General features: G+C 37.9%; 2 protein-coding genes and 1 long non-coding RNA gene across 10 annotated transcripts; 1 reads left to right on the top strand and 2 right to left on the bottom strand.

Annotated features, from left to right (window-relative positions):
* Positions 1-57581: 57581 nt before the first annotated feature.
* LOC134516685 (uncharacterized) lies at positions 57582-66109 on the bottom strand. Of its 2 annotated transcripts, none has more exons than XR_010071403.1 (4): positions 65979-66109; positions 63048-63125; positions 60905-61062; positions 57582-57989 (listed from the first exon to the last, which is right to left on the bottom strand). It is a non-coding gene; the product is annotated as an uncharacterized LOC134516685 (long non-coding RNA). The 2 variants fall into 2 exon arrangements; XR_010071402.1 differs by lacking the exon at positions 65979-66109 and adding an exon at positions 63434-63629.
* Positions 66110-269206: 203097 nt separating this feature from the next.
* Positions 269207-400356, bottom strand: TUSC3 (tumor suppressor candidate 3). 2 transcript variants are annotated; one of them, XM_063335874.1, is made up of 10 exons: positions 400171-400356; positions 352418-352587; positions 342127-342244; positions 339936-340076; positions 339259-339399; positions 328916-329005; positions 293749-293812; positions 280368-280442; positions 277936-278026; positions 269207-269492 (listed from the first exon to the last, which is right to left on the bottom strand). In XM_063335874.1, the coding sequence occupies exons 1-10, from the start codon at positions 400294-400296 to the stop codon at positions 269477-269479; spliced, it is 1032 nt and encodes a 343-aa protein (XP_063191944.1). In that variant the 5' UTR covers positions 400297-400356; the 3' UTR covers positions 269207-269476. The 2 variants fall into 2 exon arrangements, with proteins under 2 accessions (XP_063191944.1, XP_063191945.1); XM_063335875.1 differs by lacking the exon at positions 400171-400356 and adding an exon at positions 366827-366891.
* Positions 400357-551069: 150713 nt separating this feature from the next.
* SGCZ (sarcoglycan zeta) lies at positions 551070-1045414 on the top strand. 6 transcript variants are annotated; one of them, XR_010071324.1, is made up of 10 exons: positions 551070-551292; positions 576464-576514; positions 818444-818638; positions 916226-916327; positions 970972-971059; positions 993112-993234; positions 1018869-1018941; positions 1032825-1032948; positions 1043837-1044178; positions 1045399-1045414. XR_010071324.1 is itself a non-coding variant. In XM_063336639.1 (9 exons), exons 1-9 carry the CDS (start codon positions 551254-551256, stop codon positions 1044050-1044052), a joined length of 1011 nt encoding a protein of 336 aa, XP_063192709.1. In that variant the 5' UTR covers positions 551070-551253; the 3' UTR covers positions 1044053-1045131. The 6 variants fall into 6 exon arrangements, 5 of the variants coding, with proteins under 5 accessions (XP_063192709.1, XP_063192713.1, XP_063192711.1 ...); XM_063336639.1 differs by lacking the exon at positions 1045399-1045414 and having other exon boundaries at positions 1043837-1045131; XM_063336640.1 differs by lacking the exons at positions 551070-551292; positions 1045399-1045414 and adding an exon at positions 552387-552431 and having other exon boundaries at positions 1043837-1045131.
* The last annotated feature ends 108019 nt before the right edge of the window (positions 1045415-1153433 follow it).

Below are 1153433 nucleotides of genomic sequence, written 5' to 3'. Positions count from 1 at the left end.
GAATGGATTCCTGCTGTGGCAAATACCAGCTTGCTTTGTTTTTCACTCACTGAAGATCATGTTTTATTTCTTGTATTTCCCTTTTAAGTTTCCTTGTGAATATGGTGTACAAGAATTAATTTAATTTAATTTGTCTTCTAAGCATTGTTCTTATATATAAATCATAATTTCCTTATGGTTCAGCTGCTTTCCTCGTTGATCTCTTCCACTCTGTGAATTTAAATAATCTTGTATTGTTTCCATTCATTTCCAGAACAATACTATACTCACTGGCAGTTTTACTTTCCTAATGAGATTTGAGAGCATTTCTGCTTGGCTTCATCCTTGTCTCTCTGAAATTACGTATACTCAGTTCTGTCATTCACTAACTTCTGCGTAACAGAAAATACACTGAGTCCCAGTAGGACTTCAGTGGTTATAACATCTGATTGATCTTAAATACTTTATTGCTTTTAAATAGCTAGATGCATCCTGAAACAGAACATGTATTCTCTGTTAAATCCCCTATTTTTGTCAAAATCCCTATTAGTCACTTCATTATCTCAACAAATTCTTTCCATTAATGTCAATATCTTTCTGATATTTTCACTCTCAAATTCTGGCTTTCTCAATTTTTTTCCTGAAGTAATAGATGTATTTATTCAGCTGTACAACTTGGTAGTGTTTCTGAGTCCCAGTTGCTAGAAAATGAAAGATAGTTAATGGACAATGTAAAAACATCAAGCCCAAGCACTGCTACAATAAAGGTCATATTGTGGAACAGCCAGTGAGCTATTTAAATCATATTTAATGGTAAGTAATCGGATCACATGGGGAATAGTCAGGGTATCAAATACAGCTTCTGAAAGCTGTGCAGTTTTAACCTTGAACTCGCAGGCAGGAAAACAAATAGCTATTCTGCTTGATCTCTGTTGTTCAAAAGCAGAAATGTTGAAAGAGAACTTCATTACAATTTCTTCATCATATAGGTGATTAACGATGATAAAACCTGAACTTTTAATAGGCTTATTATGTCTAAATAAGGAAAGTTTGGATATTCACTCCTCAGGCTTCTAATTCCCTATCAGGATTTTTCCTGAAACATGCTGTTGGTGGGCAGGATACCGTCACAGTCAGTTCTTGCAGTAGATTTAATGTTCCTCAATCTGGTCAGACAGTGGACATCGCCACAGAACTTGCCACCATGGTTCAAAACACGGTCTCTAGAGATGAACTCTGCTTCCAATAGAAGCCATAAGCAGCTAGAGTACAAACAGGACAGAACATACATACTTCTCCTTAATATTCCCCCAAAGTCCATCAGTTTTCAGAGTTTCAGAGTGGGAATTTCTGGGACTGTAAGTGACAGGTTACTTGGTGCCATTAGTAATTCAGTTCGTTTATTATTGAATTAGGTGCAGTTCTGGGGGTTTGTTAATGTTCATTCTGTCTATTCGTACCATAGCATCTTCCACAGCTATTTCAGCTTTCAGCAAATCTCTGCTAATTTTTCTGTCTTTCTGCTCTTCTCCAGCTTCCACCCTTCCCTTGAAAGCAAAAGGAACCAGTATCAGAACCTCCCTAAAAACTGTCACAGCTAATATCACTATAAATATTTAACTTAGCATTCCTACAACGATTTTCTGCTTTCTGAGTGTGTTTTTGTATCCTGTTCACCAGCTGGCCCTACAGATTCCCTGACTAGTTTGTTGTTTGTCATGTATTGAAATGATTAGTTTTGATTCTTTTAGAATAGTTGCTTTCTAAATTCTCTTCTAGCCAGTCTCGCCATGTTTGTACGTTTCCTGTGCTGCATTTTGTGATTTTCTGTTATCTTCATTTGCATACAACTGCAACACTTTGATCCTGCAGCTTTCATAATTCTGATATTCTCCTTCTTTTAGCCTTTACTGGAGCCTTTTTCTAATAAGCGGAGTGCCCACACACTGTGCTTCCATATGGCGTCCTTCAGTAGTCTACACTGCTACTAAGGATTTAATTCTCCAGACTCCCCCTTAACCTAATTTTTATGAACTTCCTTATTTACCATGGTTTTCCCTTTTGAAGATTAGCGTACTTGGTCTTTGCTCCTAGAATCTGCTGCACATGAGATTTTGTGATCACTGTTACAAAGCTGGTACTTTTGAATCGGAGATTTGAAAGTGCTATGAGATTTTTAACTAGATCCCACCCATCACACAGATCCAAGTCAAGACTTGCTGACCAGCTCTTCTTTGATACAGTCCTCAATAACATTTACAAGATTATCTCTGTATGGTGGTGTCCTGACACTACATTTGCCCGGATTACAGAACAGTAAATCTGTAAACAGTGGAAATCTAAAAACAGTGGAAATTACCTGGCAGAATTTATTTGCCTCCCTTGGTGCCTCACTGATTTCTCTCAGCATTTTGCATATAGTGTGTGTGTGTGTGTGTGTGACATGGATGCTTTGTTAATGATATAAACACCAAATAATATTTTTTCAAATTTAGGCTTGGAATTTTACACCATGAAGATTTTGTGTTAATTAACCAGTTGGTTAATTTGTCAATTTGGTTTGATACTAAACTTTCTTTAAGACAGAGGATTACTGTTCTTATGGTTCAGGTTACTCTGTCTTTCCTGTATATTTTGTATTCTGCTCTCATCCTGTTACATTGATTGTCTGACTTCCATGAGCTTCCAACATGTCTGGTATATTAATATCTTAATTTGGATCACACATTCCAATTTCTCCATCTTATTTCTTAGGCTTCCAGCATTTACAAAGTGGCAGACATACTATTGATTAGTTACATTTCTTGACACTCTCTTAAAATGGCAATCCGTTTGTTTCCTATTTCCATATTTGATTATTTCTATCCCTTGACCTTCTCGTGAGAATACAGAATTTTTGTGTCTTCATCTTACAAATGTTATCTTGAACTCTGTGTGCTTCTATGCCTGTCAGCTTTCCCTCACTGCTCGGTGTAAAGTTCACTGTTAATTCTAATCATCAGCACCTTGGTTCCTTACAGCTGAGATCGGGTCCTTTCCTTATGCCCAGAAGTGCCTTCAGTTCCTGAAAAATTGAATAACCCTCCTTACAGCAAGTTCTGAAACTGCATTTGCCTTGCTATTCCTGGATACGTGTGAGTACTAACAGCACTTCAGAGATGCTAGCAGAGACCCTGGTGGTCTTTTCCAGAGCTCTGTATTTTCTCTCCGAAATTTGTCTCTTGCCTATTTCATTAATTTACATGGAGAAAACAGTTACAGGACTCTCCACAGTGTTTCCAAGCTGGTTCCTTTTGAGATCTGTACCTTCTTGCATGTTAAGTATATTTTCCTCCCTGGGCTCAGAAACCCAGAGGACTATTTGCTGGAGAAAGCTGTCTTCCACCAATGCAAACTCTTTTCTGCTTCCAGAAGGATATTCTCAGTGCTGGATGTTATCCAGCAGAGATGCCTGTACCTTGTGTTTATTCCCCTTTTGCTAGTCTCTGATGTTTCTGAACTCTGAACCTCTTCACTTCTTCATTCCCTTCCTGAGCAGGACTTCATCTGCCAGTTGGGTCTGATCAGCTCGGTTGCCTGAACACTGCTCAGGGTGAGGACGAAAGGGTTTCCTTGACCGTCTGTGTCTGCCCGAATTCTTCCAAATCAAACAGGGCTGAACTTCTCCCTCAGGGGGTCATGTGAAGCCTGTACCATTCATTTATGCACATACACCCTTTTCCTGGATGAGGTAGGCGTTGATTATGATACTTGTTTCATCCTATTGATGTTTTCTCTTTCTTTGAATGGACACAAAAGCGTTTCTCAAAGTTGTCTTCCATCTCCAGTGGTTCTGTTCACCTCTCCTCCTGATGTTCTCCTTTGGACTGAACATTGCAGAGCCATCTGTCTCCTATTACCTGTTACATTACTCTGTCACAGTCAATCTGCTACTTTCCTGACCATCCTCATACCTTACTGTCTTGGGTCTCTGCCCATTCACTGAAGCTCCCTTTACTTCAGAGAAGTACAGAAAGTTTTTGTTCTGGGCAAATGAGATTTTGACTATTAATTGCAGGCATTGGGTATGATTGTATGATGCAGTAACTTTTTTAAGGGCAGAAATTTGTTATACGGGTGCCATTTGCACAACTTGTCTTCATGCTCTACCTCATACGCTAAAGCCTTTCTCAGCAAGTGATCCATGGATGGCAGTCGTACATGAGAAACTGCTGCAGAATTGGAGCCAGAGGAGAAAAATAGTGAAAATAGTGCATTCAAATTTATAATAGAAAGCAAAGTAACATAACAAATAAGTTGCAGAGGACTTTTGAGTCCCAACAGGTTTTACTCCACTTTTTTTCTTTTCATTTGAAGATAGTTGCTGTTTTTAAGTTTTCTTTTCACTTGCAAGAACTATTGGAAACTCACAACCTATAATGATGTTTCCTTCTTGTCAAATGGGTATTTTTTAGCGGTAACAGGTATTTTTAGAGTTTTAAATATACACATTTATTTGCATACACTTCCTAAATCATAAATGCAGATTGCTTATATGTCTAAGCAAATTAGGGATTACTACACACAATAAGAACATCATCTATGCATACTAATACCTGTTTTGAGTATCATCATGTCCATTTATGCACAAATAACTGGTGGATATCTGCCTCATTGTGGAGTGTCCATATGGTATCAGTTTGCACCTACATAAGAGCAAAAAGCAAGAATTTTCCTATTTGCAATTGGGAAGGTATGATACTTGATGCAAAAAATAAAAGATTATTTTTCAACTGCATTTTTCTATTGCTTTACACTTATAAAAAGTGAATGCGAAGTCAAATAAATTAATATGTGATATTACTATCTCTTTTAAAACTATGCAAACACATAAATGACTATATAAGGTAGAACAATTGATATTGAATACAATGTTTTTGCTTTTGCTTTGTGAAGGTGATTATTATAAGTGCTTTATATGATTACATTAATGTGTCTAATTAGATGAAAGTATGTGTTTTAATTAATGATGCAAACCCCTGGTAACTAAAATACCTGGTCACATTTGTGAATATTTCAACACATACTTTCTTTCCATAGTGTTATTGTGTAAAAAAAATCCCTATTTGAAATACGATGTAGGCCTGGTAACATACTACATATTGTCAGGGTTTGTATTTGAAGGACAACAGAAACAAGCCTAGGATCTAAACTTGTATACAAAAATGTTTATCATCTTATTAATTATTGCAGTAATCCATACAGGGGTTTTTTTGATTGGTTTTGGGTAGTTTTTTTTTTTTATTAAGATGACCCTGTCCTTCCTGCTCAACATTGTCTATCCCAGTTGGTAGAATTGCTCATCCTGGCAATAATCATCAATGGGCAGCCGGGGTAGTTTCATTTGCCATTTTTAAAAAATAATTGGAAAAGCCTTTTTCTTCTGTCAAAAGCCTGATGAGGAGGCATGCCTTCCCTCCTCACTGCTGCTGTTGCAAATGTTATGCACAAGCAATCAAATAAATAAGATTTGTTTGCAATATTATTTTAATTAATTCATAAACCCAAAGAAAAAGTACTTCCAAATGTCACTTATGCCAAGAAGTTTTATTCACTTAGATCTAGTATGTAATTTTGAGATCTTTGACATTTAAAAAGACATTAGAAATCCCTAAATCCTATTCAACTTATACCAAGTGATTAACATCTATGCTAATTAAATGGGCGTAATGGTAATACACTCCTTGGTAGCACAGTCATTAAAATAATGCAGTTTCTGTTGGCCTATTCTCCCAGTATTACTCAGTTGTAGACGATTTAATTTTCAAAAGGAAATTCTATTCTACTAAATCATGTCCTAATGAGGACGTGCAGAGGAACAGTATTCACTGTTATGTGCGTGCATATTCACATCAACGTGGACTTTCTGCAAAGATATGTCTATGTAATATAGGAGCAACTATGCTTAAATGCGTGGGGGTTTTTTTAGGAAAAAACCCCCGCCCCTGCCATGTTTGTATCTTTTCTTTTTTTTTAAATTTATTTTCCTAACAAGAATAAATAAATGACTAGGTTTCATAAGCACTATTCTGTAAAAAAATACTATGTTTTCATAGTTGAGGGATTTTATGCAAATATTGATGAACACTCATCCTGTACGTAGGATTGAGGGACGCAGCTTGATGCCCTAAGTCCTTTCCAGCATCTGACTGACTGAACTGAGCACCACGAGGAAACGCACTTATCCTTCTTGATGAGGATGGGCCAATTAAGTGCAGACAGTTACAACGTATCCTCGTTCTTTATAGTCCACCTCACTAGAGCTGGAAGACGTGTGCTTCCAGTTTCTAAAACAACACTTTACTTCCAGTGCCATTCCTTGCGTCTGTCTTTCGAATTTACTCTGCACTTCATCTGTTGTCTGGCGATGCCCTTTTCAATGTCTGTTGCAGTATAAAACACAGTCAGGGTTACTGATTATCCAAAGTTGAATTCAGAATGGCCTTTCTGATGACATTTCATATTTCAGCAAACTTCAACAAACTTTAGCTTTTAACAACTGCAATTGGAAACTCATCAAGCTAATGTAGAAGACAAGCTACATATTGAGTTGAACCAGTGATTGATAAACTCATTGATTTCATGGCAGAACTGACTCAGATTTTTGTACCTGCCAATTTTCTAAGGGCAAACTGCTGAAATATTTTAAATATATCCTTTCTGCCAGTACGCCCTACGCTAGGGTTTATAATGGCTTCCAATACATACATAAAGTTATGTCTGCAAAAGAACTCATCAGCTATAAGTGGTTATCTCCATTTTCTGCTTCTTTTCTTGTCAGTGTTGCCACACGCATGTCAGCAGTTCAAGTTGCGTGGAACTCTTTTGAAGGAGAAAATAAACCAAATCCTTGATGTATCTGGTCAGCAGCACTTAGCATTAGCCGCACCGCTTTTATAACCCTTCAGTTGCTTCATTCACTTGAAAAATCTAAAAGTTATAAAGCAGCACTGAAAGATTAAAACCTTCCAACTGAGATTTTTTGTGTGATTTTTTAGAAGGAAAACTTTCCACAAACCTCATTATTTAATGAATAAATCTATGAAAGAGGCTTCAGACCACGGACATTTCTAATGAAATAAGTAATCTTAGTTATCCCAATGATTATTTCTAACAGCAAAGAGGTGGCCAGGCTTCCTACAGGGATAAAAATGGAACTGACAGTCGGGGTGGAGGAGAAAGAAGGAGAAAGAATTAGGGTTTGAAATGCCCTGACCCACCCAATTCCCAATTGCCTTTTAGACATGGTTTGTGATCCTTTCAAGTGCTCTAAATTAATTACCATTTGCAGAAGTTAGAACAGGGCTCACACGATGCTCCAAACAAAATCTTGAAAAAATGAAAGGATTTGCATGTTAAACCTGGCTGCCGGGTAACGTGCTCTTACTGCGTAGTTCTGGGGTCGCAGAGCCCTTTATACAATTCACTCTACAAGGCACTTGGAAAAACAGGAGAGAAAAAATTATCAGCTAACAAACCCATTGAAGATATTTAACCTTTTTATGCTCATTTTTAATTTTCTTTAATAGGAACTCTTATTTAAGTCTAAGACTATTGCCTAAGTTGTCATAGAAGTGACTTCTATTCCAAAGCAAAGGAAAAGCCCCAGTGAGCGGTGTTTTGTTATAAATGAAATTGTCTATTTTGCAGCTGTAGTCTAGTAGACTGTGAATTTAATTTGATGACAGAGGACAAAAGAAGAGTGACTCTGAGTTTAGTTTTATTCTAATTTTATTCTAGCTTGGTCACTACTGACTCCCATTGACTCTCACCAGTCCAGGAGAAAACTTGATGTAGTGTCTTTCCTTTTAGGAAAGGGTCTTGTGTAGGAACACAACAGCTCACTGATTTATTTCTCTCTTTTCTCACAAGACTAGCAAAGGCCTTGCTTTTTAAATCTAGTTAATTTTAAAAAATGTAGATTTACAATGAAAAATACTTTGTTTTACTTCAATCTGCCATCCTGCTGCTAGCAGTACTGTTATCAAAATAGAAGGTACTGATGATGTTTATCAGCACGTTCACATGTGGATAAGAACAGAGGTAAAAAAAGATATTTTTTCCAAGCAAAAAATATGAATGTAATTTAGAATTTCAGACTTCTGTGTAGAATATATATGTTTCCTTTTTATTTTTTCTGAAATTGCATGTGTATTTTCCTCTGTTTGACGTAATTCTGAAATTCAGAACTCGTCCTGAGTTCCTGCAAATATAAACTTTGCTGTTTTCATCTATCCTCTTCCTCCTCTTCCTGCTGGAGCTTCTAAATGTCCCTCTCCTTCTTTAGATCCATTCAGTTATTTAGCTTGTCATTTATTCAGTGGGAGCCTGGGCACTCTCAGTGACTTCTTAGGTGCATTCCCCTCACTGGTATTTTAGTCCATTGAGTTACTGTTTTGAGCAGAGCTTTTTTGCTAAATGTAAGTTTGAAATTGTCCCTATGAATTGCCCTGTCTGCAGGGAAGAGATGGTACCGATTCTAATTACTGAACATTCTTGCTACAGAAGTCTGATGTATTTAAAAGAAAACCACAGCTACAAAACCACCACAAGGAAACAAGCAGAAATTTTCCTCACCAAATGCAAGTTTCTAATGGGAAAAAAAAAAAAAAAAGCTGCTGGCATGATTGCGGGCATCCTTTCTGCTCCGCTCTAGACCAGGTGGAAGAAGGTGTGGGATAGCAGTGGATGGTGGAAGGAGGTCTGGCCACTACCTGCTTGCTGGAGCAGACGCTTTGGTAGACTCCTTGTGAAGAACTCAAATTACACGTGATGTTTCCGAGCTCTCACTGTGTGCCAGCTCTGGAAATCAAAAATCCGTCTCTCACCAGCCTCCTCTGCACCAAGCACAGCCTTTTCTCCTGCCCCTGCAGCCCCCTTCCATGTATCGCTATTTCAAATGTTATCGTTTCCCACAGTATTTATTTGTTTGTGTATTGGAAAATACTCTCTGAAGGTGTGTGTAATGCTTTCAAGACAAGCCCAGAATTTTTATTGTTTTAGATTCATTTAAGCCTTCCGTGTGCTGACAAGGGAGGAGTGAGGGGAAGCTGTAACTTAAAACAGTGGATACAAGTTACTTGAAAATACATTTGAACCAGATTCTCATACATTGTTATGAACTTGGAATGGATTTTCCCAGAGGGAAGATGCAGGAACACTTCCATGGAAGGCTTCTAAATCCTAAATCAGAAGGCGGAAATCCTTTATTTTTATTTGAAAAAATCTGAATTGGGCTATGCAATTAGAAGGGAAAGCTAAGATGTCTGCAGTGGTAAACATGTAACACGGTACAACATAAACTTTGTTTTCTATTATATTCTCTCAAAACAGTTTTAAAATTTAAGGTGACCAAAGGAAGACTTCATTTTACAGATAAAGGTGGAGAATGACTGCATTTTATGTCGTGTTCAGAGAGAAAAATTATTTTAATAGGTTTACAGTTTTCCTTGCAGCCTTAACCTTTATACTTGTAACTTTGGAGAAAGGTATTGCATAACTGCTTTTTCCTTCACATAGAACTGTGCATTTTCAAAAAGGGAGGGAAAAATATTATAATAATAAAAAATAAAAAATAAAAAAAAAAATCCGTACCTGAAACTATTTGGCCAGGCTGTGTCAAAAACCTGTTTCTTGATCCCAAGTGTACTGACTTCAGGAAGTGTCTTTACCTTTCCCAAACCTTTGTATCAAGCCTTCCAGGAGGTTGCTCCTCTGTAGACTTCTAAGAACTCCACAAGAAAGGGATACAGATAGTAACTGTGGTAAGTTACTTTCTGAAAGTGTAAAATAAAGTAGTTCATTCACTAAGGCAAAAGAACTGGCATCTGCCCTTTACATGCTTGAGTTTCATGTACTGACCTCCAAAGTTGTGTCTTAGCTGTCAGAGTGGCAAAGTACAGGAATTTATTTCTATGGGAATTGATGACTTAACATTTTCTCAAGAAATCAGGTCACTTAAAAATACATTTTAATATACGCTTAGCAACAGATGTTTAACAGATCTTCTATTTACACCCTGGCAAAAATGTCAAGGGCTACAGCAAAAGTGGGACTTTGGAGTGTCTGACTTGTACAGTAAACATGAAGAATCATATGCCCCGTTTTTAAGAAGACCGTAGTGAATTTTTCTTTATGAGTTTTTCATTGATTAACATATTTTGGATTATTTATTTCTTTATTTCTTTACTCTCATCTCAATTGACTTCAATGGTGATAAAAAAATAACTCTTGATTTTTGAAAACAATCGTATTCCTCATGTTCAAATTTCCAAGACTCATCAACTGAAGAACAAAATTGGAATAAACCAAAAATAATTACACTTTTGTATGGAGCATTTCAGCTTGGAAGAAAGCTATTCATAAGATTAAAAACGGCTCACAGTTTTTGACTTAAGTGTAATTTGTTACACTTTCTTATTCCTAAAGTTAATATTTACCATTTACTTTATGTATATACATATTTCTATGTATATTTTGTGGATTTTTTTTTTAACTATTTGAGTTTAGCTCCAACACACTTTTACATGAAGTATGTGGTGTTGAGTAATTTATAAAATGTTTTCTAAAGGTTGGAAGCAGACTGCTGAAGCAAATAATTGCTGTTAATGAAATTATTTATATTATTTTAATAATCAATATAAAATATTTGTATTTCAGCCTAGAGCTTAGCATGACACCACTATAAAGCAAGACCGCTATCAAGAACAAAATTTATCAACAGGAACATTAAAATCTCATTTAAAATGTAAGCTCTTTCCTTTGCATTATCTGTTCTTTTTCCCAAAGCGTTATTCCTCTGATTTATTATTCACCTTTTCACTGTTCAAATACTAGGTAGTTTCAGATCCTATTTTTCATGTTTCCTCTTGATATTTTTCAGACAGCCAGTGCTGTAGTGTCTTGGAACGTTAAATGCATTAAATCCTCTTTGCTCAAAAAAAGGCAGCCCACTGTAGGAAACAACTTACATTCTCTTTTATTACCTAATCAAATTTGCAGAAACCATTTTGAAGAACACATTTTTATCTTAATGGTTACTCCTTCTTTTGATATACTTTCCTGTTCTTTATCTTTAGGTCATTAAGAATGATTTCTACCGGTGGTTTTTTACCCCAATTCACTACTTTGAAGTATAGCACCATATTTCGCTTTTCAAAAATTGTTTCCAAATCTCAAATTTTTTTAAAAACAAAAGCCAAACTTCATAGCACCTGAAATGGAGCTTTTACCTTGCCTTCTAAAGCATCGTGAATGCAAATTACAATTTCTCAGCATTCATGAATGAACATCCAGCGACCTTCTCTAACTTCTTTTCTATATATTCCATCTTCTTTTCTGTCTTTGTTCTCCTTGCTGTTCACATTTTTTGACCTTAAAGCATTTTTGACCTAAATAATGCTGCCTAAATAGTTTAGCTTGGCTCTACCTTTGAATGGGGAAAACCAATTCCTTAATATTAACCTAAATTTATCCATTCATTAGAGAAAAATTGTCAGGGTGAGGGTTATCGCTGTATCTAACCAGAATGAAAGATGTGTAGCGGTTATGCTCTAACATGCAAAGATGGCTTTGCAGCATGCCAGCAGTTCCTCCCAAAGCATTTACTCGATGACACTAGTTATGGTGCCCAGACTGTAAGGGCAAAATCATGTTAATACACAGATATTTCAAGGGCAGGAAATAAGCTAACTAGCGACCAAGATCTGAAGGCACAACAAGGAATGCAGTCTTCCTAAGGATTTTAAATCAATAGGAGAATAGTAAATTGTGCCTGTCGATAGCTGGGAAAACAGCTGGATAATTGAAAAAAAACAACAACTCTGAACAGCATCTGCAGATGCTGACGGATGCCGACTCTCAGCCCAGGCTTGTGAGAGTTCCTCCTTCCAGTGTGAACTGTCATTTTGCCAAGTAAATGACAAGTAATAAACATTGATAAATGGAGTATAGAAATACTAAAATATATTTTCTCTTGCTCTTGGCTTCATCTGATAATAAATTGAGTTTTTGTTGAATTCCAGGCTCACTCAATACTTTCAGAATTCCTATTTGCAGCATGAAATAGTATTTCATATGTGAAGATGATAGCTGCTTGTTTACCATGATTATATACACTGAAGAACAGCTGGTTTGGTTTACGATTAAGTACTGAGGTATATTAAATCTTACCATCTGTTTTTAAACATCAACTACCTTGTACTGGAAAGAGAAAGTTTACCGGCAGGTACCATATAGTTAAAGCGATAGTGATAGTACATCATATAAATAAGAGGATACAGGCATAGAAGGCTGTGGTGCGATTGAACTGTGAAAGAGGATGTGGTACAGTGAAATATTATCGAACATAAATGGCTCTTGAATAAATGTTTTTTGTAATCGTTAAGTTATATGGCCTTCCCATATAACAGTGAGCCTATGACATGGTTTTCTTATCGGCGCCCACTCACCAGTGGTAAGTCTAATGCACAAGCTGGTATGAAGTAAGGCGGATCTGGTTTTGAGCACTGTGGAACTCTGTAACACAGCACAGGAATTTTGGTATTCCGTGAGGCCTTGCCTTTTTCTCTTGTCCATGCCGTTGCTTCAGCTGCTATGGGCTGTTCTTCACGCTGTTGCCAAGAAGGGTATTAGAGGATCTGTTTCCTCTTTTGTCCCATTAATTCTTCTCTTTGAACCACTTATAAATGCTCCTTTTGATACAAGACCAGGAGCCGTGCCTGCAGGAGTAGAGCTTAGCCTATGACTTCATTCACTGATCATTCAAAGGTGGTGATGCTCCACAAGCAGTGTGATCTTGGCGGTATTCCTGGGAAGGGTGGGAGCATACCAAGATGAGGAAAGAATGAAAGTCACGTTCAGAGTTTTTGCAGCATGTATGGATTAAAAGAGCAGAGGAAAATACTGAGCCTACTGAGTGAAAACGCTCAGTTTACAGATCTGAGTCATTGTAAATGTAGTTATGCTTTCTTCTTTATTTGAATAAACATATTAATGATGATGTAGTTTTGGCTAGCACAAAAATAATTATTGTAACTGTGAGATAAATGGAATGCTAGAACCAGGCAGTTCAGGAGGTGAGATACCTTCCTCACTCGTCATTTTCAAGGTGATCGTGTTCATTGCAGGTGAATCAATGTGAGGTTTTAGCTTACCCTGACGCTCCTAAAATTTGGCCAAAGCCAAAAGACTTGGTGCGGTTGGGTTGCGCAACTTTCTCTGGTAGATCATCCCTAGTAGGATGGATCCTTTCTTCTCACCTATATTCCTGTTTTCCTCTTCGACATGTGCTCTCTGAGCTTCTCCAAACATCCCTCCGTTTTGCTTGTACCCTAGAGCAGGAGGTAGGAAATGATCCAAAGGCTGCTTTCCTCTTTGCTGCCTAGCGCTACCCTGCTTGACAAAACCAGAGTGGCCAGTACTGTTACAAATACTGTTAACAGTCCCTCACGCACACAGGCTTAATCTTCAGTTTTCTTCTCACCTCTGTGAAACAGGAGGGGGGAAAAAGCCACTGTGAACCCTTTATGCATTTCGCTTAAAGCGGTAGAGGTACTGCCTGTAAGTTTTTTCAAAGCAAAGGACATATTGCGTGATTCAAATGAAAGGGAATAAGGTGAAAAAGCAACTGATAATTTCAGAATTACAGGAAAAATAACTGCAAAAAAAGAATGTTCAGACACTAGGAACGGTCAAGTTCGGTATGTAACCCTGAGCTGTGCGCAATAAGATAAGATCAGGCAGTGACATATTTTTCTCATGCTTGATATTTTCCCATAAGGAATTTCAGTGATACAGACTGTTTTCCCAGTTCGTTTGTTTCCCCTGCATTTACCGCACTTTGCCAGAGATTTAAATAATGACTCCCCTTCCCAAATTCTGGAATTTTAAAGATATTACAGTATGTATTGAAGTAGTCATGTGGAGATTTATATATACATGTATGAATTCCATTTTAATAAGAGAATAAATGCAGTGAGCCCCAAATAGAAATCAAGAAAGGTGGAAAAATTCGTCAGGCAAAGTATTACTTTTCATAATACTTCATTGCGAGGTAGCGCTACCATCTAGGTGTAGATTAATATAAACTTTATGTCTGCTAATCAATATTTTCTTCTATTTTAAGAAATCGTTTCTTGATATCAGCCTAAAGCAGATGCTAGTGTCTGAAGCATAGCTATAGTAGTTAGATTTATTCCTAATCTCTCAGTTTTAGGATGTAGGTTATACATTGGCTATATAAACCTTTAAAACTAGTAAGAAAATCATTCAGTATAAAATCCATTAGAAAGAAATGTCTTTATTCAGAACATGAAACTATCCCTGATTCGTGATTGCTACAAGGCTAGCAGGCAGAATACTTAACTCACGTCTCCTCAGGTCAATTTCTTTCTTTAATACTAACCCGCAGCTATGAACATGTATTATTAGAAAAATGAAGTAATGGAAAATCACCCTGATGTGAAAGCGTATTAGAAATCATAAGTGAATAGGCTTGCTTGGGGCATTTGAATAACAAAGCACTGCACGACTGAAAGTTGCCAACACTCCAGCTCCTTTAAGGCTCATATATTACCTGGATTTTGCTTCAATTCATAGTATCTGACTAAACGGGCTTCACTTTCTATTGCTGCTGAGATTTGTCACCAGATAATGAGTTGCAAACATGGTTGTGAATTTATAGTGTGCCTTATCCAGAATCAGATACACAGTAGAGCTAGGAAGATCTTATTAATTTGTTGGTAATTTTAGTTGCTCTGCTAAACTCAATTCTAAATCTGTATGAACTGATTTGAATAACTAATCAAAGCAAATGTGCCATGCTTTAGCATATGAATGATTTTCAAAAGCGAATTTATTTTAAAAATACTTCTTAAAGTACTCTGAGAACTGTTTAGAAGTTTAAATGTGTTTTGAGAACTTCCGTAACTCTTGTCGTGTACTGGATCCAAATAGCATGAAAACATAACCCATTTTTATAGTGTAAATGTACAACATATCCTAGTTTTCTACATCATCTGGAAAAGAGATCTGCTTTCCTTGAAAGGTAATGGCAAAAAAGACGAGAGCAACTTATTATTTGACACAGTAATGCCTGCAAAAATTTAGCTCAGTCATAGAAAATAAGATAAAGTTGGTGAACTATAGATGAAAAAAACCTAATTTCCAATCACATTACAATTATCAAAATGTCATATTAAAGTGACAATGCTTCAGAAAAAATGTAACTAAAGACATAAATAAATTGTATCAACTTTGTTGGCCACTGCATTTATGTTATTTAAGAAATAAATTGCATAACATTATATATAGTCTTGCCCAAAAACTAAATGAAAAACATAGTGAGTCACCTGACATTATGACTCAGTGGTTTTGAGACACTTGGAAAAGGCAGTGTAAAGTGAGTTACATACAGAAAACCGTGTAGTAAAATTGAATTTATAATCTCAGGAAAATGACGTATTTTACTTGCCTGGGAAATGAGTTTTCTGAGACTTGTTTAACAGATTGTGCCAAATAGGGTAAAATGAAGGCACTAATGACAGAGTCAGTAAGAGTGTAAAACTACAGCTTCACATAACACCCTTCGAAAGCAAGTCGATGCAAAGCTTTTCATGATTTACAGTGATATTGTTAAAATTACTAGCTAAAATAAATCATGCTGTCTTCTAATAGATTTTACCAAGCTGGGACAAATGAGGTGGATTTTCTGCTCCAGCGACACCTATGCTCAAGGTCCAAGAACAAAGCCACAAAACTTTGCAATGGTACAGAACTGCATCTGTTCAATTCAAAGTGGACATTTTGAAGGAATGCAGAAATAAAATACTAGGCCTTGCTATTGTACTCCGATAGGGAAAGAGAGACACGAGAAGTGGATATGGGATATTCTTCAAGGTGCCACGCAAAATCGTCCTTCCGTTTCTTTACTTGGCACTCTCGCATGCAACGCTCCCCGTGTTTCACAGTGAGTCTTACAGGTAAAGGATCTAATACTGAACTACTAAAATCAATGGGTGTTTTGACTTCTGCTTCAGTGAGGGCAAGATCAAGTTAAAAATGATTGCAGAAATCATGCAGCGAGCCTCTGAAAAGCAGTCAGTGGCTGCTCTTGAAAACAAATCAATTGCTGGGGAGAAAAGATGAGTTAATGTGCACAGCAGAGTCCAGTTGAAGACATACCAGCTGGAAAGAAAAAAGTGTCATGGGCAGAAATGCAGCATATTGGTATTCCTTTAATATTTTGGGGAATGGAATGGTCTTAACACAATTATGGAAACAAAGTCCTTTTTATGAGCTATGGAAAGTGTGGCTGACAGAAGAGATCACAGATTTTAAAATTCTGATTGTAGTGTGAGAATCAAGAACTGGCAGCTGTGACTACAGCTATGTGAATAGTTCATTTTCAGGCAAATTCTAGGCAATTTCCAGATTCCTATTTCTCATGCATCATCTGGCAATAGCAAAAAAACCCCAACCCTCTTTTGCTTGACTTATGAAGTGAAACAGTTACTGAAATCGCTGTTGTTTTTGTGAAGTAGCTGCTAAAATTGCTGTTGTTTTTAAACAACATAAACTTGGACCTGGAAAAACGACAGAGGGGAACTTAGATCACTATCCAGGTCTATATGGCTGTTGATGGGAATAAGCCCCTTCATTACTGTGAAGGGGCAGAGTAAGAAATGCTCTTTTTTGTTTACATTTTATGTTTCTGGAACATGTCTGAAAAACAAACCATTTTTGAAATCCAGCCAGGGAACCAAGACCACTTGCTTCAATATTTTTGAGAATATCGTAAGCCAGAGGGTAGGATGGCTTTGCCTATGTCTTGAATTGGATTGCATATATTTAATAAAAATACAATGAAATTAATCAGTCCAAGAGTTACTTTATGTAATGTCTACATATTTGTGCTTTGTACAATTTGGAAGGATAGGTATACACACTAAATCTTAGGTAAATTGTTTAGGCAGTTCGAAATACTGAAAATTGGGTTCTGATCTTCGGAATGTTTAGCTTTATTCTACTTTTTTCTTTCTCCTACTCTTACCAGAAAGTTTTTGTGAAGCCAGGATAGTATAACTTCTTCTGCATTCATTATAATATGTGATTTGTTAAAGAACTACTAAAGTGCCTATAAAGCAGGCATTGTAATATGTTGCACTGTTCTGTTGATTATCATGTCACTGTTGCATCAGATTGCATTGTACCAGGCTTATTTTGGAACTGGGTTGTGTGTTCCATAATTATTATTATTGTACGTGTTTCTAGAGCTTTTGTTCAACATGTTAGAACTGAATATATTAATCCCTTACTTGGTGATTGTGCAGCTAATTTCTGCTCTTGGCTATGTGATCTAAATCCAGAGTAGCTTCATTTGCTACTTTCTGACCAGAAAATAGCATAACAATAGTTTTCCTATAATGTTCAGAGTTCTGTAAGACTCATTTGATCTGCCATAATATCTCTTCTGTATTAATATCGTTGTAAGTGTTCCCAGCCAAATGATGCCCTCATTTAAATGCAGGAGATCATAGAAAGGGTCTTAATGTCCTGATGGTCCTGTGCAGCTTCTAGAACATTAAGAATGTCCTTGAAATACTGGGGAAGCTCATGCAAATCCTGGCTCTGTGCCTCTCCCTTGCAATACATTGGATTTGTGAATGTGGCACTGAAAGTGTCTTGGCTCATAAAGTCGGGACTTTGTTCCCACAGAGATAGCTTTAAAGGAATAAGCAATTGTGTTTGATCCTCAAATGTATATTTACAGTAGTTAATTTGGTTGGTTTTTTATTTATGCTTATGACCTGATCAGACCAGAAGCATAATATTGTTGTAAACATTGTAGAGTGATGTTCAGATACTAATATTCATTTAGATACTAATATTCATTTAGATCTCTAAAACCAACTGTGCCTGAGAAAGAGCACAAAATGCTTATCATGAGAATAAAGATCTAGCACAGCTTTACCAGAAACCTGACTGTGGAAGGGGAAAGAGAAAGGTGCCCTTTAATTGATTTTTCTTCTCCCCCCCCCCCCCCCCCCCGCCTTTTTTTTTTTAATTTTCCAGGATTGAAAGCAGCTGAAGACCATTTCAGTATCTAAGCTGATTTAGACAAGTCTCAAAGAACAGAAGACAGGCCTGTGGCATTGGTCAAAATCTGCTGCTAAAGCTAGTGTCCTATCAGCTTGAGATTTGCCAATGTAATGTCTGTCAATGTGTTTGCAGCATCTATTTCCTGTTGCTATAAGCAGGGAAATTGGTAGAAGCTGGAGGTCTACTAAATCCACTGAGAGACCGTGTTGCACTGTTGCCCTCCATTCACCTGTGCTGCCTGTGTTTTCACATTACAGGAAATGATAATGGCAGGGCATGGGAGCATGCTCAATACGAACCCAAAAAGGTGAAGGGGAAGGAATATAATGAAAAAACTCCCCCAAACATAGAAAACACCCGTCACAGGGAACACCATCCCATCTCCTTGGATACTTTTACGTTCTAGTCTCCCTTCAGGAACTGCTGGCTTGGTTCGGCGTGAGCACAACGGATCCCGGACACCTAGTATGCCTGCAGGACAGTACGAGATTTTTATATCCGATCCTTTTTTCTATCTAGATATTGGTTTCAGTTATAGCCAAACAAAGGAACAACCCTGCTCCTTAGTTTCAGATTAGTCATCGGTTTCAGTCTCTCCTGAAAAATCAGCCTTTCTCCACTTTTACTGCTTTGCTATAGCAAATGTCTCACAAATACTTTCTGAAGTGTCATTAAAATGTGGGAAGAATTGCAAGGTTACTTTGCATCCTAGGTAAGACAGAACCTGTTAGAATGCATTAACGGATACCTCTTTTGCCATCTGCGCAGCCTGACACTTCTGTGCAGTCTCATGCTTCATGCGGCTAATTTTCTTGCAGTGAAGTGTGTAAACAGTTGAGTTAAACTCTGTTCAATGCCTGGGCTTCTATTCCATGTGACTTCTCCATCAGATTATCTCTGTCCTTTTTAGATTGTATAAATCACAGTTTATCAAAAGGGACAATGGAAAGGCATTCTGTATAGAGGGTATTTGGTATGCAACAATAATCTTACGCAGACTAAATGCTGCATAATTCAAATTATATGTTTAGTCACGGGATGTTTCTGATTCAGATGAACAGAATGCAATGTACTCATGATGCTAAACAACTGACAGACATTATAGACATTATTTGAATTGCAGAATGAGAAGGAAAGTATGTGAGATGGGGAGGTGGAATAACAGTTGATATACACCAATCCTTAGCAAAGGGACTGACACAATGATTGTCTCCTCCTAAGACTAGCTAAAAAGAGTGTAATGCGAGGTAAGAAAAATTTCAGCAAATCTATAAGTTGGCTTGTGCTCTTTCAATGAAGACAGGATAAGTTTGTACCATGTAAGGATATGCTTTTTACTTAACACTGGCAGATCCCACATGTCTCTGTGCAAACGCATCTGTGGCAACAGTTTGGGGGTTTTAAAAAACCCTATATACTACTTGTCATAGCTGCAGGCTCTGAATGTAAATTTTGTTCTACCCCTAGCAATATTTTCAAATAAATACTTACAATCTGAAGAAACCAACAAAAACAAAGAGAAAAATGAAAAGTTAAAGGGCAAATAATTATGTGAATAATTTATTTCAGCTAACACGATGAAGTTTTGGGCAAAGTCCAAACAAACAGTTGGAATGTGAAAAGAAACAGTACAAAATGGAAGATAGTCATCTTGTCCATACGCTTACTTTGGTTTTCCCAACTTCTTTTTTTCCCTTCAGATGAAGAGATTTGGGAAGAATAAAATTATTACTAAAGTTTTGTTCAGCAACTTATACTTCTTTAGACCCAGGTGGCTGACTAAGATTTGGGCCCACTGGATTCTTTGGGGCTGGGAATAGAAATGGTGTTTATATCATTGACAGTTTTCTGATTTTAATTTAAAAAAAATATAGTTGTTTTTCCCCTGAAGGATTGGACAAAAGAAGGTTTTTTCCGCTGACTTCACTTCCACATATTCTCTAGCCTGTACATATTCGGCAGGTACTTGGATACATGTTTTTTTCTCTTTGACTTCCATTTTCTTCTAGGACGTGTTGTGGCTATTGATTTCTATGCAGGTTTTTTTGGCTTTCTCATCTCCATCCAGCAATACCAAGGAACATCTTTCTGTCTACCCATCTGCCATTTGAAGTGAAGACTGCTAGAGTTTGCATTGCCTACTTCTATAAAGTGTTGAGCTATTATAGCTACACTGAAAATAGTTGCTGGCCACTGAATTGCTGTGTCAGTTCAAAAACTGCCTTCACATAATGCTTTTGCACTCTCTAGGTGTACTTCTCTTGTGCTAATCTATGTCAGGCCTGGGTATATGATTATTAAAAAAAACCATTATCTTTGGAAATTCCTTATGTCTGCCACTTCTTTATAATTCACTGACCATGAGGCATAGCTAATGACGTGCTTGTTATTCGTGTTAGAAAATGAGAGTCTTTTCCCGAGTGTCCTTATTCCATTTATTTCAAGCTTTCTCCAGAAAGCTTCTGATGTGCAAGACCAATTGCTTCTGCTCTAAGGCCATTTACGATGGTTTGAGTGGCCTCCGGGGCATCACGCACGGACTGCTGTAAATCCTCACTTTTGCAGGAATCAGAAAGTTTGTAACACTTGCCCTATAAAAGAAATTTAAGAACTATGTTGGGTCTTTGAGATTAGACATCTGATTTTCATCTTGTTGAGACAGAAGTTACGAGTGGAGAAAGAAGTCGGAAGAAATAGGTTTGTTGCGTCTGTTAACACAGCACATAGGTTTTTTGCTTATGATGTGGATTTCAGTCTTGGGCACCTATTGAGTCCATAATTTTTTCTGAACATGGGTTATCAGCAAATGTGTCTGTGTGGATCTAAAATTGGTAACGTAGGTCATTGCTTATTTAAGTTTTAGTCTTGGAAGTGTCTATTTCTAAGATAGAGATGAGGCAATATAGAGTGATGGCAGTACCTAGACCGCTCTGAACAAGGCCCACGGTGCAGCAAGCGGAGTGCACACTGCTTACTTGGAATAGCAAGAAAAGACAGCATTTCTCCAAGGTATCCCTCGCATGGGTGTCTCGTGGACTAGAAGTTTGTGATTGCTTTACCATAGCACTTGAATGAAAGCCAAAATGAGGTGGTTCAAGTAGGTTTCGTTAATCTCTTTTATCCAAGAGGAGATGAAGTATTTGTCAGAAGCTCTCCACTGATTCGTCACTGTAATATTTCAGGTTAATCAGAAGATAATGGAAAAGAATGTCAACCCCTAGATTTGACTGATAAATAGCATGCTATTTTGCTACTAAAAGATCATCACAGTTTGCCCTCATGCTGAAAATAAACTCTTGGGGCACATTTGAATCAGGACTTTAAAACATTTGGCAAAGACTATCGAGGTAACATCTTCAGTTGCAACAGGTGTCTTTCTAAATGATGAGTGTTCGGGGGGTCACCTTGTTTAACCTCAAGTTTTATAATTTTTTTTTTACTAAATAAGAAAAGCTATTTCTTTGAAACTGAATCCAAAACCTACTGGGGGAAAACAATTGTTTTTTGATGAATCGTAATCTCTTGATTCAGTGTTTTACAGGAATTATATATGGAAAAGAATAGTAGGCAACTCCATGAAATTATTGTGACAGCTGAAATCAAAATAGCAATAGCTTTGAAAAGTATATTTTTGAAATATATTTTTTCTTTTCAGAGCTGTGTGAACATACTGAATGAAACATAAAGTTTCATGATTTTCAGCGTGTAATCAGTGAACTATTTTAATTCGTCACATTTGACACCTTCATTCTTGTTTACAGACAGATTACCTCTAATTAGAGACAGTCTAATTAAACAGCTTAATTAGCATTAGGGTTTCCGCAAAGATCGTACAGTTTTTATTGTATGCTAATTTTTGCCAAGTCACAGATGACTTTTTCTTTTATGTTCCTAAGGTTATGAGCAAAAAACTGTGGAAAGCTATAAGAAAATAAGAGGGGCAAAATGCACCATTTTTGGCATTTCTGGAACCCAGAGTTTTGCATTACAGTGCAACCTGAGACAAGAACTGCAGATTTCTGAAGATCAGGTTTTCCCTCTGAACTCAAAGGTGTTTCCTCTGTAGACGGGAGCTGGTTCAGGATCCTAAGACGAGGTGGCTCACCTGTGAGATAACAGATTTCTACCTGAACTTCCAGGAGTTTTGGACCGGTCGTACACCTCTGTACTGTGCACGCCCCCACGCTCCGGTAAGTTTTAGTTACGAGTTCTTTGACTATACTGACGCCAGGGTTTCACTGCGCTACGGCAGTTAGCAGGCACTTTTGTGACAAGAAACCTTATTTCACTCTGCTTTGGTGTTTCTAAATTGCCCTGTACCAATCCCGAACTCTTGAATGCTAAGCCTGAAGTTTTGTTTCCAAATCTTCGCAACCGTCTCTGTCATCGCTACTGAAAAAAGAATAAGGTAATGATCTGCTTAAACAGTGCTGTTCTTGACAGTAGGTGGTTATTTTATATCCTGATTTGTAAAATGACTGAATATTGTCTTATTTTTCATAACAAAAAGTGGCCTGAAGCACGTTCATCTGGTTGGCTTAACGTTATCCACTACTCAGAGTTCGAATTGAATGGTGAGTTTGTGAATGTTCAGACCTTCGTACGCAATTACTTTGGTACAGGAGAAAAGAAAAATATTATGCAGGGTACTGATCCTGCTTTGTATTTGAATACAGAATAAATTCCTTTTGTTTAAGCATAAAGTACAAATGTTTACCTTGGAGCCTTGTATAATTTTAATTAAAACACAAAGTCATGCCTTTGAACCTCTGCTGAGTTCTACCTCTGAGTCATATAAAATGAAATCTCAAAATTAAAATTTCTGCGAACAGTAGTTTGTTTTGCTCTATTGCTAATCTTAATAAACACACTGCAGGTTAGTCCCATTTATACTTTTCTGTCTGATCTTCTTAAAACTTATTCTGGATCAGTTTTGGTCATGTTTCAGCACCTAGCTAATTCTAATTAGCATTACAATCCAGTACAATAAAAGTAGTTTAATCAGAAATTGCAAATGAACCTCAACCAAATCTAGTATAATCAGCTATTTTGCTGACATTGCTTCAGCAGCAGGATTGTCAAGCACAGAATGAATTAGCTATATGTATGAATGGCTTTAGGACATGTTTGATACTGATTTAGAGGAGAATTTGCATAAACAGCAGTTAAAACTTAATTAAAAGTAAAAACCCTGTAGTATGCTTCTAAGGGTGAGCAATTTTTTGCTAAATTTAATGAGGAAGTCTGTCCTCAACTAATCCTTTCCAGTTTCTCAATCTCTTATAAGCACAACCTCTTGCATTGATTATGCAGACAGTTGCTATAGGTCCTACCCATCACAATACATTTACAGTGAGTCTAATGACTAAATGGCCATGGTTCAGCACTTCGTTACTTTTTTTTTTTATTTTTATTTTAGAGTTGACAAGTTTACTTTGGCATGGAGCATCTTCTCCTAATTAAAAATTACTTAGCACTGATGTCCTATTACAACAATCATATATTTTATTATACTCTGGAGCCTGGCTGAGGTACAGTAGGCAGAAGTTTTATTTTATTTAGCATAGCAGACTTAAAAACAATGAAATGCAATGCTAAGCATTAAAGAAATCTAACAAACTGGAACGATTGGGTAGTTTGAAAAATACTAGATAATGAGTCTGGATAAAAAATTGTTTTCAAATAATAAGAACAAAAATTTGTCTCAGAGACTAGCCTATTGAAATAATTTCCTTTTCCTTTCTCCCCATTGAGCTAAAGAAACAAATATTAATTCCTTGATAATATTAAGGTTTTAGTTAGGTTTATTAATGCATCCATCTGGAGTCCTGAATTTGGGCTGCCAGACCGAAATATCTGCAAGTAAAATACTGTCTGCAGATAAAATCTTGTGACATTTATTGCAAAATTCCCAAGGTCTTGAGTATATCCAAGCGCGGGTTAACCTTAATGAATCAAGCTTAGCTAAATATACGGACAAGGATTCAGGATCTTATATTCTCCATGGAGTGTTGTGGTTTAGGCTGGGCTGTCTCGAACCAGGGCGTGGAGTTAGCTGAGAGGGGGAAGCGGAATGCCTACTGAGCAATAGGCTACATAAGTTTACATAAAACATCATCAAAAGTAATACAACTTGGACCAAATTCCATCATTCAACTGTTCAAAGCCTCTCATTGCACTGTCATTATCATTCCACAAATTTCATGAGAAAAAGCCTGAAAATAGAATTTTAATGTTGACAACACTTTAATGAGTTGAAGAATATATTTTAAATTGAACGGGATATTTTTCCCACAGATAAGAAAGTCAATAAATAGACATTTTAATAGGAATTCTAAAATACCAGTGATATTCAGCAATAAGCAGCCTGTTCCAAAGATAATATGGTTTAAATACTTTTTAACACAATCTATGCTGAGGGTATTCTATACACATTTAAGCAGAGAAGGTTCCAGCAGTCCAGATGGATTTCAAAATTTACACAAAGCGTAATACAGAATTGAACTAAAGAGCTGCGTTTGGATGGTACAACCAAATTATTAGGCAATTGCATAATTAAATAGAGCTAAGAAAAAACCAGCTTCCTTCTCCAGATGTAAAAGCTTATAACATCAATCATCAAGCCTAACTTGGCTGAATAAGAACAAAACAAATAAAAGGAATGGCAATAAGCCAATATGTATTGGAATGATTGTAAATTCTTTAATGTTTCTTTCTGGTTTCTTTCTCTTGATGCTGAAACAAATCCGAGGTTTGGGATTTGTTCTCAGTTGTCCTGACTTTGCCTTTTTTCAGTTTTATGAAACAGAAGCACCGTGTAGTTTGGTGCCAACTAAGAAAAATGTCTACGGAGACTTGGATAAATTAATTTTATTCCTCTGTTGTTCTAAAAGTGACCTGTATCACTAGTTCGTAAGCATCAAGACCTATGTAATATAAATTGCAATCGAGTAGATTCTTTTGTCAGGAGGTTTAATATGGCTGTATATTCTTTAGTCTATGCCATTACACTTGATCTCTGAGGCAAATAATACTATAAAACCACAAGTGCTAATTTTTTTCCTATCTCCTTTACTCTCCAACTTTCCTGGGGAGATTATTCCAGTGGCTGATTGTTCTCACCGTGAAAAATTAACCTCCTGTATCTGATTGGAATCTCCCCTGGAGTAACTTGTACCCATTACCCCTCTTCTTTTCCATGTGACTTATAAAAAGGGAGTCTCCATCTTCTTTATAGCCACCCTTGACCTATTGGAACATGGTGATATGTAGTAGATGTAAGTAAAGCAGAGGCTGTTTTGACCATTTCCAGTATATTTAATACCAATTTGAAAACTGCACTTACTTACACAAAGACTTCCATTTGACTTGCAAAGCTTACCGTGTGATTCCTTCAGCAGCTCTTGCCTTTCATCTTTTCACTCTCAGTAGGTTTGAATTTTTATGTACATTGTGTCTGTGTTCCAACACAATACCTTTAGACTCAGCTCAATTCAGTATCCTGTAAGTCTTGAGAATACAGCTGATGTAGGAGCTTGGTACCCATAATATTTTTCATTTTAAATCAAGAAAATAAATAGCCTGGCTTGTACATCCAGTCTTTTTTGATACTTCCTGCTAACTTTTACATATGCATGTTTCTTTGCTATAAATGCTCGTCAGAAAAGTAAGAATAATTATATCTTACTATCCAGAGAGAAACATATATAGAAACTTTCAACCACTGTATGATTTTCATGGTTAGTTCTCCACTCAGAAGAGTTGTGAAAACAGTAATGCTAATTAAAGTTAGAAAATTTCTCTGCTTTTGACCTAATACATTAACCAGAATTTAGAGTCGAGCATATTATTTTTATTAGGACAAAAGGGTGATGTTGAAGCCTTAGTTCTGTTACTTATTCTGGGGTAAGACACCTGTTCCGGGAGTTTGATTCTTCAGTGCTTCACCTCACTTTCCTGAAGCTTTTTCTCATGGTCCGTACCACCAGAATTTTTGTGATTCTGCCTAGAATTTTCTTGCTGTTTTCTCTCAGCTTTTCTCACTGACTTTTTTTTACAAGTCTTCTTGTGAAACACCTGTACCCACACGTGCTCTACAAATAGTCTTGCTTGTAAAGCAGGCTATGGGCTTTTTTTGGTGGGGTGGGAGAATAGAAAGAAAAGGGATAAACCTGTTGAACCAGCTAACAATTATGCCCCAAATAAGCTAATTCCTTCTCTTTTATACTGAGCGAAGAGCAGCTGGTTAGCCTCCTGCGTTCCACACACACATTTGCAATGAAGTTTGACAGAACTGCAAGCGCTATCGGCCGGTATGCTATTAACATAAAGCAGAGTACAAATCGTAATGTTGCAATGTAGTACAGAGAGAAAAGAAAGCAATTGGGTACTGATTGACTCATCCACTTAAGCTATTAAAATTTATGTGAAGCTTTTTTTCATCTTTTAATTTCTTTCTGCTGGATAATGGAGCTTTGGACTTCATTCCTTCTTTGTTATATAATGTAGTCCAATCTCTTTGAGGTTGGAAACATTTCCTGCTAATAACAATGAACAGATAATTTTCCTTTTCGTATGTGTAGTATTTATAACTGGATGTTTTTATCTCAGTCTGAATCTCCCTGTCAGGCTTATTCTAAAGCAGAAGAACTGATGCTTTGTCAGATAATTCACACTGTTTCCTTTAATACATTTTTGAATGATTCTAAAGAGAAAGTTTGCTGTAATTGTTTAAGTCAGTAACTTTGCCCAATTTAGAAATGACTTCTCAAACATTGCTACTTACTCATAGTTGGAGACTCAACGTTTTCTGTCTGGTGACAATAATCTATTTGGTTTGTTACTATTTTTATTTAATGATAGTTCACTAATATATTGAATTCAAATTAAAAAAATGTTTCAAATATGTATATATATGTACATCATTATTTATAAGCTATTCATACAAACGTCCTTAACGCCAGATTTTCCTGAATGTTTTTTCAATTGCATTTTTTTCAGCTAGTTTACTTAAAACCTTTTTGAAATTCTTACAACCATAAGAAATCTGATTTCTTTTAATCAGGGGTGTCAGAGTAGCTATATAAATATTCTTTTATGATCATTATGCTACTTGTTTGTGTGATATCGATCATCGCTACATGTTCCTATAGTAACTTCTCTTTAAATAATCAAAGAGACAGAACCCAGAGAAAAAGTTATATTCTTACTATAGGCATAAGTCTCTGAAAGATTAATGGATACTTATTACCTATTAAAAAAAGCAGTTTGGGTTTTTTTGTTGTTATATTGTTGTAACAAGTATTATGATACTTGTTTTATAAGTTTGCGTTAGGAAAAGTGTTTTAATATTGTTACAGGATTATTTACAGAATTCTATGAATACTTGACAGCTTCAGTTATTTGTAAAAACATATGAAAACGGAATGGATGCTGTTGCAGGCAGGTCTTTAGGAAGGAGAGAGGTCTACCTGTGGAATGTTTAATGTAAGAACAGAGCCTAGGAACTCATAAGGTTTGCTCTCTTCTGGACGAGGCTTACGATGCTTTTAGTTTTATTTTGGAACACTTTGATTTGAATGCTTATAACATTTGCCTACAAACTGCCAAATCTTTCCTCTGAGAGAAAGGAAAGTTTGTCCCACTGTGACTGCGAGACAAAGAGAATGTGATTCTCCCACCCATTGCTATTAGAGTTGGGTTTTGTTTGCACATCCAGCCTCTGTTGGTGGCCAGCACTGCAAAGGGAAGAGCAGAAGCTGAGAGGCAACCTGTTAGACCCACCTCAGAGCACCTCATCATGACACCGTCAGTCCAACTGTGGTCGCTAACGCCCACTTTCATCTGAATTAGTTGCCTAATTAAATGCTATTCACATATTGAAGTTGGCTGAGGGCCCTCAATGTTAACTAGATCTGGACAAATGATGAAAAAATAGATTTGTTGAGGAATTTATTCAGCGAAATACTGCAAGAGTTTGTAAGAAACACTACTGAGTGAAAGTTGTTTGAGTAGTTCTCTTGTCAAGCATATGCTGGTTTTGATAGTGGTAGGTGTAAGTTAAGCATCGCCTGCAAGATGATGGTGACGTGTGACAGATTTACATAAAATATGTTGCAAGATAATTCTGTTGTTTTAATAACTCTGAAACTTATTAGACAGGAATGAGTAAGCTTTCCCTATCTTCACCAGTCCTCTTCTGCACTGGTACTGGCATTAACCTGAAAGGATTTAGGGTGTCTTTAGTGATAGTTTCATTATTAATTTATATATGAAACTAGGTTTCATTTTAAAAATTTCCCCTCCTACAAAATTTAAACATTAACAATATGTCCACTAATTAAATAATGAATTTTATAAATTCTGAGGCAGAAGAAGCTGTTGAAATCCATTTGTGAAATCTGTAAGTGAAACTTTACCATCACTAATGTAATTCTTTCATGGAAATAGTCATTAGATTTTTGTGGAAAGAAAAATAGGTGTATTTTTTCTACTCACTCTTGTGATGAGAGTAAGTTTAACGGCCAAGTAGAAGAGCTAGTGAATTAGAAGACAGCTTTGCAACTTCTATAAAATTACTTCTATGCCAGTTTCAAATGATTGCAAAAAACAGTAACTGTGTCTGCAGCAACACTTTTTATCTTCATTGGCAATATATCAACAAATCTAATTAAGAAAGTGTGACGCAACACAAATTTGACAAGAAAATATAGTCAGCTTTCGGTTTTATAGAATCAGCATCTTTAAACACATATACATAAAGGAAGATAATGTAATATAATAAAGTAAATTATTCAAGAAGTAGTCTGTAAAATGCCTTTGTAATTAGTGGAAAAGACTTTTTTCAGGAGCTGAATTATTATTCGAACTGTGCAGCTTTCATCAAAAGGACGCTCCTAGGCACCTGAACTCCATTGTAAGATAAATAACTAAACCTTTCTGGGTTTGGCAAAATTTGTCCGGAATTTTGTTGGGTTTATAATGTACTGCAAGAACGCTTACCTTATATTTTAGGGAGGGAAGAACTTTGTGAATAATGTTTCTTTAAATTGCAATCCTTACAACCGAAGAAGCACTGAATGCTGTTTCTCCTAGGTTTAGGACACCAGACTAAACGCGCTGTATGATACAGCTTGCAGAACTGTAGTCATAGGACTACACATGACTAGAGATACTTGGAGAGTAGTTTGGTCAAGTGTAGCTTGTTCCATTTAAAAAAAAACACAAACATGCCAAAAGCCTCTAAAGATGGTATAGCTAGGTATTGTTCTTCATAGATTACTTTTTTTGAAAATCTGAATAAAACCCATGAAAGTACTGTCATGCGCAATGAATAATTTTTTCTACTTCTGACCACTAAAGTTAGAAAGTATAGTTACTGTTTTTTAAAGTATTTGACAATACTGTGGATTACTTGTTTATAACATGAGAAGTATATTTAAAAAACATCTTTGCTTTCTCTCCTACAGATTTATGATGTCATAATAAATGTACGCAGTCACAAATAGCAAAAGAGATGCTTGAGGGACATCAGTATATAATTACAAGCTTGCCATTCCTGAGGAAAACTGCAAATAGTTACGTTGGTTTTTGAATTAAATTTATTGTTGATTATCCATTTTAATGTAGAGATTCTGAAATAGTTCGGATTTGTTAAATAAGGTCCACTGAGGAAAAAGCATTTAAAGAACTGTGCATTGTGTAAAACAGATAAATAATTCATAGCACTGTAATTCTTTTGTACTGACCACTTAAATCCAGGGGAAAACAGAAAGAGCAAATAACTTTTGGCTGTCTGATTGAATAAAAGCCCTTGGTATTTGCTTCGTTATAAGCTGACTGCACATTTATACAGACATCTGAGTGTAAAAAGAATTGTTTATTGAGGCTAATGTTGTAAACTGACCTCTTTCTCGGAGAGCTTTTTTATTAAAACAGTCTCCTGACAAGTGAAGTTGTATGTGATTAGGTAATTTATGCATATTTTAATTTAATTAATCACCTAAAATAGTAATTTGAAGCTCAGAACAGGGATTTGCTATTAATCTAATCAGGTGGCAAGTGAATGCACTAAGTCCATAAATTTCCTGGAAAGGTGGTTATTACTGCAGCAGACTGAATTATTTATGGGAAACGGAGCAGCTGATGAATGCACCTGTTTTTTGGTTGGGTTTTTTTCCATTTGCAAGCTGATACCGACTGTTAGAATTTTGTTCCTTATTTCCACGTATCTATTGAACAGATTAAGGCACCAGTTAAGCATGCATCTATAGGATCATCTATGTACCCTGCTTTACGTTCTGAAATAATCCAACGGGACACCTGTTTTATTACCCTGCTGAATGCGGACTTTGCCGGTTGAAAAAGACATCACTGATTTTCTTAATCACACACTTAATTACTTGGCCAAACAGAAGCAGAAGGTTGTCATTTTCAAAGCGTATGAAGGCGTTGGAGGCTGACACGGGTTTTCACGCTGCACTGTGAAATGCCGCGTGGTGCACAGAAACGAGCTAGAGCCCCCCAAGGTGCCACGTCTGTGGTGCTCCATGTTCCCTTACGCAGAGTCACGACAGCGCTAGTCCCTTTCCTAGGCGTAAGCAACAAAACCACTTTGCTGTTTCCTTGTTGTAGTTGTTCTGTTACCAGTTCCCACCATCTCCCCTCGTACGCGGTACTCGAGCAGAACGACGCTGCCTAGTGACTAACAGAATGTACAGCGAAAGGTTTCTTAGGGAAGATTCAGCTCTCTGTTACTTTTGACTAAAAATCTTTTGTGTGAATGAACTCATCTCCATTTTACGGTCTCAGGCCTCTCAGAATGTGTTTTTCCCCTTGCCCCAGTAAAGATGCATGTCTTTGCCTCTCCATTTTTCCTGTTAGCTACTTGCTGTACTAGTAGAAATTGCTTTATCTGACTAGGACATAATACCTTCAGTTTGAGATATTTTACATGAACATACTTGTTTTGTTTGCATACTAATCTTAGTCACCGTGCAAGAGAACATGAACCCTCGTGCTTTCATCTGCACCATGTACCTACCTGAATTTTCAGCTGTTCTTCCAGAACACATGAATATATTAACTCTGTCAACCCTGGGTGCACAAAGGACATGCATTTATTAGCAGCACCAAAATAAGCAGCAGAGGATTAAACAATAGAAGTTTACGCAAATAACTGTAGAAGTTTTTGCCATTTTCAAAGCAAAGCAGTGCTTGTCTTTATACCATGACGTTTCTCAGAAATCGTAGAGCATATTACGAAAAAGGAGAGAAGTTTTGTGAAACTGGTCTCAGTAAGATGGTCCCTCAATTGTGCCCTTAAGGAAGGAGGGTTGCCCAACATCCCTCCAAGCAAGGTACAGAGGAGCTGCCACGCCACCTTTCCTTTTCTGACTGAGCATATCTTGTGTCCTGACAGTATGCCTTCAGCAGAACTAAAATCTCAGTACAATTAGTGAAGGTAACACACTCAGCTCTATTTCAGATGATGGGGGCTATAATAATTTCAGTAGCCTCCTAATTAGGAATTTATTAAGAAACAATGAAATTGATCATCTCTGAATTTACTGTATCGTATATTGCTTTGGCACTGCTAATAAATGATTTTTTTATTGTAAGTAATTTTGCTGCCAGAACAAGAAATATGTCATTTTAAAAACAGCTCTCACAACACAGAAGAGCGAAGCTTTTAGATTTAGAGGTTAACAGATGCCTTAATAGGGTTAATGCCTTAATAGAATTTTAAAAAATCCTAGTTTGAGAAACTGTCATAAATCTTGATGCTAAGCATTTTATGTACCTTTGAATGCAGCTGGCATATGAAAAATTTCATTTTTAAATGCAACTGAATTCTTGGTCTTCAAGGAAACCAAAAAATGCAGAATGAGTCAAAGTCTTACAGAAAAGAAAAACTGATGGTATCAGAACAGACAAATCATCTTTGTAAAGAATTCCTGCCTTTGGACTTTTTGAACTTTTATGAATTTTCATCACTAAATTTATCTTTCTGAATTATTGAAAGTGATTCACTGAATTTCATTTAAACCTAGACTCTGACTGAAATTATTCACTGTCTTTTTTAACGCAAGAGTAAAAGTACTATTTTGATGATGCTACTGATGTAACTAGTATATGTATTTGATATGACAGTTATTTTAATACAGGAATAGAGGCTTAAAACATTTGAGGGGAAAAGGCTATATATATCTATGTTTTTGCGTTTATTTAAATACCATTTACTTTACATCGTGGCCATTAATTGTGCATAAAGTGACCATAACAACAGTTTTATACAATTAACTCTAGCTCATTATTAACTTCAAGTGCTTCACCTAGGATGAGGAAATTTAACTCAACCAAGTTTAGGAAACTGTGCTGGAATACATTATGCTTTTCAAGGACCATAAATGCGACTCTTTTAGGACCCTGATACCTATTATTACCTTAACTAGTACCATGGTGTCAAAAGTATGGCGTGTATAATCTGAGTATTACAGAAAATGGAACTTTCTTCAGAGCTTCTATACCTGAAATTGGGAATTTAGGATTAGAAGAAAACTTTTTTTGCATCTTATTCTGTCATATAAATTCTTTCCTAACCTTAATGTTGAAGCCACATTTTTCTAGATGTGTATGTTTTTTAATATCATCTTGCTGACCTTTTTTTTCACTTCAAAAGATTAGTTTCTTCCTGTATCAGGTATTTCCTATATAGCCTAATAGCAACTGTGCAGTAACAGCATTATGTTTTCTTTTATTATAGTCTATCCATCTACACATTCACAATAATGTTTTGTTTGCCTTTTTTACTACTACTGTGCTTCGTGCTGCTGGTTAAAATAATTTTCTGTAATAACCTTCAAATTGTTTTCCTGATCAGTGTGCTAAATTATTGGGCCATTTGCCACATATTGTATAGCTTGTTTTCTTGCTCCAAGCCTAATTATTTTACATCTTTCTGTGCAACAAAATGCCTTTACCATCTGCTAGGCTCTTCATGTAAACAATCAAAATCTGACTTAGTTTGTACCATTCAACCTTATTTGTTCTATCTTCTAATCCTTGTATCATTGCAATCTTGAACATAATGACCTTATTTCCATGTATCTCTTGAACAGATGAAGGCAATAGAGAGCAACAGAGTCCTAAAACCAGACTGCTGCTTTTATGCTTCATTTTTTACAATTAGGAAGGACGTGTCAACATTGATTACTTTTTTTTTTAGCTTTTTGCTTCTTCTTTGTTGATGGATTTAGGCTTCTAGTTCACCTTGCTTGAGAAAGGAAAGCCCTAGTTCATGTGGGTTTGGTATTTCATGTTAGGCAACCCTTGCTTGCGTCCTGTGCTCTGGCTCTGCCTGGTCTGTAACCCAGAGCAATAGTTTCCCATTCCGTACCTGAAATGACTTAAGATTTGAGGAGTTGTTACCTACTGATGAAGTTGTACATTAAGTTGTTATATAGGCATTTAGAAATGCTCACAGTTAATCACTAAATTACTTTATCCGTTGCTTAGCTTTGTTTTTAACTCCATTGAAAACAGGTAATTGTATATTGCTCATCAGCATACCTAATGCATTGTGACTGACATAGTTAGTTCCACCTCTGGTTCACCTTTCCCTACGTTCTTCTGAATTATATGTTGTCTTTATATGATGACAAGTGTAGTTGTTTACGTTTTTTACATTCATAGTTAAAGAAATGAAAAAGCAATAATACTTAAATCTGCCATTGGCAGATCCAAAAGTCGATACACTGTGAAGGATATCAAGTTGAAGAGAGAAGCCAAGTAGTTACGATGTCAAATTTAATGAATTTAGTACAAAAAAGAAGTTGCTGTCTACCTGAGCAGTGCCACTGGAAAAAGCAAATTACTCTTAACGAATATAATGAAGAACTCAGTGTACTCAAACAGAGATAAGACAACAGAGATGAAAATTCATAGATAAGAGGAATTATGCTTTATTGGATGATAAACCGTCTACTTAAAGTGATAGATGTGTGGCAGAAAAGAGAATGACGTGGGCACACAATACAAGAGAATTAACAGCTATAGAAGAAGAATGGTTCGATCTGGATACCAGTCCTGCAATCTTTTGTCGCTAACAAATGACAAAGGAATATTGCATCATTTTCACTTAATTCAAGGTATATGAGAATGAATCACCTAAAGCATTAATCATGGGCCCTTAAAAGGAGCAGCAAGTTAACTCCGCACATCCTTGTTTTAAGCGCTGGAATAGTCTAATGAAAGATGGAATATTATTGTGCCTAACTGTAAGAATATTCCTGAGAGCTTTGCAGGTTTGTGGGGTTAGTCAGCATCTTACTGGAAAAAAGTGTAAGTATTTAAAGAGAAGACACCCTACCCCCACCCTTTTTTTTTTATTTTTCCTATTTTGCAGTGCTCTACAGAGCCATGGCAAGAAGCAAGAATCTAAAAGAAAGTTGCACTATTTTTAAGAATACAGGCTTATGTTCCTTGGGAAGAGAACAGGTTTTTTTTATACATTGCCTTTGGCTCTGTGGATCACAGGACTGTTGGATCTGGGTGCTTGTTTAAGTCTACTAATCCCTATTACTATAGTCTTGTTCATGGCTGTGTCCTGTACATCCTAAATATTTAGTTATGATGATAATGACATAAAATAGAAACTGATTCTTTTCAGTTTTAACGAAATGTTACTGGAACCTAACGGTAATGGTCAAATTATCAGTTGTAGCATTATTAGTATACCCTCATGGTAATATTACTAATGTAATAGCAATTGTTAATTTGCTGATAGACATATTTAAATGATATTTAATATTGATTCTTTGGTAATAGCCAAGTTTTCCGCTTTTCTACTGGTGTGGAGCCATGGTTTTGCTCACATTTGCCTGTGGGGTCAAGGTATCACTGATGGCTCTACGTGTGATCATTGACAGCTCTTTATGAGCTGCCAGCAACTTCTCCACATCCTCAACAGGCCAACAAAAAGCCATTTATAAAGTAGCATGACTTTTGCAGAGGGGATTCCTGGGAGTTTCTTTCCATGGGGCAGTATTTTGAAAAAAGGCCTGCTTTTTAATAAATGCCTGAGGCAGAAACATATTCTTCAGAAAATCATGAAGTGTTATTATTCTGCTTCTCCTTACATGCTATGTTTTTCCCTTGAAGTTTGCATTGATTAACCCTCTTGCATGGCAGGAAATGTTACTGGTGAAAAAACCCAACAATCCTCTAAAAGCCTGAACACTTCTTAAAAAAACCTCCAAAAACCCCTCAGCGTTCCCTAGCCTTCAAGAACTCCACAGAGCAAAGTTCAAAGGACCAATAGCAATTAGATATCTAATGCTAAATTGATGGGATTGAGTTGTCTGTGTTCTGCACTTGAACATTTAACTCTCATGTAGGACTTTCCTGGATGTGGTCTCTACCCCTTTGCATTTTTGTTCCTTCAGTGTGCCTCTGTTTTGTAGTTCTTCATGGGAACTGCTCATGAAAAGTGTTTCTAATATTCTCCAGGGCTATCTTTGTTAGAACTCAGGGCTCCTTGAAAGATGATGTAGTGAGGCTGAGATCTTTTTCAGATCCTACCCCAGCTTTTTAAAGTACCTTGTGATGGGAGGGTGCTAGTGATTCAGGCAAGCGAAGAAATACACGTGCTACCAAATAGCTAAAATGAACGGGCCCTTGTTTTTGCTGAAAAGGACTAAATTTATACTATCAAATTGAAGAATGAAAGGCAAACATTAATTTGATGGTCTAATTGTGGAGCTCCAGTGCATTAGTGTGACTCACCAAAGACAGTAGTATTGGACTTGAGTTGCAGTCTTCATGTCAACCTTATAAACAAAAATAAAAATGGTGGTGCTCCTAAAATCAGAATTATCTAAAGTTTAAAGAAATCTAATTAAATACTGGCTAGTGTTTTAAGGTTTTCATTTATTTTTTCAGGGAAAACGCCAAAGCTGTCTAAATCATGTATGATAAATTTAAGAAAGCTGGTACATACAAAAAACAAAACATCAAGCAATGTATAACACTGTCCAACAAACGAGGTCACAGCATTGTGAAAAAACAGAAAACAAAATTCATGCACAGAGGTATTTCAGAGAAAGATCAGGAAGCATTTGTCTCTTGAAACCAGCCAAGGACAATAAAAGAGATTACTTCATAACAGTTCAAAGCATATCCCATAACTCTGAAGCAGGAAAAGCAAAGGCCATTTTACGAAAATTGTTAGGTATCCTGTATAATAACCTGTTTAGGTCAGGGCCACTTCTGATTTCCTGGAAGCGAAAGCTTTTGTGAATAGTGAGCTTTCTACAGAAATTTTGAGAAAATTCATAAAGTATTAAAAGGATGAAATAGCAACCTTCCATGTCTGCTGGTCCAGAAGAGTCACTTTAACAAATCACAGAGTGTTGATGGAATTGCATTTTGATACTACGGTAGTATCAAGATAAAATACAACACCAGCGATGAGGCAAAGTGTAAGTGCCACCAACGTACAGCAGCAAACAACCTGGAGTTTCTAGAATATATGATCTGTCAGTTTCCAGGGCAACTTTAGCCTGAAGGTTCAGCTTTACAAAATGACTTGAGGAACTGCAAAACATTTTGTCCTTTCTCTTTCTTGACTGTATTTGAGTGGGTAAATCCCTATCATCTTGGATGTTCTTTGCTTCTTTTGTTCCTTTACTTCAGATTGCTCCTAAAGGAAAATCATTACTTGTCAAATGTGCCCAGGACTCTGCAATTTTCAGGTCACTTTGTTTATTCCACTGTGCTTATCTGTTCCCCACTTACTGTGAATCTCTTCACTAAGTCCCCCAACAGATGCAGACCTTAGAACTTGACCAAAAAAATCTGTATTCTGCTGGCTCTATAGCACAGCTTTCTCCCAACTCTTTCATCTTTCTTACTACCTTGAGAACTGCTTATGGCAGATCATTGGCTTCAGTTTTGGAACCCATTTGGTCCTAAACGTACGCTCAGAGCAGTGACCACATTTCATCAGATTTCCATCAGTCTTCCAGATTTGCAGGAGGGGTCACCGGTTCCCTCCAGGAGCCTATGCTTACTATAGTGCTTAAGACCATTTGAGATGGTGCAGCCTGAAAAAGCGAGAAAGGAGAAAGCCTTGAGCAAACCGTCCAACGTGTCCCAGAGAAGGGAGATAGCTAAGTCAGGCACTGCCAGGGAGTTTCAAATGTCCGGACTAGGACTGCGACGGTATCCTAAAAACCTCCCCAGGACTTGCTATACTGTGATAATCCTCTCTTTTTCACTTTTAGTTTGATTAAATAGGATTTTTTAAATCAATATTGTAATATTGGAATTGCTAAGTTTCCTCTATATTAAGAAAGATTAATTAGTAGAATAAAAATATAGCTACTATTCACACTCTGAAATGCAGATGGTAATAATTTTAATTATATATATTATAAAATCCTCAAAATTTTTACTTACATTTCAAATTATTTAATCCAGTTCTAGTTTTTGTCCCCTTCTGAATACTTCAATAAATATATTTCCAGAATCCTGCACGAATTTCCCAAATATATTTACCCCGGTAACACAACACTCAGAAGTTTCTGTTTTCATAAAACCGAATCATACAACGTTTTCAAACTGTACAGCGCTACAGTGCTATGCCATGTTAATCCATTTAATTTTTTAAGCATATTTGTTTCATTTACATGCCTATAAGAGGTCCATTGGGTTAGATGCCGGGATGGCAATCCCTCTCTCAAAACCGCATGTGGATTTTTCAGAAGGAAGCTTCTCGCCTTTGGAAACTAACGACAGCAAGTGCTACTAAACCTCGTGTTCCTTTCTACAGACCGTGAGAAGCCTGTGCTCCATAGACGGTAGGAGGCTGTAAGTGACTCCGTTATCTCCATGGTGACTAGAAGTTTGTCACATATTGTCCTGAGCGAGGGAACTACTGAGTCCTTCCATTATTCATGGCCACCCTTGTACACGCAGAGGGGAAAAGGGACACCGTGTTTTTTCTTGAGGACATGTTATGTTACTTTGCTGCAAAATGGTTTTGTAAACTTCTTTCTGCTACTCTCGGTATATCTGAAAGATTTATGTCAGAGTTCTCCAGTGAAGAACAAGGAAGAAACTCCAAAAGATATGTGTGATCAATATGCAAAATTATCATTGTTTAACTATTCTGCCTTCTGATGCAGTGAAATAAAATTCCCTTATAGGCTATAAAACCAGTGCTGCACTGTATTTTAGATGACCACAATATACAGAAAAAAATCAATTAGGAAAATTATCATTTCATGGATTCATAAATACTACAGATGCAAGAGAATTGTAGTTTACTTAGGGGAAATTTTATAAAGACTTACATGTGAAGTGGAAATGACTAAATACCCTTCATGATTTTAGAATCTCCCCTTTCATCTGCCCCACATTCTGCAGATTTTTCTTCACTTATGGCTCAAAAAATACTGAGTAATCTCTTTTTAATTCATAGATACCCTGCTGCCTCCGACCAAAAAATTCTTCTGCAGCAATTGTTTTAGAGTAGTATGCTCTATGTATTATTATAAGGAAGAAATAGACATGTTACTTTCAAATGTGCCTGTAGGGGAGTGAGAAATAAGAGTGATCTCTATAGAGATTTTTTAAAAGAATATTTACAGTTACACTGACTTTTTAGAGAAAAAAATATATTAATGGTCATTCTTAGAAAATGTTATTCATTTTTACTTTTCAGTTTATTATAGTCATATTTTGCATTAATATGCTTTTGCTTTTTTTTTTCAGTACAGAGAAGAAAATACATTGCTTTGCAATTTATGGAAAAGGCAAGTTTAATAGGTGAGTGGGTAGAATTTGGATTGGCTTATGTACTTTTGCGGTAGCAAGTGTTTCCTGACAACATTCTAGTACTTTAGGAACTTCTTTTCTCTGAGCCAAGAAACAAAACGGCAATTTTGCTTCTGAAGATAAAAATTGAATTATGTCTTATATGTTTAATAATTAGTATATCCTGTATGCTACCTGTTTAGAATAATTCAGATGCTAGATGAGATCCAAATGTGATTTTTGTTACAATTGAATGAGTCAGCGATATGTACTTTGTCAGTAATATGCAGAATACTGATATTTAGAATTGCTTTTTGCTAAGTCATATTTTATGTTTACATAGCCCCAGTGGTAAAATAAACATGAAAAAACATCTGTGCAAATAAATTCAGGATCACTAAATGGCTTACTCTCAAATGACACCAGAAAGAAGGCTCATGGGAAAATGTTAACAAACATTAACGTCACATCACAGCTTTCATAACTTTGTCTCAGCATGGCATGCCACTGAGCAAGCTGTCTGCTAGTTTCATTAAATTATTTTGAAATTGCTTTGTGTTATGCGCTAGAGTACATTTTCAGAAAATATGATGTTGTTGTTAAAGTTGAAAACTATTTTTATTGATTCAGTCCGTCTACAACGTGTTACTTTTAGGGAATGGTGAGCTATAAGAAACACTGGAGTTCCTGTACCTTGCTAACCTGACTCTATCAGTGCTTCCACACAAATGATGAGTAACTGAACCAGCTGTCACTCTAAAAGCTTCTTTTGGAATGAAAAAAGAAATGCTGAGAAAAAGAAAGTGATGTTGTAAATTTAAAGACAGAGTACAGGCTGTTAATTATTTTGATGTTAATTCTAAACCCATCCTTACATTTTTATTTAAGACTTTCTATTACCACAAGACCTTTCATTTCTCATGCTCTCACTGTGAATCTTTGAATAATTAATTCCTTTTCACAATCTATCGCCTGTGATTCTTGATCTCAGATCTGCAATTGCAGATCTCTGATGTCTTCTAAGGTCCGCTGAATTTACACTGAAGTTCATCATGCATTTCGGTGGACTTTTTTATCCTGCATCATTTTACTGAGATAGCTTAGTCTTTCTGAGTGTGTCTTGCACTTCACTTCTGAGATATCCAAAAACTCTGAAATCCGTCTGAATAGGAATGGCAAGTGTCTTTTGACTTTGTCAAAGGTTTAGACTTGTCTAAAAATAAAACTATGATGTAGAAAAGAAATCACAATGAGAACTGATCTTCTAGCTCTTACATTATAACTTCCTAAATAATCAGATTTCCACAGACCCAATTTTTAACCAAAACTCTTGTGTCGAGGAAAGTTCAGATCGTGTTCTGTGTCTTCTAATGAAAAGCGTGTTGCCTTAAAGATAAGTGGGATAATATAACTTTGCTGAGTCTTCTTGATCAACGTGTTGAAAACTATTGAAACTATTCTCTTGAAAACAGAACTGTTAAATCAGGGTCATCTATGTTAGACAAATCACATATGCCAGTGCAAGCAGCTTCTCAGCCACGTTACTCTGTAAGAGGTGTGTACTATATAAGACATGTACTGCATTGTCTCCAGGAGCACTTCTGTTGGGTATCTAAAGTACATGTCCAATATATGATGGCGGAGGCCACTGCTTCTCGAGCTATCAAGCTTGCCAGGTAGCCTTAGACTGGTGTTTCTATTATGTGTTGAGGAATTTGACTACTAGACTTTTGATGTCCACAAAATCTGCAGGATTTCATCTCAAACATAAAAATTCAGTGTGTTGTAAGCACAGGCTGTGTGTGCTCTTAGACAGTTACAGAACCAGTTGCTTTGCAGAAGTGGCAGCAATGTTTGATTTGTTCTAGGAAGGAACTGAAAGTTTGCCAGGGTGTGAGAGACTCGTGTTCCGTTATTTATTTGAATACTCAATAATATGGAGGCAATTTTGCAAGCTCCAGTGTTGGATAAGAAAAATCTTGAAGCATTATTAACTTTTCTGTTGTAGCTGTAAAACCAGTGTAATTGCAAAGCCATGGAGGCATAATCCGAGGGCTGAGTAGACCCATGCATGTTATTAGCAACTATAGTAATGTATGATGAGGAAAAAGTAAACAAATCTTACGTTTCAGATCATGAAACGATTGTTTCAAGGCACCACTAGGTAGATGCACAAGAGGTGGGATACCTCCATCCCTCTACACTTCAGATCATTCACTAGAGGTAAATACAATGTGGTAACTGGAAAAAAAATTTTTTGGAGTATTTTAGCGTGGCTTGTACTATCTACTGTGTAAGTCTATGTCAGCACAAGAAAGACCAGAGTGTGCTTAAGACGGCTGCTGCGTATTGCTTGACTTGATATCTCAAGACTCTGCTCATCTCTGTAGCAAGGGTAGTGCCTTGCTGAAGAAGTATTATCCCATATGGACTCCGAGTGCTCTTGAATTGTAAAGGTACGGAAAAAATTTCTTTTACTGTTTCATTAATTGTTGACATCAGATTGGCTTTCAATACAGCTTTGAAAATGAAATTAAATTAAATGAAAAGACTCAAAAATCCTTCAAGATATTTCTATCACAGAAGATTAATTATGAAATCAGTTAATTTGTGGTTATCGTCTTTAGTGATTATCATCTTTAGTAGCATGAACATGTCTTTCATGTAAACAGACTTGCCGTTTCCTGCAGGTATGAACAACACAAATAACAAATCCAACCCTGATCTTGGATAGATACAAAATTCTCACTGAAATCATTGCGCAAAATGGACTTTCCACCTTCAGCCTCACCCATTCCTGAAGTCTGGGAGAGGCTGTACAACAGTTTAGGTTTTCTTTGTGGGTTGGACCATCCTTGTCACATATTGGGGAGTTGGATTCTGTTAAAATTTATGGTACGTTCTTTCAAACTCCATTGTCTTGAATCTTCATTTTAGACATTTGGTACAGTATTTTTTGACTTGGATTAGTTCAAGTGCTTTGGTTACTATTATTGAATTAGCCTTACGATGAAGCATAACCTGTTCAGCTATGGAAATCTAGGTACAATCTCACTTCCTCTGTTCATAAAAGGCAAAAATGTGTTTATATTTTCATTATAGATATGAACTCATGTGTCTTTATCGTTTTCAACCGTGATAGCCCTTCAAACAATTTCTTTGAGCTATGTTAATTTGTGCTGCCATATCTTTTTGGCCCCCTTGCCATGACAATTTCTTGACAATTTCTTGACAGCGACAAGGCACTTTGCTAAAGTCTAATAGGTTGCTTTATACATAAGCAAGGTTGTGTAGTGACTTGTTTTCATTTGAAAGCAAGTAAAAGAGGCTTGACAACGAATGTGAGAAAATACACTTTGGAAGAGTGAAAGAAAGGAAGTGAGCATAAGCTGGTGGAAGGCCAGCTTAACATGAGCCAGCAGTGTGCCCAGGTGGCCAAGGCAGGCAACAGCATTCTGGCTTGTATCAGGAATAGCATGGCCAGCAGGAGCAGGGAAGTGATGGTGCCTCTGTACTTGGCACTGGTGAGGCCTCACCTCGAGTACTGTGTTCAGTTCTGGGCCCCGCTGTACAAGGGGGACATTGAAGTGCTGGAGTGTGTCCAGAGGAGAGCTACCAGGCTGGTGAGGGGTCTGGAGACCAGGTCACATGAGGAGAGGCTGAGGGAGCTGGGCTTGTTTAGCTTGGAGAAGAGGATGCTGAGGGGAGACCTCATTGCCCTGTACAACTACCTGAAAGGAGGTTGGAGAGAGGTGGGTGTTGGCCTCTTCTCCCAGGGGAATAATGACAGGACCAGAGGAAATGGTCTGAAGTTGCAGCAGGGGAGGTTTAGATTAGATATTAGGAAGAATTACTTTACTGCAAGAGTGGTCAGGCACTGGAACAGCCTGCCCAGGGAGGTGGTTGAGTCACCATCCCTAGAGGTGTTTAAGAAACGTCTAGATGTGGCACTTCAGGGCATGCTCTAGTGGCAGAGATTGTAGGTTGTCTGGTTGGACTTGATGATCTCAAAGGTCCTTTACAACCGTGAAGATTCTATGATTCTATGATGGCATCTTCATAGGTCTTAGACTCCTCAAATTTGAATGCAATCACCTGCCCCAGTAAAGAAAACATAATATAGAATCACAGAATAGTTTGGGTTGGAAGGGAACTCATCTAGTCCAATTAGTGGTGGTTTACATCTTGTAAAATGGTACGGCTGGGTTTTTTATACATTCTCTATACAAATAAAAATAATAAAATAAAGATGTATAACAGTCTTCAGTAGTCACAACTAATTTTACTGTAAGTAAACCAATAATCACTTATTGTAAATAACTCTTATTTTGAAGTCTTGTTTTCCTCTAAGAAATGTTTGTTGGGGGTTTTTCCTTGAATAGTAAAACGTCTTTGACTTTAATCTTCTCTGAAATGCCTTATTTGATTTGATAAGCAATTATATAATGCTTTTCTTCTTTGTATGGCTAGGTAAGAAAGAAGTTATAGCACATTTTCTTGCAATAGGGATTTACTTAATGACTAGTCTAATTCCACTTTGAATCTGCTTAGTATCCTTTAAAAATATGAGACTTAGTATGGTTATCTGCAGAGTCGTAGGGAGGCTAGTTGAGGCACACATGGTCTCTTGTCCAAAGAGGTATAGTTCACTGGCTTCAGAGTTCTGATTAGGGCTCTGCTGTTTGGACCATTCTACACTACTTGTAAGGCTAGCAGTTCCGTACTACAAGTGTGACGAGGTTTCTCTCTGCTGCCTTGTTAAAAGGAGATGAACAATAATTTCCAGAGAAAAAAACTTCCTTCTTTGCCACATATCAGTCACTTATATTTCCTTTCATAACCTAAATGATCAGCAAACTTTGCATGCGGGTTTGAAATGTTTGATCACTTTCCCCAAGTAGCCGAGAAAAAGCAGCACCATTAGATTAGAGGAAAGCAGAGGAGATCATATCTGTATGCTTGAAAATTTGTGGTTTTGACTGTATTTAGGGTAAGTCTGGAATCATCTAGCATGGAAATGGTGTTTAAAGAAGGAGATGTATTAAATGAGAAAAAATGAAAAAACAAAATAGTCCAAGATCTGTAGAAAATTTCACTTGACAAGTAAAGATGTGAGCTTTTGAGTTCTTGAAATAGCAAAGACTAGTTATAAGACACAATAAATGTATCTACGTATATTCACTTAATTATTTCTTTGTTGCTGATAGTGAAGGATGGTTGCAATTATGGAGTAGTGCCTCTTTTACCAATTGTTTTTTGTAGACCAACTTCAACGACATGTAAAAGAGATTTTACGCAACTCTAAAATATTATTGGAAATGCATTCAAATATCTTATGTTATTTTGAATTGTAAGTCATACAGACCTTTTAAATGTAAGAGTAACATTTTTATTACAGAGGTTCTTCCTAAGTAGGCCACATAAGACTTCTGCTTCATATCTGTAACATATTAATAATACAGCAGTTTTAATTAGGTATTATGCAGAAGGAGGTTAGGTCACACATTTTAATATTAAGTTGGAAGAAACCCGTTTAAAGCTAGAGGTCATTTTCGTATGTTAATAAAATTGTTTTTTCAGGGTAGATGTCAAGCTTTTAGCAGAATATTATTATTTTTTGGTCATTACTGGAGAGCTTCATGAATATTTATTTTCCACTGCTTATATTAATATTGTGAAAATTGATGTATTCTCTCATAATGTAGAATGAGATAACTACTGTGGATGCTAGGGTATATGAAACCAGATTTATGGTTTCAAATAGATGCCTCGATGTGTAATTGCATATGTAGACAAAATCTGTTGCATAAAATGTCTAATTTTACTGAGGCACTGCTTTGGTAACACTTTATAAATATAACTGACTAGAGGGTACCTGATTTGTAAATAAAATAGGACATGTAAGTGGTTAAGAGTAATCCTTTTGTGAATTGAAAAACAACCGATGTTCAAATCTTATAAAGTATACAGCAAAAACATTCACAGTGGTCCGTAGGAGGAAAAAGCTGTCATGAAATTTCAGTTTGTAATGATGGAAATGTCATTAATGTGTTTCTCTTTCTAATATTCAGGGACAAAAGGGCATTAACAGCCCTCAAAGAAAAAGACCACATCTTTATTTGCAGAAGGAAAGGGCCACAAGACCCAGTAACTAGTCCTGCCTCCTTCACGACCGTCTTCAGAGCTGAGGAAATACTGCAAGGTTCCACTCACCAGGCAGATCTCATCTCCATGTATCAGGACTGATTTTCTGTGGAATTAGTATTATGATGAGGTGGAATTTTTTTTCTTTTCTTTTTGGCCCTAAATATTAGGTATTGATATCTGAAATTCACCAGTAGGCATTATTTTTCTCCTTATGTCTTGTAAAAATCAAGAGATGTCCATTCTGTTACTGGAAATATGCACAATTTTATCTTAACCCAGAAATTCAGGGGGTTTTTTTGCTTGAGTTTTTACAAAATTTTTTTAAAAGGACTTCTTTGGTCATTGTATTATCTGATATTAAAGAAAATCATTAAAGAAATCACCCTTGTTTGAGAAAATATTCCTCTTCAGGTCTGCATGTGAGCATTCACTTGACTTTAACTGTACTACTCAGAACAGGGGAACCTCTAAATTGCTGTATTCCTGCACTGTGCCCTACAGTAAGATATGATTAGATGTCATCAGTGCTGCCTGATATGAGAAGTATATCTGTAAATTAGGGTGGGTCTGTGATACTTGTTATGAAAAGTAAGCACTCCAAATTTTTTTTTGATTGACTAAATGAAAAACTATTAATAATATTACTTTAACCATCTGATGTGTTTTCTCTGAGAAGTTACTGATCTCTAAATATTACGTACCTGAATCACGCACCAAACCTTTGAAAAGTATTAAGGTCAATGAGGTAATTGAGTAACTATCTGTGTTTTTATGAAAAATGAAATAATTTCAATGGATATAAAATCATTGCTGTGGAGTACAAAAGCTTTTAGGTACTGAGTAAGGGTAAAGGAAATGAAAATGGAAATGTAAGCTTTGTTCAGCCTGAGCCAAAGGATCTTAGAACTGATATGAAGGATACATCAACATCTCACAGGATCGATGATTCAGTCTTGAGGTCCACTCAATCTGTAGTCATTTTACTGGGGTTACACTTTGGTAGTTCCAGTCGAATAGTACAAGATAAATCCTAATATAATTGTATTTTATGATTGGATTTACCAGCTTGTCAACTTTCATCTTTTCTGTGGAGTAAAAGTAATTTACCTTTGGTAGCAAATTTGTTCTCTTGTAATGGTTGATTTCAGTCATTAATTAAAGCACTTTTTTCTCTCTTTTATCAACTGCTAAAAACTTCAGATATTCCTATCTATCTGTGCTATTTCTTATTTATGTACTGCTCTTGAATCATGATTTTGCATCTTAATTAAGGAGGAGAAAGGTACAATTATTTAATGTATTAAACATTAATATCCTTAATTTTATGTTATAGGATGTTACCTTCCTTATACTTCAGAGGTATTTTAGGGAATCTGTGGCTTAACTCCAAAGCAATAATACTTCAGGGACAAAAGGAAGGGGGTTCATTTACTTTGGCATCTATATTTTTGAAAATTATTTCATTCATTGTTCCTATAATTTCTAACCTGAGCTGTTTTCAAATGTGTGTAGTAAAGGTGCCACAACCCCTCTTTGTACTATAGACGACACCATTATTCAGTTGCTTACACTGTTAATAACTTTTTCCTAATATCCATCTAAACTTTTCTTACCCTCAAGATACTGTTCTTTGTCTGTTATTTCTCGAGACTGTGACTGAGACTTTTATCCTGTAAACTGTCACTGTGAGGGCATTTGTAGACCGTTGAAAACACGTAATATCCCCTTAGTATTCATCATTCTAAATTATATAAATGCAGCTCCCTCAGTCTCTCCTCACAGGATTTATCCTCCAGCCTTTGTGTCAGCCTCATTTCCTTTGTAATTTCTCTAGGTTTTGTTTTTTCTATTTTCCTAGTCCTTTTGGGGATAGCAATGTGTAACCAAAGAGATGAGTAACCTATAGCCTGGCCCGGCAGAAAATGATAGGACTAAAGTAAAGCAGTAAATAAATACTCATATATTCCCGTGTTGCTTCCCATCAGTCTAATAATGTCTCATTCATGGGAACTTATTTACACACATTTCAATCTTTTAATGAAGTTTTGTGGTGGAGTGTTGTGGCAGTTTTATAAATACTACACAGAAGTTTGAAAGTACGTTTGATGGTGCTAAAGCAGCTCTTCATCATAATAAATAGCTCTTCAACCATAGTAGTAATTGGAATTGCTTTCAGATTATTCCACTGCTGGGAAGTTGAATTGATCTGATGTATTGCATCTTTCATGTTTCATTAACGCTTTTTAAAATGTATCAGAAGAGCGTGTAGGTTTCTGCATTTTATATAAGAAAATACAAAACTAAGAAAAACGTGTTTAGACTTTTTAAATCCCTCAGCTTTAAACAAAATGTAGATGTTATGCATTATTGAGGTTTTGTAAATTTTATGCAAATTTTATGCTGCTTCTCCAAATAAGGTAGGAGCTGTTGGATTTTTACTTCCTTTCTGAGTTTCTAATGTTAACTGTGTTTTGCCTCTGTCTACTTTAGTCTCATCCACAATCTATTCAAAACCTCCAAAATGCAACAATTAAAGTTCTGATAAATACGCACGCAAAAGCACAGAAACAAGCATAAAATGGAGAATGGAAAACTAGCAAAGTAAGGTTTGTTGTAGGAGTGTAAACATAGAAACACATTTGCAGACTTGTATTGTTTCATAGAGTCAACAGTAACTTTCCCTGAGTACCCATTAAATACACCTGTGCAGGGAAAACCACACGCGGTGTGCACTATTACCGTTGCTGCTGCTGGATATCGTGCTTCCAGTGCTGGGTTAAGGGCAAGTTTCTAAAAACATTACTTCGGGAAAGAAACACGAAATAAACCCAACATCTTTGGGCATGATCTCATCTCAGAGTTTAGAACCAGTTCAGAGCCAGTTTTGGAAGAGTTACCAAGGAGACCCCAGGGTTTTATGGACAAGCACACCTTGGCTGGGCTCCGCTACAGCAGGACGGTTGGCAGCCAGTGTCTAGGAAAAGGAAACAGGAACTCGTGGAAGAGCCTCTGGCTGCTGACGTCAATAGATATTAAGAATGAAAGTGTTATTGAGATTAAATAATCTGACCTACACCGCGCAGGCTCTTCTGCTTTTCTGAATTAAATTCTTGATGGCAATCCAACAGTGCTGTTGAAACAGAGCGAACCCGTAAACAAAGCATCCATCCTCTGCCACTCTGATAGAAATACTTCTTACACAAAAATTATTCTGATCTGGATTTAACAGTTTGAGGGAAAAATTGATTTATCTTTGATAAACTAACTGTTTTACTGGTAAATTATGCTCTCAGATTTCTTTTGTCTAATTGCTAACCTGAATGTTTTGAGTTTCTGGTTCCAGATGATGGATTTTGTGGCACCCTTTTTTCCCCCCGTGAACTTTCGTACTAAACAAACTGCAGTATTTCCTTGTGTGAGTATTATTTTCTTTACCTCTGATCATTCTTACTGCTCCTTTCTGAAAAAAACTTACATACTACATGACGGTATTATTTGCAACATAGTTTAGTTCCTTTTTTAGTGGTGACAAATCCTGCAATTGTTAAGGGCAACACCACTGGCCTCACCATGTAAAGTTGGGTTGAATTGTTTTGTTTTCTGATAAATCAGTCAAAAGGCAGATGTTTGAACAGCTTGCAAGATTTCAGAAATTTTCACCCTGACTTTTCTGAACATCTTTTGTGCTCATAAGCAAATGGCTTGAGCATCACCAGGTTTTCATGGGGCATCAAGAGTTCCACACAGTGTGGACAGCTGTACAGTAAGTGGATGGATGGAGTGTAGTTTAGGATGTATGGTTATTTCAAAATAAAATTCTGTTCCTGACTCTTTAGGCCATAGAACCATAGAATAATAGAATTGCTTACGTTGGATGGGACCTTTCAGATCATCTAGTCCAACCATCAACCTAACTCTGACAAAAACCATCATTAAACCATATCTCGAAGCACTATGTCTACCCGTCTTTTAAATACCTCTAGGCATGGTGACTCAACCACTTCCCTGGGCAGCTTGTTCCAATGCTTAATAACCCTTTCAGTGTTAAGTTTTTTCCTAATATCCAATCTAAACCTCCCTTGATGCAACTTGAGGGCATTTCCTCTTGTCCTATCGCCTGTTACTTGGGAGAAGAGACTGACCCCCACCTCTCTACATCCTCCTTTCAGGGAGTTGCAGAGAGCGAGAAGGTCTCCCCTCAGCCTCCTTTTCTCCAGGCTGAACACCCCCAGCTCCCTCAGCCGCTCCTCATAAGACTTGTGCTCCAGACCCCTCACCAGCTCCGTTGGCCTTCTCTGGACACGCTCCAGCACCTCAATGTCTTTTTTGTGGTGAGGGGTCCTTGGAAATGGTTAAGTTGTAGACACATTATTTATTTTTTTTCTATGTACTGTGCTGTAGAAGAGAAAGTTAACTATCCTGATTTTAAGATTGTGCCATTATGTTAGCATCTGAGTGCCTAAACCAGACTAGGATTTAACAGTTCCTCTGGGCCTTCATAGAGGCACCATGTTCTCTTCTCTCCTGATAGCAGAGAACTCCGAGTTAGTTCAGGATAGCTGTCTGTTTTGAAGTTACCACATATGCTCATGGATTTTATTTTTTCAGAACTACAAAACAAAATTCATGCACAAATGAAAAGCTAGCAACTACAACATTGTAAATGATAAACTATTTCAATTACTTCCCATTAAAATTCCGGAGGCAGTGTAATGAATTTTCTATGAGTAAGACCTTACACCTACTGACATTAGACTAGATCTGGATTTGTATGCAGATGCTCCAGCCACGTTAATGGCGATGATTTCTCAGTCTGCCAGGATCTTTAACTTTGTACAGAAATTAGTTTGGTGCTCATGACATTTCCTCCTATATTATTCCACTGTAGTTAAGAACACGTAACTGCTTCTATCCTAACTTGTTTTCAGCTCTACTTAAAACTCTACTTAACGTACAATAAAACCACTAAAAATATCCAGAACATCAAAGACTAAAAATTTGATTTTCCATCTGAAATAAATTTTGAGATCGCTTATCTTTAAGACTCTAAAATCCAACAAACAGTGTTAAAACCCTATGTACAACCCTGTATTGCAGAAAACTCATTAAATCAATTATATGGGTTCTCATGATCAAAATAAACTAATGTAGAGTTTAACATAGGTTAATAATTCTACATATATGTTATAGCAACACTCAGAAGTGGTAATTCTATTTTTCTTTGGTTTTATGTCACCCTCATTAAGTCTCTTCCTGCAGGTTTCATGTATTTTCAGATATATTGTTGCCACACAGAGGCATGGACTCACATTTACACCAGAATTGTCACATTTATATTAGAATTATCCCTCTTTCTTCTATTTTTATCATTCTTCTAATGATAAAAATATTATTAAACCATTAGAATCCGAATGCCAGAGATTTGATAAGTAGAGGCATTCAAGAGGAAAAAGAGCCTGAAGATTTTAGTGATAGGAATCTGGGGAATTAAATTCTTCAGTCTGTGAATGTCAAAATGGTGTGAACAGACAAAGTTTTCGTCAGGATGAGCTGAATCATGACTCTTCCCATGGGTTTATGGTAGAGACAAAGCAGAGAAGGATGAAAGCCAAATGCATATTGTTTGCTCTGTTAATATTTCATTTTGCATCTTCTATGTATTAGAGCCTACACGCATCAAGCAGCTGGCATCTGTGTCCTCCCAGCTGGGTCTTTAGCACACCCAAAATATGACATACAGGTTGTTAAAGAATGCTCTTTCTTTAATAATTTCCACTGTATCCAGTTTCTGTCATCATTTTTGTACTGTGAGCAAAGGTAGCAGATATATCTATTGTGGATGTTCCCTAACAAGTATATCTATGTATATACAAGTGCAGGAGCAAGGTATTAGATGGAAGTGTATAAACTTAGAATGCCTTCTTCCTGATCCCAGGTAATATTATTGGTAAAACTAAAAATGTTTCACAGGTTTCCAGGAATTACTAGCTAAAGAAGTGATTTGAAATACATTTTGAAAAACTTAGAACCAGTTCCTTTTAAAATACCTATGTATTATAACTTGTTATTGCATAATATCGGCAGAGGATCTTGAAAATTACATTTTCTCTGAGTGTTGCCTGAGCAACTCAGCAATTACAGTAAGGTTTTAAATAAATAAACAGTTCATCTTTGCTTTGATATTTATTTATGTAGATGCTGATGTTCTGGCCATTTTCAAGACAAAATTAATCTGGGTGAATGATAGTACAGGAACAGGAGATTCAGTGAATATGTGTCTTTGTATACGTCAATTTGCCTGTTAATGAATTTATTACCACAACAGTCCCAAGAAACTATTTAGTTGATATACAAGTTAACTACTGGACTGGGTGGTTAGGGTAGTTAGGACTAAACATCATATCCTTATTAAGAACTTGTTCTAAATCTAATTTTCTTTTTGAAATGACTGGAGGTAGAAATGATAATAATTTGAGATATTGCTTTAAAATAGTGTATATAGTGTCGGTGGAATATCTAATTTGTTTTCTTGGTCATTAAAACATCAAACTGAACCAGCTGAAGGAGAGCGAGAACTCTTCTTAATGGCCCCACCTGTGAAAAAGGGGGGAATAGTATATGTACAAAGACCCAGTACAAAGTTATTGACATCTTAGACTTAAAGCGCTATTTGAAAACACACCTGTTCAGAGAAATGCTCTATTTGCTGTTCTACCTGCTGATCAAAGCACTGACATCAAACATAGCCCTGGGCCACAGCTTTCATTTAACAATATCTGAACGATCCTCAAGCAATCAGTGTAACACTTGTTGAGTGTAATGGGTAAAGACCAACAACTGTCATTAACAGTACTTTTCTAACTTAAGTCTCCTGTCAGCACTTGAAAATATTCAAAGACACATTGAATTAATTGAAAGGTCAAAACATGACCTGCCAAGATCTCTTTCAGTCATTTGACAGGATACCGGCTCAGATCATATAATGATATAGAAATTATATTTTATTATTGAATTTATTGCCTTCTGTGACCTGAATGATAGGCTGGAAAGCACATTAACATTACATTTGAAGGGGATTCTTTCTGCTTCCTAGCTGTAAACCAATGTAAGCGTGCAAGGTCCTTAATAGTTTGACTTCAGAAAAAGTCATTAATTATTAAACCAATTTGTATATAAAACATAGGGTACAAATAGATAGATGAAGTTTCTTTACTCCCTAAAACAAGATGAGAACTGCCAATGATGCTTGTCTGATGAGTAAGGATAATATCATGAACTTTTCAATGCAGGCAATATTGATTTAACAGTCTCTGTATCTTTCCTCCTAATTGCTTCTGGATCACCAACTTGTTTATATTTACTGTACACAGTCAGTGGACCTCATGGTTTACAGCCAGTAGAAAGTGGGTAGATGTAGAATTGTCCTTCAGACCAACGCCAACGCATATTTTACTTGACACAAATGGGATATAGCTCTTAAAAATGTCAGTTTACAACCTAAAGTCTGTTCAAATATTTGCTTCCATAATCTGTTACCTACAAAACCTAGAACACTTAGATTGATGGTAACATTTACTGATTAAACATGAGAAAAGACCAGAAAAAAAGCTGATGAACTTAGCAAGACTATATTTGAATTACTGGCCATTTTTATTTTTACAAAAATAAGAACACACAGCCTGTGGAATTGCTGTTGTACCAGAGTAAGTGCCATCCAAATCAAACTTGCTCTGCGCTGGTCGCTAAATCTTACTTATAGGTCTCACGGGAAGTTACGTTTATTGGTTCTCTGGATGACTTTGCAATACCAAATGGTTCTTCAGGCCTTTTACAGTTCCTACAACATCTTGAGAAATATTTTCATTTTACAGTTTCACTTTGAGAATCAACTGCCACAGGACATAACACCTAATATTAGGTTGTTGCCACTTCAGCAATTTCTTATGTAGCCTGTGCAAAAGACTCAGGTTTCACCCAAACAAAGGAAGTCCTCTAACCTTCATGGTTAAGAGTCTTGATGTACCTGAATACTTGTTATTTAACTTGATTTTCTCCTATTTCAAGTCATGCCTAACTACAATATAATACCTGTTTGAAAAAGCAGGACAACAACCAAAGCTAGTCATTTAAAAAGGTATCTCTCCCACCTTCCATCAGCAAAATACACACAGCTGATGCAATCCACTCACTCGTGGTTTATCAGCACTGATGTGTCTTAATTAATTTTTTAATTGCTTACTGATATTAAAGATGCAGCTGTGCCTGCATTACGGTTTTGACGGCTGAGTCTGGTTGTAGATGCTGTATTACTGATGTTTCTCAGCAAACTTAGATGGTTTTCTTTTGTCTTTTCTACCCAAATTTTTAACTTTTCTTCAGGGAAAAGGCAGTCCAAGCGAGGGGCCGGCTTACTTCAGGCTCCATCTGGCTTTGAAAAACAGATGTTGTGGAGATCTGTTATGACAACTACTATATAGCTAAAAAACTTGGCAGGAGGTAGCAGGGTTTCCTGCTGATGTTGTAGGATTGAGGAATTTAGTTAGTGTTTGGGAAAAATCAGAGGAAAAAATGGGTCTCGAGGAGGAGTCATAGGTAACAATGAGGCTCAAGCTGAAAATGCGAAGAGAGAAAATGAAAGAAACGGCTATAATAAATATTTTATTGAAAAATAAACCAGTAAGAACTAGTTAGAGAACGGCAATTTTTCTTCAGTGAACCATGAGAAGTGGATTTTGACTGGAGTGTTACCGGAAATATGTCTATTTATTTAACCTACTTCCCGTTATTTGTCTTTGCAAAAATCATATTTATGTTCTTACATGTAATACAGCTTTACAAAGTTACTGGGATGTCTATGGTAATGTGACAGCTGACTCACAGTGGCTGGATTGTATTTTTATGTAGTTTTGGGTCACACTCTTGTCATCGAGACACTTGTGATTTTCCTTAGTGTGTACCTGAATGTGTACATATGGGCCACATAAATGACTGAGTGGTGTAAAAAGAAATAATTTATTTTACATTTTTGGTACCTTATATAAAATATTTTTGCTAGGATGTATAGAGACCATTTAAAGGAATGCTTTGTAAAGAATTTCACAGATAAGTTGATTCTTTTCATCATCTCTAATAGCTGCTTCTTAGCTTAACTTAGCTTTCCTTTCCCAGAGGGCTATTTCTATTTTTATTTTTTCGATACAACAGTTAAAATGATCTGAGTGAGGGGATAGGGATATTACGCTGCATGGTAACTAGAGTGGGATGGGATTTTTTGGACCAAAATTTTGCATTTTTCCATTTGTTTCTTTACACAAAAATTATCAAAAATAGACACATCTCTCACGCTAATTTCCATGAAGATTTTATTGAGACATAAATATCATAATTAGCAATCTAAAAGTTAATTCTAGAATGTCTAAGGAGACATTATCCTTTCCCAGGAGAAGGATAAAATAGACAAAAAAATGAGATTGGAAAAGTTGAAGTTCTACCCCTCCACCTCCCGCTGTTCTCAAGGGTATGTGTTACTACTGAAAAGTAGGTGACTGAACTGGTCAGGGAACACAAGACACAGGACATTCACCCACAGTTTTCTCTACCAAGCTGTTCCTTAATTCAGACATGGTTCTTCAGCCAGACCTTTTGTCACTCTCAGTCAAAAAGTAAGCAAAGTAAGTAAGAGGATGACCTCTAACAGAAATTTTAAGTGATTGAGGCACTTGCTGGGTCGTAAAGAAATCTTTTGGACCCCTTTTCAGTCTATCGGGCATTGAGAGATGTTGAGTGCTCCTTTCAGCACACTTAAAGCCTTTGGTTTTAACTTTTGGTGGAAAGGGAGATGTTCACAGGGTGACAAAACGGTTACTGCTGCTCAGTTGTCAATAGTTTTTGCTCCAGCCAGTCTCCAGTGGTCCATATATTAGCGCTATCAAAAGCGCTGTTTGTATGTGTTCAATGATTACTGATGGTCAAGGCATTGGGAGCAGAATGAAGAAAGAAATCTGACAGATTTTCAGGAGTTCTTAATAGTCCAGAAATTTGATAATGGTCTTTACACATCACTTTACCTTCAAGCACTTTGTGTGTGCATGTGCCCAAATTTATAGAAATTGATATAAATAGTATTTTTCTGCAACAGCTTTTGTTTATCCGTGTCCTATTCCTAACAAAAAAATTATGATGATTGGTGAAAATTATGATGATCGATGAAATCGGTGATTTTAAAATCAAGGGATGCCTGTTCCCCCCCAGCCAGAGGAAGTAAATGCTCACAGTAATTCAACTGCTGGCATTTCATATGTTTTATACTGGAGCTGGGAGAGGTTATGAGTATCTGAGCACCTTCGGTAATAGATTCTGACATTTCTGACTTCTAGCCAAGAAGATTTAGAAAGAAGTCACTGCTGTCTCTGTGACAGAGCAGACTGCGCTGCACAAAGTGCATATACCAAGGCTTCTTTTCCAATGTGAGACTTAATATGAGACATGTCTGGGGGGTAGGAACATATGGTTGCTCCATGAAGTCATTTATAGGAGGCACTTCTTTTTCCTATCACATCTGTGGCGCTATCAGATGGTCTTTTTTTGTCTAACTTAGCCAGAAGAATTCATTACCTGTATAATATGATCTCAACCAAGTCTTTCTGGTTCCCAGAAGATGCAGCTCCAACATTCCGGATGACAAGCACAAAAAGAGCAGAATATTTTTTCCCCCGATAATTGTATGGTATTCCTAGCAGTGTTGTCCATTAAGGATAACCATTTCAGTAAAAAAAAATTACATAGCGAAGAGAGTCTTTTTCAACAGGAATTTTTGTTGGGAAGTGAGCCCCAATCAACACACCCTTTTCTTTAATTCTTGTCACCTTTGAAAAGAGATTGTAATTTTAAAATATGCAAATTGCAAAATTAGAATACAAAATATTGCATTATAATTACAATATATATCTTTAAATTCACATACTATTTTGCAGTTACAGCAGGCTATCTGTTTGGTTTTTTTGTTTTTTTTTTTTTTTTTTGTGGGGTTGATCAGTGAAATAAGACCTTTACTCTTACAAGTGAATTCTTTTCTTTTGGTTCCAGTGAAGGCACTTGAACTTTCTATGAAGAAGTGAAACATCTTCTCCCACCAGGAACTTGAATTCTGGTGGATTGTTCCAAAACAAACATCTGTTTATGGCAAGAACTGAATGTAAGTGAAAATATGACCTCTTAGAGCCGACATGTGACTACGCAAACTTTTGTCTAGAGAGGGTTTATCGAGAACTGAATTAGTATCAAAATCATGGCCAAAATGTGAGGTATCCTGAGCAATGTTTTCTCAAGTTATACCGAATGAAGAATGAAATCTAAAGTTCAGACCTTTCCAAGGAAAGAAGAGGTTTCTTCTTCTTTCTCCTTTCCTTTGTTTTGTTTTCTAAATACAAACACATTCTTAAAGTTATTCTAATCATTATTGGTGCTCATACACCAGTGTAAACTTCCCGCTCATAGCTCATCAGCAAAGATTTATCAGAGACAGTGTCCTTTGTGTTTTGGTAAGATATTAACCTTCTTTAGCCTGTGAGTGTTAAAATAGTGAACTGTATTCTGTGCCAGTAAGAGTTTAGAACCTGATAGCTATATTTCTGATCTGCCTTGTTCTTGTGATTTTACCTGCCTTTAATTTGCTTGAGTTGAAAGTTATCGTGCTATTTATTTTCCCGTCTGCATTTCTTCTGAGACTCCCTGATATGAGGCAGAATACGCGAGTTCCTCGGTGTGCTGCCCACCATAAGAAAATTCTTTCCAATAATTAAACTCTGTTAAGTCTCTCTCTGCTGAGCAAGGAAATCTCCACTTCCAGCTACATGCTTTCCTTTGAAAAAGAAAAGCAGCTATTATAGAATTCTTTTTTTTTTTTCTTTCCCCCCCCGCCTCCGACAGTTCGTGTAATGCAAACCAAAGTGCCTGGGAGGACCGAACACTCTTCCTATATATCTAATAATTACATTTGTAAACAGGCTCTGGTGGGCATAGCTATGAATTGCTGGGTCATAACTGTGAGCATGCTTGCAATCCCTGTCTGCCATTTGGGAAATTAAGACCATTATTATAGGGATGAGGGATATCTGTGTCACATCCACACTGGGAAATTTACCGCTGGATCTTTCAGGCCAGCATTTGGACTGAACAGTCTAAAAAAGCAGAGGGAGGGAAAGCATTTTGCTCCTCTACAGTCTGAGCGCTACTGTACAAATGTAGGGGTTTTAATAAGAATTTGTCTGATTTTATTATTTACCCCCCCCCCCCCCCCCCCCATGCTCCTTCAGGAAAGACAAAACTTGTCTGTGTAATGTAGAAAATCATCCTGCTAGTCTTTTAAAGAGCGTTTTTATTTTTCTTGTAATTTGAAATGCTCTAAGTGCAATAACCCTTAATGAGGAATGCTATGCTTGGTGTTGTAAAGAGTTATCGGCGCATTAATATTTCCATAATCAAAACACAATTTGGTGCATTTTGCAGAAATAGTTGGAATGTAGTTAGAAATTAATAGCAATCTCTTCAAGAGGGCAAAGTATTAAATCTTGCCTGATAAAGGAGAAAACCAAACCTGGTTAAAGAAGTGCTTTAACCTTGGGAGGGACTTGTTTTTATATTTCTGAAAGTAAATAGGAATTCGGCAACATTATGTCACATGTAATATAACTGGTCTTAGAAAGCTCTCATGTGCAGTTATATTGTGTGCCAGATAAATTGACAAGTATGAAAACGACACGTGGCCTGAAGAGGTATGGTTCCTTTCTGTGGTTTTAAGTTTCCTCTCCCCCAAATGAACACGGTCTTCGGTAAGTTTGTGTGTGTTTGCTTTAAATCACCTCTGGTCCGATTTCGGCAAATCAGCGCTCTGATGTCTTGTTCATTTCCTAACAACAGACAGACGGAAACAATGTAAGTTCCTGGAGTGTAAACTGACCTCATCTATCCATAAGGAGCCTGAAACTTCACAGCTTAACTTGGGCTTTGGGCATTGTATGACTGAAAGCAGATCCTCCGTGGCGTAAATTGATTCTCCTCCTCTGACTTCAGCGACTTGCACAAATTTACAGCAGCTGAGCATATGACGTTACCCTCGGAGCCAATTTGTCCGTAAGAGATACAGACAGCACTGTGAAATCAAATGCATTTAGGTTTTTCAGTTCTCCTCCTGACATTTTTACTCATTCATTTCCTTTTTGCCTCCTGGTGCCTTTGGGAATGAGGCAAGAGGAACGGCATTTGAGCTTGGTTCAGTGAAACTGTAGACTACAATGGTATATTAGATTCATATATTACAAATCTGTAACTTTTATGTATGTATTATGCTTTTACTACAGGGCTAAATTATGCCCACACATCCCTGTACTTTTATTCTCAATTTGCATTGCAGACGCATACCTCTATTTGAAAACAAAATACGATTTTAGCATATTTTGCCAGTACCTCTTAATTTTTTATATGTACCAGTGATCACAATTCATCTGCAAATTTAGTGGCATTTTCTTTATTTTAATATATGGTGGCATCCTGACTCACGAGCTGAAGATATGGCTTATTTCTACATTTTTCTGTGATTTTTTCTAATAGGTTCAGTACTCTTCCAAATGTGCTAGTAGGGAAATTATCTTCCATTACATTATACACGTTTTACAGATGTTTGTATAGCAACTTTAGACAGCAACGAGATGTCAGTACACACGACACGCCAGAGTATTTTTCACCATCTGTATTCAAAGGACTTCAGCAAATCAATGCTTGTATCCTTCTCTCTAAGGAACGCTTATTGTCAGTTGAAATAAATGTGTTTAATCCAGATACTTTCTTCTGATTCTCAGTGAACAGATGCTCTGCCTTTGTTTAGAGTCTGTGTAAGAGCAGGGCTGATGAAAATGTGTGTCGTGAAGCAGCAGCATTAAACAAGCTTTTCCAAAGTATATTGTTAGAGCACTTCCTACTTCACATGGCTATCTTCTTTTAAAAGCAGACAGCTTCCAAAAGGCTGATCATGGTACTGGAGAAATCTCCCTTGGCTAGATTTTTATGCAGAAGTTCTAATTGAACTATTTTGGCAATAACATTAATTTGCTTATCTAACTTACTTACTGAGAAGAGAAATCAGTTTTCAGTAAAATGTGGCGATACTCGTGCTTTTATTCAAAGGATGCTTTTTTACAATAGCTCAGTTAGAAAATCAATTTGATTAAAACCGGAGTTCCTTAAATTAACTATACCTTCTTCTTCCTGCTGAGTACCTCCTAGCAATAACTACAATCTAGCAGTCATAGCATTTCATAAACAAGACCAAAATGCTATAGCATTTCTTTACAGAAAGCAGTGAACAAAAGGCAGGTTACAGTATATAATCAGTTAGAGTTGAGCAGTCCTCGCCCAGCCCCTTTGCTGGAACTGATTACGGTTCTGCGTGGTAATAACTGGTTAAAACTGTTTCATGCCAGAGTCTCTTAAAGGTATAATTCTTCATAATTTCTTTCTTCCAACCGCAGGAAAACAATGTTAACAACGTGTTAGCTGCCGATATATTATTGTAGTGCTGGGTTTCACACACGTGCGAACAAGCTGTTGGGAAAAGGGGAGTCTTCATTCCGCCTCTGCGTAACTCCGCCCTACCGAGTCCCCTGCAGGTACGAAATATCAGCACCAGAGTTGCCAGGAGACAGTAAAGCTATTAGTTCTGGCTGCAACACAACCTGGGTCTCTCTCTCTCAGGGCAGACCTGTACTGTGGGCAAATCCCTCGTGGAAACTCCGAAAAGCAGTAAAAAAAAGTACAGCAAGGCATCGGGCCTCAACTAAGTAAGTCCTGAATGGACAGTATCAGAAGGTAAGTTAGCATTGGGAAGCAGAGATTTAAAAGAAAAATTTCCCTCATCTTCTCTCAAAATTACCCAACAACCTTAAGTTTTTCAATTTGATAATAGTTTGCAAACATGGAACTTTCCAATATGCAAAGGTATTTTATTAAACTCCCTGCTAAAAGAGTAGTGTTCTTATTCTTATTTGTATGTCCTTAATCCTTTTTCTTGGAGAGTTTACTATTTTTCAAATTGACGGGTTTCTTATGGCAGCTCCAGCATCTATTATGAAAGAAAATCAGATTTTAATTCAACCTAATTGTGTATGAAACACAGCATATGTTTCTAGTGAAATATTAATTATTGCTACTGAAAGTTTCAAATTCCACATGGTTTTGGTTTCTCTAGGAAAAATAAATTTATTGTTAAGATAACAGAATCCGACTCAGCAGGATCACGGATTTTAAGGAAAAGATTACCCTGGAGATCTCTCACAATCTCTTACATAGAACTGTCCGTTGGATTTCTTCAAATGATTCTGAAATATGCCTGTAACTTTTGATATATCTGGAACATGGGTGTAAGTTTATTCTTGATTCTGCCATATACCTTTTGCAATTTATTGCATGTATATGTGCTTCCGTTGCCTTATCCGTGTATAATGGAATAATATTTCCTCTTGCACAGAATAGAGATTTACAACTGGCTGAGAACTCTTTAGATGGAGATTGAAAACGTCTAAGAAGAAAAAAATAATGAGAGATTCCTTATTAAGTAGTAACAGTTATTGGAAGGAAGACAGGAGAACAGAAAAGCCGTTCAAGGCTCTTTCTGGTACTTGGAGGCCACAAGAAAAACGGATGATACCATTACTCTCTGATCCTTGAATTTTTGCAGCCTTCTAGGAAATATAATCAGTACAGCATAAATATTTCCTTAAAGCTTGAAAATACAGTTTAGAGCTTAGGATATAAAAATATTAAAATCTACCTTCATGCAGAATCAGGCTGAAGGTACTCTGAATGCACAAGCAGTGATTTACTGTTTAATCAAGATGTATGGCTTAGATTTATGGTGACTCTTTCAGAGGCCTGGTTCTTCTGGCATAAAGCTAGGTGAAGACCTTGTTAAAGTTGGATGAATTGTTCCTGTGAAGAAGATAGGAAGTGAAATTAGGTTTTTCAACAAACAGGCAGACAAAAATGCTTTATGATGTGTTAATGCCTCATTTCTATGATTCAGCATTAACCAGATGGTGACACCACATCTCAAAACTCAGCTGAACTCAGAAATCCATCCAACTCTGCAAGACCAGAGCAGGCTCCTCTAAAAAGGAGTACAACCATCCAACTTGGCCTGTTATGGCAACATTGTGCTTTGGGGACCTCTGAAAATCGCTGCCAATCACGGCGCCCCACACTCTGCTGTTTGTAAATCTCAAAACACTTTGCAGTCTTGGCCAAACATTAATGCCTTTATTTTTCGTAGTTATAAACAGCATTTTGGATTAGGCATTCTGATACTGAGTGCATAAGAAAAGAGTCCATCAATCATTCTGTTTTTTTAAAAAAGTATGAGGATTCTGGATTTACATAAAAATCATGTCCAACATAAAATACCTAACTAATTTATGAGCGCGCTTTGGAAACATAATTTCTGATGTATGATCGAAGTTATTTGCATTCTGGAAACCACACTAGATAAATATTGCAGGCTGTGTTTCATGAGTTGCCCTGCAAGCTCTTTCGGTTTTGGGCTATTTGGCTCCCCTGCTGCAAGTTCCATAAAATATTAGCAATGGTGAAAATTTTTAAAGCCCTCTGGGAAATTAGGCAAAAAATCCTCTTCAAATTCCTTTTGAAAGGAAGTGGGAATCTAAGTCTTCCTAATGCCAAATTAATTTTCTAAAGTACAATAAAAATAGAAATCAAGTTAACTTTCTTACTGCTATAAGAAGAAAAAAATTTCTCTACACTACTGTAACTTTAAAGCCAGAAGACAGAGAAATTAGTGAGACAGTAAAACAGTTTAATTTGCTTCATCTGCATGAAGCATCCTCTTTATGTACTGTACAAAACTATAAGTTTCAAGGTATGCAATCAGCCACATAATGCAACAGATGATTGGTCAAATTTAAGTATATTAAAATCATAGAGCTTCCTTTAAGGGGATTATGAAGAACAAAATTTAAATAGAAGATGTAAATGTAATTGTAGTTCATGGAGTTTGTCAGACCTACACAGAAATACATTGAATACTTTGGTTTTGACACTACTTAAATGAGTGAAACTGTTAATATTGTGGTTGCCCCACTTCAGAGCAGAAAATATGCAGATATTAATTATTAGTACTTCAGAGAGTATTATGGCTAAGTTACTACCGGTCTTCCCCAGATTTAAAAGGCAGTAGGTAGGTCTTTGCTACTGTGTTACTGTCAAGCTGAGGTCTTAATTTTGTGACTTTTTCTGAAAAGATTTTTGTCAAATAAGAGATTCATTTTTCCAGTATTCCATATCTGCCTTAAATAACTAAGAACAACTAATGTATGCAGATTTTTTTTTCCACTCATAATAAAAAGGAGCTCATCTCACTGTGTGTAGAAACTATTTTTGGTCTATATATTGTCCTATCACTAGGATACATTCTAAAATATTAAAGTGCACTTAGAAAGTATCAAAATGGTTTATGTTAATAAAATATTAATGACTATTTACACATGATGATCAGAATCTATTATTCTATGTCTGAAAAGCAATATGGTTAGGTAGGATTTTCTCCATTACAGTAGGACAGATATAATTAAAATCCGCCAGAAGCTATCTGTCTCGGGCTGGCCTGAATTGCCCCAGGGAAGAAGTTCCAAAACAGGATCTATTTGTTGAATTATGCTATTTTGTAACAGAATAATCTCCAAACCAGCAACCATTGCATGGGGAGATTCATGGTGCAGGCCTATTACTGCTTTATTCTTTATAGATGCTATATTCTGTTCCTCATGTAAAAATCATCTTTGTATTTGCATTTGCCTTTTCACCTTTATTGCCAAGTTGGAGTGAGAAAGGACACACCATTTACATGAACAGATATTTTAACTTCCTAGGGCTTGGTTACGAATAGGTGTTTCAACACTTACCTATTCTGAAAATGCTTCAGATTTGATGGAGGTGGGTTTTTTTTCAACTTTAGAGACAAAAGCCTCCAGGCTTTCTCACTGGAGAAAGAAAGATATTGAGCAGTGTTACACAACCCTTGTTGTAATGCAATCATGGGATTATCTTTGTCAAAAGACACTTATTTTCTTTTTTAAGCTTCAACATTTTTTTGCATGTGTCCTTCAAATGCTATAAAACAAGGAAGTTAAACAATCAAACAAACTGCAAAATATGACATTACCAGTGGGAAATCCTTTTCAGGTCCTATCATTAAATGTTGATGCTGTACCTCATAAATGTAATGACGGTTAGGCCAAACTAGACTTCATTAATCTCAATGCCTTTACTATTAGGATATAAAATATACCTTTGAATTGGCTGGCTTTTGTATTCTTTTGTCTCGTTATGGTACACGTGCACATTGTAGTGTAGCTGTTTTCTTCTTGTCTGTTGTTGTTTAAAGTATTGGCATGGAGAAAGGTGATAGGAAAAAATTCCTTGGCTTCCGGACTCCTGTTGACTCAACTACAGCCAGGACAGAGCCTTGTGGAACAATTGCAAATATTTTTCTCCTAAGCACAGAAAATAGTTGGTTTTGTTTGCTGAAGAACCTAATATAGAATAGCACTGGCCATTTTAGTTCCTGAAGATGAGGTAAGATTAGCAATAGCTAAATTAACTCTGACTTTAACAAGCGCTAATTTGTATTCTGTGCCTGGTAAACCATACGTAAAGATTATGGACTCCAATGGATACCACCTGGTGGTGAGAATCATCCCCTTCTTCCCACAGAAACTGTTGTATGTACTACCTGTGACAGGTAGTATTTGTGGTAGTGTTAATAATAATAATGAAGGACACAGAGATGAAAGGGTGTTGCTTTAAAAACTTTAAAAACTTGTTTTCAAAAAGAAGATGAAAGTTTGTTTTATTAGCCCCATTAGGTAGCATCAAATATAATCATAAAAGGGAAAAAATGTACATTATAGCTTAAGGAATGTAAGAATTATGCTAATTTACGATCTCATGTCAAATTAGAAATAATCTTTTCATCTTTTAAATACAGACAAATGTGAACAACCCTGTACACCAAATGGGCTGAAACATTAGCAACATTGCAGCCTGCTTGACAGTTTCAGCAATCAATATTTGCATTAATTTCCTAGCTTTAAAACGCGCAAAGTAGTCTGATGAGATGAAAGAGGTTCTCGGAGAAAACAGCCTTATTAAACCTCAGCATATGTGAGACAAATGCCTATAGGCCATTGATTTGTGAGGAACCTTGAGGGAAAAATCTCTTTGACAATACATATGGTCTGCTTTGTCGTAGAAATTCGCAGCTGAGTTGGTTGTCATATTCTCTTTCTGCCCTCTACCTCATTTCAACCATCTGACACCTGCAAATCCATTTTGAAGATACATATATATATATATCACATCTTATTTTCCTTATTGTCCCTTATTATCCTTTATAAAACATTCATTCACCTTGTTGTAATATATAATTCCTCATCCATAGATAATGGACCATTTTCATATAGTAACTGGTGATAAGACTGGGAAGTTTCCCTGGGTTTTGTTTGCCATTTGTGGATAAAAAATATTTCAGAATAAATGGCCACGTCCTAACTGTGTAGCAGAGTTTAAGTTGTGTAGCTGTTTCTGGATCCTAGAGGTGGAGTCAGATACAGCAGAATTTTGATGAAAAGAACGAAACAGCGATCTAAATGTTATTGTCATCTGATCACAAAAATGTACGTGTGGGTGGATGGTAGGAATAATCACTTCATGAGGCTTTATGGAAATTTAGCTGTTAGAGCTGCAATTCAGAATACAGAATTTATGATTGTTTACCACTGAAATTTAAGCTGGGTGTTATCAGTCATATGTGAAAACTTTTTTACATATAGCACGTCATCTTTTGCTACTACAATATTGGGAAAGTACCTTGGGAAAGCACCCAGGTAACTTAAACAATAAAGAACAGATGCTAGACTCATAAATAAGCATCGTCAAACACAAGAGTTTCCTGTTGTGCTTTTATGAAAAGTGTTCTTCCTCCATGAAAGTGCTTCTGTAGTAAATCTCACCCTTTAGGCATTTAATCATTTTATGTGGATGTCTCGTAAATGTCTGTGCCTCACACTGGGAGCCAAGTGATCTTACAGTAAATATCATGGCAATAAGATGATGAATCTTTGTGTCTTGATAAAATGATGACCTGGATCACTTGATTATCACTTAGGAAAGGCATCGTACAGAAAGCCAAGTTGCCCGTAATGTTAATATTGGCAAAAGAAAGAAGAGTAGGTAAAATACATATCAACTTGTCCTCATTTGAAAACAGAAATTTTAAAGAGTATGTTTGAGACATTTATCTAGACCCTGTACAAATCTGAATGTAAACACATGCATCGTAGAAAAGTGCAGACAAACCTACTAATGATCTTTCATCCCAGCGGATTCCTGCATTGCTCTAAAATAACATTGGAATAAATAATTGGAATAAATTGCAATAAATATATACAGTGAAAAACAATCACTTAATAAAATACAAGTATAGACTAAAACAGTGTAAGAGGAACAAAAAAATCTATATTGTTGTCAGGCAGACTATAACTGCAGGAAACAGAGTATCAGTAGTTTAAAAAGTGTTTGAATATCTGACTTGTCAAATCTTAGCATAGGTATTAGTCATTTACTATATTAACGAACTATTTAAACAGCTGTAGAGTTTGAGAGAAAAAATAAGCATTTTCAAAATTCTAGAACTATTTTTAAACATTAACTCAGACTCTCTTTGCTAGTCAAATATCTTTTTGTGCACACTACTTTTGTGACAGTCATGAGGTTTCCAGGATTGATGTCTTAACTGAAGAACAGACTCCCTAGAGGGTAACGCGGTCCCCTACCAGTCATGATGAGCAAGTTGTGATCCTTTATTCACTCTATAAAGGATTAGTCCTGAGTTACAAATGAAGTTCTTCAGGCTGCAGCCTTCCAAAATGTGCGAGCTTCAGAGGTTTGCTTCAGGCTCCTTGCTACGCTGAGGAAATTGTTAGAAAACATCAGAATGAGATTTGCTTTGGGGAGGGGAAAAAACTAAAACAGCAAGATAGTACGCCTGTGGAAAAATGTATTCAAAAGAAGGAAGGAAAAAAAAAAAAAGATGATGGAAACCTGGCAGTGCTACCAGAAAACAAATGTGATGAGTTTGTGCTGTTGAACAGCAGCCAAAAGACCGATATACGGGCTGTTTACAGAGGATAGGCGTCAAACTCGACATCAGGAGACCTGATCTGTGTGGTCTGTCTCTGAGCTGCTGACCTTGGGCAAGTCATTTGTCATAAGTGTATTTCCTTTCCCTTCTTTAAAGCTGAAACAAAATGTTCTTTAATGCTCTAAAAAAACTTGGGATTGGATCAAGTTTGTATGTAGTTCCTCAGGTCAACAAACAGCACCAGCTACAATGGGCTACTCGGCTTTATTTTTTGTTCTTTAGAAAAAGTTAAATAAGGAGAAAGAAAGCTTTGACAGCAAGCCCAAACATGTTTATCACCCATACTCAGATGGTTATCTAAATTTAACATAATTTTCAGCTTTCTGCTATAATCCTTGCCAGTGGACAATTTCTCCCTATAAATCACTCATCTTCTTGAGTGCAAGCTTATCACTTCCAATTATTCTAACTTCTGGTTGCTTGCTATTCCTCCCGGGTCACAAGGACACCTTTCAGAATGGTAAAGCAGCTCTACCAAAGGTGGTGTTTCTCACCCACACCTGTGAAAGTAGGAGAAAGCACCCTTAAATTCACTTACTTAATTTACATCCCATTGGTGTCCTCTGGCTGACCAACCAACCTATTCGACACCAGTAACATTGCAAATTTTTCAGGACGTAGCGTGTCTTAACTGTGATGCAAGATATGCAAAAACACTTACTATCTCTTGTTTATGAGCCTAGTTGTTATGATACTCCTGTAGCAGAGCTTTGCAATTCATCTGCTTTGCATATCACACTTCAATGCAATTATAATGCATCCTAAAGTCCTAAAATGAAATACAGTAAAACCAAGGCACTACTTGATGTGTACCTATAAGGTAAAAAAACTTCTTCTACTAGGATTTCAACAATTAAGCCATTCCACCAAATGACAAATTCATCTTGCCGGATGATTCTAAAATGGGTGGTTGTGAATCTCAAGGCGCAGTCCAAGATAACCACAATGATGTCAGGAAAACCCATATTGTTAATATATCAGAGCTAGGCAATCATCACCAGGACAAATATTTCAAGAAGATGACTACAGCAAGATGATGGGAAGACAGTGAATCAAAAGTTATCATATCCATGATATCGTCTTTACGAATGCCATTTCGCAGCTCAGTGTCAGTTACTTGACTGATGTGTGGTGCAATTTGCTCCTCTGATCAACAGTTAATACGAGACTGGATGTCACCATCAGCCACCAAATGCTTGCGAGGCGTCGGGTGAAAGCGTTACCCTGCAAACTGCGCTTGATCTGGGTATTGAAAGCGGCTGCTAGCAGCCTGCCAGGGACTGTTTTATACCATCAGCCGCGTTTAGCCAGTAGCTGAGAGGCAGGCAAATGACACAGTGCAGAGATGTCCTCAAGAGAATTGTGCAGCAGCATCTTCTCAACACAGAAGACGAAGATCGTCCTTTGGTGCCAGCAGATACTCTCTGTGACGTCACAGCTCACCAGCTAAACTGGAAGGGTGAACAGCACAGACCGTGTCAAAGACAAAGCGTCCTGTCTTTGTGAAGGACTGTGATATGCTGTGACACCTGTGGAGACTGGGCTAATTTCACATCAATAGTTAACACTCTGATCTGCTGTGTTATTGGGACACGCTAAAGCCATATTTCAACTTTTCTGAAGAAGACATTACATGTATGTAAAGTATCGTTGCACTGAACTTATTGCAAGTTGGAAAGTTCTTCAGAAATGGGGTGATTTACTTGAGAATATCCTTGCAGTATTTCAATTTACACAGAAGGTTCTCCCCAAAATACTTAAATTACTAGATCTTGGTGAGATAAGTGCTAGCTTACTATTTAAGAAATTGAGACACAATGAGAATAAAACGTTTTCCACAGGCTTGAAATTTATCACACATAAAGAAAGTTACTGTTCCTTTAGTTAAATAAAAAAAAAAAAGCTTATGTGGATTTTAATATTCTGTATTTGGGTGTAGCATATAGTCTTCTTCCTATTTCACCGCTCTTCGGTATACAATCAACAATATTGTTTCTAAATGCAGTGACTGAACTTTAATTATCCCAGTATTTATGCAACATCCTTTGGAACCAAGAAATGAAGTTACCATCTTGACCAGATACCTTGCTTATTTTTTAAATGATTGCTTAGAATCTAAACACTGTTTATCTTCAAAACACTGCATAACTGCAAAATAATCGAACCTGTCAAAAAACGTCATTCTGCCAATATTTGATTTCATTCCAGGATCAGGAAGTGTGCACAAGCACATTAGAAATAACACCTCAGTAGGAAAAGAGTTGTCAGCTCTCTTCTTTTTCCTATTTTTTTTCTCAGTTCTTCAAAGGGTAGAGATTGTGTTTTACGCAATAGAGGGAAACAGTAAGTTTCTCAGATAGCTGGATATATACACAATTATGCTTATGTTGCTAAGTTTATGCTCTAATATTGGTGGTATGTGCCAAGAGCTGAACACAGACTCCAAAGTTAAATTGTTTAAACGGAGATAAATAGATGGCCAGAGGACAGGGACTGAGTGCTTTATTGTCTAGAGAACTGGGAATCCCTGACTTCCAGTAAGTTATTGCTAAGGTGTATGACAAGATGATAGAACAAAACTTTATCATCTATTATCACTTATTTGATTTTAGAACTTATTTGGACATTTGAGTTATGATTTGAATTTGTGTTTAAAGCTCAGTTGGTATTATGTTCCTTGGTACTGTGGAAGCCAAAGGGTCTGTGAGCCAAAGGAGATGAGAAGGATCAAGGAGAATACGCACTGAAGGGTTTAAAAGAACACCATGTTTTTTGCATTTTTTAAAATATCTTATCTCTAAAATGCCTCTCTGAGCCAGAATTCATGGCATCAAATGCAATACGGGTACAATACCGTAAAAAATTTAGTTAGAAAAGAGCTTTACTCATGAGTACACTTCATTTATTTATTACAATAAGCACAAACCAAACAAGATTTGCTCTGCTTTCCTAAACACCAGGTGAACACCTAGAAGAAGATAGTTAATGGTCTGAAAATCGTTTTACATAACACAAAATGCAAATGATGGATACATAAAATGATGTTATAAGTAGTGTGTATTAAGTGTTATGAAAGGCAGGAAGATCATGATGATGTTACGGGTTTTGTTGTTGTTGTTGTCGTGTTTTTTTTTTCCTGTGGTAAGAATTGATTAGGAGGACACCTGGAAATAGGTGAAGAGAGAGTATATAGAAGAGAAGGAGAGGGGATGACATACAGGGGGAAAAGTGAAGGGATGAAAGAATGAACATGAAGGAGAGTGTGGAGCTGAAGTGAAAAGATCCAAAACGGTATGGGGCACAACTGAAGTACACTGCCCACCAGTAGCTGGTGGAGAAAAGCCAGTCGAAGCTGATGACATTTCCACTCACTTCTTAGGAGCCTTTGCAGCTGCGATAAGCATCTTAATATCTTCTCCCCAGAGATTTTTTCTAGATGGTTTGCTGGGTGAGAGTGCATCACATTTAATCTAACATCTCCTGAGGGAATCTTTCCAGTGCTTTCCTGTGACCACAAATTTTGAAGTGAGGGATTGCCATTAGTTGACGTTTTACCGTTGACCACTAATAATAGTTTCATATCTCCTGTCTCACCCTACGTTGTTCTGTTTCTTATTCTATGTGGAAGATGGGCTATTTGCAGTGCATAACGTTTGCAAATTTTACCATGTCTCTCTTCATACATTATTCACCAAAAATATTCCGATTGTATAAATATGTTTGTTTTGGAACTTATTCACTGAACACTTATATACAAACATATTAGGCTATGGGTTATTCATGAACTTTTCATTTTGATTTTGTTTTGAAGTCCTGTGTCTTTGTAGCAGTGAATGCTACTGCATTATTATTGCTTCCCCTTCTGTTCATAACAGGTTAAATGAGATGGGGAATAGCCACATGGGGAATTGTGAACTAGGCACACTGCAATTGCAAGGCCATTTTTTTCTGACAGGAGAAATAAAAGGAACTATTTAGATATTTTTAAAAATGGAAAAGCTTCTCAAGAGTGTGAAATTGAATTCATAGTTTTTATTCAAATGAATAGATATAAGCATATTTTTGCAGTATTTGCTCATGTCGGATAGTATTGATAGATACTCTCTATGGAGAAAATGGTATTATAACTCGCCCATGGATGTGAGGGCCATACCTTGAGTAAAAGCGGTGACTGTGGTTTCACTGTCCTGAAATGGTTGCCTGCATTTGGAAAACACTGGGATCTGTTCTCCTCTCCCCGAAGACCGTCCATCCTACAATAAAACATGGATTTTACGGACTGAGGGAAGGCAGTAGCAGCCCAGTGAAGTTGCTGCTTTACTAATCCGTAAGCCAAGCAAGTGTTTGTGTTACTCTAGTTCTGCAATCTGGCTGAGGAACAGATCTGCAGCTGAGACAAACCCTGAGAATTGAGTCCTCCACTGACATGCTTGGCATTTATCAGGGGCAAGTCTTAGATTTATGTTAAAATAGAAAAAGTATTAGTTATACATATTTTTGTCTTAAATTATGGAGTAGTTTTAAAATCCATTGCATCTATTTCAAAATTACTCGCTTGATATATTTTGCACAGAACAAGCTGAAAAGAGACTGAACAAAGACAGTCTTGTAAAGGAAAATAGGGTAACAGGCATTTTAACTGACTACAACAGCGGCTGTTTCGAGTGAAACGTGCCAAAAAAGTAAAGCGACTTGGAAAATTGATCAAATAAGAGCACAGGTTTGCTTTTTGAAACTTTATACGTTGCTGAAAAATACCACTAGAAAATGATTCAGCAAAGGAAGACATAGGCACAAATATCCCATGGGAAAGGCGATAAAGCATTTTAACAAACTATCAAGAGAAACGATTAATTCTATATCTTTTCTAAATAAGATCTGGAAATTACCTTTTAGCTACCTCCAAGTTGTTGGCTTCAGTACAGATGGATGTACATCTTTGTCTGCATTGCCAGAAGAGGTCATGTCGTGTGATTTAATGGTACTTTCTAGCTTCAAAATCAATTCCACTGTTGTATAGGTTTTCCAATAGGATGAATAGAGGGGAAAGGGAACAACCGTGATGTACCTGTGCACCCATGACAGCTCCAATATCTTTTATTACTTCTTTGGCAGGCAGAAGATTGCTCTGCAACCGCTTCTCTCTTCTCCCTGCTCTGGGAAGTCTCTGCCTTCTGAGCCACGGGAAAATTTGCCATTTGAGCTGCTTGTAGAAGCGGCATCAGGCTCATCCAGCCTCAGGAGTACTGCCAGCCCTGAGAGGGACTTGCATAGAACCACATTGCCTGTATCTGAGGCTGACTTTATTTCCAGAATAGGTGATAGAAAGCAGGCTACACCAACAAGCCTTCCTTATGATAGGCAACCTCTGGATCTCCGAGAATACTTTTAGTATTGCTGTCTGCATGATGTTTCATAATCTCTTCACTTAATGCTGCCCTTTCACACGTGAAGCAGTGGCAGGGGCTACATAAATACAATTAGTATGTGTGTAATAGATTTGCCACATTTAGAATATATGAAAGCTAGCTGGCATGTAATTTTATTTAACTTGACTAAACCTATTCATTTTCTGCAATGCAATTCCAATTTGCAGCAAATATATCAAATGACAGGCAGACTTTTACGAAGAGGATAAGACAAACAATTTTTTCAACAGACAGATGAATGCTAGTAACACGAGAAATTGTGATTTATTTAAGAAACATGAGCCGTCAAAAATCTCTTTGTGACATCTTGCTTCCATTTTGCTGTGCTGTGAATGTGGCAGTAAATATTAGCACAAGGTAACATCAAAATGCAACTCACCAAATCACTGTATGACAACTATTAATAGTTAGAACATGTTAGAATCAAATTGCTACTGTCCATTGCAACTTCACCACTGAAAAGGGATGTTTTAATCGTGCAGATTGGCTAGACTCCTTCCAAGCAGCTGTTGAGGTCACTGGTCAATGCTCTCGGTGAAATCCACCCTGTGCTAAGCTTCACTGCAGACCTCCGCGTGGTTCACCTTTAAATGGAGGAACAAATGGGATTTTAACCAGCGAACTTGTGCCAAGTCTCTGCTTCTGGGTGAATTTCATTTGAAATAATTATAAAGTTATATTTTAGTATTACAAATCAAATACTTCACCACTTCTATTCTGCACATTTTCTGATTCTTTCAAATTGTTGTGTTCAAGAAATTTATTCTGGCTGTGGATTTGTACAGTTACACAGTATACTGCTGTAAAGTTGAATAAACGTGTAGCTTGTTGATGGATCACACAAATAACTAATTGCAATTACATAAACAAAAAAAGAAAACCAAAGAGGATAGTCTGTCCGTTTACTGAATATTTGTGTCTAGAGAAAATTTGCAAAGTATTAACCATGCATATTTAAATCATTTTGCATATCCACTGCTTTTACTTGCAGGTGGTGGTTACGGCTGTGTGTTAGGGTAGACAAGAAGTGCGAAGAGGTGACTAAGGTGAAAGAAAGAGCTGAGGTCTGACAGTATAAAATCAGGAAATCTAATCTGGATAGCTTTGAATATCGGACATGTAATACTGCATGTGTTGTTAAAAATTAATTGCAGTGATTCTAATTCTAATTAGCATTAGATTCTGATTCTGAAACGTGGTTCTTAGGCTCGGTTTTTGGATTTGTTTTTGATTGAGTGAAACGTACATTTAAATTACACTGGGTGAAGTACAGAAACAGTCCTGGAAACAGAGATCAGAATGCAGGAGCTCCCTTTCTCGTGTAAATTCCTGTATCCAGTACTCTTTTTTTCCTAGTTGTATGACTTTGCATTTGGCATTGAAGCATGTTCTTGAAAACATAACAAAATAAGTTTGGGGAGTTTAGTTTTTTGTTGGGGTTTTTTTGTTTGGTTTTTTTTTTTTTTTTTTTTTTTGTGGGGGGTTTTTTCATTTGTTTTTGGGTTTTTTTACTGATACCATTTAGAAACTCTTTGGGTTTTGCCTGCTATTCAGCTCAATGTTCAAAATTTCCTAAAAGGAAATTTTTGCAATTGAAAAACATTTAACCCAAAGGAACTTTAAGACACTGATGATCAAGTGGTAAGACTCAAATGAACTAAATAAAAAACTGTGTATGGTGGCCATCCCAAGTACAGTAGGGCATATAGTTGATAAGGAATATCAAAAGCAGAAAAAATTACACCTTTGCTTCCAACTTTTCTGCCCCTAACCTCTACATCTTCTCCTCAAAATAAGGAAAGAAAGAGAAAGCATCAAGATTGATGTTACTTTGTGATGTCATACAGTTTTGTAGCAAATCCATACCCAACCTATCTTGTAAAACAGTGGGAGTTTATGAACGGCTTTTGGAGCATAATAGGATGACATAAATCACTGACTCAATTCTTTCATGAAATGTCTTTTAAAGTCTGCTTTAGAACAGTATAAATCAATTTTGGAACATCAATAAGGCAGTCAAAGGCATGCACTCTGACTGCAGTCATGCTTCTGGAGCAGTTGAAGGCACTCTCTCTCAACATTCAGGCAGCACATCCCCTCATTGCGTTTCATTGTCATGCTTCGGTCTTGAGCTTCAGAAGCTAAAACGACAACGAATTAACCTAACCTGCTCTGCTATGGACTACTCCTAAAAAAGCAGCCCAAAGAATGGCTTTTGCCAAGATTTACTTTTTCCTCACAGGCTCTGCAGGGAATGTGTGGGCTATGTTCACGGAGTATTAGGAAAACAAAAATTAATTGAGTAAGGTAGGAAAAAATGCTGTTGATATTATGGTAGACACATTGTTATATTTGGGGAAATGAAGGTTGTTCTTGTAGTAAAAAGAATGATATCTAATAAGCTGTGTAATGACAATATAACAAGGTCATCCTCCGTTACACAGAGAGACAATAGGCTGTGATAGATGATTTCAATATATGAAGCATGCCGTGTTCGTCTTGGAATATTAAAAACTGAAAAGCTGTGACTTATTTTGAGACATATTTATTTACAGATAAAAACATACGTTAAAATATTCTGTCACAGCATCAAGAAAGAGAGAAGTTAACTTTTAAAAGAAAACTCACTTGTAAACCCAAGCCCGCATTGCGTTTTTTGAAGGCCTGCTTCAGGTGTACCTTGATGGATTTCTGGTAATTGTCTCACTCTCTTGCTGCTTAAGCTAGTGAACGTGTTTTTCAATTCTTTCTACTCTCTCGCTAGTACCATTTTCCCTGATGCTTTACAAATATCTGCAATCTGATATGCAGCAACAACAATGGGAAACTCTCTTCCGTGTCTGCATACTTTCTGTCTACTAAACACACTGTTGGGAGTCAACCAGTCTGTATCCCTCAGCATCATTACTCTTTTCCATCCTGGAAGATGAAAAGCACAGGAAAAACTTGCTCCTCTTTTTAAAATGAGCATTTGCTGATTTGTTACTCCTTGCAGAGCTGTAAATATGTACTGCTTTCTTTTGCTTATCTTCCCAGCAGAAAAGACAGATGATAGGATTTGAGTAGGGGTGTGTACGCATCTGTTATCTGCTACGCTTTGATTAGCTCGATGCTTCTATATTTTCCTGTATATTACCTAGAATAATAACTTTGTGAGGCTAGATATGCACACACACTGAAATTTTAGCCTATTAGGTAATTCAAGTTTTGGCCCTGAAGCCTTCTAGACTATGATCATAATTCTAGAGCGTGAAAACCAGCATCCCACTGTCAACATTTACCTTGTTTTAATGTTTATTCTCTAGAAATTTAGGTAAGCACGGCCCATGACTCCAGCAGTGTGCCTTTCTGAATTCAGAAAATCAGTAGAGAAGCCACTGCGGTGTAGTGCTGATGTGACCAGGAACACTTTGGATGGCTCATCATCACAAACCCTGATGTGATATTTCATCCTGCCTCAGTGAATGCTTCAAAGGATTTGGTGATTTTCATGGAGTGTCTGCAGCACTTGCTTCGCCTTGATTGTCTAATTCTCACTGCTCCATGGCAGCCTGGAGGCTTTTCTGGAGTTATAGAGATGAAATCAGTCATGGGACTTTTTTCTTAAAATAGGCAGAGGAACTTCACCATTCAGTTCAGGCTCCATGTTTCTCCTAACGAAATGGCAGAGTAAAATAGGGAAAAGTAACACGGAGTTCAAGGCAGGTTATGTTGTTATTTTTCACACAGCAGAAATTCCTGAGAATGAAATATAGACAAGGCAACATAGGCAGTTGGCAAGTTGTGTCCAAGCTAGTTCAGAAATAATGAGCTTGATACAGGAATTACTTTATTAAATAACATGGCATTTCTTATGCTGCAAGTCAGAATTGATCGTTGTGATGATTCCTCCAGACCTTAAAATCTATTAATTCAATTTAAATTAATTAGAGGTACCTATCCAGGTTTGTAAGAAGTCAACTTACTACCTCCTTAATGAAGAAATCCTATAGTATTTAATAAGGATGAATCTGTACAGTGTTATGCATATTTAATAAGATTATGCACATTTAATAATTACTCTATAAGAACCTCAGATGATGGAAAATCACATGAATATTTCTGAATTCAGTGCTATGCATTGCTATGCAGTTTTCTGTTAAGCTTTACTGGATTGCTTTAAAAAGCTATGAAAAAGCTACAACTTTCTTACAAATACCACAGGTTTTGATCTTGCATGATGTTTGCTTCAGTAAAGGAAGTATTTAATTTTTTCTTAAACTGGTACGATATACTTTGTGGGTATGTAATTTTACTGCATGGTGTATATGTTACCCATGTTAGAGCAGTGATATGCAGGCCTGAAGTATACATGCAGGCGCAGAACTGAAGAAATAGGTTTTACAGCAGCTCTAGATAGGAGAATGAGGAACAAATACATGCGTGCAGTCCAGAAAAGGATTAATGAAAAGCTGCATAAATCAGTTTGGAAATGTGTGCAGCCTCTAATTTTCCCAGATAACATCGCACATAGGCTATGTGACATGACGATAAAGGTCAGTACTTGTAGGTGTGTAGTACCTAGGACAAGTATGCCTCCTGATTAAAATGCTCAATAGATACACAATAGAAATATAGTAATTGGTAAAAATGCAGAAAGCAGTGTCTGAAGAACTAATTAAAAGTACACAGAAGACGTCTGTGCTTTGGTTCCTTAAGAGTTGGGTATGACAGTTGGATTTTTTGGATCATTTAGGAGTTTGACAACTGGACGTCATATACCACTGTGATCCCCACTACATGGTATTTTGCTAGCTGCCTGCCGTACTTCCCGAGTACCAAAGAAACCTGAATGCCACATCAGGTCCCGAGACAACTCCATGGTTAATTTTGTGAACCTGGGCCCCTGCTGGTGGGAGAAGCAGACTTTGGAGTAGTCAATACTAATGTGTCTATAAAAAAAGTGAAGAACCCCCCTAAAACTGAAAGCAGCCGGTCCAGTTTCTGGAATGCCAGTAATTTCCTGTGAAGTCATAATAAATTGACCTGGGTCATACATAATAAAAATAATATTTTCTAGAATTATTTAGTCCTTCAATACTTGCTCCCATTAAATATGTATGAGTAGTTTACTGAGTAGGTCAGTGCCAAAAGTAACAGCTATGCTTCAGGATTTTGGAGGTCATTAATGTTGATCAGTGGTCTTATTATTGGGCCCTTACCAAGAATAATGATGTGTTCTACTTGAATACAATACAAAATTAGTCTTGAATTTGATTTTTTTTTGCATTGAACTTTCAGAAGAATCCATAACAATAGGCAGGAACTGCATTTGTAGTTATAGTTTAATATATGCAGCATATGCTGATTTTGAAATCTGTACCCTAAAGAGCACCTCTATATTTATTAAATTGGTCATATTGTTTTCATCTTAATTGGAATGAAACTTGAGTCTGCAACAAAACTGATATGCTGAAAGAAATGAATGGTTTTGTTTTGTGTGTTATCTTTCCTAGGAAACTGTATATTCACTTGCTTGCCGATAATTCAAATTAATTATGAACAGACTTTTTAAGTAGATAGGGTTGGTTTTTTTCTCTTCATTATATTTTAATCAAAAGTTTTGGAGAGTTTCCTTTTAATATAACAGGGATGGATCCTCTGGTTGCTACAGAATTAGATTTTTATGTCTGAAATTATGCAGAAACTGATTTAAGATGTGATGAAGCCTCTTCAACTTACAGTTGTCTAGTGTACACTGTGGTAAATTTTGACCTTGTCAGGTGAAGACAGCTGAATTATGATGCAGCCTCTGTGAGAAATGATATGTCTACCATATTAGATTAATTTCCTGTAAACTTCACCATTTTGCATTACCAAACCTTGTAAATGTCATCTTTATCCATCATCATGCAATATTTTGATGTTGCTTATGGAGCAGTTCTCATTTCATTTTCAGCTTTTCTAAAAAGTTCTATCTCACTGTGAAATTATGCTTTTTAAGTTCTGTATTTTTATTAGTTTTTGTCAAAGTCTGCACAGCAGCCCTTAAAAAGTTAATGAATGTGGCTTAGTTTCACTGTAAATTACTTCACAGCACTTTGCTTTGGGAAAGACTGGATTGCTTTTTTCTCTTTTTCATATTGTCTGTGAAGGAAAAAAGGAACGTCTGCATTATTGTTGTAATTAAAGTAAGGAATGAAATAAGGAAATTCAAAGATTTCATCTCATATTCAATCTTCTTTCTAACTAGCTGCCTTTCTGTCCTTAACGTAATGTGTAGCATTACATTCTAATAAGAACTCAGATCTATGAAAGAAAAATAAAGTAACTTATGGAAATCTGAAAATCCAAAGATCTAAATTAAAAAAGAAACCTGAAGCCCTAAAGATATGCCTTTAAATCTGTACTCAAAGCGCTTTCTTTTCTTCTGTGAAAACTATATGTAGACAGTAACGATGAGCAGGGTTTCCTTGCCTGATAAATTACATTGGCTTAGCCAATCAAAAGCACAAAAGAAATATCCTATTTCTCAGGGCTTATATGAGGTGGAAATTCTGGTCCATCTGCTTAAATCCTTCAGCTATTAACACTCTTAAGAAATTATGTTCCTAATGAGAATGCAGTGTTGCAGTTGAAGCTAATTTATATTTCTAATTTATCTTCCCAAGCTAGATTCAGAAGATGGATTTTTTCCCCTCTGCTCTTATTCCACTGGTTAAAGATTTTTATTTATCTGTCATGGAATATCCATTTAATATCTCCTTCCATTTAAGCCATTTAAATGTGATGGTTTAGTTCCTTTTAGTGCTGTTTACCTCTTCAGCTCCCCATATTCAAAGTTAAGAATGTAAATTTGTTGCCTTTAAATGAGATTGTCCTAAATCTTATCCTGTTGATTGTATCCATCCTCAGATATACTGAGTACAAACAGTTGGTTTTCTACTTCAATTTTTTGATAAAAATGTCTTTTGGAATATATCGATCAAATCGTTTAACCTTTAAACTAAAACTTTATCCCAATGAAGCTTTTCTCTGTCTTAATTAAAAAAATAAAACCGCTTTTTTTTTCTTTTTTTTTTATTTCTTCTTGTAAAAGCTTTTCGTTCCATTTTTACTAAAATGTTAAAAATATGGTAGTTGATTCAAGAGAAATGTTTCTAAGTTTGTTTTTGTTTTGAATTCGTGCTTTTAACCTATTTTTGTGGACTTAACCATTGTTTAACTGCCCAGGCCCTAGGAATATGGGCCACGTTCCTCTTGTGTATTCTGTTATTAACAACGGCAAGCACCTCTCTACTCATCTGAGCTACTTCATGTCAATATTTGGTTTCTTTAATCAACTCATACATTTTCTATGTAGCTCCAATCTGTTCTTTCCTCTTCTTCCTCCAGTTTCTTACAGATTATTTGACACCACTGCTGTACATTGTAATAAAAGATATTTCCAAAAAAAATTTACATGATAACTTTGTTCACAACATTTTTGTGACTGAAGTCATACTTTTAAGGTAAAAATAGTCACGAAATGTAAAAAAAAAAAAAAAAAAAAGATTGAAAGGGAAAATTAATCTGTTTTGATAAAGAATACATTACTTTAAAACTTTTTTCTATTTTTCTCCTTATATGCCCTTTATTATTATTATTATTATTATTGTTGTTAATTATTATTATTATTATTTTTCTTCACTTCTAAATGTGTAGTTCTTATTTTCTGTGTGGATTATCCAGAAGAGGGAGCCATGAGCATATACACTTAAACAGTATGCTGCAAAATCATAGTCATTAACAATAAACTTAATGTTTATGTGAGATTTATAATGCAGTTCCTCTCCAAAGTAATGGTTGCTAGGTCACCTGTGGCCAACATATTGTAACCTAGCAGGAAGCACTGGGACACTGTTCAAACAACCTTGTCAGGACACTGCAAACATCTCGTGTTCATGGCAGTCCTAGAAATCATTTGCGTACTGTTGCAGTGGTGAATTTAGCATGTATAAGTAGTATATTTGATACCATTTCCATATCTCAGATGTTGAACTAACTACATTATTTATTAGTGTCGTCAAGACTACTTTAAATCACACACTTTTTTTTTTTTCTTCATTATGAATGTGTGTGCTTTTGAAATGAAAACCTTTCAGCTACATTGTATAGGCAGAGAGGTTATACTGTAATAAAACTACATGCTGTTTATTTTATAGATCATCAATATATGCAGGAATATGTTCATTTGTAAAGACTTCACTGCATATTCCAATTTTAAGATCAACACTTTAAATTCGGAGGAAAGGAAGGGTAGTATCTAGGGCTCTGCATGGAGGCTGAGCACCATGAAGGAACTTCCTATTTAACCCCCTTGAAATGCAGAAACTTGGAGTTTTGGTGTTCTTTTAATCTATGAAGACCACAGTGGAGATGTGGTCGCTGTTCAGACACGCATAGTCCTGGGCTCCTTTTCCCTGCCCACCTGAAGGAAATCCAACAAGCAGCTAGATTCCCTGGCACCTAAAGCTTCTTATAAGACACGTTGTCATACCAGTGGTTTGACAGTCCATGATAGGTATAGAAAAGTACAGTAAAAGTCTGTGAGCTCCTTTGTGTATAATTATAGGTGTGGTTATATAGCTCCCCCGATCAATTCTTGCTCAGATGTGCATTGATCTTTAGATTTACATCTGCATCAAGCTCGACAGTGCTGTTTTAATAGCTTTTCAATATATTTCAAAGACTACAATTCACAAACAACAGGCAATGGGACGTGTGTGTGGATTCCTAGCTTCCTGAAGGATGCCCGGCTATGACCATTACGGGTGTTCGCCACCTGGACCAAAACCGGCAGCTGCTTCTGTAGCGATATGCCAACACTGTTGGGCAAGGAGATCTGCCTGTACAAAGCCTTTACATACCGATCATATCATGTATCAGAGCAATTTCCCTTTTGAAAAATCCCCTTTTAGAGCCTGACGGAGAAGCTGACCAACATGGTCGAAGACCAAGGGGTGCCAGTACCTCCGTCACCTCGAGATTTACTCAGCAGGGCTTGCTTTCTAGTACTTTGATTTGTACTTCACATTTCCATCTAGTGAGCTGCTCTTGAATTATCTCGTACTGGCATCAGGTTGTGGCATCAGGCTTGGCTGTGTCATCTGCTAAAAAGGCTGCTGAAATTACAGTGCAGAAGAGAAGAAAGGCGTCCTGCTTTGGGGTGAACTTCTGCTCAGTGGGAGAGGCCCCTGTGCCCGCTTGTTGCCGTGGCAACCAGGGTCAGCTGACCCGGGTGTTCACCCTGTGGGAGGGTCACACCTGTGGGCAGGTCAGGTGACCCAAACCGACCAATCGGGTGTTCCAGCCCGTCGGCCATGCTCGGTATGAAAGCTGAGGGAGCCAAGGGGGCAGGTTGGCTCCTGTTGAAGGACTCTTCTCCAGGGGCTCTTCTTTGGATTGTCTCCAGTGGGCTCTTCAATGATTGACGTCTGAGGAGGACCCTGTCAGCTCATCTGCCTTTTGATCCCGGTCAGTGTGTTCCAGTTCCCATTTGTCACTGAGTCCAGTCTGAAACATTCCCAGTGCCTGACAGTGGCATCTGCCTGGGAGCTTGATATGGTTTTGTGTATATTTGTATATTTTCTATCTGTTTCATTATTTCCTTTTTATTTTATTATTAATATTTCATTAAAGTAGTTTATTTTTTTTCTTAACTCACAAATCTCTTTATCTCTCTTCTTCCTCTCCTTAGAGCGAGAGGTGGGGGAGAGCATCTGTCGTCTTGTCTTTGGGCAACCTGGCCCAAACCACGACAAAAGGAAACCTGCCCATACGTTCTACTATTCCAAGCCTGAAAACTAGTGATAGTCTGCAATGAGCAGATCTGCATGTGAATGTTAAAAATGTCAAATAGTTTTTGGAAATGTTAGGGACAACCTCAGGGTTTCTCTGTTCCTGACTCCATCCCCCTTCATTCCTTATGTGAAAATGTTGAAAGTAAAATTTTTAAAGTACAATGCCTGCTTTAATGCTTTATTTTGCTAAGTGCCAGTGTTGAGAGTGTTCAGTTGATGTGTCTTGTGAAGTACTCGCCCCCTGCATTTTGCAATGTTGTCATGGGGACTATATAGATAGGCAGACAGTTATGAGACCAGATGTCCTAGTAAATGGTTTCTATTTAACAGTTTGTAAAATGCTTTCAGAAACCATGTATCTTAATTAGGAAAACCACTTTTTAAATCTGTCCTTAGCCAAATAAAAAGGTAAATATGCTCTAAATTCCCCCTATTTCCAGATTATGAATGGCAACCTAACCCATTTCATCAAATGTTTTCTGAAACAGAATGCTATTAAAGGTCCTATTTTACTCTGTGGCCAGCTTATAACTGAAAGCCCAGATGACAGCAGCAGCATAGAACAAAAGCTTCAAAGACTACTTCTGATTCTCTATTAATTTATGCATAATGTGGAAATAATTGTTCATCAGGAGTTGTGTGGAATGTGGAATCTGGTAACATCCAAAATAGCAACAAATTTGAAAGTCTATCAAGTCTCTAGATGTCATAAGTTGACTTCTGAATGGCTAGTTATGTTCTTTACTTAGCGGTAAATGAATAAAAAAAATCTATTATTATGACATATGAAGTAGCAAAGGGAAAATCCATTTCCAGTTTCTTCTAGTTATGTTCAATCCTTTAGAAAATCTATATAACAGTCTCTGTCTGAAATGATTAAAAAATCAATAGCACACTTCTTTTTTGAGAATTGTGTTTTGATAACCTTTCTACAAGTACTGTTCTGGACATCCTTCACCACATTGCCTGGATGCATTATCTGTAATTGTCTTTTAATAGACTGAGACTAAATTATTAGAAAAGAATTGCATCACCAGGGAGTAAGGGTTGTCAGATACCAGTGAGATGTAATACATCAAATGCTGTTGTATACAGCCTTATCTCATAGGCTGTTTGTTTTTAGGAGACTCTTTTTTTTTCTTTTTAAAAAAAAAGAGGAGTTTTTGAATCTTGTAACTTATTCTAGTTCAGAACAGGTAAAATAATGAATGCAAACCTGCATGCAGCTCCACAGAATTAATGAATCAATGGCAACAACAACATATCGGATAAAAAGTTCATGACCTGAAAAGCAGATACGGCAAAGTTTCTTTTTAGCGGAGCGTACGTGTTTTTTTTCTCCACAACTGAAGATGGAGTTCAGTAGGAAAGTGTAGAGGGGTTTGCTTTGGCACCACAAGTTGTTTACTGTGTTCCTTCAACGTACTCATCTACTTCACTGAGAAAGCATTTGAGCAATAGTTAGACAAGGCCTTGACAAGTTCTTGAATGCTTGGGTTTTATATCTAAGCAATTTACTTACTTTGTCATTAGAACAAGTATTTAACAGTCTTATGTATCCAGTGTCTTATCACCTACATAATCATATTAACAATTAACAGCTACATATAGGTCGACAACATTTAATTAGAGAGGGTATTTGGATGGTGTTTTGGAATCCATCAGCATGTCTTGTTTTATGTAATTTATTTAAATTATTTTAGTGATGAGTTTTAATAATTGCCTCAACACATGAGCAAAAATAAGAGCTGGATGAGAATGACACCCCAAATTTATGGTCAGGAAAAGGCAGTTGTGCTTTATAGTTATGATACTTTGAAGAGAGGAGCAGACGTGTGGCTGGGCAGTAGAAAAGAGGTCCTTCCTCCATACGGCAGTGTTAAGTCAAGGGTCACCTACACAGTGGAGGACTTTATCAGGAACCTGAGGATGAGGGAGAGGAAACCCAGCCTTCAGATGTGAGATATGCTTTGCAGGTTGAGGAGCAGAGGGCAGTGAGGAGCGTCTCACTGGAGACCAGGAGTGTCCAGGAGTCTCTTTTTCCCTATGGGCAGAAGGGATCAGAGTAAGAAAATATACGTGACGGAGGAGCAAGGGTGCCTAAGACCAAAGTAATTTCTTCTTTATCAAAAAAGGGACCTACTATTTGTTTCATAGGGTAGGGAACATGCTAGGAGTGGGATAGTTATGTTTCCTAGGCAGTAGCAAAATCATTTCCTTTACTGACACAAAAAGCTAAGCTTTCCTTTTACTGCTCTCTCGTGTGCCTGTGTGCTTCGGGGCAGAGAGGAGATTTGGCCTTAACGCTACTTTATATGGGTGCACTAGAGGGAAAAGCCTCTGCATAACATCACCATTCCCCCGTGCACCTATGCCCAGGGTAGGATTTCACCACATGAATTTATTTTAGGCCTCCAGCTAATTTTATTTTTTTTTTTATTGTGGCACTCACTACACTGTGCTTTGCTGATGATAGACTCCATAAATGTTTCCCCTTAGTACTTCGACCATTCTTGATTTTTAGGAAAGAAATAATATGAGAAAAGATTTCTTGCATGGACAAGCTGTCTGTGATAAACACAATAAAGAATACAGTGGCTGATTCTCTGGGATGTGATCTGTGAGGAAGGAGTCTAAATTTCAGAAGCTGAGGTCTCAGGTGCTTAAGGTATGAATCTGGGGGACAATACATACATTCTGATTTTTCAGAAAAAAAGGTTTAGCTTAACATGCTCACTACTCTTTGCCGAGAACGCAAACAAATGTAACGCTGTTTTGACTTTTCAGGGGCCAAGCTGTTTGCACAAAGTTCATTATTTATAGAATGGAAAAAGAAAAGACATGTTCTTTAGTAGCTTCTTGAATATTTTCTTTTCTTTTAAAATGAACTATTTGTACAATCCTGAATGAAACAAAAGTTTTAGCCCTATTATTACATAAAATATTGCCATTTCTCCCCAAAGGCATGGGAGGTGATGTGGATTCTGCCATTGATCTGAGCAGTTCTAGGACCTGTCTTTCTGAGCCTTTGAGAAGTGAAAGTCAGTAGTTGTGCTTCTCTGAAGATTTTGGAAAAGCATAATTAATTAAATGTACCTTTTTATATTTTATTTAATAGGATAGTAGTTTTTGAAAGGCATTAATGAGATTCTGGGCCCTACTGAAATCAGTGGGAGTTCTGTGATTCACCGTTTTAGGGCCAAGATTTCATCAGCTGTGAAATTCCCTAGATGTTGCTTTTGCAAGCGCTTTAAAGAAAAAGAAAGCAAAACTGAAAACTGAATGACATAATTACATGCTGGAACATCAGGGCTGGTGAAAGCCACCTTGCAAAGCTGACAGGAAATATAATTGTTATTGTTGTTCTTGAAAGACATTAAAAGATGTGTACAATGTTTATATTTTCTCTGATTTGGTAGTTTATGGCACTGGAAAAACCTGCTGCAAAATAAATTTTATAGAAGTCTGTTATTTGTTTCAATAAATTGGAAATATGACACAGGAGGGAGGGAAACATAATTTTTGTATCAGAAGAAAGAGACAGTTATCAGTTAACCACATTATTCACATTGTACCTGCACAATAGAATTTAGCTTGGAAAATAAAAAAAAAAAAAACAACCACAAACAAGTTTTGAATAACCATCATAAATCTATAGTTTGCCTTTACTCTAGATATTAGGTTCAAGAATAACAAGAAAGATATTTAGTACAAGTTTGATTTATGTTTCGATTTATTTTACCAATGGAAAGGAGAGACTGAAGTTTCAAATAGAATAAAATGTAAGGAATTAAGTCTGAGGTTGGTCCTGAAGCCAACTACTTTGAAAAGTCTCTCCCCTAGATATGATCAGCTGATTTTGTTGCTGAAACTTCTGTGAATATTCCACTGTCAGGAGCAGTTAAAGGCTTTACCCTGCAAGAAGTATTTATAAAGAAAACCCCATTGAATTAATGTATTTTAAATAGCTATGGTATTAATAGGCATTTGATGTTCTTATCCAAAGACAGAAATAAATTAGTCTTTTTATCAAGTTCAAAGAACTTCTACGTATCTTACGCATGGTGAGCTGCATTGGAATCACCAATCAACTTCTAATCAACTGCTAGTTCGTTGTTTCCTTGAACTGTCCATGGCTGTAGCTGCTCTGTGTGGACTGACACACTGCTTACATTTTGAGAGGAAATACACACCAGCAGTTTTTTAAGTAAAGGACGCAGTCAGTTATTAGGTAGTGTAATTCCTTGTCTACCCTGCAACATGTGAACTGCAGATTGAAGTGTTTACTTGTAGAAGAGTACCAAAATTTGTACTTCTGGACATGGAGAATGTATGGAAAATGTTCTTTTCCTAGGTATCTGTTCCATATACTAATCACTTTCTGAAAGTGTGTACATTATTTCTAATCTGAATATGATTTGCTGTATTTTGCAAACAGCTTTCTGTTTTCAAAGAAGTCCACAAAGCAGCTATTTAGATGTGATTCTTTCTTCAAAAGAACTGCAAAGCCGAATTTAGATTTGATAAAAGAAAAACAATTAAAATGAGGATTGGGTGCATCAAAGGAATTAAGATTGTATGGTAAAATGATATAGTCATTGGATTAATTTTTGTGTACATTTGTGCAGATTAAAAATTGTGCCTATATGTATAATGTTGTTATTGCTTCCTTTTTATAAGATTTTCTGTATAAGTTAGTAAGTACTGAGAATTTTTTAAGAAAGCAAGAGTGACGGCATGGTCAACTGCCAAAGAGAGGAGGTTTTGGATAGTGTGAGACTATAGAAAGAAAGGAAAAATAGGTGAAGAAAAGACAGGCGTGGAGATGTAGACAAGTCTTAAAATATTCAAGATGCAAAAAATGAGGCAACTGTATCAACTTTATAAGGCTGTTACCAGTGGGAGAATTAAAGTAGAGGGTAGTTTGACCAAACCAGGAAGATTTAAAGCAGTATTTTGAGTGACCTCAATGAGAACAGGATGTGTGTCACTGAAATGAAGTGTTACTATGATGGGGAGCTATTTGTCAGGGTTTGGGTATTTACTGCCCTGTAAGCTAGGAGAAAGAAGCAGTGAAAAGGCAAAAATCAGATGGTTGTTATAGGTTGCTTGTTGGGGGAATCTATAATTCACGGGTTGCAGGCCTGGGTGCTGGGAGGTCATGGGAGGTGATAGGGCTAGATTGATGAAGGAGTTAAGTTGAAAACGAAGGAAGTTTTAAATCATGGCACTGTAATTACATTGAGATACTAGTTTATTTTTCATGACGATGCAAAGGTATTGACAATGCATTGAAGCCTCTTTTAATACCAATTCCTTAACCCAAGCATTTTCAAATGCTTTATTATACTATTTTAACTAGGGATCCAATAAGATTTTAGATGATCCAGCGCTTTCCATACTGGTCATAGAAGTTTGGAACAACACAGTTGGAGACCTCTGACACATCAGGTGAAATCTCCCCGGCTGACTTTTTGGATGAGTTTGGGGCACTGTAATAGTGTAGCATCAGAGAAGATGTTTTCCTGAAAAGATAACATTTCATGCAGTCACAAGGCAGATCTAAGGTAGAAAGCATATTTCATATCTATAATTTATGTTGTTTAAGTGAGGACAAGTATAGGTAATAGCCTTGATTAAAAGAGATAAACACAGAAATAAAGAAGCAATTATTTAAGAAAGAAAGGCCAGATTGAGACCATTCTAAATAAAATCTGAAACTTTTTGAATTGCTTTCAGTCTTTCTGGCAGTAAATGAAGAAGGTGCTGATGCAGAGTGAAATTTTGTTTAGCTGCCTTTGATTCCATGGCAGTAGACAGTCGTTGTCCTCTCAGCTGAGCTGCCAGAACACCCCGTGAAAAAACTCAGATCTCCTGGAGTACTGCTGTTTCTGTCTCTCTGGTTTTAGGTTTAACGGGGTTGGGTATTTGATGAGATTTGGGATGTGGTACATAACATGTTTTGATCAAGACTTGAGCAAGCTACGAAGAGATTACTGCATATTTTATAGCTTTATATTTTTTGCAGGAGTTGCATTTATATTAGTTATTATACTGCAGAAACTCACTATAGAAAACAGACGACTGGAGATCAGTTTATATAACCAAATCTACATGAGTCATAAGGACAGCCAGAGACTTTTTGTTCTGAAGAACTGAGATCTGAAAGAATGCGATATAATCCTATATGTAAATCCTACCTTGACGACTGTCTGCATATGGAGGTTCGACGTACCTGTGAATAAGTGAGATTTATTTTTCCACTTTTGTTTTTCAGAGTTTTGATGCACTTTTTATAATCACAATTTTCTGAGATTTGCTTTTCTGTGGAACCTCCTCTTTCTGCCTGTTGGGTTGACCCTGGCTGGACACCAGGTGCCCACCAAAGTTGCTGTGTCACTCCCCTCCTCAGCTGGATGGGGGGAGAGAAAATACAACAAAAGTCTCATGGGCCGAGATAAGGAAAGGGAGATCACTCAGCAATTACTGTCATGGGCAAAATAGACTCAACTTGGGGAAATTAGTTTAATTTATTACCAGTTAAATCACAGTAGGATTAATGAGAAATAAAACCAAATCTTAAACCTCCTTCCTCCCACCCCTCCGTTCTTCCTGGGATCAACTTCACTCCCAATTTCTCTACCTCCTCTCCAAGCAGTGCAGGGGGATGGGGAATGGGGCTTGTGGTCAGTTCATCACATGTTGCTTCTGCTGCTCCTTCTTCCTCAGGGGGAGGACTCCTTACACTCTTCCCCTGCTCCAGTGTGGGGTCCCTTCCCACAGGAGTCAGTTCTCCATGAACTTCTCTAACATGAGTCCTTCTCACAGGCTGCAGTTCTTCGCAAACTGCTCCAGTGTGGGTCCCTTCCGTGGGGTGCAGTTCTTCAGGAACAGACTGCTCCAATGTGGGTCCCCTGCAGGGTCACAAGTTGTGCCAGCAAACCTGGTCCAGCATGGGCTACTCTCCATGGGTCCACAGGTCCTGCCAGGAGCCTGCTCCGGTGCAGCCTCTCCATGGGGTCACAGCCTCCTTCGGGCATCTACCTGATCTGGCATGAGGTCCTCCATGGGCTGCAGAGGGACTGCCTGCCTCACCATGGTCTTCATCATGGGCTGCAGGGGAACGTCTTCTCCAGCGCCTGGAGCACCTCCTCCCCTCCTTCTTCACTGACCTTGGTGTCTGCAGGGTTGTTGCTCTCACGTATTCTCACTCCTCTCTCCAGCTGCAATTGCGTAGTTTTTTTTTTCCCCACTTCTTAACTGTTATCCCAGAGGCTCTACCACTGTCGCTCATGGGCTCAGCCATGGCCAGCAGTGGGCCCATCTTGGAGCCGGCTGGCATTGGCTCTGTTGGACATGGGGGAAGCTTCTGGCAGCTTCTGGCAACTTCTCACAGAAGCCACCTCTGTAGCCCCCCTGCTACCAAAACCTTGCCACGCAAACCCAATGCACTGCCAATATGCTCTAACCTGATTCATATGTTTAAAGAGAACATTCCCCTGGAATCTGGTCACTCATAGTAACTACGCAACACTATTACTTTCCCGTCTCTGCTTGGATCACGTTATTACACTTTATCTCACTCCCTCTCGTCATGTTAAGGTTTGTCACGTTTATCAAAGAAAAGAAAAGCTGGAGACCATTGTACTGTTTGTAAACACAGGTCAATATTTTGAATCCTGATGCATTTGTTTAGACATCTAAATATATTTATTCAAATCTAAAATGAAGCATCAAAGATTAGAAATGCCAGTTAAATTAGCAAATTTCATTAAGAAGATATGATCTTTAGAAGAGAAAGCAAAGACCAAGACTCTGCCTAATGATGGTGAGTTTCCAACAGTTAGGGATGGCACTACCGTAGTGAGGGTGAAAGGTGGTGTACAGTTCACAGCACAGAACTACAGGCAGTAGAAGTATTTATCCCAAAGCTTTGTGTCAGCTAAGCTGCTGCCGCCATTCCTGTTTCTGACCTATCGTTTCCTTCTGAGTATTTCCTGTATCAGGGCAAGATGTTGCTGCATTGAGAGCAGAGTAGCAAGAAACTGCTGGTGGAAAATATTTTCTGTAAGTAATTACTAGTTTTTTTCAGCTGAGATTTCAAATTTTGAAGAGCTAAATGTCTAATTTCCTGAATTCCTTAAAAATTTCCAGCCAGAAAGACAGCTGACATTAGTAGCTGGTATTTGTCCCTACAAGAGAAGGTAAAAGCATGTCTGCACAAATCAAACCCAGTAAATATTAAGTGATAGTTTGATGATTACTAGACAACATTTATACCTGGAGTGATTATATAGTGAAGTCAAAAGACTTAGGGCTTGTGATATTGTCTATTATTCATTGAATGTCTGCATTGCATACAGAGGAAGGTGCAATCCATGCTCCAAGGAGCTTTGCTGTCATGTTCATGATTAATGATTGTGGCATTCATGTGGACTTGGGCAGCTCTCCGTTTCAGAGAGCTGTACCAGTAAGCCTGATACTCAGGGGAAAAAAAGAAAAATAAAAGCACTGACAATAAGGCTTGTAGGTTCTATGATTTAGCTGAAGTTTTTAAAATCCATGTCATTTTTAACAGGAGTTTTTTTGGGGGAGTGGGTGAAGTGCTGCTGAATTTTCCACTAGACGTGGTAGATCATATGCTTCTGTTTCATCTTTCAGTCCTTACAGCAGCTCTCTGCCAGTTGTGTCTGCTTCCTTGATCATCGGGGTGCCAAGAGACAGCTGGTCCTGGGAATAGCACTTTAGTGGTCTTACTTTGGCAGAAAATCCTTCACCCGTGTGCAGGATCACATTCCTTTCTCAAGCCCAGATTCAAGCTAAACCTCCTCCTCCTCTCTTTGCTCAGACAAGTTAATTGTGCAGATGGCTGCAACTGGTCTGGGAGATTAAAATTAAGCACTACATGATTGTGAATTTTAATGGTTTCTTTGTCCAATTCTCTTATTTTCTTGACACAGTCCAGACATTTATCAGTGAATATATTTAATACAGTTATAAAAGATGCAGTCAGACAATGTATAAACCCTAATGTGTTGAAATGCCAGAAAGGTTCAGTAGTGACACAGAAGTTCTCCTTCCTAGATCACAGAAATGAGGTGTCTTCTATTGTACAGGCTCCATCATCTTCATTGAGCCCATTAGCTACTTCCAACAATGATTATTAACAGTGACCAATATTCTTGCATGAATTATAACCGTAGCATTTCTCATGGTTATAGCTACAATAATTAGGTATAAATAGCGATTTTGAAAAAAAAATCGGTGAAAATTAATCAGAAGAAAAAGAGAAAGTACAAATAGCTTCAATAGAATTCCAGTCTTGGAGACAAGCACTTGCTATTCATTTTTCTGGAACAGGGATTTTGTCATGAATGGGTTATCCCAGGTAAAAAGCTCCTGTGTCCCACTAATGAAGGAAAACAGGATTCAATGGGATTCCCATCTTCTTTGACAGGAGTGTTTTGACTTTCAAACAGTTCTCAAGGGGCATTCTCAAGGTTTTTGTTCAGCTAGAAGCAGTTTCTGTTGTGGCAAGGCCAGTGAAGGATTACTTCTGCAAAGTTTCTTATTTCAGTATGGAAACTGAGAGTGTTATGGCTTAATTGCACCTGCATACATAATACCAAGTAGAGAGAAATCAATGTAATTTAATTCAGAGCAGCAGCTAAGGAGGCATCACAGAAATGATATTCAGACTGAACAAAATTTAAATGAAGAAAGATATCAAGGCTCTCCCTTCATGAAGCACTGTTCTGAAGGCAACTCAAAGCTTGTTGCACTGAAAGGCTGGAAAGTGATCTGAATGTATTTAATGAGAGACAGATTTCATTAAAAGAGAACAACCTTGAAAAATAGCTGTCAAGCATGCTTTCCTCCAAAACCATTTGTCAGATGTTTATGCGGTTTAGTGAAAAATCTTTAATCGCCAAGGAAAAGGGGTTGCCATTCTTCTTACCTTTGTATTCTTGGGTAGGCAGTAGGACAGTAGGCGATGCTGGGCATGGCGCACCTCTGCCCTTTGCCTCGGGTTGCTTTGGGTAGCCCAGAGTCCAGTCTGAATGGGGTTGTTTGCCTTGGTTGCTTTGGAGAGGAAAGAACAAGGCCAGAGGGTGGAGAATATAAAAGCTGGAATAGGAAACAAATTAGTTTGGTTGCTGGAAGGGGACGATCACTTCCTGAGTAGAACTGATGGGCTGCCAAGGACTGTCATAATGAAACATGCCAATGCCTCCTGGGGGACCACGCTGCAGACTGCCCTCTCCACGCGCCTCCGAAGGAATTTTGAAGAGACTGATGCCAGACAAATTGTTACTGCGCCGTTGTTCCCCTTCCGTTGTAAATGCTGGAGTTATTTATTAGAAATGGCCTGGGACTGTGACATCTTTCTAATGTAAAATGTGGTGTTTTGTTCTGTTCGAATCAACATTTTATGTACGCCTTGAATTGGCAAGACAGGGTGTGAGGCACTCTAATTTTGCGCCTGACTATCAATTAGTGAGACAGTAAGAGCAGCTTAAGCAGAAAAGGTTGGCTAGGTACCACGAGCACCGGAAGGAAAGTTTTTTCGTTGCTTAAATAAATATCTATTCTATTTAAAGACACCTCATGAATTTATTTGCCCCAGAATGTCACTTTAGCGAGCTATTTCAGTCTGTTCGCATCTTTTTTAGTTGATCTGTAAGAAAAAAATAAATATATAGTGTCATATCATTTGTCCTAGTGCTGATTCAACTTATCTGTCAGATTCATTGACGTATACTATTGGTGCAAAGACTCATGTATTCTGGAGGTTTTTTCCGGTTATTTTCCCCTGCTGTTTTTAAAATTCATGCAGATTCTCTGATTTATCCTCTGGTGGCAGTGCACATCTAGACATTTTTTTTCCTCCTCAGATTTTTGTAGGAAATTCTTTCCAGTTCAAAGTTTTGGTAGTTTAATGTAGACACCATTTTACATTCTTGACAATAAGTCCACAATGATGATGATTTAGATGGAATGTTAGCTTTTTTTTGTTTTCACTGGTGTTTAGACTAATATTTCAGACAATAATAGTAATCTAAAGTAATACATTTGGTTAACAAAAAAGTGGAAAATTATAATTTCACTGTATTTTGTACTTTTAAGCATTGTTAAAGACTAAAAGATGGGAGAAACTGCTAAAATTTTATTGAAAAACACGCAAAGTAAAGTAGACACTGAAGAGGCCTTATGTACAATGATAAAAAACCCCTGGCTTTCTATTTGTCTTTTCTTTAGCATAGTCAATATCAGAGACAGTATCTTCAGATAATGAGATATTTAAACATGGCAACAAATGTTTTAAAAATACTCTTCAATTACAGATTCATTACTAATTCTACTATTATTAATCCATTACTAATTCTACTAATCCTGTAACAATGGAATGTATCATCCTATTATAATCACAAGGAACAAATGGTTTAGGGTCTTTGCCATCAATGTGTCTAAGCTTAGGCCTTTAAACTGGGCCTGGACAAGCTCATAAAAAAAGACTTTTTTTTTAAAAAAAGAGACAGTTTAGAGATGAAGCTAAATATTCCATATTTTAGTATTGATTTTCTTTTTATGTAAAATGTTGCATTTCTCACCATAGAATTAAATATGGGAAGTGTAGGATTTCTGTTCTACTTTCTACCCAAGAAAAGTAGTTTATTTATTTAAGACTAACCTTATTTATCTGAGAGTTATATTATTCTCAGGGTTTTTTTCTATCTTTTCTGACTTCTTTACAAACCAAAACTGATTCTATAGGTTGCTATAGATGATATCAGAAACATTTCAACTTTTCATCAAAAATTCTTCCTTTTGGGCCAGTTTTTAGAGGTTTTCATTTAGTTTCAGAAAAAAACTGCCCATCTATAAGCTCTCCTACCTCCTTGGACATCATTAAAGCCTTGGCATGACTTTCAGGTTTGATCCCAAGTTGAATGCCTTGCTGTAGTTTCCTGTCAGAAGGAAAAGTCTGTAGCATTTGCTGGCCTTGAAGACTCCTGAGACTTTGTTCAATCACCTGAGCATAGCTGTCTAGTGCCCTTGGAGGTGCCCTGAGGTCAGCTGCTGGGTCTCCAGCTACTCCTCCAGAAGGCAGTGAGTTTCCCACAGGTCCTGCACCGCATCTGCCGGCCTCGTGCTGATGTTTCAGCATGTCCCAGGTGGCACTAGGTCCTTAGAGGGGAGCAAGTAAATCCAGCTTTGGTTTTGATTTGCGTGCCAGGAAGCTCAAGTCTAGAATCCATGATGTGGATCTGTGAGTAATTATTGTGAATCTGAGGGGTTGTTTGAGTTAATTTTAATTAAAAGGCTTCTATAACCCCTTAGTGATGAGTTCAGACATTTCCTCTCTTTATTTTCTGTTGTCTACCAGCATAAATGTAATTTCTGCACACTAACTGTAAAAAGTCATCTCTTTCACTTAGACAGCCAGAAAATTTGTTAGTCAAGCAAAATGAGCAACCAGGTGTCATAAAACAAAGCATTAGAGCTGTGTGATAAGAATACAGATTAGATAGGAATTTTGTTGATGCAAACTACCAAACATACTTCTTTTTTTCTTCCTTTTTCTAGCACACTGCCATGAATTTAGTGTTGTTTTTTCTTAAATGATACTGAATTTTGGTATAGACAGCATTTTCCCTACAGTTTATCACCTGCTGAACTGAGAAAATACATGCTCATTTGCATCAGTTATTTATGTTGGATTTTTGAGTAAATAGAAATCGTGTTGAGTTTGACTTCACTAGTGAGGAAGCTAGAGGTATTGATCAGTTATTAGCAAGTTATTCTAAATAAGCAATGTCGATAAACCTGTAGAGCTTGTACTCTATCATTCAAAACCTTGAGCGATGGAAATGCCTTTTGTAAACGAACTCTGTGGAACAGAGTTCTGCAGTCATGCCAGCTCGCGTGACAGACACTTCACTGTTGCATTTATACTCTATAAAATAATAATAACAAAGCCTGTCGTTCATGCTTTTTCCTGAAGATAACAAGGGTGAACAGTCCCTGTTTTCCTTAAAGCACAGGAAATGCAGAGACACCGCTTCTGGTGGAGGTGCTTATCTGTTTGTCTACATAAAGACTAGACAAAAGCATCTCTATTTTTAAATAGGGATAACTTTCAGAAGCCAAGAGGAAAGAACAAATGTAAAACCTCAGTGAGAGAGAAAAGGAATATAGCCTTTTTTCTTACAGGCTGCGACAATTAAACAGACACAACAGACGTGGTGAGTCCTGAGAAAGCAGTGTTGCAACACAACACAAATTCAAAAAAATTGAAACTTTTTTTTTTTTTACCCCAAAGCAACTTGCTTTCCATTTTTCTTCTGAATGCTTTCAGTAGCAAACGCAATTTCATTTCAGCAAATTTAAGGAATATGCAGGAATTTGCATGCCATTTTCAAAAGGTATCTGGAAGATACACTACCAGTTTCCAGAAGAAATGGAATTTAAACAAAGTTAGCTGAATTCTTGGCAGATAGCAACTTATTTGAATTTTTGGCAGAACAATTTCTTCTCTTACTAGAAGAAATAGCATTTTTGCTGTGGAAAAGCAGAGTGAGATAAACATGTTCTCAAGAATATAACATAAAAGAGCAGGACATGTAAAGGAAATCATTGTCTCTCTTAAAGGATTGGCCAGATGCTTACCTCCTAAACTGCAATAGCCTAAATTTACTGGAAGAGACTGAATGGAATCAGAAAACATACTTTTTCTGTTTTCTTCCTTAGGGTAAGTGAGACTGGAAAATATAAGCTACAATATACCGTGCTTTGAGGACTATACCTAAATCACACTAAGACTAAAGACTTTTTTGGGGAATGAAAATTATCTAACTTCTCCTTCCTTGAGCCATTTGCTTCTGACACACAACGAGAAGGCAGATTATTTATGAAATGACCTGTTCTTTTGAATTGCTTATTCTGTTCTGTCTGCTCCCTCCTACCTCTGTTCCTCTGACTGAATATCTGTCAGCTATTTACATGCTTTTGAGGGTTTCCTTATGCACTTGATGATGATCAAAGGATGGATTTTTTTTATAGTACTTAGGCTCATGAAGATGCAGATAAGCACCGATGAGAATTAGATACTTAGGTACCTTTGAAAATCCGATTTGATGGCTGTTGTTAAGAGCTGTGAGTTCCCTTAAAAGTCTAGTCATGTATACCTACGCCTATCCATATTACTGAAAGGGACTGTGAATCTGGATTTATGTAATGATTTTTTTTCAGCTGATTTTTTGGCCTTTGAGAATAGATCAAAATCCACTTTGATTGATTTTCCAAATGGACATTGAATCATTATTTTATTATTCTCTCAGTAGCAGCTGAATAGTTGGATAAGAGGAGAGGTATCCCATTCTCTTATTATCCTGGACAGAAGCGGGAAAGCAGTAAAGTGCTGAGAAAAATGGCCCAGAGAAGGAATAAAATTGTAATAAAGATGTTTCTAATCCTGTTACTCATTCTCTATTGTAGGCAGACTGCTAAAAACAGGCTAGGGGGTTATTATACTACGGGAAGTATATTATTCAAACACACACAGCAGCAGAATTGCAGTGTAACCAAAAATCAAAGTATTTCTTCTTTTCTCCCCTTTATTTCTGTCTCCTGGTGTCCTAAGAGCCAGGCAGAAGGCTGAGTGAATCTTTTCCTGTCCATGTACGACAACTTCAGGCTATGGCACAGGGTCCAGAGCTACGTTTGGTCCTTACAAGTTGAAATGTTCAGATCCTGTGGCAGATCCCACTTAAAGGGTGGGTGTCAGGAGGATGAGGTCAGGCTCTTTTCAGTGGTGCCCAATGACAAGACACGGGATAACGGGCACAAACTTGAACATAGGAAGTTCCACCTAAACATGAGGAGGAACTTCTTTACTCTGAGGGTGGCAGAGCCCTGGCACAGGCTGCCCAGAGAGGTGGTGGAGTCTCCATCTCTGAAGACATTCCAAACCCGCCTGGACGCGTTCCTGTGCAACCTGCTCTGGGTGACCCTGCTCTGGCAGGGGGTTGGATTAGATGATCTCCAGAGGTCCCTTCCAACCCTGACCATTCTGTGATTCTGTGATCCCTGTGCTAACCATGGAACAGCTCTTACGGCAGTTCCAGCTATGAGAGTTTCCACGTGCTCCGGAACTATCCCAGTCTCCAAATGAACGCATGATACCCCCAAATAGCAGACTGACAGCTGGCAGGCTGGGTTTTGTTGAACTTGCTGGGAGGTTTTAGGCACTTCATAAACGGAGCTTTTTCCTAACAGCACGATTCTCTAGGAGTCATGTTTGTTCCTCAAAGCTACGTGTTGGGATGTCATGTCCTTCCTGTCCCCAGCTGGCACAGGGATCTGTGAGATTTCTGAAACCAGTTTAATTTTAAAGCGCCTTCTAGGCGCGTCTGAATTATGCTTTGGTTTCTAATGGCTTCTGTCATAGCAAGCATTAGGAAACTGGAAAATTAGATTAAAGCTGGTCTTCCGCTCCCTTTCCTAAAATGCACAGAACTGGTATCTGCAGTTGAGGCTGTGGTCTCTACCTATTTTTGATTACATAAATTTAAGCACATTTCATTTTATTTTAGCAGCAACTGCAGAAAATGGAGGCTAAATATCTGCTCACTAAAAAAAAAAATTGTGAGTCATTCCCTGGTCTGCTGCAGTGAGTTCTACTGAGAGTTTCTCAGGTGTTCTTTTTAATTTTCTTTTATTATTATTTCAAACGCTTGTATCACTGTTAAATGTTTTTTCAGTGTAATGTATTTAAAAGCTTCTAGACTCTCTGTCTTTTCTGCAAAATGTTGGAGATAGATACATAATATAATGAATGAAAAAAAGGCTGTGCTTCACCTTACCCAAAAACATTTCCCTTGCATGAAGTATTAAGGAACCTACGAGCATGTCTAGATCCCTACAGACAGGAAAAAAAAAGGAACGACACTGTTGAAGATTCACTCACCTTTCAGAAAACGTTGAGTTTCAAACCATTCAAGATTTTTCCTGACTTCTTCCCGCTCCATCTGATGCAACCAGTCATGTCTGTGACCACCTCGTCTCTCCAATGTCATGTAGTACACCCAACCTATTCATCTGGGTTTCTGTAACTCCTATTACGGAGAATACCATAAAATGGAGACATGAAAAATCACAGAATCACAGAATGGTCGGGGTTGGAAGGGACCTCAGGAGATCATCTCGTCCAACCCCCCTGCCAGAGCCGGGTCACCCAGAACAGGCCAGACAGGAACGCATCCAGGCGGGTTTTGGATATCTTCAGAGAAGGAGACTCCACCACCTCTCTGGGCAGCCTGTTCCAGTGCTCTGCCACCCTCAAACTAAAGAATTTTTTCCTCATGCTGAGATGGAATTTCCTGTGTTCCAGCTTGTGCCCATTGCCCCTTGTCCTGTTGACAGGCACCACTGAGAAGAGCCTGACCCCATCCTCTTGACACCCGCCCATTAGATATTGATAAGCATTGATGAGGTCCCTCTCAGTCTTCTCTTCTCCAGTCTAAACAGACCGGGGTCTCTCAGCCATTTGATAATACTCAAACTAGACATGGAAGCAATTGACTCTTACTCCAGATGGAGCAGTCAACAGTAGGAGTTGCATGGAGCTACCATTGCTGGTGCTAGGTAATGAAGTGGAAGAGCACAGTGTTGTTATGATGCAATAAAAAAGCTGTGTCAGATTATACATATATGTGTAGTTACTCCTGTTGCTGATTTTCAGGCCATAGCTAACAAGTGTTTTATTTCAATTCTAACTATCTGGTTCAATCCTTTGGATTACTGAAAGTCATAAAATGATAAAGACATGTGCATCAATAATTTACACAACGTAAAAATTGAAAAGAAAAGCAGGTGATGGAAGACAGAAAGAAACAGTCTGAAAGACTAAAATAATAAACATTGATTTTCCTCTCAGATCCTCTTTGGTCTTTGGCAACCTTTTGTGAATACTAATTTTTTTTTTATTTTTTTTTTGCTGCTGAGGGCAGTAAATGCAGAAGCCATTGTATTCAAAATTCTTCTTAATATTCCAGTTTCATTTTATTGGTGGTGTAACATTTGGATTCCTTAAGCTCAAATGTGATTTATTCTTGAGCGATGATGCTTTTAGCCTAAAACATATAAGACATAGAAATTTATACTTCCTGTTTACTGAAGAGTTAGTGAAGGAAAGTCACTAATGAACTTGTATATATGCTTTACTTTATGCATTTCAGCATCCCCATTTATATGCAAAAACCCCTTTCTATTTACCCCTCAAAAATTTGCCTGCATTCAGGAAATTTAAGGAGACTATGAACCGTGAGAACTTTTTACATGATCTCTCTTACTGCTCCTACAAGATCTTACAGAGAGCACTTGGCAATATTTCATCCTGTAATAGCACAGGAATGCAACATTCCCGCCTGCTGTTCTGTTGCTCACTGAAACTCATGTGTACTTTTTCTGGTTTTGCTTTTCCTGAACCCTCTAATAAAACAACAAAATTACTATATATGTATGTATGTTAAAGAAGAGAGTTTTCTTAGAGCACTTTTGGTGCATGCCTGAAAATAACATTCCAGCGTTATTCCTCACATTGACTCCAGCAATGCAATTTTTAATTCACCATAGAACGTTAAAACCCAACAAAAGAAAGGCTTCAGATGGAGGTAAGTTGATATTTAGTATCCTTTGATTATTTGATCAAGAAAACTTACATTTCAAGCAGATCTTTCACAAATGTGGGAAGCTGGGAAAATGGGATAACTGAGAAACATATTTTGTCAATAAACTCTAAGACATACATTCAAGTGGAGCAACTGGAAAATTAATTTCTGATACAGATTGTGACTTTGCTCTGTTTATATTTGGTTGGCTAAGATTTCTTTTTAGCATTCAAGTGCAATATGTATCATTTAATCAGGAATACACTATAGAAAGAATCTTGTTAAAAAGAACAACGAAACCCTCAGGAGAAATCTTGGAGAGGCTGTTCTGTTGGTAAGAAGTTAAGCTGCCTTTCCTATTTGTTTTTGTTTCAGTCCATTGCCTTTTATCTGCTCATACCATTATCTTAAATTTTTAATATAATTTCCTCTCTATTTGTATTATGAAAATTCATTTATCAGAGTTATATTGTATTACAGCCTGTATGAAAGAAACATTGGCTATACAAAAATATCAGATTATTTTAGGCTAAATGATTAGTTAAAGGACTAAAGAAAGACTTCTATGGGGATCAAAGACATTTACGTATCATTGAACAAAGGATCATTTATTTGTCTATTTCAATTTCCAAATCAGCCTTTTTGGCAAGAGCACAGCAGCTGGACTGAACAGCCTGCTGGCTAATGCTGTGGGAAAGCCACATCTCAAAAACCATCACAGTGTGACCAGTAAATCTGTGTTGCAGGTAGACAGTGGGCCCAATCCATCCCTGACATAACTTCATATCGGTGAATGGGAAACATTTTGCCTTTCTGTGTTTGTGCTTTATCTGATTTATGAAAAAGCAAGTTGGGGATTAAGGCTGGTATTTCGTTCTCTATGAGTTCCAAGAAGAGTAGCCAGTAGCCCCTCTTCGGTCTTGACAATTTGGTGCAATGTATCTGAAAATATCCTTTTAGGAATGACATATGAACGTTACAAGCCATATATGAAACTACAGGACAGTGAAAAGCTATACAATGTTTTTACAGTAATGTATTCAATGAACTCATATAAAATACCTTCCTTTTTTTCATCTGCAATATTCTCTGGTTCATAATGATCAGTATCTGCTTTCTGAAGAGCTACAATATGGACAATTTTTAAATGTATGTTACTGTCAAATAATTAAATAAAACATACCACATACCCGTTCCTGATAAATAAATCAAGCCCCCTTACATTTTTTTCAAGCAAGCAATATAAAAAAGCGTAAATATTTAAATCTTAAAAAACAATCAATCCCTCATATTTTCATTTTTTACTAGAAATCATATCTGAGATATATATATTCTTTGTGTTGAAGATGGACTGCTCTACTGAAATAATATTGTAATTTTTTTGTAAATTTAAGGATTTTTTTCCTTAAGTGAGGAAAAACAGCGAGTTGCAGACATTTGCTGTGAATAAGGATGGAGAGAGGAAATTAGGGCCAAAGAGTAGGAAGAAAAGATTAGCGATGCAGTGTATTTACAGAAATGCAGGAACTGAGGAAGTGGCCAATTTTGAATTATATGTGGAGGTGGACAACATAGTGAGTGGTGGAAAGAAAAGATGATGTTCTCTGTAAACTACAAAAAGCACACCCAGTATTACTGTCCTTTTGGGCTCTGTGTGTAACAGTGTTTAAGAAATATATTAGACAAAATATTAAAAGATGCAACACTTTTTTTTTTTTTTTTTTTCTCATGTACCCATAGTTTACAGTCTGTAGACTGGGGGCTTAACTTCAGGATGCCACATGGTACTCATGTGGTATCTATACTGAGAATGGAAGTGTGTGGTAGGAAGGCAGGGATCCTTTGATCTTTTCCTCCCTCTTCCCAGCCCACCTTCTGACACAGGACTTATCTGAAATGACAAATGCATCGTAAGCCAATGTTTGAACTAGTTTCTGCAAAGGCTGAAATATATTTTGAAAGTAAGTTACTGGTTAAGTTTTAGAACTTTTAGGCAAATGATTTTGTAAACATGAGCATACGATTCTTTGCAAATAAATGAGTTAATTCAGGTAGTCTAAATGTCCTGGAAGTTAATGATAATCTTCAAATTGCTTCAATAAATACCAAGTGAGGAGAAACTTCTCTAAAACAAAAATTATTCTGTAGTTAAGCTAAGTTTCTTAAAACAAAATATGTTAGGCAGAAACTATCCATAAAAGAAAAAAGGTCATCTTCTCATGCTAAATCAATTTTTTTTTACATTCCTATGACATCTGAGGATCGATATGCATGCAGTTATCACAGATGTCTTTCACAGGTACACCACGTCAGCCTTCCAGTTTTGTTGACATTTGTACATTCTAGAATAAAAATTAAAACGGTCTTCAAACACCACACTGGAATTGCACTTTACGTATGGCATAAAGGATTTTTCAGAACTTTGGCTTTGGCTTTGAAAGTGTTACCAGCCACAACATTAGAGGGACTATGTTGTAGAAATGCAGTGTGTGGGACAGTGGAGTATTGGCATGGAGGTTTATGTGTCCTTATACTACTTTCTTGAAAATGGTGATCATTTTTATCCTTGTGTAACAGTGAAGGATTTGTAGCATAAGATGTAATTGTAAGAGTGCAATCTCCATAAAGATGTTTTGCTGCATCAGGTTGATAATATTGTTTTTATGAACCAAAAATAGAGAGATGTGTGATTTTCAAGTGGGAAGACACTTGCTGTATGATGTAATGTTCCAGAAAAGATAATTCGACATTTTGCTATGTCTGGAGTGTGTTTTTGGAACATTACCTTTAATGTAGGTGCCATGGCTGATTTGAATACACACTTTCTGCCAGTTGGTAAATGTTTCTTGTGCGTATTCTTGGCCTCTTTTTTTCACATCTGATTCCTCCTTGTCTGCCCTTCCACTGGTGTCCCAAGATGAGAGGTAGGTTGTGAGTAGACCTTAAAGAAAATATTTCTTTGGAGGTTGCTAACGGCCTACAGTCATGACAAGGGTGACATGTGAACTTAATTTTTCATAAAATGGTATGGGTTATATTCATAGAAATACAATATGATAGACATAAATTATTGTAAAATGAAGAGAAATTCATCCATTCATTTTAATTTTTACAAACGAGTTGCTCTCCTCTGATATTGGCTCATCCTGGTTTTGTTTTATGTTATAAGAAGGAGTTGGGGGCACAAATACGTTCCTCACACCAGATTTGGGGCCGCAATGATGATAGTGTTTTAGTTCTTACTGATTTTATGTTCCACTGCTGTGTCAAAACCATGAAAAGTGTTTTATTTGTATATGTATACAATTTTATATAGAGATATATATTATATATACATATGTATATAGTAAATATAACCTTGACTGAATAGCAACTAACCTATCCTTCTGAATTTTCAAAATTAGGAAACAGCTAGGACAAGGAGAGAGAGAAGGAAACAACAAGATAATACAGGCTGGATTCAAGGAAGAAAGCATTGGCACTCCTGGTACATAAGAGTTTGAAACACAGGGTGGAACGCCTGAATTTCTTAGTTCGCAGCTTACTTCTGTTATGTTCTGAATTGCTTTAAAATTTTTTTCCTCAGAAGAAAATATTGTGCCCTGTGACTGGTTTGAACTCATCTATATTTTCTGCAAGCACTAGATTAGTATGCCAGAAATAACGCAATTTTCCCTGCTTTGCAGTCCTAAGAGGAAGTCCCTCATTTTCATTCTCCCTGCTGCCAAATGCTCTGCTCTCATTTATTTATTTGCTGCTATATACTTTCACAAAATTGTCCCTATGGTAAGACTTCTTATTTATTCCTCTATACGCTTTATATTGCCCATTATCACATTAATCTTTGTAACACTTGCATCTAAATTCAGTTTCTATCTCATAGTGCACATCTCAGTGCTGGGTTCCATCCTCCATCCTTTCACTTTTCCATGGGAATTTCCATGGGAGGTGAAATCCCTTATTTTCCTACGGTAAAAAAAAAGGTAAAATGCACAGCAAAAAATATGAACCTCCTTTCTGGAGGGGACTCTGCTGGTCTTCCTAAACTGGAAAGACTCCATCCAGGTTCTAGGTCAGTTGTCTGCTCTCTTTTATTTTCCCATGTTGCTGCTCCAGTGACTTGCAACCCCCATGGCTTCATCTGTAGAGTTTTAGATGTGGAAGCGAGGGGCTAGTTGTGGGCTTTTGAGGTCCCTGCAAGCTGGCTGATGGCTGGGGAGTGGTGGCAGGTTGCATCAGTCCCTCCTGGCCCCAGGCAGCGGTGGAGTACCACTGCAGGAGATGTCAGTGCAACTTGCTCTTCAGGAGCCGGTGTGAGCATCAGCATGCCATTCTTGGCAGCACTGTTAATTATTTTCCATGAAACAATAGTTCCTCTTTCAAAATATAATTCCTGAATTCAATGGGAAAGTAATTTACAGTGTTTATACAGGAGGTGTTTTTAATGACCCATCTGCCATTTATATACAACCAAATCTTCAAATTATTTTGTCTTGTCAGCTATTCCAGTTAATGAGATGTATGTTGTGAGGGTTAGTACATGCCTAATATTTTATATAATAAACCTCAAGTAGTGTTCTGTTGATATTTAATTAGGGATGTTGCGTAGCACTTACAGCTATATACTTCAAACACTTCCACTAGTGCATTAAATAACGAGACTGACATCTGTTGACTGTGTCTCCACACTGTGGAAATCACTGAACTATTGAACTCATAGTTTTAATTTAATTTTTGGAATCTTAAGTCTCTGACCAGCCTTACGATGTAGTTGTCCTACTTTTTTCCTTTTTCTCTATTTAATGGTAAGTTTGAAGAATTCTCTTGTTTGTTTCAGCGTTCATGGTAATTTCCTAAGTTTTGGGTTCTCACATGCAGGTTTTTTTCCTTAATTTTCATTGCTTTGCTTATTTGTGGTAATCTTTGTAGAGGGGTTTTTATGCCCTTGTATATAACAAAGGATCTTCCTCTCCTCTTCAATGCAATATTTGTGAATCATTCCTAAATTCTCTCATGAAGTGTAACATCTTCACATATTCGTATTCACAGATTTTTTGAAGATCATTGAAGTTCTCTTGTAAATTAATAAAATATATTATCTTCTTCCTTTTTTGAACATATGGAATTTGAGTTGACATTTTTCTTAGGACTCAGACTTCAAACACTGTGATCAAAACATAGATTTTGTTCATTTGCTCATTTTCAAATTTGAAATTCCATAGGCCTTTTCCTTCCAGCAAAACACAGCAGTACCAGCATTGCACATTGCAGGCAGTTATTTTTGTTTTTCTTTTTTTTTTTTTTTTTAGCCTTGATTTGAAGCTTTTCTCTGTAGTGCTCATATATTTTTTTGAACTGCTGTATCCACCCTTTCCAATTTTCTGATATATTCCCTTCAAAGCTTAACTGCTTAGTGTGTGAAATTTATCTGTCTTCTGGCAAAATCCAGACTTTCAATTTTGACAGTTTATTCTGTATGTTTATTTTCTTCTGTAGGAAATAATTCTGTTCCTATTAACCTTTTGTATTGTATTTACTTTCCTTTTTTTTTTTTTACATTATCACGTGATTCTATAGTCCACTGTTATAGCCTATATTGAAATATGCTTCCAAAATCACAGATGTGTTTTCTCTTCTCTCATGCAGGTGCAGTATGCGTGCAATACCCAGGGTTTCTAGCAGAATGCATTATTCTCCAACATGTATACGGATAAGCTCTGTGAAAGATCCTTACATACATTCTGACTTATTTCAAAAGCATAGTCAGAAAACTTATTTACAGCAGCTACAATAAGCCGCGTTCCTTGAAATTAGATGTTAAAAAACACTTCAGCAAATGAAAATGCTGGGACTTTAGTCTTGGTCAGTTATCACGTTGTTTAGTTCTACTCTCTAGACTGCAGTGAGTTGCAAGTAAGCTTTGGAAAAAGCTCTCCATGATATCTCTCTCTTAAATCCTCACCTTGTTGGAAAAAAAAAAAAAATTTCTAAATTTTCATGCTCATGAACTTTTACTTATTTTTTAATCAGGGGAGAAGGGTGGGAAGGGAAAATGGGGCTAAACTAATTCCCCTCCAACTCGTTTGCGACGTTTCTTTCCCCATTTCTCAGGAAACGATCTAAATCTTAGAGCACTGTAGCAGAAGGCACTCAGGAGTCCTCAGCCAGGTATGAGCAAATAACAGAATGAGCAAATGAACAAAATAGAATCATAGAATCATGGAATCATAGAATCTGTTGGGTTGGAAGGGACCTTTAAAGGTCATCTAGTCCAACCCCCCTGCAGTAAGCAGGGACATCTTCAACTAGATGAGGTTGCTCAGAGCCTCATCAAGCCTGGCCTTCAATGTCTCCAGGGATGGGGCCTCCATCATCTCAAAATCTATGTTTTGATCATAGTGTTTGAAGTCTGAATCCTAAGAAAAACGTCAAATTGAATTCCATATATTCAAAAAGTGAAGAAGATGATCTATTTTATTAATTTACAGGAGAACTTCAGTGATACTATGCCTGTATCATCCTTGTGCTCAGCATGCAGGGCTGGGAGAGCGGCCCCCATCGGTGTGGAACTGAGCATTGCCACCGCCGGCTGGCTGCAGGAGACCCCACCAGCATGCCTTTTTGCACAGGAAAATGGATGTTTTTTGCATACTTTGCTTAATCGAATCCCACTTAAACATTCTTTTGGCCCAACATAGTGTCTTTTTCAGTAGTTCACCTCTAAAACATATTAAAGTAAATATTTAAACATAAACAATACTGATTTCCATATTCAGTTCATGCCATGTTTTTACGCCAGTGCTTACCAACCTGACTTTGAGTCCTCTGAAGGATGATCTTGGAAGCCTGCTTACCTCAAGCCTATAATTCTGCTAAAAAACCCTCTAATCCTGATTACTATTGGTGTGGAAGCATGTAAAGGAAAAGCATTCCACCAAATCGTTTTACAAATATCCCTATATTGATGGCATATTTTTCCTTGAATTAATGAAAATATTTTTCAGGAAGAATGAATTTTGTATTACAGAGAAGCAAGAACAAGCTTTATACTAACTGTTGGTTATATGTGCAAGGATTAATTAGCTGATTTTGGATCTGGATTTGTTGTTTTCGTCATATTTTTTTTTTTGTAAGGGATTGACTTTCCTTGAATACAGACATGTAGGAAATTCAGATAGGTCAGCTAGTGAGTCTATGCACCTATACCAGCATTTTCATGAAAAGGTATTAAATAGCTAAAACAATACCAAAAAAATTCATTTGGTGAGAATAAGGGTTTTCTTACAAGAGAGTGACAGCAGACTGTGACCAATCTCAGGGAAACTGATTCTGTGGTATAATGAAACTGAATATTAGACACAGTTTCAAGCTTAATATTATACAAATATTATATCATAGCAATGTTGTATATATTTGTAATTCTCTCTTGCTCTCTCAACACATTTAGTTCTTAGATGTTTATTCTTCAAATATTCTTTCTAAGACAAGAGTTAAAGACCAGTTCTCATTAGATTGCAATGAGGTTATGGTACTTACCTTCTTAAAATCTTTTGAACTCTTTTTACTTTCATTTTCTTCCATTGTCTTTTTGAATATAACAACACTAACAATTTACTGCCTTGTGTTGTCCTGTGCAGACACTAAGGTTAGCACTTGGACTACAAATGAAAAATGGCTCTTTCTTTTCCTTTCTTTCCTTTTCATTATCATGTCCTTTTTTTTCTCTTGGTGGGGTGCATTTTGGATGACATTTTTGCCCTCCTGAGAGCTGCAGGATTCTGTAAAATCTGTATGGAGACCCATTTCTTCATCATTATCTCAGCTCTAACTATACTTATAATCACAAATGTAGCAGGGTTTCTGTTGCAGCTTTCTAAAGATGAATAAATTAATCTCAAGTGGGCCATTACCAAAGGTGAAAAAAAAACCCTAATTTTTTTACAAGTGTAAAATAATAACCCATATTCTGATTACCAGAATAAATTAATTAATTGCTTGTAAATGCACGCTACCTGAAAAATCATGACTATTCAAACTGCAGTTATTCCTTAAGTTTGTTTAAGAGGAATCACCACCATGGCTGCATGTGTCTCTCCTCCGTATAACTCCTCACTATACCAAACCAAATTAAAATTAAATAAATCTGACAGTTCCTTTGAGTTGAATACTTTTTTGCAAGCTAGTGAAGAGTATTCCTAATAAAAAAACCATGTCCATTCCCCCAACAGTCAGCAGTTTTGTTGGCCCAGGGGAGCATAATTGTTGTACTTACAGAGACAGTTGCTTTAGCATCTTGAGATAATTCATTGGAAGGCTTTCACTATAGGACAGGGAGTTTGAATTACAGATGTAGCCAGTGCAGGGGCGGTAATAGAGGTGATGATTCCTGGCAATAGTGTCCCACGTCTGTCATTATGGAAACCAGCGAGTGCGTTTCTTTGGGTGGCGAGGAGTGAGACAGAGTTTGAGTCCCAGACTGGGTAAACTGATCTATCAGGAATCTGCATTTATGGAGACAGCTGATTATTTCCAGTGAGCAAAATGCAGAACATGCTCCAGGAATGATTCACAGTTTCTGTTTATCACCCTTCTTGCCTTCGCTTTACATACAGCAGTCTGTGTTCAGAAACGGTTGTCTGACCAAGCTGAAGTAAATTACTTAGTAAAAAATTTCTTCCCCTGATCCTCTGGCATTTAAAACCATAGTAGCTGACAGGAATATAATTTGCATTATGCACTAATAGCACTGTGTAAAGGCTGCCTACCTTTCATATACTCTTTTTCTCAGTTTAAAATCTGCCACTGCTATAATCGTAAAAATATCTTACAGAATACTATTCACTCCATTGTAGAAACATATTCTTATCCTGTTTGGTGAAAACATATGCTGTAGGGTACATTTATGCACAGATGGTTGGCAAGTAAGGCTCCATAAGCAATATATATCCACCATATATTTCTTCACCATTTCTGTTTCAATTTCCAACATTCACTTTTATCTTTATGAAAATACTTGTACAGAAAATAAAGAGACTGGTTCCTTTCTTGTCCATAACTGTACATTGAGCAAGGTTCTGGCAGTAAGGAATGACACAGGCTTTAATGTATAGGATAGACAGCTTGCCTTAAAAGAGTGACCAATATGTAGCATCATTGACAAAAGCAATAAATGCTTTTTGCTGCCTTCTCTGTCTTCTGTGTTTTTATCAGAGTGTGAATTTCCTTAGATATTAAAAAAAAAAATCTATGCATCCCTCCCTCCTCCTCCATCCCTACTGGGGTCTGGACCATGTCTCCCAGCAAGTCACATCACCCGAATATCATGGGGGAAAGGAGGATATCCTCTGGTAGGTCCATCATTGTCTTGAAATACAGATGGCTCCAGCAGCACTTACTCCTCTGGCAAAGGAGAAGAATTAGTACGGAACTAGAAAATCAACCAGAAGTGAGGGTAAGATATTTTTTTAACCTTGGTTCTGAAGGTTGGTTGTTTTTTTTTTTTTTCCTTTTATGACCAGGAAATAGATGCATTAGTTGTAGTAAGTGACAGCTTTACCTCTAAGAGAGGTAGAGCAAAACATAGACTATAAGAAAGGACAACCTGTCCACATAATTGCCCTCAAAAACTTGAGAGCTGACATTTATTGATGCCTGGATACCCTCTGAAGTTTTTGATTTGTTTCCCTCTCTTTTTACAAAACAGAATAAGTTTTGTATTCTGTATACCTGCATAAGGGTGTAGTTAAATAGGAGATAATGATTAATTTTGTTGGGTTTATGTCAGCAACACTCGTATACCCTCTGTAAATATTTTTCACTTACACACTTCTTCTTCACTTACAAAGAGATGTCAGTTACTGGTCCCATGGATTTATTGATTACTCCCAGAGATGAACACAGAATTACCTCTATGCTAGTAATGATTATTTCACAGTTTACTGTGTTTGTAATTTCAAAATAAATAATGCAATTGCATTTTGGTTCTCTGACAGGAGTAATTAACTACCTCTGCACAGTGTTTCCATAGCACGTATCTGCCCGTGATTTAGATTGTTTGTCTAGTCATGCTACAACATACAAGGGGGGAGGGAGACGCCATCTGTCATTTAATTTATTTCTCACTGCATTATGTATATAAAGCAAATGCTGGTTATGCATTAACATTAGCCAGATAGAACATTTCTTTGCATATTTTTTTCTGCTTCTAAACTGTCATTTTTATAGCCTTATGCTTGGAAGATAAATAAATGCCTTCTGTTGCCTGCAGAATGAATTTCAGAGCTATGTTAGAGGGAAAGAGCTAATAGAGCCATATTCAACGTATCTACCCTCTGATGGATAGAATTGTCTTATGTGTAGTAAGTATAGCATGCAAAAGGCTTTATTTATTCACTTGTCATGGGGAAGTAGCTAATATGTGATTCTGTCTTCCACTCTGTAAAGATTAATCCCAGCATTTCTGTCTGGCAGACGGCAGCTTCCTCAGGCATTAACTGGTTAAGCACTGATCTTTGACACCTGAGATGCTGTTTTAATTTGACTTATTTCCCTCAATAAAATTAACACACTTCATGACTAAAATTTCATGTTCTGTGAAGTTCCACAATACCACACGACGATCTCCTTCAGACCAGTTCTAATGCCTTCCTCGTGATTTCCGTTCAGGTCTGGCATCTGGTTTTGTCCTTGGCTTCATGAAAGAGAACACGCACCTTGAAGTCTTCACTCCTGTTTCTTTGCGCCTTGAAAGGTATCTGCCTTTAACTGCTCTGTAACAAAATGAGCAGTGAACTTTTACTGCCACAGGATAATAAAAACATTCAGTGGTATTCAGAGGACCTTTTGTTTCTTTTTATCTTAGTAAATTTCTAATTATGGTTTTTATTTATATTACAGAAGAGCTGATGAATTCCAATTAGGAATGGGCCTCTTCTGTATTCAACTTCGTATTGAAAAATAATTTCGCCGTGCCCTGAGGAGTTTACAGTTTGATTTAAGGCACAAAAGTGAATTAATTTAATAATTGGGAAGAATAGCTATTATGAAGGAAGTCTATTGTATCAACTTGTGTGATTTTAACAGTGGTATCTTATGCTTTACTTTGAGAGCTACCTTTTAAAATCAGATGGCCGAGCTGTGAGCTTCACTTTGTTCATTTTTTCTTAATTTCCGCCCCCTTTCCCCCGGAAGATTTAGCTCTTCAAGTTACAAAATCTTGAAGAAGTGAACTTTCATGGCTGCAGTAAAGTGTAGAAAGAAGAACACTTCTGGACATTTTGAAAATTATTTCATGAGATTAGAGCCTTTTAATTTCTGAATGTTAATGGCTGCCAGTAATATTCTCAGTGAAAAATCCGTATCTTAACTTGGTTAAGCAAGTATATATACCAAATACCTGGTAGCATGAATAGGTAGGTTTTTGTGTTTATATTGCCAGGACAGTTTGGAAAGGGAGTCCATTTAAATACTTAGAAAGGTGGTATATGCACAGAGAGAACATCTAGACTGTCACTAGTTTTGAGTATCACTCATATGTCATCCCTATGACATCTCTTTCAAAGTCTATCCCCGACTCTATCTCTTCACCAAAGTCTATCCCCAACTAGAGTGTGTATCAGCAAAACCTCCTGAGCAACAGAAAACCTATGTCAGAAAAGGAACAGTCCATGCAAATCTTCATTTTGTTGCAAAATGATTTGCTATTTTCCCAAGAACTACTGGAGTCTTGTGTCAGTTTGTCTCACGAGGCTTTGGGATATCTGGCTGGCAGGGGAGCCAGAGCCGTGTCTCCAACATGTCCAGATGTCAAAACATCTTGTCAAAACATCTGATGGTGACACATTTTGGATCTAAATATTCATAGATAATGAATATTGTGCTACACATAGAAAATGAACATAAAATTCACAGTCACTGAGATGTTAAGATTTCTTTTTTTGTTTCTCCTGGGTAGATGAAGAATCATACCATGACCTTAATAGAAACCATGCTATTTTCATTAAGCATACTGATTTTTTCAGATTTTTGTACTAATGATTTTATATCACCATTTTATTATAATAGAACAGGTGATTTTGCCAGGATAATTGAAAGCAGCCAAAGAATTTGTTTGAATATTTCTATCGTTTACATATTTATTTACAAAAATGTGTTTATGATTAAAAGCAGCACCACTGACGTAATCATGCAAGATACAGTTATTGTTATTATTATAACTCATATCTGTATTACCAAAAGCCCAGTTACAGACCAGACCCCTACTGTTCTAATTTTTCTAGGAGTGCCAAGCCTTTAGAAACTAAGTATATAATCAAGACAATGTCTGTATAAAGATGGGCAGGAAAATCCAAAGATTCAATGAACAAATGTAAGTCAGCTTAGAGTGCAGTGCATCCAGGGCTTTTTTTCCTTTCCATGTGCTTTTTTTTTTTATGCAACAGCAGCCTTTAAATAAACCTCATCAGCATTTTATAGCGAAAGTGACCCTTTCTTCTTTCATAATAAAGAAAGGTCAATGAGAGTTTCTGATGTTAAATATTTCCTTAATCTGAAGACTATAACTAAATGTTGAACTGTCAAGAAACTACGGTATGAGATGGAGATATCTCTCGTCAAGAAAATATCCCTAGTTCAAAGGGCAGAGTAGATTTTTTTCTGTAACTGTCTGCCTCTCTTCTCTGGTTAAAGGACTTGTCACTTCTGCTAATACAGTATAGACCATCTGTGGACATTTTTTTGGAACAGCAATATAGGCTACTATAATTTACAGTTGGGTAGTAGCCAGAGGCAAAACAATATAGTATTTCAGAAAATGCAAAAGTGAACTTTTTGCATATACCTTGTACCTTAATTTATGTTTTGGACTACTCAGCATCCTGGGTCTGTATCTTTTGCTAGGAAACAAGTACAGGCATTTTTTACCTGTATGTCTTAAATGGGCTATTGAACACTTCCTGTTGGGTTATAACCATAGAACTGCTGTACAGTCAACATAATTAATCAGTTATCACCTATGATGTTATTTACCCCTGGGTTTTTTCCCTTTGAAAGAGAAAAAAAATAGTGGAGTGCCAGTGAAAATGAAGAAGAGAGAGATCAAGAAAGATTCATTAGATAAAGAAGCGTAAAGTAACCTAAAGACTTATCTTTTTCAGTGTTGCTCCTAAATGATTAATTTTTATGCTCTTCTTTTTTGTTTGTCTTAGCCCTTTAGAAATACTCATATAACCTGTTACTCTGTGTTGGGAAAAAGTATAAAATTTTACTGTGTATTTTTCCTCTTCTATTTAGAGATACTTAACATTTTTTTTCATTGAAAGTCGATAGCATTCTTTTTCTGAAATTTCAGCTTTCTATCTGAAATACTAATTTTTGTCCTTTAGGACACACTCTAGCTCTGTATCTCTCCTTCCTCCTTTCTTCGTCTCAGGTTTACATCTTCTAATTTGTGGATCAAATGTTGCTCGCCAGCCTACCACTGTAAATCTTTCATGAGTTAGTCTGGATTTACACTGAGGGAATGGAGGGAAAATTGGCTTCATGCCTCTTATCTGTTGTCGTCTCTTTTCCCTCTAAAATACAGCATCTCTAAACATGGAGGAGATACAAAACCCACTGAAACAGATACAAAGGCTCCTATCCATAGCAACTGCTTTTGACCAGAACCTCTTGCTAAATTATTTCTCTCTTCCTTGATCAGTGCCCGTTGCCAGATCCATCTCTATTGTTTGTGTTGCCGTCTTTCCCAGAAAAATGCGTATGCCTATTTCTTCTATCGCATTTCTTTCTGCTCTTGTCCGCAGAGTGTATGTTTTCTGTCGGTACATTGAATCAAAAGACGAGGTGATTAAACAGTTACTGTGGGACGCATTCTTCTAATCCTGATGATGCAACACTAAGTGAACACCAAATGCAAAAAGGTGTTACTGAATTTTTAATACAATTAATTTGTTAGTTCGTATCAAATTGACATCAAATTCACATAAAGAAAAATTCACATTATTTCAAAATTCCTGAACCTGCCTTTCTCCCAGCGCTGTTAAAAATGCATCTCTATTCAGCCAACCCGCTGCTTTAGCGAACAGAAAAGCGTTATACATGATATAGGACTCACAGGAAGTTTAATATCCAGTGAGATCAGCACAGAAAGGAACAGTTTTCTGCCTTCTAATAAATCTTGTGAGTCTCCATTAGTTATGTGAAAGCATATTCACTCTGAACAGAATGTGTTACTTTGTACTCGAGGCCATATTTCACAGGGAATGAATTGTGGCACGCTGGGTAGATTGCCAGGCATTTCTCCCGGAGTGAATCAGGGGGCTGGTCTGTGACTCCCACCCCCAGGGAGCGGGCGAGAGAGTGGCACGGTTGGGGTGCCGGCAGCCAACACTGCCCAAAGACGCTGCCGCTGACCCTTGGTGTTGGTTGGGATGTACGGAGCACCAGCACTTCCCAGTTTTGGAGGGCTGGCAGAGAGCGGTATCTCACCGACCGTGGTCAGCTTCCCCTTCTCCTTAATTCTGTCCATGCAGTGCTCTCAACAAATAGCTCGGGCTTTTACGGGTGGGCCTGGCACAGCAAACCTTCGAGAGAAACTTCTTATTTCTCTAAAAGGGCAACAAACTGCAAGAAAATAAAACTGCCTGCTATTCAAAGTGCAAATGATTAAATAGTATTTTAGTGAAGTCTTACGCTTGCAACACTCGCCAGACCTTTCAGTCCTGCTACTTTTTTTGTTGCCTTGCAAATGCCCTTTGTACGAATTTTCTTGTCTTACCCCGTTCTCACAAAAGAAAAAGGAAAGAGGGGAATTCTGTTTGGTGCAAATCTCTCCTGCTGACTAACCTAAAAATTGCCTATTAACCTACGAATCTGAAATACTTCAACTGACATTTGACACTGAAGTCAGATCTCAGTGAATATTTTCCTCAAAGGAGACTGCAGGTCTTTCAAAACAATCTGTTTATTCCCAATAAGCTAAAGTTTATATTTTGCAATTTTTATTTTTTTTTTAATCCTGTTAATCTCATTTGCTATTGAATTTCTACTCATAAATGGATTAAATTTTTTATATGCTTCATTTCTGCTAGGAGGGAGCTTGTTTTGTTGTGGGGTTTTTTACAAACAGATTAGACACACTCAGGAGTCCCTGAAACGCTTTACCTGTAATCAGAAATTCCCCGCTAAGTCAGTTGTCGCAGTGGAGATGATAGTAATCTCAATTGAAACCTTTCGTATTTGATCTATCTTGTAACTGGTTGTACTATTCAATTAGCATTTGAGGATTAAATTTGGAAATGGAATATTTAAATGCAATTGAATTACTGCAGGATCTAAGAAAGTAAACTCATGTGTCATTTTACTTTAAGATTGCTATACGGCTTATCATTTGTGCATCGACCTAATGTAGCATATTTTTTAGATAGGAGTAGTTCCTCTAGAAGGAACACATTCAATTTGTATTAGATACCAAATGCCAGGATCTCTCACATCCTCTAAAACCAGGATTAGAGCTCACCCGGTATACAGTAAAAATAAAAATGACCGAAGACTACACAAATATTAATTTTTTATTAAATAGCTTAATACAATTACTTTTCTATTTTTAAAAGGAAATATTTTAAATTATTAAACATTTCTTTTAAAGTGTGTGATGCACTGCTTTTCTCATAAAGTGTTGTAACAGCCTATGCAAGAGATAATTCTGAAACGGAATCACTTTTCAAGTTCAAAATGTGCGATGTATGTTGTTGAAGCTTGGGGTATGCTTCCTCGCATCAAGTACGGGCAGGGAGTGCGTTGGGAGCCTGGGGTGGGAGGCAGAGGAGGGAAGCGCTGGATGTCGACTGCAGTCTGGGTTCAGGGCTACGTGGAACAGGAGTTTCAGGATGTCTGATAAATCCCCGTCCTTTTTCTATCTAGACTTCATATGTTTGAGGGAAGGGAGTATTTTGCCTTTAACACAATGTTTAATGCATAATCCCGCTCTCATATCAACTGATGTGTAAATGATTTAAGCTGCTCCTGAAGCAGAGGCGATGGGGCGAGGGGGAGATGTTCAGATGCTGCCCTGGCAATGAGGGTGCAGGTGTTCTTGGCTGTGGTGCAAGACCTTTGATCAGCTGTGCAATTTTTTGGTGCAACAGTTTTCTATTTGTAAAACAAGGGTGATGTGGCGTTCATCTACTCTTTAAATGGTTGGTCGTTAAAAAAGCGTTTGCAAAAATGAAAATGACTCAGAAGTTAAAAAAATAATCAAGGTATCTCCTTAAGAGAGAAGGAGACTTTATGGCAGGAAGGAACTGCTCTGTGAAGTGTGTCTTATTGAAAAAGTGAGTATCAGCAAGAAATGCAGATTCTGACTTAACAGAAAAAGCAAGCATTTTTTTCTACAATTGTCTGTCTAAGCTGGTATCGTAGATGCGGAGCTGTCAATAACTAAGACTCGGTCAAAATTCTCTCTCCAAGTGAGCAGGAGAGAAAACTATATTAATGTAATGATTTTTTTATTTTCTTAAAGGAAAAAGAAGGGAAAAGGAAAAGGTGAAAGGAAAAAATACACCCGTGTTTTATAAAAGTGTTGGAGAAGGCTTGCTTACTGGATGAAAAAAATTGTTTTTACCAGAGGAAAGAGGAGAAGGAGCAGGTAGTTAATCTCTCTCTCTCTAACATTATAGGAAGACAGTCTTCAGATTACTGCAGTTCTGTAGAGATGAATACTCTGAATATTACAAATCGTTACACAGAAGCCTGGAATACACCAAACTACTAAGCTTTTTAAAGACACGTAGTGAATTTTTAGGACTTCTAGAAAGTACAAGGCATTTGCTCTCTGAAAATATAACTAATTTAATATGTTCTAGGGACTTTGACACAACAGGTTTTGCTATATTAGCTACAGTACGGCTATTGTTCATCTATGTGCTCTTCTCCATGTTGCCTTTCTGCCAGCGTGAGGTGGCTTCTCTCTCTGCCATTGCAGACTCTTCATCACTAATTAATCCTAGATTACATTAGTATTTATGAGATGTGTTGAGATTGAAAGCCTTAGGGCACATGTTCTTTCTTGTAGAACTTTGGGAATTCAAAAGACAGCAAATGGTGAGGACAAGCTTTAACACGCAATTACATGTCTGGATAAACATTATGACTCTCTCAAGTTTTTTGCCCTGTCTGGGAAAGCATTGCTTCCACCATGCAATTTATTTCCCGTGAATAGAACAATATTTTCCTAATTTCACAAAACTGAAGAGTTTTGTGCCTGAAATGTACCGTGCAGCAGTTTCCAGGGGAAGATAACGGACTTTTTCCCGAACCACTTTCTCCTTTAGAAAATATGTGTTTCTTATTTTTCATTGACAGTGTTTGTCATTGACAGTGAAATCCATCTGCCCTACCTGACCCCGCGTGACCATCTGTCCGTTTTGGCTGGGCAGTGATGCCTGTAAGCACAGAGCTGACCTCAGCCCCTGGCACGCTCCCACCAAGGTCGTTAATCCAGCTGGAAGGCTTGCAGGAGTCGCGCCGGCCCGTGGAAAAGTTTTGATAGGTCCTTTCCCAGTAGACCTTCTGCCAGACCAAAGGTCCAGCGGGACTGCACCACCAGCAAACTCTGGGAGTTCCTTTGGATGCTACTTGCCTCTGAGAAGTTAATAGAAAAAATGCAAGTCTGTTTTGTATTTTTTTCATAGTAGACAGTTTTTGGCTCTTCATTGAGGTACATTTTAAAGCCATTTTTCACAGTCAAACTATCCACAATCTGGGATCTAGAGAAATAGCTCCTTTTAATCAGTAAAATACATGTGGTTAACATGAATTGAATTGCCAAAGAAGTCCTGATCGATGTTCTTAAAATTGCACAAACTTGTTTTTTAAATTATTGGTAGTTGTTCTAAAATGACTTTTAGGTGTACAGATGTGTTTATATTTATATAGAAAAGCAATGCTTAACTACAAAACAAGACAAATGTTAACTCATATTTTTTCTGTTCTGGTTAACTGAAAATATAATGCTACTAAAATTATATATAATCATGCTGCTTTATGTAGCATATCTATTAAAAAGCCTTTTTTTTACCAAAGGCAGCTTATAAATAAGGAATAGAAAGAGGCAATTATTTTAGCTTACTTATTTGTGAATGTGGTTTTAGAACAAAGTTTCTTGGGACTACTATAGTATCTCTGGATTTTTGTGTGATTTTTATAATAATTTCTTTATCTTGATTCGTTCGTATCCTCAGATGGATAATATATTCCCAATTCTCTGGACCAGGACCACTTAATTAAGAAATTGCCCTAATGATCTCCTTCCTGACTTCTGAATTGTATAATTAAGGATTCTGGTTTTATTCCTTTAAAAAGATCCTCTCTTCAAATCCGGACCATGTTACTGTGGATGCCTGCAGTATTTTCAAGCTTACTGACACACAGAGTAAATACTTGTAATACACCAGGAAATATTCTTGACCGGCCTGAGTCCTAAGTGATTTCCCCCCGTCTTCTGCTGTAGAATTAGCTTGTTTGTTATTTTGGTTCTCCTGAGCTCATTTTTTACCAAAGGAGAAAGTTGATTCCTCACCGGAGTAATAGCTGTGCTCTCAAACAACATACAAGTGAGGAAGGGCTTAAATATAGGGAGAAAAAATTTATAATGTAAAAGGTGAAGCAAATAATCTATAGAATATCCCTAGTAGAAGGAAATTGAAAATCTGTTTTTCCTAGTGAGCTTAGTTACTGCCGGTCCTTCTATGAGAACTGGCACTATTTTTTAAGTGTTTGAATCTCTGCTAGTTTAATTATTTTGGCTGTTGGCAGAAAGTATTTTCAATATTCAATTAGCTCTTCAATGTGCCCATATCAATAAATGTAATAAGTAGTCAGTTATATTCTGGACTTCTCTAGTCATTACTTAGGCAAAATACTCTTTGTTTCCAAAACCAGAAGGAATGGTTGAATTTCCCTTCATCTCTGCTTGTTTTCTGCTTCAAAAAGAGTCACTCATGAAGGACTGTGGATATTTGTAATTACTTTTGCTGCCTCCTCTTTGCTTGTTTTTCCTGCCATTATTGCAGTCATTGGGCAAGTAAGCGAAACTTGCTGTTCATTTTTTTAAAAAAAGAAGCCATCTGTGATGGATAATCCTAAGCAGGTCATGTTTAGTAGGTCATGTTTATACCACAGATCATCTTTACAGAGCTGAAGAAGAGTTAAAGGGTGAGTTGTGAATATAAAACCTGCAGTATGACGCAGTGTAGGATGATGCTGGAGTTCATTGTCGTTGTCCTGCCTGAGCCCCAGCTGTGGCTGTCACCCACCTCGCCATGTCACTGCTCTCAGGGAGCCCTACCAGCCGCCCTGCGCTCTGCCCTTCGTGTCCTGTTGCTACACGAGGTAATGTCCCATGGGCGGCTCCTACTGATGGCACCAAGGTGGTGAGGACAGTGGAGTGCCCTGTGCCTCAGTGAGCCACCCACATTGTGCTTCTTCTCAACCTCAAGGACTGCTGCTGTGAGAAAGAAAACCGCGCTTTTACCAGATGAGGTTAAACAAAGTCTTTTCAGTGCGTCAAAGAAACTCAGTGTCTGGTTTGAACAAAGCCTTGCAAAGTGTCGATATAGAATCATAGAATCATAGAATAGTTCGGGCTGGAAGGGACCTTAAAGATCATCCAGTTCCAACCTCCCTGCCCTGGGCAGGGACACCTCCCACTAGACCAGGTTGCTCCAAGCCCCATCCAGCCTGGCCTTGGACACCTCCAGGGATGGGGCAGCCACAGCTTCTCTGGGCAACCTGTTCCAGTGTCTCACCACCCTCACAGTAAAGAATTTCTTCCTAATATCTAATCCACATCTCCCCTCATTCAGTTTGAAACCATTGTCCCTTGTCCTATCATTACACTCCCTGATAAAGAGTCCCTCCCCATCCTTCGTGTAGTCCCCCAAAAGTGTGGACATATGGGATGAGATGTAGGGAAAGGGAAGGGACTTTTATTGACTTCTGTGACATTCGTACTGGGCACTTTCTTTAATTTGAAGCAATTAAAATATCATAGTGTAGATTTTGGTTAAATTTTAAGTTCAAAGAAACATTCAGACTTATTTTGCTATAGAAAAAAGCCTGCTCTATGATAACTGTTTTGTTTTGTTTTTTTTTTTTAAATTGAACTTTTTTATGACTATGACTAACATTACTTCTTTGTACATCTTTAAGGAGAATGGGAGTGTCTGGACAAAACAAAATTCTAAACTGCATTCTGTATAGATCTTTTTTCTCCTAACATCATGTGACCTGAGACAACAGCAAAGGTGAGTTTTGTTCTCCTCCTTCTGGAGAGAGAATTCAGAGAAGTGTGAAGGCATCATTCACAGGGGTGACTTCTATACGGAGGGGACAACTTGTCAGAAAGTGTGTCCCATGGGAGCAGTGAAGCAATGACAAGAGGCCGATGGGAATTCCTGAATGTACTAAAGCAGCATCAGTGGGTTAGAAAATATCCCGGCCTCTAGGAAAACATATTATCTCACCATTCTTTTTGGAATATGATCCTCAGAGTAAACTATTTTTGTGAAAAATGATGATTCATATCACACCATCAGTCTCCCCCACAGTGGAAAATATTTAGCTCTGTGTTTCTGAAACAGGTTTAATAGCAATGGTGCAATTTTATGCTTAATAAAGCATACTTTACTCCAGTACACTTCTGCCTATCTTGCACTTAATTTTATGGAATATTTCCTTCTTTTTCTCTCTGGCCCTTCTTCTCCCAGGACCTCCAGAAGGGATGCCAAGGTACCTCCTTTATTTCAGCCCATTCATTCACCAGTCCTTTGGGGTGCAGGTTTCTTAGCAATGCAGGAGCAGTCAATTAAGTATTCAAGAGAAGTCATGAGCCTCTTTCAGCTTCTCTGGAGTGAAGGGGAATGAATGAAGAGGATCAGACACCAATGGAGGAAGCTAAGAGAGATGAAGTCATATCCTTTCTTTTGCCAAGGATAAAGATAGGAAAGGGTAGCTATGTCTCTGCCTGTAAACTTCTGGATAAAAATTGTTATTCTTGGATATTCTAAAGTGTTTTCTCTTAAGTCAGCAGATCCACATATTTCACACCCCCTTTCATCAGCACCTGCCACCTTGACTTTCCAAAGCTTTGGTGAAATGGGGCAGATGGGGCTCTGGCTGCTCCCTGCCCACAGCTGTCAGGCATGTGCAGTGCCCAACTCCAGAGGCAATATTTCCTCACAGCTGGAAGAGCACCAGCAGAAGAAGCAAGCTAGTTCTGGTGAACAGCAGGAAACTCATTGGTCCTCCTTCTCTCATGGTTTGTGAATGCAGAGTACAGTGCAATAAATCTGGGAGAATGCCCTTTAACAAGCTGGCAAAATAGTTACTTTCCATTCATGGGCTTATAGGGATGTTTCCTTCTCAGTGCTGCCAAGGAGCAGAATAACAAGGGAATAGATAGCCTATTCCACCTAAGATGGAATATTTAACCTAAGATGGTGGAATAGCCTTTTTTTTTTTTTCCAGCTAAGATATTGTTTTCTAGTTCACACGGGCTGTGCACATTCTTCAGGCAGGATCAGCTCTTGGTGTAAGTGAACATACACCAGCAAAAGTTTGGCTAACTTGCTTTTCTGCTCTTAGACAGAACGAGTTCAACAAGCCCCTGAGAATTAGGGCTTTCTCATTTATGTGGTGTATGAAATCAAAATAATGCCTTCAATAAAATGAAAGCTTTTAAAAGAAACACAAGAAAATACTCCATGCAGTAGCAAATAAGAGCAAAAAAGCTACTTTTAATGTCGACATTGATTGATCAGAAAACGTTTCATTTCATATGAACTGTAATAGCTGACTATTAACTTTGACAAACCTCTAAAAATGTCTGTTTTTCTTCCTGCTCATATTAGCACCCACTTCACTAGCAATACAGAACCCACTGCTTCCGCCTGGCTTGAATAATAAGCATCTGTCAGGATATCTGCATCTACAATTAAGTCCTGAAACTGCTGTATAGTTTCTGAACAAATAGAAGCTGAAAATCTGCCTGTTCCTATCCTGAGAATTATTTTGGGAATTCGATTGCCCGCAGTCCACAGGGGATTTAACCTTGCCCCATTGTGCATCACAGAAGGCACTGAAGCTGCATGACCGTTAATTTAATCACCCTGAAGTTTACCCCTGGGAAACGGAGGGCGGGAAGGGAAGGAGACCTGAGAGACACACAGTAGTGTTCCGTTCATCGTCCACTCCACAGAAACCATCATCACAACAGGCATTAATTGACTCCCTTGTTGGCAGCCACTACGGAAGATTGAATTCACTCCAAGCCTAAACTGGTCTAATAAAAGTATTACCTCTCTCCACAGACCTTGCCTCCTACACTGAAGCAGGTTTTCTCTGATGGGGGTTGTCCCTCTCAAGTAGCCCTGAGGCCAGCTAATTTACGGAGAACTTTAATGTGACTACACACGCAAAGGAGGAACAAATGCCAAACTCGGTCTCCGCAGTTGTCACCCCAAAGCCTTTCAGGGCATTCAGTTCATGTACCAAAACTTCATCATGATTTTTTTTTCCCTTCAAAATAAATTTCAAATGAAAAAAGAAGTCATTAACAAGACAAGCTCTATTTAAGTACCTAGACACATATTCTATACTTCAATTATCACTAAAATTCAGTTATTTTTTAGTATCCTGAATGTTATTCCCCTTTTTTCTTCTGAAACGTGTCCTAGATTTATATCTTCTCACCCACTATTCTGCCTAAAGAGCAAATTTTCAGAAGTGGGGATATAACACCTGTGATTTTCCACTGAGAGCTTTTCATGGATTTGTACGCTCCAAAAGGTAGAAATGTCCATCTGATCTGATGACAGAACCATACACCACACAGTTTCTTCTAATTACACTTCTGTTAAACTGCCACGTTTCTGTTTGTCCAAAATATATTTTAAAGAAAGGCAATCAGTCTTGAAATAAAGTTGTCAAGAAATGGAGAAGTGTTCTTAACCTCAGTAATTTATTTCGAGGGTTGACTCACTAATCACTCTCCTAAGGACATTTGTGTACCTTTATTTTTCATATAAATTTGCATGGATTTAGTATCCAGACTTTTAAAGCACTTTTTTTTTTTATTAAAGTACTATTTTTCTATTATTAAAAAAGGTTGTTATTGTATTTTCTTGGAGGTATTCCAATACTTTAATTAAATAATGTCTGGTGCTTCTCTTTTGATGAAGTAAATGGACTTGCCTCCTTAATTATCTCTTCTCCTTGCATTTGTACCTCAATTAGGATTTGGGGTTGCTCTGTGATCTCTCTTCAGTCTGTCAATCTCCCCTCTAAAGCACAGACATCAGGAGGAGATGCAGTTCTCCGATTCTATTTTCACCAGTGACCGTGCAGATACATAATGCCCACTTTTTTCAAAATCATTTGCCGTTTACATCAGCTTCTTTGCGTGTGTTTGGTTGTCAGTCCTTCTGGAAATTGTGCCACTTCTATATAAATGACTTGCTTTAGGCATATGAAGTTGAAAATACTGGTATTTGCTCCAAGAAACTAATCCAAAAAGGAGCTTGATGTAGACAGAATCTAGTATGCCCAGGGACATCTATTGACTTTAATGAGGCTTTATACAAGCCCAAATGCCTTCCCATGTGGAAATCCATGAATCAAATTTGAAAATATTTAGGATCAGTAATGGGAAAAAATGAGGGTAAGAGAAGAAAAATATGCCGGAAAAAAAAATCTTCAGATAGGTAGCATTGTGATTCTTCCAGTTTCAAGACTTATTTTATTTCAATTTATTTTATTTTATTTTTATTTTTATTTTTATTTTTATTTTTATTTTTATTTTTATTTTATTTTTATTTTTATTTATTTTACTTGAGTCTGACTAGTAAACAGGTGACTGATAACCTGTAGTAAGAAACAATACAACGGAACTGGAGGACAAATTCTATAACTAGATTACAAGGTCTTGATACTTGTCCTGTCGATTTCATTTCTTTAGAAGCATATATGTCAGCTACAGCCAAGGATTTAACAGTAACACTGTGTTTTCATTTGGAACTTATTCATTGGAAACATTTTTTGAAAGTGGAAATCAGTTTGAAGAGTACTTCATCTATTACTTTCATCTTCAATTCCTATGGGAAAAGAGCTCAGAAAAATAATCAGAGATCGCACGGAAACTTAAACCAATTTGTTAATAATTTCAGAACATTTCTAAACTCTAAATATGAAAACTGAACAAAAGCTTCCTAATACTGATTTTAAACTGCAGTTTCAGCAATCCACGGCCAGAGGCAACTGAAAGATGGGAAGCAAAACCAAGTTTCTTAATGTGATGCTGTCTTAACTATCTTTTGTTCTGCTTCAGGAGTCAGGAATGCTGTACGTACAGGAGACAATGTGAAACAGCAAGGTAGGAAATTGCATTTACTTCACCACAAGATTTAAGTAGTTGCTAAGATTCATTAACGGCAAAAGAAGCAAGACTGGCTTTGACTTCTGAAGTAACTTTTAAACAGAGGAACAGCTTCTCTTTCTGTAAGTGCGGTTTATACCTCTCACAGACTCACAGTTTTTGCATGGCAAAATAATTAAACTATCTAGCTAGTCTGTATTTTTATTGCACCAATGTAGAGAGCCAATGCTACGAATATCTCTCTGAAAGGATACTGCAGCCCAGTTAGGTTGGTAGGGACAGTCAGAGTTAAGATTCACTTGTTTAGCAAAATACATTCAGTGAACCTATGGGCTAAGTGGAGAGCACATTTGCTTTCCCTTGATTTAGGAGATCCCAGGAGATTTATCTAACTCCCAGCAAAATTTAAAATCAGCTTCCACCAGTCAAGAATAGTCAGTATATGTGGAAAGTATGGGTAGAGGGTAAATACTTCTGCTGTAAGTGAATGACTAACCTATGAGTAAAAGACATTGTTGAAGTTCAAGGAAGTCCTAATCTTCCAAGGTGTTTTGGGAAAACTCATCCATGTGAGCTGAGTAAACCCAAGAGGGACTACTTTTGAAAATTTCACCTGTTCTGCACTGGTTATTTTCTTCCTTCTTTATGTTATTGTAAAGGTTCTGAGGAGGGCTACACAAACTTTAATAAAATTGAAAGGTGGAAAATGCCTAAAAATTCCCCTGACAACTGAACAGCTCTACAGTTCTATGTGAAATCTAAACTGATGCAAAGAATTACTTGACTTAAAATTAATTATAATAGCTTAAAATGAGGTAATATTATAAAACTTTGCTTGGGGGAACAAATTTTCGTTTTTTTTGAATAACCATTTTACTGTGAAAATGTTCTCTCACTTCTGCAACTCACAGCTGATAGCCCAAACAATAAAAATCCACTAATAGAGCCTATCTAATTAATAAAGTCTATTCTTGTTGTCAGGCACTGACCATTAGTGATGATGTATCTTATGATACTGTTTTAATCATAAGTCTTTAATAGTAAGGCCAGTTGTTATCTGGGTATCCAGCCCCCTGAGGTGGAAGACAGGGTCAGGGAGCAGAATGAAGCCCCCATAATCCAAGGGGAAATAGTTAGCGATCTGCTACACCACTTAGACATCCACAAGTTTATGGGACCGGACAGGATCCACCCAAGGGTACTGAGGGAGCTGGCAGAAGTGTTCACCAAGCCACTTTCCATCATTTGTCAGCAGTCCTGACTAACTGAGGAAGACCCAGTAGACTGGAGGGTAGCCCATCCACAAGAAGGTCTGGAAGGAGGACACGGGGAATTACAGGCATGTCATTCTGACCTCTGTGCCTGGGAAGGTTGTGGAACAGATCATCCTGAGTGCCATCATGCAGTACATGAAGGATAACCAGGTGATCAGGCCCAGTCAGCATGGGTTTGTGAAAGGCAGGTCCTGATTGACTAACCTGATCTCCTTCTATGACAAGGTGTCCTGTTTAGTGGAAGAGGGAAAGGCTGTGGATGTTTACCTGGACTTCAGTAAAGCCTTTGACACTGTTTCCCACCAAATTCACCTGGAGAAACTGGCTACTCATAGCTTGGATGTGCATATGCTTCACTGGTTAAAAAACTGGCTGGATGGCCAGGCAGAGAGATCACCACCAGAGAGTGGTGGTGAATGGAGTTAAATCCAATTGGCGGTCGGTCACAAGTGGTGTTTTCTGGGGCTCAGTGTTGGGGCCAGTTCTCTTTAATACCTTCATCAATGATATGGCGTAGGGAATCCAGTGCACCCTCAGTAAGTTTGCAGATGACGCCACATTGTGTGGGAGTGTTGATCTGCTTGAGGGTAGGAAGGCTCTACAGAGGGACCTGGACAGGCTGGATTGATGGGCCAAGGACAATGGTATGAGGTTGAACAAGGCCAAGGGCTGGGTCCTGCACTTGGGTCACAACAACCCCATGCAGCGCTACAGGCTTGGGGCAGAGTGGCTGGAAAGCTGCCCAGCAGAAAAGGACCTGGGCGTGTTGGTCGACAGCCGGCTGAAAATGAGCCAGCAGTGTGCCCAGGTGGCCAAGAAGGCCAACAGCATTCTGGCTTGTATCAGGAATAGTGTGGCCAGGAGGACTAGGGAAGTGATTGTCCTGCTTTACTCAGCACTAGTGAGGCCCCACCTCGAATGCTGTGTCCAGTTTTGGGCCCCTCACTACAGGAAAGACATTGAGGTGCTGGAGCGTGTCCAGAGAAGGGCAACGGAGCTGGTGAGGGGTCTGGAGCACAAGTCTGGTGAGGGAGCTGGGGGTGTTCAGCCTGGAGAAAAGGAGGCTGAGGGGAGACCTTATTGCTCTATACAGCTACCTGAAAGGAGGATGTAGTGAGGTGGGGGGGTTGGTCTCTTCTCCCAAGTAACAAGCGATAGGACAAGAGGAAATGGCCTCAAGTTGCGCCAGGGGAGGTTTAGATTGGGTATTAGGAAAAATTTCTTCACCAAAAGGGTTGTCAAGCATTGGAACAGACTGCCCAGGGAAGTGGTTGAGTCACCATCCCTGGAGGGATTTGAAAGGTGGTGCTTAAGGACATGGTTTAGCAGTGGACTTGGCAGTGCTAGGTTTATGGTTGGACTTGATGATCTTAAAGATCTCTTCCAACCTAAATGATTCTATTATTCTATGATTTTTGGCAGGACATCACAAGAGTGTGAGATTGTTTCTACAACACATCAGAAGCTGTTGTGACCACAGAAGAATATTGAATGAATATAGAGCTGGAATTAAAATGGGAAATTAAGCTTTTCAATAATATCACAAGTAATTTTACATTAAGAGTCTGAGATCACTCTGTAGCATTGCACAATAACACATTATTCTGCAGTGTGTTACAACACATTATAGCAACATAGTTTTCACTTCTTTTGGTTTATGCAAGTAGGCAAAAACGATTTTAAAGTCCTCAGGAACACAGGCTTTATAATAGCAGCTTGTACTGAAGCTTCAGTTTATGTTTATAAATATGTTTTTATGTTGGTAAAGAGTGGAAATTTGTCACCAAAACTCAGTTTTTTTCTGTGCCACTTCTGCAAACATTTACGCATGAGTTTACTGTTAGGTATGCATGTGTTTGCTGAAGGTCAGGTGCTCAAGAGCTTGGGCACGTAAGAAATGTTTTTCCAGAACAGAATAATGGTTCAGTGATTTCCATATCCTGTTCTAGCAATGGCCAGTGATGGATGCTTCACATCTACTTAATGCTGCAATAATATATCATGCAGATATGATTGTCCTTATCCTACACAACCCTGGCTGAGGAATACCGAATCGTCAGAATTGCTAATGCTAAAGGTTTTTCAGGCACTGCTGTTTAGTAGTAAATCCTTTTTTTTGAATCAGTGTGACTCTACAGTGTTAGTCCAGTTTTACGAAGGAAAAGCTCTGCCGATTTCAGTGCAGTTTCACCAAAGGGTTGGATGTCTAGGAAGCCAGTCTTCACTCTGGGAACGGGTGATCCTTCTGGTCATGGTCTCCAGTGTCATTTTCAACCACAGATTTCCAGTGGTGTCAGCAGAAATATATGCTCGTCCTTCTAAAAGCAGGAATAAAAGTATAAAACTGGCTAGATGATTTTCCATTCTATCCCCGTAAAGTCCTATGTTTGTCAAAGTTGAAAAATTAGAAATTATATAGTGTTGCACATATATTAAACATAAACTCGACTGTAGTCACCCGATACTCTCACTGCTAGAGTTGTTGTTAGTGTTGTTAGCATTGATAGGCAACTTAGAAAATGTGGAAAACTGGAGAAGACAAACAGCAGGAACTAGAAGAAAACTTAAACAGACTTCAAGAAGAAAAGGTGAATGTTTTTCAGCTATTTGGTTGTGTTCCTAATAAACACTGAAAGTGGATAGTTTTTACATTTTAGTAGAATGAAATGCGAATTCTTATTCTAATTTTTGCAAACAGGAACAAACCACTTGTTGTTAAGCAATGTTGCTAGAGAAAGATGTGCTCTGTCAACAGCTGTACTCTGCACCTAGTGGTAGAACCTCAGCTATTTTTAAAACCGTTTCATTACCTGATAAGGTGTAGGAGGCCAAGCTTGAGATTCGGTAAAACAAAGTCAAAGTCAAATGGAATGGAAGGGGCCTGTTAGTCCACTTCTCAAGGTGTACTTATTTTCTTTCTGGCAGATATTCATCTGGCCTATTGGAAACCTGTAAAGATGAAGAGTTCCAGACAACTTATTCTATGAATTGCTGTCCTCTTCTTTCTTTATGCAGTCTGCCCTGAAATCTAACCTGATCTTGCTGCGTTATGCTTCTTTTTGTATCTTGGAAGGGAGAAAATACGATTTCATTTTCTCTTTGATTTCTACTTTTCCTCTCAAAGCTGGACAGGCTTTATCCATTTGAGTTCTTTTTTGAGTTATGGTGTCTGATTACTCCTGTTGCTCTCTTCTGAACTTCATTGAAGAGATTCATATTTTTTTCTTAGGTGACAGCTCAAAACTTGACAGAATGCTACAGCCAAGGCTCTTCCAGTTCTGAACAGAGACAGGGATTATTTCACATATCCTTTGGGTAATCGTCACAGGGTGATGTGGGCATTTCTTGAAATTGTTAACACATTCAATAGCTTCTTTTTAGGAGCTACTGCCCAACTAGTTGTCCTTCAGTCTGGATTTCTGCAATTAAGTTTCTGAGAGTATTCATGGCACAGGGTCTTAATAATTTTTTCCTTTGTGTTAAACCCTTTTTTCAATATGTCAGAAGCATTTTGATTGCCAGTGCCTGTTCCCTGTGATACGGGAGGTAATTAAGCTGATTTGACACGATCTGTTCTTGACGTATTCATGTTGGCTTCACCTGATATCCTTGTTGTCTCCCAATTTCCTAAAATGTGGTGGTTTTTCCTATAATCTCTGATACTACCTTCTTATTTTGTTGTGTTAGCCACTTGTTCATAAATGTATTCTTAGTGAAAACTCATCCAAAAAGCAAAATACATTTCAACTTTCTGAGCCTTATTTCGTAGTAACTTTACCTTTTTAAATATGATAACACTTCTATTTTTTGTACTAGGTACTTAGAGAGCGCTTTGCTGTTGTCATTAATGTGTTCTGGTAGCTTTCATCTTGCTTAATGTCATTTCTTACCTTGACCTTTCTGACTTGGCCTTTGCATGTCTGTGTGGTTTTGTGCTGTTTTATACCTGTTTGAATAACAACAATTTATTTTCATTTGTTATGTTCTTCCTTCTTGTGTATGAGGTCAATGAAGAGTTCACCATTTTATTCTTACTACGCTTATCCTTCCTCTTCTTTGGGGTAACTTTAATTTATGGCCTTAGCATAATTTCATAGAGAGTAGACACTTCTGAATTATCCTTCCCATGCCTCCCATTAGGTTTACACAACAATTTTTGTTTCATTTTGATCTGTCATCTTGAAGCTTTATGTTTGCTATTTTCCAATTTACCTTCCCTCTTTTCCTAGGAATCATGAACTCTATCGTTTCATGGTAACCTTTACAGAATTTGTAATCCATCTTCAGATGCTAGCATACTTAGGATAAAAACTTCACCTTTTAGATATCAGATGTAGCGATAAAATAGAACCTTCTCTGTAACTCTTGTCTTTACCTTCTGTTTCAGAACTCTGTCACCAAACTCTTCCAGAAACTTTATCTGGAACTAAACTTCATTTAGTCTTTGATCTCCATCTGCTGTATTGGAGATATCTAAATAGTTAAAATATCCTATTGAGCCATGAGCAATATGTCAGTCACTCATGAAAATTCTTCTGGTTTCTCTGTTTTAGGTTCCCACTAGCGTACCTTTTCTATTTCCTGTTCCTTATGACACAAATATTTTACGATTTGGGTCCAATTCCCTCTTCATTTCAGCTATTATTTTTTTTAATCCTTGATATGAAAGGGCAATATTTTTGCTTTTTTTTTTTTCTTCCCCCCCCCTCTCTCCTGTCTGTCCTTCTTAAAGAAACTTTATTTCAGTCTTACATACTATTGGACCAACATTTTGGAATGACAGTTAAATCATGATCATTTTGGAGAACAAACTCTTCCTTTATATTCCTAATGATTCTTGCATCTGAGAAATTCAGCAGTTGAACATTTTTCCTCTTTCTTGTCTGTCCTATGCTCTAACTCATAAATAAATTATTGAAAAAATAAAGAATTAAAATGGCAATGTTATTGTAGTGTGAGTTTGACTCAGCTGTCATATTTAACAAAGGATTCCAAGAAAAGAATATATAAGTGTGTATGAGATAGTATATGCCAAGAGAATCTGACATACCCAGGACATGTCAGCTCTATTGTACGTGTTTTGTATCCATTTCTTCAGGATTTAAAGATGCCAGTGACCTGTTCTGAATACCCAAATAAATATGTACGCTTTCTTTTTGCCAGGGAAAAAGGCTGAAGCGTGTGGAAACCTTGGTGTATGGTAGGCCTGGAACTCTGCAAGTCTAGTGTAATAACTGAGTGAGACTTCAGAGAACAAGACTATAAACTCCAGAAGAAAGGCAGTAGATATTTTCTAATAAATGTAGGCACTGCATTTATACTTTTTTTATTCCAGAAAAAGATAGCATAACGTTGTTTTGTCTCTTCCTGCTATTTGACATCTGCACACTTGATACTTCTGGAAAGAAATGCATATATTTACTTAAATAGAATTCCTTTTCTGTTTATAATACTTTGTGCTGAACTCCTTAGGCATCTTTCTGTGCAGGATGCATTCTACAGGTTTTGCTTTGAGCATTGTTTTATGCCAGTGCTGTTCCTCACTCTGTTCCACACGGTATTGCTGCAATTTCATAACCACTCATCTTCAATTTCTTTCTTCTTCCTTCCATTGAAACAAAGCTCTGATGTAGGTTTAGGATATTCAGTAAGGTTTGGAAGTCCTCTGCTTTTGATTAAGATTTACAAACGAAACTGGATTTTATTTTCTGTCAATTCTCTGTAATTTTGTCTCTATCTGTGTTGAAAGTTTTAGTGACCAACTTGAAAGATTAACCCTCTTCTGAACAATGCAAATGAAAATAAGAAAATAAGCTTTTACTTTAATTACGTCAATGAAAACATTATCGTGTCTTTCTTTTAAAATATATGCAGGGCCTGTTGCAGAGTTCTCCTAAGGTCCTGTCCTCTTAGTCAGTGGAGAGAGAAGAGATAAATGTGCAGAAGGAGACCAACAGATAACAGGAGTTCAAGGACCCAGAGGTAAGTTGTTTGTCAGATAATGAATTGTGCAGGTGACGGAGTGTATTTATTAGTTGTTCAAGTCAACTGTAGAATTTTTTGCAAGGCCAGGCAAAATTTCCTTGATGAAGTAAAAACTCTGCTGTGCAAAAATTGATTTACTTTGGTATCAGCATTCGATCTAGATCCTTTTCAGAACACTCTGCCCAGCTGTTTTATAATAAATGATACGACTAATGTGCTGTGTATTGACTCCTGGTTTCTAGGCTGTATCCAACACTGCACTGCATTCAAAAATTCCCCAAACAAACAAACAAATAACCGATATTCTAGAGCCAATATTTTGTATGTATATTAATTTTACAGATCTGTGAAATGAATTTCAGAGTTTTTGTTAGTGTTTATTTCTCTTTCTCTTGCAGTTTAGCATATTGGAATACATCTGTTTTAATTCAATGAATGCTCCTATGTACTTTGCTCAGTGTCTTAGGAGGGTACAGCTGAAATAAAAAAGTGAAATAAAAAAGTTCCCAAAGCTTGGGAACTCAAATTACTGGTTTGCACAGCTATGTTATACTGTTAAATTATTGTGATAGTAATAATTGTGATAGTAATAACAGAGATCAACTGATTTACGTGTGAGGCTCCCAGGGAAGTTGATGGGAAGATCAAGAGCAGTCTGTGGTTCTAGATACATTTACATGACACACAGTGTGAAAACTTCAGTACTGCAAAGATTTATACTTGTATTTAGCCCACTGTTTAGCTTTCCATAGGTGCTGATGGATTACCCCCTAACGGTGAAAAGAAGTTGTATCAGCTGTTTGTGAAAAACAGACTCCTCTAAGGAAGAGAAAGAGGTAATGGAACAGAATCAGGGTTGCATTCATTAACGGTGTAAAACCAGCTTATATCCATGTATAATTAATTAGGATGTCCTTCACTCAAACCAGTTCTTATAAAAATGTTGGCGTAGCTCAGTATTAAGTTAAAGTGTATTAACTTCATGTGTTGATTTTAATGGAGCTACGGTGATGTAGACCAGTCAGGAAATTGGCTTGCCCTGTGGCATTAGGAGTCACAGCCTAGAGCCAAATCAGCATTTAATCCGCTAGACTATAACTCCAGTGCAACTTAGGCAGCTCAGCTCTTCAGACTGATCCACAAAATCTCTGTCTGACTGCTTAGATCCCTGATGTGCCAACAGACCTACTTTTGGTCAGCAACATTAATTAGCTCCCTGAAATGCAGATGTATGTAGACATTGTTTAAGGCAGACACAGCAATTTACTCATCTTACACCAATCATGTTGCAAATGTAACTAGACACATTTTAATTTGAAGAAGAGGTGGGTTTTTTCTGTGAATCAACAATATATTTCATGGAGTACAGAATTATGAAAACTAAAGATTCCCTTCCATAAAGGTCCTTTAATCCAACCTGCAAATGGAACAGATGCCCATTTACACCAGCAGGGAATTTGGCTCATACTGAAGAGACTTACCGTGACCCATTTCTTTGGTTTTAATAGGTTTCATTTATACCTTCAAGGTATGCTGGACATCATTGTTCTCCTTGAAATCACAGCCAACAGATATTAAAGGAAGTTCAAGAAATAATGCCCACAGCAAGCAATTAAAGAAAACACAGACAATGCTCAACCAAGATACCTGTCCTTCCTACTTCTAAGGAAGGACAAGTTGTTAACTGTCTGAGAAAATTCCCTGATAAAGTCAGTCCTGAATAACAACTTGAGAAGCTCGCCTCTACCCCACCCAAAATTTATACAACCGTGTTGTTGGGGGGACGGGGAAATGTTTTCCTTTGCTTTAGTTGATTATAAAACAATACAAACAGATTTTTTTATTCCACAGCAGCAGAGATGGGAAGTTTCTAGTATCCATGTTTTATCCTCTATAGGGGTACTGCTTCTGATTTTTCTTTATGTTTCATCTCTTTGTAGAGTGTCATTGTGACAGCTGACTCACAATGTTTTTGGCATTGTTCCTACCAATTCTTCAGGTGTTTTTCTGAGAGTTTTGAAGTCTCATTTCCTCCCCTTTCTACATCTGGCATTGCCTATCAGTATTCTAAGTCAAAAAAGTCTGTATTGGCCTTGTTTCCTCTATTGTCAATGTTCTCTTGATCTGCGATTTGATGACTTTTCACTCCTCCTTCTTTAATCAACAACTTCTTAGGTATAAAGTGTATACATCCCATATTTTATTTAACTTTTGCCTCTTTATGGTATTTTTGCATGTAGATTATAACACCACAGTCAGACACATACTGCAGGAAGGCAGGGTTAAGGGAGTCCATACAATAACATTATACTACAGTGCAATACAAACAACTCAGAGTACCAAGTGTGCTACAGCACAAGATTTGCATCTCTGAATTTGACACTGCATATTCTTTAATTCTGCTGAGGAGGTCTACTTACTGGAGCTCAAAGTCTGCTAAAAAGCCAAATTATAAAATGCTCAATTTTCATTAACGTCTGCACGAGTGAAATGAACTTTCAAAAAGAAGGGCTTTCAAATAACCGAGAAGCCATGCTTTAAAAAACAACTGCAGGTCATTTTGGGGCAAAGGTACATACATGGGATGAAGAAAGCAGAGAGACATTTTTGCTACTAATGCTGAATGAAAGAACAAAGTCAATTCAGCAGGACTGCCAATATAGCCTGTTATGTATGTGCTCTATAATAAAATTTGAGAGAGACATTTCACATTCTACTCCATGGCTTCAAATGACTTAATTGTACCATTAACTCTATAACCTTGCACTAAAAGTAACTGATGGTTCAGGAAAATCCCTTAAAAGAAATAATCCTAGAAACTTTTCATATAAGATGGTTTCCGAGGCTGTCCTCCAGCTATTAATTGCTATTTAGTTCAACAATATATATGACATGTCACTACATTTAATTATATTAATTATATATAATGATTCTGACAAAAGACATACCACTTCCATTACCCAGCAAAGAAATCACTTCGCCTAAGAAATGAAAAACTGCAAGGTGAAAGAAAAGGACATCAAAGAAAATTAGGGAAAAGACAAGGAAAGTTAGAAAGAAAGTGATAAGGAAGAGGAAGAAAAAAAGAAAGGAAACAGGCAAGGACAGAAAATCAGATCTTGTTTTTCTTTACTTTTATAGCTGTCCTCTGTTTAATCATATTTTATTTGCAGATAACCACAATTCATAGAATCACAGACTGTCATAGTCATTTAGGTTCAAAAAGACCTTTAAGATCGTTGAGTCCGTCTGTAAACCTAACACTGCCAAGCCCACCCCTAAACCATGTCCCTAAGTGCCAATTGTTTGAATATTATGTACCATTGCTAGAAGACATTCTGCTTCCTATGGACAACATTGATAATGCGTCTTCATAGATGCACCCCAGGGTTGAGTCAACTGGGAAGTCAACTGGGTGTTCAGCTTTTCTGAATATAAGACATCCAGTCAGCATCTAAGTTAGGCAAAAGAATAAATAATGTTATCATGACACACACCAAAAATTCTAGATTCCCAGCCATTTTTACTGCAGTTCCAGAGGAAATATGGTCAATGTCACTACGCATTATAGACACCAGAGAGAGAAATTTTGCCACGTAACTATTTGAATGCACTTTTAGCACCAATATTCACCAACAGGTGCCTCATTACCTAACGCAGTGTATATAATGGCTAATTTGTTTGTGACTTAAGAAAGTCGGTTATATGGGAGACTAGTTATTTTTCTTCACTAATGATGCAATACAAGATTTGAAATTGTTCTGACATGTATGCTTTGGCTCTTTGGACTATCAAGTATGCAGCTGAATGTGATTGCTGCCTTTTCCTACGGCTCTTTTGTTTTCCCTGACACCACTATCAAAATTAGAAGTTTCTTTTTTAGATGGAAGTAAATGTGAAGTAAATACCTCTCCTTCATTTTAGTTAAAGCTTTTTCATTGCCAACAATATGATGCAGTTTAATGATACAGCTGTAGGTAACGGCTTTGTACCATTACATTTACAGTAATATAGACTGTGTTTGTCTGAAATACATGTTTGATGGTGCAGATGAGATGCATGACAAATTGGTCCGTGTTTCTTGGAAATGTGATCTCTTAAGAAGGAAATGGTGCTTTTACATTTGAAATTCAGGGAAAAGGTAAGGGTTATGTTCTTGTGACATAGCTATCTACACTGGGGTCTCCAAGAGGTACCACTTCAACGTATGCTCCATGAAGTAGTGAGTTCAGACAATGTGGTCATCTGCAAGGAATGACCCAGCTTCTTTGAAACTTGGCAGCCTGTCCTCTCTGCCATGTTGATCTGGGCCTAGGACAGTATGGAGTGTTATTTTTCATAATCTCCTTCCTTCCTTTTGGGATTTGATAAAGGGAGCCTGAAGACCCATCACAGCAGCAGAGGTAAGCTCAGACCTTGTTCGGAGTAGCAGAGTTGGGTGCGTACCATGCAGGTCCACTAGACTCCTCACACAGTTGGAGGTGAGAGGTAAGCTCCTTACTAAAGCTCTTTGCGTTGTTCTTCAGAAGTGACTGCTGCTCATGACTGCTTGTACCTGGAGCCATGTTTTGTCAGTCTTACGCGGTAAGTAGCACGCATCACTCATTGCTGCCTTAAGTCTGGACAATAGACATTTTGAAATACAGATCAGAAAGAAAAGGATAATCCAAGAAGAGAACTTCTAGTTCTGTGTCAACAGCTTGTTTTGCTGCTACACAGTCTAGCCACAGTAGATGAAAGAAAATTGTGTAATCACATTTAACGGGAGTATTTGCTGGTAACCAACGGGAAATGCTGAGAAGTGTAAGGAAGTGCATTTGACATGATACTGTTGCATGATGTCCGTGGTAATGCCTGACTGGGGTCTTGGAGTATTTTCTAGTAATGGGTAGGTAACAGCCACTGAACCCATGCAGCCTGGGAGACTGCATCCCCCGAACTCCTGGGATGCTCAGACTGCCTTCGGCTGCAAGCACCCGGAGGGAGATAATCCACGACCCTCAAAAGCCACATTGTCACAGTGGGTTTCTCTAAGACTGTGTGATGCAGAAATTAGTTTCACAGGATAAACTCTCCTTAGTATCACTGCTGCGGTAAAGGTTTTCATGGGGAAAAGACATGAGTTACTTTTCTTCCTTGACGCTACTGGCATTCTTCTGCAGCTAAGTACCATGATTTATACTACTTTTTTGTTGTTCTTTTTCTCAGCGCTCACAATTGATCCATTTTCTTAGAGCTGAAACGGAAGGGAGGTCATCATAGTCTTACAGCAGTTTGCACGTAACAATAGCAACAATATTTAAATTTCAGATGTGTTTTTTCCTGTTACCTGCATTTTAAATTGGCAGAGGTTCTTGGGTAAAACACTGCTACTGGCTTAATATGGACAATCTACGTGGTTCTTCTTCCATAACCCCTGGCAGCATCTTCCAGCCTTCACTTTCAGTGACTCCATTAATGCAATCTGCATCCTCTCTGGAGCAAAAAATGTCAAGAACTGTAACAAACTGCGATGTGGTATTAGAGATATAGTTGTCTACCAGGACATCTCCTTGGAATACTGAAGCTCAGTGTTGAAGCCAATGGCAGTAGATCTAAAAGATTTTTAACAGCACAATGCTTTCACTCAGGGCTTTGTGAACAAGAGTGTGAAAGCCAACTTTGAGCATTGACAGAAAGGTCTAATAGACATAATAATAAGAGCAAACATTAAAATTGATGAAGTTAGAAAAAGAAAATCACAGCGTTTCTCTTCTCATTGGATGCTGCGGTAGCTGCTGCAGAAAAGTAGATAAGAAGGAAGCCTGAAGATATTGTTTCATATTGAAATAATCAATCTATTTCTGTGGGATTTTCATATTACCAAAACTGAAAACATGCAGTGTATTTTCCACCTGTGTTTGAGAATTTGAAATGTGCCCCTGGCTGTTCTTCTGTGGGAATTAATACTGGAGTTTCTTATTTTTTGTTTTCTGATAGATTTTTAAAATCAGCTTAACTTTATTTTGGACAGGAGCTCTAATCCATTTTCTGTTCTTTCATTGCAAATAGAGGTGGTGAAATATTAATAACAGTTGGTGAGATTAGTCCTAGAATAATAATAGATTTGTCATTAAACAGCATTTCACTTAATGCTGTTCTGCCCCTTCATGTTATTAGTCATTTGTGAAACTTAGTTGTATTTATTGATGTGATGTTAATAGTTAAAAAATTCTGAAGGAAATTTACTCGAATAGAATTGAATTTGTTTGGAAATGCTTTAAGTTCAGACACTGATATTTGTCTCCTATTTCTATTTCAACAACTGTGAGTCAGGAGCCGGAATACTTTTAGTATCTGTGCTCTCAGTATAATGTTAGCACTAAATACAAGCTTATGAAGTTATAAGACGACTGTGTCACCCCTCCATCTACCTGTTTCTAAAAGAATTGCCTCTCGAGCAGAAAGACACTTTCAAACATTATTGTGTCTATCCAGACTGATACCTTTGGAAAGAAAATACCGAATACCTAAGACTAATAATAAAGCTCTGCAACTAGCCCCTGACACTGATAACTGTACAGAGGAAAATTTCTTTACACAATCTACAGCAACTTTTAGCCCACTGTCTCCTAAATAAATTTCTCTTGGTTGCGAGGGCCAATATTTCCTTGGTGCAGATTTGCTAGCTGTGTTTTCTTTTCTTCTTTAGGCCATGTGGCAGGGAGCCTTCTGCACTGAACCTTTGCCCATAGATCTGGCCAGTCCTGCTAGATGGTTGGCAGGGCCAGGGCTGGAAAAAAGGTAATTCTGCATTCCTCTGGTCATGCATCTGTAGGCAGCTTTTTTGTCCACTGCCGTAAATCAGAACCATATTAAGGATACCTTCTCTCACAGCTGCCTGGAAAATATGATGAACTGTGGTGGCAGTCAGAGAAAACCAGAGTTCAGCACAATTTTCCTTCCATATTCTCTTCTCTCAAATACCACTTTTTTGGCAGGACCTATGTCAGATAGTTTTAGAGGTGGCTATATCAGCTCTACTGTGATCACACCCCCCATGGATAGAAACCTGTTTGCGCTGCAAAGTGCTATGGTTATGGCCTTTCAGTTTCCTAAAATCACATCTCATTCCCCTTATCCCAAATGGCAGATATTAAGCCTTTTGTGTTTCATCATCCCGTCGTGGAATTTCTCACTCCAGCAAACGTATTTGCACTAGTTTCCCCCTCGCTATGCAGACAGCATTGGCCCATATGTTTGGCCCATACTGACACCCAGTCTCTCTGGCAGGCTTTTATAACATATGCTTGAGTCATATCACCAAGTTTTGCTGTTGTGGTTACTCTGAGCTTGCTAAATCACAGTTAGTTCAGCTTTGTCTATCATGCTGCAAAATGTTTCAGTAAATACGCCAGCAGTCAGGCCTTGGGCTACTGTATCTTGTATATCACTCACCCTAAGCCAACATGGCCAATTGTAATTTTATGCAGCAGTTTGTGGTGAATCGTGGAAAATCAGTGACCAAAAGCATTGCATAATGAGTCCAATCTTATGGTTTTGCACTTTTTCTCTGAGTTGACATTGGTTTTTTTACAACTCTCGAGTGTCTGTGAAGAGATCGATTTTCCTTAGCCATCCTGCTCATTTCTTGGTTGATCTCCTTGTAAATGAAATTAATATATTCATGCAACAGATCATCTTTCAGTGGTCACATGACATAGACCAGCAACAGAGTCTACATAAGCACTCAAAAAGAGATTTTTTAAATGTGTAACATCTTCGATTTTTGAGTCTACGAAGTAGTACTGGTGAAATTATCCACCCTTCTGATCGGAGTCAAGAGGGGAAATCTTAAATTCAATAGGAGAAAGACATTCCCACACCTCAGTTAAGTTGCTCAGCAGAGAAACACATTTATTTTCCTTCCCAGACAGTAGGTACATAAATACAGAAGCCTTCCACCTACCCAGACAGTACTTCAACCACCAAGCTTCTCTGTCTGGTTGAGTGGCAGATGGTAATCCATGTGTTTAATCTTCCAGATGAACACTTGATCCAGTAGGACAAAGAAACTAGTTTTCCATTTTAATGACCATGTAAATATTTTTCATAAAATAGAACAACGATTTCAACAGGATGGAAAAGGGGGGGAGCAGGAAACTGAAAGAAATCCCAGCTTTGGGGGAAATGAAAAATATGCATTCACGTCTTCTGAAACAAATTACTCCTACTGTAGATGTGTACACTAGGCAATGGGTTATTGCATAAACGAGAAATAACTTCATCTCCTTCTTTTTCAATGTTTTTTTTTTTTTAATCAAGGTAATTAATTTTCTTGCTTTTTCTCCCAATATACAGAGAAATGTAAGGAGGTTGTAGAGAGGTGGGGGTCGGTCTCTTCTCCCAAGTTACAGGTGATAGGACAAGAGGAAACAGCCTCAAGTTGCGCCAGGGGAGGTTTAGATTGGATATTAGGAAAATTTTTTACATTGAAAGGGTTATTAAGCATTGGAAAAGGCTGCCCAGGGAAGTGGCTGAGTCACCATCCCTGGAGGTATTTAAAAGATGGGTAGACATAGTGCTTAGAAATATGGTTTAGTGATGGTTTTTGTCAGAGTTAGGTTGATGGTTGGACTTGATGATCTGAAAGGTCCTTTCCAACCTAGGCGATTCTATGATTCTGTGTGTCAAATGGGATATTTTACTGGTACAAATCAGGTTGGTTTTCTTTTTATCAAGAAATATTTTTTTAAGTTCTCCTTGCCTTGCCACTAAAACCAAGGTAATAGAATGGGGACCTTGTATTAGCTAAAGCCATTTAGATCTGAAAAAAAAAAGTAAGTCTTATTTTTTTGTAAACCTTCAGATGTTTACAGACACACAAACTAAATATGATAAATTAAGAAGTAATAACTTTCTTAAGCACTTATTTTTTTAGCCTCTCATTATACTGTTGATGTAAGTCCAAAATTACTACAGAATTTTCTGGAAGTTCAGTACTGAATCTGATTAAATAACTGGATATGTTTATTTCCTCTTGATTTATTTATATATTTAAGTAACAAAATCTTAATAAACAAACAAATGAATATGGTGAATTCAAATACTGTATACCAATATATAAATATATCGTTTAATTTTCAGAATGAAATTCATAATGAAAAATGCAAATAACAACACTGCTTACGAGTCTGTATTAACTTTTTTATTATTACCTTAAAATATGGTAATTGGGTGACTGTCTGTCAGAATTTGTTTTTGGGAAAATGGGCTAATTAATATGCTGGAGTTTAATGTTTGACTTTTGTCACTTCCCTAGAACTTGCAATTAGAAAGTTTCAAAATGTCTAATTATAGTGCTTGCCTTGATCTGTAGTCTGTCGTGCATGTACAGATTTTTAACTTGTAATATGAAGCAACCTCCCCTTTTTGGAAACTTTATGAAAGTTTTTACTGAGATCTTTCCTGTTCTCCTATGCTATGACATTAATCTATGGAATTATGTCACTATAATAGTACAGGTAATGTGCCTTAATGCTATACTTAATGAAGGAATGAACCAGTAGAGATTAAAGCATTAGAAAATGTAGCTGATTAAAGCTCATCTTTTTTTTTTCTTTTTTTCTCAGATTTAATGGAATGGTCTATGACACGAGAAAAAATAAAAGCTAATCGTCCCCTAATTTTTTACTTTTTATTTCAATTTTCATATGGTACAAGGAGAGTCTCCCAGTGGAAAGGGAACAGTGGAAAAGGAATTTCATGTGGAGAATAAATATCTTTTTCTTTAACACTGAGACATGATTTAAATCTGTCTTTAGTCCACCTGGTCCCAAACTCAGGCAATGCTGAAAAGATTCCAGATTTATCTAGAAGGAAGTCTGAACAGGAAGGCAAAGTGCTGTTGCTTCTTCCACTGCAGCAGTGAAAATAATCTGTGATAGGGTCAGTGAATGCTTAGTACACCTTATGGTTTATAGGACAATTAGCGCTTGCTTAATATTGGAAAAGTTTAGCAATATTCAGATTGATATAGTGCTAGATTGCTCAATCTACCACTTTTATTGGTGATCTAACTTTCATATAAACAATGCTAAACATATATTTTTTTCCATCTTTGCTATTTGACTATAAACAATAAATTTCCTCTGGAATATTTTTGATCCATGTGCAGAGCTGGACATATTTATGTCTGGCAGCATTTTGGAGGGTTTGCTGTCCTGAAAAAAGACAATTTTCAGAGAGTTTTGTCTCTTATATTTTTAAATGCATTTATTACACAGGAGATCAGTAGCCAAGATGCAGAACTGGTACATTTACATTAGCTATTTAGGGTGTTAGAGGGGTTCTTCTAGTTGTAGATTTGCCTTGCACTTATACATGCACTATTGGGAATATTGTACAATACTCACTTGAGCACATCAGTGGTGACATCGAAGTGATGTCCCTCCTGAGAGAAACAAGGCTGGAGCCACCTAACAAGTGGCTCCCGCTAGAGATGCCCACTTGACATGAGGATGTAAGATCCTCCAGAACCTCTCTACACATGTACGGTGCCTCTGGTTGGCAAGTGGCAATATATATGTGTCACAGACATGAGGTGGGCTTGTGGTCCTTGAACCATACTATGAGCAAATTAAACCATGATGTCTCACTCTTTGGTCTGCACCAGCTGGTAAGGCAAAGGTGTCCATCAATTGTTGTATTACAGCTAGCACTGATTTTGATGTTCAAGCTCAAAAAAACCTATGAAATTTTTAGAAAAACTCTTCCCAAAAACGTAAGGCATACAAAAACACTGACCTACTCTTTTAAAATATAGACTGCCTGGACAGACTACTCCATATCTTAAACACAACAAAGGAAAACCAAAGCAAGTACAGAGAGTGCGATGTTTTTGCCAGTGAAGCCTATTCATAAAATGAAGATGTACAATAGCTTCCACAATATAAATTAACTCAGCATAGTCATCAAAACTTTTTAGATACCATGCCATTTGAAGCCAGACATGGGAACTGTGCAGAGGAAGCAGTTAGGAAGATTTGCTTTTTTTCTACTTAATGTACTCTACAAAAATCCATGAGTCCTCGGATGTTAGTGGTGTTGTATTGACAGAAAATATATCGAAAAAGGGAAAGAACCCAGTCCTGTGACTGAACTTCAGAAGCTGAAAGGCTGCATATATTTAGGCTTAAATAAAACATATCCACTGAGTTGCCATTAATGTGTTTCACTGAACAACTGTGACGACAAGGGATATGACAAAAAGCTTATGCGGTGATGTTTGCTGTATGCCTGCCTATTATCAGCCTCTCGTTTTTATGAGCTGTACTGATTTACAGAGTTCAAGCTTCTATCACTTATGAATAGAATGGGTATGAGATGAACCATGCTGACAGCACTTCTCCTTAATAGATGATAAAAAGGGTGAATAGAGTACTATGTTGCCTAGTAAAATAATAACTCTTTCAAATGGGGTTAATTAGCTATCTTCATGATACAGACAAATGGTCTTCAAGAAGATTTTCACGGGTTTCAAGGAAATATATGGAAATATATATCTTTTTTTCATTTTTGTATATAGAAAGCAATCAGAGGGGTTAGAGACTTGAAAATAGATCTTCAATATTGCTCACACTTCTTTGGAAATATTCAGCCTAACTTTAATGAATAACAAGTGCATACCTTGTAATTAAACCCTAGTCTGAGGTCATGTCATACCATAAGAGATGCAGTTTCAAGACCAAGCAAGCCTCGTTACAAGGTGACAGGAAGTTTCCAAGCATCAGTATTGCTCTACAAATGTGAAAAGCACTTCTAACTATCTTTCCTAATCTCCTACTTGCAGTTGGAATTGACGAGGAAACTGAAAGAGAATGAAGTGGAAAAAAAGTATCTTCAGGAAAAAATATTGGTCAGCATCAACAAAACCTGGGAAAGGTAGAAATGAAAAGGGGAGATTATGTTAGTTGTTATCTGATCATTAATAGCACTTGTGGATGTAATCAGACCTCTAATTTATGCATGCAGAGGAGCAGAAGTAACCCTACCCCATCTCCTTGTTTCCTCTTGTGGAATAATTACTAAACTGGCCAAGAATACAAAAATACAGCATTGTTCACACATTAAGGAAAGTCATAAAATCAAGAGGCTTCTGAGGCAGAATACAGCCGCAGGTGGCACACGAAGAATGCAACATCTGTGATTCCCTGTACAAGGTTGTTTGCGAAACTACACGAGGGATGGAACGGAACGCGCTTGTTCCGTGGCCTTCCCTTGTGACGAACAGCAGATATGGGAACGAGATGGTACTACGGAACTGATAAGCAGCCTACACGCTACCCGAGCCAACATTTCGTCAAATGTTGATGAAATGCTGTCCTTTGTGCGAACTTTGCTCACCACAATATACCAAAACACACCTCCATCCCGGAGGCTATCCGCCCCCGAGGTGTGAACACTCCTCCTTGAGTACATTAATCATAATAAAAGTACGTATGCCTAAAGTCACTCAAACTCCACTTTGAAGATAAAAAAATAGTATAAAAATAGCCCAAGAGAGAGGGGATGCCAGGGAAGATACCATCGCGAAGAATTCCACCGCTGATTTCCGGGATCAGTCGACGGGCTGAGCCTTTCTTCCCCCCAATAGGGACGCCTTTGGGTAAGACTTCGATTACACTGAGGGCTTTCTTGGGACTTAGAAATTTCTCTAGAGAATCTCTACCCTACATTTATAGCCAGGCTGTATCGTTTATAATTTTGTCACGCGTTTGTATACTTACCAATATCTTCATTTGCACGTGCTTTGCAGACAGTGTATTTATCACCGGCAATCCTAAAGAACCTGTATATATGTTGTTTAAATAAGCTGCACTGTCTACGTAGCTAGTCGTTTCGCTTTCTCACTGAACGCGACCAAAGACTCGAGAGTGGCCGTGCTAGTTCAGGAGCACGACTAGACTGAAGGTGCAGTCCACTATTAGCGTATCCAAATCGTGATAGTTTAATACGTATTAAACACAATTGGACTGATAGTGCTGAATTGGGCATCACTCAGAATTTAAACCTAGCCGCACCTAGCCTCCCACCTCGGTGAGGAGTGTTAGAACGCAAGGGGGTTTATCTTCTGCCAAAACTGCTTGACCCCTTTTCATGCAACACCTCTGACCCACATGTTTCATTATTGTTTTATCTGAACTGAGTGTTATGTGCGTATCTCTGCTATCTGTGTTAAGCTCTTTGAATAGGAATGCTTGTCACAACAAAGGGAATGAGTTGGCTGTCAGCAGGACATCAGAAATGTATGGCCTCTAGGTTTCTTGAAAAGCTTTTTACTAGTTCTGGGTTGTACAAGTGGATGGAGCAAGAAATACTTTGATGGGGCACACAGAGGGCAGAAACAGAGTTACGTCTTAATCTTGACATCTGAGAAAAGCTGGAAAAGAAGGAACAAAGCCAACTAACATCCATGAGGAACAAACAAAATCTTATATGGCACTATCATCAGAAGTCACCGATACATACATGTGAATGAACACCTGAACATTATCCATTGCAGAAATTCATAAACAGTGAAGCTATTTTATACAAATTACTGTAATCAAATTAACTAGCAAATTCAAATCTCTGGTAGAAAGATTACCTGCAAGTCTATGGCTCCATAGCAGATTATGCTATACACTTGTGTAAGAAGCTTTTCCTCTGAAAATTGCTAAACAGTTCCTATGCATCATTGACTTTGCCACCTGGCAAATGAATGAGGCAGGCAAGTACTAATCTCTTTTGCAGGTTTGGAAATGGAGAAGCTACGTGCCTCTCTCAATGTCATACAGTAAGTCTCATTAGCAGTGTAAAGAAGAGAAGCTACAACTTCTGCCTTAGTTTCTCTGTTCTTTATGTTTCAAACTGCTACCTTTCATTCACCTCTCACCTGTTTGCCAGCAACAAAAGGAACGGTGTCACCATTAAAGTTTCCCATTTCAGTAGCAATTTATTATTAGATACATTCTCATTTTTAACATCTCCAAATTCCAGAATTTTTCACGTAGGAGAACAGGCTCCTCATGACAGATGAGCAGAATTTTTTCGGAAAGCATACAGGGCAGTATCTGCAATAACTGAAGTAGTCTGAGATAAGGTGTAGAGGTAAGGTGCAGAATCCAGTGGTCACACAGGTGCATCTTTTGGATGAGGGAGGTACACATTAATTCACAATGAATTAATTTGTACATGTTTTCTGTATTATTAGTAGTTACTAAAGAATGCCTATTAAACAATAGCAAAAGCAGGATGTTGTTTCTGCATCAAGATAAAGTAAAGCAAGCCTTCTAAGTGTAAAAACAGGGACATATATGTAGATGTTTAGATTTTGGAACGGTCAGCTCAGTTTGGTTCCAGAGGACGGGAAATGTCTTTACAAAGTTTAATAAACTATATTAAAAAACTGTGCAATCAATCATTTCTTTAAAGAAGAAAATTGTTACCATGCATTATTACCATGCATTGTATTCTGTCATTGTATTGTCATTGTCATTGGTATTTCAAATAAGAAATCCTAAATGTTCAATTTCTCATTAGGTTATCTTTTTGAAACATAACTACACACGTGCAAAATTTGCCCTCCCATTACAGCTATGTGTCCCATAATGGTACTTCCCAATCTATTTTGGTTTTTAAAGCTTAGTTGAAAAATATAGTTGTAAGGACTGGAGTGCCATTGATGTCTCATTGAAGATGTTGATTTTCATATACAGGTTGATGCTGTCTAAGATTAAACAGAAAAAAAAAATTAAAATTTTATTTTTCTTTCCAAGAAGAAATTTTCCTATAGGCACAGGACAGCTGAGGGTTTCTTTTTTAATAATGATATTCACACAAGGACTTGGCAATACATCAAGTACAGGATATAAGCATTTTAGTAGCTGGAGCATTTTAGTTCTCATGTCTTTGGAGTAGAATTCAAAATGCAAGCTTTCAAGTCCAAAGAAAGAGGTATTAATGATCTTCTGCTTTCAGGAAACTGCCCTAACAAGCAAATGATGGTCTGTTCAAGGTAGGGGCAGCGTCTGTAATTTGTTTCTGATGGCAATCTCTTGGTAAGTCTCTAGTCCTATTCTCAGGTGGGTTTGCAACTGTGATTTTTGGATTGTGGAAGCCTAAACTACACCAATGTCTGGTTCTATGCGCCTAAACCTCTATTCATCTGGACCCTTGGGCATTGCAGCACTCTTTTTGCCTCTCAGACACCTTTTTTTCGTTCTTAGACTCCTATATATCAGAGAACCTGTGATCAGAAATCAGGAGCTTAGGATCTTGGAATGATACAGGAAGAACACTCAACAAATCAGAAAAAAACCCAGTATGCTGAGTATGCAACAGCCTTAGATAGCCATGGGAAATACACAAGAGAGGATGTTTGCCTCATAAAACTAACTCAAAGTCTTTCTACAGCACTACATGATGGATTTACTTATTTCTGCTAATAAATTAGCATTCATAGAAAAAATTAATAGGGAAGTTGAAAAGGGATAATCAAGCATCTGCAAGAAATATTGGAAAATTAAAGAGGAAGAATTAAAGAGAATTACATGACTGGAATGATTTTACCAGCCCAGACTAAAAGGTGCTGGATCAGTCTGGGTGTATTCGTGTTTAGTGAGCAGACTGTAATTCAGAAGCTGAGAAACTGAGGCTTAAGTGGGTGAAGTACAACTATGACAGATGTAGAAACACAGAATCACAGAATAGTTTGGGTTGGAAGGGAACTTTAAAGGTCATCTAGTCCAAACCCCCCCTGCAATGAGCAGAGACATCTTCAACTAGATCAGGGTGCTCAGAGCCCCGTCCAACCTGACCTTGAATGTTTCCAGGAATGGGGCATCTACCACCTCTCTGGGCAACCTGTGCCAGTGTTTCACCACCCTCATTGTAAAAAATTTCCTCCTTATATCTAGTTTGAATCTACCCTCTTTTAGTTTAAAACTATTACCCCTTGTCCTATCACTACAGGCCCTGCTAAAAACTTTGTCCTCATCTTTCCTGTAGGCCCCTTCTATGTACTGGAAGGCCGCTATAAGGTCTCCCCGGAGCCTCCTCTTCTCCAAGCTGAACAATCCCAACTCTCTCAGCCTGTCCTCATAGAAGAGGTGCTCCATCCCTCCTCTGACCTTTTTTGTGTCCCTCCTCTGGACCCGCTCCAAAAGGTCCATGTCATTCTGGTGCTGAGGACTCCAGAGCTGGGGTACCTTTCCATCTTCAGTGTGGACCTGATACTCTTGCACTGAACAGTCATCTCTGCTCTTCTCCTCCCTGATTTACACCAGGTGCTGGTCTATCATCTTCTCTTCCAGGATCCTGGCAGGCTTTCATTCTATGAGAGTGAATTTCAATTCTGCAGAGCATCATTTAACTTTGGAGTAAATAATTCTATTGAAGAGTAACATGTCTGGGTTATGCCTGTGTGAAAAAGAAATGATCTGGTTCCTAAAACTTCATACAAAGAATCCCTGTGAAGCATCTGCTCTTAAAGTCAAAACTTCTCTGAAGAAAATCTGTTCCAAGGAGGTATTGTTACCATATTAACACTGGACAAAACCTTACATCTCTGATGCGAAGTTAGAAGGGAGTGAACAGCCCAGCACCGTGCTGGGTCATTTTAGTTTGAAGCTGTGTAGAGGACAAATCTTCTCATTAACATAAAATTGTCCTTAATAATCTTGATGGGAGGTTTTCTGGCTTCTCAAGAAACAAAGATGGGAAAATAATGAAGCTGAGTAAATGGAGTTCGAGTGTAAGGTTATAATAAAACATAAAGCTAATTCATCCAGTTTCAGGGTTAATTGTAAGGCTTCGGTACAGCTCTGAAGCTAATGGGCCAAATTCTTTTTTAATGGGAGTAGAAATAAGTTTGAAAGAATATGAAAGATAGTTGCCTCAACATCTACAGGAGACTGAAGGGTAAGTCCAAATACATTACATAGAAAAATACTGTGTATAATTGAGATACAAGGAGGAAAAAGAAGCACTTCTCCTGGGAAAACAGGATTTCTTCCACCCTCAGGCTGTGAATTCAACAATTTCCCAAACAGCAAATTGTTTTTTTACATCCTCTCCTCCCCTGAAGTTCAAGCTTAGAGCTGTGGTGATAAAATAGATAATATTTTATTATGTACTGTATTATTGACTGAGTGGTGAATGTGTTCTTAGCATTGTACAAACAAGTAAGAGGACACAGAGCTTACCCTAAGGACCTTGCAATGTAGGTCAGGCACAAGCAAAACAGCTCAGGCACATTAAAAACTGACTGAGAGTAGATACCCAAGGTGGCGAGGAAGTTTTAGAACCTTTACAGAGGTTAAATTTGAAAGGCTTTGAAGGGGGAGGGGAAATACTTTCAGGAGTGATTTGAGGGAGGCTGAGGAACTTGATAATATAAAAGAGATAGTTGGTACACAGGTCTGTAGGGACCCGATCCAGCCCTGCAGTAACTGAGCCTATGAAGTGCCATGAGTTTCAGGCATGGGGGGGTCAACAGAGAAGAGGGCAATAATGTAGAAGACTGTGAAGGGGCAATGCCAGAGAGGCAGAAATGAAATTTTTGCTGTAAAGTATCAAAAGAATTATGATGAGGCAATTTTGAAGGAGTAGGATACTTGGTAAGGGCATTCTAGAGGTCTTATACGGCAATCGAATATGGCTGCAATACCAGGTGTAACCGCTTGGCTCTTGGTTTTATCTCTGTGAACATGAAATATAACAAATGGAGGTGCAAATGATAAAATGGGTTGCATTTTGATGGGGAAAAGATTCCTTTTATCAACCTTTCATCTGTCTTGTCTCTTTATGCACTCAGCAATGAAGCTAAATGGAATATTAAGCTTCATCCTACTGTGCTTTTTTTTATATCTTTTTTCTAGGCTATGTTAGTTTAAAACTGTCCTAAACCCATTTACTAATCATCTATTAATAACCTTGTGACATCAGTTAACCATACCTTTTCAAAAATGCTTTTTTTTCCTTGCCAAAAAGATCTTTGCTGTCTTTTGCTTAAATAACATTCTTTATTCAACCGTTTTTAATTTAATCAGATAAATTTCTCATTCCCATTTAATTTTGAGGCTTCAGAAATTCACCATTAGTACAAGATTTGATAGCAAAGGCTAACACGTAACTACTGGTAGGTATTATTCAGAATAATAGTTCGTTTAAAGAAACGAGACCACCCTCCTTCAGAAAATGAACATTTATCCACAGTCAAACCAAGTGCCCAAGCAAAATTCAGACCTGACTAAAACAAGAATGAAGCAGAGAAGCTAAAGCTAGCTTGCAGCCACGTTTTAGGAGATAGCATCATTTCCTGACATGGGAGAATGGGAGATAGATTTACACCATTAACTAACTCAATAGGAATTTACACATTCTTCCCATCACCTGAAAACCCCAGAGGAATAAACTGCCAAAATCAACTGGCATGGCGTATACGGCTCCTGAGGAAACGTCGCTGTGAGTCACACCTGCTGGAAGCAGTGCTGACCCCCTTGGTGGTGGGTCACCCCCAGTCCTGAAATACCACACTGCATTATTGTCCTCATGTTGAACTCTCTATTGTCTTTTTCCTTCTTTTTTCAAAATACCTATACTTTTAATATGGGATAAAAAAATAAACAAATAGGTATGCCTGCTTTGTTTTTCAGTGTAGAAAAGACAGTATTGATGAGGCTGACAACAGTCTGAGTCAGACTATAATAAACACGTCACTCCTCAGTATGCTAGAGTATAGACAGCTGTGGGTAGTCAGATGTCTCAGATTATGCACATTAGTTACTGGAGATATTTTGACACTGCTGGGAAGTACTACATCAAACTCACAGTCTTTATTGTCTTCATTGCTGCCAAAAGGGCAAAGAAAATTTGCCTTTCTGCAGTTGCTTGGTGGGTTATTCCTTTTTCCCTCTTGAGACGCAAAGCTGGTGAAGAAGTTCTCACCCTGGCCTGTGTCAGCACTCTGCAAGGCAATGAGCAAAGATGTTTCATATGGCAGTTGCTTCTTTGCCAACGCTGCAGGTTTCAGATTTACTTCCCCCCAGCTGTTGCTTCTTTTTCCACAACCAAAATCAGTGGAAGCAACGAAGAGGCCTGAACATTACTTCAGTAACTGATGGTGGCTGCCACTGCATTGTCATAGAATCATAGAATCATAGAATTGCTGAGGTTGGAAGGGACCTTTAAGATCATCGAGTCCAACCTTTAACCTACCCTGACAAAAGCCACTTCTAAACCATGTCCCTAAGTGCCCCATCTACCCTTTTTTTAAACACCTCCAGGGATGGTGAATCCACCACCTCCCTGGGCAGCCTATTCCAATGTTTAATAACCCTTTCAGTGAAAAAATGTTTCCTAATATCCAATCTAAACCTCCCCTGACGTAACCTGAACCCGTTCCCTCTCGTCCTATCACTTGTCACCAGGGAGAAGAGGTCAGCCCCCATCTCTCTACAACCTCCTTTCAGGTAGTTGTAGAGGGTGATAAGGTCTCCCCTCAGCCTCCTCTTCTCCAGGCTAAACAACCCCAGCTCCCTCAGTCGTTCTTCATAAGGTTTGTAAGGTTTGTCATTACAGGTTGGAGTGAAAAAAGTTCTTGCTCTAAAAGTGACACAGATTTCAGATTAAGTAGAGCCCCAGAGGCAGCGCTGAATCTTCCCCTCTAACTGCGATAGAGATTGTACAGTTAAGTGAGACACTGGAATTAGATCTTCTGTAGGGCTTGACACTCCCCTCAGCTCTTTGCCATGTCTGAAGGTCTCAGAATATCCTGTCCCTTGCCTTAATTATAAACTGAATAGGAATGAAACCTGCTTTAAAGTTGTTTGTTTAGAATAACAATCTGGATGTTTTGCATTCTTCCTGCATTAGTAACTGTGAGCTGTGACATCCACCTCCTTTCAATGTGATTTCCCCTTCTCTCTCCACTCAGTATAATTTGTGGTCTAGGAATGGTTCATTTAATCCTTTTTAATACCACGAAGGGGTCTATCAGCCACTTAAAGAAAGCCATTGGGGATTTTCCATACAATGGGGGCTGTTAACTAAAAAAAACATTTATGCCATGCTCTGGGTGAGCTCTGACTGGGGTATTCATGATTCCCAAGGTATTGAATGGACTCCAAATGGGCAAAAATTGCCTGGAATCTCTTCCAACATGAGTAGAGATGGACCACAGGACAGCCCTGGCTAACTATATAAGACAGGCAGTTCAAATATGCTGGAGACTGACTCATATATCATCCAAAGCCTGTCCTAAGAACACAACACAAGAAAAAAACTACTACACACCAAGTGGCAAATATCAACACTCTTCTTTCACTTAGGTAAGTGAACGTGGGCTCTCTTTTCTCAAGTACTGTGGGAAGAGATACAGCTGAAATACTGTTTTTCTCAATTCCTTTGATTTTTCTGTTAAATCTTTTACTGATACATTCAATCTCCAAAAGAGAAAAAGCATATGAGACAAGAATATGATTAGGTAAATTTTTAGGATTTTTTTCACCTCCCTTTTCTATCTAACTTCTTCTTGTAATTACATACTGACCTGTGTGTTGTTTTGGTTTTTTTTCTCTCATTATTGTAATGAAAAAGACAGTGATGTCAAAAGACAGTAACTCATCAGCCAAATAAAAAATAATGACGTTGATTAATGTCATTACAAGCTGTTCTCAAATGTGAATACCTTTTGTAACAGCAACAGACAATAATAATAAAAGGTGGTGTTGGTAACAAACAGAAACGAAGGAAGGATGGAGACAGATGGGAGCAGGCAGACATGTCAGAAAAACAATTTCAGGGATGAGAAAAGTGTGGCATAGCTGAGAGGATATGAAGGGGTGTAAGGTGGATGAAAGTAAAGACTAAAAATGTATATTAGAAGGGCTGAGGAGCAAGCAGACTATTAAGAGATTAAAAAGCTTGATGAGAATGGGAGAAGCATGAAGAAAGATACAAGGATTTGCAGGAACACCATAGAGATATTTTTAGTTTGGGTTACCTAGCAGGAGGTAAAAATCAGGGCTAGGGATTGACTAACCAATAAACAAACGAAAATGTTTTAAAACCAGAGCTAAGATGTTTACACAAAGCAGTCATTTTAGGAAAGAGCTAACCATTTATATGGAAGTCAAATCATAACATGTTAATTGCCAGAGATTCTAACAAACTTTGGTTTTTATACACATATGTACGTGTGCAGGAAAATTCTGAAAGGCACTTCTTTTACACTTTGTTTAATGAGAAGGTTTAAGAAACTGTACCCCGTTAAAAACCATGTACTTCGAATCACTGAATTTATTCTTTCTCACAGGTTCTATCAATTCTACCTTCTACTTTTCTTTATCAACGTATTCACGTTTAAGTAGAAAGCAAAATCTAATTAAAAACACCTTCAAAAATGTCCCTCACTCATGCTGCACTTCCCATGATCAAAGCATATATGATTGCTCCTGCAGGAAAATATTAGCAGAGTCCTTAAGGAAGGTTAGAAGTCATCCTAAACTGTGCAGAGGGCATTTCCCCGCTTTTCTGCAGTAATACAGAATGACTTTACAGTTTGACAATCTTATTTCGGAGAACATCAGACTGTATATAAATGGGTGTTGTCGGTGAAAATATAGTTTAAGCTGTGAATTGGGTGTATGTGAATGTCCGAAATTGAGCTTTTGAACTCTCAATCTGAAGCCTGCCTCTTGCTAGAGGCAACTGGTAGGGGCTGGTTGTAAATTTTGAAAGTGCCTGGGCTAAACAGAAGTGGCACATCCTTCAGTTAATACAGAGTCATGAGGCAGAACCAATTAGGAGCCTAATTATACATTGTGCTTCTGCACGTAGGCTGCTTAGATTGTGAAAAACGGGGACATTTTCTTCTGGAAAGAGGAACTGGCACCAAAAGAAGAGTACCCCAAAAGAAGAAGTAGTCTTGGAAAGGAAGGTTGGAGGAAAGATCTCAGAAGGGGATGCAGATCCTGGAGATCAGGGAGGTACATGAAGATGAATGCCAGGGGATGCCCCAGGCCCCTGGCTGGTGATGCCCAGGATGGGTAACTGGGAGCAGTGTCAGAGCAGGGACTGATCTGACTTTTGAGGGCTGGGTAATGTAGAGCTAGAGAGAGGGAGGGAGTGAATGACTGTGTGAGAAAATCAAGTAAATTGAAAGTGCTAATCTTTTTGTCTCTTAAAGAAACCCCAGTACCAGATCCTCTATGGGCTGTCCTTTACTCTGTCTTGTCCATTACAGTGGGGATACAGTAAATTTGCCTTAAATTTCCAGTAACAGTGAACCTTTGGAGAATACATGCAGAAAGCAAACCGGTAACTCTTTACGTGCCTGGTCAAAATATTTCATGACAGTATGTTTTTAAGATGCAAAGTATTGTCTTTGTTACTTTTCTTTTGGACAGCACATCACACTGAAAAACTGTTTCGCAACTTTTCTTCTCCTGAGAAGTTTGATTCTCTGGTAATTGAAAATACTAGCTCAGCTCAGACAATATTGGGGAATAGGCAATAAGCACAGCTTGAAGATTTGTACAATACCCAAACGTGACAGTTTCCTACACAGCACAGAGATGAAAATGAACAATAACACATCACTTTCTCAGTTATATAGGCAAACTGAATTCAATTTAATTCTTCTTATAAAAGCTCTTATAAGTCTCTATTTTTTTTCCTTCACAATCATTTTAAGATTATTTATTCACTTTCCAAATTCGATGTATCACCAAGGTTAGTGCCCACTAGCTATAATACTCTGCCCAAATTTGTTTCAGGCTGAGAACCAGAATATGACCTTTAGTGACTTCGAATTTTGTGTATGCAATAAACTTAAAGCAGAGATTGATTGTACAGATGTGCCTGTAGTATTTTTACTGAAGGAACACAAACTATCCTCTTCATGTTGACAAAGGAAAATAATTCAAGCGATCTGAAAGCTGTTATGAAAACCTCTGGGAAACAGAAATGTCAGAATATGTTAATGGATATATCTTTAAAAGTGCATCTGATGCCTGTGAGCCTGTATACCAATTTCATCCACCATTCTTAGCAATTCCAGACACAGCAGAATAGATTCAAGATAACCATTTAAGAAAAAAATTCCTTTGAATCTAACATGGCTTTCATCATCCAAAACTAGCTGAAAACATCATACATGACAATGGATGAAAAGGGAACTCTTTGGATTAAATGTGAAACATTTTCAAGAACATCCTTGCAGTTTGGCAATGAGCTTTGAGATAATCCCACTTGGGACAGACTCAATGGGAAAGTGGAATGGGATGGACAGAACTGATCTTTCTGAGCTGTTGTCTCAGCAAGCTGTGTTTTCCTGATGATGAATGAGCCAGTTCGATAACAAACTTTGCAGACGCTGTAATATCGGAAAGAAGCCCGGACTCTCTGTAAAGGGACTTCCATGCCTCTGCTTTGGCTTTTGTCTCGAGTAGGTGAAGCAGTCTCACACTGCCTTTCATAAATAAATACAGAAGATTGCATGAAAGAAAAAATACCTTTTTTTTCTTGGACAGGGGACCAGATGATTAAAAGCAAAATCCATGGGAATTAAGAGACTCAGTGTTTTTTGAAATCTCAAATGAACTGTTAAGCACCTTAACAAAACAGACCCTAAGTTTTTAGTCCATAGTCATTTGCACAGGGAAAATTTTCAGCAGGGGTAATCTGTATGATGATGATGATAACAATTTCTGTTATCATTGTTTGTGCTGTTCTACAGCATCTGGATCCATTGTGCCAAGATCTGTAAAATCACATAGAGCAAAAGCAATACAACTTTTTCTCTGCAGATTTATATGTCTGTGCCTAGGATTATACTGTTTATCCTGCTTGGTGGTAGGGTTCACAACCAATGCAGTCAGATTAGATGACCTATGAAGATCCCTTCCAACCCCTACAATTCTGTAATCAATACCGGCTAAATATCCGGCAGGTTAGGTTTTCTCTTTGTCTCAGTTATGCACAAAATTTTTTAAATGCTGACCCGAGCAGTTCACTTCAGGCCATACCTAGCCATAAGAGAACGTTTTATCTCCTTTAAAAATGCCAAAACTCAGGAATTGAGTTTAAGGCCATTTCATAAGTCAAATAAAATACAGACACTTAGCCTCTGTGATACCGTCTGGCTACTATAAAATTTAAGAGAGAATCAGAACTGACTGATGAATAATACTGTAGAGAAGAAACAATTAAATAGTGTGAATTTTCTCTTCTGCTTTTCCAGAGACCTATGATTTCTGTGCAGGAGCTGAAAAAGTTTCCAAAGAAAACCCTTGAAAGGAAATCAGTTCCGTTCCTTGTCAGAAAGCCTCAGTGCAAATCTTTGTGCCATCACGTGTTCTTCCAGTTTAGTGGCTAAGATAACAGTGAGACGGGAAGGAAGGGAGGGGAGGGAGCCTAAATGCATAGGATCCTTTTTCATCTATAGGCTTCTAGCTAATAGGAAGGCAATAAGAAATCTGGTTTGGAGGAAAAATTTTGTGACTGGAAGAAAAGTACCTTTGAATAGATAAACAAGCTTTATCTTCCACTAAACGTACATGCACAGAGCCTCAGGCTGAAGGAACTTTCAGTCTGTATGTGTAGATGCAAAGCGAGACAGCTAGTAGACAACTCATGTTCGTTTTTGCCAACAGTTAAAGACAAGTAAATCTGAAAAATGCTCCATTCTAAGTTGTTGCTGCTCATGCATATACTGAGATTTATTTCAACTTTAGAACTTGACCAATTTACGTGCATTATTTTAAGATTTTCATAACTCTGACAAGCAGAACATCGCAAAGTTAATGAATTTTCCTTGGTCCATAGTGGTAGGATACTAGAACACCCCAATTGCTTGTTTTAATATTTTTGTTTTCCATTAGTCCCTTCTTGGAAATGACTGATCTATTTTGCTGAATTATTCCACAAAATGCTTCATGATGAAGTTATAGCTAAGTAATTTAATATAACTGGGAAAGGGCCTTTTACTGAGAACTGTCAGATTAGCTTATTATATTGCTGAATTTATGTAACACTAATAACATTATTTAAGCCAGGTTACACCCAGTAAAAAGATATAGCTCCATTTGCTTCACTCAAATTACCTACTTGCAGAAGATTTACTACTGGTTCTTCCTGTGTTTCATTAATCTTTTGTTAGCTATTTAAAAAGTTAAAGTTCAAGATAAGACTTCTTTTTATACATTTCTGCAACTTTCAGCATATTTAAGGAATGATACAACATCAGTGTCATTTTGGAATGTGGATTTATAGGGACACAATCTAATTCAATTTTGTATGGAGAGTAGAGTCTTATTTTTAGAGTGTAAGTCAAGTAAAGGTAAAATGTGAGAAGACTATCAATACCAGTCCCCTGTATTTTCATATAGACTGAAGAAAATATATAAGCCTAGACATCATTACCTTCTTCCCCAGCACTGGCTCAGGATTAGGAAGCTCATCTTTCAGTGTTTAATGCAACAAAGTAAATATTACGGAAAAGTCAAATGTGGCTTTCTGTAAGAAATAATAAAACCGTAAGAAGAAGAGGTAATCTGTAAGAAACCTCAAAGTTTTTCCTGTACATTTTTTTGCAGTTTTCCCCACAATTTTATGCTTTTTTTGGTAAGAGTTATACACAAACTGCCATTGAAATTGAAGTGTCAAAAGTCTTCCTGTACTCTTGATTAAGGGTTTATGACAGATATATGAGCTATTTTCCTAGCAAATTATTTTCCATCATAACAAATAACAACACACTGTTATAGAAAACGAGTCCTGCTGGTTGATGACTCTTTAAAGGAAAAGAAAAATGCACGGGAGCTCTTGCACATTTGTAATATTAAATTTCCCAGACATATTTTTTCAATGTCAAATAACCCTGTCAATTGCAACTATATTGCAAAATATAGTCTAATCAAAATGCTACTAGATTTTACACTAAAGAAAATAATAGAGAATTCCCTTCCCAGGGAAAAGACAGAATTAGACAACAGAGAGTACTGCCGTTAAGATAGAGTTAGTTCTCCTATACTCTTATTCTAAAAATACTTTTCATGTTTTCCTTTGCAAGAAGGCCCTTCACATGTCTAATTTTGTGAAATTATTTACTTAGTGCTTTATTTAAAATAAATTCACAGCAATTAAAATTACTATTGAATGTTTCCAAATTAATGAAGGAATGGAATATTTTTAAGGTATTCTAAAAATTGCTAAAATTCTTTTAGTATACCTACTGAAGTTTGATTTTTCAATTATAGAATCAACCAGCTAAGTAATCTTTTTACTTTAGGCTGTTTTCCCAACTCTATATGAGAGGTAAGAGCCTGGGCAGATTGAAATGGAGAATGAAAGCACCACCTTATCCAGTCTGCAGGCACTGGGTACAGTCAAAAGACTGAATATACAACTTCAGGCCAAGATTTACAAAATGCACTAACAATGAAATTTCTAATTCTTTAGGTAGGTAGTAAATATGCATGTAAATTGTGAAACAGTTAATCCCCTAAACCCAATCAATATGCAGTTTTCATGTAGCACAGAAGAAATTAAATGTGCAATTCTAGGCATCTGTAATTTGAAAAGTTAAATTCAGTTGCCTTTGCTGAAAAGAAGGTATATCCCACTTACCCTTTTTATACTGTGCTACACCACCCAATACCACTATATACCTTAGTGCTACTAAGCACCATTAATAATTTGGGTTAGGAGGAATAGCTATACAATTGGGCAAGCCAGAAACATTTAGAGAAAAAGTGTGTTATCTTTCTGTAAGCTATCCTCAGATAATCTATAAATATTGAAACATTGGTGTTTTTCTGTAGCCTTGTCAGAAAATATGTCGAATAAAATGCTTTAAAATAGACAGAAATACCGTAAGTGTTTTCCACTTCTCAAAATAAATGTCCATGTCCACAGTGATCTCCTACCTGTCTATACTGAACACTTATGAAACAACTATTGCAAAGTAAAAGAGGGTTGTAATATCTGTAATATATATATAAAATCAGAAATAAATATTTTATTCCTGAAAACATTACACTTATTACACTTTAGAACTCCTGCAAATACTGTGAGGAAAAAGCATTTCAGGAGTTGTTTTGACTCAAGTTAAAATACTGGGATCATTCAATGCAAGTTAGCTGTATTAGTTATGATTACAGCTGATGATAGAAAAGAAACAAACAAGAACGTCAACCTTTTAGGACACTTGGGTAGGATGTTTGTCAATGAAACTATCTCAAGGAATAATGGCAGATACCTATGAAAACCAGGTAATTTGACGATAAAGTGTCCAAATTGAACCAGGAGATGAACTAGCCCCATGCAGGAGGAGTACTTGATATTACTACGAAAAAATTTCATCCCATGCCCAAATCTAGCCACCAGTTCAACCCTGGCATGCAAGCAAGAAATGTAGTTACACATCAATGACTATATTTCTGATCCTTTAGACTGCAAGCTGGTTTTGGCAGGGACTGTTATTTATCTGGTATATTTTACTCTTGCAGAGCACCGTAAACGTCCATTGTCGCTGAAAGCAATGATACTTTTTGAACCACGCTGCAGAGAAAATGGAAATGGGATGCTGAACGGGAGGATGCAAAATGGGAGAAAGAACAGTATAAAAGAAAGAAACAGAAGAAACAGAACTAATAAATGGAAAAGTCAGAAAAAGATGGGAAAAAAAAGGAATGGAGCAAAATGGGAATGGCTACTGTCCCTTTCTTAATACATAGAAGTCAACCATCCATACTATAACATCCCACAAAGTTATCCTGGCTCATATTGGGGTCTTTATTTATCAAAACACAGAGTGTTGGAATGACCACTGACACGAGAATGAATTGACCAGGGATTCTGTGTGCATTCATCTCTGTAACGCAGAAAGAACAGCTTAGTAACGTGTAAGAAAAAAAAAATAGATTTGAAAGGGATATTTATCAAACCAAATGGATTGAGTCAATTTGAAGTCCTCATTTTTTTTAGTAAATTCCCTCCGATTTCAAATGTTATGTACCATATGTTGCTTACTCTATGGCAGACAACTCAAATAATCAATTTCTTTACAGCAATATAAATGAGTATTACTGAGTTAAGCATGGCTAATACAGCTCTGCTTAATTTTACTACTATTATTCTCTCAACCCCTTCTAAGACATTTGCTTAATATATCAAGGTGATGTACACTTGAAGCCTTGCTTTCCCAATATGCTTACATCTTTATTTAACCTTGTGTCTGTGATTAATGGAATGTGCTATTTCTGCTTTACTGTAATGGATGGTTACGTTGGAGCAATACACAACTTAGTAATGACATCTCATTCCATAGAAGACATTATAGCAGAAATACATAGATGAACCGAAGCTGACAAATGCATTTTTACTCTATATTTTTTATCTCTTTCTCTTTGACAAATCTTTATAGCCTAAATGGCTTTCTCTGTAAAATCTCACTGGTAACACTTGAAAGTTCACTTCTGACCACCCCAGGGATTACATTGCCCCAAGAAGTGAGGAGAATGTGTTGTTACATTCACACAGAGTGTACACCAAAGTGCAGATTCAAATGTGCAACTCCTTCATTTAGAAGGCAATTGTGCACTTCAAAGGACTAAGAAAAGTATGTCATATCCCATGGTTACTAAAATGTTAAAGATTTTTTTTTTCCTGAAATGAAAGAATTATTGAAATCTTTTTGCCTACATGTATCAAGCATTATAGAAAGATAATGTGACTTGCAACTTTTGCAATGGTGGACTCATTCATACAGTTGCATGAATATACAGAGGGACCACGCTGACAATACAGAAGGCTGAGATGCATCTTGAATTCATTTATGAATTTATTTGTTGTTGTGTTTATACTTAAAACAACAAATATGCATTTTAGAAATTTTTATTTATGAATATATAATGGGGTTTTCATTGGCTTAAAAAAAAATTCTAAATCAAACACAAAATGCTTAACTGATCCAAATTACACATTAGTGAAATTCTCGTCAACCTACCTCAAAAGAATATGGTAAAGTTGAAATAAGTTCAGGAAAGGATGGTTAGAAAGACAAGGATAACTTAAATATAACTTGTATGTATAACGTAAATAGCTTTTATGCAAAAAGACTTTAAATAATATTTAGAAAAGAGATAATAAATTGAAAAGTAATCTATGCTTCCTAAAAGGGATGACAAAGATGACTAGGGAGTGATGACTTTACTTTTCTAATAGGACAATGGGCTTCAAATGAAATAAAAAGCAGTAGGCTGAAAACAAAAAAAAAGGAAATACCTTCTCAGACAGCCACAACATATAATTAAACTGGGAATCTTGTTGTCAGAGGAATTGCTAAAAAACCCTCTACAAATGAGTTCAGAAATGGATTTGCTAAATTAATGAAAAATAGATCTTTTGGCAACTGTAAACCCAAACAGTCTTAGATTCACCTCTGGAACAGGAAGTTCCTAAAGTGGGGATAGGAAGGGAAGTGGAAATATCAGGGAGGATATTATTCCCTATGGGAGTAACTGGTTGACACTTATGGTTGACAACCATTATTGAGTGACATTAGAAAAAAAAAGTCCACCTAGAGAACCCCTCTGCTGACCCTTTATAGTCGTTCTTCAGCCATCCCTTCCACTGTCTGTTGTACATCTCTTTTATTTCATCTATCACTTTAAAGTTCATCAGCAAAGGCTTTTTACTCAGTTTCAAAGTTGACCTTGGAATTCATCCTGCAATGACCACAGCATCTATAGTACCAAACAACTGGAGACTATGATTTAGAAAAACATATCCTACACCATAAAATGGTAACTTTCATGAAGCAAACGGAAGAGCAAGCTCCTTAGCATGTTTTTCACCTCTAAAGGTAGAGCAATACATAAAATAATGAACACTTCACTTCTTTTCAGTAGCAACGGGTTCAGGCTTTACATCAAAACACCTGTTAGATTGTCAAAATCAGTTTTGACTGTGTTAATGTAGACCTATTTTTTTTCCCTCAGAATTTCCTTGAAATCTAATGCTTTACAAGAATTGTATTTGTCATTCTGATTACACTCAACATCGTTCACAAATACTCACGTTATTCTAAAACACTCTGAATGACAAATATTCGGTATTGATTATTGTTGACATTAATGATACAGTTAACATCGAAATATTATAGAATTGTTCCAAGATATCTGAGGAATTTTAAACAGTCCTAACTGCTTTATTAAGGTCACAGTGGCTTTTCCTATGTAACAGATTTTTGTGAGGTGAAGTTATCCCAGCAGTGTTGCTTTTGTTTAAGAGATGGCAGGAAGACAACAAAGTAAAGATCACTAAAGCCTCAGTTCAGCCCTGGTTTGGTTAGTAATTACCGTCAATTTGCTTGTCATGGTCACGAGATATATTGAGATGTTCCCTAAGGGATTCTAGAATCTGTCAAAGATTGCAAATATTTATATGGAATTTAAAGTTGTCTTATGAAAAAGATACAGCATAAAGTTTTCTTCCTTTAAAATTAAATTAATTTGATAGGTGCGCTCCCATTCCTTTCCTCTCTGTTCTAACATGCATTATATTTGATAATCCAATGGTTTCTGTCTGAAAGAAACAGAAATTGTTGTAAGGAAGTTTCAGGTAAATGTACACAGTACTCACTTTTGTTCTTGAGACAGCATGTGCTAATGCTCTCTGGAGTGGGTTTTCTAATAGAGCCTGCCAGAATACAAACTTGCCTGGATATTGTCAGAAGTCTAGTTTCAAGTAGAGGGGGTTTTTTTGATATTGATGTTGATTTTCAGAATTTCCTTCTGTTTATTACGAATAGAAGTATTTCAGAAAAACTCTAATATATTCTGAGCTTCTGTTTTGTGAAATTGTGATAAACCTCAGAAATACATATTTCTTCTAGGGTTATAGCACAAAAATATGTCAGCAATCAATTAGAAATTAATGTGGTGCCTACACAATTATAGTATCAACCTTTGAGTCTTCAAGTGTCTTCGGGTTTAGAAAAACTTATATTTTGAATAAAATATAATAACATTCTTCATAAGGAATATTAAACTACACCATTCTCCAATGTTTTGTGAATCAGCCATTGGTGCAAAACAAAGATATAAATAAAAGTTACTAGTAATGGCAAATAGCCTTTATGTGGGCAGAATCTGCCCAGACATTTTTGTGATGACACACAAATCCCTCCTTGGAAGGGAAGCATTAAGGGTTTTTTTAGTGTTGCTTTAGATCAACTGAAAACTACCTTTGGTCAACAGTGATGTCTGCAGGACATCTGGCAGGATTTTTATTTTTTTTTAACTAGTTCTGAATCAAAGACTGAATGGATGTTAAGAAACTATTCATCTCAATTCTAGAGGCTGGTCCCTCTAAGCTGGGTCTGTGGAAGACACACATACTGTCAAGTCTTTTTCTGCCTGCTCCTGTTTTACCTCTTCTGGAAATTAGGAATACTTATCTACTGGGCTTTAGAAAAAAATTAAATTTGGGTAGTCATTTGTTTCCCTTTTCTCACTATTACAGTGAATCCAACATCTTTTATGTTTTATCTGCTTAACGAATGTCTTCACACTGGATTTAAGCGTAGCACAATGATTCTTGGCAACCTTTTAAGAATAAATACCTGAAATTAACCTATTTGTTCTTCCTAGAGAAATATTCTGCTTTCTTCTGTTCTTTTAAATAATTAACTTACTATTCAGGCAAAGTCTAACTAATGCCTATCTTCCCTGATGTTCTAATTAAAGAGGGGCCCAACACTACACAGAAGCCTTTCAGTTTTACTTCATGAATAAATGAACATTCCCTACTCTTTCAGATAATCCCAAGCCTTACAACACTTTGGTATAATGATTTCCACGAATATACTGTCACTACTGATGGCATAGATGATTACAAAGCTTTCTCTTCAAGACACATAAAAGGCAGTTTTGGTTCATGATCTGTCAGCAGCTTGTATTTAAGGTCCCTTCCTGTATGTTTCCTTCATGCATGGCTGACTTTGAAGTATTTTTTCTGTATGTTATTAAAAAGCAAATGTTGCTGCCATTTTTTTTTTTTCAGAGTACATAAATCAGATCCTATGTGAGTGAGAGAGGCTGTGTTTGCAAGTTAAAAGCTTTCATGCGGCATAAAAGGATGACAATGTCACTCCTCTTAGCTGGAAAGACTAGTAAAGGACAATAGTTTTCAAAAACACTGCAGCTGTTTTCAAATAAAGAAACACATCAAGACATTTATAAGGCGGGGGAAGAACATTCGTATCATTCAAGTGAGAAATATAACTTCAAATGGTATCTTTGCATCGTGTACAGTACACCTAACCAGAGCACAAAACTTGCAATGATCGTTTTAGTTAAAAGGATACAGCTAAATATGGATATGTCTAAGTGCAAGAACATTTTAGATAAGTGAGGGAAGTCGTAAACTGTGTGGCAGGAGTAACGTTAAGCTGCTGTTAGCAATATCTATTCGCTCTGACTCCCAGGTATACCCCTGCGACAAAAGGTAGGCTGATTACTTCACCTGCTGCCAAATTCCCCATCCCATGTAACACCGGGGTCTGTAAGTGAAGCTAAATGCTCACAAAACGAAGAACGGCCTGCTGCTTAGCCTGAAGCTAAATGCGTCATGCTGTGCACATCACCATGCTGCCTCGCCTAAGGGAGAAGAAATCAGACCACATGTAAACTAGAGTCCTAATTTAGGACCACAAAAAGCAAAATAAGCAGGAAATACCAACTCCTGCCTATAGCAGTACAGCTGTGGTGCAGTGGTATTAATACTGGCAGGGTTATCTAAGAATACGAGTGGCAAGGGGGAATATTTATTAGATCAAATGATGTAGCTGGAAAATCCAAAATGTTCCAGGACACGTAAGTTTTCCCATCTTGGTTACCGAGGAATTCAAGCAATACGCAGAATCTGACAAGGAGATCTCGACTTCATTCCCAACTTGCTGCCTTTTTTATTGAGATATATTTTAATGCAGACATCGCACAGCAAGCTTTACTACAACACCACACTGCATACCTACCCCTTGGAGAAACATGCGGGGTCACTGCTCTCTGTGGTTCACACGGACTCTGCGTGAACCAAGCATTTACCCAGGTTAACGATCTATGACTAGCTAGGTTCTTTTATTAATCTTAAAGCGAACTGCCTACCACGCAGCGTGTCCACACTTTTCCCTATCAACATTTGAGCTGTTTGGGGACAGGGGTATTTTATAAACTGCCAATTAGACAGGAATTTTTATTTTTTAAGATGGTTTATTCCAGTTACCCTAGAGGAGGACGAGAAGAAAGGCAGCAAGCACTGACACCCAAAAGAGAGAGGCTTTCTTTGGTTGTTTCTTCCAGAGATGCAGGAATTCCCAAGACTCATGACTTGGCTATTTTTGCTTGCCTTCCTAGTTCGAGATAAGCCTGTTCCCTCACTGACAACCAGACCATCCTACTCAAACAGCAGTTTGTGAGGCTGTTGGGCCAGCCAATACGGGGTTAGTTTTTCCTTGGTGAGCTATTTTCTTGTATCCATTTTACCTTAGTTTGAAGAGAAGACTTGGGTAGTAACGGTGCTTGCTGCCCTGAAGAAGAAACTGTTCATCCTGACTGCTAATTGGGAAGAAGAAAAAGGCGATGAAAAAGGCTCTCAGCCCATGGAGACATTTTCCTAGAGATCTGTATGTACCAATCAGGAGCTTAACGCTGGAGGAACAGCTTTCCAGGAAGTCCATTGTCAATACAGAAATAATGAAGCAGAGAGGAATAGGAACAGAAGTGGGAAAAGGCTGAACTTGTGTGGAATTATGAAGGAGGGAGAATCTGTACTCAGTCATCTAACTATAAATGTGAATGTGGGAAATGCACATTTTGCTTTGAGCTTCAAAGTCTCTGAGGGAAGTTATGAGAGGAAAGATGGCTTTGCTGTTGAAAACAGCTGCTGTGGGAAGGCGGACAAAGCTGATTTCCCTTGCATCTGCTCCCAGGGTTGTGTGGTTGCCTCATAGAAATATATATATATATGCTTTCCCCTTCAGCTTTTGTCTTTGTCCTCACACCATCACACTGCATGGGTGACACAAGTTTCTGTTTTCTCCTTCAGCGTCTGTTGGCTGTCTTGTTTTCTCAGTAGCAAATGCTGCAGTTACAGTGGGTGACTTGTTCTTGTAGGGTCAGACAAAACTCCATCTCATTTTGACCTTTGAGGAAATGAATCATGTCGTATGTTTCACGTGTGCCCTTTCCAGATATGTTATGGCAATCTAGCTGACAGAGACATGGAGGAAAGGACAAGACAAACTAATAACTGATGTTATCAGTAACAGCAGGAACAGAAGATCACAGCTTTTTTCTTTTTCCCAGCTACATGTGATTTTTCTGAGATAGTAAACATGTACTGCTTGTATAATACACACAGCCTTTTTCTGTCTGAAGTCAAGCCACCAAAGAAAAAAAAAATATATAAGCCACAATACACGCTATCTCCTTTTTCTATCTCCTTCCCATGTCTGCTGCAGTGATTCTGTTTCTGGAAAATTCATCTGACTTGAATAAAGCAGCATAAAGGCTTCTCAGCAATTATTGAAGAGCATATTGCTGAGTTCAGACTTTATGGAAACAACAGTTCTGAATTTTGTTTTGTAGAAGCAGTAAAAAAAGCATAGGCATAACCTAAGCATAACATTTTCACTTTGTAATAAAAATGATCATAGATCAGAAAACAATATGAATTCTTCTGAGCTGCTCTTGAGGAAAGTTTGCCAATAATTTATCCAACGGTGAAACAAATGTCTTTACCAATGACTTGAACAAAAGGGCACCAAACTCAGTATAAATCTTTTTATTAATGTAAGTTGAGCTTGGTTGAATCTTGGAAAAAAATTATTTTTTCAGAAATAAACACAAAGATGTGAATACGTGAATTAACCTTAACAAATAAGCTGCCAAATGTGTACTCAAAGAGGTGTTTGTATCAGCATGATTCCAAAGATACTCTGCATGTTGCACACAAAGTGCACATATTTTTCCATATTTTTGCATATCTGGGCATTTAAAAATATTATTCATGTGTTAGCTCTATATAAAGTGGTTACAATGCTTCATGGTAGTTCTTGGGTCTGAGTATGTACATAGCCACATCCCTGGGCTGTCCCTAGCTGTGCAACAGGCCTTTCCTTCTTGCTCCCTCTTCTCGTTTTTCCAGTAATACAGCTGGGCATGGTGGACATAAAGACACCTATCCATCCTGTCTGGACTTCACCTTTGTATTTCAGGTGGGTTTTTACTTTTAAGAAACTTTCCTTCGTTTTACAGAAGACAAAACTCTTTGGTCCAGTAATCCAAGTGGAGAGACCAAATTTTCCTTTACAGAAGAAGCTGAGGGAGATGAAAGGACATGGTTTAAGTGCTGCAATCATTATGTGCATCACTAGAATTTTGCTTATTGCCTTCATCAGTACCTGGTAAAAACCTTTTAAAACTTGTGGTCCTGTTTAATATTTAATAGAACAGAAGACCATATGCCCACAGGATCTCCAGGTGATGACCACCTAGTTCAGAAATGGAACACAATGTAAACAGAATAAGTCTCCATTTTCAAACTTCAGGTTTAGGCTATTTCTTTTTCTCTCCAGTGTCTTAAAAACAATGCCTGTGTCTTAAGCGACTAAATAATTTAAGTTTTGGAACAGAACTAATATCCAAAGTATAAATGAAACATATGGACTAAAAAATAATAATCTATTTATTGTAAGTACTGCAGGCTGACAAAACAGATTTTTAAAATTCTTTTCTGCCAAGTTGTTGTAATAATAATATCTGGTAAGAGCATTTTTCATATTCCATCAAGGGTCTTAGTGTTCCTACTCCTCATCTCACATTGAACGCAGTATTTCATCTGAAAAGGGTATTATACAACATCTTTTCTCCAGAAACAGGTAATTTATTAGTCTAATGTCAGAAAGGAAGACAAAGAAAAACTCAGTTCTGACTCTATTATTCAGCTTTACCAATTAAGGCATACCTCTACACAAACATTAAAAAATTTCCTTGAGTGCGTACTCAGAGGTGCAAAGGCAATTGTTCTACTGATTCAAGATTTTGTCTCACACAGGTAATTGAGGCTGTATTTTGACCCAATGAAACTACTCTATTATTTGTAACTGCTTAAAATACTCACGTGACGTTATTTTACAAGTAACAAATGGTACTGTGTGTACACACAAAAATGACCCGTGTTTCACTAAGGTATGTAGCCTAATCTGTGTAGAAACTAAAATATGAATAATGCAGAAAGGCAGGATTGGATTACTATGTTTACTGCATATTCATAACAAGACAAAAGAAATATAAAAAAAGTCTCATCACAATCACTTTTATTTTTATCAGAAAAAAAATGAAACATTTACAATATTGAAATAGGTACAGTGCTTGATTTTTTTCTTTTACAAATCTTATAGATTTATTGCTGGCAGAAATGGATATTTAACCAATTCCAAGCAGCAGTAGACAGAAAAAAGCTGTTCAGTTGTGGAATGAACACTGAGAAAGAGACTGAGCCACACGCCTGCCTCAGCCTGGGGTACAATAGATTTTTATCAGGCCAGAGGATGCTAAAGGCGTTGCTAAAACCAGAAGTATAAGCCCTGTCAATATGAAAGAAACAGAACTGTGGTCAGTCATTTCACAAAGTAGGAAATACCACGTGGAGTGTGGGAAGGGAATAAGCCTATCTGAAAACTGGGAAATGTGAAAGATGGAAAGAACACATACACAAGAGAAATAAATCAGATGAACCATTTCTGAGCTTTGAAATTTCAAATGCATGCACATATATACTCCTAATAATTTGGAGAATTTTCTACGTAAATAAAGAAGTACCATTATTTTCAGTTGGCTTCTTCTAAAAAGACATATGATTTATTGCAAAAAAAAAAATGTTTCTCAGACTATTTGAGAGCTATAACTTTTTGTGAAACTATGTGTAAGGGCAATAAAATGTTTAAATTCCAATATACTCAACTCCAAGATCAAAAAAATTTGAGTTTCAAGTGATTTTGTGATACAGATTTGAAATAGATCACTGCAAGTATTTGATATTCTGTGTGAAAAAAGCACAGCATCACATCATTAGTATTTTTACAATTTGAGAGCTATTAACAATTCCAATGATATTCTTACTTAAATGTCTTCACGATGGATGCAAGGGATTCTTCTTCATGGGAAGCCATTGTGTTGCCTATGCACATAGCAAGAATGCTTCTTTCCTACTAATAACTAGAATCTACCTAACAGAACTCAACAGATTTTTAGGAGTTATGAATTTGTGACATAGTATTTAAACAGTTAGGTTTTTTTTTTTTAGTGTGCTTATGTTCACATTGGAGATGTTGAGTAGCACATTAATTAATGCTAAGTGTCATAAGACCTACCACAACTGATGATTCTTTTCTTGGCCATGGAAAGCAGAGTTTTAAAAATCAAGGTTTAAAGGGGATTATAAAATTCAAGGAAAGATTGAGCTGATACAGAGGCTTTGATTTATGCTCTGATATGAAAAAAAACAACAGTTGAGCAAGTATACACAATTTTCAGAGGCTCTAAGGAGAAAAAAGGCCTTTGTCAGCTCTGCTTGAGCCACTGCTTACAGAACATAATCCTGCATATATTTATTTATTTCGCAGAACACCACCTAGAGTATATTAACATTTTCTCACTTTTTAATCTATTTCTCACTTAATTTCTGCATGACACTATTTTTTAAACCACAATTTTAGCACAAGCAGAGGCAGCTGTGACAAGATAACCTTAGTCTGGTATCTATAGAGGCTTTATTAATGAAGGCATTCCTTTCATTTGTGTACCTTGTACTGAAGCGGAAAGCTAGTATAACATCTTTTTACAAGAGAGTTCCGAACCCCTTTGCAGAAATGTCAATGTAAACATCTCCCAAATGCCAAAAGAGTTTTAAATCATTAGCAATCAATACAAAGGATAATGTGGAATATACAACTTTTAGTACAGAGGAAGTTATATAACTTCTCTGTCCTCCACAGTATCATGTTAATTTGCAAAATTTTCCATGCTTTATCCACAACATAACTATCATGAGTAGTAACAACAGTAATGATGATCTTTGATAATTTAAACTAAGAAATGAGGAAGTACAGCTGGTAAAAATAGAACTTAAACTTTTAAACAGGCGATTTTATTCTGCACACAGCAATTACTCCTGTTGTCAGCAGGATGAAAATTTACTACCACAGGAAGTCATAAAGACTCTGATGCGTTCTTACACAACCCGGCATGAGCTGCATCTGAATGAGACTGTCCTTTCCAACAGCCTCCCCCTGTGCTACGCTGTAGCCCTTACATACTACCTGAGGCTTTTGCACGATGCAGAGCCAGACTAAGTTGCACGCCGGCATCATTTATGATTGTTTCAAGGTTGGGAGTATTTTCTACCAATTTTAATCAAGGGGCTTTTTCGTTGTTTTAGAGAATACATTAAGAAGTGCTTTTGGCTGGACTGTTTTTCTCCAATGCCCAAAGAGCCAATGGAGCAGGCCAATGTTGTACTATGTCTCTTGACACAGCTATGAAAAGGAAGCTCACTTGCCACCCAGAACCATGACAATTCTTTCTGTGAAGGTACAGAATAGGGGAAAATACACCATCAGTCAGAATGGGACAGCCTTATGCAGCACCAAACCCAGGAATAATACAAATCATGCTGCTGAAAATCTTAATGCAATGGCTGAAAAGCTTCAGAACAAGGGATACTCCAGAAGAAAATTTTCCATATGCAGCTAAAAGTCTGCTAAGTGCTTGCGATCTTGCCATAGAATCCAATCCTGATGGTGGGGCGGGAATAAAAATTAACTAACCACCTGATGTAACAACATAATGACAGCTGCGGGATGTTGATAGAACATCTTAATGACAACTCCAGTAGGCTGAGGATTTGGTATAATCTATGGCTGCAATTCTTCAACAGCGCTACTGGCTGAGCTGTCTCTCAGGCTAGCCAAGCAACTCTTTTTACTCCTGAAAAAAAACCTGGGGACATGTAAGCCTACCGGTAGACAATTTGGACCTTTATTAGCTATGGATGTCATGTCAGCTGACATGGGTATTTACTGCCAGACATTATGGGTTTTAGTACTTTTGACTCAGTCTGCTAATTTTGTACACATGTGGACCAGCACTTGAAGACCAAAAAAAATATTGTTCCCATTCTAGTCCAGTATCCATTCTGTATCACCTTTCTCTAAGTTCATGGATATGGAGAAGATAAGCTGACAGAAATAAAAACTTAAATTTAATTTAAAAATATTTACACAGATGTACAGTAAGTGATTCTGTAAACATAAAGTACAAACATCTATTTCTTTTCTTTCAGTGTCAGCTGAATGCTACATATTGAATATTTTGAGGATTTTTTTTCTGTTCTGACAGACTTAACAGAAATTAGTGATTGATCGCTCTGAATCACCTATATAGACAAATTTCCTTACCGGTTCCAAGAGATCAAGTCAGAATATTCCAGTACATCATCAAAATGAATTATAGATTAAACAAAGAGTAACTCAGTCTTCTTTTTTTTCTGGTCTTTTACTATAGAAATGTACGTTTATTCAATGAAAGCTTGTCTTCTGCCCATTGATTGCTCACCGTTTCTTGTAAACACTGTTTATTTTGTTTGGTTTTTGATCAATAAAAGCACAAGTCAACCACAAGTTCACTAAAAATAGCAAGAAAATAGAAGTAAAGAAACTTCTTTTACAGATAACCCTTTTAAAATCAGTAGCACCATACAAGATAATTCAGAATATAGTAGTATTTGGAGTTAAAATCTCCTTTTTTAATCAAAGTTCCATGACTGTATCTATCTTGAAGATACCCTACATTCTGCCAACCACAGAGCTTCCTAAATGTCTCGGGCTGGTCGTCTTTTGAATTAATTTCAGGACATGTACCTTCTACTAGAATCTGAACAATCAGATTGGCCAAGTTTGCCTTGTACAAAGATGACTGTGGGAGTTAGAGCTGCAGCTCTGCCTCAGAGACATTTACACTTGATGCACATGAAGAAAAAACAGTAAGAAAACCCATTTTCCTAGAGACCTGAGGACTCTTCCACTTCCTCTTATACAGACAGTGTTCATTCACACAGGAATACATTTGTTGTCTTTCTCTGTCCTGTATGCTCCAGTTTCCAGAACATTTTGAATGTTTTTTTTGTTTATACCTTCTATTTTTTTTTTTAGTCAGTGCTGTATAGTATACTCACAGTGTACCACACAATCAATGTCCTTTTTCTGAGTGAATATAATTTTTATATTATTCATTCTAAATGCTTATAATGGTGACCTGATCACATCTTCAGTCAGTCTACTTGAGTGACTAATTTCCATCTCTTTTGTTATAGTCATCTACCTCCATGAGTAAAAATATTATACGACCTTGGTGTACAGCTTTTCCCTTTTTCAATCCTATCTCAGTTCTGCCTGAACAAAAAACCCCAAAACTTTGCAGATGTTCTTCCTCCAGCCTAGTAATCATTTGTAGTCAGTATTTTTTGGTGTGATTCACATATTGCGTAGCATATACTGTGCTCTAGAAAGTAACAGCAGTAGTAAAAAAACAAACAAAAACCCTACATGTACCTTTCAAATACAACACGTAATAAATCTGATACACAGCAATTTCCTCTATACCATCTTCTTCCATTAGAAGGTTGTCACAATTTATATTATCTATCTCATTTTTAAATACTTTTCTTCTCAGTTTATCATAAAACAAGGCAAGTTCCAACATTGCCGATTCAAGATTTAATGAGATGACTTTTACTTCATTGATGTCATTTTCCCTTTGAAGCATATGAAAAAAACTACTAAGAGGTAGCCAGGAAATCACCAAATAACTTCAGACTGGTGTCCTAGTGTATTGGGGATCATCATACTTTAAATTATTTTGTTGCACTACCTCAGCACTGAAAAATAAAAAGGATCATAAGCAACATCAAAGCAAACTTGCAGCTTTTATTTAAACTAATAATTCTGTGATTATTTTTGTACTGTTCTTTTAGATCACCTCACAGAAAGTTTTTCCAGTGCTGCCAAGCCAGTAGCTGTAATCTGAAATTGTTTCCCTTGTTATCAGATTGATTCTGGAATGTCTTTAATTTACTGCACTAAGATAATATCATGACCATCACTTGTTATCACCTTGTATTCGGGTTTTATCTCAGCTTCCCAAAATGTTAAATCAAGGTTTTGAAATTTAGTACCCACTGAAGGCAGGAAAACCTGAATCATATATGATTTAAAAATAGCTGCTAAATTTTTAGTTAAATATGACTACAGATGATGCATCAAACTTGTAGCCTCTAAACAACAAGAGTAAATCTCTTTGCTGAACAAAGAAAGTTACAAAACAGAACAAATCTTAAAAAAAGTTAAAGCTCGTATTTGGGGACCAGATGATCTCAGGTTTTCTCAGGTTTGCATATCCAAAAATTATAGCAAAAACCCTGCATATTATTCATAGAATCAAGAATGTGTTGGATTGGAAGGCACCTCTAAAGGTCATCTAGTCCAACCCCCCTGCAGCAAGCAGGGACATCTTCAACTAGATCAGGTTGCTCAGAGCCTCATCAAGCTTGGCCTTGCCAGGAAGTAAATAAACTGGGTATTGTCATTGTATGATGACTTAAAAAAAGAGACCTCATTAGCTATAACAATTTACATGCGCTACATCTAGCCCATGCTGATTTCAAATGAAAGTACTTGTCAATATTTATATTCACAGATCAAGGTGAGCATCAAGAAAATATTTTCTAAGTCAGAGAAGGGACATGAATATGTGTTGTGGTTTGGGCCAGGCTGGCCAACAAGAAGACAAAAGATGCTCTCCCCCACCTCTCACTCCAAGGAGAAGAGGAGAGATAAACAGATTTGTGAGTTTAGAAAAAACAAAACTAGATTAATGAAGTATTAACAATAAAATTAAAAAAAAAAGGAAATAATGAAATAGAAGCAATATGTACAAATATACACAGAACTGTATCAAGCTCCCAGGGAGATGCCACTGTCAGGCACTGGGAATGTTTCAGACTGGACTCAGTGACAAATGGGAACTGGAACACACTGACCGGGATCAAAAGGCAGATGAGACGACGGGGTCCTCCTCAAACATCAGTCATTGAAGACAGAGAGCCACTGGAGAAGATCCAAAGAAGAAGAGCCCCTGGGGAAGAGTCCTTCAACAGGAGCCAACCTGCCCCCTTGGCTCCCTCAGCTTTCATACCGAGCATGGCCGACGGGCTGGAACACCCGATTGGTCGGTTTGGGTCACCTGACCTGTCCACAGGTGTGACCCTCCCACGGGGTGAACACCCAGGTCAGCTGACCCTGGTTGCCACGGCAACAAGCGGGAGCAGGGGCCTCTCCCACTGAGCAGGGGGTTGGCCCTGCTTCACCCCAAACCAGGACAACATGAGAAATATTACACAGTGAGATCAGTCTGTGATTGCTTAGAGTCTTGTGCAGCTGAGGGTGAAAAAAGTAATGAGAGCTGTGTGTAAAAGCAGTAAAGACATTGTGATAACTGTCTTTCCATTTCTTTGTCAGCAGCAATTCTTTAGACAGTTCATTGGAAAAACATTTTGTACATACTTAACCTAGTCCAAGCTGTTATCTTCTATTTCTGCAGCATTCATCCTTGTGTAGCACCACAGGTTATCTCTAAAATAGTTGTCTTTTTATTAGACTTTGTGATCTCAAGTAGATTTACTTTGTTTTGTTCCATGTTTGTGATGCCAATGATTTCTTAACAAAAGTCATAAATAAAAATCTACCTGGATTTGTGCAAAGCATTTGACACTGTCCCGTATGACATCCTTGTCTCTAAATTGGAGACACACGGGTTTGATGGATGGACCACTCGGTGGATAAGAAATTGGCTGATGGTCGGACTCAGAGTTGCAGTCAACGGCTGAATGTCCAAGTGGCAACCAGGGACAAGTGGCATTCCTCAGGGACTGGTACTATTTTACATCTTTGTTAGCAACAACTGGTACTGGGACTGGTGTTATTTTACCTCTTTGTTGGCAACCAGGACAATGGGACTGAGTGCACCTTCAGCAAGTTTGCTGACGACACCAAGCTATGTGGTGTGTTTGACATGCTGAAGGGAAAGGATGCCATCCAGAGAGACCTGGGCAGGCTTGATAGGTGGCCCCATGCCAACCTCATGAAGTTCAACAAGGCCAAGTGCAAGGTCCTGCAGCTGGGTTGAGGTGATCCCAAGCATAAATACAGGCTGGGTGGAGAATGGATGGAGAGCAGCCCTGAGGAGAAGGATTTGGGGGTGTTGGTGGATGAGAAACTCATCATGAGCCGGCAATGTGTGCTTGCAGCCCAGAAAGCCAACCGCATCCTGGACTGAATGTCCAAGAAGTGTGGCCAGCAGGTTGAGGGAGGGGATTCTGCCCTTCTACTCTGTTCTGGTGAGACCCCACCTGGAGTACTGCCTCCAGCTCTGGAGCCCCCAACATAAGAAGGACATGGACCTGTTGGAGCAAGTCCAGAAGAGGGCCACAAAGATGATCAGAGGGCTGGAGCACCTCTGCTATGAGGACAGGCTGAGAGAGCTGGGGTTGTTCAGCCTGGAGAAGAGAAGACTCCAGGGACACCTTATAGCCCCTTCCAGTACCTAAAGGGGGCCTACAGGAGAGATGGGGAGGGACTCTTTATCAGGGAGTGTAGCGATAGAACGAGAAATAACGGTTTTAAACTGGAAGAGGGTAGATTTAGGTGAGATATTAGGAAGAAATTCTTTACTGTGAGGATGGTGAGACACTGGAACAAGTTGCCCAGTGAAGCTGTGGCTGCCCCATCCCTGGAGGTGTTCAAGGCCAGGCTGGATGGGGCTTTGAGCAACCTGGTCTAGAGGAAGGTGTCCCTGCCCAGGGCACGGAGGTTGGAACTAGGTGATCTATAAGGTCCCTTCCAACTCTAACCATTCTATGATTCTATGATCATCCACTCTAGAAACTTCTTTGCCTCTACCTCAGAAGATTCTCAGGAGCACATGGTTGCAAATGACAATAGTATTTCCTACTGTACTGTTTTTTTCTGAAAGTGTGATGCAGAGAAAAGAAAGTTTATATTTGCATGGCTCACAGAAAATTATGTTACAATTCACCAGAGAAATTAAACTTTCATGTTTTTATATCATCAGAAGTAATACCAAAACATGTACATTCATGTAAGTTACATAAATGTACACACGTGTACCTATATATACATATAAGTAATACTCTTGTACAATGATATTTTTTACTGTGAGAAATTTTTCAAATGCAAATGAGGAAAATATGGCTGGAATAACTTGATGTTATAACTTCACACTCACATGATGTCATACCATTTACCAAACATATAAAGTAATAAAAGTTATATTATTTTTTTATCCTTTCATTATATTTGTTCTCACTTTCATAAAGATACAAGGAATGCCCATTTTATAAGTTCTTTTACAAAGTATAACAAATTATTTTAATTACAGGAAGTCATATTTTTTCCTATCATTTTTCTAGTTTCATGACTGTTATCTAAAAGAATGAAGACTTCTAAAAATCTGGTTGCAGTCAACTAGTAAAATAATAAACAAATTTCTGTATTATCCAAAAAAACCCCAATAGCTCGAGGAAATCTTACATGCGTGAAAGCCAGCATTCCTAAATAACACATAGATAACAACCCTGAAAAGCTGCAAAAAGATGTATTAACAGATTATTCTACTTGCACAGCTTTACAGCTCTGCAAATCATATCACTATGGAGTACTGAATAATTTCACAACAGTACTGAATTCCATTACAGAGCCTTCATTACTGGATTATTGGCCCATTAAAGCCATCAACACATCGTTCTTGAATAATCACCGTAATGATGAGCCACTGCCCTGAAACATAATGATGTGTATATGCCCTGCAGCAATAATAAAATCACAAATTAATGTATACTAATATAACAAAGTACTAAGTGGAGTTGACAACAATCAGTAAAAAGACTGGCATGCCTGTTTAGTGTTCCCTAAAGCAGTGAGAATAGTAGGTGAAGAACTTGTTTTAAATACACTGTATCTACGTGAAGATATGAAGAAGGAAAAACTGCGCTACCATTTCTAATGTCCAGCCACGGAGGTACAAAAAACTTGTGCCTGTATGTTTGTGTAATGGATTGTTTTACTCCATACTATCTAGATTTTTCCCATCTGTTAATAGAAATAACTGGGAGACTCACAGAGTCGTTTCACTAAAAATTCTGGAAACAGAAGTACTGTATTTGCCCAGAGAACGGATACTGCAGGGCCACTGGTACTGCACAGTTTTATATGTGCCTTCCAAAACACCTTCAACTTTAAGCCGAAAGACTCCCTTACAGGAATGAAAGAGTAGCTCATTTTCAGTGCTCATTCACTTCTTGTAATTTCTTCTGAAAGTGCCGACAGGGATGCCAATTAGTTGGAGTTAAGATAGATTTTGTGATGTGTCTTGAGATCATTACTGTATTTCGTACAGGCCACTGACCCACTGTTGGCTAGTAATACATTACTGACGGAGAAACTTCAAATTGTTACAATTCATCTACCAAGTTCTCATTCTTTTTTTGAAGGGAATTATTAAATTTTCCTTCATTTCAGATAAAAATTGGTTTCTACCCTGGAAGATACGCTTTAGCTGAAATGCAAGTTACTGCACTCAGTTCAGGGGCAAGTGGGTGAAATATAATGACCTATGGGAAGTGATCCGAGTATATAATCAGGTTGCCCCCTGAGGCCCTCAGCTCTGTCAGTCTATGAAGTTTAGCTGAAGTATTCATGCTTTTTGATTCTGCACTGTTTCACACTGTGATAAGCTTCTTAAAGAACTCTTCTTGCAGCTCTGAAGCAGAGAGGATACCCCAAAACAACTATTTATTGCTCCTGTTGTATTGATAGAAGTGTAATCGCTGACTATGCCGCTTGCCACTATAACAAAGTGGAATCCATTCACCCATTATCCTTGAACATAGCGCATTTTCACAGTTAGTTTTTTTCATTTCAATCCCTTTAAAAGGAGGGAGAGGGGGCAGATGAAGGGGGGTATCACTTCTAGAAGATTTTTCTAAAAGAAATAGCGTAAGCCTGGTAGGGCAGGTAAGTTCATCTGATGGTATTTCAGACTTCCATTTCTCCTTAATGAGCTCTCTGCAAAAGAATGAAGGCACTACATAATGTGAATTTTCTTTTGGAGGAAATTTCACCCGGCTAGAGTCTACTTGCCCTCTTTTGTTTTTGAGGGAGAGATAAAACAGAAAAAGGGTTTGCGTAAGTCAGGTAAAGGCAAGATGCTGTAGCTGTGACCACGCTCACAAACTGTAGGTCTGTCAGTACAGTGAGTACAATGAATAAGACTTCAAAACTCTTAATGAAGGAAAATGCTTATAGTTTCCATGGTTGGAGATGGAAGCTTGCAGTCAAGGAAATCTAGTTCCTTCTTGCTGCAAAACTTTTGCCAATGAACTTTTTGACAATATATTTTATTTCATCTGGTCAGAGGATGTGGCTGCTGACTGCAGCATACGAGTTAGAGATGTAACAGATGGAGAGGGTACACTAAAACTTTAAATTTTTGCATATATAAAGCAGTAATAGTCCATCTGGGACTTTGCCTTTGTGCTTCATCAAACACCTCGTCAGGCTACAGCAGGCATCCCAGCTTTTCTGCTTCACAGAGAGACTGTCCCAAACTTCTAAATACCTAGACAAAACTTTTCAAAATACCTTCTCCTTGAACGCATTTAATCCCATGGGGATAGTTTAGTATTCTTAACTTCACATTTGCAAGCCATACTAAGGAAAATGTTGGTGTTTCAACTCAAACAGATTAAAAATGCATTCATATTAAGGAACTCGTATATTTAATGAAAAAAAAACCAAAAAATAAAACTTATTGATCAGAAAACTAGCTTTTTTTTTTTTTTTTTTTTTTTAAACTTCAGTACATATAATTCTGGGAAATTTAGTTATTAAAATAGTTAATCCTTGCAGGATTAACTGTGTGTAAATCCCTTTTGGCTGAAGAATGTAAGTGGTAGGTAGTGAAAAATACAAACGCTCCTCAAATGTTTTTAAACTTTACTGTTGTTGTTGTCAGCTTTGTATTGTTTTCATTATTTCTTTTTTATTTTTGAATTAGTGAGAATAATTCGTTAGTTGTAGTTCTCAGACTACTTAATAGGCACAACTGATACCTTTTTGCAAATTAAACTTAAACTGTTTACAGTTACAGCTGTGGTATGTATGTCCAGTTCCAGCAGATGGCTGTTATCCAGTGAAAAATACTGTATTAATTAAACCAGCTCTTAAATACAGCAGCCTCATGGAGGAAAAACCTCTACAGAAAGAATATGAAACAATAAGCATTTCCTCCCCATTAATTTGATTCATTACATTGTTTACTTGTTGTCAAAATTTACTATAAAATGTAAATGAAAAGTAGTCCTTGTCCAAGTATAGTAACTATAGCACAAGATACACTGGACATATTTGTGCAAAGAGCATGAAACTAAATCCAAGACACATTTAATTAAAAAAAGATTATTCGGACTCTGCAACATAGAAAATTAAATTATACCTAGTTGAATTCTCGGACAACATTAGGTCACTTAAATCCTAAACTGCATTCCAAATACACACGGTTTTCTGCCTCGTCAGTCACGGTGAGGGAGGAGCGTGGCAGACTAGACAGCAGCACTCGCAATGCTCTTCTCAGCAAACGGCCGAGTCTAAGGAAGGCTATTGCTTTCAGCAAGGGTGGGACGGGAAAGGAAGAAATGTAGATACCCTTTTTATGGAGGGTACTTTTGGGAGAGCCCTGTCCCCAATCCTCTCCAGCAAGCTTTGGCTTAAGCTCTTCCCTTGCGCATCGTCTGACTTCCATCCTGCAGAGTCTGCAATACCTACAGGGAAAAAAAAGAGGGAATCACGCACACATTGACAGCACTGCAAGTTGTCCAGAAAGGATTTTAGCTTTGTATGTGTTAGAATTTGGCTAGCCCACAACTAACTCTCTCCCTGTGCACAAACGGAGGCATCCAATGGAATAATTGCATCTAAGGGATATGTCAGGGAAAATGGAGCAGAGAGAACTCTCTTGCATTATATGGGTATAGTGCCTCCAGCTATTGACATCTTGGAAACTTTATCTGGCATCCTCCCAGGATGGTTCTGCTCCAAGTGAGGAATACAGTTCAAAGTGAGATACACAGATAAGACATTTAGCACATGAATGTATTTAATGAAGAATGATAACTTCTTTTTTTAGTGTTAACTAGTAAGTGAATAACCACTGGAGGTAGGTACTCCCACAACAGCCCAAACCAGCCACAGCTTTAGGGCAGTTCTGCCTATGTCTTTTCTTTTATGTGAGCTTCCCAACAAGACCAAACAGCTTCTATAGACCCATTTTTATTAGAACTTTAACTGGAAAGAGAAACTCTTGTTTAAAAAAAGAGAGAAAAAATAGAATGTGAATAGGGAAAGGAGGGGACTTGGAAACAGATCTCACTCCTTTTGCCAGCCATGTCCTGAGGAGGAGCAGAACATTTCATTTAGGGTTGTTTTCATCCAGCAACCTTTACTGACTTCTTGGGCTGTAACAAAATAACCCTATAAAGTCTCTCTGTCACCCTGGAGGGATAACTTTGGGTTTACTCTCTGCTCTGCAGTCTCCCAGAATATGATATTCTGCAGAGGTACCTCTGCTTATCTCAACTTGCACTCTGAAACATTGCCTCCCTGAATCTTTCCATCTGCTCCCACAAAGGAGTCAATCTCTTCCCCCTTCTTCTAGAAAGTTGCGTTTGACAAAGTGTGCAGCAACCAGGACAAGACAAACTGAAACCTTCTTGCTTCCAAGATTCATCCTGACAAAGAAACATAATGTATAAGGTGTGAACAAACAAATAAAAGAGCTGCTACTCACCAAAAAAAATGTAGGCCATGATAAAAGGAACCAGAAAATGGAATGAGAGATATCAGTTTTAAAGGAAAATTTGTAACTTTGCTGCTGAGTACTGTAATTACTCATTACAGTAATAGATAAAGGACTTCTGCACTTTCAAATACACTTTATTCAGTGTTTCCCAAAGCAGGAAGGAGGAGCTCCTCTATAATCTGATCCACAGGCCCTAACCGACCCTTGGAGCGTGGGCCTGCCACGTGCTTTGGGAGGCGCTGATTGCTGACTGTTTTCTTGATGTTCATTGTCAATGCCTAGAGACATGTTTGAGGGGACATCCAACACGTTCTTTCAAATGCTTCGAAATGACACTCCTCTTATAAGGGAAAGTTTTCACTCGCAGAGGAAGTTTTCATTTAGCTATTGCAACCGTTCAGTTAGCTGCTGCCTGCGGGTGGGATGGAGGAAGCCCTGTCCAGGGGTTGGACCTTTCAACAGACAGAAACTGCAGATGCATGGACGCTGCATCACAGCGTTCATCTTAAAACTTCAGAACATCCTTCATAAATTATTTTAAAATTATTTTTTCCACAGAAAACACTTGGAGAGTTAAGTGCAGTATTCTGCATAGGACAAGTGGTAATGGTTTTAAACTAAAAGAGGGGATATTTAGACTAGATAGAAGGAAGAAATTTTTTACAATGAGGGTGGTGAAACACTGGCACATGTTGCCCAGAGAGGTGGTAGATGCCCCATCCCTGGAGACATTCAAGGCCAGGTTGGACGGGGCTCTGAGCACCCTGATCTAGTTGAAGATGTCCCTGCTCAGTGCAGGAGGGTCAGACTAGATGACTTTTAATGGTCCCTTCCAACCCAAACTATTCTGTGATTTTATCCTATGAGTCTATGATTCTCTGATTTAGATTACATTATGGGATGATCTTGGAAATATTTGCTTCAATTCTTCTCCTAACATGGGGAGACTACAACAGTCCCCCAGCCAACTTTTTCATGTTTTGTGCCCTTATTTACAGAATATCAACTATTGTCTTCCCATCTAATCAAAAAGTAATGTGATAATGCTGTAAATGCTGATACTGTAGGCATCAGGCTTGATCATACTGAAAGTCTGCTAAGCTTTTTACTTTGTGCAAGAGCAGGTTTTAAGAATTCTACCAGAATCACTAGGGAATGATCTCTGACATTTTATATCTATTTTTTTCTTGCATTTATGCAAATGTACTAATATACTAAGTCTTACTACTTGTATTTCACATCAGCTCATCCTCATGCATTAGAACATTGTACCGCATGCATTAATGAGGAAGTTTGCCCCCCCGCGCCCCACCTCCCTTGCCCCCTAACTAGCTTTAAGTGACTTTGATGCCTGTTTATTGGACTTCAACACTACATAGGAGTGTTTGTTCTTATCTGGTTTGGAGGTCATCTAATTCAAAGTCTCTCCAATCCTTCACTATTGCAAACACTCCCAAGCCCTCTCTTCTGTACACCATGGCACATATGACGTGTAATCTTTAGTAATGCTTCTCTATTTTTCACATTTCTGTTTAGCATTTGAAAGGTCTAAGAGATTTCACCAGTCTCCTCAAGGAAAGCTAATTTCACTCTTACCTGCTCCTCTGAGGACTGGCTGGATTTCATATACTGCCAAGGAAATCCGGAACCTGTATCTGTTCCAGCAATCAAAAGGCACCATGAAAACGAGTCTCTTTATTTACAGTACAGATTATATGGCTTTATTCTCTCAAAAACGGAGCTCTGTTTTGCTGTGCCACTTAACTTTTTCAGCTTTTCAGTTTGTTACTCTTTTGACTACTACTGCTAATCACCTGCAGCCTACCACTTGCTTCTTTGTCAAAGGCAAAATATCCGCTGCTTGTTATTAAGATCAGTGCTTCTCTAGTGGTTTTCTCCTCCCTGTAATCCTGTAACATTCCTCAAAGTTTTCATATTCTTCACGTTACATTTCCATTTATCTGCCATTTGACTTTGAGAGGTTCACTGGCTAGTTTATTTTGTGGAATTTGTCATATTTTTTTTTTAACTTCTTGTCATGACTCTAATTATCATTTATTAGGTGCATTTATATTTAGAAAGGAAACATTTAAACAGACTAATAGGGTCAGTAACCATACTATTAGGGTGATGACACCCCTTTGCACTTGAATTCTTCCAAAGTTTGTTTGAAGAAAGACACTTTAATCACTCCTCATCTCTTGCATTAATTCCCTCATTCTTTATTTAGTACAATTCCCATATGTTTTCCTTTGAACTTTTCAAATACTTTGGTCTCATAAATCTTCATGCCTGGTCTAACTCCTTTCCGTTGTCCATTTCATGCACAATTCTTCAGCCAGAATTTTTGAGCAATGCTGGAAATTTGCAGAACCCTAAATTTACCTATCTAAATGCAGAACTCATTGCTGCTCCCTTAATATTATTTAGTTTTCTCTCTGGAACACTGCTTCTTTCTCTCTTCGCTACTAATTTTTTTGCTGTACATCGGGCTGACAAGTTTGACAAACTCAGGAAAGCCGCAGATAGCAGGGGAAAGCGTAGAGCAGTGATAGGTAAATTAAGAAGGACAAGCTGCTATGAGCGGATATGTGATTATTAGTATTATAGTTAATGAGCAGAGAAAAATGTAGGGAACATAATGAAATTAGAAGAGTTATGAAAACCAGCTTGTTAGTGTTTAATGAGGGAAATGGCTACAACCCTCACCTGTCCAATATGACTCTTTCCACTAATGTAATTTATAGGTTACATCAAGTTAGAACATCCTGCGTGCTATAAATGTCAAGAAAATATCTACTAATGTTATTATATCCAATACAGCCAATGTTTGCCAAACTGTTTAAAAAAACCAAAGTAAATTAGCAAAATTCTGTGGAAACCAGTATCAATAGCTACTCAGTTCTTTATGCTCTTGGTAGTGGTTACATAAAGTGTGTAAAACTAAGTGAAGCTGTTATTTTTGTTGTTATATAAAGGTTGTTTTGGCTAATTTCAGCGGTAACAACTTTGGAAACCAGAATAAGAAAGCTTCTTTTTTTATATATATTTAATTTTTTTTCTTATATTTAAATTTCATCCATATCTATAAATAAGTTAGTTTGGCATAGTCAGTGGAGGATCACATTTGAATGTGTGGGTGTTTCTAACCTTCAGTAGTTTTAGAATCCTGTAAATCTCCCCATCCCATATACTACTGCACCCTTACATTTACTACTTGAATTACTTAGAAATTCAAAGATATGAGAAAAGGACCCCACAGTACCATTTGTGATGAAATCTTTAGCAAATTCAGTTGATCGCAGATCCCCCCTTGGACACAATTCCTTCTTAAATATTCTTAAGACTCATATATACAAGTTCTCCAAGAAGGCTAAGATTTCTTAAATACAAGGGTAAGTATTTATGCTTGCAGACTTATAAGGGTAGATAATATTTGTAATCAGTTTATTTAGAAAATTTAGGAGAAACTATGAAGAGTTTATCAGGTTAAAATTGTTCAGTCCTCAACATTTCAACTAGAATAAGTAAAACATCTAATATATCTCCTTGGAAAAAAAAAAAAAAAAAAGCCTTCAACACTTTTTTAGACCTGAGTTACTAGTAAACAGGTATTCAAGAATTCTAGCTAGAAATTGCCTATATTCTTTCAATTCCAGACAAACCAAGTACTACAGTAACTTTACGCTGTATCTTGTGAAAGCTAAACAGAAAAGTAGCTAACATCTTATTCAAAGACCTGGCTCCCTTTTAAAAAGAAGCAAAAATGCTTGTCCTCCTCCCCTGCTCCTGCACAACAGCCTGCCATGTAATTATGCTCAAACTTCTTCTTAGTCTTCTGATGACAATAGTCCTATTCTGATGACAGTCTTCTGCTTGTAAGTAAAAATGACTAGCTCAGAACCCTTCGGGTTGTGTTGTACAACACTGTTAAAGTGATTGAAAAAAAAATAATTGTATTTTCTGTAAGAAAAGAGTTCTGCTACCTGCTTCTAACTCAGCAGGCTACAAGGCATGAAACAATCACACCCTAAGGGGAAAAAAAAAAAAAGAAAAACCTAATAACAATGTCTTAGCTTCATTTCTAATATATTCAGCATTAATATTGCACAACTGTGGAATACAAGTGTTAAACTGTAGCATATAAAAAAAAGGTTCTTTCAAACTCTCCGAGCCATCAAAATATTGTTGCTTAATTAGCAGGATTTCACTTAGATCATATTCAATTCAATATTTAGAAGTTCATATATCTCTGGCATAGTATGTTTGCTACTATAAAAGCTCAATAGATGGATCCCCGCTGGGTAGCTATGCACTAAGCCTCTGAGGCGTCTCCTCTTTCACTCTTACTCTTTATTTAACCACATTTCTCCAATTGCCCAATTCATTACTAGTAAAGGGGAGCTGTTTGAATCTCCAGATCTTTATTGTAATTCCACTATGTTTTCTCAGGCCTCAGTAAAGCGCCAAATCCATCATCTTTTCTGACTTCAGAAAAAGTCCATTTTTGAAATAATTTAAATCAGAATTTATTCCTTATTTGGAGAGTTTGCTGTAACCAGATCCTCTCTGTCCTTCATGTTTAAGATTCCTGTACAATTCCCTGTGTCTGGATGTTCTTCTCTTTTTTCTGACCATCATCTCCTGTTATTCATTGGAGAGTTTCTTTCACATAACTGGTACTAGCACTGGGGAGTCAGTTGCATCCTGAATTTCTATCTTACTTTCTCCATTTCTCAAGATCTTCTCAAGATCTTTTCTCTCCCCTGCAGGTGGAAATGCTTTCCACTCAATCCGTGCTTCCCCACAGCTCCTCAGGGCTCTTCAGCCTCAGTCAGGGATGGGAAATAGAGCCCTTTATTTCCTTCATTTGCTGCTATGCTGAACACTACTCTATGAAAAAATCCAGTTTCTCTTATATTCTTTACTGAGATTGCCTCAGTTTTAAGTTTTATGAACACAAGATGTGTACCACATGTATTTCACTGTATTCAATTCAGAATCAGAAGCAAAAAACTCAGTAAAACCATAGGACAAACTTCAGAACTGCTTGGGATGCTTAAATAAACCCCGTTTGCAATGTAAGTAAAATATACTAGGGAAATTGTTAAGGCTGCAAAAAAAATATAAACAGTATCTTGAAATCCACCATTCCTTTCCTGAAAGCTGTTGTAAACTAACTGGTGGCTACATGCTAGAAAGGAAGAACATCTGTTTCATTTGTGAAAAAAAATAGTCACAGGCTTAACAGAAGGCTGTTAAAAAAGAAATAGTTACTATATCATCCCACTTTCTGGAACCTTTTCTAACTCTTCTGCTGTAATTCACTGCAGTCAATTCTTTTCTGTCCTCTGCACTCTCTTTCGGGTCTGCTATCAAAATTACTCAGAGGTAAGGAATACATAAATTAGAGAAAAAACCTTTCAGAATAAAACAGAATTTAAGTAGTAATAGTCCGGGGAAAAATTATTATTGACCAAAGTAGTACATTTTACAAATCTATGGAGTGCCACATCAAAAAAACCTTGCATACGTAGTGGTATAACTAAGTAAAATATCTGAATATTGACTCAGATATCATTCTACAAACAAACATTGAAAAAGAAATAGTGAGCAAGGCCTGGAAGATAACTACCTGATAGCTGGAAACGATCGGATAAGAGCTATTCTTAGGATGACCAGGGCCTATCAAGCCTGATTTCCAGAATTTTTTTCCCTGAATGTATGATTTTTCTTCTTAGCTAATTACACCAGCTGAAATCTGTGCTATACCAGACGTTAAATAATCCACACAGGAGTGATGTTTTCACTGAGAGGTAGATTTTCAAATATCCAATAAGGTGTAAGTGGTCAGGAGTTTCTCCTGTGATCCTAATATTGACAGCAGATCTCCCCTGTGTGGTTTCTCTGATTTATAATAAGGGTTGAGTTCATCACACTGCATTATCTCCTGCACTTGATATACTAATAAAGCCTCTAGCCTCTGCTTGATTTCTTACATTTATAAAATCTGTAGTAATTTAAGATTTCTGGAGTTTATCAGATTTGTTGGCAATTTACCTCTGGGTTCATAAACTCTTAGGAGGGATTAACAGGCCTATAGTCACACACAGGTGAATCTTTTAGAATTCTTTGAATGAGTGAGATCCTGTGAGTATAATTTAGGTAGACTTTCACAGTCTTGTCAAAGACATTTCACTTGACCATACTGCAATCAGGGCTATGAGAAACTAAGAAACATGAATGGAAAGGCTAAGTACTGTTATGGATCAAAATCTACCTAGAGGACCAAAAAGAAAGTTTCATTGGGAGAAATGATTAATAGTTGTATTTCATACAAGCACTGTCCCTGGAAAGCAAGTGAGCAACGAGACAATAACTCTGCAAATCATGCAATATTATTTAGACTAATCAGGAGCAGAAGGAGCTGTGACGAGCTGTAACCAGTCAGGACAATGGGCCACTTGATAAGCCGATGAAATGTGATATTACCAAAAGCAAGGTAGAGTGCATAAGAAAGAAAATGCAAATCTTTCTTCTCAAAAATGCCAGCGATAAACAAAGAACAGGGTTGGAGTATCAAATCAGAAACAGTGTACAAGTCGATATTGCAGAAGAGTGAAAATACTGATGCTGTAGGGAAAAATGCCATATGAATGGAGGCTGAAAATATTTGGATTATTTTCTTTAGTAAAGAGATGAATAAGAGAGAATATGAGGAACACCTGAAAAATAATCAATGACAGACAAGGTGGATTCAGCATACTTATCCCCTTGTTTCATAACACAAGAACCTGGGGACATTCGATTTAGTTCAGAGGCAGAAACCTGAAAGAATATCTGTGCTTAGTCATATAAAATGTAGTTAAACTGTGGCACTTCTACTTTCAAGAATTTATTTAGGCTAAATTTAGTGAGATTCAAAGAGGAATTGAGTATTTATATGATGATCAGGTCAGAGTCCTCAAAATTAATAACAAATAAAAGTTCAGAAGTTAAATTCTGCTTTTTATGGCTTTTATGCTTAAATCAGTCTCTAAAAATTAGAAAGTAGCGGGTGACCTGTGTAGGGGAGCAGATTATACCATACATATGCCAACTGCAGATTGCTTAACTCAGTCCCTCAAGCTCCTTGGTCCTGCTATTTCTAAACATAAATTATCGTATGAAATGACCACTGGGCTAATCCAGCATGACATTTAGTTTGCGTCTATGTTTCTGTGTAGTCTAATTGAATATGCAGGTTCTGATGTACGTTAACTTTAGGTTTTTGCAACATTGCATTATAGCTCAAATAAGAATGCAGCTCAAAGTGAATTCAAAAACGAATAAGAAATGAAGGTAGTTATAAATGCAATCTGAAGTACATGAACAACCACTTTATTTAGCTAGCAAAAATCTAACGGATGCCTGAGCAAGCTTCCCAAAGGAACAAACAAGCAATTAAAAAGTCAAAATCACAAAAATGTCAGTGGTTATTTTGGCTCTCTTCCCCATCAGGAGCACTCATTAAATAAACATGAGTCTTTTTTTTACATTTCTGTGGTTTTGCCTTTTCCTTGAGTGCTTATTGTTCCTTTGGGTTTTTGGTTTTGTTTGATATTGCTTTCTCCTACATTTTATATTATAGCCTGGATATAAGGAATATAAATTTTAAAGTAATCTTACCAGATGTCAGAACTACAGTTGCATGAAAAAGGTCCCAGGCCAGAGAAGCTTATAAAAATGAGCTTATGGTGAATCACCATTTTTTTGACTAACATAATATAATGATAATAATAGGATAAGAATATCAGATTCGATTCTGAAAAGAACTTAGGTGCCTGTCCTTTTAATTAGACTAAGTATCAAGTTCTCAGTGTTGGTCTTTGTCCGTCTCCCCATTAATTCTAAGTAGTCCACTAAGTTCTTGGCTCTAGAATTGATCCATTAAATAACAGGAACCACAACATCAGAGAAAGGTCACTGTTTTTCTGGAAATGTCTGTATCTCATACCACAGAAGCATATGACATAGTAGAAAGAAATATTGTGTAGGTCCATTTCTACTGTAAAAAAGCTAATTCCTAAGAACAAAATAGCATAAAGAAGTCTAACTCCTCGCATTCACCAACAGAGAGAATAATACTGAGTAGCAGCTCTACAAAAGCTAACTATTGTATAAGAAAGTTCTGTTATAAAAGTGGTTTAAAATAAAGTAAATAAAAATATATACTTTCTTCTCAAGTCCAGAAGTGGGAAGGTCATTTATTACTACAGAGTTTAGATAACTGTTTATCACATACATTGAAAGACATGTATTATCAATTGCACATATGATAGTATTAAATCAGTCTTCTTTGATTCTGTATAGAAAGAGTGTTAATGAGGTTATTCTTAGTTGCATTAAAGAAAATGGTTTTGGTTTGGTTTGGGTTTTAGGAGAAAATCTGAAATTAGTGAAGTTCCATCTGCATCATTGTATAAGCTGATGATGGATTTCAGAGAAATTCTTACTGCAATTATTCATTACAGTGTTTCTTCCATCTTTCTCTCCAACACTTTGTGTCAACTGTTTTCAAAAAGAGAATATTGAAACGTGTGAATTGCTAGATTTTGTTAGCTGTAGCAATGCTTATGTCCCCTGTCATGGAATATTTGAAAATACCTGTTTTACTGGAAAATCGCTGAGTTTTTCAATGCGTAGTCAAACTGATTTTATTTTTTTTTTTTTTCGGAACTCAGAAAACTTTTTAGTCATTAATTAGAACATCTAACATGCTTTTAAATATCCCATAAAATTCTGTTAAACTTAAAGCAGGACACCGGGTCCCATTCAAGGTTCAGCTGAATATTTGGCAGGCAACTTGTATCAGTGCTCTTTTAAAGAGCAAGCCTGTCACTCTCTCAGCACTGTTATATCAGTCTGACAGCTTTGCCTCCTCTCTTTCTCTCTTTAGTTTCATTAACTCCTGGCAGTAGCCAAACTTGTTCATAAATGAAAATGAGAAGAGAAGACCTTGATGAGGTTCATTATCTCTGAAAGTGATAATTATGTTATGATCAGAGGACAAGATGTTGATACAGCATTTTCTGATAGGTGGAGCCTCAAGCATAAAATTATATACCCAGTAACAAATGTCTGTGGTGATAGCTCGGAACAAAGCGGAGAGTGAATAGTAGCATTTCTGTAAAGAAAAATTGTGGTGGAAGAGGCCCAGTGGAAGCATAATGGCCAAAAAAAGAATACATAAAGCGGGTTGGAAAGATTGTTGGTTTCTGTTGGTAGCATCACTGGAAATTAAAAGAAAGCTCAAGTGCTGTCAGGACAAGATGTCCATTAAAACAAATAGTAAAAACTCAAAATGAGATTAGCTGCCATGAGCTCAGAGTGCTTCATGATCCCTGAAAACAGTACCAATTTCAGTCTCAGGAACAAGAGAGTACAGAAAAAATTTTACTTTAGATACTTTGGCCTGGGACATTGTACTGATATTATACCAAAAATCGTTAAATAAAATTAATTTATGTTAAAACCAGCAATACAGCAATACTCCTGAGTCAGGAAGTTGTCATTAACCTGCCTCATCTTCTGTGCAAACCTGTAGAGAAGTTGCCATCACTGTTAAGGAGAACCAGCTAGAATTATTATGTAAATCCCACTGAAGACATTTGGGCCTACTTTCTTCTTGAAAGGCATTTTAATTGGCTTGCCCTAGCTCGTTGTCTAGGCTCCCTCAATAATTAAATGAGAAAAGTAAGCTTCTCTGGAGGACAATTAACACCACCTGTATTAGGGTCCATCTTTGGAGGGAATTAATCAGTCTGTGGAGGCATATTATAGTCTAACTACTATAAAGACAGCCTAGATGTCTGCTTGAGACAGCGCATAATTTTTGAATGCTTAAAATTAATTTATGTCATTTTCACCCTTGAACTTAAGCGCATAGTTTGTATAAAGTGATTTTAAGCATAGAATCAACAACAAATATATTTTAGGGATTTTGCTGAATCAAAGCTTGGGGAAGTGAAACGAGGCCCGTTCGTTTGCAGCATCGCACCCCGAGCTTCAGTGAGGACTCCACATAGATTATACAGCCAAATATTGTATGGCATAGGAAGAAGCACTACACAAAAATCTAAAATGAACAATTCAGGGGAAAGCTATCTGTATCTTTTATCTCAGCATGGCCTCTCCTTTCATTCCCAGAACTATTTTGTAGACTCTGGACTTACTCCTTGCCAACCAACTTATTCCCAGTGGACTCTCAAAGGGCTTGATCGCTTAGACTCATTTCAGGTGTAAATCTGTTGAAGTCAAACAACTCAAGGGTTGAGTCTGGGTCTAGATTGGACACAGAATGACCTTCTGAGGACAATTCTGACCTGCAGTTTTTAAAGGAATTTGGACAGAAAGGGCCATTAAAGGAATATATTAAGGAGTAACCCTGAATTAGTTAATTCACAGGCTATATAAACAAGATAGAAAGTATTTTGTGAGAAATATAGTTTGATTTCAATTTCTTTTCTCTTCTTTTGGAGTTTACTTCTGTCCTTATTACAGGTATTCAAATGTTGAATAGGCATCTGTAAGCTAAGTAAATCAGAATTTCCTTTGAAAGAATTGACACAGAAAATATGAATATGAAAGCACTACTTGCCTTTTGCTTTCTTTAGTTTATTCCATTGTTTACTATAGAAAGAAATAGTAAAAGTATAAAAATACATTGTACGTCACTTCTCATTGAGTCTGTGCTTTACAGGAGAGCTTTTTTAGTGACTCCTAAAACCTGAAATCTAATAACTGGAGCCTGAAAAACATGTTGTAATTATCCTTTCTGCAAAACTTTGAACCATTACAATTTTTTGCATCCTACTGTACCCACTCTCCCTCACTGCACTTTTTAAAGAGCTTTTTTTAAGACTCATTTTTCAAATGTGTCCTTGTTTTTTAGGAGCTGAATGTATATTTTTAAAATGCCATAGAATTTAGAAAGGTGACATCCACATTTCATGTGTATTTAGGAACACACAGTGGCAAATGGAAGTTGATGCGTTGGAAATCAGTATGCTTTATGGATAGGCTTTTTTAAAAAAAACTAAGCACAAGACTGAATGTTTGATGGTATAACTGTCTTTTAAAAATCTTACTTCAAGTTTCACTGTGAAAACTGCAAACAGCTGCCATGAAGAGAAGAAATGAAAGAGGAAAAGAGAGGATTCATATGGTTAAACTTTTCACATGTTTATTTTGGTCCCGTTCTCTCTCTTTTTTTCCTGGCATTTGCTGTTAGATGTACATTCCTGCTTTGTGGGTTATCTTTTTAACTCCAGAGTCTGCTTCTGCAAGTGCACTGTTAAGGTGCCGTCCCTTAAATTGGTAAGCAGCACTGTTTTATAAGAGTGGCTGACTGTCTCTACTGTGTAGAATGTTCCCCTGCGCTACAATTTTAAAACCAGCTTACGGTTACTATAATGAAACCAGGGAGACTATAACTTCATGAGCTTATTTTTCACCAGCTCAGAAAAGAGACTATTTTCATCTGTGGATTGAAGTGTATGTAAATAAAAGGTAGTAAGGATAGAAAAGCTATATAACTGGTATTGTTAACTACACTGTGTTTCTATCTTTTTGTGAGATGCAAAAAGCATCTGCATATTAAACTGTGACATCTTGAATGAAGGCACAACACTTGCTGTGTTCTTTCTCATGGCCTGCCACATTGGAGCATGAATTCTGTCCAGGGGTGCTATCTTTAAATAACAAAAAAATTTGAAAAAGTGATATGAGAGAACAATAAACAGTTATAACAGTAATAAGTACTGATCTTATTCATGAGGTGGCTGCAAATACCTAGTGGGTGTTTGAGTTTACTCACGTAACAGTTGCAACTATCTAGTGGATGCTTCTTCATGATCGTAATCAAACAATGATTAATGGTTTGAGCCTTAACAGTTTTACAACATAGCTGAAAACAGGTTCACCTCCCAACTGGGAGGAAATGCGTGTGACATTATACAAGCAGACTATACTAGAGGAAAAACTTCAGCTGAGAGGCTCAGTCTGTTCTTTCCCCACATTACGCGTGAAAGGAGGAAAATACTCCATGTCATAGCAAAGCAAAAGCAGGAACCTTTGATGAGTTATTCCACATTGCCACTGACTTTTCTTACATAGTAAGTATATTTCTTATGTCCATCTTTTGTAAGAGGCTGGTGCCCCCCACAAAATATTGGCTTGGTTTCTTTTTGTTATCCCATTAATTTACATGATAATGCTTGGTTGGACTCCTCCTAATCCATATAAATAATTTTGAATGAACATGGGGTATGAATAGTTTTTGTTCTTTAAGCAAAATACAATAATCTGTTATTTGATAAAAATATTTTTTTCTTCTGTCAAGAAGTCCCTGTAAATAGAACTTAGTTGCAGAGGAAGGATAGTGCTAAGTGACAGTTTCCACTGATACTATTAAATTATAAATCAGGTAAAGAAACATACCAAAAATTTCTTCAAAATTATATGCTCAAATAATGATTAAAGCTAGTGTTGTTTCAATATCTGAAAAGGTAAACAGACTGCCCAATGTAATTATAAACTGTACAGCCTGGGTGTCAATCCTGGGCAAGTGATAGAAGAGCTGATATGGTACTTGACTAATAGAAAATTAGAGGCAGGTAATGTAGTTAATGATAATGAAATGGATTTTTGGAAAATACATACTATCAGGCTAATCTGATATTCCTTTTTTCGCCCCATAAGATTATAAGCCAATTGATAAAAAGTAATTATCAGTAAGGCATTTGTCTTGTTTCTGCATGACATTTTGATTAAGAAAGTGGAACGATACAAAGTTAACATGACGTGCATTGACTAGATTGAAGCTGACTAACCAGCAGTCAAAACATAACGGTAATTGTCACCGAGGGGGTCGATTCCAGTTGGGTCTCACAAAGGTTGATTCTCGGTCTCATTCTGTTTCGCATTTTAAGTAATGGAAAAAAACATAAAATCAGTACTGACAAAGTTGGCAGATGACATAAAGATTGAGAGAATGATAAAAAAATCGGTATGATAGGTCACGGAGTATGAGCAAACAATATGTGCTTTAGTATAGCCAAATGAAGCATTATAGATATGGAAAAAAGGATGTAGCTCAAAATTAAAGGAGACTGTCTATGGAAGCCTACTGACTGTGGTGTCCAATAAGTTAAATTAGATTATTATAGAACCTTTTTATAATTTTTGAATGTATAAAAACAGAGGGGGGTAGGCTGAAAAATCCAGATAATAGAATTGCTAGAATAGCTCATTACTGTCCCACTGTGAAAGAAGGCAAATTGGGCTCACCTCTGCTCTCAAACCAGAATTATAATGGGGAGACTCACAGTGAGGATTCCAATTCCACTACATTGTAGAAGAAAATATGCTTCAGGTAGCAGAAGCAGCTGCAGAAACTTTGGGGCTTTGAGGACTCTGATTTAATTTCTTTTCTTCTCAGCTTCATTACAGCTCCATGTCTTCTTTTCTCTCCCTTTTTCTGTCTCTCTGTCTCATCTCCTTTCATTTTTCCTTCCATTTATCTAACCTTAAAAACTGTGGGGGTTGCGTGCTGTTTGCTACCACTACTATTTCCATTCTTACTTTCATTCATTCTTACGTTTTGCTCCTTAATCCCAGGCAAATGTCTCTGTTGGCCTGTTTTGTGTCTTTGGACAGGGACGACCATCTATTCCATGACTGAACGACATCTAACTCAATTCTTAGTTACTCTTTTGTCACTACAGGACTATAAACCAGTTTCTAATCATCAAAGCATTGAAAGAAATTATACTACCTCCCACTCCATTTTTTTTTTCTGAATGTGCTCAATTGCTTTTGGATTTTCACAGAAAATCAAGTTTTTTGAATTGCTTAACTCCTCCAAATGCTATGTTTATCTGTAGCCCTGTAACGAAGCTCCAAGTCTCTGAAATGAAAAAGGCTACAATATGGGAAATATTACGAACTTCTTGTATGAGATGGCTTTCCCCTGCCCTTAGATGATGTACATTCCTTGAGATCCCACTATATGCTTGTATATTCAAGAGGATGGTTGATTCAGTCCAAACGCAACTAGTTGTAACTATGCGTTTGACTCTTCCAGCACCAGTTTTCAATTTCAACCCACATTTTAACATCTTGAAGGCTTGTCAGTCACCACCCAGTGTGACTGAGTACTGTTTTTGCTGGTACTCTGCAGAGTGTTTTCTCAGTGTAAACTCACCCATAGGTGATTACTGCTGCTATGATAATTTTTATCCCCTAATCTCATAAGCAAAAACTGTTGTGTCGGAACCATCATATCCAGTGACCCCATGTGTTTTGGAATTAACATTCAAGTTCATGCATGGCATCCAGCCTTTCCTGCAAGGGAGCTGTGTCATTGATTAAGGGAGTGGCTAACAGTCAAAACCCCCTCCACTTCTAAATTTATCCTTTACAATAAATTGCCTCTGGCCGTGCCCCAGGACACAGACCTGGACAGATGTAGGAAGACTGTCAAGTACTTAATGCCCATCCTGAGGACTTATCCACACAGAGAAATTGCAGGTGCTAAATGTAGTCCATGCAGAGTAATCTTCTCAGATGACTTAATTTTCATGCCAATTCCTGTAGTTAAGTCAGATTATAAAGCAGAGAAACTTTCCTCTCTCATCTCTTCTGTCCTCCAGACAAGCCATACTAGATGCTAGGTTCTTCTGTATTTCTTTTACTGGCAGTACTTCTAAAGAATTAAGCAATTTGCAGGAACACAGGTTCTTGATGTAAACTACAGACTCTTATGCAAAGGAATGTATATGTTCTACTACCAAGCTAGCAGTAAATGTATAGTGTTTATGCAGCATTTTTCTTGTGTGCTTACTTCATCTCCTTGACTCAAATGACGGTGTCCTCTGTCTCCCTCCCTACTAACATTTTTCTCCATTAATCCAGACAAAGTCTCTTTACCTCTGGGACTGAAGGGTTAATCTTCTTTCCTGCCTGGCCTGTATGTTTGCTTTAGGAGTTATCAAAAGGATTTGGAATTAAGTGTGAAAATGAAGTCAAAGCACAAGGGCGTGTTGCCTGATAAGGCAATGTTAAGAAGCAGTATAGAATTTATAAAATGGCTGAATTTATAGTTTGCGTATATTGAGATTGAGGGGTCAGAACAAGACAGTTAATTTGTGATAATATTCTAACAACAAATACATATTTAGGTGTCAGTGGCTAGAAAATAGCAAATTTTCTGACTCTCAAAAAAGAAGCAGTATATGAAAAAATTGAATCTTACAGAAAAGGTATAATAGGGTAAAGAAAAGGAAATAGAGAGAGGGAAGGGAAAGTAAGACCTTTTATGGACAATTTTTTTCCAAACTATTTAATGTGCAAAGATTTGTCAAAGCTAGCCACTCCTGTACAGGATAACTGGGGAAAATAGATGCAGAATAAATCATAAGTAATCAAGGACAAGAATTACTTCTTTTATGTCAAATATCAGAGGTCTGATCCTGTGTTACCTTCCATGTTGCCTAGTCTTTTTCTAATGAGCAGAAAGCATATACAAGGTAGATATAAAATGCTGTTCTAATATGTGAGGTAATTCATGTGCCGTGTAGGACCTTTGCACTCTTTCGAGACCTAACAAGGTACAGGGCAAGAAAGAACAAGCATCCACTGGTAGAGAGGCACAGGAGGATAGACACGGGTACTTGCTGAGAAAGCCCACCTCATTCAGTGAGCAGTCCACAAATATTCACCAGAATCACTGCTCTATGTAGCTCCGGTTTTGTTGTTTCTCTGGTCATGAAAAATAAAATCTATAGAAGACATCCTTTGAAAATTCTGTCTGAAATAGATGATGTGGTGTTGAGGTCAAGAGTTGCCTCACCTCCTCAAATCTCTGTCAGCTGCTCAGCCCAAGAGGAATGAGAACTATTACTAGTCCCAAGGAGGACCTTGGTTGATGGACAGCGTATGAAATAATGCAGATAGCAAACAGGTTACAACAATGACAAAAAAAGTAAAGTCACTTTGCTGGACAATTAATAGTATCTTTTTCTACTACTTCCAGGTTACTGTGTATTTACTTACTAAAATTTCCTCACTAAAATTAAAAGATATATTAATGAAACTGAAAAAAACCCCAAAACCCAGTAACTTGAATTTAGGCAAAACAGTAAAAATTGCACAATGATATAAACTACTTAAATGCATATGCCTTTACAATTCTTCCAACACATAGCATTTTCCATCATATGCTGTTTACGTTCACAGACAAGATGATAATTCTAAAAACACTGTGATGTTACTTGCCACCAGTCATATCACTATCTTCGTTGGTCTAAACTTTTCTACAAGTTTTGTAATAATTTTTCAGATAAAAGATACGTCCTGTTACATTATCCGTTATGGTCCTCTGAAACAGTGTTTTTTTATCTGATTGTTCCCTCTAAATTTCAACATTAGTCACTCTATCTTATGATGTTGCTTCTATCAGTCACCACTGATCATGTTTTAATAACTTTAAATCTCTTACCTGTGTTTCCTTCTGGTTTGGAGTATATTGAACAACTTGCCAGTTATGGAAACCTTGAGTGCAGCTAGTTTTTAATAATTTTGATTTGTTGCAGGAAGCACAAAAGGCTGGAATCTCAGCAGGATTAAATACATTTAGCTTTCCATAGTTCTATGAAATTGAATGGCAGTGTGCCAGTCTATATTCTGTGAGCTTCTACACATAAATAAGGAAAAAACCTACTTTTTTGCAGGAAATATTTGAGACTTTTCTACATATTACCACTTTTTTTTTTTTTTTTTTTTTTTGGGGGGGGGGGGGGGCGCGTGGGGCAGGCAGGTGGGGAAAAAGCTTCCACATAATCCTCTAAGGGTTTGCAGTTGTGACAATGGGGAAAAAATGCAGTGCATTCCTCTTGGTAGGCAACAGAAAGAAAACAAAGTCCATCTATAATTCAGAACTACAGTGTATGATACAAAAATAAAATCATAATAAAATAATAATGATGTGATTCATGAACCAGAAACTCTGATTGTTCAAGAAATGTAATGATAATATTAAGAACATAATCCATTAGTGATACAAAATGCAAGAGTTTCCAAGCAGGAGCTGAAGAAAGTCTCAAAGTAATTTCTTCATTAGAGTTTATTAGAAAATTGAACATGAATTCATGCATAATTAAGGTTGAATTAGCAGCAAATATGAGATGTAGCATCCTCACAAGTGGTGAGGGTACTTTGCTTAAGAATAGCAAAGTCTGGCCAGGTGAATCCCACCTTCAGGATACTCATTTGCACTTTACAGCAGCGTATAATGAGGTTAATGTGGTATTCAGGGTGCTTAATTAAAGGTAAGTTCCCGATGATCAACTTCTTAATTAAGGAAGTGGCCTAAATAGGCCAGTATTCCACTTTTTATCATTATGACTGTAATCAGTAGTGCAGTAGCAATTGTATGACACCTCGTATAGCTGAAGACTACTACTTCAGTTTAAGAGTTTATCAGAACAGTTCTTTTTATATCTAGCAAAATGGCAATATTTGCTTTTTCAAGGACGTAGGGTTATGGCTGAATTCATGGCATAGATGGCAGATCAGAAGTCTAGGAGTGAGGGACAGCATGTGTTTCTCTTGCTTGGCTGATGAGATCTGCTGCTGCCCAGCTGCTCAGGCAGCGGCGCCCAGCGCAGGTGCTCATTTGGGGGTTTTGCTTTTTCATACAGCTTTCTGCAAGTTTACTTTTGGTTTCTGTCTTCACCTTGATTAGCAGATTCAACTACTGTAATCCCTCTTCCTATTTATCACACCATGTAACTTCCAGGAGGACACTACATGTAGAATCATAGAATCATTTAGGTTGGAAGAGACCTTTAAGATCATTGAGTCTTATGATTAACCTAACACTGCCAAATCCATCACTAAACCACGTCCCTCAGCACCACGTCTACCCGTCTTTTAAATACCTCCAGGGATGGTGATTCCACCACTTCCCTGGGCAGCCTTTTTCAATTCTTGACAACCCTTTCTATGAAGAAATTTTTCCTAGTATCCATCCTAAACCTCCCCTGGCACAACTTGAGGCCATTTCCTCTTGTCCTATAGCCTGTTACCTGGGAGAAGAGACCAACCCCCATCTTGGTACCACCTTGTACATTGTCATTCATATGACGATGTAATGTCAGAAATTTGTCTCAGAAGTGGTTACAGGGTAAGAACTTGCTCCTCCTCTCTTCCTCGGTAAACTGCGTGGCCTTCCCAAAGTGATGTCAACAAAACTTTAAGGCCACGATGTAGCACCCAACACCATCCCACATCCCATCTCTTTTATCTAGACTCTACTCATTCCTTGCATTAAAACTGCGTGTTAAACTAAAAAGAAATAACTGAGTCATGAAACAAACATTCCAGGCATAAGCATTTTAATAGATGAAGAATTAATTAATTCAGTTGCTAACTAACTTCAAAAGAGCAATGAGTTTAACATGTAAGGTCTTGAAACTACCGGGCACACAAATAACTTGCTCAAGTATTTGTTGAGTTTAAAACCTGAAACGCTGTCAAGCATGCAACAAGAAATGTGAGAACTGAACAGTTTACATACTTTACAGATGCAAAGAAAAAAAGAAGCCAGATGTGCCCATTTCCTTACAGAAAGCAGGGAGGTGGGAGAGTGATAGACAAAGACACTTTTTTTGGTGCTGATTTAAATGAGTCCTCGATGCAGATGCTGCTGTGGTAATTCTGGTATAAAGGCAAGTTAACATTCATAAGCCTGAATAGAAATCCTACAAACGAACTTTTGTGTATCTAAAGATGGTCCCTGGAATGGAGAATGCAGTCCAACTGAGATAAAACCAGTGACATTTCTTTGGTGTTAGCTTTTGATACCAGATTTCAAGTTATTAGACTAATATACCTCAGAGGTACCTCAGAAATGCCTCCCTTTTGTAGCTTGGAACAACCTGTGCACTCTTTTGACATGAAATAAATGAAAATTTTCTAGGCTATGTATTAATCAATTTAAGTTAATGTAGGCATATAAATAGTTAGAAACTAGAAATACATTATTATTATTATTATATTGATAATATTATATTATATTATTATAGTAATATATTGATTTGTGATTGCTTCCCATGGAAAACAAAAAGTAAGTAGATTATTTTAAACCATGGCTTATTACCACTGCTAGCTCTTTCTATTAATGTTCTTAAAGGTATCTGTATACCATCTAAAAAATTCTGTCTCAGTCTTAAAATGTCTCGAATTCGCCCACCGATTTTAGCATTACATATACATCCCAAATGCAAAGCATGGTCTAGTAATTATAGTAAATAAAAGTAAAAAAAAAAAAAACATAATTGAACTTTCAGGCTTTAAAATTACCTCGTCGTTGCCGATGTGCTGAATTTAAGTTTTCTGTTGAATATTCATATGATCACAACACTGGCAACTCTCCAATTTGCTCCTCTTCAGAGCATTAGCTGCTTCTTATGGATGTTTTCTTCATATTTGGTATTTTCATCTCTATTAAAACAGTACTATACAAAATCTTTATTTTATAAATAAAGGCAAAATATCTGCTTTCAGAAAAATGGTTATAACAAGCTTTAGTACTTCTCTGCATCAACAGTTAAAAAATAGTTTTCTTCCCATGCTGCGCTATAGTAATTGTGCTTCTGAGACTTTTTCATTACTATTATGCCAAGGTACCATTAAAACAGAACTTTAAAAATAATTTGATCTCATCATCTGTACCCATTTTTCCAGCACAATAAATGAAAAAAGACCAAGCACAAAATATTTGAAATAGACATTTAAGCTTCGTTAATATAAATGTTTAAGCAAAGACAAATATGTTAATGTGGTTTTGCGTGTTTTTTTAGCCTTACTACTGCCAACCTTACCACTGCCAACCTTACCACAAGCCTACTACAGTCTCCTTTTTAAAAACGAGACTATTTTAATGCATTGATTTATCTTCGCTACAGAATGTAACGCTCACAGAAGTAAACCCTGTAGCTTCGGTTAGTGGTTGTTCTGTTGTATCTATTCTTGGAAATGCTAGAAAAAGCTTACTCTTTTATTTTTCTTTTTTAATAATGATCTAAAAAAATAATCTTTGATGTTAATATCTTTTTCCTGCAAAAAGCCAGTAGTATATATGAACATATTGTAAATGGTACCAGCACAGCAGCTGTTTGCCTGTTGTAATGCTGGCCATCTTTTGTCCTTTTTGTTTTTTTCTTTATTCCTTACCTCCACTACTAATGATTTAGCATTTAATGGGATAAAAAGGTGAAAGAAGGGGCAGGACCAAAATGAACACGATGATGGAATCTGTGCGTCTGCTGTGTGAACCATCTATCCTGACACTGTCCCATTCTCCTTTGATTACATCCATTCTTCTGCCTTTTTAGAGACACGCATCTTAATCAAAACACAAGATTTGAGAACCCGAAGCAGTTTAGAAAACTGAGGAAGTGCATTGACCAGAACATGAAAATCAGATTGCATAAAGGTGTAATCAGCCCTTGACATCACACCCGACCACAGAAGAAAATTAGTACTAATAGAAAAGAACCACCAGCAAGAGAGCATTAGAGAGAACTTATACCAGTGTTACTTTGGACTACAAGCATAAAAAATTTGGCCATTATCTGCCAGAGAACGCTTTGTCAGTCTCGTGTGGTTTATGATGGTGTCTTTTATGGGTTTATGGAAATAGTTAAAGTGAGATTTTTGTCATGCCTAAGACACTATGAAGCTTATGGAGATTGTATTTAAATATTAACTGCTTAATTTAAATGTTGGATCTGTCACTTCAGGGAAGGAACAGAGGCAGAGTTCAGCGAGATAAAGGTGCGTGAAGCCCTTAAGTTCTTATTTTAAACACATCAGATTTAACTTATAGTCTGTGCAGCGTGAAAAGACCTGGATGACAAATGAGCTTTGAGCTGTGTTTCACCAAAGAACTGGGGCTTAGGGTGCGATCCCAGCCAGCTTTGACGTCCAGCCAGGACATTGCCCGCTGTTCCTCTCTGGTACCATTCGGGCTACTCAGCCGCAAGCGACCAAAGTTGGTTGGCCAGTCTGGAGGAAGCTGCGTTACTGCCCGTGCCGTACCTCGCTTGGCATTAAAAAATGGCTCCAGCCTTTCTCTCTTCTAGCCTGGTGTTTTTCATGAGCACTAGACTAATTTACAAGATTGCTAGATATATGAGCAAGCTTGTCTGAAAATATATTTTTTTTTGCTGGAATAAATCTATATTCCGTTGACACTGCAACCCAAGGTAATATTGTATATATCAGCATTTTTAATGTATGCTAGTCTGCTCATAAAACCATTGCTTCCTGAGCTTACATACAGTCACTTTTTAATGCCCTAGCGACTGAAACAAAAGAAAATGTGATATAAGCCTTTTCCAAAATTATATTTGGGAAACAACCAATGCCATTTACAATCTAATAGAAATGTAACTATTTAATATATCAGTACATTCTGCTCTGCTCCAGTCCCTCTGCCTGAATATAATATCCCAAGCATATATCACTTCTTTACTTATGCTAAGCACATACAACTAAATCAGATTCCTGACTTTTCTTCTCCACTTCTATGGCTCGAAACAAGATCCAGATGTTATTAAACCCTTCCATTTTGTTGTTTGTCCTATAAAGATATAACCTTTTCATATGATGCCATGGATTCAAAACCCATTCAAAATTCTGGTCATTCCTATCAGTCCAATACCATGACAGGTTTGTTTCAGAATTATCAGCCTTCTGGGGGTCACCTTTAACACTGATTTGAACAGAGATATAATTTCTGAAATATAGATGAGTGAAAAAGAAGAATGTGACCTTGTTTTCCTCTGCTCCTGGTTCTTCTTGATGTTAGCGGTTTAGTTCTTTGTAGACACTTTCCATGTGTTCCCTTATTTGCTTATAGTGCTAAGGTGTTCAAAATACTTCACACTGATGTCTTAAACCCTGTTCATATCAAAAAGCACTTTTTGTTAAGGGTGTTGGAATACTTACGCAATCTCTCTCTTTGAGAAATATTTAGGGAAATAACTTCTCCCCAAATCTTGAATCAGTTCACTAAATGGAAGAGCAGCTGTGCAAAATGTAGATTTTGGTCTGAATATAACCAGGCAGACACTAGAGACCAGACTGTAAAAGCCATTTTCAGATTGCCTAAAAAGTAGATGCAGAATTTCAGCCAGACCCTAGGAATGGGATTCAAGATAACCACAGAACTGTCAGAAGGGTGCGGAAATCAACTTCTAGGAAATGACAGAGAGATGGAAATCTTGCTCCTTCCTTGGACTGTGGTGTCTAACCAAAGGCAGCACTGAGGGATATTTGTGAGACTGGGATTCAGAATCAGAAATCTCTCCTGCTCTGAGTGATGGGGCAGGACGTTACAGGAACCATGGCTGCGGTCTTTCAGGAGGGTCAGGGCTTCCATCTGTGCCTGAGCCTTTCCCTGCCTCTGCAGCCAGGAACAGGTGCCTACAGAAACCCTGATGGTGAGGATGAGAGCTCTCTGTTGCGACGGGACAGTCCTGGATTCTGCTCCCTGCTTTCAGGATTCTTAAGGTTGCTGTCCTGTAGCAGTTTAATGGAAACTGTATGAAAATGCGGGTAGTTGTGATCAGCCAAGTCTCTGTATGCCTTGTGCCTTCTTCAAAAATCGGCTATATGCTTGTCATTACAGCAAATGGTCGGCATTTGGTAGAGCAGCAGAGAATAGATCACGAAACAGTGATTATTTTACTGTGAGACACAAACAGTAGTGTAGATAACGGTTGGATACACTGAAGACTTTTTTCACGAGAGCAATTTATTTTGTCCCAAGAGGGGAATTATGATTGATTAAACACATTTAGTTCCATCTTAGTAACGTGCTTAGGTACTTGCTTAAATTTTAAGCACAAGCTATATATCTTTTAGGAACGGTTGAGATACTTACAATTTTAAAAAAAAATCCTTACAAAATGAACATAACACAAAAACTACTGAGATCGGTAGAAATGTAGGAAAACGGGGCTGGGGGTGAGGGCATGGAAATCATTCAAACAACCTGCTGGGCATTCAGAATAGCCCCCTTGCTGTTCCCATGCTACTCCTTCATGAAGTGACCCATTTTAAAAGCAATTAGGTTATGCTCCTGTTACTCTGAGTAGGAATTCTCCAATTTATAATCTCAATGTGTTCAGCACCACTTTATACCCAGTTCTTGGGTCAACACTTGTCCTTTAGCTTGAGGGTTCCCCCCACTCCTTGTTTTCTCTTTGATTTATTTATAGACAGTTATCCTCCATAGCCTGCATTTTCTTGACTAAAACAAGCCATTCTATTTTATCCTTCCCTGTTAAAAGATGTGCTCCATTTATTAACCCAGAAGCAAATATTTCTCGATATTGACTCTCTGTGACCCCCACCAGAACAATTCACACACCATAGAGCAGCATTCCTTACATTCAGAGTCTCTGGCAGTTAGCAGAGCACTGTAACTTTCAGAATAGGTGGTATCTCAGAAGTAAAGTGGTACTGCGATAACAATGCACAACTGTTGCCTTTATTTAATAGCCAAGGACAGCTTTCATGGATCTTTACTGCTGCAATCAGAAATTACATTCTTGTTTCCAAAATTAATTGTCATCCTCCCCCTCTCCCCCTTTAATACATATTTCATTCTAGCTTTGAATTGCTTCTGGTTTCTAGCCAACAGAATGGATTTTACGATTCATGACTGAAAAAAGAATGACATTGAATTTAACCTTCTAAATGTAATCCTTTTAAGTCTTGGTGGCTTATAATACAGCCATCTTGGTTTTAATGGCAGCTGTTTCCTCAGATTTATGGCTCAATTTTCACAAATACATGAAATACTTATTGTAGGTCTCAAATGACACGTGTTCAGGAACATTACAATAATGAATAAAGGCATTTTTGTAGTGTCACTAAACATATAATCAAGCTCTCAAGAGTCTAGAGTTTTGTGCCGAAGTGCTACATTACGGTTTTTTCCTTCTGGCATTAACTCTATTAGATGGTCTGTACAACCTGATTATTTGTCCTTTGTGGAACATTCGCTTTTACCAACTGTCAAATAAAAGCTGCTAAAAGACATATCTTGCAAAGAGTGTTTGTAGAGACAGCCTCATCTGCAGTATTAACTATACATTGAGAACGGCTATCTATCTGTTATAGATTTAGGGGAAGGGTAAGTTTCAGAAGACCTTAGCAGGTTTAAGGCTAAGAATTAATTAGAGTTTTCATGACTGATTTCCACAGTGTAAGCTATTTTCTAGAGATCACAGTGACCTTAAATGTTGTGAATCTTGTGAGAGATTCTTAAATATTCTTAAACAATATCCACCATTCCATGCGAAATCTTGAAGCAAGTCTGCATGAGAGGGATAGGAAGAAGCAGCAAATAGAGATAAGTCTCATCAGCGGCTGTGGTCCTGGATGAGGAATTGCATGTCCACAGCAAAGAGGAGAGAAAGGTATAAAGAAAAAACTGGACAAGGCATAAGGAAAAGAGTGTGGCATGTGCCAGAGTCCAAAATGCCTTCCTTCAGCTTACTTTTATCAATTACTGCACTAACTCTCTACCTAGCTTTGACTATTCTCTCTGGAGCTGTGACTCAGATCTGGTTTTACATGATGCAGATTGGCCCCCATGCAATGATCAGCATATGAAGAATGTTTCTTTTCTGCCAAAGAACAGAATTTCCAAGTTTTTGATTCTTTCTTTTTATCCAGTTGCACTCCTTTCTTTTAGTTTGAATTGCATGTACTGAATATCGTATGGCTAGTTTATCGTCATTTCATTAATTCTGTCTAACTCTTGCTCTTGTTTGTGTTTCTATGATTTTGTAAGTTTTAGCTGTGTTAGTTCTCTAGCCATGACACTTTGGTTTTATTAGCCATATTAAACTGCTTGTTCGGTCACAAGAATTTATAATCAATTTTTTAAATTATGCGGTACAGCTAAGTGAAAAAAGTGTGTAACATAAATGTACATGCAAACAACTATGTATGCATATTTATGAGGTAATATGTCCTCGGCAAAATTGTTTCTCCTTAGTGTACAATATTTTTTGCTATACTGAGAAGCATTGTTCTTCTCACAAGTACTAAGCAAAAAGGCTTATACTTGTGTATCAAACTTAAGTTTGCTTTTAAAGCTCTGGAAATGGCCAGTAAATTGCAGTTGTTTCTGAAATAAGTTATTTTAAGTTTCCTCAAAAATCTACATAGTATATGTTGTAGCATCTAAAAAAAATAGCATTCTGTATGTAGAGACCTCAGTGAATAATAATCAGTTAAGACTGAAAATGGTGCAGTGAACAACACCTTTAGACGAAAATGTTCTGGTCACGTCACTGCATTTCATTCCACTGGATGGATTCACTCAGTGTAACAATGAGAACTATGATACTGTGTATGAAACACAGAACCTATTTTTTCTGAAAATAGATTATTTATATCAATGACAGATAATGTCTTAAATCTCTATACTGAAGTTGTAATACATTTTATTTATGCCAATGACAATTAGATGACAACAGTCCAATGTGTTATATGAAAATCACAATTGCAAAAACCCCTTCTTTATTCCTTTCTCTCCTCTTTGCTGTGGACATGCAATTCCTCATCCAGGACCAACATATGGAGAAGACAGCAACAAAAATTGGTAACAATTTTAATGCAGTTGAGAGTAAACAGAATCTAAAAACAAATTAAAGGAAATAGAGAACATTTCTGGAATAATATGCTCTCTCCTTCCTAAACTTAGATCCTCTGACAGTAGAGTTCTGTTACAGTGGCCAACAGTGGACATAAGTTGTTAGTGTGATATACCACAGTATTTCTTTGCAAGAATATTGAAAATCTAACTGCAGCATTTTTATTTCACTGAGGTGTAGCTTTATTAATGCAGCCATTGTGGTGGTAGGTATTACCATTAGTGACCTACTCAAACATACCTCCTCAAAACACATAGGTTTTTCAATGCTGACCACTGGTTTGATGTTCAAATAGAAGCTCTTGGGAAGTTTAAAGTTGTTATTCCTTCATGAATAAGAAACATAAGAAAAATAAGAAAAAGATCATTGAAACAGTCCACAGTTTTTCCTCCATGTCAGCTTTAATGCAGTCACACCGGCCATACTAGCGTCACATTGCCTTACCTTTGAGACAAGCCAAAACCTCTACTTCTAGTAGGAAAGTCTTTAAGAAATGTTGTAGTTTCAGTCTAGGTTCCTGTCCAGATTTTAGTACCAAACCAGAAGCAACAATTTTCACACTTCTGAACTAGGCACAGAAGTTTCACCAAGTGCCTTTCTGTGTTCCTTGTCTTGAAAGACTTTATTTAGAGCTGAAATACCTCTGGGACCCCCTATAATTCACTGTGAATACCATGAGCAACCCTTTATCTAGGGAAGCCAAGACAACTATAATGACTTTCTAGAAGAATAGTTCCATCAAATTAATAGCTGGCTGAGACTCAAACTTCTATGGCTTGAGTACAAGCTTTTTGTGAAACTTAAAAATAAACGTCTCTTCTTTAAAAAAGGTTGCTGATACATGTCTATATCCAATCCAAAACAGTGTAAAAGGCTGATCCAATAAAAAATAAAACGCTAGTTGTCCTTCATTTGTAATCAGGTTATAATAATATTTTTAATAGCTACTATATTTAGTCACAGACATCTAGATTATAGCTGTATTTGAAATCCATAGATGTACTGAATTATACAAAATTAATTCAACTGAGTTCTTGAGTTTTGTAATATTGCTTAGAGTAATGAGACCTTTTTACCCCTCCCATGCTAGAAAGAACCTGTACAAAAGAGAGTGTGAAAACAGAACCAGATGTCTGTTGTTTTAGCCACTGAACTTTCTCGGAAGTCCTTATACATTTTCTTCTATTAGAGAACATTCTGCTACAAACAATGTCTTAGTGTTTTCTTGTTCCAGAATCATCATTCACTTTTAAAGCCTCATATATAGCTGATACCCAACAGCACAGTTTTTTCCTATTTTTACAGTTTGCAACCTTAATTGCTACTATTGTATAAACAACAGTGTGATCCATGACCACCTAAGTGAGTGCGGCATTGGAACAGAACATACGCCGATCTCTGTGGAAACAGGGAAAACTACAGTATCTGCTCTGTATCAATTAACCTAAATTAAAATAATCTGCATAAAATTTCTGAGCTCTTTATTGCACGAAAAGAAAAAAGCTGGAGTTATTTGGCACCTCTTCTTAATTTTCAGGCTGAGAAGACTATCAAAAATAACTAGGAATTCTAAAAGTTCTGCGTTTAGGTGTCAGAAACATTTCCACAGAACTGTAACTTCAGCAACTGGTGAAACTAAGTATAATTAGTCATAGCTAGGCCTTTTCTAAATTTTTAAAATCAGGAGCAGTTGAAAGCTTTTTATTGGAGAGACAAGTTGGACCTTAATGAAATTATACACTACTAATAGTTTTAAAAGAAAGGCTAAATGCAATGGAAGAAGAGATATAATCCGTGGTCAGTTTTTAATGTAATAAAAGCAATTGGTTTCTCTGACTTGAAAGAAATGGCATGTTCTGTGCTCAGTAATGCTAATCCTGGCAGTTGCTCCTGGCCATGTATCTCATATAATTTTGAAAGGTACAAAGACATGAAAAACTTCTTACATGAAACAGAACTCATGGATATTAAGATGACAGAGGGTGAAGTGAAGAGTGTGGGCTTTGAAGAAAGCAAGGCAATTTTCAAAGCAACTAACTTTTTATTCTTTTTCTAGAGTTACTCTGTCAAAGATACTTAGCTCAGCTGTCATTTCTTCCTTACTAAAGCCATATGTTTCACAACTTAAATCGGCAGATCCATCTGTGTTATTGGTGGTGAATAGCAGTGGTTAACTGCATACTCTGCATACAGATCATTCTGTTATATGCAGACTCAATTTTGATTAAAAAAAAACCAAACCAAAAAACACAAGCAAACCTGCCAGCTATAAGTCATAGACTTTTTCAGGTTTCTGATCCAGGAACCAAGAGGAACAGAATCTCTTTTTTCTTACCTACAAAATTTGTTCAAAGGCATTATGAAAAAAGTATTTTTTACCATGTAATTTCTTTAATATTTTCAAATTCAGAATAATTCTGTTCCAATATTTACAGTGGCTTTAGAAAAGCACACAGCTAGGATACAAGATATTACTCCATTCCATCATGCGCAATAAGCTTTTATCTATTGGACTCATTTAGTTTTAAATACCACTAGGTAATAAAGTTTCAGTAAAATCCACTGCCTCATATCACCATCTGAGTCACATCCAATAAGATATTTCAGCTGAGAAAATACTTTATTTGATAAGGTGTGTTATGTGGGTTAAGCTTTGCAGAAGCTGAGCCTTTCTGCCTTAGGAAGTAGAGGGACGGACGCTGAAACCATGCTGATACTAGTGTGGTTTCAGTGAGGTATTATTTTCCAGGGAAAAAAAAAAATGCTTGCTCTCACTTTCAAACAGCTCTGGCAGTGCCATTAAAGCGTCTGAGCTGCCTCCTCCTTTTAAAGAAGTCACCCTTGCATAACTAGCAGCCCCACCAGCATCAGCATGTTTCTGTTTCTGGCACCCATTACATTGCACTAGGCAGGGATTCTCATTCCAGCATACCAATTAGCACTTCACTGATTTATTTTGAACAAAATAAAAACCACCTGTTTCTCATAACATCTTTCTGAAACGGCAGCATTTGAAGAGCTGGAAGAGATGATATTTGAAAGCCGTCTGCTCAGCATTCCTTTACAGGATGACCGATTTCACCTTCGGAGACCTTGCCCAGCTAACAAGCAGGAGGAGGCAAGTTCAGAGAGGTAAAAATCTCTCTCCATGTCTATGATAAGGGTCACTCAGCTCCCCATGGCTGCTCTTCAAACTTCTGAGCTAAAAGACCATCTGTCAGTGACCTGTGGGATGAGTGGCAGCAGTTAAAAGCTTTGAATCGATGCCTTTCTGGATTACGTGGCTACCTCTTCACTGGAACACCTCTCTTATGAAGAAAGGCTGAAGGATTTGGGTCTTTTTAGTCTGGAAAAGAGACAACTGAGGAGGGATCTTATCAACGCTTATAAATACTTAAAGGGTGGGTGTCAGGAGGATGAGGTCAGGCTCTTCTCAGTGGAGCCCGGGGACAGGACAAGAGGTAACGGGCACAAACTTGAACATAGGAAGTTCCACCTAAACACGAGGAGGAACTTCTTTACTCTGAGGGTGGCAGAGCCCTGGCACAGGCTGCCCAGAGAGGTGGTGGAGTCTCCAACTCTGGAGACATTCCAAACCCGCCTGGACGCGTTCCTGTGCCACCTGCTCTGGGTGACCCTGCTCTGGCAGGGGGTTGGACTAGATGGTCTCCAGAGGTCCCTTCCAACCCTGACCATTCTGTGATTCTGTGATTCTTTTCTTGCCCACATCCTCCCAAGACCAACTTAGGGCCAGCACATAAAACAGTCTGTTTTAAGGCAGATACAGACCTGCTCTATTGAGAGAAAAGAACTTTTTAGAGTTCTGACCCAGCCCAAGAGCATGAGCCAGACTCAGAGCTACCTTTCTGTAGCCATACTGTAGACTAACCCTTACTTTAGGTCACTATATCTCATCTTCACCCTGAACAAAGTAATACATGTATCTTTTCCGTAGTGATAAAATTCTATGGAAGATTTGCTTTTAGTCTCACAAAACTAGTCCCAGAAGAAAATTTCTGGATTATCCCAACAGATACAGGATGAAGGTGGTCTGTAACACTTATACCTCAAAAAGTATTTGTCAGTGAATAGACACAAACATTTCAGCTTTCTAGCAGCTTGTTGGCCGTACTCAAAGCTATTTTGAATGGAGACATTTCCACAGCAGCTGACATAGGGATGAATCTTAGTATTGGAAGAATTGAGTGCTGTATGATAAAGTTGAATAGTAATGCTGATGCACACCAAACTAAAAAAATAAATAACAAGCTTCTGCATAGAGTGCAGTTTTTCATCCACTTCTGTATCAGCTGACTTTTTCGCAGTAGTACTGCAGATGCGTTTCTATCACCTTTCTTTATGCAGAACCTAGGTACAACTTTCGGCAATGAAACAGGATTTCTGTTTGAAAAGGAAGCTGCTCTAAGAAGGATAATTTTTTAAAAACATTTTTTTTACATTATTAGTTTTTTTCTGATTAATAAAAGCATGGATGCTTTCATATAGGATATATACTCGCTGTGTCCACCACCACCAGATTTACTATAACCAGCTAAGCCACATGAAAGAGCTCGTGAAGAAGAGGTGCAAGAAGCCCCCTCTGGGGTCTCCATCTCTGGGCTCGGCAGCTGTGTGTAGGCTCAGGCCCTGTCCTGGTGCCTGGTCCCAGCCCTGCAGGACCTCATCCAGACCCTCCCAGCACAGCGATGGCCATGGCTGACCCAAGTCCTTGTCAGCAGCCCTGTCCACCCTGGCTGGACACTGGGGAACAGGTCGTTCTTGGGAGCATTGCCTCAGCCTCACCTGCTGCCCCTGGCTCACCGCCTTGATGGGGACTCCTGTTCGTCCTTGGCAGTCATCTCCCACCTCTTATTAATGGTTTTAGCAAGGGTTGGTGGTAGAGCTCAGAGACCATGAGTGTTCCCAATATGTGTAACATTCACAAAATTCCTGAAAGATTTGTCTGCCACCTTGTTGGCCAGCATAAGTTTCAAACCTACAACTATCAAAGACAGTAGCGAGCTGATAGGTACACAAAGATGATCCGAGGGCTGGAGCACCCCTCCTATGAAGACAGGCTGAGAGAGTTGGGGTTGTTCAGCCTGGAGAAGAGAAGGTTCCGGGGAGACTTTCTAGCGGCCTCCCAGTACCTTAAGGGGGCCTATAAGAAAGCTGTGGAGGGGCTCTTTGCAAGGGCATGTAGCGATAGAAAGAGGGGCAACGGCTTTAAACTAGAGCAGGGCAGGTTCAGATTAGACATTGGGAAGAAGTTCTTTACACTGAGGGTGGTGAAACACTGGCACAGGTTGCCCAGAGAGGTGGTGGAGGCCCCATCCCTGGAGACATTCAAGGCCAGGCTTGATGAGGCTCTGAGCAACCTGATCGAGTTGAAGATGTCCCTGCTTACTGCAGGGGGGTTGGACTAGATGGCCTTTAGAGGTCCCTTCCAGCCCAACACATTCAATGATTCTATGACCTCTGCAGAATTCTAAAATGGGTTAGGAAGGAATAAAAAGATAAATACGAAATACATTGTAGAAATCCTGGAAAAACGAGAGCACATCACTGCAAACACAAGTAGCAGTTGCATAATGGACATAAGTAAGACAGTCTAGAAAATACAATCAGCAATAGCTCTGAAATGTCCAATTTGAGATGACCAGATCTGTTGCATTAGAAGAAACTGATGGAAAGCTAAAACCAAGTGCTGGAAGAGGTAACACAAAAACAAATAAGCCAGTACCGTAAAGACACAAATTTTCCACCTGTGATTTCTTTTCAACTTTGTATCATATGAAATTCTGATTATATAAATTGATTCTCATCTTACTGGTATGGAGAATGACATCTGCCTGTGCACCAAAACAAAAACTACAAATAGCATAATGTACAGAAAAGGAAAATATTGGTTCATTTTAGTCTTGTATAGATAGGCTGTGTTCCACACTTGTATATATACATAATATGTGTAAACTGTTCAAATATTCACTTCCTCTACTCCTCAAGTGCATTGCAAACAGTCCACCACTCCATTAGATTAGAATACCTTGTCTCTTGAAATCCTGATCAGAGGGATCCTGAAATTAGGCATAGAATTAGATGATCATCTCTGTCTTTTTGCACATATACAGGTCTACTTACATCTTCTCGTCTATTTTCCCCCAAAGAATTGGAGTGGGATTTCTAGACTAAGAGTAGAGGGCATTGATAGAAGAGGACAGAGGTTTTTCAATAGCAGTGTAAGAGTCATGTCAGATGAAGCTGATTTGTTCTTCTAGCTGCATGTGCATTCATTGTGTCCTAGAGATAATTTTAATTATGATTGAGCTGCTATAAAGAAGCTGATCACTTTCTAAGTTTGTAGCTGAAGAATTGAAACAAAGCTAATTTTTTCTTCCCCGACACAGGGCTTGATAAAGAGCTTGATCTTCAATTTTATTTTTTTTCTTCGATGTGCTTAATTTTTCTCCTTTGTCAAGGATTTTGAGCTATCTCTTTCCCATGATAAATGGGAATCCTTTCAAAAAACAGTTAGGGTCAGACTGCATACTGACTGCACGTGTAGGAAAGTTTTAAAAGGATTCCCCTTTCAAGTGTCCATTCCCACTACTATAGCTCCTTAGCTTGCATGGCCAAGGTTGCTAACTATAGGGACTATTCCTCTAGTATGGGCTCAGAAAACTCGGAAACTCAGAGGCAGCCACCTTCTGAGACATCAAAAGCAATTGTGTTTGTGATGGATTTTCTTCTGAAGTATCTGATTCGCTGAGTTGCTTACACAGTATTCCCATTCATATGAAATTATAGTGTAAAAAAACCCCATAGATCAGTTTTCTTGACATTAATATAGGCTATTTTAAAATAGTTTTTCTGTTGTTTCCATTAATTTGTTTATTAGAAAGCTTTCCTAAAACGTAAATAGGTAAATCTACTGAATTCCAAGTACGGCCAACAACTTCTACTGGCAAATGCAGAGACTCTCTGACCCTTATATAGATTAAATGAAAAGTTACTTCTATTGTGTCAATTTTACTACACTTCTATTTCCTCTGCATTGCTATTTATGTCAGGGTTCAATTTTTCTTTTCCAACAAAGACCCAATTTTAATCGCATCAAGAAAAATTAATGGACACAATTTTCAGGAGTGTTAATTAATCGGGCTTGATAGATTCCTGGCAGTTGATGTGTCACAGTCTTGATTTTCCAAGGAGCTGGGCACCCATTTAAACTCTGAGTGATAACTGAAGCAGAAAAGTCACAGAATATCTATAAACCGAGATCTCGGCTTGTGCATTCACACGTATGAAGGCATTTAGTATCGATAAGTAATCTGTTACGGTGCAGAACCTGGAACTCTAAATTTCCTGTTTCAACTCAGTGTCCCTGCTCTGAGGCCGGACTGAACCCCAGGGAATGCATTCTGTATTCAGGAGTGAAAGGAAGCTGAGTCAAGATTTCAGCCTTTCAGTTCAAGATGTAGAGTATATTTCTATTCATTAAGCCAGGCAGCAGGATGACTTTCTAACGATTATGAAAGATAGTACGCCTACTGCAGTAATACACCTGCTCCAGATCTGTCGCGAGTGATCTATCTCCACCGTCTGACATATCACTCCAGAGGATCTTATGCCTTTAAAGTCATGTTCCTAAACCAAACTCTTCAGAATTTCATTGACTCCTTTTCTCATTTTATTTCCTTTCCTTTCACCTTCTTATTTCCTTTCAGCTTGAATTAAGAAACCTATCCGTAGCTCATCAAGGAACAAAAATAGGCATGCTGGAGAGAACACTTTTTACAGTAACTTTTGAATTTGCTAGAAATTAGTTCTAGGAAGGCCAGATAGTTTCTGTTTATGAGGAAAGGTTTTAAAATGCAGCTGACTGTGGACAACTTTAAGATGTCTGGCCAACATGGAATGGGAAAAACTGATGTGAAAAGGCTAGAAGCACTAGAAAATCTCTCCAAAATTAATTCAGTCCATTTTATTGACTGATACCTATGGTACAATAGGAAAAAACCCACAAGCTGTCACTTCAGACGTTTCTCACCGACCTATCTGTAAAGTGTTTCCAGGTGTGTTCAACACATTGGTCATCTGAGGGCACTTCTTCCTACACATTGCAAGGTGTGCAGCCAACCCCAGGCAATGGTATTTGCTTCCAGCATGTGACAAGTTTGCTCGGCAGGATGGATAAGCTATCTGAACGCTAATATAGGGTAACGTCTTTGGATTCTCATTGATGACTGCATGAACCAGTTTCCAAAGGAGGGTCTTCTGAAGCAAGTAACGTGTTTAATGCATTTGTTAGTCCTGTGCACTTAACACACACTACCTCATATTTGAATCCTAAGGGTTTTAAATCTATGGGGGTTTTGTTTTTTTTGTTTGGGTTTTTTTAATAGCACAGCAGAGAAGTTATAGGGAATGGTATTCCAAATATTCATGGTTTTTACTGTTTGCTGTGTCAAACCAAATTTCAATGTCATATAACTGGAAACTCTCATGAGAGAATCTCTCAGTGGTCCTCACTCTAAGAGTCAGCTTTTTTGAAAACTTGTAACTTCTGACTTACTGTGTTAGTCTAGTTTAGCTATTGTCAAGTAAGCATTTCAATATTTAGGCAATGTAGCTTTATAAATTATCATGCTAAGTTTCTCATCTGTGCCTCATTCAATAATTTGAAAATCCCTTCTCCTGCCAAGTTTTTCTTAAGCACTAGAACTGTACTGTAATAATAAACATCAGAAATAATTATACTGATACAGCTCATCCTTTTGTGGGAATTATTTCCTTTACACCAGGTAAGCGCTAAGTATATAGTTATATTTGCTGGAAGAACTGATGTGGAAATTGTGCCTAAATGGATAAATCAATGGATTGTTTGGGCAATAAAGCAAAAGATACTGCACTAGGGGCTGGTAACTAACAGTGAAGGTGCAAGACAATTGAATAGTGTTTAGATGTGCTAGTATATGTCTAGTGACAGAGTATTCGCACTTTTAGAATTATTTAATAGAGTATATTATCTTTTCTGATATCGTCAACCTCCATATAGAACTAATGGAATTTTCAATTTGTAGTACTATAATTTTTACATCTTAAAATATTAAAGTGGTAAAGCCTCAGCCTCGCTTCATATGTTATTGCTATTGTATAACATGGGGGAGTTTGGGAGAAGGAAGATCGTCTTCGAAGCAGGAGCAGCTATTTGCACCATTGCCTCATGTCACCACTGCCTCTGCAGGGAGAATTTGCCTCTGGATTGCAATTACTGGAAGTGGTATGGAAAACTCACTAGCTTTGCATTGACCATCTTGCTCAGTTTAAATCCTTGAGCCTTCCTTGGTGTGACTAGTACCTAGCGTTACGGATTTTTTCGTCTCTTTAACAAACTCCCATGGCATGGATATTTATTAATTGGACTGTCCCATCTTGTTGTCCTACCCTCAAAGTCAGTTCTTATTCCCCAGTTTAAAATGTCACAATCATCTGGGGTTTTTAAAGCGTATTAGGTAATCTCTCATGCTCATGAGGAATTTCTAGTGCTCTAAAATTTTGAATGTAAATACCAGTACCTTACAAAGGAACTCAAGGAAGACAATTTGCCACAGCATCCTTCAGCTGTCCCAGCCTCTCAAGATGCTTTTGTTGGAAAGGATAGTGACCGTCTATTGACACATTTAAAGGCATTTATAGACGTGTTCCACATCATCCCAACTTTATGTCTTCTGTAGTAATTTGGGGGTTGGAACTAGATGATCTTTAAGGTCCCTTCTGACCTGAACCATTCTGTGATTCTGTGATTCTGTGTAATAATTTAGAAAAAAAAAAAGAATGAATAAAAAAGTCATCATGCTCTGGTATGTAGCATCCAACTAGAAGTTCAGATACCCATTCTCAGCCAGCCACCAGCCTCCAGACACACTTTACCTAAGGACATAATGGAGTACGAAGTGTGAATCTCCTGGATGAGAACTCATATACAGAAGGGTGCTGGAGAAAAATGTGAACTCAGGGTAGCTAAACTACTAATAATAATCTAGATTAATTTTTGGATTAAAGACAGAGTTAAAGTGAAGAGTAAACAGATCTGTAGTATTAAACTGCTACTATTACACTGCTGAAACATTTCTTCCACAGATAAACACGCTTTGTCCAGTTACTCTCACCTCTAATGGGTGTCACAGAAACCTATTTTTTAAAATCACATACTTACAGATTGTTGCTCTGAATATTCTACAAAGCTGTTTATCCAATATTTATGAAAATGAAATTCTGCCAGCGTTGAGTTGCGTTTAATAACAGTAGTTTAATGTTATTTGCAGAAACTGCATGTTGGGTTTTCCCCCAAACCAGAACAGTTTAAATGTTTTAAAACATTGCCACAGTGTAATATATGCAGCAAAGTGTTTTCTTGAAAATAAACAGAAAGCCATATACAGGATTGCTATTTACCAGTGACTTGGAAGACATCGTATCAGTACAAATGACAGATCATACTTTCCTTAACAAAACCACAGGAATTCATTTGGATTTGCATTACACTGCTGTAGATCAAAATAAAACTGCACTTCTTTCCATGACAATTTTAATTCTACTCCACTTTCTTAAGGAAACAGTCTATGACTTAATCAAATAAATTCAAAATTAGGGGAACATAAAAGATATTAATCTAGCCATCTAAATCCTTAGGCAAAAGGAACACCACAAGGTTGTATTTTGAGGAACTCCTATTCCTTCATACACAGGCATGCCTGCCTGGTGAAATAATCTACAAAGTCTTTCTCTCCCTTAGTATGAAAAAACAAGAAAGAAGCAAAACGAAACAAAACAACAACAACAACAAAAAAAAAACCAACACAAAAACCACCACCCCACCCCACGCCCAACATGGCAGAGATGGATAAAATGCCGAGTAAATAATAGAAGAACTTCAGAAGCTGTTGGAAGTCTTCAAATGTCACAAAAATATTTAAAACCAATGATACTCTGAAAACTTCCATAGTGGGAGTGCCAACAGCTCACCCTCTCCCAGAAAAAGGACACTGTGGTGGCATTTAAGCTCTGACCTTCCCATTTCGAATTTAAAATCCAAAGTAGGCAATGGAAGAGAGGTTCCTTATGTGGCAATTCAGATGCCAGTAGAAGCTCTTTGGTACTGAATATGTTTGAGTGCTGCTGATAATTCACGTCCCAGGTACTGCATTACTGGGCTGCAGGAAATGGAAGTATCTCAAACTGGAGTTCCAGTAATATTGCCATCTTTTTTCCCATCACTGAGTTAGGCGTCTGTTTTTATAGATCTAAAACCTAATTGGGCTGTTTTAAGAATGTTCCAGAATAGAGGGGATCTAGTTCTAGCTCGGTAGCCCTATAGCTCGTAACTGACACCCAAGGCTTTCTGAAACAGCTTGTGTTATTAGAGATTTGATTCAGGTCACAGTTTTTTATGTAAGCAAACTCAGAAGATTTTTCTTTATGTAGCTAATACTTATTTTAGAACTCCTGATCAATCACTATCTCAGGATTATTACTGTTTGTTTTACTTGTTTAAGCAAGGGGGTTTTGGAGCGTATGAATTACTATGGTTACAGTCTGAATGGTACAGAACAATAAATCACCCTTGACAGCCTTGCTTTGCAATGATGTTTGAAATAATGCAATAAATTTGAAAAAAAAAAAAAAAAAAAAAAAGTTGTTCTTTGGCACTTCTTTTGCTTCATTATTCCTCAAAAAGTGCTGCACTGATTTCTATCTTAATCAAAGGTTAATTTCTGATGTTCTGGCACTTTTACAGATCAGGTAAATAAAATGAAATTCTGAAAAACTCAGCAAAATTATAAGGTATTGGAAGGGTTAAAATATTCTTGCAAGTATGAATCTTTTTAGCAGACATGAAAACAATATCTAGACCTTTTTTCCTAACTCCATTTTAAGAAGGACTTCAAGTTTGAAAACTAATTGCTTCCAGTATAGATTTAATTTTTCAAGAGATTTAGAAAACAAATGTAAACTTGTGTGACCTTTTCCATGAGTTTTGAAAATAGCAGTGTATCAATGAAATTATTCAATATTACAAAATGTGATTTTTGCCAACTAAGACAACTTATTAGCAAAATCCTGCTCGCGTGGAATACTACAAAAATAAATGAAACCCTTATTGATCTGTTTTGAATTAATTTGACAGAAGTTATATTGAACCAGGGTAATTTTGTTGATGCATCTGTCTCACTAATAACTTTTCCATGTTTTAAAAACTCATGCTGCAAAATTCTACAAGAGATATTACTATTTGAAGTGTCATTTAAGCCCCAATCTTGGACTACAAAGAAAGGAGGAGGAGCATTTTAATTACAAATTTTGAAAATGCACACGGTATACTTGGTTGGTCTTATTTTTCATTTTGCTTCTCTATTCTAAGTAGACTTGCTCTGATTAACGATGGTATTTCTTTGCTTTACATTCATATTAGATATGTTTATTTAAAAAGTGCAAATTCCGTGGGATTCTATCTATTCTGTGATCTTCCTTGAGACTGTTCTTTCAAAGACTGGTTTCAGTTCCCAAGACTTTCACACACCCCAAGAGAGAACGTGCTTTAGCATAAATGCAAATGGTTAGGCCAAGTCTTATTATCACTAACTTTGGCAATAAAACCAGCAAAGCCAATTTGATTGATTACCTATATATATTATATTAGTCTTATCATGGCATATAATTAACTTCTGAACAAAAGAACTGTGGGAAACTACATCTGAGCTGAAAACAATCATGTAACCATCCAGTGTGAACAGAATGTGGCAACACCATAGCGAGGATGTGCTTGTAGGCAGGCTGCTGAAAGGTACGAGCTGCCTTTTTTGGCTGAGTACATTGATATCTCCGAGTTCACAATTTAGAAAACGACCTCTGCTACCCAGCCTAATGCCGAGAACTGGAGAAAGCTGGGTCTCAGTAAGGATCTATTCTGTTCATAATAGGCTCAGAAAAGATGGGGTCAGGCTGCAAAGTATGAGCATGAAGCTTTCAGATGACCTTTTTTCTCCTCTTTTCCTGTTAACTAAGTCTATTTCTTAATATTATACCAACCTGTCACATGCCGTGTTACTAATGATACACTGACTTTGGAGGAATTGTACGGGAGCACATCCAGGATGTGTCCAGGCTACACAGAGTGGAAAGGCTATGGACTCCTCCATCAGCTCAGCAGCTCAGCATGAGCCACCACAACCATCTTCGCAAAGAGTGGGCAGAGTCTGAGGTGGGAGCAGGATGATTATACAGTAGTGGATCGCTTTAAAACCTTTAGTAAATTCAGAAGTGACTGTTCTAGCCCGGCAATTGATTTTTATTTGCTATTATAATGGAAGTTCACCAGTGATGATAAAATCTCAACTGTTTGTATAATACTGTCTGGGGGTTTACAAGAAGAATCCAACGTGTCAGACAGGTGACATGAAACTAAATATATATCGAGCAAATCCACGGTCCAAGCTACAGTCCAAATCAATGTTCTGGGAACTAAAATGGGGTGAATGTATATATGATTGTCATTGTTGTTCCATGAACACAAATGTTGGAAGAGATTTTTCTGAGATGACCTAAGTTAATTCCTTTATAAATGTTATTAAACTGAATAGCTCACTGCAAATCCCCTCCGATAATTTAATATTGAGAAAATAATAGAATTATAGAATCATAGGGTTGGAAGAGACCTCTGGAGATCATCTAGTCCAACCCCCTGCCAGAGCAGGGTCACCCAGAGCAGGTTGCACAGGAACGCATCCAGGCGGGTTTGGAATGTCTCCAGAGTTGGAGACTCCACCACCTCTCTGGGCAGCCTGTGACAGGGCTCTGCCACCCTCAAAGTAAAGAAGTTCCTCCTCATGTTTAGGTGGAACTTCCTATGTTCAAGTTTGTGCCCGTTACCTCTTGTCCTGTCCCCAGGCACCACTGAAAAGAGCCTGACCCCGTCCTCCTGACACCCACCCTTTAAGTATTTATAAGCATTGATAAGATCCCCCCTCAGCCGTCTTTTTTCCAGACTGAAGAGACCCCAAAATACTTTATTTGACCAAATATGAAACTTTCCATTCTGTTTTCTGTCCCTGTCTTTTAATTAAATCCAGAGAAATTGTGGAGTGAAATTCATCTTGAAAGAAGAAATTAAAATATTTTTATTTGAAAGTGGTAGAATCAAGCATTTTGAGGTTTTCATTATCCTCTGAACATTTTTTTCAGCCAAAAGCTGCCCTCAAATTTTATAAATGGTTTAAGCTATTCTTCTAAAAGGGCTTTTTTTTTTGGCAAGCTTTGTCCAGTTATGTCAGTAAGCTATATATGGCACACACATTAAAAGAAGATGAACCTCTGTAGTCCTCCTGCTGAATGAGAGAAAAATGAAGCATGGACTTTACCCTATGTGTAGCCACTTCCAGACCTGAAAGTCAAGTGGCTATGTGTTCTTCAGCTCCACCTGTCAGTCTCACTGCGGGCACCTATGGTCACAAAAACAATGGCACCAATTCACAATATTTTCTTAGAGCACCAATCCCTGCAGTCACAGGGATCTCAAGTCAACCTTCAGCAAGAAGAAAAATTTCCAGACATAGTAATTGCCCTCATTGCCCTCTACAACTACCTGAAAGGAGGTTGGAGAGAGGTGGGTGTTGGCCCCTTCTCCCAGGTGAATAACGACAGGACCAGAGGAAATGGTCTGAAGTTGCAGCAGGGGAGGTTTAGATTAGATATTAGGAGGAATTACTTTACTGCAAGAGTGGTCGGGCACTGGAACAGCCTGCCCAGGGAGGTGGTTGAGTCACCATCCCTGGAGGTGTTTAAGAAACGTCTAGATGTGGCACTTCAGGGCATGCTCTAGTGGCAGAGATTGTAGGTTGTTTGGTTGGACTCGATGATCTCAAAGGTCCTTTCCAACCATGAAGATTCTATGATTCTATGATTCTATAATTGTAAGTAAGAGCTTGAAAATGTGACTCAAATGCAGCATAAAATTTCAGAAACTATGATTCCACAGTCCCAGGAGTACTATCTGGAAACAGTGTGCTTTTGAGGGGCAACAACCCAGAATTTTCAATGTGTGTCTGGCAATACCGCTGAAGGCAGTGCAGGCAAGGATGGCTGAATGTTGCAGGAAATGTGGGGAGGCGAAGGCAAAAAATGTGGAACGTTGTAGTGCCCTATAGAAACAGGGGGGACGGAGACCCCGCAGGCAGAAATTTGATGTGCTCTGGGGTATTTGGATATTTTGAGAAGCTCCAGAGAAAGGTCTGAAGAAAAGTTTCTTTGTCATTGTGTTAGTCGCCATTGTAGATATAAACTCAGTGAGAAGCATTAGACACCAAAAGTAAGATTTTGAGCCGCAGTGTTAGGACATCATTGTTTGGGAATATACGTATGAGAGTCACATGTTGTTATAGACGGGAGGAAGCCAATGTATCTCAAGACAAGCAACGCATGCCTGTGTCGGCAAATGAATGCTTTGGGATTTTTTGTTTTGTGATTTGTAGATTTTAATCTTTTTAACTTTTAATCTTTTTAGCAATAGCTAAATGCAAAGTGTTCTTCTGCATCCGATGGAAAGAGATGAAACATGAAAGGAATGCTGTAGGCAGTGGCTTTGAGCACCAGTTTTCTCTTACTTCTGTAATTCATCCAAAATTATGCTAGCAGAAAATGCAAGTGCTCTGTAGTGTTCTGACACAACTGAGCTCAGAAGCCACCAGTCATCAAATACTAATACGTGATTCAACATATACAAAGATAAATTTGTCTTTTTCAGTGAAAAGATTTGTTCTAAAATGCTTTAAGGACTTCTAAAATCCAGCCTACAACACATCATATTTCAAAGTTGGGGAAGTCTAGCTGTTTTCTCTTTTGTTATTCTTACACCTTATCTACACAAAACTCACAGGCTTCAGTCAGAAACTAGTCCTAGCAGAGAAGTTTACGTGAGCAGAGAAGTTTACGTGAATTGCACCTGCTTCTGATTATTCTTAGCTTTTGTATCATACGCTGATTCTCATTTGAGATTTTTCATTAAAGTTCATAGATGCAATCAATACAAATCAAATGACATCAAACAAGTTGTTTGTTTCTTTAAAATGTGTGCTTGGTGTTCAACTTAAATAAAAATGAAGTCTGGCAATTGAAAGCATTACCATTTTAATTAAAATTACTCTTAACAGATTGAAAGGTTGGACCTCAAAAGGTTAGATGCTGTTTGCAAACTACTAATCTCCAAGTCAGTGAAGTAAGAATGTTAAGAATAAGAAATGAGAAGAAAGAAAGTATAGAAATCTACTCATACTATTATATAGCAATATCATGACATTTTTCAAACAGAGAGCTATTCCTAGCTCCCCTAAATTACATTAACTTCAGGGAATTTCAAACCACTTTAGAGGAGTTTAAATTTTTAGGTCTTTTGGTTTTCTTCTTTTTTTCTTCTTCTTTTTTTTTTTTTTTTGACAACTTTTGTATAAAAACAGCTTTTACGCTTACTGGAAAACTAACAGTGTGTTGAAGTCGTACACATTCCTCATCCTTCTTATTCTGGCTTCAGAATATCCCGAGCTGAAGCAGTCAAGGTCATGATCACGCATTTGATGACACTGTGTTTCTTTCATCAAATGATGGGTTTGGGGCTTTGTTTTATTTCATAGAGTAGCTGTCGTGAAGAAGGACCTGAGGTTTACAGTTCACCTTACCAGTAGTCCATAAGCTGTGCGCCTTCTGTTTACTAAAAGTTTGCCCTATGTGTTGGGAAATCATAATTTCTGGATGTTGGTTTGTTCTTTTTGATTGGGTCCAAGCACACAGTTTGCATATAAAAGAATTCTCTTTCACCCTTCAGCAGAATTAGGCAAAGCAGTTAGCAGCAGAATTCGAACACCTGGGAGTTTTTCCATAACCTCTATTGCTCCTACTGTGCAGTGTTTTGATTCTACTGCAGTGGTGTCAAAACGCATAGTTTTTCATTTCAGGATTGCTGCATGAATGTGCTGTACCTCATATGGATCCAGTCCGTAGGATGTTTAACTGTTCGATACTGCCCAATTTTCGAAAGCTTCACAATTATTTAGGAAAATGATTTCTATTGACTTTCGGTACAAAAACCCCAGAGCTCAAAATTGGCAAAGCGCAGAAAAAATTTACTTTATAATATTACTTTATAACAATAAAATAACTGGCAGTGATGGGAAGAATGAAATGCAGCTAGACCCACTTATCTTTCCTTACGGCTTCAACTCAGAACGACTTTCCTATCTTCAAGTTACCGAAAAGAGAGCCGGACAGAAGCAATATACCTAGGTCAGGTCAGCCTGCTCTGTCTGGGGGGACTTTTGTGAAAGAACATACAGCTTTTATAACTGACTTATTACAGTTATTGCAATTTATTACTATTGCAGTTTTCTCTGACTAGAATCAGATCTCAGTTGTTTTCTTGTATGGGTTAACTTGTTTCTAAACATAAAACTTTTTGCTTGAAAAAGAAAGAGAATCTTTATCCTTTAGGATATAAAGAGTGCAGTGATGAAAGGACAACTTTGTGGGAAAGAGTCACTTCTGATCTAATGAATACAAAGAAGACATTTCTACCTCAGGAGGTGAATGTCTGGTCATTATCAGTCACATAAAATATTTTAACTTCCCTCTGGAGTTGTGACTTCTGGGCTATCATAAATCAGATGAGATACTGGTGGTCAAGCAGGCTTATTTATGTTCCCTGAGTCAAAAGAACTGGTTTTCCACAATCATTTTCACCCTCCGCTCGTCATCTAGTCCCATTTTAAAATAACTCTAAAAAGTTATTTTTCGCCACTGGCTGATTTCCAACAAAGGAGAACTGGTACCTGACTTCTATGCAGTGAAAAACGAGAGCTTCCTAGTTTGTCACTAACCTGATCTCCCATGAAATTCTGCCATTTGCCAATCAGCAGGACTTAGAAACCTAAATGCCTCTGAGCGTGGGTAGAGCGTACACCTCTTGTATATGTGCACAAGTGCTAACACCGAGAGCACTCCAGGAGATACAGAAATTTAAGGCTGCCCTGCTAGGAATAACCTCTCCTCCCACTCTTTAAAGAGCTCTTACATCTGAAAGATAGCTGAGCCCCTACCAGTGTTTTCTTTCTGTAATAATTTCTTGCTGAGCCGTAGCTTTTTCTTGTTGCTTTCTTCACATTTCAATGAGACGCCAGGCTCTTGGGGAACTTGGACATCAAATGAGTTTTATGCGCATAGTACTAGGGCAAACAAAGAGTCAAACTACGGATGGCAGAGGAATGAAAAGAGAAAATCAATTCCAGTGCCACAAAAAGCCCAGTCCAGACAAGTCAAAAAAATAGGAAATATCAGTCCACAAATAAAGAGTTTACCATAAACCGGACGTGGTAAAAGCATCTGATACTGACTTGAACAGGACTGTCTTCGGCTCTGATTTCTTTCCAGTTCCTAAAAACAAAGGTTGAAATAGTTCTTTCTCAGATATCAAGAAAGACCTCAAATAGTTATTTTTTTTTACCTTTAAGGAGTAGCAATATTGGCCAGAATTACATCTTCTTCACTTCTTGGGGACAATTTGTGGTGGTATTATAGTGAAAACTACAAAATCCCAAAAGAAATATCTGCTAGATGAGGAAAGCAGGATTCTATTTTGTTTAAATACTGTTAAAAAGCTGGCTAGTTTGTTTCATTACAAGTAGTCATCAGATTGTACAGTTGGTTAGGAAACCTAACAAACATGGTACCAGAAATTAAATTCTAGCACTCAGTTGAACAGAGGGCTTCATCATTTACAGTGAAAGAAGACGGCTATTTAAAAGGCTCTGTGAATAAAGCCAGCTTCTAGGAGGTGTAACAGCAGTTCTGTACGCAAAAGAGAATAAAGCGTATTAAAAAATCAAGCTGTTTTTGTACAGGAGTCAGCCACCCAGAATCTGCCTTACCATCCAATGGCCCAGCCAATACTGCTGCTCAAAGAGGTGTGGTGGTTGACCTCTCCTCTGTAAGTGCAATTTGGCTTCTGGTTCACCAAGCAGGATTATAAGGACATTGTAAGGACTGACGACAAGTAGTCCCCTGCATGAAACTGATATCAGGTTATCAGGTGTGCAGGGTTTCTGAAGGACAAAGAAAGGAAGCGTTGGTGTGTTACCTCTTGGTGGCATAGACATAGAATTGCTGCACCTCAGACGTCTATTGAGTCTCAGACCCTGGGGATGCTACAGGCTGCTTGGTTGCTTGGTCACTCAATTACCATGTGGTCTGGAACTTCTATAAGAGCATTAGACGTGTCTTGATTACAGTTAACAATAGCAATAAGATAAAGAAAACCTAAGGCTATTTACCTGTGCGGATATGTCCTGCACTAGACAAAAGTAAAATTTTAGGAAGGGAAGAACTGAAGGTGTTCCTTGAATGGTAACTGGAACTGGAATTTTTAATCTGTCCAGAAACTTTAACCACTAGCTACCAATTTTTTTTTTGAGGTGTAAAATTTGTCACTTTTAAGCATCCCAAGAAAAATACTTCACAAAATCTAAAGAGGAGGCTAGACAGACAAACTGCATTTTGAAGTACTGCTGGTTTTGCAATACCAACTCACTTTTAACAATCAAGTAGATGCACTAGTTATTGACAAATTCATGTTTAGGTAGTGGATGGAATTCAGTGTTCGACCAATGGAGGTTAATCAACACGATCTCAGTTGAATTGTTCTCATACTAAAATAAGCAGGAGTTTTACAATTGGCTTCTGTGGTTGTAGAAACCAACCCTTTCCCAGCATAAATAATTATCTGAACTATAGGAGAAATGATTTGTGGTTACTGTGACATGTGATATTTTACTCTCAAGTTGAATGGGTTTTTTGAAGAAATTGTGACTTACAATCCTTTCTACTTGCAGAGTAATAGTTATCCCTTTTAACAAACACATTGAATTTTTCAGCTTTACAATTTAAAGAGATACTATTACATAGTATATAACTATTTGCATCGATATATATGCACATATTTTTATATATGAATTGTCTACATATATGCAATACAGCTGAAAAAATCCTCTACATCTTTTGAACCTTCCTTGTATGTTTTGAATCTCCATTCCTCAGTTGACAAGTGAAAAAGCTATTATTATATGCAATCTTATGAAAAATATTCTTCTAAAACTTAAATGGAGACTCTCTGAGGAGCCCGTCTACATTTTATGAAGATTTTAGCTACAGGGCAAATGTTTCCTATTTTCAATTTTTACAAGTCATCCCTCTCCCAGGATGCTCCCTAATACACTCATTTATAATCCAAATGATCTTTCCTACTGGATGGTTTTACCTAAGCTATGTTTCTTATACCTGTGAGGTCGGAGAAGCCAATCCCATCAGTATTAAATCTTGCCTAGAATTCTGAGTGACTCTTCTTAAGTTCACTGCAGCATGGCAAAAGCTCAGAAGACTCTTTCCAGCTTCCCTGGGAGCTGGTGGCTATCCATGTGACTCCCCTCCCTTCCTCTACCTCTCCAGAAACTGTAAATTTGTAGTGCTCTTTGGGCTCAAATTTGGCCTTAGAATAACAACTCCGGAATTATTTCAAAACATACATTTATTACATACTCTATGTATCCTAAATAATTTCATAAATAGCCAGCATATCACGGGGTAAAAGAAAAGGGATATATTGAATTGCATGGAGGGAGTGGTCAGTTGTGTGAGGGCCTTCAAATCCATATCCAGGGAGTACTGTGTACCTGCTAAAATTAAGTCAGAAGAACCCAAGTCGTCTCTCTCTGCTGTGCACTACTCCACCATTCCAAACACTGCATTCATTAAAGAAAAGTCTTTATGTTGACAAAACTTTCATTAAAGGGTGGCTTCTCTGCAAAACAGGTACTTGGTTTGTGCTAGAAAGACGACGACATCAGGAAACTGCTGTGTTTTCTATTAATGTATTAATAGAAATATAGTTTTCTGAGGAATGTTAGAATTGCTGAGACAGGTTGCGGAGGTGGTAAGAATACCAGATGAGACCTCAGGAAATTGAAGCAACACTCCTAATTTCACTAAATAATCCCTCTGTGACCTTTAGCAAGTTATTTAGGATACATTTTGCAAAAGCTCATAAGGAATTCAGATGCCAAAATCCCACTCATTTTCAGTGAGAATTAGTGTGCTAAATGTACCTGAGCTGCTCGCAGATGTGGGACGTGGTCTCTGAAGTTGCTTAGGGAAATGAGTCACCGGGGAATTAGGATGGCAAATTTTTTAAAGAACCTGTTTGTAGAACAGCGTTGGATGATACTAACCTGCTTCACAGAAGTACAGGAAGAGCTTAAATATTACAGTGGTTAACGGCTTAGAAAGATCTACGGATTTACATGCACCAAATGCATGTTTTCTATGTGACCCAGACGCGTACTCTGCCTGGTTTCTCTTGATCAGGGTTAGAAAGCTCACCCTGCACAGCTGGAAATGCAGGATCCCGTCACTTCTGAAAATTATGGCCAGGTCATTTACGTAACTTGAGAGAGTGCTGACTTCTTGGAAAATTAGGACTATTAATGCTTTGTTTCAGGTGACCCGGAGGTAGCACGCAGGAAAGTGAACAGCCCTTGCTTTGTTTTGTTTTCTTCAGAGAGCTTATTGTCTGGAAAAAAGCTGATTCTATAATTCGGTTGATTATCCCGCTGATAATGAGGACAGGGAAGAGCTGAAGATTTCTCATGTAGGACTGTTCCTTGTGATTAGCTTTTAATACTCCTAACCCAAAAGCAGCTCTCTCAGAGTCTAAGAGAAATCACAGTGTTTAATCATCTGGGACTGGGAAGGAGAACGCAGCCCTCGCCGGGTGACAGGAAAGGGTAGCACAGAAACACTCAGAGAGGCTGGTGATAAAGTAGGAGTTATTTCATCTTGTTTTTTCCTCCTCTGAAGGAGCACAGATAAGTTCACTGCTACAAGAAATGGGAAATGCCCTCAGGCACCGAAGATCTCAAGAGTGCGTGTGTGTCTCTCTCTCTCTGCCTCTCTCTCTCAGCGCCGCCAAACAGAGTCGTTCTTTAAAAATCCTATTCCAGACAAATAACTGAACTCATCCCGTAGAGCCAGGAGAGAAATGAAACTGCACTAATTTCCAGGATTAACTGTTGAGGAGAAAATTCCCACACGCTGGGCCAGCAGCTAGGTATCAGAAGACAACATCGTGTCTTTCTAAAGGTAACAGCTGTGAGTCTGACTGTGAGTCAGAAATACCAGACAGAATACCTCATTTTCCTTTCCCTCTTTTTCCCTCCTCTCCGAAACCCCCACAAGTACATGCTCAAATCTTTCTAAAAGAAGGAAGCATTTTTTGGTCTAAGCCAATAATCCAGAAAAGTAGGTTGCCCTTTGGAAATAAGTTAGACAAAACGTCTTTGTTATTTTGCTGGTGGGTCAGGAAATAGGAGTAAAAGGAGGCTAATGAGGAAATGGGAGGTATGCTGAGGCCATGCTCTTGGTGTTTACACCTTCCTTTTGGCAATCTGTTCCCCTGTACATTTGCCCTCCTTTTGGCTTTCTGTCACCTTCCCCAGCCCAGCCGGTGCTCCTGGCCATGGACCCGTGTGCCAGAGCAAAGGACATTCTCTCCACATGGACCCGAGCGGGCTCACCAGGGCACGACCTTGAGGGAAGAGAAATAACTTTAGTGAGGGCGTCTGGGTCACACGCCCAGCTGTTCAGTACTATTCGGCTGGCAGGGCTTTAGGGCTTATCCTGAAGCGGATTTTTAAAGACCTATGGAAAATTAGCCTCGGCACCTGATGTGCCTGCAATTTTCAAGCATCTCCAGGGTTAAACAGAGGCTGGTTTTGAGGAATTTGACTGTGTTCTTGCAGACAATCCTTTTGGATCTAATTTTGTATATGTAATTTATGTTGTGGTGGGAATACAGGTGCTATTTGAGGCTTCGAATTCACAAATTAAAGTGCACCTCAAGAGACATATATCCATGTAAATTGAAACTAATGAAGAGGTTCCTACAAAGCCTGGAAAAACCAAGCTATGCAGCTTCATAGGTCTCTGCAATAAAGGCATTCTATAAAATTGAGTTAAATGTATTAATGCAGTAGTATGCTACTGTATTAAGTTAACGTACTGCAACATGAAATGAGCTTTATCCCTTTAGAAAAACAATTATTATTTAATGTAATACAATTTCCTGTGTGTTAGTACTGCAGAAATGAGGAACCATCGTCAAAACACAATTATCATCTCAGCAAGATAGCTTTACAGATTCCTCTTATTTACTGGCCCTGGCTTTTTTTTTGAGCCTTGGACTTGCTAAATGTAAGCAAACCAGTATGAATTTCAGACGGTCATTTTCCTAACATCATCTGAAAGACTAATACATTGCCCAGAGAATATGTAGTTATGGTTGTATTGAATGACATTTCTAATGGTTACTCAGTCTAATAAAACTGAAAATCAGCTGCTTTATAGTGTTTCTAATTTGCATTAGAATCCATTTTAAGCCAATTTCCATTATGTCAAATGTAACTGAACATGAGGGGTACTCCACCATTTATTTGGGGGATAATTAATGAACTTCCGTGTCTCTAAAATGAATATTCACTTTACCTCATCTGCAAGCTGATTTTCTTTAATACAGAAACATGACTGAGATCTACAGTTTCATCTGTGTACTGATGTATAAGTATGTTTATTTCTTGTACTCAGCGGAATGTGATACATAAAAGGAACATGACTAGAAAGCAACAAATCATCATCTGTTCCTAGTGCTCTATCAGAAAAAAAAGTTTTCCATTTGTACATTGTGCTTTAGTTTGTATCCAAGATAATAAGCTATGTGATCTGTTATGATGATTGGCCCGACAAAGTAGAAGATTTGTTTTCTCTGAGCCGACACCAGCAGTTCAGCTGCAGATGTCACAGAGAGATGGAATATTGAATAGTTTTCCCTCTTTGAACATTACCTTTCCTATTTGGCATATATCATCCATTAGCAGGCTGTAGTGCCTCACCAGGTTATCCCTGTGACTGTTTAAAATACTGATGTTACGGATTTTGCAGTTTGCTACACCATGCCACAAAATTTATTTTTCAGATGCAGGAACGTATATGATTAAACGTCATGTTTTAAAAGATTAAAAAGGATCAGAACAATTAAAACTTTGCCTTCAAGTGATGAAGTAAATGTGGTTAGAGGCCAAGATGAGCTAAGTGTTTTGTTCAAGGGACGATAGTACGTTGTTATCTTCACTGAATTAACTATCTATCTTAACAATCTTTTCTATTACTACCTGTCAGCTGACTTCTTTTCTAATATATTTATTTTGGGGTATTTTTCATGCTCTTCCATGATACAGATGTTCAAGGAAAAAACAGTGACACAAGAGTAAGGGCTATTAGTCTGCTGCTGAGGGGGCAAACGCTAAGCCTGATGGGTGGATATGTGAGATGTGGCTGTCAGCCTGAGCTGCACGGAATTAAATAATAGGGATCATTTAGAGAATTTGTGTGAATTTTAGTGGGGTGGTCCATGAGAGGGCTGGGGGGGGGGGACTCTTTCGGTACAGCAAGGCTCGTCTATTGAAGGGACGGGGGGGGTTCCTTTAACGGGGAAGCCTGGCCATTTAGGGCCCACTTAGCCTGCAGTCAGCTGCACACATTCAATTATAAGACCTACTGGGAAAGAAACCGGTGATTATAAAAATCAGCAAGTGGCTCAGTTCTGACTGAGAGCTGCAGGGGGGAAGATAGGATCCTGCAAGAGGCCTGAAGCAGAGGGATTAAAGAGAAGACAGTGGGGAGTATATGTTTCTTCAATTTCCTCACCTGTGGTAGGCAGGGGAACTGTTTTGTTTTGATGTTTGCCTAAGTTTCATGCTGGAGAATAAATTGTATCCTGAAAAAACACAGCGTCCCTCCTGCTCTGGGGAAGGCTGAGCAGGTCATTTTTAATGAAAACCTCCACTGACACTATGATTTAGCTGATAATATTACTTCAATGCCTCCAGTACATCCAAGAACGTTAAGAGGTGCTTTTTCTGTGGTTGTTTTCATCTTCTCTTTTTTTAACATCTATATGTTAGTCCTTGTAATATCCCACTGGGCCACATCCTGTCCTGAAAACTATCCTTTCATGACACCTATAGCATAATGGACCTGTCAGACTCTCCATATTACAAGCGCTGTGGGTTCTGGAGTAGCATCAAGTTGTGTATCTTTGCATTGACTTCTCCATCATCCCCACAGGAGAGTGAGTTCTTAATCGTCTCAAAAAGAGCCCTGGGAATCTCGAGCGTTTGTATGATATAAAAAGATGCTTACCTTTTTGCCCCTTCCCCACTCACTTTCGGCTGTGCAAAACGCAGCTGCTTCCTACAGGCTTTCAAATAGATTTTCAAATAGATTTGCTGCTCAATTACTTTAACACGTGCTTTTTGCAACAGGAAGAGACTATCAAGGGCATTTCCCAAACTATTTTACTTCCAAGATATCACTCATCTTTACTTTATTTTTTTAATAACTTTATAAATTAGTTTAATTCTAGTGAGCAGCAAAACCTGCTGCTCAGGAAGCAATTAGCGCTTATTAGCATGCAGAACTGGGTATTATTTTGCTGAGTGTACTGTGTTTTAGGATAAACAATAACAATGTGACATTCAAATTCCTTGAGTGTGTTGACAAAAACATATTTAGTCAATGGGGCTGACAGTAAACAGCACTTTTTGCCGAGCAGGCTATCCTACTTACCACTTTTCGTATTCACAAACATGACAAATTAACAGACATTTAGAAATATAGAACCAGACAGCAGAATAGAAAATGTGCCTTGCTTAGGAGCTTCTGGCCCTAATCTCATCTTTGGTCTTCAGAACACAACACATCTTCTTCTCTAGGAGCTCACACATACTATTCCTCTCACATAACTACGTAAATGCAGCAGTCACTGTGTGTAGACTAGGCGCATCTGGGCAATATAAATTGCTTTCTGTATTAGGCACTAGTAGGACAGTAGCTGAGGTACTACACTAATTTTGGAAAGACAGACACTTCTATCATCTTAGTTAAGTCTTGAACAACTATATTTTTAGGTAGGTCAAAAAAGTAAGGCAGTACTACTTTCTGGACAGAAAGGAAACAAAGGCAACAGAAAAATACAGAATGACGTGAAGACAGAGCTGTCGCTCTTGTTATTCAAAATTTATTAAACATGAAAATTGTAATATCAAAAACTGCTGGTTAATCCTTTATTTTGTTAAGTGAAGAGGAGGAATCACTATGTCATCTTCTAGCCAAACCTTTATAAAGTTGGGGTTCACACTTTACTGTTCTCATTCTGTCTAAATTTTGGGCTTGATTCCTGCAATGTCTATTCCCTTAAATACATTGTCCTCACGTAAGAAGGCCATGAGTAGATCAAAAGGCCGTAGGAGGCCAGGATGATCAAGACATACAATCTCCTGTAAAAGAATGACCATACAACTTCCCTAAGTTAAGTCATGTTTGTATTTTTAAGGAAATATAGTGTTTTATTTTAAATTTGCCAGCGATGAGTGATTTCTGCTTTTGGGCCTATGTTTTGTTCTATGCCATTTAGTGGAGAGTAACAGTAATTAGCAACTATTGAGAAAATCCGGAGCTTTGAGGTAATTCCAAGAAATGGCTCAACATTTGAAGGATTACCTGTAGGGACTATTTACTTATTAATCCTCATATTAAAATTTAGGAACTATTATGATGGGGAAAGGCAGGATGAAACCTTTAAAAATAAAACCAGTAGATTTTAAATACTTAAAAATATGCTTTAATTTTGATCAGAAAGTTCCCTGTATGAAGTTTGCCGACTATTTATCAGTTGAATTTCCCCACTGGGAAGCTGCACTGTGTTACTTTCGGGATGCCTTTAGTCTGTTATCTGTGTAATGAAAAAGCAACATTGGTTTCACCCTCACATAACCTAAAAGTGAATGAACAGAGTTTTCTTCACTTTTAAAAAATTCTCCTTCCTCTAAAATCAAGATGAGACCAAGCATGCAAAAAATCCAAACTTCTTATAGAAGACCCAATGAAATACTAACTACAGAGAGGGACTGTTAAATAAATACTATAATTATTTTGTGTGCATATGGGTACTTACCATTTGTCTTATCTCATCAGCTGAAATTTTCTTAGCCATCTGTCCAGAGGAAGACCATCTTTAAGATTTTTCAAGGTCATGGGTAAGCATGAAGTGCTATTACAGTTTATGTTTCATGAGCTCTCTATTTGAGACCACTGAACGCATGAAGCTCAAAAGCAAATTTTCTTATTTCTGCACAAACACTGATTTTGCTCCCATCTCCACTCTCAAATATACAAAGGCAGTGACAACCTGAAGTCACTGGATATCGGATTCATCGTCAAGCCACAGCCATATGAAAGCTTAGCACCTAGCCCAGTGCTGGACCAAAACTAAGCAACATCAGCAACGTCATATCTGAGTTGGAAACGTTGCAAGGAGGAGAGGAAAGCCCCATGTTGCTGACAGAGCTGTCAGTAGAGCAAGAAAATGAAGAGCATGGTCATGAAGAGAGAAGGCTTCTGGCAACAGTATGTGTTGAAGAGCCCTGAGGAGATCAGAAGCAGACGTGGAGACCTGCTGGCAGTGCTGACACACAGTGCCGGAGGCTTTCTCGCTGGGAGACGAAGCGTGAAAGAAGTCGAATAGTGTCTTGTAGCCATCATAGCCTTGTAGTGGGCATTTTGAATCGGCTCCACAAAATAGGAATTTTGCGCCGTTATTACAGTGTTTTTGAACACTGAAGGCTTGGAGGAAACAATGAAATACTCTTTTTCTGGAAAACCCTGTGCAAAATCTCAACCTTTGGAAGAGCTCGAGCAGCTCCAGTATCTGTAGGTTCGCCCAGATAAATATTTGCAGTATGTTTGCAGTCCTCTAAGAATTCTGTTTGTTTCAAAAGGTGAAACAGAAGATTTGCTAAGTGAAAAACCAACAGGGAAATATAAGGAAGTGTTTGGGAGAATCTGGATGACTTTGAGTAATGCAGATTTTGACCCATTTTGCTCGTTTAACCAAGAGTAACTCAATGTAATTTTATTTTTATAGAAAAGAAGAAAAAGGGGAATTAAAAATACTAAAACTAAACCACTGTAAATTACATCAAACCAGTTAAGGGTAAACAACATGATTAGAAAACCAAAATAATAACGCATTGTAAATCAGTTGGCTGCAACATTGGTGTTTTATTATTCTAGGCAAACTATAGTCATTCCTGACTTCATAATCCTAAACGTAAACTTGAAGGAAGTGGGTTTCAATGTAATTTCAAATTATTTATTTTTTTTTAAAGTCTTCAGATTATATAAATTAATCCATTTTATCTTACATTTGCAAAGGACTAATTGCATGTATTTGCTACATCTCAGCAGTAAATTTGAGTAAAATATTCACAAGGGGTATTTCACAAGTGATGGTACCTCAGTCATTTGCGTCCTGTAAATACGCTCTTAGGCATCTCAGTATTAACTGGCTTTCATATGTGTTCTACCAATCCCCAGATGCATTCATTTCAGAAAGGAGTTTAAATAACAATAGTTCCTTCCGTAGGGCTTGAAGGAAAGAAAGCAGACTATTTTAGTTGTCATTGTGCTCAGGTTCAATTCATGATGAATGAAAATAGAGTGAAGTGGGGTGATGAGGATCAACAAACATAGAATCATAGAATGGTTTGGGTTGGAATGGTCCTTAAAGATCATCTAGTTCCAACCACTCTGCCATGGGCAGGGACACCTCCCACTAGACCAGGTTGCTCAATGGCTTCTCAAGTTTATAATTTTGCACTAACAGATGTTTTGGGGTAAAAGAAATTAAGGTTATGTAGCATCTCCTCCTTTCCCTCTAGTGTCAACCAATTCTTAGCCTTAAAAGCCAATTTTGTGATGACTTTTAAACTAAAGAAAAACAGTTACTTCCCCTCTAAGGGTTAATATTCTATTTTATTAACCTTTCTACACATCTTCTTGTAGTTTTAATATACAGGGAGAAGAAAATCAAATAGATAAGGCACAGCAACGGATAAAAGATTATCAGTGGTCAGAAGGACAGATAGAAAGCAGAAGGTACTCATACAGCGGAGAGCTGTAGCCCATTAGCTGAAACTGATAGTGAAAGATTAATCCAGCTAAGGAAATTAGTTTCTGGTCAGTAAAAAGTAATTGAAATGCTATATATTAATGCCAGCATTCTCAGTGGCAAAATTGAGGAATAAGAATTGTTGGTGCAGGAGCTAAGAAATAATATTCTGCAGGTAACAGAGGCATATTGAACAGCAGCTGTGGCAGGAACAAAGGTATGAAAAGATATGCGTTGTTTAGGACAGACAGAAATAAAGACATAAGGTGATTGTATCTTGAGGATATGAAAAACTTCGGGAAAGAAGAAGATATGAGATGCACAAAGCACAATCTTTTGGAGTCAAAATCATGTGGGGAAATATGATAAAAGATGAATTACAGGTAGGATACTGGGTGGTTTTGGGTCAGATATAGATAAGGGATGTATAGATAAGGGTAGAGATCTTCATGGAGTTTCTAGAGAGAAATATTACCAACAGTGATACATCTATGATAATCTTCAGAGCCACTGGAGGTAGACTGACAAATAAATGAAGCAAATATTCACAGAATCAGTTAGTCCTGGAAATGGTAGTTGAGAGATTTCTTCATCAAAAAGTTAGAGTACAAAAGAGGAAATGCTATTTTAAACTTAGGTTAGGTAAGTAGTTAAGATAAAGCTGGTGTTAAAAACAACCAAAGTTGGAAGATAGTAAATTAAATGGTAAATAAATATAATAACTAAGGTACTTGATTTTGAAATGGTAGACTTAGGGGAAAAAAAAAAAAAAGAAACAAGTTGGGGAAGATCAAGCAAACTGCTGAGGGACAGAAGGGTGACAGAAGCAAAGAATTTATTTCAGTTGAAGGTACTATAAATACACAGGATCTACATCTCAGAAAAGGGCAGAGAAATCCTTGGAGAAAAAAGACTACGCTTACCAGCATGAACACCTTGAGACAGATATTCGAACTATATATAGTATCTGAAAGGAGTGGGAAAAAGGAGGGATGATCAGCAAAGTATGTCAAACTGGAAGTCAAGAAGTATAGGGAAGTGTTAAAACAAAGAAATCTTGCTCTTGGGGGCAGAAGATGGAAGTGACTAAATAAAGATGATACGTGAGAGAAGAGCTAGTGTGTGATTCTCGAATTAATGTTTATCTTCAGCATTCAAGTTACAAAAACATAATTGGCCATGAAAGCAAAACCGAAATAGGCATATGAATGACGATGGAGATGGAGTTTATCCCACAAAGTGCATGCCAGTTGGGAAGATTGGATAATCCTAGCCCAGAAAAGTTAGTACAAGATACTGGGGGTCCCTTAGCATTTTTATTATTTTTTTAATCCATCTTCTGGTTTATGATTAGACTAGGTTATTCATTTTAGGGTAGTCACAGCCATAGACAACAGCAAAGGTAGAGAGAACCCGTATTAACAAAGAGGTTAAAATGTCCTGGGGATCTGCCATTGAGCATCCCTTCACAAGGATTACAAAAGGCTTTAAAAAGACTTGAAGAACAGTAAAATGGAACCTGGACACAAATGAAAAACTGAATACAATGCAGCATAGTTTTAACAAATTAAGATCATGCCACACTAATTGAATTACTTTCTCTGTTTTTTCCATAAGTAAACTCATTTGACTTACAGGAAATAATTGATGATGGTGAAGAGACAATGGAGAAATTGAAAGACGGGTGAAGAACTCACCAAACCTATTAAACACAACAATGAGAGTTTATGGTCTAAAAGATTATTAGAGGAGTTTCTATGAGATAAATTTGGGGCTCAATGTTTTAAAATATTTTCATTAAGGATCTTAGTGGAAAAAATGACAGGGTATGGATGAAATCAGCTGATGTTACAGATTCAGTAAATGCGCTCAACATGAAGAAGGAAAGATCTATATCAGGAAAAAAATGTCACTCTTGGATAGAGGAAAGAAAAGAAATAGGATATATTCACCTTTACAAGAGGCAAGTTCTGCATTTGGAGACAAAACATACTTCAACTTAATAGGAATTCACTCTCTGAAAGCAACTGAAGACAAATATGAACCTGTATTGATAGAGAGATGTCCAGTAGACTTAGACAAAAATTGTTTGGGTATATAGATCCTGAAAAAATGTCATGTCAAATATTGTGCTCACTTCCAGTTGCTCAAACTGTCAGAGATGCAAAGACTGTCTACTAGGGAAATAGAAAGCATGCTAAAAAGAAGCCTTAAAAAGGTTGGGTCTCAGCACAAAAGTTGGAAGTAGACATCATTCTCTGTAAAATGCATAAAATGCATTAGCTGGTAAACATTGTCTTAAAAGGATTCCAAAAATTCCTAGAAATTCTCAGATTGTATCTTGAGGTTGAATCATGGTGCCTCGCAATGTCAAGCAAGACACTTGAGTCCCTTCCAAGCTATTAATGGCTACTTAGCTGGCTTTTTGCTGACTTCATTGCGTTCCAATTCCCTGCCTGCTTAGTCTGGAGGAGATGGTCCACCTCTGCATTTGGCATTGCTCTCTGGAGATCAGCAGCCCCTTACACACCTATGAGAAAATGGCCCTAACTATATAGGTGAAGATTCATTCACAAGGTCTGCATTTGACCGTGTTCAAAACTTTGCTGTTATTTTCTAGAAGTACAACATTAGATTAAAACCTATGCATAAGCCAAGTTTAAAATACGAATAATTAATGTTCATTCTCATAAAGACAACTGCTCTTGCTGATGCACAGGAGATGAGGAAATGCATTCGTATTTGAAGCTACACATGTCAGTCCTCATGTAACCCTGAGGAACCTTTTCTTCTGGGAGCCCAAAGTTTATGTGGCTGTTGCGTTCTTGCTGCCAAACCCCCTCCTGCTCCCACTTAAGTAGAGAAGTTTTAGCAGTTACTCTGCCCTATGAAATTTACATTGGTTTTGCTACATAACCTTTCCTAGCTGGCAACTGTCTGATTGCTGCATTTGAGGAGATAGTAGCACAGTCCGACCTAATGAAATCATGCGTAGAGCCAGAGTTACAGATAGTCTGGGGTTTATTCATCAGGAGAAAGTAGTTCTGCTCCCATCGGTCAGATCTGCTCCTTTCCCAAATCAAAATGAAGTTTCTGGAAGGGGCTGCAAACATGGGAGAATCATACTGGCAAAGTAGACACCCTTCATGGGAAGGTTTCATTCATTAAGTACAACAGACAGGATTTTATTTGTTTTTTCTCTCCATAACATTTGATGTTTGGTTTTGTGTAAAAATCAGTCAATTAATATGGAGGGTTTTTCTTCATGAATAGGTCAATAGAATGGGAGGACTTAGAAAAACAGCCACAAACTTGTTGAGTTTGAGTTGAGTAAGAAATTAGTTGAGTAAGAAATATGTTGAGTAAGAAATTAGTTTATCCCAACGTAATCGGAACGGCACAAGAAAGTGAGGTGGTACAAGAGCCATTCTGGATTTAGTCCCTGGCTTCCTGAACCTGTGAGCACAACTTTCATCAAATCAAACAAGCTTTCCTCAATCAATAGAAAAAACATGGAATTAGAACTTCATGCAAACTATTGTCTCCTTTAATTCTCCTGAAACACCAGGCATTATTCCCAAAGGTCAGGCAGGTTAATGAAGGTGGAGACCTGCTGGTCTTCAGGACACCTCTGAAACTGCATGCTCTAAAAACGTGTGTTGCTGTAATGCTATCGAATTGAAAAAATAATAATAAGAAACAGAAGATTAGAAGAAAACTCAAGGGAATCCGGGAGGCTGCATCATGCTGGATTTTTCAACTTGAGCCTGTAAGATCCAACGCAGTGGTTCTCTATCACAGTCTCTCACCTTCATTTCTATCCTGGGCCCTACTTATATCAGAGTTCAGGGGAGATCTATTCATGAAAGAGTTAATAATGGGCATTTTCTTCTTCATCACCACCTTCCAATGGTAATCTCAGAGCTGCAGAGAATCGATTTGAGAAAACAAAAATCCAAGATGCTGTTCCCAAGCTGTTGAGCTGGTACAGTGAAACAACCCAGTAGCTGAATATTCTCACTGTTTGCACAAGATAACTATAAACAACAATTCGGTGTTTTAAAATACAGCAGCAAATAAAGCAAGCTGCAAAACCTGACTGTATCTTCCATTTCTCATCATATGTAACAGTGTGAAACTAATATTAATTGCGAAAAGTATTCCATGGAAATTAAGGAATCTCCCACTTGTAGAGAGTTTAACATGGAACTTGTCACTGAACTATTAAAGCAAGGTGGTGGCAGCCAGGATTCCTACCTTATCACCCTGCCAGAAGGGCAGAAGTAGTTGGGATGAAGCTGGAAATTTTCTGGCTGTTTCAAGTGGCTTGAGTTTTTTGTTTGAAATATTTTGTTTTATAAATCAATAACAGAAAGTCCTGAGGACAGGGACTAAAACTCTGGCAGAGGTGAGAACATTATTCATCTTCCTCGGCTGGTTGTTCAGCCCCCTGGCATACAATCTTACATGGAAAGCGATAGCCATGCCTAACAGGAATGGATGATAACTTATCTAAAGGCTATGTCCATTACGTCTGTATTATTATATTGCAGGTAAAGGGAGTTTTGCGATTGACTCAAATAAAATGAAGATTTGGCTCTGAGTGAGACTACTTACGAGTGGGATAAAGTAACTTTAGGTTTTAAAGCTACATCAGAGAGATAATAATTACATCTTTTATTATTAGAGGCTGAAACTCATCCATGGGTTTCAAGCCAGGACAAAGCTTTTATAGTACTGTATATAATTTAGAGATCACACCGTTGGAAAATATTATCTTATACTAATTTTAAAAGGTAGATAGGCTGTTATAACCTTAGTATATTTGCTTCAAGGAGGGAATCAGGAACATGTCCTCTTATAAACACAACCGGCACATATGTATATCTAGTTCAGCCACTGTTCATTTAGTTGTGTTCCTTTTCATCACCCTTACTTAATCTACTGCATGTAGAAAGAAGGGTTAGGAGAGAAAAAAGACTTTCAGAAGCACAGATACTCCCCACAACATATAGTAGAAGAAAGTGTTGGTGACTTGTTCTTGCCCACGCTTCTGAAAATGTCCACTTTAGATTTCAAGCTCTTCAGAACAGAAACTTTTCTTTCCTAGTGTGTTGGGAAAACGCTTGACACCATTATATATACCGTTATAAAAACATCCATCATATACAGTTATTCCATGAATGTTGATTATTTCCTTCTGACCGACCTGAAAAATTCTTCTAACTCCTTACACTTGTACTTTGAGTATCTGTCATCTTACATCTATTCATTTATATCTGACAAAGCTAAATGTGCCCTGCTCTTTTCATCTTTCCTTTAGCATCTTCTTGTAGTCTTTTATGTTCCTCTCTGTGCTCTCTTAGATGTGTCAACATTAGTGATCACAGAAAAAGGCAAGACTTCAAGATGATCTAATAGATAGCTCTAAATCAGGAATTGGTTTGACAAAGTAACACAAGCTAACCTGCTCAGCCTGGCACCCTGTGCCCAGGGAGGCAAATGGCAGAAATCATCGTAAGAGACAGCTAGACATTTTTATGGTGAGAGAAAATTGAAGGAGACAGTGACGTATCAGAGGGTAAGGGGTAAGATAAGCTTAAGAGGGACAGACTCTTTGGGATAACTCGGCTTTCCTTGTATAAGTAATTCCTATGCTTCTACGACACCTCTTACTTCAGCAGCTGATAATGCTTTCTATTTCACACTAAGGTAAAAAGTTTGCTAATAAAATCAAATTTGATTTTTTTTTAAAAGCGGCACAGAGTTGCTTCAGGAGTTCAGGGCAGGTTAAATGTGACACATCTGAGATTTAATATTTGAAAAACTAGCTTTTCTAGCCAGAGATACTGCAGATTTAATGGGCTTGATAAATCACTGTCATTGCTACAATGGGACTGACATAGCAGGTATAGTAATAGAAGCCCAAAGGAAACACAACGTGTTGAAGATGAATGATATCAAACAATACCTTTAATGGAAAACAACTTGGACAGAAATGCCCTGAGCTGCTATGGTTCTTTATCACAACATCTTTTAAAATGTTGCATTGCTTCAACAGTAATTTTGAAATTGATGTGTAGGTGTATGAATATACTGCAAGTATTCAGAAATGTAAGTGTATCTGATATAACATACATGGCATACATTATTGCATGTAACTTTGTTTTATTTGCCCAAACCTACCCCAAAGTAAAAGATGTGAAAATAAAGCAGTAAAGGCTGTTCGAGTTTTAAGCCCTGTACACACTGGGATATTTCCACCATACACTTCAAGTTTTAAGCACAATAATGTAGAGTACAAGCAAAAAAAACCAGCAAGAATATTGTGATACGGACTATGCAATGCATTTTCTGAAGTAGTTTCTTAGTTCAGCAATGCGACTACATTTGTACATGGACAAAGTTTAGCTACCAAAAAAAAGAGATGCAGAATTTAGGGGAAGTATTTGCACCGCTTTGAAAATCAGATTCTAAAAATGAAATCTTATAGCCTATGTCCAGACATTGTCATTAATGTTTATAGCATAATATGAGAAGCCATCTGAATTTGCAAGTTCTAAGTAATAATTTTCTGTGTTCAGCTGGCATTGTACAGCACCTTAGCATGCCATACACAGAAAAGCAATGATGTAGTCACTGACAAAGAAATAAAAGTATGCAATTAAAAGTCCATCTTGGGAAGCGTGGTCTGCATTTCATTATTTTTCCCAATATACCCATGACATTTGTTTTAGGAAAAAAAACCCACCGCTTTTATACTCAGCAAGTTTGCCTCCAGGTGTGGCTGGATGTGTTATGTATGCCTGTCCATCATTATTTGGTTATCTTTAGGAGCTAGAAATGCTTTTCAGAGAGTGTCTCACTGCTATTTCTGCCCCTGGGCTACATTGACATTATGCCAAATATAAATATCAGTAATAAATCGGATGGCAATAGACTAGGATTGCAGTAGCATTCATCGTATTGGTCTACCTTTAAAATATTTTCAAGTTAAATACAGTGCAACTTGGGGAGTCTGTGAAAAACAGGGCTCTAAGGGACTCCACCCAGCCACTGAGCACCCACCCAGCCACTGGCCCACTTGCTGCCCCCAGCAGGATGGCGGGAAGAACTGGAAGTGCAAAAGCGAGAAAAACTCATGGGTTGAGATAAAGACAATTTAATAAATGAAAGAAAGACCCGAAAAAAACCAAACAAACAGTGATGCAAAGGCAGTCACTCACTCCTCTCACAAGCAGACCAATGGCCAGCCAGTCTCCTGACAACGGCCACCTTGGAAAGTCTACCTTACCAGTGTTTATTATGAGCAAGATGTTACATGGGATGGAACATCCCTTTGGTCAGTTCAGGTCAGCTGCCCTGGCTGTGTCCCCTCCCAGTCTCTTGCTCACCCCCAGGCTACTCATTGCGGGGGGCAGAGTGAAAAACAGAGAAAGCCTTGGCACTGCGCAAGTACTGTTCGGCAATTGCTAAAACATCAGTGTGTTAACCCCACCACCACTTTAGTCACAAATCAAAACCACAGCACCGTCCAGGCTGCTATAAAGACAGATAACTCTATCCCAGCCAGACCATCCCCAGTGAGGAAAAGAATTATGGACTAAAACTTAATTTTAGTCTTCATCCCTGCCTGCCAGGGAATTATCTGTTACGGGGTATAGTCTTGCTGTCATTTGGGTAAGCGCAAGTAGACCTTAGACCACAGCAAAAGCAGAACTAGATATTCTGTTGTCTCTTGGAAGATCTAGCTACAATATTCAAGTTGCACCTGATGAAACGCCTTTGAAGCCAAACAAAATATGAAAGTTAATTAAACTGGAAGGGTGGAATTTACAGAAAGTGGATGCTGCAGTCTTCATGCCTCTCTGAAATCCAGATTCAAGTCCAGGGATTTGGGACTTTTTGTCAAGATAATGCTTCATTTTGGCCATTCTATTCAAAGCTGGATATGATTCTTTATCCTCCAGCACACCTAAACCTCTGCAATACTAATGAATATTGAAACAATAAGGTACGAGACTGACATATAGCCATATACTTCAATAAAGGAGAATATAAACTGTACTACTCCTACAGAGTGGCAGTTAACACCAGTACTTAATATACTTACTTGGACTGAAAACCATTCAGGTGAAAACAAAGAAACAAATGAAACCCCTACCACTATTTCATTTCACATTCATTTTCCTTTCAGCAAAGTCGAGACTATCATGGACAACAAGAGTCTGTAAGGTGGACGCTGTTTATCCACACTTGAAATATGCTCATTGTTTTCCTGTGCATGATTTTGCGTAGGCTTCATTCGTGTTCAGTATTTATTGCCAATTCCAGATGTGCAGGTGGATGTACCCGAGTCCTTCCCATCCCGTTTTGTTATCTGCCTCTGTATCTTTCCTTACAGCAGCTCCCTCTTCTGAAGACTGAAGATCCTTGTCAGGAGTGAAGAGTCAGACGTTGTTTTAACAGTATTAGCTGCAAAACCTGTGGTTTCTGCCTTCTAAGGCGCAGCCTGTGTCAGCGGAGCCATATGAATTAAATGTATTCCCCCAAATGGATAAAAGAAAAAAACCTCACCGTACAGCTTTACAGTTTTGTGAAGTTTCTGTAACAGCAAGAAAATGAAAGTTGTAGTGTTTTCTTTTCTTTAAATGATTCATTGTGGAGTGAAAATTGCGGGTCGACTTCAATGTTGGTGTGACTTCACTGGAGGTAACTTCTTTGGCAAGATTATGTCCTTCTGTGACATTCTACCCGCCCCCCATTTTCCCTAGATGTATTAAAAAGTAATGTATCCTTTCACAGCCCATACACCATTTCTAAACTTAAGACAACACAAACCAAAGTAAGTTAATAAAGTTAATTTATATTCCATTCAAAGTGCCAAACATTATAAACTCCGGTGACAGAAACAGTGTGGGTTTGTATCTAATAGTCAGTAATATGTAGCAGCTTAAAAAATTTATCATTTCATTTTGGATTGCTAAGAAAAAGCTCTCCAAATATGTTAGATTTATGACTGCTGAAAAAACATATGAGCAATAAATCCTGCATCGGCTGCATAACTGAGGTAAGTAATGCCAAACTGGGAAACAACTTTACCTAACGGCAATGTAAACAAAAAATTTAATTGGTCCAAGGGGATTCCTTCTGTCATTAAATATGCAGTAGAGTTTGTATGCAACAGACTTCCTCCCCAAACTGATAATAAGATCAGATCCACAGCAGAATTGCCTGCCCCAGTGCTAGGTACACACGCCGTCAACCTGTTTGTATTGTCACAACTGGTGCATTGGATTACTCACTCTCAATATTCATCACCAAAAATAAATCAGACTTAACTGAAGTTCACAGTTCGTTGTATTGACACTCATGTATTGACATAATCACTGTCTCTCAGAATTCACAAAGCTGAAGCGCACAGGCAACGAAAAGTAACTATTTTTGCATAGTCATCTACCATATTTTTCTATGATTAAAATTTATAACAGAATTTGAACATCACGTTCTTCGCAAGACGTCATTATATTTCATGTATGCAGCTAGAATCGTTGGCACTGTCAGTTGGCACTTGTCAGAAAGGCCACGCTCTTAGTAATAGCATTCTTCTCTTTGGGGAAACTTCCTGATTTTTTTTCCTTACTTCAAGAGATACTTGTAGAATAGAAGATTAAAAGCAGCATAAAGATCCTGAAACATCAGTATAGTATAGCTTATAAAATTCATTGTACTATTGTATTTTCCTTTTCTAGGATAACTGCCAATTAGCAGGAACAGTGATCCCCTGTGAAACTTACTGATCGTCTTCGTTATGTTCCTCTTCAAAAAGGTATTGATCTTCTTTTTTCTAAGATTAGGACCTGTATTTACTCATATAGGCTGTAACCATGGGTAGAAACAGCCATACAATAGAAATGCTGATGGCATTCTTTATAGCATGATAGGAAAGAAAGTCAGACATTACTTGAAATACATCAGAGCATACCAGCTCTTTTAGTTTAAATGGGAATTGCATATTGGCAGTCACTATATATGTTGCTGTGATCTGGATAAAAATAAAATGAATCATACAGTGCTACACATGGCTGCATATTTGCTCCAGATTTTATCACAAAAAGTATTCCCACCAGTGCCCGTATGCTGTACTCATGATCAAGATTAACTCTTGAAAAGGAACTGCAAATAAAGGGCTAGAAATACGGGGCTTACTAGAAAATGAAGGGAGAAAGATTGGTGTTATATAGTGGAAAATGGTATTTCTGATGATGCATTCTTCTTTTTCCTGCCCCTAGGTTCGTCCTGGAGAAAGGGCCTCTCTCTGTTGTGCTCGCAGGAACCCTACTGACCCTGATCCCTGGTGCGACTCCAGGTGGAGCAGGCTGGCTCTGGAGCATCACCTCTCCTGCTTGCAAAGTCCTGATGATCTGTGTTGTGTTGGACCCACCCTGCATCTCAGGCTGGGCTCACCCCAAGCCTGCATCCCTGTCCCCACAGAAGTCCGAATTCAGGGGAAGCAGGGAGACAGGAGCACTTATTTCTGTCTAGATGTAGGACATTGCTTCTGTGGGAGGCAGCAATCCCTATGATTACTTCATGACAGAGTGGAAGTCACAGACTTGTGGAAAGGCAGGATACAGCTTTTATGAAAAGTGGTTTCTCCTTGGCTCTTGTGAAGCCTCCAGCTCAGTGAGAACCAGGGTGCCTTCACTCTCCAGGTGGCAAGTTCTCACCGGTATAAAAGAATGTGCTTTATGCCCAGGTCCTCCTGAACTTGGACTTAAAACACTTTGAGAGCTGGAACTACATCCCGGAAAACATAATATTTCTCAACTGAAGTAGATCACAAAAGGAAGCAGGAAACAAGCACTAGGCAGAAATTTTTTGGACACCGGAACAGATCAAAGAGGTACATCTCAAGCAGCTTATAGGATATGATGGCAAGAATAGGCCATGAACTGCAGAGTGTTGTACCAATATTGGAAGCCACTTTTCCCTGCTTGGGACCCATGCTGGTTCAATAATTAGTGGACGTTATCTTGACAAGTGATGAAATATCTAACAGAACAGCTTTCTCTGCCCTTCTCTTTTCCTCGCCTTTTTCAGAAGGTATATTACCCTCTGCTTTTGTTCAGTCTGGCTCATTGTCTGATTTCTCGCTCCTCTCAGAGCTAACATAGAGAGTATTCATGAACATTCCTATCTTGCCCACAGGCAAGAGAGTCTCTGTGTGAGAGTCTCTGCTCACCTTCTGTTGACACTGAAACTACATTGCTTCTTCCTAATGCCACTTACCTCTACAGAAACTGGTGTGTTATTAATATTAAAGGCATTTTTTCCCTTCTCTCTTCTTTTCCTACGTCAGAAAGCTCAACTTTCCAAATCGCCTTGGTGATTTCACTGTCCCTGAAGGTGGAAAGTCCTTCCTACTGCACATCTCCACCTTGTTTACTTCTCTCCAGCCATCTCCCTCCACCTTGCCCCCTGTATTGAGTCAAAATGACTTCATGTGTAAAGAAAATCATCAGAGCATTAGTATTTTTTATATTTGCCGTACAAAACCAACATTTAGTCATGACAGTGGTCTTGGGCTAGAACGACGATGGAAAGAAGGTTCAGAAGCTTGGACCTATAGACTATACAACTGCCCAAACAACAGCACTGGTTTCATTTGCTCTTCATTGCAAGTCCTTTTGGTACCTTAGTTGCTTTTCATGTAAAAATATTTCATCTTCAGTTTAACATTGGGATGGCTTATATAGCTGAGTTTATAGCAAAGCATAAAATACTTCTGTTATATTTGACGTCTTCTGTGTCTGTCTATACCCAGACTCCAGCTATTCCTGTTTACTCTAAGTAGTGGAAGCTACCTCTGGCATTGAGAACCAGAACTCTAGATTGCTGAAATTCAGATGGAAGTCTTTATCAGAATTGTTGCCACCATTTTTTACTAGACACAATTTCAAACTGAAAAGCATTGAGCAGACTTTAAATGGTTGGATTACAGTTACTTTTAAAAGCACAGTTTTTATTAAAGGAGAAAAATAAGCAAGCTGTGGTACTCTTTGCTGTCTCTTAATGCCGTCTTCTGTGTCATGACAAGGACATTATAATGGTGAGAAAGGTAGATTCTTAAGTGACACAAATAAGCCAACCACCAGTAAGCAGGAAAATATTCACTGCTGAATATTTCTTAAGCCAACCCTCCTTCTTTCATTGTACATACATTTTCTTTATGTTCTTGTACAAATATGAAAGTTTATATAAACATGTTTCTGAGGAGGTAAAAATATATAAAAAATTCTTACCTCTCCTTCCCTTAATAAATGAAATGTGAACTGCGTTTCAGTGTGTGAGAGAGAACAAAGATCGACTGTCCCCTGAAGGCATTTGGTAAGATAAGAAATAACCTTAAGGCAATATTGTGACTTTTGCAACTATTGCTGTTTTGGAGATGTAGGGTAACGAAGTCCATTCCTTCAGTTTTAGCTGCCAGAGGCATTCTGCCCACAGAGGACAGAGCTTATGTTTCACATTTCTTGCCTTTCGTGGATAATGCTAGAACTAAGAAATATTTGACATATTAAAAGAAATTTTGTACAAATCCCTGTAGCCTCACAATTTTAAACTTTTTTTAAATAGGAAAGCTTAATCACTTAAAAGGGGAGACATAAGGCTATTTCCAAACTTGTTATAGGAAGGAGGATGCACTGTCCTGAAATTCCACCATACAGACTGGGTAATGGGGAAAATGAGGTGGACCCAGTAGTACCACGAGCTCTGCAGATATAAAAGTGCCATTTAAAAAAAGATAAAGCCTGGTAGTAGTTAAGTAGTTAATTTTTGAAAATTTTTTTGAAAAAAAATATAAAAAAGGTCTGTCTTACTAGGGAAGTATCTCAAGGTTAGATCCCACAGCACTGTCAAAGGCAGCCCCTGCTGTAAGGCGGTTATGATCCTGGAACATGACCAAATCTAGCATTGAATACAGTGCACATGGAAATTAAAATAGCTTAGAGAAAAATTTGCGTTATTGCTACTGCATTTATCTCAAAGATGAAGAGTCCAATCATTTGCAATATAGAAGATAATTGGGACTGAAATAAAAATCTGTAAATTTATAAAGTATAAAACTGGTTTTTTTCGTGTTCTGCTAGCAAAAGCTTTCCAATACTTTAGCATTTTCAGCTGAGCCCAAGATCACGGGGGAATTCATAGACAAGAATTATTCCCAGGGTTAAAAACATAGAATAAAATCGTGCCTGGAACACAACATTAACCATTACAAGCTCCCGAGGCAACCTGCCTATGGATTTCTGAGACCGTGACACGAGTTGTTGAAAGTGAGGAGGCATTGCATGCCTTCTCTGCATCACCGTGAGCACGCTGCAGTGGGAAGCAGGCCCAGTGTTTTCAGAGAATGTGTAATAAAAGAGCATAACTCTATCTACAGTGCTTATTAGTCACTTGCCACTGGTTTCCTGCTTGAGAATCACAACACTGTGTAGTCCAGGTGTAGCCTGCTAACCACATTTCTCTTTCACTCGTTCTTCCAAGACTCAAAATAATCCCAAATGAGATGAAGTGGGTCAATACATTCCCAAATATTCACTGAAGCAGGAAATGTAATCTCATGGAATCCTGATTGTCTGCTCAAGAGACTCCTAAAAAAAGTGGATGCTGTGCATACTTGTTTAGGCTCAAAGACACAGAGACAAATGAAATTTGCTCGCATCTCACTCATCAGGATTTGATCTTTGTTTTTTATTTCTGGTGTATAGATGTGACAATAACAGGAATTATTTCTGCAGGCATGGATAACCACTAATATTCCAATGGCAGTAGATTCATATGGCATTACACCCAAGGCACGAAGTTCTGATATCAGTTAGTTAACTCCCAGCCTAATGAATTTCACATACAGCAAACATCCTTTCAGGAAAACCAAACAAATTTAAAGTCTTTAAAGAATGCTGGTTACCTGGTCTGTCTAGATAAGAACACCGATTATGCTGCACTCTAAATTACTAGGAGTATTTGATCAGGCAATGATGATTTCAAATACTGAGTTTAAGTATTTGCCAGACAAGAGCAATAGTCCAAATTTGACTCAAACTGTTGTCTTCTGGCTAAGTTGAACAGCGAAAAGCCTAGGAAACTTAATAAGCTTAGTTTACACTGAAACATAATTTCAGCCTAACGAGTGAGAAGGGATATTGTTCAGTGAGTGTCCCTTGAGAGGCATAATCAAGAAATATGAATTCTCTGTGCTCTTTCCAAAGGCACCTAAATTTGCATCGTAGTTGTGTGCATATTTCTCCATATCTATACATGATGCAAGTGCTTGTGTGATGAGCTGTCAAACTGGAACAAGTTGACTCACATAATCCCAGTACAGTTATTTCTCAACCCAGGAACACCACTGGGGATTAAAGAAGAGAAGTCCGTGCATATGAAACTCCTGAATACCTTCAGTGACGAGAGACTGTTCGGCTACAACGGCCTCCATTTCTGCAAGGACTCTCTCTGTCTCCCTGTCTAATGGGTCCCCTGGATTTAAACAGAGATTCCTGGTTGAGCATCCCTCAAACAAGTTACAAGAACAAGCAAAATGGCTTCTAATTATAGTCTAGTATTGTTACCTCATCTATCTTTTAGTTATGTTTTCCATCTGGAATTATTTTTACGAGTATCTCAAGCGTCTCTTCCTTTCCGCTTCGCCTCACCCTTCCCTTCCCCCTTGCCCTTCCCGCTTCCCTTCCTCTTTCTTCTCCCCTTCCCCTTCCCTCCCCTCCCCATTGATTTCCTGAATTTTGCACAGCATTAAAATGCCTATAAATCTCTAAAGGACACAAAAAAAATCATGCAATGCCTTTTGTTGAATCCAGGACACATCATAATCACATCTTAGTTCCTGCTATCAAAAAGAAAATCAACGCCATAATTGGATAAAGATTCTGACAGTGTCAAAATTTTGACAGTTGGGGCACTATATTTTCTCTGTTTGGTAATGTGAAGTGCTGCTTTCTCTGCCCAGTGGTAAATTTAAAATTATCTCATTTGCTACAGTCTGTTTGAACTTTCATTTCTCACCTTTCCTGTCAATCAGGGAATGCAGAAAGGGAAATAACTTCTTGGTGATTGGACACATGGAGCTTTAATCATCTGTCAGCTGCTGTAAATCAGCAGAAAGAACAGCCAAAGACTTAGTTCAAAAACTATAACCAAAGCGTCAGAAACCAGTCAGATTTCTCTGATCGCTGGATTAAATTTAATAAATAAAAAAAAAGATTAAAATTTAAATTAAAGTACAGTGGGCATCCAAAGATGTTAAATACCTAAGGGAGAAGTTATAATGAGCCTACACTTAAAAGAATATGTATAACCTAATGGTTAATTAGACTTCAGAGAACATAATGTGCTGAGGAATTTGGTTAAATGGAGAATATCACAAATTAATCTCTCTGACTAGGGTTTCTGAATGTAGATACAATCAATCCCATAAGCTAGATCCTCACACTGAATGTCCTCTCTGAGGCCACCATAGCCACCATCTCCTCCTTTCTAACACCAGAAGTAAGAAAAACAAGTTGACAGAGATTAAACTGAAATAGAGTTTGAGTCAAGTGAGACTTACTGTGTACTTGCTGCTGTTAACTCCGTAAATCTCTCTCTCTCTAATTTAAAATGCGGTCAGGTTTCTAGACGAAGGAGTGGTCGCTCACTGTGCCTCACTGCTGCCATTTCCTGGCTCTTTCTGGGTTTTGTCATCTTGCTCGTTCCATCCCGGCTGTGCTAACGAGAGCAGGGTGAGTCAGGGAGCAGGTTTTCTCTATGGCCAAGCTATCAACAGCAGTAGGTTATTTCATTTTGGCAGTTCTCCACTTCTCAAGGCCCTTTTTCTTTGCTCACTTATCCAGCGTTTACTTATCTTTCAGATTCTATAAATGTTTGCTTGTATGATCGTTTACATCAATTTTTGTGCTAAGTGTTTACAAAGTCAGATTTTTTGCCTCTTTTCAGCCTGTAAAACGTCAGTTATCATGGTTAAAGGAATTCATGTAGTTTTCCTAAAGGAACTATAATGTTTTTAAGTTTTCCATTCATGACAGAAAATGAATTTCAAGTCAAAACACAGTTTAATGAATACTGACAATGCAATTAAAACTTTTCCTGTGATGGGTAAATCCCAAGGAATTTGATGAGAAACAAACAACGGTAGTTATGAATCGCAGCTCCTTTTTCTTTGCAGAATATAAAGAATGCAAATTAAGAGGCAGAGAGAGTCATGAGCAAAACATCCCACTACATCATCATCAGAGAAACTTATCTTCATTCTTCGAGTACATTCATATCTTTTTCCCCGTTGCTTTACTGTTCCTCCATGGATCAGTGGAAATATTAGAAACGATTTCTCCTCTTGAGGCAAGTAGTCAAAAGAAGTAATTTTGATAATATCAGTGATCGACAAACCTCCAAAAAATATGGAAGAATGGTTATGATAAGGCTCAGCGCTCTCCCGCGTGGAAGATCCCAAGGCCCGTTTCAAGTCATGCATGCAGGCATTACTCCGGCTGTCAAACAATCGCAAAGACCATCGGGATGCAGCAGTTGTTTAACGAGACGATATAATGATGCTATGGGATGCAGGTGAAGTAAGGCAGATGCAGCTAGATCGGTGGGAACATTTACGTGCTTAGAAGATAAACATCCGCAAAGTTAATGCTTCCTTTTAGAAGTTCAAAAATAATTCATTACGTTATCATTCCCCTTCTCAAAGAGTGGTGTGTAGTCTAACTGATTTGTTACTTTTAAGTGTCTAGAAAAGTGGAAGGGTGAGACGTGTGGTAGAACTTCGTTGAGGCTCATCATACTTGTATTGTTTCCGAACAATCAGGGTAGCAAATTCCAGGTCCCTGGAACTTAATGGCAAACATACAGTCAGAAATATTTTCAAATATTTCAAAATGCGCTGACGCACCTCATGCGCTGGTTTCTGTGGTGCTCTGAGGGGGCGGGAGGAGCGTTACAGCTGTTTCCCCAGTAGCTGCCCGCGCTGATGCACTACACGTCACCAATCCTGACCGGGTGAGACCACAATAGAAACAGGTAAAAATAAATGTGAAACAAAACACAAAGGACATGTTGTCGGGGAAAAAAACCCACCCAAATTCAGTGGTCAGTGATGTTTCGTTACGTTACTTGGGAAGCAACACTTATTAGGGCAAAACAGAGAAGTTGTTGTTCTGCAAACAGTGATCAGAGGGGGAGAAGATCAGAAAGCAAAGACTCCTGACAACGGATCTCTGCCGCATCAGTCTACCAAGCCGTTATGAAGGTTATTACTTTAGCAACATACTGGTCAGTGCAGACACTATTCAAAATGCTATCAGCATAAACAGGGATTTTTAGAATCATATTTTATGAACCTTTAAAATAGTCAAGTTTCCCTACGAACTGATCAGCATTTTTGTTCAAAAGTAGCATACAGCATGGAAGAAGGAAGATCATTCCCTGCAGTAATATGCATTTTATAAATGTATAGCTTAACTAACCAAAAAAAGTTACCAACAAGCATTTAAGGAAACATTTAAAAACACATAAATAATCAAAACCCATTTACAATTCGCAGCTAATTTCCTCAAAATATTTACACAATTTATAATTTTATTTTACAGTCAAATTTTGCAACTATGATTTTTTTTTCACAAAAAAATTATGTCTAATTGCGAATGGTGGATAAGTTTATCAATTGCAGTACTCTTTTACAGCTTATTAGACACAGCTTAGAAACAGTACCACTGAATTCAATAGAAGATTTCATAACATATATTGATTAGTCTCCAGCAGTTGGTTATATTTAATATGAATGTTTTTCAGTTAATTTATATTATTGTTATTATTATTATTATTTTATTTTGTTTAAATATTTAAATTTAATTTTAAAAATATTTTATTTCATTTCTTTTCATTTCACTTTATCATTCTATTCTATTCTATTCTATTCTATTCTATTCTATTCTATTCTATTCTATTCTATTCTATTCTATTCTATTCTGGTTTGCTTTATTTTATTTTATTCATTCAACTGATCAATAGTTCCTGGTAGGCTTAGATTTTGGCATTAAAAGCTCTCGTTTTCCTTGGTCATATCACATCTTACAAATTGTATGGGCAAGCCACAACCGTGACCTGCACATTTCTCTAGGATAGACACTTTACTAATTTTCATTTGTTTTCTTGATGTTCATAGAAAGAACTCAATTTTTTTTTTATTCCTGTAGACAACTTCAGGGCCCAGCCTTCTCCAGCCTACAGAATGAACGCAGTTTGTAGGACGCAATATGAGAAATGTTGCCAGTTTTTTATTATTATTCAATTAAGGTGAAATGCTTGGAGTTCAGGAAATAAGCGCTTAAAGTAATCACTCCATAGAGAATTTTCTGTGCTTTCTGATTCATGGGAAAGCGAGCTCCCGGTTCTGGGCAGAGATACTTGGAGCTGCCCCCAGAGTCAGGAAACCCTGTAGCTAAGGAAGGGAAGAGTTTGGGGAACGTGTGGTGGTGGCTCCTCCAGCAGACCTCCAGCTGGAGGTGGTGTGGGAGCTGTGCGCAGGGTGGGTGTGCTCCAGTGGTTGTACCCTGAGTGATGCGGTGCTCCCTCTTTCCCTTCACCCCTCCACGTTTCAGCTGGGCCAGACTGGTGGCAGCTCTTTGACCACTGAGATGGGTCCAGATAATGGTGTCTACACCTGGGGGAGGACAGGAAGCATTGGTGGGAAAGGGGAGAGAGTACCAAATGGAGTGGCTACCCAGATTCGTGCTGGATCCCTGCAGGCACTCAGCGAGGGCTTTTGCAGGAGATAGGTGGTGTCCACCTGGGAGGCCCTGCAGAGGGCCATGTAACCGCAGGATGTCACCTAGTGGTTCAGCCCACTCAGCAACCAAACTTGCATTATTTTTATTTATTTTTATTTTTCTTCCCACAAACTTTCCGGACCTTCTTTGCAATTAGAAAAGGATGCAACATTTGGAGTTGTCGGGACAGGAGGCTTCCTAGCCTGTTAGAATTTTTTCTTGATCCTTTTCTCTGTTACTGCAAAGGGAGAAGAAAGCGATGGATTCAGCCACAGTGCTGTTCGACAGCGTAACTACATCTCTCACCCTGGCAGCTAGCACCAGTACAACATCCTTCATGAACAGTTACTTTGATGGACTGTACCCCTGTGACATTGGACAGGAGCCATAATGGCAGGCAGTAAGTCCATCAAATGGATTCACATTGAAAAAGCTGCAGACCTTGTCAGGGGGTGACCTGTGTGTGACGGTATGACCATTAATTTTTGTCTTTTGTGATTTTTTTTACTTCCTTTTCATTAGCAAAGATTAGTCTTAATTAAACACTAGCTGTTAGATCAAAGGAAATTAGATCAAAGAAAAAACCCCAATACATTAATGATAAAGTATTTGGCATAATATTTTCCCAATAAGCTCATGAAAACTGTTTATCGAGCCGTACATTGATAACCAGAGCCTGACAAATAGGAGCCTCCTGTTTATTTATAGCTAGATTCCTGCAGATTGCCCCCCTTTTTTTTTTTTTTTTTTTTTTTTCCCCAAATGTTATAAACTTCACTTTCAGGACTGCCTCAGATAAAGGTATCCAGTTATTGACAATCAACCTGGAAGTGGTGCTCAGCTTCCATAATAAATACAAAATAGTCTTGCCTTTGCGACAAAAATAAGCACCTCCAGCTTAGGAGGGAAGTGAATTTGAAGATGATTAAGTGGAAACCTGCTCAAAGTTTTAAGAAGGATTTGACAAGAGAGGCAATTTTCCTTTGAGCTTGTATTCAGCTTTGAATCTCACTAGAACAGAGCTTTCATTTCGCAGGCAGTCACTCACTGCACACCCGAGCTTTAAAATTTAATGAATGCACCCTTTGCAGGAGACTCCAGCAATAGCTCAGATATATTAGTAAGTGCAAGGATGTCAATCGAAAAAAAAAAAAAGAAAAAGGAAGCACAAGTGATGTCTTTCATTATTATAATCATATTGTAGTTTCAAAGCTTCAGTGTTTGGAATTCCAGAACCATTCGCTATTTTGAAGAAAAACAGAACCATAAAAAAATAATATGAGCCAATAAGATATATCTGTTCTTTTCCTAATTATACTGATTATATTACATTGATTAATATATGCATGTCAGAGAAAGAGTTTCCAGTTGTGTTGTGTTGACCCTGGCTGGATGCTGGGTGCCCACCAAAGCCGCTCTGTCGCTCCCCTCCTCAGCTGGGCGGGGGAGAGAAAACCTAACGACAGGCTCGTGGGTTGGGATCAGGACAGGGAGGTCACTCAGCAATTACCATCACGGACGAAATAGACTTGGCTTGGGGAAATTAGTTTAATTTACTAATAAGATTAATAAGAGAGTAGGATAATGAGAAAAAAGAAAAAGTCTAAAAACACCTTCCCCCCACACCTCCCTTCTTCCCACGCTCAACTTCACTCCCTGTTTCTCTACCTCCTCCCCCTGAGAAACACAGGGGGACGGGGAATGGGGCTTGTGGTCGGTTCATCACACGCTATCTCTGCTGCTCCTTCCTCCTCACACTCTTCCCCCCACAGGGTCACAGCCTCCTTCAGGCATCTGCCAGCTCTGGCGTAGGGTCCTCCATGGGCCACAGGTGAATATCTGTTCCACCATTAACCTCCATGGGCTGCAGGTGGCTATCTGCTCCACTGTTAACCTCCATGGGCTGCAGGTGGACAGCCTGCCTCACCATGGTCTTCATCACAGGCTGCAGGGAAACCTCTTCTCTGGCACCTGGAGCACCTCCTCCCCTCCTTCTTCACTGACCTTGGTGTCTGCAGGGTTGTTGCTCCCACTTATTCCCACTCCTCTCCTCTCCTCTGGTTGCTGTTGTTCCCCATCTTAACTATGTTATCCCAGAGGTGCTACCAGCGTCGCTGATGGGCTCAGCCTTGGCCAGTGGTGGGTCCATTTTGGAGCCGGCTGGCATTGGCTCTATTGGACATGGGGGAAGCTTCTGGCACCTTCTCACAGAAGCCACCCCTGTAGCCGCCCTGCTACCAGAACCTTACCACACAGACCCAATGCACCAGTTTAAAATAGCCAATGCTAATTTTCATTTAGCTACTCTAAAAGGAAGGCACAACTCAGATATGTAACAATTGCAGCCAGTGTTAGGGTTCCAATTAACATTTATATGTTGCACCAATAGGCTTTACAAATGTGCCGTGGCAAGAGCGGGGTTAACCTCATGAATAAGCAGGGCTGAAGGAAATGGGCTCAGCTGCTGGGAATAAAAGAGCAGGAGGAGGCAGCTAAAGCTTTGCAGGGAGCAGGGCAGCCTCAGGGCTGTGGAGGGTATTGATTTCACGAGCAGTCGTGGTGTGTGGGCGGTGTTGGGGAGAACCCTGGTGGGAAGCTGCCCTCTGCGTTGGAGAGGATCTTCTGGAGGACAGAGGCTGTCCCAGGTACAGCTGTGGGATTTCAGCTTTGTGAAAATTATTGGTAGATAAACATGCAGGTAAACCTCACCTGTAACTTAGCTTTCTCTGTCAAAGCACTCAGTGTGTGTCCTGTGGACTCAGGGCTTTTTATGTTCTGCTAGGAGCTGATTAGGAAGAAATACCAGTTTCCTTTGTGAGAATTGCTGTGTGCGACATGTGAAGCCATTTTAAGTGTTGTGTCTATCTGAGATTCCTGGTTTTCTTGAGTTGATCAGAGACAGCTGAAATTGAGCTGCTTCTATCTTATCCTTGAAGTTAGGATGTCAAAAGCCTTGCAGCTTTTAAAGGCTGAGTTTTATTAAGGTACTCCAAATAAGAATGCAGAGCTGCTATGTAAAATAGAACAAAATATGAGTTATTTAGCCTTGAGTTCCCTTGCCCGCTACCTCCTTACGCAGTGGGTGATTGTCTTAGATCCCCATAAACTGCATGGTCTCTTTTGTGCTCCTTGGATGGGATGTCTCTACCCTGTCTGAGATTTCAGTGTGGATCTGCTCTCTTCTGCTTCTGAAGAGTTCCTTAAACCCCCGTCTGTGCTGTAGCCACCCCACTTGCTTAGTCTCTCCCCATCCTGCCGCCCGACCCCATGCTGTAAGGCGCCTGTGCCAGCAGGAGAAGCGCAGCACCCTCGGGGAGCGTGTTGTGTCCTTCCTTCCCGGGGACGGGTCTGACGGGGAGCAAAGCTGCCTCTTTGTCTGGGCTCGCCTTGGACAAAACCATGTGAGTATTTAGCAAATTGGGCAAACCACCTCTCCCTTCCACCACAATATCCACGACAACTGCGTGCGGCTGGACTGAAGAACAGTGTATAGGTGCATTGGCTCTTATTTATTTTCATTTTGATCAACTGATTTTATTTATCCACATTCCAGTTACCTTTACCATCTTCCTGTGCTCACATCTGCTTGGAAATAATGGAAACCCATAACTTGCATTTATAACTGGAAATGCTCCACGTTTTTCTGTTTTATGTTGCCTGTTCCCTTTTTCTTTTATAGTCCTGGCTTCCTGTGCTGAAAGTAATAACTGAGATAATAGGTAGAGGAGCCAAAACTTGTAAGTATAAAGTTGCTTTTCAGTATGAGACTTCTAAGCTTGATTTAATCTCTATCAGAAATACTATGCGCTCTTGTTCTTGCTGTGCCATTTTTGATTAGGAATTTGAAGATGATACTGATAATTACTGGAAACGTGTGCCCGCTGGAAGCACGAGTGAAGAACTCCTCAGCCCAGCGGTCTCCTAAACTGAGCAAATTGGTAACCAATCAATTATTCCTAAGTAGGAAGACAACTACTTTGCATAAGAAAAGATTCATGTAAAATGTAATTGTTGCTTTTATAAGCCAGGATTATTCATTATTATGTATCTCATAAAGCTGTAATCCTAATTACATAGAAGGCTACATGTCAGATCCATGAGCCAAATTACTCCTATATCCTCTGGTCCTAAAATATTTACTCCGAGGACATGACTAATTGTGGTGTATCGTCTCTTTTGTGAACAATAATCAGATTTGCTCTTAAATTAATGTTTCCTTGAGGCTAAATAGGATAAATATAATACATGTTTTAGGCAATTTAGAGCAATGAACTGCTAAAAGGATGAGACGTTATAGGACCTAAGCAATATTTTATGGATAATTCTTGCTGAATCCTGTTACGTTGGATGGGAACAAGAAAAGCTGACTGTGTACTAAGAAAAGTAGAGTAATTCAAGAAAAACCATTAGTAACACTGAGAGATAGTCACTCTTCTTTAATGATTAACTGTACTTGAAGCAACACAATCAAACCTCAATAAATTTCCAGTGCTTTGGATTTTATTAGATTTAACAAGGGAATACTATGGTTTATGCTTATGTACAAATTATGGATATGGGGTGAAGAGGTTTATCCTGAAGACTTACTATTGCTTTTTAAGTAAAACTAATCAGAAAACAGTAATACTCTATTTGTGAATATTACCTTTCATTTCAAGGTGCTTAGGAAGTATTATCTCTATGTAGGAGCTAAGAAATTGCTCTCCAGTTCCCAGAGTTACTCAGCAACTGATAAGCGATTAGTGTTTTCTGATTTGTGCCTTGTGTACGCACATCTAAATACCTTCCTCAATGGCTCTGAGTATGCAGCTACTCCTCTTAAGCTCATAAAATAGTTGTACATAAATGTGCTTGTATATGCACCTTTACAGGATCATGGCTTAGAACACCTGTATTTTTTGCGTAGTTCTTGGCATCTAGCGCTAGAGTAGATGAGGTGACAAGCAATTACCTCATGAAAAATACTGTCTTTAAAAAAAAAAACCAAAACAAACAAAAAACAGAAAAGAAAAAAACAACAAAACCCCCATGCTTATTATTGGGTTTTAATATAATTGCAATCAAATACCCATCAGAGCTGAAAATAAGACTTTGTACTGCTGTTCCTTAGGTGTTTCCTAGTATTTCATTGTTGAGAGCAACAACTTATGTTGTCGTTCTTCTTCCCCTCAAGTTACTTCATGAAACTGATTTGGTTTTGGAGATTGATTCTATATTTAATAATAAACCACTGCTGATTGCAGAAGACTATCTGTTTTATTTACCTTAGCTAGTTTGTGTATGAGGTGTAACCCGGCATCCTGTATCAGCTGTTGTAGCCCATGTGACAAAATACCTAATTTGCAATATTTGCCTTTAATCCAGCTGAGAGGTGATGGTGGCACGTAGAGCAAACAATATGCTGATAGCAACTTAGAAAGGCGACTAAATTCTCTGCTTTGGTGAACTAGATTAAGTATTTCAGAAACTTGGTTGTCTTCTCCACCGGAGACCATCAGATACTCTTTGTTTTATGGCTATCTGGAAATGGAGAAACCTGCCCTCAGTGGAGGTAAGAACACTGAAGATCGTTGGTTTGTGAAGCTCAAATCACCTGCAGCACCCTCTCTGTACAGAGTATGGGCTGAATGAACTCTTCCCAGCCATTTCCTGCAATCAGTATTATGCAAAAGCTTTATATTGTGTTCTATCTTCTAAAAATACTACAGTTGGGTTCTTTAGGCAGGCCATAGAACTAGGCACCGATTGCCAGCAGTTCCTTACAATAAACATGGATTTCTGCTTTGATTATGTTATTTAGGAGTAGACTTTTCAGTTACTTACCTGAATACCATACACTGTTGATTGCAACTAGCACTTAAGCTTAAATAAAGGATTACCAGCACATAACGTATCTGAATGCAAATAAGGTTTGAGGTGAGAATGAGGCCTAATTCCATTTTTTTCCTTCACATTACAAACATTGTTTTGGGAAACATGGCGACTGTGGACACCAGGAAAGCTTGCATAAATACACTCGTTAGAAAACTGCAGCTAGCATGGGATGACCGAGAGACTGGTATGTATCAAAAGTACGTTTTGTCGCTGCAATTTACCTATAAATCCACTGACATAATAATATTCTAAATCTACGCATTGAGCAGAAGTCTTGCTTCTAGACTTCTGACACTCCTGAGGGTACTGCTGCTTGCTTTACCCCACCTGCAAACCGTGCTGAAAGCTAGTCTGTATCAAGGCATTCTATTATACATCTTCATTTACCTCTATTATCTTGCCCAGCTTTTTGTCTTTATTAATGCATGACACACTAGAGCACCCTTCGGTGCTGATTTATATTAGTATCGCGAAAATGGCGACCTGCAAAAAGGAAATTCCCTCCCTCAAAAGGATTATAAATACCTGCTTAAGCCTGTAATGACATTAAACGTTAATGTTTTCCTGAAATGAACCAGACAGAAGAGGTGTTTGAAGGAAGAGTAACCCAGAAAGCACAGCCAATTGAAACCAAAGTCCCCTAATGCACTTCTCCAGGTATCCCTCAGTGTGAATGACACTTGAAAGTACTAAGCCACTTCAGAAAGAAAAGTGATGACACTTGTGCGCTAACAGCAGTAGAGAGCCTCTTAAAGGAACAGTAAATTTGCAGGGGTTTTAAATATGCCTAAGGTTTGGCAAGAAAGGAAGCTGAAAGCAAGCCCATGAAATGAGGGTTTTAAGTGGAAGACAGGTTTAACATGGGATATGGACACCTTGGTTTATTGTGCATTGGTTACATACTGTGGCCTTCTTATGTTATGCGCCACTGTTGAAGAGCTCTCTGTGATCAAAATGTGTTTTTCAAGATTTTCGTGCTACTTGATTTCACAATAAAAAGAGAGCCCAGAGGCATTCAACTGTCCCTGAATACACAGGGAAAGAGGTGTAGGTTATTTGGGGCTGCTTCATGGAGGCGATTTCTGGTGAGGGTGTTACAAGAAAAAGAAATCTGAATGTGACTTAATATCTCGATAGTTCCTGGGTTGTATGAGCTGCTTAGTCTGTTGATAATGATTAATATATCTCTGAAGAGCATGAGTTGTAGCATCTGTGCATTTTTTTAATAGATACGAACACTAGGATCTGGGTAACCATGACTTGTCTGTCAGAGGACACCGATGTCTTCAGCATCCCTGAGAAACCATGGAGACTTCAGGTTCCTCCTAGCAGGAGATGATGTGGGGACAGAGGTCGTGTGACCTTATGACATTTGGATAATTAAGGATGTAGCCACTTAAAATTAATTTTCTTGACCCCTTAAGAATTGCCTCACCTGGCAACAGTTTAAAATGTGAAAAATCCTGTATTTAAAGCTGTGGTGGCTCGATCTTTCAGTGTTGTCTTTCTGCATAACTATAAATGATAGCAACTTTGCTTACTACCATGATGCACTGGCATGAATGCTTTCACTGGTTTTATTCTGTGAACTAAAATGTAGTGTTAGGATTTGCTGTGATGTGTGTGCCTCTGGCTTAGGCACTTTTTTTTGTGGAACTGGTCTGGGGAAGGATCCACACGTCCGGAATGAAATCTTGTTTTCCTTCAAGGAAACACCCCTGGGACAGCTCTTATGGGTGAACTGGGCACTGCTGGGCTGAGGCTTTTGACAGATGTAGTTATCAAAAGGGAGGTAGGATGAAGTTGTATCGTTACTGTCATCAATTTCTTAACTTGCTGCATTTTAAATGCTCATTAAAATTCTCAGAACTTCTAAAAATTCCCAAATAGCTAAGCTGTGAGGGTAAGCTTGACATCAACCTAGCATGGCTTCAGGTTAGAGGCAGCATTATAAAGCCAATGAGGTGTGACTGTATCCCGCTCTCGCTGAACGAGAAAGGCTTACTCTGCTCTTTCTGTATGTTCTCTGTATTCAAGTATTTGTCGCATGATACATTAATTGAAGATTTAGCCTGGAGAAAAGGAGGCTGAGGGAAGACCTCATCGCTCTCTACAACTACCTCAAAAGAGTTTGCAGCCAGGTGGAGGTCTGTCTCTTCTCCCAAGGAACAGGCGATAGGACAAGAGGAAATGGCCTCAAGTTGAGCCAGGGGAGGTTTAGATTGGATATTAGGAAAAATTTCTTTACTGGAAGGGTTGTCAAGCATTGGAACAGGCTGCCCAGGGAAGTGGTTGAGTCACCATCCCTGGAGGTATTTAAAAGATGGGTAGACGTGGTGCTGAGGGACATGCGTTAGTGGTGGTGGACATGGCAGTGCTAGGTTAACAGCTGGACTTGATGATCTTAAAGGCCTTTTCCAGTCTGAATGATTCTATGATTCTAAGATATTAGGTGCAAGTAATTGCAGTATTTGCATGCAAATACTGTTTGCAAACTTTATTGGCTGAGGGAGCTGGGCATGTTTAGCTTGGAGAAGAGGAGGCTGAGGGGAGACCTCATTGCCCTCTACAACTCCCTGAAAGGAGGTTGGAGAGAGGTGGGTGTTGGCCTCTTCTCCCAGGTGAATAATGACAGGACCAGAGGAAATGGTCTGAAGTTGCAGCAGGGGAGGTTTAGATTAGATATTAGGAGGAATTACTTTACTGCAAGAGTGGTCAGGCACTGGAACAGCCTGCCCAGGGAGGTGGTTGAGTCACCATCCCTAGAGGCGTTTAAGAAACGTCTAGATGTGGCACTTCAGGGCATGCTCTAGTGGCAGAGAGTGTAGGTTGTTTATGGGTTTTGGGTTTTTGGTTTTTGTGTGCGTGTATGGTTGGACTTGATGATCTCAAAGGTCCTTTCCAACCATGAAGATTCTATGATTCTATGATTTGTGCAAAGCTGTATCTGTTCTGTTGTGCCTTCAGCCTGTCCTGCAGAAACAAACGGGCACTAACTGTGAGAAGGCCTCTCTGGACTGATGTGACACTGTAGAGCAGAGCTGATTTTTAGCTTTGTTTCCTCTTTTTTTTATATAAATGTTAGAGGTTATGTATATATCTATATATAGATACACACACATATATTTTGTAATACATAAGCTGTGAAAAGGGAAAGATGGTTCTGCTTCAAAGGGCAGGGCCATCGGGGCAGCCAAGCCCTCTTCTGAGAGAGGACCACCTTAGGAGGAGACCAGCAGGGAAGCTGGTAAATGTGAGAGGCCGCTTGGTCAGGCAGCCATGGGAAATGCAGTGTGTGAGGGGAGGGAGCATTGGCCCGGGGCTGGACACCTCTGGAGGTCATGAAATTCTCTGAGAAACATCACAGCACAATCCAGTCGAGCTCCGGGGCTCTGACTTAACAGTAGCATGTCAGAGATGCAAGAGGAGAGCCTGGAGAAAACAGGGCATCTGAGCAGCAATTAGCTGATGAGGATTTTAAGTAGCCATGGTAGTAGGGCTATCAACCTGCCATGACCCTATCCAAGGGGGAGGTGGGGGAAAGAGTTGGTTGAACGCAGCTGAGGAGAGTGAGTAATTACCTGAAAAGGCTCTTCTGCACCAGCTCTAATCATTCCCAGCTCCAAATAACTTAACTAGGGAGGACTTTCTATTGACACAGACAGCCAAATCCAACTTCAGTATTGACTGCCATCATTATTACTTGCCATCAGATGTGCTGGTGGTAGATAGCCCTCTCGAGGGCAAAAACGGGCTACGAGCCTCCTCTGATACTAACAATAACTTCCACTGGCCTTGACCAACAAAATTATTTTGAGACAAGTAAGCAGTTCTGTTTAACCTCATTCTGCAAAATGAGTGCATTGCTAGTGAAAATACACGCTGTTACAAAACAAACTAAACCTGAAGCGGACCCCAACAGCTCTGCTTTAAACGTAACGTAAAGCTTCCTGTTCTCCATCCTTAAACCCAGAGAATGAAACTCCTGCACCAAGTGCTACCGGAGGGGAAACAAATCATTCTGGAAGTGTGTGCGCTACAGCCTAGATAAACTCATATTTTCCACTGTTTTTGCCTGAAGCGCTCCTCAGTAATGACTTACCTTGAGGCTTTTTTTTTCCCTCTCTAGAGTAAGACTCCTAAAGCTAAAATGTAACTATTAGAAGATAAAACAAAGCTTTCCAACTTGGGAACTTCTGAGGCTTCTTCATTACTGTTTATACTTGCGAAGCATTTTTAAAATGCAAGGCAGAAAGTCTAAATACAAACCAGAGAAATATTCCCTATTTAATTCAATTAGTTTTAGAGGGACCAACACGCAGCCTAGTGTTACGGAAGTTACTAATCTCAAATAAAATGTACTGACCTGTGCTAATGCACAACACAAACCTCCCTTGAAAACATGGAAAGATGCTTCTTTCGGCATCATACACCGATTATGATGTACAAAGAAAGAAAAAGCTTATTCATGTTAGCTGCATCTTGCATAATAGTACAGCTAACTGGGGAGAATGGAGGACACAGAATTAACATTTTTAGCATGGGTAACATCAAATTAGAAAACACTCTGTGAAGGTTTGTTCCCCTGCAAATACTGGTTTTATATGACAACGTAAGAGAAAGCAAAAGCCTGGAGCTGTCTCACCTAATCTTTCCCTATGGATGGCGTTGGGTTCAGTTTGCCACACAGCAGACTACGAGCTCTGAACTTGCGTAGCTCTTAGCGTAGCTTGTATCCGTGCTTCAGAGGAGAACACAGAGTGCTCCTGTTCATTGGCGTACTGTGTCCAGTTCTGGGCTCCCCGGTTCAAGAAGGACAGGGAACTCCTGGAGAGGGTACAGCAAAGGGCTACCAAGATGATTAGGGGACTCGAACACCTCTCTTATGAGGAAAGGCTGAGGGATTTGGGTCTTTTTAGTCTGGAAAAAAGATGACTGAGGGGGAATCTTGTCAACGCTTATAAATACTTGAAGGGTGGGTATCAGGAGGATGGGGCCAGGCTCTCTTCAGTGGTGCCCGGCAACAGAACAAGAGGTAACAGGCACAAATTTGAACATAGGAAGTTCCATCTCAACACAAGGAAGGACTTTACTCTGAGGCTGCCCAGAGAGGTGGTGGAGTCTCTGTCTCTGGAGACATTCCAAACCCGCCTGGACGCGTTCCTGTGCAACCTGCTCTGGGTGACCCTGCTCTGGCAGGGGGTTGGACTAGATGATCTCCAGAGGTCCCTTCCAACCCCTGCCAGTCTGTGGTTCATGGACTGTGCGTGGGTGAATGTCAACTCTTGGATTTGAGAGGTTCTAACAAGAAATTGTCAGAGCTTCAAAATTTTATCATTAAGACCTCCTAATGAGCCATTCTCATGTATGTGTGCCTGGGAGACACATGGGGGTGAAATTCCTCTAGGACAGAAAATATAGGGGGATAAAAAAACCCCAAAGCCTCAACCAGTGTAGAAATTATTCAACTCATACTAGAGCACACAAGAGTACATCTATATTACATTTCCCTCACAGGCAAAAACTATATTCTCTTGAATGTAGTTATTCAGTGCTACCAAACAAAATCATACTCAGTTGTTCATGTATTACAAAGAATTGAAAGAATAAATCCCAAAGTTTCTATCTTGGTCTAAAGATGCCTTAAATCTTTTAAGGATGAGGTCCTCTGTGTATGACTGCCTGAGCAGACACCTGCATCCATGTAGACTGTTCCTGATCCTTAACAGGACACTGCGCCTTGTTAACGTCACACAACTGTGGAGAGAGTTTTATTTGGCTGTTCTGAAGAGTACCTGCAGTTGAATTTGATTGAAAAAAGAATGTCGATTTAAAAAAAAAATAAATTTATTTTATACTTTCTTTGCAACTTCAGTTGCAGGGCTCTGCTGCTATAGATCTTTATGTATATAGATCCTCAAGTATGGATTTCTTTGTTTGCAAGTTTGTCCACTGCTGTAAACACAAACTAGTGGAAAAAATGCCAATAAGCTTTTTAGTACCACACTCCTGCTCATTTAGAATCTGGGTACTTTTAAGAGATATTGGTGGCTTTTCCCTACCTTCAGATTTATGCAACATTCACTTTTCATCTAAATGGTCCTATTGGACGTTATCTTACAACAAATAGCAATCACTCTAGCACGTCATAAAATGTGCATTAGCGTCAAAAGAGGATCCCAAGATTTTTGATGCATCGCGCAGGATGAAAATGTCTTGAAGTTGTTAATGACACATTTTTGTATATATTTTAAAATGTGGTTGTATGTGTTCTTGTCGCTCGGCGCTTGAGATTGAACTACATTACTTTGCGTATTTGTGTTCTGCTCAATTTTGTACTCTGTTTTGTTTTTTTTTTCCTACAGGGTTTGCCCGACCACATGCCTTGGGATTGGGGTCTTTTGAAATGCTTCTAATCCTCCTGCTCTGCCGATACCGGTGTCTGCCTCCTCCTTGACTGCTGGTGCCTTCCAGGCCTGCTTGTTTGTGCTGTCAAGAGAACAAAAGTTGCAGGAGATCACACGGATCTTCTTAATATCACCTCCCTCCTCCTTCACAGCTCTTTAATGAGCTTACAAAATGCCTTAGGAGGTCAGACCAAAAGTCCATCTAGGTCAATGTTCTGGCTGACTGAAAATACTATTTAGAGAGAATGTGGTCCATTTCCCTCATACTCTCTCCAGCATCCAGAATTCCTGTACTGAGGATGGTAAGCAGTGCATACTTCCCTCACCTTTGGAGTTTCTTGTGGAACTGTGACCGTGCATTTTCTGACGGTACTCTGAACCTGCTGATGTTCTCTAGCTCCACAACCTCCCGTGGCAGAGTTTGAAAAAGCAGTAAGGACGTACTTCCTTTTAAACAAGCTGCACGTTGGTTCTAGCATTGTAGGATTTGGTGAATGTTTAGTATTCAGCTTATCTGATGCGTTTATAAACTTGTAAGCCACAATCACACTCACTCCTCAGTTTTTTCTTTTCCAGGTGAAGAGTTCCAGTCTTCTCGGTGTCACTTCGTAAGGAGGGACTCTGTCTCCCTGATCAATTCCCAGTGCCGCCTTCTCTACCTTGAACTGCCCTGTGTCTTTGAGATGTGTAGATCAGAACTACACACAGCACTCACTCAACAGGAGCACAGAGATTTTGTGTAGTTGCAAAGTTTTTTCCTCTGTCTTGTTACCCATACCCCTGCTGATGACACCAAACATCCTCTCGTTGGCTGCCAGTGCACACTGGTAATTCTGTTAAAATCCGTTCAATTATGACTCTCCTGTGTCTTTCCTGAGTTTTAGCTGAATAAGGCATGATTCATTTTTCTCTAGATGCGTTGATGCTCATCTGCCAACTTTTTAGCCGTTCATCAAGTTTTGTGAAGTTGTTCTGGGCTTTTCTCCCCATCGGCACAGCACCATATGAGCTTATCTATAACGCAGGCTGCACTGTGCGTGCCCTTCCACAGGTGACTGATCAAGACGTATTCATCAGTCTTCAGGAAGGTCTGTTTGCTGACTTTTCTGTCATGAGAAGTGACCACTATGCCATATCTTTTAATTGGTTTTCAAGTCATGAAAAGGACATCTCTCCCAGTTCCTGATTAGGTTCTTTAATAAAGCCTTGCCAAAGGATTTTTATCCATGTGCTTTTCTGACACTATTTTAGCCCTCTAGAAGCTTTGTCAACTTAAATTCTCTTTTATACAAGTCCTACACCTTTCTCAGCTGACTATGCTAACCCTTGCTCTCAGTAAACTTACTCTCCATTGCAGACTGGACCCACCCTATCAGGATCAGGAATTATTCATTGGTCTATAGCTCAGTCTTCCCTCTAGATTCTGCTGTGTTGGCAATCCATCAGTCCTCTGACACAGAGGCCGTCTGTAATGATAGGTGAAGGCACCCTGCTCAGCAGTTCTGCAACCTCACATCCGATTTCCTTCAGAGCTCTTTGATAAATGCCATTTGGGCTGGAGATCTTACCAGCATCTACCGTATCTATTTAAAGCAATTGCACAGAAGGTGCTACAGCACATTGATCTAGATCTTCTGGCCTAGCTGCTATGGAGAATTTGGCTTCTCTGTCACAGTCTCTATCGGTGGGTGCCCCTTCCTTTGATGACCTTTTATCATCAGCTCTCTTACTAGTTCTCTGCCTGGTCCCCTGCTTTTGATGTCTTTAAAGAATTCTGTGCTACCATGCTACTACCATGGGCACCATCTTCGTATTATTTTTTTAGACCTGTTATGTGTACAGCTGACTCGTGAGGTGCTGTGAGCTTTCCTGTTCCCTTACCAGCATTCAAAACACAGAACTCCCTCTGAGTAACTTTCCTATTGAGCCATGCAAGTATTTTTTTTACTTTTTTTTTTTTTTTTGAGTTGTTTTATCTGAGCTTCTAATACAGTATTTAACAGCCCCCAGGCTGGTTGTAGGCATCTTTCTTTTTGGACTGTTCCTTTTTTTGTTTGCTTTATTAACTGCCTTTAGTTCTACATTGTTCCAACTTATTAGTTCAGATTTCACTTTCACTGTCCTCTCTTGAAACAGTATTAACCCTACTGCACTGTGGTTGCTGTTATAGAGTGGCTCTCCCATGAACACCTTTTATGCTAGTACCCATGCACAACTCAAGCTGCTGCTTTTGATTTCGTTATTATTCAAGATCTCCTAGTTGTTCCAGGAGGCAGTCATGTATCACTGGAATACTTTGCCTCATCACAAGCTGAAATAAATACTTAATCTCATTACGATGCAGTCTTGAGATCTTTCACTAGGAGAATACACTATGTAGGCATATGCAAAGGTTTACGAGCAATTCATATAGTATGAGATGAGAGCAGCGACAAAGATGGCATTTTTAAATGGCATTACGAATTCCTGCATAAGCTTTTCACAAAGCTGGCTGAACACAGAAAACTGGCAACTGCTGTAACTCCTGTTCCAAGAGACTCATCTGTATTGCTTTATAAATATCATTCAGGATAATACATTCCTTCTGCTGCCACTTATGAAAAAAAAAGCGTGTTGTGGATTACAAAATATTGTTGCCCCTCATCCTCCCATTTTGCCACCAGAGTCAGTTAAAAGGATCTGAGTTCAGACAGATCTAAGCCTTCTTGCCTTCAAGATTCCACAAGCCATTTTGAATTGCATCCTTTGGCATGAGAGATATGAACGCGCAATGTGGGTACTCCAAATACTGCTGAGCTGGGAAAAGAAGAAATCCAGGATGAAAATACGTAGAATATAATTTTATATTAACAGCTCAACATGTCTGAGGTGATCAGCGACTATATATGCATACACTGTTTCAAAGCAAAGAGATGGCAAGCAGTCATTAACTTATAGTTTCCACCACGGTATTTCTTTTCATCGTAGTTGAAGAACCAATGACATTTTGTTTGGTTCTAAAACACATCTCAAAACCTTATAATGAGCTTCAGGTGAAAAATCTTGGCAATATCTTCTGGATTCATATACTAAAGTTAATGAGGAAGACTTAAACAGAAGTCCATTATAATGCAATTTATTTGAACTGTTGAACACACTATATTCATAACTTTTTAACACTTCCCAATGAGGTGTTTACTGTATGTTTCTATAAATTACGCATTCATTGCATAAAACTGCATTCATTTCTCTAGCAGCATACTATATAAATTATCACAAAAACAAATGAACCAACAAAAGATTCTTGAATACATGTAACGTTGGTGGGCAGATAATATCAGTTATAGCTTATCTTCATGGTAAGCAGCTCTAAATGAATCCCTCTTGAATTCATTTAATTAAGAAGCTGAAAAGAAAGAAAACATGATTAAATGCTGAAAAATGCATATAAAACATAGCATCACAATTATTTGAAAAAAATAAACAAGGACTTCAAAACATTCATTTGAAAAGTCATTTGACATTTGTGTAATAATCTCTTAAGTTTTTATATTTCACTTAGTAATTACTAAGCAAGCATGAAAGTTATCAAATAAAACTTGAGTGACTGAAACTCAATTTGCCTATTTAAAAAAATTAAAAGGCAAAATGCACTGCAAACATCTGTTCTCTCTAATCAAGTTCTGCATCTGCTCTTACTACTTAAAGTGAGAACCACCTCTCCCAGGAGACTTTTCAGATTTATTTAAAACATTCTTCCTTTACTGTTGAAGTGGCCCCAGAGTGGGGAGGGTATGGAGGACCTGGCAAGGCTCCGAAGGGTTGCAGAGTTTGAATTCTTAATATTTTAATAAGTTAAGAAGTTTCAGATGACACTGCTGTTTCTTTACCCCTGGAAAAAAAGTTTCTATTTTTTAAAACATTAGATATATATATTGTGTGTCACACCTTTCTAAATACTTTACCAAAGAAGAGGCATCTCATAAACTAGGAAATGGGAACACAGAGAGAAAGACTTGTGCATGACTATAGACTGAGTTAACTCTACAAACCCAATAAAGTACTGAATGGAAGGGCTTCTTCACGACCTCTAGGTTTGCGTGAAAGATCTTTCCTTATAGACATGCAGCGTGCGCTAGCATACGCATGCTGTAGCAATTCCATCAGTTTTCCATTGATGGTGTAATTAATTAATCATTACAAAACATAAATACGAGTGCCATAAGCTTAAAAGACTGCACCAGTATAAAGATGTTCCCTGCTGTAACAAGTTGACAAGCTCATTAGGCAAGACATACAAAGCAAGGAAAAACAGATGGCAACTGGCTGGGTGCTAGAGGGTGAAGCGATTGTTGAAAGGGAAAAGCTCACAAGAGCAACTGCACGAAGAGGAGAGTCGTAGGGTGCCAAGGGGAGAAGAGAATGTTGAGCACGTGAGCCTAAAAAAGCTAACCCAAGACTAGGAGAGCTGTGTAAGGTGATGTATAGGACAGAAAGAACAGAGAGGAGAGGAGAGGAATACTGGAAATTAAAAAGTGTGGGGGAAAGAGTGTGAAGGGCTGAAGATTACAACAACCAGGCTGGTAGCATTGACAGGCTCAGGAGCGGGAGAAGACTGAATGATAGAACAGTAGGAAATATAAATACGGCAGTGTTTTGGTTAAATATGCTACTACCATATCCGTTGTTCCTTTCTTTCTGTCTGCAGCAAACTCAATCTTTAGCAGCTAAGAGACGTGATGTGGAATATAATGTAAACACTGAAAGTTATCTGGAAGTTATAAAACAAGTTTAAGAGGCTACATACACAAAGAAGGAGAAAGCCTAGGGCGGAAAACCACAAAAAGCCAAAACACCATAAAAAAATCATAAACCAGAGAGCAGCCAAAAAGAAGGGGGTGGGGGGGAAGGGTTTCTGAAAAATCTAGAATAACAAATTGGACAACATCAGCTGGGGTAGGTCTGCAAAAAGAAAGAAGAAACCCATGTCCCTTTACGCAAAGTAGGGGAAAGCAGAACAGGAAAGGATGGCCAAACTGTGCCCTTCCAGCCAGTAAGTAACTGGAAACAGATAGAATAGGCAGGAGTAAATGGTAAACTAAGACTTACAGGAAAGCCATAAAAGCAAAAAGAGGCATGATTAATGGTGGCAATCACAGCAGGAAGGTCCTGCTCATAGAAGAGCATGTAAACTGTTTGCCACAGGAAAAAGCACACCCTTTGTAAGAGATCTGCTACGGGGCCAGACACCTGGAATTCAGATCTCCTGTTCTTTTAAGGATGAAGGACTAGAAACCAGCCCTGAACGTGGAGGCTTCGCATAGAGAGGAATTTGGAGGCCTGTGGAAATTCATGAATTCAGTGTGCTGTTGGAGCAGACAGACGGAGCTGTTTTGCTTTCCGTTTCAACGGGCAGCTTCCTTCTGAAGAACGCGGCGTCCAACCCATTAAGAGTAGTAGAATAGAAAATGCTACACGTAAGACGCTTTGTTTTGACAGCTGTGTATTATTGCTTTCCTGTCTTTTAAAATAATCCTGATTTCTGCCATTTTGAAAAAGGAGCCTATTTTGCTGACCTCTACAGACCTGAAGGTGAATCTTGGTGTTTAACAGAAGTAGATTTACCAGTTCATAAACTTTAGGTGGATCAGTTAAATTATGCATGAAGTCAACATAAAACAGCTGAACACTTGTTAGTAGTGCTCACATTTATTAATAAATTTAATTTAATACGTCTGTAAACACTATTTGTTCTACATACTAATATTTTACCACTATATTTCCAAGAAATAACTATTCCATTTTATTCACTCACATTTAATTTCAATTGATGAATATTATACGGGATTTCTTTACTGAAACTAATTTAATTACAATGAGGGTAGACGTTTCTTATATGGTGTATATAGTGAATGCAAGGAATTTTCAAGCTCTGGGGCATCTTGCAATTTGTCTGTTCTTGTTGCATTGACTGTTTTTCTCTAAGCAATGAATGAATACTTCATGTCTGACTTAACATTTATGGGGTTTTTTGATGAAAATAAAGCATCTTTTATTTATCCTGCTTTCCTGCAGCTTAGTTCATTTTCTCTGCTAGTCAATACAGAATACGTATTTTTCCATTCTGCCAATACATAGTTCTGAAGGCTGATTATTTTTTATGCTTTAACTAAAAACTCTTCACATTACTCTTTTCAATAATACCCAAATACAATGGCCATAAAGGATAATGAAACACTCAACTGCAGGTACAAAAAAAATCTTTTAAAAGCTACTTAATGCACGCCAGTTAATGAAACCTTATATGAAAACTTTGAATTTGCAGGTGTTCGTATCATTTAAATTCAGATTAAAACAACAGCAAATGCACACTTGAAAGGACAACTGGAAGTGTCAATGATAATGAAACGGTGCTAAAAGTTTCATCCAGAAAACAAAGGAGAAAAGAGAACACAGAGCAATTAATAAGTTTCAGCCAAAGTTAAAAAAAAAATAAAATTGAGAAATGTTTTTAAATGTCAGTAAAGAGTGGATAGGACTTTTGCTGTCTGTCCTCTTAAAAAAAACAGTGTTACAAATATTGATGTTCCTAAAATTCCCAGTAAAACACTACTGTGCTAGTGTACTGATGTCTTCTGCTTTGTTCTTACCATCCTTCCTCATTCTTTTTAATTCTCTGTGCTTTTTGTATGGAAAGTGCCTAAAGTGAGGTTTCCAGAGAACCCTACAAGCTCTTTCCTGACCAGCAAAACTAACTCAAGAGTTCGTGATTTTGGCTTATAGTTAAGAATAGTTTCTCTGTCATTCCCATGTGTATTAGTTGAGAGTGTTGATATAATGAAATTTTATTGCTCAATCACTGACTGTCTGATATTTAATATATCACTCATTCACTTTAAATACTGAGGTGAGAAGGCTTCCAAAAAATATTCTCTTGGATATATCAACACTCTTGTCTTACCCAGAAAGCATTATAAAGGGGAAAATGTTCAACAGTGGAAAATAAAATTATTGCATTATCTTTCAACAGTTAATGAGAGCAATTAAAACGAAAGCTTTAGCAAAATGAAAAATTTCATCTAGCTCCCATAAAAAAGGTGGATTAGTACAGGCATGAATAAGCCCTGCCATGGTAAAAATGGCTCTAGCAGAGAGATTTGTTACATGCTAACTCATCCATCACAATTGTGTTCTCTCAGTAAGTAACCTTCATGATGACCTCCATTTTGCATCACCTCTCCCATTCCAACACTTTATTTTATACGGGTATTTCATCAGGATATTAATTAAACCATTTTTTCCCCCAACCCTAGCCTTCAAGAAGAAAATTCTGTGGACAGAAGAATCAAAAACTTAATTGGAAAATATCTGAAGTGGATGAAAAAAATGTAAACAAAATGTTACTCCCCCTTCCTACATACATGCCCTCTAAAGAGCACACTCTTACCTAGCGCTCCTCTGGACACTCTTCTGTTTGTCACAGAAATTAACAATGACAATGGCACTACCAGGGTCAAAGAAATAAGAGCCTTCCCAGCACTTTTGTTTATGCACATTAGAAAAGGAAATAACAGTTTTTCGCCAGTTTTTGGCTTCTGCTTCATGTCTATCCACCTCTGTTTTGATTTATTTTCACTACATGGAGGTCACTGGAGAGAAAGAGGATGCACAGCAGGTTGTGTTACTGTTTCAGTTTTCATCGGTGCATGCTGCTTCGTAGAGGACTTATTTGGTTGTTCAGTGCCAGAGAACAGAAATAATTTAGTATATTTGAATTTATTTTTTTTTTAAGTAGGACAGTGAAGTTGATGCTTGAGCTCGTGCATATAACATTAAAACAATTTCAGTTTTATTTAACTGTTGCTGTAGGCATGCCAACATAAATATTCTTTCTTTTTTTCTGATAGATTATTAGTATGCATTGCTGTTAGTATTGTTAAAGGCAAAGCTTTACTAGCCTGAGGACAATTTATCACATAAAGACTGATAGTTTCAAGGTGAAATCTACAACCAGAGAAAGTAAAAACACAGACATATTTCACATCTTAAGATATATCTACTCTGGGGGCTATTGATGGGACACAGAACTCCTAGGAAGATCCTAACGAATTCAGACAAAAAGATTAACGTATATCGGCATATATGACTGAACTTAAGATGCAGGATATTAAATTAAAGGCAGAAAGAGAAAATAACAGAGTCCTCCTTAGTTCTCCTTAGTGTTCTGCACGTTCACTTCATTAAATTCATATGAACTATACACCTAAACCAAAAAAGGCTTCTCTTAAGAAACACTATGGCACAGTCATGAAGATTAGATGGTTGAGATCACTGAAGTGCCAAAGAATCAATAGTACATTTATTTACAATAATGCAACAGAAAATGGGGTCAGAGCTACCCGAGAGACCAAGAGAAACCGGAAAGATTCAACACTGGAAAGGACAAGATAAGTAAATTACACATTTGGGAAACCAGCAAATGCAACTTGATAATGGCAAAACAAAAGGATCAGTTCTAGTGACCGTTTCCAGTAATTCTGCATTGAGTGAGGATTTAAGATAGAATGATTAACTTATTCCCATGAAAACACAAAGAATCTAAGACAGTCCAGGTAAGCCTGTAAGATCTTGCTTAATGCTGCAGGAGCAGTAACATCACAAAAACCCCAAAGAAAACTGCCTAACACTTAGCCAGCTATTAAATGTTTCTCATGGACTTATGCATCCATAGGGTTCATTCTTTTATGAATTCACTTGATGGGTGTTATTAATTAGTAAGTTGTGATATTGAGTCTACTTAGCTCCTTAAGACAGAATTTGGTTTACGGATCTAATAACTCCCTGTTGTGGTTGTCCTCAAACCAGGACACTCCTTCACAGTAACAACATGATGCAGCACTATCTCATTTTAACAGGATTGTGATGAATCATTCTTTTCAGCACTATCCTGGATGTCTTTTATGTCTTTCTTCACTAGCTTTAGCTTTAGCTACTAACAGGTGCACTTTTTTCCCATATGCATTGCACATCAAACTAAATTTCTTGAACTTAAACTTTTAATAGAATTTAAGATATTTCTTTTCCCCCTCCCTCCCCACCCCTTGGTTCTTGATGTCCTTATTCTTAGCTTGGGTACTAACCAAGGAGTACAAATCTACTTAGGGCTCCAACTTCTGCTAGATATTCCAAAGAAAAGATGTCTGATATTTCACTAAATACCTGTTCAATTGTGGGGGGAAAATCCCATAAAATCCATGCCACCCAAAATTTACAGCAAACATATTAGCAAGAAAAGAGGGAAACCCCCTACATTACTTAAATTAAGATTCTTAAAGCTTACAATACAGCCAGATATGTAGTAGACCTCAGCAATTAGGTCTGCAATAACATCAATGGTATTGTGTAGACATGACAACTCACAGAGCAGAGTCATACTCACAAGGCACTGTTTAACCTCAGACATCCAAAGCATCATACAGCTGTCAGAGAACCCTAGTACAAACATCCACAAAAGCCATGCAAGGTCTGGAAATTGGCACAGTCATGTAAGCCTGTTGTTAACAGGTGATAAGAACATTCCTAAGATGAAAGAACTAAAAATGAAACTGGTACAACCGTCGGGTTTTCTTGAGTAGCTGTTAAATTGCACGGCAAGAAACACAAGAACAACAACAGCTTTTTTGATATTAGTAAACTCGTTACGAGAAGATGCAAGTGAGCTCAGACCATGGGTTGACGGTCTTTGGCAGTGCTACTCAAGTGAGCTTATGAGCTGCAGATCACGTTCATAATTCCTTCTTCTTTTAAGTTTAAGACTTAAGCACTTAATGGGAAGTAAGAATACTTCACACTTAGGAAAATGGGGTCCTGCCTTTCACCCCCAGTCAGTTGAGCTAGAAGGTAGACAGACTCCAGAGAGGATGCTGAGAGGCTGTACAGAGTATCCCAGGTGGCAAACTACTAACTCCATACTGATGAAATCTTGCAGTACGATACTATTGGGCCCTTTACAGACCTCTTTCCTTAGCAGAAATGAGTAAAAAGCAGGAGCACGCCTTCTGTGCATATTGCAAGGAGAAGAGTTTCCTTGGCTTGAGCACGATGTTATTAAATGCTAAAACTGATCTGAGGTGATCTAAGCTAAATGCCAATTAATCTGCAGACCAAGCTCAGTAAAAAAGAAAACAGTTCTAAAGTCCTGCAGCAAAAACTAATAGAAAAATTTTATGTATTAGTTCAAATGTTAGCTCTAAGTTGGCTTCGCAAGGCTGAGTCCTCACTAGTGGAACATAACTCAGAATATAAAGCTGGCTGCTGCGCTAATCACAAGACCTAGTCATAGAAATCAGCACTAAGAAATATCTGAGAAAAACTGTAGAAGTATTCCTCACGTGACCCATGAAGAGTGGCTGTAAAAACAATAGAACTGTTAACATTAATAGATACAGTTCTTTTGTTCTCTACTTACTTCAAAATGTAACTTTCTGAATCTGTTGTAATAATAGTTTCCCTTCGGTATGTATTAGTTGACATTTCATCATGCCAGATCTTTCAGAAAATGTTACTGTATCTACATTGCAACACACCCGTCATCCACTTACTCTCCCATACTATTCTGTGAAGGATTAGTCTACTGGTTTATAGAAACCCATTTCACTGGAAATAAGGAAAATCTCAACTTTCACATGCACTGTGGCCAACTAGAGGGGGGAAAACAGCACTCGTGCATATTATCTCTATTGTAAAGCCTAGCATAGCATGTTAAGACTGTGTCAACTGTATACATATATATTTATGTGTATATATATCTCTCCACAGGAAAAAAAAAGTTAAAAAGGAGCACAGGCTGAAGCAATAGGAAGAACAGCATAGTTTCAAATAGGATCAAAAGTCAATGGAACAAAACTGCTAATACCGGAGAACAGAACAATAGGAAAAGGACTCTTCCTCATTAAAAGTATTTAGCCTTCCTACAAAACAAAGCTTTGGGAGAGAAAAATCAACAGGTCTCTGTTTTGTTCCACAAACTTGATGACTCGGGAAATGTCACTGTATTGCTTTTACCTCAGTAGCCCAGTCCATCATTAGCACTGAAGATCTACTGAATTGCACCTTTCCCATTCCTCTAGTTAGACTTTTTCATTTCTATCTGAAAATGGTACCAGGATCACAAGAAAATGCTATGGGCCATCTGTTCCTGACAGGCTACTAATATATATATATATAAAAGATCAGCAAGAAGATGGGAATCAGAAGTCTAGACTGACTCTTGTAGGTGACCTCCCAGCTGAAAGCATCTACCTACAAAAGGCAAGAACTCTATTTTCTTTAATATTTTCCTAACTTTTCTGCTTGTCAGACAAATTTTAATGGTTTAATTGACAGCTGTACATATAATTAATAAAGACTATAACCTTTTCTTTCCTCTCTGGTGTGGCTGACAAGAGAAGAGGGTACTGTTAGTGATAAATCATAGCTCAGCACTGTACACTAGTTTGGTGGTTTTGTGCCTTGTCTTATGTACCTCTTAGTTATAAAGACACACAAATAAATACCTAATAAAGGTTTATAAATTCAAGCACATATTTTCTTTTGCATTTTTCATGGGGCACTGCGTATGCCACACGTCTGTGCTCAAACCCGTTTAACTCGTCTGCATTAACAGTCACGTTAACAGCATTAGATTTCCAGCCCTTTTTGGTTTGCTTCAATTAATGACCATTCTTCCTGCTTCCTCCCGCTCTCATAGACTTCAGTGGTAAAAATTAAAGATTGTTTACCTGAAAGCTATTCTTAAACTTATACAAAGCTGTTAAAATCTAGAAGATGAGAACTTAGTGAGAGCTTACCTGTACGGGTAGCCATGGTATTTGGAGCGGAATATCGACAACAGGAAGCTGAAGAAAAAGACCACCAGACCCAGGCCTACCAGACATATGACTAGAAAGAAAATAACTTCGTTTATTAGCACATAAAAGATTTAAAACTGGAATCTCTACAAACAATATTCTTTATGTCAATCATTTATGGAAAATTTTGACACAGTTAAATACAAAAATGTTACTGCCTTGACTACTGATGCCCACTATCTTCTGACAGGATTTCAAACACATATGGAAATAATATTTATGGTAATTAAGAAAAAAATAACTTGTCAGTGGGAATGTGTTTTCAGGAAAAAAGAGCAGCAATTTGCAACTCAAATGTATGTGGATGCAAACACCTTACTGCTGATAATGGATTTCATAACCTTGTAAATTATACATATCAAGCAATGTAATTTCAGGTATTTACTTATTCTTTTTGGAAAACAAATTACATTTAGAAAAATATCCCTTGACTAACGGAATCGTGTTGTCTCCAGCCAACCATCTAAGGCTGAAGTAACAGCAAAGGCAGTTTAGCAATTACTTTATCTAGTTTTTCATGGCTAAAACATTTCGCTGTTTTAAGTTCCAAGGCCAGTAGCCAAATCACTTTTTACACTGAACTTGACAGCAATATCTTTAGGTTTTGAACACAAATAATAATGATGCAGACCTTCTGAGAGCATCCAGATGCAAGCGCTTTGAGCCTTTTCAGGCAAAGAATGAATTAGCAAAGTAAATGCTTAAATTAGCAAATAAAATTTGGAACACCAGTTGTCGCCCTGTGTAATAATAGCATAAAATCTTTTTGATCATGATAGCTCACTCAATTGCATGTAAATAAATAAAAATAAAAGGTAACACACTACAAGCTGATGCATATAATTGAGATGCAGCTCATCTACATGAGAGAATGTTTTGGTCCTAGTGAACTACTTTGATTTTAAAAGCTTGTCTTCTTATACTATTCATACTTTAGCCAAACCTTTGCTATTTAATTGCAATATTCATGCTTCAAAAGTGTGCTGGCTTTGAGCAAAGGATGAGCAACCATGAAGCCAGGCAAACTGACAATGTCGCATTTTTTCATTAAAACCGACCATGTGGAAACCGACATATGTCAACTGAAATACAAAATTTCTGCAGTTATTTTGAGAAAACTTGCCACGTGCAAATCTTATAAACACACTTCATTATAAAGAAATCACCACGCACAAATATGCTTTCAAAGCATGGATGAATAAATTGCGAAGCAAGTGCGAGGCAGGTACATGGAAAGCATTCACATAATGGCCACAAGCAGAAGAGAGTCTGAAGCTGTACTGCAGCCCACTGGTATTTCGCTGTCTCCATCTCCATGGACATGATCTCAATCACAATCTAAGATCATATTCCAATTAAATTCATGTCACTGTCTCTTTCAAATCAGTATTAAAGCTACATACTGTAAAAAATATTCAGAATTAAATTATACATCTACAGCTCATCGAAGGAGACCCTCAGTAGAGATCTCTAGCCAACATTCAACTTGCTGTTATGAAGAATTATAGAATGATTTTATAGAAAACAGTTGGCCAGCCCTAACTGCAACACTGTTATTATATAGGAGAAGCTGAAGAACTGATGTAGAAAGAAAGGGGAAGCCACGTAAGAAGTCTGTTATCTTTCAAAGGTCTTCAATGCCTTATAAGAAAAAGTGGCAGGGGATAGGAAAAAAACATACAAAAGATACAAAGGCAGATGGGCATATTTGTTTCAACCTATGTCATACTCCGTAAAAGTTTGTTCGGCATAACAGGAAGTTTAAACCTGGACAAAATACTTTCATATTGTGTGTTTATGCAACTCATTGCATAAAATCTTGCAAATATTCTGAACGACAACAACCTTCAGAAATGCATACATCTTGCACTTTAGGCTAAGAATCTTTAAACATTACAGATTAGGATATGTTCTGTGCTGCATCTACTGGGCTTTCACCTTCCTCTGGAGACATGATGCTGGCAAAGTCTACCAAGTAAAAGAATTTTCACACTCCTTCGGATGTTGTCATCTTAAATGCCTCAATGAATTTTGAAAACAATGTTTTGAAACTCTTATTCTTTATGTCACTGACTTTCAACATAATTCAAGAGCCAAAAAGCATTTATGCAGTACTACGCAGTGACGCAGTGGAGATACTGTGTCAAGCTGTACCTCGGCTGAGTATGCTTAAAATATTTTTTTACTCTTACAACTTCATGTGAATGCAGTTTTATCAACAGAATTTTTATACTCTCCTCTTCTGCACCTTAAAAAAGGTAAAGATTGGTTTAAGGTAGAGACCTTCTGAACACTTCATCAGATACGCATTTGTCATTTCTCAATGTCTTCTAATTGTCTCAATATTGTCTTAGTTGTACTAAATAACTTACTTCTCCTTTTTCCAACGTCCCCTTTGGAGGTAGCAGCTTCATTCAGGAGTACCATTCCCATGGTGATAGCAGCATCTGTATCGCCATTGTCAAGGAAAACAGCAGATGCGTGGATACCTCAGAAAGCCACAAAGGTACATCTACAGACTAAAGCTTTCAAGTTGATAAAATGAAAGAAAGTCTTTATACATAAAACTGTGCATCGCAATCTGTACTGTACCAACACACATCTGGCAAAAATGTGCAGTAAGATTTTTCTTTGTGCATTCTAGATAAAAAAGGAAAGAAGGCTCAAAAAGCTTTAAGGGACAAGTCGTCAAGTTGGACACACAAATTTTGGACAGTTATGGAAATAGCTATTCCCCAATATCTTACAATATTCTGTATATTGGTAGTAAAGGATTACAAAAATGAAAACTATAAGAACTAGAAATCACGTAGTGGTATTGCACACAATTCATTGGTTATTTGATGCGAACTGAAGCAATTGCACTGCTTTATCTTCCTCTGCTTTTAGATAAGACATTAGCTCCCTCTTTAGTGTCATACTGCTTAACAGTTTAGCAGAGAAACATCTCAGAGGCAAAGTCCTCCATCACTTTCAGTGTTTTGTTGTCTCATTATAACTGTTACAAATGTGAACAAGTACATAATGATAAAACAATTTAACTAATTTAGCAAGATCTTAAACCATTCACTTAATTGTTTATTTGAAACTGTATAAACAAAAAGGAACGGTTACCACTGTGCACAACATCTGTTCTGGAGAGGAGGCTGAACGCCTTACTGAAGCAGGAGCGCATCACGGGAGCTATATCTCACAACTTCAGGAAACACCAACTTCACCAGAGCTAGCTGATTCTTGAATAAGGTTGGATTTTTAAGCATTACTTAGCCCATGGCCAGGTAGCAGGATGACTACAAACTTTAAGAATGAGAAGATGTTTCTCTTTACGCACACAGATAATGCACAGGAGATACTTCAAAACATGCTACACCCATAAACAACATCTGCATCCTGTAACATTATACTTGCACTAATCCTATCAACATTCATGTTAACATTTTTCATGTTAGAAATGTTGAAAATTAGACCAAAATCCTCAAAGACATCCAAAATTTCAGTTATACACTTTGAATTAAGCTGAGCCTGAGCAAAAGGATTTAGACGTGTCAACACTAACATCATCACACTTCATCAGAGATTAGCAGCCTGATTCAGACTTGGGACTTCCAAATTTCATACACACAGAATGAGAAAAGTCAAATGAAGAATAACAGGATTAACAAAAGCAAACGATGGTGAATGGAGGCAGATGCCCACCTCACCCAGTAGGCGACATCAAGGAAATATAAATTTTAACACCACCTCTTCGATACACACATCTACCTACAGTCCTAATTAGACACTCATTAGAAAGACACTAGTAACCCAAAGGACTTTCTCACATGTGCCCACAAGGTATAAAGCATAGGGTCATTCTTATGAATAAATGGTTGCACTCAAGTTTTCCAGAACCTTATTACTGGACTTGACAAAATCTTAAAAAAAAATTTTCACAAAATATTGGAAAAAAAACCCCAACCCTGGAATCCATGAGACTATGCAAATTGGAAGAGAAGGCAAAAATCACTGTCTAAAAGTTCTGCCTGTTGACATTCAGATTAATGAGCATAAGAGACTGGAAATCTCTTGTGCTACTAAACTACTTTAACTGAATCATGGCAAAAAAACCCAGCCCCAAGTTGTGAGGGTAACTCACCACAATCTCTCAGGGAAATGCTACTTTTTGCAGAGGTTTTGGACTGCTTTGTAAATGGAATGTATTTGCTTGATTATCTCATGCAATATTGCACATAATGTGGTCCTTTGCTATTTCCCTTACCGGGTTCCTTCTGAGAGAGAAACAAACCAACCAACCACACACTAAAAAGCCATTTGGCAGACAACCATTCTGTAACTTAGTTCCGATTTTCTTACCAGACCATGAGTTCAATTCACTTTTCTTACCATCAGGAAGATCAGTCTCACAAAAGTAACCGTTTGCTCCGCAACTGAGAGTTTTAGATTTGTAACCAGCTGAACTGTGCTGATTTTTTTTTCCTCTCTTTCGGAGTCTCACATCATTACCCCTAAAGCTTCCCTCACATTGTCACTACTTTTGCTCCGGTGGTTGCTTTCTAACTTGAGTCCTCATTGTCGCGCTTTCAGCCTCACTGGCTGCATTTTAGCTCCAGTGACGTCAGCTTCATAACTTCACACTCTAACACTGAGCACGTCACTTGCTCTGTGATGTTGAAGTAAAAATTCAGTCTTAACCGAGTTGCGAATTCAAGGCAATCATTAGCTTTTTACCATAGAATATACAGTTCAAGCTATTATTTGTCGCTCCTGTTTCTAACATTGTACGTTACGACTTTACACTGTTCTGATATTCTGCAAAAGAAAGCAACAGTCCTAGCCCTGAAAATAATCTTTTACAGCAACATATTTCTCTAGCAGTGCAGAATTTAAAGTTTTGGCAAGTGGTTACTTCAACAACTTTCCATCTGCAAAAAATGAGATGGCATCAGAAGATGTACTTATTTTCTAATTCCTGCTTATCTCCCTCACTATGAATTATGAAACTTCTCTGAAAAGATGAGGGGAATGAGGCACTCAGATAAACTCAGATAAATGGCTAGCAAATGTTTTAAATTCAGATGCTCATGTTTTCTGATAAATGTATCCCTCTGTAGCAATTTTTTTCTGTGTAAATCCAGTTATATGTCTTAAATTTGGAATGATTTCACTTTTACATAGTAAACTTCTGCTCCTTTTCCCAGCTGATACATGCTTTTCATAGAAATTGATAACATATTTTATTTAGTCCATGCTTTTGAAAAGGGCCTGAATGTTTTGATACCTGAAGAAAAACAGTTTTAAAGTCAGATGAAAACCACGGTGATCATAAAAAGTTGTAAGGTTATTCAGAAAACGATGAGCAGTAACAGAGCATAATATTTAGCCCTGCAAAAATCAAGATGCTGATCAGAAGTATTAATAAAAAACGCACTGCTAAGCCCAAAATAGAGAACAAACCAAAAAAGATTGGATCAATAAGGTCCAGAATGATAGATATTTCACAAACTGAAAGTGATTACCAGTAAATTCTGGATACTTTTTTTATTATAAAATAGATATTATTAAATAGAAAATATTATTAAATAGAAAATTTAATGACCGTTAATTCCAGCCAGAAAGTCCAAAAGGAAGAAAACCTGATAGTTCATAAGTTTATTACTGTGATTTATATATAATTTATATCTTTACTTCACAAATTTAGTCCTACATAGCAGTGAGTGGGGAATAAAAAGAGAGAAAATAGGTTGGCAAACACTTCTGTGAACTTTTGGTTTTTTTACTTTTGTGAAAAAAGGTTAGTGGTCTCCTTCATACTCTGCTGCATTTCTGCCAAGAGTGCAAAATCTGGCATTAGCGTTATACACATAAAAAACCAACTACTTTTTAGTTGCAGAGCATGCAGTTCCTTAATAACACACGAGCAAGAAAAAAACGAGGGAACAAAATATTCATCCGCTCAAGTCTGTGCTCCGTTTACTGTTAACTCCAATGGGGACAGATTCTCACACAAACTTTTGAAACGTCTGGTTCACTTTATCAGCTGTTGAACATAGAAAAGCACGTGTATTTTTTTGTGAAGGAGTAATATGATCAACAGGAAGATCTACGGTGTTTTGTCTTTCCTTTTTAGGTTTTTTTTTGGCTGAGGGATGATGATTAGAACATAAGAAATTCTTCACTGGACCCTTATGAGTGGACATTTTGCTACCTGAGAGAGATACTTGTCTTAACTTTTTCCTACTAATACTTAAGCCTCTAAAATATCTGCTATAATTTCAGAAACACTGACCACATTGCAGGTTCTTTATCTGAACCATTTCAGGTTGGATTTAACTTTCAATTTGTATTTGAAAAATCTGAGCATAACATGCATTCCAGTCATCCTATTTGGGAAGCATTCTTCAGCTATGTGCGGTTCTTGAAAACAAGGAATTAGCCACTTTTCCCAGCTTGAGGATCTGATTTTTTTATCATAAGTTGAGGAAACTAATCAAGACAAAAAGTATGGTTCTGCAATGAAGTACGCCTCACGGGGTTTTTTTTTTCAAGACATTGTTGCTTTGGTTTAGGAAACAATGAGCAATGATTCTAATATTCCATTTACGTTAGTCAATGTGCAATCACTTCTCATTTAGACCATAACCATCCCAGTGGATGATTCCACAGGCCCTGAGGGCTGAGGATGGAGGCACATCTGAGATACCAATCACTGTGTGTCTCGTCTCAGTGAAGAAAGATGACTCCTAACTCCAAAGTCACAAAAGTGGAGCACAGTCTGAAAATGATTTATTTGAATATGAATTGAATTGAAGCATGAATTGCACACAATCAAGATGTACTTCAGTATTTTTTAATGGCCTAAATTCCAGTTGTACTGACAATCACAATAACCCTGAACATTCTTTCAGCTTAAAACCTTCTGGTTTCAGCTACACAAAATGGCTTCTCAAGAATTTTAGGAATTGTTACATGAGTCTTGGCATTGGAGTCCCCCTCAACTCCTTGAAATACTCAGTTCACAATGGTGAGGTAGCTGGAAGTTTGCATTTCAACCATATAAACGCCAACCAAACTACACCGCTCTCCTTTTTGATGCTTTTTCATCATTTTAACAGAGCAGAGAACCAATTTGATACTAATACAGAATCTCCTATAGTGAAAAAGTTTCTTTATTACTAACTTGATTAGTTTCAGCTTCAAGTTATGAGACTGTCTTTCAAATCCAGAGATAATCTGATGGAACCATCCCTCTTATGATGCTCTCAGAGATTGGTGCTCAAAGTTGGTGCTAAATCACTAATCAAACATTCAAGGCTTTTCAGCCCAATTTACATCCTAAATATTCATATTGGTGTCACCTTTTAGGATGACCTAAAAAAAAACAACAAAAAACTGGGGAGATGATTTTTACATTTCTTATTTATGACCTTTTGGCGTTTCAGAGTTAGTCTCGTGCATCTCACAAATTCGCATATGTGGTTTGCCACTGTACCAAATAAATATTTTTTTCTAACCTTATTTCTGTTTTATAATTTGATTCTAACATTTTCTTGCTCAGAGACATACAAATTGCAGAAGTACACACCTCTCCAGAACAGGCGGATGTATAACAGTACTGTGGTTTCCTTAATATTAAGCATAACAGAGATTAAAATGATTGAACAAATTTTCCTTAATAGCTTCATTTCTTAACTTTTAAACACAGATACAATGCCTAAAACAAACTCTATTTGAGCTATTTATAAGTATTTATGACGCTGTGTCATTTTCTCTCGCTATTCTAACACTTTATTCCAAACACCTACCTTATTTTCAAGCACTTTATTTCAAACACTAGACTGGCTTGAGTATGTTGTCTCATCTGTTTGTTCGCACACACGTGATGCTTCAGCATGCACACACACCATCTCTCGCTTTCTCTAAGCCCCTATAAATCTTTTTAACAACATCACACTTTTTTTTTCTATACCGTAAATCATTGTCAACATGACTCTAGGCTGGCATTATACTTTCCTTCATTATTAAAGATCTGTGCAGTATCTTAATAAACACAATTTATTCTTAGCTGAATGCACTTGAGGACTATTCAATGCAGTAAAAGCTGTCTGTGGATCCAAAAGGTAAAACGTTTAACTTTGGACTACGTTTCTGCATCTTTTAGCCACTGAAACACGTATGTTTCTTAACAATTGAAACAGCCATTATAATTATTAATTGATGCCTAAAGAAACCCTTAAAAATGCTGTTGTCTTCAGCCCACCGTCAGTGAATGCCTCTTGGTCTGTGGACTAGTAGTCAATATTTTAAAAAAATAAAAATGCGACCGTTGCTTGAGCAGCTGACAGCTAAATTTGCTTTGCAGGGGTCTGCACTTCCATTGGAAAATTTTGGAGCCAGAAATGGAAAATTGTTGAAAATCACTGAGCTAGAGAGCTGGTAATTTCATACAGAGGACACATGCCATATTTGAAGGTAATTCACCAAATCCAGCATCATTCAAGTAGCCGATGAAAGAGAATTGTGTTGTGTGTTGCACTGACAAATGCCCTGCTGTAAGTGTCCCTGTTTATCTCACATGCGTCTAAAAGACTTTAGTATCTTTCTTAAAAGGTCATATTATGAATTATTTTAAGGTCAAGCAGTAAGAGAATGAGGTCATGGAAGGAAATCCCTTGATTTTTGATTTTTTTTAGCTATCATCTCCTTATGCTTTGCTACAATTAGGAGTCAGGCAGCCTCCAGAAGAGCCAGCAGAGCCTACGAGATTAACAGAGAACATTGGCGGTAATGCAAGTAAAGAACAGAAAAGGTACAGTATATTTTTTGCTGATTTGGGCACTGATTTCCATAGTTAATTAAGAAGCATGCTTAAATATGCTATAATTTTGTGCTTTTAGTTCTATCTTTTTCCACTGTGGTGTTCTTCCCTTTTTTCTTATCCGTAAGATCAAGCGTACTAAAACCTTATCTCACCGCTGTAGTTATCGTCATGTCTTCCTTTTACGTAATCTCTGGGGAACACAATTTGATTCCATTATGCATGACTGATAGAGTCTTACTCCCGAGAGCTAAATGAGTATTGTTCTACTGATTTTGCCTCGAAATTTCAGGTTCTTATGCTCAGTGACTTTGCATGAGCCCTACTGACAGACGGAAAGACATCTCCCATTTAACTTCATTCCGTGGTTGAGTTTCCTTACACCAAAGAAGCACTTAATACACTTCATCTAAATTCACTCTGTAGGCCAGGAAATGTCTTTCGTAATAGGTGTCATTTTAATGCCACAGAAAAGTTTGGTCTTTTTCTTTGTAACCAATCGGGTTTCTTTTTCCCTCTCAATCAACATCTTATACCCACCTACACAGCTGTCACATTAAACTCTGCCTTGGGAATTCATATTAACAAACTGGAAAGCCGTTTCCACCTTCACTCAGGTGCGTGTATTTTATCAGCATCAAAGGTCACCAAGTTTAATAGTAATAATGAGAAAGATTATCATGTTAATAGTAACTGCTAATTCCTATAATAATGGTTTAGATTCATGTCCTGTACCACAAGTAATTTGCTTAATAACTGAAACTCTTTTGATAATGATAATGAAAATATTTACTGTAGCTTTTAAACTTTGTAGAATAAAGATTTACTGTTACTGCAAAAGGAAAGAAATATGACATACTACCTTCAAATCAGTTTTATTTCTCAGAGGAATGACATAAAAACTTGATGCAAACGGACGCTCATTAGAAACATTGGTTAGTGTTTACCAAAGGGAGAAATGGAAGAATTGAAGAAATCTTTCAACTTGAACACAGCCTCTCCACCCTTAGTGTTCCTTATCTTTCTTGCTGTATCTTCACACCACCCAGAGCCGTATTTCCAGCTCATCACCACATACTCCAAGGACTGTTCAGTTTACAACAGTCAACACGCTCTACCTATCTACTCAACTATATTTACTTACAACAGTAATACTGATTGTGCAGTTTACTTCACATTGTTCCTCTTAGAAAATGGCAGCTCTTAATTCCACAGTTATATCTCTCCTGCCTCTCTGTCTTCTTAATACCTCTGTCCTTCCTAACTCTAGTACGTGTCCCTTCACGAATGTCGCACTACCCTGCACTTTTCTTTTTTTTTAATAAGTACCTGATCATTTCTGCTGACTCTGTTTCGGAGGGTGGGGTGGGGGGGAAGTTCTGGAAACCTTATTTCTGGAAAGGGTTGCAAGAGTAGACACCAGCAGCCTGGAACATCTTCTGCATGAGGAAAGAGTAGGATTTTTCAACTTGGACAGGAGAAAAGAAAGAGAAAGCTATATGGCGAATTCTGTAAGAATCCAATATAGAAGGAGAAAGGAAAGGGAAAAAAAAAAAGAAATTACTGTTTCCAATGACTTATTAAATAAAGTCACATAATACAGTAATCGTGCAAATTATAGGCTAAAAAACATCATAAAGGAGCATGAAAATTCATTGCCATAGAATGTTGTACCATAATAAATTGAAAAAAGGATTAAAAAGAAATAAGAATGTATTAATTGGTGGCTAGGAGCTGTAGTATTCTGTATGCTAGGTCTGGCTCAAAAATCCCTAAAATATTGAATATGGTTGGATGTTTTGTTTTGCACAATCCTTCTCTATTTTTTTAACAGTCACTTATACGCATGGATACAAACTGTGATGATAACTTGAGAAGATGCTAAATTTTATTGTTAAATCATAACGTGCTTAGATATATGCTCTTTTTAGGTGGCAGAATTAGGTATCTAGCCAAAGAGATTGTCTCACCAGGATTACTCATGTGAACAAAGTTATTTGACTGTGTAAATTATGCAGTCCTACAGTCCTCAGAGATATCCAAACTCTTAAGAAGGGAAAACCTTGCATTTCAGGCTACACAATGTCTAGCATGTTGATAGCTCCGCATAAGTTATTGCTTTCATATCCATTTAACAGAAAAAGATTGCGGTTTAAATAAAATCTGTTCCATGCTCTTAGTTTAAAAAAATTTTTTTGTGTAGTCTGCCATATTTATTCTATAGCAGTTATACATCCATTTTTGTGACGACTTTCTGATAACTTTTCTTCTTCACAGGGAAGCCCCAATATTGATGTAATTCTACATAACCTCCCAATTATTATGTGGGTAAATTACACCCGGTTGCTTGAAGCAGTGATCATCAGGCTGACGTGGGGATTGATACCATTATATATTACATAAAACTTCCTTCTCGATTGCAAATGATAATAAGGTTCTGTCGCTCCTGGGAAGGAAACCAAAGTTGGTCAACTTCAAAGAAAACTAAAAGCAGATATTTAAAAGACCAGCATGGTTTTATGGATGATTAAACGCAACCTCAAATTAAACTTACACCTAACTGCTATTCAGTATTACTTTTTCTCTGCAAATAAATATTAAAATATTCTCTCCCTGCCAAAAAAAAATTTGTACCTGCCAATCTACGGCTAGGAACGAGCTGTAAAGTAGCATGAATAAAAGCAAACCTCGCCTTTTGTTTTCCTCCTAAGCGATAAAAAAGCTAAAAAATAACGCATCTCATTATTCTACCCCATAGAATGTTCTGTTCCTTTCTGAATTAAAACATCACTGAAGACTCCACTAATTCTACAAGGCTGGCAAAAAAATCCAAAAAGCCAAAACCTTATGACAGACAAGATTGTTATACACAACAGCAGGAGTCACGAACTGCAGCCTGAGAGGTTCAGACTGGACGTTAGGAACAACGTCACTTCTGTAACGGCCCAGAGAGACTACGCAATCCCCATCCATGGACTTTATAAACACTTGTGCTAGACAACCACATGAAGACCAGATTCGATGTTGGCGATAATCCTGCTTTAAGAGGAAGACTGGAGTATCTGATCTTCAGAGGTCCCTTTCAACCAACATTTATATGATTTCCACGATTATTTCTTGAAGTTAACTGTCCATGACAAGAAAAAGGGGAACCAAATAACAACAAAACTGATTAACAGTCATATTGTCAGCATAATATAAACCCCTCAAAGTTTCTGAGTAGTAGTAGACTGAAAGTCACAGAAGCGTATAATATAACAGGCACCACCATACCCATGTATGTTCTTTCACTGTTCTCTGCTAGGTGCTCACCCACAAGGACTTTCACTAGCTCAGACACAGTTTTGGATGTCAGCTCTACGTATTTGCTCCATACATGAGATAACAGCCTGTTCCTGAGTGCCATCTGAGTGACTGAGCAGGCATCAGCGTGTCATCACCTCTGGATCAGATTGAGCACGGGCCACCAGGTACTCTGTGCTGCATTCCTGCTAAGGGGGAAACTGCGTTGGGATGTCAAGCCAGCTCTGAGGATTTGGATATATTCCAGTTTAGATAGACCAGATTTCTGTCTTGGCGGGGTGCAGCTAAACTGCTGTGGACTGAAATGCTCCTGGAACAAGAGCAAAGGCAGTGATGCCATGCTACCCTGGAGCTTGACTGGAGTCGGCTCTGTACTCAGCCAGCCCAGTGTCTCCACGTGCCCTGGACCACCAGCCATTTCACCTCAAACGTTGCAGTCTGGAACTAGTTTGGGCAAGTGAGTCTGACAGATCTAGAAATCATCATTTCATAAGGTAAAAAGAATATCAGAGTTACAGTGACTACTTCTTACACGAAGGACTGTTTCTCAGTTTTTAAAAGCCTACTCAAATGTTTATTCCCTATTCTGCAGCCTGGAATTCAGCTTTTTTTTTTTTTTTTTTTACAATAGTTTTACTGATGTAACACTGTATGTGCTGTATTATTACAGTGACTTCCATTTTGCTATTAAGATCTAGTAACCATCTGTTAGGACTAGAACTACTTATTTAAAATATTATAAAAATTTTGGGCATACTATGTATGTAATAGTAACATTTGCTAGTATGTAATCCGTAACATTGTATAGATTTTACTGAATTTAATTTTGCGTCCTGTTATAATTGAAACACAATATCTGACACCTTCACAAGTCCTTCTTACCCATGTCCTAATTGTGTAGCTACAGCTCTGGAAAAAACAGCAGATCTCTATCTGGAAATCATCCAGCATACAAGGTAGAATCACTATCTAAAGCAAGTATAAAAATGCAACGGAAATTCGTATTTTCTCATCGGAGGTATTAAAAATCCACTTTGTAGAGAAACACAACATTGCATTTCAACATCTAGCAAGAAGTGACAATCTTGCCCTTGTTCTTAGTACTACAAAGGGAAAAGAAGCAACCAAATGAAGCACGTACATTACCAGCATAGTAATGGCTTGTTTTAAAACTCAATGCATTTTTTAAACTTCAAAGGATAAAGTAAATGTACTACTGTTTATCAATCTGGCATACTTTTTTCTAATTCCCACATTTTCTATCAACATTTCCTGAATAAACAAATAATGAGGCAGCAAAGAAGCAGATAATAATTACTACCAACATGGAAAGCATACAGAAATATTAATTCTTTCAAGCATAACTGTTAAAATCTGTCAAGATTTCATGTCACACTTGAAATTTGCGTGTGAGCAAAAACTCAGCTCAACAGTATTGAGCCATGAAATGAAACCTTCGAGAATTCTTTTTGCAAGTGGCAATGAACAACCTCACTGAAAGGATCCTTTCAGCCAGCTGCTTTAATGTAGTTAGCCAACTTCCCAGTTTAAAGGAGTCTCTGCCAACAAAAAGATATCACTTTCGTGCCTGAGTCACACAAACAAAATATGTCGTGAAAAAAAGTTTTGTTTATTTTTAATCTTAGCTGGGTTTTGGGTTTACTTTTCCTGTTCTGAAGCAGCCAAGAGAATTTGTTCTAGATAACAGATTTGTTTAAATTGTGGCAGTTTGGGAAAAGCAAAAAGCATTAAAAAACAAACTATGGCTATACAAAAGAAAGCATAAAGATGATACTAATAAGATGCATACTTCTCTGTTATACAAGAAACTTTTAATCTGAAATATAATAGCTGTATTCGTGTACTTTAAAAAAAATGTAGCAATTTTCACTAAACACTAATCACCGAGTTTTGACTTGGCAGTTTCCAGGGAAAGCTATTTATCTTTAACTCTTCCCATGAAAAGGAGCCCAAATTCAGAAATAATGAACAAATAAATGTGATTCCAAAACTTTAACGAATAGAAAGTGATTTTGACACATTAATTAGGCTATGATATAAAACCTGGAGAACTGACAGAATCACAGAATGGCGGAGACTGGAAGGGACTTCTTGAGATCATCTAATCCAACCTCTTTGCTCGAGCAAGCTGCTACAGCAGGTTGCCCAGACCGTGTCCAGTTGGGTTTCGAATATCTTCACAGATGGAGACTCTACAGCCCCTCTGGGCACCCTGTTCCAGAGTTTGACCACCCTCACAGTAAGAAGTGTCTTCTTGTCTTCACATCGAATTTCCTGTCTATTAATTTGAGCCCATTGCCTCTTGTCCTGTCAGAGGGCACTACTAAGAAAGTCTGTCTCCTGCTTCTTCGTCTCCTTCCATCAGGTATCTACGCGCATTGATAAGATCCCCCTGAGCCTTCTCTTCTCCAGGTTAAGCAGTCCCAGCTCTCTCAGCCTTTCCTCACGTAAGAGATGCTCCAGTCCCTCTACCATCTTTGTGGCCCTTTGCTGGACTTACTCAAGTAAGTCTGCATCTTTCCTGTACTGGGGGGCCCAGAACTGGACATTGTATTCCAGTTCAATATGGAAGATTGCATTTAATCTGCAAAATATGATCAGAACTTTGAAATTAAATTTGCAATAGCTATCTGTGGAGAAAATAAGGTTTCACAGGTAGCAAAAATGTTGCCAGGTAAATGAATGTAATGAAGCAAGAAGATATAATGATGAACGATGGTGTTTTCTTTGGATAGTAAATGCTTAAGATGAAGGTAGGTGGGGAAGCCAGAGGAAATGCTGGATGTAAGCCAATGGAACCTCAAGGAGAGAACAAGGGAGTAACGATGATCATCAGACTCAGAGGTGTCAGGCCATTACTTCAAACTGGGCAATGTTACTTTCTTCCTCTTGTTCTGCTTAGAGGAAGGTATCTGTGATGGAATGACTAATAATGGTTAATGGTGACTACAGTTTTCATTCAATAAGCAAAGCTGATTAGAAGCACTGTCGAAAGAAACCAGTTAACATATGGGTTTTTCTTACAGATTATTAAGACATATTCACAAAAAAATTCAACTTGCTCTGACTCAGTAAGATTGAGAGAGTAAAAGTAGGTCTCAGAGTCTTTCTGTGAGAAGACGATGTCACAACAAACGGGACTGGTTATTTGTTTAAAGAAGAAGTAGTAAACTGTTTAGATTAGATGGGGAAAAAAACCAAAACCAAAGACAAATCAGCAAATCAGTAAATTTCAGTATGCTTTCCTTGGCAGTTAGAAGAAATAAAATAATTTTTACGTCAATTTTTAAATATTTATAATAAAGAGTGAAAAGAGAAGAAAATTAGTTTCTGCTACTTAAAAGATAACACTAAAAGGAAAAATATTAAGGTTAGTAACCAGGCATAAAAGTAACAAAGGAGATAACAGGTACCTATTAGTAAAAAGCAATGCCAGCTTTGCTTGGCAGTAAATAGCAACAACATTGAATATTTATTCAAACATATAGTAAATAGGCCAAAAATACAATACCTGCTCAAAAGTTCAATGATATTCATTGTCAGAGCAATTTTATTTAACAGCACACCGTGTCTCAGCTTGCTTTTTTTCTATTCATCACCAGTTTGAAGGATACTCAGCAGAAGAATAATATGCGATTCTGCAACAAACTGAGCCTGACTGCTTCCGTGTATGTAACTCTGTAAAATAAAAGTGAAAAACAATCCTCTTTAAAACAAAGGAATCCATTGAAAATGGCACAACTGGTTATTTGAGAATCAAAATAAAACTTGTTTTGCAGAACAAATACAGACAGCTATAAGTACACAGTTTATGTGTGTATGTTTAGTAAAAAGGAGTGTTAAAAAAAGCATATTTAGGCAAAGCACACATATACAGTGAATGTAATGTTTCATACACAAGAGTATTATGCTGGACTTTTTCACACTGCTGCTAGTGTGGAATAAAGAACATGCATTTATTTGCTCAGGAGATACAATTTTTGAGAAGGGAGGTGATGAAATCAAGGACGTGCCTCAGCACAGTTTTCACAAAAGTTAAAACTGAACCTTGCCTTTAAAAAAATCATTCTACTTTAGTCTTACTCAGATTGAGTGAAGTTTCTTCATACAAAGTCTATTCCTTCTGTCTCCAAGAACGTACAGTTGTGTCCATAAAAAAACCTAACTTATAAAATGTCTTGTTTATATGGAATTGTAGTAAATGCAATCACAGATGTGAATACTAAATGCAAACCTAACATAGTCTACTTCCCCCCCCCCCCAAATTATTGTTAATGGGCTCATTTTGTACATTATTAGGAACATATAGTATATTACTCAGAAGTTGTCAGTGTTCACAGTTAACTAGCTATGATAGCTAAAAAAAAAAGGACGCAAAAAATTGAAGGATTGCAACTATGCACAAAACCAGGGAGATTCTCTCTCTTTCTCTATTACATCAATTGCAAATGTTGAGTATAGCTTGTCATACTATGTTATGTGACATTAAATATATCCGTGTTCTCAAAGTATTATTTATATGTATTCTTCTTAGGCATGGATACAATTTTCACCCCAATTAAATACAGAGAAAAATGCTCACTCCTATTAAGGTAAAGACAAAGGAAACTTTTTGCTGTCCTTATGGATTCAGGGTTTTGTTAGTTTGTTTATTTTTTAACTCATACATTTTGCTTCAATTCATTTTACTCTGAATAGTTCTGCCTGAATACCACCCTTGTCAAGATTCAGAGCAATTCAGATTTGAAATACTCTGATGCTTCAGCATACAAAAGAATGCCTTCATCCGCACCGGTTAAATTCTGGTCAATGCACTATAAAAACATGCAGTTCATAAGATATGATAAAAGCTTTTTCTCACTGGGTGGTTATCTACTGTTTTCAAAATTCAACTATATTATGCTCACTCAAATAACCAAGTCAAAGCTAAACCAGGCAAGAACTTCACGTATCTAAAAATTCCATCTCTCAAAGACAATATCTTTTTTCTTTAATAAGATAAAAATCACTGATTTCATAAGAATATCTCATTGCAGTATGACACGACAACGAGACAATCGGTACTTCTTGATTTTTTGTGGGGGTCCTTATAAATCTCACTAAGGGTATATATATACACACATAGACACACGTATATAAAACAAAGGAAGGAAATAGGAATATTTCACATTAACGAGACTTAATGATGAAGTTAAAATGCTTAATAGATTGTGTACTCTGACTCAGTTGTGACCACAGTCCTGCAAATAGTGACCCTCTGTCATTATTTCTCATGCAGCTAAAGCAATATATATATACACACAGATAGATATATATATACACACACATGTAGGCATACATATACACTTGCAGGATCTGAATTCAAGCATCCCTAACAAACAGTAAACATCTATTTCTTCTTACAATCGTAGCACCAAGTAACCATCTAAAGCTTACAAGGATTGCAATATATACTGTATTTGTTGATACAATGTGAACTGAAATAAAAAGGGCCTTTCATCAGAAAAGTGTAACAGGGTCTAATAGTAACAGTAAAAACTATTTAGTTATTAAATACCTATATGCATTTATGCATAATCACTACTACTCCTTCTCCACACACATGCTCAATTGTATAAAAATGCACATTGGGAACTAAAGAAATACACTCTACGTGGAAAAGGCAACATTATTATCACCGATTAATAAAATTGGTTGCCACATTACTCCTAAGGCTACAAATGCCTTCTGTAATTGTAAAATATTTAGATGAGGGATGTCATTTTTATTGATATGCTTTATACTTTGTTAAAGTAAATTATTTTGCTCTTTCCCTTTATGGTAGCAATTTAATTCACCACACCACCATGGGTGGAACAGAATCCAAAGTATATACATAAACACACAAACACAGGGACTATATAGAGAAATCACTGCTTTCCTCAAAATAGTTTACTGACATTAAATTGTTTAGCTTTCACCCAAATGGTGAGGAACAGTCTCACCTCCAAAAAAACCCAAACAACTACTGCTTCTGATGATGTAAATCTGTCCCACACTGGGGAGGAATCCTATTTCAGGTTCTAGGCTTCATCATCCAGCAGAATAACTTTGATTAAAAATATCACCCAAGTTGGTGTGACTTCTGATTTCCCTTGGGAATATCAAATAACTACAAACAATTTTTTTAATGAAACAGGTCAGCTTCATAACTATCTAGCTGTCAAGCCTGTACATGAATGATGTTTTTAAAAATGCCAGAAAATATGCTCTCAACTCCGAAAATTTCAAGCATGATTTTTTCACGAGTTATTCATACTTGAAAAATTGACCGAAAAATTCTCTCTCAATCTGAGGATAATTAGAGTTCGCCACAGGTAAACCCAGTTTGCACTGCTGGACACGCAGACTGCTTACAATGCAAAGTTGAAACACCACAAAAACAAGACTAAAAGCTACAAAAACTAATTAGATCGTTAATATTTTTTTAATCGTATTCTGATTAAAAACATGTCAGTCTTATCGACCTGAGAAGGCAAGTTTTTATATGTTACAGGAGCAGTACAGTGGTCTAATCTACTAGCAGGGTTGGTATCACAATGATATGAGAAGGATACGGCTATTGGAAAGACATTCTCAATCAGAAATCTTTGCCTGCCTGTTTGTTAAATTCCCAAAGTAATTAGTTTTATTGCAAGATGTAAAATATGTTTCCTTTGAGGCTTTTCCAGGAGCTGTTTGAGAAGCTTTCAAGGTACGAGCTGTATCGCCAGACCAGCCTCTCAAAAGATAAAGTCCTTAAGAAGACAAAATCACAAAGACAAAGATATTATCACTATTAATTAGGTGACAAATAGAGTCCCAGATACCACCTGATACTCAGTATAAAGTAAAAACCATGGACTAGATACAGTTTATTTGCAAATGATGAAACTTGAACCAACTAAACCCAAACAAACCGAAATCTGAAACAAACAAAACCTGCCTAGAAGACCTGAATCAGAGACTGTAATTTGAAAACTGGCTGATGAATATGAATGTCTGCCTAAACGTCTCATAGGGATTAACGTTGTAACTATATTTCTTTAAATGTGAGTTGCTAAAGGCATAGCCTGGCTTGCAAGGAAGTGGATGTTCTTTGATTTAGTTCTGGAAATGTTGTGTGTATATTAAAAAGCTAGTAAGAGACAATTGTTACCTACTGCTCTGTCCCCAGAGGAGGGACAGGAATGGATAAAAGCAAAGTGAGTAGCCACCTTAAACACAAAAAACAAGCTTCATCTTTATTTGAGAGGGCAAGAGATCTCAGGTTAACTTAGAGAGAGAATGTGCTAGTTCCAACCAATTAGTTAAAATATTAAATAAGGCATTTGTTTACATAAGCTACAAACTATAAGGCATTGGTATTGCCTTTTAAAAATAAAAAATAAATCCACTGTAATGGTTAACTTCTTTGTTCTATTACAAATGTCCTTAGATAGATTACTCTTTGAAGGTACCTAGTAATAAATCTGTGTGTGATCAAGAGGCTCCTCGAATTGCCTTCCCAAGCCATTGTTCTCCAAATACTCAGCAGAGCAGCACGGTGTATCTCCACTATAGCCGTGGGTCAGTCAGAGCGATGGTAGCGAAGAAGTCAAGAAAGTGAAAGCCTGTTCCAGTGATGAAGGATAACCAAAATAATTTGCATTTGACAATATAATGTGAATCACCTGAATTTATGATAGTACCTCACCCCATTTCTAATGAGGAATGGATCTTAACCACTTCAGGAAGGAATTACAGGGTGTGTTTTTCTGCAATGAACTTTCACACCTACGTTCTAAATAACAGACAAAAATCAGAGCAGGGTTTTTCAGAAAACAGACCAGTACTTAATGAAAAAATGATGCCAAACAGCTTTTCTTGAAGAGAGAACAGTGAGAACTGTGTGGCATTTGTCCTTGTGTCTTTCCCTACAGGCATATGACGACACTTTGAGGCCACTCAAAGCATAGATTGTATTTGTACGGATACATATTTATGCAAATGTACCCCCACACACACTTTTGTGCACTGCAATGGCCATTGACTCATCAAATTCTGAAATTCATGGCCATCTGTGGCTCACACTTACCTAAACCAGAATACATTTAAAGACTATTTTTTTAAGAATTTTGACAAATTAGCTTTTCAACAGTTCACAACCAGTTTTCTTCATACTTTTTTGTGGTTCCACAACAGCTTTTAATTAGGTAAAGTTCTTGAAATTATATCCATATAACCAAAAGAAAGGATCTGGTCTCATGTGAGGTTTCCTTATTTTCATACTTCTTCTTTCTTTCTGTAAGATTGCTGAATGACCTACATGCAAGGCACATACTCTCATGAAATTTTATTTGCAGCTACAAACTATTAAGACACTGAGAAATAAGATTTCTGGTTTTGCTATCTTTACTGCTTTTTGACACTGAATCCATTTAATATTTGGAAGCTCTGTGAAGTCTATCTGGCTGCAAATGCTCTAGGCAAACGCTTTAAATAAATTCATGAATAAACTCAGTATTTCTCTTTCATTTTAGAGGCATCAAGAGGGAGGACCATGTAAGAAGCAAAGCTAAAGTTCCTCAGAAGAGATGCAACGATGGTTTGAGCAGAAGAGCTGTACAGCCACACAATTACCGCAGCCACACAACAGATACAGTAACAAATGCCGCGCCGGTAGGACTAATAGGGGAAGCAAAGCATGAGTGACTGACACTTTGAACCAGGTCCTTTTCCAACTTCAGCATCCTCTTAGCTCAGGTCTGATTCCACAGAAGCAATCTGAATTGCTAACTGAAATAACCATGTCCCCAGATCAGGCTATTTTCTTTGGCAGTGACAAACAACTGTTCAATGCATGCACATTTGTACAAAGCTGTGTTAAATATTTATCTACTATTCGAAAACTCATTAAATATTTAGTGTTATAGAACTGCAGATGGCACATACATATAATCCCTCACTAGGATAGTCAAGGATAACAACAATGTAAAATATTTTTAAATTTCCCTAAATACAGCATATGCTTGTGATTTCCCTTCAAGAGTGGTAGTTGTGATGGTTCAGTAAAATACTTAAGCATAATCTGTGCTCTTTCCTTCCTTTCTGTTAATACAATAAAAATAAAACAGAAACAAAGTGGAAATAAGGCCTCTGTGAGTTGTATGTTAATTCTCAAGGCAATACAATTAGCTTGTGAAGTACCCTAGATTAAAACTGAAACATGATTTCAGGTGCTGCAGTACTCTTTCCTAAAAAAACCATCATGATGTTTATTTTTTAGGAGTATGTGCATGACGGATGCTGGGGTGGAGGGGGCAGATTAAACTGAGTTGCGTTTAGTAACAGCATACCATACAAAGCCACTTCATGAAGTATTATCATTTTGGATAACTTAGAAATAACTTGTCCTGAGTTTACAAGACATGACACAAATCTAATAAAGTGTATTGGAAACTAATCAAAAGCAGGCAATTTTGATAATAATTATCCTTAATGATCAGCTGAATTTGTACTGCGTGTTGAAGAAACCTCTGGATGGAAACAACACCCTGGAGGAGACAACAGGCCAAATTCAAGCTAATATGTGTGGGAAGAGGTGAAGCAACACAGTAGTTAACTGCCCCCAAAGACAGAGAGTTACGAATGCCACACCAAAAGGGTAAACGCTATTAATTTCTTTACTACATTAACATTCAGGGTGAAATTCATCAGAGAGAGGAACATTACAGAACGCATGGATTACTTAATTATGATTAAGCTGACAGAATGGCCTCTTTCAATTCAAGTCCATCAATTTTGCCAAGAACAGACATGAGCTATAAGAATTTGTTCTCTTCTCTTAATTTAGAGGGGGGAAAAAAGAACCCCACAACAGCCTTTATCACATCAGAGTTCTATAGGTTTTCCAATTAATGTCCAGGAGTAGCATGGCTTTCAGCAGTATTTAAATGTTTAAACAGCAAAAGTTCTAAAACGTTACCTCACAAAACCATTTATATACCTTATCACAACTAGTGTGAATGCAGAAAAAGGTTAAACCTGTTATGGAGAACAAACAGTTTATTCAGTAAAACAAACACTTCAAGACCAAACATCAAGATATATTAATTTAATGTTTTATTGTGTGTTTTCATGATCATAACCATATTTCCCTGGACATTTTTTCTTCCCTGTTAACCACGTAACACTTCAAGGCAGCACCCTGCCCAGGAAGATTAAGAATAAAATCTTATGCAGCTCAAAAAAATCTAGCTTTCAGACTCTTTGATTGCAGCAACCTGTTTAAATATTATGTTTTCTAAAAACAGCACAGTTTCACATAGTTTCACTTGAAGCACGCTCTCCAAATAGCCTTATTTTATTACTGCATTGTAGTATCTATTCAGTTCGTACAGGCAGATCAGAGTTTTAACTTGCTTAAGAACCCAATGGGGGACTTCATATGAAGTTATTAGCCTAGGCAGGTCTGTGAAAATCTGAAAATAGAAACCTAATGTAATTCCCTGTTTTCTTTCCATCACAGATGTTACTATTATCTGCTGGGGACAGTACGTGTACAGTGACCTATTTTCCCTGTAGCAGCCAACCCTCCAAAGCCCTTACCGTGACTACTGATGTGAAAAACCATGAGATGATGCTGTTTTGGGCCGAAGTTGTTCACACGTGTGAGAATGGCTACCGACTTAGAACATCTGTTAACTTATGGATATGATTTGCCAAAATAATTTTAAACCTCTTTTTGGACAGAGGGATGTAATGTGCGTATGAGTTTATTCTAAAGAACTTAAACAATACTGAAACTGAGTAAATATCTGAAGGAACATCTCAAAAGCTAAAGAAATACAAAAAGTCTTGACTCCAATTCATTTACTAAACAGCTCAGAAACCTCTGACTATTCTAATCACATATTAATGTCCAACAGTTAGGGTAATGTCCAAGTGTTTAATAGGGCAATTTCTGTTATCGTAGATCCCCAGTTATAAAAGGGCATATCTGCAAATGATGCTTAACTGCTTCAAAATTTAACATAGTATTAAACACAAAATAAATCTAAACTCACTTACTGCTAACAGAAATCCTGAATTAATGAATTTGTGTTTCTGGCAAAATGCAGACTCTATATGACTATAGTAAGAAACATGCAGCCAGCTCTTTGAGCCAGTAGTTTTTTTCAGGGATCTTAATTTTATTTGACGATGAAACAGGAATATTTTAGTTTAGCACTAACCCACTTGAAATAAATACTTCCTTTTAGACAGTTATTAGCTCTACGAACATCTCCAACTCAAGTATAAGCCAAGAGAATCCTACTGATGAAAATCTCATTTATTATATTCCTAGCAAGCAACCTCTCTAAGCAATGTCTCTCCGTGAAATCCAGGCCATCCCAGTTACAGGCCAACAAGACCAGGACTCAGGAAATAGCTAAGGTGCACACACCAGCACATGCAAAATGGTGAGGAATAGACAGAATTACTAGAGGTAGTGATCATGCACTTTTAGTGGTTTTGTTCAGCTTACATTCAAACATTTCACTGAAAAAGTGGTAGGGTAATCTGGAAAAATCACTGGACCCCACAAATAAAACTCTCTGTATTTCCACCTGTCTCAGCATCCTTGGTGTAACGGTTAGTGAGTGTTCAGACTCCCACTTACTAAACATAAAACGTATCAGTCACTTTTGATGGGAGAGTTTAATAGCTATGGCTGAATTTTAGCCTGTTCAAGAAATATTTAATGTTGAATTTTTAAAAAAAAATATATAATACTGATACACACAACACTCTTATACAGACTCCTCGATTCCCTCATATAATTCAGTGAAGACGAGTTACATTTTCCACGCCTGAGTTCACTGCTGCGTTCACCGATGCCCCAAATCGAAAGCGAGCCCGGCGAGAGCAGGCAGTTTCCAGGGACCTGGCTGGCTGGCAGAGGCCGTGCCGGCTGCGTCCACGCAGCCCATCTGGCACCCAGCACACAACAGGGTCCGGGTCCCCAGCCCTGGGGCGACAGGGGAGAAATGCTGCCTACTTCTGCAGACTAGCTGGCTGGAAAGGGTCGTTAGTATAATTTAAAATAGCATACAAAAATCCTAGTTTATGCTGCTGTTTTGGTTGTCCCTAGGCAGCTGTTATGGCTACACTGCGTTATTTTGGGTGTCTAGAAGTGCCATCAGAGGAATCAGTTAGTAGAGGTGATCTCACAAATCCAGAAACCATGAACACTCTGCTCAGCTGTACAGAAGCTTTGATACAACCAGCTGAATAAGAATTTATTCCGAGGGACTTCTCCCATATTTATTAATGACTAAATAAGATGACAGAAGATACAGCAAACCTTTGATGAATCATTACTTTGTGCGTTTCAGAAAAAAACCCAGAACTTAACCTCTCATTAGGAGCAGAACTTTGCTACCTTTATAGCATGTAATTCCCAAGTTACCGAAGGGACTGGCACGCAACAACCATTTTCCCTCTGAATGGGCATTGCGACACCCAGTATGCACATGACAGACTTTAGCACAAGTTAAACAAGAGACAAAGGTAAGATTTCCAGGATCTCTGAAACAACATTCTGGTGGTTTTGGGAAGTTTACGTGACACGGCTTAGCCTAGCTGCCCAAGGAAAGGAAATTTTTGCAGCTGTGATTCTTTGCTTAACAACGGGACTACTTTTTAATCAACTTAGGAAAGAGGGCAAAAAAAAATCTCCAGAGAAAACTGACATTCCTACGCATTTCATTACAGCCGGACAACCAAACCAGTGATTCTACTGAAAGAACAGCTGCAATTAAAGTTCAACGGTTAATAGTTGTTTTGGAGTATGGACTGCTTGCTTGACATGTGGAAGGCAAACTACGATACTTCTAATGAGGAAACAAAAGAGATTTTGAGATGGTTTTCATAAACAGCATTCCCCCTAAAAACACAAACACGTTTAATAAAAATTATTTTCTGAACTCTAAAATATCCCTGTACTTTTTGCCCTCATTCTGATGCTAAGCACAACATGGAATAAATCTCATCGGTCATTTAGCTGCCTTTTTTTGTTTGTTTGTTTTGTTCCTTAAAAAAAATAGTCAAAGGTAAAATTTGCACCCAAATGCTGCCATACATACCTCTAGTTACTTTCCATATAGGGATTAGGCAGCACCGATTCCATAGATAATCAGGTAAAACCGATAAGACCGTGGTTTAATAACTTTACTTTTCTCATTAGCAAGTTCTAGGGTGGGAACTCTTCTTCCCCACCGCATCGCCTGAATCCTTTTGTCCAAGACAGCGTGCAAGTGTGACGATCTCCACACCATTGCTGTGCTGACACAGACTGGTCATGGCGTGACACAGGAAAGACAGCTACTCTATAGTACCTCATATAGTTTTCCTTATAAATTCCCCTATTGTAAATTTCCTTATTGTATAGTTTTCCTTATAAATGATAGAGGTGGAAGAGCTGAAATAGCCATTCAGCTGAGCTCATTTTGCTGTTGTTATTTAAATTATGGTTTAGAATCTAAGACTAGTGAAGTTTTATGTGATTCTAGATATCCAGAAAATATCTATACCTTTAAGTTTCCCTTTTCCTGGGTAGCAATATCTTCTTTTGACAAAGAAATTACAGCCATTTTGGATATAGCCTTCACCATAACCACCTATACCTTTGGGTAATACGTACGAACTCAAAAATGTTTTTAATTTCTTGGTCAGGACTTGTGATGTTGTCTCTTTGGAAATTTCAAAGTATTCTTTCATTTGGTTTCCAAGCTGTGAGGCAAAAAACGTAGTTTGACCTGAATGTTGAAGTGCTGGATGCAGAAGTGAAGAAAGAGGCTTTACTATGACTCTAACTCCAAAACAGACGGTGCTGAATTCAAACAGCTGTGAAAAACACAACCCAAAAAAGCTTACTTTGTAGCAGAAGCAAGGGGAGGTGTAAATCCCAAATTACCCCAAAACCACAATCCAATAGGGGAATGCCAGAATAATCCTCTGTTTCAGTAGTTACCTACCCCAACCTACCCCGCCCTTAATCCTGCCACACAGAGTTCAGAGATTATGTATTAAATTATTTCACCTACAGGTTTCACCGACTGCAAGTTCTACAGTAAATTATTTTTTGGTTTTACCATAGCAGAGAAACTTGTCGAGTACAGGGGAAGTATGTGTATATTTGGAATCCTGCTTTTTAAATGCTCATTAACTAGGAAGGTGAGACATACTAGGCAGGCGTGACCAGGCATGCAAAACTGAGCATGAAAAATTAGTCCATATGATTGAATAGTTACATCCATGCCAGAGAGGAAAACCACGCTGGTCTTTCTCGCCAAAGTAATTTTTAGTACCATCTGAAACACAGCTTGTACATAAATTTATAAACCGTAACACTTACTTTAGAAAGAAGTATCTGAGTGATCACAGTATAAATTAACAAATTCCTTAATTAAAAAGTTTATTTCTTGCGTATAACTATGGGTCTTTGACCGCCTTTCAAATTACACTTTTTAGTAAACACTGGATTATTCTTAAAAGGAAGATTGACAGCTAATTGACAAAAAACGAACACAAGGGAATGGAGCTACAACTGCCATTAGGAGACAACCGTCGTATTGCCAGTAATGCATTTGCTTTCAGCTGCTTGTATTTCAGGATGGGGTTCTTTTATAGTAAAAAAAGAAAAGGATACTTGCGTGAAAAAACAGGCTGCATCAAAAGCAGCATGGCCAGCAGGTCGAGGGAGGTGATTCTGCCCCTCTACACCTCTCTGGTGAGACCCCACCTGGAGTACTGCGTCCAGCTCTGGAGCCCTCAGCACAAGAAGGACATGGACCTGGTGGTGTGGGTCCAGAGGAGGCCACAAAGATGATCAGAGGGCTGGAGCACCTTTGCTGTGAGGACAGGTTGAGAGAGTTGGGGTTGTTCAGCCTGGAGAAGAGAAGGCTTCGGGGAGACCTTATAGCCCCTTCCAGTACCTAAAGGGGGCCTAGAGGAGAGCTGGGGAGGGACTCTTTGTCAGGGAGTGGAGCGATAGGACGAGGGGTAACGGCTTCAAACTGAAAGAGGGGGGATTCAGATCAGATATTAGAAAGAAATTCTTTACTGTGAGGGCGGTGAGGCACTGGAACAGGTTGCCCGGGGAAGTTGTGGCTGCCCCATCCCTGGAGGTGTTCAAGGCCAGGCTGGATGGGGCTTGGAGCAACCTGGTCTAGAGGAAGGTGTCCCTGCCCAGGGCAGGGGATTGGAACTAGGTGATCTTTAAGGTCCCTCCCAACCCAAACCATTCTATGATTCTATGAAATGCGATTGTTTCAAATACTGTGAAGTTTTATCAATACAGTTTTATAACTGATTTTTTACTACATGTCATATAGCACATACAGGCACATACACACATGCATGTCCTGGGATTTTATAATCTCCGTGGTTTTGTCCTTATGTGACAGTGAACCGGAACAAAACCTTAAAAATGAATATTCTTCATTAAAAACAATTTTACGTACCAAACTATGCAAGTACATAAAGAATCGGCATTTAAGTGAGTAAAAAGGGGGAAGTATATTTTCACTACAGCACGAGTTTTATTATTCTGTTCAGATTTAGGTGTAACTTATCATCTGATGTTGTTATAATAAGATATCATTTAAATGATCTAAAGCTTTAAGTACTGACATTTTAAGTTCATTACATACTATTGCTCCACAGCATTCTATATTAACATTACTCTCGGGATAAAAAGAACATCTCATCAAACTTTTAAGAAAACAGAATTCAGGCTGGCATGCATTATTTGAGGGAAACTTATTTACACTCCTTTAATTCTTCTTTTTCCAAAACCTCTCTTCTCATTCCTCTACAAGCTAACTTAGTAACTTCCATTATGATGGAAAACTCAAATCTACACCAGAATTTTCTCAATGGAAAAGAGGTTTATGCTTGTTATCATCTTCCCAGTGCAATCTCTCTCATTTGGTCTTTGTTTCTGCTAATTAACACTTAAGATTACAAAGAAGCAGTCCTTTGGGGAAGGGGACTAAGGAAAAGGATAAGCCTAACACGACTGAACAAAAAACTCAAGTTGAAATAATGCGTAGAAAAAAGGGTCAAAACCAATTCAAACCCAAGTTTTGCTGTACTGTTTTTCATCTTCATATCAATATTCTAGAATAATCTTATATTTTTCAGAATTGTACAGCTGAGTTATTAAAAAAAATTGTTCTGCGTTGCCCAGAATAATTTTTTGCATGGTATATTAGGTCTAGGTAGCACACTGGAAGAAGTACTGCTGACATGACATAGAAACTGAGCAAGATGAAGCCTTTAGCAGGAAAATTGAGAACAAAAGAATCACTTCATGTTTAGAATATAAAATTTGAAAGTAGACAAAACTTGACAAATAGAAATTTATTTCACAATAAAAAAAAAGCTTTGAATCCATGATTTATGAAGGCTGCTATGGGAGTCACTTATTTAAATTCATTGTTTAACACGCTGGCAGATGCTTTCTAATTATTAGAATGTAAGAGTGAGAACATTTTTTTCAATGGATGTGCTATGCCATTAAACATCTTGTTCTTCAGCAGCTATCAAATTTGTGATGATGTATTTTATAAAGTTCTGTTTAGGATGGCAAGCATTGACTTAATATACCATAAAAGCCAGTAGCTAAAAATTTTATGTTACGACACAAACCCTCAGACCTATTTGCTGTGCTGTCCTTAGCAAGTATTCCAGCCCGCAATGAATACAAATCAAAGATTGCTGTCAGCAAGACAAGCTGCATTTCAAGTTTCTGCCGTCAGCTGTCTCCAAAAAAAACCCACTGAAATAGTCAAGAACCGAAAAGTTCCAGGAGGGCAAAAACCAGCACAAGTCTTATAGACATTCAGAATGATCATTACATTCAAGCTTATACAGAAATATTTAAAATGTTAGCTTTACTAAAGAAGTATAAAAATTAATACCTAGAAGAGGAAAAAGCAATAGAACATTGAATGCCCGTGTATTTGGCACAAGGAAACCTGGGAATTATGTGAGGCCAAAGGAAAAATTCCCTTACGATGTGTTACGAGCTTGTTTACGTGACACTTTCACACTTGTACAAAAGCAGGCAAGGAAGTTACAAGGACTGAATTGTGAAATTGGAGTACGTTTTCAGCTCGGAAAGAAAAGGATAGTCATATTCTTAGTCATATTCTTTTTAGTCATATTAGTAACATTCTACAAATATCAATATCAACTGTACAAATATCAGAAGTCAAAGTTGTTCAAGGCTCAATTATTTTACCTAATTTAACAAAATAACAAATTTTTACTTTCATGACACATTTAGTGTTTTGAAATAAATAAATAAATAAACAATAAACAGGCCACTGTGGACAAATAAGCTTTTAGGTCAAAGGCAAAGGCCGTATAACGAATTTCATTAAGCAAGTGGACTGAAATACCAAGTAGATCTCTGAAAGAAGAGACAACACCTCATTATAAATTATTTTCCTTTCTCTGTGTAAGGAACAGAGAATACCTTTCCTTTAGTAGATCACGCTTTGCAGAAATGAGGGCAGCTTGCAAATAAATACTACTCATTTGGGCAAAGTTGCTGAAAAGCCAAAACCTTAGATGGTTAACTTTTTAGAATAGTGTATTTATTTATCCAGAAAAAGGCACAATACTGTTGTCAACACCAAATTTTATGTAATAACATTCATATACTGAATATGAAAGCACTGGGAAGCCTGAAATAGGTAGATGAGAACACACTAAGAAGAAAAGGGAAAGAGAAAGATCAGCATCTTGTCTGAGAAGGGCACCATGAATAGGCAAAAAAGACCAGAAGTTACATTGCTCACATGAATTTCTGAAAAGCAGATATACCATGAAGGAGACGGACACCAAGTGAGTGAATCCAGTGAGACATTTAAGATTTTGAGGGCTCATATAGTTTAAACTGCAAATTACTACTTGGTGGAGAAAAAAAAAAAAAAGAAAAAAATACAGAGAGAGAGAGAGAGATGGACTAGAATGGACATAACTATGTCAGAAACCATACAAAGAATCACACTGCGTGATACTGATCAAGCAGGTAAAAGAATATCACAGTGAAATATAAACATAAAATGAAATATAAGATAGAGCAATTGGGAGAACAAATCTGTTCTCCCAATTAAGGCAAGAATCGAAAAGTTCCACATCTGAAAAATGTTTCTGTGGATGTCCTCAGGCTGAAGAGCAGTGAAAAGATGCTTTCAGCCTGTGCAGCCTAGATATCTGGAGAAAACTGACATGCCTCCCAATACCAGGAGCAAGTAAAAAGAATTTACAAATTACGGAATATTCTTCTGGTAGATTGTATTTAGCGCTTTATTTTGAAGGTAGTTCTCGTGTTTATGAAACAATAAAATCAAAAATATTAATTGAACAGTAAGAATTAAAAAAAAAACAACTGAGGAGGCCAAAGATGCTGTAGAAAGTCTAAGGATCGTATCCTCCCCTCCACCCAAAAAAAATATTATAAAAGAATTAAAACTTTTCTTGTACCTCACTAGGGGGATTTCATTTGGTGACACTTAGCGATGGTCAACATCGGCTTCCTATATACTATATTGAACCATGGCATTACAGTGAACAGTCCGCTGCAAAGTCGCCAGTAAAAGTCGCAGACATAAAACCATCAGAGCGATCTGCTGCCTAGGAAGGTGCAAAACAAAGCTAGTACTATTATCTTACCCATGAAATGAAGTAACACAGATGGAAAAGAAAAGCCTGGGAGGCTTTAAAAGACAACAATTTTCTCAGCAATTGCAAGTATCCTTATAGAGTATGGGTTACTTCATCGTATGAGGAACTGCAAGAATGGGTCAATAGTTTTCAAGTACAAGGAATACAAATTTTATCTTAAGACAAATATAACACCAAGGCAAAAAAAAGAGAATTGAAGATTCTAGACGGAGCAGAAAAACTGAGCAAGTTAAGGACAGTATGTTGTCTAGTAAATTAACATAAAAGAACTGTTCAAAGAAAAATGAACACACAAGAACAGCCTGAAAAACTGCTCAGGGAGCTGGAAGCACTGTCAGACAGGTCTGTGTTTAAGTAGATTGAAAAATAATACTCTAGTTATGAACCATCGTGTCCTTTTTCAGTTGGCTTTAAGTAGTTACATATTTAGCATTCAGATACTACTTAAATGCATGACAATAGTAGATGACTGCTTTTGAATGCTTTGAGAACATTCATAAACTTCATCAACTTTTGAGGTCATTAAAGATGATTTTCCTTTTTCTTGGCATTTAGAAAGACCCAAACTTCTAGACCTCTAATCTACATTACAGTTGAACTACTATAGTTTAATTTTTCTGTTAAAACTGTGTTTTTTCCCAAATGTTTTTTTCCAAGCCAAAAACTTTTGTAGTTTATAGTGCTCATAGCAGCTAACTGAAAATTAATAACAAATAAAACTAGGTAGCACAGGAACACCTATTGCACATACGGTGAACCTAAGACATGGTCCTCTGGCGATCCGGCAGAAAAAAAGCATGGATGTCTGGGCTTACAAAGTTAGCATAAACTTAGGATGCAAAACAGAGTCTTCACATAGGTGATGGCAAAGAATTGATTGCTTGTTCATTGAGTTCCTTAAGTTTCGTCCCATTGTACATAAACGTGTACGTTGTGTGCAAATACCTAGCATTTTAAAAATATTTTTCATTGCAACTTTTGTCACAACAGAATTTCAGGACAGCACATCAAATCCAATTAAAATTTAAGACCTTTGCAACACATATAGTACTTCCTTAATACTTTCTGAGTTCTTGCAGCTCACAAACTGGGCAAAAACTCCAAGTTTGCATTTTAGATGTGTGCTGGAGCGAACCCTATTCACTAGCTGAGCCTGAATCGGGGTCTGACAGGCAGAACACTGCCTCAACCTGCTCTATTTCTCTGAATTTAATTAGTTCACTAATTTCCTGCTGACCGAGACAGGCAGGTTCTAGTGCGGCCTTTCTTGTTTTCTCTAAATGAATTACAATGAAACTCCAGTCAACAGTTCCAAGAAACCTCAGTGGTCGTGTCAATTTTCAAGACTCATCTATACAGGCAGGTTTATCTTTAATTTAACATCATGAACACATAATCTGAAGACTGTTTATCCACATATCCCACCACTTTAGTACAAAGGGTCATTCCTGGTGTCGGACGAGTAGTTGTTGGCTTCATAATGAATTTTGCCCCTTTCACCTCTGTGGACTTTCAAGATTTCTTTCAGTTCCCATAGACTAATTTGGCAATTCTTTAACACAGTAGGTGATTTCTCTGATCTTTATAAATCTTTTATAAAATAACTAAAAAAAAGAAGAAAAACATTTTTGCCAGACACCTATCTCTTTAGTATGTACATGGTATGAAGCTCTAGTTACAAAACCTCACGGTGACTTTGACCTAAGCAGATTTCCAGTCCGATGATATTCTCAGAAGAGTGCAGAGGTTTCTTCTCTGTACCTAAAATAATTTGGGTGAAATGCTGATTCAAAAGAAGTCAATAAGCATTTTGCTATTGATTTCAACAGAGCCAGTATTTCATTCTGATGGTTTATTGGTGATAGAATTTCAGAACATCAATATTTAGAAAGATATATAGTATACAATAAGCCACATAATTGCATAGAACAAACTATAAAGTAAAACCATTTATTCTGTATTAAAGAATTCCAATCTAACGTATTTATTTCTACATAACATTTAGCTGCAAAAGACTAAACTGGCTGTCACAAGAAAAAAAGCAAACTTTCAATATAAAAGAAAGTGTTCTGCAAATAACCTCAGGCAAGAGATTCGGCAGGAAAACTCTCATCCACATGTTTTTGTAGGTTAGAAATGCCACTCTCCCAAGTTCCTTCTAAACTGACCTGGAGAGTGAATTATTTAGTGAACCAAAATATGGCTAACACTAAGCGCTTGAACAAATCAAAACATCTACGGGACAATTCATGATATCGTCTCAGTAATGCTCCATATGCAGTCCAGTATCACACACTTAGCATTTGAAGTTTCTCTGAGGTGAGGTTTTTTCTCTGCCCCTCGTCAGAATACATATTGGGTTTTTTTCATCATGAGGTGATGAAAGCACTCCTTGCTTACCCCAAAAGGCAACTAACAGATGAAGTACTGACTCTTACTGCAATGTCTATCTCGACACAGAATTGTGACGGCTAGAAGCTACTCTAAGTAATGCATGTATGTGCTCCCTCTTCTCAAAGACTACGAAGGGAAGAGAATTTGATCACACATCGAGAAAAGAACGGACAGTCACAGTCCTCTAAATGCTACCTCTACTATCTCCCAGCTTCTGCTAGTAGGAGGTAAGTTTCTCTCAATTTAACGTAAGCATCTTTTACATGTCCCAAAATTCTTTCAAGTAATAGGGAACACAGCATCTGCCTTGATAAAGTACTCAAAAATGTAAGTTATTTTCAACACTAGGAAGTACATTTTTATCTCTTTGCCTAAGCAGTTTAAGAGCCCCCTACTCGTGAAAATCTTTTCTGTTTTTAAGTATCTGTCTCCAGTGATCCATATTCTCTCAAAAGCTGATCTGAACAGCTGGCACACATTGCGACTGCATGTATTAGCAAGACTATGTATTGCTCCCTACCAGTCCATGTCTCATCTTCCCTTCCTCTTTTAAATTTGGCTAATTCTAAAGGGTGTGAATTAATATACACACCACGCAAATGATGAGGGTATTCCAGCGTGTCACAAAGACTATCTTATTTAACAAGACAATCTACAACCAAGAATGAAGGAGGCTATTTTGTCCCCACGTCGAATGACATATAACTTATTTTGCAATGTTTTCTATAAAATACTTGTTAGTGCTATTCTTTAATCCATGGCATCAAACTCCACGTCCCACTCTCAGAAAACACTGATTAGAATCACTGAAAAAAACTGATGTTATACTTCTGGAGGGAGGTCATTCCAGATATTTCAGGATATTTCAGTCTCGTCCTAATAGTAATTCAAGATTCATAACACAGGTTCCTTGATTTTATTTACAATGTCCTTCAAAACAGGTAAGATAAGCTCATTAACAAAAAGCTAAGAACAACTTCAAATATGGATGGCCAATTGTTTAGCTATCCTAAAGACAAAATAATTTTATTTTTAAGAGTCAGTCTGTGATATCATAAGTAAAATTACTACCAGAAAACCTGTTCTTTTGTTGGAGCCTTTTGAATAAAGTTCCTTTACTTGTATGTGTATCTGGAACTTTCAAGACAGTCTTTAGGATACGCTTAGAAAAAAAAAAATACCTTCTACAGCAGAAAAGCAGAATTGAACCACTACTATTTAAATTACTCTCTGGTAGACAACAGTCTTTGGACAATTTCTCAAAGAAGATTGTGCATTATCATTATACAAGCTAAATAACAGGAAGAAAAGTTGGATAAGTAAAATATTTTTCATAAGTCTTGCATTTTAATTTGTTACAATTGTTTCTTTACTTCCTTTTTATGTTTTGGATCCCTTTTAGAACTACAAAAACTACTAAGATTCTTTATTTTTATAGCTCAATGAATTACTCCACTGGCAAGAGGAAAATTGAGAAAGAATGCACTTAACCACTGCTTCAACCATTTTTGCTTTCCTGAAGACAGGTAGATTGGCAGGAGAAGAGATTAGGCAACTGAGAAGAACAAAGTGGAAATGAGACAAATTTTAGTCCTCGTTCTGTAAGATGAATACTGTAGCCTGACCTTTCAGGTATTACAAAAGATGTATTATCAGCTATGTAGCTTGCTAAAATCAGTAATACTCTAACAGAGAAGCTTTTCACTGGCAGAGTTCTTAGCACAATATCCAAAGTTGATCTAAAGGCTATTGTAGGAATTCATTTGGAGTCTTATTGTTAAAAATAACACGTTTGTTGTCAGTATCTTGGAAACTTTATTTTTTGGAACCAACTTTATAAGATATGGGATACTCTTAACACCAAATGAAGATCTATATTCGCTAATAATTAGTTCTAACAATCACAAAATATGGACTATTTTTTGTGAATCTAACAAAAAAAGGCCTAGCTTTCAGCAGAGCCACCGTTTTGCCTACACAGAATTCTCCAGGCACTTAGCAAATAAAGACTGACAAGTGTGTCAGGGCTTTAGGGTTTCACCAACAATCTCAATTATGTCAGATGTATGAAAATAGTCCCTAGGATCTAATACGTCATCATGACAATTAAAATCCAATAATCATCAAATATGCTAACCTGTACATTAGGAGATCAGGGATGAGAATTTCCCTCAAGTAAAACACAAATATTACTTCAGAATATCTAAATGCAGTAATGATTCGTAAGACTACCTAAATCTGGTAGTGGAGATAACACATAATTCTTGTAGAAATGATCTGGAATAATTGAGTTCATTGACATATTGCTAACAATGACCTACAAGTCAATGCAAATGAAAAGAAATCCTTTATAGCTCTCTACAGTCCACTAGCATTGGTTAAGCCTTTGATTAATTTAGGTGTAAATATTAAAAATATTTAAGTGGGTCACATGTAAAAGTTTAGTGGAATTGTATTATGATGCAAAATTTGCACAAGACTTTTGAACGCATTGAGATTTTGCACATTAGCTAGCCCATAGAAAAAAACTAAAATATATATGAAATAAAAGTAACAAGCTCATGAACAGCAGTTCAAGCAAATTCACAGAGTCAGCAGTTAAAACACAGGGCTTGAATGCCTTATAAAAAAAACCCATAAAAATTCATACTATGGTGATCATAAATAGCTTGTAATGGTATTTGTATATTATACAGTGTGGTACCTTTTATTCTGTACGTTTACATTCCAGCACTAAACTTTGAGGTTCCAACTGGCTGACAATTCAACACACATCCCAGAAAGAAACGCATATTTAATATTAATTTCGTAAAACGGAGGTTAGAAATGTGTTTGAAAATTACTTTTGTTCCAGAAAATGCTCATAAAAATCTCTGAAAGAGACCAGAGTGGAATTTCATACTGTATCAAGACTGACAGAAACATTCAGAATTTAGTTTAAGTCTGACATATTTATCGTTATACTAATATCTAAACTGTATTAAAAATTGCATTTCAGTACATGCAATGAGAAATTGGCTACACTATAAAAACACTGATAATAGTGTTATCTCTTCTGTTCCAGTGAATATAACCTCAAAGAGGAAGCTTCTGCTATTGACAATTCAAAGCCTTCTTGAGTATTCACATTATGACTCTGACACTTGCATGACTGATAAGAGACAAAGTCAGAAAAAGTTTGAAGGTTACTCTTTTGTCTCCCTTGAAACTGGCATTTTTAATACCATCTAGCAACCATTTTCTGGCAAACAGTCTGTTGAGAAATCCACTATTTTTGGGTAGATATTAAAACGCAACTTCTGTAGGTTTGAAAGTGTTCTATTCCCTTTTTTTTAGCTTGCCAAATTAGACTAGCATTGTCAGGAATAATAGAACTGACCATTAAAGTGAAAAGAGGAAGCATTACAATTAGGAAAAATTAGGAAATATATATATACACACCAAGGTATTTGTTAGTTCTGTTAAAAGATTGAGCTTTTTTAATTGTTTATGTCTAGAATCTAAATATAAACTTGAATACGTATTTTTACTGTAATTTCAAAAGATTTGTAGAGAATTATAAAAATATTAAATGACTGAATATTGTGTTTGAAAGTCATAAATAAGGATATAAAATATTTCTATAGTATGACCTGTTAAATGCAGGAAATTATCTTCATAGCATATTAAGACAGGAAGTTATCTTCATAGCATATTAAAAACAAATATGTGACAAACAGGGACAGGATTCACCTACTGTAATACTTAAAAATATGATCTAAAATCCACATTGAAATGTTTGTTATGTACAAAGGACACAATATATTTAAAAATTCTTATTGTGACACATTAATAGCATTTAGGAATTAAGTTACTTTTACAGTTTCTCAGTTGAGAAAATCTTGATTGATAATTAAACAAAAATTATATCAATCTTATCTCTACAAGACCAAAAGTAAGTCAAGACATAAAATTTAAGAATTCATTAAAATTTTTGTGAATTTGAGTGAGCTGTTAATTACATATAGACTCCCCCCTATAACACGTTATTTAGAATCTCTTCTCAACACTGAATTTTTTTACAAATTTGGAATGAAAAAAAGCAGTTTACCCTTTGGTAGCCATATTTTCTAAACATTCATTCAAAGACGCATTTTCACTATCAATAGAAAATTACAAGACTGAAGAGGAAAGATCTTCAACTTAAGTAGACTCTTCAGAAAAATATATTTTCTTATCTGACATACAGTCTAGCAAAGCTTTAAAAGTATAAAGCAAAGCATTTAAGTCAAGATTCTGAGGAGCCTACTGAGGTTTGGTCTTTTCAGGAAATAGAGAAAAGATGAGCACAGAGCTACTGAGATAAATGCAGACATGACCCAAAGCTCTACCTAGCTGTCCTTCATATATACGTATATTAGCAGGAAACAGATCATTTGACGACCCGTTATCAGGATATTTCTGGTAAAATGTAAGACACACCTTTTCTGAGGAACAGTGCTACCAGATACAAATCTGCAATTGAAAAGTCTTCATGGAAGCAGAGTCTCCTGCTCAACGTCACCCTTCGTGTCAGAACAAATTTCAAAATTTCCCTAGAAGAGTACCACCATTACTGATGCAAAGATGCTTACCTTGAGCTGCTGAGGACTCAAAGGCTATGTTTATATTAGTGAGTAGCATATACTAATTGTACAAACCAAATATCCACACTTTACTATATATAACTGTATGTAGTTTCTCTTTGGTCCAATGGACTGACCAAACAAGTAGCACCTGCGAGTGCACTGGCTGAACTCCTGAAGTCTACCTTCTGGCTTCGCTTCATCCAAAAGGACCATAGTCCTTCTGCCCTGTACAATGCGAACCAAAGTTTAGAAGGGAATGAAGTGCACGCCTGCTTGAACTAAGCACTGGTGTGGGTGAACCCACAGAAAACGAAATGAAAAGATAAGCTGAGCTTCAGAAGAACATTTCAGGCTTTGGAGGAGGAGAACAAGGTCAAGAGATAACTAAGAACCCGCTTATGGAGAAGGATATTAAAAAGTTGAAGAAATGAAAAACATTCAGAAAAAGAACTCCTCATGGTAGACTGGAGACTAATTTTCTACATAGAATTTAAAGAGATACTACTAACAGCAGACTCAGTGATCGGTATGTGACACCTGGCAGATTCTATCCTCAGTCACCCACTGGTTCAACATGAAGCAATAGTATTTTTAAGCACGTTTTTCATCCAAAAAAGGACAGTAAAGACAAAGGAAAGAGAAAATAATTTCAGTTAAAATGACATGAGTTGATTCAGTAAATTAAACTGAAAGATTAATAGTAACACATTTAAAACTTTCAATTCAAGATTTTTACATTTCAAAAGAGTTCAACTGAAATGAAAAATTAATGAGAGAAGTCAACTACACTAGAAAAATTTGGTGAAATTTGAATGAGTCAGAGATGAACAGTTTAAGTTTCTTAAGCTATGCTGAATCTGTATCCCACACATCTTAAACATAAATAAATTAGTGACCTTTCAGGGAAGGATTCCAGACCTAACTGATTAATAATCCCAAACGGAATACAATGAACAACCAGAGTTCAGAAAGAATGGAAAGAAAACTGACTAGCAAAATCATTTCCCTCTTAAAAGGTCAAGAAGCTTAGCAATAAAATGAAAGTTGTCAGGAGAAAAGCTGAGGTGGCTCTGCAAATGAAATTAAAACAGATAATTTATATTTCAACTATGAAAGCAGAGAACAAAGAAGTTAATATGCAGTAAACGGTGGTAATGACCCAATTTCTGAATTTTTTTTTCAGCAATGCTTATGATGAATAAAAGGGATATACGGGTCCACAGCTGACAGAATGCATCTATACCACACAGAAAGTTGAAGGAAAACTCAAAAAGCAGAATCCAAAACTAGTACATAAATCTTAAAGCCCCAATAGCAAATTATTTTTTTTTTTTATGTATGTATTCTAGCCAAGCCTGAGCATACTAACGTAAATGTATAGAAGAGCATACACAGAAACAAAACACATTCTGGAAGGAAGTTCGATTTCAATAACATGAAATGCTTCTGAATAACTTTTGAAATAAAGACCAATTAAACATATGAAGGAACATGAGAAATGAGACTGAAATACAGCACACTTATTCCAAAGAGATAGATACCAGATTCATCAGGCACAATCTCTTTCTTAAGGTAATTAATCGTCTTGACAAAGAAAATGTGCTACTATTTATCTGCACTTTGACAATTCATTCTGTTACATGTAAAGCTGGAGAAAAATGGGGTTGGAACAAACATTATAAGCAGGCTGAATAACTGGCTCAATGGGAGACAGAATAGGCTCTTTAAAAACACATAAAGGAACTCTAGATCTTGGGACTAATTTATTAAGTTTCAAATGGATGACTTGAGTGCAAAAATAGGTACTAATGAATTCAGCTGATGCCAGAAAGGAACCGAGGGAAAAAACCACCGCTACATTACATGGGAAGAAATGAAGGTTATACATCAAAAGTCAGAAGGATTTCCACAAATTATGGTCTCAGCATCTGAAAAAAACTCAGCTAGAAAAAGAAGTATCCACTATAGAAGTACAGGCTGAATATGATTCATTAATGTGATCTGCCTATTAAAAAAATCAGTCAAAATCAAGGTAGCAAGTATTGCATCTGCAATCTACCCAACAATTAAAAGAAGTTTCACTTGAATACAAGAGGTGGTACAACAGCAATGTAAGCCAAGTCTGAGACAAAATCTTAATTAAAAGTCAAAGATTTTGATAAGACACACTTGCCCGTGACTGGACAATGTACAAGTGCCCTCCCACTGCTATGTACTCATACACTATGAATCAGCATTACAGTTATTTGCTGGATCAGAGCTGTATGAAACAGTATAGATGGTCAAATGCAAAAAAAAAAAAAAAAAAAAAAAACAGGGCAAAGAAGAAGGAAAAAAACTCAAACCAGTATTATGCATTTGGACTGAACTTGTTAACTTGGTAGTATACTTATGTTAATAGCCCAACCTTACAGCACTCTTTAACTCTCAAAGGGAATAAGTTCCACTGAAAAGAAGCTCATTTTAAAGACATTAAATATATCAACAGACATGTGGACTGGTGACCTATACCAGTAAATTCCAGGATTCTGCTGGAAGTTGTTTCTGGTTGGGTTTTGGTTTTTTTCCCCAGTTGTCCTTTTCTTTTTGAAATTGCTGTTGTGTGTTCTACTATTTCAGTTGTGCTGTCTATTTTCAGGATTCATTCTACCCTGTGCTACATCTGCTATCTTTTTGTGAAGGTATGTTCTTCAATTTACACAGAAAATAATCCTCTGAGTAACAGGGGTTTGGATGTCTCTCTATTTCTTCTAGAATTTATTCCTCAGCTTTAAAGAGGCCTGTTTGGAGAGGTTTCAATTGATTGTTCTTCAGTAAACGAAGCTTTCCAATATTTTAGTAGGGTTAGGGAAACAGGAAAGTAGACAAACAGGAGAAAAAAAAAAGACAGAAGAAACACAAATTACAGTCTGTGTACTGTTTTTATTTTTCCAGTTACTCAAGGTGTGCAATATATTTGTAGGCCTGAATTTAATATAATGTTTTTAAGGGATGAAAGGGATACAGTGGAAAGACAACAGTAGCAAACACACTACGGTCCCTCTGTGAGCACTACCTAAAGCATATACGTTCACATCATGTCCTTGTGGTCCTGTATTTTCCAGAGATAATTAATAATAATGCAAGTGACCAATTATTGGGATATTAAATGACTAACAGCATGAATTTAATTCAATTTTGTTCTTAAATCAATTCTTGAAATCCATTCTTAAACTGTGCAGCTGATCCAGTGCTTGCATTATTTCTGCTTACTGTTGGTCGCATACTTCCAGTTAAATGCACATTCAGAAGGTGAAGTAACTAACATCGACAAAACTCTCTCCAATTCTCTATCGTGCCACACAAAAGGGCTGAGTACTACTATGCCCAAATATTTCTGCACACTTTCAGATTTAAAGTTTTATTTTTACACACAAAGCATTTTAATGGCAGTATACCTATTTGCATTCTAAAGACAAAGCAACTTATTTTTCCCCACATTTCCAGAATGAATAATATCTTAAATGACACCACCAAACAAGATTAGATGGTGTTTATTCATTCACTATACCATTCATTCAAGTGTTCTCTGTCTATAGGTAAATAAAATGACAATAATTGAAAAAATGATTTTCATTTTAGTTCTATGACTCTGGTATTCAGCAACAGAGAAGATTATGGGCACTGTTGGGCCCCAGGCCTTGGGAGCAAAAATCAAGGTTGATGCAAACACAGACCGACCATCAGTGAAGGAAGAGTTGGTATGTAAACTATTCCAGGAGCTTGATCCCTAGCAAATCGATGGGCTGTGATGTTATCCACTCAAGGAGAGGTGGCTGACATTGTTGTGAGGCCACTCTCCATAAACTTGGAGAAGTTGCAGAGATCAGGGTATGTCCCAGAAGACCGGAAAAAGGCTAATGTCGCCTCCATCTACAATAAGAAGGGCTTAAAGGAGGATCCAGGAAATAATAGGCCCATCAGTCTTACTTCAGTCCCTGGGAAAGTTATGGAACAAATCCTCCTGGAGGCTATCGCGAGTCAAATGAAGCATGTGATTGGGAAAAGCCAGCACAAATTCACAAAGGGCAAATCGTGTTTGACAAACTTGATCATCTGCTACGACAAAGTAACCTGCTCAGTTGAGGTGGGGCAAGTGGTGAACCTTGTCTACCTGGATTTCTCCAAGGCTTTCAATACTGTTTCCCACAGCCTTCTCCAAGAGAAACTGATATGTTTCTAGATAAGTGGTCTGTGTGGTGGGTGGGGAACCCAGACGGTGGTCAATAGCTCCTTTTCAAACTGGGAACCTGTCACAAGTGGGCCCAATGCTGTTTAATATGTTCATAAGCGATCTGGATGATGGGATCAACTGTACCCTGATGACACCAAACTGAGTGGGGAAGTGGACACCTTGGAAGGGAGAGCCACCCTGCAGGAAGACCTGGATAGGCTGGAAGAATGGACTAACAAGAATGAAGTTCCACAAGGACAAGTGTATGGTCTTGCACCTGAGAAAACATAATCCAGGAGTGCAGCACGGGCTGGGATCTACCTGGCTGGGGAACAGCTCTGTGGAGAGGGATCTGGGGTTAATGGTGGACAACAAGCTCGATATGAGTTAAGAGTGTGCTGCTGTGGCAAAGAAAGCCAACAGGATGTTGCACCAACAAGGGCATCACCAGCAGAGACAAAGAAATCATTATCACACTCTATGCAGCATTCGTTAGGCCACACCTGGAATTCTGTGTGCAGTTTTGGTGACTGCTATACAAAAACGATGTGGACAGGCTGGAGAGGTTCCAGACAAAGGCCACCAAGATGATCAGCTTCCCAGTTCTGCTGTATGAGGAAAGGCTGAGAGAACTGGGTTTGCTCTGCCTTGAGAAAAGAAGGCTTAGGGGAGTCCTTATCACCGTGTTCCAGTATTTAAAGGATGGCTACAAAGAAGATGGAGACTCCCTTTTTACAAGGATTCATATGAAAAAGATGAGGGGTAATGGGTACAAGTTACTGCTGGGGAGATTCTGATTGGACACAAGAGGACGATTTTTCACAATGAGCCATTGTAATACTCTCCCCAGGGAAGTGGTGAATTCCCCAACCATGGACACTTTTAAGATTTGTCTGAAGAGGGTGCTGGGCCATCTTGTCTAGGCCATACTTTTGCCAAGAAAGGTTGGACCACATGATCCTTAAGGTCCCTTCCAACCTGGTATTCTATGATTTTATTAATTCCTTCTTTTATCTGACAGGGATTACTCAGTCTGGTTAATATAAATTACAGAATTATGGGGATGCGCAAAAGGCACATGAACATTTTTTTTGTTTGGAATTTTTTTTAAGAACAGCAATTACAAAAAAATAAATAAATCATAGACCAAATTCTTCTTTTATTCCACTGACCCGTATTAGAAGCGTGAAGGGCTGGTAAATGCAGACAACTTCCCTCTTTTAAATGATAATGCTATTTTCTCTTCATGTAGAGCATTCTGCTAGCTAAGTGACCTCAAAACCTGTGAACATGAAGGAAGTCATTTCATGTATTTGTTTATTGCTCAAAACCCAGATTTGTAAGACTTTCAGCAAAGAACTCTTTTTATTCACTGTACCTAAAGTTAAAGCTCTCCCACTTTTAAGAGCTTTCATATAAATATTAATGATAGACTTTTAAGTGGAACGGTGAAAAATGCCTTCTCTTTTCAGTACAAACGTACAAAAGAACTACAATCTGTTTCTAATAAATGCGAAAGCTTAATTCTGTAAGTATTGAATACTAAGAAAATGTGATGTACATTAAATCTGCTGCTCAACCCACTTCTGTGCATCACGTTAGCTTGATGCAAGACACCTTTAAAATGTTTAAAGGGTAGATCAATCTCAGTTGCGATATGCAGAAGTAAACTCTCCTCCGAAGGGCTGTAGATTAACTTTTCTAACCAACACATGTGGCAGTTCTGCAATGGCTTTTAACTGGCAGACAGGAGTAGTGCTTGCCTACGGGTAGTGAAAAATTAAAATAATTCCTTGTTCTAAAGTTTGTGTAAAGCCCACTCCTTTTGCGAACTTGTTTCTCAACAATGCGGACATAAAGAGAGTTTGAATCCTGACCAGCAATCAGGATAGAAGTTAAATTCTCTCTTCTTCATCCTCCAAGGAACACGGACAGAGCAGTTGGAAAAGAATCATTCCCTTTCAAACATTCTTGGTGACTTTTTTGATAAATATAGCTTACCACTTACATAGCCACAGCAAGACAATTGACTTAGCAGTGTCTGCTTCTACATAGAATGTTGGCACCAGAGCTAGACCAAAAAAAGTCAGAATAATTTTTTTTCCCATAAAAGCATACAAAAAACATTTTATATTTATCAAAATATCAAGTAGCAAATAACTGTTGCCTTGCAGATTAAAAAAAAAAAAGAGTATGAAAAGTTCCTTAAGCTCAATAAAAAAATAACCACCATAGAAAGAATAACCACGATAAAAAGGTATATCTCTGAACCAGAGATAATGGGTAAATTAGTCCATGAAGAACTGTCTAAAGTATGCTGCTTCATTTACGTTAACGTACTCAAATGCACGTTCCTTCTCTTGACATTGTTCACAGGCAGAAGAGATATCTAATCCATTACACTGAAATGACAGCATTAGAGCTTACTACCAAAACTATACGGAGCAGGAAGAGCTCTCCAACAGAAAAACACACCACGTCTATAACTCTGGAAGGCTCTGTAGGATAGAAAAGTATTCTGATACTTGCTTAGTAATTCGCAAGACAATTCCCAACTGCTGAGATTTTACTTCAGCAAAAGGAACATCTGCACTCTTGTACTATAGATTATCTTTCTGCAGGCAAGAGGAAAGACTCACAAAATCATCCATCTAAAGTAGTGAAAGACTGTGCTGTGGAATAGGGAAAATATGGTAGAGTTCTTTCCTCCCTTCTCCCCCACTCCCTCAAAATTGTTGAAAACTCGTAAGATTTTAGAAGAAAACAGACATGCTGAAGCTGTTTAACAGCTACTGGAAGGACGTCTGCACAGCTCTAGTCAGCGAACAGAATCCATACGGAGAAAAGTCTCTATGACTACTCCAGCCTTAATGTTTTCTCGTTACCAGTGTGGATACTGTAGCAATATCATGATAGCGCTAGTGTCACGTAAGCTAAGGTATACTGTCAGGAGCTCTGGAAAGGTGTACTGCTGGGCTAAGTCTAATTTTATTAAAGTCAGTGTCAAATTCTAATTAAGAACTCAGCTAAACCAGCTTTTACTCAGGAGAACGATAAAATTTACCTTGACACTTCCTGAGGGAAATAAAAATTTTAAAAAAATAAGTTAACAGGTAAAATTAAAAGAATGATGTGGATGGTCAAACACTGGAACAGGCTGGGGAATCTCTAACCATGGAGACATCCAAAATTCACTCAAAGTGCTGAGCAACCTGACCCGCTTTGAGCAAGGAGCTGGACTAGATGATCTTCCAATCAAAATTATTTTATGTGAGAAGGCTCTCACCTTCTCACATCTACAAAACCAGTGAAGTCCAGGAAGACAGAAAAAATAGATTCCTAACTGGCACTCAACCCGGGTTTAAGAAAATTGCTCTTGTTCTAGTAGTAACAGAACAACATGAACATGTTTTTCCCTTGCGTCATTCTGGTTTCCCATCTTAAAAAAAAAAAGCGTATCTTTCTGTATTTCATTATGATTCTATCTTCAGATACTTCGTAACTTCACGTATTGGAGGACTCCCCTGACTTCTGACATAAAAAGAGCTGTTCTGTACAAAACAGTTCTTTCAAATGAGGCTAAATTGCTTCTAGGAGCCCATCTACACTTAGTAAAAGGTGGGCAGAGAGGGAGGGAGGAGGACTGTTTGTTTGTTGAAAGTGGTATCCGTCAATTAAAATTGGATTTCTGCTGTTACAAGCAGCAATTAAAATCTAGCCCTCTTTTCATTTTATTGGATTTTAGCATGACAGACTACTTGCTGCCTGATTACTTGTCTGAATTTTTTTTCTTTTACTTGATGGGAACATGTTCCATCCTTACTCAGCCAGAACTACAGTATTTGCAAAGCAATGGTACTATCTGAACTTTTACAACATGGATGCTTCAAGAATTGACCATTTTAAGAATTTAAATTTAGAGCAACGCTTCTGTCATGACTATTTTCCTACCTCCTTTTCTCCCCACAATAATAATAAAAAAAAAAACAGGGTACAAAATATTGCGTAAGGTTTTCCTTTTCTAATATCAAGGTAGGAAACACCTTGGTGTGCAGAAATGCCAGCTATGGTCAGCTACAATCATCCTTGCAAACTTAAAAATTAGGAGAGGTGTCTTATACAGGTTAGTACTTTTCCCAACACTAGTTCAGATATGATGTTGCCCATTTGTTAATGTGCTGCTCTGTTACTGGAATTAAGATTGCTTTATACTGGTTCTAGATCTTACGCTGCCGATTGCCAAGTTTTTTAACTAAATCAACATAGGTGTTTAAATCAAAGGCTTGAGAAACCCTTTCCGAGTTGCAGCTTCTGAGCAGACTCACTGCTTTGATGACCACAGGGAAGTTGTCTCATTAAATACACTCAGAAAGTAAATAACCTACTGCTGTATCAAGCATACTGACATAAATAATGGGCTATTCCAATAAAATATTAAGAAGTATTTTCAATAGCGCTATGGTTGTGAATTTTGTCAATAGATGCACCAAAATATTGCTGTAGTACTAATGCCAATCTTATGTTAGACACTTATATAATAATGTGTATGAGCTTTTTTTTATGCAAAAGCAAGACAAAAATATAATAATAATTTATCACACAGCAAAGTGAATTTTTTTATATATTGAAGCAGCTACCAAGAACTCTGGCCACTTTCAGAAAAGTTGGACATTACAAATACAATCTTGGCGAACTGGACTTCAAACATGCTTCCGGATAGATTGAAGGCAAAAGGACAACGTATTTACTGTGACTTCCTGAGCTTGAAACGGAGTTAATCTTTAAAACTGTTCCAAGAAAGTTCCATTTATTTTAACTAGACTCATATGAAAAAGTCAAGCCAGAAAACACAGAAGAATATACTTGAATACATGACATTTTTTTCCTGCTTAGCAATAGAGGACTAAAGTGAATTAAGAATCTTGATATTCTAAGCATAAGTTTTTCATACAGAATACCGTAGTTTTCCGTTGACAAATGCAAAAATGAGTAATAGCAGTCAAACATATTTTTAATTTAATTTCTGAAACATACAGATCACCAGATACCCATATCAGCTAGACCATTTGAAAAGTGATGTTTTGAAGACTGCTCCTGAATAAAGATCAGTGGTTATAAAACTGTGAAACGTAAGTAGAAAAAAATAAAGAATGCTGAATAAATGCCACAATTGAACAAATATAAATATTTGATCTGGTATCGCAAGCTGTTCTACCTGAAAGATCTGCTAAACAGATATAAATTGCTTCCTAAGGACATAATATTTGTTATGCTTAAGCCATTTTAAGAAGCTTTTAAACTAAAAGACACGTTAAAAAAAAATCCAATTAGTATAGTGGCAAATAATACCATTATCCATTTCACAAAGCTTATGTAGGAAAACCATCTAATATTTGACAATAAATACACCACATTTCCCTCTTCACCAAAAAACTTTTCAAACTTCTAATAATTTCTTCTCAGAGAAGGTAAGAAAATTATGAGCTTTGAAAACCATCTCAATTCAGTTTTTTAGATCAAGCTTGCCCTTTGTCCTGTTCTTATCTATAGTAAACTTCCAACCATTTTAAAGATGAGGTCTTGAGCATACTGTGTAATAAAAATTGTAGAATTCGTACCCAAATAAAAAAAAAAAAATGGCTGCTAATCTCTGCATAGGCATACACAAATGCTTTCGTAGCCATTGCTGTTATTTGATTAAAAGCTGATGAAAATCTAATGAGAATTCTTTGCTATGAGGTCAATTGAACAGCAACAGAACTACCTCTGCAGGAGGCTCAAAAATATGTAATTGCTTTCTCCAGCTTGCTACTTGTCTCACCACCAGCTCTATATAGATCAAGCTCTGAATAAAAATCAGAACTCTCCCAAAACTGTTTATATATACAGACACCAATGGGGCGTTTAGTTTTCACTCTCAAACCCAGTAAAATAGGTAAAGATTTTAGTGCCGCACAGTAAGAGCCTAATCCTAACAAAATTATTATGCAAAAGACAGAGAACTCCAAAAATATAACAGAGAGAAAGAATGTGTCAAGATAGAAGATGAGCACCAATTTTGTCAACCTAAACCAGAACTGAAATATCAAACAGTACTGTGTGATTCAGCTTTCTACATAAAAATTGATGCTGCTTTCATGTGGACCCAAAAACTGAAATTAGCTGACGGCAATGGAGAATAAAGGAAGTAACTGCAACAACCTCAATAAGAACACACCAGCCTCACAGGATAGACCCACACAAAATTACAAAATATGGTTCAAAAGCTTCACTCAAAGAATACTATCAGAGAATTAACATAATTTATGTAATCAAGCAAAGAATCATAAATGCAGTGCACAAGCCAAAGATTTTAATAACTGGTAATGTTATTTTACAAGATATTGGCACTAGTAAGTAGTGTTGTTTAAGTAAAGCAAACAAATGTCTTTTCATCTTTTGAAAAAATAGGAATTTAAGGAAGAGAAATGAAGTGTCATCCAAAACTATGACAAGAACAAAGCAAATAATAGGAGATATCTGAAGCAAGGAACAGTTTATGAAGACAGAATATCATCACTTTCAAAGTCTGGTGGCATATCAAGCTCTACAGCTAGTACAGAACTGAACCACTAACTCCGATTAAATAACAAAAACTAAGCATTAGTAAATTTGAACCTAACAAGAAAACAATTAAGCTTGGTGAACTATTCTATGCCTCCTCTTAAAAACAGAATTTTACATGGTAAGACTGTGAACAACGTTTCAGAGTATTACATGCAAGTAATCCTTGTACAAAATTAGCATGGAAATTTGGAATTGCTGCTAAACACTAGACATTGGAAAGAAAGCGAGGAGTTAAATTTCATCCAGATGTAAAGAAGACAGCAGTTGCTAACTTAATGCAGGGCTGTGTTACAGTGAATTATCATGGTTGAATAAATCTAACAGAAGTGTTAGATAAGCACTTTTATGATTTCAAATTCACAGGAACGTAGATAAGGGCTAGAAAAATGAAACAGGAAAATATTCAATAATGGCATTTGAAAAAAAAAAAAAGCAACGTAAAATAGGTAAAGGTTTATAGAATCCTTAGTAAGCTCCTAACACTGGTAAAAAATAGAGCTTTACAACTACAGTGGTCAGTGATACCTTAAATAAATCAGTAACTTGGTGACCCTGAATTCTTAGGATCTGACTGGTTTTGCTCACCTCACCGACAGAGACATAGCTCTAAGGAGGTGAAAGTACTGCCACATATGAACAAGGAAAGACAGGTAAATCTGTCACAAAATAACTTACCTGAAGTCATACAATGCAGAAAAACCAGAAAAGAAGGTACGTGTATTAACTAATACAGTAGCTCAGTAAACTAGAATTTAAAATACTCTCTACCCTTATTTTCCTTATTTAGTTGTGTACGTTAACACTCCCAAACTAGTAGCTTTTCAGACATTCAGATAGGACATGAAGAGTTCACACCTTGAAAACTGAGAGACAATGGCACAAATTCAGGAACAATTAAAAGGATATTTTTAAATGATTTAATGCAGTCTATACTTCAGAAACAGGTCTGTAAGAAGGGCAAAGTGTATAAAACTGGATGTGGTAAAAACTAATTTGCTTTTTCTGTGCCGTATTTCTCCTTTCTGTCACTCTGTAGGAAAGCATCATAAATTTAATACCGCAAGGCAGTAATCGAAACCTCTAAATTTTTATAAACACAGTGTTTTACAGAGATTATTTATTATATTATCAGTCCTACTTCTGCATAACAAAATTGACAGATGGAATCATGTCATTTTATGACATCAATTTGCTGCTACATTCCTGATAAAAAGCAAATTGGTAATCAAATTCAAACCATCATTTTTTTGCTACTCCAATTAAGATACGACACAAAGGGAGCTTCGAATAATTTTTTTCTTTAAGACATAAGGTAGTCTCCTTTAACCAGTGATGGTCGAATTTGAAAATAGCTCGACAGGGCACTAGTCATGAAAAAGCTTCCTGACCACTAAGTTCACTGCAAGGTTTGTAGATTCCATCCCAACAACTTGCTTGAAAAGCGATAAATAAATAAAAAAAAAAAGTGGCAGAAACCAGCAAAGGTCCTCTTTACCTTCCCAGTAAGCAAAGAAAGTTTCTTCTTCTGAACTCTCATGGACATTTGCTAATTTGTGAGCAGGAAGGAACAATCAAGAGAATTCCTTCAAAGACAGCAGTAGCAGGATATAACAGTAATTTTGGCAGTAATCAGCTAGTGGTAACTTCTTAGTAAAGCTGATAAAGAATTTAAAATGAGGGAGTAAGGAGATACAGGAAGAAGTTCAGTGGAAGAGTTACAGGCATAATGGAAAAAAGCACCTGAAAATATTTGTCATCTCCTTGTGGAACTAAAATGCTCAAGAAAAAGAGAGATAAGAGATTACAAACCTCAAAGGTTTGTGTAAATGGAGCCTAGAAAGAAGAAAAAAGCCAAACTTGCTTTTCACCTTGTGAGGGAGGGAGCACATTTCTACAAAAAACCACAATATCCGTTTATCTTTGGACAGCGGAAATTGTGTGATATGGAACATTTTATAACATGTTCGCTACAGCTGGGAGCCTGGTGGAAAGCATTTTGAAAAACATGGCCACCCATTTCATTGCTCAAATCAAAGACGGTGGAACTTTCCAAACATCTGAAATTACCAAAATAGACTCTGCTTGCAAGTGGAGACTTATGACGCTGGCACATTGTCATACAGTGCTATGGGACTGCAATTATTTGCTACTGTAGACTCACTGTAGGGAGTGACTATCTATATATTTCCCCTCAAAATAAAATTAAAAGAATCAACTCACCACTTGTCCATTCTGAGGATTTTTATGTGCATACGGGGGTCCGCGAATGTGATTCCACATCTGACCAGATGTCATAGCAAATACAACACACTAGAAAAAAACAGAAAAACAATATACTCATTTATTTACGTGGAGGAACTGAATAGAAAACCATTCTGCTGGTGATGTTTGTTTCAGATACATAATTGTTTACCTAACCAGACACAGTACCTCTATTTGATTTTTAGGATAGGGTTTTCAGATGCGTTGCTCTCATAAAATTCTTAACGACTTCTGTTAGAAAATGAGTTAGCTCAAGACAGAAATTTTCAAAATCTCACTTGAAATAATCCTGTCTTTATGTGCACTTGGAATTGCCACATTTACACATCTATATGGCAAAAAGCACTGATAGCAGAAGGCATTCATTGCAAATATTCTGCAAACTAGTGTTCGAGATTTACATAACCTTTCATGAAGTTATTTCTGCCTCTAATCTAATATAAATATTTAGCTTAACTGTTCGCTTTCAGATGTATGAAATGATATATATAAAACAATAAGAAAAAAACTTCCAATTATCAAAAAAACGTCTGTCCCATTTTATGAAATTCTCATTGTGTCCCCTATATGACTGTCGTTCTTTTCAGCTGTGACAAACAACAATGGTTGAGTTAGTAGAAAAAGTGAAACTCCCTATGGAATGAAGTGCGAAGTTAGGATAGGGGTGTATGAAAACTGTAAAAACGGACATTAATTCTTGCAAAAGGTCATACTGCAGAATCTACGTGACAAACATCATAGTCATAGCAAGAGTCTTTTTGACTACCTTAAAGATGAAAATACAGTATCTTTTGATTACCAAATGAGAAAAACTGAAATGGGAAACTTGTCACAAAAGAATGTGTCTTCTGACTTATCAGTATAGATATGTCCATTTTTACTGTACGTCAATATTCTCGCCAGCAGAGCACAGTCACAGTGATGGGCCTACAGGAAAGACGGGGAGGGACTCTTTATCGGGGAGTGAAGCGATAAGATGGCGGTAACACTTTTAAACTGAAAGAGGGGAGATCCAGATTAGATATCAGGAAGAGAGTCTTTACTGTGAGGGTGGTGAGACACTGGCCCAGGTTGCCCAGGGAAGCTGTGGCTGCCCCATCCCTGGAAGTGTTCAAGGCCAGGCTGGATGGGGCTTGGAGCAGCCTGGTCTGGTGGGAGGTGTCCCTGCCCAGGGCAGGGGGTTGGAACTAGATGGTCTTTAAGGTCCCTTCCAACTCTAACCACTCTATGATGATCACAGAATGATCAATTAAATCAATGATAATTTAAAGCAGATGGATTGCAAATGTAAAAATTCATACTATGATGGTTAACTAAACTAGAGTTTACTAAAACCCTTTAAAGGGTTTTCTTCAAAGAATGTTTAGTAACACATTTGGGAAATAATTGTAAGCTAGTGTAGCTCTGTGTCCCCATAAATGCAGCACTGCCACTGCTAGCAATATGATTTGAACAAACTTTGCAAGGCCTTAGGACTGAATCATGTCAGGCTGTAATCCAAATCTGCCTGGGCTTTCCTGGATTCTTTTTTTTAACTTGTTTAGCTGAAACAGCAATTTTTCCAAAGACCAGGTGGCTATGCCTAGTTTACTTTACTTTTGCTTACCTTTGCATACCATAATATTTTGTTTTCTATTTAGGATGAAATAATTATGACCAACAAAATGCTGTAATGTAGGCATGGGCCGATAGCAGACAACAAAAGCAGAAACACGGGATGTCATGCACCAGTATTGAATGATAAAAAAGGATTACACTGGAGACCCTAAGCCAATAAATATTAACCAATGGTGAATTAAAGACGCACAGACATGGGACATGGTCAAAACCAGTTTTAGGGATAATGAAGAGAGGAAAGGACAAGCATCTAACATACGTAAGACAATCCCCATTTACTGAGTAAGTTTTCATGTAAAATGTTGCAGATCAGTCAAAGAAGGACAAAGTGTAAAAGTAGCCCCACGTGGACCCTAGAGCAAGGAGGAAGAAAGCAGCAGCTTCATACACCTCCCAGCAAAGAACCTGGAACCCTGACAACTCACCATAGCATCCCCTCACCCCAAAATGAAGTCAATGTATGATCTCAAGATCCAGAGAGGAACGGTGGAAGAGTAACCATGACATCAGAGAAAGGGAAAGATACTAGGAAGTGTGCAACGTAACAGTGTTAATTGTGCTGTTAGTATTGAAACTTTCTGTGCTTGTAATAGAAAGAAAAAGAAAATAATGAAAAAAAAATGTTTTCATATCTGGTTTAATAATAATTCTGTTTCTTAGTGTTAAGATTTCAATTACACTAAGAACAGATTCTTGGCTTTAAATATAAGGTGTATATTTCATTTTGCCGTTAACAGGATTTGGAGTGTAACAGTATAGTAATTAATGTGGCAGATGAAAGAATACTGGTAGTGATTATTAGCAAATGGATTATGTTTTAATTAATAATATGCAAAGAAGTGAATAGAATATATGCTTCCATTACTGGGAAACGGTAACAGGTAGTTATTTCTATCCCTTGCAGATTGTTTTAGCAGAGAAATTTTTACTGCAATTTTTGGTGATGAATCAGACAGGAGATAACTTATGTGAAAGTACAAGAGTGTAGAAAATGAAGATGGGGGTAACGAAAGTGAGGTGAAAGAGCTATTTTGAAAGGTCAAAAGTTAGCTGAAAACTAAAACATCGAAAGAGAACATGCATAGAGTGCATAAACTGTGGCCCTCAAAGTGAGTTTTCTATGAAAAGTCATTTTACCCATTCTTAAATTACTGTATTTAATTTACATTCTCTAGGGCCAAATCTGCTTCCATATGGAACGAGTAAAAAAAACCCACCTCCTGTTTTCATACCGTCATATACTTTATAACAGATAAATCTCTCGAATTACTGAAGATCTTTAATGCTTGCCAATAGAAATACACTATCTCACAACATGGTAATCTCTAACAAAAAAAATGTCCAGGAGACACAATAGTGGGGAGAAAAGGAAAGAGTTAACAATATGGTTGTTTATCCTGAAGGTGTCTTTCATATTCTTCCAGTTCAGACTCTCAGTGACCAAGAAAACTAATTTAGTACATTACATCCTGGATCCACCATGATTTCCTTCCATCATGCACCTCTTTACTGTCTATTTCAGGACAGGCTCCTTTTCGGGAGCCAAAAAAAAAACTCAAAAAACCCAACATTCTCCAACTTGTCCTTTGTCCTCTTCAACTCTTCATTTATTTTAAATATCCTAGGAAGAGTGCATTTCCATCATATTCCTTAAGCAAGCATTTGGTATGCTACAGATAGCACTTGACATTCAAGCTCAGTTTGCTGTGTTCTACGTTCTCCTATTACAATCAACCAGGTGAAAAAACAAACCACACTGGAAACTACAGACTTCTACTGTTTGTAATACACTTGAAATGCACACTACTATCTGTAGAACAGACACATGCATCTATGATACATCACGCTGATACACAATGCTTACCACTTCAAACCCCATGGTTTCCATAGGATCTATGGCTTTGGGATCCAAAATTTCTAGAACACCTTGCTCAGTCACCATTACTGTGAGTTGGTGTTTCCCAGGACAAAACTTCACCTATGAGCGAGCAACTTGTTCATGCTCACAACTGAATATACTGTGGTTGCTGGCTGCCTAGCTTCAACTTCATGCTGTTCGGACAGCAAGGTGGTTGAATGTTTGACAGAAGATACACGTGCTAACCAAGCATGATTTCTTTTTATGTGACCTCCCTGGAGGTGTTCAAGGCCAGGCTGGATGGGGCTTGGAGCAACCTGGTCTAGTGGGAGGTGTCCCTGCCCAGGGCAGGGGGGTTGGAACAAGATTATCTTTAAGGTCCCTTCCAACTGTAACCATTCTATGATTTACCTTACGGGTTCATATTGTATTTATTTCAATGGAACAATTCATATGCAGAGAAATGGCCCCTTTCTGCAGTTTTCTTGGATCTTGTCAAAGTACAAAGGACAAAAACTGGGGAACAGGAGAAGATTCAAACTGAGGCACTTTTCTCTGAGCACTTTGAAAGATATTCAACTCCATTTACAGACTCCAGAGTGGAGTCTGTACTTCAGCAGTTCTAGAGAGAAGAGTACCGCGAACACCTCTTTCATCCACCTGCTCCCTTCTTTCTCCTTGTCAGACTCCAAGAACAACGCTTTAACTGCTGCATGCCACTTGAATTATCAGGGGAGTTCAAGGTTTAGCTATTTTAAGAGCTTCCCGATTTAGGTAGCTCATTCTGCACACAAGTGATAAAAGCAAACAGAGTAGATCTACATTAGCTGGTGTAGTACAGAGAGGGAAGGAACAATGATTTGCTACAACACATTATGGTTCCAGGACTAAATGTCCATAGGATGTCTTCAGTGGCAATGATGTTCATCCCTATGAGCACTTCTAGGTGAGTACACTGTATGTGTAGACAGGATGCTCAAGGACCTTGTTAATAAATTGAAAGTGGTGCATTCTTGGTGGCTTCACAGTGTGTGACTTCAGCCTTAGTTTTGTTAAGAGGGAAACTGCTTCGAGCTCACCCGTGGTGCACCTGTGGGTGTACTACAAGGCTCCTAAAAACAGACACATGGTAAATAAGCACCAAGAGTCCCACCAGAACACGGCATTGCTAGCAAGACAAAACTTTACAGGTAGGTGGGCAAACTTTCTTCACTGTTCTTGGTCTTGCAAGCTTTTTCAAATGATTTGGGTTTGATACATTACTTCCTCAAAGACGTAAGTTTTGTTTAACGCTATCTGCGTTATCTATTAAACAAAATTACTAGAGACTTAAAAATCCATTTGGTATGCATTTTGAAGTGAAGCTTCTGACTAGCAGATACTATACAAAGCAGATCATTAGATTTCTCTCTGTAAGTTTATACCCCAGAATGCAGCAAATACTTTGCAACATAAGTAAAAATAATGAAATTCTAGATTCATTTCTGAATATAGTTAAATTCAAACACAGTTTCAAAAAACGGGAGGCACATGCACGCAGTTCCGTACATAATTTCTATATTGTTCTGTACATGTAAGTTTCAGCCATTTCACAATTATTATTTTCAAGAAATGTAATCCTTTCTCTTCAGTTTAACTTTGCTTTTGTACTTAATGAAGGCGACAGAGCTGCAAGATCTGTACTCAATTTCTAAATAACAGTCCTTCACTTACTAGAATCTCCATACGAGAGATACAATTCAAGGACAGGGAGTACAACACAGGAGCAGAGAGAATGGGGGTTTGTATCTTTAAAAGGTTCTCTGCATCTCTAAAACCTCTAACTATGGGAAGAAAAGGAAACTAATAACCTGCATTTATTGCTGTTCTTTTGAGATGCCTATCTACTCACATAGAGGAGCCTGACTTTTTCTAGCTGTATCTTCGAGTAAAACACATTACTTTTTTATCCTCATTCCCAGAAGGAGGTAAAGAAGCCACTAGTAGCCATGATACCCTTCAAGCTCTTTTGGAGCAATAACCGATGATGAATGTGCTGTACGGTCTAGGTACTGTGGAGTATATCAGCACAGAACACATTTCTCAGAACCATTAACTGTTACAACAGGAGTAAACACGTGCTTTGTCTCCTCATTCAAGGGACTTGACATATCTTGCCCAATAGACTCAAATTCGAGGCAGCTGCCCCTGATTCTGAGCACAGACTTTGCCTTCCCAGATTCCACAGGTATGCAGGCAAATCTGAAATATACACATGAAATAAAACTGAAAAAACTGTGCAGAAACCCACAGTGGCAGCCTAGTAAAGAAAATGCTTTAAAAAAAAAAAAACCTAGTAGTCCACATTCTAGCCAACTGAAGAAATAAATTCTCAGCACCAGTACTGTTGTCTAAAATGTAGCAATTCCTTATCTAAAATGTTATAAATTTGTCCAAGTTTATACCATCTGACATTTTATTCTCTGTGCTTAAGAAATTAAGAGTCTTGACAAAAATCTGAATTGCTTCTTATCAGTATAAAAGAAAAGGACCCTGAAAATATCTAAGGACGGAAGTCCTTCCTCACCTTTGTGCTAGCATGCCAGTCGGAAAAATATCCATAGATGAACAGTAGGATTTGAATTAAAGTCTAAAATAATCTAAGGGATACATTTTGTATGTGATCTCACGTGACATCTTTTGGGATTTTATGTACCGTGACTCAGTCTTCCTGCCTTGGCATTCCAAAAGTCTTCTGGGTAATGTTGCAAGTAAAAATGCCTACGGCCTGCAAGATACTGCCAGACTCTGGGGTGCTTCAATGAGGGGATGAAACCGCTAATAGCACTGCTGTTGCGCAAGCTAACGTTGAGGATAAAACCAACTCCACAGTCTTGTGTGAACTGGCACTGGAATCAATGTGTGAGATGAAAGCTCTGGTCTTGCTTCTGAGAGTATCAAAACCATTAGACGGATCACTAAAAAAAAAAAAAAAAATCGCATTCCTAAATATTCTCCTGGTGCTGGAAATATTAAATATGAGGCAACTTTTTGGTATCAATGGAGATATCAAATAAAAATTCAGTCGACATTTCTGGGATCCCGCCAGTAAAACCATCAGAAGCACTTTATGCTGAGAATTTTTTTCTGATTTTTAGGAACAGAACATTCAATCCGGCAAAGAGGCACTGTCCATTTCTCCTTTACATAAAAACTATCCAACATTTGGGAGCATAAAAGCTCTTCAAGACAAAAAAGCTCTGAACAACAAGGAAAAGAAAACACGAGACTTGTCTGTTTGCAATGACACAGTTTTCAGCTACTGAATTCCAGGATATCTATGAAAGAGCTTCAGTTGAAATTAAAAACGTTATTTTCCATATGGTTCATGAATGCTGGCTACCTAGCAGTACAATACCTCCCCAAAACCAGTCAAACCCCAAAACTAAAGGTTTTAGAAGAAAGCTCCTGTGCTTTCTCGGTTTGGCAACATCTGTAAAAAATGTCAATAAGGAACAAAACAATTGCCAATACTCTGTCAAAGACATGGGCTTCCAGTAGATTTCATGTATCTTGTCAGGCTTTCCCTTTTTAACTTGTTTTTTAAAGTTCAAAAAGGAAAAAATATTCATGAAGAATAGAATTCTTTAAAATTAAGTATTTATTAGTTATTTACACCCTTCAGAAAAGGATTTTATTAGGCACGACTCGCTCCCCTTACCTAGACACCATCTCCATTTTTCCTTCTAATGAGCTTTTACGAAAAAAGAAGCTCTAAGTTTTACTGGTAGGAAAAAGCACCATGTAAGAGAATCATAACTACACAGTACCTTAGAATGAATATACTAATGACTGGCCCTTTTCTTCTATAGATCTTGACACATTCTAGTCATTTTACAGAACTGAGGTCATCTGTGCAAAAGCCTGCAATCTGGAGTCCCTGCTGATTCCACCAGAAAGAACTTGTAACATCAGCTTGCGTGTCCATGTAGGTCCGAATGAAACCAAAAGGACTTGTAACCGCATGATCTTTGCTAAAACATCATTTTGCAGTATGGGGCTTTGACCACATTGTGAAGGCAAAAGAAGAGTGATTAAAAAAAGGGAAGCATCGGCTCAAGGCCATGATTAATTGCTATATACTTTCAGATATAAGACCTTTTTCTAAAACATCCTCTAGTGCTATTCGTTTTTAAAGGAAACAGAATTTTACAGGAAATAGTATTAGCAACAACATTAAATGGCATTAATGCCATTTTAATTCATTTTAACTCTACTATTCCTTGTCAATGCAATCAGCAGGATGACAATTACCGAGTGGCATTAATACAATTTCGTTAAATGTTTGATCACATTTGGACATTGACCCCGTCCACAGGGGTTCAGTTGAATCCGATTGTAAGTTTTCCACGTTGCAATTTACAGTTATGTTCAGACATAAAATGTCCAGGAGAACAGCAAATATTTTAAGAAAGTTGAAGTTAAATATTTTAAGAAAGATGTGTTAATTTTCTTAATTTAATTAGGAAGTTAATTGTCTTCTACTGTTTGCTGAAGGCAGATTGCAATAGAATGATTCTTGATTTGAAGAACTGATTTTTAACCTCTGGAATACAAAAACCACAATCGCCCAAAACATTCAAACATTAAACTTCTGATCTGAAAACCTGAGGTATGAAACTGGAAAAAAATTGCTGTCTCCATAGATACAGTGCATGGTAAAACGAAGGAAATAACACTGACTACATATCTTTACTTGATTTTTGACACAAACATCTATTTCAGTGTGCTAATTATTGTTTTACTCAGGTGATCTCTAGAGTTTAGGGGTCCAGAAAAAGAAAAGTTAGACTGATTCATATTAAATTTGAGCTTTCTGATGGTAGTGTATCTCTAAAAAGTATTATCATTTAAAAATACCGGTAATCTAGAAAAATATATGGAACTAAATATGACAGTCTTACTTTGGAAGAGAACTGTCAAAACTCTGTGCTAGAGCTCAGGATGCTCCAAATGACATCCTGGAACAAAGCAGAGATTCTGCCCCAGGCTCTCCAGATCAAAAGGAAACATCGTTCTACTTGAAATCTAGTCCTTTAGGTGGTTGATTTGAAATCTTGTTCTTCATTCCTTCCTCAATGTACGGGGTAGATTAACAAACTGCTTAAACAAAGAATACTGCCATGTACATGAGTAGAAAATGCTATGATAGCACAGGAGAGAAAAGAGCACTATCGGTAGCCATTATTCAAGAGTAATGCCAAATATTAAGGAACTCTGAACAAAGAGCTTGCTTTAAGATCTTGTTAATCATTTAGATATAAAAATGAATTAGAGCCCAACAGGTACTAAGTAACTTCATCTTTGAACTGACGTAACAAAGGCTGCCAATGAGCCCATCAGCTGAAAGCTTCAGAAAAGAAGCTATCTTCTCGTAGTGTTGAATCGGAGCAGAACAGCAAACCATCAATACAACATGGCTTTGAAAAGGAAAAAAACAGTGATAGAACATAACAGTAACCTCCTTCTAGCAGAGCTAAAATACACAGAATTATAGCAGTACAGCCCAGGTTGGAAGGGACCTCAAAAGACCATCTGGTCCAAGCTTTTGTGGGAAAGGGAGCCTAGATGAGAAATAAAATATGAATGTTGCTGCACAAGAAAACTCATATTCCATCCGCAGTCCTAGCCATCTGCCTTCAAAGAAAGGTTAATTCATATTGATGCAAGTTGAGAAAAAGTCTTTAAAATGAAGTGAATAGATAACCTTTTACATGGAAAAAAGAAGAAAAGCCTGGCTTACGTTGTACAAAATGCGTGGACAAATTTTTAAAACATACTGTTCTCAATTAATACATTGTTAACACAGAAGGAAGAAGCGCCATTAAGCTGTAAAATGTTGGACTGGACTTGATAACCCTAGACGCTATCGCAGTGTTGAGAACCATGGCCCTGACTCTGTGTCCCTGAAAATTCAGCCTTAAATGCTGCTTCTCAGATTTTTCCTCTTCTGTCAGTCACAACGATGGCAGAGGAACGAGTACTTATTGATACGCCTTAACTGCCCCCTACCACCCTCACCTGCTATTTCCTATCTAAAACCGAGACAGCTGCCTGTGCGGCACAGTCCACATTTTTCGTCAGTCTACTCAGTTATTTGAAAACTATGATATAAATAAACACACTGCAATACACTATTAAGCACGTTAAACCTTAATTTGTTATTTATGGACTTAAGAGTTTAGTTGCCTACTATTTCAAACAGACTATTGGCTAGTTTAAGAATTTCCTCAGAGTTAATACTATAAGATCATCCTATTCTCCTTTAGGTTAACAGTGGAATGTTAAGGTCAGTACTACCGAAAACAGTTTTGGAAAGACTTCCGCCTTTTTCTTTGTTTCTTAGTTCTTTTATCATTTTCTTGCAAACATATAAAAGCCTTTGTTACCTTTCTTAACCTTTCATCACTCTAAAGCAATACAGTCGGATGTTAATACCCACACCAAACCAATGATAACATTACTGCTTTTACAAAAAAGGGCAAGTTGAACCACAGCAGTGAACATTAGTAACACTTTTTACTGGAAATATTTTCTTGGTAAAGTTCAAACAAAAATTTGCAGCTAACTATCAGAGAATTTGCTAATTTTCAGTGAATCACTCATAGTAACTGATAACCACTGCTTATGAGAATTAGCCCCAAAGTCTAGATTATGAATCTTTGACAGTACTGTTCTGAACAATGTATTAATGCCATGGTTTTTAATTTACTATGCAAGTAATGAGGACAGATATGTTAAGATAAGAAACTAATAAAAAGCATATTAGTAAGGAAAATCTGCATACCAGAGCTGCCATGGCCCAGCCAGTTTTGTTGTAGATGAACTCTAAGTTATTCCTTCGCAGATATAACAAGCCACCAACAAGGGATACCAGAAGAGCCAGTGCAATTGTACCAGAATAATTAGGAGGCCTGAACACTCTAATCTGGAAAAGATAAATGCAAATACAGATCGCAAATAAATGCATACATACAGATCACCTTCCATATAAACAAACAGGGAGCATCCATAAAGGTATACTTAAATAAGAAAAAAATTGTGCTTCCTTTAATAAGCACATAATATGAAAAAAGGTTTAAGCATCATTTTTAACTGTTCAACTCCAAAACATTATTTCTTCAACAGATTTGCAGGTTGTGTGTGAATCAGGAGCAGCTACTTTGCATCTATCTGTTCTGTATACAGTTTTGCAAAGCACATTTTACTCATTAACAACTAATTATCACAATACCAATGCTTGTTTTCAAACAGAATAAGACTACATAAAATTTAACATATAATCTGCAAACTGCAGAAATTACCACAAGTACCATGACTACGTTTTTTTTTCTTTTCTAATTTGTTCTAGAACCTACACTTGCAGAAAAAAAAGCATTAAGAAAAGACCGAATTTGTCATCAGCCTGTCTCAGACTACAAAGATACATTTGGCTTCAACTTTTAAAATTGTCGAAAGACTTACATGGACATCTGTTCTGTCAGCTATCCATTTAGCTAGCTGCTCAGCTGCAAATCCGATTCTCTGCAGGTCAAACGTGTCAGCTCTCTTGGGTTTACCTTTTGGAGGAAAATGCATGAAAGTCGGGGCAGAGTTCATATTCAGCTACAAAGCCAGGAAAAATAGAAGAAAAAAAATTAGTTACTATATCCTCAAAAATGCTTACCCTTCATGTATAAGGCAACACAAGTCTAATTAGCATGACAAATATTATTTGCCTCCATATGTAACTTTTTTATACATCTTCATTTATAGTCCTGCAAAAAGAGTGCTCAGAATATTCCTTCCTGTAGATTCTCTGGGATGTTTAATTACTCAGAGTATTTTACCCACAAGCTTTTCTGAGTAAGAGTATCTTATGCTTTAAAGTTCTCACACACTGTAAGAACTCTCCTGTAATTAGTAAAACAGAGACCCCCACACCCATACAATCTGTTAAAGTATATTAGGTTATAGCTCCAGGGGAGGAAAGAAAGCATTGAAATAGTTCAACGTTGTTTCTCTTGCCTAGCTCTCACCAATCTAAAGTTAACTAGACTAAACTATTCATCTAGCCTTCCACTGGCTTCAAGACAGACCATCCAATAGCAACTTGTCTTTTTTGAATCCTGAAAGGCCTGAATAACTAATAATAGACTACTTAACCTTGCCCTGAAAATTACATGACTCTTAATCCATGTTTTGATGCCACTGGAACTATTCATAATACATGAAAAAACTCAAAAGTGATAAACAAATAGGCCTACATCTACATTTGCTGCTTTAAAACTCGACTTCAACGTTGCAAGGTGGTAGAGGAGAATATAATTTTACTATATAAAATTCCCTCATATTCAGTCCATCTCAGAAACAGAGCAATAAAATACGTGAAAAAATGAAAATTAACATAAACAAAATGAGGGGAAATACTTAAAGATGATGTAATATGCAGATCTTTAAATAACAAATGCAGAGTAAGCTTGTTTCATTCCTGCAAATCGAGTTTTATTACATTATCGAAACATAATAGTGAATCAAGTACAGAAATTAATTCATCAATAGAGATTACAACCTATGAAAATATTTTCCATCTAAGCAAAAAATAGCCCCTCTTCTTTATTGAACTGATTTGGAAATAATAAATATTCTAGAGAAAAGCTAAGACAAATGTTGTGAAACATTTTAATATGACATTTTATAGGACCCAGAAACCTTCTGACATTGTACAGTTTGGGGGCAGTTGGTCTGCAACTGCTTTGTCATTTCTCTATAAAGAGAGTAAAACTATTTGAACTAAAATTATTTTAACTAAAACTTTTAAAGCAAAATCTTAAGCCATTAATCACCATTCTTTATACAATGCATTCTAAGATGTCAATTGGAAGCAAAAATATTTACTAAACACTGTAATTAACCTCTTTAAACTATTATGTATTTTTAAAAATAAATATAAAACTCCTCTCCTGAAAATTTTAAATCACACACTTCACCAAAAGGTAGTTAAAAATAGAGAACTTGAAAACTTGTCTACTCCTCTTAATCTGCATTTTTAACTTCAATCAACAGATAAATATTAGAGAAAAGCACGTCAGTATTTAGTATTATTTTGCAAGGGATGCGTTTTGCCTTGAGTACTCAATTTAGGAAGGGTCCTTCGACTGTTCTCCAACAATTGATTTTTCACTCTTCATAGCCAATATCTAAAATCTAAACTAGTCTCTTCTCTTTTCCCTGAAGAACTTCCAGACTAATACAAATATTACTGGCGTTGAAGAATATTGTATTACATAAAAGCAATTAAAAGGCTCTTTTAGTCACGAGCTTTTTTTCCCTTAAAGATAAAATAAAGGAAATCTTTAAATGCATTTTTAGTTGCATTGCATTTAATTCTAAAATATGACATTTACAATGCATTGAAAAAAATTCACATACATATAATGTAATCTATAAGCAAACATTATGAACTACACTTGGAAAATACTAGAAGTGGCTACTTGTATAATCTGTCTTCACTAATGTCGCAAAAACTGCAGTGCCTAGTGTTTTTAACCAGGAAAAAATTGTATACAAATCAGAGGTACAAACCTATGCACAGAAAATAATTTGTCTCGTATCATTTGGCAAATCAGCATTTAGTTCTAAAAATTAAGAATGTTTTACAGTATCCAACATTTACCTGTTGAAAAACATCCGCCCCTTCATCATAATCCACTATTGTGAAAAACAGTTTGTTTGAAAAAGCCGATGAATAGCGCCATGAATTAGCCAGAACTTGATATTCTTCATTAGCTTGCCTGTTAAGGAAAAGAAACAAACGTACACCCATGTGGCATTCACTGGCAAAAAAGATTCTGTAACCAGTTGCAGCAGTTAAATAAATTACGCTTGCAGGATGATTCTCAACATCCACACTATCAATTAAAGAAAAGTTTCAGCTGGTTTTGCAACTCTTTGTTTCACATGTGTCTTCTTCAAAATTGGAAATGTTAACTCAAACTATACCAGAGACATCCCAAGATGATGTTAACAAAAAGCAGCGTTTTGCATATTTAAAAGTCTCAGAAAACAGGAGTGGCTGGCGTCACGCGGATCTGCTAACAGATCCGTGCAAGGACATGCTCCAATGGCCCTTGAGTACGGTACCAGGATTTACTTGCTGAAGACAAGACAATTCCTTATGCTGCACATAAGAAATTCTGAAACTAGGGAAAAATAACACAGAAATGTGACAGTAGTAATCTTCCTAAAAGAGCAGAGCCATGGAAAGAGCCATAGAAGCTGCTAAGCCCTGGGGAAATGATGCCAACTAAATGAAGACCAGGCTTGTAAGTAGCATAATACATTCAAGATTATTTCTATTAAACTTGTTTTAAAATTGATAAAGGATAATTTTGCACAAACTTTTCTAAATCACTACAAAGTCAGATTGCTATGACTCAAATTTGTCAGAAAGTCTCCCCTTGGCTTTACTCACGGCTCTAAGTTCAGGTGAGGTTTTTTTGGTTGGGTTTTGTTTGGTTTTTAGAAGGAAAACAAACAACTTTTCCCCGTCTGCACTGATGGGAAAGGAAAAAAAGTAATTCCAGGAAAAGAATTCTGGGACCCTTACCAGCAGAGATGTTTCTCTAAAGACACCATCACAGAACCATAAAACCCACAGGTTCTTCCATGGGACAAATCCATACCAACGAATAATTTTAAAAAAAAAAAAAAAAAGGACAAAAGACGCCCCGAAAGGATCCTTGCAGTACCTTTTGGCTTTACACAGGCTCATTTGCTAATTATTTCCATATAACCAATTAATCATATCTGCTGTAGAGTCCAAACCAAGGTTCTACCATTTTTCAATTTATCTTTGCACGTGGTAAGATGCAGAAGTGGTATAAAGGTTGGGCTTGATGATCTTAAAGGTCCCTTCCAACCTCAGCAATTCTATGATTCTATGAAATAAATGTATTCTGCAAATTCTGTATTTCTCAAAGCAGTGTTTCTATAAAAGCAGTTCCATGTGATGGTGCAGACCACTATTTAAAATCTGTAGATGCAGAAATCTTTTTGTTGCAAGAGAACCTCTGCATTAAACAAACATAATACACGTCGGGTTTTGAGAGAGCAAAGAGGGGGAAGAGGACGACAAGGCCACAGATGTTGTAACACCCTTCCCATTTCCTCAGCACTGAGATCAGCTTTAGGCATGAAGTGCATTACACACAGCTCCAACAGAGTTGTGTCGTACCAAGGAACATATTGTACACAAAAAAGATCTATCACATAAAAGAAGTTAAAGTGAGATTTTATCAACTCTTAACCCCCCAAAAACATAAGTCTTATGAAGGACAACAAAACTCAACTTTCACCCTTATTACCTCATTAAGTAAAATTTGCTACTTGACAAACTTATTCAATGGGCAAAGTCTGCAATTATTTAAAAAAAAAAAAAAACAACAACAACAAAAAAAACCCCAACAAACCCCAACGTGATTTAGGCATTCTATCAGTTATTTCCAGAACAGATAGTAACATAAGCAGACTAACATGTTCACTGTCCTCCTGAAGAGGGCAGTCAAACAACATCAAAGGGATGCTGTAGAATCTTAAGTAATATCTGTAGGGCACTGTTCTGTTAAACCTGCTATATTAAAGCTGGACCGCTTTTATTATAAGAACATGATAAAAATCACTTCATCTTGATGCCATCATTCTTCTCAGTCTACCTTTCACTTGTGATGAAACAGTATTTCTGGGAAATTCAGTTACTGCAGTTATGCCCCCGCTCTTTGAAAGAACGCTCTTGTTCCCGTTGATCTCCATGCATTTTGCATCTTTGAACTATTTTGAATGAATGTAATAGGTGGAAAGTGGCATTTTGCAAAAAGTTGTCTTAGATTTTTCTATAACAGAGTCAAAGCACAGGTTTATCCTCCCGCTGAAGATAGGAAAGCGTTCTGTCATACATCCTCATAGCAGCTCCTGAGAGGTGTGGGGAAGTGAAACACGGAGGGGCAGGAATACAAAGTCACAGGATTACTGCAAACAGAAGTGAAGAACATCCTACAGTCCACTATACAATTTCCAAAGGATAAAACGCTGATGCAATCACATTAATAACTTTTTGTAGCATTGGTTACTTCTTTACAGATACAATAATGGTAAAAAGCGTTAAGCCCTTGGCGGAAAAAAAATTCAACTCCCAATTAAAATCAGGCAACATCAACTCTGTCACTTCTTATCTATCTCCATCATTAGTTAATTCTATCCATTTGTTTCTATGAAGCAATGTTAATTATATAAAATTATTATAATAACTATACAAAATGCTGTAAAGGCATAGGGCAGAACCACAATTGGTATGAACTCATCAGAATAAAAATGCTAGCACTGCTTTTATTAGTTTGACAGGATTTTTTATAGATGGAAGATTTAAATGTTATTGCTGCTACAGTCACCTCTTAAGAATTTTGTCGTAACAGCAACACAGGAAGTAGCAACAACAGTTGCTAGCAACAAACAGCTACTAAAAACCAGTGGCCAGATCAAAAGGGAATGCGACTATCAGATTTGCCTAGAAAATTCAGTATACTGAAAAGTAAGCTGCTAAGTAAATGCCCTACAAAAATTTCTTCCATTACGCAAGAGGTGCTCATGAAATATTAAAAGTTTTATTTAAAAACATTAATTATGTGGGTGTCTGTGGCAGATAATCAGATTTGTATAGCTTGAGCTATATTAAATTAGATTAATGTCACTCTGTTAGTCCAACATTATAGTAAGGAAAACACAAACGGAATATCAGGAAAAGAATAAAAGATCTTGGAATTATTTGCCAATGAAAACAGTAAAGCATTATTTTTTGGCATATTACAGACTGTACAAAACACTTACAAATGTACAACTGGCAAAGAATGTGCTACCAGGTCACCTGCCTGTGCTTATCCATCTGCTTAAAGTAAACTGTGATCAATGCTGCAATTTACCTCCAATACAACTTCTGGTTTTTATTTGGAATGGTTTTCCCAAAATGAAGAGAAGGGGATAAGTGCATATTTGAACTTCTCAGCATCAAGAAGAAAATAAATTCAGAATGCTGCTTTGCTTTTATTTTTGTTTAGGCTGACTCACAACGTCATGATGAAAAGCACTGAAGAATCTACAAATGTGCCCAGAAAATTCACCACACATGACAAAATGAAAAGAGTACGGACACTACTTGAAAACTACGCGGTTTATGCAATCTAGATATCTATAATAGGAGAAAGCAAGCTAAAATCCATGCTATTCTATTTACAGCATCCCATGATATTTCCAATATTCTGCAGATGAAAAGAAGCTATGAGATCACATTTTGTGGGAGTTGCAAAGTAAAAAAATAAAAACTAAAATTGTGACCACAGGAAGAATAGAGAGTCTCTTATGATCCAGGTATAAAATTACCGCCCTGTTAAATAGGACTCATCAATACTTCTATCAAGACCCTGATGCGCATGGGAAAAGCAATTGCAGAACTTTCAACAGCTCCTTCCATATTTCCTGTTCCTTCTTTGAACAAAAGTTCAAAAGATAATTCACTCTCAGTACAGTTAAGAGACCTGTCAATGATTTTCTCACTACCCACTCTTGATCAACCTGCAAAACACTGAAAGGCAGAGGATCCTTTTTCTTCTTTCTGATGACACCTCCTTGACTGTCAGAATTCTTTCTGCTGTTGACCTACTCTTTGATCGGCTACTTGAAAACAGTTTTCTGAGATATCTTCTTGAACAGGGAAACCAACAGAATTCCTCTCTTTGCTAGATTAAAAACCTCCTCTCAGAGGTCTCACTGATAGGGTAGATGTTAATAAAATTATGTGGAATCTCTTCTCTCATATATTTTGTCGTTTCCTTTCTCACATTGTGAGTCAACAGCAGAAGGCAGCTACATTCAGAGCTCATTACAAAACACGTACTACATTAAGCACGAAACTTACACAAACTATATGTTGAATTATAACTTACTTTTTATATAATCCTGTAATACAGAAGGAATAGCTCAAGCAGTTGACTGAGCTCATTCTGCAGCAGGCTCTCCGCAGTAGCTACAAGGTTGTTCCAATAGATGCCATTAATAATTTCTGACAGAATTCAGCCTTGCCACTCAAATGCAACAAAAGAAGTCTTCAGGAAACGCGTGCCATACCTGCAAAGTTGACCCATCTTCCTCACGTTGTATAGGTAGGTTTTATGTATATACTTTATATGTGTCCTAACATACACATATGTATTCATTGACACATGCACAACTTCAGCAAATGGGAGTAATCAGCGCTCCTTTCAATATAATGAAACTTCTGACACTTGTAAAAATACCATAGTCTGGTCAACACGAGGGTGAATAATGGCTACAGAAATTCCTCTCCATTACCAGCCATTTCCAGCTGCTGCTCGATAGATACTGTTTTTGCAAAACTGTGTTTTCCAAGAATCTGGAAGCAGGTTTCTGACTTCCACAGTAAAAACCCATTAAACATCATCCAGGACTGACAGAACACAATTTTCAGTTTGCGCAGTTTACAAGTTCATCTCCACAAGCTGTCACCTGCCATTACTATAGTCTTCCTTGGTTGCACTTCCCCATTTTCCTCCTGATCATTTACGATGCTAATTCTAGGCTTTAATCTTGATTTGTAATGATTCAAACAGGCTCAATTACATCTTCAAAAGAAGTATTTGGGAATTCATAGACATAAACAAGCACAGTAGAAAGTATGCAAAAGAAAATCCATTTGTTTCAGGTAGCTTGAAATTCACAGAGAGATGTACGTGTCTAATTTACATGTTTTAACCATTACCACCTAACAAACTACTGTCACAGGTCGAGACCCTATGCACTGAAACTCAGTATCTTTAGCCTCTGACACTACTCTGATCTTTTCAAGGAACACTACTCTAAGGCTCTAAGGAAGAAAAAAAAAAAAAAACAACAAAAGAAGATATCCAATTTTTTGTTGATGGGCTTCAGCTGTTGGGGGGAAAAAAAAAAAAAACCCTCAAGTGATCAGTTTTGTTCCTCTGACCCAGATTTCCTTTTCTAAATGAAAATATCCCAACAGTGAATTTGAAAAATGAACCAGGCAAAAATGTGAACTGTTTGGCAAAAAAACATCTCTGATATGCACCTGTATGCAAAGCAGAGATGGTCGCTTCTGCCAGGGAGATGAGAGAAGCAGAGCTTAGAAAGTAAAACAAAAGACCTCATATAATTTGCTTATGGTGTGATTAGATGGTACAGCAGCAAACAAAAAAGAACAAGTTAATTATAAGAATGAAAGATGCAGAGGAACAGTCAGCACAGTGATGGTTTCAGCAGGCCAGAGCAAAAGCCCATGTGCAGCTGAAAATCAAAGCACCAGTACTCGATCAAGTGGAGAAGGGGGTCATTGAAGTCCGGTTGGTAAAACGGTACTGATCCCTTTGGGAAAATGTAGTGATAATAAAATGGGGGAGCAGATTGCAAAAAGCAAGATGATGTACGGCAGAGAAGCTGGAAGATAATTTTCACCCAAAAATACATTCAAGTCAGGCTAGTAGTTACCGTTTGCCTGGGTGCAAAACAAAGTACAGATGCTGTTGTCAGAGTGACCGTTCTTTTGTTCTCCTTCTTACATATATAAATATTTTTTTCAGTAGTATGACTGGATGATGTGGGTAACAGAAGAGTTAATACCTAAGAGTGAATACCTAAGCACAAAGGAAAAAGGGAAGCTGGTCTTATATCCTGAGGAGTCACTGTTCAGAGTTGAATTATTTCTGACTGTTCATCCAAACCACAAAAATCCAAACTGATTCATCATCACAGTGCATCAAAGGGCCCTTCAGTATCTGCTTCCAATGTGCAGACTATATTCACCAAGAATAGTAATAACATGTAAAGTCAATTAAGACTAACTAAGCTTAATTTCCTGGGACCAAAATTGTTTACTGAAACACGTTTCCAAACGTGCATGGAAAAAAACTTATCTTCAACAGCAAGAAACACATCCCACCCCTACCAATGACTTCACATTCGAGAGCACATAGGATATCTAATCTGTTATGGTCAATTCATCTCTCAATACCCACTATGTCGTATTGAACTTAAAACAACTGTGTCAACAGGAAAACTGACATTTATGCTGCCATTTACACGGTTGTGAAGGCATCAGATGGCTTTCAATAGTTTTTTGGACCAGAAAATTGAAACTTGCTTGGCCACAAAGCTAGATGGAAGTGTTGTGCTCCAAATTCTGCTTTAGGACAGACAGAATTTCCTTGAAAAACACTCCAGAGGCATGACTAGAGGCACTACTAACACGTACACAGAGCTGCGGTTTACAGAAGCCTTCACGTGTTAGGACTGGATTGATTCAGATAGTCTACAGATATATTTTCCAGTGCACAGTTTATGAAAGTATTTCATTACGATGAATACAGAACAAATCTCTGTCTCAAAGATGACAAACTAGTAACTATCTTTTAGAAACACCTATAAATCAAACTAATTTGTTCTGGGCATAGAGTAAATTCCAAGCAGTAATGCAGACATATGATTTCTAACTTTAAAAAATATATATTGAAAAGGATAATGCCAAAAATTAGAAGCAAATTAAGTAAAGGGAAAGTGTTAAATACAACAATATGACGTCTATCAGGAACAAGCAGGCCTGGCATTAAATGAACAGGTAAGTTTCAAAAAACTGGGAAAGCATTCATAGTGTTTTTCTAATTAATCTTTCTTAAGATGATACATAAGATTATGTATCCATCTCCTGCAACGACAAAGAAACCCTTCTCATTCCATTGGAAAAAAAGTTCTTAAGTAACTTTTTCTAGAGAATACCTATCAAACACATAATATGCTTTGGTTTTACTGAAAACACATCAGCTCCTTTGTCTGAAAGAATATTTTTTTTACGTACAAAAGTTTCATCAAAATATCCGCAGTCCCAGGGACTTCTTTGTCTGTGGCATTTCAAGAATAAGTTGATATTATTTCCATATACTTTCACAAATCATTACCTGGTAAGTGGTTTACGTGACTGATGTTCCAATGTTGTCCTTGCTGCGCACAGAAAAGCCTTGGGTTCTCCAAGACAAATTTGGCCAGCTTTCCATACGTAGGTCCTTGCTATATGGGTAGGTAAGACCTTATTTAAGTGTTCAAATATCATGGCTCCAAGCATTTTAAGACTTGGCTACAGTCACCTCAGCCACGTTTTATGCAAAATCTGGAACTTCTCCAGTGTCAAAAAGGATGGGGGCGGGGGGGGGAATTCTTCCTTTATACCTTCTAGCCAACATCCAAACTACAACAGATTTCAGAAATGCACAGGCAAAATAGTCCCTAGTCCAGAAGAGAACCTGGATTGCCAAACTGACTTTGCCTTCACTTTGAAGGGTGACAAAAGCAACACTTTCTGAATGCAAGAAACTACCTATCTTTGGTAGCACAATCATTCAAAACCCATGTCAGAAAAGTCACGCTGATTTTACTGTAAGCAGGGGCTCATTTTAACAACACACATTCTAAACAGAACCACATGCAATATCAGAAACACAAAGAACATAGTTTACTTTAACAACACAGGACACACACGATCTCTTCTGGCCTCAGACAGGCAAACGGCAATGGCCTGCTCTAATGACGATCAGCTTTCACTGCTCTTCTCCAGAAGAGGATCTTATTTCTTACCATTGCTCCTCCCCATCCTGTTATTTATCGTTGTATAATGTTGTGTTTTTCATGCTCAGCATTTGAGGTAGCAACAGCAGCACACAAACATCTTCTTTGCCCCTTTGAAAATACTGCAGCCCTGTTCTTTATAAACTGGACATTTAGAATAGATAAAATACTGAAATGTCAAATCTAGCCACCAAAGGGAAAAGACAAAACTTTTTTTTTTTTTTTTTAGGCAATCCTGAGGCTCGATTTTTATTTTTTTTGGGGGGGGGGGGGGGGGGGGGGGGGGGGGAGTGGAGAGAAGTACTAATTTGTGTGACAGAGTTATTCGAAGTCAAAGATTTCAGTCTAGGTGCTTTTTTGTATTTGAAATATGACATTGATTTTTCTCTATAAAATTGTTCTGAAAATATTTTCATGAGTAACAGTTAACTTAAATCTTGGACAAAAGCATCCTCACAGAACATTACGGATTAAGTTAAAAATCTATTTTTCCTTTGGGCAAAGTGGCTAGTGAATAGCTAGCAATAAAGTAATGGATACATTTCAGTTCTGTATATCCTTTCAGTGCTCCTGTCCATTAATTAGCCATTGATTTGAAAATGTCGATTTTCCCAATAATGGTGTTATGTGCAGTATGATCAACCTCATTAAATCCCTTTTATTTCACGTGGAAAAGCGTATCACAACTTCACATTTATTTAAACAAACCCCACTGAACGCTGTATGTTGATTTTTTACTTCATTTTATGCTTAAAGATTTTCAGTTGCTTCGGCACATAAATGGCTATCCTGGCATATTACAGGATGATGTTTATAAGCTTTTTTTCAGTAAGCTATACAGAGTTGTAAGCAAAATTAACTTCCTTAATAACGGCAATATTTACGTTGTTTTCACATGCTCTACAAGAGAGCTGGACATAACACAGGGAAAGAATTTTCTATGGTCATTACAGTGACAAATACACTGACCCTTACAAAGCTGAACTTAGTGCATCTCCCGTAGCTTTATCTACTGGGTAGGAAAATATGGAATGATTTAAAACAATACGGTAAACTTTCAACTCCTATTTCATCTCCTAAAGTTGAACTCTGGCAACACAAAGAAGAAATAAGAGCAACCCAGTTCTGGCAGTTTTCAAGAAAAAATTTCTTTGAATTAAGAATGTTGGGATGCTTCTGTACCTACTCCTTCACCTACTCAGTTCAGATGTGGAGGGTGAACTCATGGGAATGTAATTCATAAACTCTCCCTCAAAATTGACCAACTGACTTCAATGACAAAAAATTAATCTATAAAGAAAATCTAATAAAAACCATATATGACTACAGTTACACCAGCTAATGTTTCTACTGTAAATGCCGCATTCCAACACATAAGAAATCTAATTAGCCGCTCCATTTACCGACTTTGTGTATTGTTTAAAGTGCACCTATTTAAAACCAAGAAATAATATTTCTTCATGTACAGCTTAGGTTTTTCATAGTTCTACAGAGTATTTTGCTGCCTATTTAATAACTGTTTAGAACTCCCTGCACAATAATCCCATCTATTACTAAACACAGTAATTTCTAATGCATATTCTGGCTGAAGAAGGTTTTATTATCTCAATTTCTGGTTTAGTAAGGTAATTAAGTGCATGACTACCTTTCAGTCCCTTGGCCCTATTTCCACGTCTGTCATTAGTCATTTTTGGATTAACTTACTGAACTAGGAACTTGCAGAGAAAGATCTTAAACTTTAGAAGAATACCACAGCTACTCTAATACGGGTTCTAGAAGGAGGCACCAGAACATACCAGAGCGCAGTGCCAGACAGAACTCCACCGTAAGCGCGCCCTGCTGGAAAAAGGTGCTTGCGTGTAAGAACCGTCCAAAGCTGTGAAATCACAGGGTAACTCACGTCTGCCTCAGAGCCTTGGACACCTCTTAACTGAAGAAATCAGTGATGTGTCATATTATTAAATGGTAATGAATCACTTCTGTCACAAAACATCTTTGCAAAGATCATGGTCGACTGATAATAAAATAACGTGGATTTCTTAAAGAGGCAGTCTTCCCCAGTTGTGTGCATTTTATTCAACTGCAATTTAATAAAACCCCAAACTAGGAAGGCTTCTAAAAGATGCTGTAACAAACACATGAGCCTGTTAAATAGAAAGCATCTATCCCATGCAAAGAACAATGCTACTCGGTGTATTGTGCATTGATTAAAACGTTCACTTGAAAACTGTGGTAAGGAAGATGAACAAGAGCACAAAGGTATAAATTACCTGCAAACGGAGCACTGCCGCTGCGGCTGGAGAGCAGTGAACATCACTATCACAGAGTAGTTACGAGGTGGAGCCTTCACAAATCTTCGGAATTTGTCTCCGTTCATGCGGATGACTGAGCGCCTTGAGCTCCACTCCATCAGCTGTTCCACCTTCTCAGCCAAAAGATTCTGCAATTGAGGACAAGGAGGAGGAATGTTTAAGCTTAAACTTCAGGCACTTCATACCTACATTCTGCCTTTGCACCCTCGGAGCTCCTATGGACTTAAGCAGAAGGTTGGGGGACGCCTCTATATGGCTTATAGCACAATTTAGTCTTCTACGTAGACAAGTAGATTTTAAGTATTTAAAAAATAACTCAATGCTGTCTTAAACAGAGAGGACACATAAAATTAAATCAAACAGGTTGCTACTGAAAGAAAAGGAGTAGAGTACGGCTGACTGTCTAAATACAAGATACCAGTACAGCAATCGTTTAACTTTCATTAAAAATTGGAAGCTTTGGAAAATGCAGCATTATGTTCTATTTATTATATTTAGTAACAATCACAGCAGGATATTGTCAGTCACTCAAATATTAAGACGAAAGAAAAATGTAGCTATGAAGAGAGAGAAATAGTTATTACATTCAGAATTTCCTTATGAATATATATCATATTGAATTTAAATTAATATAAGTCTTATATTTTGCTACAGACAGGATTGTACTGTCTTATAAACCCATCTAGGCACATTCCATATGGGATTAATGTTTTTAGTTGCTTTCAAGACAGAGATCCTCAAAATATTTTGGCTGAACTATAAGCATATAAGAAAAAAAAAATCTGCATGTCTGTGGCTTTTCTTTTGCCTGAGAGCATTCCATCACATGAATGATTTAAAAGCAGGCTATGAGACAGCCCTCAAGTTAAATACATTCATCTAACTATTCCTATGAAAAGCTATTTACATTATTTTTTTTTTTAATCAAGTAAGCCTAATGCCATATGTGCTCAGCAGAGACTTTTTAGTCTCTCAAGTTACCTAGTTTCAGTGAGGTTGCACTGACTGTGCTTTAGGTCAACACAACAATCCATCTTGGCTTAAATCTTCCATTCCCTGCTCAAGGACACTCTGGAAGCTGCCTATATCAAATAAGAGCTAAAAAAAAAAGAGTGAAAAAAACTGGAATATTATGATTTGCACAGAACCTGAGTGCTGACAGAAGGTGAAAAGAATATAGAAGGGGAGAGGCAGAAACAGAGACAGAAAGTGAAGAAGGGGCACCAATCATAGAATCATGGAATGGTTTAAAGGTCATCTAGTCCAACCCACCCTGCAATGAGCAGGGACATCTTCAACTAGATCAGGGTGCTCAGAGCCCCGTCCAACCTGACCTTGAATGCTTCCAGGGATGGGGCATCTACCACCTCTCTGGGCAACCTGGGCCAGTGTCTCACCACCCTCATTCGAAAAAATTTCTTCCTTCTGTCTAGTCTGAATCTACCCTCTTTTAGTTTAAAACCATTACCCCTTGTCCTATCACAGCAGGCCCTGCTAAAAAGTCTGTCCCCATCTTTCTTATAAACCCCTTTAAGTAGTGAAGGGCAGCCGTAAAGTCTACCTGGAGCCTTCTCTTCAGCAAACAACAGAAAAACTAAGTTCAGAAAACTGGAAGGTGTGAGACCTCTGATAAAATACACATGAGTTGGTGAAAGGATACACAAACTCATGAGGGTCCACTGTGGAAAGGAAGAACAAACTAGCTTAACAAAACACATTGAAATGGGGACACACTAAGAAAAGAGAACACAATGACAAGCAAGGCAAGGATAAAACTCAAATATTGTGCAGGAACACCTGAGCAAGGAGACAAGGTGGCTTTTCTAGGACTTTTTAAAAATACAGAATGAAATAGAAAAATTAGCTCATCGAATAACATTCTGACAAATCAGTAAGGCTATAAATAAGAGTAAAGAGATATATGAGGGAAAGGAGGAGTGAATTACAAGGATAAAGGAAAGTTACATTTGCCTGTCAGATCTTCCATCTTAAAAATTAGCAGAAGATGCCCCTTGGAGCTCCTTATAAGCCACCGCTGGTCACCAGAAGTTTTGGGTCCAAAAGAAGGTTTGATCAGCATAAATCATGAACAGCTCTGAGACAGCCACATTATTTGACCCTATAAAGCCTTTATAGAAAAAAAATCGTTTAGGTTTTCATTCCTATTCTCAGAATTTAGCTGGGATTTGTAATTAAAAATGTGATGGAGAGATTACATCTCTGTTTATCAAGACAATACCAACGAATCAATTTTTCTTCTGCTAAAAGACATGGGTTTGGTAGTTTTGCTGCAAAAAGATATTACTTAAGTTCTTTTCTTTAAAAAGAATAATAAAGCAGATGACATAAAAATGAAGCCTACTCATTTGTAAGATTTCCTTGGATTAGCAGTGTCTGGATTAAATCTTTCTGTTAATTTCAAAAGATTCACTAGTTTTGCATGAGGCACTCCAGTTGGTAATGCGCAATGAAACACAAGGAGCTAAAAAGGATGTGTACTTCTACTTCCAAAAGCTTTAATAACAGAAGTAAAAAGATAAGCCAAAGAGAACTAATAAAAAGACACAACTTTTAGATTAACACAGGAAGGATGCATAATATCCTACTTGGTACAGAAATCCAAAGACTTTTCTGAATAGGCTTTATTCGGAGGAGAAAAAACCCAGAAACCCATGAAGTTATCATTAAGGATATCAAAGCAAAATTCCCTCAATTCCTTCGGATTGAGCCATGTACAACGTCGCCTTCATAAAGCTCTTGTGCAATACTGTGAAGTTCACCATAATGTTCTCAATCACTTTTGTCTTTTGTTTTGCTGTTTCTAAACGCACTAGGTGAAAAGCTAGTAACTAAACTAACCTAATATGTTTGCTACACAAGGTAACCCAGCTAACGCTTCAGGAGTATAAATTCACTAGGTACAATTTTATTACTCACTTCACTGGATTCTGAAAAAATCTACTTTTTTCAAATACAAAATTATCATTGAATAGATTGCAGATAATCACGTACATCATGAAATGTTCTGCTAAAGGCCAGATTTCTCTTAGGTAACTGACTGCACTTAGATATCCTGCCACTTTTTAGTCCACTTTATTCCAGAAAGTCTCCTCTTGCAGAGTAATTGATAGATGAGACCCTGGGACTGACAGCTCTAGAATTCACAATGAAGTCGGTGGAATATCCTGTATTTTATGGCTTTCTGATTTCTAACACTTTACAGATAGATGAAGGTCTGATATTGTTTTGTCATAATGCTGCCGAGTAAGTTATCAACCTTTTTCTCACCTCATTTAATAGTGAAATCCAAGAAATAAATCTAGTGTTAAATGAGTTTCCATTTTAGCTGTGCTTTCAAGTTGAGTACCTGTGTTCAGGAAATATGGCACATTTCAACATTCCAACTGTCTACTCAAAAAGACACCCACTTTTCAGACACTACACTCAGAAAACTGACCAGTCTGTTAAAAGACCGTCGGGGGCAGGGAAGGGGAGGAAGGAAGGAAGGATATTTTAAAAAAATGTTCAAGGTAGCAGACTGGTCTTATGGATTTCCTAATTCAGAATGCAACTTTGATATTTTTATAAGAAAATTAAAATTTTGTAAGATAAAACTGTGTAAGAAAGAAAAACAGACTGTTGAATAAAGGTGTGAGTATGAACTCTACCTCCAGTCAAAAATTTTCTCCTGTGTACAAGAACAGTGTTGAAAAACGAAGAAAAATTGACAGAAAACATTTAGAAATAAAAGGCACAAGTTCCCTATTACCCTAATGGAACAATAATAAAAATAATAATCTATTAATACCCAGGAAAGTGTTGTTAGAAAAGACAATGATGTATCCCAAATTATTCTTGCCATGAAGGTACTGAAAATGAACACGTCCTCCAATATTTTTCTTTTACCATTTACCGTCCAACTATGAAAACCATACATAAAACTGTCACCAAAGTGAATCCCCATTAGGATTCTGGACATTCACAAAAAATTTATTAACTCGCCTCTTTCCACCCCCTGGGGAAACTTTTCTGCCAGAGAAAATGTGGAAGTAGGAGAGGATGGCTAAACCAGACTCACTAGACAAAAGACATCGTGTGATGACTGAGAGACATGAACAATTGTTACTCATATCCAGAAAATGAGACACACTATCTCATTTTTGCTGTAGACTGCTAATTTTCTGCTCCTTTTCAAGTCTATACAGGTAAAGACCCTACATTTGTTTAAACCTGTTTATTTACAGAATTCCTCTGTGCATTTACTAGCTTTATGCTGGTAACTCAAGGGGACTGGTTTAGTTGAAACACTGAAAAAAAAAAAAACCCCAAACCCAACCCATGAGCATAAATCTGAGAATGGAAACTCTTCCTTTGTGAAGAAAATTGCAGTTTTGTTGGTGCAAATAACTACAAAAGGGTCAACAGATAACAGTCTACTGATAAAAGCATAGAGAACATTTAAATCAATGGGCAAAGAGGCAGCCATGTATCGTTTACTTATTTTTATTAGCTGATGCCCCAAGCAGAATAAATAACCATGTATGATCTACATATGGAAACATGACTGCTAGTATCTGTAAGCCAAACACAACTATAATACTACTTGCTTTTCCTACACTATTTTGTAACAAGTGAACATACATGGCACAATAGCATTTTTTTTCAAAACTAAATAACATCTGGAAGCATAACTGAGAAAATCCAGAATTCAGGAATTTTCTGATGCAACAAGGAAAGCAGTTCTTTATTTAAGACTGGGAATTCTCCATAAAGAGATCCCCTATGAAAATTACTTTTGCTGCTGGAATAGGGGCAGAATCATTGGTATTTTGGCCTCGATACCCTTAAGCCGATGCGCAGTCCCCACTGATATAAGCAGCTTGGGACAGCAATTCTAAATAATTCTGCCTGTGTGCCTACGCCTAGCAAAAGATTTTTCCATTTGCAGTTGTCCATGTCATTGAATCAAGAACAAAGCAAAAGAATAAAGTTAAAGTTCATCTATTATAGATCTCAGTTTCCAGCGATGTGATGAAACAACTATGCCACCTGTCAAAAACGCAGGCAAACCGTGACAAGTTCTGAAGCAGAAGATGCTGGCAGGTCCGGCTTCTGGCATCTGCACCTGAAGCAATTCCCCAGCAGGGATTGCTTCCCAGTGATCCCCCGTATCTCCTCTCCGCTTCTTAACCCAATAGAGCTTGGCATCTACAAGCCTTCCCTTTCGTACTCTGCGACTAGCAGATTAGCTACTCAAAACATAGCTTTATTTATTCGCTCTCCCAAGACACAGTGCCTACAAGACAAAGTATAAACAACAACCACCCTGTGTACACACATTTTGCCTCACTTGACTGTTAATCTTCCTTGGCCAGATTTTCTAAATTTCTTTTGGCCCAAATAAAACCATATCTCTCTGGGAGAGAAAAAAAAAAAAAAACAACAAAACAAAACAAAAACTCAAATAACCCCAAAACAAAAACCCATCCCAATTTTCCTAAACGCTGCTTGTTCTGTCTGTCCAATGGATGACACTGACATTTTTAAGACAAACCTCTTATTATTAAAATAAAAAAAAATAAATTAAGATTTAAGTACTTGTTGATTCAGATTTGTTGATCTGGGAAACATACACCACAGTAAAATAGCCAGAGCGGAGAACGGCAAAGGGAAGTTTTATCAGATTGTCTTTATCACATAAACCTATTTCTGAAGGGTTTACATTACTGAATATGTATTTTGAATTAAGTTTCTTCTTTAGATCTCCTTTCATTTACTTTGCCTTTAGCCATTCCCTTTTCCTGATAAAAAATTCAAATTCGGTACAGTAGCTCAAATTTCAGTTTCTGCAGTGAAAGAAATAAAGCAAGGAATTTCTAATTAATTATTTGATACTGTATTCGCTGCTGGAGAGAAAGTAACTGTAGATTTTGTTGACTGTTTTTCAAATGATCATGTTGCAAATTAAAAAAAAAAAAAAAAAGAGGTGGCTTGACTTTCGTGTCTCCTTCACGTGTATCTTACCAAAAGCCAGCTGCTGTAGACTGAATGACCTCCCTTGATGAAGACTCTGCTTTGTTCCCTTAGGTGTATCGAATCCCCACGAAAAGTTAGCTTTGTAGGTAACTATTTCAGGACAACACTCATTGTAAAAAAAACAAAACAAAAAACCAAATCACCAAGGTTGCACTGATAAGGCATGTAAGGTACCTCATAAATCTCTTAATCTGATGTATGTAACTTAAATTAAATTTGTTTTGTCGGTCTTTTTTAGTTAGATGAAGAACAATAGTATAGAGAAACTAATTGTACTAATAAATGCATTTCAGCAGTATGTTGTAAGAATAGTTAACCCCTCTGAAAATGTGCCTGATAAACATTCACAGATATGTAATTACTGACTCCATTACGCTAATGGCAGAAAGACAGTGGAATTAACATTCAAAGTGTCGTTACAGCCTATTTAAATTTACAGTCATTCATTCCTCTGTTGTCCCTTGTTCACCTGATGCCGGCATATAAATGTAGCTTACATTAACAAGATATCAGTATCCTTGAACATATCAAAAATACTTTTATCATTCATAAACCTTGCCAAATAGCGTTTGCATATACTCATGTAATTTTATGTACTTATGTCACTCTGTACACACTAAAAAGGGAGAAGACAGATGACTCCTTTCCTGCCCATGCCTTCTAAAGAAGACCTCACATGGCTTATGGACTTGAAGGTGCTAAAGAAGACTAATTTCTTTGATCTGTCCAGATCTTCATTCTTCTCTCCAATACTTTCTAGGCTATTCTGTAACCTGGCAAAAAATTCAAATATATTTCACTTTTATCAAATTTTATTCCTCTTCTAAGTAAGGCATGCAGCACCATCAGCTTTATCCAAAATATTTATTCCCTATTTAGAGCTTGTCTATAATCAGGAATAGAAACCATGGGTCACGTCAAACTTACAAACTTTGTTAAATGCAATTTCTTGATTCACAACACAGGAAACCCTAGGTCCAATGGAGAACTCCAGGATTAAGTATCTGGATATTCCAGTGAGCAATACACTATTCTGCAGCAGAAATTAGCAACATTTACATGAAATTCTGGAGGCATGAGAAGCACAGTACAATCTGTTCTGTAAGTCGTAAAGTCATAAACTAATTCTTCTATTGAGAATGGCTGCATCAGTACTGCAAATGTTTCCCTCCCTGTCCTCCTCTCCTTTGCAGCTTTCCATGACATTTCAAAGGCTGGTTTTTAACTTAAAAATAAAAAATAAAAAAATAGAGAGAGAAGATCATGAGTTAATGCAAATATTACTAAACTACTAATATATACAGAAATTTGTTAGGATACTTTTTTCCCTTTCAGATAATTTTATTTATTTACAAAGAGCCATTGCCTGAGCATAATTGAGAAGCCATGTAAGCTGGCACAGTACGACTGACTTGATAATATGCTCCATTGACTTGAAGTCATTTAGCTGTGACTGAGGATTTGCTTCTTGGAATCAGACACCGATTTTCATCTTCATGCAAAATAGCCTACATTTTGTGGTATTAAACCTAAAAATGTCCTTTTAAGGCTGAGTAGATAAATGAACAGAGAACTAAAAGTACTGAGTTTTTTTATTTTAGCCCGTAAGTTGCTCTATTAGCAATTTAAGAAAAATCTGGTTGATTTCCTATTACACAGAACTGTCATTTTCGGATTATTATACAAGAAATAAATACCATTAATATTTTTTCCACTGTAGAAAATGCAAGATAGAAGGTAACTGGTGTAATGGTTTACATGGACGTATTTTGTCCAGATGATGTAAAAAACATCCTTAATTTCCATGGAGTACAATCCAAAACTGAAAATTTCTTTCAAAATACAAGAAGTTAATACTTTTTTGTAGTGATACTTTTCAAAATTTTCACAATTTGTCAAAAATTTTATTTTTTTAATGAATGTAAGCATTCATAAAGTTCACCTAATTCAAATGAAGTCTGTAAAGGGGAGAGAATAGGACTCTAGTACTGTGAACAAGCACACAGTTTACTTCAGGGAAGAGAATCCCTACCGTACTGCATTAAATAAACACAAGTTAAACCATTTAAGAGTTTAGAGAAATAAGCCTAGGTAAGATGCCTTATACAACTATAGGCTTTTCCCCTACTGTTTTTTTTTTTTTTTAATTTTTTTTTACAAGCATGGAAGTAATTAAAAACATAATGAGAGATATCAAAAGGATGAATTATGAGTTAAGCGAAAAGACACTATAACAAAAGCATCAGTTAAAAACCTCAAAGTACATTTTGCTCAGGTCACCTTTAAACTGAAAGGATATTAGTCCCAGGAGGGCATAATATAGGACAACCAGGATGATTCCAAGAGTACTTGTTATACAGAAAGGCTAAAAAAGTTCCATTTATTCTCAGCAGAAAACACTTCAGAGTGACCTAGCAAAAATATTGCAAAAGTTCTTGGTTAAAAGATGGGGAAAATCCTTTGTAAAATATTAAAATGTTGCCAAAAAAGTTAAAGACTAACATAATTCTGCACAGATATATCAATTCAATAAGATGATCAACCCCCTAATTATAAATGCCTGTGTATTTTTTCAGTATTCAGAACCTTCAGATTCCTGGGAACTGGATACGACCATACCTTTTAGAGTGCTACGTTTATGATTTTTAAGTAGATACTTCAAGTTCATTCTATGCACAATTATTATTTCACAAATAAAAACTCCTAAATCCAGGAACATATCTCACAGCTACAGATTAGCAAGGCATGTAAGACATTAATATAATCATTCAGCCTCCCATTTTCAAATATTTTTCAGTTTTAGGTAATCCTAAACTTAGCTATGACAGCCTTTTAAACTAATTGCTACTTATATTGCCATTCTGAGCTTCAGAAATTCTTCCACATATCCCCCAAGATTTTTTTATTAACTTCAGCTTGCTGCAATACTCATCTGACAGCACTCAGCAGCCAGGCTGAATTTACAGTGGAGAACTATGAATTAACTACTGAAAGCCATTCAAGAACTATTATATACTTTGTGTACCTCTCCCTTGCTACAAATAATATTGACTTCTTGGATACGTTAACAACATTGTGCTTATTTTAAAAAATAAAGTAACTTTTGATCCCATTCTTCTCCTTTCATTTCTTTTAGTCTCTGCTAAAATCAGCAGGCAGCCTTATTTAAACTATCTAGATATTTGAAACAAGGGCATTTCTCTATAAAAGCAAAGGTTCAATAGTACAGAAAGATACAAGTAATTTATCCTTTTTCCCCCCAAATGTCATTTTTCTGTTGTTTTCTAAGGCTAGAGTCCAAAGCATCTTTGAAAACATGAAAGCAAGGTCTCTCTCTCTTTAATTATATTCACATTTGGGTACTCCCAAGCACTATTTGTGAAGTTGAACATTGATCCAAACAGTGCTACATAATCAACTGTTCCCTGTCAACTTTATTGCAAATTATTTTGTCCATCTGAATCTCTTTAAAGTAAGAGATCTATTAAAGAAAATAGCATTACAGGGTAAGCCATAAGAACCCATTAGTCCAGGATCAGGCTGCTCATATACTAAATAGTGTTGTACATACCAGAGCATGTAGTTCATGTACGTTGTATAGAATGAGAAGATGCTGCCCAGGGAGAAAGGCAAATAACTTACATAGTATGATCCTTTAAAAAAACCAACCAACCAAACAAAAACTCATCAGAATAATTTGTTGCGTGATACTTTCTGTAATCGTAAGAGAAAGGCAGGAAGAAAAGTTGTCAACATTAACTTGAATTTAGCATTTCATGGTACAATACAGGCAATCAGAATACTGACTTCAAGTCTGAACAAGAAGAAAACAGTCTGCATTTCTTATCTAGTCTGGTCGTAGGTTCAGTTTACAACTCTGGAGCTATTTCACAGGATCACAGAATGGCTGAGGCTGGAAGGGAGCTCTAGAGGTCACCTAGTCCAACCCCCTGCTCAAGCAGGGCCACCTAGAGCCAGTGGCCCAGGGCCACATCCAGACAGATTTTGAGTATTTCAAAAGAGGGAGACTCCGCAACCTCTCCAGGCAACCCTTGCCAGTGCTTGGACATCTTTACAGTGAAAAAGTGTTTCCTGATGTTCAGACAGAACCTCCTGAGTCTCAGTTTGTGCCCATTGCCTCTAGTCCTGTCCCTGGGCACCAAAGAAAAAAGCCTGGCTCTGTCTTCTTTACACTTTACCCTTCGGGTATTTATATACATTGGTAAGATCCCTCCCCAGCCTTCTTTTCTCTAGGATAAACAGTCCCAACTCTCTCAGCCCTTCCCCAGAACATTAGATGGAAAGCACGATATTTAAAGGATGCACATGACAAGATATAACTTTACTAAACAGTAGTTCCACTCTTTTTTTTTGTTCTTCATGAGCGTAAAGCAAGTTCTACTCTATAGAGCAGGTAGCATCTAGAGAAGCGGGGACTTGAAGAAGCACAGACACCAACAAAATTGCCCTTTTGTTCAAAGTGAATGCTAAGACTATTTGTTCCCTGTTTCGTGCTCAGGTAATTCAGAAATCTACATTACTGGAAAGACCCCTCCTTTCCTAGGGCTACGTACGCAGTGCTGTAGAATTAGCGTACCACCGCTCCTCTTCTCCCCGCCTTACCTGCACATTCAACTGCATATTTCTCAAATGATGAGATTTTATGTTGAAAGTTGATATAGCAATGACGATGGTAGCAACACACACAGGTAAATCACTTTAGAAATCCGAGGTTGCTTTGCCTCTGGTGGAATGCTGGCAACAAATTACAATTTGAAAGGGGACAAAAAGCCAAAAGGGCAACAAAGGTTTAGGGTATTACTGGATTTTCTCCCTGAAAATTTAAAGCACTTAAATGGCATCCAGATCTTTTTGCTCTCTGTAAACAGGGATTCTAGAAAGACATTTTACAAAGCCATCGATAGCTGAGCTCTCTTCACTGTGGAATCACCACATAGAGACTAATCCCTCAAAGCCCTGAAGTGCTGTGCTACCGCTGAAGAATTACCCAGCAATCCAGGCAGACAACCAAACTATGGGTACTGCTAAAATAGAACTTTCTTCTTCAATTTTCTAAGTTATTTCAAACACCAGGTTAAAATCCAGGCACTGTATTTTCAATCACTGAAAGTACAGAAAAGACGACTGAAGTCCTACACTGAAAACAAGTTTTATTTTTAAAAGAAGCTTATGAACTGCTCACTATGGGAACAGCATCAAGACTTCACAGCAAATTAGATGCTAAAGGAAGACTGGGAAGGGGCAGGAGCATGTCCTATTAAAAGAAAGAATGCTAAAAAGAAATTAATTCAACAAGCATTTAAAAGTTAAAATACATAGTAAATACAATAAAAATCAGAGATTCTTTGGTTCCATAAATGAGAGAAAACACACTGGAATGAAGAGGAATAAAAGGGCAGAAATTAAATTCTTATAAGTGCACTCAAGCACTCTTTGGTAATCAGAAATTTAACTGCTTGAACAGGAAAACAATGAGATCTCAATCAAAGATACTGAAATAATTTTGAAGAATCCCCTTAAGAATAATGAAAGGAATTTTTTTTTTTTTTAATTGCTCCATCAAGGAATACAACCATACTTTACCTTACTTTTTTATTATGGAACAGACAGTTAAAATGAGGGTATATAACATCAAAGAATTTTAGAGGAAGCTAAGTGACCTTTAACTAAATCAACAAATCTGCAGAGTTCTCATGAATAAGTTGCTCCAGACAAGCACAGAAAGACCAGTTAAGTTGATCTAGAGGCCACATAGAGCATCTAGTTGAAAAACATTCTGGGCATGAGCACACTCTGGCTACTTCATCTCCCAAAACTTAAAAAAACCCAAACAACAACAACAAAAAAAATCACCCAAAAAACCCCCACATAGGCAGTTGTCATGGATATGCCCTTTTGCTATTCTAAAGGACCTATTCCTTATTGGCACCTTGAGTATTAATAAGAAAGGTTACCTTCCTGATCAGCAGGCTGGGAAACTAAAAAATAGAATTCAGTTTCTCATCCGCCTCTTCACAGCAACTGAAGAGTAAGCAAATTAAAAGACTAATGGCAGAGGAAAGATGCGGTGGTGATAAGCAACAAGCACTTTCTAGCTAGTGACAAGCCCATTAGGTACTTTGCGAAATAAGTTATCTAACTATGCGCAAACTAGTCTATGTACAAATTAAGAATTTCAAATATTATAACCAAAAAGTTGCAGGCAAAATAGTTATAAGTCTTTAGAGTGGAAAAAGTTGTTATTATTATTATTATTACTAAAGACAACGAAACATCCTCTAACTACCTACCACAGATACAAGTTGCATTTCTTCCTTAAAATTCCCCATGTTCTTCATATTTAACCCATAAAGCCAAGTACCCTTAGGATTAAGTCTCCAATGTGCTAACACGGTAGAAAAGCAATAAACGCTATGTAAATTATCATTACTACTCTCAGTACAGAAAAATGATAGCTCTTACATCTGCTGAATCTGGAGTTATCAGGATTAAAAATAACTGCGGGTTTTCCACAAAAAATACTAGATTGAATACTAGATGAAAATGCCAATTTCAAGACCTAAACAAGTCAAGAAATACTAAGCTTCAATTCTGTAATATATCCAGTACAGACCGCTGATTATTCTGCTTTTAAAGTTAAGGAAAACAGAAATAATACTTGTGCTTTTGAAGCGTAGGGTGTTTAAAGATAGAGAAGAAAGGGAAAGAAAAAAAAAAAATTGTCAATTTGGTTTTTGTGGTTGATTTTAAGGAGTTTGTTGACACCGAATAACGAAAAATATAAAAAGAGAAAGGAAGCATAACTATAAAAGTTGACGTTCCGCAGACTTAGCCTAGAGATTTGCTTTCAAAGCAATTAGAAGGATAATTCTGTGAAGCACTTTCCCTAATTTTTTTTTTTTTTTTTCAGCTGAGGAAGAGACATGACTGTTCCTGTTTACCTAAACGCACTAAGATATATTCTGAAGTCCTCTGTAGATCCCAAGACCATCACTGTAAGGACATAACAGAGGCTGCACCAGCTCAGGCCAAAAGTCAGCCTAGTCCACATCCCATCGCAGACTCCTACAAAACACTGCGGGAACTGAGCAAACGTATTGTATATCCTAACATGCATTCTCCCAGCCCTCACCGTTTGCATCTCGGGGACATCCTCAGATAGAAAACGCTATCTTTGTATTTAAAATAACTCCACAAAGGATAAACACTGAAAAATTACTGAAGTCAAAGGCTGCATTATCTTTAAAGAACACATCCATTCGTATGTGAATAAAATCCATGCAGCTTCCTCTCTTGGTTAGCAGCTACCTGAAAGGATTCACTACAGATAATTCAACTTATTATCTCACATTTAAACGTTCTAGTTTCGAAATCTGCATTCGTTAATGTCAATATTAGCCCACCAGTCAACCATGCCACTTTCCAGCATCCCATTTCAACTCCCATTAAACCTAGGTTTTAAAACCAGTGCGGGGGAGGGGGCGGGGGGAGTAAATGCACCTCAGAAGCCTTATTTTATAGCCAGAGGAATGTGCAGAAACAGTTTCCCTACCAAAAGGTTGCCTTTATGAGTGAGATGGTCTTTAGTACTGCACCTTCTCCCACGCCACTTCCCTGGGTTCCCCACAGACGTTACTTCATTCACCATGATAATGAACTAGCAAAGCCAGCTACCCAATAGATCCAGACAGAAAGTGAACACAAACCGTTTTAGTTAAAATACAGGCTACATTGCCATTATTATTTTTTAAAATAGCACAACGGTCTAAGCTAGAACAGTCATACCTTCCTATTGGAAGGAAAATGGAAGCAGCAGCTGACCAAAAAAAGCACAGAACAGTTCTGATCTATTCATTTGTCAATTTAACTCATTTACAATTACATAAACCCATTTACAAAAAGGACCTAAGAGGCAAAGTAAGTAACTACTCAGAGACCAAGTGAGAAAAAAAAAATAAAAAATCTTTGATAAGCTTACTCTACTTTAGGAAGCAGGAGGGGAGCAGGAGGGTGATAGTTTTGATAGATTAACAATAATTGCTATTGAGAGGAAGATTAGAGAGACCTAAACACAATTATAAGATCTGATAAATAAATGCAAAGCTCATCAATATGTTTAGCAACAAAATTGGTGAATATTCATTGAACACGCAAGAACAAACAATAAATCACCTCATTACAAGGAAAAATGCCAATCAGGAACATTCACATTGCTTGCACCACTTTAGATACAGTCAATTAGGGAGATTTTCATCATTGAAACTTATTAAACGGTCTTAAGAAGTCCGAGAGAAAGTAGATACTGCTTACCAGCTCATTACAATTTTAGTCTGGCACAATTTATACTCCATGTGGTTCAATGGAATCAAGGTTTCATATTGCATGAACTGGACACTAAAAAATAAAAAATAAATATCTTTTCTACAGAACTGTACTATTCATTGTGACAAAATTTCCTTCCCCCTTTTCGGGACGAGTGCGGGAAGATCAATATTAGCATTATGTATGTGCATATCCCTAAATAAAATTATCAACTTACAAAATTTTTTTTCCCCTCTATATTTAGAGGAAAACAATTACGGAAAAAACTCTCATTCCGACAATTCTAGAGATGAAATGTAAAGTAATAGGAACTACATTGAGATTTAATAAATCCACTGCAGACACTTCAACTCCTCCCCACACATTTTCAGCGAAATAATACATCAGTGACCACAGGGAGGAGAAAGCATCACCAGAAATTAGATGCAATTATTGTCCTAATCCCTGCAGACACGAAGACCGAGAATACACTTTATCTCCATTTGACAGAAACCTATCCTTTTACAAGAACACCACACGATTTGCTATAAAATTTTAGGTCTGAATCACATTTGAAAATAAGTACATGAGGCATTACTTTCTAATTTACTTTCCTGGTACATAAGTACTTATCTCCCACTCCAAGAATGTAGTTCAGCTGAATTGAATTTACTCTGCAAAATAATATAATTCTAATAAGGAAAACATTTATAAATGTATAAAATTATGAAATGTATGTACGACAATAAATATAAAAATTAAAAATAACGTAGTTAAATATTCTGCACTATATATACACACGGACTTGCATATGCAGGACTGAAACTGGATGAATATTAATCAACCATACAAATGGGTTTCTTTATACACACAATCCAAACAGCATTCGGACTTGACTGAAATCATCTGATTGCCTGACACATTGTTAGTTTGGCTCATTGGTTTCGGACAAATATCCAATAATTTAATGTTTTGTGGTAGAAGGTGAGAAGAGACGCTTAATGTTTTTCTGAAAAAAATACTGCCTTGCCAAAAATCTATGCACGCATATGGTTCAAAGGCAAGTAAAAGTATAGAAATGCAAGTATTTAAAGTCCCATAAAACAGAACAGTCAGGGCTTGTGGGCCAGATGGCTTTTTACCAGCTCTCTGTAAGAGGGGCTGGGGAGAAGTGATCTGTAGTGTGACAAAGTCCCTTTGCACATACACAGGTCTGTCTTCAGGATAAGTTATCAGAATCTGTAACACTAAAATAAAACTTCATATTTATACAAAAACAAATATCCTGTTTGAGGCATGTAACAGTTCCCACTTAAAAAAAACACAGTTAACACAAGAGGAAAATTTACTCTCCTGCTACTTCTAAATGGCATTTAAACAGATTGGCAGGAAGTAACAAGATGCAAATAAAGCAGTGTTCAGACAATTAAAACTGCAAACTTAAACGAACACAAGAAATTTCAAGAAAGGGTATATTTTAAAAACATTAAAGCAAAAAGCTATGTACCAGAGGCAAGCCAATGCTTTCATGGAGGCTGGGGGTTTTAAAGGATAGTTGTGCCACAGAAAAGTCAGTTCCTGAATCAACTGTAGAAAACTCTCAGAGCCAAACTCCATTACCTGCTGCTCTTTCCTCATAGTCCATACTACCATTAACAACTCCTTTTTCTCTTCTCCCCTTTTCCATCACTCATTGACATGAAAATACACAGTTTTCCGATAGAAATGAATGAGAAGAGAGAGAGGAAAGGACCACCGACACTGCCGCCAGCAGCTCGGGCCACCAGAATTGCAAGTGGAGCTCAGAGAATGGAAAAGAAAGATTCAGAAAGCCATGGAAATTCGTCTTCTAGGAAGAGGAGATATGGAAGATCTCCAGAAGATATTCTGAAAGTAACACAGGACCAACAACAACAGAGGGAGGAAAGACAACGTGGAAAATGATCGAGAGCATATTAGCATAAAGGATGCAAGCTTCTGCCATACCCACAGCATATGGTTGAATAGTATACTCTAATATGTGCTATAAAGCTTAAAGAAGTCAAAAGTTACATTCAAGGCCTTAAACAAAAGCCTGTAAGAATCCGTGGCAGCTGTATTGAACTCACAATCAAACATACCTTTTAAACTGCAGAACAATGTATTTCTTCTCTAATATTACAATGATAAAGATGTTGAAGACCAGATTATGTTATCCAGGATACAAGCATAACAGTGTTGATTTCATTATGCTCTTAATTATTTTTGTGCAAGGAATTATTATTTAAGTATTGTTATTATTTATATAATCAGAGCACTAAGAAATCCTAGTCAAGGAGCAGAATTTAATTGTGAAAAGTACTAAAGCAGCACGTAACAAGGACAGTTCTTGTTCCCAAGAGTTTGGAATCTACAAATCAAAGACGACAAAGCAGATCTCCTTTGCTTACTTACGTATGTCTGCACACAGAACACAAGACACCAACGAAGACCATGGGTTAACATAGTCCACAGTTACTTCACCACATTTATTGTCTAACCACTGTCAAGGTTCTAAAACCTCGTCAGCAAAACAGACTTAAAGAGGGATTTAAAAGAACAGGAGTCTTTTGCAATGCTTTGTGAGGCGCTGTTTCAATAGGAAAATATTAATAAGTTTCATTCAGAGATACTTGTTTTTAAGATTTAAATGACTGGACAACAAAAAAAGGTGCTGCAGAATAATGAAGAGTAGGAAGTTGATAAAAAAAATTTGCTTAAGCACAAAGTGAGTGAAGTAAAATATCTTCTGTAACTTTTGTTTACTATTCGTATTTGCAGAAGTAAATGGTATGTCATTTGTCACAAAAACTGAAGGACCAGAGCTACAATACAAACAGAAGACAGATGCAGTAAGTAAAATGCTGTCATTTTTTGTAAGTTTTCAAAGCAGCCCTTGCTTTAATATTCATTAACTGTAGAGACCCTTTATTTTATCCCTGAAGCCCTAATTATCGTGTACCCACACTGTCATCTACATTTTTTTTGCAAGACTGCATCCTCTCCCTTTTTAGAAAAATTAATTAAATCTTTAATAAGCCAGTATAAATGTAAAGGATGTGGAACACAAAATATCACCTTATGCATATTTATTAAATTTCTGCAAACCCTAAAGCATTTCTCCCCAGATTAATGGTATGGAAAAAATCGATTTCAGTTTACCTGCCAATTTCTTTTCTTGTAATAATTCCATCTGTTAGCTCTCATGACAGGGACCTTACTGCTAAATACTGTCTGGATATAGTCTCCAGAACTTGGTATCATCCCTACAGCCTAAACCACAGCTGATCACTTCCTCGGGTAATTGATTAAAATAATGCCGTTCTAATCATTGTGTGAAATTAAGCGTGAAATCTACCCAACCTGCAGCAAGTGGACAGCCTTGTTTACAGATTCTTGCTCAAACACTGGCATATAAAGTAGTCTAAGATCATCGAGGAAGTTATCAATGACATTCAAGTGGTGGTACCACAATACAGATAGGAGATTTTGTACATGGTGATAGTATAAACACAATTTCTAAAACTACTTATTCCAGATTATTCATTAGACCTCTTTTGACAAGCAGAGATGGTAAGATAGATACGACAGATCACTGAACTGGATATTAATGGCTGCATGTATGTCCTAACAGCAAGTGTTCCTTTCATATAATACTAGCATATTCAAGTCTTACAGGGGATGGAGGAGTAGGGAAGAGGAGAGAGGACAAAACAATATTGAAATATTCTAAAGAAGTGAAAAACTGCACTAGTTTTGGAGAAATTACATTAACTGAAAAAAAAAAAAAAGAAGAAAAATTATCTTAATTCCAACTCTGAGGCTTGTGATGAAAATCCTCTAAATGAATTGATTGATTAGACATCAGCGCAGTGTTGATTTCCTCAAGTTGTGGAAAATTCAACAGCTATGAAAGCATGACTTGCATTATTCATACGGTCTGACACTGAGATCTACAAACGGCATTTAGAATGTCAGCACGTAATTTCAGTGCCGAGTACTCTGATAAAAACATTCAGTTACTATTCTAACAAACAGCATCCAACCAACTTTCCAATGCCCCAAACCCAATGATGAACAAGAGGGCAGTATATGTGGTTTGTCACTGCAATGCAGTTATGCTTTGTTGATGCAAGTACGTGGCATACAGAAGGACGACACAGCATACAAAGTGAACCGCAAAACAAAAATCGGTTACAGAAATCGTGTTGGTTATAGGTACTCTTCATAGCTTAAGCCAAAAATAAGTGTTGCAATCACTAAATCTAACAGACAAAAAATACAAAATAAATTAAATCCCCAAGTAAATTAACCAGAAGTTAATGAAGTATCTTACAATACAAAGTCTGCACATAATCTCTTACTCCACTTTGCCTAGGCTTCAGCTTTCACCTGTCAAACCAAATAGAGTTTTCTGATAGATGAGAGACATCTTTCTGAACAGATCTTTCTTCATATAAGTAGTTTTAGATTGTGGTCAAGGCCATCCTTAACGTTTCAGTTCAGCCAAGGACTGAATTAAAGCCTTTTGCTTCCAGGTAGATTACAAACATTTGTTGTAATTCTTTCCTAAATACTTCATTATTTGTCAAGCATGTTCTTCAGCACTGATATCAAAACTGGCTATAACACGTTATCAATGGGCTCACCCACACCAGTACTATGTGCATCTGCAGTAATGTCATCAGCTAATTATTTCCCCAATTGTCAATTCAGAAATCACACTCGCCCTCTCCACCACAGCTTAGAATTGGCATTCGCTTTCCAATGGCTCTTATTATTCCCCCCACTCCATGGCAACAGTATTCCAGGGTCATCTGGTGAAAGTGACCTTCATACCTCCCAGTCACACCGAGCAATCAGACGGGTGAGTTCAACATACTGAACTAGTACCCCATTAGTTTTTAATCACAGGAAATAACCCATGTCACGTACAAACCTACTCATCTCTCTCCATATGACTGATGGAAGATGACCAATACATTAGACTGAAAAAAGACTTCTAGAATTGTCTCATTCAAAACAGTCACATGAAATTAGCATTTCTCATTCTTAGCTACTTCAAGATCTAATGCCTCGGGGAGCCTACCACTCACCACAGCACCATCCCTTCTATCAAGAGGTACTGTAGATTCAATTACAGTGCTTTTTGAAAAGCGTATGTTCTTGATACTTATTTTTCTACAGTTTTAACCACGAGTGTCATGAACTTTGAGTTGGACCTTCTCATTTGCACTATTCTTCAGGTTTCATTTGATCTGTTGTCATGGTGAAGATTTTACACATGGAATGCTATTTTCTGTTCTATATCTCAGATAGTCTGCAACTTTCCTCTGTAGGTGTAAGACCTATTCCATATGGGTTTTCTTCTACTCCAAGTTTTCATCTTTAATAAAAATAAAATATAAAGAGCTACTTCTTCAAAATAATGAAAGTTCATTTCTGTTACTAAGGCAGGTTCAGGAGTTAAATTATGATTTGGGAACCAGGACAAGATTCTCCCATTCGAAACATAAAACCATATTTTGTGTTGTTAATGTAATCTACTGTTATATGATCACGGTTTTAGTTCAAGTTTTCAAGAAAAACTGCTACTATACTTCAAAAGCAGTGAAGTTTTGTACTGGGTTGATCTCCATCACAAGTTTATTCCACATTCAAAGGGCTACCACTTAAAGTACTATGTCATGCACTCACACAGGCCATCCCAAACACTAAAATGAACTGTCACTTTTTTAAAGTACAGAAATTTTGGCATGCAATAAATAAAGGCAAAACAAAGATCATCTTGCTGCTTGTTCAAGGAAGTGTTTTGTGTTTTTTTTAAATAAACCTTCAGAACAAATGGCAGGTGATTACCTTGCAAGTGACATCTCTTTACCAACTGATCATATTAAGCTTAAATGTTTTTCCTCCATATATTTAAATCGCTCTTATCAGGGACTTTCTGCTACAGTTCATTCATGGTAACCTATTACAGTATGCAGTCATGCACTTAACAGCTTTTGGACAAAACTCAGAAAACAGTAACATTTCTCCAAAAATGTTTTTTCCTGGAAATTAGGTCCAGGTAGATTGTGGAATTCACACTTGTTTACATTTTGGACCTTTAAGAACTACTACATACATGTTGTCACGGTGGAGCTACACCGATCCAACGCACATATCCATCGCATATCTGTTCAGTACGGAATTCCTAATGAATAACTTTACTGTGGTACTGCATCTAAAAAGTACACTTTTACAGAGTTATAAAAATGTGAAATTAAAATGTCCTCTTCTCAGTTTACAAGCAAATGAAAAGTCCATGTAAAATTAAGAACTGTATTGCAGATAATCTGTTCAGGGAATGCAGTCATTAGGATTTTCATCATTAGAGCACATGTGCTAATTAGGTTTAAATCAACTGTTGGAGTGCTAATGTTCTGATGGATACAAACTGCAGTGTTCTACATAGACATACAGTTCACAGGACTACAAATTATCAAATATTATATCCTGTCTCCTTGTATTCTTATTATCTCTGATTATTTTTCTCCCATAGCCACAGTAATTCAGGACCATCTCACAAATGTCTTTAAAAAGATGCATAAGAGCCATGCAAGCAGAAATGGTCGATTTTGAAACAATAAAAATAAGCATAAGTTTAGAATTATGGTCTTTAAGGTGTTATGCTTCATACATAGTCCCAAAATCTGTATTATCTAACTAGTCAAAATAATTTTTTTAAAAATCTCATACTTGCTACAGGAAATCTTGAACTTAGAGAAGCAGAACTCAGAGGAGTAGTTGATAGGCCAGATGATTGTGCTGCCCATCAGAAGAACTTGGACAGGCTGGAGAAATGGGCTGACAGAAATCTCACATTCAACAATGGGAAATGCACACTTCTAAATAAATCTGGTGAGGAAAAACCCATGCATGAGCACACCCTAGGGGTCTGCACACCACCGGCTGGAAAGAAAAGGATTTGGAGATCCTAGTGAACAACAAATTGAACACTAAGCCAGCAACGAGCTCTTGTGGCAAAGCGGCACCCTGGCCTGCAGTAGGAACAGCATCATGAGCAGGCTGAGGGATGCCATTACTCCTTCTTCAAAAGTCAATATATCAGTATTTAATATAGCAGCATATATTATTCTTTTCAACTGCATAAAATTTTTATTCAGTTATTCTCATTAAAACTTTTTGTAGTAAGTAATGACTTTCATTTAAGTTGTGAGAAGAATTAATTTTAGTCATCTAGTTGCAATGTTGAAAAATAAGACCTATCTTATCTTTAATACTTCTAAAAAAAAAATATCTTCCTCTTTGCATAAAGTACCCGTTATTGAAAATGAGTATAAGTAGCTCAATCTTTCCTTAAGAACCAAGATTATCCTATTTATTATATAATCATGGTTAAAAATGTGGTAGGAAGGGATCTCCACAGGTCATCCTTTTTAACCTCCTCCTCAAATCACGGCTAAATCATAGCCATCTCCAGGTGCTACACTGGGTTGCTGAGGGCCTTGTCCTCCAAGGCCAGAGGCTCCAAGGACGGAGATTCTGCACCCTCTCTGGGCACCCTCTTCATTTTGAATATTGGGGGGTTTTCCCCCCCTCAATATCCAGTGAAAATTGCCTTCTTGCTGCATCTTGTGGGCCTCACCGCTTGTCCTTTCACTATGCAAAATACTAGATTACAGATAACATGTCCATACCTCATGTTTCATGGGAAAAAGTTAAGAAAAAAAAAAACCAGCTCTAACCTTTAACCAATTCAGAAACTGCATAACTTGCAGAAGGACCGTTGTCCACAAGAGGGATGAGTCTCTACTCAGAGCATGTAGGGTATAAAACTTACACCATCTGAAAAACTGGCGAAGTGTGACATGCCATATCAGCTATCTGTACATCAGTGCATTGCATAGAAAGAACCAACCATATCTTTATTGCAACAGTAAAATGCAGTCCAGTTTTGCAACCTTCAATCTTTTTCAAGACAAAAGGGTAGTGCCCACCTCAAAGGCCAATCCCAGCTCAATCTTACTTATTTGCTCTCAGTCACAGAAAGCTGAAAGACTTTGTTCACAGTTTAAGAACGTCATCAATAAAAGGTCCAAATATCAACTGAATTATCCCAAAAGAAGTATGCCCTTCAGCAAGAGAATGGGCTATTTCACATCTTAAGTAGAAGCCAATATTTTGGTAGAGTCTTGGTGCAGTGTAGAGTGGGAAAATGAGAACCTCACTATTAACAATGCTAACCCTCTCTGAATAATATATTTTTTGTGAAGAATATATTTCCATGCAACACTGATTAAGACACAAAAGCAAGTATTCTGAAGATGTGAACAAACGTCGACAGAGGTGCTAAAGTCATCATTGCAATCAAATTTGTGCATGCTAAAATGTAAGTTTGAGTCTAGACTGATTTGGCAGTTTCACTTCATTCAGTACTCAAGGCTAAAAGAGAGAAAGAAAAAAAAAATCTACTGCCTGCCACAACAGGTTCTTGTAAAAGAAAAAAATTAGCTATGGAGCAAGCTGGCTGTAAGGTGTTTTGAACAGTAACTCTATTAAGTAAATTCAGAGCGATGTCTAATGGACAATCCTACCCTAGAGGGTAGGAGAAAAGCAAAGCACTCACTTTCTTTGACACCAAAATACTTGGCAAAGAGTAGTAAAATGACAAGGCGTAAGCCATAAGACTTGCCTGAGCTCCTCAGCCAAATTTGTCAGATTAGAAATTCAGTTTCTTTGTGTTTGCATATGAATGAACATAAAAACTAAACAAACTATTTCATGCATGGCTTTACCAATCTCTGGATTAAGAACACCACATTCCTGCAACCAAAGGCACACAACAGCAAAATTTACGTCTGGTAAGACACTCTCAGTTTGGGGCCAGGTCAATCTTCTCCAGATACAGTTATAACTACAGAGCTAGGTTCCTTAAGAGCCTCATTCTGTAAAGCACAGAAAGAGAGGTGCAAGACCTAGGATTGCTGAATTAATCGTGACCAAGCATTCCTTAGAGACAGATCCATTAGCAGAAAACTTTAGACTCAAGAAAAGTACAGTTGAAAACAGCTGAAAGGTGTGAGATTATGGGCTGCTGAGGGGGTAATGCTTCCCCTCCCTAGGCATCCATTTGCAGATGCTTTTGAGGAAATAAATAAATAAATATCAGGAATAGGTGATCTCAGCCTGAATGAGTTAAGCCATTCTTACCCATCTTATATCGAGATCCTAGCTGATTTGATGTTATAAAATATTCAAAGCACAAGGTAGTTTTTCACCGCTGCTCAGGAAGGAAGTAAAAAAAAAAAAGATTTCTTATGATTATCACAATATGGAGCACGGTTTGCTGTTCTGGAAAGAGATATCATCTGAACCATTTTCACTCAAAAGACCACAGCAACAGGACAAAAATCACTTCCATGAGGGCTCCTGTCAATAAATGGATAACACGAGAGGCAACTATTAGAGCTTAATGAATGAGAATCATCCCTTTTATAGATTAGCGCTGAGAGTGATCATGATGAGATCAGAATCCATTACTAGCCTTGTGCATACCAGGGAATTGCAATGAGGGCTGGAGAGGAAAAAGTATCTAACAGAGATCACGTTTGCTTTGATAGCACTTCACTCCATGTCATCCCAGTTATTTTTCTTCTCCAAGTGTAGCAAACAACAAAAAAAAAGTTTATAGAGATAATTCATGCAGCCTACTTGGAATTTTCAGGGAAGAAATACAAACTCAAGACCTGTGACTCACAATGAAGACCTTCGAGCCAAACCCAAGGAACCTAATAAATCTCAAAGACAAAAGGGGGTCACAGAGAAAGAGAATTGTGAATCTCTGAGAACTTTTTCACTTTATGTCATGATTAGAAAAGCCAGGTCCAACGGAATTAATAAAAAATTTTATTTTTCAGATTAACAATCTGTGTCAAGTATCTGTAAAGCTAAAAGTCCTTTAGTATCTTACAGTTAGAAATAGTAATAGTGGTACTTGAAGAATTTATCCTTGTTCTCACTTTGCAATGATTGGAAACACCAGGAGAGCACATGACACTTAAGTATATGCTCACAATCAGACCAATATTACTAGGAGTTTTCACAGAGAAAACCTGAATCACACTAGATAGAAATACTGAAATTTTGCTTTCTAGTTGCTTTCCGCAGTGCAAGCCGCCAGCTAGCTTCCTAAGACAATGTTTTGATCAACCTAGAAGCAAATGGATGTTTTGATTTTAGGGAAAGTTGACTTCTTAAAGAAAGAAAGAAAACTTAAGTTTCTGTCTTCACTTGTAAGGGTATAGACTTTGAAGAAAAGCTGATGTGAGGCAGAAACAAATAACTGAAGTAAGAACCAATGCAACATTCAGTGTGAACTCAGCAATGGGGAGGAACTCAAATAGCGGCTGACACCCGCTGACAGAAACCAGGAGGAAGGATGACCTAACCTTTCTTGAATGCTGTAAACTGAGCCTATTTGGGTCCTGACTGACAGGATATATTTGCATAAATACCAGCACTAATGCGCACATGGTCTCTGGTTTTAGAATAGACCATACAAATGAGAGAAAAGAGGAGATGAGTACCAAATAATGAACTCAAACCCTTGATTCCTTTCCACATTTGCCTCCAGCTACCATAATGATTACGGACATGCCCTCCTCCCCCACCCCAAACAAATCCAGAGGGATGACACTGAGATTCTGGGGGAAAGAAAAAAAAAAATTCCAAACAATACGGATCTCTTCAGATACATCAAAGTTTGACTCATCCCACCTTGTTATTTCATTTAGTTCTCTCCTTAAAGGAGAGCAAAATGTGACAATCTTAGAACAACAGATATAAAACAGATCGTGGGAACAACTTTTAAAATCCATCTGTACATACCAAGAAAAGGAGAATATCAAAAAGAAAATGAAAAAAGAAAAGAGAACAAAATTCTTGAGAAAACATTCAAAATGTTTCAGAAAAACATGGGAAAGATGAAACCAAAGGCTAAAAAGAAAATATCTAGTTAATCACAAAAATGTGATGAAAAACATATGAAGGAAAAACATCAATGGAGAAAAAAGTAGAACTGTTGTGAGTTACAAGAAGAAGAAATAAAATGGAAAAAAAAATAATGCACTCTAACACTGAAGGGAAAAGAAATACAACATAACACAGGAAGTGAATGGAGCCAGTCTGAAATTTGACTTTGAACAGACCTAGAGAACAATTTTTGGCAGAAAATACACAAGTAACTTTCCCTAGGGCAGCCACAAACGTTCCAGGATGGAATTTGTTGAACAGGCATCAAATGTCCGTCAAATATGAGAATTTTCCATTTCTAGAGAAAACAAAAAAACTAACAACAAAAACCTAAAAGTAAGAGGAACTAAATGGTAAGAAGCAATTCAGACACACAAAAAACCCCAAAACAGTTGGGATACAGGAAGGCAATAAGTAGACTTTCTGGTTAAGCAGAATATGAACGTAGTCACAGGAAGGAAAAAAAAAAGTAACTTTGTGATGACTTGAGACTGCAGCTGGTGACTCTGCATTTCATAAAAACTCAGGGGGTTTGGAGGACAAGTCATACCGTGAAAAACAAAAGAAAAAACAGGTGAAAAAAGACAATGGAAAACTGTACTGGAAGAGTTGAAAGTTAGTTCTAGAAATGTGAAAAATCTGCAAAATCCCTATCAGAGGAAACATGAGGTTATTACAGACTGACCTACTATTATGCTTTTTCTTTATTTACAGGTTTTATATACAAATATCAAAGGACAACATGGATACTACACTGCTCCAAGAGAATTACACAGAAAGCGTAACAAGAACAAAAGGAAGATACTCAATAAAAACAGTCCAAATAATGAAAAGATGAATCATTTTCTGATCTGAAGTCATTTAAAGCCAACACAACAAGCAACAGCTGTTACAGAATAATTGCCTTCCCTACCATAAATTTAGGAAAGAATTTATTCTGAGTACACAGGGGAATTTCAAGGAGAAATGATAGGTCAGGATGACTACCAGATACATGAAGAAGAGTATCTGCTGAGATGGCAAATGTATTAAAAGATCTAAATATTATCTAGAGGATGAAGTAACCTGAACTTGGAAATGCCATGCTGTATCACAGAAACGTATCTAAGATGCACTCATTACATACCTCCAGTTCCACTTAAACCAAGTTATTTTAGTTACCACAGGAGTAACCTACTGATTGGACTATTCCTTAATTAGTTTATTAAGAATAAGTATCCAATAATTGAGACTATGCAAGGACACGCAGCAAGTAAGAAAATCAGACAAAAAAAAAAACCAAAACCCCACACCCATTTTATGCCAGCTTCCTTGCGAATCCTCACTAGAAAGTGTGACCTTTTGCTGTCTGTTTGTATGGTGCCATTAAAAATAAGGCAGACCTCTCCCCATCAAACCCGTAGTGTTATGTGGGTAACTGTTAGGCCCTATCTGGAAGATACACGGACATATTACTGACCAATATTCTCAATGGTCTAAATTTCCCCTTTCTACAAAATAATTAAAAAATAAAAAAGGGAGAACTCTTAGTAAACTAATCACCCTTTTGAAAAAAATAACCCAAGAGAAAATGGTGAAGAAACTAAAATATTCATACAGTTTTAACAGGAGAAAAGTACGACTAGAGAGACTAAAACAAGGGAAGGACAGGAATATACCCTGAATGCAAAAGAAGCCAACCTGAAATATGAGGGAGAGATGGTGATTAGTTTATTTTCATTTCATATTTACCTTATAAAAGATTATTTTATTTTATTTTTTGTGAAAAATGCTAAGTATATGTGGCTGACTATACCTAAGATGGGAAACATTCTGGGAGATAGCAAGCTGGGGAGGCTTATAAGAATATAAGAAATATAAAAGAATATTTCTTTTAATTTAGACAGCTGTTCTCAGAAGTCCAAAACTGAAGCACAGGATTGATTTTCCTTAAAAGGAGGATTCTTCACATAAAACAGGAATAGCACACTAGTTTTGTCATCCAATATCACAGGAACATTATAATACATTGCTCCAGGTGTGTATATATCTACTGTGCGTAACTAAAACATACGTTATTGTCATATACTCAAAAATTAATAGCACTTTATGCTACACAATTTGGTAAGTTTTTGTAAATGGCAAGTTTAGGTTAAATTATTTCAAGTATATTTTTTTTTTTTATGTGCTCCAGTATACCTTCCATGTGGCAACACGTGCATTTCAGCAGCACAGTGACATCTGAGCACCGTATGGTACAGCCACAGGAACTGCAAGAAAGACAAAGAGCAATAGCACCAGTGGAACCATACGGATTGTTCTAACAGGTCAGGTTCAGCCTGCCAAACACAGAACATCTAACTCCCTCCATATCACCAAGAGACCATTTCCGCAGCTGCCAACCTGAATGTAAAAGCGCTGCTGCTTTTCCCTGAGAAACTCTTAAGAGCAAAAGAGTAGCCTGCATAACTGTATGATACCTTAGGTCTGTTCACACTGCACTATTTTGACAACTTTACTGGATACACCAAAATGAACAGAGTATTGGAGGCAATAATCTGGACCAACCCGTTTACATTTTGATGTATGACTAGAGCATTAAATATGTAGCTCTTTGGCAGATATAATACATAGTGTCCTGTCAATAATAAATACCTAAAGCTATATGTATTTTCATTAGTTTTACCATACTCACTACTTTCCAGCAAAAATGTTTTGATTACAACTTTCTGAAGAACTGGACTTCAAAAGTTTCCTAAGAGAGTTCAGAAGTGATCTGCTAATGTAATTTCTGGGCCCACAAGTTTTACAGAATCAGAAGCCTTCATCTAAATTATCAAATTATACAATTTTTACAAATTGTTTCTTTTTGTATTGTAATTTTATAGTCCTCTTACTGCTGCAGCAACAATTTGCACGTCTTCCCAGCAGTCTGTAAGTGTGCAAGACTGATGATTTTAATCCGTTTTTCAGGGCTAAACATACATAGCTCATGCACTCAAACAGCTGAACCCGAAAGAAATAACTCTCTAATCTTGGTGCACATGCTAGCTTAAAGGGTCTTTTAAAATGACGGCCATATTGTTATGGACAAAGGAATTGAGAGGACGAATTACTTCCACTGCAGTCGAGTGTAAGCTGCCTGCCTGCCCCTTAGCAAGGGCAGCTGCAAGACAGACAGACCCCGTTGCTCAGCACGTGGAGTTCCCAGGGAAAGAGCCAAATCTACAACCAGGACTACACAGTGGTTAAACAATACATATTTGAAATGCACCCAAAGATCCAACCAGGAAGATACTGGAAATGCAGAGGAAAAGGAACCAACAGCAGCCCTTGACTCCAGACAAGAGTACAATACGTCATCGCGCAAACTGAGCATTGAGAGGTTTGGAGAATTTTTCATCTTATTTCAGAATCAGTTTGCTGAAATCCTCAGCCAACTCAATACAGCTATGAATAATAAAACACTCACAAAGGGAAATCTGAAGCATATACCTTCTAACAACATAAACTCAAAGGTGCACTTTTGTTTAAGAGGGGATGCACCGAGCATCCATTTGAGAACTGCTTTTCACGGAATCACGGAATCTTCAGAGTTGGAAGGGACCTCTAGAGATCATCTAGTCCAACTCCCCTGCTAGAGCAGGACTGCCTAAAGCACATCCCTCAGGGCTGCATCCAGGTGGGTCTTGAAAATCTCCAGGGAAGGGGACTCCACAACCTCCCTGGGCAGCCTGTTCCAGTGCTCTGTCACCCTCACCGTAAAGAAGTTTTTCCGTGTATTCCACCCTCCCATCACAGTTTTTGGGACAGGACTGTAGTAGGTGCATTCCCAAAAATATGTATCAGTGAAGCGTAGAAACTTTCCCTGCGCTGTCCGTATCACAGCTTACAGGTCAGAAGGACTTTTTGCTATTGCTTATGGCTGTTTATATGACTGCCTTATGACTTCTGGAGCCACACTATATACAGCAGTTATTTGTACTGATACAAGGCTTGACATCTATCCCAAACTTGAAAATAACAGAAACAAGGAAAAATATAGGCAATATGAAATTGGAAAAGAGCCCACACACCTTTCTGCTCATCTTATTTATACTCATAAGAATCTGTGTAAACATAACATTCTCTTGTGAACATAAAGACACAGAAAACTACTGTTATTCATTTAAATAAAAATTCAGTACTGCAGTGCAGCAATATTTCTAACTGCAGAAGAAATTCATAAAAATCTACACCTGCAGGGGAATTAGAGAGAAAAGTTATTCCTGGCATTACATCAAACTTTTGAAGAATGCTGAGACATGCTTGTTATAATATTTCTATTCTATAATATGATTTATAATTATACCTGTATTAACCTTTAAGTGAAAAATCCGTTACAGTAATCACTCATGTAATTAGAAAATATGATGCCACTGACCAAGTGGAGCTGAGTTTGACTGTTACTGTATCTTCACTTTCTAAAACACCGCTCATGGATATCTGGAAATCAGTGGCTGCTGATGTAAAAGTCTGCCTTATATTAGGACAAGCATGGTATACTTTCCATCGATACTGGTATGTAAAGAAGGGGAAAATGTATCTTATGTTGAAAATGGAAGTTTATGCAAATGGGACAAGCTGCCATTTTGGCCATCACTCAAATTCACAATTAAAAGATAAACCCTTACAGTTTTTTGCTAATCAGACAGTTCTCATCTTGAAATTTGCTGTATACTCTATATCCATAAATTGTGTTAAGCACATCAATCAAAAAATCACGTGATGAAAACAAACCCCCCATGTTCTTTTATCTTGCATTGAGCGAATTCTACACCATCAAATCATAATTCCAACTTCATAACGGCAAAGTCTTGAATGTCTTGACCTCAGAATGAATGCCCTGGATTAAAAAAAACCTCTAAGTTAGATGCTATTGAGCAACACAAGTTGTAATTAGCCACTTCTACATAGACCAGCCTCCCAAGGAAACGAAACATTTCTCTGATGTTACTCCCCCCTGCCCAACCCCGCTTTCTTTGCTATCAACAGGAGAATATTGATAGGAAGCCTAGATTCTATTTCTAGCTCCAAGAAATAATAACAGTTAGAAAGGAGCTGGCAAATCAGTTTGGCCACTTTGAAAGGGCAGAATGAGATAGTGGGTAAGATTTGGACAGACAACCAGTTTTCAGTTCTATATCAGCATTTTTTATTATTTCTTTTTTAATTTGGAAAATATACCACTTCCTACTTTCCAAGCATCATTTTAATTTTCTTATTCACATTTCTGGCAGTGATCCCCTAGACGAGATGGATAGTTGGTATTGGTATGGAAGTACTTCCCTTCTCTTTCATCCATTTGGTTATCAGAAAGATAACCATATTTGACCTATGGCAGCTACGTAGTCAAAATCCACTGGGCTTGTCTTGGTACATGAATTCTCCATTATGGAAAAAAAAAAAAAAACACACACTCAAAAAGCCCTGTAATCTACTTCATATAACTGAATTGGCTAATCTAGACATGATTTACTAGGTAGCCCAAAGAGATTCCAATAAGGGGCTTAGACTACATGGAAACCATTTTATAAAAGAAAGTGAGCACTATGGCTAGAGTTGGGTAGAAACAGAAAAAGAAGCATCCTTGCATTAATACATTTTCAAGACTGTGTGAAAGATTCTGATATTGTCCAAATTTACATTCTGCACATTATTTCGCCCTCCCCCCTTCAAACAGACGAGCAGGAAAAAAAAAATTAACATTTGTCAAAACTGAACTCCAACAAAACCATAACCAAGATGTAAGAATGATCTAACTCAAAAAATTTGATTTATTTAAGCTTATCCATACAAAAGATGATCTCGGAAGGCAGGTGGGGAAAAGTGTGTAATTATAACATTGCGTCGGCTTGATGAATTTATGCAGTGAAGAGTTTAAAGTAGGACGGAGGAAAAAAGCTCAGGATCAGGTGTCTCCTCCAGTATTTGCTACAGTGACTCCATATCCAACCAAGAGCAGCAAGGATAAATGAAAGTCACTTTCAGAAACTGACGCCAAAAAGAAGCCTTTGCAAAAAGGGCTGTAACACTTTTACTGAGCGTTACTCTCTTACCTTTTTTCATGAATGTTATCTACGTTAATTTAACCCAGGTCCTTGTTTCAGTAACGCGAAGCCTACAATCTTCATAAAGAGGGAAGGAAAGAGGACAGAATACTCGTCATCCATCCTCCTTTATTAAAAGGATTGCAAAATATTACTACAGGAATCTACACTACCAACAGGTCCTCGGCATCTTGGAAACTGGTTTTAGAGAAGTTCAGAATTTCCTTCAATTTATTAGTTCACATACACTTTTCTTCACAACACAAATGGTATACAGAAGTGATGACAACAATCACTTATTCTTTGGACTGCTGTTTTAAGTATTTCAAAGCAACTCTTATTACAGTATGTATGTAATATTGCACATTCATTCATAAAGCAGCCAACCATCTGGATGTATTCTTGTTCCCACATTTCCTTAAAAGGTATTTTTTAACACGGCACAACAAAAAAAGTCATTGATAAAAGTGTCAAAAAATACAAGGGAAAAAAAACCTCCAAAACTCCAGACCTTCAGGCTTTTCTTTTCAAATACGTTACTATTAAAAAAATCACAGAGAGCGATTCAAAAGACATAAGGGGAAGTTGGTTTTGTTTGACCATGTGCACCCCTGTATATCTGATGGACTTTTATTGTACATTCAATTTCCTCTGCTTTCATGAAGTTACATAACATACAGAATAAAGTTTCATAAATCCTTTCGATTATAGATTTAACAGTGCTTTTGCAGATTGACAAAACCTATCCAGAGCACTTACAGCACTTTTTATTTCCAAAATTAAATTAACTAAATTTGACACTTACTGGATGCTACTAATAAAGGCATTAAAATATCAAAATCAGTAATATTAGAGAGCTGAACTGGCTGAAAGGTGGACTTTTCAGGTAGCCTGTTCTTTGTTTGGGTTTTAAAAAAATAAATAAATCTGAAAGCTTTTAAAGCTTCTGAATTTACAAAATTACTTAGCACAGAGCACGTACCAAAAAAAAGACTGCTACTTTTTCCAAAAAGAATTTGTCCTGTCATACCTCAAGAACACTTAAAGAAATTTATTTACTTAACAGATCCTTTTCTTAGCTATGAAGAGGAGCAAAGAGAAGTACCAAACTTCACATTTTATAAAATGGATAAGCGACAGAAGAAGATTGGGCAGAGCTACACAGGAAACCAGTTACTCATCTAAAAATTGATTCATACATCTCAAGTTTCCAGATGATGCTTAACATTAGGGTCAGTCTTAGCAATGACTGCCTCTCAAGTGGGGAGCGTGAAATAGTAGATTACCTTTTCCTACAAGGATATTAGAAAATAGTACCTTGTTGCATTATTTCACTTGAAATTAGTGAAAGCTCACTTTGGTTTCAAGATCAAATTGCTCTCAGGATGAAGAAATTAATTGTAAGCTTTTTCCCCCCACCCCCCCCGCCAAAATATCAGTCAACCTGCCTCTCTGAACAGATGTGCATTTTAAAGGCATTAACAATATCTACCAAAGACAATCACAAGTATCTACAGCACTTTACATGGACAACAGCAGCAACATAACCTAGTCAATTTAATGGACAATGTACTATAACACAAGAAAGGAAAGGTCCCAAAGCAGAACACTGCTCGACATGACTTGCCACCCAAAAAAAAATTTCAAATTAATAAAAATTCTACTTTATAGAAAGGAAAATTCACAGTTTTCTCCTTTGTGGATGGCAGATCCTGACTATCCACCACATATCCACCAAGCTACTCTATCACTCCCCTCCTCAGCTGGACAGGGGATAGAAAATATAACGAAAGGCTCATGGCTCAAGATAAGGACAGGGAGATCACTCAGCAATTACTGTCACAGGCAAAACAGACTCAACTTGGGGGAAATTAATTTAATTTCTCACCAATCCAGAGTAGGGTAATGAGAAATAAAAACTAAACTTAAAACACCTTCCCCCCACCTCGGCATTCTTCCCAGGCTCAACTTCACTCCCAATTTCTCTACCTCCTCCCCAAGCGGAATGGGGGTTGTGGTCAGTTCATGAAATGTCTCTGCTGCCCCTTCTGCCTCAGGGGAAGAGCTCCTCACACTCTTCCCCTGCTCCAACACGGATTCCCTTCCCACGGGAGACAGCCCTCCACAAACTTCTCCAACATAGGTCCTTCCCAAGGGCTGCAGTTCTTCATTAACTGCTCCAGTGTGGGTCCTTTCCACAGGATACAGTCCTCCAGGAACAGACCGCTCCAATATGGGCTCACAGGTCCTGCCAGCAAACCTGCTCCTGTGTGGGCTCCTCTCTCCATGGAGCCACAGGTCCCACCAGGACCCTGCTCCACTGCAGGCTTTCCACAGGGTCACAGTATCCTTTGGGCATCCACTTGCTCTGATGTGGGGTCCTCCACAGGATGTAGGTTGATATCTGCTCCACTGTGGGCCTCCATGGGCTGCAGAGGAACAGCTTGCTTCACCACGGGCTGCAAGGGAATCTCTGCTGTGGTGCCTGGAGCACCTCCTTCTTCACTGACCTTGGTATCTGCAGGGTTGTTGCTCTCACTTATTCTCACTCCTCTCTCTTCTAACTGCTGATGGTGTTGCACAGCTTTTCCCCACCTTAACTATGTTATCCCAGAGGTGCTACCAGCGCTGCTGATGGGCTCAGCCTTTGCCAGCAGTGGGTCCATCTTGGAGCCGACTGGCATTGGCTCTATCGGACATGGGGGAAGCTTCTGGCACCTTCTCACAGAAGCCACCCCTGTAGCCCTCCTGCTACCAAAATCTTGCCACATAAACCCAATACAGCTAGAAATGACAAATTGTAATACAGAAGGGTTCAGGTGACACAACTACCTAACCACAAAAGTTTGGATGCAAGTTCAGACCACTGATTTTTCTTTCTCTCCTTTCATCATACACAAAGCAATGCTCTTTTTCTTTCAGTAACACATTTCAGTAAAAAGATTCCACAAGCAATTAAAACAAAGTTAGAAATACTAGGCAATAAAGTAACTTTTGCAAGCATCAAAATTAATTGAGTGTAAGCTCCACTTTTAAAAATTAGGCAATTTGTATATTGTACCCATTATCCCTGTGTTAATGTATGTTTCAGAGTATTATGCATCCTAATACTTTTTTCAAACTTCTTTTGATCATGACTAATATTCTCATTGTGAAAAAAATCTTCATCTATCCTCACATTATTTCACTGCCATTTTATTACTAATAGTTACTGATACATTCTTTGCCATCTCTGACATTTTCTCTCCATAGTTTTATTCTATTATGCCATCCTTTTATTGGTCACTTCACTGTCAGAGTTTCCTAGCAATTTCTATTTCTCAGGAGGAAAAAAACCACACAAAAATGTGATAGAACCATTAAATTTAGCATTCTTCTTCTCTTTGTCTAGTACATCAACATTTTCAAACAACAAAACCTTTTCTAAAGTTTTCTTTTTTCCTCTGTCAGCCATCCAGACGAAGTTCTTGCCTACTTGCAATTACCCATGCATTAAGGGGCAGAAGTATTATGCAATTCCTTAAGCAGGAGTTCCTTTCAGCAGAACACTACCTTCCCTGGTAAGTCATTCAATTAGAAGACAAAGGACATAACACGGTGCCAAATTAATTAATGGATTCTGTGGTTCAACAGGAGGCAGACAATCTCTGGTGATAGATAAAGCCCTTAATCCTTTTAGCATAAAATAATTACTTTGTAGTTTCAGATCTATTTCTGAGTAGTTTAAGACTATTTATACAGACCAGTACATAATTTTAATCTAAATAAAAAAGTGCAATTAAGTAAGACTAAAGCAGTTACTTGTTGAATGCTAAATCAAGATGGTACAAGTGGTCAGGAGGCTTTAATACAAAACCTAATGGTTTAAACGTGTTAAGAAACAGCCATTTTAACACCCACCCCCACCATTAAGTTCTGTGTTGAATATTAAAAATTCAGGTACTTTATAATGGATAACTCAAGAACTCACATTGAGGAAACTGGAAGTGGAATTAGTATCTACATTAGAAAAGTAAAAATTTGATGCAAATGTTTACCAAAATAATGTTGCTTTCTCATAAAAACATGGACATATCATGAAGTCTAAATTTTGACCTTCTGAAATTAACCTCCAAAATTAACCTGAAATCAAATTTCTAAAGGTCTATGTACTTTTCGTTCTTAGAAAAAGTGACAAAATGACAAAAACCAGCTGAAAGTGCCTCCCTAAGCTCATTTTCAAAGCACGCTCTTTAACCCTTTGTAGACTCAATATTCACTGTAAAGACTCCAGTAAAAATATGTTTCCTCCAGAACATTTTTACTATCAAAACAGCTCATTAAATTAAGGAAAAGTTCCATTTCTCACTTCTTGGGAGAAGTACGGACTTCAAAGTACTTTGGAAAACAAAGCTGCTGTATCAGCTAATGAACTTGTAATTTTCTCTCTCACAGCCAAGCAAGCATGAGTTCTGCATGAGAGCACAATACAGTCATTGCTCAAAAAACTGATGTTGCTATAACTGAACAGCTTCATCTAGATTTCTGAATCAGTTAAGATACATGCCAATAGTCTAATGCATTAACATAATAGTCATTATACCACTTGAACATGGTGGGACAAAGAGAACACAATTAAAGGTGAAATTTCTCCTTTCTATGAAACTACATGTTATCTGAATATGCGATATATACTTGGACTTAAAATCTGAGCAATATAGCTCACTTAAGGCTCTTGGAAAATGATCATCTTTAAGAAGGCATCAGCATATTTGTCCTAAATTTATGAAGGGGCTGAGGATAGAAATACCATTCAGTTCTTACAGAGGTGGAACCATCTCCACCAGTACTGCTGCTGATGGTACTAAAGGTTGGTACTAAAACCTCCAATAACAATATTTCAACTAAAAGCCTAGAGTGGGATAAATTCCGGCCTCATTGTTTTCTGGTGTAGATCACTTCCTAGTATTTTTTCTACAGTGTAAAATATTTTGCACTAAAATAAACATCAGTTTTAGTGCCTCTCCCCCACCTAGCAATCCATCAAAACCAAGCCGAATATGGTGATATTTGACCACCTCTAAACTAAATCAAACACCACTCTAATCTTGTGCTATACTCTCTTTTTCTTGATATCTGTACAGGTAACATGATACGTAGTTTAACTAAGACACAGAGAATCAGTTAACTGAGGAATTTTGATCTACGGCTATCAGGAGCTGAGAACGGAGTTAGCAATTCTAGACTTGAAGAGGCTTCTCCTGCCTGCCACCAGGTGCTTACAACCCAGATTTTGTGTAATGTCCCCCTCCTCAATATTCTTGTAATATACACACAACCTAGAACAACAAAAGAAAAATACTGATTTGAGCACCTTTATGTTCCCAGCAAGGTCCCCATTACTTCTAATCATTCAGGGGCTGGCACTTTGAGCACTGGGCGCAGTGCGCTCTACACTTATCTTCCTTCAGCCACCTCCACTGACAGAGGCAGCCACAACTGAGAAGGTGACAGCGGTTTAAGTGGAGAAAGTGAGCATGCAGAGGTTATCCTGACTCTCAATACTTAAAAGTCACCTTGATTTCTTTCACTGCCCTCCGTGTGGCCCCCAACTTACACGCTTGGCAGGCAGCACTCATGTCCAGATGGTAGACGAGTAAATCTACTTGAACAGATTGTATTACAATGTTTTACACTAAACAGTTATTGGATTAAACATATAAATAGTTGTGGGAACCTGGGACTTCCCTCTTCCGAATGATCATCATTCGGCTAGAAAATTATCTTCCCTCTTGTCGCTCCTCTGTGGCCCAGTGAATCCTGAAACCTTCTCTGAAGCTCTGTGCCTGTGCAAGAGGACAGTTTGACTACATCGATATCAGCAAGTAGTGCAATGAGAACAAATACACCTGTAGAAGAAAATAGCAGCGCTGAAACCTTAATACCCACACCCTGCTGGATTTTGCTTCAAACTAATTCTAAATTGGTTCCAAGGACTGAATGTGGATTAGTAATTGGAGTGCGTTACCTGCACTTCTGGAGTGCAGTTTAATTTCAGTAATAGAATCCAGTTCACACACTCAAGAGACCATTTCAGAGTGCAAACAATGCCTTGCAGGGGGAAAACAACCGATTCACTTCAGAGCAGCAGCCTGCTTTTTGAATTAAAACAATAATGCAGACCACCTTAAGAGGATCCAAGCATCCAGAACAACAGACAGCCAAGTCTTTAGAGTACTTTATGTGAAGCAGGATATCATTTCCCAGAAACCAAATAAGTATCAACTGCTCCCACTATTTCAGTTTCCCGGACACGCTCTAACCACAATGCTACTGCATAAAAGATTGTAGTGTCACATTTCATTGACAAATTAAATCCTACTGTGAATGTTACAAGTTCAGAGCAAACAATGACTTAAGAATGCCTAGTTTCTGTGCACAGAAACAAAGAAAAGAGAAAAGGAGCCTCAGGAGAGACCTTATCGCTCTCTACAACTACCTGAAAGGAGGATGGAGCAAGGTGGGGGTCGGTCTGTTCTCCCAGGTTACAGGTGATAGGGCAAGAGGAAACGGCCTCAAGTTGCACCAGGGACAATTTAGATTGGATATTAGGCAAAGTTTCTTCACTGAAAGGGTTGCCAAACATTGGAACAAGCTGCTCAGGGAAGCGGTGGAGTCAACATCCCTGGAGGTATTTAAAAGACAGGTAGACGTGGTGCTGAGGGACATGGTTTAGTGGTGGACATGACAGTGTTAGGTTAACAGTTGGACTCAATGATCCTAAAGGTCTTTTCCAACCTAAATGATTCTGTGATGCTGTGATTCTATGAATGGGCTAAAATACAAGATACCAAATCAGATGAGAATTGTCCTCCATATGTGCAAAAGCTGAACTTCAGGTGCCTGTTACTTTTAAAGAAATGGGATAATGGTGGCAGCCTCCAGAACAAATACGCATTTACACAAAAGCATCTTAGATTAAAATTTTACTCTGAAAGCTACATTATCCATGAGGTCTGGGTAAAGCACTTTGACCTTTTACAGGACCTAGGTTTAGAGTTGTAGGAAGACAAGAACTCACAGCTGTCAACACAAAGGTAAAAGCTATTTCATATAGACGAGGGCAAACCAGTGTGCATGTACACATGTGTGCGTGCACGTGCATACACACATATATAAAAATCTATCTGTATTTACTGATTTATCCACCTTTAGAGGAAACAAATAGGAAAATGAGAAAGCGTACTGTGCATTTTAAGTGGAAAATGATTAGCAATGCCCCAAACCAAAAAAAAACATAAAGGAAATGAAAACCAATGATAATATCTGGAGCCTGACCAGTGGATATTAATAATGTTTTATTTTAGTTTCTAAACAAATTGCCCACTAAAGAAGTTAGTGCACTGCTATCAATGAACAGAAATTTGAAGAAAACTTATAGACAAAAGCTTCTATCCACACCTAGCTTAGATGAGAAAGTGTCTCACAACAGAAGGAAAATATTTACACAGTAACTTCAGTTCAGCATTAACATGCACCATTCCTGTCAATTTCTGAACAATTTCTGCCTCACCCACTGGAAGCACTGTCACATTGTCAATAACTGAATCTACCTGTTGTGGACAAATAAGAGGCATAACAGTCCTACCTCTTGAATTTAGATTAAGCTCCCTAAGACTGACGTCCTCCTTGAAACTTCAATGAAATTCCTGCCATTCACTTTCCACTTCATTTGGAAGGTTTTGGTAGAAAATTATACCAAATTCTGGACAGCATGGGGCACACAGCCTTACAGTTCTGACTTTAGCATCCAACTCTAGAGAAGGACAAGATTTCAGGAACATCCTTTTGTATTTCTTATTCCCTGGTTCGAGATCACCAACTATGCAGACTGCTGGTACCGCAACCCGTGATGAGATGCCCTGCTCCTTCCATTACTAAGTTGCTCTACAATTGCCTCACCTAATTGTAGCCTGAATTCCTCTCTTTGGACAAACACCAAGACATATGCTGGTATAGCTAATTTATTCCTTCCCTATATATAGCCCGAGCCCTGCAACTTTTAAGGTATCTAGAAAACTATACATTACCTCTGTCAGTCAAAACAGATTTCTACTTGTATTCAAATACCTTCTTCATACTGTTAGATAACCTTGAAAAAGCAGGGTAGAGAAAGGAGCTGTATTTCAAAGCATCCTGTCTGCTTAGTTTTATCATCCCTTACATTAATCTCCCTTGCAGAATCTGAGTCTCTAGTTATGTCTCTTATAGAAAGCTGAAGATTCACATTAAAATACTTTAATAGTATTAAAATTAAAAATTATTTTAAGTTTCATATTTTTAGTATATAAGTACCCCAGTGAATTTAGTAGTTACGGATTAAATGCAATTTAGATTTCATCCTAATTTACTACTAAAAGTAGAGGAGGGTCATAGGGAGTTGATGATAACTAAGAGAAGGGAAAAGAACAAAATATTTTAAGCAATAATTCGAATCACTGAAGTAAACAAAGACAAAGCAGCTACAATTACCAAGAAAAGTTTTAAGAGGACCAACTAAAAAAAATACATCTCATAATTTATTGTTAAAATAACCACGTTCTTCAGCATAGTGAAGAAAAAATACTGCAATACAAATATAACAAATCATTATTCCAAACAAACAGACTCCTGGAGGACAGTGCAGTTTTCAGTTAAAGGCTTAACTTTAGATTCAGACCTCTGCCACTGACAAGATTTAAGAAACAAAATACATGTAAAAGCCTGAAAGTGTAGTCAGCAGGACCTGATAATATCTCGTATTAAGGAAATTAGCTAATTAATTAGCTGAACAACTGTCAATTGTTTTCTTAAGTCATGAAAAACAGCCTAAGTATCAAAGCACTTCATGAAATAATCAAGCTTACAAAAACGTTTAGCAGAAGTTACAAAATAAAACCCAGAAATTAACCTTATACTTTAAATAGGCTTTGTTTTTACTGTATTACCTACACTTTTGCTCTACAGATTTAAAAAAATCTCCATTGAAGAGATATTTACATGGCTCAGACATGAACACATACACATCGAAATCTAGAAGAGTTAAACAGAAACTTAAGTATGAAAGATTCAGATTAGACCTCGTCTTAGTTGGCCTATGTAAGGCAACAGGAGAAGGAAAGTAACCGAACATGCTAATTTTGTAATAGTAGAGCAGACAGCAATAGTGATATGAAATTATTAAAAAGCTAAACTAAAAGCAGAGCAGAAAATAGCTTTTATCCTTCAAGCAGCTGATGCTATAGCCTATAACCTTGAGCAACTCTGTGAGCCCAAAATGTCATTCCACAAAAGGACTGCACAACTGTAATTATCACTTAGGTTATAAACTTGATATACAAATTTTTTATGCAACACAGCAAAACTCAGCTAAGCTTAACAACCAGTACATCTGAAATTCAAAAATAAGTTGCTTTAAACTCAGAAGAAAAGAACAAGAAAAAGTAACGGAATGGCATAATTAGGCTGGGGACTGCAACTGCTTAAGAGGAATTTTGGGTATTCCGAAATGGTATTATCAGATACAAACATCAGAATAAAATAAAATCCTAACAGTAAATCCTATTAGGTGGGACAACAGTCACCCCACAGAAATGACAGAAGTCCTGCCACCACTTTGGTAATCATGAAGAAGAGTGTTGTCACAAAGAAGTTCGCACTGGCAAGGGGGCAAATCTTTTCCATCTCAAATTTCTAGGATTATTTTCTGTTACCAAAATATTGCCATGGGTTTTTTTTAATTCTGTCATAAGAGAAGCAATGCATTCAATGCAAATTCCAGTTTGCTTATCTTCTTTAGAATGCAAAGGACTTGTAATAATAGCATATAAAAGTATGAGTTTCTCTATCTTAAATATGACTTTAAGGATCACTATAAAATATCTTTGAATTTATTTCATGGCAATCCCTCATTATTGAAAGTTCTAACAAAAAAAAAAGAATGGTTATTACATTTGATATGCACACAAAACATTAATATCTCATCGCATTCGATGAAAAGATAACAATACTTTTTTCTTTTGCCTACTTTCAGATTTATTAGAGCAAGAGGCCTAAAAGCAATAACAGGTAAAGTTCCTTTTTCAGTTCTGATCGCTAACTTAGCCAACAAAATGTGACCTTCAAAACACTTTTAAAAAGGAAGAGAATAAATCTGAGGATCCAAAACAGTAACAAAAACACCCCAATGCAAACACTCTAATTGTACTGGCTGGTTTTTCCGGAGCACTTAGAAGTCAAGCAGATACAATCTGTATTTTCCATGTGGTTGCACAGGATGTGCTGTATAAACGGTTATAGAACAGAACAGGGGAAAGATCAATTCCACCACTGATCTGTCTTATGACAGCAAGGATGCTGAATGGAGACATCTGGGACAGAAAAGTTTCAGTAATCCAATTACAAAATGCCATCAGGCTGCTGTAAGCATCCTTTATTTCACTTATTGTATGCAATCACTGAAGACATCAAGGTTCTCTATACAGCTTTGTTAAAATAAGAACTGCTGGTTAATTTTGTCAAGTTTCTCCAAAACTTTAGTTAATTAGGAATAGAAGAGGAAGGTTTATAGAGGTTTTCGTGGCTTGTAAAAATCAGCAGAAAATGTAGAATTCTTGCAAACACTTTTTCTTGCAAACGTTCTTTTTAGGACAGAGTAGAGAAAAACATTTATAATTGCATTTAAAGAATTTTACATTTTCAGGCATGACTTATTGCTGTTATTTCACTTCCAACTCAGGACAGTTATTTTAAAGCTTTAAGCATTGATTAAAAAAAAAAAAAAACACCTCTTCTCTCTCTACTGCAACAATAGATAAAATGGCAAATTACACAAATGGATATAAACCCTCCACTTAAAAATACATCTTTAAAATTGCTTGAAGCTGAATCTATAATCAGGACTGGGTTTCCCTTCAAAGGGCCAACCTTTGCCACATCTCAGTTTTTAATAAAGTTTTTAAAGAGGAGTCTATACTTAGTATAACTGCCAAACATTTTCCTGCATGCTGCTGCAAAAGTAAAAATGTGCAGCGCTCCACAGTCTGGATACCAACCCCAAAATTGTAATGATTAGAAGACCAAAAAGACTTGATATTTGAGTTTAATATTAAACAAAATTTCAAGAGAAAGAGAAAAAACTTAAGTTTTAATTATCACTACTTTGTTGAAATAGGATCAGAGATCCCAAGAGACCAGGATCCCCTCTCTTATACTATGCTGAACCTATGCTTTTTCTCTCGCTCTACCACATTTCTCATCATTTCTTTCCTTAAATTAAATATGCAGGAAGAACTTGGATCAGAAGGAAGGAACGCTACAGATCACTGAAAACAGCATCAGGAGACACAGGAAGAAACTAAGTAGTGCCCTTTCCATTTTGGAACAAGAAAGACCAGGGCAGCCAGCTTTGCTGCATATCTTTTGTGCCGTAGCTCCACAAGGATGAGAATTGCTACATTTACGGTAAAACACCACCACGAATTAGACTAGGAAAGGAATTTTAAAGCAGAAAGTATCATCCTGGCTGCAAGGGAAGGAACAGGGTAATAATCATCAATAGCCTTGAATAAACAAGGTGGGCTTAACACCAAAGGAAAACAAGAATGCACAGTGCAGAAACAAGACCACCACCAACAGCTTCTAAGGGCAAATCAGATAGACATTTGGCAGGAAAAGTAAAAGCATAGCTGAGCTTTGGGATAAAGGATCAATTAGATAGGGTTGTAAGGACAATCTTCTACAATTTCTCACAGTTGCAGTAACTTCTACACCCAGTTGGGGAAAGGGTGAGAGACACAGGGAAGAAAAGGTAAAGAATAGTGATAGGGTACCAGTTTTGAAATACTTCAAGAACACTCAGGCAAACTAAGACATTACGGAAGCTTACATTACAGAACAGTAAAATTACTACCATGTTGTTATACCTCATCAGCATCTTTCTGAGTAGATTTAAGCTCAACAAGATACTTCCACTGGAACGAAGCTGATATGTAGGTCTACACAGACAGCATCCCTGCATCAGATTCAGCAGTAATGACAAACTTACCTACAGGAAAATAGCTACTCCAACTGCGTGTACGTGGTTTCATTAAGCTTCTGAATCATCTACCTGAAAGCTCAAAAATAAACTTTACCCTCTATGACAAATGCTTTTAATACTGCAAAACCAATGCTCTTCTTCTATGTGTTCCAGTAAAAAAAAATAATCTTACTTATCTGTATAAAAATAATATAAAATGTCCATGCAAAGCAATTTATAATAAAAAGCCAAGAGGTGTATTTCAAAGTGCAATATTCTCATTCTGATTCCTTCCAATTTTTAATAGTTCTACCTACTTAGAATTTGCATAAGATACATAAGAAGCATGAAAAGATACAAAAGAAGCATGGGAACGTGCCTTACAGAAAACACGTGTATGTTAAAACAAGCATATTATCTCAGATGCTGTGGAAACAGTCAATTAGTATTTTCTCTCATTATGAATACAGTTTCCAAGAGTCCTTCTTCAGTTACCTGCTGCTATTTCCATAACTAGGAACTTTTATTTACTTCACTTTATTTAAAGGTACTGCTCAGCAACAGAATTAAAATCATAAAAGCAGTCTTTTCAAATCTAGTTAGCTCTTAAGTGTGAGCCATGGGAGAAAGTTATGGTGCTGCTCTTCACCTAATTTCCAAATTATTATATTTTGTCTGTGGTCATTTCAAGACAGTCCAGTGTTTTCTGTTGATCTCCTCAGTAGCAAAGGCTGTCAAGGGTGTCCGCTATACACAAAAGCGAACAGCAAGATTAAAGAGAAGCACTAGTAATGTTTGTTTGTTTACATATTCATGTTGCCATTCTACAAATACCTTCCACAACACTAGATAACTAATTATCAACTAATCCAAATCCATTCTTTAATTTTTACAAATTTAATCAAATTTAAGATGGACCTCATCACTTTGCAGTAATTTGCCACAAGATGAAGTTTCTTCAGATATCATCAAGAACATTGTACTGTATAAGACAATGTATTTTAGTAATTTAAGAACTTGTGTATTTTCCACTCAAAATACAGCTGTAACATAGTATTTTACAGTCAACACCGAAAATTACACCCCTGATCTCTTGTTTCTCTGCTAGTAATAAGTCCTTCAAAAACAGCTAAAATCTTAACTTGGTCCTCTCCTTTCTGCAAATTCATTATTTTCATCTTCCAGGTTCATACAACTAATCCAGACACCTCTAATCATTCAGACTTTAGGCATACTTTTCTATGTAGTCAATGCTTTAGAAGAAAAAAACAAAACAAAATATTGTTTTCACCATGGATACTTTCCTTGCTTAAGCTCCAATTCCAACATCTCATGTTTTTCTCATTTTCAGTTATTTCACTTTCAAGTACTTTTCCAGTACTCAAGGTTTTAAAAGAAGTTTACTGGGAAAGAAGTTCCCTTTCTCTAATCCTTAACCTCTCTTTCCACACAACCACCCCAACAAAGACACATACAAAGCAAGCAGTAAAGAGGAAACTGAGATGCGACTTCTTTTTATTTCATGAGATATATATTTTACCCCTACTACCGTAACTTCCCTCTTGCAGTGTTCATTTTGAAACAATTCACTGTATGTTCAACTTCCATAACAGCTATGGCAATCTTATCAGTCTTTGTATGGAAAAAAACTTAGGTTCACTTTACACATTTAACGCTCATCATCTTTGCCTTTTACCACTGTGCTTCTGGACAGTATTCTGAACAGGAACCTCCCATGGCACAAGATCCTGTGCTCTTCCCATTCATATAATTTCCCTCAGAACAGTTTTAAAATGTTATTTACAAACTGCTTACTGTAAGAAAGTTCAATTTTCATCTTTCACCTACAGATGTTTTTTCCTCCCACGTATATTGGGCAAACTACTACAGTTTTCAACATAAGGTTAGTAGGACAAGAAAAGGAGCCAGACCTCAGCTGTAACATATAAAACACAGACAGATACAAAGCAATACTCATAATATTCATACTATGTATAAAACCCTGAAAATGACTAAGTTACACTTTCCTTTAAACTCACATTTAAAGTGAAGCAAGCACTCACAATGTTGCACTAGTTTCTGTAAAGATGCAGTTGTAGATACAGTATGTCTACATAAAACCAGTGTTTTGTCTCTATGAGCAGCATTTAGTCCATTGCATTAACAGAAAAATATTAAACAGGAACTAAAAATGGAGGTAAAAAGATGCCGAAGACTAAGAACGGTTAATTAATCAATTAAATCAGTTAAAAAGGGAAAAAAAAAAAAACCTGAATAACAAGATTTACAGAGGAGAAATACCAGCTTGAACTACAGTACGAAATGGCTAGGCAAAAAACATCCATTTCAATCCTCTTATGTACCACCTCTGCAGTAGGACTGGGAAACTTTATAGAAAGTAATTGTAGATGTCCATTTTAATTTGTCATTATTTACTTGTTAGGAAAGGATTCCATTTAAAAAGAAATAAAGATTATTTCAGCTATCTTGGTAGCACAGTTGGCATACCACATAAAAGCGTCAAAACTTGATATGCTAGCACATCACAACAAGAGAGAATCAAGTGTGTCAAACATTAAACATATTAAAAAAAAAAAACCCTACTAAGTTTTAAAAATACGTTAAATTATAGCAGCAGAAGAGCAACACATTACTGCCTACACTTTCCAGAAAGAGGGGAAAAAGAGAATGCCTAGAGTGAAGGTGCTCATTTTTTTTCATTAATACCCAAGGGATTTATCTCAATGATCAAATTATTATTTAACTTGGTAAAACCACAAAGTCAGACCACTCTTTAGATACTTAAATGAGGATTTTACATACTAATTTTGGCCTTTTAGAATCATAGACCATCCCGACTTGGAAGGGACCCATTAGGATCATCAAGTCCAACTCCTGCCTCCACACAGGGCAATCTAGAAGTTAAACCATGTATCTAAGCTCATTGTCCAAACACTTCTTGGACACCAACAGGCTTGGGGTCACGACCACTTTCCTGGGGAGCTCATTCCAGTGCTTGACCACCCCCTCAGTGACGAGCTTTTTCCTAATATTCAATCCGAAGTTTCCCTGAGGCAGCTTTAAGCCATTCCCTCGAGTCCTGTCACTGCACACCAGAGGGAAGACCTCCTGCACCTCCCTCCCTGCTCCCCTCATTTTACTTCTTTGGCCTATAAACCTTAGTAACCTATATATATAAGAAAATTGAAACAAACAAACAAAAAAATTTCGACCACGCTTCTGTTTGAGCAAATAGCTCAAAATAGTTCTTTGCCTCCCCTCCATCACCACAAAGCACAAGTCTTCTGGCAACACTAACAGAAAACAGATGTGGAAAAAAAAATATGCAGATTGGTAAAAAGTTATCTCCTCCCCTAAATGAAGTTATAGGGAAACTGCAAAGAGACTCCTACTGGTTGTCCTAGCACGGGGTATGAGAGACGCTGGCCTGGGATCAAGGGCATGCCAGAAAGAGGGAAGTGTAGTAAGCTCTAGTAGCACTGAAACCCGAAAAAGGCCAATACTTACACTACCTATAAAAAAAAAAAAAAACCTTTTGGCACATTTCCGTATTTAAATACTAAAGTTGCTGAAGGCAGACCGCTGCTACTGAAGCAGAATTAAAACCGCTCCTTCCTCCACGTCTCTCTTTTCCCAGGAGACCCCCTGGAGGGAAAGAGCATCCCCGCCTCCCCCAGCGGACACCTGCTGCCGCGGCTTCGGCGGCATTTACCCACCCCGGGCACCGCTTCGACTCGGCACCACAAACAGGGGCTTCAACTCCCTCCTCCCGCCGCCTCCTCGCCCCCGGCCGCCTGCTGAAGCGCCCGAGCGGCGGCCGGCCGAGGGCAGGACGCCAGCCCTCGCTTTTATTTCCTCAAAACCAGGGAGCTCAAGGCCCACGACAGCGGACCGGGATGGGACATAGCGCCGGGGGCGGCCACTCAGCCGCCGCGCTGCCTCCCGGCTGCCCTGGAGACGCCGCCGGCCATCTTCGGCGGGGCGAGGGGAGCCCAGCAGCACCCTCCTCAGGGCCGGGGAGGGAGAGGGGCCGGCGGGGGAGGCCGGGCGATGGGCGCCGGGCGGAGCGGGCCGCCGCGGGCGCTGAGGAAGAGGTGGGGGGGAAGGCAGCTCGGCAGGGCAGCCCCATCCCCTCAGCCGGGCGCGATGGCGAAAGAAGCGAACGTGTCTACCTCCTTCTTTTTCTGTCCTCCCCCGAGCTGGCCGCAGAGGAGGAGGAGGAGCAGCAGCAGTAGGAGGAGGCAGCTCCTGGCCGGCAGGTGCAGCAGCCGCCGCGGTGCCCGCGTACCCAGCGCCATGTTCCCCCCCGCCCGCCGCCGGCCAGCACCTGCGGCGCCGCTGCCCACCTCCGCACCGCTGATTGGGCCCAGGCTCTGGCCAATCGCACCGCCCCCCGGGGCCGCGGTTGCTGTTGGGAAATGTAGTTGTTCGTCCGCTCGCTGAGGGGGCTTCGGCGCCATTTTGGCGGCGGCGGCGGCGGCGGGAGCGGGGCTCGTCTTGGGGTCCTCGCTAAGGTAGGCCCTTGGGTGCTGGGCCTCTGGCGGGCACCCGCACGCTACGGGCAGGAGATGTATGATGGAGACTCGCTGTCAGCTTTATTGAGGCAGTATGTGGTACCACGACAGCAGCCCCAGGAGTAGCGGTGGCCCCCCGGCGGCGTGGCGGGTATTTCTGGGGCTGAGGAGCTTCACCTGCTGCTCCGAATTCCCTGCCACAGCTACCTGCGGCCCAAAGTGCAATCGTGAGTCGAGACTGTGTAAAAAAACAAATGCACACCAAAGACCCTTCTTTTCTACACGTTTGCATGCATACACCTTTCAGATTCCACTAATCACACAGAAAGCCCTCTTGGCAGAAAGTTATATTGATGTAATACACTAATACAATTAATTTGAATTTAATTCCTAGAGCATTAACCACGCAGTTTTAATTTGATACTTCTGTGCAATCCTGTACAGTCTTCAGCGACTGCATATTTTTTGCCATGAAAGTACACACTGCTGTGCATAGGCTAGGTAGTGTTAAATTAATGAGCGTATACTTAATTTCTTCATCTCTTTTTTCCTAGAATTCCAATTACACACCTTGTGCTACATTAGTTATTTACATACATCTGTGCTGAAGACTCCAAAGACAACTATTCATTTCTTCAGATATTTTGCTATATCACTCAAAATTTTTATGAATTTTGTAATCAAAACACCATAATAAAATAGAAGGCTGTGGCACTGAGAGAGTATTCAAAAGTATCTGTTTATTTTGGGCACAGAATGTTTAGATGGTATTTTGTGACAGTATAAGTAAAAGGAAAACATCCATTCCTTCTTTCGTTAAGGAATGACGAAGGAGTATAAGCCTGGAAAAGAAATGCAGTACTGGAGAAGGGGAGAGTAATGAAAAGGATTACATGAGATCTGATTGTTTTGCATTTGTTGTGTTCCTGTTCTTGAGAGTTAGCTCTATTGGGTTAGTTCTGTCATAAAATTATAAAGAGAGTTTGTATTTGTAATAGTGTGCATGTATCTGCTCCAAATAACTGTGTACCTGTGTCTGGGATGAGTCTCCTGACCTTAGAAAATAGGACATTTTTTGCTACTGGGATGCAAATCCAAGACTCTGGGACAACAATTTTGGGTAAATGTCTTCTTAAAGTTTAAGAGAGAAAAAAAAAAGTGCTGTATGCTTTTATTGTGAACTTAAACTTTCCTGCAAGGTGTGTTAAACAAAAATGTTTAAAAGCCTACCGTGAGCTGGAAGACTATGCTCTTTCTCAATATTACATGAGCCCTCCTAAGAGGTGATAGAATAGACAGTGAGCAGGGCTGTGGGAGTTGGCTGGAGTGCGTTATCTGAGCAAAAAAAAAAGCAGTGTGAGGCTCAGGTAGCAGAGACAGGACAAGCGCAGGAGCAGGCAATGGAGCGAGGATGCCTCAGACAATAGCAAATGGCAACAGGTAGGGGAGCAAGCGGCTGCCCAGTGCGTGGCTCTGGAGATGAGGGGTGCAGTGAAGCTTGGCTGGGGAGGGCGAAATGAGGAGCAAGTAACATGAAAATGGCAAGTCAATAGATCAGATTAGCTCAAATCAGACCTTGCAATACAGACAGACTTAAAAACTTTTAAAGAGTGAGTGAAGATTATTGCATGAGGGGAAAACAGTTCCATAGAAGAAAAAAGTGAACTGTTTAAAAGCATTTTAGTAACACTTTAAGAATTAGTTATTCTTGTCTTGCATACCTACTTTGTTAGCTTTTTTTTTTCTTGTAATAAGATATTCTTTGTATGCTATTTAATTTGTATTCATGAGTAAGGAAAATCAGCTCTCACAGAACCAGAAAGTTTAACATAATTATCCAAAGGCTTATAGGTGGAACTCAAGCCAGTGTTTTTTTCTTTTTAAGTAATCCCCTTAAATTTAAACCTGATCTTTGTTACAGGTAGTCAAGTCCTGACAGAAGACTTATACAACTTAGACAGCTATATCCAGCCATATAAAAAAGAAGTTACTGCTCTGATTATCAGGTATTGTCTGCTACGTCTTCGAGTCACCATCAGTTTTGTTTAGGGTATTTTTGATGGACTTTTTTTTTTTTTTAATGGGAAAAAATTTCCACAAACCCCCAACATTTTCTGCAGGAGTACAGCATTACATCCTATAAAACTACACACCCATTCAGCAGTGTGGTTTTGGTTTTTATCAAGCCCATCACTGGAATGTTTAGTTACGATAGCAGCCTGGCCCACTGAGAGAAACGTCACATGAGGTTTACATGCTACAGCTTATAAATAACGTGTCAGAACTTTCTGCAAGAAAGTCAAAGTTCTGTTGTAATTCCTATATGTGAAATTTGTAGAGGTAATAGGCTTGGAGAGTGATCCATGGTAGTATAACCCTGTTCTTTAGGAGATGGGTGTGCTGTGTAGGTTGTGATACAGCCAAAGTGTCAAAGGCAGTAGCAAGGGCTGCTTCCAAGAGAAAAGATTACAAACTTCTGGACAAACACAGTTTCTTAAGGACAATCTTTTACTACTTTTATATGGTCATATAATGGTCACAGGTCAGAAGCTTCAAACTTTAATGTTGAAAGATGGATTTACTCCTACTATCAAATACAAAATATCTTCTGTTCTGGCTTTCAGCCGTCAGCCTTCAGAGAGCTCTTTTTCATTCATGCCCCATTGATCTCTCTCTAACCAATGAGCCACATCACATCCAAGTCAGGTCTGAAGGGTAGTGTACTGAGTTATATTTTCTTCTTTCTCCTATTAAAGATTAAGAGTGCAAAACAAAACTTAAGAGTTGCTGGGAGATGTTGCCTCCCAGAGAGGAGAGAAGTTCACATTAATCAATTGCTGTCATTAATAGGACTGTTGCCTCTTACAGATGTGCTTTTCAAGATACTGAGGCTCTTGGGTTTTGGCATCGCACAAGTCCTAATGCATGCCATTAGAAAAAATCTGCTTGTGGTGTATGGTTGGCAGTACTGTAGCAGTTGCTGACTCCTCTACTGGACTTTGTTTAGTCTGAGTACCTAGCTACCTGTCAGCCATCCAAGATTACCGGTTGAGAAGTGGACTATTACATTCCTCCTTTTCTGTTTGGTTGGTTGGTTGGTTGGGTTGGGTTTTGTTTGTTTGTTGGGGTTTGGGGTTTTTTGTTTGTTTGGTTTTTTTTTTTCCTAAAATAAAAGAAAGGCAACAGCGTGTCAGGCTGGTAATACTGAAAATGCCTTCTTAAATTGAAACCATGCCAACAACTTTTTCTTCCTGAACAAGGCACTGATCCTTTCCTCAGGAATACAGCTATAGCGCTTGCAAAGAAGCATGCTGTGTTCCCTGTTGCACATAAATTTTATTAGCATGCTTTATACCCTTTATATAAAAGATAAGTGCTAAGAAACCAGATTGACTACAAAACCTCATACTGTCTTCACTTTGGTATTTTTCATTACATTTAATTTTAGTAAAGCTCTTATTTATGTATACAATTGGAGTGATGTAAATTTTTCTATCATTGTCTTATTTCACTGACTTCAACTAAGATTCCAAGAAATATTATACAAAAAATTACCAGATGGAATTGAACAAAATAATTTACATCGACACCAACATTTAAATTTCTTTTGGTTTGCAAACTTTCCTTTTGCTTTGCTCATAAATTAATTTCATATTATTATGATGAATGCATTGCATGTTATCTTGGATAAACAGACTCACATCCAGAATAGAATAATCCATATATTCAGGAAAACTAAAACAGCATAACCGAGAATTTTCTTAGTACATATTCTATTTAAAGATAAAAATATATACGTAGATGCATAGAAGCCTATATCAGCAATGCGGATTCTTATATTTGAAAGGAAGACCACAGCACAGATTGCTGCTTTGTCTAATTTTTGCACCCGTATTGATAAAACACAAGTAATTATGGTTAGGGATACTGACCCTTGTTAACTCTCAGGCTGTTAACAGTACAGCAGTAGGGTAGGGAGATGAGGGTATAAGCAGCAGGGACGGGATGATGTTTAGTCTTCCTGGCGTTGTTCAAACTGTCAGGCACTAAGAAACACTGTGCAAGTATCTCTTGGGACTCCAAAAGAAACATTTTATAAAGACATGGAAGGGGCTGAAAAAAAATGTGACAGGCAGGTAAATAACACATAGTGCTGGTAAGTTAGTACATGCAATAAAAATCTTTAAGCAGAAAGAGCTTTTATCTATCGAGAAGGTATCCATGTAGTGTCCATCTCTTTTTATGTGCATATGTGTGCTTAAATACTAAATTAGGAAAATAATTTATTATTAGGAATAAAAGTATATCACATCTGTGTCGACTTAGTTGTATTTTGAGTGGATTTGGATTTAGATTGGTGTCTCAGCCTTGTTACAAACCTGGTTTTGGTTTGGTTGTTTAACAGGGTTTTGGCTATCTTATTCTAAATGTTACTTTATCTGTAAGCAGTGGTGTATCATCTAGAATATCATAGAAATATTTTTAACTTTGAAGAAAAGTTACAGATGAACAATATTGGATTGTGAAAAACTTGAGTTATGAAAGTGAAAACCAAAATATTTAGAAAAAATGTTTCAATTCCCCAATTAACAGCAAAATCATTTGCAAATAATGAATATGGTTTTTAACTACTCTTTAATAACTGCAAATTCATACAATTTTCCAATTCACATAAAATTTACATAAAATTCTTTTGTCTTTAAGAAGTTTACATATTCAATAGCTTAAATAGGTTAGAAGGATATATATAGAAGCTATATAATTTATCTGTGGATTAGCTGTCCAGTTCTTGCTCATGAACATCTGAGCTGAAAAGATTTTCGAAAATTTCCATTGTTGGCAAATAATAGCAAAATAAAACTTTAAAACTATGCCAATCGTCACCTGTAATTCTGAAAAGAGTCACCATAACCCATTCCCCTCTCAACAGCTATGCTATTGTGTATGAAAACTCGAAGTTTGTCACTTCATTTTAAAAAAAGGATGTGAAATTCAATAGAATATCCTGAGTTGGAAGAGACCCGTGAGGATCATAGAATCATAGAATCATGAGGATCCCGTGAGGATCATCAAGTCCAACTCCTGACTCCACACAGGGCAATCTAAACACGAAACCATCTATCTAAGAGCATTGTCCAAATTCTTCTTGAACACCAACAGGCATGACATGAATTTCAAAGTGATCCCTGCCAGAGATATAGAGTGGACTCATGTCACCTAATTCTGTTTGAGTTAAATTTTTCTAAACTGATCAAAGATACCAGTTATTTTAGGTAACTTTTTTGAGGGATCAAATTAATTGCTCTTCGAAAGCACTTATTTTCATTGACAGTATAGGCAGCTTATTTCAGAGTAAACAGTAGAAGTTGGGACAAATGAACACCATTCATGGAAATATAATTGATAAATTTAATATTTTGGGTGAATGAATGGCAAGTGGTCTGCATTTTGAAGTACAGTGACTAGTTACTTCGCTGAGAACCGTGAACCTTGCATTTCCTGATGGTTGCCTAGAATAGGAACTTTCTCTTGCCACACAAAGCCTGGCTTTTGATTTCTGGAGATACAAAAGGTAAATATATAGTTGGTATAGGACCTATGAGGAAGACAGGAATATATGGAGGGACAAAGTGCACAAAACTTATAAAAATTTGTAGTATTGAAAAATTATAGTCCCAGTTTCATTTGTTGTCCTGATAACTGTCATGGTGGATGCTAATTTAGGGATGTGGTTCAGCACACCAAGCTCACAGGTCGTTTTTCACTATGTCTTGAAGATCATAAAAATTAAGGACTTGTACAATACTTATTAGTCTTAGGTATGAATATTTCATTAACAAATGAAAAGAAAGGAGTATGAAAAAATCCCGAGTCAAGCAGCACAGGTGGTTATTTCAGTAGCAATCTCTTTTACATGCCTCCCTGTGGAAAGGTTTAAATAAAAATGACACCTTTGAGAATGCTAGTTATTTCTTCTCTGGGAAAGTTAAGACAAACGTACATCATTTCCTCATCAATAATGAGTCTTTTTATTGCACAGTATAAGGTTTAATCTGTTCCAATAATAATTGTAATAGAGTATTGAAATGCTGTTTTACTTGAAGATACTAAATATTTGTTAAACACCAGTTCAGATTGTGTATTTTTCACGTAAGAACAAATTAATGTTTAATTAGTCAAAAGAATATAATTTAAGGACCACTGAATATTGTTTACATTATTGTGGATAGTCAAAACAATTTTTAATTGGTAAAGGTGAGAAGAATATCAGATGAAACTAAAAAAGTGTTTAGTGTCTTTAAATAAGCCATTACAGCATTAGTAAGCTGCAACAGCAACATTTCAGTTATAAATGATCTCTTAAGGAATGATGTTAAGACAGAATTAACATACATTCACCTAAGCATACTCGTAGGTGAACGCTGGTAGCACGCAAAATTTTAATTGCCCCTTTTTAGTACTCATCACTTTCAGACTTTTTTGTGTGAGTATAGAAGGTGAAATTTTCTCTAGAGAGTATGCAATGAATGAAAGTATGATAAAGGGCCCTGGACTCCATTTGTGAGAGATGGCTAGACCATGGGTGGATAGGCAACATGTAAGCCTCTTTAAGATCCTAGGAAAAAAAAATCTTCAAAGAGGGAGCAGGATTCTGCTCTGTAAGAAACCCCTCTGTGCTGTTTATTGTTTTAACCAAAACAATTTTAGTTAAAACAATAAGTACCAGCTTTCAATAGCTCTCCCTATGATCTAGAAAAATCAAATTATTCTAACAAGACAAAAAGAAAACATGGTAACTTACAGTAAGGTGCATCCCTCTGGCATAACAAAAATAGACATGTGTATTGAAGCTTTTTACATACGACGTTTTCAGAGGAAAAGGATTTTGTAAGTTTAACTATCTTAAATATTTTACTTAATAAAGTAAGCAACAACATAAATATGTAAATTATGATATTCATCAAGCATATGAGGATAATTTTAAACATCTGATATTAAGGGAAGGTAATGGAAACATTTTAACGACCTATAATAATCAGAGTAAAATATTATAATTTTCTTAATGACTTCGTTTGCATCCCTATGGATATTTATTCCTCGCAGAAAGCAATTCTAACTTACTGTGGATAGAAAATGACACTGAATTTCCTAGGCTTCTAGCTATTATTACTTTTAATGCTAATGTTCCCGAAAGGTCACATATTTCAAACTACTGGTATGTCTCGTACTTTGTATTTAATATGGGAGAGATTTTTGCTGATACCTATTTATTTCCTAAAAAACTCATCAATTCCACGGGGGGCAGGCCTTAGTCACCCTCTTGGAAGTCTTTAGGAGAGATTCTCCATGTGGGAAGACTAGTAGATGATGCTGTTGGGATGGCAGCTTGGTTTACAGGCTATGAATGTTTCCCAGTAGCGCTTCATTTTCATCATTCTGAAATCATTTCAGCGTTCTTTGAATGCTGCAAGCTGTTTAATACTCATACTAAGAAAAAGAATTTTTCTCCACTGAACAACTCTTTCAAGCTATCACAAGGCAGTCTTCTCCCCTACATATAGTTAAATTTTTAACATTTCGTTTACATATATTTTAAAGCTTACCTGTATTAGAGGGAAGGGAGGGAATACAGTATCAGAAGCCCTGCAAGCAATGAGGAGAATCTCCCTTTACTCTGCTTCCCCAGGTAGCCTGTGAAGACATGGGGCTGATGGACAACTTGTTCACTACACCCTTCTGTTTCCCTAATTTGGCTTGGGATGATATCTTAAAGAATAAAAATGATAGTACCCATAAGAACAGCCAACTTGCATCTTGTGAATTTCATAAGATTAATTAGTACGGCCCTCCCTAACATGAGGACTAATGTACATCCATAAACTGCGTATGTTGAGAGCTTCAGGAACCACTATTGCCAGTCATACATCATCTCTCTCGCAGTTAGCTGGTAAAGACAACCTTTCACTTTACCCTTTCCCCATCCATCTTTAATATACTCTCTGACCTCTTACAGAAAAATTGTAAACATCCATCTTGAACAGCTTATTACAAACATCACACACACGTCCTACATAATGATTCAGCTGTTATTTGTGGTGCTGTCACCCAATACCTGGTTCTTTTATGGTAAGACCATTGCCAAAGGAGAGTTCAAATGCTTACATGATTAAGAAAAGTCTGCCAGATGTGGTATTTAATAGGCTCTTAGTTTTGTGAGCTTTGTTACAGCCGCTGCTGCTAATAGAATTGCCTTCACAACCTGGGAGAAAATCCTTCTTCTTTTGAAGCTTCATTCTGCATCCTCTTGCATTTTTAAAAAAATACCATTTACATTAACTTGTTAGACTTGGGTAACAGATTCTAATAACAGTAACTAAAAGCCAAAATGTGAGAACAAACTTAGAGAACAGTTACAAGACAGAAAGACAGCAATTACATGTGACCTAGGTATTATGTTAGTAATTTATATAATATGACCTCTCATTGCCATGCAGTAGCCATGTGGTGGTTCTCTAACACAATTCTTCCATACATAAGGACAGAGATATAAAACTGAATTAGGAGAACATTACTGCTTTTCTATAGCAAATAGTGAGACCAAAATTGGAACATTATATCTACATACAGTACCTACACTTCATGAAAGGCAGTTAAAAACAGAATAATGTATAAAGGCTAATTATTGATGAGATTAATTTGAGCTCTAGCTTATTTTACAGTAAAGACTGAGGAAGTTCAAACTGTTTAATTCCAAACTACAGCATAACATGATTACAGTCCAAAGGTATATGTGTAGAGAAAAGACATCTGACAATAGGTCTTCAACATACGTGAAAATGACATTAACAAGAATCAGTGATTAGAAAGTGAAGTGAGATTCATACAAACAAAGTAAGCTGCAAGATGTCAACAATATTAGCAGTGCACTGTTTGAAAGGCTTCTCTGGAAATTCTCTATCACTTGAAATCAAGATTGAATGCCATTCTTCTAGATATATTGTAGTCCAAAGTTACAGCTTGTTTCAAGAGTGACCAAATAAAATTCAGTGGCCTCTTTCAGAGAATTGAAAGCATATTTATGAGTACTTTTTGCATTTCTAATCTGTGTGATATTTTAATACAATACAGTTTTGGTTTGTTTCGTTAATGGTTATTTTATTTTCAAAGTTCTTAACCTTCAAACGCTAAAAAAATCTACAGCTTTTTAACAAAAAGTCAACAGTAAAGAAGATGAAAGGATGTTTTTCAGCTCAATTACAGTTATGGAAAGTAAAATTACTTTACATGCTTTATTTTATTTGTAAAAACTGAAATATTATGTCAAAACAAATTATTCTTGTTACAAATGTAGTGCTTAGAGATATGGTTTAGTGGTGTTTTTTGTCAGAGTTAGGTTGATGGTTGGACTAGGTGATCTGAAAGGTCCCTTCCAACCTAGGTGATTCTATAAATCTATGATTCTATTCTATGATTAAGCAAGAGGTGTCGGACTTTTTTTTTTTTCACTCAGACTGTAGTCATAATTTCCTAAAAATTTGCCTCATTCTACAGAACTCCTTGGATATGTTTGTTCACTAATAAAGTTTCTTGCCAAGCAATTGAAGTTTATTGTGGTATAGGTGGAATCCAGAGGACAGAAACTATGACGAAACAAATTTTATTCAGATGATCTAGCACAAAGAGAACTGCAGGAAGGAACAACTTCTGGTCCTTCGTTTTCCAAAACTCAGTCGATAGAAAGACTTGCTGGGATTTGGGTGTGATCACCAGTCCTACAGAATTAATATGCTTAAGTTCTTGAGATCTCTGTTCATGATAAAAATTAGCGCAGACAAAAGTAATGTGTTCCAGACTTACCACTTACACCATGATGATTGTTTAATTGATATCCATAGATAAAACTACTTGAATGAAACAATTATGCCTGGGAACATATGCCTGGTACCAAAATAAGTATAGTCTTTATTTCTGTCTATGTATAAATTAGTATATGATTTGCATATTTAACATCTAAACAGAGTATAAAAAGAAAATGCTAACTGTGCAGAAAAGCTGTGTTGGGATTAAAACCCAAAAAAGACGTTATACTTTAAATGTTTGTAGGCTTCAAATCAGCTTTTACATCTAAAGTTTTAGAAGTGGATTGAAATTAGTAAAATATAATCAGTATTCTCACAATCTAGTGTCCTCCATCATTCTTTAAAAATTTAATTAAAAAATGGGCAATGAATCTTATGTCAGCAGATGAGTGTATCATCATACACTGTGAAACAAATTAATCAGCGAAAATACAGCACTGCAGAATAGTGTTGCAATAACCTTTTGCTGTATAAGCAAGGACTTAAACTCAATTTTTAAACAAACAACTAACTGTTCATTTCTTGACTGAACTTAAGGTAACTGTCATGTCATGCGTGTGTTATCACAGCAAATTAAAAAATATTACACTCTTTACTAAGTGCTTTAATGAGAATCTCAGATTGAATCGTCTCTCCCAATTAGGGGGTATTCAAAAAATCTGAAATGCGAGTGCTCTTCAGCTCTGTATTAATATGATGGCTTAGTCACAATTTAGGGTTATATAAGCATGAAGAGGATAGAACCTCTTGAAAAATGAATCCCAGCAGTCTAATTAATCTAATCACCACAAATTATATTCTCCCTCAGTAATATATTTTCTAGTACACATGGAAATATAAAAAGCATAATTTATAGATAATCCAATAAAATAATCTGCTCTTTGTGTTACCATACAGTTACTACCTCCAGTATCATGAGGTGTGTTAATATTTATTGCCCTTTTTGGTCATTTTTCTTTTTAAAAAACACTTGTCAGAGCCAAGTCAGCATTGTGTGGAAAGAACATGTCTTTGTTGTAGTTGTATGGAAGGAGACATTTCTTCCCTCTAGATAAGTGTAACGGAAGAAAGGTTTGTTCAGACTGTTATGTTCCTTAGAGAACAACAGTGTTTCTGCTGGTACCACTTACAGTTTAATTTATGAAGAGTCACAATTTGTGAGTGTTACAAGGCACGACCTCTGCCTCCACCGCTCTGTTACTGCCCTGGCCTAACTAATTGAAGCTGCCACTTTATATTTGACAGGCCAGCCCATATGGCTGTGAATGCAACCCCAGCTAAAAATGAACATTCAGGAATGATGATTTGCCATAAAAAATATATATAAATGAGATAAATATCCAGGTAAACTGAAGCATCCTGGGGGAAACAAGAGAAGGAAACATAATACAAAAACCTCATGGCAATCTGATAACACTACCCATTCTGTTATCATTTCATTAAGTAATGGGCATCAAAGGGAATGCTGGCCAGCTTTTCTGTGTAGTAGTCCACCTAGCACTTGAACATAATAAACTTCATGTTAGGTCATGACCTAAGTTGTTATTTTCTTCAAATAGCCTGCCAAATATTCCACCAACAGCCTCACTGTTCTGCTGCAGTGCAAGGAGACTTGAGCTAATAGTTTCTCTTGAAAGGTACTTCTCCCTAAATAGTTCTCTGTGATACCAGCTTCCAGTTGGCCTTTGGAGCCTTGAGAAGCTGTTACAGAATATCTGACCTTGTGCTGGGTACGTGAGGATAGACCAGTCTCACCATTTAGACCTGCCACTTCTTAGGCAATGAAATTGCTGTGACTTGGCAGCTCCCCTGAAATCACTGACAATATCTGGAATGATCTGATGTAAAAGCTAAATAAGTTTATTATAGTAAAAAGCCAAGCTCATGAAATCAAATACAATATTTAGAAAGAGATACAGGAAAGTAAACCAGGACATGACTGGTTTTCCTCTCTTTAGTTATCAGACTCCGATGCTAGGCTAACTCACAAGAAAATTCCTCCAGCCCATCAGAGCTGGGGTACAATCCCACAGACAGTTTGCCTTTGGAAAGAATTAGAATCATAGAATCATCTAGGTTGCAAGGGACCCTTAAGATCATTGAGTCCAACCATTAACCTAACACTGACAAAACACCACTAAACCATGTCCCTAAGCATCACATCTACCCATCTTTTAAATACCTCCAGGGATGGTGATTCCAACGGGGGGTGGTGAACGTTCCAACGTTTGATAACCCTTATCGATGATTGGGCTATTACTGTACTTAGTAAGATTTCTATTGCATGTGAAGTCATTTAAAGGCTTCTAGTCCTGGTGACCAACCCACCCTTTTCAACCTTATGTTCTGTGCCATGGCGTTCTGCCTGACATGGGCTCATACTTATCCCATGAAGATACCTTTGAGTGTAAGTTCCAGCTAAGTGGAGTTCACTTAGTCTTAATACATTTGTTTACAGTCAGATGTGTCAAATGAATGTAAATATGCCCTTTTTTGGCAGCCAGCTGGGGAAAGTAATATCTTCTCAGACTGCATTTGTTTAAATTTATGTTTTTATAATATGTAGCTCAGGATCATTCATTACATGAATTTACAAATGAGAATAATGACTGTTTAATAGCTCTTGTTAGAAATTAGATGTGACTAAGCAACAATACTATGTTCAAAATCGGTAAATCTGAGAACTATGGAGTAAGGGACATTTCTTCAATTTGGTTACAACAGTTTGGTTCTCTGACCATTTTGGAGTCTGTGCTAAACCAGAAATGAAAACTAAAGTACTGAAGGGTGCTCTAAAAGGACAGAATGGAGCTTAAAAAGTTTCAACTGAAAGTTAAGAAGTTTTAACTCAAATTAAGAGTATGGTGATATCAAGGAAATCAGAAATACCATTTACAGTTCACTTTTATACTCTTTCCCCGTCATCTACTACTGCTCACTGTTCAAGATCAGATATCAAGCTACATGCTCTTGGTACAGCCATTCTTATGTTCTATGGACCCATGCTAAATATATCAAGATAAAATGTGTGTAATGTATGTTGTGAAGTAGATGACTGGGAGTTATGCTGTCAGAATTCTCAGAAAGAAAATAGACATTTGGAAAAATGGATTTTATCTGGCTTTTAAGATTGATACGGTCTTTGCAGTGTTCCTAGTGCAACAGATCTCCTATTGTCAGCGTCGCTGGCGAGGGAAGATTAGGAGATGGAAATCCTGGGCATCTTTGGGCACTCCTGGTTCAGCTACACAGGGTAGAGCTGCTTTAGTTTGTACGTGTCTGTTTGCAGACCAAATACTGTGAGTGGGCTCTCATGGTGGTCACATCCCTTTTTCCAGGTGCATGAATGGCTACAGTACAATGGAGGTAGCAGATCTGTGCCTCTCGAGGATCCCAGGGAAAGGAAGATTGTCACAAGTCCAGCCCTACTTACCTTACGGTTTTGTGTCTAGAATTGCAAAAGTCAGATGGAGGATGGCCCATAATTTTGCTGCAATCCTTTCGCAAGCACTAAGGCAAGCTTCTCAAAAATATTATGCTAGAATTAGATCTGAGCGCTAATTTTAAAAATCATAAACATATGGTTTGTCAATTCCCAGATGAAAAGATAAATCAGAAAAAACCCCTCATATTTTACTTGAAAGCCATTTAAACATCAGTTTATATAAAATGTCTTCAATCTGTGTTAAGTTCTATGGGGAGGATCCTTCAGCTAATTATTTAAAAAATACATATCCATACAAAAGTAAGTACTCAGAGCAAAGAGATTCAGCTCTGGATTAGGGAATGCAAATCAGCTCCAGGAGTACAAGCAGCAAAGCTAACAAGAGATTAGCAGAGAAGCTACAAAGCTAACAGGGGATTAACTTTCAGAAGAGCTTACCAGTTTATCATTATGAACAAAAAATATAACATAAAAATGGAGATGAGAACAAAAATAACCATGAAGGAAAATATACAGGGTAAAACTACCAAACTATACCTGCAGTGAATACATTGCACTGTATTTCTAAGCACAGGCCTGAACATACTCTTCACACCAAACCTGCCTTACATCCAAACTGGATGCAAGCCCAAGGTAAAGCAAGGAGCTTTAAATTAATTTCAGAGCCTCACACACTTTATTCAGCAGTTGAGCTTCAAGCATGCTTCTGCCCAGGGTTAGATGGAGTCCCACCATAAATAGGTAAAATGGGTCTGCCTTAGAATTCATGCCACAGGTAGGTACAGGCGTTGGCTACTTGACTGACACTACTGTTATTCATAACACAACACACCACACACACACACATGAAAGTACAAACCTGGATAACCCATCAGTCAAAAGAAGGGTATCATCTTTTTACCATACGGTTAGGAAGCACTAAGGATAAGATGTTAGAAGGTGGTACAAAAAACAGATCATGTAAATAAAATGTTGAAAGAGTGATGTCCTAGGGAACACTGCAAATGATACCGGGGCAATTAAAATCTGTCCTGAAATTTGCTAAACTACCATCAAAGATTATTGTGTCTGTAGAGCAGAACTGCATTGATTCTTAATTTCACATATACCTTTTAAGTTTTATTTTTATATTTTTATGGTATAATTATATCTCACTTAAAAAAACCCAAGCTCAATGTGCTGAACTGCACCATATACCTACATGGGAAGTTTGAAAAGACTGAGAAAGCTGAATTCAGTTCAGAGAGGGCCTCACCCATTTAGGTTAGGCCATTAACGATGTTTTTCATGTAAGCTAAATGTTTCAGCTCCAAGTTCTGCTTGAATGGGAAGGAGCATTTGCTTTTCTTTACCTGTGCTCTGTAGAGTGGGTAGCAGATACCTTCTTGACAAGAAGCTTGGAACAGATTGTTCTGGTAGTTATCAGACATACCCAACCTAACTCTCATACTTACCTGCACTGGTTTTCTTTCAAAATATTTGTTTGACATACTCTTTCAAAGTTTTAATTGTCAATAATGACATACTGGTTTCCGTTCCAGATGAAATAAGAAAGTTACAACACTTACGGGACCTGAAAGTTAATTGCAGTGAACTTCAGGTCTTTTCCCAACAGGCAACAAAACTGCAGTCCCTTAGAAAGTTAAACATTGGAAGAAATAACTTCCATACACTGGCAGATAAATTAGGAAACCTTCCCTCGGTAGAACTGGGAGTATAGGTAAAATATAATAAAATTACGAAAGTCACAATTTGTTACAGCCTGCCTCTACCATAGTACATACATGTGAAACATTATATGTATTAATTTCTGTCCATCTAAAACAACTATTTTGTCCTTAACTGTGTAAGGAGTTAACATATCTACTTGGTGCTCATTTTACTCCTAATGAAAGGTACTTACATTTTTAAACATTTTAAATTTTTTCATTGCAAGGTCTCATCCCAGTCTTGTCTTTAGATTGCAGACAATGCAAGTTGATTACCATGCTGTATTGTGTTCACTAAACTTCAGGTACACATTTCTGTTGATGTGGACTATGCCCACTCAGAAACATTTGCTCTTCACAAATATTTTGATGAATCAAACCTTTCACAGATGAATTACCAGCATCCCGAAAGGATACTTAAGTAAATCTGTGTACTTAATTCTCCACTGACAGCGCCTTGCAAAGACCTTTAAACCGATGCAGAGGGCAAATCCTTTACCATCCCTATTTAGTAGGCTGTTACATTGCCTTTGGACAGGTGTAAATTAAAATTATCCACACAAATATACTTGGGATGCTAGATTAATTACATCTTCCAGTTTAATTTCAGTGACATAATATCTGTGACAGACATATTGCACATTATTCTACTTTGGGTCAGTCAGTCTCAAGCCATTCATTCTTGAAGCCCCATCATTATTATGCTGGCATTAAACTGAAGAGTGTATTGGTGATGGTGTCGCACCGGAACAGTGCAGGTTAAGGAGGACAAGGTACTGTTTGCCAGTCTATCTTCCCTCCATTGCAATAGATAACTAATCTTCAAGACAAGTGTGCCTGCATATTTTACTCAGATATCTGTGCTTCTTATTACTGAAACACAGAATAACATACGCAACTTTTGAACTGCAGCACCACCTTTAAAATTTAAAAATCTAATCTTTAAGTCAACAGAAATGATGTGGAGCTTCCTGTGGAACCTGTAGAAGTAGATGTCCTGTCCTTATGGGAGTTCTGTAGGATGTAAGCATCTTAATCTTGTAGGCTTTAATGACAGTCTCCTAAGAGTCTGGGAAAACAATTTCAGGCTGTCAGCAGTTAAGCCTCCAATACTGAGATCACCTGTTTCTATTTAACTGCGATGTAACTGCTACAGTTATAGCACTCAAACACAACAGTCATAGAATAAGGTATCAGACAATAACAGAAAACAGCAGAGTTACTTAAGAGAAATATGTAGATTTGGCTTTTTAATTCCCTTAACATATGGTAAGTGAAGAATTCAGGGTCTATTTTCAGAATTTGAAGTCTCTTACATGCTGCTGGATAGTCTTAGCTTAAATAAAGCTGTGGGTACTTTGCATGCTATGCTCTGTTAAGTGTTCAAATTCATCTTCCTCCCACCTTTCTCTTCCCACCGTGCCCCTCCTGAAAGGCAGAGTCAATAATGCCAGCTGTTGTATATTCTGGAAAATCCTTCCACGTACCAAATATTTGTACTGTACTCACTTTTTTCTGTTTGTTTGTTTCATTGTTAAAAAGGCAAAAGGACTTTTCTTGTGGTGGGTTGCCTTAGAAAGACTTTATATAGTTTCTGTTTGAACCTTGAGGTTCAGCTGGGTACTTCAGGCTGATTTTCAGACAAGAAGGATGGCACCTAAGGTTTTACCACTTTTGACAATTTACTTTGATGTGTTGCTTACTAAGTCTCAGTGACTTACTGCAATACACAGAGTTGGATGGCCAGATTTGGAAACAGCCTTTAAGAATGTTGATCTCATGCCTCCTGGTTTGTGGAACAAGGCAAAATACTGACCATAAAGTCTTTACCAGATTTGAATGGTGTCGGTTTTTTCTTTACACAGAGAGTAATATTCTTTTAGTCTTAAATTACTTTCAAGTTAATTTAAAGTTAAAATTCTGACCATTAGCAAGTCAAACTTATATAAAAGAACAGAAGAATATATGTGTGTGTTTTCCGCTCTAGCAGCAACTCAGACAGTGCTTGTGTCTGCACAAAGTCTGCAATTTTAGGTGTTAAAAATGCTGGATTAAAAAAAAAACCCACATGATCTCAGTTGAATAGCTACACATAATGTACTTAGTAATTACTTTTACTATGCTTATTATTTTTCTTTCTTACAGGTGATTAAAGTTGCGCAATTATATGTTGTTTGGTTTGGGTTTTGTTTGGTTTCGTTTTATTGTGGTGGTTTTGGTGGTTTTGGGGTTTTTTTTATTTATTTTACCATAAACAACAATGTATTTTAAGTCATTTGCGTTAGATTGTAATCTGTACATGATACTAGCTAAATTACTTGCCACAAATGTAGCACAATTTCCTAATCCATAGACCTCTGAGATCAGGCCTGAATTACTATAAACTGCTCTGGAAGGTTTTTTTCTTACTTACTTTTGTTTAGTTTTCAAATCCTGTTGGATATGTTTAGATTTGCTCTCTGGTTGTTGATTACTTCTTTTCAGAAAGCAAGGTCTGCACGGCTGGCTTAGGAAATTATAAGGGATCAGGAAAAGTGCAAACTTTTATGTTCCCTGCAAATGTGCTCCTGACCTTTTAGTTAGGTTGATAATAATGGGTAATGTGGTGGCCACAACTGCTTGAACAGACTTTTTCATTCCAGTGGAACAGTGATCATCTATTTTCATTTTTCCCAGTTACTTTTTCTTTTTTTCTGTGATAGGTGTTGTGTATTGCCTATCTATCGTCACTCCCCAGTAAGGTTAGCCAACCACGGGGACACTTCACCCACTCCTTTCTTAAAGGAGGTTGGTTATTAAAACTTACAGTGAGGATGAATTGCTATTGTGGCTTTCTGGGACACTTCAAAGTGCAAATAGAGTGACACACTATGCCACGTAGTGTAACTTTACTATCAACAACTACACAGCACTCAGATTAACTCCGTGCCCACTACCAACATGCAAAGCTGTAGTGGACACAGTTTGATCAAATGTGTAGGGAAGCCTGCATTCTGGTGGTGTTGTACCTCGAGTCCTGGTGCTGCTCCTTGGTAAGGTTAGGCAAGGACAATTTCCACTGCTACCGATACCGATTTCCACTGCAATTAGGTACTTTCCACCAACCTACCGTGTCACTCTTATGTGCTATGCAGAACTCGTTTCTTCTGCCAAATCAAGGTCTTTGGCACATCTGCTGTTAATGGTTCTTCCACTCCTACTTGCTATAGGACTCGTGGTGGAAGTATCTCAATGTTTTTCATGTTAGCACTACTTTCAAGAGAAGTAACACATTGCTACAAGATCAGCTATTTATCAATTCCTCCCCGGCCACCTTATTTGGCCAGGTGATTCTGTTGGTTTGTTTGTGGGGTTTTTTTCCCCCAATACTATGGGAGTAACGGTGCCTTCCACTGATTCTTCGTGTGGAGTAAATACTTCTAGGATTGTCCAGCAGCAGTGGCACAGCCTGAGCTCACCAGAGCAGGTACACAGTACCATTACAGGTACGTGGAGCAGTGCAGGCACTTTAGCTCACTGGTGCCACAGCCAGTTTTTCCTGAGACCACTGTCACCATCACCTCTTTTGAGGCATTATGAGGTACCTCATTACTCAAAACCAACACATTGGCAAGGCACCGTATTTGAGCTGTGAACCTATTACCATCCACGTGAACACATTTCTTAATTTACCCTTGCGTCATACAGTGTAGTTTTGCTGCTTCATTCCTTATGTCATACTTGAGCAGAATTTGGTCCAAACTGAGATGGTGATGGTGCAAGATGGCTATACTACAGACTTCCTATATAATTTCTTGCTACACAATCTAAACCTAAATATAGCAGACTTCTGGAAACAATGGTATGCATGAGGGGTTTTTTGTTGGTATTTCCCTACTTTTGTGCTTGTTTCAATTTTCAAATGCAGTATTCTCTTGGTATAGTTTTATTTGAATAGCTAACATTAAAAATGCAACAAATATGGAAGTACAGCCAGCTACTTTCTAAATCTGTCTAGCTACTTCTTAAACAGATGCTTGACTAAAAAGTGTGGTAGTACAGGCATACACGTGTTACACTTGCACATTGCTTTTTCCCTTTTATTTTCTTCTGACTCTGTTGGAATTCTCTGTGTTAAATATTGCAATACATAGCATAATACGAGAGAAACAAAGCAACATTGTATGTTTTTACTGTACTCAGAAAGTGTAGATGAGAGAGTATAAAGAAAGAAAAAATAGGCAATTTTCATCCCAAACTCCACATTAAAAAAATTTGGGATGACAACCATAAAATCGTAAATGTTCTAGTGAAATTGAGGCAGGTGGCAACGACAGCTGTTTCAAAATTCTTCAAAATCTTTGGGGTTTTTGAATTATTTGGGATATAATATATCCACATAGACTATATTCAGCTTTTGATGAGATTACAGTTTTGGTGAATAAAGGTAACTGGAAATCTGATAAACTTGGTCATTTGACAGTGTTTTTACATACAACAACATGGGTTTTTTTAACAAATTAACATTAAATAGCTTCAATAAAGTAGATCTAGAACAGCTACATATCATATCAGAATATCTGTTAACAAAGAATCATCAAATCAGGTTGCTTCTAGTGGGGCTTTTCAGAGAGCAGCTGAATGCTGCTATTAAACATTTTTATTACTAGAGAATTATTTCTATTTCTAGAAAAAAGCAGTCCTTAGACACACTGCTGACAAAAGCTGGAGTCTGGTGATAATAAAAAAATAGTCTTGTTGAATCACTTAGAACATATAGGAGGCTGAAGATATTCAAGAAAATAATGTTTTACACATCTATAAAGAAGAATTGAGGTCCTTGATTACAGACAGGGGAATCCTGAAAAGGATTTACAGGAGAAAAGCAGTTCACAGTAACCTCAGTGTAATCTCATCCTTGGCTGTAAACAAAGAAATGGGGACTTAGTCTCTCAGGGTGATGTTGCTGACTGAAGTGTTGGAATACTACATATTCTACTGCTGTTCACACTTAACAAATTAGAAAAGGCAGAGAAAAGAACCAAAAATCACCAAGTGCTGAGAAAATGCCTTAGAGGAAGAGACTTAAAAACTTAATCTGTTTAGCGTGTCAAAAAGAAGATTGAAAGGTGACTTGACACAATGCATAAGTATTTCCTTGAGGAGTAAATACCTGGCATTAAACATCGTTCTACCTCAGCAAAGAAAGACTTTAATAAACCATAATAACTAGAAGCCAGACACAGTCAAAGTAGAAAGAGGACATGCATTTTTAAAAAGAAGGCTGTTTGTGCACTGATTCAAACTGAGGGAAAGAGACAGAGTCTAACTGTTGATCTTTGGTACAAGACCAAATGTCTTTTTGTAAAATAAGCTGTTGGCGTCAACTGGATGAAATTCAATGGCAGATATCATTGGCAGATATCATACATAAGGTCAGGGTAGACCCTTCTCACCATAAGCACAAGCAAAAAATACCTTCCCCAAACCCCCTACGAATATTAAGTATCAGAACTACAAAGCTAAATGATATTTGTGTTCACTAGTGTGTTTCAGGGTAGATGCTAATAATTAGTTTCATTAGTAGCTGCTAATAATACGCATCTACTTCTCTGAGTGTTGAACTCTACAATCAGAAGTCTGAGTAGAATATTATGGCAAACAAAGCTACTTAATTTGTGTAATATAATCAACTCAAATGATGGTATATAAATTGAGTTAGAGTGTTGATGTGGTGAAGACAAAATTCTGAGCGGCAATAGCCCAGTGCCATAAAATATAGTTCTGCTTCTGTATTAATAAGAGCAAATCACTTTTATCCTTTATCAAGTTAGCAAGCAGATAATCAGTAGATGAGTTTTCACCACACATATTATGTTGTCTAGCAATATGATTGCTCCTACGTTTTATGTAGATGAATGTAGAGCATGAAATACTTTTTTCAGCAGAAGAATCTAGTGCGTGTAAAGGGCCAAGTCCTTTCAAAGGAACTTCATGCAGCTATTTGAGAATACTCAGATTGTGAGTGACTACGCTGCAATGCACGCATCTTCTGCATCAGGAGGTTGACGTCAGAAATGCCTGGCTCCCACATAACCCACCATGTTTGGTACTCTCCAAACACATAACAGCATGCCAAACTAATCAATGGCAATCAGTCAAAGCTATTCAAAACTTCGTATCAAAGGCTATAAATTAATTTCAGTCATTCTTCTTCCTTAGGTAAATTAACTCTGCTGTTGTTTTTTTTCTGGTTGTCATTTATGTATTAAAACATAAGAATTGATCCAATTACTTGGGTGATTTAGCCATATAAAACAGAAGAAAATCAACATTCTTAACAAAAACCTTTTTTCAGTAGAGAATAAAACCTTAACCTGGTATCTTGCCTTATACTATCCTATAATACTAGTACAGGTAGTACTTGGAGAAATATCTGGTAGTGTTTGCCAACCATAAGAAAACTGAGGAGGGTTTAATTTCAATTGTGATTCATGAAAAACAGTCTTCACCTCATTTACGTATTTCCTTAAAGATTGAAAGTTAATTCTATAAATGAACAATTGCATTTTGCAGAGAAAAGAATGAATGCGACAAATTATGAAAAGTCAAAATTGATGTGGTGATGTTTGTCTCTGTGGCCAAATCTAAAACCATACATAATAGTAAGTCCTAATACCTAGAAAATGTTGTTTCATTTCTGATTTAAACACAAAGCTTCCAGACACAACCCCTTGCTAGTGGTTACAGTACAGTTTAATCCCTGTGAAATCAACAGGATTTTTGGTTTTGGCAGCTGTTTATTGCTACATCAGAGTAATCCTGAACAAAGTACAGAACTGGTAACAGAATAGTTAAGAACAAGTCCTGTACAGAAGAAGAAAATAAATAAAAATTGCAGCATTAGTATTTGCAAAACACAACACGAATGCAAGACCTTAGTATTCCTCATTAGGATTGTATTTTACATAATGTCTGCATAGGAATTAAGTTTCTTCTAATGACTTTTGAAACATTTCATTGAAATATTTGTTGTGTCTGAGTTTTAAGTACAAGCAGACAGTTTTTATAGAAATTAATTAAAAGTGCAATAAAAGATTATTCCTATGTGTGTACAGGGAGGTCCAGAACACCTCAATTTCAGAATCAAGTGAGGTACTTCATTGGTAGATTTTGATGAGCAGCTATATGACCAGAATTAAAGGTTCATAATCAATATCTAAATTGCGTGTTAATGACTAAGCTTAAAGACTTCACAGTTCAGAAACTGATGTGGGGAATTTGCCCTTGGGAATAAGTTGAGACATTGCTTAGTTTGTTTTTAGAGGTAATTACTATTAACTTAGGGTTTTTCTCAGTAATGCCTCAAGGGCAAATGAGTAAATCAATTGTGTTTTGATAATTTGCATATAAGGTACCTTCTTAATTGTATTTAGCCATAAAGCCAAGTCACTTGAATGGTGCTCGGGTAATTGATCTCCAAACTGCGTCACCTATGTTCTCTCCTCTACATATTTCAAGCTGACATAGATGGCTTAGAAGAAGCATTTTTTTTCTCCCACTTCCCTTTTGGGGCAGTCTCACACTCCTAGAAACGTAGTGAAGGAGAAATTCCTGTGCTCCACCAAGTCCAAAAGCTACAATTCTGCAATGTCCTTATGTAAGCCTCACAGGCTCTGGATGAAGAGAGAAAGTTGATTCCCCTCTCTCTCTGCATACATTTGCATAATTTCTGGGCACAGTATGGCCCCTTGTGAGGTAATATACATCTGTTTTGCAAGAAAACCATCCTTCCTGGCTTAGCAGCGTCTTTGAAAGTACTTGCCAGTGGCAAAAGGAGTTGTAGCTCTTAAAGAATGATCACAATGATCATTTCAATTACCAGTGAGCGTGCTGGGGCCCTGGAAAGATTGATCTGATCTTTTCTGAATCGCCAAGCCTTCACTGGAAAGCTGTATAACCCCTGTTTCTACATTAACACACATACTGCTGACTCAGGACCATACAACATCTTTGCCAGTGAAGTAAAGCACACAGGCTGCCATGGTTCAATCATTGGCCTGTCATAAGAGTCAAAATGAGAATCGCTTGTGCCTTATTTCCTTCTCTAAAACCAATGGACTGACCTCTTTGAATGCACCTTCCGAAAATCACATGTGAAATGCAGCTGAATCATGAAAAAAAAAAACTCGCTTCCATGAACTATCTCCAAAGACATGTAAAAGATGCAGCTTTTGCTTTAGAGCCATTTAATGCTGTCCTCTTACTGCCCAGCCTTTAGTACTATATTGAATTTTCCATGTATGGAGATGTAATAGAAATAATAGTTTACATTTTGAGGTAATTCTAGCCTAATAAAAATATAATAGTCTGTATGTAATTAAGTAAGTCTTTGTATAGCTTCTTTCTTTTATGCTTACTATGGAAGATACTGTAATTGGGTCATGATAAAAAGAAAAATATCCATCTTTCTCATAAAAATCAGTGACAGAGAAAGTAGTGTTTTTAATGGCTTGCTGTTCATACAACTACTTTACTAATTTTCTAAAACAACCCCTACTAAAGAGAAAAGAAAAAGGCTTTTTAGTTTACATCTCCAAATATGAAACTGACAACCCTTTCAAGGTTTATCCGTAGCTAATTTCAACTAGTTTAGGTTGTGAGTTTATAGTTCCTGTAGCTAAACCATTATTAGTGTGTAGCCTGAATACTCTGAATGTATACTGAAGGCAGATACCTGTCATAACATGACTTAAAGAACTCATCTGAGCAATGGACACCTAGAGTACTAAGGCCACAAGACATTAGCTCATGTCTAGATGAAGTGTAGTTTCCTAATCTGTAGCATTAAAAAAAACAACAAACAAACCCAACCATTGCATCCAGAAGACGAGCCTTTCAACTTGAGTGTCTCTATTGAATTGCACTTCTATTTTGGAGATATCGTAGACAGAGATGTCTGCCTTCACCTGCTGACTCATACACCCAGGGCAGGGAAACTCTAAATGCTACAGTAGGCCTGTGAGCAACTAACACTCATTATGAGTGCCAACACCTGGAAGTAGTACCAAGTAGCAAGTGCTGTAAATTACAGCCTTGAATGCCGTGTGCTAATACCTGCTTGCAGACAAGCTCCCATAAATCTAAAACTGCTAGGGTGAAAATGCATTGAACCTCCACATTGTCTAAAATGTCTTTCCACAAGACTTCGCACAGACTACAGTTGTTAACAGCAAGACACAAAAGAACATAAATATCTCCACATTTGCCCATTGAGTAACATCTTTGAAAACTCAAAGGAAGCCCCGAGTGTGGAAAGCTCTTTCTTTATAAGTGCACAGCATAGTTTGCCAATCTGCTAGGCGCTGTCTTCTGTTACATACCATTGCCCAATAAACCCTTTATATTCCTGAAACAACATAAGAGCTTCCCTGTAGATGAGGAAATTTCAGTCCCAAGTAGGTATTTATCTGCTTTGCCTAACTTTTATGACAAGTTTCAAGTCTTTTCCAGTGACAGGTGATTCTTCCTAGAATTGAGACCTGTCTTTTAGTTTTTGTATTTCTAGATAAGCATTAAGACAATCAGAGGTTTCTCTGCACTCTAAGTTTTAGTTTTCTCACTCGGTCCTACAGTAGAGAAGGACCACAAAAAGGTTTCTTTATATGAGATCTTGCTTCTGTCGTACACAGAAATATAAACTGTGACTGTTCCGTATCAACAACCCTAGTAACACAATTCCCAGGATATCTAATCATATCAATTATATAATTTTGAACTGGGAGTATAATACAACTTCTTTTCTGCTTTAAATGTATAACTAAATTCTTAAAAATCAGATACTCTCTTGTTTTTTTAAACCATCCACAGTGCTGTTCCTATTCAGTGCTGCTGTTGTCATGGTTTCACTAACTGTGGTGTTAGGTGTTAACCCTGGTAGGCAGCTCAGCCCCACACAGCTGCTTGCTCACCCCCCGCAGTGGAATAGGGGAGGGAATTGGAAGGGTAGAAGTGAGAAAACTCGTGGGCTGAGATAGAGACAGTTTAATAAGTAAAGCAAAAGCTGTGTGCATGAGAAAAGCAAAATAAGGAATTCATTCACCACTTTCCATCAGCAGGCAGATGTTTATACAGTTAAAGCAAAGCAGTGTTTCATGGCGCATAACAGTGACTTGGGAAGACAAACACTGTAACTTCAAATGTCTCCCCTTCCTCCTTCTTCCCCCAGCTTTTATTGCTGAGTACAGTGTCGTATAGCATGGGATATCTCTTTGGTCAGCTGCGTTCTGCTTCTTGTGCACCCATAGCCTGCTCACTGTCAGGGCAACATGAGAAGCAGAAAAGGCCATGACACCGTGCAAGCACTGTTCAGCAATAGGTAAAACTTCCCTATGTTATCAAAACTGGTTTTGGTCACAAATAAAAACACAGCACCATACCAGCAACTATGAAGAAAATTAACTCTATCCCACCCAAAACCAGTACAATCTCCACCCCTAATTCCACATCATTTAAGTCATGCTCAGGTCCTTTACTATCCTATATGTTTTCATTAACCACCAATCCCCTTCCCCTCCTTTGATTTAGATAGATATCATTCCCTTAGTCTGGCAGCCACCTCTGTAAAATATCCACTCAGATTATTTAGTCCATGACATGGGGTCTATCTGTTATGGTGGTCACTCAGGACAGGAGAGGTGGCGTGTTGCGTGGAGGTATTGGGCACCAAAGCCAGCTCTGGGCAGGTCACTGCTGCACTTCCATTGCTTCTTGTTGGGCGTTTCCTACTATAGTACCTAGCATCCATTAGTCTGCTGCAAGCTGTAGCACAGACACATCTTGAACTTTCCTATGAAATCTGTGTCAATGATCTGGCTTAAATTTCTAAGCCAGTTTTCAAGAACCGAGGAAATGTCTGGGCCCCATGGGTAATGAGGAAATGCCAAACTGAGTTTCTTCCATTTCCACAAAACTGGAAACAGTAGCCCTGTGGTGAGCATTACAAGGAGATAATTTTTCACATGAAAAACTTTGAACTGCTCTCAAATGTTCCCCACAACCCAGATAAGAAGTCAGCATGTGCTGTGATTGCAAGTTAAATGAATGAAAGAAATATACTTTGGTTTTTTTTTGTGAAGAAGCATAAGTGGAAAACTATAGAATGTCCTCATCACTAGTAGTGAGCATTTCTAACAATGCCTAAGCAGTCCACATGGTTCCTCTGTACCAAGCATTATAGGAATTAAGAAAGAAGAAAAAAAAGGCACCAAATGTTGCATTACTATGTTTTCTTGAAAACAGGGATTTTTAAAAATCTTTATTTGGTAACACTATTTGAAGTGCCAGTGAGGTTACTAAATTGTATCCCCACCGCTCAAGGTCTGATGAAAGAGAATGGATTTGTGACTGCTAGTTGTAATTTTTAAGTATTTCATTACAGAAAAGCTCTGATCAGGCATCCCTCTCCCTCTTCCCTTCTCCTCCATTCTTCTCCAAAAAAAATAAAAAAATAATTTTCTATGTAGAAGGTGAATGCTGGTCACTGTCACTGTGACCACATCTACATTTTTAAAGTAAAATGCTTATAAATCTTTTGCAACACCTTTTTAAAGGACAATTAAGCTCTATTTTATGATATGCATCAATATTTTTTCAGCTCTTAAATATGCACCTTAATATGACCAGCAGCAAAACTTCTGATTAACCAAATAATCCATGGTATTAAACCAGAAATTTTGTTCACAGTATAATGATTTCTTAACTGGCCGTGTATTCTATAATGGAATAATTAATCAATTAAATAATGACTGATTTCTTCTTAGAAATATCCTTACCTTTACCAGTTATGAACAAGATGACTCATAGTGCTAAACTTTAAGCCCAAAAAACATAAGTCTTAAATATGTTTCATTTTGTTAAAAAATTGCATTTCTTTTTTTTCTTATCCCCCACAAAAATACTTGGCAGAATAATAGTCATTTTATGTACAGCATTATAATTTACAGGGCAAAATTACACTATTTATGAATTGGTTTTATTGTCCACATTCATCTTTTTTTTGGAATACATGCCAGCTGATTTTCAAGGAAAGACTGCCTTATTTCTGGCTGTGACTCTTCTGAGCAGGGGTATGTGCACAGGTGGTGGTTGGTATGCCTGCAGTAAGCCTCCTACCTTCTGGAAGAGTCAGACCAGCTAGGCATGAACAGCAAATGTGTGGAGAATATATGTCCCATGAACCCTGAGCAAGTTTTATCATTTGTTCATGCGCAGCTGGTGTGACATTGGCCCTAATGTAGATGAACTGTATGGTTGAACTGGTTATACTCCACGGACATGGCCAGGTGTCTGCAAATCTCAGGGATCCAGGAGTAGGAAAACCCCATGTGTCAGTGTTTCACGTTCCCTTCTTGTCTCAAACTGAAATTGAAAGGTCAGGTGTCAAGTTTGAATGATAAAATCTGATGAAATCTGATTTCCACATTCCAGATCTAGTTTATTTCTCTAATGACAGATTCTCGCCTCTAGAAATGCAGCTTCGCGTCTAAAAAAAAGTCATCAAACAAATTAAATTAGATTTCTAGAAAAATGTAAAGTGCCTTAAGCACAAAAAAGCCACCATTAGTGTTATCTACTTTGTGTGGGCAGGGCTGCTATAAACATCTCATGCTACACAGCTCGAGAAAGTACTTTTTCTCTGTGTAGTTATAAAGCCAAGATGGTTTCTGGGCATGATCTACAGCTTCTGTAGATTATATTTAAGTGCTTACAACTTTCAAGAAAAAACAGAATTCAGCAACGGATCAGGATAAGCAACACTGGAAGTGAGGCAGAAATAGCATATCCTGGATGTACATAATGGGCTGAAAACTGCCTGAGATCCCAGAAAAAAAGCTGAACAAGAAGCAGGTCTACAGGAACTAAGCTGCTGGTAAAATAATTTTATTTGTCCTCCTTACAACTGTCACAGAAGGCTTCAACTGTTGTTCAGCCTTCATAACACGGAAAGTTTTTCTAGGTAGCAAGTCTCTGCTGCTTCGTCTGCAAAGCCTTAAGCAACAGCTGTAAGAAAGTGGAGTAAAATACAAAGCTTGTGGACATTTGAGCATATCAATGTATGCAAATTAGACCTTGTTATCAGACAAATATCTACTGCATCCTTTACTACAATCTGGGTTCTTGGCTGCTCTATATAAAACTGGCAAATGACTACACACAACCACCTTCCCCGCCTAATTTAGGATGCGAATTGCACACTATATTTGAAAGGCCGTAAAAGAAATAATAATCTGATCTGCACTTGATGTGGACTGGGAAGCAGTGGAGTTATACAAGGGAAAGCTATGAGTTTAAATCAGTTCAAACAAGTTAAAGCAACGTTTACAGCTAACTAAAGCCCAACCTGCAGGAACCGCAGCTGTTATCAGCAGAAGTTTAGAAATAAGAGCTGCTGAGGCTTTCTCTGAAAGGGGTTAATGCAGACACATCACTGTAGCTGTCAGATGATTATATGTAAGCAATGAAACTTTCTTCCTGACTCTCTGGAAAAATTCAGTCTTCTAAATAGCCGCTCTAACAGACAGAAGCCTCAACTTGAAGTTGCAGGGTTTGTGGAAACAGTATGGCTTAAGGAGTTCCTGCCTTGGCAAGCTGTCACAGCCTACTGTCCCCTTCGTTCAGCTGTTTGCTGGATTCCCCTGTGGGCTGAGGGCAGCTTAAAACACGTACATAGAGGAAAAGGGAGGGAGGGAGAGAGACCAGTATTTAAAGAGAGTATTTTGATCCAGCTTGAACATGGCTACGCAATCATTTGGCTTGACACAGCTGACAACCTGGCAAGTTGCAGGAGCAATAACAAGAGCAGGCATGGTGAGGGATCGAAGGGTGACAGGAACTCCTGAAATCAGCATTGCCACTTAAGCCCTTCGTTCAAAAATGGAAGCATTACTTTCACGTTACAAGGCTATTCTAAGGAGTGAATGGCAAAAAGAAAATCAAATTGTATGGCTCAACAGAAAATCTTCCTACCACTTAAAGTTAAGAGAAAGGAAATAAGGGAAGGCTAAATAAAATTGCATTAACAGCATTTGATTTTAAAGTTAAGTGAAATAAATATAACTTCATCTTGTCATTCAAAATCAGCCATGCTCCAGTTACAAGACAATTAAAAGTTAACGAAGGAAATGCTTTATTTACCTGAATGTGTAATTAATCCATTGTAGAATCTACATATCTTTTTATAAATGTATGCATTCTACAGGCAAGTTCAGAATTCACCATAAAATATTCCACAGTTGTGTTAGGGAAAATGAAAAGAAGAAGCCACTGACATTTTCATGCTTCAGGACACGTGCAGCCTCCAGCTGGAGGGAATTGAAAAGAAACTTCTAAAAGTAGGTTACTGCATTGTTCTTGCATTTTTCTCTGACTTACACTGATCATTGCCAGGCAGGATATATTGGATTAGAGTGATCAATGTTCTCATCTGCAGCATATCTGTGATTTCTACTGAACAGAAACAGACTTGCCTGATATTGCGTTATGGGTACAACATTGCTAATAACTAACCGTGCTTCTTCTAGTCTAAGCGATAAAAGACTAAGCATTATAGCAGTAGGCATGGAAATGTATCTCCAGTGTTACACGACACTTGACATGCTGTGGTATGCAATTTAAGAATATTTTGGTTGTCTCCAGGGGCTGAGTTCAGCTCCAGATGAAGTTGGTGCAAGTCTTTTCAATGAATTAAGCATAAGCTTAAGCCTGCTCTAAACCAACCCATAGAATTTTTGGTTTGGGGTTTTCTCTACAATGATTTTGTATATGCCTTCCTTTTACTTTGGTTGTAACACATACAGATCTACTTCTCTATAGTTTAAAGTACACCTAAAGGGACTATTTAAAAGTGCATGAAAAGTCTGTCAGACTGTTGCCCATTTAGGATCATGATTAAGTAGAGGAAAACAGATGCTGTAATGGTTGGAGCAAAAGTCTGCATAATGGCATTTTACTATAGATTTTCCCAAGAACAGGGAAGCTGGGGCTGCCCCATCCCTGGAGGTGTTCAAGGCCAGGCTGGACGGGGCTTTGAGCAGCCTGGTCTAGTGGGAGGTGTCCCTGCCCATGGCAGGGGGTTGGAACGAGATGATCTTTAAGGTCCCTTCCAACCCAAACCATTCTATGATTTTATGATTTCTACCACCGGTGTTATGGGCTACTTGTCTTCAAGGAAACCTAGCAACCCTGAGTGCCTACTCTACAGAAGTGTGCTTAAAACCTGACAGAAGCCAAAAAGGACCAGGCAATAAATAGCTGTCATTGGTAAAAAAAAAGTTTTTTGGAAAGTACTAAATCAAGTGTGTGAACGAAATCAAATTTGGGAGGAAAATATGCTGAAAAATAAAGGGGACCTACAAACTAAAACATTCTAAACAGTCAATAAGTAATGAAGGCTGAATTTCAGTGCAAGATATATTGAATGTGCAGTCACTTGGTCAAAGGCTCAAGCAAATTGTGTGTGATCTTTAATGAATTGCAGTGTAGGTACTGAGCTCATGTGCCAGATGAAGGGCCTGATGCAACTCAAAATAGATCTTACTGGCTCAGGGAATGTCTAACAAACGTTTCAGCTGGTAGTTTGCAGTGATGTTTGCAGTGATGCACATGCCAGCACATGGACGTAGAAACTCGCGTGTGCAAAGATATGCAGGTACGTTATGTCAGCAAATTAATTGCATTTTTTCATCTCTGCTACTGAAATTTCCTACAAGTCTAACAAAGACAGGTGAAACACCCACATTTTCTATGCAGACAGCTTACAGGCAGAAAAGCTTTTTTATATCTGAGATTTGAAACTTAAATAACTAAAATACTTTCTGAGAGAGATTTTGTTGGATTTCTTTCACTTTTTTTTTCCCCTATGTGCACTGAACTAGAATTTCAGGACTGCTGTGTGATGTCATTTTCCTTAATAAAGTTAGCTGGAGGGTCTTTGAAATTTCATGGCTTCTACTTCTGCAGCATAAGAAATCAAAACCATGTGGTATTCCCAGTCCTTAGCAGGAGTTCCCAGAGGAAGGAGTTAGTTTTCACTGAACCACAAGAGTGCTTAGGTCGTGGGGAGAGAGACACAGGGAGCATCAAACTAGGGTTTGTTTCTGAAAATGCTAAGACTCATTTGATGTTTCATACTTTGAAGAGAAGCTTAGCTTTGCTGAAGACGGAAGCCGCAATGAAGGATGACAACTTGTTCAGAGGTGCTTTGAACAGAACTTTAGCACTAATTACAGCAAAGGCCAGACAGGGACCCAGGCACTAACATTTCTGCTAAAGAGGCACAGCAGAAGCTAAAGATGAGCCAGTTTTGAAATAAAACTGATTGCTAGAGCAAAGAATTTAGTCTACTCTTTATCTAGTTTTTGTTGTTGTTTTTTGTTAGGTTTTTGGCTTTGTTCTTACTTTAGTATGGCTTGAATACCTTTCAATGTTTCTGCAATAATTTCAAGTAGGGTATCCTGAAAATTATTGTAAAAGATGAATGAACAAAGTCTATTATTCGAGTTTTAATACATACAAACCATACATTCAATTCAGATTAATTTTTCTTTTTTTCAATTTCTGTTGATTTTTGCTTTGAGTGTTTGAATAGTCAGTATAATTTTGCTAGAAAAATTATGCCTAAAATATGAGTGAAGTCTGTCAGATTGAAGGTGACATAATTCATTTGGACATTTAAAACTCCTTGAAAAGCCATAGGAGAGGGAAGAATTGTTTAGGAAAAAGGGTTGGAAAAAACCAGAATTAGTTACTCCAGTAATTAGAAGGGACCTGCCCAGTCATCAGGTCTAGTCCTGAGATATCACAGCTCAGTATAGCATTCAATTCTTTCCTTAGACTGACCACACTACCTGTAACAGAAGTTTTCTTGGCTCTTGCTACGCCAGTTGGAAGCCTCATTCATTCAGACCATCACTCCTACAGTACTTAAACATAATTTCTAGATTAATTTTGTTGCAACCTGTTTAAACCACCTGTTCTCCACCAGCAACATCATTTAGTTCAAACAGTTCTCCCTCCTAATATATATCGCTAACCCTGATTTATTTATGGAGAGAAATCTTATCCCCTCAGATCTCGTTTCCTTGAACTGAGCCGACTTCTAGTTCTCCTCCCCATCACTACTGGAAATGCTTGTTCCAATGCATCAGGTAGCCATGGCTGCTTCTCTCCCTCCCTCTTTCAGCACAGTCTCGTGCCAGCAGTAGTTTGGGCATCCTCTGCCCCTCTAGTACACCAAGCTTGTGGATGCACCACTCAACCATTTCTATGCCTCAGTTATTTCTCTCTAATGAGACAGAGGTCAAAGCAGGAATTATTAATGCATAAGAGGTACCTTGCATGTTGCCCCACTGACTTCCATCCGTTCTTTGAGCACATTCAGTACAGTATCTCCCCTGTTTTCTGCATTGACACCATTTTCCTTCTTAGTGACACCTTCAAGTTTCATTGAAAAAGAAAGGAAAAAAAAGAAAAAAAGAAAAAAAAGTCAAATTGTTTGTTAAGACATCTTTTTAGCTTTGAGCATACATACTGAGTCATATGCTACGTGCCGACGTACTAAAAATCCTTGCTACTGAATCAGACACTTCGTTTGTTCATTACTGTGGTGATTTTTTTCAATGAATTTCCTAGTAAGAGTTTATTGGTTCCTCAAAATATCAGTGCATTAAGCTCTTAGAGAACAATTTCAACTTGAATTGGCAATGAAAATTTCTCTATTCTCATTTCTACTAGTCTGGTTTTCCAAATTATTTACCATTTTCCCTTGTTTGGAAAAACTGAGATGAAGGTTTCATTTTGTCTTTTGAGCTGTATCTAAATAACGCGCTATATCAGTATCATCCAAACTGCTAATGACCACTCTTTCCTTATTCTACTTTTATATGTGCAGCTTGGTTTTTGTACGTAGGGTGTTTAATGTTTGCTATTGGTTTTAATATTTTAAGATCAAACTCAGCCCCACTTTAGGCTATATTCATTTTATCCCTACAGTTCTTGATATCTAACATTCAGCTTTTTTAAATCAAGGTTTTGTTCTACTTTTTCTAAATTCACCCTTTAATCCTAATATGCCCTGTGAAGGGATTTTTAATCTATTTAAATTTTTACCTTGCTTAGAAATCAGATTTATTTGATTTCAAGAAATTCTGAGCCTCTTTTGTATTCAAGCCCCTAAGATCTTAGTTCAGATACTTTTAATAAGCAGTCTTCTTCACTGATCAAATTTGAGGTTCTGAAATCCAAAATTTATCACACAACCCTATCAATCTTCTATTTAACAGAAATAGAATAGATTTATGTTTGTTGATAACACTTCCCCACCACTCTCTAACCTTATTTTGATCACGTTTTCATGTCTTACCAAAATCTCTCCTGGCATCACTATTTGTTAGTGATTAACCAATGAAAAACTTTGTCAGCTACAAGATTAAAGAATGTGCAGACATGTAACTATGTTGTCAGGTCCATCATTAAAAAATTAAGGTCGTCAATGCTGACATAGTCTTGTGTACTAATTCTCCTGCTTTATTTCTGCATCCCTTTTTTCTATCCAAATCTGATCTAGAGACTCTATTACAGTACTATCCCAATACAATCTGGTTTATTAACCTTTCCCAAAATGAATTTTGTCTCGAAGCAGATTTTAGTTTATTCCCGGCTATCTCTTCTGCTATCTCTTCTTTTTTCTTTGCATCTGATAGAGCACCACATGCAGTAGTATTCATCATCTTCACTTTTATATCTATCTTTCCTGAACGATTTGTGCCTGTCAGTAGCTGTGCTCTGCCATGATTGCCATGTTAATAACTGCTTTCAGGTTCTACACTAGTAATTCGGGTTGCACTATTTGATGTCTGGGGCCCTGAACTGAGCACAAGCCTTTCAGCTACTGCTTGCTGTTTTGTTGTCTCATATAAGCCTTTCACTAATTACAATGCTTACCTGAATTCTCTCCTGTAACTATACATCTTTCTGATATGTGATACTGTTTTACTTACTGCTATACCCTCATTTATCAGTGCTTCTTTGTATGTTTTACAGTCATTTGTAAAGCTACGTACATACCTCTCAAAATTATTCATTTTTTAAAGCTTTTCTTGCCAGTTCAGACCAACCTCAGCACAGTGTTATTTCCCTAGGCTGCGAAGTAAGTAATCCCTTCTCTATTCACATTTCCAAGTGCTCCAACTTCCCTTGAAGATTTATTAACCTTTGAGCCATTTGCTCAACTTCCTTGTTGTGCTTCCCTTTCTTCCCATAGGTCAAAAAAATTTAACTGAAGAGAAAAACTTTCCACTGCTTTAACTATCTTCCCTGCCTGCCCCAATGGACTTTTTCCATCTGTTCAGGTAAGTTCTAATAAGCATTATTTTCCCAAATTTGCCAGATCATCCACATATTGAAATGGATACCTTTTAGCCTCAGGTGCATATCTTGTAACACATATTCTGGTGCTATATTTTACATTTGTTTCTGGCATTCAAGCTGGTGACAAACAGACCTGTCTTTTGGTAGGAGTCAAGAAATCTCTCTTCCTTCTCTGCTGTGATCAAAGAGAGGGAGTTTCTCTCCAGCTCTGAGCTGATGCCTTACAATGCAAAGCCTTCCACTGGCAGAAATACAGCAAAACTAAGCCCTGGCGGAATGAGATGTGCTCTTCTCCCACTAGGCACAAGTCCCTTTCATATTCCCTCTTTCAGCTTTCAAATTCATCTCACGACGAGAGACTAAATCTCATTAAAGCCAATGAGAAACTTTGTCATATTTTCAATAAGGGATCAAGTCTATACCATCTGTAGTACCTCTAATTTAGTGTTTTCCTGCAAATATACTTAGCTTTACAGTGTGTATTGTCTTCCAGTTTCTTTTAACGTTCTTTCATTGTAAGAGAGGGTCTGACTATATAATTTATGTCTCCATTTTCTTCTTTCTTGAGTATACTTCTTACATGCCCTCTTATTCACCTCTTGTCTAAAGTAACTCATCCTATGAAATAAATTTTAAAAGAAAATTTAAAAGCCCGTACATTTCTTTTCAGCTATCATGTTAGTCAGAGGATGAAAGCAAAGCTGATGAAAGCGTCTAACAGACATTTCTAACAACTGTTATGACTGGCAGAGACATATGAATTGTTCACTACATCCTTAATCTTTCTTTTTTTTCCTCCGTATTTATCTAGCTTGATTACTAATTTGCGGTAACTAATGTCATCCTAAAATAGGCAGTTCCTGAACTGATCAAATACTGAAATCATACATAGGAATGACCCACATTTCTCCTCTGGCCATTACTAGTTTATAGACTGCAACTACCTAATTTTCTATTTTGACTTGCTGCTGCAAAAACAAACAAAAACCAAAATCAACCAAAAAAACCAACAAAAAAAGAGTTTTCTCTTTCATACTCTAAGATTTGCAAGATATCAAGAAAATACATATGTAAAACACAGAGGCTAATGGTTAAGCAGTAATTCATCAACACACAGTATATGAAGCAAAGAGCCTCAGTCTTTATATTACATTAGATGTTTCAGAGGGAGCTCTGTAACCGGAGTCAACAGAGGGTACAGAGCTAAGTAACAAACAACAGACATAAATTTCTCTCCTGACTTTTTCCCAAATGGCGTTATCTTGAACGGACTATAATGAGGAACTACCCTAGCACCAAAGATGCAAAGAAAATGTTCTTTCTAAGAAGTCACAGAACTATTATTGAAGATGATGATACAATCTTTGATGTGGTATAAAAGTCCTGTTTAGTGAAACTACCCAGATTCATATAATCTAAGAATTTGTCCCTGAAATTGCAAACTTATCCCACCTAAACTCTGCTTCTATTCTGATTGCCACCCTTTGCATCGTGTCTTTTGACCCAGTATTTTTCATCTAAAGGGACAGAGTCAGCATATTTTCTTGCCATCCTTACTCCAAATTTGAAGGTATAGAAACTTGATTTAAGCCAAGGTGTTCAGCTGTTCCCATAATTAAGCAACTGGCATGTCACTTCACCAATTAAAGCAAAGCCAACGACAGATTTATTTTTTTTAAAAAACACCAAACTACTTCAGGCAGTGTTTCTAAATTTTAACAGTGGAACAAGATTTTGAAGGTTCTTGGAAAAATAAAGGGTGTTTTCTCAATGAAACAGTTGCGAGTGATGCCTATTAAACTCAGCACCTGTTTTAGGGGGCTTAAATTCTAACATAGAGCCTGAGGCAAGTCAGTATCCTGGGATGGGATATAGATACCCAGCAAGCTGAGCAGGAAGCCAGCGAGTTAATAGAAAATATTGGGTGCAAGAACCGTTCTTCAAATTCCCTCAGGCATCTTATTTCAGAGCACTAAGGCAACCCTGTATCCATCACCCAAAATAATGCCCTAAAAAAGATTTCCATACCCTTCCTCCCCCTTCCCACCACAGATTTGACCAGAGTGATGTTTTTCCTTTTCACCTCCATTTCCCCAATGCCTGCGTCACTAGAGAGGCTTCTGCTCCCCCTCCTAACAGTCCCTGGGAAGCAAAAGACTAAGTCTCAGCTTTCATCTACTGCAGGGACCAAAGCCACTTTCTCAGGAATACTCTAGATGCCAGATGAAAGGCTCTTTCAGGGTGCAGAAGGGAAAAAAAAAAGTTGGCTTTCAAGTCCTCAGCACCTTTTCTGAGGTCTTTTTCAACTGGGGCAATGTGCTGGTTTTTACATCCATTAGGAGCCCTCAGTGGCTGTGATCTGTCTCTCCAGCCTCAAGTCAGTGAGTCACTAGGCTTCTCTGCTGATGGTATGCTGATGAGCATAATGCTCATACTCACTCGCTTCTTGCTCCTGATCTCTGTGTCTAATGGCTCCAACTTGTTCTTTTGTTTTCTTGCCATCATCTCTTACTGGCTTCAACCTATTCAATCTGTCCCTCACTTTCTTCTGGGTGTCTCTTTTGCTGTTTGTTTTAGGCTGTCTTGTTTTCCGGATCTAGGTGTCTTGGAAGCTGCATGTAGATGTATAGTAATATTCATCAGGAACCTTCTGACAAAGGTGTTATTTAGCCATGCCAATTTTATTCTTCTACCCCTCCTTCACTGCTTCCACACCCAGACTTTCCCAGTCAGATCTCAGCCTTTTGACCTTTCTCTGTCCTCTTTTCTTTTGTAGAGGGAACAGGCATTTGAGATTTTTTATTATGCTATTCAAAAAGTTAATTATTTAAAAGCAGCACAACGTGGTTGTATTAAAAAAAATCAGCTTATTTAATAAAATTTTGAAAAGTACTAACACATCAAACATTTGTACTAAACATTTGGTTTAGAAAACTTGATTCTCAGCATATTCCTGTGAATAGAACTCCTTTTCATCCCCCAAGGGCTGAAGGATGGATCTGATATCCTTCAGGTTTTTAGTGAAACTGATATTATTCTGGCTTTTTGCTAGCTTTCTTTCTGTGTCTGTTGATTCAGCAGAGTCCAATTTACAGTGTGGAACTTTAACAAGATCAGCTGTAAGTATAAAACAGAAAACTAGCATTAGATGGTTTGGGCAAACTTTCCTCTGCTTATTTTTTGTGTGTGTATCCTCCACCTTTTTTCCGCCTCATTCTTTTTGGTTCAAAATCTGTAGTAAATTCCCCGTAACTCCTGACTTACATTATCACAGTGTTATTCATTTAGAAATAAGAGTGAAGTTCCAAGACTGCAAAACTCATTGCAGCATGAGCGTCAGACAGGATACTTTTTTGTTTTCTCTGAACCTACTCCAGATCTAATCAGTACGCCCAACTGCTATCACAAAAGAACAGCAGTAATAGCAACAAACAAGGGAAAAAGATAGTGAGCGATATCTTCACATACCCTTTTTTTGTTCTTAAAGTTAAGAAGATCCAGCTTCTTTACCAAATTCCACTCTTTGAATAGACAGGTTCCTATGTTAACTATATATAGCATTTTTACCTAACGGGCTTTAAAGATTATTATTCTATATGTATTAATAGTTTTCTTTGCATATGTTGTGTAAACCTCAAAATTTCTTACAATATTGGTGTCAATAAGAATAATGCAACTCTGCAGAAATAATATAAACTGGAGGCATGCTTATCTGGATGGCCGTGCCCAGAGAGTTCTGATTAATGGGGTAAAATCCTCTTGGTGGCAGGTCACCAGTGGTGTCCCTCGGGGCTCAGTTTTGGGGCCAGTTTTGTTTAATATTTTTATCAGTGATCTGGATGAGGGGATTGAGTGCGCCCTCAGTAAGTTTGCAGATGACACCAAACTGGGTGGGAGTGTTGATCTGCTTGAGGGTAGGAAGGCTCTACAGAGGGACCTGGACAGGCTGGATCGATGGGCCAAGGCCAACTGTATGAGGTTTAATAAGGCCAAGTGCTGGGTCCTGCATTTCGGTCACAACAACCCCAAGCAACGCTACAGGCTTGGGGAAGAGTGGCTGGAAAGCTGCCCGGCAGAACAGGACCTGGGGGTGCTGGTGGACGGCCAGCTTAACATGAGCCAGCAGTGTGCCCAGGTGGCCAAGAAGGCCAACAGCATTCTGGCTTGTATCAGGAATAGCATGGCCAGCAGGAGCAGGGAAGTGATGGTGCCTCTGTACTCGGCACTGGTGGGGCCTCACCTCGAGTACTGTGTTCAGTTTTGGGCCCCTCTGTACAAGAGGGACATGGAAGTGCTGGAGCGTGACCAGAGGAGAGCTACCAGGCTGGTGAGGGGTCTGGAGACCAGGTCATATGAGGAGAGGCTGAGGGAGCTGGGCATGTTTAGCTTGGAGAAGAGGAGGCTGAGGGGAGACCTCATTGCCCTCTACAACTCCGTGAAAGGAGGTTGGAGAGAGGTGGGTGTTGGCCCCTTCTCCCAGGTGAATAATGACAGGACCAGAGGAAATGGTCTGAAGTTGCAGCAGGGGAGGTTTAGATTAGATATTAGGAAGAATTACTTTACTGCAAGAGTGGTCAGGCACTGGAACAGCCTGCCCAGGGAGGTGGTTGAGTCACCATCCCTGGAGGTGTTTAAGAAACGTCTAGATGTGGCACTTCAGGGCATGCTCTAGTGGCAGAGATTGTAGGTTGTTTGGTTGGACTTGATGATCTCAAAGGTCCTTTCCAACCATAAGGATTCTATGATTCTATGATTATCACCTGAAGAAAGTTTCAGAAGTGATCTCGGGTGATTTAAGATTTGATTCACTGGCTCTCAAATGTCCCTAATGTCGTGGTCTTTGCCCACATAGCTTTCCATGATAAATGGTTTATCTAAGAGCAATTTTTATTTTGAACCTCACCTATTTTGAAGTTGTGGAATTTCTATTTGCTTAAAGGTTCTGATTCCACGTCCAACCATTCAGTTCAGCTGTTTACAAATGACTGCCTATCATGTTAACACTGCAGTTACAGACATCTTGGCAAATACCATCCACAAGTTCTGTAATTCAGCTTTAGATGTGTTTTTTTTCTTCCATGAGGGAAAGTTTAAAGAAGCTGGTTTGATACATTACTTAAACAAGAACAACTGTCTTGGTACAATACCAAGAATTCTTGTTATGGACCTGATCCTGAAAACACTCAGACAAATACTGCTTTGCATGTCCGACTAAGGTGAATCTTTTCCCTTAAGAGCTCATGGGATAGAATTCTACGTAGTTTTCAAGGAAAGGCATGACTACATCAAGCCTAGACATCCAAGGCCAGGCTTGATGAGGTTCTGAGCAACCTGTTCTAGTTAAAGATGTCCCTGCTTACTGCAGGGAGGTTGGCCTAGATGGCCTTTAGAGGTCCCTTCCAACCCAACAGAAGTATCTTCTGTTCAGTTGGTATCTTCTGTATGGTATCTTCAACATACGCTGTTCTTCGGAGAATCAGGTGTTACTCACATTCAACAGGAGATGCTAAGTAAATAAAGAAAACTTTTTTTGTATTAGTGTCTCTGCCAGACTCTTTCCCAGTGACTCTGGACAGTCATTTGTATAAATGGGTAGAACTGTTATATTTCTGTTTCAGTAAGTAAAATGCTTCCAGGAAGCATCAGGCATATTGAGATTGCTTTGCACAGATGGTCTGTTCATGCATAGTAATTGGAAACTTTTGGGACATGTCAGACTTATTGTGCATACAATCATAGGAAAATAAACCTAGAAGGAACCTGGGGAGATCATCTAGCCTAGTGTCCTCTCTGTGGCAGGATCTATCTCCTGACAGGTGCTTCTTTAACTTGTCATTAAGTATTTCCAGTCTCCCTAAGTCACCCATTTCAGTGCTTTGTAATTCTTACACATAAGAAAACATAGCCAGTATCTGACTGGAAACCTTCTGCTGGCATTTAAGGCCATTCCTTTTCATCCTGTGTACCACAGACAGGGAGAACAGTTCATTCTCTCCCCTCTATGGCAGCCTTTAAATGCCAGAAAATGGTTTAACCCCTACTCAGTTTTGCATGTATGTATCGCCACAGCTTATCAGTAGTGCACTCAGCTGAAGGGTTTTAGGCTGTCCATCTCACTGCACATGTGCAGCGCGTCAGTGTTTCATTCCACTCTTCTGAACATCGCTGGGTCTGCTATAACCCAGACCAGCTACTCTCCTGCAATGCCAGTCAGCGTGACAGCTCTCAGGAGCATCCCCTGTAGGGTGTACGTACCCTTGGACTGAGCCGCTTGTGGTGACCACGTGCAGGATTTCCTGGATGCACAGAAGCTACCTGAGGACACAGAGCTGAAATACATCTGGAAATCCCAAATACAGTCTTTGAGGTCATCCAAGACAATCCTGCATAGAAAAAACTGCTTAGGAGAGACCAGATGTGTGGCAGTTCTGTCAGTGGCTAACACCGGCTTTTTTTAAGTACTAGTTGTTTAAGCATGCAGACATAAATCTACGAAACACAACAGTTAAGTTTCTGGTGTCAATAAGCTGCCCCATTCGCAGTGCTCCACTATCAGCATAGTGTGGCATAGAGCCAAAATGTCTCCATGTACATTATGCTGTAGAGAAATGACAGCTTGAAAATATAGTCTTAGAAATAGTCATTTGCAGCCTTGCCAATAACAGTTAATTAATGCACTCGCTAAGGATCTATATTCAGCCTCTGGAAATTCTAGGATTAGCATCTATATGAGTTTTATCTCTTTGATCTCAAGAGTAAGATCCTTTCCCCTGTGCTTCTTGCCCAGTAAGCTGAAATTTAAATGAAACTTTTTTGCACTACTAAGATAGAGGAAAAAAGCTCATTAAATTATGTCCATGTGCTAACAAACACTGTGGTAGTTATCACTAATGTGGATTCTTGCAACTCCACTGTCATTTCCCAGTATTTCATGGGGAAAGAGAGTAAGTAGTTTTTACTTTAGGAAAGAGGCATAGGCAATTAGCTGATGCCATTTCAGTTTGGGATCAAGGTACTTCAGAGGGCATTCACAGCTAAATGGAAGACAATGGTTAAAATGGTTCCTTCTGCTGGGATTTTTTTTTTTTTTCCCCAGAATAATCATGTTTCTGGGGGAAACTTTTGAGAGGAAATGATTTTACATTTCAGTAGAGAAAGTATATTTAAAATTATAGAATCTGGAGCATATGGAAATGAAGCTTCCCAAAGAGGCAGCTGAAAACGGCACATTCAGAGAACCACAGAGGTCTATAGGGGATGGATAGCTGCCAGGCTCCCCAGAATGTTTCAAGACTACCACTGGAGCCCCCAAAAAGCCTGTCATCACTTCCTGAAAGTATGACATATGAAAGAAACAAAATATTATGAAACAGAAAGCACCCTAAACAATTTCTTTCATTAAAGTAAAATTTCTCCACTTAAGATTCACTATTCTCCTGTATTAAGGGTATTCTTTCGCAAAAAGATACTGAAGTTCTGGTTTTATGAGACAGAAATAAAATTACAGAAATGTGGCGTGTTCTCTGCAATCAATGAGCTATATCACCACTAAACTTGTGTCTAGCACTAAAATTATGCAATGAGATATAAAACAGTTACCTAAGGTTCCCAGCTAAGTACCACACAAATCAGCGAAGGGAGATCTATATATAGAAATCCATTTGATACCTAGCAAAGGTATGCTGGCAGAAAAAAATCCCTTTGAAAGAGCAAGTGAGACATTGCAGTTTCTTGGTTAATGCCTGTCCTCTTCCTTATTTATCCACTCTTTTACTATTCTTCTCCAAACATTCCGTCCTCCAGCCTTTCCCTATACCACTATTAATGCCTTCGGTGTTACAAGGATGTTAACAGACATTTTATACAAATCTCCATCTTGGGACTCATTTTGGCATAACATTTAGTATTTGCTTAATTCTTTCTCAGTCCCCCCATATTAAAAACAATAAAACTTACCAAATATAAATCCTCTAATATTCAGTGCAATATGAGGTGAGACGATCTGTGTGTCTACATCTCTATCCAGGTGAGTTCAGATCAGACTTTTTTCCTCACTGAACAAAGTGTTAATTTATTTATATCTATCCAGTAGAAATAAAGACAGTGGGTGTCATCTCCAGGTTTAATTTGGTACTAGAGTAAAGTCGAGTATACTAGGGTATTTGGTAAAGTTGGAGGATATGATTGTGAACAGCTGCTTTGGGTCACAGCTTGGCCAAGCTCTGTGATCAGAGGGAGTTTGACTCAGGTAGGAGAGTCCTGCAGCTATGAGGTCAGTGGCAGTATGGTACAGACATCCTCACCTTTTGCAGGGGAGGCAACCATCACTTCATCACACACAAAGGCAACATTAATCTTCTACCTCAGCCGGAGAAGGTCCTAGCCATATAGGTCCACACGGAGTGACAGAAAGAGGTTGTATCATGGCACAGTTCTTTCTCAACAACAAGGAGAGGTGGTCTGAAAATAAGAGGATAGAAAGCCAAAGGCTGAGATACCCCACTTCACATCACTTTAACACCAACTGTGGTGTGGGAGTCCTTCAGAATAGTAGTGGGCTCTAATTCTATCTATTTGCTGCCATTTCCCAAAACAGGCAGCAACCATAGCTCGGTTGAGTGGTTCCAGCTGAGAGGAGGAAGAGCGAAAAGGAAGCCAGACTTTGGGAACAGCAAGGAACTGAGCCTCTCCAAAGGAGTCTGGTGAGGGAATTGGGGCTTGGCACAGGAAGACAGTATGATCATTGTTCCTGCACAGCAATGGGACTTTCAGGAAGTGAATTGCTCTTCATGGATTTTATAGCACAGTAGTCCTATGCAGTTCTTCCTACAAAGAGATGGAAGTCCTTGAAGGAGAAAATTGTAGAACAAATTTTGTCCCTCCTCTGCTGATTTACATTACAAAAAAAGCGCTCTCAAAATTTTAACTCCTTTTCACTATCTAAAAACTACTGCCTCTCACCCAGTTCTTAGCACAGCACAAGTAATAGAGTTCCATATTCCTCCTTGGTATTCAGGAAGAGCAAGAGTGCAGACTTCCCCTTCAAGGACTGTGATTTTAAACATAAACATCTTTTTTAAAGCCAAATACAACTATTTCTAGCAAGAACAGTGTTCTGAATATGGACCTAACTGATAACGCGTGTTAAGTCATTCACCTCAGTGGGATTTGCATACGTGTTGCAAAAGATAATTATGCTCATGGTTTTCTATTATGTCTGTCCAGGACATCTATGTCATCACCCTGAGTTAGAGACTAGCAGGGCCCAATGGAGATCTAATATGAGACTTTCAGAACACTTCATGGGCAATTGGATACTCAAATAATGTTCTTGGAGTAGACTTTCAGCACATAATTTCTCCATGTCTTTGGAGTTCTTGTTCTTCCATATATTTTTTTTAAACATAACTGTGGACTGAGTATTGCCACCAGGGCTGTTAAAACTGAATTCTGTACTACACCTGGTTCTGTAGACCCATACACAAATTCTTTTGTATTTTCCATCAGTAACACCTGATCCTATTTAGTTGCTGCTAGTAAGTATTAGAGGTCCTAAATATTTATTGGAAAGGAACTGTACTGTTATTTAACAGAAACCCAAATCTTAAATTTGTTTGAAGTTCATATGACTCCAGATTTGGAGCTGGAACTCTAATGAGTGCAAATACACCTACAAAGACAAAGCCAATTCAGGGCTGGCTCAGCTAACACAAGTGTAACAATTCTCCTGGTAGTCTCCAAAACTGAGAAATTAGTAATCAGAAGTTCATCCAGTTTGTCAGATTAAGTTATAGAAGAAACAATCAAAATACTTTTAAAAGTCCATTATTTGACAGCTTCCATAAAGCCTGTCTCTCAGGCCATGAGAATTTTCTTTTGAATTAGGGAAAGTATTTAGCATCCTTATTTATAGAAAAACTGCTTATTATTTTTCTGTACCCAGCAACTCACTTCAGACTTTCACAGTGCCTTAATTGCCTCTCTTATTAAAAACACGCTGCAAAGACAAAGTTATCCAAGCCTTAGAGTTGGAGGAGGAAAGAGTTTTAAACCTTATGTCTTACATTTTAGCTTGATTCATAAGGGTTATTAGGAGGAAAAATATAGGAGGTGGATCAGGGATGATCTTTGTAACTAATGCAAGCAAATGTATATTAAGATGCATCTCTTGATCCACATCTTATTTCAGTCAAATTGAACAACGTTGTGCTGCATAACAGTGACAGCCAGATACGAGCACGTTGCAGTGCTTTACACCTTGTCTGCTCTTCCTGCTCTTACATCGTGACCCCAGTTTGATAAGTGCTGCTTTACTAGACTATTGAAACTGTTAGAAACTCCTGCAAAAGGCGCAGGACAGTCTCAGCACAATATATTCCATTACAAGTCAAATGCTGCCAAAATCCTATGCTGAAAACAATGGATAATAGCGTAAAGATCACTAATAGCTTTATGTATTCATTCCAGTCAATAATCAAAGAAAATTGATTCAATAAGCTACAGCCTTCAATAACAGATATTTGACTTCAGGCCTTCCTGCTGACAGCTATGCTCCCTTCAACATTTCACTTAAATATATTTGACATGAAAATAATCTTTGATCCTTTCAGAGTCAAGAGAGAAAGCTTGTATTTGTACAAGTTATCTATACTTCATTTTACCAGACAAAGCAGATCAAGCATATCGTTGCTGATCATATTGATCAGCTGAATGAGTTATTTCTTTAGAGTATCACTAAAGAGCAGGATTGTCGAAAGCCAGGGTAGAATCATGCCTTTGTTTCAGGTTTCCTTTTGTGTCTGTCGCTCATCAGGTTGCAGCACCTTCAGCTAGAGATGCATCTCAGCAGTTCCTTAAACCCAATTTAAAGTCTGGAAGGACTGCAGGCTCACAGAGCTAGGTGTAAACAAGTCTTTCATCCTGGAATTTTCTGAAAGCCTCTAGTCTTCTGAAGGCTGGCCTTCTTTCATCCTTTCTTCATCTGCTCTTGGGCTCTACTCTCTCCTTTTGCTCTTGAAGTACTAGGGAACACCCCGAAACTCTTGTTAGTTTTTTACATTTCCAAAATCCCAATCCTATAACATTATTCTTGAACTTAAACTCTTCTGTTTCTTTATTTTGTTTGTCCATCTCCTTCCAGTTCTAAAGATTTTCCTATATAACTTTGCCATTAGAAGATTATTATTTTCCTTTCCAAGACTCAGTTCCTAACAAAACCTTCACCTATTCCCCTTTCACTTTTGTACTTTTCTTTTGGGTTGGCTATTATTTCTCAGAGTTATTTCCTAGAGTTATCAGTAAGTCTTTCTGTCTAGAACAGTAAGTGAAAAATCAACAAAAGAACACGGAGTCAAGTTCTTACAGTGCCACCCTATAATAAGATAACAAAAAAATGCCTGTTTGAGAGATTAGAAAGTGTCAATAAAGGGAGGTAAAAAGAGAAAGTTCTAATGAAAATACAAAGCTCCAAGGGTGTTAAGAGATGTGTATTGGTACAATGCAAAAGAATCATTTGCAAGCTTGAACTTTTGGTGATTTAGTTAATACGTTCCTCTTAATGCCCAGAAATGATTAGTTCTTGTGTCTAAGTAATATTACAAGGTTAGCTATCCTATTAATTAGGCACTTAGAATTCAAAGCATAGATAAATATTCAGTGATTTTTGAAAATGAAAGAAAGAGCATTGGCCATTACTAGTTCCACCTGTCAAATTTTATTCACTTTGATATTAGGAGGAGGGGATTTGCTAGAATAATAGAAAACATCCTAAAAGTTTTATGAAGCATCCCACAGAAATCAGTAATGAATTTCTTTCCTGCTGTATGCTGTTTGAACTATATAGAATGGGCCAAACAGATTGGGGGAAAAAATATCTCTAATCTTTACATTTTCAGACTGTTTTCAATATTTTGTTACTGTTTATATGCTAATCATGTTTTAATCATGAGAAAAATCTCCAGAAGAGCTAGAGCTGCTTCATGAGATGACTCTGTAGAATTTGGAGATAGGCCTGGAAAGTTGCTTTTTTAAATTGATGTTAAGGATTAGTGTAAAGTGTAATATAAAGCAATGACAAAAAGGCTTTTACAACACTAGTCAGAGCTTTCCCTCCCCCCATCATCTAGAATTTCCAATCTGACGCTTTTACGGTTATGTGTGTTATTCAGCGTTGATCACGGAAGTAGGTTATGTGTTATATTGTGGTTAATATTTTTTCCTCCCACTTCTGCTAGTTCAGGGGACGACGTGCTAGCTAGTGCTTTTCATACTAAATATTGCAGAGCTAAAGATAAATGTCTGCCACAAACATTTCAACTTTGAAAAAACAAACATACAGAGTTGTCTTTGAAGCAATCTTGCACATTATAAAGCTCTTTGGCTGTTAATTTTCTGAAATACGCTGTTTTAACGTTGCTTTATCATGAAATACACTGCTTTTGGGGACAACCATCATACTAAATTCTTGAGGGGATGCATGGCTCAGAAGGATGGAAGTGGATATTGGTACCTTCATAGGCTGGTGCTACACATACAGTGAACGATGTGGAAAAGCACATACAGCAGCTTTAAGAGACATCCACCCAGCCTGTTGATAAGAAAATTACCCCAGTCCCTGCATTTGTAAATCTAGTATTGACCTCTATGAAATATATACATATTTAGAAAAAAATCAATTACTAATTCATTTCCTGGGCAGAGACACAAAGAACAAACAGCATCTGTGCCTTCTTGTTAGTAGTATAAAGTTAGAAGCTAAATTTATTAGTATTTACATTAGCGGAGGCATAGAGAATCTGAAAGGCTGCACATCAACTGCCTCTCAAGGTAAGTGTGCACAAGTTTGGGCTCAAGTTTGCCAATCCAGCTGGGTGCCAAGGTGACTGTTAGTTTAGACCCACAGTATCTTTGCTGGAACAAACTTCAACGTGCCTTTGTAAATTTATACTCCACCACTATTAGTGGAGTATCCACATCCAGTTACTTGGCTGTATCACACATACAGATCTTATTTGTATGCCTATTTTGGCTCCTTGATAGCCATGCCGTACTTCCAGTGCAAGCTCCTTGCCTGCTTTGATTGCTGGTGTGAGAAACATGACCAGAAAGCCAAGCTCAGCGTTGTTCTGACACTCCAGGCTGCAACAGTGTTCAAAAGAGAAACAAGCAAGACTTTGGCCCCTAATCTACAAAGGGGAAAAATATGCTAGCCAAAAGGCAGAAAAGTCAGAACATCTAGCAGGGGATGGTACTACTGGCTTTTATAGTCCAAATCCTAGTCAGCTGGACCAAAAATGATTATTTGCAGCTGAACCCTTCCTCAGCCGAAACCCTAATATACAAGGTTCTCCTAGTATGGGAAGGATGGATTCAGTGCACTGAAGCATGGGGGGGTTCTGCAAGATATACATTAGTACAAGCCCCATAAACACATCTGAAGGGGACTATGAGAAAATCCAATAAAAAAAAACCCAGAATCCTCCTTCCCTGTTGCACATACAGGCTGGTGGTGGCCATTTCACTGTCCAGATTTGACTAAAGCATTCATTGCCCTTGTCAGAAAGGCAAAAGTACTCCAATGGAATTTTCTAAGTCAGGCAGCTGAATATGTGTATTCTTTCAGCCTGCATTCATTTTCCAGTTAACCCTTTTGACATAATTGTTTTTATCTTTTTCTTATAATTAGTAGCAGTAATAGCACAATACCAGTCACCCTAACTACTTGTCTCATGAAAACTTGAAGATTTTCTCAGACTAGGCGATGCAGTGTAGCTCATTTTCTGTATTTGCTCCTGGTTTATAGCTTAACTTAATTTTTAGGAATACTGTCTGAGCCACTCAATAATTTTTAGTTTCACCACATTCCTAATATTCTGATAATCTGAATCTTTCTGATAAGCAAATGGTACTTGCACTGACACCAGTACTACTTAATAAAACCAACAGGTGGTGAACTTGTCATTTTAGCCAACATGCATATGTTAAACTGAGAAACACCTATCAAAGAGCTGAATTTATAAGCATCATTAATCCAAGTTTTATATTGGTTGAAAGCCACGCAGCTAGAAAGCCTCAGGGCTTTTTTTATTTAAAGGACAATTTAGAGAAATAGAGCATGATAGTGCATAATCTCCAGTGTGCATGTACAGCAATATGCAAGCAATGGGTGGCCTACCGAAGGGTAACAGAGGCACGGATGAATGAAAAGAAATGTCAGCAGCTGTAGCACAGTGGTTTCAGCTGGGTGAGTATAGGCTAATACCGCAATGGCTTGCTCAGCTTGCTTTCTGCAGTTTTAATGATGACTGATCCCTATGGTTTCTTAACCAGAAGTAAAATTCAGCTGAAGTACAACACAAGAATGTTTGCAGAGACTATATGCAGCTTGTTCAAGTTTTCATGCCTGTTTACTGGTATCATAAGCAGCTGGTTACATGATCTCATTTAGACTTTAATAAACTTACCATTAGATGACAACTCTTAACAGACACAAGGTGCTTCCTGGATCCAAGCATCTTTTCCACTTAGAACAAGAAAACTTGCAGGAATAGAAACATTTAAGTTGATAAGTAGCTAAACAGAGTCTCCACCCAGCATAACAGGGAAGGAAATAGCTTCTAAACTTCACTGAGTACTTATTGCTGCAGTCATTATTATCAACCACAACTCAAATGTTACAATTAAAAGCCTGCTGATGGTTGACCATGCTCTTTGCCTCCAAAGCTTGAAGTATTTCTAGGCATCAGAGGAAAAATCTACAAAAGATAATTATGTCAAACATTCAGAATCTTCTACTACTGACAGGAAGCCTGTCCTCTTTTGGGGTATACAGTGTAGTGCCAATATCAGTCTTTAAAGGTTTGTTTCTATTCAGATATCAACATTACATCTACAAAAGGCATATTCTTAAGTGCTCTTAAACATTTAGGTATGAAATAATGACAAATGCTGACAGATGAATCCTTTATTTCTTATGTTTATATATAGCCCTTAGAGGCCTATGTAGTTATTTAGACCCATATATGCAAGCAGTGTGCCCTTGTCGCCAAGAAAGCCAACGGAATTCTGGGCTGCATAGGGAAGAGTGTGGCCAGCAGGTCAAGGGAGGTCATTCTCCCCCTCTACTCTGCACTGATGAGGCCACAACTGGAATACTGCGTCCAGTTCTGGGCTCCCCAGTTCAAGCGGGACAGGGAACTACTGGAGAGAGTCCAGCGTAGGGCAACAAAGATGATTATGGGACTGGAGCATCTCCCTTATGAGGAAAGGCTGAGAGAGTTGGGACATTTTAGCCTGGAGAAGAGAAGGCTGAGGGGAGACCTTATTAATGTTTACAAGTATCTAAAGGGTGCATTGAAGGAGGATGGAGCCAGACCCTTTTCAGTGGTTCCCAGTAGTGGGACAGGGGGTAATGGGCACAAGCTGGAACATAGGAAGTTCTGATCAAATATGAGAAAAAACTTCTTTATGGTGAGGGTGGCAGAGCACTGGAACAGGCTGCCCAGGGAGGTTGTGGAGTCCCCTTCTCTGGAGACTTTCAAGACCCGCCTGGATGCAGTCCTGAGTAATGTGCTCTAGGCAATGCTGCTTTAGCAGGGGTGTTGGACTAGATGATCTCTAGAGGTCCCTTCCAACTCTGAAATTCCATGAGATATATGCACCTACAAAATTTAAGTGTTGTGAATGGAGCTTTGTGGTATCTCCTTTGACTAATTGCAGCAAGAATATATTGCTATGCTATTGTGTTGTATAATTATTAAGTGAAGAGAACAAAGTAGTAACTGAAATCCCACTTAGATGCTAGTGTCTATAATTTTCCATCTTGCAGCATATCTTATGTACACTAACTAGCTCACTTGTTGACGCATTACTTACACCTTTGCACTCAAATGACCCTAGTCATTTTGCACCTTGGTGTGCTCCCCACTGATTGAGTAGGCTCCGTAAAGACTACTGTTTATACAGAGCTGCAACACTTACTTATTGTGAAGGTGGTAGGGAGCATCCAGAGTTGAGTTGCTCCTCCGCAACAGAGGACAAGGCAGGAGTTGAGGATGGTGGCCAGGTAGGCTCACTAGCAAGAAATACAGTCCTTAAGCACTTAAGAAAAGCAGAGTAGGTCCCACAGCAGTAACTGGGGTTAGCCACAGCTCAGTGGCTGCTGGAAAGGCGTGTACCAGCAAGGCAGGTCTGAGGTGAAGCCAAATCAGCAAGCTGAGGTAAAACAAGGATTAGCAATGTGGAGGGCTAGGCACATACACGCCTAGAAGGGCAGGAGTTTAAATGCAGCTCCCAAGGCGACGAGAAGAGGGTATGGGGGTGGAGGCTCCCACAGCTCTTTTGCATACCTTAGATGTTGTCACAGGTGCCTGGACCAGGGCTGTGACATGTCAGAGATGACCATGACCACAGGTGCCTCAGTTCTCCAAGGAGGAGAGTAGAGGTGGAAGAGGCTGTCAGTGCACTTGGGCTTCTGGCAGGTCTTCTCAGGGGGGGCTGCAAGCTGAACACATTCCTCTTTCCATGCACTTCTCTGCAGTTGTAGTGAGTGTGATTGACTCTATAGTATCGTTCATTCGTGAAAACTTGTCTGAACTTATTTCTCTCTAAGTTACTCCCATGTAGTGTCTTTGAGCTTGCAGTTCAACTTCCAGTTTCAATATTTTTCCTTTTTTTTTTTTTTTTGTTCCACAAGTTTATCTTCTCTTCTTTAATTTTGTTGTCTGTAGTTGATTGTTTCTGCATGGCATTTGTATCAATAAGTACAAATGTTTCTGTAAAATAAAATTGATTTCCAGGAAACGGAAGAGTTCTGTTTACTCAACACTCCCAAACTTACACCTTCAAAAATCATGTTCTCCTAAAAATAATAACATATGGAAATCCTTTTTTATTGCATTTTAAACACTTGGGGTTTAGATTAACAAGTTCTCTGCAATGAGATCTTTGCAACTGTCAATAGAAGTTGATAAAATGTGTTTTCTGGTTTTTTACGATCATGCTAAAAGTGTTATAAAATCGTTGGCATCCACAGTGCAGGGCTCTACGAAAAGATACAGTAACTGCATCAAAAATTCCCTGCAGTGCTGTCATGGGATTTTCATACCAAAAAATGTTAATAACTTCACAAATAATATTTTCTCTATGTAACTCTGAAGTGAAATATTCAAGCAATGTGTGATAGCAAAGGATTAGCCATATACTGCAGGAGCCATTTTTTCTTTTTTAGGCCTGATTCAGCAGATAAGTGTCCCTTCATTTCCAATCTTCCAGCATCTTCAAGAAATCTCACCTGGATCGTGAAAACAGTATCTTAGATTTACAATATAGTTTCTTATTTAAGAGCAACACAGCAGTCTTTTCATTCTTTTCTATGTGAGTTTCTGAAATACGCTCTTCAGACATACTTCAGAGTGGCTACAAACATATTCAGGCTATTATTTACCATTTCTTAGAAACAGCAAGTTTTATTCCTCTCTCATCAAACAAGCCAATTTTTAAGTGATGATGAAATAGTTCAGAAAATGTAGATTTTGAGATGTGAGCTGGGTTCATGACACGTATATTATTTAACTTAAGCTGGAATACAGTGTCCATGAGATAATAGAGCTATCATCTTTATTTCCTGAGTTGTAGAACAGTCTTCTGACAGTGTAACAGCAGCACGACAGGACTTTTTTATTATCCTTGACTCTATATCATATCTGCTCAGGTCCTAGGTAAAAACCAAAAACCCTCCTAGCTGCAGCCCTGCATGCTCAGCCTGAGACCTCAGACTTGATCTATCCTTTCAGGTTGTCATATAGTTCCCAGCAAAAAAAGACTCTACAAGGCCAAAGTCTCTCTTTGCACGTGCTATTATCTTTTAGGTTTCACAGGTGTAACTGAAGGCAGAATTTGACACCATTAATGGAATTTAGTTAACACTTCTGTTGAAGACGTATGAGATGGAAAACCCTCCCTAGCACATTATTCAGCTATTTATCTCAGCCCTGTGGTTGTTTTGGCTCTCTAGTGTTACCAGGTGTAGAGAGTAATAATGGTTCCCTTGAAGCAATCCCATGGTAATCTGAAAACCCTTGAAGAGTAGGTCTTGGAAGAAGATGTCATTGTTACACAAGTGCTTTAGCAGTTAAATGGATAGAAACCCATGTAACTGAAACTATTCAGAGTGTCCAAATTCCATGAACTATAATGTCCAGCTTTACACAGCACTAGCAGCAGACAATTATACAATTATTTTGGAGTGTATAACAGTACGTAGTACATGGCAAGCAAACTAGCATTTTGCTGTTTATAGCTTGTCCCCATGGATATACATGGTATTCAGATTATGACTGATTATGAATTTATAGCTAAGCATCTATTTCCCCTCTTCACCCTTGTGAAGATATTCCAGCTATAGAAAAAAAGTGACTAATTTTGAATTTGCTTAATCTCTTCTGATATATTACCTGCTCAGATTACAGTAACAGAGGTAATTATTATGGTGTTTTATCAGACAAGAAACAGGAAACATGTACAAGAAGCATTTACATCAGGAAAATCAGGTGCCTACAGGCTGGGTCATGGATTTAAATTTACAAAAGTCAGTTCTGACACATCCTATTTCCAGTACCTGCATCCCTAAATGGATTCAGTAGAAAGGTTTAGGCTCTTGGTTATACTCACCTGGAGCCTGCTGGAGTTGCTACCAGTCCATTGGTGGTGCCCCAGGCTGAAACGGCACGGTCCCTTGGTGTGAGCAGACAGTCCCAGGGATGCGTGCACTACATGAGCTGAGGGACAGCCCTGCGGTACCCAAGGCCACAATTACTTGCAACACTGTTACAATGGCTGTTCTGACATCCCTTTGGTTTTTACCATCCTGCATCTACATCAGGTTCCTCTAGTGTCTATGAGCACTTCAGTTTTGGATATTCATCCCCCCCATACATATACACTGAATTATCTGCTTAGTGTTCACAATTTAAGCTTTTTTGTTTTGGTTTGGTTTGGTTTGGTTTTGCCTGGGACACTGTTTCTGCATGGTGCAAATGTACACTAAACAAGACATTTAAAAAAACGATGATCATTGAATGCCAGAATCCGTAGGATCTTCAAAATTTGGAAGATTTTACAGGGTTTTCACCCTTTATTTTACTCTTTGGAAAACAACCTGCAGGGAATGCTGACCCACCTTCAGGAATCCTGAGAGAAACAAGGGACCACAAATCAGAATGTTTTACAGCACGTACTAGGACAGAAAAAAATAGAAAACATTTTCAGTGCTTTCACTGGAAAAAAAGGCCTACAGTCAGCAGCAGTACTCAGAGGAATTCTTTAATCAGATTACCCTGTTATTGATACAGAAATAAGCAATTGTGTATCGTTGTTTTCCATTGGAGAAAATGACTTATTGGTCTACAGACTTTTGAAGTTATGAGCATGTAGGGAAAATTAGCAAAAGAATTTGCTAGTGAGAAAATAGTGAAAGGCTCAGATTTATCATGTTACTATCCTGAAACAGTGGTAGACACAGAAGACACATGGTAAGCGGCTTGTTTCAGAAGCAGCTGGAACCTCACAAGCCTGATGAAAGGACCAGAAATACCATTTGGGATTACTCAGCTCTTGGGCAGCATGGAGAAGTTAGATAGCTAATTAAAAGCTTTTGGATGTGATTACTTCTACTGCAGAAACACCTGAACCTGGAAGAGTTTTATAGATGACTCAGATCTTGAACAGTTATGGAATATAGTAAAAGGCAAATTATGGAAGAGGCTACAGTTAGTCATTACAGCATTACACAGAGAATGCTGCAGCCTAATTACATTAGTTCCGGAACCTTACCAGCATATCTGATTTCTGTATTGATTTCTGGAAGCTAAATGTAATATCTGGTTCAGATGTACATCCAATACCTCAGATTAATGAAATGCTACTGGGCTTGGGTGATGGCCAATATGTAACTAAACTTGACTTACCAAGTGATATTTCCAGATGCTTTTGGCTTCCCAGATTCCAGAAGCCAACTGTCTTTTCTGTACTCTATGAGTTTGCTAGTTTTAGCAGTCCATTTAATTTATATTAAGCTCCAGCAATATTTCCAAGACTGATGGAGAAAATAATTTATCTTGACCAGAGATGCACACCTTTATGCAGTGATCTATATCACTGACTTATCTAGATGTAGATGGGACACCTACAGAAGGTGAAGATGGTCCTGGAACGTTTTAGGATGCTCATGTTTCCCTGCTAACCTGGCTAAATGACAAAATGGGTATGCTGAGATGAAATACAAGGATTACTTTTAAAAAGGGGGAGAGTAAGACTTTGTACTGGGTTTGGCTGGGAAGGAGTAAATTTTCCTTATAGCAGCCCCTGTGGTGCTGTGTTTTGGATTTGTGGATTTGTGGCTAAACCAGTGTTGATAACACACCAGTGTTTGGGCTGCTGCTAAATGGTGTTTGCACAAGCCTCACAGCTTTCTCTGTTTCCCACTCTGCCCCCCGCAGCAAGTAGGCTGGGGGTGGGCAAGGAATTTGAAAGGGACACAGCCAGGACACACCTAGATCGACCAAAGGAATATATAACACTATGTTCAACAATAAAAACTGGGAAGAGGGAATTTTGGGGGAGGTAGCCATTGTTGGGCATCCGTCTACCTGTGGGGGACAGTGGGTGAATGCCTTTGTATCACTTATTTTGTGTATTTTTTTTCTTCCTCTTTCCTTCACTTATTAAACTGTCTTTAGCTTGACCAATGAGTTTTCTCATTTTTGCTTTTGCTATTCTCTCCCCTGTCCTGTTGCTGGGGGGAGAGTGAGCGAGGGGTTGTGTGGGGCATAGCCTTTGGCCAGGGTCAACCCATCACAGACTGGTGAAGAAAAGGCTTCTGCGGAGTGCCCCATTCTTGCCAGTAAGCAAAAGATAATCCTTCTGTTGACTTGATCTGAATATTCACAAGTTACAGATGGCTTTTTACCTTAGTAGGTTTGTTATAGAACAATGCATTCTGTAAGGCGTAATCACAAGCAACTTGTGTGAGTGCAGCAAATGAGACAACATGCGTCTTTTGCAATACCTCATTTGTAGGTGAAGCCTCAGAGCTAAAGGTGTGCAGATCCATTCCTTGATCTCATTTCTCTCTCTTCCATGACAGAACAATCAGATGGTGATAGAAAATGTCTGTCTGTCTACGTAGAGGACAATTAAGCTCTTAAATACCACCTGCTTGAAGACTGATGTTTACCCATTAAAATATTTGCAGTTTATACATGAGAGAAATCCCATACTGACTGTGTCATACCTATAGGTAAGACCCTAGCATAGAGACATTGATTCAATGTCACATTTTGACATTCATTGGGACCACATATATAGTTTAGACTTTTTCTCAACATAAAATATTCAATAGAAGAACCTGTAGAGGACGTCCTGTTTAACAGACTATATGAGGGAGAAGAAATGCAACCTTTCCTTCTGCTTCATGGTCCTCAATCATCTTACCGTGTCTCCTCCAGTCCCAAGCCAGCAGCCCATGTCTGCCCCAGACTATGACTGCCTGGTTGAGTATTTTTAAGATGAAGCTTTTGGAATAACTGAATGTTTCAGTCGAGAAAAAAAAAAAAACAAAAAAAACCACTGAAAACATCCTGTAGCTGCAGAAAAGTTCCTAGATGTGAATATTACTTTTATGCACTAGTCATGTCAGAAAAGGTAGGAACAATCCAATGCAAATCAGAGCCAGTAACAATATGTGACTTAGCAGAGCAGCATGTGGATTTTACCAGCTCAGGAACAGATGTAATTTAGATGTGAGAGTCCACAGTAACATGGAAAATCAGTTCATGCCTTTTTTTAAACAAAACAACAATTGTATAATTGCATTAGTGCATGGCCAAGCTATAGCTAGCATTGCTTTCATAATCCCAAAATAGGGTTGCATTTGATTCTAGCATCTCTGAGATCACGCAGATTCTTGCACATATCTCTGCCAGACTTTGGAATGGATGTTGAGTCTCCATCAAACTTTTGAACATAGTCAATTTGTTCAGGGTTGACTCAGCTCTACTCTGCACTTAAGAAATCCCTTTCTTTTTCTATCTATCTGCAGATTCATTAACAGTGACTGCTGCTGTTTCCACATGCATAAATGCATGGATTTTTATTTTTTTTTAGAATAGCTCAGAACTAAACAGGCGACAAAAATATGCATATTAAGTTCTGCTATGGGCAATCTCTTGGGACCACGCATAAATTGCACTGATTTGGAGTATACAAAGGAAAGAATCTGTACACAGCAGACTAGAGAATAGGATGGAGGGAGGCAGTTTGTAAAGTTGGCCTCAGCTCCTCCATTGCATTCTCTGCCTTCACTGAAAGCCGTCCTATTTCATATAAATAAGCAACATACACGAGTGGTAACCACAGAATATGCACTGCACTTCAAATCTACTTCCTTGTCTTCTCCTTTGCAGGAACTTGTTTATGGGACTGCAGCCCCACGTATATATGTGACCTAACAAATACCTTTTTATCTTAATTTATGTGTATAAGCTCTGGGGCAGATCGTGTTCCCTATCACTGCTTTTGCTATAAGACCAGTGTTTGGGCATTATAGTAGGTAAGACTGATTGTCTTACAGGTGTCCCTGAGGTTTTAAATGAGCTCCAAGCAGTCTGATGCCATTTAGTTCCTGAATGAGGAAAAGGCGGAGAACAGAGCTCTTCCTACTGGAGCGACAACAGAGAGACAATGATTGACCCAACTCTGGGTCCACTTCTAGAAAGAAAACACTGTCATTCACTTCTATTATTCTATCCACAAGTTACTTAGAGAAATAACATATGCATTTATTCCTACCTCCTTGAATAATAACTGCAACTTTGGAATTGACTCCAGTACGAACAAGACCAAATCATTATTGCAGTATAACCTTTTCATAGGATTTTTCTGTAAGGATAAATAATATTCTGTTGAGTTGGCAGTTCCAATGAGATTCCCCTTTTGTTTTTTCCCTGTCCCAACTTCTTCCACTCCTCCTTCTTTTTCATGAATTCTTTTCACTCAATCGTGATTATGACTTACCCACATTTGGCCATGATCTATGTGTCCTTGAGCACACTATCTTAGTCTTTTTTTTGGTAAAAAATATGCATTTATTTTAAATGCAAAGATAATAGAAATGAAGACATTTTGAAAGGTCTTTGGTCAGATGCTTAATGGCTGCACATATGGTAGGCATAATAGATTACGCTCAATGTGACTGTGAGAAGTAAATAAACTCTAAGCAATTTCACATCATTTCATTCCTGAAAGGAATTTTCACCTTGATATTCCTTGTTATGTATATAAATAAAAATAAATGAAGATGCTTTGTGCTGAGCTAACTAACAGGTTCTAGAATAACAATGAAGCTCTACATTGAATCAAGGTGTTCCATAAACCTTTAATTCCCTTGAAAAAACAGTAATTTATTTCATAGTAATCTCCTTTTTACTGAACAAGTGTTGCATTTCCTCAGTGGCAAAGTAAACCAGCTGGAGACTTAATGTGAGGAGTAACTCAGCACTGCAAAATACTGTGTACGCAAAGAGATTTGCAGTTTAATTCAGAGGTCAAAAGGCATGTTGCTTCTAAATGATATTGGAGAAACAGCTTGGAATGATGCCCCTTCCTTAATTCTGAGCAGTAAAGAACAGACAAATTAAAATGTCAGTATACTGAATTGAAAACTGTTTTATGATAAGACACTTGAGCCAGCAAACAACTTTCCAAATACCACACGTGATAGTAGATTTACAGTTCTTGATGGGAAGACTAGTGCTAATTTTCAGCATTCAACATATCAGTGAGGCAGTGCTGAAATTCAGTGCTCGCTTTTATATCACACTGGTATTTAAAAAAATTCTAAACTGGGGTAGATAGTGCACCCTAATTCAGGCAGCAAAAGCTATTTCTGTTGGAAAGAGTTGGGTTTACTTGTTAGAGGCACTGATATTTGTAGTTTTACTTAGTAAAATGTTCTGAATAGCTTCGTATCAACTTACACAACTGACAAAAAAAAAACATTCTATTTGAAACTGACAGAAATAGGTAACTATGAATTAAAAAAAGAATAGCTTTCTCCATGGCACAAGATGATGACAAAACAAATAATGGTATTTCACTAATCCTGCTTCAAGCCTATAAATTCTGGAGATATGTATGCTGGGAAGATTCCTTTGTTTAGCTATGAGTTCAATAAGCTCTTTACTTAATAACAGTTCATTTGGAATGCAAGTATATTTGGAGCATAAAATCCAAGAGTGATGGCTCAGTCAATATTTTCATTGGGTAAAAAAACCTACCAGCTGATTCATAGCCTTATGTTCTACTTCTCAGGATAAACTTCTTGTTCACAGAAGAGTGCCTGAATATTCAGATAGTGGGATAAAAATACTGTTGTCAGATGACGAATTTCTGTATTGCTAAGCTTTCTTAAGTGCTATATTGTACTAAACTCAAGCAGTTGAAGCTCCCACACTCTTTCACCCGTATGAACACTCGAGATTGGCTTTATCAATTCAAATCCAAATAATGAAAGATAAAATTTGGTGCATTTTTTCTCTGCAAATATGGGTGTTCCTTTAGGACTTCTTTGTCTCAGTTCTCTCAGCAGCTTATAGACATCTAAAAGCTCTTTTAAAGTTGCTTTAAAAATTTCTAGTCCTGCTACTATCTGTCTTCAAACTCTATGTACTTTGAAGAGCTGAGGATTTCTTCTCACACTGGATTCATTTGAGCTCATGGACTTCTGCATTAATACTTCAGCACTTCTGCACAGAAATGGCTACACTTCGAAGCCCAGCTTTTAGGAATTCCCACTTCATCACATTTCATTCAATATATTTTAAAATATTTTCCCCAGATAACCTACTGTTTTAAAGCAAAAAGTCTCCATTTCTTACAGCTTGCAGTACCAAGGAGCGTACATCCAACCACATCATTACACAGAAGAAACCTCATGCACTTTTCTGTATCTGGATTCAGAGGGCAACTATGTGGATGGCAAGAGGAGCAGCTACACAAACATAATTTTCACCTTACATCATAAGGTGAAAACCAGAAAGTAAGAAATAGAAAAAACATTTAATCTCTGATGTCCCAGTAATGCCCTGCCCATTCTTTCTGTAAGGAAAAAATTCTTCACAGAAAGAGTGGTCAGACACTGGAAACGTCTGCCCAGGGAGGTGGTGGAGTCACCATCCCTGGATGTGTTTAAGACTGCTTTAGATGTGGTGTTAAGGGATATGGTGTATGGGAGAACTTTGTAGAGTGGAGTTGATGGTTGGACTCGATGATCCCAAGGGTCTTTTCCAACTTAAACGATTCTATGATTCTTCTTTCCTTAGGAGAATATCAACTTCCTAATAGATAGATTCACGATCCTCTGAGCAAAACGCTATTCATTACATCTCAGTCGCACAATTTTCTTGAATTGTCTAGGAAAAAAATGTGTCTGTAAGTACATGCATCATGTGCTTACACTATTTGGGATTAACTCAAATCAGGAGGAATGTACGGCATTTATTTAAAGAAAAACACCTCTTCTGCAATCTGGGATTCTCGTAGGAATATTCTAATCTCTGGACCTCCATGTGTCACTTCTCTTATTTTTCTCTCATTTTTGCTTATGGGATTAGGCATGTTTTTGCACTGGGTAGAATTTGCAAATCAGAGTTATTTATTAGTCCTAAGTCTATTTAATAGAGCTGTGCTATTCAAATATCCTTTGGGACAAAGGGATATTTGGGTCTGCAGAGCTTGGAAGAAGATCTGGCTGTTTGTTCCATTACAGGTGGCTGTATCAAGAATCAACCTAAAGTTATACAAATCATGACTATTTTAACAGTAAGAATAATTAATCTCTGAAATATTTTATTTATTGCAGATGTGTATCCTCAACTTCATGAACAATTTAAGTCAAGACAATTAGCTATTTTCCTAAACTGTGTTAGCTCATACAGATGATGTTTTTGAGATAACATGACTCCCTGAAATTCTGTGATCTTCACTAACTCAGAATGCATGTTCTTAATGGCCCCCTCCAGCTATAAAATCTATGGGTGATGTAGAAAATCATCTAGATTTTATCTAGAAAATACATTGATTTCTTCTATTTGATGTGGAGATGGTCCTCACATGAGACTTTTAGTTCAGTATGTTTTTATGTGCTTTGGACGACTGTGTCCATGATAGAAATAGCTGCAGGGCCACCTATCTTCTGTTGTGACTGTATCCTTGCAGGCTTTTTGCTCTCACATGACACCAGCTGACAGGCAGCTCCTACTCTTTCTTTCCTCCCACATGCGAATATTTCTGTTGGCAGATTAGCCAATTTGCTGGCAGAGTAAAAGAGAATAGCGTGCATATAAGACCAGTAAAATGAACATAAATAATTTCTGCTGATGGCAATGTTTGAATTGACTCTACCACAATTTGGAATTAACCAAATTCCTTAGATACTACTCTCTGCAAACTGCTGGCAATTGCTGACTTTAACAGCAATCCCAGCACATGCAATTAGGTCAGCTATTTGCAGAGTGCCCCTGGGGAACTGTGGCCAGCCAGGTGTTCCAGTGCCTATCTATCACTGCTACACACTCCAAAAAAAAAAACCCTATCTGTGCTATATGTTGCTGTATCATTTTTCCTCTACTTTTGTCATCTATTCTACATTTTATCGGGATATTTTTTGCCTAGCAAGATGCTAATGTAGCCTTTGGTTCTATCCCTCAGGTGATTTATATGTGGGGGAAAGGCAGAAACAAGCCTGCTGTCAAAGGCAAAAAATATCTTAACCATGTTCATACACAGACATGCTCCAGCATTAGGGTTGTAAGTGTCACCCCAAATCTGCGGGGTACCCATTAGATTTCTTCAGTATATAGGTGAATATAAAATACATTTGTAAAATGATGGTGCTCTTGTGTGGGAATAGCCATTGGTAGTAAACACAATTACTAAAGTGTATTTTCTATTAATTAATGTTATTTTTCATTGGATATCTGTGTCTACTTAAGTGTACTTTAATGTAGTTTTTTCTTGGGGACAACATTTGCTGAGCTTAGCAGGTGACTACCATTCTCTGACATTTAAATACACTGACACAGTCTTCTAGGACCCTGTTTCAATTCTATGCTTAGCAAAACAGGCATCATTTTAGGACCTCCTTATTCTCCATTTTCAAATGCATGTTTTTGATCTTTGTCAAACTCAAAAGTTTATGAATGCATTAGATAGATACATGCCTTTGTTTTTAAATGTATGTAGCCAGATGATTTTATGGCTAAAAATATAAAATTTAAATGATAAAATAAAGCATTTATCCAGTATTCTTACTTTATGGCTTACTTCATATTTGTAAAATTTTTCACATTTTTCTCCTTTTTTTTCTCTCTGTAATGTAAAATAGTCTGATCTATCATTTTTGTTTATTCAAATTTTTTTTGGTGAGATGAGTTTCCAACTATGTCATGGTGGAACTGAGATGAAAAGTTAGAAGTCAGAAGTTAATGCTAATACAATTCAGGATCTGCAGAGCTGGGTTTTTAGTCCAGGCCCTCCTCTACATCAGAACAATTATTATTGCTTCTTTCAAGATGGCCTTATTGAGACATTTCTGAAAAGCAAGAATAATATTGGTGAGGCTCCGACTATCAGAAGAACATTGAAAGGAACAAGTGCAAATAATCGAACAACGAGTCTACGATAATCTTTCAGGGATTCAAAAAAATTCCATTCACATTCTCTTTCATTTTCTCATGTTGTATCTTCTTTCAGGGAAAGCAGCTTAGAAAGATTCAGGTGGAAGCATTAGCAAGTAAATGAAATTGTGGATGGGCAACAATAAAATTAGTTACCTCCTCTACTCATCACCTTCTAACTACAATAAGAACTGCCTTTGGGCAGGAGAGGTGCACCATTAAGCAAGCTAAAAGATGTGAAAAGAAATATCTATTAAATTTCTAGGTAGATTTTCTACTGACTGAGACTGAGGGCCATTTTACTTGCTCACAGACTAACATGCAATCAATATTAATTATCAAAGAAAGGAGTGAATAACATTCTTGTGATAAGATCAGCACAGGGTAATGAACTGAAGCAACATAAAAGCATTATTTCAATATAGTGAACTCATACATGACATCAGAATTTTTTGAAAAACTAAAACCGTTATTACCAGAAAGCTAGAGACATTTGGCTAGACTTCACTTTCATCTTTTTATCTCTCTGCAAAGTTAGGTACAGCATACTGCATAGTCATCTCAGCAAATAAGTAATAATGGGACTCTGGCTGAAGTTTTTTCAGTAAGACTATATTCAGATACAAGAAGTCCAATTCAGTTTTGAGTGCTAATTCCTTAGAAAGTACCAAGAACCTCCGTGTTTTACAATGTGGCATTATCAGGTGTTTAATCAATATGCTCTGCCAGAGTATGCTGTCATAAAAGGCATTCTAAAATAAAATGAAACATCCTTCACTATGCATTGTTAAGCTCTATAGTCTGATCATTTTCATCAGTTGTTATGCACTGCATAGCAATAATGATAATCCATTTTACTAGGTAACAAAATAGATTTGGTGGGAGGTGGAAAAAAGGAAATGGAAGAACTTCATTGTTCAAATTATTTTCCTTTATTTAATATTAAACAAGAACTGATTATACAGTTAACAAATGTAGGACAATTGACAATTTATCAGTTTTGAGCTTGATCCCTCCTATTGATAGGACTCTCCTTTTTGTAGGACGGTAGACTTCTGAAGACAATGTTTCTGTCACACAGAAGTGATGAGAATGTGGTGGAGATATATCCATGTTTATATTGCTCTGGACTACAAAGTTGTGGGATAAATTGAGTTGCCTTTGAGCACGGAATGTGCCCACTCAGAATGGTGGTTGGGTAGCGTGCAGGAGTGAGTCAAGAGGTCTTGGCGGTTCACACATCCTGCAAAAAGCACCCAATGCAGCTGCCAGAAATATCTTCCTAGACTTAGACGACTTTATCTTAGACTCTAGATTGTTCAGAACATTCAGCCACACCACTTTAAATCAGATTTTTATATCAGTACTTTTATAGATTACTTCAATATTGCACTTGCAGCAAAACTGACACAGTACCACGATTCTGAAACCTTCAGGTGGGATGAAACACATGAGTTACGGAATATGAATGCTAATAAGTGGTTCATAATCTGGCTAAACAGGAATACAGATTCTCCTAAATCACAGTGTAATGATCCAAATCCAGCTTTTACAGAAGCCACTATTTAAAAGCCAGCACGTGCCATATGATTTTGAAGATGATACCACAATTATTCACCGCTCCAAAAACCAACTACTTGCTCGATTTATAGAATGTCTTGAAAGCATCTGATGAATCAAAGAAAAGAATTATATTGAAGTATTTTCAAGCAATGCACCATCTCCTCACAACTAGTGATTTTTATTCATTTCCTTTTTCAAAGTATTGTCCCAATTGAATTTTTCAGATGCTTATAACTGTACCCTATGTTTTTCTTTGATGAAAAAAAAGTGACTAGTAGTTCTTAGTAGAAAATATTCTGTGTGCAATTTTCATCTCTCTTCCAGGGTAGCTCTTTTATTCTTGAATAACTTTTAAGGGAAGCTTCCAGTCAGACTATATTTTTAGTTCTAGTTTGTATCTTACACAATCTGTCTTGACTGGCAAAATGGTGGATTCTTGTACCTATATAGTTTATCAGACTAAGGGATGTTGACCCCCCAGGCCAAAATGTAATAGTGCGGGACCGACTATTCTTCTGGATCATGGATTCATGAGACAGTATCTAGCTTGTATTCTTACTCTGACAGAGCCTCTTCTCTCATTTCTCTCAGTCTTCAGAGACTTATTGAGCACTGGAATTTTATTCTGTAGATACTACAGAGAGATATATAGTTCCTTTAGGATTAAACCCTGCAAGTTATTCCACTCGCATTAAAATCTGTGGAGACCAATGCTGCTTAGTACGCAGAAAGACCAGACCCTTCAGCTCCCCAAGTAAGTATTTATAATAGAGTTGGTCAGAAATTGGAATACTTCCATGGAAGCGTCTTGGTTTTGGCAAAACTACAACTTTTGACAGCAAACTGGTCAATATTTTTCTCTGGTTCTAATGTGTAGCTTCCATCAAAAAACAGTATCATTATTCTTTTCATGAAGGATGTGCATTTAATGGGGAATTCAGTTAAGGGTTTAGTATTCCTTTCTTTCCAAAAAATGTTCTCATTGTTATGCTTGCAATTACTCTTACCTATTTATTGTGGTGACGTTGAAAATATTGATTAAAAGAATGTTCTTAGACTCTCTTTCTCTCTCCACAAATTTTGCCTCATGACAGGGTGTTGTCAGTAGAGGGGAATAAAAAGGTCTGTTTTCTGTATTCTTTTAATATTCTGTTTCTAGAGAAATATATACTACCAGGACATTTCTTGCTATTGCAAAATTGTTGTCCAAATAGACACTAGAAAACGAAGACCATTAATACAGGCTGGGTGTTCTGAGGTGTGGTGCCTTCTGCAATTCTTATGCCACTTCAGACTTTATCTTTGTCTAATAAAAAGAAAGATTAGTCTGCAACTTAATATTGGCTTCAGATGGGAAATTTTGAGAAATTAAAGGAATTACGAATGATGTTACCTAGGCTGAAGAGTTTAGAGACCTCAACATGAAAGCTTTAAAGGCACAGAGATTTTCTGGAAACTATGTTTCAAATAAACTTACTAAAAAATACTCCAGGCCTGAAGTGCATTAGGACTAGCAGCAATGATACAAAATAAAAAAGGTGGATTGTCAAAGAAAGGAAAGAGAGGCTAAGAAGTAAGAAGAAGCTTCAAAAAGCAATTTTGATCTTGAAAATAAATAAAAACATAATAAAAATGCAACTGTTTAGACAAAAAGAGAATAAGAAAAGAAGAAATGTGTTCACTAAGAATTTAGGAAGGTAAAATTTTAAGGGCAAACTAAGTTTTGCTGAAAAGCTAAATAAATATTTTATCCCAGTTTTTTATAAGGAATTAGGAAGGACAGAGAAACCCTTGTGGCTAAAAGTAATTTAATTGTTTACAGTCAGGTGGAAGGAAACCTCAGAATTTAGTGCGCTCCATGCTGAGTGTCAGAGGGCAAAAAAAAATATCTGTCTTCAAATTCTGACAGAACCAATGAACATTTTCATACTTGCATTGTCCTTTTAAAGAAATAACTGATTGCATATTTAATCTATGGGAAGAAGTCATATACATATTTGCATGGGAAATTGCTGGCTAACTTCAGAAGTGCAGAACAGTAAACTGCAACTATGGACGGGATACGGAAGCATAACTTTAGACATGAACATGGGGTGTATGAAAAGGAAATATCAGGCTACAGGAGGTGTTTTGTGGAGTTATACAAGGATTGGTTCTGGGACAGATCTTACTGAATACCGTTAGTTACTTTGGCATAAAACAAAGGACTGTAGTTGTGAAATTTGCTGATAACTGAGTTGGCAGACATCATCAATACACTGGAGAATTGGAGTATTCTATTGGAAAAACTAGAGTTTAGTGGTAGAAATAGAATGACATTTATTATTATGAAGTCAAAGTTACTGCAACGTAGCAGATAATAGTTTTGTTATTGGCCTCTACCAGTGAGTGCCCGTCACCTGCAAACAACAGGGCAGAAAAACATTGTCCTGCCAGTGTGAAATCAGTTCAAAAATCTTCCAAGCTTTACAGGTCTTGCGTATGGGACAACTAATATGTATCAAAGCAATACACCACGAAGAAGGTGTAGAGACTATAAACAGTAAGGTAATTCTATTAGATATTACAAAATATTACTGTTATTGTACAAGGTCCCGCTGAAGCTCCATCTGGAATACCATATATAAATCTGGTCACCTATATTCAAGAAAGATTAATTTGTACCAAAACAACCACTGAGAAAGACTATTGCAATGCTGAATGGAGAACTAAGCTTGTTTAGCCTAGCAAAAAATAGAGGTTGTAAGGGCATTGCATTCCTCTCAGTAAATACATAGGAAATATAAATACTGGGCAGGAATAAAATCATTTTTTGAAACAAATATCTTTTAACAAGAGTAACTTTGAAAAAGAATTCTAACCATGAGATTGACAAAATACCAGAAGCAAAAATGCAGATGGCCACTTCCTATTCATAAAAAAATTCAGAATGATAATAGAATCATAGAATCATAGAATCATTTAGGTTGGAAAAGACCCTTGGGATCATCGAGTCCAACCATCAACTCCACTCTACAAAGTTCTCCCTTACACCATATCCCTTAACACCACATCTAAACCAGTCTTAAACACATTCAGAGATGGTGACTCCACCACCTCCCTGGGCAGCCTGTTCCAGTGTCTGACCACTCTTTCTGTGAAGAATTTTTTCCTAATGTCCAGCCTAAACCTACCCTGCTGCAGCTTGAACCCATTCCCTCTTGTTCTATCCCTAATTACCTGTGAGAAGAGACCAGCACCAACCTCTCTACAGTGTCCTTTCAAGTAGTTGTAGAGAGTGATGAGGTCTCCCCTCAGCCTCCTCTTCCTCAGACTAAACAGTCCCAGCTCCTTCAATCGCTCCTCATAAGATTTATTCTCCAGGCCCTTCACCAGCTTCGTTGCCCTCCTCTGCACTCGCTCCTGCGCCTCAATATCTCTCTCGTATTGAGGTGCCCAGAACTGGACACAATACTCAAGGGGTGGCCTCACCAGTGCTGAGTACAGGGGGACAATCACCTCCCTCCTTCTGCTGGTCACACTATTTCTAATACAAGCCGGGATGCCATTGGCTTTCTTGGCCACCTGGTTACTGTAAAATATTATATCAAAGTCCTGTACTTCAGGTGTAGCCTCTTTTGTTTTCTCATGTGTGTCGGAAGGGGAACCATTAAGCAGAATGAGGATGCTGTTAAAGTTTCTCAGTGAGGACTTGGTCAACTGGGGAGTTAGGAACATTTTTCTATATGATATTTTGGAACTTCGTGACCAACATAAATCCTCTTACAGGGTGTTCTATCATATGCGCAACAAAAAAAAGACAGTCTACTGTTTTCCTCTTCCTAGGACTCATGGCAGAGAGAATGTGGATGGGACTGGAACTAGAACTGGCCACCCAGTCTCTAGAGGGACATATGCAATTTGGTACAAGTTACTTCTGTCCCCGGGCTGCTGCAGTTTGGGCCATGGCAAAGAGTGAGTGCGCCATGGCAGAATCTCTGATAGCTGCATTCACTGGCTGTGATTGTGCCCTTACTCACTTATTTGACCAAGTGCCGAGTCAAAACTGAGACATATTTCACTAGTTCACTCTTTCCTTAAGTAGCAAAGCTGTAATAATTATGAATATCGTTGATGGAAAATTTTATTCACTCACCCTTAAGCTGTATAGTTCATACAGCATTCGTTCCAATAATCTTGTAACTCTGCCCTTATAAATAGTATTCATTATACCTCCCTGGGTTTCATACAAGGAGTGCCTGAAAAACACATGAACAATATAATTTAATTACAGGGAGATAAAAGATGTTAAGGGTGATAAATGTATTTTATGACCTTTAAAATGAAGCCAGACAGCATTCATACCATTTCTGGTTTTGCAAGCCTTGGTGAATGTCTTGAGTTTCAGAAATAAACCCCATTTTGATGGAAACTGATTCTTATTCCACATTCATAAGGGATTGCATTGCTGGTGCTGTGAATAATATATCAGTTTTACAGTCACCACACAAAGTACTCAGATAAACTTTCTTCAGATCTTGTCATACAAAATTGTATTAGAAAAGACAGAAATTACTCATTTAATGACAGACTAAAATTCAATAGCGTAACTCCAGAATGTAATGTAAGTACTAGGGGTGTTCGAAACCAAAGGGAATTTAAAATATAAAATGCTAGCTGCAGGTAATGCTACTACTAAATATGCACAATATTGTATATGGTGATATTGAATTGGACACATTCTTTCTCACATACAGTTATTTACAATTTCACCATCAATAGAAATCATTACAAAAATAATCTCTGCCAAACATTAGAATTCCAAAGGTCATCAGGCTGGATGACTGGAACTGTAAAATAAAGGTCATATAGATGTTTCCTTACATTCCAGGAGATTATATATCTATTTCACTTCCAAAAATTAGATCCCCAGTAGAGAGGCCCAAATAGTCTATGGATTAACTTGTTTGAATGCAAATCTTGGACTGGCTCTTTTGTAGCTGGCTTAGGGTTACTCTGGATTTATATCAGAAAAGACAATTTAGTGCAGAAATCTTTCCTTTTTTAGATGGCAGTGCTAATGTTAGTATAGCAATTATTAAGTAATGTATAAACATTATTTCTCATATATTTTTGACTGTTTACTCCTTCTATTTTACTAGCATTATTTCAGTTTCAGAGATACCTGTGGCCAGAGTTTTAAAATATATTTCATACTAAACAATTGTTTTTATTTTCCATAGTGGTAGCACTTGTTTTAATTTATCTGATTGCTTTAGTCCAGAGATCATATGTCACATCGTCTGAAAAGGTAAAGAAAAATCCCTCATGATAGTTTGCAAGCTTAATTTAGCACTTGAAAAGTTTTGAGTTTCCCATCTGCTGAGATTTAGAAAATATATCTTTGTAATGGTGTCTTTCTGCAGGTATTAAAATTGTAACTATGTGATAATTTTTAGCGGTGAATGTCAGAGTGGAGATAGCAAGTATGTTCCACAAGTAACAAACAATACCCATTTGTCTTTTTTTTTCCAATTCCTTTTTTATGCCCAAGGCAAAGGAGTTGGTCCAGTACCGAAAGGAGATTAACTACTGCTAGAACTATTGCTTAGCTGATATTGCCTAGTTGGATGAGAAAGACCAGAAGAAAAAAGTCATGGTGAGGATTCCTAGTGGGGCCAGGGATTATACAATCTGTAATTAATTTCCTTTTTCCTTTGTTTACTGGAAGCCACATCAAGGCCTTTAGCCATCAAATTAGAGTAACCATTTATACTGCTTAGAAGAGGAAGTATCTGGATGTTTTACATAACGTGCTGAATAACTGCCAGCGTCCAAGTTTATTTTGACCACTGCGCATATGGAATTTTGGTTGTCGTGGGAGTTATTTCATTTGCTAAATAAAGGTTGTTCTTCTCTTTTGCATGTATTATGCCTGAGTCAGTCCAGATTTTCTTTGGCTTTGCTGTGCAAGTCTGTATTTACATCCTTCTTGCTGCAGACAGAAAACCATGTGTTGATCACTCACTTTTATTGTCTCATTTTTGTTATGACATAAGTATATTACCTTTCCTCTCTGTGGATAAGCGCTTCACTCCTGAGCTTTCTGCAGGTGCTGCAACAGCTTAATTCTGCTTATAACCTACTTCCAGGCTTTAAAATCTACTTGTAAATTGATTTTCACACTGTCAACTGAAGATCTTTCCCTGATACCACCTTCTTTTAAGTCATGGCAATCATACTTTTGTCTCATACTAGCCACTGCCCTTGACAATACTTACTATCACTATAGGAAGTAAATTTCACTTACCTTATCCATGGAATCTGGACATATGTCAATGACACTAAGGTTTGAAGTATAAAGAGCAAGGCATTTTACCATCTCTGCAAAATGAAGAGATATTCAGCTTGGATAAATATCCAAATATTCTAAGGTCTGGAATATCACTTCACACAAATAAACATTTGAATGTTTGATTACATGCTAAATATAGTAATCATTGAGGACTGTGAAAAGTATGATTTTTACTCTATAATCAATCCTGTGTAAGCTTTAATGGAACTAATTATCAATGGACAAATTATTCTTATTTCTGAGAGATTTACAGAGAAGGGTATGTTTTGTCTATATGCAATCCAACTTTATAATACTTAATATATGCCGCAACTACCCAAACACTGTACATGTAGTATTAGAGAAAGGAGATTTCTACATTAACTCTGACTAAATAAGCTTTGATTCATTATGATCCACTGAGGCTTATTCACCCTTTCAAACAAGATTAAAGTTTCGTCTCCCATGCGAGGACTAGGCAGTTGGGTATCTCCCTCTCCCCCCACCCCACCCTGGAACTTGGCTGTCCTTCCTTTTGCTGTAAAACAAGTTGAAATGATAAACAATTTCACCTATGCCAAATGCATTCTTTAGCGTCTGCATCTTCCTTTCTCACTACACAACCTTCTTACCTGATGCCTATGAAAATTGTTTCTTGTCAAAGAGTAAAAGGAACACTTTTTTCAGCTATTGCTGCTGTACTGTGACTTCAGCTGTGAACGTGTCTGCACCCAGTAGGTAGAAAGACTTGGTCAAACACGGCTCTTGTGTACACTGCAAATACTCTGGAGTCACAGCAGTGAAAAAAAGGTCTAATATGTTGATCTGTCCTTTTCTACTGTGTTCAGGGTGGTGATGAAGTTAGTCCCCTTCCCAGATTCCCTGCAAATTCTTGAAAGCCTGTTCATGCTCAGCTTGAACAAATATTTTCCTGGAGCTTGATATACAGGGTTAATACTTGTTGGAAGAAATATGACCAAAATAACCAAGCATCTATCTGAGGGTAATGAATAGGAAGAAGAGGATTACCACTCTGGGTCAAAGCTAAAATGCTTGAGGCAAATCTTTATAACCAAAGTTTGAAAAAATATCTTTTGATCCCAAACAGGGCAGGAGAGTGAAAAAAACCACAAGGAAAGGCAAGAAGTAAATTCATGCCAAACAGCAGCAGCTCAAAATGGAAGCTAAGAAGGTAATAGACTATTTTTCCAACTCAAGGGATATTAAAACTGAAATAAATACAAGACATGACCACAATAGATTTGGACACCTATTTAGATGTGTAGTAGTTGTAGTCTCCCCAGTTCCATTATTTTGAAGATGTCTGGGCAGCTTCCCCTCAAGGTCAGTTGGAGTACTGTGAATTAGCAGCTGTTAGTTGGCTGTTGTTTTTTTTCCCCTGCCATTAGCTGTTTTTGAGTTTCATGCATATCTTTGCTGTTGGTGCATTATTTTCTTCTCATATTCTCCACAACATTTTGCTGTTGGTGATAGAAAAATGTACATGCTTTGCATATATATGAATGTATGCTACCTAGCACAATGGCCATCTATCTGGGACACTTGGGTACTAGTAGTATAAAAATAGAGGAGGAAATAGAATTATCCACAGCCGAAGTAATCCCTGAAGTGTAGATCCATCAAACTGCAAAATTTTAACTGCAAGGCCTCTCTTAGCTGGAAGTGAAATGTTAGCTTTCAAAACGGAGAAGTCATTTATAGGCAGGAGTTTTACTTTTATGAACTTTTTAAAGTATGGAACTAAACACAGAGCTCAGGTTTGGATCAGATTTTTTCCTGGGGTACAGTAGCTATATGCAGATAGGCATATATCATAAAATTCTGGGTTTAGTCTGGGTTTACTGGATTTACTTATTGCAGTTACTCCAAAGCATATAACAAGCCCTACTCTTATTTTTAATAACTAGTTTCAGTCAGTCCCTAATGTCGTTAGTACAGCTCATTAATATTAGCTCTCTCCTGCACCATCTTCCGCTTTCAAAATTAATTAAGCTAGTGGCACATTAACTGGAAGGCAGAGGCCATAGCTTTATTTATGCAGAAAACAATAAGAGAATAAATCAAGAGGGGTAATCCTAATGTTTTAGGATTGACCTTATGAAGGCATATTTTGCCAAATGACAACAGCGTCTGTTCAAATGGAAAAAAAAACATACCAAGTGAAAGGAATGTTATCCAATCCTCTCTCAAATATCGTGGAAATGTTGCTCATTTCTTACAGCCCCTCACCCCCATCAAGAACCCTCTTTGGTACCCATCATTCAGTCCGTTGTGACATCAGCAGTCAGATTTTCCTTTCACTGTGTATTTTTTCATCCACCAAAAATCTTAGAAAGTTTTTTGGAATATAAAGATACGTAATTATGATAACTGATGTGGTATTTCCCTTCTGTGTCATAATATTTTTAAAGGAAGATCAGCCTTCTGAATTACATACTCTTATATTTATACATGAAAACTGCCACAGAATATTCTTAAAATGGCTAAAGAAGGTGGATACACCAGATATTTGCAGATAGGCATGGAAAAGGACTGTTTTTTTCTGCAGCTGTTAAAACAGGTGGCGGCATGTATCAGGGAGAAATGTTTGTAAGGACTGACATTTTACTGGATTTTAATTCAAATATTGGTGATTAAAAGGTGACACCCCTTCCCCTCCAGGTCAGCTACAGCTGCAGGCAGCGTTTTGGCACTGCACACTGGGGAGCAGGAAACCCCAGTGTGATGCCTGGATGTTGTGCTGAGGATGCCTCCCTTGGCACGTGACTGGAGAAGGCTTTCCAGTGCACGCCATAAGGTGCTGCATGGCTCTGGCTCCTTGCTCATCCTGTGCAGCTACAGGGATATGAGCCTCAGCCCTGCTAGCCCCTAGGAGGGAAGGAAGGGGTTTGTCAGGGGTCCCTGAGGTCTAAGCACAACCTGTAGGGTGTTGGGAGGCTTTCATCAGCCTTTCCTCCTGACTCCAAGGACCAGGATGAAATTACCCATCTCCTAGTTTCACTGTTGACTTTTCACACAGAATCACAGAATGGTCACAGTTGGAACAGACCTCTGGAGATCACCTAGTCCACCCCCCTGCCAAAGCACGTTCACCTAGAGCAAGTTAGACAGGAACACATCCAGGCAGGTTTTGAATGTCTCCAGAGAAGGAGACTCCACCACCTCTCTGGGCAGCCTGTGCCAGTGCTCTGGCACCCTCAAAGTAAAGAAGTTTTTCCTCATGTTGAGATGGAATTTCCTGTGTTCGGGTTTGTGCCCGATGCCCTTTGTCCTGTCCCCGGGCACCACTGAAAAAGAGTCTGGCCCCATCCTCTTGAGACCCACCCTTTAGGTATTTATAAGCATTGATGAGATCCCCCCTCAGTCTTCTCTTCTCCAGGCTAAACAGACCCAGGTATCCCAACCTTTCCTCATCAGAGAGGTGCTCCAGTCCCTTGATCATCTTTGTAGCTCTCCACTGGACTCTTTCCAGTAGTTCCCTGTCTTTCTTGAACTGGGGAGCCCAGAACTGGACACAGTACTCCAGATGTGGCCTCACCAGGGTAGAGTAGAGGGGGAGGATGACCTCCCTCAACCTGCTGGCCACGCTTTTTTTAATGCACTCCAGGATACCATTGGCCTTCTTGGCCACAAGGGCACATTGCTCACTGAGATTTATTTCCACATGCAACTGTCATCTACTTTCCCCCATTATCCCTCAGGAGGAACAAGCTTCCTGGTTTGTAATTAAAACACTTCAGATGCTGTGTTAGACAGTCGCTAACCAACCCTTGGGGACTGTCTTTGCTCACAGGTTCTGAATACACCGCTGATTGCTATTTAAAGTAATAATTCAAAAGAACCTTCTTCCCACAAGCTTACATGTTCTTGTAGGTCCGTGAGATCTGTTCATGTTCAGTCTGTCTGCTTGTGATCTCTCCTTTGTGATTTTGTTTAGGTGAGGAGTTAAGACTAACCCTCCCCTCTTTCCCACCATGCAGCTCTGCCTTTGTATCCCCCTTGGCCCCATGCCACCTTCTAGTGTACAAACACCTTGACTTCTGACCAAGACCAGGCTCCTCCTCAGTTTCTCCATTTCTGAAAGTACTGGTGATATCCATAGAATACACTGGAAAAAATACCAGTCAATCAGATGTGACATTTTGGACTCTTCATTAGCAGAAAGTATATGGAAAAGATATTGTCATGGTTACCAGGCTAACAGAAACCTTTCAGGACCCCTTCTTTGCAGAGTCTCATTGAGTGCACCCACTCAGGTGTGCGACCTGCAGCAGAGTACACTACAGTAATATCACTGTGACCAAGGCCTGAGTCACCTTTGGGTACCAATTTGAATTAATGTAGGAGGTTTAAGGTTTCCCTTCAAGGGCTTCCTTCTGGGAGCCTGTGGCAAAAATTGATTGAAGCAACTAATAGACCTTTTTCCAAATACAGCACGTTCTGTTCATTCCTCAAAGGTACGAAACATTTAGAATAAAGAGGGCTGATTGCTGACACACCCATATTATTTAAACCTTTTTATTCTGCTGTCAGCCTAGCCAGCTCCCGCTCTGACAGACCCATCCCAAAGTGCTTATAGACTTCGCCCTTCTTGGGGCCTTTCAGCCCAACAGCTTCTTCCTCTTCAGAAAAAGTAGAGAGGTTTGAATTGTGCCTGCTTCCTTGTGTGTCCTGTAATATAACCTTGAGGCTAAGAAAACTGGGATGCAGCAGCTGATAAGTGCTTTCTTGTTTTGCCGTTACGATGACACACTAACTTGCCATTGCTTTGACTAGATCTGCTCAGGCAGCCTGCCACCTCCAAAAAGGGATAAGGATTTTTAAGCTCAGAATGCTGGTTTTGCTCGAACAAAAACTGAACCAGCGTTAAAAAACATCTTTTAAAACAGAAAACCTTGTGAGGAGTTAAGTGAGACAGAATGAAAGGCATCGCAAACATGCTTCCTGACGGGCAGCCCCCTTCTTCCAGGCTTTTCCTCACCCTGTCAGTCCTTTAGGGGCTCCCTATGCTGTGGCCACACAATCCACGTTTGACTCCACACTGTATTGTCTGCTTCCTGGAACATCATTTTTTTCCCCCATCGTTGCCTGGGGTTGTCTTTGTGTCGCCCTTTGCACCTCTCATGGCTTTCCCAGTGTTTGGGATGCCCAGTCTCCCCTGTGAGACCTGTCCTGCCCTGGGGAAGCTGCATGGCAGGACGGGGAATGGGAACAGTGAATAATAACATGAAAAATCCCTTTCATTTCAGAGACTGACACCTAATTCAAGCGTTCCTTACTTAAAGGAATCTGGCAGAGCAAAACACAGCAAACAGGAAAAGCAAATGCCATCTATTATGGTCCTAAAAAAGAGAAGAAATTGATTTGAGCTTATACATATAGATATTTATGTGCATATATATGCATATATACATATATCTCGCACACACACAAAACTATATATATTTATATAAATACAAATTCAGAAATGAGAAGGAAAAGATAATAACTGTGGATGGGATGAAATATGTTTGTGATATGAAGCACAATAATTTTATATCTATTTTGAAAAAATCTACTGAAAGAAATCAATTAGAAAAAGAGCCGGATTAAATAGCATTCGCAAAACCGAAGGATATATAAGGTGGTGCTGATGACAGCCCTTCTGTCACATACTCCAGACCCTGTGATTTGTATATACCCCTATGCCTACCCCCCATGGTGCCTGACCCAAATTCAGAGTTGTTGTCTGACTCATCGGATCTCATCTACCTCCAGAGTGTGCTAAGTACCATATAATAAAATACTCTGGGGTAAGCTAGTTCCAGTTTCACGTGGTGATGCTTTTCTACTTAAATATTCAATGGTTGAAAAAGACAGCAGCACACTTGTGGGGCATATTGAAATTCTTGTTCTGAATAAGATTTTCACATCTTGGATCAAATCACCAGGCTGGAAGATATTCAAAAGGCAGCATTTGCTCAGTATCTGTGGTTAACGAAGGCCAAGAGGCTCAGAAGGAAAAGTCCGTCAAACCTGGGGGAATAATTGAAACCCGTTAAAGCCATCAGCTTCTAGAGCCAGTCTTCTTGATACATATCCAGTACTCACAGGGTCACAGTCAAGGGGAGATACTGAGCGTAACCCACCCCAGAATACATCACAGTATTGTGGGAAGGAGTCCTTGTACAATATGGGATTAATCCCTTTCAAGCAGGGGAGAAAATTGATTTTGTGCCTCCATCAACCGAGATGAATGCCCTGGCCACTAGGTGGGAAGAGAAACAAAGAGAATCTCTATCACTTTCTTCCAAGTTATATTAATCTACTCTTTTCTACCTTTTTTGCAGAAGAAACTATTGAGTAATTTTAGGTCAACTGGACTATTTTTAAAGAATTATTTTATCAAGAAGGAAAACATTTCCTATATTACACCAAGGCTCCCACGCTGAATACAGGCAGTTAAACAATTTCTCCCCGAAAAGTTGTTCCTTCTGTCCTTAAGTTGTATGAAAGAGGGCACCTAAGGCTGACTTGTGGCAGCAGCCTACAGCAATATACAGTTGGAACACGGTAAATCATGTAAGATTCACAAAGTTCACACAGACAGTCTCCCAGATAATCTGAGCCATAACAAATAATACTACTTCATTAAGAAGTAATCCATAAACCTAAAGGTTATGTATTAATGCACTAAATGGTTTTGTATTGAATTTATATTACAGCGAAAGCTTTGAATTTCTTGCTGCCTAATGTTAAGTAATGATGAAATGAGAACAAAACACCATTTTAAAACTTCTAATTTGAAGTTATGCTTCAACTGTCACTAGACATTTAGCAAACTTTTTAAAAGTTTAATATTCTCTATGACTTAGGTTTCTAAGTAACTTCTAGCGCTCACAATCACACATACACACCGACTCCCACTCACCACTTAAGATCAGCCCAATATGAGTGATAATTCCTCATTGAGACACATCGGGTAGGAGGCAGACATTTGAAGACTAACAATTATGAATAGGCAAAGCTTCATTTAAATGAATGAAACTACAATATTTACAGCAGCTAAACATCTGACCTTCGTATTTCAGCTTCGTTATTTGTGTTCTAAGAAAAATGAGCTTTTTAAAATACATCCTGTTTTTTTAAATAGATGCTGTTTTGTTTGTATACAGATTCTTGCTGTGAAACATGTTTTGCTAACTGAAAAAAAAAGCTGAACCTACTTCAGCCAACCAGTCAAGCAAAATTTTTCAGCTTAACCTAAGCATAAGATGTTTGAGACCAAAAGGAGAAGTTTGGAACATTGTAATAGTGGATAGGGAGCTGTAAGGCTGCAACTCAGTTGTCACTAACAATAGCTTTTACTGTGGAGAAAACTGCAATAATAGTAAATTTCATTTATAAAGTGCCGTTCTCGGAGTCCCAGGGAGTTTTGCATCCCAAGCAAGTAAAAGCAACACAGAAAACAGATCTTTCAAGTTCTCCTTTAAAAAGCCAGATCCACAGCCAGCTTTCCAAATATAAATAGGAATTTCATTTCATTGTGAAAACACACACTAAAAGCTCAGACACCCACGGTCTTTAAATTATATTTAGGACAAAATCATGAATCAGGGTATTCTGACCTAGAAATTATACCAATTGGAAAAGAAAGAAAAGAAAAATTGAAGACCTAAGGCCCAATATTGCCAGAGGCCTTATAAATAAGGAAAAATACTTTAAAATCAATAATATATTCAAAAGAATAGGGAAAACACTAATGTAGTTTTATGTTTTCATAGATTTTTCTTATATCTGTAATTCTGAAGGAAAATCTTTAACTGAGCAAAACAATATACCAGACTATATAGAGAGAGATTTAGCATTGTGATAGCTAATAACAGGACAATGAACTAGAAAAAAAAAGTTTGACTTCTGATCCCAAAGATATGATGCTGTGATCCTTGAGGACAACCATATTAAGAAAAAAGTGTATTCTTTTCTATAATGGGAACAGAACATAGACTTCTTGTGCTGCACCTGTATTCAGATTTCTACCCTGAAAGGATTAAATTTGTTCCTCGCTATGGGGAAGAGACAAGATCAGTACACTGTAGAGAAGGACAAATCAGCTCTGACTCTTGAGTATGCTACTCTGGCACTCTGACACTAGGAAAAACATCACCAAAATACTAAAATCCTCTTCAGGGCTCTCGAAAGGGAAAGGAAGAGGAGGAGGAGTATGGAATGTCTCTCTGCTGGCAGTCAACCCTTTTCCGTGCCCTTTTCCCCAATGGCAAGGACAAGGTTCTGGCTGGGAACGGCTCTCCCATATCCTTTATTCCTTATGGACTACGGTATGTCAGCGGCATCAAGTGTGGCTATGGATGAGACACAGCATCACAAACAGGACACAAAAAGTTGTGCTATGGCCAAATCCTAATCATTAACCTGGTTGTATGCCATAATCTGGAATTTTTTAGTGGTATTTGTAGTAAGCAGCTATAATCACAAGTATGTTACGTTGTGTCATCCCTTTGTCTGAGTCACATTATCTGGACAAATCCCTATTTGGTTTCTAAGTGACAAGTTCTATCACAAAATTACTAATTATTCATAATTCACCAAAAATTTGTTAACACTGATACACGGTAGATAAAGAGCTCCAATACTCTGTTTATTTGGTCTGTATGAAAGTTAAGAAATAAACAAACATCTTTTCAAGCACATAACTGAGCATTGAAAATCATGGGACATTATTTTCAAGCCAAAAATTATTTTGCAAGGATGATGACACTTTCAACCATGCTCTATTATTGTCTGCACTTTCCAAATCCAGGTTGGCCCAACGTGATATATGTATCATTACAATTTTTGAATGGACACGTTTGTCTTTGGATGCATCAGAAAGAATAGACAAAGGTCCTTTCCCAGAAATAAGCTAACAGTGTTTACTGATATCTATTTTTATCCTTTTTCTTTAAGAGAATCTATATTACATGGGTAAACAAGGCAGCAGAGTATATACCATGCCACCAAAGAGAAAACACACCAGTGGAAGAGGGTATTACTTACTATGACACTAGATTAATTGTCTGCTCGTGAAGATAAATCATTATACTAGAAGGATCTTAAGATTGAATTGGAAATTGACATTTTCAAATATGACAATTAAGTAGATCGTCTGTTATGTTAGTGAGGCATATATATATATATATTATAATTACATGAATCAAACAGGTAAAAAATAAAGCCTTCAGCCCCACTCACTGTCCAAAAAAGAAAGTATTCTTCTTCTGGTTGTACAATTACCAATGATAATTACAAAGCAAGAGAAGCTTCATCATTAATGAAACAAGGGAAGGAAACAGAATGCTAAAGCCAAATGCCAAGGGTAAGGTCAACATCAATTCACAGAAGTGCATTATACATTAAGCTATGTCATCTCTACACGGCTTTAGAGCAGGCTGCAGCAGTTTGTCTGTAATAAACAAGGCAAAGTTTCAGCCACGTTTTAGTCCAGGCTCCCAAGCCTTCAGTGTAATGCCAACATTCAGTTACCAGTTTATCCTGCTAAAATCATTTCTTTACCTCTCCTCATTTCTTTATCATTCAGAAATATATCCAGTGCTCAACTGTCATTGCTCGAAAAACTGTATATACATCTTTCCTTTTGCTTTGTTTAAAGCTTCTGTAGACAGTCCCAGCATTTTTTTGCCCATGTGCTAACCTAAATCATATTTTTCTACAGTCATCCTCTACTTCTAGAAGAGAAATAGTTCTCCTTGCTCACTGCTGAAAGCCATTGTTCATGACATTTGAAATGTTAAGGTTTGCAGGATTCTTATAGCTGAGCTTAGGCAGAAAAGTCCTTAGAGTGTGGGTGGTTAACAGAAAAGCTGCAGAGTGGCACCAACTGGGTGATGAATATAAAAGTACCTGTTGCCCTTTGAGCCTGCACTTTAGTGAGAAAAAAAGTCTATCAATTTTCTTTGACTAAGATCCTGCCAGACAGATAGAAAGCCACATGGCTCTAAGAAGTTGAGCCTTACCAGGTGTTGCCTCCCAGCATCTGTGATGAAGCACGAGGGGTTCATCCTCATGTTACAGCCCCTTGTTTGGGACTCTTTGTCCAGAGACACAACTTCACACAACTTTATATGTATAACTATTATACATAATATTATTATACAGAATATTATACATAACTTTAATGTGTAAAGGAGTTCTAGGGAGCGATTTGGCCGAGCATTGTCATGCTCACCTCCCCTGATGCTGCACACCAAGACACCACAGCACAACATACAGGTGCCAGAAAGGTGGCCTCTAGGGCAGAAGGGTTAGACTCTGTAGCTATGTGGGGCTGTCTCTCATCAACTAACAGTACTGACAGCTTGACTCAATGACCTCCAGGAAAGCTAGTTAGCTTCCCTGTTTTCCTTCTGGGCTTTATACCATTCCTTGCTGTTGTTTTTCCTCTTGATTTGTTAATGATCAAACCTACTTCTGTAACTTTTACCTTTTTCTCCCTCTATAGGCTGTCTCATGGCTCTTTCTCTGCAGTCTGAGTCAAGGTAACACTGATAAGCCACATCAGGGCTGGACCCTGGGGTCCTTCATACCCACACAGCTAAAACCCTGGGAGTGGGGGAGCTCATGGCAGGGATTTCAGGCACAGGGTTTCACGGGAGATCCTTGAGAAGATCTGCAGGCACAGAGCTGGCGCGGAAGCTGCAGGTTTTTTAAACCTCAGCGACAATGACCTACATTCTTCACCGCTATATACTCTCACTTTGATCTAGTACCTACTTGTTTATGTATATACAGAGAATTTTTTTATTAACAAGCCCCGTAATAACTCTGTTCCTCACACACGTATAGAAAAAGACCAGTTGCAGCAATTGAGGTCATGAATGCAGCTAGAACAGACTGCACAGCATCTGCACTCTTTACTGCTAAAGTTATTTCTTCTTGTTAAATAATTGTTATCCTACAATCTGCCACAGTCGTCTTTGAAATGTTACAAAACTGTGTACCTTCATGACTCAAAAACATTTTTCTTACTGTTCCAGGAGAGCAGTGTAAGGTTAAACCTGAACTGATTATTCAATTAATAATGAAAAAGCAATCATTAACTGTTTCAAAACCTTGCTTATGAAAATAAATTAAAAAATAAATAGTGCATATTTCAAATAAAATTGAATAGAACCTTCTTTGTTTATGAAAAAAGTCAATTAAGTTGCTTTTCAAAGCAATCTGTTTCACAAATTGTGCCTAAAGACAGTAAGAAATACTTGTTTCCAAAGATGAAGTCAGGAATGGTAGCAAAAGTAGCAAAACCTCCCCTGTATTATACTGTGTTAATGGTCATTTTCATTTTCCAAAGTTACACGGCAGTTGTTCATTTCTACATCTGCGTCTTCATCTGAATAATGGGGAAAACGTCCACTGACCTTTTTCCATAGTTCGCCTGCGGTCATGGAGAGAAGATCACGTTGTATTGCACTGTGTTTCACAGGGTGGTCAAGGTTGGCTGCCAATGTGCAAATTCTAAACCATATTACAGGCTTCTATTTTAAGACATGAGAAATACCTTTTTATATAAGATTAAGCTTTCTGAAACGCTACAACAGAGCTCATGAGGTGAATAACGGGTGGTTTTATGTCAGTAATGGCACCACTCCATGAACTGCTGAACTCATGTACAAAATGTTCTCCACATGCCTCATTGATATAGACCATTTGATTGCAAATGTGCTCTCTGGTATTAATCAGGAGGCTGTTAATCTTAATATCATCACGTGTTGTCACTAGGCATTTCCAGTAGGTAGACAATATGACAGGGAATTTTTTATGTAGATACTCCAAGAAACGCACATTAGTTGTCCCCACATGCAGTGAACAACTGCAATAAATACAGCATGGGAAAACTCATCTGGCAACATCACAGAAATCATAGTAGTTTTGTACAGAGCCTCCAACATTTTGCTACAGAGTCTTAAGGTATAATTTGCACTAGGCTGCTTGCTTTCTGTTACCCGCAGGTGTTATGGTAGAGCACAGAAGAGTGTATTAGTAGCTCCAGGTTTTCCGTGTAGTATTCTATCCAAAGCTAAAGGTTTTCTAGAGCTTACTCCATGTCTCTCTTCTGCCTCTTTTCTCCTACCAGTGACTTCATTGAATGGTGGATTTTGATTTGTACAAGCTGGAGAGAGACAACAGGTATATCAGGGAAATAAAGGCACAAGGACTAGGATTTGGTTTATATTTTGAACAAGAGGTAAATATTTTTGTCGTGGTATGAATGAAGTAAATTATTTACTTGTAAAGAATAAGGTTATAAGAAAAAGAATATAAAATGGTCCTGGCACAGAAACACAGAGCACAACAGTAAAAGGAACTTTTTGCCTTATCTTGATATCACTATGCTAAACACATATTCTTATTCTTGTGTTCACTAAGGTCTACCACAAAGCTTGTTTAAGGGGCTTGTCTCCACACCACTCTTAAACCTGTTTTGGAAGGTCACTGCACTGAAAGTAGGAAACCTTTTTTTCCCCTTAATTTCCAACCAAAGTTATTTTTTGCAACACCTACATCTACTTTTTTTTTTCTGTTTTGAATTTGCTCCTTTGAATTTAAAAGAGTCCTCCACATAACTGGTGTGTAGTCCTCGGGTCACTCAGTCTTCACCTTCAAACTTTAATTTTGCTAGATTAAATAAACCAGCCTCTCCATTTACTCTCACAGAAGATGGCCGGTTCTCTGGTTCTCCTATTACCCATCTCTACACCAAAGTCATCTGGAATTACCCCTTGCCCATGAACGTCTTAGAACCCTATAGAGAAGTTTAGATGACAAATGTTATGAAACAATTATATTAATACTTCCCCATTGCTAGTAAAAGCAGATATTTTTGCTGGTGGCTTCTTTCAGGATCTGTCTTCCACTGGCAACTGGCCATTTTGGCTCACCAGCCATTACTGGCACTGCAGAGACTCCTTCTTTAGTGACCACAATTGACTGCACAGAAGCTATTTCTAACATCAGTCCAGAGACAACACTCATTTAACCTTGTCCAGCCACAAAGCTTGGTCAAATACCAAAGCTGTCACTCAGTGTCCTTTATCCCACAGTCTGGCAAATAACGAGCACAACATTGTGTAGCAGTGATTAAACAGCACACAGGAGGTTTCAGCAGCTGGCAAACAGGGATTGCAAGTGATGACTATCCTTTATATCCATATGTTTTTCTATTCCATACAGTCTTCTGTCATGCATCTATCATGCATTTTAATAGGTATTTAGATCAGCCAAACACTAAGCATGTTTTTGAGGTCAGATGCCGAAAGTTTAAATTTTTGCATGCTATATTGGTCCATTTCCTCATCTGCTCATCCTCCCTGCATGATAGTACATCTATCTTGCATATATCCTCATTTGTCCTTCAATGGACCACAGACATGCTGCTCTTTCTCATATGATCGGTTATATATCTGCAACTGTTCTTAATGTTTTTCAGGCCATTCACAGCTGCGTAAAAATGGTATTCTGTATATTTTTGTGTGCATGTATACATCTGTGTAATACACACATACATACACTGAAATGAATAATACACTATGCACTCTCCAGGTGATGAACTGAAGTTTATGGACTAAATTCAGATGAGTTCCTAAGTGTTTAGTTTATTAAAATTATGTCTGATTTATATTTTGCCAAATCTCAGGATCAGCTGTAATTTTCTGTCCAACATCTTGGAATTCATCTACACAATGGCCATGTGGCTTCATGTAATCAACAGATGTACCCTCAGTCTTTCTTTCTGTGCCAGGATTCTCAGTGAAAGGTAGACCTTTATAGCTCGGTAATTGTCTTTTCGATACAGACCATTGTCTCATCTTTACTTACTTGTTTTTCTCCCCTACAGTTACTGAATTAATCCTGTTTCCCCCCTTTGAACTAGTGGTCTTCTGTGTATAAAAAACTTTACTAAGTGGTTATTAAAAGAGATAGAGAAATGTCCTGAAAAATTAATTGTTCTCTCAAAGCGAAAGATTACTATCTCTAATATGAACTATCTTTGATAAATCCACATTATAGGGTTTTTCACTTTGTTTTTACTTCCATGTTGAGATCTTCAATATTTTTTCAGTACCACTGAATGCAGGATCTGACCGTTAAAACTACAATCTTCCATGTTATCTTCTTTACCACACCCTCCACCACATGTAAGAACTGTTTTTGCTAGTTTTCAGTTGGGCAGTCTCATGAATAATTAAAAATATTTCCTTTCAAACTTTCGTTATTAATGCTAAATACTTCAGTTTCCTGTAATCAGCAGTCTATTCTTGTTAATTTGAGTGATAAAGCTGTGAGATTTTTGTTCAGACCTGACGCTGTTGCCTTCCATTCATATTGACAATTGCCACCAGTGGCTATTTGATAAAGACATTTTCATCTACGTGTAAACACAAAGGTCACAAACCCCCCTGCAGTTCCTACCAATATCATCATAGAACCTTTCATCATTCATCTCCAAAGTGACTTTAGCCCAAACAGATCTTAAACTGTCCACGCTAAGAGAAGGTTCGTGAGGACATCATCACAATATTCCAGTAATTAAAGGGCAGCTAAAAAGAGGACAGAGGCTCTCTCTTTGCAAGAAGCCACATGGAGAGAACAAGGGGCAACAGATACAGGTTACTGGCAGAGGTTTAATCTTGATAGAAGAAAGACATTTTTTACAGTGACAACAATTGAAACTGAAACTGAAACAACCTCCCCAGGGATGAGGTGGAGTCCCCATCACTGGAGGTTTTAAAGCTGTGATTGGAGAGGATGCTGGATAATCTCATCTAGCCTCACTTTACCATGAAAGATTGGACCAGATGATCTTTTGAGGTGTCTTCCAACCTAAGCTGTTGTATCTATGTTACCCTTCTAGAATCTTTTATATCATTACCATGCAATCGGATACCACGAATTTTGCTTTTTAATAAATTAAATATATAAATATATATACATATATAAAATTCATATTTTTTTAATCTCATTTGCAATGTCTTTTCATCACATCTTTGGTATCCACATTACTATAACAGGTCTTGCACATCACTTCCGTTTTCTGCCTTGAGATCCTCAGTGTACCCTCATTTTCCTTATTTCCCTGATCTTGGTCATTACAGCCAAAAGCGGAAATCATTAATTTGTCTGATCCCATTCTCTATATTCTTTAGTAAAAAGGTGTTCTTTCATGCCTGCTTCAATCCTGAATGACTAATACTGCAGGTAGAATCAATCCATCAAAAGAGCTTCCTTTGTTCCATCAGTGGTCCCAGTAGTCATATATTCCTTACGATACTAATCCTCGAGCTTGTCACTCTCTAATCAACTTTGACAAGACTTGGAAAAATATGACTGAATATCACTTAAGTTGTCACTTTTCGAATATCTGCAATCACTGGGCATATGCATTTTGTTCCTGTAATTTCATTTACCCCGACATAAAGGATGATCATTGAATTCTCCCATGCTCCAATCAAGGTTCCTTCTCAGCTTCAGTGCTACACCTAAATACGTACTCCTACATCTTTCTGTCCTCTACATCCTCTTTGGATTATCAGTTGTTATTAATAAAGGCTCTTGATATATATTTCATTGGCTATGTTCAGTAGATGCCTTCAGATCTTGTAATGCAGCATCTAAATTGCATCCCTTCCTTGTTCTTCTCCTTTGTCATGTCTGAAACCTACTGATATCTTTAGTGAATCTCTAGGCATTGGATCTTCTCTTCCATAAGACTGATCACATGATATTTTCCATATAATTGGCTTTTACTCCTTTTCACCAGATAACCATTTTTCTTTCTTTCTATCTCTCCTTAATTTGTGTGGGTTGGGGTTTTTTTTGGCCTCTCTGTTGCACTCTTTCTACGTGATCTACTTCTCCAGTCCTTCTGTCCTTCTTGAGAAATAACTCATTTTGTGACTACTAAGTTCAAGAAGACAACCAATCTCCACTCTCTATCCTTTCCCCATTTTTTCCTATTAAAAGGAAATAAAGCTTTTAGCCAGCATCTCAAAGCCCAGCAGAATGCAGGTGAAAGCCAGACCACCATGAAGACTGCTATGAGACTCACACTGTGACTCACTATACCACTCATTTCTAGGTCAACTAAGATGTCTTTTCCATCTTGGCAATGCAATTATAGTAGTGAAACTTGCAATATATCAAATTGCCACTTTTGAATTCGTCTTCAAACAGGATGCAGTTCCTGACATTATTATAATCCCGAATACAGAATTATATACCTAATGCCCCAATTTAACAGTTTACCGCTCTGTGTCCTGAATACTTCTCTTTATATTAAACTAAGCAGTGAGAAGCAAAGGAAAAAATTAAAAGTACATTGTATATCTCAGTCATGTAAGAGTATTAAGCCAAGTACTCAAAATGAATAGATTTGAATAGTGGATTTATGAGAAGGACTAATTTGTTTTGTCTTTTTTAGAGCAAATAGGATCACATCTTTTAGCTCACCTCTTTACTTGCTGTAGAAACTTGTTATGTAATGTAAAATTCTAATTTAATTTTATATGATTCCAGACACTAAAACTCTCAGAGAAGCTTTAAAATGTTTGGAATTTGTGATACTAAGGTATTAGTATCAGCTACCCCTTAGCATTTTTTCCTGGAAGAGTGAAGCATCTCACAACAATCTACTAGGTCTCCTTACAAGACTCCTCAGGTAGGAAAGAAAAGAAAAAAGAAAAAAAAAAAGAGGAAAAAAAGCAGCTAATAGAGGTTTGGCTGATTCAGTTTTCATTTCTGTGAATTCTCTATGCCTTCATGGAACTAAAGAGAGTTGAAATAAGATTTTGAATACAAAAACATAAATAGGGGCTTCGTAGCTCTTAAATGTCATCCCTGAAGGATAAGGCTATTAGTGGGAGAGCAGGAAAATCTTGTTAATTTTATGGAAAGGTAATGATTTGCTTTCAGCCTATGCTTTCAACTTAGGCTAGCCTGCATTTTCAAAGTTGTATTTTGCACGTGAAAGAACTGCAAGCTGACACTTTTAAAATGTGAACAGTAATTTATCAGGTTCCAAAGGATCAACCTCTAAATTCCATGAGCATTTCTTTGCATAGACCAGTGAGGACTTGAGCAACTACTATGCATTACTTCACAAATCATCCTTAAAAAGGCATTTTTGTTTGAGCTGTTAACATTATTTCCACTAAGCAAAAAGGCAGGAAGATAATGTTATTCTGCTTTCCAAATAAAGGTATGTTTTTCAAGCTTCCTGAAAATATGTTTACTAGATTCATATTGCTAAATATCAAAGGTCAAGAGTTCTCATTTGATGTTGTTTTAATGGATGTTCTTATCTGAGTTCTATAAAAGTCTTGAATACTATAGCTGATGATGTGTTTACTTTTTGCAGCACACAGACTCATCCATTTTCACTATCTTCTAGTCAAGGTTTCTATTTTTCTTCAGCAGACATCACCAAACAGCATAAAAAAGATATTCCTGATTTTGAGTCAGCTCTTTTGCTTTGTCTTAACTGATTCTCTGTAGAGTAAAAACGCCACAGCAATTACCTTGTACTTTACATCACCTGGGTGTGTTGTCGTATTTGCCTGTATTGTTTAAAATTTTCCATTTCCACTACTGAAGAATCAACGCATAAAGTATGACCATATGCCATACGCAAGATGGGTGTATAAAGCCAAAATAGTGTGTGCACCTTCAAAATTCCTTTGTTATAACCAAATATCATTTTAATATGTCTCCTAAAAACATCTGAATTCCTTTACACATTCTCTAGATTCTGCTGTAAATGTATTAACACTGCGTATTTATAATAGAGTAATCTGCACTCTGCAGGACCTCTATACTCTCTTCTTTTAAAAAAAGATGCAAGTAAATTTATTACATATCAGAAGAGAAGAATTTCCTGGCTGTAGCCAGTGCTCAGGGAGAGCGTGCAGTATGTAAAATTTTGCTCATAAACAGACTTGTGAAAGAGTTTTGTTCCTGATATATTTAGAATTTGATTCTTATTAAGTTTTAATAGAGTTATGCTTAATATCAAGAGTGATCTCCAAGCAACTACTCTAATGACATTAAAATCGTGAGTATCTAGAAATGCTTTATATAATAAAGCAAGTGCATGGCATAAGTATCAAGACTAAGGGAATGAAAGCAATGCATGTAATTATTTTAAATTGATTATTTTAAACGAGAAGTAATTAAAAAAAGAACCAAAATGCATTTATGTACAGTTTAACCAAATGGTAATTTATGCCCTCTAGACCCAGTTTGTTATAAATATTCATAATTTCTATTCTTGTAACAAAAATATAAACAAATGTTCATATTTGTCACTACAAAGTTAAAAGGTAAGGCAATAGCACATTCCATGGACAGATATCATGGTAAAAAACCATGAAGAGGGGTCTTTCTTAAGATGACACTTCTTTGCATGAAATTATTGTCGGAAGACCCAATGGAGGGCTCGGTTGCTGTTTGTTTTGGAGCTCTGATGGCGGGTGAGGCAACACTTAGCCCAGCAGGGAGTACGGAGATCTGTTTTATTAGCACAATCCTTCTTAATACTTTCAGCCTGAAATCCAGCAGTGTTTTACAAGTCATTTTACATCTTACCAAAACCTTACACCTTGAGTATTTGTCTGTTCCGTTATGCACAAAAAAACCACTGAGGCAGGTAGACTTCTGCAGCTACTTAATCTGTTAGCTTTGCTTCAGGTTTAAAGCAGAGGAAAATACAAGTGTAATCAGGTGTTTTTCCTTTGCAGGGTTCTTTTGCAAAACTTATTTTCAGAAGGGGAAAGTTTACCGCATTTTAATCAGATAGATCTTCTTTAGATTTAAGCAGCCAAAAATAGCAAAGGCCATAGGTTAGCCTTATACTTTGTGTTCCGGCTGTGGTGCGGTTCATTAACAAGTCTGCTGCAGGGAACGACAGGCATTTACTAGGAAAATTCTTTTCTAAGGTGATTTTCCCAGCTTTCTCCCAGCACTGTTAATAGGAGTTACCGTCTTGCTTACCTGAACATTTAAGTCATTGACCTACTGTTACTCTCTGTCAGAACTTCTTAATGAATTTAACTCAAATGGAAAATGAAAAGCAGGAGGAAAGGAAATATCAATATAAGGCTTTTTCCTTAAAATGAAAAATGATATCATAATCTCAAGCTGAATTAATAGACACAGTACCTAAATCATTGCAGTATCCAAATAAAAATACCAACGTATGACACAGTCTTTTAAAAATGCTGAGGTAACCCAAGTCTACTAAAACTTGACTGCTAAGAATGAACCACAGGGGCACATATCTTCCTTTTGCATATAGATTGGCTCACGAAATGCAAGCATACAGAGATGGATTTTGTTACTGGCCTAATGTTATTGGAGAAAAATGTAAAGACTAGTAAGATGTGTCCCCTGAAGAGAAAAGTGCATGTGACATGCATTTTTGTAACTAAATGAAAGATGTCAGAACATCCAAGTTTAATGATAAAGTAAAAAATTGACACCTCTATAAAATTATCTGAGCCAGGACAATTTTTGAAATAAAATCCCCGAAGTCAAAGAACTATTGCTGAGTTTTATTTACTGGGAGTAGTAAATATTTCTACAGCAGTGGAAACAGTCCACGAGTTCTGCTTATAATTAAATATTAACAAAAATTACATGCAAAGTTTTAAGTGGCTTTTGGTCTACCGTAAAAGCAACAATATAAACCAGCAGCCAGTTTGCGTCTCTGAAAGGGAATGGAAAAGGAAGTGGTGTTTTGAAAGAGTGGGGAAACAGGTAAAGGAGATGAACATCCACCAAATTTTTAAAAAATATTTTCAAGGAGATATGAATATCACAAAAAAAAACCCCAACATAGTCTCAATGAGAAGCTTCAATAGAGAACGTATTTATGGGATAGCAAACACCAATGCTAGCTCAGCAGCAACAACAATTTTAGCTACAACAGCTCAGCCAGGTACAGACCAAATGTTTATAGAGATTAGAAGAGGGAAAAATATCAGTGGGCTAAGTTTAAATTAGAGACTGATGTGTAATTCAGTGTAATATCCATGAGGGCATACAAACAATTAGTGCTCTGAAAACTCTTCGCATCTGCCACAAGAAGATTGCTTGGTCATGGGAGAGGCTACACTGAGGGCAAGGGGTAGGAATAATGATCACAGATCACACAAAAGCTCTATTTTGCACTGAAAACTCAGAAGTGCCCTAAGGCTTGATGCAAAAATGTGCTTGGCTCTTTCATTAATTAAATTAATAACAACATAGTAAGCATTCCGAGTCTACCAATACACAGCAGGTGATTTACTCAAGGGCAATGCAGGTGTACCTTATGGTACGGGCACTGTTCTGTTGAATATAAATCTCAGGCATGTGCAAGTATAAATCTTTTAGTAAGTCATCCCTCTCTCCTCCCTCATGCATTGTTTTTACATGGGTGTTTCATACAGGAAAAAAAGTGGGAATAACTGTGAAACAAACTATACAATAGGAAACTCTCCTACGGAAAAGCTGATGCTGCATGAAATCAGCAGCGTCAAGGAAAGTACAACGAAAGCAGACCACTAGCAGGTGATGTAATGAGCTAAACTGAATGACATTTAATTTTTCAGTGTATAGGCCCTGCAAGATAAACTCAACACCAGCTATGAAAATCAGAGATCCAGTGTAAAGAACTGTCAAAAAACATGCATACAGAAAGAACTGGGGGATATGGATCTGCAGTACTGTAAATACAGGTTTCTGCATCTATGTGAAAGAATACGATACTCTGGACCATACCGCACTGGAAAGATAACAGGGCAGAGAAGATGCATTAAATCCAGTCAGGTACAGCACCACAGCTACAGAGATTTAGTATCCTACTTATGTTTCTTCGTCAGAAAATATCAAACTACTTTTGTGGAGATAGGAAAGGGGTAATCAGGAAGGAGGTTATATTACCTCAGGTACAAGACCTGTACCCGGGTCCCGTAGGTACGTGCCCAGGAGCAGTGTGTTTGTGTTCTTTCATTGTATAATTGTACTTACATGTATGAAGTCTCATATCTGAAGGAGAGATCCTTTGTTTGGGTTTCTGAAATGATTAAATTATATCTCCTGTATTATCTTTTTAGCATTCCAGTAGCATAAACTCTTAGCATCCTTGTTGTTTGGGTGTCATGCAAACATTGTCTTTCTAGTTACACAGGGTGTAGACTTTTTTTCTTTTTAATTCTCATTTGATTAATTTTGTCATAAGCAACCTTTGGTGAGGGCAGGCAGAGAATTGCTGGAACCTCTGGGAGTTAATTTCCTCTATCTCAATAGTTTGCTATCTTACAATCTTCTTACTCCATGTGCTGTAACCTGTGCATATATATAGTTGTTTTCAGAAAGAAATTATTTTTTTTTATTCAAGGTCTGTCGCTTAGCAAAATCCATTTAAAGCAAGCATCTTTTAATTTGGTCCTTGGTCCTAAACCTACAGATATCAGAGAATGATTGTGTGAACAGTTCTTGCTGAAAACTCTTGAAAGATCCTGAGAAACAAAAATTAATTCCTTCATTTACAAACTTACATTCAGAACAATGCTACAATTGCCTCTATTTCAAACGCAGGTTCATACTTTTGCAAACAATTTATCCTGATTTTCACCAAGATATATGATGAACAATATCAGGGAAAAACAGCTTCGTAACAAACATTCATAAATTCTATTTTTCATATTTTTTTATAAACTCGGTCTCTTCTTTGATAAAGTTATATTTTAATGTTAATTACATTTTTTGCAGAGAGAAGATAGGTAGCAATTAGCTGTATCATTCCCATTCTGCTATTAACTAAAAAGGGATGTAAGTAAACTTTTAGTCTTCTCTTCAGTCTGTCTATATGTGAATATACATCATCAAACAAAAAAACCCTTCCAATTCCCTTTGCAAAAAAACATATAAACTGTGTTTTATGAAAAGGGATTTACCTTCATTACATTCATATAGACTTCTGCTTTAAATGATGGAACTTTCATAGAATTTCATGAAAATAATATTAGAGTAAATGCTCCCTACATAGCAAAAAAACCCCAAAACGCCCACAAACAAACTCTTAAAATATTTCTAGACTTAGCAGCTTGCCAATATTCACCATAACAAAAAAACCACATGCATATATATGTATAGTTAATTCTTCCAGTTATTATTCTGCTCAGGTACTTTTGAAAATGCTCTCTGTGAAGACATGATGCCAGTTCAATCAGGGCATTGCCAAATGGCTGAAATGTTAACTTGAAATTTCCAGAGAGCTAATCTCAAGTCTTTACTTTTTTTAGGGATCACTTCTAGGAGCACTTTAGGTGCTTTATTCTCTGAGTCCGTTGCAGCAGTAAGGTAGAACATTGGAGGGATAAGATTGTCGCATGCTTCTTTCCCTTCGCTTATAAACATCGTGCTGTTTGGTTTCTGACATCTTAAATGAAAGGTGGAAACTTTCCCATAAAGCCTTAGGGATTCCATTTCTCAGAATTTGTTAAGGAGGAGACAGAAGAGGTAACTATTATAGCACAGCTAGAAATTTTAAAAGAGCCTGAATAGAAAAGTCTACTGCCCTGTCGTATTAATATATGAAATATAATATATTAGAAGCCTCCCACCTTTTGACATCTTTGGCCTATGTTATTGGTGGATCTTGTTGTGATTCGAGAACTCCTTTTCATCATGATGGCAAGTTATGAGCTGTATACGCACTGCTGTGTACGCAATTCTGCAGCTTCTTTGCTAACAGCATTGGTCGATGACCTCACTGGCCCATAAAACCACTTTTGGAAATTCAACATAGTTCAGAGTCACTCTCCACAGTCACACAGAAACAATCTGAGGAGGAATGAAGACGCGTGAGAGGCAGGAGTAGTGAGGCTCACGCACCATCTCCCTGGGCAGGGAGTGGGCTGCATTGTGCTGACAGGTATGTGAAGCAAGAACACTACATGGTGGCACTGCACTGACTGCTTTGAGAAAAACTGAAGTGAGGTATTTGCAATTGAGTATAAAATAGAGTAACTGTGAGCCATTGAAGCCATTTTTATCACTTAAATTGTTCTTCACAAGCTCTGGAATAGTATGACTATAAACCTTCCTTCTAGATGCAGCAGAATGAACATTTTGTTCGGGTGAAGGTCTGGCTTTTGTTTTAAATGAAACCTGCAACACAGATTGATAACAATTTCTATCTGCTCTTCTCATCTACTTTCATATATTTTACCTCCACACAATTACAAAATTATTGAATCATATTCTACCCATCATGATACATATCTCCTCTCAAAGCATTTTCCACAGAAATTATTCCACACGTTGTGGGGACAGAGTTCATTCTCTCAGAAGCAGGTCTTGAGATCACTAAAGAGAACGGTTTCACAAGCTTTGCCGTATTCTTCACATCTGACAGTAATTTCAGAAGAACGCCTCCAGCTCTTTAACTGTTTCATTTATAGCTACAGCAAATGTCAATAAAATTAATATGAATGGCAGAACATTTTTTTAAAAGCATTTAAAACTGTAGCAAAGAACAATGCTCACAGGAGTGCCTCATTGGAATTTTTATTCACATAAAATGATGTTGTGGCTTCTGTGTTATACGAGGCCACTGTATTGCCTGAAATTAGGTCCCACCTGTGCTGCTCATTCAGCCAAGAAGACAGCCAGACCCTTGCACACACTTTTTAAAACGTTGCCTTTGTTCTTTGGTGCCAAGCTTGAGAGATGCACAGAGCTAATCGAGAAAGGAACAAGGAGATCACCAAATAAATTAGTCTTTTGGAATTAATAATCTCTGACATAATGACTTTTTTTAGGGTATGTAGTGTATCCCACTTATCTACGTGCTGTTCCATAAGGACTTAATGGAGCATCAGCTTAAAGCTGTTCCCCTTAACATAGGATTTTAATTTTTTAAGGCCTTGAGGTTATGCTTGCTTTCTTTCTTTATACTGTTATGTAACTGTCTGGGTTGGAAACTTTTTGTAGAAAAAAGGAGAAGTTCCAATAAATGTCCAACGCGATGGAACCTATCGGCAGAGCCAAATGGAGCACAGACGGCAGCAATGGCTTAGGGTCGTTATCTCCGTTCCAAATGTGGTTTCATCTTTTGGAGATGGTATTTCATATGGGATGTTTTTTCATGAATTTCATAAAAAGGAGTGCCATCCTGAAACAGACAAGCTCCAGCTAATAGGAGACTGGTGCGCATGGTCCCAATCAACCATTTTTGGAATAGTGATTTAAATCTGGGTCATTTAATCAGGCTACTTAGGGGTAAAGGTACAATTTCATCCTTATCACAAAGAATCATTTAAGGTATAGAATGAAATAAAATTTTAACTCTATGAGAAATTGGTTTTTATTGTCTGAGTGTATTCCAGTGAGAAGGGCACAGGTCGAAGATTTATTTCTTTCCTTAAGGTATTCAGGGAACTACATGTATTCCAGACACAACCAACTTAGGTTAAAGGACTTAATTGTAATTGCTCTTTGCTATGTGGTGACTTCTTCTCTCTCTGTCTCAGGCACCCATCTCTTTCAGAAGAATATTTATATCTTTATCAGTGAAGCCTATGAGAGGTATGGTCTAGATGCCAGATTTCAAAATATAGCTCTTGCCATCTAATAGGAAAGGTAATGCTTTTTCTCACTTACTTTGCAATGCAAGCCAAATTGTTTTAAAGAGAGCTCTAAAGCTAAGCACATAAAAGCAGCCCTTGCAGACAATAAAGCCTACATGATGAATGTTTATTCCCAGTGCTACTAATGATGAAGGTTCTTGGCTTGAATGATAAGTGGGCTTGGTATCTATCACTAAAATGTCAGCAGCTTAGAGGGCAGAATTTTAGCTGTAAGGACAGGAGTTTCTGAAGACCTTCACTCGTTAGTCACTGCTTGTGCACAAGGTTAAACCCTGTTATGCACAGTCATTCTCTGTTCTGAGTTAATCAAAGTAATAGTCAACATCATACACACTTGAAATAAAGCTTACATGCAACTGTGGCAAGCAGTTAACAGAAGGGTATGACGTGCTGATGGTGTTGGAGCCATCACCAGGGGAACGTGAAGTTTGTAGTAAGAGTGGTTGACTCTTCATAAATAATATGATTTATGCAACAGTTTTAGTTTTTCTGTGCGATATACAGTACGTTTGATTTAAATTTAGGGGAATCCAAGAATATTGGAGTATTCCAAGAAAGCTTGTCTGATTGGGATTTTATAGCTGATCCCAGAAATGGTGTAAATCTGCACTGCTGCTCCTTTAAGATATGGAGCATTTCCAGTAGCCAAGAGTTCGATTCACCAAATCAGAGGTAGGAAACTGAAGGACACAACAGAGGTTGAGGAAAAACAGCAACAAGAGAAAAGTGTACTGTATAATCTCACCATGCCGCACTACAAATGAAAGCACTGACTAACATTTTGTTAATTACTGATGTAGTATCATGCTAAATGAATAGATTTTGGTAATCTTTTGGAGAAGAAACAATCAGAAATTCACAGCAATTTATAGAAGTAATGGTGAGAGTTTTTGTATGAAAAAATGTATTATCAGCAGAGAAGATCTACTATTGGAACTTTATTGGTAAGAAAAATGGCAGAAAATATAAATGTCATATTTCTTTACATTTAGGCATTTGATTTCAGTGATATTTAGTGATGTGCTATAAAGCAGACCTATTTTGAATAATGCTGGAGACACCATAATCTGGGTATCAATTTTTCAGCTGATATGAATCAGTATAACACTAAGCTTTAGTAGAGTGCCATGAGTTCTTACTGGTGATGGCTCTTGCCAGAATTTAAAAATCTGTGAATAAAGGCAAGAATGTGATTCCAATCCCAAGGATGGATATATTCTAGATTTTTTTCCTTTCCATAGAGGAGAAGTGGCCTCACTGTGATTTGTGGAAATAGTTTCAGGGTTTAGTTTTATCTTTCATGGATAGCAGTAATACTTGAATTATGATTTTCTTACATTTTGACACTAGAGAACTATTCTCTCTGTCGGTTCATATATATGGAAAGAAATTAGCTTCACTTCTGTTCTGTGACAGGAAGGAGGAGACTACTAAACCAAAGAATCTTGTACATGGCTTTTACATCTGTAAAGACAATTTTCAAGATGGCTTTTACACCTTCGTTGTGGTGTAGCCTCTACCAAAGTAAAATCTGCAGTTTCCTTGGAAACAAAATTTCACGCCATTCAAGACTTTAAAGTTAAAAAGCATTCTTACTCTTTTCTTAGTCGTGCTGCATTTTGGTTCTGGAGTCAAACATGACTTTCTTTGATATAACATGAAAAATCCGAATGGAACAGAAAATCAGATAATGAAAATGATAGGTGATGTCTGTGAGGAATCTCAATTAAGGCAAGCTCTATGAAATTGCAATCTTTTTTTTAAGTCATATGCCACATTTTCTGTACCTGGAATTCAATAATCAGTGCAAAAGTGATATAGACTAGAGCACAGAAACACATGCTTCATATTCTGTCCCTGCCAGAAACTTCACATGTGACTTGAGCAAATCACCTTATTTCTTACCCAAACCTTTGAATGCTTTTAACTAAAAGTTGCCATCTGGAGGAGGTTGAATGGTTTAAAATTTTCTGAAACATCAAAATAGCTTATGCTGGCAATTCTGAAACCTTGTGATGACAATAAGACAAAGTAAAGTTTACTTTCTCTAATCCATTTGAATGTAAACATCATTTATATAACACATAATTTCCTGGAAATTATTGGAACCTCTCTCAATTCTCTCCTCATCCTAGAGGACCTTGAACACTTTTTTTTATCCTTTAAGGTACTATAACATCTTGGTGTGGATTGCTTTCAACTTCTTTTCAACAAAGCCATTCCATCTTACATGGAATACTTACACGTGCATTGAAAAAGAGAGATAACAGCTCTAATAACGACAAGAAACAGCAGAGTTCTGTGTTTTAGATATATATATAAAGTAGAACTGAAGTCAACAGAAAAAATGAAAATTCTCTCATTTCATTCTCCCTCAACATACGCAAGAGTACTGTGATTGGGAACTTGACAGGTAAGATGGAGCTAAGATAAAGAGAAAATTCATTCTAGGAGAGCTCTATAACTAAGATGAAAGGCAGAAGGGAGCAAAACCTCTTCCTTAGAAATGGAGTGACATCCTGTACCTTTAATGCTTTATTTACGTGGTTTTCCTCAATAAAGAATATTATTTTTCGTGTTGAATGAAACACACTTCTCAATATAAAAGCAATAATTTTAATTTTTTGATCAAAAAGAAGTTTGTTTTCAGTCATTGCAAAGGTGGTGGTTTTTTCCCTTCAGACTTTCCTCAGAAAATATTATTCACGCATCTCCTGAGTCTGTGCGTCAGCTTCTCATCTCTAATATGCGGTTAACAATGCTTCCTTTCTTCTGCTGTTTGCCCATCTATTCTGTTTAGATAGTAACCTTCCAAGAGCAGAAGCTATTTCTCATTTAATTAAAGGAATTTATAGCACTCTAGTCTCAGAGAGGGCAACTAGACACTATTGTAACATAAATAATGAAAGTATATCTACGAATAGCGGATGCACACAGAAATTTCACTGGGACGGTTGATAACACGCAGCAACACATTGAAATGCAGTGAATGCATTGAAATGGTGAGACTGTTGGTACACAGTGTAATTCACGCGGGGCTCTGGTTTTCGTTGCTCTCTCAAATTATTAAAACTTCGGTGGGGTGGAGAGGTGGGTGTTGGAAGATAATGGTATAACAGCTATCCCAGAGCATTGTCTTGGCAGGTGACTGTTACAGCCAGGAAACTAGTTTTGTGATTATGAGTAATAAGGCAAGAATCTAAAACTAATTGTTTACTAATGACTTGTTTTCCTTTATATTTAATTCACTAGAGTGCTCAGTCATAGGGACTCCTTTTTTTTTCCCACACTTTTCAGTATTACTGGTAGTTGTTGTTTCTGTTAATTTTTTAACTGTTACCTTTATTAAAGATTTACTTTATCATCATTATCATTGTTCATGGTATTCCAGGAGAGACACAATCAGCAAAACTGTAAACTACAGCTCATCTCACACCTGCTCAGGACTTGCACAGAGACAACAGACAGCAATTAATTCCGTTTTTTGAGCTTTTTTTGAAGTTGCTCTATACCCATTTTCCAGCAATTTCTGAGAGTTCATAGGCCTCTTGAAAAGAAGCATAATTCAGGAGCATTAATGAAATGTATGTAACTTTTTGCTTGAAAAATTGGTGCATTAAGTACATCAGAGAGGAAATGGAAATGTAACGATTCATATTTTAAGCTATTCTAAATTAAACTTAGAAGATGAACTCTTGACTCAAATTTATGAATTCTCTTTTAGTAGTGAATCTGGATACACATTATCAGTATTGAACAACTCGGCGCATGAGGTTCTGAAGCTGAAGTTCCTGTGACACTAGTGGGTACCTGTTTAATCAAGGCAATAAGCATGTGCATGCATTCACGCATGGATGCACGCATCCAGATTCATTCTCTGTGGGATGATACATACCACCAAAACGCAGTCTTTTATTCTTAAATGCAAATGTGTAGCAGCTGGACCCATTGATGTCATAAACGAGCAAAGAGAGAGCTTCTAACAGGATTTAGGAAGCAAGTAAATGCAAAACTTAATGGAACTACATTAACAATGATACAAGATAAAGTTATGAATACGTTTCTTAAAAGGTTAAACAGAAATATATAGCCATGAGAAAATAATTACAATGTAGATTGGTATCTGCCTTGCTTGGATATTATATCCAGCTTTTAACGTTAGAAAGATGGAAATATTCCAGCAATACCAGAATTATATAAATGGATGAAAATGAACATTCAAAATAAGAAACTGCAATCCCTGCTATGGTCTGTGCATGAAAGAGGAAAATCATGCAAAGCGTTTACTGACCAAACACCTAGCACATATCTTGGAAGACACTGAACATTAAGATTGCATTCAAGTCGGCAGTCATTCACTATCTTTATAAAAACCTTCAACCTCAGAAGTTCAGCTAAAAAGCATCTGGAGCAAAGAGGGAACTCACACTTTCTGACAGTCCCAAACTTCATTTCCTTTATAACGAGAAAAACTGTCACAAACTTACTCAGCACATTTGAAATTCAGTGTTTCTCTCTGGTTAATGCCATGATGCAAGATATCTAGAGCAAACATGTTTTTAGAAGGCTGTAGAACAGACACACTTCTTAAACCAGCTGGACAACCACCCGTGTTTTTATGAAGAGCTCACTTTTCTTTTACTCCTAAGTAAAAGAAGTGTAAAAGAAAGTAAAAGAAACTGGTCCTCGCGCTTTTACTCCTACACCTTAAGAGGGTGCCCTAAGATGCACCCTCTGAATTTAAGGTTGGACCTTCAGGACCTAGTCTGATTCTTCTCCCTCCCACTTCCACCAACCCATCTCATTTTGCAAACAATGCCCACCAAAAGCCTTGTGTAGCTTCTGTCTAAACCTTCTTAGTTCTTTGTTTGGAAGAAAGGTAGAGATATAAATAAGGATTTCATTGAACAAATTACTTATTGGTCACAAAAACCCTACCAGGCAGAAAAAAAAAGCTTAGAGGGAGGAGCCTATTTTTAAAACTTATTTAATTACCACCAGTTAGATGAAGAGCATGCTAACATAGGCTTAATTTGAAAGTTCAGTTTGCCAAGAAAAGAGGAAACAAAATGGAGTGTAATTGAAAGAGCACAAATGGAAACCTGAAATGCTGATCAGACTTTCTCAGTGGATGAGTAAAATAATCTGTTTCATTGCAGAACAAGTTGATCAAACATTGAACAGAATAAGAACCAACCATTGAACAGAACGAGCTGATCAACTGTTTTGGATGGGAACAGTTTTAGATTTAGACTTCCAACATTTATACGCTTTAATGCAAACTAGAAAGGGTCAAGAAGCAAAAACTAGAGTGTTTTTATTTTTGCAAGCAGCAGGCCGTGATATAAGCAGAAAAGTTTGTGTGACTTCTGTTGGATGAGAGTGACCTGTAGAGTTGACAGTTTAGGCATGTCTTAGGCATGTTTAGTGTAACCTCATCTACAAAAACAAGTGTGCATATGGATTATTTGCCACATTTGCCTTTAGGCAAGTACGGAATTGCCAGGCGATAGACAGACCAATTTCTGTATTAGCTTAAAAACAGCAGCAACAATATGTGGATTGTTTTAGACTGTGAAATCACAATGGGTGACAGGGTTAATTAAATGAACTCTAGAGAACAAGCATTAGTAGATCAGAATTTCTATGAGGCATTTGACAAGGCATGGAGTGCCCAAATCCCACATCTGAGCAAGGAGAGCATTGTACGATCTTTGTGCACACTTTGAGCACTTGAACCTGACTCCCAGACAGCCAATTCTCAACTTGTGTACTGGGCACTTGAAATGCTATATGCAGTATGCCAGACGTGGTGAGAGGTGATACTTTCTACATCAGTGCAACAGTCGCCATTAATGTTAATAGCCTATCCCAAATCTAGGAAGTATCTACCAAACCCAGGAAGAAAGCAGATGTTCTGCCTGCTGAATGGGGCAGATGTATGTCCAAGACAGGAGAATTCAAAGGGCTGACAGCGAGCATCACCACAGACTTGCAGCGTCAGGTAGTCCAGGCCTGGTGGGTCAAGCAGGTTATGTCAGTGCTGGGAACACACCGGTCAGTGCCAATCCACACTTACCTATGCAAGAGGGACAGGAATCAAGAAATGACTGAGTGTCTTTCCTGCCATGATTACATATCACTGTTATTAAAAAGCATTATTTCAGAGCATGCCCTTGTTTCAAGACAGTTAGATTTAATACTGCTAAATAAAGCAAGGTCAGAGAGCAAGCCAAAGCATGGGACCACTGGCTCTTCACTCTGTTTGGTTGTTAACATGCTTCCCGACTCCTACACAATAATTTCCAAAAGAAATTATACGTGAAGTGGAACCAGTTTTTTTTTTCCTTTGAGACTACGGAGTCTTCTGTAGTATCCCGTCAGACTCTGCAGCCTCAAGTCTCCCGTGTAGCCTCCCACTACACCCCAGAAAATGCTATGGCGTAGCATTGCTCTGTGGTCCTGCAACGCAGCCGTCACACACACACTGGGCACGCTGGACTGGCACCCACCCCAGACTCAACAGACAGCAAGTCTGCCTTAGGGACACGTAGACACCAGATGGATCCTATGGAAGGACAGGGAACAGTTTGATATACCATTAATTTAGCCACTCAAGACCACTTGCACACAAGAACTGGCAATGGTGTCTGACCCAAAAGAGCAAAATTAGTTTATAAATTTCAAGATTAACTCCAGCAGTGTTCCAGGGTGCAACAAACTGGGAAACAGTGGTATGGAGGTACAAAACCAAACCAAAACAGAAACCAAACTACCAGTGAAAAACCAGCAAAAAATACTCCCATGTAGAATAGGAACGTTCTGCACAGAATATGGGAAGTTTTAATGAATATATAAACAGGTAAAAATCAACAGATGTTAAAAATAAAAATGGGAGACAGGTAAAATTCTAAATAATATGAATTTAGATTAATTTAACTGTCCTTTAAATTAAAAAAAAAATAATCGGTAAGTATTTGCTCTAAATGCTAATGACAATGAAGTAGAAGAAGCTATTAGCTTAATGTTTGGAATTATTTTATCGGAGTACTAATGCATCTTTTGACAGATGTTTCTTCTTCTGCAGGTACAGGAAGAATATATTCTTTGGTTCAGTTTCTGACTAATTCAGTTCAATAACAACTTCATTCAAAGCTGGAAAATCAAATAAGAGCAGAAAAAGGAGGGAAAGCTTTTTTCTCTGTTTCTATCTGAGAATATAAGGTATGTGGTTGTGAGATCTCAGAGACTTCTGAAACCTTGGAACCAGCAGTGACATTTGCTTTAAATTATTTGAATCAATTTTATATTTTTTTGGTGTATGCCTGTGGTCAAATATAATTTGACATGGTGTTCGGAACCTGTTCCTGTCTGATGTTATCTTCCTTGTGATTTTTCACTGGATGGATCGATGGTGTTTTGAGGTGATTCGGGGCCTCTTGAACTCATGCTCACCTGAGGGTTTGTGGGTCTGATTTTACACTTGGATGGCAACTCTTTGGCTGCATCTCTGATGAAAAAAACGTATAGGAAGCAGCAGCAGCAGGGCTTTCCTGGCCAAAAAAAGGCTGCCAGACTATCTCTTTCTTGGCCTCCAACCAGCACTGGCAGGCTGTTGAGTGCTATTTTATCAGGTAACAATTATTCACTGATATCACCTCAAGACCATGATGCCTTTTTCCATCTGATCTCTTTTACAAGATGGAAAAGTGGAGATGAAGCAGTAGTTGCCTCAGATTTGGAAAAGAAATCTGTCCAGCAACACCACAGCTTCAGCACCACCAGCACCAAGAGCTTCTGAGAGCTCTTAGTTCATCTGAGAGACTACAGCAGCAGGAGGATGGGTAGTACTATTCTTGTGAAGTACTTAAAAGTAGCAAAAAAATAAAAGAACTAAGAAATCCCATCCTTCCTGAAGTCTGCAGAGTGGGAAAGATTACCAGGAAGTTTTGCAGCTGGAGTCCTGGTAGCAAAAGGAAAGGAAGGATCAGGATTGATTTGTGGGAGGCAGTCAGTTTCTTTGATGACAAATTATAAATACTTTTTACCATTTTGCATGGAAAAACTGGTGATAATGATGATGATACAGGAATGAGAGCTTCTCCATATAGTGCGATACCACGTATTACCCTTCTGGAGCCACAACAGCACTGCGTATACATAATTGTGGATCCTCAGGCTGTACTGGGATTTCTCCAAACTGGAATGGGTCTTACTGTGCTACTCATGTGAGCAGGATGCAACAAAAGATTCTCCTAAACCAGAAGTGGCACAGGTGAGAAAATGAGTCTGTGTCTTATCCTCACTGACCAACTTCATGACTCCGTTCTGTAGGATGATTAGATTCTCCATATACTTCCCTGAGATCTGCTCAGGCTGTTACCTATATGTGCCTGTGTGGACCCACTGATGTAAAATGCCTGTTACCTCTGTTCACCCAGAAGTGGCATCACGTAAAAAATGGAATTATGCCTGATCATTTCTTTCTACTTCATTTAATTGTAGGGCTGCTTTTCCTGCAGCGCGTGAGAGCTGGAATGACCAGCCCTTTGTCAGCACTTCTTGTATCTCTGCAGCACAACTCCTCCCAATGAATATTTCTTTTTATAGCATTATTTTTGAGCACTTTCTATTATCTTTAATAGTAATGGAGTGCCTAGATACCAGCTGTCTAAAAATACCTATGAAGATCTGATAGACTGATTAGGCACAAAGAGTGAAGTCATGAAGAAAGAACTGAAACACAAAGTAAAAAATTTGGAAAATGCTAAAGCAAATCAAGTCTTCCAGAAACTGCGACTTGATATAAAAAAGCTTGAGGAAAAATCCAGAAAGTACATGGAAAAATGAAGAAAACTTATTAAAAGAACAAAATTATGTTAAATGATAAAGAGCTTGGGATGTAAATAGAGAGATGAGGGGAAAGTGGTCAAAACAGGAGCAGATGGATGTACATTTTAAATGCACTATGGAGAGACTAAAAACACAACAACTATAATTTTGTAGTTCTGTCTTCTTCAGCAGTGTTTAACTCTTTACTGAAATACAGGCCAGAATTGGTTGTTTCCTGGAATTTTTTTATCCCTGCATTTGACATGCCGATGCTTACGGTTCCTATATTCTCCAAAGACTGATCGTCATGTATTCTTTTTGCTCACTAATAATGTAATACCAGAAAACAGGAAAAAAATTATGCATACTATTTAAATTATTTTCAGTCTTCTTTAAACAGGAGCCATTAGTAGATAACTGGCATTTTCCATAAGATCTATGTTACCTTGTTGCTCTTTATATTAAACGTAAGTTTCCACCAGAACATAAAGTATACAGTTTACATACACAGAGTCTTCTGACTGATTTGCAAGTCTCCATAACATGATCACAATATGTGCTGTATGTTATCCGCACCCTTCAGAGCTTGAAATGAATGACTTCATCATATTCATTTCCAAAATGCTCAGGAACTTGCCAGTAAATAGACTGTGGTCTCTCCAGCTGGCGGGACATCCCTTCGGTGAATAGCTGACTGCTGCTTATTTGCTTGTGGTATAGGTTGGCAGACCCATCTCTATTAGCAGCCGAATCTCTAAATGTCACTTTGCTCGTTTATTAGTTCTACGTAGTGGTCTTTTAAGACCATATTTATAACCTTCCTTCTGAACTCTGTCTGACTGAATGTCTGGTTTCATTGTAATGACCCTGCAAACTCCAGAAAATCCCCGTCCCTTCCTACTCTTTCTTTCCTCTGGGTTGTACAAAGTCAAAAACTGCCGTCTAAAGGACATGGGCCATGATTTGACAGTTTAGCTGAGGGGAAAGAGAATGAGGAAGATAAATATATCATTGTGTCTTCTACTCAGGGTTGTTCAAGGATACCAAGAAAAGAAAACAAGCAGTTCCTTGATGGCAGAAAATGTTGTGCAGAATCACTGAAAATCCAGGTCATCCGATGATGATAAAAAGCCTTCAGACAACTTTGCAGCAGTTAGCTAGAATTCCAAATTTACTGCATTTAACCAGAAATCTTTTCCTTTCTTAAAAAAAAAAAAATAAAAAGAGAGGACAAGGAGACTTCAGAAGGCGATCAAATATAAAAAATATGCTTGTAGAAGATACATAAAATAGGTAAGTGCAATTGTACCTATTAACATGAGTAAGCCTATAGGATGACTTTAAAACCCTGTATATAATGAACTTACTAAGGGCTCCTGGAAGTTTCTAAAGCATTTGGGGACAAATTGCAAGGATGTTTCTTTTAAATCAGGACGCATTTGTAAGCATGGGAAGTTCAACTCTGCTGGCAGCTGTTTAAAGTGAGCCTTCTTTCACTGTACAGCTAGACATCTTCTAAGAAGAGCGAAAACCTGCACCTCTGATTTACCTTCTACAAGGCAGTACATCTTTCAGGATCCTCCACAGAAATTCAAGTTGGGAATGTGCTGTTAAGGTCTCTCCTAGTGGGACACCTGTAACCCACTAAACTTTAATGATCACACATGGGTTAAAACTAGAGGGATATGTGAACTCTTGGAAAAATTTCAATTAACTTATCAAGACTCCTGCAGATAAATGACCTCCTGCTTTTCTCTGATAGACCCAACTGTGCCTTGTTGTTTCATAGCTTTAAAATTTTCCCTCTTTAATGATGAACTAATTATCATTCCACCAACTCTGACAAAACCACCATTTTTCAAATTTCTATACAAGATGTGGAGGAAAAAAGGAAACATTTAGAGAAGACTATTAATAAGATGAACTTGCACGTGAATTTTGATGGCATGATTCTTACTCACTTTGCATTCTAGTTTAATTTAGCACCCCTACACTCCAACAGGAGTTTAAGTGCATCTTAATCAGACCTGTGGAAAAAAAAAAAGAGGTTAGCATACGTAGTATCCAAATAGTTTTGAAAATGCATTTGTAAGTTATTGTTAAAGCACAAAACCCAGAGGCTAACTAAATCAAACTGAAGTCAAAGTCAGAGGACATAAAAAAAAAATCAAACTCAGAGAACGTAACTAAAGTGTAATCAGAATTCTATAACTAACATGCACAATTTTTTTGAAGTATTATGTAAAGGATATTATGACCGGTGGACAAACTATAATGTGTGTAACTATATAAATATACTAATTTATATACACATCTACACAAAAATATATGCACACGCAAGATACAGAGGCGACACCACCCTGGGGACACCAGCTGGTATGTGCGTGTGCAGGGCTGCCATCCACAGGGACCCAGACAGGCTGGGGAAATGGGCCAACAGGACCCTTATGAGATTCAGCGAGGGCGAAGGCCAAGTCCCGCACCTGTAAAGAAACATCCCCCTGCAACGATACAGGCTGGGGACGGCGGGGCTGGGGCAGCTCTGTGGAAGGGGTGGTGGGGGTGCTGGTGGGCAGTGAGCTGAACATCAGCCAGCAGCACCAGGGCAGCAGAGAGGGCCACCAGCCTCCTGGGCTGCATTAGCGGGGGCATGGCAGGTCCATCAAGGGGAGGGACTATCCCTTTCTATGCAGGATTCAGATGACATCCAGAACATTGCCCCTGGTTTGGGACTCCCAATACAAGAAAGACACAAGTCCAAGGGAGAGTGACCAAGGTGGTAAGGACCAGATCTGAGCAGAGGCTGCACAGCCAGAAGTTTTTACTGTGTGGCACCTAACAGCACACCCCCAGGACTTTCAGGCAGGGCGTCGAGAAGGTGGAGCCAGGGCCTTCCTGGTGGTGTATGGATGAGAGATAATGGGTATAAACTGAAATGAGAGGTTCAGATTGGGTGTAAAGAGGAATGTTTTCCCCATGAGGAAAGTCCATCAGGTCACTCAGAGAGGTTGGGCAGACTCCATTCTTGGAGGTTTTCAAGACCCACCTGAGCAACCTGGACTGATCTCACAGAGAGCCGTGCTTCCTTTGTAGGACTAGAGACCTTCACAAGGCCCTTCCCACCTGAGTTATTCTACGATACTATAATATAAATATATTTAAGCTGTATATCTGTATGTATATTGATGCTAGATATGTTAGATATAGTAATAGACTGGACTAGATGGGCTGTACTAGTCAAATATAATAAATTATGTATAGAATTTAATTGCAGGGACAATGTCGGAAATGTTCTTAAGTTATGCTGCTTTCCCTAGATCACAGTTTCTACAGGTACTTGAGTTTGAGAGTAATTTTATATATTCAAATCATTTACTGAAACCAATAGGGCTTCTCAAAAAATGAAGCTAGGCACTTGAGGGCATATTGCTAGGCTGGGATCATTTTGTGTGCTTGATTCCACAGAACCTATTTCTGAGAATAAGAACAGCAGGATGGAGTTCAATGTTTGCATACTGAAAAGTTTGAGAAAAAATACTAATAAGCACTATGAAGAGTGTTTACTTCTTCAAATGGTAAGATTTTAAGTATATGGAAACGGGATTTTTGGACTCTGATTGGAATGTTTATCAAGATGCTCAAGGCAAAGAGGGTCTTCTGGGTCACTGAACCTCTGTGGTGGATAACCATCTTATAATCCTTTTTCATAAACTAATAAAAAATATCTTAAGAGTATTGTATTTGAAAATTTACATGTGGAATTTTAAAATATCTCTGATTGATAGAAAATCAAAACAGATTTGCTTTGGCTGCATTAGCAAAAGAGAATTTCCATTTTCTTCCAAGAATAATATCAATAAATAGGCAGCCAAGTAATACTTAGTAGGAAATGGCTTTTTTTTTTTTAAATATCCCGCCAGTTACAAATAGAATAAATGAAGCATTCTCAGTTCCCATATTTCAGCAGTTCACTTAAACATTATTAACAGGTCCAATCACTTAAAAATTGATTTCAGTAGGGAAAAAAGAAAGAAGAGGTAAAATCTGAGGCAGAATGCTTTCTGTTGACCTCTGCATTTTACTTTTCATTGTTTTTCTATGATCTAGTTATTTTCTGTACAATGTCCAATGGCTGAGATATTGGATCTAGCCAGAAGGTGGCTGCAAGCAGCATTTAAATTAATATACATAGCTATGTGTATAAAATCCATTACAAAATTATTGATGGAAGGTATTTTTAAACAACAAAATGCAGAATATATAGTATAATCCTTTTAGGGGAAAAATCCCTCTTGTCCAATATATTTATATAACTACAGATTCAGTGGTATGACAACAGGACAAAACCTAACTCATGGGAATAGTGCTGCATTATTTAATTAGGATTACTGAGAACTGACATGAGTGAGAACCTGATGGATTATGCTTTCACTTTGTGAAAAGAAAAAGGTTTCTTATAGATCATATAGATTTTTGTAATGAAAATACAGAAAACATTTCTTCAGAAATGTAATAAAGGTATTACAATCTAGCTTGTACCCATCTTATTGATTTAAAAATAATTTAATTTACGCATTGTTAAAGGCAAACATAACTTCCTAGAAGGAATAATCTATATTGGATGGTGCCTCATGAAGGCACTGCCTTCTTTGCTACAGAAAACTAAAATGACACTAAAGTAAATACTAAAACCATAGTTGGTCAGAAATCGATCTTAGAAGTTTCGTCCTACTCTGTGGTCTCTGTGGTTCAGAGAACACATTTAACCTCAGAAATCTGAGCATATGGATCAATTTCAGAAATTCTCTTCTTTTTTAAAGACTTCTTCCCGCAAGCTTTTAGCTGTAGGTTGTCACACTTCTCTCTTCCAATGTGGCACACGAAACTATGCAATCCACTTACTAGCAACAAGAATTGCATCAAATTAAAGTTAAATTTGGAATGTCACCTAGGCTTTTGTGTTATCCCCTTTTAAAGTACATTAAAGAGCACAAACTTTAAGGATTCTTGTGCTTGTTTTTTCAATGTGACCTGTCTCCTGGCATGTTATACTTGGGTTCAGTTCCATGAACACTTACACTTAATGTTTGTTCATTTAACATTGTCCAAATATCACTCTAATTGAATAACTCACTAAATAACGAGGGGATTTATTACACTATCCAAGTGTGCTTTCACACCAGTAATAATTCAGCAATTTTAACAGAAAGAAAAAGGAGGAGAAAAGAGAAAAAAATATAGATAATCATTTCCTCCCAGGTAACCTGCTTTCTTTTTCTTTCAGGGTCACAGAGTGAGGTGTGTCTGTTTCTGAATTAATGTACAAGGATCTACTCATATGACAAGATCATTACTGGTAGACAAGGTTAGATGCTCCCTGTGTGTCAGATAGCTAGTTCACTGCAATTTCTCTGTGTTTAATACTAGGTGTCAATTCTTGAGAAATTATTTTTCTTTGTCTTTCACGGGAACAATGCCCACATAATTACTCTCAGTGTAATAACAATGGTTGGAAACTCAGAGCAGGTGGCATCCACTGACCACACAATACGGATTCAGTCAGGAGAGCGTCATTCCGGCTACAAGGGCTGGCATACAAAATATATTTCTAGGAAATGTTTTTTCAAAAATCTTGGTGTAACTGTTCATTGCAGAACAGCAGGACATGAAGACCATGGTTATTAACATGCATAAACCTCCAGTACGTACAATTCTCACAACTGGATTGTCACAGCCTGTCTCAACACACTGTATTGTTTACTTGGCTCTCCAAGATGAATGTGAAGTATTTAGAGCAGTTTTATCTTCCACAGAATGCAACAATGCTCTTGCATTTTTCCAAGGTACAGATAATTCTCTATAGTTATTTGAAATTTTTTATCCTCATCATTTTTTTCTGACTAAAATATGTGCTTTCCCTTAATTTTTTTTTTAATGTTAAGAATGTACTTTTCAGCTAAACATTTTGATATTCTATGTGAAAATTCAAAACAAAATGGTATTATGAAGTATAAACACAGTGACATTTTGAAAATGTTTTATTGGAATCAATTTTTATAAACAAAACATTTTGCTATCTTCAGTAAACTCCTTCTAGCATAATTCTTTTGGCATGTCAGCATTGTCATATTTCAAGACAAATAAAGTCTTTCTGAAGACTAAAAACACTTTATGGGGGATGAATCCTATTTTTCACACCCAGCTCTACCTTTTCTCTTTAGAGATCTTTGTGAAAAGCAATTCCTCCTGAAGGTTTTCCGTCTTTTTCTTCCCTATCTCTGTGTTTCTTCATCGACCAGCGGTTTGTCACAGTTATGGCCAGAACTGTTGCTTTAGATTCTGATCATAAAACCTCTAACCTCTGTGAAAGTCTGAAAAATCAGTCTCTTACAAGGGTAAGAAGACTAAACATCCCCAAATGTACCATTTTATATGTGCAAGTAATTTTGCGCTTTTAGTGAGTCCCATCACAGTAGATTAGTTTACTTACCTCAGTAAAGTTGCATGCATATATATTTCCAGGGCTTTATTTGTTGCACAGATAAAAAGTCCAAGCTTGTAACTGAGAAATGAGAAGAACAGGAGATGTTTTGATTATGTTTATAAGTTTTGCCATTTACCATTGCATTGCATTGTCTTAGATTATGTATTTTCTGTCCGTGTATTTTTATATTTTTTGTAATTGCATTTGCATAGGAGCGTAGAGACAAAATGCTTAATGAAGACGCATGAAAAATAAAAGCACCACCGCCTCCCCCGAAAATCTCACCACCAAGAGAAAATAACCTGTCCCTCTCAGGATTTACTTCCCCGGGAGTTTAACAAGTCTTCACCACTGAGCAGAGTGCATGAAAGGCTCTACTTAGTCACTCCAGAGGAAGTGAAGCTGCTATTTGAACATATATAGAATATATTTCTAACCTAGAAACAGTGAATTCTTAAGCTGTAAGTTTGTCCTAGTCAGGATTTAACATTATTTGAAATAGAACGAGGATGCTATTTAAAAAACTATTAGGACTCAATAACCACTGGGACATATTATTTTTAAATTGATATGTAAGCACAACCTGTTATTGAAAGCAACAGAAGTTAGAAGTTTTATGATTTATATTATATGAAATTTATTTTAAAACGCAGGTTATCCTTTGGGTCAATCTGAAATAAGATAATGTTGTTAAGCACCAAAAGAAATACTTTGCTCATATCAAAATAAGGGTTATAAGACATAGAAGATTTTTATTAGGAGAGCCTATAGGCATGTTATTAGCATAGGACGTATTATCAAAGTAAAGGAGTATTTGGAAGAAAAATTGTGACAAAAATGGTATTTGCCACATGCTTAGATCTCTTCTGTGTTGACTGTGCTGCTCTGGATGAATTACTGCAGAACTAATCTATTAATCTGGCTGGTTTGAACTTGGTTTAAAGCCATGTTTTTTGTCATATTTCTTTTATTATTTCTGGTTTTCTAATGGACTTTATATTATCATGTCATTCTGTTTAAGTTGTTTAAAAAAGCAAGAGCTTAGGAGCAAATCCAAGTTTTAAACTTAATGGATTCTAGGCTGTTCATTTAAAAAACAAACAAACACACAAAAAAATGTTCCTCATCTGAAAAATACTGGGGTATTTCCTTTTCTATATAAACTGAAGAAAGTTACATTTTTTTTATAAATATGGACTATTTACATAGTGATCCACGTCTTTGAAGTCTGGTGGTCACAAATGGCAAATAGAAACCTCAACATCTTGAATTCTCACCTCCATAAAACCATGTCACCTGTTGCTCTAATTAGGGAAGGTAAGGCAGAAAGAAGCATTTTGCTGATTACAATAATTTGTCTGCAAAAGTTCACTTCGCTGAAGCAAGCAGTAAGACAAGAGTCTTATAGAGTAACATACACTATTACCATGCTAAGGTAAAGACGTCAGAGACCTTCCCTAGCATTTAACTTTGTAATACGTCTTTCCCAAAAAAAAAAATTTTTGAATGACAGTCAACTCTTAGCATATGCTATATATTGAATATCACAGAATTTACTTAAGTTCTCTGAAATACAGTGCTTTCCTTATGGAGGAGTCTCATGTGACTGTACTGACGGAGCACTACTTTAGTATGTGCTGTCACCTGCTTCCTTTAAATCTGGTGCTCTGGTCGAATGATGAGTGAAAAAAGCAAATGACCATTAAAAAAACAAACAAACAAAAAAACCCCACCAAAACAAAACCAAAAATATCCCATCTGCTATTCACATGGAAGAGAATACAATCCCTGCCTCTAAACTTCTGCAAGATTTCCCACCTGGGCTGAATTAGAACTATGAGCAGATGCATCTTCCCAGGGTATCCTAGGTGATGCTGATATGAATAGCTCTGAGAGAAAATGAAATAGATTTAAAAAGCGTGCTTGTTTATTCTGTGTGTTCTCATTGTTTGAATTAATTCAACATTCTTGCAAAGGAAGGAGCGCTATCCTTGGATATGAAGCAGATTCTATTTGCATTCCTCGCACTGCAATCTCATTGACACATACTGGCTATCTGTGTCCGGAATGGGCAAAGTCAGTGACCCATACTCCTTAATAAATGAAGTTCAAGCTTTCTATTGCATTCTTAAAAATGAATGTATTTCAGTCCTGACCTTCATCACTTGTTCTGATCCCAGCCCTGAGCCTCTTCTAACTGGAGACTGCCAGTCGTAAATAATGTGCTACATTTTGTAATGGTTCTTCACTGTGGAAAGAATATCACACAGAAATTGAATGAGATCACCGGCTGTATTTCTACGTGTGGCTGACAGAAACATAGCTCTCAAATCTGAAAGGTGCTTTATGTGCTTTACACCCAAGACACTCAGGTCAAGCACTAACAGAGATATTACAAATACAGATTCTTCAAATAGATACAATGTTATTTCAGCTCATGTTAAGAAAATGAGTAATGGAAAACTTAAATAATACAACCTGTGTTAGTATGATTCACAGAGAAAAGGTTAAAAGAAAGTACCTAGGTAAGCCCTATGTATGATGATGCTTCTCTAGAGTAGTAAGTCTCAAGGAGACCTTCTGTGAGAAACGGGAATAATATCCTCTGTTTCCAATGACAACATGAGATGGTTCTGTAAGTTTGTGATCTTTCTCATATTCAATGAAAGGTTTGAAAAGCTTTACTGTTGGGCCATCCCATGAATCATTTGACCTTGATCCAATAACTAGTGCAAACCCAAGAACATCTGTATTCTTATATGCATATGTATTAGCATGTGCAGGAATGTGTGCGTGTCCATGTAGGTATGCGCATTTTACAAAGGTGAAATACTGAATTAATAAGAGACACAGAGCTGTTCGGCAAATGAGCTTGTATATGTTTTGCCACTATCTATTTCTGCTTCAGATTTAGATATACACAGATATCTTTTATAGGTTTAATAACTGGACATTTTGTTCTATTGAAGACATGGTGAGCATTTAAAATAATGAGATGAGATTGAAGACATTTGCAAATTTATTTTTATTTGATAAGGCCTCCCCTGGAAAAGACAATGCTGTAACGTCAGGCTAGTTAAAAGCTTAGGAAATACAAACGCTCTTCGGATAACATTCTGACTTTTGCATCCATATTAAAAAAAAAAAGCTTCAAACTTTCTATAGCATGGCTATACATGGGACATGATGGAATTTATGATAAAGAAATGGTCGTAAGTGTTGGATCCACTGACTGGTGCAGAGATGTTGTGTCGAAACTGATTGGTTTCTTCAAGCTGACTGAATAGTTGAAATAATTGGAAAACCAGATAATTTATTTGTACAGATGTTCCAAGTCAGAGTTTACTTACATTAGGACCAGAGAAGCTTTCATTACTGCTGACTTTAGTGAGACCTCAGGTAGGCCTTAGGTGAAACACCAGTGATACAATGGCTTGGAAATAGCTCTGTTCATGGAGCCGAGCTCTGCTCGAGAGCGAGCTGCTGTTAATCAGCAGCTTTGAAACTGCCTAACTCACTATAAAAAGCCAATAATAATTCTAAAACTTGACTATATTCATAATATATAAAAAATACTGAAGTTCATCAACGTATTGATACTACCTGGCTCTATTTTAAGTTAGATTTATCGTGCTGGGAAATCTTACTTTCTGCCACAATATTTCTCTGAGCACAAGCAGAGAATCTTCTTTGATGTCATAAGCTCTAGTTTATGAAAACTTCAATACGTGAGAACTACAGGCATCTCTGCAGTTAAATTTTTGCTACTTTCTTTAAAATGAAAGTGATTATTTTTCAAGAAACCCAAATTAACCAGAATTTGAGAGTGCAGTAAGAAACCTGCTGAGTAAAGAGAGTTTATTATTTATAACACTGAATTAAATATAAAAGAGAGCCCAGCTGTGTTGTATCAAGCTTAATCTGAGAAGGCAGCTGATAGGGATTCCCCAATTTACAGCTGGTAACTAGGCCTTCAGCCTTTCCACTGCGTTCTAGGTGGAATATATTAGAATGTGGAACTGTAATTTAATTATCTAAGATTCTCAAATATAGCCAAAATTGAGGCATACATGATACGCAGTGAGAATTTTGATTAACCTGTGTTCAAACCTGATTAAAATTTCACGATACTTCAGCAAACAGTCTTCCTTCCAAACATTAGGGGCTTAAGGATTACAGGAATCAACTTGTCTGAGTAAAATAATACCACCATAGAGTAAAAGTACAAAAATAACCTCCTGCCTCTCCTTGATATCAACAACCATATTTAGAGTCTTACATGCTCTCAAATCACTTTTAAAATGTTTTGTATTTTAAGAATTCTCATGACAACAACAGATGTAAATTTAGATGATGCTTTAAAAGATATCAATTTTAAGCCTACATCAGGAAATGCATATAATAGAAAAAGGAGTTAAAACTTCCTGTAAGGTACTTTGTTTAAAAGAAAATGAAACAATCCTTAACGTAAGGACAAAAAAAATGTCCTTTCCACTGGTAGGTTATTAATCTTATACAATATATAAATTGAGTCAATAAAAAGTTGAAGCAATATATGAAACTTATCTCCAGGATGTGGTGCCTAATATCAACTATTAATGCAGGTTGAACGCAAACAGGTTGGCAAACTTGCGTTTCTAATTCTTCTGTTTATAAATCACTGTCTGTCCTACAGGCACTGTTGTATCAGGAGACGTGCTTTCTATCACACGTATAAAACGCAATCCCGTTTTGCCTTCTCAAGACTTTGTGGAGCGTGTTTCCTCCTCCTAGGTTTTAAAACATCTTCCTCTGCTGCCATATTACCTTTGAGGGCAAAACTTTGAGGGAAAGCAGAGATAGGTTAACTTTATGCTTATATGATATAAATACAAACCACACATGTAGAGTGTATTATAGCCTTAGGCACAAGCAAGTGTTTATAAAGGCATGCTTATGATCAGTTACACTAGACCAGGCCATTTGTTCTGCCTTCTCTTCCTTTTTCCAATTCTCATTCTTCCCTCAAACACCTTGACCCCCTCCCTTTCCCTGTTCTTATCTCCATTCAAGTTAGAAGTCCAACCATATTTACTTTTTTCCCCAGTGGCTTTGCTACATTTGTACCAAAATTTGGTATTTCTGGTACTGTTCCCTAGGTAATATCAGCCCTATATAGGACGACTTGCTGGTATTACTCCTATGGTTACCTTGATCATACTGATTGGTATTACTGATTCACTGCCGGCAACACAAGGTTGTACTCCCCCAAAGGTCCTCAACGCCCCCCTCTAACTATCTGCAAAGGCTGGCCATTTCTCACATAACTCCCCCTTAACAGTCTGTGAAAGCTGGTCATTCCTCACAGCGCTATCTGTAACTTTTGTCAGCTTCTCACTTTGTTATTTGTTATGTCCAGCAATTTCTGCTCAGTAGTTTCTCATTTTCTGTTCGGTAAACCTCAGGCCAGGGTCCCCTGCCTGCATACTTTAACAATGTCTTCCCACGAAGATGAAAAATTAGTAAGCCGAAGAACTGCCTGTGGTTATCTGAGCTTCCTTAGAAATTTTCCAAAAAGCAACTAAGTCTAGTATTCTGCAAAATTTAGCTTTCAGTAACAACATTCCACATAGGTAATAACATTTAGTATACAAATATTTTTTTTTCCCCTGCAAAAGAAGAGAAAAGCCTCACCTCTTCTCCCCTCCATTCCTACCATTATCGCACCTCCTGGTAGAAAGTCTGACCTCGAGGAATTCCCCAGCCCCTTCATCTTTTCAGTTGCCTGGTGCACAGTCTCTCTATTAGCAAGTGAGTGGAGGGAAGTGATTGGAGGCTCCTTCACTGGAGCATATATTTTAACTTTCACACCATACATTTAACTTTGTGTGAAGGCACTTTGTGCTATGGCTTTCTTCAGTCGTGACTCAAGATGGGGATATCTCCATAGAACGTGCAATAGTCCATTGTTCCCAGGGGCAGGAGGGGAGCAAGGTCAGCCCCCCAAGTTCCAGGTGAGCAGGGACAGTCCCTCATTCCACTGTCTACTCGCCACCATTAGGTAGAGGTGATTCCACTAACCTTAAATACCTTCTCCCCTCATGACACGCCAGCTAAGGACAAATCTTAAGTGTTCATAGTTCCCCAAGATAAAGCCAAAAAGATAACAAGTAAGGACAGCTTCAAAGAATGAGGGGGAAGATGAATATAGGGAAACAGTAAATAGAAAAATTGCAGGAAAAGAAAAGGAGTGGAGGCGTAAATTCAAGCAGATACTAAAAATGTATGAAACAAACAAACAAACAAGAAACCCAAAAGCCTAGAGCAGAGGAGAAAAAGCCCAGAAACCTTTCCAGAAAGAAAAGAAGAAGAGGAAGCCCATAATACGGGAAATTAAAAGAAAAATCTTGCCAAAATATGACAAAAATACACAGAGTGATAGCTGATCAATAAAGAAGGAAAGATGTTGAGAGAAATTATTTTCGGTGAACAAACAAGGACAAAAACCTGTTTCTGTGGAGGAGAGATTATAATTGTCCTGTTAATCATAAAGATTTCAATTATGTCTGTTAAAATTTTAATGGAAAATATAGCAGGAGATGAAACCCTAATTAAGGGATGAAGGGCTGCTTTAATTTGCCAGGGTATATTTTTAATAAGTTTTCCTCTGAACTGAGAGGGTGCTCAGCAACTTTTAAATCTAGATTGTAATTTTAGTTGCTTGCAGAGAATTTTGAAACTGAAAGTTCATTACCCAAGTTTTAGACATCCTTTAAAACATTTTAGTCAGCTGAATCTCAAAAATATTTTTTTAGGTGAGCCTACCAACCCTTTTCAAACTTTCCAGTCAAGTCTGAAGTTAGATGACATGAAGAGCACAATAATAATAGTCAAGCTTAAGCAATTCTGCTTCTCATAGGCAAAAGGAAAATTTGTCGGACCATATAGCTCTAAAACTAAATAATAAAATATTAATCTAGATTAGGCCTGAGGGATTTAAAATAAAATATTAATATTTGGTTTGAAGGTCATGCTGATTGATTCTATACAAAATGTAACAGCAACAGTTATTTATCTGACTTTTATGTAAACTTTGGTTTGCAAGAGAGGGATTTTTTTTAATTGGAAAATCAGGAATGTTTTGAATTTCTGCCTTAGGTCAAATAACCTCTCTTTAGCCTTGAAATATCTCTTCTTCACTGCTACAGTTGCTGACTGTTTATGGACAAAATGCCTAAAAGCGACATCCAGTTTGAGCCGTTAGTTCTTGTAACAGCTATATCTAACGCAGCCAGAAGGAAAAAAGGCTGGTAGATGGGACTATTTGCTCTTATATGAGTCAGAGCTCAATTTTGCAGACTTAGGGACTGCTGCAGTTTAATCCCACAAGTAGTGTAGCTCCACAATAGTTTTCCTTACAAAAGATCTTGTGTACCTCGGGATGTGCGCCGGAGGCACGGACGTGTGGATGGAGGAGGCTGGAGATGCTTGCGGCAGAACCTCTGGAGGCGCGTTCAACATGCGGGTGCACGCCCCAGGCTGAGACCGCAGACCAAACCTGCTGCAGCCTGGTCGGAATGACAAAATAGCAGGCTATAGGCGTGCATCAAAATTAATTTCCATCCCCCTTCCCATCAGCACCTTTCGCGTGAAAAGGGAGGTCAGTCAAAGAGAGACTTTTTACGCTGTGCCATTTAAAAGGTTTATTTAAAGAGGTGTGCAGGCCTGAGGTGGATTTTGGCCAAATCACTGCACAGCTCATCTGAGCTGTCTCCCAGGGTGCTCTGCAGGAGGGATTTGCACTTTCACATGTAACGTATTTGTTGACTAGAGAACTAAATCATTAACAGTATATGTTTAAAATCTTACTTGAAAACTAAGAATCGATGTGCAACCAGCCCATGATTTGAATTATAAACTGCTCCTGGAACTCAGTAATATTTACTAAGTAAATATATTCTTTAAAAACCACTTTGGGAGTGTATATGCAGCCTTGTACAATCGGAAGGGAAACAGTATGTAATTGGAAAAATACCAGAGAAAATAGGAGGAGATTTCTTTATTAGATGTGACCCACCAATCTCAATATCTCTGGAATCCTGAGCAAAAGGTTTTTTATTGGAATATCTTATCATCATCCTAGAAAATACTATGGACTTTTTCACAATTATTAGGTAGTCAGAGGTTTGATATTGAAATCTGAATATTGAAGAACCTAAAGACAAAACAGAGCTTTAGCGCTTGCTAAAATTACTTGAATTTGCAAATGACTGAGTAAATGGAAATACAGCACAGTTGATAAAATGTTAAAGCTTTTACTTATCTCATGAATATTATTTGTAATAATAAAACGAATAGGCCCATTTTAAAATGAGGAAAGTGAAGGAATAAAGAAAGAATTCCAGCTGTGTTTGCACTACATGATTAAGGGTAATAAGGCAACGTGGACATGTTTTACTGAGAGGAGAATTCATATTTTATTTATATCAATCCTCTTTTGCTTTAATAAACCATGATTTAAACACACACGCACGCACACGTACACCTTTATTTATATTTAAACCTAGCTGCCAGCCTAATTTCTCCGTCAGGGGTGCCAAATGAAATCTGAGAGCCATCCTGGAGCGTTAAAACGCCACCGGAGGTAGAGAGGCTCTTCCAGCATAACCCGAACTCCTCCAGGTGGCAGCGAATCGCAGGCGCCGCGGCTCCTCCGGGCATCATTGAAAACCTAGTCACAAATATATGGGTCATGTGTGAGAGTGCACAAAAACAACAGGTTTTTTGGCTTGGCAGACAGCCTGCTCCCCTGCCTGCCTACCGAGCAGAGAAAGTTAAAGTTTAACATTCAAGGAAGGCGAGTCTTTAAGGCTGGGACTCCGTAACAAAGTTATGATGGCCTGGCAGTGACCCCATTTTTATTGCGGCAATTAAAAAAAAAAAAAAAAGAATCTTCTAAGGGTGTTTTGAAGCCTCTTGAACGGAAAGGGAAGCGTCCTGTGTCTTCTGCTGAAGAGTTAGAGGGGTCCCCGAGCCCATCAGCATTGCAGCCGCGTCGCAGCCCCGGCGGTGCTGGCAACCCTGGCCCCGCAGCTGGTTGCCCAGCCTGCCAAGCAGCCAGCTGCTGATGCCGGAGAAAACGTTTTCTACAGCTGAGCAGCTGGGGCCCGCCACTGCCATGCAAAGGCTTGAAATAATACTTTGAAATGGGGAGGGACGTGGCACTGGGAATGGAGCATTAAAAATTTCTGTTACAAAACATAACAAAAATGCTTAATCAAAGGCAAACGGCCTTGAAAACACTAAGTGGTGATTTGTTTGAAATAATAGAAGTTAGGGAAAATGAAGCACATCAAGGGTTTTCTTTAGCTCTCTGCAGCAGTAAAGGTTGGGAGGGGGGGTTTGCTCAGTTCAGTCCCTAATTTGTCGGGCTGTAATGTGCCAGTAAACAACAGGCATCTAAAAAATACTAAATCTTACTTAGTCTTCCAACGGTAAATTGAAGCAACTTCTATGGTGTAGTTAAAAGACCCCAAAAACCACCTAAATAAATTCACAGCTAAATAAAGGTTTTGAGGAAGTATGCTCAGTGTTTGGTTTTAGGCCCAAATCTGGGTGCCTGAAGGAATATTCTGAGTCAGAAAAGTATAACATTTCCACCAACTCATAGTTTAAAACAATCTCCTCCCCCCCCAATGGCTCTTTATTAGGCTCTTAAACATGGATTTAGGAACTGAACTCTAGACTTATTTTCACAGGCTTCCCGCTTTTGGCTTGGAGGTGCAGCTGCACTCAGGAAATGAGGATGTAAAAATAGCATCTTCTTAGTCAAGGATTTGGCCCATATAAGTCGGTATCTCTTCCAGCTCATAACTGCGTATTTCATTGATTAAAAAAAAAAAAAAAAGTCAGACAAAAAGCTTCCCATTTATTTCTATCACACATATTTCAGGACAAATGTGCTGAAAGAACACACACTGGTTTGTATTCTGCGGAATACGTTAACTTAGAGCTATCCGAGCCATTACCTTCAGACATGCTGGAGAGTACATTTTTATTTGTCTGGTTGGTTTGGGGGTTGCTGGTATTTTTTGCAACAAAGCTATGCCCTGGCAGCCGCCTTCCTTAGGAGCGATGAAGCTGTCAATCACGAGAGCGAAGCCCATAAGAGCAGAAGACGGCTTGCTCACCAGCAGCACCCGGGCTTGGGAACTCATTACCGGCGGAGATTAGGATGACCACAAATCTCCCCGGCTTCAGAGCAAAGTGAAAAACTTGCTTCCTTGGCTTAGCTCTCCCTCTCTCACATCTCCAAATGAAGGTGAGAAAAAGGCAGAGGAGAGAAAAGAGACAAAGGGAAAACTGAGAGAAGAAAGCAAAGGAAAGGAAGAGAGGAAGGTAGAGGATACCTCACTGCTCCTTAAAAATATCTTCACTGAGAAGTAAAGAACATGAAATATCACACAGAACCTGTTATCAGCTATGTGGTTTAAATCACGTTTCAAAACATTAGAAGGTGTTCAGAAATAATAATTTCAGGCAAACTAGGAAATCTAAACAGACAGATTACCGCACTTTTCTTTTTAAGCGTGACTTGACAAAAGATTCATGAGTTTCAGGACCAGAAGTGACCGTTATAACCATTTACTTTATCTGCAGTTCGAAACAGACCCATGTCATCTGACAGGTCCTTCGCTGGGTCCATGATTTCGGTTCGATTGGTAGTGTGACCTTTAGGAAGACCGTGAGGAATGCACCTCGCGCGGCAACTAGGTATGTGCAGTCAGGTGTGCTCTCGTCTTCTCAGCGCTTGTGGCCTGGGCCACTGTTTGTGATCTAGAGGGTGTGCCTTTATTTCCGTGGTATGAATTTGGCTCCCCATCACTTTTCATCCATTATGTGTAGCCCAACGTCTCTTACATTCTAAGTAGCTCCACAGACTTAAGTCAAACAGCTTCTTAAGGGGGAAGTATTTGCATTTTTTTGTTTAAAACATTTGATGTATTTCAAATTCTCCCTTATCTCAAGTGCGTGGAGTAATTATCAAATCGGTGCACATGCAGAAAAACAGTATGACTACAATTTACGAGTCAACCTTAGTTCTTCTAACTATTGGATATTACACTTTACTCCATTGATGCTGTTAATGAAGGATTTTTCTGGATCTAAGAAACGATACAATAACTTACTAGGTCTCGAAAGTCTCCATCACTTGGAGTTCCTTGGTGTTACACAGATAAAATGATAGTGTCTTCTGACTTCTCTCCTTTACATGCTCCAATTAACATAATACTAGAACAGCCAATGAAAATGTTACTGCCTCGTTACATCATTTTTTAAACTGGCATTTAACTTAGTGGGTGTTGGGGAGGGGGCGTCAGGGAGGGTTCATCTACAAGGAAAATTGGTATCTATAATCTACAGTACATCTGCATCTTCACTGAACTGTACAATTTCATGTGGAACCGTTTGATCAATCACTGTTTTTTTTGCCATGGTCTAAAAAGCTGGCTTTTCTTTGAAAATCCTAAATTCAATTGAAAGTCTTACATTTTCAATTGTTTACTTCACTGGAGAAAGTGCCAGTATGCCTCTCACTGACTTTTATGAAGAAGATTAAATGTTTAATAATTTAATACACATAACCATGAAATTAAACTGAGTTAATTTAATATTTTTTTAATAATGCATTTAATTTGAATATTTGCACATTCTGGAGATGAGAGGCCTTGTTTTAGTGATAAGCAGACGTAGATACATATGTACAGATATCTATTTTTAAGGCTGGGACTGAAGTCTCTGACGGGATAAAAGCTTTTTCCTAAGGGATTGCAGTATTGAGAATGATTCTGCACATGTCAGACAGCAATCCCAGAAGCGACTCTTTTATTCTGTGAAGTAGACTGTAGCACAGAAGTTTACAGTACGTTGGAGTGGTCAACCATGAAGCCTACGTACAAGCTGCATTTAGATCACATCAGTCGATGTCGGTTTACTTCCAGAAAGCAAGGCATCGAATAGGAAGAGTGTTTCCAGAGTTCCCGCCATTCCAGCTTCAGCTGGGTTACTCTTCTCAAGTCAGGCTCAGCTGATGCTCCGCCTCTTGCAGGAATGTCAGTAGAACGGTCTAACATGGTATTTTAGTTATTAGTAGCCACTACTCTCTCCCACTTACCGTATTTGTATGACTATGCAAGTAATATTTGACCCAATACCATGAAATGCACAGCGATTAAAGGTTCCAATTGCTGTTTCAGAACTTCATCATTCCTATCGCTGTAAAGATGCAAGAACAGTCTGGATGAAACATTGACTCATCAATTAATCATCAGTTAATCCTAGGCAATAACTCTACTGCAGAGAGTAAACATAGCAAAAGAACTTCTATACCTATGCCTGTGATTTTTCAGTCTGTTTTTCACTAATCTGACTGTAATTAAATCAAAAAGCCATACTGAGTAGTAGTATTTTCTTAATGTAGGAAGATGTTATAAGTCAAGTTTTTACTTTTTCCAGCACTGAATAGGCATATTTCTTGGACACTGGAACAGCAAATCAGTTTCGCAGATTGACAATGCATGTTTCTGTCCTATTTCTTATCTCTCACATTTTTTTCCCAATTTGCTCTTTATGATTATCTATAACCTTTATTAAATTACTTTTTACTGCATATTTTATTTGAGTATCATTCAGTGAAATAGGTCAGGGCAGATAAGTCCCATGATGTAGATAGTGGTCTGAGAAGTTATTACCTCCTTAAAAGCCCAATATGAAGAATGGTCTTATTCATATTTTATATTTTGGCTCTCCTAATTATTTTTTACATTCAGAAAGGGAAACTCTGGATTTCAAAGAAAAGGAAATTTCAAGGAAACCCAAACTACCCTGCTGCGTTGGAAGCGAAGTAGTATCTCTGCATGTTCCTGAAACTTGTTTGTAAATGCTTCTTACGATCACCCCTCAGACCATTGCAATACCCTTATCACTGGTTTGTGCTTTATCGCGTGTAATAATTATATCTGACTTAAAGAGGCACGATTGGAGATACTAGTTCTGCTGATGCTGTTTATCTGATACAAAGGGAGCTTAGACAGTGCAGAACAACAGCCTACGTGAAAGTCCATGAGCACGGCAGTTCCTACTGGAAGAGAAAGTATTCAGAAGCTAACCCAGCGCTCTTTGCAATTAAATTGACACTATAAAAATAGAGAGACAATTCTCATAGAAAGGAGTGGGTCAGATCACAGCTCTATTTGACGTCTACTAACCACTACCTTATAGCCTGACATGCGTGCGCTTCTGCGTCTCCGGTAAAATGAATTCTGAATTCTTCGCTGTCGCATTAAACAATTTCAGGTCACGTGCAAGGAGGCGCCTGCCGACCACTCAGGCCATGGCTGCCCTAAGAAATACAGCCAAGTAGGGGGTGAACAGAGCAGACAGTGCTGAGGACCAAGGCGTACAGTACGTGCTCTTTCTTCAGGGCTGTATTCCAGGGCAGCCCTAGCCTGACCCTGAGGACCGAGTGCCCATCGGTAGTTGGAGGGCAAAAGGGACACGTTTTCTGGTTTATCACCACCCAAAAGTGCGCAAGAAAACACACTTCAGGGTTTTCAGCAGAGACGACTGGAAAGGCGATGCTAACCACAGGGCGCTAAATGGAGACATGAGGAAGAGCTCTTCAGAAGCGCACCACCAATGCAAAATAAAACACTAATGAAGAAGCACCTGCAGAGGAGGCATTAGGTGTGAATTTTAATCCCTCCTGACAGGTGAAGGGAATGAAATGTGGCCTTCCCAGCTTGGGTGAGTGATATAATTAGATAAAGCAGTGGTAGTATCAGCATTTTCTGAAAGAAAACCTACTGTGTACCTCAATGAAGCCAACTGTACCACCACTTTGTGTGCTTTTTGGTGCCTGTTACGCTTCCACTTGAGAATACCTGCCAAATCTGGCTGTTCACAGGATTTAGGCATATGTTTTGTCATCAGATGCTGAGAATCATGCCCTGCAAATTTCCTGTGAAATTGGCTTTGGGGGTTTTCCAGTTGGTGGGCAGGTTCTTCCTGTGGCCTTTAGCAAATCACCGGGCCGAGCAGATGGCACGTGCTGCACCATCTCCTGACCTGTGGACACACAGCCGTTTATACGGTGTATCCACACCCCAAAACGAATGGGAAAGGGAATCCGGGGTTTTTATCTGAAAATATGATTTTCTTAACCTGTTTCAATGTGGGCTGGAATTAGGTCACTTATCAGGAGTGTGCGTTGAATCTGTCATATAGCTTCATCAAAACCTCCACCTTGATAGGTAGGTGTGTAGGGGGAACTTCTAGAGCGTTTCAGGCTAAGCTTTACTGGCTGTAAATAGAAAGAGACAAGCTAGGGAAAAAAAAAAAAAAAGCACTGAAAGGGAAGTAAATCTTGTGTTGGCTTTAAGCCTGGAACTAATGAAGGCAAGCCAGGGTACGCTTGTGTGACCAATATTTCAAAACTGGAACATATACTTTGCTGATTTTTCTTTTTCATACTAATCTGGAACCCGTTGCATCATCCCTGAGCAAAATCACAGTGTATCCAGGCAACCCAGAAATCTAATCTTTCCTACTTAACATTGGAGAAATATACAACATACACAATGCAAATATTTTCTTACTATAGCTATATTGAAACATTATAGCTTCAGCCAGCTTCTTACTTTTTGACTGCTTGCTGACATCATAATTATAATTAAAAGGTTTTTTATGGTTCTTATTTTACCAACCAATTTAATTGTAAAGGGAGAGATAATCCAAACATTGCCATTATTATTATTAATACATTTATTTTTATATATTTATTCTGATCCTGAGTGGATTTAATCCGTTGTGGAGATCCACAAAAAACCCTAAACTCATTAGCTTCACTTTTTCATTTAATCAGGGAAAGCCTCAAAACCAGCCCTGGAAACTTCATGACACGAAGGGTCTGTCTTTAACTACTTTCCTGTGCTTATAGCTTTAAAGTGCAAATATACATCAGTAAACAGTGAAGGTCTCAGAACGAGATCTTAGTTTGTTCTTAGAACTTAAAAACATTTTAAGGAAATGTATTCAACATCAGGAGTGAAATATGATGAATTTATAGCCGTAGAAAAACCTGTAGTCTACTGATATGTTATTTATTCAGGAATTTCATTTTAATTAATAAAAGCCACGAAAATGAGCACAGGGGAATAAATGAGAACAGAATAGTTATTGGGTAGATACAGATCAGCATATAGACCTCGGCTGCTGGTAAATCACCTTTTCCAAAGACCTAAAGAACAATAACATGAGTAAGACTCAGTCTCCTATCTGGCTCCAGAGAAAGGTCTGGTAAAAAGAAAGACGACTCTACTGATGCGGACTCAGCATTGCTGCCTTAGTGGGAGCAGCAAGCAAAAATGAACATGATTTTATTTTGGTAAATACCGCGGTAATACAAATTGGAGCTGAAGTGCTTTTACCATTTCTTCGTCTCTTCATTTTGATCAACCCAAGAATGTATTTCATATAATAGCAGTTGAGCTTGTGACGGTGAACATATACGTAAGGACAGTAATGAACAGATATTTTCCTGCACTACAGACGATTATCCTATGAATCTTTCTATTGTGTATAATATCTAGCTCTGCAGAATCAGCTCTCTTCAGAGCTTCAGCAAATAAAGTCTCAAACACACAGATCAGGTGCACTCTAAGTAGCTGTGATTTATGATATTCAGTTGCTAAATTCAGACACTGTACATTATATTGTCATTTTGTAGACTCAAGAGTCTACAGTGATACCAATAACTTAAAGAGTTCATTTTTTCTCGCTTACAATTGGACATTTTACATCTGGAATCTTTCATTATCCAAAGGCAATGAGGAGATGAGGCTGGTTCAGAAGACTGCAGTCAAATTGGTTGAATTGCTAGTTTTGTTCCAGATAAAATTGAAATCTTTTCAGGTGCGGTAAGAAAGCTGGTTTGAAGAGCAGCTGAGCCCAAGCGAAAAAGCAAAATAAAGGAAAGGCGGCTGTGTGATACTGCTGGGGTAGTCACGGCATGCACTTCTGAACCAACGGCTGTCGCTGACGGGACTCCACCAGGGGAAAGTTTGCAGCAGTGTATTCACTTCGTCAATACCAGTATGTTCTAGTGATGACTGATGTTGAGAAGAAAAAATGTGTAGACACACGAGGCAGTGTAATAGCAGAACACTGAAAATTAGGAAAAATTGTTTTCATATGTTATTCGAGTCATAAAGAATTCCTGACACAGCCTTTTAATAGTATAAATTTACTTTTTAAATATTCACATCCCCAGAAACATATATTTTTCTATTTTAATATTTTACCATTCCATAACATGATAGAAACAATCTATAAAGGAAATACATATTATAAAAACAAATGTATTTTTTAAATTCTGAATAAATACCCATGTCAACCTAGCCTGTTTAGGTTCTATGCGATGATCTCCATAAAAGGACAGTTTATATATAGATACACATAAAGTATGACTTTAACAAAAGAGACAATTATTCCTGCCCGTGTATTTCTGGCTGAGCCAGCACAATCCTGCACCATCCAGTCTCAGTAATTCTCTCCATGAAGATTAAAAAATGTGGACCTTTGTTTAACATTAAAGATGTTACTAAAATATACCCCGGAACGGTTCAAATAATTGCTATACTAGTATAAAAATTTCTCTAGTTTTGAAACCCTCCCATTTCTACATTCAAAGATTACATTGACCCTTTCAGGGAGCAGGAGCATGAATGGTTAGTTCATGTGTAAGTAACCTTATTCCCCCTTCCTTCTTGTTATATCCCAAAATCTTTTCTTTCACTGCTTCCTAGGATACAGTCACTGCTCTGCAAAGAATTATTTTGCTCCTCTGTCCTTGATATGCAAACACACGCGTGGTGGGATTAAAATACATTTTGTTTGCTTGTACCCATCTTAACAAATAATCAAGTCACTTTTAGCAATTTCTAGTCATCATCGATGAAATTTATTTTTCCTCAATTTTTGTGGGAGACTTTTCAGTTGCATTAGCCATATTTTTATGTTTCTTTTAAATTATTGATAATTTAAACATGGAGATACGAGAACAGATTTGATAAGAACCTCCCTTTCTTCCAATGTGCAGTCATACATCTGTGCTTTGGAAGGCGTGATCCAACTCAAAAATTCCCTGCTCATCACTAAAATAAAGCTATCTCTAAGGCAGAATATGACGGCCATTTAGTAACTCAATCTAATACAATACAAAAGGTCTGGGGGGAAAAAATCATGTACAAAAAAATCCTTCCTCTCATGAAGATACAACGTTGCTTTATAACCACTAATAAAAATTTTTGTTAATGGATAGAATCTTTCCAGGTTAGTTAAATTCATATTATTTCAACGTATTCTTATTTATTGAATAAGTTCAATAGGACAAATGAAGGTTGTGCTTTTTCAGTGGCTCATTTCCCACCATATCTGAAACAAAACTCAGTGAGGAATAGGATAGGCTTTAGATAATGTGATCAGTAAATTATCTGTCAAAACAAATTCTCTTTCAGATGCTTCACAAAAGCCCTATTTAAACGAATTACAAAGCTTTCTGTCTTAAATGTTTATTTAAAAAAAAAAAAAAAAAAAGAAGCGGTCCAAACTGGATGCTTTGTACAGTAGGAAAACTTGCATCTCAGAATATTGTGACTGGTTATAGAAAAGACGCTGATGATTCTGAAATCTTACGGCAGAGAGAACCTTTGTGGTTAATTACTATGGCCCTTTTGAAAATTCCTGTCTATCGACACATCTTTAATATGATGAGTAGCATTTATTTACAGGAGGGGACCCACCAAAAAAGTATTGTTTTGGACACAGGCCAGAAAAAGAGAATAACGGTGTCCATACGAATCACTCTTGTATCAAACCCAGCAAAACTCTCAGCAGGTCTCGGGAGTGATGCGTAGTGGATGATTCAAGAGAAAGGCTAAAAGCAGTGCAAGTGTAAACACGTTGCACCTCTCCTGGTACAGTCACTCAGTTGTTGGCAACCAGCAGTTTAAGGACTTTCGACCTCGAGATTGCCTCTGGACCTTCGCTTTTATTAATTCTTGGTAGACCTATCCTACATGAATCTCTTAATTCTTCTTTTAGACATCCTCCTGACCTCTATCGTTCCCTGGCAATTGTGACTATTATATTTATTTAATATGAATAAGACCTTCTCTTTAATTTGTTTTAAGCCTGTCCCTAACAATTTGCCTGAGATATAAAGGGTAAACTTTCCTTGGTTGTGTTATCTGTGCTGCTTGAGATTTTACATAATCCTATCATACGCTCCTCCTATCAGTCATCTCTTTTCCAAAGTAAAGAGTATTTTTAATCTACATATTTTCTGATCTGACTTATCTTCCACCTCTGAAACTGCCCTAGTTCTGCTGCATTATTTTAACTGGGATGATCAGAATTACACCCACAAGTCAAGACGGAGACTCACCAGACATTATATAGTGTCATAATGACAATTTCTGTTCTTTATTACTTTCCTAATATTTCCTAAGTTCTATTTACCACTTTAACTGCCTCTGAACATTCAGCTGATGCTTTCAGAAATCTACTCATAATGACTACAAGATCGTTCAGAGCTCATTATTGTGCATCTATAGCAGGGTTATTGTGGTTTTCCCACCAAACGCATTATTTTGCATTCATTGACATTGAATTTCATCTGCCATATCATTCCCATTTACAGAGTTAATATCACAAGATAGTCCTGCAGGTCTTCACAGTCAGCTGTAGATTTTAGCATACTATTCTAAACATATCTTTTACCCACACCGCTGGCTCCGTCAAAGGACTCCAGCAGATCTGTGAAGCAAAAATTATGTTGCAAATCACATTCCTTTCGCATAAAGCACACTGACCTTTTCCAATGTAGTATAGTTATTTCACTACCTAATAAGTCGAACTTTCTCGTAGCATTTATTGATAGTCTCAGTTTTGAAGTCACGCACCTATTTTGCCTAGGAGGATCTGGCTACCTCTTGCTGACCTTCAGTGAGGCTGATTTGACCTACAGATTGCTTACCGTCGACACTATTTCAGCAATTTAATATTTGGATTTCCTTAGTTCTCCTAGTTAACAAATGCATTGCACTGATGGTTCGCTACAACGTACTCTATTGAATTATTCTGACATCTGACACTTCAAGACGAGACAGTTGCTCCCTCCTCCTCATTCTTTGTGTATCGGTGAATAGAATTTATTTGATTTTTATACTATGGCCTCGTCTTTCTCAAGATCCATTAGCGTATTTCAGTTGTCTATTAAACTTTATTTCTGGTTGGATTCCTGCTTTGATGCATTTGAAAAAGTTTTTGCCATAGTAACTTTTATGCAATTAACAACTTGTTCCTTGAAATCTCTTTTGCCCCTTATTATTAGGGTTTTATAAATATGTATTAACGGATTAAAGTTTTTATGTTATTTCATATTTTTCTTCTTCTAGAACACGGCTTTAGTTTTTGTGAAAATTCTTCTTACTTCTAAGCGCTTCTTTTACTTGGCTGTTTTAGTACAATAGGTTCCTTGCTTGATTGCTTACTTCAATTTTAAGAGGAATTTTGATAAGCAATGTTCAGGATAATATATAGTCTTAAGCAGTCGTCATTCTTTCATTACCATTTTACCCTTCTAGTTGTTTCTTCACATACCTTTAGTTTCCAGATTGCCGCATCGCCCAATACTACGTGCATGGAGAAAAAAACAAAAGAATGGGGACAACGTGCAGTTTGAGAAAATCTGGGATTTTCTGAACAAAGCTCTTTGTATTTATCCTGTCAATGGATTTTTTTTTCCCATGTATTTGTCAAGTAGATTTTTAACTCATGTGCTGCCTCCTCCTCTGTGCCTCAGTTCTGCAGATACCAGCTTCTACTTCCACGCCCTTTCATTAACAAATACTACAGATGCAGACGCTGAGCAGACATACGGTACTGTTTTTTATGAACAGCAATTTTTGCAAAAACCATTAGCGAGAGGAACCTTCTGAAGCTTCCACTAAGGCAATAAAGCTGGATGATTTGGTAGGATTTTATTTCTATTTATTTGCATAATCCTGGGTAAATGATCAGTATTACACAGAAGATGTTTGATCGAGTGATTGTAGCATATTCAGTTGAGACTGCAATTTACTCAGTAGTGAACAGAAAGTGTATGACCATGTAAAACGGGGATAGTTTAATAGGATTGCCACTGAAAGACCTATTAAAATACCTTTTATTAACATCAAAAATATGTGATTATTTTGACTATTGCAATCATGGGGTCATTAGGAACACGACAGAAAGATTACGCTAATGAGGACTGCTTTTTAAGCTCTTCAGTTCTGCCTAGGTCAGCTCATCAGATTTTGAGGCTAGAGACATTCAATCTTTTGGTCATACTAGCTATTCTATTTTGAGGAACTGAAGAGGGAAAAATGTAGGCCTGTGAATTCTGACTAATATAAGGGAGTAACTCAAAGGCAGTTAATACATAGAAAAGTAACTACAGGCAAGTAACTTGGTTTGACAGTTATAAAATAAAAGGCACAATACCTCTATCAATTATGCTGAGCCATTTGCTAGAATTTCAAATTTGCATGTAGCAAAAATTTAACTACATTAAATTAATTAGGCAACGTATGTGCTCAATTTTCACAAAAACAAAGCATGTATGCAGTATGGTTAAACACTTGTCATTAAATGTTTACAAGAGGCTTATAAATGAACGTATAAAGTAGGTGAAAAATTAATAAAATACTAGATTAAGAGATCTTTCTCCAAGGTTATGTTTCCTGGGGACCATGCCACAGCACCACTTCTTGGACAAACTGAGTAACACAAACAACTGCTTTCATCTACCAACCATAAAATCCAAATTCTACCTTTTAGTTTCCATGTCAGCATGCCTTTGACTTTTAAAATAATTCTGGTGTGACTGGAAGTCAGAAACAAAAAAAATTAAAGATTTATGAAGTTAGGAACTATTTAAACTTAGGCTTTCAGTGCAATTGATTAAGACTCAAGAGTTACTCTCTGATACCTTAATATGGTGTAAAAGCACTTCTTCAAATCCAAAAGTTCATGAGTGTTGCTTTCCTTGCTGCAGTGATGGAAGGGTTAAAAGCTCCAAAATTTTCAGCTTTGAAAATGAGCTTTCTTAAATCTCTACCCTGCCACCCACCAGGCAGCCCGGGAAACAGCCACGGCTGCATCCAAAGCAGCGTGGCCAGCAGGTCAAGGGAGGCTTCTCCCCCTCTGCTCTGCTCTGGTGAGACCCCGTGTGCAGTACTGCATCCAGCTCTGGAGCCCTCAGCACAGGAAAGACATGGACCTGGTGGAGCGGGGCCAGAGGAGGCCACAAAAACGATCAGAGGGCTGGAGCCCCTCTGCTGTGAGGACAGGCTGAGAGAGTTGGGGTTGTTCAGCCTGGAGAAGAGAAGGCTCCGGGGAGAACTTATAGCGGCCTTCCTGTATCTAAAGGGGCTACAGGAAAGCTGGGGAGGGACTCTTTATCAGAGAGTGGAGCAATAGGATGAGGGGTAATGGTTTTAAACTGAAAGAGGGGAGATTTAGATTAGATATCAGGAAGAAATTCTTTACTGTGAGGGTGGTGAGACACTGGCCCAGGTTGCCCAGGGAAGCTGTGGATGCCTCATCCCTGGAAGTGTTCAAGACCAGGCTGGATGGGGTTTTAAGTAACCTGATCATTGCAGGGAGGGGTTTGGACTAGGTGAATTTTAAAGGTGCCTTCCAACCCAAACTATCCTACGATTCAAGGGTGATTCAAGGGTGGCAGCTGTGGGCAGCGTCTCGCTCTCCTGGGGGCTGGACTCATCTGACCCGAGTGATGTTGTGCATCCCCTCTCTGGGAAGAAGAGGCCAGAAGAGAAAACCAGAAGCAATTTTGGAGATGTGTTGTTCCTGCTGTGTGTTTATGTCATTGGGCTCTTTTGATCTGGTTTATCTCTTGACTTGCGGTATTTGGGTTGCAAGTTGCCAGAGCAGAGCTGTTAGCAGAGCATTAGTAACGCAGACTTTCTTCTTCACCTTTGAGTTTGAAACCATGCATTCTGCCGCCAGAATTGCATCACAAAAGGATGGTGTAGAGTTTCACCACAAAAAGACAGTAAAAACTAGTTCTGTGGAGATTTAACAGAATATCCGAAATGCCTGAAGAGCTTTTGTGGGAATCCACAGGAAGAATTAGAGGCCTCTGAGAGCCAGGTTTAAATATTTTATCACCAGAACTATGGTTTTCTGTAGGATGATGCACTTGAAAACCACACAGAGGTTGTTTTAACCGTAGCTTAAGCAAAAGGTTACCTCCATTCTGTCCATCACGAGACTCATCCCACAGTCATGATTAATTCAGCCCTTTTTCCAAGCAAAAACCACCATAGCTGTTTCCCAATTCCAGCTAAGGCAGTGTGAGAGCACAGGCACTGCTGCTCCCAGGCATCAGGAAGGACCTGCCGGGAGAAGCGTGGAGAGGGAGAGCGAGAGCCCTGATCCCCACCTGTGAACTACAAGTAGCTGACTCCTTGCCTGAGCTTGATTATAATTAATCTGGGGGGGGGATGCTGGGGGTGGGAGGAGAGATATTTAGATTTTTTACAAAGCCACTGGCTTTATTCTCTTTTGTTTTGACTTTGCATCTTTAAGAGACTGTTGGGGGCTTGCCGGTGTTGTTTTAGGTTGGTTTGGTGTATTTTTTTTTGCTAATGAAAATGCTTCCTTCAAGCTATTTGACCATTGCCAGGGGCCTGTGGTTTATTTGCTCTCCAGGCAGTGGCTTCTCTGTAGCTCGCCGGGGGACAGCCTGTCTCCTGGCAGCTGCCTGAAATCTGCCCGACCAGGAAGGCTGAGAGGATGCGAAATGGTGAACAGCCCCATGTGCCCTTCCAGAGGTAAAACCTGGTCAAGTTTTAAAACGTTTTAGGCATGTTATGCATTGGGGATGTGACTAATTAATCTTGTAATATATTTCTGCAACAAACCAAGAAGTGCTTTTTTTCTGCAAGCTACCAAAGCGGTTACTACTTGTGGTCTAGTTTGCATATTAAAGAAAAGAGAGGTTTTACAAGTCTGCTTGAACAGCTTTTACATTTTTCTTCTCATAGTTTAAAATAAAAAAGTGTTTAAATAGTTTTCATATAGCGTTTCACAGTTTAAATGGAAGAAAGGAGTTTTTGGTTTAAACTACAGAGCCTGTACTTTGTGTTTAGATATCAATACTGGGGAACGTTCATAAGTTAGTATGTCATTACAAGACTTAAGAAAATTAAAGGAAAGGACGTTTTCTTTGGACTCTGAATTCTATGGGAGGTAGAAGCAGCATAGTCATTTTACATTAAGAAACAAAATGTTTTAAAATATAATAAGGTGCTGTTAAGAATTTGTTCAAAATTGCCCTGCTCAGACTAAATATCTCTCAGGGTGGCTTGGTTATTTTACGCCACGGGTGGGATTCACAGAGCAACCACAGAGAGAAGGGAATGGGTAGCAGGGATAGGAGTGTGGTGTCTTTTGCACAAGGAGCAACTAGGGCTTTCTCTTGATTTGGGTTACGATCAGAATAATAGTGAATATATTTTCTGTCTGGGCTTTGTCTTTAAAGAACTTTTCGCAAGATAATGTCCCTGAAGAAAATCTTCCGATAGACTGTCTTAAAATAAATGAGGTGAATGATTGCTGTGATTTTAGGGGAAAGGCCTTTATCTTTTCAGTCTGCTCACAGAATCTTGTGACATTTAGTGATAAAGTCACTTGCTCTTTGCACCAGGTCCTGTCATACAAGGACCAAGTCCAGGATGCTGCACCATCCGAGAGCTCTGCTTTGGAAAGAAGAACCATTCCAGAGGAAGCACAGAAGAAATCCTCTGTGCTCTTCACCAGAACAATGAATTTGAGACCATGATATGGGACATCAGGATGTCTGTTAGTCCTGGCCATCATGACAATTCCTCTGTTTAGCTTGTGTAAAGCCGTTGCTCTTTTGAACCGGAAAGCATAATAGGTGCCTAAATATCTATTAAGTACCTATTATGTACCCATTAGGTACAATAATAACCTGTCTGAGTATGGCCTTAATTGCTTCTATGTAAATGCTCCAGAAATTTGTGTTGGTTAACAACAATAAAGACTTTCACTGCTGGAAGAAAACCCAGGAACAAAGTCACAGCTTCTTGATAATGGGCCATTATCCATTAACTGTATGCACATAAAAAGACATCTCTTTCAGAAAGTGCCCTTACAATGGGGCTACAGCTGAGAGATGGTATTTCCTATAACAAGTGTTGTCTCATCAAATAGACGCAGCAATTTGCGAAGGCCACAAGGGCAGCAAAGAAAGGATTTTGAAGCACAAAAGGTGAGTCGGGTGCTGGGGAGACGCCTGTAAAATCCGGTAGGAAGATCCAGAGGGTTTCCCTGGGCAGGGAAACCTGCAGGAGTTGGCAAAGGCAGAGCAAAGGACTCATAAGAAAGTACGGTCAAAAAGCCTGAAGAGGAAACTGAGAAAAGAGCAGCTGTAACAGGGGAGCGTCCAGCTTCAGCCTTTTGCCTGCAATAGGGACCGCGTATTGTCATTCCTCTGCGCCATTCTCAGCACTTTCCTGCTGAGGAAAAGGACAACCGAGAGCAAAGGAAAGCCTTTTCCCTGGATATGAAGGAAATCCGTTCTCTTTTTACGTTTTCAGAATTCTTCAAGTCCATCAAACTCGCTCTTTACAATATCCAAAATTGCTTAGTAAAAATGCAAACCTTTTGCACGCAGAAGTTGAACTTTCTCTTCATTTCTGTGACAGAGGAATGAGCAGCCAGAAGATCCCAAGCAGGAGGTTGAAGGTAAAGGCCAAGGAAGAAGAACCCAAGTTTCACGTGTACTTTCCCTACACGAAGATGCTGCGGCATTTCTGTATGAGTTCGACACGTGCCGGAAGTAAAAGAGGTCTGGGGAGGTCTGGGGAGGTTTCCCTCCTCCTCCTTTTTCTTCGCTCAGTGATGTGGGGAATGAATGAAAAAGTGCTGTTGTACATGAGGAACGCAGGAGTTCTCACAAGCCCTGTGGTACAGTATTCCAGCGAGTCTTCAGGCATTTGTGTTGTTCGGAGTGAATATAAAGCCGTAAGGGCATTTGAATGAGATAAAGGGTATTTTGAAACGTCCTGTCTTCCGTTAATAGCCAGCTCTCTGTATCATCATACATGTATTCTCGAGCAGTTGACTTATCCTGGCAAATCCCAGAGCTGTATCGTGGCTTTGAACTACGAAATTGATTGTTTTGATCTTTCAACTAGGGACTCCAAATGACAAGAACTAATTAAACACACCTTTGATGTGAGATTGACAAGCATAACAATTTCTTTTTTGCTTTTGACCATTATCTAATGGGATTCTTTTTCTCTTACTGAATTAAAATGATCTTTAATTTAAAAAAAAAAATAGCCACAATTTGAATGACTTTTGATGACAATGAACTTAACATTATTATTTCAGGCAGCTTTTAATCACAAAGTCATGAGAACAACACGCACAAATACTACAGTCAAAATAACAGGCTATATGCTAGTAATAATGATTTAATGTTTGCCCATTTTTTGCTTAATTTTGTTTGTGTTTATGTGGAAAGAACTACTACATCTTTTGCTAAGTGCGTAAATAAATCCATCAACTCCCAGCTGCTGCTCACGCGGCGTCTCTACAGTCTAATGGAGCCCTTAATGTATTACGGCGCTGCGGTCCGACTCCTGGCCCCTGCGTTGAGACTGTCCCCAAAAATGACTCACCATGTTAAAAAAGTTTGTTTGTGCTCTGGTCCATGAGCAACTCGCTATAATAAAAGCTGGCCGTAGCTGTCAAAAAAGTTGAACCATCATTGGAAGGGTTAAGAAAAAATCCCCAAGGTAATCAGATGGTTTTCTGAGATCTTTTATTCAAACATTATTACATACAAAGCTAAAATGGAAATAAATAAAAAAATACTTTCCACATGGATAGAAATACCTCCTTTTTTTTTTTTTTTTTTTTTAATTTAGGGCATCTGACTTGCACAGGGGTGGATGAAGAACACGCACAGGAGCTTTTCTCTTGGCAGCATTCCCCGAAGAGGTGAGGAATGACCAGCCAGGGTAGGTAAAGGGTCTGTTACATTAAACCGGCACCCCGGTTCTTCCTAGGGCAATAAAGTTTAGAAAAATAGTAAGATTTTAATGCCTATCTTTTCATCACCGGGATCTCTTCTAAATTAATTTATTCCAAATGAGGAAAGTTTGCATTACATTTTTTTTTAAGCTTATATTTTTATTTTAAAAATGTGATAATTGTATACGTGCTTCTAATCTAGCACATCTTACTTCTGACTTAAAAAAAAAAAGGGTACAAAACTGAATTCTTTTCTTTATTCAATAGCTCATGTAATGAAGTGTTGTGCTGAAAATAAATTACATGGAATTGAGTGCGCACAGTTCTAAAATATTTTATGTATTTATACAGCTTGTTACTTTTGAGAAATTTTTATCCAAGTTATGAGAAGCCATGGTTTACATCTCATTGTTATCTTGTTATCTTTCTATAAATATTCCACTGTAGTTTTAAGGGAACAACTAGTATAGATCCTTTCTCAACAGATTTTGTAGCTTTTTTTATGTGGAACTGTTAGGGCTCAGACTGAATGAATGAAGGGTGAAGTTGGTGAGTGTACTAATCATGGTGAGTTCAAGATTAATTAAGAAAATTGTTCAAGCCTAATTTCTGTTGGGTAACTCAAACCCAGTTCCTGGCTTGGAGGGGCTGTTTGCAAGGGCATGTAGCGATAGGACGAGGGGCAATGGCTTTAAACTAGAGCAGGGCAGGTTCAGATTAGACATTAGGAAGAAGTTCTTTACACTGAGGGTGGTGAGATGCTGGCCCAGGTTGCCCAGAGAGGTGGTGGAGGCCCCATCCCTGGAGACATTCAAGGCCAGGCTGGATGAGGCTCTGAGCAACCTGATCTAGTTGAAGATGTCCCTGCTCACTGCAGGGGGGTTGGACTAGATGGCCTTTAGAGGTTCCTTCCAACCCAACACATTCTGTGATTCTATAACGCTGTGCAAGGCTGGTCAGAGGCAGAGTAATGGGAGTGGAGGCTGAGGGAGGATCTCAAACGCAGCAGCAGTGCGTAGGGTTTGCATCGATAGGCAAAAAAAAAAGTAATCTCAGAATATCACAAGCTGAGAGGGCAGAGAGGCTTAGGGAAGGAGCCCTCTGGAAAGGAGACTTTGAAACTCTAAGCAGGCAAAAGCAGGCAAATTGCCTTAAGCTCCCTGTGTTTGGGGAAACAAAGAAATCATATCTATCAACTGATGCTAATGACAATAATGGGTGACAATATCTTAAAACCAAAGCAATTCAATCATCCAGCGCACACTGTGGCCGCTCCTGGGGCTTCCCAGGCCAGACCAGGAATTTCCTTCGCTGCCAACTGTTTTGGGACCGGGAAGAGTAGGAAGAGGGGGGGGCACTGTGACCTCCCTGGCCTATGGGGGTGATGGAAGAAGCCACATGAACGGCATGGTGGAGGCGGCTGCCGGCGTGGCAGGTGACGGGGCAGTGCAGCAGCTCTTGGCGCGGACCCAGGAGCCCCTGGTTGCGCGAGGCACAAGGCAGTGCCTGGGAGACGCGGAGATGGTTTTTTGGTGGGTTTTTTTTTTTTTTTTTCCCCTTGAATAAAAGGGAAGGTTTCCATAGAAACTTCTCTTTTATTTTAAACAGATTTAAAAGAGAAATTTAGCAAACTATAAAATCAAGCTTCCAGAGCCCAATTTAAGCTATTCCTTATTGATTGCATTACAAATGAACATAAAAGCCTGCAGCCTGGAACTGACAGCGAGAGACAGGCTTCTGCCAGCTCCCTTGTTCCCTCTATCAGTGCGTAACCTGTTAGGTGATAGTGGCAGTGACACACACTTTCTAGCACCCTCCATTTTACAAAAGGCTCTTTCTTAGAGCATCTCATCTAAAGGCTCTCTGTTCGTTAATGAAAACACATCTCTTGGGCTTAACACGCAATGCAGGCATTGCCCTTATTCTGAACACCCCTCACTTTAAATTCAGTTATTTACAAACAAGCAGAGCAGATGCAAAATGGCCACTTCCCTGCTACACTACATTTCCCAGAATACCAAAATGCAGGAGCGAGGGTCAACACCCCTCTCCCAGCTGGAGGCCTGGGAGATGGTCTCCCTCCCTCGCGAGGGTCTCCTGCAGGGGAGAGGGCGTCCGGAGGAGGCAATTAAATCAGTTAGCGCCTTGGACACAAGCAGACGCCCGGATTAATTCAACAAAAGCATAACAAGGTGTCCCTTTGACAGTCGTACAGTTTTTGCAGTTGGTAATTTTAAAGCCACATCCAATTGCGCTGCCCATCGTCGTTCCTTTAGAAACCTCTTTAATATTCAACACGCAGTAGACGTGGAGGTCTTAAAAAAAAAAAAAAAAAAAATCCTTATTTTCTTAATGTGTGGTCAGGCTTTTAATCATTGTTTACTCTGATCAAAATGAAGCAAGTTCGTTGATCGGGAGTAACTACAAAACCTTCCACGCTGCTTCAGAGAAGCATTGCACGCTGGCATTGCTCTGTGTGTCCCCATAAGGGCATCGCTGCCATTCCACTCCACCCCCTTCAAGGCGCAGCTCTCTTTACCCATTTCATATAAAGATGCCTAAATTCTCATTAAAGAACAAGTATCTGTGATGGGAGATGATGGAGTAATCCATTAGGGATGACAGCCGTGGTCACGTAATCCTTCAGTGACCCAGCAGAAAGGTTGTTTTGCATTTTGGTTTGGTTTTTCCCCCCCCCCCCCGAGTGGAAAATTAAAAAAAAAAACAACATACGCTCCATAAAAGAGAGGCAGCTTTGGATCCTGGATCCTGGAATGCCCTGAATATCGGAGGTTGGGACTGGTTTGCGTCTGCCCTGCCAAAAGAGGACTCGGAATGTGAGTCCCCGGGAGCGGGGCGGTGCTGGGTAGGCTGGAAGGGCAAATGGCACAACCTCTCAGTGAAGGATGGGATCGCCCGTACAGCCAGTTCTTTGTCCTTAGGCACCGCTCTGCTTCTGCCGCTCGCTTTCCTTCATCTCATGAAAGGACCCTGGAAATTGGAAACATTCCTGCTTTTAGCAAGAATAAACCAAGATACTAGTCTGAACGCTTCTTTTTCTTCCACTTTGTTCCAAAGCTGGGCTTCTACCCTAAAAGTCCGCTGCCAGGTTTCTGATGTGAGAATAGCTAGAAATAACTGAAAGATGGGGTAGCAGCGGCGTAAAGGAGGTTCTGGTGGCACATGCGACCTGTGTGTCCCTCCAGGAGGAATTATCTTACCTGTCCATCGTGAAAACAGCCAAATGGATTTGCCATCTCAGAAAAGAACTGTGCAATTCGAACTGCAGTTCTTCTGCCTTTTTGTCCTGTGTGAGCTTAAATCTAGACTCCAGGTTATAAAATATAGAACAGGTTGGAAATCACATATGCTGACTCACTGTGAATTGTTATGAGTAACTTAATAGCTTAGTCATCTAACACGGAGATACATTTGCAAAAATATTGAAATCTGGGAAGAGGAATGAAGTGTAACAGAACATAAATAAAATGCTCTTGTGTTTTTCTGAGATGAGTGTTTTGATTTTCTTCTGGTATCTGACAATTGTTAGAAAAGTACTGCCACAAACATTGAAAAATAGCAACAATCTAAAACAACCTTTTTTTTTTTTTAACTTCCACCTTAAAATGGAAAAAGACACCCTGAAAAAGAACCATTTTCTCACATTTCAGTTACATCTCACATAATTACAATTTAAACCTTTTGACAGAGATAATATCTTTTGCAAAGAGCAAAAATGAATTTTCATAGTAATCAGAATCTTAATACTTTTAGCCTTTTGTTTCAATGTTAAGAGTCAGTAGGAAGTGGACATAAAAAAGTTAGGAGCAATGATCTCTTCGTGGTCTTGGTGCCAATCAACATATATCTAAAGTAGTTGTTGGCTTCTGGTTTTGTTTCTTAAACTGTGACAATTAGCAGAATATTACTTTTTCTTGTTCCTAGTGGGCATCTCTGTACTTTATTCATTCCTCACCAGCTGAAATAAATACAAGCATGTTTTCATCACCGGTTTGTGCCTGGGAGTCCTACCTATGCGTGAGATCGCGTATGCATAGGCATTGCTCCAAAAGACATATGCATATTATACATAAAAATAACTTCCTTCTACATTTTCGCTCCATCTGCAGTTACATGAAAAAAAAAAAAAGCGAATTATCTTCATATGGGTTATCTTTAGATGATTAACATCTATCTTCAACTGGACTTGTTGAACGTGGGCACGTTCTACTGGTGCAAACAGGACAAATAGGATATTGGGCCACTCGGGCGCTGCTGGTTGGCCACCTGGTGGGGCGCAGGTGAAGGACAGGCTGGATGCTGCTCTTCCAGCCACCAGGGCGAAGAAGCATCTCAGAGCAAAATAGCTGGAACCACTGACATCGGTAGAACTATTTAAAGTAGTTCCAGTGAGCACCTTTAGTGTTACAGGTGGAGGAATTCCCGAAGGTGCCGTCTGTGTGTGTTGTGTAAGTATCATAGAGGATCATTTCACATTTGCGTGTAACACGTTTCAGTATGCAGACTTGCATAAAGTCAGAGAATATTTCAGAACACTGATGTATTACTACTATTATTGTTAGTTTTATTATTTATTATTATTATTATTTTATTTATTTGTTCAAAAAAACGGAAAAGTGTATTCCTTGTATTTACAGCACTGAATTTAAATATGACGGACTGAAAAGAAGTAGCGGGAAAAAAAACCACCAGAGTGTAAAGAAGGATTTAAAAAAATCTGTAAACAGGTCATTTGGATCCATAGTTTAGACAAGTGCACATCTTGCGTTGCAAAAGGGTTTTGTTTGGTTGTTTGTTGTTTTTGTGAAGTTTTGTCCCTTAGGACAAAACCTTCCTTTGGAAATGCCTCACAATTTTGTTTCCTGCAAATCCTAGCCCCTGCCAACATTCCTCATACAAAGAGGCAGGATTAATCCCTTGGAAAAGAAGTGAGAAAAAGTAGGCTAGGATTATGGAAAAATATTAGCAGCAGTAGAGAAGTTAGTAGCACAGTTAATACTCCGTCATTCCTGGATTTAACTTTCCCTATCAAGCTTTGTACTGTTTTCTTTAAAAAATGAACGACTACTACTATCAATCTTTGCTGTCAGAGATAACCCCGTGCACACACTCTATATATTAGCACCTGAATGAATGGCTCATAAAAAGCAGATAAAAGAACAGATGCTAATAATTTATTTAAACACGGCCTTCTTGAAAAGGTTAACTCGTCACGTCTCACCTTCAGTCATAAAACCCCTATTTTTATAATCAGCAGTATTGACTATCTGCTTTTCCTTTTATCGGATGGGAAAGAACACACAAAAAGCATTAAAGATGGCCTAAAAAATAAGCCTATCTCCGTTCATGGAAAGTGCTGCCTTAATAATTATGGAGAAAACTCTTAACATGTGCAAAGACATTGTAGTTTTGCTCTTTCTGCCACCTGAAATTCCTTTATTTCTGCCTCGGTTCAACCCATTCAAACCCTGGCCCTCCGAAACTGATACATGCTGTGAACAATTTTCAGACTGCTATTAGAGTTGCTATATATTAAGTGCTCCTGAACCGTCCCTGCATCTTATTTGCTTTTAGTCTATCTTTAAGACAGACCTTTTGATCATTAAGACTGTATATCATTTGAGCACAAAAGGGGGAAAGCCCAAAATGAACCGTGCTACTCAGTCATGACGTGTGTGCGTCGCTTTTCTGGCAGAGCATCCTCTTCCGTGCAGTTAGATGCATGGTAGTAGTAGGTGGTAATGCTGAGTTTTGTAGTTGTTGTGTGCCACGTACCTCTCTAAACAGTCATTAACCGTCACTTATTAGGACTAGGTTGGATTTGAGCTGGTGGCCTGCGGAAACAGAGCCTGCAGTGAACTAAAACCCTCAGAACAACCCAGTGGTTGTTTGTTGCAGGTTTAGTGACCATTAGTCGGAAATGGAGATGAGTGTGGGAACCTTCGTCTCTCTTGAGGTCTTCACGAAATTCTCGGTGTGTGCACGAACCTGAGCGGAACAGTGAAACTGCAGAGCGTTTCCTTACGAGACTTAAGAGTAATGCCTCGCAGAGATTAAGCAAAATGGCTTCTTTCCAGACTTCATTTCTCAGAACAAAAAGTATCTCCCTCCAGCACTATAGACTTGATTATGCCCTCAGATATGCACAGCACTGAAAAGAGGAATAATTTATGCAGTGGAAGGGCTAGCAGCAGCCTCCATGACGAACTGTTGTTCCTTAGGGATACCATCTTCCAAAAAGTGGTGCATTGTGCCAGTGAACGCACAGTGCTTCTGCACTTAAATATTTCCCCAAATGCAGGGTAAGTTTGACCAGAAGTAGTGCTGTGTTCCTACATTTAATTATTTTTGTTAAGTGCTGTCTGAGATGTATAGAACAGTTGTCGTTCTGTACCTTATTGTGTACATAAAGGAACAGAGAATGCCCAAGATTTCTGGATGTGGTTCTGTGACGACACCATTCCAGCAAACCCAAAGTTCAAGAACCAAATTCCAGCGGTATGCTGGAATATACAGCCACAGCAACTTAGACCTGTAACCTAATATACACAAAAACACATGAGCTGTGTGCTTTTCGTATTGCCCCAAAAGACATGTAAGGGAACTCCAGGCTGTGTTTGGCATTTGACAGGACCACCGGATGTGGCCAGCTGCGTTCAGTCCACAACAGAGATGCTGCTTTTTTTTTTTTTCTTCTTTTTTTCTTCCTTTTTTTTTTTTAATAAGAAACAGAACCGGTTTCATGTATGTTCTAATACGGATGACCTGCTATTGTTTACAAGTAGGCCTGTTGAGAGTATTAAAATAGATATAATAGCATATATGTGTATATAAAGGTTATATAATGGGAATTTAATATATAAATGTAGTAAGTATAGCAATATCACATAAAAACTGTGTAGCAAGAAGTTGTCTGAGCACTGCACCTAACAAAGCCTGGTTTCCATTGGATTTGTCTTACGGTTGATTGACATTTTAACTGAATTATACTAAGGTTGCAACATGAGCTCACCCCTAATTAGACGGCAGAGAATCCACTGGGGAGATAAACATAACTGCAAAAAAAAGCTTTTTATCAAAGACTGTTCATTGCTAGACACGAGAGGCTCAGGAGAGGCACTAAGCTTGAATGAGTAGGGACTGCTCTCGTGTCTGATAAATACATATTTATAATTAAAGCTTTTTAAACTTACCGTTTTCCTTTAGATTTTTGGATACCTGCACTGCCTTTACCCTGCAGTTGTCCCTTTCGTGATGGTGTTAGCATGGTCTTTGTTCTCTCCTGCTTAAAGTTGTTCACTTTCACAAATAGTTGGATCCATTTAAGACCTCTACTAGTGCAGGCTGAAGGTGGTGGTGAGGTTCAGAGGTTCCTGCTGGGGCTCAGCGAGATGTCCATCCCCACCTATAAACACGCACAATCTCAAACCGCACAAATCCCATCCTCTCAGAAATCTGACTTACAAATATGTACAGACGGCAAACACACAGGACCTGGGTATTACTTTGGAATAGCTCTAGTTGCAATCGTAAGACTGTTATATTTACATTCCAAGCTGTAATCTAAGATGATTTTGTGAGAAAGTATGCTCCTCACTCAGAGGTATTATTAATATTTGTGTATTAAATATTAATGTATACATGTATCTTTGCATGGCACTTTCTAGATATTAAAAAGAAAAGGTCTCTGTCCTCAAGAGCTTACAGTCTAAATACCATTGTTGTAAAAAGCATTTACCTCCTGATGAAACCGAATGTACTCTGAAACGATTTCTTTCCTATGGAAATGACCAGCTTCCACTAGAAAAAGAATGTTTTTCCCACCTGAAGTGGGACTTTTTTCCCTGATTCATAACATTTATTTTCATTACAGCTAAAAGTTTACGGATTTTTTCAGCCTAATTATCTGTTTGCATATTTACTCATTAAAACGCTCGCATTACTTGCTGGAGATCAGTAAATAATTTTGCTAGGAAGCTCAGTTATTCAGGGATCCATATGCATTAAAAGGAATTATGCATATGGATTATGCCTTATTAGAATACCTTAAATTCTTTGAGCTATAGCAGTGCTGTATTTTGTTGAGCTGCAAGTGTGAACAGTGTTTCTTTTTTGAATATCCAAACTGGTAGGCCGCAATTTGGATTACTACACGGTAATACTTTGCGGACGGCGCTTTCATTCATAAACTTACACGGGTATCTTAAGTCTGACTTCCTTCATCTGACAGTTGTGGAAACTGAAGCAATAAGGGAAGTGCATTATTGAATTGCATAAGGTCAGAGAGCAGGCCACGGGCAGAGCAAAAGCAGCACGCCTAACTATGTCAGCTCTCAGTTGGACTGGGCTACGCATAAATTTGATCTCTCGGAGCAATTTGGTAGAAAATGCATCTTTTCATGACGACTACTACCTTATTTTTGCCCTTCGTAAAAAAAAATGAATTCCTTATTGTCAGCAGCTTGCATTTTCTCTCAATATCATATTGCTTACTGTGTATTAATTAAATTGGCAAAGTAAGCATTATAATGATTTTTTCCAACCTGTTCTATTTTTACTGTACAATTTCTAACACATGGGGGAACTGTAAGTTTGATAGGCAGTATTTGAATGTCAGCTCCTAAGAGTGAACGCCATCTAAAATAGTTGTATTAGAAAGTTAAGACCTTCCCCTATATTAGCTTTCAAATAGGCCTTATATCGGAGTCTTCACATGTAACTGTGCACGTAGTTAGTGGTAGAATCTTCAGAAAATATGAAAGAAACAGCACAGACATGGAGAAAAGGGGGAAGAGGTTTTTTGGGTTGGGTGGAAGGATGAGAAAGGCAAGCCCAAAAGTTTTGGGAAGGCAGCACCTGAACTTTCCAAGCCTAATCGAAGTCAAACTACTTCATATCTTAAGACTTCCTTATTATTAATTCAATCTAAGTATTGCCTTTATTTCTCCAGCTTTCCTATTTGTCTTCAGATTTCATTCATGCATTTCAAAGATCTGTAGACTTTTCTAGGATGACATAGAAGGGTGGCCTGGAAAAAATTACATGACCCACAAGTTAGAGACCAACACACAGTACCGTGCTGCAACTATATTCATTTGTATTCGCGACCATAATAACTCCAAGTGCAAACTGAGAGCATCATCCACCACACATCTTTAAATATCCCAATTTTTTATTCAATATAAAAGTACTTCTGCAGTGAATAGAAGAATGATTGGGATACATCTTAGACATTTTTGCGGCCAACACATTTATTTGCTCACATGATAAAGCTAAACATAACAGCTCATGGGAAACATTTATTTGCTCTCTGCTCTGTTTTTTCTTATTGTAGTGTTACGGTTCTTCCTTATTCTTAGCTCTCATAAGCCCCAGGGTACAACGGTTTGTGGGCCCCTCTGCACCTTAGAAGCCTTTGCTAGGCCAAGGAAAATTATTCTTCCTGGCTTGTGATGGGTTCTGAAGCACGGAAGACGGATTGGTATTTTATTGACTTCAGCCCAAAGGTCTCCAATTTTATGTTACTCAGAATACTCTCACCAAGAGATAATTATAATGCAACATACATATACCTATATTAGCCTGACATTCCCTATTAAAAAAAATGAATTACACATTGTGGTGCAGTATAAAAAACATTTTCAGGTATACAGGTTTCCCTTACAACTTGTGAAAAATGCAGTCGTTCTGTTTAAGAAGTATATTAGTACTAATATGTCCTCATGTTTGATGCTGAAGTCTGCATCCCTAGCCTTAAATGTTGGGTCTGTGGGTTTGGGTTTTTTTTTTTAGAACGGAAAATAGGAATGAAATGTACCATAGGTATTGTACCAGTATTGGCTATTGAATTATTCTTCCCTTCTTACTAACAGTACGTTCGGAAAGTTGTCCTCTGTGTTTTAAAAGGATGAGAAACGAGAGAGCGTAACACCTGTGGCTTCACTTGAGGGAAAGATTCCCTCATTTTCCATGGTTTCATTATGATTGACATCTTTTTTCAGATGCATATGTGTAACTCTGGCTTGAGTTCAATCGGATCTGTGTTAAGTTACTGAGCATGTGGTCTCGGATTCAGCCATCTAACTTCAGGAACTCCCTGTACAGTCAGAAGGAAACAGACACTTCCAGAGATGATTCAGAGCTTTATGGAAGAGCTTTGGAAGTGTTTGTCTTCCTGCACGGGCTATACCGAGAGCCTAAAGCAACCCAGTAAATTATCTGTGTCTAGAGAAGAGAAACCCACCCAAGAAGGTCTCCTCGGCAACCCTATCTTGGAAACTCCTCAATCCGAGAAAAAGTCTCTTTCAAAGATGAGATCAATGTGCTGACGAGAGGACAAAGCACCCTGTGCCATGTTGTTTGGGACCCAGACTCTTCATGTCTGGAAAGATAAAGAAATCGTGATCGCTGTCTAGCACTAGAACTACTGTGCCTGTTTAAAAAGCACGAATTGTTGCTGCAAAGCCGTACCTTCTCACTGCTCCCGCCACAGGTTTGAACTCCACTTGCTCGCTCTTGGGATGTACCACAGGGGGCGTTGGCCACAATCCCCATGTTATAAACATACCTTATGCTTATTAAAATGCTTTCGCAGACTTTATTTAGGAAAATATGCTCCCCTGTTGTTTGCCTGCGGTCTTACGCAACTGCAGAGTTTGATTTTTTTAAGCCCAGGAGGCAACTTCTCCAGACTGGGTAAAATTCTGCTCTGACACGGGCGGCCATCACAAAGTCCTGCACGTGTTCCCTACCCTGCTCTTGTACTTCAGAGTCCCCTCCGCTTCGAAAACGTGCAGCAAGGATCTGCAGAAAGCAAGTCTTTTTAGCCTTAATAAAAGGAAAAAAAAAAAAAAATCCTAGAAGACTGAATACCAAAAAATAACCTTAACCTAAGTCAAGTACTTCAAAGTTAAACACTCAATTTTTAAGGATGCCTGTTCTTCCAGGATTCTCCTCTCATACAGCCTTTAATTATATCCTGACAATACAATCTTTAATTATATCCTATATATAATCCTTAATTATGCATACCAAGAGTGCCTGACATAGGAAGACCGGGGCACGGGAAAGACATAGGACGAGGCAGTGAATGACTTTTGCTTAGTGGTTTGTTAGTGGGGGGGGGGGGAAAAGCTGGAAGGCCGAGCAGGCGAATGAAGCGGATGAATACATGAATAAAGGTGGGATAGTAGCTAAGGCAGTTGGATTTACGCAGAATAATAGCATTGTTTTGTTGGTCCACCACATGTTGACCTGCTGAACAAAGGACCTAAGGTCAAAGTCACTGCTTGGTGACTCTGCAGACTGCTGCGTGCTTCGTGTTCTTCATTTCCAGACACTCATTTGCAAGCACCAGGCTCAGGGCTCATTTTCAGAGCTCAGACTCTGATTTCCTTAAAGATTTGCTGGTTCCTCTTTGGATCTAGCCTCTTGGCTTGGTTTCACTTTTCCCCTGTATGAATGGTAATGGTAAGATTTACGCTCATAGCAAAATTTTGTGTTGATGCTTCTGCAGAATACTGTTGTTAACAGCGCTGGATGAAATGGAAAGCCCTCTTTAAGGAAAATAATGATTCCACACTGTATGCAACAAATAAGACACGGGGCCGTACATGAATGATGAAAAAGTCAGCCCCGTCTTCTGAACGAGGGCCCTGCGATGGGAAAGGAGATGTCTTACAGATTATACACAAGATAAAAAACTGAAGTAGTTGAAGCAACTAGAAGTTTGGTACTAATTAACTTTGAAGTGCCTGCCTTAGCAACAAAAACCACTTTTAAAGTCACTTGTTAGGGTATATTACCTATGAAGAGTGAAATATATTTTAAAGTATTATTCAAGCGACTGACAAAATCAATTCGTTTTGCCTTGTTTTCTAAGGAAATTAGGCTTATATGATTGCCCTGTCAATTTTCCTTGTCTCTTCCCTGAACTCTTGACCAATATCAACCAAATTCAGCAGAGGATTCTCAACTGTGTCGTGTCCCCCTAAATTTTGTGCCAGTATGAAAACAAACTGAGGAGTGCCCCATCCAAGAAAGTCTGCGGTGTGGCAGCAACAAGACAGCAGAAGGTCACGGGTTTTGTAAAGCTGCATTTTGTGCAGCTACTTATTGGTCTGCTAAGTGCCGTGCAAACAGGTGTGGATGTACAGAGAGGCTCGCGGGTCTTCTGGTTGTCCAGTGGCACCTGCCAGGGCACCAAGGTCCCCTGGTGCTCTGTCCCCTGGTTGGTGTCACACACTGGGGCAGTCCTCTCCTCTTCCCAGGACTGAATATTGACACATTCGGGGAGGCTTAAAAGTGCCTTCTGAGTGAGGTTTTCCTTCAGCGTGGACTCTTACAGAATTCTCACCTTTTTTTTTTTTTATTTAGGGGGTGGGTGGTATTTTGCTGTCAGGGAAAAACACCCTTTTAAATTTCTGTAGGTCCTACAGCAGCTTGATTTAGTGTCCACTTTGGCAGTCTTTTATTTGGACATGAGTCTGTTGGCCAGACCAAGTCTTTAATCTTTACAAATTGCAGTTCTAGATTAATGGTAATAATGATATTTACAGTGCATTCACAATGAACCTGGAAGTCATGTACAATTTGTGCTAAGAGGAGAAATGTCATTTGCCTGTGTCTGCCTTGCATCTGTAGAGTTTTCCAGAAGATGAGGGCTATATTCAGTCTTCAGAAATGGCTATCACTGGCCATCACCCAGGGCTTAAGCTTGCGTTAACCTTGAAGAGTTGGAAGCTGCAAAGAAATCTATACTGAACTGGAAACAGAGTATGCACTTTGAGCTATTAGATCTGTCTGCTCTTGTCGAATTATCAGGAATACCAATTCTATTTAAAGTAGTGTAGAAAGGAGGTGATAGTACTAGAAAGTGATAGTTTTGAATTGGCCATTCATGGAGTTGATAAATAAGGCCCACAGAAGACTGATAGCAGGAAACCAAAAATCACAGCCGCCTTCTCCAAAACCGCAAGTGACAGATTTACGACAAAGGACTGTGATAAAATCGGGATCTCGGTGGGGAGGAATCTGAATTTTTAAATCTAATTTAGCTTCTCTTTGGTGTGATGTGAGAGACGCAAGGCAGTGAATCCTTTGGAAAAGGAGCTTTAGTGAAGTAACACCCTGAGAGACACTCGGACTTAATCCGTGCGCCGTCAGAAATGCTGCTCCACCAAGGCTGCAGCCCGTTAATGGTCGGCTCCATAAAACCTGTGCACCTCGAGCCAAAGAGGGAGAAGTTTCACATCACCTTGTTAATTTAGACACACCTGCAGATATAAATATATGTATAAATATGTTTACCTAATCTTTATCTATATATTTACCTTATCTACCTAAAATATATATATATATTTATATTTTATAGGGAGGGATACATGAGGTGGTAAGGGTTTCTTAAATGGGTGAGCGTGGCTATTACTCCGTGCAGGTGGGGCTAGCGAGAGGAGCCGTTTGGCGAGGGTGGGGGGGGCCGGGATGCGCGGGGGGGGGGGAGGGGGGCGGACCGCGGCGGGGGCGGCGTTAAGACCCGGGGGCTGCGCTGCTCGGAAAGGAAATGTTGGGGTTTTTTTAAGAGCTGGAGAAATCCCCCCCCCCGTTCGGGCCGTGAGGAGGGAAGTCAGTCACCTGGCGGTGAAGGACAGTAAAACAGGAACGAAGGGGGAAATCTCGGTCTCTCTCCCTTCTCTCTTCTGCAAGAGATCCACCTCCTGTTTTCCTCCCAACTCTTTTAGCATAACCTTCAAAGAAGACCATCCCCTACAGACTTTCTCACCCTTTATTTTTTTTTTTTAAACTATTATTATTATTGAGAGCATACCTTTAGCTGCCAAAAAATTTTTTGAGTCTATGCAGGACTTGGGGGATTTTGTTATCTTGCCAGCGAAATTGTTCATCGCTAATGTCTTGCGCTCGCAGGGTGCTAAATTAGCTGCCAGAGTAGGCATGACGGAGAAAGGCTTTTATCATAGACTGTTCTCTTCAGTTTGAACACATTTGCTTGAAATTTGCTGCATGACGCTGTCCAGGGAAGCAGGATTTTTTCTCGGGATGCAGCGATTCGCCGGTTTCTGAGCTTATTGCAGAAGGAAAAAATAATCTTTAAACAGAGTGGATTTTTTTTTTTTTTTTTTTTGCTGTCTCCTCTTTTCATTGCCAGAGGACGCGAATCTCTTTCACCAGAGAAGGATCACCTGTCGCTTTAATCCTTAAGGGAGTTCTTTTTAAAAAAAAAAAAAAAAAGTGAAATATTTTATTTATTTATTTATTTATTTATTTTAACCGGTGGAGGCGTGATCGCGGAGAATGAGACTGAGGGGAGCTGCCAGGGTTTGGAGGACACGGCTGAGTTTAGGCTGGAAGCTGCGAGACTAGATTCCCCCCCTTTCCTCCTTTTTCCCTTTATTTTTTATTTATTTAATTTGGTTTTTTTTGGCACAACTTCCCTAGTTTCCCCCCCTCCCGCCTCCGCTCCGCTCAGTTTCGCTCTATGGACAGATCAGCAAACCTGGACACGGAGGAGCTCAAGGTAGGCGACCCGCCGGGTGCCGCCGTTAGGATGCGGGTTGGATGTTGTCCTGCGCGGAGCGGCGCGGTGCGGTGCGGTGCGCGGGGCTCCCGCAGCCGCGGCCGGGGTTGGGGGGGCAGAGGGCGCGGAGCCGGGCGCAGCCGCCCCGCGGTGGGGGGAAGCGCTGGGGGGCGGGGGGGGAGGGGAGGGGGGCAGCTGCCAGAACCGAGCGCGGCCGCGAGCATCATCATAACGGTATTAATAATAATAATGATGATGATGATGGAGGTGGTGCTGCCCGTGTGCGCCCGGCGCAGCGCTGGCAGGAGACGGCAGCGGACCTGCGGGTTTCCCGGCAGAAGTTGCCTCTGAAGCCTTCCTCGCCTGGGCATCTCCTCTTCTTCCTCCTCCTCCTCCTCCTCCTCCTCTGGCCGCCAGGAACGCGGGGGAACCCGCCCCCGGGTCCCCTCCCCGAGCCGAGGAAGCGGCGGCGGGGTGCGGGGGCAGGAAGGGGGGAGGGGGCGGGTCGGCCCCCGGCTGCGGGGCCGTTGGAACAATAAAACTTTGCATTAGGACGGGGCGAGTGTGAGGATCCCCCCTCCGCCGCCCCTGTTCCGTCTCCCTCCCCGCCGAAGGAGCATGTCTGAGAGCGCTGAGCATGCTCCTTTGCGGAGATGGAGAGCCCGCCCTGGGTGGCGAAGAGCCCCGAGTGAAATTGTGCTTAAATAATAGTAATAATATATATACGTATCCATCTGTGGAGCCGGAGGGGCGCGGGGGGGGAGGGGGGGAACCACACACCTCGCCGCGGGGGTGGCGGAGGTAGCGCCGCACGGCTGAGGAGACGGTGGGAGAGGAAGGGGAGGAAGAGCCTTCCTCCCCCCCGCCGCAGGCACAGCCTTTCCCCGGGACACCCGCTCGGGGCGCCGGCTTCCCTGCCGGGGAGGAGGGAAACTCCGGTGGGCGCTGAAGTGCTGCCGCGGGCTCCTTCCCTCCCCTGCCAAGCCCCATCTGAAAGTACTCCAGCACACTTGTCTGTAATAAATAGAATAAATAGATTCACCACCCCCACCCCCCCTCCAGTCTTGCTGGCAATTGCTGTAGGGGAAGGCACTGCAGAACGCGGGGATTTGGTGCGATGGGAGCGCAGGACAGAGAAGGTAATAAAACAAGCGCTTGCTGGAGAACCACTGGTCTTCCCAGCGCTTCAGGCACCGCCACTGCCTCAGCTGGGGAGTCCTCTCCCTCCTGCCTCAGCCTTTCCAAGGTTTACGGGAGGCAGCTGGGGTGGGAAAAGCAGGAGTCGAGGCTTCGGATTAAGGCAGGAAAAAAAAAAAAGTTTTATTTCATAGAATCATAGGGTGCTTTGGGTTGGAAGGGACCTTCAAGATCATCTCGTTCCAACCCCCCTGCCACGGGCAGGGACATCTCCCACTAGACCAGGTTGGTCCCAGCCCCATCCAGCCCGGCCTGGAACACCTCCAGGGATGTGTTTTTCTGGCAACGGACTCTTTTTAAAGGGTCTTTAAACAAAAAAAAATAAATTAATTAATAATGTTTATGCTAAAAGGGGACAGCACTTTGCAGGGATTGTCCTTAAAGCCCGAGAGGCACGTCCCGCCCTGAGCGGGGCACCCAGCGCAGGGCTGGTGTGGAGGGGAAGAGGGTCCCATTCATCTCGTTAATTAAGGCTAATGTTGCGGCGTGGACAGGCGGAGCGACCTTGAGCACAGCAGCAGCACTGGAGTGGCACTGCTCCCAACCACCAGCACTTTAACCTTTTTTTATATATATATATATATATATATATCTCCCCTTTTCTTCTCATAAGAACGAGCAGAGCTTCGAGAAGGGGGATTCCTGTGGCTGCTCTCAGGCGCGCTGGGACGAGCCGCTGGGGCGCATCGCTATTCCCGGCTCTCCCGGGTGTCGGATGGCGGGACGGGGAGCGGGGCCCGCAGCGGGGCTGCTCCCCCCCGCCGCCGGCAGGGGGCGCTGCGGACCCGCCCGCCTCCGCCTGTCCCCGCGTCCCCGCCGGCCGCGGGCCCCCGCCCCGCCCCGCGCCCCCACGGCCCCGCCGGGCGGCTCAACAGCTCCCACCAGCCGTTGCGGGGCTTCCCCGCAGTGCCAAGCCTCCATCCCCTTCCCACCGTCAGGAATATCAAGGCGGAGGGGGGGGGGAGGGCAAAGCTCTGCGGGGGGTAAAGCCGTTCCCGGTGGCATCGCTGTGGTTGGACGCGATGAAGAGCAGCTCCAAGAGTCGTGAAAAGCTTTCAGGAGTTTCTGAAAGGCCAGGAGTCATTTCAGTGCTCTGCACCTTCTCCCTTGGGCCAACGCAGTCCCTTGCCGGGGTAAAGGGATGGAGTCGGGGTGTGCAGGCAGCTGCGGGTCCGTAGGGGTTGAGTGAGCTCAGTCCCACATCGCACCGCGCGAAGGGCTCGCGTGAAGAATGTGAAATACAGTAGCAGGGTGTCATAGCAGAACTTGCCGGGAATTTAAGAAACGGGCTGGACGCCGTCTTTCATGATACTGGGTTTCCTCTGTTATGACAGCTGTGTGCCAGTGAGCGTCAAAAAAAATGACGACAACTTCCCTACTTAATACTACAAGTCAAATGTGCCCTCTCTAGTGATAATATGCAATAATGATATTGAAAATATATACTATGTGATATATAAAGCTTTTATACATCTCAGATCAGGCACTAAATATAAATTTGAAATCTGTGTGTTATTTATTGCACCGATTGTAATGAATTCTGATTTATATCTATAATGATGTATACTGAATATACATATTGAAAGGTCATTTTGTGAAAAACCGAACTGGTATGATGTGTGCCACACCTGCTAATGAGGGTAGGTGTGCTTCCCCTTACTAGTCCATGCACGAATTCCTGATGGAACAGATCAGTAGTGAAAAGAGAGACTACTCTTCCAGAGATTTTGAGCTCTTCTGGTTTTCCTTTGATCTGTCTCATCTTCTGTCTGGGACGCATACATGAACTTCCCTCTGACTTTTTAATTCACAAGCCTGTGGGGCTTTTGTTTTAAAAGAGTAGTACTGAAAACACAGACTTAGTAATTCTGTCATAGTTGCACTGTAGTCCTGGGTTTAGTGTTGTGAAGCACTTGCTGTTACCTAAAGTAGGTGCGATTGTTTATATCTACATTTTGAACATAGGTGAAACTGTATGGCTGTGCGAGTACCATGGGTTTTACAGGGCTTCGTGATTTGTGGCTGTGTCTAAAATACGACACACTGACTTACAAACATTGCATTTAACGTATTCAAAACTTCTGCTGATACGTTTGTTTTAATCGTTTGAAATTGTCCGAGTTTGGTTTGCAAAGACGGGCGGAGTCTTTGTGTTTGCTGGACTGCTGTTGACTTGTGATTTTCATTGGTGCTGGATAGGTGGTTACAGATTTTGTCCTTCGCATTTGTCCAGTCAACTGGCATACCGTTCCTTGAACATAGATCGCGACCACTTTTCTTATATTTGTTTGGCTACTACAATTTGTATATGGTCTTAGACAGTGGGAGATAGTATTCCTTGTAGTCTGTAAAACACTGGTACTTTTCTGGAGGAGAGTTGGTTTGTAATTGAACGTAGGAAAACAGTGATATTATTAGCATGATGGAATTAAAAGCATCCTGGAAACCATTTGCCATTTACTTGAAGATGCTGTTTCTCAGTGAGAATTTTTCATTAGAATCCCACAATGTTATTTTTAATAGTGTGTTTGAGTGTCTTGAAATCATAACTATTAATATGCAAAAAATGTTAAACACTACAGTATTTCTTAATCATCTTGTAAACGCTAGCTGAATTTCTTTATTCAGTTAATGAGAAAATACTTGTAGTCTCTTTACGGTTTTACATTTCCTGGTGGTATAAAACTACTTACTTAACATCCGTATGAAACTGGTCACACATGAGGTTTTGTGATTATAGTCCTCCAATGCGATATATGTAGTTTATAAAATATTTGATAAAGAAATTCAAACAAGGAAACCACAAGAGTTTAAACAAGAGGTTGATTCAGTAGTTTTGTGGTCTTAAACATGTAAATCGCGCCAGTGTTTAAATTAACAGGAGAAGTAATACCCAGAGGAATCCTGTAAATTTTTTTAAAAAATTTATTTATTTTTTTTAAAGAAGGAGCCAGCGAAACTCATGTGGTTGGTGTGGTGTGGGAGGACTTTTGATGAGGCTAGGTAGGTGGTTATATTTCTGTTTTAAGTTAGTCATTCCATAATGAAAAGTATAATACTCAATAACACTCAACATATTCTCATGAAAGTCTACTTCATTTATTCATGTCTCTGCTGGGGACGTGGACATCTTAGCGTGGATACTAAGGGATTTGTCTTTTTAATCCAAAATCTGCTCTCTCCTACCCTTCTATATCTACTTCCCTCCAAGAAACTGTGATGGTTTACTGGGACCCTATCAGCAATACTCAATAAAGACAATTAACCTTTGCATTCACAGTCAGAGAATTCAGCCTTTAAACCTTTCTTCATGAAAGGTCAGGCTGAAACGGTTTTAAAGTAATGTACAAGCAAATTCCTTTTCTCTGTGTTCCTATTGTGGGATTTCCTCTCCGTCTCTTGATCTGTATAAGGACTAGACATAGTCCGTGAGGCTGGAGAGAATTCTATGCGTAAGATAGAGTTGTTCCGCAGACATAGAAAAAAGGTCAAGACACTGGCAGTGCTCTCCGTATACACTTTAGAAATCATTCCTGTACTATCACTACCAAGAAACAGCACTAACCTGTGGCCGAGCTTTTTTGACATTGTACATTACAGCTTTGCTAAGCTCTACACTCTTTTAATGGAAAATACATCAAAATCTGAAGGCTTGGCTAAAGGGAAAAAAGCACTTTATCTTCCTGTTCTCCATGGCTTCAGGGATAAATATGGTTGGGTTTTCCTCTGCCACCATATTCTGTACTTTAAAAAAATAGGTGTAAGAGATTTGCATAAAGGTGGGCAACACGTTTCTTTTTTCCCGAAATGGAAGAGGTCGTTGCGTGGTGCTGCTGTGAGTTGTTTCCATAGGTCTGAGTGTAAGACTTGGAGACAATGTGTAACTCGTGCTAGAGCCTTTCAAAGATAAATCGTCTCGTGTGAAGACATACTTGGGAATAACAGTCACGCTTTCTCAGTATGTCCCTTAACCTCTTGGAGACTGATATTGCCTTCCCAGGTTCCTGACTAGGCCACGAGCAGGACTGTTTGTAAGGTGTTATGGCAGAAATGTCCCAGGAGACTTTTCCTGGGAAATAATTTCGCTTTGTGCTACTATTTTATGTAAATTCTGTAAATTCATGTCCATCATAGCTGTTTCTACATCCTCCAAGGATCCAGCATTCCAAAGGACAAAGATAAGGATTCAAACACCAAAAAAAAAAGAAAGAAAAAAAAAAAGCACACTCAGTTACAAATAGACTCTTTTCTCACTTTGACGTGGAAGTTCCAGGGGCCTCTCCATTGGGAAAACACTCTTGTTTTCTTCTCTCTTCATTCAAAAGAAACCTGGAGAACATGGCTTAGAAGTTATGCCATTGTGTATTTTGAATGAAATACTCCATATATTTAAAGAGCTTACAGAAACGTACTTAACGTCCTGTTGCACTTTTGGCTGCAGCCATATATAATGCCATTGTAAAGCCAGAATTACTTAACAGTCCAAGAATGAAGATCGACATTTATCTACTAAGCCACCGGATCCTTTGCTAATTCTCAGATATCACACGTTAACTCTTTGTTCCACAACAAGACCCTTCTTTGTGAAGGAAGACGTCGCGAGGTCGCTATCCACGAGCGCTGGGTTTTGTTCCTTGTCGCAGGAAGGAACGGCTGGTGGCTAAGCCACAGCAGTGAGAGACACGGAATGGGAGGCTTTGTTCTTGGTTAGCAGCATTTCTGCGGCTCATCGCACAAGGCCAGATTTACCGAGGTACCGAGAAAGTCAAAGCAAGCTTGTGGTGTTCGGCAACTTTAAGGAAAGAACAGCGTTCTGTCTGTACCACCCTTCTCATACCTCTAGATAACACTTTAAGGAGGATTGTGTGATTTAACTCCTGTGTATTTGCACTGCTTGAAAAGTACTGTATGAGGACAGAGTATCTTTCTGCAATTTTAAATTAGCAGTACTTTGTTAAATCGGTGCAGTTACATCAGCAGAAGTACCCCAGTGATATGTCTAAAATCGGTGCCACAAGCAGTAGCATGCCTCAGGCATAAAAAGCTGGTCTTCAGCCATATTTCTCTGTTTTATCAGTCCTCTTCAGTTCACCTGGGCAGTGCGGGCTGGGATTTATAGGTTCCACCTTCCTGCTCCTACAACTCTTGAACAGACAAATTATGTTAGTAAACGGCGGCCGCCACTACTGAAAAATCACTTCCTTTCCAGTGCGTAAGAAGGTAACTGGGTACATTTAATGAAAGCACATAAACTGAAAACACAGTTAATTTGAATTTGTGCCATCTAAATGCATTGTTCTTTGTACCGTGATCCTGAGGGAAACCGTTGTTACAGCATTATGGAGTCTGCGTAGTGTTTTAGGCTTGATCATCAGTGCCGGGGTGGAAAGAGCAGATTGTTGAACTAGATCCACTCAGGTGTTATTGCTGTTTTTGCTCTTCAAGATCAGTGTTGATGATACTTTTACTTCTCAGTTATGTGGGTCGTCTTCTACTCAAAATCATTCATAAGGTATTTTGAGTTGGATTCAAGAAAGGGGAAGAACTCGCTAACTTCATATTGAATACAAGGAATGCAATACCCCCAGTTCAGCAGGTACATGGCACAACAGCTCTTTAAATCAGTATAGATTTTAATGCAGGAAAACCTTTATAGAAAAATCAATTTATTTTAAAATAGCAAAATTACGTGATTGATTGGTACACTGATAGTTGATCTATCATGGCGCGTAGGGACGTGTGGCTGAGAAAAAATGCTATAAGCCACTGAAATTACAGGTAGTATTCTTTCCAAGTGAAGTTACTCAGTCATACTAAATTACATTCTTTCTAGTTAAAGCTAGTCCATATACACTCCGTAATGGCACAAACCACTCCATAAATGGCTCTGCTGCTTAACTAGTTGAAGGCAAGTACATTAACTGTGTTAGAAGAAGGTTTCATGTTTGCTAAACTTAAAGTCGCGTTTAATGAATCACCAACATACATAAAATAATCAAAACTAAAAGTAAAAAATCAATAGAGCCTTTGCTGCTTTATAAGCCGGTACGTTTCCGCACATAGATCAACAGAGATGACAAAAGTTGAAAGGCAATCTAAAATTTCAGGAGTTACCTATAATAAAGAGGTGGAGAGCCAATTGAATTGAGCCTTGGCATCTGGATTTTACCTTGTGTTCAATTTAATGGCTTTTATTGGAAAGGGTGTTAAATCTGAACTCGGAAAGGCGCCTGGCCGTGGCACACCCCGCCTGCCTGCTGTGTGGGGTCAGGGCTGGGTAGCCCCCTCTCCACCCTCCGTCTTTCCTGATTGCTTGTGGCTGGGGCATAAATGTGGTTTGGCTGTAAGTAGCTTTGGAAGTAGTCAGGCCATTAACAGGCTCATTATGAGAGCTCCAAGTTCTGTGTTTTCCAGGAACATTCATTATTGCCTTTAGGAGCTGCTACAAGGAAGGTGCCTACAGTGCGAGAGGCCGAGCCCTGGAGAGCAATCTGCAAGGACCCCGCTTCTCCCACCAGGCACCGAGCCTCTGCAGGTGCCTCGCTTTTCCTTATTAATGCTGCTTAGGCACATCGCGCTAACGACTGACGCATTTGCTTGCCTATTTCCCATCTGGACTGAGTGGAGTATCTTAGGATTTATCCTGCTTAGGGGCGTTGACATTCGTCTACCAGATAGGTCAAATTCTCCTGAGGACGGCGATCCAAGGTGGGTGCTCAAACGATGAATTCCTTGCAAGCATGAGTTCAGCACACAATAGTAGCCCCACTTGATAAGTGGCCAAACAAGGTAAAAATTCTTGTGTCTTCCCCTTAGTGGGAAAGGGGTTTTTTACTATTTGCTTAAACCACGTATATTTTTAACAATAAAAGGTGATTGTAGCACAACTTGGAGGGGTTGTTTCTATTTTGAAGAAAAGATTGAGCCAATTTTCTGTACTCGTAAGTGATTGCTTGGTCATCGTAGTCCAGTAGAGCATTTAAGAAATGTGAATCTCAGCCCAGTAGAGAGACTCCCATCAAGGTTGTAAGGCTTCAGGAGATACGTGAGATTCCAGTCTGCATCTTTTTTTTTTTTTTTTTTTTTTTTTTTTTTTGGTGGTAATTTGTCTTGGCTAATTCGGGAGTCTCCCTGCTGAGCAGGCTGGCTGCTGTAAATCCCGTTCACCGGGTAATATATGTGTGAGGAATGAAGCTGAATGATCTATGCCTCAATAAACGGCAGAGAGCATTTCAGAATCCATTACAAAGAGCCCGGAAGTTTTTTTCCAAGAACACTACTTAGCCTTAAAGCTGAAACTCGTGGCATCATTTATTACTTTCAGTAGTTTGAAAATGAGCTGTGAACAAGCACAAACCGGGAGCCACTCACTATAAAAATACACTCCTCCAAAACAACACAAAATCCTAATCCTCTGTGAAGTTTAGAAGAGTTCAGGCAAAAAAAAAAAAAAAAAAAAAAAAAAAAAAAAAAAAAAAAAGACAAAAATTGGGACTAAGATCCATCTGTGCTTTGTTTCACTTGAGTCATCACCAACAGATGGCAAATACTCTGTAGAAATCACTCAGCTGAGTTACTCCGGTTTGTGGGGCACCTAAGGCACCTCCCCTTAGTTCCAGCCTTATACTCTTTGTCAGAAACTCGGTTTCCTCTCAGACAGATCCCAGCACACAGGCTTGTACGTAATTATGCCTTCAGATACAGTACCAGTTATGTAAATATTGGTAATAATTATCTTCCCTTTTGTTTCTTATGAAGCAATAGGTTTCAGTCCTAACACAAGACTTGCCTAGCTGTGTCAGACTTTATAGGCGGTTGCAAAAATAGCTAGCAACGAGCTGGTATTGACTGTCACTTCCTGTAGGACTCACGCTGACATCTACTATTTCAGATATACTTCAGTTTAGAAATATTCTACATGCCATTTCCCAAGGACTTCTGCAGTTGAGCAGACATGAGATGAATGCAAAACCTGCCTATCGCGTAGACTCTTGTTCCCACTTCATCTTCATGCAGGGAAAATTATAATTCCATTTCATCAATGTTTTATTAGATTTTCCTGAAAAAGTTGGCAGAAGAATATCATTCTTCAGAGACTAACAAGTTAGTTAGCGTGTGCTGTTTCCCCAATACTGGCATTGACATTCTCATTTCTGTAAGTATATCTTGTTTGCAGGGGAGCGAGATACTATTTTTAGAATTGATCTCCTGCCTTCCTTCGGTTCTCCCCCAACTCATTATGAGGTGCAAGTGAGTATGTGATTGGAAAATGATCTATTTGCCCAGAAGAGACCTCTACCTAGTTAAGCTCCCTATTTTGTTCAGTATTAATTTAGATGAGGTAGATAATATTCACTATTCGTGTAAATATGCCATCTACCCAGTCTACCGAGACCACTTGCGCTATTGCTTAATAAAATTACGGGTATGTGAGTAGCGTCTCTGTGTCTCGGGATAAAATTTCCATCATACTGCTGACAGGCACAAAACAGAAGGCACCCTTTGCCAAGGTGCTGTCTGTCCTATTGAACTTGGACTTTTGTAAGCCGTGATCAATGAATGAATATATCTACTAGGCAGCAAACTGCAGGATGATGAGCAGAGCAAGGAGGGAGCGCCTAGGAAGGCTGCGCTGAAGCCCAGCACCTGGTATGTCAAGAATTATGGATTATATCGAGTAAAATTCATTTGGGCATATGCTGCTGCATCAGATTACAGTGCTGTTATTTTGCAATAGACATCCGGAGCTTGCCAACACAGTTTTAGAATGGCCAAAGTGGAGCGTAAAGATTTCAAGTCGGAAGGGAAGGCTGAGCGGGGCAACACCAAACGACAGCGCAGCGGTCGTGTGCTGAGCTGGTGGCAAACCGCGTCGAACGGCCGCGTGGCTGATGCACTGTTGCTCGTGCTGATGCCTCACTGACGTATCTTAATCGTTCACAGATTCAGCACTAAGTTTTCTAATTTTTAAAAAGTATAGGATAACTGGCTGTTTTGTGCTAATATTACAGTTCAACAAACAATGTTCCAGTACCTAGAGGGGGCCTACAGGAAAGCTGGGGAGGGACTCTTGATCGGGGAGTGGAGTGATAGGATGAGGAGTGACAGTTTTAAACTGGAAGAGGGGAGATTCAGATTAGAGATTAGGAAGAAATTCTTTCCTGTGAGGGTGGTGAGCCCCTGGCCCAGGTTGCCCAGAGGAGCTGTGGCTGCCCCATCCCTGGAGGTGTTCAAGGCCAGGCTGGACGGGGCTTTGAGCAGCCTGGTCTAGTGGGAGGTGTCCCTGCCCAGGGCAGGGGGCTGGAACTAGGTGATCTTTAAGGTCCCTTCCAACCCAAACCATTCTATGATCCTATGAATGTGTGTGTGGCATGTGTAACATTTAAATGCACGTGGAAAGAAAAAAGGTGAAATTTCTTTCTCTAAGTGCTAGAAAACTCAAATGGCTACTCAGAAAATTTGTAGGAAGCCTGTGTCTGTGGACATGGCTTGCATAGGAGGGGATGGAAGCAGAAGGATCTGAGAACCTATGAAAGCAGCTAATGTTGCTGTTGTCAGTATGAGTTGGATGATGTTAAGGCAGATACTGTCTTACTGTCCCAATGGGATGTTAGCACCGAATTGGTACGCGATGTGTTTTATAGTTTTCTGATCTAAGTGTAGGATCAAAACTTGCGCTTCTGGGGACTGCAAATTTCCCCTAAATCTATGGTTGGGACCCATGTCACTTAGCTTTACTGGATATTATTTTAGGGAAAACCTGTCCTCTTCTGTTGAACAGGTGTACTTTTCTGTTTCTCATAATGCCAAATAATTTTTTTGCTACCTCACCCTTTAATAAAGAGCTAACGATAATAGCAGAGACTAGCAATTACAGGTATCAATATTGTTTACCTCTGTGGAGAAGATAGTGTAAGTCTGCTCTTAAAACTAATAAAATAAGTAGACTTATATTTGTCTTACGATGCTGCTGTGATTTTTCTTTAAAACTACTTAAGTAGGTCTACTTAAATTGCAATTTCTATGCCTCTATGATCACATCTTTGTCTACGTGCCTAAGATGACTCATTTACATTTTAAAGTATGGATTTTTAAATAATTTATCACAATGCCAAAATAGTCTATAACATTGATATGTAGATGCTTCCTGCATCTTCATGTGACTGCCCCCAGATAAAACCAGTAACACGAAGAGGAAGGGAGCAGGAGAGGATGACAGGATGCAAGTCTACTGGAAGAAGCCGGTAGCACAACGTGAGCCAATGTAGGTGCCGTCCACTCTCTTACCCAAGTCAGTTCAATACAGTTCTGTGCTTTTCTCTCCCTCTTACCTCACCTGCCAGCAAGGTGCACCGATTGAGCGTGCTTAAATGATAAAGTGCGACAAATTTTAATTTTAGGGGGCACAAACACTTTTAAACCAAGATCCAAAGTAAAGCGGAGCTGAATCAACCGCAGCGCAGAGGCAGGGAGCTCTGGTGGAGGGCTGGCGGTGGGCAGCTGGTAGCTGGAGCATCTTAAATGGGATCACCACTCACAAAACAGAAGCGTGGAACCACAGTGTTAAGTGCTCCTTTTGCATAAAATATTTTTCAGAGTGCGTGTATGCCCTGAGTTGCTGCTGTTCACATTATTCCAGGATTTGGCCCAAGGATCGTGGCGTAAGGGCAGAGGGCTGGTACACGTTTTACACAAATTGTCTGCTTGCTGCAGAAGGTTATGATGGCAGTTTTGTTTCTTGCTTCTTTTATTATTATCATTAGATGTCTGGTTTACATAAAGAGGTCTAAAATTGCCTAAATGTTTTTTTTTTCTTCTGGTCGTGTAAACTAAAAAAAAAATAATAAATTGTGCAAGTTTAGCTATGAAAAGAATATTTACTGCGTGAGGAAGTTAAATACCTATTTCCACTTCAGATAAAAGCCCAATTTCCCTTACGTTGCAATGGTTTGGTGTTCACTCTTATGTATTTTTACCCCAGTAACGTAGAAATAATTGTTCTTTGTGAAAGAATTTACCTGAAACAGATTTAAATGTAACCTTAGAGCTCAAAACATGAAACAAGAAAACAGAGTTAAACTTTTAAAACAATCAGTTTTATTCTGCACACAGCAATTACTTCTGCTGTCAGCAGGAATGAAGTTTACTGCTGTTGGAAACTTGTAAAAAGTCAAATTGTTCATGTAAAACACCGTGTCAACTGCAAGTAAACAGGACCATACCTTCCAAGAACCAGGCCTCTCCTCATTTTAATATTAATAAGGTTTGTGTCCTAAACGCCTGCTCAGAAGTAGTTACAAAAATGTGATTTGAACGAAGAGAAGTAAATGCTATATTCCCATATGGCAAAGAAATCCTGCTTATTGACTTTCTGAACTGCCTCAGTCAGAATACATGGGATTCAGCTGTTCATCTCACAGGGAGCCGAGAGATGCCTGTATCCGAAGGTTGAACTGGGATAAATACGGATGTCTTTGTGATTGTTGTTACACTTCAATAAAAATAATCCTTATAGCAGTACAAGTTGTATCACAATTAAGTCTAATGATAGACACATTCCCTGTTTTTTATTTAAAAAATAATTTCTGTGAACCTTTCAGGGGAAGAGGAGACTGGAGGAGGAAGAATTGCCTGTCTGCTCAATTTATTCTATTTTAATCTAGGGCCAATTAAAATAGCTTTTTTTAAAAAAAAAAAGAAAAAAAACTTTAAAAAAACGTACCTTTTAAAAGAGAGGCAAAATTATAATGCATCCCTCATATACAGTCTGTATCAGGATCAGTTTGATGGGTAGTTTGCTTTTATTGGTACCTTCTTCTGAAAAAACAAACAAATGAAAATCCCAAAGCTGTAAATTTTTCACAGGCCAAGGCTAAGAATGAGATGGCAGTGCTGTTTACGGGGATAAATCAGGTGCTACTAACAGAATTTCAATACCAAAGGTTAATAATATCATCATCAGTAGCTCTGGAAAGAGACCTGACTGCCTAAAGGCAACTTAATTTTAAACACTGAGACAAGTCAATCAGTATACACCTAAAAATATGCATTGAGGGATGTGGTTTGCATACATTACAGCCTTGTTGTTTCTTTCTAACCTGTGAGATCTTGAATTCTTTTGTTCACTTATTCAGGAACTTAGGCACATGCGTATTTTTTTGTAGGGTATAGGTCTGCTTGTTACTGGTCACTGGGTAGAGAAAGAGAGTTTCTAGGGGAAGGACAGGACACAGCGAAAGAGTCTTCCACTCAAAATTCTACGCTTGCCTTCCTAGTGTTAAAACATCTCTCTCACCGGGCTATTTGTCCGGTGATGCTGATGAGTTGAAAATGTAAATGTCAGCTCAGCCAACGTACATTGTCTATGGCCTGAGAGGTTAGAAGGTGGGCCCGTTTTCCCATTTTTACACTTTGCCGTATCGGAACTGATGGCCTGTAACATTTAAAGTGGCTAAGGGCACAGCGGAAAGCAAAATACGGAGATGACAGTGAAGCCGTCTCAGTGCTCTTGGGATCATGGCTAAATGGATGTTTCTGACCAAGTGCCAACAATTTTGGCAAGGCTGTGTGAAGGAATAAATCTATGGAACTTAATTTTTTTTGAATATTATTATTATTAAAACGCCTGGTATGAGCTCCAAGTGTATTTTTATTTGTGTTTCATGGAATCTGGTGTCGATGATAAAGGGAGGAACCCGCTTTCACTTGATGGTTTTTGTTACGGTTTTTGTGCTGAATATGCTATGATTAGATTTATTATGTGAGCAAATACCCACATAGGCTGGTAGAGAAGATATTTCTGTTCATGGTCATAGGGTAAATTAAGAAAAGTATTATTTTCTAGACATCTGCTTTGACTATCAGCCTTACAAAGAAAATAGCTCTGGACCTTTCAAGTCACATGGAAGAATAAGATTTATGGAAGATAATATAATTACCCATTGACTCCTGGAAAGCAGTACAGAAAACCTGATTTCAGGTGTGATTTAAAATATAATGAATTCAGGAAAACTGTAGTTTTATCAACAGCATTGGTCTTGAAACTTTTCTGAACTGTCATTTTGAAAGACTATCACTAGCTAGGTCCAATAATTAATACTCCAGCAAAGTATCAGTGAAAAAAAATAGTTGGGGGCAAAATACCATATCATATAATCATAGAATAGTGTAGGCTGCAAGGGACCATTGAAGGTCATCTAGTCCAAACCACCCTGCAATGAGCAGGGACATCTTCAACTAGATCAGGTTGCTCAGAGCCCCGTCCAACCTGACCTTGAATGATTCCAGGGACAGGTCATCTACCACCTCTCTGGGCAACATGGGCCAGTGTCTTACCACCCTCATTGTAAAAAAATTCTTCCTTAAATCTAGTCTGAATCTATGTTCTTTTAGTTTAAAGCCATTACCCCTTGTCCTATCGCAGCAGGCCCTGCTAAAATGTTTGTCCCCATCTTTCTTATGAGCCCCCTTTTAAGTACTGAAAGGCTGCAATAAATTCTCCCTGGAGCCTTCTCTTCTCCAGGCTGAACAACCCCAACTCTCTCAGCCTGTCCTCACAGCAGAGGGGCTCCAGCCCTCTGATCATTTTTGTGGCCCTCCTCTGGACCCGCTCCAGCAGGTCCGTGTCTTTCCTGTGCTGAGGGCTCCAGAGCTGGATGCAGCACTGCACACGGGGTCTCACGAGACCAGAGTAGAGGGCGAGAATCACCTCCCTCGCCCTGCTGGCCACGCTGCTTTTGATGCAGCCCAGGATCCACAGCTTCTGGGCTGTGAGTGCACATTGCCAGTTCATATCCACAAGGTATCAGTGCCGAGTCTTCCTCCAGTTCTTCCGTCTGTGGGATATATGCATGCCTGCTTATAGAAGCAATATGGAAGAAGCAGACCCATCTGAAGTGACCATCAGGTTGGTCATGCCTCCGCTGTGACTGAGGTTATGGTAAAGAGATGCGTCTCTAAGTCATTGGCTGCCTTGCCTGCTTTCTGCCTCCACTGCTGAGGCTTCTTTGGCACAGAAATTGATGTTAAAGCTAATAAATTGCATCACGTTTTTAGGAAATCTAAAATTTGCTTCTGGGAAAGACTTTTGTTTCCTGTCTTCTCTAAAACCGGCAAGATCTGCATAAGACATCTGCTTTATCTGCACAATTAGAAGGGAAGATCGTGTGCTGTTTTACAAATACACAAGCAGAAAAAAAGACTTTCCTTCAATAGCTTACAGCTGATATGGATAAAGAGAACTGAACATAATAAGGATAGTACAAGATCTTTGATTCTCTTTATTTGTATTTTCCATTGCTTTTTTACCTTGCCTCTTCTGAGTTAGCTTTGTGGTCTTTCAGTAGTTTTCTGAAAAACATCCCAAAGAAAAAGTGTTTTGCTGGCCAGTTTGCTGATATAGTGTACTGTATTAGCTGAACCAAAGCCATCTTTCTCTTTGAATTCGGCTGTTCCTCTAAGTATAATTCCTCAACCATTTTCTAAGTAGTTTGTGCATTAAAAAGTGTATCTGTGTACGTATAGAGCCATATGTGTGTACAGCTTTTATAGCCCTCTATAATGTTTCTTTTTTTTTCTTATTTTTTGTTTTTAAAGTTCTTTATGACAACAGTGCTTTAAAAGGTATGCTATTGTAGAATTAGTCTGTGTTGGTTTGCATCAGATTCTATAAGCGCTCATCAGAAAAATCTCATTAATTTCAGTCAAATGAGGAAAATTTGGCTGAAATTTTTAGATGAATCATTTTCAAGACTTGAAAATATGAGGCTTGTATTGTGACATGGTTGCAACAGAAGAAATATTCACAGAAGCAGGTGGGAAAATCTTTCCTATGTCATGATTGGAGAGATAGGTACCAGATTTGTGCTCATTGACCTTGTTGCTGTCTAGTGGCTTTCTTTACCACAAACCCTCATTAATGGCAGCAGAAGTTCAATCAACACATAGAAGCAGGGCAGCATGTGGGTCTAATTACTGCAGCAGTGTGTGTGTGTGTGTGTGATAATGGGCATTTTGTAGCCAAGAGCGTAACAACAAAGACAATAGGCGTCAGAATTCAAAGGTCTCAACAATAATGGGCAAGGACACCTTAGTTTCTAGTAACTGACATAGCAATTAATCATGGTAAGGATCTTCTAATTGAATCTTTCTTTGGCCAATGTTTTCCCGAAGAGGCAGAGGGGTTGGTTTCGCACCCGCTCAGCAGGAGTGACAGGGACTAAGCGACCCATGCCCCAGGGAAGGCGTTGGGGGGCACCTCTGGCTCTGCCGCAGCAATCTCCCCCGGTGGTGTGGTGCCCATGTCTCTTCAGCCAGCTCTGATGTGGAGACCCTTCCCTTCTACATTGTAAAAGCTCTGCTGAAAAACACAACGACGTCTCAGGTCATATTATTTTCCCTTTATGGTACCTGTAAAGAAAGGCAGTCCCTGTTGCTGCTTTCTCTGGCTTGGGTCCTTGGAACTATCTTCCCTCTCTGCTTGAAGGTGGCTCAGTCTTCCTTAACAAGGTGATGGGGAATTGGCGTATATGGAGGACGTATTCTCCCTTGCTGCTAGCTTACCTCAGAAGATTAAGCTTCAACTCAGAAAATCAAGCACAGGCATATATTTTACAGCTTATCAGTACTTAGAGTGGATGGAAGAAAATCACAGAATCAGAGAATGGCTTGGGTTGGAAGGGACCTTAAAGATCATCTAGTTCCAACCTCCCTGCCATGGGCAGGGACACCTCCCACTAGACCAGGCTGCTCAAAGCTCCATCCATCCTGGCCTTGAACACCTCCAGGGATGGGGCAGCCACAACTTCCCTGGGCAACCTGTTCCAGTGCCTCACCACCCTCACAGTAAAGAATTTCTTCCTAATATCTCACCTAAATCTCTCCTCTTCCAGTTTAAAACTATTACCTCTCATCCTATTACCACATTCCCTTGTAAAAAGTCCCTCCCCATCTTTCCTGTAGGCCCCATTTAGGGACTGGAAGGGGCTATAAGGTCTCTCTGGAGCCTTCTCTTCTCCAGGCTGAACAACGCCAACTCTCTCAGCCTGTCCTCATAGCAGAGGTGCTCCAGCCTTCTGATCATTTTTTGTGGCCTCCTCTGGACCCGCTCCAACAGGTCCATGTCCTTCTTATGTTGGGGGCTCCAGAGCTGGAGGCAGTACTCCAGGTGGGGTCTCACCAGAGAGGCGTAGAGGGGCAGGATCCCCTCCCTCGCCCTGCTGGCCACACTGCTTTTGATGCAGCCCAGGATGCAGTTGGCTTGCTGGGCTGCAAGTGCACATTGTCAGTCATGTCCAGCTTCTCATCCACCACCACCCCCAAGTCTTTCTCCTGAGGGCTTCTCTTAGTCCATTCTCTGTCCAGCCTGTATTTGTGCTTGGCATTGCCCTAACCCGTGTGCAGGACTGTCAAACTAGGGCAAGGACCTTGCACTTAGCTTTGTTGAACTTCATAAGGTTCACATTGGTGCACCTCTCAAGCCTGTCCGGGTCCCTCTGGATGGTGTCCCTTGCCTCCAGCGTGTCAACTGTTCCACACAGCTTGGCATCATCAGCAAACTTGCTGAAGGTGCACTTGATGCCACTGTCCATGTCTCCGACATGTCTCCGATATAATATAATTATATTAAACAGCACTGGGCACAATACTGACCCCTGAGGAACGCCACCCATAGGCTAGTCATAAAAATAAGGGGCAGTGTTAGAGCTTTTGCAGCCATGTCATCAAAAATATTCTTTTCTGGCGTTGCACTGAGCCACTTGCATTCTGTAGCACACTCAACAGAGATTTTATGTCTCCTTTTTCCTCCAGTTTCCAGCAAGGAAAGGAAATGCTCTGCCTCAGCAAGTGAATCCACTCATGCTTGTGATACGTATACAGGCTATGTGTGAGAATTATACCAACAATTACTGTTTAGGAGTGCTCTGCACGCAGATGCCACATTGAGCGTTGAAAATGTATCACATAGTTATGGGGAACACAATAGGAATCTTTCTGCGAGTGAAATAATTATATTTTAGCCACATTGGAACCAAACAATCTAGCCAGCTCTAACTCTTTATTCACATGTAAAAAGATCATTTATGCATTGTAATGCACCCTTGTCCAAATAATTGTGCTGGAATATTGTATGAAAGTTTTTGAACAGCTCTGTAATAGCCATACTGTTGGATGACAGCAGTATCATTAGTAGCCTGCAGAAGTATTTCTAACCATGTGCAAATTCATCTTTTATTCCATTGTAATTTATCACACAGTTTTCACCTTCTATATATTTCAAGAGAAATTAACTGTACTTGAAATGCTTCCCAAGCCCAATCAGCTCCAAGCATAGGTTAGACGATTTCACGTCGGTGTAGGGTGGACATGACACCACATGCTGTTCCAAGGCCCAGAATCTGCGGAAAGGTGCTGGAAGGCGGGGGGTGGAAGACAGAGGAGAGCCAGAACATGGGGGAAGTTTCTGTGCAAGGTCTGTAATTCTGGTGAGGCGCAGTGCTAGGTAAGGCAACCAGAGGCAGCTCTCAAAAGTCTCTAATGGGCCCATTTGAAACACTTTTGATGAGGTCCTTCAGCAAAGGTTCTTAAAACCTTTAAGCATAAAAATCCTCTCATGAACAGTAACTGAATAAAAGAGAGGACATATATAATCAGTGTCACTTCTCCAGGAAGGCGAATTGAAGAAATTATCCTTAAATACTTGTCCTGTCTTTATATGGTGTCCTCAAGCATCCTCTTACGATGACCCATTCTTTCTCTGATCTGCTGCGGCTGTTTTTGTGATCTTAAATAACAGAACAACACTGCTTCTAACACCTGCACTAGCTCAAGTATCTTGAAAGAGGAGCATCTTGAAAAATACCCCCCAGTGAAAGTCTGAATGAGCTTGGCCTGTTGAATTTAACAAACAAACGAAAAAATGAGACTTGACTTGATAGAATGCAGAGTAACTTCCTACACGGATAAAGGACTATGCCTATTAAAGGAGTTCAGTATAGTGGAGAAGGGCACGATGTGTGCTCAGGGCATGAACGCAGACATATCCCCACCAGGCACACGGATTTATAAAAGGGAGCGTGATTAGCCGCTGGTGTAAAGTTACCAGGGAAGAGATGAATTGTGACTCCCCTGATGTTTACAGGTTGAGACTGAATGCCTTTCAAGACGATATGCCTAAGGCAGTCATAAATTATGCTTTAGTCTCATTTATGTTACCAGCTTAATATGAGTAAATAAGGTAAATGGGTGAAATAAACCTGTGACATTGAGAATAATCCAATTGTTCCCTAAGACATTAAATATCTGGAAAAATGGAGTGATCTCAAAGTCTCTGACTGAAACATTAACGAAATGAAGCAATGTTTGCAAGTGCCATAAGCGCATTTTCAAATGGGTTGCAGATTTTTTAGTAGGTACGAGCAGAGTAATTAATTTTCTCCCTTATTATTTTGGCCAAGGTTTTGTGGAAGAGATATATTGCATTTCTGAAAGTAGTGTAGCCGTCCCAAAATCAGCTGAATGTTCTATAGCACCTTTCACGGGTGCATGCGTATAGTATACAAATAGCAACTGTGGCTTGAATTTGATTGCATCTGTTGTGAAGCCCAACTTCCTGCTGACTTTTTCAAAAGAATTCAGTTGCACAAAGATTTAAAAATTAGATGTGTAGGACATTCCTTTGTCAAAAAGACATTGCATGTTTCATTTGGAAAATCAACCCCCCTGTCCTTCTAAAATCTAATAGAAAGTATTTTCAAATGGTAATAGTATTCTAGGCAGAAATCCAGAGCACTATATTTGCTGCCTGAAAATATAATTTAGGAGTTGTAATATATTCCCTAATTAAAAATATCATGCATGGTGGTGATTTTATTATTCATTTATTATCTGAACCATTGAACTAATCTGAAGAAAAGCAGCATTCTCAGGGGCACAAGTGAAGAAGTTCCCTTTTAATTTTTATAAACAAATAATTTGGTTTCCAGTAAAAGGGACAATAATTTCATTTCCTTTGAAAAATAACGACTTACTATACATTGCTATACAACTATTGTTAGAATTTGGCTAAATACAGTTTATAGTCCTTGTCTGAAGGAGCTCACAGGATCACTTTCATGACCCTTTTTTTGGCGGTATATGGGTAATACTTCATAAAGGTAAATAAATAGGAGATTGAGAACCAAAATAAATACAATGTATAAAATCTTATTATTTTTAACTGTAAGAGTAAAGATAATTTGAAATCATTTGAAAGAAAATGGAGAACATAAAGCTTAAAAACCAGAAAGCAGTTGTTCTACAGTTATTTTGTGTTGCACCAAGCCTACAAGTCTAAACTTTTGGTTCAGGTGTAGTACAAGTTTTTTGTCCGTGTCAATGACAAGCGGAGTCAAGCTGTTACAGATTCAAGCTGCAGAGACTTGGCTCTGAAGCTCAGACTGTAGCAGTAGACTCGGGTTGGGGTCTGCAGGTCCCCAGTTCAGTCCCTGTGGATGGCCCAAAGGCATAAATTAACAGATTCTTCTACGTGGCAGAATGTTCTGGTGAATACTATATAATTCAGAATATGTAATATATAAAATCCACTGTGTGCTTTCCAAAAATTTCTTCACTTTTTCCATTGTATTAGGTGGTCCGATGAAAGATCTTGGGCTGTTTATCTGTGCGTAAAAATACTACTGCTTTTGCTCTTCTGAGCATTCAGTCGCTACCTGTATTTCATTAACACTAAATTACAAAGGACAAGGGTTTATTTCTTCTAAATTTTATTAGACCTGCCTTATATTTTCCGGAAAAAATAAGCCAAATTTCCAGATCATGTTTTTGAATTTTCATGGCTTTTTCACTACACATCTTTTTACTAAAACTTCTTTATCTCTGCTCTCCAAAACCCTGAAATCAAGAACACAAAAATCTCTTTGTGTAGTCCATACATGCAGTCCATTTTTAGTTTCTTAGTAAGCTGGTATATGGTAAAAAATCTGAGATTCAGTACAAGTCATTTGGAAAACTAAAGTCTGAACCCTAGAACTGAGCAATGGTGCAGTGACACCTGAGTGATCACTTTTCCTGTGTAGATTTCCAGATACTGAAGTTCTTTATGCTTTACTAGAATTAAAATAAAACATCAAGTATGTATGTGTTCTCAGATCTCTTTCTTTTGGACAATAGCATTATTTGTATTGTTAAAATTTCTGCTCAATTCATTTTATTTTATGTTTTTGTTGTGCTACAAGTGTTGTTTTTACAGTATGCTACTCCTACACTACACTAAAAAAATAAAATTAATTATTTCTATAGTACAACCAAATTTATAATGATGTTTATGCAGCATTCTTATTTTGATTCTGTCTAACTGAAACCGATACAAGTTCCAAACTAATTCTTCCAGACTAATTGTTTGGGTCGTGGCAAGGCATTGTATTCAACAAATGCAGCATAAAATGTAAGGATTATGTAGACAAAGCTCAAAGGTAAACTCAGTGTTCCAGTCTGTTGACAAAACTTGCTTATTTGTCTTCAAATTCTGAGCTGTTACACTTCAATAATTCCCTTTTACACCACAGAATATATCTGGAGTATTACATAGCACTTCCAAATTTTCTATCAAACCCAACACAGAAATTATATTGCCCTTTTTATTTGCTGAGTGCTGTCTCACAAAGAAGCAGTAAGATACAGAGAGAAGATAGCCTGAAGCCCAGGATGGGGTTATGGCCTATAAGTGTTTTGGGTTTTCTCAGCATGAGTTTGCTCATTCGCATCTTAATTGGTGTTCACATATCATCACTTTGCCATTAGGAATCCAGTTACTGCATTCAAGCACAATATTAGGAAGATTATCTCACTACATTTTCTGTTGGCACAGGGTACTTTTCCTCTCTCTTAAAAAAAAAAAAGAAAAAGTAATACCATGCAGTACTGGAGTGGAAATGCCATTTATAAAAGGTTATGCACATACATGTGTACCAAATTTTTTTAGAGTTCGTGTGCTAATAAAATTAAATAAGAAACTTCTGTACATATCTCTTAAATCCATTACTAAATACAGCTTTACCTTCAGAGAAAACCAGATTAATCCATGTAGTGTTGTCTAACATTGGGTCATAAACAGCAATTTTTTTCCTTCATGCTAAAGTAGCTTAATCCATTAATCCTGCAAAATGTAAATGTTTATATTAGACAATTAAAACAAGGCTTTGCTGTGCTCTTGTTCTCTTTCCCTTTCAATATACACCTGATTTATTATTCAGTATATTTTGTTTTTCATATTTTTCCTTTCTGCACTGTAACTCTGCTTCTTGAAAATCCAGATGTATGTTCTAGATGGTATTAGGAAAAACCAAGTTTTCTTCTGTCTGGAAACTTTGAGCAAGTTTTTATTACATTCAAATCTGAATCTCTACCTATTTTGCATTTTTCCAGTGGAAGAGCTAAAAGTTATTGGTTGAAGGTTTAATGTTATTCCTTACACTAGCAGCCAAAATATGTTAATTGCAACTGTATCTACATTAAGCCCCCCAAAATGCAGAATTGTGGTGGAAACTAATACCTCAGTGTGGTGAAGTGAAAAATTCTTGCACGGTACTTATTAAACCAAAGGAAGTCAGGGATAATAATCTCAGAATAGTGTAAGATGATGCATTCTTTTATATAAAGTGAAAATGGATGGGGGCATATCTGCAAGCACTTTGGAGGAGAGGTTTAAGATCTAAAACAATCTCGTTAATTGGCGATTTGGTCTGAAAAGCAGGATGCAGTTCAAGCAGGACAAATGCAAATTACTGCACTTCAGTAAGAATAATCAGCTGAGCAATGAAAGATAGAAACTGGCTAGCTAGGCAAAAGTTGCCGGAAAAAAAGTGGGATGTTTTATTGAAGGGAACACGAGTTGCCAAATTCATATTGTTGGGGGGGGGGGGGGAAGGGGGAAAATAAAAAAATCCAAACATCTGGTATCCTGGTTTGAGTTATTGCATTTCAAACAAAATACTGACCAGCTGAAGAGGCTGTAGAGAAAAGTACAGAGAGTGATCAGAGGTCTAGAAGACATGGCCTGAGGAGGAAGGAAATAATCCTCTACCTTCATCCAATGACAAGAAATAATGAGATAATGTTGCAACAAGGGATTTGTAGACATTAGGAAATATTTTCTGACTAAGAGCTGGGGTAGACTGAAGAGAGCTGTTGTGGAATATTCATCACTGGAGTTTTTTTATGAATGGGCTACACAAAGGCCTGTGAGGATGATTCTGGTGCAGTTGATAACGACTTAGGGGGAAGAAATATCTGTTCCTGATAGTTCTATTTTATATGGTTAGTAAATACGGGTATTCCAGCATTGGATGACATAAAGGAAAGAGAATAAGCTTAAAAAGAAGCAAACAAAACCTAGTAGTTCAAAATACTTAACATGCTTTTTGGTTTAAGTATTTTTATTTTTTTTTTAAATTATGACCTTCCTTGAATAACTTCACCCTTCGTACTATGTAATTCAGCTTCCGCTTTGCCGGTTAAACTGACATAAATGCCACCGCAAGATTTTCCTACACAGCCCCTGCTGCATGATAGGAACTGCCCAGAGAGATCTATAAAGGCATTACTTTATCTTCCCTTATATATTTCTCCTTTAAACTTATCATGGCTCTCAGGCATACCCAGTCTTCAGCAAGTTACACCCTTGGAATATTGTAAGAAAAATTGTTATTTTGTGGTTTCCATGGGGAGAACCTTTTCTTTCTTTTTTTTTTCTTTCCTCTTTCCGCATTTATTACTTGCAGCACAACAATATGTCTTTAGATGTATGAAGAATATGAGAAATCTCTCAGAATACTGTCTCCCAGGCCAAATGCCAATGTTCCACAGAAATGCCCACTGCTTTTATCAATATTGCTATAAAATCCAAGTCTCAGCTTACTTCAGTTTGTTTCTGTCACCTGATTTATGTTTCTAGTCAAAATGTATTGAAAGCGGAAAATGGAGCTGAATGCCTTCAAAAGAAGTGGAGTACAAATTGAAACTCTGAACATAGGAAAACCTTTCTAATCTTACAGTTTCCTTCAGACTGTATTACTTCAGCATTTTATTCTTCCTTGAACATGTTTTCAACCTTCTTTGATTTTTTGCCACTTTAGAAGGAAGTCTGTTTCTTTGGCAAGATTACCTCGGGAAATTACATTTTCATATACTTTACTGCAGTGTACTCAAATGATGCTTACATCTAACGTTGCCTATAATTTACAACTGCGAAAATTCTACAGAAATGAAACAAACGAAGGGAATTTCTATTCTTCAGTCTCTCAGATCCAGCACTGACATCTAAAACAACTCTCTCTGGTTCTTTGTTGTACCCTGTTCTCCCAGGCTCACTGTAGCTCTTCTATCTTTACGCTGTACCCCTACATATCTGAAACCAGAACTGCAGCCCAGTACCATGTCTGCCACCCACCGCACACCCACCTCACATTTTCCCTATTTTCTAAATCCTCTCTGTCCCCGTGTGCTGAGGCCGGAGGGGAGTCCCTAGAACTAAGTCCTTGTAACTGGCTCCCACGCACCTCAGCATCTCCCATGATCGCTCTTCTCTTCACATATTTTGTCCCAGGTACATCTTCTTCCACACAGCTGCGATAAATCCCTAGGCAGAGAAAATACGCTTGTCCAGTAAGCCTATATAGAGAACATGAGTTTTAGAAGCACATTTCTGGGGGAGGGGGGGGGAAGTGGAGAGGAGTAAGGAAAAAAAATGGGTCACGCGATTTGCTGATGCAGTGTAGGACTTCTGTGTTATATCACACTCTCTTGCTGTCATCAGCAGGAAGCCAAATACGTTTTGCTTCCTGAGGCAGTGGGAGTACAGTATCAAGGAAAGAAAGGGAGAGGAACCTTTTATAACACAGTTCCTCTTTTATGGAAGTCATGAATTAAAACACTCCACAAGACTCAATTTCTCATTCATGGCCTCTGTTCCCCACAGATGGATGGAAAGTGGATAATTATAAGTGAGGAAGTCAGAAGACCTGGTGCTGTAAGTACCATCGCTGTGAGTCATGAGCCTCGAGCAAATTTCTTTGTGGAAACTTGGTATATCTTACTCTATCCATGAGGTTATTCATCCCACAGCAGTAATCAGCAGCAGATTGGGTCAGGCTTGTTCCATATATATTCTTCCCTAGTACAGCAGAAGATGATGTCAGCATGGAGATACCTTTCTTTGACTTTGGAGCCTGCTTTAACTGGTGATAACTATTAGACTTCCTTTTCAGGCATACCGAAATTGTGAGAGATTGGAGAATGTCTCTGATAGAGCATCAGGCTTGGCTTACCAAGAAGTTATTTCTTTGATGGGGAGCTGATCAGCAGGCCCATTATCACAAGCAATCTGCCCCCTTTGGCTACTTAAGTGTAATTTGCCAGGTGGCTGAAAACTTGGTCATCTGCTAGAAACTGATTTGTTTAAAATTTTTTTCTTTTATTTTTTGGAACAGACTGGCATATTTCTTTCCACAGTCACAGATATTAAACTAGACTTTTGTGGCATGTATCCAGGTTCAAAAAATACCCAATTCCTAGGCTGTGAGAAATATTTTTCTCCTCCACTGGAGAAGGACCGACTGCTCTTCAGTTTGTAGTCTCCTTAGATGTTTTGGGCTGTCTGTAATTTTATCTCCAAGCTTGTCTGACTCAAAAGCATCACCCTGGCTTCTGGACCCAAAACCATGAATTTTTTGAGTTTGATGGAGGTATCAGTACTGACTCCATAGTACTAATCAATAGAACTACTCGCTTAAAGAGATACTAAGATCTTTTATTTCACCCTATTCAGTCTTCCTAATTTAGTTGTAGATTAGAAAAGAACTGAATTTTTCAAGATATAATTTTGGTACAATTTTTATTGAAACAATTTACAAATCAGAGTATTTGATTATCTTGCACTTTCTGGAACTCTAAAGTGCTAAGGTGCATTGCATTCTTCCACTGCTGGTTTTTAAACCCAATTGCAGTTCCCCCCCCACAACACACATGTTTTTCATGATGCCTATATGTCAAAGTTTTTGAAATTATTCTCACAGTTCACAACATTTTTGTGTTTCTCCTTGACTGTTTTAATGTAATTTGCTGACACTAGACAAATGACAGTGACAAAGATTATTTCACAAATGGTACACCTTGCTTCTCTAGCTATTTTCTGTTTTGTGTAGTTCCCCCCCATTTTTAGACTTTAAGTAGGTCATTGAGGAAGACAGAGCAAAAAAGCCACAATTTTGCAGTTCTTTTTCTCTGTATAAGAATAAATGCATTTTTTTGCTAAGGCGGATATTGACTGACATTCACTGTTGGCTTATTGGTATATCTGGAGCGTCAGAAGCTCCACACAACTAGGCAGCTGCAGGGCAGGAACACTTGAGCAACAGTGAACAGTTTGACTTTTGTGTCAAACAGTTCATTGACTGCATAACTCAAGAAAGCCAGTGGAATATATGGCTGAATAACCACAGAGCCAAAACTTTGTGAAAATGTTCTCAATAAATTCACATTTATTGAGATAAATGTGAAAAGACAGCAAATTGCAGAATTAAAATAACTTCCAGAGTTAAAATATCTTCTAGAGATTACTTTACAAATTACAGTTGAAGAAATTTTCTTTTGCCTGATTCAGAAACAACAGATTTTAGCTTTTATTTTGTTGTATAGTCAAATATTAATTCACCTATGGATAATTTGTAGAAAAAAGAAGGAAGAAAAGAGATGAAACTAAATAGGTTAGAATATGTATATAATGTGTGTCTTGCGGCGGGAGATGAAAAAGGCTGTTTTTCCCACCGTTGGTGCTAGAATAAGATTATCTTAACCAGGAAGACAAATTTAGTCAATGATACTCACACCAAAATTAGTGAAGAAAAAATTGATTTTGCAATAAATAAAACGATTCAGCCAACTCGCTCTAGTTTAGATTCCTCAATGATAAAATAAAATTAGGAAGCTGCAGAATAGCATGAATTCCTTAGTAACCATCTTTCTGTGCTTAGAATAAAGTAAATGGCCAGTTAATAAAACATTGTCTACTGTCCTATTCTTTAAAGAAGGTGCTTTTAGTTCATCCGCTTATTTTAAGGCTCTAAGAGTACTTGCAAAATGACTAGAAACCTTTTAGCTGGAATGTTTGCATGTATTACATTACTTTGGATTTGGCAATTGACTTCAATTATTATTCTTGTTACAATTTTCAATGTAGAATATAATCTGTTGTCTGCCTAATGTTACTGAAAGCTTGACTGTATTTTTTTTCAGTTTGTTCAGTCACTGGTGAGACATTTCATTATGGTTTCTTTTGTTGGATTTAGAACAGAAAATGACTTACATTAAATGGCAAAAGTGTTTTATAAAAGGCGCTAAGAGTTTGCACTCGTGTTTTTGCAAATAACCGAGTCAAAAAGTAGTCAAAACACCTGTTGGATGCTCACTTAGAGCTAAAAATTCTAAGACTGCAACACCCCGAATCCTAAGCAGCTCAAAACTTCAGTCTCTCTAACTTGTTCTCAGTGAAGTTCTTTCTATGGGAACACTGCTGATAAATTGGTCGCCTCCTTTGAACTATGGTATGTCCAGTGAAACTTTTGTAATTTGGCATTTTACCAAGTTGCTGGTTCTTCTGTCACAGGGAGGAAAAAATGACATTCCTCCTCCCTGTCCCTTCTGTAGTAGATGGCCGTTCATTTTATGTAATCAGTTCTTACATTTTAATCTGTAAGAGAAGCAGCAGGAAGTGTGATTAGAAGTTCACATAAAATTGTGTCTTTTCAGATTAAAAAAGAACTCTTCAAAAGGCGTCAATAGGAAAAGAACTTACAAATGTACTTGCTAATTGGTTGTGGTAGAAATGTGTGCCTAATTTCTAATTTTAATATGTGTCACTTTAGCTTCTAACCTTTGCTTCTTGTTTCATTTTCTCAGCTAGATTAAAGAGCTCTTTGCTACCTAGTTTTTTCTCTCTGTGGAGATACTTTCACAGAGTAATCAAATTGTTCCTCATACTTTTTGTTACAAGAAACAGCTTGAGCTCTTCGAATCTGTAATTGTAAAACAGGTTCTCAGTTATTCAAGTTTCATTTGTGGCTTTCTCTCAATATAGTTCACAATCCTTCAGCATCCGTTTTGAGAAGGGAGCACCAGAACCTTTGAGATCTTTCTGATGATCAGAAGAGTCAGATACACCGCAGGGTCTACCTCAGAGTATATATTAATATGCAAATATATTTATATACGTGTGTGTTTGTGTGTGTATGCAAAGGTTATTTTAGTCCTTTTCGTGATGGTATTTTATGGATGACTTGGGTTCATGAGTATCTTTTCATTGTCGGCCAGTGCTTTCCAGAGCGCTAGTCCATTCTTTTCTCTGTTTAGTCTGTATTTAATTTGTAACCTTTGTTGCTAGGTATGTATGTGAATTTTGTATTACTCAAATTCACACAGTGTAGTACGCAGTATCACAGCTCTTGCGGTGACATACTGCAGCTCTGTGGTACAGCGTGCACCGTTCCCCCTGTGCGGCATTTGTCTCCTTCGTCATGCAGACCTGAAGAATGACATGGCATCCTCTAGTGTGATCCCAAATCTTGACAGCAAGCAAGATGGAAAGAAACAATGACTTAACTCCTCCAATACTTATTATAAACCTATGGTTTTTTCAGTTTATTTTTCTGCAGTGAGCTGCTTAATTTATAATTTCAGTAAACTCCCTCTTTGTGGAATGTTACTGGGTAGCAGTAATATTCACTGGTACCCAGTGGCAGATGCCACAAAAGATCTTAGAGAACCCAAACTTTCACGAGTGCTTCAATAAAATTACAAAAGCGTGAACCTCAGCAGTAGGAAAATTGAGTGCTGCTATCTTGGAATCTGGCCCTCAGTAAAATAATACATGAAAGCACATGAAAACACACAATAAATGTGTGTTTTGTCTACTCAGCGATGCACTTATCATCGACCTGATTTTTAAAGTGCTGTTGTGGTTTAACAACAGCCAACAACCAGGACCATGTACCCGCTCTCTCACTCGCCCCAGTTGGGATGGGGGAGAGAATTGGAAGAGTAAAAGTGAGAAAAACTCATGGGTTGAGATAAATGCAGTAAAGCAAAAGCTGCGCATGCAAGCAAAGCAGAACAAGGAATTCATTCACTGTTTCCCACGGGCAGGCAGGTGTTCAGCCATCTCCAGGAAAGCAGGGCTCCATCACGCGTAACGGCTACTTGGGAAGACAAACGCCGTAACTCCGAACGTCCCCCCCTTCCTTCTTCTTCCCCCCACTTTATTGCTGAGCATGACGTCACATGGCATGGAATATCCCTTTGGTTAGTTGGGGTCAGCTGTCCCAGCTGTGTCTCCTCCCAACTTTTTGTGCCCCACAGGCCTACTCTGTGGTGTTGCGGTGCGAGGAACAGAAAGGGCCTTGCCTGCTCAGCAACAACCAAAAACATCAGTGCGCTACCAACAATGTTCCCATCCCAAACCCAAAACATGGCCCCACACCAGCTACTAGTGAGAAAGTTAACTCCATCTCAGCTGAAGCCATGAAAAGTGCCTCTATATTTTTCATAGTATTCCTAAAACGATGAATAAATTATGAAACTTGCCACTGTACATAATGTATTCACATCGTGACTGTAAATCCTTGAACCGTAACACCACATTTATCATCTATCTTGTCACATTTACTGTAATATTTTCAGCTTGGGCTGTGATTATATGTAGGTTCTAGCTACGAAGACCTTTTGGATTTATGAAGTGAAAATTTAGCTAGTGAAATACTGTATAATTTTAAAGTTCAAATATTGTGGGTTTGTCGTTTTCTTGCTTTGTGCAGATTTCAGCAATAATATGACATATCTCATAATAGCATTTAATAACTGTAGAGCGTGCTCCCTGCAGTACTGTGTAGCTCTTTATGAGCCAAGAAAATATGTAAGGCACTTACTGAGTGACTCTTTCCTAGCTGAGCACCAGTGCTGTAGAGCTAACATACTAAAATGCATTAAACACATTGAGATTAATGAAGTACTGTCTTTCCACGTCCAGTGGGTGATGTATTAAGCTTTTGTTTAGGCGGGTATAGAGGTAGATTTACAGAAACTATGAAAGACCGATCAACTTAGATTGCTTAGAATTCAGTACCAGATTGATAGCCACAGGCATAATTCCTGTGCTTTTTTACCAGTCTTACCACTATCAGAAGGACTCTGTGTTCCTGCTAGTTTACTTTCAATATTACAGTCTGCCTCCTGATTTTTGGCATAAAGCAGATAAACAGATTTTCTCCAAAGAAATTGCTTTAACTTTGTGAGTAAAATACGGGAACTACAGAACATCTTGCATACCCTGCTGCTAGTATCTCTAGCTGAGCTGTAAGCAGTGTTTCCATTCACTCTTAAGTGCGCTGAAAAAATAAGTATACAAACTTTGTATTGAAATTTTGGTGGAAATGCAACGGTTATAAAAGATCCTCAACAGGAAAGCAGTATTTTCCTCCTTTTGTGTGTGTGTGTGTGTGTGTTTGTTGCTGAATCAGAGAGAGTAGGCTAACTCAGGCTGGAAGGGACCTCAGGAAGCCAGCAGCACAAATTTATGAAAGGAGATCAGACAAGGTTGCTCGAGGCTTTACGCAGTCGGGTTTTGTGCGGTCTCTTGAGAAACCTGCTCCACTGCTGGACTGTCCTCACCATGAATAAGGGGTTTATTATACCCATTGGATGGGGTTTGGGTTTTTGGTTTGGTTTTTTGTCGGTTGTTTCTCAGTGTGTGTTACTCAGTTCATATACCTAATAATGTATTATTTTTTTCAGGTAAGAAAAATGTTGCTTTCCAGGGAAAAGTAAGTAAATATACAGTTAATGTCAGAATTCAGAGTCCTGGGACCCCAGTATATAGGACACTCTTCTACAAATCTTTGTGTTTAAATTACAAAAGTCAGCTGAGGAATCATATTTCCCATTGCCGAAATGGCAGAAGTGAAGCCCTTAGTCTGTCGTATAGAACTTTTTTTTTATTTAAGCTTTGCCAGGATTTGGAAGTGGCTTTTGACACATGTTGATACATTCAAGGAATCCTTCTTGGGTGTTGCATGTAGAGAAGCTTCAGACAGAAAAACAGATCTGCCCATCTGCTCTAAAAGAGATTCCCCAATTACATTGGCGGCAGCGTTGTGTGTGTTTGTTCAGAAAGGGCGATTGCGGAGGTGAACTGTGTTGGTCAATGAACTTACAAATTATTACTGAAGCAGCAAAACACAAAAGGAACTGGAACTTGGAAATAAAATTAGTAGTTACTAAGGATATACAAAGACAGTTCATTACAATAAACAGCTCAGCACATTAAAAACATTAATATGTAGTAGACAATTTGCACTAATTGGTTGTATTTTTGTAAACTTGGACTATGTATTTTATTCAAAAGGCTACTGGCCTGTTGTTGTGGTTTAACCCCAGCCAGCAACTAGGACCATGCAGCCTCTCGCTCACACACCTTGCCCCCACGAAGCCCTCCCCGACGGAGAAAAGGAGGGGAAAAGGGAAAAAATACCCTTGTGGACTGAGATAAAGACAGTTTAATAGAACAATAACAGAAAAGGAAAACAACAACAATAGTAACAATAGTAACAATAATAATAATAATAATAATAATAATAATGGTAAAAAAATGTACAAGACACAAGTCAGTCTTTCCACCTGGTGAATGGGTTGCCTGGCCCAACCTGAGCAGATATCGCAGATTCCCCCCTGCCAGCCAACCCCCATTGACATCCATGGTATGGAATATTCCATTGGCCATTCCACTGTTCTGTCTATGCTCCTTCTCGCCTTCTATGGGAAGCTGAAAAAAGTCCTTGACTAGTATAAACATCGCCTAGCAACAATTAAAGCAATATGCATTATTGACATTCCTTTCATGCCAAAACTGAAAACATAGCAACCACCAGAGGGAAAATTAATGCTATCCCAGCTGAAACCAGGGCACCCATTCACTGTGCGATGCTATCTTTTTGCAGTGCATTGCCATAGTACTTTAAACACAGTAAGTGGTATTCTTAAGTCAGCGTAGGAGCGAATTAAGCATGGTTTCTTGCAAAATGCCTGCACAGGGTGTATGAGCATCAATTTGTCTGTGTGACTTCAACACCATGTGGAAACAACTTAGTGAGTAGGTGCAGTGTCCATCTGATTTAAACACTGACTGATTTAATGATTTTTCCTGTTTCAGCTTTCATAGGCCTAATTTTGGGCATTACACATAGTTGCGTTCTTCATCCTAATTATATGCTGGCTCAATGATTTCTTGTGATTTAATGGCTAATTGCTAACCAGTGGCATAGGACTGTAATACACCGCTTTGTTCATAAAAGCAAGTATTCTCAAATGGCCTGTGTTTTTAATTTTTTATTTGAAAATTTAGAAATGCCAGAATCAAATCGTATAATACCTGTTTTTCTTTGTATCTCATGCTGTATGGATTTTATTTAAATCAAAATGAAGACGTCTAAGAACATTTTCCTTAGCATGGAGTAAGTACTAGTGTGAGAGACTGCAATTTTCAGTGTTCAGCTCAGTGATAGATCCTGTTTTTCTAGAAACTTTCTGACCCGACCTGATTTCAATTAGTACGTAACATCTGTTTTTATGTCTCTGACATAGTGCAACTACTGCATGTTAGAATTCATGATCCACAGAAGTTCTCAGTATATCTGAGCAATTGAAGTAAAATCTCCTGTGTAAAGACAACCAGAATTAGTCAATTCAAGGTCCGAACTTCACCTATGAATTAATGAATATTTAATGGATCTTTCTTATCTTTAATTTCAAATCCAACCTCAACGTTTGGGCTTTTAGGCTTCATAGGCTTCTTCTTGAAAGATGAAAGACAGGTGGCTTTTTTGACTTTGAAGCTCCCTCTTTGTGTATTCTGACTTGCCAAGAGCCTGACTGCAAGAGGACTAGTTTCACCAGTTTTGGAGAAGCACTGGAACATGAATGATTCTACCGGAGATCTGGACCTGAAACTTCTACCAGATTTAGCACTTAGAACTAAAAATTAGTTTAATGAGTTTAAGGATGCATAGAACCCAGTAAAAGAGAATAAAACTGTTTGTAACGTAGAGCACTCTAATGTCCTGGTTTGGGGTGAAGCAGGGCCAACCCCCTGCTCAGTGGGAGAGGCCCCTGCGCCCGCTTGTTGCCGTGGCAACCAGGGTCAGCTGACCCGGGTGTTCACCCTGTGGGAGGGTCACACCTGTGGGCAGGTCAGGTGACCCAAACCGACCAATCGGGTGTTCCAGCCCGTCGGCCATGCTCGGTATGAAAGCTGAGGGAGCCAAGGGGGCAGGTTGGCTCCTGTTGAAGGACTCTTCTCCAGGGGCTCTTCTTCTTTGGATTGTCTCCAGCGGGCTCTTCAATGACTGATGTTTGAGGAGGACCCCGTCGTCTCATCTGCCTTTTGATCCCGGTCAGTGTGTTCCAGTTCCCGTTTGCCACTGAGTCCAGTCTGGATCTTTCCCAGTGCCTGACAGTGGCATCTGCCTGGGATCTTGATACAGTTTTGTGTGTATTTATATATGTTGTATCTATTTCATTATATCCTTCTCTATTTTATTATTAATTTTCCATTTAAGTAGTTTAGTTTTTTCTAAACTCACAAATCTCTTTCTCTCTTGTCTTCCTCTCCTTAGAGCGAGAGGTGTGGGAGAGCATCTGTTGTCTTGTCATTGGCCAACCTGGCCAAAACTGTGACATCTTTCAACTAGCAATCTGTAGGATGAGTTCCTGACACAGAGGTTACTATTTCCCACTTTTAACAATTTTGGGTGCAGACAGTCGGGAGAAAAGGGTTTGAACAGTGGTCCTGTACTCTCTAGTTCAAGATCTGATAAGCCACTGGTACTGAAGTGGATTTGAGCTGGTGTTTATAAGCAGAAAAACTTAAAAAAATCATGCATCATATCTAAGAAGACAAAAGTTCACCATCAAATATCTGACTCTTTAGTATTTTTTTTTTTAATCAGGGAAGAACTGGAAAGACAATTGTTTGGCAAGAGGTTGGTGTTGGGAGAATTTCCATAGTCCTGAGCAACAGTTGGCCTTTCTGTGGTTGGAACTGCAGGGGTTGCTGTTTTGTTTTAGCTAACCCTGTTCTCTGTTTACACCATTTGTGTGTGGTACCTTATACTATCACTGTAGACGTAGAGCAAATGCATGTTGAAGACTTTTCTGCAATATGCAGTGCAGAAAACAAGAAGGGACATATTTAAGACCTGAAAAACTGGAAAATATTGTTAATCTGGACCAAATTTGATTGTTTCTGATTTTTTTAACCCAGATAAGAGACCAGAGTTTTTATCTGAATATAATTTTTGTGTTGTGCTCTTCACTAGGCAGGCAGTTGTTATCCCTTTGAAAATATTTATCTCTGAGAAAGTGCTGCAGGGCAGTATCAGAAGTATAGAGATTTAATTTCATTCTTTCAAGAGAAACACCATGCTAACTTTAGTTACTTCATAATCCTTAATATGATGTCCGTAAAAGCAAGAAATAGCTGTGACAGAATTTTTTATGGAAGTATGGTCACGTCACCAACATGTTGTACTTGTTCCTACATTTCTTTCAGTTTATTCTGTGAAAAACACTTTGGGAGATGGTGTGTTTTCTGTTATATTTGCTCTTTCTCATGGGTATAAAACTCAATAACCCCATAAAGTGATACTAAAGTATATAATGTTAATTAACTGCTGATAAAAATGAGTGCCTTCATGAAAACTGGGTATTTCTGAAGAAATGCAGACAATGATTTCTATTCAAACCTAGTATGGTTACCTGATTTAAATGCAATTTTTCCTTATTTCAAGTAAATTCTGCCTTTTTTTTTTTTTAAGAATTGTATATTACCTTAGCTGAATCAACAAGGTGCCTGATAAACATGTGTTTGCTTTTATTAATTATTGCACATTCATGCTTGCAACAGAAGAAGTAAATTTCTCAGGTTAAAAGGTGAGGCAAATTAAGAACATTAGGGCATAAGAAGGCCCAGCTGAGTCAGAGCAATGGGCCATCCACCTTGGTGCTCTGCAGCTGAGAGCCTGGCAATGAGAAGTGGTATTTAGGGAAAGTATGTGAGCTTCGCTCTTTCCTATAGTCTGCTCTTCCCCTTCTTCCTCTGTATCCCAGAACTGTTGTTTTAGGGATGTTAGCAGGTATGGTTTTTAATTTCGCTGTGTGCACCCGTTGACTGTGAGGTGGGTTTTTTCCTTTACTGGTACAGTTTACATCCACAACCTTGAGATGTAGCAACAAATTAGAGTACTGTTGTCTCTGTATGGTATTGTATTTTACCTATTTTAAAATAGTCTCTTGCTAGCTTTATCAAGTGGTTTTAGTTCTAGTACTATGTGTTTTAGTGAGTAATAGTTCTGCGCTTACTTATTCACTGCATTCAGAAGTTTCTAAAGCTTAATCCTATTTCCTTTGTGGTGTTCTCTCCAGATTTTAGCCTTCCTAATCTTTCACTATAGTGAGGCTACTGCAAGCATTTGATCACTTTAGTTGCCCTTGTCTGTACTCCTTGGAGTCCCCTCCCTCCCTTTGTTTGGAGTCTCAACTGCGTCCTTCCTGAGATTGGAGTTGCATGTGCTACTCAGGATGTGGGCTTGCTAAACTTTTCTGGAGAGGGCTTTTATAAATGTGTCCTCTGCCTTATTCTTAATACCCTTCCTGAGGGATACCCAATACTTAGTTGTTTCATGTTGAGTTCTGCTTTATGTTGAGTTGATGACATCAGAGAAGCATCAGTGATGACTTTAGGAACTGTTTCCTGTGTTGTCGCTTTCAGTTCTGGATTTGTGATAGTTTAGATTATTGTTTCTATGTATTTATGAACTTGGAAGCTTATCTGCTATCTTTTGCATGCTCAGTTAGAGGAGATTTCATTAATATCAATGTGAAGAGATTAGTATTATCTGCCTACTGTGCACTCACCCTGTAAACTACCTCCTACAAGTCATTGATATTGAATAAAACCAGTCCAGCAGTGATTCATGGTGGGCTGTCCTTCTGACTCATCTCCTTGGCTGTGGAAAAGTGGCTATTAAGTCCTGCTGGTTCCTTCCTGTTTTTTGACCAATTTTATATCTTCAGCTCTGTATTCAGTCCAGTGGTAACTTAATTTTTCTGCTGATCTCCGATGTGAAAACTTGTCGGAGGCTTCTTAAAAAAATCCACATAATTCTTTTTCCCCCCCTTGAGCACCTTAAATATTTATTTACTGATACCTGATGAGATCCCCAGGAGGTCTGTAAGCAGGATTTCTCTTTACAGTAGCTGTGCTGACTTTTTCTCAACATGCCTGGTCCCTCCATGTGTTAAGTTGAAGAGATAGAGATGTCTTACTCTGTTTTTCAGAAGACTTTTTGTTTTGCCAAGGATTGGTACCTGAAGGTGGCTTTGGTAAAAGTTGATATTTGCATAACAGATTAGCATGATTGTGAAACAACACCTAACATAGCAGAGGGCTCAATCGCATCCTGGGAATTTTACTAAAGTTTTGGGACTATGGATTCTACCCTGACTTATGTTTTCACTGTCATGCCTCAAAGATGCTGGCTACTGGCAACTACACTGTTGTGCAGCCAGGCTGAATTTGTAACTGGAATTTCTGTTTAAAAGATATTTTTCCTGGAGGGAGGGAGAAGTCCCCATGGTAGGAATAGGCATGGATTCCTGATTCGGTGTGAGCATACCCATGGGCTTCTCCTGTACCCTGTCGCGGTCTCTTTAGTTTTGGGAACAAATACAAGAAATGAATGTTATATTGCTTGCGTAGCAACGTGGGCTTCTTATGCATGTATATTTCTATTGAACACATTAAAAATGTTCTTCTACTGTAGGGAGTTTAAGGCTTTAGTGTCAAACACACAAAAAGACAGAACACTGCAGTTGTGGTTCTCTGCCACTTCAGTTTGTAAGCAAAACAAGTTTCTAATTTCATGATTATGTATTCTTCACTGTACTGGGCCTTCGCTGTATGCAGATGCAACTGGTAGTAGTAAATGGTAAGGCTAAAAAACCTGAAAAGCTGTTGTAGTGCACTTTTCCAAGAAAAATAAATTTCCTTGGGCACTGAGTCTCTAGTGTGGGTCTAAGTTTTTTCCATTTCTTTATTCAAGTGCTTTATACAGTCAAGAATTATATTGTTTCACACTGTTCTCTTGTGCTCTATGGCCGGTAATTCAAAAAAGTATCATTTAGGTTTTTTTTTTTGGTCATAGAGAGATTTCTGCCTCTTCCTAATGTTGCTTGTTATTGACTGTGTTGAAAATTTCAGGCCTTTTGATGCTGTCTCTTATTTGAAGTCTCATACCTCTGAATATAGGTGACTGCTTTTATGCAGTACTGATTTTCCCAGTCAAAACTTTATTGAGTGTGAGAAATGCTTTTAGGCTGATGATAATGCACATAATGAGGCTTCATGTCTGTGTATATATAAAATGCACATAGGCAGCGTACAGTTTGCTTTCCAGATTTTTAATACTTAAGTGTGCGCAGCCAAGACATGTTTGTCAATTTTTAAGTTAAATATTTTGGCAACTCACTGGTGGATGTTAGTAAAAAGTGCTAATGTTAGATGGGTGAACTGATTCTGAAGAGCAGATAAGAGAAGATAGCTCAGATTAAGTTATTACTCTTGCCGCTATTAGTGCGTGCTTTGGTAGCTCCCACAATACTCCTGATGCTGCCTATAAAGATAGGAATACTTGTTCCTTGCTCCAAGGAGATCACAAGAAGTGCAAGTAACAGATGACAGTTGGGGGTGAGATTATAAACAGCTTAAAATGAAAATCAGCTATTGCCAGCTGCATGTCAAATTGTGATCATAATGAAAGCAAAATGTGGAGAAAAAGAATTTAATTAAAATGTGAGAAAAAGGAGTTCAGAAATGTAAATAGATAAAATTTACATTCTATTAATGTAATGGTAGAGTCTCTACTCAAGTGTAAGTTTTCCTCAAGAGAAAAGGTCCTTTAATTAAAAACTCCTGTTCAAATGCATAATTTCCTTCTAATAGTTTAAAATGATCACCAAATTCAAGCTAAGTTTCAAAGCTAAGCCAGGCTCAAAAGAATGAAGGCAACTTCCAGAATTAGACTAGAGTTTTAGCCAGGAGAGTCTGCACTATTTCAGTACTTATGAAGCATGTTGCCAAAGGGTAGTTTTCAATCTACTTCTAGGCACCCTAAACCAAGACTTCCATGCAACAATCCCCTATCCTTCCTGCAGGTTTCCACACACCTTCGTGTTGAAAATCCCATTCCGCCTGTTTCTGCATCGGTCTTCAAAGTTGTGTTAGATTCCTCTTCTGTTTTGTTTATGTGAAGTGACACGCATGGAATAAAATGCGTTCACCTGTCTGTAGCCATCTAAACCAAAGTCACCTAGTTTGAGCTTGCCCTCTAGTATCTGCTTTTGATACATAAAGGTCTATGGCCATATTGCCATTAATGTCCTGGGACTGCGTGTATGGCTCCATCTATCACTCCAGAAGAGTGCAGGTGTTCCCATGGTCCCCTGTCACATCTGACAGCCCTGTACAGGGAGCTGAAATGGCACGAGAGGCTTGCATTTGGGCACCTGCCATCATTCTCTACCCCAGCTGGCTAAGAAGGACTGTCTCTCGAGCATGAAGTTAGCCAAGTTATCATCTTGGACTAGAGAGAGAGATTTTTAGATAGTTAAAATCAAAATTATTGTTATTTTATTCACAGGGTAAAAAAAAAAATAAGGCTTTTGAAAAGAATTTTTCTAGATTCAGGCTTTTCCTCTCCTTGGTTTTGGGGTTTTTGCTGTATATAGGAAACAAAATATGTTTGTGGTTTTTGTCTTGTATAGTTGTAACATACAGCATCAGCGTGTTTTCTTGTACAGATCTGTTCTAAATTCTACAGTTAGTAGCATTTTATGAATTACTAAATGGTAATTATAATCCATAGAAAGAACCACTGACTTAAGTTCTTTTTGGTATGGCATACGCTGGATACATTGATATATACAAGATAATATCTCTTTCCTGAGTTCTACTTTTCAAAGGCATATTTGCTACAGAATTTCTTGCGTATTATCTAATGAATTGGTTGTACAGTGTCGGGAACTTAATACTAGTCCTGGAAAGGTCACAAATAAAATTAGATCTAGCTGCAGTTAATTTTTATTTAAGGATATATATGGTCTTTGCACAAGAATGACTTCTTCTGCACACTGAAAAATTAATCACTGTGGCCAATTCCAAAATAACAAATAAAGTCAGCTTGGTATCAAAATTCAAAGTATTGGTTGCATATAGTTGATGTTTAGTATATAGTTAAATAAAAGGAATATGTATGTCCTCAGATTTTTGATTAATGTTTCTTAAGGATTTATAAAGTAACTCTAGTAATTCAGAAGCTTATCTGAAAATGTAGTTACTCTTTGTTTAAAAATGTGCCAGACAAAAGCTTTCTCCTCAGCGTTGTATTGCATTATTTGTGCTATCAGTGGATTTTTAAGTGATGTTTAAGCAACCATATATAAACCCGGTAATTTTTTGTTTGTTTCTCTAGAAAGGAAGGAAATGTATTACTCTTGCTATCAACTGCAGCATAGAACCAATGAAAGACAAGAAAGAGAAATGAAAAGGCTTATTACATTTCAGGATAAATAAAGGCTATTTCCAAAACCGGTTTTTCCCTAAGGAAGGGTGTAGAAAGGAAGTAAATTCAGAACTGGTAAGAAAATATTCCGGGGGATGGGGGAACAGATTGGCTATTCTAAACACATTGCATCCCAGGATCTGAAAGATGGTGACCAGCCCACCTGTAGTGATTTATGAAAAGTCATGGGGAACTGAGAAGCTGCCACTGAGATAAGATAAATGTGCTGCTGATGGAAAGCCTGATCCTGAAAATTACAGCACTGTGCAAGAGTCCTAACTTTAAGAGTTAGTAATATACTGAAACAAATACTTGTTTTGCAAATGCTCAAAGTTGTCTGAGCAATAGAGTAAGGAGAGAACAAAGATTATCAGGCACACGTAATTTCTAAATAATCCAATAAATAACTGACAAAGGGAATGTAAGAATACAGGAAGCTTAATGTATGTAGAATTTAATGAAGTATTTGTGATAGCAGGAATTAATAAAATAATGATTTGCGAAGTCTCATTGAAAAATTGATGGAAACTGGCTTGAATAACACAGAGATTGAAAACTGTCCAAAAGACTATAAACAAAAAATAACCATAAGCAACAGCATACTGAGCTGGGATGTGAAGGGCGAGAAGTGTGTAGTGGGGTGTCAGAGATCAATTTTATGTCTGATCTAATTTAACACTTTCATTAGTGATTAGCAAATGATGTAACCGGCATGTTAATCAGTTTTCTCAGATAAAGATGTACTAAGCAGCAATATATACCAATAAAATCAGTTCAGAGATCTAGGGAGGTTAAAAATAAGAGCAAGCTATTTGATCCGAGAGACCACAAACTTGCATATGTGGTGAAAAAAAATCATTAAAGCATAGATAATTGTGGACTTCTTGTCATCCCAACATTAGGTGTGCTTTTAATACAAGAAAATCATTGTGTGCAAGTGCTGATCAATAGGTGCCATGCATCTGCAATCAGTCTGTGTGCCAGGCAAGAGGAAGATGGTGAGTGCCTTGGTGTTCTCTCTCGCGTTTGCACATGAATGTGGGTTGGCATTTCCCCACTTGCCATCCTGTCTACCATGGCTACTGCTTCTTTGCTTTCTGGCACTATCTATATACTTCATATTTTTGACCCACCCACAGACAGGAAGATAAAGTGGTGTAACCAGTGCAAGCAGAGGAAAAGAAAATGATCTGTTATTTGAGTCCACTTGCATGGACTTTCAGGCTCAAACAGGAAATACTTGCTAAGGAGTGAATCAGAAATTCATTTATCAGCAAATTTTCATAGAAAAAAAATATTTGAAATGCACACCTGGGCAGCGTCTGAATCAAATTCACAGTCTGAATGCTGCTTTGAATGTTTTGCTCTAATATTTGATCAATTCTGTTTCTTTCCAAAACCAGCCTGCAACAAATTACCGTATGGTTTTTTTCATGCCACCTCTGTTGCTACTTTTTTTTACTTTTTGCATGGTGTGACTGCTTAATGCAATGTTTTTTGCTGGGTCCGAGATTTTTCTAGAACAAGTAACAGTTGGAGCTGAGTTACCTTTCAGGTGACTGGATCTTTCCTTTTCTCCTGACTTAGTTTCCTATCTATGAACCAATAGTGACTTGGACTAGCAGTAGATCTGAGAGCTACAGAAGCTGCTCTGTTTTGCAGAAAGTGAGAAAATAAAATCTAGGTGGAGATACCTAAAAATATTTAAGTGTACTTTACATAAGATTTAAAGTGTTTATCCTGCTGTGCAACGGAATCCCGATGCTTGGAGTCTCAGGGCACTGAACTATGAGATAGAGCACGGCAGAGCTGGGTGGCTTCACTTTCTGTTTGTGTGTTACTCTCAGACTATCACCTTGAAAAAAAGACATGCCGATATCAGCTGAAGAAAAACTGCGACACACTTGATGAGAGTAATCACGCTTGCCTGGGACACTGTCAAATTCTAAGTTTGATTTCTATCCTCTGCTTTTTGATTTCGGATGTTTCATTCTCGAGCAGAGTAGGTTGCAGTCTGCCTTACTCTCTAAGGTGGAAATGGATGATAGGTTTTCCTAATATGAGTGGATCTCAGAAGGGTTGCTGCACTTCATGTGTACTGTGCTGGATCTGAATAATATGTATTTATGTTGAAAAAAATAAAATACAGAATTCCCAGGTCTCCTGACTTGCTCCACCATATCATTTCACCTACTAAAAGACACGAGCCACATGGATTGTGAGAGGTAGCTTGGCCAGAGCTCACGTGAGCATCCTGGTTGCTCTGAGTTTATTTGTGAGAATGGAAAGCTGACTGTTTCTTAGGCAGCTGAAGTAGAACACAGTCAATGCTTCAGCTTAGAACTTGCTCAATTTTGCTTCCATTTTTGTGCATAACTTTCCATATGTTTCTGACTATAGCATAAAGCCATGTCTACAGTGTTCCTTTGGATAGCTGTGTAATCATTAACATGCAAATTGTGCTGCTATGCACAGCATTCATTTTAATCTCTAATGTATGTGAATGTATATCCCCAGAATGTCAAATGCAGTTACCTAAACATCTTAAATCCATATTTGGGCACATAGTCGTTTATAGATGTGCTTTGATACATTTCAGGACTGTGAATGCTTCTAGTACAGCCGGGAATCAGAAACCTTTATCTACCTCATGGTGGATTGGTAGCTAGGTATAAGATATACTAATGTTTGTTTCTTGACATTCTAATGGTTCCCTTCATGTGTAGATTATCCCTGTGGATACCATAGGACAAACAACTGGAAAACTAATTTTTAGACTTGGAGGAAAAAGGAGGAGGTGTATTCTTAGTCTAAATCCTGCTTGAAAATGATAGGATTAAAGATCAATTTTCTGTGCTCAGTTAGTTAAGAAACATATTCACAAAGAAATTATCTATAAATGACATTAAAGCTCTGCTAAATTACACAGCTAGGTATTTTCTTATTAAATTATTTGGCTGATGCTCTTTAGTCTGTGTAGCTTGCACTGGCAAGCTTGCAATTCAATAAATATTTTCATTTTCACACAGGGGATGCATAATGCAAAACACTTCAGCACAGGGTGTTTTAGACACCTGGTCACGAGTCAGTCATCGGTGCTGTGCCTTGGATAAACTGGAGTAGCAACAGATATCCAGAGGAGGGCACTTGTGGCCCTCCAGTCAGTCAGTTCAAACCAAAGCACTCTGTACTGCAAAGTTCTTCTGACTTGGGGGAAAAGACTTTAGAAAGTCTTATCTGAATTGAGCCAAAGTAGTATTAAGCAATTATGGGTTATGCATGGCATCAGTTTGAAGGTTTGCTTGCAGGTTCCTGCAATTAATTGGCATATTTATCACACTATCAAAAAAGAGCAACAGCTTTCAAGTGCTTTCAGACCTGCAGCTGGTGGCTGCAGAAAGCCACCCTTGCGCCAGGAGGGCCAAAAGCATTTTCTGCTCAAAATTCAGCCTAACCTATTAGGTTTGCTAAATACTTAAGACAGTGACAGTGGGTTTCTTTGGGCAAGAAACTTTGTTTTTCTTTGTATCTTGGTGGAAAAAAAAAAGATCACGGAATGTTGTACTTAATGCACTGTTAGTTTTTAGTCTCCAGCTTTTTATGCCTGTGAAACCAAAGCAGGTTTTTGAGTATGGTAGACGGACATGATGCTGTTTGTTGATCATGTAGCATCAAACCCGTGTTCTAGTATATAAACACAGCAGTCAAATTTTCTCTGAAGAGTCTGTAGTCAAGTTAGGGAGACTAGCCTAAGACACTTTTAACTTCTATGCCTAGCAGATGAAATGTAAAATGCAACAATTTTTTTTGAGAGGGATGTGTTAATGTGTGTGAGGTTAGAGAAATAAAACTTCATCTCAGCTCTTTCCTCAAACAAGCTGGTTTGGTAGTAGAACAAATATTTTCAAAATGCCCATGTTGCAAAATAATCTTAGTATTCAGTAGACAAAAATAAATTACTCTTACAAGTAACTTCCAGTCAAATACATCTTTTTTTTTTTTTATTAAGAAAGTCCTTATGTCAGTTAGAGCTGAACTGAGACACTGTATTACTCTGCAAAAAATCCTTATGCCTCTAGTAAATCACTTTTCCAAGGGTCACTGAAGCTTTCCAACCATGTTTCCCTTCACTGTTCTGTTGGAACTGACAGGACTGACTTCTGAGATCTGTGGACTCGTATCATGTGTCACATACAGCACTGTGAAGACTAATGCTCTACTGGGCTGGAGTAAAACTTTTTTTTAACTAATTGCAATGCCAAAAATGTACTTTTGTTTTAAATACTTTGTTAAATTTTAGTGGAGACACTTTTAAAACTGAAAAATGTGTGTCTTGTAGCTACTGTATGCAGGAGGCTAGAAACAAATCTTGATAAGGTAGGAAACAACCATTTCAACACTTGTTGATGTCATTTATTTTCCAACAAATGGCTGTCTTTTACAATTGCATCAGTTAAAACTTCTCCGTTCTGCTGATGGTATAAGGGCCAGGTGTGTATGTGCACTGTCTCTCTCTATGGGGGAGGTGTGTGTGGCAGTGACATCTCTTTTTTTTTTTTTTTACTAACTATTTTTGTGAATTAGTCTTACTGAATGAATCAATCATATACATTTTTGGCAACTGTCCCTTTCAGTTGCTGCAGTGATGCTGTGGCTATTGTGATATATGAGGAAAAAGGATCAGTTTTTGGGAAGAGACTGCTAGACCAGCTGGTGCGGTTTGGAGGACAGGGAGAAGCTATCTGATGTAGTCCATCTGACCTGAAAGCTCGCTTGTGTGTATTAAACAATATTAGTTGAGAGATAAGCTCTTCTCCCTATAAATCTTGCCGTGCTTAGTTTTTCCTCTGAGATTTCAGCATACCAAACTAATTGACTAACACTAGATACAATTTGTAAAGTAGTATCATCAAATTCATTCCAGTTATCCTTCTATACCATATTTCTCACCAGTGCCCTCTTGAGTTCTCATTAAGTGAAATTTGATGAGCTGTCATGATAGCAGGGTCACCTTCCCTGATTCACAAAGAAGCTGCTGAGCATCAATATTCCACAAAGGATTACAGAACTAATCCCCTAATTTTTCTCCCTCCAAAGACTGTGTTGCTTATCTGTTCAGGCTGGCATGACAAAAAGAAAAATGGCAATTTCTATTAACATATCTGTAGAGTACCTGTGGCTGAGATGATTCTAAATTTAGACAGGTAATAAAAGAAAATCGCTGTATGTATCCTCAGGAAATAGGACCTAGAAGATATTTGATGTAAATGTCTGCCCCATTTGAGAGGGCAGAGCTGCACTGTATTACATCAGCTGAGGTTTGTCTTTCCCAAATTCAAATTCTATGTGTTGAAGAGCACTCACCAAAGTTGTAAAAAAGGCTGTATGGAAAATCTTGAGTACATCTCTTCTATGAGATGCTCGGGATGATGAATTGGGGGAGTCAGGGTGGGGAGGATGTCTGTGCATATTAGTAATGTGTCACAGTGGTGAAAACCCATGAAGGCCCAGTCTTGTATCTACTTTTTTTTTAAAAAAAATAATAATCCCGTGCATTCAAAAGTGTCAGGCAGATGCCCGTTACCATGAATTTAGTTAATTTTCTTGTGTTACATCCAACAGGATTGCTCATGATTAGTGTCTGTCGGACCAGGAGCACTTTATGAAGAGCAGTCAGAGGACTGTTACAATATTGATTATGCATTCTTTCTTAGTGTAGTTGGGAAGGTGTTAAATAGCTCCACTACATGGCAAATACAAAGTGTACTGTTGTAACTGGTATCAATTTTTCCATTCCTTCTGTCATTAGAAGGAAGACAACATGAAAAATAGAGAGTGCTTGCCAGCCTTTCAGAAAGCATTGTCCTAACCCAAGTACCATTTCTTTTTCCTGATGTTTTCAGAGACATTCATTAGTGGCAGACTCCTGACTGAATCTGGAATAACTATGAATGTGCCCTTAGTCTATAATGCATATGATGAACAGAGCTGTTACTAATTAATACATCCCACAGCTCAATTTTCTTCAACTTGTTAGAAGCATTTTTCTGCTGGAAAGTTCTCTGAATTTTCTTCAGCACAGATATTTGTGTTTTTTACTAAAGATAGCAAAATTAGTATTTGAGTTCTTTTTCTGAGGCTCTGGATAAGCATTTTTAAAATTAAGATAAAGACAGCAGAAAAAACCTTAGGGAAAGTCAAACCTGTAATATGTGACATTCAAAGTCGCATGTATTGGTAAGGAACTCAGAAAACTAGTTCAGGCTATAGAGGCCTGATGAGAGAGCCATGAGAGATGTTCCTAATATCTGATCTAAATCTCCCCTGTTTCAGTTTAATACTGTTACCCCTAGTCCTATTACTACACTCCCTGATAAAGAGTCCCTCCCCGTCTTTCCTGTAGGCTGCCTTTAGGTACCGGAAAGGGCTATCAGGTCTACATGGAGCCTTCTCCAGGCTGAACAACCCCAACTCTCTCAGCCTGCCTTTGCAGCAGAGGTGCTCCAGCCCTCTGATCATGTTTGTGGCCTCCTCTGGACTTGCTCCAACAGTTTCATGCCCTTATGTTGGGGGCTCCAGAGCTGGATGCAGTATTCCCACCTGGAGCGGAGCAGAATCACCTCCCTCGACCTGCTGGCCATGCTTCTTTTGATGCAGCCCAGGATATGGTTGGCTTTCTGGGCTGCAAGTGCACGCTGATGGCTTATGTTGAGTTTGTCATTAACTAAGACACCCCCCACCCCCCAAGTCCTTCTCAGGGCTGCTCTCAATCCATTCTCTGCCCAGCCTGTATTTCTGCTTGGGATTGCCCTGACCCAAGTGCAGGACCCTACACTTGGTATTATTGAACTTCATGAGGTTCACATGGGCCTACTTCTCAAGCCTGTCACGGTCCCTCTGGATGGCATCCCTTCCCTCCAGTGTGTTGACACAGCTTGGTGGTGTTGGCAAACTTGCTGAGGGTGCACTCAGTCCCACTGTCTGTGTCACTGACAAAGATATGTTAAACAGCACTGGTCCCAGTACTGATCCCTGAGGAGGAGCACCGCTTGTCACTGGTCTCCACTTGGACATTGAGTGGTTGACCACAACTCTTTAAGTGTGACCATCTGTCAAATCCATATCTCTCCAATTTAGAGACAAGGATGTCATGTGGGACAGTTGCAAATATTTTGCACAAGTCCAGGTAGATGATGTCAGTTGCTCTTCCTGTATCCAGCAACACTGTAACCCCCTCATAGAAGGCTACCAAATCTGTCAGACATGAGTTGTCCTTGGTGAAGCCATGTTGGTTGTCACCAGTCATCTTATTTTCCTTGTGCCTTAGCATAGTTTCCAGGACGATCTGCTCCACGATCTTGCCAGGCATAGAGATGAAACAGACTGACATATTGCATAGATCATTGTCAGTTACTCAAAAATATAATTTATTATTTTTGTCTAATGACCTGCCTCATTCTCTAAAACTTTTTCCAATTCTCATGTCAATGAGTAGTTATTTAATTCTACTAGAGGGTGCTGGAAGGTATGGGATGTCTAGAAGAGTTTTTGTAGCCATTTGGGTCGCTATCTTTAAAGTATGCAAAACCCCTTTCATATGCAAAACAAGATATCAAGGTGCTGCAATATGGAATGTAACAATTTATTATACAGTTGTAATAATGTACTATAACCTATTGTGTTAAGTAAACATTTTCTTAACTGATGCAAATTGTAGCCTCTCAACGCTACTGGATTTCATTTATTCTTTAGTATCACTTTGACATATTGATTCAATGAATATGATCTACTTCAGCAGCAAAGCTGATATGCATAAGGAGGTCTTTGTTGGTTTAATCTCTTTTGCAGTCTGCCACTAGTCACTGCCATCTCCAATAAACGTATTCTTCCATCACATATGTGCCCCAGGCACCGGCTGTATGTTTCCTTCTTCCACCGGTTCACTCTTGTGCCGTACTTGTTTCTGTCTTACTAATTTGACTTCTGTCTCCTTCCACTAGCTTTGTTCCCACTGCTTGTCTCTAATACAAAACACATCACGATTTCATACAATCTGAGAAGAATTTAGAATCTTAATTACTCTGTATGTCTCTCCCTCCCTCCTTCAGTGCTTCTTGCTTTGCTTCTGTGAATTTCATTCTTTGCCTTTCAATCTGGCTTTAGACTTAATTCTACCAAGAGCATAGTAGTAAATTCTCACTAGAAATGCTACTGAATAAACAGCCTAATTTACTGTCTTTACTGTCAACACTTCTTATCTGGTGGTTTTGGTTCTGATAATAATTAAGCAATTACCTCTGAGCAACCAGTTCACTTCTCCTGTGCTTCTCTGCTCAGTTCTCCAATTATTTTGTCTTTCTTCTCTTAATAGAGTAATTTGGAGAAAATTACTTGCATGGAGTTAGTGAAAATAGAATCATACAAGTGCAGAATATTTTATGTTGCAAGGGGCCTCTGAAGCCCTTTTATTCCCACACCCTGCTCAGAGCTGGTCCAGTCATCTCAGTTTGTTCAGCTGAGTTTTGAATACATCCAAGGACACAAATTGTACAACTGCCTTGAGCAACCTGTCCCAGTGTCTGGCCATTCTGTGTTGGTTTTTTTCCTCTAAGGATTTGGTATTGTTGCTGGGAGTTTGCTCTCTGCTATTGTACAGAGGTCTTCTACTTGGAGTCTGATGTGCTTCACTTTATACTTGAACTGAAGTTTGTCACTCTAGAAAATTCAGAATGTAACTTTTCTTAGCACTACATTTGTCTGAGAAACTGGATAAAAATTATTCTTCATTTTAGAAAAAATTTTACATATGAAAAACTTCAACTAAGCCCATAATTACAAAGTTAAAGGAAAAATAACATAAAACTTTTCTGATTGTATTGTCTAATGGATAACAATGGATAACTCAATCTAGTTTTTGGCACATACAGTAGTGATATAATAGGAATAATTTCAATGTTGTTCATCTTTCTCTGTATGTGTATTGTGTTGGGCATTCAGCAATTGTTTTCATTGACACCAAAGGGAAAACATGACAGCTGCATTTTCAAATCTTGAAGCACAACTTCTCCAATTTCTAGATGCGTATTACAGGCAACTCTTGAAGTCAATATTGATTTAGTACCAAAGTACCTCTCAGAGTAAGAGTAAAATCGAGAACCCAGAGGAATATGGGAGACCACTGTGTGATTGAATATGACAGCATTTTATCATAGCTGATAAAATTGTCTACAAATTAACCAATCATAACTAAAATAACATGCAGTCTACAGCTGCAGCCATTCATAGTGGGATTTGATAGCTCCAAGTGCTGTTATAACTACTAGTGTGCAGCTCGCGATTGTATAACCCTGGGTGAATAGATGGATATTGTCTTTGCATTATTATTGCTGTATGACTAAGATGCTGTTTCCTATAGATGCTTCTTTAAATCAAGCCTTCAGAAATGAAAAGTAAGCTCTGATCTGGGGTTTCCACAGGGCAGATCTGTATACCTTTGCAGTTTAGAAATGTTAAAGGGCAAAGATAGCCTGCTTGGACAGACAAAGTATATGGGCCAGGGTATCCCCGTATCTCCTTCCTTCAGTCTGAAATGGTGTTAGTTTATGACTTTTAAACTCAAAAGACAACAAAGCTAGAAATTTCATTCGGATTAATTGCTGTCTTTTCAATATCTCTCAATCCTACTTAGTCTTTCTCTCTGATTGGATTGTTTTCAAAGACTGAGTGATTAATCCCACCTGTCCTGAGGATAGAGCTAAGAAGTGAGAGTTCATTTTTGATAGTTGCCAAGCACTTGCTAGAACAGGCAAACCTGTGAGAGAAGCAAGATAATTTTGGAAGCAATTTGTGAAGAGAGAGTGGTTCTTCCCACTTCGGTTTTGCTTGATTTATATCTTGTAGCAGATTTGAGCATTAATAGAGTAACTTCTGTGCTTTCATTTGGCTATTCTGTGCTTCCCTTTTTGATTAGAATGATGATCTTGGGGAATGTTCAGAGCATTCAGCTGTATTTCTGCCATCTGCTCCTTGCCAGAGAGTTGATGGTCTGCGCCTGCCAGATAGGAAGGGTTTTTCCTCAAAATCTGTCGCTTGATGCTGACATCTGTGGTTCAAAAAAAGGTTTACCCCAATACCTTGTTCTTTCAAATTTGTCTTAAGTTTGTGTACGCGCGGTTTATTGGGATTTACAACAACTTAAAACCAAAAACAAACTAACAACAAAACCCTCTATCCTTTATAGCTTCATCTGGACTGGCTTTTAAAACTAGATAAGAGTAAAGTTACAATACAAGTATCTAACAAAATAAAAGAAAGTCTTTGATTAGACGTGTGAAACATGGTCACTGAAAAGTATCACGAAGCAGTGTAACAATTCCAAGTTCTATTTAATAACAATTCATTTTCATCTTGGTGCTTTTCTTCCAAGAATTTCAAAGATAGTTTTGGCCTTGAAAGCTAAGCAAAATGATATGCCCGATGCTCCTAGACTGTGACACTATTAGCTCAAAGTAGCCCGAAGGTCCAGTGTTTCCTGCTGCCTCCCAGTTCTGAGAGTCTTTTTTTCCCTTTTTGCTCCCGATAAAATGTGCTCTGCCTCTTCTGAAGCTTAAGAAATGTGATTTCCTCTTTCTTATGAATGCTTGTGTTTTATATACCTTTTTTAAAGTTGATGTAGTAGCTTGTGTTTTCACCAGTTTTCTTTTTGAGTTGATTCCCTTGCATGTAAGCACCCTTCACCTCTAGGAAGTATCCATGGAATTGCTAAAGACCGCTGAGTTCTTTATAAAGAATAAGTTTGGAGATACCACCTCTGTCAGTACTTAAATTTAGTTTTGTGTTGCCCCAGATGAAATAACAAATCTTAATAAATCACCTTCAGGCCAAATAAATACACTTAATAAATCTCCTTCAGGTCAAACCCTGGGCTTTGGAGATCTTCCAATTTACTTTGAGTGTCCCCATTTAACGTGCCAGATCTGCTGAGATACCATGTCGGCACTGCTGCAGGCAGTAACTGCCGCAGTTGCATAAAACTTGTCAGTAGATAAATGCTTTTGATGTGTTTACCGTGATGTTCATATCAATAAATGTATGTTAGTATGTCATGCTATGGCCTGAGCCTTGCTGTATGCTTCCCGTTACGTGCTTCTGTATTCTCCTTTGGAAAACAAGGGAAATCATGTTGCTGATTAAGTCAGTATCAAAGCTGAAAAATACTGGACTTCTGTAAAGCATTTTGGTTTCAGTAGACCATGCCTCTTTTTCCCTATACAAAATATAGGCTTCAATAGTCAGCATTTCTAACCTGATGGTGTCAAAGATACTTCAACATATGTCATGAGATGCAAAAAGATGAGATGCAGATGAGTCAGGAGAAAACTTAACCCATAAAAAAGTCGTTAAAATGACGTACCTTCTAAAAATGGTCTTTTAAAATATTAACAGAAAGCTATCTACATGCACTTCTACAGCGGATGAGATGGAAGTAAAGGGCAGCTTTAGCAGGGTTAGGACCCAAAAAATCTTGCAGATTCCACATTCTGAAAAAGTGGTGCAATAAGCAATTGTTGGTCTGGCTTATCACTGCAGAACAAAGAAGCAAACAATAATTAATTGTTCTTATGCTCATCCTTGTCCAAGAAACAGAATTGGAAAAAAGGATCCCAAAAGAATATTCCTATAGATGTGAGCTGTGTCTAACATAAATTTGAAGTAGCATTTTTATGTCTTACCTAATTACTTGAGTTATGCTTCAGTAACTTTAGAACTGCTATTTAACTCTTTTTGGTTTAATTGCTGAAGGTAGCATTAAAATCTCACTCATTTCATAACCAACATTCATCATAGTCAATTTATATAGGATTAGCATCTGTGAAAGAGCAGGAATCTTTATTTTTTCTGTTTTTCCCACCCACTTCCTTTAGGTTACTTGGATATCACTGGTGACCTGGAGTTCCTTGGCAAACGGTCAATCTCTCCATTTTCTTAATCTATTAATTAAATGTAAAAGAAAAAATCTTAATTTTCACGTAAAACAATTTAAAACAGATTTAGAAGTGGGTTATTATTTATATGCCTCTAGTGGACTGGAAGAGAAGTGATGACAGAGCCAAGAACTATAAACCTACGCCACAGTCAAAGTCTTTTGGAATTCTGACCGGTAAGTCTCTCATCGCTGTTGAAATTTAATTAGAGAAAGGTGTGAGTTTCAAGCTCTGGAAAGCTCTCATCAAAAGTTCTTTTCACCTTTCCTCAGCAGTCTGTAGTAGGAGAATGGGCTGAGCAATGTTTAGATGACTCCATTTAATTTTTTTCCAATTTGAACTCATTTTACTTGGTTATCAAAAATATTGTTGAAGTGGTATTGACAGGTTGCCCAAGTGTCACAATAGGACATGGATATTTTGTATCCTCTGGAAAATCCAAAAATAAACGTGCTAGCCTTTACAAAATGTGCAAATAAACTATGTTTATAATGATTTTCCTTGAAAATCAGCAGAACTATTAACTGAAAATTATATTTATGCAACACATAATGGAAGGGCCTCATCTGCCATATAGGTGTTGCAAGTTGGCATCTCTTCCAAACTTCCAGCTTCCTGGCAATAAATATTGCAGTGTAGCGCATGATTTATTTAATTACACAGGCATAAAAAAGTAGGAAAAAAGCCACGTGTGTTGGAGAAAATGAGTAGTATTTTCAGATTTTCTACTTGAAAACACAATGATTTTGCAGTAATGTAACACAAGTATATAACCACTGTGTGCCTTAAGGTGTGATGGACAGTCCATACAGATATGTTTGTGCATCCATATAGATCTGCAGATGTGTTGGTTTTTCAAGAGAAAAATGTATATTTAGTAAAATAAAAAAAATAATTCAGCATCAATCTTATTTCACTTTTATTAGGCTTAGAAATCAAAACCTCTTGAACGATCAATATTGCTATTTAGAATATAAAAAAGTAAAGCCTTACAGCTATTTGAGTATATCAAGCTTAAAATTATACACACATAATGTGATATATGAAAATTCTAACCTAGACTTTCTCAAGACTTCACATGTGAATCTCCCTCATGATGCAGGGAGGTGAGATTTCAACTTTCTTTAGTATAAATTCTCTTAAATGCAGCAGTCACAGATAGCAGTGGTGACCTCCTTAATCTGTAATGCATCTATTTTCCTTTGTAATCTTTTGTTGGGGAACTTGCATGGGAAATGAAAGAGCAGGGTTGCTGTGGAAATATGAAGGCTACTAGAGAGTGAGCAAGAAGATGGGAGTAGACAGTGAGGCAAAAATGATTAAACTGAAGTGGGGAAAAGAGGGATTTTTTTTTCTGATAAGGCTGTAATGGAAAAGATCTGACAGGGACACAAAGGAGACACATTACCAATGACAGACATATTTAAAAATGAAATTGAGCTGGAATCATAAGCTAATACTGACCTACTTTTCCATGCATGTAAATATTCTATTAGAAAATAAAATGACATTTTCCCTGTATGACACTTTAAAAAAAACAAAACACTTTTTTTAAAAAAACCATTTGTCACCTTAGACCTGTTACCCACATAAAAACATAAAATAAAATCAAAGCTGGTGTTTTTCCCAGGCAGTTGTCAACTTTGGGAGTAGCAAATATCTTGCTGTGCTTTTAATAAAGCAAACAAACTAAAGGATAAATAGTAAAATGCGTTTCTAAAAGATGCATTGCGACATAATTTATTTCAGTGTAACTTGCCTGGTGGTGTGCTTTCTAGTAAAAAGCACATCATGGTAAATGACTGCTTCATATTATAGAAAACCCAAGTGAGGAGAAGATACAGATTTCACATCAGGAAGTACATGACTTTATTTTATGACCGACCTGGGATTGATCTCTTCTCCCAGGTAACAGGTGATAAGACAAGAAGAAACGGCCTCAAGTTGCACCAGGGAAGGTTTAGACTGGATATTAGGAAGAATTTTTACACTGAAAAGGGAAGTTGTTGAGGCACCATCCCTGGAGGTATTTAAAAGATGGGTAGACAGGGTGCTTAGAGATATGGTTTAGTGATGGTTTTTGTCAGAGTTAGGTTGATGGTTGGACTCGATGATCTGAAAGGTCCCTTCCAACCTAGGCAATCCTATGATTTGGGGTCATATACTTGCTTCAGTAGTGAAGCATATATCTATAAAATGTGCATAGTGTGGACTTCAGATATTCTACTTCCTCAGGGAGTCAAGGCAGGCAAGGGAAAAGAAAAGTCTTGTGGGACAAACTTGGATGACAGCCAGAAAGAAGATTTTGATAGAACTGGAGACAGAGGTGAGGTGAGATAGAGAAATGGTGGCAGCCTTGCTTTAAAGGAGGTGGAGTACAGTGAGAGAGCTGTGGGGAGGTCTGGAGCACAGCCTGGGGAAAACAAGAATGAAATGGGGAGACTGATTCTGACCACCAATATGTGGTATGGGAGCCAATGCTTTCTTGCTGTTTGCAGGCCTGTGTATGTCTTTGAAGCCTATGTATAACTGTTGCTTGTTCCACCTCCTGTGCTAGCCCATGGTGGTATCTTGCCATTGCTAGAGAATCCTCCCTATGCTCATGCGACAGCTCTGAAACAGATTTTAATGCTTCAGTTCTGGTGCCAAGCTCTGCAGATATCTTAAAAATGCTCTAGGTGGAACATGACTTTAGTTTCTAAATTGCAAATGGGGCAAGCTTTGCCCTGACGGTGTTGATTTACAGCATCTTTCACATCTTGAGCAGCTGGCTTTGCAGCCTTACCCTTTTCTGAAGGGTGGCCTATGTCAGTATACAATGAACATGCAAAACAATTTTTCTTGGTTGGGTTGTCTGAATACCTCCAGATTCCACTGCTTAATTAAAGTTTGCTGGAATTTCATTTGGGTTCTCATGCAGCTTCAAAAGTTTGGTGCCTTTCAAATAACAGTAATAGATAAAAAAAAAATAATCCAAAGTTCTTTAGGCACAGTAACTTCAGCGTTTGACTTTGTTCCTTGCCACAGGCTCTCACCAGTATGACAATATTTTAATCTGGTAGCTCAGTAAATAATACTGCCATGGCATTAGGAGGAGTTAGTCATTAGTGATGCTAAATGGTTGAGACACCACTTCTACCACCAACGGGCAACAGCAGCTGCCGAGTGCTAAGGCAGCTGGTTTTTGATGGTGAAGGCTGAACGCCCACTGTCAGGACCACGCTTCAGCCGGTGGCTGGGGAGTAGTACTGATGGAGGAGGAGGCGGGGAAAGCAATCGCATTATATTTGGTTTGGGCTACAGTGCTAGAGATAAAAGGGTTTTTCTGCTGCTGCTGAAATCAATAGGGATTTGTCACTATCTTCCACATGAGGCCTCTGGCTCTGTAGGAACGCTTCTGTGCGTGGATCTGGCCAGCATGTCTCCACATTAGACATTAAACCCTCTAACTATTTGAGAAACAACTACTTAATAGAGTTCTAGATGATCCCCACCTGTAATAATTCTGCAACCATTGAAACTTTTTAGCCATCAAAAGAGGAAAACATAGAATTTTCTGTTTCCTAGGGACCTCTCTATGACAGCAATTAAAGACTTTCTATTAACCACATGCTAAGTGTATCTGCGTTTCTCTCTAACTGATATCAGTGATGGATATTAGCCAGCACGTTACACTAACAGCTCTGCAAAAATTTTCAGTTTTAGGTCTCAAGTTTTCAGGTTTTTGCAGTTCTGCTTTTGAACTCTTTTTGCCTTATTTTTTTGTTTGTTGGAGACAAAACAAGCAAACCTTGATTCCCACACTGCAGGCTGCAGATATAACCTAATCTTAAAATGTTTAAAGAAGATACAGAATCATGAGAGCTTATTTTGTTTAAGACTTTTTTCAGCAGTTTAGCATGGCTTTAACTGCAGACAAAATGATCTGTATGTTTTAGTTTCCATCTTAAATGTCAACTTTTTAGTTTACATTCAGATCTATTCTCTCTGTATATATGCATGTATAGATGAAGTTATAATAGACTCCATCATTACAGCATCTTCTTTTATATTAAATTATAAGGGTGTTTTCTTTAGCTTTTAATTGCATAGAAGCTAGTTTTTGAGATCAATTAGGAGAGATCCACATAGTAGCAGAAGAAATTGTATTCTTGGGTTCCTCCTGGGACAGTATGAGACTGTTGGTTCCTGTTTTCAGGTCCAAGTTTCCAACCCCATAGACTGGAATTCAGTTTACTCTGGTGGCTGGAAAGAAGCCCTGCTCTGTCCTGTGAGTAGAAAAGAAAGTGTCATTCATCTTTCTGTTAGACACATTCATTATGGGAGAGAGGTTGTATCTTTTTGAAGAGCTTTAGCAGTTATGAGGTCACCTGGTTTGTGAAGGTCGTGATCTCTCCTTTGTGTTGCAGCTAGTAGAAGTGGAAAAGAAACAAAAAAAAAAAAAAAAGGAAATTTTAGACTTGAGCTCTTATCAACTTCAGTAGCTATTTATGTGGGTGTTCCCCCCCACTCTTTTTCTTTTTAGTCCTCTTGGTGTATGTATTTGCGTCATTTTTGCTGAGGGAAGGGAGAGATGAAACTATAAAGATAACACTGACTTTATTTCCCACAGTTACTGCTTAAGATGAATGACCTCCTTGTCACTTAAAGGTAACATCAATCAGGTAAAGAGGAAAACTTCATTACAGTCCTTTTTGAGTAGAGATGTTAATCTAGTCTACTTGAATACATTCATTTTTCATGCTTTCTAAGCTATATTGGTGATCTACGCATAATCTGGACACACTAAAGACCTGAAAATATTTCTGCCAATGCCTGTTCATAATATCTGCACGTTTTGACATAATTGCATGCAGGTTTCTACATGCAGGGTGAATAAACATGACAGTTTCTCTTCTTAAGAAAAAAAATCTATCAGCTTTGTATAATTGCATTTTTCACAGCACTGTCAACAGGGAAGAGTCTTTGACAAATAAGTAGTACTCAGATTAAGCTCAAGATGCAGTACACCACTAAAACTGGCAACTCTTATTTGAATAAGGAAAATAAACAGATAAAGCAAGAAGGTACTGTGGTGCTTTAATTCAATAATTAGTTACAAGTAAGCAAAGAAACACATTCTCTGCTTTTGCAGTGACCAGCCTGACAGTATGGCAACAACTCTAGATTTTCAGCTTCTGCTTAATCCATTGTTGTTATTTCTACACAACTTGCGTTTTGTTGGAGTAATATTCCTTTCTCTGTAAGCCTCAAATAATGAAAATACAATTTCCATCTATAAATAGACTGTGTAAACTGGAAAAGCTCCCCTCCAATGTGTGTATGTGAGAGTGAAAGATTATTTTTTTGAGAAGCCAGCATTATATATGTCAAAAGAGAAATATTTGATTAACACTTCTGTATGGCTTCAGCAACCCATTGGGTCTTTCTTTTCTGTAATTAAACTTGCACAATAGATGCTTTATGGAGGTTAAAGATGAAATTCTGTTTTTATGGGACAAATATTGATGGGATTGAAGTCAGAGGCAAGTTCCCAGTAGTGTAAGGTCTGAATTTTGCTTTCCTGTTTTGTGTTGAGTTTTTTTTTTTTTATCCTTAGGGGCATAATCCTAATTTCTTAAGGAGAAATGCCCTATAGTTTTAGATCACATACCAGTCTGCTTATTACTCTCTGAGTGAGTGTTGCTATGAGTTCTGGTCAAAGAGAGGTAAAACAATTGTTAGTGATGTGGCTGCTGGTCATAGCCTACCTGCACGGAGGTCTGAGAAGGGGCCGCACTGAAACACCCAGATGATGTCAAAATAGTAGAATCGAAAGAAAATACCATGATTGCTGAAGGAAAGGCTGGCAGAATAGGCAGTTATTTCTAATTGCATTCTCTATACTCATTTTATTGAAGCTGATCAGCCTCACATGTTGGGGAAAACATGCATGCCAAATCACAACTGCATAGTCCTTCCATGTTTGAAGAAATGCTGGTGCTACCACTGTTATCCTTGTCAGAGGTATACATATAAAAGTGTGTGCTGTCTCCTGTGTTAGCGACCAGCTTTAGCAGGACTACAGCTTATGCGATAGAGAAAGAGTTGAGCTTGCTTAAAGTTTTCTATCCTGATTGCAACTGCAGCTCGTTCATGGCAAAACCAATGCTCAACGTAAATGGCAAAGGCCATTCTTCTGTAGTTGAGAGCATTCAAGATAATCCATGTGATACTTACAGAATTAGCTACATAAAAAATAAACTCGGGTCTTAGCTAGAATTTACTTGGAGAAAATAAAGCTGGAAAAGTGGTGATTGTGAGGAAAAAAGTAAAATAGGAAGCTCAAATTTTTGTAATCTACATTAAGAAGGACAGTTATGGTAATATGCAAATATATTTGTTTAACTTTAGCAAATGCTCTGAACTGCCTGTTGGACATATGTTTATGTGAGCTCATTTTAGGACTTCAAAGTTATTTTATGAAATCTGATCTTCTGGGCTTAGACTATCATGTACTGTAATGACTACTCCACAGATAATAAAAGCAAAAAATGCCTGGAGACTGTCTTGCACATTAGGACTTTAAGCAGACCTATGCTTTTCATCATATTAAGACAATCAAAACAGACATTTTCAGAAATTTTTAGCTTCCTAGCATTTTGGCTATTTATTTTTAATATCTTGAAAATATCTTGGGATTCAATATCTTGGGATTCAGATCGCCCATCTAACTTAACTGGTAGTGTGGTCCTTCATCCTCAAGTAGTGAAGCAATCCAGCAAGAGAGAGAGATGCTTGGACTTGTTTATTGAGAGAAGTAGAACATGTACGTATGAGTTACCTAATACTCAGAAATATACCATGTATTTCACAATTAAAATTATTTCATTAACTTTCTACTGAAACGCACTGGGTTATGATTCTGAGAAACCTAGAAATGGTGGTACGTTTTTGTGGGAAAGGTGGGGGAAGGAAGTTTAGTAACACAAAAGGTAATGTTGATCTGTTACTAGGAGAAGTAATATCACATTGGATTTTGTGCTTTTACTGTAATAATGATCATGTCTTTCTGAGAGAAGTTTTATCAAAGGCATGGGAAATGTAACACCAAAGGTATGTATTTGTCATACATGACAGCTAGCAATTTGCAAGCTATCTGTAAAAGACATTGTACATGCCAAAGCTCTTTGCTTTTGTAGCAGGTACTATAACAAAAAAAGCTCCAAGCAGGTCAATTTGAAGTATTTTAGTTGTCTTGTCCTTTTGTAAAATTCATTTAAACGTATACCTTTGTAAACAATGTGGTCATTTAGGCAATCTGTTTGAGTTGGCTTATTAAAATCATAGAAGAGTTTGGGTTGGAAGGGACAGTGAAAGGTCATCTAGTCCAGCCCCCCTGCAATGAGCAGGGACATCGTCAACTAGATCATGTTGCTCAGGTAGCCCTGTCCACCCTGGCCTTGAACACCTCCAGGGATGGGGCATCTACCACATCTCTGCGCAAACCTATTCCAATGTTTCACCACCCTCATTGTGAAAAAAATTCTTCCTTCTATCTAGTCTAAATCTTCCCCCTTTTAGTTTAAAACCTTTACCCCTTGTACTGTCACTACAGACCCTGCTAAAAATTTTGTCCCCGTCTTTCCTGTAGGCCGCCTTTAGGTACTGAAAGGCTGTAATAAGTTCTCCCTGGAGCCTTCTCTTCTCCAGGCTGAACAAACCCAACCCTCTCAGCCTGTCCTCACAGCAGAGGGGCTCCAGCCCTTTGATCATCTTTGTGGCCTCCTCTGGACCCACTCCAACAGGTCTGTGTCTTTCTTGTGCTGAGGGCTCTAGAAGTGGAGGCAGTACTGCAGGTGGGGTCTCACCAGAGCAGGGTAGAGAGGCAGAATCCCCTCCCTCGCCCTGCTGGCCACGCTGCTTCTGATGCAGCCCAGGATACAGTTTGCCTTCTGGGCTGTGAGTGCACATAGCTGGGTCATATTCAGTTTTTCAACCCCCAGGTGCTGCTCTCAGTCCCTTCGTCCCCCAGCCTGTATTGATGCCGGGGGTTGCTGTGACCCAGCTGCAGGACCCTGCACTTGGCCTTGTTGAACCTCATGAGGTTCACAGGGCCCCACTTCTCATGCTTGTCCAGGTCCCTCTGGACGGCATCATCTCCCTCAGGCGTGCCAACCATACCACTTAGCTCAGAAATATCTACAGATAAAAATGGAAATGGATTATTTTATATATATCTTAAGGTTCAGATAGCTTCTTCTGTGGAATAGAACAGAAAGTTTAAATGTAAAATGGTTATTCCACAACTTTCCCATACACCTTATTGTAAATGCTGAGATACCAGCATCAAGAACATCTTAAAATTACGATCATCTTGCCATGTTAAACTGTGTAAATATTCATATCCTTCTTGTAAATATGATTCTCTCCAATATTTCCAGGGCAAGGAAGAACAATCCTGTGTAAAATAATACATGATTTTACATTTCTCAGAAGTATGAGCTTATACTAAATATAGCGCATAATCTGAAAATAATTAGAAAAATTATTAATAAGACTACATGTGTTTTGAACACTTGGGAACTGAAATGTGATTGTTGCTTGGAGATGGTTACAAATTGCTAAATTAGGATATGCTAAAGATATTGTACTTCTCCTCACTTTATTTCCCATCTAGTGTTTTTATTTTTTTTTCATGTATCTGCTCTATCCTCCATTGAGGTCAGAAACTCTTTTCTGTCTGCTAATGCAGTACATGTGCAAAAGGGGTTCCAGCACTTTTCAAAACTGCTGGGTATTAGGACCAATGCAATTATTAAAATTAAATTTAGTAACCCAAAATTTTGAGTATTTTCAAAATAATTGGTAACTGACTTTCTCATAATTACTTTTCCTTACCGAGCTGAAAGCTTCTGTTCAACGTACAGTTTTGGTCTGGATAAAGGGACTGCTCACTTGTTTTCTTTAACATCATGCAAACTGGAATGACGCTTCTGTACCTGTAACATCCTGAACCTACCCTTTGAGGTGAAATTGGCCTAGGAAAGCTTTTTCTGGAAGAAAATGTTTCAGTTTTAAACTGTGTACTACATAAAAATCAGGGCATATAATAAATTAATGCTAACATCAAGTAGCTCTTGAAACTTTGTCCTACTCTTTTGTAGCTAATATTTCTACCACATTTTGTCACTGGTTTAGTCCAAGATGCAACTGTAATAGATGTAAGTGGTGACCAAGAAGAATTTACTAGCTTTTTGCATCTATGTTTATGTTCTTTGGAACTTGTATGTTTAACCAGCAGTAAGAATATGCACCCAAGAAAGAATAAACCCAAGCCACAGATACTCTCTATGTACTAGATATAAACACAGATAGCAGTTTGCCATAAGTTACAGTTTGAATAACACTCTTGCCAGTGTGGCCACCAGAATTGCACTGACTGAACTATTTCTGAAGCACATTACTGCTGAAGTAGCAGATAGGCGCAAGTTAAGCTAGTGAATTTAAGCAAATAATTCACTTGGGGACACTAAGGAAAAAAAAAAAAATTGTTCTTTTCCCTTCAGCTCTTTCCCAGTGTGAGTTGGTTTTGTGCTCTTGCTGAGCACAAATGTTCGTTGAAAAAGGCACAGGAACAGAGTAACTAAAAATAGTAGGAAAGAATAGAGGCAGCAAGAAATAAGAGAAAAGACTGAGGGAGGAAAGAGAGATCTCAAGAAAGAGAAAAGAAAGAAGGATTATACTGAAAATGTAGATGTCAAGATGAAAGGAGAAAGCAAACAACTAATAGAGGAAGGAGTAAAATCAGAGTCAAAGTGATACTTGATATTAGATCTCTTCCACCTATGTTCCGTTTTTCTATTTGGGATCTCCTATAACATTAGTTCTCTATAGCTCCTAGTTTTGTGTAATACACAGTAAAAACAGATGTAAAGTATTAAACAATCAGAAAGTATTATTCAGTATTCATGTAGCATTCATAAAACATACTGCGCTTTCCAGGTGAAATTTATTTCAACTTCATGTTATTGTATCTCTGGGAATGATGTAGAAATGCACATCAGTTATATATCCATGGCAAACCCAAAGTTATAACAATTTTATTTTATCTATTAAATTATATTTCAAATGAAATGAAAAAAAAAAGGCCTTTTATTTTAAAAGCAAGGAGATACATCTAATGTGGATACATGGGAGGAAAAATTTGCATTATGCGTCAGGTGATGGTGAGTGTCTTATTTCCCAGACCCTGAGAAATTTAAGTCTGCAAAATTATACTGATGAGCTACTCTAGTTCTCACAAAACAGTATGAGCTCAGGACCTTGTTCTTCTTGTTGGCCTGAAAGTCACTTTCTGCCTTCCGTTTCTGCTCTGTTCATCTTGTCTGTGTGCTGGGAAATACCATTTCCCATATCTACCTTTTTTTTGGCAGACTTGCTCCCCATTACTTTCAGCTTCTGCTGCCTTATTCTTTTCCTTTTCTTGGTTCCTGCTTATGGTTGCTCTCTTATTCACTCTGCAAATCTCTTCCGTAGTTATGAATTTTGTTGTGATGTAGAACTTAAAATCAGGCTAGAACGACAACATCAATTTAACAGCTTTCCTCGTCCTTCCCTGCAGTGGGACAAACGTGTACTGAAGAGAAACAATGTGGAAGGTCATCAGCTGATATGAAAATATATACAAATGTATTTTTGAAACCTTAATTTATGAGGATGAAATCTGTGCCGTGAATTCTGAAGTATCTAGTAACAGTGACAAGCTTATCAGTTCAGCAAGGAAATCAGTCTGGTTGTCAGCTGCTTCAGCATGCTTTCTTGTAAGCTGAGAGAGTTAACGAGCGTTTTTCCAAGGACATGAAAGGCGAGCTTACAAGTGGAAAGTTAGAGTGCTCTAGTTAAACATTATCTAGAGTTATAGATAAGAATTTAAAGGGTGAAAAGAAAGGCATCAGTCTCATATTTCTACAACTCAACTATGCATTTTTACTCTGCAGAAAAAGAGAAAGAAATTGTAGATTAAGAGCAGTAGTTTCTAAAAAGCTGATTCCGGCAGTTGCTTAAGGCTGTGTAATCCGACAGATGTTTTATCGGATTTTTCTCACAAAACTGTCCCATTTGCTAAATAAATACAGTGGGAGAGGAGAATATTCTGCGTACTGATCTGTTATGTTGATTGTACTCAGGTCATAACCATATTTTAACATGCAATCTGTCTGCATCTGCCCTTTTGGAGCACGGTGCACGTAGTTATAAAGTTATAATCCAAATTCAGGAGCTGTGCTGTGAAGACACCAGGCTTTCCACCCGTATGTGCTGCACCAAACGGGTAAAAGGTGAAATCTTACTCTGCGTGTGAAGTTGTGAGGTGGTTCCTGGGGCGCAGCTGAAGCTGCTGCCTCTTCTTTTACCAGTCACTTCTAAGCAGCTCCAGAAACTAACTCTGAAGGAATTTCTTTGGTCACAGGTCAACCTGACCCAGACCCAGCTTGTGTCCCTCTTTGATCAGACTGAGGAGGAACCTCATCCCAAAAAGTGTTAAACGATTCATCCTGTAGGTCTTACTGAATCGCAAAAGCTGTCTTTAAGAACAGGAGAAATAGAGGCTACAGAAGGAAGCGGGGGGGGGGGGGGTGTTCAAAAAGAGTAGAATTCCTTTTACGTGGAGGTCCCATCTTTTTTTGGGCATTGAGGCTCAGGAGAATTGTGGGAAGTCTACTTGAAGGAAGAAGAGGGAGACAAATGTAGCCTTTTTAGGTCAACAGCTGTAAGAGCCGTACTGAACACAGAGCAGAACTGTGGGCTTGCTATAAACATCTATAACTCTTATTTAAAAACTAAAATGCTTCCCCTTCCATTTTTTTGGTAGTGTTTTTCTCCTCTATTTTGTACCTCCCTGTTTACTGTTACGGGGCTTCTTGCTGCTCTTCTAACAGTGTTAACAGGGTGTATGACAAGTAAGAATCTGATGGAGAAGACCTAGCACAACATTGTGGCCTTTGCATGCATTAGAACTACTTAACACTTTGATGTGTAATCAGAAAATGCTCATACGACCACTTCAGCAGAGATACTTAAGAGAAGCAAAGATTGCTAGAACTGCACAATTTGCAGAAAATAACTTTATGGCCTTGTTATTGCCTGGAAACATGGATTTTCAAAGCAAAAGCTACTAGGATGAAAGAGAATAAAAAATGAAAGGAGCATGCATTCCTCTAGCAAAAATAATCTCTTAAATTTCTGTGGTGATCATTTACACATGTTGGCACTTGAAAACTTGCATATTGTTTCCTTGTGTAGACCAAAAATGGATCTGTGCATTTAAACTAGGATAGATGGCAATGGTCATGTTATATGATGAAAGCAATAAAACAAAGAAAACCATAAAAAGTCAGCTACGCTTGGCATAATATAATTGTCCCTAGTGTCAAGAGAAGTAACATGTACAGCTAGTAGAAACCATAGAGACTATAGAGTATTATTGAAAAGACAGCAGGAATTACACAAATCAGGTCATACCTTCTAAAAAGCAAAAATTATTATGCTAATACTTAAGTGCCAAGTGCATTATTTAGTGATAGCTGTACAATTCCATGTAACACATATAATAAATAATACGCCTCCATGATTACATACTTTTTGGTAGCAAAAAAGTAGGTGATTCCTAAAGCAGAAGGCTCAGTTTTAAAAGGAAGGTAACCTGAAGTTATATCTTGAAAGCTATGTTTATTTTTCAGAAAATATGATACATAGTTATGACTACCATTCAAGATTTTAAAGTACAATAGCCTTGTCATAGTGTACTTTGAAATACATTGTAGGAAAGAGTCGTTGTTGGTGTATTTGAATATGAAATAAGAATTCTGGTAAATGGTTGCTTGATCTCAAATTACAGAACCACAAGTGAACTGGTAGATAAAAAACTTTAATTTTGCGAATAAGTATTGATCAAGATTTTAGAAGCACTTTCTCTTCCTATTCTCCTTCTACTTTCGGTCTTGAAATAAAGCTTAATAAACAATGAAAGAACTAAACAATTATGAGCTGAAATAATTTAACTGGAATTTTATCCATTTAATTTTGTTATATTGCCAAAAGAGAGAGCTTGTGGCTTTTTAAAGAAGAGTTGAGAAAACTTATTTTAAAAGGGTGCTTTATAATAAAAAGTCACACAGACAGGATCCAGTTCTTCTTAATGTCCCATTTTTCTTTTTTCATCAGTCTGACTCTGCTTAAAATAATCTGGATTTCAACAATGTAAATGAGAACAAAACCTGAACCATAATGTTTTATTTTAATTGCATACAAATATAACGGAAAATGTGACTATATGTAGATTTTGGAACTCACTTTATATTGCATTATGTTGCAGTTAAGAAAGTGAATATGACAGTTTATTTTTATCATGTATTTAACTTCCGTTTAATGTGCATTACAATAACTTCTTTGTAGAATGCAACTTTGTTAATGTCCTGAGTGAATTTACAGTTATGACCCTCCCGCATTTCATTCAGTAGCACGAGGAGTGCTTAGGGCTTTATCACTTATTTGAAAAATATCGCACAGACAGCAGCTGGTGCATAATTAATATTGGCCTCTGCAATTAAAGCTGATACTTTAAAGTAGGCAAGTTTCTGGTCAGACCAGGCTGTAAGCAGTTGATTTAATTTTGCTGAACTTTATTTGAAACTGCAAGCCCTAGGAAAAGCATGCGCTCTTAAACTGGGTCCTAAAGCCTTTTTGGCTTTTGTATCTAAGGGTTGTTTCAGTGAAGAAGCGAGGAAAGAAGCAGTACTTGCTGCATTTCGCCACCTAACAAGTTACATCGAGCAAGTTTTCTGTGTGGGGTGGAGGACTGCTGATGACCAGAGGATATTTTTCTTTCCACTTTGGGGACACGTGGGGCTTTTGATAAATTCTGTATGGTTATGTCTCTGTGCATGCATGATGCACGTACCCTCTGCTCTGACCCACTGCCTGCCACTGGCACCCATTCAGAGCCTAGAAGGTTTTGTCTGAGTAGTTACAATGAACTTTCTGCTCACCCTGGCTTATGTGCCGAAACGAACACATACTGAATGAAGGAGTAGTGATAGGACGAGGGGCAATGGCTTTAAACTAGAGCAGGGCAGGTTTAGATTAGACATTGGGAAGAAGTTCTTCACAATGAGGGTGGTGAGACACTGGCACAGGTTGCCCAGAGAGGTGGTGGAGGCCCCATCCCTGGAGACATTCAAGGCCAGGATTTGATGAGGCTCTGAGCAACTTGATCCAGTTAAAGATGTCCCTGCTGACTGCAGGGGGGTTGGACTAGATGGCCTTTAGAGGTCCCTTCCAACCCAACACATTCTATGATTTGATTCTATGAACATCCTTCCATCCCTCAAGTTGCTTTCTCTACAGTGAGCCTTTAGGTGTTTGCAGAGCAGTGCCACAGCCTCTCCAGGCTCTCCCCACCTTCTCCAGAGAAACAAAAGACTTCATCAATGCAGAGCTTATATTTATTCTCATTGCAGTTTCATACTCCTAAAGAGTCCCAATTCTGTTTCTAAAACCTGGGCTGACTGTTACCATCTGTTTCTCTACTGTGCCATAATTTCAAGACAATCCTAGGAACGGTGTTGAAAGCTTTGGAAGGATCCAGGTAATAGTCTAAGCATTTTTATAAAGAAATTGATTCCATCAAAGCATAAATAGGGTTTCAAAGTATGGTATAAAACTTCTAAAAATGATGTGGTGAATTTCATTGGGTTTGTACATTAATGCACTCAAAGGATTTGAGTTATTTCAGTTGTAACAGAAAGGGATCTAAAGTAATAGGTAAAGGTATTGCCAATATGTAATAAAGTCTTGGAGGTTATGGAGCAAATATGTTCTTCAATTACAGTGGCAGGACAAGGACAGAGTAAAAATCTCATGTTTATATAGGGAATGTTCAGCAAGGGAGACCAGGTTTTGGCTCCATTGCTCTTGCTGGACTCTCTGCAGCTCTCCCTACAGCTTGCATGTCTCTCTAATGCAGAAGAGTAGGAATTCCTGTCTTGGAGGACCCTGCAAACCTCTCTACCTTGCATCCTCCTTATTTCTTCCCCCTTTAACAATAATGTGGTTGTTAACAGAAAACAGGTCTTAGCTATAGCCCGTTATTTAGATAAAAACCAACACAGAAATATAATCTGGGCTGCAGAAATGTCATAGAATCTTCACCTAGGTTCAAAGGAACCTTTCAGATCGAGTCCAGCCATCAACCCAACTCTGACAAAAACCATCTCTAAACCGTATCTCTAAGCACTATGTCTACCCATCTTTTAAATACCTCCAGGGATGGTGACTCAACCACTTCCCTGGGCAGCCTGTTCCAATGCTTGATAACCCTTTCGGCGTAGAATTTTTTCCTCCTATCCAGTCTAAACCTCCCCTGGCACAACTTGAGGCCGTTTCCTCTTGTCCTATCACCTGTTACTTGGGAGAAGAGACAGACCCCCACCTGGCTACACCCTCCTTTCAGGGAGTTGTAGAGAGCGATAAGGTCTCCCCTTACAGTATTTATTCAAAATTGCCCTGTATGTATTTTAGGATAGTCTATAAAAAAGCAATGATGTTGATATTGTTGATACTATGAGTGGTATATCTACTTCTGTTAAAATTATTTTTGCTGTTTTCACGATAACAACAATAATAGCAATATCATGTGACCACTCGTCATCTGTCATACTAAGTAACTGATTTCTCTTACAGAAATCAATGGAGAAATGGCATATATTATGATGTCATATCTGCATACGCATACAAGTGGCTTTTTGGAAATAATGTGCAATTTTATTAATTATTTTTGAGCATATAATTTTTATTCAGTTTTATTAAATTAATTTCAAAGGCTGCCCTCAAAGTAAAGAACTATGCTGAGTGAGGAAGAATAATGAAATAGTCTTCAGTAATGGTTCAGTTTCCTGATAATTAGAAAACATTGGGCTACATGTAATGCTATTTTTGGTTTGCCAATTTCTGAAACTGGCCTTTATGATAACTTTTGCTCACAGACAAAGAGTAATCAAACATAATTCAGCCGGAGTAGCCAAATGAGTAAAGGTGTTATGTCTACATTTACTTAAATTGTTGGAAGGAAAGCGCTATGTTTTTCCTTACTGCTTCAAATGAAATTGCCGAGCAGATAACTTCCTACAAATCATTATGCTGAATGGAACTAACAAGCAGAACTATATTTGTACAACACTGACAATTTTTTTGGCAAAAAGAATATTTATTAACTCAAAATATTTAGCAAATTCATGTCTGTTTCAATAAGTTGCTTACTTCCAAAGAGACTCTTCCAGAACTTCAGGAACAAAATATTTTGGCTTTTAGATGTCTCAAAACTTTCCTTTGTTTGGAAAGTCTGTTTGTTTTTTCATACGAGCATTTTTAAGGGGCAAAATGAAACCAAGTATTTCAGCTTTTTTGGAGTATTTGTGGCCCAACTTAATGATTGATTTTTTTGCAGATTTTCAGGATGGACTGAAAAATCTGTCTCTGAACAGAACAAACTAAGAATTTTGAATGAGTAATGTTGAATGCTTTATCCGAATAGAAAGCTTTCAGCACTTTCATTGGATTCTTTGGTTGTTCTTAGAGTTTTGGAAAGTTTTCTTGAGACGCTGGAAGCTTTTAGACTATGGCTACTGTACTTACAGTACTCCGATGACAGAGCAGCATATGTCCCCGGGCAGCAGTATACTTTGGAAAGGGGGCTTCTGTACCTGAGACATTGTCTGGATTAAGTGTTTTAGGTGGGCAGCTAAGGTGAATGGTAGAGTTGAATCCTTTGTATTTGAGAAGTGCAGTCAACTAATTCAAATAGACATCTACCTGTGCATAGCTCTTAGCCCCCCTCTTTAGGTAAACAATTTATCTAAAAATATGCAGGGACTGATTGTTTAGTCTCCTTTCTCCTGGTGCAGATCATGATATGCCTGTCTAAGAGCACAGAAATTTAGCTCAGGTTGTCTCAAGATGACTTGTATGTGCTCAAAGGTCTGATTTTAGAGTTGCAGGAGCACGAGCCCCCAGTGACAACTGCTTGATGTGGAGAGAGGAGTTCCACACCTGAGATTACCGACTGGTGGAAACATGTTCTGGTGCCTTCAAGTGCACACTGAAGCAGACAGGCAGAAAAAAAAAAAAATCAAACTAAGAAAAACTGACCAAAAAATGTTGCTGGTGTGAGATGATTCTAGCTATTATTTATTTTGTTTTTAAATTGAAGCATCACTTCTAAATAACCTGATAACCCCCACCTCCAGTTCCAGTATTCCAATATGGCGTTGCTGAATGTTGTTAATTATTGTTCTTTATCAAGCTAATCAGGCCGTAGACAAATATAACAGAAATGATTATCACTCTCAATAGTAACAGACATTGAATGAACCTAGAGGTTCATTCAATAACCTCTAGGTTAATGTCTCCTAATATAACTAAGAGATTAATTATTAGAGAAACAGAGCACTTGAGTGATGTGCAAAGGGCTGCTGAGTGATTAAAAAGACTGTTAATCTTGGACTGAGTATTTTTGCTAATTGAATACTCTCAGTGCAGTAAAGCACATACACGTGGATTTGGAATCACTTCATTCCATATGGGTTGCAAAGAGTAACAAGACAGTTATAACTTTTGTACGCTAATGGACTCAGATTGAAGGAGGTCAGCTATATTAGGAAAAGGCGTGAATAACTTCATTAATCCTGTTAGCCACCAACCTTCTGGCCTGAATTTTTCATCAGTCAGTACTTAGTGTTTTTTGCCTTTTCAAAGAACATTCGTTTACTTTCAGTTAATTTTTCACTTTTTCAAGTTCATATCAGTTAACAGTTTGAGGATAGAATGTTTTTCTATAAAGTATCAGGATTTGTACCCTGTGAGTTAAATAACGAGAAGATCGGAGAGGGGGGAAAAGGTAATGAAAAACTGAATTTACAAATGTATACAAAATGTCTCCTAGAATTCTACAGATAACTTTAGGGTTTTTTTCATTTGTTTTTAACCTCTGAATTATGTTTTTTAAAATCTGCTTTTAATGCAGGCTTGTATGTGTAGTTAGTTGTAAAACAGCAGCATTATGGTCATCTGTGTTTGAGATACAATATTGTCCCTCTTTGCAAAGAATTTACCTTCTAATAGCAATTCCATCTAATTTAATAAACTTCATGAAATATTCAATGAAATATCCATGAAATAACCCCCCAATATGGTTGCTGTTTATTCTTTATTCATTGTACTTCTGCTTTGTGTTTCTTATGTGGGGTTTACTTGATATAAATACATTCCCAAATGATCATAAGAGGAATCTTATTAGATTAGAAAAAGGTCTTAACAAAACCCCTTATTTTGTTGAAATGCACAAAACCCGCACGTGTGTCACCTGTGGCCAATGCAGCTATAGTGGAAATCGGGTATAGTTCGCTACAATTATTCTTTCTGTGCGTCTAGAGATGGCTTAAGTTATCATACTCAGAGTGTGAGATGAACTCAGAACATGTTTCAGTCTCTCCAACCTGAATTAATATGTGGTTAAAATTAATTTTCTGAAGTTAAACTTTCAAATCAATGCATTCATGCATTGGATTTAAAAAAAAAAATAACGTTCAAGTGCTCTGATTTAAGACTTCTAGAGCATGTTAGTCTTAAAAGCCTTGTGCCTGTCAAAGCAAGCACAAATAATTCAAATTCTTTGTAGCTATTGACTAAAATTTGCTTAATGGCCCCACCCACACAGCAGAATTTCTTTCTAACCATCTAGCATGTAACTCTTCAGTATCTTTGAATGGAGAATCCCACCTTTCCAGCAATTTGGTATACCTGAATGCTGGTTGTTCTTAGACAGAAAAAAAAGTTGCTAAAAAGACTCAAAACACTTATCTGCCCTTCAAATAGTAGTATTTAAACAAACAAACATACAAAAAAAACCAACCCAACCCACCCACAATCAGGTGCTTTATACTGTAGGAGGAAAAACTGTCACATATTGCAGCTGCAATTCGTGTCTTTTCCGACTGGCACAGATTTTCATCAGCCTCAACAGATGTATCACAGTAGGGCAGCACAGGACAAGCCAGGTCAGCACAGATCAGACTAATGCATGGCTTCCTTTTACGGCAGTAGTAAATTAACATTTTTATAGCATTCCTAGACACTAAAGCAGAGCAGTAATTTGGTGCATGATGTTGTGTCTAAGCATATTTTAAACTGTTCAATGGGTAGTTTTCTGAAGGTTAGTTTCCATGTTTGCTTATACCTTATTCATTGCTCAGTTACTACATCCGTGTCCCTTGGATGTTTTTCCTCCTTGTTAGCCACAGATAAGTTCATTAAGCTTTGCCCAACATGGGAAAGGAAGAATCTAGGTGGTGAATGTTCAGTATATGCTATTACACAGTGATTCTTAAACAGATTAAAACTACTGAGGCATTCAGTAAATGACAGTCTCATGCTAGAAGGTTAATATTTGCTAGTTTATCACAGCTTAAAATTATGCAAAATTAAATTGGAAGCATCTTAGCATATTCCCTACCTTCAGGTGTGTAACAGACTTTTATTATCTTTCTATAAACAAATACTGTATTTCCAAAATACGGTGACTGTATTCTTGTATCTTTCAGTCAACAATGGTTTAAAATATGTTTCTAAAGGCCCCCGTAAGCCATTAAGGTAGCATAATGTAGTCCTGTGTATCTCTCTGAAATTAATTACATTTCTAATACTTCAGCAGATAGTGATTAAAGGCGTATTTGGCATTTTAATTTAACATATATTCTTTTACACTTCAGTATGCTGATAAATTGTTTGGAATGAAGCTAAATTTCATAAATTACAAGGAATCTAACAGCAACAACAAAAAGTTCTGAAAGCTCGAATTGAATATTTTTGCCTTTTAATCTTCTGAGAGTCGCCTGCATGAGCTTCAGTCTGTCATAAGCATCTGCCGAAGATAAAATAGAAGTTGCTAAAAGGAGGAATGAAACAAAGACGGGGGAAAGAAAAAGAAAGAAATTAAAACTCAGAAAATGGTATCTTGCCACAGATTCACAGCATGATTTAAAAAAAAAAATAATTAAAAAAACCCCAAACAACAAAACACCAGCTTTGGAGCTGTCATTCAAAGTCTTAAAACAAATATATGAACTTCTTTGTGTATGGTGAGAACCTCTGTCACTGCTGTACTGGATGGACTGCTTGGTAGGACTAAGTCAGTTAGATTGGATATCATGAAGAAACTCTTTACTGTGAGGGTGGTGAGGCACTGGAACAGGTTGCCCAGAGAAGCTGTGGCTGCCCCATCCCTGGAGGTGTTCAAGGCCAGGCTGGATGGGGCTGTGAGCAGCCTGGTCTAGTGGGAGGTGTCCCTGCCCATGGCAGGGGGTTGGAACTAGATGATCTTCAAGGTCCCTTCCAACCCTAAGAATTCTATGTCTAATAACAAGGTAATATCTGAAAATCAAGTATTCTGAATTTGATTGAAACCAAATTCTTCTATAAACTGTAGGAATTCTACAGTCCTCAGAGGGTGTTACTGGACTTTTGATATCCTTTCTGGATGAAGGAGCCATTAGATTTTGTATACTTATCCCTAAATGCAGATTTCTCTCTTCCTCGTGAGCAGGGTTTAAAAAAGGGGAGAGCTTATGCCTGCCCATTGTCAGACAACTTCTGTCCTTCCCTATCTTCTTTGTAGCTGCAAGAGCTGTATGACTAGGAAGGAAACTTAAGCGGTGCCACAGTCTTTCTCTAGACATCCTAATTTTCCCTGAAGCCATTTAGTGATAAAGAAGGGAAGTAGGTTATCTAGCAGAAAAGGCATTCTTGTTTTCCCAGCAAACGTCTATATGTAACAGTAGTGCTATACTTTTGATGGGTCTTCCTTAACCTGTCCAGTGTGTTTATCCACTGTGGTTAGGGAAATCCAAGTATCGTGCCCAAACTGCTTTGTTGTGGATCTGCACATTGGATCGCTATGGACTAAAGCTAAGAAGTTTTCAGATAATACTTAACAAGTACCAAGACTATTTAGCTTCTAAGGTACACCTGCATTTCTTACATGCCCATTGCCATATGATTATTTAGTCTTTACGGTATTTCGGCCGTCTGAATATTCAGAGACAGAGAATTTGTCAGAAACGTGCTTCAGTTTAGAAAAACATTTCATTTAGAATCTACGTTCTAAATATTTATCATTAATTTCTTCAGCATTAACCTGGTCCTACTTATCTAAAATCTACAGTTCCTCCACGTCATAATTTCGGTCAAACAACACTAATGATAATGATTCACAGTGTATGAAACCAAACGCAGACTGTAAATACCTGTAACTCATCTGCTTAGAACTGCTCGGTTCACCTCTTCGGTGTTTTGAATTGCTGAAGACATGCTGGGTCTCTAAGGATCAGGAACTCCTGCTGCCAGAGAGCAAGAAATGTGATATTTCTGGTTGTGCCTTAAAGGACCAATTGTGGACAAATCGTATCACAGCATCTGATATGTATGTGCGTTATTTCATTCCTGCACTATTATATCCCTTGCTTTGAAAACGTGACTCCAAGTCTCCTGATACAGTGTTGTAAATGCCATTTTATTATGCAAGCCAGTAGTTGAGCAAGAAGAAAAATATTTAGCCCACTTCAGCATAAGGAAAAAGCTTTTTGAAAAATTGACCTCTTATTATTTAGTGCTGGAAGCTTGCCTTAAAATTTAGCTTGGATTTTTTAACTTCAGGACTGAAAAAAATCCAAAAATAAGGTAGCTGGGGAGGGAAAAAAAGCCCAAACAAAAAACCCCAAACTTCTTCGCATTCAGTTTTTGCATGAACAGATATAGTTACTATATCTATTTAATGTCAAATAATATTAATTGTATAAATATACCTGTAAAATTTCTGGCCTAGCACTGTCATCCACCAAGTATAAACCATGCTTGCAAACAGGCCAAATATAAACTCTAGTAAACACAAATAGAGTATTTCCTGTTAAAATAACTGTCTTTTACTCAAGCTCAGGATATCTACCCAAAGAATATAATGAATTATTTGTTAAGTAAGTTTTACAGAACCTTAAGATATTTTAACAACAGGTCTCAAATTATTATATTCTGATTAATTTTTATATGGAACAGGAAAATTTGGAAGTAACTGACCTTTAAGTGGTAAAACCATTTCTGCTGCAGATGATATTGTAAATGAAATTCCATTATAATGAGGGTAATGTAGCAACTATAGCAATCACATTACAGTAAGGAAATTTTAGCCTTGAAAGATTTAAAAGCTAATTACTGAATGCCGTAGTGAAACAAATGGAACTCTTTATTTCTCTTGCGGTAATATCCGAATTGCTACTAAGCGTTTCCTCAGTGAAGATACTTTCTAAATGATGGTAGGTCTAAATATTCCTCTCCAAGCTCCAAAATAGTTTTTGCACAGCAGCCGCCTTCAGTCTTACTGGCGCAGTTGCTCTCTGCATGCCAGTAGAGAAGCAGCCCTGAGGAAAAGGTGAAGTGTTTCTTCATCGGGGTGGGTGATGAAGATGATGTCCTCTTTTACGGCGCTGATGGGAATCAGCTGGAGTCCTGCCCTGGCAGAGAGTGCTCTGACTCTTGCCTGCCTTGCTTGGGTACAGCCCCCTGCTTGTCCTGAGGGCATCAGCATGGATCTCCTGGCATTTGCTCTTCCTTGTGGTCATCCCTTTTTTTCGCCTCACTGAATACCCTTTAAAAAGCTTTCAAAAATAAAACCTTCACAGAATAACATTTTTGAAAGGCAACGGGAGAGCTCATGAGTAAATTGGGTTTCTCGTGCGATGTATAACACACAAAAGAACCTGCTATTTGTGTGTAATTTTAAAATTTTTAGATTGGCTCTCCATATTTAAACTCTACATAAAAGAAAAAAAAAAGGAAATAAATAGCACAGTCTGAATTTTGTTTATCCTCTACTAATTTAAATCTTAAAATAACCGTAAATTATCTTCAGGGAGAGTAACTACTTGAAATTATACGTTATTCTCTCAAATCAAACAGGCGAAGAGAAATGTTTCCAGTTAATGCATTTTGAGTTTATATCCTCCTTTAAACGGTGAGCGTAAGTATTTACCAGGGTACTTTCAGGAGGCAGTATGTGCAGCCTGAACAGACATTGGCAGCGCAACATAAACGACTGCTGTGGAAAGCAGAGAAAAACTCCAGCGGATGCGTGTCTGCTTCTCTTATAAATGACTTCCAGAGGTCTATGATGCTGGCGTTGTATCAGGCTCCTGGAGTCTCTGAAACTGTTGGACTAGAGGCATTAAAAGGAAGCATGGATAGAAGCGAATGTTAGTGGGACATAGACAAAGGTTCACATCTTTCCAAAGGAACAAGGTGCACTGCCTTGTACAGGATTACAACCAGGATTGCAAGGAGCTGAGGCTCAGACGCCCATTAAAATATCTGAATCTTGGATTATTTTCCTGTGAGGTACCGTTCTGGCAGTCAGGCTTTGAGGAGGACTGACTCCTACAGAAAAGCAACGGTGCACAGCACAGGGGTTTCGCAGAGAAATGAGCACCAAAGTGTCTCACTGTGTGCTCTTGACCCTTTGGTCTTTTTCCACGATGAGCCACATTCCTTTATTGTAATGGATAACTCTCATCCTCAGAGAGGGATGTCACATCCCCCTCCCCCCTAAAGATAACGGGAAATTTGCCAGTAACTTCAATAGGGACAGGAATAAGTCATTTATTCTCTACTATCCAAACACATAAAAGCTTTCAGTTTATGAATAGGTAGTTTCATCCTTTTCTTCTAATTTTAGAATCTACTTTCAAATGGTCAGGGGCTGGACCTTCAATGAGAAAACTTAACTAGGCTGGGCTACTTACTTAGGGACCTGGATACTATGAATAACTCTCTCATAAAGTAAACTAATTTTTTCACCTGCTGTTATTCTATAGTGTTAGTAGTACAGACGGAATTATTTACAGATTTCCTAAAAGATAGAACTTCCCAAGATGCCTCTTTTTTTAATGGACATCATCAAGCGAAAACCAGAATAACTTCAGTCACATCCTGTAATCTTACAACCTTGCTGTAATGTTGGATGCGTTCATTTCTTAGTCTTTCCTGCTTCTTTGGTTAAGCATGCAACCGGCTGCTATTTTACATTCTCTGCAATTAGTAGAATTGGGTTATGATACAGGAGAGATAATGGAACCCAATCACAGAAATGTCTTAAGAGAGAACCCTTCAGGGGAATATTTGGGAATATTTGAATTGCAAGTTCAAATGCATTTTCACACTGAATAATCCTTGCAGAGTTGAATTTCATGAAAGAGTGAACTTGGTTTGCAAGACTCGGGAGAGATGATTATTAGCTGAACAGCTTTGTTTCATTATATGACTGCTAATTTAATATTCTCTTACAAGCTTAAAAATAGACATTTTCATGTCATTTCCCTTAAAATCATGCTTGTTTGACTTCTCTATCTTAAAAGGTACAAAAATACTTGAAAGAGTAGTTCTCTTTATGCAGAAACATTTTTTTTCTGGCAGCTACGGGGATTTGTTATATTTGGAATATTTCACATTTGTTATATTTTTGCAGAAGGAGTTTTTTCAAAGTTACTGTACCACATTACAGTTATCACAGAACAAATGAGGTTGGCCAGGACCTCTGGAGATCATCTAATCCAGTCCCCTGCTCCAAGCATGCTCAGCTACAGTAGGTCAGGACCGTGTCTAGTTAGGTTTTAAACATCTGCCAGGATAGAGACTCCACAACCTCTCTGGGCAACCTGTGCTGGTATTTGATCACCCTCACAAGAGAAATGCTTTATTACATTTAAACAGAATTTCCTGTATTTCAGTTTGTGCCTCTTGTTCTGTGGCAGTGGCCACAGAACTCTCTCTTGTTCTTGTTCAGTGGCACAGGGTGCCACTGAAAAGGGTCTGGCTCCACCTACCTCTCCCCATCAGATTTTTATATAGAATCATAAAATTGTCTAGGTTGGAAGGGACCCTTAAGATCATCGAGTCCAACCATCAACCTAACCCTGCCAAAACCAACACTAAACCATGTCCCTCAGCACCCATCTTTTAAGTATCTCCAGGGATGGTGTTTCCACTGCTTCCCTGAGCAGCCTTTTCCAATATACATTGATGAGATCCCCCTGAGCCTTCTCTTCTCCAGGCTAAACAGTCCAAATTCTCTCACCTTGGGCCTTGTAGGAGAGGTGCTCCAGTACCTTAATCATCTTTGTGGCCCTTTGTTGGATTTATTCCAGTATCTCCAATTAATTCTTGTGTCAGGGAGCCCAGCACTGGACCCAGCACTCCAGGTGTGTCTTACCAGGGCTGAGTAGAGGGTAAGGAGCCCCACTTTTACCTGCTGGCAATGCTCCACAGCCCAGGAGGCTGTCGGCCACCTTTGCCAGAGAGGCACGTTGTTCATGGCCAACTTGTTATCCACCATGGCCTTTTCTTTCAAGCTGCTTCCACAGTTTAGTTGGATATGGCGAGAGGAAAACATTAGAGGAGTTATTGAAGGGATTGAAGGGACCAAATTTTCTTTCAAATATATGACTTCACTCTTACTTACATTCCTGTGATGACTGAAGCCAGCCCAAAGTGGAAATTTAAGCACCTGATTCTAATTAACCTCCTTAATACTAATTAATCTCACCAACTCTAAATGCAGGGGAAAGGGTGAGTTGGTGTGTTATTTAAAAGCTGCTTAGGGGACAGAGGTTCCTGAAGAGTACTGGAGAGCAAGGCAAGGAGCTAATTTAGTAGGTGAGCTGAAGTTACGGTGTTGAAAGTAACCTGAGGGGTATGTCTAAATACCTTGTAATTTAAGCCCCAAATTAGGGTGGAGGAGAGGGGAAGTACAAGGAAGGAAGATCAAGGACTAACTTTGTCTGTCAACAGTTCCTCAAACTATGAAATACAAGCTTCTGGAGAGCAAGTTAAAGTACTTTTAATCTGTAGCGGAGGTCTCGTTATGTTAAGTAACAAGAAGGACGACTGAGTAACCTATCCTTCTTAATCTAAATTTGCGCTGTAGACATGTCCCCCGACTGAAAGGGTTCATTTGCTGACATACCTCTGGGGTTTGTATCTGACATTCTCTTTTTTCCCAGTAACATGTGTCCGTGTGCCCCCTTCCCCAGCCACCTCTGTGGTCCTTGGTCCCTCTGACGTGAAAGCAGCGCTCCCGGAGCTGCTGTCTGCACCGTGCTCCTGTAATTGAGCCACGCAGATGCTGTAGCTCAGTCTTTCTCAGAATCACTGCCCACGTGTGATTGAGCTGAAATAGTGACGTTGTGGTGATTATGCAGATGAATGATGCCTGTTTACGCAGGACTCTCCGGCACAAGTTAAGGGTGCAAGTGTCCGAAAATTAATTTACATTACCGTTGCCAGAAGCACGTCTGCTTTAGACTCCTGGCCAAAGCGGCTGCAGTGGTAGATAGAGCTTTCCCTCTAGTCATCCTCAGAGTCTCCGACTGTGCCTTACAGCTGCCTTCGGACTTCTAAGGATTAAACAGCTGGGTAAGATACAGGCATTAGGCTTTGATAGACAGCTGTGAAAGACTAATGGAGCATTTGAGGCTTCTGGTATTTTAACAGCGTTTGAACCTGCCTAAAGGTAGAGCTTTAGCCTGTGCAGGGGAACATAAGGTGGTTGTTTGCTGTCAATACTAAAATGCACAAGCTTCTATAACAGCATCTGCTGTGTACAGGCTGTATTTGGTAAGCAGTCAGCTACTGGTCTTCAAGCAAACCAAAACTCCCTCTTAACCTTCACTTGCTCAAGTTTTGGCTTTTCCGCAGTTGTGTCAGCACTTGATAGTAAAGAAAATGCCAATTTTTACTTCTAGTGGAGGAGGTTTGTGTTTTCTCAGTCGTTTTAGTTGTTTCATTTCTCTGAGACTGACTTTTCTGTGTCACTCTGAAACATTTTGTGCTATTTTACGTTAGCAGCATTTAGTTACTTTTGCATTTAGGTCTTAATTTTTAGGGGAAAAAATCAGTATATCAAAGTGCCTTGAATAACCCAAGGAAATTGCACAGTTCTAGCTGTTGGTCTTTTTATTTAAACGTGCATATTTAAAGAAAAGCACGACCTGGCTTATCAGCAAGATCTCACTGCAACTCTCACAAGAGGTGAGTACCATTTCTAACTTGCAGTTCTTGCCTGCTGGAATGATCTCTCTGAAATCCTGGGCGGTCTAGAGTGGTTGCTCACTGCTGTTGATGGAGGTATTTGTCCCCTGTTGTAAGATTGTTCAGGTAGTTGTTATACAAAAAGCACAACCATTTTGCCTCCTTCCTGAGTCATCGAGATCAGGATGTTGGAAAAAAAACCTGTTTAACCTGATAAACTGCCTTCTTATTTAAGTTGAGGTATTGAAAAAACAAAGTTGGTTTTCTCTGATGCTTCCTGCCCACTTCTGGGTTTATTCAATGACTATAAAAAAAAAAAAAAAAGCACTACCTAGGTGAAGTTATATGGGAATTACAGCAGTCAATGGGGTCTAAACGTTGAATGGGTTTTCTTCCTGTTGTTGTTGGATATGGAGTGTGTGTGGGAGGTGTGGTTGGTTTGTTTAACATTTTACTTAAGTGGCCCTAAGTGCAAGCGGTCATGCCATTAGAAGTCTGTCTTTATCTTCAGGGTGTTGTAGCATGTCTCTGAAAAGCTGACATAACTGTCAAATCAGATTTTGTTTTTATTTTGCTGCTCAAGAGAAAGTGCCTTCACTCATTGAGCATCCCCTCCATTTCACTGTGACCATGGGTGTTTCACTCTTACTTTGACTTGCTGTAAAACAGTGCAAATAGTCCTTAACGCAGTCTTGTTACTCCAGTTGTTGAAAATATGCTGTTTATTTTTAAGCCTTGGATCAGAAAGAAGAGGATAAATCAGCAGAAGACAGCTGATGCTAGAGCATATTTAAGGCAAGGGACAGCTTTGTTCTCACTCAGATCATGAGCCTTTACTCTCATTTTCTTTGCCCACAGGACTGCCATGGCTCTGACTGAAAGGGCTCTCCTGGAAAAGATATCAACAGAAAGGGGAAGGGGGGTTGGTGTGGAGGAAAAGAGGAGAAGGAAGCACAAATGGCACCTTAGCGGTCACGATAAAATAGCCCTAAACCTAAAGAGCTGAAGGCACTTGCCATTCATTCAGCAATGTTGTGACAAAAACAAGTGGATTCTTATTTAATGTTCTTTTAAGGTTAAATTCCCTTTAGAATTTGGCAAATTGTAACTAAATGTGTGATCTTGAAAGGAAAAATGTTGGATTTTGTGTGAAGTAATAACAGGGGCTATAAAAAAAATAAATGGAAGTGATTATTTGTCTAACTTTCTTCCATAGTATAGTAATTTGCAACATAAAGGGCTGTTGACATGACAGGAGGCACTAAATGAAATCGAAGTGCTATATTTAGAGCGTGTTTTCTGAATCTAGCCACCAGCAGTACTTGACTCCTGGCCTTCTGACTTCATGCTTTTTAGACACCCTTATCTGAAATACTAATAATGAAACATTAGGAACTCATTTTGAAATACTAATCCAAATAGTGTCTTTCTAAGGAAAGCTCTTTTTCATACACGGTGCAAGACTGCAACTTTCTGAAGAGTGGAGTACTTGTTTTCGAAATAATAAAATACTTAATTGCTTATTGCCAAGTGGTAGGAATGAGGAAGGCATCAAGAGAGGCATTAGAATGCAGAACGGCTGGTCTGATAATTAACTCAAAAATTTGTAATGTTTTGCTATAACCTTTGTGAGCCGTCTCATGTTCCGTCTACTAATAGGAAAAATTAGTAGATTGGCTAGTCACTTTTCAAAGAGCTGTTCAGGAACCGTTATAGTTAAAAAAAATCCAACCCCACAGTGGGTTTTATGAGAATGAGATTTCACAACATGCTGGTAATTGTAACGTGAAGTATTAGAACTATTTAACTGTTCTTTCCACAGTGATAACTTGATGAAAAGCTGCTAAATTCTGTGGTATTCATCATTAAACCCAGAAGAACTAGACAGAAGTGACAAAGTCTGGTACACCAGGGCAATCCTACCTGTAACGGCGAGGTAACAAGGGAGTCTTAAGGATTGGCTCTTTGGCTACTTATCTGATATATTCCCCCCGTTAGGCACAGGAAGACAATTTCAAGCAAGCATTCAATTGATTCATAAAAATAGGTAATTACTCGTTTACTTTGTCACAGTGATGACATGGGACCTTGACAGTAAGGTCTTTAGCAGGTCTTTATTGAAATCCTAAGGAGAGCAAAGGTTCGCAGGAAGGATTAACTTGTGGAAATCCTCTGTGCCATAGGACACTGGGATGGCAGCAGATGCCGAATGGTCCTTGCAGCAGGGCATGCTGCTAGCTTTGGTGCCCAGGATCATCAGCTGTTTGGAAGAAAATAAAAATGACACCCGATAACATGTTTGAATAGTAACAAACTATAATGGCAGTGCTTTATGCCAAACACAAGGAGAAGTTAGAGCACTCTACCAAGTTTTGCATGATCAGTGTGCTGTGACATGACAGTTAAAGATCATTTGGATCAAGTAGTAACTGTCATATCTAGCCAGTAGGGAGTGTTTGACTACCAATTTGGCATGTGAGCATGTGGCTGGAGTCCATAATGGCTGTTACAGTGGTAGACCCCTCTGAATTTGCAGCTGTACCTCATCTGATGATGAAGCAATTTGAGCACCATGAGATAAAGACGTCAAAATATTTCAGGTTGTCATGACAAAGTGTGTAAGCATGTGGAAGTGATGTCCCTAAGTGTCTTCAGTGTGTAAACTTTCAAATTGGTCTACATTTACCAACACAAAGTATGTGCTGTATTTCTTTCAATTTTATAAAAATTGTCAATCCATTCAGCCAAATCAGATGGACTATGGTTTTTATTTTGGTAAGATTTGCACTCCTCTGAAAAAAATCCTGGCTCATTTGAAGGCTGCTTTCTGATTATCTACAAGAGAGTACTTCTACACATGTATTACACTTATTGGCATTGGTATAAAAATATCTATCTAGGCACCAATTCGTTAATTTCTTTAATCACTTCTGGAATTTATTATTTTTTCTTCTTTTTTTTTAACATAATTGCAGATAAGATTAATTTTTTGTAGGAATAGTGTCTTGAAGAGAGCGGATTAGTATAGCAAAAATATTCTGAAGAATTTAACATGAAAACCATACTCCAGAATAACCTTTTGCTGGTGGTAGGTCCAGAGAAGAACCTCTGTGTGCCCAAACTTAGGGAACATATTTGGGGGATAAAGAGGTTGTGCTGTCCATGGAAACAAGGCAATACTGATCCAGAATTCAGACACTGATTAAATCAGATAGGTCCTACTATTTTAACTTATTCGCTGTTTCCAGAGGTGAAGGGAAGGGGCAAATGAATGCTTTAATCCAGGTACAAAACGTTTACGTAAAGCATGTATAAAGTTGCAAAATCAGGTATGCTTTTTGTGGTCTGGATACCTAAGGACCACAAACACAGCATGGTCCTTCTATAAGATGGTAGTTAGGAAAAAAATTAATTCAAAAAAAATTTTAAACTAAATCCCTGCTGGGTAGGTCTGTTTACCAGAATGTGTAAATGGTACTTCAGTAAAGGAAAAAAAACCCTGTGAGACATACACATACTGTCACTGAAGTAATTTCTTCTCTGCTTAGTTGAATCAACAATTACCACCAACGCTATATAAAGTTGAGTGAAGATAGCATGTGCAGCTCATTCTGCTGAGAATTTTACTTAAACCCTTCATATCTGAGATACTTAGTTCACTAACTCAGTATCTGAGACAACAGGCACGACTCTAAATGTTCTTTTAACTTTCACTTCCTCTGAAAGGCTTCATAACAAGGAACGTTGTTTTATTACTTTAATGTTATGCCACCTGATCTTTAAAAAAAGTTAGGTCCAATGCTGAATTTGCAAAGATGCCACTTTCCTGAATTGCCTGCATTAGTTTAAAATCACCTTGTCTTGTTCTGAGGCTAAGCCACCAAGGGCCTGCCTGGTTTAGCCGGTATTTAGGATCACGTGTTGCCATTAACTCTCTTTCATTAAGCTTTGCCACCCCTTTTAGGAGTTCAGGTATCTCGGTTTCAGTTCTGACAGATCTGCCTACAGCCTATTTATAATGCCAAAGGTTTGTTTAATGGAACATATGGGAGCGCTGGGCAACCAATACTATAATTATCCAAATGATTACCCTACTTATTGCCAGCATCCAAGATCAGATGGCTAGTGTGTGCTTGGATAATCAAGGCTCCCTTCTCATGGGCTCCTCCCTGCTGTAGTTAATTTTGTCTTTGTTGGAGGGTGGGGAGTGGTTTTTGTAGTTGATTTGTAGCTATTCATTTGCTGTTCTATTAATACTATTGTAAAATTTATTCTTAATCATACAATCTTATTTAAATCCCAGCTATCTCATTGCAAGCCTCAAACATAATTTTTATGCAGTGTTAGTTTACACGTTAATGGAGAAAAGGCATACCTATTCTACTTCCCTATTTTATGGATGAGGCCATTTTATAGCAGTAGCCTTTTTTTTAAAGTCATTAAAACAGCATCTTTTTGCCAACAGGGCTGAACTCTTTTGTCCTACAGCTACTAGTTTCATTGCCCACTTAAGCAAATAAACCGTTTGCTTCCAGGAAGAAACTTCTCAGCGGAATTTTCAGAAGGTACTTGAAAAATACTACCAAACTGCTCCAAATTTTGTTTCGCTAGTAAATAGGCAAATTAAAGTTGTGAACAAAGGTTCCAGATGATCTAATCATGAAATACCTTCATATCAGACTCATCAAGGAAAGACTGAGCCCAAAATGCTCTCATAAATATTTTGCATCACAGTATAAGCTTTAATATGCTTTTATATACATACGCATACATTACACAACACATACACAGTATAAACCAAGGATTTTAAAGTTATATTGCTGTCAGACTCAAGTGAACCTACAGTGAGGGAAATCTTAGTTGTGCATAGTGCTACGCATTGCATATAGAAAGGAATACTGCTGTTACACTGCTATCTACTCTAGACCCGCTTTGTGCAGTGGTATAAATATGAAGGTTATAATGAAACCAGATCTGTTTTGCTCCAGTGGCTTCATTCACTTAGCTATATTCCTGGTTTTAACCCACCGTGATTCACTTTGGCCCATGGTTTCACTTGACTTTCTTCTCAGAGAAAGCATCTTATGCCACCAGTGAAATATGACTTAATATATAGAAAACAGTTGTTGAAGATGCTTGCTACGTGACTCTGGTAAAGTGGTATTGAACCAATGGAGGTCTTGCCTTTGCAATGGACAAATGGGCAGCATGCACACGAGGCATAAAATGCGTGTTGCAGCATAGTTTTTGCTTTAACAAAACATAAGGCCTCCATGTATGGCAGTGCGTGCGGGTCAAAACATCCACCTGGCATCCAGCTCTAGATCTCTAATGCAAACTGCTTTCAGAACCAGAAAAGAACAGTCTCATCCCAGCAACCACCTGGAAATTGCTTGTACCTATCCTTGTTACATACTATAATAACATTAGGAAATCTTTGAAGTTATTAATGATTGCTTTGGTGCCTTAGAGCCTCATCAGAAAGAATCCCCTAATTACATGTGGTAGAGCATCATGCGGTGTCATGGAAATGGAAAGTTCGTTGTCCCAGGCTCCTGAAACTCAACCTTAGCTAAAAAAACCGAGCATACGCAGCTCACAGACAACACATTTGGAAATATGTTATTTCGTGATGTATCGAAGCTGTGCACTGACATTTCATACAAGCAATTGAGGGTGACTTTATTACCAAGGAGAAATCTATATTAGCAGCCTCTGAAAAGTAGATGAAAAGGCTTTCAAAACTGTAGTTTTGTTAAAAATAATGTGATAATGGATCTATTAATATAATCTTTGAAGTATCGCTATATTCTTCTTCTAGGAACAGATAGAGAATAGAGAAGAAATACTTTTAGGCACTCTGGTTTAGAATACAGTTTTTTTATCAAGAATCTAATTTTTTATTGGAAAGTAAACATCTTATTGACTGCACTAAAACCAACATTTTAGACAGGAGCTGTCAATATTGCAAAATAATGTGTAGGAGAGTGTTACGTTCCACCTATCAAAAAAGATTTGCCCGATTTCATTGTCTGTTGTGAAAATAAGGAGCCAGATTCTCAGCTGGCATATGGTTGTGAGCTTGCGCTGACTCTCTGCGAAGCGTCTACAAAGCGTTGCTGCTGCTGATCCACAGGATGGGTCATTCTTGAATGTCATCATGCAGGTATTGCAGTCGAAATAAAACTAGTAAGTTAGAGGCCTCCACGTTTTTGCATCCTCTACAAGTGAAAGGACACTTTATCCTTGGTCATGATACATAAATATGCATGTGTGTATATATGTAAATGTGTATATACATACATATTTATCTATGTATATATTTATGTCTATACATATGCACATCTATATGGAAATATTCCACTAGTGATTGAAAAAAGGAGGGGGCTGTTTATGATGAAGATGCTAACCTGCTGTTTTTCCTAAGGATGTAATTTACAGCAGGTTATTGGAACAGATGCTAGTTTCTGTCAGAGACTGGAGGCTACAGTGACTTCACGGTCAAATGTATCCTCATGTTAATTGCCATAATTAACTTACGTCATAACTAACATAATTAATACTAAGGCTTCTGCTTTTTTAGGAGTAGAGAAAGGAGCATCTCGTAAAGCTGACAGTCGTCTTAGCAATGAAAGCTGGGGCTGATAGTACCTGTGCTTCTTTCAGATGGGTGATTTATTTATTTTTCAGTGCTTTGACATTCAAAATTCTGGTTCGGAAAACACAAAATGCCATCCCTAAACAAAGTAGTATGTACATGGATTCAATATCCGTATATTGTATCTAGCACTAATGCTCAGTCTATGCTTGTTATTGATCTCCAATAACCTGCGTGTTTTCAAGCGCATACTAGTAAACACAGCTAGTTGTTGTGCTATTTGTCTGCTCCTCTTTCATTATGCTCCTTCTACCGTTTCCTTCATTGAGAAAGAAAACATAACTTATTTTGCACTGAATTTTGAAATGTACATTTTACAATTTGAAAGCCATTTAATGTTCATACATTCAAAGTCGGTTTATATTTTTAACTTAAAACCTTGTTTTTCTTTAATCTTTACTTTTCTGTTCTTATTTTGATTTCTTTTCCTTGTAATATTTATTGTCACTATGTAGTAGCCTTATAAGGAAGATGTGAAGAAGTACTTCCCTAAATGAGGCACACAATAATAATGTCTTCTCTTTAATTAGTTACTAAAAAATTAGCTGTTGTTTGATATCAAACAATAATTCATAGAATCATAGAATCTTCATGGTTGGAAAGGACCTTTGAGATCATCGAGTTCAACCAAACCCCTACAATCTCTGCCCCTAGAGCATGCCCTGAAGTGCCACATCTAGATGTTTCTTAAACACCTCCAGGGATGGTGACTCAACCACCTCCCTGGGCAGGCTCTTCCAGTGCCTGACCACTCTTGCAGTAAAGTAATTCCTCCTAATATCTAATCTAAACCTCCCCTGCTGCAACTTCAGACCATTTCCTCTGGTCCTGTCGTTATTTACTTGGGAGAAGAGGCCAACACCCACCTCTCTCCAGCCTCCTTTCAGGGAGTTGTAGAGGGCAATGAGGTCTCCCCTCAGCCTCCTCTTCTCCAAGCTAACCATGCCCAGCTCCCTCAGCCTCTCCTCATATGACCTGGTCTCCAGACCCCTCACCAGCCTGGTAGCTCTCCTCTGGACACGCTCCAGCACCTCAATGTCCCTCTTGTACAGCGGGGCCCAGAACTGAACACAGTACTCGAGGTGAGGCCTCACCAGTGCCGAGTACAGAGGCACCATCACTTCCCTGCTCCTGCTGGCCATGCTATTCCTGATACAAGCCAGAATGCTGTTGGCCGCCTTGGCCACCTGGGCACACTGCTGGCTCATGTGAAGCTGGCCGGCCACCAGCACCCCCAGGTCCTTTTCTTCCGGGCAGCTTTCCAGCCACTCTGCCCCAAGCCTGTAGCGTTGCTTGGGGTTGTTGTGACCGAAATGCAGGACCCGGCACTTGGCCTTATTAAACCTCATACAGTTGGCCTTGGCCCATCAATCCAGCCTGTCCAGGTCCCTCTGTAGAGCCTTCCTACCCTCAAGCAGATCAACACTCCCACCTAGTTTGGTGTCATCTGCAAACTCACTGAGGGTGCACTTGATCCCCTCATCCAGATCATTGATAAAGGTATTAAACAAAACTGGCCCCAAAACTGAGCCCCGAGGGACACCACTGGTGACCAGCCACCAAGAGGATTTCACCCTATTAATCACGACTCTCTGGGCATGGCCATCCAGCCAGTTTTTAACCCAGCAAAGAGTACACTTGTCTATGCCATAATTCGCCAGCTTCTCCAGGAGAATGCTGTGGGGGACGGTGTCAAAGGCCTTACCAAAGTCCAGATAGACAACGTCCACAGCCTTCCCCTCATCCAGAAGGCGGGTCACATGGTCATAGAAAGATTGGCTTCACCTCTAGTTGCAGTTCTGGATCACTTCTAAGGAAGTCCTCTGTCCCCCAGTCCTCCTTTCCCCCCACCCCCTGGGATATCCCCCCTATATCCTGAGAGGTTAGCTGAGGAGGTTTGAATTCTTTTAGAAAGGAAGGAAATATCTGCAATGTAGATGTTTGCCATAACGTGTGCACTCATTGAATAGCTTGTCATTTAAGTAAGTGATTAAACTAAAGACTTTTATTCAAAATTGTTTGAAGAAAATTTTTTCAAACTTGTTTCCTCTGTGTTTTGCCCACTAAGGGAAACCTTGTTTTGTGTAACTAAGAATACCTTCCCCTATTTTTTTACTATCTTTCAGATGAAGCATCTTTTACAGCAGATGTTGATTGAAAGCGAATGCAAACCCTTCTTTGTATTTCCAGTAGTATTACGACAGGTACTCTGTCTACTTCGGGATTTTGAGTCTTATTAATAAGTACCTTTTATGCCACGCCACTGACTTAAAGGACCATGTGCATTCAGAAGTCATGGATGTCATTAAATGTTCCTGTACTATTGGCTTTGCTCTGATTGATATAGTCTGTGGCATCACAAAATAATTAGCAAGGGAAACAAGGAAACGTTTTTTCTTTCCTAAGTTGTAAAACAGAAATGAAACCTTGTAACTCTTAAAAAGCAACCTGTAAGGCGTTGTGTAAAGAAGGCAGCTTTAAAATTCCTTGTTTAAGACCTTATAATACAAGTAGTGTTTCCTGAACATCTGGTTCACGAATCCTTTTTTTCATGGAGGTAACTCATTATTGTCAGGCGCTGTAGGTACTGTTCCATCTCAAATCAGTAATGGCCCATTAAGTCATCTTGATCCAACTCATCTATAGGCAGTTCATCAATATGGAGTTAAGTGACATAAACAAAAGAACTTTTCTAAGTAGGATCGATTTTCTCAGAGGTCCCTTCCAACCGCTAAGATTCTGTGATTTATCAATAAAGAACAAGCAATTTTTCTTTAGTGTTTTTCCTTTTTATTTTTTTGTGGGGGATAGCTTTTGCACATCCAAGTGATGTGAAGGTGAAAGAGAGGATGAGGACCAGCTTGTCTTGATATTTGCACATATAATTACATACTGTCATTTGCGTGAATCTTTCAGTGGCTGAAAAACCCTTCTGCAGCAGTGGTTGAATGAAGGGGTCTGCTAGGATACACATTTACTTCAACAAACCTTTTTTTGTGGGTGTCAGTAGTTCTGGAACAAGCCTGAGGGTACCAAATAATGACATATAAACGTATATTGTTTATCTGGCATTCTTGTCCTCCTCTGAGCTTCTAGAGAGCCTTTCTGTTACGAATGTACTGTTTCAGGATGCCAGCCCCACTGCCGTTCATGCTGAAAACCTGCTACTGACCTTTCACAAGCTGTCCCTACTGTCCAGAACAGGGTTGCTGTGACTGTAACTCCGCGTGAATGCCAAAACCAGCTTAAAAGCCATCTAATGGAACATAAACAGTTTGAGTGTCTCAGCATGTGCAAACTGGTGGGAGCCTCAGTGGATGCCTCTGCCAAATTGCGTTCAGTTAATAGCTGTGCTTTTAAATCGCAAGGAAGTGTGCAGCAGCTGTTCACCTGGTAGAAGAGGGGTGTTTTCTGCTGTGTGAGACTCTGGGGTTTTGGGAGGCTTTTTTTTTTTCCTTGCAGTTACGCGTTTTCATGCCTTGCAGTTATCTCTTTCAGCTTATTTCTCGGCGTGGTCCCAGGAGCATGACTCAACTGTTTGTATGGGTAACACTTGATAGGGCAGCCTAGCCATATAACTGGGGTTCCAGTGTACCGCTCCTCTTCATGCACTTTCTTAAACGCCTTTCACACAGTCTGATGGGTGCTAGCTGGTAGGGTAGCCCAAATTCAGTATTTAAGCATTTCTACCCATTTTGAGTATGTCCCCTTACTACTTTTCTATTGTATCTTCTGCTGCCGAATAATCTCTTGCACGCTAAAAATGTCCATTCTATATAATTCTGTGATTCTATAGCATCATAGAATGTGTTGGGTTGGAAGGGACCTTTAAAGGCCATCTAGTCCAACCCCCCTGCAGTAAGCAGGGACATCTTCAGCTAGATCAGGTTGCTCAGAGCCTCATCAAGCCTGGCCTTGAATGTCTCCAGGGATGGGGCCTCCACCACCTCTCTGGGCAGCCTGTGCCAGTGTCTCACCACCCTCATTGTAAAGAGCTTCTTCCCAATGTCTAATCTAAATCTTCCCTGCTCTAGTTTAAAGCCATTGCTCCTCATCCTATCACTACATGCCCTTGCAAACAGCCCCTCCCCAGCTTTCTTGTGGGCCCCCTTCAGGTACTGGAAGGCCGCTATAAGGTCTCCCTGGAGCCTTCTCTTCTCCAGGCTGAACAACCCCAACTCTCTCAGCTTGTCTTCATAAGAGAGCCTGTGCCATACCCTGGACTGTCTTGCAACTGAGAAACAACCATGGTCCAGCCCAGGATCTTAAGATGTTGCTGTACTTCAGCACAGAGGTGATTTCTTCTTCTGAGTGTAAGATTTGACTTGGGTAGGAAAACATATCCAAATCACGACTGGGGTTTTAATATAGCTTCAGATCAAAGAGGAAGTGAATTTAAACTAACCCACAATTATCATTAAAACTTGTTCCGATACATTAGTCATAAGGTATTAGCCAGAAAAACAAAAGCTGAAAATGACAAAGGAGATTAGACTCAGTCATTGAGACATCCCTATGCCTTTCTCTTATTTTATTGTGCCAAGCTTGTTCAGTCCCCACTTTTCTTTTCGTTTTCCCCAAGCAGGAATAGACATTCAAGGACAATTTCCTTAAAATTAGCTATGGAAAGTGAATGCTATCTAGTTGCTAGGAGATAACTATTTGTTTCTGCAATGAGGGATCACTTTGGCTGCTTCATGTAAAAGACCCCAGTTACAGATCTCTGCTGTCACATTTTTACCTAGAGATAATAGGCCAGCAAATGCTTTTATACAGCAGCACATATCAGTAGGCTTAAGCTAAAAGCAATTCTACCAAAACAAGAACTCCGGGGAATGTTGGCTGTCCTTCAGACTTGTGCATTGTTTCAGGAAAACAATGACTTGTAAATCTTGGAAGAAACAAAGGAGAAAGAAAGCTTCCAGTTGTTACAAAGGTTAAATTTATGAACAAACAGTTCCACGTATCTGAAATTTGCGTATACCACATTCTGTGGTTCAATTTTAGCAGTAAAGTGTGTGTGGCAAGTTCAAGAAAGGGGAAAACAGTTTTGGGGTGGATAGAGATGTTTATTCACCAATGTTGTAGAGAGTAGTAAGTTCTTGAACAGGTAAAGTATGTGTTCAGTATCTCTTCTCTTCAAAACCAGCAGTTTTCTCCTGTGAGATTTCTCAGCATTCATCCTAAGAAACTGCGCGGGGGGAAGAACCTAAATTGCTTCTTTCAGTGTTCTGTCTGTGTACTGAACTCTGCGTGTTCAAGGACAACACTGAATCAGCATTGATATGCTACGTTAGAGCCCCGGAAAACCTACAAAATGAGTCAAAAGGAAGAAAATAAAAACTATATAAGGGCATGTCCGCAACTAAAACTATTTTTGGGTCCCCCTTACCCTCCACTATGAACTCTGGTTCTTTTTCACTCTTCTTGCTTGAAAGCACAGTAAATCTAAAAGACGACCATTTTCTAGTGAATATTACTCAATACGGACCTGGGTCTAGATATTATGATCTTTGGTGGAAATGTAAGGTCTCTTCTTGGATTTGATAAAGTAAAAGCTGCCTTAATTTCTCTTAAGTTTATAGCTATCCCATGTTATAGATGATATAAAATTTGAAATTATTCTTGTTGGTTTTGTGTAACTTAATCCATTTTGTATGTGAGAATAGTCTCACTGACCCATCGTTATTTTGCTCGAGAGCTACAATACTGTTTTCAAGAAGCATAAATCAGTTTTATGGCACACTAATGTGCATGTTTGACATTCTCCTGATGTGTATATTGTATGATTGCTGCAGTTCACTCATTTGACAAAGGACTGTAGTTTTAAGTTGATCTAACAAAAAAACTAGAGCACAAAAGTAAGTTTAGAACCCTCTTTCAAAAGACATTAGTGAGATCATTGTTGTACCTAGTATAGTATCTCTGTAGCTGAGAAAATAACATGGGGCTGATGTTGCTGACTAGAGGTTCTCTATTAACGGCGGGAGTAATTTTAACTGGGAATCTTTCAACTGGCTTCTGTAACCTCTGTATAAATGTCTGCGCTGTAGAACAGGGCCTGCATCTTAATGTGGCCTTCACTTTGTTAGCAGTAGCACGTTGGCTGAGATGCAGTGCTCATTTTCTATAATATACTGCTAACGTGATGCAAGCCATGTTAATGGATGTTTTAGCAGTAAAATAGTTGGAGGTCTGGAGTGCTGGAATACTTTGAGGCTAAATGTTGGTGCGGTCCACAGCAATGTTCAAAATATCTAAAGTAGGAAGGGTTTTGTTCTTCCTTTAATCTTGCATTGAATCTAAATGTGCTGAAAACAAGACTGAATAATCTGGAATTTCTGAATTTCTATAGCAGCCTCATCTTAATGACCCATCATATTCTGTCTCTTATTTAGCAGTCTCTTGTTGTAAAACACTAATTTTAGCAGCACAACTCAGCTGTTCTAGGAGTTAAGCTGCAGATTTAGAAAACAATAATGATGGAGTATGATTTCTGTTTCCCACTCCTTGGTACATGAGAGCCATAAACAATCTTGTATGTGATGTTTTTGTGGTTTTTGTAATATGTTGTGAAGATGTTTCTGCTAGATGCTGTGTCTTATGAACTAACTGGGACACTGTACGGGTGAATGTGCTCTCTGAGTATTGGTGAATTGCAGTCGTAATAGAAACTGCTACAGACAAGCGGTAGCACAGTGTGTAGTGAGCCAATCTGTCAAACTCCACCCAAAAGCTTCTTGGTATGTTAAAAATGGAGGCTTTGGAACTGGCATTCATTTGTCTTGGTGCAGCTAATCCCATTTTCTTCTATAAATATAATTTCACGAGTGCTTAACAAGTTATAGAGTTTAGCAGAACCTTCTTCTAGGGAAAAATGGAAAACCTTACACTGGCAAGAGCAGGACTGTGCTGTTGATGGAATATTTTAGGACATTTTTTTTGTTATTGTGATTTTTTTTAAATTCCGCCCCCCTAGGTTATAAAGCTGGTCAGATTAGTCATTGTAGCACAGTGCTGTTTTGATATAATAACATGGTAATAAAGTTCTTGTAAGCAACGTTTTAAAGATGAAGAGAAGCATAGATTAGAAGACAAAAATGGCAAAAGAATAAGGGTTAGATAGAAAGGGCATGGGGAGAAAAAAGGTCATCCTACAGAAATATTCTGAGAAAATAAAAACAGCTAGAAATTATACAACACATCTCAGACACTTTAATAATAAAACTATAAACTGCAATACCGATTTAATTTATTTGTCCCAAACTTTATTTCTGCTCCAGTGTTTCTCATCTGGTCTAAGTCATATTTTTAGAAAGTATTGGTGAAACATCATTATTAAAGTTAACTGCAGGTTTCACTAAACCTGAGTAGCTAAACTTGTTGCTGTTGATACGTTTTTTTAATTAGAAGTAGTGTACCAGTATATATGTAAATTGTCTTTTTGAATATAAAATGCCTATACAGTAAACAGCATGTGAAAATATTTGCAGATGAAAGTTAAATATTTTGTAGCCTTGGAATAAATTTGTGACTCAGCAATTTATGGTATAGTCAGATGTCATTAGAAATCTGAAATTACGATGATATGCGAAGCATGAGCAATCTGTAATTGAGTACATGCTCTGAAAATTGTTAGAGGGGTAGATTACTAAAATAATCTTCAATGCCTACGGACTGGGCTTTAAAAGTGACTTTACAGATTCTTTATTCTTAAATTCATGTACAAGGTATTTATTAACTGAAAGTTTAATTAATATTTGAACACAAAAATATGTTGTAGGTTTTATACTTGTGGCTATGCCAGAGAACCTGCCATCCCCCCTTGCCAGAGGCATTGTCTTTTCAGCTCCAAATTCTGCTCTAAACTACAGTAAATACCCAGATTTTCCTTTATCTATGCAGTAGATGAAAAAGAAAGGGGAGGGAATACATTGGCTGTCTGCCACAATAGTTGTTTAACATTCAGTAGCTACTCAGCCAGCCATTGCTGCTCTTTTGTAGCATAAATATTCAAATACTGTTTCATGCATTTTTTTGCCTTTGCTGTGTAGCAGGTTTGCTTGAGGGTTAGGTGGGAACCGGCACTACTGTTTTCTTAATATACATTAGGATTAGTTTTGCTGTTTGGAGCTGTATCAAGGAGCCAGCGCCTTGAGGGGGAACCCTCCCCCTAAATTTGTTGTTTAACTGGAGGCGAGTTCACTCACAATAGTCCGCTGGGTGACAAATATGGTGTTAGCCAGGCTCAGCTGTGAGTATTGTCTTCACTACTGGAAACTTGGGGAAGCCGATGTGGTCTAAACATGGAGCTGTAGGTTTATACGAACCATGCCGAGAACCTACCTATGAATGGTAGCGGGGCGGTTACGACCTACAGGTGGAGGCAAGACAAGGTTGGTTGGTAGAAGCGGTATGTTATTAGACCCTCAGTAGTAGCTGGGAGAAGTAAATATTCCTTTAGAGGCTTGTCTTTCAAGAGATGCAGATGTCCTCTTAGTTGAGGTGGTGCTTGGTTCAATTCTCGATCAGAACGGTGACTATTAGTATTTCTAACAACACATTAGATTACAAAGCTCTAATTAAATGGTAAGATAGCTTCCTACAGCTCTGTACTTATCAGTGTCATGGACTTCAGAGTATTCCTAGAAGAGACCATTGGTCATACGCTTCAACAATGTTGACTTCTGAGGGCTTCTTCATATTTTGCTGTCATGGCAAGGGTTGATATTTTCATCCTCATTTTGCACAGTAATTGTTTTTCAATACTAGGTTTGCTGATTCCTCTTTTGTCGTTGCTGCCCCTGTGTTTCTCCAGTCCCATCACAGTTTGGACCTCAGAATCTGGAAGTAAGCTGCTGCTTTAGGTAGAAACATGACAGTAACTTCAGGCTAAAACATCTGTTTTCAGAATACTTTCTTACAGGATCAGTCCTCGTTAGCACTTTCGTCATACAACAGATTCCAGCCATTGCTGCAGCATCCTGATGCCATCTTGTATGTCTGCCTTGATCCACAAAACTGCGGACAAAATACATTTCATAAAATTGATTATTGAAATCCCACAACACCACATTTGCATTCCTGAAGTCCTGACTACTGTGAGATAACTATGTAGGGGTAAGGGATATAACTGTAGTAACTGTAGTAATTTTTCAGTTGCACTGACTTTATCAAGTGTAAATTCTCCTTGAGATGTAGCTGATTCTTAACAAGCCACTTCTAAAGACAAATGGGAAAGTACTATAGCACTATCCACATTTTATAAAGGTGTTAATCCGCACTCTATACTTAATTTATTTTACCTGATATCTCAGTGCTTTAATAATCCATTTAATTTAATTAAATTAAGATTCTCTGCAAGCGAAGTAAATCTAATTCTCAATACAAAAATGTAATGAGGAATCAAAATTAATATTTTCTTTCATCATTATCTATGAACATAGGCTATTTGACAAAATAATCCATGGGTATTCTGGGTTCATTGATATCTTAATTTACTGCAACATCCTCCCCTTCACTGTGTTTCACTTGGAAATTTCAAAGGACAAGTATAAGAAGCTGAGGCACCAGGAGATACATTTAGGCGTGCTCAAAAAGAGCACTTTGATAACGTTCATCCTAAAACTATTGATAATGTAGAGGCAGTTACACAGACATACATACAACTGGGTAACCGCTAGTGGGTAGCACCAGGAGTTTTGTGTGCAAAGGGCAGAGGAAAGCTCTCAAGATCATAGTCAATATGGATACTATAAAATAATGTAGGGGGAGTATTTATTTATATACATCTGCACACTTAGTTTTACTAATTCTGTCTGAATTTCACATCCACATACATTTCTCTAACTTCTTTTAGTTTCTGTGCACCACATGGAACATTAACATAGAATAACTGGACATACTTAGATACAGAAAAATATTTACCATATAGTAGTGTTCAGTAATACATTTGATATCAAAGAAATTTCTATGAACTACTTCTCAAGTGTATTTTTTTAAAAAACAGATTATTTAAAATATGTCATGCTTTCAAGATTTTTTTTTCACATAAGGTCTCTGATTACGCGTTATTGTGAAGTGATCGCTGCAGCAAATATTGAGACACTTTTTGCCAGGCTTGTTAACAACCTTAAGGTTAAATGATCAGCTGAGGTTAATGAAATTGCTGATTTTGTCAGTGAAGTGGCTTCTCAACTGGTATATTTTTATGGAGACATGACTGAGTTTGATTTACTAAACAAAATAAAAGGATCCATTATGCTCTTCTCCCCATATAATGAGTTTCTGTAAAATAAAGTAGTTATGCTGATTGGTACTCTTGCTGGAAAATTATTTATTTCCTGTGGCTTTGCATGAAAGTGTGGCATAGGGGGAACTTGAGTTCTGCTAATGCCGTAAAATGTAACAGAAATCTTCCTTTTGCTCTCCAGTCATCTTAAATTGAAAAAAGAAAAAAAGAAAAAAATGACTAATTCTTACTCATTAGAAGTACTTATAAAATCGGGTATGTTAGGATTGGAATTGTGGGTTTATGCATAAACTGGTGTTATTAGTATCAGTAGTCTTGCTATAGCTTTATTTGTCTCTCATCACGTAATTTATTTCCTAAAATTGTCATACAGTAATCTCAAACCCAGGATGTTCTACAGGCTTGAAAAATACCAAGTTAGCTGAAATACTTACAGCATATAATGGAAGCACCAATCAGTTTCATTAGTAGCTGCCACGATATTTCATCTGTGATTCCTTTAGACGGCGAGTTGTACACATCAAGTAGAGTACTCTAATTTAATCAATGGACACATTGAACTCTATCTCCATGTTCATAAATCTTGTGGAAATTGAGGAGTAAAAATGTTTTCAGTGCTTATAATTGAAAGAGAACTAATGAGCAGAAAGGAAAGATAGCAGGTGCCACTTTTTAAAGTGGAAGTGCTAGAGAATCAATTTACTACAGGCAATTGTACGTACACTCTGAACTCGTTGCTTTAATTTCACAAATACTATAAATAACAAAACCAGTTTCGACATCTCCCTGCGGAATGTAAATAGCAACTGTTGTTTACACACTTACTGCCTGGAGCCTCAACATGGAGCTATGGAAAGGAAAGATCTTACTGAATAATATCCATCCCGTGGCGAGAGTTCTCCTTTCTAATGTAAGCTTTATGCAAAGACTGTTTATGTCTCCCAGGTTCAGAGTGAATGAGAAATATTACCATTACAGAAAGGTCGAACCACTTGCTTTGAATACTTTCTGGAATAAGTGTTAGGCAAAATAAATTGGGAAGTGTAGATCTGCTTATCAGTGGAAACAGCAGCATCTTTACTATTTTTTGTACCTCACGCATGTTTGACTCTGGTTGCACAAGCCTAAATGACTGATTTCCACCACCGCCTCCTCACACACTGCTCTCTGATTTTCTGTAGTGTTCTGTTATGAATACTATGCATACAACAAAGCTAATTCTGATTTATTTAAAAAACACATTATCCCCTAGGGTGCTATATTATAGGGTGCTGTGTTGTCCGAGTTTGCACAACTATATAGGGGCTGGTAGAGGGCTGTAGAAGAAGAGAGCCTGGGCGATTCATATCCTAAATATTGCTATCCTCTTTTACTCTTATTTGAGAAATAATAAAAAAGGGTTGAGGTGAGGAGCAGCAGATTTGAATTCTGTTCTGGGACAAGCATTGAATATGACCCTCCTGATTTTTGTCAAAACGTCTTTACAGGATTTAACTGGATGAATTCCACCTGTAACGTAGAAAAACCCAAACCCACCCCAAAATAACAACAACAAAAACCCAACTGAACAAAAAACAACCCAAGCTTTTAAAACAAATAAACAAAAACCTATTAGTCTATTCATTATGTTAAGTGTAAGTCTTGTACTCAGTGTTTTAAACTTAAAATATTCTACTGTTTATAAATTCTGTTGGTGTCTTTTCTGTTGAATTGACACATGTATATATTTGTGGTTTTTTGGGTTTTGTTTGTTTGTTTTTTAAAAAAGAAACCCTAAGTAATTTTTCCAATTAATTTTCAAGGATTGTTTGTAAATATCAAGATGATGGATTTATGTGAATGAACTCATGAATATTCCAAATATGAAGTATTCTATCCTCTACAGCATTTGAACTTGTTTGACTTGTAGGTGTCAATGTAGTCTATTGGGAAGCCACTCTTCTGTGACATGTTTTTATAACTAGTTTTCATTGGAACCTCTCTGCAAACTTTTCCTCCTGTGGCCGTTTAAATACGGTTATACACAGGCAGCCAATAAAGCATTCAAACAATAGCGCATAAATCTTTGTCAGCATTCATTACCGTTTTAGAGAATGCAAAATACTTAAACTGGAATGAAGTCGGATCTTTATCTAAATCCTGGTTGCAATCAAGTAATAAAGACCTGCTGAGCTTTCAGCAGGCACATTAACGATGGGTGATGGACTCCTTCAACCTTTGTTTCTCCAAAGTGCGTTGTGTGTAACACGTTAGCACAGGCTGGATTTTCCCGAGGCTTTCACATCTAAACAAGCCTCTCTGTGCATACTTCTGTGATGCTCCAAAAACATCTTCTCAATAAGTATACCCTTTTTGATGGGCGCACCCAAAAAATTTTATTTGCTACGAACATTATTCCCTTCTTGTAATTAAAAAGGGACATCTCAGTTCTGGATGCGACAGATATAATTGAACCAGACCCGCTGTTTGTATGCTCTTAACTCCGTAGAGGGGAAAAAATAGTCATAGGCAATTGTAGGAAAATACCTGTTATACCATATCATGGCTGTATGTTTGGTATTCTTGCCATCTGCAAGTAAAAAATCTTTAAAAATGGCTGTTTTCAGAATCAGGTGGATTGGAAACAACTCGTGCTGTGTGAGGAGCTGAGTAGAAAAGAGATCCGTGGTAGCTGGAAAGCCAGCCAGCTGAATCTTAGTGCAAGGAAATTGTCAAGGCAAGGAGCTGATCTCTGCAACGTTGTCTGAATGAGAGGCCCACATTGACTCTAGAAACTGAAAACTGGTGAAAAAGACAACTTCTAAATGAGGCTTATGAAGAAACTTAGAAATATGAAGACCATGTTGACTTAAGATATGATCTTTAGGAGCTAGTGGGTTGAGGGAACAACTATTATTTGAAAGCTAGAGTTTGATGTACAGAGTGTTTCTTCCATGTTGTCATTTAGTGGTTATCGGAACAGAAAGAGACCAGTGCTGTAATCAAGCTATTGAAATAGTAGACATTTTTAGTTTAATTTTGACTTTGACTCCTACCAGGATTGGGAGGACTATTTGATTTGATTCTATTTCTAGACTGCATAGTTACTGTTGTGTTAAAGTGAAAAATAACGCTGGGAGGGTTGAGAAGGGAAACTGAAGAAATGGTGAACTTGCGCATTATCATTTGTGTGTTACTTATAGATATTTTAAAAAAAAAACCCAAACACCAAACAACAAAACAAAGCAGAGCAGCAGGAAGAGTGAAGGGTAGGAGGAATGTAAATGCAAAGCAAAATAGGAACAACTGATATCTATACAATTATATTGCAGGTGTCAGTGAGAACAGTGGTTAGATAAAAGATCTTTCTCAGTTTTGTTGTGCTAAACATGAAATAGAATTTTTCAGTGCTGATACTGTGTACTCATCAATTCTACATTCCATCTGCAGTGTACTTCCACTAAAAAGGAGCTCGTTTACTGCTTGTGTGTTTACTTTTATCTCTATTTGGTGGTAAGTGGAAATCAAAGCTTTGACATGTTCCATATATAACACTGAATAGAAAGCTTCGAAATGCAAATCCAATCACAGCACATTAAAAAAATAATCAACCACAAAAAAAACCTAAAGAAATTGAAGGATGTTTGAGAGGATGAGGTGAATGGGACTGGTGAAAGCTTGTCAAAAGATGAAAGAAAGTGCATTCTGGGCACTTGAACTGCAAAAATAGAAAACAGGAGATAGATGCAAATGTTTTTTCTAAACACCAATGACCTTATGTGCACTGGTGTCACTTGGTATGAATAGTAACTAACTTCTGCTCAGAGTGGGAGAGGTACAGAGGGAGCTGTACCTTCCTATAGTAGGTCTAGACAAGTAGCAGCTTCCCCATCCCTTAATTTTTTTGAGCTTTGTAAAACTTTAGGTGCATTCTGATGTGAAGCCCTTTGAATCTATTGCACATAAAACACCTTAGACTGCATTTTGGTCCATATCTCTGTGACAGTTGACACACACCAAGAGCAAGGAGAAAAAGAAAAAGCTAAAAAAAGCTTGCCTTTTTTTTTTTTTTTTTTTTTGAGGTCAATGACTTTGACTCAGTCTCACATATGCTGTGAAAGTTTTATAATAATAGGCGATCTTTGCTGAATGTCCGCTTATGACTGTGGAATTTGGTCACTATAGAAGTGCAAAGACGAGTGTGCTCCATATTACTGGAACATTAAGAAGGGATGAAGGTGATGTGGGATGATTTAGGCACAAATATGACTCATCTATGATTCCCACAGTGTAGACCATATGGCTGCAGAGGGATATGAATTTAAGCAGAAATCTACGATGAAAAGAAGCAACCTTCTTCAGTAGGATCTTCACTGGACACTGTGCATTCTCCTGGAAAACCATTAGAATGATGAATGCCTATTCACTAAGATTTTTCTACAGATTTGCTATCAAACTTACGACAGAGAATGTGACACTCATATCCATGACCATCTTTTAGTCCACTGGAGGACTGGCATAATGAACCAGTCTAAGACATTATCTTTCCTTGTCTCTGGTCATTATTTTTTAATTATGTTTAACGTCTGTTACTGAAGAGTTCAAGTAGATAGTAAAGATACGTGAATAAAGTCTAAAGGTAGCCAATTAATACTTAATCAAAGGAATATTCAGCAAAAGGGGTAAAATATGTCAAATAATCAAACTACTGACAGATGAATAGGTCTGTTAGGACCCCAAAAAATTGCACGTCTGAAATTTTCTGTGTTCTGAAAGAAGCTGGTACTATTATTCTTTTCCAGTTGTGGGCTTCAGAAAATTGAAGATATTTTTAATGTTATAGAAAGAGTTACTTCAGGTGAAGCAATCAAGGTGACTCAATAGGCATGTACAACAAAACCTTTTGTTAGTTAAAGATGTATTCGAGCCTTGAGATCACATATGTTAATAATTGTGAGCCAGGTTTTCCTCTTAGGTTCAAAAGGCAGTATGAAAAATTTGTTTAAAATGGAATGAATTTATATTCTGTCATGTTTCGGCTGCCATATATCATTCTGAAAGATAACTGCTTTCCCTATCAATTGTTTTGTAAATTAAGTAATGTACAATTTGTAAAATTATACTTTAAAATATTATTTCTGTGCTTTCTGAACTTATTATGATCTTGTCCAAAAAAATCTGGGAAGTGACTTAGCAACTGGAGGTCACTGTGCTGGATTACTACCTTCGTATTACCCTGCCTGACCATAGGAAGCTCATGAGAACACTGTCCACATACTGCAAGCAACTCTGCATTGAAGCACACGCAGGTACATGTGTGTGTGTGTGAAATAATGTTAACTGAAAACTACGCAATTACCATTTCGCAAGCTTTTTGTCAAAGCATAAATTTTAGTTTAATTAATGGATTTTCATTTGCAGGTGAGTGTTCTCCTGAGAGTCCTTGTTTAATACTCTTCCTGCCACATTGATGAAGTCTTCAGAAGCAAAAATTAGTGACCAGATTTCTGGAAATCAAGACCTTTTGTCATATGACCCAGCTGGGAGATGCTGAAATCATCGAATCTCTGTCAAATGAATATGAAAACCTGTTACCTTCTAAGTAAAATACCAACAGGATAACTTTGCCTGCAAAAAAACCCATACCCTACTCTACATTTATGTAGCGTGGTATGACAAAAGGTATGCCAAATGGATCACACTGGGAAGACTCAAATTCTCACTGTCGCTTTAGTCGCCAAGCAACATTTCTATCTAAGTACATGTAGTGGCTGTAACTGCCTTGTGCATCATCGTTAAGTGACTGTTAGCCTTTAAATTAACTTTTGCCTTTGATAGCAGCAGACAGAAGTCTGTTCATTTGTATGGCTGGCCAACAGCTGGTAAACGTGGATTAAGAAAGGAATGATGGAAATATCACTGGTGTTGCCATGTGCTTTACCTCACGAAGAATCTGAACTTGAGCATATTGACTTCCTGTATTATCTGCAATTATCTGTGGGCTGTGCCAGTCGTCTGGGGTGTGTGTGAGACTGTCCCTGATAGGGCTCCTTGTCCTCTGCTGAGGTAGCCGTGCTAGGACTTGGGCTATGTCCATTTGTAGTGCTGGGAGGATGAGGGATGACTTGGCTAAGTGCACAAGAAAATTGCTTGCTGACGTTAAGGGACCAAATTCCGCTTCTGTTGAAGCCGAGTGGATTTTTGAACCTGTTTTCCTGTTGTGTCCTGGTCTCAGAGCAGTTACAACAATGTTCCTCTTTCTGTGACCTTGTTTTTAACAATCCAAAGACATTGGTACAGTTTGCACCTGAGAAACTTGGCACCTAAGGACATTTTTAATGTAAGTCAAAGCACACCACTGAGTTGTTTGATACTCTTTGGTCATTGTGGTGGTACAACATGAAATTGTTTAATTAGAATGTAGAAGTTCATGAGGGACAATTACTTCTTGCTTTCATGTCTCTTGCCTGTAAGTTCCCAAAAGATTTAATATACTGAAGATAAATAAGATCAAGAATAAGAAACTGCAGTGTACAAAGCTGATTAGAAAATGATGCCACTCATAAAACAGCTTTTCTTCCACTAAGTTCAATATCTTCAGTGTTTAAATAGTTGCTAATTGAGATAAATATCAAGAAATATGCTTAGTTTCTGCAAAGAGATAAGCAGCTGGTGGGACTCCTGAAGCATTTTTTTTTTTTTTCTTGAAGTAGAATATTTTCAGCTGAAGTTAGAAGATAAGAAAAATCACTCCATTTTACTTGTAATTCCACACTGAATCCCTGCATGACCTTTGAGTTGATCACTCAGAGCCTCATTTTTCCTAGCCTATAAAACAAAATAGCATTCCTGTGAAGTCCTCCAGGAAAATGTTTTAGTAACACTCTTCAGCTTGTTTCCATACATATGAGACAGTGGTTTGGCGGCTCAGAATGTGACTTTGGAGTGTTTCTGCATATTAAGTCAAGCTTCCATGAAATGTTGGTGCTATAAGAAACTCAAATGAGCCAATAGCTTTTGCCCCACCATGCCTAGAATGCTACAGACATTTTTCTGCCTAGCAAACAGAACTGCTAGCATACTGCAGTATTCATTTCAGGATGGTTTGTTGGCTCAGTAGTACATTCTGTTTGAGTATTTCTGTATCACTTGAAGTCTTCTTTCTGTGCTGCTGGGGAACATGTCATACAAGGCAACCTAAACTGGGAGAAGCTGCCATACAAACACCCAGTACCACAGATGACTGAATTCATAGCTGCATGTAGCTTATCCAAAACAGAGCTCCATAACCCAAGCTATTCAGAGGCAGATGTTGCTGGGCAGATACAAAGAGAAATGAGTACTGCAAGTGGCTGTGAATCAGCACGTTACTCAAAATCCACTCAAATTTATTATTCAAATAGTTCTAATGTAGGTATAGCGGCATACAGAAATTTTGCAGGTGGAGATGCTTGGATCTGAATCAGCGTATCTAAGCAAAATGATTTTAACCTGGACTGTTGTTCAGCTTATCTGACTTGGTTTTTTACTTCTTTGATGGAAAGTATAGCATATATTTTTCTCAGAAAGCCTCGGTGCCTGCTAAAATTATCAGATGGTGAGCATAATTACGTTAGCATATTTATAGGAGCAAAAGAAAAGCCATTCTGATAGTATGAACACCAACAACAAACCAATTGAGGAATTATTGATGGAACTCGTTGTAAGGGAAGTGGCATGTAAGTGTAATTGAATCCTTTAGTGTGAGCACAGACACTATCTTTATAGTTAAGAAGTATACAGAACATCATATTTCTGTGTCACCTTCCTGAAAATAAATGATAAATCATCCTCTTGAGATTCATGGCTTCTTAGATGGAATAGTACGCTTTCACGCATGAGGTGCACTTAATATTGGCCAGCACCTTGGAAGACGGAGAACTCTGACCCACCAGCATTTTTCACTGTTCTTGTCTGATCTAGTTATGGATCTACACATCAGCCATGTTAGCCAAATATTCACTGGGCTTTCTCTTAAGACAAAAAGCCTGTGCACTCTGTTACCACATCAACGCTCTGGTCTAACAAAGGAAATCTTAAAAGACTCCTCTTTGTGCTCCCCCCTTCCCTGGTCTCTAGAGTTGTTTTGCAGGCAGGGTAACCTGATGTAGCTGTGTTGGCAGAGCTGCAAAGGAAAGCAGGGTCTAATAAAATGTCTGGTGCTGTGAAAGCCCGTAAGATTTCTATTGAAGCAGGACACATGATGTGCTGTCCTTAGACTGGAAAAATGAAAAGGACTCCTGGCTGCATTCATAGTCATCTTGTCTGGGTACAGCTCCTTTTAAGTAATTCTGAGAGGAGGCAATTCTACTGTTTTACAATGCTTTAGCAAGAGTTTTCTCCTATGGCTGACATCAAGGATCGTCGTACAAGAGAACTACACTAAAAGGGATGGGCTAAATATGAAGGTAGTGAACCTGCTAAAGGATAAATCACAGTACTGATTTGAGAGTTAATGGTTCTTTAATATTTGTACCTGAAGTACTGCATATAAACAGGCAGTATAGGTATGGGAAACAGGGAAATCAGTGAACCGCTAAAGGGGAACCATCATTTCTCAAGACAGAATGTGCACAGGAGTTCTAAAAAGAAAATAAATTCCATAATAAAAAGAATTTGTTAAATATCTTGCCTGCATATAAGAAAATTATTTTTAAAACATGCTGAAATAATCATGTGCTAATCAGAGCATTTATTAATGTAATATATAAAACTATAATGTATCTGTAGTGGAGAATACTGCAGGGTCCAGACATGAGCAATGTCATTATATTAAGAAGCTTCAGACAAGATCAGAAACATTTTGCAGCCTGGTAAAAAAAGGTAGTAGTTTGCTGTATGATTTGTTGAGTTTATGGGACCCACATTTGAATGGGGGCTCAACTTTTAATAAAAAAGGCACTCAAACTGTCATGTGTCTGTGAAATAGAATCACTTTTTGTAAGCAAGAAGGGGATACACAAATATTTTCAACAACCACTTGAGCCAAAAAACTGCATTGGATTTCTCCCTTTCTATGTCCAAACTTGAAAGAATTGGACCTCCTGTAACCTGCCTTTTGAGAAAGGCTGATTTTGAAACTCTTTGCCAGGGTGGTTCTCTGGTGCACCTCTCTCTCTTGGGCTTGGAGACAAGTTCTGTCTTCAACAACCAGCGCAGAACGCAAGACAGCACCTGGGATCAGTCAGGTATCCCTGATGGTTGTCTAAAGATGTTCACCTGGAGAGGAGAGATCTGGTGAACTAAATCTCAAAGAAACTTGTGAACGTTTGCTTGGAGCAGGTTGTTTGATGTTCGTCAATGTACGTAGCTACTGGTGGAAGCTGACCTCTGCTGGGCTCCTTCGCATCACTGCAGTAGGAATGAACAGGATTTGCTACTGCTGCTGGCTAATCCTGGGTGGGGGGGACAGGGAAAAATGGGCTGACTACTCAAGAGTTATTTGTCAGAGACTTTGAATAGCATTAGCTTTTTCACTTTCTTCATGCTGTAGGGTACCAGTAACTTGTAATCTCCTGATAAGACTGTTTCACAACTCAAGCTATGTATTAATTTGCTAAATAAGCAAGTAGCCATCAAACACATTTGTATTTGAAAAATCGACTCTATTGTAGAAGAAGAAAATTTTTCGGAAGCCCGGAAAATCTGCTTATGGTTCCTACGTAGTGGGATTCTTAGAACTTCCAAACCTGTAACTTTTAATCTTTGTAACAAATAAAAATTAAAAGAATTTGCATTTGGCAACAAATAAAATGAAAAGGAATCAAATTAGTGGAATGAGCTCTGCAATTGCCTCATGGCTACAACTTTGTTAATCAGCCGGTTGGTTATAAGCAATGTTTCCTAGAAGGAATATGGGGCAATTAATTGCTGCCTTACCATGAAGTCCTTTTTTTCCTGCCTAAAACCATTAGACAATGCAGGGTTGTGACAGAAGAAAACTTCAAAGTCCTGCTGCTAATGGAAGAGGGGAGAAGGGAGCAAGGGATAATTGCGTTTTAAAGTGTTTTATGGCTGCGAAATGAAAGCCTGTGTCTGGGGTGAGAGTGACAAAGAGCAACGGATGTGTACAGAGTCCTTCTGGTATGAGTCAGAGTGCCCTCATGGGCATGGGGATGTGAACGCTGCGTTATTTCCGAAATTTCTGCATGTCTGTACTTTGACAAGCGGTATCTTACACTAGCTCCAGAGATTCTTCAAAGAAGAAACAAGGTGTCGTATTAAACTGTACTGCATGTGCCTAATTTTGATGCTACTGCATTCGAAGACCTACTTTATCATTATCCAGACCTTGTGCACAAGTATTCGAAGTAATCAAAGGTGGGTCTTGGACACAACCATTCTCATTTGATCATACTTTGTTTATATAAGTAACCTCAGAAAAATGGGGGAAATGACAAACTAGGCTTTAAATTCTTGTGTTTGCTGAAAGGAAATGCTGGAATTATGGTTATCCTCTATAACTGAAAATACTCTTTTCTCCCATGGGACAATAGGCAAACGTATTCATTCTTACTTATTAGTAAGCGTTGGATAAGATGCTAATAGTCATTCCTACAGCTGTAATGCAAAAAACCATATACCTCCACCTCACTCTTAAAAGAATCAGATACCATCACCATTAAAACAAGGAAATAAAAACAGTGCACTGTCCTAAGAAAGAGATATATAATTTCACCTTTTCCTTTTTGAAAGCTAGCTTCTTATTTCATGCAGGAATGAGTGAAGAACAAATAAAGACCCTCATAGCTTGTTAACTTCTAAACTTAAAACCAGCATAACATGAATGAATAACAAGCGTCTTTTGTTGTTGATCCAGAAGGGGGAGGAAAAAAACTTCACAAGAAACTACAAGCCTTGTAGCTGTTTTCAGTTTAAATGTTGATAGTGCCTTTAATGAGTATTCTAATCATTAGAGGTTTTCCTTGTTTTCATTAATATGCTATTTCTTCTAGGAGAAAATGCTTGCATCGCTGTATTTGAGTTTCTACTGTCTTTACTTTTAGTGCAGACAAGATGAAATTATTTATCACAGGGGAAGTATTGGCAATTTTTTCTCTTTCTTATCACATCCTTCTCACGCAGCATATACGCATTCATTATTTTTTTTATTATATTTGTTTCTGTGAATGCTCTGGTGCAATGATGTTTTTATTTGGCAGCATGACTCTCTTCTGGAGAAGGTCACCAAGAGTTGGGACAAATCAGTCTTCTGGCAATTCTGGGTTGCAGCTCTGAGTCACTTACAATTTAAGACTTGCGCTTTAGATCACGCAGATCTTTTAGCTGCGATAACCCTGGAGTAGCTAACTTCTCTGGGCAGGCCTCACAGGGGGAGGAAATCCATTTAGCATGATCTTTTCCTTCTGTTTATGGTCATCCAGCAGCAAAAGGAGGGGAAGGCAAGACAATGATGCAAAGTGTATTGTTCATCATGTTACTCAAATTCTTCTCTGTTCTCTGTGAAGTGTGTTCTTCTCACTCTAGACCTCATTGAATTCCTATATGAAAACAAGTACCATGTATTTTGTGTAAAAGAACTTCTGTCTCAAAGCCTTAATCTTAACACTCTGGACAAAATTGATGTACCTTAGGTGTCTGATGCTATTTTAGGTCCCTGCAATGTGTGAGATGTCCTTGTGGAATTCAAGATATGACATACCAGATACCTGTACCCTTCCAATGTGGGAGGTAGGCACCTGGCGATACTTAAAATGTCAGGTACCTGTTTCCCAGCATCTAGGATCTTGGAACAGGGTATTCGAGCCCTCCCAAGGAAGGTATTGTCCAGCTCAAGCTACTGCCTTCCACCCCTGAAGGAGCATGCCCTGTGCCTCCCTGCTTGGGAAGTCTGGTTCACAACCAAAAAGGTTACCGTCCATCTTTACTGTCCTGCATTTTCTTGCCATTTATGAGGAGGGACTGATAAAAGTTAGCATATATATTCTTTAACTCAAGTACCTCTCTCAGTTCAGTCTGTATATGAAAATGAATTTACCACCATTGCTAAATTTAAGGTTTTTTCCAGGCTTTTGAAAAATCACCTTCTGAACTACTTGATGCAGGCAAAAGTGGCCGCTTTTAGTATTCCATAATGTTCTATGGAATCCCTACCGTATTAGGTACTGCAAAAACGAAAGTAAAATTGCCTCCTATCAAACTATGCAGAGTATAAAAATGATGCCTGAGAGAAGGAAGAGATGTTTCTAAGGAAGCTGCTGTTCTAAGCAGAAAAAAGGGACACACACAAATTGTTAATCCATTTTACAGCTTGGCAGATTTACAAGACATTTTCCTTTTCAACTGAAAATATAGCAATAAAGCACTAAGGTTTAAATTATTCAAAATCAAGTACCAAACTGGACATTAATCTCTTAAACATAGAATTTTCAAATACATTTCCCATTCTAAGGAGCCATGATATGTTTTTATACCTAGTAAAATGTATTTCTGTCAAAATATGCAATGATTTTGACAGAAGTTGAAGAAACAGTATGTAAATTTTTTCATATAAAGTTTGCACAGACCCTTGAACTAGATAGAGTCTTATTAGAAGATGGATGCTTAAAGTTTTAAGATTATTGCAATCTTCATTTGCTAACAGGATTTATATGAAATGGCATTCATGCGTTTTACCTGAAATTGCTTGAAGATCAAAGAGGTACGTAAAAGATTTTCCCATTAAGGACAAGCAACTCATTAAAGAGCTATAAGTAGATCTGGAATGGAATATAGTAATGGAATGTAGTATCGTCTTGTGAGAAACCTAATAAATACTTCTCAAGGCCATTCTACAGAATAGTCTTTTTTCTTGACATTTATCAGCTTAGTACAGGCTTCTAGATAGGAAGTTTTCTAGATATAGAAGAAGAGTGTTGACCTGATTTTTCTAAGGTTTTGACGCTCCTCACGTTGGGATCTGACAGTAAATGTATGTGGGAAAGTTAATGCAGAGGAAAATCATATATACCTTGTTCTGCATCTTACTATTGCTAGCAACAGCAGCAATGCTTCAGCAGGTGCGAAGAGATAATGAGTTGCTCACGTAGCGTTTACTTACCAAAGTTTACAATCACTCTCCCTTTCTTTTATGTGAAAGATGATTTTTTTTATAATGTTCTCCTAGTATTATCAGTAAGAACTCCGTCACTCTAAGCAGTAAATGTTTACCAGAGTACCCCCAGAAAACCTTACAGCCCTAAAAACCTACCTTTGCTTGACCATGCCAAATGTATCCTAAGTCTGAATTTGGGAATTGCATTGTGGGTCCTAATGTGAGCCTGGGATATGTCCCCAGCATGCAAACTCTTACCACAATTTTGGCGGATGATTAGCTGCTGTAGCAAGCTCTGATCAGTGTGTTTCGGTGCTGGGGGGACCAGAAACCTGGCAAACAGACCAGCATACATCTCCAGACCACATTGCCACTATTGACTTGGGGTCAAGTTGGGTTGGTTTTTTGCAGAGGCACTAGCAAACCAGCCAGTGCTATCGCAGGTGAAGGTCTTTCTGTCTTTGAACTTGAAGAAGCTCTCGTTGGCCCATTCTCTGTCTTGATGTCCTGTCCTGGATCACATCAGTCATGCACTCAGTAAGTTAGGTAAAGCAAAGAGGGCGAGGAGGCATCACTGACAGCCCTGATGTTTCCCCTTCTCCCTGTCAATAGTAGGAATACCAGTAATGAAAGCTGACAAAACTTAAACCCTGTCTCTGTACCCTGGCTTTTCATTTATTTGTGGGGTTTTTTGTTCCTTAAAATATACCCTACTTTCCAAGCACCTTTCTCTTGTCCCTCCAATGACCAATCCTGATCTCCTTGTGTTGCCTTCTGATCTCCACCACAAAGCACCCTGGGTCTCTTCTGAGGCCGGCAGGTATTATACAACTCATTTGAGAATGTCAGTGTGGTTTAATTTCACAGATAAATGGCTGTATTTGCAAAACAAAGTCAGTCTAGAACGTAGATTTTTCAATAATGGCTGATATTTGATGGAAATTAACACAGATTCTGACAAAAAAAAATTAAAATTCCTGAATTTGCACACCAGCTTTAATATCTGGTCTCAGTCTAAGCGTTTGAAATGCTGCCTGATTTATTTTCAGAGATGTGTTATCTGTCATACTAATCTGTTTCTGTTGGTCAATATTTTTTTTTCCTTTCGATTGCCATTACACAACTATATTTTCTCTTTGCCACGATTCAGTATCTTTCACTCTTACACTGCCGAACGAGCTTCTCTCCTGGTTTAGGGTCCTGTTTTAGGGTCCTTCTGTCCTGGTTTAGGGTTCTAAGAGTTCATTCTGCTCCATTTCTTGGAGACCTGTGTACTTTGGTAGCAAAGAAAGCAACTTGGATAGCATATGCCACAGGAATCACAAATTCAGATTCTCAGCAAACTTCTTAGCTTCCATCTCTGTCACATCGACATTCTTTATGTTCCCAGCCTGAGAATTTTCCTTAATGAAGAACAGCATGTTGATTTCTCTGGTTGGAAACATAATCAAGAGGAGGCCGTAATCGCTATACACCTTAGGTTTCATATTCGGTAAAAACCACTGAGTTTCTGCCACCAGCCAGTATCTCTACCTTTACTATGTAAACATTATTTCAGCCTACAACTGTGCAAGTGGAATTCATCAATTCTTATTTTTCTGCCAAAGATCAAACCAAATGTCCGAAGCTCCTGTTTGCTTTCGTCTTTGTCATAATCTTTGGGTGATGCCTTACTGCTTCAGTTTATTGTCCTGTGTTAATTCCAAAGGCCTTTTCTTGCTTCTAGTCCTAGTGCCGTTAGTTTTATTTCTCCCGTATACTTAAACCTTTCTCCTCCTCATGTGTTCCTTCCCTGTAAGATGATGCAAACATTCAATAATTTTTCAGATCGCTATACAAATACGATAGGTGTCAGACAGCTACAGCAGGCGCTTCAGAGCTGTTTGCTTCTTTATGAACGCGGGTTATTTTACATCTTGTCTCTTTTCCGTAACAATCTGAGATTGTTTCACATTTAGTGATATCAGAAAACTATTTTCTTTGGGAACGTGATCTTCTGATAGCGGTTATTAGTCTCTTGGTAATATAAATAAATGGCAAATGTAAACTCTTGGTTTGACTTATTTTGGATTGCATGTTAGAGAGTTTTGAAGAAAAGGTAACAGTTTTTATTACCTGTCATCTTTTTATTTTCCAGTTCAGTCTCTTCCTTATGTCACTTTGAAGTATAAACTTAGATGTCATTTCTGTGATGAAGAGATGAAATTTCATATTCACTGACTCTTCTCAATTACTGTTTTCTTCCTTGTTCATGTCTGTTTGTTCAACATTGTCCTCTTTAGATTTGCAAAGCAGCAGTTCTTTTACTAATGACAATTTTCCAACGCATTTGTTTTGTCAGACTTCTCAGGTCTTAGACAATATAGAAATCTAGGTGTTTGATGCCTTTCGTTTGTTTTCAAATGATTGCTATTATTGTAATCAGCTGAATGACTAATCTTCATTCCACTTCAAGAGAAATGCAAACAATCCACCTAATTGCTCCAATTCTAACTTTGATTTCTAAGCAAGGTATTAGGGATACATGCTTTGTGGACAAGCACTTAGCGAGTAAAGTAATCCAGATCATAATACCTAAACAACTTACTAAGTTTGTGAAGATATCAGAGTTGTTATTATTAACTTCTTGTATTTCCTTGTCTTTTTGCTAACTAGAATGATTAGAAACAAGGATTAAAAAACCTTCGTGGATCTTCTTCACTCTTCATTAGTTGTGGATTGACAGAAATAAGTTAATCATGCCTACTTAGACAACGCAAGTAGTTCTCACATTATTCTTCAAAGTAATGTAAAGGAATTCGTAGTGGAAAGATTTTCCTGTGGATGAACCAGTATCCAAGTCATCATCTTGTATTAGTTGCAAGCGCGTTGCTGCCTCTTTCATTCTGCAAAACTGAGATTACTGAGCAAAATATCCGCAGCTCCACATATATCCTGTAAATGTATTGATTTTGGTGCAGAAGGAATTCATAAACCGTGTAAGTGTTGGGTCAGCTTGAGAATTATCTTGCATCTATTTTGAGATGTGTTGAATGAGTTTGAAAATTATATAAAAAAAATGGAGTGAGCACTGATACCTTTACCAACAGGGATAAATTGAATTCCTAAGGAAACTGTCATTCCATCATCACTTCTCCCTTAATTTTTGAGAGATTCTTGTATGGAATCAGCAACTGTACAGACATGATGACAGTAACTGATAGTTATTATAGCAGTATTATCTAAATATGAGGTGTGTTGCTTTGTGATTTAATAAAATCCTTATTTCTGAGGGATGTTTGCAAAGAGTAAGATGTAAAATGATCCCTTTGCACACCTATACTTCATGCTAGATGTTTTCAAGTACTTCAAGAATACTTTTGGGGGTGACATTTCATATACTTTGTTCTATTGCAGAAGAAACAAATAAAATACAAACTTCCTGATTCTGCCAGACACCGTGTCATTTCAAAGATGTCACCTTGAGTTAAAGCTGGCAGGAGATTTGTTGGTAGTGAAGATTACTCATTTTATTTCCCTTTTTGCTAACTGATGAGAAAACACTTTTTTTTTTCTTTTTTTTTTTAAATCAAGCAGTCTTTCGATAATAATTTTCATCAAATGTTTCAAAAGGATTTTGAAGTGTTGATATGGTACACAGTGGCAGGTCTTTCTTCTGACAAATGGTATATATTGGCAGGCACTATATATTACTGTCATAGGTAAGGCTGTGTAAATAATGCCATTTTTGATACTAATGGAAGGTGGGGGAAGGAGACTTATTATTTTTCTTGTTGGACATAAAATGTCCAGGAAAACAAACAAAAAGTCTATTCAACTTCTCTACTCCAAACAAAATGGGACAGCCTTAATTAGATGGAAAATAGGTCCTCAAATATAAAGCCTGAATTTAGTTGTTGATATTTCACTCTTGAAAAATCGTCTGCAGAACAAATACCTATCACTTACAAGTTATTATTATTAGTTTCATGTATTATTACAGTTAATACTGCTACTCAGAAATACCTAATTTACCTGATTTTAATGTTATCTTTCCTTAGTTTTGATTGAAAAGTTTTGCCAAGTTTAAGTTATTCTGAAATTGCTAACCTTTTTTACTAATTTCTCTGTCCAAAATAAATAGTTATTACTACCAGGTAGTCCAAGGAAGGTGTTCCACGTATTCATCATCTTTTTCCTCTCAGTCAGTCATTTATGTTTTTCCTTGCTTTGTTTTTGGAGGGCTAATGGAAAGATTTTGTCGTAAGTGGAGACCAGGTCCCGGTTCTTGAAAATCCCGCGGGAGATGGAGTTGGGTGGCACATGGGAGAAGCAAGCAGTGAGCTTGGTGTGGCTGTTGCATCAGCTGGGGAGCAAGCGGGAAATGTCTTTCATACAGAGGGATTTGTGCTAGGAAAAATGTGGGTGAACGTGGCCACCTCTTTCTTCAGATACTAACTGGGATCGTTGCCTGGTTTCCATGACTGGTCCTCAGCCACCTTCTCTCCACTACTCACCCGTATGTAACGCAGTTCTTCCTCCTCTTCTCTGTTTTGCTATCAGAAAAAAATTTACTGTAGATCTGAGACGAGCTCAGCTTTATCATGACTCTCTTGTGGTAAAGAAATTATGGATGGTAGTAAGCCTCATGGTATCTTATTTTTCTTGGAGTGCTTTGTTTTATAAATGTATGGTACTTCTCTTAATCAATGCATGTCATTCTGGTGAACTAGTTACCACTCAGGATAACACAAACCTGAAGTTATCTCTTGATTTAATGCTGTGTGCCTGCTGCTTCTTTCTTCTGGGAGGTGACTTCCCTGGCTGGGGGATGGCTGGAAAGGGAGAAGCTGGAAGTGGAGGTACTGGGCACTCCTGGGGACCTGCAGCCATCAAAAATGGGGGCTGCAGGTGACAGGTGCGCCCTGAACCCCACTTTGTTGGGCTTTTTTCTAAATAGGAAATATTTTACTTAGGGCAGGGGTTCAGAAAGGGAATTTTTTTTTCTACGTTACTTTAAAGAGCAAAGGCCTTAAAGCTTGTTCCTCTACACTCAGGTTTACTTTTTAAAAGCTCCAGCTCCTTCTCCAAGTGAGGTATTACAAAATACCTCAATGTAAAAACTGGTCTTAAAATACAGCTCAGTCATAACATATGTGTCTGCATTTAGGAATTAATTTGAATTTATTAATTGATAGCTTAGACTAATAGTTATTGATCTTAGACATGTAACTGAATTTAAATATCTTTCAGGTTAATATCAAAAAATGGACTGTACCTAGATTAGTCATTAGTAGTCAATTTTTCTTTCATCTGGAAAAACTAAATAAAAGCAAAAAACTCATCTATTTTTAGAAATAATCACTGTAAATTAATTAGACAGAGGATGGAGGAATATAAACACTAGTTTAAAACCTCAAAGGGATGTCCTGATTTTCACTGTCATTAAAAAGTTCATTTTTTTATTGAACATGTTTGTGAGGATCTATGATGTATCTTCACACCGAGCAGTGTTATAGCTAAAATATTCTAACTGATTTTCTAATTCTGTCCTTACATTCCTTTCTACTTGAAGAGTAGGTCAACGAAGTGAGAAGATTTTTATTCTCTCTTAGCTTTCAGTGATTATGGCTGATTTATTTTTTTTTCATTATCTATATTTCGTGCTGATCAGATAAGGGCTGACCAGAGAAGCAAGCCCAGTCATATGTGGAGTCCAATATGCAATTCCCGACGGTAGAAAAATGTACAAAAAGAAGTACAAGGACCTCGCAGATATTATTATAGAATGACTTGATCACAGGGAAAATTTCTTAATTCACAATATTTTAAGATTTACTCATTCTCTCTAGGTTTTTAGAGCCTCTAAACTAATATGCTCAGTTATTTAGATTTTGTGCGCTTGCTTTTTTAATCTCCCAAAGTATTGCTGTCTGATAGATTTCTTCCTTGCAAGATATTGAATTTGGCAGCTTAAATATTACTATTAAGCCAGCTACTGTATGCTACGTATTCTGGACTCGATCCTAAACTTTCCTATTGAAACCTATGCATGTAGCTGCTTCCTCACTTTTAAAGTCCTGGTCTATGACATTTCATTATTCAGTTTGTGGTAGCTGATATTTTTGACTATTATGGTTTTATTATATATTGTATATATAATATATATTTTATTACATATATATGTTATGTATAATACATATACAATATTCTATTTCAATGGAATTTCTAGTTTAATATTTTTGTTAGAGTCTGAGTTTAGTGGGTTCATGGAGGGAGCAAAGACTAGGTTTACATTATTACACAGACATGGCATTTTTGTGCTCTTCCTTTCCTCCCTCCTACTTCCCCTCCGTCCTGGACGCCCTTCCCTCACCTTTTCTGTGCCCAGAGGTGGATTTCGGTGTGCTTACTTGGCGATTTGTAGAGCGATACTGAGATAAGTGAGTGCTGTAAGCGTACAGATGATGGAATCTTTGATTGGACCTAAGAAGTGGCTAAAAGGCTCCAGCTGTGAGTGTCTACCTCCATCCTTGCCATTATCCAGCTGCGTTGGATCCATTCACAGCCTCCCAGAGAGGTGCTGGTTTCATGCAGTCATACAGCTGTTGGCTGGAAGTGACCTCTGGGCATCCTTAGTCTCCAAGTCTAACTACTGCAGAGAATTGGGAGAGTTTTATCCATTTGAATTTTTTTTAAATGCCAAATGGAAATTAAATGTGGTATGTCCTGTACTTTATTCACATGTATCCATCTGCATTAATAAACTGGAACTGGCAAATATTCCAAACCCCAGGATCGTAGTAATACTAGAGGTGGGCTGAAGGGTAGGAGGCAAGGCTTCCCTTTGGGGGAGAATATAACAGGATTACGTGAGTCCGTTTTCATTCGGAGCTCTTACTGCACACAGTTTAGCTGCATACTAGAATACAAAAATTATCGTTAGTCTAGCTGGGCACTGATATATTCCTAGAAACTTGCTTAAGATGTATCCCAAGTTGCATCTGTTATTTCTGACAATATCATGAGAGATCTACAGATCGATGTTAGATGCTGGTTTTGTTTTATTCTGTTTTTCTTTGTTCAGGAGAGCATTGTTTAGTATAATTATTAAGTAATTTCTTTCTGTTTTCTGGAAGGCTCTTTTCTCCATTACCTGCATTTCAGGTTTAATAACTGCAACCTCAGGGTGAGGGGAAAAAGAGGAAGAACTTGAGGAGAGCAAACAACAATAGCTGATCAAGTATAGCAATGATGCAAAGCTTATTTTCTTGTTTATCTAATCTGTCTGTGCCAAACCAGGGCCTGATTCAACACCTCTGTAAGTTAGTGACTGGCGGTTTGATGTCAGTTTGCAGCATCCAGCACAAAATTTTCTTATAAAACAAAATGGATGAATTACTTAAATTTTGCTAAAACTTTGTAGACAGAATTATTAAGTTATTCACAGCTTTTTGTTCTGCTCCATTCTCATGCCTGTGGTTGATTGTTTTGATGCTTTTAATCAAACGGCCTCCCCTCAAATAGCTAGTCCTTAGCCGATCTGTCAGATAGGTATCTGCATAAATATGATGGGTAATCATGAGGAAATTATATCCTTTTCTCTTAAGTAGCATTGTATGCTTGCAATAAGTTCAGGTAAAACATCATTGCATTGTTAATATTTAAAAATGCACGGAATGGTTTATTTCTATAGCTGTAAGACATAAAAGTAAAAGGAATCATTAGGAAAGTAATAGAATTAATGTCAACAGATATAAATATTAAGTTTTATCTAAGAGCTTGATAGTTTCATCTTGGAGAATATTCCTAAAAAAGAAGTTTAGAGAGAGGAGAATGCTTTTTCCCCATCCCGCTCTTCTTTTTGGGAAATAAATCCCTGCAGGGACACTCAGATTTGCAGTTTTGATGGATTTCTAGGTGCTGTGTTGTGCCCCCTTCCTTCCCCACTAGCCCGTTCTGTCCCCCATCTTGTTGCTTTCATTGCTCTTGCCTCATGCTAGTCTGTACCGTTCCTAACAAACCCTCTGCAAATACCTGGGGCCTTTGGAAGTTATTCATCCGTTTTTGCATTCTGTGTCTGTTTCCTATATCCATAATCAGAATTATCTACTCTGACTGTAAACTTGTGGAGATAAGCGCTGTTTGTCCTCAGGGCCCTATCGCAGTCTTGGTTGGGTCCACAGCGCTACTGCAGGGCTGTGCGATAATGATGATTAATGACTCCACAAAAATCCTATTACTACAGCTGGCTTGAAATGTCCCGGCAAACGTTTCATCTGTAGACGCCGATTCGCAGAGCTCAAAACGTGTCACCTGAAACATCTTCAAGCGGAGCCCCAGAGCTGCTGTCTGCACTCTGCCAGCCGGCTTCCACTCTGTCCTTGACAGCTGCCCAAGGCCACTTCCTCCTTCCCCCCTGGCGTGATGCCACCGTGCACTTGGCTCTTCGGCTCTTATGGTGGCACATGTCACCTCAGGTACCTCACTGACCAACCACTGAACACTCTCCGTTTTGCTCAAGAGAGGTGGTGCTCTTTTTTCTCTCCTTGCAGTGTCTGAGAGCGCATCTTTCACCATAAATTACCTTCTCTGCTAAGCTTCCTGCTTTGTGCCGACCTGTACACAACAAACCTATCTGATCTAGACTTCTGCCTGGAGTAAATACGCCACACTCGTTACTGAAGTGACAGTGAGTTTGTGCTGATTCTCTACATCATCTAGGATGCTATAAAATCTGGTGCTGGATCTTTCATCCCCATTCATGTACCCGGGTCAAGAATCAGCTTAGGTCAAACTCCAGAGCATTCCCAGGAGCCTGGGCTGGAGGTTGAATTAATCCAGACCCAAACTCCCAGCAATTCATTTGGGCCAGATGGAGTGGGGAAGATAGAGATGCAGAATTTCGGAGTGTGACGCAGTGTAGTCCACCAGAAGAGCATATACTGAACTCTCTGGGCAGGGTGAGCACTTTGATCCTAAGCAAAAACCCGTGGTACAGATGGACTTACATGGAAATCACAGGGCTCTTGTGTTTAAATATGCTTTTGGACATTCTCTTCACCATAAAACATAATGCAAGTAGCCCAAGGATCTCTGGCAAACCTTAACTGATATGCTATGGGATCCCTGGTAGCAGCCCCAGACTGATAGGTAATAAATATATAAAAAAACATGGGAAGAATTTCTGTGACTTCCCAACTTTATTCTAGAACGAAAGTTTTGAATTCTTCCAGAAGGACTGACCTTCCTTTTTCTTGGAAAGGTAATAGTCCACAAGGATTCTTTTCTGATGATACTTTATGGCGCACCTGCCACCTAAATGCTGAAAAATGCTTCCCAGTCATTTGCCCTCAAAAGTAAATTTGCACATAGAATCATAGAATCATAGGGTTGGAAGGGACCTCTGGAGATCATCTAGTCCAACCCCCCTGCCAGAGCAGGGTCACCTAGAGCAGGTTACACAGGAACACGTCCAGGTGGGTTTTGAATGTCTCCAGAGTTGGAGACTCCACCACCTCTCTGGGCAGCCTGTTCCAGTGCTCTGCCACCCTCAGGGTAAAGAAGTTCCTCCTCATGTTTAGGTGGAACTTCCTATGCTCAAGTTTGTGCCCATTGCCTCTTGTCCTGTCCCCGGGCACCACTGAAAAGAGCCTGGCCCCATCCTCCTGACACCCACCCTTTAAGTATTTATAAGTGTTGATAAGGTCACCCCTCAGCTGTCCTTTTTCCAGACTGAAGAGACCCAAATCCCTCAGCCTTTCCTCATAAGAGAGGTGTTCGAGTCCCCTAATCATCTTTGTAGCCCTCTGCTGCACCCTTTCCAGCAGTTCCCTGTCCCTCTTGAACCGGGGAGCCCAGAACTGGACACAGCACTCCAGGTGCGGCCTCACCAAGGCAGAGTAGAGGGGGAGGATGACCTCCCTCGACCTGCTGGCCACACTCTTCTTGATGCACCCCAGGATGCTGTTGGCCTTCTTGGCCACAAGGGCCCATTGCTGGCTCATGTCATCCTGTTGTCCACCAGGACTCCCAGGTCTCTTTCCACAGAGCTGCTCTCCAGCAGGTCACCCCCAACCTGTACTGGTGCATGGGGTTGTTCCTCCCCAGGTGCAGCACCCTACACTTGCCCTTGTTGAACTTCATAAGGTTTCTCTCTGCCCAGATCTCCAACCTGTCCAGGTCTCTCTGTATGGTGGCACAGCCTTCCGGTGTGTCAGCCACCCCACCCAGCTTGGTGTCATCAGCAAACTTGCTGAGGGTGCACTCTATCCCCTCATCCAGGTCATTGATGAATATATTGAACAGGACTGGACCCAGTACTGACCCCTGGGGAACATGAAATGTTTGCAGTGAGTTGAGCAATAAGGAGTTTCCATTGGCACAGGTGTTTTGAGACATGAAACACACTTTTTGGTCCTAGTACTTAAAATTGTCTCTGAGTTAGGGTTAGGAATGAGATTTCAAAGTTAACTTCTGCGGTGAATACTTGTGCAAGCGAATTTTAAATGTGTGTTTGCTCATGTGGATTTATTCATTCATTCAATTACAAAGGAGAAACATTATCAAAGCTTTCAGATGAATAAAATATTCCTCTAAAATATCCAGTAGGGAATAACTAGAAGAGAAAGACTGCCTGCTGTATCACAGATCAATCATGAAATATAAAAATGAGTAAGAACGTATTGAATCATTTCAGTTTTATATGTTAAACAAAATATCTTTGATATTTAATGAATAGGAGAAACACTGAATATGCTGGTTTTCTTATTATTTTTCCTTTGTAATTATGCTTTAACATAAAATTCATTCCGAAATCAGTGCCTCTTTGTTCCAAAGGAAAAAAAATCTATATAGACAGAATTATGCCAGAACTAAAAAAGAAAATAAAGATTCACAAGCTACACTAAGAACTGCAGTAAATGCGCCCATGAGTTTAGGTCCTTGTTGACTTCTGCTCAGGAAGGCACTGATATAGCAAGATTTTTATTTTATATACAATTTGTAACAGGATGTTAACTGATTAATTAAAGGTAGCTACTCTTTAGATGCTGAAGGAAACCTGTAGGAGAGTGAGGAGAAGTTTTAGAGAGTGATGCACCTGACGGATTGTTGGCTTCTGCTTGTTAGGAGAGTGTCCTCTCTGATGAGTAAACCTTCGGAGTAATGGAATAAAAGATTTTCAAGGAAAGTTTAGATCTACAGGAAACTTTTATCAATACTAATATCAATGAGTCTGTGAAATACTTCTTAGGAAAACCTTCTTCAAGCTGTTCCATAAGGAACAGTCAATCCAATAAAAGACATGAAAATGTACATGAGAGGAGAAAATATATTGTTTCAGGTAAGGCATCTAAGAAGGTTGGTTTGTTCTCAGGACTTATGAATTTAATATTTGAAGAATGAAAAGTCAAAGAAATATTTTCAGTTCAGCAATAATTCAAACTTTTTTTCTAATCTGCGATGTCAGTCAATATACCATCTCTTACTAGTATTGTTCATCTCAAACTTGTATTATATATTCAGAAGCAGTACCAAAGCATATCAAGACTTCCTGGATAAAAGACAAGAAGCTTTTTATTATTATGGCTTACGTATTTTGTTTCTAAACTAATGCACAGTTTTGGTCTTATTCCTCTCATATTTCCTACAACAACATTTTATTTAATTTTTATTCTTTATAGCAATGCTGATTTAGGACAAGTTTTGTTGCCTTTGACATAAAAGCATCCTGCTGGAAGGGGCTCTTGCTGTTGAAGTGCAAGAATTACATCATGGCAGTTGTTCCATTTAAAAAAAATCTCCTTCTAAAATGATTTAAAAAATCTGGTCATACTAGGGGAAAAAATAAAAAGAATGACATTTTAGGCTAAGAATCTGTTGCTTCAACCAAGGACCTTGCCATTTTTCTAGACCATACAGCATTAATTAATGTTAAGTGGGTCCAATTTACTGAGAACTGTCACATTTCTTTAAAAAATGCTCCACAAACACCACGTACATACACACGTGTGGATGAGAAATGTCAGTCTTTATGCAGTAGGCACATCTTATTTTATTTTTCCACATGAAGTTTTTTGTTCGGCATTTATGAATTAATGTGATATCCACTGGCACATGTAGTTTTAGTGTACTGACAAAAACTAGATATATTTGGCAGATAATTGCATTTTCATGTTTGTATGCATCCTTAAGACTCAGTTCCCGCTTTTGGTTTGAATGCAGATGTCTTTGAGAAGGTACAACTTATTATTCAGGAAGCATCCTTAACTGTATCAAAGGGGAAACAGATGACTACAGTATATTGCAACAAGGTGGCCTTTTTTTGCAGCAATTAGTGAGAAGCTCTTTATGAAGTGAGAATTGTGCAGCAGTACTGAATAGGGAATTCAGAACTGAGAATCACTGGAGTCCTAAGGACTCTGTCCTCAGCGATTGCTTAATGTAGCTTAAATTGCATAATGGGAAAAAAATCTATTTCGTGTTATAAAAATGAAACAAATATTTATTTTCTCGTTAATGTTTACTGTAGTGCTAGTATGATTTTGGTGTAAAACATTTATTTAAAGATTAATGCAAGCATCTGCTCAGCTGCGTATAAGAAATGTTGTATCAGGCAATGAGAAGCTGAACAGTTTTCTTCTGTTCCATCAAATCTGTTTTCTCTGTGATACGTGCATACGCAGACAGGCCCAACTGAAAAAGTTGAGAAGACGGATAAAGGAGAAGGGGCTTCTGGGCACTGGAAGTGAGTCTTACGGATTTGCTGCAATGTGAACTAGATTAAGTGATTGTACAATATGACATTTGGAAAAGCAAATAAACTGGGACTAATTAAGATGGAAATTTCATTAAGATGGCAATTTCATTAAAAAAGATCTCCTCTTCCTGCATGTTTCACTGTGGCATAGTGTTAAGGAACTTGCCTTTGTCCAAAATCTTACCATGTTTAATTTAGTATTGTTGGGCACGCTCTACTTCTGGCTTCAAGACAAAGAATATATTTTATGCAGAATTCTTAGGAATATAGAAGACAGGTCTGAAGTGAAGGCTTTATTAAGCTGCTAATTAATGGACTTGACAGCTGAAAACTACAAAGTTTATGAGATATTTGCTGATAATCCCTAGGTGCAGTACTGGTGGAAAGTAGAGGGAGAAGAGAGGGAGAGAAGTCTTTTCACTATCGACAGTAGCAGTATGAAAATAGTTGCTCCCGTAAATGTAGCTGTGAATATTTTAGTATTAGCTATAATCAGCGTAAAGAATACTCCTGGGAAAAGGTTTGGATCAATTTACCAGTTACAATTCTTAAATGCTTCGAATTATGACCAAGACGTACATTAGCTTTCAATTGTACAAATTGTCATTGCATTTTCCTCTGCCTTAAGGGACAGAATATCGTAGTCCCTCTTGATTGTAGTAACCACCCTGCTGCTATTTGGTCCTCTCTCTATGGCGCTCTTCCTGATGTTTTTATATTGTTTCTTTGGTGGCTATGTAATTCTGCTCTTTATGACAGTTGGCCTGAAATAGGAAATTTCTTCTCTATGACTAAGCCTGTATGGTACCAACTTTACTGTACTGTATTTGCTACACACCAAACTTTTCTTCTTTTTCTGCAAGCCATGCAGAAAAAGGGCTGTAGTTAATGATGGCCTTGTCATTTTGCTGCCCAGCTGTGACAGCCAGAGTTAGCTATAGGCTAAATCAGAGCCCAGCGAAACACAAGCTCTGTGGCTTCAGAAAGTCTCCAATCTTGCAGAGCCTGTTACCCATATCATAGTTGTTTCAGCAATTTCTGGGTTCCGTCGAAATCCCCATAAAGTTATTGAACTTTTGAAAGTGTCATATCCTTGATAAAAGGCAAAAGGTCTGCTGCGGTACGTGTTTCCTGCTGGCATGTTGAACTAACTGCCAGTCCAAGCCGGTGAGGCTTTGCTTGTTGAATCATAGTAGCAAGAAAAAAATAAAAAGAAAGAAAAAGCAAAACCCCACTGCTGCTAGAGACTTTTCCTTTGTTCTATTCTTAGAAATTTGGAGGAATTACAAGAATTTTTAAATAGCTCAGCTTACTTCTCATGGTGATCCTGTCACATAGTTTTCACAATTACTTAATTTGCGTCCACATTACAACAGCAACGTCTGCTGGAAAAAAGGCAGCTGAATCACAACGTCGAATTCAAATTTTTTCAGAGTCGAATATATGGCTAGACTAGTTAATGGAGTGTATGACAATCTAGCTATAGCTGTGATTCCTAATAAAAATTAAAAGATGTTAGAAAAATTGCATGCGTGTCGAAGTGTTTAACGTCCATATGACTAGAGAGTTAAAGAAAACAGAAATGAAAAAGCCTCAGGAAGCAGCCCGATTCGTCTTTCTATTCATGATTAAGCCATACTAAAGGAAATATAAAACCAGTTCTAGTGTTGGTCATATCCGTAGCGCAAAGAAAATGATGCCATACATCTGAAGCATTGATCAGACTCCAGTTCCTCCAGGAGTTGTCCTTAGTTTGAATGGTGTATGTTGGTTTCAAAAAAGGAGTCACACAACTACTGCAAACCAGTCCATGGACCTCTTGGGAGTGATGGTAACCAAGTAAGTGGTAACATTTATCGTCTCTCAGGTCGAGGTCTAGAGCCTGAACGGTATTTAGTTAATAAGTACAGTAAGTATATATACACCTTTTGAGGACTGAGCCATAAACCCCATATAATCTTTTTCGTAATGAATATGAATCCCAGGAATAAAAAGTCCAAATTTTACCATTCTGGGCCTATATGACTATGAAACTGTGTTCTACTGTGTGAATGAAGACTTAAAAAAAAAAGAAGGACAGGAAGGAGGCTCCTCAAGAGACAACAGCAATGACAGAGTGTGAAGAAAATGTGTATACGCACATAATGGCAAATGCTTATATGCATGTAAATAATTCCATTGGCAGTTCGTGTCTCTGGGCTGGGAAAGGGAAGGTATTAAACAATGCCAAACACGCTACATAATTATTTGGTTGTGAACAGATACTACTCTTTTTTTTTTTTTTTTTTTTTTTAGATAAGTGAAACTGTAACCAGTCGTTATCAGTCTTACATTATTGTACTGGACAGCAAAAAATGTCTTTTGAGAACTCCATAATAATTAACTGTATGACTAAAAGTAGCCTTCTGAGAAATGCCAGAGTATTCTATGTATCTTTATGATACATAGGCAGGGTGTTCATTCCAACAGCTGCACCTAGCCGAAGACTTGCGTTATAAAGGTATACAGTTAAGATTTACAAGCGCTCCACAGATATTGTGCAGCATATCTTCTGATTTCGTAAACATAAAATATTTGCATTTGAATAAAATAATTTAGCAAATTCACGGTAGGAAGAGAACGAGTATCTAGTGTTCCGTGTAAGTTACTGGATGGCATAGACCTGTTAGGCTAGTTTCCATTGCTGCATTGAGACCGGATTGCTCAGGCTGTCCTGTCTGCTAATGTATGTGACAGATCAATTCACTCACCTAAACTTTATATAGGGATCACTCCTGAAATGCCCTGTAAATTAAATCTTCACATTTGCTAGTTCTCAGCAAGCCATCAATTTTGGATGACTTTTTTTCAGCTGAGAAGGTCAATTAGGTTCTAAGGCACAATATTGCTTTTAAAGTTTACGAAAACATCTGTTTTAATGGTAACAGTAGGTGGGATCAGTGGATGTCCTATGAACTACGTATACAAAATTAACAGTCTTAGTTTATTCTGCTAAGGGGGAATGTGTCGAAGGAGCAGCAGCCTTTTAATTCCAATGGTGTTCCCTGGCGGGGATCTGCTTATCTGTAGCTCAGCCAGTCCCCAAAAGGTTGAAGCCAAGCAAAGGTCCATTTGGATGAAAGCTGGAAAAAGAGAGATTAAGAGGACTGAAGTCTGTTGGGTTTTTTTTTTTAGCTTGTTTTCATGTTGCAATGACAAGCTGGCTGGTAAAAGGAATCAGAAAATACAAGCCTATAGATAAGTACAAACAACAGTTCTGTAAATCTGAGTGTAAACATCAGAAAGTCACACTGACTGGCAGCATTAAGCAAAATGTGTGTTTCTGGGGTGTTACTGGGTGGATTTATACCCTGTAGGTATAAATCTCTGTAGGTCTGGGTATACATCTTTGTAAAGAGTGATGCAAACGTCCTGGTTCGGGAGGGAATGGTCTAATAAGACCTTGCAGGACATAAAGAAGGCAAATGGACAAACACCATTTTGGAAAGGCAGATGGACTCGGTGATGGGAGAGTCCACTTTACCCCAGGGAGTTTGGATTCTTCCACTTTTACCTCTGATTCATCTTCCGCATCTTCTAAGACCTCTATATCCAGGATATACACAACTCTGTTACGAACTGTCCACCTTTCCACTGCCAAAGCCTTCATGTATCTCTGCAGATCAAGTTTTTGTACTTTGGGAGAGCACAGAAAACATTACTTGACAAGAAAATGAATAATCTGGAGAAAAGCTAACTTTCTGAGATACCAATCTTGAACTCTACAACAGTTTCTGTAGAGGAAAAAAGATAAAACAAGAGTGTACTGTAAAAGCAGACTATATCTTTCAAGCTATCTCCCTGTTGTTTAATCCTGAACACGAACCCAAAGAACCAGAAGTGTGGAATATTGCTTATCAGATTTTGGAAATTAGATGGCTCTATCTTACATGTTCAAACACAGATATTTCCCAATTTGCTACCAGCACCTTCTTGAAAAACTTCTTGAAATCACCGTAGTTCTAATCATGTTAGCTACGAAGACAGGGATGTGATGGTTTATAATGTAACAGATTATTTTCAAAGATTATTTTCAAGAAATTGGTTTTGATCTGAAATGTTATTGTATCTAGGGTTAATTTTAGGCTTAATTCCAAACACAAGCTACCAGAAGCTGTTCTTACCTACTCTTGCTTTTCTGTGCTTTCTCAAGGTGCTCGCCTGTACGTTAACCTTGCTTCTAAACTACCAAGACCTCCTGTCTCTGCCTTTCACCTACTGACCGTGAGGAAAACTGATAACCTGACAGTGTCCACCTGTAAAGGGACTGACAGAGAGAAAGACGTTAACTACTAATACAAAAAAGGTGTTTGTTATTTCCCGTTTATCTCAGTGAAGTGACACCTGTCAGCAAGAATTGCTCCAGAGGATAAAAACCCTCTGCCACGGCCTGGCCTCTTATTTCTTGGCTGTTGTGTTTGCTGCAATTCTAAGCTAATAGCTGGAAAATGAAGCACATTATACTTTCTTCTCTAACCTGAGAGAAAATTTATCTCCAAGGTGATGCTGTGGAAAGCAGAAGAATAAGGTACGTGAAGCTGTTACTTCGTTGCTAATCTGCATTTAATGTCTTCGGTCTTTGACTGTAGTGTATGCTGTTGGTTTTCTTACCAGAGGATCATGGTGTGCATCATACTGAGGAAGCCCAAATGCTGCTCTTCAGCCATTCCTTTCCCTTTTGATGCACTTTGATTTCAGGAAACAAACTAAGTAGCTGTCAAGATATCCTTTGATTTTATGTTGTCTTCCAGGCTGGTTTGCTGTTTCTCAGAGTGTATTTCAAGAGAGATGGGTCTGGGGAAAGCACTGGTGTGGAAAGCAGGTTGTCAGAGACTGCTGTATTTTAATGTATAGTGATTTATTTTTATTTTTTTTAAATCCAGATTTATAAGCCTAAAAGAGCTTTTTCCTTCACATAACTAGATTATGGAAGCTGAAGACTCTAGTTGATTTTTGTGTTTGTTGTGTAAGCTTCGCAGAACTGCGTAGAAAGGATTGTGTGTAGTGAGGGAGGTTCCTACAAGTCAACCGCTCACCCAGGCTCTCTCGCCCGTGTCTCTAGTGACAAAGAATAGTGCCTGGCCAACGCACCCTGAACGCTCAGGCAGAACTGTAGCTTACTGGCTGCTATTCCTGTTGCTTAATCCTGAGAACCCATATGCTTACTGGTTTTGAGTATATCTGTCATGGAAATCGGATGGATACTTCTGAGTTTTTTATTTGTTTGCTTTGGTTTTCAAGTTAAAATAGTAGGAGGCAAAGCTTCCTTTAAAATGAACCCAGTAAAAAGAGGTATGTTTAGAAAGCAAAGCATATCATAACATTCAGTTTTCTGGATAAGCCTCTTGACAGTCCAACCAAGGCCAAACTTGGTATTTTAAGTTCTTAATAATAATCTACTCATGCACTGAGGAATCCTAGATAAAAGACTACTTGTGCTCTTAATAATATATTTAGTTAGCACTGTTCAGAATGAGAATGTAACATATTCTCATGAATGAGAATATAACAACATTCTCTCCCATATGAGAAAATAACATAAAATGTTCCTAGAGATATGTGTCAATCTCATTTTAAACGCTGATATCATCACTGAAGAAATGGAACCAGTGTCAGTTACTTGCTTTCACACTTGAAAGGTAAAAAAACAACAGTGATTCTGTGGAGAGGGTGTTGGTACAGAAGAACTACGTTCTTATTTATTTATTTCCTGCTTCAAAGATAATTTCTTCATGTTGTTCTTTCTATATATACTCCTTTCTTTTTTCATCTCTTGCCCTGATATAATGGTTTTTATTTACAAGTAATCACATTGAAACAGTTACAACTGATTTTACTAGATCAGTTATGTCCATGACACCAACCGTCGCTATTGACGGTAAATCTGTCAGCTATTAAAGGTAAAAGAATGGTTCCAGTACTCTTAGCGATAAAGTTAATGAATTTCAGAGGAAGAAATTATAAAAAAATTATTTAATGATTAGGCCTCAAATTTTCTTCTTGAGATAGGAAAGTTTAATTGACCCTTATCAGTTACACATTGTGTCAGTGATTACGTTTTGTTTTGCAGTGATGTGCAAATTCAGTGTCCAAAAAACGTCATCCTAAGTAGTCCTAGAGTTGTCTCATAAATCAAAATAGAGGATATGTTTGTTGGGATGAAATTCCCACGACCAAAGTTCAGTGTTGGCACATAGCAACGTAGCTATTTCCACCACATGTGTTGTGTACGCAACCAAAAAACCACCAGACTGCACTACTGTCATACGCAAAAGTTTGGTTTCAAAGCTGTATTGATTTAATGAAGGGAATGCTGAACTGCCCGCTTGATAGCGATATAAAGGCAGGCCATTAAAAAGGGGAAAAAAAAAAGGCGGGGGGGAAGAGAGCAGCAGCTTACTGTAATTAAGACTCTCGTGGCAAATACAAGTAACAGCACAGAAGATCAAATTGGAGAAGTCAATAGCTTGCATAAGTTGGTGATAACCAGTACTTGCAAACACTAACATTACAGACAATTTATAGCTAATTTTGTGTTCTAGTTTGCCTATACATCTTTTTACTCTTCCCAAGAAGCTGAGGAATGATGATTCGGGAGAAGTGAGATTGGCTTGGTAGGATTCTTGATTGGCCAAATTTTTCTGCTGTCTCCCTGGAATAAGCCAGCACATCTCTTAAATAATGGATCTGATAGAGATTCTGACAGTCCAATCAAGAAAGATCAACTGCTGAGAAGAATCCATGATTTAACTACATAAATACTGGTTCAAATATTAAACTTGACAGAAAATGCTTTTTATTTGATTGAAAGTAAAACTAGCTAATCATTGCGAGCTTGTGTGAAATAATATAGAAACTCAGTAAGTTTAAAATATTTCTGCTTATTGAAGTTCAAGATACTCACCCACCAGCTTGTACTGCAGTATCTGTGGATGCTCCTGCATCAATGTAATCTTGGCCAGGCCATAAATCTTCATTTTAATATAAATAATAAAAAAGTCTCTTTCCCAAATATACATTAATGAGCTGTTACAGGTTTGTAGCACTCCTTCTAGAGGATGGTGGCTCGGACGTGAAGGCTTGTAGCAGTCAGGCTGGATACCTTCAGTGGTATTGTGCATTTTATCACTCACCCCTTTGTCTTTCTCGTGCTTCTTTCAACAGCTATAGCTGCCTTTCTCTTCTCACTTTCCTTTTCAACTGGTTGACTTTTGCTGTCTAACTTACATTAATCTTCAGTCTGATCTTAGCGGTTCCTTCTCCAACCCAGCTCGATACGTTAGCATTACTGCTTTTGAGGCTAGAGACAGGTATTCTCATAAGGGTTTTAACACCTACAGGTCTGACCTTTCGAAGTCCGTATTATGTTCTGTTTTTTGCCTCTTCACGCTTGTGCTGCAAAATCCAAGAGGTGCTTTCTTTCTGCGTTCTCTCCGCTGGAAGCACAACAGCATGCAAAAATAGAATGATGGCCATGTGTAGCTTTGTGAGGGGCTTCTCTGTATTTGTGCATACAAACAGAAACTGCAATACGCACATATTCTTTGAACAATCTATTATTTGCCTGTTTATAAACCTTTTTTACGTTATAGTATAAGTGTGACAGGTTCATTCGATAAATATATCTTTGTATGGGATTTGCACTGGTAGAATAAAGGAGTTTAATTATGGTACAGTGTGAACTGCTTGCACAGAAATGGAGGAAATGTTAGACTGACACTGTGACAAAGGTGACTAACAGAAGAATAAGGAGTTGTGTACACAGGCAAACGCAGATTTTGTATGAGTTTACTCCACAGCTAGACAGTAATGATAAGGATAAGAATCTGAATAAGAAACAATAGCAATAGGCATTAAATTAATTTCACTTACTGCAGCTGCTACCCAACACAGTAACAGGATTTTTTTTTTTAATATTAATTGGATTACAAAAAGAAAATGCATGCTGACTCTAGCTTTTTTATTTCTTCTGGCACTCTGCGTGGTCCTGATTTCTGTTTGGGAAGTTGCAGTCTGAAACTCCATATGAAACAGAGCTGCCTATCTGAGACATCTTACATCCATTAAAAATATTCAAGCAGAGAACCCTTTTTGCTCAGCAGGATTTGAAGGGCATTGCTAAGAAAATAGAAATTTCTAAAATTATCTAATTTTATGTTGAACTGAAGCCATATGTCACACAGATGAAAACATGCCACAGTTACTGACATCGGAGCTCTTCCTTTTGCCCCAATTGAGTTAGTTTAAGTACAGAGAAATGTACTTAATGAATCTATGGAGACAGTGATTCATTTGTTTCCCTTTATTTAGATTCAGAGCGGGATGGTTTCCAAAGGTACAAGATATCCAGTAATCCTAATAAAGTCAGCACAAGCTGAAGGTGTTTCCTACTGCTGGAAATAGGGCCATAACGATTTAGTGAAAAATATATAGCCTGTTTAAACAAATACAGCATAGAACAGTGTTTATCAGATTTGGATAGACAGCTAGTCAGAAGTCTTATGCAGACTAGCACCAGATTGTAATGAGTTACATTCATCTATCATCATTCTGTGAGCTCCAGAGAATTTACTACACAAATTACTTGGGTTTGCATGCACTGTGAAAAGCATTAAAAAAAAAAAGTATCCGGGAGAAAAATATATTCCACGGCTAAGAATTCAGGAACAAATAGCTTAAGAAATTCTGCTGGCTTCTTGGCAAGAAAATCTTTGAGCCTTCCTATTCCACGTTTGTATTTAGCAGATGAGGTTCAGTCCTTCACAGCTCCTGTTTGAATTGTGTCTGCTCTGGAAGTGCTCTGCACTTCAAAAAACCAGTGCATCCTAGCCCGTCAGAGCTTCTGTCCACGGCGTGTGTTGAGTTGCATCTGTAGATGTTTTGCATCTGTAGATGTTTTGCATCTGTAGATGTTTTGCATCTGTAGATGTTTTGCATCTGTAGCCATACAAGGCAAAAATAAGCTTTTGCTTTTCAGACTGCTTTGCTGCACTGATTTGTCAAGCCTAAGAGGAAGCACATTCTGTACACTAACAGTACAGTTTTCTAATTTTCACTGGAACAGAGCGAAGGGAGTTGAGTTGCATAATGGTCTCTGCAGATGAAACAAAGACCCTCAGGTCTCAGCTGTGAAACCTTCCTTGCCTGAATTCTGATGATGCACTTTCCTCTCGGATAGTACAGTGACTGTGAAAAGCTGACGGTCCCTTTTGAAGTGAGAGCACCTTTGTTTACACGCAAAGGAGGTGCTATTGCTGGAGACTGGCAAAAGCAAAGTTATATTACATTTATCTTCTATGTCTGTATTCAATGGAAGGCAGGAGTTCTGTTCTCTGTGAGATTTTGCAGAACAAAGCAAACATAGCTTCATCTTAGGGCCTCTTTCAAAGAGAGAAGACGATTAAATAGAGTTGCATGATACCATATGCGTCCAGAAAAATAGTCAATACCATTACACACTGAAAATTATTTTTACAGTACTTCCTACACTTGGGACTCTTTAGTTGAAAAGAATTTAATGAAATGTTGCTAAGCTTTTACTATAAGCTTGCTCTCTTGCTGTTACTACATATTTTGAATAAGCTGTATTGACACAGTAACTGCATATCTGGATTTAGTGGTGTATGTTCAACACTTGAAAATAAGACTATAAGGAATTTAATATTTTCTAGTTGAATACCTGTCCGAGTAAGGGCTGGCTTCGTGTTTTCTGAGAGATATCTACCCTTTATTTAAAAAAAAAGAAAAAAGAAAGTAATCCCAACACAAACCCCTCAATGACAGTGATTCCACAATCAGTCTGTGGAATCTGTTCCCTTACTTCATTGTCCTCTCCTTTAGAAATATTCTCCTAATGTCTAACCTGAACCTAAGCTCAAGTATGATCCCTTTCTTTTGCTGTCGAATGTGAATGTTGACAAGAGTTTAATTTCGTTCCTCCTTGTAGCTTTCTCTGTATTTGAAGACCGTTGTGTGGTTCCTCGTCAGACTTCTCTTCAATTCCAAGCCCTTCAGAGGGGGACTCTCCTCTTAGTGCCTGTCCACGTGGCACAGCCCCGTGAGCCATAACAATCTACAGAAGGAACTGCCAATATACTCTTGTTCCAGCATCCGATTATGGTATTCCTAATGCCCTATTAGGTAGCATCTGAGTTAAATATATTAGTTCTGCTGTCAGTTTAAAGAGCAATGGAGTGAAAAATGAAGATAAGGCTCTTGCTTTCTCTCCTAAATATCAACTACTTCTTTTATTCCATATATTTATTGAACCAAAAAGTTTATACAGAAGTTCTGAGTTAGTTACAACCTGACGGCGAGCTGTTACGGTGCATTTCTTCTACAGCCTGATTCTCAGATTGTTACCTAGAGACATTTCCAAAATCCTCTGTGGTCCTGCTTTAAGACGGTACAAAAATATCTTCAGGTTCCTGGCATAAATCAATCTGATGGGAATGTTATCGCAAATAACCGTATCATAACAGAACATGTGTTGATGTTTCTACAGTACTCGTAGCTTTCCATCAAGCACAAATCCCGTAGTCTTTTGCAAGATAAAAATGATATTAACACCCTTATGTACGCTGGTCTGAGTCTGGAAATAGTAATATTTGTGAATTTGCCCCAGGAGGGAATTTACCAATTTCATGGAAATATGTTCTTCGTATCATGGTGGAAAGGCTTGCCTTTAGTGGAGGAGGGGTTGAAGGGAAAAATTATAGAGTATTCTGTGCTGTCCTAGTAATAGGCTTTTCTCTAATCTGTAGTTAGTATTTTACAGAGCTTGAATACAAATTTAAGGCTCCTTTTTCGTCTTAAATGGGTAGAAACTTTACATTCTTGGCACTTTTCTGGAAACCTAATTCTGTGTGCATTTGTAATTTGACTTAGTAACATTCACTTATTTGAAGAGGCCACAGCTTCAGAACACCGGTTGGATTTCAGTGGGTAGCTAACATAAAAATAACACCTGTGACAAAGATGGGCTCGTATTTGAGCAGGTTCTTCTGTTCCTTGCTAGCTATCTAAAAGCATACTGATAATTGCTACGCAAATGGCTTGCAAATGCAGCCACCATTTGGTTAATCAGTTGAAAGTAAATAAAGAAGGAAAAAATGGTACTTGTCATTCTTCAGAATGGACAATATGGCTCTTCCTAAATCTGTCTGACTTCTTAGCAACAGTTCTCAACATGCGTGTTTGTAGGAACAACAAGGTGTCTCTGTCACAAGCCTCCTGAGGATGCAATTCCCCCCAGTGGTTTCAGCCTTTTCCTGGGAGGCTCTTGTTGTCCTCTTCGGTGTCCCCCTAGTCTTCAGCATTCTGGTCGCTTCTGTCTTCTGATTTACTTAAATAAAAATTGCGCTGCTACCTCCGTAGTTGAAAGTAAAAATGATACTTCAGGCAAGTGGTGGTCACAGCGGCATTTGTAATTTACTGCTTCCGTTGACCTGTGTGCTATGAAAAGGGAATACTGCTTCCTCTGTCTCTGTTTCCTACACTGCATTCTTTTTCTATGTTGTATCCTCTCTGCTCTGCCATGATAATCTGTTGGGCTGTTGAAAAGAGTGATATATTAGGGAAACAATGATATGAAGGAAAAAAAAAAAGAGGAAAGTGCTGCTCTGATGTCCTTTTCCACCAAGTTTGCTGAGACAGCAGCTTCTGCAGAGCACTGCTCTCAGGAGTCCTCTTTGCTCGTGGCGGTGAAAGCAGACTCGTGCCCTGGTTATCCTGCGCCTGGGCTCTCTGCGGCTCCTGCAGCCGTGAGACTGGAGGAGGGCGAGCTTGGCTGCCTGGGGGGGCAGCTGTGCTAATGCCGAAACAGAGCCAAATGCTATTACTGCCTTCTGTGTTGTTACCAGGGGCGTTGGTACAGCCCCCAAGCTTCTCGAAATGCAACTGAGTAGAGGCTTCTTGTTCAGGAGCTGTGATATCTCTTCTATTCCCATGCAACAAATTTCCCTTTTGACTGGAACAAATTATGTAGCTCTTGCTGCAAAGAGAAATGAAAGAAATACCAGGGCTATCATCCAAGGTGGGATTCAGTTCTTACCTTTTCTATTATGTAAATGTGAAGCAGAACTATTATCTCTTTGATGGAGACTGTACTTACTGAACATAAAGTAATACAGTTCAAGTGAAATTACTAATGACTTTATACAGGATTACCGGTAGGGAAAATAACCTTTTTTGGAAAATATGACTTACTAAAAGTTGATTCTCACCTTTATACAGAAGTATAGTTACTATTATTACATACTGAAATTAATAGCTTTATGTTATTTTTTGCTCAGAGTATTCTGTTTTAAACCCAGTTGTTCTCGTTATCTAGCAGATAGGCATCTTTCCTGCAGATTATTTCTCGAAAATCTAACGCTACGTGTATATATATGGGTTGCTCTAACGCTAAGGCTTTCTAGAGGGAAGTCTTAGGTTGCTAAATGTATTTTTTATTGTTTTTCCAACATCTTTGCCTTTCCACTTGATGTTGTGATTAGATGGATTTGCTATGCTCCAAACTACAGCAATGTAACTGTTATATACTTTGAAACATTCACTATAAGCATCTAAATACTATCAAGCAGAAAGAAAACAAACTAAATCTTTACCAGGGAGTATCTACCCGTTCATATTTGTCAGGCATTATATGCAAGTTTCCAAAAAAATTTAATAAAAAATAAATAGAAGTCAATTGGATAAACTTTGCATGTTCTTACCATTTTTGTTCTTGGGGGGGTGACTGTGGGGCGTGGAGGTATTCTCTAATAATAAACTGTTTTCCAAGATATTTTTCCAAAAATCTGTATTTTTGGCATAATCCTTGCATTGAGCCAGCAAGATGATTCTGTTCTGAACTCGACTGTCAGTTTATTCTGTTTAATCAACTGTCACAAGTTAGGTATTTCATTTTCTATAAACCTGAGTCCTTTTCAGATCTGTCGATAAGCTCTTGCCACCATCTTCATATATATATTTATATCTTGCTCTGAGAAGGTTAAAAACCACGGGAGTACAAAATAAGGTGATGGGCCTCAACTAATCCTGGAAGGGGAAGGAATTAGTTGAGTTTGGGGCAGATCCTTGTGATGGCAAGCACTTCAGAGAAGAAATTTATGCACTCCTCCCGACACTTCATCTTCTGCTGAGTACATTAGGTTGAAAATACTGGATTATCATTAATCTTCTCGTACACATAAATAATCAAGAAACTATGCACTTCATCCACAGCCTAAACCACATTAACAGTAAATATATCAGTGCACAACCAGCGCTCAAGATTAGATAACCCTGAAGTACCTCAGATCTTCTGCTTTATCTTTCTCCAAATCTACTCATCTCTTCACCCCCTTCCACTGGTGGTTCTCCATCGCCGAGGCTCTGGGTGAGTGCAAATCACTGCCCGCTTCTGTCTGAAGCTAACTAGAGGGACAAAGATTTGGTCTTTTTCTGTGTAATGAAAAATGAGAATCTGGCTCTTCCTTTGAGGCTATAGCATTGACAGTCAATTATCTTTTCAAGAACAGGAATTAATTTTCAGAAAATGAATGCATATACTTAAATGTGTGCTTCAAAAGATGTCTAAGGGAAGTGATGAGAGGAATTAATTTCATTGTAGGTGGCCAGTACATTTTTAATAAATAAACTCCTGCAGTTACTTCCCTTTGAAAGTGAAGTATATCTGAACTTTTTGAGGAACAGAGGAAGAAGGCTGAAACAAAATCATGTGTATATGATGAACAGTGTGAATTTCTCACATCTTCTTTTTGTTAGCATGAATGACTCCTTTCGTCTAATTACTTTGATTCTATTCATTTAGGGTATGTACACTACCTCAAAGCGAACTTCATTCCTTTTCAAAATACTTTTTTTTAAAAAAAAAAAAAAGCTGGTCTCTCCCTAACTTTATTAGTTTCCCTTCTTGACCCTGATTGCAAAGATTTATTTTTCTAAAATATTATATACACAATAAAAAAAAAAAACCAAATTCTTTTCATTTCTACCTCATGCACAGAGGTCCACACTTGTCCCAAGCCTGCTGTTGCTCCTTGTTTTTGATGGAGCCACTCATGATGTTACAGTTGTCACAGGTACAGCACCTTAGAGATATAACGGTGTTATTGACTGAAAGGGGGTGTGTGGGGGGGGCGCAAAATCAAATATCAATGCTGCCCACTAACATAACGCAGCCTGCCGTCATGGACAGATACATAAGCTGGGCATTGTTTGTGATTACTCAGGAGATAACCAGTATTGTAAGTCTGGATGGTTTATCACATGTTTAGTGTATGAAATACTTTTGCTAAACATGCTAGGGATGAAACCAGACCTCTAGTTGTATATACTGTGACAAAATACATTCCTAACAGTAATAAGTACTTTTTTTTTTCTTTAGGAATAATTATTTTCCACCATAACTTGTTATACGCCAGCACTTATTTTTTTTCCAAATCATAGGGAAAGGTAGTATCGGTGAGCCAAATCCCCAACAAGAGACATTACATATGCAGTCAAAAAGACCCTATAACAATATCCTTATGCTGTAGCATTGCGCAGGACCAATTTAAATCTGTATGCACTTATGTGTGTGATTGTTTATTAGGTATTGTTGGAGAGAGTAGAGAAGATATTGGGAACTGGAGGAAAAAATAGCAGAGACTAAGAAAATTTATTTAGATGAAAACTAAGTATATTCAAATGTTTTTACTATTGCTCCCAAGAGTGTAATGGCTCTTTTCTCTAACCTGCTTCTAATGCATATAACCTACTAGAAGGATTAGTGATGAAAAGAATGTATGTCAGATGGTAAGTTCCCCTACAAATACCCTTTTACCGATGATTTGGGAGGCTGCTAGTGGAGAGAAAAAGATTGCAGAAACATGAGACCAAATGTAGACAGAATCACTGAAAAGGTCCTTTTCAGCATTTCTGCTCAAACTTATCTTCCTTTCTTCCCCAATTACTTATGGAGGTGACACCACAAAATTTCACATATCCAATTCTTTGTGTCTCTCATGATTTATTCTTTCCAGGACCAGAAGCTCAACAGCGTTAGGTACCATACACCTCAAATGCAGGGATTATTTTGACTTTAAGTACTGACAGTCCAAATGGACAAGGCAGAACACAATGTTTAGAAAGTTAAGGAAAACTTCTTCCATTGTATATGGAAGGAATAAGCCTTTATCTATATTGTGATAGTGTATGAAACTAAACCATGCCAACGCTTCTGAATTTTTCCAGCAAGTTTATGATATTATGAGCTCTGTGTAGTTTTGCTGTCTGTTGAAGGAGCTTCACCAGATCAAGTAGTTGTGTTATCTCACCGAAAACTTTGAAATTTACATGTTACATTAAGAGGATAATACTTTGTATGCCTGTTTAATCTAGTTTATGTGTTTACATATAGAACACTGCTTGCAATTTACATAAACATACAAACTACGCTTATCTATAGAACAGTCAAGAACATGGCTGTTATGTTCACTTAGAATAAAATAGTATCTGACAGACTAGATACGTGACAGAGAAATCAGGTACAATTATTATTATTTCTAGGAAGTTCCTGAAAATATTTTGTAACTACTTTCTGCTCTGTGTCAATAAGAACCTCAATTTTTTCTTAGCAGCACTGAAGGACAGGCCATGTAACCCTGCCGGTTCCCACCCCAGTTACTCTTCCTGCAATAACAGCAAGAGTGGGAGCTCTCCCTCTATTGTACATTGCTGTCAAAAGAAGTGCGAAAGGGGGCTGCCTTCTATCAGTTGACCTGCGTTTAGGAATACGAATAGTAGAATGGTATGTAATAGTTCAATGCACTGAACAAAAACAAAAAAAAGGTTGAATATAGACACTTGTTTCCCAAAGCAGAAGGAAAAGAAGATGAATTGCTACCAACCTAGCTTATCCTCCCCTTTAATCTTGAGGGGCAAAACTATGCGCTTCCATTTGCTCGCTGTAAAATTGTAGTGTTGTTCCGTATCTCTGTGGTGCACCTGAGACAGAAAAACTTGACTGAACTGCGTCTGGGTTTAAGTTGTGACACAGACTACAGCTAACAAAAGAGGCCTGGTATTTCAGCTCAGTTAATGTCTCTAAGCACAGGTTTCTTCCCAATTTTGGTAGATACAAGGTAATGTGCCTTTGAGAGCCATCTAGCATGACGGAAAAATGCATAATCCTGTGCATATCCTATTTCGTATCCCATGCATGATAATTAGTGTCATTGCATGTTAAGTAGGTAGGCCATTTATGAGGTATGTGCATCAGATAATTGCAGTTTGAGTAATTAAATCAGGTCTGGAATTTCTGCGCTCTGTTTGCAGTGTAAGGATTCATTCAAGTACTTGACAAATACCGTACCGTCAAGTACTGTCATAGGAATTAACACCTTATGTGATTCTGGAAAAACGGTGGAGAGACTTGTAAATCTAAATCTTGCAGCATACCTGCTGCAAGAATATTATCTGATTAGCCCTCTAATGTCTTTCTGACTCCGTGTTCATACAGGAGATTGGACGTGCTGTAAAGAATTTTCCATTTATGCTCACGTGATCAGAAAATCTGGTACTGTTGGTACAATGGTAAAGCTCCGGAATTATCTTTGTTCTGTATTTTTGAAAATGTAATAGTTGAACGATGGCTTTCTCAGTGTCTTTTTAATTAAAAAGCATGATCTGAATATTTTTGGTGATTTCGTTTAGTACCTAACCCCTCATGTTGTGCTGATTTCCTATATAGGATTCTGCTTTGGTAGAAGTATTTTAGAGAAAAAGCATATTTTGGCAAGCTGATTTGACTATTTTTTTAATGAAAAGGCCAGGTTTTGTAAATGAGCTATTGCTGTGTTTGTGAATTATCATACAGTTTTCTCTCTTGCGTAGACAGAATGGGGCTTGCAGTCTGCCAACCACGCTCTAGAGGAACTCCTTACTACCTGAGTCTCCTCTCTTCCTTCTCTTTCTACTTTTGTTTCTGATTTTCCTCTAAGCAAACCTAGACAAATTTGATCTCTTGATTCCCTTGTACACTTCACCTAAGTGAGCAAGAAGCTTGCTATTGTATGTTTTACATGCCTCGTAAGATTTGCCTAGGTTGTTCACATCACTTCTCTTACCTAAGACTGAAAGTTCTTATGTTTTCTGCCATCACATAATTTCAAGTGACATTAAGTTTAATTCCATGTCTGAATTGAAAGGGCATACTGAAAATATTTTCTACTGTATTATATGTAGGAGAGAGCAAGAAGTTTAAAACAGAATTTTCTTCTCAGCAGCAAGTTCATAGGAAGACTAGAGAAACACCAAAGATAAAAAGAATGGCATGTTTTTTCCAGAGGTTCCTTTCATTTTAAAGGATCTATGTATGGCTGTCCATATAAACAGGAGTTCACATCTTTATAAGATTACAGAAATGATCTCATTTCAAAACTTTAGTAATTCCCAAGCAAGTATTTTTAATTTCCACGTCGTTTTCCGAATTGTGCCCTTGGTAGCTCAGATAACCAGGAGTCCTACAGTTTGACAGACACTACTCCTTTATGGCCTGCCCGGCCAGCCGGCAAAGAGATCCCAGAGTCCTTCTTCATAAATGTTTTAAGAATTGAGAAAGCCATGGGCATTGGCATTGCATGCACAATGAATTTTGACTGTCTGTGTGATGTAGAATGCTTTTTTCTGCATATGCAGACGTTGTGCATATGTACATCGGCAGCTACCCAAGGGGACTGTGGCAAAAGAGCAAAGCAAATGAAGGTTTGCTTTAAGTGACAAGTTTCAATAAAATATTTCATTTCCAACTTGTGTATTTCTAACCAAAAGCATAAAATGAAATGCTAAACTTAGGCACTGATGTAAAAACATGATTTATAATGAAATTCTTAGCAGATATTCCACCGATCACAGAAAAATCTAGTAAGAGGTTGGATGAGACTTAGGTTTATTTCCCTCTTCTCTTTGGGATGAGCTTGCTTCTCTCAACTCCTATCAGTGTGTTTTAACCAGCTAGGAATATTGGCTCCCTATATGGGCATGTGATTTTAAAAACAAACAAACAAACAAAAACCCAACAAGCCAAACAAACACAAAAAAAACAACCAACCAAAAAAACCAACCCCAAAATGCAAACCCTCATATTTGACAGGTTTCAAGGACTGGTAGCCAGATATCGAATCCTGAATGATCAGCTACCAGCCTGCTATGGCCCCCTTTATTGATAGGATGGAGATAACTTCTGGAATATTCACCAGAGTCCTTGCCAAAATGTTTGTGGGAGAACTGGAAGACCTACGTTAGAGTCCTCTTTCTTTCTGGTTCAAAGTGATAATGTCAGTCAGGCTTTTTCATCCTAAAGGGTTAAGTGTTGGGTAAAAGGTCAGGAAGAACATTTGCCTTATCATTCTGGCCAGCTTTTCAAAAACTTCCTGCAAGTTAATACATGCAAATCGAATCCACAAATAGTTTTAGGATTATAAGGAAATACAATATTTTTTTTTCATGAACAAAGCTAAAATAATTAGAATTACAGGCTGTCACAATATTATTTTTGTAGACCCTTCTCAACAGTAAAATGACACTTTGAAATTTTACTAAATTTGCTCTGATATCTCTTGTTACTTTTGACCATTTTCTGTTGATGGCAAGATGTATCCGTGTCATTATTGACCTTTTAGTCTGAAGAAAATGTTCTTTCTCTGAAGGGAGCTGATAACCATTAGTTTATTTCGACATGCATATGTTTCCATATGCACACTTTTGGGTCTAAGAACAAAAGTACTGGATTGTGTGTGTGTGTATATATATTTTTTTTTTTTTTACATATTCTGTCTTTTAAATTGCCATGGCTTTTCAAGAACCTTTTTAATTCAAATTCTTCAGTGATTTCAATACCTTTATTCTAAGAGAATTAGGCTGCTCTATATATGATAAACAAGAATATGAAACGCTAAATTGTCCATGCCTTAAAAAGCTTTGCTTTAAAAAGCCTTGCCCTTCATTTCTTAGTGTCATAAAAGTCATGCTACACCAGTTCCATACCCTTCTGCAGCAAGGACGTGCAGTGAGAAAATCCTGCTACTGAATTGCCATGTAGAGAGCTAAAATTAATCTGAATAGCCAAATTTGAAAAAATTTTGATTTGTGCTTTATGGTTTTTGTGCACTGTGTTTATTCGTAAGTTAGATACATCAGATCTGAAGGCTATCCCATCTTTACCTGTATAAAATTCATGTGCTCTGACTCCAGTTTTCTATTAAAAGTCATAACCTATCATATATAAAAATCACTATAAAGGCACACATGCATATAGATAATATAGAGGTATCAATTACTAGTTGTATGAAAGTATCCTTCGATAGATTTACAGGTGTTTTCATAAATAGTCTTAATAGTCTTCTTAAATAACTTCTTAAAACTTCTTAAATAGTCAACTGCTGTTGTGCCTATATATTGACTTTAACTAAAATAAAAAAGACTTTTGTTACTGTTTTTTGTGGGTTTTTTCCTATTATTTTTGTGTGAGAGAATTAATTTGTTCTGGATAAGGTGAAGTATGCCATTTAATTTGGGTTTGTGCTCTTTTTGGTTTTACTCTACTTAAATGTAGGAATACTAACTTTACAATGCAAAATTGTGTTAGTCTAGCAAATGTGTGCTAATGAAACTTTATCATCATCTGTTGTTTTGTTTGGGTTGGTACAAAGTCACATTTTCAGCAAGGAATTACTTGAAAATGGTATAATACTAGTAAAATTGAAAGACAAAACTTCTGCAACTGTTAGCTAACTAACAGACCGCACTTCAGTGGCGAGCTAGTTAAATAGCAAATGGCTTAGTCTTGGCTTTCTGTATCAAATTACACCTAGAACTGATGTGGGCATAGCTTGGGCTTCTTCCTGAGCATCAACTTCTCATTGAAAATTGGTGGTTTTAATCTTGAGATTTTTGGTTTAGTTTGATTTTTAAGGGAGATTATTGCAAATCTGATCTATGAGGTTGTTCTAAAGCCACTTTTTTACATTAATATTAATAACATCTCTCATACCATGCTAAATGTGCTCTATTGCCGAGCTGCGACGCTGAATCTCCTTCATCAGAATTTAGTTAATCTCTTTCCCTGAATTTCGCTCTCTCTTGGAGAGTATTTCCTTTCTTGCTGAATGCATACAATCATTTCATTATTGATCTGTCCTTTGGAGAAATAAATTCTAATAAGTGGAAGACAAAGATACTGGGGGTAGAAAATGAAGAACATGAACATGCACGCTTGTTGCTAATTGTTAAACACCATTTTTGGTCTATAAATTAAATGAGCTTACTTCATTGAAATTGTACTAAACCCCCCAACTCATACAAGAGTGTGAAAAAGGCCACAGGCACTTTTATGACACCTTTCTGCTGTAGGGCGAAATATATTCAGTGCAGTAGCTTCTAGACTTAGAGGATTAAGTAAATCTTGGCATTCAGTTAAACAATGAGATACGGCAGCAAGGTTACTGCTCTGAGACTCTCTTCACAGCTGGGGGTGCAGAGCTGCGCGTGTAAGCGTTTCTACAGCATCTGATTAAAAATTCCATGGAAATCTCTGATCTCGGTAACTAAAGAAAATTTAACTTTAAAGTTGGAAGTGACAGATTACATATTTCAACTAATTTGATAGTTTTCACACTAAACAACCTGCCAGTAACCTTTCAGAAAGCTTAGTCAAATTCCTGTCTCCTCATTTTTACCAGGTTGCTCCCTGTGGCAATTTTGTTAGATACATCAGACAACTGCAGGACCGTGTTCCATGTCCAAGCACAGAAATTTGAAGCTCTCTTGTTTCTCTGTTAAAGGTCACTTTCCTTTATAGAGAATGAAACAATTGATATTTATGATCTTTTCATGACCTGCAGCCTCCAGAGAGTCAGAGGTGTTGGGGAGAGGGGCTATTCCAGAGAGCAGGGGAAAGAACCAGAACCTGGTTTCCCTGTTCCCCAAAACAGTGAGCTAACAGATAGGCTGCAGTCCCGTTTCTTTCCTGTTTAGAGACAGGATAGCTTCTCTTTTTCCTCAAAGTAGCCTACAGCCCTATGATTAGGGTTTTTTGAGGTAACAGAAAGGCAGACTGGAGATCCTTCTGAAGAGCAGGGTGAACTGGTCTTCCTCCTACTGAATAATTTAACCATTTGGTTTCAATGCAAAAGGTAGCAGTGACCTCTTTGTTCGCTCTGTCTTCAAAAGTAACAGTTGGCTGGGCTGGAATTAAGATACAGTTAGACATATAGATGATTAATTAATTAATTTTATAACAGGTGTCTAACTTACTCTTAGGTAAGGAGTTTAAGGGGCTTAAGCTTGGGCAGAGGGAATGTCCGGAACGGTGGTGGTTATTCCCAAATGGTGTGCACGGCATGCTGCTCCTGCAAGCCTTCCCCTTGGAAGCTTAGAGTTTGCCTTCCGGTAACAGTGAAGTCAAGAGCCTGACTTAGAATGTAGTTATCTCCATCAGCTAACTTTTAGGCACCGCAACACAGTTTGTGTCAGCAACCGTGTACTGTTTTTGAAACAGCAGCACGTTACGACCAGTCAAATACTTAACACTGTATAACACAGCAGAAATGTAAGTTACATGCTACAAAAGTGGTGTGAATTCAAAGTGTCCAGTTCTGTATTCATTATCAGCTTGCATCTGGACGAATTACTGCTGAGTAAGTGGGCATTTTGCCTCGAGAAAGGTGCCTCTAATTGCAGTAGCACACTAACGGTGGTACTGAAATACTGCCATCAGATTTATATTCAAGTTCTCTTCTTTTTTGCTGATGCCAGTTATATTTATTTAGTAATACATAAATTAACAGTGGATTACTTGATACAGATGGTCACCTGTGGCTCCTCTTCCCCCAGCCCCAGTGAAGACATCGTGTGATATCATGCACTGCATCTTACTCATTTGAATTGTTGTGTCACGTGTAATGTAGCAAAGGCTTGCCTCAGATGGAAGTTCATCATTCAACCTGAAAAAAATGCTAGATTTTAAGGGGAAAATTAAAAAATATGCTTAACAAAAAAGGTAAAAAAATCTTAATATTAAAAAAAAAACCCAACAAACAGAATGAGATATTTTGAATTTTTTAGCATATTTTTCAAGCTTTTTTGCATCTTTGTTTTGACGGCTTGCTGCTACTTCAAATTGTACTTCATGTAAAATCTGAATACTCTTCAGTAGGTTTTTTCAGTAGACTTTGAGGACTCTTAACAGTACTTTAGAGACACTTTTCCCACCAACGCTCTGTTACAGTGATTATTTTCATATTTGGTAATTGTCCAGCACATTAAATTGATACGGAGAGATGTATTGCTGTTACACTTTTCACCTGATTGCATGCATTTCTGCATTTCTAATCGCTGCCCCCGAGAAGCTGGCCTCCTTGTAATGCATATCAAGAACTTTTTTAATTTGGCAGTGACTCACAGCCTCTTCGTCTGATTATTTAATTTCATATTTGGTGTTATATTACTGAGGGGGGGTGTGTATACACACACACACTGCTTTTCAGAGCCCAAAAGGCGGAGAAAAGTTTCTGAGCTGATGCCTCAGGAGCCCCCCAGGAGAATGCCACTACAACCACAACCACGCATTTGCTTTTAGTATTTTTGATAACTTTTCAGCACCAGGTAGTTTATCTGCACTGATAAAAAGGGTTCTTAGTTACCAAGGTTATTGTGAGATTGAACGGCCAGGAGATAACTTTCCTGTGAGGGTTTACTTTAAGCTGAGGCATGTAAATGTTTTTACTCCTTGGAGGAAGAAAAAAGTGTCCTGGTAGAAAATAAAATAGCCAAAGACAAGAACAACAACAGGAACTAACTATTAGTGATGATTAAGTCTCAGAAGAAGCTGGTTATTCTCTAGTTTGATCAAATCTGGAACGTGATCTTACGATGTAGACTTTTATCAAAAATCAAATCAATTTATTCAATATCTCAAGATTTTTGTAGCAGATGTTTAACAAAGTATGGTAGTTGTTCTCTAATGACAGATTTTTTTTTTTTTAAAGAATATGTAAGCCAGTATCTTGTGTTTTAGAACATAAACATTAGCGAAATGCTTTGCTATTTTAATCTAATGTTATTAGAAACATCCTAACTGTGTGGTTCAATTTAATCTTTATGTTATAACGTATTGGATGTTGTAAAATGAAAAAGTTGCTGTAATAAAAATATGCAAATATTAGATTGTACTTTTTTAATGTTTTAAACGCTGAAATGACTGACCAAAATGTGGATTTGGGTTGGTTATCTTTATTATAGCAGCAGGCAATGGCTATATATTTGAAACAGAAACTTGCACAGTATCTCTTTGTTGGTTTGTTCTTGGTAACTTGGCTGTGTCATACTCCGAGGCACAGGATTAATTTGAATTTTTGGACTTTGAGGCTTGGTTGCCTACTAGGAAAGTAAACCAGTCCTTTACTGCTGACCCAAATTACTCTGAGCTTTCCTGCAGATTTATCTTTCTTATGTAGCGCCGGAGCATAGATAACCTTAAAGATCCAGCACTGTCATATTACAAGCCATTTATGATAGATGATGATGCATTGGGCCAATTCTCAAAAGGGCAAAGTAAACTGTCTGGGTGACTAGAATACTACTTAATCTTTTATACTCTACCTTTTCATGACTGTCTGTGCATAGCAATCAGAATGGAACAGAATCGCCAAGTCACCTGCTCCTCAGATCAGAAGGTGATTGTGGCTTTGAGTAGATATTAAGCAGCCACAGCACTGCCTGGTCAGAAAGAGCAAGTGTACTAGCCTTTTACTTCTTGAAGACCTTGGTCCTCCTCAAGCGCTCCGGTTTGAAAGCTGGAAGAGAACGCTGTTGCTTCCCCGTGGACACCACATCACAAACTGCCTTGCCACATAAGCTGATATCATTCGTCGTAACATCTCTTCATAAGAATCTGTGAGCAGAGTATCAGGACAATGCAGGTGAGTGACAGAGTGCCAGCCTCAGTGATGGAAAGTGTTTCTTGTACTGTGCACTAGGAAAGGCAATTAATTTCTTTATTTTCTGGAAGTTATACCTGTAATCGCTTTTGCAATTAAAACCAAAGGCATGCTCAGTCTGGAATATTGTAATGTTAAAGTCTCTCCTGAAAAGTGAACACATGCGAACTTTCGTGGAGCTGGTACCTATTTAACTTTCCTTAAAGAAATAAAGAATTATGTGGATGCTTTGAAATACTAAGAATGAATGTAGTGCTTTGGAAAACTAATACTGTAGTTTCTGTGGAACAGGAACACATACCATGTTTGCTTCAGACTGTAATTAGATCCTAAAGATTATGGCTACTTCAGTGTGATTGATAAATATACTCTTTTCTTCAAGAGTATCTGAGGGCAGCAAGACAAGAGATGAATTGGTTAAAAAAAAATAATAAAATAAAATAATGAAATGACACGGCCTGCCTAAGCCGTAAGATTTTTGTCTGGATCATCAGCCAACAGCTGTTCAGAAAAGGTAGTCTTAATTAAATCTCTCACCAAATTCTGGGACTGCCTAGTGAATTGATTAACTTTTTTTTTTTGTAAAGCAGATTTGTAACTCAAATATTAAGTGGCAGTAAAGCAGCATGCTTTATAAAGGAAGGAATTTAAAAAAAAATATTCTGTAATTCTTTAAATGATATAGTGACATTCTGGATATTTCACAATGAGTTCACTGCCCAGTGAGAAACTTTATTCTACTATAAATTCTAAAATCTATTAGTTTGGGTTCGATTTTAAAAAGACAGCCAGCTGAACAGGAAGGATGACAGCAAGCACTGGGCCTTGGAGCTGCTGTCTAGAATACAAACCAGCCATAACCTACAACATGCACCAGGCCAAATTCTAGTTCTTTAGCATTAAATGCTTTGCCATACTTGCCCTCCCAACTCTCTCCAGATTATGCAGTTAAACTCTTAGCTTTAATACTTGTATAATATCTTTTGATACCTTGATAAAGTAGCTATTTTGGCAAAAACACTATCAGTATCAAAAAAAAAGCATCTTCCCAAAATTAATTCTTGATGAGTAGAGCATAATCCAGCTAAATTTTAGTCACTCACACATTTCCAGATTCCAGAATAGCTTGTATTTAATGCTATGAATGATGCTACAGTTTCCTTCCTCTTTCTTACTAGTGATAAAACCCAGTGATTTTTGAAGCGTAGCATGTGCAGGCTCTTTCTCTTCCTCTCTCTTCCCCGACCCCAGCCCGTGTTCCTCACCTTTTCCATTTGCTTGAGTGAGCTCAGGAGACCAAGAACTGTGTGAGAAATGTCCTAATCTGAAGGGACAGTCTGTTTGGCAAACTTCATTTCTTTGGGAATGCGGCACATATTGTGAAATAGGAGTTTATTATGTGAAATAGAATCACAGAATGTGTTGGGTTGGAAGGTCATCTAGTCCAATACCGTTATAGGTTTTCAGGTAGGCTTCAATGGTTGTTCTCTTCCGGGCAACAAAAATGTTTCTCTCATGTTTACAATTTCCTGAGTTGTTTAAGGGGTAATAAAAAAGGAATGGAAAACCTTAAAATAAGGTATTTCATCTCACCTACTTAACAAACTTTCTAAAGAAAGATACTGATCAGAAGTTATACATGTCATAAAATAATAAAAATCTATTTTATATCTAAAATGAAGGGCATGTAACAAATCCAATTTCTGCAGTGTGAATCATATGAGCAATTAGTTACTTTGGCAAGGATGTGATTTTAACTAATAATTTTATTGACTTAGTTTTGTGTACAGAACCCATTGAATTAAAAGGAAATTCTTTGGGTGAGTTTGGACCTTGCAAAATGCCAAGATTTCAGTTCATCGGTAACATCATAGATACGTTCAAATGCTTAACTATTTTACTTGACGAAACTACATACCTCAATATTGTGAAGCTCTGCCATTCTGGAGAAAATGGAGCTTCCTCTGAAAAAGTAAACTAAAAAATGAGGTGTTGGAGAACCCCATTGCGGTTAACATATTGGCTCTTCTCTGCATGAATGATCTGGTGTCCAGGAATTATTCTTTATGCTTTAGCAGCTCCTTCAATAAGAGGGTCTCTCTAATCTGTGTTACTGCTGTTTTAATGAAATCAGTGGAACTTGATTGTGTCTAGAGCTTCTTACCAATGTCAAATTTGGCTGAGGCTGGACAATGACTTTAGGGTGGTGTTTTTTGGGATTTTTTTTGAAAGCAGCTAGGGAAAGGACTTGGCACATCACTATCACTTCCTTAGGAAACCAACCTAAGAAACATCCGTGTACATTCTAAATGTAAGTAGTAGCAAGCTGCAGGAAAAACTGAAGACAACTTTTTCATCAGTAATTCTTCACTGGTATTTCTTGGAGAAAATACAGCATACGTGTGCAGCAACAGCCGTATCAGGAAGAGAATTATTTTCAATTAACTGTAATAACAGGGCTTCAGAAGTCTGAATAAAATAAAATGTAGCCCTAAGTATGCATGCATTCTGTGTCTCGTCGCTTTGATTATGCACCTATGCTGTATTTTTTTTAACAGTGGCAAGCTACTGTCACGCACTAACTCCAAACGTAGTGAGTAGACGAATTCTTAAACACTCGATTTCTTTTTAGATGAGCATTTTGGAAGAGTTGTTCATTACAATGCATGGTATGAATGCTGTGAAGCATTTTGTTTAACAGAAAATACCTCAGCCGTTTGGGTATTCCTGAAAACACAGTGCAAGTGAAGAGTAGTTCTACTGTTTCTACATTCTGTTGCGTCTGTTTTCGCTTGCTAATTAATATTGATTTGTATTTATGTTTGCTTATTCTACAGTAGCAGTGCATAATCTGTATGTCTGATAGCAGCGTAGAGATAATTTTACACATTTGACTTGTTTTACAGCACTAACTTCAATATGCATACTTTTAAGTCAGCGATTGTTTCACGTGAAGCAGCATGTGGACATAAGAGTAAAAGCAATATATGACAACAACCTGATTTCAGAGTCTTTAATTGGACAACACAGGTTTAAAAGAAACACCAATGGTTTTGATTTTGAATAATTTTCTAATTAGTACATGACATTTTTATAACTTTGGGGATTTCTATGGGTATTATGAAGTCTTAGAATTGCCATAAAATAATTATAAATAGTAGTTAAGGTATTATTGCAAAGATGAGAAATATTTTGTTAAAATAACAGTTCGAAACCGTGGTTAATGGGCATGGGGAATTTAGCTCATATGGTTTTCAGGACACTTAAAATGTAGGTTAATATTTGATTAAAAGTATTTTGTTTAGTTGCTTAATGTTATGTTTTAAAACCCCTTCTCACTAATATAAACAGATGACCTAGATGCATCTATGTCTGTGAGAAGTACCTTCTGCTTGGTCATATAAATATTTAAAAGAAACTTCAGAGAAATTTAAACGAATGCAGAACTAGGAAAGGCACAAAAAGATGTTGCAAACAGAAACTTTATTATTTGATGAAAGTACTTTATATGTATCTAGAAAGATGGGTAGGTGCGTTGCTTTCATAGAAATGAAGAAAGCTAAAAAGTAGATACTGATCTATACAAAATTACTCATACAGCATTTGCAGCTTGTAAGTAATAGAAGAATAGAATAACTGGGAACTATTCATTACAACATGTAATTTTGCTTTGGATTTCATCAGTATTGCCTTCACCCAAGGAAGCTGTGACAGAACTTTAACCTCAGATTTTTGGTCCCCCAAAAGCTTCTTATTAAAACTGAGAGTAATCTTGAGCTTCTGAAGCTGGATTTGTTATCATTTGTCCAGATAAATTCCTGGTAAGATTTTTTCCAATCTGAGTGAGAGATGAACTGACTTGTGCTCAGATTTAATTTCTCTTCCAAAATCAAACAGGAATTTGCAGTGCTTTACACAGATTACAAAGCGTGTATTGTGAGTAATGGAAATCTCGACTTCAATCCTTATTTGCAAAAGCATTTGCGTTCAAGACATTACCCATGCATGCTTATTTGAGTAAGTGAAACCTGCCTTGAGGTGGCAATGATACTTTTATTTCTTTGTAAACTTACTCTGAAGAATGTGGGTACGTGGGCAGACCTCCCTTACCTAGCTTAGATTCCACCACTCTGATGCAATGCTAATGACACAGAGCCCTGTGCGTGCTGAGAACCACCTTAGGTTTTACAGCCCGTGCTGGAATTACCGTTTGGTGCTAGAAGGATCTGAGTCAGGAAATTAGAGCTAGCCTGAGTATGTCTGTAGGATTCCCCCCATCAATTTATCTTTTATTTGTCATAGGATAGCCTTGGTACCCAAGGTTAGTTTGTATTAGTGGTATATTTTTGATATCGGAACTCGTTCAGTAGAGATACCATCCTTGCTAATGACAGATTTTGCTTTGCTTCTGCTCTTTTCCTATTGTTTACAGTACATAGACCGTTGTTTCATCTGGAAAGATCAGACGTACATACTTAATTTCTGAACACGGAAAGGGAAAGAATAGTTCTGATGTTGATCAGTGTTTTTTAGAGAAGAACAATGCTTTGGAAAAAATGTTTGCCTCATTTATGTTCTTATGCTCCAATTTAAGTAAATTGTTTTTTAACAATTGTTACAATTTGTAATTGTAACAATTTTTGTAAATTGTTTCTTACGCACTTTATAAGCTTTTTTTTTTGCTCACTTTATGAGGGTGTACTTTTTAAAGTACACTTTTCAATTATGCTGAACATAAAATATTAGCACATTTTGTCATTTGTAGAGCTTTCAAATACTATTGTATGTCACATGTCACTAGTTCTCAGCATTTGCCAGTGCCAAAAATGAATTCTGAGAGACATAATTTCATAGAGATTTAAGGAGGTCCGGAATGTATTCAGTGACCATCTGTCACTACGTGCGCAGCAAGCTTGACTTCTGAGCAGCCGATGTTCTTCCCAGGAGGAACGGGAGATGTGGCCTGGCTGTGGAATTAAACCGGTTGGCTGGTGCAGAAGACAAGGAAGGGAATGGGCACCGAACTCTTCAAAGCTCAGGGATTTTGATGACTCCTGGCGGAGCCAGAAGGTGGTTTATGCATGACTCCAACCAAATAAAAGTGGGTTTTGTTTATTTGTTTTCTCTTTTATTCTCTGACCTGTTGATACGACAGGCTATATGAAATGAAGGGAGTCTCCAATCATTTCTACAGGTCTCTTCCACTAACTTTTTGAAGGTTCTGTGTCCAACCTGTAAGCTGCTTCATTAGCAGAACTAGAACAGGGATACATATAGCAATTAACACTATTAGGTAAACTTCGTCTCAAATTAAAATCAAATGGATGTACGTTTCATGTATGATCTATATGAAAAAAATGCTAAAATACCAAATACCATTTTCATGAAAATTAGTACTTTCCATCCAACAGGTGGAAAAAAAATATGCAAGTCTTACAAAAAACCATCCTTCCCCTCCCCCGCCAGTTAGTCAAAATTTAAATTAAAGACTGCTGGAATGTATGCTCATTATATTGCTAGTATGTTTTAAGCAGCATAGCGAGGAAAATTTGAGGTAAGCTTGCTTAAGGTGTGCAACTTTTAACTCTTCCTGAGCATTACATTCTGAGGAAATAACTTTTTTTTTTTTTTATTTTAAAAAAAGACAATCCTATAAGCTCAGTAATTAGGACAAGGAAGGGAACTCTTTGCTTATTTTACTCAGGTCAGGATACAATGATGCTTCAAAATGAATAATATTTTACTGTTAAAATAGAGGGAAAATAGGCTTCACAATAAATTTTATTTTCAGCTGTAAATGAAATTTGCATGTTTGTTAGTCTTATTTATTCCAATTTAGAATTTGCAGGTTTTTTTGGGGGGGCTACTTCTTTTTGGTTAGCATGTTTTTACTTTCTCATTGCTTTCATTGATTCCTTTATTAACGGTTTTTATTGTTTGCTTTGATTTGTTAGATTGTATGCAAGTGCATGCGGTACCATGAAAAGGTCTCATGTCATCATCCCGTTTATACAACAGTTTTCACAATATCTTTTATGAATAATTTAGTTTGTGTCTGAAACTACTGAGGATAATGGCAATATATATCTTGCACTCTTTTAATTAAGTACGAAGCAGTAGCCTTATGGAAAGTATTCACAGTAGTTCCAGTATTTAAGGTGAGACTATTTTCCAGTTTTAGCGAATAGGACTAATCGTTGTGGAACTTCAATACACTAAATAACTCTGACTTGTTTTTTAGTTTAAAGGTAAAAGCTACTGCTTAGTTAAATCATTAAATCCATGAATCCCGAGAAGTCTTAGTCTGCAGTAGAGGTTCACTGTTTCTGTATTTTTGATTCTAATCACTGATATTAATGCTTAGTAATTGCATGCTACTTTCTCAAGCCATTACTTATGTCTTAGATAACAGTTCCTCTAGATGTTTCACAGACTGAATTTTATGACTTTAAACCTTGATGCTTCATATTTTGATAAAACCAGAGTTCTGAAATGGCTGAAAGCCTGGAAGTAACTTGATTAGCGAAATAGAAATATTTGAGAGTTGTCTCATTTCTTTTGCAGTTCAAGTTTGTTGAGGCTTTTACTTGAATGAACTCTAGCATGTTTAACTAGATAACATGGGATCAGCTAGTATATTACACTTGATTACATGCAAAAGCCTCTAAAACATCAGATGGAAATGTAGTATGTTACTATGAATCACTGCCTGTTCTTTCTGTTAACAATAGAGCATTAAATGAGACAAGATGGACGCCTACTGTGTATACTGGGTTAACTGATAAAAGCGTGTTTGAGGACTGCTGCTGCATGAGCTAACACTGTTTTGTGGTGAAAAATGTTGAGGCTGCTCCTTCCATTTGCATTCCCACTGCCAAATTTCAAAGTATTTTTATCATATATTAACAAACCATTTATTCACAAAATTTTCCCTTGGAATTATTTTTCCTTTCATCTCAAGGTGGTCTTTCTCTCACTCAGTAGAATTGTCTTTCTCTGTCCCATCCCTGTAGGGGAAATATAATTTTATTTTGGCCTGCCTCTCTCAGCCCTTCCTGGCCTGAAATTATATTGGCAGTTGCACTGGCCACAGCCCTCTTGTGAGGCTTCCCTACTGTCAATTTGCTTTTTGTTTCACCTAGTAGAATGTGGTGGCTTTGCTGCATTTTTCATTATAAAAGTAATCTCATCCATGAAGTATCTTTTTCTTTAAAAAATCATCTTTTTCTTTATTGCTTTGCCTATGATCCATTTAAAAATTCTGTTCAGTCTCTGTTAACAGATCTATAACCTCGGAAAATATTTTTCTAGCCCCTCTCTGATGGTGTTCTCTCATCTCATCCCCATCTCCTTTCAGGCATGCTAAAAGGAGTGATATAATCAGAATTAGGGAGATTTGAACAAAGTGTTGAGGTCTCTGTGATGATAACTCTGGGACCATTACCCAAAGGCTCATCTTGCTCTCCTCTGGGTGTTTTACATTCGCATACAGAGACACGAGTACATCTCATCTGAGCTGTCAAAAACCCACCTGCTTCTTAACGTAGCTCTAGGAAGAAAGAGCCATTAGAGCTGAGACTGCTAGCAGGCAGCATATTCAGAGAATCATAGAATGGCTGGAGTTGGAAGACCATTTAGTTCTAACACCCCTGCCATGGGCAGGGACACCTCCCACTAGACCAGGTTGCTCAAAGCCCCAAGCTGGCTTTGAACGCTTCCAGGGATGGGGCATCCACCTCTTCTCAGGGCAAACCTATTCCAGAGTAAAGAATTCTTCCTAATATCTAATCTAAATCTACCCTCTTCCAGTTTGAAGCCATTACCCCTCATCCTATTGCTACACTCCCTGATCAAGAGTCCCTCCCAATCTTTCCTGTAGGCCCCCTGTAAGTACCGAAAGGCTGCTATAAGGTGTCCCTGGAGTCTTCTCTTCTCCAGGCTGAACAGCCCCAACCCTCTCAGCCTGTCCTCACAGCAGAGGTGCTCCAGCCCTCTGATCATCTTCATGTCCCTGCTCTGAACCCACTCCAACAGGTCCATGCCCTCCTTATGTTGGGGGCCCCAGAGCTGGATGCAGCACTCCAGGTGGGGTTTCACCAGAATGGAGCAGAGGGGCAGAAGCACCTGCCTCAAACCTGCTGGCCATGTTTCTGCAAGCAGCAGAACTGCATCCCACCTGATCATGTATCTGACTCATTGTGCAGCGTGAAGGCTTTGCAGCATGCATTCAGTGGTATGACTAATGGTGTGTTTTGCTTGTTTTTTCTTTCATCCTTTCCCTAAAAAGACAATTATGTGCATAGCAAGGTGCTTTCTCCTGCAGTGTATTTTTCTAACATTTTATTTTGCGTTCATCATCTTCCCTCCTCCACTCCACAAAATCACTTCTACGTCAAACAAATTGGGAGATTTGTGACATTCCTTAATTGCTGAGAATGTTAATACTAGGGTATTGAACTGGTTCCCGTGAAAGATTCAGAAAATAGAGTAGTTAAAGATTTCAAATGTAATCTCTACGTTGTTATTACTGATTGCCTTGAAAGCAAGACCTGATAATGCTGAACAAGGCTTAATACCTTAAGAAACACAGTGTTATGTTAAATTGCATTTCAGTTTTACCCTGACTATTGTACACAATTTGAAAGATTACTACAACATACGGAGTCATATGGTTTGTTCATGATTCTAAAGTGCAGATCATAATGATTTTTGCTCACCTTCATGAAAGAATGCAGAATATCCAAAGGTGCCAAAGGTGGCAATCTGATAGGATTATGGCACATCTCAGATAGGGCCACATGCCTGGCCTTGCACTGCTGCAGTTAATCATGCAATAAATCTTTCACTGTCATCAGCTAATGGATGACTTGCATCATGGGAACAATGGGGAAAACGGCAAAATAGTCCTGCCATCTTTGTACGTTCACCAGGGAGAGCAAGGAGGTTCCCTGTCGCAGCTCTGCTTGTTCCTGTAAGCAGCCCAGTGCATACACAACAAATTTTCTCTTGAGTCCTCCAAAGCTGGAGAGAAGTCGAGGTGCTGCCCAGCAGCCAGAAATGTGTCTTCTCCCTTCACTTCTTCCCGTTTCAGCTCCACCACAAGATGCGTTTATCCCTCTGACTTGACGTTATCTGGGCAGTATGAGGCAGTGCAGGACTTGGGAGAAAAAGGCTCATACTCCTCTATTCAAACCCGGTTTGTATTCATGCTGGGTAGTCTCTGCAAAGTAAGGCTAGAGCCTATAGCAATAAACAGCAAACTTTCTAATCCACTAGCTCCAAACACTTCCACCCGACCCATCTGCTACGAAAACAATACTGTTTGCCACACATATTTGCACATATTTGATACTGTGAAATTACACGTGGCTGAAAGACTATTGATTTTCTTTTTTCTATGCTTGTTTTGATTCCCTAGAACAATACATTGTACATAATGTTTTGGGGTTTGTCTCTTCTGGGAGTCCATGCTTTTTCAGATCAGACTGAGTAATTTTGAAAGTTGCTGCTGCCTTATTGATTTTCTGCCCAAATCCATTTTGCTAAGTAAACTGATATAGGAAGTAGGGCTTGAGATCATCTCACAGGCACAATAACCAAGCCCTACCCCTTTCCAAAACACCAAAGCTTTTATAATCTTTAAAACTGATTTGTATTAGACCTTGGTGACCTGTAAAATAGGAAAACCTCAGATCTGCTGGGTAAGATGGGATAAAAATAAATAAGTTTGCAAACCCATTTTCCCTTGCTCACTGCGTCCTTGCAGGGGCGAGTCCTTTTCTGTGGGCTTCCTCCCAGTCACCTCAGCACTCGCCAACTGCAGAATTCCTGAGGAAAGACCTTTCTATCCACCCCCAGAGAGACCCAGCGTGTCCACACCTCATCCTGCAGCAAACAAGCCAGCCCTCTGTCCGTTCCTCAGGGCCTGCTGCCTCTCTGGTACTAGAAGGTTCTACCAGGCCAGGGGCTCCATGCTCCCTCCGGGCTGGGGTGCAGCTGCCGCAGCCAGCCCTCCTCTCCCCCGCCCCCCCGTCTCCTTCACTTAAAACCTCTCTTATGACTCTGGCTGCTCACCCTTGCTCCCTGAGGACCAGGATGGAGCCTTTCTGTGGCAGGATGGTGAGTCAGGGAAGTGAAGGGGTTGGGGGGTGCTATACTTTTTCCAGCGAGTGAGTGTGTGGTCTGGCTAACGGCTGCCAAAATGGCTGCCAGGGCTGCAAAATGGCTGCCAGGGCAGGTGAGGCACCTGCTCTCCTAGGCCTGTTTGTATTCCTGTAATGCCGCCTTTATTTTTTCCGGTTGCTGTGCTTCCTGCCCATCTGCCAGCAGTGGTGGAGCGGGTTAGAGCTTCAGTGCATAGGTGGAAAGGGGCGGTCGGCCGCACAGGACAACAGGGGCACGAGGGCAGCATCTGAGTCCAAGACTCAGTAAGTGGCAGGTTTTAGGTTCTTTGTTGTGTTTTTCTTTCTCATAATAAGAGCAAGCAAAAAAGCAATTACCAAGCAGTTTGCAGTAAATTAAGTTCACGTTGTTCTTTAGACTGGACTTCCCTGGCTTCTATGCCTTTCTGGAGAGAAGTAGCTCGCAGAGTTAAATCATCTCCTTTCAGGTGCTTTTCTAGGGAGTACCCCATTGCAGCGCCTTTACAGACAAGTAGGTCTCCATTGCCAAGTGTCCTGGTTCCGGCAGGGACAGGGTTAATTCTCCCCAGGAGAGCACCCAGGGCTGCCGGGGGAGAGGGCAGGAAGCAGGGGAAGCTGCCGCTTGGAGCGGGCTGGGGGGTCCCGGGTGCGGTTGGTGAGCGGCGGGGAGCGTCAGTTCCGTCATCGTGTTTGTATGTTCCTCTGTCCGTGTTATTGTTGTTGTTTTTTCTTGTTCCCTTTGCTGTTCTGTTAAACTGCCTTTGTCTCAACCCAGGAGTTTTGCCTTTTTCTTCTGATTCTTCCCGTATCGGGAAGGCCCGAGCGAGCGGCACGTTGTTCTTTGTTGCCGTCTGAGGCCAAACCGCGACACCAAGTTACTGCGTCGTGGCGATCGGGCCTTTTTTCATGCTCATGTAGAACAGTTCAGGAAGAAAGAAACCATTCATAGAGTCTGGGGAATAAATACTCCCCGTCCCAAATGGGGTTAGCTCAAATGAGGTATGGTTTATTCGCCTAGGGTTGCAGGGATGTGCTATGTCACGTTTTGCTTCATACAAATGATAAACATTGTAAGATTCTGTGTGAAAGTTTTGTAATAATGCTGGATATTGATTTCTACATTTCCCATAGTATAAACACACATTTACATTGCAACGCTAAAACCCCCACACCCCATTGATGAACAGTGTTTTGCATAGTATCTGCATGGTGTTTTCCTGGCTTACTTGTGTGGTGGGTAATATCTCTAACTTCTGAAAAGAAGTTTATTTGTGTTCCGTGAATAGTGGCTTAGGAATTTCATGGCATTTAATTCCTTTTGATTTTACTTACAACGAGGTTTAATGAGTTTTGTGAGTTTTGGTATCTCCTGGATTTGGGAGCAATACTGCTGTGTAAAAATTCAAGTCATAGGAGGACTATTATTAAATTTTATAGTGGTGTTTTTCTTGGATTAGAAAACTATATTACCAGGGATCCATTTGATCATGTTATCTGATCTCTTGTATAAAGGACTGCAGAATTCTCGGAGTAGTTTGGTTAAACTAGTATGTATCTCTTAAAGAGACCTTGATTTAGAAATTACTTGATTTGGTGCTTTTTAATTAATTAAAAATAACTTTATAAGCTAATAATTTAATCAACTTTTACTAAATGAAAGTATCGATAATGGTGTGTTTATTAGAAAAGTATAAGGTTATAATTCTTTCAAACTGAGAATGTTTGCGTTCTTGGCAGTGGGGTGCAGGGATTAAATACCTTATTTTCAGACCTAAAGAAAAATTGTCTATGCCATGTGCTATAATAAGGCCTTTGTCTTATGCAGTGTATTTTATTTTTTTTACCAAATCAGGATAGCTTTTGCAACAATAAGTTGTTTTCAAAAATATAAAAAATGGTTCTATGTATGTTTGTTACCCAGCATCAATGGTAAGAGACATTCTTGCTTATTTACATGAGCTTGCTTTTTGAAGTACTAATTTTCTGTGGGTTCGTGTTTGAGATCTTACCAGCAAAATTTTGAGAAATAGGACTTAAGATGCAATTATGCAATTATGTATATAGAATTGAAACAAATTATCAAATTTCTGTGCATTAGTGGATAACTTCATGAAATCATTTTCCTGAATGTGCTGTTGTGCAGAAGGTATGGAAGAACATACCAGGCCAAAAAGGTTTGTAAGAACTCTCCAGTTGTTTCTCTAGGTAGGCTTCCGGTTGGCACAGTGTACAGCTTCCTTTTTTAAATAGCTGTTTAGAAAGCTGCTTGCTACTTCAGAAGCTTTAAGTGAAGCTATTTTTAAGGCCAAATCTATGATTATTAAAAAAAAAAACACCCAAAACAACAAAAGCAAAACAACAAACCATCAAACTGCGACCTGAAAAAGTATAGTGGCTTTGGGTAAAGGATGGAGAAATCTGCCTGGAGACATTGATGGCACTGCTACTGTGTGGAGTGTGACAAAGGCAAGTGAATATGGGTTACAATCAGAAAGGATATATTTTACTTGCTGTCCTGGGTGATATCTATAGATACAGGTGTTTTGATTTCAAATATACTTGCTTTATTTGTAAGCTGTGTAGAACTAACATAAATGAAGACAAGAACAGACTGTGAAATTGAAATAAAGGAGACAAGGAAAGACAAGCGTGGATTTCTAATGCTATTTTCTGAGTTTGGATGGAGAAATTTACTTTTGTGGATGAGATTCTGGTTCAGGTGATTTCATAATTTCTTCTGACAGACCTTCGGGGAAGGATTTATGGTGTGGTGGGAGGGACTCTAGTTTTTCCATTGCCATGCTATTGTCCTGTAACATATCTGCTCTGTACGGTTATATAGGAAGCCATGCTCAGCTTCAGCAAAGTAGGAAGGAAAAATCATGACTGATTGCAGGCCAGAGACAGAAAAGTTGTTTTTCCAGCTACTGGAGGAAAAAATGAGAATACCCTTCAGGATTCTCACCTAAGGTTTAACAGCTGCTCGTTTCAGTGAAAGCCTAAGCGTTACATCAGTGATGGGTTTGGGTCAAACGAATGGCCTGGGTCCTTGCTTTGATGAAAGTCTACTTTATAAAGACTGGAAGGAAGATAGACTTGAGGCAGCCAGGGTCCAGCATCAGGTGGGTTCTTCCTTAGTGGTTAGGGAAGAGAAACTGAGTGTGAAGCAGGTGACTAGCTGGCACCTACTGCTTGACCATGAGACTATATTTGTTTTGACAATCTGTAGTACGATGTATGAGGAGAAGGTGGACTGTGGTCACTTCAAACATTTTGATTTGTGAATTTCGTAAGCCATTCACTTTTCTAATGACTAGAAATGTGTTTGGCCCTTAAATTCTTTTAATATGATTAATTAACAGTAGGTATAATGTCATGATGTCTTTAAGTACTTGCGCTGCTTTTAAATGTAATTCCTTATATGAAAAATTATTGTTCTATGAATAAAATAACTTTTTGTCATTTTGTTCACTTATGTATGGGACTCAGATTTTTGTTAATCAGCTTCGTATCTCTTTGTGCCCTGGCTGCCCAGCAAACATAAATTATCTGTCTCCCTCTCCCTCCTCTCCCATTTTAAATGCAGTGACAAAACTATTCATCCAAACCCAGGAGCTACGTAGAACAACCATCTACCCATTCAGAACAGCTTTCTTTTCTATTGATTGGCAACTGCACTCTTTTATAGCACAAAGCACACAGTAGCATTTCCTTTTACAGACTGAAATTATGTCATTATTTACATGTTTTCGTTTTTCTCTTTTTCTCAAAAAGTAATGAGTGCAAAGTTGTGTTGTGCATTGTAATACTGTTGGTAGCACTGAGCTAGGCAACCTTTTTGCATTACTGAGAGGAAAAGCATGTCTTTGTATTCATTATTGCTTAATTTTGATAGAGAATATCCCAGAGAGCTAATTTTCTGGTAGTTCAGAAGTGTTCATTGGAACTTATCACTGCAGCTTCACAGGGATTAGCAAAGGTTGGACCTCAAAACCAACGTGGGTAGTATACATAATATTCTGCTGCAGTGAACTGCAAGTAGTGCCGCGTGTGTTGACTTTTAATAAGAATTAGTGTGTTTGTCCTCAGCTGTTTAAGGATTGTCGGTATCATATGTTAAAAGGGAGAAGTTATAATATGAAAGGCACTTTATGTCACTTCTACATTTGTTTTGTCAAGAAAAACTCTAAAAGTAGTTTGAAAATTTTGTAGCAGCTTTTAATGAGAACTGCCGTTACCAGCTGAATTTTCCCCACTTCTCAGGGACTTCATGTATGTATTGTGTTGCAACTCTGTGTAAAGGACTAACTAGTTGGTATCCTAATCTCGGGGCATGAGGTTGTGCCAGGGCAGTCCCTATGAATGAAATGCTTCTCTCTAGGCCAGGAGCACAAACCAAGTCAGAGTTGGGTATAACCAGCTGGCTTGGCCTGCTGCATTTTCAGACAGAAGCTTTAAAATCCCCTGTCCTGACCATTGTCTGCCCCTATTACCAACACCACGTCCTGGCACTGACAGTATTTACGCGCTGCAGCTCCACTGAAACCCAAGTGCTCCAGTGCTCTTAGAGAACAGCGGAGAAGGCAGTGAACTGGTGCTGTGAGATGCCCTGGTGCGCCAGGTAAATCTGTGCTCAGTATGTCTGTTGTCAGGCGGTGCCCGAGATATATAGAAACAAACGCCACTTTGCCATGAAGTTGCCATAAAAACATTAAGCATCATTAAAAGAATAATCCTGTTCCTCTTAACTAAAAAGCATAGTATATATTTAGGAAAAGTGAAAGTGGCTTGGTATATGTTAATTAACATTTTTGTAGAGGCACAGGATAAATTCAAGGATACTTAAATATACAAACTGCTTTTTAACTACCAGTTCAGTTTTTTATGAGAAATTGCGTTATGAAAGTTACAAAACAAAACAGTCTTACCACCTGGGAGCTGAATTCTAGTAGTTTGTATGTAACAAGCAAGCTGTATCAAGGCAGCGTTTTGCCCGATATGTTTTATGCTTCCTAAAGACTATTTGAAACTATTTCTCATAGAAATCGCAAAACTCTTAAATAAAATCACATGATTAAATAACTTTGAATAGCTTGCTAGCATTTGTTTTTGAACCTTGTTAGCTTGCATGGCTGGAACATGTTTTGTGTTTCGGACACCTGTGGCCACCACAACTGTGTTTAGGAGATAGCTCGTGGGGTTTTATATTAAAGCAGGTGTTCCTCTGGTGTTTATTCTCAATTGCTCAAATTTACGTGTGACAGTGGGATTGGCTGCTGAGCACCAGGATTGAGGAAACATAAAAAGCGGGCATAAAGCTATGATTTCAATTGAATGGATCCATCAAATATCGCTTTGAATTTGGAGTGAGTGGGAGGATTTGTACATTGCTGCATAAACCTTAGGAATAAGCTTTGGGCAGGAAATCTAATTATCAATATTTATATCAAGAATTGCCATTCTGAAAAGTGCTTTTTTATAATATTACTGTTTTACGAGGAACGCAGTCCAATCCTTATATACCAGTATAAAACTGCAGTACTAAGGAGAAGAAAACTACTTAACCCCCCCTCCCACAAAACACCAGCAAATCAAAGTTCTAGGATTATGTTAATGAATTAAACATTAAGCATGACACTGTTTTTAAATGCGCATGATTAGATTGAGATTAATTGGAAAGAGAAAATAGCATAACAATGTTGATCCCTTGAGAAAACAAGGCTGACATTTAATACAGCTTTTAAGTAAGACAAATCAGTTTTATTGTTTATCATGCGTGTTCTATAACCATTAGCACACTTGAAAAATGGAAAAATTCTTGTGGTTGTAAGAATTTTAAGCTTCTTTATTCATCTCCACCATACCTCTTCCAGTCCAGGAAGAATATTATTTTTGCTTGTGAACTGAGATTTAGGAAAAACAGATTATGAGGTCTGTGGGTAGGTCTAGCCAGCAAACGATATGTCATACGTTATAGCAGGTAGTAGTAGTGGTGAGATAAAGTGGTATGTAATTCAAAACACACTGACAACCCAAATATGCCACAACATCCTGATGGACATTTTTTGGCCAGGTAGCCAGCTCAAGACCATATCACCATGGTATCTTTCCCACTGACATTTCTGTTAATAATGTTACTCATGCTACAGATAAGCCTTACATTGTAGATGTATGTTTTGAAAGACTGTAGTCGGTCTCTGGATTTCTCGCATCTGAGTCTGGGGCCTTGATTATCAGGCAACATTCCTTTCTTATTAACACATAGTATATACTGTTTCATTTCTAAAATGCAATATCCGGCATTATCTTTGTTACTTGCAATGGCTTTTGACAGAGACTTACTTCTCCCTAGCTGATGAAGTCACAGTGAAATTGCAGATGACTAAAAAAAAGAAGTGAAAGGGAGTCCAGAAATAAAGGGGTGCGGAAAAAAACGTGCAACTTTTTTTTTTTTTTTATATTCAGTTCTTGAATTTAGGATCTCGTAACACTAGACTGTGGTCTCTGCTTTAGTTTGAATTCCATCTATGATGAATTTGTATACTTCTTGATTAGAATTGAGTTCACCAAAAATTCTAGTTTATGTCCAGCATTAGTTTCTTGTAAATGATTTGTGTATATTTTATCAACTATTAATATTGAAGTGAAAATTTCAGTAACTTGCTACCATTATGAGTTGTTATTGTCTAAGGAAGATAACTGAAAAATGTCCTAAGGCTGAGCAACTGTGAATAATAGAGATGAAAAAAATAATAGCAAGTTAGTGGTATTTTGCACAGACAATTTTGCCACAGATGGTAAAAAACCCTATGTATCTTGTAATGGGTCTTATCTGGAGCAATGTTCTCTGCTTCATAAAAGAAGCTTTAAGCATTTACATGTGAGCCTTCATGACTCTGCACTTTTTTCACTTTGTACCTTCCTCGGCTGCAGAGCCTACACATAATACTGTTGCAGACGAATGTACATCAGAGTTGAATGCAAACTCTGTTTTGTTTTCTCATGTTTCTCCTTTCATAGTTCCACCAGTAAGGTAAAGATGTATGCCTAGTATTACTCCTCAAAGAATTTTTTCTAACTTTGTTTCAATGTCCGTAAGAACTGAGTGAACGCAGCTGTTCATGCTTTCTCAGTTTTCTACTAACATGGGCAAAGTTGCATATTTATTGGAGAAAACCAAGAAGTCTGGCTATATGTGTTTGTCTAGTTTACAGACACGTGTGTGTACTCTTAATTATTATATATGGATATACATATTTGTACGTATTTATATGTGCATTCATACCCTTTACCACTGCCTTTTAATTTGTACTGCTCGACTCTGTAAAATCATGCTAAATTTCTATACTCCTTCATCATATTTTACTTCATGGTAAAAAACTAATATTTTGTAGTTCAGCATGTACATATGAGTTTTTATTGATTAAAAACTTAAGGAAGTTTTTAGAAGTAAGGAAATTTTAAGAAACATGTAAGGAAGGATCTTTGTTCCAACATGTATTGAATAGAACGGAGCACAATGCCACAGTCCTGCTCAGAACTTTACAGTTTGGGCATGTAAACATAACAAAATGCATATGGCTTTATGACGTGTCTGTTTGGTTTATTCCTACTAAAAGTGTATTTCAATATTTATGAATTATTTCATTAATTTATGCAGGTTATAACTGCCTTTTGCTGTTACTTTCCCATAATGGTGAAATTTTTTTAAATTAATTTCATCAAGTAAAACAGTCAATTTCCAAAAAACACCAAAATCCATGCATTTCAGATTCAGGGCGTCTTAATTCTTTGTCTCTCCGAATGTGCGTGTGTATGTGCCTACACATAAAAAGACAAAAGCTGTTTAATGCCATGTTGAAGGCAATTGATAGAGTGTTTAATTTCATTTGGTTGTGAATAGCTTGAGTCTAAAAAATGAAAAAAAGTTAATGTTATTTGATACGATATTAGATGTGGTATAATGATACTAGAATAGTGAAAAACTCTCCTATCTGCAGAGTACGGTCTCACCTTACAACATGCAGTGTGCCAATATTGTTATTCTTGTAAAAGGAATTAAATTCAAACTTTTCGCTTATGTATTGACTCTCTGTTATCATCACTTTTATCTTGTTAGGCTGAGATGGTTTGTTTCTTGTTGCATGTATATAGTAAGCCCAACTGTGATATAGCTTTCTGGGTGTAATTATCTATAAGCAGCAAAGTTTTTCAGATTGTTAAGAACAGTGCAGTAAGGACTCTTTTGGCTGCCGACCAGTCCAGTAAGCACCCTTTTGGCTGCTGACTGACTTTTTCACTTTGCAGGGTTTTTTAAAACTTTTAAAATACCTAGCTTGCCATATACACGTATTTATTTCGAATCAGAAACAGTTTTCTCTGCCAAAAATATTGTCAATTTACTCATTTTGACTAATATCTTCTGTCCAAAACAGATGCTAAGAACATAGTAGTAGAACCCCAAAAATGCTAGAAAATAATTTGACAACATCAATGAAAAGACATCATTAAATCAAAGAAATATAATCCATGGCTTAAAATACGTGTTTATTGTGTGCAAGTGCAAAACCTACCTGGGAAGGTAGGTAAGGACGTGATTGCGTTTCTGATGAAGGAATCCGTGATACTGAAACATGCAGCTAGCCCTCAAATTGAGACGAGAATTTCGATTATGATGCTGTAGCTGATATGGTATTTTAGATTATAGAAGTTAGAAGCGTAAGAAAGTTCAGAGATTGTGCTATTTTATTTTTCTCATTATATTAGCAAAGTCATTTCAAGGTACTAGGTTCCAAGTCTGCAAGTCTAAAAGATGTTGGAATACTGGGAAGCGCCCAGGAAAACACTCACAAACAACGATTTGAACTCAGGAAAGTATGTCTAATAAGGAGACTTTGGAAGTTGTCTTGATTTATGAAACAAGATTACTTTAAGATTCTAGGGAGAAAGGTATATGGCAGAATATGGTTCTGGAATCTAGGATAAAAAGTTGGAAAGAGATTTGAGATTCAAAAGCTTAGGAGAAACTGATCCAAATCATAAATAAGCTGATTATTTTGAATTGAAGATAGCATGCCTGCAAGTGTGAGGGAGATTCCATTACTTTTAGAATCACAGTGAATTTTGCAAGAACATATTGTATATGGGATGCAGTAATTAAGGCAAATTATTTTCTATGGCATATGTTTTGCAGAAGGTTAGACCAAGTGATCTTGGCATGGCCTTTTAATGTAGAATACAACCTATTTAATGAGATGCGTATTGTGGTACTACACAAAGGAAGTACTTTTCCTGCATCTTAGAAAAAGAAATTATAAAGTATGTTTCTCTTTATTATTCTGTGCTTGGCACAGATAATAAATTATGGTAAATTGTATTTTGGTGTTTCTTGCTACAGTTGATTTGGCCAATAGATAATTGAGAAGGGCAGATTGATGTTAGGAATATATGCAGACCTGATGCAGTTATCTTAAGGAAGTAACTGTGAGGAAACAAATAGAAAATACAAAATTCTGCGCACCTTTAGTTGTTTGGTTCTCATTAAAAATCAACAATGTCCAAAATATTGAATAGTCACTTGACCTTTTTGATAAAATCGATATGCCCGCAGTCAGATACTTAGTAAATTTATTGGAATTCCTTTTCATCAGCAGATTTACCTTCCCACCTGTGTTCAGAGAATTAAAAGGGTAGATAAGGTCACATGTGCATGTGTTTCATAGTTGCTGATATATGAGGTATTAAGTAACAGAACTATATCTTATCTGACAAACAATGGTATAGAAACATTAGGATTAGCAATTACATTGTATTTATTTCTGAGCAATTATATCCTTAAATTTATCAGTGATATTCTTTTTCCTTACAAAGTTTCATTGTGGCGTCTGGATTTCCCCCTTTTTTTTTTTTTGCTAATGCTTGAACTCCTGTCACACAGCAGCCAGTATTTTTAGCTACTAGACATCAGTCATTTTTTCCGAGTGATAAATTTTTTTTTTTTACAGGCTGTCCATCGGAAGAGTTAAACTGCTACTATAGATAGCTGATACTGCACATGCTGTGAAATTCACAGTACGGCTTTATTACATGCAATAATTATATGAAGGAAATATAAACTTGACCGTCTTTATAGAAAAAGACTTTTATTTTTCTCGTTACCAAATCATATCCATCTTTCATTCAAGGGAATGCACAAGTAAGTGGTTCAAATTCATTGCATGGTTTGGTAACCAGATAAAGAATTGTGGCTACTGAGATGGGATAAAAAAATTTATTCCTGTTTAGTCAAATTCTGTGGAAGTTCAACAAGAACATATTGTCTTGTACTGTTCACATTTATATGAAGGAACATCGGAATTCTCAGATTAGTAATGGATGTTCAACACTGTAACAGGATTCTGTATGTATTTTCAGAAATGCATTTTTATATGTAGACATAGAAGATACATCTGTGCATTTCTGTATGAAATACATTTGAAAGAATTTTTATGAGAAAATAGTTGATAGGATTGGAGATAACTAAATATGGAATTATATGATTAATTTTAATAATCTAGCTTTATCTGTTTTCAGTTTTTTGTTACAAGGAAAAATATACACATGGAATGCATTTTAATACATTTCTAATAGTTCTGTGCTAATTGTACTTTGATTAAAGTAGTGGGGTCGGAGAAAACACTTTACTCCTCTTTATATACAGGGTAGAATTATTGATACAATTTGCAGATTAGTGATGGACATAGTAAACAGCACTTGTTCTCTTCATAGAGAAAATGAAAATGTTTGTTCAGGACTGAATACCTACATGTACTGTATGCAGTTCAACTCTCCAAAAATATTACGTTAGTTTCGTGGTTGTCAAGTATATTGACAACAACTTCAAATTCATTAGCTCAGTCCAGGGATGCTGCTAAATGGTACAACAAGGAATTCAATGCTCTACTGAAGATCTGATCAGGGTCATGCATTGACCTGTATTGTGGGACTGAAAGCAGTTTCTTTTGAGCTCTGTTTGAATGTGAGATAGATTGACCTATAATGCCGATACTTAAACTACGAATTTCGCTATTGGATTATTGTATATTCCAGGGATAGCACTGAACAGCATGCCTTAAGCTAGGGCACAATTTAATTTTTATGTGGAGTTCTTAATTTTTTACATACTTGGTGTCAGTGGTGGAACAAGCATACGTGGTATTAAATTGTTTCCAGCCTGTGAAGAGTGAGCAAATCAACAGGACTACATTTAATGTTGCCAGCAATAGGTAAAGGTTGGTTTGCAGTAGACCTTTTCTAAAAAGTGGCAAAAATCTATCCCAATTGCAGGCTCCATATAGAAATTTTATAGTGGTTAATGTGAAAAAATCATATGATTTATATAGTATTTTATAGTAACTGTTCATTTCTAAATCAAAACCTTGCAAATATATATAGTCATGTAACATAACATGTTGGCAGTGTCAGCTGATTCCATGTATCTACTGCTCTTTAGAAACTTTCTTACATGGTAGGATAATATTATTTTGTGAACAAGTCTAAAATTGCAGTGGTATACTATGAAATCTTAGAGACGTCTTAGAAAGAAGTTTGTTTCAAATGGCAGTAAGTGAACTGAAAGAAAGAAGCTGGTAACATGGATGCTCCGAATCACTTACTGGAATTGACTATTTGAATTTTTTTTAACTGAAGACACAGAAGGAATTTATGTGCCCGAATTAGGCATGTAAACTTGCCAGGTAAAGAGAAATGACAGAATATAAATGTGTTTAAAACAAAATCCAAAGCAACTGCAGTATCTAATGACATCAGCAAACATAAGGAAAAATTGCGATGAGCAACTCTGGGAGATGAAGTAGTGTTTGGAAAGTGAATAAATACCTGGAAAAATGGAAAGGTTATGGGAGCTAGATATGAGTATAAAAGAAGCTGGATACATTTTTGATTTATAAGGAAAGTGAATAGTAGAAGAATGTATCAAAAACTATTAAAAAAAAAATCACAATGAAATATTGTGTGAAGTTGTATGACAATGGTGAGTATTTCCAGGAGTTGTAGAGAAATGGGAGAGCTTCAGGGGTGCTTTATAAGGCTTAACATGAATTATAAGCAACTCTTTTTTTTGGGGGGGGGAGGGAAGAGGGGGGAGGAGCAGAGGGGGCTACGACAATCTGGATTTAATTAGTCAATCGTAGCTTTGTTTGAGTAGGAAAACCCATTCTTCACTGAAACGTCGTTTCTAGTTAGTCATGTTAATGCTGGGATGGAGCTTTTCTGAGGAGGACCAATGAGCCCAGACTCCGCAAGTCAGCAACATTCCATGGCCCTGTGTAAAGGAAAGACGGCAGGCAGAAGAAAGGGCAGGGATCAGATGCTAAGCAAAAAAACTTGTCAAGTGATAGAGTTGAGAGTGGTGAGTGGGTGGGATCCTAATTCTACCCTTACAACGTTGTAGTCTACAGTACTGGGAAGTTCTGCGATGGTCTGTAGGAAAGTAAGTAGAATTGTGAGCTCAAGATGAGGATAAGGCCAGGAAGTAATTGCAAGTAAGGCAATTGATAGAGTGTTTAATTTCATTTGGTTGTGAATAGCTTGAGTCTAAAAAATGAAAAAAAGTTAATGTTATTTGATACGATATTAGATGTGGTATAATGATACTAGAATAGTGAAAAACTCTCCTATCTGCAGAGTACGGTCTCACCTTACAACATGCAGTGTGCCAATATTGTTATTCTTGTAAAAGGAATTAAATTCAAACTTTTCGCTTATGTATTGACTCTCTGTTATCATCACTTTTATCTTGTTAGGCTGAGATGGTTTGTTTCTTGTTGCATGTATATAGTAAGCCCAACTGTGATATAGCTTTCTGGGTGTAATTATCTATAAGCAGCAAAGTTTTTCAGATTGTTAAGAACAGTGCAGTAAGGACTCTTTTGGCTGCCGACCAGTCCAGTAAGCACCCTTTTGGCTGCTGACTGACTTTTTCACTTTGCAGGGTTTTTTAAAACTTTTAAAATACCTAGCTTGCCATATACACGTATTTATTTCGAATCAGAAACAGTTTTCTCTGCCAAAAATATTGTCAATTTACTCATTTTGACTAATATCTTCTGTCCAAAACAGATGCTAAGAACATAGTAGTAGAACCCCAAAAATGCTAGAAAATAATTTGACAACATCAATGAAAAGACATCATTAAATCAAAGAAATATAATCCATGGCTTAAAATACGTGTTTATTGTGTGCAAGTGCAAAACCTACCTGGGAAGGTAGGTAAGGACGTGATTGCGTTTCTGATGAAGGAATCCGTGATACTGAAACATGCAGCTAGCCCTCAAATTGAGACGAGAATTTCGATTATGATGCTGTAGCTGATATGGTATTTTAGATTATAGAAGTTAGAAGCGTAAGAAAGTTCAGAGATTGTGCTATTTTATTTTTCTCATTATATTAGCAAAGTCATTTCAAGGTACTAGGTTCCAAGTCTGCAAGTCTAAAAGATGTTGGAATACTGGGAAGCGCCCAGGAAAACACTTACAAACAACGATTTGAACTCAGGAAAGTATGTCTAATAAGGAGACTTTGGAAGTTGTCTTGATTTATGAAACAAGATTACTTTAAGATTCTAGGGAGAAAGGTATATGGCAGAATATGGTTCTGGAATCTAGGATAAAAAGTTGGAAAGAGATTTGAGATTCAAAAGCTTAGGAGAAACTGATCCAAATCATAAATAAGCTGATTATTTTGAATTGAAGATAGCATGCCTGCAAGTGTGAGGGAGATTCCATTACTTTTAGAATCACAGTGAATTTTGCAAGAACATATTGTATATGGGATGCAGTAATTAAGGCAAATTATTTTCTATGGCATATGTTTTGCAGAAGGTTAGACCAAGTGATCTTGGCATGGCCTTTTAATGTAGAATACAACCTATTTAATGAGATGCGTATTGTGGTACTACACAAAGGAAGTACTTTTCCTGCATCTTAGAAAAAGAAATTATAAAGTATGTTTCTCTTTATTATTCTGTGCTTGGCACAGATAATAAATTATGGTAAATTGTATTTTGGTGTTTCTTGCTACAGTTGATTTGGCCAATAGATAATTGAGAAGGGCAGATTGATGTTAGGAATATATGCAGACCTGATGCAGTTATCTTAAGGAAGTAACTGTGAGGAAACAAATAGAAAATACAAAATTCTGCGCACCTTTAGTTGTTTGGTTCTCATTAAAAATCAACAATGTCCAAAATATTGAATAGTCACTTGACCTTTTTGATAAAATCGATATGCCCGCAGTCAGATACTTAGTAAATTTATTGGAATTCCTTTTCATCAGCAGATTTACCTTCCCACCTGTGTTCAGAGAATTAAAAGGGTAGATAAGGTCACATGTGCATGTGTTTCATAGTTGCTGATATATGAGGTATTAAGTAACAGAACTATATCTTATCTGACAAACAATGGTATAGAAACATTAGGATTAGCAATTACATTGTATTTATTTCTGAGCAATTATATCCTTAAATTTATCAGTGATATTCTTTTTCCTTACAAAGTTTCATTGTGGCGTCTGGATTTCCCCCTTTTTTTTTTTTTGCTAATGCTTGAACTCCTGTCACACAGCAGCCAGTATTTTTAGCTACTAGACATCAGTCATTTTTTCCGAGTGATAAATTTTTTTTTTTTACAGGCTGTCCATCGGAAGAGTTAAACTGCTACTATAGATAGCTGATACTGCACATGCTGTGAAATTCACAGTACGGCTTTATTACATGCAATAATTATATGAAGGAAATATAAACTTGACCGTCTTTATAGAAAAAGACTTTTATTTTTCTCGTTACCAAATCATATCCATCTTTCATTCAAGGGAATGCACAAGTAAGTGGTTCAAATTCATTGCATGGTTTGGTAACCAGATAAAGAATTGTGGCTACTGAGATGGGATAAAAAAATTTATTCCTGTTTAGTCAAATTCTGTGGAAGTTCAACAAGAACATATTGTCTTGTACTGTTCACATTTATATGAAGGAACATCGGAATTCTCAGATTAGTAATGGATGTTCAACACTGTAACAGGATTCTGTATGTATTTTCAGAAATGCATTTTTATATGTAGACATAGAAGATACATCTGTGCATTTCTGTATGAAATACATTTGAAAGAATTTTTATGAGAAAATAGTTGATAGGATTGGAGATAACTAAATATGGAATTATATGATTAATTTTAATAATCTAGCTTTATCTGTTTTCAGTTTTTTGTTACAAGGAAAAATATACACATGGAATGCATTTTAATACATTTCTAATAGTTCTGTGCTAATTGTACTTTGATTAAAGTAGTGGGGTCGGAGAAAACACTTTACTCCTCTTTATATACAGGGTAGAATTATTGATACAATTTGCAGATTAGTGATGGACATAGTAAACAGCACTTGTTCTCTTCATAGAGAAAATGAAAATGTTTGTTCAGGACTGAATACCTACATGTACTGTATGCAGTTCAACTCTCCAAAAATATTACGTTAGTTTCGTGGTTGTCAAGTATATTGACAACAACTTCAAATTCATTAGCTCAGTCCAGGGATGCTGCTAAATGGTACAACAAGGAATTCAATGCTCTACTGAAGATCTGATCAGGGTCATGCATTGACCTGTATTGTGGGACTGAAAGCAGTTTCTTTTGAGCTCTGTTTGAATGTGAGATAGATTGACCTATAATGCCGATACTTAAACTACGAATTTCGCTATTGGATTATTGTATATTCCAGGGATAGCACTGAACAGCATGCCTTAAGCTAGGGCACAATTTAATTTTTATGTGGAGTTCTTAATTTTTTACATACTTGGTGTCAGTGGTGGAACAAGCATACGTGGTATTAAATTGTTTCCAGCCTGTGAAGAGTGAGCAAATCAACAGGACTACATTTAATGTTGCCAGCAATAGGTAAAGGTTGGTTTGCAGTAGACCTTTTCTAAAAAGTGGCAAAAATCTATCCCAATTGCAGGCTCCATATAGAAATTTTATAGTGGTTAATGTGAAAAAATCATATGATTTATATAGTATTTTATAGTAACTGTTCATTTCTAAATCAAAACCTTGCAAATATATATAGTCATGTAACATAACATGTTGGCAGTGTCAGCTGATTCCATGTATCTACTGCTCTTTAGAAACTTTCTTACATGGTAGGATAATATTATTTTGTGAACAAGTCTAAAATTGCAGTGGTATACTATGAAATCTTAGAGACGTCTTAGAAAGAAGTTTGTTTCAAATGGCAGTAAGTGAACTGAAAGAAAGAAGCTGGTAACATGGATGCTCCGAATCACTTACTGGAATTGACTATTTGAATTTTTTTTAACTGAAGACACAGAAGGAATTTATGTGCCCGAATTAGGCATGTAAACTTGCCAGGTAAAGAGAAATGACAGAATATAAATGTGTTTAAAACAAAATCCAAAGCAACTGCAGTATCTAATGACATCAGCAAACATAAGGAAAAATTGCGATGAGCAACTCTGGGAGATGAAGTAGTGTTTGGAAAGTGAATAAATACCTGGAAAAATGGAAAGGTTATGGGAGCTAGATATGAGTATAAAAGAAGCTGGATACATTTTTGATTTATAAGGAAAGTGAATAGTAGAAGAATGTATCAAAAACTATTAAAAAAAAAATCACAATGAAATATTGTGTGAAGTTGTATGACAATGGTGAGTATTTCCAGGAGTTGTAGAGAAATGGGAGAGCTTCAGGGGTGCTTTATAAGGCTTAACATGAATTATAAGCAACTCTTTTTTTTGGGGGGGGGAGGGAAGAGGGGGGAGGAGCAGAGGGGGCTACGACAATCTGGATTTAATTAGTCAATCGTAGCTTTGTTTGAGTAGGAAAACCCATTCTTCACTGAAACGTCGTTTCTAGTTAGTCATGTTAATGCTGGGATGGAGCTTTTCTGAGGAGGACCAATGAGCCCAGACTCCGCAAGTCAGCAACATTCCATGGCCCTGTGTAAAGGAAAGACGGCAGGCAGAAGAAAGGGCAGGGATCAGATGCTAAGCAAAAAAACTTGTCAAGTGATAGAGTTGAGAGTGGTGAGTGGGTGGGATCCTAATTCTACCCTTACAACGTTGTAGTCTACAGTACTGGGAAGTTCTGCGATGGTCTGTAGGAAAGTAAGTAGAATTGTGAGCTCAAGATGAGGATAAGGCCAGGAAGTAACCAACAGCTTTCGTGAGGCAGGACATCCCAGAAAAGGGGATCTCAGACTGCTTTTGTGGAAGTTATAAAGAGCAGAAAAAATGTATTTGTGACTTTTTTGAACTTTTTTTTTAAACATTTTGCAGAGAATCTCCATTTGCTTATTGTGTGTAATACTGTGATGTTTTTTCATAACCTGATATTTTAATGTTTTATTAAACTCCTGGGCTGATGCATTTTTCAGGTTTTTGACTGTGTGGTGCTAATAATAACCAGAAAAATGTGTTGTCGAGAGCTTTTTGTTGAACTGGACTGAATATATTAATAACAAATTATTTGGTGTAAGGGACCTAAATTTGGGTATAGTCAATTTATGCTTAAATTAAGAAGAAAACTTGGTTTCTCTATAATAATGGCTGTTCATTTATTCCCAAGAACATGCAGTTTTGTATGTCAGTTCTTTCTTCAAATTCAGGCTGACAATGTATAATCTCATTATGAACAGTTTGAAAGAGTGGAATATGACTGTATCATATTAGTGAAGCAAAACTACTCAGTATTAATTTAAATGTGAGGAAACGGTACCATTCATCCCGATATTACTTTCTTGTGTTCAGTATCATAGAATGTAGGTGACTGTACATACAAGTACACTTAAATGATACAATGCAAGCAAAATTAGTTCTTTGGTTCTTCTGGAGAAGAATGGGTTACACAAAAGAACAACTGGAGCTGTTTGTCTCCAGATCCTTATTGTGAATTTATCTTGATTTAGGACTGACTGAAAAGTATTACAAATTGATGGCTGATTTTTGACACAGTCACAAAATTGAGAACAGGGGAAGGTGTTAAGTGGAGTTGAAAACAGTGTAAGCAGGAAAAAAAAGAATATTGAGATAATAGTTAAAAGTTTAAAAAGAAAAAATGTGATTTATTTTGAATCTAGCAAGCCAAGTAGCTGGCTGTGCTGTTGTTTTGAAAGCTTTTCAAATTAAAGGGAAGTTTGTTTCCTGATTATATACATAGATTGCGTAGAAATGTAATGGAGGAATTAATACCGCAAAGCAAGGTAACTGGCTGCATGTGAATACAAGTAAGTTTGATAATGCTTTATAAAATGTAAAACATACCTTAGTTCCTCTGGAACTCTTCTGCTCAGCAGTTAGAAACCTAAGAATTTTGATCTTTAATTCTCAGTTTCAGTGAGATACTAGTTTATTATTGGAAAGAATTTTGTATTTGCCATCTTGTATTATCCAAGGTTAAAAAAAAGTATTTTAAATATTATATGCTTTCACAAGTTAGGCTATTCTAATTATCATAAAAGGCTTGTTTTATAAGGCTTGAAAAAAATCCATGGCATTGCATACCATATTTAGTTAACCTTACATGAGCTAATCTTAAATCAAAGAGTTGTTCATGTATGATAAGCAGCAGCAACAAAACATATGTGTGTGAAATCTGGTCTTCCACTGATTTTTTTATCTTTTAGAAGGGCTCTACATAACAGAAATTAAGCACTGTGACTTAATGTTCAGAAATATTAATGAGTTCATTCTTCAGAAGTGTTTAAGACTGAGTCTTTAGGGATTGCTGCGCTCAAATTTCTCTTGAGATTCAAAACCCACAGTGAGTAACACATACCCACAGAACAATATCCTTCAGTTCTTAATTTCACTGGATGAAAACACGACTTCTCAAACTATCCAAATACTGTGTTCTCTTGTAGAAGAGCTATATGGCAATTTTTAATCTCATATAGTTTAAAATATTTTTAGAAGGCATTAAAAATTATATCCACGTTTTCTATAGAATCATAGAATCATAGGGTTGGAAGGGACCTCTGGAGATCATCTAGTCCAACCCCCCTGCCAGAGCAGGGTCACCTAGAGCAGGTTACACAGGAACATGTCCAGGCGGGTTTTGAATGTCTCCAGAGTTATGTTGATTCCCCAGCTGTGACTGAGCATGAAAAACTGAAGTGGACAGAAAACTGTTTTTGGAAGGGTGGGGAGGAACCAATATTATGAAAAAGCAATGATAAAGTTTGTAATGGAATATGCCTCAGATGTATGGGGTTCTTGTTCCTCATTCAATTTATTTAGGACTTTATGAAGCTTTTTTTTTTTTTTTTTTTTAAATCTGTTTAGGTGCTTTGTTTTGCAGAATTCTATACAGACAGACCAGAGAGAGGTGTTCTTGTCTCCTGCCTTGTACATCTCCCTGTTGCGTGAAAAGGGGCCAAGCGGTTTTGGCAGAAGATAAACCCCCTTACGTTCTAACGCTCCTCACCGAGGTGGGAGGCTAGGTGCGGCTAGGTTTAAATTCTGAGTGATGCCCAATTCAGCACTATCAGTCCAATTGTGTTTAATACGTATTAAACTATCACGATTTGGATACACTAATAGTGGACTGCACCTTCAGTCTAGTCATGCTCCTGAACTAGCACGGCCACTCTCGAGTCTTTGGTTGCGTTCAGTGAGAAACCGAAACGACTAGCTACTTAAACAGTGCAGTTTATTTAAACAACAGATATACAGGTTCTTTAGGATTGCCGGTGATAAATACACTGTCTGCAAAGCACGTGCAAATGAAGATATTGGTAAGTATACAAACGCGCGACAAAATTATAAACGATACAGCCTGGCTATAAATGTAGGGTAGAGATTCTCTAGAGAAATTTCTAAGTCCCTGAGAAAGCACTCAGTGTAATCGAAGTCTTACCCAAAGGCATCCCTATTGGGGGGAAGAGAGGCTCAGCCCGTCGACTGATCCCGGAAATCAGCGGTGGAATTCTTCGCGATGGTGTCTTCCCTGACATCCCCTCTCTCTTGGGCTATTTTTATACTGTTTTTTTATCTTCAAAGTGGAGTTTGAGTGACTTTAGTCATACGTACTTTTATTATGATTAATGTACTCAAGGAGGAGTGTTCACACCTCAGGGGCGGATAGCCTCCGGGATGGAGGTGTGTTTTGGTACATTGTGGTGAGCAAAGTTCGCACAAAAGGACAGCATTTCATCAACATTTGACGAAATGTTGGCTCGGGTAGCGTGTAGGCCGCTTATCAGTTCCGTAGTACCATCTCGTCCCCATATCTGCTATTCGTCACAAGGGAAGGCCACGGAACAAGCGCGTTCCGTTCCATCCCTCGTGTAGTTTCGCAAACAACCTTGTACAGGGAATCACAGATGTTGCATTCTTCGTGTGCTACCTGCGGCTGTATTCTGCCTTAGAAGCCTCTTGATTTTATGACTTTCCTTAATGTGTGAACAATGCTGTATTTTTGTATTCTTGGCCAATTTAGTAATTATTCCACACTCCCTAACTTTATTCTAGTTCTATTGCAGAAATACAGTTCCTTTCTGCATCTTCGCTACTGCACTACTACTTCACTACTACCTTATTTTCAGACTTTCTAGTTTCAGAAAAGGGATGTTGTCAGACGCGTTGCTGAAGCTGTTTCTCATCTAGAGTCTGTCATGCTTTGCAGCTCAATAAATCATAGGTAATTAAATATTCTCATTTAGTGGCTACTTAAATTCACTCTGATTATGTAATTAGATGTAATGACACAAACCGTTGTGCAAAAATTATCAATAATCTAAGGATGAGGAAAAAACACAACAATTTACAAGATAATATATAGACATAAGGCTGTGGGATGAAAGGCTCCTGATTGCTCTATTTTGCATTTTCTTGGCATTGTGTACTTCAGTTTGAAGACCTAACATTCTGTTTAAAAACCTGCATGTGAGGTGTCATAGAAATATTAAGGAAGGCATAAATGCTCTCGAGAAAGATACATAAGATTGTCCCAGTGATACTCCCCATTAGGAAGAACTGCAGGAAAATTTCTCTTACGGTTCCTGATGGCAACTATGAACCTTGAGCAAGTAAGAGGCTTGTGAACTCTGGCTCCTGGGTCACTCTTCCTCAAATTGCAGGTTAAATGACCCACTTGAAAGAGCTGAAGGAGATCATAGTGCTCCCGTATTGTTAGCCTCATCTATGTATTCTTACATTGAATTGTTACAGTTTTGGCTTCAATAACAGCTTCTTATTTCATCTTCAGTTTACAAATTAGGTCTTTTACAACTGAGTGTAAATGAGGGATGATGATGTGTTATGTGCCGGTCTCACTTGCTAATACAAAGATTAATTTAAAAATTTATGAAATGTAAACCTTCTCTATAGACAATAAGCATCTATCAACTGTATTTACTGAAGGATTAAAAGATTTGTGAAGTCCTTTCTTCGATAACTTTGCATTGAAGTTGTAATGTTTTCCAATGTGTGCTGTACGTATAATCTGTCACTTTGTGTGAAGTCTGTCTTGCATAAAAGATTTTGTGTGTGATGATATTTTACGGAGTTTTTTAATGATAAAATGCTTGAAAGACAGCCAATAGAAAATGCTTCTCTAGCTCAAAGAATAACCATAAAAGATAATGCTTTGCTCGAAAAGGAGAGTCTTTTATTGTTGCTAACAATAATATCTAGGAGAATGGATATTTAAATCCTGTGCATCTCTTTCAGACATCCATCCTTCCACTATCGCGTTCTTTAATGACAATAGGTCATTAATTATTTACTATATAATGCCATCTAATGTTTTCCTTTTTATCTACTATTACTATATTAGGTGAATTTGTTCCCAATTCAATGGTTCTTGCACTGCTCTGGCTTTTGATTTTCCATAATACTGCATGCTAATGTATTATTTACACATTAATATACTTCTAGTTCTATTAAAGTTAGAGAAAAAAATTAGGCTTAAGAATTTTAAGATTATGCCTTTGGTAACTGACAGTGGTTCTAATAGTATGTGGAAGATCCATACTTGCCATATGGGCGTATTTTTGGTTAATTGGATAACGAAGAAATAAACCTTGTGTGTTCTGTTGTTAGGATTTACAAGACTTCGTTCTAAATAGTAATCTTGCTTGCATGCTTACCTCTGTTGTGAAAATACAGTTCCCTACCGTAATGGGGGTTTAACAGGATGACTATAACAAACTAACGAACTTTCCTATTTAGAATCTTTATTTGTGTTGTGATCCACTAAACTCACAAGACTTCTGTGGGGAATATTTACCTGACAGTTTGTTTGCCCATCTCACTTCTCTACATTTTATTATTTTAGGGACCCAAACAAATCCTTGTAGCAGTGTAAGTAATTTTGGCAGAAATCTTGATGGCTGACCTTGAGCTGGTGGCTAGATTGGTTTTAAGGTACACAGGTAAAGGGAAAGTAGTACTTTGGAAAAAAAATAAGTGGAACGTATGTAACTGGCCTCTTCAATATTAATAGACTCCGTCTGGTAGTATGGGTGGCTAAGTTTAATAGTATAAAATAGTATTATTTTTGCAAAGAAAGCTTTTGTTAATCAGCTAGCGAAGAGTGCAAGTGCCAAGGGTTTTTTTCTTTGTTTGGTTGGGTTTTTTTGCCAAACTAGTTATGTTTTTTTGATTTATTGTTCTTTGCAGAGGGCAGAGATAGTACTGAATTTTGTCATGGAATCATAGAATCGCCTAGGTTGGAAGGGACCTTTCAGATCATCCAGTCCAACCATCAACCTAACTCTGACAAAAACCATCACTAAAACATAACTCTAAGCACTATGTCTACCCATCTTTGAAATTCGTCATTATGACAGGAGGAATTGATGGATTTTGTGACCTAATAATTGAGGTAAACACCTTTTTATGGTAATCATTAAAGAATCCAGGACAAAAATATTTGCCATTTCAATGTAAAACCCATAGACAATATGAAAAAAATATTTAAATGCTTCTAGTTGGCAGCAATGGCATTTGAAAATGGTCCAAAGCTATATTATAAATAAAAGCTTACTGAAAATCTGAAATTTTTCTTGCGGAAATGCTTTCAAAAATGTAATAAGATGCATCCGTCTTTTATTCAGATGTGAAGTTCTTTTCTAGCTCTTGGCAGACAGGTAAGTTACTCTTTTCTTGCAATGGTCTAAATAAAGAAGCTGACAAATAACAAAAACAATTAGTGCAGATACCTAATTGTCCATTTGGATTAATTTCTCTGTAGCTTAATTTGTTTGCTGCTGGTTTCATTAGCAACAAATAGTAAATGTGGTTTCATGGAGAAGTCGATACTCAACACAGCTGAAAAGAAAGAGCAGTATAAAAAAAGACATTGAACAGATAACTAAGTGTTTGAAAAAAAAAGTCATATTAGAATGCTTGTAAACAAAGAGGTGATGTACTAAACTCAGGTCTCTGTTTTCTTTTAATATTTTGAAGCAGCTTTAAAGTCATATCATTTCAATATATAGAATTATGTGAAATTGGGAACTTATGTTCTAGCTTGCAAGGCTATAAATAGATATTCATTACCATAATAAAAAATAAACTTATAAGTTAAGTTGTGTTTTTCACTCTTAAAACCTGTGGGGAAATAGCTTCAGAAGTAGCCACAAAAGACTTGCTGAAAGAAGAGGCCGTTGAGGACACCCGAGTATCAGCGTAGTGAGAGCTGTGAACTGTAGAATCTTCGTTTTAAAGCTTAGTGTAGAGTGGACATCAGTACCTTAACGTGATAAGGTTCAGTGTGGTCACATGTGCAGATTTTAATTATAACTTGTTTTACAGTAATTATACAATGTAATTCCAGTCCAAATTAAAATAAAAAAAGTCATTCCATTACCGTGCATAATCACTTTGATAGAAAAGTTACACTATAACTTTGATTTTCTTTTGTACATAGAATAAAATTACATTTTTACCAAAAATGCCATTCTTTCTGTAGAAAAAATCCCCATCAGTTTAGACAAGGATGTCAATATCCAATAGTTTTTGCATGTGCCTTTGTAATTCAGCCACTTTCTTCCAGCCTGATATTGTTTCATCATTAGTGTGGTGGTTTCTTAAAGCATATGCGGTTTTTCTCCTGGGGACAGTGGAGGGGGGAGAGAGAGAGCACAAAGCTGTCCTGGCCCAGAGTCCAAAGCCTGAATAAGGCTGAAGAAAACAGTATCTGATGGCAGCCTTATAACAGCAGAAGAGGGAAAACAGTTAAATCACTTTTCCAGAACTATTATGATTTTTTTGACACTTATTTCTAAAATTGTCTTTTTTGTTTAACTCTTGAAAATGATAAAATGGACGATATATCAATAAGATACTTTAGTCTAATGCCCTGTTCTATCTCCAGCGAGGCTTGGAGAGTACCAATGATAATAAGGTGGCTGTTGAAAACTGCATTTGAAACATCGCTCTTCCACAAATGCTTTTAATGCCTCTAATATTTTCTTCTTTTCTCTCCATGGTAGGGTTCAAAGCCCCGTGTTTCATTTGCGAGTGTTTCAGTATAGGGAACTTGAACCTCTCCAGAGCAGCCGCAGGGAGCGAGAGGACACGTTTTGATGCTTGGAGTGTCAGACACTGAAAACAAAGCAGCACTGGTGTTGAAATTGGAGTATACCAAATTGAGTGTAGCATCAAAACATTCAGGCTTAGTTGTTAAATCAGTTATATAGTTACATTTCTAGCCTAAAAAATGTTACGTAGGAAGAAAATAAATAGTCTGTTAGAGCCAAGTGTTAGTGTATAATATTTCAGGATTTTTTCTTGGCTTTATGTATAATTTAGTCAAGAATTTAAGGTAATGAAATATGCTGAAATCTTTTGGTTTGGATTTAAGTGCTGGGATGGAGGAAATATTGGAAACTTACAGTATATGTGACAGAATATTGTCAGGTAACATTTTAGATGTGTAATCTCATCCTGAGATGTTGGCTTGTCCTAAATATGGCAAATAGTAATGTCTCTATTTCAGCTTGTTTTCATCTTTTGATGAATAAGAAATGATCACTGAGTAAAATTTTTATCTTTGTGGGCAAGTGAGTTTTTTGCACGATGCTTGTATAAAGAAGCTTCGGCTAAGTGATTTAACCTTCAAATCAATACAAACTACTCATTAAAATGGTTGCGATCAGCTGTCCCTCAGTGAAAATGCATTTCCAGAGAGTAGAGGAACCCCATTTAGTACTGTTTTGTCTCAGGTTTGTATTCATGATTTAATGAGGGAAGTAAAAGTTATAGCAATGCATTAGATGTGGTATCTATGTGTGCAGATGCATGCAAAAAACACATAAAAGCTGGATTTTATTTAATTTTCTTAAACCCAGTTGAGAAACAGCTCACATGGAATAACAATGGTAAATTTCGTATTTAGGAAAAACGCAATTCCAATTTAGTCTATAATGATGCTTTAGGAGAAGGTCCTCTTATTAACCATGTCAGTCTGATTGCTTTTCTGACTGCAGTTTTCAATTAGGCATAATGTGTTCTATTCATGTGTGAAAGGAGGGGAGATAGGCGAAGATTTTTTTTTTTTTTTTGTGTTAGCAAATCATGAATTTGAGTAAGCACTTAGAAGAAAACAGTGTATGGTAGCTGTATGCAAGTTATTTTCTAGATTGAAATAAATGTAGCTACCTTGATTAAAGGTTCACTTCCTGAAAGGCTGTCTATCACAAAAAGGTTTAGAGTTCTGTTCTGGTTAGACAGTTTGAAAACGGTCATATGATAAGTCAGTAAAAACCTAGGCAGTGTTTGACTTCACTTATACTAGTCAGTAAAGAACTTGTACATTTTATACAGAAGAAACTGTCTCAACGCATTGAATCTTATTTTTCAGAAGGATGTTTTTCTACTTTTGAACTTTTTGGTTTATTTAATGAGTTATAAAATAAAAACTTATTCTAATATTAAAAAGTTAGGTTAAATTAAGTTACGCTGTATCTCTCATAGTATCTGTCCCTCTCCCATACCTCTCCTGTGCCTCGATAGACAGACAGCAATACTGTAATGTGGAGGAGTAAGGGGAGGACCTCTGTTCACAATCCCCAGGTGTGCGTATGTATCTGTATGAAGGAACATACCATGTTTAAATTCCCATTGTAAAACCTAACCAGTAAGCTGTGAATACTCCCACATAAGTTCTTTTAGCTGAGAACTGAAACGATTGCTCAGTAATACACTGCTGCTGGATGAGGAGTAGTAGGATTCCTCAGAATAAGAGTGGAAGCATGGGAGGAAAAAAAATGGCACATAATCTGTAAGAAAGCCTTTGGAAAACAATGTTAAACTAGCCTATTTAGCAGAAAAGTACTTACCTCTTTTTATAAATTGTTTTTTATAATGTATCGTCTACTTCCAGGTGTTCCATGGACTTGTATCAGGTAGCTGCACTCTGCCTGTCTCTCCAAACATCAAGATATTCTGCTCAAACCTCCTTTACTACCTACAATGACCTATTGGTCATTGCATGGCTTCCTGCTCCTGGGAGGAAGAGGTCCGAGACAATCACAGGGGCCTGTTCTGCCAAAGTGATAACATTGATTTAGATAATTGCGATTTATTGCTTTTAAGAGTATAGCTCTGTCTTTTATGCACGCCACTAGGTCATGGCAGAAGCTGTAACTTCTCTGATTGGAGTCCACAAAAGCTGTTCCTCTTCAGTTTTTGTAGAGAAGTCGTGTGACCTTCCAGATGGGTTTTGCTACAACAGTAGATAAAGCTTGAAAGGGTCCATTACACAGGGCAGAACCTCTGTTGTCTTGATTGTGGTCCAGTTCAAATGAAACATGTTGGTTAAAATAAAAGGAAGGACAAATTGATAAGACTAGATGCCATCTACAAAAAGTCATAGTATCTAGAAATGGAATTTTCAATTCAACAAAAACCTATGCATTTAATTACTGGCTGGTAGTTAATTAAATGTTTCTTTTTGCTAAGCACCTTTGCTTGTCTGTCTCTGCTTTTGGACCTTCTTGCATCATGACATGTAACTTAAGTTAGCATTACTGGCAGGCTTCAGCTTCGTTCCTTTTTGGTGTTTCAGGTTCATGCTTCTTGCTTTCACTTATGTTTCCGGATGCATATAGCCATATGTCATACTCCTAACCTTTGTCAGCCATGAGTAACCTTGTTAGTTGTATTTTGACATGAACTGCACTCATCCTGTTACTCTGGAGTGTCAGTTAATGCATTTTTTTTTCTGGTCTGAGATCTAGTTATTATTTTCTGGGACAGGGAAGAACAGGCACAAAATCTTAGTGCACCTTTCTGCTAAGTAAAGAGTAACTAAAACGCATCTCTGCTTCAGGTTCCTGGCAGGGATTATATGCAAAGCAGCTGATGTTAGTTTGCCTTGAGCTTTCAGCATTGCTCCGGCTCTTACTGATTATACCAGTTTTTGAGGGCACTTTTCACGCATTAGTCGTCTTCAGACAGGCTGTAGTTCTGCATTAGGATGCTGCCATTAAGTTTTTTTTCTTGGTGGTTCCTCAGCCTCTCTGCACCCTTCTTCCACCGATCTCGCAACTTAATCTGTGCAATTTTCTAGTTTATTCTTCCACCTTGCATAAACCCCCCGTATTTAAATATAGGATAAGGATTATCCTATAATATCCTATATTATATAAACACCACTGGTTTAGATGTGGTGTTAAGGGATATGGTGTAAGGGAGAACTTTGTAGAGTGGAGTTGATGGTTGGACTCGATGATCCCAAGGGTCGTTTCCAACCTAAATGATTCTATGAATAGGTAATTGATATTTCAGCTCTGTGATAACTGACAAATATGACTACTTGAAAGTGAAGGCACAATCTTAAACCAAGCATTCAATTTTGATTCCCTAGGTCACTTTTAGGAAAATGAGCAATTCGAGTAAACAAGTGTTTAATTTATACTTTTAACATTAATAATTATTAACTCTAGTACTTTGAACGGAGCCTGTGCATGCTGGAAAATTTCTGTTTTCCTCTTTATAGTTAGAAACACGCAGGTGAGCTGCATGTTACTGTCTCGTGATTTCCATTTGGCCTTCACCAACGGAAGATGAGAGCTGTCCTCTATTGAAAGAAACACATTAGAAGTGGAATGATCTTACGTCTGAACTCTGGAACTGCTTAGATTTCAGATAAAATTATTTCCAAAACTTTTTACAGTTTGAGTAACTTGTTGTGGTAAAGCTTCTGTCTTTCATGTTTTGTGTTACCCTTCTATGGAACACTGATACCACATTAAAAAAAGGCTAGATCAGTACTTTACTTTATGGAAGATGGCCATCTGGCATGGTATAATATTTGTTCAGAATTTAGTTTATCTGAGAAAGAGTTATACCTATCATGGCACTGTGGTTGCAGAAGCAGGAATTAAAGAATTAATCGCTGGTTTTAGCCTTTCTGTTGTTTTCCATGGGTGACAGGCATTCTTAAAAAGACACTTTTTTGTTTTCATTTGGTTTTGTTTCTGAAGAACAGTAATCCTTATGCCTTCCTTCCAATTTTTGCTGATGGCCAAAGCACTTATTTTCGCAACCAGAATTACTAAAAATTACATGTTCTTTTAATGGACGGTCACTGCTGTTGGCCTAACAATTTGAAGCAGCCTCTCAGTCTTTCATGAAAGTCAAGAACTTCTTGTTATTGGACACACTCTTTGAAGGGGTTTAAAAAACCAAACAATTTGGCCAGTTTTAAGTGGGAGACCAGTTCAAAATTACTTGAACATGTTGTGTATTGACATGTTCAGCTGGCAGCAACAAGTTTCATGGTATAATAAGTATTCCTTTTTAGATAATAAATGTCACAGAAATTGTTGGGTTTTCTCATATCTGTATGAGCTTGTTGCAATTCTAAATCATACTCTCCAGAAGTAGACATCACTGAATTATTTCAGCATTACCCTGAAAGTCACATGTGTGAACATGGAGCCAGAAAATTTAAGCAGTGCTGAAAAATAATTAAAGCTGCATCTTATTTTATTTCAACATGTTTGGTTTGCAAACTAATTCTGAAAGATAAAAGCAGTACTAGTAACGTACTGCAGAGATTTATCTTCCTCAGCTACCTCATTACAGTTCTGTTTGGCTGACTTGAAAATACTGTTTAGCAAAAGCTTTCTCGGCCAAGAAATCTTAAAAAAGAATCAAAAGTTGCTTTTAAAAACATTTTAAAAATACTGTGGTCATTTTGTTGTCCATTTTTCCTGAACTGATGTACTCAGAAATTATAGCTGTGTCTTCCCACTATATGGAAGTGGGAACCTGTTTCATGAGTGAATTTAGGAAATGTTGTTATGTATGCTTCAGCAGATAGAATAGTTAAAGGTGGTTTTTCATGTTCACAAATAGGAATTCTGAGAATATGTTGTAGATTTTGTATTTGTTTACAAGTAGATTCTGTTTTAAGGATTTTGTATTTGATCTAAAAATAAGTTGTCATGAACAGCAAATTGCACCTGCTTTATCATGCACAGGAATTGGAATCCAGCTAGTTCAATGTTTTTTGACAAGATTTTCTTTTAATTTTGAAGCTCTGTGATAGCCTCTTCCTTCAGATAAAGCATGCTAAATACTATTCTGCAAGATCTATCTAAGTAACAGAAAATGTTATTAAGGCACCTGAAATCATAGATTTTATTCAGTGGTTAATAAATCAACTAATAAATTAATTGTCTTTTGGGTTTATAGTTCTTTGTACTTTTGTCAAAACAATTGATATTTTAGGAAGAATTTAGTCAACTTACTAAAGGATTTAGATCTTTTAGAAGAAAGAACACCTCTGAGGAGAGGGTATCTACAAATTTGAATCAAGCTGGATTCTAAAATCTGTGCCTTCCTTGTGAAATGTAATTTTCATTCCCTGCTCAAGGCTGGGCAAAAAGGCTATCTTTGTGCAACCTCAATATTGGAAACTAAAGTGATTGTTTGGAGCAGCTGTGCAGACTCTAGAATTAATTATTTTAGATTATTGTCAGTGAACTAAATGTAATTCTCTAAAAATTGCTGTGAGTTTATAACACCTAAACGTAGTCTTCAGGCAAATGTTTTACCTGTATAGTCCCTGTCTGACACTCCCACAGTGGGATCATGTATGAGAATTCAGATGGCTTATTACAGCAGTGTACACATAACTGTTATCATGCGTGAACTTCTGTTTCATGCCTCACAGCCTCTGAAATATCAATACAGAGGCAGTATTTTCCAGCCAGCCCCTCATGGCACTTTGGATATTATTTAATGCTTTGTTGAATAAACATATTTTAAACTGTATTTATTTTGCACATGATATTGTATGAACTGCAAGAGAATTTTCAGCTTCAGAATTTAAAATGGTGATTTCAAAACTTTACTGGGCTTGACTACCAGTTCTTTCAGGTTTGTGACAACAAGTACAAGTTTAGGCCATTTATTTTTCTGTAAAGGTCTATATTCTCTTTCTCTCTCCAATTTCTTTCCCTGTTCTTCCTGCACCCCCGACCCCAGGGTTTTGGAACCAAGATTTCAGTGGTGGAAGTATAGTTTCTCATTAATAAAATTCAGATTGTTTTTGCTAGTCCTTGGAAAGATTAATTAAAATTTGAAAAGGGAAAAACTCTGAAAACAATTGGATTACATAAAATAACCTTTGGTGTTTTGGTAAATTTACTGTTAATCTGAAGCTTACATTTGTGATTGAATATTCATGGTTTTGCGTATATTCAAAATGTTAGCTGTATGAAAATAAAAGATGGGTTGATATTGTACTAGTAATATAGGATAAAGAGGTTTTAGAGAGATGTCAAGCTGAATATTAAGGAAAACTAAATGTTATGATTAAATGTGACATTTGAATATATTTAGATGAAGGCATCATTAAGACAGTCAAATAACCTTAGTTCTACTTTTTTTAGTACTATTCACCGGCACCGTAATAACAGTTGTAGTATTTCAGTATTTCTACAGATTAGATTAAAATTATTTTGAAAAAAATCTTTGTTTCCTTTTTTACCTCTTACCTATTGTGGCAGATAGTTCCTGTAAAATATTTTATTAGTTTTCTATATCTAATGTAGAGATTTTTTTGAGGCTCACAACCTTGTTTTGCTCAGACAAGCTACTGTTGTTTCTTTAGAAAAAAAATATATACCAGGCCTGCAATATGCTTTATTTTTTTTTCATTAATGAAGTTGTTCATAATGGAGAATTTATTTTAAGTTATAACTGCCTGTCATAAATATATATTTTTAGGACCATCATTCTTTAAAGCATTAGCCAAGGATATATTTTGTTGTATAAACAGTTTGTATTCTAATGCAGGCTATGGTTATTAGGTTATAGAAATAGCGTATAGACATTAGTTTAGAATTAGAAATAGATTATAGAATTAGTTTACAGACATTTCCTTTCAAATTTCCTTTGAATCTAAAATAATTTTACAGAAAGTAAAAAAAAAAAAAAAAACCCAAAAAAACCAACCAACCAACCAAACAAAAAAAACCCCACCACATCTTGGTTAACCTAAAAGTTTTAACAAGTTCAATTAGAAAGTTAATTCATGTTTTAAACATGTAAATGAAATTTTAAATGCATAATTGAGCCCCCTCTAGATTACTCCTAAAATAATTTAACTTATAAGAAAACAGTACAGGAAATAGTGAAAGAGCCATTCTACTGATTGCGGGTTTGTAGAAGATACTGCAGAGAAATACTGAATTTTTCGTCTGTGATATTTCAAAACATTTGTTCTAAGTCCTTCAATATTTGTGAATAAAGCATGTGCCAGATTTTAATTAGTATTACTTCACGCTGTGAAGAAGGTTTAAAAGCAGTAGGATAATATTAGCCAGCAATTGTGAGAAAATGAGGCAGTATTAATGTATGTTCTGCCCACTGTCTGCACTGTAATTATTGTCACAATAAAATCAGGTCCCAGATAGTATAGAGTCGGTGCTAAAAGTTAAGCAAAGTAGCTGTTGCTGAAGTGTCATGTTATGGAAGGTATTTTGCAAGATAATTGGTATTACTGAAATAAAATACAATAATGGAACCTTCTTAACTACTCTGATAACAAAATAATATAATTAAGGATTTGACAGTTAAGAAATATCAGAAATTAGACTAACTGTATTACCTTATATCACATCTAATCCCCTTGCATTTATGTATAAAGTATAATTCTGTATGTGTGTAGTGTTTCCATGGAAACTATTTCTCATTCATTTTATAGGAAGGACAAAATTCAAAGAGTAAGTGCTAATTGTTTTTTTTTTTCCTTTTCATCACTCCATGCATGACCCCATTCCTCATTCCTTAGTAAGTATTAAGTCATGCTCTGAAGACAGAATTCTTATTTTGCCCTACCTTTTTTCTATATCGCTTATCTTTATGGTACCTAAAAGCTTCACAATCCTTAATTAATTTATTTTTACAGTAGCATGGAGGGTGATATCCCCATTTTCGTCCTTACTGTCATAGTAAGTGATGAAGTATGAGTGGTGGGATTTTAAGTCTGAAATATCCACTAATGCTAAACATTTCACCTGGAACAGTGAATATTTGCAAAAGGGTATCAGTATGTAAGCTCAGTATGTTCAAGCACAGCTCCTCTGGCTTCAGTTGCAGATAGAAGCTCTGAGCCTTTCGGCACATTAGATCCAATAGTCTAATTCAAATCTCCCTTGTTTTGTTTGCGGAAAGATCCCAGTGTTAGTGTCTGACATCTCAAATGTTTTTAATTGTAGATTCATTACGGTACTTTGGTTTGTTTCTTCTGCTGCATTGCAGAAGTAAAAGAAAGTATAAGTAACAAAAAATTCAGTACTTGCTGCAGTACAGAAACTGTTTTAAACTGCTTGTGTGGTAACTAAGGTAACCAGGTCATCCAAGGAGTTGAATGTATATTTCTCAGTTTTCAGTATGTGGTTTTATGTGTATATATTTTTAATGGAATTTTTCAAATTAATATCTAAAAGTAGGCTAGTGAAGAGACTTGAGCTTTTTCAATGCTTGATATAGTTGACGTGACATATATATATCAGTCATACATGAGTCATTTGACTTGGAAAAAATTAACCCGATGTTGGAAAAGAAACAGTTACTGAACTACTTAATACTCCTTGATCTTTGTTTTGAAGTTTTGCTTTGATGTATATTCAGGCCTGTGAGAAATGTTGCCAGCTTATGTTTGCACTAGCTTTTCCTGTAATTTGCATCACACATTGAATCATAGACATATTTAGGGTGGGAGGGAGGTCCTCTTGCGCATAGAAGGTCCAGTTAGATCAGACCCTGCAGGTTTTGCTCCATCAAGTTTCAGATATTTCTAAGGATTGAAATTCTGCAATCTTCCGCTATTTGACCACTCTCATAAAATATTTTTTTTCCCTTATACCTAGTCAGAATTTCCTGTGTTGCGTTTTATATCTTTAGTCCCTTGTCTTTGCGCCATGAACCTCTGAGGAGAGTCTGGCTGTGTCTTCTCTATCTCCTCACATTAAAGAGGTCAGTAAGGTCTTTCCCAGCCTTGTGTTCTTAAGGGTGGGTAAAACAGTTCTCATTCTTCCCTCAATCATCATGCATCTCACCATACGGTACTTGCTCCAGTACATCAACGTTTTCCTTGCGCTGGGGAGCCCAGTGCTGCAGCCAGTACTCAAGCTGTGGTCTCAGAGCTGCTGAGCAGAGGGGAATAAGGACATCCTTCCATGTCCTGGCCACAGACTTGCTACACAGTCTATTGGGTGGCTGAGCATCTTTGCCACAAGGGTGCACTGCTAATTCAACTTGTTATCCACCAAGATCTGTTTTTGGGTCATGCAGGAAAGAGATTTTGACATGCTGGAGAAGCCACTGAAGGGCTGTCAAGATGGATAAGGGCAGGAGCGCGTGCTGAAAGAGGAGAGCTCAAGGGATCAGGGTGTTGTTCAGACTGGAGAAAGGAAGGCTGGCCATGTAGTTGCTGCCTTTCCATTTAAAGGCATTTAGAGAGGAGACAGCGCCACACTTTCCTTAAAGACACACAATGAAAGGGCAAGCGGAAGCAGTCACCAGCTAGAATAGGGGAAGCCTTAACTGGACATAAGGAGAAGATTCTTCACTATGAGAGTGTTAGTCATTGGAACATGTTACCTGGAGACTGACAGGACTGGGCCAGACATAGGTCTGAGGAACCTGATCCAAGGTGGAAGGTAATCCTGCTTTAAGCAGCCTTGGACTATGTGACTTCCAGGAGTCCCTACCAACTTCAGTCTATCTATGATTCTTTATTATGACACTTCTCAGGCTAAGATTCCCCCGGTTATGATAGCTCATTATCTTTACAATACCTGTCTTCTCCTTCAGTGTACCTCTGGTGGAGAAGTCTGTAAAAGTTATCTGACATCCCTTTTAATATGATGAAAAATATTGCTGTCCTTTCATGCACAACAGCAAGGTACAGTAGGTATTTTTTATTGTTTTATTGCTTTGTTTTGCTTTTTATTAGCTGTTCTTTCTTTTTGCTTTCTGGCAAGTGTGATGTACTTAGAAAGGTACAGAATAATCATTTGGTGGTAGGAAAGGTCACTGGAAAGGTGCGAGTAGTACAGTTCATTCCTAAATACATAGCCCAGGATAGTTCAACTTGTAAATTATTTAAGTTGGATTACTGTAGTAGTGCTCTGGCAAGCTCAAACATTTTTGTACATGTGTGTCTGTGTTTTGAGAGACTAGTAGTAGCGGAATACTACTACTAGCTTGAGGGTGACTGCTTTAGGAATATTATAACTTTTGGGCAAGGAAGGAGAATCTTATGACAGGGAACAGCATCATAAGAAAAGAAAATATATGAATAAAGTACGCCCAATACTAGTATGCAGCTGAAAGGAAACATAGTATTTAAAATAAAGCACTTAAAGGGGGCTTACGGGAAAGATGGGGACAAACTTTTTAGCAGGGCCTGTAGTGACAGGACAAGGGGTAATGCCTTTAAACTAAAAGTGGGGAGATTTAGACTAGATAGAAGGAAGAAATGTTTTACAGTGAGGGTGGTGAGACACTGGCCCAGGTTGCCCAGAGAGGTGGTGGAAGCCCCATCCCTGGAGACATTCAAGGTCAGGTTGGACGGGGCTCTGAGCAGCCTGATCTAGTTGGAGATGTCCCTGCTCACTGCAGGGGGGTTGGACTGGATGACCTTTAGAGGTCCCTTCCAACCCAAACTATTCTATGATTCTATAACAAATATTTATAATTATGAAAGGGATTAGAGCAGCACTTTCCTCAGTCTTTTTTTTTAATGTTTGAAATATCTCTGAAACTTCTAGATATCTTTCTTTCAAGTTCTTTGCTGCATTTCAGGTGAATCCTCATAGTTTATCTTCTGAAATTTTACTTACAACTCCTACTGTGTAACAGACACGCATGCTGATCCCTATTAGTTAACAACTTACATTTCTGTTACTCTTGTTTTTAAAGTCTTTTAAATACATGTCTGGGCATTAGCAAACTTTTAACAAAACACCTTGAGAAAAAAATACGTTAACATATCTTTAACATTTTCTTTCATATGTTAACAGACAAAGCCCAAGATATAACATTCCTATTTTATAAAATCAAGCTAATTTTTACAAGCATTCACAATATCAGTTATTATGCCAATGAGACAAATGTTTGAAACACTTAACTTACCTATTGCCCCAGAAGTGGAGATGTTTCCTGAAGGAAACATGTTAAATTAATTTTCTCTGACCTTTTTAACATAGAAATGTTCTCTTTAATAAGATGAGACAGGTTGGTGATACATTTCAAAGGAAATTTTAGATAAATAAATGACTTAATCAGGTAAATAAATAAAAGACTGAATCAGAAAGACACAAGGGGAGTGTCTATGTCTCTCTATACATACACACGTATATATAAAACTTCTGAAAAATATAAATGAGTGAATTAATGAATTGAATGCAGGATAAGGACTGGGAATGTCACTGTCTCACAAATCAGTTCCAACGTTGCTATTTAGGAAGGTCCAGGGGAAATGATTTATCTGGCCCATTATAGCAGCAAAACACTGGGATCAGAGGATCTCTAAACCACTGATTATTGTGCAGTTGCTGCTTTGCATTTCACACAGTGGTTGTGCCTTACGTCTGACTTTGATTGTTTCAGCTTGCCTTTAAAATTCCTCTTAAGTGACTGGCATTTTTCATCTGTATGTCCAAATGAAATAGCGGAGTATCTACTAAAAATCAGATGTAATGTAAAGGGTGGTAGATGTTATACATATGTACATAAAGAAGGCATTTGTAATATTCTTTGAAATACAGACCTGATGGGTAGAATTTATTTAGTTAACTTTAAATGTCTAAAACACAGACATGTAGAATTAAGCTGCTGAGCTCCAGGATCACTTGAATTCAGTAAAGGGAACAGGAAATTCTAGAATCATAGAATATTAGAATCATTTAGGTTGGAAAAGGTCCTTAAGGTCATCAAGTCCAACTGTAAACCTAGCACTGCCAAATCCACCACTAAAAGACTTCTGCATGGTTCATCTGAACCGTTTCACACATCTGCTATAGATGAGGTGGAATCTTCGTCCTCTTTAATAACTTGACTTTCTTTCACTTGCTGTAAGGTTAGCTTAAAGTAGCTCAGATGTACATGTTTATACGATAGGTCAAACCTTCTCTCACTAGTAGGAAAATGACTTCAAGCACTAATAATAGAAGTTAAAACTGTGGTGAAGGTGTCATTATACAGAAAAAACAAGACGACTGGTTCCTGTTACCATCATGTGAATGATAGCCAGCTTAAGGTGGATAAAACTTAGGTCAAAAACATTAAGAGTTCAGAGGGTTCGAACACCTCTCCTAAGAAGACAGGCTGCTTAGACAGGAGAGTTGGAGCTGTTCAGCTTGGAGATGGTTCCAAGGAGACCTTATTGCAGCTTTTCAGTACTAAAGAAGGCTTATAAGAAAGATGGAGAGAGACTTTTTACCAGGCCCCAGTGACAGGGCAAGAGGTAGTGGTTTTGAACTAAAAGAGGGTAGATTTAGATTGGACATAAGGAAGAAACTTTTTACAGTAAGGGTGGTGGGGCACTGGAACATGCTGCCCAGAGAAGTTGTAGGTGCCCCATCATTGGAAGTGTTCAAGGTTAGATTGAATGGGTCAGCCTGATCTAATGAAAGATGTCCCAGCCTATGGTAGGATGTGTTGAACTAGGTGAGCTTTAAAGGTCCATTCCACCCAAACCATTATATGATTCGATGTTGCACTTCGTAGTGGTCTTTCTATTGGAGGCAGCTGGTAATGCCTAAGGGTCTCTTACTTGGATTGAAAGCTGCAATCCCTCTTTTTGGCACAGGATGTAATTCATCACTTCAGTATTACTCCAGGCAGAAGAGAATCTTAAGATCATAGTTTATCTGCTATCATCATCAGAAAGAGATTGAAATATAATGTCTTCAACTCTGGAGATACTCAAAACCTCCCTGGACGTGTTCCTGTGCACCCTGCTCTAGGTGACCCTGCTCTGGGAGGGGGGTTGGACTACATGATCTCCAGAGGTCCCTTCCAACCCTATGATTCTATAAGTCTTATGAATCATCACATAGTGGATTTTTTTTAATTACAGCTAGGTGGTGGAAAAGGTGGAAACCATTCTAAAGGACACGGACAGGCTTTGTCAGTTGTATATAATAAAAATATGTAATTTTGAAATGCTTTTACTTGAAATATTAAGCTTATTATTAAAATAGTAGCCAGTCATTGATGTATATCAATGAGAAGATGGTATTGGTTTGCTGTTGATGCTATTGTGTTTCTTTTTTTGTTTTGTTCTTGTTTAAAAAAGTGGAGTGGGAAGGGAGAGAAAGGATCTATTTTCTACTTTGTTTTGACTGGAACACTAGTTGGTCTCCAAAAACGAGGTTACGCTGGATATTTTTTCCTCCTTTAGACATGCCCTATACCATTTCCTCTAAAGTGACTATTGCTGAGGTTGAACAAGTTACCCATATCTGTCATAAAAGACCTCCCAAGTGATAATAGAATGAGGAAAGATTGAGCTCAACCTTGACTCCATTGCTCAACACTTCATCCTTCTGCTTAGTAAAACATGAACTGAATAGCAGAGCAAAGATCTGTAGTGATTTAGAAGTAGAGCATTGGTAGAATTCTTTGCCAAATATGCCAAACCTTTAGCTTTTATATAATTCCCTGTGACTGGTATTAGATCCTTTTGTGCATTATCTGCCAGTTGGAATGAAGTCTGGCAGCCCAAAAGTGGCGGTTTTGACATTAATGCAACTTCAGAGAAATTAGATTTTTTGTAAAGCTTTAGCAGCACTGAAGATAAATACAAAGGGTAATAAGCAATGTAATGATCTTTGAATCTGCAGCTTCATCCTATCCAGTATCCCAGAAGGCTAATGTAATTTCACAGGAAAAGGTACTAAGATGTATCACTTATCTTTCTCTTCCATGCCTATGCTATCAACTCCGATGTAATACATTAACATTTGAATGAAAAAAATGTGTCAGTCAAGGAATGGATAGAGGCATACATTTGGAGGCAGAAAGAAAGGGAAGAGGAAATACAAGCATGTTGATGCAGAGTTTTGTTATGAATTCTGACACATATTTAATGTATTAAAATCTCTGCTTTGAAGTATAAATAAAAAGCACATATTCTGTCACTGATGTTATCGTATTGATTTTGATAGTCTTTCATTTATGCGGTACTAATGTGAAGACTTTTCTGTAAAGTAATTGTGGAATTCTGAGTTAATCAAGGTAATTCAATACAAAATGTAAAAGGAAAAAAGCCTCGGTGGTTTTAAAAGCTGTGAATAGATTACAACACAGGTATGAATTAATTGAAACGTAAATTTTTACTATGACAGAAATAAGTTCAAAGTAGTAGCAATTCTTCTCATTCTCTTTATTCTACCAACTTTACTGGCTATATTTAAGGTTTTTAAGGAAATTGGTAGAGATTCTAATTGGCTAAAACATAATAATTAAAAAAATTTCCTCATTATTTTATATTTTCAGGTAACCTGCAGTTGGAACAAGAGTGAATACATATCAGGCAAAAAAATCTTTAATACCCTATTGAGGCAGTCTTACATAACCAAAAGTCTAATATCAATATGCAGAAATACCTATTTTCTCAATCGCATCTCTGATCCGGAGTCTGTTTCTGTGGTTTCACAGTTACCATTGTTCATATTCAGTGTTTCTTTTACTCTCAAACAACTTTATGATTCTACACCCCCCCCCCCCCCGAAATGGCCAAGAAAAGCAAAATCCTTATTTCTGGCCCTAATAGTAGAAATCAGAACAGCATAATCTTAATGCTTTTTTTCTTTAGTATCTTTTTATATATTCCCATTTCAAATTGTGTTCTGGATTGTTTGAACTTTCAGTCTTCCACTGAGCACTGGGTGGATGAAACCCAGAAAATTCTGCTTGTTCTGAGGCTGCAAAATTCGTAAAACCGTTAAGGTTTCTTTGGCATAAATTCTACCTTGAATCTGTAATTTCATATGAGAAACAGGTAAATTATAGTTAAATATTAGCTTGAGTTTGGTCTGTGAAGTTCTGCCCACCTGTATCCTAAAACTTATTTTCTCTGTACAACTAATTTTGAGAAAGCGCTGAGAATCTGTAGCTTCTTGGTAAGCATTAGAAATATTCAGTATCTCAGAGTTATTTGCTTCTGATTTAAAGAAAGTACACCAATAAGAGAAGTCTTTAAAATTGTGAAATAAATTTATAAAATGTCATCATTTGGAAGAAGGTAACTGAATGAATTCAGTTCTCCTTGTTAGGTAGATTTTTAGTTCCGTTTTACTGTGAAGCTATGAAAAAAAGATAAACCAGTTTGATTTACAAAACCAAAAGGAAATGAAGTATTTTAAGTAGTAATTTTTTATTTTTTTTTTTTTTTACATAATGGAAGTATGAGCATTTGTATCATGCTTTGATACTGGTGGCCCTTGTGTATTCCGGTTATTTTTCTGCTGGTGAAATGTGAGTTCTGCCATAACCATTTTTCTTTCATTTATGGAATTATGTATACCAAAGCCTAATTTAGCTGTGAGAATTATTATTATTATTTATTTATTTGTTTGTTTACTTGGAGACTCTTTGGAAGCTAACAAAAGACCAAAGCGGTCTATGTTAGTATTTAGAGTAAGCAAAAATTTAATTAAGCCCAGTTTTATGTATGTAAAATACAGTCAGTGCTTATAGACTGTCATGTTTTAAGTCAGATTGTATTTGCAGAATAAGAAATATTCAGAATCTTGCAGAATAAGATCTATGAATTGTAGGATATGAGATCAATGAGAAACTGCATTGATTTCTGTTGTCTTTGGGTTAGGCGACCTAATTCTTGGAAATGAATGAATCTACTCCAGTTGCTTTTCTGAGTGATTGAAAGCTATATCTGGACTTAGATCTACATAAACTTTGCATAAAGGTAAACATTTAATATAGGAGTTTTCCAGTTATGATGATTAAGGAATTGCAAAAATACCTTCGAGGGAAAGATGTCCTGCATTATTGGAGAGAGAGTCAGACAAGTTATCTATTTAGCTTAAAGCACCACCTGTCTTGAGAGGCAAGGCTGTTACTTTTCAAGAACTATTCTATGTGTCCGAGACCCTTGAACTTGATATCTAGTAATGAACTGTAACAGGGGGAGGCTGTTAATTGCTTTTTGAAATTATAGTTTAAGTAAAATTGTAATGAATTGTGTACATGGAAATCTGTGGAATTTCAACCTTTCGAAGCAATAACTGGTTCTTATTTCTGATAATTAGTTAGTGGTTTTCATGTGTCCATGAACATGGAGTTCGTAATTTTCTTTGATTCATTTTCATACATGTACAGTCCTATAAATAACAGAAAATATGTAACAAAAATAATCCTCTGCAGAAGTTGCTTTCCCCTTACCATATTTTTGTTGTAATTACACAAATGACTTCATGTGTTATTTATAAATTTTTTAGATTAAAATGTTTCCTTAGCATGTATTAGAGAAGGGATGAGGCCCGTTGGATTGCTTGGGAATAGGTCAATTTAAATAAGTATCTTTTAGGTAAAATTTAGAGAAGATAATGAGATGGCCTACCATACCTTAAGAAATATTCTCTACCCTGAATTCATTGATGTCTTTCACAGGCCCCAGTTTCAAGACAATGAATTTTAGAAATGCTAAGGTTATTTTATTTAATAAAACATAGTGTTGAACCTAGGAGAATCATTTTTATCTTAGTTATGCTTCTTAAATACCAACTAGTCAGCTCTAGCTTAAATAGTTTGGAAAGCAGAGCATTCTATCTGATATGGAAACTGTCGAAGTGTTTAGTTTGTGAACTGATAGATTTTAACTTATCTATTGTTTTAAAATGTAGCTTTCATTTCAAATCCATATCCTAATAAATGTATTTGCAAATTAATCCCAATTTGGAAATACAGATACTCATTACACAAGCCATATACTAGGCTTATTGTTTTAAAAAAGGTTGCTCCTAGCAATTATTTTTCCAATTTGGTGTTCTTGGAAGCATTTTGCCATTTTTTTCCTAACACAGGAGAGTATTTTTGTACTATTTGTTAGATGGATTGTACCTTTAGTTTGGTAAGCACAGAACACTGAAGAATACAGAAGAAATGAGCTGTAATGCTCTGTTTGTCCATGTCGTTATCCAAAGAGCTGTTGTGCAAGACTCACCTACCTATTTTTGTGGGTGCACTACAAAGATAAGCCATTTTTAATCTATTGATGATGGGGTGAATTAAAAGAAGTATTTCAGCGTACCCTACACAGTATTGAAGGCTGACCATGTAAATTGACTTCAATCAATATCATAATTCAGACAAAGACACAATCATCATAATTGTTATGCAGACAATAATAATTTATCTAGATGATATTTCTTTAACTGGATTGTTTACTATATTATTATCATGTGAGATGAAAGATTTGGTATCTGTCTTACTGCTTTTTAACTGGACAGTCATGATTTTCATTGGGCTGGGATCATGTCCAAGCACTGTTTTTAACTGTGTGTTCTGTGAAATTAGATTTTGCAATTGTTCATTACAGCTACTTGTAACATTTTAAAGGGTGTGGGTTTTTTAATAGTAATGTAACTTATTGATAGCTAGGAAACCTTGATTATCCTTGTACAGAGGCTTTGTTTGTATGTCTCCACGTTGGTGTTCTGAAAATAAAAAGGGTCCTGTGACTCTCCTAAGGTTTGAGGGCCAGAAACCAAAACAGTCTCCTGCCATTCAGTTAGACTGGTTTGTTGGCTACAACATAAACCACGGCTCTTAAGCAAGACCTTCTGCATGAACTGCCATACTATTTAGAGAGGGGCTTATTTGTCCTGTCTTAATTCATTGTAGATGAAACCAAACATGCAACTATAAAATTAACGAAATGATTTCATTCTTAGAATTTCAGCAGTTGGGAATTACCATGTTTCCTTTAGCTACCAGCATTAATGTCACTCCTCTGCATATGAAAGGAATGACTTAACCCTGCTGCTTTGAAATTTTTGCTTTTATGACTGTGAAACCCTTAGAGCTTTCTACAGACTGTTAAACTATGGTATTTCTCTGAAGATGTTTTGCATCATTTCATGGGATATAAAATGTGTATCTACTACATGTTCTCTAGAGTAGTTACCTCGCTGTTCTGGCATAGGATACTGTTTTCTATCACTGATGAATGACAGTTTATGAAGGATCTCCTTTTCATAGCAGTTGTAAAATATAATGTCTGTCATTGAATTTATACAGGCAAAAACTTTCAGGGAAAAGGGGAGTGAATGTCAGGTCACGTAACACAGAAACGATTGCAAAATGTGAATACTTTTTTCTTTCTGTTAATTCTCTTCTGCTAAATGATGTGTGCTAACAAGTACATTAAAGATAAGATTTGATTAGACTGGATCTCTTCCGAGAGAGAATTAGAAATCACATGAATTGGGTGATCTATTGGTAATTAAATTATTAAATTTCAGGTACTCAGTACACCTTTGTGATACATACAGTTACTTGCATTTTTAATTTTATTTTTTTTTCCTTGGTGGTCTAAATTGTGAAATTGGAGGCTATCAGGTCGCTTAAGATACCAGCTGAAGTTTTAGTAATTTCTGAACATAAGTAGGGGCGGCCAGGTTGCTGGGCTTTGTATGCCACGGTTCTTTTTTCTCATTTCACTCAAGGTATGTATTTGCTCCTTCTCTTCCAGAATTACTTTCACAGGCAAACTTAGAAGTTTCTCCTTTTGCTTTGAAAGGGTTGTATTACAATTTGGAAATTTAATTTTGTGATTAAATCATTGAGGAACCAAAATATAACCTTAAGTTGAAGAAACTTAAGTGCATCTGGGAGTTTGTGAAGATGCTGTTTAATTCTCCTTTTTCATTGTATGTTTTTCTCATGTTGTTGGTTTGCCTACAATATTTAGATCAAAATAATTATTAATCTTAGGCTAATCTAATTAAGCCTTTTTTAGTGCTGACTGGTATCCTGGAGAGGAGCCATAATTACGGATTAGACTTTTTATACTCTTTAAAAATGTTGCATAAAAAAAGACCTGTAGGCATTTTGAACCAGCCATCACTTAGTAGGCAGGTGGAACCATTGAGTAAGAATGTAGAACAATTTAAGGAAAGAAAAAAAAGTGGTCCTAATGTTCCTGAACTCTTTGTGCTTATTTTCAAGTCTCCGTTTATCTTTTTTTTTTTCCTTTAAAGGCAACGGCAACTCTTGATTTTTTTATTTTTATTTTTTTTTCTTCCTCCTGCAACCTTTCTTAATCATGTGCTACCTGCTAAGCAAATTCGGAAATAATCTTTGTAAATAAAAGAGAGGCTCTGACTAGAAGACACTGGTGATTCTACAGAGAACCTACACAATTGTGCTGCAGAAATTATTTTCGTAATATATCAAAAAAAACAGAATAAAACTTCTTGGTCTGTTCACTTCTAACCACTGTTCTCTAACTTAACACTTTCTTAGTCTTGAAGCTACAGAAAGATGGTCCTTCTTCATTAACATTATGGTCCCTCTTAATCGTTTTAAGCCTGGTCTGTCCAGGCTCTTTCTCTCATCAGTGAAAAATAGATCCTTCCTAGTGTTGAAGATAAACATCTCTTCTGAATCCCCTACTGTTTGCAACCCATGAAAGGACCCACCAGTGGATGCCACACGCTGACTGGGGTGATCACCTTGCCTCCCTGCAACAGAATTGCCTTCAACTCTTCCTAGTATATTTTACACCTGAAAACAGGCTGTGGTATTTCTGGGAAATTAAAATGGTTGTTTTAAGTGCTACAAATCATATATAAGAAATGTGATGGGATGGGTGAGATCTGTTGATAACACCTGGCCATGCATAAAATAATGAAATGAAATTTCTGATAAGCAAAAGAGTTTTCAAAATACTCAGCATAGGTATGCCGATTCTCCTCAATGTGTTGAGTGGTCTGAAAACTTTTGTGACAAAGGTAGTTGAGGAGCTTGTCTGTCTGTAATAACAAAAGCAGTGACTCCTTGAATATATTGAAATAGCCTTTCCAGTGGGGGAGGCTTGGGACACTATGGAGATGAGAATGCCAGTAGAAAGACTGTTTTAGTAATACTTAAAACAGCACCAGAAAGTAAGTAGTCTATCCAGGAGGAAAAAAAGTAGTGAACTTAAGCTTACTGCCTTTTCCTAAGAGTGGACTGTGCTAATAGTTCAGTGGATATATTCACCTGCGACAATAACACATGGCCCTGTATACCAGTAGTGATAATAAGGGAGCGTAAACGGTAAAGTGACAGGATTCAGAGATAAGATGTGCAGTACCTACTCAGATAGGAAATGTAATAACAGTGAAATTTGTCCAAAACTGAAATTTGCCTTTAAATTTTCTCCAGCTAAATGTGGGGACTGAACAGTTAATAAGCCATCAATAATGCAATCTTTATGGACTGCTAGATTTACCTGGAAACTGCCTGGAATGCCAGGAATTCTGAGGCAGAACTTCTTGGGCTTCTGTTGTTTGAGCATCTCAGAAGGAGAAAGAATTGTGGGTATGTGTGGTAAGGAGGGTAAGAAAAGAAAGAACTGTGAAGTGAGAAAAAGAAGAGGAAAAAAGGAGAAAGAATAAAAGGCAGGCAATGATGAAAACTAAGAAGAAAGACCATGTAAATGGGATAAGAAAACAGAAGGAAGGAAGTCAGGAATGAAAAAATGCAGAATGGAAAAAAAGACTTTATGTGCTTATGTGCCTGTATTTTGTTATTACTACAATAAATAGTAACTGCAGTTACCAAGAGGTTTGTTATTTTTCTAGGAGCTTTAGAATTTTTTTTAAGACTCAGTCTTTTTGGTTTGTGACATCTTTTGGGACAGGAATAGAATAAGGAGGTTGTATTTTAAATTTGATCATTTTGTTGACTTGCTCTTTTGTCTTTTTGGTGATGTTCGCTTTGTCTAAAATGCTGGTTGTCTTCTGTTTTTCTTTGCATTAATGCAGTCAAAGTTTTAAATTTATTTCTACATTTCTTGTATATAGTGTTAGTACTGAACCCCTTAGAAGTGTCACAGAAATCTCTATTGACTTAATTTTCCAGTCTCCGTAGGAGCCCAAGTTAAATCATACTTTTTAAAATCTATTCCTCTTTCCTTTCCTCCAATCCTTCTTGTCTCTTTATTTTGTATTTTGTTTTGATTATTTGTTACTCATGTTCTCATGCTATATGAGAACAATGGAAGGTAAGAGGAAAAAAGCATTGAACTCTCTTTTAGATCTTGATTTTGATTTGAGTGCTCGCATATAACGGATGTTTTGAATGTATTCTGATACTGTAGTAAATAGGAATCACAGGCAATGGAATAATTTCTGCAGTTGAACCCAGCACTCCTAAAGATTTCATTAGGTCTAATTAGAACTAATTTATTTAAATTCCCATGAAAATAACTTAATAGGCTGGAAACCATTCTATCGTACTTAGTTAATTACTTAGTAAAAATGAGCAACCGGGGGCCTGCAAAGAAGAATGGCAAATAAATACGTTGGTCACTGAGACTTCCTGAAATCATTAGTTTAAATCTTAGGTTGACTTGTCCACTTATGAATTAGTTCTTTTAGCATGTTTTGGAACTGTATCTGTGCTGTTTCCCCTTAGAACATGAGCTTATACACCATTCAAGGTTATCTGAGTTTAGCAAAGCCATGCTGATGGTGTTCCTGGGAAGAGGTGGAACCAGATTCTGCAGAGCTTTGTTCATTCTCATCTTAGCGAACTCAGTGAAGCTGCTGAACTTGGAACGTGACGAAGTTGTCCTTACTATTGCCATAACAGCCATGCCCATTGATACGACTTTTCTGGAAATAAAAAACCCTGTAAAACATTTCTTTCTCAACAGCATTGTTGTGCTAGAGAAATTTTATAGTCCTATCAGTGTAACAGTTCCTTGATCATAGGGAGGAGTTGTTTCATATTTCACCTCCTTGTTGTTTCCCCTCCTGCCTGCCTGCTCATCCCGACACTGCCCCCAAACCCCCACCCCTCCCAAAAAAAAAAAAAAAGAAAGAAAGAAGGAATTGTAGTGAGCTTTTTTATAAAGTGAAAGATAACTTTCTGGAGTGCTTGAATGTATTACTTAATAATACTCAGCCTTTCCATACTCTGAAGAACAGTTAGCTATTTTTATGTGGTCTTTAGTTTTAACTATGTTGAAGAACATGGCGTTTAACTTTTTTTTTTTTTGCCTTTCATTTGTTTGAGGAAGTGGCTACAATGAATTGTTCTTCCTGATTCTAGATACTTGCCATATAAATGAATCTTGAGCCTAAGACTGAGAAAAGATTATTTACAGGATGCTATGCAGACTTGGTCAGGAAAAAGAGAAATAAAAGATGACTGTAATCCACTGCACGTTTCTTCCTTGTACAGTCTCTTTCCAGAGCAAAACTCAAAAGTAGTACAAATCTGTTCAGACTTTTGGGTGTAGTGAGGCTTTCACTTAGCCAAAAGCAAGGATCTCAATCTACGAAGGACTGACTCTATAAATACCATCTTGGTGTTTCTTTTTTCCTTTTGTCCAGGTGACCCATGACTCTAATGTCAAATATTTTTTGTAAAGCCTCTGGGCAGCATTCTTAAGAACGCACCTCTGTTTCTGCTTTCTTTTTATAAAGATGAGGAGAAAATCCCCTTGAAAATACCATGCAAATATGACCAAGTTTTTTTAAGAACCAGAAGAAAAAAAAAAAAAAGACTGAGTTCCTCATGCTTCACACTTAGGGGAATGCTTCATGTCTTTAGGGTACAGAAACTTGACATGCCATGTTTGAACTGTTTTCAGATTGAAAGAATGATATTATTTGAAGACAAGGAAAATTTGGAGTTAAACTACCTGCTAATGCAGCTAAAATTACAGTACAGTTTCTTTTGAGCAAAGGGATTGAATAGACGGTAAGAAGGAGGACTCTATGCTGTGCATTCAAATTCGAGACCTTTTTTATTAAGTATAGTACAGTTGGGCAGATGAGAAAAGGAAGATAGGAATTGCATCTCAATTACTACAGTCAGATTCTATTGAATTCTGCCTGTCTGTCTCTGAATAGGCAATAATATTTTTCAGCTTCCGAAATGGTAAAATGTGTTAGTTACTTTAGTTCGCTTTACACTCCTTAAAAAGAAATATGGGAATTGCCCTAAATCAGCAGAGCAATAGAACGCTATGACATTTTTTTAATGTCGAATGCTCTATGAGGGGCCAAATACTTCAAAAATGGCTGCGATATCCATCAGTAGATTGTTCAGATAGGCATTTCTTTTATCCTTTTTGCTTCATAGTATTTGAAAGTACAAAAGTTAAAAATGAGTTGTCTAGATTTGTAATCTTTTATTGCAGAAAAACGGAGGTTTCCTTGGCATGTTTCATAGCAGTGTGCCCCGAAGTAATTAAATAGAAAGTTATAACTATACATTTGAGTCTTGTTTTGCTTTTAATTTTCTCTTCTGTTGTGACGATACACAAGATTCCTTAATAAATGCTGTGATTATTTTTTTCTTTTCATTTTTTTGACATCACGTGTTGACATGCATTCATTTATATAAGTTAGTGATGGTTTTGAGCTGAGTGTCCGCGAGGCCAAGAGATGTCTTCTTTACAAATATGCTTTAAGCTTTTTAGGTCAAAGGGTATTCCTCACTCTCATTTTGAAGATCATACTTCCTATGTAAAGGGAGAAGTAGGTAGCGAGTGTGCTCTCAGGATTTCTACAATTCCCTTTCCTTCTCCTCTTTATTCTGCTGATAGAGGTGGATGTGTTTGCTGCCCCTAAAGCTGTCGATTTTGTCTGTGTACACGTGTGTGATTTTTAGCTCCCTGAAGAGAGGCCAGGAATGCCCTTGTTCCAGGCCAGTTGCGGTCTGAGCTCAGGGCTATTTCTTGGAAGGTTTGGATACTGCTTTAGCATAGGAAGGAATCACATCCATCTTTCTTAACTGAACGCTTTAGCCGTAGTTCTCCTAAAACACAAGACTTGACCTTTGTTTTGTTTTTGTGCATCACAGTATAAGGTTCTTGACTCTTGAGTGTTTTAAAAGACAAAGCTCTTCCAGCAGCCTAGCAAGAGACAATGTTGGAGAGGGGTGGGGAATCACTTTAATATTTCCTATCAGCAGGAAATATTAGCAGGAGCAAAACATTTTTATTTTTTTTTTAAATTGAAAAGCCAATTAAATAAAAGCATTTCAGTATTGAGCATATGCCCATAATACAAGCTTTTTGAGACCTAACTGCATGAGACATATCCATCCCATGTGCTCTTTAAATGGTCCTGTTATTTATTAAAGGCTTTTGTGTCTATTACACTGTGCTCTCATGCATATTGGAAGCGTGATAGGGAGGACCTGTGGTACCTTGTAATACTCTGAATGTGTCTTCTAATAGCACTTTTCCCCAGCAACATCATTCCATAGTGCTATCTCTATGCCAAGGACAGCTGTTAAATTTATTGACCAGCTATGGCTGTTCTTTAGGACTATACCAGGCAAAGAGAGACAGATGGCCTGAATCATAGAACGATTTAGGTTGGAAGGGACCTTAAAGATCATCTAGTTCCAGCCCCTCTGCCGTGGGCAGGGACACGTCCCACTAGACCAGGTTGCTCAAAGCCCCAACCAGCCTGTTCTTGAATGTTTCCAGGCGTGGGGCCTCCACAACTTCTCTGGACAACCTGTGCCAGCTCCAGTCACCACCCTCATAGTGAAAAATTTCTTCCTGATAGCTAATCTAAATCTAACCTCTTCCAGTTTGAATCCATTACCACTCATCCTGTCACTACATGCCCTTGTAAAAGGTCCCTCTCCAGCTTTCTTGTAGGCCCTCTTTAAGAACTGGAAAGCTGCTATAAGGTCTCCCCAGAGCCTTCTCTTCTCCAGGCTGAACAACCCCAACTCTCTCAGCCTGTCCCCATGGGACCTGTTCCAACAGGTTCATGTCCTTCTTGTGCTGAGGACTCCAAAGCTGGATGCTTTGGAGGTGTCCAGGTGGGGTCTCACCAGAGTGGAGTAGAGGGGGAGAATCACCTCCCTCTGAAGAGGTATCAGATGTCACTGCAGGGATTCTGGGGAGAAAAGAAAGGGAAGTAAAATAGCAACTTCTATCTCAGGTGTAATAAATGCCCTGTATGAACGAAAGTCCTAAGAGCAGATGCTCTTTGGGTGGGTTTGGTTTGATTTTGGTTTGGTTTGGTGTTTTTTTGTGTGTTACATGTTAGCAATTCCAATAGTTCGTATGTCATATCTTACTGCTTGCAATGCTCTTCTATTTGTAGTCTATTTTTGCTGATATGAGATCTAAAAATAACGCAACTGACAGTTATTTGCTTTTTCCTGCTTATGATTTGTGTATCATAGGCTGGTGGTAGATGTTCTTTTGGGGTGACAGACATACTCTCTTCGTGCTTCCTACTTGTGCCATCATTTCTCTTTTGTTGTTTTCAGTTCCAGAGAGGCAGAGCATCATTTTCATGAAGTAATAGCACTTCCCCAGGTCTCAGATTGATTTCGCCTCATCTGTCTTGTCATGTTTCTGAAAGTCCCCGGTGTCATCGGTGTCATTTTTTAACATTGCAGGCATTTTTTTAAGTTTTATGTTGAAGAAAATATCAGTAGGTGAAAACCAGGTGCTTCATTGATGCTGTTCCATAATGTGGACTGCTAAATAAAATTCAGAGCATTGCTCTGCCATCTCCTTTGAAGAGACATTTGTTATTTGACACAATTTTGTAATGTGAGTTCAACTGTGGCTAAGGGGTGAGTTGAAACCTGTATTAACATGAATGTTTGTATACAATAATAACGGATTCTAACTAATTTGTAATAAGACTTCTTAAAAGTATGTATGGCTACTAATAGAGCAGCTGACCCCTGAATCACCTCCTTTCCCAGGTGGTCAGCATCCTTATATAGTTGCAGTTTCATCCCCTATTGAAGGTGTGTTGATCCTAGTATACAAGTGGTCTGTCACACAGGTATTTATGGAAGATTATGAATTGAGCACTACTCTGTTTTAGACAAAAATGAATCTGAGCTGTAGGGTGACTGAGACCACTTTTAGAAGGAGCTACTTCTGTCAGTGAAACCGAAGTTGCAGAGACCATAAAAATGATTTGCACCATGTAGTCCTATGCCCTAACTATGTTCAGGTAGTCCTCATCGTTCTACCTCTCCTTTATTTCCTCAAAACAATAACAGTTCATTAACAGGACACAAGTGGGGTTCGAAGAGAGCCGTAGGCGTGTACTTATAAAGGCATAAAAATCTCTTCATTGTTTTCAGCTACCTTGCCTCTCCAGAATCCACTGGATTTTGGGGCTGATAGTCAGGACACAAGAAAAGGATGATTTTTAGGTTACAGTCATTTTAGGATTGTTTACGCTGTTCAGTTCAAGAGATTTCAGATAACTTAGGGAAGCAGCGCAGGGTTTTAGCACAAGCTGGGTTTTAGACAAAGAAAAGGTAGCTATGATGATGGTTGGTTTTGTTTCGTTTTGATTATTTTTTTAATTCCAATAACTTTTAACTGTGTGGCCATCCTAGGTTCTTTCCTGTTTTAATCAATAGATTAAACCTCTAGTCTATCAAATGTTAGATGACTCGGGAATATTAGAATGTCCTCTGGAGGAATCAAGACCTCTATCCCAGAATACAAGTAAATAATAATTTGTCTTCAACTGCATTTCAAAGAGTGGTGACTTTGATAGAAAACTAATTCTTCAAAGGCTGCTGGTGATGAAGTAGATTGTGACATTTGTTTCCTCATAGTTAATGTAAAATATGCTCCTAATGTAGATTTTTGCTGAATTAAATAGGTGGAATTTTGACATAATCTGATAGAGTCTTAAATTTTGGATTAGTTTCAGGGGAGGTTTAGACTGGACATTAGGAAGCATTTCTTTACTGAGAGGGTGGTCAAACACTGGAAGAGACTTCCTAGAGAGGCAGTCGATGCCCCACGCCTGTCAGTGTTTAAGGGCATTTGGACAATGCCCTTAATAACATGCTTTAATTTTTGGTCAGGCAGTTGGACTAGATGATTGTTGTAGGTCCCATCCAGTTGAAAACAACTGAAATGGTTCTATTCTGTTCTGTTCTATTCTATTCATGCAGTAGTTGGGGCATTCTCCCTTTCAAAAGCAGATTAGACTTCTGTTTTTAGATCTAACTTTCTTTTCGTTATCAGCCATTCCCTTTTTTCAGCCGTTATATTCAAAAATCCCCCACCAGATATAGTTGTGAACCACTGTCGTGTATGGTAGGAATGACGGAAGTATTGACTAGAATCACTGTGAGCCTTTCTTTTTCCTTTTTTTTTTTTTTTTTTTTTTTTTTGGTTCATAAAAGGCTTTAAATAGTCTTATGATCTTAGTGAAGTAATTTATCCTATGTCCTTTACTTCTCATTTGGTCTGGTCACAATGCTTTTGATTCCATCCTTGGAAAGTTTCATTCTGGTGCTTTCTTAATGGCATTATGTATTCCTAGTTGTTCTGTTTATTCTGAACAAAAGCACTAGGAAAAAACACCCGGCTCTGTAAAATGTGATGCAAGCAATGAATTTATAGCAAGTGAGGGAAAAAAAACCCAAAACAACCAAAACCAAAAAAAAAACCAAACCAAAAAAAGCCCTTCATTTATCACTCACGATCCAGTAAGTGCGTCAAAGTAAATTGGGGAGGTTTCGTGTTCCTTTTCTTCAAATAGATGACTCAAGAAAACCCAGGGACTCAGTCTGTTCCGATGAAATTTGTTTATGAGGAAGCACAGACATAATTTTGAAGGAAACCTTGTACCAATAGGTATGTGTGAGAGAATAAATGTGTTTTGGCGCTTCACAGGTTACTATTTCACAGCGATAGGAGGAAGAAAAGGGACAGTTGCTGCAAGAGAAGGAGGTTACCTTCTCTTTTCTTCCAGCTGCTTACTCTCAAGGGATGCTAACGAGGCTTCCCCCCCACTGCCCAGCTGCGGTTTGCTGGCAGTGCAGGTGGGAGGGCAGGGGCTTGTTAACCCACATTCTTATTCATGAGGGCAAATTCTGGTAGTAGGATACACGTATCATATAAATATTGGGGAATTGGGTAAGGTAGTAATAATGCTTATTTCCTTTAGAGGAGTATATACAACCAAATATATCCTGTTTGTCACAAAATGAAGGGAATTCTCTTGTTACCTTGAACTGTGTGAAGTGTCATTCTCTCTAAGAGATGAAATAGGACTTGTGGTGCCAACTGTCCATATATAACCGTTCCTAACACTTATTAGAGATATCATAGTGGTTACAAGAGACATTGGAAGACCTTACTTATAGGTCTTTGTTTTAGGGGTTTTTTTAATATGCTTTGGAGAGACTGATTTTTATCTGTCGAACAGATTTCCTATGCCTGCAAAAAGAAATCAGAATGTGCTAAGAAAGGCTGTCAGCACTTCTGTCTTCTTTGGGCTCCATGGTAAATTGTAATTTTTTTTTTAGTATTTGTAATGAAAATATGGACTGTTAATGGGCTTGGAAGTGAACTCTGAAGGCCAAATTTTATCCTCTATTCTGATGAGTTACAAGTGCAGTGGAGGGCTGGAGTGTTGCCTGCTTACATTAGAGATGAAATTTGGCCTAGAACATGATGGGAGATAAATTTGAATATAATTTACCCAACAGCTGGGACTCAGCCTTTTCTGATTAAAATATAAAAACATAGGTTTGGTTTTCACCAAAGCCTATTGTAATATATTTCGCTCCAGATCAATTCAGAATGGCAAGTAAAAATGCCAAATGAAAATAGCCACAAAATATCTGTCAAGAGGAGTAACTAACGAAGAATGCAGAATCTGTTTTTTCTTCAGAATGACAAAAGTTTATTGACTATGGATATGGTATCTGAATAAAAGCATATAAATGCTTATTTGGGAGCTCATTTCCCCAAGCTTCTGTCTGAAGCCTTTTCATGGCGTATGCTTGTACAAACTCTATTTGAGCCTGTGTTTACCATGTTCCTTCTGCACCTTCTGTAGCCAACCCTTGTACTCTGACCAAGATTTCTAAGTGCTATGACAATAGAATAGGTAACAGCGTTCTGGTATCACTCAAAGTTCTTAAAACCATTATTAATTATCCAAAACCAAAGTTTTACCTACATATTTTATATAAATGACATACATTTTCCTTAATGCTAAATCGAAGAAAAAGAAGGAAAAGGTAAAACCTAAACTGAGTAGAGATCAGTAAAGAAAACCATAGAACGCTTAGTCTTGGGAGTATGTAATTCTACATAGATAGATGAGAAATCACACAGTTACAGTTTCACAGATGGTCAGGAGACGAGAAAGACTAACACAAGAGCAGATATCATTGCTGCTGTCTCGGTCATGGGGTATCAAGCTCCAGACGTAAGCCAGCGTGCATCGATTATTGAGTGAGGTCAAAATGAATGTGTTCCTAGCGCTCTTTCACTCTTCTGTCTGATGTTGTTTCTAATTTTTCCAGATTTACTTTTGTTACTTTTAACATGGTAAAGGGACTATTCCTTATTCACTATGATCTAAAATATTTAAAGGATATTTCTTTATGCATGCATATGTCTGCATTTTAAGTGTGTTCTCCTGGATGCATTTGGCCTCAGAATACATTACTGTCTCTTCGTGGTTATTTTGTGTGTCATGTAGGTCCTGTTTAATACACGCTTCTGAGGAAAATACATACAGGGAACCAAAAGAAATTTGGAATTTTAATTTTCTTATACAAACAGAAGTGAATTTGTCATTAAACTTTATACCTTTGTCCTTATAAAACGCCACTTTGCTCCATGAACCTCACTTTATGGAATCCTCGTTTTAGATGACAGGCTGGGGTTATTTGACGAGCTTGACTCTAGTACTTACCATATAAGCACTGAATTTATGAGTAATTTGGGGTACAGAGGAAGAAATCCCTTTAAAAATTAGAAAGTATCCTGATTATTGTAATGAGCTAAAACAAATAAAAGCAGCAGCGAAAACAAAATTTCACTTTCAGAGAAGCACATTGGTGATATCTCATGCAGTGCATTGCACAATGCAAATCCAAAGCAGACTTTTGTTTGCAGCCTCATTATTTAAGGTGTGAGTAAGGTATACTTTCATTTCTTGGGGTGGGGGAAGTGATGTGCAGCTTGTCATCAAGCAGTATTAATTTTGCCTTAACTTGGTATTCCCAGTGACTTCAACCAGCTGAGAATCTTTTTATTATTAATAAAGTGATCTTTTGTGCATCTTTGAAGTTCCCAGCTTTGCTATTTAATTATCTTCTAATTAAAACACCCATTGAGAAAGTTTATTAGATTAAGCAGAGACGGTTAGTAAAAGGTGTATGTTGTAGATTAAAAAAGCGAGTCCGATGTGAGTAGCGTTTGACCTGATCTTTTTTGGAAGTCGCTAATCAATAGGAAGGACTGTGGAGTGTAGCATAACTTCAATAATGACAGCGCAAATATGTGTCAAGTTTAGGATGCAATCAATATTTTTCAGGCTTTCCTCTGAGATTGCTTCAGGAATAGGGAAACTTAATTAGCAGGCCATGCTCCTACAAAATTCCAGTGATGGACTGTCAGTAGGGTATACAGGTTTATTTTTCATCACAATGTACGTAAACACATTTTCAGGTTGTATGTGCTGTGCCGCCCCCCCACCCCCCCGCCCCGTACCCTTTATTGCTTCTGTTGCCGTTGAACTTCCATCAGAATCTGGGATACCAGAAGAAATGTTTCCATAATTTTATTTTTTCTGTGTGCTGCTATCTTATTGATCCATGAATCAGCAGAAAGAGACACATCAAAATATACTCCTTACCTTAAAGAATGCTGCAGTCGCATTACTAGTGAGATTAATTTTTTCCATATTAAAGATTGGTAGTTCCTAGTACATTTGGCATTGAAAAATCAATAAAATGTAATGTTGGTTTTGGTCTTTTGTCTCCCTTCCTTGCTGTCTATCTCTATGTTGAGATGCTGATCTACATCTGTGTGCTTATCAGGGAACGTTCATTACTTGAGAACATAATGGAGTTGAGTGCCAGGTTTTACCAGATACTATTATAATCTTTTACATCCTGATGAGCTCAAAAGACTAATAAATAAGGCAGGAAAGAAGCTAAAATCAAATTCAAATTTTAATCTAGTCAATGTTAAGATGTGCAAAATAGTGGGTTTGGTTTGTTTTTTTTTTCCAGTAATGGTGAGTAAATAAGGTACCTGTGTCTGGTTGAGTACCTGCAGTAATCTAAGAACGGATATTGAAAACTCTTGAAACATAAAAGACTTGACTGTGGCATGAGATCAAGTGATAATTAATCCTGCTTTCGCTTGTGGGTGAAACTGTCAGAATGGTTAGTGCTCTTTACCAACACTAAAGAGAGTAAAATGAATCTTCATTTGTGACTTCAGGGATATCACAAAGAGGGCTGATCTCTGAAGAGGTGGCATATAAAATTCAGTAGATCTGATGTTTTATGAAAGTATCTTTTTCCCAACTGAAACACTGGCAGATGGCATAAAACCTCTTTTATCTGAAAGCATCATTTTTTTTTTTTTTTTTTATCTGGTATGACTATCAGTGGATGAAACAATACTTTCTATTCAAAAGGCACGTTTCATTTAGATAGAATGTAAGTTGGAGGCCTTTTTCTGTGTAATGGTGATATACCACAAAAATAAGATACTGTTTTCTCTGCAGAATAACACATCTTGAAGAAACGTAGCCCATCTCTGCGTGGAAACAGAACTGAAAAAAATCAATGAGACGAGCCTGTGTTCGGATATATATTTAGGGATGGAAGTAAGGAGAAGAGCTGACAGTATTACAGCACACTGCTACAATGTGTGCATAAGGCTTTTTTTAGTCTGTTCATGCATAAAAAGAAGCCAAGCTATAGTAGCCCAAAATATAAGCTTGCCCAAGAAGCAGGACTAAAACAGTGCAGTTTGTTTTGATCTGAGGTATTTGGTGCACAGCGAGGATACTATTTTAGATTTATCTGTAGTCTAGCCCAGTCGTAGAGTGCTGATGACAGACAAATTATCTGAGATTACTACCTATTAACAGAGTACAAATGAAGAAATGGATATCCATAACACTGTTATGGACAAAAGACAAAATCTATTTTGCTAGGATTTTGGATCTCTATATTGGGGTTTGGCTGAAGAAAGAGGAACTACATATGTAAAACGAAAGCTGTTTACATGCCTTTTTTTTTTTTTTCTTTTTCATTTTTCTCACTTCTTTCTTTCAAAAGTGTGTCTCAGTGCTTTATTGATCTGCCTTTACTTGCATTGTAGTGAAAATTTCTGTTGTGGTTGTTTAGTCCTCTATGCGTTTACTTTTCTTTCAGTCTGAAATTGTAAATTGCCAATAAAATTATTGTAAGCCAATTTTAAAGAGGATTTATGCAGCAATTGGTAGTTGGAGATGTCAAAGAAAATTGAGCTGTAATCTTAGAGGAGACACTGGAACGTGAAGGGAATTTGTGTTTACATGGATCACTAGGGGAGAGCTGACTGTGGTTGTTGCAGCAGCGGTGTCGTATGCCTACGCAGGACCGCTCAAAAGAGCGAGAGAACCAAATGCAAGGTGCTTCTCTTGCCTCCAAATAAGCTAGAAAAGCAAATATGTTTTCATGACGTGGCACTACTATGAATTACCTGCAGATTAGAATAGTTACTAGTGGACTGTGAAATACCATGTTTTATGAAATGATAGTACACAAGACTTGTGAGCACAGTTCCTTGGAGGAAGAGTTCCCGAAGGAAATTCTGGCTGCACTGAAATGGAAAGAGTGGCTCATTTGAGACTGATTCCTGGAAGACTAATGTCTTTAAAAGTATGTATTAAAGGCAACACTGTTGGAGGAGTAGAAACTCAGGAAAACCGGAGTTAATTTCTATGTAGACATTCTCTTTCTCAGTCTCATATAGTATCTCATCTCCTGTTATACAAGACTGTTTTGTTGTTTCAAATAATCTATTTTCATTTTGTTTGCTTTGATTATCTTCTAAATTATCCTCTAACAATGTATTGTCCCCAACTTTGACTACCATTGATCCAGCCTGCTACTGCACAACAGGTGATGATAACAATGCTATTCTTTCAGTAAATTACTAACTTTGTTTTCATTTATATTTGCATTTTTCATGGTTTTACAGTAAATGGCAATTCTACAACACCATGGTCAGCTTCACTGTCATACTTAGTACTCTTAGTATTTGGTGAAGTGATCGTAAAACACACTCAGATAGTTTGCAGTGTACAGGGCCTTCGAAGAAATGCTGATTTTTGATCTGCATGAAATCTTAGCAAGAGAGTGGAAACATGATAGGAGGGTTTCCTAAGTAGTTAAAAACATGCTAATTAGCAATTCTTGTTATCCAAGAAAACTAGGAATTTTGAAATGCACTGCTTCTAATTAGTAATTAGCCTAATCTTCCAGGCTAAATTCATTATTTTTCCTGTGGAAAAACTGTGGCTTTCCTTATTTTGACTGTTTTGCTCAGGAGTCTTCAATTGAGTTTAATATGCTGGTTTAAACAATTAAAATACAAGAGATTTGCTATGTGTAAATCCAGACTCCTGAACATCGTGTTGTATTGTGGTTTCAGCGTCTAGAGTTTCGGAATCAAAACTGTTAAAATTTTTCTTGTAAGGTCCAGGAAACAAAATTCTTCCTTTGGGATTGCTGTGGCCAGGGTAAAGTAGATCTTTTCTGAACTGAAAACTATACAATTATTTTAAGTGACACTGTTGTAGTTCAAGGCTCACCACATGAACGTTCTCTCTCCAGTTAAAGAATTCATTAAATGTGGCTTATGAAACAGCATGTTTCCTGAGGATCACTGTACTTTTATACTTCCCTGCTGAGCTCTAGAGTGGGGAGGAAAATAATGTAAACATCAAGTTTAATCAGAGCTCCTTGGATTAGACTAAATCTGAAAAGCTAATTTCAAAACAGGTATACCAAATGCTATTTATTACATTTGGGAAGGGCTAGGTTATATTTTGAGTTTGGGTCTAAACCTGCGCTTCCAGTCCAAACATCTGAACTCCCGATCTCCCATCCTGACGTTTTGGTCACAAGTTCACATTTGCCTATTCAGCAAGAGGTTAGTTTATGATCCTGATGGATTTAAAAAAAAAAAATAACTAGGTCAGGAGTCTGAATGGATTGTTTAAGGTGTAATAAAAAAAGGGCATTATATAGTAGATTAAACGTTAAATTCAAAGTACGTAAATTTTAAAGCCTCTAAAATGCTGGGGTATTTTGAGCTTTGTGGGTTTCTAAATGTTTGGGAATAAATTATTAGGTTTCTGATTTCTAAACAGCAGTAAAAAAACACGTATTTGATTTATCTGAGAAATGCATTCTTTGAGGCTTTTTATATATAAATGTATTGGTTCATTATTTTACAAAAACTAGCAGCTAGGAAAGATTACCATATTTTATGAAATTTTGGAAAATTTTATGTTGAATTATCTGATAAGCTGTGATGGTGAGATAATAATAAAGATGGAATGCCCAATTTGTCGGGTCACAGTTGGGATATTCATAAAAAAAGAGCTTATTTTACATGTGAATGTGTATACTTCATATAAATAACTGATCAGGGAGACATCTGAACTCAGCCTAGAGCTGTATCATGAAAATACAAAGTAATAACTGCTAAGAAAGCTAGGGGTAGAAACTGATGATACCACAGCATGGGTACTGGTTGCTGCAAGCGGGTGAGGTCTGCATCAAATTTCTTTTTGAAAATGGATCTTTGATAGCAAAACATCAGCCCAAGCTCAGTGGTTACTCAGGTGGCTGATGTTTGGTGTACTGTAGTTCAGAATCTCTACAGCAGCAGAACAAGAAGCTTAGTGAAATCATGAGAGCACAGAAGTCAGTAAGGAATATGCCACGGACTGTATAATTGTAGTTAGCATTGCTGGATCAGAGCGCGTTACGTCCCGGTCCAACTACATCGGGCCGGGAGAGGTTCGATATGATTCCAAGTGTGAAATTAAGACGCAAACGAGGTCAGATGCCGCTCACTGCAGGTTTGCAGGTTTATTGTTATTCCCCAGCAAAAGTCACTAAGACAAGCGATAGAGCAAAGGCAGAAAAGAGAAGCAGTATTACGGAGCGTAGCAAGAGTATGGTCACCACCACAGGTCCGACGACGTCTCGGCGGTCCTCCGGAAGTTCAGCGGCGTCCCGTTGATCCGTGGTTGATGGTGGGTGGGGGTCTCAGTCCCGATTCCCAAACTGTGGTGGGTCGCCGTGCCAGTTATAGTCCAGGTAGCCCAGGTCGGTCTGTAGCTTGACCAGTCAGCGTGACGGTGGCCTTTGCCGAGCTAATTGTCATTTTACATGGTCGCTGTATGAGCTTTTCCTGCCCCCTTGCTCTTTGGGCAGCACTTGGCACAGTCATTGTGTTTCAGCAATTTTGGAGTTAACAACACAGGCTGGGGTGGCCCCAGGGCTAGGCAGGGTCTGGCCACTCTGATAGCCAGAGGCATGCACCCCCTGCAGCTGGGGGGAGCCGCACACCCTCCTCAGCCGATGGCAGTCTTGGGTGGTGACTGGCAAGCAGGAGGACGGTCTGCAGAAGGTGCTACATACATACAAGCAAGCTTCTTACTGGCCTGCAAGCCTGCTGTTGATTTGCAGAAGCTTAAGCAAGCTTTGAGACAGTTATTTTAAAGTTCCAGTCTTTCACGTAGAGTCGTAGGATCATTTATGTTGGGAAAGACCCTTAAAATCATTGGGTTGAACCATAAAATTAGAGATCTCTCTCTTTTTTTTTTTCTTTCGTTTTTGTTCTCTCTTTTTATAATGTGCCAAAAATGGTCCCCAAGAAATTAATACTTCCATGTAAACTTGTTGGTTATAGAGGAAGCAACAGATTTATTCTGTGTCCAGTATGCTCAGAAGCTGTAAGATAAAATCACTCCAGAATACCTGAAAAAATAATAATACTAAGTAATTAGATACCTTGTGTGTCACGGTACATTGTGTCTTTTTTATTGTCGTCAGTTTGCAAGTTTTTCAGAATATACAGATTTTGTTTTATACTGCTTTAAGTGTGCTCTCAGTCAAGATAATAATGGACGTCAATTTTCTACCACTGAGATTAGACTAGAAATAGTTTGGTCTTGTAAAGAGCAGGGAGAAGTAATAGATGGTTGGGAACACGTGTAAGACCTAGAGGTCTGTGGAAGGGAAAGCTGTTTCCTGCTTTGAAAATCCAGTAATTGCCTTAATGGGTAGATGGAAAATTAAGGCAGACTCAGTGGGGAAGTAAAGGTGCTCCAGTGGGTAAGACGATATAAATAATGAAGTAGAACAGGTACATAATTGCTTTTTGGTGGACCAGGGAAGAAATTCTGTGCAAATGTTTCTATTTATTCTTTTTTTTTATTTATTATTTTTTCTTGTATATTTGCATGTAACTACATTTTACAGTGCTGTAATGGCTGGATACATTGCCATCCAGTGCAAGTGTTTTGTCAGTGCTAGTCACAAGTTTGTGAGTGGTAAAATACAGTGCTTCTTCACCCTATTGCCATTCCTACTGGTTTTGTGGAACAAGGAACTAAACTCTTGTTACACAATGAATCCCCCTCAGGTCGCTGAAAAAATCTGAATTTGATAGAAGTGTGTTCCTGCTTAGAGAGAAAGAAGAAAATACAATATTTTTGTCATTGCCTAAGGCAATGAGTTTCCCAACATTGAAATTACAGTAGGTGCGAAGTAGCTACGATGTAGAAAATATGAGTAAAAATGCCTTCATTTTTAAACAATGCACTGAGTGAAACGTATTTGTTGGACTTTGTAAATATAATGAAATACCAAAGGTATAAACTTAAACTAGGCTCATAAATTTGAAATAGAATTTAAGTCTCATAAGCAATGTATATCATTTCGTGTAAGTGATGGAGGTATATGTGTGGGAGACGTGCCTTGACCATCAGTCAGTGTGTTATTCCAAGGCTGTACTAAGTGGGAGCATTATTTAATATGTACTTCAAGGTTTTAGCCATTCGCTGTGCGAATGGAACAAACTTTAAATTTCATAGTTCGGAGTGGTACCATTCACACAGATGGCAAATACCAAACAGACAATGAGAGGGCCTGAGAATCCTGGGTTGGGAGTGTAGAGGGAGGGTTTGGCAGGGTTTTTGTGGAGTTGTGTCCCCCTCTCCCCACGTTGGCATACTAGTAATATGGGGACATGAACCCGCCTATTTTTGCTGAGCATTGCAGAATGACGATTTATAAGGAAATTAAAAAATCAGCTTTTCACTTCTTTGATTTAATAGCCGCATTTACTGTTTTTCACTCCAATAGTTTCACTGAATGCAGTTTGCTTTTTTGAATACTTTCTGTAGGCAGAATGCAAGTCAGTTGGTGAAAGTAAATGCTGTAAATTTTGTCTCTGTTCCTAAAGTTACATTGAACAGTAGCTTCCTTATGGAAATCTATGAAAAACCCATATAAACTTTAATTACTTTGTCAGTTTGATATTTCCAGGCTACTGCATAAATTATTTATCTATGTTTAGATGGCATTCGTTTTATGTCATTCATTGAAAATCAGCACAAAAGGATTCTATGGCTTATATAATTACAATTTGTCATACATTTATCCAATTTTATGACTCCAAATGCTGATGGCAACAGGTATGGGATCACTATAAGATGGCATCTTTCATCTGGAGGAAAACACGTTTGATTCTGTGAGTAACGCTGCAGATCCTAGCTAGCTGTTTCTCGGTAAATTGTCTAGCGTTTTATTAAGAAGGTAAATATTTTCTGGGTGGAAAAATGGAAAGACTGCAGTGAAAGTATGTTTAAGATTAACCAGCTCACCTCTGGAATTTAGAGCCCCTTTGTCTACATCCAATTAACCGGACTGCAAATACATCCAGAAAGTGTATTCACAAGTAGTTTTGTATATTTGCATGCATTTTTAATTGCATAAATATATGCTGACTTTTTAAAATACCTTGCAATTAGATATTATTTATTGTTACAGATTTTGTTGGACGACTTCTTAATAATATTAAAAGTAATAACTTTAGTGCTACAATGAAAAATTTCTAAAAAGTACTTAAGCAATTGGTTTGCATTAATATTCAGCTCAGCAGCGGAAAGGGTGAGGTTTTCAGAATGCCAGTAAAGTTGAAGAAAGCTGATGTTTTCCAGGTGTTTCAAGTGCTGTTTTGTTGAAATGGTTTAGTGATATAATGAAACACAGAAAAAGGAGTATTTTTCACACTGAGTCCTGTCAGAATAAAGACCCAGCTCTCCAACTGTGCAAGTCTCTGCATGAGCAGGACTGAAGCTGGAAGGATATCCAAAAAAAAAAAGGCACTTCCCAAAAGGAAAAAAGAAAAAAGGTGCAAACATGTTTTGTGTCCTCAAGCTCATTTGTATAACCTTATCTTACTACCTTTTTGCTCATTAGTGCCAATCTGGCAGCTTCTGATAACCTTTTCATTTAAATAGTCGCAGATTTTATAGCTCAAATAAAGCCAGCGGTAGGTGGTGATACCTGTTCCTGTTGCTAAATTTAAACGTTCACTTGACTACAATGGCAAGGATTTATTTTTACATCTGATATGTCTGCAATGTGTCTTGTAGGTTTGTTGGCTGTTTTTTTTTTCCCCCTTAGTAACTTGGAGTCTCCAAGGAAATGTCAAACTTTTCTCTCTTTTCAGGAAGTAGAATTAATAGATCTTTTTAGGCAAAGGTTATTTTATTTAGCTATCACGTTATAACTACATCGTTGCAAAAAAACTTAAAAATTGTGAGCGACATTTCCCGATCAGTACTCTGTCACCAAAACAAGTTTATCTAAATGATATAACTTACCTCTAAAAATCTGGAATGTATTTGGAGTTTCTTCTATTTCATATTTAGAAACAAAGTTTGACTGGTTTTTTTACTTTGTCAGTTTCTCCTTTTTTGTCACTTATGCAATACAATAGTTTTTTCAGTTTTTACTTTTATAGTTCATTGTGATGCTCTAAAATTTCTGAAACTTTTATGTTTAGCATTTTTGTTGACCAAATATATTTTTTATTAAGGAAATGTTAATAATAAAAGAAAAAAATTCAACCTATATGGGAAGAGTTAAATACAAGAGAGAAATAACATAAAGAATTAGACATCCCAATGTGAAGCTTTTTTGTTGTTCGGGGTGTTATTTATTTTCTTTTTTTAGCAAATAGGAGAAACTTAAAGATTTGGGGAATTAAAAAGAAAATTCCAGAATTTGCAATGAAAATGTCATCCACTTCGTGCAAGGACAGTGTGCAGGGTTTTCTGAGAAGTCTTATGATTGTGAAATTGCAGTGGTAAGAAGGAAAAATATGGACTCAAAGTCTGGAAAAGATGTGGAAGAAATAGCGTGTTTGTTATGTCATCCTTCTTGCTTATCTTTCTGAAGGAGCCGTCCAAAAATTGGCAGGGAAATGGAAAAAACTCCATACATTAGATTAAGGTTTTCCTTATTATTTTGTTTTGGTTTTTTTTTTCTTGTGAACTTTTGGAGCAAAATTGTAGCTGAGAGGCTGGAAGTTATTTTTCTCATTATGGTTCATATTTTTACAACTTTCTTAAGAGCACGTGGGAAGGCAAATCCCAGCTATTTCAAGGACTTTGGTTTATAACTACACATAAAGAAATGTATATAAAATGTGTGTGAAGTTAATATCTGTGAATGATTTCTGTTTGGCTGACATTAAGCTACAACACGGTACTATCATCTGCTAAATCCTTCACTTGTTTTATAATTGGGTAAAAATGCATTATTAAAAAAATAATTGGAGGAAGAGACTTAATTTTCTCAATCAGTTAGGCCAGTAAATACGTTACACTGTAATACATAAAGTATCATTAGAAGCCTTATGCGTTAATGCCCTGTTGAAATATGTGGAATGATTCATTCAAAAATTAGGAGTAGTAATGAGGCTAACTTCTCAAATACATCACTGCCTAATTTTCTGTAGCTTAGACGTGTTCAATTCATTTTATGTATTTATGTCATGTCAAGTGTATGGTAATACTGCCATTTCTCCTAAATCACAGCAAGAATTTTAACATCCTTAGAGCATTTGTAACTTACTGGGTAAGAGCATGCTCTTTTTTTTTTTCTTTTTTCTTTTTTTTTAACACCCACATAGATGTGTTTTACACTAGACTAGTCAAAATAAATTATTTAATAAAATAATAGCAGAAATATTGTGATTATTCAGTTATAATCACAATATTTCTGCTATTATTTTATTAATAGGTATGTCAGTACCTAATACTCGGTATTAACTGAGTATGTCAGGCGATGCAAACAATGTCTTCCTGATTATTTTTTTATTTTTTAAAGATCCAGTCAGGTAATTCCAGTTTATTTTTAGGAAAAGTCTCATTTTTGTGATTTTTACTAGTTCTTTTCTAAATTTGAGGTTGGCAATTTATTAGAATAGTAAGGGCGTGCGTGTGTACACTTATGAATACTTTCTCTTTGTAATGAGAGAGTATTTATATTAGTATCATTTTATGGCACACATACGTAGGTGAGCAGGGAAAAATAATTTGTCTTGTAGTGTCTTAGAGTTGTGCAAATATTTTATTTACTGAATCCAAAACGTGGAAGTAAAAGTTCTTTCTGATCTCTGCTGAATTAAAAAGACTGACTTATTTAGTTCCATGTCTCTAATTCTGGGCAGAATGGAATCTAATAATATATTTTTATTCTTTTCACTCACCCTCCTTTCTAACCAGTCATCGCACCTCTCTTTAACTAATGGATTTGTTAAAATATAGTCTGAATTAAAATAAAACTGATTCTGTGGTTTTTTGGATGGCAGTTTCTTTAACTGTCATTGTGGTGAGGTTTTTGTGGTACAGGTTAGAATTACTTTTTTGTGTGCTTGTTTTAAATGTATGTAGGGCTTTCGGAAAAGGTATGAACTGTAGTTGAATAAGGGCTTTTTTAACTATCAATGAAAGAAAATACTAATTAACTTTTTCAGATTATTTAAATGGTAGTTTGGGTATGTGGTTTTGATTAATTTGTAAATGAAGTATTTCTGTGCTCTTAGTAAATTCTATATAATTTATCTAGGTTTTTTCTTATTCTTATTTCCATGTATTGGCTTTCAGAATAGTAAAGCTTGACAGAGATTGCTACTTCAGTTTCAAAAATAGGAGAGCATTTAATTTTCGTATTAGAATTAAGATCTTGAAAAGGTATGCACTCTCACCTGAGAACTGTTAAGAGTTTTGAAGTATACTTTGGGAAGGATGCAAAGCTTATGTTAACTGAACAAAACAGAACTAATGTCCCTGGAAGTCTTGTAATGCACTGAGACGGTGCTTAATTTCACCAATTTCAAATTTAAAAAATTCCCATTTTTAGCATTAAAGTAGAAGTTGATACCATTCAGATCTATTTGCAGAAAGCTTTGAAAGTAACACTTATGACCCTTAGACAGGAATGATGATTTTTTTTTTTCATTTTTGTTTCTATAGAATGCATACTGTCAAGTGTGTTTTGATACACGTAAGAAACAGAAATTCAACAAGCAAGCAAAATAGTTGTGCTTTGTTGTTGACGATGATGGAAAGGATTTGAGGCAAGATAATTGGTTCATCTATGATCAGTAATTCTGCGTCAACGAGGAAGAATGTGGAAATGATTGACAGGCAATTCTCTGTCTTCTGGACGCCTGCATAAACATCACAAGTAATTCTTGCTGTAGATTGTGACAAAAATCATGAAGAAATGTCAACTCCAGCTATGCAAACTCAACTTTGGAGTTGCATTTATTATGCGTTGTGTTTTAAAGTGATCAAAGCGTTTTGGCCTCTATGTAAACTCTGAATACAACTTGCTGTTGATGTATGGACCTCTGTCAACCCACACAGAGTCATGGAGAGAGGCTTAGGAAACTTGCTATGTGTGTAACGCAGGCTTGCTCTTTGCTACTCTTTGCTATAGTGTTGGTTTTTTTGTTTTTTGGTTTTTTTTTTTTTTTTTTTTTTTGGTTTGGGTTTTTTTTTTTTTTTTAACACTTTTGGTCTGTGTTTTTGATGTGGTGTGTGGTACTTGGAGAATTATCCTTGCCAGTGCCCACAGTGGGGATCTAGTTTGTCAAAATGGTCCTTTTTCATGTAACTTGAATTTTTCAGTAAAATTTTCAGAATTTTACTTGTCTGGATTAAGAGGTGTCGACACCGCAAGGCAAACTATATTTAGTTTAAAAGCTGTTTTCTAGTTCAGTGTGTCACTATGGATCTGGCTTATATAGGATCTCTGTAAACCAGGTAAATGACTGGATGTGGTTTTAGGCGATATAAACTCTGTTCACTTACCCGGTTCAGGTAGGTGAGTTACTATTAGACAAATGTTTAATATTTTCAATGCCCATCTTCATTGCGTTGCTGAAGTTCTAGCAGATACTGCGAGCGGTGGGAGGAAGGTGGCAGCTGAAAGCTGGTAACAACTCAGTTCCCATCTAAACCATGCTCCCGGAGGTGGAGGTAGAAGCGTGTGTGAAGAGAGATCACACCTTAGATCCATGCGATCTGTGCAGAGGACTTCTACAAATCTCTTGGCCATCAGTTGGATTGTTGATTGTTTCTCTGGTTGTTTCTTGTTCTGCCGGTATGATAAACCGGTCTGGATCTTTCAAGAGAAATGTGTAGTTGACATCTAGTCTGGCCTGTGACTTACGGTTCCTTTTAATGAGGCCTTAATATAAATTGGAAAACATGCCCTGTCTGATGATGGCTACATCAACACATTCGGAAAAAAATGACAGAAAAGATAGGAGAAATCCTGAGGGTTTTGTGCAGTCAGGATATGAGTTCTGATTCACTTTGGCACTCCAAGGCAAATCAGAACCAAGTAGTAGGCTTGAAAAACGTATCGCAAGAAAAATGTATTGCTTTAGAAAACTTTTCTGGGGGACTGTTTTCTATGTGCTGCTATTGACAATAGCACAGTTCAATCAAAGAAATATTTGATTCGCTATTGATAAAGCAAATGACATATATTGCAATTTCAAACCAGTGGAAGAAATTTATCTTAGTACCATCTGCATGAGTCAGATACATAGATATCGCAGGGTGGCTTACATACGCAGGCTCTTTCTCTAGAAGGTGCTAGCAATGCAAAAAAACCATATAGAAATCTGTGGTGGAAGACGGGGATGATGAATCCTCTAATGAGGAATACTTACATCGAGTAAGGAATAAATACTGATTATAGGAAGTGTTCTACTTTTCCAGTTGATTGCATGTTAGGAGCTATCTCCAACAAAAGATACATCCTCTACCAAGTTGTGGAAAGATGTTGGACTCGTTTCTCCACAATTTTCATCAGTTGCAGTAATGTTGTCTTAAATGGAATTTATCAAAGACTCAAAAACAAAGCAAATTTGCTTGAATGGTTGTGAAGATGTTATTGGATGTTTAGCATACAGTACTCTCACGCACAGAGCATTTGACACTATACCTGGCTGCTTTCCTCTAATACCAGCATTTGTCTGGAGGTTTTTTGTGTTGGGGTGGGTTTTTGGGGTTTTTTTAGGGGGTGGGGATGGGTTAGGGTTTTTTGTTTGGTTAGGGTTTTTTTTTTTAACTATACTGGGTTATCGTAGGCTTCAGAAGCTTTTTTAGTAGAAGTGTTGCCATGCGCTTATTGCAGAGGTTGAGCTGAAGCTCTTTGCTGTACTGGACCCTACTTAAGTAGCGTAGTCTTCTGGTAGAAAGTTTTTCTGTGTTCAAGGACTAGGGCTAATAGCTGTGAGGTTTAAGCCAGCCTGTAATGAAATCTGAGAGATGCTGTAACTGAGCATTTTAAAAAGCTTAACACTCTATGTTAGAGGCACTCGTAGAAGTTTGGAAGAAGCTCTAATATTGAGCAGTTTCTTAAACAGCTGATGGGTTCGTGACGTGCGACAAAACCAGATGTGAGGGAGCAGAAAGTCTGGCCAGCTTTGATCTTTCATCATAAGATGATGCTTCCTGGCTGGTAGCAGAGCAGAGTCTTTTGCTTTAATTAAGGTTTTGTAGCTTTACTTTTTTATGATTAAGTTTCAGAGGTAGCCTGAAACTTTATTTAGCCTATTAAAAGCCTAAATTTATATTTAAATATAAGAGTGGTTTTGTTAGGGAGGAAGAATATGCAAACACTCATATTCATGGATATGATTAATACAGGCTATTGTGTGTTTTGCATGGAAGTAGATCTCTAGTAATCATATTCTTAATTATACTTTAAACTTGCCTCAGTAACTAATGATTAACGTTAAAAAAATCTTTTGTAATACAACTTGGTGAATTTTAAGCTTTTCTTTCAGCTGTGACATCTAGTTCTGTCCCTGTGTTTATATATAGTTTTTCTTCAAAGTTTTAATCTGGAAGGAGGCTTCAGAGCAAGTAGTTTTGTACAATGCAGTGTTTTGTTAGTCTAGTCCAAAGTCTAGTGTCTGCCGCTTTTATTTCCTAATGTCCAATATAGTTTATAACATGGTTTTTCTGTGTTGCCTATCTGTGCTTTACGAGACCTTCCATTTAATAGAGGAGGGCAGCCTAATCACAGACTGAATAAAGGAGATAAAATGACGTTGCCGAGTACCACTTCAGTAGTTAGTGTTCTTGATGGAAGGCTATGTATAATAAACAGGGAAAGCGGGTCAATGCTATTACTAATGTGCTCTTACAGTAGTTTGAATGGAGAAATTTATCATCAAAACATGGAAAATGAAGGGAATAAGTCTTACACAGAAATAGGATACGTCATATCTTCTCTGCATTACCCATGGAAATTCTTTACTGATAAGTCAGAGAAATGTATTTTAAGACAGCAAATAGGTAATTTGTTTCTGTGTGTGGGTCTCAGTTTATTTCTGGGGTTGCTAGAGCAGTCTGTCTGTCTGTAAATGTAGCTGAAAGGAGTTTCTTTTAGTTACAGTGTCACGTGTGACCAGAGCTAGATCTACAAAATTGCCGTAGGTGCTGTCATGGTAATAGTTTGGCCATTGACACTGGAAATCCAAGCCAGGGTTTACCTGCTCCGTCCCCTGGAGTAAGAGGGAGAAGAAAACCCCTCGGGCTGGAACCCAGAGGCGTGCAGGGGGTGATCTGGGGCTGTCCACGGCCCGGCACTCAACGTGGCGTGGGATGGTTGTACAAGCTACACTTTTAAGTTCTTGTGAAAGGGCAGGGTTTCCTTTGGACCTGCTGCTCAATGCATAGATGTGGGAGAGCCTAAGTATATTTAACATTAGTTCAATTTATATGTGATGAATTAAATCTTATCAGAATAAAATATCAGCTGTGTGTTGTAACAAATTATGTGTATATTAACACTTCATTACATGATTACTCTGATAGTGCCTTCCAACAATTTTATCTCATTAATTTCAACCTAATCTGCTCATCTCGTTTGCCCCCCCCCCCCTTTTTTTTTTTTTGCAAACTTCAGGCTTTTTTGCCCTACTTCTTTCAGAATTCATGAATCTTTCGCATCTGCATTGTATCATGTGTGCATCACATCTTCAGAATACGTATTATGTTTTGAAGTGTTTCTTACAGTTTTATTAATAGTATCAATGCCCATTAAAACTTTTAAATTTCACTTAACAGTGATTAAACACGTTTGCAATAACTCCTGAGATTCGTATCCTTTTACAATTTTAATAGTTACATCATGCCACTATTTCTTAAATACTTTGTCTCTTCTATATAGTAATTAATGATTTTATGCTTCCAGTCTAGTTTCAGACGAGACAGTTATAATTTTTTTGAGCTGTGTTCATAAAGATTTTGACTTACAAAATCAAGGTTTTTAAATTGAGTGTGTATGTGATTCTGTCTATATTAACTTACATATAAATTTCCTGGACTACTACAATTTTCTTTTCACTTGTGCTTAAGCAAGGGATATAGAACATGATTGCTTGCACCTAGAAAGCAGCTTTCAGTTTATATTTCATTGATCAGCTCACCTTTATCTGATGGAGGATATTATAAAATCGTTACAAAATCCGTAAAATGCATCATATTCTGAATTCAGTTCTGGGTCATGAAATCTTGTACATGAGGGCAGAATCCTGAAATGCCTATAGGAAATTGAAAATGCAGTACATGTTATAACAACATTCAGCCTGACTCCTATGAATCATATTTGTTTTTATGATTCTCATTCTTTTATTTGATGAACAGTATACATGTAGCTTACAATGACGGGTATGTGGTTTTGATTTAGTTTTCTATTTAGTTTTCTTATGTTCAGACACTATACTTCAGTTCTACAAAGATGAGACAGGGACACTCCATAATAGCAGAGTAACAAATTACAGCCCATCCCTGCTTTTTTCAATTGCAATAATATAATTTCGTTCTCATTACTCAAAATTTAGGAACCAAGTATTTATCACCTCAGTGTTTTAACTTCTATTCAAATGTCTAATGAAAATCTTGCAGAAGTAAATAGAAAGTCTTTTGGATAAGCTTCTGTTTTTAATAGCTTCATCAGCTGGTGCATTTTAGGATCTTTTACCAGTAAAAAGCTACACCTAGAATTGGTGTGTTTTACACACCCCCTCCCCCCCACTTAAGCTGCAACAGTTGACACGTTTCATAGAATCATAGGGTTGTAAGGGACCTCTGGAGATCATCTAGTCCGACACCCCTGCCAGAGCAGGGTCACCCAGAGCAGGTCGCACAGAAACGAGTCCAGGTGGGTTTGGAATGTCTCCAGAGTTGGAGACTCCACCACCTCTCTGGGCAGCCTGTGCCAGGGCTCTGGCACCCTCAAAGTAAAGAAGTTCCTCCTCATGTTTAGGTGGATCTTCCTATGCTCAAGTTTGTGCCCGTTACCTCTTGTCCTGTCCCCAGGCACCACTGAGAAGAGCCTGGCCCCATCCTCCTGACACCCACCCTTTAAGTATTTATAAATGTTGATAAGGTCCCCCCTCAGCTGTCCTTTTTCCAGACTGAAGAGACCCAAATCCCTCAGCCTTTCCTCATAAGAGAGGTGTTCGAGTCCCCTAATCATCTTGGTAGCCCTCTGCTGCACCCTCTCCAGCAGTTCCCTGTCCCTCTTGAACCGGGGAGCCCAGAACTGGACACAGTACTCCAGGTGCGGCCTCACCAAGGCAGAGTAGAGGGGGAGGATGACCTCCCTCGACCTGCTGGTCACGCTTTTCTTGATGGGCCCCGTGATGCCATTGGCCTTTTTGGCCACAAGGGCCCATTGCTGGCTCATGGCCATCCTGTTGTCCACCAGGACTCCCAGGTCTCTTTCACCTGAGCTGCTCTCCAGCAGGTCACCCCCAACCTGTCCTGGTGCATGGGGTTATTCCTCCCCAGGTGCAGCACCCTACACTTGCCTTTATTGAATTTCATAAGGTTTCTCTCTGCCCAGATCTCCAACCTGTCCAGGTCTCTCTGTATGGCGGCACAGCTTTCCGGTGTGTCAGCTGCCCCCCCCAGCTTTGTGTCATCGGCAAACTTGCTGAGGGTGCACTCTATCCCCTCATCCAGGTCATGGATGAATATATTGAACAGGACTGGACCCAGTGCTGACCCCTGGGGAACACCACTCATCACTGACCTCCAACTAGACTCTGTGCCCCTAATCACTACCCTCTGAGCTCTGTCTTTCAACCAGTTATCTATCCACCATACTGTCCATTCATCTAACCCACTCTTCCTAAGCTTCCCTGTGAGGAAGTTGTGAGAGACCGTGTCAAACGCCTTGCTTAAGTCAAGGTAGACCACATCTACCGCCCTCCTCTCATCTATCCATCCAGTCACGCCATCATAGAAGGCTATCAGTTAGTCAGACATGATTTCCCCTTGGTGAATCCATGTTGAGTACTTCTGATAGCTTTCTTTTCCTCCACATGCCTTGAGATAATGCTCAGAACAAGCTGTTCCATCATCTTTCCAGGCATGGAGGTGAGGCTGACCGGCCTGTAGTTCCCCGGCTCCTCCTTTTTGCCCTTTTTGAAGACTGGAGTGACATCGGCTTTCCTCCAGTCCTCAGGCACCTCACCTGTTCTCCAGGACCTTTCAAAGATGATGGAGGGCAGCCCAGCAATGACTTCTGCCAGCTCCCTCAGCACTCTCAGGTGCATCCCATCAGGGCCCATGGACTAGTGAATTGATCTAATTGATCCCTCACTCGATCCTCCTCAACCCAAGGGAAGTCTTCCTCTTTCCCCATTACTTTCTCCAAAGCCTGGGACTCCTGAGGGCTGGGCCGAGCAGTAAAGACAGAAGCAAAGAAGGCATTCAGTAACTCCGCCTTCTCCGCATCCTCCGTCACCATGGCTTCTGTCTCATTCAGCAGTGGGCCCACAACTTCTCTGGTCTTCCTTTTGCTTCCAATATACTTGTAGAAGCCCTTCCTGTTGAGCTTGACATCCCTGGCCAGGTTTAATTCCAGGGCGGCCTTGGCTTTCCTTGTTTCATCCCTTCATCCATTTCTGTTGGTGAATTGCGGTGCTGCATTTCGTAGAATCATAGAATAGTTTGGGTTGGAAGGGACCTTTAAAGGTCATCTAGTCCAACTCCCCTGCAGTGAGCAGGGACATCTTCAACTAGATCAGGTTGCTCAGAGCCCCGTCCAACCTGACCTTGAATGTTTCAGGGATGGGGCATCTACCACCTCTCTGGGCAACCTGGGCCACTGTTTCATCACTCCCATTGTCTTCCTTATGTAGTCTAAATCTACTCTCTTTTAGTTTAAAACCATTATCCCTTCTCCTATCACTACAGACCCTGCTAAAAGTTTGTTCCCATCTTTCCTGTACCCTTTAGGTACTGGAAGGCTGTTATAAGGTCTCCCCGGAGCTTTTTCCTTCTCCAGGCTGAAGAACCCCAACTCTCTCTGCTTGTCCTCATAGCAGAGGTGTTCCATCCCTCTGACCTCAAGATATTGAACAGTACTGGTCCCAATATGTACCCCTGAGAGACTCGTCACCACTCGTGACCACTCGTCACCAGTCTCCATCTGGACATTGAGCTGTTGACCACTACTCTCTGGATGCAACCATCCAACCAGTTCCTCAGCCACCAAACAGTCCACCCCTCAAATCCATCTCTCGCCAGTCTTGAGAGAAGGATGTTGTGGGGGCCCTTGTCAGAGGCCTTACAGAAGTCAAGATAGACAACGTCCACAGCTCTTCCTTTGTCCACTGATGTAGTCACTCGATCACAGAAGGCCACGAGGTTGGTCAGGCAGGACTTGCCCTTGGTGAGGCCGTGCTGGCTGGCTCAAATCACCTCCCTGTGCTGCTCCATGTTCCTTAGCATAGCTTCTAGGAGGATCTATTCCATGATCTTGCCAGGCACAGAGGTGAGGCTGACAGGTCGGTAGTTCCCAGGGTCCTCCTTTCTACCCTCTTTAAAAATGGGTGCAACATTTCCCTTTTTCCAGTCCCTGGGGGCTTCACCCGACTGCCATGACTTTTCAAGCATCACGGAGAGTGGCTTGGCAACTACATCAGCCAATTCCCTCCGGACTCTGGGGTGCACCTCGTCAGTCCCATAGAATTCTGTATGTTCAGATTCATATAAAAATACATATCTCTGCATCTTGCAATGCAGTTTCAGTGTTGAATTATTACTGGCTTGATTGAAAGGTGATTCAAATGAGCGTGCTTTCAAAAAATGTTTGAATGAGGAGTAACTGCAAGACAACTTCAATCGGTGAGAGTTGCAAATAATAAAAATGGAAGCTTAAAGCAGGAGTTGAAAAGTTTGCGTCGAGTGGAGAAAATGAAACATACAGAAAGTGGAATATTCTGAATACAATACAGTTGAAGGGAAAACAAAACATAATCGCGGTACAAAGGTGTCAGTTACAAAGATCTGAGAAAGACTGTTTTATAAAGTCTTAGAGAGCAGTGACAGCCTGTTCTTTAGAGATTCCCAGAGAAGCGTGAAAATAAATAGGTTTGGATAGATCAAGAAAATACCCCAACTTGGAAGATCATACGGGAACCCGTTCTGGTGTTGCTCTCGCTGAGTCTCTCAACCTGTATTATGATGGCTAGAAGGAAATGGGACAGAGGTGGGAAAGTAACCCTCCCTTTTTACTTGACCTTAAGTTATTTTATCAGTCTATAAAAGGTTTTGTAGAAGATGATGTCATGGTTTAACCCCAGACATCAGCTAGGACCATGCAGCTACTTGCACAGCCCTCATGGGTTGAGATAAAACAGTTTAATAGAACAGAAAAGGAGCAGAAAAGGAAAGTAACAATAACTATAATAATAATGGTAAAATAATGTACAAGATAAAGTAATACAACACAAGTCACTCTTACCACATGATGAATTGTTTGCCCAGTCCATCCTGAGCAGTGATCACGGATTCCTGCCCCCAGCCAACCCCCATTTCTATACCGAGCATGGCGTCTATGGTACGGTCTATTCCAATGGCCATTCCATCGTTCTCTCTGTGCTCCTTCTGTGGGAAACTGGAAGAAGTCCTTGACTAATGTAAACATCACCTAGCAACAACTCAAACAATATGCGTTATTGACATTCCTATCATACCAAATCTGAAACATAACAAGCCACTGCAAAGAAAATGAACTCTATACCAGATGAAACAGGACAGATGAAAATGTGAAGATCTCACATATGATTAAAATGAAAAGCAGCTGGTAAGTTTCTAAACAAGAATCCAAAGTCATAGCTACACTGCAGTGTTTCTTATTCATTTATTCCTGTATTCTATGTACTGTTCCTATACATTTACCGTGCACAGTATATTGTGCATATGGTATATTCATACGTTAATATATATTTTAATATAAATTATATTTGTATGTTCCTTCACTGCTCTGGAAACTCTCATTACTGAAAATATTTTGAGGTATATTAGGGCTAATAATGTCATTTTCTGCTGTTTTTGTTTATTCCAGTGTTGAGATTCATTAGTATAATTTCAGGCATTTGTCACAGGATGCCTGTGCTGAGAGAAGCTTAGTTTCTCTGGATGGTTCATATTTTGTTGCTGGACAGTGAGTCACACTTTCTGAAGCATTTCATCCCAATTTAGAGTTGAATTACCATGTCAAGGTGCTTATCTTTTGCTACTATGATAAAGAAAGCTTTAGATAAATAGGCTGCCAATTTGAGAACTCATTTAAGTGACTGAATTGCGCTGCTGAGTTAGATGTAAGTACAGTTGGTGTGTGTGTTTGTGTGTGTATGAGTGGATCTGGGGTGGTTTTTGTTTGTTTGTCAAGTGGGGTTTTTTTTTCCCCCCCCAGGAGGTATTCTGAAAAGGTCTGTGTAATCATGTGGTTGCCTGCTTATTGTATATTGTACCTATTGTTTATTATACTTACGCTACTTGTTGATTAGCACAAATCAGGAGCAGAAGAGCTTTGTGCTTGTCTTGGGCAACAGGAAAAAATATACCCTTCACCTCTTCAATTCCCCTGGGAAGTAAGCTTGGCTTTTCGGTATTGATGGGGATGCAGCTAACTGTGCGATACAACACAACCGAAAATGCAGTAGTAATTGATATATTTTGAAGTAGATAGTGTGTGATTAGTATTATTTATTTATAAGTTGTAAATTTGCCTTTTAATTATGTACGCTGAGAAAACTGAATAATATTACAAGTAGGTAAAGGAAATGAACACTGAATGAAGAGTTGCCAGCTTTTAATTATGCAAATGAGCACCACTGCGGAAGAATTATTTAGTAATCTTTTTGCGCTTAGAATTGCAAATCTATCTCCACGATTGTGTTTAGAACAAATGAAACTGGATTTGTATAACCTCTTTTCTGTAGATCTTTGTAATTAATGAGATTGAGCAGAAGTATCAGTAGTCTTAAGAGACTGTATGTAATGTGCAGTGGGTCAGGGTAGTAGAACTGAAATATTACTGCTAATATTCTTCTTCTAGGGGATCCCGTTATACTGTACTACATTACTCAAGAAAGAACAATTACCTATATTTCCTGATTTGTTTATATTATATTTTTATGAAATGTTTTATTAACTTTTTATAGCTGTATGTTTTTACGTTCTCTTCCTGTTGTGAAGCCCAGTTGGATATCTAAGCTACGGCTTTTCCCAAGCGGTCTATTTTGTCGTGGTCTCCTGCACTTGCATTACCCTAGATTATATTCCTGGGGTGCCTCTTTTTTTTTGTTTGTTTGGTTTTTGTCTCATGAATTCTACAGCCTGATGCTGCTCTGGCTGGCAGAGTACTTAGCGCTCTGGCACTGGCTCAATGCGTAAAGAGTACTGAAAGAGCAGGCTAATTTATAGTCTCTTCACATCACCCTAAAAATGTATCAGAGCTTCAGTAATGCTGGTAGGCAGTAGGAAGTATATTTTTAAAAATTCATTGCGAAAAAAGAAGGAATTAAAAGCATTGCAAAATAGTATTATGACAGAGGGATACATGACGAATAAAGTACGTAGGAGATTGTACCGGGGAAAGAGAAAGGAGTTAGGTGAGAGAGCACTGTCTGTCACTGTCCGGCTTGATTTGAGCTTTCCTTTTCTGAGTGAGAGAGAACCCGTGACTTGCCAAGTAAAAAAGGCAAACTATGCTATACAGAACGCTACACAGGGGCACATGTCTGCCCCGTCGCTGAACAACAGGCATCTACAGACGAGTAGTGGAGGTAATCTGCCAGCTACCCAAGCCCAGAAATACTATTTCTTATGTTTCAATGATTTATCTATACTATACACAAAGAGGATGGATAAGAAACATTGCATAACATTGTATAGTATTAACATTTTGTAAATCTTTTTTTTTTTTTTTTTTTTCCTTCTTCCTGCAGAACTGTGACTGTGGCATGGAAATGCTATTTGAAAAAGAAAAAACGTATTTTTAATTTTAGCATTTTTAGAGGTGGGAAACCTGAAATTCAGAATGTGACCAGAACTGACTGTTGCCCATGGGCATTTTGGATGAGGTCTCCCAAAATCTAGAAATGTCACTTCTGAAAGGCGACGTTCCCTAGGATGTCATTAAAATATCACCCTTTGATATCTTTTGCTTTTGGAGTATTTTTTTGTCAATGACACTTTATGACAGGAGACAGAAAGCGCTACATGACAGGCCTGCCTCAGAAGGTTTTATTTTTATGTCTTGAGCATCCAAGAAGTCTAGCTGCTTAGTTTAAGTAAATAAATTAACCTAGATATGAAATAAGATTCCAGTAGCTTAGCTGATATTGTTTTCTTTCTTGTCATTTTTTAATATGAGATTATGGCTGAACAAGGATTCCAAATTTAATACTCTCCTAAAGTGCAGTGATTTGTGTGTAATTTCCTATGGAGTTCAGCTATAAAGTTTAACTGATAGTTATGTTACGTTAATGATTTATCTTCAATTAACATGGATATGAAATTTTAATTGTCAAATTTGAAATGCTAGTGGGAGGACAATGGGTTAAAAGGGGGATAATATTTTTATAGAAACGTAAAGATTCCAAGAAATTAACAAGTCTGATATCCAAACAAGCCCTTTCTCAAGACAGGGAGGAGAATTTGCTTAAAAGCTTATGTGGAAGTGTGTCCAACAAATACTGTGAGTGAAACACAACAAAAGAAACCATATATTTTGATTCACCAGATGAACTCTCACACTAAGTGTAGCACAATCTGTGTTCTTTGCTCTGAATGGGGGAGTTGGGGTGTGAAAATGTTCCAAATATCACAACTTTTAGAAGGTTTTGAACTTCTCAGGTAGCTTGTCTATTTTTTAGTTAAATATTCTACGCAATGCAAAATTGTAAGACAGATTTCATTCTTATGTAGGTTGTTTATGAGCACTGCTCTTTTGTTTGATAAACATGAACAAGATACCGCAAACCACCAAAATGTTTGTCTAAACATAAAACCCGTAGAAGCATTTGTTCGTATTTGATTGCATGTTCTTCTCGGGCCTTTGAGGCACTCTGTTGCTTTGGAGAATGATAAGATTCTCTACATTACTTTTATTATCTTAATAAATCTTTCTTATTCAGAGTAATCTTTTAGTCTTGTTTCCCTGCCCTTTATTTCCCTTATCTCCTCCATACATAAAATTTATCTTTTTAGAGCTTTATCCTTTTAATTATTATGCTCTTTCATACACCTTGCTATATTTCTGTATAAGTTCAAGTGCAATTACTACCTTTCTGTAACTAGTGTTTTTTGCAGCATGTTTTTTTCACTATTACCACAGTAGACTGAAAGTATTGCAGGTTTGGTTGCTACACAAGTCAAATAAAGAAGAGAGATCGTGGTGTCCCCACGAGTTTTGCAGGGATCAGTTTCATTTTATGGTTGGGCTACATACAGAAACTGTTCTTTCAAATGATCGTCGTAACCTTGGTCTTGCTCTCTTTTTTCCTTGCCATCACCTGCTATGGCTATTTTAAGTCTGCCATATGGGAATGGCTACTATAAATCTGAGGTTGTAGCACCGTAAGCACTCACCAATAAAACCTCCTCACCCCAAGAGCCTTAAAATTCAGATATATGTTTCTACTTGATGCATACATAATATAAAATTGTTCCTCATAAGAATTATTAAACATTTAATATTTGGGAGAAATAAAAGATAGGGAAGCAGACCAAAACAGTGTTCTGAACAGGAAAGATTTATTGGGGTAGCAAACCATTAATTTGGAATGGTTCTGCTGAAATTATTGTTAGCATAGAAATAAACGTGACCACTCAGTCTTTCAGGATATTGTCCGTGATCAGGTTCTACTTACTGAACAAGTTCATTGTAATGCGTTACAGGAGATTTTAACTGCTTGGTATTTTGTTCACCTTTTGACATGTCCAAAACCAGAAATTGTGGGATTGTGTTTGCTTTTCTTGTGAGGGCTCTAAAACCTGTCCCCAATTATTTATACATGCAGCCATCATCACAATCCAATAGCCAAAGTCATGCTTGCATGTAACTCTGGACAAGGAAATCGAGCCTAGTGATTGGAAAGAGGAATCTACCATGCTGCTGGCTCTTGCATCCATGAAGAAATAAACATTCTTCACTCTCCCCAACACTGATAAATTTTCAATTTCAGCTTCGATTGTCATTATCATTTATTCTCATACGTTCCAAGAAATGAAATGTTCAAGGCTGGAAAAAACTCATTGTGCTATTAGTTCTGCTACATTTAGGTTTAAAAAACAATAAGGGCATATGCACTGCAAATGTGACGAGATTTTACATGGTTCTTGCTGTTAGGTTAGTCAGCAGCAGCTGCTTTTTGCTCCTTGTGCTTTTGCAACAGAGGCACTGCAGCTATTTGGAGGAAGGCTGGCATAGCGTTGATACATTCTTTCTGTTACCTGTTGATGAATAAGATAAAGAAATGTATACTGAAAAGGGATGAAAAAAACAATGGTTATTTGCTCTGCTGAACTGAGAAAATAACGCTCAGTCATTAGAAAGAAATTTAGGCCCACGGGTTGGTATAATTCTGTCTCTTCTGCTTCATTTGCTTCTAGTTAGAGAGATGGACTCATTTAGAGACTGGGCAATGAGTGCCTTTGGTCATTCCTTGCGATTTAGAAAGGCTTTGGAAGGATGGAAAATGCTGCTTCTAGAAATTGTGTGTTTTATAAGGGAGAAGTTAAAATAGGAAACTAGAATAGTTAGTGGTATTAATGCTAATAGTGCTAGGGAAAAAGGTTCCTATCTTCAAAGGGCAAGCTCATCTTTTTTATGTAGAATATAAGAAATATAATTATTTTCCAGTTGATGAAGGTTATTATTATTACAGGATGCTTGGTGTGCTGCCTATCAAAGCTGTGGGTGGTTTAAGATAGTTTAAACAGTTTCTGTTTGCCTCTCTTGAGTTAGAATTCATTAATTTCTCATCTAATCAGAAGTGTATGCTTTTTAAGAAAAGGAAGAGAAATATGTAATTTTTAGAAGCTCCTCAGCTCGAAGACTAAAACCCAAATTAAAAGTATCAGTGAATGACATAAAAAAAACCTTACACATAGAAAAAAAACCTGGAAAAACACATTTCCCATAGGACTTTCAATTACGCATAATCTTATCATCACAACTTTAGCGTTTCTGTCAATATGCATATGCAGCTTGGCTTTAGAGGAATTTTTTTCAAATATGCAAAATAAAAGTTACAACTGCCTTTTATCTAATTCCTTTTTCTTTTTTCTTTTCTGTAAAGCTAACTGTTCCTTACAGGGCTAGTTGTTGCAGTTGGTTGGTAAGAAGACTGATAGTTGTCAGTATGGTAGAATCTCACGTTAGTTACCAGCTCCAGATATAAGTGAGCATAATTCTTTAATTTGAAATATCTAAATAGCTCGTATGAGTTTTGCTGCGGTTGGGTGGCGTTTTTTGGGGGTGTGTTTTATTGGGTTTTTGGTTTGTATGTTTGTTTGGTTGTTTTTTTCAGTAATTCCTGAAACTAGCCTGAAGTATCTTGATACTTCAATAAGACCTAGACCTCAGAGTACAAGCAGTCCTCCTCTTTAATTGATGTTTCTCCTGGAATAATCCAAAACTACAAATAATGCTAAGGAGTATGACTATAGCATCAGAAATAAATACGTGGTTCATTAATGTGTCCTTGGAGCGCTGATGAATTTCTCTCAAATTCATTGTCAGAGTAGAGCTGTATTTCATGATTGTGGGGGAGTTACTTGCTTTATAGCTAATGCATTCCTGAAACTTTCCAGCATCCTATTTTATAGTTACATATTCAGCTCTTCACCAGGTATTTGAGGAGCCTTAACTTTGTAATGGTTAAGCTGGTGCTCCATTTTCTTCCCCACCCCCTTTTTTTTTTAATATTTTTGAAACATGCACCATGTAATTTGAATAAAGCTTGAATTTTCTAGAAAATGTTGCTATTTCTAAAATTATATAAGCCAGTTACTGACTCAGTTGAGTCAAAATATTTACGTACTGCATCTGTTAACTTTTTAGTGTAAAAAAAAAAAAAAAAAAAAAAAAAACAAAAAAAAACCACACAACAAAAAAAAACCCAACAAACCATGGACATTTGGGGTTTTTTATACTTATAAGCACTTACGCTTCTATAACTAATTGGTCACCTCTCAAAAAAATCCGTACTGTCATAGCTGAATCCTGCCTTCTCCAATTAGTCACCCAAGATTGATTCATGACTATAACTTCATGAAGTGGTTGTGCTGTTTTGAAAAGTTCAGAAATTTATGTATTATTTTGTGTATTGTCTTTTGAAATGGCTAAACAACTTATAAAATGTGTGGATGTGAAATGCATGAAGATTTCTTTTGTTAAATTTCATGTAAATTACTGGTTTTTTTCTTTATTGTTTGCTTTTTGTTCTTAACTGTTGCAGTAGCACTTACATAATAAAACGTCATGTAATTATTTTTTTTTCCATTTCATGGTTGAATTTTGAAGGGTTAATAACTCCAGATAGAAAGTGCATTGAGGCAGAACTTAACACTGAATAACCTTCTGCAAGCATAGGTTCTTTTATGATTTTTTTTTTTTTGTGATTTGAAGGATTGTGAATATTCTTAATTTAGGAAAAAAAATGTGTATTTCAGGCTTTTTCTTCTTGCAAAGCAAACATGTCTGAAATACATTATATAGAATCGTAGAATTGCCTAGATGTGTTCTTTTTTTACCTGTCTGCGTTCAATCCAAGATTGAATTAATTGAATTAATTAAATTAATTAAAAATTAACAATGTCAAAAAAAAGTTTGATACAGAATATAACGTCTGCTGGTGCGGGAGGAAAGCCCAGGATCAGCCTATGCATCAATCTAATCCTATAAAAGTTTTTAAAAATTGCTGCACTGGCCATTTCATCTCAGGCAGTTGTGAAAAGTTGTGTTGAAGCTGGGAGTTATATTGCCATTCCACTACAAGTATCTTCATAGTGATGTGTTATCTCAAAAATAGATGTTTATTTGGGTGGGATTCTACCTACACCTTGAGGTTTGCATTTTATTATTTGGAATATGGTAAGCCTGCAAGAAGAATGCTCTGGAGGCTTACTGATAATAATAAATGAATAATACAAAAGTTCTTTTTGGAAAGGAAACAGTCCCAAGGGTTACTTCTGGAATCTAAGGTGTTCCAAAATTATGTTAATTCTGGGGAGACTTTACAAACCTTTTGAAATTATATGTTCTTTCAAGATCTTTTGTTTGTCATTTTATTTTATGGTGTTACTTTAGTAAATGTCGACTTTACAAATCCATTGTACATATTGTACTGGGTTAAAATAGTAATTTTATTGGTAATCTAAACTGTAATACTTTTACAGCATTTATTTTGATCATTTTGACTTTGCTAAATAGTTCAGAGAAATATTGATACACGTAGGATGGGATGCAACTGTTTACACTGCGTTCGTGGCAGACTTCCTGAGATTTCTTAAAAGTAAAAGAACCTGTCACAAAATGATGGGGAGGATCGAAGGGCCGTGTAATGTCTAGACACAGGAAAGGATGAAGAGCAGTTCCAGAGGAAGAGTTTGGACAGGAGGTAGGCGGATGAAGACAGACCTTGGTGGTGGTTGTCTGGAAACATTCATAATACTGGATGGAGGGGAAAAGTCTTAGTGTGGGGCTGTCAGAACAGCGCAGGGCAGAGCAGTTCACATACAACGGGCACTGTCGTAATTTCTGAAGCTATGGGAGCTCCTGAAGTGATGAGAAGCATCATCAAAAGCCAAAGGGAAGCAGGTAAATTGAACTAAATTACATTCAAGTTAATTTAAATGGCTATTTATAGGGCTTCTTATGAAAGCAGTAGGAAATAATACATGTGCAACAGCAAGAGGTTGAGGATAACGTGTTCTAGAAATGAACTCTCATATGATTTCTGTTTCTTCAACCAGTCGATAGGTAATGGCAAAATTAAAGTGTGAAATGTCAAGGAACAGCCGGAAGAGTCAGAATCCTAAACAGGCTGGCGACAGAGAGAAAAGAAAAAAGATAAAGCTGTTTCAGTTGCAGGTGTTTACAATATGAATGAGGGAAGAGGAAGGGGCATTATCTGTTTCTGAGGATAATGACCTAACTAGCACAAGTTTGGTGCAAGGAAGATGGTTGGGGAGAAGCATAATGCAAAAGTACAGAATATATAGGAAAGTTTAGTGCAGAGGGATTGGTGGTGATGATACGTATTTTAAAATGAGAAATTATAAAAGCTCATAATAAATCCTTTTGTTTTTCTGATGGTATCAGAAACAGAAAATCTCGCAGGTGTTGCAGGAGCAATGCACAATCAAGAAGGCAAAACCTCTGAAAGGCAAGGTCATGGAAGAAAGATTAAATCATATTTTTGCATTCATCTTCTCTGTGGGTCCACCTTTATTCACAGCATGCTAGCAAATCTGTTTCCAATCAAACTGTTGATAGAAGATAAAATCAAGAAACTCAACTATAGCGACCCAGTTACTCTTCCCTTAAGAATTCTTACGCAACGCAGCACTGGGATAGCAGAGCTACTAACCATCGCATACAGCCTCCTCCGTGAAGGTGCCTTTCTTTGTATCAGGGGACGAGAAAGTGGCAAATATGATGCAGATTTTTAAAAAGGGTCGTAGAATGCTAACGGCCACCAAGAAGTGAGGTAGGACACAACAAATTTTACGGAATGTGCTTATAGAAATCTGTGACTATTAGAGTAACAGATTTTAAATGGTTTTCTTTAGAACTTTAAATACATCAGTAGAAATTATAATAAAAAAATAGAATTAGTGGCATAATGAAAAAAAGAAATCAGGAAAAAATAAGTATAGCATTTGTAAAAGGAGCTGATGGATACAATCTATTAGAATTTTTGAAGAATTCTCTGGGAATGTGGGGAGGGGAGAATTTCTTGACAGTTTTTAGTCCACCTGGATTGCCAAAGGTCATGCAGCAATAACTTGCCAGACGGAGAAACTGAAGTAAATTATTACCCATAGGATGAGAAGGAAGGTCCTGATACAGATTAAGACCCATTTAGCAAATGGAAAACAAAGGATATAATAGATTAATGATAAAGTTTAGAATTGAAATAATTCTGCTGATTTGTTCCCTGATTCTCTACACAGGTATTGATATTAAAGTACAGAAAATGAACGCAGTTTGAGTGTGTAAAATAAGCATGCTTACAAATCTTTCCAGGAGTCTGTATATATAGATGCCGTTGTGTTCTTTAAATAGTATGGGACTGTTACCTAAGTCAGGTGCCAGAATACAGTAAAAGTAAAGTTGGTGTCAGCTTGAGGTTGTATTAAATGATGTAAGCAATTTTTAGTTCTGTGGGGAAGAGGGATTCCCTTCTGTATACCGATCTAAAGCAGTTTCTCATGAAACATTACAATATTAATGTGATATATAAGTGTGTGTATATATATATAACTTTTTCCACTTCAGATTTGTCTCCCCATCATCAATTTTGTACAATATCTTGAACGTTTATCTCTAGAAATCTGTGTAAATCAGTAACAAGATGACTAACATAAATTAATGAATATTAATGATTCTTATATTGATTATTAGCGAGAGTCCCTTTTTCACTTGCTTCATCTGGCAATAACTTTTCCACTATTTTAGATGGTTTTTATTCTATATGCACGGGGTTTTATCTCTTTCTTTGGTTGCTGTCCTTGTAATATTACCACTCATCTCACTTATCACAGTAGTTCTGTTCCTTTAAATGGCTTTTTAGGTATTTCAGAAAATTGGATAGCAGTTATGATATTTGGTTTCATCTTTTTACTAATGGAAATGATTTCTTTGGGCATGTTAAATCATGTTACAGTTATTTTCTTCTGAAGACATCTGACACTGTAATTCTTGCTATTTTATATTAGTTAAATTATCCATTATCAAATATCGGACAATTTGCCTTTTTTTTTTTTTCCACTTGTAAAAAAGGTATAACAGGATAGTGTCAGTAACAAGAAGAAAGTTACTTCAAGGAAGCAGTAGATGGATTCTTCAGAATAGCTAAATCTTTGAGATCTACATTCGTTTTACTGCTGTGATGGATAGGTTTTTTTGAACTTACTGTTCCACCCGTGGAGTCAACCTAAAGAACTCAATGCAGAAGTATCTCATGATCTACTTTGTAACAGCGGCTGTTTTGTATTTACGTAGCAAATCCTAGGTAAACAGCAGGCTGTAGAGAAACATTAATGAAGGTTTTCTACAGGGTTGAAATGACACCACCTTCTCAATATCCTTCCTAAAGCATTCCCGGCGTTTATTGGCTGATTTTGGCTGCTGTTGTACATTGAGCTGGTAATTTCAGGAAAACATTGCTAATGAGCCCTAGATGCCTTTCATTCATTTTAGATCTTAGATCAGAGTTCACAGTTACGTAGGCATGGCTTAGATTAATTTCCCTGGGTACATTACCTTACAATTATCAACTCTGAAGATCATCTGCCAACGTGTTGCCCACTCGGTTGATTTGGTGAAGTCTTCAGGAGTTGCACCACTACCCAGAAGATCTTAATATAACCTGCAGATGCAGACTGCACAGCGTACTGCCTTTGCGAAGCGCTAATGAAACTGGTACCAGTCCTAACCAAAAGCTTTTCCTCCATCCAGCAGCTGCTTAGCTTTTCTAACTCATTTCACTGTGGAAGCTTGTTAGTGCCTTTCTGAATAGTCTGAATAGTTTTTTGCCCGCTCGTTTCCCTTGGCCGCGTGCTTACTTATACCCTCCCAGCCATTCAGCGCGTCTCCAAGCTGGGATTTCCCTCTGCAGAAATTGTGCTGGCTCCTTCCAACAGACCATGTTTATCGATGTACCCCGTGACATTATTCTGTATTACGGAGTTTTAAGAGATTGCCAGGAATGGAAGTCAGGCTTGGTGGTCTGTAGTTCCTCGAATCGCTGCTTTGCAGGTGGAGGTTGCACTGCTGACCTGCCTCTGCGCTGCTGCTTCAGCTTTTTCCAGGGACGTTGCAAAGCTTTGCCAGCAGTTCTGCAGCTTCCAGTTGGTACTCTGGGGTGAAAGCCAGTCCAGGTGACTTACTAACATCTGACTTACCTATCGATCTAATAGTCTGCATGGACACTGTTAGACTGTTAAATACCTTTTCTGGAGGGGTGAGGTGATAGAAACCTGTTTCACTGTTTTCTGTATTTATTTTTTCTGTTTGCTTGCTAAACATCTGTCATGAGTTACCGATTGTTTTCCTTAAAACGCCAATTGCACACTTAGGTGTTTTCACAAAGAGTGGTTAAGAAAAATTAGATAAACTTGAAGACATAACCTTATCCTAAGGCTATTGGTGAGTATTACCAAAATATAGGGATATCACTGTGGGTACATATGTATAATAGGTGGAATAGTTAAAGGAAAAATGCTAGCAACGGTTACATGCAAGAACCAATCTTAAATATATATCAAATGTAAGATGCAGAAAATATAATAAACTGAATTGGGAAAACTTTTATAAAAGAGTGTCCTTTGAATCTCCTTTTTTTCCCCCCACCAAAACATGCCTCAATGTCAGGACTATATGTAGTGCTTTGTTATCTTCCAGGCCATTGATTAAGCAGCATTAATCTGAAAACAATTCCATATGAGGCATGTTAAGATATAATATGTGTCATTCTGCCGAGACACAAAAACTAACCAGCTTTGAACGTGCTGGACTTGCATTTTCTATCCAATGTTTTATGATAAGCCAAGAATTCTCCTTTAGTTAATGATGTTTCTACCTTATTAGTGTTTTCAGCATTAGTTAGCTATTACCATTATCTGTAATCTCTATAATTTGTGAAAAGCATCAGATGGCGTCTAGTTATGGTGATCCTAAAAACCAGTCTTAGTTTCTTGAATCATATAATGCTTATCAGAATAAAGTTGCTCCACGTATATATGTTTAAATATGTTTATAAACAGGTAAAAAAATATCTTTTCTCTTTTGTTGCAGTTGATAATCTCCAGGATTTTTTTTAATATCGTGTTCATAGGTGTAGTTGTGAATATAGTTAGGATTTTTAATTAAGCAGTTCTTCAGTGTCAGATATTTTACTGTAAGTAAGAAAATGCTGTGCAAACAGTTTACTTTTTGTGAGGTGTATGAGCGTGTGTGCGTATGAACTTCGTAAGAGATTGTGTCTGGATTTCAGACTCGCATATTCACTTCGCAGTGGATGTAATGTCTTTGCATTGTTTAGCTTTCTTGACGAATCTAGATTCGAAAACAATCCTGCCATACCATCGTAATTCCTCGACAGATCATGATAAAAGGGAGTTGCCTGGAGCGTGCTGGCCAGGCAGTTTCCGTTCAGTTTTGATCTCTCCAGACTGGTTCTACTTTGCGCCCACCTTAAGAGGTGACGCTCTGAAGCATAGATCCAGCTTTTGTTTTGTTTGTCTTTCCAGGGATGTTCATGATCTTGATCTCCGTTTCTGGGTGTGCCTGTGCTTAGCTGGCTTCCAAACAGCATGTCCCGCCTTCAGAGCTTCTGTTAAGACACAAATCACTTTTTGGAGCGCTGCCAGATTTTTTTTTTTTTCCCATCTATTTCACGTGGCCACGTTTGTGAGAGACAGTCTAGAAGAATAATTTTAATAAAAACCCAAGTTCTGTCATTGGCGAATAAGCTCAAATATACAGTTCTAAGAGTTAAACTCACCCTTGTCAGAGGGACAGCTTAGGTTAGCTTGGTGAATTAGGTTGTTCTGAGTGGCACTCCCGTACTGATTAGCTTCAAAGCGAACTACTGCTCAGGGAAATTTTTTTTGTCGTACTGCCCATTTTGAAGTTGGAGATAGAGCTGTGTTATGTACTTTCCTCTTGGCTGAATGTGTCAGTCTGCATGTAGCTTCCTGCCTGCCTTTATTTCATAGGTGAAAGGTTTGTACGTTAACACATTTCCCTCAGTTTTTTTCTATTGTCTTTCCAATTCATCTAGTGAATTTCAGTAAGTATTGGTTATTTTGGAAAGTATGAGGAAATGACTGATTTGCTCATAAAAGGGCCAAGCAACTTCAGTGATTTTAGGTGAAGGTTGAACTGCAGATGTTCAATTTCAAACTGTTTTCTTAAAGTAGATGTTTAATGAAGGAAAAAAATGCAGAGAACATGATTTTCCCTTGTAGTGACTAATGCATTGTAATTCTATATTGTTTTTAAGTTTCAAAACTTTTTACGATTAGTGATAAGTCATTAAATAATGCTAATTCTGGAATGAATAATGCCAAAATTAATAGTTGTTTAATAAAGAGGATTCTAGTCTTTGATAGCTTTCACAAGGTCTTTGGATAAATGCTGTTCTTTCAGATATTTTAAAAAATATCATGTAAGCCTTATCTCTAAGGAGTTACCCCCACACGTGAGCTGTGGTTCTGGCCATGGCAAGCTTTTGATGTTGCCAGGAGGAGAAATATGTCCCTGTTTCAAACTTTAGTAAGTTGATATATGCACTAACTAGGTAGACACTCCCACTGATGAATACAGTTTTGTAGGACAGCAGATGTCTGCTAAGCGGAAAACCGTAGCCATGTGCTGGTTATTTTTTTAAATTGTAATCATGTTAGGGAGAAAGTAAGTACAGGGCATAGTGGAGTAAAATACTTTTAAATACCATTTCATATTTCTAATTAAAGCTGCAAGTTTTACAAAAGATGAAATTAAGGAAATAATGAAATATTTCATTTTCCTTTATTCAGTACCTGGTGTATAGCTTCATAAAATCTTGTACATCTGTCTGAAATATTAGCAGAATGAAAATAGAGCATAAATTAAAAGAGTTTGTCATAACTAATGACAAGAGGTAATTTGGCTGTCAAATACAACACAACACAATAATTCAAGCAAGCAAATACTAATATGGCGAGAAAGAAATGCATTACCTTTCAAGTCTGCCTTTGAAGTTAACTTGAGAAGACAGACAGGAAGGAGAATCATTTGGAAGGGATTGAGTACCGCATAAGAGGAAAATAGATTCAGCCCTTCCTAAAAATCCTGCTTGAAATTCTGAAGTCTCTTAATCAGACCGTCACATGATACGCAGCACCATTCTGGATGTTTCAGTTGAAAATAAGGAGCTATTTTCTAATTGACTTTATTAGGTTTCATAGTAATTATTTAAAAAAAAAAAAAAAAAAAAAAGAAAAACAAACCCAGATGGAAAACAAACAACAAAAAAAACCACACACCCACCCACCCCCACACCCCCCGTACCCCATCATGGTATGATAGCATACCATCATGGTACGGCTAGAGTAACTCTGCATTCTTTTGCAGAGTTGGAGTCCCATGTTGGAGTCTTCCTGCAAGAAATAAAAAGGGACAGGAATTAACATTGGCTTCCAAAAGAGCTAGGACCTTAGCTCACAAAGAAAATAACGACATTAAGATGTGGTTAGAAATATACATGAGAATAAATTAGCTCCAGGAAAAAAAAATCACTCTACTGATTGAAGAGAGAGGAATGTTTTCAAAAAAAGGTGGATTTTAGCATGCTTACAAAATAAACAGAACCAAACCAAACCCGTTCACCTTAAAGCCTTGAAGCAAATGTCATCTCGCAACGATTCTGGATATCCCTGTAAGGAATTCCAAACTGAAGTCCTGTTCATTTTCAGTTTTGCCATATGGTACGCTAGAAACAGATTACTTTCTCTTTAAAAAAGAGAAAGCAGCAGGACTTTGAATTTCTGGTAAAATGGGGCTTTATTAATTTCTTCCAGTGACGTCTCTGTGGGTAACCTATTATACAAGTGTAACCTTTTACCTTCAAATGCAAATATTTGAAAGCCATGTATTGAAGAAAATGAGCCCAGTAACACTTCACAGTGTCTCATCACTGCCTTTTGTGGAAAAATTGTACGTACTTGATTTAGCCTGTGCATTTTTAATATGGTATTTCTGGATGTTCCTGAAGGAAGAAAACTTTTTTTAAAATATAGGACAATCTCTTGCATTGAACTTTATAGCGAATACTGTGCTGCCGCTGAAGGGTTTACCCAAAGAATGGAAAGCTGTCTGCAGATTCCTCCTTTGAGGAAGGGTCAAATTCCCTTTTTGTTTTGTTTTTTTTTTCCCTTCACTTATTTCAGTGTAAAGCACTCTTGTTCCCTTGTCGGGAAGGTGATATCAAAATCTCTGTAGACTAGACTACTACATGAACAAAGATCAGTGTAATGAATTGCTTTTTAAAAACTTCATCCACTGCTGTTCAAGTTTCTATCCAGTTTTTTCTCCAATGGATTGGTGGTGTACCTTTTAATGTAGAAGAGCAGATAATTTGAAGTGAAGATTAACATAATGTAACTATGCCATTTTTTTAAAATGCAGGGCAATTTTGACATATTTTAGAAAAAGATCAATTAATAATGGAACCTAATTTATCATATATACTACAGCTGGTAGTTTCAAAAATTATTCTTAATAAAATTCTACTATTTCTTTAATTCAGTTTGGCTTAGTAGAGATTTTGTCAGGTTTTATTTCCTCATAGGAAGGTAAATGTATTCTCTGGCGTGTACGTTCCTTTATGACAAAAGAAACAGTTTTATTTAACTACTTATACTTATTTCTTAAACACTTCTTTGTGTTTGGTTTTTTGTTTGTTTGCATTTTTGGTTGTTGTTGTTTTTAGTAAAATAAATAGTATTTATTAAAACATGTAAATGTACTTTGGAGATGCCTGATCACTGAATTGGGAAGCTTTCATGCAAAATAAGACGTATTTTTTTTTAAAAAACCAGAGATGGTGATGTCTCTGAAATAGGGCTACAGATGGAGATTAGATTTGCGCTTTCAGACCATTTGAAACTGTATTTGTGGTTGGCAGACCTTGTTAGAGATACGAGTATCCTAAATCAAATGTGACAACTGATTAATTGATTTTTGGGGGCACATTTTTCCCTCCTATTCTTCTTCTTGCCTCCTTGTCTTCACTGCTTTCTTGTTTTTCTGGAAATAAGTAGGAGGTTTTTGTCCAAATGACAACAGTGATCAGAACAATTATGTGACTGAGAAGGGATGGAGTGGGCAAGCTGTGTTTAGGAGCTTAAGGATCCTCCTGCCAGTAATATGTATTGAGACTGATCTTGTGCTTGCCCAACTTAATTATTTTATTATTTAATTATTAGGGAATTATAAATATCCCTGCATCAGAAAGACATTTTTGCTCTTACCTGGAGGTTTTTGCATCAAACTCGGACAGTGTGGAGACTTGCATTTTTTTGCAAATGTAAGCTATACTTTCAGCTAGCATACTTTTAAAATTCTAGTTTAAGATAGTATGTATTGAAAGAAAAAACTAAACACCTTTTGCAACACTGTGAAAATTTTGTAAAGTGTTTTAACGCTTGATAATGTATGTCCTTTGCAAAAAGCAACAAGTCATTAGTTATAAGCTCAAAAGAAATGCCTACAAGGAACAGTTTTTTCAGTAGTGTAGAATGGCGAGTTACCCACAGTAACACCATTATAGTCATGCTTTGAGAGATACTTCTCTCAGTTTGGAACTTATATGAAGAAGATTGAAATCCATAGGTTATAAGCCAATTAACCTCAGAAATATTGATTCGAATGTGCTTTTTGTTTAAAACTACTAATCAAGTATGAAAACTGAGTTTTATACTGGTTAAAACCACAATAGGTCTAAAGAGCTCCCTTGTGAATCCATCTATTCATAATATTATCCCCTTGAATCACGAACACACTGTGAATATCTACAAAACTTTTATTTTGTGTTGAAGCATTGCTACTAGAGGCTTCCGAAATTTTATCATAATTGTGCTTCCCACATATTTCAAACACACGTGTATATATAATTATATTTTACTAAAATGCGCTGTCTAGCACAGAAACTGAAACAGCACACAAACAGGTCAAAAGTCAATTGCCATCGTCTCAAAAGTACACTATTGATTGTAGAGAATGATAATAGAACAATATTGAATATTGATTTTAAGTTCAGGCATCTCATCAGTCAGTAAAAGCATGCTCTGTCACTCTTGCAGAAGAAACGGCTGTCTTTTCTTACCCTAATTTTTTTTTTCCTAATTGTCATAAATAAGCTCCTTGGTATGCTGCTTTTATTTTTTTTTTTTTTTCCTCCCGCACCTTTCTTTTTCTTTTTCTTCAGTGTTGTTACTTTTATAGCGTACATAACTCGTTTTCTGGCACAGTAATTGAAAACAGCGAAAGTGTATTTTACTTTTTTTATATTGCGGAGTGTGGAAAATACAGAGCGGAGGGTTTCTCTGTGGGTGATGCTATAGGCTAAGCAAGTCATGGTTTCTTTTCTACACAAGAAGCGCATAATTTTTTTTCTGTCTCTCATTTGGACTGGCAAGGAGTGCATAAATAGTGTAAAAGGATTGCATCCTTGTACAATGTCTGGCCATTTAATTTTGGTCTCCTAATTGTCCTTCCTGCTGCATGGTGCCCGAATTCACAACTTGGATGACTAAGTGAAATCTGCCTTTTGTGCAGGACTCTACATTGCCTTGTTGCTTTCAGTATTAACTGAGTTTGCGTGTATATTTAAACATATATCCTCAATACTCATGCACATCTTTATTTTTTTTCCACTGGTTTTGAAATAAGTTTTTTAGAAAAGGGTGGAGTCAGGACATAAAGATCTTTGTTTAGCTGAAATAATGATACGTTGGAGGACTTGATTCCTCTGTCTATTCCAAATCATCAGAAGCCTTTAGTGTCTCTCAGTTCTTTTCCATTGCAAGCCTCTATCACCGGTCTTGAGTGAATAATAAGATAAATGATTCAAATGATCAAACAGTACAGTGAATAAAGTTGCAGCAGGAAAACTTCACTGACAAAACTAAAGCAAACATGAATAGATTTGTGCAGATAGTAATTGAATAATCTGCCTCATCGTGAAGAGAGTAGAAAGGAAAATTGCTGCTCAAAAAGGAAATTTCTTAGATAAGAATATGTTGTCTTTATCTTTACACAGAACTGGGTTTCCAAGGAGTCAGATAATCGGAGTGTGCTGCTATACCTGACCTAGAAATTTAAACCGCAGTATTAAGTTCATCCCCTCTCTGGGCCAGAGGCCTCACTTCTGGTTGTATCCATGACGGATTGCCTTGAAAACATTTTCCACAGATCTCATAAGGTGATGTCCCAGGAACTTGACTTTTGAGGGAAGAGCGACTCGCTCCCTATAGCCTGAATGCAGGAGACACAAAGCAGGGGTGAAAGTTACCTGCTAGCCAATTTTGTCAGTGTTTCAGGAAGTAGAGTATTTTGGTGGTATTTTCTAATAAGGTAAAGTAGAACTTTATTTCATTTTCTTTTGGCAATAGATACTTGGTAATTGAAGCTAATTGTAATTAAAGAATGCAGTGAACGTCTCCTTTAAGGATAGGTATTTTTAAAACTTTTTTTTTCTTTTTAACTTCTATCCGTATTAAATCAGACCAATTAGCCTTTCTCAGGAACAATACTGCTCATCATTAAATGGATATAAGCTTAAATTGCACTACTTCACGTTCTCCTATAATAAGTATAATACAGACAGTGAAGAGCCCAGAAGAAAAATCTTTGTATTCACTGAGTGAAATATCTTCCTGTACAGAGGGCTCAGGGAAAAACCTAGCAGTTTCATTTTTTCGGTCTGTCTGAAATTTAAGAGCCTGTATGATAAAATGAGATGCTTCTTACATAAACAAGATGATCAATCTAAGCTCTCTGAGGGAAACGTATTATGAATGATGGCGGTTACTCTGCTTTTTTTTTTTTTTTTGTCTGCTACATTGATTTATGCACTATAAATGTTTGATTTCAGTCTAGATATATGGAAATGGGACTAGGGTAACATCGTACGCATAGATTTTTATTTAATTTAGCAGGCCATGACATCACTACAATTTTGGGTTGAAATATTAACTGACTGCAAAAGCTAGGCATATTGTTCTAAACCAAAGCAGTAAGCCTCGCCCTGGACTTAAAAAAAAAAAAAAAAATCAATTTTTGATATCTTTAGATCTTGTAAGCAAATTAATTGCCAAAAGGCCTTATAATTCCAAACAGGGATGATTACCCACTCTCTTCCAGTGTTTCGAATAAATAAATAAAAACTCTTACCTAGTCACAGCGTCCTGAAGAGGTGGGCATTATTTTCCGGTCTCGTTCTATGTATTATAAGTTTACCCATGAACAGCACAATATTGCCTTTCTGATAATGAATGGCATTGTACGCTCGGGGAAAAACAATACTTTGGATCTGACATTTCTCTTTGCCACGCGTGCATTTGTAGTGCTTGTTGTCAGTATTTTATTAACGTTTTCCCAAGATGGCTTAGTGACAAAGAAGGAAGTCACTGATAGTTGAACACAGGCTTGGTGCAGGAACGTGGAAGAGGCTGGAGTTGGCTGAAGAGCTCGTGCCTGGTTACAGGGGTAGAGGTTCAGCTGGGAAGAAGTCTGCAGTCTTTGGGCAAAGCTCAAAGCAAGCTTTACATCCTCTAAAGGAGGTTCCTCAGACAGCCTGGCAAGTAGCTGTGCGATGCTTCACTACTGCAGTAGCAGTTGCCAGTGCTGAGCACGTAAGGTGAAGCCCAGCCCTTCTAGAGAATTTAGAAACAGGGTATGGTTATCACTGTATGTCCGTTAGGTAGCATCTGTGTGCAGAAATTGAGTGATTGACTCTTAATACTCACTTTAGAAGCCAAAGATAATTCGCGTCTATCTTTTTTTTTTTTTTTTTTTGGTCAATCCAGTTTTTTTTTCTTCTTTTTTCCTTTTCTTTGTGAGGTATCAGAAATGTAGTATTTGAAGTTCTGTCTTCTGAGGTGTAGAAATAGTGTTACCCTCCTCTACAATATCATACTTTGGAATACGAGTTCTGAAAGTGATTACTGTTCTTGTCTGTGCCAGACTTTCTTGGCTCCTCTTACCTTTTTTCCTGTTTACCACCAGCCTCCCTTTTCCTGGTCCTTTGATGATCTCTCAAATTGTTTTTCCCACTTAACAACTGACTTTTTATTCTCAGTTTATTTCTGAGAACCAGCTTGCATTTTGAAATAAAAAATTGCCGTATGATTATTTTAGCATTCATAATACTAGGATTTTTAAAGTTCTGTGAACACAATTTCTTTATCTTCACTGGCATTCGTGTGAATAAATGATGCTATGTATCCATTCTCTAAAGTTTTGAATGAAAATATTAAGTAAAAAGAGACTCCCAATTGCTGCATCCAATCAAGTAATTCATTAATCAGTCCAGCAAAATATCCTTACATGATGTCATAGCTAATCCACTGGAAATTAATTTTGCAAAACATTTATAAGCACTAGTGTAAATGTTTTATGAAACCATGTTTGCATATTGTTCTTAGTTCTATGTTAATTTTTAGGTTGTTATTTTCCATTTTGCATTTCATTAGAAAGTCAATTATTCTTGGAAACAGAGTTGAAACAGATACGTGAAGTGTTTACATTTTACCTGTTTTTCCTCGGTTAATAAATACTTTCTGGAAGGATCCTGATTTGTTGACCAACGTTTCTGCTAAGCAACCTCCCCTAAATTAATCAAGGATTCAGTTGTTGCTGCCTACTTTCCTAAGCCCGCTTCACTGTTCTTCATCAAAAGCTCTGTATGTATGTTAGCTAACTCCCATAATTCCCTGACGTGGATATTTCCTAGGCTTGATTGGTACGTATTCAGCCTCTCTAACTGTTCTTTAACCTGACTTAATAGGAACTATTTTTCATGATGTCTCCTGGGTTTCAAGTTGGAAACAAAAACAAAATCAGGAATTCAGAATCATAGTGGTACCGCGTTAATTCCTCATTTTGGAGGCTTACTGTTGCGTGAGATTGCTCAATAGGCTGATGTTCACCAAACAGATTCCTGTCTCCAACGATGTATTTATGCCACGCATCAAAAAAAAATCACAACAAAATAAAATCAAGGCTTCAAGAAAATATTCTCTCATTGATTAGTGAGTGAGATTTCGCTTGCCAGCTTCTTTCTATATTTATATAGTACTAACCCTTAAAATTATCTGTTCTACATTTTAAAAACACAGTCTGCCTGCTGTGTAAAAGCTATGTCTGATAAGTATTAGTAGTTAACTATTGTACAAAGGACGGCGATTTCCGCAGCATCAGCAAAGTTGTACGATTAGAGTAATGCTTCTGCATGTTCCAGATTCCTCTTTGTTAACTGCTGTCTTCAGGTTGGGAAATTAAATTAGTTTATTAAGAACTTTGATATTACAGAACACTATAGTGCATATTTAAAATTTTTGGACTGTTTTTCATAGTTATCAGTGTACATTCCAGTAATGCGTTATTAGGGGAAAGTTTTTTATTTCTGTCTTTCTACAAGATAATGGAATGTCTTAGAGTTTGTTATTGAATATTATACTTTTTTTTTTTAATTGTGCTAGAAAAGCCACAATTGAAGAGATGTGACTTTTAAGTTTTGCAGTGTGGTATGGTTTGTTGATAGCCTCCAGTAGTTTTTGCAATTAGATAGCGAGGATGCTGATTCTCTAGTTGCATGTAATCCTGCTTGACAAAAGCTGATTATGTCTCCAGCAAATTAGTCCTTTTGAGTCTGAATGCTAGAAGAAGTAAATAAAGACCAAAACGGCTTTTAAGAGTGATCACGGGTTACTTGAAGAGATGGGAGGCTGAGAAAAGAAAGCAATTTCAGCAGCCATTTTAGAAATTAAGCAGGAGGAGATTGTTTGCCGAAACAATGCTGCTTTAAGTCATGTTGCATGGGACTCAGACCACAGGCCAAGAATTAGAACTGACGGTCATAATCCAACAGTAAATTATAGGGTCACCGAATACTGTAATGAGATTTCTCACGTTAAGTCCCTGATACTTTACAGACTTCATAAAGAAGACAGATTTTTGTATTTCTGTAGCTCCCAAGTACCTTTTCAGGTTTCCAAGAAGGCAGTTCTCTTAACGACACAGATAAACGCGGGCTGGATGCGTGGCATTTGTCACTTGTCAAACATCCTATTCGGTTAATCTGAACAAATGTACGGTGGAGACTCAGTCTGTTTTATTAAGTCTCTGTGCTGCGGATATCACGTAGTGTGTGATGTAGTCTGTCGCATGGTACGTACAGACTTAGGAAGACATAAAGATTCATTTATTCACACTGTAAAATAATTACCCACTGCTTGTTCCAGTAGAAAAATGCTGTTTATGTGTGGCTCGCTTGAGGAATTAGGTATCTGCAACTGGTGTTGCCTATAAAATTCTTGAACTGAATCTATGCCAAAGAAAAAGATGCCTCGCTCTGAAGGCGAAGTCACAGTTTTGGAGAGGCAGGACAAGGAGTGAGATATTTAATTTCTAAGAGGACTCTGATCAGACACCCTAAAAATTTCAGATTACTAAGGAAGCTGGGACAAGAAAATAATTACAAGCATTTGTTATTTCCATTGTGTTTGTGTATTACGTTGTTGAAAGGAATGGCGAGCTTTGGAAGTCTAAAAATGCTAGGTTCCCTGTTGCTTTAGGGGGAGAGCTTGACAGGGATGTTGGGAGTGGAAGGGATGGCTCGTGTTAGGACAATGATCAGGTAATTTCCTATAAAGGGATAACTGCCTCGATAACTGCCTCAATAAAGTGCTGAAGTTAGCGACGAATTAGCTTTCCATAGAACTGGAGTTTGCTGTGGAATGGCCCTAGCACCTTCGGTCAAGATCCTAAGTTGTTAATGTCTGGAAGCAGGAAGTCTTCAAAGGCTGCATCACCAGAAGCTGTCATAAAGAGGAGGTAATGGACCGAGAAATAGGATGCATCCACCAAAAATGAGTGTTGCTGAGGAAAAATGCATCCATGCAGTAGGAATTTTCTTAAGTGTTAGAGGCTCTATTTTCAAACTTTAATACCAACTATCAGTAAGTCTGTTGATCAGAAATATAAAATCTAGGACTACTTTGTAGAGAATATTCCTTTTCAGAAATACAATACAGAGAAAGAATTTTAAAATGCTGAATTGGATTTTTGGAAACTTGGCCTTTATATATCATTAATCACTGCAAGTAAGAGAGGAACTATTCTGAAAGTTTCTGTTCAGAAGGCTTGATTCACTGATACAAATGTGAGTGAAGCATAGGAAGTTGATCAAATGGGAGATTCTTTTCTGGTTCCGCCATACTTTGAAAATCTTGTCTCTGCTACACTTACAAAGTTTATCGTTCATGTTGAGATGCTGGTGAGAGTCTTCATGAATGACTGTTAATTACTGGTGAGTTTACACTAGCCAAATTAACTGTGAAGAATAACATGCGTTCTTTATTAATCTGACAGACTTTATCTAAAGGAAACTGTGGAGGCTTTTGCTTATTGATAATACAAATGCAATAAACTCCCCCCCCCCTTTTTTTTGTTGTGTTGCTCAGGATTTTTGCTGACTCGGCAAGTTTCATGAATTTCCTACGTTATGCTCAGTAAGAGTTGCTTCTTGCTTTTTTGACAGTCACAGCCAGTTTCTAGGTTATGCAAAGGTGTTTTCTGCTGATGCGCTAGCTGCCTTCCCAAAATACACAGAGAATTAGCTTACTTTTGCTAGTTTTAACAGTGAATGTTTGGATTCTCTCCCAGATCTTTGTTTACTGCAAAGTTTGTTGCTTCTTGAGCTGTAGTTCTCTCCCTTCTCATTTTTTCTGTGTTTCCCTTATTTTCTTGCCATACATTCCTCCTTTGCATACTGATTGGATCGTGCCAGTCTTCCTCACAGCTCATTTAGTAGGCTTTTCACCCTTGTCCATGGATATCTAATTAGTTATAAATTTCATTCTAAATCACTTGCAGGGCTAGAATGGACTTCTGCTCATTGTTCTGTCTTTTTCTAGCTGTCTCTACACTAGCATCTTCAAAATCTTTGTTCTCCAGTCTTTTTGTTCGTCCAGATCATTAAGGAGTTTGTCTCTCTTTGCTTTACCCAATCTCCCTTGAATATCCTGTTCACAAGAATCATACTGGGTATTGACATCTGAGTACACAGTATCCAACAAATCAAGTGCTCCATGTTTGTCAGTTTTCCATTTTGCTGACCCTAGCTTCTTGCAGAGACCGGCAGCTGCACGCTCTCCATTCATAAAGCTGGCTCAGTGTAGTTCCAGGGAAGAGCGGTTATTATTTCTTCCATTCCTTCAACAGTGCTTACAAGTATCTTAGAAGATAAAATGGTGTAGGCACTGGGTTTTCCTTCAATCTCTTCTTAGTATAAAAAGAAGCATTTATTTCTTTTCATCAAGCTATATTGATTTTTTTTTTTCTTTTCAGAGCAAGGAGAACACATTATATGTAGGGTGAGTCTCATTTAATTTTCATTACTCATTTGAGGGAAGTCAGGAAAAACCTCCACCTTCATTAGACTATCAAAGGATTTTAGCCTGTTTCCCTCCAGTAAAGAACTGAAGGTGGTTTTATGCAGTAAAGATGAGATATAGGTGACCACCTGAATCTCTCCAGGTTTCCCACAGTGCTTGAAAGGGTCGGAGATTTTTGCCCCGGAAATTATTTAAGTGCAGTTCTGTTGTTTCTGCCAACATGATGTTGGCACCATCTTTTTGATTGCCAGAAAAAAAGAAAAGGAAAAAGCTTAGCTCAGTACTGCCAACTTAGCTAGTTAATGTTTTAATGTGCCCGGCAGAAGTGTGACATTTAATCATTACATATTACATGTTGTTATTATTAGCAAGTTCTTGGACCCCTCTTTATTAAAGAAACAGCTCTTGTGTGGTTGAGCTTACATCTTCCGTGCTTTGTATCCTGCTAAAGCTGAACAGGTTGCCTGTTAGGGAATGAATATGCTCCTGCATGCGCTTTCTAGAAGGAAAAAATGCAAACAAAAATGGAATGGAGAAAGTGAAAATGTGGAGATAATTATAAGAATAAAATAAAGCATGGGCTTCTGGTTTTGATGGAAAAAAAATTTCCAAGGTGAAAATTTTACCAAGGTGATTTAGGAGTTTAGATCTCCTTTTGCAAAGGAATGTTATGCCTTTAATACCGTCAAACTCATTTAAAATAGGTTTTGAAAATATCATCCAAATGTTTTTCACCCTGGGATCTTTAGTCATTTAGGGGCTTTCAAACATACCTATTATGTTTCTTTCCATATTACCAATTAAAATCTGAAAAGAAAGTCAAAGTTCTTTTTCTTTTTAAAACATGTAACTGAATTGTTTATTTATTAAAGTTCTAAAAGTGTAGCAAACAATAATTCCAAATGTCATGTCAGAAAAAAGCAGACATTACTCCTCTGTTGGATTTGTAATGGGTTTTTTTTCATTCTTCTTCATTGAAGAAGATGATTCTGAAGGTTACTCTCACTTTAAAGTTTTACAACTTGCACTTCGTGTTCAGAATCTGTTGGTATGGTATTTTTTGTGTGAGATGTCATTGGTCATGTTGGTGCTGGAAAGATGAGAAGACTTTTATTACAGTATTAGAACACCATAGTTGTTGTTTATACAGAGGCAGGCACAGGTACAGGCCATCACTGTGAAACCACGTTGATAAATTATGAGACTGCTAATCACAGTGAACAGCGAAATCCATTAGTAGCAAGGAAGACGAGGGAGCTTAACGTAAAGGAGGAAATGCTGGAGACAAAAATTAGGAACTTGCTTCTAGATAGCATATTAAGTTAAAAACATGTAAACTTAAGCAAAGGAGCTGTAATTTCATTTTAGATTCCTGATGTCTGCACAAACAACTCAGGTCTTCTCTGCTGCGTTATGGTATCATCTGAAATACATGATCAAATTATAGATTAATAACTGAAATCCCTATTTGTTTTCTGTTTGTTTCTCCAACCATTTCCATCAATGCAATTTCATTAAAATACTCTCTGAGAATTTTCAGTGTTGGGTTGTTGATGAGGATTATCTTGCCACAATGGTGGTAATCAAACTGTTAAAATTTATCCCATAGTAAAATGCACCTGTTGTTATAATTTTAAAATTTTGTTCTTTTAGATTGGAGCAGGACCCCATGTTGGTAGATGCTATAAAAATTTTTTTATATATGTATATGTATTTTTTTAACCTAATTCTGGCAATGTGATCTATCTTCTATTAAGATAAATTCTGCTATTTTCTGGCTGTACTCTTATCAGGCAGGCAGGTGAAATACAGCTAATATTTTTAGAGCTGTGGATAGCATTAAGATTTGCTCCATGCTTATGTTCTAAGACCAAGACTTTTGTTTGCATATTTATATCATTATAATTACTATCGGTTAAGAAATCTTCTGTAAGGAGAGGGAATCTGATTCATATCGAATATGAGGACATCAAATTCACATTAAGTTTAAACTGTTGAATTAAAAGCTCATTGTCACTTTGAGACATGGTGTTGCCTGTTTACATCACAGAAGCAGCTCAATGAGTACAAGCCAAATTCAAAATGTAATCATTGTCTTTTTAAGGCATACTCATGTTCTTCATATCATAGCACTTAATCAATGCGGCTCGTTCTTTCCCCTTTAATATCTGGTCCATGCATTTTTAATTTGAATTAACAGAGAGGTACATCTTAGGCCAGAAGAGCCTTGTGGCTTTCAGATCTACAAGCATTAGTTTCCCAGCCATACAGCAGAATTGTACTACACATATGCAAATAAGAGGAAAAGGAATAGTACTTAAAAGCTTGTTCTTCCTCTTTCTAGTAATCCATTATTTGGTTCACGTTTCCCATCTCTTTCCTGCACTTTCATTGTGGACTACGTGATTACCCCACCGCATGAATGTTAGACTTCAACCTGTAGGTAGGAATGAACTAGTTAAAGAAGACGTTTGCTTTCATAATTCAAGTGTTCATTCCACTTGTTTCTTCCAGTCCAGCGTAGTTTGCTTCCCTTGCTGAATCTGCTACTCTTAGAACTTCTTTCTTCACTCTTGAAGTTTACACTTTTTGATGCCACCATCCACTAGAACTGAGTTAACCAAATGTATCGCTCACAGAGGAAAGCTAGTGCCAGTTTGTGTGAAGCTACTGAAATATTGGTCCTGCCATCTTCTGTTGATGGGCTTGCCAGGTTTTCTCCTGGTGGAATATCCTGAACAAAGAAATTCTCCATCTTTTCTTCTCAGTGACCTTAAGAGCGGGAGCTGAGCAGAAGCTGTGACGCGCTGGTGGCAGTGCTTGTGGGCATGCCCGGCCTTATCGAGATATGTAGAGCGACAGGAATGAAGGCCCACCAGGATTAAAAGTGGTGGGTTTTAAACTGAAATCTAATCATTTACTGTAGTTTTCCTGATTTTGTTGCTATTTTAATAGACTTTCAGAATTTCTTCAGGAAGACAAATCTGATCTGTTTTATCTAGTAGTAGGGGTGTTTGAGAGAAAGTCCAGAGAGTTGTAACAGGTTCCAGGGCTGTACGCTGCTGTATCTTTCAGCAGTCTACTCGTCATCTACTCATCTCCACAGGTATCTGCTTTTCTCTAAGGCAACTTAGCTATACTGAACCTTGTGTTGCTGCTACTGGGCTGCTTCTGCGATCCCACCTAGCTTAATTAAGGTTATTCTTACAATATACTACGTTGTCAGTGTCGCTAGATAGACCACCTCAAAAGTTATTCTAAAACACAGCATGCAAGTTTAGATGATTATAAAGCTAAATAAAGTGAAGTCATGAGTAAGCTTTTGAAACTAAAGCTACTTTAAAAAAATACGCTGAAAGTATACTGGAGTTGTTCTGGTTCTTGAAAATGTGACTTTAAAAGCATATTGCTGGGAAAAATCATCTCCTGGGACGTATTTGAATCCAGCTTCCTGAAGAACTCAGTTTAGCACATTACTATTTAGAAACACTTCAAGTCACAGACTAGTGGGAAAAATATGATTCTATTCATTACATGATTATTTATTCTTGTTAACATGCTGTGAACTTCATTGTGCAGTGAACGTTACAATTAAATATGTTAAACACAGAACAGCCATAAATGTTCTCGCTAAGTAATAATGGTAATAGTATCAGCTCACTGGTAGCCATTTTTGTGAAGTGATAATTTTATTGGAGAACAATATTCAAGATGCAAACATTTATTGTCCTTTTATAGACAATTGTTCCAATAACTATTTTGTGAGTACTGGCATCACAGGGAGAAAATTGTGTACCTCAGCTGCTGTCCTGCCTGTGGCTGTAATGAAGTCTCTGTAGTAATCTAATTGTATTGACTTAGCAAAAAAATGGAATTCTAATTGACAACATAAAGCTAAGCAAATTGTCAGTAAAGACATGCTGACTTAAGCCTTGTTGACACTGATGTCAAAACTGTTCTTTGTGGTCAAGAAGAAAAAAGTGATTCTTCTAAATTATTGAACTTCAAAACACATAAATTATGTAATCAACTGACTTTACATACAGCTTGATGGTGAAGTTATTTGCGTGATCTTTCCTTTAGTTTTTCAGGGGTGCAGAGGGGTTTACAGTTGTGTTGCTTAAGAAACGTGATTTTGGAGTTTTGAGTACAGTTGCACCTCTGTGTCTGAAAGTGTCCAGGGCAAAAATCCATGGCTGAACCAAAAAGGCATCAAACCCTCAGTTTCGAATCTTGAAGTCCCTCAGATTTGACACCTCTTCCTGGCAGAAGGATTTGGGTCTCCCTATGTGGCCAATCTGGATGTAAGTTTTTCAAGGCGCATCTTGAAGACGGAACGAGTGGAGCCTCCCCTGAATCGTATTTCACTGTCATGTGGTAATGTGGCCTAGCCATAGCCAATATAAAATATGGAGCATAATTTTTTTCCAAATTACTGGTCCCTAAAGCTTGACCGAGGGCCTGCTTAATGTAAGTACTTTCTACTCGGTAATTGGTACGTGAAAAAATTAATTTTAAGATTAAGTGCGTTTTAAAAATAAGTGATTGTGTCTGTACCCCGGCTGGAAGTATATTTCAATAGAAGATAGGATACGAGCTGGCAATGTGCCCTTGCCACAAAGACGACAAATGGTATCCTGGGCTGCATCAGGAGGAGCTTTTCCAGCAAGTTAAGGAATGTGATCCTTCCCCTCTAGTCAACACTGGTGAGGCCACACCTGGAGTGCTGTGTCCCCTTCTGGGCAAAGACAGACATGCCCATACTGGAGAGAATCCAGTGAAGGGCTGTGAAAATGGTTATGGGACTGGAGCACCTCTCCTGTGAAGAAAGGCTGAGAGAGCTGGGACTGTTTAGCCTGGAGAGAGAAGGTTCAGGGGATCTTATCTCTATGTACAGGTACCTGAAGGGAAGGTGCAAAGAGGATGCAGATAGACTCTTTTCAGCGGTGCCTGATGACAGCACAGGAGTCAATAAGCACAAACTGAAACACAGGATGTTTGTCTGAACATCAGGAAATACTTTTTTAGTGTGAGGGGAACTGAGCTCTGGCACGGGTTGCTCAGAGAGGTTGTGGAGTCTCCATCCTTGGAGATATTCAAAAGCCATCCGGACATGATCTGAACACGCTTTTATCATATCTGGCTAACAATTTGTGGCGCAATGACCATGTATACCAGTCAGGTCCTGACGTGCTTTTGGCTGCCTTTGGAAAGGCTTGAGTGGCTAATACCATAAGGAGAAGACTTTGTAAGTCTCATGTGTAGCCCAGACAAAGCTGTTTGTGAAGGAAGCTACTCTTTCCCTCCAATATTTAATTCTCTAAGAATGTAGCCCTACTGTCTTGTCAGTGGGTTCACAGTAGTTAATATGATTCCAGCTAACTCAAGATGACACCATCTTTTTCTATTATTTTTAGAAATCGATTATAGAGTACCAGACCCTTGCAGAAGAGAAGAAACAATTTAGCTGCTTCAACGTGTGCTGGGATTGACAGCACGAGCTTTGTATATAGCTCTTTGGATTTTCTTAGAGAGATTCTAAAATGCCATCCTTTTATTCATAAGGCCTTTTCAAGAGATACAAGTCACTCGCTTGCCATCTTCCCATTTATTGTTGTAATGAGCTTACTGTTTTCATCCCAACTCTTGATTTTAGTGTCAAGATTGGGGTGTAATATACTACCTATTTGTTTATTTGCCATATAAGAAACGTTATGGTTCTTAGAGCGCTTCCTGCTCTGTGTGATACATTTTTCACTAGGTGTGGTAAACTTCCAGCTGAAGTCTATAAAGAAAACAGTAAAATAATATTTCAGATGTAAGATTAATTGATGTCACACGCTGCATAGAGTGGAAGCAAAATGAGTGATCTGCTGTAATGTCATCCAAAGAGCGAGGTGTCCACAGCATGAGCTGCTGGCCAGAGATCGTGTTACTGTCAGGGCGAGTGGAGAGAGCCAGCTGCTTCTGGTAAATCATCTATATGATGTCCTCAGCTATGGCTAGTTATGAGCAGATGGCATTTTGATTTTGATTTTTTTTTTTTTTTTTTACTCTAAATGCTAATGTGAAGAATTTTCCTTGTTACCTACAGTTTTTCTTCTATTTCTTCACCTCTGCAGCTCATCTGATTGCTAATATGTTCCTGACCAACCTAAATTATGATTGGGGCTAAGCACTGTCATACTATATTTTTGTATTTTAAAACTCCTTTATGTTTTTCATTCTGTCTATGAATTAAGAAAATAACGTACAGAGAATTAATCAGTAATGAAAATTTCTAGAAGCCGTGTATTGTGCCAAGCTACGCTTACGATACCTGAGGTAACAAAAGTCATATTGGGTTTTTTGCTTATCTGTTTCATGATGTGAGTTTGTTTGAAACAAAACAGCTTCTGATTTGTATCTGTCAAATTAGATGTTGATTTCTTAGGTTTTTTGAGTATAACTAAGTATTTGCTGTGATAATACCTTGTCAGACTTGAAAATTGATTGTAGCTTTAAGTAAATATTTTCCATTTATAATATAACAATTATCAAATTGTTCCCAGACATATACTTCTACTACCATTAAGGTTATTTTCTTACGTAGGTCTTGATACCTATGTCGGTAATTCTTGTTAATAAGAAATATCACCAAAAAATTGAAGTCTCCAAAGAACAGTCATGGAAAGAAGTAATGCTTTTATTTTTTGTTTCATACATAAATTTAGCAAATAAAATAGTTGTGTTGAAGTTCTAGAAGCTAATATTCTAAAAAATGTTGGAAGTTCTTAAAAAAGAATAAAATTAAAGTTTTTCTTCCCCCCCCCCCAAGGTGTGGGTGAATATCTGATGCTATCCATCTCCACTTTATTGGGAGTTTTTTTTCAAATGGATAAATTTCAATGAATTGACATGCTTTCAATAAAAGCACTCTTCATTGAAAATTTCAAACCACTTTTAATCACTGTATTGATGTTTCAAACGTACTCGGTTTGGTTTTTCTCTTCTACACCCTTGGGAATGCAGGCAGGCTTTATTAAATACTTTAAGAAATATATCTGTTACGGAATACTATTTTTTTTTTCTCTAAGGTAGGAGTATGAAAGCTTGGTTAATAGCAAGGACTGTCAAGTGAAAGGTATTAACTGGAGCTAGCAGAAAATCTGGGTAAGATTAGAGAGCGCTGTGGGTCTCTAAGCAATCTGAGTTACAGCATTTGCTGCAGGGATTGTGTAACTCTTGAGACCTTCAACTTGAGCTTCTCAGAAAGCTAAAAAGAAATTGAGAGAGAACACGAACTAGAAAAACTTTTGACCAGTTCTCATTGTAATGCCCTCAAACTTCTACTGCCTCTGGAACAGAGAAGACCCTGAAAACAATGCCAAATGGAAGGCAGCGGAAGGAGTCACTTAAGTGATTGTTTGTCGCTTTTTCACCAGTTTGCGTGTTGTCTGTGGAGAAGTTTCTTTCCCTCTCTCCCTGAGCTTCCATTCCTCGTATGTACGATGATGCTGACACAGATCTTGTTTGTTGTAAAGAGCTTTGCTCTCTTGAGACTTAGATTTGGGATAGGAAAAACACAGGAGTTCCACCCTTAATTACAAAGGAAGAATGCTTGTTTTAGATCTGAAAATTGTAGTTATCCTGGCAAATCACTTATGAAGTTTCTTTCTTCCCTCCTACCTTCCCCCATCCCCACTGAGATACCATTTTTTTATTTGACTGCCTGATTTTCCAACACACAGAAGCTACATCGACCTGTGTAAAAGCCCTCTCTTAACTTCTCCCGTTTCTGTTAAGTATAACCGTACCCTTCTGTGGTCATCTTCTTAAAGATGTTTTTTAAAGCATTTTGTGCCTTGATCGAAGGTATTGCACCCGGTTTAACCTTCCACCTGTTGATCCAGAACTAAAATTCCTATTTTGTCTTCAAAATACACAAAATAATTTAATTTTCTTTTCAGAAAATCACTAATCTGGAAGTCAAATTGCCTGCCCAGATGTTAACAGCAAATATTGGATTGTTTTTCCTGTTTGGCTAACCATTTGTAAATAAGAATAACGATCCTTTTATTTCATTCTTTAGTTTTGAATCTGATTCTTCTTTTGTGGCACTTAGAAAAGAGACGTTAGCCATTAAGACAAATTTATATTTGTCTAGAGAATTATTTGGAAGGCATAATCATGTTCTAAATGGTTTTTGTTAACACTTAAGTAGATTGCTTCCCTGTCTTCGGGGATTATACCAGCAATCTCACCCTCTAGATTTTAGCTCCTTTGCTCATGGTCTTCTCTTTTGCTTTTCTGCTTTGGAAATTTACCTGTGTAAGAGATTTTCCTAAAGACTGAAATACATTTTCTATTTTCAACGTTTATCTGCTTCATTCTTTAATTACTATTGTAAGTCTAAGATATCTGTTCTAATAGTACATTAAGGCCCTAAAATATCAATAGTTTAGAGGTCATTGGTTTGATTGTGATCTAGATTCTATGCTGTGTGCTTCCTCACATTCACCTGTGCCAGTGAATATGCACAATCATATGGGTTATGGTACTGAAAAGGCTCAAAAAGCGTAGAGGTAGCCAAAAATGAAAATTAAAAATGGCAAAATATAATTCAGGTAGAATTGTGATGTGACTAGGTTGCAGCGCTATAATAGTTTCCGTTGTTTTGGAAAATAGTGTTCAATTGTTTATGATACTTGTTCAGTGCAGGGTGAGAACTGTTTTTATTTCTTTGTAGTTATTGAGTAATTTGTCCCATGTTACTTTGGATTTGAATTAGAAATCTCATTTATTATCAGAGCACGTGAGGTATTTTTAATGTCTTTAGCTTGTGGCTCTGGGTTCTTATGACTAGATGATCTTTAAGGTTTGTTCTAACCTGAACCATTCTGTGATTCTCTGGCTTAGTGTATACGTGCATGTGTGCATTGTGGAGTTTACCAGTTTAAGATGACAGCATTGAAATCTGTCAAAGAGTTAATGGAGCACTTCTGTAATGTAATTATTTTTGGTTTGAGACCCTCAAACGTCCTACTGCCAGAAACCTAGATAAACTTTCAAAGCATAGTTCTTGTCTCATCTTGTAACGCTGTCACCAGTCATTTCATTTTTGTAAGACCTGAGTAATGAAATCACGTTAAGCTTATACCACAGTCAGTTTTTTTTAAATGTCCATTTAATAATAATTCCTCATCAATAAGACCTGTCAGTTGCCTAGTTTGGAATGTATATTTTTACAATGCATTTTGAAAGTTGAATAGGATGAAATAGTACTTCAGTCACCAAAAGTTTGTGTGTATATATTTCTATGATCTGCATGTATTCATTCATAAATACCTGCGCGTGTGGATTTTTATATGTATATAAAGTACACGTGCACTTTATCAATCAGAATTATGGGCAAAACCAGATCATTTCAGGTGGGACCAGTTTTTTTGAAAGATATTCTGTCATATTTTATGGTTTAGCAAGGCTCACGCAAGTCACTTTAAAAAAAAATATTTTAGTAACTTACTTGTCCTTCTAGTGTTCTGGAAGAGATCTCACAGCAGTTCCAAATAAATGTGTAGAAACTCGTTATAAGGAGGAAGATGAATAACGCTTTTGTGCGTTGAGTTTCTGAATTCATAAAGAATTCAGGCACAGCTGGGATGAATTCTGCAGGATGCAACAGATGGTCTTGAGACCTTAAGGGCTTAAGCCTGGTGACACTTTGCTCTGGGAGGAGTGACAAATGTTGTTGAGGGAAGTTCTGTTTGTAAAGATTCACTACATAAAATAACATGCTAAACGTTACGTTTAATCGAAATTATGGGCAAAGAGAAGCAATTCTGATTGGAAAGAATAAAAATGACAAAATGCCTGTTTACTAGATTATTTAAAACATGCTTTAAAAATTTATTATTTCTGTTTTGGCTTATTTCGGCTATATGTGTGTTGTAATATGGGTGTGTATTGTATGACTTGTGGCTGTAATCATTCACAGTGAGTTAATTTATTCCATGAATACCTTGTTCACTAACAAGTGCATGGTAAAACCTCAGGAGTTTTGATTTGGATAAATATCTAGCAATACAGATGTTTATGTAAACATTTTTGAGCTTTCTTTTTTAAAAATCTCATGAAATCAACATTTGTTTGATCCTTCTAATGGTTTTAATCTGTTTCTTATTTCTAATTGAATCAAATTGCCATTTTTGTGCATTTTTTACTTTATTTCAGTGAAAAGAAAGGCAGCTTTTAAGTATAAACCTGATCATTCTACGTGGTTTATAAGTTTGTTGGGGTTTTATTTGTTTGTTTAGGGTATTTCTTTGTTTTGGGTTTTGGTCCTCCTGAGCACAAAGCCTATTAAACCAATCTTTTTAACGGGTGTGTTTTAGGAAGAACTTTTACATAAAAAGAATGAAATTGCTTTAATTTCATTTTTAAGTCATGGAGAAAAGTTAATGCCTTCCAGTCTAAAGGCAATGTGACGGCTGAATATGAATATAAATATCCGTAAAAGAAAGTTACGGATGTAAAAAATGTTAAATGGTTTCTTCTTAAATGCTATGAACACTTTCTGCTGTAAGGAAGAATTAATGATAACTTCTTTAAGTGGTTTGCAAACAGTTACTGCTTGTTTGTATGCTAGAAAAACTGAAACTGGTTCAGGAAAACAACAGATGATGGTAGTATCCATATCTCATAAAGGGCAAAATTGAAACTTTGAAGGGCTTTCGTGTTTATTTTTGTTACAATGTCATGCTTTTGTGTAAAATATGGGTGTATATTTAATGACATAAATTATAATTTAATTTACTCAGTATAATAAAAGAGTAATAACTTCATTTTTGACTGATGCATTTCTAGAAAAATAGATGTTTCTTCTCTCTGTGTGGAAAAGTGTACTGGTTTTAGCTGAGATAAAGGTAATTTTCTTCATAGTAACTTGTCGCCAAAACCAGTACGAAAAAGGTTACAAGACTTTTTTCTCCAAAAACAAATTTTCCTGAATACCCTCTTAAAGGGCAATAAAACCGTCTTCATAAATAGAATGTAAGATACATACATGGATTACATTAATTTATTTTTTTTACAGTTTCTTGCTGATAAATGTGAAATGTAAATCCAATTTGGAATAGCAAACCAAAGGTTTACTTTAAATACATGAAAACGACCAAATTCTTACTAAATGCCCAGTAAAAATAACGTTGATGTGGTTTTTCCTGAATGAATGCATTCCTTCTGTGTCCATAGAAACTGTTTTTCTATATATGCTCAGATAATCTTTGTGTAATGAGATCTGTGAAAAAGAGACCTCTTGTGCTTACTTGTACTTACATCTTTCTTTTCCAGATGACACGAGAGCAGTATATATTAGCAACACAACAGAACAGCCTTCCAAGGACCGAACATCCTCAGTTCTACCCAGTAGGGATTTATGGATGGCGAAAGAGGTGCTTATACTTCTTTGTCCTTCTGCTGTTGGTTACCATGATTGTTAACTTAGCAATGACAATATGGATTTTGAAGGTTATGAATTTCACAGTGGTAAGTATCACAGTGACCTTATGTACCCTGTTTCTTGAAGTAATAACTTGTAGTTTTAGTTCTCTTTCCTTTATCGTGTTATATACAAATCTTATAATTTTGGATTAAAAATTGTATCTCCTTCTTTGAGTGTTACTTCAGATATTTATACTTTTTGTGTATATTCTGCAGTGAGGTGACCTGTGTCCTATCTATTCAGAGATTTTTGGTTACTCATATCTGCTGAAAATATATCTGGATCTTAGATATGTTTTTTGTTTGTTTGCCCAATGAGAAGCATCATGGTGACTACCCCAAGAATTTCCTGGTTCCTTGTCACCACTGAGTAATCAGTAAGAGTTTGCTATGCCTTCTCTGTACGTATCTCTCTTAGGAGGAAACTGGGTTGGTTGGGTCAACTTATGGTGGCTAGTTTATGTTGTTCTTAGTATTTTTTTTTTTTTTTTGGAGTTTACTGACCTTTTGAACTCTCTTTCACCTAAACTTAGAGTAGCTGTTTGATGTTGGTCGGAGTGGGTAGGTGGGTATAAAGCCATGGGCTTTTATGACTCGGCCTCCATCTGGAATCTTTAATAGCAGCAGAGTGTTACCACTTCTGTATTTCAGATGTACACCTGAAAGAAATTCTGCATTTAGTTGAAGGTGTGTCATCTACCCAGCTGTTCCCAAAGCTTTGTTTGGATAAATGTGGTAGGAGCGCTCACTAGTTGGCAGTGGAGTAGTCTTGTTTTGTACATCAAATGAAAGGATAGAATGCTCCACAATTCAAAATAGTAGTGCTTCTGCTAGGATCAGTGTAGTCTCTCTCTCTGGATTTTGACCCTCATAAACCAGATTTTGATGTAGCTAGTAATACCTAATTGTCATAGAACATTTCTATTCTCCATTAGTTTATTGGAACTGAAAAACTAGCACTAAACATACATCTTAAATTGTACTGTAGCTGCTAATGCTTTGTAATGCATAGGGTTCTCTGAGATTGTTGCCTGGTGGGACGTGTTGTGCAAATACGTTGCTACTCTGAGTTGCCACTAGTGGATGAATATGTTGGATTCACGTTTTGACAACAGTGTGACTTTAATATTCATGTACTGAAGAGTTTGTTAGAAGTTTGGGGAGTTTTTTTGTTTTGGGTTTTTTGGTGGGGTTTTTTTGTATGTTTCTGTGGTTTTGTTTTTTTTTTTCTTGCTTGCAAAACAGGACATCCGCATTGCTATTTGTTTTAGAAGCATATTTAGGCATACCTGTTGACTTCAGTAAAATGGTCTGCTGTTATTCCAGAGGACAGTTAATCATTCAAATAGGTTAACAACATTTCTTCACAAGCATGATTTTTTTTCTGTGCAGAAGATTGCATTCCAATAAAATATGTGAAGCTACTGCTTCCATACCTGGGCAATGTTTGACCTTCCACGCTATAAACTACTGTAGCACTATCCAGTTTAAAACTCTTAGAGTTTGAACATGCAATCTTTTTAAAACAAAATCAAAAAAGACATTTTGAAATATTTTTCTTTCCTGTATGCCGAAGCTTTGGTAGATAGTTAAACGTTTATGGTGACGCAGTAAATCAGTGCAAGAATCTACTACAGGAAACAACTGGATTGTTTCAGTGGTTCTGTTTACTACTTCCAGACCTTGAAATTGAATTCAAGACCGTGAATTCAAGACCTTGCTGCAGTAGCTTGAGACATGTAGGTATCTGAAATAATTATGCAAACGCTGCCTTAATAATTTCACAAAAATAGTGTTTGAAGTGTTATGTACTTCATTTACAAACTTGTTATTTCATTATTACAGTTCAGAAATCACAAAGCTTATGTGCATCTTTAATAATCCTGAATTTGTTGTAAATACAGACAAATGGTATGCCACCGACTAGTGTGAGTTAATCTTTAACCCCCCTGTTGCAGAATTAAAATTAATTTTGTGTATTCATATTTACCATAGTGATATATACCAGTAAGTGATTTGGAAAACAAAGGTGGAACATGTCACTCCTCTTTCATATGAAACTCCTCCCAAAATATTGCATATGCTTGGGGAACACTATTCATTTTGGAATATCATATACCCCTTAACTACCTCAGGAATGAAAATTCCTACTTAACACTTTGCCATGAACAATATGGAAAAATTACTGTTTCCAAAGGATTTTGTACTTTAAAAGTATAACGGAAACATTTTGTTTAATGATCATATCATCACCAGATCGTTCTTGCTCAAATTTATATGTAGCATGTCCCTGTTGACATAAATTTATTAACTTTTATTCTTTAAATGGCAAAATATCTCATGCTTTTGTTTAATGAAATATACTGCTTCAGGACTGATTTGGTTTTGTTTTCCAACTTTTCTATAAATTTATGAATGATCCGTGGTTAAACCCTTGCAGCAAACAGAATCCATAGGCATAAAACTGTGGTTTACGACCTGAAATTTTATATGTTAAAGTGCACACATTTGTTTTACAAAGAGACTGTTAAAAAAATATAGTAGCTAAATGACAAGACAGTAGGTTATTTAGCATTACAAAGCTACATGTAATAGCTGTAGGCATATCATATAACTTAAAGCTGAAGGAATTAAAAAAAGTCTTTCAGTATTTGCTTCTGGTTTTATAAGCACTGGTACTTTGGTTCATGTTCTAATCCGTTTTGTTTAAAGATACACTGAAGAATAACAGTTTTCTTCTGCAGATTCATGGCATGGTAGGCTTCTATTTGGACTAGGTAGTATTCACAGTAGAATCTCTCGATGGGTTCAAAAATGGTTTGCTGGAAGACTGTCATATAAAAAGTTCAGTAAAATCTTCACACTTGTGTCTATACGTGAACCTTTGAGCACCAGTGGGAAATTTGCATTTCAAGTCTGAAGGAGTCGCATTCTTAGCGACAGACATCTGAGAGTGAAATAATTAGGATAGGAAGCTAAGCTTCATGTGTTTCAAGAACACAATGGCTTTGACATATACACCTATTTATTCCATGTGCATGTATATATGCATATGGAATGTTTGGTTTATATCTAAATAGATATAAACTAAGAAATTGTATATCTGGACAGTGACAGGAAATCGGAAGTACAGAAAATACTTTCGTTAAACTAGTTTAAAGAGTTTTTGCACAAAAGGGGAATCTGGCCATGATAAAATAATTTTTGAAATTGAACTGCTTTGACATTTTGACATTGTTTTAAATTATTTGCTGTTTTAGCCTAAGCCAATGTTGATCTTATAAAAACAATAGTAATTGCACCACTTCAGGGGGTCATGAAGAGTCAGGGCATGGGTTTGTCATTGCTGGCTGACAATTTCAGCAATGTTAATTTGTATAAGCTCTTCACTTTCTATTTTTAACTGTACAGCTGCAACTGCTGACCAATCAGCGCAATAAAAGCCTTTCTGAGTTCCGTTTATGTATTCTTCAGTTGGAAAAGTTTTCTGAATATACCGACCTTGCATATATAGAAGTTGCATTCTGAACCCGAGCTAGTAATCCCAAGCCCTTTTTGTGCAGAGAGAGGAAAATTGGATCTCCCATTCATCTCATAGTAAGGCAGGCAACTGAAGTGAATTAGCCTTAAGGCATGGATGTTGAATAGCTCATCAAAGAAGTAGTTAAAAAGGAAACATGGTTTATGTGGAATTGTGTAAAAACATAGGACAGGCGAGTTCTGCAAGTCTCCTTTTGTCAGATTAAGTTATTTATCTGGAAAACTTAGAGAAACTTTTGGGTAAATCATCTCTTCTTCCAGTGTATGATGTAAGAAAAAAACTTGAAAGGTAAATACAAGTTATAAATAACTTCCCTGTTATAATATCTATCAGTTAGAGGAGCAAAACTGAAGGTAATTGGTATCTGTGTAGCAAAAGGAATATTAGACCAAGGACTCGAGATCATCATTTTTTTTGTCATAGTCATTTTTTGAAAGATATTCCCCCCACTGGTAGCTTAGTGTTACTGTCCTTTAACATCTAGCTGTGATCTGTTAGCTCACTGTTCCATCTTGAGTTCAGAAGGATACATGTGAAGGCATGTAAGAACTTTTGGACAAAGAAGTCCTTAAACATTTCCACGGGTAGATGCGTGTAGCTGTAACACACCGTACTCTCCTGGGTTTGCATGGAAAGTAGTCATTCAGGAGTAGGCTATATTAGAGGAAGATCTGACCTTGAACAAAATGCTCTGCAAATAACTTAGCCCTGAAATAGTCTCTGGTCTGAACTCGTCATTGGGATAAAACTCGTCGTTGTTTTGCGTGCAGCAAGTGGATCTACTCTGTGCTGAGTGGTAAGGTTGAAATAATTTGACAGCCTTTACTGATATATTGCCCACTAACAGAACCATCGTAATCTCTGAATCACATGCTTGAACTTCATATTTCATCTATTGTATTAAATGCTTTCCTGAAAACAAAACAACTGCTGCCTTCAAGATTAACTCAACTTTCCTCATGTCTCCTAGGCCTGATCTTCAAAGGGCACATGCAAAACATCTTGGAAAACTAAAGCCAGGAACTAAAATCTGTAGCTTTTGTCGATATCAAAATAATAGGCTTAGGAGACTTGAGTTATATGGAACATCTATAATTTCCTTTCCTTGCCCTAACCTTGCCATGGTCCACAGGCTACCGCATGGAAAAGTCCGTCTTTCACGTTCCCTCAGGATGTGATTACCTCTCCTTTAGTCTAGGTTAGAGGTGTTGTCTAATGAAGCTCAAAGCTCTTAGTTACCTTTTTTCCGTCTATGCGATTGGTATACTAGGTGTTGAGGGGACACTCAAGTCATAACTTGGTGATATAATGACAGAGTAAAGTATGGATATGTTGTGTATTTATAACATTCTGGTCATTTCACTTATGTAATATATATGCATTTTAAGGGATAGCAAGGAAAGAAATATTTTCTACTGTGCCTGCGTTCTTCTTGTCATGTATTTTATGGTCCATAGCACAGGTAGTTAGCTTACGTTTCTTCAAACATTTAATCACTTGTATATTATTCGCTGGTATATTTTTTTTATCTTGTATAGTTTTTAAGTTTTTCTAACCTCATTGGAACTATAATTTTGTATAATTATTCTTTGTGTAATTTATATGAATTGAGTATATTCACAGTCCGTCAATCTGATTACTTTGTAAAAGAGATTTATCTTACATTTTTGTCACTAAAAACCCACCAATGTAGAAATATGCAACTGGAAGTTTTCTGCAGGTTATTTCAAATTACAGTTTTAAAAAAGAAATTGAAAATATTCCTCTTACTGCTGTGAAGTGAAATTGTGAAGTGGCCATGGGGCAATCAGCATAGAAACCGAAGTCCCCCTCTTGGTGGGGGAGTCGTTTAATATCACTGCATTTGTACATCTTCTAACAAGTACACGATTGACACTGATATTGGCATTTACTTGATATTACATTATTCTGTTGCTTATTACATTATATTGAATTTTGGAGTTTAATGAAGCTGAAAAACTTGTAATGGTAGGAAGAATGCCAGTGTGAACCCCTTTAGTTCTCAGGATCTCTTTTGGGCTGGCCTGTGACTCAGCCACATATCCTAGGAATTATTAGCACCAAATTCTTTTACTGGTTTTGGTTGTACATTTGGTTCTACGTGTCTCCGTATTCTGCTTTCCCATTAGGAGTCAATGCATGGAAAGATTTATTTTGTTACCCCTCTAACAATACAGTTGCCCAATTGAGGATTTTTTCTTTTGCTGTAGTTATTTGCAGCGTTGAAGTCAGGTTTTACTGCTGATGGCATGATGTTTTCTGTATTGATGCATGTTAAACTCCCCTTGCCATGGGAATTACTTTTAAGATCAGGAATGAGACAACTTTATCATCTTGGTTGTGACAATTATTTCTCAAAGGAACGTGAACTTTAATTTAGCTTCAGACACAAGGAGGGCATAAACAGCAGTTTGAATTTCCTGGCTGGAGTTCACATTTCATGCGCACTACTGAACATACTGCGGTTGCTGTCTGCCGAGCTTCAACTTCATGTTGTTCGGACAGCAGGTAGTTTGCAAGGTGGTTGAGTGTCTGGCAGAAGATACATGCGCCAGCCAAGCATGATTTCTTTTTATCGGCCAGCATATATATTAACGCAGATATACGTAACCGTTAACTCCTCGCTTTTTGCATCTTTATAGATTGTCCCTATATTCCTTTAAGCGTTTGGCTTTTAGAGTTAGAATCTTTCAGATCTGCAAAAATCTGAGTCTGAATTACAGTATTTTATTAACATTACTTATAGACGCCAGTAAACACAAGTATATTTTCTTGGGGTTTTGTTGCTGTGCAAGAATGGGTTTAACTTTCTATGTTGTTGGAATATGCACAAACACGCTCCTGATCTTAATATCCAATATGGAAAAATAATTATAGCATTTCTTTAAAAGTACAATTTGTCCGTTGAAGGTATAATTTGATACTTAAGGTTATAGTGGTACAGAACCAAAGCAGCTGTGTTCAATGCTTTTATCTAGACTTACAGCAAACTGTCTTGGCATACTGTAGAGTAAGAAAATAATTTCTTTGCAAAACTATAGTGTAATACTCATTATCGTTTCTCAACAAGCATGACAGTGATATGAGCTGTCAGGTTTCTAAGATTCTTTGACCATCCAGATCCCTTTATTTGATATTCAAAACAGTATTTGTTCTGTTATCAGTTCAGTTGGTTCTGCTGATCTATGCGATCAAGGTAGTATTTGCCCACGTCAATTAATGCAATTTCAAGTAGAACTAAGGAATAGCTCTTTTCCGTTCTTTAGCTATTTTTTTGTTGAGAAATGTCCAACTCGTAGTAGATTGGCATTTCGAATTTCTGAAGTTTTGTAATGGCTGTACTTATCTCTACTCAAAACCAATTTGATTTTTTTTGGCAGACAGACAACTTCTTTCATTTTACAAAGGCAGCAGTTTGTTATTAGGTTTTGAATAAATATTATTATGATTTAATAGTAGCAGTTGCTCAATATTTAATAAATATGTTCTGTCACATCTGCACATTTCATTTATTTCAATGGCAATCATTTATTGTCTGTAATTTACTTTAAACTGCAAATGATCTCATTTTCAAAACTTGGTATCTCTTAACTAGATAGAAAAATATTTCTGTACATCCCTCAATATTTTAGTTTTCAAGAACCTGATGTCCCATTTTGGGATGAATGCAAGAAAGCTTTTGTTTCCTTTTTGTTTGTTTTTTGTAGTGAGAAAGATCCAGTCCAGAGCAGGCAATGTCATTAATTATTAATGATTAAGAGACTTAGTCAAGATATCGGAGACCAAGGTTCAAATTCATGCAGTCTCCAATATAGATCATGTCCCAGGTAAGTGTCCTACTCATAGGCTATTAGTCCTTCTGATTTCTGATGTTCCTCTTTAATGGATACATGACCTCTATCTTTTAGTATCAAACATTAGGTATCATCCTTGTAACAAATTTTATTGAAAATGCCTATGAAATAGCTGAGCGTTCCTCAAGAATATTTTCTGCTCAGATTGAGAATTCCTTTGAAAAAAATGTTTAGAAAATTTTCAGCCAGCTAAAATGGGTATTAGTTAGAAAACCATACACGTGTGCAGGGGCGCACACAGACACACGCAGACACACACAGACACACACACACGCAGACACACACAGACACACACACACGCAGACACACACAGACACACACGCAGACACACACAGACACACACACGCACGCACACACACACGCACCGGGAAACAGAACCTTAAGCTTCTTGAATGAATCTGTCAGCTCCGTGCGTGATTCAAGCATGCCAGCAAAAGAATCTTAACTATGAGTTAGTTTTATTTGTATTTTTGTATCCCATTTGTTAACACTTGTGTAAAAGCACACCTTTATGGAGCTGGAGGGTATTTTGTAAACTTGCGTCCGCTTCCATTGGGAGTGCAGTGGGTAGGAGGGAACTGTTTTTTCTTACTCTCTTTTGAGTGTGTCACATAGTTGTTGTCCTAAGTACTATGAAGAGAACTCTTTTTTAAGTATTTAAGTACTATTCTTCTAAATCACTTTTTATCTCACTTTGTATATGTACCTCCTGTATTGTATGCCTCTTTTTTTAACTCGTACGGAAAAAAAACGTTCTTAATCTTTCAGTGCAAGTCTGGTGTAGGTTTGCTTGACTCTATAGTAAGTAATGTGCACAATCCTAATTAATTTCTGTAAATCTCTGTTATCGCCTTTATTTTATATTTTTTTCTCCAGCGAAAGGGAAAAGTCAAAGTCTGTTGTGTCACAGTGGAAAGGCAACTGATCTGAAATAAAATGTGCAATCTCCTATTTGTTACATATCTGCCTGGCAAGAGGTTGCCCAATCAGTCAAGCCGCCGTTAGACACATTTGGTTAGCTGTTTTATAGCCCTAGGCATCTCATGCGAAGGCATCTTCCTGTTTAAATGTAGGAAGGTGTTGTTTGAAACACTGCTATTAAATAGCTCTTCTTAACAAATACTAATTGCAGGTTGTGTTACTGATTCTGGGTGGCTGAATGCAGGTTTTAAATATTTTGTTTTCTTCCTGAGATGTATGTCTGTACACTTTGATGTTTATTGTTACAGATTATCTCTGATGAAGAAAAAAATGGATTAAAATTCTCGTTATTATATTTGTTTGGTCATGCATGTTTAATGGCAGAATACTAGTAAAGTTCGCTACAGAAAAAGGGAATAAATAATTTGCACCCTACTTAACCTTGTAAAAATGTGATTTCATTCACTGTAGAGGAAAAAAAAAAATCTAGTTATACAGTAGTTTAAGCAATTTCAACCTGAGCTTGCATTTATGGCTTTGGAAAATTGTACTGTGGTATCCAGCACTTGAATTTGTGTTGTGAAGTGTGAGAGCCGATTTAGAATAAGCTTAAGGGGCACAGATTCATAACTTGTACCTTTATCCCATGTCAGCAGTCCAGCGCGCTGCAGGCCACTCTCCCCGTGCTTCACAGTGTGGGTGGCTCTGTCTTCTGCCATTCACTGCAGTGGGTCTGATGTGCTTTAAACTATGACGCGTGCAACCTCTTGTAAGAGTTTAAACAGCCCAAAAGAGTGCCGAATATGGCTACAGAAGGTATAGAAGAGGGAAACAGCAACCTCAGTTTGTGTGATAGGTTAGATGACAATGAATATATATATTTATTTTCAGTTTGTGAACGTTTACCTTCTATTAAATAATAATAATGTGTTTTAGCTGAGTGAGCAATGTTTACTAGACAGCTTAGTCTTAATCATTCACTCTGCAAATAGGCTGGAACAAGTATCTCAGAATATTTTTTTTCAAATATTTGCTTTCCTGGAAATTGAATTAACTTAATTTCCATTGTTGGCTTTTAGCTGCGTTCCCTTTGCGTGTGTATTCTAGCACGACATTAGTGTTTGCGGAAAGAGAGCTTTTCAAGAGAATATCATACAAAGATAACTTTGAATTCTTGAAGGTTTATCCAATACGCCATTTCCTATACTTAGATTAGTCCAGTTGCTTAGCGTGAATAGCAAAGGTTTGAAGAGATTTGTTGATGTGCAATCATTTTTAATGGGGGGGGAATAAAAACGAGAAAAAACTGAATTTTGTATATTTGGATTCAATAAAATTATCAACAGAAATTCATTAAGTGAAAAGAAGGCTAATGCATCAGGATGTTTGTCTCAAATAGGGCAACTAAAGCAGACCAAATTAATTTTGTTGTTCAGGCCAAGCAATAATGTTTTGTAATGTTATTTAGCAGTAATTAGAAAGATAACAAACCACTTGAACAAACTTTGGTTACTTAAAGGCACCAACAATCTGTATGAATAATGAAATGTGTCATGGTTTCTTCTTTCTCTTCTATTATTGGGACGATTTATGTGGGTATAGAGTACAATAAAAAATTACAGTCTGTGCTTGGAATCTTGCTTTTATTTGTATAAATCTTCCCTCTTGAAATCAGTACAAGTCTGTGTACAGGAGCAGAATGTACTCATGTCAGTCTAGCCTAAATTAGACCTAGTACATCTAGAAATTATAATAAAAAAGAAATAGGAAGATAGAATATGTAAGGATATGCATCTTAAGTGGCAGAGCATTTCTTCCTCTTTCTTATAAGTCAGGATATTAGATATGTGGTTGGAATCCCAGGCAGAATTGAATGATGAAATCAAATGTTTTTAAGCAGAAATAATACAGCAGCAAGAACTTTTTTTAATCAAAAATTGTGTGGCCTGCAGAGGATGAGGAGAAAAAACATTTAAGACCTCTGTCCAAAAGATGCAACACTGATGGGATATCTTCTTTATGTCTGAAAGCTGTATTTTACTATACTGCTAGATACAATCCAGGAATAAAAATGAAGAAATCCAATAAAAGCAGAATATAAATGATATTGCAAGAGGCAACAGAGAAATAGCAGAACCACCACAAAATAGAAGTCAACGTTATTACACCATCCTAAAGCTCTTGGTTGTAATATAAATTTGGCTGCTTATAAAACAGCTGGTCCAACAGTGCCTGTCTAATGATTCGTTATTGCATTCAACACGGTGCATACCCTTTCTGTCACGGCAGTGTCCATCATGCCGATAACGTATTCAGCTGGGCATCAACCCTCAGAGACTCAGTGCAAATATTCTTACTGTGCCATTTAGTAAAGTAAAACAAATTGTGCAGGGCCTCCTGGAAGGTCTTGAGAGTTTGGAGTCTATTGCATCTTACCAAAAAAATATAAAAATTTAATTCAGATACATATTTTAACATTTCTAATAATGAAATCTGCTGGCTTATGGTGCACAGAATTCTTTTTAATTATAGATCTATCTTTGCTCTGATCCATTGAAAACTGCCTACACAGCAGAGCAATACCAAGAAATTATTTCCCAAGCAAAAATTTCTAGTTACTGTGTTTACTTTTCACATTATCTTCAAAGCTTAGGTTTATAAAAGCAAGGATGTGCAAGAGGGTAAGAGATTTCTGTCGACTTCAACAAAACCTAGTTGAAATAAGTATAATTAAAATACCGTATGAATTAATAGATAGGAATTTTGATTGACTAATCCCCCTTTTAATCAGTCATTTTATTTTTGTATACTGCGATGGCACAAATCAAAAAGGAAAAGTTCTTTTCATAGAATTAAAATCAAAATTACTGTCCTGCTCTCTCTTGAGTAGAGATGATATTTTAATACTGAAGGTAGGTGAAGATAGATGTATAGATAAAGAAAAATTGAAAAAAAAATACACTTGGTCTTCTTCAAATCATGCTTTTATAACATTTTTATAGAGATGGAGCTCTTCTCATTTCCTTCTTTGTCTTCAGGAATACACAACTCATTTAAGCCACCACTCTGGGTCTGGGCACGCTCTGTAGAAGTAGAGAGGAGACAAAAATCTACGTTAGCTCTATTGAATGAACATGCAATCCAAAAAGCACTTCTCTTTGAAATAATTTTTGTCACGTTCTGTGGTAAGGCACTCTAACATTTGAATGTATTCACCAAATGATGATAATAACTATTAAGTAATTTATTCATTTTTACAGTAGTTAATTTAAAAGAAAAATGTATGATGCAAACAGTTAATAATAGAAAGAAATTTGCCTGTAGATTTGTTCTCAGGGCTGATTGATATAAACTTATATGTAAATACACATCCAAACCTTATTTTTTTCTCCGGAGCGATGTAAACAGTTTATGTTTTAATTTCCTGATGGTTTCATGTTGGTTTTGGCTCGTCCATAATTAAAATGCTAATTATGAAGGGAGAGGGTTGATTTTTATATTTAGTTCTACATTATCTTGCTCTCAGTTTTAAATTTTATTTGCAAAGTTATTTAATCACTTTATGACTTAAATCACTATTAGCTTTAGAATTATTTTATTTATTATTGTCATTATCTTGAGTGAAATTTTTAATGTGGATATATCAGAGTGCTTAAAGAGAAACAAATTTATTAATAAAAGTCAGAGGCATAACATTTTAAAATTAAAAGATGGTATAGAATTACTCAAGCTGGAATCTAGTTTGAGTTAGCAACCACATCTTTATGGCACTTCTGAAGTTTTAATGGAAAGACCTGAAAGACAGATAACCCTTGCCTTGCTAATTTCCATTTCAATCACTGGGCTCAGAGATCATATTACTGGTATGTGTCTTGGAAAGATGAGTTACGTAAAAATACATTTTAGTGGATGTTGCCATTATTTCAGTGATGAAGACCATATTGCTACTCTGCAACATTTAAAATTAACTGCTTCCATTTCTGCCATTTGGTAAAACAGCTCCGTTAAAGTGATCAATGGGGGCTGGAGATGGAAAGAACTAAAGCTTAAAAGAAAAGACTGGGGCAGAGATCAAGCTAGTTACCTTGAGCCTTTCTTAATGCATTTGGATATAAAGGTAATAATACTGTGGAAACATGCAAAGCGTAAAACCCCACAGTGTCTTTTCCTTTTTCCTGGCTATACTGAAAAATCCTAATAAGAGGAGATAGAATGATTCTGTAGAGTCTCTTAAAAACAATATAGTTGGATCTTTTTGTAGGTTGGAACTGTTTTCCTTCTTGATAAATAATTTATGATAACCTCTTAATTTTATTTTTTTTTTCATTGGTCCCATCAGGGAAGACCCTTGTAGGAAAGATCTGAATAGAAGAACTATCCATATCCAAGTAATCGAGTAATCTCTGCTCAGGTTTTTTGTTTGGTTTGGTTCTTTTGGGGGGTTTTTTTGGTGGTGGGTTTTTTTGGGTATTAATGGTTTAAGTAAGCAAATTTGGTATTTAAGTGAAACAGATGAAGTGGGTAAACTATTATAAATTGTGTAAACAGAGTTGAGCTCTTTCTATAATTGCCCACAACTTAAACCATTGCCATGGTCCTTTGAAGTGAAGAGTCCCTTTTCGCTAAAGAAAACCTATCTGCTGGATGCTACTGGGGAAGTGCCTTTGCCATAGTTAGAAGAGGATCACACTCTTTTGTGGTCCCTAAGCAGGATCTCTTGGACAGCAAAAAGGGGCAAAGAACGTGGCAACACAGAGTCTGTGGCAGATGGGAACGTTTTGGGGAATATGCTTTCTATAAACTCTTCAGTCACGTCTGATTTTTAACAGGAGTGTTCTAATCTCTAGTTTTTAATATGAACTGTGGACAAATAAATATCCTGTTATGAATTGTTATCTGAGCTTTGGCCTAACTGTCAAAGGACTGTTACAGTCCTGTTTTAAGATTTAATAAAGCTCACTGAAGGTTAACTAAACATTTACTTTCAAGAAAATAAAAATCAACGGCAGATGAAGGTTTTTATTACTATACAAATTAAAAAAAAATTTTTGTAGTCTGAAGGGAAATATTTATGGATTTTGGATTCACGGTGTGTGTGAATAAAATGACTTCAGATACCCCAAGGCTCAGGTGGAACCCAAGTCACTTTAGCAAGAGTACGACAAAACACCTGATGAGAATTTTTGATTGAATAAGCTTGTAAAGGAGAAGCTGTATTAAGAATTTAAAACATTCTTAAACCCTTGCTTCAATGAAAATGAAAAGAAGTATAGATTATACCATGGGATACAGTATAGTCACAGGTTCTCAAAGCTATAAGCTCAGCTGCAGTATTCTGGCAGGCTGCTAGTATTTGTTGACAGAAGATCTAAGGAGTCCATCTGAGTAAACCAGTCATAAATATTTCACAGTACCCTGTCCTAGTTAACTGAAATTGTTTATTAGAGTATTGCTTTGACATTTAATAAGCTCACATTGTACAAATCATTTATTGACGCAAAAAAGATATCCCTAAATAATAATTTCACACTAAATAATCCGTCTGTATTACAGAAAAGAAATCCAAAATTCTTATTTCGTAGCTTTGTAGCTTGCTGGGTGTTAAAACCTCTGGCTACCTGTAGTGTACTCTGTTGAAAGTGATTAGAAATGTTTCTAGAAACTTTTTCACACTTCTGTGTGGTATTTTTGTATGCTATAACACTTGGTATTCTTCTTATACACACAATCCGAAAAAGTCAGTTTCAATTTAAGGGTTAATGGCTTGGTTTTCAAAAGTAATTGCAAGTCAATCTTGATGATAGGTACATTGTTTTAAAAACACCATCTTGCACAGCCTTTTGCCTGTTGCTCTTGTAAAAACACCCTTCTGGGGTTGTTATATGTTGAATATTTCCTTTTGAGCTTTAGAATCCTCACAGTATTTTTCGTGTGTGATATGCGGAGTGTGCTGCGTGGGCTCTGGCCAGTAACAGATGTAGGATAAGCAAATGCAATATTATAAAGGGAGACGAAGAGCAGTATGTGATGACTTTTGCAGGCTCTGAAACCTCAAAGGAGGAGGCTGAAAGTACTGATTCTCATGGAGGTGGAATAGCAGAGCGTGCAAACACATCGTTTCTGTGCCCCAGCAGGATGAAGTGAAGATCCAGTAACTCTACATTAAAGGTGTACATGAGTGACACAAATCTTCCAGCTTCCTCTTCATTTAGTGACAATGCAACAATTATAAGTACTAATTCCAGGGGGAGTCCAGGGAAAAAAGGCAGTTAGGAGAAGGTGTCCATAAGTGGAGAAGCAGGCTGAACATCAGCTACAGAGAAGAGATGACAGTTTACCATGAGGTCAGAAACTTCAAGAAATAGAGTAGTTTACTCTAATTTTATAGGAGTGGAACTATTCATTTAACTGAACTTCAGAATCTGTTGTGTACAATTGAGTTCCTACATGCTACAAAATGAAAAAGGATGTGCAGGAAAGATATGTATTGGAGAGGGAAGAAGAAATGGAAGGGAGAAGAAAGGACTAACTTAATGTGGTAAAAATTATGAGATTGAAAAAGAATTATGAGGATGAAAAGTTGAAAGAAAGAAAAAAATAAATTGTTTTATGTAAAAACGGTTTTTTAGCTAATACATGTAATAGCCTCAGGCAACAAGACGTTTCAAAATGAAAACAAAAACATTTTAGACCACTAAAATGAAAACAGTGACAGCCCTAGCAGATGCGATATACTGCAAAGAAGTATTCTAGTCTTCTGAGTAAATCACTGGACAAGGACTGTGAAAATGAGATTTTGATTTTTAGCGCACTCTGCTGTTACCTAGCTGTGAATATTAATGACTTCTTACTTCAAAGTGGAAGCTATTAGAAACCCCATGTGAATATTTAAAAACTAGATAATGAAATCAACACCAATATATACGTTACTAGAATTTTACGACTGAAGAAATAGATGACCCCATGGATCAATTAAAATACCTGTGTTTCTTTGGCAGCTAGTATGTTCCTCTCAGTGTTAGAGGGAATAAATGCAAGGTGGCTTGATTACAATATAGCGACGGAGTGTGTTTTGATCTGGGAAGGTTCATTTAATTCTTATGCACCTCAAGTCTTTGTTTGCTCTTTCACGCTGTTTGAGTAAAAAGAGGTTTGATGAGGTAGAATAAGCATTTTTGTTTATTAAGAAGGTGGTTTTTTGAATGATTAAGTGCTTAACTTGAATATTGGTAACAAGCAGCCTTGGTGGCTTTCAAAAAGTACTTGATTCTTGGTTTTATTTCATGGATTTTGTCACGCTCTTTAGTCATACACTGTCTAAATAAATAAACATTGTAATTAAAATAGCTTTTCTGATAGCAATCAACTTAATTGTGGAAACAAGCTCTTTTTTAATATATAGTTTTGGAAAGGAAAGAAAAAATAGAACAAGCAATAGAAAAGGGAGGAAAAAAAGAGAGAAAAGACACTAAAAGCAGGACAAAACCAATAACTGTACTCCTTATTCTTTCAAAGGGTCTAAGGTAGGACTATGCCAAGTTTCACTAGCACTGAGAGGTACTCTGAAATATACATAAAACTGGGTTCTTGAAATGGTTGTGGCGTTTTGTTCGCACAGAACTATACTGAATGTACTTGATTATCTTTCATTTGCAATAGGCACTTGGTTCAGCTTTCTCCGGAAGTCTCTCCTAGAGGAAATACAAGTCTATTCTTATTAGTTGTTATTACCTTTCACATCGTGGTAAGATAAATCCTAGGATATTTAGCAATACCGGTAATTTAGCAATACCAGTTATTTGTTATTTATGTGGGAGTGAGTTTTCACAGTGCTGCTATAGATGCCCGCGTGTATGTGTTAGCAGAGAAGCGTGAAGTACATGGCACATTCGGTTTTATATGATTTATAGGTCTAAATGTACCTTGAAATATTTAAGTATGCTAAAAGTGCTTGAAATATCTAGCAGCTATTCATTAGTTGTTTCTTTATTACTTTGCCCAATTAATGAAGGGCTATAAATTTTATATTAATTTAGAAATGCATTTGGCCTCTAAGCATTATGATCTTTCATGATGTGATGGTGACATAAAATAAACACAATTGCTGGATGCCTGAACAATTTTAGAAATATTTATTACTTACGATAAAACTGTCTCTAAACTCTATAATGATACTATAAAAATTACAGTACCGAGAGAGAAAGGTCTTCAGTAAGAAGTGGTTTCAGGCTGATAGCAAAGCAGAAAAAAAGGAGGAGAATACAGGCTGAGTCTTGAAAATGAGGGATTTAAAAGGAGGAAAAGGACAGAAAAGGAAGAAAAGAGAGAGAAAAGATCATCTCTTCAGTACAAATTAAGTTGATCTGAGGCTCATTAGCCAGGTATAGCTAGTTAAATAAGGTCTAAGGAGCATAATGGTTGAGACAGAACATAGGTAAAGGTTGATGGATTAGCATAGAATTATCGGTGCTGACGGCCCTGTGTTTTCCAAGGAACATTTGTGTGAAGTTAGGAACAGATGTTGAACAATATGGCACATCTGATTCCATGCTGTTTGTGCAAGCTGACCCCTTGCTTTCCGGGCGAGGCCAACAGATTCCTGACATTGCAGTCGGCAGGAACGGTGGACGTGCAGGTTGATGGCTCAGATCAGGTGTGTGTCTTGCCTTTCAGCAAGAGTCTGATGATTGTGGGTTTAAAATAAAATCTAAGGCTCGGTAGAGAACACTTGAAATGGTAGTCGTTGTATAACTGCTTCGTATAATAGATGCGTGGTATAATCTGTAGTAATTTATTCCCCTCTTAGTTTGATTATTCAGAGTAGGAACAATTATTGCAAGTTACTCTTACCATTGAAAATTAATTTCAACAAAACAACTTGTAACACACATTTTAGGAGAGGACATACAGAAATAAATTGCTAGAGTTAGCTAGCATTGCATTTATTACCTGAAGCACTATAAATGTATTTGTTTAATTGCATAGGAAAATTAATTATTCATCCAGATAAAGATCTGTTTTTCATTTAAAACTTAAATAACTGTTCTCTCTGTCCCAATAGTTTACATGCTGATTTTTAACATTTAAATACTGGTAACTTGACCAAATCCAGTGTGTTTTACAATCGGGAAAAATAGAGGAGGAAAGGGAAAAATAACGTGCCTTGAAAAGTGGTGCAATTTGTGTACTGGCAGACAAAGAATGTCAAGAGGGTAAACCATCCCTCAGTGTTCCTCCTCTCACTCACTCCTCCCTCCAGATAACGTTACAATTCATTTATACGTAGGAGGTGAATACCGAAGCTCACGCTTCAGTGAAGGTTTCAGCTGGCTCATAGATATGACTGTGGCTTTCTTTTGTAAAGTACCACACGACTTTTTGTCATGAGGTACAATATTATAATCAATACGAGAATCAAAATTTGTGTTTTCAAAGAGTCAAATCAAATAATAATCCAAAACATACTACACCTGCATTTATAAAATTACAGGTTATGAGATTAAGGCTTTATCCAGCTCTATTAGAACCAGGACTGAACTCGGAATGTGGATCAGAAAACTACTTTTGATATTGAGAATCTGAAGGAAAGAGGAAACAGTTGCCTAAGATACTGCGTTTCATTTCAGTTTTTCTAAAACTGTGACTGAGATCTTCAAGGTGGTGGTGGTGGTGGTGGTCATCCCAGACTACCATACTCATAAAAGGAAACAAAGTATTCATGGGAAGGATCTGTTGTTTTGGGGCCACCTTCTTTCTGAATATGAATAATATGATTACATTTGATGGCAGTGTTCTAGGGTACCATTTTTGCTTTCTAATAACAATGGAATGCAACAGATTTTTAATTCTCAAGGACATATTATGAAGCCTGTTATTCTTCGATTCCTTTGCCGCAAACTCTAGAATGTATTCACTTTCAATTGATTAAAAGAGCTTGCTGTTATTTTCTGAAGTGATAGTCTTTTACATGTAGATGCCATTAAAATGCCATCGAAATATTCATTGCCTGAAAAAGCTAGCTAGAAAATTTTATAACTTTTATAATGCAGTGAAAAAAAAAATAAAAGTAACCAAAACCTAATAGAGATATAAACTAGAACAACATATCAAATAGCACAGGATATAATCAAAAACATAAGCAAATACAGCAATTTTCCTGAGCATTTATTGGCAAAAAGAAACAAATGTAATGAACATCTACTGCTGGACAATCGTATAGAAAATCTCATTATTTATTATCTTTCAGAATATTCCTGGTACTGTTATAGGAAAAACCTATGTGTGATGGCACACGATGATAAAACTGGGGAAGGCATTTGCAGTGTTGCAGAATGACTGCTTTGATCCTAGGCTTTCCTTAAAAAGGGAATTTATTCATACAGTGCTCTCTGGCACTCGAGGACATGCAGTATTTATTACGCTATAGAGCAGCACAGAGAGGAAACGGCAGGAGTTGTCTACAAAGCTGTGTTTGTTGTTAGTATTGTGATATTCCAGTTAACCCCATGAGCTAGGTGAAAAGACCTCTTGGTTTGTCAGTCCAGTTATCCAGAGCAGCATCCTCTCATGGAAGACCGGAGCCAGAAAACAGGCCACCAGGAGAATGGAAACCCTTGATAAGCAAAGGAGGTGAACTTAAGCAAACTAGATGAAGAGTGAGGTCATTGGTATTAGCTATCTAACAACAAATAAAATTAAAAATATATTTTATTTCCCAATTTTCATAACCTTTTATTTTGTTTGTAAATAGACTAAAACAATATTATTTCTGTGGGCAATGTTTTGTTCAGACTTTCTCAACTAATCGTATATTTAGCAAGCAAGGAAAGCCCCTATAATAGTAAAAGCCCGCAACCTATAAAGTGAATGAAATACCGGATGGTTTTTCACATACAGTGTGTGCTCGTTAAGTCCATATTTGCAGTACTGATTCCTAAGAAACGAAGATACTGATCGTGTATTATAGGGAATATATTTCTGTGTTTATAACTGTGGGACCGGTTGGCCAACTCCAAGGAGTATGCACAAAACCCAGTAAGATCCTAAAGACTGTGTGAAAATAAGGAGCTCTACAGACAAAAGAGACCCTATAAATATCTCAAGTAACGGGAAGGCTTTACTTGACAGATCTTACTTTAAAAGATGGGAAAGAATTAACTTTGGAGAGTCTGTCTATATGTTCTACTGACAGAGCTACTCAGACTTGGTAACGGGGTTTTCCTTGATTCTTTGAGAAATAATCTGTTGAAAATATATTACAGCTGAGTCAATAAACATGTCTGCTGAATGTATTTTCAATATAAGTAAGTATATAAATATACCAAATAATAAAGATAAGTAGATTATACAACATATTAATGCCATCTGAAATATATCTGATACAATTATTTGACTACTTTTCTTGAAACAAGCTATAGGAATAACTGACATGAGGGGAACAAAAAAGTTTGGTTTGGACGGAGAAAATTTACATTTAGGAAGTGACTCTTACCTTTCGCAAAAGATTGAGTCAGTCTCCGTCTGAAAAAGGGTAAAAAACTTCGATGTGGTGACAAACATTAGTTGCTAAACATGAAAAAGCTAATTAGGTAATGGAAAAGGATACACACAGGACAACAAAACTTTTTGTATAAAATCCAAGATAGTAAATATAATGGAATGATATGAAAGGCTAATTCCCGTTTAGTATTAATGTTTTATCACATATGACTGATTTTATTTATGATAATAATTTTCAAAAGTGTGATGCGGTATTATTGGTTTGGATGTACATTGAATATTTGCTAAAAAGGGTGAAAATATTTTCTCTCCTTAGCTGTTGAGCTACAGTATTGTATACTTCCATTGACAGCTTTATTTTGCCAAGTAAAGATTACCATGGCGTTGCTCTGGTACCTAATTGTGTGAAAATTGTAACTTTAATGCAAACATGAGGAAAAAGAATCATGAGTAAGGCCTATGTATTAGTAACAACAATATACATGGGGAGGGCATTTTAGGTGTTGAGTACCATTTTGCCATTCTAGATTAACCTTGGTGGATTTTTATATCTTGGGTGTTCCATAATAGTCTAGGTGATTTTTGGGTGGCCTTTTATTTCTTGAAGGTGACACATATCTTGCGGGTCCCTTACCGTGTATCAGTTATGATGTCTTGTATATTCCTGAGCGTTTTACATAGTGATAAATGCCTGTCCTTAGCATCTTGGGTTTTTTAATTCGTTTTCTGTTTTATGAGTCTTTAATATAAGCAGTTTCAAGATTCTTTCTGTAACATTTTTGTATTGTACTGAAAACTGAAGGAATCAAGTGATTCCAGGTGTTGAGGCACTTGGAAATGGAATAGAAAGTCCTCATATAGTAGGATTTTATAGTCATAGGAGCTGGCAGGCCGTAGTTGCTGGCAAAAGACGTATCTGATATATAAACCTGTTATATTACTACTACCAACATGATAAAGACAAATTCATTTACGTCTTTTGTGAAATCGAGCAGGAGAAGAGCTGCATGCTAAGAAGTCATAGATTCATGCAGTCTCATAGCTTTGGAATAATTTAGGTTGGAAGGGACCTCGGGGTGTTATTTGGTCTGACCCCAATCGACGCTGGGCCGGGTTTTAGAGACTTCTGCCGTCTGGTCTGGCTGGCGTGCGTTGTGTTCATCCGGGAGTGATGCATTGCCGCAGCCCTTTGGGAGGCAGCAGGTCTCTCCTCTTTGAATGTGACTAATCCTTTTAGCCTGTGATATATCCAGAGAACATGACCCGATTGATCCCTTCTGCCCTTTATAGACTCTTTCTGCATGGGAGAAGAAGGTAATTGCCACCTTCAAGGAAACATTGAAATTACTACTAAGTAATTACAGCCTGGTCTCTTCCTAACCCTGTTCTGCTGTCCTTGCCCCTGGGAAGCCTCTGGCCAAAATCAGGTCTAAATATATAGGCAGATTCCTACCTGCAAGAACAAAGTCTGCAATATTCATTTCACCAGACCTCACAATGATCTTACTAGGAAGAGTATGCATCCTCAAGGAAGGATTTCTATAGCCTTTCTCCTTGTGAAGTTTCTAACAGCTTAGGAGAGCTTTTTGTTAACGGAAGTAGTTCGGCACTTTTGACTGTATACTTTAATAACTTATTATGAGGATACATGAGCATGGTGATGAAAAAATCCTCTGTAGTAACGGGAAAATGGATGCATGTTGCACAGGCTGTTTTTCTTACTTTTTTTGCCTGGGATTATTTTATGTCTGGGATTTGAGGACATTGGAAATCAGGTGGTTTGAGGCACTCTGTTCTCGTAGTGCCCTTTAACACTGTGATCAAATAAATTCCCACGCACTAGAAGAACGCAAGTAATCTACTTGGTAGAAAAGATTAGGTTTACTCAGGTGGTTTTAAAATTTACTAGAGCGTCCTCTTTTGGAATAGTTGTACTTAGCAATACAAACGTGTTTAAAAAAAAAAAGCAGTATATTATTAATCAGGCAAAACTGTTCTGTTCTTAATTCAGATCACTCAGTGTTTGCTGTTTATGTACTTCACTTTCTTTGTGTTGAAGTGAAACAATAACAGGTACTTTTGGTGTCTCAATCTCCAATTCATTTTTTAGACTATGTGTTATGAGATACCTTGTCTTTCAGCTATCAGTTGCCTGAAGATACATTGCAAATATATCTTTATACATTTAACAAAAAGTAAGGAAAACATATTTTCCCATTGTACAGGGAGAATATTGTATAATTAATGCCACTTACACATGCACTAGAAAATGTAAAATACATCGTACAGTTATCACAGGGAAGGTTTGATTATCAAATCGGATCAGATAATCTCCATGTTTCAAAATAGATTCATATAGACAATAAATAACAGAAAATCTTAGTGAACAGTGGGAGAACATTTGTCCCCAAAAGAGCTGTTCCATTTCTGACCTCATTTCTGATCCCTAATTCTAAAGGGAAACCTGCAAAATATCTTCAGCAAATAAATCTTGGAACTAAAACTAGCAGCACCAAAAGATACAGCAGGAATGACTTCAGAGGAAATACAGGGTTTATGACACACTATAATTTTCCTCACACCTCTCTCTCAGATCACCCTTAATTTTTCATAGGTAATAACTACCTTTTCTCTCTCTTGCTGTTCCTCCAAAGCTAATGACTTATTCCCTTGCTAATATCTCTTCCGCTCCACGGGTGCTAACCATACTTGTCTCTCACATTATCTAGCAGATTAAGATAATTACGTTAGAGTCAAAGCAATTGTACTCAATTTGTATTTGCTTCTGTTTTCAGCGTGAGAGTTTACGCCTTTTTAACTATACCAGTTGGTCTAAGAAGTGTCTAATATTACTTTTACCTGCATCTTTGCCTTCTGCTTTCCAGCTGGTTACTTCTGATATTTTTCATATGTCATGGGGGAAAGGTGGTGAGAAGATGACCTACACTTGCACATGGTCTATGTAGATCTTCATTGATCCTGCCAAATTATCAGTACGTGAACACCGGGGAGTACCACAAGATAAGAGATTTGGTAGCAATACCGGCTTGTGAAACTCACGTCCAAACTTTGTGGCCGTCATCCTTTTAGCCATTGCAGTTGAATTTTTGTATCAATAGGTGACTGAAATAACCCATTAAAAAGCAAAAGGCACCCCGGCCAGTGATGCAGTTGGCTGGGCATCATGGCTGATAGAGGTGACCTGTGGCTGAGGGGTGCAGGTGAACAGCAGGGAAGTCACCACTTCAGGCTGCCTGTACTGCTTTGAACCTGGTTCTTGCTGAACTGCAACAAACCGGTTGTCCTCTGAGGATTACTTACAGTAAGATCCAGGGAAACCAGATCTGTAAAAAGCAGCGTCACTTTTATAAGAAGATTTATGCTTTTTCTTTGGCTTTCATGTTAAGTTGGTCACAGGTGCAGAAGTCCCCGCATGTTGTTACTGCTCTGTCTCACTCGATGAAAAATTGGCCTTATGGTCCAGCATGTAAACAAACGGTGTTTAATTTGCAGTCATCTTATATTAAAAATAATTGTTAAATGAATAACTTTGATTTTGTATTTTTCTATTTCTGTATATTGTTTTTCACGCTGTACCATAACTTGACGTGCTCTTTTCTCATTCCTTGTGAGCAAGACTCTCCAACTTCATTTATTTTAGAGCGAGAAAACGCAAAGATTAATGAGATTGCAGTAAAAGAAAGGAAAGTGGAGGCTGTCAGAAGACTAGAAGGGCATTTAGAAGGTGTCTGCAAGGAATGCAGGAATAAAGATCTACTACATAATCGTATTAAGCAGAAACCTCACCGAGCTGTGGGCTCATCTCTGCTGCTATGGAAACTGTTTTCTGGGTACTCATAGAATCAGTGCACTGAAGTGATTACAAGCAGGGAAGGACGTGAAACACAACGTGAAACTTCTTTTTGAAATACTGATAAATGTCTGGACAGTTAAAAATGGGTTTCAATAAATGAGGAATACACACTAAAACATTTTGAGCTTTTTATAAACTTTTCTTGCTCACCAGCGAAACAAAAATAAACTTTTCATTATTTTTAAGAGCCATCCAGTAGTCTGGCAGTGAGAATGCAATTATGGGATGTAGGAGACTATGTTCAAAGGAGGTGATATAGCAGCTTGAATGTGTTTGACCATGCGTTCCAGTATTTCTAAAGAAATCGCTCTAAATTAGAAGTCAGCACAGTTGATATATTTTCCAGTAATCATGGGGAGGTATCTTGTGAATTAGTAATTTCATTGGAAAAGATTATTGCTTGAAAATTTTGCAGTTACCCGAATAATGACAAATAATGTATCTGAGTTAATGGGATGCACTTCTTGGGATTACCTCAGTGGAACATAGCGTTCAATTTCACAATTTTCTTTGTGAGAATTTGTCATTGTTTTCTTTAGTTTCAACAACAGAAAAGCTCCCCATAGTGAATCCTCAGCTTTGAAATGATCTCTGATTATTTTTTGTTTTAATGAGATATCCTGCATGTAGAATACAATTTTTTTTAGTTGCTGCTTTGTGAATTATCTATATGTAGTCTATTCTGGTCGTGGAAATGGTTCTCAATTCATGACCTGCTAATGGCTGTATGCACTCAAACAAAAAGACAGTCCCCAAATGTATCTTAAGAAACAAACGAAACCACATTTTCTTTCGCAATAGTGAACTACAGGCAAGGCTAAAATACTTTGTCTGTTCACTGGGAAGGCATATGTCCAAAATTAAGCGTATTTAAACTGGCATATATAGGTGAAGAAACTGCCTTGATAAATATTATTTACTTATGAAGTGTTCATTTGGATATGTGAACACGGGCCTGCAAAAGTGACCACTCCAGCTCTCCTCTCATGTTCTCTTACCAGCGTAATGAGTTCCTTGGTCTTGTCATGGCAGCTGGGATGTGGAAGCAGTGTCGGCGCTCCCTTCCAGCTGTCATGGGTGATTGTATCAAGCCACGTTCCTCTCAAGACTGCAGCCCGAGGCTGGATGGAGTCGTGGCTTCTTAGACACTTGTAAACCTCTGTTGTTCCCTTGTTTTTAAAACAAGGAATAAAGTAGCTTCTGCATTGTACCCCAGTGCCAGGACAGGAAATTCTCAGCAGCAAATACCATTTTCAAATATTCTCGCCTCTCTCCCACTACATATTTCTGTCCCTTCAACACAATAGACTAGTTGCTCTGCTGATGTCAATATAAGGTGGGTTTTTTTGCACTGGGGCACAGAATCAGGAAATGTAAGGAACTATAAGGAAAATTAAATCTTGTAATTTTTGTATGCATAGAAATTATTTTTCATATATATATATTTAATTTTATTTTTTCTCCTGCTTGTTCATTTTCCCCATGTTAAAGGGCTGGGAGAGAAAAAATAGAAGGAACTGGCCCAGCAGCTGCTGCTGCTGCTGGAGATTTCACGTTGTGAGACCACATCTGGGGCCAGCGTAAGTCCGAGCTGCAAGCAGCGACCACTGCCCGGGCTGTCTGCTACCACGGGTATCTCCTGGCGGTCGTGCTTTCCTCTTCCACTCTCTCCCGTGTGATTTTTGTAGAGTCTGATAGAAACCTTGACGGGTATTTTTGGTGCTCCCTTGATTCAAGTAATAACACGGAATTGTGGATAGATGACAGGGTTTGTCTGTGGCCGTCACGCCTACATGAAAAGATCTCATGATTGCAGTCAGTGCTTGTATGGTGGGCAATTTATGCCTTTGTTCAGAGGACATATATTTTAAAAGTTGGGGGTAAAATAAGCTATTTCAAGCTTGATAGAAGCTTTACAGAAAAGCCTCAGCTTTTATTCATACCCTGTGTCAGTTTTACAAAACCCAGAATCTTCATTTTGGCGATACGGAACAGCCAGTTCACATCTCCTGTAAGAGGTATTAAGTTATATCATTTGCAGGTTAATAAGGATAAGAGCGCACATTTAGAAGGACAGAATTTATCACCATGTATTTCATTAGGCATCTCGCCTTCCCTGCGGTGTGTTACGGTGTTCTCATTTACATGGAATCCCCACAGGAGTCTGCCGCAGAAACCCATTGGCAGCACGGCTGTGAACTCAGGAACGCTTGCCAAGGAAGTGATAACTTTACTGTGGACAAATAAGGGAAAATCAAATGTACCACTTCTCCCATTATCTCACTTCTGGGTATCAGGAGACTTTAATATAATATTGTTTTTATTATCTGCTTTAGATCTGAAGTAGTAGAGATTTAAACAAATCTTGAGATAACCGCATTGCAGTTGGAACTAGGTAGGACAGGCCTGCTAAGATGTTTTGAAAAATGGTAATGTATTATTAGATCTATTTGGTATTCCCATGTGACAAGATAATTACAAATGATGAAAAATATCAGTAGCATAAACTATTACTGGGATACAGTATGGTAGTTTGAGTGTGATAGCTAAAACAATGTCTAAAACAAAGTCGGTTCTAATTGTGCCAAAACCTTCAGCAGTTAAATAGATATCATGTAGGTGGTGTATAACTTAGCTTTCCAAATATTATTTCTGTAAAAGCATATATGAATTATGCTGCTAGGAAAAAAATACATTTAATGTATGGACTGAACATTCATATCACTTAACGCACAGGATCTAAAAATGAAATAGAGTACATTCTGATGTATTGAACTCTTAGCTACTTGTGCCACAGGTACTTGGTAGGTAAGAAAGCACCAAGGGAAAAATAAATAGCTCGTTGTGCTCTGCTAGCAGCAAGGTTTCAAAGCTACCATGTTACTACGGTGCGGTTTCCCTTTTCAGGCCTTTGTGTGAAATTAAACCGCTCATTTGCAACTCTGAAAACCATTTTGGGACACTTATTTTGCTTTGTAAGAAGCAGTATTCCTTTTTATGGGATTTCGTGTTAAGAAGTCTCATCTACATCCTTCTATTCACCCAGGCATGCTCGCTTAATTTCACTTGAAATTAACCCTTTGTGGAAAAAAAAAAAAAAAAGAAAGAAAAAAAGGATGCTCTGTTTCCCTCCGAACAGCAAGGAATTCTGAGTCTGCAGAGGGAGCGAGTGGGGTGGGTATGGGTCTCTTTTCAGAGGCCTTCCTTCAGTTTGGCACTACCCTGAAGTGGAATCTCTCAAGTGGGATCCGTAACTTTGTGTAAACGGACATGCTTGTATTCAAAAGCCTGTACGGGTTCAGTAGCAAAAGAAACAGGAATCTGTGCAAAGCAATGGAACATGCGGGTTTTAGTCAATAATTGGTAGAGCCAGAACACAAACAGAAATTGCTTCAGAAGCTAAAAACAATTCAGGGATATAGCATGGGTTGAAAATTATTTACTTTAGTTTTTTTTTTTTTAATATAAAATTGCATTTCCATATGCCAAATGTTTCCCCACAGACATTTGTAATGTTATCTTCAATGTGAGATTAGTGACTTCTTTATACATGGTGGTAATAGGATGTATTTCTTTGAGTGCTGCAATGTTATCTTCATGTAGATTTATGAACTGTGCTTTCTGGAAGCTTTGCAAAAATCTATACTGGGTTAAAGAATGCATTCTGAATCTTTCTGTGGTATTTACCACAGAATTTACTCCGTACAATTTACCATACAATTTACTCTATGCAATTACCATATGATTTACTCCAACGTCTTTCATGGAATCTTTTAGCTTTTATGATATTAGAATTCAGTACTATATCTAAGCTCTAAACAGAAGTAAAGTTGGAAGATCAAAAGAAAGGGACTTTAACCTAAATGTTTTATTTGAAATTCTTTTAAGTCCAGTGGGAACTTTGCTTCAGTAAACAGTGAAAAGGATAGTAAGATTTGATCCTAAAATTTTTGAATACCTGGATATAAGGAAATAGGATGTGTCTTAGCAGACCCTAAGCTTCGAGAATTTCTTTTTTTTTTTTTAATGATTTTGCTGTAACAGTTTTTCAGTGTATGCAATTTATGCAGCAATAATAGTATTGGAGAATTAACTCCTAATTAAACAGTCATTAATAGTGATGCAAGGCATGGTAGAATAATAAGTGTCTTACAGAGAAGTAATACAGTCCTTTCTCTCACAGTGCTGTGTGGTTACTTCTTTGGATGCAGAAATAAGGCAACCAAGATGATTATGGGACTGGAGCACCTCCCTTATGAGGAAAGGCTGAAAGAGCTGGGACTCTTTAGCCTGGAGAAGAGAAGGTTGAGGGGGGACCTGATTAATGTTTACAAGTATCTAAAGGGTGGGTTTAAGGAGGACGGAGCCAGGCTCTTTTCAATGGTTCCCAGCGACAGGACAAGGGGCAATGGGCACAAGCTAGATCATAGGAAGTTCCGTTCAAACACACGGAAAAACTTCTTTACGGTGAGGGTGACAGAGCACTGGAACAGGCTGCCCAGGGAGGTTGTGGAGTCCCCTTCTCTGGAGACGTTCAAGACCCGCCTGGATGCAGCCCTGAGGGATGTGCTTTAGGCAGTCCTGCTCTAGCAGGGGAGTTGGACTAGATGATCTCTAGAGGTCCCTTCCAACTCTGAAGATTCCGTAAATATCTAACATTTTCAGTGCTTTTTGACAGGCTATGTCCCTGTCCAGCTAGAACTGTTTACCATGATTCATTCAAAACTGTACTCTTAAAATCCCTAAAATTTAATAACTTATATGAATGAAAAGAATTTTCAGTTAGTCATATGCTGTTCCTAAACAGCAGCTGATTCAAAAATATTAAATGTCATTTGCTCAGTGACTTTATGCTTTGTATTTGAGTGTTACTCATTTTTCTTTACTCTGTTTGACCCTTTGTCCGCTTACATTTAAACCATAAGAGGAAAGTAAGGGTTAAAGTTAAAAAGTAGGAAGTTTTTGCTGTAATTTACAGGCCATTGCAATTTTTCAAGGGCATTAAGCTCTGTGTGAGCTCCTTCTGGACTTCCTTTGTCAACATCCTTGAACTATTGATGAATTTTTCTCAACGTTCACAAAGCACTCAAGAATGTTAATCAAAATTTAGCAGGACGTGGAATCCGACAGGGCAAGATGGCCTCATATCCCATTAAAATCTAACTATTGTTTTTATTTTGCTGTAGCTTTGAAAAAGCTCTTCTTTGCCAATGGCAATTTTTGTTTTCATTTTCCTTTCTGAATAATTAAATCTCCACTAAGTAGATCAAAAATTATTTACAGGCCATAAATTGCACATAAAAACAAGCATATGACAATTTATAAATCTCTTTGTATATGCCACTGCATATATACGCTCAAATAATTAATTACTTATACCTAAAGTAATAAAGTAGAAGGCTTAATATACTGCCCGAATTAATAGTCTCCCTGCACAACTCCCCAGGTATATTAGCACAGTCGAGAGCTAAGGAAGGAGCGAGTACAGAACCTCTTCAAATGTCTCTCTCTCAAGTGTTTATTACCGGACTCTGAGCCATCATTCTGTCTATGTGAATGATAGCAGCGTGTTTCTTTTTCAGTGTAATGGCTACTAGGCAAAAGGCGTGGGATTGGTTGATTTTGGTGCCGAGGGAAGCGATGTCCCACTTGGTCACAGGACATTGCTTGTCAGTGTCGCTCTGTAGCTCCTCTGAAGTTTTCTCCCTGAGTATTCTTGTGGTACTGGTGTTTTGGCCAATTTTCCGCCAATTTTACAGTTCACTCATCCAGACCACATGTCCTTTGTTTGGCTACCAGGATATAGTGGGAGACTGTATCCAAAAGCTTTGCTAAGGTCAAGATAAATGACGTCTCCTCTCCATTCCATCTACAGAACCAGTCATTTGATTAGAGAAACAGTTAATTTGATCAGTTCTCATTTGCCAAAAATCACCTTTTTGTCCTCTAGTTGGAGTATTAAATAATGTCAGCTAGAAATAAGTTTAACATAATATATTTAGAATATTAAACCTCAAATTTAAGGTTATATCTTTCAACAGAGAAAACACTGGTTGCTTTGCAAGGGAATAAATTGTGCTTACTGTTAGCTTTTGACGTTTTAATGAGATACATTTAAATTTCCCCTCCACGGGAGCTGGGATTGGAGGAATAGATTACAAATAAATAAGAAGTAAAGTAATATGTTAATTATTAATGCCCCTGTGCTGCCTGGTAATTATTAGATTAATAGAGTCGCCTGAGGGAAGCCCCTTGGTATTAAGATTTGAACTGAGTTTGGGGAGAATAGCTGAGTGGACTGTTGAACATCTGCACCCGCACTGAAACGAATTACCAGATACATAGTAGATGAACAGCCGCATTTTCCTCTAGAGATTCTATTATTTTGTAAGCAATAAATACAATAAAACTTCAAAGTGATTTATATATCACATGATACGTTCCATATACTAGAAAAGTATCTAGGAAGTCAAAGCATTCGTATCTTGTATTCGAGATACAAAGAAACTCAGGCAAACGAAAGTCTCCTGATCTTCTGAAACAGGAAGAATGAGCTACAGTCTAAAAACGTTCTACCTCTGGAAACGTTTCAGTGATAATTTGTAGAGCACTTTGGATTTCTCTGGAATGGTTGTACTTTGGATAAATTAAAGATTAGTCAACCATTCACCAAAAAACCTCAAATAAATGACTGGTCATTGTCTTTTTACTTTGAAAGTATCAGCAATACTGGTTACGGTGAGAGACAGACATCTACTGAGAGGTCATTCCATTAAGAAAATAGAGATGCTTATCTGCCTTTTTTTTTTTTTTTTTTCAATAGCCATATATTAAATCTTAATGATGAAGCAAAATGCTTTTCAACTCTGGTTGTAAGGATTTCTGACAACAATATGAAAAAATATTTATTTTCTTTAATCGAGTCCATTTAGATACAAAAAGAACATAAAACTTACATAAAACAAATTTGGGAGAACAACTGTTTTACGGGCAAAAGGTCAAAAAAAAGGACAGTAAATGCAACTGATATACTACTCATTTATTATGAGTTTAAATTTAAGCCTGTCGTCACTTATTTTTATAATCTCTTGATGTGAAATTTAGCCCTAAAAGATACAGGACGTTAGATATGACTTAATCATAAGAGAAGGCACGCCACATAAAATACCTCTGTATCTTTAGAATGTTAGTCCCTGTAAGTGCCTCAGCTAGCTTAGGCTCCCGCAGAGAGCGGTGTAAGGAACTGTCTGTGCCTTCTTTCTGCAACTGTTTCTTTGCAGACGGTCGTCTTTTCAGACAAAGGTTTGTTTGGGTACAATATTAACTGTGTTGGTTCATTGCTAGTATTTTAATGAGATGCCACCTAAAACCAAAATTAGAAAAAGCGTTTCTTGTTTTAAAAGAAGTCACCTGTGCTTAACTGCTTGTGTAGCATGAAAGCTTGATGATATAAGCCAAAGTTGTCTTATATGAAGCTACAAATGTATTTTAAAATTTGATCCTTATCTGCTGAGATATTAACATACTTTAAAAAATACTGCAGCAGATAATAATCCTGTTTCAGGATACTCTTACAGCGATGCAGAACTCTGTTACTAGAGGTGCAGTGGGCTGGTAAGATAGTGGCACATTCAATAAAACTGCTGGAGAAATCAATTTATATTTCATGGGCTACATTTCAGAAACGCGCAGTGCACACTGTGTTATTTAAGTGTCTTATTAGCCGTATGCCTTCATGGTTTAGTTGTGTAGCAGTCATTATCTTTACAGAGCGGGGCGTATGGGACAGCAGTAGCGCAGAGGTAAATGCCCTGGGAGGAGGGATCGCTAAAGCTCTGCCAGCGGTGCCAGCGGTGCCAGCGGCAGGGCTCGCTCGCGGGGCGACACGGCTGGGAGACCTGCCATGCCGCGGCACGCTGCTGCTCCACGCGCCTTCCCAGGGAGCGCACCTGTGTCTGCCATGGGTTATTTTTAGACGAGTCTACGTTCGCGCGTGTCTTGTGGCGTTCGTTAGAAACTTCTTAAAAATAGGATGTAAGTGGTGGTAGGATAATTTAGAACAGTCTCGGGGGAGGGGAGGAAACATCAGAATGAATTCATGCCTAGGCTAGAGGAAGAAAGTTCGCAGAAAGATTTGGAGTAGACTCCAGACATGCTCCAAATCGTAAATCTTATCCCTATGGAAAACACCATTATGGTGGTATTTTCTCATAAATACAAAAAACCCCATCCTGTTAATCAGCATGGTGTCTCTGTCATCACAGTAAATCACCTCTTTCCCCTACTTTCCCTTACCGCTCCTGCTGCTGGGCTGTGGAAGGGACGCCTGCGTGTCGGTAGGTGTGTGTTAGTAGGAGATCGAACTTCGCAGTAACCTCTTTCACCCAGCGGCAGCAGAAGTGGCTTGTCCTAGATCTTCCCGTCAGTCTTAGGGACAACCTCCCTCTCTCCTTGTCTCTCCTGGACTTTGTCCTTCTTGGAATGAGTAACCTACCTTTTTCCCCTCCATGTTGGAGGGCAACAGTCTGAGGGGAACAAGGCAGACTACAAGGAGAGGGAACAAAGTGTAACTGCTGAGCAGGAGAGCAAAGGCATCTTTGGAGACTTCTCTCGTCACCCACCAAGACCCCTGCTAGGCCGCACAGTTCCTGAATCCCCACAGACTCCTGTTTTTTCTTCATCTGTTTCACCACCCTGGAGTAACTCCTGTATTTCTTTTCTCTGGTAACAACTGCATTTCAAAGCTGTGAAGGTGATACTGCTTTAGTCCTTACTATATTTTCTAATGGGAATTGTTAGTAAGGATTATTTAAAGTATTTTAAAGGTTATTAAAATGTTAAGGTAATTCTTCCTCTTGTACTTTGTGCCATGAAAGGTTATTATAATGGAACAATCTTTTTCAGAGCGATGAGTTCATTATTTTCTGACTTTAAAGAAAAATACCTCATATTCAGTAACTTGTACAAAGCCACCAAGACCACGCATATCTATAAGTTTTTGGGTCAGAGCTCCATCTGGAAAAGAGAAACAAGCCCAGGCTTTGCTTCACAACTCATTGTTGTGAAAAACATCATTGCCTGTTTCAATTGTGACCAAAAGAAGTAAAGAAATAAAATGACATACTCGCGAGATTGAAACTTATTTGTACCAAAAAAGTAAAAATGGAAGACTGTGATTGGAAAACACTAAATATATTATAATAAATTATATCAGTAAAATTCTAGTACGTGGCTTTCTTTTCCAATTAGAATTGGAAAATGAAGTAGCATTTCCAGTTAGCATTGTTAAAAGAAAAAAACATCACTCTGTAAAAGTATTAAAAAAAGAAAAAAAAATGCAAGAGCTAGAAATGAATTACATTTGATGATTGTAAATATAAATATATATAAAAAATTATTATATTTGATTCTTCCTTATTTTTATATAAATATATAAAAGCCGTCCTGTCCCTTCTTTACCTTGGCAGATGCTACACTGGCACACAATTGTGGTGCAAATGCTACAGGGGAAAAAAAAAGGACATTTGCGGTCTAACTGGATCTGAAAGTATCAAATCCTGTCCTAAATAAGACCCTTTCCTCTTCCTTATAGGTTTCTCTCTCACTAATCTCAAAAGTGAAACTCATTAGTTAAACTGCAGTGCTATTTTAATGCCAAGTCAATCACGCAGTTAATTCTAGTCACCCTGACCAGAAGACAGAAAGTGTAATCCACTAGAAACCAATTTAACATTTAATCTATTATAGAAGTTTTACGATAGTTACTCAGATGACATCAAATATACAAATATGTTAAATGGGAATTGCAGAATTATAAAACAGTGGTTAGGCTGTAGTAGTGTAGGTTATTGTCATCCAGTTTACTACTCCAAGAATTGAGTAGAGATTGTGCAATAAATCCATGAACGACAAGGAAATATTCGTATTGTTAAAGTTGCTTCAGCATGAAACAGATGGCCCAGGTTTTTATCAGCTCTGCAGTCTCTATCATTAGTTTAACTGCAGTAATATGATGCTGTCTGTAAAATGCCAATGCAGTCCACCTCATTACCCCTGGGTAAACCACACTTGTCAAAATACACACAAAATAACTTGTTAAAATAAAGAAAAAAACAGTGTTTTTGTGTTTGTGTTTTTATAATGGAGACTATATTAGTGGCTGATGCAATTACTACATAAAGCACCTAAGAGAAATATTAAAAACAAATTGCAGAATAAGATCTGGTTTGTTTTTCAGGTAGAATAAAAGCATCTTCTGCTCAGAGCAGAGGCGAACAAATGAATAGAAAAAAAACCACACAGTTTTGGATGACCCTGATTTAATTCTTTTTGCCACCAAACAAATCTTGAATACAGCAAACAATTTGCAGCATCACTCTACAGAGATTCTTGTGGCTACTAAAAAGATAAGACAAAATATTTGGTACCTGCATGATATTAGTCATTGAACTGAACAAACTCAGGAAGATAAGGGTCTCAGGGTGCTGCACTTGGGTCACAACAACCCCATGCAGCGCTACAGGATTGGGGCGGAGTGGCTCGAAAGCAGCCCGGCAGAAAAGGACCTGGGGGTGTTGGTGGACAGCCGGCTGAATATGAGCCAGCAGTGTGCCCAGGCGGCCAAGAAGGCCAACAGCATCCTAGCCTGTATCAGGAATAGTGTGGTGAGCCGGACTAGGGAAGTGATCATCCCCCTGTACTCGGCACTGGTGAGGCCCCACCTCGAGTACTGCGTTCAGTTTTGGGCCCCTCGCTACAAGAGGGACATTGAGGTGTTGGAGCGTGTCCAGAGAAGGGCTACAAAGCTGGTGAGGGGCCTGGAGGACAAACCTTATGAAGAACGACTGAGGGAGCTGGGGTTGTTTAGCCTGGAGAAGAGGAGGCTGAGGGGAGACCTTATCACCCTCTACAACTACCTGAAAGGAGGTTGTAGAGAGATGGGGGCTGACCTCTTCTCCCTGGTGACAAGTGATAGGACGAGAGGAAACGGGTTCAAGTTATGTCAGGGGAGGTTTAGATTGGATATTAGGAAACATTTTTTCACTGAAAGGGTTATTAAACATTGGAATAGGCTGCCCAGGGAGGTGGTGGATTCACCATCCCTGGAGGTGTTTAAAAAAAAGGGTAGATGGGGCACTTAGGGACATGGTTTAGAAGTGGCTTTTGTCAGGGTAGGTTAAAGGTTGGACTCGATGATCTTAAAGGTCCCTTCCAACCTCAGCAATTCTATGATTCTATAACAGCATATACAAGTTGTGATACAAACTAGTTCTACGGTATTTTATAAAAATGAATGGAAGCAATATAAATATTTCAGTCTCTATGCATACTTGAACTGCACAAGATTGATGTAGGAGGAATGTTTGCTATATCGTTACAAAAGAAATATATCTTAAATTAGATGGTTTTAGACATGAAAGCCACGTAAACGTATCAGTTACTTAGAAATTCTCTTTAAATGCTGACTATTCAGTATTCTTGAGGGGGAATATACATTGTAGTGTTCCTTTAAGCAGAAATTCTCTATAATATTTCAAGGCAACACCGGTGGTGTTAGACTGGTTGAAAAATTTTGAATGAGACCTTCTCAGAATATTAATTTTCCCTATAATCTAGATTTCATCAGGATTTTTTCCATTTTTTTTTTTTTGTGTGTGTGTGTGCGTGAAAAATGTTTTTGAAGAAATGCGTACTGACAGTTTTGTCATGTTGAATTTCTAAATTTCCAAACTAGTTGGAATCAAATGGTCCTAAGTGCCCATTCGGGCAGCTGCCAGAGAAGTCAGGGGGGATGTGCTAGACAATCGTTCTAATGCTTTCTTACATAGGGTGTGGAGCATGGGTCTATGCGCCGCCCCCCCCAGCAGCATTGTTACCATGGTATCTAGCCAAAAAGCGGTGTGCAGAGATTCCTGATTCTGTTGGTGGCGTATAGATGGAGCAGCTCAATAGTTTTTACGGACCGCCTGGAAAATCTATAGATCTGTTTGCACAAAATTGACCTATATTTCACCCAAGTCTGTAACAAAGTTGATTGTTGCTTGTGGATCTCCATTTTAAATGTTGACTAGAAAAGGTTTGTCAAAGTTGGGTTTCCATTTGGGCTGATTCACATCACCTGTAGATCATTCAATTCTATTCTCGTGTATAAAGTTCACACAACCTGTTTTCTGGTAGTTTATTACATATAGAGCTGGAAATAAAATTAATTTTGTGCAAGTTTTTCCTATTTGGTCATTTTAATATTGTGAATTGGAAATACACTGCATGCTGGAATTATTTATAACTGATACTGTATTTCTTGTCAGAACTGATGCTATAGAACCATATAAATCCTAGGAAGAAAGATATATTTAACCTAGTGTATAAATTGCAAGGATAAGATTACACTGGACGAATTAACACAAAATTGTCCTTGCGTTTGTCATTAACATTTTCTGTAGACTCCACAGTCAGATTTGGTATGCTAAGTAAGTGAATAGAAATCTTACTTCATTAAGCCCTGGCTATTATCTTTAAAGGGGGCATACTTTCAAGGTAACTTGAAATTATTTCAGGTAATGGCTAGGGAGGGAAAGACAGTAGAAAAAGCCCACAAAGTTTCCTATACCTAAATCCTCAGTTTAGTAGATTTCTTTGCTTGGATTGTTTTTTTTCCCATTTCTGGCACTAATCATCTCAGAGCATAATTGGCTGATTTTAATTATGTTTACTTGCTTTCCGTTTATGTAGCTGTTGAAAAACTTGGATGCTTACTGGACTTAGTATCTTAAATTTATTTTTGAATTCCTGACCTTTGCAGTGGCACTATTAAAATAGGGGAACACAAGAAAAAAAGAAAAAATATGTCCAGTTCCTTTCAAATAATTCTGTAGGATCTGTACATTTCTGAGACTTCTACTTCGTTTTATGGGAGTTCCCTCATTGTAGGAAGAATTTTTTTGCTTTGAACTTTATTGCGTGACAGCAAGGAGATCTATTAAGACTTTATGAAATGTGACATAGGATGGAGTCCCACCCAAAAAAGTAGGTTGCAGAGAGCTACCGCTGGCAGGGCGATTGTATTTTCATCCTTTATAGCCCCCTTTGGCTTTCAGATTATGTTTCCCTCTGTCGTTAAATGCCTATAGTAAAACAATGCTGAACCCATGAAAAATGTGCATCTTGAATTATATTCCTGAAAATGATCCAGGTAAGATGTTAGTAACAAAATAAATAGTGGACAAAATAAAATGGGCTAACATATTTATAAATATTGTTTTCCCAGAGGTCTCAAAGATATCACTGTCAGCTATAACGCTGCAGATCTAGATCTGACGGATCAATCATTTAATCTCCTAGTGCAGTAGAGAAGTAAAAAGAGACTCATAATCTGTGTCCCTGTAGACTTTATCTTCATATGATAGGTAGAAATATCCATCAACTGTGGCAAAAGGAAGGACTTATTGAAAGAGCTACCACTGGGATTTTGGTCATTTCTAAATCCAAAGGCATCACATTTTAATTAAGGGCAAAGAAGTTTTCAAAGACGCAATTTTTCTTCCATTTCCAGAAATTATTTGAATTTTTAAGAAAATGAATTTTTCAAACAAAGTCAGAATATTTTAGAGGAGAAATGTAAAGTTCATTTCTACTGACCTTGATCTGTCTGTTTTCTGTTTCTGTTTCAATAAATATCATCGTAATAATGGCAGGGAGAAGAATTTAGAGTATGACAAAAATTGAGTGATTTTAAGCACAGATTTCATGACTTGTTTTAAGTTTACGACACGAAGGAATTGTGTTTTCTCAGATTTTGCATGTATATCTTAGACGAGAAAGAAAAATTGCTGCGCACAATTAATGGGGTTATGGAAAATGTTGCAGAGCAAATAACCGAGTTTAGAGATAAATTTGTTGTGTTCGTTCTAGAATCTAAAACGTGTTTATTCCTGAAAAATGCCTTATCTGCTTTAATAAGTGGACACATAGGAGCATGAAAACTAAAAACCTGCAGCTGTGCTTCAGTCAGTTACATTTAGATCATCTTATTGCGGAGTTCAGTCTTTCTTTCCTTTTCTTCCTTATATGAAAATGAAGGCCAAGAAAGCCAACTATGACAGTGCTAAAAGAATGCACCACCTTCTCCTCAAATCAGACAGTACAGGGCAAAAAAGTCTGACTCGGTAGACTATAGGTGGGATTTGAATTCCAAATCTTTAAGCTCAGTGCTGCTCTCCATGTTGTTCCGCGGCCACGCTGCCGTCATCCAGGCGCGGAGAGCACTCCGCACAGCTCAGAGAAACACCTTTTCTGTGAAATCCTCCCTTGTATTTCTTAGATCATCTCCCTCTTTGTTTTGGTGTTATCTCTGGGCTAAGTAATTTTCCAGCATATTTTTCATGAATGCGTGCATGTCATGAGAATACCTTAGGATGAATTTTCCTGGTGTTGATAGTACTGACAGATATCAACATGAATTCATTTGGTATTCCTCCGATTAACTCCTGTTTTCAAAGGAACGGCACTTGAATTCGGCAGCAGTGAGTAGATGTTACATGTGTTAGTATGTTTTCTGATATCTGATACTTTTACAATTCCTTGCCACTTCTTAATCACTGTTTTGAAATGATCTGTGGTTTTTTTGAAATTCGCTTGGTTTACACAAGAGTTAGGTAGAATTCAGACATGTGACCGAAGCAAGTGTGTTTATTTGTAACCATCTTATTTGTTTTGCGTTTGCTTGAGTTAATTCTTTGTTGTTGCTTTCCCAATTTCTCATTTCTTTTTCTCCAGCCCCTGAAATTAAATGGTTAGAAACTCTGTGTTCTGTTACTTACGAAAATATAGAGAACTTACAGTATGCATGTGTGAGTGGTTTCGGTACTTGCTGTCGTTGTTGGAAATTGTTTGCGTACATGTTTGGTGAACTTAAAATAAAAAAAAAATCAATATAGAAAGGTAGGAAAGAAAGATCATTATAATTTTAAAATACTTCTTTTTTAAAGCAAAAGCCTTAGCATTTACTTCAGTGTTAAAGGATATAACAAATTATAAGTTAATATAATTTTATTTCATCTTATTATTACTACTCTTGGATTGCGTTAACATATATTTAAAAATAAAAACTCACATGTCTTGCACAGTGATTAGTGAAGAAAACTGTAGAGAAGTATAAAAAAGCATGCAGTGTATGAGGGTTTTTCATTAACGTTCCTAGTTCATTCTGCTACATTTAATTCTAAATTGATTCTTGATTCTTCTGATCAGCATTGAAGATGTACAGCGTAAAACCGCTGTGATAGCGCACTTGTTAATGCCAGTATTTCTGTCTCATATTGCTCCGTTTGGTCATATAGGATCTTTGCGTGTCATCGTGTACTATATCCGTGGGAATAGGGAGGGTATGACTAAAAGAAATATAATCAAACCTTCCAAAGGTTATTTAAGTAACAGTGTTCTTGTTCACTTCCCAATTCGACCTTAATTTAACTTCTTTTCAGCCTTACATTTAGTAAAAGAAGATAAAATCGAAGAAATTTAGTCGTGTGGACCTACTTTATATTTGTGTCTGAGGTATTAATGAAGGAACTTATTGTAGGCTTAAGAAAATGGTCTGGGCTATTTCCATACATGGATTACCGATATTAGGGAAAGGTTCTGTAACTTAAAGGCTCAATAACCACCGAAAAATTTGTCTGAGTCAGGAAGTCCCAATCTGGGAAGTTCACTAATAACCTCTCAGCAAGGGAATGATTAAGTTGGGGTGTGGTATCTTGAAAACACGGTGACACCTATTAGTACCGTGCCTTCTGTGAAATAGCGAGGACTTCATGAATAGATGCACGGTAACTCAATACAAATGACTACGGAAGTCTATCATAAAAGCAATCTTTGAAACATTTCAATATCAAAGGCAACAAATAGCAGTATGTATCCTAAAATAACTTAGATCAGGATTTGCTGCCACACAGCTCCTTGCCAAAACAAAATCTCAAACATAATGTGTTACGGAATCACACAGTCTGCATGTGGAAGTGAAGTTGCCTCATGTACTCTTGGTCCCACAGCTGCGTGGTCTTGGCCACGTTCTTAACACTTCCTGGTATGAAAGCTCTTGAAACAGCTGGATTTAGTAATGTTCGCCCTATGAGAAGTCTGAACACCATACTTCCAAGATGTGGAAGTCCACTGTGGTTTTTTTGTTTGCAAGACCTTTTTTTTTTTTTTTTCTTTATTTTTCCTAAAGAGTCTGGCAGTGTGGTGGTGAATTTTATACCGCGTGATATAAACTTCAAGCTGTTTCACAGGGACAGAATTATGCTGCAGTCGTATCTCACATTCCTCCATAAGGGCATCCCAGAAGTCCGCCTAAATCAGCCAATGCATCTACTGTCTTTTAAATTATACGCGACAGGATACATATGAAGGATGGATATGTTGAGTCCTATTCTGTTACTGTAAAGAAATGGAAGTTGCTCAGGTTCTATTGCTGGGCTTAATATAATTATGTCGGGGTCCCAAAATACTTATATTAGCTGAATGTGAATCTTTAATGTGAACTCACCTTAATACACTACGTCATAGATCCTGCTCCCTACTCCTACCAGGCCTGTATTTTATCAGTACAGGAAAGCCAAATCTAGTGTGTGTGCCTGCCTATGGCCGTATACGGCCCTTCAGAAAGGGGCCTATGTAAACAAAGAATCAATAGTTAACTGAGCAGTCTATTTGGTTTTAGATGTCCATTGCTTGCCCCGAAATTTCTAAGCTCACTGCAAGAGAACGCAGGCAACAACCACCCCTTTTGGAAACAGGCTGGTAAGTCGGTCTGCAAGGCGGCAGCGTGTAAATTAATGTGTCTTGGCTCTGTGGCTAGATCAGATACTTTCAGTTAACTACTAAGTTGAAACCTGCCTCCCACAAAGAATATTTGTCAGCTATCGCCTAAATGGGAATTAACTATGATGTATCATGAAAAAAAGTAGATATCCTGGAAGACAGAATTTCTGAGCATCTTAGAGTAAAGCCTGTGACTCATTTTCTGAATTCTTCCTCTTCCAAATCCTTACCATCAATGTGCTCATAATTGTGAAGTTGTGAAGACTAAAAATTTTTTATGCCTTCTTGTAGAGTGCTCACACAACCCCAGCAAATTCTGGTATTCAGTGACTCAGAGCATCTATTCACGTATGCAGTTGGACTTTCCTACATTTTCTTTCTAAAACTTGCTAGAAGTCACGTCAGTAGAAAGCAGCCTAAACAATGCACTATCAAAAAATCAATTTTTCCCCAACTTGCAGCATACGGATGTGTTGTGATGAGCTCTGTGGCATTCATTAGAAGATCTTTTCATGAGGAAATATAATGAATGTTCCTACAGCTAGATAGAAATCTGTTTGGGGTGAAGTAAACCTCTCATTTTTACATTCTTTGACATGAATAATGATGCTTATTTTAAGAGGTCTGGAAAATGGCAGAAAACCTGCTCGGGCTCTAGTCTAATAACCTTCATACAATGCTGTGTTCTTTCCTTCCTGAATGGTGCTGGTGATTGATACAGTCCTACAAGAAAGAAAACTAAGCTCCATGCTTCCTAACGCAGACAAAGTGTATCGAGGAGCTTAATGAGATTTAACTTCATAGCTTTATTTGCAACAAAGCAATGCCAATCCCAGGCTCTATTGTTATTGAGATAAAGAAGCATGTTCAAAGCGTTGCAGGTTAATCTAGTGTAAAGCTGTCGTTGGCAAAAAGGTAGGTGGATGTGAATGTTCTAAGCTTATTTTGAAAATGATGTTATGATAGCAGAGTATGGAAATACACCTTTTCTTTTACTGCGGGAGTACAGAAAGCCTTAGAAAAAAGCGTTGATTACGTTTTCTAAATTCACTATGGGAAGTTTTGCACAATATGTTAATTCTCTAGTAGGTTACGTCAGTAACCGTATCTTACCAAGTTATTCTCAGCTGAAGCGCACTCTAGGCCCACTGCTGATGGTGCTGACCCCTCCTGCTCTCCTCACGATAGCATCAATAAAGCATTGATGATAGCATCACCATATCCTACGGGAGCATCATATGGTATCCAATGATAGCATCATGAAAGCATCAGTAACATTCTGAATTATTTGTGGAGTGATGATAAATCTCCACACTAAATTTGGAAAAAAATAATGATATCATAACCTGAAATAAAAAGCTTTTCTCAGATTCAGAATGCAAGAAATGAAGGTTGATGTTATTTTTCATTGATGCGTAGCTGATAAATTTATTTGATCTTTAGGAATTCTGGAAAACTTTTCAAACCTATCCCCACCTTATTATTTTTCAAGCACATAAAGTGAAAAATACAGTTATATGGGGTTTTGTTTTAGACAGAAGTTTCTTTCAGTGGTTTTTTTTTTTAATCTTTAAATTCCAAAGACCTATACTACTTTGTTGGATAACATTAATAATGCTACAGCATAGAGGGAAATATTTCCTTAAAAACATTCTGCAACCTACTATGCTATTCCATTAATGATTTACAGAAAGAATATGCACGGAAAGTTAAGTGAAGGTCCGTAACTGGGACCTACTTAAAGGATAAACCCCATCAGGTATTTTAGATCAGATACATATATCAGAAAAGGGCGGGGGGGAAATCTGCAGAGCTTTAGCCTAAGGACAGATCTGAAGCCTTCAAGAAATGTTAGAAATCACATTCAAATATCAGAATGAAGGAAATGTGATGGATTTCTTATAAATTAAAACCACCGTTGCTTCTAGAACGGCAAAAAAATATTGGTAGCCAGAATCACGGATTATCAATCTGGAAGTGATACTTCACAAATTATTCCAGTACTACATAAAATAACAGACAAAAATATTTGAAGTGACTAAATAGTAGTAGTACTAATATATTAAATTAAGGTTAAAAGACAGACTTTCTGGCACCCTATATTCAGATTGGTTTTTTCATCAACGAAAACAAAGGGTTTTGAATTTACTTGTGAAAATGAATGCAGCCCAAATTATATATTCAAGTGCAGTGGAACTCAAAATTATGTATGTAGAAATAAAAGACTAGTGGCGGTATCAAAAGGAGAGGAAACTCGGAAATCTGGCAAGCAGTTACCGTACATAAGCTCCTTTTGCTGTGCTATGGCAGATAAAGCAGTACGTTGTGACAGGACATATAAAAATAATGTATACGTTCCAGAATGTGGTCTTTGCTATACAAGCTATCAAAACTAGATGTGATCATGTAAGTCTGATACAGGTTTAGTAGATATAAAACTCAGGAAATGTATTTTAATCCTTTTAGTGGCACATTTCCCAACTACCACCACCACCTTAATTTTCAGAACTTGTACTTAAGAACGAATCATCTCTGATAATGAAAATTTAAAGAGCGTGTTGCTATTTTGGAGGTGGTTGGTGTTGTGATGTTTGGTTCCATAGTCTAGAAAATAAAAAGCAATTTGAAATCCAAATAACTTCTGGTGATGGAGATGTAGTTAATTTACGTCACTGTTTCGGAGTGTATTCTGGACTGCTATGTTTTTTTTCTGGACGTATTTAGCTGCATTCACACATCAAAATCCACTACAGAAAATAAATATTTAAAGGCATTAGCGATATCGCATTGCTGCACAGACCTGCAGTGTTTGAAAGACTTAATTTTTTGGCTTGGGCTTAACTACAAATCGCCTTACATGACAAGGTGATACAGGAATCTGAGGCTGGAGACTCAAAAGATTATCTGTATCTGTTTCTTTCGTGTGATAAGACAGGAATGGGGGAAGAGGGTGAGTGGAGTCTTGGCGTTCACCCACTGATAATGCCAGACAAGGCGTGGTGATGCAACCAAGAAGTGTCCAGGACCAGCAGAACCTGGACCAACTGCGACGTACAGTGTGATGTACAAATAGGTTGTGCCTGTTCCGTACCATAAACCATGCATTGCAGTCTAAGATTACACTGGAGAGGTCATCTTGATTCTTAATAGAAACTGGTAATCAATTCCTGTCAAAGTCTGTCTGCCCTTGGAAGATGTAAACACACACTGCCCCTTATGACAAGGATGTAGTCATTTACAATTTAGAAAAATAATAGCTTTTTTATGCTGCCAAGAACACTTTATTTATTTATTTACTTACTTGCTAACTGCACTCTAGTGTAGATGTGATTTTCTACATTGCCTTTCTGTCAATATTCCCACAGCATGTGTGTGAATATTCATGATCTTACACTTTTCTGGCTGTTCTACGATAAAGCCGGCGCCTGGCATTGAAAGGATGATAAAATCAGAGATCTTGCTGAGTGAATAATGTTACTGTCCAGTGAAAGCCAAGGGACTGGACTTTATGAGTAGGGATATCTCTTCTAGTCGTATAACCCTGTTTTAAGTCACAACTCATGTTCCTGTCTCAGCAAGTAGAAAAGTATTCAGTTTAAGAAAAATAAAATAAGATGAAAACAGAATCCTATTGTTTGCATGTGTCTTAAGGCTTAAAAATCGGACTTTTACGGTCCTCTCTGATTGTGGCATCTAAATTATTTTCATACTGATCATCCTTGAGAAATCTAAGATTTTTATGAATATGACCTTGAGCTCAGTATAATTACGGCTAATGGAATAGTCGGATGATTGCATGAATTATATTTGAGTTGCTTTTGATGATTGACTCAATTCATACAGATTAGTGCTCATGTAAACTAGAAATGAAACAGGAAAACAGAATGGAATATAGGCGCTATGGTATAATTTGTCTCTGTTGTTTTATTTGCGTGCCATTGTAGTATAAAGCATTAGCATCTGGTATGTAACCACGTACCAAAGCCGCGTATTGATAATGTAAATAGGCCGTACTTGAAAAGAAAACAAAAACAGAAAACAAAAAAATACAAAAGTCACCTCGGCGGAGGTGATCGTCCCCCTCTACTCCACTCTCGTGAGACCCCACCTGGAGTACTGTGTCCAATTCTGGAGCCCCTACTACAAGAAAGATATAGACGTGCAGGAATGTGTCCAGAGGAGGGCCACGAGGATGATCAGAGGGCTGGAGCACCTCTCCTATGAGGACAGACTGAGAGACTTGGGGTTGTTCAGTCTGCAGAAAGAAAGGCTCTGAGGAGACCTTATAGTGGCCTGCCAGTATCTTAAGGGGGTCTACAAGAAAGCTGGTGAGGGACTTTTTAGGCTGTTGGGGAATGGTAGGACTAGAGGGAATGGATTAAAACTAGAGATGGGACAATTCAGACTGGACGTTAGGAAGAAGTTCTTCACCATGAGGATGGTGAGACACTGGAACAGGTTGCCCAGAGAGGTGGTGGAAGCCCCATCCCTGGAGGTGTTGAAGGCCAGGCTGGATGGGGCTCTGAGCAACCTGATCTAGTGGGAGGTGTCCCTGCCCAGGGCAGGGGGGTTGGAACTAGATGATCTTTAAGGTCCCTTCCAACCCTAACAATTCTGTGATTCTATGATAAAACAATGATAAAAATAATATTCCATTTTTCATCCAAGTATTATTATTATTGCATTTTTGAGAAGCTTAGCCCAAGCTTTAAAGCATAGGCTGCACTTTTGTATGCGGAAAGCTCTCCAGATGGGTTTGACACATATGATAATTTCAGTTAGTCTTCCTTGCTGTTACTAGAGAATTGGCTTTGTGTAATCCTTTGCCATCTTAGGTAATGTGCCTCAGCAATGGATTCAGTACCGTTGACTACTCACAAGATGTGCTTGGCAGCAGTAGGCTCCAGATGGTGAACTAAAAAAATCTGCTTTCCTGCAGCAGCAGTAGCATCTGGGTATGTGGCTGCGTTTCTTGTTGATTTCTGCTCAGCCTACTGGGCTCACTTTCTTGTTTTATATCATTATAAATATCAAACTGCTTGGGAGAGAGGCTCCTTTTAGGCTGCGTTTTCTCGTTAATGAAAAGCAATTAACACTTTTGCGCTCCTTCATAAAGTTAAAAGTTTGGGGGTGGAACTGGTAAAATATGAAGCATGCATTTATGGTCATGAATCATATTTCCCAGAGTCTGAATGCCCATTAGTGGTTAGAGCATGTTAAGAGTTACACTAGAAAAGACTTTGGTTTTGGTGTGCTTTGAGAGTTAAGCAGTGTAAGTGGGAATGGTCTGGAGACAATCTGCAGCAGATTCACACCTGAACTAAAACTATAAATTTAAATTCACACCCAGAGTTATTCCCAAGGCTTATGTAGGCCTGCTAATATCAACTAATATCATATCATAATAACTAATATCAAGCTAGGTAAGGAAAATAAAGCACAACTGTTTTTCAATGAAATTTGAGGTGCAGGAATTTAGGCTGAAGAACACTTATCAAATGTACTGATGCGTCCTGCTGTATCAAGAGCTTGACCTAGATGAAAACAAAGCATCTTCTTCCGTGATAATAAGATGAAGCTCTGACACTAGTTATCTTTTCACTCAGAGTGAAAACTAGATCTGTCATTACTTTTTTTTGTAGGCAAAAACCAGAATCTATTTGTTGGTGTTTGGCAGTGGCAAAAAGAATGAAAAACCAATATTGGTCAGTCCTTGAACTTCGGTAAAGCTGCTTGGAAGATGCTAAGGGCATCCATACTAGCGTCCATCCAAGCAAAGGCTGCCTACAGTTGTCATGTGTGCACCGCATCAGATCTCTTCTAAGACAAATTCTGTAAATGATGCTGTTTATGTATAACTTTCATGTGAGAACAGGCGGGATACAGCCTGGCAGCTGGGTGGTCCAGCACATAGATGTGGATGCAAACCTGTGCAAAGAGGCAATGAAAATCTGTATCTTCCACTCCTGAACGCTTTCACTGATAGCTTGGATTTACCCACGCTTTGAAACATTGTCGTGGGCAAAAGAGAAGTCATGCGAGCAGGGAATTCAAACTACTTTGTTTCTTTATTAAAGCAAGACCTTATTATCAAGTTAAGCAATAATCTACTCTTGAGGTTCAGGGATGAAATTCTTAAATCATAGAATCATAGAATGAGATGAGAGTTTTGCTGGAACCACAGTTTTACTGATGATTTTTCGTGACCGTTAAAAGTCACAAAAGGAGCTTGACAAATCAAGGTACTCAGATCCCAACTTTAGAACTCCCAAGTTGAAGCCCAAATTCAGCTTCAAAGTAGGATTTCTCATGCCTCCGTTCCGCAGACAGAACGGTGTGGGTAGGTAGTTGAGATGCTACTCTAATGGTAACTCGTGGGAAAGGTTCAAGCATAAACGTCATTATTTATAATACCAAGGGATAACAACTTTTACAGCTTGATTTGTCAGTTAAAATCTCTCACTTTTTATGTGTGATTGGTTTGAAATTCTTGCCTTTGACAACGGCTCTCTGAAAAACTATAAACCTTTTCTGTTCATAAACGTGCTAGATTGCCTTGGTTTTATCCAAATGTTTACTTATTGTAAGTTTATGTAATTGTACATCCCAGAAGCCATAAAAAAATAATTCATGTAAGTACTTGACTTCACAGTACATTTATCTGTCTCTCACTCATGCTGTATGCTGCATTGGCTCAAATATTTCTTTTTTCAAAAAAGTTTTTTTTTATTTTTCTGTGAGGCTATATTTTACACTCTAATGTGGAGAACTAGTACTTTCCCTAAATGTATTGAAAATGAATACATACAGATTACATAAATTGATGCTGAAATAACACTAAATACTTCATAGTCTCTGAAACCCAGAATATAATTACAGTTATTTAAAAGTAATCAATTCCCTAAAGATTGTGCTTAACGGCCACTAGTAATTTAAAATATTCACTTGCATTAAAGAACTGTTTATATAGTAACAACTTCATGGTTGTGAATAATGAAGGCAAGATTATTTAAGATACTGTTCTCCTCCAAACGACCACGTTTATAATAACGCATTCCACCATGCGACATGGCTAGCCCTCTCTCTATGCCGTCTTAAGTTTTTCTTAATGTTTTTCAGTTGTTTTCTGAAATTCTTCATTGTTTCTTAATTTAATTCATAAATTCTTAAATGTTTTCTTAATGTTTTTCAGTACTTAATAGGGGTATATAAGAAAGGTGGTGAGAGACTTTTTGCTAGGGCCTGTAGTGATAGGACGAGGGGTAATGGTTTTAAACTGGAAGAGGGTAGATCTAGATTTAGGTATCAGGAAGAAATTCTTTACTGTGAGGGTGGTGAGACACTGGCCCAGGCTGCCCAGAGAAGCTGTGGCTGCCCCATCCCTGGAGGGGTTCAAGGCCAGGCTGGACGGGGCTTGGAGCAGCCTGGTCTGGTGGGAGGTGTCCCTGCCCAGGGCAGGGGGGTTGGATCTACATGGTTTTTAAAAGTCCCTTCCAACCCAAACCATTCCGTGTTTCTCTGGTTCTTCTTCAGCATTTCTTCAGTGTAAGAGGGAATAATGCACAATTTGCGTGCTTGTTCTGTTGGACGGTGCTGTTAGAAACTACGAAAAAAGTGAAAAGAGAAAATAAATAATGTTACACTATGCTGTTTGTAATGGGACATGACATTTACTTACCTCCTGTATGTACTGATACAAAGGGGATAAGTCCCGCTATTCTAATTAGAGAAAACAAACTGGCTACAATAAAATAGCCCAGTTTAGGACTGGAAAATGGGAATCTGCTAAGGAAACACAGAAGCGATGTCTATGCTTTTTAATCTTCATAGATTTCCATACTTGGACTACAGAGAAGATAAGAAAGACGGGGGTGCTAAAAGGAGAGTTTGTGTCTGTATGACTGCACGTGTTTTGCCCTTAGAGGATTTTTCAGCATAAAACAGATGAGCATACTTATTGTAAATACACATTGACATGTTTAGCACAAAAATATTGTGTGAAAATGCCTCACTGTGTACCTCTTCAACAGGAAAAAAAAAAAAAAAGCAGGGTGATTACAAACAAGAGCAGAACTTTTGGTATAATACGTATAAAGAAATACAGGCTGTGTGTTTATTGTTGCACCACAGAAGTGTAGAGAAGGCCCCCATGTCTGCCCCCATGTCTGTCCCTGGAGAGCTAGGCTTTTTTCTCAAAAACATTACCTGATTCCTAACAAAGGGAAGATGACAGTGGAAATAAAAAAAAATATTAGTCTTCTCATTTTACATATGAAATGAGGCACAAGAAGCTCTTGAGCTCCCCAGTCTCAGAGTGGCAGCGTGAGGCACAGCTGGAAAGAGCAGTTTGAGACTTTGTCCTCTGTTACTCATTTGCCTCATCAGCTGAAACCTCAGGGTTCCCCAAAGGGAACCTGAAATTATCAGCAGCACCACGAAACCTCTGTGAATAATTCTAAGATACGTGCAAGCCAACTGGCAGCATTAACCCAGTTAAAGTCATTTTCTACTTGATAATTTTCCCCAATAGCTGGTTGCACAAGCTATCTGTGTGTACTTGACTGCACCGATTAATGCTGGTTCATACTTTTTTATTGTCCGTCTGAAACCTATCAAGCTATGTAATATAGATGGGTGAGGGAAATCCCAAGCACAAATACAGGCTGGGTGGTAAATGGGTTGAGAGCAGCCCTGAGGAGACGGACTTAGGGGTGTTGGTGGATGAGAAGCTCAACACGAGCCAGCAATGTGTGCTCACAGCCCAGAAAGCCAACTGCATCTTGGGCTGCATCAAAAGCAGCGTGGCCAGCAGGGCGAGGGGGGGATTCTGCCCCTCTGCTGTGAGATCCCACCTGGAGTACTGCCTCCAGCTCTACTGCCCCCAGCAGAAGTACGTGGACTTGTTGGAACAAGTCCAGAGGAGGCCATGGAGATGATCAGAGAGAGGGCTGGAGCACCTCTGCTATGAGGACAGGCTGAGAGAGTTGGGGTTGTTCAGCCTGGAGAAGAGAAGGCTCCAGGGAGACCTTTTAGCGGCCTTCCTGTACCTGAAGGGGGCCTACAGGAAGGATGGAGAGGGAGTCTATCAGGGAGCGTAGTGATAGGTTGAGGGGTAACAGTTTTAAACTGAAAGAGGGGAGATTCAGATTAGAGATTAGGAAGAAATTCTTTCCTGTGAGGGCGGTGAGACACTGGCCCAGGTTGCCCAGAGAAGCTGTGGCTGCCCCATCCCTGGAGGTGTTCAAGGCCAGGCTGGATGGGGCTTTGAGCAGCCTGGTCTAGTGGGAGGTGTCCCTGCCCAGGGCAGGGGGTTGGAACTAGGTGACCTTTAAGGTCCCTTCCAACCCAAACCATTCTATGACTCTATGATATACAGACTTCTTGAAGCTCCTGGCTCAGGGGTCACACAGAAAGAATGTTTTAACTTGAACCAGATTAGTTCTCAAATCTAGTTAAGAGTGGCACAACCTGCAGAAGTGCTAACGTTGGCACAACAAAGAGGGCAGGTACACTTGGCCAACAGCAAGGGTGAACAAATGCCCCAGACCCAGCATCAGCCTACACTTAAATTGGCTTCCATTGGTTTTATTTCAACTCAATTTCACAAAAGGAGAAAGAAACAGCAAGTAAAATATCAAGAATGGAAATAAAATGCTCATTTTAACCCTTGATCCAAAGGAAACAGGAGCCTCTTGTGTCACTTGTAAGACAAAGGAGACAGACTTCCACTTCAGCTCTGATCCCATTCATATCCCGTTCCTTTAGTGGAGCAGGTACTTGTCATTGTCCTGGCCGTAAAGGAATGGAGGTTAAACTGAGGAGATCAGAACTGCATCCAAATATGTTAACTTACTCCGAGGATTTGACAACCAATAGGGAGCGGACAAACTCGATGGGCTGCAGAAGAATGCAAGGAATAGCAGGCTGTGACTCTGCACTCCGTGACCTTCGGCCTTTACTTTAGGAAGGCTCCTCTGCACAGATGAAGTCCTTTTCTCTCATTTCACCCATATTGATCTGCTTTGCTTGGTGCTTCCTTGTACAGCTTTTGTAAGCTGATCATTCAATTTGCATGCCCGTTGCCCAGTTTAACTGTGGTAAGGGGAGACTTGGCAAAAAGCACTGAGCAGTGCAACAACTCAATTAGTCATGAGCTTGGGTTTAGTGCCTCATTTTTCTGGATAATGAGTAGATTATCATAAGTACCATGTTACTATTGATTTTGTTTTTCAATTTATGTTTGTAGTCTCTTTTTTTTTTAATTAATTTTTTTGGATAGTGACTAGTGCATTTCTAAACAGAGTTCTGCTGTCTAAAATCCATGAACGTTCACCGAATCAATTTAAGAGGAGTAGACACAGCCACTGGTACTTAAAAATCCCTTCCAAGGACTTGTCTTTGTTAACTACAATGGGATTCATCTAGTACTGCTTAAATTAAATTAATCTTCATAAAAATTCAAGTACAATAAGCTGTCATACTGGTTTCTGACAACATACGCTTTTCTGTTAGGAACATCAGCTGTGCTTTTTAGGGGGGATTCTGTATTTGCAATTACGGGATCGGAGTATCTCATGTTTTATACAATATCAGTGATTTGCAAAAGTGTCACTTGTAAAATAACAAAAAATATTAGCATATGTGTATTGGATGGATATTTTGAACTTACATTTTACGAGTTTAGGTGCTGCTTGTTAAATTTCCTGTGATGCCTTTTCAAGATGTCCTGAACGTAGAGGAGAGTAAATCTACCTATTTCCTAAAGCTACACTGAAGCTATCATTTTGCAGCACTGTTTGCATCTCTAATAAATGTTCTCAGAGAACAGTTTTTGTTGTCTGGGAAAAATAATGAAAAAAAGAACTGCTATCATAGCTTCATACTGTCCCTGATTCTTCATGGTAGAGTTTTTGGGTTTTTGAGTTTTTGTTTTTGTTTTTTTTTTTTTGTTAGTTTGTTTGTTTTTTATGCTAACTGAACCTGATTTTGTGTATTGAAAGGGAGTCAAAATTGCATACCCTAACACATAACTCAGTCATTTTGAGTTTGAGGGTGCAGAGTTTCCTTGACTGCTGAAGCGTGGTGCATAACAAGAGGATGCAAACCTGATTCAGGCTTGTACGTGCCGCCTTCAGCAATGGTCCATGGGGCGGGTGTGTGCTCTCCCCTGTGACCCTGCTTGTGAGCTTGAGGGGAGAACTTGGGCAAAAACTGTGCCAGGAGGTGTGCTAACAGTCATTCAGTGTGGAGGGTTGGTCGTCCAGCCCTTCAGCTAACTCCCTAGCCACATTTACTTTGTGAGTTACATAGATTTGTTGGGTTTAATTAGAAGTCTGTGTTTTATAGTAGAAACGTCATGTTTTCCTCCTATTTCTTCCTATATGTACTGTGATCAATCTGTAAACCCAACCAGTGATTAAAGAATTATGCGGTAATTCTTTAAGGTAAGATATGCAGTGAGCATTCTGGATTTGGCTATTTTATAGCACTCTTCCCATAAATGAACCGACACAAAAATGGGTGTATTTCTTAGAAAGGTATGGTTGTTCTCAGCTCCCTGAAGTGGCCGTCAGCCAAGATATCTCTGTTTAACCAGTCAGTAAAGAGATGTTTCACTGCTACCTCATTGTAATCTTTTTTTCCTGTTGCGTTAATTTGCAAACATCAAAAATAGTGTTGTTTTTTATGTCTGTGTAGCAGCTATCATAATCACGTGATTAGCTTCTCTAAGCAGTAATGTATTTAAAAAAAAAAAAAAAAGGAGGAGGGGGAATTAATTCATCACACAGCTGGTAAAAGACCCACTGTGGTCATTTAGTCTAACTTCCGATGTAGTACACGCCAAGGAAGTACCTCCATTCTGTCTGTATTTTACCTTGCTTTTAGATTTAGTTCCTACGTACTGGAACAGCATTGTTATAGAATTTTTCTTCCAGATAATAGGTGTTTTCTTTCAGATTGTACCCCCTTAACTTTGACTCCTGTCTGTAACTTTAAAGATGGAGCTCCTTGAGTCTTTCAAAATAGAGGATGAGGTTTTGCAGTATGTTTCCTAGTCCTTTACTAATTTGTCACTTCTCTAAACTTTCTCTTCAATTTATCAGTGTATTTCTTCTTGAGTTTCTGTTGACCTTTACACTTTGAATTTCATCTAAAGAAGAAAGACCCAATATTTTAGCTCCCAAAACTTGGCGGGTGCCTATCTCTGTTCCACCATGAAGATTCAGAAGAAAGTTTTCATTTTTTAGATGACCATTTTGCAGAAACTAGTTTCCCACTTTAAAGTATTTCTGCTTCACTATAAAGACATATTTTGTCAGAAGTAATACCAATCATGAATAATTCTGTAATTTCTTTTGTTTCCCTAACAATGCCTCAACAGTGAAATGTTCTCAATTTGAAACCCGTGGTAAAATATTTGAGTCTAAAAAGTGCTTGGTGTAATCAAAATAATGAAAGCCTAACATGCAGTGATTATTTTGATAAATTAATGTTTCAATTCTAAAGAAACAAGGAAAGGTAGATTCGTTATCAGTTGTGTTACCAAACTTTACAAAAGTCATAAACTAAATGCTGCAAATTCATTCCTACTCTTGTGGTTGCAGTTTGAGTCACAGAAAAATAAAAACCTAAAAATGAAATGGTTTAGCTACGTTATTTGTTTACCTGCTGCAATAGGAAAGGATTTTGTCAAACAGCTTCTGGGGAAGGGTTTGCAAAAATTACGTCTATCGTAGACTTCTTTATTTACTTCTTGACCTCTTATTTATTGCAGGATGATAATCTGCCTAATTCACCAAAGCTGTTCAAAGAGTAATGGTGGTAATTATAGGTGGATACAGAGCGTAGGTGCCCATCCGATAGTGTACATATTTTGTATAAAGTATATATATTTTTACAAAGTGAAGCTAGGAGAATTATTTCCAGAAAAGCACTTTATTTAGTAATCATATCTCTTTTTTTTTTTACTTCATTATTATGAGTGGATACATTTTCAGAAGTATTTTAGTTCTGTATCATTCATCTTGGATTGCGCCTATTTAAGGTTCAAGATGTTGTAATGACTATAGAAATGTATACCTAGTACACAGAAGTAGCTGTTCAAAATAATGCATGCTGTGGTTAAAGGTGTGAGCAAGTAAGATTCCTTTTATATTTCCTGTTTATAAGCTACTAATTGAAATATTTACATCTGATATTAAAACTGGATTTATTAGTACTGACCAACCAGAAAAGGCCACATAAGACATTTCTGCTCGCTGAGTGAAGGGTTCCTGCCATTAACATAGGTAAAGCTTGAAGGAGTAGAAGAGGGTATGATTCATGACAACAAAAATGGAAAGGAAGAGTACTACACAGCAGTGTTCATCTATGACCTGCAGAAGTGTACAAGAACTTCTATACAAAAGACTTCAGTAAATACCTTTTAATGATTTTAACTTTTTTTTTTTTTTGTAACAACGAAGTGTGATGTTTAACAGTTTTGTAGGGTTTTTTAAAGAGTTACATAGAAGGAAAAAGAACTCTGTTACGTTTTCCAGCTCCTCAGCAGAAGGCTTAGAAGTCCAATGGTGTTTCATCGTCGCTGAATTCAACGCGATTAAACTTTTCATTAGGTAGTTTGTTCTTGAGGTAGCTACTGTAAGAGATCACATGAAAGACATTAATTTGAAATCATTAGTATTTAGGTGACACGTGTTTATCCACATACAAGTTATAGACACAGAATTTCAGAACTTGTCCGGCGTTAAGACTGGATCAGATTTTTTTACCTCAGTAAAATGTCTTGATAGCCCATCTTTATTGCCCCCCCATATCGCTGATAAAGATCTTAAACACAAGATGCCCCTGTGGTATTCCACTTATCACCAGTCTCCAGATCGGGGATGACCATTAACCACTACCCTGTGAGTCTAATTACGTAGCCCACTTCTACTTACATAGTTACCCACCCATCCACTTCCCTGGATTGTCTTTTTGGCCTCTTTCGAAGATAGATGCAACGTCTATTCTGTTTGGACCTCTTTCTCCAAGGTTTGGGGACCTTGCCTGATCTCCATGACTTTTCAAAGATGATAGTGAAGAGCCTTGCAGGTACATCAGCCGGTTCTCTCAGCACCCTCAGATTCAGCCCATTGGGTCCCGTTGACTTGTAGGAGTTGAGTTCTCTCAATGAGCCCTTGCCTCAGTCCTCATCCACTGCTGGTACCTCTCCCCTATGGACTGTTTCTCTAAGCAGAGAGGCCTGGGAGACCTAGCTGGGGGACTTTGTAAAAGTTACTTGATGTTTACGAGGACTTTGCAACATCACCTTGTATGTAACAATTATTATCTCATATGAAACATTTAATATATCTTTATGTCTCCAGGTAAAATGAGTTGTCTCTTGTGATTGTTTGTCTCTGCATTATCAGTATTTGTAAAACGACATAAATCTGTTCTTTAAAATTTAACATTTACTGTTAAAATTCAGTATTTTGCAGCGATGAGAAGTCCCTGTTTTGGTGACTGGTTTCTTTGAATTTTTCATGTAACTGACTGATAGAATAACTCGCCTAGTAGAAACTAAGCTAAATTGGAATTCATTACCATTGTTTGTAGGATTAGGTTTAGAGAAATAAAAGAAGAAAACAGGTTTCTGTTTGGGGATGGTGTTTTTTTTTCTACTTTAACAAAGTAAATCCTCATCAGAACCCTGCTGTTAGTGATTGCCAATTACCTGCAACTGCAGGAGCACTAGTAAAGCATTGCCTTAATTAGGGAGGCCTAAAAATGCCCTTGGGAGCTAAGCAAGCATAAATGTAGCTGAAAGGTTTTGTTTCTCCTTGACGGGCATCAAATTTTGTGCAGGAATCACTGATAGGCATTCTTGGAAACACCTTCACTGAGCTGCTGGGAATGTACTGTTATTTAAATTAGGTAAATTCATCGTCTTGATATTACGGTTGGTTTTTTTAGTAGTACTTTCTTAAAATACTGTTTTTGTAATCATAGGCAGATATGAAACATCTCTTTGTTCAGAATTATTTTTATAACGTGTTTGCTAACTTTCACATGTACGCAAAGGCTATTTTACCTGATATGTAGTAAAAGAGAAAAGCAAGAACAGTTCAAGAACAGCAACAGAACTTCAAGTTAGAAAGAATGAAACTGCTTTGGGTAGTAGAAAATCCTGAAACCATTAGCATTGTAGACGTTGCTGGTTTTAATGTCCACGTTTCACTGCGTTATAAATCTTGTGATGACTTTTTGCTTTTCACTTCTCCATCTTTCTGTAACGGTTGAGCTTTAAGCATGAAGTTACCATTGCATACAACTTCCAGTCAAGTCTTTTTAATGATATATTTGCAATATTATAATTGTGTTGCAAAATCAGCATTAAGGAAGGTTTTGGCATAGCTGCTTTTATAGACAGTGAACCTTGTATGTTCTAGTTTATCTAGGGATCAAACTGTGAAAGTTGTTTGTTTCCCAAATTGAAAATACCATTCAAATTCACCTTTTATTGTACTGTAAGTTATATTGTGAAGGCCCATTTAATAGTGTTGACGAAAGATACTGTCTGATGCTTTGATGGGCATTTACAACGGTAACTCATTTACCTGCTCCTCACTTATTCTCTAAATTTTCTTATTTTCTGTCTGATGGAGTACTTATACTGGAATGTTTCTTGCAAGAAAGATGTGGTGTATCTTTCTCTTATACTCTCCTATATATTATACAGCCCTGCTTGCATTACCTTGGTAGAAGAGTGGCTAAAGCATAGGTGACTTAAGAGCAACAAGAGTTTGGGTTTGGTTTTTTTGCTTTGTTTGGTTTTGTTTGGGGGTTTTTTTTGTTGTTTTGGAGGGGTTTTTTTGCTTATTTTTTTAACTTTCAAGACTTTATTTTCATTCAAAACTGGATCAAGTGTTCGCAAATTATAAAGGATTATCTTTTCAATATACAGGTATCTAGATACTATGCAGTACTCAGGCATTAGTTTTTAATTTGTGACAAAATTATGTTGGAGGTGATGTTTATTTCTACACATGTAAGCACCCTGTGGCTCTAGGAGGACTGGAGTGAACTGGATTTGGAGGAATGATTGTGAAGGTGGAGGAAGCCACCCTGATTCTTCTAGAGAAAGCAGTGCCTTACATACTAGGCCCTAAAATAAGGGTCTCTGACTTTAAAGCCAAAATCTGAAAAAGGTGTCCCAAGAAAATATCATCAGAAGAGAAATATCTGCACAAAATAATTCCATGTTATTAAAACAGTCCATATTGCAGTAATCTCACTTGTTTAGAATTAACTCTAACAAAAAAAGCAGCCTGGGTCCTTTTCCCAGTATTTCTGTGGCTCTTCTGTACGAGCTGTGATAAGGAACTACGGACCAGATTACTCCTGCTGCTTTTCCAGGAGGGAGGAAGAATTACAAGCTTTTTGTTCTGTCACACAATGTAATATAGGTTAATTTTATATTGGTAGGTCATCTGAGCAACCAGGGTTTAACTCTTGTACTGACCATATCTGAAAGAAGAAATGCAGATAAGAACAGCAGAGTCTGGGTGCCTTTTCTTTGTTTCTGGGGGAGGAGTATTTTCCTTGTGAGTATTTCTTAATTCATAGTTCTGGATTTTTTTTTCTTTTGAAACTAATTTGTAAATAAACATTTCTTATTGAAATAGAGATAGCTGGAGTTTTTTTTTTCCTGTGCAGCTGAATGTCAGCAAAGCAATTTTCTTTAGAAGTGACCAGGGAATATTTCCAAAATAAGAATTTCAAACTGGCTATTTTGATGAAGTTCCAATTTTAAACCTTTTAATATCAATAATAGTGGTATATTTTTATTGTTTGTAAACTATTGTTTGTATTACCTCTTTTTTTTACCCTTTATTTTGATCTTTCTTACGTTGTACGAATCTAAGATTTCGGTGAAGTAGCACTAGGATGAAAAAATAATGCAGCCAAGACCTTTCTTCCTGGTTTTAGGTCTTTTGTCTCTACAGTACCCTTTCGTTTTTCAGAGCATCATATCTGCAGCTTTGATGTGGACATTGTTGTTGAAAGTTCACTGGGGCGGCGTCTCTGAATTTCAAATGTTTTTATTTTCTGAAGAAGAAATCTGATTTTACTAGGCTTTTCGGAAAGAGTTAAATTCTTGAGTTCTGGATTTAGTGGTACTGTTATGGCTTCATGGCCAGTACGGGCAGCGATGTTGTGAAGGCATAGAAAAACGAGTGTATGTTGGCTTTGGGTTGTGGTTTGTTGTTTTTTGTTTGTTTGTTTTATTTTGTTTTGTTTTATATGAATTCCGTCGGGTAGAGTATTGATTGTATGCACTGGCCTGTGCTTTGCAAGTAGCTGAGGAGCGAGAGAGCGGTGACCCTTTGAATAAGAGGGAAATCTGCTTGTGATCCTCCTAAGGCTCGCTGATTTTGGAGGAGGGGGTTTGCATTTGAATATTTTAAGTATCAGAATTATTAATAATAATAATAATCTTTTTATAATAACAGACTTTGGGAAGCGCAGCTGGGATGAAACAAAGCTGTAAAAGAGAGGACTGCTGATACGAATTGCCCAAGCGAAGAATAGGTGTATGGGCTTGGTGTTAGTTTTGCATAATGCAGTTGAATGTAATCAGGAAATGTTCACACTGAGTGTTTAATTAGACTCTAGGTGATCAATCTTGGTAGGGACTTTGCTAATTATCAAGTGGCTGAGTCACTGGGAAAGTCAAAGTAATGTTTCAGAGGACTGTGCTTCACTGAGGGGTTTGGGCGTGTGAGGAGAAGTGTTTGAGGTGATAAGGAAGGTGGATGGAATAGGAAAAGGTTTAATACATGATTTAAAATTAATAATGAGCCCTTCCCAGGTAGCAGGAATAATGGATGGAGGTACAGATGTATGTGAGACTGGAACTGTAGCCTACAGTAAACTGAAATTATAATTTATTATCTAAGAAGATAGTGCACTTCTGTGAGGGCAAGTATGTAGAGGTTAAAAATAAACATGCAACTTAATACAAGAGGGGCTTGCAGTGAGCAGAAATAGTTAAGAGGAAAGTCCTGCCTCTACTGAAGAGCCGATGTTAGCTCTGATTACAATGGTAGGAATAATTCTATTTTTCTCCTACTCTTCCTTCCTTCCTTCTTTCCTTTTCTTACCCATCTCCCTGATGTATTAAGTGTGAATTTTATAGACCTTCATATACTTGTGCAGAGCAAGAAAAGTGTGTGTAGGCTTTCTCCCGAAAAGAGGTAATAGTTCCACTGACTGTAAGAAGGGATGGAAAAAAGACTGCAAAATCAGCATTTCTGTATCTTGTCTCTTTCCTTCTCTATCCAAAGATTTGTGGCATTCCTTTAAATGGTGCTCTGTTTCTATATGGCTTCTGTTAATGCTGTGCGTTTCCCCACCATTTTCTGGAATTCGTTATTTATGCCATCTAAGGCACATGTAAAATGCTGAATCGGGCCATGTCTCATTGGAGCTACATGTTCTCTGACTTCATGTCCATTGAAATCTGCTCCTGATCCACTACTGTGATCCTGACACCCCACCAGATTTTTTACGTTGTTGGATCCTTTCTTATTTTCCTCAAACATATAATTGTAGTCCCTTTGCAATCTTGTGTAAGTCGTCCTTCTTGTAAAAATGGTATGAGGTTATCACCTTGCTTCCAGTTACCGTGCCTGGCTGTGAACATAGAAATAGCGGTAACTTGCTTTCAGCAGCAGTGGTATTAGCTCTCAGGTTATTAATTAACAGTTTATTTGGAACATTATCACACTTCAAATGAAGTTGTGGACGAATATCTGCCAATTTTTTCAGCACTACTAACAACAGTCTATGCGTATTCCTGGCCTCTTCCCTGGGATTCTCTTCCTGCAAAAGCTGTCCTGCGGTTCAGGAGCAAGGACAGCCCGTACCCTGTGGTGGGGCCACTTCTGCTGCGGGGTGTAGAAAACAACCGGTTGATGCCGAATAGCACAGAAACTTCAGGGACTGTTGTGAAAGTATGCCTCGTAACTACATTTGCTTATTTAAGTATTTAAATTAATGTACTTAAAATACCTGTCTATGAATAATTCTCCTGTATATGTAAATTCAAGTTCTTACTAATGCTTCCATATTCTTCCATTACTCATTTCTTGCAGTTACATTCATTATTCAATGCCTGCGATTTCTTAGATTGGGGTTTTATGTTACAGATAGCAGTTGGTTTCGTTTTTCCTTTGTACAACACTGAGCACAGTTGGATTTTTACCAGGTAAACTGTTAAACACTGTTGTAACACAAGTAATAAAAAATCAAATGTAGTATATTACTTCCAGTCATGGAAGAAATAAAATTAGTGTTGAAGCATTTATGCAAATAATCTGTTTTTAACAGTCCGTGCTTAGACATATATTCTTCTACTCTCAGAATACTGAGAATATTACTTAAAGTATTTTAATGGGTATTTAAAGATTTATATATATATATATATGTATTTATTTTTAAAGGCACAAATTCTAAACATTTTCTTGGGAAATAAAGATAATTTCAGTAAGAACAGCAAAACCTAATACAATGGTATTTTATTTGGAATGTGTAGTTTAGCTTCAGTGGCTCCTTTGAGAAGATTAGGGGTCTGCCCTTTTAGAACTACCCAGACGAAACAGTTGGGTACTCTGCAGAGCGCAAATAAATCAGTGTATTCATAATCCATAGGCATAATTAAACTATACCGCCTACTTTGTGTTTGAAAGGAAAATATTTTCACAGAGCCACGAGTGGGAAGCTAGGGATTTTTTTTTTTTTTCTAAACTTTTCCTTTCTTTGAATGATTTCTGCATGATTTAATCTCCTTACTGTCTTGCCTCATCAGTTATTATTTTACAAGGACTAGTCTAATCCTTAGTTGCCTTAGTGGTCACCGTGCAATAGAGAACACACACCCAGGAATGTTGTACTGAGAGTTGCAAAGTTCTGGTGGGGATGGACTTCACGATTCCCGAGCCAAGAACCGCCTATAAATTGTATGAACTCTAGCGTGGAGTGTGCTGCATTTTACCTGACAACGTAGACAGGGATCTCGTGTGGGATTTAGTTTGGTGGTTGGTTTGTGGTCTTTTGTTTGTTTCTTCTTTTTATTTACTTATTTTACTTCATAATAGCTCAGGTATGTCAGATACAAATTTGAAAAAATGACAAGAAATTCATAGAAGTAAACTCTGTCCAGGACCATTAAACAGCACAATATCTCCTGTATCTCAGAAAGTACCATTATCTGGTGTCTGCTGTTTCACTCTCTGCCATCCTAACCACGCCAGTGGTCAGCCAAATTATTCTCCTGTTTGGGGAATGTGAAAATATTTGCTAAGCATCATTTGGTCAAAGCTTCAGTTGCGTTTTCCAGTGTTGTCTTGGACGATGAGAAAGAAACCAAGGTAAGGCAAAGGTGGCGGTCACTACGTCTGACTGACTCATCTCTACTTGTGACATCGGGGTGTTCACGGATATTAGGTGGTATTCAGCGAGGTTTTTTTGAGGTAGTTTCCTCTATCTGTTGAAACTTCGTAACAAATCAGCTAAACAACATCGTTAAACTTTAAATAACGAGAAAGCAGAGATAACCTATTTTAAGCGTGATCATTGCTCAATAGTAAGCAACCACCTGAAGAATTCACACTTTATTTCATTTTTTTTATATGCATACGTATACAACCCACAGTTTTCCTCAAAACAGGAAATTTGTGCGTTTCCTCTGGTCAGACCCTTACAGCAAACATTTAAGTAACCTCGACTTCTGCCTCAGGCCCAGTGTTTAGGGGTTGTTTCCGGAGCGTGAGTGCCTCCTCTGGGATGAGCAGCAGCACAGGCACACGGAATATTCGCTTCTCAAACATTTCGCTTGTCACTGGCATTTTAATGTTCCAGCGGTCTGGCTCATTCTTCTTTCCCAGTAATGTTTAAATGTTGGGAGGGGAAAAAAACCACCCAAACAACCAGAGAGCAGATGGTAAGTTCCCAATTAAATACGTGTGGTGTAGCTTGTTCTGTGGTGATACTTTTCAAGCTTTCACTGGGTTTCCCAGCCCAGAAACCAGTGCTTAGTGGTCGCGGGTGAGTCTGTTACACAGAGGGTGTGTAAAGCTTGTTACAGTGGGAGACAGAACTTAAAATGTCCCAGCAAAGGAGTGACACTTAAATATAGCAGAAATTTTATAACTGTTACAGAAAAAAAGAACCTGTGGGCCAAAGTTGTTTGAGATGTAACCAATACAATACATAACGAACTAAGAATTAAAATGGATTTCCCACATCAAAATCATTGTGAGACTGTAGTGATGAAAACTTATTTGCGGTACTTCCGGTAACTTTTGTGATACCCTAACATAACTTTTCTGTGAGAACTTGATCTTCTGACGCCTTGAAGGATTGCGTTGGGAAAGCTGATGCTGATCTGTGACGCTGTCTGTCCTCGAGCCCTCTGTACATTGGGTGACACTGGATCTGTTTGTGCCTGAACGGGCATTGCAGATGATCCATAAAAACTAATAGGGAGCTGCTTTTCTAAAGAAATATGGTGATGTCAGCAACATTGGTTTGTGTTTTGTTGTTTTGGTTTTGTTTTTTTTTCTGAAAGCATGCAGACACTGTTGCAACGTTTCTTCTTGAGGGGGGGATCTTATCAATGCTTATAAATACGTAAAGGGTGGGTGTCCGGAGGATGGGGCCAGGCTCTTTTCAGTGGTGCCCAGTGACAGGACAAGAGGTAACAGGCGCAAACTTGAGCATAGGAAGTTCCACCTAACCATGAGGAGGAACTTCTTTACCCTGAGGGTGGCAGAGCCCTGTCACAGGCTGCCCAGAGAGGTGGTGGAGTCTCCGTCTCTGGAGACATTCCAAACCCGCCTGGACGCGTTCCTGTGCAACCTGCTCTGGGTGACCCTGCTCTGGCAGGGGGTTGGACTAGATGATCTCCAGAGGTCCCTTCCAACCCCCATCATTCTGTGATCCAGTAATCATCCTTCGTTTAGGTCTAGCATGTTAAAACAAAATATGCCATACTTTTTTTTTTAATGAGTGCAATAAGTTTTAATTTAGTTGTCTACAAGCTTCATCAGACTTAATGTCGCATTATACATGGCTGCTGTAAAAAGGAGGAGTTCGGTACTAACGTGCGCTTTCTTCTCAGTGTCTTTTTTTTCCTTCCCCTCCTCTTGGTGTCCTGGGTAATTCACTCCCTCTGAATTTTGGGATGGCTGCAAAACGTAACTTTATAAAGTTTAATTATGAAAAAGCTAAGCACTGAGATTATTTTCCTGTCTCTTTCAGTGTCGCAGTGACTAATGCTTTTATGAAGATTATCAGGTGAACTCAAGAGTAGAGAATATTTCCCCTTTGAAGTATTTTACTAAATAAGACTATGGTTCTCTGTCACTGTCTACAAAAACAATTTAGCTGTAGTTTGCAGATACCTGCTAAGGAAAGCATAGTTTTAAATTATATTTAATAAGTTATTTAACAAGAAATTTAAACTGAGTAGGGTGAATTTGTTTTGTAATCATAAGCACATTTATTGAGGCGAAATTTATTTTAATTCCTTAATTTAACATTTTTCTGTTTTTATGAAGTCTACCCAATGTCATGATCTCTTATATAATTGAAAGTTACACACTGTATTCCTGGGGTGAGAATGCTTATTTACAGGAGAGAGGGCTTAGCTGGGTGCACTTGAAGCTTCAAACCTGTATGTGCTCCCGCCTTGTGTGAGGGGCAAGTTACCCTGCTGAACTCTTCAACATCAGATAAAGGATAACAGATTCCCACACTCTGTGCGTGCACAAAAGCAAGCGAGGAAGGAATTTAAGTCCTTCAGAGCTTTAAATGTTTCTTTAGTAAAGGAAAAAGGTGGAAAAAATCCAAAGGCTTCTTTATATGTCCTAACGTTTTGCATAGTCTAACTAACCACAGAAATTAACAGTAATTCATAAAGTACTACTCCAGACACTACTTCCGTTATCTGAGTAAAGTTATTCTTGTTAAGAACGAAAACGAGCCAGTTTTACTCTAAAATTGAAGGTCTTTTGTTTTCTACTCACTGTTACTTTGGTGAAGGTAGTGTTCTTCAAGTGTGCTGTCTGTATTTGTAACAAGTTACACGTTCTGAACTTCTGAAAACTAGAGGACGGTGCTTCGTCACGTAAGAAACAATGGTTTTAGTATTTACTAGGGAAGTCCGGAAAACCTGGAGAATGCTATAATCCTACTCCATCCATCTGTACCCAAATTCCCACTGCAGATATGCCATGAAGCTCTTTTCACTGCATCTTACAAATAAAATATTGGAGAAATGGATCATAGCATGGAATAGCTTCCTTATGAAGAATGGCTCTCAAACTTGTAAGAAGAGCTAAAGAGCTATAAAATTGGGAGTGGAAAAATTAAACGCGCTGCTTCAAATTGCTTTTAAACACATTTGAACTGCGAAGATCACAGCTGGGCAAACGTATAAATAGATTAAAGAAAGCCTAGACCAACTAATAGAAGATATACGCATCAGAGATCATTAAACACAGCGATCGAGGTCTCACCTCGGGCTTGAGAGACAGGAAGGTATCGTTCTGTACTGGTTCTGTTTTATTCCTTTCCTACTCAAATGCTACAGACAGCTGGCAGGACAGGGTGTGCTGCTGGGCAGACTTGCGCCTGACTCAGCACAGCAGTTCTTGAGTTCTTAAAACTTATTATAAGAATATTATGATCCTAATGCTGCGATTCTGGAATGGATTTTTCAGAGCAGTTTCAGAGCTTTTGAAGGGTATTTTTTACTTTGTTTTGATAAATCTTTTTTTTTTTTTTTTTTAAGCAAAACTCTCTCGCACCCATAACTGAATGTGTCAGTTTTGATATTGTTGTTATTCAGAAATGTTTCTAGCTTTCGGGTTCTGTGCGCGTGTATTTTAATTTTTCTGGTCGCAGCTTTTTGATTCTATAAATCTTACAGAGTTGATTGGAGCAATACATCCAGCCCGCAGTGCTTGCTCGTCACCACCTTTTTCACGGGCATTTCAGAAGGAAGCGGTGAGCTGAATGAATTACTCTGGCCACGTTAGTCTGCTCCTAACGTATACGTTTTCTGGGGTTTGCCAGAAAACAGTGTCCAGGCAGTTTCTACAACTTGCACCTCTTTGTCCCTCCAAGGGAAGGACGGGATCTCCTGTTCACGTTGGACCCGCTGCACTGTGTGTGACATGGGCAGAGAAGTCCTTGTGTTCAGCCCTTCTCTCTACTTGTAACGAGCTGTATGGGCTGTTGAGCTGCAAGTGTTGGAGATCACTGGACCACACGGAGACTACATCTTTAGTTTAGCTGTTATGACACGTTATTTTTATCTATTGGGGTGTGAGATAATGTCAGAACAGGATTCTACCCCCCAGGGTATCTCTCATCACATATTGCCGATAAGCCCTTCGCATACGGAAATATCAGCTATTTGAGTGATGTGATCTTTCACTTCGGTTCCCGGCATGACAAAGTAAAACTAGCATTGATAATCACAATAAAAAGTGCCAAAATGTTGGGAAGGACCTTTAAAAGCTCTTAAATTTTATTAATACAAGGGAACATTGCAAAATGTCACATTTCCATTAGGTAGGGATGCCTTGCTGCAGTCCATCTTTTTTCTATATATCTATTTTATGTCTTTTTCTATATATGTATACCATACTGTTGTTTGGAGTTGTTGCTTCTACATTCTGTTATGAATTAACATAGGCATTTAACATAAAAACGGAAACATTGGAAACTAGTGTAAGTGATCAGTGGTCATGTTTTCCATGCTTCAGGCAAGTTACAGTGATGTAATACAAACAGAACGTAATGTAATTACTTTCCAGCACAAAAATAATTTATCTAGTGTTTTACAGTATATAATTTTCCCAGTGCAGTGGAAGAACACTGCAAAATTTTTAATTAAAAATCCTTTTTATACCTCAAACTTTTCCTGTGATGAAAACTTTAGCAAATATGATTGATTTTTTTTTTCTTTCTCCTTTAGAGAAGACAGAATACAAGGAGAAATGCTGCGTGAGTCTCTTGCAGTAGCTTCAATATAGAAAGGGAGGCTTTTATTTTGATTTTGCATAAAAGCTGTGCTACGTACATACTTTGATATGCCTTTGAAATTTGCTGTTGTCTTCTCTTTCGTTGGGGTCCCCCTAACAATCCCTGCCCTCAGTCAAGCAAAGGATCTTGTCCTGCTCCATGTCTGTGGTGGGTCTGGTGCTGTAAGGAAAACCTAAAAGACGTTTGACAAAGGCATAGCTGCAGTTACTCTCTGGCCAGGCTTTTAGCATTTATAACGGAGACACGCCTGGACACCGGCATTTCTGCAAGAAAATACTCCTTAAAGCTTTATGATGCATCTTTGATGAATCCACATACCTAAGCTACCTTCTGACCGCAGGTTCTAAGAATATTTTTTTTTTTTCTCAACTGGAATTAGTATTTGGGACAAAATTTTACTTACACGTGCATCCTTCTTACAACCTTTTTCAATTAGATTACATACTGTTTGATAAAGTAGTAGTGGCGATTAATGCATTTTAAGGCTTTTGACATGATTTTATATTACTCTTTCTTATTCAATATAAAATGAAATAGTAAGAGATGCATTTACAAGTTTAAAAACTGGCCTGTCAGTCCTGGAGCATAAATGGACGTCATAATCTCTCAGGTGATTTAATAATCAATATTTTTATCGGTGACCCGGAATTGATGCCAGAGCTTATTATTGAGAGGTGAGAGCTGCACGTAGGACACAATACAAACATTGGATGTGTGGCAAATATTGAGGATGACAAATTGCTAACAGTACGTTATAACACAATATAGATCAAACATTCGTATAAATGTTGTGTTAAAACACACAAAACCCAGAAACCAAACCAATCTTAAATGGAAGTTATTGAGCTGGGGTCAAAAGCCATTGACTGTGCAAGAGGTTGAGGGATGTTATCTTGAAGGAAAGCCTTTAAAGAAGAGTTAAAAATGATAATGTATCACCTGATGTAGCAGATAGAGAGACTTTCTGCTATCCTGGAACACATTAAATAAAAATGAATGAAATTTAAAAAAAAACCCCAAAACACCACCACCAACAAAAAAACCCCAAAAACCAAATGAAACACCCCAAACCCCAACAATAACAAAACCCCAAAACAAATATAAAACTTCACCCCTCACACACACAAGCTCACTTTGAGTTTAATTTGGGGTTGATGCACCAAGAGGAATACTGGGGCATGTCTTGCATTTCTCTCCCAAAAGAAGAACAATAAGCTGAAAAGAGGGTTTAAGGCATAACTGCGTACGTGTGCAGTGGTTTGAAAATGAGCTTTAAAATGAAATATTTAAGGAGCTCAATTTATTCCTTATATCAAGGGGGACACTTCTTTGTTCTTTAGATGTACATCTCACTTATCAAAGGCTCTGAGATAAGTCTCCATCTCATCAAGAAAATGATTGCTACTAGAGGTCTTTATGCAAGGCTGCCGTGAGTTCTTTCGACAAGGAAAAAACCTGCCTATACTTCCATAAATATACTGGCTATGCTATTCTCGAAAGTTTTACTTTTTAACAGAGAAACTAACAATTTGAATTCCCGGAGCTCTCAGACCGTGTTGAAATCCTTTATTGTGAAAACCTTTATTGTCTTGAATTGATTTTTATTGCCTCAATTTTCTAATGACCGTAGCCTCATTATAAAAAAAAACCCCAACAACTCTCTAGTGTCAGTCTGGGAAAACCTTATCCCTTGCCTTCAGGTAGAAAGGAGTAAATTTCTCCAAATCCCGGCTGCTGATGCCACTCTTCAGCTGAAATCATAGCTACAAACTCCATACGTTGTTGGTGTCATCTGTTAAGTGATAGAAGTTAAGCAGCTGCTTTACATAACATGACTCCTTAAAATGCTGAAAATACTGAAAAATCAGACATGTTCTATAAAGAGAACGTACAGCCATTGTGTTGTAATCACTGTAGGATCGGAGGCCCCTCACTGCTCTTTCTGCCCCCCGCTAAATCTCTGCAATAGCGTTCTGTTCCCATAAAGCTAGTTCATGATAAATTTATTTCTGATTTGTTTCCCCCTTCCCACAAAACCTGCCGGGTTACATTATGTGGTGCTGCCATTAGATTTTGTAGGATGCTTGGGTGTATTTATTCACCCCTGATTCAGAGTCTGTCTGCATATTTTTGACTCTATAGTAATCTCTAACCAGGAAATAAAAGGATATTTAGAAGTTAATTTAAAAAAAAAAAATCACATATACTTACAGAAGTATAATGTGATGGTATATAAGATAGTAATGTAATAATTTAAATAGTCTTCGAATAAATTTGTGTTCCTTTTTTTTTCCCCCTAGGATTTCTTGTTTAAAAATGTGATATTCTAGATTATAATTGCTGCTAAAGCTAAATGTTAATTACTAGGTAGAAATTTTTTTGCCTGATTATACTTGTGCTTATTTAAAGAGGAGAACATCCTCTAGAATGATTTAAACTTTAACCTGACACCTGGCCTAATGTACCAGCCAGACTGATTTTCATTTTTTGCAGTCTCAATCTATCATGGTTTGGAATGTCAAATAGCTTATGAAACCAATCATTTTTAATTAAAGTAATGTCATTCCTATACCTATGAAGAGAATTTTGATGCCTTGTCATCTTGATGGAAAAGACTTTTTTTTTTTTTTTTATAATTATTTTGTCTTGACTCTACTTGCAAGCATAGTGTGTTGTTCACTGCAAAAGCCTCCGCCACAGTTGGTGGTTGTTCCTATTTGCTGTAAATTGCACTCCAAAAGTAGATTTATAATGTTGCTCATAGAAGATGCTCTCTGTAAATCGCAAATATCTAATCTTGATGCAAGGCACGTTGAATTACCTAGTGAATAGGTGGCTTACTTAAACTGAACAGCACAAAGCATTTCTGGTAAGTTCATATAATTTGATGGGTTTAAACTGGAAAGATACCCAACTGGAAGACTTATGACATTTTTAAATTTCAAAGGATATACATCAAAGGAGACTTCGTATCCTTATTTTACATTTTAAGAGTTGAGTTGGCTTTACCCTATAAATAATTAATACCACTAAGAATTTAACATCTGAAATGATAAATAGCACTTGGCAGTAATAATGTATTGTTTTGGAGCTAAGAGCACATAATTCTAACAGCTGGACTTCAAAAGGCATAGTAGAATAAATTGTATCGTCACTTGATTTATTATTATGGAAAAAATGAAAGATCAAACTCCAGTTTCTCGTCACGTAGGTGCTTCAGTGCTGTCAACCTTTTAAAAGGTAGAAGCTGCTTCCGACCTCTCCTCTCTGTGTGTGTGAGCCCTTCCACTCTTCAAAACCTTCTCCAGGTACACCAGTGAACTGCCCTGCCCTACCTACTGGCGGTGGCCAGTACTGGTCTTAGGAAGTGTTTCAGAAAGTCTGTCAGTGAATGCTCAGTGACTGAAATCCTAACTGGCCTTTTTTCCCCCCTCCAAATGTCTGTTACTTAATGGTGGGCTTATATTTGGAGGCACAGGGATTTAACGTGGAATTGTGGCATGAAGTTCTACAATTTAATCCTGTAGATTGACTTTTTTTTTTTTTCAAGCTTTAATTTTACTTTTTCTCCTCTCTTTCATTTTCATATCATAAGACAGCTATTTGTGGCACTCACTTTTTTTTTTTCTGCTCTCCTTCTAGCTGTGTTTTATCTTTCTGCCATGTTCCACCTTATTCATGCCATCTCTAAATTAAACAATCTCCTTTTTTCAACCTTGTTTTTTATATGCAAGACTTTAATTTCTTTAGTCGTTTTTGTTTTATTTCTACGTTATTTTATCTTACAGGATGCAACACTTTTCACAAGCTTATACCTCTTCTGTAGCAGTAAATATGTACAGATACTCCCGATGGCATATTGGTAGAAGGGACCTGTGGAAGTCCTTTATTCCAGTCTCCTGTCTGAAGTGTCACAAGCACCAGAGGAAGTTCAGCTGGTGGCTGGACAACCTCCAAGGATGGAGTTTCTCGGCATCGTGCTTACACGCTGTCCTCCCCTCCTAGGAAAACAGATTTTCCTAATGTTCAGCCTGAGGCTTGCAGGCTGTGATTTGTGGCAATGAATCTTTGTTATTGCCATTACTGAGCCTCCACATCTTTGTAACTGCTCCCTCCGTGGTTAAAACCTGTGTGTATCTCCCCTCAGCCACCTCTTCACCATACTAAACAGCACCAGCTCCTTCAACATCATCTTGTAAATCCGGTGCTCTGGGATCCTGACTGTCTTAGCAGCGCTGCACAGGAGGTTTCTTTGGTTTTAAACATCGCTCTTGAGCTGGGTTGGGGGTGGGTGCAGACCTGACCATGCATTCCACGTGTGGCTTCATCAGGACCAAGTCAGAGGGAGCTAGAAATTTCCTTCAGTCTGCTGGTGCGCCTTTTCCTGTTACTACACCCAGTGCAATTTGCTTTCGCTCCGCTGAGAGGGTGCTGCTGTCTCGTATTCAGCCCGGCATCTGCTGTAACCTTCAGGTGCTTTTCAGCAGGGTTGGTACTCAGCTAGTTGTTTACCAGCCTGTACGCATGTATGTTCTTATTCTTCTCACCTGCGTAACTACGCATGGCTCGGTATAAACCGTGAGATCTTTGTTGCCCCTGTCCTCACGTTTCCGAAGGTCCCTCAGGACTGAAGCCCTGCTCTTCAGCATCATCAGCTCCTTATTTATTATCCCCCTCCATTCAGCATCACCTCCAGATTTGCTCTGGGCGTGTTCTGTCTCCTCATCCAGGTCTTGCACAAAATTTTGAATGGCGTGGGACTTAGCGATGCCTGGGGCACTCTGCTTGGAACTGGCTACCATCTGTATAGCAAACCGTTGACTACTGCCCTACGTATCTAGTGGCCCAGCCTTTTTCTGCCCAAATAGCAGTTTGTTCTTGCAGTTCACGCTTCCTCAGGCTCTACAGTAGAGCAAGGCAGGAGGTGGTGTCAAAAGCCTTTTCTAAAGTAATGTTGTCGTTGTCTGCCCATATTAATGGTTATTTAGATGTTTTCTCACATGTGCAATTAATTTAGAATCCGCCTGTATTAAAAATATTTCATATTGCTCCTCCTGAACTCAGGCTGTAACAGCTTGGGAGCTACCTTCGGTCAGGCAGTGGCAGGTGTGATCTAGGGAAGGATGTCCTGCCCATGGACTAGGTGATCTTTAAAGGTCCGTTCCAATCCAGACTGTCCTATGATGCTGCGTCAGTTACTCAGGTAGGAAACTGAACTCATGCTTATAAGAAAGTAAAGCTACAATTAAAAAAAAAAAAAAAAAGGCAAAGAAAAATGTTTTAGAGGTTTGGACACATCTTTTCCAACTTTTAAAGAAATAAAATTGAATTTTTTTAGTTTTGTGGGTTTGTTTTTTGTTTTTTTTTCCCCTCCTACCATCAAAGCAGATGCCCTAATTGCCAAACTATTCAGTTTGAGTGGAGAGATCTTTGGTTTTCCTGAAGTCAGACTCTTGCTTTCTAAATAGTGTCAGGCCGGGGTTAGTTTTACCACAGTCCGAGTAGCGATGAAGTAGGGGAATGTGTTGCTTTAGAGATGTGCTTTGAAGGCAGTCTTGACTGCACATTAATAGTTTTTCCTTAGAAGGGCACGTGATTTCTCAGTTTCGATAAATAAAGTCAACAGGCTCTTATTTGGCCATGGTAAGTATATGCATGATAGAATCTAATGTTTTATACAAGCATTTCAAAAAGTTAACAACAAAATTGATGAAACTCAGTGGGGGGAAAAAAAAATCTGAAGAAAGCTGAATTCTGGAGCTAGAGGCAGCGCGTACTGCAACAAAAAATTGGCTGTGTGATCAAAGCCTTATTCTGTAACTTACGCATTTCCATACAGAAATCTCTCGCTGACTTTGTGTGGGGACTTTGTACATGCGGGCTGTTGAATGAACCGAGCCATTTCTTCAAGCGTATATGAATCAGAAGTATTATTAGTCACACAGAAATTATTTCCTGCTCTTATTGTCTGCATAAAGTGACTGAAGTGTTTTCCCAGGGAGACTGGAAATTGAATATAGCTCGGTATTCACGTTAATTGTTATCGAATGCTCCCTAAGTTATATAATTGTTATAGAATGCTCTGTATTTTATGCTGCTATTAAACATCAATCAAAACGAATCTACCTCTAACAAAATTTTCAAAATATGCAATAATATAAAAGAAAACATTATGATGGAATTAATAGAGAACTACTGTGCAATGTGTAGGCATTTATAATTGTTATTTGTGAAAGGGAGGTAATATGAGTCTCATTTCTAGTATAGGTAGAAATAAAGGCTGTTTCACAAAAAAAAACCCCGCCCATTGCTTGTATCCAAAAATATTAAGGACAAACATGATTACCAGAACCTTATGGAGATCCTTACGCGTAAGAGGCCTTGAACACATCAAAAGTCAATCTACTCAGAGTTTTTGAAACCCAGTAAGTTTAATCTATATCGAGGTCATTGCTAAATAGGAATGAAGAATGGAAAGCAGGTCAGTAACGAGCAGCGGGTCTCCTACATTGCAGCTCAATGGAAAGAGGGTTCCAGGAGTGAAACGACGGGATTGAGGGGGCATACGCTGGCAGCAGAGAATGATGCAGAGGTAAATAAGGGTGAGAAATGGAGACTTAAGGTGTCAAAATCCATCCTTTAGACTAGTTTCGAGGATATAAGGAGTTATGTGGGTTTTTATTTTATAAAAAGAATCACATCTGTTACAGGGCTATGAAGAAATATTGTGCTTCAGTTGATGAAACTAAACATCATGACTACGTGACATAAACTATATGTATATAAGTAAAATATATATTACTGATTTTAGGCATTGGCAGAGATTTGGGAAAAACTCCTTTTAATCCCACTACTCCAAGTATCTTAAAAAATATCACCTTTTTGTCCCCTAAATGTTTTTATCTGATCAAATTTTCAATCAAATTAGTTTTTTTAACTTCTGATGCAAATACCTTAAGGACTTCCCTTTTTTTATGCAGTATTTTAAAACCACAATATAAGAAAATATTTTTGCTACTTTTTAATTTTTTTTTAAACTCATGTTCTTTGTGTTTTTTTGAAATTGGGATGTGGGTGGGGGGAATGTCATGTGCTTCTTTCTGCTTTGCAGCTAGAATTTAGCAGAGTTATAAAATTTGAGATGAAAATTGTTTTGTGTATGTGTTATGTTTGTAGGTATAATATCATAGTGATTCACTCTTTTTTAAGATTTTTGTCTCATTTTCAGTGAAATATATTTTTGTGAACCATGAGGTTATGCAGAGTACTTACAGAGTTGATAATCAAATATTATTTCTACGCTTTACTGGTCTCTCTTTGTTCCCATGAAGGAAGGAAGAGGGAGACAAAGCTAGTTTTGTACTTCCCTTTTGTGTGTGTGTGTGAGTTATATGTATAGTAATATTTAAAAAATTGTTGTATTAATCATTTCTAAAGTCATGCCTTCACCCCTCCTCCGTATTTCTAGTTCATCATTAGCGTGTACTGTCATTAAAAAGCCATTAATTTTGACATATACTGATGCCAATACACAATTAAATTAATCTAATAAAACAACATATAATCTATTTCAGACCTGTGTGATAAATTTAGCCTGTGCTAAGGGGAATAATAAAACAGATGGACCTGCCAACAGTTTTTAATTATTTAAAGCTGGAAGCTGTATGATATACCAATGTAGAAGAAAAAAATGTTTGACATACAATGTGTATCTATTAACATTCTTTTTTATTACTCTTGCCTTGATCTCATTTCTTACACGTGTAAACATAGACTCTAATCTCAGAATGGTAATGCATACGCTTCATCTCAGAATCTGGAGAGGTAGGACTACATAAGGTTTTTTTGAGAAACGTGGTAAAACAGAGTGCATGCTAGAGATTAAAAGGCAAAAGAACAGTCAGGATTCTGGTGGTTTGTTGCTTGTTTTAATGTAGTGGTTTGGTTTTTTTCCTCCGTGTTAATATTTGTTTTGTTGGCCAGTTTGAATTTTTTTTTTCTCCTTATAATATGGTTCATTAGGAGCATTAGTTCATGACATAATTGTTAAATACCTTCTTGAAATAAACTGTGGATTCTTAGATAAAAAACCCCCCACAAACTTGTTCGTTATGAAGGACGCTTCAGCTAATGCAGTCTGTCTTCCTACAGTGGGTGCTGTATTAGAGCGTATTATAGATACTCGGCATTCTGTGACTATATCTGTTAAGAGGTATGCTCGTTAATCAAAAATGCAATTAAAATCTGGAAATACATTCTGGAAATTGTGAGTGGTGAATTTGCCCTTCTAAAATTGTGTAAGTTCTTGATATAACTGAGTTAAGCTCTTTATGACATTGAAAATTGGGAGCTTGGACTTGTGAGATTTGGAGTCAAGAACATATTTTTCACCTCTTTCTCTCTTAATCACCTAAATTGTTTATGCTGAAGATAGGGACTAACATAGTTCTGAATGTTTGAAAACTGGATTTATAAAGATAGAGTTAGGAATGTAGAGTTAGGATGGTTTTAAGTCTGCATATAGTATTTATTGGACCAGTTAAGAAGTACTGTGTACTGTCTTTGCATGGATAATCTCATGAAAGAAGAATCCATGACGCAGTGGAAGATATTACCAACAGAAATGATGACTTATCTATTTCTTTGTATCCTGGCAGCAACAGTCAATATCTATCTAAAAAAAATTTAAAAAAAGTTTCAGGCAAGCTCAGTGTAAGGATAACTAAGTAAAATTGAATTGCTGAAGGAATCAACTCAGGTGCTTTATGGCCTCCATTTCTGTGCGAGAATTACGATAACTCCTGGGCTTCTATTATATCAATATGAGATTTGAAATAAGTACTGACTATAGTAAAAATGTTAGCAGAAATCTCAGTGCCTTTACCTGACCCAGGATTTCCTTCACTGTAGGTACTAGGAGCCTCTCTTTTTCTTTGTACGTACTTCATATTAGTTCTGTATATTCCAGGTTTGGTTCTGAGTCCTTGAAAATATGCTCTGTTCTCTTACTGTTTTTTCTAACGTAAAAAATTGTGACAAACACCTTAGCTTTTAAATTTATGTAAAACACACCTAAAAAAAAAAAATCTTCTTTTCCTCTGAGGTTGGTAAGGCACTGAAAGAGGTTGCCCAAGGAGATTGTGGAGTCCCCATCCTTGGAGGCAGTCAGAGCCCAACTGGGCAGTGCCCCGAGTAAACTGCTCTAACTGATGCTGCTCTGAGCTCCTGGGTGGCTGGACTAGGCAAACCCCAGGGGTGCCATCCAACCGCGATGAATCTGTGTTTCTATTGCTTTCTTAATTGACTCAAGAAATATATGCATCATTACCGATACTGCATGAAAACGTGTTCTGTAACCCAAGATACACTTCTAAGTTTCCATGTTTTCTAGACCTAATTTTCAGGTGTATCTGAGACTAGTTAATATGTCTGCATACCAGGCAGGTGAAATGTTATACATGATGTATAGGCCTCACCTCGAGTGCTGTGTTCAGTTCTGGGCCCCGCTGTACAAGAGGGACATTGAGGTGCTGGAGCGTGTCCAGAGGAGAGCTACCAGGCTGGTGAGGGGTCTGGAGACCAGGTCATATGAGGAGAGGCTGAGGGAGCTGGGCATGGTTAGCTTGGAGAAGAGGAGGCTGAGGGGAGACCTCATTGCCCTCTACAACTGCCTGAAAGGAGGTTGGAGAGAGGTGGATGTTGGCCCCTTCTCCCAGGTGAATAATGACAGGACCAGAGGAAATGGTCTGAAGTTGCAGCAGGGGAGGTTTAGATTAGATATTAGGAGGAATTACTTTACTGCAAGAGTGGTCAGGCACTGGAACAGCCTGCCCAGGGAGGTGGTTGAGTCACCATCCCTGGAGGTGTTTAAGAAACATCTAGATGTGGCACTTCAGGGCATGCTCTGAAGGGCAGAGACTGTAGGTTGTTGGTTTGGGGTTGGGTTTTTTTGTGTGTGTATGGTTGGACTCAGTGATCTCGAAAGTCCTTTCCAACCATGAGGATTCTATGATTCTATGTCTTTGAAAGCTTGGTGCCCTTTCCTGCGTTTGAGTAATTCTTGCTGTAATTTGACAGCTGCATTATGTCTGACTATGGCATAATCTTAACACACTTTTATCACCCCAGTACGTGTCCACCATCTGACACAGACTTGTGCATCAGCAGGTATCTTCGTTTTGCAGTGCATACAATGTTAGACTACCCACAACTGGATTTGTGCTCTCTGGGGTTTCGCTTAAGTTTTCTGTTAAAAGAACGTAATCAAACAGGTTGATCAAGGAAGCCTCACGATAACGATATAGTGCATACCACTATAAAAAGATTCCTGTATTTAATGACACTGGTACAGCCTGGTATGTTTTGAGAACATGTGATTGCAGAAAGGCAGAAACTCATGTTTATGAATGGGCTTATATTCACTCAGATTGTAAAACTTCGGGTTTATACATCCGAAAATTAATTTCCATCTGACATCAGATAAAGTCAGCTTATAAAAAGGTTGGGCTGGACACCCAGCTCGCAAACTAAAGAAACGCTGTTCTTCCGGGGGTTTAAAAAAATCCTGTTGCTGAGGTTTGTCTAGATACAGTCTTCTACCTGCTCAAGATAATTTTATAAGCCTAGGCATGAAGTGTTACTAAGTACAATTTTCCTCTGCTAATACCTCAGCTGACAGAGGGATCTAGGTAGATTGGAGCATTGGGCTATGATTAAAGAGATGAAATTTAACAAGTCCAAATGCCGGATCCTGCACAGAGGACAGAGTAATGCCGGGCACAAGTACAGATTGGGGGAGGGGTGGCTGGAGAGCAGCCCTGCAGAAAGGGATCTGGGGGTGCTGGTTGGCAGCAGGGTCAGTGTGAGCCAGCAGTGAGCCCTGGCAGCCACAAGGGCAAACCACACCCTGGGGCACATCAAAAAGGTGATTGTCCCGCCGTCTTCAGCATTGGTGCAGCCTCGCCTTGAGTGCTGTGCGCGGTTCTGGGGACCACAATTGAAGAAGGATGTGAAAGTCCTTAAATGTGTCCGGTGGAGGGTGACAGAGGTGGTGAAAGGGCTGGAAGGAGTGTCCTGTGAGGAAGGGCTAAGGACTTTGGGTTTGTCTGTTTTGGAGAAAAGGAGGCTGAGGGGTGACCTCGTTGCTCTCTACAGCTTCCTGAGGAGGGGATGTGGAGAGGGAGGTGCTGAGCTCTTCTCCCTCGTATCCAGTGATAGGATACATGGGAATGGTTCAAAGCTGCGCCCGGGGAGACTTAAACTAGACATTAGGAAGCATTTATTTACCAAGAGGGTGGTCAAACACTGGAACAGGCTTCGTAGAGAGGTGGTTGATGCCTCAGGCCCTGTCAGTGTTTAAGAGGCGTTTGGACAGTGCCCTTAATAAAACGCTTTAGCTTTTGGTCACCTCTGAATCGATCAGGCAGTTGGTCTAGACGATCATTGTAGGTCCCATCCAACTGAAATTATTCTACTCTGCTCTACTTAGCAAGAATGGAACGAATGAAGGAACTACAAAGAAAAGTGAGTGCTAGCGTAGACTTCTAGTTTACATGTATGTACTTAAAAATGTAAGTTAATTTTCTTCTTTAAAAGAGTGTATGTTTCTTAAGACTACACGGATGACCAATGCTATCTGAGATTTACCTGGAGTAAAAATTCTGGCTAGATGGTCCATAGCTTAAAATTAAGAAACTCTATCTGAATCAGCGAAGAATGTAATCTTTGCTGTCAAATTGCCAAATTAAATCATGAGGCTTTTTATTATGTAAGAAAACAATGGACATAGCAGTAGGTATAAGACAATGTTGCTCCGTTAAATTACACTGACCAGACTTCGAGCAGAAATGCTGTTTTCCAGTTCTTCAGAGATAACCTTTGTGCAATCTGACTCTACTCTCCAAGTAACATGGATGAGTCTTCTGCTGATGTGCAAAAAGATTAGCCATAATCCCACTTGTCTCACTTTGTCAGTTGTGAAACAGCGCAATCATATAAACTGCCATAAATTATAAAAATGGCCAACTTTATAGGAAGGAGTATTTTTTTTTCAATGAGACCAACTTAAATAGCTGGAAAAACAGAAGAACTTTCAGAAATTGAAGTTCTTCACACCTAAGACAGAAACAACAAATCTCAAAACAACACAGCTCAAATATCACTACTGCAAGTTTTAAAATCAGTTTAAAGACTCTTTTAAAAATGTTGCCTGAGGTAGAAGTTTACTGGTGTTTAGGCAGTTAACATGCTCCATTAGAAAAGTTATATTTTTTTTATCCTTTTTATGTAAATAAACTTTGAAGAAACCGTGATTCTGTATGAAACAACTGGAAAAAGACTTAGCATCAAGGAAAACACTGCTCAAATGCTGATATGGCATTTATATGTAATTAATTCCTGCCTCTGTAGGTATATGCATAAATAAATTAGTAATTTTTTTTTTTAGATATTAATGAATTGGCTCATAATTGTGCAATTTTATGTGTGTTTTTTCTCCAGTATTTTGAAGGATTAGCAGTAGAGAGGCATGCTGCTTTTTGATTATGAAAACATTTGAGGGCAGAAGAGACAGCTCAGACTCGGTACTGTGTTTGAAAATGATTGTAGTACACAAATTGTCCAGCGTTCTGCAGAAGCATCTTTTTGTCCGTGACAAGGCCATTTATTCGAACATCTGGGCTGTTAGCCAAAGCGGTGTAATGTCACTAGCAGCACTTTTTTATTGTTATAAACATCTTGGTTCTGATGTATATGGAATTACATTTGTTATGCAGCTAAATTCCCAGATGCCCTCTTGCATACAATTTCAAGATGGATTTCAAACAAATAAGATAAAGCTGGGTTAGAAATAAAATTTCATAGTTGGAGTTTAAATTAAAATGACGCTTTAAAAAAATACGATCTCTTTCAATCTAAATTAGACCTCAGTTAAAGGATCATAACTTGTCATTTAGGTTAGACTTGTTCTGTAGGAATACTTATACTGCTTTAATAACAAATCTGACAGTACTCACTGTGCCACAGTGATGCGAGAGAGAGTTATTTTATCACCGGTGAAGACTGAAACTACTGGTGCTGTTTTTCAAAACACCAGGTAGGGAAAATAAGACAGCAGAGGGAAACAGAAGTACCCATTAGATTGTCTATACTGCTTACGGGACAGCAGGAGAGATCTTAAATTTCTGTACTTGCACTACTTTTTTTTTTACTTTTGGAAAAAAAGCAAATTATTTGCTATAGTCATACATGGAGGTTTTGGTGCAAAGCACATAACATGCAGTTAGGGCAGAACGGCGTTTCCATGCAGATGGCTCACATAATTTATTTATTTTTTCCTGCTTTCTACTGACTCTTAATTTTGAGAAAGTGTTTAATGCTAGTTATTTAACCTTCCTGGAAAACTGACTCTCCATAAACGCACTCAATTTGGAAGTAGTGCTACCAAAAGAAAATGGTTGTATTGGAATTTACTTTTTTTTTGTCACCCTCTTTTTCCTTTTTTCTTTTCCATCGATGTCTTGCTGATGACCTATTACGCAAGTGTACTTTCATATGCATTGCAAATGCATAAGTCGAAAAACTTGCATGTCCCAACAGATGTATTGTTTCATCTTCACTCAAAGCAGAAATTTTTGATCCTCTGCATACATGCAAATAGCTTCTGAAGTATAAATATAATCAAAAGAAGGATTCCAATTGACTTTGTAGGACATCAGATACAATTCCTGCTTACGATATGTGTTTGATCATAATTTATCATTTGTTCTGTTCTTAAACATGGTGGAGGTAACCGTGAAGAACCTTTTCCTTTAATTTTTTTAATTGATTCTTTTATTTGTCTTTCTCATACTGCATCTGTCTTCCCTACCAAAAATACAGTGAAAATTGCGTTACCGAAATGTGGCTATTAAATTCCAGATGAGTCTCTCTTACTGGTGATCATATGGAATGCTACTAGTAGCAAAAGTCAGAAATTTAATGACACTTTTAAGTGAAAGGAAACAACCCAGGGAATGAGTATCTGTTGAACATTTCAAAGCTGTAGAGATCATAGGCTGTTAAGGATCTTTTCTTTCTGGTTAAGTCTGTGCACACTATTCTGAAGAAGTATTTTTTCTTTGAACCAAGATAGAAGAACTAAGATAGTCAGCCTTGAAAAAATATACCCGTGAGTGCTGCTTCTTTTAAATTAAGGTTTACCTAAGATGATATGCCTTGAAAAACAGGTATGAAAGGCTGAGTTTTAAACACTTCAGAAGTGACCTGAGGTGTATTTCTCTCTGCTTTGTATTTTTCTTTAGTGAATCATTAGACACAGAGTACTTACTTAGAGTTTCAACAAGTGCCAGATTCACTGGAAAATAATTTTTTAAGTTTCTTTTGTTCAGTAGAACAAACTGCTTTCATGTTGCAGATAGTGAAGATCGCATATTTAAGACTTCAAAGATTTGGGATTACCTTATTGCATTTTTTTTCCCCTTTTTCTCCCTCCATAACTTTGGTTTTCTTTGTATACCTGTTTTCTGCATTCAGAAAATCTCTGTACACAGAAAATAAAGTTAGAAAAAGGGCACTTAGTCTGACCTGCTTGTAAAAGGCTGAGTTTCACAGTCATTAAAACCAAAATAAAATAAAAAAAATAATTGACAAGACAGGTGACTAAGCTGTGATTCTAGTGAAGGATGCTGATAGATCAAAGGAAATGTATGGGGGCTCACAGTGAGGAAAGAGTACGCAAAGAATAAAATTTCCAAAACATTTTTCTCTGAGAAATACAGAGTGGAATTGGTCAGTTGTTCTCTTCCCCTGCCCATCCCCGGCCTTCTCGTTCTTCGTTCCCGAGCCTCTTCCAGCATGTGGAATGAGATACTCGTCTCTTAAGGTGAAAAGAGAAATGCTCCCGCTATGTTACTTCTTCAGGTGCCAAAGCACGTCCTGGCTGTGTAGCAGGAGGGGTTTACCCTAAAATCTCCTCCTTTAAATCTCTCCTGTTTTCTTACTTTGATCTCTCTAAGGGTCTGTGCTGATAGGCATATTTTCGTACTCTTTTGGTTTTATCATTATTGAACGCAATTTTCTTGCTAAAACTGGCACTTATCCTGAACCTGTGTTCTCTGGATAGACCGTGCTGCATCTGCTTAACTAAATTCATCAGTCAAAGCCTGTCACTGCATCCCAACTCATCTTCACTGTTTTCAGTCTGTGACCTGTCGTCAGCCCAGTTTTCAGGACCTTCTTTCTTATATCTTCCATCCTGTATCTAAACAAGGACCCACTCACCCCTCTCCTGTGGCTGATGAGGAATATGAGAAAATGAATGTATGGAAGTGTTGATGTGAACAATGTGCGACATGCTTAACTGCGATACAGAACGCCTTACGTAGGTACACTAGAAACTGCCTTGCTACCTGCACAATAAGAAATCATGCTTGTTCCATTACTGCTTCTGCCACAAAAATCCCCCGCCCCCCCCCCCCATGTGGATTATGTTAGTTATTAAGACTAGGAACGGGTACTTTGTTTTCTTGCAATCCAATAAAACTTTGTCGGTGTTTACTGCTGACCGAGACAGTAATTTTATCATAATCCTGAAACAGCCAAGGCAAAACGCTTGCATAGGTCTTAAACCTACTGAATGTACATACGTTTTCCTGATGAATGAAATCGGCAATAAATGTTGAAATTGAGATGATAAATATAATGATTCCATTTGGATTCAAGGGTAATGCTAGGACAAATTATGATGCTTACGGCAGCTAAAAGGGCAATAACTGAAAATTCAGGTGTACTTCATTCTTCGTTCCTTAAAATCTTCCTTCTTTCTCATTATTTTAATTTTATCTTTTTTTTATTAAAAGCTGTCTGGGAAATTATGCAGATGCGCTGCACTTGGACCTCTGTAACGTATTGTTTGAAAACAGCATTCTTATTTCCATTCGAATAGGAACATACTCAATAAAATACAGAAAATCCAGTAAACATAGGAAAAAAATATTCTGCGAAAAATAATAAGAAATAGTATAAATTCCAACGTATTCTGCTTTGTCCTTTGATGATTCTTTAATTGTGTGGCCTAGATATTTGCGGTGTTATAAAGTGTGCGTTAAAAGAGCTTTAAGTGCACTTTGTACCAGGACTTCCTCAACAAAGATGAGAGAAAAATGCAATTCTGCAACTTGTGAAGACACATACCGTGTTTGACAGCTTCTGCATGGAACTTTATGAATAATTACAGACAAAATGATCGGAAGAGACTCCAAACTCCACCTTTTTACCCTCTGCTGCAACATAGCATAAACTGTACATCATTCTTGAGGCATGTATATCCAAAATGTTCTTAAAAAATCTTTTGGGATGATTATTGCACAACCATGCAAAATCTTTCTGGTCCAGTTCTTAGAGTCACAATGTTCTACCAGTACCCACCCGATTCTCAGTTTCTTCATTTTAAGTTCACTGTTTGTTGTTTAATTATCAGTGGGCATGAAGAAAGTGTTTTCATACCTTGAGGTTATCATTGTGTGCTTCCTTAATGTCTCTTCTCCAGTCTGAACAACGTCATCAAGTTTAACCCTTCCCTGTTGGTCTGTTTTTTAAATTCTTATTTAGTGCTTATTTGCATTGCTCATTGTTTCATTCTTATCCTGTTATTGGCTTTTTCATTGCTTTGCATCTCATTGATCTCATGAGCATGTTCCGGCTGCCTACAAATAGCTTATTTGATTATCTATTCTGGTACAAAGCTCATGGTATTTTTGAAAGAGTTCAAGGTAAGTTGATCTTTACCGCTCCTGTTTTGCCTTGTAAAAGATAAAGACCAGTCCTGCCTTTCTGGCTTTCACCTTTACAGTTTGCTGTCATCCATCCTTTATGGCCTTTCATAGACTTTGTGCTCATAGGCTGTGTAATTGTGAGCCACGCAGCAGAAACTGATGAGGTGCAATATGAATGGATCGGTAGAAAAAAGCAATTTGTACCAAGGACCCAAAGGATGACTATAGGTATGCATATTTATTTACTTTATGATTATTCTGGTCCCCTGGACCAACCATCCCTGTTGCTCAAAGATAGCCAAAAGAAAGCTATCCTACAAACTCTTGCTTTCAGGTGTGTAGGCTTCCCAATGTTGCTTCAGCAAGTGCCAGAGCATCCTTTCATCCATTAAGTGGAGATTACAGGAGCACATGGGTGTTCTCATGCTATTTTTCAGGAAAGCAAGTCTTATTTTTGTTCTTGTTCACTTACATGTAGCACATAGTGCCTGCTGCTTCCTGACTGAATTTTGGATATTGTCTAGACAGAGGCTCAGAACGGAAGAAATGGTGTCTTAAATCTTGTGGCAGGGGCAAATGATCAGGTGGGCACCACAAAAGTAATGACTTCCACCCTCTGAGTCGTTCATTTGTGTGAAGAAGAGGTGGAGTAAATGAGAGAGGATGTGCAGAATTTGGACAGGTGGAAGTGCAAAGTCCTGGGGATGACCGGCAGCAGACGCAGAATTTACAGATGCAAGGGGGCATAGCCAAAACTCTTCACCATGATGTGGCACTGTGACTGCAATGTATTGAATCTTCTGTGAGGCCGAAGAAGTTGAATGGGAAGGAAAGATGGAAAAGGAGAATCATTATTAATTAAAAAAATGTCAGGTGAGACAAGCACTTCAGAAAAGCGCTGAAAAGGGATACAGCAGTTGAAGGGGAAAAAAAAAAAAAGGATATTTAACCATAGGAGGACTTAGTCTAATACGTAGGAGGTAGGGGCATCTGTGTGAGCTGGTTACTGACCTCAAGACCTTTAGCCTTTTACGTGGCACAAGAAACAGAAGAACCCGTGAGGTCTCTGTGGTTTGAGCCGGTGCGTGTGCACTTGATACTTGCTGTGGGACTTGCTTGTGCTGCAGATCACACATTGACTGGGACCTTTCTGTTCCTTTTAGAGACTGTTGCTGCACTTTGAAAAGATCTTCTGATTTAATTTCATCCAAAAGGAATCCCCTTCACATGCAGAAAAACTGCCCCACAGTCTGAGCCAACATGGAGTAAGTGGGGAAACGAGGGATTGCTGCGCTCTACTGCTTTGAGCTATGTCACTGTTATAGACACGTTTTAGCTAATAATTGATGGCTTGCAGATTTTGGGTACCTCAGGGTGAAGTTCATTTTACTCAGCTGGCTTGAAAATACCTAGCTTATACAAGTATTTGTAAGTGCATTCATCCTTTCCCTGCAGGATCTTAATCCTTTATCACTGGTGCACCAATTAAAATGGAGAACCAATTTATATTGACCTTTTGACTAAAGAAGAAATTTAAAAAGAAAAAAAAAAAAAGAAAAAAGTCAATATTCTTCAGTATCTATTAGAAGCCTTTCTTCTCCTTTGGGTAAATTGGTTCATTAAGGAGCAACCATTTCACTACAATTCCTTTTTCACCTTAGGCAAGTCTCCCAGGAAATCTTCTCTAAGAGTCCTTTTACTGAATTTTGTCTTCTTGTAACACATTGCGTTTAGTTTTGAGGTATTTTCCTTCTAATCTAACTTTTGAGAATTCTGTCCTTTTGTGACCAATCTCGACTACATTACCACTTAATCTTCACATTCTTGGCTGTTTCTTCTCTGTTAATTAGAGGCAAATGTGGAGCAACCCCTACCCTCATTACTCTTTTGATGAAAGCATTTCAGGACCTTCCTTTTCAGCCTGTCTCCCGCTGCATTCGCAAAGGATGTTAGTCCGTAACCTACGTTATCTCTGAGGTCTGTGCTCTGGTTTACTCTTCACAAATACATCATCTACTCCATCCTTCTGGTGCAGGAGGGAAATCCCAAAGTGGCAATGCTGTTTTGAATTTATAACTGTCCTTTGAAGTCACTTAGCGGTTCTTTCTCCCCTTTGGCCTGAACCTCGGAAGTGTACTCATCCATGCTCCCTTACTGCTCTTCCTCAACAAGATGTACTACATGAATTTGAATTCTTCCATCTCCTTTTCTCCCTAGATTGTTATATTACTGTAATTACAAATGAGCTGCCTGAAGTAATAAGTGATTTGTTGAGTCTTAGATCTACTCAGACTCATGATTCTTGGTCTTAAGGATGTATAGCTTCTTTTTTGCTAGCACTGGGATGGGTTCTTCATTTGCTATTGGGTATTGGACCACTGGCTGTTTCCCGAATCATCTGCTTCTCTGCAGCATGTCCAATTCATCCTCCACGTGTGGTACTCCTGCATTCCTTTTCAGCCGGTCAACTTTTTCACTGGAAGTCCTCATACCCAGGATGTTATTGATCTCCTTTTGGATCATATGGGCTTCTCTGTTCATGGGTCTTCTACCAGTTTCCTAAGGAATGTTTGCAGGGATTCTTTCATTCCCAGTTTCTGATTGTAGAAGCGTGCAGGGCTGTGCTCACCGGTTTGAGCATAGAACCTGGATTGAAGAATTCCCCTCTAGGGTTCCTGCGTGGACACAACTGCAGGTAACCACCCTGTATCCACCCTGCACCCTCAGAACTGTAGACCGAGAAAGATTTGATGACAGAGATGACCCCGATGCTCTGCTTTTAAAGGGTTGTATTGTAATACTAAACTCTGCTTTCTAAAACTCCCTTCTCCAGTCAGTCTCTCAAATTGCGCTGTTACAAAAGTCCGTGAGATACTGAACTGCTGATTGGCAAATACATAGCTTTTGGTGTCCTTCAGTCACCAGGAGTTTAGAGATATTATAGGAAGTTTGTGGTATGTGAGAACAAACTATCATCCCTCAAAATGATGCAGTAAATTTGTTTTTAGGATTTCTCTTGAAATTATCCCCTTCATAGGGCTTCTCCCGTTTGCCAATATAATTGATAACTTCTCAAAGTCTTTTGCCATGCTGAGCTATCTGCAAGGAGATTAGGTAAGTCCCTTGATCGTTGTGGTTATAACACTCCTCAAAAAAGCAGAGTTTATAATTTTTAGTCCTTTGGACTGCAGAGAAGGAACTTGAAGCTATCGGTTAGGAGATGAGTGTTCTATTGAGCATGCTGTTAGATAAAAGAGGAGTTATTTTCCGGCAACTTTGTGGCATTTCTTACACTTTCATTTCCTTTGCCCTGATAGCAAGAGATGGATCTCTGCAGCAAGCTACTTTGCTCTTAGTCCCATTTATTTTATTGAGTGTATCAATAGAGCAAGGTGTTGCTTATTGAAAGATGTGGTAGCTGTTTTGAAAAACATGCAGTGTTTGTACTGGAATACTAAGTAATGTGTATAAACTATAAACTTAGATACTATATAGGCTGTGATGTTAGACAGTCACACTTCTTGAAACCTAAGTTCTGCAACTACTAGGTTTGATAGGACGCTTTTTCCTCACGTTAAAATACTCACTTTTGATTTTGACAGTAATTGATCCCTTAGACTGTCTTGAAAATTGATTTCTTTAATGTGTTTTGCTACAGTGTGATCAAGGAAGCAGTATAATAGCTCCTAGTTAATGATATTTGTTTTGTTGTAAGAAAAGCACACTTTGCTGAATATAAGTACTAGTCCAGGGAGTTACTGAAGGATGTGATTGACTCTAGGTACTTCAGTACCTCTGTGGTATGGCTACGTGAAGTTATTGTAAGTTAAGCCTTCCTCTGTAACAAATACAGTGTCACGCGATAAGAAATTATTTAGGAAGGCACATGTGCCTTAATACATGAGTGTAAAATATTAAGAAAACACAGGGTAAGAAAGGACTTCCTGGGTCATTTTGCCTAGTTGTTATCATAAGCAACCCTGAGATGAAGGATTCCACAGAAAATTGATAAATTGTATCTTAAAAAACTTTTAAGTGGCTTCCCTAGCTATTCTTATTCACCTGTTGTTCCAGAATCCTGTTTCTTTGGATTCTGCAATCTAAATTCGGGAATATTTTAAATCTAGGACTGAAATCTGCAGATGAGGGTCCTAAGTTGCAATGTTTATCTTAAAATGGTCCTCACTCTTTTCTGATGGAGCAGCATGGATTTTCTGGTAATATTAGAAGATCTCTTGAGACGAAGAATCTTGGTGTTAAGGGTACTGATGGGAAACGACTTAATTTTTTTCCGATAAAATTTAAATTATTTATACAAACTGGATTGTTACTGAGAAGAGAACAATAATGAGAGTAATGTCGTTATAACAGTCGTCAATAGAGTCCAGTTGTCTCAGGCTAAGGAGGAAAAAAAATTCGACCCTATGAGATACAGTGTAAGTACTCTAATGAGTACATCAAAGAGGAGCTATTTTCCATCCAGTTTGTGGAATCCAATCTTTAAATTAATTTGTTCTGATAACAAGCATCTGATTCTAAGCATGTCATAAATCAATAGCAGAACAATATAACAAAAACCCCCAGATATGCTGGAATAAACAAGTAAGGTAATTTTTCTCTGCTTAGCTACAGTAAGTGTTCAAAAGCTGTGCTTGTTCTGATTTGTTGGTTTTGGGGTTTTTTTTTATTCTGTTTAGGGATGTGGATGAATTAAGGGCAGATTAGGAGCAATGGGAAGCATTAAGATGGAAATGGCATACAAGGAAAGAGAATGAATTGTGGTTATTTAGTCTAAAGAATAATGTATCTGAAGGACAAACAGAAGTAAAGCAATTGCATTGTAGGATTGGAGGTTCAGGTTATGTATTAAGAAATGCTTCTAACCATAAAGATAGTTTAGGCAATACAATGAATTGTCTAAAGAAGGTAGAGAATCTGCCTTTAAGGAAAACCAAACCATTATGTCAGGCGTAGCTAATGTATAGCTGATTTTACAGTAGTGCAAGAGAATAGTAGTCTTTTGCAGAACCTCTCAACTAAGCCCACCACTCAATTTGAGACATGCTTTATCATTTCTGAATGGGAATAAAAGCTACTGGAAAGGTTACTAACGCTTGTCTAGTGCTTGCTTTTTGTTGCCCCAGAGTTTCCAGTCTTGTAATGCCCAGTCCTGAATTGCTCGGAAACCACAGTAGAAATGTGAGATGAAACTTGAGTTAAATATGTATTAGGGATGGGCGAACGTTTTAGCACAGCTTTTTTAATGGAGAATAAGGTTGAAACGCTTAGTAAAAATCTTGTTTTCCGTAGCAAACTATACTTTAGTTATAAACTAAAATATATGGATTTTGAGGAACTGTCATTGTGTAAGTTTAGGTGTCTTACATGATTATTCTCTCCTTCTGTTTAGCTAGTTTCTTCCAAAATAGTTTTGAAGTGTTTTAAAGTAGCAATCAGCACGAGCATATAGCAGAGTTTGTGTAGGAATTTAGGTTGTGTCAGGCTCATTGAAAGGGCAAGGTGCAAACACGTAATCCCACCAACACAATTTATTTTGTGTATGTGACTGAATGAATTACGAGGCATCTCCGTCCAAATCATGTTTTCGCTTCTCAAAAGCTAGGTAATCTAGCATTATTTCAGTGTAAGAACTGGAATACATGAGAAGGGTAGGTCCTAAAAATTTTTTGTAGAGACTCCTAGAGAAACAGCAGAGCCTCTGCTCTAAAATTTTAATTAAGCCTGATGCGTACACAACAAACAGTGGGCCTGTGCAGATCTCTCATTGTTTCTTGTAGGTAAATATTTCTCACCGATTTATTAAGAAAGATTGACTGCTTTTGTATATAGCATTTTTTTTTATTGTCCTCCAATATCAGTGTGCTGGCAATCTGCAGTTTTTCATTGTTCTTTCTGAAGTCAGGCAACAACTTATTTGAAAAATAATACACAAGGATAATGTGTGATTAAATTTTCAGCATGACTAAATTATCTCCAAGATGTTGTGTCGAAATTACAACCAAGCCTCAAAGGCAGGGAAGCAGATGAAATAACCTGTGCAATTTATGGAGACTAAATAAAAACACCCACACCCAATAATTAATTATTAGTCTAATTAAACAATTAGCAGTCTTACCAAAATAGTGTCATTAGTCCAGTTACAGTGATACTAACAATTATCATCCAAAACATGCAGTTATTACAGCTTTCTCCCAATAATGATAGAATTAAAAGCACAATCAGTACACAGACTTCTGCTGTCCGGTCCTTTCTGTGGCGTTGGGTTCGCCCTTTCGTGGTAAGATGAGTCATGATCCTGCTTTGCCAGGAGGAGTATGGACTTGATGGTAGGGGATTCTTCCACCTTGCTTTTGGGTCCCTCTTCCGTTATTTTTATGTTTGCTGCCATAATTGGATGGCTTGATTATTTTTTTTTATTAGTTTTTAAAATTACTTTTTTTTTTTTTCTTCAGCACTCAGTAAATTCCATGTTATAGCCACGTGGTGAAATATTCAGTTCATACTGAAATAGTTATATTTAAAATTTGTTTTCCAGACTGAAAGCCTATTGAAAAAATGGCTTTACCACCTTCTGGAATCGGTTTGTCTTCATATATGGAAAGAAAGGGAGGAAAGATGATGAATAAAGGAGTCATACTTCTGGATTTACCAATTTTTGGTGTTTACCTTCGGATGAGAGACAGACCTTCTTTGCCTCATCACCTCATCTCTCTGTGTTTTCTGTTTCCAGCCTGTTTGCCTGCCTTTACCTGGTTCCTGGTGTCCTGTAACTGACTCTGTACAGACCAGAAACTCTTCACTGGCTCTTGCTTAATAATTTTGCTGACGATTACAGAGAAGGAAATTTACATTACTTCCATTCCACCTGCATGATGTATGGAATTGTGAGGAGTGTTCTGACTCGTTAAATATTGATTCTAAGAGGCTGTAATGGGATAGAAATAGTTTGCTGTTGTTCTGACCACACATTAGCTGAATCACAGAATTTTAATTTAAACAGAACGTTGAATAAAATGGTAGAGCAGAGAACATGTATCCAAATAAAGAAAAGAATTAGTTTCATGTCCAGAAGTTTAAGTGATGTTAGATATAAGGTTATTCATTTCAATACTCTTTGGTCTAGACTTCATATCCTTCTCACCACATAGTTTCTATATGAATTGCAGGTGTTCAGTGGATCTGAAAATCTTGTTATTGTTTAAATTCCTGAATGTCGGATATTGGGGGGGAGCAGGATTACATAGTTAGGTTCTCTATTTTTCCTAATTTATTATGTTTGTTTTAAGAACATACAAATTATAATTTATTGTTTAAAAACCCCATAACCATTAATAATAAATATTAGAGTTCCAGGAAGATCGTACCTTTATCTGGAATAGTTTATAAGAACAGATCACATAGAATTCTGCCTTGACATCAAATGACACATCTACCTATGAATCAAAAATAACATAACTACCTAGACCAGGGAATAAAATCAAACTTTTAAGCATGAAAGATGCATTGAGTTTTATTGTCTGGTCTGGATAGGTGTATATTTTCTATTAATATATGCACAGATAGACTTTTATTTTCATTTCAAGATTACTTTTATAATTGAAGAAGCCAGGCCGTGTTCCACGCACTGAAAACCATTCTGAAGGACAAAATATATTCAGGGTGTTCTAATTCTCTTTAGTTTGGATGAAAGTCTGAGTTTTTCTTTTTAACAGCTTTTTCCACTTAAAAACTCATTGTCAATACTGAATTTCCACCGGTTATTTTTCTCTTAGTCTATATCCCTTTAAATGTTGTTGCACTGTACTATAGTAGTTTTTCTATCCATCCAGCAGATGGATGAAGGCAAATGTTTCCATCAATCCAGATTTTTGCCATCCCAGTGTGTTTTCCTGGATATCTTTCTATCATTTTACCTTTATTTTTGGCTACTGAAATTCACAGTTCCCTGTCCTGGTAGTCCTGGAAAATGCACTCTGTTTTCATTGCTGATACCGCTACCGTTTTTCTCTTTGTGCAGGATTGTAGCTGACAACGGTTTTTCTTTCGATTGTACATCCATAACCGTGTCCAAGGACCATTTTTCTCCAGCTGGAGTTATGCTCCAACTCTGTTTATGAAATCCAGCTTTTTGTGTATGTGAACACAATACAAATAATATCCCTTGTCGTCTTCCCCCAGCCTTTTTTGTATCTCTTCCATTTTATCAACAACGTAGCTCCTAATGTCTTTCATCTTCCTAATCGTCCCAATCACTGTCCTTCTGCATTATCTGCTTTTTGCGCCACCATATGAAATTCAGTATTCTTTTTCCGACATCAGTATAATTCACCACTGCTTCATTGCTTCAGCCACCTTTCTTCTGACAAATTACTCTCTTTTTTTTTTTTTCTTTTGCGTAGTATCTTTGTACACTTACAGATGTTTCATCGGTGCTCTTTATAGAGCTGCAGGCACATCATCCAGGTTCCTGTTTAGCCTCTGCTATGATGCCTGCGAGGCAACAGGCAGTGAATGCTTATTAATTTATAGGACGTTGTGTTTAGGTACTTTGTTTAAACGCTACTTTGGTTTTTTCCTCCCTTCATCCATGTTTTGTGCAGTGCTCCCCTCTTCATACTGTGAGCTTTTGGAGACAGAATTTGGATTTAAATATATACTCAGAAAACGAGCAGAATATCACATCTAACAGGAGAACTTTTGAAAAGCTTGGATATTCTTGATAATAATGTATTTCCTGGCCCACCGACTACTTCGTTGTTCCTACTGTGAAGTACTGAACCAGATATTTGATGTATTTTATTATTAAGGAAAACAGGGAAAATATCATACAAAACTAAAATACAAAATGTTATTTATTCGTGGTTTAGTCAGTTCAGATTAACCAACACTTTAATTTGCTTTTCGCTGTGCTTGTGGATGCAAGTTCAAGTATACGATCCTAAGGAAAAAAGCTTGTATTTGAATTAACAGGCTCCTTTACTGCCTTCCGACTGCCTACTTTGTGAGATACGTGACAAATTATTGGAGGATCTGGCAGAACTCTGTTCTCAACTCACTTCAGAGTTTTAATTTCTGTACTGCAGTATCACATGCTCCTACTTCTTCTCTCCAGACCAGGGAATTTTGAATTCTGTGCTTTTAAGTAGGTATTGTAGATGTTTCACATCTTTCACGTAGCAGTACTACCCATAGATTTGCAGGCTTTTGTAACATTAAAGATAAGGGTTTGATCCAGCTTTCATGCATAGAGGTTTTATTTCATCTGGCTGAGTGAGTTGTAAGATTTAGTTGCTGTCCTCCAGAAGAAATGTTATTTCCAATTTAAATAGTTCACAGCTTTGCTTCAAACCTGCCCTTTCTGTAGCTTAAAGACCTTCCAAGCCAGCATTGAGAATCCTGCCCTGGGTCCCCGGTTCTTCTCTCGTGTGGCACTGACAGCTGGCCGTCATGCAGATTGCTAACCTTGTTCTTGCACGCTTCTTGGTTGTCAGCAATTTGTATAGAATTCCTTTTCTACCTGTTCCTTAGAATGCCTTAGTGTTTAAATAAAAAAAAAATAATAATAAAAAAAAAAAGGACAGAGAAAAGAAAGCACAACACAGCACATTTCATTTATAGCAATGTGTGTGGTACAGGACTAGTTAGGATAGATTGTAGTTTTAGCCAACCTCGTGGCTTGTTGAGAGGTATTTATAGTTCTGTCATATCCTCTGCTATCTGTAGTTATCATAAAATATGCTGCTTTCATAGTTTATTTGGCAGAAATAGCACTTACCCTGTAAGTAGTACTCCCTTGTAGGATTTTCAGCACATTGTCAAGAAAAAACAATCTTTTAAAAGATCATTCCCTATTTAAAGACAGTGTGAATTAACTTCAGACTTTCTTATATACCATTTACAAGACCATCTGAGAGCATTAATCTCTACCCATTTATATACAGGTCAAAGCTTGAAAAAGTTCTGAATGTCAGTATTCGTTGTTTGGCTCTCAGCATTTTTTCTTTTAATGTGCTCTGATTCAAAAGTTACACTCTCTTTATCAGAGGTTTATAATAAACATTGTTTGGGATTTCATTGACTTTAACATAGTGTTCAAATTCAATAAAACTATTCCTAGATTGATGCAGTTATAAGACAAGCAACAGCATAAAATAAATGTTTAGTTTTCTTATTTTAAGTTTTTAACAGTTGCCTTTCTGAATTTCTGGCGTTTGTAACTGAAATTGTATATAATGGAAGAACGCTATAAAGTATCGATAGTGATGATTTTATTACTATTCTTAATAATATATGTAACGATGAGTGAGTTGTTTTTTCTTAATGTTGTAGGTAGGGAAAAGAACAAAAGAAGTGAGGCAGGGTCACTGGTGGTTTGTTTTATTTTCTTATATGGAGAAAAACAAAGTTATAGATGGAATAGCAATCTGACAATAATCATAAATGTTGAATAATCATAAAAATGAAATAAGACAATCACTCACCACCTACCACAGACTGATGAGCCTCTGAGCAGAGCAGCATTGAAAGACAATCCCATTTTCCCCTCAACTTCTTCCTGTACCACCACTTCTTATTGCTGAGCATAATGTTACGGGTATGGAATATCCCTTTGGCCAGCTCAGGCCAGCTGTCTTAGCCGTGTCCCCTCCCAACTCCATGCCCATCCCCACTCTACTTGCTGGGGGGCAGAGAGAGGGGGAAAAAAGAAGAAGGCTGGGTGCTGTGCAAGCACAGTTCAGCAATAGCCAAAGCGTTGGTGTGTTACAAGCAGTGTTTTAGCCACAAATCCAAAACAGCACCACACAGGCTGCCAGGAAGAAAACAAGTCCATCTCCGCCAGCCCCGGTACGTGAACTTAGCATTTACTTACTGTAAGAAAGTACTGGAATAATTCATTCAAGTGCATTTTTGCACTTCAATAAATCAAGATCACACCAAAATGATAATCTGAGTATTCATTGCCTGGAAAGCATAAAGTAATTTAGGCAGTTTATTTGGAAGAATAGCAGAAGAAATGCCTCTAATTAATTATACTAATAATATTACATTAAAATTATATGTACAGGAAGATGCAAGTATGTTTTAAGACGAAATTCTTCTGTGGTTCTTTTTTAAGCTCTTTAATATTAATTTTCAGCTTTCTGGGGGAGCCTCAAAGTTAAGCTGATCTTCATGGCTGTAAGTGCGTTAAATGAGCCAAGAAGACTGGACTTTCCTCTGATTAATCTTTTCGATCCTAATAACTTTTTGACCGAGTTATGTTATTTCCAAAAACCCTTGAATTTTTCTCTATAACAGTATGGTTCTAACTCAGTGGAAAAAAAACCCTCTTCTTATTCCAACCCCTCTTTAAACTGGATGGGGAATTATTGTTGAATAAAATGTACTAGGCAGTGATTCTTTGAACGGGGGGAGCCTCATTAAGCACGTAGTGGTACACGTCATAATATTTTCTTTATTTTACTATTCAGTCTGACTTCATATCAGTCATTTCACATTTCAGGAAGTTACTTTCTGGAAGATTATTGCATTGATCAAGCAATTAAGGTCACAGTCACCCTATTTCAGTTTTATGTCTTATAACACAATTTGTGGCTTACAGTCCGGATTGTAGTGTCTGTCTCCTCGTATTGAATAATGTAATTTTACTGAAACTACGTCCAGAGTCTGTCTGCATTCAGACTGTTGGTCTCTGGTAGGTGGGTAGCTCACTGCTGAAGAAATAAAGAACGAGGGCTTAGAAACCTCACTTGGAAGAGGGGAAGCCTTTATGGAAACCATAGGCTCTATCGTTAGTTTGTTTCCGAGATTCTGACAGTTCAAATTTGCTATACAAATTGGCTTCCCACTGCTGAAAATAAACAAAGGAAATATGATAAGTAGCAAAAATTAGCGAACAAATTAATTTCTGTGCCTCGCTTCCCTATCAGGAACATAAAAACAGTATCACTCAATATAAAGCCACTGAAAGTATTTTGAAAATTAATTAGTAGTTGTGAAGAACTGTGTAACTTTAGTAATAAACACTTAGGAGAACAGCAGCCAAGAGGGAAACTGTCAGTACTGCCTTCAAAGCAGGGTTTTGACAGAGTACAATAAACGCGGAGCAAAGAAATTAATGAGGTAAAGCAAAATAGTGAGGTGATGCTGATTAAGAGCAGTGCCAGCCTCGTGTGGAATTCGCTGGGATTCAGCAGGTAGATGTTATGTAGAATTATAGACTTTATCAGACATACACGAGCAAGAGGGAACAGGCGGAATTTGCCTAGGCAACCTTAATTTCAGCATTTCCAGTTTTCCGGAAGTTTCACTTTGTATTTTTTCACCTCCCCCCCACTTCCCCGTTCTACTGTGAATATTATTTTGTGCCTGACAGTTACAAACATTCCCCAGAAGGAGATAAAACAACATATTGAATTTGCCTTTTCAGTTAGAAAATGTGTGTGTATCCTAGGTACCTAATTCTTGCTGAGTATTTATTCATTGCCAAAAATACAGCATGGTGTTGCCTTTTCTCGGTTTATTCTTTCCTATTATGATTTTATATGCTATTACTATGGCATATCTAGAAAAACAGGATTGCTGAAAATTAGAATTAACAGGTATTAATGCGGTTTGCACACCCAAAAGCAAAGTCTAATTTCTTCATCTTACTTCCTTTTCAAAAATAGACACCACCATCTCGTATTGCACTCTGTTAGAAAGCCTACAAATGCCTGAGGTTTTGTATGTGAAATGGCTTGTGTAGACATCTCGTATCTTGATTTAAGAAAATTATTTAAAAATATAGGATCGCTTCCTTACGAAGCATTATCTGATAATTCAGCTGTCATAGCGTACTGGTTTTGGCTGGGGTAGAGTTAATTTTCTTCAGAGTAGCTAGTACAGGGCTGTGTTTTGGATTTGTGCTGAAAACGGTGTTGATAACACAGGGGTGTTTTAGTTCCTGCTGAGCAGTGCTTACACAGTGTCAAGGCCCTTTCTGCTCCTCACACCACCCCACCAGCGAGTGAGCTGGGGGCGGGGGCACAAAATTTGGGAGGTGACACAGCCGGGAGCGCTGACTCCAACTGTCCAAAGGGATATTCCATACCCTGTGATGTTCTGCTCAGCGTATAAAGCCAGAGAAAGAAGGAGTGGGGCGGACACATTCAGAGTGCTGGCGTTTGTCTTCCGAAGTCACCGTTACGTGTGATGGAGCCCGGCTTTCCTGGAGATGGCTGAACACCTGCCTGCCCGTGGGAAGCAGGGATTGAATTCCTTATTCTGCTTTGCTTGTGTGCGCTCCTTTTGCTTTACCTATTCAACTGTCTCTATCTCAGCCCCTGGGTTTTCTCACTTGTACTGTTCCGATTCTCTCCCCCATCCCACTGGGAGAAAATGAGTGAGTGGCTGCGTGGTCTTTAGTTGCCGGCCAGGGTGAAACCACAGCAAATAGTTTGAATACAAATAGCACTTTTTCTAACAAAAAGACAGTTCTTGGCTTTACGTAATCAGTTACAAGTTTTGCTAAACATTATATGGACTATTACAGAGTCCGTAAATTTCTCTTGGTGCCATATTACTTTAACAAGTGTATTCTATATTATAGATAGCCTTACTAGTAGCTTTTGATATTCCATGGTTTTTTTGCTTTGGAAAGGAGTTGTACTTATTTTCTCACTCTAGTAGTTTCTGGTTTTGTAGTCACAGGCATCTAGGCTTCTAGTGCTGTAACTGACCTGGGAAGGCATGATTCCCAACAGTATGTTCTTTGCAAATCTGTCGCAGTGTGGAAAGCTATCTATCGCTGTATCCTTGTTGTGTTTGGGAAATACTACTAGCTGAATTACATCGTATAACATGTAATTATTTTTGTTGTCTTAAAGAATTCACATTTTCGTAATGTTTCAGATGTGGATGCGGTGGTGTCGATCAGATACCTGCCATGCTGGCATCGTTGTTTGTTTTAGAAAGGGAATAGCTATAGTGAGATAGTGGCTACGTTATCTTTAGATAAGTATAATGTTGTTTAATTCAGTGTCCTCTTCCAGCTTCAGCTATGGCGGTTGGGGACACTGTTATCCAGCTGTTTATGGCTGCCCGGCAAGTGGGGGTTATTTGTTTCACAATTCAGCCAGCAGAGCAGAAACACAGGTTCTTACTGTTCTGCTACACTAGAGTCAGCAATGGCTTCAAAACATTTAATCGGCAATTAGGTAAAGTTGCTAATTTTGCACTTAAGTGGATCAAGTTGAATTCCACTGGCTGTACAGTGAAGAATTTTCTTCTGTCAGGAATATAGTAACAAGCATCCAGGGATAAAACGTCTTGAATTTCTATCGGTGTGCAAAATGATCCTGTCTCTTAAGTATCGAGCAGGTTTCATTGTTTTTCCTGTTAGAAAACAGCTGAAGCCTTATTATGCCACTTTTCTACGCTTATATTTTATTGAACATTGAACCATTTGGTTTGCCTGTTCCATCCAGACGTTTACAATGGCCCCTTTCCTATTTCTATTCAGATAAAGTAAAACAAACCAACAAAAATAACCCTCAGCATTTTTGAAGTTGTTCTTTTCACCAGCAACATGCTCTTAGTAGTGATGAGCGACTACTTACTAGTAAAAAAACTCTTTTTCTTTCTTCCTATATTTTCCTAAGTATTTTAATAGCTGGGAAAAGCAAAAACAGTTGAGTCAAGACATAACAATGATATTTTCTTTCCTATGTTTCTTCCTATATTTTCCTAAGTATTTTAATAGCTGGGAAAAGCAAAAACAGTTGAGTCAAGATGTAACAATGACATAGTATTTTTTTCTAACGTTTCGCTGCATAAAAATGATAGATTTCTTTACCAAATGCTATATATATTTTGAGAGATAATTAACTAATTGTTTTACTTAGCAGTGGTAAATCAGTATCTGACTTCACCTCTACAGTAAAGGAATACTTACGATCTACATTTGTAACCTTGCGCTAGGTGCAGCCGAAGAACAACGTACGCAGTTCACCACCAGGCTGTACAGTTCAATACCTCGGCCCTAGGTGAAGTTTTGCCTGTAAATTCCCCCCCATTTAGCTCCCGTCCAAGATTATCACGAGAGCTGGGGACAGTGGGACAGCACTCGTTATTTTTAGGTATTAGGCCAGCTACTGTGTTCTTTTTAGCTTGTTCTGGATAAGGTTATTTCCTAAAGTGAATATATATATATATTATTGATTGTAGGATGGAATGGGAAATTTGAGAGTCACTAAAAAAGGAATACGACTCGAAGGAATATCTGAATTTCTACTTCCACTATACGTGAAAGAAATCCATTCCCGAAAGGTAGGTGTTTTTCATCTTTTTTTTTTTTCTTAATTTACAGCTAATATAAATTAATCTCTTCAGTCTCAAACTACAAAGTTTAATTCTTACACCTCCTAAATTAGCAATCAGTAGAGATTTGCTTTGAGAATACCTTAACAGTGAAAACTTCCTTCATGTCAAAGATGATTTTTTTTTTTTTTTCTGAAACCTTGCTTGCCTCTTAAAAGAAATGTCTTATCTTAAAGAAAGGAGATTCAAAGCATGTATATTTTATACTTCAAGTGACCTCAGCACTGGGAATGGAACCTTTGACTCTTCATTTAGTGTGAACTCCAGAAAAACAAGATTAGGGATATGTGCAAAATACAGTGAAAGAAGGAATGGTTTTGTATATGCTTAAGTTCTTTCTGGTATTAGCTAGTATGATTTCTTTTTTTTTTTTCTTTCTTCCCTTTTTTTTTTTCCCCTTCATCAAGTACAGGTGATTTTGCTAAACTGCATCACGTCTCCAGGATTTAATTTTTCAAAGAAAACCATTTTTAATGTTGCCTAAATGTTATGGCTTTGTCATATAGCAGCAGGTTGTTACGGAGGAAAAAAGACAATCAAAATTCTGTGGTCAGTCGTGCTGTTTACATCAACATTTTCAATGAATTTAAAAAAAAAATAAATTGAAATACTGGAAATCTCTTAAGTTCTTTTCACCATGCAAGTGATGACCTACGATCAGAGAGGAACGTTACAATGGTTTTCAGTCAAACATCTGCAGAGAATTTTAGTGTGCATACTGCAAAAGTTGGCAGGAATGACCCTAAATGCCTTTGTGGGAAATTCTGTCGGTTGCAATCTGTCCTCTATGTATATTGAAAAATTCTCAAGTACATTCAAAAATGAGGTCATGACAGTTTCCCATTTCTCTTAATTAGTATACTTTTGTGTTAATAGATGTGTGAGGTAGGCTCTTTGTCCTCTCTTTCTGTAAAACTAAGATCTTCCAGCGTTTAACAGAGTAGCAATGTTGTCCTAGGTAGTGAAAAATTCTACAATATTTAAACAACAGAATATTCCCCGGCAATGTTGAATTTTGATCATTTTATTGAACAGATATTATTTTACTTTGCAACTCACCACACATACAATTAGTTACAAAATCTTGTTTGTGATTTTTATTTTATAATGGTACCTAAAAATATGAAGAACTAACTAAGATAAATGTATAATCAAACATTTGGTAATGAATTATTTCTAAATAAATGCAAATATCATAGCTTTCATATTGATCAGAATTTTGAGGAGGAAAGAAAAACGGAACAGTTAACGCATAAATACAGAAATGACCATTTAAGTACCAAACACTGCTACCAAGAATAAATCCAATTAGACCAGATTCTGCCTTTTAAAATTGGAAAGACGTCTACAAAAAGGAACTTTGGCTGTGGGTTTATTTTTTCCTACACCACCTTGCCATGGAAGGGTGTGAGCACCTCTACAGTAGATTCTGTAATCCTCTAGTATTTTCTTTACAATTTTGAAACTCCAGGATTCATTAAATTAACTAGCATAATTTGCCTTTTATCTATATCTAAATAGAAAAAATATTTTAAGGGTTATGTTAGACCTTAATATCTAGTACAACAAATCCTTTTAAAATCATGCCTAAATCATGAACCTCTTTAGTTTGCATATTGTGGACTTTATGACATTGGTGTAAAACTTGCAGGCTGTATAATCTTTCAGGGAGCATACTTTTTCTTAGAGGTTGCAGAACATTAGTTATAGTTTGTGCGTTTTTCCCGGTTCCTTTCTGCAGGTGGAAGGCGTCTATGATTGTTCCATGTCCTATTACTGTACGTGAAAGTTATGATTTGGGATATTTGCTTGCACAGGTCTTTGTATTGTAGAACATTGGCTCTGTTAAAGTAAACATGGAAACTTTTGTTTCAAGTGAGAGTAATAAGAGCTTTAAGTAGGGTCCTGATTCCACTCAGAGCTGCTAACCAACTGAGAAAAAATGCACAGAAATGTAAATACTGTAAAGGAACAGGATGCAATGTCTACTGGTAGCCTAACACAATGTCACACTAGTCCTGTGAGGCTCATGAAAAACAGATAGACCTGTCAGTAAGTGCCCTCAAACCAGCAGAAGAAAAAAGAGAGACTTTATCATTAGGTGGCCAAAGCATTTCAACTAAAATACTTTTGATGTTTCAGGTCTACTTATACCTATTAACATTAAAACACTTGTTAAAAAAGTGGGATGTACATAGACTTAGTTCTCATCTTGCAGTCTTGTGACCTAGGTGCACGTTCCAGTCTTTTGCCAACTTGCTCAGTAAGTTGCGCTAAAGTTTCAGTAACTTGAGGTGTATACAAAGGTTTATGTCATGAGGGAATGATGAAAACGCCCCCTGTAGCTGTGTTAAGCTTTAGGGTAGGGATTTGTGATGTCTCTGCATGGCATTTCCCCAGGCGTGTGGCATCTGCATGTGACATTAGCTGTTTCATTGCTTACAGAATTGACCTTGGTGCTGTAGAAATCTAAGAGCCAGCCAGGTTTTCTGAGCTCTCATAGTCACTAGAGACCTAGTCAATGCAGGCAGTGGATTCTGAAGAGCTATCCTGGCCACCGGCGTTTAATGCTTCCGTAGGGTGATACAGAGGGGAATGCTTTTTCCTGCCTTTTCCATGGAAGCAGTCATGACCTAAGTTTGACGCATACGGGAGTTAAAACATACCATGGAATCAAAAACTCATTTGAAGCTGATGTCTTTGCAGTCTTTTACATGCATATGTTGCTTACTTATTTTCTGAAAAGAGAGTTCGGTCTTTAAGCAACTTTAATCATTCCTCTCTAAAAGAACACGGGCATTACAGTGACGTCATTTGATTAACTCATGAGGCGACTTGTAACATATTCAGTAATAACTTCGTGGACCGGGTGTATTTCCTCTCCGCTGGCGCCATGGTTTGTAGAATGGCCTCTGGGAGACCTCCATGGGGGCTCTCAGCCCTGCAGGTCAAGGCATCGCTGCTTTCCCATTGCTCAGCACAAAGCAGAGTTATAGGGGAAGACCAGTGACATTAGCAGCAGGGCACAGCCCCAGGTTTAGTGATGGTTTTTGTCAGAGTTGGGTTGATGGTTGGACTAGATGATCCGAAAGGTCTCTTCCAACCTAGGCAATCCTATGATTCTATGATTATGGCTAAGAGAGACGAGTGATGGTTGGACTTGATGATCCCAAAGGTCTTTTCCAACCTAAATGATTCTATGAGTGGAGTTCTTACACATGTACTGGAGCTTATCTTTTAGTTAGCTAGATCTGAGCTGATAAAATGTGTTTATTGGTAGTGCGGGGTTCACCGCCGATTCTGATCGTGAACTACTTCTGATGAGAGCCCCGGGCAGTCTGTCAAGTAGCTGGGCTGAACTGAGCTCTGCGCTGCTGCAATTTAAATGTGAAGGGTGGCTGGGGTGAAGTTCACATATGCTTACAGATGCTGAAATGACCACTTTTGCCTGCAGCACGCCTGGATCCCCAAATAAGATCATGTAGGCAGGTTTTAATGCGGTCCTTAAACTGCCTTTATCATAAGAGATGTACTGAGCTTTGTGTGTAAGTTGACAAATTGCTTTTTACCTTGTGATTGCTTCACTAAAACCCTGAATATTAACAGTAAATGCTAAAACACTTTGAGTTAAGTCAGTTGGAGAACAAATATGCATGAATTCTTAGAAACAAAACAAAACTTCTAGTGATATTTTTCTCCTGCCAGTGTACAATTTTCTATAAAAAGTAGTAATGAAAAATCCAGGTCTTAGGTAAACTGAATATTAATTCCTGTTTTGTATGTAGAAATTGTAAAAATTAGAAGGCTGCTCAGATGGTGCTGTTTTCCTGAGTTTGCTTCTCTTGCTTTGTCCTTTCTACTCTTCAGTTAGTGGTGTCTGCAGAACTCCTGCCCAAAATCTTATGTTTACACAAAAAAGATATTTCTGTATTTTCGTTGAATTACTTAACTGCATGTCAGAACTCGAACTGATACACCAGAACCTGAGCAGATAAGGGCTCGTTGGATCCTGAATTGACATCTTTATATCTCTGAAACAAGGGTACACGTACTCTATGAATTGAATTTTACTGAGAATTTCAATTTGACTATGGTTGGTCCATTCGTATACCTTTAGTCTGAATATAGAACACTAGCCTGCAACCAGTAAGTTTAATCTAGACAACGTTATATTTTCCATGTTTATATCACTTGCGTTGACATGATGCAAAGAAACTATGCAAACTACGTTCTTTGTAGTGTATCATTAATGAGATGCTTGAAATCCAATAACACATAATGCAATAACCTGAATTATTACAATATTTCACTTCTGAATTAAATTTCTTTATCATCTTACTGCTGCATCCATGCTACTGCATTTGTGAATGGAAACAATCCAAGTACGGTTTTATTAGCTTGTCATATAACAATAAAAGAAGTTCATGGTGTTTTCTTAAGAATGTATCCTTGGCTTTATTGATCTTTTTCATTAGCACGTAGGGTACTTAAGGGTTGAAGAAAATCAAGTTTTCTCTTTGTTAAATTGTTTCCATTGCAGGTAAAATAAGTAGCTTGTTGTCCCTTAAACTAGGGAGGATTGCTTTGCCATGTTGAGCTTCTCTCCCTGATAGGGTCATAAAGAAGCAGCATAGGACATCACATCAAAAGCCTTTCTGAAGTTGAGGAAAGACATGTACTATTCTTGTCTATTGAGGCAGTCTTCTCACTATGCAAGATCATCAAATCAGGTGCTGCTTGTCCTTACTAAACCCATTCTCATTTTTTTCCCAACTGCTTTCTTTTCCTTCATCCGTTTTGAAGTGATTTTCAGGGGGATCTCCTCCATAATCTTCCTAGGACCTGAAGTGAGACTGACTGAGCTGTAGCTTCCAAAGTCTTCCCTTCTTGCAGGATGTTCATAATCTCTTGTAAGGTCCTTCAAGTATGTTGTATTTGTCGATTTTGGGACTGGGGAGGAGGAACGTGTTACCCCACCCTTCCCTGAAACATGTTCTTCTAAGGCCAAGTTGTTTGCTATATCCACTCTCCTTTCTGCTCTGTAAGATACCCCATTGCCATGCAGTAAAACTAGTTTGAGACTCCTGCAATCCTGCCACTACTGTGGTATCGTTGAAACTCAAATTACAAGATGTCATTGCTCACCTTTTTTTGTATTATTAAAAAAATCACAAAGGCACCTAAGAATCTGCCACCTTTATTGCTCATTCTGAAGTGCAATGTTTGTTTCTGCAGCTACATGTCACAATCCTCTCCGATAAGATCTGAAAAGCTTCCCAGTTCATTTTTCTGATACCTACTCTTCAGCCTTGCCCTTGGCATCACTCACCTGTCACTGAGAATAAAGTCATTATTGCGGCATAAAGGACTCCTTAAGTCATTTTGGCTCTCAACGTGATGCAGTTCCAATGTACTGAAAGCCCAGTGTCAGTTTATTGGCTATGAACAAGATATAAGGTTTTCTTAATCACAAGCTTTGCCAAGGGACAAGTCACTTATATTTGTAGGTGGTCTCTGTAGGGACTGCCACTCTGAAATTGAGTTGACTGTACTCGCTCTTCACTGACAGCTGGTAAGAACTTTCATGATTCATGATTTTGTCCTTGATTTGCTATACTTCACTGAAACCTGTCTGGGGGTCATCCAATTGTACAACTCTATCTTTTGAACAAAGAGTTTTTTCCTGTCAACCTGTACGCCTCTTATTATTACTGTGACTTGTTGTTCAGTCAAGGAGGATCTCTGCTTGTTATACCGAAAATTCTGAGTTAATATTACCCAAGCTTTTTACTTTGGTTGACTACAGCTCATGAATAAAGTAATGAATAGCCTATATCCACCCAATTTTATACCAGCCTGAGGAACTGAATTTGATTTGGGAGCACTTCTTCAGAAGGATGTGTGAAAGTTAATGAAGTAGCAACTGTTTTTCTGAGGTTTGTTGTTGTTTTCGGTATCAACTGCATTTTTAGTTTTCCAAGTATTTCCTTCATGTAATACATCTGTATTCCACTGGGGCAAATTTCAGTGGAACAACATGATATTTCAGTTTGATGTTCATCATGTCTTTTGTCTGATCCTAATACTCATTTAAAGTGTATTTGGTTTGAACGGTTTAAACTATATGGACATATTAAGCTGAGGAATGACTTCTTTTTTTTTTTCCCCTGAACAACTTTGAAGTAACGTATTTGAAATTTACAGAGGCCAAGCAATATTTAAAGAAATGCGGTATGTTTAAAATGAAGAAAAATTGTTGTTAATATTTCCATAGAAAATCTGATCCAAAGCAGGAATGTAAAAGTAGATGACTTGCAAGAGAGATGAAAAGGAGAAAAATCTATATCTTCCTTTATCTCTTTACGCAGGAATTAGCTCATTTTTCTTCATGGAGAACAACATTTATCCTTTACATCGCATTTTATGTACTTTAGGTAGATCTTACTTTTTGCTACTCTGTAGAAACCTTAGAACTATGGAACAAGGGGAAAAAATGGGAGTTGTTGAGGGGGGGAAATATTCATGTAAGCCATTAAGCACAAAGTATGTAACATAACTTTATCTACCTAAAATAAAGCTAGTCTGTTAGCCCTGGTTTGGGTGCTGCTGAGATCACTTGAAATATATTCCTTATAAGTCAGGCTGTGCGATGCCCTCATTTGTAGGCCTTTGGTACGCAAAGAAAAATTTTCCCCCAAACCATTGTAAACAGTGTGTTCATTAACTTAGGAGGAGATCTACTCCGTATCCAAAGACTCGGTGTATGAACAACAAAGAACATTAACGTAATAAAAGTACACATCTAATGCTGTTGGGGATTGTCAGCATGGATTTCTGAAGGAGAGATCACGCCTGACCAACCTGACAGCCTTCTGCAACAAAATGTCTAGCTTGGTAGCGGAGAACAGTTTATATTGTTAATCTTTCTTTTAGCAAGGCTTTTGACCCAGTCTCCCATCATATACTCTTAGACAAACCGCTGATGTACATCCTAAAAGGACAGTGAGGTGGGTTGAAAGACTGGCTACGCTGCTGGGCTCAAAGGGTCGTGGCCGGTGGGACGAAGCTCAGCTGGAGGCCAGTCGCTAGTGGTGTACCCATGGGGTCAGCGCTGAGGCCAGCGTTGCTTAATTTCTTCATTAATGACCTGGACCTGCACAGTGCACCCTCAGCAAAGTCTGTGTGTGATATACAAAACCAGGAGGAGGATTGTGCAAATAAGTAATTTCTAGAAGCAAAAGAGAATAAGAAAAATAAGGAAAGCGTTGCTCTTTTAACTGTTCAGAGTTTTAATTCTTTCCAGCTCATTAATAATAGCACTCTTTTTTCTTTTCCTGTTTCATATCAGTTGAATCTCAAAAGTATCAGGGGTAATAATCAAATCAGAACTTCAAAGATAACACTTTGAAAATTGATATAAGAAAGATTTTTTTCAAGGTATTTATTCTGAAACAGAATCGGCATTGTAAAGTTTGAATGCGTAACTTCCAGAAGTACAAGCTGACCTACAGAATTAAATTTTTCTATGTCTAATGGATAAAACTATTTCATACCTTGAAACAAAACAGAATTATTACAGTCCACTTTTACTTGGTCAGCTTTGCTTTCAGTATGCTTCTCGCTTTCAAAAACATTTGTAATCAAGTTACATAAAGCAGATAAACCATGTATAATCTGCGAAAATAAATACGAATAAAATTCAAACTCAAAATCTGCTTGTTATTCTAAAGGAGATGTGATTAGTCAAATCACATCACAAATTACAAGGCCAACTGTATGAGGTTTAATAAGGCCAAGTGCCGGGTCCTGCATTTCGGTCACAACAACCCCAAGCAACGCTACAGGCTTGGGGAGGAGCGGCTGGAAAGCTGCCCAGCAGAAAAGGACCTGGGGGTGCTGGTGGACGGCCAGCTTCACATGAGCCAGCAGTGTGCCCAGGTGGCCAAGAAGGCCAACAGCATTCTGGCTTGTATCAGGAATAGCGTGGCCAGCAGGAGCAGGGAAGTGATGGTGCCTCTGTACTCGGCACTGGTGAGGCCTCACCTCGAGTACTGTGTTCAGTTCTGGGCCCCGCTGTACAAGAGGGACATTGAGGTGCTGGAGCGTGTCCAGAGGAGAGCTACCAGGCTGGTGAGGGGTCTGCAGACCAGGTCATATGAGGAGAGGCTGAGGGAGCTGGGCATGTTTAGCTTGGAGAAGAGGAGGCTGAGGGGAGACCTCATTGCCCTCTACAACTCCCTGAAAGGAGGTTGGAGAGAGGTGGGTGTTGGCCTCTTCTCCCAGGTGAATAATGACAGGACCAGAGGAAATGGTCTGAAGTTGCGGCAGGGGAGGTTTAGATTAGATATTAGGAAGAATTACTTTACTGCAAGAGTGGTCAGGCACTGGAACAGCCTGCCCAGGGAGGTGGTTGAGTCACCATCCCTAGAGGTGTTTAAGAAACGTGTAGACATGGCTCTTCAGGGCATGCTCTAGTGGCAGAGATTGTAGGTTGTTGGGGGGGGGGGGTTTGGTGGTTTTTTGGGGTTTTTTTTTGTTTTTTTCTGTGTGTATGGTTGGACTCGGTGATCTCAAAGGTCCTTTCCAACCATGAAGATTCTATGATTCTATGAAATAGAAGTTCTGAAGCAATTTTCGCTTTAAGAACACCTGTGGTAAAGTTATAGAATCTTACTTCCAGAGTTTGATGAGACAGTTTAGAAAAAATAATTCTTCTACCTGTTTATGTAATTTCAGACCTGTATTGTATTTGTTTTTTTGTGGTGGGTTGTTTTTTTGTTTTGTTTGGTTTTTTTTTTTCCTATTTTTGTTGTCAGCATTTCTATATTCTATCAGGAAGAAAAAATTCCGAAGCAAGGAAAGAAAATTGCCCTCCAGTTGTTGAGAAATACTATATTTTTTGGGCCACTGCACACAATTTGGTGTCTTACATGATAATAGGGAAAATTAATGAATATTCGTAAGTCTAAGATGAAAAAAGTAAGAACGAATATTACCTTGACTACCTGGAGTGAAATTCACAGGATAAGACAGAGTGTAATCATTACATCTGTTTTGATAGTCCCTGATTAGGACACCATTCCTCTTTAAAAGGGACAAATTACTTGTTCGTTCGCCGCTTCTGATAGCTGAATATGACAAGCAAATATCATAAGGATTGTATTTATAATGCTGTCCATCGCCTGTTTGAAATGAGGTTTGTATTTTTTTGCTATTCAGTAAGAATGAAGTTGGATTTTACTGCTTCATAATCAACGGCATTCATTCCTTTTTAATTTTTTTTTGCATTTGAACACACATATATAACTTGCATATTTGTGCCCAACACTTTAAAATTACTGCTCAGTCTTAAGAATTGGAGCCTTTTATTCCAGGTAGCAAGCATGCTTTTTGGGTTTATACTATACAGCCTTTCCTGTCATAAGAAATATATCATGCTATAAACCTCTAGTTTCAGAAACAACTTGTCACCATGTGCTAGTTTTGGCTGGGATGGAGTTAATTTTCTTCATAGCAGCTAGTACAGGGCTGTGTTTTGGATTCGTGCTGGAAACAGGTGTTGATAATACAGGAATATTTTAGTTATTGCTGAGCAGTGCTTACACAGAGTCAGGGCCTTTTCTGCTCCTCACGCCGCCCCACCGGTGAGTGGGCTGCGGGGGGACACAAAAAGTTGGGAGGGGACACAGCCGGGACAGCTGACCCCAACTGACCAAAGGGATATTCCATGTCATGCGACATCAAGCTCAGCAATAAAAGCCGAGGGGAAGGTTGGCCGGGGAATGGCTGCTCAGGGATTGTCTGGGCAGCAGTCACTTGGTGGCGAGCAATTGTTTTCATTTGCATCACTTGTATTTCTTGGGCTTTATATTCCTTTTCGTTATAGTTTATTATTATTTTAGTTCAATTATTAAACTGTTCTTTTCTCAACCCACTTTACCCTTCCAATTCTCTTCCCCCCATTCTGCTGGAGCGGGGGGAGTGAGCACACAGCTGTGTGATGCTTAGCTGTTGGCTGGGGTAACCTACAACGCACCAGCAATGAAATTTTCTGATTTGAAAATGCTTTTATAGAGTATTTTTTGTTTATTTTTACTATTCCCTGAAGGAGTTTTCCATCCATTTAGCACTGTGACTTAAACTTCAGTCTCGTTTATATAGTTCTAAAGTCCCTTCCTCAGTGACTTTAAAATTTCAGGTTTTTTGTGCTGCCAGATCAATTTCTCAAGAAACCTGCTGAACTTCCATCAGTTTTAGGAAGCAATGCGGCTGCAACAATCCCTCTTTGAAAAAGGCAGGTGGAGTCATCATTCTCCTTTTTAGATGCAAAATAACTAAGTACAACAGTTCATTATCTTATGGATTATGCTCTTGAATCTTTGCTAACATTGTTACTCCAAAGCAGTTTCAATGTTATTATTTGAAGAAACAAAATGGAAGCATTGATTATTCCATAACAAGGACCGTGTTTTGACACTGGCCTGCATCCAAGACTGATAAGCAACTCGAACGTTAGTTGAAAACCTCGCTGACTTGAAAAGCATTCTCATTAAATAAATGCACAAAGAAAAAAAAAAAAAAAGGAAATTCTCTTCATTACCCAAGTGTATGATCAATGATTTTCTTTGAACTCATTTTATTAAAAGAAATCAAAATTTCAAATAAAAAAAATTACCTGAAAATTGTAACTTTTTGCCTGTAACAAGTAACCTGAGATACCATGCATTCTACAGATAAAATCAAAAATAGATCAGAGTTCTACGAAATTCACGTATTTTATGCTTTCTTCCTGTTTCTAACTTCATATCTAATTGTGCTGTCGTTTCTCAACTGTAATTTCCTGTGGGTTTTGTAGAACACTTTTGTAGAGCACTTCTATGGAATGTGAAATACTATTTCCCCATTAAGAATCTTCTCCCTTTACGTGAAGTTAAGGAAATGAGAAACTGACGGAAGACACTAAAATTTTATCTTTTCAAACTTCTGGTTTTTGATATCAACATACTCCAGTGATTTGCAGGTGACCAAAAAGTTACATTTTACTCATTTGTTTCATCATAAGATATTATCAAAAGCTGTTTCAAAAAACCTCGGTGGTCTGCTTGAAAGTTTCCAGAACTTCCTCTGTGTAGGAATCTGTGCAACTAAGTTCCAGTTAATATCTTTATAGGTTAAATCCTCTTGCCAACTTTATACATGACGTAAATTAGTTCTTCAAGTGAATCAAAGACCCACTGTCACTGTCGTCTTGAAAAATTAGTTCCTAATTTTTTTAAAGTAGTGAACAAGTGGATTTATCTTTTTGTTGGTGGTGGTGGTTTTGTATCTCCTCTTTGTTACAGCTGTGCAGTGTTATCGACTTAACATCTTGAGTTGGGCCGACTTTTGCTTTAGAAATGTAACTATTCTGTTACATTACTCTGTCCGCAGAATCACAGAATGGCAGGGGTTGGAAGGGACCTCTGGAGATCACCTTGTCCAACCCCCTGCCAGAGCAGGGTCACCCAGAGCAGGTTGCACAGGAACGCGTCCAGGCGGGTTTGGAATGTCTCCAGAGATGGAGACTCCACCACCTCTCTGGGCAGCCTGTGCCAGGGCTCTGCCACCCTCCGGGTAAAGAAGGTAGAGATGTTAGAGATGGAACTTCCTATGCTCAAGTTTGTGCCCATTACCTCTGTTGCGTGAAAAGGGGCCAAGCAGTTTTGGCAGAAGATAAACCCCCTTGCGTTCTAACGCTCCTCACCGAGGTGGGAGGCTAGGTGCGGCTAGGTTTAAATTCTGAGTGATGCCCAATTCAGCACTATCAGTCCAATCGCGTTTAATACGTATTAAACTATCACGATTTGGATACACTAATAGTGGACTGCACCTTCAGTCTAGTCGTGCTCCTGAACTAGCACGGCCACTCTCGAGTCTTTGGTCGCGTTCAGTGAGAAAGCGAAACGACTAGCTACTTAAACAGTGCAGTTTATTTAAACAACAGATATACAGGTTCTTTAGGATTGCCGGTGATAAATACACTGTCTGCAAAGCACGTGCAAATGAAGATATTGCTAAGTATACAAACGCGCAACAAAATTATAAACGATACAGCCTGGCTATAAATGTAGGGTAGAGATTCTCTAGGGAAATTTCTAAGTCCCCGAGAAAGCCCTCGGTGTAATCGAAGTCTTACCCAAAGGCGTCCCTATGCGGGGGAAGAAGGGCTCAGCCCGTCGACTGATCCCGGAAATCAGCAGTGGAATTCTTCGCGATGGTGTCTTCCCCTGACATCCCCTCTCTCTTGGGCTATTTTTATACTATTTTTTTATCTTCAAAGTGGAGTTTGAGTGACTTTAGTCATACGTACTTTTATTATGATTAATGTACTCAAGGAGGAGTGTTCACACCTCGGGGGCGGATAGCCTCCGGGATGGAGGTGTGTTTTGGTACGTTGTGGTGAGCAAAGTTCGCACAAAGGACAGCATTTCATCAACATTTGACAAAATGTTGGCTTGGGTAGCGTGTAGGCCGCTTATCAGTTCCGTAGTACCAGCTCGTCCCCATATCTGCTATTCGTCACAAGGGAAGGCCACGGAACAAGCGCGTTCCGTTCCATCCCTCGTGTAGTTTCGCAAACAACCTTGTACAGGGAATCACAGATGTTGCATTCTTCGTGTGCTACCTGCGGCTGTATTCTGCCTCAGAAGCCTCTTGATTTTATGACTTTCCTTAATGTGTGAACAATGCTGTACTTCTGTATTCTTGGCCAATTCAGTAATTATTCCACAACCTCTTGTCCTGTCCCCGGGCACCACTGAAAAGAGCCTGGCCCCATCCTCCTGACACCCATCCTTTAAATATTTATAAGCTGTTGGGCTGTGTTACATTTTAAAACTCAGATACAGGAGCAATTTGCTATTTGCTGATTTGCTATGAGGTATTTTTCTTAAAAAGCTTAGAATTAAACTTTAAGAAACTTTTTAAGGTGGTAACCAAGTGTGTAAGTTTTTCAAGGATAAATCTCCAAGCTATATAAAGATCTCAAAAAAAAAAAAAAGAAAACCATAAACCAGTAAAGTATTGCATTGCTGTGCAATGTGTTATTTGTGTCTCATAGACACAAACTAAGGGTCAGATAATATTTATTTATTTGGTTAGTTAATGAAATTCAGTTGGAAATAAACATCGACAAGAACTTCAGACTGTAGATACTGGAATTCATGGGTGGGACTGGGATAAAGAAAACTCGCAAGGAAAGCAGAAGTCTTATAATTGGAGCAGCTGCACAAGTTAGCATTCTGTACCGGAATTGGTAATTATGGTTTCAGCATTGATTGTCCAACAAACATCTGGGGATTTACAGTAAAGTTGGCTCTTGGGCTTCAGCCAGCGGCTCATTTGTGTCTCTAGCTGAATTCAAATCGGTTGTTCTGCAAAGAAAGTAACTGCAGTTCGCAAAGTTTGTTAATTGAGGGTGGCAATCTGTCATGCACAAGTCTGCACCAGCTACTACCATATATATTCTTTGCGGCAGTCTTTGCAAGTGTAAGCGGTAATTGCAGTAGCGTGGGTGTGGGTTGGTGATGGTGAATTTTCTTTTGGTCTGGAGCCCAAGTAATTTTTAAAAATACAAAGTTATTGTAGTAATTCTCATTAGTAGACGTGAAACCTGTGTGTTACAAAACTTGGCACTCCGATAGCGATTTACATGAAAGATGCCACAATCATTTTGAGTAGAAAGAAAAACTGAAGTTTACACTAAAAATGGCTAGAAAGAGATTACATTTTTTTTCCTCTTGCTATGTCAATATATAAATACAAGGTTTAGGCAAAGTTTATTTTTGTCTCTGAGTTTCTCCATTGGTATCCAGCAGATCAGAATCTTCTTATAAATGTGTGGTCGTACTAGTGTTGTTATTTTAATAAAGTGTAGACACTTTGGAATGTCAGTTAACTCTCTTTACAAGCCGAGCCAAAACGCTGGCACAGAAAATGCAGAAAGTGGATCAGCTTTTTCCAGGAGCAAATACTGAACTTTCTACAAGGAGATAATATTTTTTTTTTAAATATTTTAGTAAAAATATCATTATGACTATTGAGATCTGGGACACTGCAGCGTGTTCTTTTAAGATGCCGGTGCTGCTTCTCTTAAAATATATACTCCACTAGCATGCAGTGGTTCATATTGAAGAGTATACTGATTTTTCAAGTAGTTTCATTGGTTTTTCAGCATGAAGAAGGGCAATTTAATTTTGTTCTTATGAAAGTAAAGAAAATTATATGTTAGTGTATGTATTGTTAGAACTCCTATACTGCATGGATAAGGTGCTGGCATTACCTGAAAGCAGCTGATGCAAGAATGGAGTGGTGCTTCTGTATCTTACATTAAACGGTGGTGATTGAATACTAGGGAAAATTCAGGTAAGAGTGTGGAAAAGACAGGTATGTTGAAGGGAAAGAAACCCCAGTGTTTATACTTAGCTGTGGCACTTATAGTTCCTTTTTATTTCCTCAAAGGTTTTCTGCCATTGGTTGAAAACGAATAGCGTGAAACGCTTCCAAAGTTTTCACACACAAAACACAGAAAATTGATAGGGATATCTGAAATATTGTCAGGAGAGTGTGCAAGAGGCCGTGTTTATATTCTCCCAGTTGAAGCCTACATTTTATTTTTTTTTCTTAACTTCATACTTTGGTCTTAGCATTTTAAGGCATTTATCAATTTCTCTTCACAGAGAGAGGCAGAGGAGCAGTAAGAAAACTGTTCTGAACTACAAATAGAGTTGGTGTTAGGATTTGTTCTGTGCCTTTCTAAGTTTTGCAGTTGTTTATTGGTCTGGCTTTCACCTGTGGATTTCAGCAATTTGGTGTAATTGCCAATCAAAATATTGGAAGCGGCACCTGGTGAGCATGGCACAGATGCTTCATGTGTGAATTCAAGTCGTATAAATCAGTATCTGATGAGGCATTCTACCATGAACGCTTTATTGCATGTGCGCGTTTATGTAACAAACAGGCACAAATCTGCTTTTGACCTTGAGTTTAGCATGCAGCAGATGTGCATCCATATGACTTAATCTCTCCGCCCGGTTTTCAGTCTTTTTGCACATGTCCTTATCTCTTAGTGCAGTAAGAACCAGGTGGGCACAAGCCACCTCCTTATCTGCTGTGTATCTCCATTTCTCCGTAGGACCGACCTAGGGACATACAGACTGCAGGTATCTGTCATGCGCGACAGCTGGGCCAGGATCACAAGGTGTGCTGCGTAACTGAAAAGGAATTGCAGATGCATGCAGCGTAATATAGCCTTGCTGCTGAATTCCCTTCCATTGAATAAACCAAGAGTTCAAACTTGGAACGTAGCAAGTAGAGTAAATAAACATAACCAAGTCTTAACTGTGGATGAGTCCAAGACAGAATCGAACGCATGCCTCAGTTTTAGCCCTCACGCCCAGGCAAGAGAGTCCAAAACCCTTCAGTTGTCCTAACACAGTAATGAAATTATCGTTTATGAGGTACATAGTCTCTATGTACATTCGGACCATCTGAGATTTCCAATTCCTTCTATGTGGATTTCTGTGTGAAATGATGAGACACATTTAACTCTACACTTGGGTCACATTCCACTTCATGCACAAAAGGTTTGCTGTTGCATCACCTATCCCTTAAAGCAAACGACTCTTAGATCAAATAACTAAAAATATTAAGCGTATGAATGTTTCCCGTAATTGTAAAAAGGTTAATAGGTACATTTACCATTATTTTGATGTTCTGCAGTTTTTTGATTTTTAACAGTTTTGCTACAGTAATTTTATAATAATCTTAATTAAAACAAACATTTTAATCAATTTTTTTAATTATTTCTCTTTAATAGACCAATTTAACATTTGTTCTTGAAGGTGAATTGCAGCTGAATGACTCATTCCCAGTAGCCAGGCGTAGTCTCTCAGAATTCCATCTTCATCTTGCAGTCCTTTTCAAATGTGATTCTAGCTCTTTAAGACAGAATCTCCTCTGATCCATATCATCACATTTACCATTTTAGTTTTTCATCAAGACAGTACTTTTGAAGTGCCTTTCCTGACCCTCTCCAAATACTGTCCTTTGGTACACGTTATAGCATGGTCTTGCAGCATGCAAGCCGGATTCCTTTTCTGCGAAACGGAACTGGAATATGCTGAAGTATAACCTAAAAACCACAAATAGTATTAATGTTAGGTTCTCAGCAGCGTAAGTTTCATTGTAAAAGTCTGTTTTAATTGGATGACGATGTTGTAAGCATAACCAGTTTCTCAACGATTCAAGCAATTCCTCTTCTTTTGCTTCCCTTCCCCAAAATGAAGCCACGGACACTGCTAGTTTGTCAGCCTGCCTGGAGGTTTAAGCAGAAGGCTTAATGAACGTCTTCAGCTGTGATCTGGAAAATGCACTCTCTCAGACATTTTGGATAGATCTCTCTGATTAAAATAAAGTAAAACTGATAAATCTCTACGGACTGAAATTTCCAAACTAGAAATGTAACTGAGAAATCATTATCCTAAGAATAAACAAGAAGCTTTTTTTTTTTTTAAAGTTTTGACCTCTACAAGTTCATTAGTTTCTTAAAGCTCTTAATTATATCAGACTTTGAATACCTGTTCTTCTTGCTTTTAATCCTGTTTTGCTTTTCTGTACAAATAAGAATCTATTTTAAGTAAGTTTCAGTGGGCGGAGAATCTCTATAGAATTGGAAACCACAGTTCTCCGTATGCGTAAAATTTTTGACAAATTTTCACAGAGATACTTTTCCTTTGCAGCTCAGCGTTCCCTTGGGTAAAGGATTTAATCCTTTTGTTTGTTTGTTTTCTTTTTTCATTCAGTCTCTTGAATCTTCAGGTATGTAATGTATGTTTAAGAAACTTGTTTTAGAATTTATTTTACAAATCACTTGAAGGTCTCAGGATCCTAAAGTCTTGAGAATTTTTTTTTTTTTTTTTTTAATTTTCACTGTACTCATGAGATAACCCTTTTGGTTAATTTAATTTTTGGTGGTGAATCCTCTTTTTAAAATCAATGTAGTTTTATTTGAACTTCCTAAACAGTAGGCCTTACGTATGCTATATGTACTTACGTATGTGTGCTAGGCCTCAAGGTTAGCAAGATTTATTCAATTTTCTTCCACTATCTTGGAAGAATCTTTGGTAATTCAATGTTTTACTTTTTTTTTTTTTTTTTAACAAACAGAAGTGCCATTCTAAACTGCATGTGGTTTTTTGTTGTGTGTTTTTTTTTTTTTTCAGAAATTGTGAATAAAAATGTGTTAATAAGAAATAGATCATTATTGTACAAAATGGGAAACTCAGCAGGTATCTGCCTAACCTTTTGTATATTTTGGTCTTTCACCGTAAGGCAAGAATGAAGGGTAAGATTGGTAAGACACTTTGACAGCAAACAAATTGGCCTTATTTAGACTGAGATAAGCCTTTAAAGTTCTAAGATCACTTCAAAGAATATCTTGCCCTCCAGCGCCTTCATGTTTCCTACTGCTTTTGAGACCAGAGGGTTCCATTTCTAGGAGTTATGTGAACGCTTAGAATTTAGAGTTTTATTATCTTTATGCCATCTGTTTTTGTGCTACGATGGGTACAAAGGTTAGGAGAAGCAGAACCAGGGTTTGTTTTTTATTTCCAAATGTCAATAGCTTATTCCAGGATTTCAGACAAGATGGCCTCTGCGCCTCAATTTCTTGTCTGCAAAACAGGGATAACAGCACTTCCCTATCTCACAGAAGGTTGTACGGCTAGATACTTTAAAAGATTGTGTGTGCTGTTAGACAATGTAAGCAAATAACAACATCAGGGCATGGTGGTATTAACAAAAAGCACAGAAGTATTGTATTTTTATAGAGTGTTCTATATCAAGCATACTGAGATCATCCATTAATGTTCAGTGCCCTCAGTTACTCTTACAGTTATTATTTTGTTTCCTGTCTTGAAGATCAAGCTTATAGGCATCATTCTAAGCTCATCCTTCTCTCATAATTTATTTCCTGTGTGTTTTGAGACTGATGAGCTATAAATTGCTCATGAGATGTGATGCTTTTTCTAATCAGAAGCTATAACAAGTAGAGACTGGCATTATTTTATTGCTTTACTAAACAGTTTTGCTAATGAGGCTACCAATACAATGTCCCCATTAAAAGATGAAGCTGGTAATGATCTTGCTCCTGATAGAGAAAGAAGGATAAGCAGTTTTATTATGAATTGTATGTAGCAAATGTCTTCATCCTTTGAGATGCTTCGGGGGCAGGAGCACTAACACTAGAAATAGAGCATATGAAAATAAACAAGCAGCTCTGTCAAGGTAAGACAGAAAAATAGGAAGATTCAATTCATCCTCCTTGTCTTAAATGTTTCCTTCCACAGTAGTGCCAGTAAGCTCTGACTCTCAGCAAATGTATTTATAGCATCATAATACCATACTTCTTACAAAAATGTATTAGAAATGCAACATTACATCCTATAACTTTTTCACATGCCTGATGTTTCCTACAGCTTCTTTTGCTTGCTCCTTTTTAGAAGTGAATAAAGTTTGATCATAAAGACATTATGCAAAGTGTACCCTGTTCTGAGCAACAGAAGGTGTCATTGACTTGCTGGAGCCAGACAACGTATGAATTGCCTTCCCCTCTCTATGAAATGTTATTTCTTCTCTATCCTCCATGAGAATTAATTTTTATTCTCTGCAAGAATTAATGTAAAACTTTCTGTCTCTCTGTGCGTGTACTTCTGTGTGTGTGTAAAGAGGGAGAAAGTGATCCTCATCCCAGACATAGAGCTGTGGGAGGTCAAGTCTCTGATCTTAGTCAAGATGGCTTAAGTCAAGAGGACTGTGGTGACTAACCCGATGTTTTTTCTTGAAAGGATTTTTTTCTGGTTTTGATTTAAAAAATTCATTCCCTTTCAAAAGTTCATCTGCCCCTCTACCCTGCTCTGGTGAGAGCCCACCTGGAGTACTACATCCAGCTCTGGAGCCCCCAACATAAGAAGGACATGGAGCAGGGCAAGAGGAGGGCCACAAAGATGGTCAGAGGGCTGGAGCACCTCTCCTATGAGGACAGGCTGAGAGAGTTGGGGTTGTTCAGCCTGGAGAAGGCTCTGGGAAGACCTTAGAGCCCCTTCCAGTACCCAGAGGGAGGCTAGAGGAAAGCTGGGGGGGGACTCTGGATCAGGGAGTGGAGCGATAGGATGAGGGGTAATGGTTTTAAACTAAAAGAGGGGAAATTTAGATTAGATGTTAGGAAGAAATTCTTAACTGTGAGGGTGGTGGGACGCTGGCCCAGGTTGCCCAGGGAAGCTGTGGCTGCCCCATCCCTGGAGGTGTTCAAAGCCAGGCTGGATGGGGCTTTGAGCAGCCTGGTCTAGTGGGAGGTGTCCCTGCCCAGGGCAGGGGGGTTGGAACGAGATGATCTCTAAGGTCCTTTCCAACTCTAACTATTCTACAATTCTATCATCTGATTTTATGTAAAAATTCCTAACTAGTTTATTTCCAGGTATCTCTTGAATTTCCACAATAAGTGAGGAAGTCCTGCCTGGTTCTCATGCTTTTAAAGCACGGCGAGAAAGGAAAGGCACTTTCCAAGAGAGAATGGGCAGCTTAGAAATGCTGATTACAGAAAGTGTTAGGACTTTGACCAGTTTGCCTGGCAGTAGATGCACAGTCCCAGGCTAAGGAGGAAGCTATATACAGTGAAAAAGTATTTGTTCTTTTGAGTTTTATTTTGCCTTTCAGAATTCTTGAAGTTGACAAATAGTGCTTTCGGATGTAGGTGCAAGTCTTGGTTTGAAAGATAAAGGACTGTGTTAGGTGAGTTAATCTCTGTTTCTCTCACCCTTTACTAGAGGAAGCTAGAGCTGGTTGTTGGCTGGCCTTTGGATCCACACTCACCTTGAGGTTGGCCGTGTTTTCCTGGCTCTAGCAATCTGTGTTTACGGTTTTAGATATGGCTCTTTCACATTTAATGTAGACCACCACCATTGCAATTTTTTTTTAATTGCTGGAAAATTTTCATGGTTTTTGAAAATGATCCAATTTGTAGTGCAGGCATGCATATTATTCCTTAGCCAGGGAAGAATACAGGGTCCAGCGAATTTCCATCCATGCCATTTCAAGCAGACAGAGTGTTGGACACAAAAACATCCAATATAATTCATATTTTAAAATGTGAAGGCTCATTCAGTGCCAGAAGTATCCTAAGTCTGATTCCCCAGTGTGCGTACAGATACCAGTGTAAGTGAAACAAAATGATCAATTTAAATTTATTTATATATCTGTGAGTGACTTCTGTGGTTCAGGTTATGAAAGTAAGTGGTTACTTTACAGAAATCTGTAAAGATTAATTCCCCCAAAACGTTCATATGATCAGGTGAGATATTTAATTACAAAAGAAATGTTTTGGGGTTTTCCACAAAAAAAAAAAATTAATTGTTTTTGCCCCATGTCTCATCTCTTTCAATAGCCACAGGACTGAGTGGTCATCTCTCAAACTTCAGTTCTCTCTCGCTCCTTCTCTCCCCTTGTGGAAATTGTATGTTATTCTCAGAACCTCCTTCCTTTAGTCTTACAGGAAACTCTAGTCATCATTCATAATGATTTCCTCCCTTACCTACCCCATTAGGACACACTGAAAAGACAATTAAAAGAAAAGGAAAACATGTGGCAACCGTGAGCCGTTAGTTTTATACCAGCTGAAAGCCATTAATTGAATTGAACTAGCCCAGCAAATGGACTAAATTTAAATAGTAGTGATTTAGAAAAAGTGTACCAATCCTGAGGTGTTTGGTCAATGTGGCAGATAAATATACGTTGAAGATCTTATCAAATAAAGACTTTACTTTTTTACATATTGATAGTATAAAATAGGTGATGGTACTTTTGTCAAAATCTCTGTGAGCTTGACTTGACTTGAACAAACTAAAGATTCAGTTTAAATATATAAAGTGTTGTTCAGTCCTAATACAAATCCTGACAGATCTAAATACTGTCAGTTTAAGACTTCAGAGAAATACACTTGTTGCTGGGAAATGTGTCCTGATGCTAGCAAGATCAGCTAGATTTTAAGGATTTGCAGAAGTTAACTAGGCTTATGTGTGCATGCTCAATTAGTAAGGAATTAAAAAAAATTCTCATTTAGGGTTTATCTTCTAAGAATTTTATTCAGTCATATCTGGTTTTGAGCTTGGAACTACAAATAGCAAAATATTGGGGGCGGGGGGAAGCAAGCAACCCTGGTATTTGTGAGAATTTGTGGGGGTTTTTGTTTGCTTGTGGGTAATTTTTTTGCTTTTGGTAAGTGGTAGGATATACCCACATCATTCTTTTTCAGGAGATTTGCTAACTCTGTAATTTCTCATTGATTTTAGAAGATGAAGACCTCTGTGGAGAAAGTAAGAAATGATGGATAAGGCTTAGATTTTGGTCAAAATACAGCTGCTGTTCAGTACTGAGGTTTTGAGCTAATTCCATAAAAGATTAGGATTGCTTCCTGCTTTGTAAATGAAAATTACTAATTTTCCATAGTTGTAAAGTTGATGTAAGACCAGGGTAAATTAATTTTTTTCAGACTTCTTAAAATGTCAGATGGAAGATGCTAAAAAATCGTTAATTATCGTAAAATTCACTGGCAATGCCCTTGAGCACAACAATTACCGTTATAGTTAATGCTGTTCTAGTTTTCTTTCTCTGGAATTGTCCAATACAGAAACCTTGAGAGTGAATCACGGAAGTATGTGTAATGTTTAATTATTATGCTCCATCAGTCTTCCCATTTCTGCCACTTTATGACCGATTCAAAGCCCACAATATGAAGACTTAGATAGCTTGTTTTCCTTTTTTTTTTTTTTTTTTTTTTTTGATATGCATTATCTATTGTAGCAGTAGGTGTTCTGTTTCCTTGCGATAATCTCTAATCCTTTCTTAAACTATGTAGACTGCTGGGTATCCTTAGTAATTCGCTTAGGTCAATTATTTGTTTTGTAGAAAAAAAAAAACCCACCCACAAACAACCCAAACATCTCCCCAGCCACCTTCACACCTCCCCCCAACCCCGGACACACCCCATCCCCCCCCCCCCCCCCCCCCGCCCAAACTTAATAGCTTTAAATTTGTTAACATTGGGCTTTATTGGCTATGTCTTGTTAGTGTATTAGGACAGATGTGAAAGAGGAGCCCTAACTTTCTTTCAGTATATTATACATTATAGTCTTGATTCTGTTTCCACTTAAATCAACAACAAACCTCTCAACAGTCTGTCTCGTTTAGCTCCTGTCACAAATAGGTACTTTCAAATCACTCGTTTAATTTTAAAATGGTTTTAGTTAATATCATTATTTTAAAACCTTTAAAATGGGATTCCTGGATAATCCAGGTGTTTTTATCAGAGCTTTCGCACAGCGCAGCTAAAACAGAAGTCAAGTTATTAACTCTAAAGGCTACAGACAGTAATACCAACGTTTAAGTTTTCAGTTATTTCTTCTTATCTTGTTGGGAAACCATTTATGCATCCTCTTTACTTAACTCACAGAGAAATTTTAATCTCAAATATATTTAAGCTAATATTTTGAGAATGGTTGAAATATGTGTCCAAACCTGTCTCTGGTTTGCATAACTTAAGCCCACTGTCCCTGTTAGCTTATTCAATTACTCTGCAATTATGCAAATATATTTTATTATAGCGTGAGCAAACTTCAGAGTCACTATTTCCACGGCAGAGTGTGCACATTGCATACCTAGTCTTTAGAGATGCTTCGTCCATTATTTTTTATTTGTATTTATGAAGGATAGGGGAGGCAATCAAAACAGCAGTGAGGGTAAATTTGTCTTTTGGTGACACAGAAGAAATGTTCTGAAATACTTTGTGATATTTCAAAGGTGGCACAGATAGTGTTTTCAATAGATAACTAGCTGATCGTCAAAGTCTTGTCTCTGGTTGGCTTAAATGCAATTGGAAAGCATCAAATTCTGTTGTGAAAACTGTAGTCAATTAACATTAACCTGCAGGTAACGAAGGCACGTCCCTCTGGTTCCCTTCCCAGAGTTTGTAAATGTCTTTATAGCGTTTTATTAATATGGCCGACATCGATGGAGTTTGGATTTTTGTATTCTAAGGCATATTTTTGTCAGGCAAAGCTTCTCTGACATTTCAGCTTCAACTTACGTTTTTAGGTATTTTCAGCTTTTAGTATCTGTGAACAACACACAGGACTGTACAACGTGGGCACTTCTGTTCTCTTACCCGTCCGCTAATGCTGCTGTCTTACCAGTCCAATAACCAATAATGATTGCAGTCTGTGTATTTTATACTTCATGTAACAACATTTTTCTTTTCTGGCTTTTATATATAATAATTAGTTTGGAACACGTGGTAGTTTTGTAGAACTGCTGTAGTAATTTTCTGATATATCTCAGTTTTTCCTTTTGAGTGCAGTCTTACCCCATAAATCTTGTTCTTTTAAAGTTGTCCTGTATATTTATTTTAACTAATGAAAAGAAATGAAAGCAAATGAAACTTTGATGGTTATGGTATTACACAGTATTAGTGAGAGTGACAGAATTAGTTGCTTGGTGACTCTCTACATCTCATCTTTGAGTTGTTTACTTGTTTTGAAGTTCTTCTAAAATTCATAGTTGAAACACATTTTTCTTCACACTGGAAATTGTCTCAGTTTCTCTTTGGTTAAAATGCCCTTGTTATGAAGAGTGAATGACACCTTGCTTGCATTTCCAAACTTTCTGATTGTGAGGGTGACTGTGAAATCAGAATTACAAGATATTTAATTAGTTATGAAGCATTTTGCAGTGGCTTTCTGTCACAGTTCCCCTCTCTCTCTTTCACTCTTTCTCATGCCCTCTTTTCTCTTTCTCTCCTTTTCTCTCTCATTTGTTCCTTTCCCCCCTCTCTTATTCTGTTTTTCTCTCTTTTTCTCTTCTTCTTTTTCTTTTTTTTTTCATTTCTTACTGGATCTGTTTCATTTTATATAAATAATTAAGTATTCCTAAGGATTAGGAGGAGTGGTGGTGAAGAGCCTGTTAATGTGATAGTATGTCCAGTGTTTGGAGCACTCACCTGGAGGAGAAGCACCTTAGTTCCAGTTCACGATCCAAGTACCATTTTGTAGATTTAACATGAACTTTGACATGTTTTCAGCCACCGTTAAAATTTCTTAAGGTGAGTTTGCCCAAATCAATTTATTAGAGCAAATGCCTTTCCATAAATTTCATTCATAAAAATTTGATTCTTAATCCCTGGAACATGAAGGATGTATAGGGATGACTCATCTTCACTCCAAACACAGTTCCCAGATGATTAAAAGTGCTTCCTCTCACCATTGAAAAATATTTCCATTTTCTTATCTGCATGGTGTACTCTCTTTGTGTAAAGCATTGCCCCACAATGGTGCTAATCCTCTCTTGTCTCAGAAATTCCTACTAAGCACAAACTGCTTCTGTGTTTTGGGCTAGAGGGATTTGGTTTATGTTTGCTCTTCCTGACTATAGAATTCGGTAGTTTTTCTAGCTGAGTCAGATGGTATCTTCCCATTTTTCCAAAAAATGTGGAGGGAAGGGAGGGAGAATATAGGGTGGGAAAAGGCTTAAAGGAATAATTGTCCTTTTTCTCTAACAGTTCACATAAACCCTTACGTTGACATGGAAATTATCAAGTACAGTTCCCAGTCTTTCATAAAAAGCAAGTAGGTCTAATCATAATCCCAGACTAACAGAATAGAAGCCCCCAAATGGGATATTCTTACCACAGGAAAATGGTACCTCCCCTTGATATCGCTCAACGACTCTGTCTCAAGCAGAGTAGCACTGTGATTGTGTCAAGTCCTGCCACAGTATGGTGTCCTGCGAGGTAAAGGAACTATGCTGAGAAATTCTGAACAGCTTTAAATAATCAGCAGGTTGTTATCTTTAGGACGAAAATTTTGCAGAGCAGCCAGAGATTTCCAAGCGTGTTAGGAAGAGCGCAGAGTTTTCAGCTGAAATATTAACTAAACAAAATCAAGACTGTGTATAAATAGAAACGGAACTGGCAGGTTTTATTTAAGGGAGGGGGAGCAGAAAGGAGGATGTAGATACTTGGATACAAAAAAAATTATCATATACTAACTTCTCATTCTTTTGGCAAATATATTTAGAATCCAGACAGACTTTTCTGGTATATCAATAGAAGCGTGATTCTAAAGGAGGAAAATACATAAAAACTCTGGATTATTTAAAAGGTCCAAAAAACATCGTTTAAGTCTTAACTCCAAAATGCAAATAGAAAACTCTGATAGATGCATATAGTGAATCCAGAGTTCTAAGTGTATTTTTACCTTTGTTTGGTTACCTCCATCATTCTTTGTACCTTCCAACAATTCCAAGAAATTGAGCATGGACCCTAAGCGTAACAGTCTTCTAGTGCACGTTTTCACACACATAGACTTCATTAGAATGACACCTACAGGAGAAAAAGCACAAAATCGTGTAGTGAATAATTGTTGTAGTGGAGTGGAAACATTAAAAAAAAAAAAAAGTTGGTCTAAACTTGTCCGTAGTGATCTTCATTTCAGTTCTTTCTCTTCAGTTTTCTTTTTCCCATTCTCTTCTGTGCTTGCAAAGTAGAGACTTAGAAGTCTACTAAACTGACTTCTTTTGGGGAGTTGTAGTGACCTCTGTGAGGAAAGCTTTTGTACCCTGTGGTGCTCCATCATCATTCACCACTTAAGCAGCTTTCAAGAGATCTGCCTTATTCTATAGACACGTTCCATCTGGCTGTAGATAGCAAAAGTCTTTAGGGAAGTCCGAGGTAGTCCTCCGAGGGAATTTTTCTGAGAATCCCAACCCTTAAAGGATTGGACTCTTCAGTATTTCAATCCTACATTATTCCTAATCATATTTTAACCACTGTCATAGCAGTTACTTGAGCTTGTCTTGGAAGTAAAGATAAAGGCTGAACAGGCATCACAATAATATATTTTGCAAAACACTGTCCCTCCAGGTCAGTGCGCTCATCCATTGGACCAGATCCCAAGCCATAGATCAAACCCACAGACACCATCAATGGGACATTAATTCTTTTCAAAGAGATGGTAAGAAAGAATAGATGGTAAGAAACCAAAACATCTGTGCTTTCCTTCATTTTTGGACATTTATTTGATTAAATAAATAAGAAAGGGAATTTGCCTGTACTGTGCTGATCACCAAGGTGTCTGAAGATTATTGGATACTTGTAGTATGAGCAAGTTTATTTTATCTTATGTATCAGTGCCAGCACATATTTAGGACTGCAGTGCTTTTACTAAAGGAGGCAGTTTATTCAGTCCACGGTCATAAAAGTGCCTCCTGGTTTCTTCCTAAAAGCATCCGTCCATGATTGCTCTGGTTCTGCCATGCAGCCAGACAGTAAACTCCTAGTGGACCACATCGCTTCATTTCCAGGGCCTTTAGCAAAGTAACGCTTCCCAGTTTTCTCCAACAGAAGGCTAGTGAGTACAACAGTTAAGTGGATTCATTATTTCTCCCAAATAGTAGAAATGTGGTATTAAATAAAAAAATAATATTAAGAAATAACTAAATCATAGAGAAATCGAATAAATCTGGAGCAAAATAAGTGGGGTTTTTTTCAGCTTTGTGTTGCAAAGGGATTGAAATGGCCGAGAACATTCTTGTGCATTCCTAAAACTTCCTGTATTTCCATTAATAAATTCATTTGCTGGTTGTGCGATCCACCATTCTGAATGTTATAAGACTGTAGTTGAGATTTCTGGGCTTGCTCATTTGCGCTAGTCTAACCATGGTTTTTTCCATTAGTCTGGTTTTTGTTTTGTTTTGTTAACCTTTTCTTTAACTAAATCAGATTTTTTTAAAAGGTATTTATACTTTAATGTTGCCAGGCAAAGTAATGGGGTCGAAATCCAAATGCTCTGAATCTTTGTTTTATATTATTTTATAGTCTGAACTCTTTTTTTTCCTCCCCCCACCCGAGAGCAGAACCTGAAGCAGTACTTCACTATTGGTGTTTGTAGTAGCAACCTTTAAATCAAGGTGAAAACCAAGTTTGTGGTTGGTGGCAGCATGTGGCCATGACTTTCGGAGACTTTTCAGTCTTTGCTATTGTCGAATCAATATCAGCATTGCAGTTAATGGGCATAGTAATTGATATTGCTAATTATAAGTGTAATTTTTTTATGCACACATCAGAACATCCAAAATAAATATCAGGGTGGTTAGGTGTAAACAACGAAGGAAAGGACTCCTCTGAATGTCAGGCCTTAAGTGGTTATTGTTAGGCATATATCAATTAACTAAATAAATGACAAAAACGTAAACCTTCATTCATTCTCTGTGATCATTTAAGAAGAATTAAGAAAATCTTTAAATAAATTAGTGAACCTTTTACAATTTTGTTTCATGTTGTTTTTGGGGGTTTTTTTTGCATGAGCTTAGAAAGCCCGTTTTAAGCATGTGCAGCAGCCACGTCTGTGGTGGAAGCTGAAAGCCATCAGTACTGCACAGCGGGGCTGGGTTTGGATGGGGAGGGGAGTTTGGTGTTTTCTGAAGTGTAGAGTGCTTAAATACGGTTTGTCTGCACAGTGTCTTCATGAGGTTGTATTGGACTTGTCGTAGATGTTTCTAGCTGGAGGCCTGAGGATGTGACACAATGGGACTTAGAAATCACTAATTGTCAGGTTATACAATTGCGATTCCCGTCCTCCCACAATGAAGCGTTACTTTTTTATTTTTGAGTGGTGCGGTACCATCATTATCCTCTTGCACATAGCCTGGTTGGCACAGCTGATGGGAAAGTGAGAGAGAGACAACTGAATTCCCTCGGGCTAAAAAGGGAATTAGACCAGATCTCCCACTTCTTGGGCAAATGCTCTACCTATTAAACAACTATAAAAAAACTGGATGGCAGTAGTGAGGAAATCAACGCATCTAGTCTCAATGCTCTATTTGTGAGTTGATTTTAGGAATCATCATGAGTAGGTAACAAATCCCAAATTGTTTTTGTCAGGACAGTTCAAACAAGATGACGGTGTTCCTTTTGTATATGGACAAGACCAAAACTTTCAACACCTAAGTAATTTCTTTTAAAAAAGGAAAACACTGAAGGTACCTGAGGTACCATACTGGATTAAATAGATTTTTATGGGGTAGGTTTGATTTCAAATTAGCCTTCATGTAAGACACTTTGGTGCTTTCTTTGCACCTCACCTTCAAATCCTTAGTTGAATTTGAACACGGATTGTCAAGAATTGTGTGTTATTTTTTTAATATGTTTGGTACCAGTTTGAGAACAGGACTGTATCTTATTCCCTGACCATTCCTATAGAAACCACGCTTGGCTCCTTTAGAATAAGTGATTTTTCCCTCGATTTCTTTTAGTTCTTGCATTCGTGGTAATTCCTGGTGGTTTGTCACTGCTTATAAATCAGCAGCATATGAATAAATTAATTAAAAGCAATCAAACAAAACATTTCCTTGCCAGACGTAGGATAGTTGATTTGTCTTAAAAAAAAATATATAATTAAAATAATCTGAACATAGCCAGTCTTTCAAACCCTCCATGATACCAGTTTTTGTTCCAGTCTTTCTGCCTCTGTTCCCTCTCTCTTCTCTAAAAACTGGAGAGATTTCTCAGCAAGAGTAAAAGCTCCTATATAAGCTCATTCCATTGCTGATTCACTGCTGGAAACATAATGGCATCAAACACCTGCATAATCTTTTTTTACAAGAATGGCTCAAAGTTTGCGTGATATGTCTTGGGTTTCATATGTTACAATTAGGAGGGTATTTTTAAATAAGAATAGTGCACTTTTATATTTTTAGTCAATGTTTTAAAAAGATATATAAGACAAAATTCTGTGCCTCCTATCTGCACTTAAAACATATGGTAGGTACAAATATGTCCTGGAGCTACCTTAGCACCCAGTGGCTTTGATAGCAACCTGTGGAGAGCTGGTCTTTCAGTGCTGACTTAAAGATGCTCTTTTTTATGCAATTTGCTGTAGGTCACTCTGGTTCAGATATCCTGCCAGGACTCATTTGGCATGGATTTATCCATGGTTTTTTTTTGTTTTTTTTTACTTCCAAAATGTGTCTCTTTTTATGCCACACTGAAAGCAAGAAATTACTTGGCAGTGGCCACGGTGTGTAAACGTTTCCGTGCCACTGGACGACCGTTCGTAGCAGCGTTCCTGTGCTCTTCCTGACACGCTCAGTGAGCGCAGCGACGTATCTCCTCGCTCGGTCAGTCTGCAGAGCTAAAGCGTATTGGATTTGAAGCAAGACTTGAAAAACTTTCATGTAGCCTGCAGAATGAAAGGAACTAAGAGAGAAAGGTTGATTTACGCTTCAGGTTAGTCTTACTGTTTCCCTGTTCTTGAACGGGGAATATCTTTTGAATATTTGTTGCTGGTGCCAAGAGACGAGTATTAGTTATTTTAGAGGAGTCTTTGGTAAAGAAATCTACTTCAATTTCTTCAAGAAGAGCCAGATTGAGCACTAAGGTAATGATATTTAAAAGCCAGAAACTTTAGAACACTACTTTAAAACACTAAATTAATATTTTTAATATTAGTTAATTTATTAGTATTAATAAATAATGTACTCTTGACAAAATTGATTTAGATGACAGTATGATGATATAGGGGATACAATTTTAAATTACCAGGCTGTTGGATTCTTCAGAAAAGGAGAGTTAAGTTCTGTCAGAGTACTTCTTTACCCTAGGACTTTTATAAGTAAAATACGCATGTAACTAGACCAAATAAAATACTGGCTGCTTCTGTGAAGGTTATCAAGTTTAAGAACAACCTGAATGTTCTTTTTGGATGCAGTTGTAAGTGTCAGACTAATCCATGTCTTTTTTTACACTGATAAATTCTGTCTGAGAGTTTCTAATGCAGTTCTGGAGGAAAACTTGTCTCCCATGTTTTGCCACCTGGGGATCACATAAAGTTCTAAGGGATGTGCTTTTGAAGAGCTGCTCACTGAGGTATGGTAAGATAGCAGATTTCAAGTCAAGGCAGGTCTTTATGCATGAACAAATCCATGTATTCTCCTTGATACAGATTGATTTTTTTATTTATTTATCCCCCCCCCCCCCCCAATACTTATTAATTTACTTCTGAGGAAAGAAAATGCTCTCAGCTTTATTGGGAGTCATATGGGGACCTAAGGAACAAAGCTTACTATTACTCCATGCTCATTTACATGCACAGGATCCCATAATCACCGTATAGCGGCCATTCCTCCCAGTTTTGTGTCATATGCAAAGTTTCTGAGGACGCACTCTGTGCTATTGTCCAGGTCATTAATGATGGGATTAAACACTGTCGACCCCAGTATAGAGCCCAAAGGTATTCCCTGGCCTCCCATGGGGCTTTGTGTCACCGATCACAACTTTTTGAACCCAGCTGTGTAGCCAGTTTTTAGTCCACTTAATAGTCATTTTAGGCCATCCGTTTGTCTATGAGGATGTCGTGGGAGACAGCTCTCTCCTCATCCATCAAGTTTGTCATTTCATTGTAGAGGCCTGTCAGCTCGGACAGACATTTCTTCACAGACCCATGCTGACTACTCCCAAACATCTTCATCAGCTTGGGGTTGCTAGAACTGTTTTGAGAGTGCAGTCCTTCAAAACCATCTAAGTATTTGGGTTTGTGTATTCCAGGTGATCTAAATCAAAGAAAAAAGATTAAGAACTGTTTATAAAAATACTGTTCTTCTAAAGTTTTTGCTTTGGTAGATTGTTGCATGCTTTGTTTTCCCTACAGAAAGATAAAAAGAAATGTAGAACATTCTTTATCAATCAAATAAGATTACATCAAACACTAATATAGAATGTATTAATGAACTTTACCACATTAGATAATATTTCAAAATAAATAAGGCAAAAATATGACTCAAGAGATGTTGACAGAATTTCCCTCCAAGCACAATTCTGATGTAACATCAGCAGGGAAGAAGGCCATCTGTCCATGTGTTTTTCTGTAAGGATATTCAGGCTTGTTTGGAAAACAACCAGACCTTGTCCTTGTAGAGGCTGGCAAATCTGTGATATAAAATGGAGTCATTTAACAGACTAAAGGGTTTTATCCAATTCAAGGGACTACAATAACCGGGAAGGCAAATGCCTCAACAGTGAAATTCAGTCTATGCCCTGTCCTCATCAAATAATAATAATGGTAATACTTAGCACTTGATAGCTCTTTTAATATGTACAGTACACCATAAGCTAAGGCAATATCAGCTGCTGCACTTACTTTTAACGTTCTTAGTAAGCATATTCCGAAATGCCAAACACAGATTGTTTTTCTTCTCTGAATTTGCTACTTTCAGTCTTTCTGTATTTCCTGAAATGGCTTCTCTTCCTAAAGACATTGAAAATTATGTGCATATGTGGTACCTGTAGTTAGTATATTGCAACTTGAAGTTACATCAAGAACTAATTTGAACTCTAAAACTGATATAGAGATCTCATGCAGTTTTTCTGAATACAGCAATCTTGTTAAATGAAAGGGGAAGTTTTCCTCACTTGGGAATTTCACCATCAAGCTGTTTATGGTAGAGGTATTCAATTTAACAGCCATAGATTCTCTCACCTGACAGCCTCTTAGAGTTTATCACTAATTTACAAATAGCGTAAGTATAGTATCTATAGAAGGTGTACAACAATGTCACGCATTGCTATTCATTTAAGTACAGTTGCTCTTCATAAAGAAATCTTCTCGTTTTCAACTCTATCTGTATTTTGCTTGCCTACGTTTGAAATGAGTTCTTTCAGAATTCTTGGCCTGTGTTGATATTTTAATAAATACAGTTAATTTTGGTTAGTTGGAAAGAACATGGTGGTTTGCCTAAGGGACGTAGGAGAGAAACCAATGCAACAGTTACTGGCGTGAGGCTCTGTGATCTACATTATACCGAAAGCCAAGTTAATTAATTGTTCTGATTTGAAAATCTATGTATATAGCAATTTAACCTTTTTGTCTCTTGCCAAAGAGGCGAGACACTAATTTCATAAATGTCATTGGACTCAGGCATGTCTCAGACTGTCGAGGGAAATTACTTTCCCTCCTTTAATAAGTTTTGACTTACAGATGCACTGTCCTTCTTAGACGTCCTTGGTGATGTGTACTGTTGTCGTGACACACAGGGAGAGAGATTACACTATGTAACATTTAATTTTCGTCTCCAGATTATATAGGATTTCATACTTTTGCAACAATACCATGTATTGTGTTCAGAAGATGAGAGTAAACAATTTAAAATTAATGCAACATGTTCCTTGAGGATAAAAGGAATCATAGAATTGTTAGGGTTGGAAGGGACCTTAAAGATCATCTAGTTCCTACCCCCTGCCATGGGCAGGGACACCTCCCACTAGATCAGGTTGCTCAGAGCCCCATCCAGCCTGGCCTTCAACACCTCCAGGGATGGGGCTTCCACCACCTCTCTGGGCAGCCTGTTCCAGTGTCTCACCACCCTCATGGTGAAGAACTTCTTCCTAACGTCCAGTCTGAACTGACCCATCTCTAGTTTTAATCTGTTCCCTCTAGTCCTACCATTCCCCGACATCCTACAAAGTCCCTCACCAGCTTTCCTGTAGGCCCCCTTAAGATACTGGTAGGCCACTGTAAAGTCTCCCCAGAGCCTTCTTTTCTGCAGATTGAACAACCCCAAGTCTCTCAGTCTGTCCTCACAGGAGAGGTGCTCCAGCCCTCTGATCATCCTCGTGACCCTCCTCTGGACACGTTCCAGCAAGTCCATATCTCTCTTGTAGTAGGGGCTCCAGAATAGGGGCTGCAGGAAGGGGAGCTGCAATCTGCTGTTGTGGTTTCAGCTTCAGGACCTTGTAGAGGAAATTCAATTCAGCAACAATATCATAAATGCCAAAAGTATTTTGTCTGGGCCTAACAGGAGTTCTTCAAATAATAAGCTAGGAGCAAGTGAAAAAACTACCTTTAGCTAGTTATACTTTAGAGATTTGAGCACCAAACACAAGTCCAAGAATACCTCTTAAAAAGGAACAACCCTAGAAGAAGAGTGAACAAGATTTTTCAGGGACTGAAACTTTAAGAAAATAAGATTATTTTTTTTCAGATTTATTTTTTTAAATCCCTCTGGAACAGTCTTACACCTGATTTAAAAAAAAAAAAAAGTCTGTGGACTACAAATTAGGATTTCATAACATTTCAGTTTATATACTTACTGCATAACCCAGAGAGGCATTCAAATTATGGTATATACAAGATACATGAGCATTAAACCCCCTTGAAATGATTTTGATGCGTTAGGCAATAATGACTCATAAGCTCAGTGATTTGAAAATTAAGTGACAGGACAACCAATGTGGATGCAGCGTACTCGTTAGTGCAACAGAAAGTAACAGTTTGTTTGCTTTAGGGGTTTTACGGTCTTGTTAAGGGAAGAGAAGTGAGGCAGGAGGATCAGGAGACAACACTTAAAATACATTTCTGAACAGACCAGCCACAGAGAAAATTACTTCAGTTTTTTAGCTGATAAAAGAAATTGAATTGCCACATAATCTGTTGTTTCTGGTAATATTTCATGATGTAAAAATATCAAATTTGAGTCCCAAATTAGACAATCCTCTGTGTTACAGATGTGAAATGTCTGTTGTTTCATTTCAGTAGGTGTAGAATGAAACAAGTTCTTGAAAGTGAAAACAGATATGAGTCATAGGAATTGAAGCATTCAGTATTATTTTTGTGTTTTCTTTGTTGGACAGATTAACTCGTCTTAGTCCTCTAAAAGACTCTTACAGTGACAATGACATTTGGGCTTTTATACATCCAAAGTTTGTAACTTTAAAGAACAAACAATCCCTGACAGCTGGCCTTGTGATAACGCCTGGCTTTGTCTTGAGAAAGAATGCTTGGGAGTGATTTATTGGCCAAAGTTATTTTCTACTAAATTGTGGCAATTAGAATAAATATGAATTGTCATTATGCCATACAATTTTGTCTTAACCTTTTGAAATCCATGTGCAAGTGGGCACACAGAACAGCTGAAGCAATGGCAGCTCAGGGACACTGGTCTGAAATACGATTCGTTATTATCTCACTTTCAGTACTGGAATTATTTTAATAATTCAGACGTGTTTCTGCAAGCCCTGACACTTTGCAAACTGAAAAAAATTAAACAATTTTCAGTACTCCAGGTGTGAGGCAGAGTTCCTTATACTTGACCATTATGTTTTATGTGTGTCCTGGGTTAGCCAGTGGCTGGAGAAATGGAAGAAGGGCTTGCCTCAGAGAGAGCCAAAGGCGCCCTGGGCACTGCGCTGCCTCTGGGAAGTGTAAGAGTCTGAAACGCTGCCAGAAGAGCTGGACGCTTTCCTGTGTCCTATTGGAATGTTTCTTAAAGGCAGCATAGATCTGGACAAAAAAGCTATTGGAGAAGTTACCAGAAATTCTGGGATTTGTCCTGTTATAGTCCATGTAGCTGTGCCTACGGCCTTATCCACCCTGTCCTTTTTCTCAGTTGTAAGATGCCTGTGGCTTTAAACACAAATATCTGTTCTCTCCTTATTGTTGCTTGAAAATTCTAAATGAGATAAAATATGGTCATTTGTTAATTTACTAAACTGTTGGTCATTTACTGAGTTAATATTTGGTTGCCATTTTAACTCTTTTGCGGTTTAAAATGGGTATGAATCCAGGCTTCTGACCCCAAATCAGTGTTTCACAGATTGCTTCCTAATGCCGCACTAGTATTCCCTGCTCATTCTTATTCTTTATTATTATTTAAAAGAAACCTGTTTTTTTAACCTCAGTAATGTAACTAAAAATTATACTGCCACTTTTTTGAATTAGCGAATGAAGAAATTTAAGGTAATTTAAGGTTTTCAGGCAATAAAGGTGTAGAACACATATTTGTGTTGAAAATCCCAACCTTTTCAAATAGTGGTACAGAAGAGGAGCCACACAGATCCAGCACCCAGCTCAACCAGACAAGTTCGTTATCAGCAGTGTCAGAGAAGGTCGATTTGGTTCTTTTGTGCTATAGGGACAAAATGGAAAAGATTCGTTAGAAAAATACTGCTGTTTTTTCTGTTCTGCTTTACTTTGTTCCTGAAAGTTCAGAAGATTCAGATTTTACCATCTGTCTTGCAATTACAGGTTTATATCAGAAATATTTCCTCAATTTAGATGGCAGTGAAGGGTAGACAGTACAGATAGATCATTGCTGCATACAGGCAATGGAAGGCCATTTTTTAGTAAGTAGAGACCATCAGAAATACCCTGCGTAGCGATCCCTGAGTACACACAAGACCACTTTACGTAAAACATCATAAGGACACTTGTGTCATCTCTAGCAGCAGTCTTTCTACAATTGTTATTAGCTGTTTACACCCCTCAGAATTACTGTGTAATACTTGAGCACAAAATAACCTCTGGTTAGCCAAACATCTTCATGAGATTTTTGTAAGTAAATTGGCTACTGACTGATGTGTGTGCCTTTATCCCTAACATCAGCTAAGCAAAGCTAGTGCTTTTTTTTCCACGTTCATAGATGGTAAAATACACTGTGACCTAATCTATGTCAAGGAGCTGAATGAAGGACTTAAGAAAACATTGTAAGTTATTAGCAGTCGATCACTTGGTGACTGGACTTCTCACTCAAGCAATCTAAAATTGAAAATTAAAGTTTAGTTTAGTAATCCACTGTAATTAACACTATGTAACCGATAACTTACATTTTCTGAAGGGGAACCTCAAAATTCATCACATTGCGCAGAACCTGGAATTTTCCATCCTATTTGTCATTCTACTACAACACTTGAAGAAATTTTACCCCTAATTCAACCAGTCCTCTGACTTAACGGCTTTAGAAGAGCCTCCAGATATCAGGAATCATTGGTAATATGCTAGAACTGAATGACTCCAAATAAATCTCCATTAATAAAAGAGTACTGGTAGACATACTATACAATACATTAGGGAAAAGAAGATATGAGACAATAAAAGACAGAGATATTTCAAACTGAGGAGACTGTGGCATTTATGGCATCTTCTTACAATGTTAAAGCAAAGGCTGAAGCAGCTGATGCAAGACAGTTGTGCAGAAGAAGTTAAACTGTCTACATAGGTTAGATTTCAATCTGCTTCTGTGGAAATCTGTTTTTAAATCATTTCAGATTAAGCCTCGTGCATTAATATCTAATACGATCTGTGTTAGGTCCTGTCTACACTGCGAGGGAACTTTTCTGTGTGAAGCACCTTAGTGGGAAAAAAAAAATGAAAGTGATATCCAAAATATGTAAGGCATGGGGAAGCAAAAACTTTCAATCTTTTGAGCCTTTAAAAAAAAAAAAAGTAAAGAAAAAAAGAAGAAAAAATGAAATACATGGGAAGTATATTTATGTTGTGAGGAGCATTTGAGATTGAGTACTCTGTTCTGTCTCTCTCACAGCGAACTTCATCTGGAGCGTGCCTTTGGTTGTTGTTTCTTTACCCTTACTTTAGGATAGCATTTCCTATGCGTTGATACTGAGCTGTCAGTAGAAAACTTTGATTTAAATTCCGAGTGAACGAGAGAAAATCACCTTAAACGATGCATCATTTTTGGCTAAGGAGAAGGGAGCTTCCATGACCATGAAGGACTTCACTTTGACAATGAAATCCCTTGGCAAGGTCTTCATCCACCTTGTGGGAACTGGTAGCTTAGTTGCCTGAAAGAATGATTAAGGGTGTAAAAATGGACAGAGTATTTGATGCATTTCGCCTTTTTTAGCACACCTGTGCAAAAGCGCCAAGTTGTATAAATCGTATGCTTCCTTTTAGAGTCAAATTGGGAAGACGTTCCATGAGGGTTTGGAACATATTTGGGAACCTGCCCTTGAAATTTGCAGTGCAACCTTGCAGCTCAACTTGTCAGGAGAAAAAGCTGATAGAGAAACGTACTGGGGGGCTCGGAGTGCTTCCTAGGTCTTGGGTTTTGGTCTTCTCTGTTCTTGACTTCACGCTGGCATAAAAGCCAGATGAACTGCATCTGTCCCTCCTCGCTCTCCCTTCAGCAGCACTTCTTGTACTGCCGCTGCTAGAATTCATGTTGTTTAATTTATGAGACATGAAAATATGGATGATAATGTAGCTCATGGGTGAGGTTTTTCCTTTCCTTTTGCATTCTATTTTAAAAGAATTTGCCTGAGCTTTTCTCAGAATAAGCTACACAAAGGCTGACTCGGGTGGAACTGTTCCCAACTAGAATTCTTACTTTTCCCTCAGGATGTTGACGTTTCAGAAGTGCTGGCCTAGCAAGAGCACACTGTTGAAATAGAGTTTTATGATAGACCCTCAAAAGAGAAACTGAGATGACTAGCATTCGAAGCCTTTGGCTGAGGTAGGACTGTTTGCTGATGGCTGTACAGGAAACACATTAGCTGAAATTCAAGCTCAGGAATTTGGGAAATGCAACTGTGTTTCGTTTGTAATGGCTTTTCTAATTGTATTGGTTGGAAAAAAAAAAAAAAATCTACTGGCTAATATTAGCCAGATGAAGCCAAACTAATTCTGGTGTGATTTTCCCACATCTGATGCATAGTTCTAAATTTTTTTAAATTTTTGATTATAGATAGATAAAAGTGTTGCATTTCATAATTCTTAGCACAGTTACTGAAGTTATTGAGTAAGAGACATGAAGAGAACATATTTTTTTTCAAGGTATCAAGATCATATTGGAGTATATTTTGTAGATTTATTGACAGGCTATTAAAGGAATCAAAATAATTTTCAAGCGTGATTATGTACACGTTTTATGTGTACATAACATAATTTTCAAGCATGATTATGTACACATTCAATAATTTTCATGCATGACTGTGTACACATTATCACTCAAATTTCTCCTGGTGCAAGCTGATAAATCCATTGTATCATCTGTGTATAGCAGGACATCTTCCACCACTCACTGAAATATTATCACCCTGGTTAAAGGATTAATAAATTCAAAATATAATACAAATATAGCATTTTCTGAGGATGAAAATTGAACAATTCAGATTTTCTTATGTAAAGGTTATAGATTAGCAGAAATACAGCTACAATTAGCTGAAATTTACATTGACATTTAATTAGAGAACATTTTCTTTTATTCTTGAAATAATGCACTAACCTTCCTCCCCTAGCCCCATGGCATAGACACAATACGACAAGGATGATTAAAGGAAGAAATTGAAATATTATATACGTGTCAGTTAGCTACGGTTCTCTTTAAAGAGAGAAACTTTGCCAGTAATGGCAAACCAGTTGTTCCAAAGAAATGTTTTGTAAAAACTTACTAAACCATTTCTTACGAGAAAGAATATTTAACTGTAGAGTGAGAATCAGTTACAAAACTTGACTTTAAATGGCTTTCCACTTTATTGCCTGGTAATCTCATGTACTCAGGGTGCTAACCATCTGCATAATCCCCCATGGCAAAACGGATGAAGTAAAAACAAAAGAAATGTGCTCTTCAGGGGAGGAATTATTGCGCAGCCGGTTACCAATTAGGAGGCATTTATAAACATATTAGAGTCCAACAGGACTGAGTATGACTGACAGAACAGTTTGCCTTATAAAGGCTGTGCTGCAATTTAGCCCAAAAGTCTTTCCCTTCACTAGTTAATTTTATTTATTTTTTTTTGCACAAAACTGTATTTTATACGGTCTATAAGAACTTAATTATAAATGTCACCCTGTTATAAAACCTCAGAATTATCACTGGTTTAAATTAATGCTGTTACCTGAAGGGAAACTGGAACCCTTTAAATCAATTCTTGTTGATCTCTGCTACTTTGAATGCTTACTATCTGAAGTTGGTTTAAATCCTAACGGAATGTGACGAATGCACAGTCACATTCTGAACAAAGAAAGGTTCTGGTCTAGTTTCTCCTACTTTGCCATAAATAATTTGGACAGAAGTGATGCAAGTATTGGAAGATATAAGAGTGGTCTCGTGTTATATCCTTTGGCAGAGAAGTATTTCTCTATTCACAAACATAGTTTAAGAAGTTACTCTGCTCTGGTGAGACCTCACCTGGAATACTGCATCCAGCTCTGGAGCTCTCAGCAGAGGAAAGACATGGACCTGTTGGACTGGGTCCAGAGGAGGCCACAAAAAGGGTAAGAGGGGTGGAGCACCTCTGCTATGAGGACAGGCTGAGAGAGTTGGGGTTGTTCAGCCTGGAGAAGAGAAGGCTTCAGGGAGAACTTATTGTGTCCTTTCAGTAAAGGCAGCTTATAGGAAAGATGGGGACAAATTTTTAGTGATAAGACAAAGGGTAATGGTTTTAAACTAAAAGAGGGTAGATTTAGACTAGATAGAAGGAAGACATTTTTTACAGTGGGGGTGGTGAGACACAGGCACATGTTGCCCAGAGAGGTGGTAGATGCCCCATCCCTGGAAACATTCCAGGTCAGGTTGGACGGGGCTCTGAGCAACCTGATCTAGTTGGAGATGTCCCTGCTCATTGCAGGGTGTTTGGACTAGATGACCTTTAAAGGTCCCTTCAACCCAGACTGTTTTATGATTCTATGATTCGAAGTCACTACTCTTTGCTACCCCTAGTTGGTCAACCCTATCCTCTACTGAAGGACTTCCCTCTTACTTGTACCAGTTCTATGGTTTTAGTCGAGCTGCATTTTAGAAAAGAGTAAAATTATCAAGGTAAACGATTTAAACTCTTTTTTGTTGTTGTTGTTGATGTTATTATCTGTTTCTTTCTTTGGCAAATCATTCGAGTGATGGGATGAAGGCTAGAGGTAGAATGAATGTAAGCTTTTTCTTTACTGAGAAGGAAAAGGCAACGCAAAATGCAGTCTGAGAAAAGATAAAACACTCTTCCTTTCATTGTTGTTATTTGGGCTTGGACAAGCTGATAATGCAGTCTTACACCACTGAAACCAGTGCTAGGAAATGTTCAATGTATGGCTTTTATTTTAGTTCTGAGACCATGTATTTCTAGTTTTATTTCCTTTCTTATTTTTATTTTTGAATCTGAAGAAATAAAAAATTCCTCTGAAACATTTTTAGTACAATTTTTTTTTAATGTTTTTAATTATCTGTGAGCCTCTGAGGACTACTTCTATCGTTATTATTATCTCTATAGCACCTTCCTTTGAGTCTATTTTGTCCTTAAAATTCTTGGGACTTATCATCCCCATCAGTAATCTTTGTTAAAAAGAGTCACAGAGCCACTTCCCTACGTCAAATAGTCTATGAAAGTCTGCTACTGAGAGGAAAGGATTTGTCTGAGGAGGCTTGGTGTAATTAGCTCTGAGAATGTAGATCAGCTGATAGATTTTTTTATTTTTTTTTTTTTAGTTGTTTGGTTTTTTAGTGTTAAAAGCAGCTTAAAAAATTAAAATTGAGTATATGACGAACTAGTAAATCCTTTTCAATGCCTTTTAGAATCAAATAGGAAGATGCATTGACGTAATTGCAATACTAAGAGTAGGAATTTTAATATTTATTAAAATGTGAATTAGTAGACTGAACAATATCTTTGCTTAGTTCAATATCAGCTAAGTTCTTGTGACAAATTTTCGTGATTTTATTTGAATGGTAAGATTGGTAAGGATAAAATGTTTCAAGTCACATTGGTTTTTAATGAGCATAAAGCTCCGGAATCCTGGAAGGGCTGAAAAGGCTCGAGGAAGGAAGAAGTTATTAGACGGGATTCTCAGGGTCCTGAAGAACTTAGTGGAAAAAGCTCGTATAATGTTTCGTCTACAGCTTTTAGAGTACATTTGGACAACTTTGGCATAATTTTCATATATTCAAACACTTGGACAGTTCTAAACCAAAGACTTTATTCTTTGGAGGATGCATTCCGTGACAAGCGTGAACCAAGTCTAAATTTTGTTACTTACCTTTGCTCAAAAGTTGGAGCTCAAAACACAAACCAGAACTTTTTTCACTGCTCTTTAAGATAAATGTGAAATGAATGAAAAAAAATTAGGGTCTTAAGTTTCACTGAATAACTAAGGTTCACTAGTATTTTAAGTATTTTACAGAGATTTTAGTAAGATTATAGAAGAACATTGATAAGATTATAATGGAAAATTAAGTGAATTTTTTTTCTGACGATTACTGTAATATTTCGATACAGGATTACCTGGAACTGTTTGATCATCCCTTTACATTTAGTAGAGCTTGACTAGTTGCCCAAAACACAACATAAAATATTAAAACCACTACCGTGCCAGTAATAAAGAAAAAAATGCAGAAAGAATTCTAAATTTTTTGGTATGCCTGCATGTGCATTGTTTTCCTTACGCAGAGGTATGAGAAGTACTCAAACACTAACGCAAGCCTGAATGAGGTCTTAGTTTAATACTGTCTGTAGTTTAAACTACTGTCGCAGTTTAATACTGTTGTTGAGGAAATGCAACAATTTTTAATTTCCTATATTGTTGTATGATCTTGAACATAGAAGATACTCAGTCTTCAGAACTTTACTGATTAATTCTGCAGGTTACAAAAGTGATCCAGGTCCCTGGCATTTCTCACGCTGTTTTAATCTAAATGTCGCCTGTGGAAAACTGCAAAGTCACGGAACCATATTTGTTGTAGTCTTTGTCAGTGGAGGCAAATTTTCTTCAATATTTTAATACCTGCAGTGGAAAAGTGTTTGTTATGGAAAAGTTAGCCAGCTACTTGAAACAGAAATAAATTCTGAATAGCTAGAGACTAGAAAAGGAAGACAAATTGTTAATTATATCCTTTGGAAAAGATCTGTGTTATTAAAAGGTGGCAATTATCTACAACTGCAAATTTGACACTAGTGCTGTTCCCACTGAAAAATAACATGCTTCCCTGAAAGAGGATGTGCTGTCTCTTTCCCTGAACCATAATCCTCTCTAGAATTTTATTTTCTCAATTTTTGACCTTCAGAACAGGGCTGGTGACTTATTTTAGTCTGTGATTGGCAAGTCTCAAAGCAAATTTTCTATCAGAAAGGCAATTTATTGAACCACCAAGTCATGTCCTACAATAAAGGCGGGGATGAATATCTCCTTTCCACAGATGACAAGTTTTAGAGGAGACGTGAAACAAATGCTGAGCTCAGATACTGGCCAAGTTTGTGTCATACTAATGGCAAAGCTTCTTATTAGATGTTTTGCAAGGTTAAAGAGCAAAACCCGAGGTAATACTCTTCAAGGTCACTTTCTAGCTGTTGGTGTGTCAGAATTAAAGGTGAATGCATGATATGTAGGGGGGTTGGTTTTTTTAATCTTGAAGTACTCTCTTCTACCTTTTGTGTTCAAGATAAAGTAGTTTTTGTATCGATTTTTCATAACTTATGGTGATAAAAGATATATACTTTATTAAAAAATAGTAAGTCGGATGAAGATCTTGTAGTGGTTCTGCCTGGAGAACTGGAATGCAAAGACTATTCTATCTTACTTGGCTGTTCACATACCTATACCTATTAAAAAATTGAGGAGACTGTACCAACCAAATAGGTATGAGGCATCTTAATGCCTTTTTATGTGAACAGTCTTTGTTAAAAGAGGATTTTATTGTTGTAAATATGAGATGAGCACACTGTCCTGCCTCAGGTAGGAAGAAAAGTTGCCAGCAGATGTCTGGCAAGATCCCAGATCTCTGGGAAATTCAGAGCAGCCGTAATCATAGAATCAGTAATGGTGTGTAGTAGAAGAAGGAGGAAGAAGACATTTTACAGGTGCAATATCACCTAGGGAAGCCTAATGATCAAGAAGAGAAAAGGATAAGAAATAATGAGACTGATTCTTTCTTAAGAGAAGATAGGAGACTTCTTGAACCCACATACTTTGGGTCATGAAATGAAGACTGTGACTGACTGCAGGGAGTATGGAAATGTGTAAATCATGGTTCCATAATTAAAACAGAAGAATTAAAAATTAGCTTCTCCTGCTCTCTTAAAGCCAGAGTATGTGGAAAATGATCTGACTCTTCTAGTTAGATAGCCAAAGTTGAGTTTTCTTAATAACACCACGGATGTTCCTTTCATGAAACAAATGCTGCAAGGATATTTTTGGACAGAATTCCTGTGCTTAGCAGCTGATAAAATACATGGTGAGACCTTTGCCATAAATGTTGAAGTCCTCAGCCCTGGACTATCATGATCAAGATGTTTTCTGAAAATTTAGAGAAGTATGCTTTTCATAATAGGCATTACTAAAGATAATCATAAAATGGTTTGGGTTGAAAGGGACCTTTAAAAGCCATCTAGTCCAAACACCCTGCAATGAGCAGGGACATCTTCAACTAGATCAGGTTGCTCAGAGCCCCGTCCAACCTGACCTGGAATGTTTCCAGGGATGGGGCATCTACCACCTCTCTGGGCAACATGTGCCTGTGTCTCACCACCCTCACAGTGAAGAATTTCTTCCTTCTATCTAGTCAAGATCTTCCCTCTTTTAGTTTAAAACCATTACCCCTTGTCTTATCACTACACTCCCTGGTAAAAAGTGCCTCCCCATCTTTTCTGTAGGCCCCTTTTAAATACTAAAAGGCTGCAATAAGTTCTCCCTGAAGCCTTCTCTTCTTCAGGCTGAATAACCCAACTCTCTCAGCCTGTCCTCCTGAGACGGGTGCTCCAGCCCTCTGATCATCTTTGTGGCTCTCCTCTGGACCTACTCCAGCAGGTCCATGTCTTTCCTGCGCCGAGGGCTCCAAAGTTGGACATGGTACTGCAGGTGGGGTCTCACCAGACCAGAGTAGAGAGGCAGAATCACCTCCCTCGATCTGCTGGCCACGCTGCTTTTGATACAGCCCGGGATGCAGTTGGCTGTGCAGCTTTTCATCCACTGGTGCCTCCAAGTCCTTCTCGGCAGGGCTGCTCTCAGTCCCTTCATCCCCCAGCCTGTATTGATACTGGGGGTTGCCCCGACCCAGGTGCAGGACCCTGCACTTGGCCTTGTTGAACCTCATGATAATAATCAGTGGATTATCTTTAATTCCTGTAATTACCATTATTATTCTCATTCTTTTTGATGCCTTGATCAAAGGCTCATTATACCTCACGCTAAACATCCATGGAATTGATAGTGCTTGCGTCAACCAAGTGCAATAATGAAGCCTAAAAGCATCTAACAATTGATGTAATAAGCAACTGGTGCAAGTAGGGGAAGGCTTGGTAAAGTAACAATAATAATAGCCCTTCTTTTCGATAGGGTGTTTCAGAGTTCATTTGCAATATGTGGGCTTCTGGTTATTTAATACAAGAACAGTCAAGAGAACTAGCAATGCAGAAAGCATTGCCAAGGTAATTAGGATCCAGCAGTGAGTGATTATTCTTGAAGGAAGGCTTATCAGGAAATATCAGCATTGTAGGAACTAAGATCGCTACGGGAAAAAAACAAAAAATACAGATAACCATTTCTGACTTTTGCTATTGAAGCTGCGGCTAATATTAGTGGCATCATTTAATCATATGGGTTGCCACCACCTTAACTTTCTATAAAAGAATAAGTTTAATATTCACTCAAAATAAACATTCTAACTAAACACGTTTAAAATTAACGACTAATCTTGCCTTACGTTTGTGTCTTATGTTTTCCTTTACCGTGATAATTTTAATATGCACTAGACTATTTAATATTTTTATTAATAGCAAGTCTTTCTTTGCTGCTTTGTCGGGGCTATACTACTAATTCCAGATTTCTGCTACAATTTTTGTATTTTTGAAATTCCCTGTTGTACCTTAACCTTCCTTTAGAATTTGTTTATCCTTCTTCAGCTTTAGAATTGGAATAGTTCTGTCATAGAAATCATAGTGAAATAAAAGCTGATGATGGAAATACTATTTCCATCTAGTCCTTTGCTGGATGTCTGCAAGGGGCAACAAAAGTGGAACCCAGAACCTATTGATATACCAGAGAGTTCACATTTTTCAGAACTTTTATGTCAGATTTTCCAGAGGATTAGGTAAATATAACGGAATAAGTTTATTTTGGCTATTTTTTCATTTTATCATTTTTCCCTGTATAGACATGTAAAACTCCTGTATATTTCCTGTTGTACATCAAGTGAGCAGAGATTGGCACACTTTTCTCTGTCATACAGATCTCAGGAACTAGGAATCTGGTAAAATATTTACATGTATCCAGGTTATAAGATCACCGACTACAGCATGTTTTTTTGTTGTTGTTTTTTTTTTCTCTCAGTTAGGGAGTCTAGAAAAAATGGAATTCAGATTCTGTAGAGAAATGCTCCCTCAGTAGAGAATGGTGGGAAATTAGTTTTAAATGTGTGAATACACTTTGATTTGTATAAATTTTCCTGTAATGTCGTCAACCTCTTCCTGGAGGTAATCGCTGCTATATTTCAAGTTTTAGCACTTTAAGTTAAAACGGCATGAGAAACGCACTCTTGTTTCGCTGTAATGGTGTATCGTGGTTGACACCTGCACACCAACAGGAACTGAAAGACTGATTTCCAAGATTTAAAATAGCATAATGGACTGTTAGGATACTGTTGGGCTTAACTTCAATGACAAAAATCCGTTCAATAACTAATATACCCACACAGCAAGAAATGATGGTTTGAAAGGAGTGAAGTACAGTGATTCCACCCTTAATGTTTTGGCTTTAGACTTGCAGTGGTTTTCTACCTTTGTCCTAATTAAAGTTTTCTGGGGACTTTGCAGCTCAGTAATATAAAATTTTACTTGCTGTGTCACAAGCTTAATGACTAAGGAGTGAGCTTTGGGTGTTTAACAAGCTTCCTCCAAGTACATTGGTAGTCTTGTTTTATTTCTAGTTGGGATGTTTACACCTAAAGTCCATTTGAAATTTTGTTTGATGTTTAAATCAATTCCAGAAGAGTCACATCTTTTGTCTGCTATTTACATATCTGCTTCTGCTCTATCACTAAGTTTTTTGAATGCATGACTGAATTCTGCCATAATTCAAAAATTTCACGGTGCGTTTTATGAGGAAGTAAAACAAGGAGGTTATTTCTATCTGGAGGTTATAGCCATGATCACTGTGCAGCTTTACCAGCGCCTGTGGCTCTCTGGAGTGCTGTGTACGATTCTCATTGGCTGCACCTCTGTTACTTTGGTAGGTATAACCGAGTTTGGGTTCAGATCTGCTGTGTCATGAAGCTGGATGATATCTGTGATTGCCTTTAGCATCTAAGAAGGCGGACAGGAGACAAAGCAAAGGTTGGGAACTGAGATAACATCCTTTGATGAACACGAATTATCTAGAAAGTATGTTTCTTGGAACCTTGTCAATACCCTCAAGTATGTATACCTCAGTATCAACTGGGGTGCATTTTTTTTCAAACCATTTGCTTTTCATTTCTTTGGTGAGTCAATTAAACGAGATATATTTCCGTCCTTGATTTGGAAAAATAGAGTTTGTATCTCACTGAACATGTGGCTCTACATCAATATTTGGAGTTTTTTACCTAATCAGTTTTGACAAAGTCAAATCTTCTACTCATTTTACCAGCGTGTTATATAAAAACGTTGATTAATTACTTTTTTTTTCTGCTTGCATTTGATAATTATATGTAAATCAGTCTTGTCATGGGGGAATGAAATGCATTGACCTAATAGTTTACTTGAGTACCTTTCCAAACCTCCCTAATGTGCAAAACTGTTGTGGAAAAAAAATACTGTTTTTTAATAAAATTTGGTCAAGATTTTAAGATATTGGGAATGTTTCCTTGAGGCAGAAGTCCAAAGAAGTTTATTGTGACTTTGCAATCAGGTTTCTGACTCTGAGTGTAATTATTAGAGATTAAATTGTGACTCTCAGGTTAGAAAGGACAATTGGGCAGGAACAAAGAACACTAAAATCTAATGTGAAACTTTTATTTTGGGAATGCAGGAAGATAGAAAATAGGTAAAGTATCTAATTTAATCGGATCAATGCTTATATTAAATCTTCTCATCTTGTAATTGTCGAGGAATAACTTGGACAATAAATTATTCACTTCTCCCTATTGGAAGTACCCCTATGTTGGGAACCCTACTGTCCTGACACCTTGGGAAGATTCTTGGGAAAATTCCTGAGAATATTCTTGGAAAACCTGAGTATTGGTAAATATTGATAAATAAGAATATTAGAAATATTCATGGAAAGAATATCTTGGGAAAAACTAATTAAGGATATTTTTCTTTAATTTGTGTTTTGACTGTCCCAAGCTCTTACAAACTTCCAACAGTTTTAACAGAGACTTCAGTCTTTTTAAGTACTCAAAAGCTCAGCAATTGCTGGCATTTGTAGGTCTGTTTATTCCAAATCTTTCCTTATTCAAGTTTCTTCATGTTTCTTTAGTGACAATAATAAAGTTAATGATAGAAAGTTTGGCTCTGAGACTTAAGGTGTGTGGGTTTTTAGTCCCTTTTAGCTTTTTCTTCCACCTCCATTTTTACCTCCCCATTTGGTTACTGAGAAACTTGCTGATGTTCTGGTTCTGGAAAGTGGGTAAACAGCTAAGGAATGCTCTCTCCATCCCTTCACAGCTTCTTTGTTCTACTTTCTACCTTTCTTGACTGACCCTGTGTCTGTCCTTCATATTCTCCTTCCAAACTTTTTGCACTTAATCCCTCCAAAGTAGTCTTCCCACTTGTTGTATCTCTCATTTGACTGAGCTGCAGTTGTCCATGTCATTGCCAAACTACGAAGTTGCTCTTTGACTCCCTTGGGCTGCTGGACTGACCAGAGGACTGGGTATTTTCTATTTCTTTCAGTTCCCTTTTTGTGGCTGTGATGTGGTCAAATAACGGATGCGTTTTTGGTGCTTCTGTCTGGGTCATTGACCAGATGCCGTTGATCAACTTGTTCACTGTATGAGCCTCTAAAGCAGTAGACAAACTGTGGTGCTGTGCAGCCGTGGGGAAACGCGTTCCCTCTCTTTGTTAAAGTCTTGCGATGCACAGCCACTGTCTGGTTGGGAATGAGGAATGCCGCGTTCTCAGCAAACCGAAGTCTAACACTGATTTTTTTTTTATTCATTTATTAATTTTTTTAATTATTTTTTTTTAATAATGCAAAAGTACTTTGGAAATACAATGGTCATTCTGAGTCACTAGTCTATCAGGGTAGGTTCGTTGCCCTGTAAGGAAATGTCCTGCCATAACCGTATTAGCTGCCTATGCTGGGGATGGGTGCTGAGGGACATGGTTCAGTGGTGGCCTTGGCAGTGTTAGGTTGATGGTTGGACTCGATGATCTGAAAGGTCCCTTCCAACCTAGGCGATTCTATGAAATAACAGAGTAGTGGATATATAACCTTAAATCCTCTCACAAACTGCCAACAGAGTTGGCAGATCTGGAATCCTGACTACTTATTGCATGACTCTTTACATCTATATGACACTGTGAGGAGGTCCAGAAACCTGAAGTGGTGTCCTTGCCCAGGCACAGGAATCACATTTTTTTGTGTGTGTCTGTATGGTTGGACTCGATGATCTCAAAGGTCCTTTCCAAACATGAAGATTCTATGATTCTGTGATTATAAGAGAGCTAGTGCTTGAGCTAAGCCATGGTATACATATCGCTACAATTCCGAAGAGTGTCAAAGTGGGTGGTGTTATCATAATTAACTGTGTTCTGAGCATAAGTCTGAGATTATAGTTAATTATACAGTGTGCCATCTTATCTAGAGTAAACTAATGTTGTATTAAACTAACTGGAATTAAATTGCTCCATTTAAACTGCTTCTAATTTAAAGGGTGCATGTTGGAAATGCTCTTTAAAACTGAGTTAATTACCTGGGATTGCCTATTTGAATGGTGTACAAAAGGCATGAAATTTGTCCAAAATAGGTTAAAAATAATTGAACCATCTGTAAAAAATAAGTTTTGCTATGATTGCTCATGCAGAATATTTTTTAGTAAAATGACTTTATAAAGCAATCCATGGGCCTTTCATATACTTACAGTAATCTGCTCCTCTAATTCTAAAAATAAAAGTTGATATTTATTAGTACTGCACTGTGATCCTTAATCAAAAAAAACCACAAAACAACCTTTTTTTTTCCCAAAAATGTCCATTCAGATTGAAGACAGCTTTTCAAAAATATCCCCTAAATTCATTTGTTTATTTTTCCCTAGATGAATCCCAGCTGAAAAACTGTTTCAGAATAAGAAGTGACTATAGGGACGTCACGTTCATCTGGTTCACCTTTAACACACTACTGAAAAAATCTTGAAGTTGTAACTTTTCGGGGCTCGTAACAGGAGTCACCTTATACAGTATCATGAGCATCAGCTGGTTCTTGAGGTCCTCATATCTATCAGGGAGCAGCGAGGGCTGACTGCTCCCCAGGGGGCGGGGGAGCCAAGCAGGACGGCTCTGCCAGGACGGGTTCAAATGGGGATGGACTAAAATGCACCCCCCACTCCCCCAGGCGTGGGGAAGGCCCTGGGGAGGTTGGGCAAGGCCAGAAAGGGCTGCTGGTGCCCTCGTGGCTCTGAGAGTGTCCCTCTACAATAGTTATTAGCTGTTGAAGGGTCTAGAGAACAAGTTTTATGAGGAGCAGCTGAGGGAGCTGAGGTTGTTCAGCCTGGAGAGAAGGAGGCTGAGGGGAGACCTTATTGCTCTCTGCAACTCCCTGAAAGGAGGGTGTAGCCAGGTGGGGGTCTGTCTCTTCTCCCAAGTAACAGGTGATAGGACAAGAGGAAACAGCCTCAAGTTGCACCAGGGGAGGTTTAGACTGGATATGAGGAAAAAATTCTATGCCGAAAGGGTTATCAAGCATTGGAACAGGCTGCCCAGGGAAGTGGTGGAATCTCCATCTGTGGAGGTATTTAAAAGACGGGTAGACGTGATGCTTAGAGATATGGTTTAGTGGTGGTTTTTGTCAGAGTTGGGTTGATGCTTGGACTCGATGATCTGAAAGGTCCCTTCCAACCTAGGCGATTCTATGATTTTACGATTCGCATATTGTTATTATTAAAAGCTCTATGTAACTGTAAGAATGTTGTTATTATGCTGCTTTTTGTCATCTGTGGTATAATTTTCAAAACAGCATCACATCATTTACTACCTCTTTTCTGAAGGCCAGATTTACAATGCAATGCAGAAATAGAAAGTTCAAGTGCTCTGTTAATGAGAAGGTGGATATATAGCCTGATATGCTTCATACAATATTATATCTGAGTTTTTTAAAGAAATTGTTAATGAATTAGTAACATCAAAGACATTTCTGTGTCAGTGTCATGCATCAGATGCAAAGGATTATATTTCAGTACAGAATATAAATCAGGAGAAAGTACACAGGTGAAAATACCAGGTGAAAAGTTCTTACTCTGATACATGTGATTCATTAAGGACGGGGGAGAACCACAGAAAGTTGTGTTCACCAAATCAAATCTTTTGCCTCATATGTTTTCTTTTTAAAGGTGTAGCTTAAAAAAAAATAAAATAGACCTTTTGAAGACACGAGATTCAGTATTTTATTTTGCACAGCTGAAAAATGTTCTCTCTTAAGATAAATGAGTTCAGAAGTCATTTCCAGAAAACATAAAACTGACATAATCTCACTGTCTGAAATTCTTTGTTCTTTTTGTTTTTCCACGTGTTTGCAAAGCAAGCTTCTCATTGTCCTGTAAACGGGCAGCATAGCTGAAGGAAAGCAGCTTTCCACTAAGGAGCTGGCTGACTTTGGTGTGCATGAAGAATACTTGCAAATCATCACATAACCAGTATGACTTTTTTTCACTTAAAGATTTTTCACTGGCTTTGCAGTATGCATGAAACTATTCCCGTAAATGCTTAACAAACACAGGTAATCTCAGAGCAAATTTATGTAGCGCACTACCACGCTACTTAATTCATCACACATTCCTGTGGTTCCAGTTAGAATTATAAGGAGTGGGAAAGAAGCCATGGTTGTGTGCATCCTATGCAAAATGAAGAAACAGGAGAGCAAGATCTGAATTTCCATGAGAGAAAGGGGGAGGAAAAAGGTCAATTCTCCGGTTACAAATTGTTGCATGTGCTTTTTATGGAGGAAGATTTCATAATACAGATTTGAGATTGTAGTATTGAATTCCAGGGACTACTTTGCTCCAAGACTGAATAATACTGGTAATCCAAAAGTGGTTTAAGGTTCCTGTACCTCAGGAAACTCCCTGTTCCAGTGTCCTGTACCACAAGTTCAGGCAGCAAGAACAGCTGCTGAACCCAGGGGAGTGGGGCTGCAAGTATGGCATGGCCTTTTCCAGGGATAGAAAATTTGGGACGGGCAAGAGAGACCGGCCTTTTTATTTCTTTTTCTCATGCATTCAGACTAACTCGGTGTCAAGAAATAATATTACGTGCTGAAGAACTTCAAGGAAGTTCCTTGGAGTTGCTCATCATAACTTTTACGCAGCATGTATATGATTATATTCTAAACATGGAGCATGTCTGTTCCTGATATTCATGACACTGAGCTACAGAAATACATGGAACTCATTGTATAGCACTACGTTACTTTATACGTGTAAGGAAAAATGTCCTTTATGTTCACCTCTAAATAGAAGATCTGATATACAGATATGTAATTTCAGCAACAGAACTAATAGACCTTTGACCCTTTTCTCATGGGTGTTTTCTTATCAGGTATAACCTAAAGCCTTTTTCATTAAGTATAAAAATTATTTACTAATATGCCAATCTGAGGGTTTTTATACTATAGCCTAGAAAACTGTATCCAGAAAGTAACTGAGCCTGTTCCTAGGCTTGTCTGACTTCAGAACAAATCTTCTCCCAAATACTTCGACAGTATCTGGAGAGCTTAATCATCCAACTATTTTTTTTTTCTATTCTTTGTGTTTATATATTCATCAAAATGCTTTTTTTTCTTTTTAATTTCCAGGGAAAATGTGTGATGGCATACTTCTGTCTGTCTCCCTTCTGATAACTGAATGTAAAGTTTTTTGTGGATTTCAAGTCTAATAAATCGCAAGCTTAAGTTCACATTAAAAGTGTCACAGATCTCGTGATCCAGAGAGAAAATTATCCAGCATTTTTATGCTGTAGACCTATTTGTATTCATATGACTGACATTCATCTCATTTATACTCATCTTACAGATCTATAAGTCCACTGATTGCAGCAAAGTCATCGTTGAGTTGCTAGCTCCCCTAAGTAGACTACCTCTGAATACCTTGAACCTCGCTCTTTAGGCAGTTCCAGTGGAAAACAGAAGTGCAGGTAAACAGAGTAGATAAAATGCTGGACTATTTAAATTGATAGGAGTTTCGCCACTGGGTTTTCTTTGGTCCAGAAGTTAAGCTTGCAGCTCTATGTTTGACATCCAGGAATTAAGGAATATAGATTTAAGTTCTTAACTTCTTCATCCCTCTTTTTATCTCTTAAATAAGACAAGGAAAGGAGAAGAAAGAAGGGTTGGCTCACCTAATCTTTCATTATATCCTGTATTTGAGTATTTGATACCCAAGGTCTTCATTTACAATTCGAGCCTGAGCATATGAAACCTGAGAGGCAGATTTTAGCCTGAGAATCTTGTTAAGTATTTTCCTAAGGTGAAAGGAAAGAAACCTTCAGATCAGACTATGAGCAGTGTTTGGAAGTGTAAGTTGCCAAACCTTTAGCTGAGAAGGCAAAAATACACGTGGTAGTAGCCTTGCTTGCTAAGGGTGAGATTATTCTAAGTGAGAAGACTTTTCTCCAACTACTGACTAAGCAAAAGTTAAAAGAGCTCCTTAAAAATATACTTTGGCCATGCAGCTGTCTGTCAGGACAACCTCCTTTCCCAGAGCAGCAGTTGCCTGGACTAATGATTTTCAAAGGACCATAAGGAAAGTGGAAATCAAATCAAGTGTTGAGAAAAAGGTCCTCAGCAGCTGCTTTTGTTGCCAGAAGCTCCCTTGATTGCATCACATGTTAGGCTCAAACCAGTCACATTGAACACAGTGTCTCGCTGATAATTATAGCTTTTTATCTAGAAAGATGGACAAGGCAAACAGTGACTTTCATCTGCCGGATTCTGTGATGCAGAGCTAATTGGCAGGATGTTAGAGAGGTCATAGCATGGTCCAGTGAGAGATGAAACACACCTGAACTCTTAGAAATTAACTCAGAATAATTTCAGACTTCCCAGGGAACTGAGTATCACTTAAAGTTAATAATCTTAGTGAAAACAACTGGGAAGAGTGGTTCTTGCAGAGGAAAGCCCTGGATTCGAAGGAAAGGATTGTAAGTTATAGAAAATTTAAGTTCAAACCTAATGCATCATTCAGGTAAAAATAAATCTTTATATATGGCTCCTTAACTCCTTCTCTTAAAAAGCTTTCAGCAGGAAGAACCAATATATTAAGTGACACACATACACACACACAAGTCTATCTAACCTAATACGCTCAGTCCAGGAATGACCAATAATGGGTGCCCAGGGAAGAACCTAGGAATAAAAAGCATGTATAATAATTTTCAGCGATATTTTCATAGCCCTTCGCCATTCCTACCAAAGGCGCTTCCCCAGATGTATCTGTCAGGTGTCTTACTGGTGTTGGATAAACTTACCTAAGCATTAATGTACCCATGGTCTCACTGCAAGCTTCAAGGGAAGAACTGAAATTACATATCTTCTTGGGAAGAACCAAGAAACAGGTGATTCCAGGGAGAGAAGTGCCTCTCTGCAGCAGCCATCATCCTAATTTTCCCTCCTCTCATGCACTCACCCCCCCTCCAATGAAAGCACCATCAGTAAGCTCTTTATTTTTTTCTTGGGGGGGGGGTTCTCTTGGCTCTCTGTTGAAGCTCTTCCCCTTTCTCATGCATCTGTCCTTCCCTAGGAGGAGTGGATCTGGCTCCTCGTTCTTCAAAAAGCAAAACTCAATTCTGTCTTCATTTCTGAGATTCCTTAACTGCCTTTAGACAGAGGATATGCCTAGACATATATACGTAAACATTCCTCAAAGCTCGGGCCTCGTAGGATGCTGATAGCGATGTGGTCACGCTGCAAACTGACTCTGAAAATCGTCAGACTGTACTTAACATCATACAGTGTTCGAATTTGTGCTCCATCAGCTCGATCACTAATAGTGCCCGTCAGGCACTGTTGGCAGTGGGTCAGGATTGTTTGTTATACGACCTCACCTTCCAGTCCTCTCTTCCTTTGCTTTTTGAGAATAATGATACCTTTTATCTTCAAAAAAATGCAGAGCTGTGTTTGTAAGATTTTGGTAAGTGCAGTCCGGATACTACAGGTTATACAGATTAATAGAAGAATGTAGTATAGTGTTGCTTAGGTAGTTAGAAAAGTATATGTTGGCAATATAGGGAAAAGGCTGACAAAATAGGTTTGCGTTACGGCTTTTTGAATTTGTAACTTTGTAATATTCTCAGGAAGTAAATCCCATTTTGTATAAATTAATTTCAACTCTGATTTCTAAAGCAGGGCTGCTGTGCACAGGTTTTAAGCTTAAAATAATATTCTTGTTACTCTTTTATATAAAAAATTTGTCCTGTAAAATACTTTATGAAATTATTAAAAAGGCTATTATATTTGACACAACCTCCCCTCTCAGCATGCCTGTTTGTATTTAGTTCTAACTTAATTCTACCTCAGTTTTTTTGTTCTCTCATTTATTGTCTTATACGTGTTTCCCAGGATAGCCCACTGGTCTTACAGTCTGACAGAAATGTAACAGTGAATGCAAGGAATCACATGGGACAGTTAACTGGACAACTGACAGTAGGTGAGTGTTCTTTATTGACTGTTATGTATATCAGTTTAGCTTTATGAACAGGTTTCATTGATGAGCACCGAAGTTAAAATATTGCTGAATAGTCAGACAAAAATCTCCTCACCATATTCGAACAAAATCCAATGCATACAGTGGATCATAACATCGTGATTCAGCATGAGCTGAAGGGAGAGGAAGTAGAAAAGATGCCTCAAAACAGTTAAAACAGCTTCATGAAAAATGATTTTTTTTTTTGAGGCAGCTGTAAAAAAATGAACTAAAAAAACCCTCAGAAAAACACGTCTCAATGATAATTTCAGTGGGAAAATAACCATCATTTTCTTACAAGTTCTGTCAGTCTTCTGTTATTTCAGTGGGAATTGGTTTGTCCCCATTACGCTTGTGATGTGTTTGTATCAGAATATATATCGAAAACAGTTGGAGTAACAGAATGTAAAAAATACAGAACGAAATAAAAATCCAAATGCTTTCCTAGTCACTACAAAATTTAAATGGAAAGTGATCATACTGACAGTCATTCGTTGCAATGGTGTCTGATATTTGGCAAAGTATAAAATATAGTGGATCAAAGTCCAAATGAAATGGAAAGAAAAAATCCTCTACTTACCTGTTCCACTTTTCACCTATTTTTCCCTGCTTTTATTAAGTTTACCATGTTATACTGCATTTCTAGCACAAATCATATCTAATGTCTTAGTAAATATGAAGCAATATTTTTTTATATTTTTCAGTACTAGAAGAGTAGTGAAGATACTAATTGCTTTTTAAGAATATTACCAAAAAAAATCAGTACAAAGTAGTGTTCTAGATCTATTAGAAAACTGTATATCTTGACTGGGAATGGGATGAAAAATATGCAAACATATCTATGTAAGATACTGATGTATATATAAATTTGAGGAGACACCCCTTGGACTCGGCATCTTTTCATTTTTTTCACTTTACTTCTGGATTAAGCTGTGTTTTGTCCACTCTTTCTCCTCATGGGCTGAGGATATGCTCACAAATAGCTTTAAATTAAGCTCTACTTGTGATCTAGACTGAGCTTTCATCCTGGCTGGAGACAGTGGCTTCAAGTTGTAAAAAATCTTTGGCAAGCGCCTACACGGTGACACACCATCTGCGCTGATTTCCCTGAATGACCACATCAAATGAGTGTGCAGAGGTAACCAGATACAGATGAGGAAAATTAAGCTAACACCTGTTCTAGCCATATTGTACTTACCCGGTGTGCTTATGGAACGCGGTTCCCTTTCATCTAGTAGCTGTATTATCCAAACCTTCCACTTCAGCTGGTAATTGCTAAAAGGTGAGTTGCCCATGGCAAACATTCACGTTGGCTGAAATAGATATATTTTCATTGCTGACACCATTCCTGTGAAGCGAATCCAGCACTGAAAATGTATGTGAGTGCATGGAGACTGCCCTGCTTAGAGGCATCACACTAGAGGATAGTATTCTAAAAACATGAAGGCCTGAAGAAAACATGTGTTCTTACGTTATCGTCATTAGAGAGAACACCTGTGAGCTCCTTGGTCTGCAGCTGGTGCAGTGTCTAGAGAGTGGAAGTTTGTTAAATTGCAATATTGTATTTACATTATTTCTTACTCTCTATCTTCCTCTTCTTTTTCATAATGGCTGTATGGCCTTTATTCTTTCCTATGTTCATATGAAAATCTGCTTCTTTATTTTTTTAGAAATTTCTCAGACAGTATTGAATGCATATTAAAATATTCTTTATTTTCTTATTTAGTATTTCTTACTTAGTATAGGTATTCATAACTACCAGCAGAAACAGTAGAAGCCTGAACATTCTATTGTTGGAAATCAAAGAAATTAACAGGTACCTAAAACTCAAAATGTATTGTTCCTGCCCTCCCTTCCAATAACTTCTGTTGTGTAAGGTAGAGCAGATAAAGATAAATTCTTGATTTTTCTGTGGGTAAAAGCATGGAAACTTCTGCTGAGAGAAGGGAGGGGGACTTTTGTATACCGGGTTTGCTGACATCAGAAAATATTTTTTCCTGGTAGCTATAAATATGCTCTGGAAAGTCCCTGCCTTCTTCAAACATACTCTTTGTCCCTTCGCTGGTAGTTCGTGCTGAAGCAGCTGTATTCGTGGCTGCAGAGGGAAGGGGATGAAAATAAACAGTGAAGGAAGCATCGAGGAGAAATATTTTTAAGCTACAGAAAAAGTAAATTATTATGCCTTGGGGAAAAAATGATCTAGTTAAAAACTTTAAAATGTTCTTATCTGTTAACTTCTTTAAAAATGTAATAATAATAATAGACTACACATTTATGCACATGACAGCAGCATTCTGAAAAGAAAGAAGGATGCCTGTGCATTCAGGTGGATGATAATGCGCTTCCTGTACATGTGCTACCATTGGCATTTCAGCTCTATTTCACTGGACGTAAGCGATGTTACAAGGCAATAAATCATAGAAATAGGCTGGTCTCTTGTCTTTGAGGTTCAAATCGCTGTCGTTGGTCATGTGAAATTTTAGGACAACTGAAAATATTTTCTGTGCTATTTGGAATGGTGCCATGCAAGACTAAGACAGCCTTAAGAAGAACATGTAATTAAAACTGTTAATGGAAGATAGATTAGTGTAAAGAGGGTGGGGGTGGGGGGAGAAGACTATACGGCCACCCAGGGAGAGGGAAAAGCTCCAGTGGAACTCCTGATAACAAGTGCTCAGTTCTGTGAGTCACTGTGGAAGACAAAATATTTCTGTAAAGTGCATCATTAAGACATCTTGGAGCACATCTTAGTGTAGAAGGAGTGAAGGAAAAGTATATTAAAATAAAGATATCTAAGAATACTGCATGACTCAGCGGTTACGTGTTTCAATAGTATAAAGCCAAATCATGGCTCCAGGTCTTCCAATACCAAGGGTGCATCCATTATTAGAGTACAATGCGTTTATATCGACACTAAAAACTGTAAGGAGAGAAGGTCACAGGTGTAGCAATGCTTTCTGTTGGTTTCTATACCAACTGGGCTAGAAATGTTGTGTGCTTCGGTCTATTTGTGACATATAGTCAGGAAACTGCTAAGTTTGGATCTGGATCTCCAAAAGGACTCCACAACCTTCAGTTTTTAGTCATGCCATTTTATACCAACAGAGCAGATGTAGCACAGGCATAAAGGATATCTACAGAATAAAGATTCTGTGATTCTGTGAAGATGTAAAGATGATCATTCATTGATTTTTGTATCTAAGCTACATAAGGAAAAGTAACATGTCTCTCCCCTCCCAATCCTTACTTAGGAATACCCTTTGCATTAGGCATTCTAATGAATTACCTTGACACGACCTTTTCTCTCTGTTTCGTCAATGTCTGCATAGTTTAAAGACATATGGAAGAAGTTCTACTAATTTTCTGCCCATCTTAGAAATGCACAACAGTTGCTCACCTCAAGCCAGAAGTCTGTTGTCTCCGTGCTGTCGGCACAGATCATACATAGCTCGGCCTGTTTTTGTGGAGGACGTTGGGCTAAAGGGAACAAAGTAAATATGTCTGAAAGGAGACATTTGAAGACCACATATTTACTTACTATACCATCATCTTCAGATCTGATTATTACTTTGCCAATGTTCCAACTTTCTCATTTTTTCATGAGGTTTTTGTTTTGTCTTGGTTGGTTGGTTGGGTTTTTTTTCCTTGCTGCAATAATTGTTTCTGACAGGTATTTCTGCTATTGCTTGACCTTTTTCCATTCATAAAGGTCCCCGGGGATGTCTGAAACCTTTTTAGAATATGATGTACAGATAATGTGCACATCATTTTTGCTAAGCTGTGAGCTCTTTAAGGCAGAATCGTAACTCTCGCAGAGGTCCAGAGCTGTACAAGTGAGAGCTTCAGAGAGCTCCCGAACCTGAAGCTCTACTCATTGAGATCTCTACAGCCATGCAAATTGAGAAAAGTGATTTGAATACCAATGAAAGTTGTGTCACACTTCTGCAAATGCTTTTTGAAAATAGCAGGCAGATGTATAATTTTCAATTACAGCACTGGTAAAGGCTGATAACAATACTAAAAGATATAGCTATTCAAATAACTTGTCAAACTTGATGACGCTTTCCACCCACTTACCACAAAATTTTGGGTTGTATGCATGATATTTTTTATTTTTTTTTCTTAAAAATGCTCTTGCTTACTTGCTGTCTTCCACCAAGAGTACATGGAGTATTGTGTAGAAATTATTGGACATTGGACCACAGGCATGTAACCTTGTGGAAGAGGAAATAGTCCCGTTCGTCATTCTTGACTGTATCACATACGCCAGTCGCCTGTGCCTGTATCTACTGATCCCTTACCAGGTAACACATCCTGCTACCTCTTCACTTCCGAGGTGAGCAAGATAACTCATTACCTAAACGTTGATTGTGATGTTCCCATTGCCAATACCTCAATCCATTTTACTGTAGTTTGGTCTAGACATCAAAGATCTGAAGCAAGAGACATTTCAAGCATTCTTGCTTTTAGGATTACTTGTGGTAGAACTTGTAATAATATGTGCGCGCATGTTGCTCTAAATCTTTGATATCTATTGTCAGACATTTACTTATTTAAGATTATTATGAACTTGAATGAAGTGCCTGTTAAGGCAATGGAAGTAAAAACATGCTTAAGTAACAATTGACTAGAAATGCTTCTGTAGTTTTTAATCTGGTTTGCATACGTAGGAGCTTCAAATGTAAGGTCTTTTCTCCTACGGCTTGCAGGAAGAAGGTAGTTTCCAAGAGGTCATACACATATACCCTTTCCTCACAGTAGGAAAAGGGAACAAAAGGACTCAATTCCTCTTTCTCATCTGTGTGATTGTTCTCATATTGTCAATGGTAGGGTGCTGGTGAGAGAAGGAATGATGTTGTCTGCAGTCCCTCATTAGCTGCTTCTACCCTTCAGCTGGGAAAATCAGGATCAGAACTTACTTGTCAGCAACATGTAAAATAAAGCCTTTCTCCTTTCCTTTACAAGGAGGTTTGCCTACATGTAGTCCCAAACTACGGTGAAATTTGAAAAATCTAAAATACATTAAGCATTCTGCTAGTTTAATTTTCATATTAAAGCAATTGTTCTTGTAACCGCTGCGGTGCGGTGGGATCGTGAATATTGTTAAGACGGCATATCGCAAAGCCAAAGTTAGACAGATAAATTGTCCATTTCTGAGCACTCTCTGAATTTGTATTCCTTAAGTAAATACAGACTGAATCCCCCCCTAAAACTACTGTAATGTGCGGAAATCAGAAACGCAGGCAATTCACTTCGGCCATACCTGGGTGAATTAGTAGTCCAGGTTTTGCAGTGGTGTACAAACAGGAATATTTCATATTGAACTTCAGACTGAATATTTAATAGCTTCAAATCTTCCTTGGGGGATTTTATCGTTAATCAGACTCTTCTCATTGAAGCAAAGGTTTTTAACTTACTAATTCACTCCCTTTTCCTTTTCTAAACCAAGAGAATTTTCAGAGAATCTGTAATTTCTGTGCTAAATTACTGGCATCATTTACATTTTTTCAGATGATTTTGCACCTTGGCGGTGAACCAAGCAGTGGTGAACTCCGGGTCCTGTGACTAGCCCTTGCATTAACTGTACTGAAAAATAATACTTTTTTGTACATGCATTACGTAATTAACTCATGAACGGAATTTTCTGTTGAAAATTACTCTGCTGTCTAATGTTTTCCCTTGTTTTAAGTCGGTTACCAGTCGATTCAGAGAATATTTAAATAAATTACACAACAAAATATTATATATTATGAGTATGTACATTTTGCAGTATGTTTCTTACCAAAGTTTCATAGCCAGCTAAACACTCTTTCCACCTATAGGAATATAAACAGTGTATCAGGATGTGAAAATACAGTTCATCTCCGAGTCTGTGGTACAAATCTGTTGTCAAGTCTTTTAAATGGAGGTTAACGTGAGATAACTTGCCCTTTTTCTAGCACAGGTTAGCTACCTTGTATTTAACTGCAGAGTTAAAGCATCTCTTTCGGCTTCAGGCATCACTGCAGAAGGTAGGACGGAGCAGTGCCTGAGAGGCCATATGGCTTTGTGTCTCCTCCTGGCAAAGCGGGCGAGATGAGCCAAGAGGCAGTCAGAAAGCGAGCCGTGTTGCTCATAACAGTTGAAATGTCCAGCTGGAATCTGAGTCTCATCCCTTCTCGTAATTTACAGTGCAATGTGACGTTGTTGCTGTTTCTGTCTGTCTAATCCCTGGAAAAGTCTTTTTATGAACCATCTGCGCTGTAACAGGTTTTGTAAGAAGAGCTCATATAAAATATATTCAGATATACTCTTAATGACTTTGGCTAAGCTGTCTACTCCCATTAATTAATTACCTTGAAGTGCAGTATTAGGAAAATGTGAAGCTCTGAAAACTGGTCAAAACTTCAACCTCTTTGCCAGCACTTTGATGGGTCTGCCAAAGTAGCCTTTTAAAAATTAACGTGTTATTTATTTGAAATTCCTCCATATTTGGCACTTCAGGGCATGCTCTAGTGGCAGAGATTGTAGGTTTGGGGTTTTTTTGTGTGTGCGTACGGTTGGACTCAACGATCTCAAAGGTCCTTTCCAGCTATGAAGATTCTGTGACTCTGTGATTCTCCTGCAATTCTCTAAGTCATCTTCCAATAATAGAAAGCCTCTTGACTTGTTTGTTTTGATTCATCGTCAAGAGGCGGTAATAGTTAATGCACTAGTAAAAAACAGTTGCCAACAACTCTTCTCTCGTTTTTACTTCTATTTCAATTGTAAATTAATTGCATCACTCTGTGTTAATCCGCATGTGCACATTTGACATTCAGCAGTGAACTTAGTCTCTTGTGACTAGCCCTGGCATTAACTGGATTGAAAAATAATACTTTTTTTATACATCCTTTACAACTCATAAAACTGTTAAATATACCTGGTATCATTAAGCGTTTTGAATCCACTTGTGCTTGGGTAACAAGATCTCTTTGAATGAGAGAGATACTTTAGACAGTACTTCAGATTGCCTTTAATCATTTATGCACATTTTCAGTTTTTAAGCAATATTTCTCATGTCGTTATGATACTCTTGTTATGTGTTATGTGTAGACACAACACTACATTGCTGCTTAATATTTGAAGTACCTTATGGTGGAAAGTACCTCTGGCATCTCCCTTGTGAATTGCCACATGAAACCCGTGCTACGAAAATACAGTAATAAGCTATTTCTTCTGTCACTTATTAGGACCAAGCGGTAATTCTTTCTAGTAGCCATGGCATTGTTTAACCTGCAGCCTTCTTCCTGAATACAAGAGCATATTGTGTCAGCTGATACGTCAAGAATTAAAAATTCCCCCCGGAATAAACACAAATGCAAGCAGCGGTAGAACAATAATTAAATTCTGTGCAGTTTCTGTGTGGTTATTTCAGGGACAAGAGTGCTTGTGCATTGCTGGTTCTAAACAGCTGTAGCAAAGAAGGTCAATGCTGTGTGTATGAGATCCCTTGCTTTAAGTTTTATCATCCTCACTAACGTGTTCTACATAATTTTCTCTGAATCTTAAAAATAATCACTTTTTGTTAAATTATTTAAACGCTACATCAGTACTTCCAGAACTGGGGTCTTGAGAACTCGTCCTTTTATTTCTGCATTCAGTGTATTTTTTTCTTCTTTCCGCCTTCTTCAGGCTCTAAAATTTTTCCCCATTTGAGCGTTGATTCAACTTCTCTTGTTTTCTTTTTCTTTCCCTCAGTCTGAGCTCAGGAAGACTATTTCTACCTAGGACACAAGGTACAGCTCATGTTAGTTCGTATCTGAAGTTGTATTGATTGGATGTGGAGAGCACCTTTTGCTGTCTGTAACTGACAGACAAAAAGAAAAACATACTTTGTACATTTATAACTTGTCTGATACTTCTCTCTGTAATATTTGTAGCATAGAAAAAATACATGCAGGTTATTTTCTCTCTCTTTTTCTAAGTTCATTCATCCTCTGTGTTTGGAAGGAATTTCGAGGGCCAGTAGGTGTTTTTTGATGTGTTTTTCTTTCCATAATCTAGACCTGGTTTGGAAAGGACAAGCACGCGGAGGAAAAGACACCTTTTCAAAGCCAGAATACGCGTTCTTAAGTTTGGACTTTAGAAATTGTCCAAAGCGCATGCAGCTACTGAGCAGCTTGCTTTCTTCTTTTTCTTGTATACACTCACTAGAAATCTTAATTTTTGTTGAGCTACTGTTATAAAATTGGACATTTGGAGTTGGATGTGTAGATGTGGCACTTGGGGAGGTGGTGTGGTGGTGGACCTGGCAGCGTTAGGGTAACAGTTGGACTCAATAGTCTTAAAGGTCTTTTCCAACCTAAATGATTCTGTGATTTCTTCTTTTGCATGTGGAAAAGGTATGAGGCTGCGTCAGAAGTGGTTCAGGTTGGTCTTTTGGAAAAGGTGCTTCACTGAGAGAGTTGTTGGTCACTGGAACATGGTTTCTGAGGGAAGCGGTCACCGCACCAAGCCTGTAAGAGTTCAAGGAGCATCTGGACGATTTAGGTAGTCCTGCAAGGAGCAGGGAGTTGGGCTCGGTGATCCTTATGGGTCCCTTCCAACTCAAGATATATGATTCTATGATTCTTTCCAAGGGGTACAGAAGAAATCCATGGAGGAGAGGAAGAGGGGCAAGTAGCAGGTCTTCCTCAGGCAGCCTGCTGGAAGCCAGGCTTCGAGTGAAGCGTTGGGTCCCATCTGCTGACAGTTGGTGCTGGCAGGAATAACCAGGCACACAGAGGACTGGCCGCGTGCTGGCTTCCCATGGGATAACCTTTGGAAAAGCGGCAACCACAGTCCTCTTTCCTCATATGAGGGCAATAGTTAACGTTCTGTACCCACTGTCACTTTCGAGATGATGGGAAAAGGATGAAAGGGAACACTAAATCAGTGATCTCCAGGCAGTGATGGTGGAGGGGGGAGCAAGAGCGCAGCGGTGACCCTGTGCAGAGGGATGTCCCGTGTGCTAGGAGTGAGCTTCAGCCTGGTGCCTTAGCGTTTCATCCCAGTGCTAACTACAACTCCAGAGCATCTGTAAGGAGACTGGGCATATGCTGAAGAAGAATTTCAGTTATCAATGTCTATTTTGCTAGCGGTACAGCTGCCCTCTGCTTATCTTTCTGCTTTATAGGCTTTTTATTTTACCTCATTCTATTTTAAATGCGAGTCCGGATGTTTCCACTGTTTCTAGAAAGTTGGCACTGAAAACTAGGAAACAGGATGTTCTTTTTCAATTCTCGAATATTTTATCCTCAATATTAAAATACAGTAATCTTTTCCTTTGTACCATACCAGAGGCCGTGGAACTCCGAGCAGTGGTTGGATTTAATTGTAGAAGTAGAGTCTGAGTGGGAAGAGGTCATTAATGGTTTGCACGGTGGTACAAAAGTGTTAGTGTTTAAACATTAATCCATTGCCATCTGTCCTGCTGTTCCTACCCACACACTGTTGGCCAATACAGACAGCATAACTACTATCCAAATGTTCAGGGCAGGGAAAGAGAAGGAAAGAGATCCCAAAAATCAAAGAAATAGATTTTATTTGGAGGTATTTAAGTAGGTTTTGAGGGATACAGCATACAGATCATCAAAAGATGGTTCTAATTCTTTGTCTTTAGCTTTATCAACTGCTAATATTTCAGTTAACTGCAAAAACAGGTGCTGTGCATCCATTGTGACGTTCATAAGGCTGCTGCTGGGTGCTAAGCATTATTAAATTACCTACAGCATCTGGACCTTCAGCAAGTCCCTGACAGGACATTAAGATTTTATTTTTACCCCCTTTTTTTCCCTGGCGTTCAGACAGCTCATTAATATTGGCAAGAATATGTTATTCTAATAGGAGTGGCTTAGGTGAAGGACAAATAAGGGCAAATAAATGAAAAGCCATTTTTTAACTTAATTAAATAAAAACCCCCTTAATTTAAAAAAAAAAAAAAAGAGAACGAGAAGAGCAGTGAGATCTTTCTGATGTTCTCCTTTACTTCAGAGCTACAGAGAACACTTGGAAGAAGAAACTCAATAGCATCCTGCTGCTGTTAAAGATGTTGAAGTGACAGCAAAGAGATTTATCAAAAATGTGGATTAAGTAGTAATTTGATTTTAGACCTAGAGTATTTATTTGGCTAAGTTATCTTTAAAAGTCTGGGTTCTATCAGTTCTATCAGAACTGAGCCAGCTATAGGAAGTTAGCCTGTTTCTATATGTGAAAGAGATTTTTGCAAGTGCATAGTCAGGCTTGGAAACATTTGTCTGTTTCTCCATGAAATTATTTGTCAATGCAAGATCATGAACCTCTTAGATCACAAGTTCTAGTTCATATCTATTAGATGACTGGTATTAAAAAATAAACAAACCCCCTTCTGTTTTCTAGAATTTGCTCTCACGCGTCTGTCAGCTCTCAGAAATTGCATCTCGGTGTTATGTTGCAATTATTATAGGTTTTAAAAACACTAGTGTCGAAGTTTACCTTCTAATTATTGCACGGCTTTGTCTCAGTCCTATAAAAATATGCAGTTCCGAAACCAACTTTAATGTATAACACTGAAACTTTAATAGCTCACTGAAAAATACCCGTTAATATCCATGACTAGAACTTAGCTGGTTTGTTGTGCTTATTGATCAAGACAATTATGTTTATTTGCCTTTTAATTATTTTGCCTCCATTCAGAACAGTTTCAAATTCCATACTATGCCAATACTAGAGATTTTTAATTGTGCCGTTTGTAGTTGGGCAGAGCTGTCTTGATGTAATTTGTCTCAGGCGTGTACAGGACATTTAAAGGTATATTTAATATGGATTTTTAAAATTTCCGTAATACATAAATGCGTCTCTGAAAATACCTTCTTTTTCCTTAGGTTATTCTTAGGGTGATAAATATTGCAGTTGCAGCTGAATTATGAACAGATGACACTGAATTAATGATTAGCTGAATATTTTAAAATTTTTACTAGATCTCCTCCTGCGAAGAAAAGCATTCCATAAATCTGAAATTAATTAGTCACTGGGAATAGTTATCACCCACTGAATCACTAACATCAGTTATAGATCAAAATAATACAGAGTGAGCATTTTCTCCAAATCAAAATTAAGGACTACATTGCCCTTAAAATAAGTTATTCCAACATTAGAGTACCAAAACTTAATGACTTTCCTTTTGCGATGTTTTGGACAGATGTTTTGTTTGGAAAAGCTGTTTTGTTGCTCTTCTGTCCCATGTATTAACAAGGCACGGGGACTCTTTACCACCTTGAAGTTGTCAGACACTAGAAGTTTCCTACGCATTTCATGTGTGGAATGGAGAAGGTGGTTTTCTATCATGGAAAAGGCTGACAGGATGGTTCTGACACTCACCTGTCTTTTAAGAAGGAACGGGAAATTTCTAATCTTCTCTCTAGTTTGGTAGGTCTTCGTTTACTGAGTTTGGGTTCGGGTTTTTTTTGGTGGGTTTTGTGGTTGTTTATTTATTTATTTATTTTAATTTCTTTTCTCTGTGGAACTTATATATGAAGCCAGATGCTGATTTACTGCAGCTATTTGAGCGATTCTAATTGGCTTGCCGTAATGCCAAAGCAAAAGCTTTCAGCAAGTCCAGACAAAAATTCCACCTGTGCTGCAGGTCTTGCCTCTGAATTTATACATCCATCTGCATCTAGGTTAGATTTCTTTCCAGCTACAAAATTATATGTTCCTTTGAGGACACTTCAGATTTCCCCATGGTACTAAACTTATTCTGTTACCGTAAGATCCTACTCCCAGCTGTATCAATGTAGTCTTTTCAAGGGGTGTATTTGAAAGGCAGACAATCTGGGAATGATTCAAATCGCCAATATAGATGCAGAATTTAAGTGTCAGCAGGGTAGGAATCTGAGCTAGATGTCTTCGTCTGTGAATTGAATTGCATCTTCTGTGTTACAAATCAACAATGAACTCCACTGAGAACCTTAATCAGAAGAGACACCTCCAGAAGCTAAAAGCCCAAATCTCCTTTTATCCTGTTTCAGCAGCTTTCCTGGCCCTTGTCCCACTGTCAAGGGCAAGGAGACAAGTAATTTCCTAAATGGATAATACCAAAATCCGGAGAGCTAGGCTAAGCCATCATCATCTTGTGCTATCATCATAGCGGATGCTAGTTGTCTGGAAATCTGCAAATGCAATTCACTGATCTACCAAATAGCAGAAGGGTTTTAAATTATCATTTTCTAGTCATCAGGCTATAATTTTCTACTCTTGTTTTACTAGCCAGTAGCACCCAGTGGTATCCTTTTTGTAGATGAATCCTGTGTATCTTTTAATATTTTGTACGTTCTTGCATTAAACCTTTCTCAGAGAAAGCGTGATTATATGTAATGCTAACACCTTTCCCGTAGAAAACTTCAGTGTATTTGTACTCTATAGCTAAAGCAGATAATCTGAGAAACAGTCACTTCAGAAACAATAGATTTTCTATTCCTCCTTATGTTATAGCTGTCAGTGTTGAATTCTTTTTGTAAAAATGTAAAATACTTTTTTTTTTTTTTAACATTCCTTTTCCAAGAAAGCTTCGAATACTCTGGTAGCTCATATTCTTTGTTTCAGTCGTCTTCTCTCAAAATCTGATTAATTCAGTTATTTATCTCAAAAAGTTTAATTTGCATTTGGAAAGATTTTAAGGATCTAATTACTAAGGATTAATATTATACAATATTTTCTACTCACAACAGGTTATATTTGAAGTCCATGGAAAACTGCCAAAAGCATCTGGAAAAACAACTTGCATCTTTTTAATAAAATCTAGGGGGAGGAAAAAAAAAAAAAAAGGAAGATTGAAAACTAACCCCTGTATTACTAAGTGTATACAGAGAATACAAGTGAAAATATTTTAAGTTAGCTTTTAATTTATATTAATAAACTGCCAAAAATGTTCAAATGCTCTACAGAGTAGAAACAAATTTCAGAATGACTGTGTCTAAAGAGAATATCACCAGTAAGAGAGGTAAAACTGAAATGCATTCCTTTTTAAATCTTCACAAAGCGAGATATATAACAGTTATTGGAAAAGGTCAGAGGGTAAAATCAGGAAGAGAAAAGTTAAAGAACGGTTAGGTGATACGAATGTATTTCACTTAATTCAATTTCAGTTCCAATACAGTTTACCTCAGAATGATAAAGCGGGCAGCAGAAAGGTACTTGCACTATGAGCAATTATTTTAGAGACTACGCAGATAAGAGATAAGGTCTCAAAGGCCGCAAACACGTCAAATAGCAGATCTGTTTTTAAGAAAAGAAAAAAACAAGGTTGTATTTACAGGTAAGTGATTTTCAGTAGAATTTCTGCGAAACTTTAGAACATTCAATAAAAAAGTCAGACTCAAAGTCTGACCTAAAGGAAGTAAATAATGGTAAATAGAAACAGTTTTTAGAGAGGAATGAATGACCTTATGATCCGCAAGACCTTACGTTGCCCAAGGAGAAATGCAGCGTTCCTGTTTTGTCTTTTTGTCTTTGAGTTTCATCTATGTGATGAAGAAATTTCCTACTCCCCTTACTGTCTTGTGCCTGCTCTTGCTATTTGATTTGAACGTGCTGTTTGTTAAGCACAGCTTGTAGCCAGGTATCTCATACTATGTATCGGTCTGTCTTTTTTTAATTCTCATTTCTTCTCAGGGGAATACACTGTAAATAATATACTTCAGTGCCTTAGTAGGCCGCTTTGGATTTCCGTAAAAGTTGTGGTGGCCAAACAACGTAACAGTAACCTTATAGCCTAACTCAGCTAACAAAGACAATGGAAACTGAAATGTGACGCACAGACAGCTTTGGTAAGCCTCAGCTTCCGAAAGCTTTGTAAATTATTTCGGTTGTTAAATCAATCGCATCACAGAAAGCAAAACATTCCAAGGTTGAGGATAATGCTGAAAACTTGGAAAATTCTCTTAGGATTTAGTGCTATTCAGGTTGCATTCATCATGAGGAGGAAAAACTGATGAACTTGCTATTCCCACTCACACTTTGGAGTACTCCAAAATACATTAGAGTTATAATTAATTCATTTCAATGAGCTGGACGTTTGAGCTTGTGAAAGCTAAGTTGATAAAGGCAGCCACGAGAAGAATTTGACATAGCATGGATATTTACTGGTGTCATAAAGAAAGATTCTTGGACAATAGAGGAAAGATACATCCGTAGGAAAGATAATGCAATAAGGATGGTAGTAAAAAAGTAATATATATTTATTTATAATTTAATATCTTTATTATTGACTTCATACTGAAATATATTTCATTTAACAATTAAATTAAAAATTAGCCATTTCTATGGGTTTTTATTTATTTAAAGTACATTTATATTATATATATTATTTATATATGTTTCTAATATATGTATAGTATCATGAGAAAAACCAGTCAGTCAGGAAACTCCTTATACTTGCCACAAGCCTCAATTCAACTATCTAGCTCATGTTTTGAATAAACTAAACTTAATAAAATTATAAATAGAGGAGAACATACAGTCTGAAGTCTTACACACACTATAGGGTGCCTAACGTATTTTCCTTTGGCTTGTTTAGCTTTCTTATTTAAGGACCCGTATAAGTGATTAAGATACTGTAAAGTTACCGCCTGTCAGTTGAGCCACAGGAGCAGACGATGCACGTGCCCTTAGCCATTACTGAAGCAAAATAAATGTGTTGATTTAAAGCTCAACCACCCTTCAAGAAGCAGATTTTACTTTCACTCATCCGCGTGTATTGCTCATAGCTGGTGAAACCTATGGACAGCTGTAGCAGATCAGACCAAAGGCCTGCAGACCAAAGGCCATGCAATTTCTCAAAGTCTCCAGTAGAAAATACCACATGAAAGGGGTAGTAGGAGGAAAAGCACAGGTTGGCACTTGTGCAGGTGTGGCCCCGTTTAGAAGTAGCATGGAGAGTGCTTTCTGCTGCAGCTTTTATACAACATTCATATACATTTTCATACCTGGGGTTCCACCATCAAGATGCACCGGGAAGGCAGACTGAGGGAAGGATGTATTCTATCCATTGCAGTGGCGACGGGCAATATTTTATGTGTGTCTTGTCATGAAGTTCCTAGAAATAAAATCTGCCCGGTAGGGCAGAATTTTCCTTTGAGCTTCCATTTGACCAAGTCCTAAGCCTGTAATATCACTAGTCTTTTACAGATAGCGGTGGGTCTGTAGATCATGGAGAAGGAAGAACCATGCTACCACCATACCTGTTGTCTGATCCAGATGACGTTACTTCATTTTCTTTGTTCATATGTATTTATATAAATGTGTGGCTTGTCCCCATGGTGATAAATTGTGTTGACAGCTGGTATTATTCGCTGTAGTTTGATGCTAAAAAATATAACAAGGATGTGCATTGCTGCTTCTGGCCTAGCACTCGCTCCACTTTCCCTTGTCTGAGTAGGTAATCATTCGGACCAGGAAACTTCAAAGGTCAACCTCTCCTAAAAGCAGGCGCCTTCTGACACCTCCATATCATGGCCATCAACTATTGACAAGACTCAGCTAGGGTTTTTTTTTTTAACTGTCACTTTCACCCTTTTTTGATGTAAAGAAGGTGGTCCCTTCCTTTTCTCAGCAAACAGAACACAGAACGTGTTCTGATTGCCGTGAATGTTTGCTTGTGTGGATGTCTTCAGCCCTCAGCTGAAAGCTCTCCTTATTCAAATTCCTCAATGCTTCTCTTCAGCTGGTATGAGTCCTTCATTTGCATTATTGCAATTGCATTCACTGAAAAATTTCTGAGATCTCTGGTGGTCAAAATAATATAGTATTTTACATTCCTATGAATATTAACAAAATTTTATCTAGGTGTGTATTTCAACAATATTGATTTTAGACCCGACTGGGGGTTGAACCTTTATTAAAAATGCCTTATCTCTTTTATCTCCAATCTCAGAAGTATCAACACATTGTCGTAAAACTAACTTTCTTTGTCATCCCAAAATACCCTGCATTTAATAAATGTTTGAATAAGCCATTTTTCATTGAAGAATCAGAAGACAGTCCGTTGAATTTCATTATGTTTTGCATTTACAAAGATCAAAGGTTTGTGGTCATTCCCTTTGAATTCTAGTCCCTATATTTAATTTGGAGTGGGTGGTTTCTTACCCATTTCTATGTCTGAATTTGTTGTCTGCCAGGTGGCTGAAAAATAATAAAAGTAATACAAGGCATCATTGACTTTAAAAAGCAAAATGTTGAAAGCGTGCATTCTTCACTGTTGTAATTATGGTTTTACTTAATAACTAAGTCAAGCTAGACACTGTACAAATTCAAAATAGACACAGTTCCTTCTTGAAATGTAATCGCTATTAGTGTTTCATCTGGGTTGCAGCATTATAATTCTCTGTATCCGTATTTTACGTACTGCCCAACATTTTCGTGTAACGCACCTTCACTGCAGCTAAAATTAATGATTTTATGCTTTGCACCATGTTTAGCGCAGCTGGTTTAATGATAGCTTTGATTATACAACTGCTGTGCAACAAGCATCTGTTATAAACCATCATTATATACCATGTATGGGGGAATGTGAAATGTACGCGTTTCATCTATATACTTTAAATGAATGGAATTTCGCAGAAACCTAATAATTTAATTCATTATTAATTACAAGTAAATAGTTTTCCTGGATACAAGCTGAAAAGAGAGTTTGCCTTGGACTTGCCTTGATCCTGCTTAAAGCTATTAAGAAGCTGACTGCATCTCTAGTATGAAGTAGGTTGGTGGTATAGTATGAAGTAGCACAGCTAGAAAGCTTTTCAGGTAGCCAAGTGTTTTTTAGAAATTACCTTTACAAACGGAATTTGGAAGATCGATTTTCTTGCATGTTTCTCTGGACTGAAGCAGCGTCATTGGTTGATAATAAGCATAGTGGATAGTGTGATTTCTCTACATGTTTGAGCTAAAAATTTCAAAAGATTTCCTTTCTTCATGCGTGATATTCTAAGAGATAATTCTCATCATTTTTTTTCATAGCACTATTAAAGATTCAGACGTTTTGTGAGACGTGTATGTTTGTAGAGTGGTTTCGGAACACAGCGTTTTGCGTTACAGCTAAGAAGATAATACACTAATACATTGCACATGCAACTGCTTACTCTTATTTCAACTGGGAAATGAAATTGTAATGAAACAGAATTCCATTTTGATGGCATTGATTACTCTGTAGGCAGTTTAACTTTTCAAAGCCATTTTCATAACGTTCACATCTGGTTCTACGTCAAACAGACAAACTTAACACGTATTATGTTTTGTTAGTAAGCTCTCAAGTGGCTTGAATACACTGACCGCTGTTTCATCAATGAGTGAGTGATAAGTGATGCACCGTGAAGCCCTGAGTGCAACAGTAGTAAAGCCCGTTTCTTTCAACATAAAAAAGTAGAGTTATGTCCTGTAATGATGTTTTGGACTAGAGGAATTCTAGGTGTGCTTTTATGCAATGTGATGCTGAAGAAGCACAAATGCAACTAAAATATGTGCATTTCCGTGTTGAAGCTACATATTGTTGTGCTGTAAGTTGTTCTTCATGATAAGCTATATTATCCTGAATACATCACAGGTTTTAAAAGGCAGTTTTTGAAACACGGGCTGTCACTTGCAGTGATATATAATGAGTAAGAATTTGGCAGGTCTTTTTTCTCTTTGATTTCTCTCACGTTCTCTGTTAATTCCTTTTCTTTAGAGAACTAACAACTTTCATGTGTGTAAATTAGCAGCATCACGGTACTTATAATGCCACTTACTTTTAGGCAGCTAAGCAATCATCAGCTTTTAAATAAAGACAAAACGAGTTAGTATTAAATTATTTGTGACTATCCTTTGGTTTCCTGATTCGTAAGTATGGTTGCAGGACAGTGACAGGTCTAACCTCCCATCCTTTTCCAGCTGTGCTCTCCTGTCCCCGCGGGATGCTGCTGCTGTTGTCAGGCAGGCAGCACGCTGCGGTGGACTCCTTGCTTTGCAGAAGATCACGGCTGAAAAGTAAATCTCCTGGGCCATGACAATAAACATTGGTTGTCTTGTATTAATTTTTTTCTAATCAGTTGAGTGGAGCTTTTTGTTTTTCTTTGTTATGTTCTCATTACCTGTCTCCATAAATGAGCATCGTATTTTTACAAACAGCCCTCCAGGCAATGCTTCACGTAAAGCAGAATGTACTCGGTCTTCCCGGGTTTATTACCCGTTATAGCACAAACATCCTGACTGACCTTTAGCTAGATGTTGTAGGAGGGACTTTCAGCTTTTTGTCCTCAGGTTTTTTTCCCCCCAAACTTGTCTCTGAAGTACGCTCTCTGCCTGTCGAAGCGAGACTCAAGGGCCCTCCCTCCTCCTCCTCCTCACTGCAGTTTCCATCCAAAGGCAAGGCAAGCGCCCAGGCAGGGTGCCCGGCAGCCACACCAGTCCAGGTGATGCCACACCAGTCCGGCACGTGCAGGGGGACCAGATACTGAGTGCCATGAATGTAGTTAGCGGGAGGAACTGTCTGCATTTTAGGGACTGGTGGTACCCTTATGTCTTGTACAACATCTTTTCCTTCTGCAAAATGGGGGAGATAAGAATACCTTGCTTCGTATACAGTGGTGGTTAAAGACTTTAAAGCACATTACCTTGATTATTGTGGTAGCCTATCAAGTGCTATGCTTGATAATATGTTCGGGTATGCAAGAGTTTCACAGAGAACATGCTGGTAGTTGTTAAGCAACCTGAAACCATGACCTTCTTGTTTTAAAACGCAGTTCGTATTTCTTGTTTACTGAAATTTACAACAGAATTCTCACCTATGCTTTCTCATAATGATTCCAAATCCAGCTCTCGTGAAGTGTAGTTCATTCTATTCTAAGACCTGTCTTAGAATGGAATGAAATTTACAGAATGATTCAAAACTAGATGTGTGCAGAAAAACAAATATACAATTCCAGAAGGGCTTGGAGATTGTGAGATTTTTGAAATCAAACTTGTGACTAAACCAGGAAAAACGATTGCTTCCAATTTTTCCTCAAAGGAATATATTTTAGGTCAATTTTAATACTGCTTTCGTGAATTTTACATTAAATTAATGCCTTCTAATTGCATATCTTTTAAATATTTCACAATGAAGAACAAACCTCTCCAAGCCAAAAGCAAACAACTATTCCAAAAGTGTATCAAAATAGAATGTTTTGATTGTGTCAGAATTTTTTCCAATTCTGAAAAAAATTTCAACAGAAGCAGTAAGAAAATACATATCAATGAATAAAAGCTAGACATTGTAAAAGGCTTGTGTAAAATTTAAGTGGTTTCTCTGTTTACCATGGTAAGGCTATTTGATTTTTAGCCTTTCAGTGTACGATTTTATTAGGGCGACCTAAGCAACTTAGTAACAGGCCTGGGTTGGTTTTCTTCCTCCAGAGAACACAGGGGCAAAATATCAATGGCACGCAGAGAGGGCACAGTTGTACTTCCATCTATAATGAAATGGCTAAACAGCAGCATGCATTCTTATTTCAAATATGAAGCTACCACTTATTTTGTCATCAATAATTTCAGCAACAACTTCGATGTAGTCTCAAGACATCTTCCTTCAGACCACAGGGTTTCGGGAAGTAGTTGTATTCAAGAAGAAAACATGGATCCTTTTAACCTCGAGAGGTCTTCCTATTCTGAACCTTGAGGAGCATCCTAAAATAAGCATTGTTGTGCAGTGCTGTCTGAAGAGGATTACACCTTGGTTTTACTACTGTGAGCAGTGTTTGCTCATGATTATCATATATCATTTTGAGCATTGAATCGTAGCTGTGCGTAAATTATCAGTGGATCATATAATCTTCAAAAGTCCTCAATAAATAATAATCAATAATTTCTGCAAGTATTTTAAACCAGTCCACAATTTATTATATTTTTTCCCTCTTTTAAATGAACGAAATAGTAATGTCATCTGGTTTATTACAGTTCTTACAGTAATCTGAGTTTATGCAGTCATCCCATTTTCATACAGTAATTGAATATAGTCAAGAACAGTATGATCTATTTTGCAATGGAATTGTTTTGCAAAACAACATATAAGCTTAACATATTTGCAAACTAAGAACTAAAATTGAAAAAAATGATAAATTGACCTAATTTCTTCTTGTGTTTCTGCCACTGGACAGATACACAACAGTCTGTTGAACTCACCAGAGGCCTGATAACGCCTAGATCTCACTGGGTGTCATAAAATAAGCATTCATATAACAAATAAATATAAATATGTATTTAACAGCTTTTTAAGAAGACATCTCAACTTGTGACGGTGCAGAAGGAAGGAGTATCCCTCCCAACAGTATTGCTAGCACGCATGGCTAGCTAAATGCTAGCATTATAAACAAATAATTAAGATGTGCCTTGGGACAACGCTGTCAGGGAATCCACCACTGACCTTTGGGAAGTATTTAAGAGTAATGGCTGAATTCAGTAAGACAGCTGTGTGTGAATGTATGTTGTGATTACACTTAACCTGATGGACACTTAGACTTTGTCATACCTTTTGTTAGTGAGCATCCGGAAAGGTCTGTGAGATATAGCCCTTATCCCTTGGCTAACATTAGGTTATCCAAAATCTCTTCCTGTCCGTCTTTACAAAAATGTGGTATTTTCTCAAAACAAAGCCAACAACCTGATTATAACATTTAAAATAAAGTTCAATTGTACAGAGAGAGGGAGAAAGTACCATTTGACACTTTTACAAAAGAATAAACATGTCTAACTTCAAGAAAACGGGGCATCACACGTATTCTTATAATTCCTTTTATCTTATAATTTTCTTTTTACTTTCATTAATTAAAAGCAACCAGAAATTTTTCACCTTACAAATGTAAGTTGATCTGAAAGTAAGAGGAATTGTTTTATTGATTTTATAGCTGATTCTGCAAATCAAGGGTTGCTATGGCAATTCCTCGTCCAAAATTAATTATCACAGCTTTTATATTTCTCATTATGTAATTGGTAATGTGCATTTGCATATTAAAATGAAAACTTCCACATTATGGAAGCAGGCATTTTTACAAACCTATAAGCCAGATCGATAAGCTGAAATGACATACATGTATTCCTTTGTCCATAATGTCTTCCCCATAATTTTTACCCATACAGATTGATGTGTCATTCCAGATGTACATTAGAAATCTAATTAGGGATCAATGAAAAAATTGTCATATATCTTGTCATTCGTCTTACAGCTGGTTGCATTATAGGCGTTCATTGCTTTGCAACACCATTTTCAGAAGTAAAGTTTTGCTGTCACTGATTTAATAAAATAAATTTTCAGAAACAACTTAGCAGACAAAACACTGAAGACGACCTGTAAATTGAAGAGCATAGTAAATTTAACGAGAGTTTTGATGTCTGCAAACTTTTTTTTTATTGCACTGTTAATGCAATTCCATAGGTCTGTTTGATTTCAGAATTATTTTAGGCTTTTGGAGCTTGGAGACACCGGGAGTTTTGTTTCATAGAATATGATCTAAATCATGATATCTCAGTTTATCTTTTTTGTTTGGTTTTTTTTTGCTTTTTAATTTTTTTATTTCGCTTTTCAGGTTTGTAGTAGCACTGAATGAAAAATACCTGTTTCTGCTGTGTTGATTTCTTGGTCTTTATGGAATAAGCTCATGTTATCTTTTTTTTCCATTGGCAAGAAACTCCAATTTCAACTGAGCAAACCCCAGAAAGTTCTGTCTGAATTGGCATTTCAAAATCTCAGGGTTTAAGTACATTCTAAATGCTTGTGTTGACTTCCACAGATGACACTGAAATAGGTATTTTTCATCGTTATTTTCAATTCTATCCTGATGTGCAATAGTTAAATAGTCTGTAAATTCATTTAACAATATTCTGTAATATAAATTTCCTACTAGCCTTACAAAAGTCAACTATTTTATAAAAGCCTCATGTACTCTATGTGTTTTCGGTGTTCCATGTAAGCTGGTGATTACATCTATTCTTGCAAAATATCTTAGTTGAAACATTCACTTCCTTGATTTCAGGAGCTGATGCTGTAGAGGCCCAGTGTAAGAGATTTGAAGTGAGGGCAAGTGAAGGTGGAAAAGTGTTGTTTTCTGCGGATGAAGATGAGATTGTCATTGGAGCCGACAGACTGAGAGTCACAGGTATGGTGATCATAAGGTTTCTAAATGGCTGTAAACTTTCTTTTTTCCTTTTTAATAGCCTTAGTCATAATTAGTCTATCAGCCTTCTAAAAAATTTTCATCCACGGGAAAGGAAAACATCTTCGCGTCATCAGGGACTGCTTGATCAACCAAAAGATATCATGTAATCTAAAAATGATTCATCTAAAGGTAGATTTTAATTTAAGCTCTGCAGGACCTACTATGTTAAAAATCACCCTTACCACAGTTATTTGACTTTCATATGTTACTGTTAGTAAAGCGTTTTTTTGTTGTTTCTATGCCATTTGTTTAGATAATGCCCCTTCACAATGGAAAAAACTATTGTTATATACCTTTGTTTTTTCCGTATACAAAGTGTGAAGTCTCACTTCCATGTGAATTAAGAGTATATACAGTGCTGCACTTTAGGAGGCTCAGCTGAAGTGTAGTAAGTAGAAACTTAGTCTTGACTTGAACATTTGTTCAATAGAAGAAGAAAAATAATTCTCATTGGTATTTTACTGTCATTGTTATATATATACATATATATATATTTATTAGTAACTCATTTGATATTAGAAAACCGTCAGCTCATGAAAAAAATAATCAGTTACGTAGGTTTGTTTTAGATAAATGCTTTAACTGTGACTGCTTAATAAAATCTCATCTGGACTTGGGCTGGACTTGAGCTACCCACTCATAATCTAAAATAAGATACAAAACTTGAGTTGCTTCACCAGCCAGGGGTGGTTAGCTTTAGGTTAGTCTACATCTCCGGATGCCTGAGTTACAGAGTTTGAAATCAACCTACTATTTTGAAAGTTCAATTGCGTAGAAAGTATAAGAAGGTTCTGGTTTATGATGATTATGATAAGATATCCCCTTCTGGTCTTTAAAACTAAGAAATGCATTACTAGCAACTTTAAGCCTTTAAAAAAAATAATTAGGTAGTTCTACTTCCATGTAATGCCAGATATAGCATTAAAATAGATCCAGGAAGTCCAGGGTCAAGCTATGACTGAACTTTCTTCATGAGCCTCAAGACTGTTGCTTCCATTGCTTCCAAGTATATGGGGGATAACTTTTCTTCCTCTTTCATTCCTATCTGACCTTGTCTGTCTTCTCTAGCCAAAAAAAAAAAAAAAAAAAAAAAGGGCTTTTACAAGCGGGCAGTTTAGTGGTGTTGCAGTATCCAATACAATACACTAAATTGTATTGGTTTTCCAAATTTGGAGTTAGGAGAGGGAGACATTAGTGTTTTTTTGAGTCAGCAGGGGTCTTCATAGATAGCAGTCGTACATGAATTATGAATTTTACCATAGTAAAACCCAAGACAGTAACTGGGCTAACACAAGAAAGAAAAAGAGAATTGTACTGACTCCTGCTAGAATTCAAACTTGATGAGAATATTAAATACTGAGAAAGTTAATCTTAAATATACAATTGACACAGGAGATTTCAAAGCATCTGTCATAAGTTAAAACATAAAACATCTCAGAAATGGCACTGAGGATTAGATTTCCTGCCATTAAGAAATGTAGTCATAAGTTGTAGATGTCATGGCAATTTTTTTTTATCAGACTTCAAAAGCAAAGCACTGCTCAACTGTCTTTAACTTCAAAGTGGTTGAGTTCCCACAGCACCTGTTGGCATCAGTGGTAGAGAATGCAGAACAACTAACGGAAATTTATTCAATGATGCTTAGTATGGGGTATAAAATTGTTCCCTGAGAAAAGAACAGGATTTCTCCTTAGTTGTAGAAATACACCTGACTATACATGCATTTATATTAAGCTCCCCCCCACCCCAAATTAAAACAAATTACTAAAAAAAAAAAGTAAAATTTAGGAAAACCTACATTAGTGCTACTTCGATATATTCATCTGAGTTTCAGGGATTACTGTATACTTGTTGAGTCCCACCACAGGACCTCACTACTAGAGTTGTTTGTACAAGTAATTGATTTTCCTTCTGTGGCTAAAATGAAAAATAAACAACAGTTAGGATTGATTGAATTTTCAAAGACATTCTTTCATTGAACTAGAAAAAATATTTTAGGGTTAAAACTATAAAAACAGTGAATTTAATTACTTGCACATGCAGAAAAAAAAAGTTTAGACAGCATTTAAATATTACAAAGAAAATATGCGTATTGGAGGATTTATCGGGTTCTGAATGTTGTCATTTAGGTCATGAAGTCGAATACAAATTATATGCCATTAAATAGCCTAATGTCCAACATCTTGGGCTGTTTCTTTAGAAAAATGTGTTAAGGTGTTTTGTAGTTGTAATTTGAAAGTGTAATTTATTTTTAAATATCACTTGAAAATTGTTGTCTTGTGTTTATTCAAAAGTAATTTAATGAAGTTGGGATCGTTCTTTCTAATTTCTGGATAATCATCTTTTGAAAAAGGCTTCATTAGTAAACTATCTTATAATGAGTCTATAAAAGGCTAGTTTCAAAATTTTATGCTTTAAATCCCTCGGACCCACTTTAGGTTAACCCTTCCATCATCTTGTTAGAGGAGAAAAATATTATCCCACAGAATGAAGGGAAGAATATTAGATTTCTAAATTAATGAGCATTTATGAAAGGCTTAGAATAACCTCCTGTCTCAATTTCTGTATCCCTAAAAGGCTTTTTGCAGCATAAGTACTAATCTGCAGCCAAGTAATAAAGCTATAGTGAGACATCTATGCTTTACCGTTGACTTCAGTCTAAAGCTGAAATTATTTAACATTGATTTCCCAATGGAGACAAAAAGTTGTATGATCCATGCAATCTCAAGAAAAGTATTTTTTTAAAAAAATCTCCCAAAGGTTAAAAAAAAAATAATTCTGTCTTCATGGGTGAATGAAATAACAAAATCTTTCTTTCATATATTAGCTCTTTGAATTTCGTCCAAAGATTGTGCGATACCTTTAAATTCTTCAGCAAACACGTGAAAGGTGATGAGCCCCTGTGAGTTGCGTCAATCAGACTGCGTTACTCTGTATGATATGCTATGACTGATGAAACCTGGCAAGGCACCATGATGTCAAACATCAACCAGATTATTTTTTTTAGTGTACTTCTCTCGAGCCTGTGTTTTGGTAATCGCGGTGCCTTGGGGTGAAATAGGAAAGGAGTTATGGAAGAACAGGGAAAATAAAAAATGAATATCAAAAAGCAAAAATAAGCTGTACTTATTTGGAGATGAAACTCTCACATGTAGATATTTAAGTGTGGTATTACAATGAAAACCTATTCCTATTTTCTTGCTTAACTGTGTATCTCTTTGGAAACACTTCACTGTAAATGGGTCCAATAAGTGATGCATTTGGTAATTCATTTTCTAAAGTATACCCATTTCATGGACATTTATAAACCACTGTGGCAATGTGGGATTTATTTTATATGATATTTTTTTCTCAATTCAGAAGACTGCTTTTGTAATGCACAGCTTTCAAAAGCAATCTATCATAAGGCAGTGTAAGAAATTCTTGATTAATAAAAACTTGAAAGATTAAGTTTACAGCTTCTCATTGATTATTTTTGTATCATTTTTATTTGTAAATTTTTCTATAGGCAGCATATTCCAAGGAGAAAGGTATAGTAGAAACAGGCTAGTAATCCAGATTTTAATTTATTTCCTAGATGAGAAAAAAATGAAGTCAGAAGTAGTACTTTGTGTTTTAGAGATATTGCAGCTATGTATTTCCGATAAAGACTCTCTCACTTTAGAATTAGGCAGTTGGCTGATTTAATTTAGACTTCTTATTCTTCCTTCCACCGTTACTTTTGCTTTTTCTTTTACCTGTGTTAGCTCTTCTCTACTTTATCATTCAAGGAGAGAAGGAAAAAGATTCAGCCTTTGCTTTGTTAGACAGAGCTGTTAGAAGTGCAGCTGGCTAATGCCCCTTTGTGCAGGGATGTCTCCTACCACCAAGCTCAACATGTATCATGGAGCTTTGTAAGGAGGGAAGAGAAAGGCATGATGAAATAAAGAGATTGCCAAAGAGCTGGGAAACAAGCAGGAATAAGCAGCTGAGTTTCTGGTGGACTCACAGGTTCCTTTCTGCACATCATTGAACCTTTCTCCATCCCTCCTCGTCACCCTGGCCCCATGAGTGGACACCGTCTGTAGCATCATGGAGTCTTCTTCGCTCCTCTGCCGTTACAGAGCGAGGGTATCTGTTTGATTTTTACGTCTGTTACTTAAATCTGAATACAAAGTTTTCTGCCCTCTGCTTTTATTTCATATTTCTTTTAAATGCAATACTATCTCTATAAGACATTCTTGTAGCAGAACTTGAAAACACTGTATTGGTGACACTGGTAGGTGGGAGTACAGGCATATATCGTGACTCGGGTTTATGCCTGCCAGAGTACCTCTGAGAAAACAGATTGAGAAGGCCAAGCTCAATGCACATTTTCTGAGACACTGCTATGAAAGAAGGTTGTAATTCTTTCTATGAAAACTTTCACTGTATGTCTGTGTTACTACAGTTTGCCATCCTCTTTTTTCCTAAACCAAACTTTTAGTTAGCAGCTGTATAAAAGGCATTAAGAAAAAGTGGAGGTCATCTCGTTATGTTCTAAGCAAAACGCCTACTTTTTTGGACAACGTAACTAAATTTTCTCCTCCTGACTTTTGAGGTGGTTTGCTCAGTTAAGGCTAAAAGCTTATGATCAGAAACTTTTTTCTTTTCATTGAACTTAAAATGTTTTATCCAAATTATACAAACATTTAGCTTTTTTGAAAAAAGTGTTTCTCTCTCTGTGATTTTTGAAGATGAGACCGCAATTCAATTCTCATATTGTCTCCTACATGTTCTTCTGATCTATATACTTCATTCAGACTTGGCTAAAGCGTTCTTTGTTTAACCATGATTTTATCTCTGATTCTTCTTCCAAGATCCATAAAAACAGTAGCGTAACTTGATTTGTTACAGGTTTAGGTACCTTTTTTCTAAATCAGTTGTACTTGCACATGTGGCTTTTTTATTAACTGTGTCTAAAAAAAGGCAAGGCAAAAATGGGTTTGCAAAGTAAACCATGTAGTTCTTCCATCAGAAGCCATTTATGGTCTGCAGTCAAATCCAATTATGTCTTCCAGGTCGCTGTAAATAAGCTGTATCACTTCTTCTAAATAACCCAGTCTAGATTGTTTGGAAAATATTACTCACCTCTGTGGAGAACTAATTTATTTTGTTTTCTATTACTTTCTTAGCTGCTGGCTTTTCTTTCATCCCTTACTGCTGAATGTCTGTGCGTTGTGATCTGGTTTAGCGCAGGACCTAAAGTCCTTTCTGTATAAAACTGAATTTTGTTGTAACGGTAATTAATATGTTAACAGCAGTATTTTTCCACTAAAAATAAGTAAGAAGCTAATTAAAAACTTCTACCCAAGATTTTAGTAATGGTTCTATAGATTTCAACTGCTTCCATAATTTATTGAAACACAAAACTTTTCAGATATATGGAGCTCCGTGTCTGTATTGTGTGAGCTGATACAATTAGCTGAAGATCACTTTGTTTCCATATTTCAAAGGTAATAATAGATCTCGTCGTGGGAATTGCAGTTGTAATAAGGCTTGTACCTACCATCTGTAGGAGAAACAAAAAGAAGAGGCATAAAAACTTTGCAGACCATTATGACCTCCCACGAGCCTTCTTCCTTGTCAAATAGCAAAGTTATGTAGAAAGGTGGAAGTCAGAGAAGGACAGGGGATAGCATACTGCCGTTTTAATAGAAATTTTCTCAGATTAATAGCGGGACAGATGTAGGCCAAAGCTACTTTGACACCAGAACAGTGTCAGGGAAAAATCTGTGAAGGGTTGCAAGTATATTTTTCATTACACTAAAGTGTATGTTTATAGTGGGTTCAGTATGGCTTTGCTCAAAGCAATGCTGGACGAAAGATGAGAGCCTTGATCTATCACGGAAACATCAGAAGGTACCTACATACTTATATTCTAATAATATTCTAATAACATCCAGAATTAACGTGCAGAGGAGTGCAGCAGTACCTCAGTTTTGATTTTAAGATTGTGCTGTAGGACTGTGAGTTTGCAGGTAATTGAGATATAGGAAGGTCTTCCAGAGTAGTTAAAATGAAATGATAAAGTAGAAATATGGCTTATGGCTATAAAAAGGAAATATGACAGAAATATGAGGAAATATATGTGAATTGCAAATTAGGTTGGAAGAGTTGAAATAAAATATTTATAACAAGTACTGAAATGTAGAAAAATAAATGATTATTTGATGTATGTTGTCATTACAGTAGGCTTAAATCTTGTGCCTTCAGAGACTGAATAGGAATTTCGGGATGAATGGGAAAGAAGATCTTGGATTTGCCACATTCGGTTGGTGGATTGTCGTTCAGGACAGAGGGAGTTTGGCGAGTGAAGTGGCACAAGATGAAGGGAAGCTCTTAATCACTTTAAGCTGGTTTATGCAGCCAAATTATGTGACCACGGTAAAACTGCTGTATTTGATGTTGTAGTGAAAAGTTAAACCTTTAAGTAGATATGCCAGACTCTCAGTACCCTGAACACTGAATGAACGAGGATTCTTGCATCATCATCTGTCAGTAAGAAAAATGCATTACTTTTCTAGAATTTCTGTGTTTCCTCGGTAATGACAACTGAGGAATATGTACACCAAAATGTGCTGGATGAACAAGGTTTCCGATAAGCTTATTTAGATCTCAAGGAAGCACTTAACGTCCAGACTTGTCTGTATGAGAGCTCTGATTGAAAGATAATATTATTGCAGAAGTCTAACCACTTGGCAACAGAGCAACCTGTCAGAGCATTCCTCTTGAGGTACAACCGTAGAGCCGATTACGACCGTATAGGTGTGAGCTCCAAGCTGTCTATGAACGGGAAGTTTTATAGGCAGGCTAAAAGTGGTGAGACTAAATAAATAAATTTCTTACCCAGGACATAGCACAAGTAGATTTATATCTTCTAGTTAAGGATAGAACGCATCCAGACAGCTCAGGTTACAAGCAGTATGTACTTAGGTCAGCCTGCAGGTGACTGTGTAGGTTGTTGGAGGACCCCATTGACCTAAGGATAATAACAGTTTGTTTGCAAAAGAAAGGTTTTGATTTTTGGTACTTGAACAAAAACACGCCAAGGAGCAGAACGATCGGTCTCGGGAATGTATGTAAAGAGAAAGAAGCCTCGACAAAAAAAGTTTTTCTGAAAAGGGAGTAGACCCAAAAGCAGATAAATGTGCAAGCCAGCCCAGGAAAATACGCTCAATTTCTCACAGCCATTCTACTGAAAAATACTCAACAAGGCTGTTCTATAGACAGAGACATAAATACTCAACAAGGCTGTTCTATAGACAGAGACATAGGAGGAACCAGCATATAGGCAGGCAGGAGAAAGGAAAAGAAAGGAAAAAAAACCCAGCAAAATGACGCTCTTTTGATGTTTAGGTAGGAGAAAATCATCCTCTACCTAGAGACTCAACCTTTCTATAATCCATGCTTTCTGAATACCTCTCCTTCCATATTAATTTTTTTTTTCCTTTTTTGATGATAACATCAGTTATGAGAGAAGACAGATTTTAATCCTTTCCTCTCCTTCTGGGCTGTAATCTCTTTAATTCTGTTAAATAGGGCTTAGGGTTTTGAGGTGATTCTGTACTTACCTGAGCTGTTCCTGTGCAGAACGCAGCCAGCAGCTTCCCAAAGTTTAGTGAAGAGACTATTTGGTGTGGTCTGGTACAGAGCAGTATTGATCCAGAGACTGATTCTAAGTTCCAGATTGAATCTGGTTTTCAGGTTACTCTTTTGACAGCAAAATTAAGTTATTGGATATTTGTGACCCATGTAAGAATGAATATTTTTGGCATGTCTGCGTCCTACTGCCAGTCATATTCCACATTCCCTGTTAAGGACCGTGCAGAGTCCACAGATGAAATTTAAACTAGTTCTAATTTTGAAGGGCCTGAATTGCATGTTACCAGGCCGACCCACATGGCCTGTGTAAGGGTTAAAGCCCAGTGGAAAATTGCCCCATGATGAGTGAGCTGAGATAACTCTTAAATCAAACCAAACCGGTTTTCCAAACAAACACACACTAAACATTCAGAAGGTTTTGATGCAGGAACTGGATATGAACTGGATTCAGATTTTGTAGTGAAATTCTAACTGTTAAAACCTGAGCTATGCCTGATGCTCACATGTCCTCAGGCATCTCTATTTTTAAGATACAGCTACTCACAGGAGGGAAAGGTGAATCATAAAGGAGCTCTAGCATTCCCTTTTTTTTTCTTTTTTTTTGCCTTAAAATACTTGCTTGTGATTTACTTCTGCCTGGAAACAAAATTCTATTGTTGGAGATACGGGTCAGGCTGCAGTGGTTCAATGAAAGGAGTATTTGGCTCCAAAGACTCGCCCTATAATGATGATAATACAGGCCAAAAATATCTTCTTTTTGTCCTGGAACAGTATTCTCATTAGATGCTAGAAGATGAGATCATTTGGATTTCAATTTGTAAAGCCTTCAGAATAGGAGTGATACTAGTACGTTTTTAGGAAATATTGCAGGCATTTGACTTTTCCCAAACATTATACCGATGTAGCGCTTTCTGTGAGCCATGTAATACATGTCAGAACTGCACTTTGTTTCCTCTGAAACCACTACAAAGCGTCTTTTTTCATTTTTATCCGATCTTAAGGCAAATTTTTTACTGAACTTTTAGTACAGGCTAAGGTATTTAGTAGCTGTAAACTGCATGGTGAGATTATACAAGAATATTTAATGACATACATCATACTTCCAAAAACTTACGGGAATGAACAGGAAGATCTTCACTCTAAATTTAGGTAGAAAGTAGCAGAAAGAATAAACACAGAAATCCTCACAGGGAGGTTTTCTGTTTGAGTCCATGGCAGTCACAGTTTGAGACAGAGCTTTACTCAGAGGAAAAGTTAGCAGATTTCCACCACCAGTAACATCTCGGTCTTCACTGTTATCCATAGATCTATTTATAAAGCAGGTATGCAGTCAAAGCTGTGAAAAATATAGATTCAGATCATTTCTGCTCTGCAATACATCTCAAAGCTTATTCATAGCAGACTCCTATAAGCTAGGAATAATCTCACCCACAGGAAGCAACTCCAGAAAAAAGATTATATCGCCCACAAAAATACGGCCTGCAGCCTACATTGGGAATTTGAATTCCTATCCTCATTGTGGCTAATGACGAGTTTACATTTCACAGTGTCTGACAGCATTAAATTCAGCACACCAAGACACAAACATAATAAGGCATCATTTTGGCTCTAGAAAAATATCAGCAATGTATATAGGCCTTTGTATGTGAATTAAAAGTATATAACAATATGGCTTTGCTCAAGGTTCAGGAAGTATGGAATGTGTGTATGAAGATTAAATGTGGATAGAAATGTATAAGAATTCAGAATGGGTAATGTAAAATACAGAAGGAAGAGCAAAAATCAACATACATTCTATAAAAGGAATTAAATTATATGTGGTAAGAATAATCTTATAAAAAGAGAATGAAGCAAAACCCCTCAATATCGAGGCAGAAATGGATGCATCTGAAGAATGTATAATTGCTTGGAGATTCAAAATTCAAATAGATTTATGCTTCACGGGTACTGATGAAAGGGCAGAGGACCTAGGTGGTATTGTTGACCACCAAACCAAAAAGATTATACAGATGAAGCTTTTTATATGTAAAAAAGAATCATCTAATGCACGAGGCCTGGTGACAGCATTTTGGAATGTTTGGAGGTCTCTTGTTTCTTTTAACTACAGAGATAGACGCCTTTTGGGAAAAAAAAAAAAAAAGATCAAGACACAGACTGTACAAAAAGATTTATAGATTATAAGGATAACACAGTGTTGAAAAAGTAACGTAAGGAGTGTTGCTGATCAGTGGGGAGGAACTGAAGGTAGAAGAAAATCTGAGAGAGGGCAACCACCATGTAATGAGAACATGCCCTGTTTGAAAGTTACAGGGAAACATAACAGCAAAACAAAATCAAATTGACTTCCAGAGGTCGATCTTAAAGCCTCAGAGAATTCATAAGCAAGGCTCACAGAAGTCCTCAGCAAAAGAGTTAAGAAGGATTTTGGATCACAAGCTGAAGAGCATCATGTGACGCAAGAAAGTCAAATACGAAGTTAGAATGTGTAAATAGGAGTAAAGCCTGCAGATCTGCTCTATTCAAGACTGGCAAAGTCCTCCCAAAGTGCTTAGTCCAGTTTGGTGTACCATTGTTCAGTTAACAACTGGATAGAATCCAGAGCCAAGAGATTTATTACGTGTCCAGAAACATGATCTCCGAGGGAAGAGAGAAAAAGATGGTGCTGTTGATCTTGAAGAAAAAAATATCAAAGGGAATATAGTATCAGTCTGGAGGCCTTGAGAAACTGCCTGTTGAAAAACAAGGGATGCTCTCTATCAGTTAAGAAAAAGACAAAACAAAGACTTTTTAGTGGAATAAATAGTGAAACACCGGAATAGTTTGGCTTTAGACAATGTAGAATTCCCTTCATTTTCTTCTACAGAACAAATTATACCAACATCTGTTGGAGATGAGCTGGTTGATCCTGATTTGGTTTTGAACTTACTGATCACAGCAAGGAATGTGCCTTAGAGGAGACCGATATTTTCTTTTTATTTCTAGTCACAAGGCAACTTATGTAAATTCAATACAATTTATTCTTTCTAACCTCAAGAGTAATGTCCTACTCTTTGCAGCTGTCACTATTATAGGCGGGCACACTTCTCATAAGTTTCTGCTTTAATTTTAAATGCTTCATTTTATTTCTTATTGCATTTTAATACTTTATTACTAACCAATATTTGGGGCTTTTTTGAGCTTTTATTTATCAGAACAAACAGTCACTAATGTAACCCTACCTCACTTGAATTTATACCAGAAATTATAAAAAGTTTCTTTCCATAAAAAACAAGAATATTTTTGTGGGAGAATCATTTAAAGTTGATAAATGTAATGCGCATAGTATTTACGAAGTCTCTATAGAAAACGTGGAATTATAGATTATATGAGGTTTTAATGTAAAACACTTGGCAAGACTAGGTGGGGATGGCAGACAATTTAACAAGGTCAGTCAGGTTTCAGTAATGTCTGGAAGGTGCCAGTACAACAATATACTGTTGTTGTTCTGTATGTAACACTGGCAGAGATTTACACCAGAATAATTCTTACTGACATGTGTTAGATACAGTCCTCTTCATTGTAGTTTTATTTATATTCTTTAAGGGTTTTTTTAGCTATATACAGTGTTTAATAGGCAAAAACAGGTGGGCAGGGTGACCAAAGAGAGATGAGTATATGCATTTGCAACTAGCTCTCCATTTGTATCTCTCACTAATCTCTCATGAAACCTATCAATTACGAAACTCTGATTTTGACACTTGCATAAAAGTGTTTCTGTTCACGTTAAGTGTAAACTTCCTTTTTTTCTCTTCTACAAAGTAAAAGTAAAAGAATAGGAAATAATTTTATTCCTTTCTCCAAGATTTCCTTTTTCATTAAATAGAGGATCGCTGAAGTCTCTCTGTAAATTCTGAGCAAGTCGTAGCACAATGGGGAATTATGAGAGAGGTGGAATATCCCTCTGTTATAGAAGGAAGGTCATGCACCCCCAAACGAAGTCCAGCAAGCGGTGATGTACAGCCACAGAACCAGCACCCACTTGCTTGGCTTTCTTTCCTGCCTTTCAGCATTTGCTTTCAGAGACAGGCAAGCCATTTGCCAGCTCTAGTGTCTGCACTTCTTCGAAAACAGTTAATACTTGTGCTCTGGCTTGTTCCAGGGAAGTCCTTCAGAGTTCTCATCCCTTCCACATGGCTGTTGACCAGTCACTGGTTGACCATTTCTGTCAACCAGTGACTGGTCAACAGCTTTGTTTCTTTACCCCATGAGTACTTTTGTTTCTTGGGAGACCTGTCATTAAGATGAGCACAAGCCTTTCAGATAGGGTAGAACTTCATTATGTACTACCACTCCTATTCAAACTTCTTCCATCTATCAGCCAAACCAGTTGTTCCCAGCAGGCACTTCTCCAGGGAGAAGCCACCTTTTTTTGAGATCTCATCATCAGACAAGAATCTCAAGGTAAGACTAAACAGTACATTGTATGTGGATGCAAAAAAATTTTCCCTTTACTTGAAATCTAACTAGACCCAATTTAGTGTGAATGGTCTTGAAACTGGGAATTGCATTGATGTAGACCTTGTTCTGACTGAATTTGCCCTGACTTCCAGCAGAATTTATTAGGTTTTATTTGGCTATGTGATACTGTGTTTGTGCCTGGTCAGACATTTCTGGCTTAAAAACATAGACTCTATATGTCTTCTCCTACTTTGTCCTCGCTTGTAAGAAATTCCTGAAGCTTTTCAAATGGGCAAGCAAGAATCAGAGCAAGCGTCCTTCTTGGGGAATCCTTCTCAATTTCTTCAGACCTCACCTAGTCTTTTTCTTTAAGTAATTAATTTATTTCTTCTTCTTACCTCTTTCTTAGACTTTAATTCCTAAATTTGAGTGTCACCTGGTTATTTAGGTCCGGATAAGTTGAACATAACAGGGACGGTAATTTTATAGACATAGGACTGATATAAGGGCCCCTGACAGCCTGGCCTCTCTAAACGTATGAATATCACCAGGCTCAGACAAGTTTCCAAGAACAGAACTAATACATTTTTGAAAAGTTGTGTTAAGCAGTTCCATTGTAGAAATGGGTGGCTTTCAGGTTGTGAAACATCTGTGAACAAATCGTATCTCTCTTGTATTTAATTGTTTGAATCTCAGTAAATAAGTTGTGATGGTGATTTGATGACGATTACTTTTTTTGTGACTTGTTAGGATTTGCAATCCAAACTTTTTTGACATACATCAGAAGTGTGTTTGTTTCATTATTGGATAAGCTTAATCCTTGCAATTTAGTTGTCCTGCACAAAACTTGTAGTTAAAATTGCAAGGTTTATTTTGCCACACTCATTTTCAAAACATTGTGATAGCAAACACAGTTGCTGGTAAATTCATTCTATAGAAAATTTACCAAAAGCAAATGTAAAACAGATGATGCTTCTTCTCCATCCTTGTCAGCCCCCATCAACTGGGACTAGTAGCCTGGACCTTGAAATCAGTGTAAGAATCGCCTTTTAATTGTATAGGAGGAACAATGAGCCTTGAATGAATAAACTAAATTGATGCTTAAGTTCACCAAAGCTTTTTAAAAGCAACTATGAATTATATAGGTTGTTAAAATATACATTTTTCTCACCCATGTTTTGTGATTTTAGTTGCTTTCTTCGTCTGAGCACATTTTTCAGAACTACGTTGCCCATCCTTTGGGTTTGAATTTGCGTGGCCAGTAGCTAGGCATTCTGGCAGTAATCCTATAAAGCATTTAGTGTGCTTGAATTTTGGTCCACTGAAAATAAAGCATATAATGAGGAACTTTGCAAGACTGGAGTAATAAATAGTTCTTAGGATCTTGGACTATTGCTGAGATTGAGTTGCTTGGTTTTTCTTCTGCATTAATTAGCATTCCCATTTATTAATTTATAAATAATTTAGCGAGGACCTCTTCCTATTTCATATTTAAATTCCTTGGGGAAAATTTATCTTTTCACTTCCCTTTTCTGCTTTTCAATTAATCTACTTTCACTAGCATATACTTTATGCCTGATACATTTCTAAAAGTCACTCTCATTAGTTTCATTGACTGTCATTTCTAATTTTTATTATTTTTTCCAAAAGGGCTAAAACTTTATTCTTTTTTTACATTATTATTTCATACTGTTCAATTGTGCATAACAGTGTGCAATTAATATTATATATTTTTCTTTGAGTGGTCTCTTGTCTGGTCATATTAACTGTTTTCGTTTTACTTGAACTGAGGTACAGAGTTTTGGGATATTCCATTCCAAATCAGTGCTAATCTAGGAATGCAGATTTTTTGGTTCCTACTTGAATAAATGCTGTCACAATCAAGTATATTGGTCCAAACCATATGCTTCGATGAGGTGGGCATTCCTAGGTATGATGCTGAGCAAAGTTAGTGCCAAATTGCAGTGTTTCGAAACACTATAAAAAGCTGTCGTTTCACAGGATTAATTTGCAAAATGGCATTAGAATGGAAGAACACACAACAAATGTGTCTGGTTTTGATCATAACTTGGCAAACTAAAGCATCCGTGGTTAACCGTGGTGACATTCTAAAATAGCATTATGAAGACACCCTTTTATCTTTCTCAAGAGATGATGAAAAGAATTTGGTTTTGGCCATAAAAAGGGACAATTCTCTTGCTCTTTATTTCCTTCTGTGTACAGTTCCTCTTCGCGTAGTGTATTTCCTGTACTTCTGTTTTAGGAGTTGGCTACTTTTGGTATGTATTTTTGACTTCACTTCTAAGTAAGATTCTGTACAGCAAAGGGAAGATAAGAAAGCTGCATGAAAAAGCACATTTCACCACAACAAGAAGGGATAGGATGAAAGAGCTTAGCAAGGTAAAGCTCCTGAAGACCTCACCTTTCAGAAATCATCAGACCATAGTTTGTAGCCCACACTAAAACCTACATGTCGGTGTTTCCTGATGGTATTTATTACATTCAGAGATAAACTGGAGTGAATTTGCATGCCGTAAATTTTACTGTTTTGAAATACGAAGAACACTTGTATGGATCCTGTCAACAGCAGTATCCGTAACAGGTATAGTGGGATATATTTATCTACCTGTTCCTACTTAGAAAGCGTTAGAGTTCAGTTTTATGATAACTGTTCTTTAGCAACTATCTTGGTTTTCATCGAAGCTGTTAGGTAGCACGTTTGTAAAACATTTGAAACGTGGTTTGTAAGCATGCTAAAAAAAGACTACTAGAGCATAGATCTAAGTGCGCGCGCGCGCGCACACACACACACACACACACACAGAGACGGGCCTTTCAGTTCCTCCAGGCAGCCTTTTTCCTTTACAAATGCCAGAATGTCATTCAGCTCAAGTGGAGACTTTGCCCTGAAGTCATCATCGTTCTAAACCAATCTGATACATAAAGGGTGATAGAAGTGATAGCAAGTACCATAGGTTACACCGCTTACAGTGCAGCTAGGAATAGTGCTTTCTCATGTCCTTTTTCTGCATCACTCTCTGCGAAGCAAGTATGTTATGGTGGTCAAAGGTCTAGATACAGCAGCACGTAAAGCTTTCAAAGTACCTGGATATCACACTAAGACACACGATGTATCCGAGATCAACAAAGCGAAATACTGGCGGTAGCCAAATGCTAGGTTCACTTGAAAAATTCCTTTCCCAATGTATGGTCAAAAGCAGGAGGTGGCATTGGTAGTTACATCTGAAAGTCTTTTCTCATTAAACATCAAAGGGAAATAACCTTCTTCAAAATATTTATTTTCATATCAAGCAAACCAGCTGTATCATTTTTGCTATTTTTATCTTAGCAGCATTACCAAACGACGGACTACTTCTTTAATCTGTTTTTACACTCTCTGTGTGGAACAGAGAAAACGCAATAGATAAAGCATACTGTGCAGAAAGAGTATTTGTCAACAAGTTTATTTCATGTTTTGGCTGTCAGGACTGTTTTCAGGCTTTTTATAGTTGCAATTTTTTTTTCTTCTCACTGTCATTCTTGGCCTTGCTTCCCTGGTTTATATTTAGATTTAGGATGAAAGCAAAAGACCAATTACAGTTTCTGAATTTGAAGTTTTAATGAAAATACTCTTTTTTTTTTTTTTTTTTCTTCTTCATGACAGAAGAACTGACAGTAACTCGAAACAACTTCATTTTGGCAAAGCATTAATGTGAAAAATTAGTATGGATATTAAAAGGAACTTTCATACAAAAAAAGGAAAGGAGCAGAGGGAGTATCCTGCTGAAAAAACCAGAACACGTTACTTACAGTGGTAAGAGATCTGTAGGGGAGAGGGAGACTAAAGGACAGGGAAGACTGAATCTAAAAGAAATAAATTCCCTTGGAAGGTTTAAGAATGTAAGAATAGAGGTCTTTCCGAATAAGGTTCTCTTCAGGGAAAGCCGAAAGGCTGCATTGGTAAGTATCATGATGGCTTGTTAACTGGATAATATCGAGAAATACCTCTCAGAGTTGATCTGAAGAAAAGGCAAAATAAGAAGCGTTTTCTTTTTTGTCCCTTAACCTGTCTCTAAACCTGGTAAGGTCTTTTGTCGATAGCTGGACGTAGGAAAAATATCCTTTCTGTAATTTTAACTTAAAAGTGATATAGTGAAAGAACTGATTTCAAGATGACTGTCATTGTGTGATGTTCTGTTCCCTAGACATGACGACCCCGGTGCCTGGTGTTCAGTAGTCTGTTCTGAAAGTGCCTGAACATAATGTAGTGTAATGTCTAAGAGGACGCGAACAACAGGTTTCTCTGGCAGCTGACCGCACCGAATTTTGATGCAGAAGTAAAGCCTGCTTTGCTACTTTTAGCCAGAGGTGCCTTGGTATGTAGCAAGGCAATGAAAAGTGCTTAAACCTTAAAAGTCTTACAGTGGATTTATGAGAGGTGTATTGCCGCAGTGACGAGAGTGTGATTTTTGAGTCTCTCCTGACTCGCAAACAGTAAAAGAGCAAAAATTAGATGAGGGTTATGCCACAAGACTCACAGCGGAGCTGGGCTGTTACAAAGCTTTCCAGGTAATCTGACCTGGGGCTGTGATCTGAGTCCTGATACTGCTCCTTGGTGACGTAGAAGGGAGCGTGGAGACCGGCGCTAAAAGATGCCTGTGTGACCAGCTCAGCCCTGTCTTGAAAATGGAGCGGTAGATCTAGCAGTAAATTACTGCCATAAACCCTCTCCCCACCGCCTCTGCGAGGTGGGTGGCAACTCTCTAGCGGTTCTTGCCTGCAAGAACATCTGAGTCTTTGGCAAAAGATGCGTATTTTTGGCCAACTTTAGCATATTGCAGTATGCTTTAGTATCTCCTCCTTTACTGCAGAAAATGTGGCGTCTTTGCTGTGATTAATACATATTAGCTAACATCACCATTGGTGGTTTACAGTCATTGCAGTTAACTGATGTGAAATACACCTGCTCCCATTTTGTTGCTAAATTAAAAGGCTTACTTGACTGCTATGCGGACTTGCAGGTGAGAATACTAAGTGACAAAATTACTGTTGCGCATTCACCCTCTCTCTCACAGCTGCAGAATTTCGATTCAGAACTGCAGTAAAGACTTATCTAAGTTAAGTCATTTGCCCTTTTGCATTGTGGTAGTGCCAGGTTTGAACGTGCTGTATTCATCTGCGTAATTTACTTGTGGAGAGAAAACCAGAACTTAAATTAAGGAGCAGGAATAAAAAGACAGTCATAATAGGTGATAATTAAGATATCTGGTGGTAATATCAAATAGAAACTTTTTTAAAAACTTGTGAGGAACTGATATTATAGCTTAAATTTATTTCTCAGATCTGCAAAAAAAACCCGACTTTCGATAATTGGAGGTAGGAACATTTTGGTTTCATTTTGGTCTAATAGGCACCCAAACGCATTATATGAACATATCTCTGTTTCAGCAGTGTAAAAATACATGTGGGGATTCATCTCACATTTTCATTTTTTCATGAGTTCAATAATATTTTAAGACATTTTTACAGTGACTTTTTAAATACATGCTATAAACTTGCTTATGATGAACTTTTTATATGTGTATTAGTGCCCTCTACAGGATGCACAAATGCACTTATCTAAATGTCTTATTATAATTTATCAATGGCATGTTAATTCCTATACAGTAAAATTGCTATAGTAGAGCTATTTCAAAAATCTGGATAATAGTCCTGCTGCTTTGTTGCTTCCTTTTGCGTAAATAAAACAATTTGCTAAATTGTAAGAATGCAGCAGTAATTATCACATAATCACAACAATTTTTCAGCACGCTGCAGGAACGGCAAAGTAGAGAACAGAAATAAATGCACATTTACATATGGCATAAGAACTGGCCACTAAAACCTATAAAAGGCACCCTATGAATCAGCTGTAATGCTAAAGGTAACTTAGATGACTTCTGTTGTAGTTAAAGTGAGATTTCCAAAGAAGCTTTCCCAATTTAGATAAAATTCAGATGTGTCAACTGCTGACCAGATCATAGAATCATAGAATCTTCGTGGTTGGAAAGGACCTTTGAGATCATCGAGTCCAACCAAACCCCTACAATCTCTGCCACTAGAGCATGCCCTGAAGTGCCACATCTAGACGTTTCTTAAACACCTCTAGGGATGGTGACTCAGCCACCTCCCTGGGCAGGCTGTTCCAGTGCCTGACCACTCTTGCAGTACAGTAATTCTTCCTAATATCTAATCTAAACCTCCCCTGCTGCAACTTCAGACCATTTCCTCTGGCCCTCTTCACTTGGGAGAAGAGACCAAGACCCACCTGTCTCCAACCTCCTTTCAGGTAGTTGTAGAGGGCAATGAGGTCTCCCATCAGCATCCTCTTCTCCAAGCTAAACATGCCCAGCTCCCTCAGCCTCTCCTCATATGCCCTGGTCTCCAGACCCCTTACCAGCCTGGTAGCTTTAGATGTTGAAGGCAAAAACTTCAAGGTGCTTAGGTTACGTGCATTGTTGCTCTAGTCTCCGTCCAGTATCAGTAATTAACTGACCTCTAGAGATGCCAAATTCTTGTAATGTTTTTGTCTATAGATAAAATATAAACAACCTGTACTCCTAACTTAGGCAACTAATGAGACGTCTAGATTTAATGGAGAAACTCCTGATAAATTCTTCTGAGTTTTTGACTTTTCAAAATCAAACCATTTATTTATGGAATATCTTAACTGAAGGGCAGACACCCTTTTCATTTATCAAAAGCTAATCATTAATTGTTTTGTTATAGAGCTTTTCGAAACATTCCTGGCTAGGTTTTGTATGTAGGCTGCGGTACATTATAGAATGTTCAGAAAGCTTCAAAATGGGAAATTATTGCTGATTGTTCTTGAAACTAGGAGAGAAATAATCATTCTCACATTTTTCCCCCTTCAGATTCTAATATTTTTTGATAGTATCCCGTGCATGACATATTGCTTTTAGTAAAAATTGAGATAAAATTATAAGGTAATTTAATTAGCCTTGAAGTTAAAGCCTTCATTTTGTACTCGGGACAGCCAAGTTCCTGTCCCATTCTTTTACATCCCAGGTGAATCTGCTGGTTATGAAGCTATTGACCGTTCTTTGATAGTCCTCACATTCATTGATTCATTCATTTTTCATCAAGGAAACAGCAATTCTGTTTTGTAACTGATTAACTATTCATTAGAGCATAAGCCTGTGTGTTCCAAATCCTAGGGTTATCTTCTACAACAAAGTGAAAATGCAGTCTTTTTGATCTATTAAATACAAAAATAATCCCATTAAAATTCATTTTTTTGAATGTAGACAAGGACAATTTTTCCTCTGTGTTCCACTGTTGTGAACACAGAATTATTTACAGCATTTTCAGAAAAATGCAAATCCAGACTATCATATGTATCGAGGAAAATAAGATGATTTTTTAGTTGTTAGGAATTATTTACTGTGAAATCTAAATGTATTCATATATCTAGCTGTTGTAACTTTTCAAGGAGACTGCATCAATTCAAGCAGAAAATGGTTGTAGTTAATCATTTTTATTGTCATGTGTATCTCCATCCGTCATACATCATAGGGGAGAAAAAGTAAAAGATGTTCAGAAAATTATTGTTTTTAAAAACTTTTTCCTCATAAACCCCTTATATATTTTTCAATTTCATTCATGTTTTAAGGAAATATTCAATTTTAATTTGACTTCTCAGCAGTTTCATACAAATATATTGACTTTTTTCATCCCAGAAGTAGCATTTAGAATAGCCAATTATTAATTAATTTCCAATTATTAATTGAATTACGCTGTCACTACGCTCAGTCCAGATGTTATTTGAATAGATTCACTTTTTCAGTAAACCGAGTGGTGGCCAAATATAAATTTTGGATAGGAACCTTCAAGCAATTATGTGGATGAGCAACTGAACACAGAGGCGTAATCCAGTTTCATTTGCATTGCAAGACAAGGGGCGTCTTAACTGCCCACCATGAGGAAGCAATGTTTCAAATGTTTGTACTCAGTAGAAGTTAAGAGGATATTGAAGACGGTAAATACCGACTGTTGCAATTTTGCAAGTATTTCCTGGAGTTGCGATTTGCTTTGATCAACACTTATCACGCTGAAGATGCTGGATTTTAATTTATTGGGGAACTCATTCTTCTTATCTAAATGAAAGGCTTAGTGGAAGTCTTGCTTTGGTAAGGTTGCCGTGCAGAAAATACACATCAAACACTAGTCACGTTCAAGGGCCTTGAGTAATGAATCTAAATCATTCATTTTAGAATTTACTTAGTAATAATGGCTTACCTCTGAAGACATCGATGCTCATGCTTTCGTTTACAAGTGAACAGATGCATCTTGTCAGGCCATAATACAGCTTTCTACTTATAATACGTCTGCAATATGGCCACATCAGTATCATACCTGAAACCTTCGCTATTTAACATCAGTCAGTTTTGCTGCTGAGGGACTCCGCGAGATTGAAATCCCAGCAATCGTGCCGATCGTGTTTTCATAAAATAACCTCTTTACTTTCATTTTAGTAATGTACCTCTCCATAGTTTCATCGTGCTTTTTTAATACAAGTACCTAGCTAAATTACATTTCAAGCCGTTTATTAAAATTGAAAGTCTTGAAGAGCTGCACAATCAACACGTGGTCCAGAAGCTGCATTCTGACTCCTTTGGGTTTCTAATCAGCCCGAGATAAATTATAATAACTGGGCTTTTAAAAAAGAAGCCACAAGCATTTTCTGTGGTCTTTTTAGATTATTAGTTGAATATTTCTGGGTTTTTTTCAGTCTCGCGGCGATCAGCTCTTCCAATGTCTTAGCGCTGAGCAACAGCTAGCTAATCTCACAAAGGCATTTTTAAATTTTATCTATGTATACGCAGTAAAATAATTAAGAATTGGAGCTTTTTACCTGCAATTAAACTTTTAGAACGTAAAGTCTATGTTTTCAAGGTCTCTTCAATGGTAAAGCAATCTTGATTAATTACTCATATTTCTCTGTGAAACCTGTGGAGGCTTTAACTTAATAATGAGTTTGCAACAAGTAAAATTGCAAGCTTCAAAAATGATAAATATTTTACAAACTCTTCTTTAAACTCTCTAACTCAGCGGACAAATTGGCAGTACAGTCTAACATTTGCATAATCTTAGTGCTTCATCATATTGTTACTTGACGTTTCTGAAGAACCTCGAGCAAGATCAAGGCAGTAAGATTCAGCTGTGCCCGGGACGCTGCAATGCCATATAATTTGTACACATCAAAATGCTACACAATTCCATTGTCAGTACATTTGAGGTGATTTGCTTACAAGAACGATGTGACGGAGTGGGACAATGCTAATATATGGCTCATATGGCAAAATAATTTATTAGTTCTTGATTCTTGGCTCATCAACTCTTCAGCCGGTATTCTCTTTACAAAAACCAATTAGCTCTCCTAATCAATATGCTCAGGTGCTGGTCTTTTCACGCTAGTTGGTTATTAAGTCACGGAAAGGTAGCAGTGTTGTTGTATGAGCTAACTCATAAATTAAGAAAGGATCATTTGCTGGTTAAATAAATGACACAATTTCCTCAGTATGCACATACATAAGCAAAAATAATCCAGTACCAAATGTCAATGTTGTACTTCCATTGTTTTTATGAAACTGCTCATTTCCCAAAGGCTGAGTTTCAGTAACCAGTAAATTGAGGAGAAATGAGTAGTTTTACACTTGTGTCTCTGAATTATGAATATTCAGTTTCAGCAGGAACATGTGACTGGTTTTGCTTGTAGAGAAAGGGTTACTTTGATTTGCTCTGTGTCAAAAAAGTATGTTTTAAGGGTCTGATGTTTATAAATCTATGTGTAAAGAACTTTCTCTATAAATACCCGACTGGACTTTTTGCTTGTGCTACTTCCTAAGTTTTCTGCAGCAACATCTATAGCGACTGGTGCTCTTTGACCAGTAGTTTGCCTTCACAGATGCTTCTTCCTTAGCGAAGTCCTTCCTTAACTCATTCTCTTCCACTGGAAGCTGGAGCTGGGAGTAATTTTATTCGGTTTCACTGACGGTTTTGATTTTACATCCTTTGCACATACTCCATGCCCTTGCTATTTTATTTCCTCTGAAAGGTTCACTTGTTATAGCTATCCTTTCTAACGCATGTTCCTTTGAATTCAGTTCCCTAACTACTTCCTTTTGAGCTGTACTTGAAAGGGCTTAAAGGTTCAAGTCTTTTCTTTTTACTCTTTTTTTTTTTTAATTCCTTCATCTCTTTCTAGAATTTCACTCATCTCAAAGTAGGTCTTGAGTATGTTTCTGTAAGTCAGGGAATACCATTACAAGATCATTGTCTTATTTCTGTAAAAAATAAGTGGTTTACCATTGTAAATTATTAAATACCTAAAGTATATTTCTTTCATTAAAAAAAATCAGGCTATTCACTCTGAATCCTGATTTATATCGTTGTATTTATTATTCATAGTGTTTGTAGCACCGTATCCTAAGCAGTACTGAACTACATGATCTAACATCATCACCATCAAAGCACTACAAATTTACATATATTACATTAAAAAATAAAAAATACCTTCTTATAGCTTTTTGTTCTGATCTGTATTTTTAAGTATTGCTGATCCCTGTCTTTTATTTGCTGTACAACCCCTTTCCGTTTTTCTTGGTCCTGCTGTTTTTAACCGCTGGGTACACGTCAGTAAATTCTGGCTGGTTGATCTTTTTCACCTTTCTTACTAAAACCAAGATAATTTTAAGTGCCTGTTTTTCTTCTAGTTTAAAATAAAAAGGATGTGAAATATTCTTGAACTTGTTAGCATATTTTTTGCGCATAAAGCATTTACTGTAAGAACTGTTATACTTACCATATGTGGGATTATATCTTGAAAAAGAAAAAGGAACACGTTTGGTTTGGTTTGAATTTTAATTATATTTTATTTAGTTATATCAGTTTATCCTTAATCCTGCTTGCCTGGATTTTCAGTCTGCTTGGACAACTTGGTCTTTCTTTCCAAATTTCTATTTTTTTAGAGGAGAAACACCTTCTCATTTTTTAAACAAATGCTGCTGAAAGTGAGGAAATACTAACTCTGGCTTAGAACCAGCTGGCATTTATCTTTGGTTACCAGTCTTTGCCTGATATTATCTTTGGCATTTCTGATTGATTTAGTGTCTGACCCGTACTACAGTAATGTTTTATACATCTTTGCATTAATTCTGCTCTTTCAAACATTACAGCTGTCATCTCCTCATAAGTAAAGCCTGACAATTCTGCATTGCTGCTCAGTCATTTACATCTTCACATCCCACTGCCACTTTCAAAAATGGAAAAAAAACCCGGGCTTGAAAGTATTTAATTTTGCTGATGAAAAAGGTGAACGGGATCTGGAAGCACACACTTTGATTTCTGATATCCAGCTCCAGTAGAATTTCTTGTGTACCATTATAGATGGGGGTGAGATTTATTTTGAGTGACAGGAAGCCTGGCTATAGAGACCTGCTATTTCTCTCTCTTAGAGGTAGCAGAATTGCAAGGCGATGCCAGATTTAAAAATCAGAGTCTGCACAGTACCTCTGTGGATATTTTTAGGTAAAAAGATACGCTGCTTTCTCCCTCGGTGGTTCTCCATAACACTCAGTAAAGTTTAGTTACAGAGAAAGTGGATTTGGCTGTTTTCTTGTGAGATCTTCAACGCAGCAGTTGTAATGAAATTGTTTTCAGTATGCTTTGCCAAGATATTTGTAAAGCTTATAGATTTCTGGAGGTAAAAACCTGGGACTTGACTTCATTACTCTCAGAAATGCCCTATTCCTCTATTGCATACTCTTTACCGGTAGAGTATTTTACAATGAAAGGGAGGGGATGTGTGTGTTTTGGTTTTTTTCTTAATGAAAATGCAGTTTAGAAGATGATTTACAATTATGATTTCCTGCCAGTAATTTGGTTTAACATTTAATTATATTTTTTTGGCTTCTTGCTCAGGACATTTTCTCTTTAACGCTGTAAAATGTTGTTACGAACTAGATATTCTGTAGCCTCATTCTGCTGCCAAATCCTGGTAAGATCAGTTTACTAGATCTTATTGGTTAACTGCAAAAATATCTAAATAACCGTCTCCAATAACAGCCAAAATTTCTGTTGAAAATACTTCAAAAATTCTGTTGAAAATACTTTATTGTGTTTAAAATCAAGTAACAATTAAAGTGGTTTTGTTGAGCACTTCTCATACAGCTACTGTGAGATATTCTTGGTATATTTTTAAGTTTACTCAGAATTCAGGGCTCAGAGCACAAGAAAATTTCTACTGTTGAAATACGGCAATTAATCCCAGAATATTTAGTAATCAGCTATTGTTAACCCAGACAGTTTCCTTGATCTTATTTCTAGTAAAAGGTAAATGCATTACCTGTTTTTGCAAGTGGTTTTGTTCAGTTCTTCCCTCTTTACTGTCTGCCCAGTACACCATCTTCACAGAAGGAAAGTAAAAGCTTACAGGCACGCAGATTATGTTTAAAACCAAAAAAGCTAGAGTTAGTTTGTATGTGGAAGATGAAAATTATGGCATTGGACAAATCAGTAAACAAAAATAGTCATGAGGATAAGATTCAGGAAAAAAGGTAGACATAAACTTTTGAATACCTAATGAACTAGGTAGGCTATTGCTACGTATTAGATTTGTGTCTTGAGAGTTAAGAGAAATATGGATTTTATAGTGCTGTTCACTATATGTCAGTTTCTTGAGTTTTCTATTAGTTTAACAAAGAACTTGCTGTACTCAGATATTAATTTTTTTGGTCTTTTTTTCATTCCCCTTAAAAAATAATTGCATTTTAAAAATGGATTGTGTAATAAATTTGTCATTTTACAAATAAATTCAGTGAGCATTGATCAGAACCCTATTTTTTTTCATTGAAAATGAGGTTTTTCAATGAAAAACCTTGGACATGTAATTCAAAATGTAGAATTATCATATGCAGCTTGGACCTAGTTATAGAAATTCAAACTCAATAGAGAATCAGTTCAGTTTTAGGAAATGAGTACCCATTTTCTTTGCTTTGATTTTGAGTGCCCAGTAGGAGATACATAGGTATATCCACTATCAACACTAAAACCAAAGGACATTCCAAATAAGTGTCTTTAATTTATTTGAGAACAAAGGTTTTCAATGAAAAAAGTCTGACGGAAGGAAATGCTTCCTTATCCGTAAAATGATCCATCTCTGAAGTGTTGAAATAAGCATTCAGGCAAGTCAGTGCTGAAAAGTTTAGACCTATAAATGTCTTCAGATTTGTATGTGAAATTCGTCTACTGATAAGCAGAAGTCTAAGGTTTCATGTGTTGTCGGTCCAGATTTTGATATAGAAATACAAACATAAATATGAAGAAACACTGGTAGTCATTAATAAAGGATTCAATCAGATATTTTGTCCTAAAAATGTCAATTTGTGATCATACATTTCAATGTGTTTTTATTTTCCAAAGTAATTGTACTGTATTTTATTTATGTATTTTAGGCACGGAAGGGGCAGTGTTTGGGCACTCTGTGGAGACACCCCATATCAGAGCAGAACCTTCCCAAGATCTCAAGTAGGTGTCGTTCAAAAAGTCGTTTCAAGTATTCACAAAAATAATTAAGTCTTGATTAAAAGCTAATATCTGTATAGTTATATATACTGCCTACTTAATGACTCATACCTATCCAAAAGACTGCTAGACTCCAGTTTGTTCTAACTAGTCAAAAAAACCCGCAAACTTTTATCAAACAAAATGTAAAATATATTACTTTTTATAAATTATTTGCCTCCCATAGCAGAATCCTCGAAAAGTATACTTTCACCAGAGATTGGAATACTCAGGAGGTTTTAAGGTCAATTGAGTTCAGTAGTGTTTAATAGCATCCGACCCATATTTTGGTTTTTTTATGAGCTATTACAAAATAGGTAAATGAAGTTAAAGTAAACAGTCCCAGATTTTTTTCTTGAAGTGGTGTTTCCAGGTTGTTGGGTTTTTTGAATGCTACACACACAATCTTCAAAAATTCATTACCAGATGATGCTAAATTTGTACATGTAAAAAATCCGAAGTTTTCTGTACGTATTCACAAAAGTGGAAAAATAAGGAAATAGTAAAAGATCAAGTCTAAAAATTACTAAAGCATATATAGAGTGAGAAAGAGAAAATTTAGAAAGGTTTATAGTGAAAGCTTTTTCTCGGTGTGTTGCAATGTGCATTGCTAAATACTGATCTGTAATTTATATGGATGGCTAATGAGAATATACGACACACTCAGAAAATCAAAGGTCTTTCCATGTGTTTCTCTCAGCAGAACTGGTGAGAAACAGTGTAGACTTTGTTTCAATTCTGCTGTGATTCCTAAATATTATATATCTATCTATCCCTTTACCTGCCCAGCAGTGTTTACAATGAGTTGCTACAGAAAAGCCCCTATGTCTGCAAAGGCATTTAGGATCATCAGCCAGTACTGATGGTGCAGAAATCATGTGCAGGAAGCTGCCCGTGTGGACAAGTTTGACCATTGTATGTGGGATGTAGGAAGTAAATGATTGTGTTTGATTATTTACATTAAATATTTTAAGGTAATGTGATGGTTTGGGGTCTTCCAGAGGATCCTACTTGTTGGATTTCTATCTTAAAAGTCCCTGTCCTCTACCAAGACTCCTGTCAATCCTTTGTTGAAAGTAGTTGTAAAGGCGTTTATTAATGATGCCCACCAAGGTGGTGTGCTCTTTAATCAAAGGGAGTTCAGCAGAAATCAAAGTGGAAACACAGCAAGCTTGTGTTTTTTCAAGGGCCCAAAAATTAGAGAAAGACAGGGGAATTTGTCCCACTCAAAAGAATGTGGAAACGCTGCTTTGTCCACTTATTTCTCAGAAATAATAAGAACAGAGTGCAAACATGTGGTAAAACAGATAGTCCTGTGTCTTCAGGATTAATTTCACTACAGTTAAAATCACCTCGTGTTGCCTCCTGTCTTTTTGCTTTATTCATTGCCATGATGTCCATTGTTGCTTAATGTTTTCTGACTCCACCATCCTTCCGCTCATTTTTCCAAGGTGGACTTAATTAGTGAGAATTCTACTGAATTTTCCAGACAACTTTCTCATTAATAAGGAACTTAACCCTAACGTTTTATTAAACAAAAATGGTGAAATGGAAACCCTTGCTTTCTTGTCAAGCAGCATTAGCTTATGTGTAAGTGATTTTATTCTTAGCATCTTCAGTCCATACTGTGTTCTGCAAGTTTTTGTACCTATCTGCTCCTATATATTAGTTAGGATTCAGTGATATTCCTTTTTTAAAACTCTCAAGTAATTTTAATCTTTTAAAAATTATGACAGCTACTATTAGGACAGAGATTTCTTGTCTTTTGGTATGAATCTTCCTAGAAGGGAACCTGCAGGCCCTTTTTAACTTCGTAATTTGAAAGAACTGTAAATAATTGTGGGTTTGTGTGATATTTTCTGACAGCAGAATACAGTTAGACACTCAGACGCTCAAGAGTTCCAGTGCCCTGGCCTGGATCCTAGCACTTTTTAATGTTTTCGTATAAACCTAGCCGGAGTGTCCAGTAAACCATACTGGCAGTCCTAAGATGCTCTAGAGTGTTTTTCCAAATGCCTTGGGACTTCTGAAATTAACAGTGACGTGGGGCAGTAGAAAGTTTGCTGAGTTGACATTAAAGTTCATTTTTTCAGCGGACACAGGCGATTGCAGTTTGATAGCAAGTTGCAGTGCATAAATAAAATACATTAGGCTATGAAAACACTTGTATACAGGGCTGAAAGAGAAAAGAATTTACATTAGCTTGTTAACTGAAATATAAATGATCCCTTATTTGTCATGTCGGATTATGTATTTTTGGTCAAGTAATAAAACCTCAGACATCAAGATAGCAGTATATTTAAATAATAACTTTTTCTTTTTTTTTCTTCCCAAAAAAAAGACACTGGAAAACTGTTCTTTACCTTGGATATGTAAAACAATTCACTACTGAATTTAAAAAGTGGAATTCTGACCACCTTGACTAACTGGGAATGAAACTGAACTATAAAATTTGGACTAAGACTTTGGTACCCACAAGGCTCATAGTGTTTGTCCCAGAAGTCCTGGGATTTTAGCTCAATCTATTCTGGAGAGCGAGCCAAAAAGAAAAAGTCAGATTTATATTACCTTGACATCCAAACTTTGCCGCGGTCACGCTTTGTTCTAGCCAGATTTTGAGGTCTTCCCACAGAGAAACACCTGTAATATTTGCTATTAAAGATGCGTTGTGTAAAAATAAAATTCAGTTGGGATTTAAAAGGATTCCTCCCTCTGTGCCCGACCACTTTCGTCACATCTTTCTCCTGTCTTACATTTTCAAATAACAGCTAGCGAGGTCTTGCTTTCAGAAAATGTTTTGCTACAGTTCTTTGTGAAAGCTGGTAAGCCCTTTTGTGTCAAATCCCAAAACCTAATTAAATCCAATTTTCATTAGCCGGGATAAGCAGCATAAAAGAATCATGCCTCAGAATCAGGAAAATTAATTATATCTTAATAATTTAATCTTCGTGTTTCTCTCGCTACTTTTTCTCACAGGAACACAGTTACAAAAACTAAACTGCCAATATAATAGGTCCCCAAATATTGGTTTTAGGCTAATAGTGCATTAAAACATAGGGCACTAATAGGTAATATCCATGCACAAAAGAGGCAGACGGTGGTTAAATGCAGATAGCTTTGCCCTCAATAACCTCCTTAATAAGGGGGTAAATGACTTTGTTGTCGTTCTCTGGGGATAACTGCAAGATCAAATTTAATAGTTTTTTTTTTCTCTTCTGTGTCAAGCCTCGCGTTCCATTGACTATCAGCTAATCCTGTGAGCTAATGCTGGGCATAAGGAGATGAACATTGATCACGCAGCAAGGAACCACCCAAGCGAGCGGGATCCCGCTTTACCTCTGATAAGAATTCAAAATGTGCAGATCTTGCACAAGGGTTCTGTTTTGCTCAGAGTTGCCTGATGCTTTGTAAGAGCCATCTTCTGTGGCATTTAAGGGGTAGTTTACTCCTCGTATCTGTTCTATAAAAGCCTGGAGCCAGGGAAGGCATCAGAAAGGAATTTTGACATTAACTTGCTAGTCGCGTGAACAGGCTTAGAGTAACAAAAGCACTGGGACTCTGTCCATCTATTTTACCCAAAAATCAAACAGTCAACCAAACCTCATCAAAAGGGAGAAGACACAGTAGAGTGAAAAAACGCCAGCTTCCTTCCTATGCTGTCTTAATGATGTCAGGTTCTAGTTATTTCTCAGTATTCGTTTTTAATAAAGTGAAAATATTTACTACTTATGTTTTCAGAATTTGTGTTTGGTGTTTAAATAGTTATTTCACTGTTTCGGCGCCTGCAATGACAGAAACTTGTTTGCTTAGTCGATCCCTAGCTGATTTTATTTTTTTTCACATACACGTTCATGAAAAAATAGAGATGGGTGTAGTAAAAATTTGAAAAATCGCCACTTCTTCTTTGACCTATATATATGCTTATATTAAAAAGAATAAAAAGCAAAAGACATAGAGATATATGTAGAGAAGAAAGCCAGTAATTAAAAGGTTATAATTACTATGCAAACAGGACGCAGTATGAACAAAAGGTAACAAGATATGGCTCTTAAAGTAAAATTTGCTTTAGTATTCAGTGACGATTATTATATTTGACATTGGAGAAGGGAAAAGGCTCTCATGGGAACTGGCATATGAAGGAAGAAAGTACTGCTATCACAAGAGACAGCAAAATTCATTGAGTTTGGTGTGGCTAATTTAGGGTGCTAGATGATCTCTGTCCCTGATCTGTGACTGAACTTAAGGTGAAAATAAGGCCAAATAGGCAAAATTTATGATAAAGCTTTCAAACTGGAAGACAGACAGTGTGGCCTGATGGGTTGGTAAGGGTAGCATTTCTAGTGAAATGGATGGAAAAAATGGGTTAAGAGAGTCATCTATTATGTTAGACCTTTTAGTCTGAACTTGCTAGTATGCAACGCTTTACAATATTATTTTGAAAAATTTATTAAATAAAAGAATTGTTAAATCTTGAAGATAAATAAAAATGGGGATGAAATAAAAGGTGGGTAGTTTGTGCCAACCCAAAGTAATATTTTTCACTTGATAAGATACCTGGTCTTCTAGAAAATGGAAAATAGGCAGCTCTCCCCTCTGGAGTTTAAGTACCGAATTTGATATAGAGCTATATCTAATGAGAAATAAAAAGGCACAACAGAGAAGAATGTGTTTAAAGAAACTTCAAGTGGTCTGGAATAGGCATGAATTGTTCAAATCCCTCCTTCAGCCTGGAGGGAGACTGTAAGGAGAGTTTCTTCAGGACTGATCTTATTTCTGGTTATAATAGCTCTCTTTGTGCTAAAAGGAGGTGCACGGGTTAGAAAGCACTGGCAATCAGAAGATCTTGAGCACTAGAATAAGAACATAATAAAACTCAATAGCGTGACGGTGCATATTAGATGAAATATTAGAAAGAAATCAGCATTCTGCCTCTCAGATGCACGAGGTTCTGGAATAGCCTTTCAAATTAAAGGGACAATTAAAATTCTTTATTATCAGTGACCAGATTATGTTTGCTTTATGATTATGCCCTGCCATGGTTTCAGGAACACACAGATGGCCTCAGGCTAACAGGGTTGTGCGTGTAAATATAATACCCTGTGAATCTCAAAACCCATATAAAGCTTGGAGCAATAGAAAGCCATTTGCACAGTGCTGAGTTAATGAAAGACAAGGCAACTTCACACTCCGCAGGTTAGCGTAAAGGCAGTTGAGTATCTTTACATGAAGCCCGCTCAGGTCTGACAGTGGCTGTGGCCAGCAGAGGCACCCAGAGTCCCCGGGGAGGTGCTCAGGGGACTCAGCTCAGATGCGGCTCATTGCATCTGAGGTTGCCCCAGGGCTGTTGCACCGCTTCCAGACCCAATGTGCCGCTGCGTGGTCAGGAAATTATAGTTACACATAGTTACCGCCTAGGACTAGCCAGGAAAGTACATGGCTTTGATCAAGTATACAGATATTCCAGGTCGATGCGTTCGGCTATTTTTTTTTTTAATGGAAGTTGAGCAACACTCCTCGGTGCCGGGGGGCTGATGCTAGTGATGCCAGAACTCATTTCTGAAATGCTTTGGACTCTAAACCAAATACAATCTTGTTCCACCGTGCCTGCATACTCCTTCTTGCTGCAGTTTTTTCTGATTAAATGTGATTTGATATACTACTTCTTGCCCATAAAACTTGTACTATACATCATTGAGGCCAACTAATGCCGCTGTAACAGCCATAATATTTTCATTTCCTGTCTTTCTTATGGTTTTAAGTGAATAAGCTTTCTACTGCAATAATAAAGGGAAAATATATTTTTTTTTCTTTAAGCAATATTTAATTTCCTTAGTCTTTCCTTATACTAAATTCCTCCCCAGAATTTTTCTTGCTCTAGTTGTTCTTTTTCCACTTCCCAAGAGTATCTACATTTTTTATGTTACTCTTTAGCCACTTTCCCAGCAAAACAAGGCCACTCAATTTTGCTGTCTGTCTATTCTCTCCCCTCACCTCCCTGATAATTTGTGAAGCAGACGGGCAGTGTCACCCGTATTTGATAGAAAGGCAAAAGATCCTTAAGTTTCTGTGTGTTTTCTGCAAACCAGTGCCTAACTAGAGATGCTAACGTGCTTTAATAAGAAAATCAACTGGTATGATTAGTATTTACTGCTGTCAGTTTACCCATTTGTATACGTGTGGCTTCAGGCTACCCTCAACTTCTGATATATCCTACTTCATGGTCAGGACATGGTTATAGTACATGGGGGACACGGAGTTTCTAGGGACGTTGTGGTTGTGGGTGCAGAGGGTATGGTTTGGGTTCTTGTCCTAGCACTGTGTTGGAACCAGTTACAGCATTCGTAGCGTAGGTTGGGTATAAGAAAAAGGAGGTTCAGAGGATGGGGGGCTGTGTGGTGAGTAATTAGAGAGAGTAGATGAGTTTATAAAAATATTAGTTCTCTGGTTCGCCAAACAGGTCCTGTTGCTTCTATCTATAATTATCCGGAGAACTCCAGAGGTAGCCTAAGCGGTAGAGAAGAATGAATGATTTTACATGTCTTATTCTGCTATTATCATTCATTCTGCCCTTGGTTGTATATCAAGATAGAATTCTCTACCAAAAAGAAAGAAAAAAGCTACTTGGCTTCTTCAGAGTCTCCCACTCTATTTTGTATTGCAGAAAGTAAAAAATCTCTAGTCCTTTCCAGAATGGTTCTTGCCCTAAAAATGTGACTGAAAGTAAACTCACCAAACATTTTCTGATTTTCACTTTTTTTTTGGATGGGATGTTTTCTTCTTGGACTGTTTAGATACCGTCCAAGTACGAGCCACTGGAGAGTGTATTCCAAGCTCTCTGCTATGTTTATTCCGCAGCAGTTGACGCAGACCTGTCAAAGGAATTTTGGCAGAATAATTTTGCACATGAGATGTAGTTTCATCAAGATGTGGATCAAAACCATGTCGCAGTTTATCTCAGCTGAAATATATCCATTTATATCAGCTTAAGGCCCTTTGGGGAAACAATATTGAAAATATCATTAGAAAATTACAGGTGGTCTGGACCGTCATTTCCTAATCATGGGAAGCTAATGGTTTTCAAAACAGAGAAGATTTTATGTCAACCAGTTCTCATGTGTTTCCAGTTGTTCAAAGAGCCCAGTTCTGCTCTTCAGCCTCCCCCAGGCACTTTATGTTCAGATCTTACTCTTGACAGCCACTTGAGTGTTATCTGTGGGCATGTTGCTTCAATCTCTTTCTGACAAGATAGATTTCTATTTTAAGAAAATATATTCCGAGAGGCAACTCAGGTAATGGAACTATTTCTAGAAAGAAATTCAACTTCATGTAAGGATGCTTAGCAGAGTGGCAGGGCATGTGTAGAAGGGGTTTCAGGTCAGAATATAAGTAAGGAAGGTTATGGCAAGGGGAATGTTTTGCGTGGAATAAGGGTAGCTCTGAGATGTCAGGGCTATGAGGAATCCTTTTCCCATACCTTTTGTTAAAGGACTATTTTGGATTGTCTCACATGCAGATCTTTGTCTCACAAGCATGGTGTGATATTTCTCTAAGAAATGAAAGCTCAGATTCTAAACCTTACCTTTCTACTAATATTCTTGATTTTCAAAGGTTTGGGTTTTAGTGGACTTTACATTCTAGAATGCATGACTTTTTACTACCAGAGATTGCATGTAGGGTTCTGATTTGATCTGTTCTTAATATTATTTCTGATTTTGATAGTTCCCCTGTCTTTAACTATTCTGGCTATGCCCTCACTCCCTCCGAGAAACAACCACGCATCAAGTTCTCTTTAACCTTTCTCACATCACCTGCTTATTTTGTCAAGCTCTAGCTTTAAACATTTGCTCTTTCCAGCACTCCCCACCTTTCCTTGATGCTTCTTCACTTTTACTTGTCCTTTAATAACATCACTGAAACACTCTTCAGTGACATTTTATTTCTTACCTTTCCTCTTAAGCAACTAATATATTTTATGTTCTCAGAAGAGATCCTTTATTTCCCTATGCGGGGAAATTGTTTCTTTCTGGTTTATCATCTATGTCAAATAACATTAAAACAGGCAGTTGTTTCACGTGTCGCTATGATAATGCAGACCCACTGAACTGAAACCAGTGGCGTGTACAGGGCAATTAGAACTCAGATTTGAGTCCAGTGAGGTGATTTCTGGGTTAATGAGAGTTTCAGGAATTATAATAAGGGCATGCTGACACATGCCAAAGTCAGTGACATGCAGAGCATGGACATAACATGAAATGCTATACCGAATGCCATTCTACTGATCTAATTTAAGTCAACAAGTTTCCTCTTTATTCAAGTTTATTGTCCATAAGCAGCAAAATTGGATATTGGAAAAAAAAAGTCATGTTGATTAATGGTTTAGGCCATTACCTATTGCATAAAACATTTCTTTAACTTTCTCTCACTTAAGACTCATGTTGCGAAGTCACAAAATAGAGAGCCAAATTGTGCCCGTAAAGGTTGGATTCCCACAGAAATCAGAGAGCTTCACATGAACATGTGAGAATTTTGCTTCTTGATAAAGGATAACTGATGGCTGGTGAACAATATGAAGCATGAGGCCTGCACATTTACCCTTTCATTTCAATAAAAACAGTTATTTCATCCTGAAAATACAAGCTTTTGGTTAAAAAACATCAGAATTCAATGAGCTTCAGGAAAAATAACTATTCTAGCAAAGATTCATATGCATGTCGTAGAGATGCACATTTTGATACATGTAAATATATACACTTGGTACATGTAAATGTATCAAAAAGATTTTTAGTCACTTTTATATCCATGTTAAAAAGTACATGTATAATCTTGTAAATAGTTTAAGTAATGAGATTGAAATGAGTGAATAGTAATGTTATTTTCATAGCATTCCCACTGTGATGTCAAATGCAGCTGATCAGGAATCCTCTGTTTGAATAGTTCCAGTATCTTAAAAATGGGCTTCCAGATTTTTTGTCATCATGATCATAAAAGTCCCTGGTAGTAGTATTCTTTATGGATACTGCTGGAGTTTGCAGCCTGACTTCCAGGATATGGACTGAACGGAAACTCTAATTGTATCTATTGCCATCAGTGTTGAGTGGACTCCATTAAGGACTCTTGGTCTCACTGGAGGACTCTTGAAATCAGTTTCCTTGAGCGTTAGGGCAGCCAGCTGTTCTTTTCATAGTAATAAAAATGGAAAGAATATATATTTAAAATTGTTTGAGCTTCATGGAAAACAACATTTTCAATTTTTATTATTTTTTTTTTTAATTCTTAATTCTGATTTGGAACCAAATAGTTCAACTTGTGGAAGAGGAAGCCCTGCGTTCTATGTGGTCTCGGGGTTGGGAGTGCTCGTTTACAAGGAAGAAGTAGGAAAAGGGATAGAGAGATGCTTAGCACATCCATTTGCCTTCCGTTCTTCTCTTTGTGCGTCTTGTCTCTGCAGCCCCGGTCTGCCACAACTCTCTACCTACAGGCAGAAAGACAAATGTCACAATTGTTTTAATCTATAGAAATCTACAAAAAGGTTACCAAGTCAATGTGTAGATTTTCCATTGGTTTTATATTTGCAAAACTTTTTTTGTTAAACAGGATTCCTATGCTAACTGAAAAAAAAGCACACAACAACGTATGTTGGCAAGACCATGTTGGCAAGACCTTTTATTTACCATAAAAGGTAAATACTTGGAAGTATTGAAGTATTCCTTGAACCCCAGGGGTAAAGATGCCAGTAAAGGGGAAATCAGTACCTCCTTTACATGTGCGATCTCTAGTTGACAGTGTGTTTTTTAATCCCCTGTTTTGAATACAAATTCCAAATTGGCAGAGGTTCATATCAGTCATTTTACTAAGTAGCATGGGTTGGATCCACTGCTTAAATAGACACGAAGCAAATAAATAACTCACATTTACACAGGGGAATCTTCTATTTCGTTCTATTTTTAAGAAATACCTTCTGCTAGCCAACAGAACAAAATTTACATAGATAAATGATATCCCATGTGAATAGGAGGGATATAAACGAGGTAAATCTAAAATATTTCTTAAAACCCAAAATGAAATCTTTTGGTATATTTTTGGAATTATTTTTCTCTAATGCAATCTAGGTCAGCTTGTAAACAGAAAATACCAAATGAAAAATAAATGTTTCTACATTTCTGATGAGAAATATTTTATTACCTTCAAAGGAACATATTCAAGATATTTGAAAAATTTCCTTTTTTAGCAGTAATTCTTTAATTAATTCAACTCAAATTCATATAGCTTTGATCCTCTGAAATTCATCTTTTTTCACAAATTAACCATTGATAATTACAAAGAAAAAAGCCCATCTCTCCTCCGGGTAGATCATCTGTCTGCATCACATATAGCAAATTGACTGATTGTACTATTTAAAAACCTTTTTTTAAAAGCCTCTTTGTATTTCCTACAGTGCTGTATTTTCTGTCTAATAATAGCAGTAGTTACCTTCTCCATCATAGCTGTTTGTTGTTTGGGATAGAAAAATTAAATTACATGAATAGGATTCACTCATAGATGTAAATGCCACTGTGACAGCCCATCAGTAAATGTGAAAGGGAAGCAGGTTCTTGATACACTATTGTAATACCGCGCTTTTCCTTGGAGAGATGAGTATTACAATGTGGAGAGTTACAAGAAGTTTATAGTAGCGATTAAAGCTTTCAGAAATATTACAAAGAAAAAATATTCTAAAGCAGCTGCATATCAAACATAATTTATCTCAAAACATTGAGGAAATAGTCTCTCTAGATGTATAGACATTTGCGTTTCCAGGAGCATGCCGCAGATTGCACAGCGAAGTCATTTTTCAGATGTAGATCATCCGAAGAATAATAATAAGAAAAGTAAACTAGCAACTGTAAAACAGATTAGGCATTCAATTTTACTAATAGATGGGTGGTGTTTTAAAAATTACTCTGCTGATCATCAGTCATTCATTGACATTTCTACCACATTATTTGATTTCAGGAAACTGCTAAAGAAATAGCTGTTGTCTGAAAAAGAAATTTCTTCTCCGCAGTGTGTAGAAGGCTGATATTAACAACTTCTTCTCAAGTTCAGAAATTGATTGCCCGATTGTCTTCATTTTAGACAAACCAGAAGTCACTTATGTTAATGAAGTTGATGAAAAACAGTGATGAAACAAGACAAAACAACTCTGAGCTATGCACTGTCACGCGTTTTGGAAAACAAAAAGTTTATTCTTCAAACAAAATCATAGTTTCTTGAAAGATATTCCTAAATAGATTTTTATTGTCCACCTGCTGAAAAATTTCAGTCAGGTCTGAGAGTGGTTTTGGTGTTGTGAAAGCAGAAATATTTGTGACTTTGCTAATGACCATCCATTCAATGCAATAAATGTAGATAAGAGCATTTTTGTCTTCATGTTTGTGAAACGGCAGCTGAAACCACTGAGAATTGTTCATATTCCTGGAAAGTAGGTTATAAATCACAAAAACATGCTGCTAAAAATATGCAATGGAAGTATCCAATTATTTAACACTTCTATAATTCATATTCCTTTTAAATTCAAGGTAAAACCTCATTAAGGCAACAGAGTACTTTCGAAAACCTAATTTCTAAACCTTATAGTTTATTTGGTTTCTAAAAGGTTTTGGAAGCTCTTTTTCTGCTGTCTTACAGATATCAGAAGTTCGCAAACCCCCATCTGAAAAACACTGATGTACGTGATTAAATAATTCATGATATTTAGATTCTTCCCTGGTACAAAGAAATTCAGAATCTTCTATTAACCTCTCCCTACAGATTGTCAAAAAAAAATTTAAAGAAAATGGATTAGCACTAACAGAAACATGGATTTTTCTGCTGCTCCTATCTGTACGTCTCCCATGTATGCTTTTTTTATATAGGTGGCTACAAATAGGGTTTTCCTCTAGCTGGGTACCTGCTTTTAATAGTTTTATTCTGTGTTGCCAAATAATTGCTTTCCTTTTTTTTTTTTTCCTTTCCCTATTGACTGTCAGTGACATGAAACAAACAGACATATTTCACAGATACCATCTCAGCGACTTACTTTGCATGCAAATGTGGCATTTGGGTTTCAAAATGATGATCCATCGCTATTCTATACACTTAAAAATTTCAATAGTTCAAATACACTGAAATTCTCTTGTTCCATTGCTTGATGGATCTTTCATTTGGCTTTTCTGTAGCAAATTCATTTTCAAACTATTCTTTCCTTTATACATCTAATACTTCACTATATTTTTGGATGGATGTGACCTAACACTCAAAATACAATTTGTTGAGGGGGGAAAGATGATGTTTTCTTCAACCTTCTCATTCTAGACATTTCTATCATTAATATATTTCCTCTTACAAAAAGCCTTTGTTCAGGTAAAGTGGAACTGTGTTCTGTCATTATATTATTGGGACATAAATAGATTAAAAGATTTGTCTTGCTCTTGACGGGGGCTATGCAATAAGTCTACAGCAGAACACGACTGGAATCCAAATTTTTGTTTCCTAGTTCAATACAGTTTTCATCAACAATCTTTCCCATTCAGTATGTGAGCATGACTGCTATGAAATCCTGGCATTAGTACTTCCCTTTCCAGAGAAACTTGTACAATACTGAGATAACATAACTGAGACAGTATCGTAGTTCTGCGTTAAGGTTGATGGGGGAGTATAGAGAGAAAGGGAAAGACCAACTGGAGTAGAACAACAAAAGCTGCTTTGAGGAAAGATGCCAAGCCCAAAGGATAAGCGTCTTGACCCTGTTATAACAGGGTTAAAGAGCATTATGAGTATTTTGTAGAACAGAAAAATAGCACGCAAAACCCCACAATATTAGAGACATAACAGGTTTTCTTTTCCTCTGTTCTTCATACATGTTGCTGCTACTCCTATCCGAAATTCAAATGAGTCTATGAAGGCTAAGTCATTCCCATCAGTTTTACATCATTGTTTAAAACTTAAGTGGTTTGTTTTCTTTTTATTTAGATGAACATTTATCGTCAATCACTAATCAGACTTTAGTTATCAACCTGTCATTACAGAAGCACTCACAGAGACTTGTGGAATCTTATGTACCCATATTTCAGTACAGTCAAGTAAATTAGGTACTAATGCTGGAAAGCATCACCGAGCAGATGAGCTTATAGCAGTATATGCTTAAATGCCGTCTTAAATTGACATAGCTTTAAATGCATACTTTTTTTTTTTTTTTTTTTCTTTCTGCAGGCCATAGAGAATAGTGTGAGAATCACACATATAACTAATTTTTACTTCACAGAATCACAGAATGGTTTGGATTGGAAGGGACCTTAAAGTTCATCTAGTTCCAACCCCCTGCCCTGGGCAGGGACACCTTCCACTAGACCAGGCTGCTCAGAGCCCCGTCCAGCCTGGCCTTGGACACCTCCAGGGATGGGGCAGACACAGCTTCTCTGGGCAACCTGGGCCAGTGTCTCACCACCCTCACAGTAAAAAATTTCTTCATGATATCCAATCTAAATCTCCCCTCTTCCAGTTTGAGGCCGTTACCCCGTGTCCTATCATTACACTCCCTGATCAAGAGTCCCTCCCCATCCTTCCTGTAGCCCCCTTCAGGTACTGGAATGCATCAATAAGGTCTCCCCGGAGCCTTCTCTTCTCCAGGCTGAACAACCCCAACTCTCTCAGCCTGTCCTCGCACGAGAGGGGCTCCAGCCCTCTGATCATCTTCATGGCCCTCCACTGAATCCGTTTACAATTCAAAATAGATTTGCATCTACAGGCAATGAGGATTTTGGGGCCGGGTGCTTTTTTGGTGGTTTGATCCAGTGGATTTTTTCTCAGTGGTTGTTTTTGTCTTTCAGACTTGAATCCCCTACAAGATCTTTGGTGATGGAAGCACCCAGGGGAGTGCAAGTCAATGCAGCTGCAGGAGACTTAAAGGCTACCTGTAGGAAAGAACTGCACTTACAGTCCACAGAAGGGGAGGTAAGTTCAACCAGCAGAGAAATGTTCTACAGCTCTGCCTCGCATAATGCAAACAATGTGAGAATAATTTATTCAGCATCAAGATAAACAGCACAAGAAATGTTCTGCCTTTGCCTACATTAAAGTGATTTTGGTTTAGCTTGCACAATTATTAATACTTATTTGCATTTTGCAAATATTTGAATCACTAAGTTTCATTCACACTGAGAAAATGTTAGTTAAATGAATATAGATAAGAATTGTTTTTAATCTAAGAGTCAAGGGAAAAGCTATCCAGTACTTCAGCATATTCCTGGAACAGAGACAGCTAAGTGATAGTGGTAAAAAATTACATTGGATGAATCTGACAAACTTAGAGAGAGACATGTGAATTAATTTGGATTAATACTTCATTCAACCATGATGAAGAGGTCTAAAAAATTTGCTCTACATGTGATTTATTTCCTCAAACTGTTACTATCTCTGTAAGAGAGGCAGAGTACTTCAACGGTATGTTCACTGTACTGTTTCATCAGTGTCTTGTTTCAGTGATCAACTCGTAAAAAGATTTTGGAATCGATTCTTCCTGTGTAAACCCGTGCGAACAAATGAAAACGATGTTAAATTGGGTCACTGGTTTGGTTCGCCATCCATGTATTGCAGAAATGCATGAAAGATTATTGGTATGAGAGTCCTTTCATCTTCAATCCTTAAAATGATATAACATTAAAAAAAACTTGTGTGAGGGTATCAAAGGCTCTCAGATTCCTATTAGGCACTTCAGAGAAGCGGATGGATTTTAAAATTGTTCTCAGTGGGACTTGCCAGGTTACAGCATTTTTGGAAAACTGATTGCTTAATGTAAATATGTAATTAGGAATGGAGCTCTTTATAAATTTTTTGCCTTTTGTGTTTGTATTTGGTATTTTCTACCAAGTGTTCCCAGATACTTTACAAACTGTCCAAATAAGGAACAACAAACCCCACCAGCATTCACATCTGTCACAGAAAATCCCCTGCAATGCACACTGTATGCATTACAGTGCGGACAGGAACATTTTTGGCCAATATACTGCATCAAAGGCCTACTTTGATAACATTTTTCTATTGATGCAAGTATCTGTCCTGCATAATTAAAGCGCGCCGTTTTCCTAATTCAGAACCTCAAATATTTATATACCACATGTCCCGTCTTAGTTCTGATTTTCTCCAAAAGCCAGCTCTTCCCACAATTCTTCATCTTTACTTACCACCTCTCTAAATATGAAGTCTTTGTTACTGTTGCCTGAAGTTGCTGAGATAGCAGTAAGGACAGTCTAATCCTCCTTTAGTAGTAAACATTGTCGTCCCTCACCCTTGTGCTTTCTGTGAGTATTTTTATTGCAGGGGCTACAGCTTTCTGTAACCTTTCCTGCTACTCGTCCATAAATCCATACCTGGCCCAATCTAGTATGTTTCCTGTGTTTATTAACGTAATTTTTTCACCTGGAATGTATTTCTTTGTTCTTTCCGTTCGTGATATTGCCAGAGGGAAAAAGTAATACTCAACTGAAAATGAAAAAAAAAACCAAACCAAAAAACCAAAACAGCAGAAAGACTGTTACCTTCCTCGATCCCCTGTGAGCCCTGAAGCAATGATTGTAGCTATAATGTCTTGGTTTGCTATCGTGCATCTCCGTGGGGCTTTGTACAAGTATTTAATCTGTGGATTCATCAGGCATTTTTGCTTATATCAACACTGTGAGTTTGTTGCGTGACTTCTATTTTTTCTTAAGTATTTACTGCAACTTATCAAAGAGGTAGTTTTGGAAATAACATCCTGTGACCTCAGTTGGACTTTGAGAATGCGAACTCAAGAAAAGTTATAATGACTATATCATGTATTATTCAGAATTTGAATTCTATTCAATATTAAATGCTTTGTAGGAAAAAAAAAAGTCAGTGTAAAGAAGATTTTGCTCAACTTAATATTAAATAAAATTATATTCCACGACACGGTAAGTAAGATTTTGCACATCTGTGATTTCTCAAGTAGATGTTATGTTGATAGATATCAGAAAACAGGATACCAAACTTTCCCCAACCTTTCCCAAGGAGCTGTTCTGTAAACATACATCCAACAAAGTTCAAAGAGTCTAATTATCTACTGAATACTTGCAATTCCAGTAAGATCTGCAAAGAACTCTACCCTAAATCCACAGAGAAATTCCATCCTGAGGTCTGACCAATGCCTTTCTAGTCCACTGTTTTCTCTCTTACACTGGAGCAGGTCAGAGGAAAATGCAGAAACACTTTGGAAGGCATACGATGATCTCCCACAGCATCACCGGTCGTGCAAAATTACCACATTAGGGCCATTAGGGAATTGGTGGACTGATTACAGCCTGGTGTGAGGAACCAGGATAAACCTCTGATGGATAAAGTATCCATGTATCAAAATACTCATTGGTGTCCTTGCTTACAGCCCAACAGATACACCACAGATTCGCAGACAGTATGGAAAAAAATGTAAAGGGTTTATCATTACTCATTTTTAATAAAACGCATTCTAAACCAAAACACAGTACCTTTGTCAAAAAGAATCTTCATTTTAGCCTGAAAATGTATGCTTCATCAGTCAGGTTTCTTTCTCGAATAAAAGAATGCTGTCTTTGTGAATTGGAGCTGTGAACCATTTTTGTGATAAGACATTATTTGTACTAGAAAAAAAACACAAGTTTTTTTTTTTATAATTATCACACTGATTAAGTAAATTTAACTTTTTAATGTTCGTAAGCTTATTCAAAAAATCATCAAAGATATGTGAATTAACATGTTCCTTCTATAGCATAATTATTGCCCTATTATACCAGAAAATAGCCATGTGGCATCTGGAATCAACCAGTTATAGCCATATAGCAGAACATTATGAATTTACTGTGCGTTAATCTATGAAACATATATTTTCCTTTTATTTAAGAATAACTTCAGAATATTGTTTAAGAACATAAATGTGTTTATGAAATACTTTTCCTCTAGCGTTATTTCTCATGCAGTATAATCTCTAGCCTCCTACATCATAAACTGAAAGCCTTTGCAAGCATTCTGAATTCTGCTGTTTGATACATTTTCTTTTTATTTACTGCTGCATTATAATAATCCTTTTAGCCCTATTACGCATTATAGTGCGTGATCCCAGGCTGAATACTGGGGGCTGTAATTTAGACTCAGATTCTGCTGCCCTTTATAAAGCTCTTGAGCTGCACCCTTGTGAGCTGAGGCATCAGCAGAACCCTTTGATTCAATTATAGCTTGGCCTTTAATTGTGAACTATGTATTATTCTATAAATAAACCATAACCAATGGTTTAAAGCAGCAATCATTTACGAGGAAAAGGAAATGTGAAGCTCCAGGCTCTAGCCGAATCTACTGGTTCACATAAGAGGAAAAAGAACATTTCTCGTTTGGAAATTCAGCACAAGGAGTGCTAGCTGACTGCTGCTGCTTTTACATATGAACACAATGCAAGAGTACAGATCAATTTTGAATTCTGTTGATACCAGATTTTGCTGGCCATAAAAATATCTTAGAATTGAACCTGAAACCCGTTATCGTATAATGGTAACAAGCTTAAAGGATTATTTGGTGTTGTCCACTCCTTGGTCTAACAAATAATTTTAATGGTTTTGACAATACATCACCCTTTGAAGCAGGCAGCTGCTAACTCGCCTCAGTTTTTATAAGGCTTGTGCAGCTGCTACGTACTTTTGCAAGCAGCTTCTACGTAAGCTAGGCTCTGCACTTCCATTGTATCCCGTTGACTGTCAAAGATCAGGTAAGTAAGAGGAAGAAGATGCGCAGAGGCTTCTCATTTTTAGAAACATATTCATATTAGTCACCCTGTCTGTGACCTTTTTCCTATTTATTTCTTTATGCCCTTGGATTTCCTTATCAAATTACCCTCCTTCATAGCATCGTTTGTAGACTGCATTTGGTTGCTTCTGGCGTAATGAGGCTGATCCCTTAGTGAAGCTTATAGCTGTCACTTTGAAAAGGAGCAATACTCTTCAACAGGCAAAGTTTACTCAAAATCAGTGTAGCAGACAAGAGGCCAAGTTTATGTTTACCGTTTTAGCACAACACAGTTTATGAAGCATACGCCCAAGATTATTTTGTAGAGACTAACAAATGCATAAATTACTAACATTTGACATGTTCTATCCAGTTCTCTCTTAAGTTCAAGAGATGTATTTAACGCAGAGATTAACACGTAATAAAACTAGAGTAATTTTCACTTGTAAACCCAACCAACAGTGCCATTTCAAAGCTTTGGGTTTTGGTGGGGGTTATGGATGTTTTTTATGTTCTGAAACAGAAAAAAAAAAGAAAAAAGGATTTTTTTTAAATTATCTAAATACACTGAAATGGAACTACCTTCTTCTGCAAGGTGCTTGCCATGGCTACAGAGGAATGGCTGGTCAAAGGCAACAACATTTCCCAGATTAGTCCAATTCAGACAAGTTATGTTTGTCTGAGATTAAATGTTTGCAAAAAAAAAAAATTAAATGTTTGATATGGATAAAGTGAGCTCAGTGAAAAATAAGCGATGGCAGGCTGCAGGGCTCAAAGAGCCAGTTTATTCACCAAAAATTGCCTAACAATTACATGCTGCGTTTTTTGGTATTAACCACTTGACTTGTCACTGTTGTCTGGGAGGAAAGACATTAGTGGAAATGAAGGAAAGGAAAGGAAAGTGAAAGAAAGGAAAGGGAAAAAAAATTTCTGTATTTTTTTAATTATTGATTTGAAAAATTCTATTAAGATGTTTCGACAGATATTTAAAATTATTAAATGCCGTGTTATTTTTAAACAACAACTTTCATTTTCAGCTTAAAACAGTTTCTAATGTATAAGTTAAGTTACAATAAAAATACTTTTATGTAGAAGTCTACAACCAAAATACAGTGTTCCCAACCTACAAAAGCAAAGCGTTTTAACTGATATCACCCATCTTTGAACTGTTTGTTCATGGGCAAATTTTGAAGACCAACACCATAAGCCATTTTATTAGAAAGAAAAAAAAGACGTGAGAATGAATAATTTATTATATAAATAAAACATTTTTCCGTTAATACCACATTTTAATCTAGTTCTGATTTGAATGGTAATTAATTAATAAGTTTTTGTACTTGGTAGACTAAGCACAAATATTCCAAATACATTTCTCTTTCTGGGTTGGGTACATAAATCATAAAGAAGTCACATATTTCCCCTGATTTAATGAATTAGCAAAGACATATAATATTATGTAGAATTTGATTCTGGGAATTCTGGTGTACGAGACTACCATTGGCACTCCATGAACACTGGAGATTGTAAACATCATCCCTGAAAATGATTTCTTTAACAGAAGGAAGACGTACAGCAGGAAGTTTTGGCTTCCGTAGCCACCTGTGTAAATTGCACTGGAGTTATAACTCGGAAGTTACAATATATGCTTGTCTTTATTTCACATGAATTTACAAAAACGTGTACTTAAAATAAAACTCGACTCTCATAAACACCAACTCATTATCGAAGAGTCAAAACGTAAATTCTTCCATTCAAGCAGGAGCTGTACATTTCACTGATGTACAATGGTATGTTTCATGCATATATGTGTTCGTTTTCAAATCACTTTCAGTTGTCAATAGTTCCAGGCATAACATGGAGGTGGGAATAGGAGCAATGTTAAGAAAAGAAGAAACTTGCCAGGTTGGCTCTGTCCGGGTGTATCTGGTAGGATCTTTAGAAAGAGAACATTCACCACACCAGACTACGCTTTGGTCTAAAGGTCTCATTTGTTTTGTGGTGAATCCATCCTGCTCTTGTAGAGAAGACATTTTCAATACGCAGGTTGTACTAGATCTTTGGATCTAGTTGTTCCTCGATATTATTTATCATTATGACATATATGGTTCCAGATATTGTGCCAGCATGTGTTTAGATTTTACAGTAAATATGCTATCAAGTTAATATTTTAATTTTCCATTATGATTTCTTTTTTCCTCAGAACTATCTTTCAGATTTAATGAAAGCTAGTTTAGGTGATTGGTTTTAAAATGAATGTCAAAAACACAGATAAGCGTTAGAACAAATAGCCCATGTGAACGAAATTACTGCAATTTATCCTGTCTTCATACCAGCATACGAAAATAATATAGTTGAGTGTAGTGACCCATCTGTATAATCCTGTTTGTATGTATGCTTCTGATAGCATATGGAGAAGAGCAAAAAGACTAGGCAAAATTTTGCATTGTTATAATTCAGATTAGTTCTGAAGAGCCTAAGGGAACCCAAAAGGTTTTAGTGAGATGTCATTATACTGTCTCCTCATACTGGTTGATGAACACCAACCTTTCCGCTTTCCTTCTTTTCTTCCACATTTCCTCCAGGTTCCTGCCATTTCTTACCTATGCTAGCCCTGAAATATGCCTTTGCATCTCTGTAGAATTACCTGTCTATTCAAACTGTAGATGAATAGAGAAAATTCTTCAATATTTATAAATCCTAACACTTTCATTTGGCTTGATCAGCTTTGCCTGTCATCTCTCTCTTGAGGGGACTTAGTCAAGGGCCTAGTGGAGCACTTTTATACATGGCAGGTTCATATCTCTGTATGAAACAGCTTGTAGAAATATTTGATTTTTTACATCATGCCTGTGTCTTGCCCACTGAAAGTTCTCTCCTTCCAGTTAGTTCCTTGGTTTGCAGATAATCTGTTTTCTGGCTTGCCTTCCTCTCCTTTTCCCCCTCACTGTTCAGATTAACAGCACAGTCTGATAAGCAGATGACTTGCAGATCTCCGTTAGCAAAAAATGTATATAAAATAGTACAATTTTTCCATTCCTATCACCCACCCTACAGGCTGATTCAGTTTGCTAGTTTAATTAGTCAGAAATCGGGTCTACTTGTAAATATTATAGGGCTAATATATTTTTTTCGGCACTAAAATGCACAAGACATAGCAGCGATCTAGGATTCCTAAACCTCAAGTATTCAGAGGGAATGATGCTGCTGGATGCTCTGCTCTCTGATGTGAAATTGCATTTCTCCGAGTAACGGCTGCCTTTTCCATTTTGTAATCTCTCAGTCAGTCTCCTACGATGTTTCAAGAACAGATAAAAGTTTTGTTTGTATCCTGGCCTATTTATCTGCTGAGGTGTGAGACTCTCGGAAAGAGATGCATATGAAGTATTAAATGGCTTATCTCACACCTTTCACAGCACAAAAGATTAGAGAAAGACGGTGTATACAGGCGCCTACATTAACTACTGTCATCTAGCAACAGTGTTCCCCGAGAATCTAATACTCTTCAGGTTTTTGTCTTGCCACTTCTTCCCTTCTCTTTAAATGCTTCAGAACAGCAGGCATAAAACGGTGAGTAGTTTAAGTTTTACTAATGTTGGAGAACTTTTTGGCCATGAATTTCAGTTTTCAGGAGAAGACAGGAGCGGAGAGGATATATCCTCAAACATGGACTATGTTCTTCTCAAATTCTTTTCATATTGGGCTATTATGATGACACATTTGGACCCCTGCTTGACTAATAGGTAGCAATGTTGCATCTTTAAATTTAATCTTTTATTTATAACCTTGACAGCGTATGTATAGAGTGGATTTTAATGCTGGCTTTTAGCCATCTATACTAGTCCTCTTCATCTCGGGCACCCCCAGGGATTAGCTGTAGGAGTCTGTTTAAATTGCATAGCCTTCCCATCTTTCTGCCGTGGCACGGAGCTCGTTAGACTCACCGCAACAGATACACCCTCACAAGAAACCAGACTCTGTACCCCAATATCCGCGTTGCTCACCAGATGTTCTGGGACGTGTGCTGCGACAGGACCCCATAGCTACCGCTCAAGGTGATGACACCGGAAAAAAGCTGGGCGGATCTACATCACATCATGAAATTTGTAAGCACCAGTGGAAAAGCATGCACATTTATGCTTAAAAAGATCGTTTGATATAATCAGGAAAATAATAACTGAGCTACATCGTATTATAACGCACACTGGAGCAAGGTCCACTGGATTAAAGCCTTAGAGCAGTACACTAGAGAACATCTGCAATGAGGGGCTGCAGAAGCGTAGCTGTCCTAATGTAAGCAAACACACACAAGTATTGACCTCCTAGAAGAAAAGATAATAAAGAGATTTCAGTCTAGCCTGATCTCTGACACATATGCCCTCTGATTTTTTCTGTGTTAATTCTTGTTTGAATCAAGACATGTCTTTTAGAACCCATTTACAGATTTCTCATGATCCTTCCCCATCCCCACTGCAGCTAAACTGTTAAAATGGCCAGTCACAGGCTCTGTCAAAAGTACGAATAGCTAATCTTGTATTGTAGTTGCATTTTCTTACATGTATGTTTTCTACACTGAAGTGCCTTTTATACTCACATATATAATATTCTAATATCTCCTGCTTCCATTTTTTTTAAACAAAAGCGTAGAAATAGTCTTTTCCTTATCTCCTTCAATATTCCAAGTATATCACAGCTTACTGAAATCAGTATTAAAAGTCCGAAAGGCTGCTCAGATTTTTTTTTGAGATCTATTTGTTAAAAGTTATCAAGAGCGGCTGATTAAAAGTATATGACATTGCTGGCTCCTGTTTAATATCCTGCTCAGTTACTGTTGAAATTGAAAGTATTTTATCACAGTCGTGTTCTGACATCAGTACTTGTTCTTTCTCCAAGTACAGAGCTGTACTGAGCACTATTCAGCATAAAGGATACGCTTATACTTAGATAGAGCGTGTGCTGTTGAATGCTACTGGGTTTTTACACAGTACTGTTGATAGCTCCACCATTGCTGCGTTAATAGCAGACTTGTTAACATTTATTCTTCATGTGAGAAGTGAGAGAGTACTTTTTATTAGCCATCACTCCACTGACGGATGATTATGTCCTTTGTTTCCGTCCTACATATTACCAATTCCTAGCTTCTAGTTTGCTATCAAGTTCCTTTTTTGTCCCATCTGTTATTTTCTTTTCTTATTACACTTGCTGTAGTTACTTTCACATTTACTCCTAGCTGAGCTGAATGTTTTTACGTGTTTAATCTTCTTCTTCAGTTGTAATTCTAGCAGAACATTATGAAATTGTTCCCAACACCATCCACGTTTCTTCCATCTGATTTATTTCTGCAGAGATTTTTGACTCCTACTTATTTCAGGTCTATGATACTGGGCTTTTAACGTGTGTATGTGTGTATAAATACATAGTTCCTTTGTCGTCCAAATTACAGAACAAAGATAATAATTTGCTGCATTTTAGTTTCGAAATCAATTCCTCTATCAGTCAGGATGTGAATTAAAACCGGCATCGTGCCACGCAGTTGTCCCCTGTGCCTCTGAGATTCTCTCTTGCCGTCCCTTTTAGTGTGAATTCCCAGCGATGACAGTACTTTACTCTGGAAGCTGGAGAACTCGCAGTGTGTGTGTGGGGGGTGTTATATTGTTTGGGGCTGCTTCCAGCCTGTATTTCCTTTGATGATCCCAGTCACTTCCAGTGCTTCTGCTGTGCATGGTAACGTGACCGTGCATCAGTCTTTGCATGGAATTTTATCCAGTCTTCTCTAATTTGTCCCCGCCTGCTCTCCTTCCCTTCTCCCCAGCAGGGCCTTAGGAGCGCTCCTGCACTGCTTTTCTTCCATACAGCGCCGATTTTATCATAAAGTAATACTTGTCTCCTGTAGAAAAAAACAATACTTGCCATATCTCCTCAGATTCTTTACATGTACTGACAACGTTGTGATATAATGGTGTCAGGGTGGCTTTGTTGGTTTTCAATACTGTATAACAACACTAGTAAGTATTTAAGCAAATCACCTTTTCCTAAGCCTTATCTGAAAAGCTTAAATCCATTTTGATTTGTTACCTCTTTTCTTGAAGTTCATGGTCTGCACGTGAGGCCATGACTGATCTTACTTTGGCTCTCATTTACTCCTTCCATGAATAAAAAATAAACTCTAAGCAGCTGGAAGCTCATCTGTTTGTGCCAGTGGAAGACACGAGTTTTTCCTGCTTTAGTTACCTGATTTCATGATGTAGTTTTTCAACATCCTGAAAACGTATCATAAGTGTAAATGCTGCAGAACTCAGTATAGATTCATGAATGTTACTGGTATTTACAGTCTCATACTGACTTATGTTATTTCCAATGGAAGGAGATTAAAAAAAGAATTTTTTAAATCATATTCATTGTTCAGAAACAAGTGGGAATAGCTTGATGACCTTCTTAATGAGACTTTAACCTGAAATATTTTCTCCTCTTAATTTAGGTCAAATAAGCTCTTTATTTTGTGCGTATGACTCTGTACCCTTATTTAATTATTCTCTGGATGTAGCTATTGTTAAGCCCCTATAATTTAGCACAGTTCAGCACATATTTCCAGCTGCTTACAGGAGCACACTGGGGAATGTGCTTCAATATCACTTCACACTTATTAAATACAAATTCTTCCAGAGCAAGGATATGCTACTGCCGTGAATGAATAAATTTTAATCATAAAATATACAAGTGAAAATTCAGCCTATTCAAGAATATTGTCAAAATGATTTTGTATGACGCTGCTTGTGTCTGAATAAACGTGTTGGGTGAAGTGTTTGCGTATACTGTAGTAATGAGCGTTCATGGGTATTCAGCTGCTCAGAGCTGAAAAACAATAAATGTCAGGTTTTTTATTTCTAAAAATAATTATTTCTAATATCTATTTCTGATGTTTCTAGAAGCCTTTTTTAATACTTCTAATAAAAGATTTCCTTTTTTTTATATGTATTTCTAAAAAACTCATGACTGCCTCAAAACACGGCTTTAAAATATGTCACGGTGCTGAAAGAAAATTTACTTACTCCTTTTCCTTTTTTTTCTTTTTTCCTCGTAGATATTTTTAAACGCAGATACGATCCGTCTGGGAAATCTACCAGTGGGTTCCTTTTCCTCTCCTCCTCTTCCTCCTCCTGCCTCCTCTCCCAGCTCTTCAGCTCCTCGCCAGACTATCTATGAGCTCTGCGTCTGTCCCAATGGTAAACTTTACCTGTCCCCAGCAGGAGCAGGCTCCACATGTCAATCCAGTAGCAACATCTGCTTGTGGAGCTAGAATGACTCCAGTTTTCTCCTCACACAGAATAGCCTTTTGTTACTATCCCTCTGCTTCACAGTTCTGCTCGGTTTCCTTGTGACAAGTTCGACGCTTCAAACGGCCTGCAGAGCAACTTCTTCCAGTGTAAGCAGGAATACGGCGCTGCCTTCTCTTGTGGTTCGTGTTGCCACCCAACGTAGAGACGGGAGTGAGATATTCAGAAATCAATGTATTCTTCATCAGGAAACCTGGAACATAATATCACCTTTTGTCCAAAAGGGAGAATAACACAGGTGCCTTTGCTACATGAAGTGAAGCACATAGTTTTAGATTTTTGCAGGACCTGGATATGAACTGCACATATATATATATATATATATATACAGTACATAAACAAATTTGCCCAGAATCTGACGGTGAGACGAATTGGTTCCCCCTGTATGATAAATAACTTCACTGTCTGAAAGCACAATTTTCCATTCATCTTTTTGGATGTAAACTTTTATCCCGGAATTTTAAAATTTTGAAGCATTGTGTGATGCTTGCTTTACTAAACAATTAAATTCAGTAAATGGTTTTTAACACAAAAAGAGACAGAATCCCTCCCTGAGTTTGGTTTCTTTCAAAGCGTGTTGTTACTCTTTGTCTACTAAGTCTAGGGTTTTGTACACTAGGTAAATTTTGGAAGTGCTCAGCAATATTACCTTTCCGAGGTAAAAAGACATCTGCTCTTGTTTGTCAGATCTGAACGGCCTTACGTAGCATTTTCGTGGCTACTGCACGCAAAGCGATTGCTTTAAGTAGAACAGACGGTTTCTGGGAAAGAACAGGGTAAAGAGGGAAATACCGATGATACGTTTGTTGATCGGTGTGGTGCTCTCCACGAGGTATTTATAATTGGCAAATGCAAAAACAAGAGAAAAATGTTCTAAAGGGCATCTTGTCCACTTTCGAGCTGTGTCTGTCTGCTGCCATTTGGACGCAGTACAAACTTTAGAACTGACGTGATGTGTAATGCTGAGCAGCAATGCACTAACTGGTATGACATTCACATTTATTATTCTCTTTTGTTTACCATCTGCTGCTAAGGTTTTCAAAGTAATAGTAATATATATATATAAAAACACATATTAAATGACATTCGATATTAAAAAGTACATTGGTATTACATGGACTTTATCAGGCCTGGGTTTAAATTACGCAGCCCCGTTTGCACTCAGATCTCACTACTGACTTCCTTTTTTGACAAGTTTGATGTGGGATTTCTTTCTCGTATCAATGTTCATACTTGTTTGGCTTGACTGGTAATTGAGATCGTGAAGTTATGGCACCATTGATTAACAAGACTATCTTGAAACTTGCAGAACCCAGGAATGTAAAACAGTATAAAAATGTTTCCTATTGTGGAAGATGGCTTGAGTATATGAGGTAAGTGTGACTTTTAATTCTGTCCTTTAAATAACATCGCCTAGCATGTAGCTTTAGTGTCTTCTGAATATATAATCGTGGCTTTTGCAAGGTAACTCTAAAGTCAGGGCAGGTGGGTATTTCTACGCAATATTTTTTATTCTTAGGGAAAAACAATGAAAATGAGCAAACTACTACTGTGATTACCTTTCTATTTTATTACCACCTAATAAGGTTGACTTTGTTTTCGCTTCAGGTGAAATTCACTCCTATGCAGAAGACCAGCACAAGACGTGTCCACGGCTTGACTGGTGCTTGCCGTTCCATTGGCCCTCTCCAGAGGTGTGAATTTCACCCCATAGCAAGAATTCTATATTTGCCGTTCCTACCAGTTCAATGAACATTTTAAACTGATTATTTTATCTCTTCAAAAGAAAGCTGTTAGCAGCCGATCCGTTATTTCTTTGAGAATTTTAGTCTTTTACTTGGAAAGAAAATATATTAGAAAATATTGCAAGAAAATGTATTAGAAGCCTGAGGATTTTTAGTAAGAGGGACAGAAAGAGACACAAATGACAAAGAAGGTGATAATAAAACAATAGAAAGTGTAGCCATACAATATACCCTTAAAACTGTATGGAAATAGATGTCTTATGCACACAAGTAGTAGAATGGTAGTGTGGAAGTCATGTGGATAAACAGTATTTCAGGAGTATTTTTCACATCTGTATGAGGACACATCTATATGTATTCATTACTTGTGCACACCTACATACACTGGTTGCTTAAAAGATGGGCAGACAGACTGTAGTGACTCATCTATTTGGTGAATTAAACTGTGGCTTCTTACAAATTGCAAACAGGTAGACTGAGGGGTTTTTTTATGTCTCCTCAAATAAACCCGCAGGATGGCTTGCAGATACATTGTCATGATTTTTCCATTGAGATTTTCTCATTTTTTTGCTCGTCACCTTATGTGCTTACTTACCAGTGATATGGACGAAAAAGGTTTCTGCCCATGGGATGGAAAGACCCAACCTTTATAAATTTTACACAAACTCATTTGGAATGGGCAGGTAGAAGAAAAAAAAAAAAACAACAAGCCAACTCTTTTGTTACTAGATTCATTTTAAGAGCAAGGTTGGAATAGTTTACCACTGTGTATGAAGAAGACTCATGACAGAGGTGTGGATGGCACATTGGACTCAACAAAACCAAGCCAATAGGTCCACATAGCTCTCTACTGTCGGGATTTTCTTGCTTGGAGCCCCTTCAGTCTGAAGTAGGGAGTATTTGAGAGCTTGAGCAACCTATAAAATAGCATAACTAGTTCTCATAATGTCTTAATATTCTGGTGAGCTTCATAACATTGATGTTTTACTTTAAATCCATTGAAAACTGTAAAAAGGGGGAAATCTCAGTTTTCATTTTATAGAATATTTCTAGCCCACAAGATTTCAGAGAGTACTGGAAAAGTGATTTCAACACATTTAGAGAACTAAAAAATTAAAACACCAATAATCTGTAAGCAGCAGCAGCATTCCTGCGTGGACGGAGAAACAGACCCAGTGGTTTTAAATGTTTGAAGCTGGCAATAGTGAAAACCTCAGCGGTAGAGCTCTTCCGCTTATAGTGTGCCCCAAAAAGATCAGAAAAATGGCATAATCCCACAAAGTCATTTCAGATGGAAGGAAACTAGAAGATCGCAGCGCAAATATCGTATTAAAACATGGAGCTGTAGCTGTGCCATTTCAGTGCTGGTTTTATAATGCTGAGGTCGTCGTGTGCAAAGCCATAGGAAACTTTCAGATTCTTTTTCTCACCTTCCTTATAGATTCCTGGCCCCATCTCCCAAGTTATTTCAGTCTTTGTGGCCATTTATAATATCTAATGTGCAGATGATGGTTAAGCCCCGGCTAATATTTCTCTAGGTAGTATCTGACTGAATATTTTGATTGTGTCTTTTAGAAAAGAGGTGCCACTTCTAAATCTGGTTAAGGCAGGAGTTTCCCATTAACAATTCACTCTGTTGTGACAATTGTAGGCAAATATTGAAGACCTTAGGATATTTTTAAGCATTAGTATTAGCGCAATTTTAAAAAAAAGAATAATCAGTGTCTAAAATATTCCTCTGAGTTTTTTTATAGTATATGAATACATGTATCAAATAAAGCTTCTTTTTGTACTAGAATGTTTGTATGGGAACCACTAAGATGGTATTGCAGCTGTTGGACTTCTTCAGGGCTATCCTTATGAGAACAACGAACTATATGAAAAGACCTTATTAGCTACATGTATTTAATATATACGATAGATTTATCTTCTGTAAAAATCTCTGTGTCATGGTATTACAGGATACTGTCTCTTTCTTGTTTAAAAAAAGAAAAATAAAAGCATCGGCCAAGCTCTCTGAGCACTGTTAGCTGTACGGTTTTGTATTGCAGTTCATTCATTGGTTAAGTGATAAGACCAAAGACTGACACTTCTATTATATCTAACGCTATGACACTGCTGCTTCTACTAATTCTGTTGGAATGAAGAGATGACAAGTTGTAATTACAACATGAAATTGTAACATAGTTTAGATTTGTGCAGCATTTTTGAGCTGTAGTTTGTTCACTTTTTTCCAGGGTTTAAATTTTTTGTCCGTGTGGTGCGACTACATTACTGTTCATGCGTATGAGGATCTTTTGCTGTTCCTAGAAAATGAAAGAGTGTGTATTCCAAAACGTGCCAAGACATTGCTTGTTTCAGCTGAAGTTATACTGTTTTGCTTGCGAAACAGTGGCTTGACTGGATAACAGAAGTCACTTTAAATCATTTTAGATGCAGAGGGCTTTTAAGTCTGGGTTGCAGATACAGCCATAAACATCTAGAAGGATTTAAAGAAGAATGTTTAAGATATTTAGTTGCTGACACCATGTATTCTTTTTTATGATTTTTTTTTTTCAGATTCTAAATCATTGTCTAAATAAAAAACAAACAAACAAACAAACCAAACCTTAGACTATGGAATTGTTATCAAGAGATTCACTGTAATGCATATGTAAGTTGGATCGAAGTTTGAGTGTCATATTGTTTCAATCAGTACTCAGTAAGGTCTGCCAACCACTTTTGGTTTGTAACCTTCATGTTGATGATTTTCTTGTGTATATAAATATATATAAATATATAAAAAGATGGGAACTATTTTCTTACACATACTATGCAATATGTTTGTAAAACGGCAATATTACCAAAATTACAAAAGCTGTGCTTTTGTACTCTCTTGCTTTATGTAAAACAAATCTTTTTTCTATTTAATGGACTGTGCGTCTTATAACTGTAGATAACATTATTCGAAAGCAGTACACTGAAACGTTAAGGTTTTTATTTTATTTTCCTTGGATTTTTTGTTTTATGAAAACAATAGCAAGGTTTTGGAAGTTGGAAATTGCTTTTTCTTTGAAAGCTAGAACTTTTACAGCATGTAATTAACACAGTCGGTCTGAAATCTCTCCTGTACTACTTCCATTTGGTCTTAGCGTTTTCATCTGGTGCTACTATGTAACCATAAATAAAAGTGATACATAAAATAGGAAAAATATCAGAATTATTTCAAGAATAATCAAGTGGGAAACTTTGTAGGGATGAGGGGAAGATGGAGGATAACTGACGAGACATTTTTAGGTTTTCTGTGTATTGTTATTTAATAGATTTTTTTGTTAGCATGTGTTTCCTTACTTCTGTCTACATTACCTGTATGGTAATAGCTTTAATTTGTTTTTCAATTTTTTGTCCTCACACACAATATAATAGAGTTTTATTTCAAAAATGTTTTTGAAAGCGACAGACACTGCATTTAAATGCAGTGCTTAGGTTAAGGAAATCCAATTTTAAAGAAGTATAGGTTTTATTTCTACATCAGCATTGGTAAAGTTAAAATTAAAGTGCTGCATCTCATCTGCTGTAAAAGCATATTACACTACTCATATTCCTTTTTACCTTGCCAGAACAAGCATAAACTGTGTGTTTATGTTGAAACTGCACCAATTTACAAGCCACTTGACCATTACACAGTCAGGTAAAAGGTCTTGTGGCGATGTCGTCAATGTGAACAAATCCTCTCTGATCCTACCCGGTTTAAGTTGGGCAGTGTCCGTTCTGTGAACGGCCACTACAGCCTTGCACGGGGCTCTGGCAAAAAGCAGGATGAGCATTTGGGCGGTTTCTTCGCACTAACCTCCTGGACGCCACGCTACGATTTCAGCAATATCCACAGTAGCCAGACAGTAGCCAGCTGCATAATGCCTCAAAAAAATCACAACTTCGGTTCGAGAGCAAACAGAAGTTGTGTAGAACTATCGGTAATCTAAGTCCTGCTAAGTGTCAAGTGGCTGAAGCACAGTAGCTGGTATGGCAAGAAACTCTGAGCCATTTTAGTCCAACCCAGGAAAACCTAATGACACTAAAAAATAATTAGAAGTTATAGTGAAAAAAAAATCCACCGTAAACGTTGTGTTGATTCAACGCAGTCCGTACCGAGACTAGAACTTAATACAAGGTCTCTATGTAAAATAGGGTCTCTGAAACTTTGAACTGACTTTCAGATTGTATTGTTTGAATTCAAAAGTATCATTTGATCTTTAACTAATACATTTTTTACACAGGCCAGGACCAAGAAAAGTTTCAGAAGAGTCAAGGTAAAAGCATATATTGTATGTCTGGTCTAATCAGAGTCGATTTTACATATACCACAATTAAGCCTAGCCTACTTACCTAAGAAAAAATAAATAAATTGAAATGCAAAAGTTTCCTTCAGTTTTGGGAAAACTTAAACCTTTAAGGGTAGTTGACCCTTTTAAGGAGTGTCCACCTCTTCCAGGGTCTCAAATTCTTACATGTTGAAGCACTGAGAGTAATTTATATTAAAAAACTTGGCCTTTGGCTTAATCAAGTTCATTAAATGCATGACTTGATCTGAGAAGTAAAGGTGCCTTTTAATGACATGGATACCTCCTTGTTTGTGAGACCTGTGAGGGAGAAGTTCAGCTTCCAGCATCATCCGGAGCACATTAAAGAATAAGACTTAGGCATTAGAGAATCATTCCTGAAGGCAAGAAAATTTTTTTCTATGCTTTATGGTAGTTTGGGAGCTTGCACACAGTCATTCTTCACCGCTGAGAGATGTGTTTCAGAACTATTATGAAAAAAAACCTGTGTCTTTGTTTTCTTTCTGGATGATATTTACTCACTTTTCTTGACCCAAACTCTACAGCAGTTAGTGGAAGTAAAATCCTCCCCCTTCACTCCCACCCACTCTCACCTCTTCAGCTGAGCTTCAGTTCTCCCCGTTAGCCGCCTCCTTTCTCCCCAGATAACAAAAGAATAGAGAACGGGAAGGATTTAGCTAAGTCTTTTTATCAGGCGCCTTCCTGCGTAACTTACTGGAACACTATCAAAGGGGAAGCTTCTCCCAAAAAGGAAGATTATTTGCTTTGTGAAAACAGAAGTTATATACGAAGGAAAACAAACAGGTAAATATCAATCTTAGTCTGACTTAACCAGAATGAACATTGAAAGTTTTTGGACTATAAAATTCTTAATAACTTTTAATTTCTCTTAAATTTTATCATTCAATGAATGTATTTAAAATACTGTAAAATAAATATGCAAACTGTCCTATCCTGTTACATTTTTCATTTTTGAAAATAGAAAAGTAATCACCGAGCTCATTATTTGTCCATCTCTACTATTTACTTTCACCAATTTGAAAGAAAAAAAAAAAGGCCTAAACCATTAAATGCTATAAATCTAACTGCTAAAAAACCCTACTAATAACAGAATATTGTTCCTATAGCTCATGGGTGACGTTCCCATTCATCCTAGGTAAATTAAGAATCTGATTGCTTTTACAACGCCATGCCTTCCTGTAGTTTTGTGTGATCTTTGGGAGATTGGGAGCCCCTGCTGATAAGAGAAATGCAGTTATCTGTGCAGTGGTAGAAGAAGCAGCCGTGACAGCATCTCCCACGCTACAGTGGAACTGAACAAGATGCGGGGGCTTCCACTCACGTGAGGAGGGAGGGTCTCCTGCAGCAGTCTGGTGGTGTGGAGACAAAGAGTCAGGATGCTTTCCGGGTGCGGGCTCCCCGGGATGAAGAAGACATGGTGTTATAGTAACCTTGGACAGACGGAAAGGCAGCGGGGTTTTTGATCTGCAGAGGAACGGGTGGGACGGTGGTGCATAGGCAGCAAGTCCTAATAAGCCATATTGCAACAGCACGCAACAGAAATAGAGTTGAAAGCTGGATTTGATTTGATTTTTAAAATGAAAAAAACAGTCCCTAGACTTGTCCCTATGCATAATAATAATAACAACTCAGCAAAACAGACAGAAAGTCAGGTGGAGATGAATCATGTCTTTATATCCATGGAACTCTCTTTTTTCCTTTATTTTCCTGACTTTTTAACAACATCATGGGAAAGGAGAAAAGCGGTAACCTAGGTATAAATTTTGTACTTCTCAAGTAGAAGATGACAGTGAACTCTCTGTTTGCACGTGTATCTCTGTTGATGGCAGAAAGAGCTGAAAATAGTCCAGAACACGAGGCTGGATTCAAACACTGACAAAGACAATAGGAAATGCTGACAAATTCTGTCTTTGGATTAGGCTTTAAATGTTCATTAAAAGTTTGTGCAAAAAATATATCATGGTCCGTGACTTTTTACGCTGTATTTCTAAAATGCGTTATTAACATTAGTATAATTTTCCCTCTCAAAATTGTTCCCATTTCCAGCTGCAGGTGCCACTTTGACTCCCACACATGGAGAGCTCTAAATGATTGTGCAAGTCCTCCCTCATTTGTCAAAACTGAATTAACTAATTACGAGATGTCCAAGATGAGTCACAAAAGGAAATGGTAAAAAAAAAAAATCCACTGCCACTGCTTTTTGTATGCACAAAGGGCAGTCCTGGAAGAAGGAGGGGGTCACGGAGGCTTACCGTAGCCTACAGCGGTGTACATAGAAAATAGCTGGAGCAAGAGTTACAAAATGGAGAATAGTCTACAGGTTGGTGGGGGTTTTAGTTTGGAGGGTTTTTTTTGTTTTGTTTTGAGGAGGTTTTTTGGGGCAAGAGACTGGACTGTCAGGTATTTCCTTATTTCTCTCTCTATTTTATTTTTTTTTTCCCCCAAATCACATCTGGGAGCAAGCATTGACTTCGGCTGTGAATTGTAGAAACTCACATACACTCAAGAAATGTATATACATATATAAAACTATATAAGAAAGCAGGCCTACTTACAAGCGTTTCAGAAACAGCAGCAGCTTTCTTGTGTTCTGAAAGGTAGATCCACCAGCTAAAGAACAGGACTGGTGAAAGCTTTTTTTCTTTTTTTTGCCTTGAGTTTTTTTTAAACACATAATACGTTTATGTCTACCCACATCACATTTCACAGTTTTAGAGCCCAGGTGAGTCCTCTTCTTATGTCACAGTGTAAAGAAATAGTTTATCTCTCTACTTATGAATGAGGTCATACGCAGTGCAAACTTTACATAAAGGTATTCTCTGTGACTGTTGCCACCTCGTCTTCATGTTTCCTAGCCTAAACTGCTGGACTACAGTAGACCTACTAAAATTCCGATATTAAACTATTGGTACTTCCACTTTTCTTTGGGAAAGTCCAGGACGCCGTACCAGTCCTCTCTACAGCGCTGTGATCCTAAACGTCTCCTCTCGTGCATGTTAGCCTAGATTTGTGAGGCAGGTCACCACACGATTAACCAGATTCCTGGAGCTGCTTCCTAAAATGATTTGTTTATTTACCTCCAGTTTCCAAAATCTTGCATGGCTTTAATAGAATGTGGGGTTTATCGTTTTGTTTCACTACAGTACATTATGTACTTTTTAAGAGTTTTGAATTATATATCTAAACCACAAAACCTTATTAATGGCCATATGTTTCTGAGAACTGAAAGGGAAAAATACATTTAAATCACATTGTCTCACATTTTACAGAACAGTATAATTTCAGTTGATTTAGGCAATTTTCCTATCTATTTTTAGGAAACCTAACGAGCAAACATGTAATTAAATTTGACACTGTACAGTTTGCCTAACAAATGTCACTTCAGTTAGACTATTGTGATGATAAAGTATTTGCATTCCAAAGAAAAATTTCTAAATGGTGTATTATTCCCTTTTCGGAGTATATAATGTATTATCATGTTGTGAAGTACGACAAGTTAAGTTATATCAATTTTTAAATAAATGTAAATAAAAATCTTTAGTATAAACTGTGAAATGTGCACCTTCAATTTATTGAACTTTTCTATTAACATAATTAATCTGGATCATACGTTAAGCTACACGCTAATCCTTTTCATATTTTGTGTTGTTTTCCATTGTCTTGCATATCCTTTGTATGAGTGGGATATACTTTTTGATGTTTGGAACATTTTTTTGTGCAGAGTTCATGTATTTTTGCTCTATTACTTGATGCATGTATCAGCTTATCCTTCGGATTTAGTTATCCTGAACACAGTGTTGTCACTACACTTAACATTTAGGTTAATCTCCTTCAAAACTCTGAATATATATTTAACAATAATACGTGAGTCATTCCAGTAAACTTAACGGAACTTCTGAAGTTTGAAGTTAGGAGCGTGACAAAATGTTTTGCTGGATCAGTCTTCATAAATCAAGCAAAGTAAGGCAACACCCTGCAGGTTTAAAAATTACTTACCTTAAGATAATGAAGGTGAAAGACTGTCCTGAATATTCCAGAGCGCTTCACTTTTGCCCAGCTTAGGTGAATAAAGCCACTCTGGAGAAGATACGTTAATCAATAGTTCCCTTTTTACATCTGTGTGGGACTTCTATGCACCGCTGTTTGTCTGCATCATACCCATTTTTGCTTCTGATTTGAATTATATCAGCATCTATTATGTTGGAAGTGTTTTGTGCAAGTCCTAAAAAGCCCTGCTGACTTTATATGAACAGGCCTTATTGTGTCTTTGAGAATAAGTGCCATCAATCAGCAGAGCAAATCGGTGGCATTTGGCTATGTTTCACATAGACAGCCCTAGAAACGATCTGTATTTGAAGCCTGGGGACATGGATAAAACCTTTACCCTGCACATAAGGGGTGAGAGCAGCGTGACTCCACAGTTCATCTGCCTCCGTGCAGTTTGCTCGTCCTGATGGTCTCACACTAAAATTGTCTTTGAGAGACATTGGACGGTGTGAACGCACATCATCAGGCGATGAGCACCCCTTAACTCCGCATGCTAGGCTGAAGAAAATCAATTTGAATTCTCAAAAGATGAAGGTAGTGCAGATGGCCACTGTATGTTGCCAGCTGTTCCATAACACTGGAGTCTTGGAGAGGGATTTAAAAAACAAACAAGAAATTGGTTTGTAAATCGTAACAAGCTAGTGAGCTGCATGACTACCCTATTTATTATCATGGGACACAGAAGGGCTCAGACAAATGGAGAATGGGGTTTTCTTCACACCTGCAATAATCGGTAATCACGGTATGGTGGAAGGGAGAAGAGGAAGTAAATAACAGCTTTCACAGTCTTGCCCCCATGAAAATGTCAGCTCCGTAGTATAAGATTGTGGATGGGAAGATGTGGCTATCAGCTGGGTAAGAAATGACTGCTCTATCTGTCAGCTGTACTCCGGGGAGAATAATTTCCAGAAAAAAAATTTTTAGTTGCGTGTTTTCAATCACGGTGATTACTCTGCTCGTGCCTTCTCTTTTTCTACCCATTAGTCTTCTAACTCCTTAGGAGTCTTTCGGGAAGGGTCTGTAGTAAATACTAATATTGTGAAAGTTCTCCGGGTTAATGGTCTAACCTCCTCAGGTTTAATAAAATAACACGAGGAAGTAATGCTTCATTTTATACGCTAAGTTTCAGGATCTTGTCATAATTCTAAAGCAAATGATCTTAATCACCCTTGGAATAAAACACCTTAGATATCGCTCTTGTTAACATTCCCGTTGGACTTCTGGGGACCCTGGAGAAAACACCCAGTCAATGTACTCAGACCAACCAATGTCCAAGTCTAGGTCAGTCCCATCTCTGGCAGTGCCAGAGCTTACTTTCATCTCTCTTAAATTGACCTTCAAAGAATTTCACTGGGTGCCCCTAGTTCTGATATTGTGGAATTTAGAATAGAACAGAATGGAATATTTCAGTTGGACAGGACCTACAGCAATCATCTAGTCCAACTGCCTGACCACTTCAGGGCTGACCAAAAGTTAAAGCGTGTTATTAAGGGCATTGTCCAAATGCCCTTAAACACTGACAGGCGTGGGGCATCGACTGCCTCTCTAGGAAGTCTCTTCCAGTGCTTGATTAACCTCTCAGTAAAGAAATGTTTCTTAATGTCAAGTCTGAAACGCCCCTGATGCAGCTCTTTGATGAATAAAAGCTCTGCAGCCGCAGTATCCACCACTATAAATGCTCAACATATCCCCTTCAGCCTTTTCTAAAGGCTCTTCAAACCGGAGCCGCAGTCTTCTCTTCTGTTTCTTCTTATCATGCTCCAGAACTCTCAGAGAAAGCCCATCCAGTCCTGGTCACTCACTAACACCTAATTTGTTTGTTCGAGTACTTCTTCTCCACGTATTTCTCCAGTGATCTAGCCCCTCTGACCTCTGTGAGAACATCCCCCGTACCGTCAGCAGCAGAGCTTGCTTTCCCCATCCTCTGCATTAGGTTTGTAGTCCTGGCACAGAAGCACTTGTAAATTTTGCCCTTGCCCCACTGTTTGACATTGCGCACGCCAGTCAGCCGGCCTGGCTAGCGGTCTGGTTTGTCTACTCTATTTATTGTGATTGTGATGTTTATTCCCTCCTGGCCCTTCAGAGACACACTGAATGTTAACCACATCCTCTCAGGGGTCACATCAGTCAGAACCAGGTGCTCTTCTGTGCCTGTTGGCTTCCACCCAGCTCCTAACATAAATACTCCTCTACAACCTTTTTAATTTTCAGTGCCAGCAGACTGCCTCCATTTCGATTAAAGCACAGTCTTAATAGGACCACTGAGGGTTTTTAAATCTATTACTCTCAAAGCGTTGCTGCAAAAGGTACACGTGTTCCTCTGGCATTGCTCATCTCTCCTGACAACAAGGGTCGTGCATGCTCCAAGGTCCCAGAGGTTCTACAGATGCATGTAACCACCCTTCTGAAAGCACATGAATCAAGTTTTGCTAGAAAGCAAGAAAAATATGGTCTTAGACCATTAGTTGGACCTTTTGTTCTCCTTTTCCAAACCTGTATTAAAACCACACCACTGAAGCAGCATTTTTAGTTTTGTTTGACCATTTTATAGTTCAGCAAAAGCTGGCTTTAACTAACTCATGGTCGTAGCTCCTCCTTTCCTAGTAATTGTTTTTCTAGTTTAGTTTGCTTATCTTCATGTTCCTAAAATGTTTATTGCAATAAAATGTGTCACGGATTCAGCTAGCATATAAAGTATGTTGCTCTCTGAATATTCAGCAAGTTAAGACACAAAAGATATTTTTTTTTGCTGTTGGGGAAAAGGGATTTTTTTTTAAAAAAACCCAACACATTACATTTAGAGAATATTGAGGGACACATAGAGAATATTAGAGGAAATTTTGTATTTTGGGCAGCTTGCTGAGTTTTTCACTTTCCAAGTGCCTGACTAAGCACTCATGTTCTGGTTGATCCAGTGAGGTTTCCAGCCCCATCAGTCTCCTGGAAGGCTTCTCTCCCTGACTAACCCAATATCTCTCCAGCAAAGGTTTCCAACTCTTATCAGTCCAGCCTGTCTTCTTGGCCAATCAATCCTGTAAAGGTCAAAAGGTGCTTAAAGGGATACGTGAGACTCCAGGAGGTCCCGATGAGTGTTTGCTTGGTGATCAATGCCTGGAGCTGCTGCAGCTGGTGGCTTCTTCCTCCTGGTAGGCTTCTGCCTTCCTGATTAGGTTTGGCTCTGGTTCCCCATCAAGCCCCCAGTCCCAGCTCTTGTGCTGGCTTTTGCTGCTGCCTTCTGAGGGGGTTGTCATGCTCCGCATCAAGGCGGGGGCTTCACGCTATCGGGGTTACGTGTGGAGCAGTGTGGTAAGTACTACTGGGGTGAAGGGAATTGTCTACCAGCAGGTGCCCTGCGGCTGGTGCCCTCTCCAGACAAGGGCTCTCTGGAGAGCTGAATGAAACCTGTGTGCAGCAGTCTACAGCGTTAGGTATTCTAGCTAAGAAAAAAAACCAAAAAACTTCTCACCGTTTTTTCATCAAATGGTTTTCTTGGTTTTTTGTTTGTTTTTTTTTTAAAGTTGAATTTCTGCTGAAAGTCTAATCATCGTAAATCATTGCAATACATTGTTTAGTGTTTCCTGCGTGGGAAAAAAAAAAAGTGAAGCCACTTTCAAGTGTTTGTTTTTCTGTTGTTGGGGACCATCATAAGTACTTTCTCCTCTCTTAACATTTTACTAAGGTTCCAGTTTTATGAAGAAATAAGTAGGCCTGTGGCTGCTGGTAGGCAACAATCTTCAGTAAGTTTTATGAGAGTGCTCACAGGGTTAACAGCTAAGTGACTGGTGTCAACAGCAGGAAATGGCTTTGTACTGCCTATGCCATGAGCTGTACCCTAATTCAGAGAACAAAAATAACGCGCAGCGGTTAAAACCACCTTTCTTTTTAATGCCTTAGGTTCAGTCTTAAGAGCTAGTCTGAATTATCTTTTAAAAGACTTAAGAAAATTAGATGAAACTAAAAAAAAAAAAAAAAGCTTCAGAAGATCGAAGCATCACAAGCTTTAGAGGGAAGCATGTTGTTTTTCTGGTGGTGTCAACCTGCTGCCTCCCATTGTGCTTTAAAAATAGAAAACCAAGGGACAGTAAATTTTCAATTAGCAAATTAACAGCTCTTACGCTTATTAAATTAGAGTTAGGCGTTACATGTTTATAGTACCTTGGGAACCGTGTTTTTAATATCCTATGAAACAGATTTTATGCAAAGGCTGGTTCTTTCGTGCTTGGCAAGAATCGTTATCAAAGTGGGGGGAACTGGTTGGCAACTTAAGAGTCAAGTATTTACCTTTTAAGTGTATGTGATTTTTCTATGTCTGACAGCATTTTATATGAGAACCATTGGCATTCACTGTTTTCAATTAATGATGAACAAACTTCAAGAGCTTAAGAATTTGAGTATAATATGGGAGACCCCCAGCATTCAGCTATGCGTTCAGAATTTACCCTGCCTTGTTTAGGCATGTTATGTTTCTAGATTGAGGAAGACTTTATTAGAGAAGACTTTTTTTAATAATTTCTTGTTATTGGTATTTTTAAAGGATGTCTGCAGTAGTCCATTTTCCTTATATATATAAAATAATTTTATAAACCTCTTGATTATTTCCGCACTACAAGAAAAAATTGTTGCTCAGAGAAAGTCAGGGGGGTTATAATCCAATCAAAATCATTATCAGATCTAGCAATATGAAGCAAAACCAGAGCTAGTCAAATAAAGCAAAATCCAATAAGCTCACCGCATGCATAAATATTTATGCCAAAGGCAAAGATTTATGCTCAATTTCTTCATAACCTTACACGCAGTGATTTTTCTCTGATTTTCCTGTTCACATCGTTGATATTTCTTCTCCACAAAAAGGATGTGCCCTTATTTGTGATATTACTGATTCCTACTTCAGTAATTAGATGTAAAATTTTCACTGTAGCATATAGTACATTACATGTAAATACATTCGGTACTTGGAATTTATGAATTTTGAGAGGCTTATGATTTGGTATAGGCTGACCGTTTCTGAACTATTTAAAGAGCTTCTTTTAAAATAAAGTTCAGAAATACACGCGGTATTGCAGTTATGCTTGCCATTCTTTATGAAATCTAATGTCTTTAGATATCTTAAATTGTATTTTCAATAATTATGATGGGTAGGTATCAAAAATATAGGGATTACAGCTTAACAGGTGTCAGCTAATACCATGCTTGAGTGCTGCAAATAGTCCGAGGAGTATATTCATGTCTAATTGTCTACACTCCAGAGCACAACAGCTGCCACTTGTATCAGATGCATCATCTGACTGACGATCTTCTCCAGTGTGTCGACAGGCTTTTCTGCTGCAGCTGATTATATATGATTGTATTTGGCATAGCTGCATACCCTTAATAGACACTTTTATCAATGTGCACTGTTAGTCAGCTGTTTATTATGCCAGCTATAATGGACTATCAGCCCCAAATTTTCATTAAGATGGCTGTTTACTGGACTATGTAAGATGAATCATTGACCTTAATGAACTAGTGTCCACATGTCAAAAATACACTACAGTGGGTGGGAACAGCAGGCTTGGCAAGGAGTCTTCACGCAGAGAATGGAGTATCTCCTAATCTTTATGGGTAATTCCACTAATATTGGGCTGGCACGTAATTAGGTGATCGTTCTAGGAAACTGTGCTGCTGCTACCTGCGCGGGTTTGTATAGAAAGGTCTCATTCCTACAAAGTTCTTTGCAGCATGACCGTGTTTGACAGGCACTCGTCCCCAGGTCTTTTGTATGGCAGTGTTCAGAGAGAGGAAGGGAGGGAAGAAGGAAAAAATAAAAAAGGAAAACTATATTTTTAGTATCAAGTCTAACTACATTGTTTCTTTAAAAGTATATCTTTTGCCCAAGGAAACAAAAACCCTAAGAAGGTACCTGAAGCATTGACTTAATGCTCATTAATTAATGAGTAAAGAGCACTAGAATACAAAGTTTTGCAGAGGATGAGTCTGAATGAGGCTTGGGAAGAATAGAATGGAAAAAAAAATAATTGCTAACAGCCTTGAGATTTGTAAGAATGTATATTCCTATGAAGTTCATATCTTTTTCTCATATGGCTTGGTCCAGATTCTTGATTTTTCCTGAAAAGTTAATCACCCATCACTTCCTGGAGGAATAATTAGAAAACGTATACTGATCTACCCAGCATTAGTCTGTCTTCCCCCACCCCTTCCTTCCTCTTTGTCTATTCTTTCAAAGCACAGGTTTCACTTTTATTAATTACTGTAAATAGTTCATATAGCTACTCAGTCTGGGTTTTCTTGATTTCTTCTTGGTTTTGTGCCAGAACTCCACCTTTAAAAGCAATCTAAAAGAGAGGATCTATAATATTAGCCCCTAGTAACCTAATAAGGAAGAAGTTCCATTCATGGAAGCTGCTGCCAAACGAAATCCCAGTAGTGGACTGGGAAGTTAGATGACCCACTCTCACACTATGCAACACAGTTTTCAGCATCCGGGAAGGTGCTATCACAGACTGTTGTTCTTCACCAGGTGTAAACTGTATGGGTTTATTTAGTTCTATTGATTTAATAAGTGGAAGGAAAAAAAAATAGATCCAGGACAATTTTTTTGTCTCTAAAATACTGCAGTGGAACTTTTGGAAGGAAAAAGATCAAATCACTTTAAGTTGATGAGGCTAAAACAGTCTGAATTAAGAACAGTCTGAATTAAGAAATAATTAAATGGTCTTATTTGATACCAGAGTAATTTGGGGAAAATTGATTTTGGAACACATGGTAGATAAGAGTAAGTTAATTGTTTGCAGCTGCTTCTGATAGGTGTCCAGGATAGATCTCATGCCATGCAGAGTTTGGTTTCCTGATTCCCAGAGGCAGATTAAGGCGTTCCCTTAAAATAAATGAAAAAAATATGGGCCGGAGGTTTGACTTTCAATGTCAGCTACTGAAGAGGTAACAAAGCAGTGGGTTTTTGAAAGCAAGCTACTGAAGACTGATAGAACTCTTACAAATGGAGATTGTGATTAGTTATAGGATTATGGCCTGCACTGTGTGACTTCTCAGATGATCTGTTAACGAAGTTGAAGTCTTATTAAGTCACAGGTCTTTACATCTTGTTCATCATAAAGGGCAGGGAGTCCTCTGTAGAACAGATGTAATAATACCGCATCGAGGGTGCGTGGGCATCTAAAGCACGTGACAGTATGTTATACCAAGGTGATTTGTTAGAATTAGTAAGGGAAGGCTACCTTCGACCCAAATAAGATCGATTAGTCAGAGCAAGATCAAAAAAGACCCCTTTTGCATTTGTTGAGGTTAGTGGTGTAATCTTAGTATGTGCAGTGCTTCAGACTTCAGTAGTCCAGCCTTGTGGTGGTATGAAAAACTTTCAAAATGTTGCAAAAGGCTTTTTTTTTTTTTTTTTTTTTTTTTTTTTTTTTTTTACAAGGAATGTCAATTTTTAACAAGACTAGGAGAAAGGCCGCGGAAGCGTCATTGAGAGAAGATGAGTTTCTTATCCTGGAATAATTCTGCCTGGTAATTTAAGGGGAATTCCTCATTTTAGTTGTAACAATGCAAATCGGAATTTTCTCTGTAAGGATGAATTACATTATGTTGACTTTTCAACATTTTCCCATATTATAATAAGCATCAAAATACTGAATTAATTAATAGTGGGGTAAAAGGAGTGCTAAACATACATGCTTACATTACAATGTAAAGACACTGCACCAACATGTGGAAAATATATATATATATATATATGTGCATGTGTATATATATATATAATGCAACGAATCTGACAGTGGGATATCAGATTCCAAGTTGTCAAAGAGGCAAATTATCAGTTCCTTGTCTTAACCTTGTTCTTACCATTGTTTCTAACTTGAGTGAAATTTTGCGGATTGTTCTTTATGCTTAATATAAGCTTCCTGAATGCACAGAAATCCATCAGATGGGACTGCATTGTTGCCAGTCACTCGGTTTGCTTTGCTCTCATTGTGTGTTATCTTAACAATGACAAGCGTGTGAAATAGTCAGATTCTACATACTAATTATTATGTGATAGGAAATCTCAAAACTTCAGTTTTATCTTAACAGAGCTGAATAGAGAGCTATCAGCCGTGTACAGAGCTGGTTGCAACTTGACATTCTTAGCTGTAGCGGGAATTCAAGCCATATCAATCAAATCAAGCTGTCACTTGGGGTTAGGCAAAGGATTGTCTGATACCTGACACGACTGGGTGTCTTCAATTATCATATTTAGGGACTGTATACTCACAAAACTCTATTATCTTGTAATAGCCTTAGTCTCCTGTTGTGGCAGAAATGTGGTGGCAAGACTGTTGTAGTAAGATTTTAATATTATAGAGAGACAAAAAAAAAAAAGAAAAATCCTAATTTCTGTGTTCTGTACATTGGGCAACATGTCTCCTTGTAAAGATGCCTGCCCTTCATTTCTGAAATGGCCTAACATGTAGGCCTGAAGGGATAACTCTGAACAGGATCATCTGTTTGATAGTAGTTTTTTGTTAATGTCAGACCCAACTACTGTCAGAATGTGCTAGATACAATGCCAGTCATGGTCAAAGTTTGTCTGCCTTACACAATGTCATTTGCACTGGCAGAAAGGCATCCCAGTGGTGCCTCTCAAACTGTAGAGAGACACGGTGGATAGCACAGGGGCTGAGCAGGATTTGATCCCGCTCTTTATGACGATGTATTTGATTTTCCTCCACAGTCAATACCGTGTAAATACACTGTGCAAATAAGAATTAGCTCTGCATTCAAATGTGCTGTTTTAAAATGCGCATATTGATGCAGAGCTTAAATGATACAAATCTATCATGGGCATTGCTTGATGATGAGTAGCCCTGAAACTCTCTATAAACTTTTTTTTTCATAGGCCGGTGTTTTTTCCCCTACTATTTACATTATCTTCTGCAAAAGCTTTGATTATAACCCTGTACTAGTGACTCCTCAAACTCCAGCTTTGCCTCAAGCCTTTCCCTTCTTTATAGAGTTAAAACATTTGCCTATTCATCTCTTTGCTAATCTATAGTTGGTAACCTAAATTTAGGGAAATAGAAGTTCTTATTTTGAGTGTTCACCTTAATATTTTTCTTTTCCTGCCATTATTTGGCATCACTATTCTTCAGCCTACCTGTGAAGACTTTCAAGACTTGTACATCATAGAAAAAAAAGCACAGCTGTCTTATTTTTTTTCTTCCAGTGTTTAGGTTCCTGCTAAATCTTCGATGTCTCAAAAGGAGCGGGGGGAAAAAAATATCTCTCCTTCTCTTAATTTGTATCTCCTCAGATGTATTTTAAATGCTCTGTTTTCCTATATTTGCCTTCTTCAAAACCTTTCTGATTGTTTTGTTAACACTACCTAATTACCCCGAATGCTTTTAAAGTTCTTAATCCACTTTGTTTTCAGTGTCCCTTTTTCCATTGCATCCTTTTCCTTTTCGTGCTCTACAGACACTGATATGAACATTTTTGGTCACCCTGCACTGGTCTCCTCTTTCTCTTTCTCATTCCCAATAATTTTTTAGGATTTTTCTCCATTTCAGATCCTACAATGTCCCTGCTATTGTGATATCGGAGCATTCCCAAAGGCAATAATCACAGCCATTGGAGATTAGTAATTTACTTCTGTGATTGCTTTTCCCAAGGAAATTTCAGATGCAATTCTGAAACGCTGTGTAAGGACTATATGCTGCTTAACTTTGCTCTCTCAAGTTTCTCTTCAGTACTCACTGTTTTGGTCGCACAGCACTACTTTCCTAAATCTGAATTTAGGAATTAAATTTTCAAGGAAAAAGTTAAATGCTTAATGAGGACATTAACAAGGAGAGCATAAGTACGTGCGTATGTTTTTTCATTTGGCAATTGGCATTCTTCATGCATTGTCTTGATATTTCAGAGCCTTTTAGGAAGCATTTTTGACTTTTATGTTCTCTGATGCTTAGTCCCGAATGCTTATTACCAAATACTATATGGAGATAATGTGACCTTTAGATTTTTCAGTTGGAAAAGATAAATTTGACATTTGTCACTTACATAGGCAGAAGAACTAGCCATTGCCTACGGAAGGCTGTCCGACTAGGTTTTGCCCAAGTTGATTCCTGTTCCAGTAGCCACCCTGATTTCAAATCTCCATCGCTATCACAATGCCTAGCAAACTTTACCAGGGCTTAATGAATGTCTACTCTATGTACCTTATTTGTATTCTGAATTTTAGTTCCATAACTTTTGTTTAAATCTTGACTGCTAGTAAAAAGCATTTTTTAATCAATTTTCTTTTTCAGTAAATATGTTGTCTCATTGTGGTTAGTCATTGTTCCACCCTCTCTTTTTGTCCAAACAGCCTAAGTTCATTTAGACTTTTTTATTTTCCCCACCAGTCCTGTATTCATTCCTGTCTTTCTTCTCTACAGACTCCTCTATCGTACTTTTAGTTTCAGAAAGTTGATGTTCTGTCACCTACTAAAATGGTGATGTAAGATTTCAGGGTTTTATTCGGGATGGGTGAGACATTTCTACGTCTAGGATGGCTTCAGGTCTGACCTCAGGAGATGTAGATGTACCTGGATTCTTGACACTGTTTTTGGCTGTATTTTGCACTTCTCTGATTTTTACAGCTAAGGATATTCACTGTTCAGGATTATAAATCCTAATGTCCATCTCCTGTTCAGATTCACTACTCAGTTCCCCCTTCTTGGCCTTGAAGGTATTACTTTGCACTTTCTGTATAAAACAAATGTAGCGTTTGCCTGGCTCCAAGTTACTGAATGATTCAGATGGCAGGGTAATTGACTCCTGAGGTCTGAAAGGAAACTTTGGATGACAGAGCAGTGCCATCATAGGTGCAGAGACAAATTTGTTGTTCTTCTGTTCTTAGGCATGTCGCCATAAGGGAGAAGTTTAAAATCACTTGCACAGAATAGCTGTTGAAGACAAACGATTCCTCCTCATTCCTTTGTGGGTCTTCTTATTTTATACCGCAAATACCTTTGCTTTATTTGCTTTGCAGCAGAAAGAAAGACTTAAAACTGTATTATCACAAAGAAAAACAAATCATCTATACCCTATGAAAATACTTAACTTATTGTCTCTTTTATCGTATTTTCATAGCCTCTGCACACCACACTCCACACGTGCGCTTGGTTTCTCACACAACTTTCTCTTGAGATAGGAACCACAGCTCTTACAAGCCTGTTTTGTAGAGTTGTGATTGTTCTGGTTTACACTCCTGGGCAGGTATAATAAAGAGGCTGCGTCCTACTTCTCTCAGCCAATGGTTCTTTGTCCATTAATAGCTCTTAAATTTTATTATTTTTTTTTTTATTTGCATCCCACCTGTTCCCCAGACATCTTAGCTGAGGTATCTCAGTGTATTCGCACTGTAAGCATTCCAAAGTATTTGCCAATATGTGGTATTCATAACTCAATTCAGAGCTGCTCAGATCTGTCACAGCATGAAAGATAAAGGTTTTATCTGAGGGAGATGCACTTGCCAGCATGATATCCTTTTGAGATAAGCAGGTCAGGCTATAGGCGCGCTTTTGAATAACCATCATTATTAAGTTACTTTTTACCCTTAGTCCATTTCTTAAGCTAGCCTCCCATCTTCATACCCAGTCTTCATACAGGTATTACTATATTTATAAAAATTAATGTCCAATTTGAATGTATGCTTTCAAAGACAAGAGATTATCTTTCAATTTATCGTGAAAGCCTCATGCCTGCCTCTAATATTGTATAAATAATAAAGGGGTGTAAGACTTACCTGAAACTATTTGTTCACAGGGTAATGTTTTCCTCTTTGCTTGAGATATGCCCAGCTGTAAGGGCAAATATAGAGGAAATAAAAGGCTTTTCTACAGCAGCAGGCAAACTTCATTTTCTGGAAGCTTTTTAACTAAACTGCCAATCCCCTCTAACATGGAGGGGAAAACCAGCAAAATGTCTCTTGAAAATTATCAGGAGAATTCACTGGGGCATTCAAAAGGTCCACTTTCAGCGAACTGGGAAGCTCGGAAGAAAATAATCAGTGTCTGTTGCCCCATGTTTGCCTTTCCCAGCACGGTGACAACAAGCGAGAGAGCAGCTTGGTGGACAGAGCAATTGGCAGAATGCCTCGTTAAGTGTGAAAACGTCTGGCTCTAGCAACCTTTGTGGAGAGTACACACATGGGAAAAAAAAAAAAAAACTTTTGAAGGAAACCAAAATAAAGGCGAGTGTTCAGGGAAGGATTTTTGACGAGGACAGATTGATCGAAATATGAAGAGGGCTGCGTTCAACTCTTCTGGGAATGCTGAAATCGAAGAGCTACAATGTGCACTGACAGAACGTGCCAAGTAGGTCATTTGAATACTTTGGATACTTTTTTTTTAAGAGAAGGCACAGTACTGTAATACAACCTTTGGCATTTGATGCATGCATTTTTTCTAGATGGAAGTCTTTGAGCTTCTCAACACTCTATACACAAAACAAAAATCCACAGCAAGCGGTGCTTACAGACATTTTTATTCTACGCTTTTGCACTTTAGCTTTTTGAACAACATGGTCTGTTGAAGTTCTTGTGTGCATGTGATCATATGTCTGCCTTCACCACCAACCCCGCATGCAACCATCCCTGCAGCCCTTTGTGACTTCTTTGGTCAGGTTTCTGTATGTGGGAGCTCAGGGATCACTAGAATTGGAAATCAGCCTGGTTTAAAATTCCATTTTCACCTGTACAAGCAATGCTCAAGCAAGCTAAAGACAGACCTCAAACTGTAGTATTATTCAGGGAGAAAGTTCTAGTTTTCTTTGAAGTGTGAAGAACGGAGAAGTCTCTGAAGATGTGCATCACATACTCGCAAAGATCAGGAAAGATCTGAGGTTGGCAAGACTAGGACTTGTGTGAAGCAGAAAGAAAAGGTTGCAGCAGGCTTACTGAAGAGGAAATAGAGCAAACTCTTAACTGGTCATCACTGAGAATAGAGATACTGGTATCAGTGAACCGTGAAAAAGCCAAAGCTGGACAGACCTACACGGTCAATGTGTTGGTGGACAACGAGGGAATGCTGCAAATGGATGGCATAAAAGGGGGAAGAGCTTTTAATATTCTTCCTTTGAACCATCTTTTCGTCACATGCACAAAAAGGGTACAGTTTGTGGCCTCTGCTATTACAGCGTAGAGGCAAAAAAAAGACACTGGTAATAGAAATAGAATCTTTATAGAAGCCTATTTAAGTGTTATAAAGAAAAACGTTAGACTTACTTATGCAGAAGCCCAAGATTAATTGATGTGAAGGCTTGCGGCTATGATTTCAGATCTCAGAACAGAATAAATGAGTAAGAATTTTGTTGGAAGAAGTGATCAGGGTGTGTTTTGGCTATCTGAAACAATAGACCAAGAAATTATGGATTGAAGCACTGCAGAAAGAACCATTCTTCTGCCTGGAAATACTCGATTCAATTTTAAATAGGATGTACCATGGGCTCACATATTCGCATCAAAGAATTTCTTTACTGTTCTTAACTCTGCTTGGCAATCTGCACTTAAAGTGTATTCATTATAAGGCAAATCAGCAGTGCAGATCACCGGAGCAGTACCACCTCTTCCCAGAAGTTATTAATTGGAGATGGCTTGCTGCATAACAGTGACTTTTAAAAACTTCCATTAGTGGTGTGCTGCCTGCGCTAGTTTTATGCAGGATATTCAAAAACACCCCATCCCTCTTACCCAGGCAACGGCATATCCCTTTCAACAGAGATTTCGTTGTGCAATCCGTTGCATGTAGTAGCATCCACAAAATGTGTTTGCCCTGCTGAGATCATGAGCGTTTACTACATGCTGTTCAACCAGCCAATTCTCTGCTGCCGGAGCAGCTTACATCCCAGGGAGTGCCTGCTGAGGAGCTGAGGCGAGTTTATCACACAACTCCAGGAAAACGTGGGGTTTTTTCTTTTTTTTTAAGGTTGTGAAGTGAAGGCTGAGTGTCACAGATTGACATCACGGATCTGTGCACATAGCCAGGCACTAAGCTGCTGGTTCACTGCGACGAGTTTCTCGGAAATCATTGGCAGGGCTGTTGATCTTTACACACTGTCATCCTGCTCCTCGTTGTCCCCAGATATTTCTCTTCCTTTTAGAGTGGGCCTTCAAAATGCAAAGTATTTTCTCTGAGCGCGCTGAGGAGTGCTGAAGCCATTTTTTTCCCCCCCCAGAGTGCACTGTTTCGAAAGTAAGCTGAGGACACCAAGAAACCCAAGAGATGGGGGTGGAGGAAAAGGAATATGACACCCCATTTCTGCTGTCAAAGAAGAGTTGTCACCACTCTGCACTGACCTGTGCAGACGGACCACAGGGCCCTCACTGAGCCTGAGGCCATGGTATCTCACGTCGCATTGAAATTGTCAGGAGCACTGTTTACGCACAGGCAGATTTGATGCAGAATGCTTGGCACAGCTCTTCCGGGGCAGTTTGCTGTCAGGGTATTTCCTGGTAGAGCTTTGCCATTTTTAAGGTTTTAATCTAGAATCATAGAATCTTCATGGTTGGAAAGGGCCTTCGAGATCATCGAGTCCAACCACACACACACACAAAAAACCCCCAAACCCCTACAATCTCTGCCACTAGAGCATGCCCTGAAGTGCCAAATCTTATGCCTTCCAAACAGTTTCATATCCCTTGCCTTGGTCTATCCACATTTTGTTGATGTTTTAGCTACATAGAATTCCAGTAATATTTGTAGGTCAGGGGCCTCCTTTTTTTTTTTTTTTTTGACCTTGCCAAACAATTTACAAAAAAAAACCAAATTAATTTTTCTCTGTTGACCACTGATGTGAGGGAGTTCCTACCCATCTAGCTTCCAAAGTGGACACTGGTGGTATCATCAACCTGAATGAGTGTCTCTGGGCTGCCCGGCTTCTCAGCTGGTAGGATGGTTGAATAATCAGCCGTTCGGACCAAGGAAGTAACCTGGTCCCTGTGCAGCCCACCTGAGGGGCTGCAGGTTGGGCTACCCTCTTCTCAGCTCTCTCTGGTCTTGCATGTTGCCCGTTTCCTCAGGCAGCCGTCTCTGACACTGGCTGGCTCCCTCAGTAGTGTGAAGAAGCTCAGGGTGGTTTTCCAGCTGCTGGGATCCCAGACCTGCCTTCCAGGGTGTCAGTGATGGAGCTATTGCTGGCTCCATCAGTGGCGACTTCTCTGGGGCTACCCAGGAAGCCAGGCAGGTGGGTGGCCACCCAGCCGGTGGGCTTGATGCCCAAACCTCTGGTTGCCAAGGACCTGGCTGAAGAGCTTGAATTTAAATAAGGAATGTGATGTATGTTTGGTGCATGAGCTCTCGGGGCATGCAACTTCCTGGTTTCAAGGACGCTTTTCTGGGCTTATTGTCTTGCATATCATAAGTCAAGATTCAAATGACTTCTGCTTTCTGTTGATCTGATAAAATGGTAATTGTTTTGCTCAGGTACCTCATTTATTTATTACTTGCAGGGTTCACTAAGAATCCTGAGTGAGACTGGAACCTCTTTTAATCTCAAAACAGGGAACTTTTATGAGACATTTGAGTCAACAACTGCAGAGCTCCTTCTATGACTGAGATAATAAATAATGAAAAAGGTACAGCAGAACTGTAACTAATTAATAATAGCAGTATTTCTTCATAGGACTTAATTTTCTGATTTCAACATTTGCCAAATAACTTTTGTACCCTGACTATGGGAAATGCATCAGAACAGTGGATCTCAAACATACTTCTACCTTTAAGTTTCATCTGAATGCCAAACAAATGCCTCAGCCACCAAAACATTCACTTCCCATGATAAATCTGTACAACATGTAAACTTACAAATTATTTTTTTAATCTCTTACATTGAGATTTGTTTTTAATGAGGTAGATTTTTGCGTTTTGCACACTCCTGGGAGATTTTCTTGAAGTTGTGGAGGAGATTCTTCAATGCAGGTAATAAATAATTATAATTTAAATAATAATAAATAAATCAGTTAATAAATCCAATCATTTTAGTGTTTCCATACAATTACAAGTACTATAAACATTCAGTGAATTATTGGTTAGAGGTTCCAGTTTAAATACATTTGTCTTTGTAAAAGTGCACAATAAGATACCAGATCTTAATTTCATTCATACCAACCTATATCTGGGATAATTCAGTTTCAGCAGAATCATTTCAGATTTGCTTGCGCACCTCTGAGTTTAGTATGCAGCCTGTAATAGAACTTAAACTATATGTTTCATAAAGGAGAAACAAACAAGTTAAACTATCAAAATAGGACCATAATACAGAATTTGACAATACTCTGTGGTTATCAAAAACTTTAATTACATATTAAATCTATCCATGAGGTAGTTGCTTCTTTAACCCTCAGAATCAATTAACTGTATTGAGTGTCTGTGAATGGTAATTGTTCAGGTCACATGTGAATTAAATTGCGAATGCTCACATATTTTGCAATTCTTTCTTGCCCTTTATTTGTTGGTTGAGGCATTTTCATGCCCACGCTCAGCACTGACAAAGCATCAGTTGTGATTCTGTGTTCGGTTTTGGCTGCTGCATTTAAAGAAAAAATAGTATCCGTTTAGAACGAGTCAAAAAGATTGTAACAAAAATGAGCAGAGAAGTACAATATAGCACTTTTATGAAGAAATTATGGAAACTTTTTAAGTGTGTCACCTGAGCAGGTTATGGAGTCTCCATAGCTGGTGGTGTTTCAAAACAACTTAATGACCAGGGGTTAGACCAGATAACTTCTTTTGTTCTTCTTCAGTTCAATGATCCTTTATAAAGTGTTAGAAAATTAAAATGTCATTGCTCTCACAGTTACCGATTAAAAAATATGCAGTAAAGCAGGCATTTTTAAGTTCTATAAATAGTATTCTTGAAAGGTTCCTCAGAGACACAAGTGATTCTTTGGAATGGCTCCTCGACAAGCTCTTACGTGTGAATTTTCCCTTATCCAGTTAGAACAGTTCAGCATTCTTTGCCATTAGGCATCCAATTTGCGAGTATTTGTCTGGAGAGCTATTACCAGCACTGGTGATTTGTTTCCTGGAGGAAAATGGCACTACACTATCTAATCAGCGCTTGGAAGAATGTTCCAGTTTTGAGGCAGGGATGGGGGAGACTCACAGGCATGAAGCCATCTGAGCAGCTCCCGTGGAGGGCTTCCATTCCTGCTGCTACCGTCAGGAGTGTAATGCAAAGGGTTACGGCGGGCGGGATGTAAGATGTGGCACTTCACAGACTCAGTGTGGAGCTGTCAGGAGGCTGGGCACTGGCATGCTGAGGATGAAGGAAAAGAAAGGTGACATTTACACACACCTTCCAAGTTGTCTCGTTCTCCTCAGCCCCAGCTGAGGATCTGCGATGGCAGTTAAAGTACAATGGAAGAGAGTAAATGCTTTTGGTTCGCTGCCTGGCCTCCCCAGGCTCTGGGATACAAACCCTTGGTCTTGGCCTCGCTGGTATGCGCAAGCGTAATGGCTCCAAACTTCCTAAGCAAAGAATATGATGTGGAAGTATTAGCATGCAAAATATATCGGGGTCAGCTTCGGGGTGTATGTTGCAGAATGATTAGGGACCAGTGACTTTAACAAAACTGCTTGCAACCTCTCCTTTATGGGCATGTTCAGATCAGTGTCTCTGGTATTTTAATTTTTTTCATGTTAATACATATGTAAACACACTCTGTTCATCACACTGTATCTGGTCCTTTTTCTATAGATCATAGAATCATAGAACCATAGGGTTGGAAGGGACCTCTGGAGATCATCTAGTCCAACCCCCTGCCAGAGCAGGGTCACCCAGAGCAGGTTGCACAGGAACGCGTCCAGGCGGGTTTGGAATGTCTCCAGAGATGGAGACTCCACCACCTCTCTGGGCAGCCTGTGCCAGGGCTCTGCCACCCTCAGAGTAAAGAAAAGAAGTTCCTCCTCATGTTTAGGTGGAACTTCCTATGCTCAAGTTTGTGCCTGTTACCTCTTGTCCTGTCCCCGGGCACCACTGAAAAGAGCCTGGCCCCATCCTCCGGACACCCACCCTTTAAGTATTTATAAGTGTTGATAAGGTCCCCCCTCAGCCGTCTTTTTTTCCAGACTGAAGAGACCCAAATCCCTCAGCCTTTCCTCATAAGAGAGGTGCTCCAGTCCCCTAATCATCTTGGTAGCCCTCTGCTGCACCCTCTCCAGGAGTTCCCTGTCCCTCTTGAACCGGGGAGCCCAGAACTGGACACAGTACTCCAGATGCGGCCTCACCAAGGCAGAGTAGAGGGGGAGGATGACCTCCCTTGACCTGCTGGCCACGCTCTTCTTGATGCACCCCAGGATGCTGTTGGCCTTCTTGGCCACAAGGGCCCATTGCTGGCTCATGGTCATCCTGTTGTCCACTAGGACTCCCAGGTCTCTTTCACCTGAGCTGCTCTCCAGCAGGTCACCCCCAACCTGTCCTGGTGCATGGGGTTATTCCTCCCCAGGTGCAGCACCCTACACTTGCCCTTGTTGAACTTCATAAGGTTTCTCTCTGCCCAACTCTCCAGCCTGTCCAGGTCTCTCTGGATGGTGGCACAGCCTTCTGGTGTGTCAGCCACACCGGATCTTGATTATAATATCTTCAGAGAGAATCTTGAGGGCTAATCCTAGCAGAGTTGAGCAGTTATTTATTCCTGACAAATCATAATAAAGGTTGTTGTTAAAGATTGTTAACAGAACATCATAAAATAAAGACACCCCAAGCAAATCATAATAAAGTTTGTTAACAGAATTCTGTACGGAGTTTAGAGAAACTAAAAGTGAGGGGGGAAATGGCACAAAATAACACCACAAAACTGTAAAGCATCCAGGGAACGTTAGCTATCCTCAGGGAAGTAGATTTTTGTGTGCAAGTCTTGCTTTACTAGGCTTTTCCAAATTAGACAGATAGCTTAGCTCTGTGCAGTGAACCAAGCACAGTAATATATGACAGTTCATCTTTTCAGGTACATTACCCCTTTAGAAGCCTACCATAATACTTTTGGTCCCTCTGGATTAATGAAAAAAAATATTCCAAATAAGAAGCCTCTGTCTTTTTGTTTGCACTGTTCTTTTGCAAACTAAAGTTATTAAAACTTTGGGGCGGGGGGGAGCGGAAGTCTGTGTTGGTTCAGCAGTTCCAATTAATTCACTGTTTCATCAACTGCTTTAAAATTAAAGGTGACACAGAAATACCTTCAGCTTTTCTTAGATACTTGTTTTCCTGCTTTTTCTCCAGGGTCCAAAAGACTACGCTAGAAACAGGTAAATCTTCATTAGTTTCTTACATTGAATAATAAGTTCGTCTATCTTGAAATTCCCTGCTAAATTTCGAAATCATTTTTCATTAAGAATATAACAGTAATCACATCTTCATTACGTCTGTTTTTTCTACATGGATTAAAATGGATGCTCAAGTCCTTTGTATCTAATTTAAACAAATTTTGTCATTGAGTCCCTTGCAGGTATCTTTTGGGCATTTGTTAGATAACCATAAAAAGGTGGTGACACTGTGGAGGACAAAAAAGAAAAAAAAAAATAAATCCCGATGGTTCTAAAAGCAACTGGAGCAGTCTGTTACTGGCTGCTTACAGGAGCTGGGGTGCTTTTACATTGCTGTTTCTCTCTGTTACTGTTGCAAAGACGAAAGACAAATTCTGTAATCCTACTTATTTTAAATGTGCGTTACCTCTTAGTTTTACAGGTACTATCTTGTAAGTATAGCAGAAACGAGGTGAGTACCTCTGGGTATATTTTTTTTTTTTTTTGTCAGTTGCCTCCAGGCTCTCTACTTCTTTGGAAATGTAAAATCTTGCTGATACAGGCCTTCTCTGCAAAAAGAACCAGTATGGAAATTAATATCTGAGACAAAAAGGATTGTGGAAAAGCCTTTGGCAAGAAAAGGTTTTGATTTTAACCCTAAAGGTTAATTTTAATAATTTGGGATGAAATCCAATCAAAATTAATATTCACTTGCTTTGACTTTAATCATAATTTGTGAAAATATACTATATTAAAATGGAATTTTATTTATAAAACTTTTACTTAAAGGATAAGGGGAAAAAAGTCACCTGAGAAGGAAGACCATATGTACTTTAATGTCCAAAAATGTCCTTCAATTCAGCAAATCTCCAAGAATTATAAACTGAAGCAGCAAAACTTGAGTTTTATTCAGATGTTCTTCAATATTTCTCTTCCATTCTTTTCTTTGAATGTTCTCACAGATAAAACAGACCGAAAACAGTATTTATCATTATCTTCAGTTTCTGCATTTCATCATTGTACCTGTAATTGATGAATGCAATCAATTTATAAACTCCTACAAGAAAGTCAAGAGGGACTTAAGAGAACTTGAACTTTTGTACAAAGCTCAATATAGCTCTGTCTTTAACATTACCTAGGGAAATGTCATGTCTTTATCTGTGCTTATACAAATAGGCAGTTAAAAGTCTCCTTAACAATAGAATTGCTCTTATTTACTGCATATTTTATATTCTATTACAGTTGGTAATATCTGTGTGGGATTCTTTTTTTTTTTTTTTCCTTTTCACCATCCAGAAGGAACATAGTCAGAATTTTTTTGTATAGAGTTCAAACTGTCTTCTGTTCTCATCACAAGGAAGAGGATCACTGTGAATAGATTTTCTGGGTGTTCAGAACATGGCAATTATTTTCCATGTAATATACATGTATGTATATGCCATTAAAATAGTTTATATAAACTACGGTATTTAAGCGCAAAAGGAATGTCCTCATCCAAACTTATTAGTAATTTGAGCACTAAACCAATTTTAACACGATTTAATGATACAGGCAATTTTATAGATTCTTTTTTTAAGAGGCTTTTTCCATATTTATTTGTTTGGGAACAAAAGCTAGTCCATATATAAGTGTCCAGCATAGATGATATTTGACATGTCAACTGTGTTGACCACACACGATTGAAAACACATTGTATTTGTTGTGGTGTGATTTCAGTTGCTCAGGAGGGACAAATCATAGAATAGTTTAGGTTGGAAGGGGCCTTAAAGGTCATCTTGTTCATGGGCAGGGACACTTCCCACTGGACCAGGTTGCTCCAAGCCCCATCCAGCCTGGCCTTGAACACCTCCAGGGATGGGGCAGCCACAACTTCCCTGGGCAACTAATGAGTGGCTGGGCGAGAACATAACTTTCCCCACACTGTTCGACTCCCTACATCATTTTCTGTATGGCAAAGACAGTCTTAGTGTCCATCCTCCAGTAAGACTATGAAGCTGGTGCTATTAATCACCTTACCAGAAATAAAGGAAAAATGTTATATCCTCAACTATCCAGTATTGGCCAGATATCAACAGAATATTATGTTGCAACTTTTTTTAATGGTCAGACCTGTGGGAATACCTGTAATGTGCTGACTGAGGCTTCCTTGCCCTCGCCTTCAACCTGAGGTGGCATCTTCTATAGGGATTGTCCATACCTATCTCTGTAACCTCATTAATCTACCTGCATAGAGCTAGCGATGCTCTGTCACTGCGCAGCCCCTTGGCCTTTCTCCAGCTTTTCCTCCTCCTCAGCTGTTCAGCTGTCAAACTGCGGGTTGGTAGCGCTGCCTGATAAACCAGTGCTCAGATTGATTGCAAATGCGAACAAGAAACAAATAAGCAGAAGTCCTTGGCCTTTGAAACAAGTGAGTATCATCTGCCAAGAGGACCAGGTTCCCAGTTACCCTGCCCTGTCCTCTCTCCGTTTCCAGTTGGCTCCACAGAAGTAACCAGGTCTGGACTAATGCTTACAACCTTGGATAGCAGTAAATTCTCTGTGTGGGCCCTATTTTTTCGAGATGTTTCTATATAAACACACAAGTTTCCAGTATCTGACAGCTTTTTGTCTCTGCTGTGTGAGTAAAGGGTACTCTTGTACGGCCTTGGCACTGTTTAGAGCAAGGGTATTTCTACAGTAGATTGTTGTCAAATGGTAAATTTTATTTTAAGCGAATGTGATATTGCATGAAATCCTTTAGTGGTTTTTTTTTTTGTTGTTTTGGTTTTTTTTTTTAATATGTCTGCCACAGCTTACAGAAATGAAGGGAGCATATAACATCTGGTAGGCCCAGGACCACTGAAGTTAAATACCGCTGCTTGGTTACTGAATTTTGCTTAAAATTATCTGGCTTAAAAAAAAAATAAATTATCAAATGAAGTAATTGAGTAACCTTATTCTGAAGGCTATAATCTATGCGAATGAATAAGGTACTTAGAAACACAAAGTGAAAAGAAATTCTTGGCTCCAGTTATTTTGTTCAGGCAGAGCTGTAGTCCTTTAATCAAATAAAAAAAATAGAAGTAAGTAAACTTTAGTAAGTGCTTCTGCCAAAAGAAGGCAGAAGAAAGCCAAACCTCTTTCCTCTGTGACAGTAGAGAGAGACGGGAACAGAAGGCATCACTAGTCATTTCACACTCTCCCGTAGAATTACACTGAAGGGAAAATATCATTGAACAGTAGGGAAAATATAGAATTAATGAGCAAAGGAATATTGTTTATAATCTTCCTAGTGAAAGTCTCAAAGCAGAAATCACGAGTGCTACATTATGACTGTAGAGACTTCTACTAGAAAGCATCTGAAGTGCAGTAACACTTTCTAGTCTCCCCCATTTCGATTCCCTATCTAAGCATCAGTTCTCTGGCCGATGGAGAACTAACCCTTCTCTGACACTGCAGCACCTCATGGGATTGCAATGGAAGGTCAGAACTGGTTTAAGGTGGCCCTGCTGTTGCTCAGGTATGTTTTCCTTACACCTATAGGTATTCAAGTGATATGCTTCTGAAAAATAATTTCTTGCATGGAGTCGGAATGGTTTGTTAGAGAGTTGCAGCTAAATTACCTCATACATAGTAATATTAGCTCGGGCCTGATCTGACAGTTATTACTGTGATTACAAATTAGGTGAGCTCCCTGGAAATATTTTCTTCAGGCTTTCCCTAGCCCATGTGCTTCCTCTTATTTTGCTGGTTAATGAAAACTCCTTCGTCACCTCTCTTTCTGTTCAACAAGCGAAGACAGGGAGCATCCTGTGCCGCTTGGCGCTGCTCACAGCGCAGTCCCTTCCTGAGCAGTCTTGGTTCACCTCTGCAAAAGTGAACATGAATTCCACAAAAGGCTGTTGATCTGGCTTTGGTTTTGCAAATTATTGATTACTTTACAAAGCTAGATGATTGTTCTCAATATGGATGCTGGTAGGTGTTTTTCCTACCGTTGTATGTCATGTTCTGGATCAGCAGAGCACAGCTACAATTTTGCCCACTTTACAGAACTCAAGCCTGTGCTTTTCATTGATAACGGCCATTTGAATGAGAAACTATGCAGTTCTTTCAGTGTTTTTTCATTAACTAGCTATCTTTAACTTCTTGCTGAGCAGTGGGTTGTTTGGGTTTTTATTTTTAGCAAAAGAAGAAGAAATTTTGTTCCTCTTTTTTGTCACTTTACTGGAAAATACGGGCTTTCCTAGGTTTAGAGCTTGTCTTGGATGCTTTCCTGTGTACACATAACACTTAGCAATACTTCCTAAAGTTCGGTCATACCTATGCAATTTTAAAACACACGTGCATATACACATAGCTAGTATACACCAGAGCTTTTTGTTTGAGAGAACAGATATTGGATTTCCACTTCCCTTCACTGTCTAAACTCTTGAAGGCGAATGTCAGGCTAGCAAGAAAAGACAGAAAAACCTTTACAGAAACTCATGCACCTGTCCCTGTGAATGAGATCATCAAGTGACCTAAATTCTCCAGCCTACATGCCTGAACTCTAAAGTTATTCTGAACCTGAGAAGTCCATAGGACAGATTACTCCTGTAATAAGTAAAGGAAGACTGTTCTGTAAGTACCGGGTTTTATAGCGGGGGTGGAAAATAGGGCATGCTGATCTGGCTGTTTTGTACACTCTCATTTCACAGGAAATAGCTACAAAAAAATGAGAGCCACATTAGGGTGTTAGGGTGATGATAGATGGCAGGAAGATGGAACTCCGGTGGGAGATAAACAACCACAACAAAAACGCGTGCAAACGGGAAATAAAAAAAGTCTGTTGCTGTTGGTACAGAGTAGATAGATAGCTTGAGATGATCTTAATTTGATGCTGCCTATGACATACACGCAGCGTGCCAACCTGCTCACCTTTATTCCCTATTCAATATTGTTGATTTCAAAGAGCATAATGCTGTGCCAAATATGGTTAAGTACACTATTTTTTTCAAATGTGTAAGTCAATATTCAGTGCTCTTCAGGTAATGTGTACCTAAGTAGTTGTAAAAAAGCTTAGGGACAAGAACTGTCCTTCTAAATTTTCCTTGTCTAATTAGAGTGAAGTAGAGCTCCGATCAACGTTGCAACCGATAGACAAAAGCAAATCAAATACAATTCAGGATAACTTGGGAATATGTGGTGAAGAAGGCAGAAGGACGAAAGAACAGTTGATCATTCTTGGTAACATTGCACTGTAAACAAGTGTTATGTGACATGACCTTGAAGCATTACAGCAATCTCTTATCGTTACTAATATGTCAACTAAATGCACCGTAAATAGGTCCAGTGTTCGACCTAATCTGCAGAAGTTTGATCTGCTCTTATTAAGGAAAAAAAAAAAAAAAGAACTCAGTTTAATTTCATGGTAATAGAGGCGTAAGCACCTGCTGAACATATTCTTTCTGTATTGCTTTTTGATATTGTTTTGCTTTGTTTTATTTAGGTAAGAATGATCATGGTGTGGAAATTACTATAAATAATGCATTGCCTTCCTGCCTGCAGACAAGAGCAGACTGAATCTGCCAGGTGAGGTGTTTGAAGCAGTATATTTCCTAAGTTGTTCTGGCTGCTTGCGTTTCATCTTATTTTATCTCCCTGGCCACTCAACAGCGTGAAGGGACAAACAGAGCCTGACACACAAAACAGGGAACTGAAAAGAGAAAGAAAGTGTCAAGGATAGCCAATAAGGACGTTGGACTAATGTGTTGTCAGCTGAGAAACTAAGATGAAGAAGGTTATAACACTACTTCTAGTGTTATTATTAATAGTGTATGTCACCAATTCATCTGATTTAGATGAGATTAATTTGATCAGCAGGTGATTTTAAAAAATACTCTAATTCATTACTCATTTTATAAAAGATTGTCTCAATCCAGTATGGTGGTAAATAGCATAAAAGCCCGTGCACATAACCAATCTATCACTGCAGAGTATCACTTTTTGCTGCTGATAAGATTATTCTGAAGAAGTATGACTGAGATAAACTAAAAAGCTACGAAGTAGATAACTATTAGCAGAAAATTATTGTCATGGTTAAATTTAACCTTCTTTTGGGAGAGAAACATTTCTAGGATGCCAGTCCTGGTAGTATAAATCATAAGGGAAACAGTTCTTTAATTAAGCACATGTACTTAGAAAAAAGGAAACACAGAAATCTGATATAATTGAGCTATTGAGCAGCTCTGCCTTTCAATCTGAAAAGTGTATTCATTCTAGCACAGGTCAGCAATTGGCTGTCAAACCTCTCGGCTCTTCTCCGCAGGAATAGTCCGTGTCTTTCTAATTCTGGGAAGATTCAATTTGGTCATTGGCAGAAGTTTCCAGTATTACTTGAAATTCATCCAGTTAAATGAATTCTACATTCCTGAGCGTGAACGCAGCCAGCCAAGAGCAGTGCCAACATTAATTTATCCTTATATATGAGCATAGTGTCATGGAAGGCCAATTTACCCAGTCTATCTCCCAGACAGCACACGGTTGTTACCATATTTCTAGTGGATTCTTTTCCTAGTCCAGTTTAAGAGATTATATTGTACTTCATCACTGAGTATGCGATAGGAAGGGGAAGGGGTAGCTGGTGCATATCTAAGACTTTCCTTAATTTGCTTTATTTTACATCAGCAGCTACTACAAGGCAGGTAATTGCTGCCTTCTTTGCATAGAACTCTGCTATTAATGCTGAAGAAACTGAGAGTTAATCCTGGATTTGAAAGGAAACGTAGCTAAAACTATACCCTCCAAATGGTCCAGCAGAAATTGACTGCGAACTAAAATTCCTTGTTTGCCTTCACCATTTCAGTGCTCTTGAGGTTTTATCAACATCCTCTCAAAGAGAACAGAAAAATATTTAAGCACTCTAAAGTCAAGTCACAATTATTCAACCAGGTTCGGCATGTAGAAGCATTAAATGGATTTTTTTTTATTATTATTTATTTTTTTTCCCCTCCAAATTTTCATTCCACTTTTAGTCGGAACTCCACTTGGTTGCCTGGACCTCTCACCCTCAATTCCTGTATTGTCTTAGTCAGCCTGCACATACCCATTTTTTATTTTAATTTGCTTTGTAGTAGAATATGCAGTTACATAGTATTAGAAATACAACTACCAACACTATAGCGAAGACTTGCTATGTAAGTAGCCTTAAAAGGCCTAAGCACCAGTAATTTCAGACAGGGAAAATGCAATTTTTTTAATGGATTGCTATGTGTCTACATCTACTGCTGATTGTACTTTCATCAGTAAAGAATTGAAATTCCTATGACAAATCACCTCCTACTGATAAATACCTCATTGAAAAATTATGTCATCAGCCTAATTATCCTTTTTACAGAGGTGCATAGGGAGGGAGATGTACAATATTAAAATAAAAAGAAGGAAACAATGTCTTTTGCATATTAAAATGATCTCTTATGAAAAAGTGTTTTTATATGGAATCAGGTAAGAAACGTTTTGTTGTTAAAATTATATGTGAAAGATAATTTTGGTGTTGTGAAGTAAGAATTTAAGTATATGGTTGTAACACTGCAAGTGGATGTTTTCATTTGGAGAATGCTCAGAGATTAGGAACATCCTAGTTAAGTTTACAGGCATCAGTAGAGAACACCTTAGATAAAAGAAGATCTGTATCTACTTTGTCAGTGTAAAGGGTGTCAGTAAGATGATTTAGCAGAACATGAAATATTATTCTATATCATATTAAGAAAGCTAAACAAGATGCCAAAAGCAAAATGTGACAAAAAATATAGTAGATCAACATAAGCCCTAGTGTGTTCCCATTACCAAAGGGCAGGTTGTGATGCCATGATAATGCAGTGCTTGTAAGCGCAGGTTGATATTGAACTTACTGGGTGTCAGTATTGTCACCAGGGACCTTATGTCTGGCTTTGTGTTGCTCCCCAGTGCTGCCCAGGATCTCCTGTGCCTTTGTTCCTTCCCTGGCCATGTCCTCCTCCAGTCTCCTGCCCTCCTCCCGTACCCACTTTTGTAGAGCTGGGGTGGTGTTACTTGCACGGCTTCTCAGCTCGGGAGTGAAGACAGGCTGAGCACCCCTTTCTCTCTGCCTACACATCACTTTTCCTTCCTCCCCTTAGTTTGCAAAGTGCAGAATAAGCTGCCTCACCTATTAAATCAGTAGAGGTGAGATTCAGCTCCTAATTAAAGTACTTGAACTGCTGTGTCTATGAATCAGGATCTTGGTGGCTCCCACTACTGTCAATAGCAATCTGCAGTCAATGGAGGTTGGAGCACTCGTGGCTAAGGTTTCCCTAAAACATGTGCCTAGTTGCTGCTGAGCAAGACTGACCAATATTGAATTGCACTCCATCGGTTGCACCGTTTATATTGCCATTGCCTGTGTTGGCTCCAGCTTCCTCGACTATGACAGGAGTTTAGGTATGCTCAATGTGGATACTCTGATATCAAACCAAATCTTTCTCTACTAGTTCTTCTCTGCCAGAACAATGTTTAAGAAGTAAGATTGTGGAAGGAGGAGGTAGACAGCCAGGGTTTTGATATCAAAAGACGGAGAAACATAACACGGAAGCCAGCACTTTCTTGAGCTGCTGCCTCTGGCATGGAATAAGTTTCCCAAAGAAAGATCCCATCCAAGAAGTGGCATTTGGTTAGGTGAGAATCTGGGAGACTCTTCCCCTGTTACGAAATCTTTCAAATAGGCAAATTAGCAGTAAAGCATGTAATGATACCACAGCCTATACACAATGACACTGTGGCACATGGAGCATGGTGGATTCAAAGAATATGCCTTGCAAATAACTCTCCGGCGCTTCCATGAGTGAACGGCACTGTCGGGGGGACACAGGAGATTTTGTTTATTTTAAACCAGTGCTTCCTAGGTTTGCGCTGTGATCATTTAGGTTGGAAGGGACCTCTGGGATCCAATCGCACCCAGATCAAAACCAACTTCAATGATCACGTTGACCTGTAAACTGTGTCAACAGCAAAATCAAGTTTGTGGGGTTGTATTTGCTGTGTTTAGCCCAAGATCACTCAAATTGCACTGCTTGCAGGCAGCTAAAAGAAAAGTTAGGAAGACTACTCACTGGGAGTCTGGGACTTCTTCTTGCTGAGTTCCTTTGAGAAATCCCACAAAGAAGCAAATCTCTGCTATTAGAGTAATTCCCGCTCTGCTTTGCACCTGCATCCTGGGGCTATGAGATTTGGTTTTTGAAACAGGTGTAATCTGAACTATTTCTGGAAAATTAGGGAAAGAAAGAACACCTGTTTCTTTAGGACTAAACACTGTGTAGCTTTTTCCAAAAATTATTGACAGCTTTTTCTTTGAAGGAATAGCAGACTTAGCTCAAAACATTTAGAATACTTACTTCTACATTGAACTGATATCGATATAGATGCAGTTATTAGGTAATATATGTTGCTGTTAGAAGCAACCCCAGTTGCTAATTTAGGCTTTATCTTTGTCAAGGCCTACTTAATTTTTTCTTGCCCTTTTTTTTTTTTTTTTCCTAACAGAATCTGTTTTACATAAATTGTTTTGTTGCCAGAGGAAAAATATTAGTGCTTGCCATGGTTTAACCCCAGCCGGCAACTAGAACCGTGCAGCTGCTTGCTCACCCCCCCAGAAGGGTTGAGGAGAGAGAGGAAAAAAAGGAGGGGAAAGGGAGAAAAAAAACTTCATGGGCTGAGGTAAAGACAGTTTAATAGAAACAATAACAGAAAAGGAAAAATAACAATAATAATAATGACACGGATCACTCTCACTGCCCAGTGAATTGGTACCGACCTGAGCAGTGATTGCGAATTCCTGATTCCTGCCCCCAAGCTAACACTCATTTATATGTTGAGCATGATGTCTATGGTATGGAATATTTCACTGGCCATTCCATCCTTTTGTCTATGCTTCTATGGGGAGTTGAAAAAAGTCCTTGAATAGTGTAAACATCGCTTAGCAACAACTCAAAACAATAGGTATTATTGATATTCCTTCCACAGCAATGACTAGAAAGAAAATTAACTCCTTCCCATCTGAAACCAGGCAGTACTTAAAACGATGATGAAGAACATATAAGGTATGTATGGTGTATATATGTACCATATACGTGTGGTATAAATACAAGAACTGAATATTTATTATAGCAGCTATTACAATTTTTTGCACAATCTTTGGATAAATGCATTTTAAAGGAAAATGTTTCAGAGTCCTAGATGAGAAAATTGATTGAATTTTTTTTCCCCTTTATTTATGATATGATGTATTTTGGTGTTCTAGTACAGATATCTTGATGTTCTCTATCCTGTCTTTCCTCCAGCTCTCTCATTCATGACCTACTTCCACAGCGTTTTAAACAATAAATTATAATAATCTCAAAAAGAAATATGCTTATATATAAGTATAAGCCTATCAAAAACCTCAAAATAATAAAAGCCAGTCTGAGGGCAAGAATACTGAAATAGTTTTGGTCCATGTTGTAATAAATACAGAGAAGCAATACCAATTTTGGCCTTATTATTCTAGCACAATCCATGTTATGTACCTCTAATATTTTTAGAAGAAATTTATACTTTGTAATTTTTATAATAGAAGAATCAAAGTTTTTCTTTTTAGCCAACCGAAAACTATTCACCTTTGCTGTGCAATTGGTGTAATTCATTAAAATTCAACAATTTTGGTTAGCATTATTTGGCATGACAAAATATTGACTGTGTTGCTTCATTCCTACAATGTTATATCTCTTTGCTGTATAATCTTAGTTTTTTAAGTTAAGTTGTTATCATTTCTCACGAGTTTCAGCAGACCGTTTTGAGCGGTTTTCTGAGAAGTGAACCTTGACTCCTTTATATATCATCATTTGGGAAGCATCACTCTATTGAGTCTTTCCTTTCATATTGCACATAATGCTTTTATATGCTCTGTAATCTGCTGTATGCTGCTTTACCAGGCCGTAGTATTGTTCACAGCTGTGTGCCTTTTTTAACCATTAATTTGTAGATGGTTTTAATTTGTTTAAAAATATGCTCAGTTTGCTGTTGTATTATTCTCTCAGTAGGCATAGAATCATTTCATTACAGGCCTTTTGACACAAAGCAGTTAAGAGACAGCTAGTATTACAGTCCGGTCTGTAAATGTTTAGAGATATCATTATAATATTTTGAGAACTCTTCTTTCTTTCCAAATGGAATGCCAGCATATTACATACTGCCGTTTTATGAAGACATGCAACCTGCTATTGTTATCCACCGTGTCTGCATCTGGAATCTGTTCTTTTGAACAGCTTTGTTAATTTGTTTTCCCATAGAAAATACTAGTGTGAACTTGTAGAAAAGGCATAAATTCCATCCCGGGCCTGAGAAATGACTGCTAATAGAAAAAGGTATATTATAAAGGTGCATGTGTTCAGAAAAGATTTTTTTTTTATTTTTCAGCAATCCAATACTTTTTTTTTTTTCTGGAATTCAGCTCTCTCCTTCTCCTCCCACCCACTCCCTCCCTCCTCTTAGAAATGGTGCAACAAACAGTGCTGCCCGCAGTAAACAAAACCAGACAAACGAAAACAAAAATAAAAAAAAAAGGGAAAAAACCCAAAGGTTGAATTAATTCTGGCTTGAAACAGCTTTTGATGCAGACAAGTGTGGCCCAGTTAACTAACTGTGTACAAGTTTCATTCTTCTGTAGTATTTTGTTCCTTGGTAGATTTGTGATGAGTTTATTCAACTGTCAGCTGTACGTATTTTAAGATCGCAGAAAAGATACTTCATTCCTGATGGAAAAATTACTTCTTTGGTTGTGAACGGGGAGGAGACAGCTTGCTAAGCAGAGTCTGCATTTCCTCTCTGCTGGCCATGAAGTTGTTGCTAAGAAACAATGGTGATTTTACTTTCATGAATATATTTTTCATGAAGTCTGAGCAAGAAGCCTAATCACTTTGGATCTAGCTAATGTTTTTGAAACTGAATTTAAGACGTTGTTTCTTTGTGGTGGTATCCTGTTCACTTCAGAACCATAATGGATTAAAAAATGAAGGTGATTTCAGTGAAATGGTATTCCTACGTCCCATAGTTAGGGGGTGATGGGTTAAAATGAATGCCTCAAAATGTGATGATGAAAAACAACAAGAGGTATGATTGAAGTGTGCACGTCTTTTATTAAACGGTATTGTATCTTTTATTCCCATCAGGCTCAATTAGATACCAACTGATAAGTCCTTTCACTTATTCTTGTTGTATGGGAGACCTCTGACATAGCTGATTCCTCCTTTCTTTTATTGCTTTTGAAAGTCTAATTTCCCTTGATAACAATCAGTTTTTTCAAGTGACAGAAAAAGTAATTAAAGATGTTCATAACTAACTCATCTCTCTGTCAACAAACTAAATAGCTAAACAACTGTTTAAGAATGACAACAGTAACTAGACTTTATAAATAATGGAAAATTGGTCTCAGGTTATTTGTCCCAGCAGACGTGCTGGTGGTGGTGGTATTGATTTCCATACAACCAAACTGCAACGATTCAGAGTTATAACTGCTGCTCTCTTGAATATTGATGAAAGCATAAATATAGTCGCCTGCATTGCGAGATAACGCCGTATTCCTCAAACTGCACTGGTTTGCTGTGCTGAAAGTGAAGAATTAATCCACGCAGTCATAAGGTATGTTAACCTGAAAAAAACACCCAACAACCTTATTTTTTTATAAAAAAGTAATTGAGTACCGATTTCTTTCTTGTGAAAAGAAGAGCTAGATATTGTAACCTGTCAAAGGACACTGAGTAGATTTCTCTATACGTTTTTCTGCATTCCCCTAGATGGATCTACAAGGCTAAGAAAACTGACAAAGCTTAATCATTGACCCAACCTACCTCTGTTTTGAATATCTTTGTTACTGGGTTTCAGAGATGATGTTTAGCAAAAATTATTAAGAGAAAATTTTGGCTGTGTTTTGTAATATCATCAGGGAACGCAGTACAGACTAAGTCAAATAGTTATCCTCAAGACTGGAGGAAAACAGGTACGTTAAAGAAACAATACTTCTTTACATTGTAAAATAGTCAACATCAGTAGAAATATTTTAGATTTGCAACCATCATAGCAAATAGAACTGTTGGGTGTCTCACTGAGACATATATATGTCATATATGTGTTTTATGCAAACAAATAGTAAATGTACTGCTTAAAATCTTGACACATACCAATGTGATTGCACTTGCCATGTTACCTGAAATTGGAGCTTGCATCAATTACTTTTCTCAAACTCTCAAAATACTTGCTCAAAAAAGTCAATTGCTGTTTTTTTTTCTACCATGCTATGAGAATTTATATCTGTACAACACTAAACAATATACCTTCAATTTGTTGGTTTCTAAAAAAAGTCACAAATTTATCAGTAAGCACCTGCTATTCTGTCTCAAAATTGATGTGCTTGTCCTAACAAAATGTTCATTTGATTTTCGGTTTTTCTTCAGCAAATTTGTTTTCTTTGGACTAGTTTTCTCCTGAACTCACTGATCCTATCTACATATGTACTTATATATCCAGCATAAAGGTGGATATAGATATATATAGAGATATAGATAGATAGATACACACACGCAAATATATATATATATGTGTGCTGGAAATGCTTATGGCCACTGGGGTGGAATAGCAAGTCAAGTAAAAGGTTCTCTAACCCCAAAATCAGAAAGAAGATGATATAATATAGCTAAGACAAAAAAAAGAAAAAAAAAAAGACTTAGTTTCTTAGTAACTTAGAAAACAACTACAAACTAGCTTTTAATCTGCCTGAAGACAGGGATTTGAGGACAACTGATTAGTCACAGGGAGAAGTTAATTTTACTTTATGAGTTTCCAAAGCCACGTATTTTTGGAGAGTCTTCCATGTGATTAGTTTTGAAATATATGTTGCAAGCCTGTATAATAATAAATAAAAAAAAACAATTAAAAGAGAGAACTTCTGCCAGAGCACCATACTTTGTAGGAGATTAGATGAGGGGCAAAGCTTAGTGCCTTCTGTGTGAAGGCAGGTTGTTTATAACAACACAGGAAGAAGAAACCAGGGAAATTTGGAAAGAAAGAGATGCAGCAAGAAAAAGTGTCATTGTAAACACATTTTTCTTTTACTTTCCCCTTACTTCTTTCCCCGACCTCTTGAATTTCGAACTTCACTCAGCACAGACTACTTTTGTTAGCTAGTAGCAAATGGCCCATCGTTCAATTATACTTTTGACCATTTCCATCATGATTTGTAGATATTCTAATCTTGCAGATACTGTACCTATATAAATTAGCGCTACTGAAGGATTAGCGTTCAGAGGATTTCTCAGCTCAAAGCTCTGTAGTACAGCAGGCGTTAGATAGAAGTTCTTTACATTTCCTCCCCTATTGCTAAGACTACAGAAGGGGCACATGAAAGAATAGAAACACTGAAAAAGGTAAAAGTACAGGGTGTTAATTGAAAATCTGCCTTGACTGGACAAGTTCATTATACCAGATTGTCTCTAAATCTAAAAAAAAAACCAAAACCAAAAACAACAAACAAACCAAAACAAACAAACAAAACAAAAATACCAAGAACAAAATCCTCAGCAGAATTTGTTTGGGATTGTAATCATCCTCATTGTTCTAATTCTCAAATAGCTGCCTTGTTTTGGTTCCAGATTTTACTTCCCCCTCCCTGGATGGTCAGTGCTATGGCTGACAGTCCCCAGTGGCTCTGAACTTCCTCACTTCTCCTACTGATGGTTTCTACCACTGCATGAGAAGCACCTGCACAGGGGAGCCATTCACCTTTTTCTAGTGCATTTAGATGATGCTCTTGAGCACCTTTAGTAAATGTAACTGCAACGCTTTAAGTAAATTTTGGCCTACATCAGGAAAGTTGCAGCCAAACCACAAATACCAATCAAGCACAACTGTAAAGGAGAAGACAAGTTCTTCTTCATGTTAGGAAAATTTCTGGAAGACTTTGTTTTTTGGTGAAAGAATTGTAGTATATTCCACAACAGAGCAGCAGGTCACAGATTAAGCTTTTTTGTACCAGAAAATTGTCTGACAGAACAGCTTGTGTGGGGAAAGAAGCAGATCTCAGTGAGGGAAATTTCTAGCCAGGAATCAAATGTCTTTTAAAAAAAAAAAAACAAAAACAAACCGACCCAAAACAAAACAAAAAACCCCATAATGAATCTGATGTATCTGTTGGGACAGGTTTCAGAACTTCTAATAATTAAAAAAAAAAAAAAAATGAGGGGGAGAAATTTCAGTTTCATAAAAGTTGATCAGGCAGTGGTGGGAATAGAAGGGTGGCAAAAGGAGCCAGACACCAGAGTCCTATCTGAATAACTCCCTGCTCCCATAAATTGCCAAATAAGCCCTTGTTTGCCATACAATTCAGCGTCTCTCCACAGTACAAATCAAGGTTTGTGATAAATAATGTATTTTTAGCATGTTAAATAGTAGACAAGGGTGTAGGATATCCCATATCATCTTTTCCATGTTTCCTAAAGCCCTATTAATATTTCTAAATATTTCATAGCCTCTGTTATCATTTGAAGTCCCACTTAATATTTTACTGCAACAGCACTGAAACAAAACAGTTGTCTCTCCTGTCTCTCTTTGGCAATGTTATAAGCTAGAGGTGTTACTAATGGAATACAACAAATGTAGGCAGCAGTTTCTGTTGACACTAAGAAGATCTACCTCCTTTGCCGGGTGCTGGGCAGCACACTCTGCTTTGCAGATTTCTCGGACTGCTCTGAATTGCTTCTTGACAGTAGCGTTGATTGAGTCTTGTCTCATAGTAGTGTGCTGTGTAGCATTTCTTCTGCTTTGTTTCCCCCCGTGAAAGCCATAGTAAGTCAAGGATCAGCAAAGCACTGGGATTCTGATGGATGAAAGGCACCAAAGAAAAAAGAAAAAAAAGTCCAGTATTATTATTCAATATTTGGTGAGAGAAAAAAGAGTTACAAGACATACCAAGCAGAAGAGGACTAGAATCACAGAAGAGGACAGAACTAGAACTGAAAAGAACTTTGAGTTGTAAAAAAAATGGGTGTAATTCAACAATGGGGAGTGCAATTCACATAGGACTATGGCAATTAGATTTCTAGAACACATAAGCCACAAGAAAAGACTTAAAGAAACAAGGTTGTTCAATCTAGAAGTCTTTGTCTCAGAATGAGGGGAGAGCAGATAACGGTCTCCGTGAAAAGCACCTAAAAAGAGACGGATGAATATTCTCTGTGCACTTTGTGGAAAAATTCAGCAAGGATAGGTTAGACGTTATGAAAATCCAGTTAGAAAGGTTGCTAAGTCTGAAAATAGATTGGGTGGTTATATTGTCAACCTGATTACTGGAACTGCTTAACAAGGAGCTAGGCAAGAAAAGTAGAAGACAAAGTAATCTAGATGCACGCAATTGTTTGTATGTGACAGATTTCCTTTAAAAGGCATGTGGTGGGGAGGATAAATTTACTCGTGCAGCAGGCTACAACCAATTTTCTTTGAGTGTTTGACCCTTCCTGTTGTTGTTGATCCGAGTTTGCCCACTGTTAATGCTGAAGCAATGCGATACAAATAAAACAGATGCTCTGACCTTCCACCGTGCTGCACAATGATCAAACAAGGTGTGGGGTTTTTCTGCTGCTACGTAAGTAGAAAAGAAACTGCGCTGCAGCCAGTAGGCTGAAAATCAGTTTTGTATAGTGCCCAAAGGGCTTAGCCTTTGACAGTATAGCACATTAAGTTTGCCTGAAAAAATTTTGTCTGGTTGTTTTGTTTCACAACAGAGAGTGAAATAATTTATTTTTCAGTGGAGCACAAGGACAATAATATCAGCTGGCAGCATCCAGCTTTTTCACCTTTCTTACTCTACATAATGTTGAACTTAAAAAAAAAAAAAAAAAAAGGCAAAGCTCCTGGAATTTTATTTCTTTAGTCTATTTAAAGAGCATGTTAGTCACAGCAGCAGGTCAAATGATATAAGAGCTTGAATGTTGCAGCTAGAGAACATGCTATGCTGTACAGTCACCCACTGTTGTGCTATTTATGAACAGCTTGCAATTTAAACAGAGCTGGAAAAGTTCACTGGAACAAAACATGCACAAACCCAGTAATGAACAATTTTTACTGTGCTCTTTATTTAAGCATATAAGACACTCTCTCATCCATACCCATCAGTCCAACAGGTCCTTATCTACTGACAACTTTATAAGGAGAGGGACAGGAGCTTCCCTACAGGAAGTATCTGTATCCAAATAATTAGCCCTTCACGCTGTTAAATAAACTAATGTACAATCTTGTAAGAATTGTCCTATAAATCATTTTTCTCTCCCTTTGCAGTCCACCCCAAACTGCCATTACACCATGAATCCACCTTGATGTAGCACTGGGAAATGGTCTCTGTTGGTTCCTTAAAGTCTCCTTGCTCTTGGTATGCAACACTATTTTATTGGCAAGTAGCGAACATTTATTTTTTTTTATGATCTAAGGGAATAAATGATTCCACATGATGCTCAAAAAATGTGTAGAAAACCTCTTTTCTGTTTTTTCAAGCAGAATTATTGAGACTTCACAGAGGGAGATTTTCAATTTCATAGAGATTATGAATAATTTATGAACAAACAGTGGAAGGAGTTGACTACATTTTAAGACAAACCTTAATCATTGAGTTTTATTTAAGTTTTGCCTGATTTATCTTTCAGAAAAGGGAATTTTAGACGTAGCATATCGCATCATAGTTCTAGTGTCAAGTCTACTGACGCGTGCGTCTTTTTATATTAATCTGCAGGTACAAACAGTTAGAAGGCTGTATTACTTATGAGCTATATTACTTATGAGTAGCCTCTTTATTTATGTTTTTTTCTTTCCCAAATAATTCTGACTTCTTCAGTTTTATTCAGTATACCTTGAAAAATGCAACTTTGTTCAAATTTTCTTACACGCGCACTACCTAATGATCCAGTGGCCTCCTCATCTTCATAATTATGTAGAGAGGTAACTTTTATTTTATCTAACACTTTCTTTTAAAGTCAATCCGTACGTGATCTGTAACTGTGACTGATGCAGTCAATTCATTAGTTATGCTGGACTAGCTTTTGGAGACTGGAAAATTAGCCGGTCTACCATACACCTGATATGGTTGTGAACAGAAAGTAAAATTTCTCTCAGTAAGTATTGGCATTAGGCTTTGTGAAATCTCCTTTGAGAACCTAAATATATATCCCGGCTTCCTTGGATCCGCGCTATTCAAGATTGATCAGATTAACGAGTGGTGTGAATCACAAAATATGCAGTGTACTTTATAGGATAATAGACTTTTATCATTCCCTTTATCTCAACTAATCCTTGTTCTGCTCTGTTCCTGGTGGGAGCAGCTTCCTCTGCTTCCTATGTCAGAGGAAACTCCTGTGGACGGTAGGGGAGAGGTTTTTACAAATCCTACGGTGAGATGAGCTGTGCAGTACGGACGCCCCTGAAACTTGTGAGAGAAATCTCTGTGTTTCGGCTTAATTCAAGATTCATTTGGGATACGTACTTGTTAAAAGCCTCCTGGAGGCTGACAGCATCGTGTCTTTAATTAAGAGATATTGTGAAGATGCAGAAATTTGAATAGGGAATAACTAGTATTTTGCATTCTGTAAAACCATTGCTTGAAGAGGATATTAAAATCTCCTCGTATTAAGAGATCACATTGTCTTATTTTAGAAAGAGAACCTATTCAAAGGGAGAAACATTGTGTTTTGTGTCTCCTGCCTGTGAATGAGTCCAGTGTTGAAGGTCAGAGGAGACTGAAGAAGAGTCTTACAAATTGCAGCTTCGTTCTCACGTTATTTAGTCTGATTTGGTAGGTTGTCATAAGGACGGGACTGCAAAATTCAATCACCCGATTTTTTTTTTTTTTTTTTTCTTTTTTTTTTTTCAGTCCTCTCAAAGTCTGGGTTACTGCTTTGGTTCAGTTCAGCTCCAGTAACGTCAGTCTTCTCCTAAATTAAACGAACATTTTTAGGATTTCGGAGGGGAGAGGGCCTATAAGTGTATTAATTATTCAAACTATCTGTGCGAGTGTTGACCAAGCCTCTTTTTTATTTGTTTTTGGTGGAAAGGGGTCAGTTTTTCTGCCTTCACAAGGCAGTCTGGCTGTTTACTCTCTGGCTCATTGTCAGTTTTGTGTGTTTGTTTGGTTTTTATTTTGTCTGTACTGATGTGCAATAACTTTTTATGGTGAAAATATTTATTTTTTTTACTTTCTGGTTCGTTGTGTTTTTTGTGTGTTTGTTTCTTTGTTTTTGTCTGTACTGATGTGAAATAGCTTTTTATGGTGAAAATGTTTTTTTTATGGTGAAAATGTTGCTTATGTTTTTGCCATTAGTAGTAGTGTTCGTCTATTTGCTCAGCTTTGTTTCCTCCCTAACCCCTTTCCTATTTCAGCAAAAGGAGCACGCGCTCACAGCATAGTTTCACAGGATCCTGCCTTGGGGATTTGCTTCTAATTATTATTGTAGCGGGAGATTTCTAGTTGCACACTGCTTCTCAGAACTTCCTTTGCCATTTTGTTTCAAAGGACTTTTTTTTTTTTTTTCTAGCTGATAAGCTTTATTTGTGGTTGACTTCTGACACCTGATTATACGGTGAGCAAAGTCGGAACACTTCTTACCTAATGAAGGAGCCAGGCTGGCACCTGCCTCATGAGGACCATAAGAAGCGCATCTGATTTGCATGAAATAACTGATTGTCTCTGTCCTAATATTTAATACTCAGGTGCTATTCATATAAATTACAAGTGGGAACACATACCGGGCTGTTTTGATGTCAGTGCCAACGCTACTCAGAACAATCAGAAGACTCTTTTTGCCAGGACTGCTCATTTTAAAAGAAACCATAACAGATTAAGTAGGGCACGCAGTGAGTGACAGTCATAAGGGAAGACTGAGCTGGGACGATGCAAATTCCCTGGTTTCATGGTGATGAAAGAGCCCTGTTTACTTAACGCTTCTCACACACAAGAGTGAAGGCGGCTCCGTGTTGGTTTACAGTTTACCACTATATAGCCAGGACCTTGGGCGAGCTTCCCTTCAGTCTAATCCTCGGAGCTTCCTTTGGGGAAGTTCTCATGAACTTGCTCCCCTTCTGCGCTGTTGGGGGGGCCCAGCATGATGCCAGTAGACAAGCTGAGCAGGCAGAGTGCTACCAGCCACATCACCAAGGCAATTAACTCTCAGGGCTGGAGCACTTGCCTCTCCTGTGCTTCAGCTGAAAGCTGCCAAGGGTTGGCAACTTCTCGCTAGCACTGAAATTCCTGATTTTCCTTCTTTTATCTCTGCCTCAGCAGCAAAGTCAGGAAGATGAGCACCCATCCGTGCTCCAACACGCACTCTAAATATCTGAAATCATTTGACAGTGAGTTGCAGTACTGCCATTTCTGGAGCAGAACATCTGCATGTGATATTTACCATATGAAACATTTAAACATCCTGATCTTGTAATTGCCATATAAGCAGGATGAATTTGTTTAAAAATTGAATGTGTTAGAGCAAGTAGCAAAACCTAAGCCTGGCAGAGAAATGACAGTCCCTTAGATTACAGCACAGACATATGAGTTAGAGTGTTTCAGAGCGTTGCTCAACTCGCCATGCTTGTCAAAGCACCTAATGCTGATTGAGGACATGAGCAGATAATAGTTTGAATAAGAATCTTTGCCCTAATATTAGTGCAGAGGACACAGAAGAGCGCCCTGGTGCTGTTCCAGTCAGTGGTGGAGGTGACGAATGGGAAGAACCCATTTATCCCCTCCTCTTTCTCCATCTCTCTGATTCCTAATGTTTGCACGATCAGACAAGCGGAGCTAAGACTGTCCCTCTCATCCTCAGACACAGTCGTGCATCCCAGCTCACGTGATGGTCACTTTCTTTTTTCAGGAGTTAAATTCCAACCCATAATCAACAAAATAGATATTGTTCTGTCATGGCCGTTCATAACGTTACTATTTTTCCTCATATTCTCTATTTCATCAATTAAGACCTAGAGCATCGTGTGTACCGGGCGACTTTTCTGCATGATTGTTCCTCACGGGCTGTGATTTCTGGCACTAATATCCTTCCAGTTAGCTAGTACATATTGTATGGATTAAGTTTTCTGGGCCTGGGGAGGGAGACCTTACTGTATGTTGCCTTACTGGAGAAGAGGTAATATGTGCTCATCATCATACATCAGGCATGTGTCAGATTTTCTGTCTTTGAATATAGAAATAACACAATTTACAGTCTACTCGAAAGAAAACGGGAATTTTCCAGGCCGTACAACCTGCTGCTTTGGTATGGTAATTACAGCCAGGAACTGTCCATTCTCAGGTATTAAATCATTTTAATTACAGGATCTTTCTGTCCATCTTCAGTGCTTCCACTTCATCCGCTTGTTTTGTTATCCTTCACCAGCTAGGTATTTGTTTTTGTCACACAAATTTTGGTATGTAACAAACTGTCAAAGTCCTTGTTGCTATGCTTATGCCAAAGCCTGACAAAAAGTAAGACGGTAAAAACGTTAAATAGGCATAAAAGATACCTTTATCTTAGTCCCAATTATTTAGCACCAATAAAAAAACCTTCAAATTTAATTCTTCCCCTGGAGAAGTAAGCCTGCACCATCCTTTGTAATCAAGTCCAAATTCATTAGACTTTTTCAATAAATGTTTTCCATGGGATCCCTTGCATACCGGTGGTTACTGTGGCAACCATAGTTTGCCCATTCAGGTTATTTTCCCAAAGCACTTAACAAAATTATCTCTTTTGCCTCCAAAATCCCACAATATGTTCAGGTTTGAAACCTGGTATGTCTCCTTAATCTTAGCCTTTTTTCTTCCTTTTTGCTCTGCTTTGCTTCTGATGTCCCATGAACCTGCCAGACACGCCAGGTTTTATACATAGCTAATGCAGCTCTACGGCTCTCTTTGATAGCCAGTTCACTACAGGTAGCCTTTGCTAAAAATTTTCCTTTCCTAATTTTGGGTGTGATTAATTCCACCAGTTCCAGTACAGCAGAAACACCCAAACTACCTGGAAACGGTGCTTGTTTCTTTGTCCCTTTATTTCTTCAGAAAGTAGTGGAATATAATTTGCCCCATTTAATTTCTCCCTCTATAATTCAAAAAACATTTCAGGATCAGATGAATTGTCTCCCACTAGGTCTGTTGTTTGGCATCAGAATAGATTTGATAGTTTTAATTCAAACACAAAAATACCACCACGTTATCACAATAGGCGTTTTTCCACGAAAGTGTAAGTTTTGGCTTATTTCTCTGCCTTAACTGTTTCTCCCACTTCAAACATGCTTAAGTAAGACTTGTCAGCATTTTCTAGGGTAAAATAAATGTGTTCAAAGCTAGTTTCCTTTTAAATTCAGGGTACGTAGCCTTCATAAACAAAGCTTCTAATAAAATATGAAATTTCGATATCCTTCATATAAAAAGTTTTCCACTGTGCTGAGCCTAAAAACATTGTCGATTTAGATCATTTACATTTTTGACCTTCTGACTTTTGTCCCCCTCCAAAATTAACACTAAATTTTCAAAACTTCAGGTTCGTATAGGTACAGATGAACTTAATATAAATCACTTATCCACCCCTGTCTTTGACTAGTAGGGGACATAACCTGCATTATGTGGTGGTTACAGCACTTTCCCATGCTGTCTGAGGAGGTCAAGTACGTCGTTTGCTTTTGACCACCCCAGTCAACGTACTTGTTGTTTCAAATTTTATCAAATAGGCTTCTCTCCTAATCTCTCTTGCCGCTGAATGTGAGCCTATATTCTCTTAACAGCCTCTAGTGCGGTGTCCATTAATCTTCCTGCTATTCCAGGGGTAGGGACTCTTTCCTGTCTGGGATTCCCCGCAGCTCTTTGGATGGAGCTGGCGGGAGACGACAGCTCTCTCTGTTCTCCTGTCACTTCCGATGGCACATGGTTCCATGTTGCCTTTCTCTTCGGCTCCTCCTGCTCGCTCTCCCCGCAGCTCCCCTTCTCTTGGCTCCGCGTGTGTGGCGTACCTGCGGCAGCTGCTCGCTGGAATCTGCGTTGGCACGGATTTAGTTCAGCGCTGCCCCACAAGCCTGGCTCAAGAGCAGCGTTATTACCAGGGGGCTGGATGAGTCAGCTGAGGTAGAAACAAACTGGCAGATGTTACTGAAAGCAAGACCCTTTCTAACGAAGTGCCCGTCCTTACGCAGCTGTACAGAGAAAGGCTCGCATAAAACACTTCCACTTCCCGCGTTGTTTTTATTCTCACCTTTGAGCCATCCAAAGACATGCCATGCAGAAGCTAATTTTTTTTTTTTAATGTTGCATGATAAATAACATAACTTGGATATTTACAGACTGATGGTATGAATTATTTTGAAATGCCCGCTTTATAAAATAACGTCAAATGATTATGAAGCGTCTGTTCACATCCTGTATACAGAATTTTTAAATATTTTACCAGCTTTGTGTAAATGTAATCATCCCTTCTTGTTGGCATGGAAATACATTTTTTTTTTTTTTTTCCCCCACTGAATGTGACTCAGAGCTTTTGCTGTGAACCCTCTCTTCTCTTCATCTATATGTTTCTATGTTTTAGAAATGCAGCCTTATTTGGGGTTGGGCTAGATGATCTTTAAAGGTCCCTTCCAAGCTAAACCATTCTATGATTTATTCTTGTTACTCAATTTCTTTTCACATTAGCTAAGCTGCTAAGAGTTTCTGTTCACTTTTAACATCAGCTTTCTATCCTGGAACATCTTTGTCATAGTTAGAAAGTTATTTTGCGTTCTTTCCTGACCTAGCACCTCACAATAGCATAATATTTCTTTTTCTTTCTGGTTAGTAAAAGTCTGCCATTAACCAGGACAGCATGCTCTAATGCCTAGAAAACCTTTCATCTGAAACGTAACCTTTTTCCTGTCTATTTCTTTATTTTGTCGAGGCTTTATCTTTAAAAATTACAAATTTTAACACATATTTTCACACTGAATTAGAGTTATTGCACCGTAGAGCTCCCAATCTGTAGATTTTGCATTAAATTCTTCCGCAGTTGTTATGGCTGTAATACTACCATTGTGTATCACTTGCAGGCATTTTGAGAAAAACTGTGCAAGGTATTTCAGCATTTGTTAATAAATAAGTAAAAAGCATTTTTCACACATTCAAGTGCATACAGATACGCGCGTGGTGTGGTATTACAATTCACTTGTATTCTTTATTATCTAATACTAATCCATGTTGTATATTGCAAATTGTACTCACGGGGAGCTGCAGTTTAAGCTACGCTGTACCACGTAGGGGAAGAAAGACTGAAAATATCAGCTAACAAACAGCTATTTACTAATTGCTATATAGTTAAACTACAAAGAGCTGGAGTCTCTTGCTGAAGCTCTTTTAAAAAGCGAGCATTCTGCTAGTTTGAATCCACTCAACTATCCTCTAATGAACAATCACGGGCAGATGAGCTCTTCCCCAACTGGATTGTCAGTAATCAGAGTTAATCGTGTTTTCCTGTCCCAGACTTCTACTTTCTGTTTCTTTCTTCTTGCGGCTATTGGCAAGTGAATTGGAAGGACTCCCAGAATGTTTTGATCCTTTAGATTTTCAGGTTAGTAAGGTTTGCCATTCCTTTCTAAGTGATAATGTATCTTTCGTCTCTTTGCTCACTGGTGTCTGGCACTCTTCTCCACAAACCAGGAACTTTGCAAAGAGAACAGATGAAACAATTCTTTCTTTAAGAAGCCGAGGTGTTGAAAGAAGAGGTATTAGGAAACGTGTATGTGTATTCTAAATAGAAGCTCTAATGCAAGATGTAGTTAATCACCTTGGTGCATTGTCTATATTCTCATGCAGTAGTGTGCCCCACTTTTATTGATTGCAAGCTACCTCCACGCTTCAGAATCCGAGACAAAACGAAGAGATTAGCAGACAAGTTAGGGTACACGCACATACTGTGGGAAGTCTACTCTGGAATCTCAAATTTAAGTCCTAAAAAAGGAAGTGACTGAACCTGTCAAACCTGTTACTTTTGAAACCCACAGGACCCTCTGAAGTCAGCATGGGTAAGTGAATTCAATCTTGAATTTATTTGCGCTGCAGTGTGTTTAATTGGACTAGCTTAAGGCTAGACTCTTTCAAATACCCTACCTATCGAATTATTTTCTTCTTATTTTCTGCTACTGCAAGCTTCCATTAAGATGACTGATCAGCCTCCTTAGAACTCAGCTGTCAGTTCGCAAATTACAACATAATCATTAAAAAAAAATAACATTGCTCTATAGAATTAAATGATATAGTTATTAAGTATTTGAAAATTAGCCTACCTGTAGCTGTGCAAATACCACAAACTACTATACTTATTGCTAACATAGATTTGCAACATTATACAGCAAATTGTCAAGCGTAATAATTTTTAAAAAATAAATGTATTTTATAAATATCATTAGCATTCTTCGGATATGGAGTGCCTGAACTTCTCATTCTATTTTAGATCAAATTACCTTATCCACGACTCTAGTTATGACCCTGATCAGACGTGCTATACTATAGTATTATAAATAGTGAAGTTATTAGTGCACCTGAATATGTGCGTTAATTGATCTGTTTAAAGTTGGTCTCACGATGTTTTTTGGTTGCTATTTAGGGTAATATATGTAGACGTCATCTGAAGGCATTGTGATGTTCCCTAGGGATTTCCAATTTCTTGGCCTTTCTGTGCTTGTAGAGAGACATATTCTAATTCTTACTACCTAATTTCCAAGATCATTGTTTTTGCCATGCATTTTGAAATTTTTCCTTCCAGTCTGGTAATTATTTATTCATAGGGATGGTTGAATTTTTCCTCCAAAGCAAAATCTTAATGAAAGGTACCAACTTTCTAGAGAACTTTTAAACATGTCTGCTCTTTTTCAGTCAGAAAGAAAAATCTTGAAATACTAGGAAATACTGCCACGTTATCTTACAACAGTTACAGCCCCACTAATCTGAGAAAAATTAACGCATTTATTTCTTTTCAAATGATGTGCAACCCATTCCCTTTTCTAATATAAGGAAATAAATATGAATACAGTATCACATTTTTAGGAAGATCCATTGCAGCATCTTCCAGTATAAAACCGAGGATGTAGGTTGCACAAATTTACAGGGTTTTATATGCTTTTATTCTTTGAAAAGAAACCAACAAACCAACCAAACAAAAGATACGCAGCTGACCAGTTAACATTCCTGGGTTCAGGATGCAAGTATCTGTTGATCCACAGCGTATGCATGCAAAAACCCAACCTTCTCCTGGCTGTAGTCCAGAGTTATTTTCCAGTAATGTCAGGAGTTTCATGATTCAAATTTGGGAGACTAATTTCTTTGCATAGAAATACATGTTGTTACAACTGGTGAGACCTAGAGAACAAATGCACCCAATGTAGAACTACAGTGCCAGTTTTGACTCATTACGAAGTCCTTTGATCATATTATAGGAAGTCCAAAAGGCAATAACTTGACTAATGTTACTGTATTTACGAAATTGTATGTAGCTCTGACCAGTGTCTGAGGCGGGGGGAAAGAGCTAATGCATAGACAATTGCACTGATCAAGGATCAATTTTATACATCAGAATAGTTTGGGTTGGAAGGGACCTTAAAGATGATCTAGTTCCACCCCCCTGCCATGGGCAGGGACACCTCCCACTAGACCAGGCTGCTCAAAGCCCCATCCAGCCTGGCCTTGAACACCTCCAGGGATGGGGCAGCCACAGCTTCCCTGGGAAACCTGGACCAGTGTCTCACCGCCCTCACAGTAAAGAATTTCTTCCTAATATCTACTCTAAATCTCCCCTCTTTCAGTTTAAAACCGTTACCCCTTGTCCTATCACTACACTCCCTGATCAAGAGTACCTCCCCATCTTTCCTGTAGCCCCTTCAGGTACTGGAAGGCTGCTCTAAGGTCTCGACTTCTCTTCTCCAGGCTGAACAACCCCAGCTGTCTCAGCCTGTCTTCTTAGGAGAGGTGCTCCAGCCCTCTCATAATTTTTGTGGCCCTCCTCTGGATCTGCTCCAACAGGTCCATGTCCTCCTTATGTTGGGGGCTCCCGAGCTAGATGCAGTGCTCCAGGTGGGGGTCTCACCAGAGTGGAGTAAAGGGGCAGAATCCTCTCCCTTGACCTGCTGGCCACGCTGCTTTAGATGCAGCCCAGGATACAGTTGGCTTTCTGGGCTGTGAGTGCACATTGCAGGCTCACATCCAGCTTTTCATCCACCAGTGCCCCCGAGTCTTTCTTGGCAGCTCTGCTCTCAATCCCTCCATCCCCCAGCCTCCATTGATACTGGGGGCTGCTAAACATTCCAGTCACAGGAGCCACCCCACCATGTCTCTGTGATGCCAATAAGATCATAGCCCTGCAGGTGTGCTCATGCCTTTAAGTCCTCTTGCTTATTCCCTGTGCCAGGTGTGTTTGTATGGAGGCATTTAAGTTGGGCCTCCAATGGAGCTGACTTACTGGTTGGAGTGGCTGGAATTCCTTTGTGCGGCATTCCAGGTGCTCACCCACTGACCTGTGATCCTTCTCCAGGATCCGGGCATCTATTGCTGGCACTGGCATCATACTGGTAGGAGTGGGATGGATTGAGGTTCCCTTCCTCTGGCAACTTTAGTTTAAAGCCCTCTTCACCAGCTTGGCAAGCCTATGACCGAAGATGTTCTTCCCCTTCACTGACAGATGGACCCCATCAGGCCCCAGTAGACCAGGTTTCTCAAAACAAGTCCCATGATCTAAGTAGCCAAAGCCCTGGTCGTGGCACCAGTCCTGTAACCGTTTGTTGAGTTGCCAGATACAACTGGCCCTCTCAAACCCCTTGCCTTTGACCAGGAGAATTGATGAAAAAGCTATCTGTGTTCCAGAGTAATTTTCCACTGCTCCCAGGGCTCTGTAGTCCTCCTTGATACTCATCAGACTGCTACTGGTGTTATCACTGGTGCCCATGTGAAACAACAGCAGCAGATAATAGTCAGCGGACTGCAGGAGGCTCGGTAGTCTCTTGGTGATATCCCTGATACGAGACCCCGGTAGGCAGCACATCTCTCTACGGAGTGCATCAGGTCGGCAAATGGCTGCCTCTGTACCTCTCGGAAGAGAGTCACCTACTTTATTTGATACTAAACAGATGGGTGAAGGAACTGTACGTACTAGATGGGAAGTTACAGAAGGCTTGGAGCACAGTAATTCTGGAGAGGAACAGTATCTGGGGACAAGGATAGGTATGGTCTTCTGTCTTTGACCATCAGACTTGCCCAGGTAACCGTTAGAAACCTAAGATAGTGTGTATCTTGTCTGGGGTGGTCAAAGCTAATTTGCATACAGTAGCATGAAAGATTTCATGGGAGTAATAGTAGATCAACAAGAGGAGTCATGGTATCTCAGGAGTCATGGGATCGAGAACAGCACCTCTGTTTTTCTGATGAAAGTCTGCCAGACTTATGAACTCTCAGCTTCTTTCCACTAAGTTATTCTTAAAATCTAGTCTTGAAATATTCTTGCTTATTTTATAAACAATCTTGTGTGACCATGATCACATTAAGTTCATGTTTTTAACTTCTTTTTATAGCATTTAAATATTTAATTGTCTAAAACATTTGGAATCACAGGAGATACTCCGCTGACCAGATTTATCGGGAACTAAAAGTCTAGCATGAAATATCACACTTCGTTGGCTACTGTTGACTCCACAATGTAATTTGACAGGAAAGACAGGTGAATGATCTCCTCTGAGATTTGTGCCGCTGCATCAGGCAGCCTAGCTGAAAAGAAAGGTGCAAAGAAAGAAACCAAACAAACTTTCTTTAAGACTGTTAAAGCTGTGTGAAGCTTGGTGGGTTGGTTTGAAAGTGATTAAGTAGAAACATTTTGTCTCAGTTTCTATCATCTCACTCTGTTACTCTTCATTTTCAATTTTAATGTAAAGAAAAAATAATTTAGCCGAAACAAGTGTTTTCAATGTTTTCAGAGGGAAGTCTCACATCTATGAATAGAACTAGAGGTTAAAAGTGACCATTATGATTACCTTTGTTCTTTCAGCTAATAATTTCAATTTTTAAATGATATTTAGTCCTGATTTAAAGAGTTCTAATGATAAAAAAGTGACTATAGGCTTAGGTATTTTTCCTTTAAGGATTACCTCACTTTAAAAAATCTTTATTTGTGTGTTTTAAACTAGTTTGGCTTTGGTTTGCAATGTTCACTCTTGTCATAGTTCTAAGCTAAAATTCTGACTAATCTCTACCACATTGCCTATAAATTCCCTGAAAGAAAGAAGTAAATTGCTTAGTACTGAGCTTTTCTCTCAGTAGACTGACTGCGTTGCTTCAGTCCTTCATTCTTTCTTTAGCTTTTTTCCTACTATTAGATTCTCAGTAGTTTTAATGACTGTTTTAATCAGTAGTTTTAAGTGATTATGAAAACCTGACTTAGGAGCTAGTTCTTCTTCACTAACTATAGAGTAATGATGGGCTTCTAAAATATGTGTTTACAAATCTGATGCTGTCAGTGTTCCCTACATCTTTCCATCTACAATGTGAAATGTAGTTTGCATTGACCTCTTTATGGAAATTTAGAAAAAAAGCAAACATTATAGACAAGATTTCTTGGAGTATTATCAAAATGGAGAGAATCCTGGAAGCTTTCAAGGTAAGAAAGTACAGTGATGCTGCGTGAGCCCCTGGGATCTACCAAGATTTATGAAAGCCACGTATTTAAGGGACCAATGCAGCCTTCATAGAATCACCTGGAACATTTGAAAAAACAACACAAACAAACAAAAACTGTGACCTCCAGAGACATATGACGGCAAAAAGATTACATTAAGACTTTTCAGCTAGTGTATAGAAGTGAAAATACAGGAGCAAGACAACCTGAGGGGGTTTGGATAGTTTCCATTCTCCCTAGAGGATTTCGCAGGAGTGGAGTTGCTGTAAATAATGATCTGTGCTTTATGGGAGCTTGATCTTTATGGGATGCTGCTTAGGGAATTCATTAAATGTTTGATTCCTTCTCTCGCTGCTCAGGTTCCCATCTTTCCTGGCCAAATAAGTTAACCTTATGAGGAGTTAACTCTTGTGAGGAGTTTGCTAAGGGAGGGATTGTAGTTGCTTTTGCTTGATGATTAGAGGGCATATATGAGTACTTATGGAACCTTGGCAAAGGTCCAGAACCAAATTCAATCCACTGATTTAACTTCATTTCCCAGTAAAAAATAAAAGATTACCAGCTTGAAAGTTGGGAAGAATATCTCTTGATGATAGGTTACTGAATCTTTTTCTTAGTGTATTTCGTCAGAATTTAAATGCCTAGATATGAAAGTGAAAATAAGTTAAAGGTTTTTGCTTTTTTTTTTTAAATAAAGTTAAAGAAATTAGCTCCTATTAAGAAATGTTTATTTTTGATATTGTAAAAAAAGCAGAATGGCAAATGCAAAGGCTAAAAACTCCACGAATATATCGCATCTTCAAATTTTTGAAAGATACAAAGTCTTAAAAAAAGACCTTGTATTTGTATGGATTTGTTTATATGGTTTTGTCCATGGACACTTTATACGTGTTTTTTTAAAAAAGATATTTTAAATAAAAATGTTAGAAACTATTGAAAATTAATGGCTGCGACTCTCTTGGAATGGATTGGTGATAAGGGAGGTTTATCTGGACAAAATTTTTAGCATTCAAAAGAGGCCATGTGCGTGTGTGCGTTGGGTGGGTTTCTTTCCTGCCTATCTGTATACCTAACTATCTGTTTTGCCAGACTTTCATCCTTCTAAGCCACCAATGAGATGACATTTCTTTCTTTATAACAATGATTTCCATGTGCAGATATTTGACTAAAAGGAAGCTTTCAGTTATCGGAGATAACTGCGTATGTAGAAGATCAGATCTGGATTTAAAATGAAAAACCCCAAACATTTCCTGAAGCGTTGTCTACCTGCTGAACCAAGTTCAAAAGTAACTTTGAATTTGGAATAGTTCATAAAATCTCCCTGTTCTTACGCAACACTCAATATCTGATTCTGCCTGCAGGTGGAATCAAGTTAGGATTGCGTTTCTGTGATGAAACAAGTTGTACTTCTGGGGCAGATTTCAAGACATGGGTATTTTTCAGGCCTTTCGATTCAAAATTTGAGATGAGAAGAAGTAAACCTGATTTCACAAATTATTTCTTTGTAGCCTATGAGGTCAAAGAAATTGCAAAGCTTGAAAAAACAGAGTTACAGTGGGACTTCAATCCACAGCTCTTGTATTTTAGAACATGAGTGACTCTCATCCAATCGCGCTTCTTCCTTCAGAGTCGACTTTTGCATCAGAAAAAAAGGAAAAGAAAAAACCATGGAACAATATGCAGTATATGAGCTATGACCGTCTCACAGATTTCTTCAGGGCAAAGTTATCTGCGCAGTATTGTTGTATAAGGAGCTGGGATTTTTAGCTGCTGATTCTTGGAACTTTTCAATTTAAGACAGGGAGGGAAAAAACCTCTGCTACTCACCGTATATGTGCCACCGGGGAATAACTGCAATATATAGCTATATTACCTTCTCCCTCAAAGGCAAAATCCATTTTGGCTTCATTTGAATTTTTATCTAAAGACAGACCAAAGAAAAAAAAAAAAATCCCAGACTTGTCTCTATTAATGTATATTTATCTAAAAAAAGAATCCGCAATGCTTATCTGTGAATAGAAAAATATTTATAGATAGAACCAATATCAAAATCAGAATCGCACTAGTTTACTTGTTCAGAAAATCTTGCCTTCTCTCTTTTTCTCTCTCTCTCAAGTATTATCTGGCAATATCATTTCTTCGAGCATCTCCATAAAACGTGTAATTCGCACACAGATTTCCAGGCAAGCTCTTCGTGTCCTTGGTATTGTTAGAGCAGAATTTCTTCTTTTGGGTTTTGTTTTTTTGTTTTTTTTTTTTCCAAAAAGAAAAGAAATAATAGGTAAATGGTACCACATGGGGAGAAAAGTAAAGCACAAAATGGATCTACAGCTTCTGTCTGGTATCAAACTGCACGCGAACAATCTGCTAACAAGCTGGAAAATGAAGAAGAGGCCTAGAGGTCACATCCAAGTTCAGCTTTTTACTCATCAGTGAATGGGCCTGTGGGAACCCAGTGGATCTCCGAAGTCAGCTAACGGTTCAAGGTGTCAGGTTAAAAAGGAGTACAAATATGAAAGCTGGATAAAAGCTCTAAGATTCTGCCCGAGATGCTGCAGGTGCACGGACATGATACAAGAAAAAAGACAAGTCTTCGAGATTCCACATCAAACGGAAATCTTCGACCACACACAACTGCAGAAATTCAAGGTGGTCACTAATTCTCCATGTAACAATGACATTTTTTCATCCAGAAGTAATATTATTTATACATTATGCATTTTGTACAGTAACTTCTTCACTGTGTGGCTGCATACTGTATGGGATAAATTATATAGATTTATAGACATTTTGTGATGAGGCAGGCATTTCTAAGACCTGAGTGGGGTGGGGAAGGAAGACATGCTTCAAATGGACATTTTAAAAACTGTCTGTTTTACAGAGCAGACAGATTCTAAAGCGCTGTGGCAGGAGGCAGCATCTTCTTGGGGAAAAAGCTTTTGCACTTCGCTTTCCAGCCCCCTCTCTGGTTGAAGAAGTTATTGAAAAGTTGTTGGGTTCCAGAAGTTGTTGAAAACTGTGACAAAGCTTTTGAAAGGATTTTTAACTTGATCAGTCAATGAAATTTGAATGCCTCTGACAAATGGCAGAAGATGATGCAGCTGTGTCCAAACCAAGGATTCTCTTGTGCAAGGTGCACCAGCAAGGGCTAAAGGCACAGTATTCTGGGGCTAGACCTCCATCCATTATAATGTGTATCGCGTCGCAGCTAGGTCATGAAGAAAGTTGGTAGGCACCTCAGCGGCACTGGAATTCTATAATCCTTTATTCTAGTGAGTCAGTAGCGATGCAGTTTTCTGTTCTGAGACAGCTGGTTGCAAATAGTATGTTTAGACTTACAAAGGCACGAGTGGTACTCATTCTGAACGCAGGCCAGAACGCATCTTATGCCTTCACTATTTCTTGTCCATGTTAATGATGTTGCTTTTCAGGAAAGGGATCTGAAACATCTAATCCGAGTAAGATATAAAGAGAAAGAACCTGGCCTTAGAAATGTTCAAGAAATGTGTGATGATCAAAATCAGTCAGTAGAATGAAATATTATTTTCCAGGCTGTAAGGTTTTCAGTAGTTCGGAGGTACCGCGCTACAAACAGCAGCATGAAACCGGAGCTGTTTGTTGCAGAGTGAAAGAATTTTGACTATACATTTGCATAAAATGTTTTCAGAATCCCATAAGAATTCTGCATATTACTTTTGTATTGCAGTGATTTTTCTCCCTTCTGAAGCGTGTTTTTTTTCCTTTTTCCTCCACAACATATAAATACAGCAAAATACAATGTGCTGGTATTTACACAAAACCATTATTTAAGTATATGTATGCTGTATCCATTTAGAAATCTGATCATTTTTGTATTCCTGGCATTCATGTATGTTGGTATTTTGCTTTGTTCTGCTATAGCTGATTTCTTTTTCCAACAGGTGACCGAGGGGCCGGTGCCTCAGCTACCTCAGGTGTGCTACGGGTACGGCTCGTGCAGGTAGCAGGGTCAGACACTAGCCTTGCAAGAAAGAATCCATATTGCCTAAAGAAGTCACGTTGCCGATTTGGTAGATGTAGTTCAGCCTGTCAGGAGAGCTCCACTACACTGACATGAATGTGGCAAGACACAGGTTTTACTGTAATTGGTTTTCAGATGGGACATAAATGTACGCTTTTTTGCTGGTGTAGAAGTGTGACCCCACCTGCCTCGGTCTTACTTTAACTTAAAATTTCTCTGGGGAGCTTCAGTTACTTATTTTTCATTCTTTCTGGTGCTGTGCATCCTTCTGATGCTGTGTTTTAGCACTACATAGCTCTCTTTTTGGTGCCACTCATCACTATATCATAAAGATGAGTAGAAAGATTATTGTGTTTCGTCTGAAGGTCTTCAAGATTCACTCTGAAGAAATACAGCACACAAACAACACGACTGGCCATGGCTGCTGTCCTCACAGCTGCTGGTTTTTGGAGGTACATTGGTTCTTTATTGCTTCCTCAGTACAGCTATCAATTTAAGCTTCATTGCTGATGCCAGGGTACAGATTCACCTTATTAATTTATATGTGTTCAATTATAGTCATCTCTGCTGCAACCTGCCTGATTAGGCTAGCTGTCTGTCACAGAAATGAGAAAAAGTACCCTTCCCTCCTCAACCGGTGAGATTGGCGGTGCTTGGAAAAAAAAAAAAAATTATCTGAGAAGGAAAGATCGAGAAAGCTTTATTGATTTATTTGATTTATTTTGTTTTCTTTCCCAGAGCAATACTCAAGAGTGTCTCTTCCCCCGGGAGGCAGCAAGGAGAGAAAACACCAGGAGCAATCCCAACAACATCAGTGCTAGGTCTGAAGGATCTTCCCATCGCGGACAAGAACAAGAGACTTCTCTCTCCACGTAAGTAACCAGAGAGAGATGAGGAGCCCAGGTTTCGTCTGCCCTGTGGCTGGCCTTCTGGACAAGGCACGCAGAGCCGTACAATCTTTACTGATCTCTAATTAAAATCAGTAGATAGGGAAATAAACACTGAATGCTTTGTTCTGTAGGGAGATGGTCTCTAAATAAGCAGGGTTTTTTTTAAGTTTTCAAACTTTTTTTTATTTGCATTGTTTGGTTGCTTTGGGATTTTTTTAAAAGTTTTTAATTCCCCCTTACCAGGTGACTGACATTGCCTCCAAATACATTCTCCAGTGAATCAAAATGTGGTGCTGGCTTTATGTGTCATGGAAAGTTACTCACACGACCTACTCAATACGAGCCTTTCTTTTAGTGTCTGCAGACAGCGTTCAAAAATCCTGCTTAGATAAATGAAAATATATTTTGGAAACAGTTACTCTAAATATTTTATTCAATTTAAGTGATAAAAATATCTCTGGTGATTTTGGTGGGTTTTTTGTGTTTTTTTTTTTTTAAGGATATGAGAAGGCCTTTGATCTTCATATAGTAGACTTTAATCAGATTGAGACAAGATAGCTGTGATGGGCAGAGTTATTCATTTAGTGCAAGGTTTCAGTAGTTATCGCTGCTCAGTGTCTCAGACTGCTGCGGGACGGGGCTCCCACAGGGCTGGGACACTTGTTCCTTGACATTTGCATATGATAGCTTTATCTTTTTCTGTTACTCATTAAGACAGTTAGACTTGATAGCATTATAAAGCAAACATATGTAAAGCCAGGGCAGCAGGCATGGCAACCACAGCAATACCAATAGTACTAGTTTTCCTACAACTGTCCAATTTTTGAGAGTTGAGAATTAATCTCAACTTAAGCTACAGTACCTGAACAGAGATTCAGGACATCTCTTTCTCTATGAAGTGATTACCAGGTTAGTGGCTTCTTGTTATCCATCAAACAGGAGAAACATATCATCTCAATGTCATTTGCAGCAGACCAACCAACCAACCAACCAAAAAAACGAAATAAAAAAACAGATTGAACCTACTGATGTTGTTCAAATGAAAATTTTAATTAACATTCTTCCTACCGGTCACTAAGAGCATCTAACTCCTTTTTAGACACTGGTTTGATTTTTAATCTTTGTTGCTTGTCTGACAGACCCTTAAGTCGGTCAGAGCTATGGAGAGACCGCACCACCTTCTTTAAAAGTGAGCACACCAAAACCTTTACAGTTTTCCAAGCTAAGCTTGGAAACAAGCAAAAATAAATTAGCTCTGAAAACAAAGAAGGACAAACAGATCTGCTAAAATACAAGGCAATTCCAGACGTTTTGTAAACATGTTTTCCCTCTGCCCAGCGTGCCCTGGCGGTTTCAGTGCGTTCTTGGGTGCGAACTCCTGTTTCGTTCCCTCTGGGTCCTCAGGAAAATGTCCTCACTGCTGTTGCTGGGCTAGGGATCTGTTCTGTGCCACAGGCACGCTGCCCGCTCGCTCACAGTCGCCTTGCACTCGTCCCTGCCCCTCTGACCAGCTTTTAGAAAGGGGCTTTCTAAAACCTTCAGGCACGGGCTCTCCTTTTCCTGCCTTGCCTGCAAGCAGGGTACTTTCTCCTCCAGTGATCAGAAACGTCCTTTTTAAACAGACCACGACTTTTAGCCACATACGATAAACCACGACCAAACCAAGCAATCATAGCACCTCACATCCAGTAAAGGTTTAACGTAGGATCTCAGCTTACTGAAGTGTATCACCGTTGTTTGTGGGTGCCTGTCTGCCTTTTTCTTTTGGATGCACCGAATACCCTTGCTAAACTGTGACAATCACCCCGCGCAAACCGTTTTTGGGTAAATCCCACATAGAAATATTTGTATCGCTTCAGATGGTGTTCTGTATCTCTGCTTTGTCTGGTTATCAGTTCCCCAAACTTCTGCTTCTTTAAAGATATTTTATAAGGTTGACAGAATTAGAGGTTTGTGTTCTAGTTACAAAATAGAAATAAAATAGCTCTTTTGTCACAATTAAGAACTACAACGTATGTATTTGATTACATAAACATTGCAAAAAAGTGTCTACAGAAGCTCTCCATAGGATTTTGATATTACCACTTCCAACCGATTACAGCAGAGTATTTTCTAGAATTCTTTTAGCTCCGTTCTAAAAATGAAATCAACTTTGTACTTACTCTCTGCTTTTTTTACTAAATTGACCCCGTATAACTTCCCTGATATTGATTAGGAGATTAGAGAAGTGTAGGTCCTTTATGTTGGGATTTGACTACATGAGGAGGAACATGAGAGATAATATTACATTATCTCAGATTAAAAGTCTCCCGTGGGCAACGTTTGGCCCTGGAATGCGGATTATGTGCACATTGAAATCCTTTAGATTTGTAAGACCTTAAATTGCTGTGGCTATATTACCATGACCTGTGAGTTCATGAGCACACAGGAACGAAATAATAGTTCACCGTTTTTGGTATTTAAATGAGAGACATCCATGGAAAAGTTCTGTTAAAGCATTAGAGTGTCTCTCAGCAGAAAGATGAGTCACATGAGTTTATTGGGATGAAGGTAACAGCAGGTAAATTTAGATCATACAGTTATGAAGGCTGTTTCCTATGGAAGAACTTTCATTTTATTAAAATAACTAGCAAATCAGTTGAACAATTCTAACCGCTGAACACAAAGCAGCCTCTAGCCCCGCTTGGACATAGAAAAAGTCTATACCTTTCATATGCTACAGAGCTGAGGAACAGGGCTCAATGAAATCACAGGGTTCTTATATACATTAACCCTGAGACCTCAGATGAGATCTCGGCTGATATCAGATAGCTTTTGTAACTCGTATGAATAGATGCAGTCTCTGAGCACCTCATGGTACCAGCTGTGCACAGGGTTATATTAATAGCCAATACCTTCATGTGCATGTAGGCACCAGCTAGAAGAGCCATATGCTCCAAAGCATTTGTTAGCTATATTTCCTTTCATGTAAATGGAGAAGGTTGACAAGAAAATGGCTGTTGCACCGGACACAGTAACCGTGTTTATATAAGCTAGGGTGTAACAGGAACATTTTATTATACCAGAGGCAAGCTGGCACTATTTTTTCACATCCATCCTAATCAACTCTCTCACCTTCCCAAACTGATTGTTGAGAGGGATCACCCTGGAAAATGCTGATCATAGAATCGTAGAATTGCTTAGGTTGGAAGGGACCTTTCAGACCATCTAGTCCAACCATCAACCTAATCCTGACAAAAACCATCACTAAACCAGATCGCTAAGCACTACATCTACCTGTCTTTTAAATACCTCCAGGGATGGTGACGCTACCACTTCCCTGGGCAGCCTGGTCCAATGCTTGGTAACTTTTTTGGTGTAAAAATTTTTCCTAATATCCAATCTAAACCTCCCCTGATGCAACTTGAGGCTGTTTCCTCCTGTCCTATCGCCTGTTACTTGGGAGAAGAGACCAACCCCCACCTGGCTACAACCTCCTTTTAGGTAGTTGTAGAGAGCAATAAAGTTTCCCCTCAGCCTCCTTTTCTCTAGGCTCAATGATGAGTAAGACTTGAAAACTGGAACAACAGATGAGGAGAAGGTCATGGGGTACTGGTGAATGAAAAGCTGGACATGAGCCTCACAGCCCAGAAAGCCAACCGTACCCTGGGCTGCATCAAAAACAGCGTGGCCAGCAGGGCGAGGGAGGTGATCCTGCCCCTCTACTCTGTGCTGGTGAGACCCCGCCTGCAGTACTGCATCCAGCTCTGGAGCCCTCAGCACAGGAAAAACATGGACCTGTTGGAGTGGGTCTAGAGGAGGGCCACAAAAATGGTCAGAGGCATGGAGCGCCTCTCCTATGAGGACAGGCTGAGAGAGTTGGGGCTGTTCAGCCTGGACAAGAGAAGGCTCTGGGGAGACCTTATTGCACCCTTTCAGTACCTAAAGGGGGCCTGCAGGAAAGATGGGGAGAAACTTTTTAGCAGACCCTGTTGCAATAGGACAAGTGGTAATGGTTTTAAACTAAGAGAGGGTACATTCAGACTAGATTTAAGGAAGACATTTTTTACGATAAGGGTGGTGAAACACTGGCCCAGGTTGCCCAGAGAGGTGGTAGATGCCCCATCCCTGGAAACATTCAATGTCAGGTTGGACGGGACTCTGAGCAACCTGATCTAGTTGAAGATGTCCCTGCTCATTGCAGGGGGGTTGGCCTCGATGGCATTCAAAGGTCCCTTCCGGCCCCAACTACTCTATGTTTCTATGCTAATTCCTAAAGCGTGTTCAGAAATTGTCTGAGAAAGTAGTAGTTGACCTCAGAAAAATATACTTGCTTAGTCCTATGAATCCAATTAACAGAAGATGCCATCTTACTAGAAATTATGGGTTGTTTTTCATTTTTTATAATCAGTTTCCTTATTTTTGAATTAATTTCAATCTCTCACCCAGGTATTACCCAATTTGTCACTTAGGGTAGGCAGTGATCAAGATGGAAAAATTGTTTCACAGGAATCTGATGGTAGCCTCTGTCCAGAACAACCTGTCAGAGAGATATACAAGACAGCTGGTTGTTTTCCAGCTGTGGACCCAAAAGGTAGTTTCACCAATATGGTACTGCAGGCAGCCCCTTCAAGTCAGGGTACATCTCCTTACCAGTGCTTTAAGAAGTATGCTGGTAGTATCTCTCCATGTCATTGCGCTGCATCTTGTGTATATACCGCACTAGTCAAACCCACCTTCACATGCACCTGGAGACTCTCAAAAGTCTGGATTCTTCAAATGAAATTTCTGACCACGGACAGTATGAGATTTTGCAGGTTACATTATGCAGGTTCAAGGCATATATAAACAATAATAACTATTTCAGCCCTATAAAGTCAAGTAGATATCAACTGAATTAACTGCAATGTATTATTCAATGGCTTACACTTTGGTCTGTTACAGAAATAAATTTGAACATGGGTAATATTATGAAAAAGCTGTAAGACAACAAAAATGTGTAGTTTTCTTTTACATGACTGCTCAAATTTATTTTTTTTTCCTGAAAAATGTTGAATGTGTTTTCTCCAGATATATGACTTCAGAAATCAAAGATGTAAATGTAAATTAGCATATGCTCAACCATCGGTGCCCTCTAGTAATTCCCTCTAGTAATTACATGAAGGATTGTTTTATTGGATCATGTTTTTCAGGCCAGCGTCCAAAAGCAGAACAGTGATAACAATGTCATTTGAAGTCAGGGTTTCCTTTACGGATCTCAGTGATATGCATTTTTGAGTAGCTAATAATTCGTCAGTGTCATTTCATGACTAAAATTCAGAATGGTATCTGACCTTCTGCTCTATGACTTAGTGTCATTGCAGGCACGCTAGCTTTATTTGGCCGGGTCATAGTTGTGTGCATTTAGCAGCTTGTCAGCGGAAACCAGGCAATGAAAGGATTAAATGTCAGACTTCTGAGAACTACAAGAAAGGCTTCCTTGCTGCAGGTCAGGAGACTAGAATAAGGTGTCATTCAGACTGAAAGCTTCTTTCAAAGTGAAAAATAAAAAAAAAAAAACCCAACACTTTTTATACTGAGGGTTGTAAGGAAAGAAAGGGTTCACACAGCTTAGATGTGATTTACAATGAGCCTGAACAAACTTTACAACAGAAAGAGAATATTGGTCAGAAAGCCCTTTTTATAAATCACAGGCTATTTAAAAATTGCAGAAGCTGAAGAATTTGGATGAGGTCAGCCTGATCAATGCAAGGTGAGAAAGAAAAAGGTAGTCTCATATTTTTCAAAGGCAAACTTTGTACATTTGACTTGCAAACGCTGGAAAAAAAATCCCCCAAAAGCCTGCCAGTATATTATGTTCTGCTAAAGTTTGATATTGAAGCACAGCACAAAGTTGAATTGCTCATATAGCATAAGTTGCCATTGAGTTGGAAAGCCGATCTGTTCTTATGCGATGAGGCTGTTGGGAAGTTGTTTTGCTGATAATGTGTCACCAACCAACTGAGGTAGGCATGCAAAAGGATGAGTCAGGACATAAGGAGGTAGGAGGCGTAAACAGCAATTTATCGACATATCATATCAAAATAAACATGGTTTATGGTTTCCCAAAGCTCAGATGCACTGAAGCAGTCTGGGAAAAATTCATTGCTGGAGAAAGCAAAAATGGTTCTGAAATGAGTGAAGGTGCACCTGCTTATGCAGCAAAATCTGGTAGCCCAACAACTTCAGTGCCTGAGACTTGAATCCCACATGTCCACCATTTACAGCAGCAGTTCCCGCTTTGGTGCACTCATGACTCCTTAAATTAGCTACAGCTGGCCTAGCTTGGGGCCCAATAGCTTCCAATTTGCAGGAAATAGCTGACACATTTAGCTCTTTTTGCAAATCAAGCTGGCAAAGGGAACAATTGCTTGTCCTTTTCCTCTATCAGATGTGAGGGTCCTTACCAGCAAAAGCTGGCAAAAAGGGAGGGGAAAAATTAAGCAGAGGTTTTCTCATATTTAGGCGACACTGGCCCTTTCTTGCTGTGCTCATCCTTAATTTTGCTGAGCTACGACCCCACTGCAACTAACCGCTTCTGTCCTTCAGCAGGTAAGTGAAACATAGAAGTAAGTTTTACTTTTCCTGTGAAGGAAGCTTTATGGCAATGGAACTTTACAAAGGTCGTACAGCAAGCAAATACTTCTGCACGTATGATAGTATGGTTTAAAGCCTGCCACTGAAATCAGGTACGATTTGCCTGGCTAGTTTGAACAAAAATTTGAAAGGTTGTGAGGAAAGGCTAAATGGTAAAAGCAATCTGAATTTAACCAAAGTACCTTGAATTCCAATTTAAAGCCAAATCCACTAGTCTACACAACTTTTCACTTAACATCTATGTCACATGCTTTGAGTAAGGGGACAGAAAGTCTTATTGTACAAGAAAGATTTAGTAGTCTAATTTGTTGACTAGGCTGGAAACAAAGACACAGTAGTTCTGTTAAATTAGTCTCTCTGATTAGTAAGTCACATACAAAGCCAGTGTTGCAATAGTAACTTAGTAGTGGTGATATGGTAAGTGCTAGTACACGCTTGATAAAACCGTAAGCAAGTGATTGTGTACCTGGTAAGATAATGTATTCCTCAGAAATTGTAAGGACTATTTAAAGTGTGCTTTAAACTTTAAAATACACTATCACTCTTAGGTTTTGGTGCTTTCTCTTAATGATGGTTTGCTGGTACCAGGCCACCCCGCTAGACAGATTTTTGTGGACAAAACTGCAAGTGTGAAGCCAGTTAACAAATGTCTGGCAGGAAGAGTAATTCGTGTTCACCTAAAATCGGGCAAATATGAGATTAAATAATTTTAATCTGTGTCTGACATGGAATAGTACTAAGAAACTGTAAAACTGATGGTTTTCTTGGGCGCTCTAAATATTTCATTCCGCTAGTTTACTACTGGCTTTTACTCAGGTAAGAGTAGCCAGCCGTTGTGTGGTTTTGGCTATAACTGAACTCTGAGGTTTCTCTTACTTGCAGTTTCTGGCAGATGGGGTCATTGATTTGTAGAAAAAAAAAATGTATTACTTGAGTCCTACTGGATGAGGTTAAGCGATCTAACCACAGGAGAGCTCAACTCTAGCAGTCTAGACCCCTAATTTCACACTGGGCTCCATGAAATCGGGAGCCCAAGTTCAATTTTTGTAGTTTTTAGCATGCCCATTGATCCGTAGATACAAATATTGGGAATACAAATATTGTGCTTATGCTTTTAAATATCACAGAATTTATCTTAATATCAGTAATATCAGAGCACTGCTGGTTTGTTTGCAGCTTGCTTCTTTAATTGCACAGCCATTAGTGACACAGGAAGTAAGACGCTGTCTACATAGAGATAAAAAAAAAAGCTGATTTCTTTATTGAGGTGTTCAAGCTTCTCTATCAGAATGAAAATACACTAGTTAAATGTAGAAAATCTTTTTAAGAGGTATTGGTAGAAAAAGTTAAAATTCTCTAAAAATTTTAAATTCCGGAAGGTAAAACAACTATGCTTACTCAGTCCAAATTTAATAGTTATGGTAAATGAACAAAACAGTATTCAAAATTGTTACGCACCAGCTGAAGACAAGCAAGAGACCTTGGACCTTCCCATTTGTCACCAAACTCTGTTGGCTCTTCCCTGAAGAGGGATTGTATGAAGAGATATATACTTGCTCTGAGAAGTCGCATAAACCTTTCTTTTAAACTGAGACCATCTCAGAGGAAGTTACTGAAAAACAGAAATCAGTTTTTTTTCTCTGCTAAAATTTACAGGAAAGTATTGCTGTGTAGAGTAAATTTGCATCACTTCTGATTTCCTATTTTTCTTGCTAAACCAGTTAGTTTCTTCATTATTAGTCTTACTTTTTCATTAGATATTCTTATCTGAAAAACAAACTGTTGCATATCTTCAAAGCTAAAATGTATCATGTAGATCTGCTGGTTTTCTATGAAAAAGCTTCCTGTAATACCTATCCCTGTTAGGTGGGGTGATAGACTGGTGATACATGAGTTACTGTGAACTTCTTATCCACTTAATTAGGGTTTTTGTCTAAATACCAACTATTTCACATGAATCCACCTGGTTTAATAAATTATGAGCCAGGAAGGTTTATAACATCCGTACAGACATTTCTGTGTCAGTGAATTTTCCTTAGGACTCATTATCATCTTGCATTGGGATAAAAGCACTCTGCAAACTTGAAAACTGTTGTATGTTTTTAACAGCCAAAACTTACTTTTCACTGGAAGAAACTCGTCAGGAAAAGTTTGGGTTCTGGAGAAAGGGAGCAGAAAAGACAGGGGCATAGAATTTGTGTACCTTAACCAGAAATAGTCTCACATCTCTTCTTAAAATGTGTCTCAAATAAATATATTTGTTGTGTTACGTGACAAGAGAAGAGCTCCAGAAGTCCATTATGTTTATCTATAATTCAAGTGTGTGATTCCTCAAAGATGTGAAGATTTGCATAAGACATGATAAATGAACATTTTTATGTGAGGTGGTTGTTGTAAGATCATCCTGTCCGTATTTAAAATGTACATATTAGAGAAGATTGTGGGTGCACTAGTAGTGTATTGGCAGAAATACTTTATAAGCAATGCATCTCCCACTCAGATGCACAAAAGATTAATCAGGAAAGGAGGATAAATATAGTAATTCATATCAACCCTCTTATGTTGTGAATTTCAGTAACTGTTAATGTCTTCTTAGGCTTTGAGTATCCCCATGTCAAAATGAGTTCAATTTCTGAAACACTTACCATTAAACATCTCGGCTAAACAGAAGTTCCATGAATTGCTCATAAAATGCTTTACTTATTTAATTCAGATTAGTACATTAAATCTTTATCTACAGTATCATAATGACTTTCATTACTGATAAAACTACATAAGCTCTGCAGTATGAGGTTACAAACTTGATAGTTGTTTCAGCAAATAAAAAAAGTAACAAGATCATATCTCTAAAATTGCTAAAATGATTGCTGTTTCTAAAATATGCATTAAAATCTACATTGTGAGTACCAGCAGTTTTCAGAGTAATGCAATTCAATTTAAGTTGTAGGACTCAGCCATACTTTATAGGACGTTTTTTACAGCTCTTGCAGAACAAACTAATATCTGGTTGACCAGGCTACAGAGTGTAAAATTCTCTTTTAACATTACGCATTCCATGAACTTAACTAGTTTATAACAGAAAAAGAAAGATTAAAAAGACAAAGCAAAATATACAAATGTATGCCATATCTTACCATATTATTTTTTTTTACTTAGAAACCTGATCAAGCTATTATAATTTAAAAATGAGAGGAATGCATGGTAAAGTCACTTACAATTAATACTTCTTAGTAAGTTCGTTCTTTTTTTACATTCTCTTTCAAAGATATTCTAGCTCTGTTGTTAATGGCCTGGTTAATCATTAACTGCATCTGAAACAATACTCTAAAGTGAGTTATAACCCTATAAAGCCATATAGCCTATAGTGTATTCAGCAAAATCACGCCAGAGGCTACAACCTAATGCCTTACCATCATCGCCAATATTTCTGATAAAAGGTGTTCAAAAGAAATGTCCGGAAGCTGAGCTTTTTAACGTAAAGTGTAAATGATTTCAGAAGAATTACAAATTCTACCATGAAATGGTAGCTCTCTTGATTGTTTAACATCTAAAAGTTACTGCAGAACATCCGTTCCCATACTGCGCTTAACTGGAAGCTGGAAAATACCAGTTCCAACACCAAGATGCGCAGATGTAAGCCAACATGTTGAATTATTTTTTCTTCCACTCTTAGAATCCATTTTCAATAAAGGCAATGGTGGCAAGTGATCATAAGTCTCCTTTTGTCTCAGCAGGCCACCAGACAACAGTTCAGCATGACTCACCAGGGTTGCCCAAAACATAAAGCTTACTCAGCAATCGGTAATATGACTGTTTACTTACCTAAAGAAAAATACCGTGTATTTTCAAAAACGCATTCCCTGCAACTTATTCAGTGCATAAGTTGAAATTATTCCATAGAAGGGGAAAAAAAAAAAGCATTCAAATGTGTTTGATAAGTACTTCCACAGAAAAGTTTTAAAGTGAAGGACCTTTCTTAAGGTCTGTTGAAACAAGTGTTTGTGAAGCCAACAAAACAGGCAGACGTGGCGCAGCTTCCAATCTAATGGGGCCAGATCATTCAGACTTGCCCTTCTTTGATTCTTAGTGATATTATCTAGCTGTTCTGCAATGGGAACTGTCTCCTGCTGTCATGCGTTAATTAAATAATATTTGGTGAGAAACTTTGGAGTCAACAAAATATCATGAGGTCTAGTTTTCACATTTCTTTGCGGTATTTTTTGGTCTTGCGTGTCAAAGTCCCTCAAAGCTGTCAGAGTTCAGGCATGCTTCTGAACGCCCTATGCGTGTCAGAGTTTTCTTAGCTATCCCAAGTCACAAAACCAAAATTTTTCTCTCTGCAAATCCTCGTGATGCCAGCTCACAAGCTAGGAACACACAGTTTCTGCAGAGGTCCCTGGAACTCCTGGGTGCTTTAACAAGGTTCCTAGATTGACCTTGCTTTTGGGTATGGGAAGCCTCAGCACTAGTCTGTGTAAAATCGTGCTTCGGTCAAGTAAGGGTAAGAATATATATTACCTTCAATTTTTGCAATAGCGGGGTGAGACAGCCCGGTTACAAATCTTCAAAGAAGTTAACAAAGAAAGAAAACTGTGCTTACCTACTTTTCCCCAAGATCAGATCCGAAAGATGTCTTGCCCTATATTCATCTGACTTGCTGTGGACATTTGGATCATTCACTTCACTGGAGCTTCAGATGTCTGAATGTATCTCGTCTCAGGTTGTAGTCATGGGGCAGGCTCCACTCCTGCATTTGTAGCAAGTCCATCTCCTGGAGTCCTGCAGGGATTCCATTAAAATTGAAATTTTTTTCACACTGTCCCAGCTTATCAACACCTTACTTGGCAAATGCCTCTGACAGTTCTCCTGTCAAAAATTGCTGTCTTCTAGAGCTGCGGGTTTTATCAGGCACTAACATCTGATAGGAGACAAAACCTGCTTAATATTTGACTAGCTTAGAAAGAGCTCCTCCGTTCCAGCAAAACAGATGCTTCTGTCCCTTGCCTATGCCTTGGTGAGCAGCATTATTTATACCAGCGTGAAGTGAAATTCAGAGTTTCATCTTCTATATTATGCCTTATTTTGACAAATATATTTGATATAATCATCTAAATGGAATTAATGCATTTATCTCTTTATCTAGTCAAGACAGATTTAATAGTCTCACACACTTGGACAGATAACATCTAAGTAGGACAACAGGTGCTTGCTCTCCGTTTCTCTTATGGTATTCCCATACCCTTGCTGGTCTGCAGGATCCAGTGAGAGGTCTGATCCCTGTGAGATCCTTATGGATACACATATTTTGCTTGTTCCCCCAGGTCTATGTGGATGTCACAACTTTGTCCCCAAACCCAAATTACATTAACCCTCTTGAATAACTCAAACTTTCATAGTCAGAATTGCAGATCAATAGTGATATTCCCCATATATCCTATTTCTGTGTCCTTAAAGAATAAGCCAAAATACATACTGATTTTCAATTACAGCTGTACAAAATAAAGGTTGAGACTGAGGTAAGTTTGAATGAAATATCAGGCGAGCTTTGGCGACTTTGAAAAACATTTTTTTCAAATTATTAAAAGAAAAGGACTGTGGAATATAAAATAGTTTCCTTTGTTGCATAGACATCTAAGGCAGTAGTAAAAAAAAATGTTCTTCTTTTAAACAATTAAATCCAATAATCTTTGATTCAAAAGTGTTTATTTCACCTATGTTCTCTAGAAGTTAATTACACTTACAGAGACTGCTTGTCAATAGTATAGATTTAGAAGTCCAATTAATCTAAAATTTTGCAAAACATTTCATTCCATAAATGCTCATTGCTATAAAATTTAAAAAAACAAACAAAAACATTATTTGGAGCATAATGTGAAGGGTTTTCTAATGGATTTCCAATTATCCTGTCTGAAGGACTTAATAACGTCACCTCTTAAGATGTAGTAAAATTGTACTCCAACGAAAATAATTAGATCTCAGCATAACAAATGCAATTGTAGTTATTATCAACACAAGTAAAAATTTACTAACAGAGTTGTATCTACTAATAGCAGGACTGAAGTTGTGTCTGACTTTGTGGACTTCCTTGAATAATTGCTTTAATGATAATATACCACAATATGTAGTGTGATTTATTGTAAAAACCTGCACCATATTCAGTGAAAACCTTTAGAATAAATTCTGTCTTCAGGACAGGAAGCACTGCTAAAAACACAGCTTTTATAATGAACGACAGGAAAAGCCACGCTGCAGAAGTCAGTGTATAATTATCTTGTTAAACAGAACTCATGCATTACTGTCACTTTTTATTTGTGGAAATAGAGTGGACGTCTTAGTAATAAATAGAAAATTTTAGTAATAAAATTTCATTTTATAGAAAAACCTGAATTCATACTTAGAAGTAAAGACATGTGGGAGGAAGACAAGTATTAAAAGCTGAGAAACCAAGAACATCTGCGTTATGCTAATGCATATGGTGGAAAAACAGTAAGAATTCTTGATTTATTGGCACTGTTTATAGCCTGATTTTTTTTTCCTGACAGCCTCTCTCTGAGGATCACTGGAAACAAAATTTCAGTTATAAATATTTTATAGCATCTAGCAACTATGCCTACCTGTATCAGTTACTAAAGCAGTAATACGCTTTTTTTGCCTAGCCCTTTAGTGTTGAACTGGCAGTAAAATACTTGGATAACCAACTTGAAAGACTATCTCGATCAAAGATGCCCCAAACTTGATTTATTTTTTTCAATAACTGGAAAGTTCATAATGGACACTTAAAGGTAATTTCACAATAGAAGAAAAGTAAAATGATGTTCTACAAAGAAGTGTTTGAAGTTAGATAGATGACAGCCTGACAAAGGTTTGTTGTGAGAAGTATAACTCCATAAATTGTTTTATTTCTTTTATCAGCATGATGCTCTAGCTGTTGACAGTCTTGATTTATTTGTAGTTGTGACCTTTCAGACTGAGGAATGTTGCTCTACGGGGATCTGAGAAATAGCTCTAAAACAGAACTATTCTTTTCAAATCTTTTTTTTTCTTTTTCTTAAATAGCACTTCAATACTTGTTTCAAATACTGCAGCAAATGTTGCGAAACTTGTTTCTTCTGAAAATTAAAAAAATTATTGTCATTATTAAATACCATCTGTGTATTTAAACCTTTATGAAAGAAAGTGAACTAATAACAGGTGCAGACACTATGATATTACTGGAGACAGGAAAAAAACATTTTCTTTTAGGTACCTAAGTGAGTCTCATCACCTATTGTGACTCATCACGATAATACACGGGCAGCAGAAATTTACAGTGGTGTTCCAGATCCTGTGATTTAGCTATACCTTGTCCTTACATTTCTTACAACGTTTAGTTTCCTTGTTGTTGGCATGACTAGTTCAGACAGTGATGTAGCATCAATTCCCATAATTCTGAAGTTACCAGACTGAAATCCTTAATTGCTGTGCTTTTAATTACAAGAATTCCCCTTCCTTTCATTGTCAGTAAGAACGTGGTTTCCGTTTGGGTTTCGGTGGGGGTTTGGGATTATTTGTAGTTGTTGTTGTTGTGGGGTTTTGGTTTTTTGACAGCTGGTAAATCTGTCTTTCAGTAGCTTGACAGATAATAGCTTCCTTAGCAAACATTTTGTCTAATGGTAATTTTTCTACTGTTCTCTCTTTATTTTTAGATTTTTTTTTTTAACCTTGCAAGAAAATTTAAACGTTCTGAAGTTGATTCTGTCCCTTGCCTATTTACAAGGGAGACCTAGGTTACTCGCAGAGATCAGCTAAGTTGTTTCTTCTGTAGCTTGTTACTCTTGGATGCTTGTTTTACCCATCAAATTACTTAAGAGTCCAAGAGTCATTTAGTCAGAACAAAAACTGAGGTGTTGGATATACTTGCACAAGGACTATTTTTGTTGAAGAGAGAGTCAAAAGTAATCTTTGAAAAACTGAAATATTGCACAGTCTTCGGGATAAAATATCGAAGGTTTATTTAAGGAGACTAAAGCCAAAAGCTTCCAGGCCATCAAACAAAACTTTTCCGTAAAGCTTCTAGTTTTGAAGTATATTTCGGTGTAAGCCAATTTGCATGATGCTGCTGTGAAAATTCAAAACACAAACACTGCATTTTCTCATCTACCTTTCCAAGACAAAATTAACTGTGGCTGTGTTTAGCATTTATTCATACGCAGCACAAGCACTAAGTGGGTGAACATGAAAATGAGATAAATTTCATGGAAATGAAATTATTTCTGACTTCCACATTAAAGGCTGGGTGATCGGTGTTTTTGTATTATCAGGTCATGGTAGAGTGAGTGAAATATTTCAATTTCTTGGATTAGAACTGTTTATCTCTTCATTTCTTGCTATCAGGGGAATTATAACACAGATTGACTTATAAACTATGTATACAAGAAATCTCATGCATTATGTACATTCACTACTACGTTTTTGCTCATCCTAGTAACATCTGTTTAAAATTGGAAAAAAGATCTTTTGTGTGTAATTTATATTCTTATGTCATTGTTGATATCCTTTAAACTTCAAAGTGGGGGGAAAAAAAAAGGAAATGTACATCTACAAACTAGTTTCTTAAAAGAAATTCAAATTGCTTTGTTGGTTATGATTCAAGTTATGGATACTTTTCCAAGGTATATGTAAGATCAATTATAGGATACATCAACAATTAAGTAACATTGCATTGAAGTTGGTCTGACAAGATATAGTCAAGTTATTAACTATGTACAACTGGGATCTCTGCTAACGGCAACATGCTGACTTTTATTGACATGAAATTTCTATATACACTTCAGATGCATTTTTAAAACGTTATCAAAAAAGACAAGTATGACATACTCATGAAGTTTTGTGCACAGATTGAGAAGGGGTAAAACATGGCTTACAGACGAGGTGGGTGGCTACAGAACCATTACTCCAATAGAGATGTATTCATTACTTGTCTTCACTGGAATTAGAATTCACGCTTTTACCTGGTGTGAGACAGTCTCTTTCATGTATTCCTATTAAAAGGAAAGGGAAAAAAACCCCACCCAAACCCAAAAACAAAACCAAAGAAAAAAGCCCAACCAACCGAACAACAACAACAAAAAAAACCAAAAAAAAACCCAAACAAAAATACCCCCAAAACAAAACAAAAAAAAAAACAAAAAACCAACCCCCCAAACAAACAAAAAAAGAAAATCTTTAACTGGCTTTTAGTGATTCCTTGTCCACCTGGAGGATGGACTGGATTAAAGCAACTTTTCCCTTTGGAAGGGGGAAGAGCCATCTTCCTTCTTGGTTAGGTCATTGGGTGCTCTGTATCTAGATCAGATAGTTGTGTTTGGGGGAAGCTCTTTGTCCATCAGGGAAATCCACAGGAAGAAACAGAAACCTCAGGGACTGCAGAGCGCCATAGCTAGACAGAACTATGGGATGTGAGGCATTTCCCCACATACACACCGGTATGCTGGTAGTTTTATCTGGTTTAAGGCTTTATCTGAAGGACAGCAGTAAATGTTGGTACTCGCGCAGGTACTGGTTATTCCGCCCAACAGGCCAGTCAGTGATAAAGTCTGAAAGCTGAAAAAACAAAGCATACATTCAGAGCTCCTGGAGGTTTAAATAGAAATTTTAGAAGCCTTTTTTTTGTTGTTTGTTTGTTTGGGTTTTTTTTGAATTATTTGGTTCCTGACTTCTACAAATAACCCAACCCTGTAACATAACAGATCACAGTGTTTAGGAGTACTATTTGCTTTTGAGGGCGTTCAGACTATTTGAAAAGAAAATATATGAGGCCTGGATGGAGTCACCTGTAAGGACTGAGCAATTGGGCAGCCTCAAGTTCCTGGCAGAGAGTATAGGGGCTAAGCAAAGTTACTGCAAACTGGAGGTACACAAAGACATTCAAACTTTACACACATCCCCAAGTAACGTCGGTACTTGAATGAGCTGGATGGTTGTTCTTGGGAAGGAAAAAAAATGTACCTATGTGTCTTTAGTTGATAATATTTGTATAGCAGTGTTGCTTTTTTATGAAGTTTTCTTTTTCTTTAGTAGATTTTTAAGTGCTTTGGAAAGACATACATGCTTCAACTCAGTATCTCAGATGGCAAGACTGAGGCAGTGACAGTTTTGGTGACCAGCAAAGCTTTTTTTTTTTTTTTTCCATGTTGAAAGCAGACATTCAAGACACATTGCCTGCAGTTGAATTTAGTTCCAAAATGCTGTAAAGGTCTTAAAATATCTGGTGATTTCAGGGAAACAAATAAAATCTCCATTTTGATGGCTCTGAGATTCTGCATTAACTGTTCTTTGACATGGCAATAATGCCAGCATCGTAGGACTGCAGGAACTTCCATATTGGTACGATATCCTGCTGTCTTTTTTATACTTTTGTTTTTCCTTTCAGCTCCCAAGGCACCTTTCTTCAACAAGCCATTAATTTTCATAATATCTTGCAAGGTTTTGCTGTTGGCTTGCTTCTACCTCTTATAACTTGCAGAAACAATAAACTGAATCCGAAAGAATTTTTGTGTGCTACCCTTCATTAAAGAGCAAAGCTATATTGATATTAAAATAGAAAATGCTGAAAATGTAGGTCAAAAGACATATTGTCAAAAGAGACATATTCTTCTTTTTCCTCTTTCCCAATAGTGTTATTAACACTTTGATCTTAGCTCTTGCCAATATTGTAAATTAACTGCTGTCATCTATATCACCAAAATTACTGAAGAGGATGTGGTGTGATACACTGGCTTTACAAAAATCAGCAACTTTGCAGAGCTTTATGTAATATCAGCTAGACTTCATAATATCTATACGTAATTTTTTATTGCTTTGTGAATATCCTTAATAAGTGAATAATTAATTTTAAAATATAATTGGATTTGATTCTGACTTACTAGGCATAGCAGAGTAAAAAGTACCATTAAGCTGAAGGGATAGAATAGATCCTTCCGCAACTGAGGGATAAAATTCAGCTCTATGTTACTCTAGAAAATGTATTTTTAAAGAAAGGAAAAATAAATAAACAAAGACGAATAGAAAATTAACTTCCGATACTTGGGTTTTTCTGGCCTGTTTTGTTTTTCCTGCAATAAAGTGCTATTTTTGTAGAGTTTGGTTAAAATTTGATTCAATAATTTGCTTTGAGACAGATTGAGTGGATTTTATTAGCCCTTGAGTTTGTCCCCAAATCTGTATTAAGATTAGGTAAAGTAATAGAAGATTGCATGAAGTTATATATCGGGGGGGGGAAAGGCCCAACCAGGAAAAAAAAAAAAAAAGCCCTGCAATCAGCAGGCATAGTGGGATAAAATAGACAAAGCAGATCAGAGCCGTTGGCTGTTGCAAGCTATATCAAATAGTCCTTTTTGTTCCTTTACCACTTGTGAGGCTTCTCCTACCGTACTCTGTCTAGGGCACTGCACTTCCAGTGCAGACATGAACCAGCTGAAGAAGCTCTAGGAGGAAGTGAGAATAATCAAAGGTCTTGGGTTGAAAGGCTGAAAGACTTGGAAATCCTAAAAATCGATGTAAAATAAAAATGAAGGGGAAGAATGTGAGTCTCAAAATAGATCAAAAGTATGATAGCACTTCTGAACTCGGTCTCTATGTTCTTAAAGGATGTTTTGTGTTAATATAGTTTAGGGAAAAAAAAAAAAAGGAAAAAGAAGCATAGAAATAGGATTTCTCATGTTATAGAAATTCTGTTTAAATCCATGAAAAAGCAGATAAAAGCTGGCCCATTCAGGTGGAAGGGTAAGAAGGGCAGAGGTTTCTTTGTGAGTTCTATTTGCAGTGATGTGGATTTATTGTGAGCAATATCGGTTGCATTATATATCTTTCTCATATGCCTGAGATAGGCTGCACAGAAGATTGGAAGGAGCATCATCTGCACTGTGCACAGCCCTTTTGAGTGTGTTCTGTCGTTTGGCCATATATGCTATTAGACATTGTGTCCGTAAACTCTCATAACTGGATCTCTATAGGACACCACTATTTTCCTCCATGCTATTTGTGATAAGCTCCTTTTAACTGCCCTGCGTTCTAACCTTGATCCTATGTCAGATGTACAGTCCTACTCAAAAAATAGCCTCGTTCAAAATTGGACCGTTAATAATTGTATTGCTGACTAGTATCAAATTTGTGAATTAGAAGATTAAGTTAATCTAGGAGAATAATTTAGCTTTGTCTTTTCCTTCTGACAGCTCAGGCTCTCTGGGGAGGTGTGCCCTTAGTTTATACCTCTTACCTTCAAGTTCTGTTCTCAGTAAAGTATGTAAAAACCTATTAACTTTTCAGTTTGCTCCATCATTCCCTCCATCCAATTTAAATTAATGCTGTGTTCAGATCATCAGTCCTTCATCAAGCTCATAAAGGGGAGAGAATAGATATTTAAAATGATTACGAGACAGACTATTCATAGTTCTAACGTCTTTTAAATCCTCTTGTATAATTACATGGGAAGTATCGACACTTTGGAGAAGCCAGATCATTTAATGCGACATAGGCTACTCATTGCCTGTTGGTTTTATAGGAAACCCATTATCCAGAAGTTTGCTTTACGTTATTGCTGTTTAATGTCTATTCCTATAAATAAGTTTTTGAAATACTGATATTTAGTTGCATACCATGATATATTAAAAATTTTTGTCTGTCAGTGTTTTTGAATCAAGTACTATCATGATCCCATCTTCCAGAGTGCTTCTATGAGTCTTGTGATGAAAAATTAAAGAAATCTTCACTTGCATCCTTTTTACCTGTATACAAGACACTTTTTAATTTAATGTCATTGCAGAAATTCACAAATATAAGAGATTGACAGTACTAATATTAATTCCACATTATTACAATGTGTTTATTGTATTTGCTGAAGTACATGCTGTCAGGAAATATACTTGAGCAGTGAACAGTGGGTGGATATAAATGGGATGGTAACAGAAAAAAAGTTAATGGGCCAGTGTAGAAGAAAATAACGTTTTTGCCAGCAAATTGTTGTATTGCAATTTAAACTATGTTATAATTAAGAAGTAATAAAAAATACAGTATAACTCATAGAACTCTGATTTTCCCCAGATAAATGTTTTCAAAGCAGGCTAGACAAGAACAGTGGTATTCCAGATAAGGATTTGAGTCAGTTTGACTCATCCATGCATCAGCCTACCAAAATTTTCAAAATAATGGTGAATGATGCTTGAATATCTCTGTTGTCCATGTGCTAGCCTTGCCAACAGTTGGTCAAGTTCTGAGATGTTATTTATTTTAGTGCAGCTGGTCAATCAAATCAATGTTATTTGTTGCCATACTTAGACGGGCAGAAGCGAAGCAAAAGTAGGAGTCGTTAACTTCTCTCTTGAGCGTGAACCTATTCCCCCAGAAAACTGTGCATTTCACCAGAACCTCCTCAAGTGAAGGGAATTTATGAAGGGGAAATCATGCATGACCAACATGATACCCTTAATGTTGAGATGACTGGTCTGGTGAATGTTGTGAAAACTTTTTGAAAACCAATGAATACCCTGATTTAAGGTTACAAGTTCATATGGCAAATACTTGGCTGATTAGGAAGTTATAACACTAAAAAGAAGTCCGTAAACATTTTCTTTATGACAATTCAATGCTCTGAAGTTCTCTAAGTGTCTTCAGAGCTCTGCTGTGGGCGGGGGTAGCAACCTCCAAAAAGAGTGGGATTGCAGAACTTAAGCATTATCTTTCTCAGAACCCAACAAATTCTCTTGGGTAGTTGTTACTGTTGAATTAATTAAAGTCAACTAAAACAATTCCAACCAGATTGCTATGACGTATAATTAAAACTATTGTTTATATTTTCCTGAGAGAAGTTTTACAAATTGCTGCAAAATTGTCAAGTCCCTCTGAAATTTGCAGACACTGCAAATCCCTTGGGGAGAAAACTACTTGAGGAGACGCTTGTCTTACAATAAAAAATTACATACACCTACAATTTGTTGAACTCCTGCTGCAGGCTTCTGAATTGATTTCAAAGAATTAATCATAAGATGTTAGAAAAATAATTGCTAACCATGTAAAAAAAAAAAAAGAGAACGAAAGTTTATGATCCAGCTAGAGATCTGACAAGTGGTCTAACAAGCAGCTCAGGAATTTTGGGTAGGTTTCTGCTAAAATGTAAACTGAAATTAAACCATAGGAAGCTGTGGTTACCCACAAAATAAAAAGGGTCTGAAGACAGTCAGTTTTGTGGGCTGTGGATATCATTTTAGTTACTCGGTCTATTGTGAGGTATAAATATTCCTCATATTCATCATTGTGAGGCGTGAATATTCCGGTTCTGAATGTCACAGTAGCTGTCATTGTTACCAAGCCTTAGCTCTTGTCTCCTACATTTATTCCTGTTTCGTTATTGTTTTACAGCAATATGGAATACGTCACGTATCATCAAATGTAAATTATTATTTGGGTATACAAACTTCTTTTCCCACAGGTATAAAAATTCCTCTGAAAAGTTAAATGTAGCTGGAAAACACTACTAGTTTAATGGACCTAACTGTAGCTGTCAGGTAGACACATAAACTGTGTCAGGAGAAAAAAATGCTTGCTAGAAAGGAAATGAAGCTACTACTGCACTGTCGGAGCAAGGACTGCTGGTGTGGCACAGGTTCCTCCCTCCTGAGGGCTTTTGGCAAAGGAGCCGTAACCATTCTGTGCTCTCGCGTTCCTTCTAAAGAAGCCACAGCGCTGTGTGAGGAGATAATTAGGGCCCATAGACCTCGGAAGGAAAGCTAAGGAGACTTAAGCATTTTCACCCTGCATCAGAGCAAAGACCAAGACTTTTACATTGATTCTGCGGAAAACAGAAAACAAGTATCTCCATTGAATATAATTACTACCGCTAAGCTATGGTATTCATCTGGAATATGGAAGGAGCATGAAGTTCTTTCTCCGTCTGGTTTAGACAAGAGTCTGTAAGTCATGTCTCCATTTCCCAGATGAGGACGTGCATTCCCAGGTTAGAGCTAAAGGACTGCAAATTATTCTTTTGAAGCTCCTCCTTCGGCTGTATTTAAATAAATGACTGATCTTATTGACACCACTGGAAAGAAGCTTTCTACAGACAAGAAAATTCCTGATCTGAAAAAACAGAATTTCATTGAAATTGGTGCTGTTCTGTAGAAAACTTTGGTGGAAAGATGTTTCCTGATGGAAGAGCTTGGTCCAAAAAAATGCTTTAATAGACTAATGCATAAGCCATACATTAAAAGTAGAAAATTCAGACAAAAATTTCAAAGAAGCTACAAAAACTATGGAAGGAAAGAATAGGATAGGAGTGTTTTTTTCCTAAAAGTTATTAAAAGACATTCCTAGAATTCCTTGTCAGTTAATGTTGAACTTCCCTTAAGCTTTGGGGAACTACTATCTGCTAAAAAAAAAAAAAAGGCACCATAAAAAAAAAATCCCAACAAAAATACCTTCACATATAAAGTTAAGCTTCCTACGATCTCTTAAACTAGACAGAAAATACAATGCAATCTATATTTTGGGAATGTGTGTGTGTATATATATACGCACACACTAAACGGTGTAGTGTACAAGCATATTTGGAGGGGAGTGTAACAAAAGATAAGCAAGATGAACCAGATATAAACAGTAAAATGACGCTCACTTCTACCATTTTGACCTTCCTCTAGTTACTAACTCCGTACTTTATCTGTGATAGTCTCTCTATATTTTTACTTCATACTGATAGAATACTGATTTTGTACGTGCAGAATTTATTACTGAAATTGTTATAGAATAAGTCTCCCTCACTAGCAGATAATGTATGTGAGTAGGTGAAAGACTGAATGTCTTCATTTCATAAGTGTAAATTACTCTGTCTGGAAGCTGGGTAATCCAGCTTTATTCTTGGGTCTGATTAGAGCTGTCACTCGAGTGCTTTGCCATTTGAAATTGAGCATCTTGGATAGTAAGAAACTGGATTGTGTCATAATCCCAGTGTAAGAGAATTGAAACTCGCATATCAACATCAAAGGGAAGAAGGGAGTAACAGGAACTAGAGTTGCCAAGGGATTAGCTAAGGTCTGTTCATATAAACAGCTCGTGCTGGTATTCCCGAGTTCCAGAATATGAAAGTTTTCCTTGATTAAGCATTAAATGTGGAAAAGTTCAGACACATCCTTAAAACTCACCTACAATGTGTTTACGCCTCTCCTTCCTTTCAACAGGTGTATAAATGGGCTTAGCAAGTCTCGTTATTCCATAATGTTGACTTGAATGCTGTTCTCTGTTAGAAAGTAGGTTACGTCTCTACTGAAGGTTGTTTCAAAAAAAGAGATTGACACGATGTAAGTTCACCTTGTGACTCTGGATTGCACTGAAAGTGGTTTTGTTAAGCTCTGCTTCTCCAAGTGTTGTGTTGACGAAAACAAAAACATACAATGTAGATTTGCTGTCCCGAAGTGAAGCACAGCAGTTCATAAAAAGAAGCTTTTAGACTTTAAATAAAAGCATATGGAAGCACAGGCTTAATAATTCATACTGAAATGTTTTCCTTTCCTACACCCACAAGAGTAAATATATGGCACTGTTTGCAATAATTTATTCATTATATTACCAAACAATTCTTTCCCAAACATCAGGTGTACACTTACCACACTATATACAGGAAAAAACCCCCCAGCAGTCTAACAACGCAGTAAATCCTTGTGATTGTTTCCATAGTGGTAATGAAGCACTTTATACAACATCTTGAGGTAGATGCTTAAGAAAAGATTTGTTTCAGAGTAGACAACAGTAATTTTCTTGTTAATTTCCCAAAATGCAGTCTTTTCGAGGAAAATACTTTTGGAAAAACATAGGTGTATCGTTTTTCTAATATAAAGATTTCTTTTCAAAAATCTGTTTCTAGAATTTTTCAGAAATTGAAATAACTTCACGGAGCAGCAAACTGAAAAAATATTTTGGCAGCGTAGTTCTTTTAAACTGCAAAAGTATTACAATGCCTATGATCACTGGGTAAACACTTTTCTCTCTACCCTGGAAATAGAGAAATTACTTTATGCTTAAATATGGAAGTTTCTGTAACTACAGGAATTGGGCAGTTATCACCAATTCACATAGTCTGTAGTTATGATTATAAAGCAGCTCATATGCCTTTGTAGCTGTTGGTAGAGGCGGGGTATGAACCAGCAAAAGAGGGGCCCATCAGATCCATTTTTAAGTCCCAAGCCAAGACGTCTGCGATATAATCGGCATGAACTGCCTCTTCCCCAAAGATTAGCCTATGTGGATGTCATCAGCATAACCTTGAACTAAATCTAAAAGCAGTGGTAGTCCAGGAGGTTCTGCATGTTTCTGACAGCTTTATTCCCAGTTTCAACGCAGATCTTCATAAACACGTGAACTGAGTCATGTCTTGTGCTTGTCAAATAGAAGGGGTAAGCCTAGTGGTCCAAGAGTTTCTCACGACTTGAAACGGACCCCTTGAATAGTCAGTTCTAGCTTTGTGTCCCCTTAGACTGCATAAAGTGAGTACTTAATGAAAATAATGACCCTTAGCTCAGTCCAGTTCAGGTGTTTGACAATATTTAGAATATTTAAAGCTGTCTTAGAAATTTCCTGACTGCTTTGTGGCAGCTAATATCTTCTTTCCATATATACTCTTTGACAAAACATAACCATTTTTTCTATGTTAAGATTATCTCTGAATTAAATAATATTTCCTCTACTCTAGTGCTTAACATTATATTCTTAAAGAAGAAATATCTTTATATTGTCATCTTCCCCCTTGATCTTAATTTTGCTTAATTTTAATAAACAAAATAAGTATATTTTAGCCTTGTCTTCTGAGACAGAAGATGTATTCCAAAGATGTGGTTTTTGTCTTTTTCCAAATCTGCTTCACATAGTTCTGCTACCTGAAACTGTATGCTTTATTGTATGACTCTATTTCGCCTTAGCTAATTATGTCTTTCTCATCTGGCTCCTGTAAATGTCTCAAAGGTGCTCTTTGATTGACTAAGGTACACGTATCTCTCTTTATCTTTCTGTTGGAGTGGCTCCATTCACAGTGGAAATTCTGGTTGCCCCTGAGTGCTTGACTTCTGCACTTCTGACTTCATATTAATACTTATTTCCTTAGGTAAGTAACACACAATGAAAATTCACCATTCTTGCTCTCACAGTGAGCAGTCCTAACTTGGAATACCTATGTTTCATTATGATTACTATTCCAGGTTTTCTACTATCCTTGACTTAAAACCAGACTAATCCAGTTCCCACGCTTTGAAACTGTGACTTCAATTTGTATAAAAACTTGGCAGCTAGTTCTTTCTAATTTCATTAGCGCTCTAGCTGCTTTGTGTCAAATCTTTTCATTAATCAAACCATATATGTGAATTATGTTGCTACCAGTTTTGGAATATATTTTCCTCTTGCAAAGGGATAAAATAGCAATAGGGTAAATTTTGCTTCCCAGTGTCAGTAAGCTCCATAAGGTGAAATCATACTATGTTCATAGTTCATTTTCTATGTCTTTGCCAGCAGAGAAACAATCCCTTCTCTGCACTGATAACATATTGTAAACAAACAAAAAAAAAAAAACAACAAAAAAACAACCTTTAAGGCTGCAAACATTATCAAGTGAAAACAGGAAGATAAATATTTCAAGCAAAAAGGCACTAAAGATGAAAGGTTATTAACATCCTAACAGTAAAAAGCTCAGACAACTCCATATTTCACTTGGTTTATAACTTTCATCTTGCACCTTGATTTACATCAGGAGCTGTCATGGTTTTGGAGGCATTTATTGCTTAGACTTATTTGTATTGGAAAATATGTAAGTATAGCAAAGAACAGTCTACATCTATAATTGCTGAATTCTGAAATGGATCTTTCTTTAACTTAAATCAAAATAACAAAGTACGTGTCTATCCACAAAGAAAATAATGGTGCTGAATATATATATGACAATAAATATATATGTTTCAAGCAAAATAATGCAAGATTATTCATTTTTAACATATCGTAGAACTCATAGTCAGGTGATTTATGCAACACATGAGAAGCTCGTTATAATCATTTTATATATAGCAATGAAATGTTTCATTCTCTAAGATAGCTGCAAGAATTGTTACAATGCAATCAGAAATAATATGAGGTAGGAACTGTATTTTACCCACCCCCTTCTCCTACATCAAAGCTCTATATGCATAAAACACCTCGTTTTGTGGGTGCCGAGATGAACAATTTCTTTCTCTTCTCTTCCAGAATTTGCATATTATACTGGAGTTTGGGATATAAAAGTCTACTTACAGCTGAGATTAAATGTTTTAATAATTAAGACCTCTCCACATCTCTCATTCCCCGCGCCCCCCCCCCCCCCAAAAAAAAATCAAATTTCCTTACTGCTGATAAGTGAGACAACAGATTAATTCTATAGTGATTAGGGTGTTTACTCATGAGAGAAAAGAGAAAAGTTCTGGATGCTTCTTATCTGCATGTTCCGGAATACTTTTAAATTAACCCTAAAATGATTTAATCTAAACCAAAAATGGAACATCATGCTGATAACACTAAAATTTTCATGTTTAGGGTTTTTTGGTGTGGTTTTTCTTTTTTGGTTTTGTTTTGTGGGTTTTTTTTTTTTGTTTTTTTTTTGTTTTTTTTTTTTTTTTTTAAGTGAATCTACTGCTGTTGATGTGTCCCGTTATTTCAGTTCTTTAGATACATTCAGAATGCATCGATTACAATAAGGTCTCGGGCATCCAAACTAGTAGCTAGCCGAAGAGTTAGAGAACTTCGATCTGGAACAGAATTGTTGCATCATCTTCCTGGCAACAATACATCTACATGAAGATTCTGTTGTTTTCGTTATTCAAAAGGTAAAAGACTAGTCTGGGCTGATTATCTTAGGTAGTTAAATCCTACCATAATTCTAATATTGTTTTTTTTTTTCAGTATCTAAACCATAATAGTTTTCTCCTAGATGTTTTATATTTAGTTTTAGTATTTTAATGAAATCATGTTTTCCTAAACATTCAGAAAGCTAAAGAACCGCGTAGTCAATAGGCACGAAATTATTAAAAAAACCCTTTTGTTGATGAAAACATAAAGTGCAAGCACACTATGATGATGTAGTTGAAAACTTCTGCTTGATAAACATCATATGACGTGTCTCACACATGCACCAAAGTGTTGCCTTAGGACATCGTGCTTTGGTGCATTAATTTTCTACTCTGCGTTCCAGAAGATGTCCAGACCCTAGCAGTCATGAGAATACTCTGCAGACACAGCAAAGCAAAGCCCAAATACAACAGGCACTACACAATAAATTGATCCGTTACTGTGAAATCATGAGAAGTAACTCGTGAAGTGGCATTACTTGTCTGAATCCTTGCCTGGATTCTCAATTTTGCCAAGTTCCCTACATATGTTCAAGAACAATGCTAGAAAATGTTTGTCTGCACTTTAGGCTTACATCTTAAACCAGCTGTGAGGATAAATGACATTTTTTACTACTTTTTTTTTTTTTTGGTTTTGGTCTTGACAATATCAGTCTGGTCGAGAAGGCTGAAAATGAGGTGGAAACAAAACATGTGCAACCATCACAGCAGAGCGATTGAATAAACAGCCCTGAACATGAGTAACATCACCAAAGAAATTTGAATAATTTTTAAATGGAGCACGCACGTTTTTTGTATCATATTAAAAATGCTGTTCCTAATGAGCTGGGAATCATCTTCCAGCCCTAAGCTTACAATCATAGTACTATCCACCCAAAATATATTTTATGTATTTATGTCAAATTTGCAAAAAATTACTAGAAAATACAGATAGAGAAATTCTCTGAAAAAGGAAGAAGTATACATAATTTCTTAGAGGAAAACCAAGTGTGAAGTCTCTCAGTGGTATTAAATATAATGCATAAGCAGATCCACTTTTCTTGATGACCAGTCTCCAGAAATTTGAAAGCTGCAAATCATAATCTCAGACTTGTCACGGTACAAAAGACTGACGCAGCAGTCTTCAATTCGTACTACAGGAAAATTACTGGAGCTGGATCCCCTCTGAAACAGCACCGGTAATCAAAACCTTTCTGTAGGTAACAAATGTTCCTCTGTACTTTACTGTCACAACATTGAAACTGTCTGTTCTTTGCCTGTACACAGTTGCTTTGTAGTGAAACCAAAGCCAAAGACCAAATAAATATCACAGCTCAAATTGGGTCACAGAATTAATATACGTATCTCTCTCTCCTTTGCCATTTTCATCTGATGAGACAGTGTCTGCTGGCGGAATTCCTTTGCACATTATTTCAAAGTTATTGAATTTTATCTTATTTCTATTTCTCTGTTATTCAAAGCAATCCAGCGTTCTCTGCATATTTTATTCCTCCCGTGTGATCATAATGACTCCCAAATATTATGCTATCACTGGTAGCACAATATCACTGATTTGGTGTTCAGACCTTTTTGTTAGAAGTCATCCATTAAATTGTGGCTTGTTCCCTAATTAGACCCTTGAGTACCTTTCCCTAATAAACTGCCTCCAGTCTTGTATTTCCTCTTTCAATGCTAATGCCTTGGTTTTTACGGGTGTTTCTTTGTGCTGATACTCTTTAAAATTTTATGCAAAACTGGAGTAGCTAGACAATAATGATAATAATAATAATTGAATTTCATATCTTTTGGGATGGAATCAAGTTATAGTAGCCATGAAGAACCACCTACTTAAAAAACTACAGGAAGAATCTGAGAATATTTAGCTGAAAACTAAAGCGAAAGGGGAAAGACAATATCTTAAAGTTGAAGATTCAGGAGAGCAATCTTTGATGTCCAAGGGTCAAATGCTTTTCCCATCTGAAAAATTCCTATAGCATATGCTTTTCTTTACATCTTAAAATTTGCTCTAGAAATTATTTTAATCTTCTGGGTGCCTGGAAAACTAGTTTATCAATTTAAGAATACTTGCTTCCTAAATTTTAGAGGAAGCCTGTGGATTCGCACAGTGATCTATGTAGGCCTAAAATAAATTTTGTGGGTTTAACTTCAATTTATTATCCTGAAAATGAGAAGATATGTTACTCATATATTTAAAGCTATTTAGTAGGTAGATGTCAAATAAGTAGACGGACATTCGTAAAGAAAATCCATACTTGAGCGTCTAAATAAGAAGCCTAATTTTTCAGAATGCCACTCAAAATTCCATTTCAATCAAAACCTACAACTGTTCAAGACACCTGGATATAATCAACTAAAAATAGCTTTTGAAATTCAGCTTTTTGCAACTCTAGATAATCTGGATTTTGCCAAAGCCGGTTTGTATGGGGTAAAAAATGGCAAAATGCTGTCTTCATGTATATCTTCCACTTCCAATCTACAGTCTGTATGTTGAATTAAAAAAAAAAAGCTACAATGTCACTAGGTGAGCTTGTAAATAGATGTTGGTATTTTCTATATGGTCATGTATCAATATACTTAGTGAATTAAGCAGCTAACATTTATGTCCAAAGGTCAAAGGGTTGCATAACATTTTTAAGGAGATTTATTTATATGAAATGTAAGTTTTTAATTTAGAATTGGGGCACTTTGGTTCGTATATTTTCTTTGAATTTGCATCTCAGTTACATTATGCTTAAAACTGAATTGTGTCAGGATGCAGGTAAATAATCGATGATCAAAAGCCACACCGTTCTGTTCCGCAGCAGAGGTCCTCCTCTGTTCATCTGTGCAGAGCACTGAATTCACTGCACCGCATTCCACTCATATGAATGTGCGCGAAGGACTTTTTTTCTTCCCCGGTAAGCAATCGCTGCTGTTGTCACAGAAACAATTTAGTATCACAGACAGGGGGCAAGACAACTTACGTGACTGAAGACAATGGATGCTCTTACAACTCACCAAGGGATTTATTCAGGACTAGGTGTTTCATCCGAAAACATCTGGAGATTCAGTGTATACTTTTATAACCAGAAAAGGCGAATCTCTCTACTACAGCAAGGTAAGTTATGGCTAAAGGTTACTGTCCTTCACCATATGTAAAATTCACAAATAAATTTGCAAACACAAAGTTGAAGTTCAGATTATAGGTACAGAACTTGAAAAGGACAACTCAGTGGCAGAATCCAGTCTCCCAGGCATACAGGTAGCAATGTTACACCACCCCTCTCACTATAAAATCAAAGTTAGCTTAACATCTTTGTTTAAAAACGCCATTATTTTGGCTTGTTTTTCTCATTATTTCTGCTGAATAGCTGCATCGGACACCAAACCATTTTTTCATTTTCCAGTTTCTTTTATTCATTTTTATTTTATTTCCATTTGCTTTTCTGCTCATGCTGCTGGCTAAGCATGAATATTTCTTTTGACTTACTCCTTTAATTCCCCTCTTATTTTGAATTTTACTAGGTTAAACAAGACACTGTTATAGGCCCTGCTTATTTAATTTCCAATATTGTGTAACTAATCCTTCTCCATATAGCTCTAGAGTGCACTCATCTTTCTCACAGATGGATGTCAGGTATTATACGTAATTATAAATATATATGCATTTTTTTTATCATGTGTTAATGAACTTTATGCACTGATATTCCCTGCTGAACTAAATTCACGTGCTGGAAGTGCACTCAGGCAAATTCATTGTTGAATCAAATGTAGGTTTTTGTTCTTTTCTTAAGGAGAGGAAATTCAGGTCCAAAGTTAAAAAATTTTTGGCAATGAAGTTTATTTTCTCAGAGCTCTTGTGTTAAGGTGGCAATAGTAATATTTTACCACTTACATTCAAACACTGAGTTCTACTAAAGCTGATAACATGGTGTATAAAGCATCAAGTAACTGCAGTTTCTAAAACGTAGCACTTGTTCTGTCTGGCAATGACAGAATGCAGTAATGGCAATCTTTTTTATTTTATCAGTGGGAAGCGCTGAGTGTTGTTCCATATTATTCTTACAACAGTGAGAGAGACAGCTTATTTTGATAGTTATAGCACAATAATTGCATGTCAGGAATATAATGCTTCACATGTAGATTGCCTTGAGATTTGAAGGGTAATAATATAAAACACTGCCAAAAAGCAGGATGGCGAAAATGAATCTGTGTCCTGGCTTTCGAAATAGGTAATGTTAAATTAAACACTTGCATGTAGTACCTAATGCAACTACAAGTGCTATACGTGAGAATTTTGTACTCTTGCACAGCTGGTTTTATACCTGTTGCTTCATTGCTTACGTACTGGATAACCTGTCAGAGTCTTCCAGATCTTCTTTGCGGTGAAGTAGATAGGTACGGTTTGGTTTTGAGGTTACTGAAGTATTGCGCTATCTACAAGAGCATACAGAAATGGAAAACCAGCTGCATTTCAGGAATATACTGATTCTTTCTAAAAAGAAAGTCCATTTTTAAAACATGGTTAGATTTAAATTCTTTATTAAAAAAATAATAAAACGATTCCACAAACAGGAAAGAGCTTGCTTTCTGTAATGGTACTTGCATTCTTTTCCTTTATCACAAAAGCAACTATACATTTCATATGTGTAAAATGTGTAAAGTATCTGAAAGCTTTATGGACTAATAGTGAATATAAAACTCCCCTGGGCCTTCCATAAAACCACCGAAAATCCTACAGATAGCTGAATTGCTCTAATTCGACGACTGATGTATGGCTGGTGTTTCCGGTAGTTCAATAGCTATATTGGCAATATGCTGTTGGCGCTATCTCCTGGCACAGGGCAAGAGCAGTGGTTCCTCTACTCGGGGTGGGAAATGCCTCCCTGACACCCATTCCAGGTGCTCAGCTCTTGGAGGGAAGAAGAATTCATGGACCCGGCCGGTTCAGTGTTTTCTCAGTGAGTAAGTTGCCGTTTAACTTGTGCACTTCTGCCCTGGGCTAACGTACTGGCTGCCAGCCCTTCATGCCACCTGGGGAGGCTGCTCACCTCAGACACCTCTTTTCCACAGGGCGGATGCCAAAGTCTCTTTACCTTACATCTAGTTTTTTTAAGTGGTTTTGTTCCTGCAGTTTCCATCTTTCTCCTGAGTCCTTTATCCAGCGTGTTGTTGCACCTATTTCAGAAATAAGCTTCATTATCTTTTTACGCCACTAAAAATAACATGAGATGTGTAATTAGATTAAGACCAAAGTTAAAGTATCAGTAGGTTGAATGTTCCTGTTTTTCTTTTGTTTCCAACCTTCTAAAGCGCCACTAAAGTCACACCACTTTGCTAAATAAAACAAGGACAGCTTGAAGTAAAAAAGGAAAAAAAAACAAACGTAAAGTGTTTTTCCAGTGTGCAACATACAATTTCTATTTAAGGGGAAAATAAACATTTGATGACTAAAAGCCTTCGATTGTTTTGCTACATGTTAAAACTGACCTTGGTTATAGATTATTTAAATGATCAGTGGTGAGATGTAAATAATTACAGGAAGATCATTTATAGATGCTGTAAATTACAGTGCAGCATTTTTTTAAAAGGAGAAGAAAAAAAACAAATTTGCTTATTTATTTCCTTCCTTGTCTATTCCCCTTGCTTCCACTAGCTTTTTCCACTTTATTTTATTTTTTACCACTTGACTGCATCCAAGGTCAGGCTCAATGAGAGAGAATCTTAAAGCAGATAAGAGATGACAGAGAACGCATTCAAAACCAAATAATGCAACGATCTGTTAGTGGCAGTAAAGGAGATGTTACCAAACCAAAAAATTATGCTGTAAGTAATCATATTTTTGTCTTTAATTTCAACCTCTACTAAATACCTAATAAATATGAAGAGGATAGGAATTGGAAGAAAATATGAAAAATAAAAGTAATGCTAGGGTTTGACAAATTGTTTAAATTGAAATAATGTGCCAATCCATCGGTTGGCTCTGTGATTTAATTCACTGGCTAAACTGCTCCATTACATGAGATAACACTAAATCGAGTATTACTTTCATGGGCATATGTGCTTATTTTTAATGAAGAAATGTTTGTACAATCCAACATGTGATCTTCAGTCAAAAATAATGATATCTTCAGAAATTTTGATTGGAAAAAGATAGACAACTTCCTTGACATAACTCCCATTTCTCCACCACCCCCCAAAAACTTAAAGAATAACTAAAAAAAAGGCGACAAAACAACAATGGAGTTACATAACAGTTTGATAGACTGTGAGGGGTTGCTAGAAAATTATTTGTGAATTAGCACTGTTTCGGCATTGTTTCATTTACGTGACCCATGTTATTCCAGTGCACAGAACAGGCATGCAATAAGGCAGAACTGCAGTGGATGCGGGTGTCAGAATACTGATATTTTCCGAATTGCAAAGGTTTTCCTTTACTGCCTAACATTCCTCTTTATGTTGAGTAATTTGCAAATAATTTCACGCAAGCGAAGCATAAATAGAGGCTGAGCATAATGTCTCTCTGACGGTGTAAAGCCTTCTTTACAACCAGAGACAGATGGGACAAGGTCACCCAACTGGTGTTCCTTCCCAGGAGATCCGCACTCCTGTGGCCTGAGAGAACCACACTGGCTTGCTTTGGAGGTAAAAGAGTAGGGACTAATTAGCCCTACCGAAAAAACTTTGAAAAGCAAAGCTAATTAGTTAGTACAGCATGGAGCTAATGTATCTTACAGTGCTTCAAGGTTTGCAGAGTACCTTGTTCCTGGGTAGCTCGGCAGTAGCGGGCTGTACTACGCAGTCGTTATGCTAAACAGCTGTGAAAGCAGGTTCCGTGGAGCCCTTTCTTTTTTCACTTTCAATTCTGTAAGTGTCACACAATACTCTCGCCTATTTGTAGTGTCAGAGCCCCGCCTTTCTTACCCTTAATACCACGAGTCATCCCTTTAAGGACAGAGGTTTCACCTAATGAGCTTCATATGGACAAAGGGGAGGACAGAGAATACATGCCTCCTAGTTTTGTTTAAATCAGAGTTAGATTGGCTTTTTTACTGTTGCAGATGCTTATAATTAATAAAATGATGATTAGTTTCTACTTCAGGCATGAGCATATGTAAGAGTCATATAACTACCTGTATTTGGTTGCCCAGAGAGGTGGTGGAGGCCCCATCCCTGGAGACATTTAAGGCCAGGCTCGATGAGGCTCTGAGCAGCCTGATCTAGTTGAAGATGTCCCTGCTCACTGCAGGGGGGTTGGACTAGATGGCCTTTAAAGGTCCCTTCCAACCCAATACATGCTATGATCTGAAAGTGTTGGAGGGAGTAAACAATTTAAACAGATAACCATTGCATCCATGCAGCGTTTGTATTCCAGCAAATATGCCGCACTGTAAACCGATCATAAAGTCTTCCTTTTATTTCAGTCTATTGTGGAACAGAATTTGGATGCGGCTTCCTTTTTTCATTTCCGTATGTTTTTATTTTGGGTTTTTTTTTTTTTCTTCTTAATGACTATTATAAAATAAAGACAAGACATTTTTCTTTAACAGATGAGACACAACTATCAGTGTAATTTTATTAAAGATAGATACTCTAGCATTTTGGCAAGGAAATACTAAGCATTCACTATTAAGTATTTGTTTTAATTATTCAGCAGTAGCTGAGGACAGAATACACCAGTCAATGTGTTGAGTGAAAAGTTAAGGTCTTTCCTGCCTGAATACCAAGGGCTAGATTTTACCTCTGGCTTTCTTGGATTTTATGCAGTTATAACTTAATTGAAAATAAAAGCAGTGGGGTTTCATAGGTGTAATACTAGTATAAATAGCAAAATAGTCTTGTAAGTCTTAGCTATTCCCAGAAAGCATTTTAACAGATGCTGTGGTGTTGCTTTTAAAGAGGTTCTTGATGAAATCTACTAAACAGCATTATTTATAACACTTCTTAAGTACAGTTTGGTGGTCCCCTCAGGAATGCATCTTGACTAGTGAAGTGCGACAATACAGGTTGCAGCAGGTACTTCTAAACATCATGCCTGACAGCTTGACAATAAAACAAGCAAAATATTTAAGTGTTTCACATTCCAGAGGGACAAGATGCGCTCCTTTCAAAACTCAATGTTCATGTTCCGTTGCAGAATATGTACGAGTGTCCACGCATAGGCAAAGGCAGACACTAGGTACTCAGTCTCAGCTGAGCACTGTTATCCTCAGAAGTTTTCTCTTCCAAATTTCTCTTTCTCTTCCAGACTGGGAGTATGGCCCTTTGCAGATGTTTACATCTTCTTGCAGCTTACAGTGTGTCCGTGTGGTCTTCGGAGACTGGCCCGTGCTTGCTCCTCCTGGTCTCTGTGGTAAGTGGACAACCGCCAGCACTGATCTGAAGGCAGAGTGCCTGAGCTAATGCCATCGTCTCTGCTGGGAGCACAGTGGGTTTGGATTGGAGCTGGCGGGCGCCCGGCCAGCTGGAAGAGAAGACGGAGCAAGGGCAGGTCTGTCTGCCAAAGGCAGTGATGGCCAACCTGTAGGCTAAAACCAGGTTGGTCCAGATAGGCGCCTCAGGATTTAAAAATGTCTGAGTGTGTTTGCAGCCCAAAATTAGGACTGCAGCCCTTATTCAAGCAATATAGTGATGGTTTTTGTCAGAGTTAGGTTGATGGTTGGACTAGATGATCTGAAAGGTCCCTGCCAACTTAGGCAATTCTATGATTCTATTATTCTAATATTTAAGTGTACACTTTAGGCCTGCTATCAGCATGTAAATTTTACAGATTGGTATTAGGCAAGAAGGCTCAATAATTTAATCAGTGCTATTTGGGGAAGTTTACATTTTCAAATCTAAGTTGGGATATCTTTTTTTTTTTATACATCCCCAAGAAGAGAGAACAGCTTTACTCTGGCTTGTCCATTATCCGAAATGAAAAGCAATTCATTATATCCACTTTGCAGTAGGCTTGACTACATAGGGGGCACAACAAAGCGAAATTAGGATGCTTTACTTTGTTATCTGATTATTTTAAAAAAGAAGGATAAGAATCCTTTAAGATTAAGTCAAGGTTATGCAGGAAACTGAATCTTACTAACACAGGTGTTGCTTTGAGTGGGGTTATTTGAACAAAAAAGAAAAGTGAGAAGCTATCTGTAGAGGTAGGAAACTGGGATATTATCTTGATCTAGGAACATGACTAGGGATGGGTAAGTTGAGAGACTCAGTCTCTTTTTAAAGAAGATAAACAACTGCTGTCCAATACAGAATAAAAAATTAAATATCCTTTTATTCTGTCTAATTGTTTATGATAACTTGAACCCTCCCTTGTCAGCTTAGGAGGACAATTTAACAAGCTTATTTGCATTAAATGGTGAAGTGAAAAATGTGTGTAAAAATATTCTAAAGATTCTAACAGTTAGTCTTCATTAGGCTGCATTCATTAGGCAAATTAAGAACATTCACATAAAATCAACAGCACCATATTTTTGGTTTTCCTTCGTTGGAAAAAAGTTACTGTATTTTAACAAAGCTGTCTAGAAGTGAGAGCACATCAAATCTAGCATTGCACTTCAGCTGAGTTTGCAACAGTCAAACTACCTACTCAATGTAGTAGTTGCAGCTCCAAGGAAAATACTGAATATTTTTAGGTGTACAGAACATTTTAACATTTTATCTGAAAGATTTTTCTTAAAATTACTCTGTCTTTAATGTAAGCCTTGTTTTATGGACAAAAGAACCTCCTACATGTTCATGCGCACGTGCACACACACAATTGTATTTCTTCAAAAAACTTTTATCCCAAGTCAATGACAGCAGGCAGAATACTGACAGATAATGACAGGGAATAGCTGTGCTATAGACTGATTGCAGCAATGTAACTAATTAGTTTGTGATGTGTAGTGGTGTAGATTTGCAAAGGAAAGAAGTGTTCAGCAGAAGTGCACCGAACGCAAGAGGTATATATGGAAGGAAGGAAAAGAACAGTGAAATTCACCTCATAGAATCATAGAATCTTCATGGTTGGAAAGGACCTTTGAGATCATTGAGTCCAACCAAACAACCTACAATCTCTGCCACTAGAGCATGCCCTGAAGTGCCACATCTAGACGTTTCTTAAACACATCTAGGGATGGTGACTCAACCACCTCCCTGGGCAGGCTGTTCCAGTGCCTGACCACTCTTGCAGTAAAGTAATTCTTCCTAATATCTAATCTGAACCTCCCCTGCTGCAACTTCAGACCATTTCCTCTGGTCCTGTCATTATTCATCTGGGAGAAGGGGCCAACACCCACCTCTCTCCAACCTCCTTTCAGGTAGTTGTAGAGGGCAATGAGGTCTCCCCTCAGCCTCCTCTTCTCCAAGCTAAACATGCCCAGCTCCCTCAGCCTCTCCTCATATGACCTGGTCTCCAGACCCCTCACCAGCCTGGTAGCTCTCCTCTGGACACGCTCCAGCACCTCAATGTCCCTGTTGTACAGCGGGGCCCAGAACTGAACACAGTACTCGAGGTGAGGCCTCACCAGTGCCGAGTACAGAGGCACCATCACTTCCCTGCTCCTGCTGGCCATGCTATTCCTGATACAAGCCAGAATGCTGTTGGCCTTCTTGGCCACCTGGGCACACTGCTGGCTCATGTTAAGCTGGCCGTCCACCAGCACCCCCAGGTCCTTTTCTGCTGGGCAGCTTTCCAGCCACTCTTCCCCAAGCCTGTAGCGTTGCTTGGGGAAGATAAAAATAATTTTAAAAAAACCCTCGGGAAGTGCAAGAAGCTTTTGAAGAACTTTGGGGACAGGGGTAAATGCTGGTTTTAGATAAATCAGACTGAAATGTTCGAAAGTTTTTCTATCTTTGGTGCATCTTTAATGTCTCTATTGCCAAGATCCTGACTTTAAGGGGAAAGGAATATTTTATGGAAGGAATGTGGCATCAAAAATTTAAATAACTGTTTGCTTACAATCAAAAATAGATCAAGAATCAAGAATAGATTTTTAATGGAGGTCATCTTACCTTTTAGTATTCAGACTACTGCATAAAATATGGTATTATGCAATGACAGTATAATGATAGTGGTATATCCCATGGGTACGTTTAAATGACATACTACTGTTAAGGCTTTAGAACATGAATTTGAGTCATTTGCATATAAATCAGAGAAACATGTTCAAGTTACTACAATTTCAGTCACAGAATACCAAACTAAACTGCATATTTTATACAAAAAGGACTTCCGAATTCCTTTTCTCACTTCATATCTATACAAAATGAAAGCTTTAAATGGCTTTTCTGCCTTGTCCTAAAAAGAGATACAGAGCTGAAAGCAGCATTCTGATTTCCACATTGTAGGAGTAATTATATCAACAAATAAAACATTATAAAGACCTGATATTTTTAACTATAAAGTTTAGCTTTTACTTTGCAGCAAGGATGGATTCTGTACCCATTTTTAGACGTATGGAATTTCAAATTGTTGGACTGCATTAAAGACAAATACCAGCGTTCATGGCTATGAGGAGGTGTAAATCTTGTAGAGCATTCTTACTGCTACTGTTAGCTTAAATCTTACTTAACTTGTTCCTTAATGATCTGGAAAAAAGCAGAAACAACCACTATATTTCATTCTTGGATCTTTAAGAGAACATCCATGGGTATATGGAAATGCCAAATTAAAGTGTCAGTTTTGCAGATATTATTTTTTATTTGTGAATTGTGACAATTATTTTACTACTGTGGGAGCATCCTTAAAAAAATAATAATAACGTCTCTGTATTTGAGCAAAAAAATAAAAGGAAGACCTGTCAGTCTCACCTCTGTGCCTGGCAAGGTCATGGAACAGATCCTCCTAGACCTTGTACTAAGGCACATAGTGGGAAGTGATTCGAGACAGCTAGCATGGCTTTCCCAAGGCATGTCCTGCCTGACTAAACTTGTGGCCATTCTATGATGGAGTGATTGCACCAGGGGACAAGGGAGGAGCTCCAGATGTCATCGATCTGGACTTCTGTAAGGCCTTTGACAAGGTCACCCGCAACATCCTTCTCTCGAAACTGGAGGGATATGGATTTGACGGGTGGGCTGTTCTGTGGATGAGGAATTGGTTGGATGGTTGCATCCAGAGGGTAGTGGTCAATGGCTTAATGTCCAGATGGAGATCGGTGACAAGTGGTGTCCCTCAGGTGTCCGTGTTGGAACCAGTACTGTTCATTATCTTCATCAATGACATAGACAGCAGGATCGAGTGCAGCCTCAGCAGGTTTGTGGATGACACTAAGCTGACTGGTGCAGTTGACACACCTGAGGGACAGGATGCCATCCAGAGGGACCTAGACTGGTTCGAGAAGTGGGCCTGTGTGAACCTCATGAGGTTCAATAAGGTCAAGTGCAGGGTCCTGGCATCAACACAGGCTGGGGGATGAAGGGATTGAGAGCAGCGCTGCTGAGAAGGACTTGGGGGCAGTGGTGGGCAAAAAGCTGGACGTGAGCCAGCAATGTGCGCTCACAGCCCAGAAAGCCGACTGTATCTTGGGCTGCATCAAAAGCAGGGTGGCCAGCAGGTCAAGGGAGGGGATTCTGCCCCTCTACTCTGCTCTCACGAGATTCTGCTTGGAGCGTTGTGTCCAACTCTGGACCCATCAGCACAGGGAAGCCATGAACCAGTTGGAGCAGGTGTAGACGAGGGCCACAAAAGTGGTCAGAGGGCTGGAGCATCTCTCCTATGAGGACAGGCTGAGAGTTGGGGTTGTTCAGCCTGGAGAAGAGAAGGCTCTGGGGACACACAAATTTTTTACTATGAGGATGCTGAAACATTGGAACAGGTTGCCCAGAGAGGTGGTAGGTGCCCCTTCCCTGGAAATATTCAAAGTCAGGTTGGACGGGGCTCTGAGCAACTTGATCTAGTTGAAGATGTTCCTGCCTATTGCAGGGGAGGTTGGACTTTAAAGGCCCCTTCTAAACCAAACTATTCTATGATTTTATTCTGTGATTTTAAAATAAAAAGAATGTATTGCATTTAAAGTTCATACATAATTTTAAACACTGGAGAGTGGTCCCCATGAATGGCGGCCAAAGTGGGGAAGAATCACACTCGGCAGCCATTTGTTGTTAAAAATAGCCTGTGAAAGAATAGTTTAAAGGCAATGCTCAAATACGGAGATGTGAGCTCATTATAGGACATAAAATGTGATCTAGGGAGGAACTGTGCCTGGGTGAGTAAGGAGGTGTCTTGGGGGAGAACAGCCCTTTTCTGAGAGGCCCCACACAGATATGGCAGCAAGTTTGGGACTTATTTTCTGTCTTAAAAATACTGACATACATTTGAAATAGTACAAGTTCACACAGGGCTACAATCATGGTTCTATCAAGAAAAATCTGCAGATCTGAATATTCCCTAGTCAGAGCAGCAGCGTTTAACACTTCTGCAAGTATGTACTTAGAGTGCTGGAGTCCCAAAGGAAATGTAACAGAAATTTATCAGCAGATCTGACAAGCTGAGGCTACAAGAAAAATTACAGTGATTTAAAGTTGTATTTCACAATGGTGCTATCTTGTTTTTTAAAGGCAACCAAATGCTGGAAGCCTCTTATTTTGAGATTTTGGAAACTAGGAGTTAAGTCTTCTGAAGAGATGAGAAGTCCTCACTTCAGCCTGTCTGCTTCATCTGTGGAGCTCTTGTTAGTCAGTTCAGAATTGAAAAACATATCCAGAAATCATGTGGAAGTGAAATCAGGTCAAATTGTGATTTGATTCACATGCTGTTAAATCAAACCTTAAATCTTAAAATAAAACCAAGAGGCAACTTGGCAATGGTCTTACATCTCTGAAAAGACTAATAAGAGGGAACAAGGGTCTTCAAGCCTCGATCAGCACTCACTGCCATTTTGAAGAACTGTATCAGCCAACAGTTTATTACTGATGGTACTTCATCCTGCTGCCAGACGCATGTGAAGCTCTATGTGACAATTGATATGAAATAAGACAGGTAAGAGTGCTCCCCTTTCTCTCAAGCTATGTTAATCATTCAAATAGATGACATATCAGTTGACAATTAAATCAGATGTTTCGAATAAGACGAACACCTTATGACCAAGATCCCCACATTGTAACAGCCGTAGAAACATCCAAGACTTGAGTATCAGGTATCCATACCCATCTGCAAACCAAACAAAAATGTGGAAGAGGACTGCATTTGTGCATAGAGCAATGAAGTCCATTTAATGATTTATTTTCTACAGTGTTTTCTCTGTATGGTAGAGATACCTTAGTCTGTAGAATCATTTTCCCTTTGTGAAGACTGCTGCATGGCAATACTCAGAATACAATACAAACATGCGGTCACACATTGCTGTGTACCACAGTGCATGCTTGCAAGGTTACGTGACTAATCACATCATAACTGGCTTTTGTATTCCCACAGGACACCTGTGACAACTTCTGCACTACATTTGGGAGTGCCTTCCAAGAAGAAATTTTACGAAGATTGTTATGGAAGCTTTGCATCCTTCTGCTGTCCTGCACTATGAGAGAGGTCTCATTTGTAACGGGAGATGGAATTTTGTGGAACGCACATGAGGATCGAGGTCAGAGCAATCTGAAAAATACCATGGTGTGGTATTTTCCTCTCATTCTTTTATTTCCATACTGTTCTTTCTTTTCACTTATATATAAGAAAGTCCAATTCTAATTCAAAGAGAAACCTTTCAGTAGATTTATGGCGTACTGAACAAGATAAAATAATATCTGATATTAAGTGTAACCATTGAGAAATATAGGCATTTTAAAAATTACAGATGACAAGGAGTCATCTGTAGTCATCAGTCATGACAAGGAGTCATGACTGTCTAACCTCAGGTGCAAGCAGCAAACAGTTTCCTAGGGGGATTAAATGATCAATATGGAAACAGATTTTATGGTATGTAAAAATGGTATGTAAAAAGGTTCAAAAAATTTCTTTGAAATTCTGTTATGCAGAGGGAGTTGAAAAAGGGGATGGACTGGAAGAAAAAAAAAAAACCTAACTCCAAAAGCTATGCTACACTAAATGTTTGGTAAAATCAATGTATGAGTAAAAGGAATACATTTTAAACTAAAAATTATTACGGTTCACCTAGTCATATGAAAAACTAACCTCGTGTCTCAGATGACAATAAAGGCACTACAATTTTTATGCTTGCTAAACTTCTTCTGAAACTTCTGTCAATGGCTTTTGAATGTTACTACAAAGAGGCTTTCTGTATGAAATGAGATTGCAAAACTAAGAATCAGTTCAAAAGGTTTTTAGTAATAGCGAAAGTGGTTCAACATGAGTGGTTCAACAAACTTTGAGGTGGTGATATCAGAGAACCGTCTCACATTTTAGGGCTCAGCATGCAATATTCCTATTTTTCCTTCAAATGCACTAAGTGTGAGAGGCTGTTTGTACCCTAGTTTCTGTTAGAGCCCTTGCTTTAGATTTTGTACAGTACAGCTGGCTTAATATGCTTTTCAATTTCTGCTGTGAAATGGAGTAGCTCCTGAGAGTTACTTTTGTGCTGGTTTTATTATGCAAAGTAGTTGTGCTGGATCCCGTATAATTCCTGGGTGACTTAAACTGAAGTTCCTACTGCAACCACGAGCGTCTGGATGGTTGCAGTTTTCACAGGCTCTGTGTCATGTGTCACACTGCTCTGCACCAAAAGTGGTTTAATCCCACATGCAGGAAAAGAAGGAAAGAAAAGGGAGAGAAACCGATCTGCTGGGAAAGAGAAGAAGGAAAGCCTGTTTTGTCTCATTTGACTTATCAAGCAGGGCTGACTTGGCAAAGGAAGAACAAAGTCGTTAAGACAAGGAAACCTTGCTTGAAGTGTAAGCAGTTCTAAAATTCATCAGGGAAACAAAGCAATTATACTAGAAAGCAGGATGTCAGCCCCAAAACTGGGAATCCAATGCCAGGAGGTGGGAAGAAGATCAGGTGCTGTGTAACGGAGAGGGGAGGTGTGGGCAAGACTTTCCACAACCTCCCCTGCGCCAAATCGTTTCCCTTTCATGCTGTGCCCACAACCATGCCCTGACTACATTCTTACACGGGCCCGTGGCCTAAAGGGAGCCAGCAGGATTTTCCCCACGGTTAAGCTTCAAGGCCAGCTAAGTAGGAAGGCAGGCTGTTTTACATCTTTCCCTCTCGCCTGCCACATTTTAGTTCCAATATTACAATCACAGGTGCAGAGAGATTAAGACTGGAAGTGTTCATTAGATCAACCAGTCTGGATTTGTGTATCTTAGGCTGTTTAAATTTCACAAGATATTTTAGAGCCCAAGAATTTGTTTGTACTTCACCGAAATGATCTTTCAGAAGAGCAGCCAAGCAGAAGAGATGAAGAAACCAAATTTATTGGAAGCTTGTTCTAATAGTAGAAACATTCCTACCTTTTGCTGAAAAAAAGTCCCTGAATTTGTCCAGCTTCAGATTTCAGCAATTTGTTCTTGTTCCTTAGAAACAGAAGCCAGAGAGTACTTAGTTTAGGCTGTTCTTTTTTCCTCTGAAGTGATATGCTGTAAGTAGATCTCCTTTCAGTCCTCTTGTCAGCAGTTAAACGCATTCCTCCCTTTAAACGTCTGTCTTTGAGCCATGGACCTTATTTGAGAGCCAATTCTCTATACTTCATGACTTAAATTCAATAGCTTGCTGCCTATGAAAACTGTTTCCTTCATTTTTTCTAAATTCTAAATGATATATACCTTTCTCTATTGTACTAGGATTGGTCTTGAGGTCAAAGAAAGTTTGGTGTGGGCTGCTAAAACCGTTCTTAAAACTTTGCTAATTTTCAGTTTTCATTTTTGTCTCGTCCTTTCACTTGACTGATTGCAGATAGAAAGGTAAAATAATAACAAAACAACCAAAATGCAAAGCAGAACTCCCCACCCCTTTTCAAATAAAAGTAAGCCATCAATGTAAAGTTAAATCAAAGAATCAGGCTATATAAATACATGTAGCATTAAACAGAGAAAAAAGAACAGTATGTTAAGAGGTACATAGATTGAATATGGATTGTAACTTTTTTCCACCAGCAGGTTTGCATAGGTTCTCATGTCTTCCATAGAAAAGGTAATTATGTTCTAGGTTTTAAGTCAGGTTAAAAATAGATAAAAATAAAAAAAAATTATAACAATTAAAAATTTATTACAAAATGGTTATGATATGAGAAAAAGAATTCTGAAGGGGGAAAAAAATGTTAAAGATAATATACTAAGTCTCATGACACTCCGACAAGTGCTGATATTTTCACTTAATTTCTAAGTCACCAATACAAGCCTCAATCCCAGCACATCCTGCAGTCTCTTCCTCTTCCTGCTTCTGCTTGAATTACCACCTAGCAGTTGTCCCGTGTGTGGAAAAACCTCATACCCGAAGAGCAGAAGAAGGAGGAGGTCCCAGAGACTCTACCAGCTGTCACCGTTTGGAGGCAGGAGCGGGCTGTGAGCACAGGCACCCATGGAAAATGGGAGGTTTCCCTGAAGAAAAACCTTTAAGTTCAAAGATTTTTATCAAGAGAAACGAGTCAAGGACAAGAAAGGGATGACCATGGCCTGACCTCATCAAAGAGGGAGCTATCGTCTTTCCAACTAGAAAAGTGGGAAGGGAGGAATAAGACAATGAATCAAAAAGAAGACAGCACGGACAAAGCAGAGGTAAAAGATATTCTGTATGACTTTGAAAGAAATGCTGTATCCTAAGAAACATGCTAGATGTTTTTCTTTAAAGGAATTGAAAGTAGAACTGACAAGAGTAAATTTATAATACCTAGGTTCTGAGAGTGTTTGAAATACATCACAACACCAAAGAGGAATCCACAGGGTCAGCAGTAAGGTGTCATCAGAGGGAGTTCAACCAAAGACAAATGGCACTTCTGAAAGAAAACATTTTGAGATGGATAGAGAGGACAAGCACTATGCAACAAGCCTGAGTATTATGACCAGTTTGTTCACTGAAGTAGAGACATAAAGTAAGATAAAGACAACTGTGTGCCGTAAAACACGCATATAAAGTTGAAATAACGTTAGAGTTAGAAAAAGAGGTAGAAAATGATAGTAAAATATTTGGCTAAGGAGCCGAAATTTACTTACTGATGGAAATTCTCGAAATATACTTTTGCATTCCAGAATAAAAAGAGTACATTCTGATTTATTTCCATGAAAGAAAATAACAGATATTTAATATTTAGGTCAAGGTGATCACCAAATACAGAAAAAGATACACAAAAAATATTTTTCTTTGCAAGTGTTTCAATTACATTGCCCTCAGGAGCCAGGGACCACTGAACCTTGGCTTAAGCTGATGAATTTTACTTTGCATTGAGCTGAGCATGGCTTCACTTGATCTGCATTTTCATGTGGTAACTACATAGTGACCTTCTCAAATGGATGAAACTAAATTATCTGATAACATCCCGCGTGGCTGTTTCAATTTCTCTTACCCTCTACCTTTGTAGTTTGCTCATAGTAACAAAAACTAGGAAGATCCTAATGCTGAAACCTATTTTTTATGAGGGACTTGGTGAAGGATTTATCTGAAATTGAAGTGACTGTAAAACAGATTATAGAATTTATTGACATAATGAAGAATTAGAAATCACCAGGAAGATATGGAATTCATTCAAGTAAATGAACTGAGGAATGAAATAGCAAAATTACTATAAAGGGTTTGTAACATCTACTTTGAAAGTCTTTTTGGTAACTGAAACTTGAAAGATGGTATGAAAGGCACAAATACAAGAGTTTCAAGGGGGACCTGGAGACCACAAAACTTAAGGCTTTACAATCCACACCAGGCTAAAGAGTAAAAATCATCTTAAAACGTTGAATTAGCTGACAGCCAGATGAATGTGATATACTTAGAAAGTCTCAGAACAGCTTTAGTG

This window comes from Chroicocephalus ridibundus, chromosome 5 (assembly GCF_963924245.1).
Source record: "Chroicocephalus ridibundus chromosome 5, bChrRid1.1, whole genome shotgun sequence".
NCBI lineage: Eukaryota > Metazoa > Chordata > Aves > Charadriiformes > Laridae > Chroicocephalus > Chroicocephalus ridibundus.
This window is presented reverse-complemented; position numbering and strand designations above follow the sequence as displayed.

What these genes read in the sequence shown, in the direction of transcription:
- TUSC3 (XM_063335874.1), bottom strand. Translation starts at nt 400,296, where the DNA reads ATGGCGCTGGGTACGCGGGCACCGCGGCGGCTGCTGCACCTGCCGGCC. An exon ending in ATCCTCAGAATGGACAAGTG is followed by an intron (nt 293,813 to 328,915) that starts GTGAGTTGATTC and finishes TTTATTTTACAG; the next exon opens with AGTTACATACACGGAAGCAG. An exon ending in GCATATTATTCTTCTGCTGA is followed by an intron (nt 280,443 to 293,748) that starts GTATCCTTCAAA and finishes ATGGCGATACAG; the next exon opens with ATGCTGCTATCACCATGGGA.
- SGCZ (XM_063336639.1), top strand. Translation starts at nt 551,254, where the DNA reads ATGGACAGATCAGCAAACCTGGACACGGAGGAGCTCAAG. An exon ending in TGGACACGGAGGAGCTCAAG is followed by an intron (nt 551,293 to 576,463) that starts GTAGGCGACCCG and finishes TGTTCCCCACAG; the next exon opens with ATGGATGGAAAGTGGATAAT. An exon ending in AACTGGACAACTGACAGTAG is followed by an intron (nt 971,060 to 993,111) that starts GTGAGTGTTCTT and finishes CCTTGATTTCAG; the next exon opens with GAGCTGATGCTGTAGAGGCC.